Source organism: Eulemur rufifrons, chromosome 28, assembly GCF_041146395.1.
Source record: "Eulemur rufifrons isolate Redbay chromosome 28, OSU_ERuf_1, whole genome shotgun sequence".
Taxonomy (NCBI): Eukaryota; Metazoa; Chordata; class Mammalia; order Primates; family Lemuridae; genus Eulemur; species Eulemur rufifrons.
The window spans coordinates 16604502-17639236 of NC_091010.1; the positions used below are offsets into that span (position 1 = coordinate 16604502).

A 1034735-nucleotide genomic window follows, 5' to 3' on the forward strand; every position below is an offset into this window, starting at 1 on the left:
TCCATATTTAAGCTTTGCCTTTCTCCAAGCCTCTTCCTCCACCGCCATCCTCCCTCCTTCACCCCACAGGACAGGCTGTTAAAGTGGATCTTCCTTGCCAGAGCAGCGGGGTGAATGTATAATCTTTTAACGTGGCTGTTGCAGAACTCCGGCTACACCTAAATGATTAAGAGCCAAGTTTCTGAAAATGTCATGGACAATGACAGCAGAGTGCCCCAAACAATGGCATTTGGAAATGAAGACATTTGTGAAATAAATGGATTTGTCTTATTATTTTAAAGGTTGCTGTGACTTTGCTTACATTGAGTTTATTGATTTTTCTTCCCCCTTCTCTTTCTCCTTCTTCCTCTTCTTCCCCTCCTCCTTCTGTACAGTCAAAGGCATGGAAGCCAGGCCAGACTATTCCCTTTGCACTGCAAACACAATTCAGTACCACCCATGTGTGCTAATGGGCATTTTTTTTTAAAAAAAAAAAAAAAAAAAAGAGGATCAGTCTCTTTAACATAGCATTTTGCTTAAAAGCTATTCTCTTGAGCAGTCTCAACTCTTCAGCTAGTGCTCTATGCATTATACTACATATGGAGATAACACAAAAGCTATTATACCCATAATAGCAACGACATACCAGATACCACCGGTGCTAATAGTGTGGTGTGTTTTTTTTTTGTTGTTGTTGTTGTTTTGTTTGTTTGTTTTTTATCTCTAGGCCGGTCAGTTGCTTCTGCAGCTGATTTAGAGAAAGGAGGGGATTGTGGGAAAGCAAATTGCTATAGTATTCATTCACAGCTTTGTTCCAGGCCTGACAAACATTTCCAACTTTTCAACCATGGTGGCATTTACTCCAGAGGGACCAGGGAAAATGGCTCATGAAGCTCCCACCGTTTCAAAACCAGAAACAGCTGCTGGTGTCGCTTGCAGTTTGCTGAGTGTGCTCTGGCTTTGAGCTCCTGCGGCTGATGGCTCTCCCTTTAGCAGTAGGTGTCACTGCGGTGAGTGGTAATTACAGCGGAAGATTTTAGAGGACATGGGATAATTAGGCCAGCCCGTGCAGGCATAAACACTGACATTTACCATATTAAAAACTGGAGATGTCGGCATTTTCCTCCCTCCCCAGACCACAACAATAGCAACCTCACCAACAGAGGCAAGCTTTCAAGAGAACAAAGGGTCTTTGCATTTGGGGGAGTTTGACTGGGTATCCGGTGCTTGGCAGTTGGTCCCAAACGGGTTCTGCTGACCAGTTGGGAAAGGATTTGGCTGAGGTTATACAGCTCATACTCTGCATTCATGCTCCTCCTTCTTGGATCCTGGAGTATGCCACAGTCTGGGTTTGATGGTGGAGAGGGTGGGAAACATAATAGATTACGCCGCTCAGAGCCCCTCTCCCCTTCCACTTTGGACACGGGGTAGTCACTCTCAGTACCACCTTCACCTGGACCCGGGTGACTCCATGGCAATAACGCCAGGTATATTTCCTGGGTCTTTGCCAAATGACAGGCAGTAGGAAGGTAGGTGAACCCAAACTGTAGACCTTTAAACCCAAACAGCCCCTCCAAGGGCTGAAGCTTTGACAATATCCCTGATCCCCCTATCCCAAATAGAGATGGAACAAGTGCTTGCAGGTAAGTTCAATAATACCTAGGCTGCAGCTGCTACCTCAGCAAGAGAGCCCTTGTGAAGGATGCCAGGGTGCTTCACGTGCAATACTGTGAAACCAGAAGAACCTGGGTTTGAATCCCAGCCTGGCCGCTTTCCTATTAAAGGAGCCTGGGTAACTAAGATCCTTTCCCTTTCATAAAATGAGACAATGAAAGCACCTATCTCATAGAGTTGTCGTGAAGATAAAATAAATACATGGGTTTAAAGCATTGAGCATACGGGAAGAATTTGATAAAATGGTAAAATTCCTTAGGATTGCAAAAGTTTATTTGCCCCAAATGGGGGACTGTGTTTGAGGTTGATTTCCCCAAAGAAGAAAGAAGGCTCAAGTCCCACAGAGGCTAAGTGAGAAATCTGGACTAGTCTCTGAATGCAAGACCTCGAGCCATGTTTGTGCCAAATAGTGAAGTGGAGTAGGTCTGCTCTCACCTCTGCGCCCTCAGCAGAGCTGCCAATGTGTGTGTGGGGTGGGGGTGGGGTGGGGGTGCTTTCAACAGTGAGACCACACTCTAGCCTTTTGGATGGGATCTCCTCAATACCATGTGGGTTTAAAACATACTGTCCAATATGGAGGTCTTCATGGTCAAAGCAAACATTACAGTGAGGGCTGAAGGCTTGCATCCCTTGGAGTGGGTTGCTGGGAATGGGGTCATGGATCCTGGTGGTCTGGGAGAGAAAGGCAGTGTGGACCCCTGGAAAGAGCTGGAAGCCTTTGATCCAGGTGGCAATGAGCTAACTGTATGACCCTGGGAAAATTACTTCAACTATCGAAACCTGAAGTTCCTCACTTACAAATGAAGGAAAATAGCTCATCCCCACCCACCAGTGCTCAGGGAGGTGTAAATGAGACAGCCAAGGTAAAACACCTGCCCACAAGATACTAAAGCCCTGCCCCTCCCTTTGTGTATCCCCCTCCACACCTGTAAGACACCAGGCCTTCCTCACAAGGAGTTTGTGAGGCTCTGATGTCAAATAGTACATAAATAAGAAGTTCTTCCTTGTTATTATTCATACCCTGAGGAGCTTTCTGGGTGTGGTTACCCCCATCCTCAGGATGCCGGGCTCTGAGTGCCCCATCCTGGTGAAGGTGGCAATGCAGCCCTCTGCCAGATGAGCAGCCAAGGTGCTGGCAAGTTGAACCAGAGACAGGTCCTGCTCTCACAGCTGTGCTTTCCAAATTAAAAAAAATAGCCCAATAATTCTTTTCAACTATTTTTAGGTGTGAGAGTCAGCATAAGACTGTTTTAGACACAAAGACATTGGTATTTATAGGATATTTCAATGACTTATAAAAGAGTAGAGCTGCCTATTTTCAATGGTAACCATTGTGGACCATTTGGCTTCACTGGAGGCGTACATCCCCACAGCAGAACTGAGAAGTTGGTCCAAAGATTTGCTTGCAGAGGGATCAAGGCCAGATTGATGGTTAAGCCAACAGTAAGAGTGTGTGGATTAAGCCTTTATGCATAGGGTGGTCTGTCTGGATAATGTCTGAGATGGCTCCAGAGCCTTGCTCCCTGGTCCTCCTTGCTCTGCTGAGAGTTTTTTTCTGCTATTTAGGGTGTTGAGAAGCAATTCTCCTGCCTCGCTTTTCCTTAGCCCTAAAGGAGCTAGATTGGTGTCCACCCCATAGGTACTATGGATTATTGGATATGCACATAGGTTTTGGAGTCAAACAAACTTGGATTCAAATTCTAGTCTCGCTACTTACTTGCTACACAATGTTGGGCAAACTATTTAATAGCTCTTAGACTCAGTTTTGCTTTTTGTTTACTTTTTTTTCTTCTTAATATAATGGGTATAATAATACCTACTTTATAAGATTTTAGGGAGAATTACATAATATCCAATAAGACAGTCATCATCATAATAATAGTATTAATGGTAAAAGTTAGTGATAATACTAGTAGAAGATACTATGTTTTAAACTTTCTGAAGTCACAGCTAAAAATGATCATAGCTATAATTTCAACCCATTTTCTGACTTTAAAGCCCATGTTGACAATACTGTATAATATGCATAAAGCACCTGGCACACACTGATCTGTAATTATTGGTTTCTTTATTGCTGGAGTTGGATGACAGTCTTAAGTCCTCTGATTCAATTTTGGATTCATTTGAGACTTCTGGATCCTCTATTGGGGCCTTCTTCCTCCCAGGATCTTTGCAGGGGGACAGATGGGCTCTCAATACCACTGTCAATTTCAGGCTGTCTCTGGTTGGAGGATTAGGAAGTGGGTTTGGTGGCAACATTCACTGCAAAATTTCTGCGTAGAGGTGAACAAAAACCCCCAAACAGGGGAGTGAAAAATGATATAGAGTACTGGAAACTTACTGAACTCCTCACATTGTGTGTGTGTGTGTGTGTGTGTGTGTGTGTGTGTGTTTTCTGTAATTCAGAAATTCCCCGAAGCTCCCTCCCTCCCTCACCCCAGCCAGCATCTCTCTCATTCTTCTCACTTTCCAGGTCTAGCCCCTTCTAATTCCCCTACTAGTAGAGGCGAATGTATACCTTGGTATGTTCCAAAGTCACATCTCTCCATTTGATTGTAAGCCACAGAAGACTAGGAACTTTTTGCCAATTTTGTTTGTCAACGTATCCCTATCTCTGAGAACTGCAAATGGAACATGGAAACCACTTAGTAAACATTCACTGAATGAATTAATGAATTTGATTTGACTCGAGCTCTTTGAAATTGCAGATGTTCAAAGAGCTTCTTTTCTCTGAATGAAGAAAACGAAGTTTTCCCAGACAAAAACAAAACAAAACAAAAAAATCTCAACTTCTAAAATTCTAAAATTTCAGGTCAAATTTAATCCTCTCAAATTATCAAACGAAATTAAAATGCCTCTACCTGTTAAGCCTGCTACAAGCTCAGACTTCTAGCTGCTGACGTAGAGCTACTTTTCGGAGGTATAGATAGAAAAAAGGGGCAGGAAAAGGAGAGTTTAATTCCTTATTTCCTTTTTGTTGTTCTGAAACCCATTTCTGTATGTTGCGTGTTATAAACACTCTGAATTTGGAGGACTAAAGGAAAGATATCCATTCGAATGTAGATTCTTTAATCAAAGCTTTGTGTCATCTAACAATTTGATAAGCATGCCTTCATTGTCATCATTCAAGTCTTTATACAAAAAATCAATAAAAACATCTTGAAAAGTTATTTTTTCTATCATCTAACCTATAATACTTATACTTACATTAAATATAAATATTGAATTACCAACAGATATTTTTTGTACTTCTTGACTAGGCAAAAATCCAGTTCTGTGGGGTTATTAAAATTTTCTAGATGGTAACTTTTGCCTTCTATCACCATCCACAAATAATCTCATGTTGGTCAAGTGGAAATAAATTTCTTTCTCCGCTGACAGAGTCATTTCTCTTACTGGATACCCCAGAGTAAGACCTGAGTTTTTTAAAATATGAAAATATTACCAGGAGCAGCACCCAAGAATGGGAACTAGGACATCCTTTAGCAATGCATCTTATGAATGTGTGCATGGTGAAGAAAGGAGATAACCCCCTTTGGGGGCCAGCATTGCTAAAAGGAAGGCACAGTCGAATTCTAGATTTTCAATCAATTTGTCTGCCAACTGCCTACTTGATTATGCTGCCACTCTTGGATTTCAGCCTGAGTTGAACACATATTTTCAAGACTAAGAAGATACCCCCAAAACCAAATTTACTAATTATATATTTTTTATACTGAACAACCTGTGTCCAGGTTTGAAGAGTAAAGAAGAAGCATTTAGTTGGAAATTCTATAAAATGAAGTACAGGTGTAGGGTTGAAGGGAATGATCATTCCTCTGTCTGATCTTGTAGTGAGCAGACATTGTAGATGCTTACGATGTTATATCAGCGCTCAACCCGGCAGCATCTCAACCTGGTCGTGTGAGACAAAAAGTTGACTTGGATTGGGTTTCTGTGCCTAGTAGCTGAACAAGACCTAATACAATATCAAATTGCTCTCTTTTCCATTTGACTTATCCTTCCTACTTCTTTTCTCTTACCTTGCCCAACTCAGGGGAATATCTCACTCTTTTACATCCTTAAGAAATTTGCAGTCTCACTTATTTAGCAAAACTTATTTCATACTTTATGATATAGATTTTTATGTACACACTTGATTTTTATCAACAAATTGCAAATTCATGGAATATATGATAATATACATTTGCGTTTTCTTACACACAGGATAGTTTCCTTTACATAGTAGGTGCTCAGTTAACATTTGGAAACGAGGATTAATGGCAAATTCATCGAAAAGTCCATACGCCAAAGGGTTAATGAAGTCTTCATTCATTAATTCATTCAAATATTTATTAGATATTTACTATATAATTGGTAATGTGATAATGAAATTAGTCTGAAGATACATGTGTTATTCAGAACTCTCATAAATTCCTGGCATGGTGCATGGAGGAAGTAGGGGAAGGAGACTTTGGAAGGACCAGTTCTTGGGATCATTTCATGCTCAAATGCAGCATACAGCTTAGCTTGTTGGAGAAAATACAGATGAGAATTCTCTGTGTTTAATATCTGTCATTAAAATGACAGCAATAAAGCCTAAAACCCAAAAAGGGAAAATCAGCTGGGTCCTTATAGATTGTCACAGCCAAGAGCAATAAAAACTAAATCAATCACAGATTGTGGCAATAGATAATTTAGCTAGTACTGGAAATTAAATGAAAGGACATTTCCAGCACTCATCTCCCATTGTGGGAGAACAAAATGCTCTTGGAATTCAGATGGGCTCATTGAACAGTCTAGGGTGAAGATGGGGGGAAGAAAGGAAAATCATTTAAATGAGATTTAAATTGCTTTGTTTCCTTAGTCCTCCGAAGGTTGCCTTTGTTATTACACTGCAGCATTTTACCATCAACATTTCTGACACACGATGGGTTTCTTGGCATTTCCACCCTTGTTCAAGGGGAGGGAAGGCAGCTCCTGAGAGTGCTCCCGTAGTCTGGGCAGCTGGAGCCCGATAATCAGCTCATCCTTAGGGGCCAGTTTTAGAGTAGGGTTTTCTGGAACAGAAGCAAAGTGGAGAGGGACAAAGAGAACCTCCAGGAGCCTGAAAATCTCTGTTCCAGGCCTGTCTCTGCCACTATCAATCACAAATCAACAAATCTGGGCTTCAGAATTCCCATTGGCAAAGGGGAAAGATTAGACTTGATGACTTCTCAGAACCTTTCTATGCTAAGGCTCTGTAATTCTATTATAAACAATCAGTGGGAAGACTAAAGTCCCAGTATCATGGCCTTGGGCCTGAGGAGTTTGGCTACTAGACTGAGCGAATGCTTTGAACACAGCTCACTTAACATCTAGAATTAATGGATGAATGAATAACTATGGGCAGTCTTCCATTCTTTGTGGATTGGATCTAGTTTACCGCAGCATTTGCAGGGAGGAAATATTTTTCTTATTTCAAATAGAATATTGCCTCCTCCTTTGTGCTGATGTACAGAAAATCTCTGTATCCATTTCCAATGTTTGCTTTCTCTGAAGAAAACTGCCTTGTGTTTAGTGCCCGGTTAGAATATTTCCACTGGATATTAAGCCACCCTCCCTGACCCTTTCCCAGTATGGGCTATTGTCTTAACATTCAACATGTGGGAAAGCGGGGTCATGCCACTTCCAGGAGAAGTGGATGGGGTTCTGGGGTATTAAAACTCCCTGAGCAACAGACACCAAAGGCAATAATTTAAAGAACTAAATACTTACTCTCTCTCATTGGCATAAATAGTTGAAGTAGGCCCAGTTGCTTAAATCTAGCTAAACAAACTTAGACATAACATACGTTACCTGTAAGGTGGGAAGTTCGGCCTGTGCCAACAGCAAGGAGGGGAAAGGAGGGATTGAGGGAGTGATTGGGAAGACTCCTTGGAGAATGTCAGTTGACCACTGAGTTTTAAAACTATGTTCAAGGCAATTTTAAAGGCCTAAAGAAATGTCTTTGGATTGGAAAGTAAATGATATCTAATGAACTATTGATAAGGGACATTGATGGTGTCTTTGGAGAACTTTACAGAAGGAGCAGAGTTTAGGAATACAAAACAATAAGTTGCACTCAGACATTCTGACCTTCATTTCTCTCTGCAGAGGCAGCACGTGTTTCTTGTACACAGTAGCTCTCTGTTCTCTCAGGATCCACTTTCCTTCACCAACGGACACCATTTCTTTCTCTACTTGCAGATCGACTCCCTTCTCAAACATGAAGATTTGCCAGCTGTTCTCAGCAATCTCTTCACTGTCTATTCACAGAACCTACAATAGTGGTACCCATTTGGTGAATGCACCAGTCCCTGTGCTAGGCACATTACATATCATTTTAATAAGAAAACTGAGGCTTAAAGAGATTAAGTCAATTTCCCCAGTGGAGCTAGGACTTAAACTTAAGCATCCTAAATCCAGGCCTGTGACTTAAATATATGACATTGTGACACTGCATGATCTCTACAGTAGTGGTTAGAACTGGCCCTTTAGAAAGGAATTATCCACTCTTTGCTCTTAACACAATTTTTATTTCTACATCACTGTGATGCCACATTGCTCTCTTCTGCCAACCTGGCTCCAAGCTTCTAGAGACCAAGACTCATATCTCTTTCTGTCTTTGTCATCTCTCTCCTTTGGCATCTCTAGCCTGCACCCACAGCGCAATGACATTAGCATGCTGGGTCCCTCCAAGTCAGGGTCCTCTCACCTTAGAACCCTGACTAACTGCTCATCCAAGACATTTCCTTCAAAATTGTCCTTTTGTCTGCATCCTTCTCTCTGCTGAGCTGCAAGAAGTCCAGGAGGCAATGTGAAGCAATTAGTCCCTGTGTGTGTGTGTGCACAGCCTCTGTGCAGCTGGGCTGCAAATCCAGTTTATTATCTTAAGAAGAGGATCTGGTTTGGCCTAAGTTTACATCTCATCTGCCTCCCATTCATTAGATGGGCTCCAGGGCTCAGCTTACATTGCATAAACTCAGCTGGTATGTATACAATGCCAGCAATATGGAGGAGGCTAACATGTGTTGAATACATCTACTGCATCTTGGGTCTCTGAAGGTCACTCACTAAAGTAATATATGGTGCTAGTGTTGGTGGCTGAAGGTCAAGTCATCTTGCTTTTCATAATGCATAAACCTGAAACTCACTCAGACACCAATCATATGACCTAAACCTTGGAACAAATATTTTACTAAGTAAATCAGTGAGCATGCTGGCATTTCTATTAACCTTCAATGCACCGCTGACAGAAAATGAATAATGATAAATAATAACTCAAGCCTGTAAATCATGCTCAGCATCAGAAGCAAAAAAAAAAAAAAAAAAAAATGCTCGTGTATGCTACCATCTGTTAGGAAAAGAATAGTGGGGACTTGAGGGACAAGGTGGGAGAAGGGAGGGAAGACTGTCAGTGGCTGGGGTAAGCACCTTTTGGATTCAATAAACTGGCCAAGAAAGGGTAAGCCACTTCTGGACAGGATTGATGGAGTGAGGAAAATCCCTTTTCCTCCTGTCTTCCGTTTGATGGGCATTCGCTTCTGACTTTCATCTGTCACTCCTGGTTGTTTCCTCTTTTCCCCATCTTCTGCCTCATTAAATCTGTTTCCACTGTATCCCCTGGGTTTCTGGGTCATTTGAAAAGGGGTCCTCTAAGCAAAACACTTGTGGGGGCAATCTTCCCTCCGCTCACCTCCCACTTGGAGCATTTGGTTCTTATTGTCCCAGTGGACAGAGGCAAGAGCTGGATCACTGCCTTGAAGTTGCTACCCTTCCTCATAAACATCTCCGCAGAGCAAGGGCACAAGGGCCTCCAGCCTTCCAGCACATTCCAGGACAATGCACTGTGATCCCAAACAATCTTGCAAAACAGAAATGACTCCCAGGTTTATAAGGTATGAAGGATAGTGCGGTCTCCATTGGAAGCTTCCCCTTACAGGGAAACTCTCAGTACACTTGGGTAGAGAAAGTTCTAGAAGTTGATGTTTGACATTTAGGAGTATCTCTTTCTGGGGTTGGGCTATACATTTGCTTTTTTCTCATCTCCCTCCTCATTCTTTCAGTGGGTCCAGTGTCTGCCAAGTTGGCATTGCCTTCAGATGCATTCTAGCCAAGGAATAGACACACACATGTTCTGTGGTCAAGTTTCTTGGAATACAAATCCATCCACGATATTTTGCTGATTGTGTGAGCCAAGTGCCAAGGCAGCTCTGGCCTCCATTCATTGAGAAGTCTGACTGGAGGTCACCCTGACCCTCTCTCTTTTCCAGATGACCCAGACGGTCCAGACAACAGGCTGCTCAAGAGGAAGCCGGGGCTGTCAACAGGCTTCCCACCTCAGAACCCCGGATCTGTTTCTCCACAAGAAATGGGGAGCAGCTGTCCCTGTAAGGGCGCCAGCTCCCTGGGCTGCAGGGAATACTGCTGGTTATAACTTGTGGCCCCTAGGGCTCTGTCCACACAGGCTACTTTGTGAGTTGAATTAATCTTCTCCTTGGGAAGTATACAACCCGAGAGAGAATGCATTCCTTTTATTGTTTGTAACATGAGTCTTCCTTGAATGCTGGTCATTGAAAGTCATTCTGCACCCCTTGAGATCAGAGTTATACTAAGTGATGATAAACCCAGGATAATGTAAAGGAAAGAAAAGTAGTTCTAGCTCCTCAAAGAAGTCTAGGCTTTTGCCCTTCCTTTATTTGCTGTTGGATCCATTTCCTCATTTGGATTTGGGGTCTTTTCAAAAATTTCGTAGGAAAATGAAGCTGAAGAGCTCTGAGTTTACAGTGGGAAACTTACTATAAGGTCACTACTAAGCTGAGTAACCTTGGGCAAATTGCATCCTCCCTGGGCCTCAGTTTCCCCTCCCATAAACTTGTCTGACATTGTGAATTTGTGTGGTGGGTTTCCTCCTCATCAGCTTTTTTCCCTGCTTTCTCCTTATTTCTTTACTTTCCCCATTTTTTTAATTAGAGGGAGAAATAGATGAAAGAATAAAATGAAAGGAAAAGCAGAAAATTAGCATTTTCTCGGCTGCATATTTCAGTTATTAATATTGCAATTTGAGGTAATGAAATTCACAAAATGCAAAAGGTTTAAGGTTTGCCTGGTGGGGTGAACTCAGCCACATGGTATATGGCTTGAATTTCAAGGTGAGGTTCATTATGCAGAATGCACAATGTGGGCAAGCTAACAATGTCATAAAGCCTTCACTTTTGCATTTCTTGACTTTAATGTTGCATTACTGTAGGTTTTGGGTTTTAATATGCTGTATAAATACAGAATACATATTTGTAAGTACAGGTGCCGTGAAAGGGAGGATTTTTCTGTTCTAAATCTCAACTCTGTTTGCTCTCTGGTTGACTTTGTTAGAAAGCAGGTGGGAGAAAGTAGGGCAGGGTGAGTTACCTAGGCACAATCCTCATTTATGCCCAAATCTATTATGAAAGGCAGAGACTTGCTTTTCACTCTCACTGCAGTTTGCAGAGGATTTAGTAATGAAGACCGAAGGCTCCTGGGAGGGGAGGCATCAGGATAGAGGGAAGATTTAGCCTGGCTGGTCCCTGGCAGCTGCCCAGGCTGGCCCTGCTCAGGCACATCAGTGCGGCCCTTCCTCTGCCTCTGCGGATGGTCAGTGCCAGCTCCCTGGCTTGTTTTCCTTCAGATTAATGATGTTGCTCATACCAAGCAGCGGGCGGAAGTCTCTGGGCAACAGAAGAGATGGGAGTGGCTGTCTCTCTCGCAGAGAGCATAGCAAATTCCCTGCATCTCATATGGATGGTTGGTGAACTACCGGATGCTCTACTGGGGGATGATGTTGAGTCTTCACTGCCAAGGGCTTTCCAGGCCCCAGCCTGTCTGACCAGCTTCTCTCCATTGTCAGAGGCAGCAAAGGGCTTGCTTTTTCCTCCCTGAAGAGTCATCATGGTCAGTGTTAGCACTCAGAGCTGTCTGATGGGAGCCAACTCCTAGTTGGCTGGGCTCCTAATAGTCCTTTCACTGGACATAGACTGAGGATGGGATGGGAAAGGGTTTGACAGTGCAGGGAGACTAATACTGTAGGAGAGGCAGGTTTGGGCAGAAAGGTAAAAACCACCTTCTAGAATTCAAAGAGCAGATGCTCTATATTTCATCTGTGAGCCTTTATGCAGGGCTCAGCAACCTGCACCCAGCGCCCTGACTCTGTCCTGCCCCCGTGGTACGTGCATCTCCTCATCTCAGAATCACCGATGCTCAGAGCTGAGAGAGGCCCTCAGGGTAACACAATTCTTCTCAGTTCTTTCCCCCACTAAACTGCCATAAAGACACGTACCTTTCTTAAGGGACTTGGAGCTTTCTAACTTAGCTTGGAAGTAGTCATATAATCTCTTATTTCCTCTACTTTCCTTGGAGGGAAGAGTCTATCACATCATATGTAATCCACTCAGCATTTATCAAGGACCTAGTATGTGCCAGACCCTACAATATCTATCATGTCCATATAATAATGCATATGACAATGGTCCCAAGGCGGCTCACAGTCTGGTGAGGAAGGATATGACATGAATAAGCAGTACTCAGCGGTTGGGATGAGTGCCGTGGTAAACACACACACACACACACACACACACACTCTCCCTGCCTTAGAAAACAGAAGGCTTCATGTATGGAACATTTAGGGAATGTCAAATAGATTGGTGTGACTGTCACTTAGGATAAAAAGGTGGTTGCGGTTGCAGCCTGGAGGTCAAGGGCATGTTTAGGTCCTTGCCTAGGATTGCATATTGACATCCGGTGATCCCAGGGCTGGATCTAAGGGCCCAGGAGGACCCACTTCTGAAGAAAGTCTTTATAAGACCAAACCTGGCCCTTCTAGCATCTGGCTCCATCCCCAGGACATCCAAACTGCAGTGAGTAGAGTTATTTGGGTCTGCTGTGGCCTACATGCTGGGTTTTGAAGAGCACACAAAGCACCCCCTTTTCCTGATAAATTTCTTTGAGCTTATCTTAAAACTCAACATCTCCACCACTGGTATTATTCACACAGGTTCAGGCATGGCGCCCTAAAGGCATATGTTAAGCTACCAGTATTTTACCTGGTAAGAGCAAAGTGTTCCCATGCTAATTGTCATGAAAACATAAGACTTCTTCAAGACAACCACCACCATTGCAAACCCACCAGATGACAGACACATCAGCATGTGTCTCAGAGCATCCGGGGCAACTAGAAGATCCTAAGACCCTGGTAGGATGAAAGAAGCCCTCTTGAAGGGGGCATACATGTGCTTCTAGAAGCAGAGACTGCCATCTGTCCTGGCCTAGACAGCCTAGGTGCTCTCAGAGCCCTTATTTCCCAAGTCTGTACTCGGGACTGTCATTAAACCACCCTGGGGGGCGTGTTTGTGTGAGTATGTGTGCTAATAGCAAGGAAATTACACTCTCAATGCCGGTATACAGAGGAGTTAGCTGACACATTAGCATCCTGATCTGACATGGCTGTCAGAAAAATTATCCGTGACCCAGAAGGGGCCACACTAAAGGTGATTTATCCTCTTACTTGGCCTAGCCTGAGCTCTCCCCAGAGAAGGCCATGCCAATTAAGCAAAAAATAAGGCAAATTGTGTGTGTTGTGGTGCCTGGTGTTGACTACCCCCCCAGAGAGACCTACAAATGAATTTTCTCATCGGAGCCTCGCTCTGCAGCCAGTTCCAAAATGGAAACCTCAGCAGTTTATCTCCTTAATCTCTTATTCCCTTTTTCATTCACTTTTTTCCCCAAACAAAATTAAATCATTTAACAACCATTTTAATAAGCACTAAAAAGTGTAATGAACCAGATAATGAAGAAGAACTCATATTATTTTCTTTATCTACTTTGTACTTAATTTATTTTGTATGTTTCCTTTGCATGCCTCTTCCCTGAGAGTATTTCCAACATTAGGATTTTAGATAAATGTTTCGCTTAGTTCCATTGAAGTCTGGTAAACATCCTGATGTGAAAGCTGGATGGTATCCTGTCCAGGCCACTAGAGACAAAGTTTCAAAGCTCACGCCCAAGACATAACACCCCTGGGGACCTGATGTCACTCAGGCACCTATAATTCCCTCTCAAGCCTCAAGCCAAATGGGTCCCTCCTGAGACTAGGGAAGCTATGCTGGTTTCCACTTCAAGTCTGGCCTGCAGCTGGAATATAAGTGGCCCATGTTTAACCGGACTCTTCTTGTCTCTGGTTATGACAGTTGGTTGACAGGGTCCAGACTAGAATGTGGCTGAAGCAACAGGATCCCCAGACCAAAGTCCAGGCACTCGTGGCTCCTAAGAGTTCTGCCATGGGCCTTAACATCATTTGCCCATTCTCTATAAGACGCTTACAACTGTTCCCTGACATGTGATGCATATATATTGGGTAAAACAATTTAGCCAAATAGTCCTTCTTAAAATTCTTCAATGGCTCCCACAGCAGTGGGCCAGGTGGTAGAATAAGCAGAGGAGACAGAGAATTCTCCGGGTGCTGCTCTAATAAACACCGTGTCCACATTCCTTAGAGTCCACGGAGTGAGGTGGAGTAACCAGCCTGGGGCATATAGACAGGATGGACGCTAGAGAATATGTACAAAAGCCATCTTTTTTGTTTGTTTGTTTCCGAGTATGGTCTGTTTCAGTAAAAAGAAAATGCAAGTATATTTTTTAGACCCCATCCCCGGGTTTACAAAATAAAGGTAAGAGAAGGGAGGAAAGAAGAATAGAAGGGAGAGGGGAAGAAAATTAACTTGTTTAGTTATATATCAGGGCATTTTTTTTTCAAGGAAAAATGCATCTATTAAATGGCAGCAAACATGACCCTATTTGGAATGTCCTTGAGGTTGGGGTCAAGAGTGAGATTCCTGGTGACTGTTCAATGTATAGGATGAGCAGTGGCACATATGTGCCCCAGAGAGGCAATCCAGGGGTATGTGTGAGAAGAGAAACAGAATCTGTGAGGAAGGAGCACCCCAGAGCTCTGAGACCTTAAGGAGAAGTGTAGACTGACCTCTGTCCAAGGTGAGAACCTTGGGTGGAACAGAATGAGTCTGTAGGATGTGGCTGGGAATCCTGGCTCTGCCTGCACTGGCATGACTATTTCGCAGGGTCTCAGTTTCCCCATCTGCAGAATGGGCATGATAAAAAAAAAAAAAGTACCTACTACACAGGATTATTATGAAGATCACATGAGATTTAACCCATAGCCCAAGCTCATAAACGCTGGGAAGTCCTCAGAGCCAACGTGCATGTTGGGTGCTTTCTGTGACTCTGAGCCTTTCTAAGGCTCTCCTCTTCCGCTGCAAACTCCTGATGTCCTCAGTTCTGTGTTAACGAGGGGTTTTCTTGAGCAGGGATTGATTAAAATGTAGTGGCATACCCTCATTTTGCGTCACTGCGTGTGTGACTAATAGCCATGGAATTCGTGCCACAGATAAATAATTGGCCCTTCAGCCATCCTCCATGTCTTCAGAGACACACAACCATGATCTATCATAGCTGCAGACATCTCAATGAGCATCATCTCTAGATCATAATAGATCATGTTACATTTGTATATGCTCAGGAACATAATTTACTATTAAATGGGGCCAAGATTCGCACCAAAGAAATTATCCTTCCGCGGAGGCGGACTCTTCGGCTGCATTATATGCACGCTGTGGTTTTTAAAATATTAATTATATTGTAAACTAAAGGTTTACTTTATGTATCATAAATCTGGGTGTCTCTTCTTTCTGTGTGCCCAATAAATATACTTCTCATCAACTTTTAATTATGCTGTTTGCATTATTCTGTCCTGAGGATGAGAGTGCGTGCTAAATCATGGCCTTCTAATATGGGCTACAGCATAAGTTTAGTTAATTAAACCATATATTTTATTAGTTCTTGCACCTCCATCTTGTAAAACCATGCATTATTATGTTAAAGTGGAATGGGGCATAAAATAACATAGCAAGAGTGTTTTTGTTGTTATTTTGTTATTATTTATTTTGGAGATTCAGATAATTTAGGAAAAGTTAAATTGTTCTAACTCTGGGTAGTTCTGCTGTCCACTGGACTCTGGGCACACACACTCTCTCTGAAGGCAGAGGAGGTGTGGACGCGTTGTCAAAGGGCCAGGCCACAGGTTTGAGACCAGTTCCAGAGCTGATGATGGCAACTCAAGCATGTGGTAGAGCCCAAGCCCTCAGCCAAGCAAAGAGCAGCCCCCAGGCAGACCTGCCGACTCAACTCTTTTCTGCCTTTATTTTATGCCTTTGGGCAAGTGGCCTCTGGTCTTTAATTTCTCTGTTCTCTAATCCATGCACAAAATAACAAGCAATTTGAGATTGAATAATTCTTGTTCCAAGTTTTAGAGAGGTTGGACATGGATTCCAGAATGGAGGCAGTAAGGCCGTCTGCCTTGCATCTCAGGTCCCATGGTGCTGACAAGCAAAAGCCCGGGAGTCAAAGGAAATTGGATTGAAATCTTGCCCTGCCACTTCCTAGCCATATGACTACAGAACAGATATGCAATGATGCTAGCCTCAGTTTCCCCATCTAAAAATGGAGTGCACAAAACTACCCCTTCAAGGCATTGTAAAGACTGAATGAGATATAAGGTAAGCCAAGTGCTTCACATGGTGCCAATGTAGTAATACAATCAGTGTGTAATAATTGTGTGACCTGTCCTGCTGCTCCCGCCACGCCCATTATTGTTGACATTTGCAGAGTCTAGCAGGTCTGACCACTGGACGCACAGCCACTGACATGAGCTACAGGCCCAGAGGGCCACACCTGCAGGGTCAGTCAATGGTTGTGCCACCACACAGCCACAAGATGAAGTAGACTGGCACTAGTAGCTCAAACTATAGTTCTAGCAAATTCCTTGAGTTCTTTGTTGTCCCCATGTTGACCATTGTGTTGTGTTGTCCCACAGGACAGGTCCCAAATGCTCCTTCCACCCAGCCCTTGGCATTGTGTGTAGACATTCCCCTGGCCCTGTCATCTGGGGACACATCCCCGGGTACCCACTGCCTGGGCAGCACGATGCCTCACTATGCAGGCAGGGGGAGGCCTCCCAGACAGACGCAGGGGACGGCCACCCTCCTTCAACAAACAGAATGCCCCTAGGGCAGCATGGGACCCTTTTCAGTGCCAGCTCCTTTATAAACAACTCCCAGGGAATGTGCTGGCTTTATCAGCAACTTCATTCTCCTCCCCTTCCCCCCCACCAAAAAATAAATAAAGAGCAGAGGCAAGATCTGTTTTGCTTCAACTTTTAAAAGCCTTTGAAGGCACAGCCATTTGAGAACAATGAAAAAAAAGCATTTTGTTCTCTTAACTGCTATTCAGGTGGTGGAGGCCCCCTGCCCTTCCCACAGGGAGGTGAGGGGGGCAGTTGTGTTTTATGGTGGCTCAAGCCCTCCTCCTGCAGCCCCCTAAGAGAGCCCTCCAATGTGCTGCCCTCCAGGACAGAGGCCGCTGCACAGCTTGTACTAAACAAAGGCAATGAATTGCAGCAGCATGACCAGGGGTGGCTGGAAGAGCTTGTCCTTGCTGTCCCCTCCCCTGCTGGAGCGTGGCCGGGGACCAGGGGAAGGAACCCACAGAGGAAGACTTCTTGCCTGTAATGGATCCCATATGCCAAGGGCTGAGTTCTGATATTCTCCAGTCCCAGAGCACCTAGGCTTTGATTTTTATTTCATTTCGGATGGGTGGCGGGATAGAACCAGTATGCTAGGGCCTCAGATCTCAAGCTGACAGTTCGGCATTAAATAAAGCATTAAACACAAACGTTAATTTTTTCCCCCGGTGTGCCTGCGTGTGGTCTTACCTCCCCCTTCTGCCCTATGGCTTTCAACTCCCTTTCCTTAAGGCTTTCTTTATCGACTAGTTTTAAAAGTTACAAAGAGGCTTATGCTCTTAACTATGAAAATGCCACACACGCCCCTAATCTGAGGAGGCTGAAGGGAGGTTGATGCTTTCCGTAATTTCTTTCCCTGTGGTTGGGGTGGAGTGGAAGGGTAGGGGGAGGAATGGAAGGAATGTGGGCTCCAGATCCAAGTGTCAACATCTCTAGGTCAGTTGAGTAGCTGGCGGCATGAATACTGAATCGAGGTTTTTCTATGCATTAAGTTAAACATTATATAGGCTCCTCCCCTTTCTGTTGCTATTCTGAAGAAAGAAAAGCAAAGAAAGTTTTGTCAAGATCCTATCCTGCTGACAGACAGAAATCCACAACTATGTTCTGCAAGTTTATAAGCTCTTAGGGCCAAGCAAGGGCTCCCCTGGCTTTATTTTTACAATCTGATGTCAAACTCACAGTCCTTCATGAGTCTAAGGAATTTCAGTCATCAATGGCTGGAGGCTGCGAACTTCGCTTGAACCATCATACTCTGCAAAGCCTTCCCCAGTCCAGGCCGGATGACACTCCAAGAGGACCCGGATGGAGCGCAGACCTGGAGCGGTTCTGTTTGATCTGATGGACTTTGCATCTCCGTCAAGACAAGGGCGCTTTGCAGGAAAGCAGAAGCCAAACTGTATTCCAGATGGAAAGGAAATCCCAGTGTCACCCTGGGACGCTGATGATCTGGTTTAGTCATTAAGCATGCCGCAGCTAACAGAAAGCTTCCATCTGAGCCGTTAAGAATTTACTGGTTTTGTCTCTCGATCCCTACTGCGGGAGACCCCTGAACCTTTATTTTCCTTCCGAGGCTGTCCTGGGTTTTCTTCTTTAACATTGTCCCTGATTTATGGTATGTCCACATTTCCCTGGATAGTACCATCTTTTGAGTTATACATCATCAGAGTGACTCATTCTGATGATGTATGGCCCCAATACATCATCAAAGCTCCTTGCTCTGCCGTTGCACTAATGATATGTTAGTGTAATACATCACCAGGCTGAGCTGCAGCCGTGATGGATGGGGCTGGGGGTGATGGGAGTCCATGGAGCGGAGGCTGAGAAGCGGGTTCCGGGTAGGCACAGGAGGAAAATTCGTCAATCCCAAGTAGACCTCCCTTCCTGGTACCAATGCCCATACTAAATTAGCACCGTGGCGGGCGTCCTTACAGAAACACAGAAGCATACATTATCCCCCACAGCAGTGTGAACTCGAGACTCATGTATAGATCATAGGCATGTTAGAGGTTGTATCTATCACTACGGTCAGGAGGTAGGTGGCGTCAGTTGGATTGAACTGGGACAATGAGGAGCAAGAGAGGAGAGAGCTCTGGAACCAGGACTTCTCGGCAGGAGGGAAGTGAGTGCTCCCAGGAGAATGCAGGAATCAGAAATCTAGTGCCCGGACACGTAACTCCCCAGCAGAGTTTGGATGGAAGGGTGCTGGCGGTTTCTCAGCTGCTTCTCTCTCAGTCCACCTTCTTGTCTGTGCTCAGGCCTGCCGGGGGGTTCTGCCTAGCTGTGCACATGCACCCCGAGGCAACTGGGAAGTGTGAGCATTTGTTGGTGGACAGATTTAAGTGCTAGACTGGGTCCATTTCTATGTCAGTTAATAGCTGGGACTCAGATAATAATATAGCCTACTTCATAGCGTTGCTATGAGTTATAATGGGAGTTAACAGCTATAAAGTGCTCAAGTATGAAGTAAACACTCAATGTTAGCCATTAATTACAACAGCTATCTCTACTGCTACTACTACCACCACTGCCACCTCTGTTGCTGATGCTGATACCACTAACGCTGCTATGACCACCACTACACACTAGGGCCTCTCTGAAGTTGTATTCCCAATACCTGCCCCGCCCCCACGAAAGTCCTGCATGTTCTATCTCCTACTTGGAAGTTGTCGATGCACATTAGTACATTCAATCATCTGAGGGGTCTTGCATCTAAAAAAAAAAATACCAGTACATGAGTGGATTAGTAAAATATGGTATATGTATACCACGGGGTTCTACTCAGCCACAAGAAACGATGGTGAATTAGCGCCTCTTGTATTACCCTGGATAGAGCTGGAGCCCATTCTACTAAGTGAAGTATCCCAAGAATGGAAAAACAAGCACCACATGTACTCACCATCCAATTGGTAAATTGATACTAACTGATCAACACTTATGTGCACATATGGAAGTATCATTCATCGTGTGTTGGGCAGGTGTCGGGCAGGGGTGGGGGCGAGGAGGGGATGGGTATATTCACACCTAATGGGTGCGGTGCGCACACTGTCTGGGGGATGGGCACACTTGAAGCTCTGACTCAGGTGGTGCAAAGGCAATATATGTAGCATAAATGTTTGTATCCCTAAAATACGCTGAAATTAAAAAAATAAAAAAATACTACTTCTAAGCCCAGCATGTTATGGACTGGGTACTCTGACAAGTCCCCCTGCTAAAATACATCAAGGATTGGGAAAATTACCACAGATAATTTTTTTTATTGAGGTAATGTTTGTCACATAAAATTAACCATGTTATAGTGTACAGTTCAGTGGCATTTAGTATATTCCCAATGTCCTGCAACCACCACATCTATCTAGTCCCAATTGTTTATCACCCTGAAAGAGAACCCTGTGCTCATTAAGCGGTCCCCATTCTCCGCTCTCCACAACCCCTGGCAACCACTAAGCTGCTTTATGTCCCTATGGATTTTACTATTCCCGATATTTCATACAAATGGAATCATATAATATGTGACCTTTAGTGTCTGGCTTCTTTCACTTGGCATAAGGTTTTCTGAGTTCATCTACACTGTAGCACATAACAGTACTTCATTCATTTTTATGGCTGAGTAATATTCTACTCTGTGTATTACACACCACGTTTTGCTTATTTGTCAGTCCATTGATGGACATTGGGGCTGTCTCTACCCCTTGGCTGCTGTGAATAGTGCTATTATGAATATTCATGTACAAGTATGTCTAGTATGTGTTTTCAATTCTTTGGAGTATATACCATAAAACTGCTAGATCACAGGGTAATTCTATGTTTAACTTTTTGAGAACTGCCTAAGTGTTTTCCACACCAGCTGAAACATTGTACATTCCCACCAGCAATTTAAAAGGGTTCCAATTTCTCCACAGCATCATTGGAATTTGTTATTTTCTTTTTTGTTTTAATAATAGCCATCCTAGAGGATGTGAAGTGGTATCTCTCTGTGGTTTTGATTTGAATTTCCTAAGGATGTTGATCATTTTTTCATGTATTCACTGGCCATTTCTATATCTTCTTTGAAGATAGGTCTCTTCAAGTCCTTTGTCCATTCTTTAATTGAATTCTTTGTCTTTTTATTGTTGAGTTGTAAGGAGACTGTGTATTCTAATACAGCTTTATCAGATTCATGATTTGCAAATATCTTCTCACATTCTGTAGGTTGTCTTTTCACTTTCTGGATGATGTTCTTTGTTGCAAAACAGTTTTAAATTTGATGATGTCCAATTTATCTATTTTTTATTTTATCACATGCAAAATACATTTATTCCATCTCAAGAGCTCCAAAAGCATTACCTCATTCCAATATCAACTGTAAAGTCTAAAGTCTGAAGTCTCATCTAAACAATATCTAAATCAGATATGGGTAAGACTCAAGATGTGATTATCCTGAGACAACATTCCCTCCAACTGTGAACCTGTGAAATCAGATGAGTTATGTGCTTCCAAAATATGATAGTGGAACAGGCATAGGCTAGACATTTTCTTTCTAAAATGGAGAAATAAGAAAGAAGGAAGAGGACACAGGTTCCAGGGAAGTTCAAAACCTAGAAAGACAAACACCATTGGATCTTAAGGCTTGAGAATAATTCCTGTTGGCTTGATGTCCCACCTTCCAGGCCCACTGGGGTGGCACTCTTACACCCACAGCTCTGTGGAGTGGCCCTGCCCCTTTGGCTCAGCTGAGCATCACCCTTGCTGCTCTCTGCAAGTGTGTTGCTCACAGGTCTGTCTCTGAGAGCCATTCCACCCTGGAGGTGCTGGGTGGAAGCCCTAGGAAGCTGAAACCAGAGGCAATTCTACGCTTTGAAAGGGAGGAGAAACCAGCCCTGCCCAGGGGGCTTGCAAAATGGGAGGGGCAGCCCTGAGGATCTCTGAGTCACCCTCAGTGCTATTCTCCCCTTTTCTTGAGGGATAGCATGCTTTCACAGCCAAATGGCATCATGTTCCCATCTATTATAGTAGAATCCAAAGAGTCCAACAGCATTCCTTCAATTCATCCCACTTTAGTTCACACTGGCAGTGTCCTTGCTGACATAATCCTCTCTTCCCTTTAATGAATGATAGTCCAGTCACACTCTTGATGTTCTCATCTGAACAGGCTTTCTCATTGTTTACAATATAGACAGGCTGAGAATTTCTCAAATCTTTAAGTTCTGGTTCTTCTTTTCTTAACAATTCCTTTTTAAATTCAATTTTTTCTTCTGACATTTTACTATAAGCAGTCAGGAGGAACCAAACCACTCCTTCAATACTTTGCTTAGTAATCTCCTCAACTAAATATTCAATTTTATCCCTTGCAATTTATGTCTTCTTCAAAACACTAGATCACAGTTTGGCAAAGTTCATTGCCACTTTACAAGAAGGACTGATTTTCCTACAGTTCCCAATATCATATTTTTTCCTGTCTGAGAACTCACAAGAATCGCCTTAACATTTATATTTCTACCAACATTCGTTCATGATTAGTAACATATTATCTAAGAAGATGGAAGCTTTCTCATTAGCTCTCCTATTTTCTTTCTGAGCTTTAACCAGAATTGCCCTTAATATTCATAATCCTAACACGCACCTCATCCACCCATCACCCAATTATAAAGTCAATACCACATTTTTAGGTCTTTGTTACAGCAACATCACAAAATGTCCTAGTAAGCTTGGGCTACTATAATAAAATACTATAGACTAGGTGGCTTAAACAATAAACATTAATTTCTCACAGTTCTGGAGCTGCGAAGTTCAAGATCAAGGTGTCAGGAGATTTGGTTCTTGATGAGGACCTTCTTCCTGACTTGCAGATGACTGCCTTCTCACTATGTTCTCACATGGTGAGGAGAGAGAGAGAGTGAGAGAGTGTGAGTGTGCACTTGGTCTCTCTTCCTCTTATTGTAAAGGCATTAATCCCATCATGGGGACCCCACCCTCACGACCTCATTTAAACCTAATTATCTCGGAAAGGTCCCACCTCTAAATACCATCACATTGAGAATTATGGCTTCAACATACAAATTTTGGGGGACATGAACATTCAGTCCATAACATTATGCTTTCGGTGTCATATCAACAAATCCATTGCCAAATTCAAGATCATGAAGATTTACCCTTGTATTTTCTTTTAAGAATTTTACCTCTTATCTTAAACAGATTCAAGTAGACCTGCCATTTGACCCAGCAATCCCATTACTGGGCATATACCCAAAGGAAAAAAGGTCATTCTGTAACAAAGGCACGTGTACCCAAATGTTTATAGCAGCACAATTCACAATAGCAAAGATGTGGAAACAACCCAAATGCCCATCAATACATGATTGGATTAGTAAACTGTGGTATATGTATACCATGGAATATTACTCAGCTATAAGGAATGATGAAGATACGACATCTCTATGGTTCTCCTGGAGAGAGTTGGAACCCATTATATTAAGTGAAGTATCCCAAGAATGGAAAAACAAGCATCACATGTACTCACCAGAAAATTGGTTTCCCTGATCATCACCTAAATACAAATCTGGAAACGACACCAATTGGACATCAGACTGAGGTGGGGGGTGGGGGAGGGGATGGGGATATGCCTACACAATGAGTGCATTGCGCACCGTTTGGGGAGTGGTAACACTTGAAGGTGCTGACTCGGGAAAGGGGGGGTGGGGAAAAAATATGAAACTATTGTTTTTAACTTGCACTGTTCACTTAATAATTTATCATGAATATTTCCCATATTATTTCATATCATTGTACAAGAAATAATGTATACATTATGAGGACATACTGTATCTAACAAGATATACTGTTAGACTCTTTGATTTTGTAAAATTAAATTGAAAAAATAAATAAATAAATAAATAAACCACTCGGGGGGGGGAAAAAAAAAAAAGAATTTTACCTCTATCCTGTTAGGTCATTGATCCATTTGGGTGTATAAATAGATAGATAGACAGATAGATATAGATATAGATATAGATATAGATATAGATATATATGATGTGAGGCAGGGGTTCAACTTAATTCTTTTGCATGTAGATATCCGTTGTCATAGGACCATGCATTAAAGGGACTATTCTTCCCCCATTGAAGAGCCTTGGCATCCTTGTTGAAAATCAATTGGCTATAGATGTATCACAAATAAAATTTTAATGTATATGTGGATGACTCACTGGAAAGTAAATTAAATCTTCCGGGAAGCAAAAAAAGAAACTAACACCAGAACAGAAGAGAGTAAACAGAAAGCAAACCCCAAGATGCCCATATCAGTGCTGTGATTAGGAGGGCTGTGATTTGGTTTTCAGCAGGGAGGGGAAACTGAATCTAAGTCCTCATCAAGTCCAAAACCTAACTGGTAGCACCCCGGCCTCCGGAAAAAGAACCACAAATCCTCACTGAAACAAAGTATTAATATATATCGTATATGACCCAAATTCCTACAGATTAAGTACAACAAAACATGCATTCACAATTTAAACCTACCAAACATGGAAAAAATTAGGAAATAAGTGAATAGCAGGGGAAAAAAAAACACTGACACGATTTAGATCATTAAGGATTAAAGATATTGAAACTTTTGGTTACAGAATATAAAATTGTGGTATGAGATGTTTAAATAATTGAAATATAGAAGTTTTAAAATGAAAGAATTAAAGACTATCAAATATGAGCATGCAGAAGAAATGACTAAAAGTAATTTAAAGGTAAAAATATAGCTATTGAAATGAGAAAAAATCAGTGAACTGATTAAAAAGCATGTTAAACATAGCAGATAAAATAATTAGTGAACTTGGAATTAGATCTGGGGAAATTATGCAGAATGTAGAGCAGAAAAGCAATGAGAGGAAAAATGTAAAAGAGATATTGAAACATAAAAAATAAAATAACAAGGGCTAGAATTCAAACTGTAAGAGTCCCAGAAAGAGAGAGTAGGATGAAAAACGGAAAAGAAAAAAATTTAAAATGTATTGACTGAGAATTTTCCAAACCTTGTGAAAATAATAATTTTATAGGTATAGAAAAATATATATGTTATCCAATGGCAGGAAGTTCACACAATAACAGCAATAATACATAATATACTAATAAAATTACATCACACTAAAGACAAAAGATCTTAAAAGCAGCAAAAGAAAAAATCAGACACTTAAAAAATTATCATCAGATGAAAGCAAAGCAATAATTGAAGCCAAAAGATGATTAATACATACATAATGCTGAACTGTAAACCCAGCAAAATCACCTTTCCAGAATAAAAATGAAAGAAAGAGAGATTTCCAATTTTCATCAGAAAGTATTCACTCAAATAACTTCTAAAATAAGTAGACATTTGTACGTCAATTAGTAAATATCTATATATAATTCTAAGCAAACAGTATCTCTATAAAATAGTCACTATAGTAATAATATTATTGGCAAATTTATGGGGTTTTGAAAAGCAGAACAGAAAAAGATGATGGAAAATAATAGCATGTAAATTGTAAGAGGAATGATCAGGGTAAATATATTCTAAATTACATATATTATTTGGAAAGAGGGTTAAGATATTAATTTTGAAGTTAAGTCAAAATTCAAGGGTTGCCATAATTATATTAATATTGACTAAAAAAGGAAATAAAAATAAAAGAATAATTTTTAAAGCAAGATAGAAGACTAAATAAGTATAGAAAAAGCAAGATAAATAGAAAGTACAAACTAAGAGGCTGAATAATTCCAGACATATTAATAATTCCAATAAATATGAATAGTTTAAACTCAGCACTTAAAATATCAAACTGATGCTTAAAAATAGGCTAGTCTGGCTATATGATATTAAAAAGAAATAAACATGAAATACATATGAAATATAAAAAACCCAGAAAAATGAAAGGATTAAAGGCAAAAACTTGAAAAGTATATTTCAAAATTGGGAAAACATTGATAATATTTGAACTGGGTGATGGGTTTATGGCAACTGATTATAATATTTTGTCTACTTTGGTGTATGTTAAATTTTCCATTATAAAAATGTTATTAAAAAGTTACTTAGAATACCATGAAAACGTTAATCCAAAAAAAACCTGGAATAGTTATTTTAATATCATACAAAACTGATTTTAGTGTAAAAAATTGTATTAAGGGTAAAGAGAGTTTCTATATAATTTTTTAAAATATCATTTGCCAGGAAGATATAAAAACTCTAAAATATGAAGCCTCAAATATATATAAAAAAAATATCAATAGGACTATTGGGTAAAATACACAAATTCACTATCACAGTAGAAAGTTTAAATACATACCTTGCAGTTACTGATAGAAACAGCAAACAAAAAATATTAATAAAAATAAAAAAAATTGAACAGCATTATTAACAAGTTATTTTTATGGACATAGGCACAGCGCTACATTCAATAATTAGAAAATACTCAATCACCTTAAGCTCACAAAGAACAATTACAAAACCTAATGACATATGAGGCCATAAAACAGATACCCCCAAATGTTCAAGAATAAATATGCATAAAATGTTTTCTGAGGATAATATTATTATAGTAGAAATCAATAACAAAAAAATTTAAATCTTCATGTTTCTGGAAATTAAAAGTATATATGTCTAAATAATGCATGGAACAAAGAAGAAATTACAATGGAAATTTAAAAATTCTTAGAACTAACTATTTCGTCAAAACTTGTGGGATGTAGCAGAAACAGAACTTTAAGAGAAATTTATAGCCAAAAATGATTATATTAGAAAATAAAAGTATATATAATTGGTGATATAATCAGTCTGGCTAGGATTTAGAAAATTAGAGTTGTAATCATTCAATTTAAGAAGTTAGAAAAATAAGTCCAAAGATAGAAGATGCAAGGACAATAAAGATAAAAGTCAATGAAGAAGGAAAAAAAGACATGATAGAAAATCAATAGAGCCAAAACTTGCTGCTTTGAAAAGAGTAATACAATAATCAAACTTCTGATAAGAACAACAAAAAAGGAGACATAACTATAAATATAGTATATGATAAAAACGTAAGACTACTATAAACAAGCATATGTCAATTTGAAAAAGTGGATGACATAAATTATTTGAAAATATAATGTACCAAAATTAACTCAAAAATAAAGACAATACCCCTATAACCGTTAAGATATTTAATCAATAACCGAAAGAAAACAAGACCTAAGATTACTAAATGTTCAAAAATTAATTAATTCCAACATACAACACCTTCTTGAGAATAGAAGAAGATGTCAGTATAAACTTGGAGTAAAACCAGAGAAAGATAATATAAAAAAGATAATTTATAGGCAGTTTTCAAAAATCCTAAACAACATATTCTAATTTGAAGCCAGTCATTTATTTTTTAAAAAGGTGTACATTATAAACTTGATTTTATGGAAAGATAAAAATAAAATAGAAGCATGGTTTAAAACCAAAGTACTTATAAATGTTATGCAAAATATATAAAAAGATTACATATATAATTATTAAAAAGAAAAATAATTATCACAATAGCTACAGAAAAATCATTTAATAAACTTGAACAACTATTAACAAAAAGGAAACAAAAACATGACGACATGAACAAACAAAAATATCTTAGGAATAGAATTGTCCTTCTTTAACTTTATAAAAGTAACAGAAAACTACAGCAAATGTCATTCTTATTAGTGAAGTTAGAATTATTCCCTAAGAGGTCAGGGGGAAAATGGAGCTCCAATATCACCACTGTTATTAAACAGTATAATTAAGATTCTAGCTGATGCAGTAGGAAAAGGGTAACAAATAAAAGGTGTAAGTATGGAAAGGAAGAAATATTATAGATACAGATGATATAATTAACTACATTGAAAATTCAAAAGAACCTAAACATATATTATAAAAATTAATAAGAGCTTTCCAATGTGGCTGGATATAAGGTCAGTGTACACAAATCAATTACATCTCATTATATCAATAATAAACATTTAGAAGATGTAACTTAAACAAAAGGATACTCCTTATAATAACAACAAAACCAAATACTTAGCAATAAATTTAACAAAGAATTTGGAATTCCTTGATGGAGAACTGTTAAAGATATGTATTAAAGACTTTAAAGAGATTTAAATAAATGGAGAACATGCCTTGATAAAGAATTAAAGGACTAAAAATCCTAAAGACATTAGTTCTCCTGAAATTGACTTGCAGATCCAACACAATTCCTATAAAAATTCCAGTTGAGTTTTTAATGAAACTTGATAAACTGATTCATTCATATATGTATATATATATATATATATGGAAAGAGCAAATGTCCCCAGTTAGCCAAGACACTCCTAAAGAAAATGAATAGGATGATGGGACATCCCCTACCAGATATCAGGACTTATTTTAAAGCCAAATAATTAAAGTAATATCGCTATTATACAGAAACAGTTAATTTGGAAGAAAATAGAGTCCAGACAGAATCCTACACATTCATGAACACATTATATATGACAGAGAAAACATGCAACGTCATTGGAGTTAGTAAATGGTACTGGAACAGGTGGTTCTATTTATTAACTAAATAAGTAAATAAAGTTGTATACTTACCTCGTATTACAGACTTCATGAATTACAGATGAATTAAATACTTACATATAAACGTTAAACAATTAAAATGCAGAAGTATATATAAGTGAATATTGATAAACTTGGGCTAGAAGATGATGTCTTAAGCAACACTCAAAAAAATTGCCAATCAAAAGGGCTAAATTCAAGTACATTAAAATAAGTATTTTTGTTCCTCCAAGGATACCATAAAGAATGAAAGACAAGCTATATAATATGAAAAGTATTTGTGTTGCATGTAACCAATAAAGAATTATGAGCTGAAAATGTAACGAAATTCTCCAAATTAAAAAATAAATACATTTTTTAAAAATTTAAAAGGAAACCCTAAAGATTACACACACACACACACACACACACACACACGCACACACACCTGTTATAACTAATAAACAAATTCAGCAGTTACAGAATTCAAAATCAACATGCAGCAATCCCTTACATTTCTATTCACTATCGGTGAGCAATTTGAAGAGGAAATGAAGGAACAGTTCCATTTACAATACCATCTAAAAGAAGAAAATACTTCAGAATAAACTTAACCAAGGAAACAAAAGACTTACATGCACTGAAAACTGCAGCACCTTCCCGAAGACACAAATAAATGGAAAGGTATCCTGTGTTCATGGATTGGAAGGCTGAATATTTTAAGACATAAATAATATCCAAAGTGATCTACAGATTTAATGGAATCTCTATCAAAATCTTAATGGCATTTTAAAGAAAGAAAAAATATTAATACATCCTAAAATTCATATGGAATCTCAAAAGACTCCAAATAGCCAAAGCAATCTTGAAAAAAAAGAACAAAATTGGAGGCCTCATGCTCCCTAATTTCAAAACTTATTACAAAGCTACAGTAATCAAAACACTATAGTACTGGAACAAAGACAAACATATAGACCAATGGAATTGAATAGAGAGCTCAGAAATAAATATTCATCTAAATGGTCAAATACTTTTCCACAAGGATGCCAACACCATTAAATGGAAAAAGAACAATTTCTTCAACAAATGCTGGGAAAATTGGATATCCATATGTAAAATAATGAATTTGAATCCTTACCTTATATATAATACAAGAATTAATTCAAAACAGATCAAAGAAAGACCTAAACATAAGGCCTAAAATTATACAGTTCTAGAAGAAATTATGGCAGAAAAGCTTCACAGCATTGGATTTGATGATGATTTCTTGGCTATGACACCAAAAGCATACGTAACAAAAGTAAAAATAGATAAATTTGACTACATCAAAATTAAAAATTTCTGCATATCAGAAGATACAATTAACAGTTAAAAGGCAATCTACAAAATGGGATATTTGCAGAACATATATCTGATAAAGGATTGATATCCAGAATATGTAAACAACTGCCACAACTCAACAACAACAAATAACGTGATTAAAAAATGGGCAAAGGACTTGAATAGACATTTCTCTAAAGAACATTTATAAGTGGCCAAAAAGCATGTGAGAAGATGCTCAACATCACTAATCATTAGGGAAATAAAAACCATATTGAAATTTTGACTCACACCCATTAGGATGGCTCCTTTGAAAAAACAAAAATAACAAGTGTAGGTGAGGACATGGAGAAATGGGATCCTTGTGCCCTGTTGGTGGGAATACAAAATGATATATCTGGTATGGAAAACAGTACAGTGATTCCTCAAAAAATTAAAAGTAGAATTATCATATGATCCATCAATTCCACTTCTGGTTGTATATCCAAAAGAGTTGAAGGTAGAGTCTCCAAGAGATATTTGCACACCCATGTTTATAGCAGCATTATTCACAATAGTTAAAAGGAGGAAGTGACCTAAGTGTCCATCAATAGATGAATGGATAAACAAAACATGGCATAATATATGATGGTATATTATTCAGTAATAAATAGGAAGGAAATTCTGACACAAGCTACAACATGGATGAACCTTGAGAACATTATGTTAAGTGAAATAAACCAGTTACAAAGACAAATACTGGATAATTTCACTTATGTGAGATGGCTAGAGTAGTCAGTTTCACAGAAACAGTAGAATGCTGGCTACCAGGGGCTGGAGGAAGGGGAAAATAGGGAGTCATTGTTTAATGGGTATGGAGTTTCAGTTTTGTATGATAAAAAATTTCTGGAGGTTGGTTGCACAACAGTGTGAATATACTTAAAGCTACTGAACTGTACACTTAAATACAGTGAAGATGGTAAATTTTGTTATGTATATTTTACCATGATTTTCAAAAATAGTGCAAGGATTTGAAAAGACATTTCACAAAAGAGTTATCATAATGACATAAAAATATGAAAAATGATCAAATCAGGGTTATGCAAATTATTGCCACAGGAAGGTATGATTTCCAACCTACTAAGTTGCAAAAATTAAGTTTGACAGTACTATATGGTGATAGATTGTGGAACACTGGTAACTATTACACAAGACCACCCCTAGAATATGTGGGCTTCTCAGCAAATATATTTTTCAGGAACTCTGTCCATATAAACAATTAGAGTCACCCCGAGTCAGCTTGTCAGCACTATTCTGGCAGCCTGATAACATGAGATAGTGCAAAAGAAATAATGCCTCAGCCAGCAGCGGCAATGTGCTAGCCAGGCCAATCCCTGGAAGAGGGCCCTCACCCTGGGATCCCAGAACAGCCCCATCAGTAGGAGTGTGGGACCTCCCCAGGGTATCTGCTAAACTCCATGTGTGGTGTGAGAGGGTAGGGGAGTTAGGAGGGGAATTAGAGGATCAAAGAGCATCCCAAAGAGGAGAAATAAGGCCTAGGATGCCCTGCCCAGAGAATACTCCTGGTCCCAGACAGTCTTAGGCACTGGAGGGGGACTTCAAACCTCTTCAGGAAGGCTATCCTCAGCGTACAACTCCCTGAGGTCAGGCCTGAGCAGAGAATTCTTGCCTGGGTCTAAAGGCAGTACTGTTCTTAGATACTTCTGGTAGAGGACATATCAATCTAACTACTTTGTAAAACAACTTGCCTTTTTCTTGTAAATTTAAATATGCACATTACTTATGACCCAGCATTTCTACACCTAAATGTACAAGTTAGAGAATCTCTGACATATTGTCATAGGAGTCATGTATAAGACTATTCATTCCAGCATTACTCACAATAACTAAAAATGAGAAACAACTAAATGTCCATATACAATAGTATAGATAAATAGTGGGATATTCCCATCATGGAACATTAACAGTTCTGTGATCTACAGTTATGTACAAGAATATGGATGAATCTTAGACATACAATGATAAATGAAAAAAACAAATCATTGAATACTACTCATAGTATGATTTGATTACTATAAAATTCCAAAAACAAAATTAAATAATGTCATTAATACATACATATCCACACACATAAATACATATTGTGTGTCTGTATATATGTGCCTGTGTGCATATATATACATGTATATATACATATGCAGGGCCGTTGAAGGAAGCAGGGAAGAGTTTACAAGTAGACTCAGAGATTACTGGTAATATTCTTTTTAAGTTGATTAGAGGTCATTTATATTTATTTTACATTAAGCTTCATAATTTTTATGCCATACATTCTTTTTCTGTATCAAATACATATTTTAACATAATTTTAAAGAGAAAAGAAATTTTTAAAGATTATTTAATAGAGAAATTCCCAAACATGGTTAAGGACAGGACCTTTATGGACATGCAGATCTAGTGCCCTTGGGATGCTTTAAGTGCCTGATTTGAGAGTAAGCTGAGCTTTATTAATATGGTCTGCCGAGAGTGCAAGCCAGGATGACGTGTGGCTCTCTGTCTTTTCATTTCAACAGCAATGCCACCAAGGAGGGGACCGTATTCAACCTTTCACCTCCCCAAAAATGGGAGAGAAGAGTATTTGAGACTATGACAAATAATATGCCAAGCCTGATTGTCCTCAATAGTTGATTCCTTTGCTTCCCTAGTGTGTATATATTATTTTCTATTCAGAGGAACATTAGTTCCCTCTGAAACAATAAGCACTGCTAGTGGCTGTCTGCCTGAATACAGTCCATTATTTCCTTGCCCACAGCCTATCTCTTTTCTCAAAGCCTAAACTGTGAATGAGAAATTATGTGCAAATTGCCCACCATGCCTTCATGGTGAGCAGTGCTGGTGTTTGATGACCCAGTGATGTCAACCTAGTGCAGGATAAGGAGCTGTTTGGACTCTTTGATCAGAAATGAAACTTAAGAAACTCATTATGCACAACCATAATTTCCCCCTCGCATGAAGGAAGATGACCTCCGGGGAATGTGGCTGTCTTGGCTGAACAGACTCTGAAATTTGGTTCTTGGCCGAGTAACCAAAGCTTACTCATTCCCAACTCAAGTCAACAAATATTTATTGAGATTTATTGAGTGTTGGTTATAATTCTTGGTCTGTGTGGAGGAAGACAAAATATATGAAATTGAACTTATCTCCTATCCTCAAGGAAGTTGAACGAGAGACAACGCTGACAAGGAAAGTGGCCCAGGGTCCCATCCCAGTCCTGCTGTAAACTTGCTGGGTGGGCCTGGGCAAATCACTTTGTCTGGGGCTCTGTTTGCTTTTTCATAAATGAAAGTGCTGGGGATGGATAGTTTTGAAAGTTCCTTCCAAAGTTAAAAATTGATGTTTATGTGCATCTGCCTGAGCAGATGAAACTCATCAGAGAATTTTATAACTGTAAGCCATACAAGCCAGCTAGTGATCCAGTGCCTCAGGCTGGCAAACATGGAAACCAGGCCCAGGAAGATGATGGGACTCACTCAACGTCATACAGCCACAATATAAGAGAGTACTGGAGTTGGCTGGGGGTGAGGGGTGTAACTGGTTGTATTAGACACAACAAAATCTTTATTTAGGTTGGAATATAGACTGTGGCTATTTGGTAAGGTCAGCGGACAATGGGAAATTGACCTGACCTTCTCTTTCAAGTATTTCTGCCATAGAAGGGGAGAGAAAATTGACTCCCTAGGTGAAGTTGTGATGTGATGAATTGTGTCCAAGCAACCACGTTGCCAGAGACAGTTTGCTTTTAATACAATGAAAGATCCTAAGGGGAATTAAAACATGGAATAGATGGATATCAAAGCATTTACTCACCCATTGGCCATAGCCAATGTGCCTGCCCCTCTTTTTGGCCTTAAGAACTCACTAGCACTTATGTTCTATTATCATCTCACTTTCATTCTGCTAATGTCCTCTCCCAATATGAACCTGAGTTAATAGGAACCTTTATGTCTCATGAATCCTGTCTATAGAAATGTATTAACAGTAGTCACTGGACATGGGGCAAAGTGAGTCAGGTGAGATCACCACAGGACCACAGGACCGCAGGACCACAGGACACTGACAGAATAATTCTGGAGGAAGGATTATGGTGTTATCCCCAAGATTTGTGCACAGGGGACAGACATAACAAAAAGCTGTTAAAGGTTGGACTTGAATTACATGTCTGCGTGGATTGGATCCCAAGGAAATTTCCAGAGATTTTAGAGCAGGCCAGAAATCTCTCCTCAAGAATTGGGAGTTAGATCGGTTAGCTATTGCTGTGTAACAAATTATCCCAAATCCAGCTTAAAACAACAATAGTTTATTATTATAGTTTGCACATATGTGGGTCAGCTGGGTGTTCCTGCTCAAGACTAGGTTTGGTTCGTCTCAGTTGGGCTTGTTCTTTCTTGTTCTTGCATCCAAGGGTTGTGTGGGGCTCCACCCTGAGCTGGGCCTAGCTAGGGTATCTTTGTGGCAGCAGCTCAGGATTCTCTCACCCTCTTTTTGGGATCAGCAGGCTAGTCCAGGCACATCTTCCTTATGGTGATGGCAGAAGCTCAAGAGACCAAGCAGAAACACACAACATCCTGTGAGGCCTAGTCTTGGAGTTGACATACTAAATCTCTTCCTCATTCAGTTGGTCAGAGTCACAGGGCTGATCAAATTCAAGGAATAGGGACATGGACTCTGCTTCTTTAGTAACACAAACTGTAAAATCACATGATGAAAGTGTGAATAGAAAGAAAAGTAAAGGAGTCGAACCATTAATGGAATCTACCACAGAAGCTTGGAAACAGCCATGTTTCTTAAACATTTAAAAAATAATCAATAGACCATTTTGAGAGTCAAATAAAAAAGAGTAGGAGCTCTCCCAAGACAAATCCACGGTATGACAAATCCATGGTATGCCTCTTAATCCTTTGAAGTTTATCCGAGGACCTCAAATTAAAAATTCTGGCCCAAAAGGTCAAGTTGGCTGACTAAGGGATGATATTATATCTTCAGATAGAGAGACCTGCCTGCCACCGAGTCCAGGAAGTCTTCCAGGTATGAGATGCTCTAATCTATTGAGAGCAGGGAGTTTTCTACCATAGGGTTAAACGTATTGAGATAGAAAAGTATAAGATCCAGTGCCAAAGTATGTACAGAAGGAAGAGCTCTGTGTGGGTGGGTATTCTAGGATGAACCACACTTAAATCCTTTCTTGGCAGTATTTTGATTAAACACAATACTTTATGAATTCTAACTTTATTGCTTCATTAGCATAGTGACAGGAAGTAATATTTCACTTTTCAAAATAAGATTATTTGTCTGTCTTTAATGGCCTACTGCTTCCAGAGAGGACATAAGCAGTGGGAGGCAGTTGAGGCTGCAGAACAGGTGGCAGAAACTGGTCCTTAAGAAAACGGATTTCTGTAGGCAGAGGTCACCCACTCCCACACCACCCTACTCCAGCCAGCCAGGGAAAAGTGGGTGGGTCCTGTGACCTATCAGTCACAGGCTAGCATGTGCAATTGGCAAAGAAAGCTTCAGCAAGTCCAGTGAACCTGACGAATGAACAGATCTCCATAAACACATTAGTTCATCTATTTTCAGCGAATTGGCCCAAAGTAATATCCGTTTGATTTTATTCATCTTTTTGGTAAATTAATTAAATCAAAACAGATAGATTGTTTATGAAGGTATTTTAAAAAGCAGGGAACTCAGTAAACTAACTTAGGAAAACAAAGTAGGGAAGGTTAAGGTATAGTCATTTACCCCTGATATGGGAATTGCCTTATCTACAAAACCAGAACTCAAGGTAGGGACTTGCTTCTGCGGTGCTCATTATGTTTGCAATTTTTGCTTTATGTCCACATCCTTGCTTGGATCATGAGCACCACGAAACATTGAAACTGAGGCAGCTTTTATTTCCTGTTGTATTTCTAGCACCTAGCACAGTGTGCAGCACATAGTGGGTACACACTAAATTTGTCAAACAAACAAACAAAATTCTTCCGAAACATTTGAGACAGTCCTTTCTCCATACCAGGAGCCTTATTGCATATTAGCCATTTAAAACACTAATGAACCAATCTTTATAACTAAGATCGCTTTCCCTGGGTTTTGCTGTATTTTCAGGATTCCTTGGGGAGGAATAGGAATGTAAAATTGGTGGTATTATAATAGCATAATTCTGAGTCAAAAATTTTATAATGAAACTGAATCCAACCAAGGATTTTAAATGTGAAATTTGAAAGCTGTTTTCCCACAGAGGCTTCATATGGTGAAAATATTTTTAAGAAACTTTGTCTTCATTTGACTCAGTGTTTAAACCAGGAAATTTTAACATGTTCTACTTTACATAAAAAGTTGAGTTTTTTATGAACAATAGGAATATTAATTGATAGTCACTGTGAACTATAATACTGTCTAGCCTTTGGGATGTACAATTAATTACCATCACTTTTTTGTTTTTATTTTAATTAAGCACTTATGCAGCACTTTACATATTTGATGTATTTTTATAACCATTAATTATAGAATTAATGCACAAACATAAATTATACATGTTTGGAAAAAAAGAATCATCTTTAGATTACGAATAAAGAAGCTGTTAAGTTTGTGTAGTTTTTCTCTTTGGGGAGAAAATTCTGCCCATACATAATAGGGGGTTCAAAAAAGTATTTTTCTATTGAGAATAGCAGGACTAATAAATAAGTGTTAACTAATAGTTCATAAGAAGGACTTGTGGCAAGTACAAAACATGCATACATATGACTTTTTGACAATATCTACTGTTTTAAGGAAAACTTGATTTCAAGAGCTAAGAGGTTCATAAGCACACCCAGCTCGCCTGTGCAGATGGATTACTAAGGGAGTGATATTTTTGCATTTTTCCTCCTTAATGGAGGATTTGGGGAAGGAAAAGGGAGCCATTCTTTTAGATAAGGTGCACTGTGTCTTCAGAAGCCAAGCAAAAACTGGGTATTGGCCTTTGGAAAGGTTTTGAGTATGCAGCGCAGAGAGGCAGGGCCCAGGATTGCTGAGCTGGGGAGTATGTCCTAAGCCCAGACAGGCTGCTATGTGGCCTCTGGAAGGAAAAGCAAGCACTCAGAAGGGACTGCACTGAGGAGAGGACTGGCCTTGGCTGGCTGACAACAGTCCTTGGAACTACCCTTCCTGAGCTAATAAAAACCGTGTGAGAGGTAAAGTTGTGGAGAAGACTACCTAGGTTCAGTTATCTGAACGGCGGGACAAGTTCTTCAACCTCTCAGAACCTCAGTTTCCTCATCTGTGAATTGGGACGAACAATTATAAATACTTCATAGCAGCAGTCCCCAACCTTTTTGGCACCAGAGACCAGTTTCATGGAAGACAATTTTTCCACGGACTGGACGAGGAGGGATGGTTTCAGAATGATTCAAGTGCATTGGATTTATTGTGCAGTCAAACCTCTCTGCTGATGATAATCTGTATTTGCAGCCGCTCCCCAGTGCTAGCATCACCGCCTCAGCTCCACCTCAGATCATTAGGCATTAGCTTCTCATAAGGAGTGTGCAACCTACATCTCTCGAATGTGCAGTTTACAGTAGGGTTCGTGCTCCTATGAGAATCTAATGCCACCATTGATCTGACAGGAGGCGGAGCTTATGCAGTGATGCCAGCAATGGGGAGTGGCTCGAAACACAGATTAAGCTTCGCTTGCTCAAGCTGCTCACCTCCTGCTGTGCAGCCTGGTTCCTAACAGGCCTTGGACTGGTGCCGGTCCACAGCCTGGGGTTTGGGGACCACGGCTTCATAGGGTTGCTAAGAAGATGAAATGAGTTAATTCATGGGAGGCACTTTAAATAGTAGCTAGTATAAATTCTTAACCAGTGATATTTTTATTTGTTAACTATTTGTGGCCAAACTAGAATAGCATTTGGAAATGATTTCATTAGAGGCCCCTGTCATTAGAGTGCTTCCTTGAGGAGGTCCAGCCCCAGCAGCCAATCAGAGGCAGGTTCTGAGTGGGTCTGCGGGCCATTACCATGGCTGCTGGCGGAACAGGAGACTCGGTAAGAGGAAAGCAATGAAAACTGTCCTCAATGAAGAGTTTCAAAGGAACTGGCAACATTTTGATCAAAGAGAAACAAACTTCCCAGATTCATCTGGGCCGCCTCCAGACATTTGAAGGAAATAGAGGTGACACGTGAGCCCGGGCAGCTGTTATGTAAGACTGCTGCATATGGAATCACACGGTCCAGTACTTGGGGCAGAGCACCCAACGTATTTTTGTTGAATGGAGAAATAAATATAGGAGTTTGGGTGAGAAAGAACTTTCTTACAGTCAGTACTATTGAAAGAGAGTAAACTCTGTCACTGGAGGCAGGAAAAAAAAAAAAAAGGTACAACAGAGAACAGTGACTAAGATTTTGACTTTTTGGAATCAGGCAGACCAGGATTAAAATATGGTCTCTTCCACTGACAAACTATGTGACCTTGGGAATTTTATCTAACCCTTCTTAGCTATACCTTCATTATCTGTAAAATGTTTACGTTAGCTGTACCAATCTCACAAGGTGATTGTAAAGGTTAAGTGAGATAATGCACATGCCGTAAGAGTCAATAAATCCCAGTTGTAAGGGCAGCAAGCGTAGTTGTTGTCATCATCAGCTGAGTAAGTACAGGTCACTGATACTATAGGTGGGCCGTGGGCATTATATAGGAGATGGGACTGAACGGCTTTTAGGTTTCCTTTCAAATTTTAGGTTCTGTGCTTCTATTCACAGTAACTTTACTCTTTTGAAGAAACTTTTGAGAGTAGTAAGTGTGTGTCTGTGTATTAAAGAGAGAGGGGGGAATCTTTCTGTTGATACTAAGTAATACAGCCCCTGGCCAGGAGAAAGAATGACAATAACAGGTGCACCTGAAGAATGATATCTGGTACCTCGGTTTTATTGACACTGTACTCTAACTAAAAAGCTAACCAGCCACAGACCTAGCCACGAGAGATCAGGGATCAAAAGAAGTGAGCTCAATGTGGCTTCCCAGCAACCATGAGCTTACCTGGCAAGCTGTGAGTCACTCTGATTACCATCATTCTCCATGGTCCATTTCCAGCACAGGTTCAGTGAGAAACTCCTTTGTTCTCTTATTGATTTGCTGCCTCAGTTCTCCATGATGCTAGGCTCCAAGCTGAAGCGTCTCATACTGGGAGGAGTCCCCTTGCCAGAGGTCCAACCTGTTCTAGGTGGTCCAGCATGTCAGGGTATAGTGAGGTTGTGTAGGAAGGAGCTTTCTCATAGTCACATTTGGTCCACCATGTTGCATAACTCCAGAAGGTGCCATTGAAATTGTGGCTATGTGTTGCAGCATCCCTAGCCAGCAAGGATGTCTTCAAAGTTATTATTAATACATGCTTGTCACCAGAGATGGCTCAGTGGAGGCTGGGAGACCAGGTCTTATTAATCATCATAATTTATGATGATTAAATGGAGTTCGGGCTCTCTTCAATCCTGAAATTTTTTGTACACTAAAACAATTTAAGTCATAGTTATTTCCCTCCTTCTGGGAACTTAAATTCTCTCTACGGAGAGGACTCAGTTAAGACACAGTCTTATTATAATTGAATGCCATCACAGCTATATAGGGAGTGCATCATATATTATCTCACATAAAGTAAAAGATTACTTTCCTAATCTGACCAAATCAGGAAAAGGAGGCTGAGGTGAGAGGATTGCTTGAGTCTAGGAGTTTGAGACCAGTCAGGACAATGTAGCAAGATCCCATCACCAAAAATAGAAAAAAAATTCGGAGGCATTGAGTAAACAGTAAGAAGAAAGGCAAGATGAATTTGTTCACTTTGGCATGTTTTAGCCTGGAGAGGCAGATTTGGGAGCAGAGCCCCAATATTCAAGTGGGGAATTGCTTCTAACACAGTGAAGTTTATTTTGGGGACCCTTTGAGGATCTCAGTAAACTACTGATTCTTCTCCCCAGAATAAAAGTCATATGTGGGTTTCTACATAAGTAAATATCTTACATGCTCATAGAAGCACTATGACATGGAGAGTCCTGTTCACAGACCCTGAGATTCCAGGGGTTTCACATAAAGAACTCATGTGTAGATCATCCTTCGTTGCTTGGAAATTATTCTCCTGCTGTTACTTGGCTGAAGATTTTACATCTGCAACTTGTTTGGATGCTACCCAAGAATAGGAACCTCGTTTTCCTTTCTAGCACGTTGGTACCTAGTGCAATGCCAAATTTGGGGTAAGTGTTTAATAACTTTAAGTCAAATGAGTAAATATTGAAAGGCTGATTCCCTAGTTAGACCCAGCACTAGCATTTTCCCAACCCTCCCAAGCCTAAAGAAAAAATGATGTTTTGATATGCTTTTCTCTTCTCATAGAAGGTACTCACTGGATGGGCAAGACTTTTCACCAATTCTGCTTGAAAAAGAACAGACATTTCTTCACTCTAAAAAAATCTAAACCTGGCTCAAAAAGGAGTTTTCAAACCAGGGAGAACTAGTCCCAAACATGCAAACAAACATCACAAAACGTCCAGATAAAATGACTTTGAAGGGGACAAATGCCAAGAATGCTAAGGAGCCGGAGGGAGTCACTTTGGGAAGGCCTTTAAGGGAGGTCTCCCACCGAGTTCCCGCAGTGCCCTGGTCACACGGGCTGCACTTGGGAAACGTGTCCGCCTCCTTGCTCTCGTCCAACCATCCCTTCAGCCAAAACTAATTGGGACACAAGGAATGTGTTCCGAAGGAGTGTGAATGTTATAACTGGCCCCTTTATGAGGCTGCCTGGAAGCCTGGTGGTGTTCCAGCCCCACAGCTGGGACGAGCCTTTGACATGAACCTGTGGGCTCTTCCAGGCCATGGCTCAGGCCTGGGAAAGTGGAAAATGCCATTGAGACCATTGGGAGCAGTTCAGAGAAGACAGGGGGGGAATGGTGCTATGGGCCAGACCCCTTCTGAGGAAGGTCAAGCACGGGGTCACTGATTTGGCATGAAATAAGAGAAAAGATGCCTACTGACTGGTTTAACCAAACAAAAATGGGCCTCTTGCAGTGGAGAGAAATGCAGGGAATTCAGCTTTCCAGCTGTCCAGATCTGCCCTTCTGGGTCTGGGCCGGCTAGGACTTAGCCACCTGGGGCAGAGATGCTGACTTACTCATCTGAATTTCTGCCAACGCTGGGCTCTCAGTCAACCCCTTGTAAGGAATATTTGTGATTATTGACTTCTCAGAGTCTAGAAGACCAGGCTTTTGTGGCTCATATTAAGTATGAGGAGTTGGGCAAAGAATCTACTTTAGTAATATGGCTTATTTCCTATTTGTGAACCCATTCATCATTTATTAAAAATTGGCTTTGAACAAAAATGAACAAAATTCAGTTCTTTCCCTTTAGATATGTACAGTCTAGAGGGGCATATGGATTAGACCTAAGCAATTGCAATGGCAGGGGATGGTGATGTTCCAAAAACGGCAGTGAGAGGACACAGAGGAAAGGGTGTACATTTTAATTATAAAAATCAAGAAATATTCATGGAGGAGGAGGAATTTGAAGTAAAATTCAAATAAAAAAGGCAGGAGAAAATGGGTAGCACACACTGCACCCAACCTTTAGAGACTCTAAGAATGAACACATATGTGATTAAAAATTTACCATGCTGAGATTTACTTGGAAGAAGAAATTTGTAGAGTTAAGATGCTGGTTTTTGATATTCATGTAATGTAATGGCAACATGCTGACCAGGGTGCTTGTCTGATACATCTCCATAGTCTGGTGCTGGCCACTTATAAGAGGCCAACCGAGGCCTTCAAACACCATATTGTTCCCTAGAAGGGAAGATATGACGGTGAGAGTTAAGGGTGGTGACACCACCTTTCAGACAGGAAGCTTCCACAGTCTGAGATCAAATTAATGTCTTCACTGTCCTTAGGCACAGTGTGTTGCCGTGGCTGACCCGGGTCTGAATCCTGGTTTGGTTGATGCTAACTGTGGGACCTGGCGCAGGCGGGTTAGATTTTCTGAATCTGAATTTCCTCGAGTGGGAAGTGGTAGCAATTACACTCACAACGCAGGGTTGTTGGGAAGAGTAAAGGCGGTGACGTTTGCAAAGCCCCAGGCCCTATCGGGTCCTCAGTGCAGGTTAGCGCAGCTCCGAAGGCAGCGTAGAATTATGACTGTTGGTAGGCCTGATTCGAGCTACTCCTCATCACCCCCAATCTATAGAGATATTCCCTTACTTCCTACTTGGACTTCCATTTGTACAGAGGATAAACCAAACTTCTTGGACTGGTGTAAGTTTCATGCAAGCCTTAGCTTTATAGCTGACTGAGTTACAAATAGCCACATGGAGGCTGCAGCCGCTGGGACCATTAGCCCACCCCCCTTCCTCTCCCCGGCCAATTTCCCACTGGGGTCTCCCCCAGATAGTCTCTCCTCAAAGGCCTCTCATTTAATCAATATAAAACATTTTTATCATCTCTAATCACCAGAATTTTGGGGTAAAGATAGCCAGTGTTGGCCAAAGATTTTGATTTTTGTAGGTCTAGATCAAGCTGTGGGAATTTTTTTTTTGGGGGGGGGCGGATATTATGAGAGTCTACTCTCAGAGAGTTGATCCCATAATGGCTGCATTTGACCACCTCACCATGTCAATAAATTATCTACTGCAGACCCTGCTGCCAAGGGAGAGGAACCTGCTGGAGATGCCCTGACAAGGGGCATCGCTGATCCTTGACGTGGGAACCATGAGCACCTTTTTATCAAGCATAAGGAATCCCTAGTGCTACTTGGTGAAAAGCATGTTCATGGGACTCAGTGCAGATCTCCTAGATAGGGTGGGGAGCAGGCATGCTTGATGCACTCTCCAGGTGACTCTGATTGCCACTATATTTGGGTCCAGGTGACTCCGATTGCCACTATACTTGGGTCCCAGTGACTCTGATTGCCATGATACTTGGGTCCAGGTGACTCTGATGGCTACTATACTTGGGTATCTACCATCCAGACGGGTAAACAGGAGCCATCCACCGGCATCGCATGCCAGCTATCAGTAGGGCTCATATCTGCAGAATGAGGTGGTGGTTAGAAGACCCGAGGCCAGGCTAAAGGAGCAGGTGAGGTCGTGGGTAAGGAGGAGCCGGATGTCTGGAAGAGGTGAGCAGTCTGGAGCGTGCATTTGGGGTGGAGGGATGGCACGCAAGGTCAAAATGAGACAAAGGGTCAGAATCATGCAGAGAGACGCAGTAAGAAAACAAAGGGCAGGAACAAGCAGTGGCAAGAGGACAGGTAGCCGGACAAGAGCAAGGAAAATGTACGGTCACTTCCGGCATTGTCGTGGGCCCTGTGGAGATGCTCAAAGGTGATGACCCCGGCTGCTAGAGGAGAGGAAAGCAAGACATCGAATGTCAAGTCAGAGAGGAATAAGGCCAGCCTTGGCACTTGTTTACAAAATTCTCCAAGCAATCCTGAATCCCGGTGTCCGGCTCCTGTCTGTCACTTAGCTCTGACCGTGGGACATTAAACACCGGCCGCCCATCGCAACGATGTGAGGAGCAGAGCCATGCATCAGACAGAGTGTCCTGCACATTTTGGATATTAATCCTGACAGAAAAATCTTTAGCATTGTATGGATTAGTCAATGTAAATTCATTAACTACTTGTCATGACTGTAATATAATCTGCCCTGACCGTAAAAACTCGACAGCACAGTGTTAATCAAATCTACGCAGAAAACAACGCATTTCTGTTTAGACTCAACAACTGCTTCTCTTGCCAGATCAGAGGCTGGGCCTTTAAGGGGGAAAAAACAAATGTGCTTCTTTGAGCATCCCTGGGAGGGGCCCTCCTGTCCGCAGAAGAGCATCCCAAGTCTCCAGCAGCGACAATTTGAAGGTACCTTCCATTTCTGGCAAACCACACACCCTCCACATGATGGAAGCCCGTCAATCTCCAGGCCCCATCAGTGAGAAGTTCACAGATAATAAAGCAGAATGTGTTCTGCAGGACTGAACATTTTCTCCCAGGATGAGTAATTACCAGGCTTTAATCATGCTCATTAGCCAGCCGTTAGAGCCCTGTCCAGCCTCTCACCACCAGAGACGAGACGGGAGAATGATTGTGGTCGGAGGCTGCACCCGACCTGGTGAAATACTCAACCATCTGTTCCACGTTGTAACCCCCTGTATGAAGCGCCTTGGTTTATGGCCACAGCCGTCTTAGATCCCCAGCATCGAATCTGCTTATTTATCAGGGCTGCTTATTGAGCAGGCCAGGGCCCACCAGAACTTGGAACTGCGAGAATTTAGCATCCACTAAAGTCAGAGGTAAGCCGGCACCAACTTAGCAATCGTGAGGTCTCCATTTCAGCAGAAACATGCATTTTAATTTCCATAGCTTGGTGCATTAAGGAACCAGTAAAAATGTGGCTTTGAAACAAATGAGTACTATGCAAATTACTATGAATTTGTTTCTTTTCCGTTCTCAAAGCAACTGCCACTGGATAAAGCAACATGAGCCCTACAAATGCAGAAAGAGCGAATGTTTAAGATTTCAGCATATTACCATTTGTTTACCATTCTCTCTTCCAAATTGTACTTTGATTGTCTCTGGGCTGTTCTGTGTTCTTTTATTTTCTTACAAATCTAAGTTGTATTTGAGTAGAGTACCTGACAGAGGACTTCATGCACAGTAGGTGTTTTATAATGTTTTGTTGAACCATGGAATATTGCACGTGTATTTTCTTAGCTAAGAATTATGGATACAAAGTGATTTCATTTGTTTCCAACTTGTGAGTTTATTCTCTGTGCCTAGGTCTAATGCCCCCAAACATTCTGTCTATAGGAACCTATTACCTTATTTAAGCCTTTTCATTTATAACCTGCTCGTTTAGAATTTTGTCTGTACTGTAGAATAGCCAAATATACAATAAAATTTAAAAATTAAGGCTTTCATTTTTCTTCTTTGTTGCAGTAGCTATAAAATCTCTCTTCCCATTTTTGTCTCCTCCTTAGACCCAGATTCTGATTCACTCTAATTTCAATGGTAACTTTTCCTACCACTCCTCCTCGCTCCTCACTTGAAAAATTTTCTGTAGTGCCCATCGCAGTAAGATGGGGCAGCTGGGTAAGCCCCTGGCCTCTAACTTAATCCCTCCCCTTCTGGGGTGGTAAGTCCAGGCAGGTGGTGAAACAGAGCATCCCAAAGAGCATGGTGTCAGCACCAGCGGTGGTCCTGAGAAAAGTTCGTATGCGCCCGAGGGTGAACAGGTGGAAGGTGCCAATGGGAAGTAAAGGAAGAGCCAAAGGAGTTTGAATAATGAACCAGGTAAGTAGACAACCTGAGTGGAGAGTAGCCACGAGAATCAACATCCTACATACAAGGCTGGGGGAGCCTGAGTAAAACTAGGACACAGCCAATGCTGAGGACTGAATCGTGTCACCCAAAATCCATATGTTGAAGCCCTAACCCCCAATGTGACTGTATTTGGAGATGGGGCTTTTAGGAAGTAATTAAGGTTAAATGAGGTTATAAGTGTGGGCAAGGGAGAGGAATTCCAGTAGAATTGATGGCCCTATAAGAAGAGAAAAAGAGTGAGATCTCTTTCTCTGCAAGCACACACTGAGATGAGGCCCTGTGAGGACACAGAAAGAAGGTGGCTGTCTGCAAGCCAGGAAGAGAGCCCTCCCCAGCCACCAATCCTGCTGACACATTGGTCTTGGACTTCTGGCTTCCAGAACTGTGAAAAAATTAATTTCTGTTGTTTAAGCTAACTCTATGGTATTTTGTTATGGCAGCCTGAGCAGACTAATACAGCTTTGCCACAGTTCCAATTGAACATGTTATTAAGGCAAGACCCAGTCCTTGGAATCTGAGGCATGTGGCCTCAGGAGAGAGGTAACTGGAACCAAAGCCACACTGAGAGCTGGGGTGTTCTCTGAGCATCAGATTTGAGCTCCTTAGTTACCTCCTGACCTAGGACAGGACTGGGCTGAGAACTCAAGCAGGTGGTGGACAGGGACCCCAGCAATGGAAGAACCTGGCTGGGAGGACAGGCAGCAGGCTGATCGGGATGGACGTGGCCACTCCTAACCCACTAATTGACTTACAATGAATCTAACTGGGAAGGGCTGAGAAATTTACCAACTGTGCTTCTTAAATGTGGGCTTCTGGGCTGGGTCTGACAAATCCCCAGAGAACCCTGTTAGTGTTAAGATTCGAAATTAGATTACAAACAGCACTGGATTATGAGAGAGGAGCAATAATGCATTATAAATCAACATTTAACTCCTATCCAGTAAGGAAGTGCCAATTATGAAGGGCATTAAACGTGGTGATTTACTAGAAAACAAATGTTGTGGTCTCCTTTGATTTAAGCATTTCTCACCAAGGCCTTCACTGATCATAGAGGGGTAGGACAGAGGAAAGATAAGAGGACATTCTGCTAGCACCACCCTGCTCTGCACATCTATCAACCAAGAGGATTATTCTGCCCAGCCCTATCTACCCTACCCCAACTTCTGACTGCGGGATGCTGGCAGGAACACCAAAGCCGGTGGCTTCCTCTATATGGGGCTGGAAAGGTTCCAACAACAAGGCACAGAGGTGGGCTGGGTCTTTTACATTTCCCACAACCTCTCACAGCTGCCGGCCGTTGCCTCCTCTTTGCCTCCATATCTGATTGTAATGTTCAGTATAGAGTCAAGAGAGCACAGGAAAGGAACCACTAAAGAGCTTCTACTCTGCCAGCCAGTGTGTTAGATATTTTATATCATGCTACCACATTAAGTTTTCCCACAAATCTCATGATGTGCTATTAGGCCTATTTTAGAGATGAGGAAACTGAGGCTTAGAGATGCTACATAAGTTGCCTGATATTGCATAGTTGATAAGTGGACAATCTGGGATTTGAACCTAGCCCTCTGGGGCTCCAAAATGAATTTCCTTTCTTTTAGAACAAGCTGCATTGCAGAAAAAATATGCCAGGATATGAATATATCAGAAGGGACCATACTGACACCCCCACCCGCCATATTGCCATGATTGCTGTGAGTCTAGCGGGGTCACTTATTATTGGCACAGAAGTGCCCTCATTTCTACTTTTGGCCAAGCTTTGCCCTTCCAATAATTAACAGAACAAAGTTCTTCCATATCTACATTGTCCCAATACTTAAGGACTGGTGGACTGTTGTGAGTGCCACAAACTTTTGCTTTGTTTTAAAGATGATGCTATAGTTAATTTCCTGGAAAACTTTGAGTTCTCCATAGACAGAAGGGCAGAAAATAACTTTTTAAACAAGAGAAGGGATAGTCAAACCCCTCACCCCTACAGTTTCTACTTACCCCTTGACTCAGCATCCCAACGGGACTAAGAGAGAGAAGCAAGAGGTTGGGAAGTGCTGTCCAAGCCCCCGAAGTATAGTGGCTGTGATAGTTTTAGGTGTCAGCTTGACTAGATTAAGGAATACCTAGAGAACAGGCAAAGCGTTATTTCTGGATGTGTCTGTGAGGATGTTTCCAGAGAAGAGTGACATGTGAGTCGGTAGATTGAGGGGGGAAGATCTGCCCTCAGTGTGGGTGGGCACCATCCAATCGGCTGGGTCCCTGACAGAACACAACAGTCAGAGGAAAGGTGATTTTTCCCTCTCCCTCTCCCTCTCTCTCTCTCTCCTGGAGCTGGACACTCTTCTCCTGCCCTTGGACATCAGAACTCCAGGCTCTCTGGCCTTTGGACTCGAGGACTTACACAATGGCACATTGGGTTCTTAGGCCTGTGGCCGTGAACTGAGAGCTACACCATCTGCTTCCCTGGGTCTGAGGTTTTCAGACTTGGACTGAGCCATGCACCAGCATCCTAGCATCTCCATTGGAGATGGCCTGTTGTGAGCCAATTCTCTTAATAAACACTCTATCATTTATCTATCATCTGTCTATCTAGCTAGCTAGCTATGTTTTATTGGTTCTGTCTCTCTGCAGAGCCCTGGAAAATACAGTGAATAAGAAATACAACAAAAGATAGAGTGTTCTGGCAATTCCAGATGGCACCTCTGCTGAGTATGGTTTGGGGAGCTCTTGAGTCAGATTGTGATGGGTGGGAACCTTGTCTCTTCACTCACTAACCAGGTATCCTTAGAAACTTCCTCCACTGTTTTAGGCCTCAGTTTTCTTATCTGTAAAATGGGGATAATCATAGGAGTATTGTTATAAGGATTAATAAACTGATGATTCTAATGCATTCAGCACAAAATGAGAACATAATTAGCTCTCAATCATTGTTAGTTCTCATTATGATTATTATTACTGTGGTTCCCATATTAAAATCATTTACTTGATTGTTCCTTTGGTGAGTAGGAGGTGGGGAATCTGCATGATGAAAAGGCATGAGCTCTTTTAGTATTTGTAAGACTTTCAGCAGAGTCTTTGATTATTTTGGAAGCTGTTGAGGGAGATGGGGAAAAGCTGGAGGAATCCTCCAATTTAGGTATTGAATTCCATAAGTGATGCATGTATTTATTTACTGATGTTTCATTCATATTGGTGATAGAATCACACAGTGTTATTGTATGTTTAGCCCCTTTCTTTTGCTCATAAGGAGATCAAGGTACAAAGAGGGGAAGGGCCCTCTTGGGATTGTATAGCAAGAGAGAGACAGAAGTAAGGCTAGAACTCCGGTCTGCTCTGAGCCCTTTTCCAAACTGTTTTGTATGGTATGAAGGCCTCTGAGGGCAGGCACCATCTCTGCAGGACCCAGCAAAGCTGTGGGCCCCCAAAGACAGTGGATGAGAACTTGTTGATTGATCATATGTCTGACTGGGGCCTCTACAATGATGCTTTCCCTGTTTGCCCCCATTCCCATCCCAGCCCAGGCCACGATAGGTGCCTCCTCACCTCAGCTATGTGGCTTCCCTTACAGCAAAATCCTGGCTGCCATTGCAGACCTGGTCTCCCTTTTGGTGACTGCTTGCCCATCAACTTGCCATCCCCTCTGCACTCATTTCTGGTGGGTGGACAGCATTAGGTGTTGACTCAGAGCTTGGACTTTAGAATCAAGCCCGCCTGGATTTAGATCCCATACTTTAACTCTAACTCATACTCTAACTCCTGGGCAACTTATCGAACTGCTCTCAGTCTTGGTTTCTTCACCTGTAAAATGGGGATAATCAAAGCTCTGTGTCCATGGCGTGACAGAGAGCATTGAATTAGATGACATTAAACTTTAGGTCACCTAATATTAAGTTAGATTACATTAGATGAAGTACGAGGAGTGCATGTATCATAATAAGAGCTCAAAATCTAACGGTTGTTAATTGTAATCTGCATCCTCATCGGAGGTGGCCACGGTAGCTGGCAGGATTCAGTGCCAGAAAGCTGTATTTTAAAATGTCTCACTCTTTTTCTAATCATATTTCCTGATATCTAGTATTCCACATTTTCTATCATATTTTCACAAACCATTTTGAGCTCAGAGATGAAAATTCAGTGCTATACTTCATTGAATCCACATTTATTAAGCACCTATAGTATACATCAAGCTGACAGAATCTGGACACCTGCCTCCAGCACCATGTCCTTTGCAAAGCCAGGCGTGCTGGATTGAGGATAGTTCACTGTTTCTATGACCTGAGGGTTCAAGGAGTGAGATATGATATTTATCAGTTGCATGGGAGGTACAGGCTTTAAGAAAGCGATGTGTTTAAAGGCTTGCCCCCTCCAGACCACCTTTGTCCACCTCTAGAGGGAACCTCAGTCCAAACAACGTGTTTACACCCCCTTAATTATAGAGACCCTATGTTCGTGGCAGGAGTGGGAGGGGAGACACTTTCCTGTGGCAAAAGAGGAAAGTCCTCTAGTTGCCGACCCTGCATTGCCATGGCAACACCTATCCCTCCAAGGCTCATCTGTGGCTTAACCACTTGAGAGTCACTCCCATTCTCTAGTCAGGCCCTGGGGCTGGGGCCTCCGTTTGCTGAGGAGCCCAGGTGGTCACCGCAGCACTAATTGAAGACTTCCGCAGGAAATAAACCCATTTCAAACAATAGCAACTTTTGTACTTTCTGTAAGTTTGCATTTCCACTAGAAAAATGTGAGCTCCACAGGAACTGGGATCCCCCTTGCCTTGCATTGCATTCATATCTACAGTGCCACACACAGTGCCAGGGAAAGTAGGCGTTCAGTAAACACTTGTTTGGTGAATAATTCCCATTGTCTGGAGGTAATCTTCCAAAAATAGAGGGCTTATTAATGCTAAGCACAGCTCCACATACCTTGCATAAATTCACCTCTCCTGGCCTCAGCTTCCTTGTCTGTAAAATGGACACAATGTTAGGAATAAGACTCACTTAAGTAATTTGTCCAGATTCACACAGCTAACAAACACTGAAGCCACGGTTTAATCTCAGGCAAGTGGATCTTGAGTCTAGGGTCTCAGCTGACAAGGCTGTGGAGGCATCTTAATGAGTAGCAAGTCTGGGCCAACTGTGCTCTTGGTGTGCATGTCTCCCAACTGCCACGCAATGTGTTCAGATAAAATAACATTAAAATGACTATTTTTGGTAATTTGATGGAGAAAAATGCGCACTAAATTGCAAGCTCGGGAGTGCTAGCCTCTGCCATGTGGCAGTGCTATGGAAAGCTCTGGATCTGAAGTACTCCTGGGCTCTTTCCTTTTCTCCCAAGCACACCTTCGTTAGTCCCATCGCAGGTACAAGGCACGAGCTAGACTGTGAGCTCCACAAAGACCAGGAAAAGTCTGCCACATTCATTCTGTAGGTTCATCGCCTGACAACAGTAGGTGCTAAAAACAAATTTGTTGAATGAATGAATGAATGAATGAAGAGATTACTGTGTGATGGGTGGAGATATTTTAAAAAGAAAGAGCAGTAAGTATAACTGTACAGGATTCAGGGAGAAAAAGCCAACAGACATAGTTTTCTTTTTTTGGGACTCAAGTTTTGAATTAAATCCCAGAACACAGATTCCAGAACAGACGACAAGAATAATTATCTTTAAAACTCATGTTGTGTGGTGTGACTTTTTGGGAAATTTTCAGTACATAATTTTGAAGATGCCAGTTGGGAGGGAGGATTTTTTTTTTTTTTTTTCCCTAATAAAACACTACAGACCACTTCAATTATCCCTGGGAAAAGGGACATTTGTTTCTTCCTCCTCCAGGCCTTCCCTGAACTCTGATTGCCTCATGAGGAACTCTGAGAAGAACAAGATGTGTCTGCTTCTTTCCTTTTCTCTAATAAAGTTTGTCATTTACTAAAAACTAAAATGCCGTCTCTTTCCCTGCATTATTAATGCTCAGCCAGCCTCTCCAAGCTTTGAACCATGGAGCCGCCAGTAAGGAATGGAACGCCACTGCCTGCCCTTCCCCCAGGCCTGCTATACCTGGCCTGTGTGCAAGCAGGCACATACGATGCACATGCATGCAAGTGTGCACATGCACACGAGACCACACACACGTGCACACACACATATGCACACACCAATCTGCTCCGTGCTTGTGTTCACCTGGACTAATGTGCTTGGCTGAGAGGGAAGGGTCTTTATTCCGTTGCCTCTTACAAGGCTTTGGAGGTGGTTTCCTTGCTCTCTACAGGTAGCCTCACCTAAGATCAAAGTTAGCATCTTTTCTTTGGGGAATTGATTGAAATATTGAAATGTAGAGAAGGTTAGAGCTAGCTATCTCGACTTGCGGGCATGAGGGGTGGCATATGGCCTGCCTCGAGGGACACAGAGATGGCTGGTCTGTCCTCTTGCCGAAGCCTGGGCAGCACCCCTGTCTTGCTGTGAGCACATCGGCTCCACAAGGGCAGGCATCCTCATCTGTTTGCTCACTGATGTGCCCTAAGTCCCCACAAGTGTACCTGGTACATAGCAGGTGCTCAATAAATATATTTTTGGAAGATGGATAGCTTTTAGAAAAATATATCATCTCTCTCCGTGCATACACTGCCTGGAATGTCCCTCCTTCTCTCACCCCTTCCCAAGGCAAAAGTCCCATTCGTATTTTAAGTACCAGCACATTGCCACCTCCTTTTCTGGTGCTATTTTAAAAATTGATGTATCATTTTTGTACATATTTTTGGTATACATGAGATATTTTGATACATGTACACAATGTGTAATGAGAAAATCAGGGTCACTAAGATATCCATCACCTCAAACATTTATCTTTTCTTTGTGTTGGGAACGTTACAGCTCTTCTCTTCTAGCTATTTTGAAATCTACAATAAATTGATGTTAACTGTGATTTCCCTCCTGTGCAGTGTCCACCCCAGGTGTAGGTAGTCATTCCCGGTCCTGAGCCCTCACACGTTTTATGTGCTCTGCTTTTCTTAGAGAAATGGAAACTCTGAATTGCAATTACTTGGTTGCATATTATTCTCTTGCAGCAGTAAATTGATTTTCTAAAGCATAAGCCCATGTATTCATTTCTGTGTCCCTCACATCTACTAAGCTGGGTAGAATGAGGCCGCCAGCAGTCACTACAGCGCTGCCTGTGGAGCGGGATTGCTATGGCTTTGCTGTTTGCCAGCCATGAGGACGTGTGGTCAACTTGTGTAACTTACGCATCTTCACTTTCCTTTTCTATAAAACGGCGATATTAACAGTATTTACCTTATCGTAGTTGTGAGAGTTTAACATGTAAAGCACTTAGAACTCTGCTTTGTGCAAATTAAGCACTCAATAAATACTCATTTTTACTTAGAATGGGTGTTTTTAGTTGACATTTGTTTTAAATTTCTTTTTTAAAAATTTTGCTTTTTTCCCCCTAGCTGTGCAGTAGTCAAGCAATCTTTTGCCAATAGCAACCCCTGATTTTTTCTTTGGGAACCCACCTCACTAAATCTCAGCCTCTGTGATTTCTCTAGAGCCCTATTACCCCCTAACCCCCATACCCAGAGGGTTTGTGAATCAGGTCTGGCCAACAGCAGTATGAATCTCCCTGGTCTCATGATTGGGTCAGAGATGGATTCCTGACCTCACCACAGCCAGGAAAGTAGTACGAAGATTTTGTTGGGCTTCCTGGGACAGAGGAGTATGCTCTTTCCTCACTGGACTGAATCTGTCTCACCTCCAGGAGGCTGGAGCTCAAATGAGAAGAGAGTCAGCTAGGACAGCCAAACCAGGGCATGGAGGGGAAAACTGGATCTCTGATGACACTGTTTGAGCCCCTGATCTACCTATGCCAGGAGCCAGAATCACTTTCAGAGTCTTCTTTTTATAAGTTCTGTTTCAGAACTTATAACGGCTATGTAACAATTACTCCTAAACTCAGTGGCTTAAAACCAGGGCAGGGTTCTGCAGGGACAGCTTGCACCTCCTCCACTAGGTGTCCATGGTGGTGGCCTAGGGGCTGGGGTTCTCTGAAGGTTTGGTGGTTGATGCTGGGGGTCAGCTGGGGCCTCCAGTTCCTGTCTACATGGACCTCTTTGGAGTGAAATCGATGGTCTAATTGTTGACAATCTGCTTCATGTAAGCTTTCAGAGTTTATTCTTTTTCTCCTTCAATCAAATTATAACTTTTGTCATTTGTGTTTGCTCTATATTTGTTCAGGAAAAAAAAATCTCTCATTGAAGGGGAACTTAAAGAAATGGTGCCATGTTCTGGAGAGAATCATTCAACTAACTAGTCTTACCCATCGGAGCAGGCTTACTTTTGTGGTCATTCAGCAACGTGGTACCCGAGGTGTATTTGTACAAAAATTCTAAGCTTCCCAAAACACTTTCCTACCCAGGAAAATTCTTACCTTGTCCAATCAGTAGGGACAAGAGTTTTTAACTTCGAATCTCCTGACCCTGTTTAAAGATGAGCAGACTTGATTGATATCTAGAGAAGAAATGATTACTATTACTACTTACTAGACTGCAATGAGTTTACGTGAAGTTCCACATAAAATGGCTATATGCTTATATACATTTAAGGAAAGCTGGAATAAACCAAAATGAAACAAAGTTGGTTTTTTTTTTTTTTTTTTTAATTCTAGGACTTTCAAAGTTCTTAACATGTCATTTTCCAACGTGGACTGTAGCGCACAGATTATTCTCAGCTGTTTCTGAGCTAACACTTTCTTCTAACACCCTCTTGTTCAATTCTGGCATTCAAGAAACACAGTTTGAGAAATAATGGCATTCCTAAGACAGACCTTGGAGGCAACTCTAAACCTTTATTGCTTTTTTTCACACTTGCCTTTTTAAAAGGTTTTTTTTGTTTGTTTATTATTTTCTCCAGCCCATTAAGTTAAATTTCATAGTTTTCATATAAACACTCCACAAATGGTATCCATATGAGTCTGACCTCCTCGGATTCATTTGGGGGAATGACTGCTATCTTCCTGGGTGGGATAATGTCTTTCATCTGCAGAATGTGAGACTCTATGACGTGTGGTCATACTGACATGCCATTGAGTAAGATAAGTTCCTGCCACCAAGAGAAGTGCCTTTTCCTAATTCAGAGGGGCTCTAATTCTTCTTGACAGTCTCACGGGTGCTCTGTGTCTGGCATATATTTCCTAGCTCTGGGAACTGGATCCAATCCTTCAGAGCAGGACTGCCTTTTAAAGGCAATCTCATGAGCCAGAAAACAAATGGTGGATATTTACTTTTCTTCAACATTCAAAGTAATGATGTTGCTTTGCTAATACTCATTTGTTTTGTATCCTTAGTTCTAGTTTTCTTGGATCTTGGCCATTTTGTGATGGGTGAATCCAAGCAGAAAGAGAAGTGGGGCAGAAATGCTGGCTTTCTCTCTGCTTTCTTCATTTCCCCAGTAAGGGTCCTGGGACTTGCTGCCCCTTAAGCATTCTTGTCAAGAAGCTCCTCTACGGTTTCACATGATATTTGCTTTCTGCTGTTGTTGAATATTTATTGTCTTCCAGCACTTAATACTTGACACAGAGCAGACTCGCACTGGACTAAGCATCTGCCAACCAACTTACAATTCTTTTTGTTGTGGGTTTTCTGATGCAGAGAATATGCCAAACAGCAAGAGGAAATCTTATCCACCAGAGGGATGACACAGATGGCTCACGCTCTTCCAAATATCTCAATTTCAAGAAAAATTCACCCCGATAATACAGAGGCTATTGCAAAAGAGAGACTGGAGTTCTTGTTTAAGCTGTGCAGGCCGTGGTAAGAGAAAAGGGCAAGGAGGTAAACAGTGGGAACAGAAAGAGTTGATGTTTGGGGTCCAGCATTGCTCAAAATATTTTCCAAATAACATAAATTCTGCAAGATATTAATAGTTATTAGTTGGAAAAAAGAGAGGGAGTTTGTTTTGACAAATGAATTTAGAAAACCTGTGGTTAAGAACTTTTTTATTGAAGGACTTATCAGAGCCTTTAATATGTAAATGTGTTTTGTGCCCATACAGTGCTTTTGCAGCATGTTTACCACAGAGAATCTCTGATGGAAAGACTTTTGTGTCACTGTATGTGACTCTCTTGTTCCTGACTTTTTCTAAATAACAGAATCTTCTCCCATTTGCATTATGCACTTAAACATGCAATGAATGGCACAATGGAAGGGCATGGTGACATGTGAGGTGGCCCCTCCTTGACCTTGTAATGCACACACTAGAAAAGAAGAAAGAGCCAAATCAATAACCAAAGCCTCTGCCTTAGGAAACCATAAAAAGAGTAAATTAAATTCAATGTAAGCAGAAGAAAAGAAAGAATAAAAATTAGAGCAGAAATCAATGAAATTTAAAACAGGACATCTGTAGGGAAAATCAACAAAACAAATGCTGGTTCTTTGAAAAAAATAAATAAAACTGATAAATCTCTAGCCAGGCCTACTAAGAAAAAAAAAAAAAGAAAGAGAGAGAGAGATGACCCAAATTACAAATATCAGAAATGATCCTGTAGACATTTAAAGGATAACAAAAGAACATTATTAACAACTCTATAAGCATATATTTGATATAGTTAGATGAAATGGACAAACTCCTCAAATGACACAAATTTACCAAAACTCCATACAAGGAGAAATAGATGTCCTAAATAGGGCTATACCTATTAAAGAAATCAAACCAGTAAAGAATAACTTTCTTAAACAGAGGCACCTGGCCCAAATGGTTTTACTGATGAATTATACCAAATGTTTAAGGAAGAAATTTTACCAAATTCCCATAATCTTTCCCAGAAAATAGAAGTAGACAGAAAATTTTCTACTATATTGTATGAAACTATCATTACTCTAATACCAGAATCAAAACCAGACAAAAACATTACAAGAAAGGAAAACTACAAGCCATTATCTCTCATGAGCATAGATATAAAAACTCTTAATAAAATATTAGCAGACTAAATCCAACAAGGTATAAAAAGAATCATATGCCATGACCAAGTGAGATTTATCCCAGGTATTCAAGGATGTTTCAGCATTTGAAAATCAAGTAATGAAATCCATCACATCAACAGGCTAAAAAAGAAAATTTATGTGATTATGCAGAAAATGCAGAAAATGCAGAAAAAGCATTTCACAAAATCTAATACCGAGTCATGATAGCTCAAAATATTAGTATTTTAAAATTTCTATTGAGATTTCTTCTTTGACTCATATGGTATTTAGAAGGGTGTTATTTAATCTCTAAGTATTTTGGGATTTTCCAGCTATCTTTTTATTACTGTTAATTCCATTGTGGTCTGAGAACAAATATTGTATAATTTCTATTCTTTTAACTATGTTAATGAATGTTTTATTTCCCTAATATGGTTTATCTTGGTGCATGTTACATGTGAGCTTCAGAAGAATATATATGTATATATATTCTACTATTGTGAGATTAAGTATTATATAAATGTCAACTAGATTCAGTTGATTGATGGTGCTATTCTGTTCAACTATATATCCACATATAGTTGACTACTGAGTCTGTCAATTGCTATTAGTGTTGAAGTCTCCAATTTGTCTGTTTCTCCTTGCAGGCCCATCACTTTTTGCCTCACCTATTTTGAGGCCCTGTTGTTAGCACATACACATTAAGCATTGTTACGTCTTCTTGGAGAAGTGACCCCTTTACCATTATATAATTCCTCTCTTTATCCTTGGTCATTTTCCTTGCTCTGAAGTTTGCTTTGTCTGGAATTAGTACAGTTACTGTAGCTTTCATTCGATCAGTGTTAGCATGGTATATCTTTCATCACTTCTAATGCATGTCTTTATATTTAAAGTGGATTTATTGTAGACAACATGTAGTTGGGTCTCATTTTTTTCAATACACCATAATGCTCTCTGTTTTTCAACCATTCACACTTAAAGTGATTATTCATATAATTGGCTTGATAGCTCCCTTATTTGTAACTAATTTCTATTGATCACTTGTTTCTTATTTCTGTCTTCCACTCTTTTCATGCTTTCTCTGCTTTTAAGTCAACACTTTATATAATTCCATTTTCTTTCTTTTCTTACCATACCAATTGTACTTCTTTAAAAAAAATTTTAGGGGGTTCACTAGAGTTTTCAATAGTTACAACTAATCTAAGTCTACTTCCAAATAACACTATACCACTGCACAGGTAGTAAACGTAACTTATAAAATACTTTTCCCAATTCCTCCCTCAGTCCTTATAACATTGTCGTAATTCACTTCACTCATCCATAAGCAATAACCACTGAATACATTGTTTCTATAATTGTTTTGAAGAATCCCCTGTATGTTAGATCAATTAAGAAAAAGAAAAAGAAATATTTACTTAATTTTGCCCTCACTTATTCCTTCTCGAATGCTCTTCCTTTCTTTATATAGATTTTAGTTTCTCATCTATATCATTTTGATTTTCTCTAAAGAACTTTTATTTATTTATTTATTTATTTTGCCTTTTTTTTTTTTATTTCATCTTATGGTTATGGGGGATACAGAATTGCAGGTTAAAGAACTTTTAAAAACATTTCTTTCAAAGTAGTTCTACTGAAGAGAAGTTCCCTCAATTTTTGTTTATCAGAAGAAGTCTTTATTTCTCCTTCACTTTTGAAAGATAACTATTCTGGATACAAAATTTTAGACTGATGAGATTTTTTTTCTTTTCAACACTTTAAATATTTCAATCTACTCTTTTCTTGCTTGTGTAGTTTCTGAAGAAAAGTACCACATAATTGTTAACCTTGGTTCCTCCCACCCATCAGCATCTTTTAAGACTTTCCCTTAGTCTTTTATTTTCTGTAGTTTGAATACAATATGCCTAGGTGTAAATTTCTTGGTATTTATCTTGTTTGGTTTTTTCCTAAACTTTCTGGATCTAAGGATTATTGTTTGTCATTAATTTTGAAAATTTCTCAGTCGTTATTACTTCAAATATTTCTTCTGCTCATTTTTCACTTGCTTCTCTAATACTCCCATCATGTGCATGTTTACCCCTTTTGTAATTATCCACAGTTCTTAGGTATTCTATTTCATTTTATCTTAACTCATTTTTCTCTTGCTTTTTAGTTTGGGAAATATTTATGGGCATATCTTCTAGTTCACTAATTCTTTCCTCAGCCACATTCAATTTACTGACTTCAAAGTCCCAGGACGAAGTTAGCTGCACCCAAACCACCTGCATTTTGTGTAAGGGAAGAGACATTGCTCCAAAGAAAACTGAGAAACTATTACCTAAAGGGGAAATGGGTACAAAGCAGATAATAATGAGAGAAATCAACTGCAGATGCCTTAGAACACCAAGCAGAGGACAGCTTATGACATAGACTTCAGAAAATGATAGCTGGAGTTCAGTGAAATCAATTTAAAGAGGATTTGGAGGAGCACGAGCTGGACTCGAGTATGCAGGAGGTTTGAAGCATGGAATCAGGAAGCCCTTTAGCTGCACAGCTCAACCCCAATACTCGGAGAGCACGATGACATTCAGTGAACTTGGCTCTTATTGTGGTTTCTTATTGATGTTGTTGGTCACAGTGGTCACTAGCTTCATGTGGCTATTTAAATTTAAATTAGTTTAAATTAAATAAAATTAAAAATTCGGTTCCTCAGTTGCACTAGCCACGTTTTAAGTGCTCAATAACCACAGGTGACTGGTAGCTCCTGTATCACATAGCACAGAATAGAACATTCTCTTCACTGCAGTAAGTTCTATTAGGTAGCACTGGGTTAAACTACAATTTCGATCATTTCAGTTATTTTCCCCAAGAAACATGCATGTTCAGACATCACAGTTTTCTTTTGCTGGCCAATTTAAAATAATGAGAAAAAGAAAATAGAATTATTCTGCTAACGATAGATCTAATAAACAATCTCCAATGAGAGGCTTAAGCTCAAACTTGAAATCCAATTAAAAATGTTGATTATCTATTCATTGCTACACCTTTTCCCCTGTGTGCTCTCTTTTTCTCTTCTTCTGAGCATGTCCTGTCAAAGTGGAAAATAATTTGTGCTTTTTGGAAGCTGGTCAGGTTGATTAACTTACGCCAATTAAGTATCTACTGAAAGAAGACAACATGATGATGGCTGAGTCTTGCTTTTGGGCTCCATGGCCCCCAGCTGGGATTGTGTAGACATCCAGCAGGGATTTAGGTAACAGTTCCCTCTCCAAGTGTTCTGTCAGCCACCCACCAGGCACCCTGGATGATCCTGACAGCCTCGAGGGAAGGCTAAAGTTCCAGGACTGCATTTTCTTGTAATTGGTAAAAAATATTTACAACTGCAAAATCCCCAAATTGTAATAGATGTTTCCTGTGTTAAGGGAAATGTCATGCTACACAGAAGATGTCCTTTGGGTTTTTATAAATGTAGCAGAGATGAATTTACAGTGTGTTTGAGCATCGATTGTCAGGGAAAAAGAGCAGAATGGGATTGAGCCAACATTTACCAGTCCCCTGCTATGGCCAGACTCCATGCCAGAGACAGGACAAAAAAGATATTTTTGACCATAGTCGTATAGAGGTCTAAAAAAAAAAGGAGGCATTTCATGTATATATTGCAAAAACCCTATATGGTGTAGAGATTACCCACATTGTTGCTCACAGGAAAACTGAGGCTTAGTGAGGCCAAGCAAGTATTCAGTCATTTCAAATGTTGCTACTAAGTTAAATGGCAGAGGTGGGATGTAAATCCAGCATTGTCTGTCACTAATTTTGAGTTCCTTACCAGCTTGCATTGCTGCAGTATTTGCTGAACAGATAAGGGAGCTTGGCCCTTAGGTTGGGACCACCTCCTCTGCTTCATCAGATGTCCACAAGAGTCCAGATGAGAAGTCCTAAGACTTTGGGCAGTGTTAATGTTGGTGGCTTTTCACCTTTGCCAGGGATGTACGTGCAGGGAGCCTGGTCACCTCTTGCATGTGTATATTCATTGAATCATTCTTTCAGCAAACAGTTATTGAGAATCTATTGTGTATAGAGTGTTGGGGATGCAGAGACGAATAAATAAAGTATGGTCTCTGCTTTCAAATAGCTCACAGTATCCTAGGAGAGAGAGATATATCATAAACTATTACAAAGCAGGGTGGTAGAAAATAGAGAAGGAATCGTAGGGTACTACTATGCAGCGGCATCCCAGAGGTGGGCTGGTGGGGGGAGCAACCAGGTGCAGCAATGAGGGGGTGCATTGTGGAGAAGTTAAAAACAATAATGGAATCAACTAAAAGTTAAACTTCATTTTCTGATCACCACGTGCTGGCAATTCTAAACGATATTAATAATAAAATTCTCCTTCCCTCTAAAATCATTTGTTGGTCTGGGTTGTAAATAATTGTGGGGCTTACTGTTGAGTTTGAACAATATACCCATAAGCAGGAAATTAGCACATTTTTTTACCTGTTTTTTAAGAAACATTTTTTTTTTTTTCTACAGGGAAGTTAATTCAGAGAACTGCCGGTTATATACTCAGCCTCTCTCCTCCCATCCTCCACCCCACCAGAGGGAAGATAACAGGACTAGAGTTACTTCATGCTATGTGAACACTTGTTTGTGCTTAAAATCACAAACAGGGAAGCTGTACCAACTATAAGTTGTAACCATTTTGTTACATGTAAGGACAGATTTTAATTCACATATGACATATGTTGCACATTTGAATAATATTTTCTGGAGAAGATATATATTCTTCTTTTAAAATTTTGAACTGTTTTCAAACTAGTGAACAAATTAGTAAAACAGTGATTACTATTATTATGTGATGTTAACTGAAAATCATTTCATCCTATAGAGGACAGAGATGTTAAAAAACAATTTGCTCTGGACGTCCAATATACTGGGCTGAATACTAGTGCTATGGGCTAAGAGAAAAGGGCCCCTGACATCCATGAGCTTGAGAGAACTTGATATTGTCTATAGATTCAGTACGGTGGTATCATAGGGTAGGGGCTGGGGAGCAGCAAAAGCTGAGTCTCATGGGTGGGCAGGGACCAGGTAAGGAGGGCCAAGGACTTAGAAGATTTTGTGCCATGAGAGAGTCATGATTAGTTAGGTTTGTGCCTTAGAAAGTACACTGACAAGAAGTCTGAACATGGCAGCAGGCTGTTGTCTTATATAACTTTTTTTTTTAACTTTAAAATTTTAACAACTTGCTACACTCATGCTCCGCATAACAATGTTTCCATCAACTGACCACATATATGGCAGTGATCTCATAAGATTATAATGGAGCTTTTATACCATATTTTTACTGTGCCGTTTCTGTGTTTGGATATATTTAGACATGCAAATACTTACCATTGTGTTACAACAGCCTACCGGATTCAGTACAGTCACATGCTGTGCAGGTTTCTGCCCTAGGAGTAATAGACCATATCATATAACCCAGGTGTGTAGTAGGCTATACCATCTAGGTTGTGAAAGTACATTCTAAGATTTTATGCAATGATGAAATCTCCTAAAGATGCATTTCTAAAGAATGTATCCCTGTAGTTAAGCAACATGTGATAGTATTTTAAAATAATTCCGGACTTATAAAAAAGGCACAAAAACAAAAAAGGTACAAAGATGTTTTTATATCCTTCACTCAGATTCCCCAACAGTTAATTCTTAGCTGGATTGATATAATACTATTGATAGGCTACTATTATCTAATCTATAGACCTTGCCCAAATTTCACAATTATTCTACTAATGCTCTTTTTTTGGTCCAGGATTCAATACAGGATATGATCCTGCACTTAGTTATTATGCCTTTAGTTAGTATCTCCTTCAATCTTGTCATTTTTGACTGAACGGCAGACATTCTGTGTAAACCAGTGGCCACTGAGATAAATAGTATTTATGCTTAGAAATAGGCCCACGTCTTCTGTAGGGTCCTTAGTGTGGGTCATTTATTCAATCTAGATAGGTCTTGAGCAGGGATTGGGTATTATTGTTTCTATAGTTACCCACAATGTACTTGAACTTTATATTCCTTAGCATTACCTTATGTTTAGATTGGGGGCTCTGATGTGGGAAAAGTCTTCCCAGTGTTGCTGTTCCACCCTCAACTGTCAGCCTTCCCTGCGTATCTGTGCTGCAGAGTGCTGTCTCTCCATGCTCTTACGCACTCTCTACCTCAGCAATGTCTTTATTTTAATTTGTTATTTTCTTCCAGTGCTTTCTTTTAGTTTACTTTTTAGTATCTTTTATAGAGTTTTGGAGCTGAACATTTAATTTCCTTATGTTTATTCCTTCATTTTTATTTGTAAGAGTATTTATGACTATTGTAGCTTCTCTAATCCTTGATTTAAATGTATGCATAGATTGTGATATGCAGTGCTTTCATTATCATTAATTTTTACAAATTCTATATTTTTTGCATTTTCTCTGTACATGAAGTTGTTTTTAAATGTTAGTAAAAAGGCTTTTAAAAAAGTTTTTGTTGATTATATCTAAGTATGTGTTTTTGCAGAGTGATCAGAGCATTTTGTTTATAATGACTTAAGTGATCCTAATATAGGATCAATTTTGTGAAGGTCCCATGAGTGATTTAGAAGAAGATATCCTCTGTTTCAGTGTATATTGTGTTTTGTTTTGTGTGTGTGTGTGCATTTATGTGTGTATGAATATTACTTTGTGAGTCAAATTGAAAATGTTTCTCAAACTGATATGTGTTCTCATTATCATCATAATATATTATAATTGTGTGTATTATATTATATTACCTATATTAATTCTAAATGATACATATTCTTTGTTTTTTTTATTTTTTAAATATTTTTTGGTATTTACAGAGGTTTTTAGTTTTCATCTGTGGTTATCTTTCCACCTATACATTTTTAATGCCCTTGACCACTAGTTTTCTTATTTAATTTTTTACGTATCTTGCTTATCAGTTTTGGTAGTGTGCTTTAGCATTCACCTGCAGCCTATGCAAAATTTGAATTTTATTCTACTTTCTTATTTCCCTCTCACTTTTCGTCCTTTTCTTTAATTGTATTATTTTTTTATTTTGTCACAATAGTTAAAATTTGTACATTTATTTTCTGTCCTTATTCCACCTTTGTTGAAGTCTTAGGCCTACAATACTCTGCCTCTCTCTCTTTTTCTTTTATAGTCACTATCAGTCCTTTTTCATAAGTTTTCCCAGTCTTCTTCTGGTTAAATGAAGATTTCTCTCTAGCAGATTTCTAGTAGATTAGAGTTCTGATAGTTACAGAAGTCACTAAATTTTTGTATGTTTAAAATTGTTTTCCTAGAGTTATTTACTTAAAGAACAGCTTGATTGGAAATAAAATGCTAGACTCATACTTTCTTTCATTGAATTTTTTAAAAAATTCTCATCCATTGTTCCATTGCTTCATATTGTTTTGAGAAATCTGATGCCAGTCAATAGTTTGGCCTCTGTAAGTTATTTATTTATTTATTATTTCTTGGAAATCTCAAGGATTTTTCTTTTATCTTTGAAGTCTAATAATTTATAAGATATATTTCATTGTTGGTCATCCTGGGTTAACTTCCCAAGAACCTGATGGGCCCTTTCGATATAAAAATGCAAAGTTTTCTTTTATTTCTTGAAAATATTAATAGAATTAAATTACAGTGTTTAAGTATTAAACATGTTCCATTATTTTACTTTCTTTGGTCAGGGCCTCCAATTATATGTATGTTATTTCTTCTTTGCCTGTCTTCCATTACCAACACTTTTTCTCTAACTTTTTTCCTTCTTTCTTTATCTCATTTCCACTTTCTTTGTTATTTCCTGCCTTTATTTAGTGCCCCTTATTAAATTTTTGCTTAAATCTACTTTCTCCTGAACATCTTGTATTTTAGTCTTCATTTTGGAAGTAATTATTATTTTAATTTTTTTTCCCTTTTCTTTCTCTGGTTCAATCATTTCCCTTTTCATGTGTTGGTCTGCTTTTTGTCTATTTCTGATTCAAGGTGATTTTTCATATTACCAAATACTGGCTTGAGTTAATTAATGTTGTAATATTATCTGCATGTTTTTTTCTGTCTCACAGTGATTTTTTGAGAGAGAATTTTTATCAGCTAAAATGTTTTGACTCTTATTTTCTGATTTTTTACCATAACTTTGAGTATACTTTTTAGTTGTCTTCCATTCATTTTTTTAAGATATGCTGGTATTTGGAATATTTCTAATTCAATGCTGCCCTCTTCTGCCAGTGTGGCAAAGTCCAAGTTTTTAATTCTAAGTGTATACATGTGCACGCATGTGTGTGTGTGTGTGTGTGTGCATGATGTGGGGAAGATGTCCTGTGTCCTCTATTTTGTGGGTTTTTATTTGTTTGCTGTCTTGCAAGACCCTAAACATTTCCTTTTACCTTCTTTTCCCCTTCACCAATCAATTTTCAAAAGGCCCCTCTTTCTTCCTCTTCACCTCTTTCTTTTCCTGAAGCTTTTCAAGGATTGACATTTCAAATCATATATACTTTTAAGAACCTTTCTTGCCTTCAGTAGTAAGATCTATCAATAGATAATTTTATTAGTTTCACACTTATGGGAGACTTTCTCTTTCTAGTTGTGGTTTTAGAACAATCAAATAAATCCCATCCTCTCTTTTTCTTATAGTTTTTCCCAAACTACCCTTGCACATTCCAAAAAACTTTTGGTAGGAGCATGAGTGATAGCTCACTGGGATTTGGTAATTTTTCTTTCTGCAAACAGTTATTTTGAATTTGGTAATTCTCTGTCTTCTAGTTGTGTTAAGAGTGTATATTTCATGTAGTTTTGTTTTTTTTCCTTGTTGTTCTTTACTGTTTTTACTGGATATTTGGGAAAATGTACATGTAGATTGCTGCTATTATTTTTAGCTACCTAGAAGTCTCCCATGTATCATTGTAGAACAACACTCTCCCATTTTTAAATTAGTGGATAAAAACTTTGAGGCTATGTGAATAAAATACCCTCAATTGGGCAACTAATCAGTAACTGATGCTAAGGGTAATATAGTGTAGTGATTAAGACCTCAGACTTAATACAGGATAAATCTGTTTTCAAATATTGGTTTTCTAGCTGTGTGATCATAGATGACTTCCTTAGCTACTCTAACTCCTCATTATCTTCATCCAACAAGTAGGGATTATAGTACTCACCTCATGGTTCTTGTGTGAAAATTAAATGACATAAACTACAAAAAGTCTACAGTATATTCTCTAACATAGTATGTCTCATTTTTAATCTTTATTATTCTTTTTTTATTTTTTCCCTTTGAAGATTTGTATTTTTATTTATGTTTTTTTTTAATTTCAGAATATTATGGGGATACAAACATTTTGGTTACATACAATGCCTTTGGCTCGCCCAAGCCAGAGCTCCAAGCATGCCCATCCCCCATACAGTGCACTTCGCACCCATTAGTTGTGAGTTTACTCATCCCCACCATGCCCCTTCTATCTGCCCAGCACCGGATGAATGTTACTTCCATGTAAGCATGGAAGTTGATCAATTAGTACCAACTTAATGGTGAGTACATGTGGTGCTTGTTTTTCCATTCTTGTGATACTTCACTTTAAAGGATGGGCTCTAGCTCCACCAAGGATAATATAAGAGGTGCTAGTTCTCCATTGTTTTTTATGGTTGAGTAGTAGTCCATGGTATACATATACTACATTTTATTAATCTACTCATGTATTGATGGGCACTTGGGTAGTTTCCATATCTTTGCAATTGTGAATTGTGCTGCCATAAACATTGGAGTACAGATGTCTTTATGGTAAAATGACTTTTTTTCCTATGGGTTGATGCCTAGGAGTGGGATTGCTGGATCAAATGGTATTTCTATTGTTAGTTCTTTTAAATATCTCCAAATTACTTTCCACAGAGGTTGTAATAATTTGCAGTCCCACAAGCATTGTAACAGTGTTCCTATCTCTCCGCACCCACACCAGCATTTGTTGTTTTGGGACTTTTTGATAAGGGCCAATCTCACTGGAGTTAGATGATATCTCATTGTGGTTTTGATTTGCATTCCCCTGATGATTAGAGATGTTGAGCACATTTTTATATGTTTGCTGGCCATTATTCTGTCTTCTTTTGAAAAGCATCTGTTCCTGTCCTTTGCCCACTTTTTGATGGGGTTCTTTGATTTTTTTTCCTGTTAATTTTCTTAAGTTCTACATAGATTCCTGATATGAGCCCTTTATTGGATGTGTAGCATGTGAATATCTTCTCCCATTCTATAGGTTGTCTATTCGCTCTAATCATAGTTTCCTTGGCTGTGCTGAAGCTTTTTAATTTGATCAGGTCCATGTATTTATTTTTGTTGTTACTGTGATTGCCTTTAGGGTCTTCCTCATAAATTCTTTGCCTAGGTCAATGTCTATAAGAGTTTTTCCAACATTTTTTTGTCTAGAATTCTTAAAGTTTCATGTCTTAGGTTTAAGTCTGTTATCCACCATGAGTTGATTTTTGGGAGAGGTGAAAGGTGCAGATCCTGTTTCAGTATTCTACCAGTGGCTATCCAATTTGCCCAGCACCATTTATTGAATAAGGATTCTTTTCCCCAATATATATTTTTGTCTGCTTTGTCAAAGATTAGATGGCTATATGAGGATGGTTTTGTATCTGGCTTCTCAGTTCTGTTCCATTGGTCTATGTCTCTGTTCTTGTGCCAGTACCATGATGTTTTTGTTACTACTGGCTTGTAGTATAGCTTGAAGTCTGGTAAATTGATGCCTCCCAATTTTTTCTTTTTGCTTAAGATTGCTTTGTCTATACTGGGTCTTCTCTGGTTCCATATAAAGCATAGAATTATTTTTTCTAGATCTGTGAAAAGTGATATTGGTATTTTAATAGAGAATACATTGAATCTGTAGATCACTTTGGGTGTACAGACATTTTAACAATGTTGATTCTGCCGACCTAAGAGCATCGCATGGCTTTCCACCTATTTACGTCTTCTGCTATTTCCTTCCTCAGTGTTTAATAGTTCTCCCTGTAGAGGTCTTTCACCTCCTTAGTTTAATATATTCCTAGGTATTTTATTTTCTTTGTTGCTATTGTGAAGGGTACTTAGTCTTTGATTTGGTTCTCAGTTTGACTGTTGCTGGCATATAGGAATGCTACTGATTTGTGGGCATTGATTTTTGTAACCTGAGATTTTGCTGTGTTTGTTTATCAGTTCCAGTAGTCTCATGGCAGAATCTTTTGGGTTTTCTAGACAAGATCATATCATCAGCAAAGAGCAATAGTTTGACCTCTTCTGCCCCCATTTGGATGCCCTTGATTTCCTTCTCTTGTCTGATTGCTCTGGCTAGGACTTCCAGCACTATGTTGAATAGAAGTGGTGATAGAGGGCAACTTTGTCTGGTTCCAGTTCTAAGCAGGAATGCTTTCAATTTTTCCCTGTTCATTATGATGTGGGCTGTGTGTTTGTCATATATGGCTTTTATCATTTTTAGGTAAGTCTTGTCTATGCCTATTTTGTTCAGTATTCTTATCATAAAAGGGTGTTGAATTTTGTCAAATGCTTTTTCTGTGTCTATTGAGAGGATCATATGGTCTTTATTTTTACTTCCATTTATGTGTAAAATTACATTTATAGATTTGCCTATGTTGAACCATCCCTGCCTCTCTGGGATGAAGCCCATTTGGTTGTGACAGCTTATTTTTTTGATAAGCACCTGAATTCAGTTTGCTAGGATTTTGTTGAGAATTTTTGCATCTATATTCATAAGGGATATTGGCCTGTAGTTTTTTTTGTTGTTGTTGCGTCCTTTCCTGGTTTTGGTATCAGGGTGATGTTGGCTTGTTTTCAGGAGGATTCCTTCCTTTTCAATGTTGTGGAATAATTTCTACAGGATAGGCCCCAGCTTTTCTTTGTAGGTCTGGTAAAATTTGGTTTGAAACCATCTGGTCCAGGATTTTTCTTTTTAGGAAGGATTTTCATTAATCTCAATGATTAAAGAACACCTTCTAAACCAGACTGAATATAACAATCTCTTTGGATGCGTATTAAACAGTCAGATCCCCAGGATGTTCTGATGAAAATATTAATTTAGAAGGTCTCGATTGGGACCCAGGAATATAATTAACACATAACCACAGGTAGTTCTTATTTACAGGCTCATTTAGGAAAAAATTTCCTAGGCTTTTATGTATCTCCTTGACACTATTTTCATATTGTATTGGCTTCTCTTCTGACCTTAAATATCTCTAAATATTTCTGATTTTTCAATCACATTCCTTCTATTGTAAATTTACCTAAAGTTGCCATAAGACCTCTCTTTTCTTTTTGTCATCAAGAAATAAAAAATATATAAAAAATAAAATAAAAAGGAAGTCTTGACAATGCTTCCCATTCAGTCCTCAACCCAGAATAATCATGGTTTTATTCACCTCTTCTAACCCAGGGTGGCCAACAGTTAGCCTCGAATCTTTTCTGTTCTAATTTTCTTCTGAATTCACTTCCTTGTAGCATTTACCCTTAACCATCTGCCGTCTTCCTCGACTTTCCTTCTACCTTTGTGCCCTGTCTCTCTTAGTGAGTCAGCTTTCTCCACTTTCTCGTTAGGTGTTGTTCACAGAAGTCTATCTTTCTCCTTGTTCTCCTCAGACATATTCTTTTTGGGTTTTCTCATTCATCCTCATGGCTTCCACCACAGCTACATACTGACTAGTCTCAAAAGTATATCTAAGCTTTACATCATTCCATGCAATGTCACCTGTTAGCATGTGGTCACTTCCAATTCATCACTCCCAAAAGTAAACTCATTACTGCTCTGCCCACATAATCTTCTGTCTTAGCTACTTCTGTTAACATCACCCTGCTTTGAACTGCCCAGCTAGAATTCTTGGAATAATTCCTGGTGCTGTTGCTCATATTTAAGTTATATGAGCCCATATATCATCAACTCTCCCCTTACTAGTACCATTTCAGAGTGAGGGACCATTTCCTACTCACCTCAGTCCTGAATAATTTGCTCCAACCATCTTTCTAGCTCTGTATTCTGACCTCCACCAAATCTCATGAGCTTCTCACCTCAGTGATCCATGACCTCACTTTTAGCTTTGGACCATCTTCTCTGCTTGGCTCTTAGAGATTGTTTCCTTGGTGATATTCTTGGCTATCCTCTCAGATTACATTTCTCCCTTGCCTGTGTTGCCTTAGTTAGCCCTGTGCAAATTCTTCTCAAGGTCCTACATTCCCCCAAGACCAGTTTTCTTGGAACATATGCCGTGGCAATCCTCCAGTCATATTTACCCTATTCCTAAGAGCAGACACTTGACAGATTGTATTTATAAAACATTTCTCATGTCTTTGTCCTTCTCTCTATTCCCTGACCAACCTAATCCAGGATATTATTGTTTTTGCCTGGATCTCTTGTAACAGTCTCTGCCTACTCTTTCCTTGTCTCCACACAGCCATCTGATTGCATTATTCCCCTGCTTAAAGTCATTAATGGCTTTTTATTGCCATTCGACTAACAAACCTGAATTCTTTGGCTCGCCATACAAATCCCTTCAGCTGGCCCTAATGTATCTTTCTAGTCTTTTCTCCCACCACTCTGTCTCCCCAAATTTTCTTCCCTACTCTTTGCCTCTCTTATTTCACCTGTCTTGCAAGTTTCTTTCTCTCTCTTTCCCTGCCTCTCTTCTCCCTACCCCCATCTCTGTCTCTCTCATACATACACACTGAACTCTGGCCACACTGACTCTATAATGCCTTTACCCACCTTATGTACCTAGAAATTCTTAAATGTGTAGTCCCAAAGTCTCCTTGTTTCTGTCAGTATCTCTGACCTCTTTTGCCCTAGAAAGAATTTATTATTTTCATTTGTGTTCTTTTAACTGCAGCAGCTAATGTGTTGTATTGTAGTCATGCACCCAAATAGCTGTCTTATCAGTCACTCTGCAAGTTCTTCAAATGCAGGGACTATGCCTGTTCCATCTTTTTTTAATAACAGCTAGTCTGGTGCCTGACAAATAGAAAACATTCCATAACTGTTAGTTGGTTGAATGGAACTGCTATATACTTTTTGGCCAGGGTCTGCAAACTGCAGCCAGCAGGCCAAATTCGGTCCACTGTAAAGAAAGATTTTCTGGGAATACAACTACTCCCATTGTTTACATATTGTCTATGACCTTTTTTTTCATGCTACGCTGGAAGAGTTGTGTAGTTGAAACAGAGATGATAAGATTCACAAAGCCTAAAACGTTTAGTATCTGGGCCTTTACAGAAAGTTTTTGGTCACTGAAGTGTTCTTAATAAATGGTAAATGTAATTTTACATGTAAAAGGAAAACTTTCATCCTTGATATCATTGTTCCACATTTATTCTAATAGAAAAAGACATGCTAGATCCTATGCCTTTAATTGCATCAAGGTAGAAAGTTCTAGTAAATGTGAAAAAAAAAAATTGTAAGTTCTGTCCAAGAATCTCTCAGACTGCTCATTTTCTTCTTCAGGAGTTCTGTTCTTCTGCCATGAGGCACTTCTCTTTCTCTCTCTGGTGGGTTTTTTTGTTTGTTTGGTTTTTGTTTTTTTGCTGAACCATTGGACGGTTTGGAAAAAATTGTTGTGGAACCATGGGCTTAGAAAATTTAAAATAAGGCAAAATATTTCTCCAGGAAAATATATTAAAACTGTGTATTTATGACTTTCACCATCCCAGATTCATAAGTCTAAAATGATCAGCCAGTGCCACTGGGCAGAAGAGACCTCCTGGCTGATGCAGGAAGAGGCATATTCAGTGAATGCCTTACATCTTTGCACGTTGCTTTGGCAGGGTGTTAATGGGATTACCCACGCTTCATTTGGAGAAGGCTTGGCCCAGAATATATATCTGGATCATACCTGAATACCCAAGGAGAGCTTCCGACATCATAAACATCCCTGAGCCCCTGCATAGATGCTAAAACCTTGAGTGTCTTTGTTGTGGTCCTTAATTCCGTTAATCGCCCTAGGTAAAGATTAGCTGGTCTTGTCAATTTAATTCAGCTTCAAACAAAGCAACAAGGTCACTATTTTTTCCATTGTCTCTCTCTCTCTCTCTCTCTCTCTCTTTGCCAGCAAGCAGGATTGAGTTGTCATGTAGCTCTAATAGGCAGCGTGGGGAATCGTTAGTCCACCTCAACGCCCTGACTGATGGGCACTTCACTTCAATCATCTGCCTGAGCAGTGGTGGCCCAGTACTATTGACACTGTGTCAGCTGCGAGAGAAGATGCCTTAATCGGCCCCGACACCCTCTGCGTTGATTTGACAAGTTGCTGTAATGACCTTCTTGTTTTTCTGAAGGATTACTGTTTACTCCGGAGGTGCTGCTGACTAAATGTACTGCATTGTCATGGAAACGCGGCCTCCCCACCAGGCCTGGGTGGAGGGTGACATTGGGAGACTCTGAATATTTCAATAAACTGGTCTGTCTCAAGAGTGCTAATTCCAGCCCATTAATCAGACCTACTCTGAAGAGCCAACCAGAATTAGAGACCAGCCTTGTCATGCCCCCTGTAAAAGACAGTTTGCTACAAAACTCATTATTATCCCAAAAATCTATGTTTGGGTTTTCCTTGTAGTAAGAAAGTGCTGCTTGTGTTATCACCTCCTGTGTGTACCTGGAACTCATTGTCATTTATCTATTATTGAGAGTGGCTGACTTTTCCTGCATAGACACGCCCTAGCAGTAGAAGAAGGGGTAAGCATGGAAGGCGAGAACGCCACGCTCTGAGCACCTGCCCTGTGACTGGCAATGAGTTAGGCACCGTTACATATGTGAATAAGAATCTCTCCGTGAATTTTAACTATTATCATCCTATCTCATTGAATCTAAGATAAACAACTTTCCTATCCTAACATTTCTGAAATTGGGTACATCTTATAAAAGAATCGTAGTTTGCATTTGTTGTCAGCCAGGTGGCAGTTATGACATAGCCGAGAGAGAACCTTCCACTGACACCTTCTAGTAAGAACAACAAAAAAAAAACGACAGCACCGAAGTGTCTTAGACTCAGTCTTGCAGATTTTGCAATGACTGCTTTATACGGATTACTTTTCTGAATCCTCAAGAAACCTTATACAGTTACATATTGCATTTTTTTCTCACATAAGAAGTCCAGAAGCAAGAGATTGCTGGCATTGTTTCAGCAGCTTAAGGGTGTCAGAGCCAAAGTCTCAGCAATGTTCTTTGTCTTTTCCTCACAGACCCAAGATAGCTGCTGAAGCTGAAGACATCACATCCTAATTACAGACAGAAAGAGAAATAAAGGCCAAAAAATATAACTGTCAGCAACATCAGGCCCCTTCAAAAGGGTTTTTGACTCTTAACAATTTCACTTATATCGCATTAACCACTCCTATCTGCAAGGAAGGCTGAGGCTTTTTAAAATCACAGCATATTTCTACCCTTACTACAACTAGAATTATGTCACTAAGAAGAGCAGAATGGATATTGAGTCAGCAACTGCAATCTCTGCCTTACCCTAGGAGCAAGGTATTACTCTATGCCCATTGTACAGATCATGGAATTAAAGCTTAGAGAGGTTAAGGATTGATCCTTACAGCTGTTCCACAGAATAAATATTCTCATCCCCCTGCTAAAGGTAAAGGCTAAGCCAAGCTTACAGAGATTAAATGACTCATCCTCGTTTACAAGCCTGTCTTAACTTAGTATTCAAGTACTATACTATGCCACAAATGATTTTAGGAAAGGCTAATAGTCAATGGCTATATAAGAGACAAATTAGGGCTGAAACCAGGAACTGGGATAGGAAACACTATCAGGGAATGTTTCTCTTTTTCTTCCAGGGATCCAGCCAGTGGTCATCAGCAGCATCCATCTTTGTGGATATCTGTTATTTGATGTTTATTAAGCATGCACAGAATATCTGGTTGCTTTTTCAAAATTCTTCAGTGAAGATCATGTGCTCGTCTTTTACTGCCAATTTTGAGGATTATTGGCCATGCAAGTATTTTATCTCTTCAGCTCTTGTTGACTCATGACCTCCCTTGGAAAGTCCTGAGCAACTTCAGCTATGATTCAGAGGATGCTTAGCAATTATTATTATTACTGAGACCTGGGTGGCCCAGTAAAGACTAGAGGGCTCCAAGTGAGATAAAATAAGGAGAGATGATTATCTGAGTCAAGGCACGTGGAGAGGCAAGGTGGCAAAGTAGTTTCTACTTCTAGTCCCCCTTTTCTATGGGTGCTTCTCTCCTCACCCAACTCCTCAATACACATGCCCCTCCATGTGCTTCTGATGGGGCTGTTATTCATGGAACCCCATTTAATCTCCTGACCCTAAGCTGGGCTCAGGTCACCATGACAGACCCAGTGTAAAGAGGTCCAATGATGATTCTGGGGTGGAGGGGTGTGGCCCAAATAGGGCCAGTCAGAAACCACCCTTGAGATTCTCCATACGCACACTGAAAGAAGGAATGTTTCTCTTCTTTTTAGATCATGAACCATTAGGATGAAGGCCTGGGGATGCTCCCCACTCCCTGGAGAGAGCTTATCTGAGAATGACGCAATCATACAGAGGGAAGGAGAATCCCCAGATGGGAAGATAGCCAGAGTCCTGACAACACCCTTTGAGTACCTGGATCCAGCAATGCCTGAAGCTATATATTCTATCATCTGTTTCAAACTAGGTTAAGTAAACCAACAGCAACAAAACAATAGCAACAAAGAAATCTGTTGTCTGATATAACCAGAAAGTCTCTATCACTTTCGATAAAATGATTCAAATGCTATAGGAATGAATCATCATTGCTAAATAAAGCCAAGGCACAGCCAACTGTAAAGTTTCAAGGAACATAAAGAGGGCTATTAGCTAAGATTGCCTGAAGGACAGGTAGGAAATGAGTTGAGAAGAATGGTTCAAAATTAAGGCTGAGAACGTGGAGGATGAGAGGTAGCTTTCCTTTGCATAATATATACACACACATACAGAAATCGATAGTATATATAGATGATCCTGGATGTGTGTGTGTGTGTGTGTGTATAATACATGCACACACACACATACTGTATATATCTCATGTATGAATGTGTGTATGTGTATATTATAATATATACTTATTAAAATCTATGTAAGTGCTGTTGTGATTGAATTCATAGTGCTTTCAGAAAAATTTGAATTTTCTTAAATATCCTTTTTGTCATTTTCTCAATCACCAAATTGAAAACAAACAAAAAAAATACCACCACACCACAATCACCTAAAGGTCAATGAAGTGGGTTTCTTTTTTGCCTTGGTCATGGTCTAGGGGCCAACTGAAAACTCTCCCTGTCTCTTTCTTCCAGAAGGATCCCAGGAAACACAAAAGCTGATGCAACATCCCTAGTTTTTAAAGTCACTTCTTCTGAGTTTAAAAATGCCATAACTGCATATTGGAGTAGAATCAATTGTGTCATCCTGGTTTAATTGTTTTACTATTAACATCACTTATTTATAAATATTTTCATGGGAGGATGCACGCATGTTTCATATGCCGTGCTAGATGTGTACACAAATGTCAGGAAGTAAAACACAAGCATGTAGGCAATGTTCAACTAGACCATATGAGACTCAGCTAAATAAATAAGAAGATGACAGGCTCTAACAGTGATTCATTGTAAAATTGCTAATAGAGTGTACATTGTCTGTTATTCCCATATTCTGTTGCCACTGAGTCAAATTAAGGGATGAGAAAAGTTAGATTTGCGTGTCACTTTAAATTGAAACATGCTTCAATGTGCTACTTGAGCATAATAGAAGAATACCTATATACCCTCATATGTTGGCATGGTGATGTATTAAGCCAAGATAAATGGGGCAGTCAGCTGAAGCAGGAACTAATGATGGCCAAATCAGCAGTTAACAAGCTGGGGGCCTGACATATATCAGGTTTTGAGAGAGAGAGAAAACATTCACAGTCTTCTTATCAACATCTCATGAGGATAAAACGAAGCTCATTGGGTCTTGCTGACCCAGACCTTAAAGGAAGAGTCCCTTTTTGTGCTGGCAGTGGTTGCAGTGGGGGGAACATTAACTGTTTATCCCTGTCCCTCCTCGTGCCCCACTCCCACTGTGCCATTTTAGGTTCATTGCCAGATACCTTAAGGTTGTCAATGTAGCACACCTCTTGGCAGAAGAAAAGAAAAAGTAAAACTGTAAGTCATGTTTTAGAGCTTCAAAAATGATTTTTTTCTTAATATTTTTGTCAAATTTGGGGGATATTGTTTTGTTGTGTTTTTTAGTTTCCATCTTGATAAAAGATTTGTGCTATGATACTGTTCCAGCAAAGAACACTAGCTCATTTAGAGAGCAGGTCAGTAATAGCACACCTCTGCTGGCCTGTAACCAACCTTGCCAATGCGTATAAATCCAGCCACTCCTCTCCTAGCAGAATCCTACGCCACGAGCCTGCTGAGAGGGAGTTTGGCATCTGGTACCCCAGTACTGCCCAGCTATTCTCTTCTCTCTCCCATTTCACTTTGAGATTGCTCCATCCGTCTCTTTTTCTTCTTCCTGTATTTTTACTTATTCCTACTAACCACCCATTTAGGGACCCACTCTCACATTCTACTGCTAAGATTTGGTTCCTAAAAGTTTGTTGTCCATTTGTGATTGGGGATATAAAACAATTCTGGAGAGAATGTATATGTTTATAGGCAACTATCACATAGATTGAAATGAACTGGTCAATGAATCTCAAATTGGATGTGTACGTAGGTGATTCTGGATGCAGCTGTGTATGCACATCTGTCACAGTTTACATGAGGGGAGCCAGGCATTAGGAAGGATGAGACAGACCCTCTATTTCCCCAATCCCAGCCCAGGCCATGGATAACAACTAGACAATCTGATAAAATCCTAAAACTGCATTCATGAGGATCATGGTAGTAATAAATTACCTATCCTGTGTACACATTTGCATGTTAATAGGAGTCGTGTGGTGATCCAATAGCTTAATGCAAATGAATGCTATCAATAGTGGAAATTGGAATCTCTTGGGCAGACAGTGGAACCTTCCAGTTCGTCTCCAAACCCTCTGCAGAGACAGCCATCTATGTGATCTCCATAAAGAGCTGGCTCTGATCATGGACAAACCACATCATTGACTCGTGCAATGTGTGTTAGTCTCATGCAGCAACAGAAACATGAGGTCAGTCTGGCCTAGGGAAGATTCTCCAACAGAAGATGGAGGAAGGACAGATAAATGAGTAGAAATCTGACTTGACTTTCATACCAAAAGGTGATCCTGTGTAGTACCGCAGTGGGATTTTGCGAGGGGAGTGACCCTCTCCTGGGCGAGGTGAGAGTGCTGTTAAATTTATTTGCCTCTGAGCTGTCTCTTTGGCAATCATCTCCTTTCACTCGCTAGCTTTCAGCTTGATTTTCCAGCCACTCAGCCTTACCTCCATTTCCCAAAGTGCCATCTGCCTGTCACCTCCAGGCCTGGAGACATTCTTTCCTCCTGCCTCTTAACCTAGAAACCTCCCCATCATAGTCTAGGCTCATTTTCTGTTCTTTCTGCTGAGAAGAGCTATCTCTAACCCAGTGACACTCAAAGCATGGTCCCCAGACAAGCAACATTGACATCACGTGGGAGCTTGGTAGAAATCCAAATCCTTATACCCTCACCTTCCTCATCCCTTTCAGAGCACGGAGGCAAATGACCAAGCAATTGTCATTCATCGCAGGGTCTCACCCATCAGAACATTTGTCTTTCAGAGCAGACAATATGTCTGTTCTTGCTTGTACCCTTTGTCCCCAGGTGATGTTACTAAGGGAAGGTCCCAGCCTGACTGACGCATAATAGGAGCTCAAAAAATATCTATGGAATGAATGAATGATTCCAAAGTGAGTGAGCGGCAGAATCATACGGTGGCCCAATATGCAGGTGCTGGAGCCAGACTGCCTGGGATCAAATCCTGGCTCCTACACTCTCCCTGGAGAGTCATTCAGCCTCTATGCTTCCTGGTAAAACAGAGACAATAATGGGCCCAATTACATGGCCTTGGTGTGTGGATTTGATACGTTAATGCTGGTAAAGTACTTTGAACAATGTGCATCAGCTAGTAAGCACCCAATATTACTAGTATAGAAAAGGACTTTAATTCTGACATAAAAGTCAGAGGTATTTCATTGGATTTCCCTAAATGACACTTGGAATCAGAATCTGGAATATATATATATATTCAAATTCTATTTTTTGGCACTTTTCAACACAGTGTCTAAAGAAGAGCTTCTTTTGATGATGTTGTTTTCCACCCAATTAACAGTGTTTATAAATTGGAAGGAGCGTTGATGAGAGCAGGGATTTGCTGAACAACTTCTCACTCCTCTGCTTCTTTCTTTCCGTTTTTCCCAGGCCTTCTTTTCCCTCTCTCTCTCCTATCTCCTGTTATCCTATTTTTCCCCTTTCCTTTCCTGTTGCCTCCCTATCCATCTCTGTCCTCTCTCTACCCACCATTATTCTCCCCTTCTATCCTAATGATTTCTTCCGTTCTTTTCCTCTCTCCCCCAAATATCTTTGGAGCCATTACAGTTGGTTTCTGCCAAAATTTTTAAATGCCACAAAGAGCCTGAGCTATCCAAGAGTTATAAATCACTCTCAGCAGCCCACAGTTTTTAGCTCAAATGAACATGCTTGGAAAATGTCAAGGAAAATGGAAAATTAGTGCAAATGAAGCCCTCAAAGTTGTTTTGTTCACTAAACCTAAAACTGAGTTTCCTTGCTGGTCTTTTGGCTGAAGCATCTTGTTACGCAGCTGTCCACAGAGCAAAGGCAGGAGAGGCCACTCTCGGAGTTCCTGCTGTCCCTGCCTCCAGGCCCTGCTGGCAGAGGCTCATGTCCCAGGACACACGGAGCAGACAGACTGCAGTTAGCTGGGCTCCTGACTCTCATCACGTGCTTCCAGCACGCAGGCAGCATGGAGCGGTCTCTCCTGGAAAGAGCTGCCTTTGGAGGAGTAATCCTATAGTGCACAGAGGCCGGCTCAGCCTCCTCATATGTGTTGAAGAGATGATTTTGATGTTTGATGCAACATTGGACAAGACAACTTTAGATATTCCTTCCAAGTGGACATTCTGTGACTATGTTACTTCTTGACCCCAAACTCTTGTTGGAGGGACTGGACTTCTGCTGTGCTTTAGACGGCCCTCACCCCTAGCCGCCACCCAGCCCCTGTGTCCATGGAGGCCTTTCTCAATGGTCAGCACCTCTCGGCCATCTGGCAAACAAAAATGCCTCCTTCACATTCTGCATTAGCCCTGGAGTCTTTAAGTATGAAAAATAAGCAAATATCTCCCTCTGAAGTGGCCAAGGAGATGGGGGCATTGTCCCCCTGGCCAGGTGATGGTAGCTCATAGGCTCAGGTGGGGGAATTGCTCTACAGAGGAGGGAAATTATGGTGACGACGATGGATCGTGCCTTCTTTGCCTGTCTTCACAACAGAAGACCCCTCTGCCACTCTGAGGAATGTATCTTCCTTCTTCCTTAAAAGCCAACCCACATTTATACCCTCATCCCCCCGAGGGACCAAACGGGGGACTCCTGCCAGGGTAAGAAGAGAAAAAGGGCATTATCTGCTGCTACCTCTGGCTCCCCTTCATTTCATTGAGCTCACGCTTCCTCTCTTCATGTCACTGAAAATGTTATTTATCGATCCTGCTGACAGCGGCAGTAAATAGAGCCCGGGCTGTTTTACATCGCTGATGAGAAGGCAGGCTCCATAACTCATCAGGCCCAATCTGACTCCACATCAGTCCTCTTCCTCTTTTTCTCTCCTGTATCTCATTACAGAAACAGGAATTAATACACACGGACAGAAGAGAAATGAGTTCAGCTGCTCTTCGGGCTTTTGTGGGAAGGCAAACATCCTCCGTGGTGCCTTAAGAAAAATTGATGCAGGGGTGAGCGCAGTTGCTGTCTGCCAGCACACCGCCACCCAGGCCCCTTAGCTGTGCCCTGATCATGATAGACTGGGGGGGGGGTCACCACACACCTGGGCTTGAGCCAAGATGTGGGGATCGTCACAGAGAAAGAGCTCCCCTCAAAGCAGTCCCCCTGATCGGAGCTGCACAGCTGTGGGCCATGGATATCCTGAACTGTAGGATCAGCATGGTACATTTTCCTGGAATGACTGTTTTACTTACAGATTTAAGGGGTAAATGTGTACTAAAACAAACACAGATATACTTTGCAGTTGAATGTAAATGCATGTGAACTTTGGTGGGCAACTACAAAGAAATCTCACTCTCGTGATGAGCCTCTTGGAGCTAGCTATGCTTCACCCCCTCAGTGACAGGCAATCACGTTGGACTCTGCTTTGGAACCTTCTCAAATGAAATACTCAGCAACTGGCCAACCTACTCACCCCATGCTTCCGAAAACACTGTCCTTGAATAGTGACATTGCTTTGTGCAGTTCAACCGGAAGCGATGGGTGATGAGTCCACGTTGAGAGAAAGGGTGCTAAATGGAATACATGCTAGATGTAGGAGGGGTGCCCTGAGAGTGTTTTCTAGCACCAACCCATGGCCGCCAGGCCTGTCTCTCTATTTCCACTCTCCTCCTCTATTACATGGAGCTGCTGGTACCTGCCTGGGTCCTGGTGAGCATCAGCTGGAACAAACGGGGATGTTTCTGCAATATCGAAGCATAGATCAGCACTGGTTCCTGATGGCAAGTCGGTCATTTCGTCAGTTGGGGCATGTGAAAAGACTGCACGTTATAAATGGTTCCACTGTGTAAAACACGATTTGTATCATTGTTGAGCACCCACTAGTTGAACTAGAGCCAGGTGCTGGGGACTGCAAAGTAGGACTAGAAGATGGCTCTGATCTAAGGAACCTGATGGCTAATGGAGACGTCAGCCAAACATCCCCATGGTGCGACAACTGGAAAGCAGTAGTAAGTATACCCGGGTGGGTTGTGTGTTCAGAGTTTATAATTTAAAAAATAAGCTAATCATAGCACACCTTTATGGAGGTCTAGCATATGCCAGGCACTGTTCTAAGACAACTGTAGTTATCTCCTCTAAACCTCGTTACAAATGTACATAATTTAACTTCACTTTATAATTGGAGAAGTAAAAAATGAAGACATTATCTTAATATTGTAATTGAAAAATTGAGGCTTAATGAGATAAAGACGAAGAAGCTTCCTCCCATCCTAGAGTGTTTGGACACAGGTGTGTTTGACTTCAAAGCCCCTGGCTAGGAGGGTTTTCCAGAGAGTTGTGGCCATGCAGGGTAGGGTGGGGTGGGGAGAGGGAGGGGTGTTTGTGAAAGTTGCCCAGTTTTCTTCACCTCTCATCCAAGGACACACTAGCCATTCCAGATCCCTCAATTGTGCCTCAGTTTCTTCTTTTGAAAAATAAAGAAATTGATTTAGATCATCTCAATTCTGGGATTCTGGATATACGTGTGAAAAGGGAAACTGGGAAGAATTTAACCTCAAGTCTACAAAAGCTTCTAGTAGGTTTTAAAGTTGATTCTAACTGGAATGAAGAAGGGTACCATACAACTCTAAACTAGGCCTAATTTACCTCTGAGGAGATGATGACTTTTATTTTGAACAAAATAGGGTAGGAAAAAAGATTCCACAACTCACTTGGTGCTTTGAAATAAATTTTGGCCGGGCGCGGTGGCTCACGCCTGTAATCCTAGCACTCTGGGAGGCCGAGGCGGGTGGATCGCTCAAGGTCAGGAGTTCGAGACCAGCCTGAGCAAGAGCGAGACCCGTCTCTACTAAAAATAGAAAGAAATTATCTGGCCAACTAAAATATATATAGAAAAAATTAGCCGGGCATGGTGGCGCATGCCTGTAGTCCCAGCTACTCGGGAGGCTGAGGCAGTAGGATCGCTTAAGCCCAGGAGTTTGAGGTTGCTGTGAGCTAGGCTGATGCCACGGCACTCACTCTAGCCAGGGCAACAAAGCGACATTCTGTCTCCAAAAAAAAAAAAAAAAAAGAAAAGAAATAAATTTTGAGGAGGTACATAGTGTATACATACATGAGCATATGCACAGTCATACAAACATTTATCATTATTATCATTGTTATTATTATTGACCTGTTTGAGTTTTAGGCTGACTCTTCCTCTTCTATACTCAGAGCTTGAAAAATCCCAGTCCTTACTCCTTTTCTTCTCCATCTTTAGAAGTTGCCGCTGCTTGTTTCCCAGCTAGTTCATAGTTCCTAACTTTGCTTAAAAGCATTTCTAATTCCTCACGTTGAAAAGTGGATTGCAAATGAAGTTTAATATGGAATGTTTTGTACCAAGAAAACTAATGCCCCATTTTCCCCCCTAATGAATGCCAAAATCATCACAGACTCAAGGCTCATGAATAATGTATATCGTCCAATTAAGTGCAAATGCTGTTCAGTTCTTGCAACTGGTATGTAATGCCAGTTCTGGCCTTAGAATGGGCACTGAGGCTGGGGGTAGGAGGAGGGGTTGAGGAGGGCTGTGTGGTTGTGTGGTTGTGTGTGTATGTGTGTGTGTCTGACAGCTAAGCCCCCACAACCTGTAGCATGCTCATTACGTCCTGGGAGTTAAACTTTTCATGCTTGGGTCCGCAGAGAAATGTGAGAGTTTTTCCAACCATAAAGAGAACTCATCTTAAATTTCTAAATCCCCAAACCTGCTCTTTAGAAGCCTTGGAGCTCTTTCTGGTCACCCTGTCCTCTGCTGGCCAAACCATCAGTCTAATTGGCCAAAGCCGGATTGCTTCGGAGTGCGGCCTCTGGAGGCCTCCTCTCTAAGGAAGCCACAGCGGTGACTCCATGGGTAGCTCATTTGATTCTTTGGGTTTCTGATTAAGGTGACCTTTTTCACGAAAAGATCCTGGCAAGGCTTCTGAGGCTGCTGAATTGGGTGTGTTCTTGATCTTCCACTGCTAAAACCACAGAGCCAGGAAGATTTGATATCAAGTCATGGCTGCCACACACCCAGAGACATTGGTCATTTCACATATCTGAGCCTCAGTTTCCTCATCAGAAACACAAGATGGTAAACAACTGTGGTACCCAGAGTCAAGGTATAGACTAAAAGCAGTATTATCTGTGCATGGTGAATCCCTGTGCAAATGTTAGTACTATAATCACCCTCTTTGCTCTGAGTGTACAGACTTCCTCACTTACAGCTTCATGGCTGGACATGACAAATCTCCAGGGCTTGGGCTGGTCTGAGCCTGATTAATGTTGTTCATAAAAATATTCATCCATCAGGTTTTCCATTTGTAGCATTTAGTTATGCCAAATAACAGAGCCAGCCAGTGGTTTCTTAGAATTATGCCGTCTAATAATGAATGAATACTGGAGACAGAATTTTTTTTTCAGCCTGAAATCTCTTCTTATAACTCAGGGCTGATGAGTGCTGCTCTACATTTCTCGATGGATCCAATTTAACACCAGACGAAGCAGTGACTCAGACTAACTTAAATATCTCAAGACGAGTTTCACCTTTTCCTCTGAGGCCGTATCAGTTCAATTGCATAAGTGCAAATTTATTGAAAGTGGTTTGGTGCTTAGCTTTTCTCTATTGGCAGTAATGGAGTTTAAATTTATAGCAGGCTGATGAATTTCAGATAAGAGAACCATTGCCTTACAACAACATTAAGGAAAAATATATAACTCCGATTGCTGAACCTCGAATGCGTATTGTTTGAATGAGGGGAGATGGATGAGGTTGGCTGACATTTGCAAATGCAATTCCTTTCCATCCTCACGGTGCTAGCCCAGGAGTCTGAAAGCATGGCATATTCCAGAAAGGGCTTGGGATGGCTGTGCATTACAAGTGCATTATAACAAAATAGCAGGAGTGGGCTATGATCTAGAGAAGAGGATTTTTCTTTCTCTTTACTAATATAATTGGAGGTGTCTTTTGGCAATGTACCAAGGCCGTTACAGGGCTTAGGGCATTCATTTGGCACTTGTCATGTGCCTCTCGCATCGGTTATTTTCCTTTTACTACAAGGCTTTGTCTTCCCACAGGGTGAGACTCTGGTATTAAATGTGCAAGGCCTCAGAGAGGTGGGAAGAGGCTGAGCTTCTTCATTCTCTTGAGGTTTCTGCTACATGGGGAAAAAAAGGAGAAGAAATATTGAAACCGAATTATAAAAATTGTGTTATGTTTTTAAGTGGTTACAGTGAAAAGATTAACTCTTTTTTTTTTTTTTTTTTTTTTTAAGATTAACTCTTTAAGTTAAAAAAATGCAGTATCATTGTGCTGTGGATCAGATAATCACGAAATTGCTAAAACACTGATTATCAACTATATTTTTCCATAACGAAATATAAGTTTCTGGCTGTGAGATGAACTTTATTTTTTCCCCAATTCTGTCATGCATCTCAGCAATTGTGTGAATAACCTCATTTGGAGATAAAGTTAGAGTCCAAATGTGAAGTCCTTTGTGGGTATGTGTGTCAAATACCCTTTCTGTTTTCCCATTTTCACCTCATTCCCCTATAGGCCATAGCCATCTAGATAAGATTTTTAAGTTTAAAAATGATACGTATATATCATTAATATATATATATAAGTGAGGTGTGAGGTGCTATATGTTAATTATCTTGATTTGATCACTCTATAATGTATCACATATCAAAACATCACACTATAGCTCATAAATATATGCAATTATTACTTGTCATTAAAAATAAACTTCAAAAAAAGAATAAGAATTCAAAAAACAGTTTTGTTCTGGGGCAAGTTGCTTCTTTTTTCTGGATGTTGGTCTCTTCCTCTGTAAAACAGACATGAGTTCTTAGAGCTGAGTGGTCCAAGGTGAGCCCCTAGACCCAAAGGCCAGAGTCTGTTTCCTCAGCAAAAGAGGCGTCATTCTTGCTGCTGTCAATGTGGACAGCAGCTCCACCCAGGCCTCCAGGAGCCTGTGCTGGGGTGGTTTCTCTGTGGTCCTCTCTCAGTCCCAGGCCCCATCTCTGCAGTTTGCGCTGTGAGAACTGGCACACAACTTGTGCTGAGGATAAGAAAAAATGGGAGGAAAGGCTGTGTCATTTCTGTTCATCCCCTAAGCTTTCTGAGAAGGGAGTGGCTGTAGGGAGGAAGCCCTGAAACTGCCTCTGTGATTTGAGACACCAGAACCCTTGATGCTTGTCTGGGCACAGCGCACAGGGCTCAGAAGGACAAGATTTACCAAGTCCTCTTGGTTGTCCGCTCTAAATGCACATGTAGGGTTGTTTCTGCACGGCTTGCACTCTCTGCTCTAGAGCACCAGAGGAAGCCCAGCACTTAAAATGCAGTTAGCTTGACGAGAGAAACCTCAGTTTCCTATAAATAATAAGAGAGGCCTTTGTGTTGAATGAGACATTCATTTTGTGGTTAGACACAAAGCAAATGTGAAAGGAAAGTGGCTAAATTCGGCTGGCTAGTTATTTATTTTGAAAAGAACTGGCTATTAACTAAACTCAGCAAAGTGTGAGTCAATTTAAATAGGCAAACAACTTGATGTTTTGCCAGCAGTTTTCTTAGCCAACAAATGGCTTTTGGTGTGGCCCGATCTTGGAATGGTTGATACTGTCATTTGAGGCTACAGCAATTGACTGTGGTTCTTTGTTATAATAGCACAATAGAAGAGATGCCGACTGATGGGGGCTTAAGTGGAAAATACAATAGCATTTCAAACGCAAATTGCAGAACGGTGTCCAATCCTGGTCTAAGGATGTCAATTACAATTTTAATTTGGAGTCTTTGAGGCTCTATCAGTAGTAACCACAAATTTGTGTGTGTATGTGTGTGTGTTTTGATATAAAGACAATGGACACACATCAAACTAATAAAAATAAAAGTAACTAATATTTTATATCTTTTTTTCCTGGACTATTTTAAAGGTGAGAGAAAAACAAGAGATTATTTAGTGTAATGATTACTTCAATTTCCTTATTTTATAGATGAAGACACTGAGACCTGCAGAAATGACTCCAGTGTCTTTCCTGGGACATGATTCCAGCCTCATCTCCTCTTTTTAGTGTCTCGGCTTACAGAAATTGACATCATGAAGCTTCTGAATTAGGAAGGACAGATTACTTTCTATGGTCCCATTTTAATTTTTCTCAAAACTCATAAAATATGAGGAGAGTGCTTTTTAATTTTTTCTGAAAAGCAGGAAATCGTAAGATTGATAAATAGTTTAATGTGAACCTGATGGCTTGATTAATTAATCACCAAGCTGAGGAACCACTACAATTCATATGTCAATTCAGACTATTTTCGGGAAATGATTTGAATCAATTGCTAATGAAATTGAGAAATTTAGGAGCCGCTTTCTGACTTCCAAATGACAGGGCTCATATTTAACTCAAGGGATGTGACAGTTAATGACAACATAAAAATGCTATGAATTATTTTCCAGATCATGGGAAAATTACAGCATCTCCCCATTGAAACAGCTCTTAGCTCATCAGCATGAAAATAAACAGCCTTAATCACATGCTAAGAAATCTATGATGCTGTTTAAAACCTAGGTTCTTTTTGAAATAAACAAAGCCCATAATCCTCAGGAATAATTGTAATATTTCATAACCTCTTCCTTAACACGGAGTGATAGATGAACTTAGGGTGACTGATATTACAACTCAAATCCCATGCAAAAAAAATTGTGGATTGTGGTTCTTTTATCTAATTACTTTAAACCCTTAAAATAGGTAGAGTTTAATTTTTCTTTTCTGTTTAAATGCCTAGGCTGAGTTTTCCAGCCCTTTTTACATTTAAAAGGGCTTGCTTTTTATATCTTTATGTAACTTTTCATTTCCAGCTGGACTTTTTAATTAATTTAAAGTTACATCTAGATATAACAAGACAGTTATTATATGTTAATGAAATATCAATGGGAAGTGCACTGATCAATATTTAATCTAATTAAGGTGTTTACAAGGCAATATTACTATATAATTAACTCAAAATAGCATAAGTAATCTGTGCATGTTTAAATTTTTATTAATATATTTGTTAAGAATTTTTAGATCATGCTGTTTTATGGGCTTACTTAAGAGATATAAAATTAAAATGTTTGTCAAGATGCTACTGGAATAACTATTAAATGTGGCTCTTAATCATCTTAACAGTCCTTAAGGTTCCTGCACAGTTCTAATAGTCTCACTAAGGATGAAAGATGATTTTGCCACAAACAAGAGTCCACATGTAAAACCTTTATGGAATGCTTTTTTGATTTTTTTGTAAGTTCCCATGTGGCTTTGCAAAGATAATGTATGACAGGGTTGACATAATCAAGAAAATCTGGAATATGCTCATTATTTTTAAGAATATTCTTTAAAAAACTACATGTACCTATAGAAAAAAATATTTATTTTTATTTTTTGGAGTAAATATCATTGGATTACTCTAACATGTATCTGCTAGGATTTTAATCCCACAGCTTCACAAATTCCCTTGAAATTACAACTTGGGGAGTAAACTTTGGTGGGACAGCTCTTATCTTAAAAAAGGACCAGAATCAATTGTCATGACTTTAGGAGCCCCAAATATAGTTATAATATGGGAAAACATTTATTTTATTTTATTTTATTTTATTTTTTTGAGACAGAGTCTCACTCTGTTGCCCGGGCCAGAGTGCCGTAGCGTCAGCCTAGCTCACAGCAACCTCAAACTCCTGGGTTCAAGCGATCCTCCTGCCTCAGCCTCCCAGGTAGCTGGGACTACAGGCATGCCCCACCATGCCCGGCTAATTTTTTTTTTATATATATATTTTTAGTTGTCTAGCTAATTTATTTCTATGTTTTTAGTGGAGACGTGGTCTCGCTCTTGCTCAGGCTGGTCTCAAGCTCCTGAGCTCAAACAATCTGCCCACCTCGGCCTCCCAGAGTGCTAGGGAATATGGGAAAACATTTAAATGTGGGTCCTAAATACAAATCCAGAAAGGCCATCGTGCGTAGACAATAACTCGGATGGTGCTGCAGAGCATACATTTGTGCTGTGTACGTTACTGGGAATAATTGGCTCAAAGATATGAAGCTCTTTTTTAGAGTTGTTGCTCAGAAAGTTTGCATTGTCTCACATTTCCCTAAATCCCTCAAGCAAATTCAGCTCTTGAACCAGAGAACCATTACTTGAATCTGTCCATTTCATGTGCAGATAGAAGTGTTTGGAGACTCCCTGTTCTACCTGTGGTTGTTAGAATACTCAAAACACTGGGAGATTTTTTTTATACAAGTAAATATAACGATTGACTTTGATGGCATGGTGATTTTACTCTAAAGGCTTGTGTTGCTTCTCTCAATTCTACCATTTTATTGTAGAAAGAATATAAGAGTTATTGGGACAGTTTATTGTTCTCCGCCATTCTTAGTATGTATATCTTGCCTAAAAGTTGGGATGGCATTTCTGTGTTTTTATCTCTGTGAATGAGGAGGTGAGAGATAACTCATGCCTTGTGACTCCCCACCACGCTTATGAGTGATGATCACAACAGGGCTCAGTCAGCATATATCATACACACAACATATTTGTCTTCCTCTCTTTTGAGGAGGGCTGCAAATGCTGAAGCTGGGAGTTATGGAAGATTAAAAAAAAACACATAAAAAGTATGGGATAAAGATGCGCCACAATATGTTTATCAATTAACCAATTGATATGTCTTTGGTTTTTCCAGTTTTCAGCTATTATAATAAAGTGTACATGAACATTTAGGCACAAAAGTAAACTTTTAAATACTTCTGCATGACTGTGTTGGAAATGAAGCCATTGATACGTGCATGATGAACTAACAAAAATGGCTGAAAATGATTCCTTTCGTCTCTGGTTTTCCATCTCTGGACTGTGATAGTTAGAAATATTTTGAGTCCACAATTCCTGTTGTGTTACAAATCTTTTATAGTTAGACAGCTTTTAGGCCTAGGCAGCTGCGAAGGCAAGTAAGGAAAGGATTTACAGAGGCCTTTGTTCTATACGCTCATGTCTACACTGTCAGGGTGGAGGGTTCGGCAATCAGACCTGGAGCCAGCAGGTAGCAGGCATCTGTGTGTGGGATGCGGGAAGGATTTTATCAGCTGGACCACAAAAATCCCCTCCTCCCCCTACAGTCTCCTCATGGTAATGGGGAAATGAGAATACTGGAATTTGTTTACCCTTTTCACCGCAAAAGTGAAATTTTAAAGGGCCTTTGCCAATAAAGGAAAAATTAACTTTTATAATAACTTCAAGAAAAAGGAAAAAAAGAAACCAGAAAAAAAATAAGAAAAAACTTTGATCTGGAACAAACAACACAGCTAGACTATTTAGGAGAATCTCCTAGTTGAGTAACTTCTGATTTTAATGTAATAAAATTATTCTAATTGGTCTATAATTTTACTCTCAGCTTTTTCCTTCACAAGAAAAATGGCTCTGTGATATCTATCATTTCTGAGCCTTTCTTTTTTATTATCTGCTTGATTGAGATATAAATTTACATACAAAAAATCAATTTTAAATGTATAATTCTATGAATTTGGCAAATATGCATATAGTCCTATAAAAACAACAATCTAGATTTAGCACAATTTCATTACTCCCAAAAGTCTTCTCTGGCTCCTTTGCAGTGAATCTGCCCTCCCCGCATCCCAGCCATGGGCAACCACTGAATTATTTGCTGTTATCTTGGTTTTGCCTTTTCTGGAATTTTATTCCAATGGAATCATATAATATGTCATCTTTTATATCAGGCTTCTTTTACTTGGCATAATGCTATCAAGATTTATTGTATCTTTGATTATTTCAATCATTCGTACTGTCGCACTGCTGTGTAGTATCTCTTGAATTGATACGCCACAATATGTTTATCAATTAACCAATTGATGTATCTTTGGTTTTTCCAGTTTTCAGCTATTATAATAAAGTGTACATGAACATTTAGACACAAGTCTTTTGACAGATGTTTTCGTTTCTCTTGAATAAATACTCAGAAGTGGGAATGCTAGGTCAATGGTAAAAGTATGCTTAATTGAGGTCTGGCTACTTCACATCATCACCAACACTTAGATTGTTGGTCTTTTCTTTTAGCTGTTCTACTAGATGTGTAATAGTATTTTATGCTGGTTTAAATTTCCATTTCCATTTCATAGAAATGTTTAGCATCTTTTCACATTCTTAGCTAGCCATGTGCACTCTTTGGTGAAGTATCTGTTTGAATCACTTGTCATTTTTTAAAAAAGCATTTTTACTTAATATTTCATTGTATGAGTCCTCTATTTATTCTGAATACAAATCCTTTATCTCATATGCTTTGCAAATTTCCTCCCAGTGTGTGATTTGCCTTTTCATTTCAATGCACTGCAATTCTTAATTTCGATGAAGTCCACTCATTAGTTTTTTTCATTTTATGTTTCATGCTGTTTTGTGTACCATCAATAGAGCTTTGCCTAACTCAAAGTCACAGGTCACAAAGGTTTTCTCCATTAAAGTTTTCTAGAAATTGTATAGTTTTAGCTCTTAATTTTATTTCTATGACCCAGGATAATTTATTTATTGTATATGGTCTGAGATAAGGGTTAAGGGTCACTTTTTCCATGCGGAGGTCCAGTTGTTTCAGTACTCTTTGTTGAAAAGGATTTTTCTCCCATTGAATTACCTTGACACGTTTGTTGAAAATCAATTAACCATATAGGTGTGAAACTATTTCTGGGTGTCTATTCTGTTCTGATAGACATATTAAACTATATGTCTAGCACACTGTTTTAATTACTGTAGCTTAATTGTAAGCCTTGCTAACAGATAATGTACTCAAACGGTCATCATTTTCAAAATAGTCTTGGCCATTCTGACCTTTGCATTTCTATAAAATTTAGAGTCAATTTGTCAATCTCTTTAAAAATCCTGCTGAGATTTTGATTGAGAGAGATTGCATTGGATCTATAGATTAATTTTGGGAAACTTGGCATTATAACACTATTTAGTCTTCAGAAACATGAACACTGTACAAGTCTCTTATATTTTGTAGTTTTTAATATACAGCTCTTGTACAGGTTGTCTTATATTTATCTGTAAATATTTCATATTATGGTGTTGCAAATGGTATTATTTTTAATTGCAATATCCAATTGTTGATTGCTAGTGTACAGAAATATTAATACAACTGATTTTTGTACATTGAAATCCTATTTTGCCATTTTATTAAAATCACTTAGTACATGTAGCTTTTTGTAGATTCCTTGGATTTTCTATTTAGATGATCATGTTGTCGGCAAATAAATCTAGTCTTTTTTATTCCTTTTATTAATAAATCTATTCACTCTACTTTTTCCTGCTTTATTGTACTAGTTAAGACCTCCTGTACAATATTAAATAAAAATAGTTACAGCAGATATTCGTGTTTGTTTGTGACTCTAAGGATAAAGAAGTCTTTCACCATTACGGTTTTTCATCATGTTGAGGAATTTTCCTTTCCACAGTTGAGAGACATTTAAAGACAAAAGTAAATGGAGCAGTATACTCTGCTCATGGATCTGAAGCCTTAGTATTATTTAGATGTCAATTCTCCCCAAATTGAACTACACATTCAATGCAATTCCAATCAAATTTCCAAGGCATTTTGGTAGATATTGAAAAGCTGTTTCTAAAATTCCTATGGAAATGCAAAGGACCTAGAATTGCTAAAACAACTTTGCAAAAGAAGAGAGTTGGAGGAATAATACTACCTGACTTCAAATTTTATTGTAAAGTTACAGAAATAAAAAATGTTTGATGTTAGAGTCAAGATAGATGAACAATGAAACAAAATAGAGAAACCAGAAATGGACTCTCACATATATAATTAATTGACTTTCAAATAAGGGGAAAAACTATTTAGTGGAGAATAAATAGTCATTTCAACAAATGGTGCTGGGAAAGAGTTGATATCAATATGCAAAAAATGAATTTTGATTCATATCTTTCAATATTTACAAAACTCAAAGTAAATTATAGACCTAAATAGAATACCCGAAACTATAAAATTTCTAGAAGAAAATGTAGGAGAAAGGCTTTCTTAGATACATTAAAAGGAGAAACCCTTTAAAAGTTGCACACAATATCACCAATCCTATGTTGACATATAGATACACCAGAGTATTAACAGTAAAGAGAAAATTGTAGCACCTACCAAGGGGGAAAATTTTACATACTGTAGCAACTGCTAGCAATTCCCTGTCCTACTTTGTAGCTTTAAATGAAATGAATAGAAAACAAAAATTGATGCCTACCTAGAAGCAACTCTAAACCAATGGGTGCCAAAGGGTGGAAGTATAAATACTTCAGGTTCCTCACCTTCAGAGTGGGATAATTCTGAGCCAAAGGATCTACTATGTTTCCCAGACTTGTTGAGGGCAATTAAGCCCCATTTTCCCATAGTGTTGACCAGCTTGATCGTTTGCACTTTCTAGGGTTTCCTTCCCTTCCCTGTCTCACTTTCTTACCAGTGTTTCCTGAGATCGCCTCCCAAATAAACTATTTATTCTCACACCTTTGCGTTAGAACCTGCTCTAAGAATTTAGACAGCACTAGATTTGTCATCAACAATATTGGATATAAGACGGTGGTAAGTAATATCTTGAAAGTGCTGAAGACAATCCTTTGATTCTAGAATTCTATACCCATATATATTGTCATCTAAGGGTGATTTTGGTCTCAGAAGTTCTATAAATTATAGACTGTGTCTGAAAACAACTACTTATCAGAAGACAAACTACATCAGGAAAGAAAACGAATCCAGAAATAGGCAGGAGTATGTGTGAAGAAATAATTACCAAAGAAGTGAGAACCCCTGGTTGTTGGTTCTAAATAAGTATTTATTTTGAAAAGAAAAGAATTTTAACAATAATATGAACTAAAATTCCAGGCGGTTGTCCCATGGGTATTGGTGGAGGCTAGGGGCAAAGCTGAGAAAAATGAGAGTGTGCTATGATTTTTACTTTGCTCTGGAGGAAACATAGTTACTAATTAACCGATTCTAAACTTTAAAAGAAATCAAAACTAGAACTAATTACAGAATTACCTCACATAGGGATTGCTTAGTTAATGATGTTTTGCCATAATAGCTCTTGCAAAAATACACCATTTTCTGGACACAATTTCTTTTCTTTTTTTGTATAATGACTTTTTCACCTAAAAACACACTAAATAAATACACTCTAAAATGTGGCATTTTAACATTACAGTTTCAAGCAAAGACACATTTGCCAATTTACTAGACACACTTTCTAGTCAGCGGATATCATATGGAACAAATTTAAACTACAAGGTATAGTTCAATGAACCCAAACATTTTATTTGTGAATATATGCCAAGTGAGAAGGATAAAGAGAAGTTGCTTCTTCGACTCTTCAGCCTGTTGAGTATGTATGCTTTTACCATGTGTCTCAGTGTCCTTTTGGATTTAGCCTTATTCCCCTTAAGTAGGTGTTTTTCTGTTCTTTGATTTTATTTCTAAGAGTTTCAGTGCAAGGTACAACCTGAACTCAAAATGTCACCAAGAAAGAGGTGCAGAATGGTGAATGAACCTTCCCAAGAGTCACCCCCAGCATCTCTCCTCCACCAACTCCACTCTTGGAAGTTTCGCTTCGCCCTTTGGCAAGTACAATAAACCTGTATTACCTTATGTATTTGTTGGTTCCGAAATTATTGCTTATTTCTTACATAAAGTTGCTTCATTGTTCAATTTATATATCTTTCTATTTGTGCAAAGTGTTTGGGTCCCTAGGGTTGAAAAGGAGCACATCTGATTTTTCCCTATTAAAATTGATAGACGTGGTTTTTCCCATTTTAGCTCTGACAAGTAAGAGGCTTGGAAATTAATACTCCTGTCATTACAATAAAGAGTTGTGAAAATCAAAACTTGTTTTGACTCCATCAGAGAACTGAGGCCACAGGGTGCATCCAGGGAGATAGAGCACTGGGGATTGGCTTACCTGGAGCAGAAGCAAATGGAAGCTGTAAGTTGTAGAACCACTTATTCTTCTAATAATTTTGCAAAATTACTGTAGGCTGAATGCTAACTAGCTTGATTGTGACAAATTCCTAGGGGCTGCAACCAAAGGAGAGTGCCCATATTTTCTTGGGCTTTCCATCCAGGAGCCCTGCCAGGTTCTCACAGTGAGGATACAGCGAAAATCTCCTGTGACTCTGACGAGCGGAAAGAAAAAGCAGCAAGGATGAGCCTCCCATTTCCTTCTCTATGGAAAGGCCTATTCTCCAAAGAGAAATACTTTGCCATAGCGTAATATGTAAACCTTACCAAAAACAAGGAAATGGATTTCTTTCTCTCTGCAGTCTCTTCTAGCTTTGTGTTTTACCTAAGGGAACAAACAAATGAACAAACAACAACAAAAGAAACAAAACTAACAGGAGACAGAACTTCAAGGAAATATATTCGGAACTCGGTAGTCAGGAGAGGTGGGAGAGTTACACTCCTGAGGGAAGGAGAAGAACATTTGTAAAGGCAAATGTTTGGTGGACCCTGAGACAGAGGTCCACCGAAAGACTGAGGCTCCCTTTCTTTCCCATACTCTCCAGCATGCCCACAAACCTGCAGCATAATAACAGGATTATTCAGCTGAAAACCTGTGAGAGACAGACTCACTCTGAGGAGGAGTGCTACGAGAAACTTCGAAGCCAACAGAGGAAACAAAAAAGAAATGACACTAGAGGAATTTGGACTTTCAAGTACCTAAAGCTACAACAAACATTAAACACAGCCCAATGCATAGCCAGATTAACAAAAATCCTCCCCCTAAAGACACATTTACCTCAGTAGCTACTGCTGATACCACATGTTGACTTTTGGCCAAAAAGTAAGTCATACCAAAAGGCGAGAAAAAACAGCCTGGGGAAATGAAGCATCACCACAAACACATTCCAACGTGACACAGAATTGGAATTCACAGAGAAGGAATTTAAAATGACTATGAGTAATACGTTAAGGGCTCTAGTGAAAAAAAAAACAATATACATGATCAAGTGGGTAAATTTAAGCAAAAAGGTGGAAACTTAATAAAAATCAAAAGAAAATATCAGAAATCAAAAGGTCAGTGACAAAAATAAATGTCTTCAACTGACTCATTAGTACATGCAACATAGTCAAGGAAAAAAATCAGTGAGCTTGAGCATTAGTTAAAATCAACTTTCCAAACTAAAAAACAAACAGAAAGAAAAACCCAGAACGTAATATTCAAGAATTGTGGGGAGATATCCATAGCTGCAACACCAGAGAGAAAAGAGAATGGCGCAGAAGAAGAAATGCTTGAAGTAATAATGGCTGAGATTTTATAAACATTAATGGCAGATACCAAACCACTTGGCCCAGAAGCTCAGAGAACACCAAGCAAGATAAATGCCAAAAACACATCTAAGCATAGTATATTCAACTGTAGAATATGAAAGATAAGGAGAAAACGTGGAAACAAATTATAGAAAAACCTTCCCTATATAGGAGCAAGGATAAGAACAGAGCAGCTTCTTCATCAGAATCTACACGTGCAACAAGAGAGTGCACTGAAATATTTAAAGTGTTAAAAAAAAAAAAACCCTGTCAACACAGAATTCTCTGTATACAGAATAACTGTTCTTCAAAACTAAAAGAGATACAGACTTTCTCAGACAAACAAAAGTAGGAAATTTGTGGCCAGCGGAACAGCACTACAAAAAAATAAATAAAATAAAAGTTCTTCAGGCAGATGAAAAATTACATAGGTGAGAAATTTGTATCTACATAAAGAAAGGAAGAGTATCAGAGGAGTAAGCAAAGGTAAAAATAAAATATTTCATTTTTGTACTCAATTCATCTAAGAGAAAACTGTTGTCTTAAAGCAATAATAGTAACAATGAATTGGGTTATTATGGCATATGGATAAGCGAAATATATTAGCAAAATTTTATAAAGGACGGTCGGAGGAATTGGGAATGCTTTATTATAAGGTCTCGCTACTACACACGAAGTAGTATAGTGTTATTTGAAAGTGGGCTTAGATTATTTTCAATGCATATATTGTGAACTCTAAGGCAGTCACTAAGAACACTTTTAAAAGTATAAATGACCACCAAGAGAGGAGGTAAAAAACAATCGTATAAAATGCTCACTTAATGCCAGAGAAGAGAGAGAAACAGGGGATAAAAAGAAGCAACAAATGTAAAAATTAGAAAACGTTTACAAAGAGGGTAGATTTTAATACAACTATATAAATAACACTTTAAATGTAAATGGTCTAAATACAACAATTAAAAATCAGAGATTGTCAGACTGAAGAAAGAAACATAATCATATGCCATCTAGAAGAAACCTACTGTTAATATAAAGATTCTAGCTAAAAGTAAGAGATGGAAAAAGATATAACATTCTAACACTAATCAAAAGAAAGCTAGAGTAGCTATATCAATTTTAGACAAGGAAGACTTCAAAACAGAAAATATCAGCATAAAAAGGGATATTACATAATGATAGGAGTCAACTCCCCATGAAATCATAACACACATAATCACATATGTGCCTGACAACAGAACTTCAAAATACATATGGTAATAACTAACAGAACAGAAAGAGAAATAAACAAATCTACTATTATGTTTGGAGACTCCAACACACCTCTGTCATTAACTGACAGATCAAGCAGGCTAAAATCAGTAAAGATATGTGCCCGGAACAACACTATCAATCAATTTGATTAAACTGGCTTTGTATAAACTACTACATCAAATGACAGCAGAATACACACTCCTCTCAAGTACACATGGAACAGTCATGAAAATAGATGATACACTGGGCCATAGAATATACCCTGAATTTTTAAAAAGAATATAAATCATATAAAGTAAACTCTCAGACTACAACAGAATTAAACTAGAAATTGATAACAAAAAGATAGATGGAAAATGTCCAAATATTTAGAGATTAAACAGCATACTTTTAAATAACAACTGAATCAAAAAAGATATTTAAAAAAATTTAAAAATACTTTAAACTAAATGAAAATATAACATCAAAATTTATGGTATATAGCAAAAGCAGTGCTTAGAGGGAAATTTATAGCATTATATACATATAGTAGAAAAGAAGAAAGATTTAGAGTCAATAATCTCAACATCCATCTGAGAAAACCTGAGGAAGAAAAACAAATTAAACCTAAAGCAAGCAGAAGGAAATAAATATAAAAGTTAAACCAGAAAAAAGATAGAGAAAATAAATTAAACCAAAAAGTGTGTCTTTGAAAAGATTAATAAAAATTGACAAGCTTCTAGACAGGCTAAACCTGAAACAGAAAAAGGAGACACAGATGACCAACATCAGCAGTGAGAGAAGAGTCATCACTGCCACTACCAAAGACATTAAAAGAGTAACAAGGAAATGCAGCAAGCTACTGTATGCACACAAATTTGATAATTTAGATGAAATGAACCAATGTCAAATGACATAAACTACCATAACTCATTCGAGGAAAAACAGATCATCTGAATAGTACCATAACTAATAATGAAATTGAGTTCATAGTTGACAACCTTCCAAAATTGAAATCACCAGGTCCAGACGGTTTTACTGGTGAATTATAACTAATATTTAAGAAAGAAATGATATCAATTCTTCTAAATCTCTTCAATAAAAATAAATGAAGAAAGAATACTTCCCAAATCATTTTGTAAGGCCAGAACAACCCTAATATGAAAACTAGGTAAAGATATTGTAAGAAAGGAAACTATAGACCAATATACCTCATAAACATAGACAAAAAGAGTTTTACCAAAATGCCAGTCAATTGACTACAGACATATATAAAAAGGATAATACATCATTACCAAGCGGGATTCATTCCAGGAAGTCAAAGCTGGTTCAACATCACAAATCAATCAATGTCATTCACTATGCTAACAGACTGAATAAGAAAAATATTTTCATATCAATATATGTAGAAATATATTTGACAAAATTCAACATTCATTTATGACTTACAAATAGAACCAGAATAACAAGAACTTTCTTAACCTAGTAAAAGGTATATTAAAGAACCACTGCATCAAGCATGCCTATTCCCCAGATGGTGTGCATCGCATAATATGCTGAAATAAAAAAGAAAAAAGAAAAAGAAGAAGAACCACTGCAGTCAAAAGTATGAGAAACTGAGTGCTTTCTCCCTAGGTTTCAGAACAAAGCAAGTATGCCTTCTCTGACCATGTCTTTTTTAATTTATTTCAGAATATTACAGGGGTACAAACAATTTGATTACATAATTGCTTCTCACCACATCTTTTCAACAATATACTGGAAATCCTAGAGAGTGAAATAAGACAAGGAAGACTAAAGTTATACAGATTGGAAAGGAAGAAATAAAACTGCCCTTATTTACAGGTGACATGATGTCTATGTAGAAAACTTTAAAGATTCTACATAAAACAAGCAAACAAACCACAAAACTTCTTGCAACTATTTAGTGAGTACACCAAGGTCACAAGATACAAGTTCCATGTACAAAAATCAGTTGCTTTTCTATATATCTGCAAATGAACAATTGGAATTTAAAATTTTAAAAATATTATTTACAATATCACCAAAAAGTGAAATACTTAGACATAAATCTACAAAGTATGTCCAGGGTCTGTATGTAGAACACTACAAACACTGATAAAAGAAATTTTTTAAAGGTCCAAATAAATGAAACTCATTCTATGTTCTTGTATTGAAAAACTCATAATTGTTAAAATGTCACTTCTTCCCAACTTGATCTATAGAGTCAACTCAATGCTAATCAAAATCCCAGCAAGCTTATTCTAAAATTTATCTGGAAAATCAAAAGACCTAAAATAGCCACACAATGCTGAAAATCTAGAAGAAAGTTTGAGGGGTCACATTACCCCAATTTAAAAGCATACTATACCTGACACTTTCATTCAAGATAGCATAGTATTTGTGAAAGAATTGACATATAATTCAATGGAAGAGAATAAAGGTACAACATAAACATAGTCAACTGATTTTTGACAAAGGTACAAAGGCAATTCAATGGAGAAAGGATAGTCATTTCAACAAATGGTGCTGAAACAATTGGGTATAAACATGCCGTGTGTGTGTGTGTGTGTGTGTGTGTGTGTATACAAATCTCATAACTTATACAAAAATTAACTCCCAACAAATACAGATGTAAATGTAAAATACAAAACTTAAACTTCTATAAGAAAACCCTCATAACACTGGTATGGTGATGATCATTTAGATACAAAACCAAAAACACAATCCATAAAAGAAAAAATAGACAAGCTGGATATTACTAAAATTAAAAACTCTACCCTGTGAAATACATTATTAATAGAATTAAAAGAAAATCCACAGACTTGGAAGAAATATTTGCCAATCACATATCTGATAAAGGACTCAAATACAAAATGTACGAAGAACTCTTAAAACTCAGCAAGAAGAAAACAAACAATTCAATTGAAAAATGAGCAAAATATCTACCAAACCCATTGTCAATGGGTATATACACATAAAGATATGAAATGATGCTCAACATCATATGTCATTAGGTAAATGCAAATTAAAGCAAGATCTCACTACACACCTATTGGGATAGCTAAAACAACAACAACAAACTGACAATATCAAATGCAGGTGAGGATGCAGAACAGGAACTCTTATTCCTGCTGGTGGGAATGCAAAAAGCTACAGCCATGTTGGAAGACAACTTGGCAGTTTTTTGGGTTTTATTTTTTAGAGTAGGTATTTTTAAATTCTGGTAGACTACACATAACCACTTTTAAGTGTACAGTTCAGTGCCTTTAAGTACATTCACACTGTTGTGCAGCCATCACCACCATCCACCTCCAGAACATTTTTCATCTTTCCAAACTAAAATTCTGTACCCATTAAACAGTAACTCCCCAGCTTGGCTCCTTTTTTTTTTTTTTTTTTTTTTTTTAACGAAGCTAAACATAGTTACCATGCAATCCATCAATTGTTCTCCTAGGTATTTACCCAACTGATCTGAAAATTTATGTCCACCCAAAAACAAGCACACAGATGCTTATAGCAGCTTTACTCATAATTACTAAAAACTGGAAGCAACCAAGATGCCTTCAGAAAGTAAACTGATAAACAAAATGTAGTACATCTATATAATGGAATATTGTTCAATGATAAAAAGGAACAAATTATCAATCCAAGCAACCCACATGGATGAATCTTAAATACATATTGCATATTCCTTTCACCAATACCAGACTAAAAACGCCATATACTATATGATTCCATTTACATGACATTGTGTAAACAATAAAAATATAGAGGCAGAAAACAGACCAGTGGTTGCTAGAGGCCTGCAGGGGAGGGGGAAAGAGAATAGAACATGTGAAGCACACGATATTTCATAAGGGATGAAACTATTCTCTATGATACTGTAGTGATGGATACATTGCACTATGAATTTGCCAAAATTCATAAACCATTATAGCACAAAAATGAACATTAATGTATGCTTAATATATGTATATTTTAAAAAATCAATTTGGAGGTTTGGGAATCCAGGATTGAATGCAAACTGTGTCAAACGAGTCTAACTGTATTACAAATGTATGACACAATCTCACTGAAGGGAGTAGGGGAAAAGAGGCACTGACCCAAGTAACTTTGCAAATGAATGAAGACTGTATGACTAAAGGCAAGAGAGACTGACTGTCAGTACTGTACTCTAGTTGGTAAAGTTATTTCTCACTGGAGTACATACAGGTTAATGATTCAGAACATTCTCCATGTATGATGAGACTGAACAAATAAGTAAATGGATGACAGATCTTGGGGGCAGGTTTCACTGTTGGAAGTTACAGATAAGCAAGGGGAGAAGACCTGAATGAATCATGGGATACTGAATTGGAGTTGAAAATGCCAACGTAAACTTACGTTTAGCTTAACATAGATATGGATGGATAAATGTCAAAAAGATTATAGATATGTACGTGCATGCTGGTTAGTATACGCACATATATTACCAATCTCATTCTGCTGAAAGTGCCTAGAAGCAATGACATGCCTCAGCAAAGAGCATACCTAGCACCCAAATCTTGGTAGCAAATACTATTCTCCAAAAAAAGAAACTAGGGCTCCTGGAAGAAATGGCAGATTATAAGTCTAGGGTAATGAATATACCAGATGATCCTGGAACATCTAATGTCATAAAGTAAGGAAGTGCTAAAAAACAAAACAAAACAATGGAGTTAGGTCAGAGGCAGACGGGAGCCAGTTGAAACAGTTCCCAATGGCTAGAGCTGGAACATTCTGAGCAACAAAATAAATAACATGCATCAGAATATAACCCAAAGTATAAAATAAATATCTATAAGTCCATACTGATATATTAATAAATAAATAATTGATTCAATAAATGGGAATAGACAATTCTGCCACACAGAAGAATTCCAAACAATTTATGTAGTTACTCCCCCCTTAAGAAGGTGGAGTGTAACTTCCCACTCCCATAGCTGTGGGTTGTCCATACTGACTTCCTCCCAAATAGTATAGTACAGAAAGTGGGCAGGGGAGTGGAGAAGGGAAGGGCAACTTTACAATGGGGAAACCTGACAAACACTATCTCAGCCATGTGATCAAGTTTAACACCATCAGTGATAACTCGTGTTTTTATGTGTGTGTGTGTTTGCAGAATATTTATTTTTCCATTTTGTGTGTGTTTATTTCAGCATATTACAAGGGTACAAATGTTTAGGTTACATATATTGCCTTTGCCCCACTCGAGTCAGAGCATGTACACTGAATATGATGGGATAAAAATGGCACTTTACAAACTCTGTGGTCTTCCAAGAACCCACAATTACATTCTCATCAGGAGAAAAAATATCAAACAAATCCAAATGAAGAAATATATCACCCAATAACTGACCAGTACTCTTCTAAACGGTCAAGGTCATTATAAAAAATAAGGGATAGCTGAGAAATTGTCACAGTCAGGAGGGCTCTAAGGAGCCAGGATAACCAAATGTAATGTTCTATTCCAGATGGAATCCTAGAACAGAAATGGGACATTCGGTAAAAACTGAGTAAACCTGAATAAAGTTTGGACTTTAGTTAGCAATAATGAGTCAATATTGATTCATTGGTTTTGGTGAATATATCATACCAATTTCAGGTGACTCTGTTCTAGCACATACATTATTTATCAAGGTCTATAAACTCTATTAGCATTAAGCTCTCATTTTTAACCCCTCTGATGTTTATTAAATATAGCAAACTATCAGAGGACAATATGACCTCTTCCTTCTTTCACAGCCCCATATCTCATTTCCTTGTGGTCTAATCCTCACAGCCAGGAACACTGAAGAATATCCCAAACCCATGGTCATTGGTTTTGTGACCCAGTTAAGCAGAACTCTAGGTTCCCAGACAAATTTCCTTCTGCAGGTCTTTGTGAGAGCTTGAGAGCCAGGCTTTGTGATATGGCTCCCATCCTTCCCCATCTGTACTCCTTGCTCAGTGAACAAGATCCAGTCCTAAAGCTGATTTTAGAATCTGTTTCAAATATAAGAGAACAGAGAGGGAAAATGACTAAGAAAAATGTCCCAGAGGTTTCTTAAGGGAAAACTCCTTAAAGAGGGGAAGGAAAGCTCATTCCCAAGAGGACATTTTTATCAAATAAAGAAATTATAGATGATTGAAGTTGGAAAAATCCATGGACAAGATTCCCAGACAAGATATGGAGACCAAGCCCCAGAGAGATTAAATGACTTGCCCACAATCATAGTGTGTTGGTATCAGAGAGGAAATAATACATCTTTCTAAAATAGCATGCTTCTCACATTTTTAGTCTTTTACCTCCTTAGCAAATTTAACCTTTTCTATACAGCTGTTGAGATAACCTACTGATCGTACAAGCTAAATCAACACAAGGGACATAGCTCAGAAAATGCCCCCAAACTGCCTCCCTTTTCATTATTGAAAACCACGAGATGAAAGTCTTTAATAACTCACTGCACAAGAGGACCATTACTGTCAGCATATACCACTCAGCCATATATTATAGCTTTTTACTTCTCCACACAAAATTGCTTTGAAATTTACATTTGCTATAAAGGATTCAAGTCCATCACTATTAATTTTCTTCTACAAATTAAGTTTAATTATCACCTCTTTGCACCTAGGAAGAAACCCCTCTTGTACGCTTGTCTCCATCTAGCTCACAAGAAGAGTTTCCTCAGCATGAATCTGGGATGGTGATTTTATATCCCTGCCTCACCCTTCCTCGTCAATCTCACACAGCCTCCTGAGAGACATGGAAATGAAGGGTTTGCCTGGCGCCACGTTCCCTACGTACATATGAAATCTGGTCTCGCTAAGCAAAGCGGAAAAAAGTCAACATTTTCCAGCTTTTAACCTATGGACAATTAGGCTAGAAACATTCCATTTTAAGATTCAAAGCAGCTTTGAAAGTCTACCCGTAATTGATTAACAGCTCGTACTACATCTACTAAAGGAACTTCTTGAACTATTAATATCTGATACTTTAAGAATTATCTTTATTGTCTCCCTCAGTTTTAAAACCCTAGAAGGAACTGATTTAAAAGAGAGAGAGAAATCCAAAAATTATATTTTGTTATTTTTAAATCTAGTTTCTATGTTTCCCCACTACATGGAATAATATAAATAGCACGGTCTTTGGAGTCAGATACATCAGTGGTGAAATCATAACTCTACCGAAAATGTATGCAACTGCAGGCAAGTCACTTATCTTTGAGCCCCAATCTCTCAACCTTAAACATAAAGCTATTTTAAGTTTAATTGAGACTGGTGTGTATCATGCTTGGCAACTTCAAGGAATTCAAACGTTAATTGTCTTCCCCTTCCAAATTCAATGAGGCAATATTTTTGTCTATAATCTTTTGTTTGCAACTGATCAAAACTCAACTCAAACTACCTAAAGCAAAGAGGGAGTTTATTGATTCACACAGCTATCAAGTCCAGGCATGTCCTCTGCCTTTAGGCATGGCCAGACTGAAGTTTCCAGTGTTATCATGGCTCTTCATTCTGTTTATCTCTGCTTGTAGTTGTTCTGAACACAAGAACTGACCAAATGTCCGGCAAACTAGTCAACGTAAGTTACAGATCTTTAGCCTCAGGACATATTCTAGGTACATATTTAACAGCACCGCCATCCACTAAATTCACTCGAGCTCCAAAATTAGAAGCTATTCTTGATTCCTCTATTTCCTTCATCCATACCTTATCAAGTCCTCTTATCTCTACCTTCAAAATATATTGTGAAGGACTCCCCTTCATCTTTCAGCTTCCTCCCTAGTGTAAGCCAACATTGTTTCTTGCCTGGACTGATGGAACAGTTTTCCATTATCCCTGCTTCCATGCCTACTCATCACACCCCTAATCCCCTCAATAGCCAAGAGGGACTCTTTTAAAAACAAATCAGGTAATATTGTTCCCCTACCTAAGACCTTCCAATCACTTGTTATTTTGCTTAGACTGAAATACAGCCTCTTGCAGTTGGACTCCAGCTATGAAAGGCTTCTTTGGTTCCTAGAACACATCATGCTCATTCTCACTTCAGAGCTTTTCCGCTCCCTCTCTCTGCCTGGAACTTTCTGCCCCCATCACCACAGGGCTGGATGATTTTGCCTGATAATTAAGGAATCAAGTCAAAGGTCACTTCTTCATTGGACCACTCAAAATAAACTATCTCCTCACCACCGCCACCCAATCTCTTTCTCACACATCACTCTGCTCTATTTCCTTTATTGAATCTATCATTCCCCTACATTTCCTTTTAGTTTATACGTCTTGTTCTCCACTATGTCCTTGGTACCTAGAAGAAAATGAGAGAATATATAAACACTTGCTCAATAAATAATTATAAAACATATTTTCCCATAACTTTTATAGAATATGTGATATTGTCATATGAAAAATGACATTCTATTTTCTATCTGGCTACCACATGCATTATGAGATCTACATTATGTATAAGTACAAAGCAATTGACATCTATAACCTTATTATTTATGAATTATCATCTACTTGTTAATAGCCTGATTTCCTAACACGGGGCAGGTGGTGACTAGAGTGATATGAACACAATTATATATGCTAGGAGAATGACTCTTTTGATGAGATGCAGTAATACAATATTCATATCTTTTTTATTTTCACAGACTTTGACTAATTGTTTCAGAATTAGCTCCAGCTCATCTACTTCCTTCAATTACTGAAGAGTTCTTTGATCTTGAGCCTTTATTTTCTATTGGTTGAAGTTAACAATCATTGGCTAAAGTAGGTTTGCCTTTGATAGGTGTTATGAGAAAAAGAAACTCTATACTCTGTTGAAATAACTCAATGAAACTATACGTTTTAACCCTGGAGCTGTTTATTTCAGGTAACCCAGAAAAAAAAATCATCATCATCTTTAAAACATTAAGTTTCATGAGTTTTCAAAAGATTGTGAGACAGGAGACATTTATTGATTTTCTGTTGCAGGACATACAAAGTTTTAACTGACCCTGAATATGACCTTGGTTCATTGAGGTGTTAGCACTGCTTAATATAAGCTTTTATTTCACTATGACTAATCTTTGCTGGTTCAGAGTTATTCTGAAAATGCACAAGTAGAAATCTTCATGTAGATTGAAACTAATATATTCATCCATACCTTTGAATACCATCCTCTATCCAGCTACTACCCACCTTACTGAGTGAGTAGCCCCTACTTCATACTTGTCCACAAAGGTATTTTGGAAATTTAATCAAATGCCACAGAAAAATCTAGGTACAACAGCTACATATTCTTAATCTACAAACAATACCAAAAACATGAATGGGACTTGTCTGTCATGATTTTTTCTTAATGATCCCATCTTGGGTCCTGGTGGGAGCTGCTTTTTCTTCTCAGTACTCACAAACCAGCTTGTATTATTCAGCACTGTAACACTGATTAAAAAAAAAAAAAATCTCAGATGTATGGTTTGTCATGTCTTTCCTTTCTGGAAAAAAAAAAATGTTGCCTTTCTCTATTATCATCTTGCATTTTCCCTAATCTTGGGGATTTTATCTGGAAGCTATCTAGGGATAGAAACCCAGCCACTAAGGAGCTATGCACTCAGAACCACAACTCACTTTCTTACAATCCTGCATCTAGGGTCTCAGTTGCCACACACTCAGTGCCACAGATTTCAGTACAAAAAAAAAAAAATTACCTTTGACAGAAAAGACCAAAGGAAATGCGTTTATTTTGCACATTACACGCATTGTTATGATAAAGAAGAGTCAGAGAAAGAGCTGTGGATATTCAGGAAAAAACCTTAGCCTTGTCACTACATGAAATTTGTAGCATTTTCCTCGCTGTGGAGTCTCACCAGGTGATTGTTAGTCTGACATGAGCTGAGATCGACATGTCTACCACTCATTGATTGACTGTAGTCAGGGCTTTAATCGTACACTTTCCTAGAGCTTGAGTCATCGGTGTGTGTTTCTTAGAAACATATGACCAGCTTTGGGCAGGGAAGAGGAGGAACCCTCCATAGATATTGAACGTGGTTTCCATAAAAGGATCAAAAGCAAAATTGATAAATCCTTGAAGATTTTTCCACCTCATCTCCACCTCTCTCTCCTTAAGCTCCAGACTTTCCTTTCTCCCGAGGGCTGGGTCGTCTTGCTTCTTAATGGTTGTCCGTTTCACACAGAGACACTTCCAAACCTTGTATATAAAATTTGTATGTCTGATTTTTTATGATCAATTCTTAAAAAGGAACTACTATGAAATATCATAAAAAAAATTTTACATATATTACCACAATGGCATTCCATTCATGAATCTGAAAGCTGAGACCTGTAGCCACATAGCTGAATTCTCAGGACTGAGAACTGAGGCCAGTTATGACAATGTAATTTTACCCTTTTTCCAGGAAATGTTGTCCATTAACATAAGGCTATAAACTAATAACTTCACTGGTAGCTTTAGAAAATTTGTGAAAACTAATATATATGAATACGTAATTTGTACATCTGGATGAACAGATCCTTATTCAAAACAATAGATTGATTGTAGATGCAAGTAGCTCACATATCAAACCACTTTTGCTTGCCAAGACTCGCTTAAAGATCCTTTTCTCACTGGTTTAGTTGTTATCATCATCACCTATTTTAAACTATTACATCACAAGCTTTGGTCATTCCCAGTAAAATCCTCATATTGAAATACTTGCTTTAAACCTGTTGAGCCCAGATTTCCAAGCCCTAAAGATTTCTTCACGTGATCACTCTCTTCTGAGACATGAGTAAGAGTATTAAATTGGCCCTCTCCATTACTTCAGTAGGTTGTTTTTGTTGTGGTTGTTGTTTTGGGGAGAGGGGTTGGGTTTTTTTGAGACAGGGTCTTGCTCTGTCACCCAGGCTGGAGGTCAGTGGCGTGATCATAGCTACTGCAACCTCAAACTCCTGGGTTTAAGTTATCCTCCCACCTCAGCCTCTCAAGTAGCTAGGATTACAGGCAAGCATTACCATGCTCTGCTAATTTATCTAATTTTTGTAGAGACAGAGTCTTACTCTTCTTCAGGCTGGTCTTGAACTCCTAGCCTCAAGCAATCCTTCTGCCTCAGCTTCTCAAAGTGCTAGGATTATAGGCACGAGCCACCGTGCCGGGCCGTGCAGAAGGTTTAATAAGTTTAGCTTTGCTTAGGCAACAGTTTACTCTCATGCTCTTTTGGGAAGTTAATACTCAAATCATCCAGCAAACATGTATCCACTCACTTTCTGACACCTTGCTAGACACTGGGCAGTGATGACTAAAAGCTGACACAGTCCATGTAAGCCTATGAGGGAGAAATGATTTAATGAAATAATTACAATTACTAATATATAAATTCCAACTGTGATTAGTGTTACAAAAAAAAGTTAGAAGGCATTATGAGAGCAAATACTCAGATAATGTGACTCTTTGGGAGAGAATGAGGAGCTACCGTGAGTAATTAATGTTTAATCTGAGATTTCAAAGGTGAATAAGTCTTAATCAGGTGGCGTGGAGGAGACACAGGGAGGAAGGAGAAGAGGAGGAGGAAGAATGGAGGGAGAACAGGTGTAAACACGCAAGAAGGGAAAAAGCAAGGAAAATGGAGGAGGAGGGGGAGACAGAGGCAGGGGAAAAGGGGAGGTAAAAGAGCTTAAATGAAAAGGAGGAGGAAGAAGTCAGAAGGAGGGAGCAGAGGGGAGTCTGGGAGCCTTCCAGGAATAAGGAACATCCATGTGACACCAACTGAAAAAATATGTTCCTACCCTGGAACAGAGAGCAAAGGAGAAAGCAATTTGAGATAAGACTAGAGAAATCAGTAGGGGCAACATGACATATAGGCCAGAAAAGTTGTACAATTTAACCTTCATCCGTGAGTGTATGGGAGTGTCTGTTTTATCATATAATTGCTAACATTAAGTATTATCATATTTTCATCTCTGCTAATTTGAGATAACACATGGCATCCCATTACCTTAATTTTTAATCCTTTGTTTGCTGGTGAACTTACACAGAAAAGGTAATTTAACATTTTTATTTCCTCTATTATAACTTATCTCTTCTTATCCTTGGCTTCAATTTATCCACTGAGGCTCCTGTTTCTTCTTATCTATTTGAACAAGATTTTATATATTAAGTTACATTAACCCTTCAGCATGGCTGTTGCAAATACTCCTTCTAGTCTGTTTTTGGTTTTTAATCTTTGTATTGTTTTGTAGCTATACAGAATTTTTTATGCATTAAATTCATGAATATTTTTGTTAATTTTTTTGCTTTGCTTTTCTGCTTAGAGAATCTTTCCTAAGTCAAGACTTAAATAATCACCTAAATATTTTGATGACGTTTATGACTTGAATTTCTACGCTGATCTTGAAATATTTGGTATTTATTTTGGAACATCAGTTTTGGAATGTTTTGGCATCTGTTAAGGATCTAAGTATACTGTTTCTGCCTTAATAACTACACAATTTCTCCACAGCCACTTTCTGATTCATCTTTTCCATCCTCTCTCCACACATTTTTGATGCCTCTTTTATCAATTTTGTTTTTTTCAAATACTGTAGTTTGTTCCAAAGCTACCTATTCTACTTCATTTGTCTGCTTGTTTATCCCTGGGGCCACATTGATTTAATTATTGAAGCTTTACACTAAGTTTTAATATCTAGAGACAGCCTGTGCTAGCTCTCACCTGGTTATTCTTCCAGAAGCACTTTAGAACAATACTATCAAGTCCTGAAGAAACAAATCCTTTTGAAGTGGTAATTTGGAATATAACAGATTCACCTTTTAATATTAGAATGCCACTCCAGACAATTCATGTAGCACCTGTATTATCTGGCCTGCGAATTCAGTCTTCCAGAGGTGTGATTGGAAATACTAAAATGCAAAGACCTGCATTGGGGGTCAGGTTTCATCGCTTTCAGTGAGAGTGTCATTTTATTTCTATTTTCTCATATATAAAATGGCAGTCCCTGTCCCTTTCGTTGCACAATCGTGAGGATAAGATAACGTATCCCAAAGCTTTCTGTGGGCTGGGAAATGCCAGTTGAACGCCAGAGGCCAGAATTTGTTCCAGAGTCCACAACTAGGCCAGGTCTTCCTATTGGTAGCCATGAATGGGCCACAGTCACATCGGCGCCTCCAACGTGACCTTCCTTGCTCTCTACACCTTACCTGGACTCTTCAGCCCACAACCTCGCGATTTTCAGGGTCAGGTTTTGTAATTACTATTATAAAAGCAAAATCTTTTATCCTGAAAGGGTACCACAATTTAATCCTGCTATAAAACGGAAGAGTCTTAAAAACAAACAAAACAGAGCAAAACAAAATAATAACCTTCCTCAACTCAAAAGAGCTTGGCTTTGAGGATATTGAACTTTCTGCAAGAGCAAAGGGGGGAAAGGAGAAATTGGTTCCCTGTGTGATCATCCTATGTGGAGTAGGGGAGAGGGGGACAGAAACGGGTCTGCCATGGGGTCAGGAAAATAGCTAAGAGAAAATAGAAAAGAGGAAGAGAGGAGTGGGCTCTTTAAAATCCAGCTGGCCCCACCACCGGAGGAGCAGGACCAGTGAGGAAAATTCCCCTCACCTTCCCAGACGAGATCTCTGTTCTGCAGCCCCTGCGCTGTTCGCCCAGGATCCCAGGGAGGCCTCCAGGAAGCCGCAGCTGCCGTCCTCTCCTCTGAGGCTGGCCCCAAGTTGTCACACACCCCAGCAAACCCGAACAAGTTAATTTGTAATCTTAGGGGGAAAATGATGGTCGCGCTGTGTCTGTCACTGAGCACTCTCCCTGCCAGTTTAAACAGCTGATTAGTTAGCGCCACTGGAATCGATCCGCATCAGTTCCACCTGCATGCACCCACCAGGAACCACTTTATTGTAAATCAATCATTCTGAAAACATCTCACAAAGGGGCCAGGCTCTACTAACAAGCCGTCAATTCCTGCTGCCTGTTGGCAGCGCCCAGCAAATGAGGAGTGCAACCGACATTTATTCAAAAATTATCTCTTCAGGTTCTTTTGAGCCTGGGCAGGTGAGGGCGATGCAGGGATGAATTGCAGCTGCCTAATGCATGCACGTGCACACGTGTGTCGTGACGCTGGCCCCCTGCAAAGAGAGCCAAGGCTTGACCAGGCCTTCGTTTAAAAAAAAAGTAGGAGGGAGAGTTGGAAAAGATCTGAATAGACACTTCACAAAAGAAGATTTATGGATGACCATAAAAGTGCTCAACATTCGTCATCTTGGAAGTGTAAATGAACACCTCAGTGAGGTACCTCCCCCAAAACGAGAATGACTGCAATTAAAAAGACCGTCAACACCCTACATCAATGACTATGTAGAGCAAACTGAACTTTCAAACATTGTTAGTGAGAGTGTAAAACAAAAAGACTAAGCGATTTCTTATAAACTAAACATGCACCTATCCTATCACCAGTAATTCTACTCTTGGATATAGAGATTCACCCAAGGGAAGGGAAAACATATGTCCACACAAAGACTTGTACACAAATATCACAGTAGCTTTATTCACAATACCCAAAATTTGGAAAGAGCCCAGATGTTCATCAACAAGTGGCAGATAAACAAATTGTGGTATGTCCATACGAGGGGACACTACTCAGCAGTGAAAAGCAATGAATTACCAGCACATACAACAACGTGGATACATCTCAAAATCATCGTACTGAGGGAAGAAACCTTCCCCAAAAGAGTTCCTGTTCTAAGATTCCATCTATATGACACTCTAGAATAAACAAAAATAATCTGTGGTGGGTGAAAAAATGGAATCGTGTTTGCCTTTAGGGAGGTGGGAGAGAGGATTGATTGGGATGCAGGAACTTTCTGCACTGACGCTCACGTTCCGTATCTTGAGAGGGGTTTGAATCACACACACGTGTGTGTGTGTGTGTGTGTGTGTGTGTGTCAAAACTCCGTGAAGATTTCTACATTGTATCCTCTGTATGCAAATTTTGCCTCAAAACTAAGAAAGTGAGAGAGAAGTACAAATAAATATAAAATGTAATTAATAATGTGTGTTGGCAGAAGTGTATCAAAGTCTGCAGCTTGCGTTGAAATGCATTTTAAAGTAAGATGGATTCCTAATGGGATGGAGGGTTGGACAGATGGACAGAGATGGCATACAGCAGGTATAATAAAACCTAAGTGGGATGGGGGTGGGATACGGATGTTCGGTGTAAAATCCTTTCAACCTTTTTGTATGTTGGAAATTTTTCATAACAAAATGTGGGGGGGGATTTTTTCATAATGCAATGACATGGATGGTTTTTCTTACCCACTCAGCATCAATAGGACATGGGCTTTGTGCCCTAAGGGTCCCATGGGTCTCTAAATCAATCTTTTCCTTATCCCTGGACTAGATAAAATGACTAAATTTTAGCTCTCCAGAAGACAAACTTGCCCGATAACACTAGCACACACTCTTCAGTGAAAAGATATGCACAGGCTATTATAATTGGTTTCCAAGAGCCATCAGCAAAACACATTCAACTCTTTTCAGTTAAAGAGATAGGACAAAGGCATTTTGGTCTTGAGATATTTCGCCCCTTTCTTTGTGGCTTCTATCTGATTCTCAGCGTGTGGACAGGAAAATTGTGCTCCCATTCCAGGTAATGGAGAGCGCTGTTGTTCTCCTTTGGTTAGAAGGCATGATGGCAACAAACTGATTTTGCCAAGTGTGGTCCAGACAGCCCCGTGCAAAAGCCACTAAGATCATTTGCTGACAGATGACTGTGTCGTCAGCACGGCATGGTTGGGGGTAACTGTGTGATTATGACTCCCTTGTAAACCTTGCATCAGAAGGCAAAACTCCAGGAATAGTTTGAGCAGTGGGGAGGAGTAAAATTGGACTGTAAGCAAGAGCAGCTGAATGCCTTTGGCCCATCAACTTCAGTGGGGGTTGGTGGAGGCACAGATGGGAGGACCAGCTGAAAGCCACTTGGGAGACAGTTACGGTAATGAAACATCACAAGGTAATGATGGTTACAACATAACAAGGTTAGAAGAAACCCTGGATTTATTGGGACTTGGCAACTGAGGAGGAATAGGATTTAAGGAGGCAGTAGGTGTGTTGAAACTACTGGTACTGGTGTAGGAGTTAAACACTCAGCTGCTCAATCTACATTTGCCCGGTTTCAAGTCCCAGCTGGTCACTTACTCTGTGACCATGGGCAAATTACCCCAACTCTCTAGGCCTCTGTTTTACCTTGTCTGTAAAATGATTTCAATAATTACAGCCTTCCTATGGGTGCTGTGAGGATTGGTTGAGCCAAGTAAAAAGCTGAAAATAATACTGGGCATGTGATCAGCATTATGGAAATGTTCATTGTGACTTTAGGCAAACTACCCTTCCTCTGGTCTCCAGTTACAGTAATACAGTGGCAGGCTCCAAACAGTACTCTCTGTGGCTTGGCTACTCCCTGCCTGCCATTCCAGTTGGATATTCTTATACTGAGTATGGGCTATAACTCATCACAGTAGGCAGGATAGAAGCAAGATAATGAGCAAGTCTGTTTTAAGCTGAGCAAATATTTGTTGAAGAGTCTTTCAAAGAATTAAGGGACAGGGTCCCTACATTTCTGGGTGGTTATCTAACATCTCTAGGCCTTAGTTTCATTTTCTTAAAATGGGAATAATAATGCCAGTTTTTCAGGGTTATCATAAGGATGAAAATAACATTGTAAAACGCTGGTCACCATACCCGGCACATAGTAGTTGCTCAATAAATGGCATATGCTATCACATATACGTGTGTTTTTGTATACATATACACATATGTATAGTACACTCATATACACATTGTAGTAACAATGATCACATATACAGTTATAGTAATAACAGTTATAATTCCAAAAATGACAACCAAACGAATGAGGGTTGCAAGTGAATATTTATTTAGACATATGGGTTTTTTTCAAACCTAGGCAACTTAGAAAGCAAGGATTCAGCAAATGATCCATTCACCTGTGTTTTCTATCTGGTTCTATAGTCATGCACTGCATATCAACATTTTGGTCAATGACAGCATATACAGCAGTGGTCCTGTGGGATTATAATGGAGCTGAAAATTCCTATCGCCTATTGATGTCGTAGTCATCATGATGTCATAGTGCAACATATTACTCACATGGTGGTGATGCTGGTATAAACAAACCTACTGTGCTACCAGTCTTATAAATCATAGCATACACAATTATATATAGTACATAATACTTCTTAATGATAATAACTATATTACTATTTATGTATTTACTATACTATACTTTGTATCATTGTTTTAGAGTGTACTTCTACTTGTTAAAAAAAAAAAGTTAACTCTAAAACAGCTTCAGGTAGGTCCTTCAGGAGGCATTCCAGAAGAAGGCATTGTTACCATAGCAGGCAACAGTTCTATGCCTACGATTGCCCCTGACGACCTTCCAATAGGACAAGATGTGAAGAAGACAGTGATATTGAGGATCCTGACCCTGTGTAGACCCAGGATAATGTGTGTATTTGTGTCTTAGGTTTTAATAAATAAATTTTAAAAGTAAAAAAAGCAAATCAAAAATGCTGTGATTTAGAGAACAATTTCATGCAGGATTCACTTATAATGTAATGATGACATTATCTTTAATTAAAATTGGCATTCCAGGGCTGCTCACTTTATGAATGCTCATAAAGAATGAGGTCTGATTGTTGTGAATTAGCAAACAAAGTCGTGGTGGTATTCATAGCATTCTGAAAAGCTTACTATGCACGCAGACTTCCTCTGCATGAATATTTTTAAAGTCAAAATACAGGAACAATTTACAGTAGAACTAGATCTGAAGCTAAATCTCTATATAATTAATGGCAACTTCTACAATTTAGGTTCACAAAAACAATATTATCATCACATTGAAAAAACATTGTAAGTTTGAATTTTATTTGATTTATAGTTTTGTTCTATCTTAATTTTCAAATCATTTTGCCTTATAGCTGAGTAATTTTCAAGTTGTTTTTTATAGTTGAGTAAGAACTATATGCATAAAGATTTCATTACCAGTTTATGTTTACACATTTATAGAAAATTTTATTTACCACTTATAGAACACCTATTATTAATATATGCCAGTGACCTGTTTTAAGTGCTTTTGTAAATTTTTACTCATTTAATTTTCACAACCAGATTATGGAAATAAGTATTGTTATTATCCCCATTTTAGAGATGAAGAGACTGAGGCAAACAGAGGTTTAATGATTTGGTCAAAGTCACATAACTAGTAACTGGCGGATCTGAAATTCAAACCCAGGCAAGGTGGCTCCTGAGTCTACGTTCTTAAATAACATCAGTAATTTAAACTAACATAGGAAAGGTCTGTGAAATGATTTCTTTTGAGTATATAACTCAAGTTGAGAAACACTGTCATAGTCCATTTGATCCTTGAGCAGAGCTTAGAGAAGATTCAGTTTAACATTTTTCTTTTCATCCACGAGGAAAAATACACCTAAAGGGGAAGAAGTTAGCAGTTTTTGGAATTATTCATTTGTTGCTTTGTAGTGTTATTCTGGTTATATCAACCATGTTTGATCTTTCTATCTAGATTATAAAGCGATATGGTGAATGTCTTTTCTATTCCCCAGGGACTCTAAGATAGCACAGCATACAAAGTAAAGACTGATAAAATTCAGTAAGGCTCAAATAGGCTCAAATGAGATTTCAACCAGTTAGGGGCCTAATTGGCCGAGGATGGCTGGGGCACATTTCTTCCCTCCAAAGTATCACCAGAGGTCCTTACTATGAGATGCCCCTCGCCTGCATAGGCCACTGGGTTAACCCCAAATACCTACCCTTCTATTTCCTCAGTTTTCCCCTGGAAAATTCCTACTAAGACTGCAAGACCCAGTACAAATACTGTCTTTCTCTCGATACTGTCTGGGACCCTGTCAGGCTGACTCCTTGTTAAATTTGCTTCTGTGCCCTCATGATATTCAGTATCTGCCTCTATTACAATACTATACTTCTTACATTGTGGTATAATTGACTGTATCTCTGTTTCAATGACTGGATCCTTAAGGGACAGAACTGTATGTACCCCATTTCATCTGTAGCCCTAGCACCTAATGTTATGGACTGAACTGTGTCTGCCTCAAGTTCATATGTTGAAGTTCTAACCCCCAGTACCTTGGCATGTAACCATATTTGGAAATAAGGTCTTCAAAGAGGTGATTAAGTTAACATAAGGCCATTAATACAAGAAGAAGTCCAGGATGTGCGTGCACAGAGAAAAGGCCACGTGAGGACATAGCGAAAAGGTGGCCATTGCCAAGCCACGGAGAGAAGACTCAGAAGAGATCAAACCCAAGGACACCTTGACCTTGTACTTCCAGCCCCTAGAACTGTGAGAAGGTAAATGTCTGTTGTTTAAGCCACCGAGAAGCCCTAGCAAACTAATACACCCAGTACAAAGCATCCACATGTAGTTGGTGCTAAAGTCATAGATAGAGACACATTTGTATGTTTATGTCTGTATTTTTAAATAAAAGTGACTAACTAGGCCACAGAGCAAAATGGTGAAAGACTGGGATTGGAAAAACAGCTCTCTGCTTATCAAGACCTCAGTGCTGCTCTGCACCCTAAATCTCTGTGATTCCGTCTTCCGCTTATATGACAACCCTCCAAAAAGTATAATGTGTTGGCTTTGACATCATACACCACATAAGCAAATTCTTACACTTTGGGGGAAGATGCCAATTGCTTTGATTATATTATTAATAGGGTCAACTGAAGTAAAGAATAATACAACAAAAGTAAAGCTCACGTGTGCCTGTGTGTACGCGCATGTGCACACACACACGTGTGTGTCTGTGCATACACACAATCATGTGGTTCTTTTTGGAACCATAATTTCACATAAACTTTGCACTCTAAGCAGCAACTGTAGACAGGAAGTGGAGAACTACATAGCAATCCTATAAGGACAGAATAAAAGATGGAAAAGCAGCACAGACAGACATCTGGGTCCCTGGCTGGAGGCTCGGGCTAGGACAACAAAGTGCCTGGGACTGGCCTCGATGCAGACACAGAGCAAGTGTGCCAAAAGGGACGATGGAGCAAGCAAGGCTCCGCTAGGTGTCTTCCCCTCCAAGTGCCCGAGCACAGGTTCCTCACCGCCCTTTCTCAGACTTCCAATGCTTTCAAATTCCCACTCTGCAAACAGTCCAGGCTCCGTAAGTATTTGTTGAATGGATGAATGAATCAAAGGAGCTGATTTAACTGGGAACACACTTCAATGTTGACCATAGAAAAGGGAGGTGGGTTCCCATACTAGCTCTGGGCAAGGAAAGCAATTCAATTACCGACACTAACAGACAATAAACTCAGGCTAAAACATGACAATTTTATGAGACACTTGGCTGTGGCAACTTCGCCTTTCTTTTCTTGGTCTCTGCTTCCCCTTCCCACCCCCTATTGACTATTTGTAAGCACCACAGCGTGGTATCCGAGCTTTTCATTTTTTTCCTGTATCTCCTCCTCACTGTGTGGGCAATGGGAAGCCTAAGTTGGCTGTTTAGTCATTTGTATTTCTTTTTTCTTCCCATACAGTTGAATAACTCATATGGTCTAAAGGCTGAGGAATTTGGCCTGTGCAAACACCACACACACAATGAATGGGAACTTTATTTGTTTGGAACTGGGAAATAGAGTTGAGAGAGGTTTACAGCACTGAAAGAAAGGGCCAGATTTTTGTCCTGACTCCCTGGTGGTTGAGTAGGTCAGGGAATAAATGTAACCTTGAGATTTCTGGGTCCCAGCAAACAGGGAAAGGTATTTAGACCAGGGGATTAGCTAGTCTGTTAGTTAACATACGAAAATGCTCTCACAATTTTCCCTGCAGGAGGTTGCAGAAGGGTTACAGAAGAGGGATTAGTAGGGAGGAAAAAGAACCCCGAGGAAGGATGGATGATGATTTTTGGAAGCAAAGAGAGAGGACAAAGTCAGATGCACGGTGGAACCTGTTTCTTGCATGACCGAGTGTAGGATGGGGCTTTGATCTATATTTAGTCCCCAAAGCTCAGAGCCCACACTGCAACCTTTGTTGATGCCAGAGAGACTCATGTTGGACACCAGAACAAGGGCAAGAGAGGACGGTGGGAGAGAGGAATGACAGAAGAGAAATGAGGGTGCACAAGGAGGGGTGCAGCGGGGGAGGGGGAGCGCTCTCTTCCCCTCCTCTGTGAATATACAGACGAGTCCATCAAACCCGTGGCAGGCTGCAGTGATGAGAAAGATACATAATATGATAGAGCTTGGTAGCAGGCATGTGTGATTGAACAGACCAATGAAGAGATAACATTTGAAAGCTTTACTGCTTGGAAAGCTGTTAGCAAGCTGGTGTCCCCTTCATCATGTTTAATTTTACTTTTACTACCCTTCATTTGCTTTGACGGGTTGATGTTGCCATGGTGCGGTTGGAATTCTCATAAAAGTGCTGTTACCCTTTCAAGATGGCCATTTTTTTCTAGGGTTTATACCACATTTTATAGTTATGTCAGAAGGTTTACTTGGTTTATGAATTCTCCAAGCTCTAAGATTGCTCTCAAAAAACTCCGGGTTGCCTTCAGTTCCTGCCATTTAATTTGCGATCTTTTAACAGCAGTGGCATCATTGGGTGATGTCCTGACATAATTAGAAATGCATTTTTTGGTTCATGCAAGTAAACAAAGGGCACACAGACAAACCGAGCTCACTTTTCCTAGGTTATAAGCCCCTGAATATATGACTGTCTGTATGTTTCTGAATATTGTACTTTATGCCTATGATACTAATAAATAAAATAACTATGACCAACTATGAAATCTAATGATTAATATGTAACCATGTAATGGGACGACTCCTCTATTTACTCTCTAACAATGCAAGGCTGGAAAACACTCTTTATTAAATCCCTACTGAGAATGTCCAGACTACAGGTTATGAATAAGCATTTAAGTAAGTCTTTAACTTCATCAGTTATTATAATCTATTCACTCGGCCAAGAAATTTAATTAATCACCATATCTATGTCTAAGAATGTTTAAGAAACTAGAGGATCTCAAGACACTATGCATCTGTACATCTGAGAGGTAACTTACCCCTGCTGAGACAGCCAAAGCAAAATATAATTGCAAGATAATGTGGTGAGATCTGTTATATCATATAATTTCAATGAACTGGAATATACTTTTGCATTAAGATTTGAGGTGAGATATCAGAAGTGTATTCCAAAGTCTATCTTTTCAGGTTAATGTGGTTCGTAAACATTTGGTCCATTTCTCCACATTGCCTTGCAGTATCTTTAGAATATGGAAGCCATTTGGGGGCGTGGAGAGCTACCCGTCTGTATTAGTTTCCTGTGGGTGTTCTAACAAATTGCCATAAACTTAGCAGCTTAATGCAAATTTATTATTTTACTGTTCTGAAGGCCAGCAGTCCAAAATGGGTCTCACTGGGCTAAAATGTGTAGGGATACATTCTTCTGGAAGCTCTAGGGGAGAATCTATTTCCTTGCCCATTCCAGCTTCTATGGGTTGCCTGCATTCCTTCTTCCAGCTTCAAAGTCACCACTGTCCTATGTCTCTGACCATTCTTCCATGTCACATTTCCCTCTGACCTTCTTCTATTTCCCTTTTTCACCTTTAAGGACCTGTGTGATTGCACTGACCTCACCCAGATAATCCAGGAAAATCTCCCTATTTTAAGTTCAGTTGATTAGCAACCTTAATCCCTTCTGCAAACTTAATTCATGTTTGCCATGTAAAATAACATATTTACTGCTTCCCAGGATTAGGACAAGAATATCCTTGGGGGCCATTATTCTGCCTGTCACACCACCTATTGGAGGTAGCAGGCATACTGGAAGACTGTCAGGTTATTAGAGTTGGACCAAATGACCAAAGGTCTACTTTCCAGCCTAGAGGTTATGACACTTTAAGGTTGTACAAGGAACTGAATGTCTCTGGTTTCAGCTTCCTCACTGGATATGGTAACATTTTACTACCAACCAGCAAGTTTTAAAAGATGTAGAATATTTAATTACATATACATAAAGTGCTTATTTAACCTTTCTCCAACTATTTTATATTTTAATTGCTTTGAATCTTGCTATTAAAAATAACACTGCAGTATATATCCCTGTGTATCTCTGGCTATTTTCCTACAATAATTTCCAACTTGTAGTCATATTATGTCCAATCGTGTCTATGTCTTTAGGGATCTTGATATTTAGTGCATTCCAAAAAGGCAGCAGAGGCATTGCGTGTATGTCCTGGAACAAGCACAAGATGGGGTCAGATGAGTGTGTTCCTGGTTGGCTCTTCTTTGTTCCTGGGGCCTGTCATAAAATTTTTAACAATACACACTTTTATACATCACGGCCACCAAATGCAATGGAAATACATTTTATGGTGCTTAACCAAAGAACCTTCAGAAGGAACCCTGTTGTAGCTATTATGTAGAATAATGGTCTAAAATGTCAGGATTCAGTGTGGCTTACTCAGTTCCCCATGATATTTATGCTATGGCAATCTTTATAACACACAGCTCCCCCTTACAAATTGATTTTAGAGCCGTATCTCTCTATGAGATATGGTTTGCATGTTCTGACGTGCATCTGTGCCAGCAATGTGCATTCAATATGTTTATTCAGCCAACATATTATTTATTATATATGCCAGGCCCTCTTCCAGGCACTTGTGATGCAGCAGTCGGCCAAAGATTCCTGCCCTCATGGTGGTTACATTCCAGTCAGATAGATGTGGTTACTATTAAGTACTACCAATCGATGAAGGCATTCTTAGAACAAAGCTGATTTAGCTAAACATAATATATTTCCGTATCCTAACTTGACCTGTAAATAAGGCTGGAGAAACTGAGTGTGGATAACATATTCCTAAAATATCTCCCACAAATGTCCATCGTCTGAGACATTCTTCTGGCTGAAAGTAGTGGTGTCGATGGTTTTAACCTACTTGACATCAGTTCTTTTAAGGACATGCTCCTCCCTGACCACATGTGATTCTGGTGGGACTGGCAATCCTAAGACTTTCCCCTTGACGACAGGGTAGGATGATAATCCAAAGGAAGCTGATCAGAATCTCTCTCCTGGGAATTTAAATATCGGTTTAATCAGAGGAGACACACAGGAATGTAAGATATCTGGTGCTGTACCTCAGCATGGAGGGGCTCAGAGTGATGGCCTCACTGCTGCAAAACCCTGAAAGGGCTGGGGTTCCGTTTCTTCCAGTGACCTAGTTTTTCTGCCCTTTTATAAAAATCCATGAGCCCCCACTATTCTTCCAGTAAATTCCCTCCTCCCTCAAAGCACCATTTTGAGCTTGAGCTGATCAGAACCCGTTCTGTTGCTTAGAACAAAGAACCCTAACAGATTGACACTGAATACAAACCATCGGCTGGCTGTATCAACCACAAGAGATCCAGCCAGATGTTCAATAGTATTTCTTCAGGTGGACCCCAAACAAAACCATATAATGGCAAAGCTATAGGGACCTTAGCCACTGTCTAATGCAAACTTCTTGTTTTTTAGATAAGAAAAATGTAGGTCCAAAATAGGGAAGTAACTTGCCCAAGTTGCCACAAGGGTTTATTGGTAGACTAAGTAGTTAGAACAGTTTTATATGGTTAGGTCATGTCAGTATCCACAGCAAATAAACTATAAGAGTTACCATTGTAAATTATGGGAGAAATAATCTAAATGTCATTTAGCTACTATAAAGGATAGGATTGCATTTTCAAGTCATAGCTCTGATAAGCAAACATGTATAGGTAGAATTAGAAGTGGGAAGGGCAACTAAAACTCATGTATCCCACCTAGAATGATAATTTTGCTGTAAAAATTGGGAAGAAGGCTAATCTAACTGATTAGAACCTAGGCTCTAATTATCATTTGCAGATGGTCAAGTCTTGGAGCCCTATTTGTTCTGTGGTAGATGACTTCTAGGATGACTAGAATGAACTCCACCTTCTGGTATCCACACCCTTGTGTCATCTTCTCCCCTTGAGTGTGGACTGATTGAACTAGGAATTTATGTCTAACCAAGAGATTATGGTGAGGTGATGCAATGTCAATTCTACGATTAGGTTACAAAAGATTACATGCGGGCTCAGTGTATTGCTGGCCTTGATGAAAGAAGCTGCCATGTTAAAGAGGCCACACGGCAAAGAACAGAGGGTGGTCTCCAGCTGGCAGCCAGTGAGGGTTGGAGGCCCTCAGTCCAGCGCCCCTAAGGCACTGAAGTCTGAAGTCTGAAGACAACTACTGAGTGAGCTGGGAAACAAATCCTACTCCAGTTGGAACTTGAGAGTAGGCTTGTGAGAGACAGCCCACGTTGATAGCCCAGCTAAGCCATGCCTAAGTTCCTGACCCAAAGTCAGATAATAATTCTGTATTTTCTTTAAGCTGCTAAGTTTTATACTGTGTTATACAGCAGCAGATTGCTAATACAGTCCTTGATGGAGGATAATTTTTTGCCCTCTTGGAAGACTAAGGAATTCTTATCATGGTTCCATAAGGTAAGTTGGGCTATGGGTTTTAAACACTCTCAGGCTAAAAGACCCTGTACAAAGCAGCAGAAAGTGCATTACGTTCTTCAAGGTCAACCAGCTCTAAAGCAGCTGAGGGCCCTGAGATGGGAAATCGGGATATACAACCTTTCCATTGCCCACACACAGAGCTCACTGCACCATAGCAAAAACTTCTCCTGCGTGAAAGAAAAGTAAGACTCAAATGGCACTAGTAGGAAAGAGAGTTTTTTGAGATACAGCTTGTCCCAACAGTGTCCCTTAATTGCCCATTTTTATTTAGTTTTAGCCAACTGGCAGTTGCACACCATTTTAATTATGTTAGAACTGGAAAAAGAAGAGTATTTAGTTTGAGTTTCTTGTTCCAAGTTCCTTTCTTAATTGCCTTTTCATTCAAGCCGAAGACTTATGGTGGCAGCCACAGCACTGTTGAAAAACAATTCATTGTATCAGTGACTGGGCCTCATAACAGAGCACTTTAATAAGACCAAGTTCTGTACTTCTTGACTCCCCAAGATGGATTATGTTCATAGTCTATTATTTGAACGAGGGTATCTGACTTATGGCAAATATATCTGAAACAGCATTGTAGAACTGTATTTTATCTTTAAGAAATGTATTTTTATAAAAGTGAGATATTTACTTCTGTTGCACGGAGGAATTTAAGCAGAAAAATTTCTCTCTAATGTTTGTTGAATCATACGAGAATGATGAGGAGGAACACGGTGATCCATCAACCAACTAACTTAAAAAACTTGGTTGTATTTTTATTTCAGGAAGAAAGGCTGAGTTAAAGGTGCCCTATGGTATTGCATGAAATACTTTTCTTCTTTTTCTAAGTCATGCATATCACCCAGGAATTCACAAGGGTAGCATCTCTGTTTTCTATTACTTAAATTTGCACAAGCATGTGATCAATTCTTCCTTTCTTTTCCTTCTTCTTCAGGGCTTGTAAAGGGGTTGAAATTTACAGTCTTCAAGGATGGCAACCCTTCTTTGGAATCATAGAGGGTAAGAACCAGAAGGCACCTCTGAGATTACCTGGTCGGACCCACTCATTTTACAAGTGAGGGAAGCAAGGCCCTTTAGTGAAAGATCTTACCTGTGATGGATGCTTTTAATGACACCTACAAGTCCCGAGCCAGAAGAGGCCAGGCTCGGGATTCACAAAGAGCAAGGAAATCATGCACACGGGTAAGGAGTTTTCACTTCGTTTTAGTTTATTTTTTTCCTCTTATTTGAAGGAAGTTAGATAAAGAGCAGAAGATCAAAGTTACCCAGACTATGATGGCAGAACCCTGGATGCTCAGCCTGGCTCACTCACTCTTTGACTCTGTGATTTTGGAAAAGCTACTTAATCTCTTAATTTGCACATCTGTAAACATGAAAAAAAATAATAATAGGGCCGACGTCTTGGGTCGTGATGAGGATGACAGGAGAGACTGAAGATGAAGCTCTCAGCAAAGGGCCTGACTCTGAGCAAGTGCTCATGAAATGTTTCTGATCGTTATTAGTATTAGCTCCTACTGATGTGACACCTTCCCGACTCTGCCGACCCTTGCCAATAGCAAATCATTGCACCTCTTGGGCCTCAGTTCAGTCATATGCAAAGTGAAGAACTTTTGGTGTCAGGACTGTCTTGATCTTGATTCCTTACTCTCCTGTGACCCAGGTTTGGCAGCTGTCCCCTCAGTCTCATGTGGCCTCCTCCACCAGCTCCTCTCCTGGCTGCGTCTGCACCGCCAGCCTGGAAGCGCCTTGAGACCAAGGCTCACAGCTGACCCTTCCTGCTTTTCCCTAGGACCTAATACAGTGTCTCTGAGTAATAGGTTCCCTTATGAAATCAACCCTTTCCAATTGAATTTCTATTGCTCCCAGAGACCAGACAAGCTGGATGGGTTCATGGAGAAGTAGGAAAGAAGATCCTAGCCAAATGACAGCTGAGGATAATGTACCATAAAGCTCTCCAGAGAGCGCGTGACGAGTGCCAACAGCTCAGGGGATAGCCAGCTCTCCGTGCCCGGGAAGCTCTGGGAAAGCTGGCGGGAGGAATACAAAACAAGAATTGGACAAAGACATCAGTTTAAGAGTGGAGGTTGAATAGGGAGATCGATTTTAACGGAAGGAGAGACTACAGTGGGAGGTTTGGCTAGGTCTAGTGGTGGACGGGGATTCACAGATATTTATGAGCTATTTTGAGTCACTTATCCCTGAGGCGAAAAGAAGAAATGGAGGCTCAGTTGATGTTTAAAAAGTACTTGAATTGCAGTTTTAAGCATGCAACTCTAGTCGCCAAGCCCGGCATGCTCTGGGGAGTGGCACTGGTGTTATTTTTCACCCTTCTTTTTTGCGTTTCGCACAGCTTCCACGACAGGCAACGGCTTTGGAGAAAACAAAGTGCATTGCTTTGCTCACTCAAATGGACTGTCCCCTGTTGTCAGGGCTTAACTTTTAAATCATTCTGGCCACTCAGATGTGGAACCCAGCAAAGAACCTTTGTCACAGAAAGGTCATGTATAGTTATTAACACAGAGTGACAACTCTACTTCAGAAAACAATTACCCTCTCCCGTCATCCCTGCCACCTTCACAGAGGGCTTTGCTGACAACCTCTTCATTTCTATTCAATGTCAGCAAGATATTTCCACAGCACCTCGTCGTCCATCTTGGCTCTCCCCGAAGGGTGGGCTGAGCGACTGCAGTGTAACTGGAGGGCAATCAAGGATAGAAGGAACATTTAATCTCTGGCCAGGTTGATTCAATGCCACTCCGGAGAGCATTTAACTTGTTTGTGGTTAGCAGGACGGAGGCAGCTCTGAGTCACAACCATGGCGTTTTAGAGCTAGAAAGGGTTTCAGCCACCTTCCAGGAACCCCAAAGAACCTTAGAATTCTTTGACGCTGTGGCCAGCATTGTACTCTATGCAGGGTCCATCCCCTGTCACTTGATCTGCCTGAGGCCTCTGTCACTAGAGGCAGCTCTTGGTTTCTGGGGACCTCAGGCCAGGTCAACCCATGGGCTGCTGTGGCTCCGTAATGCTTTGCACGGTGGCACTGCTCCACACTCTGCACCATCAGGAGGTATAATTGTGCCTGTTCCGAACGAATGCCTTTCTCTGGCCTTGTGGGGATGGGCCAAAGTGGGCAAAGGTGAGAGGAGATTTTGTTTTGCAAATGATGGGAAAGTGACAGGGTTAACCCTACCTGAACAATCTGAGTGTCGGATAAAAGCAATAATGCAAAACCTTGCAGCCTTATAAGAGTCCTGCATCTTGATCTAGCTAAGCAGGAATTTCGAAGGCAGAGTGGCAAATCATATTGATAATCTCCCTTCTAAATGTGTGTCTGAGCATGTGAGTGTGTGCACACACGCATGTGAGCATGCTCAGGCTTCCATATGACACATGGACTGTTGGTGGTCAGGAGTGTTTTGCCTGAATACTCAAGGCAGACAGTCGCCATGAATTACTAATTGCTGGTCTAGGTGCTGGTGGGAGTCAAAGCCCCTATCCTCAAGCAGGGGAGGGCCTGTGTACCTACCTGTTTTCTTAACGCGCTGCTGTCATGCACTCCTGTGCCATGTCCTAGGTAGATTTTACTAGAGAGCAATTTCCCCAGAATGGCGGTGCAGGTGGAGGGAAGGGAAGCTGCTCTGGAGGGCACGTTGACTGAGCGAAGCTGTGACATGTGATGAAATGATGAGGTCCCCAGGGAAATCTCCACAGCTCGGCGCTGGCTCTGCGATTAGTCTTGTCCTCATTGGGGGATGCACGTTGCCTTTTTCTAGCCTCTTGGAAGGAATAATATATGATTTGGATATTACTCTGCTATTGATATGCTGGCATGTCTGCTTTAACAATTTTTAAAGAAACAAGTAGGAGTTTACAGTGCTGGGTACTTAATAATCCTGGAAGACAGCTGAGGGTAGTTGTGTGAATGCATATTACATTTTCCCCTGGTCTTCCGTAGGTTGTTGGACAGACTCCAAGTACCAGGTGCAGGAATGTGCACCCTATCTGTGCTCAGAAAATAATTGCTGATGATGTAGATTTCTAAAAACCGTGGTTAGAAATGTTAAAAGTCCTAAAATCCCTCCTCCCCTGATTTCCCCCTGAAGATAAGAACTTTTCTTATTTCTCTAGTGTTGTACACAGTGGTTCAGTGTCAGGGATCATAATTTGACCTGAGTTTTCTCTAGATCTGTACAATAATAAATCTTGCAAAAAGTGGGCTCACCTCTGATTTATCCATTTGAGTTAGACACAGACACCACAGACAAAGCAGATAGTTTTTAAACCGCATTTTAGAGATGGCTTTGGTCATCACCTCTAATAATGGGCTGTTTCTCTAAATGTGACCAGTTCAGGTCACATGACATGAATTAGAGTGTTGTGGTTTTTTTATTTCCAATAAGGGGGAGAGGGAGTGTTCAATGAAACAAACCCCTAAACTGAGGTACAATAGAAAAGTTTAGAGTTAGATGCAAAGAAAAATTTTCTTGTTAACAGCATTTTTGGTGTAATAAGATCATTTTTAATTTTGACTTCTTTTAAAAAATAACCTAGTTCATGTTTTTAAAGTTTATATTCTTATTTCCTGCACACTAACGATTTTGTATTTGCCTTTTTTAGACAGAAATACTGAGATTAAAAAAACCTTACAAGAAGACCCACATAAGATAGAAAACATGGACTAAACCAGCAGTATGGTCCGCTGTACACATGGCATAGTTGTTTTGCAGGGCTCAGTGTCAGGTGCTATCAGTTGACATTTCAAGGAAGAAAAAAGATTCTCAAATTCCTAGGGGATATCCACTCATCGGACAGAGGTGTCTGGGGTAGCATGAGTGAGGAAAGAAATGGGATGCTCACAGGAGATGCCCATGGGCATGTGATATGAATTTCTAGGAAAAAGAGGCAGGAGAACCTTGAGCTGGTGATTTGCATGAAGGCTGGAACGCTGCATAGCAGAGAAGATTAGAAGATATAAAAATATTCTGTACACACACACACACACACACACACACACACACACACTGGCATGGGCTGAATTGTGCACCCTCCCAAATTCATATGTTGAAATCCAAATCCCCAGTACCTCAGAATGTGACTGTATTTGGAAATAGAGCCTTTAAGACGTAGTTAAGGTTAAAGGAGGTCATTATGGTGGGCCCGAATCCAATATGGCTAGTTTCCTAGTAAGAAACAGAGATGAGGACAGAGAGGCACACAGAGGAAGGACCATATGAGGACACAGGGAGAAGATGGCTGTCTACAAGCCACAGAGAGAGGCTTTAGAAGAAACAACTGTGCCGATGCCTTGGTCTCCAACTTCCAACTTTCAGAACTGTAAGAAAATACATTTCTGTTGCTTAAGTTACCCAGACTGTGGGATTTGTTATGGCAGTCCTAGCAAAGTAACACACACACACACACACACACACACACTTTTTAGGATTTTAAACAAAACTGAATCAGAACGTAAAGTTTTGCGATTAACTTTTGATGTTTATATTTTTATTATTTTGAAAATTTCAAACTTTCAGAAAAGTAGAGAGAATAATATAATGAGCACTTATATACCTACTATCAAGATTTAACAAATCTTAATTTTGCTCTTTTGTGCTTTAAACCTTTTTTAAAGGAATAAAACATTACAAACCCTTTTGGTACCCAATCCAAATCCTAGTCTGTCATTCCCTCCCTGGAGATTACACTATCAGGATGTTTTGCATATCTGTCTCCTGTTATTATTGAAAATTTAGTTCATATGTATGTATTCATAAAAGTCATACTACATTATTATGTGTTTTAAAATTTCATGTTAATGGCATCCCACTGCATAGATAATTCTGTAACTTGTTTTTTAACTAAGCACTAACTTTTACAATTTGCCCGTGTCGACACATTTGGCTGTAGTAAACTCATTTCATCTGTTGTATAATGTTTCATTGCATGCCAACTTCATTTTTATTTACCTATTGTCTTACTGATGGATTTCTAGGACATCTTTAAGTTTTTTATTATAAGCAATGCTTCAGTGACTACTTTTGAACACGTCTCCATGTGTATATATATTAATGTAAGAGTTTATCTTGTGAGTATGCCAGGTGGAATTGCCAAAATATTTTTCAAAGTCATTGTACCATTTTGATTTCCATTACCAGTGTACATTAGTTATTTCTTTACTTCTAGTCAATATTTTATTTTGTCAAACTTCTAGTTCAATGTGAAATATCTAATTTTTTAAATTTAAATTTTCCTCATTATTAATAAAGTTGCATATCTTTTCATGTGTATCAGTCACTTGTTTCTTCATCTTTGAATTGCCTATTATTGCCTCATGTCTTCAGATGGATAGATTTTCCTCTTTCTTTTAAGCTTTATTGAGGTATAATTGACAAATAAAAATTATATATATTCAAAGTATACATGATATTTTGATATACATATATATTGCCAAATGATTACCACAATCATGCTAATTAACATGTCCACCACTTCCCATAGTCACCTTTTCCGTGTGTGTATATCCAATGGATAAAGAAAATGTGGCATATATATTAATATATGCAATGGAATATTATTCAACCTTTAAAAAGAAGGAAATCCCACCATTTGTGACAACATGAAATAAGCCAGACACAGAAGAACAAATACTGCATGAGCTCACTTACATATGGAATCTAAAAACAGGCTTATACACAGACCCAGAGAGTTGAAGGGTGTTGCCAGAAGGTGGGGGTTGGAGAATGGGGAGACATTGGTCAAAGAGCAGAAGATGAATAGGTTCTGGAGACCTAAGGTACAGCACAGGGACCACAGTTAATAATAAGTAATGTGTTGTATACTTGAAATTTGCTAAGAGAGTAGATCTCAAGCTTTTTCTTTTCGCTGTGTAGGACTCTTTGTATATTCGGAATTCTAAGACTTTGTCAGTTACATTTGTTATAATCTTCTTCTTCCTATTTGTGGCTACCTTTTCACTTTTTAATGGAGATTTTGGTTAAACAGAGGACTTTAATGTAGTCAAGTGTATCATCTTTTTCTTTATGTTTCATGAATTTCTGTATCTTACTTAAAATACCTTTCCCTGACCACGATCCCATAAAGATATTCTTCTATACTTTTACCTAAACATTTTAAAGTTTTGATTTTCATACTTTTAATCTGAAAAATGACAAAGTATGGGTAAGGATGTAATTTCATTTGTTTCCATGTGGCTAACCAGCCACCTCAACCTCGCTTACTTAGTAGTGAGTGCTTCTTCCCCCAGTGGTTCGTACTGGCACTCTAGCACATACCAAGTTCCTACATGTCTTTGTGGGTCTACTGCTGGCCTCTCTTATCTACTCGTTAGTCTCTATATACCAATACCACAATGTCTTAACAACTGTCACTTTCAGTAAGACTTACCAACTTATAGACAATTCCCTTTCCTTATTGTATTTTCAAAATTGGCTTTGTTATTTCTGGATTTTTTTAAACTTTTCAAATGAGTTTTAGAACTGTCTTGTAAAGTTCCATGAAGATCACTGCTATGATTTTGTATTACTTCAAATGTGTTACAGGTTGAGGAAGGAAGTCCACACACAAGCACTGTAAGTTCCCAATTTGTTTACATGAAAATACAGAAACTTAGCAGAAGTCCTGTAGCTGTCAGCACATCATCCATGTGGCTACCATTATCTCAGTAGTTCTAAGAAAGTGCACAGTTGTGGGTGCTGCCAGATCTGAAAAATATTAAATTCTTGCTGCATCACTGTTCCTCTATACTTGAGGATGTTATCACATGTCATATAAACTCGATTCTTCCAGGGGAATCTTTGTGGACACTGGTCTACCTTGGCATTGGAAACAGATTTAAGCAAGTGTTCTTGATCATTTTATTTGCCATCTGCTTTCCACTGTTAATGGAAATTCTTTGCCCTCACACATTTTGATGGAAATTACATCTAATTTTCACATAAACGTAGAGAAAATGAAAAATTTAGGGATATTGAAACTTCTCACCAATAAATATGTTATATCTTTCTACTTATATAAGTATTTTTTATGTTCATCACTAAATTTTGTTTCTTTTATCTGTGATGTTCTAAAAGCTTTGCTGTTGTGGATAATATTTTTAAATTACATTTTTATATCGGTTATTGCTAGCACATAGAAATATTACAAATTTGTGTATGCTTATCTTCTATATAGAAATCTTACTTTTTCTAATACTTTGCAGATTCTCTTAGATTTCTTAATATAGAAAATAACATGCTTGCAAAAGAGTTTGTGTCTTTTCTTTCCAATACTTATACTTTTTCTTTTTCTTCTCTTATTGCATTGGTTAGGAACTCCAACAAAATGTTCAATAAAAGCAGTGATAGCAGGAATATTCAATTTGCATCTAGCTTTAAAGGTTTGTAAAGTTTCACCACTAAATATGCTGTTTTCGGTAGGCTTTTGAGAAATAATATTTGATCACTTTAAGGTAGAGTTCCTTCATTTTGCATTTTGATAAGTTGTTCGCTTTTGTAAACTCTGCAATGAGTACTATGTTTCATTAAATTCCTTTTCTATGTTTATTAAAATGATCATATTCCCTTTTATTTATTCTTTTGGATTCATGGTTTTTATAGATAGATTTTCTGATATTGAATCATCCTTGCTTGTTTTACTACACATAGATATGTATTAATCTACATTTTTAATACTTTGCATCTTAATAGATATTATTTAATACATATATAAAACTATATATTAAATATTTATTTGATCCCTAAATATAATATTTATTTAATATATTCTGTGGTAAAACAGTAGAATGCATAGTTTTGTTTCATAATGAGCTATGCTTGCATAGTTTCCATGAGTAAACAAACATATAAACCATATATATCTACATAGATTTTCTATATAAACATATTCATACTATATTTATATAAATATTTTATATAAAATGTATTTAATACAATGCTGACCTACAATTAATAATATTACATATAGAATTTTTGTGTCTACATTCATGGTTGAAATTAGTCTATAATTTTATTTTCTTCTCTTATCCTTGTCTGAGTATATTATCAAAGTTATACTAATTTAGGAGAGTAAGCCAGACAGTGTTCTGTCTTTCACTCTCTGAAACAATTTATAATATATGTATTTCTTGAAAGACAATAAACTTTCCTATAAAATTATTTTTTGTTGTTTTTTGGAGATAAAAAGACTTTTGAAATTGATTAAATTATAATTATTATTTATTCAGGTCAAGTTTTCTTAAGACAATTGTTAGCAATCAGTAATTTTCTAGACATTTGTCCATTTCATCCACTATTTTTAATTTTATCATCATTGTTATTGATAAAATTTTAAATGCTTTTTTTATTTCCAGAGTGTCTGTACTTTAGCCTTCTTTTCCATTACTAATATTGTTCATTTTAATTTTGTCTTTCCGATCTATATAACTTAAGGTACAAATCTATTTTATTGATATTTTCAGTTTATTGTCACCCCTTTGGTGTTTTGGGCTTGTTTGTTTTGTTTTCTGCTTCTGATTTATTTTGCTCTTCATTTCACCTACTTTGATGAACACTTGGGTTTTTTTTGTTTTATCTTTTCTTACATAGTTATAGGAAGAACTTCTATTTTCAGTTATATTTTTATTTTAAAATATCTTTATACAAAATAAATTGGACATAACATTCTTTTGAGTAACACATTAGCTGCATCTCATAAACTTTTACAGTATTCCCATTGTAATTCATTTCTAAATGTGTCGTATTATTTCACTGCAGTTTCTTCGAACAAAGTGTTAAAGGCCTGAGTGCTCATTTCCAAACTTGTGTTTGTTCTCTATTATCTTTTATTGTCTATTTCTAATTTTATTTTACTGTGGTTAGAAAAGTTAGTCTGCATAATATAAATAATTTTAAGTGTGTTGAGCTTTTCTTTTTGTGTTACAAATTCTTTTAGGTCAAACTGAGAGTTTGAGAGAAGGTAGTTAGGTGAATGAATGTGTTAATGAGTAGTTAAAGCACGGTAATTAATTCCACCGTCAGAGGAAGGATATAAAATGATTTCAGAATTTCATTTCCATTTTAAAAATGCTAACAACAAATATACTTAATTATAATTTTTCAGTAATCCATAATTTCCAATGAGGAAAGAAGGACTGACAGAAGGTGAGGAACAAGGTAAACATGACAGAGGAAGAAAGATGGGGGAGAAGGTGAAACAAGGTGGCAGACATAAGTCCAAATACCTCAGGAGTCAAAATAAGCAGACGCAGATTAAATGTACTTATTAAAAAAGAGAGCGTATTGATACATATCAAGATGGCGGACCAGAGACACAAGCTGCCAGATCGTGTCCAAAAGAAGGAAAAGTTTTATATGAAAAAGAAAAACAAACAAACATAGATCAGGTGTAATTCCGAGGAAAACATGCCAGACCCCACCAGAGATTCCAAGGGAAGAAGTTGAGGAGCAGAGCAGGAAAGAGCAAGGTGTTAGCAGAGATCAACCCACGAGAGGATTGGAGTCCAGTGAGAAGGGTTGGTGGAGCAGTTTTCTTCTCCCTCCCTCACATCTCTGACAGTCAGCAAGTTCTCAAGCTGCTGGAGAGAATTTCTGCCCACACAAGCCCAGAGACTGAGCTGGGAGATTCTTACGGACAGGGCTCCAAGCTCCCAGCCCCTCTAGGGCAACTCCCATCTCCACAGACCCCAGCTGGGACAGCAGGCAGCATACTACTTCTCTACTCACCATGCGCCTTTGTCCTCCCCAGGGGGCTTCAACTCCTTAGGTTTCACCTTGCTCATTCCCACACAGGCATTCCCAACTCCTGCCCAGACTGCAGTAGCCACAGGGATCCAGTGGGTCCTGGGTGACCTGGGTGACTCCAGTGCCTAGACAGTCTGGGCAAGCAGCCTCCTGGAGTGAGGGATGGACACGACCAGAGTGCTAGCTTTCTTCCATCCACACTCCTTTTCTCCCTTCCCCTCCCCAACCCAGGAAAGGAAATTGAGCCATCACACCAAGGCTTCCACATAGAGGAGTTCAGTCCTTTCCTCTTGGGGTCCTGCAGCAGACTGAGGGGTCCTCAGACTGTGAGCTCCCTGCCTGCTTGCCCTCCTTGGTGCTGCTTGTTTGGCAACCCCATCGGAGGAGCAGAGGAGCGTATACCCCAAGGCAGAGGGACATCAAACTGCTTGGGCATTCCATGTAGGCTACTTGCAACCAGTGCACTTCTCCCTGGCATGGTTAGGGATTAATCTCCAGGGACCTGGGCCCCCAGGCCAGATCCCGTACCCTCAGGCCTCAATCGCATTGCTTGGGTGCATGGAGGGAGATTTGTGAATTAGTCTTGGGAGGCAAGGGAGCCCGCAATGGGCAGATCAGGAAGGAGAGTGCAGTGTGGATCCTAGCTGCAGCGAGCTTACAGGGCACCCCTCCTCCAACAGGAGAGCTGCACTCTCAGCTGAGGCCTGGATCCTGGGCAGGGAACTTCCTGGCCTGCATCACAGTCTTGGGGGAGCTCGGCTGGCTTGAGCTCCTGCCTGCCGGCAGATGCTGAGTAGAAAACCTCAGAGCAAAGAAGGGTGGAGAAGAGTGAGGCCCACTCTAGACTACCAGACTGTGAATCTCAGTTGGCCCCACCTACCTACACAAACAGACTTTCTGGTTGGTTGGGGCCACTTCAGCACCTCCCTGGCAACTTTGTCCAGAAGCTGTGAATAGACCTTTGAGTCCTGGTGAAACAGATACCTTACGAGCTTTGGTGGAGCCTGAGGGCAAGCTCACCCAACCCCATCATGCCCAACCACACTCCCTCACCTGCCTCTGCTGTGTTAGAGAAATAGGACTCACCTGAAGTTCCAGGACCCCACCCTCCACCTGGGGTAATTGAGAATTTCTCCTGAGGGACAAGAACTGGTCACAGGACCCAAAAACTACATTGCAAAGACTCATTCAGACTCAAGGTAAAGGGATGGAAAAAAATATTTCATGCAAATGGAAATCAAAAGAAAGCAGGTGTAGGCACTCTCATATCAGATAATGTAGACTTCAAATCGACAATAGTAAAGAAAGACAAAGATGATCACTATATAATGGTAAAAGGAGCAACTTATCAAGAAGATATAAGAATCCTAAATATTTATGTACCTAACACAGGTACGTCCAGCTTCATAAAGCAAAACTGCATTTAAGCAAAGAGATAACCAGCAACATCTTAATTGCTAGGTAGTTCAACACTCCACTGATAGAACTGGACAGATCCTCCAAGCAGAAAATAAATAAAGAAACATTGGACTTAAATGGGACTCCAGAGTAAATGGGCCTAACAGACATTTATAGAATATTGTACCTCAAACTAATGACTATACATTCTTCTCATCAGGACATGGAACATTCTCTAAGATAGATCACATCTTAGGCCACAGAACGTGTCTCAAAAAATTCAAAAAATAAAATTATACCATATGTCTTCTCAGACCACAGTGGAATAAAATTAGAAATCAACTCCACCAGAAACACTCAATTCTACACAAAGTAATGGAAATTAAACAACCTACTGGTCAACGAGTATTGGGTCAAAAAACAATAGATGCTCCCATGGATGCAGAGAAAGAGGAATGCTTATAATGTTGGTGGGACTGCAAATTAATACAACCTTTGTGGAAACCAATATGGAGAGTCCTCAAAGAAATAAATGTAGACTTATCAGCAATCTCACTATTGGGTATTTACCCAAAGGAAAATCAGTCATTTTATCAAAAAGACACTTTCACTTGAATGATTATCGTAGGACAATTTTCCATTGCAAAGATGTGGAATCAACCTAAGTGTCCATCCATTGATGGGTAGATAAAGAAATGTGGTGTGTGTGCGTGTGTGTGTGTGTGTGTGTGTGTATACACATATGTATATGTATTTTATATATGCTATATGCATACACAGATATATATATATAGCATATATATAATATATATATGTGTGTGTGTATACACACACACACAAACGTACACACACATCATGGAGTACTACTCAGCCATAAAAGGGATGAAATAATGTCGTTTGCAACTACTTGGATGGAACTGGAGACTATTGTCCTCAGCAAAATGTCTCAGGAATGGAAAAACAAACATCACATGTTCTCACTAATAACTGGGAATTAAACGATGGGCATGCACATGCACAAAGAGATGCAAACGTCATTGGAAACCAAGAAGAGGGGAGGCTGGGAGGAGGTTGAAGAATAAAAACTTACCCTTTGGGTACAATGAACACTATTCTGGTGACAGGCACACTAAGAGCCCTGTCTTAAGCATTATACAATGTATCCATGTAACAAAAACATTTGTACTCTTTTAATATTTTGAAATAAAAAATAACAATAAATTATTTTATTAGATCTTATAAAAGATCCACTTGACCATTTTATGTCCTCAATGTAGTTGAGGCATTTCAAGAGTCATGAAAACAGACTCAGTTAATTGTTTTGAAAATGTTCATTTTAGTATGTCAGTTTACTTGGAAATTTTATATGTGTGGTACTGTGGTAGGCTGAATATGGCCCTGCAAATATTTCCACATCCTAATCCCAGGGATTTTTAAATTGTGACCCTACACGGTACAAGGGACTTTGCCAATGTAATTAAGTTAAGGATCTTAGGATGGGGAGATTCTTCTGGATGATCTGGGTGGCCCCAATGTCATTACTGGGGTCTTCACAAGAAGGAGGCAGGAGGATCAGAGTCAGGGATAGAGGGTGTAAAGTCAGAATCAGGGGGTTAGGGTGATGAGAGGAAGGGGCCATGAGCCAAGGAATGCAGGCAGCCTTTAGAAACCAAAAGAGGCAAAGAAACACAGATTCTCCCCTGGAGCCACCAGAAAGAACCAGCCCTGCCAATACCTTCACTTTAGCCTAGTGAGGCTCATTATGGACCTCTGATCTCCAGAACTGCACAATAATAAATTTATGTTGTTTTAAGCCACAAATTTAAGGGAATTTTTTACCATAGCAATAGGAAACTAATAGAGGCAATGTGGTGCCCCAGGAAGAATCACAAATTTTACATCTAGTAAGCCTGGCACAAAACACCCTTAGAAAACTGGGTTATTTGAATAGTTGGATTAACAGCACATAATGCTCCTAACTGCAGGAAAGACTTAAAAGACTTAGGAGGCTTCTAAATTCTAAGTTATATCCTCCATGGGTGGTGCTGACACACGTTGCATAACGATTGAGCAACACTTTCATGTCACACATGGTTGCAAATACTGCCTCTCCCATTTATATGAGCTAAGTGACTTTGGGGAAGTTGCTCTACCTGTTTGTATTTCTTTATCCATAAAAAGGGGCAACATTATCTACCTTTCCAGATTTGTCTGAGGACTAAATGAAATTATTTAAGATAAAAAAAACCCTTTCGTCAGTACCTGCCATGTCGCAAGTGATTGAAAATAACTATTAATAGTTAAATAATCTATGATAAAATTGGCGACATGTAGGTTCATGGTGAAGTCAATTTGTAAATGTTTATTGAGCATTTATTCAGTGTTCAGGACCATCTTAGGCACTCTAGTGGGTTAAAAATATACTTGCCCTTGAGGAATTTATAGGGGAGCTGCCTTACAGCTCCCATGGATCAGTACTGGGCTGGTCAGTTCCAACCCGGTCAGGTGAGATGTCTCCCAGGACAAGATAGATTGTCCTGATGGAAGGTAGTTAGCTTTAAAATGTCAGTTTTCCTGCCTGGTAGAAATAAGTGCTTGCAGCATATAAAACATATTTAGTAGTGCTATTGATGGATAAATCATGAAAGATGCTCACTGGAAAGGTTAATATTGACATCCTGTAAGACATAACTTTATATGCAGCACAACTATTGATCAAACCATGGTGATGGGCTAGAAAGTGCTAGTGTGGATCATTTATGGGGGGGGCAAAGAGAGTGCTCAGAAGGGCTCAGGCATTGCAGAAAAATGAGACTTTCTTTGAGCACATTTTGGAATTTCCAATCCAGACCGTGAGCTGATACTAGTTTGTCCCTTGCAGCAATAACAACAGCACGCTGTGTCCAAGAAGAAACATTTGCTGGCCATATACATATGGTTAGTTATGATGCTTCCATTTACCCAGATAAAGGAGTCAGTAGGAATCTCTCGGGTTCCTCGATAAAGCTTTTGAAAGGAATTATGTGTTTGCCTCGTTCAATTCACACACACACAAAAAATAATAGAAGCTTTTTGGTTCTATTTTGAGCACTTACTATTTGTTTTTTCTGGCTAACGGACAACAATGAGTTTGCTATTAAAAGAAAATTCTTCAGTTAAGAAAAACGATTATTTCATTATTAAATTGGGGGGAAAGTCAGTGAATGGCCAATAAGTATCCTGGATAGAGAGTAAGATGAATACATTCAGCTTGGAAAGCTGAGTGTCCAAATGGTAACTTTCATTGATTTTTCCTAACTGCTGCTACACATTAAGAGAACACTGCAGGAACTAGTGGCAATATCTGGCAGTTTCTTTCACAATTATTTAGAGAAAAAGAAAAATAATACTATCATATACATCATTTAAGCATATGTCACTGAACACAATAGAGAAATTAGATTATTAGATTTGTCTGTTTCTTCTCTTGAGGTAATTTCAAACTTATAAAAGTGTTGCAAAGAATTCCTACATGAATTTCATCCAGATTCCACTAATATCGACAATACAATTATCAAAATCAGGAAATTAATATTGGTAAAAATAGCATTATCTAAACTATAGACCTCATGAAAATTTCATCAATTGGCCACCTAATGTCCATTTCCTGGACCATGGTCCAATCCAGTACAGCACATTATATTTAATTGTTTTTCTCCTTACTAATCCTTAATCTGAAATGGCTCTTCGCTCTTTGTCTTTCATGGCTTGACAAGTTTAAAGAGTACTGGCCAACAATTTTATAGAATGTCCCTCAATTTGGGTTTGCCTGATATTTCTTTATGATTAAACTGAAGTTATATATTTTTGACAAGAATTCAACAAAAGTGATGTTATGTCCTCCTCAGGGCATAATTCAGAAGTTTTATCCTTTCTTTACCAATTCCAATTGGTCAGTTTGCCCCATGACTGATAATGCTAACTTTGATCATTTTGTTAACAGTAATGTCAATTATCTTTACTTTTTTTTTCCTTTGCATCTTATGAAAAGTGACTTTGAGACCACATGAAAATCCCTGTTTCTTGTCACACTTTTGGTCCCACTCCCAGTTTTAACATTTATGGATGATGCTACCTAACATAATACTGACTGTGGCTGTTTTCTATTTCTGTCATTCTTCCTGTGTTCATTTCTTAGAATTCAACTCTAAGGCAGAACATTCTCTTCTCCCCCCATTTTTAAGTTTATTCAATTAATTATTTGTAATAGTGTGAATTAGTAAATTCTTATTTTATTTTTTAAGTTATAAACCAGTTTCTGGTTTATCCTTCCAGAGCTTCTTGTGCCGAACATGTATATTTTGTTATTTTCTCTCATTTCTTATGCAAAATGTGGATCCAAATCTTTGACACAAATAAACTATTGGGATTTTATTCTTTTTTTTTTCCATGAATAGTATTTTTTATTTTTATTAAAAAAATCATATAGCTACATAATTGTACATATTTATGGGATACATGTGATATTTTGATACATTTTGATATTTTGATACAAGTATACAATGCATTATGGTCATATCTAGATAATTGGGATATCCATCACCTGAAATGTTTATCATTTCTTTGTGTTGAGAGCATTCCAGATGTATTCATCTAGCTATTTTGAAATATAATATAAATTATCATTAATTATAGTTGCCCTATTGTGCTAACAAATGCTAGATCTTATTCCTTCTATCTAACTGTATTTTTTTTTTTATTTCATCTTATTGTTATGGGGGATACAGAATTGCAGGTTACATACGTTGCCCATGTACCGCCTTTCCCCTCAAGTCAGAGCTCCAGGCGTGTCTGTTCCCCAGGTAGTGCACGTTGCACCATCATGTAGGCATCTATCCCTCCCTTCCCCACCCCTCCTTCCCGAGTCAGCACCTTCAAGCGCTACCATTCCCCAAACGGTGCGCAATGCACTCATTGTGTAGGCATACCCCATCCCCTCCCTCACCCCCCACCTCAGTCTGATATCCGATTGGTGTCGTTCCCAGATGTGTATTTAGGTGATGTTCAGGGAAACCAATTTTCTCGTGAGTACATGTGTTGCTTGTTTTTCCATTCTTGGGATACTTCACTTAATATAATGGGTTCCAACTCTCTCCAGGAGAACCATAGAGATGTCGTATCTTCATTATTCCTTATAGCTGAGTAATGCATGGGATTTTATTCTTATATATGGTACAAGGTAAAAATTTAAGTTGATCTTTCTTAAATTGGCTACTCATCTGTGCAAGCACCATATATTAGAAAAGGCCATCTTGATTTGAGATAAGCCCCTTTGATTTGAGATATCTTTCTCATAAGTTAAATGTCTGCATGTTCTTGGATTTCTATGCTAGTCCCCTGGACTGTTCAACTATTCATGAGCCTACATGGCACTCTTTTAACTACAAAGCTTTTATGATATGTTTTAATGTCTGGCAGGGCTAGTTACCACCTCTAGCCCCCATATATTTTTCTTTATTCTTGTTTTCCTGACTATTCTATCATGGCTAATTTTCTGTATACAGTTTAGGATGAACTGGTCAGCCCAGCTTCATGTAAAAGTGCTATTTTAATTAGGATTGTGCTAAATGTACAAAGTAGTTTAGAGGCCGGGTGTGGTGACTCACGCCTGTAATCCTAGCACTCTGGGAGGCCGAGGCGGGTGGATTGCTCAAGGTCAGGAGTTCGAGACCAGCCTGAGCAAGAGTGAGACCCCATCTCTACTAAAAATAGAAAGAAATTATCTGGACAGCTGAAAATATATATAGAACAAAATTAGCCGGGCATGGTGGCGCATGTCTGTAGTCCCAGCTACTCGGGAGGCTGAGGCAGGAGGATTGCTTGATCCCAGGCGTCTGAGGTTGCTGTGAGCTAGGCTGATGCCGTGGCACTCTAGCCCGGGCAACAGAGTGAGACTCTGTCCAAAAAAAAAAAAAAAAAACAAAACCAAAGTAGTTTAGAGGTAGTGACACTTGTATAGTTGAATCTTTCTATCGAAGAACAAGGAATGTCTTTCCATTTGTTCAAGTTTAAGTCTACTTTGTGTCTTTTGGAGGTTCTTTTTCAGTTTTTCTCATAGAGATGTTGCACATTTCTTGTTAAGCTTATTCTTAACTATTTAATTTTTTTTGTTGCTATTGTAAATGAAGTTTCGCTGCCATTATTTCTTCTCACTGGTTATTGTGTACATAAAGACAAATGATTTCTACATATTGATTTTATATTCTGTTACCTTACTGAATCATTTTATTTATTAAGTTAGTTTTATCATTGATTCCCTGAAACTTTTACCCCTTTTTGATCCTTATCATGCCTCCAATTTATTTCTCTTGTCTTATTGCACTGGCTAAGAGCTTTAATACAATATTGAATTAGTAGAGATGGAGAAATTTCTTGTCTTGTTCCTGGTGTTATCATATCATCTGCAAATAAAGAAAGTTTTTCCCCTTCTTTATCATTATTACACCTCCAAATGATTGATGTTATTGTAAATACCTCTAGTGTTTTCCCAGTAAGAAAGATGTTGGCTTTATGATGGGATTTACATATTTTTTCCTAACAAAGTGTCAATCGGTTTCTATATTCTTGAGTTATTTAATCAAGAATGGGTGATAAATTTTGTCAGAGAATTTTTCAGCATCTGTGGAGATATAATTTTTGTTCTCACTTATTAATATAGTGCTAAATTAATGAATTTCCTAATATTGAGCCAATGTTGCCTTCCTTGAATAAATGTCACTTGGTCACATTGTTTTATTTTCTTAATGCAATAAAGTGTTGTATTCTATTTGCTAACAATTTAGTTCTTTTGCATCAATATTTATAATTGGTATTATTCTGTAGTTTACTTGCACTGTCTGTATTGTATTTAGATAGATGAGGGCTGTCCAGAAGTATCCAGCAATGTACTATGAAAAATAGTATTAACAATTGCTGGATACTTTCTGAACAGTCCTTGTATTACATTTGCATCATAAAAATAGTTAGGAAGTCTTTCTTCATTTCAATGCTCTGGAACAATGTATGGAACATTGGAACTATCTGGTCTTTGGAGGTTTGATAGAATTTGTCAATGATATCATCTGTCATACTGTCTATGATACCATCTGGGTCTAGTCCTTTTTTGTGGGGTAGTTTCTCAATAACTTTTTAAAATTTCTTCTATAGATATTGGTGTGTTTAAGTGTTCTATCCCTAATGGTGTCAATTTTCTTAACTTTATTTCCCTAGGAAATTTTCCATTTCATCCACGTTTTCCAATTTATTTGTTTAAAGATCTGTCTTCCTTGTTTTCTTGATTAAGTTGACTAGTGGTTTGTCTATTTTGTTAATTTTTTTCAACAAAAAAACAGCATTTTGAACTATTAATTAGATCTATGAGTTTTGTATTCTCAATGTTATTTTCTGATTTCATCTTTAATAGTTCCTTTCTTATATTTTTGCTTGCTTTGTTTTTTTTTTTTTTCCTGAGCTTGGAATTTAATTCATTTGTCTTCATTCTTTTATTTAATTCCTTTTTCATCCAGGAGTTTTTTACAATAGAAGATTTGTTCTATCTTCCACTATTTTTCTGTTCTTTTTGTTGGCATTTTGTAAACACATTTTTCTTTTCTTTTTTCTTTTATTTACTTTAATAAAGTACCTTAATACTTTCTCATTTAACTATATTTTGATCAGAGATTGTTATATGTAATATTGCTAATTTATGGAATGTACTGATGTTTTCTTTGTGTGTGTCTGTGTGTTTGTGTATGTGTGTGAATGGTCCATGAGCCTTTGAAAAAGTGTAGTCTCTCTTAGCAGAGTGTGTATTCATTTTCTAGTACAGCTATAACAAAGTACCACAAACAGGGTGACTTAAAACAACAGAAATCTATTGTCTTACCGTTCCAGAGGCTGAAAGTCAGAGATCTAGGAGTTGGCAGGGTCATACTCCCACTGAAACACGTAGGGAAGACTCTGTCTCTTCTGGCGTCTGGTATTTGCTGACAGTCCTTGGCATTCCTGGGCTGGCAGATGCATCACTCTAATCTCTGCCTTGCTTGTGACATGACCATATTCTCTCTGTGTGTCTCTGTTCTCTGTGTCTCTTCTTTTTCTCTTCTAAGGACACTGGTCATAATGGATTAAGTCCTCACCCTACTGCAGTATAACCTCATTTGAACTAATTATATCTGCAACAATCCTAATGACAAATAAGATCACATTGTAAGGTACAGCGTGTTAGGACTTCAGCATATCTTCTTGGGAGACACAATTCAACCCATAATGGGGTAAAAAAAAAAATGCAATATATATTCCTAAGATCTACCTTCTTTAGTATGTATTTTTAGCTCTTCTATATTCTTATGCATTTTTGTCCACTTATTAGTTCTTGTACTGACACTGTTGTGTTAAAGTCCCTATTACCATAGTGTATCCTTGCATCTCCTATAGATCTTGCTTCTTCAAGGTGAGTGCTATATTACTTGGTGCATAGATATCTATAATATATCTTTATTGTGAATTGTGGATTTTAGCCTTTAAAATATCCCTTCATTTAATGTTCCTTGGTTTGAATTCCACTTTTCTATACAGATGTTTTCCTTTTACTTACTTTATTTTTAATTACAATTACCTAAGTTGCCTGGTATACCTTTGTCCACCTACCTCTTTTAAAAAAAGAAATCTCAAATCATTTTAATTTAGGTATGTCTCTTCTATACAACATATACCTGGGTTTTATTTTGTGTAAATTTAAAATGTTTTTCTTTCATTAAGGAGTAAGGCCCGTTCTAATTTATCATGGTGACTATATTTTTAGTTCCAACTCTGGCAAGTATAATTGTTTATATTCTATTTCCTATATTTCTTTATTTGACATGTGTTTTTAAAGTCTTTTTTTTTTTTTTTTTACTTTTTTCTTTTATTCCTTAATATTTAGGAAGGTTTATATTATTGTTCTGTTAGTTACTCTTGTACTTACAACTTTTTAAATGTCCTTAGTCCCATGTTTTTATATTTAACCTTCTGCCACATGACTTGGTTTTTCATAGTACCTTTTAACAGCTAACAATTGCTTATATGGGGCGGTTATCCTTCCCTTGAGATTTTTTCAGCCTGCCCCTGCTGACTTCAGAGGGTTATGGTGAGAGTATGAAAGGTTGCTCACTGGAATTTGATGTTTTCTCTTTTTAAAATTATAATTGCCTTGAAATTTGGGCATTCTCTGTGTTCTATTTATTCTGAGGATATGGTATTTGAATACACACATAATAATTCACAATTCATAATAAACATATATTATGGATATCTATGCACCAAGTAATATATATATATATATATATATATATATATATATAGGCAGATACAGAGAAAAAAGAACAGTTGTTTTTATCAAGAAATGGCTTCTGTGTATTCTAGCCCAGGCTTGCCTTTGACTGGTTACATGCAGACTATTTGCTAATGACTCTGTGCATCACATATCTAGAAAAACTTTTAAAAGTTTTCTGACCCCATCAAAACTTCAGTCCAATGAATGAATCCTCCCACTTTCTCGTAATCCTTTAGCTCTCTCTTTCCATTCTCCCTCACGTGAGTAAGAGTCCATCACCTATTACTACAATTCAATGCTTGCAATCTCAAGTTTACAGGGTCAGGCAGGAAACATAAATGAGTAAAACAGGCGAAATAGAATACAGCAAGAACTTGTCCAGATGGCATGAACCAAATTGATTGTGCTACATCTCAAAGTATTCCAATGCATAGTTTTAATACAATGAGTGAGCCAGACAAAATCTGTCTCCAGGCTAAATTTGTCCTTTCACCTCTCACCTTATTTCTATTTATTGCTATCCTCTAAAACCTCAACGTTCATTGAACTCACTCTCTGTTTTTCCCATGTCTGCATCCATATTGCTTCCCATTGCAGAAGAGAAAAATCACGTGGTCAGGCTGAACAGCTTCATTTCCAACTCACTATTACATCGCACGTGGGCATTCACACCGAGCAGGAGCCCTTCCACAATTCCTAGGAAGCTTTCTGTTCCTCCCTCAGAGATGATCATTTCCAACTTTCTTCTCTCCACATATCTTCTTACCAGAATGCTTTTAGCTGCAGTAATAGAATTCCCAGCTCAAATGGCTTCTATTTATGAGAAATTCACTTTCTAACCTCAGTTACTTGTTATCCTGTTTATTTCTTTCATAGCAATCATTACAGTCTACAATCATTTTGGGTTTTGCTTACCATTTTATTTTTTTATTTCCCTCAACCAGAACATAAACCGTGAGAGCAAAGACCACATGTCTCTTATTTGCCAGGTAGCTCGTGGGTCTGGAATTATGGTTGCCATATATCAGAAACACAATAAACACTGGTTAAATGAAGGAATTAATCAGGACAAAGATACATGTTTGAAATTCTAAGAAATCCAGGATAAAGGGCTGTTGCTGGTAAGGTTTAGAACAAGGCTTGGCAAACTTTTTTTGTTAAAGGGACAGACAATAAATAGTTTCAGTTTTTCAAGTCATATGGACTCTGTCATAACTATTTAACTCTGCTATTGTAGCACAAAAGCAGTCATAGATAATACATGGTGAATGAAATGACTAGATTGGGACCACAGTCATAGTTTGTGGAATCTAGTGTAGGTCAACAGAGTCTTTGCAAAAACCAAAACCCTGGGCTCATGCTGCCACTTGTGGGTGCTCAAGAAACCATGTATGGAAATCATATGTTCATGTACATATTTACATCTGTACTACCTCCTGAAAGGCAGAGTATCGACTCTAGAGCCATATTGCTCAGTTCACATCCTGGTCGACTACTTATGTGCTTTGTGACCCTAGTCAAGGTACCACCGTCTCTGCAATTCAGTTTCTTCATTGCTAATGCAGGAATAACAGCAGTATCTATGTCATAGGGGTAAATGAGGATTAAATGAGATAATTCTTACAAAACACTCTGAACACAGCTTAACACATAGTAAGTGCCAGATATATGCATTGAATAAATGTTCAATGGTTCCTTGCTAAGAAGTCCAGTGCTTCTGTGACCTATTAGTATTAGCCCCATTTTAAAAACATGGAAGCTGGGACTCAGAGAAACTAGGTATAATTACTATGGCTGCATTGGAGACCACTTCAACCAACAGAATATGGTTAAAGAAGCATATGTAACTTCCAAGGCTAGACTGTAAAGGTTTATTCAGATTTTGCCTTGTTCACTGCAATACATTCTCTTAGAACTCTGAGCTGCCATGTGAAAAGTCTAATTACCCTGAGGTCCCCCTATTGTGAGAAAGCCCACACTAATAAGGTGCTTAAGTCAATGGTCCAATCTGAGCCCAGACTTGGAGTCATCCCAGCCCAGGAGCCAGACATGTGAGTGAAAGTCTACAGATGATTCTAGCCCGCAGCCAAGGAGTAACCCACAGCCATTGAACTCCTCCCAGCTGAAGCCTCAGGGAGCAGACAGACCATCATCCCCACTGTGATCTCCCCAAGTTCCTGAACCACAGAACCTATGAGCACTAAAGTATAGTTAGTGTTTTATACAGCTGAGTTTTGGGGTGCTTTGTAAGCACATAGGTAAACAGAACAGCTTCTTTCCAGATTTTCCTGAACTACAATGATAGTTAAGCTTATCAATGCTGAACTTCTTTCATTTCCAAGCGACCTTGTTTTGCCACTACTCCAACAGTCTTGTGAGTCATCCAGCACTAGAAGGATGTGATATCTGAACAAAGAAAATGCTGCTGACCCCCACACTCTACTAAGTGATCTTAAGCAAATCATTTCATATCTTTGGATCAGTTTCCTCTTCTAAAATGGTGAACAAAGCATGCTTTGCAGGATTGCCGTGAGAATCAAGTGACACCACAGGTGCAAAACTACTTTAATGGAGTTTAGACTGGAGGATTTTGGCAAGAGATCTGGGGCAGAGGGCAGTTTTAATCTTCCTTGGGTTCCAGTCTTGCAAAATGAAGCATATTTGTCCAAACATCAATAGTGTTGATGCTGCAGCCATCAGAAGAGCAATCACACTTCTCACCATACACTGGGGCCTTCTAAAGGGTCTGTGTGTGTGTGCGCGCGTGCACGTGTATGTAATTTAATAGTGGGCCAGCCTGGTGATTTTGAAACAACTCAAGTGTCTGACATGAAAGCAAGTGACAGTGCTTGGAACGAGGGCCATGAAATGCAAGTACATTGCAAATCACTCAGTCGTGCTGTCGAGGGAATCCTAGTCACCATATATATTTTCTTAAATGTAGTTTCCCAGCAAACCTTTCATAAAATTCATGACTGTGGCTGACCTCTGCTACATGCTCGCCTCCACAGCGCTCCCTTCCCCCTCAGATATAACCCAGGCTTGGAAGGCACTTGTGGCAAGCACTGCTGATTGGCTGCTGCACAATCATCCCCAAACCCTTCTCCCCTTTTACCTCCTTCTACAGAGTCAGAAAACCACTACTTACCATCCCAGTTTCCCATGCAGGTAGGGGTGGCCAGCATCCATGAAGAATAAGCAGAAGTCTTCTGCGAGAGGTCATTTGTAAAATATTTCTCTTTCCTGATATAAGGACACATAACGTTGACACAGCCTTTTCCACTTACTCTTTCTATAATATCTTGGATGCATAATGGATGGAGCTATAGCAGCCATCTTGTGACAAGGAGGGAAACTCCAGGAGTAGTATCAGCAATGGTATCTTCTACCCAACCACCTTTCACTCTCTGCAGAAAAGTATCTGTGTAAGCCACTGCAGTTGCATTTTCTGTTGCAGATATAGAAAATACTAACTGATATAAAATTGCAGGAAATGATGTGTGCCATGGGCAATTGCACTCTTCTTCTAAAAGTGATCAGGTGAATTTTACTTCCCTGACCTTTATGAGGATGGCAAAAACAAAACCCCCTGAGTGAGAGCCCATGCATATCTCTCTCCCCCAGGAGACTGGTCCCTGACTTCATTGACACTCCCTCCACTTCTCCCCATGACTTTGCCACTCTGCTGCTTTAGGGCACCAAGTTCTCCTGCCCAGACCACTGCCACAGCCTCCCGAATTACCTTCTCCCTTGTGGTGCCCTCTCGGCCATTCTCCACACTGCGGCCATAGAGGTTTTCCTAAAAACAAATGTCTGTCCCCATTCTCCTGCTGTAAGCAGCATTCCAGTGCTCATTCATGAAGTCTGACCTCCTTCACTCTGCTGAGAAGGCTTTCTGTGATTTGGCCTCTGCATTCCTCTCTGGATTCTCCTCCAGCCAGTTCTTTTGTTCTATGATACCTCTCTAGGTCGTTCTCGAGCTCCTCAAACGCTCAGCTTCAACCACACTGAACTTGTCAATCTTCTTTCTCACCATCTCAACCCCTCTGCTTGGCTACCTCCTTCTCCCTTGCCTCGGACTTCTCTGATGTGTGTACACACCACACACACACACACACACACACACATACACACACACGGTCTGCTTTAGGTGTGTTGCTTCTGGCACGTGACCCCACAGCACTCTACCCCAGTACGTGAGGAGGAAAACACGCAATGCAAGCAAATATCTTTCTGACTGGATGGTAAGTTACCCGAGGGCAAGGCTTGAGTATGTCTTGTCCACTGTGGTAATGCCAATGCCCAGAGACATGTCTGGCATGTGTATTGGAAGGAAAGTAGGAAGGGAGGGAGGAAAAGAGGGAGGGAGGGAAATGGAAGAAAGATGGAAGAGTATTCTGATCACCTCCTATTCATCCCACTGTTGTGGGAGGGCCACTCTGCCATAAATAGGGTGAGATGGCTGAACACACGACACTCCATACCAGACAGATGGACAAACAGCAGTTTATCAGTCCTAGGCACTCACAGCCCGGAGGAGGAGACCCCCACAGGCCATGCAGGACCACGCAAGGATTGCTTGGGAAAGAGAGAACCAGCCTACTGTAGGAGGCAGGCTTTGCAGTGACATGAGGGTGAGGTGACCTTTTATTCACCTGGGAGGGTGTGATTGGCCTGTCTGAATAATTCTGCAGTCTGGTAGGAAAGGGAAACCCGTTAGGTTGAGATCAGGCACAGCTGGTCCAGCTGATGGGGGAACCGCTCAGGTGGGAAGAGTTTCCTGCTGGGTTGGGGAGGAAGGGATCTCTGGCAAGAACAGGGACACTCACAGCTAGGACTTTGAGACCTTGTGAGGCTCAAAGATGTCAAGGCAGCACTTGAAATTTTTAGGTCTTACAATATGAAGGAAAGATGGAAAGAAGGAAGGAAAGGGATGAGGGAAGGAAGGATATTCTCTTTATACCCTGGCCTTACTCAATTCAGTGGTCACTGTGGTAGACTAGAGCAAGCACAGACATTAGGCTGACTTTTCAGTTACCATGTTGGGCACTATTAACTCACTATTGATTGGCTCAGCCAGTCCTTATCCACAACATCCGTATCCTTATCTACTTTCTAGCCAGGCTGGTAATATGTCATAGGGTTGGCCAGTGGGGCTTAAACAGAATTGTTCTGTGAGATTTCTGGAGAAACTTTTGATTTCCTTATTTAGGCAATATCCTTTTCTCCTTATTTCTCTGTCTTTGTGCTTGTTGGAATGTACACTCGATGGCTAGAACTGCAGCAGCCATTTTGTAACCATCTGAGATAGCCAAGACACTCATAAAGATCTGCAACATCTGAAATAATTTGCCTCTTATTCACCACTTCTCAGGAAGCTATTGTATAATTGAGTTTGACTTTTTTTTCCCACTTAGAATTTAATCACAAATATCTTCATACACCATTAAATATTCTTTATAAGTTATCAGCTTGTTCACATACCATTACACTGAATGACTACATCACTGTATATCTTACTATTTTTCTACTGTTGTGAATATAATGCTTTTTACAATTTTTTGCTCTATTTAAATTTGAGGGATTGAGTTGACAGAGACTGTGCACTGCGACGGGCTGCACTTGAGGGTTGGTGTTTGGTTGGGCACTGATTTGAATGTCCTCTGGGCTTCAAAAGACATGATGGATGGGTGTGGAGCTTGAGAGGCTTATATCTATGCAGTTATTATGTTTTCTAAATCATGGTGGATACCCAAGTCTTGCCTATAACCTAGAGCCCAGATAAGCCCATCGGACATTCCACCTGTATGACAGGAGTCAGGCATGGAGAGATCTGGGGCTGGACTGACTTGGAAAATGTGTTACCCAAGGAGTTCTGGGACATCAAAGCTAGTGGAGCGAAACAGAATCACCCTTGAAAAGAGTCAAGGTGGTTGTCAGACATTAATGAAATATACAAGCATAGCAAGAGTGGGAATAGGAAAATGAGAAACAAAGTCATCAATTGGAAAATCAAGAAAATATGAAGTATGCCATGTGGTTGCAGTCCAGGGCTGAGGCCACGGTCACCACGTAGACAGTGAGCACCCTGTCACAGGATGCCTGGCTACTAGGGTGGAGAAGGATACAAGAGCTAAAGGAGCCATATCAGTCAGATAATTCTATTATTTATTTTTTCCTGATTATTTTTCCAACTCTTTTAAAGAGTAAAACCTTATTTTAATATTAAAAGTAAGTTTAAAAAGTGAGTTACTGTCATGGCAGTAAGATGGGGTCCTGATCCTATGTTCTCTGTCTTTCTCTTCTACCACCCCCTGTGGCAGCCACTGAGAATGGTCACTGGATGTTAGGGGACCAGAGACCATCCTGCAATGTTCCTCTAACCAAGGAAGGACAGGGACAATTCTCAGGTCTCTTTCAGAATGTGATGAAATCTACTGATAACCTCCATAGGAAAAAAATTCCCATATGTACACATTCATAAAACTTTGCTCACAATTTTGGAGTGTTAAGGACCCCACTTTATGAGAAAGAACATGAGATTCAGGGGCCATCATCACTGCCTCTTTCTCACCTCTCTGCTACGTATCAGTCCGTGCTTCAGAATCATGTTCTTGGATCCCAGCCTTTGACTTGACAACCAGGGGTGCCAGGGGGCTCAGGAAGCACAGAGGTACAGTCACTGTGGGACACTCTTTTCTAGGAGGCTAAAGCTGCTTATAAACAACAAAAGTTGAAGATTAAAGATGAAGAAATAGGGTAAACAGGACTGTGGATGGTCCCCAAATTATGTGGAATGTCCCATAATTCACCTGGGCAAACTTCTGTTTCTCCATCCAGGTGCTATGAACAGTTCTACTCAACAACTTCCCCCACCCGAATCCCTGGGCTCCAGGGGAGTCCCCACACTGCAGCACACGCCCCACTCTCTCACCATCAGGTGCTTGTCCATTTTCCTCCTTCCTTAGCCCCATCCTGTTTTTCCCTGCAAGGGCTCTCTCCATCTTGCCTCGAGCCTCACTCTACCTTTGTGAGGATGAATTTTCCCTGTATTGATCCTCAGCTGGACTCAGTCACCAGCTCATAATTTGCTCCTAACCTGAGCCTCCTAGCAATTGGGTTTTTCCATGGGCAAAGCCAAACGTAGGCATTCGTGGCATAATAGGCCAGGGAAGAAAGCCTACCAACTGAAGAAAAAGTTAATAATTAAACTTAAAGAACAAATAACAAATACTAATTGAACTCAGGAGAAGACAAAATTCACCAGGGCTATGTAAACCAGAAAAAGGTTCAGATTTAGACAGGCCCTTGAGGCCACTATACGTATGGACTTTACCATGTACAAAGCTCTGTGCTAAACATCCCACTATACAAACTCTCTTAATCCTCACATTAGCCCAAGGTTGGTGTTATTTTTATGCTTATTTTGCAGAGCAGAAACTGAAGCCCAAAGATATTAAGGAACTTACTCAATATCACAGAAACAGAATTTGGACCCAGATCCACCTGAGGCTAACGCTTTTTACCAGACCACAGATTGATAGTGCCTAGCACATAGTAACTGCTCAACCAATATTTGTTAAATGAATGAAAGAAGCAGTGATATGAGAATGAGAAGGTTCACATATCTTGTAATGTGGATTATATATCAGTGGTGGAGGGGGGAAGTTCAGACGGAGGAGGTGATTGTGTAGTTACTGAATTACTAATATTTATTGAGTGCTTACTCTGTACTAGGCTATGTGCTAAGTGCTTTAACACTTCAGGACAATCCTCTTGAAGCCAACAGAAATATACTGAGCATGAGACACTCTGGCTGGCCCTGCACTGGGCCCTCAGGACGACAAATTACACTCAAGCATTCAGAGCTGAAATGCAGAAGAAAGACCTGTAACGTACTTCCCACCACGGACAAGGCAAACTGGGGGTTTACTTTACCTACTCTCTATTCACCCTCTACAACCACGAACAATCCATCATGGGTTAGATTTCTTTGGCCCTGGGGATTTTGGAGTGATCAGTGGGCTCGGGATGTTGGAGGAATCCACCACCCCCTTCCCAGTTCTCGCGAACTCCCCATAATAGACTCCCATATAGTGTGAGCAATTTACACTATAATGAATTTGTTTTATTCTGGTTCAGTCTGGGCATTGTGGCTCCTGCCTGCCTTCCTGAGTTTTATTTACTCCTCAGCCATTCTCATTTTTGTAGCTATTCCCTTTAGCTCTCCTTCTCTGTAAGGTCATTCTAAGGACAGGATTTTGCAATGGCCAAGATGAATTGTGAATAAGTGCAAGCCAGGTGTGTGCTGGTGATTCTCTCTCTTCTTTTGGCCTCTCTGAAATCCTGCCCATAAAGAAAAATATCACACGCTCAAGATTTAGAGCCCAAATTCCGATTTTGAGGTCGGTGTCATTCAGATGAATGCCCCTGAGCCAGGCACAACAGAGCAGTTACTGGGCGAGATAAGGTGATTCAGTGGCATACCTCAGTGAGCTATAACTCACCAGGGGTGGGGGGAGACATTTTTGTAACCACTAAAATGTGTAAGGCCAGCCTCAGCCCTATATTTTGCTGTTTTCCACAATGGCTGTTTCCCGGAAAAATCCATCTCTTTCACCATGGGGTGTTAGGAGCATTGAAAATTAGTCAATTTGCTATACTGGTCTTGTTAACACTTGTGGCAGGACATTAATACAGGAAATAGTAATCACATTGGTGCTAAATATTTTCAGTGTTAGGGCAATAGCTTTGAATCTCAACCCACTACATCTGATTAATAGTGATGCTAATGGTGGCACCAAAGAAGATGAACTTCCCAGACTTCTCTTCCAGACAGTATAAACACTCCAGTGTTAAATGCTGTATTTATAAGTGAATACAATTAAGAGTAGCTTCTAATTATTTCTGGCACATGCTCTTTAATGCCAGAGCCTTCAAGTCATAGTGGTCAAAGGGTAATGCATCATAACAGGTTACAACATCCCCAAGGATTTTTTGATTGACATAAAAATGGTTTTTTCTTCCAACTGATTGACACTATGGCAGGTGGGAAGTAATGGCCACATTTCCAGCTGTCCATTAAAAGATCTTAAATCAAGGAGGACATGGCTTCAATAATTAGCTTCCACATTTGGAAGTTGAGACCAGCTGGACCGTGGATAGGAGCTCTTTGGGGGACTGAGGTACCTTGGGGACAGTACAACAACTTTTCAGTTGAGTCCCTCAGGACACACAACTTGAGAAATTGATTTCCAAGATATCCAGAATATCTTTTTTATTTTCCTGGAGGGACATAAATGGAAATCAAACATTTACAGCAAAACAACAGGGTAAACTCTGGCTAGAGTTAGGAAATTTGCCAATGAGAAGTGTTTGTCTTTGTCTTTGCAGTAGATAAGTAGGTAAATGTGTTTACCTTCAAAAACTGGATCCTCTATTTCAAACATTCATGGGGAGAGAGAGCAGGCATTGTGTCTCAAGAACTACAACATACTATAATCAAATGGGTACCCCTGGTAAGAGCCACAGAATGGGCATCCCATTGTGTTCTAAAGCTCTGTGTACCAGGAGGACAAGATTTCCTTGGCCTTCTATGACTACTCTCCCATATTCCTGCTACTTGCTCTGTATCATTGCTCTGGTTTGGATGGAGGGTCTTCACTGGAGTATTAGAAGTTTCAGAGGCAAGAAATTTGGGTTTACATTCTTCTGTCCTCTGAGAAACTCCTGACAAACAGGGACCTGGATTTTCCCTGAGTCTAGGACAGATGAGCAAACAGGAAAGAGATCTTTATTAGGTAAAGATGATTCTACCATCCTGGAAAGGCCAACCATCATATTTTGTTTAAAAATAAGATCCAGATATACCTGCTCACTGTGTGTGGTTAGGTTAACAGTTCTTAATTTTCTGACCTTCAAGTTCTTCACTCAACTAAACCAAACAAAAATTCAAAGAGTGCCGTCTCTGAATGCTGAGATTGGAAACAAAAGAAGACGGACTCTTCAAGGAGCTCACTTTGTTTAAGAAAAATGGGATGTAATACAAATACCAAATAATGAATCCATAGCACTAAAGCACTTGGAAACCATATTCACCAAGTGATGTGGAAATACAAAGTATTATACAAAATATTGTATATATATTATATTATTGATGGCCAGAGAATGCCCAGAAATAAAAAGACAGGATATTAGTTCAGAGGATAAGATATGTGGTATGATGTTTTGAAAAACTTAGTTATGCCAATGGGTCAAATTGGAGAAATATTCACTCACTGAGAATACGCTTGGGTCTGCCAGGCTCCAGAACGCTTGCTCATGCTGCCATATTCTATTTGGATGGCACAGTCCCCTTTTCTGGAGTCAAAAGGAAAATGGTCAGCTGTGTCAGACTTTTGGGTCTGTCCAGGAGGAGGTTCCTAACCCTTCCTGCTCTGTTTCTTCCTGGTGCTGGGGGCAGATGACAGAGTAAGTCAGCTGAAGACTTGACCCACGGCTTCTTCTATAAACTCCCCATTGCTCCCATCTCCTCTTTCAAGAAGCTAGAGGCCAAGTCATGACATATGAAGGGGGTGGGGGTTAGGGATGGATAAAAACATGAATTGAAGGGGCAAGGAAGTAAGTTTTAAAAGTTCATATTTTAGAGTAATTTTTTTGTCATTGCCAAGTAGACGAGGTCTGCTGAAGTGGGGAAAGGAAAGGATTGAGGTATTTTAAAAATAATTATTTAATAAAAATATACTATAGGCCAGGAGCTTCATATTAGTGCTACTGAAAAGGAGGCCCATGGACCACACTTCTAGGTTAATATCACCTGAAAGCCTTCCACAAATTCTTGTCTACAAAATTTTAGGCTTAGTTTCAGACCTGCAGAATCAGAATCTCTTGAGATGGAGCCCAGAAATACGTGTTTTAATAAGTTCCTCAATTGGCTATTATGCATGTTAAACTTGGTGAAGCGATGCTATAAAAATGTGAAAAGCAATTGACCAGACATGAGGAAATAGATTATGGAGAATTATGGGTCCAGGTGAAGTTGGAAATTGTAGGCACACAAAGTAGCTCATCACCATGGCTGTGGGATTCTCAATGCAAGCTCTTGGTAGCAAGCTTGGAGATGGATTGGAGGGGTGTGTTGGTCTGGGACACAGGAGATTGTCGGGACATATGAGCAAAATGTCAAGAAGATGAAACTGAGGAGTTTAAGAGGCTGCTACCAAGAGAGTATAGTTGATTTGGTTAAACCATGTTAACCACACAGGTAGGGTGGAAATGATCCCAGCATAGAATGGATTGCTAAGGAGCCCTATCCAAGGCTAAGAGACTTTAGGATGTGATGATATCTAAGCATTAATTTCCTGCAGTGACCCACAGAGGAGGTGGGAGCCAAGAGGGCCAGGTCTTGGTGTGATGGTGCAAGTGGACTCCTGAATTGGAATAAGTTAAAAGACAATGGAAGCCTCTTGTCCTCTTGTTCACAATTGAGGCCATGTTGGGAACTCCCAATATGGGAACCAATTACTGGGGAACCCAGAGAAACAATCCTTTTTCTATAATCTCTTCATTGGCTGTATTCCTCCATGTCTCACCTGTGCTCCCTGCACCTGTCTCAGATTCTACTTTTTCCTAAAGATGAATAAATCTGCAATCCAATTCCATCTCCCCACTTGTGAATTAAAATGGAGTGTCAGAATATGCACATTAAGGCTGGGCGCGGTGGCTCATGCCTATAATCCTAGAACTCAGGGAGGCCAAGGCAGGCGGATCGTTTCTGCTCAGGAGTTCGAGACCACCCTGAGCAAGAGTGAGACCCTGTCTCTACTAAAAAAATAGAAAGAAATTATATGGACATCTAAAAACATATATATAGAAAAAATTAGCCAGGCATGGTGGCACATGCCTGTAGTCCCAGCTACTCAGGAGGCTGAGGCAGAAGGATCGCTTGAGCCCAGGAGTTTGAGGTTGCTGTGAGCTAGGCTGACACCATGGCACTCTAGCCCAGGCAACAGAGTGAGACTTTGTCTCAAAAAAGAATATGCACATGTACCTCACTTCTCCACCTCACTTCTCCAAGAGTGGTAGTATTTTTTTGTTTTGTTTTGTTTTGCTTTGCTTTCCATTTGGTTTTTGGTTTTTTGGGGTTTTTGCCTATCTGGAGAAATCACTTGACTTCTGTGTGTTGCGTTAGGCCACTGTCATTAATAACAGTGGTGTCATTTTGATGTGTTCCGTGAGGCAGTGGGTGCTTTGAAGTTGAAAGATAGAACGGACACAGATAAATAGTACTCTGAGCAGGCTGCTATTGCACCATTATTGCCAGCAATTATTTCACCAAGTGACACATCAGATAAAAAGTCAGCCACCTTCCTCCAGGAAGCGTCTCAGTAGCTACGACTAGGGACTTCTGTCTGATTTCTTTTTCTTAAATGGACAGAAGCTTGTTGTTTCTCTCACTGGAGCCTTCTCCCCTCTCTCTCTCCATTTTTGTGAGTGAAGCTGAGGTTTTAGATGCTGTCTTTATGGAAACCTACACGGGTTCGAAGCTGCCTGTTCCCTGGGATGGGCTATGTTAGCAACCTTATATTGGTTCTTTTCAGGTTTCCATTTTGCTCAATTCCTTCTCAGTCTGTCATTATCCTTGACAGTTTTCCTTTTCTGGCTTGTGGAATGCAGATGAGAGACAGAACAGCCATGTCTAAGGAAGACAGCGCTTGATGGGCTATTATTTTGATCAACAGGCGCAGTACTATGTGCAAGGCATTGTCTTAAGCACAGCAACCAATATTAACTCGCTCAAGCTTTGCAATAATGATTGTAGGTGCCATTATATTTTCATTTTTTCAAAGAGGGAAACTGAGGAGCAGAGGTGAAACAGGCTGCACAGCCAACGGTGAGCAGAGCAGAGATTGCCTGGCTGCCATCCTGGCTGTGCTGTGCTCTAGGGAGGGACACAGCCAGGCATCAGTACTGGGAGCCAGGGCTGGGACAACCAGCTTCTGCTTAGAAAGTTGCACATGGAAGGAACTAGATACACCCATTGATGGGGAGGTAGTCCACTCGCCAGAAGTGGAGTGACGGCCCACATCTCAACCAGCCTATGCAATGGGAGACGTTCATGGACATGAGGAATATGGGGTGAGGCTTGTTGGGGGCGGCGGGGACTCAAGTTTCTGTGTCAGGAGCTAGGAAGAGAGAGTTGTTGGCAGATATTCTTTGGAGTTGGCTGCCTGATGGTTGGGTCTGTAGCCGTGACTTTTGTCTAGCTTAGTCCAAAAGGAAACACTTCTCTGAAATCTTTACATCTCTGTCTTCAAATATGATGGCAGAGGAGCTACTTGTCTGGGTAATCCATATCCATGTGCCTTTTCTTTTTGTCCCCATAAAACTTACCATTTAGGTAGACTTTTGGCGTTTAGCAGGGTATCAGGGCCTGAAAATTTGTCCATACTTGATTTCCTGGCATGACTTTAAAACTGTGTGGTTTAATCAGATGGCACATTAGTAGCAATTACTAAGGCTGAAAACTCTACTCTGCTATCCAGAACTGAGGAAGTGTGTCTTTAGCCAGCTTTTCATTGTAAAAGTGGCAGAATATTACTACCTCTTTACTTCCTTTTCTCCTTTCTTTGTTCCTACTCCTAGTGGGGAATTGGACTTTGGTAAAACTGACTAAAGAAGTAGATTATTGTCCTAAAACATTTTAATTGTGTGGTAAAGTACAGTAAGGCGAAGGTGTGTTTGCCTTGCAGATGTTTCAAATATCAGTTAATTGTTGGATTTATGCATATGCCATAATTCCTACTAATTTCTTTTTTTCTTTTCTTCTTCTTCTTCTTTTTTTTTCATTTTAACTTTTAAGCTTTTAAAGGCTGAATCAACTAGAAGGTGAAGGTGTATGGGAAAGAATTTTTCAATAATCCTCATGTAACCTTAAATTTTAGATGTTTCTTTGGAGTAGAACAGATTCAGGCTCTTCACTATTTCCAAAGTATTTCTGAGTTGCAAAAGTTCTCTCTCTGTTTTTCTATGTAGCACCATGTTTTTCTCCTGTATTCCTCATTCAATCTTGGCTGAAACAATCCAGACAGACAGAAAACACAAGGATACGTTTTTCTTGCGTCTAGAGTAGAAACTTTAGCTGCAGACAATAGCTGCTCCAGGTGTGACATGGATGCATTCCCATTAATTCATAATATGGGTAGAAATGGAAATAGCTAAAGAGTTTAATTTCCAAGAGTACTACTGAGAAACCAAAGCAAATAAGTGATTGAGTTGCAAGAATATGGCAAATGTGAATTAAAACTACATACCAAAACCAAAACAGAGGTATTCCAAACACTGGTGTGCCAAAAAGTGGATAGAAACATTTATTTTATCCAAAAAGAGGAGAGAGTCAGTTTATCATCAATCCTGTGATCTCCAAGTGGGCATGGGCGTAGAGAGGAAATACCTGTTGGGTAAACAAAAAACATTGCACAGTTTAAAGGGAGTGTTTGAAGGTTTTTGCCTACCCTATATTCATTCTTTCTTCTTGTGGAGCATCCTATAATTTTCCTCCAGAAAAATTACCTCCTACACTTTTGTGCCTTGTTTTTTCAAGGGGGTATAATGCCCACGCCCAGATCCAAGAGTGGGCAATCGATCCAATCCAGGACAAGCAACATGGACCCTGGGACATTCCCTGGAACGACGACAAATGAAATGTTACGCAGCTGCTCAGTGATAAGCCTGGAGTTGCCAGTGCCCATTTTTTCCATCTCATGGGAGAGTTTGCCTGAGAGTGAAGTCAGCACAGAGAAAAGCAGAGTCTAGGGACACGGAGACAGAATTCTTATGCTGTCATTGAACACGCTGAGCACTCCATGCTGTGCCTGAAGCCATCACGCTGGACTTTTAGACTCGTAAGCAAATAATTCACCTTTTTTGTTTAAGGCAATTTTAGTTATTTTCTGTCCTCTGCCACTGACTAATATAAAACTGCATTTACTCCCTTGAGGCCATACAGAACTTTATAACTAAGCGTATTTTTGTTCTTAAACCAGGACCAGGAAGATACACACAGAATTACTGGGAAACAAATATTTAATGTGCTCAGAAAACTTTTTCTTAAAGTGCTAGGTAGTAAAAATTTTAGGTTTTGTGGGCCAAGAGGCAAAACTGAGGATAGTATGTAGGTAGTTATATAACCATTTCCAATAGTTTGAATGATAATTTCCGCTCCAAAATTCATGTTGAAATTTATCCCCAGCATAACAGTATTAAGAAATATGGTTCTTGGATGGTGATTCAGTCACGAGGGCTCTGCCCTCATGAATGGGATTACCACCGAATGACAGGCCTCAAGGTTAAAAGGACAGCTCTCTTGCCCTGCTATTCCTTCCACCATGTGATGACACGACGTCCCTCCCCTCTGGAGGGGGCAGCAATAAGGCCAACTTGAAAGCAGAGAGCAGCCCTGACCAGACCCCTATCCTGCCAGTGCCTTGATCTTGGACTTCTCAGCCTCCAGAGCTGTGAGAAATAGATTTCTATTGTTTATAAATTACCCAGTCTCAAGTTTGTTATTATAGCAGCACAAACAGACTAAGACACTATTTAAAATGTAACCATTAATGGGTGTGGTGCACACCATCTGGGGGAGGGACACCTGCTTGAAGCTCTGTCTGGGGTGGGGCAAAGGCAATATATGTAACCTAAACATTTGTACCCCTGTAATATGCTGAAATAAAAAAAAATTAAAAAATAAATAAATAATAAAATAAAGTAAAAACTATTCTTAGCTCCCTGGCTATAAAAAAAAAAGGTCTGCTGCCTGGGTTTGTCCCACAGACCCTACAGAAAAATGACACATCTTACTTTGAACATTCCTTCTGTTTCTGTCTCTTAAAAGAAAGTATTCATTTCATTTTCATCCTTCAAGAATCAGCACAAATATCCTCTTACAGTTGAGCCTGCTGGAACTGCCTAGACCAGGTCTGTTTCCTCTTTCACGCTCATATTCTTCTATGCTTGTAACATTTATTTGGTTTCTTCCCTCATTTTGACATTTTCAAATTGTAAAACCTCAGACAGATAAAATATTATAAAATATTAAGATAAACACTTGTGTAACATGTGTACAACTGAGATTAACAATTAATGCATTACCAATACATTCAAAGACCATTTTGTACCCTTCCCAAAACACATTTCCTCTCTGTCAGACAGGTGCCTACTACCTGTGATTTGGTACCTGTCATTTCTTTGCATATCATTATGATTTTACAGCATCTGCAATTATTCCTGTATATGTATCTATAACATCGTTAAATATGCTTAAAGCTTTGTATAAAATATATGGACTTTTCTAAAATTTGCTGTTTTCCTCCTTTCCTTTTTCTTTTTGTTTTTCCACCTCAGAATGGTGTCTGTGAGAGTCATCAAAGTTGATTTATGTAGCTATCATTCATTAACTTCTATTGCTCTATTGAAATGCATTTGATGAATGTGCCACAATCTGTCTGTTCTCCTGTTGATGGACATCAAGGTTGCTTCCAATTTCGGGCACACACAAATATGTGCTGCTCTGAAAATATTTTGCCTGCCGCCTTCTGCACATTTGTGAAAGTATCTCTATACTCATCATATATGCAGTAGTGGAATTGCTTGGTTGTAGGTTATGTACATCTTCAAGTATAATAAAGTTGCTACATTTCCACCCCAAAAGAGAACCTATTTCCTCTCCTCTCGACAGTCTATAAGAGTACTAATTGCTCCAAATCTTTGCTAAAACTTGGTGTTGTGAAAAAACTTTTAAGCTTTTTCATGGAGAATTTCAAACATCAAAAACAGACAGAATAATATCATGGACCCTAAGTATTCATCACCTAGTATCAAGGATTATCATCTCACAGATAATCTTGTTTCTTTTATACATATACTTCCATTCACTTCCCCTATCCTATGTCATTTGTAAGCAAACCTCAGGCATAGATATTATTGTCATTTAATCTAAACATTTTATTATATTAAAATTGCAAAGAGTCTTTTATAAAATGACCACAATACTATTACCAAGCCTGAAAATAATTTCTTAACAGCAATTATCCAATAGCATCACTACCATCATAAACATTTTTAACAGTTTGTTTTAACCAGTATCAAACAAAATTCACAATTGCAATTGGTTGATATGTCTCATATCTTTTTTTAGTTTATAAATTCTCTTCCCATTTTCTTTTCTCCCTTTTCTTTACTTGTTAAAGAAATTAGATATTATGTCCTATAGAATTTCCTACAGATTGAATTTTGCTGATTGCATCTCCATGATATCATTTGATGTGTTCCTATAAATTGCTGGGTAGGTCTACAGGTTACAAGGTTGGTATTGTGGTTTACCGTGATAACGTCCGGTTGTCTGACACCTTGTGATTTTAGCAGTTGGTGTTCAATCTCTATATTCGTAATTCACTTGGTGCTGCAAAATGCTTCATTCTAATTCTCTCATTTCTTCTTAATTGAATGGCTGGAATACGTCTATGAAGAAAAACTTTCCCTTCCTCTACTATTGGGTTACTTAGTGGTAGAGTTCATATAGTAAAGACGAGACAAAGATGACTCGTTCCATTTATATACCAGTTATTGGAAAAATGATTTGGTTTACAGCCATCCTTCAATGGTGACTAATACGTTTATTTTTTATATTATTTTGAAGTCAAAATGATAAAAATATTTATAAAAAGCTCACAAATTTAAATACATGTAATGCGTTTCAGTCCATTTCGGTTCTTGTTCTTTCTGATGCTCAGATTTCTTAACTTTGGCTAATGCAGCCTCCTCGGAGTTGGATCCTGACTCCCTTTGGCAGTTTGATGCCTTCCTTGATATTTACTGTGACAGGATATTCCATGCTCATCTTATATGTATCCTGGCCAAGTCCTATAATCATCCACTTCTCCGAGGAGCCCTGGTTCCTTTCAGTGGGAAATGGCATTTCGAGTCTACAATCTGAGCACTGAGAATTTTTCATAACATATTTTAATTCTTGTTAATGTGATAGGTGTATAATACTACCTCACTGTGGTTTTAATTTGTATTACCTAGATAATTACTTAGGTTGAGTGTTAGTAGGAGTGTTTTGAACATTTTAGTTTCTGTCCCCACAAACTGTCAATTCACATCTGTTGTTGATTTTATTTCAATTAAAATTTGGAATAAAGATTGTTGGCTTTCCTATTGATTGTGGAAGTTTCTTTAGATATTTTACGTACCTGTTCTTTTTGGCTATATTTGCTTCAAAAAACTTCTACCAGTCTTTGACCTATCTTTTTCCTATTGCTATGCTTTCTTCTCATCAAGAGAATTTCTTAATTTTAATGCAATTAAATTATTTTTCTTTTCTTTTTCAGATTGTGCTTTTTTCTGTCTTGCAAAAGAATTCCCCAAAGAAGACGACATCCAGAATCGTACCACGAGGAGCTGTGCAGATCCTCGCCTGAGTGAAATAACTATAATTGGTAAAAATTATAAGAAGAACATCCATTTAAAGTATCTTGAAATTGTCTTAAGGGCATAGAGCAAATAAAGAAACACTCATTCAAGAAAATGTATTAAATCTTGGTCAGAACAGTGAGAATCCCTGGCGCTTGAGCCGTGACCCTCTCCCTCCATCCTTTTTCCCAGCTCAGGGCCATAGAAACACCACATTAATTGGGCTTAGTCAGTAAGAGGGGCTTCCTCCCCATCCAGATCCTGCTCAAGAGCTGCAGTGTCGCCCTAGGAGAGGCAAATCACCAGCATTTCTCATCCCCCTTTAGTTCCATGTTGCAGAGGCCAAATTCCAGGTAAATGTGGACAAGAGTTCAGGGGTGCCCTTCCTTCACCCAGCCCCCCGTTACAGAGGCTCTAGGTAAGGTGTAACAGGTTAAGAATATGGAAGTTCTGATTGGCCTTGCCTGAGCTGGTAAGGTAACGTTTCCATACCTGGGGAGGCAAGAAATAGCCAGAGGCCATTGCCTCCAACCAGTACCCTGCTTATAAATCAAGGATGCCACTTAAGAGAGGCAGGCTGCTCTACCCACCCCCAGCTCTGGAGAAGTGGCCTAAAAATTTTGCTCAGGAGGAGAAGCAGCCCATAGAACAGAGAGCTCCAGAGTGCTCCCAAAGGGAACTGACTTCATTTGGAACAGAGTATAGGAAAGTTCAAGCCTAAGTGCGCTCTCACAAACAATGGAGATTTGGGTTGTAAGCAGTTAAAGGAGGCAAGTAGATCCATGAAAGCATCTGTTAAACTGCAGGCCAACTAGAAAGAACTAGAAAAAGAGTGAAGAAGAGGCCTCCTGGGGTCAAAACAAAATTCAGTGACTTGCTTCAAATATCACCCCTATGAGGGGGCCCTCACTTAATTGAATCAAACTGTGAAGTAATTTATGCCCCAGGGTATTTTCAAAAAACAATAGAGCAATCAGCCTGCAATTAGTGGGCCCTAACAGCTGAGTGATACTGAGAAAGTCAGGCAGCTTAACTGAGAAACATGGAAATTGACTGCCAGACAGCCCTCCTGAAACCCCCGAAATTCTAGGTGACTATCCCATGCCCTCAGCTACACTGAGGAGACTTCATACTACAGAAAGAAATAGAATTTACTAAAGTAGTCCAGGAAAGGGAGTAAAGAAATCCAAAGCAAACATCAACCATAACAAAAATGCCTAAAAAGAGAATATACTAATATTGTTAATATTTTTTAAAACCCCATAAATATATAGTTACTCTCCTTTTTTCTCTTGACTTCTTTATAAAATGTGAAATTACATCTTATATTATAAAGTAATAATTATAAAGTATGCTTGAAAGGGTAAATCAGTATCCAGAGTTGCTATATTATCTTAAATGTCCAGTTTTTAACAAAAATTATGATACAAGCAAAGGAAGAGGAAAGAGTGAACCTCACATAAGATAATAAAATGGCAACAGAAACTACCTGAAATAGGACTAAGATGTAGGACTTGGCAAACAAAGACTTTAAAGAAGCTATTAAAAGTTATAAATTTATAGCATACATTTACTTAAAAAGTTCAAAGAGCTAAAGAAAATCATGCTTAAAGAAGTAAAGTATGATGACAGTGTCATAACAAATAGAGAATGTCAATAAGTATAAAGTTTTTTTTTTCAAGAGAACAAAATGGAAATTTTTGAATGAAAAAGTACAACAACAGAAATGAAAAATTCACTAGAAGGACTCAAGAGTAGATTTGAGTTGGCAGGAGCAGCAGAAAGCTTGAAGATGGATTAATAAAGATTAAACAAAAGAAAGAAAGAAAAAAGAATGAAAAAAGAAAATGGAGTTTCAGGGAAACATGGGGCATTATTAGGACTATTACATAAAGAGAGTGGAACAGAGAAAATATTTAAAGAAATAATGGCTAAAATCTCCCAAATTTGATGAAAATCATTTATGTACACATCCGGGAAGCCCACTGTACTCCAAGTAGAGTTAAAAAAAAAAAAAAGGTTGACTCTCAGTTCTGTTCTGGTGACAGGCACACTAAAAGCCCTGACTGAAGTTATACAATTCATTCATGTAACAAGAACACTGGTACTCCCTAATATTTTGAAATAAAAGTTATAAAAAAGAAAGAAAATATAAATTTTAAAAATGAAGGAAAAATAAATACATTACCAGATAAATAAAACTCAGAGAATTTGTTGCTCTCAGATCTACTTTACAAGATATACTTAAGGAATATTTTTAGGCTTAGGGCAAGTGATCCAGACAATAATTAAAATCCAAATGAAAAACAGAGCACCAGTAAAGGTAATTATGCAATTACAAAACATAGTATAAATACATATTTATTATATTTTGTTCTCCTAAATGATTTTTAAATTGACTATATAAAGTAATATGCATATAATTGTATTACTGAGCATATAACACAGAAAGAGAATATATTTAACAATAAAAGCACAAAGGAGGCATTCCGGAACAAAGCTATAGGGGACAAGAGAAATGACGACAGATAATAACTAGAATTATTAACATAAAAATAAAACAAGGAAACCAGGAATGATAAATGTGAAGGTTAGTATAAAAATGTGAAGGTTAGTATTAAAAAAAAAACCTCTATAAATATATGCTCATTTTCCTCCCATCACTCTACTTCTTTAAGAAATATACAATATTTTAAGTAGTAATTTTAACAATGTATTGTTGGATTTTTATCATATATAGATTTAACATATATAAAGTAATAATACAGAAAATAGGAAGAGAGAACTATGTATTGGTAACATTTCTATATTTCATTGGAATCAAGTTAGAAGTAGATTCTGATAAGGTATGCATTATAAGCCAAAAAGAAACCACTAAGAAAATAATAAAGAAGTGAAAAATATTAAATAATTAAAATGTTATAATAGAAAATATACAATTAATGCCAATGAAAGCAGTAAAGGAGATATAGAAGAACAAAAAACACATGGGACATATACAAAATGAAAAGTAAAAAGTATGAACTGAAATATACAAAAATTAACTCAAACAGATCAAGCACCCAAATGTAAGAGTTAAAATTATAAAACTCTTAGAAGAAAATATAAGAGTAAGTCTTCATGACTTTTATTCTGGCGAAGTCCTAGGAATGATACCAAAAACACAAACAAACAAAGAAATAATAGATAAATTGAGATTTTCAATACTAAAACCTTTCTGTCAAACAATACTATTAACAGAGTGAAAAAACCCACAGAATAAGAGAAAACTTTTGCAAATCTTATGTTTAATAATGGACTTATATCTATAATGCATAAAAGAGCTATTACAGCTCAATAATAAAAAATTCAATTAAAAATCAGCAAAGAATCTACATATATATTACTCCAAAGGAGATAAACAAATGACCAATAAACCACATCACTAGTCATCAGGAAAACACAAATAAAAACTAGAAGGTGATACTACTTCACATCCGATGGGATGGCTATATTTGTTTAAAAGCAGAAATAGTAACAAGTGTTGGTGAATATGTGGGGAATTTGGAACTCGCATACACTGCTGGTGGGAATGTAAAATGATGCAGGCCTTTTGGAAAACAGACTGGCAGCTCCTCAGAAGGTTAAACATAGAGTCACCATATGACCTAGCAACTTCACTTCTAGGCATTTACCTAAGAAAAATAAAGATAATTGTTCAGACAAAAACTTGCACATAAATGTTCATAGTGGCACTATTCACAATAGCTGAAAAATATAAAAAAACAAAATTAATGAATGCTTAAGTAAAAGTGGTATATCCATATAATGGAATACTATTCAACCATATAAAGGAATGATGCATTGATTTTTACTACAATATGGGGGAAACTTTTAAACCATTATGGCACAATCAAAAGTGAAAAGGCAACTTATGAAAAAGGAGAAAATATTGGCAAATCATATATCTGATAAGGGGTTAGTATCCAGAACATGTAAAGAACTCTAACAACTCCATACAAAATCAAATAACCCAAGATCTAGGTCATAGCCCACCTGTCCCTCAGTTCTTTCTTTTTATTGTACTGATTAAGACTTCCAGAATAATATTAAGTAGAAGTAGTGACAGTGCAAACTCTCTTCTTACTCCCAATCTTCAAGTAAATAAATTTCCATCATTAAGTAACATGTTTGCTGTCAATTCTTTTAGCTATCTTTAGTCAGTTTTTGGAAATTTCTTGCTTTCCCTAGTTTGCTAAGATTTTTTTTAAATGTGAGTGAATGATGACATTTTAAAAGACTTTGCATCCGTTGCCATGATTATATACTTCTTTTTTAAGAAAAAATTATTAAATTTCATAATAGATTCTCAAAAATTAAACCAAACTTGCATGCTTGTGTTACATCTAACTTCGTTTTGATGTGTCATCTTTTTTGTTACTAAATTTAGTCTGCTTGTATTCTGTTTAGGACTTTTGCATTGTGTGTGTTAGTGAATATTATTAGCATGTAATTTTCCTCTCTCATTTTGTAAGCTCATTCTCGTTTTCCTATACTCTGAAATAACTTGTATTATATTGAAATAATTTATTCTTCAAATGTAAATACTCCCACAATGAACAGCCAGGGGTGGGGAACCTGCAGCCTCAAGGCCACATGTGGCCCTCCAGATCCCCGAGTGTGGCCCCTCAACTGAATCTAAACTTTATAGAACAAATCCTTAAAATTTGGATTGAGTCAAAAGGCTCATCGGATTCAGAAAGCCACATGTGGCCCCAATGCCACAGGTTTAGGCTCACCAGAGAGTTTACCAATTTTATTAATTGTTTTATGTCTATTCAACTTTTATTCCTTAAACAAATTTTGATGTTTTATTAAAATTTTAATGTTATTAAAATGTTTATTTAGTATAAATGGTTTATACTATTCTTATTATTTTTAATCTTAGATATATCTCTAGCTATGCCCATTTTCCATATCTAATATCATTCATTTATTCCATCTTTGTTATTAATTTTTTACTAATCTTCAATTTTTTAAAGAAGCAACTTTTGGCTTTAAAGCTTATGCATTCAATTACATCTTCAGTTTTACAATTTTTTGTGCTTATCTTTGATTATTTCCCTCCTTATTTTTCTTAATGTTTATTCTGTTGGGTTTCTCTTTTTTTAATTTTTAAGAGAAATACTGAACTCACCAATTGCAGCCTTGCTTCATTTCTAATATAGGTATGTATGGCTTTAAATTTCCCTTTAAATACCAATCTATCTGCATCCCATAAATTTTCATGTGTACAATATCCATTAATGTTTAGGTGCAAAAATTTTCTAATTTCCCAACTGATTTGTTCTTTGACCTAAGAGTATCTCTTTATAGTTTATTGAGATTTGTTTTATTGATGGTTACATGGTTATTTTTCCTAAATACTTCCTGTGTACTTGAGAATAGTTTGTTTTCTCAAAATGTTGAACACAGTGTTCTATACATGCCAATTAAATAAGCTTTTTAGTTTTCTTATGCATACTTTCATATCAAACTACTTCTAATTTTACTCATTTTTGGTCTACATGATATATCTCATATTGAGACAGATTATTTCATCCATTATGGTGTGTTTAATATTTCCTTTTTGTAAAAGTTACTATTTTAAAACATACTTTGAGGTCAGGTCCTAGATTATTATATGCCTATGAGTTTAGAATTTTATATGCTTTTGGTAAATTATCCATATCCACATTTAACATATCCATTGTAAGTATGGTTTTTTTGTTCTATATTCTGCTCTGTCTCATATTAATACTAGTACACCTAATGGGTACAATGCATGCTAACTGGGGAACGGGAACACTTATAACTTTGACTCAAATGGTACAAAAGCAATTTATGTAACAAAAATGTTTGTACCCCCATAATATTATGAAATTAAAAAAATAATAGTTAACTAGCTATTCTTCAAGTTTTTACTTCCTTCTCCAGTCTGCCTACTATTTTTTGTCTGTTTGTTTCTTTGTTTTTTACATTTCAGAGTCCATAAGTATTTGCTTTAAGTACTCAGACCAGAGGTTTTGGTAATCAGTATCAATAATTTAGTAATTGATATCAGTCAGAAAGCCAGAAAGTAGCCATAGTGGTTCAGCTTCACCTTGGCTGCCTCTGGACATTCCAAAAACTATATTTTAACTAATCTTTAACTAAAGCCTTTGGTTCAGTCATACCTATTTATGTATCTGTTTGAATTTACTTCTACCACCTTAATTGCACTACTTTTTTGATGCTTCTTTTTAAAAACTATTTTCTGGCTTATTTTGGATAGTTTTTTTGTTGTTGCATTTTTTTCCCTCTACTGATTTGGAAGTTATACACCATATTTCTTCCTTTTAATGGTTACTCTTAAATTTTAACATTGCACAGTAAACTTAATTATGTTAAAAACAGTAGCCCTGAACTTTTTCTGAGCAATTAAAAGAATGTGGAATATTTTAATTCTGATCATTACTCTATATCCACCTCTCTTATACTGTTAAACTGGCTCTTCCTTAGCTGATGTTTATCGCTTTCATTTTTTACAGTTATTGTTTTCTAATTTACCCACGTATTTTCTAATTTCTTTGCTACCCTTTATTCTGGATTTCACACTTCACTGTTGAAATCATTTTCCTTATTCCAGGTCAAAGGTTGATTCTTTGAAAAGACTGATAAACTAATAAGACTGATTTTTTTAAATGAAAAAAAGAAAAGCAAAAATCACCAATAACAAGAATTCAAAAAGACATCTATGAATATTCTCCTAATATTAAAAAGATAGAGGATATTATGAACAACTTTATCCTAAAAATTTTGATAATACACAGGAAATTGACAAATTCCATTCATTGTGAAATCACAGAACACCAAAGACAAAGACTGTCTAAACTAAACTAGAACTATGTTTCCTTACTAAAATATCTTACAAGTAGAGGTGAAAAATAAAGATACTTTCAGACAAGCAAAAAAGTGAAGAGAGTTCATCACAAATCCACTCTCCCTAAAAGAAGTTCAAAGGATGTTTACATCAGGAAAAAGGAAAGGTAAGAATTATCAATAACAAGATAAAAATAGACCTTCCAATATTCAAAAGATAAGAAAAAAGATTTTAAAAATAATTTTATATGAAAATTTTTGAAAATTTACATGAAATAGACAAATCCCTATAAAAACACAATTCACAAAAATCAACAGAAGAAAGAAAATCAAAAGAGTTCTATATCTACTATATATATTGAATCTATAATGAAAATCCTTCTCACGAAGTAATTTTCAAGTACAGGCAACTTTACAAGTGAGTTTTCCAAAGAATATGGGGGAAAATTGCACTGATTTTATATGAATTCTTCCAACAAATAGAAAAAGTGGAAATACTTTCCAATGCGTTGTATCAGGCCAGTATAATCTTGATGCCAAGACTTGACAATGAATGGAAAAACTTGTCAAAGACTGAAAAATAACACGATATCTCTCTCTTGAATGTAGATATAAAAATTCTCTCAAAACTTAGCAAATCCAATCAAGAGATATACATATTTTATCATTTTTATAGGAATAATTTAAAAATTAGTTGTTTACAGCAATGTTTTAATTTTGGGCTTTTGAATATTGTCTCACCTTCCACAAACAGGTTTATTTTTCATATCTCATATGTTTTCTTCTATTACTTTTTCTTTCAATGTCTTCAGTTATTTTTATTTATTAATTTATTTATGTATTTATTTTTGCATAAGAAGTTATAGAGGCCTTATATTAGTTTCCTAAGGCCATAACAAATTACCACAAGCTGGGTGACTTAAAACAACAGAAATTTATTCTTTCATAGTTCTAAAGGTGAGAAGCTCAAAATTTAGTTATCAGCAGAGCTGTGCTGTCTCTAAGACTGGATAGAAACCTTCTTGCCTCTTCCTAGCTCCTGGTGGTGGCCAGCAATTTTTGGTGTTCTTTTGTCTGTAAATACATCGCTCCTGTCTCTGCCTCCATCATCACATGATTATCTTCCATCTGTGTCTCTGTCTCTTCTTTTAGGAACATATTGTCATTTCAGAGTATGGGCCCAGTGAGTGTGAGCTCATCTTTATTAATTACATCTGTAATGACACTATTTCCAAATAAGGTGACTTCTGAGGTACTGTGGGTTAAAACTTCAACGTATCTTTTTGGGTGACAGAGTTCAACCCATAGCAGGCATGAAGTTTTATTTTTCACCTCATGACTATTCTATCTTGATATTATTTGAATTACATACTTTTCCTTCACTAATAAGTCATCTCATCTTTATCATATGCTAAATATTAGATAGATGGGAGAAACTTCTGGTCTCTCTATTCTATCTCTCTAATCTCTCTGTCAAGTCAAGCATCAATACTATACAGTTTTGATTATTGTCGCTTTATAATTTTTTTGCTTTTTTAGTCAGCTTTATTGAGATATAGCTTACATATAATAAAATGCACTGATTTTAACTGTGCATTTCATTAACTATCACAAATTTATACAACCACATAACCATCACCACAATCAAGATATAGAAAATTTCTATCACCCTCCAATTTTTCTCGTGTAATATCTTAGTCAAACCTCTCCTCCCTCGCCTGTCCCCAAGCAACCACATATCAGCTTTCTACCACTGTAGTGGACTTTCTCTAGAGTTTCATATAAATGAAATCATACAGCATGTATCTTTTTTGTTTTGCTTCTTTGGTTTAGTGCAATATTTTTGAAACTCATCCATATTCTTGCATGCATCAGTAGTTCCTTCCTTTTTATTATCATGTACTAATCCATTGCACAAACATATTACAATCTGCTTATACATTCACCTGTTGGTAGACTTTGGGTTGTTTCCAGTTTGGGGTTATATAAATAAAGCTGCTGTGAATATCTGATTTTATTTCTATAAGTAGAATTGGCGGGATTTAGAGAAAGTAAATGTATAACCTTACTAGGCATTGCTAACCTGTTTCCAAATGTAGCATTACCACCAGCAATGTATGGGAGTTCTAGTTGTTCCCTGTCCTCACAGCCCCTGGTATTGCCAGTCTTTGAAATCTGAGCCATCTTAGTGTATATCAAGTTGTAGCTCATTGTGGTTTTAATTTGTATTTTGTAATGACTAATTATACTTAGTATCTTTCGGCCGGGCGTGGTGGCTCACGCCTGTAATCCTAGCACTCTGGGAGGCCGAGGTGGGTGGATTGCTCGAGGTCAGGAGTTCGAGACCAGCCTGAGCAAGAGCGAGACCCCATCTCTACTAAAAATAGAAATAAATTATATGGACAGCTAAAAAATATATATAGAAAAAAAATAGCCGGGCATGGTGGTGCATGCCTGTAGTCCCAGCTACTCGGGAGGCTGAGGCAGGAGGATCGCTTAAGCCCAGGAGTCTGAGGTTGCTGTGAGCTAGGCTGACGCCACGGCACTCACTCTAGCCCGGGCAACAGAGTGAGACTCTGTCTCCAAAAAAAAAAAAAAAAAAAAAAAAAAAAAACACTTAGTATCTTTTTACTGAACATTTCTTTTAAGCTAATTATTAGTATTTTATTTTAATAGTTCTTATACAAGGTTTTTTCTTTTTAATTTTTTAGATTATATTTTTAGTTTTTTTGTGATTATATTTAGGAAGACTATTGTCTTTTATAGTTCAATTTTTTTACTCAACCACCTTATTTGATTCTTTTATAATTTGTAAGTGTTTTCCAGTTGATACTCTTGTATTTTTCAGATATAATCATAATCTGAAAATATTAAAAATACTACCTCCATTCCAATTTTTAAAGACTTCCCATTTTTTAAATTGCCCAATAAAAAAAGCTAGACATAATAAACAAAATTAAATATTATTAAACTTTATTTCTTGAATCATTATTTGAATGGGAGAACTTCTAGAGTTCCCACATGTATAATGCTGGTTTTTAAAGAAATTCAAATTATTTATAAAATTAAGAAATCATAATTGATACATATTTTATTATAATTTTTGATCAAGAATAGATGTTGGATTTTATCAAATTTCTTTCAACATACATACAAATTATAATATGATTTTCACCTCAGATCTGTTAGTATAGAGAATTATACTATGATAATTCTGTATATTGAAACATGTATTAATATTTTGTATACATGTCATGAGGTTTATTTTCATATTTACTATATTTAAATCAATATTCATAAGTGAAATTAATTTGTAATTTGTTTGCTATAATGTCATGTTTTATAAGCAAGGTTTAGAACATTTCATAAAATAGTTGGAAACATTAATATTTTTTCTATGCTCTGAAATAGCATTAAAAATATCTGTTCTTTAAATTTTGGGTGGAATTCACCTGCAAAATTATATAGGCATAACAAGTTTTTGATCAGGGGTGATTACTATTCAACAATAGTCCCTATTTTTCCCATTGCAATAGGTTAATTTCTGTTTCTCTCTCTTCTAATATATATATATATTATATATTATATATACATAAAACAGTACATTTTAAAGGTATGTGTGTTTTGTGTGTTTATTTGCTTATATGTCCATATATATATACACATATATACCCATATCTATATATATGAAAATTACATATAGAATATGCCTTATTAATAATGTTGTCTCTTTTATAGCCTTGTTTATTTTTATCCACCTGATCTTTCATGGGATGGGAAAACATCTCCCACTATTAATTTGCTCCTAAGTTTCTCTCCCTGCATTTCACATGTACTTGTTTTATGAAATTTGATGATGTCATATTTGAGTCTGATATCTATGGTTGTTAGGTCTTGTATGATTGCATGGAACTTTTGTCATAAAAAGTGCCATATTTTTTTCTTTTAATAATTTTTGTCTTGATGTTAACATTGCCTAATATTAAGAATCTGCTATTCTCTGCTTCAAAAAGTTTTTTTAAATTCCCCAAAATACTTTTGCACATGCTTTTACTTTCAACTATTCTAAGTCTTTTTTTAAAAAATAACATTTTTATACAGCATAATTTTGGGTTTTACTTTTCTACCATAGGCTTTTTTTAAAAAAAAAAAAAATAAGTTAGTCCATCTTTATTTATTTATGTAGTATGTTCTGTCTCAGATTTGACATCATACTTTCTATCTTTTCTGTTTTTTATTGCCTCTTTTGATAGTCTTTTACTAAATGCCCATGTTTGCCTTGCTGTGGGTAGATGTAATAGTTCTGACATTTCAGAAATTTCAGAATGTACATATTTCATCTGTAATGCCACTAGTACGACTCTCCTTTCATAGCAGGTTTTTCCTCAGATATATTCAAGAGTTGGCTTTGGTGAGCAGAGAAAGAACTATTATCTCTAGGTCCCAATTCTCGAGGCTCTGAGCTTTGGCCTCACCCCTGATTTCACCCACCTGCTTGCTCACTTGTGCCTCTTCAGGGGAGCAGCAGCCCTGTGTATCAGAGAGAAAGGTAACACAGAGGGCAGGAAAGAATAGGAAACACCTGAGTGTCATAAAAAGTGGGTGGCCTTGTAACTTACGTACACACATAATATGCAATATTCATTTTCTATATCTTTTTAATCATTAAAATTTAATTTTGTTATTTCATTGCTCTTAATGGATAAGCTAATTAAAGAGTAAGTTAATTAAAAGGGTAAGTTAAATTTATGTCTATTAATCTGCAAGGAGTATGCTTATATATTTTTTTAATTAAGAAAAGCAAGTAGCAAATTCATGCTCATAGTATGAGATTTTTTTTGCCAAAAATAAGTTAAACATTTCCCTACGTATTTTTTTATCTATTTGTATATGCTAACATTGGTGTCACAATGGAGGGGGTGAAAAATATAGGGCAGGTATGAGGAGATGACTGCTATATCATTTCATTGTTTGTGGTGCTACTTTTGGAATTTTAAAGAGAAATTTAATTAACAAATTAAGAACCAGATAACTTTAAAATAAATCATATAGGAAGTTCAATACAAGCAAATGTAAATGGGAAAATTGGCAGCAAAAGTATAAAAAGACGTTTAACTTTGTTCATAATTATAAAATTTAAATAGAAGTGAAATAAAAATTCACTTTTCAAATCTCAGATTGGCCACTAGTTGGTGGCCTGCGCTGTGACCACTGCTCCTTTTTTGTTTGTTAGATCTCCCACCTTCATAGTAGAAGAGGTGATCCCACCCCCAATCCAACATGGGTAAATCAGGATGGCTCAAAGTCTAAGTCAAACACACATTTATCACATCCTTTTCATGTCAAAGTCTTTATTATTTGGGACTCCATCCTGGCCAATGTGACCTAAACAGAAGTGTACTGAGTGACTCTAGAAAATGCTTCTTTTGTAATAAAAAGAATCCCATGAGAGGAAATGTGCTCTTTCTTTCATAGGACATTATTGTGTCTGTATGTGACTGCTAAAATAGCTACAGTCATCCTTTGGCCATGAGCACAGACATTTCAACATACTGAAGACAGAAGAACACAAACATGGAAAGCTCCTAGGTTCTTGGTGACAATGCTGAGCTGATGAATCAACCAACCCCGTAACAACTCACCTCTGGACTTATTTGTTTCCATGAGCAGCTCTTAGTAGGGCATTCTGTTACTTTGCAGTCCAAGGCATCCTGTTGAATGCAATATCCCATGTTGAAGAAGATGTGGAACACCAAGGACTCGCTGATAGATGGTAGAATTATGATTTAAGATATCCTCTTTAGGGGATAATTTGGCAAATCTGATGCACCTAAAATATTTTTTTTAAATGACAGAGAAATTCCACTTCTGGGAATTTGTCCTACTGTTACATTCACATGTGAGCACAAAGATATATACACAGGATGTTCATGGAAGCTGTGGGTGAAATAGCAGAAGACTGAACACAACCTAATAATCATCAGTAGGGGAAGGGTTAAATAAATTATTTTTATATGAAATACTATGCAGCCCTTAGAAAGATTGATGGGCCGACAAAAAACAACCCATACATTATATTGTTTTTCAAAAGCTGTATAGAGTGCATATCAAGTGTTGTAAAGTATATAGCATGCTATGCTTGGGTTATGATTTTATATGCATAGTCTTTCTGGAAGAATAAAGAAACTATTAACCATGGGTGTCTCTAGGGAGGGAAGCTGAGTGTCTAAGACAGAAATAAGAGGAAGATTTATTTTCACTGTTTACTTATTTAATACCTTTCAAATGTGTGCCACTAGTATGCATAATCTATTATGCTTATTAAATCTTTGTTTTAATTAATGGAGAAAAGTTTCTTGGAGGACATATTCTTCCTTGCAAAGATTCATTGATAAAAAAGACTGTGCAAAATAGAATGAGTTGGGACCTAGGGGTGCAGCCGGAGCCTTGGAGTTAGGTAACTGGTCCTGCAGCCCCTTTCTGTAGGGGTTGGGGGGATGTAGAGGTCCATGTGTTGTGCCACGGAGGCAATTACAGGAAGAACAGTTTGTTGGGGAATAAGACTCATGCTTGCCAGCCTGGCAGGCCCAGAGCTCAATGACTGTGGCAAACTCAAGAGTGGTAGAGAAACTGTCCTTGTCTCACACTTGCCTGCTGTATACAGGCCACTTGGAAGCAGGCAGCTATGAGATTCAGAGCTCTGCAATAGTCTTCGGAGTCTGCAGAACCGTGAACCCATCCTAGTGAAGCCACTTGCATCAGATGTGGCCTTAGGCTCCTACTTATTAAGAATAAATTTATTTATTAAAAATTATTTACCAATTTTTCCCAAAAAGAAGTATCTTTCGCATTTTTCCTGATGATTAAAATTATGCCTGTTTGATCCACGTAAACCCAAACAAAACAGAAATGTATGAAGCGAAAAGCAAAAATCCCTCCTATGTCTCTTAATTTTTCCCCTCTGCTTCCTGCCCTAGCCTGATAATCACTGTTTATGACTTGGCCTTACTTCCTTCCAAATCTTAATAAATGTATACACATAACTAATTATGTAATAGAGATGGGATCCTATTGCACATTTTATTTTCTCCCTGTATGCAATATAGTCAGCAACGTTTATTATAAAAGGTAAGATAGTAAATATTTTAGGCTTGATGGGCCTCCCCGTCAGTCCCAGTTACTGAACTATGCTGTTGTAGCAGGAAATCAGCCATGACTACATAAATAAATGGGTACAGCTGTGTTTCAATAAAACTTTATTTAGAAAATAGGCAGCAAGCTACATTGCCCTTTGAGACATAGTTTGCCAACACCTGTCATACTTCAGTACACCTCATCTTTTTTACTGGGTGCTTAGTACTCCATTGAATGGGTGAATAAATTCACTTCACTAGTCCCCCACTGATAGATATTGAAAATTGTTTCCACTAGAAGCTCTCTTAACCAAGCACTGTGTGCCCACTAGCTGGATTAATCGATCTCTTTCTCCCCATGGCTTTCCATGGTGCAGTGACATTGTACACCTTGCAGACTGCTCCTTACCCTGCCTGTGTCCTTGGACTTTCCCCAGCTGAACTGACTAGCAGTCCCAAGCTTGTTTAAACATATGTACTTGTTATTGTTGTATGTAATTGAATTAAACAGTGTGTTAACTAGAGCAATAGAAGTAAAAGAAAGAGATTATTGAGTCTAGAAAAACTAAGTTGATTATTTTTGGAAAGATTGGATTAAAGTAAATTGCATTTTTTAAGAAATCTCTCGAGTTATGTATGTGTTGAGATATAATAATTACAACAGATGAAAAACCAGTGTGCATGTGTTGAGCACTGGGGTGGAGACCCCACAACATGAGCTCCCTAGAAATAGCAAGCCAAGCAGCCAGGCTGAGTCTCTGGGCTCAGCCACTGCCCTGGTTCCTCTATGATTTTCAGAAGGTGGACAGGGCAGGGTAACTGCCTTCTGCCAGACAATGCCTGTCGCTCCCACCTTGCCCGATCAGCTTTTCCAGGTCTCAGAGGACCTCATCTCTCTGACCTTTAGCCTACATTTTCATACTCTCTGAATGTGAAAGGTTAGTAAGCATGAGATTCTACTTCTTCTCTCAAAGGCCTGGTCCACTAGCATTGAAAATAGCGCTAAGTCTGTATTTACATTTTGATGTCGTTCATGCTTTATTTCCTTAGCACACTGTCTGTTCTGTTCCTCCTACGTTTTTCTCCCAGGCAGAATCTATCTTATCTGACATTGCAAAGCAGTTAACATTGATTCTGGTGAATGGTCTACTTTGATTTTTGCTACAGGGAGATTTTAGTACAAATTCACATATATTGTTTTCTCAACAAATGGAAAAATATGTTCCACATTCATCGTGCTGGGTTTGCCGAGCCTGCTATTTTGTAACTCACTGTCTCATCTCTTTTATTTGCCTTCTCTGTCACTGTTGATGTTTTCCTAATACTTCATCCTTTATGCAGACTCCTTCCTTGGAGCCGAATTTGGCAGTGGAGTTTGCCTAACTAATGGGGACCATATGCTCTGCAATTACATTCCCCAACAACATTCAGATTTGTTAGCAAATATTGGAGAAGGCAAGTTGGGAAACTGGAGCGCAAAGGACTGTCAGGAATTGGCACATTCTGACAGGTAAACCTGCATTTACTGACCCTTGGGAATGAGTTCTGGTTTGGGCTGGTATTGACTTAAGTAGAAGGAGGATTTGTCTTTGAAAGTATCCATCAATTGGTGTATTGTTCTTCAAATAGCTAAGTGCCTCTCTTATCTGTTCCCAATGGCATACTGTACTTACCCCTAGAGATCAATTTTTAATACATGACTGCTAGCTGTTTATTTGTTGGTCTCTGGTCCCATCTCTCCCCAGATTGGAGCACTGGAATCATGGCATTCCTCACTGCTGTACCCCCAGCTCCCAGTAGAAGACTGAGAATGTAATAGCTATTCAGTAAATATTTGGCTAATGAAGAAATGAGACAATCTCTAGAATACATTGAATCCCAATACATTCTATACCTTACATATATATATATATATATATATGAACTTGGATGGCTCTTTCCCATTCTCCAGGCCCCTCCCTTCCTCGAGGCTAGACCACCCTTACCCTCTGGAGTCCAGCCTCCCCAGAAGAGTCCAAACTCACAGTGTTCTGAAGAAGGTTTAAAGCATGGCCGCAGCATGGCAGCACTAGTTTTTAAGAGGTCTTTATTGGCTCCAGTTGAAGTTATTTTTATTGCCCTCTTGGGGAGTGAGTGTGGGGAGGATGAGTAAACCTTCAGCAAATTGTCCTGGGTTTTGATAAGCTATGTGCAGAGTGTTGTGTCTCTGTGCAAATGGCAAGAAATGGTAACTAGCCTGAGAGTAGGTGGCTGAGGACAGAAAGAGTCTAGCGTCGCTCACGGGCCTATGGAACACTGTGCATTTCTTTAGAGGAAATGAGTCCTGCTGGCCGTGGTGCGGCCCCGCAGGGCTCTCAGGCACCATATCTAATGACACCAGCTCTCCCACTGCCCAGTGCAGTCTTGGCCAGCACCCGCTGACTATCTCCTGGGAGATGTGGGGGTCTGTTTGCACTTGAAGCTGAAAAGACAAGTCCGTGGTTCCTATCGGCCTGTAACTTTGCCTTTATCAGACAGAGACAGAGAAAGAGGGAGACAGAGAGAGAGGGAGTGTGCAAAAGCAGCCTGACGGGAACTCAAGGACCTTGCCACCATCCCCGCATCCCCACCCCCCTGTGGCCATGTGACTGCTACAAAGACACAGGAAACACTCCTTGTTTTAGAACACAAATACATAAATTTTTAATCTGCGAAAAATACAAAATGAAACCATGTACAAGTTATGTACAAACCCTTTTTACAAGACGAGAGTTATCACTGGTTGTTACAGATGACAGAGTTGGGTAGATCATTTCAGAGCACCAGCATTTAGTCTCTTCTTCAATTCCTATTAGGTCATAGTAATTAATCACAATCATAACCGTAACACCAACAATCGAAAGATTGAAAGATGAATAAGCCACGCTCTTTTTCCTTCATGAACATGTAGGCTGACCTCTGTGTGTGTGTACTTTTTTTTTTTCCTTTGTCCCCTAAAGGACCCTCGAGTGCAGGTTTTGGTGTTAAGTGGAGGGAGGTTTCTTTTTAGCATCTGGGTGGTGGGATGTGGGCCAGAAGTTTTAGGCAGGATGTGATTGTGCCACCTGGGAATGGAACGTTTTTAATTAGGATTTCCCGGCAGATCTCGGTTTATGTTTGAAATGTTGCAGTTCTAGTCAAAGGTTTCTCAGGCTGTGCTCAGCGGAAGGAAGGCGGGGGAGCGCCCCGCTCTGGGGCGGACGGGGCTCTGGTTTGGTGTGGAGTGGGGCTCGGTCCCCGTGTTGGCCAGGCTCCCTTCCCTGCTAGCTGCCTTCACTCACTGACCCTGAGTCCCATGGGAGGGGAGCTCTGGGTCGCTCTGGCAGGCGTGTTGCAGTACCTTGTGCACATTCCGCTCTAAGATCCTAAACAGCAGGGCCCAGCGGGGAGCCTGGTGTCCCTGCCGTCCCTGTTCTGTGGAATAGCAAGATGTAGGAGAAGAAACACAGAAGTCCTCAAGAGGATGAACAAACCAAAGGAAATCTTAAATTTAAAAATCTACCTAGAAATAAGGTCCATTTTCACCTGGCCCTACCATCTCTCACTGCCTGTCCAGAAAAGCCACCAAAGCAAGGTGACCGTAGTATTTGTTTTCAGACCCCTGAACCAAAGCTGCCAATGTGTGTGCTGTTCAGTGGGGGACAAGAAATAGTGCAGTGACATGAACAGGGAGAGGAAAGAAGATGCCCACATCAAGATCTCTGTCTCTTTTGAGTCCCCCAGAAAGAGTGCCGGTCACCTGCACGTCCTATCCAGCCTCCTTCTCCCATGGTATCCGAAGTAACACATAGTGCCCGACTGACTGCCCCCCCTGGGCCAGGCCTCATGACCAGCTCTGGTGATGAAGACACAAATAAGCAAAGTGCCTGCTCTTCCATGAGTCCTTTTACTGCTGAGTCACCATCGCCACTACCCTTCCTCTCCAGCCTCATAGCGGTCCCACCCTCTCTTTCTCGAAATTCTCTCTTGTTTCCAACTTTCCTGGTTCTAGAGTACTCTAGATATCCTATACCAAGAGCGTCTACTTATTCTGCTCCTTTTAGCCCCTGTTAACATGATTGGAGACCCCAAATAAATCTGCCTGCTCATTTTCTAAACCTTCACTCTCTCCTTAGGAGAATCCATCCAGGCGCCTCGCTCTGTGAGTACCTCTGTGCGCCTGGCTTCCATATGCACAGGGCCTGTCGTAACCCTCTCCTGAGCCCACTTACCTCACTCCTCTTGCCCGGGAGGCCTTCCGTTATGGATGTCTCTCAGCTCCTTCCACTCTGCATGAATCCAATGTACCCCAGCTGCCGGCATGCACTGCCTCCCCTCCTGCCTTCTCTTCCTATCCCTCCACAGGGTTCCACCTTTGGGGCCCTGATTAAGTGTGCCCTTCACAAAGAGCCTTTTCCAGACCCATAGCCATTGCCCCAATGCCCAGCCCCTAAGACTCCAACCAAGCTTTGACAACTATTATGATCCATAATACTTACTGGCTCTTTGGTGTTTGCATTTATTTAAAAATTATTTACTGAACACCTGTTTTGTGCAACACAAGCTTTTCCATACAGGTATATCTTATGCTCCCAGTTAGGCAGGTGGGCCATCTTCCTCTCAAAGTCTCACACAGCAAGGAGCACACAGTGGCCACTCAATCACTATCCATCAGCAGTTACTGATTAGCGTCACCTACCCTGCCACATACCAGATGACCCTGCATTCATACCTGGAATGCGGACCCTCTACTTATCTAACTCCCAAATCCCCTTTCTCTAGAAAGCCTGCCTTGCTGACCCACTTCAAACCATAACATCTCTCCCTCGTTGTAACTCCTGCCACATTGAAAGGTGATGCTATGTCATTAGTGCTTATACTTTCTCTCATGGCGCCAGTGATATGTTTTCTCTTTTTAGTCGGATTCTAAGCTGATTGGTAGCAGAACCTGATTGTGCTCATTCTCCCCCACACTCCCTTTACAAATATGTACTGAATGTTAACTAGTCACTAAGCAATGGCAACCTGATTATCTGAAAGGATGTACTAATAATGGGAATTCGTATTTGGCAGTTCTGGCCTATGAATTATTCTCTACAATTTGTGATGATCTGCCTTGTGTTCTTATTACGTTAACGTCTAGAAAATAGTATGATTGGCAGGTTTCAAAAGAAATCTGAATATCTACTCCTACCCTCTAATCTACTTCATGACTCTGTTGCCGACATTCTAGTGATTCAGGAGAGTAGGGATGTCTTGTGTCTGACTGTCCCACAACAGCAAGCAAAATGGGTGAGGATAGTAGGTGTTGTGCGTGGTGAGTTGTTGACCTGGAGTGTGCACCCTTGAGAACTCCACGCTGCTGGGAAAATGCTCAGCTCTGTGTAGGCTCTCATAATGACTTCTAGGAAGAACTGACATCGTCCCCCTTTTGACCTAAAAAATGCACAGCCATTTCTGCCTGTCACTCAGTTTGTTTGAAACTTCTAGTGGCTTTCTATTCTCTGGTTGGGTTTTAACCTCTTGGCTTGGCCCTTAGACCATCTACTTTTTAGCCACTTCAATGAGGTCTCGTCTTGGTTTCCCTCAGCTGCCCTATGCAAGCTTATCACAGTAAGCAAAACAGTCTGCCTATTGCGATCACTTTTCTACAACTGTATTATGGCCTGTTAAGTCCCCTGTCTCTGGAAAACCCTCATATTCCACATTTCTCCGGTCTGGTCACCCATTTCCTATTGAAATGCCTCCAAAACCTATCAAGCATTATATGCCTCTGTGTTCTTCCCAGCCCATAATGTTCAATGCAACCTCTTCTTCCTTTCAACACAAAGCACCAGCTCTTGGCACCATTCGCATACCCATGCCTGTGGTATTTAAAACACTGCTTATTATATATTTTTTCCTTTTTGTTCTTTCTTCCCAGCTCCCTGATGTATGTTCTGAGTTTGGCTTGTCTTTAGATAAAGAATATCTGGCCCTTTTTTGTGCTAAAAAATACAGCAAAAGAGGAAGGTCTGGTAACTAAGAATCCTTTCTCCAATCTAACCACATGGGGCTGTGCTATCATGGATCTTCCAACTGTTGTAAGTGCTGCTGCCTTTGGGCACATAGGCTCTTTTTTATATGTGTTTTAAGCAAGATTATTATAGACATGGCAAATTAGGCTTTGTGGTCTCTTGAGAAATAAAATCAAACACGTTCTCTGAATTGTCTTATTTTTATGGAAGTATTGAGATTATTAACAACTGCTACTGCATGGGCAACAGAATCAGAACAGACTCCACTTAAACAACCAGTACGGCCACACTGGTATGACTGGCTAGAATCATTTCTAATTACTGCTCTCATAAAGAGATCCAAAGGGCCGCATTACTCCCTCCAACGATCATGGGATTTATATGCTAAGTCATCTCGGCTGGGTAGAAAAAAAAAAACTGCTGTTTGTGAACATGGGATGAGTAAGAAAGAGGCAGAAAGGTAATTTACCAGGAAGGTTGTAAGTGAACTCTCAGTTTCTTTTGCTTTATCAAAAGGGTGAATCAAGCCCTAATTAGTGAAGGCCCGTTGAGGGCCATAGTGATTGGTGTTTGTACCACCATGCCAAAAGCAATGAATAGAAACAGAATAGAACATGGGCAGATTCTGCACTGTGCTGGGACTTGGCGTCCAAGTTGAACGGACTTGCTTAGTCTCCTGTGAGTCAAGGTGGCTCAGATTCCAGTCGAGTGGTTTGATACTCCTTGTTTCTCTACCCTCCTAGCTTTCTTCCTCCATTTTGCCCTTCCTTCCTTCAATTGTCTCTTTAACAATAAAAAAATTATAGTTCAAAATTACACTTATGAATGTAAGTAGGAAAGAGATGGATAGTTTATTAATAAAAGAAAACAAATAAAATAAACAGAGGACAGGAAATGAAGTGAGAAGTAAGAATAGTTACTTCCTGAAGGCCAGATCCATGTGGGGAAACAAAAATGTGGAAATCAGCAGGAATTTGGGGGTTTTGAGCCTCTAACTACATGCTGGGAATTGGAGCTATGGGTTAGAGATGAAGGGATTAGCTGAAGCTGGGCCTTGAACCTAGGAAAAGGGAAGGCAGGGATGAGATTGAGAAGACCCTAGAATTAAGCAGAAAAACCTGACCAACATGATTCAGGTGTATTTGAATTTAGAAATGTGCATCTTGGAACTGCAGATACTCCAAAGTGAAAAGCACAGGAATTAGTCTAACTATGTCCAGAACAGAAGATGTACACTACGTTAAGGTCAGGAGTATTGCTTGGATAATGTAGTGAAAAGGACCATTATTCCAGCCCTGGACAAGATTGTCTCCAAGGGCTTTGCCAAGGAGAGGCAGCCACTCCCGTGTTCCCACCCCTAACTGGGATCTGAAAGGAACCTTACAGTCATCTGGGTGAATTGCCCTCATTTACAAATGAGGCCACTGAGACTCAAGAGAGTTTGAAAACTACTTTCAAAGTTCATAGCTACTTGTCTGCAAATGTGGCTCTTGAACCCTTGTATTAAACCATAAATAGGAAACTTGGGCTTTTTCCCCCAACATGAAAATATTCCCAAATTTCTTATGCTTTCTCACTTTTCCCTTTCCAACTCCAGCCAAACAGTTCTAATTCCCTGTTTACTTAAAGTCTTCAATCAAATTCTTTACACAGTACATCACAAGATGCCACAACCCTTGGAAGGAAAGAGCTTCTGAGTGTTTTCCAACATGCCTTAGTCACAATCACTTTTATTTAAGGGGTTTTATATTAGTTTGAGGTGATACTCTAAAACATAAAATTGTTTAGCAAAAATAAAACTTTTCTCAATGAGGAAGGTGATGATAGTGGTGAAGCACTTCCAAATAGGTATTTTCTGCTTTTTAAACAGCCTGTGAGTGAGTCTTTGATTCCCCAAGCACCCAGGAGTCATTAGTTTGGGATAATGGCTTTTCTGAAGCCCTACACTGGAATGGGAGCTCAAAGCCTCATCATAGGAACCGTACCGAAGGAGACCATCATTGGCCTAAGGTGGATGTGGGCAAAAAGTCTATCACAGTGGAGATGGATGAGGACTCAAGGCCAAAGAGCTTAACAGATAGAAACACATCAGGAAGAAGCTCTGGCATTCCCTTGAGCCTTCCAGTGGTTTGACAAATCGTATTTCTGTTTCTATTTCACTGTCAAATTACCAGGTGCCAGTTTTTGTCAAAGGAGCCACTAGCCAGTCATTTTGCATACTTCCTTTAAAAAATGCCTGATTTTGCTTTCTAGTCCAGAGCAATTTATTATTACAAAGACAAAACAGCATGAGCTTGTTGTTGTACCCTAAAAGAAAATGGATTTCTACCAATTCGTTTTTTGGGGGTGCTCTATAAGCCAAGGAACCCTTTGCCGTAGGAAACCATCTTAGCCATTATGATTAAAAAATTAGATTCAAATCTCTAGCTATAAATGGACTTGAGATGGGGAGGGAGTTTACACTTCTGTTCCAAATTGCCTTGGCAGGGAGAGACAGAGGGAAGAGGGTAGGGGGAATGGGGCACTCTATGTCCCTCTAATGGAAGATCATTTTGGTGGCCACCATAGCCTGCCAGAGGAGATCAAATGGCTGTAACAAATCCAGAGGTGGTTATCAGGAGCAAAAGTGAAGTGCCTACTATGGTTCATGAAGGAAGGAAGAGCGTGGATTGATATGAATGTACGAAGGTGACCCCAGTGCAAAATCATTATGTAAAAGAAGGCCTAGCTTTCAGGAAAGTTGTCAAAATCCTAGCAAGAAATTCTCCCCACAAACAAGTTTGACTTCTGTTGGAAACCAAGAAATGTTTATAAGCCTGAATATAGACTGTTGACGTCATTTTAGTCTGCTGAGTAGACTAGTGATTAATTATAAGTAGTTTTTAAACAATCCAATTGGACATACATTATATTCACAATACTTTGATAGAACTAATTCTACAAAATGTGACGACAGAGTAACCACGGTCCGACAAGTCACTGCAGGACAATGCCTACGAGGTGGAAGCATGACTGTATTGGCTCTGCAGGGAGTGGGCAGAGGTGGAAGCTCGTTTTGCCTACATTGGTAATTGGAGTACTTAGTGGACATATGTTTTCCTGGTGATCTCGTTGCTTTGCTCTGATCTGATTTGCACTACCATAACTAGGAACCACAGGGTCATGGCCTAAAGAGTTAATGGAATAGATATCATAGGACTTTGGGAGTTACTTTGGTTCATTTGGTGCCTTTAAGTGTCCACAGTTTACATTTAATAAAATAAAAATCACTATAACATCCATGCTTCTCCAGAGACCCTGATGATCATATCAAAGATTGATAATTTTGAAGTTGAAAGACGTACTAAGTCGTTTGGAACAAAACAGTTGCCAGGCGACCACACACCAAGCATGCAAGCAACGGCAGAGCTCTGAGACATCGTAATTGCGTCTGATGGCGAGAAAAATCTTTTGACCACAGTTTGAAGTGGCGGATACATTTGATTTCACTGCTGGTAATTTTCCAAGGCCTTTGCTAACAGTCTATAATAAGTGCATTCGTTGCTTTCCATTTGTTATTATTATTGTTTTTTTTAAATTGTTGTAGCAAGTTTGTATGTTTTGCCCCAGCAACTAAATAAAGGAAAGCCTGCAAATTAAAATCTGGACAAATGTCATCTCTTTGATCATGGAAATTTTGTGGCATTTAAACAAGAACTCAGAATAATGAACGCCCTCTCATGTCCTCTTGTGAAGTAAAACTATTCATTGGTTTTACAAACTTTCAGGTTAAAAGCTCAGAGACTTAGTGGATAGGGAGAAAGTCCACCAGCCCTTCTGAAAGTTGAAATTACTTGCTCAGGTGGTTTGGAAATATGACATTAGAAGCGTAACAGCATGTAGGAGTCCCCACCATTGAACAACAGAGCAACGTCTCATGTGCATCTGGTCCTCGACTTCCACGTCCCAGGTGTGCCCACAACCCTCTTGGCATCCTTAGTTGCCCAGGTAAACCTGATCTGGCCATTGTAGAAAAGCTGCAAGAAGGTCTTCCCTTTAAATATATAAACAAAGGGATGAGAAATACAGAATGAAAACTAGAACTCCAAAAATATGACTTTCAACTGTGAAAATAAATAAGTTTCCATTTATTAAGAGCTGGTGTCAATGCAGATCAAAATACACACCCATCCAGGAGAGGAGCAGGTATTCACCTGTCTCCTTTCCCCCTTTTTTTCAGATTTACTAAAATACATGTATACATCGTTGGCCATTTTAAAATTGTTTCAATAACTCATTTCCCTTAATTACAATTAATTGTGGTGGTGACCATCATTCTCCTCAAAGAAAAGGAGAGAAAGAAGAGAAATACGCATTAAGGAGTCTGGCCACTTATTTTGATTTTGCATTGTTTAGATATAGGGAAGATATTTGACAATGAAAAAAAGAAAAAATATATTTTCTTTCTAATAAATAAAAATAATTTAAAATGCTAGAGGCTATACATGACTATTTTAGTATGTTCATTTATAAATGAAATACTTTTCTTTTCCAAAATACATGGAAGCAATATTCAAGGCAGACAAAGAGAAAGATCTGTCTACTTTATTTTTCTTGCAATTTCTTGCTTATCCTAACGTTTCCACCAGTGATTCAGCATGTAAAGGAAGAAAAGTCACGTCACCATTTATGAAGTTTGTCAGGCTTTAAAAAAATAGTTCTGGTCTCCTGGGAGTCAACATTCATCTTCAACTTCTCTGATTGGTGGAATCAAGCTGCTTGTGGATTTATATTGGTTGATCTGGTTAGCCATGTGGGTACTCATGGGCTTGATTTGAATGTTTCTGGGATAGGCATTATCCGGTTCATCTGTAAACCATTTCTTTTCTGCTAAAGGGCAAAATGGATAGAGAACAAGAAGGAGAAATGAGAAGTTTAATTAGTCCTAGGGTAAAGCCTTTGGAAAGTTCATTGAAAAATGCAAAAAGGTAATCAATAGAAGCTGACAGTGAGTAATTGCTAAGAGAGACAGTGCAGTGTAGGGAGAACACCAGAACCTGAAACATACCTCTCTGCTTCCTGTAGCAAGGGATGAACAAAAGGTGCCACTGGGACTTGGAGGCACCATGGGTGGACCTCAGAGAGTAAGGAGGGATGGAGGATGAACTCTGGCAATGTTCTCTGGAGTAACTTTAGTGGCCTGAAAACCTTTGGTAGGGAGGGGACATTGCCTATATCAGATACCGGGTACAGACATTGTTCCTGAGGAGAGATTTGTGCACCCACTGAATTGAATGGAGCATGGCAGGACACCATCCTTGCTGCAGAGTGAGTGACCTAGAATCTCACCCAGGCTGCCTCCTCCCAGCCTGTACATGGCGTTGCTTATAACAGGCACACTTAAAGGCATATCTCAACTATACCGTTCTGTTTCTTTTGCAACCAGTTTTAGGGGTCTTAAACCCACAGATGTCGCTGGCCAATGAGAGTGAAAATCAGAGGAGCGACCAATATTTTAAAGAGGATTTTGAGATGAGACGGCTTTTGTTTCAAGACAGAAAACTGTGTGTGGGTATAAAGTTATGAAAAGAGTTCCAAGTGGCAATATCTTAACTGACTATAATAACCCAAGCTGTCGACACAAGGGAGCTGGATGAAGTCTTGGCATTTCATTTCCACCCTAAATACGGAAATGGCTGAGAGAGAATGCTGAGTCAGGGCGTTCGGGGTCTAGGGTGAGAATGAAAGTGGTCTAGCGTCCCCTTTGCAGTGCAGAGCTATTTTACAAGACTCAGCCCTCATCCCCGCCTCTTTCTAGGATTGAAATTTTCTGGGAAATTGGCCATGGGTATAGATAGGAAAGGACTGGACAAATGGGACATTCTAACTTGGGAACCGTATGCGTCATTTTAATGACTTAGGGAAAGAAAAGAAAAAAAGAAAAAGAGTAAAAGTATCAAGCACATCCACTGCTATAGAGACAATGGTTTCTCCAGCTTCCTTTTCTGCTTCCCAGAACAACTCATAGCTCCCTTGTCAGTGGTCCTGGACTGGCATGTTCGTGAATATCACTCCACCTGGCTTGATGTGTCTGTGTGCTCGCACGTGTTTTTGGCTAATGATTTATGAATGAAGCATCTATGACCAGCAAATGACTCCTGTTTCTGGCATGTTTCTCCTTGGTCTGTACTTTTGCTGTTTCAAGTGTCCTGAGCCCTCAGTGTCGCTGAGGGCTGTCGCTGGAGCTGGGATGAGCCTGAATAGAAGCCCGTGACCCTTTGTTGAGCCGCTCAGTTTACCCCACGGGAAACTTGCTACCTCTTGCCTCGTCCTCCCCACCCGCCTCCTTCTCTGGCTCTCTCACCTATTATAATTAAGTTCACTTTGATTTGAACAGATTGGACGATAGGAATTCATAATGCTACATCCTCACAGTGAAGCTAACTGATTAAGTGCTTTAAATTATTCCCCCTGACAGAATGATAAAGTTACAATCTGTTCTGAGATGATCTACAGCTTGCCAGACTCCTACAGCTTCTTTCTACATTCATTTATCTTTTTGTCAAGCAGAGTTTTTTTTTTTTCCCCTAAGCTTCAATTCCATAGATCTTTTAAAGTCATCAGCACATCTGAATTATTAATGAGGCTTTAGAGGCAAGGTTCCTGATGGGCTGGTTAAAAAAGGTTGTATAGAAATCGGGGACTGTGTACACATCAAAATAATTTCAGCTCCATTTAAAAAACCATTTAGTTCAAGTGTGACATAGATGAACCATTATGCATTTGTGGAAACCAATTTTTTGTGATCTACGATTAAACTAACCTTTCAGAGAGGAGTAAAGTGTGATGGTTATCATGTTTTAAAAGCATTGCCAGGCCGTTGGAACAATTTCAAACTACGACTTTTTCAAACGGTTTATGTGTAAAGATGATTTTCAGAGGGGTCGAGCCTGGTGTTTGTGCTCTGCTTGCCTGAGCTGCCCTTGGTCTTGGCCATGTTGTTCTGTGGATGGATTTTGCAAAGGGATTTAGTGCTAGGTTGGACATGCCAGGTTGGAAGAGTGAACTCTGTTGATGGAAATGAGTAGGTCTTTTGGGTGAGAGACCTAAGATAGACACAATTTGCTGAAATTTTTACAACTGCTGCAGAGAATAATTGTTCAGAATTTAGTCTTTACGGTTCAAGTCAAAGTTGGCATTTTGACCTTTCACGGCAGAGAGAATATCAATTTCCTTCTGCTGTCTGTGAGAAAGAGAGCATTATTTCCCCATTTAACCTTCTCTCTTTCCTTTTAAATTTCTTGCCATAAAATATATATATGTATATATATATATAAGCAGAGTAGCGCGTGTCTTGGACATGCAGCTTCCACACCAGGAATGAGTTGTGTTAAGGCACACTCTGGTGAGGAGTTCCAGTTTCCATTATGCCTGACAAACAGCTGTTTAATTCAGGTGCCTCCTAAGAGGTATGAATGTGTGCACGTGTATGTATGATACATGTATAGGCATGTGATGTTGGAGACTTGGTTAGGTAGGATGTTGAGGAAACGGAAATATACGAATGCTCTGGGCATTTGACTACAATGTCCGGTGGCCAAGGTATTTTATGAAGAGATTCTCCCGACAAGTTTCAGAGGAACACTCATTTTAATGATCGCCAGTCATTCGGCTTCGAAGCAGAGTGCTTTAAGTAGGACAGTGACAATTTGATTTATTGAATCTTGCCTTCCAGAGAAGAAACAATGCCAATGTGTGGCTACAAAATTGGCCACAAGGAAGAGGACTCAGAGAAAGAATTCAAATGAGTGCCGAAGTGGTCAAGGACAAATCCAAATCCCTGAGTTTATCTCCACTCCCTGCCTCGTCCCACGTGCCAGAAAGAGTTTCAGGAGCTTTCTTTTCATTCCTGAGATGAGAAGGGCAATTGATCCAGCTGTGAGGGATTCCTCTCTGCCAGAGAAAAATAGCCCCATTTGTTAATAAGCTTCTCGAGAGTGAGAAACCTGATGTCATCGCTCTGAGCACAAAGTGTGACCTACCAGAGTTAGTGAAGTTAGGAAAGGAGAGGCATTTCAGTTTGTGGCTAGCGGGCTAGTAGAACAAGAGAAAAATCTGGAAGACAACTGCAGAGAGATGCTGGTAACACAGCTGCCACTGGGAGATGTCACCTGTCAAGACCAGCCATGCCATGAGCTGTCCACCACGGCCAAGTAATGAGGTGCAGGCTAAGGAGACAGCGTGGGGTAGGTAGTGGGTCCCAGTCAAGCGAACCTGCTCCTCACATACAAGTTGCATGGCTCGGAGCAAGTTATTACTTAATTTACCTTAGCTTCAGTCCTCTTCTGTAAAAATAGGGCTGAGGATATGAACTTCCTAATATTATTGTTTAGCTAGATGGAAGTTAATGCCCACAAAGCACAGGTCCCAATACACAATAAGTAAATGTGAGTTGTGAAGATTCTTAGTATTATCAATAATATTAGCAGGCATTATGTCACAGTGGCTAATTTCATGGACTCCAGTGTCTCTCAGGCTCTGCATCCCTCAGTGGAGACACCAACAGCATCCACATCTGAGGTTGTCTGGAGGATTGAATGAGTTAATGAATGTAAAGTACTTAGAAGAATGTCTGGCCCAAGGTAATTGATGGGTAAGGTGTTAGCTTTTCGTATAAGGTTAGCATTAATCTGAGTCCTACCAGCACCAGGGGATGATATAAGGATGGGTGGTACATTTTGAGTGCGATTACAAATGATGCCCTTCAGCAGAGACACTGGGTAGAGAACTAGGGGGTACAGATTGGGGTGCTGGCCTGAAGAATGTGGCTTGTGGCCATAGAGATGATAGAGAAGGATTTGGTTGGTAGATTTCATCTGGAAGATGAAGAAGAGGAAGGGGTAACTTGGTGTTATGTCTGGAGAGTTCAAGGCTGCCACCCTCCTGTGGGCCTCTGTGTCCCTGACTTTCACTTGACAGGCACCCTACCCCACCCGAGAGCCCACCGTGCCTTGCACTGCTAGTTTCATCACTGAGAATGCAGGGTTCAGAACGAGGGTGAGGACTTCCTCCAGCCACAGGGCTGTGGGGCAGCCTGGAAGAGTGGGCTATGGCCGGGAAGGACCCCAGACCTGGGCTGATGGAGCTTCCCGGGATCCCATAAGCAGAGAAAGAAACAGGCTGCACTGTGAAAGTAGAGCTGCTTTGCTGGCTGTGTGGGTTGTCAGTGCCGTGGGATGTGGCCTTTTCACGTAACTACTCCCCAGAGAAGAGTGCAGGAAAGGAGAGACAATGATATAGCAAAGGCATTTGGAATAATTGGCCCTCTTCTCACTGCACCACAAGCTGAGGTTTAGAGAGAAAGGGCTTGTAAAGATTTCATTTGGAGAGAGATAACAGCTGAGAACAGTCAGGGCTAACAAGGAGCTCCAGCCTCCATGGGCGATGCTGCATGGCTTCGCATCTCACATCTCTGATGGGCAGGCTGGTGCTCTTCCTCTGCCCTGCAAACCCTGAGGCCCACGGCAGCCCTGCCCATGCACACTGCCTGCTCTCCTCTCTGTGGGCAAAGTATGGCAATCTCATAGAGATGAAAATTGTTTGTACCAGGACCGGAGCTGTTTTCCTTGATGAAAACCATCTCACTTCTTTGCAATTGTCTACCATGACTCTATTTGTCTCTTTTAACTGAAAGTCTAATGCTGCCATTCGCTGAGCAGAGCAAACTCCTCCCTCCCAGTCATCCTCTGTGGCCCTTGGTCCAGCCAATGCCCTGAGGACAGACTCGACACGCTTCCTTTTCAGGAGGCAGGGGATAATCAAGCCCTCTCAACTGCAGTAGTTGCAATGAATGTGCAACTGTCTCCACGTGGAAGACAGTCAACCAGTTTAATGACAGGTGCCCATAGCTACTTCTTCATCATATTATGACAAAGCAGGGAGGGGCTGAAAGAAGCTGATTGAGAAACTGATTTTTATCCTGTCTTGACTTCCATAGGCCCTGAAGTTTCTGTGCTCTACTCTTTCTCCTCCAAGGAGCCTGTTGCTATGGGAACCTGGCAGGTTGATTTAATTGTCTCTACTGGGATGCAGACACCTTCAGGCTTTTCCCATGCTGAAGAAGAGCCAGTCAAAAAGTTTCTCTGGTCATCTGGGATCTTGACAATGCTGCCAAGAGGCACAGTCAGTCTCTCTACTCAGTAGCTCACGGGGCTGTTCTCTTTCTCGGAAGCTGTGTACCCAGCTCAAGAAAGTGCCACCAGATCAGCAGCCCCTCGGAACACCTAGAGGCACTGAATGTATCTTTTTTTAAAAAAAAAAATAAACCAAGGAGATAGGATAATTTATAAAATGGTTAAAGGTTTAGAAATGTCAATTCAAACATTTATTGAGCAACTACTGTAAGGTTCTGGGTCATAACCTTTGATATTCACAACAGAATTTGAAAACTTTCTCAATTGTGGTGGAAATTTAACTATATACACAAAGGTCCAGCTTTCTCTTTATCCATCTGAACTGGCTTTGGGAAGAACCCTGGGTAGCAGTCATTAGGGACCCTGATGATTCCATGATCATCTGGGTGTTGAGACTGAAGTTTCACTGGGCCTCCTGGTCTACCAGCTTATTTAACGATCACCCCTCTCAAAGTCCAAAGCAAATCAGACCCAAATGGTTTATAAATTGCCTCTCTTCTAGAATGGAGCACATAGCTGAGTTCCTAGATCCTGTTCTTTTTAAATGTCTATACTTTCTCTTCAAAGGACTCTTTCTCTTTCTACCCTTACCTAGTTGTTTCTTTTGTGGGTGGGGAGGGGAAGAGACAGAATATGTGAAACGTGTACGCCTCCTTCCTAAGTGAGCAGGTGTTCTCCTGAAAGTGCAAGGGGAAGTGTGGGGTCACATGAAAATCAGTGGGGGAGACTCTTCACTCTATTAAGGAAAATATAATATCATGGTTCTGGCTCATAAAATAGATGTAATAATGATCCTTTTCCATCATCCAGTATATCATTACCCAAATATGACCAATTCTCAATTATCTACCAGTGGGGTTTGATTATGTGCCCGAAGTCCAGGGAAATCCCCCAAATTTCATCTCATGTCATAGTCTGTTCCCATTCCATTCCCAACACAATATCATCTCATCAGAGTTGCTAGCAGATTGTAGGTAAAATGCAATTTGGATTTACTTTCTCTCTATCTTTTCGATCTCTGGTTAGGATTTACCAAATGTCTGAAAGGCAGGTGGCAGGAGAGACTTGAGTAACACAGAGACCGCACCATCAGCCCCCAGATAACTGGGTATGAGCTACTGAGTTAATACATACATACAGCCAAACACTTTTAACTTTGGGTCATACTCGTTAAACATGAGGGAGACTAATGCTTTTGTCATTAATAACCCTCCTAGTTTAAATAAAAGGAGGATAAAATATTAACAGAGAAGCAGGTTTGCCAAATGGATTAGCTGCGAATGTTTTCCAGAAAAGTTTATCAACTGGCATCATCACTTGATTTAATAGGTCTTGCCAAGATAAACACAGAGATGTGAACAGACCAATGGGGGAGGGGGTGGGGGGTGGAAATGGGAGTGAAGGAAGCTGGGATTCTTGATGGGAAAATGCTTTTGGCCTTGGAGCAGGTACCAAGGTGGGCAGGGAGGCCACGTGCAGATTTAAAGGCAAGCCAGATGGAGAGAAGTTCCCCCCAAATTACCCAACCCCAAACCCAAGAACACCAAAACAAACTCTAAGGAATCTAGCAATAGCAGCAGCACAGCCTCATTGCGCTGAGCAGTTTAGAAAGTGGAGGAAGGAAGAGAAGAAGGAAGGGAAAAGGAGAGGGAAAGGGAAGAGGGGAGGGGAAAAAGCAAAACAAAATAAATAAAACCACAAACAGAACAATATAAATAAAAACAAACAAACCAATAACAGAATAAAATTTGTAACTCCTTTTTTTTTTTTTAATTCCACAAAAGTTTTCACAAGGACAACGTTATAGAAGAAAACCCCAGCAGTGGCTAGGTCATGCAGAACCATTAATTGTCATACCTTGGCCCATTCTATTCATCCTTGTTGCACTTTAGAGAGAGAAGTAAGCTATGTGAGTTTTACAATGCTTTTAAACTGTCATATTTCCTGTTGAGCACTTTAACTGGCACATTCTCATAGTTATAAATGTTCTGAGGGCTTAACTTTATAACCTCCTTTGCAAAGAATGCATGAAGAGCTCTTCATGATCCAAAACTAGGGAAGATGTATATATAGTTATATATATAGTTATATATATATAGTTATATATATAGTTATATATAAAGAGATAGTTATAAGTAATATAAATCAATATATAGGGACAAAAATAATTTGAAAAAAATTCTTCCACTCAGGGGGCTTTTTAATTTACATGTATACAATTATTCCCCACCCCATTACTGGTTTGAATGCTACACTGTCCCTGTCTCTGGTGCGGGGAGTGGAGGTTCTGACTGAGCCTCACCATTTTGTCAGTAAAAGTGCTTGTCAATTCACACAGCAAGCAAATCTCCAAAACTACCATGCTTGAGGGGACAGGGGATCCAAAATCTAAACCCAAAACATTCACCATAAAAACACCTTTATAGAGATGGTACAGCTGTGACTTTTTTTTTCTCCTCCTCCCTTATACCCCTTTTCTATTTGATGGAATATTTTAAAGTAAATGTTTCAAACATATATATATATATGTATATGTATATACATATATATATATCAGCCCAGGGCTAGTCCATCCATATAAGAATTTGATTATGGTGGAGTTGGCCAATTGTTAAGAACTACTGCACTGCCTAAAGCATGATTTGCATGCATAAAGCATCTGACAACCGGATGTTGAAAAAAGGGTATTTTTCTACCTTTCCTCTCATGCTTACTAGCTGCTAAGAAAAGAAAGAAGAAAAACGAAAGAAAGAAAACAAAAGATAAAAATAACTATACCCAAATGTGTTTGGCTCACTGTTGCACTCTTCTCATCCCCATCCCATAATGACAAGGAGCAGCTCTCTATTACTGTCATTCCCCTGCCCGAGTGAATTGGCTATGTTAAAGAAATTGATGAGGAGGAATTTTTTTCCCACCAGCTTTCTGCATCGGGACAGCCAGCACCATGCAGCTGTGCCAACAGTGTAAGGTGGTAGCTGGCTTTTCTTTGTTGAGTCGACGGTGGCTTGATCCTCCTATATTGTAATGTATTTAGCATGTCGGCTTCTAGAAAAACATGATCTGCAGCTGGGTTTGTCTTCCTCTCACTCTTGTCCCAGCCATTCCTCCTACCTGGCATTGGGGTCCTAGCTAACCCAAGGGGAATAAAAAGGTCCCCTCAGAATGCATGGAAAAATACTTGCTCTTTCTTGAGCATTATTTATTCTGTACATAAGGTAAGTAATTCACCTTTTAAAAGATGTAAAAGTCCCAGGAAGGCAGTTTTTTAATGACTTACATCTGTTATTTATGATACATATGGCTTTTCATCCCAAATGTCAAAAGTGAAAGAAAAAAAAAATAGCTATTCATATGGCAACATAAGGAGACAGAATAACAATTTAATATGCAATCAAAGCTCTTTTCACTTAAATTAAATGACTAGAATTTGGTACATCTATGAATGGAATACTATTCTTTCCTCTATATTAAGGTTAGAAATGTTCATCTGAATTCCCAAAGGAAGCTAGCTCTGGGACAAAAGGCCTTGGTGAGTAACTAGAAAAATCTCTGATGCTCTCTTGCAACAAGCAGGTGCTTAATAATCATCTACACAAACTGTGAAAGCTTTTCAAATGCTTTGCGATGCTTCGGCCCAGAGAGTGGAAACAATCGATATGTTTTCATTGCTTTCTAGTTGCTTGTTCCAAATAAACATGTGCTAACTTACTGTGTGTGTATTTAAAAAAAAGGAAAGAAAGAAAGGAAAACAACAACAAAAAAATCAAAACCCAAAGCACCCTGATTGATAATCCTGATAAATCAGAATAAACTTTACTTTTACATTAAATAAACTTGCTCTGCCTAACTGACATTGATCATAAGTGCTCCCTTCTAATCTGTGAACTCATTCCTGCAGTGAGCTATTTATGTCTGGAGCATGCCTTTGGGTTATTTTTCCCCTAGAATCATAAATAACTTTTGGTCCGTCTGCTTATTTGCTGTTGTGCTCAAGGGTTTTATGGTGGTGAAATAAAAATGACAACCACATGCACACTATCATACATATGCAAATATGTGTAAAAAAAAGGGGGGGGACTACAAGGGAAAACAGGGAAAGTTACTTTGTTGGAAACACCAACTGGGGAAATGGGTGGCAGATACAGTTTCACACAGTAGCGGTGGATACACATATCAAAGCCGCTCTTCCTGCACGTACTTCTGTTTGTCCCGGGACTCCCTGGACTTGGGCCGGTTCTGTCGGTTCGCTGTGGATGGGATGGAGTGGACAGAGGAGCTCTTCTTGCTGGAGGACTGCGACGAGTGGGAGGAATGGGACAGGCTGGCCCGGGACTGGCCGGCGTTGTGGTCAAACTGCATTAAGCAGAAGATCAGGTCCGTCGGCACGAGCTCGAACTCGTACGGTGGGTTGGTGATGACATACCTAGACAGGGAAGGCAAAGACATCACAGCCTCTGGGTAACCGGGTGGAGAATTCAACTTTCCCTGAACCAAAAGCAACTGCCTGGTTGCTTAGGTCTCTCAGTGGATCTGGAAGATGCACTTCTAGCTGGTCCCCAGTGTCTTAAAATTATCTTCCAAGATAAACGAAATCTTCCTCTGTTTAACTCAACAGAGGAGCCCAGCCATGAGCCCACAGATGCTGAATTAGAACCAGCAATGGGAGAACCAAACTGTGCTTCCTATGGTCTACATGCAAGTTTCCACACAAGGTCAAGTTCACTTTCGATCCCACATAGCCCAACTGCAGGAGGTTTCATGTACTGCAATGCAACTTTTATTCTAGAGTTTTCTGACAACCCCAGACACACATCACAGGATCTTTGTTTACCATGACCTAGTGTCTCCTTACACTGTCCTCTTTAGCTTTTAAAAATCCACTGTGATGGGAGTTTTGCTATATGGAAGGATCTAAGACACTCCCTTGCCTACTTGTCAACACTATTTATTATTCTCCTCAATTAGAACAGGCTTTCTCTGGTTAACACCAGACATAACTAAAATAATCACTCCATTTCATCTACAGCAGTGTGTCTCGAACTGTGGTCTTCAGGCCAGACAGCATCACCTGGAAACTTCTTAAAAATGCAAATTCTTAAGCAAGCCCACCCCAGACCTCCTGAATCAGCAGCTCTGAGAGTGGGGTCCAGCAATTTGTGTTTTAACAAGCTCTGCAGGTGACTCTCATGCTTGCTAAACTCTAAGAACTCACTGGTCTATAGCAATTGTTCTCAACTCTGGTTACTGTAACTCCCAGGCTACATATATTATGTGTGTGATTGCCATATATTTTAATATATATATATTTCCTTCCAGACCAGTTAAATCAAAGTAATCAGAGTATGTTTCAAAAAGCTCCCCAGGTGATTCTAATATGTAAACAAGGCTGAGAAACACTCATGTCTGTAGTATTGTTTCCTGGGGTATATTACATAAACTCACTGATTTTGAGAATTGTAGCCTGTACTTTTAATTTTTGCTAGCTATGAATTTATTTTAATGCATTTTAGAAAAATATAACTAGCACTTCTGAACTTATTTTTCTTCTTAAGATGATATATAATTTTCTTAAAGCGAATATATAAAAGTCAAAAAGTGGGTCAATTTAAAATATATAAAGTAAAAATATAGGATCCCAAGATATGGCAAAAGAACCATTTACCTTAAACACTAGCAATATGAAATATCTCTATGTTAAGTACCAACAAAGATTATCCCAGTAGCTGGATAGAGGAAGATGCTTCTATTTAGACTTTTGTAATTGGGTGATGGAATTATTCTACAAAATTTGAATTCTTCCCACAATGTCTTTATATCTGCTATTAGTAATTAAAGAAAAATGTTTCCTATGGCCACCAAACTCGGTGTTAGATTTGATGCTGGCAGAGTAATTTGCATGTTGAGAGCATGTACCCAGAATGCAGGCCTTATAGTAGGGGCAGGAGAGAACATGGATGTCTCTGCCTTTGGCTGGAAGAGCAGAGGAGAAGCAGATACTCACCTCTTCGTGCACTGACTGGGGGTGCTGAGGTGGGCATCTCTCAGCCGGTAAATTCCAAAACAAAGCATATTATATGTTTTCAGAGCTTTGCAGAACAGATCACCATAACAACCACCATCCTGGGAGACAACAAAAGAACAGAGAGAAATATCCTTTTTATTTGACTGAAAATTGAGGACCAGGAAGAAAAGGGCCTTTTCAACAAAGCTTGTTTTGGTGTCTCCGGAGTTGGAGGGTCTGTCCGAAGGGACGGTGGCTGAAGACGTCAACATGGTTAGCAACCTGCACACAATATGGGTGATTTTGGGGATCAGGTAATAATGGGGTTTTCCTCTGGTGTCTCTCCAGTCTTCCCCCTGTAGCGATGAGAGCTCAAAGGAGATGATGCCTCTCCCTCACTTTAAGTGAGGGTGTGAAGCTTGAAGGTCTCAGGTGTACGTTCAGCTGAGGAGAAGAAACCAGCTCTGCAAAATGGTGAGTATGTTTAGCCGCAGCTCAGGTGTAACCACCGTGATTGGACCGTGCTGTCAAAACCGCCTGAGTGATAATGAAAACCAGGGCAAGGGGAAAGACCCCACCGGGTCCTATGGTGATTCACTCTTCCAGGTAAGGACTGTGTGAAAAGCACAATTTACAAACCTCAGAGATGGCAAGGGTGGAAGAGAATGTGTTTCCCTAGGAGCTGGAGGTCTGCAGGCTGAATAGCTGGGATTCACAGTTCTAATCAGTTCACACCCACCTTCCCAGGCTCTGGGGCCCGCTGCAGAAAGAAGAAGCAAATGCATTCACTTGGAAGTGCTGGCTTCAGTAGCCAATATGAGGGGCCCTGGGCACTGCAGCATGACATCACTGGGAATAAAATGACCAGTTTCATCCTTCTCTTCATTGAGATTTCCACAGTGGTGTCACATTAGAAAACACAGGTGGGGCCACATCTCACTGTCATTAAAATCTTTATCCTATCCAAGAGTATCTGTAGATAAATGATACTGGCTATGGAAGTTCCCTTTCAAAAAAGCTGGTCTAACATAGGTCCCAGCCCACAACCAAACTAAAACATGGTGCAAGTGTACATTGGTGTTTCAGAAAAAAATGGACACAGACCCTTTCCTTGGCTCCTTTTCTACTATTTGGTCTTTCTGGGCAACACATTTATCAGTTTGTGCAACACGTTTGTGCAACACGTTTATCAGTTCCTGTGACTTGCGGCTCCACCCCTTGAAGGCGTCCACGGGGTCAGGCTGGGAACAGAGTGGAGACTGCATGCTTCTGCCAAAGTGCCCGAACCAGGCTGGGACGTGGAATCCAAAGGGAGGGGCTGGTCACTCTGCCGCAGGGAGGGCCTGGGGGAAGGCGACTGGCTCCAGCCCCAGAAATTGCAAGATCTGGGTTTTGAATTAGAGGCGTCCACATGAGATTCTCTCTGTTTGGCCAGTGGTTCGGGACACACATGACCACCCTGGTGCTTTGCAAATCACAGGTGCCTGGGCCATGCAAGGATACAAAAACTCAGAATCCTGGGGGCTGGGGATCCCCATGTGCCTGAATGCATCGTTGGGTTGAGCCATCCTGAGCCGTGCCAAGACCCTGCGGCATACTTCCCAACCTGGGCAGTACGCTGCCATCCCCAGCTGCCTCCCACCTTGCGGACAAGCACCTGAGGAGAGCAACAAGGAGTGAGTGAGCCCACGTGCCTCGGTGCAAATTCCTGATAGGTCCCCCCTCAGCCTCCCTGGGCCTCAGGTGCCTTAGAAGGTGTGGGACGAGCACCTACATCGAAGGGTTGCCGCCAGGACTAAAGCGAATTATTGTGCAATAAAGCACAGTGCCTGACACACAGTGAACCATAAGTGTCACCACTTGCAGTCACTTACAGTAGGAAAGAGCAAAGATGCCTAGCTTGTCACTGTGTGACATCAAGTTCTCTGGGATCAAGCTTCTCCCTGTAACAGTAGGCTCAGCCGACCTCTGTGCTGTGAACTCACCCCTAAGTCCGCAAAGGGCCCATCCAGCAGGGCTAACTGGGCCACGCGGCAGCGGTCCCTGTTGGCCAGCGTCTGGGGGGTGCTGTAGCCCCCACGAAGCGCATTCTCCTCAGCGATCAGAGCCTCAAGCTCCGGCGTGGCTCCTCCGGTCACCAGGGTCCGTATCAGGGTGAGGATATTGTCATTGAAGTATGTCTGGGGAGAGAGAGAAAGAGGGGAGGGAAAAGTCCTTTAAGCAAACACCCTAAAGTCATGACAGCCGACATCCAAATTACAACTTTTCTTGGTATCTCCTGTTTAAAGTTCTGGCCTGTCTCTTCAAATAATTTTATGTGGGAAGTGAAAAGACAGCAGCCTCCAATTATTCCATTCTTTTCTCTCCTGCTTGGCTCTGCCATGAAAGCCTGACTTTTAAAAACCAATTCAGGGGATTTTTATTAAAGGGCTCAAGTCTGAATAATTGGTGTTTACCGTAATTGGTGTTAGCATGGATGCAAATACTGCCTCCCTCCTCCAGGCTACCTGTCTACCATGGGACTTTGGACACACATAATAAAACGCAGCCTGCCCCGATCACTAACCCAAAAGGATGACCTCCGAGATCCTGTCTCCCACGTGCCAGGAAGAAGCCTCCCAACAATGGCAAAATCCCTTTCTGTGTAGGATCGAGGTGCCAAGAGAATCATTAATGCCACACGCTCAACAATTTATCATGTGCTTTGATAATTGTCTAACCCAGAAGTCTCTATCAATTAAATATGCCAGATACATTTATGACAAGGTGAACATCCTAGTGTGTGTTCTTTGGCTTTTTTTTTCTAAAATAACCTCAGTAGTCTGAGGTAAATACAGCTTACTAAAGAAGTTTCCATCTGAGTGTACAATTGTCACACATCTGAAATATAACAGGTGTGTCAGGAACAAAACAATGAGAGTTTTAAAAAAATTAATAAGATGTCAAATAAAAGAGCTTAAAACAGCATTTGTCACCAAGTCTAATTTGAGAAAATCTCAATTCAGGATATGCATTCCATTTTCCTACGCAAGAAGAAATCAAGCAGCCTAAATCAAATCAAACCAAATTGTGCCTGTGGCTTTTGAGGATGTATGTACCTTTGGAAAGAGGTTAGGAAAGATGCATTTTTACTTCAGCAGCTTCTTAGAGAGTTTACCTGGCAAATCATAGTGGGGAACAAACCAGGTAAGGCGGTTTTGAGTGGGGCTGAGGGTCTAATGCCACTTCGCCTCTCAGAAGCTGTGTGACCTTGGAAAGTTACTTAACAGTTTTGTGCCTCAGTCTCATGATCTATAAAAGGTAATAACAGAGTGGCTATGGGGACTTTATAACTTAACATACAAGAAGCACTTAGAAAAATGCTTGGTACACAGGATGCACCGATAAATACTTTTGGACTGATATCAGAGACATGGGTATTAGGTGATGGGAGGAGTAGTCAAATCCATTCCCAACCTTCCCTTGACTATTTTATCTTTCCTGTTTTGCTTTTTCTTGGGGAGTGGGTGGAGGGGAAGGAAGCTTCAAACAAAAGCATTTCATTTCACTCCTGTGTCTGTACTCCTCGGTCTGGCTCCGTTCTAGGACTCCATTTAGACTCAGCAAAGGCACGGTCAGGGTCACGAGGGTCAGCTTCCTGGGATGTGAACCAGCAGCAGGTGGCTGCCATGGGTGTGCTCTAGTGGAGGGCACCTTGGGGCACATATGCAGACACTTCACAAAGTTTTCAGAGGTAAATCCTCTTCCCTACAGTCAGATAACCCATCGTGAGAAGCACGAGACGACTACTCAACCCTGCACACCACAACAAATAAGTGAGAGCTGGGCACAAGGCTTTGACAAGGGCCACAGTTATCATTCTAGATCCAGACTGAGGGGAGAACTCTAACAGCATGGAAGGTGCATGCTGAACACTCACCACCCTGTATCCTGAAACACTGCCCTGTCCTTGCTCAAACATAAAGAGTGAATAAACAGCCGATATAAATATTTTTGACAAGGGAACTGTAGTGTTCAAGATATAAAGGAAAAGCATCCTTCTGACTGGTTAGTTACTGGAAGAAATAAAAGAAAAATGTATGAAGTACTTTCTTTGGAATAAAATAAATGTTTTAAAAATATAGATTATCTATAAAAAGAAGTAAAAGATAAAATGATGCAAAATTGACTTCGTATACTTACCCAAGTCCTTTCTAATGTAAGATATTGAAATTAAAATGGATACAAGAAATAGTTAAAAGAATCCAATACCCTTTCCTGATAAACACATTCAACAAACTGGGAATAGAAATGAACTTTCTCAACCTGATAAATGCCATCTGTGAAAAACCCACAGCAAACACTATACTTAATGGTGAAAGACTGGATGCTTTCCCTTTAATATCAGGAACAAGACCAGGAAATCTCTTCTCACGACTTCTATTCAATATTGTACTGAAGATTCTAGCCAGGGCTAGAAGGACATAAAAGGCATTCATATTGGAAAGGAAGAAGTAAAACTATCTCCATTCACAGATGGCATACTATTGTATATAGAAAACCCTAAGGAATCCACTAAAAAATTATTGTAGGTAGTAAATGAGTTGAGCAAGATTGCAAGATACAAAAGTCAATTGTATTTCTATACATTTGCAATGAAAAATGTGAGAATGAAATTAAGAAAACAATTCCACTTACAATAGCATCAAAAAAATAAAATACTTAGGTATAAATTTATCCAAAGAGGTACAAGACTGATATACTGAAAACTACAAAATATTACTAATTTTTTTAAAAAACCTAAATAAATAAACAGACAACCCATGTTCATGGATTGGAAGACTTAAGATGGAATACTACCCCAAACAACGTCTAAATTTAATGTCAACTCTATCAAAATCCCAAAGACCAGGTTTTTGACAGAAATGGAAAAACTGATTCTAAAATTTGTATGAAATTGTAAGAGACATGAAATAGCCAAAGCTATCTTATAAAAGAAAAACAAAGTTGGAGTACTCACAATTCCTGATTTTAAAACATACTACAAGACTACAGTAATCAACATAGCATGCTTCTGGCATAAAGATGGACTTATAGACCAGTGGAATAGAATTGAGAATCCAGAAATAAACTAATACAGCTATGGTAAATCGATTTTCAGTGAGGGTACAAAAACCATTCAGTGGAGGAAGAATATATTCTCTTAAACAAATGGTATTGTAACTAGGTATCCACATGCAGAAGAATAAGGTTGGACCTATACCTCACACCACATGCAAAAATTAACTCAAAATGGATCAAAGACTTAAATGCAAAAGGCAAAACTACAAAATGCTTAGGAGAAAACATAGGGGTAAATCTTCATGACTTCTGATTTGACAACAGTTTATTAAATATGACACCAAAAGCATAAGCTACAAAAGAAAAAAAATAGATGAATTGGACTTCATAAAAAATAATAAAAAAATTTATGCATTGAAGGATACTACCAAGAAAATGAAAGGGCAACCTAAAGAATGAGAAAAAAAATGCAAATTATATATTTAATAAGGATCTAGTATTCAGTATTTAAAAACCTTTTACAACTCAACAACAAAAAAAACCCCAATATTTAAAATGGGCAAAAGACTTAAACATTTCTCTAAAAAAGATATAAAAATGGTCAAGAAACTTATGAAAAGAGGTTCAAAAGCAATAGCCATCAGGGAATGCAAATCAAAACCACAACAACATATCATTTTATACCTAGTAGGATGGCTGTAATCAAAAAGACAGATAAAAATTGGTGAGAATGTGGAGAAATTGGAATCCTCATACACTGCTGGCAGGAATGTAAAACGGTGCAACCGTTTTGGAAGACAGCCTGGCAGTTTCTCATAAGTTTAAATATTGAATTATCATATGACCCACCAATTCCACTCTTACGTATATACCCAAGAAAAATGAAAATATATGTCCACATGAAAACTTGCACACAGATGCTTACAGAAGAAGCATTCTTCATAATACCAAAAGGTGGAAATAACCCAAATGTCCATCAACTAATGAATACATAAACAAAACATATTATATCCACGAAGCGAGTATTATGTGACCATAAAAAGGAATGAAGTTCTAATACATAATACAACATGAAAGAACTTTGAAAATATTATACTGAGATTCCATTTATATGAAATGTCCAGAAGAGGTAAATCTACAGAGATAAGTAGTAAATCAGTGGTTGCTTAGAGCTGGGGATGTGATGGGTAGAGTTTTAGGGGAAGGGAAGATGGTTAAAAAGTATGATGTTTCTTTTTGATAAAATGAAAATATTCTAAAATTGATTGTGGTGATGGTTGTACATGTCTATGAATATAAAAACAACCATTGAATTATACACTTTAAATGGGCGAGTTGCATGGTATGTTAGTTATATCTCATTACAGACTTTTAAAATAAAGAAATAGTTAAAAGGAACTAAATTTGTAGAAGCCAACTTTTTAATCTAAGAATCTGTAAGTAGTAGAACTGAAAATCACACACACACACACACACACACACACACACCCCATCAGTGATCTAGAAGTAAAACGAGGTAGTTCTAAACTATATAGAGAAAGGTATCTCATTTTTTTTTCTAAATGAAAATGCTGGTTGATATTGAGAAAAAGGCAACAGAGGGCAAAGTGATAAACAGTAAGTGTTCACAAGTTAAAGTTGTAAAGAAAATTCAAGCTACAAGCAAACTAACAAAAACAACCTGTCCTAAGCCAAAAAAATGATCCTAGGATGCAGACCAAAAGGGCTCACCAAGTGAATGTGGCCAACACCTAGACCTATACTAAGTGAATATTTGAATTTAAAATATTAAATGGAGAAGAAAAACGAGCTAACACAATGCTGTAAGGAAAAAAACTACAAAATCACGCTAGCCCAAAGATTCTTTAGAAAATGTAAGAGGGACATCAATTGAATTCTGAAAGGACACATTTGTTCCAAGAATTCTATATGCAGCTAAACTGCCAATCATTTGTAAAGGCAATTGAAATAGTTTCGAATCTTTAAGTTCTTATTTATTGATTGATTTAATATGTTTAAAAAACACTCGGAAACAAGCATCAGCTTCCTTAAAGACCTTTAATAACTAAAATATGAATAAATTTGGTTTAAAAATATTGGTAAAATAGATTAAAATCAGTATCAAATCCTGGAATCTTCACAAGAGACAGACAGAAAAAAAAAGCATAGCAAAGTATATTTCAAGGGAGAATTTTAAAATATAACGTTAGGTAAGTTAACTTTATATTGTTAACCATTAAAATTTACAATAGAGCCATATCTTATGGGCAAATATTATAACTGAAATACAGAAAGCAAAACTAGCAATTACAGTAAAATAAATCTGGACTGAAAGCAATATGTGAAACACCCCCACTATCATTGTATTTTTAGCTTTTGCAGGTCAAATAGACCAAAAAAGAAAACTGAGGATTTAATAAGTTTGGTTTAGTAGATTTTCGCTAAACTTTGTAAGAATAATTTCAGAAAAATGATCAATGGACAAAAGCATCAAATCTGAATGCACATAACAAAGTATATAAGCTGTACAACCTACATTTAAAAAATTAAATATGACATAGTAGAGGCAAAAGTAAATATCCCAAAACTTCAAAGTTTTTCTTAAAAATATCCTAAATAACTACTAGATCAAGATGAAAATCAAACTTAGAACATAGACTATTTAAAAATTGAGAATGACATATAAAAATCTCATGGTTTGAGATTAAAACTATAGGGACAAATTCAGGGCCTTAAATGCTGTTACTATTAAACACAAAAAAATTACAATAAATAAAACCAAGCATTAAAATAATTGTCTTTTATTGTTCTTTTTTCTAAGAAAACCAGAAGGATGAAATAATTACAGCATCAATTAATGAAATAGAAAAAGGATATTTGGTGAATGGATAAAATTAAGAAATAATCCCTTGAAAAAAATAAAATAGACCTATGACAAATATAACTGAAAAAAAAAAACAAATGAAATTAGAAGTAAGGAGAATATAGTGTTAGAAATGTAAGAGAATTAACACTATGGAAGTTCTGTTTAGTACCACAGTCTCTGGATATGAATAAGAACAATAGCTATTGTTTTTAAGCAAAAAGCAAAGCAATAATCATCTACAAAGTAAAAGAAAAAATTATTAGGAAAAAAAGTAAAATTCCATACTCTTTAACAAGTAAACTGGACATTTAATGTCATTGTTTTCCTAGTGAAATTTTCAAGTTTGATATGCACTTAATTATAGGTTTGAATTGGATTTTTTAAAACATAATACAATTAGACTAAATTTCCTTTGGAAAGAGTTTTACAACATTGTTCTCTGAGATATTATAGTAAATTTTAAAGACTTCCTAACTAAATCTTGCAGACAATATTAAAAATTAGAAGATCAATCAACCAGAATAGATGTATGAGAACTATAGTCTAATAGTTTTAAGACTACTATTAGTATTAAGATACAGTGGTTGGCAAATCTGGCCATGCCACCCACTTCTTGAAAATAAATTTTCTGGGACCCACAAATGCCTCTTTCTTTACGTATTGTCTGTGTCTTGTGTGGTGCTACAACAGTACAGTTGAATAGCCGTGACTGAGGCTGGATGGCTCTCAAAAGTCTAAAATATTCACCATCTGGCTCTTACACAAAAAGTTTGCAGATCCACTCCTTAATATGATAAGGCCAGCATCACACACAATGGGGAAGGGATGTTTATTCAATAAATGATTTTGGGGAAACTGGCTATTTGGAAAAAGTTTTCAACAATATGCTAATGATTGAATAATAACGCATTTACATTGTAAGACATTAATGTTACTTTCAGAGACTATTTAATGACATGGTAATAATTATATAATATTAAAATGTTTTTAAAAAAGTAGGATTCAAGAAACACCATGATTCAAAATTCTTGTTAAAAATGCATACCTGAACTGATAGATGTATTTATATTTATGTAAAAATAACTTTAAGTAGTAAACAAAAATTTTAGTTAGTCATTAACTGAGTCATAGAATTTTGATGGATATTTTTCCTGTAATTTTATTTACTTATATATTTTCTACTGTGAAAACAATTTATTTTTAATTTCTTAAAAAAAGAAAGTGAACTTTATAAAATATTAATAGTTAAAAGCAAAAAATATAGCTATAAACAGCCTCACAAAAATATATACATTTACATAGTTACATACAAATTAAAAATTGATATATTTCAAAACTATCATAAACATAATTAAAGGACCTTCTAGGGAAAATGACAAATAGTGCCCACCAGAATGCATGAGATGAGGGTGTGAATTGGTACAATTGTTTCTTGGCGATAAATTGGCCATATTTTTCATATTTGTTAAAAACCCAGTAAGTTCACCTCAAGGTAATGAGATGCTACTGTTTCAAGGATTTATGTACAATCGTTTATCACATGATTAGTTATTATTATAACAAAAATTTTAAAAAGCTAAATGCCCAAGAATAGAGTGATAGTTAAATAGATTCTGGTACCTGATAGGATGGAGTCTTATAAGGTCTTATTAAGGCTTCACAAATCATGACATCTAAGAAAATGACGTGATAAAATACTCTCTGGATAAAATATTAACTTAAAAGGAAAGAAATGACCAAGATATAAAACTGGATGATTCCATAGTTACCTGTCCATTTGGAAGGAAATACAACAAAATATTAACCATGCTTATCCTTGGTGTTGGGAATATGAGTCATTTCAATTTCCCTCTTTATATATTTTCTTTTTATGTTTATATGTTCCTTGTAAGTCTCTTCTTTATATGTCTCCTTTTACATGTTTCTGTGCATTCCAAATTTTCCTCAAGGAGTATGAATAACTTTTCTAATGAAAACACCATCAATGCTTTTTAAATAAAGAACAACACAAGTTCTCCATTACAATGATAAGTATAGAAGGTCAACCTGGGAGATTACGGTGTTGTCAGATCTTTAGGATTTCACCTTAACATGTTTCCACTTCTGTGTTGACATCAGTTATATTGAAACAGCATAATCTTTTTGATCAATCAGTCACTGACATTTATTGAGCACTTACTAATCCCCAGGCCTTGGTTTGGAGTGAAATTGTGTACAACTCAAAGGGTGCATCACTTTCAAAATTGCCCATCAACAGGTACAATTTCAAAGTCAGTCACAGGGTCTCAAAGGTGCCTGAACAACTCTGGTACCACTAACATCTCTAAACACAGTCCTCTGCCCTCTGAGCTGGCACTGCATCCTGGATGGCTGTCCTTGCTGTCACCAGGCAGGCAGCAAGGAGCAGAGCCATGGGCAGCGGGCAGCAGAATCTGTGATGACTGAGAATGGTGGTATCTTTCCACCAGCAACTCTCTTGCTTCTGTTTTGATGCCTAGTATTCAGATGCAGAGAAGTACTTTGAGCATCACATATTGGTGTGCTATGAGCACATATCAATGTCTCTTTGTGATCTCAACAATTTGGTGGAAAGAAAATGCCTTCCTTGGAAAAGGGTGCCGTGTCTATGTCTACCATATTGGAGGGCATGAATTTCTTTATGTCATGGGGGAGGGTGCTTCAGATAGCATTCAGCAGTCTGCAGTCAAGCACACTCCAGGGCTTTTTGCATAGGAGGTGGCTGTTTCAGCATCATGGGGCAAACCAGATGCCAAGTATCAAAGACTATTCCTGTGGAGGATGTGCCAGCTAGAAGAAATCTCTTTACAGCTCATCTGATCCAGGAGGCACAATTGTTTTTTCTGGGTTAACAGAAATGCTAGAATTGAAGAAAAACAAACTTCCAAAGGGAGGACTGTACTGTGCAGATGTGAGCCTTTGCCTCCCTAGCTTTGGTACTGCCAGTCTTTCCATGCCTTACCATGAACCACGTTCCTGGCACCTGTGCTATTATAGAAGCCTTCTGAGGGGTTCTTGCATAGAACCTCCAACCCTGGCAGGATTATTCTCCAGGGATGCTTTGGGCAGAGGCCTCCCTGTTGGCTGTTTCTGTGGCACATGGGCATAGGGGAGCATAAGAAAACTGAGTTAGGGTTCTGTTCCGTGCCTGGAATCTGGAGACCTATGTAGCCTAAGGAATAGGGGAGTCCCTCTTCCCACTGCCAGGGTCAGGGTTCCACATCTGGCCAGGGAAGCCTTTCTTCTGAGTAGGGCAACACAGTCCCTGGTTACAAGTACAGACTTCCGAACCCAGCTAGCGTGGCTTTCAAGCCCTCAACAGTCATGAGAGTGGGAAAGTTGCCTAACATACCTATGCCGTGGGTTCCTCACCCATACAACAGGAATGAAAAAATAAAAAACATCTTACAGATTAGTGTTTAGTGAGAGCATTTGTGTGACTTCTGATGGACAATGAGTATTCAATAAATGGTAGCTTATGAAAAGAACAATCAATTTAATAGCAATGTAACCAGTTTAGAAAATTCCCTCTCCCTGTGGCTCTGTGTTCTCATCCTAACAACAGAGAGCTGGCCCAGCCCACAGGGGTGGCCCCCTTCTCCTCTATAGTTTGATGATTCCTCGGGTCCTGGAACGAGACCCCGAGGAGACCGTGAAATGCCGGGGAAGGGACCGGGGAGTTGCAACACGGAAATCTGAGCCCGCAGCGCCATCTAGCCCGCTCTGCCGGTGCCCCTCCGCGCGTGCGTCGCCAACACGCCTGAGCATCTTCCCCTTTTTATTTTTTTAAAGTATAATTACCGGAGCTTATGTTTCACAGTTAATGCTGTCAAGCCTTTTAAACTAATTGGTCTTTTATAGAAAATTTAACTGAAAATTAACACATCTTTTAATAACATTGCCTTAACTTTAATGGCTCTCTGCCTTTCGTTTATAATTGCTCTAAAATTGTCATTTTCCATGTCATAGCTGCCATTTTTTATATTTGCTAGTTTTCATGGTGTAGATTTTTATTTTTAGTATTTCTCTTTCGTGAGGGATGAGAATGATTGGATTTTTTTTTTCTATCCCAGGCCTGCCTGGCTTGCTGTGACAGCCGTGGCGTGTTCTGAGGCCAGCAGGGACAAACCACCGTTTGCCACTGTGACACCACCGCTAGCTTGTCTGCCTCGGGACGGCCCATGGACCCTCCGTCTCCTTGTGAGCTGCCGAAACGGAGGCTCTTGAGTGGAATGTACGGAACAGGGTCACGGGGTGTTAACTTGTTTATGTAACTGAAATCACACGGCACTAGGTTAGCTTGGACTGATAGCTTGGTCCTCTCCATACAGCAGATCCGGGGTCTAGCCCTTAATAAAAGTGCAGTGTGAAGACAGTAAATCATGTGCACCCATTTTCCAGATGGTCATGTCTTCCAGTCTTACTAACATAGGTTCATTTCTGGCAAAGAAGGTGCAGCTCTCTGATATTAGAGATGAGAACACACAAACATTTCTTGGGGATATCCCTGATTCAACTACACACTTAGCTCCCAAATCTTACTGCTCTAAGAACTGTGTGTGAGAGAGAATGTGTATGAATACACACACACACACACACACACATATGTGTACATACATATATAAAATGAATTGACTTCTTTGTAGTTACATGTGATCTTAAGAAATATGTGTCTGGCTGGGCGCGGTGGCTCATGCCTGTAATCCTAGCACTCTGAGAGGATGAGGTGGGAGGATCACTTGAGCTCAGGAGTTTGAGACCAGCCTGAGCAAAACTTGGCTGGGTATCATGGCATGCACCTTAGTCCCAGCCACTTGGGAGACTGAGGCAGGAGGATCGCTTGAGCCCAGGAGTTGGAGGTCGCAGTGAACTATGATGATGCCACTGCAGTCTACCCCAGGGTGACAGAGTGAGACTCTGTCTCAAAAAAAAAAAAAAAAAAAAAAGTGAAAGTGTCTGCTCTGTGAAATATTTCATATACCTTTGCCCTTTCCTGCTTACCCTAAGGGATTGCTAGTATCATTCCCATTTAACAGTTGGACCCAATTAAGCCCCAGGCAGTAGAAAAGACACGTGAGGGCTGCTAGTGAGCAAGGACCAGAAGCTACAAGTCCTCCTTCAAGGTCCAGCATCCCTCCTCCCAGTCATTGCCTTTGTTATGAAAATACTGCTTAACTGGCCATGCAAACCCTAAGCTGGGCTGGGCGTTGTGCTGCAGTGAACAAAGCAAAGATACAGCTGGTATAATTTGCTCCATTGGAATTTCTCTCTGGCTCAGGGGGATGCAGCAGTGGGGGTCTCTCCATAGGATGGTGTTCCCTGTTATGCCTCCAATATGTCTTAGACATACTGTGTGCTAGCAAAGGGGGCCTCTCCTTTTCTCTGCTCTGTCTCTTAACACTCTTATGGTATGTCCTTTCTTTATTTTTCCAGGTTAGGTATACCCTGCAAACCTGAAAATTCATGAAATCTTATTTTCAAAAAAAAAAAAAAAAAAATGACAACTCTACCAACTTGCGTGCATTGGAACTCATTAGCTCTTATAATAGGATGCTCTTTTTTTCTCCCTAGAAGTGGGTAGCTTCTCACTGCTCCTTCAATAATAATGATTTGTTTAGGAAAAGCCAAAGGCTCCAGGAAAATTGGCATCACATGCACAACCTCCTAATGCAGAGGACAAATAAATGACCAGGAGGCTGAGGATGCTGTCTGACCACAGACATTATAATGCAGGCATATTAAATCAGAGGCAGGAGGCAAGACGCTGGTAAGGCCGGGTCAATGGAATGGACCAGACAGGGAAGGGACATGAATGAGGCAGGCCTGGTGGGATTAATAGGGAGTAGTGTGGACTGTGGCTAAAGGGAACAGGTGCTCGGTTCTAGCCAATTGTTACTTTGTGGGAATCTGTCTTCTGACTTCAATCAAAAGAAACTGGAAACCTATATTTTATGTAAAATCTTATAATTTTAAAATATTGGCAACAAATTCAACTTAAAAATAAAAACGTAAGAAATGCAGAAGTTGTCTGTAAGCTGGATGCAGTCTGCAACCTGCCATTTTAAGACTTCTCTTGAGTCTAATCTTCTCTTTCCAGGGTCTAGAGAGAACTTAAATTGGGGTCAGGTTTAGGAGGAAGTGATGGCTGGATGGAAAAGAAATCTGAATACTCATATGTGAGTTTCAGCTCTAAAAATTCCTTTCATTGTGTGTGTACGCATGTGTGTGAGTGCGTGTCTGTGAGTGTGTGAAGCAAGCTGGTATCATTCAGAAAAATACATTTCTAAATTGTGATCTTTGAGGCATATACCCATAAGCATAATTATTCCTTCTCATCATGTATTTCTGCTGTCGATTTTCAGGATAAAGCCACAAGGCCATGTCTGTAACATCCCTATCTGTTGCAGGAATGCCTGTGATGAATCAAACATTATTCTTTTAACAAATGAAGCAGTGGGCAGCAGGAGTTGAGTTACGAAGGACAATATTCACAGAATGTTTAGACACATGATTAAATGGCAATTTGGGGAGGAGTGCTGGATAAAGAAGATCATTGGCATTTGGAGAGATTTGTGTGTGGGTGCTGTGATGTTGCTTTGTAAAGGAGTGCCTCAGATGGAAGCTTACCTCTGGCCCCTGCTGTTGGGAGGAGTCTCACTCTCTCCATTTATATTCCTGCCAACCCATTTTGTTCCTTCTAGTTACTGCCTTGGTACTTGACTAGTCTGCTTTTTCACAAATTAGGGTTGGGGTGAAATACAAAGAAATCACAGGTAACCTTTTATCCAAAGGTCTAGATCCAACTGGGTCTGTTGAACCAGGCCCAATTCAATACCTCACTAGGGAGCTCGTTCATCCTCAGTGATGAAAACAAGATCTTGAATACTTTAATAGGCATTTGGATTAATGATTTGAAAAGTTATTACCAGTGGGCTAGTTAAATATGTCTTACTTCAATACTTAAGCCAAGTTTATTCATATTATTGTCCAAAAGATTAGATAATGAGACTGAAGTGCCTTGCTCAGTTCTGGGCCCTCAATGAATGATGCCGCTGCCAATAAACACAATGGCAGTTACTAGATTCCTGACATCCTTTTTTCCTAGGCTAGAATGCAGAAGAAATGCTGCTCTCAGACAATATTTATGCCCTAACTAGCCTCTCCCAAACATTTCTGTTTGTATTTCAAAGGAAATTGGAGATGGGCTTTAAAACAAAAAAAATCTCAAACTAATTCACTTTGATTTCTCATCTGCATTTCCAAGAACTGACTCCCTTGTGATGCTACAGACAGCTGTGCAACTCAAATCCAGATGTGCCCCCACCTCCACCCCATGGCCACCATGTGTCCCGTTGGTGTGGAGAGAAAGTTCTCTGGTGCTTAAACCAAGTGTGTTCCTTGGAACCAGGGCTGGCTTCGTGGGTGTGCAGCCTGTGTATTCACACAGGGTCTACACTCAGCAGAATCTTTCACTTGGTTTAATACTCTATTGTCACCATTTTGGAATTCTTAATAATTCATAAAAAAGTGACCTTGCCAATCATGTAGCCAGTCCTGCTAGGAACGCACTATATGTCTGATATGTAGGAATATAAATAATTTTATAAATTTGGATTTTTAAAAATTTTAACTGGGTAAGTATCTTGTGGTTCTGGAAAAGAATTTTTTCTACTGTAAACAGTTTAATCACCTCTTAGTGAGAACAGTCTTCTGAAATCTCTCTAATTAGGATGAAAATTAAAATGAAATTTCTAAAGAGATGAATTATGATAATTCACTTGAAACTGGATTTGGAAACCATGAAGCCTATGACAGAGAATATGGGGTACTCTCATAAGCATATCCTATATCTTCTATTATTCCTTCTGGCCTGCTCAGGGAGTTTGCCCAAACTGAGTCCAACATCACCAGCAGGTAGAAAAGTTAGCTTCAGCATCATGAGCCCCTCAGAAAGGTCATGAGCCCAGGGAAACCAAGAGTGCCCTTCTCTAGGGACCGTTTTATCTCCTTGTTGGCTTAGAAAGCCCTGGTATGGCATGAAGCCCAGTCAACCTTAATTCAGATGAACGTTGTTTCATAATTATTTTTAAATCCATAATTCTTATTTCTAACTAAGATACGTTTGCAGTTGGACCACATTCAGGAATATAGAATAACCTAAATTAGTCTTAAAAAGCTTTATGTTTTTTCTTTCCTCAAATAGAGGTCCTTCTGGGATTAGCTTTAATGAATAGATGAGAATAATGCATAATTAGCATATCAGTTAACACATTCAGGAGAATAACCTTCTTAAGCACTTGAAGAAATGTATGTGTATAAAAACTATCTTAGTTCTGTTTATGATTTTAATGTGTTCAACAAAACTCTTTTCATGCATTCTCCAAAGGTCAGTTTTTATCCAGCCTATGTCTGCATTTTCACAAATTGTGAATTTGAGAACTCCAAAATAAAGAGGCTTTTCTATATAATAAATAAAGACACTCAGTGGGAGCAATTCACAATACCCAGGTTATGACTCATTCTAAATGTCTGCTTTTGCCTTTTGCAGTGAAAGATGTTTCCATTAAGCTGGGATCTATTTTTTAATTGTTATTTGTTTTTTGATCTTAAAAGTGAATAAACAAATGGCTAGATTGTTTGATGCACATCGAGCTATAAAGGAAACCAAAGCTGGGTTTAATCCCTGGGCCAGCCCACCCTCCTCTCTCTGCCACCAACTCCATACCTCCCTGCAGCAAAAGAACCGACCTGGCCTTGCCCCCATACCTAGTCCTCTCCCAAGGACATCAGTGTCAGTGACAGGCAGTGACTTGGGAGTCACCCTTGACCCTCCGTCCTCTCCACCTTCTGCTCATGTTCAATGTTTTCCCAAGTCCTATTAATTTTACTGACAAACACTGAAATCCATCCACCTCCCTCCACTCTACTGGCTCTGCCCCAAGCCACGATAGACTCCCTGTTGCCATCGTGCATCTCTGAACCACCCCACACACACTGGCCAAGGCAATCCCCTAAAAACCTGAACCTGATTACATCTCTCGCCAACCAGAACCCTTCAGCTTCCTCATCACTCTTAAGACCAAAAGGGTGAAAAATAGGTTTCGAGGTCCTGCAGGTCTAGCCTTCCTCACAAAATCTCCCCTCATTATGGCTCAGATCTTAGCATGAAATATACTATTTCCTTGGGAAATCTTTCTTGGACCCCCAGGACCAGGTCAGGTGCTCACCTACATGGCCTCACGGCCTTCCTTGCACTTTGAGGAATTTATGATCAAACGTTTACTTGTGTGATGGTTTGACGAATGCAGGTACTCCCTTCTAGAGCGCGAGCTTTCCGGAGTTGCGCTCCCCACCAGAGCTCCAGCTCCAGCCCAGGGCCTCTATGGTTGGAGGTGCTCCACCCGCCCATCCTCTGCCCACTGAGTAGGGAGGAGGGAGCGGGATGACTCACCGCGCTCATGAGTGAGTCCAGGACACTGACAGCAAATGCTGTGCCACAGGCAAAGGGCTGCGTGAGGTACAGTTCTGTGTCGGGGTCGTCGTCATCATCTTGGTCCAAAAACTGAACATTAGTGTCGTTCACTAGAAAAAGGGTAAAATAAGAATTAGCTCCGAAGACCACACCTAGGCAGCAAAGCCAGAGAGAAACCAGGCTACAGGTTTAGAAACACTGAAGTCACTGAAAAGGAAACAAGCATGGAAGAAGCCGTAGATGGATCTTTGGGGTGAGGGGCAGCGGGACTCAACGGACTGTTCCCGTGTGGCCGTTTAAGCTTCTGAGACCTGGAGAGCAACAGGTTCGAGCAGGCCTGCTCCATGGCAGGCCGCTGGAGGACCGGGAGACACTGCTGGCCAGTCCTTTGGTACAGTTTTAGAATCATGACCGAAAAAACACCTTGGAACGTTTTTTGGTAGCCAAGTCCTTTGAGAGATGGACATAGCCCAATGATGAGTAGCCATGCTGAGATGGTAAGTTGAGCCACAAAGAAAAGCAAGCAACTTATTAGGGGTGAGGAGCAAACCTACCGGGAGCAGAGCACAAGCAGATAGCTAGGACTTCAGCCTCAGGCATGACCCCACAGCCTGCCCCCGGATCGGATCGGCCCAGGGATCCAGGTCCACACCCAACAGGCCCTCTGTAGCACACAGGAAGCCTCAGGTGGGATGGCTCCCTGGCTGTCTCCTGCTGCTTGCCGACAAGGACTTGCTCTGAATGTTGAGCTGCACGGGGACGCCCACGTTCTCCCTTTCCCCTTCGAGACAGCTCAATCTTTGATGTGCCTCTGCTCGAGCAGAGGCAGCACTGGATGCTGTATTTCATTTCCGTCGGAGGATTCCTCAAGGACTCCTCCCGCACGCATGTGCAGACTGATTAGTTGTGTCACTCAGATGTCTTTAACTGATTAAAAATTAAATGACAAATTAATTCCCATTCCCATCTTGGCTTCAGAAATTATCAGTTTTGCAGAGCAAGTCATAGAAGAAAAGTGGGGGGGGGCAGTCATGATTTCTGGAATAATTATTGCACATGTAGGAAGAGAACAAATGAGATTTCCTTTCTCTGATTCCTTTCTAAATGCGTCAGCAGCTAATTCTCTTTCCTAGTGTTATTGCTTTAATTTTTTAAAGTAACTTTCTTGATAACTTTTCTTTTTTAAAAACTTTTATTTGTTACTTGTATGAGTCAGAATAAATGAGGCTAGTATAAAAGGCGAGGCACAGTATTATTAATTTTAAGTGGCACCGTCTTGTTTCCCTAGAGAAAGATTCTAATAGGGGAAAAATCTCTGCTCTGTTCTTTCATAGTTAATCACATCTAGGTCCCCGTTGTCTCAGCAGCACTTGAATTGCAGGCTAGTGGGGAAAGTCCAAAATCTAGGCTCTGACAACTGGGCTTTGAGTTCAGCCTCTGTCACCAACTTCCTTGGGTAAAGAAAGCATTTCATCATTCTGTACCTCAGTTTCTCTGTCTGTAAAATGGGGAAATCATAGCAGCTCTCCCATGAGGTCGTCAGAAGGCTTTCATGAATGAGACTGTGTTTGGAGAGGCTGGCCCAGCATCTGGGTCACGCCACGACTGTTAGCTGCTGTCACGATCTCCCTTCGGGCATTAAATAGACATTATGCAAATGTCCAGCTTCCCTCTGCCTCTCTAGCAAATACTTAATGTCTTGCTCAGGGGTCTTTCAAATGGTAGCTTTTCCTTACCTCCCTCCACTTGACCAAAGGCATGTTGTAGGCCACCGTTTAGTCTTTCTGCTTTGTGAATCAGAAAATGTAAACCGGAGACCACATGCAGAAGGGTGTGGTTTTAGGTACATGTAACAGCCACTGAGGGTGTGTGTCGACACTCCAAAAGAAGCTTCGTCTGTTACCTCTTTTCAAGAGGATGGGGAAAAGCTGGTACTAGACGTGGAAGCGAGATGACTCCAGATAGGGAGAGAAGACTCCAGATTTCCAGTGAGCTAGCGATTGGGGTCACTGGAAGAGAGCTCCAAGAGACTAGCCAGGATCCATCGAAAATCTGGTGTATCGTTCTGATACCCAGTCTCAGAAGGATAGCAACCGGCATCGCCCAAAGCTGATTTCACAGAACAGTAATTACGTGGGTGCTAAGAGGCACTCACACAATCACCCCAGATCGTATGTGGTCAAATACAACTGGGAAACAGTTCTGTTAAACAGCTTTAAACAAAGCTCTTTCTTGTGAGACTTCCATGAGTCTTTGCCATGCAAACACCCATGGGGAATCTCCAAGTAGATGAGGACTGGAACATACTACACAGCTTAAAAAACTTGTTTGGCCTTGGTACCCCCTGTGTCTTTTATTTATTTATTTATTTATTTATTTTTTGAGACAGTCTCGCTCTGTTGCCTGGGCTAGAGTGACGTGGCATCAAGCTCACGGCAACCTCAAACTCCTGGGCTTAAGCAATCCTTCTGCCTCAGCCTCCGGAGTAGCTGGGACTACAGGCATGCACCACCATGCCCGGCTAATTTTTTTTCTATATATATAATTTTAGCTGTCCAGATCATTTCTTTCTCTTTTTAGTAGAGAAAGGATCTCGCTCTTGCTCAGGCTGGTCTCGAACTCCTGACCTTCAGCGATCCTCCCACCTCGGCCTCCCAGAGCGCTAGCATTACAGGCGTGAGCCACCGCGCCCAGCCCCTCTGTGTCTTTTAAAAGGCATTTTATTGGCTTGGTAATGCAGAACACATCTCAGAACATGTAAATCGTGTTTGTGGGGGACGTGGGAGGGGCAGTGGTCACAGGATGGCGGTATGGCTGCTAGAGAAATGGCGCTCACAGCACAAGGTGTGGTGGTGGAAACACCTGCCAGGCTCTATGAGCGCAAAGAAGAAATCCAGTGAGGGACAAGGACTTCGGGAGAGTCAATTATGCTAACTGAATACCTGAATTGTTGCCTCAGATTTGGGGCAACGAGCTTTTTCTTTTTTCTTCCACTAATCACAAATCAAGATACCCTGGTTAGTTGGCAGCACATAAATTCCAATAGAAAAAAAACAATTCCTGGCAGTGATAATTCTGAGATACACATTCGGATGCATTTTCAACCAGAGGTGTGGGCCACAGGAGGTCCTTGGGTTTCTCATGGCCCTGCAGTTCTGAGAAGAGCCATCCAGAAACCTGAGCTTTTAGCCAACTACGCGAAACATGAAAAAGACACCTCTCCTATGGTCAAAAACAGAAAATAGTGTGATACTCCTTGACCTGAGAGAATTTGTCCTGATAAATAGCTACATCTACAATAATGCAGCACCGAATGGCGGACAATTTATTCCGTGGTTCCTAGACACCTCGCAAGCAAGATTACTGTGTTAAAAGCCTGCTCTCTTATTTTGAAATATATTTTAGGGCCAAGAAAATGGAGTGTGCGTTTCATTGGTGAGTCATTTGAAAGCAGGTGTTCCCACCTCTCTATCCACTCCTCCGCCGAGCAGCACTTTTGCTGCCTCTATTTAGAAGATCAATCCCCGGTTCTGAGACCTGCTGCTGATGAGTGCCCTTCATGGAGGTATCAACCAAGTCATGGGGAATCGGGGAAGGGCCTGACAAATGCAGTCACGGCCAGAGGCCTTTATCTTCCAGATGAGTCCACTGTGAATCTCCCAGAGAGGGCTCTGGGCTGGGGAGTGGGGGTCAGGGAGAAGCTGCGGCTTGGTGTCTGCCACCCTCACCCTCTGCACCCTTCTTGAAAGCTGGCTTTAGTAAGAAAGGGTCCCTGAGGAGCCAGCTGCTTTTATAGTCTCAGAACCAGAGCTTCTGAGCAAGAGCCTAGTAGGAAAAAAAGGCAAATAAAGTCAGAGTAAAGGAAAATAAACAGCTGGAGGGAAGGCACCATCTTTGGGTTCTTATCTTAAAATTTTGATATTTCTCCTTTGACTTCCTTTGAGAGCTGTGAAGATGTGTCAGTCAAACTGACAGTGTGTTGGAAGAAGAATATAAGGGAGAAGGCGGGAGAGAGGGGCGACAAAAAAAAAAAAAAAAAAAAAAAAAAAAAAGTCGGGGAAAAAAGGCTCCGGCCAAAGAAAACGAATTAGAGCAAAGAAGCTTTGGAAACAACTGCCAGGTCAGATGGGTGTGATCAAAGGTTTACTGATGCTGTGTGGGGAAAAATCATTAAGAAAGGCCAGAACAAGACAGTCGATTGCAACCAGAGCCACAAATAAAACACATTCAAAGCAGTGCCATGGGGTAGCCTTTCTGTTACAGCCGGCGAAATAAAAAAACAAGCTGATGATAGTTGGAAACGCCAACAACAGAACAAAAGGAGACAGTGATGTGAAGGAAAACAGCGCTCTTACCCAGTTCAGTTATCATTAGAATGTGCGTCCCACTGTTTTTTTCCTGATTGACTGATACCAAAGGCAACTTGCCCGGTTTAGCTAATTGGATACAGCGTTTAAGGATTGGGGAAAGGGAGTGGAGGAAAGTACAGAAAAAGAAGAGAGTGAGGGAATAACAGAGGAAACATTCTCCAGGAAAGGGACCCGGGACCATAGGTGGTTTGCATTTCCTTTGCGGGAAAGAGGCCATTCTATAGTTTTGCAAATTCACAAATGGTAGCAGGGGCTGCCGTGGCCAGGTTAGAAGTTGGACTCCGTTGGCCAACGATCATGGCCCTCAAAACCTCATCATTTTTTGGACCCGAATGATATTTGCTGAAAATGGCCTTTGTCTGAGAAGTTCAACTAGGATAGGTTAAATGCAGAGTTATTACATACTAGCCCAGTGATTCTATCTTGTTCTCAAAATGGGTTTAGCTTAGACCTGAGGCTTTGTATGTCAGTGGAGGGTTCAGATCATGGGAGCTGCCCAGACCACAAAATGCTCAAAAGAGGTGCTTCCAGAGAAAAATCACTGGAAAGAATCCATGGACCAAACCTTTCTTCCTTTCCTCCCCCTTCCTGAATTTATGCCCCAATCTCAAACCCATCATCTCATGCTCCTTTGTAAACAGAGACCAGCATGAAGGAATCTGTCCATTCATCTCAGAGGAAAGATAGATCAATCTTCCCTTTGGGTGATCTGCCATATTTCTACCCATACCTCTCTCCAACCTCCCCTCAAACAAACCCCACTAGAACCTACGAGGTTGAAAGGGCTAAGAAATAGACCAACCTCCTCATATCCCATATGGTCTGGAAGAGAGGACAAAAATTCCCCCAAAGCTGACGTTGACCCCTACCTAGTTCAGTGATGATGGGGATGTTGACTCCAGTTGTGATGGACGGCTGGCGTAACATCCCATGCACTGGGCTGTTATCTGGAGAGGATCTGTCCATTCCCGGAGGTGTGAACCCTAGTGGGAAGGAAAGAGAGGAGGAAGAAAAATCAGAGAAGTGGAAAATTTGGAAATAATGAGAGTACAGTGTATATACACAATCCCCAAAATGTAGCTTATGCATTATTCATAAGTCAACAGTTAGCTCTTCCAGGATAAACTCTGATGAGTTATTTTTTAGAAAGACAAAGTAGGAAACCATTATAGATAATTCTAACTCACTTTGATAGTTCCCTAAAAGTTCAGACTCTACACCAATTATTTATCCTGTTCATAGACTTTGGTCCACTTCTCATTCTATGCACACAAGAAGAATTAGCACTGTCTTCCCCCACCCCCTGAAGTGACATATGGCCACGTGGCATATGCAATGCTCTAGCCCTCGACAAGTGAACAGAGAAATGCATATCTCTTCTAGCATAAGTGCAAGATTTGTCACCTCTCTCTTCCCAGGCCACGGCAACTGTGGGGACACAGGTCACTATGGAGATGAAGGCAGGACAGCAGTCCTGGACAGACCCACAAAGCACTCTGAGTGAACAAAAAATAAAACTCTGTTGCTTTAAGCCACTGAGATGTTTTTGTTCACTGTTGCTGTTGTCCTTACCACAATGTAAGCTAAGGTATCCTGACTGTCATCTTAAACCACGTGATTGCCTGTGCTCTGGCCAGTGAGTGACTTAGGCTCGGGTTTTGACACGGCTGTGGCTGTGGCCAACGAGATGTTGGAGGAAATCTGCTTGGGGGATTTCAGGAAGTGTTTCCTTGCCCTTACACAGAAAAACATAGGAAGGGATTCTCTTTTAATTTGCTGAACATTGTTTATGTGTCTATAGCGCCTGGAGCTGTGGCAGCCATCTTGCCATAGGATGGGCACCAGCTGAGGACAAAACCACCTTAGTGATATTGGCAGAACTGAACCACAGAAAGAACTGTCCTGGAGCTCCTGAGGCAACCAGCCCTGGAAGTATCCTGCCTCAGGGTTTCTGACTATTACATGAGATTTTACATACAAACACACACATATATTCACATGCATATATATATATTCACACACACTATACATATACACACACAAAATACAAGATATAAATATATATATGTATACATCCATATCCATGAGAAGGAGTTTTCTTTACTCGCAGCTAAAATCCTAACTGATGTATGTGCCACCTGCTTATGGTTGACCCCTTGAACTTCCCGGCATGCCCAACACCAACCTCACAAGGCACATGTGGGCACAGGAAAATTGGAAAGCAGCCTGCTTGGTGTATGATTTTGCAGTTTGCTTTTGGGATTCTTTTGGTCTCATGATCAAGTCCCGAGTACGTATCAGGATGAGCTTGGACCAACCATAACTTCAAGTTCAGCCTGAATGACTGCCTCTTTAAGCATGTGCATAGAGACATAAACATGAGAAACTTATTTACCTCATACATTCATCTGGTGAAAATTCACTTTTCCAAGTGAAGCATGTGGCAAGTGGCACCATCAGCTCCATGGTGTTGTTGGCAAGGCCCAGTCTCTCTCCCACCTTATAGGACAGGCAGGTGTTCACATTCACTTTGGTTTCTCTTTTGTGCCCTTGGTGGACTGCTACACAGATTTGTTAATGAATTAGGCACTTGTAGGAACAAAATCACTGGCTAAGTTTCCAAGGACAAAACTCCGAGTAGATTACTATGTGACCAGATTCCTGACTCACTCCCCAGCAAAGTGACAAGATTGGGTTGAATCTGGCATGTTGGATAGGTGTGAATCAGGAATGAAATGACAGGTGCTGAATATTTGCCTGTTGTTTTGGAGGTGCATAATGCATGAAATTCCAGAAAAATATAAAACTGCTTTCTTATTTTTCTATTCTCCTGTATATAAATTTCTTATCATTGAGTGCCATGCTTTCAGAAAGAAAAAAGTTTTACTTAATATCAGTTCCCTGATTGCACTTGATTCTGTTCTTTATATTAATATGCTGTGAACAGGGTAAGTCATTTTTGAATGACAGTGCAGTGTCCATCTTTCTAAACTTTGGAATGTGTGTTTTCCAGCCAACCACATAACCAAAAACATGCATTTTAAATGCTAGCTGTTTTCTTCACCCAGAATAGTGAAGGAGAAAACTAAACTGTTTTCATCAGAAGTTTCTTTCAAAGGCATGAAAAACTGCAAGTGACAGCTGTGCAGATTCAGTGGATGTGACGTTTTTGAATTTCTTCAACTTGACAAGTAAACACCTTAAATCGGTAATGCTATATGCATAATACATGGCCTGTATTTTGACATCCATCATCAAATGCTGACTTGAGAAAATACGGGTTTGTACGTCAAGGAATAGCACCCATAAAGCAGGGAGAAATGCAGGTCACACAGTATTAGGAAAACTGTATTTCATTACAGAACTTGCAACAAGCCAAAGCATCCTTTTATTTTATCTTATTTAAAGATTCCATTTTCAGCTGTGAAAAGACTCAATTCCTTTGCATGAAACCTTCATTTAGAAATGACATGCTTGCTTCATAGGCCTCTTTCATTTTGCTTTCATATTCTATTTTCCCCTTCAGTCGCCAAGCCTGCTTCCATTAGCATCTGCAACTGACAAACTATGGTGGGTGTCCAAAGACATCTCTCCACTGAAGGCCTGTCTCTGTCCTATGCATGACCCTAAGACAAGGGTGCTTCTGTTGGCAAGAAAACTTCAGCGATGATCGTGCCTCTTTTTATTTTCCTACTTTTCTAGTTGTACATTTTAAAAGCAGTAGGTAACAACAACCAAAAAACAGATTTCGTCTTTTTCCTTTGCATAGAGTTGTGTTAAAAATGAACAGAATTTATTAGCGTTTCCTAGGGGTCCTAATAGGGGAAAATTACTGTCCGAAATGGCAGGGCTGACCCAGATTCCCCCAATGACCTCGGAGAGAAGAAAAATTCACACACCTTCCTTCTAAAGGGGATGAGGCAATCGGCCTTTATTGCCATGTGATGGCATCCACCCCATTCATCATGGCTGCAGCTGACAAAAGGGCAGGTCTAAATCGTGCCCAGGTCCCTGAGGGTCCTGCGCCCAACCCCATTCCTGTTTGTAGCAGTAGATACAACTTTGGTTGCACTTTAAGTCTCTCTCCATAAAACAACGCTCTAGTTCTGCATATGAAAGCACTGGCACATTGGATATACTCCAGGGATCTACAGCTAGGGAACAGTGAAACTGGGAAATGCTCCCTTCATTAGTTAAACTAACACTTGGGAAATTAATTTTAGAAACAACTACTTAGTTTTGCCAGAAGAGATGACTAAGAATATCAGCATTGGAGAAATGAAATGGGAAGCCCTCAATCCCTCAATCAAGAAAAGACTGAAGTTTAAATTATCTACAGTCCAAGCTCTTGCCGAGATGGGCTTCTGATTCCTTAGATGCCTCCCATTGCTCTTGGTTAGCCCTGACCATGGGAGGCAAGTTATGTGCTAAAAGTGACTTCCAAATACCCCTGGAGCTCCTTAAATTGAAGGTCCCTCCCCATTCCAATCTTCAGTGGCAGATGTGACAGGCTTTCGTTATCTGTTTTATTCATTTGGCATGAGGCATAAATGCCTCGCCCAACATTATCTCCTGCCAAGTATTCTCATTCCGTACACTGTTTAAGAACTTTACACCAGAGACTGGGTTTTCCATTTCTTTGAATTTCCCAGGTTATCTACAAAATGCCCAGCACATAGAGAAGAAATAGAATGGAACAGTTAAGAGCACAGGCTGTGAAGTCAGACGTCTTGGGTTCAAATTCTAGCTCATACACTCCTGAGCCACGTAACAGTAAGCATTGCTCAGACTCTCCCCAAGTCTCTGTTTCTTCATCTATAAACCGGAAGTACGGCCTACAGAGGTCAATTCTAAGGGCAAAAAAACATATTCAAAACATTTAGTGCAATGCCTGGTATGAAGCAAGTACCTCAAAATTCTGGTTACCAACACTAATATTTTATTAGATACACAATAAATATTTGTGGATTACCACCACTTCCCAATGGATAAAGAATGGAGGAAGAATTTGATAGATTTTTTTAAAACAGAATTTTCACATAGAGAAAATCCTGGAAAATGAATGAGAAGGCAGTGAGGATTGTATTAAAATATATATACACATAAATACTTATATGTATTTTGGTTTAAATAATCATATCAGTTCTGAGATAGAAATTCAGTGCAAAATATCCAGGAAGGAGGGGTCTGAATATGGGATGGCTGGGAGTTTCTTCAGATATGCCAAAAAACTGGTGGCCAGTCTTCCTATAAGAAAGGTTCCATATTCCTTATGGCACCTGCAGAATCTCTCCGGAGCCTTCTGTTTCCTGGACCCAATCTCCTCCTTCCCTCGGTTATTTAGAAGCACAGACTCCTCTTGTTTCTCAGGCTCCTGAAGTGGCTTTCACTAATCCCTACATGCTTCTCCAGCATTTGACCATAGGCACCCTGCTGGGTGCAGCTGAACAGAGTCAGTGGTGTCTGATGTTCTTCTCAGATACTGGTTATTCCTGGGTCTGGCAGCCTCTTCCAGGGAGATTATGGGAAGGTAAAGTGTCCTTTAGTGACAGGTTAAGACTAATTTCAGTTAGGATGGCTTGTAATTAAAGAATGTAACACAAACACTTGGCCTATTCCTAGGAAGTATAAGGAGTAAAGACAGGAATAACAAGGAGATCACTACGGTTTCTTTTTATTATTATTATTATTATTAATTGTTTTGGACACTTGCTGCATGCATGTATGCATTCACATGCAACATCTAAGAGCCACCATGTGGTTACATGTAAAGAAAGGCTATGGCTCAGACAAAACCTACAGGGGGAACAGCTAGAAAGGGTTCCAGGGCAAAGAGAACGCAAGTGCACTAGAAAATGAGAAAGGCTCCAGGTGATGGTTTTATGGGACTTGAAGCAAAGGCAAGAATGCTCTAGATCTAGACTGATTATGATAATTGAAGATGAAGCAAAGCAAAGAAAGGCTGAAACAGAACTTCAAGAAAATAGAGAATGATAAGAAAATAACTAACATGTATTGAGTGCTTACTATGCAATAAATCCTGTTCATCTAATAACTTTAGTTCTCAAAACCATCCGAAGTAGATACTCCTATTTTACAGAGGAGGAAGCTGAAGCGCAGAGAAGGTAACCAACTTGCCCCAGGGCATACATCTAGGAATCAGCAGATCCCAGACTGGAACCCAGCCAAACTAGTCCCTGCATCTCCTCTAAACCACCATGCCATATAGCTTCTTTTTATGCGCCAGACTATGATAAGAGATTTTTCATGGGCCACCTCATTTATTCCTCATAACAGCACTACGAGTTTGGGGACTTGATATTTCCATTGTGTAGAAGAGGAAAATAGGATTCAGAGCAGTTGAGTCACTTGCTCAAGCATGCCCAGCTGCTCAGTGGCAGATCTGGGAGCCGCAGCCGGGCAGTCTGACCTCAGAATCCAGGGACAACTGCGTGGCATGCTGCATCCCCTGTGTGTGTGCTGGTCTCTCCTTCTGGGGTACCAACCCAAGCAGGCAAGTTTGAGGCCCAAGCCAGTCTTACTTTTTTATTGTTTTCACTTTTAAACAATAGCAGATAACAACTGGGACCCATTGTAGTTATGCTTAACTTGCTTTGGTATGGCAGCATGCACAAGTCAGTACATATAATAAATGCTTTATTACAGTACTTTTCCATGGAGGAAACACAAAGTACTTTCTAAATCTTCCCTAGTTAAATCCTCAAGCTTTTCCAGGGAGAGAGGGAGATGGAAATTCTTATCAATCACCTCCCCTAGAATAGATGGAGAAATGAAGGTAAGTGCTTCTCCCACCCCCATAGACTTAACATAAAGGAATTGGTTCAAATGGCAGGCCAAATTATCTTTTATTGTGTGCATATAAATGATGGTTAGAAATCCATATGCTACGTTAAACTGGGGAAATAAATTAGGCCGAGTCATCTAGGTTTGCTGAGACAGGTATTCAATATGAAGTTGTAAAAGGGAAAGATCACCGTTAAAAATGATCTATAAAGACATGTTAAAATCAAGAGAAACATCTCATATTACATCATCTATGAGATGAATTAAATTTCCTGTTAATGCCAAGGGAAAAAAAAGCCCCAAAGCCAAATGTCAGATGAAGTGCAGATCAATAAAAATATTTTGATAAGTAAATGCAACAATGCTATTTAACACATGATTGGCAACTGCTGAAACATAAATTATCCAAATTTCCCATTGTTGCTTATGGGAAAATTATGCAGATTAGAACTTGATTAGGCTTATATCATGAGACTCAATTTGGACTTTTAATCTATTAAGCTCCAATAAATGAGGCATCTGAATAGCTCCCCTGAGCAACTACAGTAATAGCCACAGCAGTCATTTCTGCAGTATGTATTCCAACAAATTCTTCAGCAGCTGAAGTAAAGAAAATTCCATGTAGAGAAGCACAATTGGTTTCTAACTTGTAGGGGGAAAATCCATGCGCTCAGGGTTGATTTGGGAAATAGATTTTTGGAAATGAATGCAAGAAAAATCTGACCAAAGGAAAAACTTCACTTTAGCCTTATAATATTTTTTTCACAGTAGTTTTCGGTGGCTTCCCACAAGGCCAGGTCCAGGGTCAGGAAGGCTGCGCAGCTGGCCGTCTTTACTCAATAGAAAATGATTATTTGCCAAGCTGGCAGCTTCTCCTAACGCTGCCCAAAGGCTACTCCAACTGATCACTCTTCACTTAGGAGCCTGAGCTGGAAGCCCCCGACAGGGTGCTGGAGATCAATGCCAAAAAGGGGATAGGGGCCACTCCCCTGCACATTTTTGACTATGGGGTTACCTGCTTTACACAAAATAGCCTCTGTACTTGGTAGAGAAACTGGAACCTATGACTGTCCCCTGCCCAAAGCAGAAAGATAGAGCTTGCAGACCATATACATAGACAATTCTGTGAAACCTAAACCACACGGTTGGGTCTCTTTTGCCTCTTTCCCAGTCACTCTATGTTAGAGACACAAGAGCTTTAGAAATCATCTAATCAATCCCTCCAATTTACAGATGACGAAACTGAGGCTCAGAGCAGACAGGTTACTGTATCCAAGGCCACGGAACCAGTAAGTGACAGAACCAGGAGCGTTGATATCTGTCATTAATCTGCTCCCTTCCAACTCCTTCTCCACGCGAGGAACCCATTCCACAGTGTTTGGTGGTGGTGAGGGGGCAATGCTGTCCCCACCCTGGACACAGGAGTAGCAGCATGAAGCCAGGCAGTCTGACTGCACAGGGCCCCAAGATGGTCCTCCTGGCCTCACCATTGGTTTAGAGATGGGCCTGTCCAAGCTGGGACCAATCCATGAACATTATATAAAAGATGTTAAAAATGCTTTGGCTGCAAAACCAGGAGCCTATGAGTGTGGAGCTGCTCCTGACCATTTAGCCCACCATGGGGTGAAAGAAAACAGGGCGAATGAATCAAGAGGTGAAGAGAATGAGACAAAGCTCTGTCATCATTCGAGCTCCTGTGTCCAAATGTGCCTAAAGCCAGAGGCTCACCAGCTATAGGACTCTCTTTTTATTTAAGCCCTTTTGAGTTAGATCTCACTTGCACCAAAATGCCCCAACTAGTACAAGAACTGAGAAAAATCTCTGTTCTTTTTATGCTGAAATGGTTCATGCATGTTTGATTTTCTACTGAAACACTTGACTGCATCTTCATTCAAGGTTGCCTGTGTGCTTCCAGTGACCAGGGACAAGACCTGGGAGTACGAACTCCCTGCATTTCTTTCTATTTACAGTAAGTGACATTGACATTTTTAGTGGCACGGTTTTCTAGAGGCTGCATTTGATTAGCACCTTGGGGAGCTGGCTCCACCCACTGTGTAAAGTGCCTCATCCTTTTTAGAGTTTGCATTTTGGGTCTGACCCAAACCAAAGCAAATTAAACCCAAACCAAAGCAAAACAAAACTTCTCTATAGTTATTTGCCCATTAAGCTTCATGAAATATATGTGGCACTTAGACATGTGTCACACACATGAAATAAATGTATTTGCACGAGTTGTCTCTCCAAGTAGAGGGTCTCTTTCCTTAAAATGAGCTTAAAGAGTTTACTGTCTGATATCTGTCTCTTGGAGGGGTTGCTGAATAGAAGGAAGGAAGAAAAGAATAGAGCTAGTCACAACTCAAATGCAACGAAAGCTACAGATTTGTCAAGAACGTAAAATTCCCCTGGTGTAATATCGCCATTTGCCCAAGAGTGCATAGTGTCACAGTGCATTTTCCACAACATCTCAACTTCTCAATTTCACCTCCTTCTAATTCATCTTACAATTTAAAAAGAAAATATACTTACTCAGGTGATAAAAATCAAATGACTTACAATTTTACCCACATTTTGGCCTAAGCTATTTCACTTCTAAAAAAATATGTATGTTCATAATTTCCTAACATTGAAGAGTTGGCTGTCATGTTCGTCATTTGTAGTTATTAAATAATACTGTTAAATCAAAAACAACATGAATTTCAAATTTTAGGAAACTGATTAAGTATGCATTCACTAAAAATAATGCAGAAAAAAAATTTTAATGAAAATATGACCAGAGAAAAGTGGTCATGATAAAATCTTTGTGGAAAAACACAGGTCACATACTAACATGTATGATCCATTTTTTTTTAGGGTAAAAGTATCTACATCTGTGGAAATAAGACTAATATGTCAACTTTCTTATGTCTGAATGGCAAAACTATAAGGAATGTTCATTTTTTGCTTATATGAGTTGTTAAATTTTCTAAATGAATGTTTTATTTATTCAATGAGAAAAAAATTTAAAAATCATAAATTATAATAATAAAAGAAAAAAACCTGAAACCTTGATACCTCATGTGAGCTCGATGGGCTGAGAGTGGCTGGTTGACATCCTGGATGGACATGACTTGTTGACCCATAGGATGTGAAAGGTCATTGAGCACCCACTTGACCTGGCATTTGGGGAGACTGAAGCTCTGGGATAGAAGTGACCAATCCAAGGTTACAGACTACAGAGACTTTAGAAGAACAAGGCCCAGAGAGAGTTCCAGGGATCCCAGTTCTCGGTTGTTTCAATCTCCCACCATTTTATGAGAACCACACAATCTCAGAGCCAAGGCCGCATTCGTGTGCCGAAGAAAAGCCACAGGGCCCTGTGAACACAGCTGAAGGGAGACGCAGTTAGAGCTGGTTTCCAGCATCGATGAAGGGTGGCACCTGTTAATTCTCATCTCTGCTCCCACTAAGCCTCAGAAATGCTGCCTCCTCTCCTCCCTCCCAACCCAGCTCCTGCCCCTTCTCCACCTCCTCCAGGAAGCCTGCCTTGACTAATTCCTAGCAGCTAGATACTTCATGAAGACGTCTTCCTCTGCCCTTTTTCCATTCTTGTTATTCACTATTTAAAAATGTATGAATTACTACTAAATATATACTAATTATTACATACTAATGTTTAAATTTTTTAAGCATCTTTAATTTTCTCTTTTTTGTTTTCATATACCTATTGGATTCCTCAATTTCAATATGGCACGGACTATGTCAGCTTTTTCTTTATCGTTATTATTTATTCTTAATTCCTGTTCTGGGACCTTCCTTCTTTGTTGCCACCACAAGAGGACAAGGCTATTTTGCCACTACCATGGGGTCTCCTCTTTCATGCCGGCTCACATTTCCAGTAAACTAGAGGCTTGCTATGCCAGGGAAAAGGCAGACATATACATTACAAGACATTGATATGAAAGGGATACTAATAAAACACACAAAAATCCCCCCTTGCGCTGCCAAGACTATATACCATTTTGTTTCCATTACATCAATTTTTTTCTCCTCCTTTTGCGAGCATTAATCAAAGAAATGCAAAGAGCTCATTAAAGTGATAGATTGACTGAAAATGTAACCACCTTTTCATTATAAACAGTTTCTTTATGTTCTCAGCGCTATGGGCTTTGTTTTTCAGCATTTGTCATGTAGTTCAAATGTCCTTTTACATTTAAAACACCAAATGCCAAATGGGCCCTGGTTGTTTGGTTTAGTATGAATCAATGGCCAGCGTAGCAAAAACCAGAGCTACAAAATCACAAGCAAACTAAAACATCCATATCTTAAGCTCACAGAAAATTAAGTAGCTGTAAAAGATGGATTTGCCAAGTGATCCAAGGCACTGCCATGCAATTCAGAAAAGCAGAATCCCATCACCAACAACTTCCAGCCGGCTGTCTCTGAACGGTTCTAGAGACAGGACGCCTGGCCCAAGATAACTGCTGAGCTTCCAAACATTTGATAGTCCTTTAAAAGAAATCACTTTAATTTTTTTTCTTTTAAGTGTTAAAGGGTTTCCTGTATATATGTTTATGCCAGCAGATGAATATGTAACTGGGATCTTGGATCTTGGGGTCAGACATTCCCACACACATACACACAGATCTTCACCAGAGGAGGGCTTGATTCATGCTGGTTTGATTCTGAGTAACTCTGTTTAAAGCATGATCAATATCTTTTGACCACAACCAGAAATAAGCCATAACATCATGGTTAAGAACTTGACCTCTGTAGTTAGACTGATTGAGTTTTGAGTCTTGCCTCTTTCAGCTTCTAATTTTGTGATCCAGCGCAATTTATTTAAATTCTGTGTCTCGGTTTCTCCATTGGTAAAATGGGAGAGTAGCATGTCATAAAGATTAAATGAGTTAATATTAATAATACAGGAAACTGTTTACAACAGTGCCTGGCACAGAATAAGCACTTTATAAGTACCAACTTATGATTATTTATCAATAATAGAGTTGTAGAGTTGGTGGAGAAAACAAAAGACAAGGATTTTAGCTCCAGGTCAACTCCTGACTCTCTGTGAAAACACAGGATTCAACATCTTGTCCAAACTCAGTTTTCCCTTCGATAAAATGAGGTGCAGGAAATGCCCCAAATCCCTTCTCATTATTGTGCATCAGACATAATATTGGAACCATGATAGTTTGGAGTTTAGTCATTCAATATTCAGAAATGGCTACAGAATCAATCATGGGGTTGTTTTTCTAAGGAAGTGGAAGTGAAAGACAGTATCCCATCACATAGTCTGTATCAACAAACACAGTGAGATATAGCTATAGACATAGAGATAAGAGACACACACGGAACACATTGTGCCATGACAGCCATGTGGCTGGACATCACAGCTCTAGGCATGACATCCTATCCTCTTTCTGGAGCATCCCCTAACGCATGCCCACTCCATTTGCTCACAGTCAAAACAGGTTCATTTGCTGCTACGTAGTCATAAGTTGTGGCAATGGCTCTTGTCCCCAGTTTCTTCATCTGTAAAGTGGGGATGACTCTAAGTCCCCTCTCAGATCTGAAGTTTACTTCTCTTTCATGACCCCAAGTTTGAAAAGCGAGCTGCTACAGAATAACCAGCAAGGGGAATCAAGAAGTTCTCCCTACAGACTCTTTTACGAGCCCTAGTGCGGATCCTGCTTTCAATTCACTGTTCCTCCTTTGCCAGGAGAATGAAACTCCAGTGCCCAGACCAATAAGAAGGATGTACTTTCTCCAAAGTTGCTATAATGGCTGAGAAGGCCATAAATAACCATTTATTAAACAAACACTATGGGCTAAAGGAAGAGAAACCACCACAATGAGGCCCCTGAGGCTTGGCAGGCACAGTACATAATGGTGGGACTCTCATAATCCTGGCAATATATTACCAGTTGTTCCATTTTCCTGAAGTTATCTTCATAATCAAGATGCTATCCCAGCCATTGTGGGCTTTAGAACTATTTTTAATTTTAATTTAAAGAGCAATTAAAGAAAGACAATGGATATGCGGGATAATAAAGTAAGTGATTAGCAGCATGCAAATGACAAAGGCTTAATGATAATATGGTTCTAGTCTCCAAAGGGCTTGTCGACAGAAAGCCCTTTCTACATGTGGTTGTTCAGCTAATGTGTCTCAACCCACAATTACAACATTGCTGACACCATTAACCAGTGAAACAACATCACTTCGCGAAATCCTTGTTGTCTCATTAAAATGGAAAGGGTCAGGTAATTTACCAGCGTTGTATGTCTAGTTTTGTTGTTGGTAATTAGCAAACATTACCCAGCATGGACTCCCGCTGGGAGCTGGAGAAACTTTGTGAAATATTAAAGAGGAAAGTCTTTATATTTCACTGGAAAATTGAAAAGAGGTGCGGTAAGATTCTTGCATTTAGGAGACGGAAAAAGGAAGTTGGAACTCTTAACTTAGGGAGAGAGATTCAGAATGCACTGGGAAGTCACTGCCCAAATCAAGACCCTGAATCACAAACTAGGATCTATATCCCTGTTTACAAAAGGCAGGTGGAGAGGGGAGGACAGGAAAATTGCAAACTTTATCTTTATTGTACTTAAGGTTTTTGAATTAATCTCCTTGAAATAAATGAAAGGGGCCATAAAAAGTTTTCTCTTTGAAACGCCTTATGACTCAATAAGCACCAGGATTGTTTATTCAAAAAATTTTTATTTGTACATATCTTTTTAAAACCCAGAGAAAGAAGAAATATATCCCAGGGCCCGCTTCCTAATGGAAGCCTCCACACGTTGGAACTGAGGCCCCGCCCGCGACGCCGGCCAACACTTGGTGTGTTGTCAGGGAGCAGAATGCCATCTTATTCTTTAAATGGAACTTTTGGAACATAAAACACATTCCAATAAATGTGAGCAGAAAATTATGAATTCATTAAACTACTTTGGTATCTTGTGCTATATATAATATTTATATTCCGACTACTGTAAAATATGCTTTAATATCTTTAGGCAACTATAAGGACTTAAATATTTATAAAATGGCTAAAGATAAAGTATGGCCCTCTTATTCCTACATACAGATGATGTAAGGCGTGCAATCAAAGACAATAACACTCTCTGCCCATTTGTCATCTTAAAGGAGCCGATCAACACACCATCCCTCGTGTGCCATCTACGTAAGAGTTGTTGCCGACATCGGCAACTCCGGAGGAGTTTGCGCCTTAAAAACTACCTAGAGTGCTATACTTCATAGAAAACAGGGCTTTCTGAAAATGGAGACAAAACAATAAATTTGCAGGCAAAACAGCTCCAAGAGGGGCTTCAAAATACTGCTGTATTTATCTCTGGGACGTGTGGGAACGGGAAGCATTTTGATTTAATATTTCATAACGCAGAGACAATTGCTTCCTTGCATGGGATATAATTAATGCTCATAGAAATGAGGGTCTTTTTTTAATTCTTCACTATCCTAAATGCAAATAAAGAAGTAAATAAATGAATAAGGAGACACACCTGCGTAATGGGAAGGGCTTCCTTTAGAAATGTGGAACAGCCCCATATAATCCCAATAAAAAGAAAGCCACTGTGAATTTATAATCACCTAGGGGCCTATTAAAAGTGGTTTTATAGATTAAGTGTGAAACCTCAACTCTGATGTTCTCATTATTTACCTTCCTTGCTTGCCTTTAGACCCATGGTCTGATTGATTTTCAAAATCCTTCCATTTCCTATGCCGATTAGGCATTCAGAGAATTACTCGTGCCCAGCTGCCTTGATTTCTCAAATGGACACCCCCTGGTTTATTTTCCCTGTTCCCACTGGTTCCCTACTGGGAACCATGTGGAAGTTTGTGAATAAAAGTTCATTTCTCATATATCCTGCATTTTCATACTGTCCATTATATGCCTTCCAAACTTCCCAGCAATCACCCCTAGGAGGCTGCCAGTTCTGTGACGCTTTAGTGAATCAGCAGCCCAGATACGAGGATCGGGGATGGTTTCCTTGGGTGCGTAAGGGGCTAAGCCTGAGCTACTCCATTTGGGATGCACACTGGAATTGCTGATGCCTATGTCCTACCCCCGGGGTCTGATTTAATAACCCGAGCTTTTTGAGGATCTTAAAACTTCCCCGAAGTGATTGCAGTATGCATCTAAAGTTGAAAACCAGTGAGCTAGTTCAGAAATAAATCCACCCATATATGGTCAACTCATCTTTGACAAGGATGCCAAGAACATATAATGGGGAAAGGATAGTCCCTTCGATAAACAGTGTTGGGAAAACCGGATATCCATATGCAAAAGAATAAAATTGGATCCTTTTACACTATATACAAAAATCAACTCAAAATCGATTAAAGACTCGAAAGTAAGATCAGAAAACTCCTAGGAGAAAACACAGGGGAAAACCTCCTTAATATTGGTCTGGGCAATGATTTTTTGGATATGACATCAAAACACAGGCAACAAAAGCAAAAATAAACAGGTGGGACTAGATCAAACTAAAATTCTTCTAAACAGCAAAAGAAACAACAGAGTGAAAAGGCAACCTACAGAATGGGAGAAAATATTTAAAAATCACATACCTGCTAAGGGCTGAATATTCCAAATATATAAAGAACTCACATACTCAACAGCAAGAGAACAAATAACCCAACTAAAAAATAGACAAAGGACCTGAATGGACATTTTTCTAAAGAGAATACACAAACAGCCAACAAGTATATATGAAAGGTGATCAAATTCACTAATCATCAGAGAAATACAAATCAAAACCACAATAAGATATCATCTCACACTTGTTAGGATTGTATTATCAAAAAGACAACAGATAAGTGTGGGTGAGGGTGTGGAGAAGAAAGAACCACATTATACACTGTTGGTGAGAATGGAAATTAGTATAGCCATTATATTATAAAAACCAGTATAGAGTTTCTATGAAAAATTAAAAATAGAACTTCCATATTAACCGGCAACCCCACTTCTGGGTATATGCACAAAGGAAATGAAATCAGTATCTGAAAGAGATATTTGCATGTCCACGTTCGTTGCAGCACTATTCACAATAGCCTAGATATAGAAACAACTTCAGTGTCTGTCAGTGGAGGAATGAATAAAGGAAATGTGGTGTGTGTGTGTGTGTGTGTATGTATACATATATATAATGAAATATTATTCAGCCATAAAAAAGAAAGAAACCCTGCCACTCGTGACAACATGGATAAACTGGAGGACATCATGCTAAGTTAAATAAGCCAGTCACGGAAGGCAAATACTGCATGATCTCACTTACATGTGGAATCTAAAAAAGTCAAACTCATAGAAGCAGAGAGTAGAACAGTGGTTGCCAGGGGTTGGGGTCAGGGTGTGGGAATGGGAAGATGTTGGTCAAACGGTGCAAAGTTTCAGTTATAAAATGAATAAATTCTGGAGATCTAAAATACAGTATGGTGACATAGTTAATAATACTGTACAATATACTTGAAATTTGCTAAGAGAGTAGACCTTAAGTGTCCTCACCCCACCTACACACACACAAATAGTAACTACGTGAGGTGATGGATGTGTTACTTAACTTGATTGTGGTAACCATGACACAATGTGTATGTGTATGAAATCATCATGCTGTACATCTTAAATATATACAATTTTTATTTGTCAATTATACTTCAGTAAAGCTGGCAGTGGGGAGAAAACCATTAAGCTAGGTAGACCTCTTGAATTTATATGCAAATATATCTTTATATATCTATAAGGAGGTGGGGGAAGGAACAAAGAGAAGATGCATTATTTTATTAGATATTAAAAGGGGTGTAAGACCCCTTCCCCAGTTAGGAACTAACATGCTACAGGTCTCCTGGCTGAGGGCAAAATTACTCTTTTGAGGGACAAAAGAGTCAAAGGAGGGAAACCAGGTGCCACCTGTCATCTAGGTGGAGGAGCGTGCGTCCTACTCTACCAGTAGCAACTCCGGAATGTGTCACTTCACCAAGGGCAGGGCTCCTGCCATAACCAATCGGTGTAGATTGGAAGAATATGAGATCTTCTGTCAGGGAGCTGTCCCGGGCCTAGTCTCTGCTTCAGAGAGAAGCTCCATTGTGTGGCGCCATGCTACCCTGTCCACTGAGGGGAAATTCCCAGGATGCACCGTTAATCTGCCCCAGTTCTTCCTCAACTCCTCTGTGTGCTTTTGTAAGTCTACCCTACCTGGACTGCTTACCTCCCAAAGGTGTCTTGGTTTCGACTATCATCTATTTTCTATGCATACTTATAGTCAAACAGAGTCGATGGTAGTTCTGACTGCTAGTTACAAATGGATAATACCTTGTTATTTGTTCATCTTTGGGGGAAAAATGAAAAAAGAATGGTTAAACTGTCCAGTAATAGTAATAATAAAAATAGCCAACATTGCTTTATCTCCAACTACATCCTAGGCACTACGTGCTTTACATCTATTCACTCAGGGCTGCCATGTACGGTTGTAAAGTTTGGGCACTGCACAATAGCTAATCTAAGTGGGCACCACTCATGTCATGGACATAGTATATTTGCATGTTTATTACAATACTTTTCCCTAGCAGATGGCAGAAAAGTGTATTGTTCAAACATAGTACATTATGACAATTTTTCAACAGATGGAAATAAAGTATCTTGAGAAAGGAGCGGCTTTTTCTGACTTATTAAAAGTACTATATGGACAACAGAAATCCCTGTATCTCATTTAATTCTCACAGCAACTCAATGAGCCAGGTGCATTTATATTCTCAGTGAGAAAACTGAGACACAAAGAGGTTAAATAGTTTGCACAGGCCTAGGTGGTGGCAGAACTGGGATTCCAACCCAAGCTGTCTGTTCCAGACCCCACATGTGCCACAATTAAATCTGACAGCAAAAGTGCTATTTCTATAGCCCCTGATGTTTTATAAAACCCTCTGCAGCCGTCATCTCTTTGTACTGACACCCGATTCCTCAGCATCTTTGGGTGAGGTCATTTTAACAAATCCCACTTTAGAGATGAAGAAATGAAATCTGGAGTGTTTACCCAAAGTCAAGTCACACCTGATTGACAGAACTGGGATTTAAAACTTGGCTCCCTGACAACCACGTTTGTGATTCACCATTATGAATCCCATCTTCTAAGTTCCTCCTGCTTCTGTCTACCGCTGAGAGGAATGTCCATCCCTGCCTGGCCAGGGAAGCTCTCAGGAACCATTCAGAGCTCCCTGGAACAGAAAGCAGAGATATTTTCTGCCCTTTATTGAACTTTGGAGGTCTCAGTCCCACAGCCTCCTTAGGCCTTGGGCTGATACTGTGTCACAGTGTATGCAGTGAGACCAGTCAAAGGTGGAGGGCCAGGAGCTATTAGTAAAGGTTAAAGGAATAGGACAATTTATACTAGAGACAACTTAGCTGTCTGACCAAGGCTCCTACACATAAGTTCAACATCTTTGATCTTTGCAACCCTTTCCCAGTGCCCAGTTGTCAAATGAATGAAGGGTGATTGAAGCCTGGAGGGGAGGTGTAGGTTTTTTAATAAAGGTATTGAGCTGCTTCACGTCAGTTAGTGCAAACTAAGAGAGCAAGCTGCATGAAACAGACAACGGGATTAAATCATTTATTCATTTATCACTGCCTCCACCAACCTCTACTAAGTGTCTGCCCAGTGTGAGGTCTGTGCTAAGCATTTAAAAATATTTCTGGTGGTGCAGGTGAGGAGGTGAGTAAAACAATAGAACAGGCTGCTCTTCTGAGGACCTAGTCAAGTTAACAGTAGTCTCACCTGCAATCATTTCCTTTGACATAGTGAGTGCTCTAAGTCCCTTGGTTATATCATTAGTACACACAAAGCCAAGTGACCCTTTGTGAAATACACTTGGCCTTTCCTGCCTATGTGCCTTCTATCCCTCGGCTTCAGCCCTTCCCATATGCCCATCAGCACCCTTACTTATTGATAGTCACACCTATTTCAAATCCAAGTCCATTTACTCCGGACCTGCCCTGACTATTGCAGCCCAAAGCAACCTCTGCCTTCTCATGACACAGTGTAGGGCAACGTCCATGTGGCACTGAAAATATCTGGTAGAAAATCTTTGTTGGAGTTATGAGACAAGACGGTCAATGACTACTAGACTACTTTTCTAGAATACTAGGAATAATTTTCCTCCAGTACATTTCATGACGTATAATTGAAGGATTTAAGGACCATTCATAGCCTTAAATATTCTATAAATCCAGAACATTTTAGTTTATAAATCAGTTGTCTTCCTTGCAGGGCCACTTTTAATGAAAAAAAAAAAAAGATTTTACAAGTGTACCTGATTTTTTGCCTAGACAAAGATGGGTGAAAACAAAAATGCACGGAGTGGTTGGCTAGGCTCATTTGCCAGCCTGAGGGGTGCATGCTAACTTCACAGCAGGTAGATTAAATCTGTGCCTGAGAAAATTAAAAGCAGCTCACACTATGATCTTTGCAAGGTATTCTGGAATGTTCCAAATCCTATATCGTTAAGTATGTATTGGGCCATACAACTTATTTTATTAATATATGTCTTTGTCACTTTTGCCTGTAGATCCTATTAGCTATATGATGGCATACACTACGAAAAGAGCAAGGATACTAACCCCAGGCACAGGGTGTAAACCAAACTGATGTTCAGGAAAAGAACTATTGGTTGACCTATCCTTATCCAGAATTTCATCAGGGGTCTTAGAGAGTCCATGGGATTATAAGACTTCCTTTCCCTTTCCCTCATACACAACTGCACTTTCTTCCCATAGGACACTTTTTCTCTGGACCATTTTCTGAGCCTAGACTTTGAGGGCTAGAGATGTCTATTCATTCTCATCTATGGCCTTCTACGGAAACTTCCACCTGGAGACTGGAATGAGTAGATTAAACTGGGAAATATTTAGTTAAGTCTCTTAACAAAGAAAGCAATGGCTGGGTCTCAAACATTCCACTGTCTTTCTGACAGCTCCAGAGTCAGATCTATATTAACAAGAAAACAAAGAAAAGAAAAAGAAAAAAAAAGCTGAAACAATATTACTGTTCACAGAGGCAGGCTCAACAGAATGCTTGATATTTCCCCCAACTCTACCTTTGTTTGTCCAGTTGTTGTAGCAGGAAAGACTCAAGACTCAGGAGAATAGCATCTCTCATCATTCGTACTGGTGGGGCCAGAACGAATGGAGATTTGTGTAGATGAGAAACATTCAAAACAAATGTCAGACTGTTGGGCACACGGGGTAGTGCAGGAGTGAGGCTGGCATACCTTGAGTGCTTTCACTCCCTTGAATGTTTGTTCTGGGGAAGCTTCCACTACCCTTGAAAGCAGACATATAGATTCAGGCCAATTCTCTCCAGAACAAGACTTGTCTTAGCTCACAGTAACCTCAAACTCCTGGGCTTAAGCAATCCTTCTGCCTCAGCCTCCCGAGTAGCTGGGACTACAGGCATGCGCCACCATGCCCAGCTAATTTTTTTTCTATATATATAATTTTAGCTGTCTAGATCATTTCTTTCTATTTTTAGTAGAGATGGGGTCTTGCTCTGGCTCAGGCTGGTCTCTAACTCCTGAGCTCAAACGATCCTCCCACCTCGGCCTTCCAGAGTGCTAGGATTACAGGCGTGAGCCACTGCGCCCGGCCAAGACTTGTCTTTTATAAGACAAGTTGATGGGGTGAGAAAAACATAGACTTTGAAATCAGTCTGGAGATCAACTCCATGTGCTCTTCACTAGCTATCGGACTTTGAGGAAAAAGTGCTCAATTTTCCCTAGCCTCTATTTTCTCATCTGTAAAATGGAGATAGTAACCTCTGCCTGAGCAGGTTTTCAGGGAGATTGAATGAGATATTGTATATGAATGTGCCTAGTGCATGGTCACGGGAAAAAAACCCAAAAATTACAATTTTTAAAAAGCAGCTTTACCTGAGCACCCAAATGTTGAGGAGTAAACCATCATGCCAGAGCCCGATGCTGAGACAGTGAGTGCAGCCCAACTCCAACGCCACCCCGCATCTGTTTTCTGTCTCTGACGCTAAGGTTTCCTTTCACTGTGGTTGTCCCAAGCTGGGCACCGCCTGAGTGGGGAAGTGAATCTGCTCTGCATGCAGTTGGAAGGGAATGATGATTTCATCTTTTCATACTTTTTCTCGCCCACACCCACTGTCCAGAAAGCCCTTCATGTATGGAGAGCAGAAGACCCTCCACAGGTGCAGAAAGTTTCCAAGTTTCTCAATCCCTCATTCCGGCTGCTGCTGTTGTTTTTCCTTGTTTCTTTCACTAGGAACATATTACCATAATAGTAAATGGCAGCCTTAAGAGGATCGCTCATGTGATGAAATATGCTGTGTAGGAAAAATTCTCCTAAGTTGAAGTCATTTAGAAAACAGCTGCAATCGCTGCTTTGCCGAAATACATGTGCACCCTGCGCTAGGATTCATCTTGTGATGTCCACAGAAGAAATGTAACAGGGCAGACCCCTTTCTGTACTGGAGCCCTGCTCAGAGCCCTAAGCCAGATTTTCTTTATTGTTTAGTAAGCTCTTTTAATGAAATGTACTACTCTTATTATAGAGGGCTCAAAATAAGATCTAAATCACAAACCAATAAAAGAAAATTATTGGGCTGGGTATCTAAAGTTACTACCTAGAGGCTACTCCAGGGTGGTATTTATAAATCTCTAAACAGTTAAGTATAATTGTCTTTCTGGTTTTTGGGACGGAAGCCAACAGCAGTTTCAGTTCCAACGGAAGAAAAATATTTTAGCACTGAGCTTTGTTCATTCAGTGGGTATAAAGAGAAATGGCTTCTCCCCCACCGCCATTTCAGAATTGAGAGGGAATATTGTGGTAATGAAATGTTATATGGGAGCAGCTGAAAAAATGCTTCTCGGGTTTCAGGGAGGGAGAATGTGTGTGAGGATCTGTGCCTAGGTGTGTTTGCAGGAAAGAGGGAGCAGCCTGGGTGTGAGGGGAGCCGGGTTTGGGGAAGGGGAAGAAGGCCGACCACGAGGAAGAGAGGGCAGGTGCGGAAGGGTGGCGTGGGAGTTGAAGAGGGGGTGGTCTGTCCAATTAATGTGAAAGCCAGATGTGCAGCTGCTCACCCCAAGGCCGGCCGCTCCCCATCTTTAAACACAAAGACAGCGCTGTCCAGGAAGGATGTGAACACTTCCACTAAAAGACCCATGACCCCATCCTGCCAAACACCACAGCTCTCCCTCTGGAGTAAGAATGTAGATCACATAAAGCACGGATCCCTATGTCATACAAATCAAGAAAATACTGGATACCCTCAGCTTATAAAGGACCACAGAACTCATCTCATCCAATCTCCCTCCCATCACAAAGAGCATGTCAGTCGCTTTCCTTCGGCAAATGGATATGCAGTGGTAGGGTGCTCGCTACATTTTCAGTCAGTCCATTCAGTCAGTCCGTTTCCATCTGGAAACGTCTCCCTTGTGCTGGGCTAAAATCTGGTTCTCCTTAAGTATTAGCCATTGGTCCTGGGACAAAAGTCCCATGGAACAGAAGCTAAAATGGCCCTTCAAGTCTGCTGGCCTTGTTCTCTTAACCACCTGGCAAGTGACATGTGGCCCAGGCATTGTCCCATTCTGGTTGTCCTCTTCTTTACAACATTCTTACGTTTGGTCGATTTTTCCCTTCAAATCTTCACCACTCTTGACACATGTGCTCTCATGCCGATCAGGATAAAACAATCACTTCTCAAAATAAACCACACTCTTACCAACAAGGCTTCCCAGCCTGTCTTTACTGATCATTTGGAAATTAACACACAGAGGACCCCAGTACATCCCATCCTGAGGCTTTTGTCCCAGAGTTCCACTTTAGGAAGGTCCTTTTGAGTCCTGCTTTTTGTCATCCCATAATTTGGAGATCCTAATCCACGTTGTCTGACACAAAGATAAAACAGAAACCGCATTTTCTTCTCTGGAACCGTAAAAGACATCTCAGACTTTAGGATGGGGAGGGGGCACCCTCTGCCCCCAATTAATGCCATCTCTCCGAGAGCTGCTGCCATACTTCCGAAGAAAAATGTCATTCCCGACTGGAGGCTCTTAACCTTTGTTGAAATGCAGACAAAGGAGAGCGTCGGCTCACATGTGGACATTCATTTGGTATAACTCTGGCTCCGGGTCAGGGAGGGCTGGAGGAAGCGTGCTCTGTGTGTGTATGAGTGTGTGTGAGTGTGTAAGCCACTATAATTTTTTTTAACTTGGTGTCTATAACGAGGCACAGAATATAGAAAAATGAACTTAGAGGAGGCAGGAGAAACCAGGCAGCGGACACATGTCCTGGAGTGGATATCTCGGCTTGCCCCTCTTTTGGGATGCTGGGGATCCAGCTCAGCTTGTGGCTCCCTCTGTCCTCTCTCTCTAAGATGGTCCTCAGACTTCTGTCCTTCAGCTGTCTTCCCCCCACCCACCCCACCCCCCGAGGCTCTCTGTCACTCCTAGAGCAGGAGCGACGGGCCCAATCTCCGGCAGCGACCTTCTCCTGCATTCAGGACTTCGTCTCCACCCTTTGGCTTTTCATGCCCACCTGGATTTTCCACCAAGTCCCTGTGGAAATGAGCCACAGCTAAAACCCAACCCTCCCAGCACTGCTTTCCCCCGCAGCCTGTCCCTCCACTCTGCAGGCCTCTTCCTGTGAGCAGGAAGGAAGCTCACACCCACGCGGGCTGTTTCACACCTGCAGTGATTCCCACTAGAGCCTCCCATTCTGTTACCTGGCTCCCCTCTGGACAGCCACAGTTCCTGACCAGTGTCGCGGCAGCCTCTTCCTTTCCACTCCAAACAATGCTTCACGGGCTGCCAGATCAATCTCCCTAAAGCTCAGGTCCAAGCCCATCTCTCTCCTGCTTTGAAACCTTCCATAGCTCCCCAGTGCCTACTGAATTATTTACAGCTTCCTAACTCATAAACTCATAAAATATTATTTACAGCTTCCTAACCCAAAAAGGAAAAAAAGATCCTCCATGCCCAACCCACATTTCAGCCTCGTCTCTCCCCGCTGTCTCACACATACCGGGTACTCCAGCCAAATCGTACTCATTCCTGTCTCTCTGACACACCCCTGTGACCTCCGCCCTCTCACTTCTAGTCTTCTCCCTGACTCGAGCCAGCTCTCTTTGTCTCCACCTGCTGAAATCCCATGCATTTTTTCAGTGTCTCTCAAACCCACTTTCCTCTTTCTGTTCCCAATATTGGCCCCATAGAGTGTAATTCCCTCACAGTAGTAAAGCAACCTTCTGAAGCAGTTACACGTTTGCATAGGAGGTCCCTAGGACTGGGAATGTGTTTTACACTCCCTGCCCCCCCCCCCAGCAATGCCTGCTGTGTACAGTTTGGGCACACAACAAGTGCTCAATAAATGTCTGTGGCATTGGATTGACACCTACAGGACAGGTAGCATGAATCAGATGAATGCAGATAACAGGAAAGGGAACAATAGAGGAACCTTAACACCAACATTCAAATTTTGCCCAGACATTGAAATACACACATAACTCCATCTTGCTAAAGAGACCCGGGCTTTGAGGGGCGCACACTGCTGGCTTTGGAGGTGAGCGACATGCTGTTCCACAGTGGGTTAGTGCTGGATCTCGGCTCTGTTGCCTCTCAAAAGCTGTGGTGGGAGGATGGTCTGTCCACTGGGCCACTACTACCCTTTACTTATCACCCTGAGACATGTGACAGGAACTGGATTGGCAAAGACAGCCAGTTAGGCAGAAAATAGCCAGAGCCTGTGGCCTCCAACACATGACACCCCTCCCCCTTTTTTCTCCATTTAAGGCTTTCCAAGTCTTAGGGAAACTGATGACAATCCAAAATAATATGGGTGGTGAGGATGGGTGGAGACCATCAGGCTGACCCAACAGAATCGTCCTAACAAAGCAAAATGATTTAATGGTTAGGATCCCAGTTCCCGAGACTGGGAGACCTGGGTGAAAATCACTACTTAACTTCGCCAAGCCTCTGTTTCCTCATCTTTACAACTGGACTAGCAACCTCCTGACCTCACAGCCCTCCTCTGAGGAGCACCTAGGGCAGCAGTTCCCAACCCGGTTGCACATGAGAACCAGATGGGTGCTTACAAAACTCCTGGAGCCCAGGTTGTACAACAGACTAGTTCAATCACAACTGCCGAAGTGCAACCCAGGCCTCAATATTTTTTAAAGTGTCTCAAGTACAACATGGAACCAAGGGTGAAAAGCAGGGATCTAAGAAATGCATATTTTCTTGATTGGCAAATGCCTACCACATACTCACAGCAAACGGGCATTAACATTGACATTATCATTACGATGGTCGTTGCTGTTGGTGGTGGTGCTTGTAGTGTTCAGAGGGCCTTTGCTGCGGGCCCAGAGCTTCTGTGGAGAACCATCCTTGGTGTAATGCCACCGAGCTCTTCTCTAGCGCCACAAGGAATATTTCTTCTCTGAGGCCATCACGTATCCCTCTTCGTGAGCACACCTCCCACCCTTTGACTCTCCCACACTTTAATCCACACTCCTGCTCTTCGACCTCACAGGGATGTATTCCTTTCTTTGTTCTTGGTTGGCCCCTGGGTCTGGAAGCCCCACCTCCCAGTTTGACTTCTCCAGCTGCTGGCTTAGCCCCAGTGGCCACTCATTTTCATACCCTCTCAGCAGCACCATGGAATCCTTTGCCTCCTGTGAATTCCCATCTCAAGCTAAAGCCAACTTCTACTTCTCTTCCTGACAAGCACTGCAAGGAACACCACAGGGCTGTGTTCACCGGTTCTATGACAGCTTCATGGTTCCAACTTCAGCTGGACATCACCGAGTCAATGGGACCAGGACTGAATTCTCAGCCTTCTTTCCCAAGCCTGTTTCTGCTCTTGGGTCCTCCGCTTACTTTATCGCTGCTACATCCACCCAGTGGCCAACCTCGAATTTCCTTCCCAGCTCCTCACCCTTGCTCGTCCATCCTCCTTCCTGTCCAATTGGCTTTCAACGCCTATCTTCCTGTGCTTCAAATCCAGCTCAATTTCTGTCTGCCCTCCCTACTGACATTGCCAAGGCTGCCCTGTTGGCCCCATCCCATCCCAGCTAGTCCATTGCATGGTCTTCTTACAAAGCTCGTGCCTCCATCGTCCCCACCTGTAAACCATGCTCATATTTTCACCTGTTATCTTTTTCAAATACAAATGTAATTACCCTCTTCCTGTAAATCCTTGATGATTCCCCCAAATTCACACCCTTAGCGGGACAACAAGTCTATGCTCTAGGCTTGTGCTGTCCAGCATGGTAGCCACTAGCTACAGGTTGCTTTAAATTTACATTTATTAAAATTAAGAGGCAAAATTCAGTTCCTCAGTCACACTGGCCACATTTCAGGTGCTCATAGCCACATGTATTTAAGTCATCCACAGATGTCACCTCTTCTTAAAGGCCTTCTCAACTCCTCGAAATGCATCAAATGAGAAGCCCCTGGTGCTCCTCTATACCTAGGCTGGTCCTTGTCTCACTGCTACCGTAATCGTTTATGGGGACATCTCCTCCACTCACTTGAGCCCTGCAAGCATAGGGACCAGCTGAATCCAAGTCACCTTTGTGTTCTGGGCCTTTCTAGTGCCTGATGCGCAGGGAACAATCTTTTATTCCTCTTTCTTTCCCTTAGGAGTTACCCTTCCGGGAAGGGTAAGCAGGAAGACACGATAGGATGCTCATTTCATAACTCGATGTGAGCGTAGAACGGGAAACCCATCGCACGCTCCCTCACTTCAGGTGCAAATGCGAGTGACTCTCTGAGAACGGACCCTGCCTGCCTCTGCTCCTCCCCCTCCTCCCAAGATCAGACTCAGTTCTTGTCTTTTCGAACCACAGGGAAACAGTCTGGCAAGAGCCACTGTTGTACCAGCTGATTTAAATTGAAATGTTTTCCCCAGATAAATGCGTGCTAAATAATACACCAGCTCTCCAGCCAAAGGGAAGTGACAGGCACTCTGTAAATAAAGGCACTTAGTTGCTGGTAAAGAGCTGTAAAGTGGTTCTGAGCTGATGTTTGCTGACCAGCAAGAAGCAGCTTCACCTGCTTTATGTAATTGTCACTGCAGTGGTGCCTGCTGTATATTAAAACTGCATCTCGTAGACCCCACTCTCACAGCGGATACGCCATCCAGCTTGGGGTTTGCCGCCTTCTCCTGTAATTGTTTTTGACAACCAGCCATCACATCTCAGATCTTTGCAGAAAGTGTCTGGTCCAGAATCCCTAGGCTGGGTCTGTTCTGACACCATGTGGGCTAGAAAAGTGACACCAAAAGGGAATGTGAAAAGAGGAGAGAAGAGAAAAGAGAGGTTTTATTTCAGTCTTGGAGCTCTAATAACACACAGTGGCAAGTGTCCGATAAAGGTCCTACTTTCTCAATGTTAAGACATATTTTTCCGTTAAATTGTATCATGTTAGAAAAACTTTCCGTAAGATTGCATGAATATTCTGGCCCAAGAGCACAACATTTGTCCCCAGTCCACATTTCTGTCCAGCTGAGTTCTGGAGAGATGATAACGTCTCTCTCCAGATAAAGCAGAGGGTGGGGTTTCATAAAGGCCGGCAGGAACATAATAATGAAAGTGGGGGTGGCAGCCCCCAGAAATCTACGCAGTTACCACTCACAGGAAGTTCAACTTGTTTCCCAAAATGATGAGTAACATGAAATCCCTTTTGTTTTCTGGAATTCCTATCCCCTTGGAGCTTGGTTATACCAAATGCCCAGATGAAGGATGGCAAAAGTTTCTGAAGCCAATGAGCACTCCAGTTGGTCAAAAGGGTCTGAAAGAAAGAGTGATCAATGACAAGGAAACTCAGCCCTTCCGTCTGGCCCCACAGGCTGAGGGGAGCCCAAGCAGTCAGGGGACAGGGGACAGGGGACAGGGTCAGCGGCCAGAGGTGAGCACTGGGGAGGAAGAGAATTCTCTGTGTCAACAGCCACTGCTAGACCAGTGCCTTTGGAAGGTCAGAACGTTACCAGAGGATGGTGTTAAAAACCAAGAGATGAGCAGACAGGATAAGAAAACAAGGGGACAGGGGTTCAGCGGGCCCACAGCTTCCACACTTTCTCCTCAAAAGCAGAACAGACTGCTGGCCGGTGGGGAGGCAGATGCCCCCTCCTCTGCCAACAGAGGTCCAGGAGAATCACTACCAAGCACAGCAACATCCCCTCTGCCTTCTATTCTTGCACGTGTGTCTCAGCCCATTCAGGCCACGATAAGAAATACCATAAAGCAGGCGCCTTACAGACAACAGAAATGCATTTCTCATAATTCTGGAGGCCGAGAAGTCCAAGATCAAGGTGCCAGAAGATTCAGTGTCTGGCGAGGGTTTCTCACTGTGTCCACACAGTTGCAAGAGTTGAGGGCTCTGTCTTGGGCCCCTCTTGTAAGGACGTTAATCCCATTCATGAGGGCTGCGCCTCATGCAAGGCCACACCTCCCAATGCCATCCCATGGAGACTAGGGCTTCAACGTATGAATTTGGGGGGGATACAAACATTCAGACCATAGCAGTGTGCACGTGTGTGTACAAGAGAAAGAGTGCCTTTTTTTTTTTTTTCTTTGGAGGTAAAATGAGCTCCCTCTCAACGTCCTCCATATTTCCTGCCAAACCCTACTTTTCATGCTTATTCCTGTGCTGAAAAGAATAAAGGCAGCTTTTGAGCACTGGAGAGTGGAAGCATTTTTACCAGTTTGGTCTTTATGTAGGATCTGAGAGGCCAGGATAAGGTTTGAGGGAGCTGGAAGCAGCACCTATATCAGATGCACATGTAACTGAATTATACACTGAGATTCTAATCTATGGCCCTGGAATCATGATTGAATTGGGAGGAAGCAGGCGGCTGGGCAAAGGGAGTGTCTCCTGCTCCCTCTGGCTCCCTTCCACCTCTGCTCAGAGGGAGGACTGCTGCTTCCTCTTCTTTCCATTCCCCTCAGTGGCTCCTTCCTCCCCAGGAGAGGAGGAGCATCTAACAGAGTTGGTTTCAGTGTGTAGACTTACTGTGCCTTCAAGCAGCATATTCTGTTCCAGTCACCTGGGGATCTTGTTAAATGCAGATTCTGACCCAGCAGGTGTGGGGTGGGCCTTGAGATTCTGCATTTCCAACAAACTCCCACCCCAGGTGATGCCCATATGGGGAGAGGGGGTGGGCTGGGTGAGACAGACATTAAGAGCAAGGGCTTAAAGGCAGGAGCCAGAGGCCAGCTGGCCTCTTCTACCTCCTAGCAGGCCAACTTCCTGTCTTCTGCACCTTCCTACCTGGGCTGCCTGGGCAGGCTGTGCAGGAAGCAGGCTCTGCCTCCGCAGTCCGCAGCTGGTAGGAAGAGCTCAGGCCTCTCGTAGGACCTGGACATGTTGCTCTCTCCTGGGCACAGCTGAACAGATGGGTACCAAGATTTAGATTTGGGGGTGTTGGGGAGGATGGTGGAGTGAAGAGGTCAAAATTAGGCTTCGGGCTGTGCCAGGGCTATGTCAAAAGGACGGAAGCATCTACCCAAAGGAACAAAAGTCATTCTATAATAAAGACATCTGCACTCGAATGTTTATGCAGCACAATTCACTATAGCAAGGATATGGAAGCAACCCAAGTGCCTGTCAATCTATGAGTGGATTAATAAAATATGGTACATGTATACAATGGAATACTACTTAATTATAAAAAATGATGGTGATCTAGCACCCCTTATATTTTCCTGGATAGTTCTTGAGCCCATCCTCCAAAGTGAGGTATCACAAGAATAGAAAAACAGGCACCACATGTACTCGCCATCAAACCGGCACTGACTGATCAACACTAAAGTGCTCACGCAGTAGTAATATTCTTTGGGAGTTGAGGGACTGGGGTGGGTAAACTCACAACTAATGGAAGCAGTGAGCGTTATAGGGGGGAAAGGGCACGTCTCAAATCATGGCTTCAGTGAGGCAATGTCATAACATGTAACCAAAATGCTTGTACCCCCTTAATATGCTGAAATAAAAATAAAAAATAAAATAAAATAAGAGGCCTTAGGAGACCTCAGGAAAAGAAAAAAAAAAAAAAGGACAGAAGCCATTTCACATGTGACACCAAAGTGGAAGTCTCTTTTGCCCTTGGCCAGAAGGTGCTGTGAATCTCAAGACCCTGAGGGAAGCCCCAACCCCCTCTTTTCAGCCCCCAGCAGTGAAGACATTGGCTCTCAGAAAGCTCCCCTGGGAGCTGCTTTGAACCTGAGTCTACCAGCCTTTGGCGGCAGCTGCCACTTTCCAAATCTCCCCCAGGGCCCTTCCCCCACTGGCCAACTCTAGCCCAGAACCATGCCTGGAGGAGGATTCGAGGCACTATTGTTCCCGGCTTTGCTGCAATGCTGAGCAGATGTCAGAAGGAAGGGGTGGTGATGCCAAGTTGACAAAAGATAATGTGGCACAAATCCAGGGTGCATGATCCAGCTGAACATGGGGGGGTGTCATTAGACACTTGCCAGCTATCACTAAGGTGGTGCTTCATATCCCAGTAGCTGTGGTTCTCATGGGCTGTGCTCCTTCACCTTTCCAGTATGGGATGATGGGACCAGGCCCCCATCAGACAGCCAATGCCACCCCTCCAGTAGACCACCTGTGACAAGGATCCTATAGTTCATAGCAAGCCTACATAGAGGTGTCACTCAGAGGAACATGCTTTGCATCCTATCCTGCCAGATCCTGATTGCTAAGGTCGTTTTTTCCAGAGGTTTTGCTGTGCTGCCTCTCTGAGACTCCTAGATGACATCTTTACTTGTAACCACCTGCCCAGGATCCCAGAGCAAATGACAGGGAAGATTGGGGGCAGAGCAGGAAGGCACATGTGTGTCATTTGAAGCTATTGTGTCTCCTACAGGAAAATGCATGGGCTGACAAGTGTCACCTCTTGCTAAATGACTTTTGGTGTCTGTAGAGTCCCCACTCTCTGGAGATCACCATCTCCCAGTCAACAGGGTCTTAGAGGCAGCTCGAACAATGCAAAGTGTAACACCCGCCTCCCAGCTCAATGGCAAAGACACATACTGGGAGGCAACGCTGGGAATTGCGCAGCCAGCATCTTTTCAGTGCTCTGACATTTAGCTGATAACCCTGCTCACAAACCCACTGTCTGGGAAGGCTGGGGGGGCGGGGGTGGCCATTTAAAGACCTGTTTATTCTCCGGGAAGGCAACCTAGTCTGTGTGTGGGTGATCAGGTCAAGCCTGCATCTTGGGATGGCAAGAAGAGGCAGCAGATGTCCCTTTGAAAGCCATCACAGCAACCGCAGGTTTCACTGCCAGGCAGGCTGATGTGAGCCTCTTTGAATTACTGAGTGAAGGATATCCCTCTTGCCAGCCCCTGTCCCCCGTAGGCACAGCAAAGAAGTATTACAGGCTGTCCTTACCTTGGGAATTAGCCTGCAAGACCCCGATGCTGTCATCAAACTGCATAGATTTGATGTTGAGTGACGCCAAGATGCATTCCTTGTCCTGCAGCGAAGTATCATCAATATTATTCTGATTGGCTGACAGGATAACGCACATGTCACAGAGGTTGATGTTGACAGCCCTTAAATCAGCCCGACTTAATGGCGTACCCTTTGGCATAGAGGAAAGAAAAAAGAGAGAGAGGAAGCGAGAGAGAGAGAGAGAGAGAGAGAGAAGCAAAAGTGAGACCGAAAGAGGAGAGGGAGAGGGAGAAAAAAAAAAATAAAAACAAATTAAAGATTGAGCCGGAGCTTTGGGGAAATTATTTAACAAGTATCTTTTTTATGCCTTGACATTAAGCTGGCCTAACTACGTTCAAGGGAATAGGAGCCGTGTGCTAATCTAAAGGGTAGTCGGTGCTGATGGCAGCATTTTAGGCTCGCTCTCAATACTCAATCAAGCTATTACTAACAAACGCGGGAGAGGAATAATGCCAGGGTTCTACATCTTCCTCCTGCCTGGAAATTGTCTTGATTTAAGTAACTGTCCTGTGGCAACCTCTGGCTTTCAGAATGTAACGAGGGGGTGGGTTGCAAATGCCTGTTTATTTAATAGCAGGTCACTCCTGTCTCGGGCAAAAGACAGCAGTTCCAATGCAACCAAGGGGAAATCGCCCGTGAGCACAGAGTGAGGAGGTGGGGCTGGAGAACTGCTCGATTTTTATTTGGAGGTGAGGGGAGGGAGTGGAATTAACGTGCGTCTTGCAAAGGAGAGCTGGAAAAAATTAAGCTTCAAGCCATATCATTTTATTGCGTTTTTCAGCAAGAAAAGAAAACCAAAGGAAACGGTCTAATTGTCATTATTAGTATTAACTACACTTTTGGACATGTGTACAATGGAAGAGTACGCAGCACGTACTAACTCTCCATGTAGGCATCAGCTTGGAAGGATCTCTGAGATAGAAGGAAAATAGTTCTAGAACAATTTAAAAAGTATAGTTTCATTTATGTTAAAAAAAACCCCACAAAATAAAACTACATATTCATAAATATATTTATAAATGTATGTAAAATTCAGAGAGAAAGCACAGGAAAAATACCCACTAAACTAATAACAGTAATTACCTCTGGGGAGGGGAATAGGATTGAGAAGGTGAAGGGGAAAGTTTGCTTTTGACTTTATATACTTCTGTATTGTTTGAATATTTTATAACAAGAACTTATCTGTATATTACTAGGGAAATTAAAAATAGATGAGCCAGTAAACAGATGTTTTTAAACATAATAAAATAGCAACAAAAGACAGTAGAAAAAGCCCAGATCCCGGAGGTAATGACAGAGAGTCCGGGAATGCAACCACAGGTAAAATAGAAGGGTTGGTGTTGAAAGACAGGGCATGACCGCCACATTCTCTGTGTCCTCAGGAGAAGCCACAGCAAAACTAATCAGGCTATCCTGTGTCATAGCTTCTAGGTGGCCAAGCGCATCATTTTGGGGTTCCCATACAGGCATCAGCTTCACTGGTCCCCATCCTGAATCTGGTTTTTGCTTATCCTGCATGGAGATCCTAGTTGCCTTCAACCCACTGACTGTGTAGTGTGAGGGTTTGCCAACAGCCATAAATATATCTCTGGACGGCTTCCTCTAGTCTCCCTTTCTGGAGAAGTGGCTTTGAGAAGATGGGACTTGGCTGCAGCAATGCAGCCCATCAACCCTGTTTTATGACTCAGTGGCAGTTATGATTCCATTCTCAGCCCCCAAAATATTGCTGCAAAGTAGAACTGTGGGAGAAGGGACATTTAGTGCTGTGCGTGCTGGGAAGTTACTAGTTCCAAGCCCTGGAGCAGTATCCTTTGAGAGAAGAAGAAGAATGCCCCCTTCTCCTATGATCTCTTGGTACAAAATAAGTCTGACCAACTTCCTGAATCATTTTGCCAGTGCATAAGCTTCAATTGCCTGCATCCATATTCTTTTAATTTTCACCTTGTAGAGAAGCCAGCAGTAATGGTGATATAAGACAATCCCTGTGCAGTTGTATGCACATGATTTCAAACCACAAGAAATACAAATGACATGCATAGACACCTCTTGTGTTTCTCTGGGCCGGTCCTTTATGTAGGGTACTGTTTACACAATGACCTGTGTGAAGACACAGGTGAAGGCCCATGTTGTGCACATCTGTTGTGCTTTAGTATGCTAAATTTCGGACGGTTTGAAAAGGACCTGAAAATATGAGAGCTCATTTATACATATGAAGGCAGATGAGTGAATGTGTACAAGGGCACTCAGAAGGAAACACATACATATATCCATACAGCATGCACGTACACAGATACCGAATATCATACACACACACACCACACACAGATTTATGTATCTTGGCAAAATAATAAATTCTTTACAAACATACTTTTAGAGCTCTGAGGACCATGTGGAAGAGCACGTGTAAGAAGGTAATGGTGGAAATATATAATCAAATCTACCATATCTCTGAAATTAGTAAAATATATGTTTATGCTCTTCTGTGTGTATAACTATTTGTTTATCTATAGGTGACTATTTTCAACTGCATATGTTCACTAAGGCAGCAGATTTTTGGTCCCACATCCAAAGGAGATCTATCTGATATTTTTTCTCACTCTTTAAATATTTATTGGGTCCCTATTGTTCCAGGCATGATGTGAAGACAAACGGTGGCTACTAATGAGTAGCATTTGTGGGTAGGTTCTCATATGTTCTTTAATGAATTATATTACTTGCTTTTTTTTTTTTCTTTTTGTTCTTTTTGGTTTTCTGAGGTTCAGGAAGTTGGTAATAAAAATAATGGATTTTAGCTCCATATCTGGGGGGAAAACCCAGACCTCATGACAGGTAGAGAAATCCATGTTCCTCAGTTTTAGGGATGTGAACTCACAAGAAAAATTTTGGGAGGATAAGTGATATTTGCATGAACTTGTGACATGAAGGACTACATCAAATTTTGAAATGCACAGTGCTCTACAATTTTCTGAAAGTCTGTGGAAAATATATTGGTTATGATTAGGAAGTAGTTAGTGACATGACTCCTAAGTCATATAGTCCATATTGTAAATTACCAAATTGTTCCTTTTAGATTGGGGTCCTAGTGTTCTGTAATCAAGAATATCATACACACACATGTGCGCATGCACACACACACACACACACACACACACCACACAAACAATAAAAACATTGCCGGGCTTCTAAATGAATAGGGGTTAGGGGTTTGCCCACAGAAGGGGTTGGCCTTCTGTACAGCAGAAATAAAGAAATCTGTTATTTACATTTATTTAGTTAAACAAGAGGTGGAACAAGTTAAGGTTTCTCCAAGCATTAATAATGCCATAAGTAAAATTCTATAAATAGTTCTATAAGTAAATTTTTTTGATAAGCATCACACTATCGAAATGCTCTAGGTTTTGTGTAGACAGGAGCAAGAGAGCATTTAGACACTGATATGGTTAATACATTTGATACAAGCTAAACTTCATCCCTGATGATGGACTGAACTTGGCTGCAAATTCCTTTTAATAAGGTCTCCCAGGGTTTGGATTTTCCTGGACAGAGCACAGGGGAAGTGCTGAGTCCTCAGGCCCATACCCAAATGAAGCAGCAGAGGCATGATCAAAGCTACCACTATTACATCCATCTGGGATTTTCTTTTGTGAATGAAAAGAAGAAGAAAAAGCATCAATAATGTGACCTTGGACTTACAGGCAATATGGACACTTTGGGGAAGTTATGAAGCGTCTCCCATTCCCGCTTGAGGTACTCAATAGAGCCCACAAAAACAATGTGCTTGAGCTCGTGGTAATGAAAGTTGCTGGCACGGAGTGGCATCACCAGGTTCCGGAGGCCAATCAGGGCTGAGCTGACGTCACCAAAGATGCAGACCACGACGTGGCCACTCAGGACAGTCATGGCGGCTTCGCTTCGGGTCTGCAATGGAGAGAAGTGTGTGAGTGCTGGAGAGGAGACCTCGTAGGGCTGTTGTAAGCAGCAAAAAAAATCATTTGTGCGATGAATCAAGTAAACATTTGCTGAGTGCTTACTATGTGCTATTATTTTTATTCGATCAATGTTACATACATGCCATATTTATAATTTGAGTATGTGTACGTATTAGGTTTATGTAGTATATTTATCTAAACATATGTCTGCACATATTACTACCTTCTTTACTAAAGATTTAAGAAAGATATGCCATAGATATATGTAACCAGAACTTTCATAATTATTTTCTGGGAGGGAGAATAAGAGGGAAAAGTAATATTTATGTTATTTGGAAAGGGAAGTCTTAGTTTCCACGAAACTTTTGATAAAATGAGCTGCCTTTCCTGGCTCTCTTGCTGAGATGATGATAGATCTCTGTGTTGGTCTCAGCTCGAGAAACCTGAGTGTGGAGTTCTAGACTTATCAGTGAGGTGTCAGTACATGATTGCATCAGCAGGTAGAACATGGCATCCAAAGCCAGGAGTGACAAACCATGACCCCCAGGCTAAATCTGCTCCATCACCTGCTTTCATATGTCCAGTGAGCTAAAAATGGCTTTCGTGCTTCATAATGGTTGAAAAACATCAAAAGAACATTTCATAATATGTAAAAATTACATGAAATTCAAATTCCTGTAAAGTTTTACTGGACCACAGCCAAGCTCATACATTTAGGTATTGCCTATGGCTGCTTTTATGCTACAACAGCAGAGCTGATCAGTTGCAACAGAGATCGTATGGCCTGCAAAACATACATTATTCATTATAAAACCTTTTGCAGAAGAAGTTTGCTGCCCCCTGTCCAATGCTGCCTTGGGAGTTTCAGGGGCATTCTTTGAGGGGCCCTCTTTGCATAAATTATTCAGAGAAAGACCCCTCAAATAATCATTAAAAGGGGCTAGAGAAGGATCAGTAAGAGCAACAGGCCAATGTCTTCCTCCAACTCCAGCCCGCTATCTACAAAGGAGAAAAATGAAAGAACACAATCACCCCATTTAGAGGAGGATGCCCAACTTCCCAGGAAATACAAATAGTCATCTGCTGCTGGCCCTTTGGCTCACTGTAGCTAATGAAGAGGGTGACAATACAAGGAGGCCAGCTGTGGGCCTTTCTCTGCCTGTCCTGGTCCAATGCCTCCCACTGCATGCCGGAATGGCCCCATGTGGCTTACGATGCTTTGGGGGAGGCATACTAATATCCACTGCACATATCAAACTCTGCTTGATTTAATCCCTAGAATTGACCAGTGCATTGATTGTTTAAATGCCAATATTGCAATTCACGGCAATGTCAGGGTTATTACAGTAACCTCCAAGGAGAGGAGGAAGCTAGCTTTCACTCCCTGATCGTTAGAATAAAGCAGAGACTGTCACCGTTATTGGTTTCCCTCTGCAACAGTCCAGGGAAACCTGAGACACAGGCTACAAGAAATGCTTTATAAACTGTGACCAAGGAGGACCCACTGGGGAGCTCACATCACATATCACCACTTCATAGAGAAGACCTGGAGTTAGTTATCTGGGCCGCATGGAAGTGTGAGTGCCGGGGTACCACCAGCAGAGTCAACCAGTCTGTAACGTGCTGTGATGGGGCTCCTAATTAGTTTTAATTGGCCACATCACCTGGGAGGCTAGCTCTCTTCAACGAGCTGGAGGAATATAAACTGGGTCCAGGGTAGGAGCTGGAATTCTAGAATGGGGAGGCGGGGAAGGCACCAGTTAGCAGAGTGGCTGAGGCACAGATGCTGACCCCAGGTGCTTAGATCTGGGGATCAAAACACCAATCCTCAGACTGGCCACAGTAACATGACCTGAGGGACCTTGTAAAAATCCTAATTCCTGAGCCTCAGCCCTGGAGAGTCTGATTCTGCCAGGTTTAAGACCCACCAGAAAAACTACTCACGTGTTTCTTTTATGTATCTTAGGTTTCCTATGCATCCTCCAAGGCCCAACCCAAGGTGGGCTCTAATGGCCTTAAACCCTCTCCAAACACAACATGTTCGTATCTGATGGGACTTGCCCCATACTAGTCCTTCTCCCCTAGATTTGAATAGCATATTGTGCTTACTATCACTTAGCTTTCAATATGTTGTTTCAGGCTTACATTTCATATCTTCTCTCTAATTATATGATGATTTCTTTGCAATTGGGACCATCTCTAATATATTCTAATCCCCAAAGCAGTTAGTGTCCTTGCACATTGAATACACACCAGACCAGATCTACCTCATGTAGCTGGCCATTGCTCTCATTCTCATCTCTAGTCCAGTGCCACTTTAGGGAGGGCTTCTTGGGTCATATTGTCTAGGCAGCACCTCCCAGTTTCTTTCCAGACCATGACCCTGCTTTATTTTTTCCATATCTCTGTATCAATATGTGAAATGTTATTATGTACTCTTTTGTCTACCTGGTGATCTCCTCTCTGCCCTGTACTACAATAGAATACAAGCTCTATGAGAGCAGTTTTTGCCAGAGGTTGTACCTCCAGCCATAAGAATAGTGCATGGCACAGAGTAGGTGTCTTATAAACGTTTTGTTAAATGATGTTACTTTTTAGATGTGAGAAGTAGGAACTCACCTCCCTAAACTTTTTCATGCTCAAAGGAGATATTGATTCAATGTCAGTTAGCATGCATGTCTCAGGAATATCTAGGTAAGTCATTAAACCCTGGGCCCCAGATAGGGCATCCAGCTTATAACCTGCCACAGGTGGTAACACCAGGCTAAGCTTAGACCACCACAGCGAAAGTGCCATGGATACAACATCAGAACATAAACACAAGGAGCAAACTTGCAGGTATTTTGCCTGCAACTTCCACACCTCTGAGCCAGCCGTATTGGCTCTTAATGCTTGTTTATAATTAAGTTGAGAACACACACACATAGATGAAACACAGGGAAAAAATCAAGTGTATTAGTTCAAAGCCATTCTGAGGACCTGGAACAGTATTTGTTTAGGAAGGGTGGTCCCAACTGCAGAAATGATAGGATTTTCCTGGCCAGCAGACAAGAACAGGCCCAGAGCAACCTGGGGATTAGAGGCACGAGGGAAAAAGAAACCTTCCATCTGACTTTCCTGATTATTAATCCATTTTTCATGGATTACTGAGACAATAGACTACAGGATAGCTGATGTAGGCATTAAAACCTAAAGTGGTTAATAAAACGAGAGCAGAGAGTAGGATGGATTGTTATCTACGCTGACATTCCTGGGACAGACTGGGAGAAGCCACTGCTGCTAGGAAGATGCTCATGAGCCATCCACGAAACAGGGCTCTGAGTCCCGGCCTCCCCAAGGTGACGGTGGTTCATCATTGTCATCTTCAGCAAATGCATCTGCTTGTGTACAATGTGTGCTAAGAAGGATCACAAATATGCAAGGCCATTATCGATAAGAATATAAACATTGTTATAAACAAACAACAATCCAGGTAGCATTCAGATTTCTTCATAGAATTTAGTAATAATGATAAGAAGAAGAACAGGCAACTTTATTGAGGCATATGTTGTGTTTTAATCTTCACTGCAACCCTGTGAGTTAGGGTCATTCTCATCTCATCTTTTTACAGGTAAGAGAGCTGAAGTGCAAAGAGTCAAGCGACTTGCCCACGTCCACACAGCTGCTAAATAGCACAGGCAGGCTCTGCCCTCAGAGCCAGATCCACGGGAGTTACATGCTTACTGCCTCCCGCAGTGCCTTTCACAGGGCGCATCATCACCCACTGCTGTTATCAGCCAATAAATATTCAGAGATGGAAAATCCTGAACATTGCTCATGTTCCGATTGGAGTTCTAGCAGCTTCAATCTATGTTCAGAATTTCAACCATCAAAAATAATTAGGACCGGGGACTGTATGGTCCCACTATCCAGCTAGGAAAACCTCAGTCCTCGCAAACGAACGTAGTTTGGGGCAGAAGCTGATGACATCTGTTCCACAGTCCCTCACTCACCAGGATGACTTTCTCTATCTCCTTGGGTGCGCACCAGTGAAACATCCCGGTGGAGTCGTACTTCTTCACGTTGGAGTCCATGTTGTCAATCTGATCATTGCCAGGAATTAACAAGGGGTCGTGCCTGGGGAGAAAAGGACAGGAAAACCTAAGTGGAAAACGTGATAAATTATAAATGGGAAGCGCCCCCAGAGTGACATTTCAGAGGAGATGGAAGATGCAGAGGAAGTGGTTGTCACTGACGGCCACTCTTCTGCTTGCAGAACCCACCCTTTGCAAAACAACCGTCTCAACCCCCTGTGCCCATCGGGAAGTGCAGCTGACTCTTGTCAGGAAATAATCCTGCCTTTCTCCTGCTCCTCTTTCCCTAAATGGTCTTCATGCCATTTTGTGGATTCAGCCTCCCTTTTTACAGCCACCTCACTCGTCTTCCTCTCATTTTACCAGCTATTTGATCTCCGCAGCACACACACGCACACACACACACCCCAAAGGGTTGCTATTAGCATTGGCAATGAAGAGGAAGGAATAGGAACAGAGCCTCATGCTGACTGACTGGCATGAGGATGGAAAGCCAATTACTCGCTCTTTCTGACTACAACTTCTGACGTGATGCTCTTCGCAGTAAAAGCTTTAACAGGCTGCACTTTAAATATTTTAGCAATTTGCCCAATCAGATTTTGCTCTCCCCGGCTGAAGCCCTTTAAAGATTCAGCAGCATGTCACTTCAGAGCAGATTGACTACCAAATGCCCACATCTGGAATACATGATTTCAATACTAAACAACACCCTCTCTCCTTGCCTTGACAACTGTATTTGTGCTAACCTTCCAATGATGGCCCCCTCCACCCCCACCCTCACCTCCCAACTGCAGCATTCCTTGGATGAGAGCCTCAAACTCAGACGCATCTTAATAAACTTGTCTCTGATTCTCAGGGCTACATTCACCCTCACTGGCCTTGCTCATAAGTGGAAAAAGAAGATGCTTTTACAAAGGACTCCCCTCCAGCAGGCTGGCAGAGCCTTGCTGACAACCTTAGAAATTGCAGTAGCGTCAGGCAGGTCTAACAATCCTATAGCATAATAAATAGACTCCCGCATTGTGGGTCATAGTCAATGTCTGTGATTCTATGTCTGATAGTGATTCAGCACCTCAGTTTGGGGGAAAGTCATTGTTAGTTTCTATAAAATTGACGTCATATAATTAGGACACTGTCACAGGCATATTGACTATCCTTGCCATGGAGCTATCTGTCCTAAACAATATTGTCAACCCAAGACAGACATTATTTATATATCCACCTTAAATAGGTTCAAATTTAAGAAACTTATCATAAAGTGATTTTACCTTTTAAATTATCTATTTCAATCATCAAGGGTGACCTTTATTTAGTTTTTAGTATTTGTCCCTCTGAAATTTCTCTGATACTTCCCATTTACATGTCCAGAATACAGAGGGTGGGACAGCAATCTCTCTTACGTGGCCCACAGACCTAGAATTAAGCTTTTGAATATCTACCATGACCCTCCCAATACACTCCCCACCCCCACGTAAGAGAGAAAAACGCTCTCACTGCATTTATTTATGCCTGACAATTTGCTTCTAGGCTGCACCAAATGACAAATACCACATGAGGCAATCTTGCAAAGTTATCTTCAACAAACATGTTAGATTACTGTATGAACTGTCACATCTGATCTTAAAAAGAGAAGAGCAATCCAGCCCAGAGTAACAGCTCAGTATCTGGGTTGTTGGGAGGTCTTGAGGTGTCATAAGCCACCAGGCCACCTTTCAAATACTGAACTCGGTCAAAAGTGCTAAAATAAAACAGCAGTTGCTGATAAGAACTGGTCACACATCAGGAAGAGCGAATTTTGAAGGGGGTTTTTTGTCCTAAAAGAATTTTTAATATTTCCGTAGACATCCAGTATCTAGAAGAAATAGATAGACAGAGGCCACCATAGAGAAATGGTTTGAGAAAATGAACAGAATAAACTCTTTCCAGCCTTTGAAGAACGTATTTCAGTCGCAAGAGGGATTTTAATAAACTTGCCCTGAAGATACAGAGCCAGCTTCAAATTCTCTTGCCTTGTTTACTGGTTGAAGAGAAAGTGTTATCTCAGGAAGGTCTGAGACCTGCTCCTAGTCCATTTAGGATTTAAAAGATACCCAGGACTATGTTCATGTCATATCAGTAAGCTAGTAAATGATACAGGAAGCTGGCAAAAAAAAAAAATTCCCTTTAGAAATATGTGTCTTTGGGAGGAGGAGGTACATTTTGGTTTAAGTACATTTGGTTCTTTCTGGGAAGCAATCAGTCTTTGGTAAAAGTGGCCTGAAAACTTCATCTTAGAAAAGTAAATAAGCAAGCTTCACGATCAATCGTCCCTCAATGAAAAGAAAAAAAGGCAGCTAATTTCAAGCTTCATTAACTGGAGTGGGGGGGGGGGGGGTTGGAAAAACCAGGTATAGTTTGACACTAGGGCTACAAGCCATGATTTGTGCTGAAACATCCGGAAGCACCCAGGAAGTCTCAGAGATATGCCATGCTGCACTCCACTCCCTACAAATCTCTCAGCCTGGCCTGGATAATTTAAATACAAATCATCCAGGATTTATCCTAAAGGGTCTGATCTGAAGAATATCAAAAAACTCTCTGAACAAAGATTATTTCCTTTTCTGACCAGCCATAGTACCCAGAATTCTAACTTTAGTTTCTTGAATCAGTAAAGCAACCAACAAACATGAATTTCCTATTCTGAGCCAAAAATGGAGGATACAGTAGTGATTAAGACAAAGAGCCTAGTCAAAAGAGGGCCACAAAATAGCAGGAGAAAAGAAATGTAAATAGATAGTTATGGTAGACTGTGGCAAATGTTACAGTAAAGTAAAATACAAGGCAGTATGAGAATACCATGAAAAAAACTGTTCATTGCCTGGTATTTGAATAGCATCAAGGAAGGCTTCACAAGAAAGTAGCATTTGATCTGAGCCATGAAAAGTGAGGAGGAACCTCAGCATGCTTTTTGTGTTGATCCACCTGTAGCCATTAGGACCCATTCAGAGAGTTGAGGCCCAAATGAAAAGGGCCAGAGAAGGGCACCCAAAACCATGGATGAAGACTGCAGTATTGCCTAAACTAAGGTATGGAAGACTCAGACCAGGTATCCTAGCTGTCTTCAGATATGCAATGACAGTCAAGGAGAAGATAGATTCAACTGATTGTGAGTAAACTAAGAATGATGCATGAGATTTAGACAGAACAAAAATCACACTTCCAACAAAGGAAGAATGTTATAAAAATTGGAGGCATTTCAAAAATGAAATGAGTTGTTTCTCAAGACAGTGGGTTCCCTATCATTTGAGACATCCCAGTAGAGCTAGGGATATAGAGGGGGTTTAATCACAAAGGATAGGTGAGTGTGGAAGATCTTTGAGATGTGGAAGATCAAAGATCTTCCAGCAGTGTGATCTCATTGGGAAGAGAAGTAGCTAGAAGGATTTTGGGAGTGCTGGACCAACATTAAATATCAAAACGTTGGAGGGCACTGAGCAGGTGAAGAACGGTTGTTGGAGTGAATATGGGACATAAGAAGCAATGGAGACTTACAGCTCCATGAAGGGCCAACACTGTTTACATCCATTGGATTCCACAGTACGAGAGGAAGTATGGAATGTCATTCACCCCAGCAACAAGAGAGTCTATAACTACTTTGGCCCACACAGGATAAATTTCTTTACCACGTCAATTCCTATAGTAATTTCAGGTGCCTTAGGGTGGCTTATGTGGCAGACAGATCTCTGGCACAGGTGGAGAATGAAAAGTCAGCTGTCCACAGGGATTCTGCTTCTAGATTGAGGTTTCTGGAGTTTATATTACTAGAAGAAAGTCCAAGCATTTGCCATTGAGCACACCACCAACACTGTGGCGGTCCAGGGAGGTCCAGAGGAATCGGGCAGTTTGTTGCACATGGAAAGGAGGATCACCAGAAACCTCCCCGAAGAAGGCATCCCAACATCTTCACCTTACAAGATGATGAAGAGATCCACCACTCCTCAAAGATGACTTGGTTGGAACCGAGGACCAATACTAGATACTGCCTTTCCCATCTTAAGGACCTTGTGTATTTCCTCTACTCACAAAGTAATCCCCAACTTCCTTAAAGTGCACCATAATTAATTCAAGGGTCCTTTGTCACTTTTGACTAAGGGTAATATAAACTCTATGAGGTGAGGTGTATCTACTGTATTATTGTTATGGGCCAAATTTTGTTCCCCCAAATTTGTATGTTGTAGTCCTAACCCCCAGTACCTCAGAATGTGACCATATTTTGAGATATGATCTTTAAAGAGGTAATTAAGTTAAAATAGGTCACTGGGTGGGCCCTAATCCAATATGATTTGAATCTTCATAAGAAGAAATTTGGACACAGACCTATATAGACGGAGACCATGTGAAGATGTAGGGAAAAGATGGGCATCTACAAGCCAAGGAGAGAGGCCTGGAAGAGATCCTTCCCTCACCGCCCTCAGAAGGAACCAACCCTGCCAAGACTTTGATCTCTGATTTCTAATTTCCAAAACCGTGACAAAATAAATTTCTGTGGTTTAAAACACTGGGTCTGTGGTACTTTTTTATAGCATTCCTAGCAAATTAATAATACAATAGTATTAACTTTGAAGAAAAACAGGCACAATGTATCCCTCAGTTGATGGCCCTGGCTACCATTCTTGAATCATAGGTTTTCCCTGCCCATTTGAGGGAAAAAATCATCCTGCCACTATTCTAGGAATAAATGGAAACACACTAGTAATACACAATCTCTTCTTCAAAGGTTTTGGGCCAATGTCTCTCTTCTCCCTGGCACCACCCTCCCCTACCCCACCACCAACATACACACAGAATTAGATCTGCTCTGCCAGAGTGGTGACTGCTCCCTGGTCTTTAACTTAAACCTGCATTTGAGGATCTATACTAATGACAACCCCACCTAAAGCAAAGAGGAAACTTGAACGTTAGCCAGTTAATTTGGTCAGTCAAACTAAGAAAGTCCATCTCCAAATGGAGTGTTTGGGGGTTGATACCACTGAGAACAACAAACCACCTATTTCCTAGTGACAATATGCCACAGTGGTTAAGCGAGCTGGCTCCAGAGCCAACATTCTTTTAAACCAAATCCAGAGCAAGGTTCAAACTCTCTTCAATTCTATGAAAGCTGAGAGAGGTGAGGAAGCTGCAGAAGAAAAGTTTGAGAGGTTGGTTCATGAGGTTTAAGAAAGAAGCTGTCTCTATAACATAAAAGTGCAAGGTGAAGCAGCTAGTGCTGATATAGAAGCTGTAGCCCATTAGCTAGAAGATCTAGCTAAGATAATCGATGAAGGTGGCTGAACTAGACAACAGATTTTCAATGGAGATAAAACGAACTTCTATTGGAAGAAGATGTCATCTAGGACTTTCATAGCTAGAGAGGAGAAGTCAATGCCTAGCTTCAAAGCTTCAAAAGACAGGCTGACTTTCTTGTTAGGGTCTAATGCACCCGGTGACCTTCTGTTAACCCAGTGCTCATTTACCATTCTGAAAATCCTAGAGTACTTAAGAATTATGGTAAATCTACTCTGTCTGTGCTCTATCAATAGAATAACAAAGCCTGGAGACAGCACGTTTAGTTTACTGAATATTTTAGCCCACTGTTGGGATCTACTACTCAAGAAAAAAAGAATTCCTTTCGAGATATTACTGCTCATTGACAATGCACCTAGTCACCCAAGAGCTCTGACGGAGATGTACAAGTAGATGAATGGTGTTTTCATGGCTGCTAACACCACATCCTTTTTGCAGCCCATGGATCAAGAAGTAGCTTTAATTTTCAAGTTTCATTATTTAAGAAAGACATCATGAGGCTATAGCTGCCATGGACAGTGATTCCTCTGATAGATCTGGGAAAAGTAAAGTGAAAATCGTCTGGAAAGGAAGATTTGCATTCTAGATGCCATTAAGAACATTCAGGATTCCTGAAGGTCAATGTGCCAACATTAACAGAAGTTCAGAAGAAGTGGATTCCAACCCCCATGGATGACTTTGAAGGCTCAAGACTCCATTGGAGGAAGTAATTGCAGATGTGGTGGAACTAGCAAGAGAACTAGAAGTGGAGACAGAAATGCCTGAATTGCTGCAGTCTCATGATAAACTTGAACGGATGAGGAGTTGTTTCTCATGGGTGAGCAAAGAAAGTGATTCTTTTAAAAATGGGATCTACTCCTGGTGAAGATGCTGTGAACATTGTGGAAATGACACAAAAGATTTAGAATATTACATAAGCTTAGTAGATAAGGCAGGGTTTGAGAGGATTGACTTTAATTTTGAAAGAACTTCTGCTGTGGGCAAAATGCAATCAAACAGCATCACATGCCGTAGTGATCTATTGTGAAAGGAAGAGTCAATCGATATAGCAATTTTCACTGTTGTCTTATTTTAAGAAATTTCCACAGCCACCCCAACTTTCAGCAATCACCCTGATCAGTCAGCCACCACCAACACTGAGGCAAGACCCTCCACCAGCAAAAAGGTTACGACTTGCTGAAGGCTTAGATGGTTATTAGCGTTCCTTAGCAATAACATATTTTTAATTAAGGCATGGACCTTGCTTTTTTAGACGTAATGCTATTGTGCATTTAATAGACTATAGTATAGTGTAAACATAATTTTTATATGCACTAGAAAACCAAAAAAAATGTGTAACTTGCTTAATTGCAATATTCACTTTGTTGTGGGGGTATGGAATGGAATCTGCAACATCTCTGAGGTATGCCTGTGAAAGATCTTTGTTTTGAGGGTTTTCAGAGCAAGAAATGCCACTTGCCATCAATTAATCTCAGGAAGTGAACTAAATGCCCTGTTACAGCAGAAACACAAAAAGCTTGCCTTCGAGACAACAGCCTAAAGCAAAACCACTAATCCCTTTTCCAGCAAACCCACCGTGAGGAAGTCAGTATTATATTTTAAAGAGCACAATTCACCTTACAGGCAAAGACAGCAAATCCCAATTTGTTCTGTGGCTCTGAGTTCAACACTGGACGTCAGAAATTTACATGAAAGGACAAGTAACCAACCAAATAAACAAAAAAGTTATGAAAGAGGAAAGTTATAAAATGGCTTGAAAATTGCATCCTTTTCTCTGCTTGATTTTCAAGACCTTATGTCTTACTACCTGATAAGGTCTTTTCTGTCACTATGAGCAACCCATCTAAATTAAGGGTGACCCTGCAGTGGTCTCCCTGGGAGATGGGAGGCTTGATAAAATGTAGGCAAATTTCTCATCCTTCTGCAGGCCTTTCATCCAAGTGGCAAATACCAACTTCATTGAGCTTCTGTTATGTCAGGCACCATGGCAGGGATATCGGGACATTTCTCAGGCTTCGCAGTTTGGCTCAAATTTTCCCCATAAAGCCATCATCCTGGACAACCAGAGAGACAGAAGTTGTTTCCCTTCCTAGAAACTCCTACAGAAGTGTGAGATACTCCTTCAGAGATAATAATTTGCACACCCATCTCATCCGCTAGATGGTGAGCTTCTTTAGGGCAGGGATCTCCTGTTTCACTTCTCATGTATTTCCAGAACTCAGCAGAGGACACAACCAAACAAGAGGATCTGACGAATGATCTCTAGTCCCTGAACACTCTTGAACCAGCTAACACAGATTCGCCAGACCTTTTGTGGAGATCAAAAAATGTGCCTGGTGACAGCCCATTTATTTACCTTTGATATTTTGCAACAATTTGTTTTGGGAACAACCAGGGCTCTGGCACCATTTTTCACCTACAGCCACTGTACATGAATTAGGACATAGATTGTTCACCATAGAAGAGGTCATCATGAAGTGAAGGTAAAGCCTAAATTATGTCTCTAACCAGTTGAGGCTGCCTGGGGTGTGCCCAGAGCCAGCTACTGTAACTGATCGGCAGGGAGGACTTGTGTGATGTTGACAGTAGTCAAGACAGATGTTTTTAATTAAGCAACTACTTAGTGCTCCAATACAAAGGCTGAATATTTCTGAGAAGTGGGTCCCTATTGCTTCAAGCTTCTCTCACTGCTCTGATTCTTATAAATGGTGCTTCTCAAAGTGTGGCCCTAGACCAGTGGCATCAGCATCACCTGAAAGTTTCACAGAAATGCAGATTCTTGAGCTCCAGCCCAGATCTGCTAAATGTGTAGAGCTGTGCCCCAGCAAGCTGTGTTTCAACAAAGCCCCCCAGGTGATTCTGACACCTGCTAGAGAACCAGTGCTCTAAACTTTTGCGCAATATGGAGAATCTACGTGGCTTGAGTAATCCTACCAAAGTTAGCAACTGTCAGCAACACACAGACAATGAGCCTATGGCTCCAGCAAGGCCAGAAGTGGATTGAGGCAAGGGAGGTGCCTGGGATGCAAAATTGAAGGAGTCATCTACATCCTGCTTGCCCATCCTGCCTCTCTGTGACACTCTGGAACTTGAGACATTGTGTCGACACTTGGGGATTCTTAGCCTAGATGCTACTTTAATGATTCTCTCTTGCTGACCCTTCTTTCCATGAGCTAATCAGAAAATCAAGAAACATGAATAAGCAAGTTAAATAATAGTTCTTGTAAAGTGCAACACTTATAATTGTAATTCAGAGTTCTGTCCTCCTTTCTCCCATCTCTTTTTCCACTTCACACGAAACCAACATAGCCTCTAGTCACCGAGTCCTTGACTACAGTGTTCAAGAGTGTTAGGCCACACGGGGGTCTCGGTCTGTGGCAGACACGGGAGGCTGGACTAGATCTCAGGTGCTCCCCTCATATTTGGGTGTTCAGCACCATAAATGGCTCCAGCCGGATCTGCTTTTGACTTGGGTGCCTTTGACTTCTAGGTGAATACCATTTCCTGCTCCTTTGCAAGGATCCTGACTTTTGGATTATGGCTCCTGCCTTAACTCATCCTTCAATGGGGCTTCCACCCTCCTGGTAACGATCATTGTGCCTGAGACCCCGCTGCCCACCACCCTGCCCCAGCTCCCACCTGATGGCCATTCCTGAGGCCACCTTGACAAAGCTCTCCGACCAGGCTCCAGCCACCCTGGCAAAACTGGGGCCCTTTTCGGCTTCCCTGTGTCTATCCACTTGCATTAGTTTCCCTGCCGCCTAAGACGTCAGCTCTGGTTAGGCAGCAGCATTTCAGAGGAAGGAGGAAACCGCTGCCTTTACGTCCGGGAGGCAGTGGGAGAACCAGCGTGTCAGTCAGTCCTAGAGGAGACGGCACACGATGCTTTGAAATGAGAGGACAGAATAATGACCCTCTGCTGAGCATGAACTTGTCTAGAGACCTGTGTCCGGTCCACCCAGGCCTTGGTACCACGACACTGACTCTTTCTTTCTTGTCCAGTCCTGGGGGTGGGCCTGTCATATACTATTAGTTTGTGCACTGAGGTGACTTTACGTAGCTGAGCTGTCCCTGCCTTTCTCCTTTCTTCTGCCCAGTGGAAGGCACCGTGAGGGTGGCGTTCTGCCCCCAACTCAGATTGGCTCAGGCCGTTTTGCCATTTCCTGTTACTAGAACCTTCCACGCTAGCAGGCTCTGACGTGGCAAGTCCTAACAAAAGGACCCCATGAAAGGTCTGAGTCGAAGGAGAGGCATCGAGACTTCACAAGCAGATGAGTTTATTCCACTTAATGATCAGTCGATGCCCGAGAGCATAATCTGTTCTCCTCAAATCATGTTTCCCTTCCCGTTTAGGAAACTAATGTCTAACATTTCCTGGGTCTCCTGCCATGAAACTCTCCTCAAAACGCTCAATTTCTCTGTTTTGGGTGTTGTCAGTTATGCTTGCTAGCCCGGCTGGGGGGTATCTCTTTGTGTAAATTGTCTACCTGGCGTATCACATGCACATCCTCGTGAGCCGTGCTGCTCCACCTTGCCCCGAGTCTCAGGACTGATGTCAGGAATGATGTGGGTCCCTGGGAAAGCCGTCTATCCCAGTCCTGGCCCACTATTCTGCAGCAAACCCTGAATGGCTGGGCACCCAAAGGACCTGGGCTGGGGGCGGGTGAGCATCTCTTTCACGCCTCTGTATTTACATAATATGTGCTCAGAAAGGCCCTGATGGAGGGTTCCAAACCCTTCCTTATGCTGCCACCAAAGATCCCCCCGAAGCACACGTTAGGGCACCACCTCCTCAAAAACCTGCAAGGGTCCCCCAGGGCCTATGACAGGCGAAAGCATTCCTGATTGGCTGCCAGAATACTCTTACATTCTCAACTCCAGCTCTGCCACTCCAAGGACGCCTGGCTCCAGCCACACCAAGCCATTTACTATGGTCTGAGCATTTTCCCTATTTCCTCCATCTTTCTACATAGGTAAGACTTAACTAGATTTACTAGACGACATCTCTGTGCCTCAGCTTCCTCATCTGGGGACATGGCAGTACCTACTCACACAGCTGTAGTTAGGATTCAGTGAGTTGACAGGCATAGCACTCTTGCAATGATGCCTGGCACCTGGTAAAAGATAAACAAGAGGGGGTAATATTGTTGGTAGAGGATTCTCCTCATCACACAGGGCTGGCTCCATGGGAGCTCCTTCACAAACCAGGCTCAGCCTCCCAAACCACAGCGAGTGACAGCTCCTCCTGCTCTCACAGCCCAGGCTCGTAGAATCTCCAAGTCGTCCTTACTCTATTTTGCCATATGTGTTTGCCTGTCTTCGATGCTAAACTGTAATCATTTTCAAGGCAGGAATCTAATCACATCCATCTTATTTTAGATTCCTCAAAGAACTTCCACAACACCTTGAGCACAGCAGGCTCTCACTAAACATCCGTTGGATGGGAACTGATTTGAGAAAAGGAATAAAAACAGCAGCTGAAGTGCCCAGACCTTCTGGGTCCCGTGTGAGGACACGGTGTGAGAGCCCAGGCATTTACTCTATACTGCCTACCTGCTGGAGAAATATTCTCATCATCCAAAAAATACTTGCAAATGCAATTACTTGAAGCAGCCTCTGGAATGAGCTTAACTGACTGTAACAAGGGATCCTGAGTGGGGGTTTCTGGAATCCATGAATCTGCTCCAACTGTAGCCAAAATGGGGTCCAGTGTACTTTTTCTTTTTCTACAGAGACTTCCTAGAAAGCTTTCATTGAATGTTCAGTGGGGTCTGTAAGGCCTCCAAATTAAGAACCCTGGACTCAGCTATTAGAGACAAAGTTCATGCTCCTCAGGGCTTTACAAGTGAGGAAAGGCATGACTGTCCTCCCCAGGCACAAATCCACTGAGTAGGGAGAACTGGGCAATGGGTACTTGGTGATTTTCGTGGAAAACTGGGAGAGGCTTCTTAAATAATTCCATATTGAGAGACCAACAAGCAAGGGAAAGAAGAGGCAGATGAGTAAGGGACTTGGGAAGCTCCATGCTCGCTCCTCCTCGGTGGATGTAGAGCCAAGGTTATCCATCATGTGTCTTCAGCCTGGAGCACAGACGCTCGCCATTTGGCTCTGTCTGGCTATGATGGTTGTTTTCTGTCTGGTGACTAAAAAACATCCTACCTTGGGATCCAGACACACAAAATGAGGCTTTTCACCTAATGATCGTGCAGGGAGTTAAGTGACACTTAAACACCAGGTCAGCCTGATACCAGAACAAAGGGGAGACAAAGGCCATTAGTGCGGAGTCCCTGTTGCATTTCCCGCTGGGAGATGATTTGGAAGGAACTTTCACGTGGGAGCCTGTTTTATTTGCAGAAGCCACAGTGGTAAATTAAAGCCCATCCTAGCCCGCTCTGGGCTCTCTGGTTTCTCTTGGAGCTATTCCTATCACTACCCACAGGCCACTAAAAGCTGCCCACATTCAGAATGATTGATTCTGTTCAAACAGCAAGCCACAAACTCATGTCGAAAAACCCACTTCAAATAAGTCATTAGCTTCCTTTATGGATTTTTTTCAGGTCATAAGGAAGAGGACCTGGGAGCCTCATCTTTTGCAGAGTAGAAAGGGGCTATTTGAAGAGGTGGGGGCAATTGGAAAAGCCACAAGGAGCGGAGTGAGCCCCTCTGTTTTCTGCCAATCAACAAAAAAGATTTAACAAAAATAGACCCTGCAACCTCATTGCCAATGTTTGCTCCATGTCAGAGTCCATGCAGCACCTGGGACATGGTAAAGGAGGAGTGTCTAAGACTTTCTCTTCTGTCCTGGGATGGCCCATTCTAGCTGGGCTGCAAGGGAGACCACTGGGGGTTGGTGGGATAAAGCACCCCCATGGCAGTGGCAGTGGCCGTAGCAGCAGCCCAAAGGCACCAACACGAGAAGCACGGGTTCTGTAGCTTGGCAAGTTTCCGCTCACCACCTGACTCGAGTTTAGCAATTCTGATGTACCATGGAGCAGACAGCTCCAGCCTGGGACAACTGCCTCCCTCAGCCCCTCTCCGGCAGGCAATGAAAGCAAGATCCACTTTGAAAATTCTCCCCCATCATGCAAACTGACATAGGCATGCTTTTCAAAAACCCACAGCCAATCTGTTGATCATTACTTATTTACAAAGGCCTTCAGGCAGAAAGTCCTGTAAAAACCCTACTTGATACGGTATACACTAGCTTTTTCTGCTTGTGGAAAAAAAGTCCCCCCAAGGCTACCTCAAACCATCACTTTCTATTGCACATAAAATGTAGCGTGTAACACTAAAGTATTTAATATATATGGTATAATATATCTACAGGAAAGGCATTTGTGTAGAAGTATGTTACCCTGGATTTGGTAATTTGATGTTTTGCTGAAGGCTATGACTTAAAAAAGCCTCCACCTCGTACAGAAGACCTGTCATCTTGGTACCCAAGAGCCAACAGAATAAAGAAGTACCCTTAAGCAGCAAAACTTTGACACAGCTTTGAAGCATATGAAAACAGTATAACTCCTCAGAATTATTATTACTCAAGATCAAAGAAATGAGCCATACTTTACATAGCAAACAGGGACAGGGAATTTGGCTCCAAAGGTTTCAGATTTTTCAGACTTCTCTTTATTTATTTGCTTCTCTAAATTTAGGCAAAGCAAAGAGCCTGGGCTTTTCTCTACTTTAAATGGATATAACTATTAGTATTAGATAAGGCGATTACCTAAAGGTGAGCAAATAGGAAATGAATGCTAGCATGACAACTGGCATCATAAAAACGAGAGGCTTAGCAGTTGGTGCATTTTATTCCTCCTCATAAACTATAAACAAGCATGTAAATCAGCAACACCCAAGCAAGGCTGGGCGAAGGGGAAGGCAGAGAACTTTTAAGGAAACGTTTTACAGGAATAAGTGGTTGTAATGGAAAAGGAGATGGGGCCGGCGAGTCTTCCCCTGAGACCCTGGGCCCTCAACCACGTGGACAAGGACTGAGCTCGCCTGCGTTCCAGAAAGGTGGACGTGGAGGGCCAGGGAAATGGGAATGTGATTGAAAAATGGGGAATGGAAATCACCATTATCGTATCTCCATAGTCAAAGAAAGGAGAGTGGCCAACGGCCATGAAAAGGGAAAAGTAACGTCAGGGTGGCGGGTGTTTCCAGGGCAGTAACCATTTACAATGAGCAGCACAAATCTGAAATCATCCCTATTTCACTTGGGTGCTAGGGAGTGAGGACGCTGGAGGAAACCAGCTCTGGGATTGGCAGACGAATTGAAGACAAAAAGGGGCCATGAAAGATGAATAGGCCGAGAAAAGGGACCTGCAGAACTCTGTTGAAATTTGAATTCACTTGCTATTTACTAGAGGAAGCTGCAGTCAAGAAAGAAGGAGGGTAGGAAGAGAGGAAAAGAGGGCGGAAGAAAGCAAAGGAAAGAAAGAAAGCGAGCAAGAAAGCGCATGCATACAGTATTTCATAATTAATATTGCTTTTAGCCTAAGCAGAACTGGATTACTTTTGAACTTTGCTTTGGCAAGTCCACAGATTATTAGACTTTTTTTCATCAGTCAAAATCAATTAACAGAAATTTGATTTCAATCGACAGGATAAAAGGAAGGTAATCTTCAGGTTCATTTTTGATTGTGATGATACATCTCACATATGGCCTTAAGTACAGAAAACAGTCCTCGGAGGGACTCCAGTAGAAAGAGACTTGCCGCGGGCAAACTCACCGCACGAGTTCCTCTGATTGGTTACCGCCGTCATTAGTGCCACTGCTGTTTAGGAACTACACACAGACAGGACACGGTGACAGCTAAGACTTTAAAGCCTATGTATTTTTCAAACAGCTTTTCAAACTGTTTTTCATGACAGAATTTTTTCAGCTCTATCATTAACTGCTGACAAGCTGACAGAATAAATACTCCAGCCTTTAAGAAGCCATCTAACGATCTCGCTCCCCTCCTCCGCCCGGTGCGTGCTGCGGGGGGAGGCGCTGGGCCCGGCAGGGCGAGCAGGGGCGAGGGAGGGAGAGAAGGGGCCCAGAGGGCACCCCGTGCAGCGGCCCCTCTCCTTACCTCATCAGCTTCGGCGAGGAGTTGGGCGAGTTCCGCATGCCTCCGTTCCGTTGCTTTTTTTTTGGTGATAGCGTTGACGGCTGCTCATCTTCAACTGGAAATACAGGCAGCTCGTGAGATTATGAACAGTTTGAGGGCAGACTGCAATACAGGCAGAATATCAAAGGACACACACTCAAGCTCAGTCACTCACTAGGAATTCACGGCTGTCTTTTGGGGACCCAATGACAGAGACCAAATGTGTTAGTCAAAGAGGCCAGCTTAGGGAAGGTGAAAGCATCACCTCTTTACACTCCAGCCTTTGAACATGCACTTGAAACAGACTAAAACAGTTTGTAAACACCCTGCCATAAGAAAAAAAAATAGAAATCATGATTTATCTGTATACAAAATATATAGAGATATATAAATGAACAATCATTATTCTTAGAGTTAATTTTGGTTACTGTGCTTTGCCAGGTAATGGAACGTGTTTTCTCGTAACCAAAATCAGAAATAAAGCTGTATGCAAAATATCGGCATGATCACTGCCAGCCTGCTGCTTCTCCAGAGGAACCCACTTAAGGGGTTCCTAATCCCTGCAGGCCAGAGAAAGAGCCCTGTCGAGAGGGAAGGATTCCAGGCCATGGACAGCCAATGTTTCCATCCGTCAGGACGGGGAGCATTGGCACATGCTGGCTCTAGAATCCCCAGCCCAACTCTGCTCTTCTCCTTCCAGCTGCCAGGAGGGAGGGCGTGTGGGGCTGTGCAAATGGAGTCCTTTCTGAGCACACGAAGCCAGGAGGACTAGGGCTGGCGGAGTCGGAGAGCCGGGCTGGAGAAGAGCCCCGGAATGAAGGAGGAGGTTGCCATTGAACAAAATCTCTGGTGATGTGGTTGGTGTGGGGCAGGCATGGAGGGCAGCGTAGGGGATTGGAAACCAGAAGCTGCGTTCCAAATGTCTAAACCACACAGATCACTAAGCAATGTGAAGCTTCACTCACAAATAACACAGCACACTCTACTGCTCTTGCCCAAAGACACCCACTAATAAGCTTTGCAGATGTATTAGCCTGCATCATGCTTCTTTTTAAGAGAGCTGCTTGATAATTAGCAGATGCGTACCCAGCCTGTCACCCAAGGGCATCAGCGGCAAAATCCTAGTCCTCCTCTCCCCACCCCCACAATTCAGGCTAAAGCTGTAATGTCAAGAAGGAAAAACAGCATCCTCAGATTCTTATAGTTGACTGCAATACACACTAGGAGGAAGCACCCTGGAAACTCAGAATGCACAGTAGTTACCTTAAACCTAAGAAGAGAAATATTAGCAGTGATGACCTCAAAAGAAGCTTGATACATATTAATGGTGTATGAGTCGCAGATGGGGGGAGAATGCCATCTCAGCTACTTGGTATCATCCAGGAAGACCCATATCACATTATATGGTACTTCCCTGAAAACCCCAAATAAATTTAGTAGGTTATGATGCATGGTTCCAAAGGGATTACAATAACCCAACGACCCTCCAAAGCTGCTTCAAAGTATTATGCTTTTTACACTCCCCTATTCTGCTGTCAAATGTGGGGTTGTCTAAACTCTGGCGGACACAGGGAACGGGAACAAGAATGTGGTGTGAGGCGAGAGCCATACCAGAAGAAAGGCAGGCAAGACAGCACCTGCGAATGCCCACAGTCCACTCCTCCACCACCTGCTCCCCCTCCTGAGGCCCACGCTCAGGCTGGAACCGTATCAGTCACTTAGTGCTCCAGGCAGAGACTATGTGGCTGGGGGGACATTGCATCTTATCAGAAATGAGTATCCTGAGCAAATCACACAGAGACTAAACAGCACTTAAAAGATTAAAGGAAATAAATACAAGCCACGTAAATGGTATTGAAAAAAATCACTTAGAGTTGATATGCATCTCTCCTCCAGCAAACAGGCACTCCGAGCTTGACCTGAATCCATCTTTCTTTCACGGGATAGGGGACAGGGCGTCCTAGGCAATCATGAGGTAGAAAGGCAGCAAGGGTGTGTGTGTGTGTGTGTGTGTGTGTGTGTATACTTCTGCACTTTCCCCATTACATAATGGAGTAGACAGTCTTGCACTGAGTCCACCCATAATGCGAGGTCATCTATTAATATGGGCCACTTGCAACTGTTGTATTGTGTTCAGTGTGACCTAGAGTAGTAGTGTAGCCTGCTGAACTCTATAACATGTGTGTGTTTGTGTGTACCCTAGTGAGGGTGCACGTTCTGTTCATCTCCTTCACACAGCCTTCTTAAAGTTATAGTTCAATATTCATAAAAAATGTCTTTTATCTAACCTAGTCCTCTGTGACTAGTTTTATTTGAGGTCACCAGATGGTACCATGGTTGTGTCCAGTTATACAATAAGTCCATATGAGTTAAGACCTGAAAGGCAGTCACCCTCCCTGGCAGGTCTGTTGGATCTTTTGCTTAACTTTTGCTCTTCCATTCGCACTGGGCATACAATAAATAATCCTCTTTGGTTAAGTGGTCATGATCCTTAAACCTTGTCACTAGCTGTTTGCTTGCACTGATCTTCAGATGGGAGACTTGCAAGTTAATACCTGTTAGCCAGCTCCAGGGAGACACCTCATTTTGGTAGTAAAGTTATGCCTCCTTCTATGCAAAGAAACGATTTATTTTCATTGCAACTCAGAAAGATCATCCATCATAATCATACTGCATTTAAACTGGGATTTGTTCTCTTAAATGAAGCTTGTGTTCAAAGGTTTTCTCCTGCACTCACAGCCTGAAAATGCAGATCTGTTCCCTGAAGAGATGGGGGAAAATATCTCCAGCTTAAATATATGAACGTTGTGTGATGGAGACCATTACATATGGCTTAGGTCCCACAGGAGAAGCAGTGATAACTTCTGTCTCATAAGTAGGATATAAACCATATTTAATTATTATCCTTTATACGGATCCTATCAATTTCTGCACATTTAAAGAAAGCAGATCTAGGAAAACTTTTAGTTAAGCTATAAAATATAATTTTCATTTCACGGCTTCTGTGACTACATGAGAGGAATAAAAATGAAATTAAAAGGGAGACTTAAATTTATGTACTTTCATGAAAGACAAATGCATTGAAGTAAATGGGCCACTACCTCATGACGGTGCCCATTTACAGCTTCATATTTAACCTACTTTTGGGCTAATTACAATACACCCCTATCTCGAGCATCTTCACTTGACTTCATACTGTGGAAGCCACATGAAGATATGATCCTTTAAAGAAAACTGACTTACCAGCTTCTTTAAAATACAAACAAGTTCTGGAACCTAATGTGGAATTTTTATAGGATCTGAACTTCATCTAGTCTCCAAGTACTCATAAAATTCAAGGGCTTGTTTTTGCACATCCCTAAGTATAACACTTAATGTGCTGTTGTAACTTCCCAGCGCTCCCTTGTCTAATAGGCACTGAATCTAACAGTTTTACAGTTTGGGAAGACTCAGTGCTAGAAAAATGTCAGGCAAGTCTAATGAGGCTTCAGATCCCCTGGTTTGCGCTAGAGTTTAATTTAAAGTTACAATGATGTTTTAACATGTTTGCTTATACTTGACTAAAGAGGATTCGTTATTTCAATGACATAACCTCCAGACAATGTTCTGGGAATTGATTTAAGATGTGGTGGTAATTCCAACAGCCTTAATGCAGAGTTGAACATCTGTAACAACATTTTACTCGACTTTTCATCAGCATTCTGTTCTCAAGCAAAAGCAAGGCAACGTCTTCCAGAAACACTGGCCAGAACTCTGGGCTTACTTCAAAATGATCATATATTTTACTAGATTTTTTAAAGAAATATCTTCCTCTATCATCCTAGCCAGATTGCAAACCTGTGTCAGAGTTTACCAATGCCTCTTTATGGGTCCTCAGACGGAAATGGGGCAAGGATTCTAACTCTCAGCTTTCCCCAATAGTCTAAAGCCTGCATAGGATGGACCCAATGCTCAGCTCCAGCCTGGGGCACATTCCCTCGTCCCTGTTTCCCCAAAGAGATTTAGGGGGATGATGCCCTTTGAGACTTAAAGGTGAGTTTTTTGGCTGGAGTTAAAAAACAGCTCAAAGCAAATAAACTCGGAAACGTAATAAAAGGCAAACAACCTAGAAACATGGGCTGACTGACTATCTCCATTACATTATTAATCACCACATCTGGAGGAACCCACATCTGTACACACTTAGCAGGTCATTAGTAATGTCATATTCACACTGGAATCACTCAGAGTAAGAGTCATGCAAAGTGGTTTGAACACAAAGGCATCTAGCTAACAGGGCTTCTGACTGAAGTCTTGCGCAAGCTGCTAGTTTGGGAGTGGGGTCATTTTAATTATTATTTATCGTTTTTTTATGGTTTTTCCTTTTGGTGTTTTGCTGCCCAACAAGCTAAATGCATGCTGAAATCCAGAGCAGCACATCTGTCTTCTTCAAGTGAGCTCAGCATGTTAAAGTAGAACGTCGAGGGGTGCAGGGCAGTTATTAAAAATTGGAACGGGCCCCAGTCCTCCTTCACCTGGCTCTGTCACAAGCCGAGAATTGGGAGTTGCGTTCTTGAACTGAAATGGGTCTTTGGGATAGCGTGATCTAGCTGCAACCTTGACTGCCAAACAATAAGGAGAAAAGAAAAATGGAAATTAATCCTTAGTGAAATTTCCTTATTAGCAAAGTTCCAAACCAATTTTAACATTGAATAGCTTTGAATTTAAATGGAAGTTTCTCCCTCACAGCTGAATTGCAGGGGGGTTTTGTTTTTGTTTTTTCTTTTCTTTTACCCTGATGACTCCCTGAAGTTCTTTTTGCTACGTTATGGTCATCAATGCCAGTAGGGATAGTATCTGTGGAAATTCAGATGACAATCCTCTTTGTGCAATAATTTCCAAAAATCGGCAGAGTTCTCCCTTTCCCCCATAATATACACAGACACAGAAAACTCAGTTCTTGATATTCTAAGTCATCAGATCTCAGTGTCAAACTACTGCTTTCCACCTCAAACCTCTGGCTTGGTCAGCCCCCTTGGTTGTGATATTGCTGCCTACACTTGCATTAAATGTCATGTGTCTGCCACTCCTCAGAAAGAGGATGTGTAGCATCTCCTTCTACCATCAGTGTCATCAATGAAAAGTGGGGGTATGTTTTCAGCCTTTCAGGCTACAAATGCAGTTTTACTAAAATTAAGGGTAAGGAGAGGGCAAAATTGCTGGACTAGAGAGCTAACAGTGTGCTTCCTATTTTCTTGGAGGTTTATCAAACTTTCTCCCAAGAAAAATTATCTAAGTCATAGTAACACAGTCATTTTGCAATATGTAATCCACCACGGACAAAACTCCCAAGCTGACCTCACTTGTCTCTGATATGCCTGTCTAAGACTTTCACCAGGAAGTCCAAGCTAATGAACTGTCAAGGTCTTAAAATGTGGCCACAGGAGTGCAATCCTTGGGTTGGAGCATAGAATGGTGTCTACTTTACAGAGCAACATTTCCTGTCGTGTAATCATAGCTGCTAGAACTCTGGCTGTCTGTCACATAGACCAGACTGGTGAGGGGGTGTGGACATTTCCTTAAGCACTGGAGAAACAACAATAATAACAACAGCAATCGATGCCAGATAAGCAACCCATCCTGTGACTTGGTCCTATCGTTGCTGTAAAGGAACTTGACCGCTGTGTCGGGATGGATCCCACAGTGGGGAGTGTCACGTGCCCATCAATGAGGCTGAGTGGCCAAGCATGGCTAGGACAAGGTAAGCCAGGCATCCGAGCCAGGTTCCACGTCTAGAGGGGCAGTGGGCAGCTCGATATCAGAGTGTGGGGGAGTTAAAGGAGGTGACATCGTTAGAATGGGAGTCTCTGGTCTGACAACCTTGGGACACCATATATCACTGAGAAGGTAGATGAACACTTTGCTGTATTCTTGATGCAATCTATGAGGCGTTTTTTGAAAGATCGTGGCTAATATTAATATACAGATAATGAAAAGATGAAGGACGCTGCCCCTTAAAAGCAACCCCAGCAAGCATAATATCTCAAACATACAAACCTCTGTAAAGTTAAACAATCACATCCTCATGTACATTATCTGGCAGGATAATTTCACAACTTCTAGCTGAGAAATAGGAAAGAGATTTATTTGGAAAATCCAGAGGGTATAGGTTTAAAAAATATCTACCATTATGTAAAATGAGAATAGAAAAGTATTTCCAAATGGCCGGCACGGCCCGAGCACGGGCACACGGAGCACCTGCCCCACTGTGGGCTGCCGGGCAGGGAAGGGGCTTGTTGGAGCTTTTGCATTTCTAGCTTTTGTGGAGCTAATAGGAGAAAGAGGAGGAGACTGTAAGGAACAATAGGTTATGTAGAAGTTAATCACAGGGTATATTTCTGGCTCTATTCACTGCCTAGGAAACCTGAATTGTGTAAGTTTGAGTCCATCAACACAGAGTAATGAAAGAATTCAGCTCCTACATGGGAGAGAGAAAAAAATACTATATAAATATATTAACAGAATCCACATGACCTAAAATGCAATGTTCTGTATAAAATACTGAGAGCCTATCAGATCCTCTAGAATCAAACTGGGTGAATTAGGCATACCTATGGTACCCACGCTGCACCCCGCACCCCAATATCAAACTACAAGTCTTGTGTTCAATATGTACCCTGATGGGAGTCCAACACGCCCCATCAAAGCCCCCTGCATCTGGAATCTCAGCTCATAAAACCTCACTAAAAACCTGACCTGTGATAACCACTTGCCCAACACTCTGCCCTGCTCAGCAGTCACATTCCAAAAGGAATTTTCTAGCTGCCTTTGGCATTTTCCTTTCTTTTTTCTTGGAACAGATTGTCTCTTTCGCCTCAAGGGCAAAGAAACGTCTCAAGCAAAGATCACTAGGTATCAGCTTCTTAGAGACAAGACACGGAGATGAACAATGGAATTCTAAGAGGAAATACACAATTGAAATGAGAAATGCAAGAATATCCCCGGATTATTGCTATGGAATTTGGAAATTGGGAAGGTAAGAGGAGATGGGAGATAATTTTTACTTTGGATCAAACAAGGTGAGGGGAGAAGTACAAGAATCCAATAAAAACAGCCCTTTCCCAACTTTCCTCTTCTCTCCGTACTCCCCACTCCCGACACCAACCCGACGGTAAAGGCTCTGAGGCCAAAAGGTACATCAACCCCTTCTGATAGCCCTAGCATGCGCAGTGCCTGTGTGTGGGGGACAACTTTCAGAGTAGGGGTGAGATTTGCCATGTCCCCGGCACCAACGGCTGCCCTTTTAGCTCTCTCAAGTTTAGGGATCAGCAAACTGCAGCCTGCCACGTGCTTTTGTACGGCCCATGAGCTAAGAATGGATTTTACATTTTTAAATCATTGGGGGGAAAAAGCAAAGAAGAATATTTTGTAGCACATTAAACTGATATGAAATTCAAATTTCAGTGGCTATGAATAAAATCTTATCAGACCATAGCCATAGCCGTTTGTTTACCTATTGTCCCTGGCTGCTTCTGTTCTATAATGACATTGAGTACCTATCACAGAGACCACATGGCCCGCAAACCTAAGGTATTAACTAGCTGACCCTTGACAGAAAAAGTCTGCCTACCCCGGCAGTAGCTTAATCTTCTCACATTTCTCTAGCTTTCCAGTTTTCAAAAAGGACGATGCTCATCCCAACCTACCAGGATGGCCAAATAATACAAGAAATGTACATGGAGCCTACTTCAAGTGCACCGATCTGGGGACAAAGAGGGGGGGACACAGATAGTGTAGTGACGCTAATGTCCCTACCACTCAACCTGCTTTTAGTCCTGCTGGTCCCCTCATATTTGAGGTCATGAGTCAGGTGAGTTTCACATTTTCCAGCTCAAGCTACGTTAGAAGCATCCACCCCGTACTTGGGAAGCAAGGCAGACCGCATCTACCGTGAGCAATTCCTCGAAGCTGTCGGTGCACGCTGCCAGTCCACCCTGCGAGAGCCCCGTACAAGACAACAGATTAACCATTAGACTAGATATGTTGAAAATATACAGCTTCAACCTTTCCCCAGCTAGCTCAGAGCGATATATAGATGATTATTTCAACCGTCAGCTGCCGCATAGATTTAAACCCCTGCACAATAACTCCTGGATTCATCTGCCCCTTGTCAAACTTGCACAGCTTTAGTTGGAGGATACATGGTGTGGCAGTTTCACTGTGAATCCAGAATGATCCAGACGGCTGCTGTCTCTTTGTTAACAGGAAGCCAAACTGATGAGTTTGTAATGCGTTTCTTATCAAAGGTAGTTTCAGGAAAGAAAATGTGCCCCATCCGTTTGGCTAGAATTTCACATAGACTAGATTATGGGCTTAATCAGAACATCTCTGTTATTTTCTTGAGGAAATGGATAATTCTGCATCCATCCCATTAAATCACTTTATGCCAATGAATTATGTATTTATGAATTTATAATTATCCTTGATTTTTCCCCTTTTGCAGTATACTTAATAAAATCATCAGCTGGAGCCTACAAAGCGATGGTGCTTAATAGATACAAGCATGCCAATATATTTTTTTTTAAGTTAATGCGGATCTTTTTGAGCTGTGTGTCTAAAATGATCATTGTGAATAAAGGGATTGTAATTTTCAACCCGTACGTTTAACAAAGGCAAAATGTACCGTAATGGAATTTATGGGGCCTGTAAAGGAAGTCTTTTCCTAATACGGTTTATTATCAGATAGATTTGGATTTACTGTAGGTCAGATCAGGTCCCTCTGATTTGCATCAAGAGAAAATGTCTGTAAGATACCAAACACTGTTCCTGGCACATCGAAAGCGCTCCCACAAACAGCTGCCGCTGCCAGCTTGCTATCCTCGTTGTTTTCACCCCTACTGAATGCAGTACTTAAAACAGCATTAAAATCACTATTTGTCCTGTCTTTATTTAAAATTTGACATTTTGTTCATTCTGGGTTTTTTTTTTTTTTTTTTTTTCATTTTGCTATCTTAAAAATATTGCATGAAACTCTCATTTACCTTGACTCCCTAGGATTCGGGTGGCCCCTTAAATTTGCTGTCCAAGGCAAAAGCCTCTCTCACCTCACCCCAGTCCCAGCCCTGCCCTGGCCTTTTCTCAAGGGTGTTGGAGGCGCTGATTCTGCCGCCCTGCAGGACTGGACAAGGCGAATGTAAAACAAGAGGTATTGCTTTTGATCACTTCATGCTGTTTGCATGAGATTGTTAAGGAAGGCCCTTGCAACAAACGTTTCCTCATGGATTTACAAATTGTCAGACATCCAAAGGCGTGGAGAAAAGATCATGCTGCCTCAGGAATCTGAGATGTGCCACCTGCCCAGAGTGAGAAACAGAGAAGAGGGATGGGGTCAGGTCTCTCGTGGACTTTATTTCACATCCCACAGCAGATTCTCCCGGTTAACGCAATGTTGATTTACATTTCTGCTTTGGGGCGAAAGTTCTTATTTGCTTACATGTTTTGACTCAGATATTACCTTCTTTCTCTTTTTTTCCCCCCTCCCCCTAAACAGCTTCAAATAAACATGACTGGCAGAAGATGTCAATCATATTTTCATTTCCATTTTCACTTTGCTATTTACATTTTTAAAATTAACGCTTGCCCCAATGATTCTGCTATTTGAAGCCCAATTGTGTATATGTGAAATTATCTTCTAAACCATAAGATGTTACACAGATAAGGACCATTATTATTATTAATATCATTATCATTATCGGCTCATCCATAAATACCATATCTTCCACTGAGCCAATCGTGTCAAGAGCCCCTAGGAATTCTAATATGCATTCCAGATGGGTGCACGGATACTTTCCCTGAAACTCAGATAAAGGTAAAATGCATGGGTTTTTAGTGCAACCCAGGTGCCCGATGAAGAATGTTCTGCCAGAAAGCTTTCAAAATACAGTATGCTTTTAACCTTGGGAGGTACAGACCAGTCTGGATTGTGATTTTACACTAAACACAGCATTTAGTATGTTTCTTAAGGGCTCAGTCACCTTCTATAGATGTTCTTGAACTATAAAATCATTATCTATATCCTACTATAATTAATCCTTAGACACATCCTGGGCAACACTTCAAAATGCTAGTAGATGGCAGGGTCCTTTCTGGATAACAGAGAACAAGGTATGGAGCGCAACAGCAGGGCGGGAAGGGGTTTAGGGAATGTTCTGGGCTCACCTTCTTTTGCCTCAAGGCTACTCTAATATGCAAACCCTGAATGAGGGCCAGGGTCTACTGACCCTGAAATCCGTATCGTTTGCCACCAGAATTCTGCCGATAAGAATAGCGTGCGGATATGAGCTTCTAGGGTCAGGCCACCTGCCCAAGTCCTAGCTCTGACTCTCTTTAGAGCTCTGATCGCAGACAAGTTACTCCACATCCCAGTGTCCTAAGATCTATTCCCTGCTGGACCAATGAGGACACCAAGTTTGGAGGAGGTGCTTTAGGATTAAATGAGATAACAGGAGCCACAGGCTGACAGCCTGAGGACCAAATACTGTCACCAATATGCTCCGCTTGGCACCACAGGGTTTTACATGTGGGGACGATCTTTAAGTCTGAAGATTGTCCATAAAAATATGGATTTCTAACTTCTGTTTAAAAATCTTGCAGAAGACCGGGACCCCATTCCAGAAAGGTACCGGCCTCATGGGGCAAGAGCTTACCGGCTGGTCAAACACCCCACTGCTGCCTGCTGTACCCCAGGCATGTGGCAGGCACGTTTCTGGCCCTGGATCCAGCGACACTCAAATGAACCATGCTGAGCTAAGGCTTGTAAGGCAGGGACTATCCCTCTATAAATGTACTGAGTGGGACGAAGGGCAACAGTTAAGCACAAAGGCCTCGAAGCCACGGCACTGGGTCTGAACGTAGGTATTTGGCAAATTACCTAACTTCAGTTTTCTCACCTCTGCGATGGGAATAATTAGATTCCCCATCTCCTAAGGCTGTTGTGAGAGGGGACTGAAAATATGAAAAGTGCTTAGAAGAGTTCCTGGTAAGCCCTGACTAAATATCATCCTTCACCTTCATCTTGGCTTTGAAGAGCTGAAGTCATGCGCAGGCTCTGCTATCAGCTTCTCCGCCATGCTGGTCTGCTGACTTCTGGTATCACCTTGCTCACTCGGGTTCAAACTCTCTCCCCTCCCCCAAGCAGCCGATCCCCTAACCAACTGCTAGAACGGGGACGCGTCCACCCCACCCGCACCCCCAGCCTTTGCCTCTCATTGGACTATCACCCTGGTCCCACATTTCATATGGCCCCAAGGAACTGCTCAGGTCAAATAATTAGGTTTTGCCAAGTGTCATAAAAACAAAAAACACCAGAAAACGTTTAAACGGACCTCAAATTGGAGAAGGCTGGGACCATTCAGGGGAAGAACAAATAAAAGTCAGATGGAAACACAGAGAAACCCCACTGTTCCCTCTAAATTACAGGAAATTCGTGCTGCCTGACTGTGAGGGGCTCTTTGCCTTGAATTTCTGGTGGGAGGGCACGGGATTGACGACTGACACAAGCTCGTAGGAGATGGGGGGCACGGGAAGCACAGGGTAGGGAGGGAGGCGGTGGCTCCTTCCCTGGGCCTTCCCACCTTTCACCTGGATGCTCTGACCACCCGTCACGGGCTGAGCTAGGCCGCCTCCTCCAGGAGGCCTTCCCAGATGACTGTGACAACGTAGATTCCCTCCGTTCTTTAAAAACCCTTGGCACTTCTCACCTCATGCCCTGACATTTCCTTATTTTTATTACATTATTAATTCATTTTCCATTTAACTGTGTTCTATTCCCCCTGCTAGACTTATAAGCTCCTCGACTGAATTTCACACACCTCGAATGTCTCACAGTGCTGGGCCCCAGTAAGATTCCTAACGGATTCCTCCGATGGCCAGAGGGGCAGCGTTGCAGAGGGAGCAGCATAGCGCAGCAGTCAGGTTCTAGGCCTGGCCTGGATCAATCGTGTGGCCTTGGCAAGACCCTTCCCCCCTGCTAACACCTTTTTGACTCTGCTTTATAAGAAGGATTCTGGGCTTAATGTTGGGCATCGCTTCTCCTTTCTCTTTTCATTTCTTTAAAATCTTTTTAAAGATGCACAATAAGAGAGAACCAGTCTAGCTGGAGAAATGAGATAATTGCATCAAAAGTATATATAGTAATTCACAAGTTATATAAAAACAATACAAAAGATGTACAAAAGATGTTGCATGACAATGCCAAGGGAGGGCTAAATGAAATGCCTTAGCGTAGACAATAAGTCAGTGCTAGAGAGTGGGGTGTTCAGGGAAAAAAAGGAAGACTTGAAATAAGAATAGGATGAATAGAGATGCCAGCCTTAACACCCGCTTATCCGCAGAAGGAGCCCAGGGCCTGGCACGCTGGGGGCACCGGGACCATGATGCTGAATGCACTAAGGCCTGGCCATAAAGAGTGGGAAGGGCACGCTGGGCGGAGGGCACAGCTCGGACAAAGGCACGGAGGTTGGAAAATACTAAACGAGGGAACGATAAGAAAATCAGTTTGGCTAGACCAGGAGAATGTATTTGAGGACATAGTTTGGGGTACAAAGGACAGACAGTATAAGGCTTTACATTCCAAACGACGAAATTTGGACAGTATTTGGTAACAACCTGGATCCTCTGAAGGTTATTTTTCCTTTGATTTAAATACCCAGATTCAAAGAAGATTGTGTGTGGGGCTTGTACCTTGGAAAAGTCTATCAAAAACTGCCTAGCTCACTGCCTAGCCACTGCTTTCCAGCTACTTAAAAGTTATAAGGATTCCAAGATAAGACACACACATACGTGCATGGAACTAAAACAAGGAGGCCCCTGGCAATGGTCCAATTCCATTGGAGGTCTCAAATTTGTTTTTTTCCTGGAGAGTGTATTCAACAGGAAAATAAAATTATTTAATGCCTTAGAAAGGGGCCCCATGAAACTCATGTGGCCTGGTCCTCACAGCCCCGCCAGGTAAGTCTAACCCCGACTTCGGGATGGCTATTTCCTGTCTTCCACTACTGGAGTTGAGCCCACGCCCTATAAAGAGAACTAGAGGGAAAGCCATCAGGGTTTTACTTTTACATGAAAATTGATTGCAATCCATAGTTTCAAAAAGCATTTTCAACAAAACCAGTGCTTTAAAGTAGACTCACTGAGAAGGAAATGTTCCCCAATCCTCTACTCCTTGTTTTGTCTAATCAATAACGCTTCGGGATGTTCTTGTCAAAACCACGTAAGTGAATAAAATAAGAATGTACATTATATTATCTAGAGATCCTTGGCTGGCAGCCCCTAGTCCAGTATGTCTGAGAAAAGTTTAAAAAAACTTAAAAAGAGAAAATTCATATTGGGTTCTCAAAATTAAGTTTCAGAGGATTAAATTACAAAAAGAATAAAATGCTATATCTGCTTCCAAAGTTCTTTGTGGCCTAATAGGTACAATCTAATATTGAAGAAAATAAACAATTAAATAAGTCACTGTAGGTCGTATTTTCATTCTCCCCTTCCATAACCTCAATAAATCCATTGTCTCCTATACAGGCTAGTGTTTACACCCAAACATCCTGTACAAAAGGAATACTGCAGATTTTAAAATATATATATGAGTTACCAAAAAGATATAGGTGTATCTTAAAAAATGGTTGAAAAATAGGCTATGTGTGGAGAGAGAAATAAAAAAAATGGTTTTGCTTGTATGTTCAGGTTTTTTTTTTTTTTGCCTTATTGATAATGTCCAACCTGATCAGCATTTTTGTGAACAACCTTATTAAGAAACAAAACAAAACAAAAACTCTGACCTCGTTTTTCAGAATTTAGTTCTGATCCAGAAAGAAGAGCAATATTCTTTGGTTAACTTGGATTCTAGAGTAATTCTTGATGCAAGGGCATCATGTTAAAATGATTTTTATATAGAACATAAAGCCAGTACCTCGGTCACATTTATAAAAATACCCTCATCATCCCGGGGTGGAATGAAGCCTAGGGAATTCATTTGTGTAAATAAATATTAGATAAAAATGGCGACTTTCCACATAACACTAATCAGATGGCAAAGGTCATCCAGTCTTGGTAGTGAACCTCGTACTGTGTAGTTACCTTTTAAACATACAGTAATATTTATTTCACTAGAACTTGCCTCAAATGAGCATTGTATCAAGTAAGTTGGATTTAAAAGAAATCTTTGCAATTGAGAGGTATCGTCTCAGTGGAAGTATATCTTTTCAAACAACAACAATACTTTTTGATATTCGTTTTTAGAGAAATAAAGGAGACAATCTGGAAGAGAAAAGGCAGAAAGTGGGGAGGAGAGTCCCTAGAATCCAGCCAGTAGTTTTCATTTTTGGAAGAGCAGCGCCACCTGCTGGTCACCTGCATGTCGGGGCCTGCAGTGGCTTGCTGGCCATCTATCTTACAATCTATGCATAAATATACAGCAGTATTTCTCAGCTGCTGTTATACATAAGAATTTTATTACCAGTCGGCAGATTTCTAACACACTGGTTGCAGTTTAATAATCCTCTATTACCTGAAGTATGGGTTATATAAAAACCCAGAATGTTAATTGTTGACAAACCAATTCTAATATGCAAAGCGTTGTGAGTCACCCAGTAAATATACAAATAAATCAAAAGGGATAGCTCTTTTTGCTCTAACAACGTGTTATTAAACACCACAACTTAATCACTTACATAAAAATAATGTTCGTGTGTTTTGATGTACTAAGAAATCAGGAAAAATGCATTATAATCTTACTAACAGAGCTTTTCCTTCATTTACAATTTAGAGGGAAATATTTTGCAAAGAATATTTTCCCCTTTTTAAAAAAAAAAATGTACCTAAACCAAAGTGTCATTTAGGAAATTTGCTCATATAACAAAACCCGAGTTATAAACAACTAAGATTACATCTATAAAATGTTATATTTTTTAAACGGCAATAGAGAAGTAGTGGAAAATATAAGTCACTGATACAGTGAGCAGAGAAACACTACCTGTCATTTTTCAGAAGAAGATCACACAAACGCGATAGCAAAGGAACACAATAAAAAGAAGAAACAGGAATGTGATAGGTGACTCTGATTATATCTGCAAAGGAAACTGTGAAATAAATTAACACCCAAGTACCCACGAAAGGCATACTGTAGCTTCACTGCAAGTGATCGTTATGCTACAGAGAAGGCTGGTGATTTTGTAAGAATGGAAATAAAGTGTAGGCTGTGAAATCAGGTGGTGATAACTAATGACCACACTACTTACAGCTCTGATTTGATCTCTAACAGAAAAAAAAAATAAAATAAAACAAAAAAGTACACTAAAGCACAGATGTATGCAATAGGGATCGTATTTTTCACTTGAAATAAATAAACTCCAAATGGAATCAAAGGGCCCCAGTAAATGAAAAATGACAGTTCCTATGTTGCCCTGATTTGATCACAAGCAAAACCACCATGCTGATAACATTCCAGGGGTTATGAAGAAGGTAGTGCCGTTCTTGGATTGCTACGGGAAGGACGTGAGTGCCTGGCCCACTCAGCTGATGGGAAGCCCACTCTAATTTCAGAAAGTTATTGAGATTTAATCTCTAACAACAATAACAATGAAAATAGCTCATGCAGCAACCAAAAGGGTATCCTTTGAAAATGCACATCCACAATTTTGTTATTACCAATAGAACCTGTGAAATCTCTTTACTTTCAGTTTTTCCACCTGTCTAAGCTGGGCAAGGCACATATGTGAAGAGAATCAAATGTCAGAATGCTTCTTTTGAGCCCAAGGTGGCTTCAGTTATCCACACAGGGAACTTGACTGGTGGCGGGGGGAGGGTCTCAGGCACAAGCCAAGGGTAGCTCATGTCTCCATCTCAACTGGCTGCCACTTGCCCTGGAGAGACAGGGTTGCCAGGGGCAATTCTGTGCAAATGGGAAGGGTGAGGGGGAATCTGCTGGGGGTTGGGGCTGGCAAGATTTGAGCTGGGGGCTTACCCTGCCAAGTCCTAACTCCTAGTGTTAGCCAGTGTATTAGTCCAGCAAGATAAGGTCTAGACAGCTGTCTGGGGCCGGAATGATTAAAGGCGCACACCTTAAGAGCAGTTAGAATACATTCACATCAATGAGGAATCACAGGTGGATGAAAAGAGCTTCTTGGAGTTAGAAATGTACTGTGGACCTGAAGCGCTGTGTGAGGTCACCCAGGGAGGAGTGAAACAGTGGGTTTGCCGTGCCTGCCCAAGGTACCCCTCTACCCACCGGGGTTCAAATACACAAAGACATATGGATGGGAATACATCAGCATCCCCAGATCCAAACACTGTGCACCTGTCAGCAGAAGCAACCAAAGAAGCAGTGATCAATTCTAGATCTATCTCTTCAAGAGTTGTCCAGCCGTCAAAGGAACTGGCTGTTCAGAAACAAATGTTCTGTTCAAAATGGCATAAGGGAACAAGAAGGAAGATCTCCAGCTTGGAGCCCTCTTTTCTCTTGAGACATACACTTAATAAACCATGGAAACATATTCCAGGCAGAGTTTACATGTTATTCAGCAAATATTTGTTGAATTCTCACTGTGTGCCTTGGCTACTGGGTACAATGTGCTGGGAGTTCAAAAGCCAAGGAGACTTGTTTGTTGCTTACTTCTCAAAAAAACTCAACATGAACACTGCTTTAAATGGGGTTTATATGTGGTATTACAGGCTTACGGAAGAGATACTCATTCATTCTGATTCGGGATCAGGGTGGGCCAGCCAGGAAGGCTTTAGAGAGACAGCAGTACTTGAGCTGTGCCTTTCAAACAGGGGACAGCAAACTTTTTCCCTAAAAGGTGAGATAGTAAATATTTTGGGCTTTGTGGGCCGTAGCTCCTTGTTACAACTACTCAGTTTTGCTGTTGTAGGTTGATAGCAGCCATGGACAATATGCCAATAAATGGTTGTGACCATGTCACAATAAAACTTCACTTACTCAAACAGGCGGCAGGCCAGATTTGGCCCGTGGGCTGCAGTTTGCTGACCCCTGCTTTAAAGGAGGAATACGTCTCAGTCAGCTAGAAGAGGAAAGGAAAAGAATCATGCGCACAGAAAAAAGTTCTAGAAATGTGTTAAGTAACAGGAATAGGAAATGTTTGGAGAACGCGTAAGTGAAGGGTATGTATGTGGAGAATGGAACCAGGAACACCGATTGGGATCAAACCACAAAGAGCCGTGAATGCCGTGTAAACAACAGAGGGTTGGAGGCTGTCCTATTAAAAACAGGGAGCCATTGAAAGGGTTTGTCTCCCACCTTTAAAATGGGATGATAACATGATCAAATCTTTGCTTTAGTATGATAAACTCGGTGGTGGCTTTGGTGGCAACAAAAACTAACTGGAGGGCAATGGCAGGAGACCAGGTGAGAAAAATGAGCACCTGGGTTTGACAGAGACACTGACAGTGGTTAGAGGAGGTTTGAGATGTAGCCCAGGGGACCAATCAGAGTCGTCGGCCATAGAAAGGATGGAAGAGAGAGTGGGACAGCGGAATGCTTGGAATCTCAAATACACATGAGTGTTAATACTCTCTCAGCCACCTCTAGACCTGTCCTCACATCCGGTCTGCCAGGCAAGGTGTGGGGAGGGGACTTGGGCCTGTCTTGGCCCCATTCCTGACACTCATCTCACTGAGGACAAAGTCAACAAGAAGCAGAGTCCAACCATTCATAAAGCAAATTGAGAGAAGTGATGATATGAGGTCTCTGCACCAAATAGACCTCAAAGATAGGTTGAGATCAAGACCATCAAGAAATTCTGCTAGAATTGGAAAGGAAAGAAATGTCATCTCTCTTCCCATCCTCTCCCCATCCATTTGTGTCCCAGGCTTCCCTCCATCTCCAAAGAACACACTGAGTTCACTATCTCCAGGCCCCGGTTAGAGATGGACGAGTCAGAAAGGCAGAGTTTCGGTAGGATGAGGAATGATAATGAGACCCAAAGTCACAGTTTTCTAAAGTTCCCAGTACCTAAGACCCTAGCAAGGACTCTGACAGCTGGGCTAAGATATAAGCAGCAGATCGATCTCATCCATCAGATACGTACTATTCAAACTGGGAACCCTGCTTCCTGGAGATGGTCTCCCATTTGGTCCTAAATGCTTCTACAAGTTTGTAGAATAACAAAACAAGGTAGAACAAACATGCCTAGGAGGCCCTCGGTTGGGAGTTACCATAAGGTGAGGGTTGGGAGCCGTTTGTAGGGAGACTTCAAGGGGATTTGTCTTTGATCTCTTCAATAGCTGACAATGTTCTGACTACTAATAACCTTCAAGTCACTGGGGCTCGGGTAATCACAGGCCTCTGGAGATGGGGGATGGGCTGTTTCTGTGTCTCCCCCCCCCCCCACACCCCAGGGGGGAAAACAAAAAAGACACGTTAAAAGAAAACAAGCTGCTCATAAACTACAAACTTGTAAGAATCTTCTGGGCTCTCTCTCTATGCCCCTAAATCTCCAGCCCTGGCCTAGAAGCTGCGAATTCACAGCCAGAAGGTCACACTGCTATGCCCCATCATTTCTGTACTCAAAGAAGAATTTCACAATTTTTCCTCACAGGACTTACTGGGATGTTGGTAAGTAGACTAAGTATGTTAGAGGGATTTACACCAGTAAGAGTTGAAACAAAGAGGACGTTCAGGTTCTGTTTCAATCACAAAAATGAAGATAATCAGAGTTTAAAGAAAACCTCAGAAATACCATCTTCTAATTCCCTCACTTAACAAGTAAATTTTGCAATGCCTTCCAGGTAGTCTAGATTGAAATGAACATCGCAAGGAGATACCAGCCATGCCTTGATCATTTTGTTGGCTTGTTTCTGTTGAGACTATTATTCCCTGATTTAGAAATTAAGTACATGGACTACATTTTAATTTTATAGTCTGTTATGCTAAGCTGTTCAACTCTTAGCCACTATTCGCGGGCTTCTCTGCCTGTGGCTGATATGTCCTCTTATAAGGCGAACTTAACAAGACTCAATCATTTGAAAAAATGCATTCGCTGTGGGTAGAGTGGTTGCAGTACTGTGGGAGGTGGCAGCCCTCTCATGTACGAATCTCCTCGTCCTCTGACTACGTGGTCCTGGTCACATTCACCCGTGTTCTTACATGTTAATGAAGGATGATGATGATAATAATAAATCATGGTATTCAACATGTGCCAGGCAATCTTGTAAGAACTTCATATATATTCACCCATCACCCATTCACCTATGAGATCGGTCCTATTATTGTCTCCATTTTACAGATGGGGAAGCTGAGGAACTTACTCAAAGTTTGACCTTACTCAAAGTCACATGGTAGTAAAGGATGATATCTACTCTGGAAGTGCCTAGAAGAAACGAGATGATGTTGGTGCCCTGAGAAGTATAAAGACTCAAACACACGTAAGACGTTACTCCTGTCAGCCATCGGCACCCACTGAGCGTCCATCTGGTGAACATATCAAAACGTGACCACACCAGGACTTACTTCCGAAGTTCCCAGAATACACAAACCTCACCCCTTGTCTCTTTCTCTGCTCTGACAGTCCCTCGAATTTCAGAGGCACATTTCATAGAATTTCATTCACCGGGCTTTAATGGCCAGTGAGATCCCTTAGCTGACTGCATAGTGAGGAGAATGGCTTGGGAATCCCCTAATGTAGAGCGGAAAAAGACAGGAGACATCCGCCTGATTCCCGCCTTTATCTTAGCAGAAGAAATCTGTGAAGGAGATGCGCTTCCAACATCAAGCCACTTGCAAATTTCACATTTGGGTCCCAAGACTTCCAGACCCTGCACCCTGAGCCCCTTCCTCCCTGCCTGCATTCCTAGCATATTTCCTGCCTTCATGTTCACCTAGCTTCTCTCTTCTCTGCAGGTCATTATGCCTACTTTTTTGGAAACACCCGATTATGGCTTTGGCTTGGAACCATCCCTGCTGGACGTGTTCTCTCAGTTGGATAGGACAGGCCGTATGTGGAAATTTACTCCTCTGCACTGAAGAAATAGCCACATCAACCTTGACAAAATGCAGAGAGCGTTTCAGAACCATTCGCAGATACGAGAATGCTTGGTGCCACCTAAGACAGCTCAGAGAGCAAACAGGAAAGCTCTTCCTCATCTTAAGCAGAATAAACAGAATAATGACACTTAATAGGAAATAAGTATGAGACACTCAGCCTTTGGATGCTTCCAGGAGGGAGGAGTTGTCATTTGGGTGCTGCTGTTGGAGTCAATCTGCCTACTTCAAGTCACAGTCAATGCCCCTAACAGTCATGAAAGGCCTTAAATGTTCCTGCACATTCGGGCAGGCTGACGTGGCCACCTGCAGATGGTTATGCCTCTCTGCAGGAGGCCCCTCTCTCACGTTGACTGTGCCCCATGCATTGTTTTTGTGCCACCCTAACTTGCAGGAAAAGGATCAGGTTCACTGAAATTAATAAAACTTAAATGCAATGTCACACATCTTTGGTTTTCTAGAACAAATACTCTACATGTGGTGATACCTCTGCCTCTCCTCATTGGAAAAATTGGTAGATATTTGCTGATATGATTATTTCCCCTGTGCTTTGTGTCTAGATCTTTTCTCTCAACATTTATCTTTCACAGAGAATCACCATTGTACCTACTCATGGATAATTTTCAAGTGTCCTGACTATACATATACCGCATAGTAAACTGCTGCTTAGAAAGTTTTAGGAAACTTCATGAATCGGAGACAATCCTGCTTCTGGCATACCACCTACTCCTTTAATGGTTGAGAATCCCTTCATTTATTCATTCTTTTACTCATCAAATATTTACTGGACTGGAACCCTTCAGGCCATTTCCTATTCAAGTATTCTTGCCAATATGGGAAGCCCAGCCAAGGATGCCAGCATGCTACATTTTTGACCTTGGAGGGAAGGAAGGCAGCCCCTAGGTCCTTTCTTGACTGAGTGTGATCCAACAGGCTCCAGCTCAGAAAGCTGACATTGGCCAAAATGCAGATCACTTTAATGCAGGCAGTCAGCTCCATTCCGGAAGATGGCCCATGCTCTGCGGTCTGCAGATGCCCCTCCATGCACTGTTAATGCGTGTGGAACAGCGCCAGCTCTGGAGCTGGAGTCTTTCTCACTTCATTTAAAAGTCTCTCAGTGTGGCTGATCATCCCTAATGCAGATCTGCCTCAACAGATTCCACGTTGAGTTTGCATAGGGTTTTCTCTGTAGCTGTAGGAACATTTCGTGGTGCTCACCTTGCCATAGTGAAGGGCTTTCGGGTTTACCAGAAGAGGGCAGGGGGCTTTTTCTCTTGCTCCTTCCCTTGAATGCGAGAGGATAGTTCCTCCCCAGGACGACCAAATGGGATGGCCAGAAAGGCCATTTGTGTTAGCCCAGCTCATCTGAGCTGGACATCAGAAGAATATGTCCTCAGAGCAAGAATCCCTGGGCATGTCTAGCAATCTCCCTCCAAAGCAGGTACCGTCTAGCTATTTACAAAAAGTCTTGTCAATTGACTCTGAGATTTCAGTAGGTGAGTCTGACAAGGCTGGACTTGGCTCTGTCTGTTTAGATTCCCTGTCCGGGGAAGGGTGGCAGGGAAAACAGAGCTCTAGCAAGCAACTGCGGGGATGGAGGAGTCCCTGATTATCTAGGTAACTCAACATGTTGGTTTGGGAGAAAGTCCCCAAGAGAGAAGGGCAGTACACAGCTGGCTGGCTCAGTGCATCTGGCCACATTCCACCTCAAGAAGTTGGCATCTCAGCACGCACAGCCTATCACTGCGAGGGAAGCCGGGATTCAAGCACCTTTCCATGCTGTTTTAACGCCCCTCTGAGGTCAACGGTGTGCACAAATGCTACAGTCGTGGATGCTGACATAGAGACACTATGAATGCAGACAAAGGTCTTAAGCACAAATAAAACAGAAAAGAAAATGGTGCATGGTACTTAGAAATGCCACACGACTTCCTAGGATTTTGTGTGGCAGTACTTCACAGGAAATGTGCTTTGTGTTTCCACTGGAGTAGGTTAAGTGGTTGAAAACTGCAGCGGATTTTCAGTGAATGAGATGTGAAGTACTTCATTACTTTTTTCCTCCATAGATGTAAGGAGACATGCCATCTCCCTGAGAAAGACAGCAGGAGAAAAGGCTCCTTGCCATACACAGGGATTTAAAAAATAATTCCCATGAGCTCTGACTGAAGCTACCGCATGCTGCTGGAGCCCAGATCCTCAGGGCTGGTCACACGTCCCGGCTGGGGCCTCCCACTCACGTTGTGTCTACTGCTCAGCTGGGCCAATACTACGACAATAGCAGTTGACAGCTGCCCGCCTGTCACCTTCCACACACTCAGGATGTGAGGCTCCTTGAAACTGGGGAGGATGGTGAGAAAGAGGAAGAAATACTGGTTAGGAAAAGGGAATAGGGGGAGTAGATCCAGAGGACCAGTGGTAGTGGATACAACCAGGTAGCTGTCCAGTCGTGGGCCAGAGGTAAGTAAATCTTCCTCCAATGAGAAGAAAACTGCACTGAGCCCAGATAGGACTCGCAATGGTTGCCAGGTCAGCTGGGAAGAATTAGGCTCATGCAATTTAACTAATGGAATTCAACTGCTTCAGAGCCATTAATTAAAGTTTCTTTTAAAAGACTGTAACTTCTTGGATTTGCATTTGGGTAATGTGCTTCAGCTGCTCAAGCCTGCCTTCCTACGGCTTCTCAGAGCAGCTTCTCCTCCCTGAGAGGGGGTCTCAGCCACCTCCCACCAGTCCCTCCTTCCCCTGCTGCCACAGCAGTTTCCCCAAAACAAAGCCTCTGTCGGGTCATTTCCCTGATCCAACACCTTAAGTGTTTTCTACCCTATTACAGACTAGCAAAACCCTTGCCCTGGCACCTGACAGTAACGGTGCCCTATTTTACCCTTTGGGGGGCTCCTCTCCCTGCACTCCCCTGAACAAGTCTTGAACTCCAGCCAACCTGGGTGACCAGCTGCTCTGCAGGGGGCTCCAGCATTCCCCACATTGTCTCAAGTTCCATTGCTAGAATCCCATCTTTGTCTCATTCCTAGGAGACTAACTGTCCTACGGATCTTATTCAACTAAGTGAAGACGTTAACTGACTCCACAGACTGTGCAGACACACAGCCTGTCTCCAGGTCCCTGCTCTGCACCACTTACTCGAGGTGCAACCCTTGGCAGATCATTTAACCTCTGGGCCTCAGTTGCCTCATCTGTAAATGGGGTGCTTTGCAGATGCCTCGGTGTACAATTGCCTCAACTGCAAATAACAGTTACTACCTCATAAGATTAATTAACACATGTCAAAGACACAGAGTAGCACCTCAATGCAGCAAACACTGTATACAAGTGCTAAATTCAACAACACCACACACACCCCCTTCCTGTGTTGGCAGAGTACTTTGCATATGGTAAGAGTGGAGACCACACTAAGTCTAGCCTTAACATGAATCCAAGTTAACGAACCGGCCATTTCCTGGCACCACCATATTAACAAGCTTCAGTTCCTGGGACATGGAGTACACATGTCAGAATTACAGGTGCGTTTGGGTAGTGCCCCTGTGCTCAGATAAGACAAAAACATCACCCTAGCCTCAAAAGAGGAAAACAATTTTTCAGCAAACCTTAGCATGCCTCCCTCTTGTCTTTCCTCACCAGTGAGCGTGACCTGTTTATGGTTTCCACATCCACTCCATTCTGAAAATGGTTTCCATTCGGCCGCTCTGTGCTTACAGCTTCTAGGTTGACTTGGAGTCAAAGACCCCAAATGCTGAGATCCTTCCTGCGCACGTGCTGGCAAATGTCCCACGTTAGTTGGGCCAGATGACACGCGCGCGTCTCACACGAAGGACATGTCCAGCTGAAATGACGGGCGCCACATGAGAGGGAGAACCCGGTGCCGCGGATCCACTGCCCGTTTCCGTCTGGACGGGATTTGAGGGCAGGGGTGAGCAGGGCCTGTGCCGCTGCCCACAAGCCTCCCTCGCGTGGCTTCCCACCGTTACTGGTCCGATGCTAAGTTGAGACGGTGCCCGATCACATCACAGCAAATTAGCCAGAGACGCGCGATAGCCGTCCGCGCAGGGGGCTGTCCCCACTGCGGGCGGGGGGACTCCCGCTTCCCGAGCTGCGTGCTCCCACAGATGTTTCTAAAAGCCTCTTCCCAGAGGCCCATTTAGAGAGAAATTAAATGCAACTTTGACTTAATTAACGTTTTAAATGATAATGAATACAATGTAGATTCATAGGAGGCATTTACATTGTGTTGTAAAATTGATAAAAATTTAATAACTCTTTGTTAATAAGTTATGTCTCCCCAGACCCATAAAGCCTGAGGCGCTGCGAACTCCAGGCTGGGTCTAACGCAGGCTCCTGGCGCAGGTGCAGGAAGGAGGCAGAGACGGACTTGACATTTGCCCCGAGCCTGCTCTAATTCAAACCTCTGCTTGTTCATCAGGACTTTATTTCATACAGTAAAGGTCAGGACTGGGGCTCAAGGCAGAGCCTTGACAGGAAGGCTGAAGTGGAAGGCAGGCTGGCCCTGGCGTCTGCCGCCTGAGAGAGCCACGGAGGAGGGAAGACGGAGAGCGACCCCCACGTCCGCCCTCCGCCGCGGAGGTGAGAGGGGGAACCCGCTGCCTGGTGGCAGGAACTGTCAGGGTGAGTATCCTGACAACCGGCCACTGCCCTGAAATAAAAATGCAGACATAATTTCCGTGTCACCTTGCATAAGGACCTCTGCTCGGCTTACGTGTGGCACGCCGACATCTTTCCTAGTTTGTCCTTAAAGAGCCGAGAGACTTACTAGAGTGTGGGTGTTCCTGGGAAGAGAGGCGTCCCAGTGATGGGGCACACACAAAGGGCCCTGCCATCTCCCCTCATTCTGACCTTTCTACTTCTCGTCTCCCGCTCCTGTGGCAAAGAATTTCTTTTGAACAGTTGGCTGCCTCTTGCCTACCATTCCCTTCTCCTTTCACCTCTGTGTGGTACCTCTTCAGAGTCTATTTATCTTAAGGAATTCAACAGCACTTTTTTATTTTTTTGAGGGGGACAGAGGCACAACAAGGTCCCCAAATGCAAGCCAACTACTTCACCTAACACTAAAATGAAACAAAGAGCGATTTATTCTGGATGAAAACCTGGTTTGCTTGGAGCTCTTTAGAGATGGGCCATTTAAAGAATTCTTCTCAAAAGCAATTTTGCCTAAGCATGATTTTGGCCTTATAATGCTGACCACGGCATCCACAGTGACCTAAAGCCCACAGCAAGACATATTTCCACTCAACCCATTGCTCGGTTTGGCTACCAAAACCAAGCGAGAGGCTTTGGCTTCTGCAGCCTTGCCTGCTACCAACAAAAGCGCCCTAAGAGGCCCCTCCCAGGTGCACTAGTCACCTTGGCCACATGGGATGGCGAAAAGGATGCCACTTCCCATGATGACGTGCAAATGGCCAAATCAGGCTGCATGGGCCAGGGGTAGCTAAAAAGCCAGAGTGGAATCCAAAGTCTCCTTTAGCGTTTGGTATGAATGTGTGTGGTGGACACTGACAGAGAGAGAGAAGAGGGAAAGACAGAGATCACACCAGCAAGACATGCATGAGGAAATGGGAGAAACTGGAGACCCAGATGACTAGGCTTAAAAAAAAAAATACATGAAAAACTGTGATTAAATTTATTTGTGCTTAGTGTCCTCTGGCTCTCATCTGTCTGCCTTACTCTCACTGGTTGTGGTGAAGGGAAGAGGTTGCCATTGGTTTCAAGGACCAGAAGTGAAATAAATGAATTAAATTTAGGACTGGCGAGTTTGAGGAAGCCACCCAAAACTATACATAAAAGGAATGAGATAAGTATCGGCTGTTGATTTTTAAATGTGGATTATTAAATTAAATCTCCCTCTAACAGGTGTTGCATGGAGACTGTCGGGATAGGATGCGTCCTATTATAGACGTTTTCCTAAAGCTGTTTCCACCCCTTGCCCCAGTATCTGATTTTATGTACTTCAAAATGCCATTAGTTCGCTCGAGTGACTTGAGTTCTATTGACAATGTTAATTCTCTGCCTGTACAAACCAAAGGCTATTCGGATAAGCTGATTTTTGTTTATTATCTGACAAGACTCAAGATTACACTAAACTGATTTTGGAATGTCTCCCTTCAACCTAATCGTATTGGACTTCTCTCGGCTTCACCACTGGGGTCGAATGCCTCCTTGTATTATATTTATACCCCAAATAAAAGTCATGTATAATTTAAAATTAGCTCCAGTCATTTTCAAAAGGGTATATGTAATTGTGCAGGTTTAAACTATTAGTAAATTGAAAGGTTCGTGTGAGTGATCACACGTGTACTTTAGCTGAGACTCGTTCCAAGTGCAAATCTAAAGGTCTGTTTTTCTTCTACATGTTAATTTGTTTGTGCCAGGGCTACTGACGGTTGTGACCAGAATCATGTCAGGCAGGTCTCCGCAGGGTTTGAATCAATATGGTCCTACGTTGTCACTGCCACATAATTTTAATTGTCCCTTTCACTTAGCAATCAGAGATTGGGCAAGATGGAAATAACAAGAATACACTTCTAAAGAGAGAGAAAGGTCCATGTTACAAAATTATAATGGGAATAAATGGAACTGATTAGAAGCTACATCTCTATGTGCATGTAGGTTGCTAGAGGTACATTGTTTTATAACCGATAGTGCTAGAACACAACTACTTCTGAAAACAGCCAGGGCCCATACAATCCTGGTATCTTTTAAGAGAGCTAGGACTCTTGCCCAGGACAATCCGAAATGGAAACAAAATCAGGATGATCAGAAAATGATGCCTGTGTACTGATTCCAGTCTACCCTATTGAACAATTCAGTCTCGCCAAAACTAAAATCCTTTTGCAATGCATCCGAATTGGTCTCTATTTGCCGAACTTTTCTGACACTTTTTTGTTTTTGTCTTTTCTAAACTAATCCTTTCTCTCTGAAGGTCTTTTTGTCAATACAGTCTGGCCTTACATCTCCTCCTGAGTTCAATAGAAGAGGACAACTGTTATAATAGCACGTGTCTTACCAACACCTGATCCTCGGTAATGGGCCACACCTCCACCGAGAGGTGCGCCCAGAGGCAGACCCTGCTGTTAAAAGGCAGGTTTTTAGAACCGTGTGAACACTTTTAATATATTACCGCTCCTCTGGGAACCAGCTACTTCTCTTCCCACTTCAGAAAACACATAATGGGACTTTGTGTTTCAATTTAACGTCCCTTGAAAACGGAAATCTTTTCCCTTATAAGAAAAGAAATAGGAAGGAGGGAGACGAAAGGCAAGAGAGAAATAAATTAGACAGTCTCCAAAGCACACTGGCTCAACTGGGAAACTGCGACCAAAGCAAGCTCCATAATAGTATAATGACCTTTAATGAGTGTCTTGGGAAACAATACAGCGCTAGCATAAAAGACAAAGGGCAAAACCCATCATGGCTCTGCTGACACTAATTCAAAATGATTTTCAGAACAACTAAAGAATGTAAGAGAAGTAATCTGATCCGCCCATCTGACCTCACTTTGATTCAAGGGCCCTTCTCCTGCCATTTCTAATTGTCAAACCCTCTACACTTCACATCTGCTCATATTTAATGAAAAGCCCACTCTCGCCGCTGCTCTGGAGTCAACTCACTCCGTCAAATGGGCACCACCCAGCCCCACCACCAGCGAGGGACGCCCAGGGACCGCTGCTGGAGCGCTGCCAGTGGAATTCTGCGCGGAGACAGACATTTTTTAATTGGAGAAGAAGGGCTTATGTGGGCCCACGAAGGGGCTCAAATTGAAATGGATTTTTCTAACTTATTATTAATGGTCAAAGGTGAGTGGTCTCACACAGGGACGGATGAAATCTGCTTTTGTTTGATAGAGTGACGACTGATGAAACAGAGAAGGCCAACCTCCCCCTGAGCTGTCAATACCAGTTAAGGCTTGGACATGCAGCCCAAAGCTCCATGTGTTCCATGGTGTGGGCTGATTTGGGAGGCACAGGAGGGACAAGGCTATTACGCTCAGAATGTTTCTGAGAGGACGGGACAATGCCACCCCAAGTGTTTCTTCTCCTGGCCTCCATCCACACTTGGATTAAATTGCAGAGCTGAGAAATCCCTCCAATTAAGGTTTATCTTGAATAAAATCATAATTACACACACTGGGCACCATGAGCCCCAAGCAGGGGACACAGAGTTTGCTGTGATTGGTGTTGTCAGCCAGTGCCAAGATGTGACGTGACCGTGGGGCTCTAGCTCAGAGCCAGAGTGGCTTCTTCCCTTTTTCCACTGAATCTTTGGCCAAGCTTTTAGAGCCTAGTAGTTAATTGAGAACAGCAGTTGTGCGTTAGGCAGAAGGGTAACCCAGGTGGCTGGTAGTTACTTTCAGCACCACAATCAAAGAAATGTGGCCAAATCGTGCCGCCTCGGCACCCCTCTGCTCTGCCTCCCCAGCGCCTGCCTTGAACCTGGTGTCTCGCTGCACATCGTAGACAGACAGGTTCCTTGTGCAGCTGTGACCTAGGTCATCTTGGTCATGGCATATGAACTGCAGAGAACTCGTGCAGAGAGAATAAAGGGATAAGGATTCAAATGTCGGCATCTGTAAGGATTTTAACAGAAACTTCCTTTCCAAGATTTTAGGCCGATGTGGTTGGGCCAGTCCAAAACTCCTCTCAATGCAACCCCCATTAGGTTTCACTTTTAAATGAATTTTGTACCTTGGCACTGTTCTGGAGGAGCAGGAAATCGTAAATCAGAGAGGATGACTCTCTGGTTCTACATCAGAGTTTTCCAAATGCCTCTAAGACAAGTTGATGCACAGACCACACCTCACAGCTGAACTTCAGCCTTAAACATCAGCACCTGGGATGGCACACAGTGATGAGACACCTCCACACAGGTGCACCACACAGGTGCACTGTGCTGGGACCAGCTTCAACACTGCACATGTGAGTCACGCAAGTTCATTGTCCATGGGAATAAATGCTTTAGAGCTAAGTTCTCTTCTTCCTCCTTGATATCAGTGTAAACCAACCCCGACTTGTGAGAGTTTAGTTGAACCATCTCTGGCCACTTATAAGGGGAGAGGATGGATGGCAATATGGTCACCAATGTGTTGGGTGCTCTAAAGAGGAAGGGACGAAGCACAGAAACAAGAATTGTCTCCTACCATCTATGCTACCAAAAATGTGAAAACAAGGCTACAGTCATACTCTAAGAGCATCCAAGACCTCGAATGGAACCACAACTTCTTCTTCACTTGGACAAGGACCCACAATCCCAGTGTCTCAAACTGGAGCTTTCAGTAACTTCACCCATGAGCTATATCAGTAAAACAGTAAAGTCCACCATGAGGACAAGGATGAGGGGCGTCTCAGGAATCAGGTACACCTTGGCCTTTCCAGTCACTGGCTGCATGACCTTGATAGGTTCTTTAACACCTCCGAGCTTGTGCATGACAAAGAAGACTGACTTCAGAGGCCTGTGCTGTGGACTCAAGAAATCATGGGGGTTCATGACTTGTATTTTTTGTTGTTATTTGGGATCACAATTGCCACCTGATACCTTAGTTAAACAGAGGCTATATTGTTGGAAAAATAAAAGATATTAATGGAACAATCCTTTGAATTAGTCACCTTTCTGGAGGAAGTTCTAGAACCCACCAGCCTACATAGGTTGGCAGATTCAGAGTACTCTTTCCAGAACACGGGACAAAATCTGGTACTGGAGGAATGAGATATAGGTTAGAGAGGCACGATAAAAAAAAAAAAAAAGGAAAAGAAAAGAAAAAAATATACACACCCATCTGCATTGAAACTCTGCTGTACTTTGGACACTAAGAAACTAAGCTCACTAAAAGCAACTTCATACTAGAGGTAGCTTGTTCTCACTACACCTTTTTCCTTCCTCCCTTTGATATAATCCAGTTTATAGCCCTTCCCAAAATATTAAGAGGTACATTTCCACATACCTCCGTATTAATATAGTATGTGATATGCTGTCACTTTAATTTCCATTTATATTTATTTAAAGGGGAGAGAGGACGACTGCAATGTCACAGTCCTGCACGCTATCGCAAGAAGCACAATGAGTTAAAATCCGAAGGGAGGCCTTTCCCCACACAGACACAGAGACACAGGCAGCTGGGCGACATATCACCACATAGGAGATCACAATGGGAGGGAAACATCAGCCCGACTGACTCACAGAACCACAGGGCACAGCACAAGACAGGGGTGGTACCACAGACAGCACAGACACGGAACTGTGTGTGTCGAGGTTGAACTTACAGGCACGGAAACTGGTGGAGCAATCATTAACAGAGACAGAAGAAAGTGGGAAGGCTCTCTCAAGGGTGTCCACGTTACCACGCACACGGCCTGACATGCACGAGCAGTCACGCTCAGAACGTCCGCAATCAAAACAACATGCCCGTCTCATTCTCTTGTAGATGGACATCTTGGCTATAACCATGTGGTTGGATGGGAGGAGAGGAAGAGTGGCAGTTAATGGCAAGGTCACACACAGCAAGGCAGCTGGAAGGGAGCTGAAGGGATTGAACACAGGTCTTAGTTCATGTTAACAGTCTTGACCCAGAAAAAAATGCAGAGTGATTGTTCATAACAGTTTGGTTGTACATCAAAAAAGCAGTGAAAATATAAATTGCCTTTATCGTCCCCCAAGGCTGTTGCAGATTATTTCTGTCCCTTAGGTAAGGCGGTGACCACAGGAAAAGGGCATGGCTGAATACGGTCGAGTTCTTGGGTGAGAAGAAGAGCAAATTACAGACAGCAAAAATGTAACCAACATTTTTCCCCTGGCACAATTAAATACAGGAGGATAAAATATACACACTGCCAATCAATTAAATTAATTGCTTATTTGGTACAATAAATGGTTTTTGCAAGATGCAAAAATACCTCATATGTAGGCTTTCTAATTTCCATCCATTTCTGGGCATTAGGCAGAGCCCGGGACAAGCTTTCATCAAATTAGATGTGAAACGATTACGTGTTAATATAGAATCTGAGGATGCCTTTGCTGAACTTCCCGAGAGTGAGTTTACATGATGGCTACAGGAATTTAAATTTACTCTTGACAGAACAAATATCCAAATCTGTCCATATAAGACGTGCAGCTACTCAAGACTAACGCCGCACATTTGACATTAAAGGCAGTTCACAAATAAGAAATCACCCAAAGCGTATGAGATGTTGGCCTGTTGGAATGCATTTAGCTACTCATGGATGTATTTTCTGCTTAAAGCTGAGAGGATCTGAAAATCACATCTGCTTTTCTCTCCCCACCCACCAGAAATTCAGAAAGCAATCAGGCTATTTGTTTAATCAGGGTATTAACCAATCATACTTTTGTTTTCCCTATACAGAAAATATTGGCCAAAAATAGATTAAAAATTATAAAACATGAAATAAGAGAATAGGTCCCATGTGAAATATCTTATTGGGCTTTGCACACAGCATTGATAGCTCCTCTAAAGCTGGTACCGTAGGTTCTGCACTGCCAGGGGATCCAACCTGGGTGCTAACCTGCAAAAGTTGCTGGAAGTCACCGTAGAAGTTTCCAATGCCCTTCACCTTTACCCTTCAAGCCAATTTATATTTCAGTACAACAGAGAAATCTTTTGTACCTCATTTTGATGCTACAACAGGCAAACATGTTTGCTTATCACTTAGCATGAACCAGCCTGCTTCTCGCACAAGGTGGGAGAAGAATTCACATTGGTTCCAAGCATCACAGCCAAACAGTAAACCTACACTGGAGAGGTGTTATTCCCTGTGCCCACATCTTCCATTTTGAAAGTCATCCTCCCCTCCACCTTTCTTTTTCTTTGTAGAGAATGGTTGCACTCTTATTTTAAAATATGGCTTGTGGTTTTGCCCTGTTTGAATGTTACAGTCACCAGGAAGAGGGGTTTAAATCTCTCAAATGGGTCAAGTCCTGTTCTAAGACCTTTATGACTTGCCATACAGTATATTTGTCAAGCAAGGGTAACGTTATGATTGTGAAGAACAGGCACTGGGGGAGATGAATGAGAGATCTCTTCAGCAGCAACTCCATTCTTGTAAACTTGGCTCACATTTTTAGTGACATGTTCTTTTAGCATCCTAGCTAGTCTGTTGTTCAGATCATCATGCAGCCCCAGCCCTGTTCAATGGGTGGTAGATCATTCCTTTGAGCTTAGCTTTTTACCAAAAAAAAAAAAAAAAAAAAAAAAAAAAAAGTTCCACTATAGCATTTTGATCAGAGGAATTTAGAAGGCCTGGTGTGAATGCCCAGACATTCCAAACAAACAGCAATGGCTGAAGTCAAGAAAGGGGGAGAAAAGGTCTTCAGTCGAAGACATGAAAATAAATTTATCTTAAATGCATCCAGATCTGGCATAGGACTTGGAGATGACTCCCTTGATTTTTTCCTTCTTAGTTGTTTTACTGGAAATATTGATTTGTTATTTACACAGAAGAGGGAAACTTGGATGATTTTTTGTTTCACTGCAGATAAATTGTTTTGAAAAAAATTTTTTAATCAAATGCTATAGCAGAAGAGAAGCCCATCAAACTCTGAAATGCTATGCTTCTCATTAGCAACAGTCCCTGGTTTTCATTTCCATACTGCCATTTTGGGTTTATATACAATAATAGAATCTGACACATTTATGTGGAAAGAAAGCTCTTATAAATATACCATCTTTAAGGACAAGGGAAGGGATGATGGGAATGGGATAACTTTTGAAACTATTTTGTCAGAGGAAAACATGTCACAATGGGTGATGTAAGCCTCCTATTTGATAAGAGTTCAGGAGGAAACACAGCGTCAAACCAGTGGCTCTCAGGGACTGTTTGCAACTGTCATTGTTAGCTATTCTGGAGACCATGCATTGTTCTAAAATTTCATATTGTTAGCATGCAGGAACAGGCTGAAACTGGTAATCAAAGCAGCAAAAAACCATTTGCTATAAGAAGATTAACTGTTAATTATAAGCAGTCACATTCCAAAGCAGCATATGCATAAAAAAGAAAACATGCCATTACTTGTCATTCCTTCCCAGTCATTTTTACACTCACACCAAATGCAAAATAGAAATTTCAAAAGACAAACAAATAACACCACACACACACACACACACACACACAAAAAAAATCAGCAAGAATGACCAATGAGCGTCTCTAAGACAAGACAGAAACAGTTAAAAAAAACAATTGAGCCCCACACGTTGACAAACCTTCATGAATCACAATGTCTAGACCGAGATGCTACCAACTGGTAGGGTGGCTCTTTTTCTCTACTTCTGCAATAGTGCATTTCCATTGACTCCCTGTCAGAGGTCTTCACCTATATACTTCGGGGTCCACTTTCTTAACAGGTAAGGCTGATTCTGAACTCCCAGCTGGTGGAATGATCCATCAGGCTCGAAGGCTATGTGGACCGGCCAGGAAGAGATTTCCTCTGGGCCATTATACAAATCGCAAACAAGCTCTTTAACTAAAAACTGATGAAGATTTTCCTCCCCAGTGAGAGATGTTCCAGAAGATTTGGACACTCTGTGTGTAAAATGATACTTTCGAGTTGTAAAATAAAATTATATTAAAATTAAGTCCTGGACTTCCTGACATGGACATTACCACCCCTCATCTCCCTCAACTCTCTCTGGCTCCCTAATCCTTTATTTTTGTTTCAGTGAATCATGGATATTCAGAACTGCTGGTATTTAATATCCATTTCTCAGTGGTTGTTTCCTTTTCTAGAACTCATTTAGGTTAGAAGGTTAATTTAAGTTCCACTTAAAACTCCCAAGGTTCAGTTTCAAAGTGCAACTTTGTTATTTATTTAAAACAGAAATAAGTTTCTTATCTACTCTCTGGCCACACCAAGTGTCCTCTCTCCTTTAGTGTTTGCTGATTTTCTTTCTCACATAGTCACCCATGGCTCCCTTCCCAAATCCCAATCTTCAGGAAAGGTTTCCCCAGGATGACAACGGCAATACAAAGTGGAGCTATGAGGACATCTAGTGGACATTGTGGAAGAGCAGCTAGTTCACAGGCAATCGGAACTAGCCTTTCTCTGCAAAGAGCAGAAAGAGGGCCCTGCTGTCTCTAAGAATTGAAATATGTGCAGTGTCATTTCAATTCAATGGCTTCTCGCGATCCACAGCAGATGTTTAGGGGCAGCGGGGATGAAGGAGTGAGAGGTTCTGGGAGATGGGCCTAGGGTGTTCAAACTGGCAACTGGTAAGCACAGTCGTTCTGCAGCTGTGGCCAGCAGAGGACTACTTCAGCACCAGCTGACTGGGTCTCTTCAAAGCCCTGTTGCAGCTTCCTGAGACGGGACAGACAAGAGTGTGTTTCTGGCGGACGTAAATACTGTAGCTACTTGTCATTCTGTCTTAGGGCTCTTGGAACTTTACACTCAATTCATTGCCCCCCTAGGCCAACTTAACTCTAGGAAAGCAGAAATATATGGCTCCAGGGACTCAGTTTTCTCTTTGGCCCACATCGTAAGGTTCTTGTCCTTGGAGCAGGGCCACAGATTCAAAGAGGTTACGTGGTTGCCAAGAATTAGACCCTGCGTCTCACTTTCCTCCAAAGAACTCGGCCCCAGCAGTTTCACAATTTAAGAAAAAGCTTAAAGAGCTTTCATGTGCTTTTCTTCACCACAATAAAGTGGATAATCAACCAATATTCCCACTATGACTTCCTAATACTATTTATAGAGACAAAATAGAAGTATTTCCCTAATGGACATCACCAACACTGTCTGTTTACTCTTGAGTGTTTAAAATGGAAAGATTTCTCGGATGTGCTCTCAGACAACTTTTCTTCTACTTTCAAAGGTCCTGGTCATGAGAGAGGAAACCCGTAGGGAAGTGACTGCTGCAGAGGTAGCTTAGTTACTGCTCTTTCCTTGAGTCAAACTGACAATCAGCTGCTCTCTGCTGGTTGGCACTTCGGAGCCAAGCTTGGAATGGAAGGGAGAGTTGGATTCCATCCTATCCTCAGCACCATCTGGTTCCTGCATCAGCAACCAAATTGTCAGCCAATTTCCAATTGCAGAATCTTAATTTCCAGGGTGGATTTGAAGGGGCAGGAAAAGCCGTGCTGGATTGAGAGGCCCAGGTGGAGTTTTCCAATTGCCAGGGACAAATCTTTTAGGTTTCAGATGGAGCTAATTCAAGGGAAGACTGGTGTGGAAGGAAAAAAAAAAAAAAAAAAATCTGCCCCTCAGTTAATAGACACTTTTCAGAACACAATCTCCCTTTTAAAATTAGTCCAATGAAGGAAGCATTATTTCCAAGCATGAACCCTGGAGCTGCTTTTCATGTGCTCTGCAGCAACTAAAATTACCAATGAAAATATCCATGGAAGAAAAAGTCCACTGAGGTTTAAGGTTGAGGCAACTGATGTGGCACTGGGGATCAGAGAACATTTCTTCAAGTCCTATAAATGAGGAACAATGTCTTCACTGAGCAAAAGTCCTCCTATTAACTTCTGGAGTAAGAAGAAAGGTCTTCCAGGTGGTTTTCCAAGAACAGAAAGAGGAGAAAGAAAAAGCTGTTTAATGTCAGTGGCACAGAGCACACCAAGCTAGGTGATTCTGCCTGCAACAACTGTACCGTGGCTGGGGAAGGCAGAAGTATTTGGCACTGGAGTTGTTTGCTGATTGACATCACATTTTCCCTCCAATTCTGAAGGAGGATTAGCTATAGTAGGTAGCTCTGCAGGTATGAAAGTGGCTCATGTCGTCAAGCCATCCTTAAAAGGGTCCTGCAGGTGAAGGGAGCCACAGAGTATATTTTGGCAGAATTGTGCATTCAATTGAAGAAGATCATTGCTTTGTTTTTACCTTGAGCAATTTATACCCTCCAAACACTGACAACTAGCCAAAATCAGATGATCAACTTGCCTCTTCTGCTGCAAAGGAACATGAAAGGACCAAGTGCTGAAACATCTTCTCCAAGAGCCATTGGACTGAAATGTTCTACAGATTGGGTCTCATTTTCAGTGGAGTTTTATGTACATGAGTAAGGACCCAAAGCTCATTGCTGGTACCACTGAGAGCAGCATTGCTGTAGTCACATTGCTGGCCTTAAAAGCTCCTCCTCAATGGTCACATCTTAATTGAGTGAGAGGGCATCCTACTCCTTGAGTAACTTGGAGGCTCAGAGACCTGCATTGACTTGTTGAGACGTCTACATAGCTCATTGATGAAATGGAATGTTCTCCTTGAGTCATCTTTTCTATCTTAAACAAGTGAATTGATCTTCAAAGATGTCTAGCTAACACTCATAGAGGAACTGGGTGTGTCCTACTGGGTACTGACTAAAAAAGAAACTTATTGTAAAGCAAGGGAACTTCATAGACTGTAGGAAATAATTACCACTGTGAAAATACTTGTCTCCAATAAGGCAATTTAGATACTTATAGTCTGTATGTTGAGTCTCCAATTAATTCTCTAGCAAGTGCTTTCTTGTATATAGAGGCACATATACTGTAATAAATACATCTCTCTATGAAATATCTCTACTCTTATATATAAAAATTCACATTTTTACATATAGAGTACTGGTACATATCATATATATATCACAACACGGGAATATATATGTAGCATACGTGTGTCCTTCAGGAGAGGAATTCAAGCTCAATAGCAGAGGAGACCAAGTATAATTTGTCAAAGCCAAGCATGACAAGGACTCCAATTGACAAGGAATCTAGAGCTATAGTGGTAATTACCTCAGCCTAATCAGTGTCCCTTAAAAGTCCTGAGACAAAGCCTTCAAGAGAAACACACTGCTGTCAAGGTCTTATTTTTAAGTGGAAAAATAAGACAGTTCCGGAAGCTGGCCAGAGCTGGGGGCTGGGGTGGATGGACGGAGAGTGGGCTCCCTGCGGACCCTCCAGCTCCAGGCTACTCTGCAGACTGCATTGGGGGATGGGGGAGTTGGGGCATGATGTCACTGCTACATGCAACATAAATACCAAAAGTAAAAAAGAAACTAAAACTGTACAGAAAATCAAAGAAGTATCTCCTCTAGGGAAAGACAGGGGGAACTGGACTCCGGGCTGCTGGGAACCCGTTTTACTCACAATATATCACTACCAGTGTGCAGTTAAAATAGAGTAGGGGTGGTATTCCAAGGCAGCAAAGAGAAAAAAAAATAAATCAAAGATATATCAATGATTAGAAGTTAAAGAAATTTCCTTCAAACACATCAATCTAGACATGACTTGTCCCCTAGGAGTCCACCCTTTGGCAAACTTTTAGAGGCTAGGGAAAAAAATGTAAATCATTAGACCAGGTTTGTTATACAGAAAAAGAAAATGGGTAAATAGTAGACCCTGAGAGCTTGTTCCTTGGCCAGACAGCTGAATTGGACTCTCTTCCTTGATGGAAAGCTACAAAGAAATGGAGAGAAATGCAAAAGTTAAATGGTACTACCACAGGATTTCCAGAAATGGAATGTCCACACTCAGTATTTCTCCAGATAATATAACATGAAATGTTGAAGGTTACTGAATCAAAGTGAATAGGAAGGTAGGGGTGGGGGAGGCAGGGGAAGAAGGGGTTGGGGAGGAGGGTTAGGAGCTGTGACTGTCACTAGTTCTGCTTTCATGGAATGTATCACTCCAGGTGAATTATTAGTACCTAGACTAACAGGTTTGGACAAATGACTACATGGGACAGCTGCCCTCTCCAACTTACACAGGGCACCGGGCAATGTCCATCCAATGGCACGGGAACCCTCTAATGCATTATTAACCATCCTAGTGCCTTCTAATTGAGGTTTCTTTGAAACCAAAACACATCTTCTCCAATTTCCTCACTTGCTTGTCCTGCATGGGGAGGTTTATGTTCAATAATTAATTTCATTCTAATCACCCCCTCACTCCACACACACAGATCCATTCTGCCCTCTGTGCTATGACCTTTTAATTAGGAAAAACAATATTTGGATAATTCTGGTTGCAATCAAGTATTAACCTCATAGCCAAGGGCCTCTGGGAGATGAGGAGCCCAAGGTTGGGGAAGGGGAAGGGGGATGCAGAGAGAAGAGAGCAAGATATGTCACACTGGCGCGGCTCTGCAGCGGCAGGCCTTTTGCAGCAATCTGTGCTGTGCGTGGTGGGAGATCATGCCCTTCACTAGTGAAACCCACTTGAAGGGAAAGGAAGAGAATAAAATTATTTCAAACAATTATGTGCCTCTCCCTCCAGGATGAAGCTAAAGACCACTGACCACTACTGTTTACTTGCCTGGAACTAAGATGGAAAAATACTCTAGAGGCCAAATCCTTCTTTCTAGGGACTTTACAAAGTGTCTGCCATGTTCCACTGCTGTGTCCTATAAGGGATGTTCCACTATTAGAACAAGAGTCAGAGACGTCCTCCAAACACTATATGATCATTCCTGCGTTTGCTCTTCTTCCTACGTAGATTGGGTCTCAGATTCAATGACATCTCCCCATGGGGCCTTCCTGACCTCCCAAGCTATGAAGTAGCATCCCCACAAGATTCCCCACACCCTCAGGCAGTCTCTTCTCTCTTCTTAGCATGGGGCTCTCTCTGAATTTAAGTAACTGTTGACATGATCATGGTCTCCATTCACTACGGCAACGATTTCAGGAGGACGGGGCTTTGCCTTGTCCATGGGTCCATCCCTGACACTAAGAATAGCACCACGAAGCAGGTACTCAAAAATGTGTGAATGGAGAATCGATAAGCGAGTCATAGTCTTGCCCTTTCATTGATACCCCTGTGGGGCAAGCCACTGGCTAATATCCTGTCTTGAATTGCTCTCCTGCCTTTTCCAACCCCTTGCTACAAGAGTCTCCTTACAGGAGAGTTTGCCCTCTTGGCTCTGTTGCTCTCTCTGATGTGCCTCTACCCTTGGAATGCTATGTTCCTTCTGCTGGAAATGGCCCAGGACAGCCGAGCCACTGGGCTGTGCTTCTGTGGCCACAGCAAACCAAGAAGGGCTGGGGCCGACTGCCTGGTGGGAAGGGTCGTCTGAGTCATGGTGTCTAGGGGGATTGGGTAGGGAGTGCGGGTGTTCTGTGCCTTGCACTCTCTTAGATGCTCTTCCTGGTAGGTTGTCAGAATAAGGGAATTCTCAGGTCCCAAGAAGTTAGAGTCTTTTGTTCTGAGATATAAATAAATACTTATCTTAGTAAGGTGACAGAGTCAGAGAGGCGGACCATGTGTGTTAAGTCATTGAGAAAGGGGGAGGCAAAACAGTGGGCCTAAGCTGCCCCAGACTTGAGAACCAGCCTGCGAAGATTTCTATAGAAACTTCACCAAACCAAGAGTGTGCCCCATGGGCATTTGCCCCAGAGATTGGGGAATCTTCCCTGTGCGCCAACAGAGTGATATTTATGTCTTACTGGTTTTACATTTTCTGTGCCTCCCCACCTTAGGAGTGCACTGCAAAAGATCCTTACTTCATTGGCAGTTCCCAGGAATGGTGCTCTTCTGTCTGGTTTCTGCTTGTGAAAAAGTATTTTATGGGGTGATCTTTCATAAATGTTCTTACTCATCTGACCCAAGATCACCCATCTCGCCCTTCCCTTCTGCAAAAAAGATTAGAGGACTCAGAGAACAAGTTTCAAAAGAGGTCTTTGGGTGAGCCTGGGTCCCTGTACTTGGGCTGTGTGACTGTCTGCAATCTCATCCTCTCATTAAACTTGGAAGCTTAGTTTCCTCTTTTTGTAAAATGGGATTAATAACACCCCTCGCCACTTACACAAGGTTATGGTGAGGATCAAAGCAACGATCCCAAGGAGATTTTAAGATGATAAATCACTTTAGGAAGGAAGGCATCATGATTTTTGTTTTCTCTAGGGTTGAGAACAATTTTTATTAGGCAATGAAGCTTAATTAATGCAAAAGGCACAGCCTTCCCAAAGGAAAGGCTGCTTTAAGTCGTGGTATCTCAGGAGATCGCAAGCCAATGTTCCTGACTCACTCCATCTTTTGCAAGAGGCCCTGTTGGCAAACTGCTTCAGAAGGGGCCTGAGACAGGGTATGTCAGAAGCTGCTGAGCCCAACCCAGCCTGTCCTAAAGAGCAGCGGTGCTTGAGCAAGAGCCCTGCAGGTTGGCCTTTGGGCCAATGGAGACTGAAGCTCATTGAGGATGGCAAAGTTCTTTTCCTGGGACAGTCTGAGGGTATCACGATTGACAACTCTGGTGTTTGGTACTAAAACCTGCAGAAATCCCAAAGAGAAAGAGAATCAACTCCCATTTTGGAGACCGAGTCCTCAGACTCAGTTTCCCTCTCAACCCGAGTAGACTCGGTGGCCCCATCCACTGGAAATCACTATGCAAAAACACTCCCTCATCTATGGCTGCAGCTGTCTTCCTTTTTACACATCGTACTTGACTATGTCAGACTGGGCACATCTGATGAGGCACCCCTAGACCCAAGAAGTGAGGCTAGGTACTAGGTTCCCTCCTGCGTGTTGAGGGTGGTGATTTTTCATCCTCTGCTCTAACAAAGCGAGGACAGGTATTTATTTCCTGTCTCTTTAAACTGCTGGGTGAAACATAAACATACTCGAGACAACTCTTGATGTTTAGTGTTTCTCTAATAGGAAAAGGAGAAGGAAAACGGATTCAGGGAATAGGGAGGAGAGAGGGAGGGGACGGGGAGAGAAATACTACTTACGCCTTTTGCAGCCGCATTTTTTTATTCTTTTGGGATCTGTGATGTCATCATGACAGGCCTTGCAGTAAAAAAATGCCCTGGAGAAAGAGAATGGAAAAACTGACACATTTCATAATCCACCCAGATGAAATGAGTACCACATTTCCTCCACGGTGGTGCCAAATTAATGGAACACGCCAGCACTAATTTCCTTTAATCTTTTGAAAGGTTTAGACGTTTGCAGACGGAAATGTTTGTTGCAAAACCATCTATTTCAAACACAGAATTCTGTGATTGGAGTTAGTGCTTCTTTTCATAAACTTCCATTTGCAAAGGCACCAGGAGAAAGGTCGCTGACGTGACGCGCTGCATCTGCTGGCTCATCTTTCAATTTTGGAGAACAGCGTTCGATGCTGCTCATGGGAACACGTGGGCAAGCAGCCCTAGGCCCTTGGTGGGGGGTCTAAATACAACTCTGAAAGCCCCTCAGTCTGCTCAAATAGATATTAAAGGGGGCAGAAGTATGTCGTTCCTCAGTCAAATAAAAATATTAACCTTGTCACTTTGGAAGCACCTTTCCTTGTCAGCCAAAGTGAAAGAGGGTCCGAGAGGAGAGTGGAGAGGGAAAGACAAAAGCCACGAGTGAGGCAGTTCTCCAGCAACCCCTCTGTAGGACTTCACAGCCCATTTTACTCCAAAGCTGGCTGGCCCAAGTCCCATGCTATCCAGCCCTGAGAACCTGTACTAAATGAAGGTTTTCTTCTTACTACAGAGCAAAGTTCAGCTGACCACTGGGATGAGTAGAGGCTATTGAGGGGTGGGTAGAAGGGGTCCTGGAAGAACCAATCAACAGGAAAACCCCTAATTTGATCTAAGTGTCCATATGTGATTCCAGAGGCCATTGGCTGTGTCAAAAGTATTCTGGACAAGACAAAATAAGATCCAAAATAAGATCATTCAAGCACTACTTAAAAACGAAGTATCTAGAACAGCACAAGAGGCCTGTGTCCTTTCAGTACTGGGGAGGTGATAAAATTCACTGGAACAACATTACAACCTTCTGTATCCAGAAACTAACAAATCCTTGGCTTGGCATCTTTAGCCCTGCCAACGAGAACTGGGTGCCAGGGATAAACGCGGTCTTTCCTTGACCAGGGCTGAAGAAATAAACACAAGTCTTTTTATGTTTTTCACAGGACTTGGATTTATAATGGGCACTAGCTGGACACCAGTGGTAAGACTGTTGGATCCAGAAGAGACCTTGGAGAACTTGCAGCCAAGATCTCTGGGACTCAGTGTCCTCATCTGTAAATTGAAGAGGTTGTCATGGTCTGTTCAAAGTCATCCCATGCTGGGGCTTGGCCAGCCCCAGGGCTTCCAAATCCAAATCCATTGCTTGCTCTACCCTAGCGCCTCCTCTACTGCTTCTCTAAGTGCCAGCTGTCAGCCATGGCAAAGAAAGAAAAGCTGGCTGACCGTTTACCCGGACTGGCAATGCGGCTAAGCACCCAATCAGTGTGCCTCAGAATGGGAAGGAAAGCAAAGGAGAAAACATCCAAATTGGGGAAAGTAACTTTGCTTCCATTTCCTTTGGGCATTGTCTCTCCCATATGATGCTCCTAACACATAATAACAACAATAACAACAACAATAGTGGTAACAATCCTAACAGCTAACATTTATAGAGCACAGGCTATATAGGCCAAGGCGCTATTCTAAGGATTTTACAAACATTAACGTATTTGATTCTCAAACAACCCTTTGAAGGAGGTATGATTATAATCTCTGTTTCACACATAAGGAAACTGGAGCACAGAGAGATTCAGTGACCTGCCCAAGGCCACACAGCTAGGTGAGGCAGAGCCAAGAGGCAAATCCAGGCAGTCCGACACCAGGGCCCAGGGTCTTAAACCCACTATGGTGTGATGAAAGGATGGTGAGCCCGTATACACTGTTGGAAAGATAAAGTGTGATTACTCCGTGCATTGAAGCTGGATTCTTTTTTTTTTTATTTAATTTTTTTAATAGATAAATAAAAATTGAATATATTTGAGGTAAACAACACAATGTTTTGAAATATGTATACATGTGGAATGACTAAATCAAGCCAATTAACATATACATTACCCCACATACTCATCACTTTCTATGATGAGAACACTTAAAATCTACTCTCTCACTAACTTTCAAGCATATGATACGTTGGTATTAACTGTAGTCGCCATGTTGTACAGTGGATCTTTTGAATGTGTTCCTGTCTAACCTAAATGTATCCTTTGACCAACATCTCCCCATCAGCCCCACCCCCAGTGCCTGGTAACCACCATTCCACTCTCTGCTTCTCTGAGTTTGACTTTTAAAGATTCCACATATGCAGGAGATCATGTGGTATTTGTCTTTCTGTGCCTGGCTTATTTCCCTTAGCGTAATGTCTTCCAGAGTTAGGCAAGTAAGGTTAATGCACGAAATGAGGTGAGGGCTGGGGCGTGTCCAAGGTGACCTGGAGGCAAACCCCCCACTGGAGGAGACAGAGCATCTCAGCTCTACTTGACCTTTGCCAAGTGGCATTTCTCTGCAAGCACCATTCTCTTCCCTACCCACCTCTGCCGCTGTCATGCTCACCTGGCAAAGTCCCTACCTCACTGCACACCTGCACCTGAGTGACTAAGTGTCGCCGGGAAGAAAGCACGCTGATCTCACTTTAAATCCACAGCTGTGGATTCCAGGGGCCTGTTCCCTCCCCCCTGGGATCTCTCCATTCTCCTGGTGCCTGCTTTCCTACCCTCCAAAACAACTCTCTCTGCTCTCCTCTCCATGTCCTCTCCTGCTCACTGCACCCTCCCACTCAAGCCTTCAGCTGGTAACCTTGCATCACACAGCATCAAGAAGGCCAGCTCTGCCTCCCATAAGGATGGCCTTTCTTGTCTCTTGTCCTCTGGTTTCCTGTTATGTGTGGCCAGCAGGAAAGGCCAGTAGGAGCCCGGAGTGTGGGAAGAGAGGAGTTCACCCCAATGACCCCCTTCACTCCCTCCCCCCTGGGCCATGAAATGGCAGTGGTGACACTTGTCTACAGAAGGACAAAGCTCCTGCTGGCCAGTCATTCCCACATCATAGCCCCTCTCTCCAGCTCCTGATGGTCCCTCTCCCCTTGACCCTGCAGATCTAGGGTGAGAGTGGCTCCCCTCTCTTGCTGGCTCTGGGGTGCTTCCCCACCCCTTGCTGGTTTTCCTTAACTATCTGCCCACACTTGACATAGTTCCTGCATAAAACTCTCCTCCCTTTTCCCACTGAAGTGTGTCATCTTTTTCTCACTGGGACCCTCATTGATACAGCACACAAGATTACATCTCCAGCCTCATCTTTCCCTAGAAGCCCAGAATCTAAGATCCAACTTCCTTTATGATCTGTCCACGTGCACATTTGGTGCACACCTCCAACTTAACAGTCCAAATGGAATGCTTAACTTCCTGCCACCCAAAACTTTCTTCTCATCCAGTTTTCACCATCTTGTTAAGATGGAGTCATCATCCATCCAGTTGCTTATGCCTTGGATCTAGGTTTCATCCTTGATTCCTCTTTTTCCCCTCACTTCTTCTACCCATTTCATCAGTGGGTTCGTGGACTCCCTAAAATATAGTCTGAGCGGAACCCACTTCTCTTCACCTCCACTCCCCAGACACCCAAGCTGCCATCATCTCTCCCCTACACTATGCAATAGTCTCTGAGTCTCTGGCCTCCTCTCCTGTTCCATTCATCCCATTCTCTACAATGCAGGGAGTATGACCTTTTAATGAGATAAATCGGACCACATCACCCCCAGCTTAAAACCATCCATGACTTCCATTTTACAGCAAACCAAACCTCTTTATAAAGTGGTATAGGAACAAGCCTCCCTTCACTCTCTAACCCCCTCTGATCCCACTGTCCCCTCCTTTACTCCTAGCCACATTTTCCTTCTCAGAGTCCCTGGCCACAGTAGACTTCTTCCCACCTGTCTTCTCTTCCTGTCTGATCTTTGCATGATGGGTCTTTAACCTCATCTCTAGCTCTGCTCAAATGCTACCCTCTCAAAGAAACCTTCACTTATACCCAACCTAAATCAGTGACCCAGTTGCATTAATTCTTTCATCATTAATTTTTTAAAAAACCTGAAATTTTCTCCTCCCTAGAATGTGAGCCCCATTAGGGCAGGAACATCTCTCCATTGTTAACCACTGTGTTTCCCTGGCACCTTGTATAGACCTTCCTAAGCAGTAGGTGGCTTATAGATATTTGATGAATGAATGACTGAGTGAGAATGTTTTCCAGTATTTTTGGGTCTGCCAATTTTTCAGGAGAAACCAGTAATAAGGATTTTTATATAAAAGCCCATAACTGTTTTCACCTTGGCAACTAGTTTATTTTTTAAAATATGACTCAAAAGAATCATATCTGCAAGCCAAATTGAATCAATGAGCCACCATTTTGCGACTCCTATATTAAAGACTATGTTCCAAGATTACTTAAAAAGGAAACTATTTGGTGGCAAGGAGTAAAGGACAAATGCCCAAATGCCCGTTCCCCAAATGACCTTTTTAAGACTGAAATTGGATGGTTTCATTCCTGTTTATCTAAAACTCTGTGTCTGAAAGTTTCTATGAGCTAGAATTCATAAACTTCTTTTGTTGCTGCTTTGCAGTGGAGGGTCCAAACTCAATACTAGATCATCATAATCTACTTTTCCATTTTTACAAAACTTGTTTAGTTTCATTCAAATCTCCAATGTCCTTTCTGTGGTTTTCTGCAGTCTTCATCTATTTGAAATCCCCTAACTGACAGCATTTGCTCTGACACATCACACACCATGGAAAATTACAGGCTGGTGTTGTAGCTGATTGTGTCAGCATGTATTTGTGAATACCATAAAGCACTGAAATGAGACATATTGCACTCCTTAATATAGGAGGTAATTTGTTTTTTGGACTGCCTGGTATTTGTGACATTCATTAGTGAGAGATGCAATAGGAAATAGAATTACACAAATGGGAGTTTCATGTTATATTTGCTATCTGGGAGGTACACGTGATAAATGATGCCGCTGTGCTCCCCAGCCTCCTGTACTTGGTGCTGAGATGTTGTTTTGAGCTTCTGGGTTTCACAGTCAGGACAAGAGCACAATGTTCTTTTCCAGAGGACCAAAGCAGGGGGCTTCAGCCCCATTCACCCCACTTACCCTTCTCAGGTGAACCCAGTTCTCAGGATGCCCCTGAAGAGCAGTGAGATTCCATGAACTGGGCAGGGAGGTGTTTCTCTCCCACAACCGAATAATGGTAATCTTTTCTCAATTTGCAGAACTAAATTTAAGTTATTAGAGAGCTCAGTTTTAAGATTTTTTTTTTTTTTTTTTTTTTTTTTTTTTTTGCTTCTCCATCTTATATTTTCTTTTTCCTGAAAGATTTTGTAACGAGTATGGCTGGTTTGCTAGAGCGGGCAATGAGAAAAAGAACCATCAGCACCCATTGTCACATATCATCTTGTGTTCAGCATGTCAGGCTCACTCCCAGGCAAATCATTAAGAGGCTCTGGAATCAGACTTCCTGGCTTTAAATCCTGGCTTTATCACTCGTTAGCACCGTGACTTTGGGAAAGTTAGTTAACCAATTTGTGCCTCAGTTTCCTCCTATGTAAAGTAGGAAATAGTCATGCTACCTACCTATTTCATGAGGTTGCTGTGAGAATTAAACGAGTTCATAGATACAGAAAACCTAGTACCTTAGTGCTGGTGTATGGTAAGCCCTCCATAACAGTGTGTTAGTATTATTAAATTTGGTAGAAAGACAGCAGGTTTTACAAAAGGAAAGACCAGTTGCAATCTGGGTTCTGTCACTTACTTATGGGCTGTATGGCCTTGGATAAATCATTTATCTCAAATTTACAGATAAGGAAACCAAAGCCTTGGATGTTTAGAAAGACTTACCTCCTGAGTTACTTAGAGGAGTAGCAATAAGGAAGGGGGCCCACCTAGCATGGGTTTGGCTTGAAGTAGGAACTCATTAAATGAAGACAATAGGCTTATATAAATAAGTATAGACCTTCACAATTAATAATTCTCTTAAAATATTTTATGTAACATTATTGTCTAACTGAGTGACCTGTCTGACCATTTGCGTCACATTTTTGCCTAGTAAATTTTTCCAAGTTCATGGGAAAGGATCAAATATAAGAATATTCCATGTTGTTCTGCAAAGAGCCCTATGATTCTCTAGGCTGCTCACACAGGCTTAAGGATACTAATTAAAATGTCATGAAACATGGAGGCCAATGAAATCCTGGACTGTACTTACAGAGGCTTAACAATTGAAGCTGACAACTTCAGCCACTTACCTAGATGGCCACAGACAGATTTCATTTGAAATTAATCCAAACTATTTTTTTTTCTTTTGACACACAGTCTTGTTCTGTCTCCCAGGCTGGAGTACAGTGGTGCCATCATAGCCCACTATAACCTCCAACTCCTGGGTTTAAGCCATTCTCCCACCTCAGCCCCTCGAGTAGCTAGGACTATGGGCTCATGCTACCACACGTACTTAGTTTCTCTATTTTTTGTAGAGATGGCATCTTGCTCTTTTGCTCAGGCTGGTCTTAAACTCCTGGCCTCAAGGCCTCAGCCTCCTGCCTCAGCCTCCCAAAGTGCTAGGATTACAAGCATGAGCCACTGCCCCCAGCCTATCCAAACCTTTTGAAATTCCATTTTGCACTTACAGTAGAAAACAGACAATTCTCAAGTTCATTTGTCCAGATAATATTAAATAAAGAACACTGGACAAGGAGCCAATTGCTTTGTTATGTTGGTCTGGGTCATCGAGAATCAGGATGACCTTGAACAATCACTCAGCTCTCGGAGCCTCAGTTTTCTCCCTTATAAAATGAAAGAGTAGGTAACTAAGCCTCCTAGTTCTAAAATTTTATTATCCCAATTCAGAGATGTGGAGCTGCCTATGTGAAAGGAGTCCATGGAAGCATTTGAAAGCACAATCTCTTCTTCCTAAAGCTCTGCACCATTTTATGACCATAGATACGTTAAGAAGCTTGTGGGTCAGAGAGCCCTGTACATTGGGAAACATGCCCACTTTCCATAGGTCAAGATGTCTATGGCTGGGCCAGAAAGAAAGCCAGAGGAAAATAAACTCTTACCTCTTAACTTCTTTGGCATCACTTGCGATGAAAAATCCTAAAGTACCTTCTTGGATCTTAAGATGGTTTCCAGGATTAATTAATATACTGCTCAGTGAACAAAAACAAACAAAGAAGACAAGTTTGTGAGGTCGTGTTCTGAATAAAACCTTGAAGGCTACATGTTACTGTTGTTTTTATAGGGGGCCCACTAGTCTAATGCTTTCCCCAAAGATTTTGTCCAGAATCTGATGCCTACTGCCCCAAACATTAAGCTGTACTGGTTAATTCCCAGGTTGGCACACTCCCAGTGGAGGAAATCAAAGCAAATCTAGGTTTTAGGACCTGGGTTTGTATAATGGGGCAGTCTAGCTGCCATTATGGCCGTCTAATTTGAAGCAAAGTCTGTCATAATGAATCCCTTTGGAAACTGCTATGGATGGTCAAGGTTGAAGCATTATTGGCCTAAATGAAGTTAATGCTACATCAATTTTCCATTAGATGACAGAGCATTAATGGGACCCCTATATGTATACGGAAACATACATGTATACACACCACATGTTACCACAGGGAATGGTACAAGACACCCATAACTAATGCAGAAACAAACCAAACATCTTTATGTCATTGATAAGGACATGGAAGTAGATTCCATGTACAGCCTATGTAGGAAAAGTTGGATCTACCCAAACAGTGCAAAAGAAAAATGTCAGCAGTTGGATGTACTTAAGGATTCCAATCTGCTATTTACAAAAATGTATGGGATGTTTGAATAAGATGTGTGTCTAGCATATATGTCCTAGTTGAGGCAAACTGTAGTTAGAAAACAAATGCAAATTACCCCTAAAGAAAACTTGCCTTGCAGGAGAGTCGGAACCTAAACATACACAGTCCTCTTTCAAAGTGGTCTAAATAGATTAGCTGACCAAGTTGTGTTTGGATTGACTGAAGAGATAAATGTATCCTAACCTAATAAATGGATGAAACAAATAAGTTTAATTTTCTGCAAATCAAAAGCAGAATACAGGAATGTCTTACACAGAGACGGAGATGAGGCTTTGGGCTTAACGGATACTGAATTTAGGGACTCTAAATGAAGCAAGAGATACAACAGAGATATTCTCTGATCTGAAAAGCTGGTGTTTAAGGTAATAGATATCTGGAATCAGTCTAACGGAAGTCATGATGGTCAAAATGGGGGATGGTAATTAATATGTAATCTTTTTCCACTGGTAAAACCATTCTTGAAAAGTGCTGTGGTCCACAGATGATATGTTTGTAGTAATACAGGAAGGACCCAGGTGAACTTTTGTTCTGTTGGGAGAACTCTGAGCAGGCCATTATTGCAAAATAATTGTGGTCACAAGAGCAGCCACCATTACCTATAACAAGACCTGACGGAAGGAAAGCAAACCTGTGTCATCTCTATTATTAACACTAAATCATAGCAAGAGGCTAGGGAGGTTTGACTGTCCTTCCCTACAACCACAGGCAGCAGGGAGATTCGCTCTGAATCAGAGAGCAGCAGTGCCCTCTAATAGCACAGCTTGCAACCAACAGCGGCATCGTACAAGCACCTCCTAATTACCCCACCGCCAGCTCTTCACGTTGGGGTAACGAGCCCTCTGACTTCACACAATTATGAGGGGAAAGGGTCAGAGCTTGCACTGGTTAGATGGATTCATTTTTCAAAGCCAATTCAATATGACATTTTAGAAAGGCAGAATTCGTGATTTTGCACATTTTCTTACCCCCTTTCCTGTAAGGCAGTTCTTATATGCCCTGGCTCTGCAATCAGAAATTGGGTCCAAATTCCAGCACTGTCACTTAGTAGCTGTCTGACTTTGGGCAAGTTACTAAACCTCCCTAGAACTCAATTCCATTACCTACAAGAAGGGGATAATGATAATAATTGCCTTTCTTCAAGGAGGTAAGTGAGAGAATGTATAGAAGCTTCAATATGTGTTGGCTTTGTTACTATTTTTATTCTTGCAAAAAGAAAAGCCAAAATTTATTTCATTTTCAACAAAATTATCAGAGATTTTTTTCTAGCTGGACCCATGGAATGGAACAGAGGGTTTCTTATCAAAATACCTTGCGGATCCTGAGATGAAGATGCGGGGTGAAGACTTGCACACTCCAGAGTAATGTATAAGGACGTACATGAAAAATCCCATGCACTTCTGCAGCCTAAAGGAGCTAGTTCTTTGAAGTTGAAAAAGTCTAAATTTTGATATGTATTCATGTAAAATGTAAGAAAAACTTCAGAGTGAAAAAAAATCCTATTGTGATTGGAACAAAAGAATTTATTTTGACCCACATCGATGTCTTGGTGACGTATAGGCACAAAACAAGCTTCACATAGAATCCTGTTTTCTTTTTTTGCATTACATGCTTATTAATCATAAGCCAGTGATTGAACCCACTGTGTCACTGTGAAATACACTGAAAGCAAGGTTCCTGTCAATGAAAAGTTTCTTTGCATTTCCACTGTTCTTTATCAACAGCAAACAAAAATTGGCCTCCAGTGAAAATTTGGAATTGGCATTCTCGTGAGTGCAAGGTTGAGATAATTTATTACAGCCTTTGAGCTTGCTTTAGACAAGTTAGTGTGGTGGAGAGGAAAGATTTTGGGCACTGACATAAGGCACATTTGTGTTCAAATCTCAGGTGTGCTGCTGATGTTGGTTAAGCACGCAGGCACGTGCGTCAGGCCTCATCAGTTTGAGTCCTGGCTTTGGGCATGTGACTGCAGCTAAGCCTCACTCTCCTTATCTGTAAAATGGGGTGACTATTCAGTAGCTCACAGTGCTTTTAAGAGAATTAAAGTGCATACTATGTGCTGAGTGACGGGCACATAGTAGGTTTTAAATACATGGTTGCTACTAATGGTGAGCTAAGTGATTATAAAACTAAATGAGAGGTCTTGTCCTTGGTGCTAATAAATGACCCAGGACGTACCCTATTGGCATCGAAAGACCTTTTCACCAACTGCAGTATCCAAGACATTTTATCCCTGCATAACATCCAAAGATGGGCTCATTTGGACTGACTTCTGTCTGCACAGTAGAGCATCTCTTGTTCCTTAAATCTCATGTCTGGCTGATTGTGGAAGAAACCAAAAGCATCTGCGATGACCTCACAGACCGTGTGATTTCAGGATGCCCTCCTGTCCCTGTGGACGGGGGTGAGAGGGTTAAAACCATCTCCATGTGAGGTGCGAGGCAGCAGCATTTGCAGATACTGAGCTAAAGCTAAGGCAGCCTTCTGGGTGGGAACCGAAAGTATGAACCCATGCCTTGAGAATAATGAAAGAAAGAAATCTAGATGCATAAAGATGTCCATTGTGCTAGATTCGGCTCACATATTTAAGGGTTTGGAAAAGAAGCACATGCCCCTGAGTCCAGCGTGCTGTGACATATAATATTCCCTGTGTAAGAGTAGAGTTTCAAAAATTCTTTGAGGAAATACATTACTGTTTTTGACATTTCAGACATTGTCTTCTGTCCACATTCCAAATCTAGAAAGTGTAAATAAAATGTTAATCCTCCTCTTTTGAAAATATAAAAAGATAAGGATTCTAGACACGAGTAACTTTTTTTTTCCCCTTTCATTCCTGCAAAATGCCTGCTACCCTTAGAATTTGTTATTGACCTCGTAAAGGGAATACGTAAATTTTTCCAAAGATCTTTGATCTCTTTAGGAGAATATCCAATGTTAGGTTTGTTTTGTGCTTATGACTGCCAAAAGTCGCCCTCCCTGTGTGCCACTTTAAATTACTTCTTTGGCTCCAACTTTGTCTAATTCACTAGTTTATCAGAGATAAACTTCAAGATGTGTCATGTGAAGAATCAAGAAAATCTCTAAGAAAAAAAGTCCATATATCCATTAGCAGAATTCCAACAAGGACATCTTCTTGGCAGAGCTGGACTTTCCCTCATTTCAAGGAACACATAAATTATCCTCTGTCTTTCATGACCTTACTGATTTCAACGGAAAACATCCAGTGGCAGCTAGAAGCACAGGGTTGGTATGGTCCCTTCCCCAAGGACACTCGCTCTTTTTCTTTTGCTCTTAGACTACTTCTAAATCTAGACTAATTCTTTGCTTACTCACCCGTAAGGAGCCCATAGTTGAGTACAGGGGTGAAAAACATGATCACTTTCTATTTACTTTTGAGTTTCTCATAGCAGCAAGCGCAGAGCCCTGCATGCAACAGGCACTTTTCAACTAATTGTTGAATGAATAAAAAGCATAAGTCATTAGCGTCAATTCGAAAAGTTTTCCTTTCCCTACAAATCCTTGGAAAGGAAGTCACAGGTTTCTTTCAAAGACCAAGCTGCAATTCTCATCAGGCGGGCCGATCAAAGGCTTGACCACACCTTTCTGGTGTGGTTGGCCAATGTGCTCACAATCTCCCAGAGGTATTAAGTATGAATATGCAAATATACAAATATATAAACAGTGTGCCACTTGGGGAGTTGGAACAATTGATTTCAGTGTTGAAAACACAACTCACTTAGAGCTGAAATATGTGTTTCTAAACATAACACACATCTACATGGAACTGTGGCACGGTTCAGTCCAACAGGGAAGTGTCTCTCTCAGGTTGCCCCACGAGAGGAGCATCGGTTTCCAGCTGTGTCACATTTCACTGGGTGTCTCTTACTAAACTCTGGTCAGGTTGGAAGACCGGGGCTTGGTGGGGGAAAAACGATGTATTCCCTTTCTCCATCCCTTGTATGTAACAACTGGAAAGCATCTAGTGATCTCCTCCTCGATCACTGTAAACTTTACTTGCTTCCTGTTTTCGGAGACAACCAATGACTGGTGATTCAACTGAAATACATTTTTAAAAGAAACTTTTATCCATTATGGATAAATAGGATAGATGTATATGTCTCTCCTTCCCACTCCGTTTTTGGTTGGTGTAATGTACCATTCCCCAGGCAATTAAAAAAAAAAAAATCACAGCTCATGTGAAAACATAGATTGTACTGGATAACATGGTAATTATATTTGTGTCTAGCAAGCTAATGGGACTTCATTAACTAGAGCAAGCAAATAAGAACCATCTAGGACTTCAATTCATGCTATGCCCAGATGAATCATGCCACTGGGAAGAGGCTTCTCGGATCACACAAGTTCATATACAATTACTTTCAGTTGGGACTTTGTTTGAACTAATTGCGTCACCTCTTAGAAACTACAACTACACTGTAGTTTGTGGGCTGTCTTAGGACACATACAGCTCAGAGAAACCCCACATCTCAAATTTTATCACCTTTCTGGAACTTTTCATTTCTTCTGGGCTTTAAAATATATGGAGTCCCACACAACTAGACACACACACTTTTACTTTTGGATATATGTAGGAGACACAGTTGTGTATTCCATGTTTCAATATACTTAAGCCCAGTTGACTTACACACAGACAGCATGATAAAGGTTGCTCCCAGTTGGTTAGACTCAAATGATGGCACTGTGGTCCACCAATGATATTGGCAAGGACTTGTTTAGCCTGACTCCATTTCAGTAATTTTAGAAATAGCAATTTAAAATATATTTGGCACCTATGAAAAATATTAGCCACATGGGATGGGGAAGAGAAAGTTGATCTAGGAAGGATAATGCTGGATATTTGTTTCTGGGAGCAAGCCAAGTCACTTTCTGGTATACTTTAGGACAAATCATGCCTACATTACAACATGCCTTCACCACAAGATAAAAGGACTCAAAGGCCAAAAGCCAACAGCAGAGGTGCAACCACTGTGGACCTTTGAAGATGCAAAGTGTTGCAGTAACTTCTTGCAGTTGGATCATATCAATAATACCAAACTGACAGGAAGCCACCTCTATTTATACGAATCTACTAAAAAAAAAAAAAAATCACAGAGGAATCTGACTTTGGAAAGAGGTTCAGACAAATACACACACACCCAAACACACACAATTACAAACACAGACACAAACACGTGACAGTGATTACAATCACGGAGAAAAGTGACTCTTGAAAAGACGAAGAAGTAGGCATCTAAGTAGTATGTTTTCAACAATGCTGCCTTAGAGAACACATTATTGAAAAGCTATGCTGGAAGTATTAACCCAAAAAGTTTTTTTTAAAAAACGTCATTGATGATAATTTAGTCATGCTTTATGCAACACAAAACAGCAGCAAAACAAGGTGAAGTCACATGATGAAAGCTGAGATACTTTATATTAAGAAATATGCCCAAACACACCTTAAGGGGAAAAAACCATGAGTTTGTCTCAGTTAATAGTACTCATTCAGTAAATCACATGTGATAATCTGGCGATTTAGTAGCAGTGTTCTAAGTCTTTACTGAACACTGCCCATGAAATAAAATACCCAAAATGTTATCACCAAAATCAGAAGTGTAAGGGCTTGGTCTCTGTTTTGTGGATAAAAGGACACGAACTCCGCTCTACAAACTGGAAGCTCAGCACAGGGAGGAGAAGGTCGCTGGGGATGTGGATGTGATACATAGACAGGACGGTGCCAGAGTCCAGTGGACGCCAAGACACACCAGGACAATACAGAAACAGACACAGAGGGCTGGAGAGAAGCATCCTCCTTTCAACTTGAATAGTATCTGTCCCCATCATTTGTACTATGACAGAAAACAGGATTGTGCCTTTCCTTTTTTTTTTTTAGGTTTCCTGCAAAGAAGTTAGTGCGTCATCCAAAAGAATCAACAAATCAAACAACAACAGCAACAGGCTACTTTGGGTTTATGGACTCTAGTTGGAGAGGGGTGTGTGTGTATACATATATACACACACACACACACACATATATATAAATACACATATATAATATATATTAGACAAGGGGATGAGATTATATATACAGATATATAATCTCTCTCTTCTTGAATTCTTGGCAAATGGTTAGTCCTGTGGTTAGGAGTGAAGGTAGAGGGTGGAGGTTGGAAGGAAAGTTAACGAAGAGTGCATACCGCTTTCGGCTTCTGCAAAACGACAAGAAAAGAATTTAAAATCAAACAATTTGATAATAAATTGACACAAGGAGGAAAGAAGGAATTAAAACCTTTGTTTCAAATCATTGGAAGGATGCATGTGAAAACAAGGTTTTTCAGCAAAGCGTGAAAACAGTCTCGTGGGGTGGAACCAACAACAGAGGAGGTAGTTAAACACAGGTTGAAGGCAAGGGGGTGGGAAGGGGAAGCAGGTTCTCGGAATTCTAACACCCGACCAGTTAGAAAATATGAGAGGAAAGGAATCGGGAAATTTTGAAATGAAGAAAAAAATTAAAATGATTATCTTGGGAAGTATCAAAAACGCGTTTATGTTTAACATGGCGATCATGTTTGATAAGTCCTGTGTCTCCTCAGAGGTATGATCCACATTCCCTCAAACACACCTTTTTCCACAAGAACCAATGTGCTTCCACACTGAGACCAAGCCACGTTTGAGGATTAAAGCTGGCAGCTGCACACGCAAAGCCAAAACAAAGCCAAACAAGTTCTTTTTACCATTTTTTTCTCGGGGGAAAAAAAAAAACCTAAAAACTATCTGTATCTACAAATATGGCTTTGTTGAAAACACCTCAGTTGAATCAATGGATGAGTCCATCAAAGAAAAGATTTTTGTCTTCAGGGAGAGCTCTGAGTTGGTTTTCTTGGAAAGGTGACAGCAGAGTGACACTGAACCATTAGTAGCCTTTCGCTCTCCCTCCTTGGTTCCAAAAGGCAGCAGGTGAGAGACAACTAGGCAAGGTTCAGGGTGCAGTTTGCTGCCATGAAATTATTCCAAAATGGTCAAAAAACAATATTCAGCATCAGCGTCGCCCACATCATGACACTTTTTTGAAAGAGGCACAAAAGTGATAAAGGGAGAACACTGAGTTACGCAAAGATTTACTGACTTGGCAACATGAAGAATATCATTTGCAAAAGCCTAGGATACACGATCCCCACCCACAGGTACAGGTGGGTATTGGCAAACACAGGTGCAAACAGTAATTCTGGAAAATTCCATCTCATCTCTTGAACAGTAAATAACCAGGACTCCCAGGGGATTTTTGCAAATAATATTCCCCACTTTGCCAACATGGAAAAAAAAGGTCATTTGTGTACATATTTGTTAATTGCTACAGCCATGTGGCCACTAAATCTACCATTTTTTTCCTCCTCTTGGTTGATTTGGATTTTCAAAATAGCTTAACATTTGATCAGATTGACTTTGTGAGCAATCTGATCTTGTGGTTAAGGTAACAGAAAACATTGGATTGATTTGCTTACAATCCAGTGTTTTGTTCTGTTGGGTTTTTTTTGTTGTTGTTGTTGTTGTTGTCAGAGACACAGACAGTACATTTGGAAGTCTGGCTTTATCGGGTCATTCCTCCAGATAATGAAAACTCCTTAGATGATGATAACAGGAACCTTCTAGTCTTGCCCTGCACTCTGCTCAGTTATCAAGGCTTTTCTTGCACTCTACCCTTGGGTGTCTGCAGGAACAAAAAATGTACTATAGGAGGAACAGCTTATGGGGGTTGTTTCAGAGAGCAAAAGCTCAAGCACCTCTCAATGAGCCCTCTCTCTTCCAAAACTATTGATAAGAATTGGGGAGCAAAAATCATCTCTATTTTACCTGTAATGTATACAGTATCCCATCAACAAAATTTTTTGCTAGCATGATGCTTCCGTTTTCCAGTGCGAACTCATATATTGACTGGGGTGTTATCTGTTTCAACCAGACCTAGTCCCTCATCGGTCTGATTTGCACATAATTAAGTGCAAAATAAATAAATAAAGAGAGCTCCCGCCTCTGAGCCCTGCTCTCCTGGCTCATTTACATGAAGCTGATATTCTGCCACCTGGATTTCGGTTGCACCGGGAGAAGCACATATGGTACACAATAGGCTGCTGGTAATTTGGCTATCAAGAGAGCTGATGTCTCCCCTCACGGCTGTGCCCCATACCTGCCGTAAAGGAGGCCAGAGTCCACCTGCTTTTTGCTCACGGCATTAAAAAGGGGTTTTAGGACAGGGTCTGTCCCCAGTTACACACTTAGAAGGTGAAAAGTCCAGGTTGGGATGATCAGGTGGAGATATTTGGAGGGCTCGTCCCTCTCCCCTGGAGAAACACTCTCTGAATGCACAGTGGGGCTTGGGTGCCAGCCTGGTCTGGGGTAGAAGCTGCAGTGTCTGGTGGAGCATGCCTTGAAATGTACCCTAGGGTCAGAGAGGCGCTGCGTTGAGTTCCAAGCAAATAAATAATGCACAAGAAAGCAGAGTGGACCGAATGTTCCCAGAGTACACTCTCACCACCACAAATGTCAGCCGGCCACTGGGTCACAGCAAACTTACCGGCTCTCTCGGTTGGCAGACTTGTACTCAATGGCTATCATTAGGAGCTTGAGCTTCACAAAACACAGTCTGCAATGAGATGGAGAAGGCTCCCGGTCAGTGCTTCTGAACAACCCGAGACACATAACAAACACTGTTACGATCTTTCAGTCTCCTAATGCAGTCATTATCCAAGGGGATCCTCGTTCCACCGTTCCACCACCTCCGTGCCAAAGGGAGGGGGTGGAAGCGACACCTCCCCATCTTCCCTATTAAACTTGATTTCTCGCGAGCGATAAGGCGCTGGATGTTCAAAGTGCAAATTGCACTCAGGTCTGGATGTCTAGACACAGACCCCAAGCAGGGATTTGTGCCTGGGGATTTACGCTGGGCCAGATTCATTAGTCACTTGGTCGGGTAGTAAAATGTTAACTACAGGGGGAGGGACAGATTTGGACCAGCTGGACCTGTTATTTGGATTCCATTTCGGTCTTTTGTACAAATGGCTCATATTGTTGTTCCGAGCAGACCCCTGTGTGCTTGGAATGATGGTAATAATACTTAGCCTCTGTGTAAGTGCCAAGCACATGACTATGGCATTGTCACTCCTGGCTCCATCCAAGCCTTCTCACCTCATCTGCTCAATGCTGTCGACTATGGACCAGACTGCTTCAGGGCTGGCTTGTCTGCACCTTCCCTCGTGCGGTCCCCCAGACCCAATGCCTTCTCCCCTCCTCCAATCCATCCTCCCAGACCATGTCAAATCTAATCCTCTGTGTAGTCGGTCTTCTCCACCTACTGCTACCCTCTGATTTTCTATTTTCAGAACTCCCCCAGCACCTTGTCTGCAACCAAATCATTTAGCCCTTGGTCCATTATATACTGGCTGGGGTTGCTCCCTATTGTTTCATGTGTCTGAACTCTGTTTCCTCAGCCAGAGCGACTTGTTTAAGACTTTTGGACTTGTTTGGGATTCTCCATGGTGCACAGTAAAGTGAACCCACTGATACACAGAAGAAGCTCAATAAACAAATGGTTTCCACTTACTAGGTTTCAATTCTAAGAAAATAATAAATGGTGCAGTACAATATCTATGCATAAAGATGTCCAGGACAGTGTTATTTATGCAAAGTAGAAAAATTGAAAGCAACCTAAATATCCAATAATGAGGCAATGGTTAAATAAAGTACAGTGCAATGTGATATTAGACAGCATTCAAGATGACTTGGAAGACTATTTCACCAAATAAGATCAATAGATAACATTATATAAAAAGACATAAACATGCAAATAACTTGTACAATTTGATGAAAATATACATTTATATACTCATAGAAAATAGAAGCTCACATAAATAAGAAAAGAATTATATGCATTATATATTACCAGTTTCTACAATGAACATTATCATTTATGTTTTAAGGATGTTTTGAATAGTGAAACCTTGGTTGACTAATAGATTGAAAAATAAGTTGATGGTTATTTAGCTCCAGTATTACAAAGGGGAGTCTTTCCTCATGGTCCCATTTAATCCCCCACAATATGACTAAAAGGAAGATATTACCCCAGTTATTCAGACTTCTGTTGAGATCTCTATTTTACAGGTGATGAAACTAAGGCTCAGAAAGTCCACATAACTTGTCCTAGGTCTCTAGCTAATACCTGCCAGGGTATACAACGTCTTCATCTCCAGTGAAGCCTATTTTGTAATGGGAGAGAGAAGCAGTAAATAACTACAAAAGTGAATAAACAATAAATTTCCAGATGATAACAAGTACTATGCAGAAAATAAAACAACCTGAGAAGACGAAGAGTAACTGGGAAGGGGAGTGTCACCCACAATGGTTCAGGAGGACCACCCTGAGGATTCAGAGAGCACAAGAGCATGCTGAGAAGGGGCAGGCAGCAGGAAGATATGAGAAGACCTTTCAAGGAAGTAGAAACAGCAAATGCGAAGGCCCCAAGGCAGGAAGGAACTCTGGGTGTTTGAGGACCAGCAATAAAGCCAGCAAGGCTGGAGCTGAGTGAGCAAAGTCAAGAGCGACAGTGGTGAGGTGAGAGGGCGAGGTGGGAGCAGGATCACGAGGACTTTGCTTGGCACAGCAAGGGGTCTGCAGCTTACTCTAAGTGGAATGGGAGGGTTAGGTTTTAAATAGAGAAGCAACTTAATCAGACATGCTGGACACGGGGATGTGTTGCTTGCAAGGAAGGTGCTGATGAAGGCCTCATGCTCTCCAGGGGGGGTGTGATCAATTGCACATCCTACAAGAGGTTGTGGCCCCCAGCATTGCCCTCAGCAGACAGATTTCAAAGGGCCACTTCCACACAGGCCATCTGGGCTCCCCTGGTGATTTGCAGGTTTTCTGATTCCTGCCAGCAAACTTTAATGACCTGGTCTTTGTGCTGATCATGCAGCTTGCTGAAACACCAACACGCATATCCAATCACAGCTGGAAAAATGTCCTTCTTAATTTATGTCCCATAGAGCTGTGGTCCCCAACCCGCAAGCCCCATGGACTGGTACTGGTCTGTGGCCTGTTAGGAACTGGGCCCCAGAGCTCCACCTATCCCCCCATCACCTCCACCTCCCCACCAAGCTCTGCCTCCCCCTCAGCTCCACCTCCTCCCTTCCCTACCTCCATCCATAGAAAAATTGGCTTCCATGAAACTGGTCCCTGGCGCCAAAAATGTTGGGGACCACTGAGTTATGCTTTAAATTTAGACATGAGACTAGCAACAAAGAAGCAATCAAGGGTGAGCGGCAAGCAAGCAAAGGAACTTCATTTGTATTTACAGCCGCTCCCCATCGCTGGCATCACTGCCTAAGATCTGCTTCCTCCCCTACCCAATCTGTGGAAAAATTGTCTTCCATGAAACCATCCCTGGTACCAAAAAGGCTGAGGACAGCTGCCATAGAGCACTGCTAACATGCACCCTTTATGGGACTGTTACTTCTGGAGCTAAAGTTGTTTTAAAAATCAGATAGCTTATACAATGTTTATTGAACCAAATTACCACGTTAAGTGGTAATTTGCATTTGCTGTTTCTACTTCCTTGAAAGGTCTTCTCATATCTTCCTGCTGCCTGCCCCTTCTCAGCACGTTCTTGTGCTCCCTGAAATGGTTAAGTAACCATTTTCTAATGTAAGTAGTAGCTAAATGCCAAAAAAAAAAAAAAACACCAAGAAGGCTGATCTTAACATAGCATGGATCGCACAAAGGTTAATTTGCTGATATCCTATGAGCAACAACCATTCCAATTTGGGACTCTGGTAGTTCATGGGATCAAAGATCTTAACTGCTTTTATGGACCTAATCCTACTGGTGAGAAGGGAAGAAACAGTTCACAGCAATGGTTAATTATGTCTTGCTAGCTATGACAATACCATTTACCAACTGGATATAAAATGAAAGGAGCTTCCTAATGCAGGAAAGTCCATAAAAGCTCTGTGGCCTTGTGCACACTACTTAACCTTACAGGGAGTGAACCAGCAGATCTGAGTCCTCTTCTAGCTTTCAGTCCATTAACTTCATAACTTTCAAATCTATACCTAAAATGAGTCTACACTGACTTATAGAAGCCTCCTTTAACAAGCCCTTTGACCCCAAACAAGTTGTTGCTCACTGGCCAAAGGACAGGAGAAGGACAGAATGATGTGAATAGAGAGAATATTTGCACACAGTGCCACACCACAGATTTGTGGGCTCGAGCCCTTCAAGATTAGTTGGTCCTGCCCTACTTATAGAGAAGAAAAATGAAGGTCCAAACGGGAAAGTACTGGGTTTAAGGTCAAATGACTTTAATGTAGAAAAGCCAAAAGTGGAAATTGAGTCTCAATGCAGTGTGCTGCACAGATGCTTCTCATAAGAACAGAGGAAATGAAGTGGTGGTCACAAGCCCAATGTACAGACACTTTCTGCTTAGTCAGTGCAGAGTGTTTAAAAAACTAGAAATAGATACCAACAGGTGATTTTGTATAAAGACTGGCTTTTCATCTTTCCTTGAAAACTTAGATATGGCCACACCGGCAGCACATTCCATGTGGCTAAAAGGGACTGGAGCTGCGAAGCACTTACCTCCCTGGATGGGACATGTGTTCTCCAATGTGCCACAGTCCCCAGCACTCCCTATTGTCTCAGACCTCCTCATTCTTCATTCTTTGTTGCTAACTGCCTGCCCCCTCCAGATCTAAGTTTTTAATCTTTGCTCTAACCTCCTCTGGATATGGGCAGAATACAGATCTTGAATAATAAACCCCGATTTACACTGGAAGCAGAACTATGACTCCACTTTTTTGTTAGATCCTGCCAGAGAGTTGGCCAATGTCAAGGTCCTGGGCTTAAGGCTGCAGCAGAGGTGCAGCCTCTATGAGGGGCCCAGTGGGAAAGAGCAGAGCTAGGTGAGTATACGGCAGGGAGCTAGTGTGGTGGTCACTGTTTGCCCTTCCCCTCTAGACCGAACTGCTCCAGTATAGGACACAGGCTCTGCCTCACTGGCATTTTGCAAAGTTCAAAGAGTAAGTTTTTGGTAAAGACTGAATAAATAAATACATGAATGAATAGGGAGCAGAATCCCGTGCGCTGCTGGAGTGGTGGAGAAGAGATAGAGCGGCAAATGAGGCAAGTCTAGGCAGAGAAGGTTTGGAAGTGAGCACAGGATCGTGAATCAGGATGCTTCTTAACTTGTCTTGTTAGGAGCAGACAGATGGGAAAGGAAGGATGTAGATGGAAATAATAGTAGTGATACGCTCTGGGAATCTAATTTTCTCTTTCAAACCGCTATGCCAAGATGCAAATCCAATTCTAAGATACAGACAGCAATTTATCCTTGGGACCTTCCAGAGATCCTGTAACAAGGAGTACACTCCCAAGAATACGCCATCAGACTGTCCAGAATTGATGTCCCGTGGTTAAATATTTACTTGCATCGTTCCATACCGTTTTGGGGAGGGGGGCGGGTATAGCATAATGGGCACTAGCCACCTAATCCTTACAATTCTTCCTCAGGTTTTATTCACCCTATAGTTTTTCAACGTATATGGGACGGTGTGGGATCAGGGAGCAGGGTGGGGGTGAAGTAGGGTGCAAAAAAGAAGCAGGAAAGCCTTCACAATGTGATAAATGGGTAAAATCAGCCATAAGCTAGCAAGAATTTAATTCTTGTTTTCTAAAATAAAATGTCCCAATATGTCCAATGCAGGAAGTTGTCACTGTTTGCAAAAATAATTACAGGGGAATAGAAATGACTTCTTTTTTTAAGAAAAAAATGCCACTTGTCACAAAAAGGTCTTAAACCAGCAATCTGCAATAAAACTGTTGTAATAACAAGTTAGATTGCTTTCCTGATAATTATTAAGTAGAGGTCTACCAAATTTGACAATGACATTATACAAAGCCTTTTTTTTCCTCTTTCCTTTTTTTTTTTTTTACTGCCAACATCATCTGTTAACTACAGTAGTTTCAACCCAGATGTTCCTGAATAAAGGCTCTTAAGAATTAGAGTCCAACTGTTTCTACCAACCCAGAGGGAAATAAATTGTTCTTGCCATTAAATCAGCCCCCTTGACTGGAAAGATTACTTGCTGGTGTGAATTAAGCATGGAAACCTGTCATAGCGTTTGCACCTTCTAATATGCTCAGGAAAAGCATGCACAGAGGAGGTCTGGAGCTGTTGAAGATGACTCACCCCACAAGTTCAGGTGGGTGAGGATAGAAGATGCAGCTGTCATTGTGTTCCCCAAACCTGACCCTACCAGCCGCACCAGCCCCTCTTCAGCTATCCTGAGGGCCCCTGGGGATGTCAGGCCGGTCATGAAGTAGATTAAGTAGATTTGGATGCAAACACTGCACATTGGGTAACAGGGCTGTAGGATCTAGCAGCTAGAATGGAAAAGATTCACATTCAGGAGCTTTGACTGAAAATGCTAAGTTCTCAAAGTGGAAATGTCCAGTCAAAGAAACTTTGAACCAGTAGGATTTGCAAGGCTCAGCACCAAGAAAATCGAAGTGATTTAAAATGTTCATGGAGATGCTGCTGAGACTCTATGTCTCTATGGTGCTTTCATAGGGGTGGAGCGGGAGGGCTTTAGAATATTCTCACTCTCACTCACGCGCACCCGCGCACGCACACGCACTCTCCACTAGCACACCTAAGACACTTGGGTTTAAAAATAGTTGCATCCTTTGATAAACACAATTAGCATTTGCCTAAAGTATGAACAAGTGTGTTTTTAGAGAGCGTTTCTGTTATTATTAATCAGAAACATAAAATGAAAGGAAAAACTGTTTTTGCTGTGCACACCCAGCATAGAGTCAAGGCCCTGGCATGCACCCCATTTCCAAATGGACTTTCTCCCTCCCTGACCCCTCTGTGGAAAGTTCTGGACCTACCACTGCCTCTGCAGCCTGCAGTAGCTTAATAAAGGATTTTGGTAGATTTTTTTTCTGGTCAGTGGTTTATTCACTAGCACGTAGAAGGATTACTGGTCACCTTCTGGGTCCCTATAGTAGAAATAATCATCAGTACTATATTTACATCTGTGTCCATATATGCTTAGCCCTAATTACAATACTCCCAAGAAAAGTGGATGAATAGGGCCAGTTCTGTAAGGGAAAAATATTTTTTAAAGATGAAACTTAAGCATCTCCATAAATTCACTTAAAATGCTCATGTCTGCAGCCAGGCTAAAGAAATCTATCATCTAATAATCAGGTCTGCCTGGTTTCTTTCTGTTCCATGTTCAAATTCGGATGTCTTTCTCTAAAAACTAATGAACAGAACTCAAGTTAAACTAGCTATAGTTTTCATTGGGCAAGAGGCCCAGGTTTCTCTGGGCAGTCTTAAATTTTAAATTTCATCAAATGGATTCTTTTTAAAGATCTGTCCGTGTAAAACGGGTTGAAAGTGTTATTTTCTGAATTTGGGGGGCGGGGGCGCTGAATGCATGTAGGTAGATGAGAGGGTGGAGACTGCCCCCTGCACTCTCAAACCAACATGGCACCATCCATACTTGCATTTGGGCTTGGGGACAGAACTGCCCTTCAGCACAGCTGAGGAAGATCTGATCGGAGTTCCCCAAGTTACCCAAGCATTAAATACTCCGCATCAAATCCGAATTCTAACTGCTCCATCAGCTGCAGAGGGACAGAGAGAGACACACCATATTTTAAATACATCTTTTGTCCTAATCCCCTCCGAGCTGTAAAACCTGATACAATTAAGCTTTTACATTTGCAAGTGATGAATGACTGACTAATAGGCTCACTGTGAGATTCAGAAACTGGAAGGCGGTGTTCCTGCAGCAGCCCAACTGCTGAGGCTGTGGCTTCCCCCGGCTCCTCCTCAACCACCCCTCCATCCCTTCTGCTTCCTGCCTGGGGCAGAGGAACGCAATCTCTTGTTTGCTAGTCCGCACAATAAAAACACTATCACTCTTTCTCCCAAACGCATCACCTGTCAAAATAAATCTGATGGGCCTCTTTCTCCCATCTAAAGGGGAAACCAATTGGCTCTCATTGGAAAATCTCGAAGAGACCTGGGTGTTGAGAGAGTTCTATGTGTGGTCCAGCCTCCAGATTCCCTTCCACTTAGAATACCCCCTTTCTTCTTTATCCCCTCTCTGAATCCAACCTCCTTACAAGGCACAGCTCAGAAGTCATCTCTTCCAGGAACCTGACCCCCACCCTGTGACCACCAGTCCACAGGGAGCTGTCCGTATAATTCTCAGCCTCTGTACTTCAGCCTTGTGCACCCACCAAGCACTTGTCACTGAGCACTTGTGTCTCCATGAGGGTGGGTATTATTTCCCTTAGCCAGACTGCAAGCTCTGAAGCCACACTACAGCCACTGTAGGGAAACTGAATCTTTTATTTGGCATCTATATACTATTGTTATTAATCTTTTCCTACACATATATCTGATCAAATCTAACTGCAGGTTCCTCTTAAAGTGGCACCAAGCTTGGTACAATGACACAAATATCCCAAGTTCATTAAACATCTGGTCAATTGACTGGTGACTGACTGATGGGAGAATTTCTTAAAGAGTAAGAATAAATATGTCTTAAAAATGCAGCAATGTGTTTCTTTCATTCTAAGTGCTTATATTATTTATATATTCGATGTAGAGGATAGAGGCATAGACGAAAAAGGAGAGGCAGGAGAGGGGAAAGAACGTTAACCGATCCTGAAAGATAAGTAATAGTATTCCTCCTTCAGAGCTGAGGACCAAATCCAAGGTCAGGCAACTGGTAACTAAAGGAGGTCACAGAAATCAGATATCTTGTCCAATCACATATCCAGCAAGTGGCGTATCTGAGGGTTTGACCCCAAGCCTTTGTGATGCCACAGCTCACACTCTATGGCATCACACAGCATCCTAGTGTGGGAGCCACTCAAAAACAGGACGCTTTAGGAGCTAACATGGCCTCATAGCGCTGCCCTTGCTTCCTGCAGGCTGGGTGCTCACCAACTGCACCTTCCACAGCAGCCTGCTAGGGAAGCTGCAGAGTGGGAGGGAAAGGGACCAGATGGTTTGCCAGTGTTCAGATGACACTGGGTGACATGCTCTCCTCGGATCCCAGTGCTCCTTTGCCTTGATGTTACTGCTACACAGACTCAGGGGCAAGCCAGCTATGCAGAACCAAGGGGAGATGCTCACATGTTGGCCCTTAAAGGATCATCCTGGGGAAGGTATAGGGCATACCCACCACGATCTCCAACAAAGCCAAGAGATGTTTTTGAGGGTTGCACCCTGAACTGCCCTTGCTTCCATGTGCTTATCTGCATTTACCATGTATCTGTACTTCCCAACCTAAAACTGCTTTTCTAATCCCCAGGGGAAACCCAACTGAGAGCATTACAGTGCTCAATATCTCTGCATTTTATTCCTATACTGATTTGGACTAAGCATGGGGAGTGGGAGAACAGTCAGTTGTTGCCTGGCATGGCAGAGTACACAGACCCATTCCTCTGTCCCTGCAGAACTATTGCACAATATCTTGTGTGAAGGAAAGATGGGAAGGAACCTCACACAAAGGCTCCAATCTTAACATTAGCTTGCAAGATGTGGCCCACCTATAATTCTATGATTTGGCTAAAATCAGGAAGAAACATTGCAATGACTGGGCCCAAAGTGAGGAGCAAGAGGAGATTATTCCAGAGTGTGGGGTGCAGGGCTGGAGTGAGGAAAGGTGCCTGGTCCCCAGACTTTGAATCAGAATCACCTGGCTTGCTTATAAGAAAATGCAGATTTTCAGGCCTTACCCCAGACGTTAACATCTGGCAATGCAGCCTAGATAGCGCTCCATTTAATAAGCTCCCCGGGAGATTCTTAACTAACTGACCTTCAGCTAGCACCTACTCCAAGCTGCTCCCAATTGTACAAGGTCCCAGCAGTGGAATCCTGATTCTGTAACCTGTCTGCCAGGTGGCTTTGGAAGGGGTACCTCTGTCCTCCGAGTCTCAGTGTCCTCAGTGTCCTCGTTTATAAAACAGGGATCGTGATATTAACATAAACATCACAGGATTGTTGTGAGGATAAATTAGAAAATGGAGATGAAAGTTTGGATGGGAGTTTGTACTTTGTCCAAATTAGTTTCTGGCTTTGGAACAAAGAGGCATCTTCTGGTCATACGCATGGTGCAGCTAGAAGGCTGCTGCAGGGAAGTCAAAGTAAGCAGCTATGTGAGTCTCACCTGGACAAGAGAGAGAATCTCTGCCTTGAAATTTTTAAGAAGCTAGCTTTGGGGAGCCTCCTGCCCCTCCTGCCTCTCTTCCACCTGCTTCCTATTCTCTTGGGGAATGACCTTGAATTTCACCCCTACAACCTGCTCCCGTATCTTTGAATTGAATGACTCCCCCAGCCTTAGAGAAAGCTCCAAGCTCTCCACTTCAGTGATTCCACCCTGCAAGGGGGCACTCTGCCAGCATAGGGGAAGAGCAAATTTATTTCTTTTCATGCTTTAAGACATTATTGGCTGCATATTGTTTTAGTGCAGCGCATAATTACAGAAACTGCTCTGAAAATCTGTATATTTTATCTGTGCTTTATTATACTCAGAATATTCCTCCAATTCTTTTTCTTCGCCATGAACCAGCTTAAAATATATTTTGGCGTCCTTTATGTCATCTTGAAATTGAATAGCCAATTCTTACTGTAATGAAAATACTTATGCGCCAGCCTGGTGATATACAACACTACACTCTAATTACGGCTGTGCTTTAATTAACCTGAATTGAAGAGTGTTATCATTAAACTGCTGGTAACTTTGAGTTATGGCTTTTCTTTAATTTAAAGTAGAAAACACAGATAATTAAGCCTCCAGATAATCAAATGCTTGAGGAGAGCTTCAATGTTTTGGGATGTTCCTAAATCTCATTAAATGTCCTCTCTTTATTGATTATTTCTACCTCTGCTGTATCATTGTATTAAACGAGTAATAGCACTAAGTTGAACACATTCTCACTCACATCAGAAACGTGGGGCGGGCGGGCCGGGGAGGTTCTGTTGGTGTTATTGCAGAAGCTTTACCGAACAAATATTAAATTCTCTGACAACAAGGTAGGTCTGAGGGAATTTTCTCCTCCTTGGGACACGTTCTAAATATGAAAATCAGTCAAGGGAAATAGTCACAGCAGCCGCTAGCGCTGGCTTTTGAGCTGGCTCTGAGGCCAGTGAGGTTCCACGCCTCCCAGTGGGTCAGGGCTGCCAAACTCAGCTGTCCGCAAGGCCAGGTGAATCTGGCCAGGTCTAAGACATCAGGAAGGGCAGGGACTAGACTAACCCCTTCCCGACAGCAAACTGGAGCCAGTTAGCGTTCGGTAGAAATGCAGGCCCTGCGTCATCACATCAGATTTTCAAAAGAGGCCAGAAATCCAGTTTGTGGTGAAATACCACTATTTTGAAATATCGGCAGCAAGCTTTTATTTATTTTTTATTTTTATTTTTAAATTTCAGAATATTATGGGGGTACAAACATTTTGGTTACACATATTGCCTTTGCACCACCCAAGCCAGAGCTACAAGCGTGTCCATCCCCCAGACAGTGTGCTCTGCACCCACTAGTCGTGAATTTACCCATCCCCTCCAGCCGCCTCCCACGGGCAACCAGCTTTTAAGAAGTTAAGCACTACACAAGGCAACTATGCGTCAAAGAGACCTTGTGGGTGTCCCAGTTAGAGCCTCTAGGGGGCGCAGTCCTAACCCTTCAGGTTAACACTTTTAAAAGGAACTGACTCTTGTCCCAGGAGAAGATAAGAGAAGATGATGGAACGCAGGAAGAGCCAGCGGGCTTTTGAGGGAGCACACTTGTTGGACATAAAGACCAGTCAAGCCAGAGAAACTCAACAGCCATGGAAGAGGGGCTTCATGACTCCCCCGCTAATGCCCCCAATGCCATAGGACTCCCTGCAGGGGTTGGCAGCTCTGCCGTGTGCTCAGACCACCCCTGCATTAGACAGATGAGCCTTCAACTGCCTTTTTATAGAACCTGCCTCTGTCATAGTCCTGCCTTCCCCGGGGCTTCCTATCCTAGGCAGGCCAAGCTCCCAGGAGGAGAGAATCTCCTGGGACAGCCTCCGTGTTCCAGGACCCGGTGCCACTGAATGGTTAACTTCTTTCCGTGGCAGAGAGAGAAATAGCTCTCAAAGAAAGGAACACATGGGAGTTACAATAGGGCATCCATTTTCAGAAAATAACTCCTTCCGAATCAATTACCTATTCACTTTTCCAGTCCATTTAGCATTTAAACTTTCGCTTAGAGACAGGGTGAGAATTTCAGTAAACAGCCAAGCCATTTCGGATTGCGTAGGGTCTGGGCCCAGGGACTGACAAAGTGCACCTGCTGTGTTCACTGACAGCAGTCTCCAGGCAAACATGAAGCTACCAAGTGCTCCGTCCCCTCCCTGCCGTATAGAGAACAGACGGCCATGATCCAGGGGGAGGGGGGCACGGGGGGGAGGGGAAGGCCAGGAGCACCAGGACTGTCCTCTCCTGCACTGCAAAGGGTGCTCAGTTTTGTCCGGCATCCTCAGACCTCCCTTTTGGGCAGGCGGCTTTGGTTTGTAAGCAGGCAGGCAGAGCAAGCAAATGGCTCTTCCTCAGCCCAGTGAGTTTCCACATTGCTCTGTTTCTTCCTAGTTTTTATCAGTGAGGCAGTTTACAGTGCCAGGAGAGCAGGCGTAATGTTTCACCGTTCTCAGGAAGCCTGTGTTTTCATAGGGGATAAAACCCCCATTTGACTTAAACTCAACCTCTGAGATTCTAAGTGAGGATCTGAGGCATTGCCGTGCCCCACAGTGGACATCTGGAGCTCCGGAAGTCATCCCCCATAGGTGACACCCGTTCTATCCGGAGAGGACAGGGCAGGCTGAGGCTGTCCCTCACTTTGATCCATCCTGCTGAGCCAGTAGAAGGAGAAGCTAAGACTCATTATTATTATAACAAGGGCTAAATTGCCAAGATGTTTTGCAAGGCCTCTTTCTGTACATTTGGTTCCACATTTCCTCAGCAAAGGGTGAAAGCACTTTGAATGCCTTTATTTCAGTAGCTTCTCTGATGTCTCTATGATCTGACTCAAATGGAAGACAGATTAAAATTCCTTTCATCAAAGAGCTGGCAAGATTTGGTTTTGCCCTATTAAAATCAGAGAGACATGGGTGCATGTCCCTCTTCATCAATGTGTCTACATCACAGGAGACATGCAGGATAACTGCAGTGCATAAGTTAGCACAAATGCTGGAGCCAAGCCCAAGATTCTCAGACCTGGAGGAAAAAGTGGGGCCAGTGGAAATCCCCAAGGCAGGGACCAATGTCATGGCCCACCTTTCCGTTCATCACACAGGACACCCTCAGCAACTGTCATGTGCTCCAACTGTGCTGAGCAGAGGTGGTGACTTTCCCGCAGGGGGCACATTAAATACCCCTGAGAGCCAAAGAGCATCCAATGAACGGTCACTTACTCACAAACAGTAGGGAAGGACAGACCCACGAAGGCACTGGAGAGATATTCTGTGTACATTTCATTTGAGACTCCTTCCAAGTAGTATTTCTGCCAGGTGTCTTCCTCAATCTAAGGGAAAGGAACACACGAAGAGAGTTTAATACATTATATGACCGTGGGCTGTAAAAGGGAAATGTGAGTTACCCCCTCTTTCTCAGCAACCAGGAACACAATCACGACACCTGCATAAAGCTTTTAATGACCCTAAATGCATAGACTTGACGTGTGCCCCCTCTAAAGCATCACTTCTGTTTTAGCCTGTGTTATTTCTAAGAGTGTGGAGACAGGGGCACTAACCCACAATATTGGTGGGCAAGTAAACTGAGACAACATTTTGGAGAGCAATTTTGCCACTGTCACCAAAATTTGTAAAAGTATTAATAAATGCTCTTTCACATAACAATTCCATGTTAAGTATTCATAGGAAAGAAACAAGTGTACAAATGTACAGAGATACGTACAAGAACATTCTTTCTATTCATGAAAGATTGGAAATAACCATAAATAGTACACTTACACAATGGAATACTGAGAAGCAATTGGAAACTGTGACAAAAATGTAGAAATCATATAGAAATTATGTAAAAAGGCATATTACAAAATAGTGTATATTGTCAGATCCTATATTTTTTTAAAAAGTATCCTATAGTTATCTGAATGTTTGTAAAGCTACAAAAAAAATCTAGAAAGCCTTATACCAAAACACTAACAGTTGTTGTCTCTGAGTGACAAAATGATACTTTTTTCTCCATAGATTTCTGTATTATCTGAAGACTTTTACAATGAGCATGTATATAATACAATGACACAGTATATTTCTACCTTGGAAAAAAAACAAAGTAGATTTTTCTGACCCCATTGGGAATATCGCAAAAAGTAAAATGTAGTTTCAGAGAGGTCTTTCCCCAAATTTCATTAAAATACGTATGTTTCCTAATTAGTCACATTCAGCTGGTTTTCCCAGCAGCCCTCTTCATGCCAGGCATTTCGGGAAGGATTTTACGTTGGAATCAATCTTTAGAAATGAGTGAGTTCCAAGAAGAATGCTGAACCCCTCAGGAAGCTGAGGGATCTCATAGTCCTCCCTGAGCAAAGGAAGGAAAGCTCGGGTGTTCTTGGGTGTCCTTAAGCCTCAGCACCCCAGGTTTCACTTCCAGTGTCGGCCTGGATAAGAGGAGGATGAAAAGAAGCTGCCCAACTAATAGGAAGTGGCTCTTTACAATTTCTTGTGCCGATCTTGTATTAAAAGGCATCTTGCCTGTGGCTCATCAGTTACCTGGGAGAAAAGCAACCCTTGGATTCTAAGGCATCATGGAAACAGTGGGCAAGGGCACACCTGCCATATACTTGTGACACTCTGACATACGAAAGTCAGAAAAAAATTAGAAATAAACGGAATGTTCCCTGCCTCTATGCTATTTGTCTGTTCTGTGCTCGGTCTGGGTGATTAGATTATGCGGGTTAACCTCATTAGTTTGAGCTGCTTCCAGGCAACTCCCACAGGTTAGGCATTAGCTATGCAGTGCTGCTAGGTATGAGCTGTGTGTCTCTAAATTGGTCTTCCCAAGAGTGGGGTCTTTAAAAAAAAAAATCACTCAACCATTTCTATTGCTAAATGATATGGTTTTTTAAATTAACTGCAATATGTTTAGCTAAGCATGAACTTTTTAATTTCTCCAAATCATGAGATCTCAACAGTTTTTTTCAAAGAGAAAATATGCTTGACTTATAAGCAAAGGTCACTAATTAATTCTAACTAATTGGATGAAAGCCTAGTCTTCATTAGTATAAATTTTAAAATACAAAATATTTTAGGAAAAATATCAGTATAATTTGTTTTACTGATAAATAGAATACTACATGAGGCATTGCTAATTATAAATCCATATAGTAGAGTTTTATGGGCAAATAGTGTTCCTGAAGTAAAAGAATTCAGCTTATTCCTTTAGCAGAGATGTTTCTTTTATAATGTATTATTTATGTTCTAATTAAAGCGTTACAAATGACTTTCAAAATAATAAAAATATGAACCTTTATCTTAATTATTATTGATTGCTGGTGATATTCTTCATTAATATGGTTTTAATATTTTTTTTTTTTAGCTATGGTCAGTATTTTCATGCCTGTATGTCCTAATGGAATTACTCTGTAGACCAAATTTTATTGTAAGTGAATCACTAAAGATTTTAAATAAGAAGAGATTCCTTATAGGATAACAATATTATTCATGTTTCTTTTCAATTTAGCAAAACTTATTTCATTGATTCATCCATTCAGTGATATTTATTGAGCATGTTCTTTATCTTAGGACCTGCTCTTGCTGCTGATTAAATCTTATTTAAAACTAGTATTTACTTTCCCATATTTTTCTGTTTGCCAGAAAAAGCACAAGATATATCTGGCTATGATATATCTGACCAGATAGATCTGACTTTTATTGCTTTTTCCACATCTCTTTTTCTGCAAGTTTGCCTTTGAGGCTTATCTGAAATGCTTGAGGATAATTGGGAAAAATGTTCAGAACATATTGAAAGGCAAAATGCCTCTTCCACCTCCGTATGGAGATTCTCAGCTAGTATCTCTGTACTACATATAGTAGCATTGAATCAACTGGAATCAGCTGTGTACATGCCAAGGCGTTTAAATCCATCGACATAATCCCTTGTTTAAGATGTCCACATCTTTAACACTATTCCAATATAGATAGTCAACCTGCTTTTGAGGTTTCTCATAAAGGCACTGCACAAAACAGAGAGTATAAAATTGCTAATTGAATTGCATTATTCTCTTTTCAAAATATATATGTAGTTGGTGGGAATGTAAAATGGGGCAGCCACTGTGGAAAACAGTGTGGTGGTTCTTCACAAAATAAAAGTTGAATTACCGTGTGATCAGCAATTCCACTCCTAGGTATATAACCAAAAGAATTAGAAGCAGGGTCTCAAAGAGTTATTGTACACCCAGGCTCATAAGAGGTGGAAGTACCCCAAGTGTCCCCGGCAGAAGAATGGATAAACAGAATGTGCTGTGTACATACAATGGAATATTATTCGGCCTTAAAAAAGAAAGAAATTCTGACGCATGCCACAACATGGATGAACCTAAAGGAATTTTGCTAAGTGAAATAAACCAATCATAAAACACTAAATAATTTATGATTCCATTTATATAAGGTACCTAGAGTAGTCAAATTGATGGAAACTAAAGTGGAATGGTGGTTGGCAGTGGTTTAGGGGAGAGGGAAGGGGGAGTTGTTTAACTGCTGCAGCGTGTCAGTTCTGCAAGATAAAAAGAGCTCTGGAGATGATGGTGATGGCTGCACAACCATGTGAATGAGCTTAATACCACTGAACTATACACTTAAAAATGGTTAAGGTGGTAAATTTTATGTTATGTGTATTTTAGTACATTTAAACATTTTTTAAAAATCCGTATGCATAAGAGCAGAAGAATCAGTAATTATAATTAATAGTGAGGCCCTTTAATTCTTAAGGGCAACAATGACAAGTCATGCAAGATCAAGGACAGAAATAGGCCAATCACATCAGAAGAGTCAGGAGTGAGAACCCAGCATCAGGACATTATAGTGCATCACAAACTCAGGCAACTTCAGTCTTCACACCTATATAAGGATTTAAATTATCTTCTATCAAGATTTACCTTTCTATGTCTCGAGCATGATATCTTTGGCTTACTTTGAAAAAGCAAAAACAAAAATGCACATTCCTTTTACGATGCATTCTTAGGATAGGAAACATCATGTAAAATATGTCAAATTTAAAAGTTTTATGTTTAACACCAAGAAAATGAGAGTGAACTAAGAAATCTGAACAGGGTGAAGGGAGTTAAAGGGAGTTATTGTCATTATGATTCTCCTTAAACTGAGGCACAGAAGGTTAAGTAACCTACGGAAGGTCACAAAACCGATACATGGTACGAGATTCAGAGTTCGCACTCTTAGCTACCCACCACAATACCTCTTGCTGGAGACAATAGAATAGATGTCTAGGGAAGTCGTGGTGCTAGGATTTGGGGAAGGCATGGCCAGAAGAATTTCCTGTATACAAGTACCTCAGAGGAAAGTATCGTAAAAGAAGCTCATTAAGAATTCAAAAGCCCAAATCTGGGAGCCCACGACTTTGTGGAAGGTTGGTGAGATGTAATATTCACTTGGAGTCCAGGTGAAAGGGTCATTCAGGCCTCCTCTCAGAGCACAAAAGCATCACTTCTATTACATAAAGTGGAAATTACATTATCATCTTTTCAAAATATATATGTAGTTGGTGGGAATGTAAAACGGTGCAGCCACTGTGCAAGACAGTATGGTGGTTCTTCAAAAAATAAAAAATTGAATTACCATATGATCAGCAGTTCCCTGGCTACAACTTCTTTCCCAAAATAATACATGCCATTCCCCACATTTCTGTTGTTGATGTATTTTTAACTATGCTGTGAAGACACACTTCCCAGCAGAAAAATGAAGGAATGAGACCAAAATGACTTAGGGAAAGGTGCCAAAATTAATTTGCCAGCCATTCAGCAATCATTCAATGGCAAAACATTTCCTGAGGCAGCAGTTTATCCTTTGGCTGTCACATCCAACCCCAGCTGTTTCAGAAGAGCGCCCAGCAAAGATGAGCAGGAGATGTTGTGAAGGGCCTTACTCATCAAATACACACAGAATCGTCAGGGAGAAAAGGGAACTGAGCCATTGGACTAGCTTGTCTATCATGGTCTTATTTATCTACTCTTCATTACCTAATTTTTTAACCAGTCTAGTTTAACCTCCCAAGCAAATGGTCTTGGGAGATCCATGAGCAGACAGCTCCACCATCAAATGTACCTTCCAACTGGAAACAGCAGCCTTGGCTCCACAAAAGCCACACCTCCCTGATCCCAGGTTGTGCCTGTGTTACTAATGGTGGGTTGGTAATGATGCCTTTTATTTTTTATGCTTGCTCTGATTAGAGTGAAACTGTGTTTCTCTAATGCTAACAGCCCTGTGAATGTGAAAAATTCAACTCTCCTGGCTGGCGGATGTTACAGCCACTCTGATTTCTGTTCCCAGTAAAGAATCGGAATAACTGTGTTGATTACAGCCAAGTAATTTTGCAAAAGTCCATCCCTACTTCTGGAATCATGTAAATAATTTTCAAAGATTATCATATACCAATCCTTATTTAATTGAAAACAGGCACACTGTTTTAATCCAAATACGTTATATTATGCACATCAAAAATAAAGAACTAAAAGGAAGTTATAAAAACCAATGACCATTATGTTAATAGCTGTAATAAGAAGAGATGAGTCATAACATATACACATTAACACTGCCCAAAGTGGGCAGTAGCTTGTGTTAGCAACTATTTGTAACCTTTACTATTTTTTAAAAATCTATCTGAATTCTCAGCAAATATTCTTCCTCTAAAGGATGAACAGTTTTAAATCATAGAAGTGCTTAATAAGAATTAACTAGCCACATCTGAATGAATATTTAGACATAAAAATTATGCAATACTTTGTCACTGGCCTTTATAATGTGACAGTCTAAAACAGAATGCAGTGACATGAACTGACCGACATATCTTAGATCCCATAAAAACATATTTATTTTGACAAAAAGAGACAGCACCCACAGAATGTGTCCCTTGACTACAATAAAAAACCATGAAAACAGAATTTATGGATTCTCAGCTTATGAGAGTGTGGGCTGCTTACTAAAATGAGTCCGGGGGTCATTTGTACCCGTTCCTCAACAGCATGCTCTGTCACTAGAAAAAGTTTGATTGACTGTTGCATCTTCTCATTTCTTGGGGAACAACAATGTTAAGGTGTTCACCACTGGACTTCTCAGATTCCCGCCGCCTCTATTTCCCTCTGTGTTCCAATGTCAACCAACTTGCCCCAGTTTTTATCAAGGGCATGTCCTCCTTCTCCACCCCTTCTTAGCTTCAACATTCTTAGTTGAGATCAGAATGGTGCCAGCACAGGGACTGCCTCCCTGCACAGCTTTCTGGGGTGCAGCAAACTGGTGGTGAAGCTGAAACCAAAGGAAGGAAGCAGAGGAGAATGGTGATTTGCACCGTTTCAGAATGTATTTCTTCTCTGTGCCAAATTGCATCTCAACGCCATACTTCTTGGATGTGGACTCAGGTCGGCTGCCTTTCCGAGAAGCACTGGATCACAGGAACTCCAGAACAATTTGGCATCCCACAATTATGGCTTATTTCAGATCGAATTTTCCAGGACAAAAGGATCTCAGATTTTTCCAAAGGCTTCAGGACAATGTCGATTAAAACAATTTATTTGGGATTTGATGGAATGCCAGATAACTGGTTGCTTCAGCACTGAATGAATAAATAAACAACTCCAAAGATTAATTTCGAGGTGGACTTGAGCCAAATCTCTTACTCCCAGACAAGTGGGCTGCAGACTATCAAATGAGATTTCTCCCATCAGGCATTATTAAAAAAAAAATCAACCCACATGAGGCATTCAAAGAGAGATGAACAGACCACATCATATGCAAAAGCATTAGAATACATGGTTTCTTCTCCACTGTGTTACCCCAACCCAGATTATTTCTGGAGAGACAAAGAGTGCCAGGAAAATGAAGGTAAAGGAAGGCTTAACAGCAAGAGTGATATGAGAACTTTTAAAGAAGAATCATTATTTAGAAATTATTTAAGAAAATGTTATCTATGTGGTAGGAAACTGGTACTTTTTTCAATAGCAGAAGGATTTTTTACCCTCTCCTCATTTTTTCTCTGCAATGTAGAAAAGGCATTTATGCTTCAGAAATGTCAGACCTTTTTAAAGATTGCCCTATTCACTATCTGTCTGAATAGAAATTTGGTTTTGCAATCTTGCTACTAGTAAAGAACATCTTCACTTGCTTTTCAAATAATACGGTTCTTAAAATACCACTAAAAATTATTCTAATCTGGGTAGAATGAGCAGGAAGCACATGTTCTCAGGCAGACACCTGCCAAGCCATCCTTAGGACAGTTCGGCTTGGCATGCAGGATTTTCTAGGGCAGCCCTTCTCCTTCCATCTGAGTTGAGGAACCAGGGTTTTGCTTTTCTTTAAATACCCATTCTTTTGCAAAATCTAATAAAAATTAATTACAAAAAAAGAAATGAAAAGACATGACACGCAAAGTATAAGTCCAAAATTTTTATCATTAAAATATATAAAAATAATCCATCAGATTTTGTTTAAAGTTTCTAAGCACTTATTCTCATTTTCTGCCCTTGTCTCATCACAGAGGAGTATCAAACAGTTCACAGCACCCATCCATGGACCCTGTACCGAACTTGGAGTTGTACTGGGTTACAACATGGCACCACTCTGTCTTGTAAACTTACTTCCCCTAAGTTTCAGAAGGGTAGACTTATTCTTAACTAAGAGAATAATAAACAAGCTTGACAGAACTTACTACCAGGTATCACCTGGAACAAAAGAGAATGGGGAGGGGATTCTGTGGTGTGCCCCATTAGAATGTAGGTAATTTTGAAGGCACGAATTTTGATCTGAATCTCCAGTGCATGGTATATTGTAATAACTCAATAATATTTTTGAATGAATGAAATAAATTTGGGAAGCATTGCATTTAACAAATTCAAACTGGGTTATTTTATTTTATTTCACTTCATTTTATTATTTTATTTTTCTTTATTTTTAGTGTTACGCTCCTTAGAGTATTTATCATATTAATATGAATTGTAAGTCTCCAATGGGAAAACATGATACTTAGTCACAGAATCCTTTTTTCCAAGGAGCAGCTCATGCAGATGGGAAATACTGATCTAAAATCTCCCTCTCCCTGATTTCTCACCCTGGAATCTTTGTTTTCCCTTGACCCTTCTGTCAGAAATATGTCTCTTTATAGTCATTTTCATTTGTCAAAATCCAACCTTCCTGTAAAGTGCAAATAATGTGCCACTTCATCAGTGAGGCTTTACCTGATTTTCACAATTTGCTGTTCTCCACCCGGCCTTAATGGTAGCTAACTGTGCCCACCTCTTGGGAGGCCATGAGGGCTAAATGAGCTCATCAGTCTAGAATGCTTGGAACAGTACCTGGAACGTAGTAAGCGCTCAGTATATTGTAGCTGGCATTCGGTACCATCTTAGCATTTGATTCTTCGGATATCTGATGGTAATTATGATGAAGTGGAATTGTCATTATTAGACCATAAGCTCCTTAAGGTTGTCTTACTCAACTTTGAGCAGCATAGTACCTTGCAAATAAGAGGTGCTCAATTTAATATTTGCTAAGTTGAACTAAGCAAGATAAAACTGGAGAAAGAGACGTAAAGAAAGAAGCACAAATTTTCCAGGCACCTAATGAGAAGTAAGTATGGATACTTTCATAGCATTTAGTGTTGGGGCATGAAATAAACGAAATTCTGCTTCTGAATGCTGAAAAAATTCCACAATCTTAGGATCTAAAAAGGAGTATGTATAATTTGGTCATTTTAAAACTTCCCAGAAAACTTCTTACTATGAGCAATATTTTCTGGGAAATGTTTCATTACAGAACATCTTGGGTTTCTCAGCAAGTGCCTTATGGTTTTCTAAATTCTAAATCCAATAACTGGGAGGCTTGAATTTGAAAGAAGGAATTCTCAAGAATGGTGTATCACTGCCATGCTAGCTGGATGGAGTTCTTCCTACTAGCTAGTAGCTCCCTTTCCCCTGTTTCATGCTTCCATGGTCTTATCCTCTTTGTCTTCACTTTTTGGATTCCAATGTCAAGTCAAACAACAATTCAATAGGAAATAGACTAAGCCCAGTGAAGGCTATGTTTGGCAGTTTTATTATTCCTAAATTCTAAAATTGAGGCCAAAACAACTCTTGATATATTTTTTTTTCTAACTGGGAGAAGAGGAAAGGGGTTAGAAAGATCATTTTAATCAGCAGAGGAACTATAAACTTGCTTTTAATGATATAAAAAACTAAAGAGTTGCCTATACCTTTGAAGAATTTTCAATATTTTAGACAGTTTGGTGAGAATCCCACCACATCCCCTGCTGTTAACAAATGACAACTTCTCACCACTGGATACATCTGAGGGCCTCGTTAGTAAAAGTCCTCTGAGACTCCGAGTCCAACTCTTTCCAAACCTTGATATGCATGTGCATCACTCAAGGGTCTTAGTAAAATGCAGTTTCTGATGCCACAGACCTGGAGCGGGATCTAAGATCCTGGGGGTAGGGTCTAACAAGCTCCCAGACAGTGATTCCTGTGTGGGAACCATGCTTTGACCTTGGACTAGCAAGGAGCTGTACCCATAGACAGTGAAGAACAGAGAACAAGCATTCTCCGTTACACCTTTGAGGACCAGAGGTTAAGGAGAATCAATGGCACCCTAAAGGATCCGAGTTAGAGATGAAGAAGAATGCTTTCCATGAAGTATTGCTGAATATTGGAGCCAGTTACAGAGAAAGCATGTAGATAATTAAGCACAAGATGGCTATCCGAGAGTGTTTGGGCTGTTGTGGTAATTAGTCCAAACAATATTCCAAGGGGTCCAGATTTATCTACTTAGTCTTTCTCCATTGAACCAGTGATCCCAATAATAGTTTAAACTCCATTTGAGTGACGGCTGTGTAGTTACAGAAGCAATGACATGACTATATTTAATTCAATTAAAAATAAAGTTTCAGAAAATGGCCTTGATTTGCATCCCTAATTTCCATTCAAGTTTCCCATTTTAGGACACAGTATTGAGTATGAGGACAAAAATGCTTGCCAACCCAGTCCCGTTTTAGTGACAGCAGATTCTGGATACTTATGTCTCCTATCGCTGTACAATATGGCCTAATAAAGTCAAGCCAAAGAGACTAGATTTCATTTCAGAGCAAAGGGTTCGGTCATAAACTTCTGCTTTCTGGCTGAACAGAGCCATTCCAGCCGCGAGCATAAATTCTGCTAGTTTTAGGTATCACAGTGATTGGGAAGCCAAATGGGTTATTTGTGAGCCAGGTATCAAAGGCAGAAGCACCCGCTTTATTGTGTATTCATTGTTATCTGGACAATCTCTTGCCAGTTAGAGAATATTTTCACAGGAAGTTAGAAGTGACTTCAGAAATTCCCCTCTGCGGTTTCCTAGAGTGGATTTTAGGCCTCATCAAAAAGACATTTGGTTCAGAGATTGCAAGTGGGCAGCCTATAAATTGCTGAGGTATTTAGCTAGCCTTAGCAGTTTCCTTTTAAGGAGAGAACCACGATCCTGAGTGCTCACTGAATACATTAGTGGGGTAGGAAGGTACCCAAGTGTGTGCAGCCTCTGGGTTCAAATCCCAGCCTCGTCGTGTGCCCCTGAGCCAAGGTGCATTACCTCTCCAAGCCTTAATTCCTTCACCTGCAAAATGAGAGCAGCAGTAATACCCACCTCCTAAGAAGGCAGCTGAAATGAGGTGATGTAAAGTGCTTAGCACAGTGCCTGGCCAATAGCTAACATTTATGGGGTGTTCTCTATGTGTTGGGTGCTCATGTGGTTTAATCACACTAAAAGATGGCTTTTATTGAGTGTGTACCTCATAGATGTTCCATAAATATCAGCTGTCATTATAAGTAATGAGTGCTAGGGATGATGATGATGATGATGTTTATGGTGATGATGAAGATATCTCTACTGTTCAGACAAAGGAATTAAGCCAGTTAGATGTTGGCCCTGTGATTCGTGGCTTCCTATTGCTTAGCTGCTGCTAGAAAAGGCTGGAACATCCCTGATCATCAAATGGTCCTCTAGATTGAGAAGAAACACTAAGCAGCTTGAGTTTGTCCCCAAAAGATAGCAGTATTTTCTGGAGGCTCTTCCTACTCCCATAGATTTTCCTAATGGCCAGCAAGTTAACCCCAAGTAGATATGATGATAAGAGAGAAGTTAAGTATTTGCAAGACATGATGGTCTCCCCAAAATAAGAGATGGGTCATGTGTCAGCAGCACTGTTAAGCTCACTCAGGGTGACCCAGCCTGGCCTTCAGCAAGGAGCCAGGAGCCAGCAAGACCCTGATGGCCTGGATGAATCAGCGCCTCCTGGTTCCTTGACTTGACGCTCCCCCACGTCCCACGCTGTATACGCCCTGCACTCTATTCTTTCTCATCCTCCTTCCTATCCAATGGCTTTGCTCCTGCCTTCCAGGCTCACATTCCAGACTGATTTGGATATCTGGAAGATCCTTGGTCCACAGGATGGGGATGCATATAAACTGGTACTTGTTCAAAATACTATTTTTAAAAATACTTGTTCAACTGGTATTTGGAGGAGAGGCTGAGCACTAGATGGGGTGGTAAGAGAGAGCAATGGTCCCTGGTCAGAGCTCTCAGCCTCTACTGTCCCCCAAAATTCAATTCTGGCCCCAATTTCGCAAACTCCCTTTGGCAAAAGAAAAGCTTTGAAGTCAAGTGGACCCCTCCTTTTTAGAAAGCAAGTTAGAAAATACCTGGTGTTATTTGAACATGCCTCTTGGGAGGAGACATCCTTCCCACTCCAACTAGCTTACTAAAGTATTCCTTTTAACCTCAAATTTTATGCCTCTTGAAAAGAGTTTTGGGAGGCACATTTTTCTACTTCTTGTTGCATTTCTAGGAAGGTTTTAGCACTCATCATAGTTCAATATTCCCAGAAAACAGCCAGGCTGGGCTTTACCCTGCAGTTGGGATAAGATGAGGAGAGAAAGGACTTGTGATGATCCTGTTTGGACAGGGAGGGGTCTCTGTGCCCCCATGCTCACTCATCCCGTGAGTAAGTTCAAGTGGATAATCCATTTCAATCCAGCAGGCACACCTGGAGGGTTGCTACTCTGTCTGAGTTCTCTACAGATAACTCATTCCAGCACGCAGCTGTTCTCCTTCTAGTTACTGCCACTACAGGGCTCTCCCCGGGCAAAGCTGCGCTTGCTGGATGGGCTTTTATTAACATACGGGAAAGAAGAGTCAGCAAATCCTCACTCATTGCAAAGGCCTAAAAAAAGCCAGACAGATGCACCTAATTCTCACCTATCCATGCAGATAAAATCTTCTAGCCTTGGGGTGGAGGAGGGCGGATGCCAGAAAGGCTGGGAGAGTTGGAGAAACAGTGTTATTTAGTCTGATGAACAATGCTGCTGCTCTAGAGAATGTATTCAGTCAGAAAATCCTGCTGACTCTGTATCTCACCACAAAGAGCTCCAGGGACCTCCTCCACAACATCAGTCATTTACAAAAATGTTGGCAACATGAAACTGTAAGCACCGTAGGTAGGGATGCCTGTATGCCACCCTGGAGGATGGTTTTATATCAGGCTCATGCTTCTATCTTCTCCTATCAGTGATCCAATCCTAACCCAGTCCCAAGTTTCACCACAAAGAGAAATCCAAATAGTACCTACCACCCGCTCCTAAGAAGGAAAAAGGAGAGAATTTATAGGCCAAGAGTTAGGTGCTTTTTGTACACTGGTTATCTTTCCAATAATCCCTTAAGCTCTTTCATTTTTCACAGCAGATGAATATGAAGCTCAGAGAGGTGGAGTGTCCTGCCCAAGGTCTCACAGGAAATCATGTCCTAAATCAGTCTCACAATCCTCACCTTCCCCGCTCCCCCGACCCTGCAACTCCCCTCACACTTCATGAGGGAGGGCAAACAGGAAGAGTGAAGGCTGCAGAAGCGAATTTGGACAATACCATGGTCCATGGGTGTATACAAATAGGGAAACGTCAACTGAGATCTTTGGATGGTCAAATTTAATCCCAACTAGACTGGGATACCTAATCCCAATTCTGAAAGAGGAACCAAATATTCCTCTTTAGCCAGTTCTTTACTTACTAGTCAATTCAAGGAAAAGAAAAAATATTCAACCACTGAAGGAAATGTCCTTCTCAATGCCAAATTTTAGCTAGGGCAAGACAGCAATAGAAATTCCTTAAGAAGTGATATCTATTTTGTCACAGTCTAGAAAAAGGAGAAACTGATCGAATCCATCATTCTAAAAAGCAATGCCGTAAATATGGAGGCTAGGAATAAACACAGACTTCTGAAGGCAGACTGACAGCGAAGAGCTTTTGCTCACCAAGATCAGTGGACACAGAGATATATGTCCCTTCTCAGCAGGCAGAGATGCCCTATCCACTGACAGGGTATGGGAGAAGGAGAGGAAGTGACATCTCTCACTCATATCCATCAATTAGTTCCATGCACTGCCTATCCCCTGGTGCACACAGTGCACAGCCATCCATACAGGACACCTGCATTTCTGTGAACTTGAAACCCTAATCAGTAGGACTGCATCACTCTTGTTACCATGAAATATGTGTGGCAGCTAATGATAAAAACTACAAAAATTACACCCAGTTGAAAGGTTTTATTGCATGCCATTTTTCAAGATGGCAGATGGCTGCCTAAATTGATCTCAGCGCCATTTCCTGGGTGCCCCAAAGTTTCTCTAAATCAGCCAAATGAGTCTGAAGTTGAAAGAGCCACCTCGCATGGTGCTATGAGGAGATGTGCAGGATGCCACTGTAGTGCGGTGTGCTGAATTACGTTATCAGCCTCTGATAAAAAAGGTGAACTGCCCCGAACTTGCCCCAAAGAGAATGATCACTGAGTATGCTAGAGGGACTTGATGCTGATGACACTGCCTTAGAGGCAATATTCTCCCAGGCCTGGCTGCAAAGGACAGACATAGAATACTGCTGCTAAGGAAATATCTGGGTCAGCTGGGGTAAGCACAGGCCACCCTGTCTCTCCCAGTGAATGCAGTTACAGGACCTGGACACAACACATGGAGCAGCTGTTTGAGGACTCTGAGAAATAAACAGCAGAGACAGATTAAGGAAGAAGACTAGAATTGAAGGTACCACCAAATGAGCAGTGAGTTCACCATTGCTTTCCTCTGTTATCTTCTGGCCTGACCTCAAGGCAGCCCAAGACCTGGAAGTGATTATCAGGACATGGACAGAGAAAGCTCCGGGAGAAGCTCTCATTCTGGCTCCAGGAGTAGAAAAGCGAAATCCTAACACCCAGAGAGAATGGGGGGAATCACTGTTTTGCTTTTTTCTTTCTTTCTTTCTTCCTTTCCAACTCTTCTCTTGTGCCCCGCCCCCAAGCCATGCAATGGTGGCAGTAGCCGTGGTGGCAATCAAGCCAGACAAAGATTAAAGGAGGTAGGAGAATCTTCCTTTCTGGCCAGAAGACCTGAGGTCCCAAAGGAGGGAGGATGAAGCCCTGTTGCTTTTTGTCTCTTTCTGCCCTTCTACCAGTTGGCCCCAGATGCAAACACCATCACAGGAAGTGTACAGAAAGCAAGGTAACAAAAGCCCCAGCAGCTTTCTGGTCACAGGATCAAAAAGGAAGACCCCAGGGAACCTGAGAGGACTGTAGAGATCACAGAGAAAGGGGACTTGGGGAAATAGCCCCTTACAATTATTTATGAACTCCTGGACTCACTCTAACTGTGCACGGATGAAACTGACCCTACACAGCATACACAGACTTTGAGAACTAAACTACAACATAGACCACCACCCCGTCTGAGATTGATGTCGGGCAGATCCAAATAGCACTGCTAATACTTTGGAAACCCAATTAACATGGGAATCACAACTCACAGAGGCCTGGTTAGAACTTACAGCCTAAAATCAAGCAGATCAATTATATGCTCTGACTCGGGGGGATGGGTGGTACATGGGCAACGTATGTAACCTGAACTTTTGTACCCCCATAATAAGCTGAAATAAAAAAAAAAATTATCAACATTTGTGTAAGATTTAAACAAGACTCAGAGTTTCATAATAAAAAATTAAAATATCCAAGATATAATAAAAAATTGCTTGCCATTAGAATAACCAGGAAAATCTTAATTTGCATGGAGAAAAGCAGTCAGCAGATGCACATGCCTTGAAGACACAGATGTTGGAATGATCTAGCAAGGATCTTAAAGCAACTGTTATCAAATTTTTCTGATAACTAAGAAAGAACACTTTTGTAAAAAATTCAAAGGCAGAAAGCATTATTTAAAAAATCAAAACAAAAACAAGAATCAAATGGAAATTATAGAATTGAAAAATATAATAAAATGCTCACTGGGTGAGTATTTTAACAGCAGCATGTAGATGACAGAGAAAGGAGCCAATGAATTTGAAGATAGATCAATGTAAATCATGCAATTTGAAAAACAGAGAGGAAAAATACTTTTAAAATTTGCACAGAGCCTTCGGGTCCTGTGATCTATTAGAATAAGATTCAGCATTTGTGTCATAGGAATCCCAGAGGAAAGCAGAAAGAGTATGGTGCAGAAAAAGTAATTTAAGAAATAATAAATGAAAACTTAACCAAATTCCACTGGAGACAAACCTAGAGGTTGAAGAACCCCAACAGGATGAACCCATAAGACTGATACCTAGACAACAGTGTAATCAAACAACAGAAAACTAAAGACAAAGAGAAAATCTTGAAAACAACCAGAGAAAAATGATTCATTATGTGCAGCTTAATAATGATTCAAATGACTATGGATTTCTCATCAGAAAGAACAGAGGCAAGAAGAAAGAGGAACAACGTGTTTAAAGTACTGAAAGAAAAGAACTGTCAACACAAAATTCTATATCTGCCAAAAATGTTCTTCAGGAATGAAAGTGAAAGAAAGATATTCTCAGATGAAAAAAAAAAAAGCAGTACTTGTAGCTAGAAGAGTGCTCTAAAGGAATTGTTAAGGGAAGTTGTACAAACAGAACAGAAATAATGTCAAAAAGAAAGTTGGAACATCAAGAACAAAGAGGAAACAACAAAAATAAAAAATATTAAAATGATATAAAAGACTATACTTCCCTTGAGTTATTTAAAATATATTAGATGGATAAAAGCAAAAATTCTAATGTTGATGGAGTCTGCAATGTATATAGGTATAATACATAACACAACTACCACATTAAATGGAGAGGGTAAAGGAACCTATAGGTTGGCAAGGCTTCTGCATTTCACTTGAAGAGGTAAATCACTGAATGTAAGTAGACCTGAAAAGTTAGGTATGTACATTATGATCCCAAGAACAACCAGTTTAAAAAAACTATATAAAGAAATATAATAAGAAACACTATAAACAAAATGAAATTCTAAAAATGTTCAAAATAACCCAAAGGAAGAAAGGAAAGAGGAGAACTAAACAGAGGAAATAACAGAAAGCAAATAAAATATTAGGCCTAAACCCAAACATATCAATTATAACATTACAGATAAATGGTCTAACACAACCAATTAAGAAAGAGAGATTCACAGAATGAATTTTTTAAAAATGACCCAACTATAAACTGTCTACAAGAGAATCACTTAAAATGTAAAGATGTAGTTTGGTTCAAATGAAAAGGAATGGAAAAACATATACTTTTTCCCATCACAATAGTAATCAAAAAGAAAGCTTAAATGGCTATATTGAATCAGATAAAGTATATTTTAGAACAAAGAAAATTACCAAGGATATAGAGATAATCTATAATGATTAAAAGGTCAATTCACCAAGAAAACACAATAATCCAAATGAACGTGCACTTAACAGAGTTTCGAAATACACAAAGCGGAAGCTTACAGAACTAAAATAGACAAATCCACAATTGTAATAGGAGACTTCAGTATTCCTCTCATAGTAAGATGTAGAACTAGTAGACAGAAAATCAGCCAGGGTACAGAAGAACTGAACAACATCATTAACCAACTGGCTCTAAATGACATTTATAGGACAGTCTACCCAACAACAGAGAAAAGAAAATACATTCTTTTTAAGCTTACCTGGAACATTCACCAAGATAGATCACATTCTGGGCCATAAAATGCATCTTAACAAATCTAAAAGAACTGAAATCATGCTAAGTATGTTCTTAACCATAATGGAATCAGACTAGAAATCTATAATGGAAAGATAAGAGGAATATCTCTAAATACTTGGAAATTAAGCAACACACTTCTAAATAATCCATGGATCAAAGAAGTCTCAGGTGAAATTAGAAAATATTTTTAACTGAACAAAAACGAAAATACCACATATCAAAATTTGTGGAATACAGCTAAAGTAGTGCTTAGAAGGAAATATTGATACATAGTATGAAATGCTTACATCAAAAAATAAGAGTCTCAAATCCATAATCTAAACTTCATCTAAAGGAGAAACTAGAAAAGAGGAGCAAAGACACCTAAAGCAAGCAGGAAAAAAACAGAAAAATAAAGAAAATAATAAAGCCGAAGCTGATTCTTTCAAAAAATCAGCAAAATTTATATCTGGCAAGAGGGACAGATAAAAAGAGAGAGAAGACACAAATTATAAAATCAGGAATGAAAACCATATCACTACTGACCCTGTTCACATTAAAAGGACAATAATGGGATATTATGAACCCTACCTCCATAAATTGAACAACTCAGATAAATTAAGACTAATTTTTCAAAAATTGAACTGTCACAAATCACCCAAGATTAAATAGATAACCTGAATAGTCCTATAGCCACTGAAGAAACGGGATTTAAAACCTTCAGGAAAAGAAATCCAGGCCCAAACGGTTTCACTGGTGAATTATATTAAAGGTTTAAAGAAAAAAATATCAACAAGTCTACAAAATCTCTTCCAGAAAACAGAAGGAAGGGAAAGACTCATTTGTAAAACTCATTTTACAAAGCTGGCGTTACGTGACACTAAAATCAAAGACAGTATAAGAAATCTACAGACCAATACCTCCAACAAACATAAATACACATGCAAAAATCTTCATAAAAATACTAGCAAATCAAATCCACCAACATACTAAAAAAAAGAGTAATCATACTGTAACCAACTAGTGTTTATCTCAGGAATGCATGGCGGCTAGTTCAATATTCTAAAATCAATCAATACAATCCACCATATTAACAGTCTAAAGAAAAACAATATGATTATATCAATGGATGCAGGAAAAGTATTTGGCTAAACTCAACATCTATTCATGATTTTTAAAAAACTCTCACAGAGAATGGGACAAGATGGATGAATAGAAACGTCCCTCTGCATGAACACCAAATTCAACAACTACCCACACAAGTAAGCACCTTCAGAAGATCCAAAAGTCAGGGCCGCCCTGGCACCAGAACATGGCACAGGGCAGAATCCCGCTGGTGCCCATGGAGGGAGCATTTAGACCAGCCCAGCCAGCGGTAAACCTTCCACCCCGAAGCCCAAGTTCCGGGTAGCCCCACCACTGGCTGACTGAGAAAAGGCAGCCTGGGGCCTGGACTAAATTCATATGGCAGTTGGTGCCACAAACATTGCAGTCCTTGAGCAATTCCTGCGGCTGTGCTGGCTGGGAGCCAGAGAACTTGGGGTACACGTGACCCAGTGAGACACCAGCAGTGGTGGCCAGGCCAGTGCCTGTGTCACCCTCCCCCAACCATAGGCAGTGTGGCTCGGGGAGAGTCTTCTTTCACGTGGGGAAAGGAAAGAAAGGGAAGAGTTCAGAGGACTTTGTTTTGAAACTTGGCTACCAGCTCAGCCACAGTAAAATAAAGTACCAAGCAGATTCCTGAAGCCTCGATTCCAGGCATTAGTTCCCAGAGGGCAATTCTGGACCCACCCTAAGCAAGAAGGAAACCTGCTGCCCTAAAGGGAAGGACCAGTCCTGGCAGGATTCACTACCTGCTGACTAAGGAGCCCTAGGGCTTTGAATAGACATCAGAAGTGGCCAGGCAACAGTCACCATGGACTTTGGGTGAGACTGGGCTGGCTTCAGGTGTGGCCTGGAGCTGGGAGCCACAAGGGAGTGCATCACTCCTCCTCCAACTCCAGGAGCCCGGCACAGAGGATGAGGGAAGAGAGTGAAAGACTCTTCCTGATAATCCAGGGACTTCTCGGTACCTTACCCAACTCCAACAAGGAGGTACCACCAAGAGTCTGCAAGAGTCACAGCAACACTGAGCTTGGGGCACCCCGAGTAACTAGACTTAGATTTCAACACTCAATTCCCTTTGAATATCTGGAAAGCCTTCTCAGGGAGGTCAGGTTCAAACAAGCCCAGACTGCAAAGATTAAAATAAATACCTAACCTTTGAATGCCCAGACATTGACGAACATCCACAAGGATCAAGAACATCCAGGAAAACATGACCTCACCAAATGAACTAACTAAGGTACCAATGACCAGTCCCAGAGTAATGGAGGCAATATGTGGCCTTTCAGACCAAGAATTCAAAACATCTGTCCTGAAGAAGCTCGATGAACTTTAAGACAACACAGAGGAGGAATTCAGAAGCCTATCAGAGAAATTTAACAAAAAAATTAAAATAATAAAAAAAAAAGCAAGCAGAAATTCTGGAGCTTAAGAATGCAATTAACAAACTAGAAATGCATCAGAGTCTCTCAGCAGCAGAATTGACCAAGCAGAGGAAAGAATTAGTGAGCTTTGCAGACAGGCTGTTTGAAAATACAAAGTCAGATGAGAAAAATGAATTAAAAAGAATGAATCATGCTTACAAGATCTAGAAAATAGCCTCATAAGGGCAAATCTAAGAGTTATTGGCCTTAAAGAGGAGGTGGAAAGAGAGATTGGGGTGAAAAGTTTATTCAAAGAAATAATAACAGAGAACTTTCCAAACCTAGAGAAAGATACCAATATTCAGGTACAAGAACACCAAGCAGATTTAACCCAAACAAGACTATCTCAAGGCATTTAATAATCAAGTTCCCAAAGGTCACAAATAAAGAAAAGATCCTCAGGGAAGCAAGAAAAAAGAAAGACAAAATAACATATAAAGGAGCTCTTGTACATCTGGCAGCAGACTTTTCAGTGGAAACCTTACAGTCCAGGAGAGAGTGGCATGACATATTCAAAGTACTGAAGGAAGAAACCTTAACCCTAGAGTATTATGTCCTGCAAAAATATCTTTCAAACATGAAGGAAAAACAAAGACTTTCTCAGACAAACAAAACCTGAGGGATTTCATCAACACCAGACCAGTCCTACAAGAAATGCTAAAAGAAGTTCTTCAATCTGAAAGAAAAGGACATTAATGAACAATCAGAAATCATCTGAAGGTACACAACTCACTGGTATCAGTCAGTACACAAATGCAGGATACTTTATTGCTGTAATTGCAATGTGTAAGTCACTCATATCTTGAGTAGGATGACTAAAAGACAAGCATATCAAAAATAACTACAACAACTCTTTTGAGAGATAGATAGTATATAAAGATATGGATGGGAAATAAAACTCTCACAAAACTAGAAATAGAAAGGGACTTCCTCAACCTCAAAAGACGGGCATCTACAAAATATCTGTAGCTCTTATTAAGTATAATAATAAGTATAGCAGTGAAAAAAAAAAAAAAAAGAATGTTTTTCCCCCAAGACTGGAAACAAAGCAAAGATGTCCACTCTCACTCCTTCTATTCAATATCCTAGAAGAAGCACTAGCCAGTACGATAAAGTTGCAGGATACAAGGTCAATATAGAAAAATGCATATTTCTACCTACCACCAATGAACAATTAGAAACCAAATATTTTTAAGATGCTATTTATAATCGCTCCAAAAAAGGTAAAACTTATGTATAAATCTAACAAAACATGTACAGAATCTTTATGCTGAAAACTACAAAACACGGGTGAAAGAAATCAAAGATGACCTCAATAAATGGAGAGGCCATAATCATGGATAAGAAGATTCAATATAGTAAAGATGTCAGTACTCCTCTAAATTGCTCTATAGGTTTTAAACAATTCCAATCAGAATACCAGCAGGAATTTTTGTAGATATAGACAAGCTGATTTTAAAATTTAAATGGAATGGCAAAGACACTAGAATAGCCAAAGCAATTTTGAAAAAGAATACATTTGGAGGAATCAAGCTACCTAATTCCAATTTCAGGCCACAGAAGATTATTTCCAGACCTTGAAACCTGATGGAATTTGCCTGATTGAATTGTGAAGTTGCTTGGGACTGGTAGGTCCTTTCTTCCTTCCATTGTCTCCCCTTTGGAATGGCAATGTCCATCACTGTTATCCTACGGCTGTCCCACTATTGCATTTGGAGAACAGAGTATTTGTTTTCCAGTTTCACAGATCCAAAGATGGAGAGAATTTTGCCCCAGGATGGATCACACCTGGAGTCTCACTCATAACTGATTAGATGATGACATTTGGGACTTCTGAGTAAGTGATCTTTAGATGAGATTTTGGATTTAAATTGTGTTGTAGGGTTGAAACCTTTGGGGGTGTTGGGATGGGGGTGAATGTATGTTGCATGTGGGATGAATGTGGATCTTTGAGGGCCAGAGGACAGGTTACGGTAGGCTGAATAATGGCCCCCACATCCCAATCCCTGGAACCTGTGAATGTTACCTTAAACGACAAAAGAGACTTTGTAGATGTGATTAAGTTAAGGATCTTGAGAAAGGGAGATTATGCTGAATTATTTGAGTGGGCCCTATATGCAACTGCAAGTATCTTTATAAAAGAGGCAGAGGGACATTTGACTAAAGAAGAAACAGATGACATGACAATGGAAGCAAAAGTTTGGAGTGAGGTGATGCTGGGGCTAGAAATGCAAGGAAACAGTCCGTCTCTAGAGCCTCCAGAAGGAGCCAGCCCCACCAACACCTTGGCTGTAACTCCAGCAAAACTGAATCTCAGACCTCTTGCCTCCAGAAAAGGGAGATAAAAGATTTGTATTGTTTTAAACAACTAGGTTTGTGGCAATTTTTTACAGTGGCCATAGAAAACTAACACATATTATTTCATTTCTCTTGGGTAGATACCTAGGAGTGTTATTTCTGGGTCATAAGGTAACTCCGTATTTAACATTTTGAGAAAATCCCTAAACTTTTCAGATTTAAAACTTTTCTCCAGGAAAGACAGTGTTAAGAAAATGAAAAGACAAGCTACAGATGAGGAGAAAATATTTACAAATCCCATATCCCACAAGATATCCAGAATTTATAAGGAACTCTTAAACAGTAAAAAACACAACTCAATTAAAATGGGCCAAACACTTCACCAGAAGGGATATACAGATGGCAAAAGAACACATAAAAAGATGTTCAACATCCATAGCTATCGGGGAAACACATGTTAAAACCATGACGAGGTACTGCTACCCACTTCCTAGACTGGATAAAATAGAAAATACTGGCAATACCAAGTGCTGGCGAGGATGCAGACCAACAGGAACTCATACATTGCTGATGGGAATGATAAATGCTGTCCTTCTGGAACACACTTTGGCAGTTTTTTTTAAAGTTAAATATAAACTCACCCTATAATCCAGAAATCCTACTTCTAGATATTTACCCTAGAAAAATTAAAATTTATATCCACACAGACTTCACAAATGTTTATATAAGTTCTATTCATGATCACCCCAAATTGGAAGCATCCTAAATGCTGTCCAACAAATAAACAAACTGTGGTACCCCATAAGATGCCACACTATTCAGCAATAGAAAGGAATGAAGTATCAATACATGCAACAACCTGGAGAGGTCTCAGGGAACTATGCTGAATGAAAAAAAGCCAGTCTCAAAAAGTTACATACTTCATGATGCCATTTACATGACAGATTCAAAAAAACAAAACTATAGTGACAGAGAACAGATCAGTGGTTGCCCGGGCCTGGGGTTGCTGGGAGGGTGTGACTGCAGACTAAGAGTATGAGGGAATTTTGGGAGTATTGAAACTGCCCTGTATCTAGATTGTGGTGGTGGTTGCATGACTCTACATAGATGTGTTAAAATGCATAAAGCTGTGCACACACACCACTTTTACTTTGCTAATTTAAAAAATAAAATTAAAGAAACAGAAAAGCTAGAAAATTACAATTATTTCTGAATCTTAGCGGAAAGACATACCTTTAACATTTTTCTATCCTGGAAAATGGCCAAGAAGAAATGCTACATAAATGCAACTGGATTTCTCTACTAATAACCTTGAGGACTTATCAATTTGAAGCTCTACTGCCTTCACCCAAATTGTAAGTTACTTGAATCCTTTTGTTATGATCAGAAGGAGCTTGCAAAGATTAGGGTTAGTTATACTTTTTCTGCTAGAAATTTTTCTTTCTTTCTCTTGTTGGCACCATTTAAGTCTTCCAAATCTCACTCTCTCTTTACTGACACTTTCCCATTGTTGGGAGTCTACCATACTGCACTCTGACCCTTCCATTCCTTTTTTTGCATGGTTGAGACTAAGCTTTTTAACTTCCTTACATCTCCCTCAACAAATAAGTCACCATCTCCCCTCCCTGCTCAGTTGTATCACTTGACTTAGCAACAAATCCTCCCACTATAAGGCATTATGGTCTAGTCAAGACAGCACTGCCTGGGTCTTTTTCAAATTAAGCCATCACAGAAGGAATGGGGCAGACACATGTATTCCCTACCTTTGAAAAATACCTTAATTTTTATATCACATAGTTTTGCATGGTTGAGGGGAAACTTGGGATACCATTAAAACTTTTACAAACATTGCAAAATGGTTTCTATTCTTAGAAGCTATTGACTTGAATGTAAAACTAAGCAGTGTTTATATTTGAGACATTTCTCTAGGAGAAGCAATGTGTAATGGTGAGGAAAGCTCTGAGCTGAGAACCAATGATTTGGTGGAGTTCTGGCCCTAGCTCTATGGTTTCCCAACCAACTGTGCAGCCAGAGGTAAGGCATCTTCTGAGTTCTTCCTCCCCAAAAGCTAAGGAAATAGGTCCTATTTCTTCCTACTTTACAGTTGAGCAAGGGTCAGAGATACTAGCTACTTTGCATTTGAAATGTTTTCCACATGATATTCAACAAAATGCTTATGTATCTGGTCAAATAAAAAATAATTTAAGTAAACATGTACGTTTTGTAAACTGCAAAGTACTATGCAAACTGAGAGTACTGCTGCAATTTTCAAAGTTCTTGACAACACACCCACGGTATCGAATCGATGGTGGTTTCTTGTTTCGCATCCCCTAGATGTGTACAGTAGTCGGCTCAAAGTTCCAAATTCCTCATCACTGTTCTGGACATAGATTCACACTTGGTATCACTTTAGAGCAGTGATAACCAACAGACTTAAGGGAATCTGAGATTTGATTCCTTATGGTTTTATATAATATTTTGAGTTTTTACTTAACAATCACTGATAGTGGATGGCACACAAAAACCGCAAGTTAAAAAGTTGGAAGAAGGGGAAGGCAGGGTGGACTCAGCCCGTGGACGCCCAGGCATACTCAGGAATGCACGCAATTCATTAAAGGCCAGTAATATCTGAAAGAGTTCAGTTTGATGTTTGACCAGAGGTTCAAGAAAATGGCCCTTCTGTCACATTGGTGACAACATCCTGCCAGGTGATAAGAGCCAGGGTGAGCGCCAGCTTCTACGGGGTTTTCACGTTAAGTTCTGACCCTTCTGGCTGCTGGGGGCTCCATCGCACTGGGCGCCGGGCTCTGGGTGCACATTATGCAGTCTCCCTGTGCTGCCTTTCCCTTTGTTCAGTCCACGCCAAGAGCCAAATAAAAGAATCCATATGTGATTACAGCTATAAAACCAAAAGGAAAATATTAGACCAAAATATAACATTTTGGGGTTTCTAAGTTTGTTTTACCTTTAATGCTAGGCAGACAGTTTACACAAATCATTTTGCTGCAAAGTAAAGAGTAATGAGTTAAATGTGTTCACTGTCACCATCAATCATGTCCGTTAGCCTTTGATTGACCAAACACATAAGACACATGAAATGACTTTCTAATCATGTAAGGGGGAGGGAGGGAGAAGGGGAGAAGATGAGGAGAGGAGTTTCAATTTCTTTTATTTTATTCAGAAGTTCCATTGACATTTTCTGGCAATCTTCTAACACGCTGTACGGGCTTCTCTTTGCTAATAATGTTTGCCTTGAGAATTTGTAAAGGTCTGAGAACTCTTTAATTCAATGTTCTAGAAATTACCAGGGCCATAGGGGAACGGAATCCCTGTTAATAGCTCATGGATTACTTCTCTCTTTATTGGAAATAGTTTTCACGGAAGTTGCGCTACTTTCAGGCGGGTGTTGGGGATCTTGGGCCAACTGAGGGGCACTGGGGGGAGGGAGGCAGCCTCTGATTTAAGGAGAAAAGGGGAGGCACGGTGATGTTGACCGAAATGGGATACTGAGGCTTAGCAAATTCATTTCAATTCTTGGGTGTTTATTTTGATTTGTGAACTTAAACAACACGTTGATGGGATTTTCTGGCAGTCAAAATGGTTTATAACCAAATCTAACCAGCCTCCATGCAATCCTCGCCAAGGATTATAAAGCTTTCATTTCACGTTTCTACATGGAGTCAAAGCTCTTTAATTTGGCAAGGGAACCACATACGGTAGCAGAGGAAGAAGTTTTCAGCACCAAAATCACATCAGATTGCAAGCCCCTGGTGGCCCTGGCTCCCCCAGCTGGCTGCATTGCAGGCTGCCCAGGCTAGGCTAAGGCCAGTTGACGCGTTCAGTTACTCAGCAGATCATCTACTGTTATGAGTCAGGTGCTGCTGTAGGCACTGAGGATCCTGCAAGTAGCCCTGGGCTTCACAGTGCTGATACCATCTCAGGCAAAAGAGGCAATAAACATAAAACAGTGCCATGGAGAAAAATAAAGCCAGGAGAGTAGATAAGGGTGCGGATGTTTAGGGTACGGAGCGGAGGGTGAGGCAAATTTCTAAAATGCAATTCTGTTATTTTTTTCCACATGGATACTTTATCCCTGCCATGAAGCCGAGGAGAACATCTACGTCCTTCCTAGAAAATAGGGTAAAATGGGACATCTACTCTCTCTAGAGATCCTCAGAAGCCCCAGAAAACTTTTATGAACTTAGTAACTATCGTCTTGATTTTCCTGTATTTGCCAGGGAAGCTGATGACTCACAAAGTGTCCCTTTATAAGAGATATACCATATTCATAGAGTGGAGAGCTCAATATTGTGGAGATATCAATTCTCCCTAAGAGAATTCAGAAACACAGACACGATCGTATGCTGTCACCTGACATAAAAAAAAAAAAATGGGGACTTCTGGAGTACTGATAATGCACTGTTTCTTAATCTGGGTCCTAGTTACATGGGAGTTTTGAGTTTGTAAATATTTAACAAGTTGTCCATTTATTATATGCACACTTTTATATTTGCATATTATACTTCCATTAAAAGTCTATAAACCTTTGTTTCTAATCCCTTTTAAAATGCAATTCTAAAATGAGGAAGAACTCATTTCCTCTAAAATTAATATTAAACAAAGACAAGAAGGGTTGGACAGGGGGAAGTCAAGTAGATGCTTAGGGGAAGAACATCCCAGCCAGAGGGAACAGCTAGTAAAAATCCCTAGACCGGACAAAAGGGGGCGTGGCTGATGCGAAGAGCTGGAGAGCACGTAGGATTTAGGCCAGCGAGGTCAGGGGAATAGAACCTGACTGCTTAGGACCAGCAGGCCATCGGAAGGACTTAATTCTGGTGAGACAGGTCGCCATGGAGGGACTTACGCAGAGGGATGAAAGGATCTGATTCATGCTCGAGAAGGACGGTTCTGGGAGCTTTATTGAGCTAGTTTGGAGGGAGGGGGTCAGGCGGAGCGGACAGACCAGTCAGGAGGAGGCTGGCACACTCCAGGAGAGAGATGCGGCGGTTTGCCAATACGAAGTGCTCCCACTTTGAATATTTTGATAGCTGAGCCAAGAAGATTTCATACTGAATTGAATGTGGTGTTTGAGGGTCTCCCCTGCCTCAAAAAAGGAGTCAAGGATGACTCCAAAGTCTTTAGTCTGACCTATGGGAAGGGTGGCATTGCCAGTAGTGAAAGTGGGAGAACAGGCTTAAGGACAAAGAACAGGAATTTGATTGTGGAAATGTTAAGTCTGAGATGAGATGGGACATTCAAACGGAGACGCTCAGCGGCAGTTGAACAGATGATGCTGGGCTCAGGGGAGAGCTTCTGGATGGAGATAGAAATTTAGGAGTCATCTCTGTATGTAAAAGCCATGAGAATAGTTGAGATTACCAAGGAGGTTACTACAGTTGTACCGGGGACTGCCCTCCACTGGCGAGAACACATGCAGAGTCTGCTGTCGTGATGCCATCTGTGGCTAGGGTGCCATTGCCCATGGCTAGTGGAGGAAACAACAGCTTGTGTCTTACTATCTAATTTCCACCATGTGGGTTCACTTTGCCAGGCAAACTCTCTAGTCTGTTACCAGTAGTATTCCCTCTAAAGTAGAAGACACCTTGGTCCCAGTCTTGACAGGTGCAGCCCTGACTCCATGCCAGAGATGCCACCCTCCCACGCAGGGTTGAGTTCTGCTCCGGGTATGCCTCCCTCGACCCAATCTGCAGAGCTTACACCACCAGACAGTAAGAATTGCTTGCTGTGACGGTTAATGTTTTCTGTTGACTTGACTAGGTCATGAGGTGCCCAGATACTTGGCTAAACATTATTCTGGGTGTGTCTGTGAGGCTCTTTCTGCACGAGATTAATATTTGATTTAGTAGACTGAGGAAAGCAGTTGGCTCCCCAGTGTGGGTGGGCCTTGTCTAACTCACTGGGGGCCTGAATAAAACAGAAACGAGGAATAAGGCAGAATTTGCTCTCTCTGCCTGATGGTCTGGTCTTGAGCTAGGACATCAGTCTCCTCCTGCTTTCGGACATGGACTGAAACTGAACAACATCGACTCTTCTGGTTCTCAGGTCTTCAGCCTCAGGCAGAGACGATACCACCCACCCTCCAGGGTCTCCAGTTTGCAGAGCTTGGGACTTCTCAGCCTGCATAAGCACGTGGGCCAATTCCTCATAATCTACATCTCTCTCTCCCTCTCTCTCGTGTGTGTGTACCTACGCTCTCTTTCTCTCTCAATAATAAACACACCCGCACCAACACACACACACACAGAGTTGGTTGTTTCTCTAGGAAATCTAATACTTTCTCCCAGAAGCACCCACATAAGCCACCCTAGCCCTCATATCCACTTGGTTTAGATTCCACTTAGTTTCACCCCCTAAATACAGCAGTGAATAATGTCAATCCCTTCTTGGGAGCCTAGTTCACTCCTTACCCTAACTCAGCCCAAGGCTAACTCATCTTCTGCTTTGACACAGTGATCTCTACACTTGCAGCGCTGGCCAGAGAGGAAGGTAAACAAGACCCACAGGATGGAGCAGTGCAAACACGTGCCTGCACTTACAAGTCAGTACAGAACTTCTAAAGCTTCTCAGGGCCTCCTCGCCATAAGGATGCTGGTGTGGTTAGCACACTCCCTGGAATATGGTAGGTGCTCAGGGAATCTCTATTAGACAGTTTGTATAAAATGAACTACAGAAAGCTAAGATTTATGCTAAGATGATGGCACTAGCAAAGGTTTTCTTTTATCACTTATCATATTTCCTCTTAGTATACACAAGAATGAACCTGGAACCAGTTTGCTTGGGTTTGAACACCTGAGTTTGTCAATTTTAAGCTGTATGTCCTCATGCAGGTTGTTGAAATTCTCTTAACCTGTAGTACCTGCCACTGTAAAGTGAGGATAGTAATAGTGCTGAGTTTGAGTAGGGTAATTGTGAGGATTAGATGTGATAATGCTTACAAAGCACTTAGTATAATGTGTAGCACACAGGAATCAGTATATCTTAGCTATTATTAAAATTGCTTGATTTATATTCCAGCTCCTAAACCAGATTGATTTTATACACGCATATGTACAAACACATATATACACAAAAATATAACCCAAACAAAAGGTATTAAAATGATTCCCTTGGCTATAATTAGTGCGAGGACTATACTATGTATTACTTAAAGTTTATCTTAATAAAGTCACAGCAGTAATAAACAAATACTTTGTGTGTCCAGCCACATCTACTTCCGCCAAGAGACAATTTGAGTAGCATGGGTCTGATTTCCCTAGCGCTTCCTCATTTAGAAATAGAAAACGTGATAGAGAAGGCTGTGTTGTGATTGACATTAAGGACTATTTCACCCACAAATTTCAAATCTTGTGGACTAATGGGAAAAAAGAAACACTTCGTATATTTTCTCTACTTTCATAACTGATTTATTCAGCAAAGAAATAATTATGGACTGCATACCATGTTCCAGGCTGCATGTATGTGTGTGTATGTGTGTGTAAAATGATAGATTAGCAGAGTTAAAATAGTTGGCAATTCTGAAAACTATTTAAATGTGCTAAGTTGGAAATCTCAATGTAGACTGAAAAATGATTTTAAGAGTTAATCTCCTTGTAAACACACACACACACACACACACACACACACAATTTTTCATGTCCTAGGACAGCTAATCCTAGTAAGAATAATATTAATAGCACAATTCATAAAGATGGCAGCTCAAGCCCCAATTAGAAACCTCATACACTGAAGACAAAGTTAAGTACACACAGTAAGGCTCAAAAACAAAAACAAAATCAAAACCAATGGATTGTAAATGACATCCAAGTGAGGAAGGCAAGTAGAGAGCAAGTGTGGCCACTTATGCAGGGATGAGGCAATGGCAGATAGGCTACACGAGTTTATTGTGTTGGTCTTTACAGAAGGCATCAGGGGGAGTCTCGCTGGAACCTGACGGGCCATGGAAGGAGATCAGATAGTAGAAAATGAACAGGATGTTCCGGGCCTGGCTGATAATGTAGATGTAGATACGTCGCAGGCACCAGAACAAACGCAGAATGTTCAAACCAAACGCTATTGCACAAAATGCTTAACCTGTGCTTAGCAACAGCTGCTGAGCTGGAGGACCCTAGGCTGCCAAGCTGAGCCTCTTTCCTGAAGGTACCGCATATGAGGTGAGCATGGGTTTGTTAAATCCCAACTCACCAGAAGCTGTAGAGGGCATGCCTCGAAGTTTAAATTAAACACAAATAGCCAGGAAAAAAAAAATCTTTAACAGTAGTTAGCAAACTTAAGGAATTCATTCCTCCCAAAGATGTGAGGTAAAAAAATACAAATAGATTCCCAAAAAGGTTAGATCAATTCAGAGATGACATACCCTAATGGAAGTTAGGTTTTCAGGAGTGGTGACTTGGGGTTACTGAGGGTTAGTATCTTTGAGAGTAGCACCAGTGTGGGGATAAATAAGTGCTCCCCCATATTTCTTGGTTCCTCTAGGCTAAGCCTCTTTGTAATTCCTATATGCAAAGGGTCTCTCTCTCTTTGAACAAGCTCTATCACCCTCATTTTCAGTTTTGGCTGTTTGGTCTCATGCATAATAAAAAGCCCAGTGGATGGTCGCTGGGCTTCTGCCTATGATATATCTTCACTGTTCCAGTCTTGTTTCTCTTTCTTCTGCTTTCAGCAAGAGTTCTGCAGATCCAAGAAACAGACACTACCTGCCCGGGGCAAGGGAGAAGGTGAGCTGACATCTTACCTTTGGCTTCCAGAAATGCTAAGTGTTCCCAAAGGATCAAGTGTCACCAAAGCCTTATCCCTTCTCCCTCTATCCTAATAGTCCTGCCTGTCCCCATTGGAATTGCTGATGAATTCTCCGCCATAGGATATGGGGGTCACTGGAGAAGGAAGCGACTTCTGTAAACAATAATCCACTTACAGTTTTCCTTCTCTACCTGCCCTCCACCAAGAAAAATAAGTGAAGGCTTTGTGATCCCTGGAATAGGAGATAATTTATAAAACATGCCAAGGAGAATATCATTGTGGGGTTGGCCAGGACCTAAAAGAGACAAGGATTGGGATTTGGAGGTAAGTACACAGAGACGACAACATAGAATGGGGAGCACACGAGTAAGGCTGTTCCTGTTTTAAATGAAAAAAAATATATGAAGGGAAGCCTTGTTATTTCCAGGCCATGCACCTTAGCGAATTCCAACACAGAGACCACCTCAGTGTCAAAAGGCCATATTCAGAGTTACTTCCAAACACGAGGGAGGCGGCCCTGGACAGAAATAATGCAGTAACACAACCCCCAACAACTGCAATGTGTTTTCAGTTACACCAGGGCCAGGCCCAGCCTTTCCCACAGGCTCTTCCTAAATAGGCACTTGGCAATGGGCTTGGCTGAGCTGGAGCGGACGCCCTGGGCTTCAGAGACAAGGCCCCGAGGGAAGCTGGGCAGTTCTCCCTGCTGGTAATAACGGTGACAGGCAGCTCCAGTTACCATGCAGGCACCACAAAGGCAAAACATGCGCATGTCCAGGGGCCTCATCTTTGGTGAGGCCCTGCCAAGATCCTGTCACCCCAACACGAGGAAGCAGAACCCAGCTCCTCAGACCACGTGTTCTGTCCTGCAGGCCGTCCCCTGCTGGAAGAAAACCCCCAGAGTGTGGTTGAGAGAGCCAGAGTTCTCTTGTGACAGTCCTTTAACCTGGGTCTGGGCTCCTCGCGTTGAGTAGAGAAGCCCTGGGGGACACTGGGCTACATCTGGCTGCGGGGGCTCGACTTCAAACAGTCACACAGACCTTCCGCCACCCCCAGTTCCATCCACGCAGACAAGAACAGCCTGGACTAACGGAGACGCTTAAAGGAATGCAATGTCCTTATTTGTAAGTTGGGTCTGAGCTCCAAGTTCTGTTGAGCTGAGGCCTCTGGGCACATGATGAACACAGTAGAAGGATTTTTAAATCAAGGTATCCCTTGTTATGGATATTGCTAACGTGACAGAAGGAGCTCCAGAACAACTTGTTCTTTTACATAGAGCAATGTTGACTATCAATTGGTTAAACAATGCCAGTTATGTGGGTACAGAGGGTAAGGACCTAGAAAAACACCTGCTCTAATAACACAGCTCAGAGTTGCCCTGGGTGACGGTGCCCACGCCCACGTCCTCACGCTCCCCACCCAGCCCTCTTATTTCCTCAACTCCCTTGAGGAACCTGCTGGCGGATACAGCAGCCATGCATGGCAGCAAACGGTAGGAGGTCTCGCACCTTTGACCTCAGGGCTCGCCCCTCTCTGTGGGACCTCGGGGTGACTCACTAATTTGTCACCTCAACCGCAACTAATTCTGCTTGTTATATGACAGGAAGGAGAATACAAGCCCCGATCTGGGGCTAACTGCCACCCGTAGCAAATCAGAAAGGCCCAAACTAGACAGGCTTTGTGGGCTGGCTTGCCACTCTGACTGTCTAGCTAAGAACCGTCCAAGGTTGAGGACTAGAGTTACTGCCCTCCCCTGCTCCAGAAGCTGTCTTGGGTAGTGGCCTCTCCATGCAAGGCCCTGGAAGCAAACTCCTGAGTTTGGTCCAGCAGTGGCCACTCTGGGGACTTTGGAGTGGCTGCCCAGTCAGCTCTGTGGGGTGCGGGCTGACGAGGAGATGAACACGTCCAGACGGCCTGTCTCTCAGTGCAAAGGACACTGCTGCCGAGGCCTCGGTTCCTTCCCCCGCCCCATTCAAATAACCACGGCATGTCAGCCCTGCTGGCCTCCTTGATTGTGCAGAAATAAATAAATGAATTATGTTGTTGGGGTTTGGGCTGCAGCACAAACACATGGTCTGCATTTATCCACACAGTGAGAGGTCCACCAGCCACTTGATATAAAAGAGCAAAATGATAATTCTTTTCTTTAGGCGCTCTGGTGCCATATGGAATGTATATAAATCATATTTTTGTTTTAACAGCGGAGGCTTTGTTGATAGATAAACATGTGGTTTATCTAAAAAAAGAGAGGATTGCGCTTTGAACAATCATTTAATGGCCGTGGATGTGCCAAATAAAAATAAAAACATAATTTTGAAAGAAGCTGGCCTCGTGCCCAAATCCATAACAAGGAATTTCTCCTTAACCAAAGTGGTTAAAGCCCGTCGATCTGTTTTGAGTTTAAGCCGTGCTCTCTACTCAACCCCACGACAAACAGAATCCTGGGCTAATGTGCTCTAATAAGACGAGACGTTACCTTTATGAATGACCTCATGGAGAAGAGGTTGGCCAGCATGGTGGAGAGGCCTTGAGCCAGGCAGCTCTGGGCGATGAAGCCCAACTTGAGCTCCGCGAGGCAGATTGCATCATCTCCCTCCTTCCAATTCCAGCTCGGGATGTTTAGCAGATGGGCCTGTGGAAACAAAAACAGGTATGAGACCTTGCTCTGTTAGTTGCTCAGTTGTTTAAGATCTCTTCTGGGAAATGCAGCATTGCCCAACCGCTTGGGGTCCTCCCGACTCATCCTTTCTTTCTCCCCTCACCTGGGTCTGATGTTTGGGGTTTTATTCAACTCTTCTGTTCATCAGACTTCAGTCTCTCTAGAATGTTGCTTCTGTTCCTACCAAGTCCAAGTCCTCCCCTTGGGTTTGTGAGTTAACCAAATAGAGCCTAGAGGAATTTCCTCTTGTGACACACACATCAGCCCATGTCAGTGGGACGTCTTGCTAGGTTGTTCATAAACTGACTCCCCCAACAGTCCGTAAGACTGCCACGTGCCTGTGTGTTGGGGATTTCTTTTTTACCTGCCTTCCCAGTACTCCAGATCAGGGACTCCCAAACTTGAGAAAGCATCAGAATCACCTGTAGAGTTTGCAAAAACACAGACTGCTGGCCCCTCAGGTTTCTGACTCAGTAGATCTGGGGTGAGTCTGGAGAATTTGCATTTCTAACATGTTGGAGGGGATGCTGATGATGTGATCTGGGGGCCACGCTTTGAGAACCACTACCCTACATCATCAGATAAATCACAGTGCAGACACTTACGATCTCTTGCACACAGACTGTTCCTATTCAACAATTAGGACCCCGAGCCATGCCCATCCCATTATTTTAAGTGGCGTGAAGCAAAGAGTCGTAGGTAATATATTGAATGAAAGAGTTGAAATTCAAAAAGTTCTCCAGAGTTGGAAAAACCAGTAAAAGACCAAACTGAAAAGATTTACAAGGCCTTAACGTCAAGTATAGCATTTAGGTTTAAAAAAAATCAACGATATAAATTCAAAATGAGAAGACCTAACTTGGCAGCAGTCAGGAGAGGGGGGAGAAAAGAAAGCACACAAAGCAAAATTTAAGAGTGTGGGTAAGTAAAACCTCAAATTGTAGGCCAGCCGTGTGACACATTACAGAGAAAGCCAATATTTGCTTGTTAGCAATGGCCTCCAGATGAAGGGAAATGAACATTTCATTCCGCCATGAACTGGTCAGACTAGTTCCAGAGTCCTTGCTCTAGTTTTAAGTCAGACGTAAAGAGGGGAAATGATTGATTGAATACCTTCCAGAGAAAAGTGACAAAGACAAGAAGAGGTGAGCATCTGGAAAAGATCTTTTGAGGAACAGCTAAGAGAGCCAGCCATGACCGGCCTGAAAAAGGAGACAGGATGGTTCCATCTGAATACCTCTGACGCTGCCTCATCCAAGGTTAGGTTTGTCTGGCTTTGTTCTAGAGCCAGAATCAGAACTGACTGGTTTGTGTAATAAGAAAGCAGTTTTTTCATTTGTTTTATGAAGGACCTTCCTAATAATGTAATTTGTCTACTAAATGAAGAAGATTGCCTTGAAAAATATAAGGTCTTTGTGTCCCTAAGACTAAGTATTTCTCCAAGTCACTGGAAAAAGAACTCTTGTTTTGCATGGGAGGAGGTTGAATCAGAGAGCCCTTCCAAAGGTCCTACTAATGCCAAGATTCTATGGCCCTAAAATGAGTATTTCTCTGCACATATCAGCAAACGCGAAGAGCACCAAAGGAGGCCTTCCTTCATTTTCAGAACAATATACGATAGTTCAACTAGAAGGATGGTAGACTTCATTGTGGAAACAAAGAACAAATCCAAGGGCTCCAGGCTCTGCTTTCGGAAACACCACTCTTGTGAAATTCCTTCTTGTGAAATCCACTTCTGTGACGATCTTGTGCACCCTCAGACAGCGGTGGTTACCCCTGGGAGAGATGACTGTATTCTCCCTGAGGAGAGTGTGGTTCAAATTGTCCCCCGCAGGGGCCACGGCAGATGGAAATTTCCCACATCTTATACTCAGTTCCAACGACTGGCCTGCACGGTGTCCCCTTTCTCTCCCAGCTCTTCCCTGGCTTCAGACGGCCACTTTCCCCTTCCCTTCCCTGACATCACAGAGAGCACATCAGTTTAAGTGGAGAAATACTCATTTGCTATCACATTATCTGAGAAGAATGAGGGGAAATTCAATCTAAGTAATACATAAGTAAATCATCGTGTTTTATAAGGAGATTTTTATTAGATCCAAGCCGTAGAGAGATATCTCATGACATGACCTTCACGGCACCTTCAAACAAACTAGCAAAACCTTTCCAAGAAAGTCCCTCAGGATCTAAGGCCCTGGTGTTTCGCCCTTGGGTCCCTCATGTCCCCATCTGGCTTGAGTTCCTCAGGCGTATTTGACATGGTATTACATAGGGAAGTCAAGTTTGTTCCCTGTCTTGGGCTCCCCTGGCCTCCTCTGTGGCCATCACATTTTCCCCAGTCACGGGCAGGGAGTGTGGGGGACATGCTGGAGGCTGGGAGGGAAATCTGTGTGCACGAAGCAAAGAGAGGAGATTGACCCAGGAACTTAAATTTGTTGTTTCTGGCAACTTTGTCCTATTTCGTTCGAGGGAGTTTGGGTTTGGTGGGAAATGCCAGCTTCACTGCACAGACATCTGGAGGCAAATCCTCTCTAATTTGAAGAGTTTAATGAGCAGGTCTAGGAGGACCAGGACCTCCCTCCACTTCTGCTACCGGACTACCCCTCATTCCACGGAGAAGGAGGTGACAACAGGCTGTCCTGGGAAACCAAAGAGATGACTTCCAGTCCCGATTCCATCTCTCACTATCTACAACTTGAGGAAGCCACCAGGAGCCACGGAGAAGGGCATGTGAGAGGAAACAATTCAACACTACGGCTGGAGTGCCGAGGTTTATAGCGAGAACGCACAAAGAACTTGCATCTGCATTGGGCCACTGGGACTTGGCTTCCAGAGACAAAGGCCTCTGTTACTAGAGGCTGCTGGAAAATAAAAAATCCATTAATAGGTAAATGAACAGGAAGGACACTTTTCCAAGACATCATAAACCACTCTTCTCTTGAAGAGCTTCAAGCCATTTACACTCACATCGGAAAACGCCCTGCACGTTCTGTGTTCAGAGATGGCCAGACTGAAAGTGTTTCTCTCCACCAATTCTAGTGGCATCAAAAAGATACACTTGGGCGAGCACCAGCCCTTCTCTAAAGCCTACGCTCAGGAACCAGTGCTTGGTCCAATGGGCTGTGGCTCCATTTGAAGTGATGGTGGCAGTTAGCTGTTCTGTCTCCTGGCTCGCTGGCTGCTGAGTGACCGTGATTTGTGCCCCGCAGAGTTGTTCTGTCTGTGACAGAGCTTAGACCCCTTGGTCTGAAGTTACACTGGGACGCTGAAATGCACAGATGGTCCAATGAGGACTAAAGGAGATAATGGATGTCAAAGCTATTTTAAAACCATAAAATATGACACAAATGTCTGTGATTATTATGATGACAAACTCAGGGCCAGTTTTACATAGAGAGAAAGTAGGCAGCTTCCTGACTTCCCTCCAGGCCTTAGAACATCATCATCATTAGATCACAGGGGACTGGAATTCTTTATATGTCAAGCCTAGTATCCAAATACAGAATCAGCTATCCCTGGGAATGTGTTCAGAGTGTCATAACTTTACACACATACCAGGTCCTCTCCTGGAAGCAAGTTTTAATGGATGGAGATCTCTGGGCACCTAGGATGGGTGCAGAGAAAGTGCCAAGAGAGGAAGAAAAAAATACTGAAAGGAAAGAGGAAGAAAAGTATATTTAAAAGGGTAAGGTGTAAGCATCTTAGGAAACAGGGCAAAATTATAGAGCAGAGTGAAGAATGCCCATTTGGAATTCTACAAGGAATGAGATGATAAACCATGATGAGTGGGCTTTCTATTCTTGCTCTAGAAGACAGAAATGAAATGATAGAGAAAAATATCCTGTGTCAAAGTCACTCTGTCTCTTGTGTCCTTACTAATCTCACAGGGATCTGTAAGTCATTTTGCCTAACCCTGAAACCCAAATAGATTGGAATGGTTCTAAATAAAATGTGTTTTAAGTAATCATCATGGATCGGTTGATATCTTCCTCATTGTTCCTGAGTAATTACCATGCAGAGGTTTGCCAAAGACATTCATGTTGCTATGATCATGTGATTACTGACCAGGGACTGTCTGGATCATAGGCCGGTTGAGCTACTTTGAGTTTGACAAGAACCACGTAGCTGAAATCCTCCTTAATTTCTTGAAGATGCTGCATCAGCACTCATTGGAAGGAGAAAAAAAGGAACTGACATCCCTTTCTAAACATACAACATTAATTTTCCCATTCAATCTAAACTCAGCCAAAAATCTAAACAACAGCTTAAAGTACTCCCACACTAAATGAAATTTCGAATGACAAATGAAAGAAGGAGCGCTCACTGCCGCAGGAGCTGTCACCAGTCACAGCCTTGCTAATAAAACTCACCACCACCTGCAGAGGCTGCTGTCAAAAACTTCTCCAGCTTGACGCCTGTGCCTTACCAATATCCTCACTTTATCTCTCCGGCATCCTTGGGTTTTTCAGAGACAAGCAGGAGAATGCGACCTTGGGTCCCCACCACCAAACCCCCAGGCTGGAGCACAGCACGTTCTGCAGTGGAGCCACCTGCCGAGGGTCGGGCAATCCTTGGCAGTGGGCAGCAGGTCCGAGCGGTGGGCCAGTCACGACAGCAGGCTCCACTCAACAATGGCCTCTGATGGACCTCCACACGGTCAAATGGGCCAGCACTTGCCAGCAATTAAGAAATAATGGCACAGCGCTGGTGCATTTGGCAGAATGGGGTCTTCTCTGAGTCACCTGACTGCCCATTTCATAGGGAATATGGCCTATAAGAGGGGCCGCATGCTCACTCATAACCCAGCAGGGAGTTATTCTGTTCAGACAGGACACCTGGCTCCGGGTACTACGCAGCCCCCGGTTTCTCAGCTTCATTAAGGAGATAACTGGTACCATACCAAACAGAGAAAGGTGCCACCTTCCCTCCCCCAAAGCTGTTTTCTTGGAAGTTTACTGACTGGCTAAGTGAAGGAGCTTTGCCTTTGAATGAGAGACTGGACTCTGGGAAGCAGCATAGACTCCGGACGTTTGCTTTCTTTCCAATCAGTGCCCCATTGTAAGCTGTAACACTAGGAAAATTCCTTCATGCTTAGTCTCTGGATAGCCAACAATTTTCCCAAATTCAACTGTGCAAAATTCTTACCCTAAATTAGAGAATGTGTTCCACCTTCTCCACCCTTTCAAGTTCACCTGGTCTGGGAGTGAGAAGTTCTATCACTTACCCAGGACACTCTCTACACCTTAACTGCAAATTCCCCGAGGGTATGAAATAGGACTACTTCTTCACTTACATCCCTCTGGGTGTCGGGTAGAGTGCTAACCACATAGTAGGTGTTCAATAAATATTGACTGAAGAAATGACTACAGCACATCAGAATGGAAGTTGTAATTTAGGTGCAAATGGGGTCTAAGAATACATCAATATTTCTGAACCAAGGGGTTCAAGAGATGCTTCTTGAATGAATGAGGCTGTGCGTGAAGGAGCTTCCTTCCAGTGAGCAACTGCAGACAAGTCTGGATTAAAGAAATGTGCCAGGGAGATCTTCAGCCACCAGGCCTCTCACTCAGCCCTTTGAACCGCAATGGTGTGTGCACACACGTGGGCACATGAGCGTGTGTGAGGCTGCGCCGTGACGGGGAGGAAGTGGACCCCTGCATTGTCTTTGGCCTGGAACCGGCTCTCACTGTCCTACCTTGTTGTGATACTGCAGCATCTGCGTGATGATTCTGATCTTCGGATGGTAGTTCTTTATGGAGATGACTCTGAAAAAGAAAGAACCGAAGCTGAGGCAGGGTCTGCCTTACCCATGGAGTCTGAGGGAGAGAATCATACAATTATCTCCCAATGGGACACTCATTGGGACGTCCCCAGTGGGACGGCAGCCAGCGCCGTCCAGAGGGGTGGCAGACACTGGGCCAAGTTAAACTGTGTTTCCACCACCGTATCTCTTGGTAGTGTGAGAAAGAAATTACAAAACAGCACATCTGTGTCCTGGGCATAAGAAATCTGAGGGTCCCCTGCGATGCCTTGGGGATGGGATATGTGCCCATGTGTGCTGGAGGGTAGGGGGCCTGGTGCAGGGCTCACGGGCTTACTGATCCTATAGACATCTCGACAGCGAAAGCAAGTTCCAATCCTGCGGCCTCCCACCGGAGGCTTGCCATCTCCAATACCCCAGGGACCAGCCACGAAACAATCTGCTCTGAGTCCAATTCTCCAAGTTAACAACTTGAGACAACAATGACAAATCAAACAAGCAGCCTGACAAATGGTTCTAATCGTGACACACACTTGGCCACTCTCACAAAAATGATTTCTAAGCAGGGCGGTTGGGATGGGTGCAAGGTCTCAGACCTTCCGTAGCTAACGGAGTCTAAAGGATGACTTGGATGCTGATTCAAAATGAGTGCCAAGGCCTTGCAGGGGTCACGATCTGGTGGGAAACTGCCCCCCACCTGCCCTCAGGCCATATGCAGTGTTGAACACTGCAGGCACCCACCCCCACCCTCACGTGTCTGCCCCAGTCAATGGCTGTGAGGGAGGCGCAGGGAGCGGATGAATGGAAACACCTGGGCTCCAGTCGCAGCTATTGTATTCATGAACTGGGTGACCTTCAGGAAATCCCTGGGCTCTCTGTTCCTGTTTCCTCATCTGGACACGGGGGCAACAGTACCTGCTTTATTTACTTCACAGGCTTGGTATGAGCAGCAAATGGGAGACCAGATGTGAAAATGCTTTGAAATCATTAAAAGCTCTCTCCACGTGTAAGTTATGGTTTTTGTCATCACCGACTCTGTCACAGGTGACATTGTACATTTCCTTCTGTGACAAGGAAGGCTAAAGAATGGAATTCCACAGAAAGGCCCACCTCCTAAGCTAATCAGAAATGCGTGTATGACGGCCGCCCCCGTAAACTTCCCACCAAGCAGAGCTACCCACTTCACCCCTTTCTGTGCAAAGACGAAGAGAAGACAGCCAGGGAGCAGCTTTTTCTGCAAAGCTGCAACTTGTGAATTTAGGAAACAGATCATGCTAAAGCCTCTCCAGCACAAATCCACCCTGGGTTTTTGCACTTGAAGGATTTCATTTTATTTTTGAAAAAGTGTTGTGTTGGCCCATACTTATAACTCAGGGCCTTTGAGCCTCTGTCAGCCCCCAGCCCTGCCTCGCACTTCACAGCCTCAGCCAGTTTTCTGCATTAGCTCATTTCAAATGGGTCTTTGACATTTTAATTTCTAAAGGGGCAGATTGGGCTCATTAAATTAAAGAGGAAGGAGGATTATACAAATAAGAGAAAGACAGAGCCCATTTTTAACCCTGAACTTCCCATTTCCTTTTGCTGCCTGGGCCTCAGTTCTGGTTCTACTTAATTGCATTTCTGATACTACCTTTGACCAGTAATTTCTATGCCTTGGCATCCTGCCAATCACCCTGGTACCTACATGTCTTCATATTAACCCCATCACAGTCAGGATTTGAATAAAATATTGCAATTAAGAGAAATGCCCATTTCAAAGATATTACTCACTTCCATTATTCAATTTGGGGGAAAAAAAAAAGCCATGTCAGCCCCAAAATTCCTCTGCGGGGTAAAAACATTAAGCTTCATCTTCTTTTGGTTTTCCATTTGGAACTTTGAAAAAAATGAAGCCTGGTTCCTTAAAGGCTACACTTTCATCATTTCAAATGACAGAAAAACATGACAAAGGATAAAAACCCTACTTACTTCAAAGAAAGGGACAAATGACACACCCTAGGCTGAGGCTAGTACAGTCACTGTTCAACTGTCAGTCCTTAGGGACGGGTCCAGGTGTAAAGCCAGTCTCCACCCTGTCTCCACAGCCTGGCAAGCCCAGTGCTCACTAGAGTCATGCATCAATCTCCTTAAAACGACTGCACTGAGCCTGTTGCCAAAGAAAAGCGAGTGGAATGAGAAGATGGTGCCAGATGTTGCTTGCCAGACACAAGGACCAGAGGCTTTGGGGAGGACTCACTCCTCCGAAGTGCGCTGGAGGAATTCTGTCCCCTCTCACTGATGGGAAAGCTCATGTCACTTGGGGCCACTGAAGAAAAGGAGATGCAAGCGTTGTCATGCCACAGAGGCAACTTCTTGACCCTCAACCTCAGGTACATTCCCAGGACACAGCACACCAAGCTGCAGCAGAGGGGAAATCTTTGGCCCCAGGGATAGCTGTTCACAATTAGGCGAGAGAGTTCCTTGGAACGCAGTGGGGCTGCAATGTTTTCTCTCAGTTCAGCTCCTCCCCAGAAGGTTCTCTTTGTTGTTTCCCCTCAGCCCTCCTAAGGATTCTGCAATTTACACAAGAGAGAGGAGATGAATTCCAAAAGGCCTTTAAGGATCTGCAGGGAAATGTCTTGACTTTTTAGTCATTTCATAGTTGCACGCTGCAACTATGGCTCTATGGAAAGGACAAAAACTGAACAATTTTTCTTCTGAAAGGCGAAAAGAACAAGGTGTTGGAGTCAGGGTTGAGATTAGCAGTATGTGGGCCTAACCCGCTGGGCAATGCTACCTAGAGTGTCCTCCCACCAGAAGATGTTTTGTAAAAAAAAAAAAAAAAAAAAAAAAAATGCGGGGGGCGGGGGGTGGTTTGTAGTAAAATAAGTTTGATACATCCTCTCTAATACACCACCTCCAAGATTCATATTAGTATTAAAAGCACTGAAAAAGCTTTCAGTGAAGAACACTATTTAATTTTGGGAAACTGGCTGAAGCAAGCTAATTGGTCCATGAACTCCTCTTTGGGTGACACTAATCAGCAAGCTACAGATGCGCATGGAAAGCCCAAACAAGGGGTTTCTCAAACTTGGCACTACTGACAGTTTGGGCCAGATAATTCTCTGCTGTGGGGACTGTCCTGTGCGTTGCAGGATGTTTAGTGGCATCCCTGACCCCCACGCACCAGATGCCAGCAGCACCATCCCCCGGTCATGACAACCAAGCCATCTCCAGACATTGCAAAATGTCCCCTGGGGGGCAAAATCACCCCCAGTTAGGATATCTCAGGTCCACGTCCCCTTAGGAAACACAGCACCTTAATTCAGGCCTGTACCCATGTGAATCTATCTTTCCTTTTCTAGTTCTGTCTCAAGGAATCTCAAACCCCTGGCCACCTGTGAGTCCCAGAGCTGCGGTCTGGGGACAGTGAGCTTCCTGTTGGCAGCTCCCTGTGCACCACTGTCCTCCTCACCCACTGCAGCCTGGGCTCCCAGGCCCATGTGGGCCGTGACTTATGGGGTGGCACAAGAGGCAGAGAAGGTCCCGCAGAGATAGCCTCTGCAGAGGACCCCAAAAAGCCACAAGCGGGACACAGGGCGCCAAGCCCTGGGCCTTCCCCAGCCCCTAGAGTTACCTCATAATGTTGGAGGCATCTTCAGCATCTGGGTCAGCGCAGTACTTGTTGGCAAGGATTAGGCACGCATCTGCTGACTCTATCTAAGACACCAAAAGGAAAAATCACAGAACACAAACATATAAATAGCCACACTCGACTGCAGTCTCTCTCTGTTGACAGCTCTTGGAGAACCTGGTGCTTTGCAAGGAAAGCAAAAAAAAACAAGCTTGAGAGATTATAGTTTTTGTCAAAAGTGTAGGTTGCAAGACCTTGTTATGGTATAAACATTTCATCTTGTTGCTTTTGGAGGGTACAACATGTACCTTGGTAATTATACTTTTCATTTGGCATAGGCGCTTGCATGGATTTCCAGATTTCTTTAAATAACAATTAATGAAGCCTTTCCGTCCCCTCTCCACCTCCTTTCTCAACCATCTACACCATCCTCCTAATTCCTCCAGCCAGGAAACAGAGGCAGGTGGGCTAAACCCCTTCTCCCAGGTTACCAAGTTCACTGAGTAGTTAGAGATTCAGAAATGTAGACCCCAAAGTCCTTCATCCAACCTTTTTTATGTCTTTATTATCTGGGGACTGAGATCAGAGCCCTAAATCAGATAACAGCTCCATATTGCTTAGCATTGCATTAGTATTCCGAAACTCAAAGGATAACAAATCTATGTGTATGAAATGATATGTTACAAATGACCTCAAAATACAACCTCCTGACTTACCTAAACACGAGCCTAAAGGGGCTTATTCCTTAGAGGGGACCATGAGTTTGATGTGCTAATAATTGCTTGCATTTAAATTAGGTCCATGAACAATAACTATTTTCTCTATGTTCTCGTAAGATTTCGCATTAGCCATAACTTGGGTCATGTCTGGATAATATTAAGAATAACTGGGCTATATAAGCATAAGAATTCTCAGTGCCGGCCCAGGTCTGCAATCTGTCCTACTTGGTGCGTTGTACTTAAGGGGCCATTCCTGCATTTGGAGGGAGGGCATGATCTCCTCCACAGTATGTCACAAACTGCCTCCAGATTTCTTTAATAATGCAAAGAATTTACCCAAATCCTTTTGGATTATTCATGTTGGCCAATTATCTTATTTACAGAATTATGTGGTGACCACAGTTAGCATTTAGACTTCAGTGAATTCACAATATTAATGAACACCCACCAGCATGCAAATATTGAACATGCTTACAAAATCTATATCAAACCAATAAAGTGGCAGATGCCATTTTGCTGTGTACCTTTCCCTGGTAAGCCTCAGGTGTGCTTTATGAAAGATTCTAACTTAGCAGGTTCTGGAAGAAAAGATTAGCCCATTATCAAGAGATGAGAGATACTTGCATGTTTAGTTTTGCACCCGGAGTCTTTGGTGGGGGAAAAAAAGTGGGCACAAAGCATTTTACGGCTTAGTAAAATTTTATTTTATACTTTCTATTTTTATTATATTTATACTTTCAGGTATAAATAATAGATGTTGGAGCTACGTTGAGTCTAACTTAAGTATTCAAGATGGGAATTACTTGATTATTGATGTTGTGTATATAAGACTTCTGAGTCTGTACAACTGGTCTACTTCCTTCAGCAGCAGCTGATACTGAGGGAACCAGCAAAATATTAATAAGTTTCACGTTATGACAGTCCAAGTGCGGTGGGCTTATAGGTAGTCTAGCACGTGCCCGCAGAATGAGGTCTGGAGGCCGGTGGAAGGGCGATGTCAAGGTTGGTGGTATCTGACTTATCTTACCAGGGGTTTGGGGGATGACTGTTAACATCCTACGAGGCATCTGCCCTCACCACGGAGTTAGACACCGCCCGCCCCCCACAAGATGCAGTGAAAGCAGAAGTCACCTCCTCCTTACCTTGACTCTCGCAAGATCATGCGGATTGAGAACTGAACCCTGATAGAATTCCACCTGAGTAAAATGCCGTTTGAACAGAGCTTCGAGCTCCAGGTTAGGGGAAATGCTGCACAGAGAGAGAAGAAACGGCCGTTAACATAGCAGACTCAGACTCGGGGATTTCGGTTCCCTTCTCCAATTTCCGCAGTGAGCCCTGGGGAAAGGCTGTGGCCGTCAAAGCAGCCCCTATCACACTCAAGAGAAGTAAGACCCCAGCCCAGCTGAAACCAAAACCAGTACCAAGGTAGAATAAAGAGGCCCAGGGCCTTTACTAAAGCCAAAGCCTATGGGGCAGCATGTCTTAGCCTTCATCATGAATGGGATCCCTATCTTATGAATAGAGAAGCTGGGCTGGGACACGAGTGTGACAGGTAATTTTACGTGTCACCTTGCCTGTGCCATGGGGTGTCCAAATTAGACGTTATTCCTGGGTGTCTGCAGGGTGATTAGTATTTGAATCAGCGACTTCAGTACAGTGGATCGCCCTCCTCACTGCAGGCGGGCGTCATGCAGTTCTCTGAGGGCCTCAATGGAGGCCCAATAAAGCAGAGGAAGGGGGAATGTGTCCCCTTTGCCTCTTGCCAGCCTGCTTGAGCTGGGACATCTCACTCCATTCTCCTGCCCTCGGACTGGGGTTCACACCACTGGCTCCTCTGGTTCTCAGGCCGTCGGATTCAGACTAAATGACACCAGCAGCTTTCCTGGGTCTCCAGCTTGCAGATGGCAGATTGTAGGACTGTAGGACTCCTCAGCCTCCGTAATCAAGTGAACCAATTCCTCATATGTATACACAGATAGGTGGACATGGATGGAGGTAGATATATCAATATATAGATACTTATACCTATCTATATCTGTAACTATATTAGATATATTGATATATAAATTATATATATATATAGAGAGAGAGAGCGCGCCCGCAAGCGCTCTATCTCCTACTGATCTGCTTCATTGGAGAACCCTAACACAGTAGGAGATTAGCTGAAGTTCCCCCTGGCAGAGCCATCCTGCTATCTGCTCCATCCAGAGCCTTCCCCTGTTTCTCTGCCTCATGGACTTCTCATCTCCCAAGGCCTGGATCAAAAGATGTCAACTCTGAGCAGCCATAATTTAGTCTCAGTACTATTCTTGATTTGCAAACATGTGTACTATGCACCACACGTCTCAGTACTGAGCTGTGCAGACACCTTTCCCATGGGATGACAAAGATGAAAAAATTGATTGACTATTAATTCTGCAGAGATGAAAAATGTACTCTACGAGGTTCTGTGCTAGGCACTGGGAGACAATGTTCAGTTAGAACCTACTATATGCCAGGGACTATGATAGCCAACACTTGCCTAACATTTATTAAGTCCTTAGTAATAACAAAAATAGTACTTTTGTGTGTGTGTACGATATGTCAGACAGCGTTCTAAGAGATTGACAAATATTAACTTATTTAAACTTCAAAACATGTCATTAACCCAAAGCTCTGAGAGATTAATTAACTGGGCCATCTACTATGAGTCTAATGTTGACAGATGCTGGGGGCACAAAGGTGAATCCTAGCAATGGAACCATTAGCGGCCAGCTTGTTTAGTTGAACTAAAGCAGTGGGTAAGAGAAGAGTGGTTGCCTGTGCGAATCCACCCACTCTCCCAGACCCATTGCAAGTCATGCCTCTGTCGGAAGCCTGCCCTGGTGGTGCCAGTAGCCTGGCCTCTCCCTGAGAGAGATGCCCCATGCAGCTCTCGATTAAACTGCCTTTGGCATTCCTTGGATAATAGAGGGTTCATGTTGTCCTCCGATGGTTGCACACGTGCTCATGTTGAAATGCCCAACTGATATGAGGGCAGAACCTGCACACTATACCCCTCTTGAACTTTCCAAAACGCTCAGCACAGAGCCGGCCCCACGGCTAGTAATCGGCAGCTAAGCACTGAATCGGGCCCGCAGGCACCCGCTCCTGCGCCGCCACAGCCTGGTCTGTCTTCTAAGAGTTTGGAGAAGTCAGTGCGGAGCAGAAAAGTGCTGGTGCTCCAACGGAGTGGCGAGTCAGAAGTTTGGCATTCTGTGAACAAGTGCTGGAGGAAGGGGATGCACAGAACGGGCAGTTTGTAGGGAGGTTGGCCTCACTGGGCCCTCAGAGCAGGACCTAGCCCCGAGTGGCCGACACCATGCAGAGCCAACGCCAGCATGGGAGCTCTGCCCTGGCCTTTTGCAACGTGGTGCCAGGACTGGCCCCCAAATAGCCCCGTCTCCATAAAAGACGATGACAATGGTAGCATTCATGTCAACATGGCAGAGCCCCCTAATTCTCTCCCCTCCTGTGGCAGACCACCTTATGCCTAAAAAGGGGGATCGGGCAAAGCTTAAAACCCCAACAACATCGGGTGGAAGGGAGATCGCTGCTTTCCTCACCTCACATGCAAGGTAAGACCTACCTTCCAAACTGATTGTGCTGCCTAATATATTTCACCTTTCACGCTAATAACTAACATTTATTGAGCACTTACTGCATGTCTGACTGTGCTCTGCACACTTCACATGGATTGTTCCATTTCATTCTCATGACAGCCCAACAAGGTGGAAATCATTGTTCTCTCCCGATTTATGGATGTGGAAACTGAGGCACATGGAGGTTAAGTAATTGGCTCAGCCAGTAACTGGTTGAGTCAGGATTCAGACTGAGGAGGCTGAGTCCAGAGCATGTGCTTTTACTCTGCCTGTGGATTAAATGAGAGACTGCGTGCCCAGGGGCCAGCCTAGGGCCCCACATCAGAGGCTTCCAGGAACAGCCATTGTGCTGATTACTACCTTATACCTGCTTCCTCTGATGCTGGTGTCTTGCTTGGTCTCTGTCTCACTCCTGCACTCCTAACGTACCCACACCATATAGCTAATCACCCCACACCAGACACTGCGGGCACACCAAACATGCCAGATTGCTGCAGGGTCAGTAGCGACGAGTTGGACCCATAATGAGCTCCACTGTTATTTCTTCCAGAGAGAAACTCAGATGTGGTCCCAGAATTGCCTCTGCAGAGGCAGGTGCTGCTCTCACGACTCAACCAATTGTGACTTCCCTTCCCATTGGTTCAGTAATGTCCTCTCCAATGAGGCCGGCAGGGATCGTGACTTACTCAACTCTACCTTGATCCCCACTGCCACCCCCAACAGCATCGCTCTTACAGATACTCAGGGAATCCCCCAGGGTGCGCGTGGTTGGGTGGAGGGTCTGGTAACAGCAAGAGCCTCTTACTTGTGAAGAAAAACGATCTCCACGTTGACATCATCCCGGTCTTTGTGCAGAAAGTCCTTCAGGAAGTTGGAAACACTCTCCAGAGTGATGTGTCCACAGACCACAATGTGCCTGAACAGGAAAGGCCGGTTAGATCAGGTCGGGCCCAGCAAGATGACCCGCATCCCACCCTGGCAAGACAAAGGAAGCGTGGCAGCGGCAGGGAAGCAGTCCTCTCCTCCCTCCGCCTCCCTGAAAGCCCAGCTACCATCCCTGGAGGCCCGTGAGGCAAAGCAGCGGTGCTAGCAGGTGCTCAGAGACTCCTAGACAGAAAAGGCATATGGCTTCTCACCTGATGCTGCACAAAAATCCTATTAAAAGCCCAACGGTTTGGCCAAGTGGTTTTATGCATTTAACAATAAGTGACATTATGCTTGCGCTTAAATGCTGCATTATCAAGTCTCTTGCAGATTCATATCTCTCCCTTTCTGCCCACAAAGCGTCCTCCCGGGAGATTTACTATATGAGTCTTGGTTTATGACATAGAGCTTATCAGGTAATGAGATAACAAATCTTGCTGAAACGATGATTTTGTGTGTAAGAAAGCGGACTTTTATCAGGGTGGCTAATGTGCGGCCTGACACGTTATAGGCTCTGCTGGCCATAAGCAGTAAAAAGGAAATTTTGCATTTTTCCACCATAACTCCTCCAACAATGGGGGCATGTAACACTTTACAGTAAGTGAGCATTACTCAGGGCTAAATGGGGATGGGATGCCTGCGGAATGGAAGATCATGCCGGCTGGCTGTGTGGCCCCATGGAGTCCCTTGCTTAGGGTGCCTGGGGTTTCCAGGACCTCAAGATAGGTGAAGCCAGGAAAGGGTTGAGGCTGGAGTTGCTTGCCTGTTCTAGGATGGTTTGGACTTCTGTTTCTGGAAATAGTGACTCACTCTGAGATGATCCCCTCTTTCAGAACTATTGAGCCTAACAGTCCCTCCAACAGCTTCGGGCTTCTGGATTAATCTGACTTTAGCACCAGGCTATCCCATGTATATTTGCTCCAGAATGCACAATCAGGAGTAAGCACTTCAATGCAAGAGTGAGCTGCAAGACCAAAAGCTGGGGACTGACTGTAGAAATGAAGCCACCGGCTTCCAGTGCACCTATCAAGGGGCTCGGCTCCTGTCCCTGTTTCCCTCAGGCTGAGAGTGATGGAGGCTGAATCGCTAGCTGTGCTTTGAGACCTGGGCAGGTGGTGAACATGCAGCATGGTTATTTCCTGGGTAAAATTTAGAATGGCCAGGCCCCTTGCACTGCATAATTGCTCTGTGCACATTCCAATAAGGCAGAAAGCTCATTGGCTGGAGGCACCCCATAATAGGAGGCAATGATGATGGCTTATGCAATGTTCCATTAGATGCCATTACAAGAGCCTGCCCTTTCATTGTAATTTGGTGCTTGACTAAGTATGTGAGAATAATACAGTAAACTCATTGGCAAAAGGATAATGATGCAGAACAAAGAGTAAATCAATAATATGCACGATGCAGTTAATAATATCACCATTATGAACTGTTATTGTTACGGTGGTGCACTTAGCAATCAGGCAGGCAGAGGCCATCGAGGGGAGGGAAGAGTGCCAATGGCTACTGCAGAAGAGCCGTCTTAACATGATGGCTCTGCTCTCTCGCCAGGACCTGCTAGGTGGAGGGAGGTCCCTTGGCCACCCATCCAAATTTTATGTCCAAAGCCCGCATGACTAACCCTCTCTTTCCTATAAGGCTGTGAAATACACAGTATATCATAATATACAATCCAAGTTGAACACTTGGATTATACACATTTTTATCACATCACATCTTAAAATGTTTCTTGTGGTGCATTGTGCTTTTATATGGACAAAACACTGCAGATGAATTTGCATGTTCTGAATAAGATTTCTGATTTTGAATTTGTCCAGTGTGTACAAAGTGACAGAAAAATAGGATTCCCCTCCTGACTCGACCTCCCTACAAATGACAATGGGGCTATTTGGTGCCATCCTAATGCCTTCTGCCCCATCTGCCTGCAGACTTACAAGATTAAGAGCAAGGTTAACATGAATCCAATGTATGGGTATCCCCACAGGACAGATATGTGGGTGGGGCCGTTTCTTTCACTTGAATGTGAAAATAAGACAGATAGGATTCCCTGCTCTGTTACCAAGCATGTGTGTCACCCTGGGCAAGCTACTCGTTCCCATTCAATACGCCTTCCCATGAGGAAGCTGAGAGGTTAACATCACCCAGCCAGCCTCTTGCACCAGGCATTGTAAAGTTCAAAGTTCTGTACCAGCATAAGCCTGGTTATTATTCAAAGCTGGACTTAAATCAGTGATAGGTATAGGGAAATGCTTGAACATCCATCCTTGCCTATCTAGTACGCAAAGAACTGAACGAGCATCTACCAGCAACCTTTCTTCCTCTTCTGAAATCATTCATCCCTAGGAAAGATGTGTGAAAAGTGGAAAGGGAGGAGATGAGTCCCCCTCTCACCCTTGAATCAAAGGCTCAGCCAGCTGATTTATTCAGCCTTAGAAAAAGTCAGGGTTCTCTTACTTGAAAACGTGCTGGGTACATATGAAATATATTCCAATGCAATCAATATTATCCCTTAAGCCTTAATTAACTTTCACTTCTCCTAAGAAGTAGACAAATGCTGACAAGAGAGGGGAGAAAAAAAAGGATTGACTTTTTCCATTTGGTGCTAGCTGTCCAATACCATTCTAGACAATTGAAAATATATATCTTTTAGCTACAGCATGATTTCTGGGGTGGAGAGCAGTCTTTATCAAAAAGGAAGAAAAAAAAATCTTCCTTCGACATAATTGGTATTTTTGCTCAGAAAAAGCAAGATTGATTGAAAGCAGATTGCCTTTTTGCCCAAGGAGAATTATTAGGTACATTATCATGGCAACCTTGGAGAACCCATATTGTTCCAATCTGTCCTGTATCTGATTTGAAGATTTATGGCCTCCCCCTTTTGTGCCAATAATCATTTTCCTCCATTTTGTTTTCCATACAGTGAGAGTTATCAAGGAGCCCACATATTGAAAATGTTTGAATGCAGTTAGAATTGATGGATGGGGAGAACCTGCCTCTCTAACTCAGCATTGGCAGTAGAAGATACGCTTTTGCCAGCCCGTGTCTAAGGAAGGCCCTGCAGGGGTGTGAGGGATGAACAGTGAAGGCAGAAAATCTTTTTTCCAGAAATATTTTCCGGATTTTTGAAAATTCCAGGAGCAGTAGATTGTGGAAGAATATGATTGCAGGGAGAAGAGAAGCAGAATGTATTGCATCCTCAATTATCGGAAAATAATTGAAAATATTCCAAGATTGAGAGCAGGGTGTGCCCACCTTGGAAGTAGAGTGATGGTCATTCACACAGCGTGATTTGAAGAAAGCCAAAAAGATCCCTACCCAAAATTATCTCTGTTGGGTTCCATGACACCTACACATCTACACATCCACCACGTGAGAGTCACACTGATAGCGCTGTGTTAACTCAGCTCAGACACTAAGTAACTAAAGAGTCTCAGACAAGGTACCAATTTTGTATTCTGTAACTAAGAAGCCAGAGCCTTTGAGGGTCCAGAGCTGGTACCTGATTTATGAGGTTATCCTGAGGATGTATTTAAAGAGATAATACATGTAAGGACCTAGTAATCTGGCACGCTGCAAGCATTATAAATCATTAATAGTGGAATTCATGTGACATAAGCAAATCAGTATGTAACAGATGTAAAATGTTCTGTGGCCTATATAATCTCACTTAATCCTCAAACAACCCTCTCTTCTTACTATCTGCATCTTTTCAGATAACCTCCCTAAATCTCTATTTCATTACATCACATGCCTGGAATCCCACGGCAAGTAAAGGATGTGACTCAGGTCCACTCTTCTTCTTACTGAGATGAAGGTGGTGGGGAAGAGGCACACACAGGCTTGAGGAGTTCAGCTTCTGCTCCTTCAGGACAAGCAGGGCTGGACTTACAAAGATGTCCTCCTGGATACAAGGTGGAGGAGGTGTTGGAGGGGTCCACAGTGGGCCAGGGGAGAGGCTTAGTCTGGGGACTGGGGTGGATTAACCATCACAGTATTGCAACATCACTAGATTCTGGCTGTAAAGGCAGTATCGCTACATCCCCAGCAAAGCCTGAGTGGTAGGCAGAAATCACAAGTCCCACTGGTCAGGAACTCTAAACCAAACTTTTAACTTAAGGCACATGATTTGGCAAGCCAAGGGGCTGCAAAGTGATGCAAATGTCCATTTTAGACATTATATGCCATGTCTAGCTCAGGATTTCCTCAGCAGCCCAGGGATCCAGAGGAAGAGAAGAATCTAAATGATCCATTTACAATGGAAAATACATAGGAAAGTTAAGCTAAACCTGTTCCCATCCATGGCTCTGGGTCTAAACTTTTTCAGAATAGTGACAATACTCAGGACTGATTTCTATAGAGCCTGACCACTTGGTTTGTGAAGATGGCCAACAAACCTAAATCAATAACCATTTCTGCTCTGATGGACCTTTGGTCTTTAAAGTTTTGTTTAGTTCTGGGCTGGGTACAGTGGCTCATGCCTGTAATCCTAGCACTCTGGGAGAATAAGGTGGGAGGATCGCTTGAGATCGGGAGTTTGAGACCAGCCTGAGCAAGAGCAAGACCCCGTATCTACTAAAAATAGAAAATCAGCCAGGCATGGTGGCCCACGTTTGTAGTCATAGCTACTTGGGAGGCTGAGGCAAGAAGATGACTTGAACCCAGTGATATGAGGTTGCTGTGAGCTACGATGACATCACTGTACTCTACCCGGGGTGACAGAATGAGACTTTGTCTCAAAAAAAAAAAAAAAATTAAAGCTTTGGTTAGTTCTGTAAACAAATACTTCTTGAGCAAAGGTAACATACACCAAACATAAACAAATGGTAATGACTTAGATTAAAAGATCCACTTCAGATGCACAAGGAAGCATCTTAAATGCCAAAATAGTAGCAGATGGCATTTTTTGGAAAGGAGTTACTCGTCCCATCTAAGCGAGCAGTGCGTGCTGCTGGGAGAATTAGGGGTGGGCAATGCTGGTGGGTCATGGCATCAGGTGGTTGAGTATGGCTTTGTAAGAATAATAATAATAATGCTTGACTATTACGAACTCTATTGAGGGTCACCAGAAAATTGCCAATTGCTTATTTCATGGGCATGTCTTCACTAAATTTATGTGGGTGTGCTTCTCCCATCATTAACCATCTCCAGAATGAAATCCCACACATTCTCCTTAACCACTATCCTCCCTTCTTCGTAACGGGCCAGGAAAGCCTGAATGCCCAAGTTGAGTCAGAATTTCCATTTCAGAGCTCAATTCCACGGGTGCCTCTTGGAATGGACAACTCAGGGGAAGTGACTTATGGTAGGAGACAGAAGAGAAGGGCAGGAGGGGCAGCCACCAGACAGAGCTGTTGCAGCAAATGAGGCATCATGGAGAGCCACTGAGGATGAGTTTAGGTCGATGAGAATGAAAACCACATACTTTCTCAAAGACTCAGATAGCAGTTCTTAGACCTTGAAGCACGAAAACAGGAACTGTGACAGCACGGCAGTGACGGGCCCCTGTAACGTTCTCATATCTATGTTAGCATCCCCGGGGCCCTTGGCAAACATTTCCTCTAGCGCCTGCCTCCGTCTGATGTGGAACTGAGGCCCAGCGATTCAGTGCAAGGTGAGTGCCAGACCAAGGGCAGAACCGCTCCCTCTGTTTGATGCCTTCTAAAGAGAGGAAGCAGCTGGTGCCATGGGGAGTATACCGGGCTGGGAATTAGGAGATGGGGGCCCGGTTCTGGGGGACCTGGGCCCAGTCTACTCTAAAATGAAGAGGCCCAGACAGATTGGGGTGTGCCCACCAGACACTGAACCCTCGAGCCGGGCTGCCGTTCTCTGCCCCCTCCCTAGTTCACGCCATCATCATATCTTGTCTAGACGTCTGCGATAGCTTCCTAATTGATTTCTCTGTTTACTCTCCCACTGCCCCAACACCCCTCTCCCCCGAAAAAAGCTAAAAGCAAGCACCGAAGCAAATCCGACTGCAATCAGACTCCCCAAGGGCGGGGAGGTCTTAGATCTCTCTTTAGCAGGGCCTCGCTCTAGGAAGACAATGTAAAATGCACAGCTCTGGGCTGTTTATTTTTAAAGATACTATATCCATTTTTACTGGAACAAGTATAAAGAACTTAAAAAACTCATAGCAATCCTGTCACAATAAATCATACAGAGTAAATTGAAAATCCTATACAGCTTTCCCTGAATACATTGTGCTCACTTTGTCAAAGAGGTAGATGAAATGTGGCATATATTGATCGAGATGTCTCTGTAAAACTATAATATTTATATCAAATACATATGCTAGACTATCTTCTGTCTTTGTGCTGAGCCTCCTAATCATGCTTTCCTCATCCCACCTCCCCCCAGATGCATCCTGCCATCGGTAGCCCCTGACAAGATGGGAATGAATTTTAAGAAGTACTTGTCAAGGGGAACCAGCCACGTTTTATCATAAAAGAGGCAGAGTGGGAGTGCTTAGAGACCCAACAACCCACGCACAGCGGGCAGTGAAGTTCATGTTTTCTCACATAGGTTGAACTTGAACCGGTGTCTGCATCACCACCTCCCCGTGACCCTCACACAAGCTGGGCTTTACTTTCCATCTCACCTGGTTGTGCTTTCGTCTTAAGGCAGCTTTCTCTGACTTGGGTCATGTTCTTCAGGGCCACTGTTCCTCAGCTTCTCCCGTGAGGCTCATTACCCCACTGCCAAAAAGGAAGAAGGCTGATCCCACTCCCGCTGCCCCACTTCCTCCCTTACGGAGAGCCTGTCTTGAAGGGACTGACTTCCACCTGGGGGAGAGAATCCCCAGCAAACAAAGACTGACTCCAGGCTGTGTTGGTCTTATCCATCCACTCTACCCCAGAACCTAGCTCGGGGCCCCTGACACTTGCAGTGTTTTGCACAACTGTTTGCTGACTGGTGGACTGGCTGGCAAACTATGCTTTGCTTGGGACCTATGCCACGGTGAGCACAGAGGAAGTGTAACAGGTAACTGCAGGCCTGTTAGACCATGGGCTGGTTCTGCCACCCTGAATCTACCACCATATCTCAAGTTTGCGAGGGAGCTGTCCGTGTGGAGAGAAAAATGAAAACACAACAATGGGGAGTGTATATCATGCCCACAATCCCAAACTCTGACAATAACCATTTCCTGTTAAAAGAAATTTAAAAAATAAAAAAACAAGGAGGTGCAGTGATAAGATATTTCCTAGCCATGGCCACATCTAGAACTTTGCTAATCACAAAGGAAGGAAATGCATTCTCCCTCCTAGTGAGGATATGAATAAAGTAATCAACTTATCCAGCTGTCAACAGAGCTATTCTGGAGGAGGAGGGCTGCTTTGCCGCTGTTCCCTAAATGGGGCCAGAAGGCTGAGCAAATAGATCCCAACAGTGCAGCAAAGGCACCTCTGCAGAGCAGAGCCCCAAGGTCAAAGGACAGACTACTGGTACCTCTAACAGACAATACTGGGATGTACTACCCAGACCAGAAGTTCTGACAGTCAGGACCTCAACTACCCTAGAGGGATCTGTGCCTGTACCCCCACCACCCCAAATCATAATCAGACCTCCATAATCAGACCATATACATGGTCATAATTAGGCCATGGATCAGGAATGACCACTCATCTTTTGTAAGCTTGTTGACTGAATGGAGCCTTGGTCCAAGTCTTATTAATAAAAAGAATTCTGAGAACCTCAGTGTAGGGGACACTATTCTTGCTTGTCTAGCATATACCCTCCCTTGTGTCAACAGCACCTCAATTTTAATTTGGGGAGCCATCTCTCCCCCAATTACATACAGTCTTGACACCTTTAATCAAGGTTCCCTGCACAAGCGAGGCTAATCAGTGCTTTTAAATCTTAAATGGTGAGACATTAAGTTCATAGTGGGAGTTGATTCATCCTGATGACAAAACCCCATGATAAGTGCCCCTGAGTTTATGCTTCCTGAATCTCAGAGCTATGTCTCTGGCTTTCTTTTGGGATCTTGCTTTTCAGCTTTCTCTTGGATTCTTAAGGTACTCTCACATTAAAAAAAAAAAAAAAAAAAAAAAAATTACTTTTCTGCTTAAGTTAGCAAAAATCAGGCTCTGTTGCCTGCAACCAAAGAACCCTAACTGGCAGATTTTTTTTATCTACACTTTAGTTTCTCATCTAATTCTCACAGCTACCCAGTATGCAAGTGTTAGCACCACCTTTCTTTCTCTCCCCTCCTTTCTTTCTTTCCTTCCTCCCTGGAAGATGAATTCTACAGCCTACTTTAGTAAGCAATTCTATAATCGTTGAACCCTCACAAATTGCACTTGTTCTTCCTTCTGTCTCTCTTCAACACCGGCCCTTCTGCATTTTATTCATCCCATTACTTTGGGCTTGGTGGCCTTTTACCATTTTTAAATAAGCCAGTCTTCCCTTGACCTGACTCTTCTATTCCTAGACAGTTCTCTGCTCTTACAGAGGAATCGGGGCACTGGATGGCACTTTCTTTTCTTTAGATCAAAGCAGATTTTCCCGCCTTCACTTGATAATGCCGCTTCTGAACAAGCAGGGACTGAGAGAAGAACTAAGGCAGACAAAGGTCAGCCTCAGCCTTTGGGGAGGAAGGTGAAATAGAGGCAGAATGAGTCCAAGCAAAGAAATGGTTCTTAATTTAGTCCTGGAGAGGGTTTTCATCTGCACAGCGAGCCCTACCTCCCTCCCTAACAGCCCTGGGGACTCATTCATCGTGGTCCTGGAGCACATGCTGTTGGGAGCAACCCTCCCATCATGACAATCAAGTTGACACAACCTTGCCTACTTCTCCAGCCACAACCAAGGATGTTGTCCCAGCCAACCTAAGGTGGTAGCCATTCACTAAGGAGGCACCTCCAGAACCTGTTATCCACACAGGAACGGGGAGCCGCAGGTCAGAAGGTATGAGATGAGGCATGATAAGCCACGAGGGACACCTGTGGGGTCTGGGAGGAGCAGACCTCACGGTTGCATCAGCAGTTCCCCTCCCCTCCCAAATCTCTCCACACCCCTCTTTTACTAGGTCCCTCACTAGATCCTTAGGTTTTCAGGTGAACAGGCACTCTGCTGTTACCCATGCCTACACTACTCCAATGGGTACATTCATCAATATGAATTATTGTACGCTTTTAGGAGCATTCCCTCTAATATATTTCTTGCCTTCATGATTATTTTTCACCTTCATGATTTTATTGAGCAAAATGCCTGCCAAAAGAGTATTTCTCTGGGATGATGCTCCTACACAATCAAGCTTCTTTTTAGCTGCCTCTGGCTCCTTGGATGGCTCTGATGGGTCAGTCTCAGGTAAGCTCCAGGAGAGCAAGAATCATATTTTCTTGCTTTATCCTTTTAACCACTGTGCCAGGACATGGTACAGGTTCAAATAATTGTTTGTTGAGCCAAGATATTGAAATGGGAGCTTCCCTAAAGCTGTTCCATATACTAGCTGGTATTTGCCTCTGGGGTGGGTGGCTAAGGTCGCACAAGCTCTTACCGTGATGGGCATGTGTCTGTCTCTGCACTGCCCCCATTCCCCTTGTTGAAAGGTACAGGGAGGAGGGATAAAGATCACTTTGACTGATGATTGGTACCCACATTTGGATCAGTGCCTGTGGTTCTAGGGGTGGGAGCGGCCATGGTCATGCTACACCAGTACTAGAGCAGGGCTTGAACTCTGAGAGCAACAGAGTCGGATTTCCATGACTTTCACTCTGCATTGGCCTCTATCATATTTTAATAAAAAGAGGCACCAGACTTGGCCAGTTAGAAAGTTTCCTGGTTTATTTTCATGAGGATGACAGATTTGGGGTGAACCCCAAATCTACTAGGAGCCACTTTTCACAGCTCTGGAAAGACTTCTATCAGAGTGAATGACACGGCAGGAAAACACGGGGCAATTTAGTCTCACATGGGGGCATTTGTTCCTTAGACTCTGCAGCTACCCAGCAAGAATTCACCCAATCAGAGTTGACACTAAGCAGAAAGAATCTTCAGGGATTATAACTAGAAAAGTCATATTCAGAATTCTTTTCTTTTTAATGGAAGAAAGAATGTTGGAGATAAAACCTCTAGGCTTGAATATGACTTTTGGGGGGGTACACAGTTCATCTCCCACCTACATTTCTATTCTTGTTTTCAGAACAATAGCTGGAACATTTTGATAAGTGTGTGGAAGGGAAGAGAGACAGTGGGAAAGTGGGGGTGGGGTGGGGGGAGCAAGCCTTCATTCTATCAGTATCATCAGGAAATTGATTTAATATGCATCCAAGTCTCTTTAAATAGAGCTTCAAGTTTGAAAGGGACTGAAGATATGGCTGAGAAGAATCCAAAGCAGATGCCAAGAAAGAAATGCCCACATCCCACTTCCACCAAGGCCCCTCTCATCGGAACGGAACACCTGGCACATTCCATTATACCATACACCATCTAATGACACGTGCTTTTCGTATCTGCCCCTCCGTACCGAATTTCAGAAGTAGTCAAGGGGTCATTTTTCCAAAGTATTAGGGCAATCTCAGGGTTTTTTTTCCCTGTTCCCAAAAAGTTTAATGCTAATCAAAGCAGAATGCCTAATCCATCCAAGATGGTCTGTCAACTTGAATTATCTCCTTGTCTTCCTAGTTACTGTATCTGTCTGTCTACAGTTCTTCATATCTTTGTGAAGATCAGTTATTGGGGCCTGTGTTTCCTTTTGACTAGAATCGCTACCAGATGATCCTGCCTGGTGATATGTTGATGATTTGCTAATTTATGGCTTTTAAAACCTAGGAATCCGAAGACATTGCTGGGAGTTCAGGCTGGGGAGTCACGTGGGCCACGCAGGGAGAGGGCTGAATGGCTGCTTGACGAGGGATCCAAGTCTGCGTAAAACGCAGGTCCCATTTCAACCAGAGCAATGCATGTGATAAAGAAATTGTAAGTGACATTTTATAGGAAACATCCCTCAGGAGAGCAGTCCGCCTCTTGCAGGCGGGAGAAGTGAGAGTGGGTGTTGCCCAAGAAATGCATAAACAGGAAAGAAAGGGCCTGCGGATCAGGCCACATCAGCAGCACATGAATTGACCCAAATCCTGTTCCCAAGTGCTAGAGGCCCGGCCTTCCCAGAAAGAGCAGAGATGGAAACCGTATCGTAGGAAGCCTCTCACCTCTACAACGAGGAGGAGAGGTTTCAATAGCTCTGAGTTTAAACTTCCCAACCACTTAGGTGGCCAAACAACGTGATGGGGAGCTCAGGAGAGCTGTGGCCTATTTGGAAATTTTTACGGATGTGTAGAAATCCATCTGTCCCCAGGGCCTGGCATGTAGCAAACACTCAATAAACACATGTGGAATGGATGAACGTGAAGGCATGACTCATGTTAATTCTCTTCAAAGTGAGGGTGGACGGTGGGACGGCACATTAAATGAGTCTTCGTAAAGAAATAATTCACCTTCTGGCACAGGAGATGGTTTAAAATTCCAGATCCTTTAAAAATTAGTCTAGAACCATGGTGGGCAAAACCTGAGTGTGGCAGAGAAAATGGAGTAGAATTTCATGTTGATACAAGACAGCCACGCAGGAGGGAGTAGAAGGTGGTCTCAAAAAGGAACAAGGGATCCGAGAGAGACAGAGAGCCTATTTCTGATCAGAAGAAAGACACCGAGTTAGAATCCAACAAAAAAGAACTAGAGAAGATACGCCGGCGGCCCTCTCCTGCTGGGTCAGAAGGAGCACTGCTCAGGCAGATTAGAGCCTCAGGGAGAAATGTTTTTAAGACTGACTCTAGAGGAGACAGAACTAAAGACCTACGGTGGCAAGAGGGGGTCACATAATCTGAATTTTAAAACCGAGGGTGTTAGCTCCCTCTGGCTTAGAGGCTAATGCAAGCTGGGTTAAGTGGTCATTGAACAAGCTTTAGCATCTCATCTGCCAAGTGGACCACTTGGAGTGTCACCTCCTTGGATCACTTTATCTAGGGTAAATAATCCCTGTTTTTCTCTATCACAGAATCTTAGTCTTTTTTGCATGTGTTAAAAATGTGTAATCGGTGTTTTCTTTAGTCATATCCTTGCTCAGGCTTGCAACCTCCTTGAGACTGTAGACTCCTCGGAGACGCGTTCCAGGGGAGCTTGTTCCCTGAGTCCCGGGCACCCAACACAACCTGGTGTTGTGCCTGACAGGTAACTCAGAGAACACCTGGGGACTGAATGAACAGGCCTATGGAGAGGCACCACAGGCATGAATACTGCGGCAGGTAACTCACTATGCCTGGCTGTTTCCAGGTCTTGAAATTTTGTTCTAAATTACCGAATACTCAATCATTCATTCTAAAGGATTGAGTACTCTTTAAAATATGAACATGTCCATTATTAAAGAGCACAGTAAAGCACCCTGTTTTCATTTCTAACAGGAAAAGCATGATAAATTCTCCCCACCTTCGTGATTTTAAAACTCCCTACAACAGAGGACACATCTGAAGTTGAAGGCAGACCACCCTGACTCCCTCCAGTGGAGTACGGCCTCCTGAGGGTTACTATTCCAAGATAAAGATACGAAGTAAACACACAGAGTGTGCCTTGCAGGAGACCTTTCACCGGGGGGTTCCTCCTACTGTATTGCACCTCCCGCCACCACAGAACGGCTCTGTGCTGTGTGGCAGACCAACCAAGGAGAGAAAGGGAACAGGTGGCTACCTCTGCAAGGGCCTAGAATGCTCTTCTTAAGATGTTCTGCAGGTAGGATCTGCCCAGGAGGGAGTCCACGCTTAGCAGATCACTGAGATTCGCCATGGCTGGTAACCCAAGAAATAAACTACCTGAAAGGATGGAGCTGGAAAGAGGATAAAAGTGTTGAAATCCATCAAAAAGGCAAAAATTTCACTCCGGGCATGATCCATCGGCCCCATCCTTGAGAGCCCCTCATTGCTGTAAGTGTATAAGAGGTAATTAGATTTCTAGTCTAACCAAGTGAGAAAAACAAAGGTAGGAATAGTTCTGTCCCCTCTCCACCTTCTTTTCCCTTGACCCTGCGGCCAGGACCCTTAGCAGTAGTAGGTGAGCAGTAGGATGAGACAGCCCCAAAGTGAAGCTCACATCTTTCTCCTCCTCTCCATCATGGGCACAGTGTTCTGGCCTCAAGAGAAGCCCTGGAGAGGCAGCAGGGCACAGGGGAGCAGACTGCCTGGGTTCAAACCCCAGCCCTACCTTTCTCTAGCTGGGTGGTGTCAGACAAGTTACTAAACCCCCTCTGTTTCTCTGTTTCCTTACCCATTCCAAACGGAGATGATAAGACCTTCCTCAAAGGGTCGCTGAGAGGATTAAGAAAGACACAAGTACTTGCAGGTGTCATTGCTGTCATAGAAGGCAGGCCTGAGGCTTTGGGCTGCATTGATTCACAGTCTCATTTCTGGAAGTCTGTGGCTCTAGTCCTGCCTATATAAGGAAGCGTTCTGAGAGAAGCCACAGCATGTAAGTTTCACAGACAGCTTTCTTGAATTAGAGGAAGAGATGGGTGAGTCTGCGATACCGATTCCCCAAACCAGAATGGGAGCTCGACTTCCTCGTCCTGCGGACCTTTCCCCCAAGTTGTTAATAATTACACTCACTTTCCTCTCCCCCTCTGCCCACCCTTGTCTTCTATTACTCATCCCTCTCTCCAGGCGTCCTCTCAGCGTCTGGCTACCAGGAATCCGCAGAATCAGCCAAACCCATCCCACTCACTCTGTCCCAAACACCTGGCCCACGGCTGCCTCAGCCTTGGGTCACCGAAGCCCCATGATGGGAAACACAAGGTCCGACGGCTCCGCAGCTGGGCTGCCTCTGACAAGAGGGTTGCAGCAGACGGATTCCTCTCTGTGGCCGATTATTTTCCATGGCCCTTGGCCATGTGACCTCGGACCATGATCTTGTCAGTTCTCATAAACTAACCAGAAGTGGAATGAGTCACACTCAGAGAGGAACCCTCTGGGGGAAACTGCGAGGGGCTGGGCGAGGAGAGAGAGCTGGGCATCCCAAAGGCCATGGAGCCCACCACCCACCACCCTCCCCAACTTCCAAGCAGCTTTGACCTTCCATGAAGGGAAGCAGGAGGAGGCAGTGGCCTTGGGAGGCAGGCTGGGCTGCAGGACGGCTCTTTTTTGGGGTAAGAGTAGAGGTCTCAGCCCAAGAGGCTAATTGTCCCCAGTATCTCCAACTCGGAGAGATTGCCTGCCTCGGCCACTCCCTGAGCCCTTGGTTGTCCACACTCAAATCCCTATTCTTAGGAGTTGCAATACATCACAGAGATAAACGCGATAGCCGACATATACACACGTGTGCAACGTGTACCCACGCCCATCATGGGGTCTGGGTGTCCTGTGGGAGGTGACGAAAACATTGGATAAGCACTCTAGGCCCTTGATACCATGTTGGCGGTGAAGAGGTTTTGGGAATCCTGCATGAAATGTTTACATCATGCCAAACACATTGATTAAGACTGAAAACGAAGTGCCAACGAAATCTTCCTATTCTCCCACATCCCAAATTTGGGTGTTGCATAAACAAAACCCTGAGTTTCTCTGCCTACATTTTTTTTTTCACTTTAAATAATCTTTGCATTTCAAAGTTGTGTGTCTCTGTAGTTTTGGATCACGAGTTACCTTGAGGTCTCTGACAAGTTAATATATTGTTAGAGAAGTTATTTCTGAATAAAATATGCACACATAAACAAATCCCTTAACAATGTATATGCTTTAATTACTTTCTGAGCGTTCCTGTGATTCAATCCTGGGGAGAGGAGTGCAGGTATGTGTGTCCGAGGGTAGGGCACATATATTTCTGCATACACAAAAACCCAGAGCGCAGCGTGCTATTTTAAGAGTCTGAACTCTATCTTTCAACAAAGTTTAGCTGCTTTCCTTTTGCAAATGCATTTAATTTTATCTGGAAACTTTTTGACGTTGGAAATAGAACAACTGTAGTTTCTCATTATGTTTTCTGCCAGAATCCATGCTTGGTTGCTCAACTAAAGACCTTCTATTGCTAATTACTACCACATGCCCATATCCCAAGCGAAAGAAAACTTATTGATTCCGACAGCCCATTCTCTCAACACTGAATTCCAAATGAAAACTCAAATTTTGGCCAAACATAACATTTCATCAATCTTGTTCTACTGACTGGAAAAACAACATCAAACAAAGGGTGCTAATGGCCCCCTCATTACCCTTCCTTTCCCAAGCTTATATTTTCTGATGAAAGATCTAAGTGACCAAAGGGCTTCTTTAAACTACTTAGTAATTAGCTTTTGAACCAGGAAACAATGCGTAAAGTAAAGTGAACAGGCCCGGTGCTGACGACAAGACGGACTCTGTGTCTGCGGGTCGGGGACACTGGGGACCCGAGGAGAACATTAAAAGCGAAGTGCATTTTCAGAAAGGGAGAAAACAAGAGAGGGAAGAGAGAGGGAAAACCAGGCTAACTACGGTGACAAAAGATTTCAGAGGCAGAACAGAACTGCAGGAAGTCTGTGATCTGCAGTCGTCAGCACCTGGAGGCTTGAGTGGAAGCGCCCAGGTGAAAGATGACCACGTCAGACTCGGTGGGGTGGTGAGCGAGGGTTTCATCTGGGTCACCCGTCACCAAAACCTGCCAGCCACCAGCCCACCCACATTTGACTAGGAAAACTACTTAGTAAAAAAAAAAAATTACCTGGAATGAGAGTCAATAAATATTTCCAACCTAGACTTCAGGGCAATTGACTTTATAGGCTTCTTTGGGGGCGGTGGTTAGGAAATGCTGGCACGGGCAGTGGGATACCAGGGAGGCCATAAAGAGAGCCCTGGGCCCTCAGAATGCCTTCTGCTTTATGGCAACCTGTCCACACCTTGGAGGCAAAATGAATCAAGATGCTGTTTTCCTCTTGGCATGGGATCAATGGCCAACGGGAATCTCTGGACTTATTCGGCCTTTTGGATCCAACCAATGGTCCAGACATCAGAACAGCTTGGTTCTAACCTCATCCAGGGCCGTTAAGATAATAGGGAGGAGAGGGGCCCATCAGCGGGAAGATGGAGGGACGTGCTGCCTCCGTGACAAGACGCCAACTGGCCTCCTCTCACCCACTGTCCTTTGTGCCTTTGAACAGAAACGAGTGCCCTGTGGGTAGTTCAAGAAAATGAGCCCTTTTCCCCACCTCCTCATTTTCTGAACGGAGGACGGGACACCTGAGCTCGGGATGCATTGGAACCACTGACCGGAGAGGAGGGTCCACTCCAGCCAACGCAGCCAGCTGCCCAAACCGGGAGGCAGTGACAGAGGGAAACTCGAGGCCGCCAGTCTGACTTTATGTTCTCTTAAAAAACCAAACAAGCTATTCAAGAGTTCATTTGAAAATGAATGAGAACAAACACCAAAAAAAAAAAAAAAAAAAAAACAGTTACATGGTAGAAACTTCCATGACTACGAAGAGGCATGAGTGATGAAACTTTTCTGTGTCTTGATCTGGATGGAAGGCTGGTAGTTACTGGGTACATACACAGGTACGAATTCCTCGAGCTGTACATTTTAGTCTATGTAAGTTATACATCAAAAACAAAAAACAAAAAAAAAACAAAAAAAACAAGCTGAGTGCCCAAGAAAAAGCTTTTAAAAATAGGCCAGGCGAGGTGGCTCATGCCTATAATCCCAGTACGCTGGGAGGCCGAGGTGGGAGGATCGTTTGAGCTCAGGAGTTACAGACCAGCATGAGCAAGAGCCAGATCCCATCTCTACTAAAAATAGAAAAAAAACTAGCCATTAGCCAGGCGTGGTGATGAGCACCTGTGGTCCCAGCTACTCAGGAGGCTGAGGCAAGAGGATCGCCTGAACCCAGGAGTTGGAGGTTGCAGTGAGCTATGATGATGCCACTGCACTCTAGCCAGGGTAACAGAGTAAGACTCTGTCTTAAAAAATAAACTAATTAATTAACTAAATTAAATAAATGAAGGATGGTTACTGCCATCCTCATCTCACCCCCAACATGCCTTTCCTGAGATGCTGTTTTGGCAGAGGACGGCAAGGCCCTGCCCCTTACTTAGAGCAAAACTTCAGTCCCTACTGAACTCGTACATTGATATCATTGGTGATAAAGTGATCTGAGCACAAATTGAAATAGTTCCCAGGAAGACTGCATTCATGTTTGGGAAGCCAAACAAAAGACTCATCAGGAATAGCATGTAGTGCCCTGACCTACTATAAATATAATATTTCTTGCCCAGAAGGAATTTCAGCTGAGTAATGAGTCCCTTTGAGGACAAGACTGGTGCCTCTTGGCTGAAGAGGAGAACTAGGTCTCAGGTCACCATCATGTCTTTGCCGTAGGCAAGATGACCTGAGTCAAGCAGCCCAAGGATCCCTGCTAGAGTTTTCTCCTATGTTATTGTTGCCTAAAAACTACCACAGGATGACGTCGCATTAGTTTGAGCGAGCAGAATTTTATCACTTAGCCATATGAGGTGAAGAATGAATGAGCTTGGATCAGAACAGATCCCTAATAAATATGTGTTATACGGGCCCAGTTATATATATGGACCCCTTCCGGGACAGATCCATGACATCTCTCGGAAATCGTGAGTGGGATTAAGGCACAGGGCATTGGTTGGTCTAAGCGTGACAACTTCCTGGGGTAACCTCTGACATCACACCCCATACAGAACATGGGCCTTCCCTCATAGAAGCACCCGGCGGGGTAGGGGAGGGGCAGGATTCAGATGTCACCTCCACGGGGACTCTGGAAAGTCACTTAACCACATCTTTTCTGATGCAACTGACTTACTTTCTGCCTCCATGTTTGTTAAAAGTCCCGCCGAATTTATTCCGATTCAGGATGAGAGCAGCAATTTCGGGCACGTAGCGGGCAAACATTGCCTACATGCATGAAACAAAGAAACAAGAGCCAAAAAAAAAATGGCATGCAGAGAGGATTCTACCGCAGTGGAGGCAGCAAAACCTCTTGTCATACTTACTTTCTTCCACTAACCGCACTATAGGAGCCCCCGTATTTCTTGCGGTTTCCTATTAACTCTATGATTTCAGGGACGTAGCTGGCAAACATGGCCTGAGAAGATAGGAGACAGAAGAGAGACTAAAAAGACAGGCCAAAGAAAGGGAGGGGATCTTTTCAGAAGGGGGGACACTAAGATCTGAAAACACAAAAGGATTAGACCTGTGAAGGTGTATATTGATATGTCGGATCATAAAAAATAAAAGCACAAAAAGGGCAAGTTCCTGAAAATACACAGGACAAAACAAACATCAGCCAACCTTGATGACTAAAAAAAAAAAAATGAAAAACAACAACAAAAAAAAAACACAACCGAGAAAAATACAAAGGAGACAGGCATAGGCAAATATGGGTGACATCTAACCCTTCTTCTTGAAGAAAAATAAGTAGTAAGTAAAAGGGTGCATAATGGTGAAACTAAACACACACACACATTCACACACACATTCTTGCAAGAGAAGATCTTTCTTTCTCATTAAAATTCAGAGGAGAAGCAACGCCTTTATGAGTGATTAAAGACAATAAACACCAAAGAGGATTAAAAATAAACTTTTCCATTAAAAAATCACTAGAAAACACAAAAGGTAAATTTAGGAAATTACATGGGAGGAAAAGACAGCAAGGAGAAACACGAATCTGCCATGTTTTGTCCAACAAACATCTTCTTGTGGCTGGATAAGTAAGTCTTGTTACCTACGGGCACCTCGACAACACTGTAGAAATGCCTGTGTTAATGTACACACACATGCACATTTATATACATTTTTAAATGTACATGTCCTATGCATACAAAACAGAGAGATATGTATGCATCACTAAATATAAATGTGTGTGCAGTGTACATACATGAATGCTGTGTTCGAATTAAGATTTCAATCACTTGCTTTGCTGTGTGCAGCAAAAATCTAAACTTAAAATGAGCTACTTTGAAAGACGAAATGCAGCACTGCCAATGTGTGGCCAGAAATCCCCCTGGAATGACATCATTAGGGATGGTTTAGTGACCCCTCAAGAGCTGCTTAGACCAGAAAAACAAATAGTGAAACTTCCTTACAAAAAAAGGAGGAAAAATATTCCATTTGTTGCTGCAGAATGGAGCGGGCTGTGTACAAAACTACACTCTGATCACGTGGTGCCGTCCACCTGGACCAGACCAAGGTGCTCTCCATCCTCCGACGTGGAAACCCTTCTCTTTAGGGCAGGCCCCAGCCACAATGTTTGTTGGAAGTTTGGGGAGGAACAAACAGGGGAAGGGGAGCTCTTGAAACCGCAAACTGTCTACAAAGTACTGACAGCATCTACCAGGGTCAATGACAGCAACTGTCCTTGTAGCACATCAGATGTTGAATTACATTACTAAAGGATAGACACTCTCATTTATTAACAGCACTTTCTTAAGAGAATTAGGTTCACTCCTGGCTACATGGCTGTCTCTGACCAGGGCAGGGCACCTGGATCTATGGGGTAAGAGTAATACACCAAAGAAATACGCAGAAAAGTCACCGTCATCTTTGGATTTACTTAGCCTGATTGCAACATTAAGGCAATCATTTGCTTCTCGTGCAGAAACACAGTATAAAAATACAAAGCTTTAAGAAATTGTATCATAGAAAATATTAATGATCATAAAAAATCAACATGATAATAAAGAGTTTTTACCAGTCCCCCGAGGATGAAGAAGACCATGAAGAGACGCCCAAGTGTGGTTTTTGCATAAACGTCCCCATAACCAACAGTGGACATAGTGACCATGAGTAAATAGACACATTCCCAGTATGTGAGAGCCTGGTTGTTTTGGAAGTTTTCCCATGGGTCCCCTGAATTCTCCACCTAAAGCAAGGGGGAACAGGAAGAAAAAAGAAAAACATCATATATTTAAGTGCACGAGTGCGTGTGTGTGTGTGTGTGTGTGTGCGCGCGCGTGTGCGCGCGCGTGTATCTCTATATACAATAACCCAGGAAGCACAGAGCTCCCGCAAGCTGCCTGCTGATGCATATTGTTCTCCACGCAAGACGTTTGCATCCCTGGGCTGAGTGCTGTGAGTAAGGGCTCAGAAGCCCCGAGCAGGTAGCAGAGGGAGTGGAGAAGCGGCAGTAGGAAATGCCCTCCTGACTGATCGGGGCAGAGAGGGGAAGGAAGGAGGGCAATATCTCTAGGTCATTTTTCTTCTCACAAGTACAGGTCTGAAACATTTTGACCGAGGAGAGGCCAGGTGGGCCCTGCTCTTTCAGATCTTCTGTCCTACCCCAAACAGCATGTCTGGGAGTCTGACCTGCTCTGCTTCCCTTGTAGGGCGCCAATAGTGTTCCTACCCTCGAGACTGCAGGAGTTTCCCCAGGAGCACACAACGTGAGCTCATGAGAACAGTTTGCATTTGCACAATGCTGTAGACCAAAGACCAGCAAACTTTTTCTGTAAATGGCCAGATAGTAAGTATTTTGAGCTTTGTGGGCCACACAAGTTCTGGTCTCAACTACTCAACCCTGCGAAGGCAAAGCTTCCGTGAATAGGCACGGCCAGCTGTGGAGAACGTCGGCCTAGGACTGTAGTTTGCCCAGCCTCGCTTTAGACTTCACCAAACACGTTCCAGTCTTCCCATCACATCTGATCTGCCCACAAGAGTGTGAGGTGGGCAAGAGAGATACTTGGGATACTCTCAGGAGAGAGGGCGTGCTGAGGCCTGTCGTACCCAGATCCTGGCCCCACAGCACTGACAGCCAATGTCTGGGATGCACCAGCACAGCCCAGGGACAGCCGGTCCCCGGCCTCCAGCCCTGCCCCTGCAGAAGGTTTCGTACACCGGTTTGTCCTCAATGCGCCATTTTCACGGGGGTTTTCCGGCGAACCAGAAGGTCTTCCCAAAATAATAAGGTAAGGTCACCAGCTTATTAAAGACAACTATCTCCTCCACATATGTGATTTTGGCACTTGGTTAGAACAAGAATTGGGGTGATTAAGGGTGATTTCAGCCAAGAATCCCTTTGGCATTAAGGGCTGGGTTGGGAACCCCAGATCTGGTGACTGACTGTGAGTCCCTGGCTGCCATCCCAGGCTTTTCTTCCTTCGGCTGATACTTAAAAAATCCCAAGTGCTGGGTAGTTAAATGCGTCCTTCTGACCCTTATGCAAATAGAGGCTCAGCAAGGGAAAGTCATCTTTATTCAAAGTCTCATCGTTAGATGAGGTTCCTTCCAGTTGTACCAGTCTGTGTTTGTATGAGACACTTCCAGCACAAGCTATGCTCTCTAAAAGCAGGGGGAAAAATCCCCCTGGGGAGAGGAGAAGGGGTTGACTGCATAATATGATGCTTTCCAGGAGTCATTCATATAAAACAATTAGCATTTCTGAGGTACAAAATAACTTGACAAGTAATCAGGCAAAAGAATAGAAAGTGGCTTTTTGTAAGGGGGAAGTGAGAGAAATTGAAGGATCTGAATGTGTCCTTTACGTAGAGATGTGGGTCAAACTTCCAACCTTGTCCCCAGCCTAGACCTTCTCCAGGCGTTTGCTGAGGAAGCACTGCCATCTTGTGGCTCATTGGGGTTATTGCAGACAGAATGAAAAATCTGCTGAAGTCCTGTTGCAACAGGGATGAGCTGGAAATGCAGGTTAATAGTGCAAATTTACTCACCATTTGGAACTCGTTTGGGGTAAAACGGTTGAAAACTCAAACAACTGTGCGGTTGCTTCCCCATTTCCTGTCTACAACGGAGGTGAAGTTTCTCTCCAGTGAGACAAATTTCAGGTAATAAAATGACTCAGAGAGGGGCTTGTTCTAGGCAGGCCAGGGCTGAAGGGTCTTCAAGGGCACTTACCAAATGGATGAACCCAGCTGCAGTTAGCCACGTGCTGATAAATATGGAGAGCAGATTCACCAGCTTGATGGAATTACTGTGCAAAAGAGACAAGCAAAACCTCCGAGTTACAAAGGGAAGAGCCTGCTGGGGCTGCCTTACAGGGTAACGGTGCCCCTTGGGGGGTGGGGCGGCCCCTCTGCCTCCCAACTGCGTCTCCATTGTAAGGGAATTTCTGGAGGGTGTGTGAGTTGGTCAAACAGGAAAGTCACAACAGAGCGCACAGGAAAATTAGACCCAGTCCCTCCTGAATTAAGCCCTTCTAATTTTGTTAAAACTTAAAAAAAAAAAAATAACTTACTTTGAAAACTCTTCAAATCTACATAAAAGTAGAAAAAACAACATATAGAATACTTGTGTGCCCTTTACCTAGATTGATCAATTATGAACATTTTGTCACATCTGCATTATCTCTATGTATGATTTTTTTCTTTCACTTTCTCTTTTTCTTCTCCTATTCTTCTTCTTTCCTTTTATATATATATATATATATATTTTTTTTTTTGTGGCCAAACCATTTAAAAATAAGTTGTAGACATCATGACAATCCCTAAATACTTCAGCACTAACTCCTAAGAAGGACATTATGCAACATAATCACAATACCACTGTCACACCTAAGACAACATGAAATTAGTAACATTATCTCATATGCAGTCCTTACTTAAATGTCTCCAGTTGCCCCAAAATTATGTTTATCGATGTTTTCACTTTCCCCCCACCCCAAGTTTCATACATTGCATTTGGCTATTATGTGGCTTTAATGCAGTGATCAGGAAACTTTTTCTGTATAAGGACAGAGAATAAATATTTTGGGCTTTGCAGGCTACACAGTCACTATCACAAATATTCAACTCTGCCGCTGAGGCATAAAAGTAGCCTTAGACAACATGTGAAGGAATGAGTGGTTGTGTTCCAATAAAACTTTATTTACAAACACGGGCAGCAGCCCGGATTAGCCCATGGGCTGTCCTCTGCCCACCCCTGCTTTGGTATCTTTTAATCTGTAAGTATTAATAATGCTTTTCCCCTGCCCGTTTTTTTAAATTTTTATTTATTTATTTATTTATTTTTTGAGACAGAGTCTCACTCTGTTGCCAGGGCTAGAGTGCCGTGGCATCAGCCTAGCTCACAGCAACCTCAAACTCCTGGGCTCAAGCAATCCTTCTGCCTCAGCCTCCCGAGTAGCTGGGACTACAGGCATGCGCCACCATGCCCGGCTAATTTTTTCTATATATATTTTCAGCTGTCCAGATAATTTCTTTCTATTTTTAGTAGAGATGGGGTCTCGCTCTTGCTCAGCCTGGTCTCGAACTCCTGAGCTCAAACAATCCTCCTGCCTCGGCCTCCCAGAGTGTTAGGATTACAGGTGTGAGCCACCGCGCCCATCCCTTATTTGTTTTTAATGACATAAAATTTTGTATGAATCCAGGCTGTCTTACAGAATGTTTCATATTCCGCATTTTTCTGATAGTTTCCTCATGATTAGATCCTGTTTTTAATTTTTTTAATATATTTTGTTGTGTATATTTGAATTTTACAATATGATGTTATGAGATACACACAAATAGTAAAATGGTTACTATAGTAAAGCAAATTAACACACTTATCATCTCACATAGTTATTTTTGTGACAAAAGCAGGTAAAATCTACTTATTTGACAAAAATCCCAAGTACCGTACAGTTTCATCAACTATAGTCCTATGTTGTGCATTAGATCTCTAGGCCAACGCATCCTACATGTCTGCTACCTTGCAGATCAGATCCTATTTAAGTACTCTGTGAAGAATCTCTGCTGGGGTGGCATCACATGAGAATACCCCAACTCAACGACACCGGGTCCCTTCCCTTGGCGAAGGTGTGAGTGCCGGAGCTCACTGCCGAAAGGTGCCGTCTCCGTCTGTGATGGCTACGCCCCCTTGAGGCGAGACTCTGAGACAGCAGGAACACCCTGTTTCCCAGCAACCTTACACCTGACCATTTTAGCATCCACTGGTGTTCCTTGAGCGGATCAATTGGATCTCACTAAATTGTAAGTTCCGAGAGAGCTGGGACCTTGTCTGTCTGGATCCCAGGAGCACAGTAGAACCTCTGTGAATATGTACCGAATGCTCTGGTCTCTTCCTCTGCACCCTTTCCGCCAAACTTCACTCTGCTCACTCTTCCCGGGGTACTGCTTTTTGAACGTTGCTGTCAGCAGGTCACTTTGCTGTCCAAAGGCCTCTCCTTAACTAAAACATGATGTCCAAACTCTCCCCTTCCATCTTCAAAACCTTGTGAAGTCCCGGGCTCTCCTAATCACTACTCTTCCACATAAACTCTTGGAACAGTCATCACAGCTAAACCTATTTACAATAGCTCTGTTGATGCTATCACTCAGCCAGAAAGTCCTTCCCATCCACCCAAACCGTTCTCATTCTTCAAAGTCTAGTTCAACCCCCACCTACCTCTTCCTTCAAGGGTTCCCACCCTCCTGCAATACAAAGTGATTTCTCCTCCTGGCTCTTACCTCCAGCCATTCACTGGCAACTAATTCTACCGTCTTAAGACATCTTTCGTAAAATTTTAGATTGCTATTTAACTCTTGTATTCCTTGCTGCATCTTGAGGAAAAGAACTCTATTTTCCACCTCTCGCATTTTCCCAGGAGTGGGGCCTCCTACAGCCTGCAGGCTTGGTCGGCCCATCGGTCTTGGTCGATTCATGGCTGTTACAGCTGCCTTCTCCCCCCTCTTTCTTTTGGGGAACCAATGACTTAAATTCTAAGAGTTTAAGATCACAGTAATAGCATCGCTAACATTTTTACAGTTCTTTTCCAGTGCTCACCACAAGCACTACCATTCCAAGTGCTTTATAAATACTAACTCATTTAATTCTCACAGCAACAATCTGTATTCTTGTATATAACTGCACGGAGGTCTTAACTTTCTCCAGAGTTGATTCTGACAGTTTGTGAAAAGAATAAGCAGATACTCTAAATTTTGTGGGTAAGACTGATCTTTGGAGATGTGTGGAATGCCTTCCTTCTGGTTTAAAAACTTAGGCTAGAAAAACATCAAAACTGTCTGTTCTGTTTTTCTTGGTCATTTTTTAGCCTTGCTAGATTGTAATAGTTGCCAATATGTCTTAAAAGTCCTATGTGCTAGGTACTTGAGACCGTCTGGGGCTGTCTCCCTTTTGAGAGAAGAGGGCACCCTCCTATAGCACCCACTGTTGTGCCTAATGGTGCAATTGGTTCCACAGCTCTAGAAGTTCGAAGGCACCAAGCTGGCAAGCACAGATCTTCTAAGTCCTGGCCTTCAACCCTTTTGCCAGACACCGCCATGGGTCATGCTGCCCTCACCTCACCTCTAAGTAGTTTCTGCAGCTGTGAAGGGAGATGGCCAACTGACCCAAAAAAATGTTCAAAATCTTCCATCTAAGCCTCTCCTTGGAGCTGAGAGAAAACATAACTCTTGCTTTTCTGCTCTCTGGAGTAGCTGGACAGCCCCAGAGGCCTAATCACTGGTCTTCCAGAGTTTTCCCTCCCTGGAAGGGCAACCCCCTCAACCAGAGATTGGCAGAGTATAAACAAGGAAAATAGACATAAGGCATCCACCCAGTGAGCCCTGCAAGTGAAGGAGCCCTGGCAGACAAGGAACTCAACACTGTTTCAGCTAGGTCAGCACCACATCCTGTCTTCAATAAGCTGCTCAGTGGAAAACCAACACAGAGCAGAACCCTCCTGTGCCTCTACCTAGTAAGCCCTCTAAGGTGTGCTCTACCATTGGAGAGTAAGAAATAGACGAAGAACAGGTAGCCGGTGGCAAAGGGAGAGATCTTAGGAGGGCATGCATTGTGCATTTTCTCAGGGCATAATTAGATACCAAGTGGATTCACTCACATACTCCTGGATCCCTGGGTCCTAACACAGCAGTGTGCCACCAAGAACCATGTGGAGTCCTCTCTAGATATTAAACCTATAGGAGTCTCTGAGCCTCATGGCGCTTTGGGGTAATGACCTAAATATAGTGATTATTAAACTCTAAATGATTGTCACAGTTATATTAACAGTGCTTAAGGGAGCTCTTGCTGTGTATAGAACATTTAATCATGGTTGCTGAAACGGTGCATATTCAGCTCTGAAATCTGATTATTTTTATGACATTGGCATTATCACAGATCCTTAGGTTTAGGAATATACTTTCCAAATTAAACTCTCCGACCAAGCAATCATCTGAAAGCTATGCACTAAAGATGCAAGGTTAACCCTTGGTGGACGTCCTCCATACTCTGAAATGCGAACCTTGCCAGGTTGAGTAGGGCTCTTTGGAAGGAGGGAGTGGGGAAGTGCCAGGAGCAGGGCTGTGTGCTCTTCATGGCGAAAGAGCCCACCGGGGATTGTCATGTTTGGGCCAAACATGAAGCTACCAGTGGTGAGAATGATTAGAATCATTCAGATTCTAGCCCCTTTCCTATTCCTTGAGGGAGGGATGGATGGACTGTAATCTTATCATGAAAACCTGGCTCATCCAGAGAAAATTATTCTTATGTTTCCATTATAATTTCTGAGTCCCCATCCCAGGAGTTCTCACTGGCCATTAGAGTAATTCACCTCAATGGACACAGCAAGTCATCGAAGGGCAGGCACAGGATTCTTGTAGATCAGAGACCTTTTCCAGGACTCTGTGGGTGCTGTAAGTGACAGTCTGACTCCTGAGCTTGCACCTGCAAACACAGAGCTGCTTGAGGCCTTCTTTGTCCTCTGTGTAATTGACAAGCCATGTTTTGGTTAAGGTTGAAAATGCCATCTACTCTGCAGCAAATGTGTCCCTGTTCTGCTCGCCTCCAATTTTCTTCTTTGTTTCTGGTGGAGAGGAAACCCAGGTGCCAATGGCCTTATTTTGTTTTACTGCTGTCTTTTCTGGACAGAGGTAAAATGCTCACCACCCCCTGCCCCCCCAAAGTCAACTGGACTGCACCACTGTGCAATGAATGGTCTGAACTATGAGACAAGGAGTAAGGCAGAATCAAGTTCTGCCAGCTCACCCCTTAATTATCCCTGGACCCTTCTTCTCCACTTGGACTTGCACTGCCCAGGCCATTCCCTAATACCTCTTCCCTGGACTACTGCCCCAACTGGTTTTATGGTCTTCAAGGTCCTACATGCTTCAAACCCACTCTACACAATTGGCGGAATAAGGGATCTTTCTAAAATGTAAATCTGACCACATTTGCTCTACTGATTAAAATCCTTCAACGGTTTTCTCTTACTTTCAGTAAAACCCACAAATCCAAGAGCCTTCAGGATCGGGTCTCTCCCTGCACACCCCCATCTCCAGATAGACCACTCTTCTTTACAAACTTTACCTTGGAGCCATTTCTAAGGTCATACATGTTGTAGAGTTTTCGTCTCCAAAATGCCTCCTATAAACATGTTGGCTAGGTCAGTGAGAGCCCAGACGTATAATGGAATGCTAGGTGGGAACTAAAGTGGTGTGGTGGATAGCAATGGTCACCTCTAAGTGGGGTGGGGTGGGGGCAATTTTACTTTATCCTTTACACTTTTTGTATTAATACATTGTTGCAATGTTTACAATGAACATATTTTATTTTAATAATTAGAGGAAACAAAGCAATACCCATTTTGAAAAAAATGGCTAGATGAGCCATGCTTTAATCATCAACAGCTCCACGGTCAATGAGATGTGGAATTACAGCCTTTAAACAGAGCCGCTTACTTTGCTCTGACCGTACAATACATGTTGTAGCATCTGTACGTCAGCTCGCCAGTCTGCAGGGTGACTGAGGACCTGCCAACAGCTTAGACAGTGAGGGAGTCTCCTTGCTTCCCTTTTTTACCAGGACAGTTTCAGGCTACAGAATATTCTGGGCCCTCTGTTGGCCTGAAGTCTGGGGATTCAAGTAATTGACTTGCCCACTTCATCCTGTGCACCCCAGCTTCCCTTCTGCTGCTCTCTCAATTCTTACCTCTCCCTCCCACCCCCATGTGTTTCTCTGCACCATTTCCTCCAGCTCTTGGCCGAGCAAGGCAGCCAAAGAACAAAAAATGAAAGAGCAATTCCAATCATTATTTCAAATCACATTGCAAAGCCTCCATCCCTACCTAATGCCACAGATTGGCAGGGATATGCCACCAGAGAAAGCCAGACAACATCTCCCTAAAGATGACCACGGGGTTCCACCTGCCCGCCTGGAAGGATAACTATGAAAGCCGCAAAGTACAGACAAGTCATAAAGAACCACGCAAAGTCCAAAGCCCTACAGAAACCAAGGCTTCCATTTCTCTGTGGCACAGCTTCAGGGTTGGTGCTTAGAGGTGCCCAGAGGAAGGAGCAGAGATTAGCCAGGCACCTGGATGGGCTCAGCGAGCTGTCCTGGGGCTTCTAGAGTTCTTAGAATTATATGAAGTTTTAATCCATGCTGGGTGACCTGGCCAGGCCTCCTTTTCCACCTCAGAACCCCCAATGTCTGGGAGCACAGAATTACTCAAGGGTCCCCCAAGTGCCATGTTTTCTCACCTGTGTACTTTTTGTAGTGTCCTTAATTAGAAGTTGGTCCCACCCCCCCTAGCCCTCCCATGCCCAGCCCACTGGGATGACACCTAGTTTTTTTCAAGGCTTACCTAAAACACTCCCTTCTCCTTGAAAATATCCTTGACTGCCCCAAAACTCACACCAAACCCAGCTTAAGTACTCTCCTCTGTGCCTCCCACCCCCTGGGAACACCCACATCAGCACCAACCACACCCCAGTGGGCTCTCTGAAGGCAGGACTCTATCCTAGTACCCTCCTTGCTGCTGGCACAAACAGGTGCTCACATCGGGCTTGTTAAATTAACTCAATTACCTGGTCATGACCAGAGTGATAGGAACTTGGAAAACCCAAGTTGTGGGGTCATTATGAAAAGCACCCTCTGACAACAGGATTCTAATTGACTGGGAAGTGGGGTGCTGGGAAGATGCTGTTTTGGGGCCAGGATGGCAGATGCCCGACCAGCTGCCACCCCATGACTCTGCCCTATGGTCACTTTCCCCTCCTCCCCTGGCTGGCTGCTTCAGCTTTGTCCCTCTGCACTGGGAGTTTGAACCATCCATAACTGCACAGTTGCCAGGGATGCCAAAGCTCTTCCCTGCATCCAAAGGAAAGAAAGGAATCTTTTCCAAGGAATAGGAAATGGGCAGGTATACCAGAAAGAGATCAGAAAAAGATACTCAGATGGCCCATCATTCTCTGAAGTCTAGAAGGGATCCATAGAGTACACAAGGAGGCAAGAACACAGTTATCTCCTCATTATTCCCCAGAGCAATGGAACCTTCTTAAATAAAATGTTGATGTTGGAGAATAAAAATATCCTGAATTGATGGGGCAGACATGAAGTGGGGAGGGAGAGACACTGCACGATGTTGGAGTATGAAGGGCACCTCGTAACACCATCCCCACTAGAAAAAAAAGTGTCTCTTAAGGACAAGATCCCATGCTTGGCACTGGGTGCTCACCAATTCTACCTGAAAAAATACAGTCTAGAGGAGCAAATCTGACATAGGTAGATATCGGAGACGCTAGCTTTGCTGAGCATTTAAATTTTGAGAGCACTATGATTCTACTGCATAGAAAAGCCATAAAAAGGTAGAAATCAAGGTTATTGTCACTCAAAGGAAAATATAAAGAATAACGATATTCACTATTTATGAACAATTTACATTATCACTAAGATATAGAGAACTGATACATTCTTACTTCAGGGTCATGAACATACTTTAACAGCCATCAGTGGCATTAGATGCCCTTTTTCTTTTTAACTTGGCTAATAGGAAGTGAATTTGACCTCACATTCACAAAGATGAATAGTTAAGAGACAAGAAACCAATTTGGAATTAAAGCAAAACAAAATGAGCAAACAAAAAACGCTACCACCCAAAGGGGGAAGGCAAAGTTGGTTAAATTTGCTGGGTATGTTGGGTTCAGGAAGCTGGGTCCTGGTCTGCGTTCCTGGGAACATGATGCTGAATCCAGGCTCCCAGAAATGCAGGTATATTAATTACAAACCACAAAGTGCACAGGTGTCCTGTTTTTAATCATTTATCAAGCACATTAAGGGCAACCAAAGAGGAAATGGAACATTAGAAGTGAGCTTCTTAAAGTGTAATTTCCTAGAAGAGAAATTTATGGCCTGTATTTATTCTCCATTAGAGTCCGTCTAACCTCTTTTATTAGTTTATTCATCAAGACAGCCCTGGTTTCGGGCCAGCTCTGCAAACCGGCAGGTCATCAGGAACGAGACCCTCCAGGGGATTTTCCTCCTGGTCCAGTTGTGTTTTCCAGATCATAACACAGTTAGCAGGAGTAGTCACGGTGCATTCGGCAGGAGGTTTTTAGGTCCTCCCCAAAAGGCAATTCACAGATCAAGCCCCCAGGGCTGTATGGATATAAAGTGAACCTCTAAAAATGTGCTTTGAAATGAAATGATTTCCTGTTTGCCGTATGAGGTCTGTGATTGCCTCTCACAGCATTGCTTCTATTGCCTTTACGACTGGGTTCAATTTCTTATTTAGCGACGTAATAAAGGGGCGATTCAGAACCTGGCAGCAAGGACCTCCCAATCAAGGAGCAAATCTCTCCCGCATCCCCTGGCACCTCTGCCCCTGGCGCCGGGGCTCATCTCTGAGCAACCACACTGGGCACCCAGATATCAGCCACGTGTCCCCCAAACCCAGCCCGACTTCCCCACCTGCACAGCTGTTTTCCCCCGGCCCTGCAAGAAGAGAACAACCCAAACCCTACTCTGGGGTTTTCTCTCCATCTCTGTGTTAAATCACTCTTTCTGTGAATAATATAACTCTAATTTTACGATGATAAAAACAAACACACCGGATATCTACAACTTGGCATTGGGAACCGAAATGAGGGGAAAAAAAAAATCTTACCTTGTTTTAAGAATATTCAGAAACTGCAAAATTTCTGAAAACTGTATCAGTCTGAGAGCTCTTAAAAATCTCAAACCTGGAAAGAGAAATGAGATAGAGATGCATTATTTTCAATGCGTGGTTTTAATGTTCACAGTCTGACATCTGATTTACAGCTGCCCAAGGCTGAAGGGATATAAAGTTCTTGCAGAAGATAAACCAGCCGGTACCTCGGATATATTCCTTCATTCTGATTCTTGGCTGGTTTAATCTCAGCTGGGAAACTGATGTTCCCATTATAAAGGTGTCCTGCGTGGAGCCTGGAGCCACGTTAGGGACAGGGCTGGTGGGGAGAGCTCGGGTTACCGAGCTTGCCGTTGGGTGATCTCTGAGTTAAAGCACTGTGTCTTAGTACCTAGTTGTGTGGCAGGATTTAGTCTCTGGAAAATGCTGGGAATTGCGATAGCTCAGGGTAACTCTTGCGCTAAAAGCAGATTAAGAATAAATCGGATAACCTTATGTCTTTGATGGATTTTTTTATCTTTATCTTTGGCCCCGATAAAATGAAGAGTACAGCCCACAATGTTATCTGTTTTCTACAAAGTTCTATATTTTTCTCCCAATCAAAAAACAAAAAACAAACCCAGATCAGTAAGATATCATGCCCTACAAATTCAGGATTCAAAACTTATATAATTCCACTTTTACTAAGTGTTAAGATAAACGTTCGTCCTTTTTGGATCAGCAACCTCTCTTGAATGAAAAAGAAGAGTCAGTGTTTCTAGGTGGTAGAAGACAGAGAGATAGAGAAGGAAAACACAATGAAGGATTTAAAAAAAAAAAATACAAATGATTATGGTGCTTTAATAGCCAGGAGTAAACTCTATTTCTGTTGAGGTTAAACTCATAAGCAGAAGACATTCTGAGTCGGTCATGGGCTGTAACATCTCCGTCATGGCACAGGAGAATGACTTACAAAATGCTGATTATCACAGTTTTGAGACACACAGAATAACACACCCACCCCCGGGGCATTTTCTTTTGCATATTTTCCGGGAGCATTTTACTAAGCACAGCACGACACCGGGTTACCGCAGCGCTAAGCCCATAGCAGACCTAGCTGACATCTCCGAGCCAGGGGCTGAGACCTTGTTCTGACTCCACGTGGGATTTGGCAAGGGGGAGTCTAACGCACAGGGGTGGGAAGACTCAGGGGTGGACCTGTTTAGGTAATAAGGGAAAATTCACATCAACTCACAGTGGGGGCTCAGAAATCTGCACAAGAAAAAGTGGGAGAAAAGGATAATGGCTCAAAAGGAATATTTCTCATCTGAAAAGGATTTGCCTTCATGAACGGAATATTTTTTTTTCAGAAACATTCTCCTTCTATGCTAAATAATACTTATATAACTTCTATTAAACACAAGGTTGCAGAGATGAGAAGGGATGCTGGTGCAATGAGAAGGCCCAGGAGCCTGAAACACAGTCACCACCAATGGGATGAAAGGCTGAACACTGTGAAAACGAACTTGACGCACAGCAGCAATCCAGACGTAACCTCGGAGAGCAGAGAAAATAAGGGAGAAGGAGGGGGAAAAAAAGATGAAATTGAGGAAAGTAGAAACGGAGCGGAGCTCACAGAGATCCAGCCTATGAATAAAATGTGTTCCAAAGGGAAGTACAGACAACATGCAGACCATAAGCAGTGGCCAGCACATAAGAGAAAAGAACTTTCCAGATATGAAAAAATGACTCGAGACTAAAAGGTAAAATGAACGACCAGCTTAGAGACCAATGCCAAGAAGTATCTGGCTCTTTTTTTTTTTTTTTTTTTCCAAATTGTAAGTATTAAAATCAAGTAAGCAATAGAAATAAAGCATCAGTGTTGGAGTGGTGGTATTTACCATTAAGGTAACTAATATCATTTATCTAACACTAAGTGTTAAACAAAAATTGGGCAACACTCAGAATTTTCAGACAGAGTCTGACCCAAGATTTTATTTTTATGCCCAGTCAAGTGGTTGTTCAAGAGTAAAGGTAACAAAAAAATTTTTTTAAAAGTATCTAAGGTCTCTTCATCTGTCAACTTGATTAAAAAAAAAAAAAAAAGAAATGAAAATATCTAAGGTCTCAAAAAATGTATTGTTTGCTCAGTTTGTGCAAAAAATTTTCAAGGAGGTTCTCAAAACTTAGTATATCAGAATGGGGCCAAGTCTGGAAAGTAAACTTTTAACAGATTCCACTGTTTGTCCTACGCATCCAGCCCAACCTAGACTGTCGATGTCATACCGGCACCACCAGCACATGCTGCTATGAGATAAAATAACAGATTTAGAAAAAGACTGGCAGCACAGAAACCAGGCAAAGATACAATAGTGCCCCCTTATCCACCTCTAGTGGATACCTGCGACTGCGGATGGTACTGAGCCCTAGACATACTATGCGTTTTCCTACTCATACCTATCTATGATAACATTTAATTTATAAATTAGGCATAGTACTAGATTAACAGCAATAACTAATCATAAAATAGAACAATTACAACGATAGGCCAGCATCACTATTCTTGCAGTTCAGGGCCACTGTTAAGTTATGTAAGGGTCACTTGAACACAAGCACTGAGATACCGCGGCAGCGCATCTGGTAACAAAGCCGGCTACTAAGCCACTAAAGAACGAGCCGGGGGCAGCCTAGACAGCCTGGACACCCTGGTCAAACAGAGGGTTCACCGTCCCAAGCAGGATGGAGCAGGATAGCGTGAGATTTCATCTCACTACTCAGCATGGTGTGCAATTTAAAACTTACAAATTATTTCTGGAATTTTCCATTTAATATTTTCAAACTGCAGTTGACTAGGGGTAATTGAACCTATAGAAAGCGAAACTACAGATAAGAGGGGGAAATCATTATTCCCCTATAAGACATAACATTCTAGTAATGTATTGGCCACTCATAGTTTAATCCTGAAAATGCTGGGTGGCATATACATTTTTTATTTATTTATTTATTTATTTTGTTTATGAAACTAAAAATAGGATGCAAATGACCCAAATTTCAAACTGGATTTTTCTTTTCATTAAGTGATGGCATTTGCATCATATATCTGTTGCTTGTTTGTGGCTTGCCACATTTCAGTGACTCACAAAAATGTAACAGAGTAAAATCTTTTCTTTCAATTGAGGTGTATGAAAATAAGGCTGGGAGTAAAATGAATGCAGAGGCCCATACTCTTGCAAGAGATAAACTGCAGATCTACCTCTGAGCACCTTCTTAAGAAAATCGAGCAGGGAGACAGCATAACATTAAGGTGTCCATATTAAAAAAAAAAAAAAAAAAACCAGGTCCCAGGAGAATAGCTTTTTCCAGCATGGAGACTGGAGGAAGGTGTCTCCATACAAAAGGGACCCAGGGTGACGCAGGAGCAAGACTCTATGAGCTGAATGACAGTGGGCTTTGCTTATTTGACTGCCTTGCACTGATCATTTGCACGGCATTTGGGGTTCCTTAACATAAATGAGTAAACAAAGTTCTCCATGGGTTACAAAAGTCAGCCTGCATTTTATTCTCAGATTGAGCCAGACTATCTGGATACATGGTTGGTCTGAAGCATGTATCTTTAGGCAACCGGTCAGAACAGCTTCCCAACTGCTTTCTGCCCTGGACCCCTTGTGGTCTTTGCTCAAAATCTTCCAGTGCCCCCCATTTCACACTGAGTAAAAGTCAAAGTCCTTCAAAGACCTAAAGTGATGCCACCCCCTGACCAAAACCATCTCCTTTAGGATCAGACGGCCTCCTCCTATTACTGCTACTACTGCACCCTGATCTGGCTGTCTTAATACACAGAGATCCCTGAATACACAGGTATGGTCTGCCCCAGGCCCTTTGCACATGCTGGGCTCCCTGCCTGGGCCTCTGTCTGCCAGATGAGGTTCTCTTATTCATGTCACTTGGGCAGTGGGCCCTCCCGGCTACCCTACCTAAACCTGCACCTCCTCCCACACTGCCCCTGAAACCCTTTATTCCTCTTACCTACTTTACTTTTCTCCTCAGCCTGGAGCACTAGCATCTTACCTATGTTGTTTACTTTCCATCTCCTCATCTGTAGCATCAGCTCCAGGAGGGGAGGGACTGATGTCTGTTTCGTTCATGGCTATATTTCTAGTACCTAAAATGGTGTCTATCATAAGATGCATGGTCAATGAATCCTTCTTGGAACTGAATGAGTGAATTAGAATTTTGAGAAAGAATTAGGTAGCAGAGAGTTAAAGGTTAGATAATCTGCATTCAGAATTCTGAGACTATATGCTGCTTACTAAAGGGAAAAGCCATGAGTTCTGAGGGATCCCCTGCCAGAGGTCAGGGCTGACCCTCCTAGGAAGTATAAAGCAGCCTATGGGGGGAAGCCCTAACCAATGTCCTCTCCTGCTGTACCCAGAAGGGGCCAGAGGAGAACACCCCACAACTTCAGGTTAATAAAAGAGGCCAAGAGAAGAGAGGTAGGAAGGGAAACCCCTCAATGACAAATTATTCATCTTCTCTACCTTATACTATTTTCTTACTATTTATTCCATAAAAATATCGGAAATAAAATGATTTTCTAGGGCAATATAAAATATAAAATGGCAATAACAAAGTTGTGAAGAAGAAAATGTGTATGTCCCAGAAGCCCCAATAGGTACCAGGTCCAGATAGCTTTACGAGTGAATTTCTTTACACTTTCAAGAAATAGTAAAATTCTCTAAATATTCTTTATTATATGATCAAGTCATAAAAATGGACTTATCTCTCATTTTCTGTGCTTTGTATTGGTTTAGAAAGTTGGCATTGCCTGGACACAGGTACCCCATACATTAAAAAAAAAAAAAAAAGGCAGGCTCATCATATTAATGACTAATAACAGTAATCCTAAGTAAAATATTAGCATATCAAATCTGGGCCTGAATTAAGTGAATAATACACATGAGCTGCAGTGGATGCTGTGGGGTACATCCCAGGTCCCTTCTTTGGGGATCTCACTTATCCCAGGCTCCTGAAGCGTGGCCTGCTAAGGGCTCACAGCTGTGCCCTCTAGCAATTGCCCTCTGCTCCAGGGAGCTGCCTCACCCAAGGTTACACCCCCTGCCAGCGGTAGCCCCCACCAGGACCTGCTGATATGGTGATGAAGGCCAGCTGCCTTGCCTCAATTTGGGATGATTCTGAAGAGCCATCCAGCTGCAGTGCTCCCTGTGGGATGGGCTGAGGCTTCTAGTCCAGCTGTACCCGAGCCTGAGTTCTCCACACTTACTGCCTCACAGGCTTGGGCATTAAACCTACCCTGGAGATGCGTATACCAGAAGGCTAAGCATTCTGTTAACACACGTGGGCATGCTGGAGGTGCTCAATACATGGCAATTTTATCATAAGACGCTTTAGCATTAAAACAGCATAGGATTGCACACAACTCCACAGAAAAGTCATCAAGATGCAACAGAAAACCCAGAGAGACACACACAAGTGCCCACGCTCACACTCGCCCCTACACACACACTTGGTATACAGTATTACTGCTAGTTTAAATTACTGGTGAAATGACGATGTTGACAATGATGTAAATCTATTATAATTGATCATCTTCTATTTGTAATTACTTACTACATGCCAAAGCCTTAAACTATATCTTTTTAACCCATACAACAGAAGAAAATAGCTAAGGATAAACACACTAGATAGTGTGTCCAGCACACAGTTTGTAAGCGATAGAGCCAAGTTTGACCCCAATTATGTTGAGCTCCACAAAGCCCAAACTTGTAGCTACTGCCCTGCACAGACTTTGGCCAGTGAGTTCTGATTCTGAACATTACGACTCAGGCAAGCTTTCAATACTTGCCATACATCTTGCCAAAATGTCCTAACAATTGGCATTTCCATCAGTACGTAAACGCTCTTTTGCCTGCATCCCTGCTGGACTGCAATAGAGAAAGGAAGGAGGGAGGGAGAGGAGGGAGGGAGGGAAAGAGTTCCAATTTGATGGGCATCACATAAGAGCTCATTGCTGTTTCATTTTGCTTTTCTATCTCAACAAATGAAGTTAATTATTTTTTCATATAATTTATTTTCTTCTTTAAAGTGCTTTATAGTGGCCTTTGCCAGTTTACCTGTGTGTTTATCTTATTCGTAGCAATATATTTGAGTTCTTTTATGAGGATATTATACATTATATATTATCTCCCATAGTTCCTCATTCTTCTTTTAATTTTGCTCAAAGTGTTTTTCTAAGTCTAAAATTTTGCTTAAGGTGCGTTTTTTTTCCCCCCTGAATTCTAAAATTTGTTACATGGTCAAATATATCAGTCTTTCCATCACCCTTTTTTTTTTTTTTTTTTTTTTTTCACTATCCAACAAAGACCATCCCCATAATACAGACAGATTTTTTTTTTCCCTGCATCTACGTTTTCTCTTTGTACTTTTAAGACACTGGTTCTAAACCTTGGCTGAACATTTAAATCACCTGGGAAGCTTTGAGAATCACCGACACTGGGGCCTCAGCATCCCCTCCTCCATTCTTACTTAATGGGTCTGGGGTCCAGCCAGGCAGCCGGAGTTTTAAAATTCTGAGGTGATTCCAGTGAGACACCAAGGTTGAGAAGTATTGCAAACTTTTTCTATAAATAGAGAGTAAATATTTCAGATTCTGTCACAACTATTCAACTTTGCTGTCAACAATAGGTAAACAAGTGGGTGTGGCTCGTAGTCTAGTAAAATTGGATTTGTGAGGACTAATTTGCTACACCTGCTTTGGAGACGTGCTATTCAAAGCCATTGTCCACACAAATCACCTGGGATTTGTAAACACGCAGAGTCTGACTCAGTGAGCTGAGATGGGGCCTGAGACTGCGCTGGTGCCAGTGCTGTGGGTCAGAAGACAAGGCTACAGGGCAGTGACTCCCAGACTGCTGCCACTGCAGTCACCTGTGGATTTTAAAACACTACAGACGCCTGCCTCCCACCCGCAGATATTATTTAATTGATCTGGGGATCAGAATTTTTAAAAATTCTCATTATAATATGCAGCCAAGTTTGAGAACCACTGGTTTAGGACATCTTTTCTTTCCTTTCTTTGACTTCTAATTTGTTAATCCATCTTTATATATTTATTTATTGTGGCTAATAGTGTGCCAAAAAAAAAAATCCTAATTTTTTCCCCCTAGATAGCAAATTCCCCTTTTCCTGAATAATCACTCAAGTACTTTAAAACCAGTAATCCACCCACCAAGCGCACTGTCTGTCTACTTAAATTAATTTTAAAGAACATACTAGCTAACTATAAGTTCAGAAAAACAATAATACAAGAAGAGATTATTTCTAAAATAATGCATTCAGCTTAAGATTTGGGCGGAAAAGTAATCTTGACAACCATAGGAGAAAGATGACTTCTAGTTTAGTGTTTATAATTAAATAACCAGAAAACCAATAATGACTAAAACTAATAAAAAATTCTAAATCATTTCATGAGAGCAAACAGTAATGACAAGAAAACAAACAAAATAAAATCCTGGCTGATCTAATAAAAAAAAATTGAAAAAAGTTATGCACAATTATATACTAATAAAACTGTGAAAACCTCAGCGAGAGAAATGATTTTCTGAAAAATGTGAACTTTGAAACTTGATAATAACTGAGATATAAATTAAAACATATATTAATAGCTTGCCTTCAAAGACTCTGCATCCATATAATTTATTATTAAATTCTTTAAAACACATTTTATTAAAATTCTAAATTGTTCCATAACACAATGAGATGAAAGGCTACTAAACATATATTATAAAATACACATAAGCCTAGTACCAAAAACTGACTCGCAAAGAACAAAAACAAAATACAGATGGTTCTCAAGCTATGATGGTCCAACTTACAATTTCTCTACTTTACAATTGTACTAAAGTGATACACATTCACTAGAAACCATACTTTGAGTATCTATGTAACCATACTGTTTTTTACTTTCAGTATAGTAGTCAATAAATTACATGAGATATTCAACACTTTATTATAAAATAGGCTTTGTGTTAGACGATTTTGCCCAACTGAAGGCCAATGTAAGTGTTCTAAGCATGTTTAAGGTAGGCTAGTCTAAGGTAGGATGTTCAGTAGGTTAGGTGTATTACATGCATTTCAACTTGCAATATTTTCAGCTTAGGGTGTGTTTATCAGGGCATGATCCCATTGTAAGTCAAGAAGCCTCTCTATTCTAATTACCGTTAAGATGACAGATGCTAAAATTCTATATAAAATGTGAATATATATATATAATTCATCAATGAATTAAAATAATAATCCTGAGCATTCTAGTTGGACATGGCAGGTTGAACACAATGGTTTATCTCTGCCCCCCCTCAAAACCTCACCAAAGTAATATTAAAGGGGTGGGGGAAAGTAAAACCCTACAAGAATAAAAAGAATGGAACAGGAAACTACAACACATAAGAGAAAATGCCAAAATGTTGGTAGATAACAAGTGGATATTGTTTTGGAAATTAACTTGGCAGAGCTGAGAAATCTAGCTTCATATGTGTATAATATATATAAAAAGAAAGAAATACATACATCCATAGTGAGGACAGTACACACACTCAGTGATAACAGAATATAACAAATGTCTTTGGTCAATAAATTTTGAAGAGAAATTCCATAAAGACCGAGGTTGGTAGGGGTGGTGGGGTGTGAAGACAAAAAAAAAACAGTCCAAAATGTGAAAGGAAGTGACTGATACTGGGAAGAGGGAGGCTGTGACAATGACACTGATTGATCAGGGTACCAAACAGAAGCAGCCAGTACATAGTAGTAAGTGTGAGCTTTTGAGTTGTTAAAACAGAGCAATATTCTGAGTGAACTGGTAACTCCTAGAAAAAACACATTATGTCCACAGCTGTTAAGACCCAGCTATTAGATAGAAACACACTGCAGCACATCTCAATATTCCCTAGAGAAGCTGCAAAAGACAGCATTTGGTTACAGGCTAACAGAAAAATCTCACATCCAAACATGAGCACAAAATAATCACCAAACATTTGAGGAAAGGCAAGCTTTCCTTGAAGAAAGGCATATATTACACTGAAGGAAAACTTACATTTAAGGCTACAACATTAACAAAGCAATTGAGAGAAACTGCTTTAGAAAACATTTAATTAAAAACATAAAGAGCTGTGAGAAAATATGTCAAGTTAATAAAAGTCAATTAGAAATCATTGAAATTAAAATTTTGAACATCAAAACTTTAAAAGGCCAACTTATTAGAACAATGGACATAGATACGCAGCAAACTAGAGGGCTAGACTATCAAATTATGTTCCTTTCATACAAAGGGATGAAGGAATAAAAAAGTACAAAAGAAAAGTTAAGAGACATGGAAGACAGGTATCAAATTTTCAAGCCATGTAATTGAGTTTCCGAAAGGAGAAAATGAAGGAAATAGAACAGGAAATATTTAACATAATATTATAATAAAATTTCCTAGACCAAAAGAATGAAATGCATTCTCAGATTGGAAAGCTCTGTTAAGTGTCCATCAGGTTAAATTTAAAAAGACCTAAATCCAGGCATATCATAGTGAAATTTCATAACATCAATGTGAAGAAGTAAATCCCTTCAAAGCAATGAGAATCAAATTATTGTCATGATTCTCCTGGTTGTATGGGATGCAAGGACACAAAGGAAGGACATCTACACAATTCTCAGGAGAATTTATTTTGAACCAAGTAATATATACTTAGCTGGGTGGAAAAAAGAATCCAAAAGAAGTGAGATACAAGAAGCAATGTAGAAAGAGATAAAAGTAACTGACTATGTGTTGACTCAGCATTTTTAAACTAATAAATAATAACAATGATCTAAAATTAAAATCTCTAGAACTACAGAGAACATGAAGGAGAGAGGGCAGTGGAGAAAAGAAAAGGGTTCTAAAATTCTTGTCTTGCTTCAAGGGAGGATACTACTAATCATACACATATTAACAGAAAAAACTAAGTTTAAATAACTATATCAAAAATTAAGAATATATTTGGAATTATAAATTCCAAATCTTAGAGAAAAAAAACCAAGGAATTTAATCAAAAGGGGGGAAAAGAACATAAAAATGTAATCAATTCAACTAAAGGGAAAAAGGAGACAATAAAAAAGCATATTAATTAGAAAACACAATTGCAACAGCAGAGGAACTCAAATATATTTATAATCATTATTAAATTGAATAGGTTACATTTTTCTATTAAAAGACAAAGACTCAAATTTATACAAACAATAATAACAAATTCCAGGTGCATAGTGTTTATAAGAGATACAAGGAAAACCAAACACACAGAAAAGTTAGAAATAAAAGGATGGAAATTATGTATCTGGCAAATGCTGATAAAAAGGGAACAAACAGAGCAATGAGGATATCAAATAAAGTGGCAGCTACTGTGAAAAATTATAAAAGAAATAAAAAGTAATACTTCGTATTACAATCCACCAAGAATATGTAACTGAAAAAACTTTACACACCTAAGACTATACTTTTGAGATAAATAAAGCAAGTCTGACAAGAATGTATCAGACAAAAAACTGACAATGCCACATTATTATGGAAAATTCTAATGTTCATTTTTCATAAACTATGATATTAATTAGCCAAAATAAGCACAAATATAGGATATTTATATATGATTTAATTCCTTGGGATATATTCATATCTACATCTATTTGAAGGATGGACAGATAAACACACACATATATTACTTAGTATACTAGGAACACACATTCATTAATAATACCATTGAACGGTCTCAAATATTAACCACAAATAAGGCCACAAAGAAATCTCACAAAATTCTAAAATGCAGAAATTATCTAAGCCACATTTACCACAGAACAACAGAATAAGAAAATAATAAAAGGATAACAAAAATGAATAAATAGTAGAGAAACAGACTCCATTACATAAATAAAAATGTAATATACAATAAAGAAGTCATCACAAATCAAATGGGAGACATTATTGTGCAATAATGATGGAATAATTAGTTAACAATGGGGATCAATTTAAACAGTCAACTTGTACCATAATTGAAATAAATCTGAGATGAATTAAAAATGAAATATAAATACTAAGGTATAGGAAAACTGAAAAAAATCTAGGTGTGTATTGATCAGCCCATCCTCTGAAGAGAAGAATTTCTAAACTCAGATGTAAAAGAAATCATAAAATTATTGAAAGATCAGCCACCATAAAAACATCAAAATTCTGCATGTTTAAAAATAATAGTACAGATAACACCCAATAGAAAAATAATTAAATATGATGCAATTCTTTATAATGTCAAAAGCATGTATGTAAAACACTATATCATTAGTTTATATGTAGGCAAAAATCATTAACAGGTACATCATGAAATAGATGTACCTGTAAACAACCATTAGAAATTATCACACTTAGTTAAAATAAAAGAAACACATACCATATACAAAAACCAACTCAAAATGAATTAAAGACTTAAGTGTAAGAGCTGAAACTATGAAACTACTAGAAGAAAACAAAGAAAAAGCTCCATGACACTGGTCTGGACGATGATTTTTTGGGTATGACCCCTAAAACACAGGAACAAAAGCAAAAATAGAGCAATGGAATTACATCAAACTAAAAAGCTTATGCACCGCAAAGGAAACAATCAAGAGAGTGGACAGAGACAACCTACAGAATAGGAGATTTAAAAATGATTCAAAGCGGGAAAGAATATACTCTGGGGACAAGAATCCCTATTCAATAAATGGTGCTGGGAGAATTGGTTAGCCACTTGTAGAAGACTGAAACAGGACCCACAGCTTTCACCTCTCACAAAAATCAAATCACGGTGGATAACAGACTTAAACCTTAGGCGTGATACAATCAGAATTCTAGAAGAAAATGGAGGAAAGACTCTTACGGACATTGGCCTAGGCAAAGAATTTATGAAGAAGACCCCTAAGGCCATCACAGCAGCAACAAAAATAAATGAATGGGACATGATAAATTAAAAAGCTTCTACACAGCCAAAGAAACAGTCAAGAGAATAAACAGACCACCTACAGAATGGGAAAAAATTTTTGCATACTACACATCAGATAAAGGACTGATAACAAGAATCTATTTAGAACTCAGGAAAATCAGCAAGAAAAAATCAAGCAACCCTATCAAAAAGTGGGCAAATGACATGAATAGAAACTTCTCGAAAGAAGATATAAGAATGGCTAACAAACATATGAAAAAATGCTCAACATCCCTAATCATCAGAGAAATGCAAATCAAAACCACAATGAGATATCACTTAACCCCAATGAGAATGGCCTTTATCAAAAAAACCCAAAACAACACATGTTGGCATGGGTGTGGAGAGACAGGAACACTAATACACTGCTGGTGGGACTGCAAACTAGTGCAACCCCTGTGGAAAGCATTATGGAGGTATCTTAAACAGATTCAAGTAGACCTGCCATTTGACCCAGCAATCCCATTACTGGGCATATACCCAAAGGAAAAAAGGTCATTCTGTAACAAAGACACATGTACCCAAATGTTTATAGCAGCACAATTCACAATAGCAAAGATGTGGAAACAACCCAAATGCCCATCAATACATGATTGGATTAGTAAGCTGTGGTATATGTATACCATGGAATATTACTCAGCTATAAGGAATAATGAAGATACGACATCTCTATGGTTCTCCTGGAGAGAGTTGGAACCCATTATATTAAGTGAAGTATCCCAAGAATGGAAAAACAAGCATCACATGTACTCACCAGAAAATTGGTTTCCCTGAACATCACCTAAATACACATCTAGGAACGACACCAATCGGATATCAGACTGAGGTGGGGGGTGGGGGAGGGGATGGGGGTATGCCTACACAATGAGTGCATTGCACACCGTTTGGGGAATGGTAACACTTGAAGGTGCTGACTCGGGAAGGGGGGGTGGGGGGGAGGGACATATACCTACATGATGGGTGCAACGCGCACTACCTGGGGAATGGACACGCCTGGAGCTCTGACTTGGGGGGAAAGGCGGTACATGGGCAACGTATGTAACCTGCAATTCTGTATCCCCCATAACAATAAGATGAAATAAAAATAAATAAATAAATAAATAAAAATGATTCATGTGTTAAAGTGTTAATATCCAAAATATATAAGGAACTCAAACAACCCAATAGCAAGAAAATAAATAACCCAATTAAAAAATGGGCAAAGGACCTTCAAAAGAAGACATACAAATGGCCAACAGGTATATAAAGAATGCTTAACATCACTAATCATCAGGGAAGAACAAATTAAAACTACAGTGATATATCATTTCATACCTGTTAGAATCGTTATTATCAAAAAGACAAAAGGTAAGTGTTGGGGAGGACGTGGAGAAAAGGGAACCCTTGTAGACTGTGGGAATGTAAATTAGTACAGCCATTATGGAAAACAATATGGAGGTTCTTCAAAAAATTAAAAATAGAACTACCATACAATCTGGCAATCCCACTACTGGGTAATATAGCCAAAGGAAACGAAATTAATATGTCAAAGAGATATCTGCACTCCCATGTTTATTTCAGCATTATTCACAATAGCTGAGATACGGAATCAACCTACATGTACAAAAACAGATGAATGGATACAGAAATTGTGATGTATATACACAATGGAATATTATTTAGCCATAAAAAGGAAGGAAATTTTGCCATTTGGATGAACGTGGAGGACACTGTGTTAAGTGAAATAAAGCAGGCACAGGAAGACAAATATCACATGATCACACCCATGTGGGAGCTAAAAAAAGTTGATCTACTAGAACTAGAAAGTAGAAAGATGGTTACCAGGGGCTTGGGTGGTTGGTGAAGAGGGGTGGTTGGGGTGGTGTTGGTAAATGGATACAAAGTTTCAGTTATATAGGAGAAATAAGTTCAAGATATCTATTGTACACCATGGTGACTATAGTTAATAACAATATATTGTATTCTTGGAAATGCTTAAAAATGCAAATTAAATAAAAATACAGTAAGTGTGGCATTTATTCTACTTAACTAGCAATATATTTGAGTGTTGCCTAGTGGAGGTGACTCTGCAATGAAATAGTCTTATAATTTGATTGTGGAATTATAAATTGATAAAACCTTCTCAAAAAGTAATTAGGCATTATGAATCAAACTAATTCCATTTCTGGGAATATAGCCTAAGAAAATACAACAAAATATGGAAAACTGCTACAGAAATAAAGATGTTCATTGCAAAAATTATTCATTAAGCAAGAAAAATAGAAAACAGTTTAATATCTTATAATAGGTCTTCTTAACTATAGTCCATCTTCTTTATGGGATATTACACATGTTCAAAAAATGTAACAAAGAAAATGCTTTTGATAAAATGTTAAATTAAAGAAGTAGAATATAGAAATTAGAATGGGGATTACCAGGGGCTATGGGGGAGAGGAAAAGGGGAGTTTTTGTTTGTTTAATGGGTATAGACTCTAGAGTTTCAGGTTTGTAAGATGAAAAATTTCTGGAGATCTGTTTTGCAACAATACAAATATGCTTAACATTGCTGAACTGTACATTTAAAAATAGCTAAGATAGCAAATTTTATGTTATATGTCCCTTACCACAAAAACATTTTCTTACCAGCCTGAGCAGCAGCGAGACCCCATCTCTACAAAAAAATAGAAAAGTTAGCCAGGCATGGTGGCACAGGCCTATAGTCCCAGCTGAGGCAGAAGGATCGCTTGAGCCCAGGAGTTTGAGGTTGCAGTGAGCTATGATGGTACCACTGCATTCTAGCCTGGGCAACAGAGTGAGACTCTGTCTCAAAACCAAACAAACAAACACACATTTAAAAAAAAAAAAAAAAAATTAAATGGGAAACACTGAAACAAAACAAAGAAGTAAAATGTAAACTGCATGTTCCCTAGGATAAAACCATGAAAACAATAGATATATGAAAAATAAAAAGTAGAAGAAAAGTATAAAATGATGACAATAGTTGTGTTACAAAAGCAGGAATTTTGGATTTCTTTAATTTTCTAAAGTTTTAAAGTTTTTTGTAACATTTATATTAAAATTTCTATTTTTATTCATGGCTACTCGTTGCTGTTATTACAAAGTCAGTGGCAAGTCGAGACTGGAGCACAGGTTTTCTAGCTCTGAGCCCTGTGCCCCCGTCCCAGATTCAGTTACTTGAGGTCACTGGCTCCAGGCGAGGAGGACCCCACAGCCAGTGCCCGGAGGCTGAACAGCCAGGTTTGAGCTGTGCATAGCTAGTGCCATGGAATTTCAGCAACGACCAACCGGACAGATCAGGGATTTAGGACTCCCTTCTAGATGGAAGCAGAATTGCTACACGGAGAGACTGAAGGATAAACAGGTGGATGATAAATCGTTCACTGTTCAGGGTTCCTGTTACTCCCAGATGGAAAAGACTCAGGAGATTGGTGCATGCGAGGTCCCAGGAGAGGACAAGACAAAACACAACAGCAAACACATCCCAGCCCATGGTGGAAAGCCTGCCAGGGTTTTGCAATTTGCTATTTTCCATTCCCTTTCAGTCTCTAATCTTTAAATCCAAAACGCTGAAAGGTTCCAATAAACCTCTGTCGTTTCCAATCCCTGCACCCCTACGCAAATCCTGAAGAGCAATTATTTTTGCGGTGTCTGACAAAGTCATTGTCATCTGTCCTTGCAGCACACAGGGCTCAAACTGAGGGCAGGAGTATGAGATTAAAGGGGAAACACACAAGCAAGGGGAGGCTTCTTCAGGGTGGTCCCTGCACCCTGCCGCCATCACCGGGTCCCACCTCCCATCCCAGCACGGTCCCTGCTGGGGCCACCTGCTTCCCAGCCCCAGCACAGAGTGAACCTGAGCCTCTCCTTCCCAGATGGAGAGAGCGGACTGTCTTTCTTGCTCCCAAATGCCCCTGGGCTTTTGTTCCTCCAGCCAGAACGTGCTTGCTTGTCTGACCTTTTACAGTCTTCTCCCCGGCTAATTGTTCGAGCTGTTTTGCTCCCTGCTTTATCCGTCTTGATTCCTGTTCTGACAAATGCTACACAACAGCTGATATTCAGACTGTGATCGTCACCTATTCATTCATTCATTCACTCATCCCAGGCCTGTGTACTGAGTGCTGGTTCTGGACACTGAAGCCACAGGGGTGAAGCTTCTGCTTCCAGGTTCTTCTATTTGAATAGAGGAGCCAGAAGGTAGAGAAACAAATTTTTAAAAAGTAAACAAACAAGTCTTAGTGACTTTACCCCTTAAATATACATGAAACAACTTATCTTTTCCCTCTCCACTACCAGAAGGATGGTCCACACTGCTGTTACCTGCAGCTGGACCCAGAGCCCACACGCTGGTCTTCCTGCTTCACTTCCCACCCCCGGCCCACCAGGCACCACTGCTGTTCTCCAGAAAGCAGCCAGCATGGTCTATGCAAACATCCATCAGACTAATAAAAGCCGTCCCATGGCTTCCATTTTACTAAAAGTACGTGTCAGATTCCTCATCTCGCTCTGAGAGGCTTTCCATGATCGGGTCTCTGTTCATTTCATTACCCCTCTTCCTGTCCTCATGCCATCCATCCCCTAGTTCATCCTTGGCTCAGGGCTTTTCTTCTGTGTCTTCTGTCTGGAATGTTCTTCCCCCAGATCATCACAAGCCTAGCTCATAGGCTAGAGGTCCTCTCTGGCCACCCAATCTGGACTACCAGCCCTCCACCACCATTAGCCTGTTCTTGATAGTGTGTAGTGCTGTCCAAAATGATCTCGGTTGCTTGTTCAGGTGTTTCCTGCCTGATCCTCAGCAGAACACCTGCTCCATGGGAGCAGACGCCTCACTCACCTGCTCACCATGAGTGCACCCTCTTCTAGAACAGTGACAGCTGGCACACAGTGAGCACTCACTACTGAAGATGAATGAATGCATTTAGGAGAAACCCTTTCCAAGGAAAAGGAAGGAGGATATTGGATACAAAGTTAAACACCTGGTTGTACTCAATTACTCAACTTTTCTCAGGAAATAGTCTATTCGCTCTTAGCTTAGTAATGCCACCATTTATGCTCCTGTCTCTAACTGCTTTAATACGGGTCCTCACCAATGCTTGATGTTTAAAAACACAGAGTGTCTCTTCTTTGCAATGAAAGGAGAGGGAATATAGCAATCTGGCCAGCCGATTTCAGAGTTACAGACACAGAGTCATGAATATTTAGCCAAAGGAAACCTTTTATGCCAGTTCTAATAAAAAAGATTGACTAGGACTCACCTATCTCTTTCTTGCTAATTGGAATTTTCTTGCGCATAATGACATAATGCAGAGGTATTTGAGCTGTGCCTATCCATGTCGGAATCCTAAGCTGGGTTTCAAAGGGACTATACTTCATTTTAAAGAAGCTCCTTGTACTGCTAACCGTTCTGGAAATAAAAGCTATCCTTCCTTAAGACTGGGCTTTTAAGGTCCAGAAATGTAAATTTAAGCCATTTATTTAAAACTCCTATACATTATGGATGCCCAAATAAAAGCAAATCCCTGTCGGAAAGCAGTTGAGAAAAGAAAATCTGCCCAGAGAACTGTTCTTATGATCTCTGCTGGGTAAGAATAGTGAAGTACTACCCAAGACTGGCAAGATCACACTCCCATGGCTCAATGTAAGGACAGAAAAAAATAAACCACAGCTTTCGTTGTTGCCCCTGAAAAAAAATATTATCAATAACTCCAAATGCTTCTGAAAACGCTGACTCACTGGAAATTATTGCCACTTAATAAATAGAAAACAGGCTATTCCCATCGTTTGCCAAACTTTCCCCAACATCTCTGAAATATATTCTTTAATAGCTCAATACCATCCAGGAGCGCTAGAGGCCAGTTAAATTCATCTAAAAAGGAAGGATAATATTTCTGCCTCACCCAGCATATCTGAGTTCAGTGGGTATGCCCAGAAAACAGGAATGGAGGTGGCTATCACCTCTCCACTGGGCATTAACCCAAATCCAGCCCATGGGGAAAGCACTTCTTTCCCGGGCAGGCCCCAGGAATATGGGATACTACTGAGAGGAGAAGAACCATGGCTGGGAGAGACCTTACCCCAAGAGGCGCAAACCCTGCTGCAAGACACCAGCGACTGCCAGAAGCTCTGTGGTTCCTCCTTCTCAAGAGCAGCAGACCCAGACTTCACCCGGTAGCCGTTATGGAACAAATCCCCCAGGGATTTTTTGCGGCGCCTGGTGGGCTTATAACCCTCTGCGCCGGTGCCGCTGGCTGGGTGGTACACCAGCATCTTACTGGGGATCATGGCAGAAGCAGACACAGGCTAGGCTTTCGGCTCTCTGCAGTTCGCTTCTTGCACAAGCCGATGCTCTGGAAGGACCTAAGGGAGCCTGTGCTCCTCTGACCCGTGCTGCACACAGGTCCCCTGCCCAGTACAGTGTAGTCACCAGCATCTACGGCCTCATGGAGCCAATAGACACTCTCCTCCCTCACCCACTAGCCCCACCTGCAAGAACCCCAGCACGTTCTGGGCATCAGATGCAACAGCCACGTCAGAAAGGCGGTTCAGAGGGAGGGGGGAGCGCTCTGATCCGCTATGTCCTACAAGCTGATCAATCAGCTTCATTCTGGAAATAACCATCTAAGCTCCTTTGGACATGGTTTAGTGGGATAGAAAGAAAAAAGGCTATAATTCCTCAAATCAGGTGGCAGAGAATAGGGTGTGGGAGAGGCTGCAGTTTGGGTCCCACTGAGTCATTCGTTTTAGTTTAGTAATCCTGATTGACAATTGAGGATCCATGGGGAGGACTCCCTTATAGGATGTGAGGCCCACCTAGAGAGCAAAACTGAATGGTCCCACTCCTCCTGTCCCACCCCCCACTACCAACATAACCCAAATACACAAATCTGTTGCTAATCCGACCCTATATGCAGGACTGAGGCAGAGGAGGGATTCTGGGCTTTCCAGAGTAGATGGGAGGAGACTCTTGTTAGAGCTCCTTGTCCCCACAGTCCTTTGTCCTGTAGTTCTCAGCATCTTCTCTCATTACTAACTGCAGCCCCCTCTTAGGTCTCTGCTGCAGACTCTGTGGACCCCCTACTCCCTGCCAAATTCCTATGCTGAAGCCCTAACTCCAATGTGATGGTGTTTGGAGACGGGGCCTTTGGGAAGTAATTAGGTTAAGACGAGGTCATGAGGGAAGGGCCCTCATGATGAGATTAATGCCCTCAGGAGAAGAGACACCAGAGACTTTGCTCTTTTTCTCTCTCTGCCATGTGAGGACACAGTAAGAAGGTGGCTGTTTGCAAGCTAGAAAGAGAGCCCTCACCCGAACCTGACCATGCTGGCACCCTGATCTTGGACCTCCAGCCTGCAGAACTGTGAGAAAATAAATCTCTGTTGCTTAAGCCATCCAGTTTATGGTGTTTTGTTATGGCAGCCCAAGCTGACTAAGACAGTCTCCATGCCCAGGGTACTAGTGTAAGCAAAAATATAGCAGGGACAGAGAGAGGGCAAACATTAAAAATACAGACAGAGAAATATCTAGATTCTATAAATTGTTAGTCAAAGCTCCTCATAATTTGGTCCCTATCTATTTTTTCAGCCTTCTAGAACAACTAAAATTATTAAGTGTGATTTTCAGAGAATAACATTTCTTCTCAACGTAGATTAGTTCATTCACCCAACCATAATGTATTGAGCATCTATTATGTGCCAAGCATTGTGCTGGGTATTAGGTATTCAGTGATTAATAGGAACTACACAAGTCCAGCCTTAATGGCATTTATAGTCTAGCAGGAGAGAGAAGCAATGCAAGGGTTCTATCATAGCTTCAATTAATTAGTAATTTGAGTAAAGTACTGCAACGAAAAAGAACAAGTAGCTGAGTGTGCATGTATGTGTATGTTACATAAATGTGCAACTGGATGTGCATGTCTGTGGAAAATGCTGTGATGTGCATGTCAGAAAGGGCTTCACAGTAATTCTGAATCCTCATGGCTGAGCAGCAGCCAGCCTGGTGACAACAGAAAAGCGTGTGGTGACGGCAAGTTTTTTAGGCTGAGGGAACAGAATGACAAATATGCTGAAGAGGGGAGGAAATGGCCTGTTGCTGACTTGAAAGAAACTCAGTGTATTTAAAATAAAATAATTGATGGGAGACGAACTTTTTAACACCTAAAGTTGTCTGGAAATGAACATAACTACAGACGCTAAGAGGCTAGTAAGAAAATATTATGTCTACACATTTGACAACTAAGTGAAATGGGCAAATTCCTTTAAAAATATAACTTTCTCAAACTGAAAAGAAAAAATAGATAAAGGCATTACAAAAAATAATTAATTACATACCGATATATCTCATCAACATTGACATAATAATCCTTAAATACATACTGGTAAAAGGAATCCAGTAGTATATAAAAAGAATAACACATAATGATTAATTAAGTGGAGGATATCCCAGAAATAAAAGTTTGATTTAACAAATGAAAATCAATTAATGCAATTCATCACACTGACGAATTTTTTTAAAAAATCATACAAATATCTTAATAGGCATCAAAAAGTTCACAAATGACAACATCCATTCTATAATAAAAATAATAAAGCTACAGTGTGCTGAGACAACGTGTTATGTCCCCTAAAAAGATAAATTGATTAATGAAATAGAGAGTTCAGAAATAGACACACATCTATATAGCCAATTGATTTACAACCAAAGCACCACTACTATTCCATGGGAAAAAGAAAGTCATCTCCACAAACGGTGCTGAAAAAACTAGATATCTGTAAAGGGAAAGAGATGAATCTCAACTCTCATCTGACAATATGTACAAAATTAGTTTGAGATGGATCACAGACTTAAATGTATAAGCTAAATCTAAAGACTCTTTAAAAAAAACAGGAGAGTGAGGACACTGGGGTAGGCAAAGCTTTCTTAGGACACAAAAGTCACTCACTATTTTAAAAGAGACTGATTAATTACATATATTTAAAATCAAAAACTTCCTATCAAAAGACCATAAAATTAAAAGATAAGCCATATATTGGGAGAAAATATTTGCAATACATTTATATGACAAAGAACTTACATAAATGCAAGTTAAAATTACACTAAGATACCACTACAAATCTGTTAGAATGGCTAAAATTAAAAACTTGACAATACCAAGTGTTGCAAAAGAAACAAAGTAGCTGGCACCCTCACACATCACAGGTAGGAGTGTAAAATGGTATATCTCCCTTGGAAAACTGGTAGTTTCTTATAAAGTTAAACATTCATCTATCCCATGACCCAGAGATTTAATTTCTAAATATCTACCCAAGAAAAATAAAATATATATGTCCACAAAGTCTCATTTGTACAAGGATGTTCATGATAACTTTATTCAAAATAATCCAAAGTTAGAAAGAAACAAAATGAAAAACAGGTGATTTGATAAACGAATTATGGTATATCTGTATAATGGAATACTATTTTCAATAAAAAGGAACAAACGAATAATATATACTGATCTCAAAAACCTTATTCTGAGTGAAAGGAACTAGATGGAAAAGAAAATATCCTGTATGATTCCTTTTATATGAAGTTCAAGAGCAGACAAAACTAATCTATGGGGACAGCCACCAAGAGAATGATGCCTGCCATATGTGGAAGGGAAGAGGGCAGATATTGACTAGAAAGGAACATAAGGAAACGCTGCAGGACAATGAAGTGTTTTCTATGTTGATATGGGTGATAGACCATTTTACAGTGTTGCATACACCTGTCAAACTCACTGAACTGTACCCTTAATATCTATGTGTTTTACTGTATATAATGGACCTCATTAATTACGTTGAGATGGGCTGCCACATTAAACAGTGCTCTTCCAGTCACCAGAGGTAGTTGAACAAAGGCTGCTTGTACCAACTTGAGGAAGTTATACTTTGATGCCTCAAACAGAGATCATCCGCTGTAACCCTATAAATTCCCTCCCAAGTCTGAATGAGCAGTAGGGGCATGAAACCTCAGCAGCTCAGAGAGTTGGCTGGTTTAATCAAAGGGGTGAAGGATGTGTACCCAGGCTCTGCCTCCAGCAGCTGCATAGCTGAACGAGTTATGCAAGCCCTAGCCTTGGTTTCCTCATCTCTAAAATAGAGATGCTACTTCACAGCCGAGCTATCCAGAGTAAACTAAACGATGTTTGCAAAGCTCTGAACAGAGACTGACACTCAGCAAATTCTCTTCCAGAAATCTACCAAGGTTCTAGGGCCCAGCCAAACTCGTCTATATTCTGTTACCAAATGCCCCACTGGGCAATCTGGTTTCCTATTGTAAATAACAAAAACCTTTCCTGCCTCCGTGGGCCACGTCTGCCAGCTTCTCCCACAGCCCCCTCCGGTGTGGCAATACATGTGACCTCTGGAGCCAGCTGCAGGGATTTGGGTCCTGGCATCCCCACGTATAAGCCACGTGCTCTTGGGAAACTTATTCAAACCCTGCCTCAAGTCCCTGACTCTTAAAATGGGGAAAACCTCTCAAGATAAATCTGTTCATCACAAGAAAGAGCTTCTTATAAGTTTAAAATATTTAAAAGGGAATTCTGTGCAAACATATGCACACATGCAAATGAATTTGGGCCTATTTCTCTGGACAGGTGTTGCAAAAAAAAAATTGTCCTAAATTGCATCCACATTTTGCACCCCTCCCCGTCATTGTGTCCCACAGTGCTACCCCATACAGTCTGCCCGAAGGGATTCCATCAGGCATGAAGGCTTTATTTATCTCTGAAGGCATTGCCCTTCATCCACAGTCACTGCGAAAACCCCCTTGCTCCTTCTCCTCTGCGTTAGGCTTGTTTCTCAGAGAAGAAAGTGGTCAGAAAAAATAACATTAGAATATTCATTCATTTCTTAAAAACTATTGACCAAGCAATGAACTCAAATGCAATCGACCTCGTCAGTGAAATCATATCTTATTCCCTTGGCCCTGTAAAAAGTAGTACTACGCTTTTCAGTCACAAATCTTAATGTGCGTACCTACTTAGAAGAGAGACAGGATACTGGACCCAGAGCTGTGGGATTCAAATCTCAGCTCTGCCATTGCTTGGGAGTGACCACTGGCAAGTTCCTTCAACTTAAAGGTCCTCAATTTTTTCAACTATAAAATGGGAATAGTAATAGCAACCTGCCTTATAAGGTTGTTGTAAGAACCAAATTAATGTATCTATAACAGTTAAAACTGTTCTTGGCACATAGTGAGTGTCCAATAAGTGCTTGTCATTATTGATACCATGAGCCGGATGCTGACCAGGCATCCTGGAGGTATGTGATTTGCTATAAATCTGTCCTCAAGGAAGTTACGGTCTTGTAGAGCAGCTTGCAATCTATAACACAATTGGATTTAGCTAAAATAGGAAAGATAACTACCTACATAATTTTATTTTAGGGAAAGAACACCCCTCCCCCAAATTATTCTTCTCCCCTTTCTTGTTTACTGATGCCCGAAAGTCCCCCGTAAGCGTGGCAGCATTAGGAGTGAGAAAGACCTGTGCTTCTGGACTCAGACAGACGTGAGTTTGGATCCTGGCTCAGCTCCTCTGCACTGTGAGAACCTGGGCTGGTCCTATGACACCTGCAAGCCTGTTACTGTATGTGAAAAAGTAATAATTGTGCCTCTAAGTGGCTGTGACAATCAATTGGTCCACATGTGTTGTAAAATGCCTTTCATACAGAAGGTGCGATATAAACACTCATTCCTGGTCTCTTCTGAAGCCCCAGCACTTGGCCCCTTTTTCTTGAGTCTAAGTGGACTGGTCTCCATTACAATGCACATCTCCTTTGGGGGCATTTGTCCCTCAGTTAGAAAGAAATGTTGACTGGGGGAGGGGAGAGACTCTGAAGCACCTGGGCATGGGGGAGGGGGTAGGCACGCAGGAAGGAACAGAAAGAGCCCACCTCTGAAGCACATAAGGAAAATAAAACCTAACTCCACTCGTGGGCAAATGATGGCCTTATTTTTAGCTGACAAGCGAGTCATCCGATGTCTGTGATTTGAAACAGGGAACACAAGTGTCAAAGCTGAACCTATGACCAGGCACATATTACTCGTACTATAATTTACTCCCAGAATTCCAGACCATTTGAATTAAGTGCTTCCAGGTCACCTCCCCACACGCCAACTCTTATTAAAATTAGGAACCAGAAGTCTGTGTGTGGCATTTGCACAGGCCTCAAGCGACAAGGGAAAAGACACTATGCTTTGGTTTGACTATTCAAGAGAATCTTTCCTAATGTCCAGTTAATGTCCTGCCCCTCCCGCCTCCCTCCCTCCTTGACCTCCTTCCTTCCTTCCTCCTGAGCACCAACCATCTGTAAGGTAAAGCAGTCTCTATTCATCCCGTTCTTCCTTCCTCTTCTCCCCCTCACTGTCAGCTGGTATTGAATGTGACCAACCTCCGGGTCCCTACAGTTTCCTCTCATTTCTGAGGCCACGGCCTCTGGGGCACTGTCTGTCCTGGTGCACCAGGCGGGATGTGGGAGACAAATGAATCCAGCATGGTCCAATCTCCCCTCCTCTTCCCTAAGATGAAAACCTGAGCTCAAAGAACAGAACTGGAATAATCCTCCCTAATCCCACTTCCCGCGGTAAACACCAGCTGGGAAGCGGACACATGGCTCCAAGCTCCCCTCCTGCCTGACACTTGGGCCCACAGGGGACAGATGGCAGGCCTTGGTCACCGAAGTACCCACAGGTTTGGTTTTTGAGATTTGTACCCCAATCCACTGCAGGGAGGACCTGAATCAGATTACACGGTTAACCAGAAAAAAAAAAAAAAGCAAAACCCATATACAGGGAAAATCAGGATATAGCCCCCACCACCCAAAACTTGAAGGGATGGATGTTACCAGGCACCTGCCAGCACCAGGACAAGAGTGAGAAAGAGACACTACAGGCACAAACTTTCAGGAGGCACTCTTTTTTATGGCTGACCCTGCCTTGCATAACCCTGAGCATAAGGGTCTCCTTAAATTTTGCACCCCCGGGGCCTCTCTCTTGCCTCACCCTCGTCTCAGCCCTGGCACCTGCAATGCGTCTACTACTAAGTTCAGCTCTGAAATTGGCTCTGCATTTCCTGTGGCCCGTGGCAAGAGAGAAACACATTGGGTTATGATTATTGTGAACGAGGAAAACCTATAAAGCCAATTCAGAGATCAACTTTATCCTAAAATTAAATTCAAGCAGAATTTTTGTGCCAGCGGCTTTGAATAAAGACTGGAGAACACAGTGAATTATATCTTCAATTATAGTTTACAAAGAACAGAGGTACTCCTTCCAAAAGGGCACTCTTGATTTAGCTCTCTATAAAGGCAGAAAGCATAACACGGACTCTTAGGTCAGTAAAAACATTTTCACAAGGGCCTCAGATATCACAGGAGTTAGCTGTGCTTAATTTTGATGCTCAGCGTTAATTTAAGGTCAACTTGGAAAAGGAAAATTAAGTGTTTGTTTTGGGGGGATTAATTTGCTGCCAGGCACACCTCAGCTAGGTTTTGTTCTGAGGCTCTAAATTAACACAAAGATCAACCTGGATAATCTAAATCAGAGGTTGGCAATTTTTTTCTGTAAAGGGCCAAATCATAAATATCTCAGGCTTTGCGAGCCACACGACCTCTGTCGCAAATGCTCAAGTTGGCCATTGCAGTGGGAAAGTTAGCAGGAGACAACACATAAACAAAAAAGTTTGACTACACTCCAATAAAACTTTATTTCCAAAAATAGGTGATAGACCAGATATAGCCTGTAGGCCATGAGTTTTTCAACATCTGATCTAGCTGATATTTTGGAGGGAGGAAGGAATGTTTTACTTAAAAACAGGTACTTCTACCTTTTACAACGTAGATTTCTGTAATTAGCAACATTTGTTAGTTCCTTCTGTTCCCTGTAACATTCACTTTAGTACCTAATACCATGCTGTTTTTATTGTTCTAGCTTAATTCAGGTATGTATAAATTATTTCTATTCAAATAGAGTATGAACTCCTTGAGGTCAGTCTCCGTCCCTCTTCTTTGTCTATAATCCCTAGTGCCGAGAAGCAAAGCCAGCAACTTTGCAATTGCTTTTAAAATGCTTTTTGCCCTTGCTGAACGAGGGTGATTCCCATCTCTGGTTCTGACATTCAAGGACTGGAGAGCTATTTAAATTGAGAGGAGACAGAGTCTCCCTCAAAGGACGGCTTGTCACCCACCTCCTTACATGCACCATGCTTCTAACTAGTCTTGAATAAAGCTACGCTAAAGGCATAAACTGATTTGTTCCAACCACAAACACGTTTGCAAGTCCCATTTTGTAATTCCAAAGTCCGTGGCTCCTGTGCTTATTTCAGCATTTTCTCCTATGAATAAAGGAGCGATGACTTCTGTCCCCTTACTTGTGTTCACATTTCCAACGTCCAGTGTATGGTAGCATTCAATAAATATACGTTGAAGGAACGAGGAAACGAATACAAGTTGGACTTAGTTCATAAACTCTGTTGTGTTAAAGGCTTCTGCCAACCAGTTCAGGCAGTTCTGTTGGGCAAGACCTTGTGCTATTGGGCTGCCTGGTCAAACCCACATTTAGCACTGCCTAGTGAAATAATCCCTCTCCAATCTCAGCCTGCATCTGTAACCCCAACCTGTCCCTGAGTTCAAGGAAGTCACCAATCTGAATAAGAATGGCAGGCTGACCTACCAATTCTGTTCCCCTCACCCTTTTCTGCACGAAACTTGTGAATGACAGGGGGCTGGAATCTCCACCCTTTCATAGAACCGGCGCAGGAGGCACAGAACCATTTGCCTAATGGCCACGTGGCAACAGACAATGTCAGGGAAGACCTCACAGCATATTACTTCACTGACGAAGATGGATCACACTTAGGCAGCGACGCTTGATCTCTACGAAACAGCTTATTCACAACAGGAACAATCTCGCAGATAAGAGCAACCCCAGCAAGTTGGTCTCGGACTATGAAAATGCCTGCCAAGATATGATTTATGGGAAAATAAATAAAGCAGGTCTACCACTTTATCATGAGCAATGAGTGGGTTCTTCCTTCCTGCCACCGACAAGCTGAGGATGTAAGTGAACGCCACACTCATGTTGTTGCTTATGCTGTTTTTCTTCACCGACTGCCCAGGGTGTAGGTTTGCAAATAAAATCAAACCACCATTATTCTGGACTGATTATCTAATAAGAGCATGAAATAGGCCAGCCTTGTCTTCTTCCATCAAATGCCTTCCTTGTAGCCATTTCACCAACGACACAGGGAGCCAACGGAAGAAATAAATGGGCATAGATTTCAACCCCAGTGAGTAAAGGGGAAGAATACTGCAAAATGAAATGAATTGATCAGCAATAAGTCACCACCTCCCTATTACATGTTAAGTTCTTTTCAGGGAGCTGTTAGAGCCAGAAACACTGTAAGACATGGTCCCTACTTTAAAGAAGCACAAACAATGACAAAAAAATCAAGGCAAAAATGAAAAACGGCAAATAAGTAATCATCATCATTTAGTGGACCCAACTGTGGCTATTTTAAGAGTGCTGAGAGCATAGTCCACCAGGCAGAATGTTCGTGGATAATGCAAAATCTTACACTGGTTGATGGTTTAAACTTCCTTTCATGACACTTCTTATATCAGAACTGCTGAGAGAGATAAAGAAGACAATACAAAAAAACAAAAGACCCTAAGGTTTCTGGAAGCCATGGGAAGAAATGGATGACGGTTTGAAGAACTAAGTAGTTCCAGTTTCAGGAGTATTCCCCACACTGTGTTACCTTAGACAAGTTAGGTTCCCTCTCCGTGATTGGATTTGTCATCAGAAGGAAGGAAAGAAGGAGGGAAGGCAGGGAGGGACACAGTGTTGGTAGTAGACCCTTTCAGATCAAGTTCCTATAATTACATGGCTCTCTGCTTCTGAAGGTCACTCATCAACAAAGAAATATCACTTTAAAAATAGCCAGAGTAGGAAAAATAAAAATCATTCTCATAAACCTGCAGTTTCTATAGCTACTTTGCAACTCTGATCAAATGCTGGTGTATATGAAGTATGACTCACTCCTGTAAACGTCCTCATGCCTGTTGCAGACTCCGGCCTCCCAGCCGGGCCAGACGCACGGGGACGCTGGGGCACCAGCTTATTAAGATGCCTAATTTCTGAATGATTCCACTCACACCAGGAGGACAGCATTTGGAGCAAGATGTTACATCTCAACGGACTCACCTTGTGGAATGATTTCTTCTCATAAATGCTAATTGCCACTCACTAATTAAGAGAGATGTTATACTGGGCATGAAAATCATTGCGTCAGCGAATCTTGCAATTTTCTCCAGCACGTTTCATGAACCAAAAGCCTTGCTCTGCTGCACTGTTTTTTGTGGACTAGAGGGCACTACAGGAATGGAATATCACAGCATCTTACTCTGAAGTCATCATGGGTCTGGTACAGAAAAGGAATTCCCAGTTTAAAAGGGGGTCAAATGTCCATCCTCGGAGAATTAGTGGAGTACCGTGGTTTAGGGCAGAGACTTTAAGACAGGCCTGGACTAATTTATTTTTGTCTATGTTCAGGACGGAGGTTTCCAGACTGTCTTTTTCATCTTGTCATCACAGCATTTAGGATGTGAGAGGCACATGGCAGGTGCTCAATAGATGTGTTGACTAAATTTTAATCCTAGTTCTATCATGTATAAGCTGTGACCTGGAATACGTTCCATTAGTAACCCCTTAGAGACACTCTTAGAGTGTCCACAGAGTCATTTGCCCATGAAACGTTTACGTGTGTGTGTCTGTGTCTCTGTGTGTTTTATTGTTGTAACATTGTTTTATAAAATGGGATATCTTGGTTTGGGTTCCCCTGCAGCAGAACCTGAGAAACGGATTTGATTACCAATAGCTTATTTCGGGAGTGGTCTCAGGAAACAACAGTAAGGGAAGTGGGTGATGAGAAAGGGGTGGGAAAGCATCCATGAAGAGTTTGTTACCAAGCAAGTGTCACTGTGGGCCACTAAAGGAAAATCCCGCTGGGAAGGTCGGGCGGCCAGTGTCTACACATGGCCCCGTGTGTAAGGCAGAGCTTTCCCATAAAGGGGAGGGAGCTGGAGTGTTGATCCATCACCTCCAGTTGGCCCTTGGTTCCGGGGGCTTTCACTCCCTAGCACTTATGACCTGTGGCAGGCCCACAAGCAAGCTGCAGTGCCTGGAGAAAGCCCGGAAAAGACAAGGGCATCTGGGGCACCTACAAGGCCTGTCTCCTGGGAATAACAGAACCTGCCTCTTAGGCTGTCCTGAGGGTTAAATGAAACCGTGTATGGGAAGGACTTACTACCCTCCACACTGTGCCTCCCTCTGCTCAGGGCTTCCTGCCGTTAGCAGAGAACATGGGGAAGGGAAGACCCTCTCTAATGCCCTGGCGGCCGTGTGTCAGGTAGAACACAGCTTCAAGGGCTTCTGAGAACACTACAGGTCCAGAGAGAAGCCTTATCCTGTCCTTGGAAACTGGCAACGCCCACCAGCATGTTATAGGCTCTGAGAATTCTTACAGTTAAGAAAGTCTTTAATTAAATGAGGCTTCCCCAAACTTACTTGACACCACAGAGGTCTCTTTACAAGCAATGCTTGCCAACTTCCAGGTAATCCAACATTCCATGAAGCGCATTTCAGGAAAAGAAGGGCTGAGACTGGTGAATTTTACCCAGAAAAGCATTCCATAATCTCCAGCTCACCCAAAAATTCTGCTATCAAATATGTTTCCTCGTCTCCACCCAGATCCTCTGATTTCACCTCCTTTTTGGATGCACCCAACCTCCCCCCTCCCTGATGCTTCTTTTACTTTTTCATTTCTCGAGTTCATCTGGTTTTGGCTTGTGATTTGAAATGACTCACTGGGACCTGTATGTGCAGCTCATCTCTCCAAAGAAAGGGGCTCGCAGGTATTGCAGTCCAACTGACGTTGGTTAGCCATGACCAAGTCCTACTCCTTTGATAGGCAGCATTACCTACCAGGCAGGAGTCTCCAGTCCCAGCTCTGTCACTTACTAACTTTCTCAGCATCATTTGTTAAATGAGAAAATGACTCTAGTTCACAGGTTACTACAAAGGTTGAGTGGAATACAGCATAAAGCATCCAGCACCGCGCAGCCAGCAATCGACACTCAGTGATGTCACCTGACTTTCAGATTTCTTCCTCTAACCAACATCCCAGCCCTGATTCAAATTCTTATTGACTTAGATAATTATCATGTGAAACGAAAACGGAATGATGAAAGAGAAGGAATGTTGTCTGAATCATTCAGGCCACTTGGTAAATATCTGTGTCTGTATCTGCACAGTTAGCTCTATAGCTAGATAAGCAGCTAGCTACCTATGTATAGGCAGATAGATAGGTTTGTACAGTCAGTGTCCATCGATATGCAGAGATACAGACATAAACGTACATATAGAGGGAGGGAGAAATATTTCATTCAATTGATGTTTATGGGCACCTACTAGTCAAAGCCTTGTGCCATGCGGGAAGACAGCGCTATGTAAGACAAACGCAATCCCAGCCCACAAGGAGGATACAACTTAGTGGGCCAGACAGACCACACAACTAAACAACTAAACAAACCAATACATAATTACAAATTGCTACAAGTAGTCACAAAGCAAAGAAGCTCCAGTAGGGGCCACTTTAGACTGTGTGATCAGACCTGGCCTTTCTAATGAGGTGACAGCTCAGCTGAGAACTGAAGAGTGAGAATGTGCCACTCACGGGGGCAGGAGGGACAAGGGCCACCCAACAGAGGGAGAGCAGGCAGGAGGAGGCAGGAGCTGGCGTGGCAGGCCTCGTGGGCCATCGGAGGGCCCGGTTGCAGACTAAGAAGGGAAAAGTTGAAAGAGGCGAATGACATGATCTGATTGAAAAAGAGCCGACATTTTGAAAGATCCCTGCAAATGACCAGAGAAAGCAGATGAGTGTAGGATCCTCGTAGCATTCTTTCCTGCCTGCTACCGATATCCAGAAAGTGCGATTCTATAATAAGAGCAAACACTTATTACAGTGGGTCAGATACCTTCCTGATCATGTTTAAATAGTTCACTTAATTTCCACGCGACCTTCAATGAGGTGGCTGCGGTTGTCCCCATTTTACAGAGGTGTCAGTTGAGGCACAGAGAGGTTAAACAGCTTGCCCAAGTTCACCTAGGAATCAGCTGGTGGAACAGGGGCTCCAGAGGCCATCCGCCCACCCCACGCCGCCCGGCCCCCGGGGAGCACGCTGAGCTGCCACTCAGGCCGCCTCTGCCACGCTGCGCCGAGCGTTCATCCTTCATCACCCTGAACCCCGCCCAGGCGTCCTCCTTCCCAGCCTCGTGGGGGCAGTTTCTCCATCACCATGATCTGAACTAAAACAGTAGGAAGATGCTATGCAAAAAACAGACCCCGGTGAGTATTGAACACTTTTAAAGACTTAACTAAGACAAAATGAAAACTAAACTCTAGTTCCAGAAGAGAATGTTATAAAACCCTGACAAAGTGAAAATAATAACATAACTAATAAGCGAGGGGAAAGGATGTGGAAGGAAATGTAATTGTGGTTATTTTCTCTCCTTCCTCAGCAGAAAGTTCGTCTGTATTACATGAAATTAAACATAGAGTTAAATAAAAACATGACTCCACCTTCGTTATTTATCCTAGTTGCTTTCTCAAAACCATTCCAGCACATCTTGAGGAACTGAACATTACCAAAGTTTAGCAATTCCTTCATTTTTCTGCAATTTTTTCCCTATGTTCAAGTAAACTTAAATTTAACATTTTTGTTTTTTCAAAAAGCATGCATAGTATGAACTCATTTTATATAAGTTTCTGTTTGTCTATCTAATTTATTTATCTAATGCATAGAAAGACGTCTAGAGTGCTCTTTACCTAATATGAGCAAATGTTTCATGTTGTTCCTTTTAGTTTGTTTGACACATTCTTCTTTGTATTTTTTTCTTTTTTATTTTATTTCAGACTATTATGGGAGAACAAACATTTTGGTTATATGTAATGCCTTTGCCTCGCCCAAGCCAGGGCTAGAAGTGTGCCTTTCCCCCATACGGTGCGCTCTGTCTCCGTTAGTTGTGACAGGGTCTTGCTGTGTCACCCAGGCTAGAGTGCAGTGGTGTCATCACAGCTCACAGCAACCTCAAACTCCTGGGCTCAAGAGATCCTCCTGCCTCCCGAGTAGCTGGGACTACAGGTGCATGCCACCACACCTGGCTAATTTTTTCCACTTTTAGTAGAGATGGGGTCTCACTTTTGCTCAGTCTGGCTCCTGAGCCTGCCTGACCCCTTCTTCGCATTTTCTATGTTGCTTCCATCTCTCTTAAATGACTATGTCAATTTTTAAAAATAGAATTATTTTGAAAATACATAATGAAGATGTCCAGACTTCCTGTATTCAATCCTATAAAATAAAACTGTCCTCATGTTGGAACAAAACAAGCGCTTCCTTATCTGGGGTGTTTTGGAAGCATGTTTATGACTTCTGAGATGCAATGTATCAACCAGAAAAACAAGCCCCTCGTCCTGACTTGAGCTAGGCGAGTTCCACAGTACGGGCCAAGTCTGGGAGGTCCCGAGCAGGAGGCTGCAGTTTCTCCAAGCTCCACTGCCCTTAACGGGGACAGCGTCCTGGCACCTTCTCCCGGATAACAGCAGTGAGCTCTGTCCTCTGGTCACCTACATCACAAATGCCCAGCAAGGTCCTCCTCCTGCTCAGTGATGAGCCGTCTCCCTTCTCATGGCCTCTGGTGCCCCATGGGTTGGGGGTGGGCAGGGAATGAGACAAAAGAGTTAAGAATCCCACCCAGAGAAGCATGTGGTCTGTTCAAAGCAGGAGTGCAGACAGGTCCTACACAGGGACCTGATCAGATATCACAGAGGCTCAGAGAAAACCAGCAGGAATAAGTGGAAAGACAGAAATGAAACTGAACGATGACAACAACGAAAACACTTCTAGGGAGAAGGAAGTTTGAGTCGAGAATCTTCTTTGAGGTAAAAGGGCTGCATGAAATGAGGGGAAAAAAATGAAACAAGCAGAGTAAGAGGAAAATAATGACCCTAGGCATTGGCTCAGGATTAAAAGATGTAGTGTTTCCTTTGATCTTCACAATAACTCCCTTAGGCAGTGAAGGCAAGAGCTCATCTTCTTATTCTAAGGTGAGGGTGACAAGGTCCAGAGACTGTCGTTTCTTGCTCAAGGTCAACCGGACTGGCAGGAGTGCAGTCTGGACCACAGGGAGGTCTCTGGGTTCGGACCCAGGGTCATTCTAGCCGGATCACTGGGCCAGGGGTCTCCTCTCTCTCCCCCTCCACCTTCTCACAAAAGTGAGAGCTGTGCAAATCTGAGATTCCCCACGGTACTTCCTTCACGAATCCCAGCTGGCTGCCAGCTCCCGTCCTCTCTAGCTCCGCAGCTGGGGTCAAAGCCAGGCCGACTCGAGAAGCTTGGTGGAAACCCCATTGGTGGCTCCCTAGCAAGTTGTCCCCAGAGCGCCTTGGTTTCCTGGGGAGGAAGGTTTCTCAGTGGAGGTTAAGGGTTTAAGGCATGAGTCAAAGTCAAGCTTTGGTAGTTGCCCAGGTTTTATTTCAAGGGAGAAAGGGGGCTCAAGGTGACAGCACTCTTTGGAGAAGGCAGGGAGGGAGGACTGTGTGTTCTGGATGTGGCGGCCTGGCCAGCAAATGTGAAAGTGCAGTAAGTCATCCCCACGTTCTCACCTACACTGAAAGGACTGTGGTAACAACCTTGACCAACAGCACACCCCTCCTCCTAACAACACGGGTTTAGACTAAAGACATTATACATTAAACATAACAGCACTTTATAAACTTTGTGTTGTGTGACTTTTCCCCCCATTCTTTTCCAAAGCAACTAGCTTGGTACATAAATTACACACGGTGCTAGGGAATGTATGACACAGCTGTGAATTACAAGGTCATAATTTTACCAGCAATTTCAGATGCTGCCATAAACCATCCAAGGTCTGAGAAAGCTTTAATACATTTTGATTTTTTTTCCCCAAGCTCCCAGAATGGCATTCTAGGCCAGCTATTAAAAGATACTTCATTTCTTGCTTTTGTTTTGGAAAATGATAGTCCTCCAGTAACACCATCCTCTCTTTTCTTTCTTTTCTTCTATACTGTATCGCTGCCTTTTCCCTTTCTTCTTAAATTACTGGGCATCGCATCTTAGATAGATGTTCCCTCAGCCTTCTTGAGAAAGATGAGAAAAATGGGCTTAATGTTGGACTTGGAATGAGAAAACTTCCCCGAGCCACACCCTTGTTGCCCAAGGTTTGCGCAAGATGTAGAAATGACCTTGGACCGGGTGGTCCGATTTAATCTGACACGGATACATTTTCCCTGCATCTTTTGCCCTCACCTTCCTCCCCACTTCAACTTAAGTTACAACTATATTCTTGCTTCCCCACCCCCCCAATTTTTAGGTCTTTGTTCATTTGCAAACCCTGGCCTCAGTTCGGCCTGCCTATTCTCTCCTTCTCTAGTTAGCAAAGTTCTACTCCAGACTCCAAGAACCACCTAGAACACCACCTCTTTTTGGACAGCCTTCCTGGGGACCTCGGGTTGTCACCTCTCTGCCTGTTCCCCCAGCGCCACACTGCTGTACTCAGCCCAGCACACAGGAGTTCTGTACTTACTTCCTCCTCCCCCACAAATGCGCTGACCAACCCCTGCTTCTTTCCTTTTGTTCCTTCATTCATTTCTGAATTCACCCAACATTCACTGAGGGTTCCCTTTAGTAACTTCACTAAGACTTGACACAGTGCCTAGAACACGGGAGGGCACATAATAATGTCTGTTGAATGAAACAAGGTGACATGAAATGAAGGAACGGGTGGATGGATGGGTGGGTGAATTCCATCTGCTGGGCATCTGCAGGGCAGGGTGAAAGAGAAGGTCCGTGACAGGGCGGGCGACAGGGGAGACCCTCCCCTCCAGTGTCCCCCATCTTCCCCAAGGGCTTCAACGGGTCTGCCTGGCCCAGAGTAAACCCACTCCAGTCACTATAACCGCCCACTGCAGATCCCTCAGCTTCCCCCCGACACAAACACTGCAATATCCAGACTAGTCTACTTCCTGGCTCCCCAAAGCAGCACGCACATTCCTCCCCCTGCTCACCTTTTCATCTTGTCTGGAATGCCCTTGGCCCTCGGCTCCATTTAGGCAACACTCTGCCATGCTTTAAGGCTCAACTCAAGTCCAACTGCCCCAGCAAGTCCCCACGGCCACAGGTACCTCTACCTGCTTTCAACTTACAGTGTGCAAGACATGTGACCTAACCAGATCACAGCTCGCCTGCACTGCATAGAGGCATAGAGACCTTACCTAACCGGCCTGCGCGGAGAGGGCAGGCGCACGCCAGTGCTCTTGCAGCAGAGTGAGGATGCAACTGGTTAGACCGCCAACGCTAGCCCTGGCTGTGCTATTTACTAGATACGTGACATCACAGACCTCTTACAGCATCCTTATCTGTGTCTGCCAAATTGAGGGTAAGAATCACATCCATCTCATCGAGCTGATCAAATACAAAATGTTTTCACATAGTTAAACAGCTATAGAAATGTCGTTGTGTCTTCTAAATACACCTACGTAAACTCAAGCAGTCCTGATGGGCCCCGATTTTCTTAGTCATTCAGGCTACTCCTTTCCTATGTTATACTCCCTTGGCACAGAGCTTCCTTTCAAATTAAGAATTGAACAGATTCAAGCAGGAGGCTCAACAACTCATAATTTAGGTCTGCTTTCACTCTCACCATGAAATACACACAGGGAGCTGACACCCTGCTCTTGACTTACGAGCCTGTTTTTCTAGGAGGCCCAGTCCCTCCAAGGTCTCTCATTCCCTCCGTATGGCCAGCCACAGGCTTGGACCAAACTGCTGCTGATGGAAACGTCGTCTGCCTGCGCCATGGTCCTTGCCCATGTGAGAGCCTTCAAGAACAGATGTGGGATAAGGAAATAAATAACAGCTGTTTTACCGATGCCTGTGCTTATTCATTCAGAGCAAGGTGAGCAGGACAGGTAGGATTTTCCATTTGGATTCACTGATGTAGCCCACAGGTTTTAATATTAGTTATTGCATTGTACCAACCAGATATCTGATCTGAGAAAAGTCAGGCACAGGCACCCTAGATTCCATCATTTAATTACTATCTCCCGCAGCTGAACTCAATTATACGTGTGTATAGATATGTGCATGTATCCTGTAATCAACACACGGATCCTGTGTGAATTACATCCAAAGCAATAAGTGCATTTGCATGCATGTAAATGCATATCTTCTCATGTTTACTCTTCAGTGTTATTATTTAACTATTTATTTATTCCTCTGCTACATTTACTCATCAAAGACTTTAAACTCCCGTTATAGAGAAGGTATTTTGAATTGCCATATCCATAACTAGATTGAGCTACTCTAGGCTGAAATTACATTTCACAGCATACAATGCATGACAAGCACAATGCTATGATCAATACATATCTGCTGAATGAATCATTTATTAATCTCAAATTACATCCCCAAATCCTGTTCTTTCCTCCCTCCGCCTTTTTCCGCCCCAGACAAGAAGCACACTGATTCTACCTAAATAGTTATTACTCTAAGACCAGTTAAAGGTACCCAAAATTGGCACTCTGGGTGGCCCCATTCCAAGCATCCCTTAAGGTAAAAAGAACTGTAGTTCTCTGAGCAAGGAGCTGTAAAACTGATGGCAGCTAAGGGAATTATTCCCCCACGCAGCTAATGCTGTGGGCCAAAACGTTCTAATAAGCAAACAAAACCTCCCAGACAATTAAGTTCTTGTTTAAGGCCCTTTGCCCTGGAATTCCCAAAAGGATTCTCGAGGATTGCAAAATTGTTGGCGATGGAGAAAGACACTACTAGCTGTAGTATAATAGATTATTGGATTAAGACAGGATAGAAACAGAAACACAGGAAAAATATTAAGCAAAACCTTTTAAAGTTCTAACCTCATCTTACTTCTATTTTTATTAATATTTTCCTGGACCACTTTCTAGCCTCAGGAAATAAAAAAGACAGGGATTCTATTGTTTTATGACTACAATGCAGAGATAACATCTTTGCCTCTAGTTTCAATCAAGATGAAGACTGGGAAAGACCCAAGCCAAGTGAGAGGAGCTGGAATTGTTTTTTGTTTTTTTTTTTCCCCCTAAATCTTTCTCTCTGATCTCCAAGGAAGTTATATGAAAACCCACTGGCACTCTCCAGTGGGGGAAGAATAAGATAGAACCAGCAGAAAGTTTTTAAGCACTAGACAGGCAGATTCACTAAGAGATAGTGGGAGAATCACTCCGTCACACTGATTTTCCAAGTGTGTGGATAAGGAATGTCGGAAAGACGCTTGTGATGCTTGGAGGGTGTTATCCAGAAATCCCCGATTCTTGTTAGAGAGCTTCGCATGCCTTAATAAAACAGACTGCGGGGCCCATATTTACTACACCGTTGTGACTCATCCTTTGAAGATCTGATCTGCCAAGGATATTGGTGACTAATCATATTTCTGTTTGTTTGTACGTCCTGTGCCTGCTACAGAGACCGGCACAGAGCAAGTACTCAACCAGTGCTTGAGCACGTGAATGCTCAACTAAAAATCTCGTAAGATTTTTACCCTAACAATTCATCTACTTCCTGTAACAGGGGTTGGTAAAGTACAGCCTGTGAGTGGGATCTGGGCCGTCACCAGTTTTTGTAGAGCACATAAGCTAAGAATGTTTTCTTCTCCCACGTTTTTAAATAGTTGAAAAATATTAGAATATTTTATAGAACATGAAAACTGTATGAACTTCAAATTTCAGTGCCCATGAATAGAGTTTTATTGGGATACAGCCATGTCCTTTCTTTCACGTCCTGTCTATGGCTGCGTTCATGCTGCAATGGCAGAGGTGAATAATGGCGACAGAGATGGTGTGGCCCCCAAAGCCAGAAACACTTACAGAAGAAGTTGCTGTCCCCTGTCCTATAGAATGGAACTTGGGTACCCTCATCATGTTGTCATTCATTCCCTCTTTCACTCAATGGCTATTTACTGAGTCCCTCCCATGTGTCCAGTGCTCTGCCCTGGTCTGGGGATAAAACATCAAGCTGAGAAAGGTCCCTGCCGTGATGTAAAACACAGTCTGGGTCTGCAGCACCAGAAAGAGACTCATCAATAATCCTGTAAGTACCTGTGCAATTACAACTGTGATGACTGCAAAGAAATGGTACCTGGGTAACATTCCATCACACACTGGTAGTCATTCTAATTATCAAAGATTGTCAAATCGGTACCCAAACTATAGTGCTAAGGTGGATTTCTTTGCTCCTTTCTTCTTCTTCCCTGAGACTCTTTTCATTCTCAGGCAGATTCTTCTTTTAGATTGACTCGTGCCTGACACACTTCTGCTCCTTACGTGACACTCTTCCCTCTATATAATCCCAGCACCTAGAACAAAGCCTGACACCTGAAAGACACTTGGGGCATCATTGTTGAATGAAGGAAAGAATTAATTCATGAGGAGAAGATACGTGGGCAAATTTCTTGGCATCCCTGGGCCCAAGTTTTCTCATAAGTAAAATAAGGAGGCATGATGTACTCAAGCCCTTCCAGTGTGGCCGTCATTCTTCATGTCCTGAGAGCTGGTCCCCATCTGGCTTTCTGACTCACTCGTCTCTGTGGACATAAGGCAGCCTCCCTCTGACTCGGCAGTCTGATGCATCGTCTCCTGAGTGACACACGAACCCTGCCCAAGGCAAGGCAGCCCGCACCAATCCATTACACAGATCACTGCTGACAGTGAACGGGAGTGTACCTTGGGGTTTCGGCCAAGGTCTGCTCAAGGTCTTTGGCATAAAGGGTGGCCAGACTGAGCACACACCAGCAGGGAAGAGAGATGACATTGGCTTCATAAATTGGACCATGAGGGCTAAGAATCATGAAGATTTTCTTTCCACATACATCTCTAAATGGCTATTCCAAGACAGGTAGCTATTTTTAAATGCACACACATACACATATAACACCCTCTTTGTCCCCTACCCTCCCACACACTACTGATCATTTTTTAAAGATCCTGGAACATAAGGAGCCCCGAAAACCTGATTCCAGGATGACTTCCTAGCTCTTGCCTATTCTGGAAGCAGTTGTTTTCCTTCACTATCTAGACCCCGTGGAAGTGGTTTAGACACCAGTACATTTGCACAGCACGTTGACATCGGTGGGTCGTTTGGTTTTCTTGCCTTGGTAACTGCCTGGTTCTACAGCAGCCACAGCCAGATAATCAAAGTGCTCCTGGACCAACCACAACTGCTTCCAGGATTCCTGTTAGTCCTGGCATAAACGGAACCAACCACCTGAACGTGCTTCCTCTTGAAAATCCTAAACTTTTCTTTTTGTCTAGCATAAGGACTCCAGAGTTCTGTTTCTCCTTCCCCTCATTCAATTTCTTCCTTTTTTTCCCTCTCCATTGAAAATATATTTTTTCCACTTTGCTGAGATGAAGATCAGCCAGAGAGTCAAAGGAAATGACAAAAATGCCATAATAGAAAAAAAAAAAAAAAAACAGACTTTCTGAAAGATAAGTTGATACAAGCCATGACAACTCAGGATAAAAATATTCACTACTTTTTTTGGCCTCTTGTCATATTATGCTGCATCTGCCGGACAGCTGAAAGAATATCGTATGAGAAGCTCTATTATCTTCCACAGAAATGACCTCCGGGACCTACCCAATGGTAGTCAATGGTGATATTAGACTAACTCTCCTCCTGGGAGGAAACAATGAAATGATAACACTGATAATACCAACACTGGGCAGTCTGCCCTCAAACACTGTACTTCTGGTTCATAAATCAGTTCTGATTTATTGGGGTACACACATTAGGACTAGACTCAAGGTTATTAATAAACTTCCTATTTCTGTTGAGGTTTGATCAGCATATCTATTCGGAATCCGAACATTCTTGCATTTTTCGAAGCTGAAAGCTTGACATGCAAAAAGTGAAGTGACAGATCACGTCAATATGTCTTTCAAAGTCAAAACCAATTCAGTCAGAAGACAGAGTTGAAAACAGGGGACGCCTTTACGCTGGAGTCAGGCTAGAATTCCTCTCCTTGACCTGCCCTGCAAGTGCATTTAGATTGGTTTTTTAGGGAGTTGGTTTCAATTTGCGCTTAGCCTGAACACATATGCCTACTTCTCAAAATCCTAGCTATTCGCTTCACGTTGGTCGTTTTCAGGCTTTTATGCATAGTCTTTGGACCCTTTGGAGGTCTTTTAAGAGCGTTTTTATCATATAAGAGTTAAAAAGACTTAGGGCCTTATTTCAGCAGAGGCCGAGACGGAATTCTGAAGACAACAGCCACTATGTTGTCCATTCCAGCCTTCTCTCACTAGGTGGCAGCACTGCACAACAAATCTTTCTCAGAAGCGTGGTCTCGACAAGGCAGTTGCGCTCAAGTGGGATTGTGGAGAGCCCCTGGGGGCTGCGGGGAGAGAACACACACTTGGGGCAGGTCAGTGCGTGAGAAAGCTGGGGACCCGTGTGTTTCCTATAGGTCCTTGTGTTCCCAATGGAGCCAGGGTCCTTCCTCCTTACCAGACCAGAAGCACTTGCACTAGTGGAAGTTCATGGCATAAGATGAACAAAAATAAGCAAGAAAATAAGAAGTCCATGGCCGGGCGCGGTGGCTCACGCCTGTAATCCTAGCACTCTGGGAGGCCGAGGTGGGCGGATCGTTTGAGCTCAGGAGTTCGAGACTAGCCTGAGCAAGAGCGAGACCCCATCTCTACTAAAAATAGAAAGAAATTATATGGACAGCTAAAAATATATATAGAAAAAATTAGCCGGGCATGGTGGTGCATGCCTGTAGTCCCAGCTACTCGGGAGGCTGAGGCAGGAGGATCCCTTGAGCTCAGGAGTTTGAGGTTGCTGTGAGCTAGGCTGACGCCACGGCACTCACTCGAGCCTGGGCAACAGAGTGAGACTCTGTCTCAAAAAAAAAAAAAAAAAAAAAAAAAAAAAAAAGTCCTCAGACGATGTGCACTTTGCTCCGGACACCATAACATTGGAGAAAGGGTTTCAGACCCAGTTTGCAAACTCAAGTGATAGTTTTTTAAATTTGCTAAAATATTCACCTACCATGGTAAGAATTTTTGTTTGTGTGTTTTTTCTCTGATGGAACCTGTTTGGTGTTGTCAGTAGATGCCAGATTACAGGCTTTGTGATGGATGCTGGACAAGATGTGGTGAGAAGGGAAACAGCCTAAGATGACCATTTCCTATCGAGAAGACATTTCCTGTCTCAAGCAGAGAAATATAGTGATGCCGCAACCTATACCAGCTTGCAAAGGGCAGGTCACTGTGGCCAAAAGTAATAGATTTGGAGGAAGAGGAAGAGGGAACGGAGGGGAAGGAGAAGGAGGAAGTACAGCTACTGAATATTCAGAAGGCATCAATGCAGCAAGACTTAGCCAAAGGTTGATCAATGGCCTTCATTTTTTTAAATTATTAATACATATTGGGTATACGTATTTGCCAGGTACAGGTGATAATTTGATACATTCATATAATCAAATCAGGATATTTGGGATATCCATCACCTTAAATATTTATCTTTTCTTTACACTAGGAACATTCAAATTATTCTCTCCTCGATATTTTGAAATGTACGATCGATTAATGTTAATGACAGTCACTCTACCGATCTATCGAACACCAGGCCCTATTTCATCTATCTAAGTGTATATTCGTACCCATTAATCAATCTCTCGCTTCCCGCTACCCTTCCTGGCCTCTGGTAACCACCACTCTACTTTCTAGCTTCACGAGATCTACTTTTTTAGCTCTCACCTATGAGGGAGGACATGAAATATTTGCCTTTCTGTGCTTGGCTTATTTACTTAACATAATGACCTCCAGTTCTAGCCATGTTCCTGCAAATGATAGGATTTCATTCTTTTTTACGGAACAGCCTCCTTTTTGAGAGAGGCATGCCCTCTCCCGCTAGAGGCAGCCTCCACCTGGCCCGAGTCACCCACGTGTTGTCCTCTTGTTGCTGCAAACATTTGGGTTTGCAACACGGGGTTACAGACTCATCTTTCCCACAGCCAGGCAAAAATATCTTATCTAGTTTAAACTCCAAGCCCAGCACAGCAACTAACACATTACACTGCTTTAAGGTTTATTGAGCGAATAATGATAATAATGAAGATGATGATGATGATAAAAATGGCAAGATTTATGGAGTTTCTTAACCGGGGCTGAGACTAGGGTAGCAGAGTGAGGGATCCAGGGAACATTTAAGGAAGCCCTCACTTGCAGGGTCACAGCAGGGTCACTTGCTTCATTCCGGTCCCAGCCTGTTTAAAACACGGGCCAGTTTTGTTTACATGCCTCCTCTCGTTGATAGGGGTTTTTGAAGATTTCCATCTCTCATCGTAGGTAAGGACCAGTCCTAAACAGTGAGTTCATAGTAACCAGAAGCTCGGGCTCTGAGATTACAAACACCTGAGTTGAAATTCTCGCTGTATCACTTGCTGAAGTCATATACCTAGTAAGAAAGCTCACCTCTCCAACTTCCAGATTCTTCTACCTATGTTTTAGGGCTGTTGGGAAAATTAAATGAGATAAGCGTGAAGGAGCTTAGTCCAATATCTGCCACGAAATACAGACATGCGTCGATTAATGACAGAAATGCTTTCTGAGAAATCTGTCCTCAGGCGATTCCATCATTGCGCAAACATCATAGAGCGCACTCACACACAAGCCAGATGGCGTAGCCTGCTGCACACCTAGGCTGTATGGTTTAGCCTATTGCTCCTCGGCTAGCAACCTGCGCCGGCATGTTACTGTTCTGAATACTGCACACAACTGTACCACCACAGTATTTGCACATATAAACCTCTCTAAACATAAAAAGATACAGTAGAAATATGGTGCTATAATCTCATGGAACCATCATAGTATATGCCATCTGTTGTTGACTGAAATGTCATTATGTAGCACATGACTGTATATGGTAGCTATAATAATATCAACAGCAAAAATAAGTTTTTATTTTATTACTATTACTTTTCTAATGATTTCAGAGGAAAGTTCATGCCTGGATTATCAAAGCTGAATTGTAGCTACTATATGCAAAACATCATGCCAGACATTTAGAATATATTAGGTTATTAAAGAATATATTAGTTTATAAAGTATGGAATGTCCAATTTCCTTAAGTACTAAGTTTGACAGTTGATATCTCTGACATTTCACTTTGACACTTCTTGTGTTTTTTCTTTTTTTATTGTGAGGGTACATCCTCATTCTTTCAAACTCATGTTTTGGCTTGTTATTATCTTTCAATTTTTTTTTTTAGAGCAATTTTTGTGAAACCATGGATAAGTCAAAAATTCATGTTATTGTTTAGTATGAGTTCCATTGTGGAACCAATGCAGCACAGATAGCTCAAAATATCAACAAAGTGTTTGGGAAGGATGTGGCTAATGATCGCACAGTACATTAATGGTTTGAGAAGTTCCATTCTGGTGATTTTAATCTTGAAAATGAGCCACATGGGTGACCTGAGACCAAAGCGGACAATGATGAGCTAAAAGCTTTAGTGGAAGCAAATCCATCTCAACCTATGCATGAATTAGCAGCTAGGTTTGACGTTACTATTCCAACAAAATTGGACCATTTGAAACAAATGGGCAAGGTAAAGAAGCTAGATAGATGGATATTGCATAGACTAAATGAGCATCAGAAGAGAAATCATCTCAAAGCTTGCCTTTCTTTGCTGTCACGACACAAAGGCAAACATTTCTACACCATATTGTTACATGTGATGAAAAATGGACTCTTTTTGACAATCGAAAGTGTTTAGCACAATGGTTGGATAAAGATGAAGTGCTGAAACACAGTCCAAAACTAAATATTCATCAAAAAAAGCTATTGGTGTCTGTTTGGTGGTCCAGTGCTGGTATTATCCACTACGGCTTCCTGAAACCGGCTCAGTAGATTACAGGGGATGTCAACTGCAACCAACTGGACAAAATGATGAGGATGCTTGAAATTAAGCAGCCAAGATTGGTGGATAGAGACAGACCGAACCTCTTGCAAGACTACATGTCGCACAAACAACACAGCTCAAACTACAGAAGCTGGACTTGGAAACTCTCTGCCATCACCATATTCACCAGACTTTGCACCAACTCACTACCACTTCTTCCAGGCTTTGGATCACTTCTTGCAAGGAAAAATATTCAATTCTCAACAAGCTGTGGAAAAGGCCTTTTACGATTTCATCACCACTCAATCTCCAGGCTTCTTTGCTGCTGGCATAAGCAAGTTACCATTAAGATGGCAAAACTGTGTTGCTAGTTTAAGCACATACTTTTATTGATTGTATTAATTGTACTGCTTCTTGTTTGAGATATAATAAACTAAACTTTTGATTCGAAATCGGACATTTTATATTTAATGGTGACATATAACATAGCTGCTATGTCTAGACCAGGGATCAGCAAACTTTCTCTAAAAGACCAACAGAGTAACTATTTTAGGCTTTGTGGGCCCTGCAGTCTCTGTCTCATTGTCTTAAACAATATGTGAATAAATGGGCATGGCTGAGTTCCAATAAAACTTTATTTACAAAATCAGGTAGCAGGCTGGATTGGCCAACTCCTGATCTAGTTGATAAGCCAGGACATATACATTACTTAAAAAAATACAGCCACATCAGAAGACCACCCATTTTCACAAGAGTGGTTTGGATAACAGTGGTTTTAGAAGAGGCAAGATCCTAACTGGTTGAGTTCAGGTAAGCAGAGAGGATGGGTGAGCACCTGCTAGACAAGGAACCATCAAAGTCATGGAGGTGGAATCTATCTGAGATTGGGAAGGGAGTGGCTGGTAAGTGGTCTGGCTAGAGTCAAAAGGGGAGAACTTCACAGAAAGGCAGACAACAGGGGTGCAAGGGAGGCTGGGTGAGAATATGAAGGAAGAAGACTGTGAGGCTGAGTTTTTACAGAAAGGAAGCATTTGCTGGGTCCCCATTTGGGCCAGAGGGTTTTGCAATCCACCCGGGAACTAACCAGTTAATGGTGCCCTTTGTGAGCTGGGATGCTAAATTCCTATCTGGCCTTAAAGAGAGAAGTTGAATTTAGTGATTGTGACATGGGAGCAAAGTGGCATCATACTGGTGTTTGTCACTTATTTCAAGTGATCTATCTAATATGTCTTATGAAAAATGGGGACCTGCTCACCACTCCATCACCTGCTCTTATTCTTGTAGGCAGGCTTGGGCTCAGGCCTGGGCATCGCAGTGTTTGTGGGTGAGATGACCCCGGGACAGGTTTGTTAAAATAATTTATCCTGGGGGTGCAGAGGGGTGGGGCCCTAAGAGAGTCCTTCCCTGGAGGAGTGAGCTGAGGGACTGTATCCCTAGGGGAAGGGAGGTCAGGCTCCAGGGAAAGGACAGGATTTGGACCTGGGAACCTTCCTCCTCCGTTCTCCTTCCCTAATCTCCAGCACACCCTCTTCCTATTTTCCTTAATGAGCTGATCCTATCCCAATTTCAGGGAGTTTAGAAAGAGATATCAATCAAACTGGCTCTGGAGGAAATATTCGTGACTAACAAAAACTAGCAGAGGCACTCGCTCTCACTAGGAACCAAGGACTTGGAGTACCTTAGAAGGGGATTACACATGGGAGATGAGAAGGCTTTCTAAAGAGGGTTTCACTGATCGAGTTGAAATTGTAATGTTGAATATAATACGGTGGGTATATCTCAAGGTGTAAATGATTCAGATTTTAATTTCAAAAACGTACTGAAATAAAGGATTGCATCAATAAAAATACTGGTATTTTGGAGCATAAAAATAGCAAGCTTTGCTGGAATGCCAGAACCCTGGAAACCAGCATGGCAGCCTCTACTAGAATTCAAGTTCCGCCTTGTGCTAGGCTAGACCCACGGATCTCAAAGTGCGGCCCCCAGATAGGCAGCAGCGTCACTTGGGAACGTGTTAGTGATGCGAATCCTCAGGCCCTGCCCCCGGTATACTGAATCCAAACCTTTAGAGATGAAACCCAAAAATCTGTGTTTTAACCAGTCCTCCAGGTGAATCTGAGGTGCCTAAAGTTTCAGAACCACTAGTCTGTCCAGAACATGTAGTGTTCATGCTCCAAAACAACTGTCCTTAATCACAACCAGATTTGGGAAGTAGCTTAAATGTTTTGTGTGTCTTTTTAAATAAAATTTATCGGGTAACTCAGGTGTGTTCTTCTGGTTTAGGAACCACCCCTATGCAGGGCTTCTCAACCTTGGCTGCACGTTGAAATTATTCAGAGAACTTTAAAACATTCGGTAGCCAATTTCTGCCCCACTATGATGTCCTTGGTCTGAAGTACAGTCTGGCCAGGAGGAGGCGCCAGAGTTCCCAGGTGAGTCTAATACACTGCCAAGGTCACTGGAGCCTATGTAAGAATCGCCTGGAGGGTTTGTTAAAACAGAGCCTCCAGCCCCATTTTCCAGAGAATCTCCAGGTTTGAGGTTGGGCTCGAAATTTTTCATTTCTTTAAATTAAGCTCCCAGGTCAAGTGTCGGCCTGCAGACCATACCTTGAGTAGCATATTCTAGGAAGAATATGTTTACTTTTTAGGTACCTGAAATCTACTTCAGGCTGGGACAGCTAACTTTCCTCCATCTGTTCCTCCTTTAAATTCCCATGAACTTATTGCTCTTCCTTATAGAGTACATACCCGATTACATTATCAACCTCTTACAGAAGCAAAATCTATGTTTTCCCCATCTTTGGATCACTCCTGGGTACTAGTGATTTGCATACGGAAGGAGTTCGACTGAACAGTGCAGTAGTGTCTCTGAGCTGCTTCCTGGCGTTCATCTTCTCCCCACCTTATCTGGTAGCCAGGTCGATCCGTCATGGCCTTGATCCCATGGAAAAGAATCAAGGCATCTATTTTTTGAAGATGATGTGAAGGTAAATATGCGTCCGGTCTTAGAGATTTAGGTTGCCCGAGGAGGCTGTTCCAATAATACCCCAGATGAAGTACAGCCATCTGGAGAGGTTTTGGCATCTATGAAAACCTACTTCTGAATTTGTTCCTTGAAGACATTCATTTCAGGATGTTATTTCCAATTTGGCATATAACAGAGCCGTGCGAGTCAATGAGGATTTAGAATCTCTGCTACCTACGGAGGGCCACTTATTTAAAGCGTGTCCCTGACAAAGCAATACCAAGGGAACACAATTGGAAATCTCTCAGAGAGGTGTAATTTCTCGAGAAGCAGCTGCAGCTACAGCAGCTACCTGAAAGACAATGAGCTCCCTGAAGTATATCCAAGTTTTTAGCATTGCACTCTACTTGGCCTGCCTTCTTCAGAGCCCAAACACAGGGACAGAATTTAATAATGAGTTCTTTTTTCTTGCCACACTTCTGCGATTCCATCTCGATGCTATTCCTAAGGTGCATGGTGCCACTGAGTTCTCCCCTCCTTCAGAAAAGGAAGAAAGAACAAAGGAAGAAAGAAAAGCTCAGGCAACTAGTAGAGCACCATGATTTATTACATTTGAGCTACTATTACAAAATACCTTAGACTGGCTAATTTATAAACAACAGCGATGTATTGCTTACAGTTCTAGAGGCTGAGATGTCAAAGGATCAAGGTGCCAACAAGTCTAGTGAGGGTTTGTTCTCTGCTTCATGGCTGGCACCTTCCTGTGTCCTCACATAGTGAGAGGGACAAGCAGGCTCTTTTATAAGGGCACTGATCCCATTCATGAGGTCCCCGCCCTCAGAACCCAATCACAGCCCAGAGGCTCCACCTCCCAACTCCACTGCGCTAGGATTCAGTTTCAACATGTGAATTTGGGGCCATTCACACACTCAGACCATAGAAGCTCATCATCTCTAAAATGGTGCTATTTTAACATGGACTAACAGTAAGAACATGGATTGTGTTTATTTGTCTACTTGCATAGAATAGGCCAAGCAGCTCAGTTGAGCGGACTGGTGAAAACGGTAGAGGGGGAAGTAATTTGGAGGCTAAAAAGTGTTAAAAATTGTTATTATGTGATTGTTTTTTAAAAAATGGATGCATTACTTTTCTTAATTTCCTTTCTCAACTGGGGGTACCAGTGAAATTCTGACAAGAAGTTTCTCTGCTTTTTGTTAGGAGATTGCAACAAGGAAGAAACTGCATTTAGCGTTTGATCTGATTGGACAAGACCCTTAGAATTTTTTTAAGTGTAAAAATAATGGCTAGATAAGTTTATAGCTTGACAGCCAGCACGGTTCCATATCAAGGAACATGCACCTTGGAGGTAGAATGCCTGGGTTCAAAGCCTGTCTATTCCACTTACGACACAACTCTCAGCAAGTCACTTAACCTTTCCCAGCCTCAGTTTCCCCATCTGTAGAACGGGCCCCAAAATGACACCTATTTCATAGTAGTGTTTGGAAGAATACCTGAGATAATTATATATGTATGTATGTATGTATACACACACATACACATACACACATGTAATATATGCAATGTGAATACATCCAACTTTATTCTTGTTATAGAAGCACTTTTTCTTTTGGATTGTTTTCTCTCTCTCCCTCTCTCTCTCTTTTTCTCCCCTAAAGTGACCTGGCCCCAAAAAAGGAAATCATATTTTTCTTTACTTCATTATCATTATTTTACATAAAGCCACAGAGTACAGGGAGGGGTTTACTCAGAAGGCTTTGGGCTTGAGAAAACATAAGTCCAAGATGAAAGTTGAGCTGCCTTGTGACATGGTGGAGGTGACCTCTGGGCCCTTCCTTCCTGACCTTGGGCACCGCCCCTGAGAACCCCCTTGTGGGGGCAGAGGGGGTTCATGGTCAGAGTGGTGGAGTCAAGTTATCAGATGGCAGATAGCTTCTGGAAGTGAGCCCACCACCACCATGGCTAACCTCAACCTGCCATTGCCTGGAAGCCAATTCACTCCCCTCCCTTCCATGGCTACTAAACCTCATGCTAATCCCGTAAGCTCCAGGACCATCCTGTAGGGGGAACCAGAGACCTTCCCTTCTGGAGCCAAAAGGCCATTTCGGCAGCAGACTGGGGAGTTCTGGAGCAGGGGCTGGAGCCGGAGCCAGGCTGCACCTCTGATGCCTTCAGTATATTCAATTTAATTGGGGTGGAGTGGTGGGGGGTTCTTTTTAACGGTGATTCTAGTGATTTCTCTAGCATCCATTCAAGAAAGTTACTTACTTTTTTTAGATATGGATTTTTACCAACCGTCCTCTCCCTCAAAATCACTTCAAAAAACATCTGTTAAGCTCCACTATACGCAAGAGTGTCCTGAGCATACAAAAAGCAAGAGTCACGGTGCTCACTGTCACAGATTCCCATTCTAGAGCAGCACGGTCCAATAACAGAACTTTCTACCAGGATGGAATGCTCTGCATTTGTGCTGCCCAACACTGTAGCCACCAGCTACATGGAGCTACTAGTGCTTGAAAAGCAGCTAGTACGACGGAGGAACTGGATTTCTAATCTGATTTAATTTTCATTCCTCTACATTGAAACAGCCAAGTGTGGCGAGTAGCTGCCATATTGCACAGCAGTCAGGGCTGGAAAGCCTTGCTACTCAAAGTGTGGTCCCCGGACCAGAAGCAACAGCAACACCAGGAAACCTGCAGAAATGCCAGTGTCCGATCTCACCGCAGACCTTCTGAATCAGAAACTGCATGCTAACAAGAGCGCCTCGTGCTACACAGGGACACTGAAGTTTAGAAAGCACTCTTCTAGAAGGAATTTACTTGAAATTCACAGTTAGCAGATATGTACAAGTGGTTCTCATCCTTGCTGCACTTTAGACACAAATGGGGGGGCATTAAAAATGCTAAGACTGGGTCACTGCCCCCCCCTCCCCAGCCCAGAAATACTCACTTAATCGGTAGAGGTTTGGCCTGAATATGGAGAGTTTTAAAAGCCCTCTGGAGGATTCTAATATGCAGTCCAATATCCCAGCACAGCCTAAGACAGCAGCTCCCAACACTGAGTGGGCATCTGGTTACCAGGGGTGCTTGTTAGGACACGAGCTGCTGGATCCAACTCACACAGTTTCTGATTCCTGGGTCTGGGTTGGGTTCTAAGAACCATCAAGTCCAACCAGTCCCCGGGTGATGCTGATGCTGCCAAGCCTGGAACCACTGTGGGAACCACCAGTCTGGTAATTTTTAAAGATGGGCTCTAGTATCAGACTGAGTTGGGATGAGTCCTGGATCTGCCACTTACCACCTGGGAAAACTGCCTCACCCCTGAATCTCAGCTTCCTAAACTGTAAAATTGGGCTAAGAATATTTCCTCACCAAGCTGTGACTATTAACTCAGAGAATGCCTATGAGATATTGAGCACAGTGCCTGCTCTTGATAAGCAATCAATAATTGTTAATTACTATCACTATCGTAAGAAGACACTCATTCATTCATTTAGCAAGCACGAACTGCGTGCCAGGCACCGTTCCAGGTACTAGGGACACAGCCAAAAATGCAAGGCGTCCCTGCTATGTTGCCACCATGGAACTTACATTACTACCTGAAAGTACAAAGCAGACTGTTTACGCTGCTCCTACAACACCAATCATACGAGCAAAGGAAAAAGGTCAGAGAGAATTCATTTCAGCTGGATGAGAAGGGGAAAGCCTTACATGGGAGGTGCTGCTATGGCAGTGCCTTCCTGGGGAGAAGGATGACAACCTGCAGAGGGGCACAGAAACGTTCTCAGGACCAGGCACAGGGAAGGGGCAACAAGAAAGATGCCAACGGCAGCCTGATGGGGCTGGGGCGGGAAGTATAGGGAAGGAGAGGCCGGGGCCAGCGGCTGCCTCCACTCTCTGGCCAAACCACACTCTGTTTTTGTTTGTTTGTTTAAATCTCAACACACCGAAAATTCCTGATGTCAGGAAACTGAAACCAGTGCACAGCTTCCACTTTGGATTATTCTTACAGCTGCAGAGGCTGGTCAACATGAGGTGCAGACATTACCCAAACCATCCTGACCTCCCTGAAAGTGGAGTTCTTCAGCCAAGGGGGTGGCCTTGGGCCAGGCACTCAATTGAAGCAGATGACACCAGAGACGCCTGAGACTTCAGCCAAGCCCCTGATAGGGGGACCATTAAAAGGGGAAAGTGGCGTCCTGACTTCATACCCACTTCCTTTAGGAAAAGACTAATGTACCATAACGACTCTTTTGCCTCATTTGGTACTCTTAAATTCTCGTTTCTCTGTAAATTCCAAAAAAGCAAGAAAGCATGATTCTCAAGAAAAGAGGGCTTTTAAGTGGAGGACATGCAGACCTACCATGCTCCCCTGAGTTGCCACAGCCACACAGGAAGCGATGCCCAAACCGCAGCGTAAGCTGCTTAAGAACAAAAACAGGCCAGTCTATCTAGTGATTTATCTGTTCCTATGAAAAGAAAGTGGAAGTGAGCGGTGGGGGAGGGTCTCAGGCTCCAATGAGTCTCTCCCCAAGGGTCTCGCTCCGTAACAGGATGGAAAGCCACAAGGAAGCAAGGTCCCCAGAGGACCCTGAGCAGCCACTGGAGCCCCTTGGACTCCAAAAGGCTGTGCAGAGAGCCCCTGGCAGATCTGAACTGGGGCATGGATCCCAGCACTCACTCTTCTGAGCTCCATGACCTCAAGCAAGTCATTTAGCCCCTCTGAGCCTCAGCTTCCTCTCTGGCAAAATGGGAATGACAATAATATCCCTTAAGTAGGCAGAGCAATGGCCCCCCAGAGGTTTCCTGTGAATATGGTTACAGGGCAAAGGACAACTATGGCGGCAGACAATTAAGGTTGCCCATCAGCTGACCTTGAGCAGGGGAGACTACCCTGGAGTCACAAGGGTCCTTACAAGTAGAAGAGGGAGGCAGAGAAGGAGCGTGAGAGAGGGGAGACGACAGAAAGCAGGATCAGAGGGACACAAGGTGGGGACTCCTCCACTGCTGCCGGCTTTGAGGGTGGAGGCAGAGGCCGTGAGCCAAGGCATGCGGGTGGCGTCTAGAAGCTGGAAAAGGCAAGGGAATGGAACCTTCCCTACAGCCTCCAGCAAGGAGCACAGTCCTGAAGACACCTCTAGCTCAGCCCAGAGAGACCCATGTTGGACTTCTAACCTCTGGAACTGTAAGATGATACACCTGTGTTATTTTAAGGCATGATGTTTGCAGTAGACGTGTTATTGCAGCAATAGAAACTACTACACCCATCTTGCGGGGTTGTGAGACTCGTGCTTGGTGCCCGGCCAGGCCACTTTCTTATCTCGGATGGGCCATCATCGGTGAGTGCTCGCCACGCTCCACACACTGGAGGCCTCTCTCCCCTCGGAAGCATCTGCTTCCTCCCCGTCGGCCTGTCTGAGCCCGTCCCGCAAGCCTCAGCTCGCCCCAGCCTCTCGCAGGAGCCTCCCCGTGCTCTCCCACCCACGGGAGCGCTCTCTCCTCTGAACTCCCACGGCCTGTACAGCCCGAACCTCGCAATTTCGGACTCAATTACATAGCGGCTTCTGTCCCCTGCTGTCGCTGCATGTGTGTTTATTTTGGTTCCCAAACTAGATTGCAGCGTTGGTCTCCAGCAGGAACTCTGTTTTGTCCTTTTGCTGTTGTTATTTTTAAGGGCCTGTACTTTTTTTTTACAATCCTGTTTTATCACCTTCTGACACAAAAAGGGGCCGCTCAGGCATGGATTTATAAACAGATACCCTCAATCATTTTAATTGCCCTGATGGGGCACTAACTCATATTGCTATTTTTTGAGCAGAGTTTTCTATTTTCTGGCAGAGTTTGCTGAAGACTTTAAGGTCTGAGGCCAAAGGCCAGCTCTGACGGGGACAATAGAACCAGGTTTACAGTTTTCCAGTCACGGTTCCAACGACTAAGGCTCCTTGCCATCCCCTGACCTCATCAGTCAGAGAGGAGGAGATGATGTCGGAAATCCCAGGACAGCCAGGAAAGAGGGTGACCGGGCCTGTGTCCCTCTTACCCCACGCTGGGCACACAGTGCATGTTCAATAAAAACGGGTTAGACAGCTGGCTGGTGAGTTGGTTATTACTTTTTCCCTAATCTCTTCTTTTAACCACACGAGATTACCCTCAAGAAAAACATACAAACAAAGGAAGCACAGGACATTGACCTGCCGTGGGCTACGGCTCCCAAAAGAACGAGACAGACAGACAAATGAGTTCTCTCCCGAGCATGTTATTCAAGTCTCAAAATAAGACACATCTCTCATTTCAAGGTGCATTTATTTTAGTGAGGTAGGATAAGGAATTTGTAAGGGAAACAAAAATGAATAAGTTGGTGTGTGGGAACAGGAATTAAAATAAGCAGCGGCTTACTGCCTGCCAACGTGGATGTCCTCACATCCCGCTGCCTTATTTTTGGTTCCATTCTGGTTTGTTTTCTCCTCCGGTGCCATAAAATAGGATGGGCAGGTTCGAAAGAGAAGCCAGGGATAATGTGGCTTCTGTGCCTTAAGCTGGTCCTCTGTACACGGTGTTTTACTCACATTACCTCGCTGAATCCCTATGAGGTGGGTACTATTATTGTCCCCATTGCACAGGCAAGAAAACTGAGCCTGAGACAGATAAAATGATCTCGTTCTGAGTGTCCCATTAGCAAGTGGCCGAGCTCAGATGTGAATTGAGTTGGTCGGTCTCAGAGCTGGGCTCTGGTCCACTCTGCCCTATGAACCGAGGACGTGCGGGAGCCCCCGTTCTCTCTCTCCTAGGGGGCCAGCTCAGACCCAAAGCTGCTGAGGTACCCTGGGGTGCGGGAGACACCACGCTCGCTGTGCTTCCTGGTCCTCGCGGCATTTTGAGAAACTGGGAGTGGGCAGGAAGCAGTGGGAAAGAGGAGATGTGAGAATGTGTAGTCTTAAATAAGCTCTCTCCCCCTCCCTGAGAAGGAGAACAGATGGAGGGATGCCAACACAGAGCGGCAAAGTCAGCTCCATCATTCCCAACCCGGCCCTCGAAACCCCAAATCATTCAAGGGTAAGGACAGCGGTGGAAGAGCAGAGGAAGCGTGTGCACATGAAGTCACACCAAACCTGGGGTAAACCATCCCTTCCACCACACCCAGGCTGTGTGACCTTGGACGAACGACTTAACCTCTCTGAGCCTCGGTTTCCTCATCTGTAAATGGGGGAAATAACAATTCCTACCTCATAGGTTTGCTGAGATTGAGTGAGTTCGTGTATGTGAGGGGCTTAGCAGAGTGTCTAGCGCGTAGGAGGACCTGAATACGTATTAGTGTTATGAATATATTGTTCAATGCACTAAGATGATCTGTGCAATAAAATGAACATAGCCTGTACTGTATAACATGCAACCACAGATTAACAATAAGAAGTCAAACATCGTGTAGCTATGCCCTGGGAAAGGCAAGGGCAGGGGCCCTGCGTGCACTCTGGTTTCTCCCCCACGGTGCCACCTACCGCACTGCCCTACACCCTTGGCAGAGACCAGGACATTTGTGCAGGAGAACTGGGATAGACTGCAGGTTGCTGCATCTTCTCCCAAACCTCAGCCGGCAAAGGCAGCGCCCTTCCCTTGTCCAGGAGAAGGGCGGCACGGCCGAAACGCCCTTATTTAATGGGATCATTCCTTCTCTTTCATAAGCCATGCCTCACGGGAATGTTCATTTTCTCTCTGGCAGCTCATCACTGCAAAAATTGTTTCACAATGTGGTAGCCCATGTATTAAATCAGACGAGGACTTCCTTGAAATAGTATTATGCCAAATTCTCTTCCAAAACAGGCAGATCAGTTTTGGATCTCACCCAAGGAGATTAGTTACCAAAGAACCAAAAGCATCTCATGAAAGGTGTTTTCTCCCACAAGAGGAGAGAGGATATTTTTTATTGTTATTATTTCATGGCCCAAAGGTTATTGGTCTGTTTTCGATTTCAGTAGCACTTAGGCTTCCTAACATGCTATAACATTTCCTTATTTATTGTTCTCCCCATAGTGCCGTATAAGAGGACAGGACTCTTTGCCTATTTTCTTCATTGTTGTTCCCAATTATCTGGAATAATGCCTGGCACATAGTAGGTGCTCAATAAATATCGTTCAATTAATGAACAAATTGAAGCACATGAAATAGAGTACATTTCTTTTTAAAAGCAACCACAGTTGAGGCAAAGATGTATCTCATTAGAAATTCAGTTGAACTTTTCTGTTTCCTTTTCTATTACTTTTCTTCCCCCTCTTCAGTTTACTCCCATAGATTTTTCACTAGATCAGAACATGTCTCCAAAAATCAAGATTACATCATCCACACAACGGCGATAGATTTCAAAGCATCCAAGACACTTTAGAGAACATGTCACTCACAACAAGGAGACTAGGTTCCACCCCTCTGCATGGGGCAGGGTCTGCTCACTGCAGAAGAGGATGTCTCCACCATAGTTATGAGGGAGCCCTTCAATCACCCAGGACCACAGGGGACTGAGAGAGAATGGACGCCCGGGACAAAGTTCAGATTCAGGAAATGTGAGGACTGGCATGCAATTTCACCAAAAACCCCCATTTATCAGATGGGAAAACTGAAGATCCAGAAGAGCAAAGTGATTGTTTATTGAAAGTCAAATACTGTACTTGATAGATAAATAAATAAAGGTTTAAAAATTAAAAAAAAAAAACAAAGTGGTTATTCAAGTGCTCGGAATAATTAAGCACAGCCAGGCAAAGAAGGCAGATCCCTCCCTTCCTTCTCTAGTTCCCCACGTGAGCACGGGCATGTGTTTGGACTCTGAGCAACACGATGTTTTGAAAAGGGCCCCAGTTAACAGCTCATCCATAATTTTGACTTGGGGATGTTGGTGATTTAATTTCACTAACTTCCCAGTCTGCCCCAATGACCTAGATCCCAAATTTCCTAATAATGACTCAAGAGCCTTAAAGACTTTCTAAGCTAAATGAACCTTAGAGAGCTTCTAGCCCAGCCTTTATTTTACAGATGAAAAACAACAAGCTGAGCGAAGAAAAGTGAGTTTCCAGGTCACAAAGCCAGTTACCAGCTAAGCTGAGGCGGTGGGGACCCGTGGCAGCCAGGCACATGTTCGTTACACTCAGGACACTTCTCAGATTTGTGTGTGGCTGTCACGGCCTCGTCACGCTGCCTAGAAAACCCAGGCTAAGCAAGCACATCTCAGGTCAATGATGAAAATTTTTCCACTGAGCAAGAGAATCCAATTCTAATGAGAATACTAGTAGCAAACAGAATCCTTATGCGATATGGATGCCTACACACATATATACTCACATGTGATTACCACATACATTATATAAAAAGTTGCTTATTTTTTTAAATACTTGACACTAGATATATAATAAATTCACTGTGCTAGCAATGGCATCAAAATGGATTGCTAGTGGAAGCATATCTTGACACAACCTTTTTTTGAAAGTTATCCATCAATACCGCACAAAAGAAAACATGCTCTTTGATCCAGTAATTCCTCTTCCAGGAACCTGAAACTATCCTTAGGAATAAAATTGTACAGATATATGAATGAGGGTGTTTATTATGCCATTGTTTATTGTAGCAAAAAAAGGAAAAAGAAAACATTCAGGCGGTCCATCATTAGGGTGGTGGCTGAATATACCGTGCGACCAACAAATTATGGAACTTTAAGCAACTGTTATGAAATGCATTATTACAGAGCTGAAGGGATGTCCATCATGCATTAGTCAGAAAGCCAAATTGCAGTGCAATGCAATTATTTGCTACAATTTCTTGTACAAAACCACAACCTCTAAAATACCATTATCTGTGCACATCTGTGTTTGCGGCGGAATGAGCGTAAATGATGCGGAAGCCTGTTAACATCGGGCATCAGGGAGAAGCCAGTGACGGAGGCACGGGGAAGAGGTGATTAATATTTTCTTTGTAACTCTTTGAATGTTTTCACTGATTACAACACATACGTATTACTTTAAAGATAATTAAGCCGTGCCAGGAGCAGTGGCTCATGCTTATAATTCCAGCGCTTTCCGAAGCTGAGGTGGGAGTACAGCTTGAGGCCAGGAGTTTGAGACCAGCCTCAGATACATAGCAAGACCCCATCTCAGAAAAGACAAGACAAGACAAAAGAGAAAGAGAAAGAGAAAGAGAGAGAGAGAAAGGGAAAGGAAAAGGAAGGAAAAGAAAAAGAAAGGAAAGGAAAGGAAAGGAAAGGAAAGGAAAGGAAAGGAAAGGAAAATTAGCTGGGCATGGTGGTACCTGCCTGTCATCCCAGCTACTTGGGAAGCTGAGGCAGGACAATTTCTAGAGCCCAGGAGTTTGAAGTTGCAGTGAGCTACGATGATGCCACTGCACTCCACCCTAGGTGACAGAGTGAGACCCTGTCTTAGTAATAATAATATTAAAGCTGAAAGTCCTAAAAGTAAAGACAAAAGCAACCCACAAACAGTCCTCTGATTCCTGTTCCATCCTTCCTTCTTCCCCAGTAGACCCCACGGCAGCAGGAAAAGTCCAAACTCAAGGGGAAAAATAATCAACACAGCAAAAAGAAACTCGAAGCTGTCTCTCTAAGCCCCTGGATGCCATGACCATCCTCTGAGCAAGTTACGTTCCCCACCCAATTGTCCTAGTCCTGCTCCAGGAAGCACCTGTTGAGCAGGTACAGAAAGTGACCTGCCAAGCACGGCACCAGCAACATCTCTTCCCTTAACACAGGGAGGGAGCTTGGCCTCCTGTCAGGTGACCAAGAAGAGGTGACTCAAGAAGCTTCAGCTCTCCCTGCCCCACAAATAACCTTGTAACTATAAACAGACCACGCACAGCTCACTCTTCAAACACCGAGACGCAGACAGACGCTAACCCCGGCGGGCAGGCCTCTCAGGCACCTGAAACAGCCACTCGGAAAGGTGGCCTTACTCCCATAGGCTTCTTTATCCAGTCCCAACTCCAAGTTCCTGAGGGAAGAGTGACAGAACTGTGAACATAGAGGCCCCCACCATGACAGTGATGACCAATGGGCTTCAACACTGATAAAACCGCATTACCTGAAGCACCAACTCTACAAATCCTTCCGGGCTAGTGCTCCAGAGACAGCTGCCATCATCAGCATAGAACTCGGAGACAGTTGTTCACATTCACACATAAAACTTCCTTTGTAAGGGGCCAGCGCAGCCCCTTGAGCCGCCGTAGACTCTACGTGTCGGCCACGACTAAGGAACGAACTAGAAAGGAGAAGGGAAGAGAGACTGACTTACCGAGCCAACTTCTGTTTAAGTACACAGACACAAACACGGGGGGCACCGTGAAGAAATCCACTACAGAGTTCACCTCCAGCCAGAACCACAGCTTGTCGTTGGCTGCAATAAACTGGGGGAGAGAAGAAATGAGAGAGAAAATCAAATGAGAAGCATGGTACACTCTTCTGTCAAAGGGTAAATTCTGTGTTTTCATGGGAATCTGGAGGGAGATGTTAGGTTCTTCTCTTATCTACACCAATCACATCCTTATTTGGTCAGATACATAGCATTTTCTAGAAAGTGACTGTATGTTATAATAGTCTTGGAGAAAGACCAGGCACTGTATTTTTCTGTGGTTTCCAATAGCTTCATGGGGAAGGTTGAGTGATAGCATCTCCATCAGACTTGCTAATATAAATATAACGGTAAATAAAGCACAGGTGTGTGCACTCATTCTCACCCACGCACACATCTCTGCAAGTCAGTTCTGCACAGCACCCGCCATAAACAGGGTGTGGTAGAAACCTCCAGGCCCCAAACTCTACCCATCTACTTCCCTGATTCACCCTCACAACCGCTCTCTCAGGCCTCAGCTAAGTGAGCACCACTCAACATAATTTTAAGAGCTAAAGGGTTTTTCCCCCATTTAATTCTTAAGGGAACAATGCGTTCATGGTTGAATAGAGGGATGAGAAACAATTCGCCCGTGGAGGTATCATCATTATTTTAATCCCTCTTTCTCCTCCTTGAAACAAAACCGACGTGTCTTCCAGAACATGCTTAGTTAAGGAAAGGGCTCTCCCACAGACTACCGATCAGTATGCAGACGTGCTGTCTCTCCCGGAAACACAGACGCTGGTGGGGATGACCCTGGGGACCAGACTGGCATGCCCCTCTGTGACACTGCGCGATCTTGCGCACACTTACCCGCAAGCCAAAGTAGAGGAGGAAGAAGACATTGAAAGCCATGTCGATCTGTAATGTGAAATCTTTGTAGAAATTCTGGCAGGATTCTATTGGGCTATTAGACAGGAAGAAGAAAAATCAAGAGGTAAATGACAGGCGGTGTCATCCCGTCTCCCACAGTGCTGAGAAGAGGTGGTGCCCGGGGTAGAGGACGAAATGAATGTTCATGAAAGAAAACATTTGGTCTTTCTACCCGCTGTGATCACCCAGCAAGCACTACCAAGGGTCTTTCCATTCAGTGTTTTGTTCTTTTATTTTATTTTTTTGTAATTATACATATGTTATTTTTATCATCATTCAGCAGTTGAACTAAGAATCTAAAGGGATCATGCAGACGCCATGGAGGAAGGACAAGCAGGAGAGACCTCCAAATCCCTTCATTTCAGATTAACCCTTAAAGAACTGGCTTCTTTCTTTTAGACGACACATACCAAAGCTAAAATGCAGTGGCCACACCCTGTAGCACATTGGAAGTGGGGCCCATTTTCAAGTAAACACAGTGGCAGTGTTTTAGATAACTAATAAATAAAGGACCGGGAGCATCTCCAGACAGCTACGGAGGAGAGGATCCTGGTGGATGCCCTGGCTAGACTAAGAGTGGACTTTCTGTGTAGAACTTGGATCTGAGGGAAGACGCATCATCCAACCCAATGGTCAAATTCAAGACCATCAAACCAAAATGTTGAAGCAGTACTCTAAGGGTTAATTTTTTTTCTGGCATGCATGTTAATTGGCTTTGTGTGTGTGTCCAGCAGCCAACGCGAACCCCTAGCACGCTCTACTTCAAGAGTAGGCAGCTCCGCAGGGTACTACTATACAAACTGGTACGAGGCTTCCGTGTGCTTTCCCGTGTCGCACTGATCAGAGGAGCAGTATGTGAAAAGTCTCAAAGTTTGGGCTGGGTGGGAAGCAGGAAAGCCTCATAAGCATCTCAAAGCTGTGAATGAAAATTCATATAGTACATATACTGTTATCTGTAGGCAAACGGGGCCACCCAGGCTGGGAACACGAAGAAGGTGAGGTGAAGGAAAGGGGAGAGAGTGTCGGGAGAAGCAAAATACTTTTCCCAAAGGGAAGCAACGTGGACCTCCTCCCTCCGGGAGAGGGCTAGCGTGAGACGTGCAAGGGGAAGGATTTCCAAGTATCGCCACTGTGGAAATCACCATGTGCGATACCAGTTAGTATAGTTGTACTTCTGTAAGGACAGTGCTTGGCGGGTCAACAGGCAGGAGTCTATGCAGATAGGGATGCGGAGCCCAGGTAGAGGCAGGGTGACGACCGCACATGCACTGGGTTAATCCGTTCTTCGTCTCTATTACAAGTCAAACATGCCCTTTGTCATCTCCCAAATCACAGAGAACCTCCAGACAAGCATTAAGAGTAACCTACACTTGCATTTACAAACTAAGCGGGTGGAACAAAAAACAACACTGAAAAGCAGTTCTTTTATAAAGGAAATGACAACTGCCAGGTTTTCACTAAAGGAGGGAAGTGGGAGGCAAGACAGCATGGAATTTGGTTAGTCCGATGCTAAAAGGAGGCAGAAGCAAAAGAAGATAAATATCACGGCCTACCACTGTTCTTTGCCTACTCTCCTACACAGGTACTAATTTAGATGAAAAAAGGAAAATCTAGGCCTGAGGTTCATCAGTGACACTTCTGCAATTCGGAGGCCATGGCGGTGCTTGGATTTGTTTCAAAAACAAGACTCACAAAGTCCGTAAGCGTCAGAGTTCCTAGGCACTCTAGTTGTAGTGAAAAGATGTACAAGCATTAGGTTGACCAGGAAATCCAGTATAGATTCCAGGGTTGAAGAAACAATGCATGTCTGTGCTGTGGAAGCCACTGGCAGGATGTGTCACCAAAGAATAAACTGTGTATGTGTGTCCACAGGAGAGTACGTGAGCGAGTGTGGGGAGATCTGTAGGTAAATACTGCACTCGTGAGCTCATCTGCGCCAGCAGGGACTTAGCTGGGCATTACAAATTCATATTCATCAAGATTGATGCACATCCAGCCAAGGGGAGAGAGAGAAAGGCTTGGTTTCCAGGTTTATCATGGAAAACCCACGGGCATCTCACCAAGGCCAGACAATAACATTACTGTGGCCCTCAGAATCATTATTGGTGGTGTATTTGGGGGCTTTGTGAGCTCCTAGGTTCTATTAATTCCATGGCCTCTGTGGTTAATTTGGTGGTAACCTTGAAATACATCTAGTTGGAAAAGTATTTGCCAAGCTGTGATGGAAAACAGAATAGAGGGGTGAGAGAGGTTAGCTCAATACCATTGGGGATGTTTTGGTTCAATGTACATGGAAACAGATATTCAAAAGAGTGTAAGGCATCAGGCCATAGCGACTTCTCTCCATTGTTCCTTGCCTTCCTAGTCATTTCTGTTGTTTCCTCCTAAATTGCTCATATCCAATGGCAACAAAGAGAGGGCTTGAAGCTTCAGGACACTGTGCTGTAAACGTATCTCAACAACACCCCTGATTTACAAATAACAATGTTAAAACCATAACAGATTTTTTTTTCTCTAATCCTCCTTTCAAAAAAATTCACAACTGATTTAATCATCATTTCATTATCATTCCTTGAGTCCCACTTGAGCTGAAATGATATAGGAAGTAAATTCTGTTGCTAGTGCAGGTGGCTTTTCCTCTGGCTGAAGCTCCCAGGTCATCCGAGCACACCCTGATGACTTGGGGGGAGGGCAGGGGAGAAGCAGCAAACTCTGGGACAAAAAAGAGCCACGCCCTGGGACTCGGGCAGGACCAGAGTGATCAGGGGATGTACTTGATATCCGTTTTAGCTATTTCCTGCTCGCCACTGGAGCCCCAGGAGAAATGTCCTGCATGGTTTGTTCAAGTGGCAACAGAACTGTTTATCAGGACCCCCTCCGAGATAAATCCTCGGATGTTCACGGACTCACACAATCAGAGACCACAGAGTGGAGCCTCCAAAGCCTCATTATTTCATTCCCCAAATGGAAACAACCCATGGAGAAGGTCATTGATCTTTTAAAAAAAGAGAATACATAATTCAACAACAAAAGGGTTGGCCACATCAACCAGGATTTATTTTCCTCCCAAGGAGTCTTTATCTTAATGATTAATGCTCATTGTGGGACGGAGAAGGAAATACAAACTCCTCTTCCTTCTTGTGTAAAGTACACAGAAATTTCAAGAGCTAGGAAAGAAATCGTACTTTTTTTTTTTTTTTAACTACAAAGGAAAGTGACTCTGGATCACACGCCTAAACTTAGATTGCCATTCTGATGAAGCGTGCCTACCTCAGAAAAGGCTTTACATGGGCATATGCTGCCATGAAAATAATGCAGAGTTCTAAGGACTGAAAGAGGGACACTAGTTTTGATTCTGGTGGAGGAAAATTGACTTGCCCTAAATTGTTCTTGGGTAACTAATGACTTAATAATTAGAGGATACAACATACTCTGTAGGCCGACAGACTATTCATTCTCAGGCTCCCACAGTCCATGGATCAAGTGTGACACTAAAAATGTAGGCAAATTTTGGGTTTTGACCAAGACTTTATGATGGAGCACCTTCAAAAGAACCTCAGTAAAGAGCTGCTTCTTATGGGGTAAATGTTCAGTGTAGGATAGAGGTTGAAATACAAACTCCTATTTCTTCTTGACCATCCAATAAGTATATCTTCAGTATTTAGATGTGTCTACGGAGGAAAATGAGACTCACCCAAAGTGTGAAATGTATCTCTTTCTTCATCTGCTTAATAATATAATTTCCCAAAGACCCTTGAGCAGGAAAGTCCAACAGACCTTCCTGAAGACTGACTTAAGAACCTGTCCCTCCAAAGCACAAGGCAAGTGCAAGTGAGGGATACCCAGGTTTTCTTTCACAAGTCAAGGGGCTAAGCACAAAATCTCACTGCTAGCAGTAGTTCCTCTGGATGTCTGCCTCATCTCCAAGAGAGAAGTACTGCCCTCCTCTTCTCAGCCCGTAAACCTCCCTGGGGTTTCCCAAAGTCTGTTTTCCTACCTCCCTGAGTCTGGCTGCCCAACCCTGTGAAGCTATTTACCCGGGGCAATGGTTCTCAAACTTTGCCATGCACTTGAAGCGCTTGTTAAAAATCTTGCTGGGCTCTACCCCCAGAGTTTCTCATACAGTAGGTCTGGGGTGGGGGTCTGTGACTTTGCATTTCTAACAATTTCCCACACGATGTCAATGCTCCTCATCTGGGGACCAAGGGCTCCCGAAGAACTTTCTTGCAACAATGCACTAATGACTGGTGTCATTGCTTGAGAAGATTCCCATTCAAACCTGAACAGAGATGATGAAGCATTTGAGCCCGCTCCCAGATAACCATCTGTATACCACTTAACTAATTGCTGAGATCAAAGGGTTGAGCAGATATTTTCAGTTTCAGATGTGAACAAGGGGGAAAAAAATTAAAAAGATACAGGGAAGTAATTACAACACCACTGTGCAAGCTTTACCAGTGGACGTTCCAATTAACAATCATAGAGTACCTGCTGAGCACATTTTTAGTTTGAGATTAAAAGGAAAAATTATGAATATAGATGGTGAGTGGTTATGGAGACCATCATTTATAAGGGATAAAGAAATGTTATGCAGCTCAGCAACAACAACAGCATCAACAACACACATCTGAGATGATTTAATAGGGAAGGGACCAGCTGAAGAACAAAATAGCACTTTGTGAAACAATTTCCAACATTCAAATTCTCCTCACTCTTAGGGCTAGTCCCTTTTTAAATTGAATGGGGCCCTTGCAATTCCCACCAGGATTATGGGCCAGCAGATTTCAGGCCCACGGCACCACAGACATGAGTCAATTCAATAAGCTTAATGATTCCAGACTCTTCTCCTGGTCTCACCTCTGCAATGTTGCCAGATTAATTTAATTAAAAGATGTCATTCACCCACCATCATGGCCCGCTCCTGTCTCATATATCAACTCCAAGCCTGGCTGGGAAGAACCTCTAAAACCTGGCCTAATCCTACAACTCCTACTTTATTTTCTGCTGTGTTTCAGTACAAACCCTTTGTCACCATGAGCTGGTGCCTTCATTATTTCATGAACGTGACCCATGTATTCCCAATTCTAAATCTATGCTTTTGTTGTGGCCTCTTCAAATGTTCTTCCCTCTGTGTTTAAACCTTAGGCAGCCTTCAAGGCCAACCCAAAGGCTTGACTCAGCAGATTCCTCATCCCCTCACTCACCTCTCCCATCTCTGAATTCCTACAGTCATGGGAGCAGGGAATTCTCAACTGCCTTGTTATGCTCATATTCAATTCTTCTTCAATTCAGTATAACCATACCTGGCAATTGTATAAAGTTTACACTTACTATTGCATTTGGTCCTCACAAAATGGCAAAACAGATATTTTGTTATAATCCCCATTTTGCAAACAGAGAAGCAAAGGCTCAGAACCTACTGAAGACCAGGCAGCTAAGTGGTAGAGTTGGGATAGAGACCCAATAGCCTTAGTGCCATACCACCTTCCTGTCCAGATGGATTGCACCCTCCTTGGAGAGGAAGAAGAAAGATAAGACACAGTATTGGCTATCTACTGAGCCGCACACAGAGCTCATGCAAAAACAATGAGCGTTGACTGATTTATGGAGATCAAACTGCCGTAGAAAAAATTTACATGTTTGTTGGGTAGTCTGGAAAAATGCAGAGGAAGCAGACCTTTCTAACCTGTATCTAACCTTGCTCTGTAAACACTGTCATGTGGGACATGAATAATCCCCAGAAGTCCTCCCTGGGCCCCTGTGTGGTGGTGGCATCATGGAGACTGATCCGACTGGCTGAGGGGCAGTTCTTCTATAATACTTATAGATGAACAGTTCCTAGTTATCCATGTGCCTAAGGGGGATGATTCTTAAAGTGCCCCATTGTCCACCAGCCTCTCTTATTTTGGAAGAACAACAATGAATATAGTAAAAGCTGATAATATTTAGATACTTGGAACACTCCTAATTATAGACTAGACAATTAGTAAGGTTTGCATCCCATTCGATCCAATCAAAGTAAAGAAAAAAATGACATCATGTAGACTTGGACCCTATGGAACCTATTTTCAACCAAAGGAGAGATCTAAGTGATTTCAAGTTTTCCTAGTAATGTCTGGATATATTGGATAAACTAAGCACCTCCATTTTCCTGCCTCCCCACATAGCCAGACAGAATATTATGAGCCTGACTAATTTTTAAAAAGAGGCAAGTCTTTACAATGTACTACAAATTAGAAATCAGTGCTACTATTCATATAATTTTAGATCTCAGAAAAATATTTTGCAAGCTAATAACAATAATGGATTTAGTGTGAGTGACATGATACTCATTAGTCATTGAGAAAGCAACAATCTTTATACAGAACATTGTCTCCTAAACTGGACGGCACCCCAGGACTGCCCTGGTTCTGAACAGATCCCAAATGAAAGCTTCGTATCCTTTTACTTTTCCTAGTGCCTCCTTTTTAATTACTTTGTCAGAGCTGTGCACTTAAGAGTTTATCTCTCCAATATTGGTTTGTTTAATATTTACACTGGTCAGGGAGCGTATTCAATCAGTTGTGTAGTTTTTATCAGTTTTACCAAACAGAATCAAGCCTCTTCTGTTGACTAGCATTATGTTTCTATCCCAGAACATCTTGGGGTAATTTTCTTTTAAGATGTGATTATCCTTGATGGGTGGCTTTGTGTTCAATCATTTATCAATACTCATGATAATAACATCAAAATGGGCTGCTTTTTTTTATCTTAAAACACTTTTCTTAGACCTTACAATGGTTCTAATGTGAATAGAAAACACTTTTTGTTACTCTGCAATTTTGATCATGATCCCAAGCCAGTTGGTTAAATGGCTTTGTTGGGAAGTCCTTTATGTGTTTGTAGCAATAGGACTATTACTCTTTCTGATAGCAGCAGCCTTCTAATTATACCTCAGCTCAATTGATGAGATGTGATCCAATAGCCACAAACACATGCATCATCAGGACCAGGCTGAAATGAAACGAGTATATAGGGAAGTGGTATAGAAACTCTCACTACCCTTTGGAATCTTTACATGCTCCCTATGCTTGAGCTCTGAGTAATACGGAGAATCCTGGATCAAAGATGGCAGTAGACTTCAGAGCAGTTGTAAGACTCAGGGTGTCTACCTAAATAATTATTCCTAAGAATGAAGCATTCTTCTAGGTGAACAAGAAAATGACATAGATTGCTGATGGAGAGAATAAAATATGCCAATTCCTTACACATTGAATTGCCCAGTGAAACACACAGATAATTTGTTTTCATGAAACTCAAGTGGTGAGATCCCTGTCAATTCCCTAGGAAGCTGTTCCAAATTTTCTCTCAAGATTTCACTACCTTCTCTGAGCTTAGATTCCCCTTTCTCATCTTCATTCATCTTTTTATCCCACAATGAACCTAAATAAATACATCAAAAGCAAAATGTGGGCATTACAAGCTGACTTCAAGAGTGATTAGCACTTAGGTGATTTGGAGTTCAATGGAAGAGTTAAAATCCCAGCTCTGTCCCTTATGAGCTATATGACCTTGAGCAAATAATTTGACCTCTTCAAGTCTTGGTTTTCTCTTCTTGCAAACTGGAGATACAAATTTCCAAGGCTGTGGCAAGAATGAAATCAGATGACGGAACATTCAATAAGTAATAGTTATTTTTAAAAACAGCAATGATTATAACTGTAGAAAATTGTTCAAAAAAGGCAATGATCCAAAGGAACAAAAACTATAGAATCATCTCTACTTTATTTTTTCATTTGTATCTACTTGCTTGCCTCCTTATCAGGTGTCGCATTATAATCCAAATGCCCAACAGGATGTGCAGCAAGCTGTTGTGAGATTTCTCTAACATCTGGCATGATTCTATAACATAGAGTATTACAGAGGAAACAGGGAAAATTACATTTCCATGAAGGCAGCCACACAGTCTCATAAATGCTAAATAATTAACCAAGATTTCTTGACAGAGAAAGCCATGAGTCATTCTAATGAGTGGCCACAGGAGGTGGTGTGTTGTCTTTTTCTCAGGTCTGTAGCAGAGGAGCGAGCTTTGTTTGCCTGGTTGGCTTCATGTGGATCTGGAGGAGAGGTAGAGGTCTGAACCCATCATATGTCTTCTAAATATCTCTTCCAAACCTACTCCTGCAAGCGTATGCATTTTTTCACCGTTGGACTCTTGGAATGATGTCCAAGACAACCTACCCACTAATGCTTGTTTTCTCCAGCTTGTCTACAGACTACAATTATTTCAATCACAGTTGTTACCAGAGTAGAATTAGTGTTCATATTTGCCAGCAACTTTTATGTAATAAATCAGAGTTAAACTACTACATAAAACGGAGTCTTGCCAAACAAGCGCTGCTTGATTTAGTTTTCACTAAACTGCCTGAGGACTCATGACTGACCGATTCTTGCTCACTTATTTCTCTATCTCCACTGATTCTAGCCATCTCTTTTTAGGAAACACTCACTTATCTAGTAGAGGGAAGGGATGGAGCAGATGATTCAAATAGCACTTAATGCATATGCACTCGTGCACAAACACCAGAAAACAGATTGAGAGTTCTTCAAGGGCAGGGTCAATGAGCCATGTATAGGTATGGCGTGGTGCATGTGGGTGGACACACACACGTGTACACATACACAGAGCTCTCCAGCACAAACATATGCTCTCTACCCATCCCCAAGACCACTCTGGGACCATCCACAAAACAGGACAACGGGAGAAGAGAAGTCCCGGGTCTGAAGGAAGAGCTGGAAACCTGGGCACAAAGCCTGGCACAGGGAATGGTGTCTGACCCCTGGATCCCCTCTTCTCATACTTGCAGAAGGTTAGACCTGGGAAAGATTTGTCTAACCACTATCTTCTGCTGCTAATGCCTTTTTTATGGATATTAAATGTTGTTACCTATGTGTTAAGAGGCTCATAAACAATCATCTCTAAACAGTAACAACCAGTAGTTCCTAGCCACTGGGGAGCAATGGCCTGGTGTTGACATTTCTGGAGCAGAGAGCACCCCTGAGGAAGCAGCCTGGGGCAGTTTCAAGGCACCTCAGCATTGAGGCTTCCCAAATAAGAAGCTCTCATAATTGTATAGGAGATGGCAAAGAAAAAGCATGAGCCCTCCATGTGCCAATGGCTGGAGACTCGGGCACCACTGAGAAGGTAGGTTGGTATTCCCGCAGCGTGACACGTTTTCAAAATCACTGGGGCACCTCTTTGGGTTGTTATTGGGTGCAGACTTCAAAATTCTTCTGTCTGAGTCTTCTCCAGATGTTTGTCACGGACTCTCTGGGCATCCCCTGGTCACCTCACTAGTCCCCTACTTAGCTTGTGCCCATGCTCTCTTCTCTTGTCCGTGTCCCCAGCTTTGACATAGTCCTGACACACCTGGACCACATGACCTTGGCGATGCCACCTTCCTATGAGTCTCCCTGCCAGGACTTAGAATGGGGAAGCTAAAAGTACTGACTCCATGGCCTGGCCCATCCTGTTCTGGGTCCGAGCCCAGTAGCTAATCAGACGCCGGAGACAGATCTGTTTGCTATTCTCTTCAATGAATGTCAATATCCAGGCAGCGGCAGCCTAAGAGACCTATTACAGTTCCAACCCTGACACCCCCAGCCACATCTGCGCTGGAGCAGAATGGCACGCAGCCCCCTCAGCGGTCTGCTCAAAGTCTACACTAACAAAGGGCACCAATGATGAAGCTCTACCTGGTAAGGATGTTAGGAAGACTGAGAGCATCTGAGAAAAAAATAATAATTCTGTAAAAAAACAGTCGAAACATTTTATCTGCTGCTTCACTTTGAAAAATTGAAAACCATGTCACATAACATATATAGTCACCATAAGGACCCTGGTTTGTTAGAAGTTACACAGGAATTTATATGAGATTCTAAAGAATAATTATAATAGCTTTGTTTCTGACATCTTGACGTTGTTTTTTTGTTGTTGTTGAGGGCTTTTTTTTTTTTTTTTAAGAAGACACAAAGAAAGACCTGGTACAAGTCTTTTTGACATCTGGCATAGAAAACGATTATACCTTTACTGCACAAAGAAATAAAATAGCTGTATCTGAGCTCTGTGTTTGGCTGACAGCTAGGGCATGGAAGTTTTGTAAGTATTCCTATTTAGGAGTTTTGCTGAGAGCCCAGCAGCCTCACGGCCAAAAAGGAGAGTCTGAGATGTTGCTGATTAGAAGTCACGGGTCCGCTGAGTACAAGGCCAGAGTCATTCCTTAGGAATGTCATAAAGCAACCTGGGCAGTGCACACCACCATGGAAAATCAGATGTGATGAGTTACCTTTAGAAACAAATTGTCATCACTAATAGGTAAAATGGTAATGACTTGTGAAATCCTATGATTATACAATCATATCTTCAAGTACGCACTCTTTTAATTTCCTTCTTAACAACTTCATGAAAATAACATCTGGAAATCTTTTCCTTTCTTTTTTTTTTTTTTTTTTTTCTTTCTCTCTTGCTTCTGGTTAACATTATAAATCATTTACTTATGAAAATTGAATTTCTCCTGCTCATGCCTCAGAAATAATAGGTAGCTCTTTGAACAATATCAGTGATGCTCACTAGACTTTCAGATCCCAATTTAGAAAAAAATATCACCAAGCACATGCTCATCGGGGGTGAAGTTTCTTTTTACATACTTCCTCCTGAAGTTATTCATTTTAATTCTACTGCCATATCTTTGATGTGCACTAGAGATGTTTTGCACATCACTGTAAATGCATTTCTGTGAGGGACCTACGATGCCCCTAGGAAGCAGATTTCTCAGGATTTTCTCCTCTGTTTCCGTGAATGAATCCACTTATTCTCACTCTCTCTTGGACTTCAGAAATCCTTTCGCTTTATCAGGAAGCACTGCGTTTTTCTGAGAAAGAGGAAAGGGTCTCTTTACTGAAGAACCTCAGAAAGGAGAATCAGATGTTTCCTTTACCAAACCCCCAGAGGAAAGCTCTCATAAAGCGAGAGTATTTCCACGTGCTGCTCAGGTCTGCCTGTCTGCACAGGTCTGCACTCCAATTCCACCCGAGCTCCTTTCAAAGAAAGAAAGGCTCCCATTCAAAGAATCTTTTGTACTGGTTACCAAAAGAACATGTTATGAAATTATAAGCAAATTCCATTTCAATGGCATGAATAGGGTATGTTTAATAGAATAAGGGAAGAGAAATGTGGAAAGAGCTTCAATCTATTAAGGCCCCCAGACATAAGAAAATCACAATTCATGAGGAAAAAAATAAAAAAATAAGAAGGCTTCAACTTTGTTTTATTCTCACTGTTTAGTGCATAGTTTTAGTCTCAGGGGCTCTGACAAGCTAGTACCATCAGGAATTCTTCAGGAACCCTGACTCCTAGCCTAGGATTATCAGAGCTTTCATTTTTCTCCATTTTTATCCACCTTTCATTTTTCTCAGTTTACAACCAAGCCATGTCAAAAATGGAAAGTATCTATTTATTTGAAATGACCAAAAAAAAAAAAAAAATAGGAAAACATATCCTGACAGTTATGTTTTATAAAAGTCCATTTGGAGATACAAGAAAGAAGTTAATATGTTTAAAAGGAAAAAAAAAAAAGAACTTTTAAAGAAAGTCATTAGACAGCCCTAAGGCAAAAAATATATTTCAACAAAAAGAGAAGATGATCACAATTTACTAATCAATAATGCTGAATGCAGCATCAACATGCATCAGTGAATGTGAGAATGGGATAGTCCTTTATCATACCACCACCTCACGCCTTTTAAAGTTGAATTAATGGCATTTCCAAACATAATAAACTATGAGAAAGGTTGATGATTGTATTTCCCAAGACATTTAGCCTAAGAGGTGTTTTTAAAAAGTACAAGTATATACTAAATATTTATTAGGTCTAAGCAAAACCAGACTAGCTAAGCTAGTTCAGAAGGATGCGAAAAGGCGTCGCAATGCGGTCATTTGGGGCACATTCGTGTAGAGAGTGGGGACTATGCAGGACTGATCATCACTTGGAAAACTGCCCTGAGCTTCTGAGTTTGTTGTCATTAGCCTTTGCTCAGCATGAGCCTAGAATCAGGAGATTTACTCCGCTCTTTCCCAACATCCTAGTCTTGAATTTTCAAGGGACAGGGTGGCCTTCGTGGTATCACAGCAAACTGGGAGCCCACAAGGATGTCCAGGGAGAAGCCTCAGTCCCAGTGCTCTAGTGTATTGGAATGCTCGCTGCTCTAATTCCATGCACGCGTCCAGTGCTCACAGCGTTCGCGGCCACGGGGGAAAGCACATCAACATGCATGGCAGTGCAGGAAAAGAATCTGGTCAACCTGGAGGCGACAACCGAAAGGGTGAGGTTGCATCATGCAATGAAAGCCACAGCTGGGCCTTGGCTGCCATGCAGAAAAGACCTACATCAAAGAGTCTGCAGAGCGGCTCCTGGGTGAGAGTCGATATGAGAGAGGTGAGTTACTTCAGCAATGAAAGATACAGGCAGAAAAATGTCCAAACGGCTATAAACAGAACACTGTACGGAGCGCTGGCATTACACGTGGGAAGAGGCAGCTTTGGGGACCAGGAGGGGAGAGACAAAGGGAAGGTGAAGACAGAACTGGCCATTGCTCTAATGGAATGGATTCCCCGGCCATCCTTTCGTATGCATGTATTGTTGTGATGTATTTTGCTTCAACAAATAAACCTCATGAGGGATTTGAACATCGACTGTAATTGTTAAGATGTTTTGAAAATTCAGTAGAAGCCAGGCATCAGTTACATAAAGATACACACCATGGTTCCCTGTAGTGACAGTTCATTACAGAAGCAGAGCTGAAGCTGGTCAGATAAATAAGAGACAGTTAAGTGCCAACATCCCGAACACTTTGGTTACAGAACTCGTGATGACTCGCAGAAGCGTAACATGTGTTGAAGGAACCCAGCAGTCACGAAAGCTCGGGTGGTGCAAGGGTAGGTAACTGTGCAACTATACCCCTGCAAGCACGTATGACCCTGAACTTAACCCCACTCCCAAGTGGAGCATGACATGTCAAACAGTGAGTCCACCCTATACACACTGACCGTCTAACAGAACCTCAGTTACTGATGAGATTCCTGAAGGTGTTTTTTTTTTTTTAATCAAAATCAATTGATCAGCTATACATAGTGTTTTTCTTAAAGGAATAAAAATACTACTGATTTACCGATTCAGCAGAGGTCCATCAAGCTCCCCTCCAACGTCAAGGCTACACTGAGTATCTGAAAACTGCTTTCCTGCAAACTGCCTGCTTAACAAAATGTCTGTTTTCTTTTTTCCTGCTCCTTCTGCCTTTTGTGATCTCTGACACATTGAACACAACTCAAAGAATGGTGTGGTCTGGTCCTACCTCACAATTCCTCCCTCTTGGTTCTGACTGTAAATAGTAGGGGAAGAAAGCCCCATGCTTATAAATTACTCTTTCTACAATGTTCTCCCGGAGCTCAGCCTTCTTATCCCCCGTGTGTAGGATGACAGGCTTGATAGTGAACCCAGGCCCAGCGTGAATGAGCAGTGCACTATCTCAACCTTCCACGCTCAGTGAGAGCCGAACACCCACCGACACGGCATTGAGCACCCCCGGGCCGTGCGGATGAAAGCAGGTAGAAATGGAACATGAGATTCCTCCCAGCATCACCTTCCTCATTCCTCCAGATGCAGCTGTTTCCACTTGATCACAATTTATTCCCTCTGATAGAGCAAAACCTTACAGGCTTAAGTTGAATGACATCTTTTCAAAAGGATTATATTTTTGAACAAAAATATAATAGTCTGTACATTCATTCAACAAATATCTCTGAGGTTCTTCTTCGGTGACAGGCACTATACTAGTTTTGGAGACATAAAATTCAACAAAGTATGGTTCCTACTCTTGAGTAGTTTTCCATTTAGCAGAAGAGTCTACCCAGCTTTTCATTTCCGGCAGCATATACGTGCAAGAGAAACTTCCTTCAAAATTCTGCTATCTTACATGAACTTCAGCAAGATATTTAATCTTTCTGAACCTCAGTCTCCTCATCTGTAAAATGACAATAATACCTACCTCCTGGCGTTGTTGAGAGAAATAAATGAGTTAGTAAATGTGAACTGCTTTGTTAGCGGCCAGCACATGGTGAATGCTACATCAGCAATAGCTATTATGATCACTAATACTCAAATCCAGGTAAGAAACAAAGGGCTCCTAAGCAGAAGGTGGTCTCTGCCTAACCTTTGAGGTAAGTCTTGAGTGACGAGGAGGAACTTATCAGGGAGAGAAGGCAGGAGAAGGTGTTGCAGCAGAGTTGTAAGCGTGAGCAGAAAGATGGAGGTGCCCTGGGAGTGCAGGGATGACCCATATGCCCAGAGCCTAATGAGACTGTAGGAGCGGCAAGAAATGGGGCCAGCCAGGAGACCAGGATGCATCTGTGAGCTTGGAGAGCATGTCCCATAGCAAACAGGAAGCTGATAGAAGTTTAAATGCAGGAGGATGGTGCCATTATCTTTGTTCTGTAGTAAATTAATTCTGGGAACAATATGGAGGAGAAATTGGAAGCAGGAGAATGTAAAGGCAAAGAGGTCAATTAGTCCAATTAGATCCCAATGGGGAAAAAAATCACCTATGCACATACTAAGATAAATATCGTTGCCATACAATTAAAGTATCCTGATATCCTGGAAAATGCCCCTTCTTCAGGGCCAGATGCTGTCAGGGAGAGGGGATTAGGCCCACAGTATCACCGAAGCAGTTTCCTAAACCACGTGGTTTTTCTCTCCTACCACGGCCCTCCATGCCTACGCTAGGAGTTGGTGTCACAAAGAAACTGAAGCACATGTCTCTTTACCTTTCGAAAGCATTCACCCTGTTAAGAAGCTGTTCTCTCTGCTATTTGGAGAGTCGTCTCCAAATTATAGTTAGAATCTACATAAAATGGACATATTTCAGTACCTCGAATGGGGGCACCTGTACATACTAGACACATGCCAACAATTATGGACAAACTACATGTGATCACACATAGGCACAAAGAGAAGTTATAGCTAACACTTTCTCTGCATCCACTGCTCATTTCCTAAAGAACTTGGTTAGCAGTACTACCAAGCCACCATACTCAACTGCCTTTTAAATGTCCATCCTGGCTTTCATGAGCACAATGTACCGGTTTCCTTCATGGAATCCTGTCCTTTAGGGTTTAGATATCCTCAGTTCCCAGAGGGTTGCCTGAGAGTAGGGTTTGAGAGGTGGGGCTTTCTTATGGTTGGAGTCAAGAGAACAAGAAGGAAGATAGGATGCCATTTCTGATAATGTGCTTTCTCTTTAAAAAGTGACCAAGTGCGTTTGATGCTCACTTAGCTCAACTTCAAGTCTAAGTGTACCCCCAGCTGGTGAAGCAGAAACAGGAAAGTTTTGTCTATACACTGCTGTGACCATGAGATCAAATGTGTTTGGTGGATTTCCATTTGTTCCAAGTCCATTCTAGTTTGGAGTTGCGATGAAGCTAAGGCAAGAGTGCAAATGAACCCTCTGCACACAGACTTGTGGAGAAGAAGGAAACTGATACACTGAACCTACAAAAGGAACACAGACTGAGATTCCTGAAAGTGACGGCCACCTTGCTGCTTAGCAGACACTCACTGGGAGGGCTTCTTTGCGGGAGGGTCACTAGAGAATGATTACATTTCAAAGGAAAGTATAATAGGTCTTCAGTAAAGCTGAAAAGAAAATGTCCAATCAGGGTGGCTGTTACCTCCGAAGAATGGAGGAAGAGGTAAGTCTGTCTTGGTGTGGGAAGTGTGAATTATTCCCAGCTCCCCGAAACCTCCCCCTTTCTCTCCTAACTGGGTGAAAAAAGATGGAGACCCAACAAAAGATGTTGTCTCCCTACTGCTGCAAACAAACTACACACAGAGAACACCAAACAGGTAACAATATAAAGTAGCATCAGTCTCACCACCTTCCCCAGGTTACCCTCCTGGTACTTATGGGATGTAAATCAACAGGGAATAGCAAGGGCCAAAAGCCCTGTTCCCAGCAACTCAGTCAATGCAAATGGGCCGGCTTCGCCTCATCCTGTGGTCCTGCTAAGAAACAGTGATGACTGTGCATGTTTCCATATGTTTGCATTCGTGGGGGAATTCAGATAAACATGCCAAAGCGAGAGTAATTTTTCAGTAGATAGCACTTTACATTTTGATGAACAGATCCGGTTTCAAGGATGCTTTTATTGGGGAATGGGCTAAAAAAAAATACAGGGTGAATTTTTTAAACTCATACATCCTGCATTTAAAAGCAGTCAGCTGAGTATCAATTGTTTTTTAGTTAATTTTAAACCTCGATCTAAGTCATTATGAAATTAGTACTATTTTAAAGTCCATTAATGTGATCTTATAAAAGTCTGCGTGTTTATTTAAGTTGTTTATCTTTCTTTTTAAAAATCAGTTTCTCGGTCCGGCATGGTGGTTCACACCTATAATCCTAGCACTCTGGGAGGCCGAAGCAGCAGGACTGCTTGAGCTTAGGACCTCGAGACCAGCCTAAGAAAGAATGAGACCCCAACTCTACTAAAAATACAAAAATTAGCTGGGCGTCATGCATACGCCTATAGTCCCAGCTACTCGGGAGGCTGAGACAGGAGGATTGCTTGAGCCCAGGAGTTTGAGGTTGCTGTGAACTATGATGACACTATTGCACTCTACTTGGAGCAACAGAGCAAGACTCTGTCCCAAAAATAAATAAATGAAATAAAATAAAATTCAGTTTCTCACAAGAGAGTTTCTTCGTGCTGATGGAAGAGTTCTGGATACTGGTTGAGGTGGTGGTAACACAAATCTACATGGGATTTGTGGAACTATACAGCAAAAAAACAACAAGTGCTTGTAAAACCCGGAAAAACCAAAAAAAGTCTGTACCTGGGTTATCAGCATTGTGCCAGTGTCTATGTCCTGCTTTTGACAACGCACTAAGGCTGTGTGGCACAGAGTATTACCGCTGGGGAAAGCTGGGAGAAGGGTACAGAAACTCCATACTGTTTTTGCACCTTCATGTGAATCTTACACTATTCCAAAATAAAGTTATAATAAAAAAAATCAGTTATTCCCCTGTTTGGTTTTACTGTAGCCAGGTGTCAGGCTAGTGGTCTATCTGTGGTGATATGAGCCTCAAAAACATCTATAAGCTGATTTATTTAAAAAGCATGTATTCGGCACCTGTTTTAGGTGTAGTACTGTGTTCAATTCCAAAAGACACAAAAGAAAGATGAGAAACCACAGAGATATAAATCAATATTAACTATCTTATTTCCTTTCCCAAAGGAACACTAATTGAAGCAAAGATATCATTTACCTGCTACGCAAATTCTCAGAGACAATCCCTCAAGACAGAATCAGCTGTCAACAAATGTAACAAGGAAGCTGCTAGAATTAACCTACAGTAATCTCCTCAGGTAAGCAGGTGTCAGGTAACAAGCTGTGTAGAATAATGCTGCTGGTATTTTAATGACTCCCTTGCTTTACATAAGCCGTCATTTTGTTTGTTTTCTCGGTCACTCCGTTCTCTCTTCCCAGAGCTCAGCGCTCACCACACTAGAGGGCCAGTAACTGATGCCTGCTTCATGCAGGTGTAAGGTGATACGAAGAACTACTTAGATTTTAAGAAGCAACTGAAAAGGCTTCCAGAATGAAGGTCTAATTGTGGGATTTCAGGAATTACAAGGTGGAAGGGGGGATGTTCAGGAGTATAAGGGTCTTCACAGCACCCCTAGGATCACCAAGGGTGACCATCCACTACACTATCTACTAAAATGACACTTATACCGGGAAATTCTATTGGAAAAAAAGTCAAGGCCAAAATGAGGCAGTAAGGATGGAACTTTAGAATGCCAATGACTTTACAAGGAACATGTCAACAGCTTTTATCTTTCTGAGAAGCTGCCTCTCATAGAAACAAAAGAAAAACAGAGAAGTGTGCAAGGAATAAAATCTCCTGGAACTGAGACCTCAGCAAATTAATAACCAGGAAGAGCAAATTCAATCCTTCCTGAAATAGAAGTTGTGTCACTGCTGTTAACCTGACGCTGTTACTACCTGTTGATGGCTTGGGCTTTTAAGGAGTCTGGAAGTCCCATCTTTTTTCTCACTGTTTAAAGGATAAACAACAAGAACAGCATCACCTGGGAACAAATGAGTTTTTCAGAGCATTCCAGGAAGAGCTAGGAAACTCCTACTATGAAGAAGGGCCCTATCCTAATGAAATTTTATTTCAGGAATTTTGTAACAGGTGGAAGACGGAAGACTCCCGGAAATATTTGGGATCTGCCGAATGCACACCAGCTAAGAATGATGGGTTGCTACATACATTTCTCTGTTTCACACCCATGGTATTCCCTTAACAATTTTTACTTAATCCACCTTTGAATGCTCAGCTCAGTGGCTACCTCCTCCAGGAAGCCCTCCCTGGCCCTCCCCTCACCAGGAGGTAACTGTGCCTTTTTCTGGGATTTCTCTTATTTCATAGGCATGTCTATTGTAGCACTCATCACTCATGAAGTGACAACTTATTTGTTTCTGTATCTGTCTTCCTTCCCTCCTAGACTCTGAGCTTCCTGAGGGAGGGGCTTTGTTTTTTGTGTCTATATTCCCACCTGCATGGTACCCAAATGATAGGCCCTCAATGAATGTTTAAGGAAAAGCAGAAAAATAAATGATGGAGGGAAATGAAATGGAAGAACCTGGGGGAAACTGATTATAATGTAACAGCACCAGCAAGAGGTACTAAGCCTACTAGAGAAACCCCATTTTCCAACATGGTTTTAAATGGTCCCAGGATCCTGTACGGCTTCAGAACTTAAATCACATGACACAACTTAAATCATATGACAGTTATGTCAGCTACAGTGTTACTATAATCCAGAGAGGATGTGGTGCATTCAGAGGACTGACTGATGGACTCCTCCCATGTCCCGGGAGAGTTACAGGTTGTCTCTCCTAACACGTAAGGGGAGAATGGGAAAGATCTCGAAGGTAGCAAAATTCGCCACTCAGCAAAGCCATCTGACTTCACCATCCGTGATAGGTCAAAGCCCTGAGAAGGTTATAGGAGATTCTGAAGTCTAAGTAAGAGGGTCTCCCACAGGGCATTTGATTTCTCTGTGTCATCACAAAACTAAATTCCTGAAACTAAATTAAAACTCACTTCTCTTAAAGTAATGGGTACGTAGTTTTCTCCTTATATGAGGGTTACCTTCTGTAACTGTGAGGCGATGGCAACAATACACGGAGATGATTGAAGCCCCAATTCATTCCTCTTGCTTTTCTTCAAGTGACATATTTTTATTGTGTGTGCTCTAGCTCAGGATGCTGGATCCAAATGTGACATTAGGCACACCAGCAGCAGAAGCTAAAAATCTAGAGATTGTGCACACATTAGATGTTAGGAAATCAGCTCAGTCTCTCTTGCCGATCCATTTTCCCAAGAATCCAACCCAAAGAATCAGGTGTTCAAGTAACAATGGAAAGACACAAGTTGAAGTTTCCACATAAGAACACATGGCGGAGGAGTTTGGATGAGGATTTGAATCTAAAGGGTCTCCTTGGAAAGCGACTCATCTTACTGGAGATGACCCAACATGCTCTAGTTTTTCAAGTAAGGCTGAATATAATAAATTCTAACCTTCAAAGGATACAGTAATTTTTAACGCAGTCTTACACAGATGAAGGTGGTTCCTATCACAGCTTGTACTTTGTGCTGTGTGTATGATGAAGATTCCATTAGGGAGTCTGTCTGAACCAAATATTTAAATCACTTAACATTGACTTTCCCTTTAATTTGTCTTCTCAAATCAGCATATAGAGTTTGACAGGCTGCTCCTTCTAGTCATCACCCTTCCTAAATATTGAATGGATTTTTAAAAATCAGGATGATTTTTTAAAACTGGATACAATCATAAAAATGTTTAAAGTTGTCACTGGCTCCTGAAATGACAAGTTTTGCATAGGCAATGCCAAAAAAAGTGTTTGTAATTATGTGTGATCTCATGGTAGAGAAGCAAAGATGTAACACTTGTAACATTTGTTTATTATGAACAACAACAAAATGGAATGAATCAATGCACCACTTTTGCTAAATGAATCTATGAACAACGTGACGGCATGGTGTGAACAGAGCCAAACAAAGCCATTCAGTGGACCCACTTGCAAATAAGCCACTTTCCCCTAAGGAGAGAGAACTCTAGTTTAATTTAAAGCTTAAAAACAATCCCATTAAATACAAACTACTTTTCCCAGTTAAAAAAAAAATTACCTATTAGCGCTGAAACAATTAAATCAGTATAGCATCATTACTGTTTGAAACTGAAAAAAAAATTTCTAAATTAATCTCATTTTGTCCTAACTTGCTGTTAATTCAATAAGAGTTTTCAAAATTATCACCTTGACATTGAATTTATTATTTTTCAACTTAGTAGAGATGTTTTAAAGTTCATTGAGTAGAGTCCTGGAGTTTATCCATATCACTCTCCCCCTTTCCCAGTAAGCTCCAACCACATTCATTTTCTTTTTGTTTCTCTAATTCTCCAAGTTTTGAGCCATCTCCACTGGAATTCAAGCTCCATGAAAGCAGAAAACGTATGTGTTTTTTCTTCATTGTTTCACCAAAGCCTAGACTAGTGCCTGGCACACAGTAACTACTTAATACTCTTCACTAAATAAATAAATAAATGAAAGACCGACAGAAGAAAGAGAGGGAGAGAGGGAGGGAAGGAGGGACAGTGAAAAGGAGGGTGGTCTTAGTTCAACCTTGCTAGGATTAAGTCCATGGCCAATATTAGTTTGCTAGTGTTTCCCTTGTTGAGACATGCTTATGACTAGCATGGGAATTGCTCCCACCTCACTTCCTGTGTATATACGATCTTTGTACCCACATGAAAGGATTTTCATCTCTCATATTCCAACATCAGGATTCCCTTGATGCTTTAATATTCTATAATAGATGCACCTGGAAAGATGTTTGGCATCAATTTTTTTTCCTTACACTTAACCTCGTACTTCCAATCTCACTTGAAGGCAAAACAGAACATCTCTTTGTCAATTCCTTTTCTAGCTTACGTGAAGAAGAAATTGGCAGCCTTGTCCCATGTTAATCCAAAGCTCTGCTTAATACATACATTTAATAGAGGAGTGTTCCTAAATAAATTTTAGTTCCACTCTTGAAATGCACTTACAGTGATAAAATTGTCCTGAATTCTATAGACATTGTAATATAACAGATGGTATAATTAGGGATTAAGATAAAGGACTCTAGATTCAAACCAGGGGCTCAAATTTTGGTCCCAGTTACTAACCATGTGACCTCAGTAGGTTATTTAACCCTTCTGAGCCTCCCTTTCTTCATCAAGCAAATGGAGAAATTCATAGTAATGCTGAGTGAAATAAGGTAAGTTTGTAAAGAGCTTATCATGGCACATTGCACCTAGTTAAGTTCTCAATAAATAGAGAGCCTGCTTGTAGACCTAGAGAGAGCAAATTAGAACGAAGGTCAGAATCCCTAATGATAGCCAGCCAAGCCAGTGCCTGACCTCGTGAACATCTGATTGATATCTGCTGCACCCTGGTGCTGTGTGACAGCCTTCCCCTCTCTTCTACACTGATGGCTATTCAGGTCGTGTGGCGCTTCCTACCCTGATGCCATGCATTTTGCAGACTCTCTTTCCTTGAGCCTATGATAGCCAGAATTGCATGCATACCGTAAATGCTTAATTAGGGAGATGCCTCTGTAAGACTCTGATGCTAGTTCCTGCTCACGCCTTTCTACATCAGTGCACTCCACTTTAATCTCTGCATTGGCATTTCTGTTGAGAAGAGCCAACCAGGAATGACGGTTCTGGGCTGAGAATCTGGAATGCAGATTAAAACTGCTCAGAGAGTTCACTCGCTTTGTGTAAACTGGTTACGCTTCTTTTGCTCTCATTTAGAGAATAGCTTTGGCTGCTTGAGATCAGTACATATTCCATTTTACACGTTCTTAGTTTCTGACAAGAAAAGTGAAGGGTGGAATGCCACGCTGTTGCAAAGCGCTGATAAGCATCAGCTGAACCTTATTTGTTCTGCGGATTTTCAAAGATGAGAAGGATATTTGGGATGCAAAGTTCCAGCCCGATTCCCCTCCTACTTCCAATTTCCCAGGATTTGTTTGCTCAAATTTCCAACATAATTGTGCTACCCCGTTCTAGGTGCCACCTTCCATAGCTGCAGGTTGACCTCAACAGGCATGAAACCTGCATGCAGGAATGAAAGCCCATTATAGAAGAGCCAGAAAATGAAACACAATCCTGGAGCTGTGTAGAAACCAAAGGACAGATGAGTATGTCTAGTATGTCTAGATTAGGGTCCCTTTGTGCCCATTGTCCACTTTAGGGGATTCCACAGGCAAATATACAGTAGAAGAGCATGAATTAAAATGCATTTGCTTTAGATTTAAAAGCACATTTATTCCTCATCTGTGGTACTGCAGCTACACTGTGTTAATTTTTAATGTACAGGCAAGAGCTAACCAAGTACACTGATCCCCCAATGTGACCCTCAATAGCATTGAGACCTATTTTTATAGGAGTGTTAAGTACACACACCAGCCATTATGTGTACTTACGAAGTAATCCGCATCCTGTCAACTGCTGTAAGATCTCAGGGCAGAAGCTGAGCAGTCCTGGTGTTCGGTGGTTATGCAGTACTCAGCCAAGCTCAGCGGGTAATTTTCCCTAAGTATATGTGTGCTTAAACGGCAGCCACCAATTATATCTCTTTGGAAGAGTGCAAATGCGGCGTGCCCACTCTCCCAGATGTGTGCACGTTCCCACCTCCACAGAGCCCGCTCTTTGCCTCTCCTCTCTAGAAGCTCTGGGGTGCTCTTGTCTCCAAGCACAGAAGCTGCTGAGCGAACTCTGCACCTAATGTGGTCGCCACTGTTCTTTCTCTGGCTCTGAGAGTTACACCAGAGAAGACCTATTCTCCAGAAAAGACCACCCTCTGGGATGTCTTCATAGAAGAAAAAAAAAAAGGTCACCTGTGACACTGTGACACAGCCCCAAGTTCTCAAGTTTTTACAGCCACCCTAATTCAAAACTACCCTAGTAACCCAAGGTAATGCAAAAGAAAACAATGAGTATGACATTTATTCACGTACCAAATACCGGGTATTAATTTTTGGTCTCACAAATTATGCTTGAGCAAAACAAGATAGGATACTGGCCCTAAAGTTCTAGGTTCAGATAACAAACTCTGGTGGGGTTTGGGGAACTAAACCAAGAGTAAAAGAAAGAAAAAAAAATCAGAAATACCCGTGTGAATTAGCTAAGGACTAAGGTTCAGATAATAAATGTGACTTGTTTTAGCACCGATTCTGTGCTCCATGTTAAAATATACTTACTTTTAAAAATTACTCAATGTCAAACTTGTTCTATTCTTCCTCCCTCCTACTTCCCCATCCCCCTCCCAAACTCTCTTGTTCTTTTCTCTCTCTTGCTGTCTTCTCTTCCCCCTTCCTCACTCAGCTGTACAGTTAAGAAGGAAGAGCAGTCTCTGCTTCAAGGCACCGCAAACACGAATCAGCGTTCTTGACTTTGACACCTTCAGTTCCTACCAGTATGCTTTGTTGGAGGAAGAAATGACAGAAACTTCCAGACAGGATGATCCCGGCCACTATCCTTAAAGATCTACCCAGATTGCATAATTCCTTTCACTTGCTAATTGGTTTCATAAGCCTTCTTCCTTTTCTTGTTTTCTATTCTTGTTTTCGGGGCAATTGCCGACATACGCACAGTTCTGGATTTTATTTTAAGTAATTTGTAGTTGACTATCGTTTATTTGTGCAATTGGTGTAATTAAATCTAATTACATAATTGGTGAAAGACTGAGTAATCACATAATTAGGATGTGCAATAATAACTGTTGAAATCCCATTGTTATGACGTGTAATGATACAATTATGATGTGTAACAACGTGGTAACATTCACAGGGTGCTCTGCAAAGAGCGAAAACCGCTCCAGTCCTGCCTGCATGGAGCACGGCTAAGGTTGGAGACCCGGAAAGTAGCTTTCAGCATCTAGACTTGGGCTTCCTATTCATCTTTATCTGACGGATCTAACCCCTGATGTCTATGCTCCGTGCATGTCACAGGCAAAGGCCTGAAGGAAGTACTTGTGAGGGCAGAAGCTCCCACATCTCCAAGAACCAAATCACCAAAGAACTACCCCTAAAACGTAAAACAGGAGCTCAAAGGATGGACTTCAATTTCTGAAATTCTCATTCCTGCATGTCAATTTTAAATCTGAAACTGTAATCAGGGCACGAAAGATGGAGTTGGAAAATGTCTCATGATCACACAACCACTGCAGGCGGGACTGATGATGATGACTAGGTCACAGCTCATAGCTCCCAGTCCTCCTCCTTCCTCCAACTCCTGTCATTTAAAAGTGGGGACATAGGCGAACAGCCAATATCCCTGATATCTCAGCCTCAGTCACCCCACTCTTCAACAGCAACCTCATACCCTTGCACTTCACCTGTACCGAGCTCCCCGCTGGCATCCTTCTCCAGCCTCAGAGAAACCTCCACATCCCGGACCTCACCCCAGCCCCCGCCAGCCGTCTGCCCCCTGCCCCGTCTCATGAGCCTCCTTGTCCAGCCTGGTTCCCACAGCCCACACTGCTGCCTCCCCTAGGCAGCACCCTCTGTCCCTCACCGAAGTCCTTGGCCCTGCTCTGCACCAGCCCCTGGAAGGCGACAAGTCCCTGGATAAAACCACACAAGGCAAATGACTGGTTTCACTTTAAATTCATGATCTCAAACTGCAAATTGACACTCAATACTGACTAAAAAAACTGCTATTTTCCTCCACTTGGTTTGCTTTCCAATTTCCCAAGGCTGCTATTTCACAGTTTTTCTTCTCTCTTCCAACCTCCCATGTCCTTTTCTGCACCATCATGCTCAGCGGATGGCCTCACCTCATCGTGTCATTAAAAGTCATACAAAGAATCAGCCCAGGTTTTACTGTTTCCTACCAGCAGCCCTCCAACCCGCTCTCATGCGCACCCAGTGCCACCTCTGCCCCTCGTTCAGCAGAGGGAGTGTCCCTCCTCCCATAAGAGGCCTCGCCCTCCACACGACCTTTCTGCTCTGTTCCATGCTGCTCTAGCAATCTGGCCTTCACTCCTGGAGCCCTGTTGCCAAAATACAAACTGGCCCACTATCTTCCATAGCCGGCCACATTTCCAGAGACATCACAAGCCTCCCTCCCTCAGACCTCGTTGCTCTGGCCCCTCCCTACCACTCACTAAGTCCTCGCTTGTCAGGGACACCAGCAGCGTCCCTATTGCAAACGCCCAAGGAGATGCTACACCCTTGTCTTCCTCGATGTCTCAGCAGCACTTGGCAGTTGGGCACTTCCTTCTGCCGGAAACACTCTCTTCCTCGGGCTTCTGCCATCCCTGGTATGTTCTTCCTCAGTTTCCCATCCAGGCTCCTTCCTCCTGCTTTACTCCCCCCTAAATGTTGGGGATCCTCCTGCCTTCACCCTGGGGCCCCTGTCTCTTCTCTCTTTACACTCTTTCCCCAGATCAGCCCATCACCTTGCAGGAGTTCAAAATCATCTTTGTAATTCCCAAATGTAACATAAATGTAATTCCTTTCTTCTGAGCTTTGGACTCACTTTTCTACCTTGCTACTTGATGTCTTCTCTTTCAGGTCTTGCAGACATCTTAACCTTAACATATCCAAGATGGAAATCTTGACTTCTCTCCAAACACCTAAGCCCCCATTGTAGCTCTTCCCTTTTCAGTAAATGCCACTACCATCGACCTGTCATTCGAACCGAACACTAGAAGGGCCCTGATTCCTCCTTCCATTCCTTTCACAACCTGTCTGTCTTGAGCTCTGTCCAGAATGTCTTTCTCCCCTTTAATTTCCCTACATGACCACCCCACTAGGTCAGGCCGTCTTCTGTTTGACTGGTCTCCTCTTTTATCTTCTGAGCACAATTACAGATTGCAATTGTTTAGTTTTGTCTGTTTTTTATCTTTGCTTTTTTTTTTTTTTTTTTTGCCTGCCTCCCCTACTAGACTGTAAGTGTTCCCTGGTTATGTTTACTGTTTTACTTATTTACAGCATCCAGCACAGATCAGGTAGTGAACTTTCTGTTGAATGAGTAAGTAAATGACCACGGTGTTGGCATCTATAAGTTGCAGAGTATAAGCCTCATAATAAACTTCAAAGGGTCATCATAAAAGCTGGGGTCAGGACAGAGATAATAATAAAAGAAGCTAAAAAGCTCCTCAAAAAATTCAACCTAGACATATACTATGAACTGAATTGCGTTCCCCTGAAATTCATATGTTGAAGCCCAAACCCTCAAGGTCACGGTATTTGGAGATGGGGGCCTTTGGGAGATAATTAGGTTTAAATGACATTGTGAGGGTGAGGCCTCATGATGGGATGGATTAGTGAACTCATAAGAAGAGACACCAGAGAACTTGTGCTCACTCTCGCTTGCTCCCTCTTTCTCTGTCTTGTGAGGACACAGCAAGAAGCCGGGAAGAAAGCCCTCACCAGAAACCAGCATGCCGACACTTTGATCTTAGACTTCTCAGCCTCCAGAACTGTGAGAAATAAATGCCTGTTGTTCAAGCCACTCAGTCTATAGTATCTTGTTATGGCAGCCTGAGCAGACTAAGAAACCATATGACCCATCAATTCCACTGCCACCTTGAAGACATCATGCTAATTGAAAGCCGGAGGTCACGAAAGAGCACATATTATAAGATTCCACTTACATGAAATGTCCAGAACAGGCAAATCCATAGAGACAGAAAGTAGATTAGCATTTTCCTGGGGCTGGGGAGATTGGAGGAGAAGGAAAATGGGGTGTAACTGCTAATGGCTACAAGGTTTCTTATTAGGGTGTTGAAAATGTTCTAGAATTAGATTGTGATAATAGTTGCACAACTCTGTGAATATACTAACAGCCACCAAACTACTTTCAGTGGGTGAATTCTATGGTAGATGAAATATATCCAAATAAAGCTGTGAAGAAGGCAGAGGAAAAAGAGGAGGAGAGGGGTGGAGGGGAAGAAGGAGCCGGTGAACAGCAGCACCCAAAGGCACCTGCCTAGCTGAGTTTGTTTATGGAATCTAAGTTGCCGTCAATAAAAAGTTGGGCCACTATTTTATGTGCCACCAAGAAAGAAAAAAATTTATCCATTACAGCCATAAGGAGCCTTCAATTATAAGACACTTCCTGATTTTGCAGATGTTAAAATTTGAAAGACAAATATATCTCAGAATTAATGAAATACAGTACAGGTAGTTGAGATCAGATCTATGTACCAGCTTCTGAAGCCTTCTAAATAGAAATTACTTCTTTAGAGGGGATTCATTATCTCTGAACTCATTCATAAAAAAACAAATAACATTAACCAAATGAGTACCATAAGCTGGACTTTGGCTTTGTATGTGGCTTTGACTTTGTGCATATCATTCCCCTAATCCTCAAACAGCTGCCCTTCAAGAGAAGCATTATGCTCCCTATTTTACAGATGAGGAAATGGACTGCAGAAAGGTCTCACAGTTCACAAGTAGCAGAGCGAGGATTCTAAGCCATGTCTCTAAGACTCTGCTCTGTCACTGCATTATGAAGAAAAACTCAAATGCAAAAATCTTGTGAGCAAAGGCCTTCATTATGGGGTTTTTTCTAAGCCTTATTTTCTCCTCTGTCAGCTCTAGAGATGTACATGTCCATCAGTCCCCATCATCTCATCCCCTACTTTTCCCATGGCTACCTCCTCCCAATATCAACTGGTAAATATTAAAGGAATAGGAATTACTTAATATGATCCATTGGTGGCGAGTCCCTGGGACCACCCTTGAATTCCCTATCTTCAACATGTTGGTTTGCTATGAATACTCCAAGAGCTGCAAGAATGAAAACATGGAGATATTTACAGATGACACAGACAGAACAAAGTGGAAAATGAAAAGCAAAATGAGGAAAAAGCAGTATGAAGTGCAGGTGCACCTCAATTTATGCGCAGATGCTTTCCTGAAAATTACGTGTAGATCAAATTGATTTACAAACTAAGGCCTATTACAAATTCAACAAGAACACTGTGATGGAACCTTGTGATGGAAACTTTCATAACGAGAAAAATTCATTTGTGCTGAAAATAGTCAATTCCCAACCTCTGTTTTGAATTTAGATTTCTTTTATTCATTTCAAGTGGAGCCCACTTGTACGTAAACCTCTTGGGATCCCTTAATAGGCAAAAACGTCATGAGACCAAAATGTTTATAGAGGCTTAAAAATTTTGACTATCAACCCTACTTATAATAGCCATTTCCATAAGGCTTTAAATTTGTATGTTAACACAACGGGAGGGCTGAGAGGATGCTTCCCTGGAATGGAATTCCAGGACCCACCATTGGAGGAGATTATTTGAGTGGAAGGTGGGGGAGATCAGAGGTGAGGAGTATCTCTTGGGTCACCAAAAGCCCTGAGCCTTTCTCTCTTGACAGTTAAGGGGGAGGCAGAAGTTGAAGGAGTCCAGCACCCTGTTCCCAAATGACCCCTTGTAAATACAAACTCACCAGCTCCCCGGTCTTCCTCTACAGTCAAAAGTTGCAAAATGGCCACCCACACAGGTTTAAAAATCAGAAGTATTACATTAAAAAAAATTGATTTTCAGAACTACTTGAATGAACAGAAGATCTGAAAGACTGGCTCCGTGTTCCCACTGGGGAAGAATTCACTGGGGTGAAGCAGATGCCCCTGAAGACAGGTCTCTGGGGCCCCCACTACGCCTTACGCACCGTGCCCCCTGGCTGCTGCGGGCCTTTCACTGGAACCCGGGACGAAGGCCCTTCAGAGCTCAGCCCCACCTCCAGGGGGCTCAACACCTTCAGCTGCCAGGCAGTGTAGCCTCACCCGATGGCACCGACAACCCCCAAATATCCATGATCTCAAGAAGGTCCTTTTTCAAACTTGGGTCACATTTCAACATTTACGAGACTGCTGCTTTTTCCTTTTTAAAAAATTTGGTTACATTTTTTGGGCCTATCCCAAATTCTTTCAGATCCTCTGCTCTTCAAGCGCCCTCCTGGTTCTTTTCATCTAGTGACAATCATGACTCCACGTCGCCACTTTCCCAGAGTCAGCACCACAGCCTCGTCTCTGGAGCTCGTGCTTCACAGGCCTGCTTAGTAAGTTAATTTTACCCCTGTAGACCACAAGGCCTAGAAGCAACGTTGATTTTTTTTTTCTGTTCTGCTTTCCAGCAACATAATACAATCTTGACATCATTTTTCTAAGAAGGACCCTAATACATTCATTTCTTTGAACCACTATTACCAGTGAGCTGACAACAGAATTAAGAGACACAGGACACAGGTCTCTGGGCCCACTGAGCTCAAACTGGGGGGCAGAGGAGAGAGGTGCATATTCTACACACATGCTGGCCTGGTGTCTTAGGTTCCAAGAGATGTGCTGGTGTTAACCTGAGCCCTACATCCAGCAGCTTCAGTCTGTGGCAAAGCTCATGAGGGCACAGGAGGTGAAGAAAGATCAGTGTTTTAAGGGCTCTCACCTGCTGTACGGTTTCTCAGCAACTTTGTTCATCCACATGGGAACTGTCAAGAGACCCCCTGGCCCGTTTCTCGTCACTAGAGCTATGACCCGCTGCAGCCCAGCACTGATTGAGCACCCACGCTCTGCCTGGCACGGTTTCCTACGCACGCTGGGTGCATGAGCTCCTTATCCCCACAACAATCCCGGTATTACCAGCTTTGTTCTACAAGTGCAGATCCTGAAACTTAGAGAGTTTAAATAATAGTAATCATAACTAAAATCCATTAAGGGTACTGTTCTAACCCTCTAAACGTATCGGGCACTGTTCTAAGAGCTTTTATGTTGACTCAGTTAATCCTCATAACAACCTTTCTGAATTACTGTTTATATTATCTTTATATCACAAATGAGGAAACTGACGCTGAAAAGAGGTTAAGTAACATGGTCAAGTTCGCTTAGCTGGTGAGTACTTAGGCAGATGTAAACTCAGGCAGTTTAACACCAAAGCTGTGCTTTCACCTCGAGGCTGACTTGCTCACCACTCGTCAAGGCTGGAGCTGAGTGGACCTCACAAGGTCAGAATGTAGAGCCTCTGGGACAGCCGTGTGCTCTGTGGCCTCCTGGGAGGTCTATGGGGTCAGGTCTCCTCTGTAGTGGCTCAGACGACTGGCCAGCAGGTCTGGATGGGATATACTGCCTTCCTCAGAATGAGGCTGGGAGAAATATTTCCTTGTCTTATTTATTTTTGAAATGTCAGGAGATTAAAAGGGAAGAGCTAAGTGCTATGAAGGAAATCTGGGTCATTCTGTGCACATAAAGGGGACATCCTAATAGTCATCCCAAGGGGTCTTTTTCAGATACAAGGAACAGGAAGTTGTATTAGTCTCCTTCTCTTCTCTTCCTGGTGGGCTTGAAACTCTATCTAGCTCTGAAATCTAAAAATCCCCAAGCTCTCGGATCTGATCCTTCTTATCCCCTTAGCTATATATTTCCATTTCTGCTAAAATGTCCACCTCAAGACATAAATGACACCCAAACTCCGGAGGCCACCTGTTTTCTCTTTTCACAGAAACTAGAGATTTGGGGGCTCCAAGAAGTCCCTAGCAAGTCTCCTGTTCTACAAACAGTAACCCCACAAAACTCAATGAGATCATCAATGGCTCTCCCCCACGGGTCTGAAGAGAGAGTGGATAGGTGGAAGGTTTATAAATCAGGATGAATCATTTGGTTCACCAAGGGGGAAGATAAATAAACTAACACTCCAATTAATTTCACCCTGAAAAGAAACTGGGTGTGAATGGTGCTTCAGCCAAGTCCGTAGGGTCCGAACAACCTTAATTATTCACAATGCAAACTGCTTTTACTGCTCGCTAGATAATTTCTTAATGCCTTCTAGCCAGCTCCTCTTCCCCTCATCATCCTCCTCTCTCCTCACCCTGTCTCTTTATTCCTGAAGAGCCAAAAGGAAATTTCTGAAAATGGCCTTCTAATCACTCAAGCTTTTTGTAAAAAAAAAAATTTAATGAATCTTCCCAAGACTCTAATTAGCTTAACCTGAGATCCAGGGACTCCCTAGGCCTAAATAATCCATATGTAGGTTTCAGGGACCCCCTGAACTCGCTGAAATTATATGCAAAATTGTGGTGGTGAGGTGCTTCCTGACTCCTGTTCACCCAGAGGTCCTTTTTTCATCAGATTCTCAAAAAGGCCAATGCTCCTCCCCAACCCACCCCGCCAAAAAAAAAAAAAAAAAAAAAAACCCACAGCATTAAGCACTAAAGGACTAATCCTTACGTACCTAAACACTGCATCACAAGGAACATTTACGGTGCAGAGTGAGAGAAACTGGGCTTTGTAGCCAGACAGACTCAGGTTCCAATCCCAGGTCTGTCACTTACAAATTTGAATTTAGACAAGTGTTTTAACTTCCCTGAGCCTCAGTTTCATCATCTGTAAAATGATGATCATAATAACTATTTCATCACAGGATTATTGGGTGACTACGTAAAATAATATGAGAGAGCACACAGCATTGATACACAGAAAGGGCAAAACGAAAAGCCTCTCTACGGGAGAGAGAAAAAGGCAGTTCTCAGCTCAGGAGCAGGGGAGCTGCTCTCCTGGCTGTAGGAAGTGCATCTCAGGCTTGGCCAAGGATGAAGGTCACTGTGCTACAAAGACAATCAGATGGGGACAGCCACTGGGAAATCCCTAAGAATCAGATAGGAAACGCACTGTTCCTTTTGAGCTCCATATTAGATTATAATCCTTTTTGTAGATCTGATAGTGACATGCCCAATGGAATTAAAATGAGCCTCCAACCCTCTATTCTCCCACCCTCTCCACCCCCTACTCCCAATGCAATGTGACAAGCAAGCTCTAAACACTTCAATCATGTAAAATATGAAGTTGCGTCCCTCTCAGGGTACTGAAATGACCTAAGGGAGCCTGCACAGCTGGCTGCCAGGGGTCCTGCTGCTAGACCCAAATATTTTTGTCCCAGTGGCAGCCCGGTTCTCCCGGGGCCAGTTGGCTGCTCTGGGGTGAATATTAACCGGACAATTCTAGATCTTTTGGCTGCTGTGACTTCCAGAACAGCTTCAATGATTCGAGGAACATCCCGATTAGTTGGCTCTGGTTTCATTGACTAGATTCCCGATTCCAGAGAGACTGCGACACGAGAACACAGGACAAGAGGACCCCACACTTTGTATTCCTGTTTCCCAAGGCAGAGTTGCCCCCACCCCCAGAAAAAAGGAACTTTAGCTTTATTATCTGAGACTGGGTAGGAGATTGCAGCTGACTGCCATTCTCCATTGATCTGATTTTACATTATGAACTGGATTGTGGGGTGTGCTACTACAGGGTTCAACTGCATTGGAATAAATATATCATTTCTCTTTGGTTATAAAGAATTTTAATTTGGAAGCCGTTTACGGTGGTTGTAGTTTTCCACATCAGACCACGTTATGACACAGAATGTTCTGGCTTTTCAGACAACACTGACCCAGCCGCTTGCCCATCCTGGTGCTGCCCAGGTGACGTCTGCCCACCTGTGTTATCGTCTTTCGAGTCCTTATTATCAGCCTCGCTCCCCAGCTAGGGAAGCCATCGATCCCAAAAACAAGTTGAAAATAAAGCCCAGAAGGGTCAGAATGTGTCTAGAATGAATAATGGATGAGAATCCCATGACAGTGGTGGCCTCTCAGGATACCTTCTTGATTGGACACGCAGACATGGTGACAGGAAACCAGAAGTCAGGGTGAAGGCTCAAAGAGTGCCTGCCAGGGCAGATGAAGCTCATGACGCCACAGTTCATTTTCTCAGATGTGGGTGCTTTGCCCTCTCTCCTCACTCCTTCTTCCCTTCCTCAATTGTGGGGGACTGTCCCCTAAGCAAAGATAGCTTCTCCAGGCTGCACCATTTTAAACAGCACAGTTTCAAGGAGGGTGTGCTTAGATCTGGCAGAAGTCATGGGCAAAGTAAAGAGGGAAGTAGAAAGTCTTTGTGATGTTGGTTCACTTGCAGACCAAACAGCCCAATGAACCAGTGATCTGGTAAGAACATGGGAGTCTTCATGACTTAAAATATTCAACTGCCATCAGAGAAGCTCCAGAACAGAAGAGCCTCTGTGCTTCTCCCAGCACAAACCTAGTGGCTACAGAAGAGTTCAGACTGCTTGTCCACCAGGCTTCTGCTAGCTGCCTGCTGCCTAAGTCGGGGCAGAGGCAAGGAGTCATTTGCAGGAGTCAGCCAGTCTCAACCTCTGCTTCTCTCTCTCTCTCTCTGTCTCTTTCTCATTTGGCCACCATTGCTGTGTATCTGAGATGTTACAGCTCCATGGACCCAGACACACTTGGGGTTCAGCAGATCTAATTAGCCCTAGATGTGTCTGCTCCCAAAATAGAGTCAATTATTCCAGTTTCTCCTCTGACCAGCAAGGCGTGGCCTAGACCCATGGCTCATAGCTCCGGATTGGGAGAGGAGCTACACTCCTGCACTAGATGATTTTCCCTATTCCACTGACCCCCCGCCCCTGACTGACTCCCAGCGTAGCGCCAACTCGGAGCATCGCTCCCCGAAGCCGGCGTCCCTGGGATTCAGACCTTGGTGGTGCCACCCATTTCCTCTCGACTCTGGGGAGCTGCTTAGCTTATCTGAACCCCAGTTTCCTCATCTATAAAATGATGATGGCAGCACCCACCCCGGGTAAGGCTCAGAAGTGTTAATAAGAAGAAAACGCTCAGAACATGTGCTAGAACATACTAGAACACAGAAAGCACTCAACATACTTGCACTGCTGTTGTTGCTACCACTACTGCCACTTGTCAGATCCCATGTGAGACTCTGATCCCCTAGAAGACAGGAAGTTTGTTCGACTCCCTCCTGTGGTCCCAGCCCCAGCACAGAGCACGGAGCAGGGTAAGGCTCAGTGAAATGTTCGATGGCTGAAGCGAGTCCAGGAGGCAGTGCTGGGCCATTTCTGCTCAGCTGGACTAGGTGGTGACTGCCCTGCAGAGTCCTCACCTGCAGCGTCCTGGGAGAGGGGAGAATGCCAACAGGCAGGCACAGCGGGCAGGGCAGAACTGAGCCATGGGAGGTCAGACGGGGGAATGGACTTGCAACAAAATAGACTGGCATTGAACTTTACCCACTGAGTGGTCTTGGACACACACGGTTCCCTTCAGGCATCAGTTCAACCATCTGTGTGTCTAAACAAGGACTGAAACTACTAGGAAGATGGGGGATCATTTCAGGAGAACAGGTGGGGAGGTGGAGCATGATGCATCCGGGAACAACCAGCAAGCTCTCAACAGGCCTTGCTTCTGAAGTCATTTTAGAAGCCAACTCTGGTGTCCCTATTAATTCTCCAGGGTGTGCTGGTGGGTCCTCCCCTCCCACCAGAGAGCCTGCTCCTCCCCAGCATAGGCCTGTAGGGTGCAGCAGAACCGCCCTGCCTCTCTCTGAATCCACACAGCAGGAAGCATGTGACGCTCCAGGGGCCATCATGGGTGCTCACAGCGCTGTTGGCCCCTGTGCATCCACCACTGGAGAGGCCTCTGTGGCCGCAGGAGGAGGCAGGGACTGGATGGCAGGCATCAGGGGCCATGGAGGCCGCATGCCCAGATGGAGGACAGCGCCAACCCTCTTTGAAACTGGAACTGCTGCAGTCCCACTGGCAGCTCAGACAGTGCTGTGAGCCCCTGTTACGGGACAGTCATCTCACCTGATCCCTCAGTAAACAACCTGATAATGCTGCTGACAAAGACCCCAGATCCCAGCCCTGGAGGTTTCTTCCTGTCAAGGCCCTGGGGATCTCTGTTGCCAAGTGATGTGTGACTGTCACAGCAGGAGGTCCTCACTCTCCCAGAATCCAGGGGGGGGGGGAGGGACACTCTGTGCAGCTGGAAAAGGCAAATTCTAACAGTCCTTTGTGATTTTAGACATAGTGTTTAAACTCTTTCGAAATGCCAAATAATATTAAAAGAGGGCATGCTATTTTTATGATTTTTCAGAAAGGGTCATGGACTAATAACAGGTTGAGAACATTGCCCGGAGGGTTCTTGCCCTTGCTGGGTGTACATATCACTGTTCTATTTATAACCAACATGGAAAACAACATAACAATCAGAACTAAGAGATGTATGTCCCTTTAGCCTCCCTACTTCTTCTCTCGGATCTGGAATATTCTGGGCCTCGCTTGATGGTTTTTAGTAACAGCTGAAAGGGGCTGACCAAATGCACATCCCAGAGATGACATTCCCTGTCTCCCTTTGTCTTCACGCAGGAGACATCCTATTTGAACTATCCTGGCTGGAGATCCCAGCCTCCCACTCCCCTAAGCATGAGACAGCAACGAGAAGGCCCCCTGAAGCCACAAACATTTGTCAGAGTGATTTGGTGAAGTTCAGCACTGAAAGCAATTTCTTACCCGGAAAATCATTTATCATGGACAGTCTGTCGAAAACAATCTCATTTCAAACCCAACCCAGGGAGAAAAGAACTGACAACTGGCACTAAGTAATCTGCAACACGGCCGCTGGGAGTCATTTATCTTTCCTCTGCCCAGACTAGGACTTGATGCTTTCAGGAGAGAAGAGGATGAATCATAGCTGCTCTGAGAGGCTGCAGGTTAAAGGGGAGAGGGCTATGGGGACGGCCACATACCCCTGAGTGTACAATGGGAGATTTTTCACGGTCCCCCTTTTACTAATAGCCAAAGTCCAGAAGAATAATCACAGAGGTGTATCTCCCTTACTACAAAACATGCTCTTTTTGTACTTTTAGTTCATCTTAAAAGCCAGAATTCATCTTCTTAGGGAGTAAATAAGGAAAGGATTATTGCCTTTTTATATAATCCAACCTCCCCTCTGCCTGGGGCAGTCAGTATTCCCTTTGCCAGCCCATAGCGTGGAGTTCATGGGTAGTAGATTATTATTCTGTGCATGCCGTTTTCACTGACGTCAACATCCTGGAAATAGTCAGAAGATCAAGCAATTTGAGGTCCACGGAGAAAAGCCGAAGAGGGGAAAATTTCTCCCCGTTAAGTTTCTGGCTTCTTTTTTACAATTAGTTACAGATAGGAAAAGTGATCGATCACTTTCCTTACTGAATGTCTGATTAAACCCAGGTTCTGGTTTTGAGGTTAACCAAACCCCAGACGATGCTTGTGGATTTCAGTGGTCCATCATTCTAATGTTTTAGCCTCAGCCAATGACTGAGAAGGTACTGCCAGGTGCAAATTATGAGATAAATGCTATGCTTCTTGGGAACCAAATTAAAACAGAGCCTCCTTTGTAGGTGGGTAGCTCCTATCGGTTCTCAGAAAGAGTCATACTATGGATATTTGCACTCCATTATTATACCAATCTTGATTCAGAAATAAATCATCAGGTTTGGTACATGTATGAAATTACCCTCAAACTGCTTTCATTTTGCTGTCAGGATCAGGGGTCTGAAATCCTGACTTTGACAAGAAGTATTATGTGATTTTGCCTAAGCCAAATGCAAGGATTAAAGTCAAAGGTCTGGGTTCAAATCCTGCCACTTTCAGCAAGACACTTTAACCTCGCTGTGCCCTGGTTTTCCCACCTGTAAAATGGGAATAATACTGGTACCTACCTTATAAGGTGTTGTGAGGATTAAATGAGGTGATACTTACAAAGGGCACAGTGCCTGCCAGAAAGCAAGCATTTCCTTACACATTTTTAAGAAAACTCTCAGCCAGAGATGAATTAGGGAATAAATCAACTGCCCAGTTTCCTGGCTGTCAATCTATAATGTGCCTAAGAGATTACTGGAAGAGTAACAAGACAGAAAAATGGGATTTTCAGGGAGAATACTTGCTACACATGACCAGGATACTTTTAAGAATACTTGAAAAAACCATTTGTGAGGAGGTTAAGACTCCAGTAAGGACAAGTTCAAAGACCAAGGAAGAATCTCTGATCTACTAGGAAGGCCAACCAGAGTCCCTGAAGCACCTCTGTAATAGTTTTCTACCTCCTCCTCCTTCCTTTCCTCCACACAAAGCTTGGTGTCTTTGCTAAATAAATATTTAGTAAATATGTAAAGAATATCGTTTTGAAGGCACACACAGTTACTAGCCTGTGCTAGCAACTTCTTGATCTGCTATGCTCTGAGCTGACTGAGCATTGGGTCTAAACACTCTTCCTGCTACTGCTTTTCTCCTTCTCCCTCATTACTCACCATGTGATCAGAAATGCCAACTCGGGCCACCTGCAATCATGTGGCACCGGTCCAAAGCCTTCACTATCATCCTAGCCAACCCTGAGGGAAGGGCACCTCTCAGCACTCGCTGTGTGAGGAACTCCTGTGCCTGGGACCAAGAAAAGAGCCACTTACATGAAAATGACATCACTGGGACTTGTTAGTGAGTGTTACTTGGAAGACATGGCAGAAATTTGTATGTAAGGATACATCACAAGTAATATAAATAGTGTTGATGCCTCCAAAGTTTTTTTGTTTTCTAGGATGGATAAGAAGGCCATGTTCTTGAGGAACGTGAGGAGCAATGACCACTTCAAGTCCATCCTGTAATGTGGACATAATGGAAAGTTAACAAAGGTGGGTCGGCCACCTGGGAACCTCAAGGTCAACGGTCATCCCAGTGTATCCTCCCCATTTGCCTTGCAGGCCCATCTGCCTCACCCCCATCAACTGGTTAGACAATAAACATATTAAAATTTTAATATTAATTTAATAAAGCATGATTTGGCAGGGAAACCCATTGCAAAGAAAACATTCTATGATAAGGTCCAGTACCAAAAATAGTAATAAGAATAATTTAAAAGCAGATTGTGTAAAATCCATCTCTTTCTCTCTATTGGTATCCATAATTGAGGAAGAAGAGCATTTGTTCAGCCCACTATCTGCCAGGCACGTCCTAGGACGTTTCCTCATCTCTTCGTCTCAGTATGAAAGTAGACAATATCATTGCCTTTGTACAGGCGGACAGACGAAGACGCACCGATTTATAACCTGCCTGAGGTTATACTCCTAAGAAGAGGCAGACCTGGATTTGAACCCCACCTCGGTCTGAGTCCAAGCTCTGTGCTCTTCACACATTGCCCCGCTGGCCCACCCCCCTGAAGCTGTCACTTAGGTGGAGCAAACCCCCCAGGATGGACCACGGTGTGATTCAAATGTTGACTGTGAGCTGCTCTTACTCCAGAAATCAAAATCAAAGAGTAGTGGCTGTAAGAAAAAAAAAAAAAAAAAGTCCGGAAACAAAACAAACAAGCAGAAACAGAAAATTACAAGTGTTGGTGAGATGTGGACAAATTGCAACCCTCTTCCATTGTTGGTGGGAATGTAAAATGGTACAACCATTGTGGAAAACAGTTTGATGATTCCTCTGAAAGCTAAACATAGAATTACCAGATGACCCTGCAATTCCACTCTTACAAATATAAGAATTGAAAAGAGGAATTCAAATACTTGTGCACAAATGTTCATAGGAGCATTATTCACAATAGCCAAAAGGTAGAAACAACCCAAATGTTCATCAACTAATGAATGGATAAACCAAATGTGTTATAGCCATACAATGAAATATTATTCAGCCATAAAAGGAAACAAAGTACTGATTACATGCTACAACATGGATGAATCTTGAAAACATTTTGCTAAGTGAAAGAAACCAGATGCAAAATGGAACCATCTATGTGGTTCCATTTATCTGAAACATGCAGAAGAGCTCAATCCATAGAGACAGAAAGCAGATCAGTGGTTTCCGGGGGCTGGGAGGTCAGAGGAATGGGAAGTGACTACTTGATGGGTATGGAGTTTCTTTTGGGGGATAAAAACGTCTCGGAACTAAACAGAGGTGATGGCTGCATAACATTGTGACTGTACTAAACTCTACTGAGTCGTACACGTTAAAATGGCTAATGATTACTTTTATGCTCTGTGAATTTTACCCCAATTAAAAAAAAAAAAAAAACAGTGGCAAAGTGTAGAACAAGTTATTTCACAAGTCCTCATTGCACTCTATCTTTTGCCGATGAGGAAAATGAGCCATGGATGTCTATCTAGCTGGGAATTATACAGCTAAAGTTTGTTGGCACAGTCGGGGTTAGAAATCAACCCTCTGTCAATTAATTTATCCAAGCTGGCACCCAGGCTCCCACTGGGGCACTGGAGGAAAGGGAGAACAATACTGAGGGAAATAAATCCTCCTCAAGCGTAACTGAGCGCCTCCCAACTCCTGCCTCCTTTGGCCCAAGGCTCAGATTCCCGGGAAGTCTTTCTCCGCCCACCTCAGGGAAAACGACTGCCGATTTCTACGATTTCTACGTGAAAACAAGCCCCAGAGAACTCGGCATCGTGGAACACCCCTGACTATCCTCAACAGAGCACTTCCTGTCTTCAGTGGAAGTCCATTTGATTTGCTTCTGCTTGAGGTGAAGTGGGTAACCTCAATTAACAATCCGATTACTTCTTTAATTTCCAGAGCGCGTTCATTACCGAAACCACACTGTCCCTAGAGGACCTGGGGTCACTCAGATTTTAACACACCTGGGCTGACAAGTTACTTAGCCTGGGCTAAGTTGGGACAAAGAGATGAAGAAATCATGGTTATTTTATTCATTATTTGGCTGACATTATAAAAATTCTGTAATACCCAAGGCCCTGAAATGACATTTTCCTCTCCTTTACCATTTGTACATGTGACTAGGAGAAAATTATGCTTGATGGACATGTTGAAGGTACATAAGCTCTTGAAGAGACTCTTTCCTTCTTGCTGTAATCACTGATCCATTTCCACTGAACAAATTGAGCACTGGCATGAGAAGTCACGGGGCGAGAAGGTTCATTCTTTCTCCTCCTCTGGCTTGGCTTTCTGAAGTGTGTGGCTTTTATATTACAGCTTTGCAAGTATGAGTGTGCATGTGAAGATGTGTCTGAATGTGTGTGCATATGCATGTCTATGATGACTATTTTTCCCTGTTAAAATATACAATAAAATTGGTAACACCTTGCTACCCAACTCTCTGACAAGCTCGTAGTATTTAGGTGTGCCGCTAATCCCCCTGCATGTCTGCAAATTGTAACTGAAGCTCAAGTTTTCTAGGAGGAAAATACCAGTTATTAAAGTCAACAACCTAAAAGTCACTCTTGATTCCTCTCTGTTTTCAACTCAACAGCCCGTTCTGTCTGTAACACCTCCAGTATATGCTCATCACTTCCACTGCCTACATCCTATCCCAAGGCATCCTCGTCTCTGCCGAAACTAATAAAACAGCCTCCCAAATATTCTCTTCACTTTTATCTGGCCCTACACTCTACCTCCCACATCACAGTCAGAATGACTTCATCTGATAATAGCTTTATTGAGTTATAATTCATGTACCATACAAGTCATCCATTTAAAGTTTACAATTCAATGGCACAACCAACTTTTGAACATTTTCATTGCCTCAAAAAGAAACCCTGTACCCTTTAGCTATCAACCTCCAATCTTCCCATGCCTGAAATCTACTCTGTATCTCTATATATTTGCCTATTGACATTTCATATACATGAAGTCATACTATATGTGATCTTTTAGGACTGGCTTCTTTCAAGGTAAATTCATGTTGTGACATGTATCAGTATTTCATTCCTCTTTATGGCTACATGATATTCTATTGCATAGATACATCATATTTTGTTAATCTAATCATCCACTGATAAGCATTTAGGTTGTTTCCACCTTTTGGCTATTATGAATAATGCTGTTATAAACATTAAGGTACAAGCTTTATGTGGACATATATTTTCATTTCTCTTGGGTAAAGAGTCACCAAAGAGACACCAAAGAGTCATGGTAACACCATGTTTAACTTTTTGAGAAATTGCCAGTCTGTTTTCCAAAGCACGGCACCATTTTGCATTCCCACCAGTAACAATAAGGGTTGCAACGTACCCACACCCTCATCAATACTTGTTATGATTGTTTTGATTATAGCCATCCTACTAAATGTGAAGTGGTATCTCATTGTGGTTTTGATTTGCATTTTTCTGGTGAGTAATGGGTTGAACATCTTTTTGTGTGCTTTTTGGCCATTTGTCTATATCTTTTTGCAGAAACATATATTCATAACCTTTGCCCATTTTTTCATTGGGCTATCTTTTCACTTTCTTTGTAATGTCTTTCCTTTGAAATACAAAAATTTTAATTTTGATGAGGTTCAATTTATCTATTTTTTCTTTTGTTGCTTGTGCTTTTGGTATAATTTTAAAAAATTCATTGCTAAATCCAATGTCACAAAGGTGTAGCCCTATATTTTCTTGTAAAGGTTTACAATATTTTGCTTTTACATTCAGACCTTTGATCTATTTTAAGTTAATTTAGTATATGGTATGAGGTAAAGGTCCAATTTTATTCTTTTGCATGTGGCTATCCAGCTGTCCCAGCACCATTTTTTGAAAATACTATTCTTTCGTCATTAATAATATTGGCACCCTTGTCAAATTAGTCAACTACAGATATGTGGACTCTCAATTCTATTCCATTGATCTATATATCTAGAATGACTTTTTAAAAGCAGAAATCATATTATTCATCGCTCTAAAGTAACAGCTCAACCCCCAGCACAAGTCACTCTGTATTTCAAGGGTTCTTAATCTGGGGCCACATACTCCCAAGAGGTCCTTGTGTAGTACTCAGAGAGTCCATGAACTTGGATAAGAAAAATCACATCTTTATTTTTATTAACTTCTAATTCAAATTTGGTATTTTCTTTATTGACAAATGTAGGCAATAAACTAGAATAGTGTTGATACCCGTGACTTTGTTAGCAACAGAAATCTCAGATATTTACACATAAGAGCACAATTGCTGCAGGTATCACAAAATATCATTTACATTGATCCTACTCCAAAGGGATAGTGGTATATTAGAACAGTTGCTAGATCTTGATAAAAATGACCTAATTAAGCAACATGCATACTTTATCATGAATTTGGTTTTTATATTCTGGTAACTGTATTTTAATATAATTGGGTTTTTTGTAATCTAATGTTTTTATTATGCCTTTATAAATAATAATATTCTGAGAAAAGGGTCATGATCATTACCAGACTGCCACAGGAATCCTCAGCACAGAAAAGTTAAGAAGTGCTGCTTTTCCCATTACTAGCTCTATTTTCTTCCCAGCACTTATCATCAACTGAAATTATCTTGTCAACTTGTTTATTGTTTGTTTCTTTCTGATACTAGAATGTAAGTGTTTATGGCTTAAAATAGCCATTCAATAAGTATTTATTGAATTAATTACTGAATCATCAGTAATTTTCTAAATAAGAGCTAAATCCTCAGCTTATTGAAAATAAGGACTATGATACCAAACTAGTTACGTGTAATTCATACTGAAAATAATTTCACATTTACACCATCGTCTTTAGATTTAATAAATACCAATATATCCTACATCCTGTATTAACTGCTTAATGTGCAATATCTCATTCACCGTTCTTCACACTAAGGAGCAGGAATATTATTAAATATCATCCATATTTTCAGTTGAGGAAACTAAGGCTCAGAGAGGTTAATTTCTCACCCAAGGTCACATAGCTAGTAAGGGACAGAGTTGGATTTATAACCAGGTATACTTGCCTTCAGAGTATTGGCTTTTAACTACAACAAAACACTTCTACAAAAAAAAAAAAAATAGGAATTTCAGAGAAAGAGAGGAGGAATTTTTTCACTTTTCAATTGAGAAAGCTAAGATCCTGTGAAGTTAAGAAATGTGCCCCAGAACTCAGAGTTCAGCAGAGATTTCCAATAAAATGTTCTTTCCACTGTCCTGTTTATGAGCCACAGCAGGAAAACCCTTTAGCAAAAATATAGCAGAACTGGGTGCTAACAGATTGCCTCCTATGAGAGGATGAATTTGGGAAAAGGCTTACTTTGTAAGCACAATTAATACTAACAAGCATTAGCTGAAGCCTGTTCTTTTCTGTCCTGGGGTCCAGTCTGCTTTTCTAAATATTAGGGCTCGGCCTCATTCAGAGCATTAAGCACTTCATTAAGCTGAACTCCGAGTTAATTTGATCGCACAATTATAAACTGTCCCTAGCTGGAGGTTGTCTCATTTGTCAAGTTCCAAGGGGACAATGTGGCTGGATGACACATTCGATCTGCTTTTTATCCCCAGCTTGAGGTCTCAGTGCCTTCTGGCTTTGAGCTCATCGAGTGTTACAGTGGGACAGAAAGACAGACATTCTCCTTACTAGAGCTGATGAGGGCATCTGGAGGACCATTCATCGAGTATACAAAGGAACAAGGCACAGGAAAAGTCCTAGTCACCAGAGGTGGCAGCAAATGGGGTCCGCCAAAAGGTGCATCACGCCCAGGGTAACTCACCCACGTGGGCAGCGTGCATGCAGGCTGACCCCTTTCCCGTCTCCTGTGCCCTGTTCTGCCTCCCCAGCTCCAGGTTATGCAGCTGGGTGTGCAGAGGGGCTGAGGGGGTGAATAAATCGTGTTGTTTTCAACAGTGATTTTGGTGACGTTCACAGAACCCGGAAGCACCCAAGTTCATGGAGTAGCGGTTCCCCCTCCTCTGCTACTCATGCATGTGATCCAAGGACCCACTTCAGTATTCCCCAGGAGAGGCCTCTCCTCCAGCCAACATAGTCTCTCACTGATTGTTCCATAAAGATGTTAACTTTGTCCAAAGAGAGGCCTGCCTTAGCCCTCAGTTTCTGGGGGGCAATCTCTAAGCGCTTGGGATGTCATACCTGATAAAAGTGTCTTTGCGTGGGGTCTTAGGCCAGCCAGACAGCAACATTATTATTTTGCTTGGGAACTGACCATACAAGAAAGTCTAACAATGTGATTTGTGGTGGAGGCTTTGGGTCACCTGGTATCAGCCAACCTCCAGAGGAGCTGGGGACTGAGGCTGGCCACAAGGGCAGTCACCCAAGTTTACACGATCAAGTCCCAGTAAAAACTCTGAACGCCAAGGCCCAGGTGAGCTTCCCTGATTGGCAGTACCCCTTACATATGCTCACGCGTAGAAGCTGGAAGAGTAACACGGTCCATGACTTCAGAGGGAGGAGAGGATATAAAGGAGCCTCCATGTTTGGAACTTGCCTGGAGTCTGCCTTTGTCCCTTGGTGGATTGTAATCATTGTCCCTTCCCTGTGATAAATTCTAACTGTGCATATAATAGCTTTCAGGGAATGCTGCAGCCCCTCTAATGAATTATCAAACCCAAGGGAGGTTTAGGGAACCTCCCAAATTCGCAGCTGGTGCCAGAAGTGGGGACAGTCTTGGGGACTGCTCACCCTACCCCTTCTTCTGCATTATCCAAACTCTACCCATGCGTGGAACTCAACTCTCACCCGCCCTCCTCCTGAAGCTTCCCTAAATCACTGCGGCCCTGGGAGCATGTTCTCTTCTAGACTCAAAACTAGTGCTTCTCAAACTACTTTTTAGCAAATCCCACAATAAAAAATATATTTAGCATCACAGTATATTTTACAACACATGGGTCTACACATACGTTTATGCCATATTTTTAGATCTATGTTTATAACTGAAATAGAAGTTTTCATAAAATCATACTGACCTTCGCTAGGTGTATTTTTATTGTGGGCTGATAAATCTCATCTTTTTTAAATGCTTGTTGTGACCCACTCTGTTGCTTTCACAAACCATTAATGAGTCAAGATTTGCTCTTTGAAGATGCACTGGTCTTGTCCACTGCCTTGATAATTGATCCCGTTATTGCCTCACAATGCATCTTGTTTTGTTTCTTGACTTTGCTGTGTTCACATCTTGTCCCTCTAAAGACCTGATTAAAATCTCCAAAACAAACCTCAAAAGGACAATAGCAATAATAGATAATACTTCCTGGCCACGTTGGTGCTGGGGGCTGCACTAAGAGCCTCTCTATGCATCCTCTAGTGTATTCCACACCCTACTCTAAAGCAAGTATGATCATCACCCCTCCTCACTGCTTTCGCCTCCTTTCACACAAGAAAGACCTCACAGCCCGGAGAGTTAACTGACTTGCCCAAGGACACGCAGCTATAAAGGGTAGCGCGGATCAAGCCAGGAAGGTCCGCCGATCACCGCCAGCCTCCTTCCCACCCGTTTGCATTCCTGGCCAGAGCCGCCCAGCAGACCTCATTGCCCCTTAGTGGAGCAGACACAGATGACAAATACGAATGCACCCAGGCCTGTCTATCACGGTTCCCCTCACTCCTCTCAGGGGAAACTCCTTCTTCCAGAATTCCAGGCCCCCCCAAATGCGTCCCCGCTGCCTCCCCTTCCTACCAATTAAACTGACACAGTTGACTGGCTTGGAGACAGGTGAGGGCAGGGAGGAATCTGAAGGAAGCGGGGGATTCAGACAGGATGAGGCCTCTGGCCTAAGCTGCTCTTCTGTTTTCTGTCAGATGGGTCTGATGAGCCCACGGAGATCCCCAGAGACACTCCACGCCTGCCTCTTCCCCCCAGTGGTGGGCAGGAAATGCAGCCTCGTACAGAAGCGGCAGCTGTTTGCATCTGTTTGGGCACCCCAATAGTGCCTGGGTCCCAGTGCAAAAGCGATGTGCTTGGGCAGAATGATTTTGGCTGGAGATTTATTTGCATCCCCGAATCGCAGTCTAAGGAGGAATTTTTCCTCTATAAACAGATGCTAGCCCACAGTGCATAAGAGAAGCAGAAAACATGGAGCCCTCAGGCTCTGCCTAATGGATGCATCTCACCTGACCTACTCCTTTCAGTGTTCCCTGGTATTGGAGGAAGATGTAGGAAGCCCAGGCCCCCCCTTTCCTAGTTTCCTTAGCATTGCCTCTTCATTGTCAAGATTTCTAATGCATTGGCAGGTAAGGGGATGCCTGCTCAAGAAGCGCAGAGACACTGCAGAGACACTTGCACTGAGATGTGTTTTGCATGCCAATCAATCTCTGCTTAACCTTTGGGTATGAAGATGGCCCTCTGTTGGCCACCTGATGTTCATGGAAGAAAAACAGGGGTGAGTGAGCAGATGAACCAATCTTATAGAGCAGGAATCCTTAGTTTGGGTTTCATGGACCAACTTTAGGGACAAGCAAAATTTTTGTATTAATAGCTTTCATCCAATTCCCAAAGGGGTGCTTGGCCCACAAAAGAACCACCCCCAGTCTACATGGTAATCTACACACATTGCCTTCTATAATTTTACTTGCTGTAGCTGCCAACTCTTACTCATTCATGCTTCCTCCGAGCATATGCACATGTGTGCACACAGACACACAGCCCCTAAGTGCGCCCTCCCTGTCTCCTCCCCCCGCCGCATCTCATCCCTGATAACAGATTGTGCTCAAATCCACTGACAGGCTGCAGGGATGCCTGGAGCACATCTCAATTATTCATGCTGCTCTTTACAGACCTTGCCTTATTATCTCTGTTCATGCTATTATGAAGAGGGCAGACTCCTTAATGCACTCCTCTCCCGCTTCCTCCTGCTGCTGGAGGCAAAGCACGTGCCAGGTAGAGTCATCTAATAGCATCCGTGTTCTTTTCACCTTTCTCTACATATTGTCCCAGCAGTTCCTTCTAGGGTATCAAGATCAATTGTATCTCAAACTGGGCCATGGGTTTGTTTTCTGTATTTTCTGGCATGAGGTGAGGGTAAGGGGTATATAAAAAATACCAGCTCTCAGATTAAGAGATTGGTCCTCAGCCTGGGCATGAACAGGAACGAGGATAGGCAGAGTGTCTTTGCTAAGAAGGACAAGTGCCTTTCAGTTGATTCCAACATTAGGGATCCTGGAGCCCTACCTACAGTTCCTTCCTGAGAGCATCCTCACAGGTGAAAGGCGGTGTCAGTACTTTCCATGTGGAAAACAGACTGATGAGATAGCTCTACTGGAGTGGAGGTTGACATGAATGCGGCCATCTTTTTCCTAGTTCTGAAAATATCCGAGCTCTGGGCTCTGTGTTTAAGCAGAGCCTAATTCTACCCTAACATTAACTGCCAAGTTTCCATGTAAAAAGTGAAAGGTCAGTGATCGAGTTGCAGCCCAGACTTGGAACCGTATCTCAGGGGAAAGGTCTAGATGTCCTTCCAATTTTGTTTTTGAAGGGGCCATAGCATAAGAATATCATAAGTAAATGTTAAACGCAATGCAATTGTGAACTTTAAGTTTCCTGAAAACTACAACCAGGATTTATCTATGTCAACCCATACTTTCTACCCACTTATGCTAGAGACTAAACTCAGTGTCATATAATGTGCCCATTTAGCTAAGTCAGTCAGAGGATAGTTTCCAACAATTATTTTCACTTACGCACTTAGTATAATCAATTCTGTTTGGGTCAAGTTAATACACTGGCAGAACAAGCTGATTTGAGCCTCTCTTCTTATAAAAAAAAAAAATCTGACAATTTAAGGGGCATATGTTCGCTTCCATTTATGTCCTGGAAAATACGCCCTTGTGACTTAGCAACCATGTTTAAAAAGCTCTTGCAGTTCTTAAACAAACAGAGTGTATGTTTATGAGGTTCTAACAACGTTATTTTCAGAGATGACGTAGAGTTAGTGATATGTAGCTTTGGGGCTTTACAGTAAGTTGTGGATGATTTATTGGTGTGACATACAGTATTTGCCTCAAGAAAAGTGGAAATTTAATTAAGCAGTGTTTAAAAACGTGTTAGATGGGAAATAAGCCGGAATACCCAAGACCAAAAACTCCCCACCTTGGAGAGAGAAGGGGCCCTTTTTGGGAGATGGAGGACCAAGAGTTAAGAACATTTCCTGGCACTCAGGGAGCACAACCAATTCAAGACCAGAAAGAGAGACAGTTTAGAACAGAGACTGAAAAACAGGAGGCCCGAATCTGGCCTGCAGAGGTGTTTTGCTTGGCCTGCAGTGTACTTTAAGGGTTTTGGCTTTGTGGCCAATATTTTAAAATTGGAGATTCAACGTAAAAGCTAGTATTCGCCCTTCTCTCTGAAACATAGGAAGATCTGGCCCCAAGAGTCTGAATTTCTGCTTGGGAGCACTCAGTTGGAGCAGAGAAGACATTTTAGGGGAGACCTGAGCTCTCAGCTCATGGCAGTCCTCACCAGATTCTCCACACTCATTTCTAACACCTGCCCTCCCCTCTCCAAAGTTTGCAAACCTCTGACAAAAAAAATGTCATTCTGTACTGTGGCACTCTCAGCAAACAGAGCTCTTAAACCAGTAGGACTCACTCTCAGATATAAGGATGGGAAAAGCATGTGTTTTTCAAAATTCAGCAGAAAAACAAGATTATTAGGTTCTCTGAAAGTTGTTCATGTATCCACAGGTGCCATGGTTTTTCAAACTGGGTTGTCGAAGTTAATATTTCCCAAAGCCTAGTCACAAGACAGGGCTTGAAATAAAATGCTTATTTTTATTTTCTCATCTGAAACAATTAGACAACATGGAGAGGGGTGCAGTAGGAGGCATCTGTCTCTGAGCATGTTTTCTTATCTGTGAAAATTTCCAGAAGGGTGAGGCTGACAGGAAGGGGGAAGCAAGGCCAACTCCTCCAGCAGACGCAGCAGGCGCAGTGCCTGGGGCCACTGTCCTTCCAAGGGGTCCAAAAACAAGTCTTAATTTTAACTTCTGTAAAATCGGAAGAAAAATAAATACAACAATAATAATGAATAAATAATAATAAATCCAGCCCGGATTATATTCATCTTTATATTAACACAGCTACACAATATAACTTTTTTTTTTTTTTTTTTTTTTTGAGACAGAGTCTTGTTTTGTTGCCCGGGCTAGAGTGAGTGCCGTGGCGTCAGCCTAGCTCACAGCAACCTCAAACTCCTGGGCTTAAGCGATTCTACTGCCTCAGCCTTCCGAGTAGGTGGGACTACAGGCATGTGCCACCATGCCCAGATAATTTTTTTTTTCTATATATATTTTAGTTGGCCAGATAATTTCTTTCTATTTTTTTTTTTTTTTTTTTAGTAGAGATGGGGTCTCGCTCTTGTTCAGGCTGGTCTCGAACTCCTGACCTCAAGCGATCCACCCGCCTCGGCCTCCCAGAGTGCTAGGATTACAGGCTGAGCCACCTCGCCCAGCCTCATAATATAACTTTTAATGTCCTTTATGGAGGAAGGGACCCAAGAAGGCATGGAAATCACAATGCAGCCCCGGGGTCTCTGACCATATCCCGGTCCAAGCCCTGGTGTGTTTGTCAGTAGCACAGTCTCCTTTCCCTGCCAACTGTCCTCCCCACCATGCCCCTGCGATGCTCTGCATGTGGCCAGTTCACAGACAAGGCCCCTGTGAAGCACATCGCACATTGACCTCGGTTTCAAAAAGATGCAATGGATGCCTTTCAGCCACTTCCAGAAATTTTCAAATGCAAATTTCCAAAGGTTTGCATCATGTGTGACTGGAGAACAGGTCCTACCACCCCAGAGAGAGTTTGCTTTTCTGATTCTGTTATACTATCCTTGAAGTGTTCTCAATTCCTAGTCTCGGCGGCTGATTTAAAAGCAGGGCTTTGCTTGACTTAGCACACACTGAAAATCAAAATCACGAGGCCCACGTGCAGGCCATAATGACAGTCTCTCTGTGGATTCCTAGAGCTGGGAGACACTGAGTTTTCTGTCTTCTCAACTCCAAATCTTCCCCAGAGCCACAACATTTTATAGCACCCGGCTATCTTCTCAGCCCCTCCGCTGTCAGCGCTTGCTGTTCACGATGCTCATATTAGTTAGTAATTGACAGTATATTGCCTAGGGGTATCTCCCTTGTCGTCTTATTTTGTTACCTCACTTTTCCCATATATATGGCTAGATTTCCTGACCCTTGTAAAAATATATATAATTTAAAGATCTTAAGGGAAAAGATCTATTAATAGTATTATACATAAGTATTCAAAATCCCACAATACCTAGCAAAATGTCTTGCATGCAGTTGGTACTCAGTAGACACCTACTACCTGACTGGCACCTTTACAGCCCCGGTACATGGCTCTCAGCCTCATCTGTTACTGTACTGAGCGTGGCGGCCACTCCTCCAGGCTCTGCTTCCCCACTCTATCGGGGGGACACAACAGTTCCCCCCCCACACACACACGCTTCCTACCCCCAAATTCTATGAACAGTGACATATGAATCAAAAAGTCCCAAGGGTGTCCTTGCTTCAAGAGATTCTATTTTTAAAGCACAAATGACTCATCACTGACCAGGGTCTCCCAAAAGCTACAATTTGTCAGGCTGTCAGGACAAAGGACAGGGGTAAAAGACAAGAAAAGAGGTCACATGTCCTCCAGCCCAAAACCCCATGATGAAGCTGTACTAGCCACCGCCACACCTCAGCGCCACCACAGTTGCGTTCAGCGTGAGCTCTGCCCTTGTGTTTGGATCAGACTGTTCTGAGCTATAACGCTTCGCTCCAGCTGGCTCCCACCCTGATCCCCCTGCAGTTCCTGAATGCACGTCGGCCTGTGACTTCAGAGAGGGGACCGGTGCCGTGTGATGGGGAGCAGATTCAGTCCTCTTGGGGTACAAACTCATGCTCACTACAGAGGACACAGGTAATCACGGGGCCTCAAAGGGAAGTCACTTGCTTCATTCGCCCTGAAACAACCACTCTTTTAAAAGAAACAAGAGGGCAAAGAGAGTGTCAGATCATCCAAAGCATTCTTTTTAAGTTCTGGAGAGTGGTGAAAAGAGAAGAAATAATTCATTCTAATTTTGGAGGGCAGAGTTGATATAAATTTATAGACGTCGTTATCAGACAGTGTTTTCACAGGGGAAACAAATGAGCAATTGGGCAAGATGTCCTCAAAAGTAATGCATAATAAATTCCAAACAGGCCAAAGCGATGTGCTCAGCCTTGTTAACCCTCCACAGCAGAGCTGAACTCTTACGCACTGCACCCCTACTCTGAAATGGTACAGAGGGAGAGAGAGAGAGAGTCGCAGGATAATAAAATCAAGGAATTTAAGGCCTCTTGACAGTGGGGATGAAATAAACTAATCCCAAGCAGCTACCTGGCTGGGTTTGATCTTTCCCCCTTGGGATATCTTTATCCTTTTCCACGGCCCTAAGGTTTGCCCCATGATGAAGGCCTAAAAGTCCAGAATTGGCATAAAAAGTCAAAACATGCTTTGTTATTCAATGGGTAGGCTATCACATCTTTGTTCACTTTTTTATTTAGTAGAAAGAACCCAAGAGATCACAAGTACAAAAGGGCCTGGACTGGGAGGGAAGAGCTGCGGCTCCCAGCTCCTGCTCTGCCGCTGGCTGGTCGGGTGACCTTGAGCAGGTCCCCAACCCTCATTCCTTGGGAGAGGACGGTGAGGCACAGGGAACAGGGGCACCAACTGCACTCTGAGGCCTCCTCAACCCGAACGTCATGTTCTAAAGTTGCCTTTGGTAATGAACCTGGAAGGTCCATGTCTGTCCTCTTCCACTCCTAGCATAGTCCTTGATTTTTTCCAATGAAGTGCCAAAGATAAGCAGTTCTCTGATGCTGCCACATGGAGGTACGGCTTGAGCAGCGAGAAAGAAGCAAGGAAGCCGAGACCCCTTGCCAGTGTGGCAGGGAGAAGGAGGAAGGGCGCTCAGGCTCTGAACTTTGAGGTAAATCAAGCCAATTTGTTTGAAAACCAAAGAACTTATCTTGTTCTCCAAAATCTACCCACATGGAAACAAGGACATACGTAGAAATTGACTGTATTCCTTGGCATTCTCTCTACCTGTCTTCTCTACCAGGTGTATACTCGGTTAATGAAAGAATGGCAGTGTGAAAATGAGACAAGGTAGGAGAAGTGAGTTAAGGTTACTCCCATACCAGGGAACTGAGTGTTGTCATTAAAGGGTAAATCCTAAAAGGGGACAAGGACTTCCCACTGGGAGTTATTTATAGCCTCTTTGCCCTGAGGGCGTCTCCTCTCCCCATCCTTCAGTGGGCTCCTCTGCCATCTGACGTTCCATTCTTCCAACAGCTGCTGGCTCTCTTGTCGTGTTCCCTTCACAGATGTGCAGTGCTGTTCTGAACATCCTGCCCTTGAACTTTCCCTACCCATAATTTTCCAAATCAAAGCCTGGCAATAAAAATGTCACTGAGGGGTGGAGAAAATTGGGGGGAGTATTTAAAAAGAAAAAAAAAAAGGGAATAGGGAGATGCTTTGCACACGCAGTGATTTGTGTTGACTTCTTCAACAAAGGTTAAATGCATGCCGTGACTTCTCAAAAAGGGCACTGAGGCGGAGAGTTGGGGCTAATTTTCCAGAGCACTACCTAGAAAGGCGGTGTTCCGTAAAGGAACTGGGCACGGAGCAAGCTGGTGAGCTTCCCTCTCTGCGCCATGGGCTGCCCAGCTGGCCCCGCTGTGAGGTGGGGTGTACTAATGGTGACAGCAAAAGCTAGTGTGCACAGTACTTTACAGTTTGCAATTCGCTGTCACTGATGGGATCTGCCAGGTGCCTGCACTGAGGCTGGGCACATGAGAGGCACCAGGTCAACACCTGTGCACAGTCATAACAAGGCTGGAGAAGGAAGCCAGGTATCTTACATCATTTCTGAAGATCTTCATAGAAATCTCTTTCGGGCCCAATTTTCCTAAAATCTATTAGTTTGATATTACTAACTTTCTACGCACATAAATATTATGCAACATAATGCAAAACAACAACAAACTCATTCTATAACTCTCTAAAGAGATAAAAGAATTTATCTCATGGGGAAACAGGGCATCTGTCATTATCTACTTCAGATTGCCACATGAGAGGCAGTGAGAACTAGGTAAGGATGGGAAGGCCAAAGGGTCTGTCTACTCGGACAGAATCTCCCAGGTGGGAGAAGCCTGTGGGGAACAATCAACCATCCTTGTTCTTTGCTCACTTGACCATACCCATCCCAAAATGCTGCCACTCCACTGAGATAGAAGAGAAGTGGGTCTTACTAAGCCACTATTAGGAAGGAATGCATCAAGGCCCAAGCAGACCTCAACCGGCACATGACCCAGGGCAGTGTCTTAGGCGGAAAGCCCGTGGTAGTAGCCTCCTGGGCACCTCCGGCTACAGGCTTGGCTCCCAGCATGAGAAAAGGGGAGAGGGAGGACAGAAGAGGAAACAAGACTGATGGGTTGGCGGGATGAGGCCATGCGACCTCCCATTCTTGCAACATCTCTCTAAACCCCTTCAGTCACTCCACAATCTGGAATTTCACTTCTTGACACTGGGGAGAGTGATGGCTTTGGAAGCAGCCAGGCTGGAATCCAATCCTGGCTCCACCTCTTACTGGCCACGTGGCTCGGGCTAAGCCTGCAGCTTCAGCCTCCCTGTCTGTAAAGTGGGAATGGTGACGCTACCCGAAGAAGTCGTTCGGGGAATTCAGTGAGACTGCATGCCTAGCCCTATAGATAGCTCACAGACAGCACAGAATCAGCGAATATCAGTTCCTTCTAACCACCTGCCCTCTCTTCCCTTTGGAAAGAGCGTTTCTAGGCTGAGGGATGAGAAGCCAGGCTGTGCAAAGGCTGGGGCGACTGAAATTGTTGGGCAACTGACTGGCTCTGCTAAAGCTCTGGGTATCCCTGTTACATCAACGGTGCCAGTTTTATTTCGGAGACTATGAAAACAATCTGGTCAATTCCTATCGTAATCTTACAGATAGTTTTCCTTAACCGTACCTAACCATAAGCAGTTTTACTGCCCAGAAAACAGCACATTTGAAGATGTTTCACATGACTGAATGAATGTAAAATGAATGAACGAATGAATACAAAAGGAAAGTTTAAAAAGACTGGGGAGAGGTCATTTTCCAGACATAGCCCCATTGTTGCCCTGGCATTCGGGCCCTTGGGTTAGGTGCTCTACAAAATTTGAGCTGCTTCCTGCTCCTCCTTCCTAATGTCCATAGACCCCAAACAGCAGTCCAGATACCAGAAGCCAAGAGCAAAGAGTGGAGCAATCAGCAGGCACCCCCACTGTGCACCGGCCATTTTGGAGCAGATAAAGTCATTAAGGAAAAATTTAACAATGTATAACCTTTCAGCTCTACTCTGCTAACAGCGGGTAGCTTCCCTTTGAGAGACAAGAGCCTGCCTTGAAGTCACCCGTGAGCAGGACTTGACCTTCATTTTCAGTATATGCAGCATTAAATATTCATAAACCACGTAATCGTAGCATAAGAAGTAGCAGCCTTTAAACATGAATCAAAGGAATATATATCTTCACGCTCGTGAGTCATCCTTCCCCAGTGTGCCCCTGGAAAAAATGCAGACCCAGAGCTCTGAGCCTCCCTCTCTTCCAACTTTCTCTTGAAATTCTGGATGCAACAGGGAGGGCTGCATTATGCAATCCATGAATCTCGCCCTCACGCTGACACCTTGGGTCTTTGTTTTCATTTTTTTCCCTTATCTATTAGATAAGAATTACTGTTCTTGTGTCAGAGGGAGGAAATAGACAAGGTTGGAAACAGCTAAGGTGATAGCACCCACAGGGCATCTCTAGGCACTTTCGACTTGGTTGTACAATATTTTAAATATTTTAAAAATCTTTGCTTCACGGGGATCAGGGTGCGTGGGATAAAAGGGTCGGCGTAGGCACTGGGAGAACAGAATTAGGAGCTAGAGTGACATGTGACATAAATTGGGCAGGAGGCCTTTTAAAAAGAATGAAAAGGAAAGGGAGATCTTTGGACAGTATTAGTCTTGGGTGGCTAATTGGAGGATATTTTTGAGGGAAGGGATTGTGCTGTGGTATGTGGGGGGCTTAATGCTTCTCTGCATTTGCTAAGTCACTGACATCATGTCTAACCAAAGACCAGGTCCAGAGAGAGACATCTCCATCTGCTTGGGTGTTTCTAGAGAGTCTAATGCTAGGATGATAAAGCATAATTTTAATGCAGTTTAGTGTAATTCTCTTTGGCTTTCAACTCCTGGAGCGCTGAGGACAATCTGTCGTAGCTAGATAGTAACCACTTGAGGCTACACAAATGATTTTTTTGCTCGCAATCACTCTAGGAAAATTAAGACCAGGCCCAAAGAAGGGCTTCTCAAACCCGTGAATGAAAAAGACCCACGCAGGGATCTCTCTGGGGCTAACAACTAAAAATGAAAGATGTGCAGAAGAAGATGACCTTGGAAGCCATTTAACCAGCACCTCTTGATAGTAAAATGAGCTTTGAAAGGTTAAAAAGATCATAAACTCACCAATTATGACATTTATCTGAACAGCCCAACTCTCCGCTGACGCACAGATGTGGAATAAGCACCTGGGCTGCTTGTGCACTTGCCTGACCGGGCTGGCCTGCCTCGAGACGGGCTGGCAGCGCAGCCACCGGAGCCTGTGGCAGACATCACTCTGCATGCTTTGCACTTTCCAAAAGGTGCAGAGAGCCTTGAACTCGTGCTAATGGGATATTCCTCCCTTCATTTTAGGGAGGCCAGCTCTGCTTCAAATTCACCAGGACAGGCCATTTCATGGACAATGTCTGCCCAATTAGGGTCACTCACGGGTTGACTCAACCTACAGGTTGTCTCCTGATTCATTTATTTGAAGGGTTTAAATACTAACTAAGTTTCATCGGGAGAATACTGGTTACTTTTTTCCAGGGTGTTGATGTAGTATAGCTTCCAAGAGAAGTTTAAAGCTATCTTTCCAAGATGCCCAGATGGCCAGCCAAACCTTCATCGTGTAAAACCAGTGACAATTTTAAATGGTAAAAAAAGAAAAAAGGAAATTTTCAAATTTTACATTCTACTTTCTCACTCTCTTTCTGTTTGCATCTTATGTAGGGATAAAACTTCATCTTATTTTGTTTCCTAATCTCCATTGTAATTTGTTCAGTAGGTTTCATTTTGTTTTATTTCTGGGAAACTGTGGATCTAGCATACAGGTGACTTTATAGATTGTAGAATCCTTAATTCTACCCCATACTTAAATGGAGCATGCCCGCTGACTCTCCCCAGAAGATGCAAGACTCCTTGTGCTGACTCCATTGATCGGGCCCCGCCCCAGGACAGAATCTCGGGAGGTGGTCTGGGGACCTAATGAAATGATGGGAATGAAGAGTGGAAAGGGATACGCAAATGAACGTGAGGTCTCCATACACACAAAGCTTTCCTGTACCAAACCACACAGTTCAGAGACAGAGAAGAGAACAATGCTGAAGCCAGGATGAGGCTAGCACTGTCCTCAGGAAGAGTGGGGACAATTTTGTTTCTAAGCTTATTGATATTTTTGCTAGGAAAAGCTGAGGACAGGACTGAAGGTCCATCCTTGGAATAGACTCTCTGCAAGCCCATAAAACAAACCAGAATCGGAGAGGACTCCCAACATCGGTGTCCCCAAGGTTTAACAGCATAAAAATTAAAGCCAAGGACACTGAGGTGGTGCAGGTATTCGGGGAAGAGGGCTTGTGTTGGAGAATCACCTCCCTTCCATGCTCTCACCTGGAGGCAGAGAACACCAGGACCCACACAGAGAAAGCCTGCCTCACAGTAGACACTATAAAAAACGACATCATCCAAATCCATCTACAAAGCATTTTATTTCTGAGAAATACAAAGGAGCCAAAAGGTAGGCGAAGGGCAGGAAGGCGCTGGCCAGGGCATCTGTCCTCCTAACCCATCGCCACACTCACCTCCACATAAGGGTTTGCTCTCTGTGGGGCACAGGCTACATGCCTGAACCTTTTTCCTGAGCCCCAGCATAGAAGTTGGCAGGGTCTACACCCCACGACATGCGAGAACACTCCTGGAGAGAGATCGGAAAAATAAGACCAGGGGCTTTAGACGATCTTCAGTTCAGTTCAAATATGGTCCAGAATCACTAAGAGTAAGTATTTAAAAGGGGCTTACCTTCAATGACATGGCAATTGGAGCCTTCCAGACTTAAAAAGCTCTTCTCTTTCTTGGCCAGGGAGAGCTGATGGAGGAACCATGTGGAACCTTGTTTCCTGAGGAGCCCAGCCTTGTATGTGGGGACAGGCTGAAGGACCTCGGATATTCTCAGACTTGGCTGATTCCCAGAGACAGGTTATTAGAGGAGATGTTTTCTTTATTTTCTCTGACATGACATTTTGGCCTCTGCACCCAAATGCACAAAATCCTTTGGCTGGTGACCAGATGGCTCTGAGAAATTCAGAGTTTAGGTGTGCATGAAATTACCACTATTCTGAGCCCCAGAAAACTAAGCTCAGAATTCAGGCACACTGTGGTCTGAGCCAACAGGAACACCAAGCAGGTTTCCTAGGATCAAAGTCTAGTATCCAGGGACAGACTTAAAGAAGTTAAAATCACTCTCACAGTGGACAATGAGGGAACAAGCTCAAGGCCACTGTTGCCAGAGTTGCCAAGCTCATGTCTCAACAGAAAAGGAGTCAGACTCCAGCTCCCCTCGTCTCCCAGATGCCGTCAACTTCAAGATTGCAATAGAATAGTTGGAACAATGAAGCCCCCGGGAGTGGCAGCTGCAGGAAACAGGGCATATCTGGCGGTCACTTAGCAGCCTGGTCAGTTGTCTCTTCCTCCTGCAAGATCTTTATCATCTGTCATGCAGGCTCACCCTAGAGCACCAGTCCACTCAGCTGGCACACGAGTGTCCACTCTAGGAATTCTGAGATGGCCATGCGCCTTCACCTCGGGGAGTCATCATGAACTCCTCCATCCCATCTCCTTACCTTCACAAGTCAAGAAGCACCAGCATGTGATGCTTCGGCTGAATATTTGGTTGGCAGGTAAAAGGATAACACCACGCTTTTTAATCTGACCTCCAATAAGATCAAAGCATTGGAAACCCAAATGAGAAAAGGATCCTACAACCATGGCGAGAATGAACGGCTTGGACTCTCATCTGCTGGACGCTGTCAACCCTCCCAGAGGTTGCAAATTCCCATCAAGCCCTCGTAAGTTCTTGACAACTTCGGTGCAAGTGTTTCATCAGGAAATAGTTATTAAAAAATAAATAATACCCCGCAAGGAGGTTTGACCCCAGACACCTCTCCGAATGAAAGTAGCCTTCCTTCCGAGAGCTTTCTTTCCCCTTCAGAAAATCTGCACAGAACAGCCCTGCCTTTCTCCAAAAGTCTTCAACACTCGGGAGGCTCTTGCAAGGGTTGGTGTTAAGGTGAATAAATCGATCGATGTCAAGGCTAACAATTGTTTTGGGAAAAAGGCAAGACAATGTATTGAATACTCACTTTGACGAATCTATGAAGTATATTACAAGTGCACCGATGCTGAGAGCAAAGACCAAGACAACCTGCAAAAGAAGACAAGAATCCTGTCACTTAAGAGCTGGTCGTGAGGATGTTTGGGTGCTTTGTCACATGCAGCAGCACCCCTGAAATACCGTTCTGATTGCTCCTGGGGACCTGCTTGGAAAGCTTACCCCTTGCTGCCCCTACATATGACCTCCATGTTGGCTCCTCCCTCGGCAGTGGGGAGCAACCTCGCCCCTTGCCAATAGGTGTCAGGGCAGACTTTTATATCTGGTGGCATTGGGTTTCTATCTGGCCCTGTGATCTCAAGGTCCAGCTTCTCTGAGAATGAAGTCAATAAAAATTTGGGGTGATACAATGTTTCATATTATATGTAACCTAGGACCTAAATGGTCTCAAATATGGGAATATCAATTTTAACAGCTTTATTGAGGCATAATTTATATATCATGATATTCACCCATTTTAAGTGCATAATTCATCAATGACTATTAGTAAGTTCACCAGGTTGTTCAACCATCCCTGTTATCCAGTTTCAGAACACTATCATCATCCCAATAAGATCCCTCGTGCCTGATCAATTAATCCCCATTCCCACCCCCCAGCCCCAGACAACCACTAATCTACTTTCTGTCTCTAGACAGGAAATACCAATTTGAAAAGCACAAATTTGCTTGTACAAATGTCCTTATGTGTGTGTGTGTATATATATCTATGTATACAGCTTCAGATACATTTATTGCATGTATACTCTATATGTGTGCATGGTTGTAATACTTCTGAAGTATTTAGGAAAACAGTTTAGGTGCAGAAAGTCAAATTAGGCAAGCCATTAGGCCAGTTATGTGACAATCTTTGTCCTTCTTTACACTCTTCATTCACAATGAATCACCATTGATAGAAGACAGTTTTGGCATCTCTTTCAGTAGACACCTGTCACACTAAGGTCCATCAAATGAATGTGTAGCAGATTAGGCTGACACTGACACTTCTGTCCTCACTGAACATTCTAATTTGTTTACTTAATCTTTTGCAGAGAAGACTGTTAATGCAACTAAAGGACAGTCAAAAATAAAAAAGAAATTATCAGCCAACAATTCCGCCTGAGAACAAAAAGTAAATATCCCCCCACAACACACACACACACACACACACACACACACACACAGTCTGCCTGCTGGATCAACAAAGACCTTTTAGATATGCTAATGTCCTAAAGAGACTGCTGGCTGAAGGACGTTGGAAGTGTCAGTCTCATCAGAGGATACACATACTGACATCCCTGGGACGTTGGCTGCTGGATACAGATGAGTCCCAATTTATGTAAAGATTAGGCATGGTCAAGCTGTGTGTGTGCAAAGAGGGTATGTGTATAAGACAAAGAAAGAGGGAGAATCACAGACACACATACCTGGATTTTGTGTGTGTGCCAAAGAGGCTGATGGAAAATGAAATCTGCATGAAATACTATCTATCTCTCTATCTGTCTATCTACGTAGTAGAGATGGGGTCTCCCTATGTTGTACAGGCTGGTCTCGAACTCCTGGGCTCAAGTGATCCTCCCACCTGGACCTTCCCAAGTGCTGGGATTACAGGCGTGAGCACCACACCCGACCAGCATAAGATACTCATTTAAAACATTGCAAAACTCCATGGGGCTGCTAGGGACAGAGAGTGGGCTACACAGTCCAGAAAATGACAGTCAAAACAGCTGGGCACTGTAAAAGGAATAAGCAGTTTCATAGCAACTGATAAAATCTCCTCATGAAAGGGAGTGTTAAAACAATACCCCGGGGTTTATTTTATTCTTCCATTTTGTTTTAAAAACTAAAACATGCTCCACTTGAATCCAAGGAAACCCCTGCAGTCTGTCAGTAATCATCATCTTCCCAGCACCAATACCTCTTGCTGGCTTGGCTCGGTCTCTCCCCCCACACACATTCATTCACTTGTCCCTTGCAAAGGCAGACACAAAAACAAGCAAACAAAAACATGCACAGGCCTCTGCTTTTTCCTCTATTATCAGAAGGAGTCAGGAAAACAAATAGCTTAAGATTAATTTTGATCTGTGCTGCTATTTCTGAGACATAAGCAGTTAGATCCTGGCCCTGACCTCATTCTCAAAAAGCTGCAAAGAGAAGGGGTGTGGCCAGGACAGAGGGGAAGGGCTTCGTCTTCATTCATAAACAGCTGATCCCAGACTAATCCCTGGCCATTTGGCTCCCTGCATGTGTGCCTGCAAATGCTGGGCATCTGTCAGAGCTGGCTATGTAGGCCTGTGCCACTAAAAGCCATGGTTGCAGGAAAGGACAGGAAAGCAGTCCTTGCTAATGGCATCTACATCATTGTGTAAGGAACTCAAAATCTAAGCTCTCCTGCAATGGCAATGATTTCCCAGCATCAGGATGGCCAGACAGGGTAGCTGACGCTAATTTGTCCCAGCTGCCTCCACTTGGCATCTGTGATGGGGCCTAATGCCTTGCTTATTTAGGCAAATCAGCCAGTGGCAGGAGGAGGGAGGGAACCCTGCTGCCCTCTTAAGATGGAAGCTCAAATGTTAGCATCTCTCTGCTAGCGTAAGAGAGGAAAGAAAGCCAGGGGGGAAATGACCTCCGCAACTCCCAGGGACTGAAGATTTTGTTGAGTGGACCCATGCTTGGGGCCACGTGCTCAGCTTTCTTTCAGCAACATACAGGATAAGCCAAGGTGCCCCACCCACCACGATCCACCGTCGCCTGGCTCCGTGCATGAAATGCTCTGTGGGGGGAGGAGCTGCTCCTCGATATTAAGGTAACTGTGCACGTAATCTTTAAACTTGCTAAATGCCTCTTTATCATGTCAGGCTTGATGACACTGTCAGCCTGGATCCAGGAGCTGCAGAAAACACACCAACTCTTTGGACGTGGCCATGAAAACAAAAACCCAGGAGAGACTTGTCTTCCATAGCAAAGCACCTCAGAAAGACTGTGTCTTCTCTCTCTCTCTCTCTTTCTCTGTCTCTAACAAATCCCCCATTGTCTGAGAACCCCACTCTCAATATGAAAAATATCAGCCTGAGAACACAAAATGATTGGATTTTAGCCTAAATGGTAAAGGTAAAGTTATCGAGGGCCCCCAAATAGTCAAGTATTTATTTAACATACATTATGCATAAGGTCCAAGAAAAACCAAAGAAGGAAGTCCACTGGGAGTCATCAACTCTTTTATGGGGTAGTTCTTACATAGATGAATCCTATGCCATTAATATTATGCAATTAGTGATAAATCCTATAGTATAGGTATAGCCATTAAATAATAAGCTATTGCCTGGGCAGATCACTAATAAATGAAGAAGCAGCGAGAAAAGGGTAGGAACTAAGGGCTCTTGTCTCAGTATCCTTTTCTTTCTCAAAGTGTCCTATCTACACGTTACTCTACAGCTACAGCTACTCTATTGTCCCTCCACAAAGGGGTAGGGCCAGTGGGAATCCTTCTGTGTGCTTCTACAGTCCCAGGGACAAGGAGGACTGAAGCCCCAGGGACATGTGAGGTGAGGCAGGAAAACACAATCCTCCAAGCTGTGTGTGTCTGAGAGAGAGAGGGCACACCTGCCCTCCTGCAGCCAAGAATCATCCTTACAACAACCAAGCACTTCGCAAAGCCCTGTCCTGAGCGAGAGCGTGAGGACAGCAGTCTGATATAAGAGGTGACTTGAGCACTGCCTCTCGGGGCACGACTTCTGCTCATTTTCACCGAAGCCTGTCCAGCTTCCCCAGCTTCCCACAGTCTGGGCTCCCCAAATCACCTTAATTTCTCTGGACAGCACTCATTGCCATATTCTCAGATTCAAAAACACCTATATGCTGTGTGGTGATGTTGAGTCCTGTGTCAGATTCCTAAAACACCAAAAGCAACTCAATAAACGTCATCAGAGCAATGGTGCTTTGACTCATCTATTTTCAAAACTTCAAGATCAAACACGGCACGTATTTGCACAAAAGAATACCAGCAACACAGATACACAGTGTCTCTAGAAATAAAAAACCAAAGTCTGTCCCCAGCCCCGGACACGAGGAGGACTCTGGGGACAGATGGAGAGTAGCGAGGGGAGGTTGACAGCCATCTTCCTAGATGGAAATCCCGGCAGGCCACGAAGATCTTTAGAATGTCTCAGAAAGTTCATGAAAATGGGCAATAGGATGGCCAGGCAGAGCGTATTCCCTCTCAGGTTACGGGAGCTCTTCAGGGAAAGGGCAGATTCAGCCATGTGAATATAGAGGTGGCAGAAGCAGAAAAGCTGGGGCGTCAAAGAGGTCGCCTGTTCTAGAACCTGGACTGGCGTTGCGGGGTGGAGGCCCACATACTGCCGGGGGGCACGGGAGGCTGTGTGGGTCTTAGGAGATGGGTGTGGTGCCAAGGCCCGCAAAGGGGACTGCCACCAGAACCCTCTCACCTGGGGAGCTTTTCTTAAAAAGCAGAGATGCCCTCATCCCACCAGGGGCAGGGGAACCTGGGCGCCTCTTTTTAACAAGCTCCTCCAGCGAGTCTGACGTGTGGCCAAGAATGGGAGTCACTGAATTAAAGCTGTTAGGGGAAACCACTTAGCTCAAGCCAGAGATTAATTTACAAATGTCGCCTTACCAATTAGCCCATTAGAACATATGTAGGAGGCCTGCAGGCTTAGAGAATCCTGTTAGGCGTACTGTAAAAAGTACAGAGAAGAGGATGAATTAATTCTCTCCTGGGCAGGTTTTACACATTCTCCTCCGCTCACAGCAGAACAAATGACCCTAATTGATGATTCTACATGTTTGATCAGGGCTTAGCCCTCGACTGGGCGGCAGAGACCCTTCTCAGAAAATGGACAGTTTTCCATATGTGATCTTAAAGGCACAGGACTTTTTAAATTGAAGTATAATTTATACACAATACAATTCACTATATAAAAAAATAGACATGAGGACTCTCAAGGCAAAACAATCTGGGGACATTTTATTTCTGAGGGATAATATCATTGGAACATCTAACTTATAATATGAGGCCTGGTGGATTTAACAATGCCAGCAAACATTTATTGAACTGCTATTCACAAGGCCCAGAGTGAGAGGCAGGGAAATGCAAAGCTAAAACATAATAGCTAAGTCAGGCCTAGCCTCTGCCCTCAAGGACCGTGAAATCTAGAAGTTTAAATTATACAGGAGTCCCTTGTGAATTTAAGAAATGCTACACATATGAACAGACACTTCTGGAATATCAAAGGAAGGATGGGGTCGGGTACAGAAGTAACACCACCCGCACTGTAGACTCACAAAGTGGAAGGGGAAGAGAAAGGGAAGAATGGAAAACCAAGGAAGAGGAAGGAACTCCTGACATTCCAATCCACCTGGCTGTTTTGGGAAGGACAGACACCAGGTACATAGTATGAGCGACCTGTGGCAAGAAGGGCACAGGACTCTAGGTCAGGAAGCCTGGGTTTGAATCTCCACCCTGCCCCAACAAGAGTTTGTTCATAAGCACATCACTTAATCTCTCTGGGTCTCAGTTTTGCAACCTGCGAAATGGTGGAACTGAAACGGAGGATTATTAGGTTAGGGACCTGGGTAGGGTATTGCACACAGTAAACAAACTAAAAACTCTTGCCTTCAAAAGGCAGCAGCATGCTTTTATGCCAACTGTCCACCATGTATGCGTAAGTATAATTCAGCACGATGACAATACACCTGTCCCTGGGTCTGTATCCGAGAGGCTTGTTTCATAAAATCACAATACCGAATTCATAGTTTGTGTTTCCAGCAGCACAATCAATTGTTCCTGCAGCCTGTCATCCCACAGAACTCAAACAAAGCAAAACACAACTTAGAGGGGCCACTGGTCACCTCTCCCTGGGACTGGGTCTCAGCTCTGCTGTCGCTACGAGGAGTTGAGTGGTGGTCTGACCCAGGCCCCCTGCCTTGCCTCTGTGAGTCCTTGAAAAGTCCATGTTTCACAGGTCTTGCCTCTAGATGCTCACGCTCTGAGTTACAGGTTTTCTTAAGGGAAAAGGGAAAGGATTTTTTTTCTCCACAATCTAGCAAGTATAATTAATATGTTTTTCTCATTCCTAAGTCATTAATGGTTCTCAATAGAAGAAAATATCATCTAGCTACCAAAAAAGTATTTTTGTTATCTTAAATAAAAAAGATTTGTAAAATATAAAACCAATATTTTAACAGTGCCATGTAAATACCCATAAGCCCCCTAAATTGTCAATGTAGCATCTGGAACGTTATATTTGACTTACAGAAGTATGTAAACAAAAATGCCGTAAATTGATTCACTGTAAACCAAGAATAAACAATGGAATAAATAGAGATGTGGTCAAGAAAAAAGAAAGGAAGAAGAAAGAGGTGTTTTCAGTAGTTGGTATTTGGAATTATAGCATTAAAATAAAATGCATGGGACTTTCAGATAAGAATAAAAGTGGTTTCTTCACATGTAAAGAAGCCTGGTAAATATGTCTAGGATTTTACAGGCATTTGGATCTGGTACGTACTTCCAAAAGTGCAATACTATGAAGTCATACTCAGAGTAGAATGGACTGAATTCTTAGGACACACATATAAATTGGAGAAGACCCCTCCTTAAGTTGCTTCAGATGACTTCCACAGCTTTTGGTATGAAGAAAACATCCCTGACAGAGTCAACAAGACCCTGAAAACTCCGGCCCTTTCCTCCTCTGGCTTTATCTCTCCCACCTTCTCTCGCTAGACTCCAGTATGCCAAACGCACAGTTCTCATTCACCAGTTGCTTCCTGACACCCCAAACTACCACAGGGGCTTTGTGCAAGCTCTTCCTTCCTCGCAGAAGACTGAGCTCCTCTCCTAGACTACCCATCCTTCAGAAGGCAGCTCGACTGCCACTGCCCTGCCGGTAAGTGTGGTCTGTCCTTTGTAGCAGTCAGCACAGCAGTGATTTTACATTGCTTTGTGCAATCATTTGGCCAATTACTCTCTCCTTTGCTGGGCTGCAAGCTCTATGAAGGTAGGGTGTGTGTCCATTTTCAGTCATTGCTAAATTCCCAGAAGCTAGCAGAGTGTCTCAATCAGCATTTGTTACATCAATGACTAGTTGGAGGGAAGGTTGGAGAATGAGTTTGGAGACTGAGTGTAGTGAAAGCAAAAGAGAGGTGGAAGAACATGGATCGCTCTCACGGGGTGAGACCCTGGAGTTTGAAACCTCGGAGAGAGGTGAGATGTAGTTCCAGGCGATGGCAGGACCCAGGCGCACCTGGAGGACGTGGAGGGGGATGAAGAGTATCGTAGTGGATGAGGTCAGGGGTCTGAGACACATGCACAGGGACAGTCAGGAGAGCCACGTGCACAGACTGGAAGGGAGTGGTGGGAGCTGAGGTTGAGAACAGAAAGAGCTGAGGGCAGGAGCCATCGCTGAGTGGCAGGAAGGGCCAGGAGGCAGGTGTGGGACAGCACTGGGGAGGGAAGACACGGGGAGGATTTAGTGGACGGTAGGAGCCTCGCGAGAAAAGGTTTGTATGAGAACGGAGGGGCACAGAGGGCCAGAGTGCCCAGCGCCCCTGGGTTATGAAGAAAAAGCAACACCTAGAAGGGAAAGTGAGGGAAACTACAGCTCTAGGAAACAGATTCGACTGAGGCAGTGGATGTGGGGAGCGTTCTATGAGGAAGCAGAGAATTTAGATTTGGATCAGGGCTAGAAATCTGTGAAAACAAAGGGAAGCCCCTGTCATGAGGAGGTGAGACACAGAGACACAAAATAATACAAATATCAATGCATCAATAATACCTGAATATATATGTGTATGTGTTTATATACACATACAAGGGACAAGGGACACAGAGACAAACTGTTACTCCTCTAATCACAAATTCTGGGTCTCTGTCAATATTTATTAATCAACTCCCTGCCCGGCAATGTGTCTCTGTCCATTTTCAAATTGGGTCATTTCAAAAAACTATAGATATAAATGAAGCTCTGGATAACAATAGAGCTCCCTCCTAGTGTAAGTGACAAAGAACAAGTTTATTATAAATCATGTATCGGCAGGTAGATAGGCAAAATTAAGTACAATAATGGGCTTTTGGAGGGGAGAGCAGAGGAGAATTTGACTAATACCAATAGACAATGGAGAGTCTGAATTCTCCTCACTTTTTTAATGTTCCCCAAAGAAGAATCTGGAACATAAATTACTACAAGCTAATTGCCTAATCTCTTCCCTTCTGAGAGGGCTCATGTTTACATAACTCCAGGGCCAGAGTTACCTTGAACTTCTGAAGGTTACCGTTCCTCATCGGGTGTTGGCTCACATCTTGGATTTGTTGATGGTGCTTTTCTCATTTTGCCCAAATTAAAAATACAGAAACATTAAATGTCTTCCTCCTGGGCCCTAATTTATTATAACTGAAATAAGAACCTGAAAATGAGGCAAAGTAATTGCAACAGTAAGAGAGTTTTTCTTAAAACTTGTGTCCTTCCTGAGAGTTGAGGTTTAATGACAGTGAAATCTTACATCATTGCATCATAAAACCTAAAAGGTTGCTTTTTGCATAGTTTTACCAAAGACATTAAAATGGATACATTCGCAAGCAAGATAAAAATCTTCCATTTGATGTCTAAAGGTTGAAGACCTTTCCTGTCTAATTATTGAAAAATCTAGAGGAAAAAGTTCCATCTGCTGGTGGAGCTCTCAAGTTTGCAGCTAATTAACTTCTTAAGAAATTGTCTGGCTTAAGTGCATGTGGATTTGGCCAACTGGATTTTTAATTTAATTAGGTTTATAAGATGAGAAATCTTCTGTAGCGCTGTCAGGTCAGCAGTTGCCACTCACTGTCACCAAGGACGAAATTTATGGCCATCTTTGACCTACTTCTCAAATCTTGCCAGCTCTTAAATTATATCAAAGGCAAAACTGAAATTGAAAGCTGGGACTCAAACAGATGCTTGTATACCTATGTTCATAGCAGCTTTATTTACATTGCCAATGGCGGGGGAGGAAGCAACACAAATGCCCATCAGCAGATGAACAGATAGACAAAATGTGGTGCATGCATACAATGGAATGTTATTCAGCCTTAAAAAGGGAAGAAATTCTGCTACATTCTACAGCATGGATGAACCTTGAGGACACTATGCTCAGTGAAATAAGCCAGATGCAAAAGGACAGATATTGTATGAATCTACTCATTTGCGGTACCTAGAGTAGTCAAATTCATAGAGACACAAAGTAGAATGGTAGTTTCCAGGGGCTGAGGGGCGGGGAAGCGGAGAGTTATTGTTTGATGGGTACAGAGTTTCTGTTTTGCAAGAAGAAAAGAGTTCTGGAGATGGGTGGTGGTGACGGTTGTACAACAATGTGAATGTACTTAATGCCACTGAAATGTACCCTTACAAATGGCCGAAATGGCAAATCTTATGTCTATTTTACTACAATGTATAAAATAGAAAGAAAAGTCTGAGAACCTGCAAGTAGAATCCAGAAGTATATATACATTTAAAAACTCAAACATAATAACCCTCCCATGGGAATACTGGTATCTCTCCTTTCAGTAGCACTGGGTATCTCCAAGAAACTTGTATTACATGCAAGTGTATCTTGTCTCTCTAGCTGTTTGATCTTATCCCTTAGTGAGCTGGAATTTCTCCTTTAGTTTCCACACTCTATCCTCATTTAGCCACAGAGACCTTCCGTAGGTCCCCACCGTCCCCTCCCACTGCACCCAAGTCTATTACTGTTGCAGGAAGCGGCCATGAATTTCTTAGGGATCAGGGACTCTGACAGGAGCCAGAATCTATTTTTTCTTGGTTACTGTAGCTGAAGTCCCAGTTTTAAAAGAATGTGTCCTTGATCTTAGAACCACTTTACAACCAGTTAACAATTTCCTCTAGAAGATATTGAAATAGACACAGGGCATTTGGTCTCCAACCTCAAGGCCAAGCTGCAGTGATGACTTGATCACAGCCCCTCAGTGGGTTAGTGGAACATTAAAGGCACCCTTACAAGTAATCTAAGATCTCCACCTTTTACCGTAATGATTTGGCCATCAAAGTTCTTGCATTTTAAAAGGATTATCAATGCACCCCAGAAGGTGATGTCACCAAAGCCCCTTAGTGCCAAGGGAGTTGGCTAAAGATGCTAAACAACCATTTAATTAACAATACAACACTGAAACCAACACTGAACAGGCTTCAAAATCACCCGCCCGCCCCAGGATGGGCTTGGCCACGCGCGTGCATGTTCACACTCCTGGTGCCCAAAGTGTCACACTCCGTTTTCTCCTCTGAGGAACCCACTGCTGACCATGGTAACAAATGTTCCGGCCTTGCGGAGAGTGACACCAGCAAGCCCCTTTGTTAGAGTTTACAGTAGGCTGAATCCAGGCCTCCAAAGAGAAGGTACCAGATTGTCCACATTGCTCCCTCCTTCCCTCACCTCAGAGAAAATGTTATTTTTGGATTTATGATTGAATTCTTACAGACAAGCCACACAAGGTAGCATCCCTCATACTCACAAAGTCTAAGCACCACGGCCTGGAAAGTCAGAAAGCTGAGTCAGCAGCACAGACCTTTACACAGGTATTGCTGCTAATTTGGGAAGGATAAACCACAGCCTCAGCTGCCAGCTTGCTGCCCACAACCGTCTCACAAATCTCCCTCTCGTCGCACAGGGCAACTGGAGCTCTGGCTGACCGGAGACAGGCAGCCAGAAAACCGCGGGTTCCACCTTCATGGAGCATTTGTTTGGAAGTGGGGGGATGTGAGGGTGGTCACGTAATTCAAGCTTTCCTGCCTCTCTCAGCCTCATACGTACTTTGAAAACAAAAGAGGAGAAAAGGAGGTCTGGAATGTTGCTTCTTGTCTTCCCGAGGTCATTTAAAAAGAGGAAGAGCATGCGTGTGATGCTCAGGTGTGATTCATACATCAGGATCTCCAACAGGAAAACCAGGTACGTGGTTAGGGCATCAGCGAAGGGCCAGAAAATGCATGAAGAACTTATATTTCACTGTTTTAGGAGCTTCGACATAGTTATCAGGGAGAAATCAGACCTGTGTTGGGCTTTGGGCTTCCTTGAGCTTATTGCATGGTTTTTCCATATTTCAAATTTATATGTGAGGAGAACCTTTATCTTTTCAGGGATTAAGAGCTCTTGTTGTCATAATCTGGCTGTGCCTTTCATTTCAGCACAGCCCCAACCTAATCACTGCATGCCACTTCTCATCCACTCCATTAAATGATCTTTATGCACAAGATTTAATTTCTCTGAACTTCCCACATCATTCTCGAGTTATTTGTTCATTCATTCATTGCACAAAGTTGCTGAGTATACATTATAGGCTCAGGATTGAGCTGGCAGGGGACACAGAGCTGAAAAATGCCCCTGCTTTATGGAACTTGTACTCTAGTCTTCATTCTTACTATGCAAAACAGGATGCCTTGATGTCAGATGAGGTCCACAGCACCAAAAGCCTTTTGAGGTGTTCATGTCTCACAATAGTGGTTCTCAGACTTGAGTGTGCATCAGAATGATCTGGAGGAAGGGCTTGTTAAAACACGGATTGCTGGCCAGGGGTGGTGGCTCACATCTGTAATCCCAGTACTTTGGGAGGCCAAGACGGGAGGATCACTTGAGGACAGGAGTTCGAGACCAGCCTGGGCAACATATCGAGATGCTATCTTCACAAAATATTTTTTAAAAAATTAGCTGGGCATAGCACACACTTGTAGTCCCAGCTACTCAAGAGGCTGAGGTAGGAGGCTCACTTGAGCCCAGGAGTTTGAGGCTACAGGGAGCTATGATGCCACTGCACTCCAACCTGGGTGACAGAGCAAGACTTTTGTCTCTAAAAAAAATTAAATATATAAATGAACACAGATTACTGAACCCATCCCAAAGATTCTGATTCCGTTGGCCTGAGAGAGCCTGTGAACGAACGTGCATTTCTAACAAGCACAGATGAAGCCAATGCTGCCGGCTCAGGGACCACATTATGAGAATCACTGCTTTTAACCACTGTAAAAGATAAAAAATTTATTCTTTCAAGACACTCTTTTTTTTTCTTCGAATATAGATGTAAAAACATTTGAAATTGGTTAGTTTTAGGAGTGAGCTATTTGGACAAAATTCCTTTAATATATCTAAGAAAAGTGACTTGGAAGGTTTCGCAAGGGCAGAACATTGGCTAAAACTCTTTATCTTGAAATATTATTCAGTCATTTTCATGGTCTAATTCAGTGGGCTGGACAATGCCAGCAAGGTGTTTTGCTTTTTATTTGAGGTCATACATCTTCTCCATAGAAAGATAGCTCATAAATTTAGATATTCGCTAAATAAATAGATGTCACTGCTGCTAATATTATAACTCCTAAAAATCCCCCACTGCAAGGCTTAGCTGAAGACATGATCCCACCCAGGATTGCATGACTCGTAAAGGTGTGGCTGAGGAGGTTTGGTTTCCAAAGAAAGTATTCAGAAAGAGCCACACATGGAAAATGGGAGTTCATCAGTATACTGTTTCCTTCATTGTTGGAAAGAAACAGTGTTTTAAAAAAATAAAATGGTGTTCACATGTCTTCCAAAAGCAAAGGAACCCAGGGTCATGACTGTCCATTTTTTCCAGACGTATCTAAGATTCAGAGAGGACAGAACACCTCCTTTTGTTCAGGTCCCACACCCTGCAAGCACCTTCTGTCGGTAAGTCGCCTTCTCTGGAGTGCTCCGCGCCAGCCGACCAGCCTAAGAACACCAGTCTGCTGGGCGAGCTCTCTCCAGCGGCTCCCGTGTTTGCCATTTTAGGTTGCCACTGTAGATTCTGTTTTAAACGACATTTCATGTGCACAGGGTGGTGGGGTGGGGTTTTTATTTAAGTCGTGACTGTTTCTTTTCTTTTTTTTTTTTTTTCTTCTATTGAATAATCAATCCATTCAGACAGACACAGAAAGGTGACAACTCTTGGGCTTCCTTAACTCCCTGAGTCTCTAGTCCGTGGAGGGAGCCTCCCGAAAGCCCCGAGCGTGCTGCCATCAAAGCACTTTTTACTCTCTGTTGCAGTCGCGAGTTTTCTTCACAGTCTCTCGTCTGTGGCCTCCTCCTCGAGGGGAGAAAGGGTGTCATTCATTGCTGTGTCCCCACCATTCACTCATGCATTCATTTATTCATTCAACAAACATTTCTTGAGTGACTACTGTATACCAAACATTGTGTCAGGGCTGGACATACAGCAGAGAACCAAAGAGCTGTGGCCCCTGCCCCCATGAACCTTACAGTCTGGAGGACGGACAGACGCTTAACAAATGATCCCACCAGTGAGTCAAAATTGCACACCAAGAGAAGGATTCTCAAGAAAAGGAGAGGTGACTGTGTAGATGGGGGGGGGAGGGTCTGTGGAGCTTTCCCAAGGAAGAAAGACGAGAAGGAGTGAACCAAATGAAGACGAACACTCCTCATCCAAAACAGTGCATCCAAAGCTCCTTAAGGACTCGTGTGGATGTTTGTTGGGTGTTTGGAGGAACCAACATGTTGCTATGCATCCAACGTGACAGGGCCAGGGAGGAGCTCTGTGTGGAGGAAGCTATAGAGCACCAGCTAATTTTATTTTACAGGCATAGAGTATTTTTATTTTCCTTTCTATTGAATATCTGGAACAGAGTTGTTGCTCAGTAAATATTTATTTATTTTTTATTTCAGAATATTATGGGGGTACAAATGCTTTGGTTACATAAATTACCTTTGCACTGCCCGAGTCAGAGCTACAAGCAAACACCAGCTAAATTTAATTGAGTGAGGACCCATTGTCTTCAAGGAGGAAGAGGCATCTCCGTTCTGAGGGTGGAGCCACTGAGGCACGGGGAGCTTAAATATCTTGTGCAAGAGGTAGAGCTTACCCTCAAACCTAGGTCTGAGTCCTTGCTTTTGTTCTTTTAATCCATGGCACCAAAACTACTTCCTCAATTGGGGTTATGAGGCCTCCTGTGCCGCAGGAACCCTCTCCATCACACCTGCCCTCGTGAATTCCATAGAGCTTCATCAGCTTTCCCTGAGTCCCTTGGTGAAAAAGCATCAAGGCTGGAAGATTTCCTTGGATGGCCACAGTGGCCAAACTCCCCAAAAATGGGTTCACAAAGGGTAGGCATTAACCCCATTCAACCCCCAAACTATAGCAACTCTCTCCCTCACCAAGGAAATTGTATGTTTACAGCTTTATTGAACATTATTATTAGCATATTTTCAGAACTCGTATTGGCAAAGTCTTCGAATGCATCCCAGTCTGACAGTGAGAATCATCCAACAATAGAATATGGTGCCAAGCTTCCTGTCCCTGGGGACACTGAAGTTGACACAGGAGATCACCCATTATGAATACAGTGGAAGGAATTCCTTATTGTAACAGAATGCTGACTGACTTCTTTCTAATGGCATTTTTTTAATAGAGACAGGGTCTCACTCAGGCTGCAGTGCAGTGGTGTGATCATAGCTCACTGTAACCTCGAATCCTGGGCTCAAGTGATCCTCCTGCCTCAGCCTCCCAAGTGGCTAAGACTACAGGTATGGGCTACCATGCTTGGCTAATATTTTTTTTTATTAATTTTTGGCAAAGATATCCCCTCTCTATGTTGCCTAAGCTGGTCTTGAACTCCTGGGTTCAAGCGATTCTCCTGCCTCAGCCTCCCAAAACACTGAGATTGTAGGTGTGAGCCACTGTGCCTGGCCATGATGATATTTTAATAAACCAAGAATAGAAGCTTCTTGACAGTAGCTTGTGCCAAATCTATATGCCTAAGGAGACTCTACTTCCCAGCATGCCTGATGTCCTGGGATAATTATTAAGAGCACCTTCTTTTCACTCTCAAAATTACCCTGGGTAGATGCCAAAGAACATGGTCATGCAATTTAAACTACACTTGAGCCCTTGGAGAGGCCTAATACATCCTAACACACTGGCTGCTAAATATCTAGAAAATGAGAAAAAAGCATAGTTTAGAATGTGTAGTGCTCTTATAGCCACTCCAGGACAATTTCTGGTTCTCTCCTTAATAACCTGATATATCTGACATGCCAGCAGGTGAATGGCAATGTCTAAAACCTCCATATTTCTTGCAAACACACACACACACACACACACACACACACATACACACACGCACACACTCATGTTGTTTGCATAGTATAGGAGAGTCTCTGAGAGAAGCAGGTAGTCTTTCTATGATGTTAGTGGTCCCTTGATGAATGAGTGCTGTTTTTTTTTAAGGCTTTGTCTGGCAGTGAACATGATTAATAAGTTGCTGGAGATGATGGGGACCAACCCACTCTGATTGAGTCACTGGAGGCTGACAAGTGGGAAAATGAGGATCTCAAGATTTTAGATCCAAAGCAGCCCATTAAATCCAGTTCCTAAGGCCATGGAAAGTGGCATCTGCTGGCTTCAAGGAGCAATCTAACACAATTTGCTCTCAACATCACTTCTTGGTGAAGAGTAGTCCAGCCTCTGCTCCCACACTGAACTCTAGCTCATGGAGGGTCTGGGTGCATAATACGCTCTCTGTACCTAAAATAATACATCAGGGAGTGGTTGGAGCCAATTGCTTGCAACTACGATTTCTAAGGAAAATGTCAGACCATGCAGGATGGGCTGGCTTGGTTTTGGCAGAGGGGGTGGCTCTGTGCTGCTACCTGAGTCAGTGCAGTGATTCACTGAACACAAGCCCCTGTAATAACTGAACAAAGCAATCCCCCGGAGACACTTCAGCAACGCAAAGAAATGCAACTCAAGCATCTCCTGGCTGAAGCTCCCAGCAGTCCCCAGCCTAGGAGGAAGGAATGACTCAAGGAGGCTTGGCCAAGCTGTGACATAAGCTGCTTTTCCACTGCATGGAGACAGTGCGCCCCATCCTGAATGACTAAGTGAAACACTGCTCCAGTTCTGGCTTGAGGAATTTGTGGTCATCTCGATGCCATCACTTCAGGGGCTTCTGGCAGAAACCCTCGTCCCCCAAAAGATCTCCCCAAGTTCCTGAAACTTCACCAATGGAGATTAGTTTGAGTGTTACATTAACTCTTTGTCTTGGCCTTCTTTAAAAACACAAGAAATAATGAACAAATTCATACTAAGTTGTTAATGACATAATACAGTGATGTTGGAATTGTATTATACTGAGTATCTCCTTAGGCAGTTGGTTAAAAGTATATTTCCAAATATTCTGATTCCTAAGGTCTGATAAACAATTCAGAAATCTATATTTTCAACAAGCATCTCACACCCCCATCTCCTGTAATTCTGAAACACTCTGAGAAAGTTCATTTTAATGCATCAGATCCTCACACGGAAGACGAACTTAAGAGCTTTTAAAACCCAGATTGAAGGCTGGGCATGGTGGCTCATGCTTGTGATACCCAGCATTTTGGGAGGCTGAGACAGAAGGATCATTTGAAGCCAGGAGTTCAAGACCAGTCTTGGCAACATAACAAGACTCCATCTCTACAAAAAATTTTTAAAAATTAGCTGGGCATGGTGGCATGGGCCTATAATACCAACTACTCAGGAGGCAGAGGTAGGAGGATCACTTGAACCCAGGAGTTCAAGGCTGCAGTGAGCTATGATCATACCACTATACTCCAGCCTGGGTGACAGAATGAGACTCTCTCTCTCTGTGTAAAAAAAAAAAAAAGCCAGGTTACACTCCAGAGCAATCACATCAACATCTCTGGAGGGAGGACCAGGCACCAATATATTTTTTGTGTATTAGAATAAGCGCCCAAGTAATTCCAGTGTGTAGCCAGGGCTATGGTCACCTGAGCAGCCAATGGGAGGGCTCCTAGGAACCAGGCAGAGCAAGGCAGAACACAAGATTGTCAACGTCCTGAGCTACCCTGGAGAGTCAGGTCTGTGTTGGCAAAGTGGGCGACTGCCTGGTCTGCGTTTGAGTGACCCTGGAGGAGTGGTCCTGAGTTAACTCAGTCATGGGGGAGCCCCACGTCCCCCTACACACAGCCACATGCTTCCTTGAAGCCACTGACTTAGAGGCTGCCACGGCTGGACCCCTGGGGAGACACGAGGGAAGTATAGAGGCTGGGCTGCAGCCAGAGCCAGACAGTGACTGGCCATTTGCTGCCGCCTGGATTTCAGCCGTGTTGCTTTGGCAGGCTCTTCCCTGGCTCTGCAGGGTCCCTCAAGCAAGCACAGCACTCTCACTTCCAGCTCCTGGGCACCTCTGGGACCAGGTGTGGGGTTTGACCCTCAGGCATCAGGACAGGTGAACAGCTGCTTCCTGCCTGTGGCAATGCAGGCCTCAGTCCTTGCCAAGCAACAGGCAAGGGCAGAAGGGATGATTGGGATCTGGTTGAGAGACTTCCAGACTCCAAACAAATCCACATCTGTTTGAACAAAGTGGGGGTCGTGTGCAACTTGTAAGTTTCCACAAACTTCTCTCCATGTGGCACTCCATTAGCAAAACCTAAGTAGCAACAGCACACATTGGTCCCTGGGAACTGGGAACTGGAGTGAGCAGAGAGGACCCAGGAGTTCATGGAGAATTGCTTCTTAGGATGTTGACTCAGTGTCCACCCAAAACACAATAGGTATTTCCTCTTTGTTCAAGCACTCTCTCTAGAGCCATGAGGGTGAACTTCAGGCCTGCACCCTCCAAAAGAAATATTCAAGGATTCCAGCCATATTTGTAATTTTAAATATCCTAATTAGCTACATTTAAAAAAAGATGACATTCATGTGTAAAATGTTTTATATTTAATCCAATATATCCAAAATATTTTCTACTTCAACATATAATTAATACTAAGAATTACTAATGAGATACTAGAAATAACCCGTGCACACCACACTCCCATTGCAACATAACAATGTTTCATATATTGCAACAGTTGTTGCATCTCATGGAAACCAGTCCTACTAAAACAACAAATTTGTGTTTAACAGAAAAATATTTATACTGCTTCTGTTTTTAGGTATCTATTTATGTCAAAGTTAAATAAAAATTAAAAACTCAGTTCCTCAGTTGCACTAGCTACAGTTCAAGTGCTCAATGGGCACACGTTGCTAGTGGCAACTGTATATACTGGGTAGTGCAGACAGAGAACATTTCCATCATGGCAGAAAGTCATTAGACCCCTTAAGCCTGCGGTCACCATTCCCCGGCTGCAGACTAGCACTGGTCCATGGCCTATTAGGAACTGGACCACACAGCAGGAGGTGAATGAAGCTTCACTGTATTTACAGCCGCTCCCCATCGCTCACATCACTGCATAAGCTCCGCCTCCTGTCAGATCAGTGGCAGCATTAGATTCTCACAGGAGCGCCAACCCTACTGTAAACTGTACATGCGAGGGACCTAGGTTGTGCGCTTCTTCTGAGGATCTAACGCCTGACGATCTGAGGTGGAGCTGAGGCAGTGATGCTAGTGCTGGGGAGCAGCTGCAAATACAGATTATCATAAGCAGAGAGGTTCGACTGCACAATAAATGTAATGTGCTTGAATCATCTCAAAACCATCCCCTCCACCCCAATCCATGGAAAAATTGTCTTCCATGAAAAGCATCCCTGGTGCCAAAAAGGTTGGACACCACTGCCATAAGCAATGAAAAAGGTCCCTATTCTCTTTCCACCAGTCCAGGGTGAGGACACTCAGAAGTGTCCTGAGTGACATGGATGCTCCCTCCTTCCCTAAGGAAGCACAACAGTTAAGCAGTAGGACCGTGTAACCAGATCACTTCCCAGTGATGTGACCGTGAGCGGCTCACTCTCTATGCCTCAGTTCCTGCACCTGTCAGAGGGGACAAGCATTCACCCCAAAGAGCTGTAAGGATTAAATAAGTTAATGCATTCGTAAAGCACTCAAAACTGTCTGGCACACAGTAAGCGCTCTAGAAGTAAGTGTTGAATAAAGCCCCAGCACAATGGCTGCTGACTGGGTGCTGAGCACTCTGGTATCTTTTATTTCAGAATGACCTTACTGGAAGATGAAAAAAAAAAAAAATCTCCCTGTAAACAGCTACCAATCTTCTGGCTGCCAATATAATGCGTTGATTCACTTGAGTTATCACCTAACGCTAAACACTGCAACCCCACATCTCTGGGGGAAAAAAAGCTCAAATAGAAATGTTCTAGAATATCCCTTTCCCATCCTCTAAATCGTATCTTCCTGGTCCTTCAAGGAGAGGATAGAATGCCATCCCTTCTGCAGCTTCCCTCTCCTTACTGAGGTCTGAGTTCAGCCAAGCTCTTCCTCTAAACCTTTCCTGACTGTCCTTCCTAAAGCTGTGCCTGAGCTGCGAGCGAGTGTGGACACGCACAGAGGTGCCCACGGCACCCGCCTGCCCCTCACACTGTTTTCATTCCCTTCACTGGCCCATCATGCCCTGAAATCACTTTGCTTATTTACTTTTTTACTTGTCGATTGCTTGTCTAACCTCAAGAGAAGACCAACTTTGTAGAAACAGAGACCTGGTCTATTTAGTCTTTTCTGTATCCCCAGCACCCAGGTCAGTACCTGGAACATAGTATGGGCTTTACATACACTTGTTGAATAAATGAATAAATGAATGAATGCCCTCCTTGATGTATACATCCTTGTTTCCCCTTGCTTGATATTCCAAAGCACTTTCCATATTTCACATTTTGAAGGCAGTCAATTCCATACTACTTGATGTACACAGTTAATTATTTTTGTGTATATGTCTTGCCTCGCCAATTAGACTATAAGCCCTCAGTGTTGTGTCTTGAATGTATGTACCTCCTGTGGTCCTCGTAACGCCCATGGTAAGACACACCCTCAATGAATACTTGTTGATGAATGAATGGGAAGGATAAAGCACAGATCCTAAATTAATTTTCTTGGTCACACATAGTGGACTATTTATACAAATAATAATTTTTAAAATGAAGTAAATATACATATGCATCTATATATATGTATTATGTTTCTCATCCTAATTAAATGAAGCTATTTTTGCAACTCTTTCCCGGTCAAATAGTAAAACTATAAAGAATAATGCTAAATGTTAGATCATTAAGTTGGTTTTCTTTAATTATATGGCAGTGTTTCAAAAAGCCTTTGAGTCATCTTTAAGACTCCTTGCCAGGGAATCAGCACACTATCTTAGTAAATACGTTTCTGTTGCAAATGATTTGTTCCAATAATGCAATCCCTTGGCAAAGAGCTGCCATTTCTTCTAAACCCCCTACCAAGAGGAGATACTTGGAAATATGATAAATACCAGAGACGAGAAAGCTTGAAGATCTCCCCTTATCAGGAGTTACCAGGATACATTCCCTAGAGCAGAAGCATCATCTATTCCTCTACCCTTTTCTCTGATTTCAAATCCTATAGCACTTACTTTTTGTAAATATCTTCTGTAAGATCCCTGTAAATAAGTTCTCAAAACTTACTGTAAAGTAAGCCATAAACATAAATATACATTCATATTTTCTTTCTCTCTCTCATTCTCTTCCCTCCTGCTTCTCTCTTATCCTTCCTTTCTCTCTGTTCTTCTAAAACAAAAATCAGTACATAGGTCACATGCAAATACAAATGCAATTTCTATCAGAAAGCTGAGTTCTTGAGAGATTAAGCATGCAGACCAATCATTCAAAGTGAAAAAAAAAAAAAACCCAGTAAAGGCTAGATTATTTTCTGAAGTACTTATTACATTACACGAAGAGCCTATTATGATAAGCTATTATACTTGCAAGATGAATTGAATTCACATTCAGGCAACTCATCTCTTCCTAGAGAAACACAGATAAAAATTGTATAGCAACCTGAAAAGGCCTGTGGAATGGATATAAAAAAAGATCAATACTATAAGATTTTATTGTCAAACTGAGACAATAGAAAATACGGTCCAAAACAAGGCCTTAATTTCCAAAAACAAGGAAAAGAAGAGTTAATGGGTGAGCAGAGGAGAGAATTGTCATTCAGACAGGAGGAGTCAAGGAAGGAGCTGGGGGAAGCACGGGTAAGCTGTGAAGAAAGAATGGATAGAATTTGGAGGGTAGAAAGCAGTCCACTTATAATTTCATTTATTCCACACATTTGTATTGATCTCTTGCTATATACTGGGCACCAGTCCCAGTATGAGGGATACTGCAGAGAACGAGTGACAACAGCCCTTTATTCAGTTGATATTCCAGTGGGGAAAAGACCCCTTCTAGAAATTAGTTATGAAAAGACATACACAATTTGATGTTTACACGTACATACAGGAAAGGAAAGAATTCATTTTGTGATTGTTGTTTTCTATTACCGTCTCTTGCACCTAGGTTTCCTTTGCAGGATGGCTAGCATTCCTCTTGGCTCTGCCGAGATTTGTGTTGCAAACAAGGAGCTTCCTTTAGGGTCTCCTCCCCTCTTGCCGCTGCCAACCATGGGGATGCAATTAATGACCATGACAAAGCATAGAGGATTTCTCCTAACTCCTTCATGTGTGACTTTTTAATAGCCTGCAGGTATGGCCAGCCATGAACCATATGTTATTTATAGGCTTAAAACACAGGCAAAATTTGTATCGCACATGACTAAAATGCAAGCCTCTCTCAGGATCTAGGATCCTAAACAAATCCCCGCCACCCCATCCCCAAACCCCCTGAGGCAGTGCGGATGCCCCACACTGTTCTTCCTGTCTGTGTGTTCAATCAGCCCCTCCTCTATCCCAATCAAGGAACTTACACAATAATTGAGCTAATCATTTAAATGACGCTACTGAGAAACAAAGCCATTTTCCCTGTTAAAAATGTGTTTGTTGTCCTATCCATTTATCTGTTTCCTTGGGAGTGCTCCGTATTAATCTATTGCCCAGTAAAGCACAGGGCACTAGCAGAGTTGCTGAGCCATGCCTAGCGGAGGGCCCACTATTTCATGCTAGCAAAGGCGGCCGACGAGCCAAGAGCACAAACACAAGCACTCCGGATGCCGCAAAGCTGGGCTGGCCAAGCCTGACTCCATTTGCTGTCCCAGAGACACAGAAGGAAGACAGGCTTTGGGAGAATGCAGGCGATTAATCATTATCAATTGTCAGAGGAAATGGAGTAAGTCTGGTTGGTCAGCCAACTGCCCCAGGGTTTCCTTTCTATTAGATGGTAAACCTCACTACCGCAGAAGCCATCTCGCGGTGAGCTTAGGAAGGACAGAAGCTGAGCAGGGGCGTGATACAGACTGAGATGGGTGGGCTTCGGCTTGCCACAGTGTCTGCCATTCCGGGACATCAACTCCCGTTGCTTCCAGCAGTTAACACACAGCGATTAATCATAAGGTCCCTGTTCAGACTTGCGCATCAGTACAAAAGCTTGGCAATGATTATCTTGTGTGTATGTGCAGAAGAGCTTTTCATATGAGAATCTCTTTCCCGGGCAATGCCTGGATCAACCACATAGAAGGCAGGTCCTTCTTATCTGGAAGGCTACGACCTGGAAGAGCATGTCCCAACTGAAGGCTCAGGAGCTCTGATTTGAGGGAGTGGCCCTGGGCTTCAGGAGCCCCTCTTGACTTCTTGACTAGCTGCAGTCTGGCCATAGGAGCAAAACAGAATGAGCCCAGCAAATCTGGGCTCTTAGTCCAGTACCTAATAGAGAAAGAGGAAGTGTTCCAAAGCCACGGGAACTGAACGCCAAGGACAGTTCCAAAGGTTGGATTAAAACCAGTCACTGAATATTACTCTGAGAAGTAGATCACCTAGTCCTGGGCCTGCGTTTTAGGGGAGAAAATTGGAACACAGCTAGGAATTGACTTGTGTAAGGTCCTACCGTGAGTCAGAGACAGAGGCAAAATTAGGAGGGTGGATGAAGAGGAAGGAAGTTCCAAAAGCCCAAAGGCCTGCCTTCCCCTTGCCATAGGCTCAGTGGTTGCTCCCCCAGACACAGCTGGCCTAACCACGTGCAAACAAAAGACATAAAATCACAAGAAACCCCACGAAACACATGGACATCATCTGCATCTCCAGGAGGCTCTCAGAAGGTTGCATTGGTCCACCATCATCACTCGGCAGGAGGGCAAGAGGGATGAGAGAGCAGCAAGGGACACCAGCACCAGGAGGAGAGGACGGCAGGGGAGGCCCAGCCCTCACCAAGGCCCAATCCACTGATGCACTCAGCCCTGGAAGATTACGCCGCCTCCCATCTCTCCTGCAAGGGCCTCCTTGGTGCAAGCGGAGGAAGGCAAGTGGAAGGGCTGCTGCTTTTGCAGAACGGGTCTACAGCTTACTGGGGAGAGTGGGGAAATGTCCCAGTGGGAGTTCTCACCAGCCTGACCCCATGCCAGGTTCCTTCTACCTTTGCATCTTTCCTTAAAAAGTGCCCCACTTCCCCACCCTCATGCCTCTTCTCCACATCCACAGATCCTACCAGTCTGTGGAGCTCTATTCTGGAAGCTTCTCCTGGCCACTCCTGTCTCCTCCCAGGACATCTTCCTTCTCCGAGCTTGAATAATAGGAATACCACGGTCCTCACAGGTTAGCTGGGCTGCTTCTCGAAGGAGCATTGCAGACACGCACAGAGTCAGCACTGCTGTGCATTGCCATTTAACCTGATGATCACCTCTGTGACAAGACTCCCTGGGAGCTGAGACCATCCTTTGTATACCTCCCACCATCATGCCTCAAGTTTTCCTCTGGATCGTGGATGTGAAGTTTCCAACACAGACCCAGGCGTGGTAGGCACTTGATTCGAAATGTCTGTATTGTGAGTTAGTTTTGTCCACACACGGATGGATCCAGCAACTGCCCGGAACCAAATCCACAGGAGTATCAAAAGGTTAATGAATGGGACTTGCTTGAGAACATACTAAAGACATAATACATACATAATAACTAATACAATAAATATCTAACCTATCGTATTATAAATTAATAATAAAATAAAATGTTAATAGCCAGCAAAATGCGGTACATATTTTGTGCCAGGCACTATTCCAAATATTTTACTTATATTACTTCATGTAATCCACACACAAAATTTTAGGAGATAGGTCTTATTATTATCCCTACTTTATAGCTGCTGAGGAAACTGAGGCCCAGGGCTGTTAGGTAATTTTTACAACATCCCACAGACAGTACATGGCACACAGCTAGGATTTTTCAAACCACTGCACCTTCCTGAGATGTCAGCGGGCTGTGTGGTTCATCCTTCTCTTTTTCATCGCTGCCCTGGGTCTGCTGAGATGTCCTCAGCAAGCCATCCTTGCCACACAGAAAGTTTTGCTTTCCCCAGGAAAAAGCCCTGCTCCAGGAGGTGAGGAGTGGCTGACAGGGCCCATTTGCAATGTCTGCAGGACTGTGCTCCAAGCCAAACTCTAACAAGAAGGGTCATTCCCTGGACCTCAGTGCCCTGGGGCTCAGACTCAGCCCCTCACAATTAAAAGGTCAACTAATGCAAAATGCAGAGGCTGCACCAGGATAGCCTTTCCATGATGTGGCTGGACCAGGATGGGGGTGGGAAGGGACGGTCCCCAAGCTGATGCATTTTCAAAACTTCTGAATGATTGATGCCACCTCCCCAGGAAGAGGAATCAGCTGAGAGGACCTCAACAGTTTCTCCAACACATGATCTGCACGCCAACCTGTCCAAGAGGCCGGCACTGACCACAGCAAAGACAGGTACCCAAGATCTGCCCAGACAACTGGCCTCTGAAGACACAAAGCATCTCCAAACCGAGGATGGAATTCCCCCTGGGACTCACTCTCTGGACTTCTGGAATCACTAAAAGGGTCCTAATTTTTTCTCCATGTAACCGGCTCTACCATCAAAATAGATCCTGAAGACCACACTTCTCACCACTCCCTCTGCCCCAAACTAGGTCCAAGACACCATCATTTTTCGCCAGATTATTACAGTATCCTCCTAAGTAGTCTCCCTGTTTCTAAACTTGACCTCAAGTACCACAATGGCAAGGTACGGATCTTCAAAGCTGCCAGAGGAGTCGACAGTTATCCTCCTGGACACAGGCTGTTGAGACCTTTCAGATTGTAAGAGTTCAAGGGGAAAAGGGATGCTAGAGATGTCTCCTTTCCATCCAAACAACTAAAGATTTATATCTTTCCATTAATCAATGCCAAGAGCTGTTCATTCAGCTAACATCACACCATGCCCATTCTCACCCCAAAACGAGCAGGGAGGCCAGACACAGTGGCTCACGCCTGTAATCCTAGCACTTTGGGGGAGGCCGAGGCAGGAGGATTACTTGAGCGCAGCAGTTTGAGGTTGCAGTGAGCTATTATGGTGCCACTGCACTCCAAACTGGGTGACAGAGTGAGACCTTGTCTCAAAAAAAAAAAAAAAAAAGCAAACAAACAAAAAAAATGAGCCTGGAAAATTTCTTGTCTGTCCTCTGTATGTATATAATCATCATGCCCTGTTGTAGACCTCTGTGGCAATCTATATAACTTATCATGAGTCTACCTAATGTCATTACATTTAGGTAATTGGAAAAGAATTTTCTCAGCAACTACTGTGACTCTGGCCACCTGCTAGGTGCTAGAGAGGACAAAAGAGAAATATTAATTATGATTGTCTCCTTTAAAGCAGTGGTCCCCAGCGTTTTTGGCACCAGGGACCTGTTTCATGGAAGATAATTTTTCCACGAACCAGGGGTTGGAGGGGAGGGGGAGGGTGGTGTGGAGCTCAGGCGGTGACACATGGCCTGTTTCCTAGGGGTTAGGGGTTAGGTTCCAGGGGTTAGGGTTCGCAGCTTTAAAGAATTTATATTTCCCATGGGGAGACAAAATAAATACCCAACAAATAGATGAACAACCACATCAGATTGTGTATGGTTATATGGAAATGTCAGTAAGAGAGCTATGAATCACCGTAGGAATTGAGAAGCAGATGATCAGTGTGGCTAGAATGGCTGGTAGAATAATCTATCCAAAGTGATAAATGTGTGAAGTATAAATGAGCCGCAGCATTGCATCCCGGAAAGCAACAAGTATTGAGTGCACTGGATCGAGCTGCTACTGCTGTTACTCACTCGTGCATTTGGAAAAGAACAGAGCCGTCTCCACCATCCAGCCTCAACCTGGTATTATGGAAATTTCTAATGACTGTGAAGACAAAAATGATTTTTTCTGCCATATGGGGTCACCCAAAGCAACTCACCAACTAAAGAGAGGCATATAGGATTTGTTGTGGTAAAAGTTAAGATTTTTTTTATTAAAGAATATTACCTCAGCCCAGGAGGAGAATCAAGGTATAGTAAAGTCATAAAAGCAAAAGGGAAAATAAATAAAAGGAAAAATAAATCTTCCAGCTAATACTATCCATCTCTCTGCTAGTTAGTTTTTTTGAAGTGGAGCTAATTGAGTAGACACACAGCCTATTATATCACAAATATGTTATGGACATCCCTATAAAAGTGAAAACATATCCGAAGACCCCCTTGTGATTAAGAGGAACAGTCAATTCTAGACAAGTAGCTCTTGGAAGTGTTCCCACACTTTTGGGGGGGAGGCAGGGGGGAGCTCCAGAACTTTCCTTTCTGCCACCTGCAGCCCTGGGCCAGCAGAGCCATCTCTGGCAGAGCCACCGACTTTCATTAAGCTTTGACAAGACTAAGTTTTGGATTTTTAGTCAGTCTTTAATACAATGTGAACTCTACTACATTTGGAATAATTATCCCATTAACTATTTATTTAAACATTTTAGAGGAAAGAAAAGAAACTGGAGAGGATGTTTAAGGCTTTTTATAACAAATGTTTTTCAACGGCAAACAGAAAAATCCCAATGCAGCCATTGAAAATATTTAATCCCATGGTGGGGTCCCCCCACCCATGCCACCCACCGCTGCCGTGGAAAGTAACATGGGAAGAGAGAAGAGATGGAAGATTTGGAAGACAAATCTGCCCAGGGCGTCAAAATCCCAGCAAGAAGACAAAGGTCAGGGCTGGGCAAATTAATAACAACACTTTGCAGTTAACTGGTACCTTTCATCAGGGAATCTCAATGCGCTTAACTGATGATACTTATTTTCCTGTCTCACAGAGGCAGGGAGATAAATGGCAAGCCCAAAGTTCACACAGGAAGTATGTGATGATTTTAAGAATAAAATCCAGACCTTATTCCCCAGTCTCTGGTCTAACAGGTACCTCCCTCCGATCCACAGTGCACCCCCAAACCCTTGCTCAACCAGTTGCATTATTTTTTGTTTTTCAGAGACAAGGTCTGGCTCTGTTGCCCAGACTGAGGTACAATGATGCGATTGTCTCTCACTGCAGCTTCGAATTCCTGGGCTCAAGCGATCCTCCTGCCTCAGTCTTCTGAGTAGCTGGGACTACAGGAACATGCCAACACACTCTACTAATTTTTTATTTTCTGTAAGGATGGGGTCTCACTATGTTGCCCAGGCTGGTCTTGAACTCCCTGGCCTCAAGTGATCCTCCCAGCCTGGCCTCCTGAGTTACTGGGGTTACAGGTGTGAGCCACCACACCCAGCAACCAACCAGGTGCCTTTTAAAAATCTCCAGATTGTTCTTCCTCTAATAGAGAACACCACATACCAAAGACCATTTGGAACCTGAAGGAAATCTTATCTTATCTTGAAATCTCAAGTGGAGTGATAAAAACTTATCTAAGTTCGCCAGTGTGCTAGAAACATCACAAATCACCAGTGCAGGGGGAAATGTATGTTTCCATAGAGAAGGATGTATTGTCAGACTACAGAGAATACCACCCTGGGTTATCTGATTCTGACTGAATAGAAGTTATTTTACAATTCTCCAAACTGTAAATAGATGATAGCAGTGGAAATAATTCTTGTCTATAGACATGCAAATTCTGTCCTATCCAGGAGAGGTTTGATTGACTTCTCCCCTCCCCCTGTGGAAATGAGCCAGGTTTTCCTCCATTTGCACACTCATTTCAGTAGTCCTGCTCCATAAATGTGTCGGTTCTTTTCAACTGGTTATAGTATCTGCCTGGTTCTCTTATTGATTAAGGAGTAGAATAAAATTTTTTTAACACTTATTCATTTCAATATCTGAAAGTCATGATTTTACCCTTTCATGAAAATTATTTTTTAACACCAGTTCAACCTCGGAAATACTCAACCCCAAAGTTAGAAACACAGATGGAAACAGCAAGAGATGTTAGAACTCACAAGGGAACTGATGGAAAAAATTGAGAGGTTGAAAATGCCTTTTGCTTGGGGTAGAGCTGTAGATCTCTGAACACGAAGTAGAGAAGTTTTTCGTACAAGAACAAATCCATAAATTAGAAAATGTCTGTAATTTTTTCCTTTATCTTCTCACCACTTCAATCTTGTTAACTCAAATATAAGACACGTTAACTGGGTCCAAGATCTCAGCTCTGACAAGTGCCAAAGACATTACCGCATTCCATCCCAATGACTGCCAGGAGCCCTCATGAAGCTCCTGGCACCCTCCCTCTCTGGCTGGACACAGCCCCATTCTGGGGCCCATGGCTTAGCAAGTAGGGTACAGATTGTATTTGAGCCCTTCCTTATCCCTTTAGCTGGCCACTTTTGTACAGTGCTCGACCTACACAACTGCACATAGTGGCCCTAAATAGAAGGAACCTAGGACCCAGAACCATAACCGGGATACATAGCTAGAGAATGACTGCTGCTCAGCAGGGCACACAAGAAACTGAGAGGCTTGCATCCAGGCTAACTTGATCTAAACCACTGAGATCCAACAGCAAATGCTGAATGCCCAATAGCAAATGCTGTTCCCTCTGGAGCATTCCCTCCCACCACCTTCTGGCCTGTCCTCCTTCATCAGATGACTCTTACTCCTCCTCCAGAGCATAGGCCAAGCATTCCTTCTGGAAGCCTTTGCTGACCTTTGTCGCCTGGCTCTCATAGCAGCATGGCTCCCGGGCGTGGGAGGCAGGAGTATTTGAGTTCCTGTAGCTTGAACTCACAGACTGTGGGACTCTGTTGAGGAGGTGACAGCCGGGGAAATGAAAGACAGGTTTCTTCTATGAGATATCTGTGCACCTCTCCTGCCCTTCTGGGAGTCCTGACTATCTCCCCACGCCCCCACCCCAGGTTCCAGTCTGTACCCACAAAGAGGGAGGAGGTCTGATAAGAAACACATTCCTACCTCTGGTAAGATGAGCCAAAGTTCCTTTCTGGAAGAAGTTGTAGTGGAAAACACATAAGCTTTGGAGCCAAACAACCCTAGCTTAAATACCAGCCCTTTACCCAGTTTTGGGTGTTCCTGTTTCCTAATCTGTGATACTGGATGAATGGAAGGAGGTAACGGCTATGTATACCAACCTACCACCGGCGGCATGGTCAGTGAATGTCCATTGTCTTTCTTCACCCTCAATGTCTTTCTGTACCAGTAAGTTCCACAAGAACTTTCTATTTTCTATTCTGCCAATATCAGGGCTATAGATAGAACTTTAAACTACCTCGCTCTGGCTGAGAAGGAGGGTGGAAGGGGCAGGTTTCATTTCCAGAGCAGCCGGCCCACTGCAGCCTGGCTGTCCTGCTGCCCCAGAAGAAACCCCAAAGGGCCCACAGCTAACCAGGATGGTGCCCGTCAGGCATGACAGCTTGACGGGGACAGTGAGAGACTGTTGATAAAGTCCAGCACATGCCAGGTACTCTGTGGGCCCTTCAGAGGCCATTTCTGTGTGAATCCAAGGAGGACAGTCCAGAGCTGGAGTCCTTGGCATTGAGGGAAGGGTGCCAGAACACATGTTCATGACCACTTCCATCCACAAATGCCTAAAGGAGCGCTCATGATGAGCCGGGTGCCAAGTTAGATGCTGGGGCTAGGACTGTAGCGAAAACCAGACGGTTGCTGCTTTCAGGGAACTTAACAGTGTAACTTCATGAGAGAAATAGACATTCATCCAATAAGAACATGTGAACCCAAAATGAAAGAAAGGCATGAAAGAACAGAAAAAAAATTCTAGGAGAGCTGCTAACAAGCAAACAAGGTAAAGGGAAACGTCTTAAGAAAGTAGCACTTGATTGGCATCTGAAGGACAAGTAGGTGCTGTTGGGCAAAAAGGTGTGTTCCTGGGGAAGGGGGATGGGGAGAAGAGGAGAAAAAGAGAACAGCATCTGCCAACAGAGGGAACAGCATGTGCAGAGGGAACAGCATGTGCAAAGCCCAGTGGCAAGAAAGACTGGCAGGTTGGAAAACTGGGCAAAAGACAATATGACCAGAGACCAGACACTAAGGGAGTGAAACTCAGGGTGGAGGAAGAGAAGCACAATTCCTAATGATTCAAAAAAGGTGGCTGGGTTATAGTCATGATCAGAAGAAGGGAGGCACACTGCAGAACTCTGCACTGGAAATACAGCCCCCACAATATACAACAAGAACTAAAGTTCCTGGAACAAAATTCTCCAGGCCCCTGGAAGGGTAGAGTAAAATGCAATTGAACAGAGGTTGAGATTGCCTATTGATAATTTCTTTTTTCCTAAAGTGGGCTAGGTTGTCATACAAGCGTATTAAAATATTAAACTCACAGCAGAACCAAATCAAACTTATCTTTGAATGGCGTGGCCTAGTTTTGTAATCCTCTTTCGGGGGCCATTCTGTTAAGCTGAAAACATTGAACTAAATGCCAGCTTTCCCCTAAATATATATAATTGCCTTTAAAGAATTCTCAAATTAAGATTATAACAGCTAATGATAAACATTCATTTATTTCTCACAATATCAGAAAATCGGACCCGTATTAACAAACTGCCTTTTGCTGTTCTCACAAAATGGTCTCAAGCAGTCTCATTTATCATGAATTTCTGTAAGTGTTAATAATTTGTAAAATGAGTTAATTATGTTCTTGGAGGTTTCATAAAATCTACCAACTTAAGTAATATCCTGATACTCTTGAAATTTACCCAGAAAAGTTTAAAAAAAAGAAAAGTGTATTCAGCTGAGCAGAACATGTATATTTTTAGAAAGCATATATTATCCTACAATACTCGTGCTAAATATGTAAGAAAATTGCTGATGAACTCTAAATCAAGGCTAGTTGTAAAAGGATCTCTCCTTTAAAGTTCATTTTTTATTATTTTTTATTTCAAAATATTACAGGGGTACAAACGTTTCAGTTACATGAATTACTTTTGTACAGTTTGAGTCAGAGTTATAAGTGTGTCCGTCACCCAGATCATGTGCATTGTACCCGTTAGGTATGAATGCACCCACCTCCTCATTCCCCCCCCCAATCCTTTAACATTTAAAAAAACTTCATATCACTGCGTAAATATTGGTGTATATGCAAAGCCAAGTCTATTCCAAATCCAAAGGCTTTGGTGATCCAGACTAAGAGAGAAAGAATAAGAAAATCTGATCTTTAGTGAGCAAAGTAGGGATTTCAAGACCGTGAATCGATTTTCAGCAGGCAGTGCCATGAGAGGAACAGAGCAGACACTGAAACAGACGTGAAAATGAAGACATCACATGGGTATTAACACAGGTCTGCCTAAGTTGGCTGCCTGAGTTTAGGTTGGTGCTTTGCCTTTTTATAAAAGGTGTTGCCTTCACTATGAATTCAGTTTGCCAGCAGGTAGTGAACTGCAAAGACTAGAATTTTCTCCTGTTACATTTCCCTGGGACTGTTATGAGATGTTAAATGTGAGGTGGCATAGGGGTGAAGTGCCGGACTCCCGGAATCAAATTCCCTGTGTTCAAACGCTGGCTCTGCCCCTCACTGGCCGTGTGAACTTGGGAAAGTCACTTAACCCCTCTAAGTTCCAGTTTCCTCATCTTTAAAACAAGAGGACTGTTACAGTACCCATCTCATGGGGTTACTGGGATGAGTAAATGAGATGTATGAAAAGTACTTACTTAGCATAGTGCATCAGTAAAGGCCAGCGATCGGCATTCCTCTGCTGGAAACAGGGCCGGTGTTTACAAGATGAGGGAGGAACAGTCCTTACGGCCTCCCTCCATAATCCAGGTAGTCATCAGGTTCCACTGCCGGGGTCTCCTCACCTCCATCGCTGGTGCCCTGTCCTGACACCATGTTTATAATGGGATTCCACCTGCACTATTATTTTTTTTCTTTAAACTGTATCCTAAATTTATTTTTTAATGGAACTTTATATTACTACTAGAAATGGAAAGCCCATCTCACTTGCCGTAACAAGAAGGTAACTCTAAATATACAGCCAAAAAGAAAACCGAGATAATTTAAATTTCACCATGATATTGTCACTCCAGCAAAGACTCAGAGCCTGAGGCATAAGGCTGGTTACCAGGGTTTAGAGAAGTAATGACCTGGTAGAACCTAGAGAGACTTTCTCCCTGTGGTAAAGGAGACTGTGAAAGGAAACGTAACCCTCTTACAGCACAAGTCTGTGTCATCTGAGGCTAGGCCAGGGTGCCACCTAAAATCATGCCACATACCCCTGATAATACCCAGCTCTCACGATGTCATCTAGAGTGACTTCCATGGCAATTTGTGGGGTTGTATGCATAAACAAACAGTGCTCCACAGCACCTAAGAATACTTACAACATTCCCTTGGAAGGAGGGCCACCAATTAATTCTGCCCTATTCATTTTTAAAATTGCAGAGTGAGGCATTAGAACTCATGGGGTTTGCGGATCTGTGAATTCCTCTAGCAAGCAGCGATGCTATTAGCGTATCAGCAAGTCTTTGCAAATTTGACTAGGGATGGGTGTGTGTGTGTGTGTGTGTGTGTGTGTGTAGGGGTGTGATATGGTCTGGATGTTTGTCTTCTCCAAATCTCACGTTGACATCTGATCCCATTGTTGCAGGTGGGAGGTGTTTGGGTCATGGGGACAGATCCCTCATGAATGGCTTGGTGCCTTCCCCGTGATAATGAGTGAACGCTTGCTCTATTGCTTCGCAAGAGAGCTGGTTGTTTAAAAGAGCATAGCACCCCTCCTCTCTTTTGCTCCTTCTCTCCCTATGTGACATGCCTGCTCCCCCTTTGCCTTCTGCCTTGACTGGAAGCTCCCTAAAGCCCTCACTAGAAGCAGATGCTGGGCCATGTTTCTTGTATAGCCCGCAGAACCGTGAGCCACATAAACCTCTTTTCTTTACAAATTATCCAGCTTCAGGTATTCTTTTATAGCAACACAAAATGGGCTAACACGGGGGGTTACTAAAACGTTATGCACCCTCACCTCAGACCCCCATCTCTCTTGAGGTTAGGTTTCTAAGCTGATGGTTCTTACCTTCCATCTCCATCTATAAATGCCTTTAACCCAAATATTGTGTGAGTCCAGCAGTACACATGTCCTGTAAAACACCCTAAGTGGAAAGCATCGCCTTTTGAGGATAAGAGTAGACGTGTAATCACGTTTCATACTCAGCTATGGCCTTCATCCAATACAAATGCCACATTCACTTAGGAAGGGTGTCTACACATGGGAAACAGCAGGGGAATCGAGGACGCTTTCCCAAATTGGCCTGCTCAGCAAATCTAAACTCATTCAGCCACAGACCCATTCATTCATGCTGCAGGGTTTGCGCTGCTCTAATAGGATGAATGAAATGCAAAGATGAACACTCGGAAGGCGTTCTCTCTGTGCACCAAGACCCTTCCCTGCATGTAAAAACAACCACTGCTGCTTCACATTCAAAGGGCTAAGCCTCTTACACAAATAATTCAGAAGCAGTGCATAACCACCCCTCCATACACACACAGTCTTCACATTAACGGTGCCTGCCTCCGGCAAGCACAGACTATATACCTACACGGAGGGCGAAGCACCCAACAGCGTGAATTCCTCCTCTCCTTCCTGTCGCCTTTGCTTTAGCAATGTTAGGTGATGCAGTCTAGTCCACAAACTTGATCAGTGATGGGAGAAGCCAATTTGGGATCCTAAATTTGACTACAGTGCATTCCTTTGGACAACCGGGAGTTCTCTGGTCTGTATACTGAGCGATAGCCAAAATTCTGAACACCGTCTGCGTGTCTAAGAAAAGGTATTTCCAGATCACAAGCATTTATTTTTGAGATGGGCGTTGGCATGAAGATCGTCTGCAAAGAGAGGAAGAGAGGTTCCCCGGCGGCGGCTGGGGGAGGGAAGAGCAGCGGCGCACATGTGCGGGCTGAAGGCACCGGAGGCTCTTGCCCACTCCCGCACCTCGCACGCGCTAACTCAGAGGGCTGACAGGCCCCTGGATCGCTCAACAGCCAGGCAGCAAACACTCAGGGCAAACAGAGTAACCACTGCCTTATCTTGAGCTCCGCTATTAACACGCTTGTCGTCACCAAGCCAGGTTGTTAGTCACCGGAACAATTTGGTGGAAAGGGCGAACACCAGACCACAACACGTTGGCCCAGATGGGCTGGTCAAGGGGATCGAGTGGCAATAAACTCTGTTGTCACACTTGGTCAGCAAACAGGAAGCTCTTGGTAAGCACACACTCCAGTTAACTACGCACCACCCCTTCTACGGACATGGACGGCCCTCATGCAGAAAAACGAGCACAGCAAAAATACACTTAATGCTACACTCGGCTGAAGTAAGTGACATCTTTCTCCAGCAACTTGGAGTTGTTGATCTAAAAATTAATGACTATTGTCTTGATGAGAAGTGGGAATCCGGGTTACTAAAGATTTCTAGTTAATAGTGATCTGTGCTTGAACAAGTAAAAAAAAAAAAAAAAAAGATTTCTAGTTAACCAAGTGCCCAAGAGTAAACAGTTTATACAGATAATCAGCTTTTCTGCTTTGCACTGTGAAGAGAGGGATTAAGAGTGAAGAGACACCTCTAGTTCTAGTCCTGGGTACATCACTAGGCCTTCGTAGACCTGAGCTTGTTTCCCTCTAATGTGAGACTATGAGACTGATCGCAATTCTCCATCTGAACGTGATAGCTCAGCAGTGGAGATCCCAAAATATGCAGTCCTCAAATTAACTCATAATGGAGGCTGGTATTTGTTGGTTGCCTTGCATCTATTAACTAATTTAACCTTCACAACAACCTATGAATGGGGTACAATTGTTAGCCCCATTTTATCAATGGGGAAACCAAGGCTCAGAAAGGTTGGCCACTTGCCCAAGGGTCCCCCAGATGCTGAGGTGAGACTTGGACCCCAGTGGTCTGGCTCTAGAACTGCTGCTCTTACCTACAGGACACTCAATAATCTAATACCTCTCAATAATGGTTAATAACAGCTATCAATTATGGCCAATAGATTGATTAAGGAAGACCTAAGGCATAAAATAAAAGATGCTCTTACTTCCATTTCAACATGCTTTTTTGAGAGACAAAGAAATGAAATTTTGTAACACAACCCAGAGCTTGTGGCTCCAGAGCGAATGCCGTCCCCTGGCTGGACGGGAAGAAAGTCTGGCCGGCCCCTGCTGACCACACGACATGGTTGGTTCCACCTCACTTAGCCACGGAGTCTGTGACTCCCCGGTGCTTTCAGAAAGAATGCTGCAACTTGGTCTCCTTTTGGAAGGACCAGCGCCCTGCCTGGCAGCTGTGACGGTCCTGGGCCCAGCACAGGAAGGGCCTCTTGACGGGCTTATCTCCTCCAGCTCCCTGGGAAGTCTCCCGTTGGCTGTCAGATCGAGATCACCAGATCCATTCTCCCAATTACTTCCTTGGCAGGTGAGCCACACTGCAGCAGTTCCTTTTCCACCTCACCCCCCATGCAGACAGCCCCATTCTCCCAGCTTCAGCCAACCCCAAAGGCACAGGGCTCCCACTATGGCCTGAGAGCCTTAGGTATCTGAGAGGGCCCCATGGCACTGGCACATTTCACTAAGTTGATAATATCCCGATTATCAGCAGGCACCTTGGAAATCCTGGCCTCCCTCCTGGCACACAACTGCCACGTGCACTTACGAAAGGGAAACAAACAGCAGCCCAAGCTACAAAGGGCCCACTAGGCATCAGCATCTGAGACAGAAATGAAACTCCCTATCACCAAGTTCTCTTTTAAGGAACCACTCAAACTCTCTCAAACTTGTATTAAAAGAGTAAATAATAAAATGATACAGATGAGCCCCCCAAATATGTATTTGCTTAAATGAATTAATAGAGTTTTTAACAAGTGCCTGCCCCATATGATGTAATGTTTTATGTCTTAATGGCTATTATTTCAACATGACACCAATTTAGTAGATATAGTTTAAATACAAATAGGACTGCCAAAATATTACATAAAAAATTTCCTTCATGATGAAATAGATGGCCTAACATTGCTTATCCAAAATTATCCTTATGGGCCAAGTGCAGTGACTTAAGCCTGTAATCCTAGCCCTTTGGGGGACCAAGTCAGAGGATCGCTTGAGCCCAGGAGTTCGAGACCAGCCTGGGCAACATAGCGAGACCCCATCTCTCAAAATATTTTAAAAATAAATTAGCCAGGCAGAGCTACTGGAAGGCTGAGTCAGGAGGATCACTTGAGCCCAGGAATCAGAGGTTACAGTGAAACTATGATCCGGCCACTGTACTCCAGCCCAGGCAACAGAGCGAGACCCTGTCTCAAAAGAAAAAATAAATAAATCATCCTTACAAATGTCTAACTGTGGATTTCGTTTGGCAAATAGGTGAGTTCAATGGATTGTTTACTTTCAATAAAAGTTCTAACTTAAAAAAAAAAAAAAGAAAGTCCACAAGAGAAGCCAGTCTCAAAAGGTCACATACTGCGGATTCTGCTTATTTGACATTCTTGAAAAGACAAAACTATAGTGATGAAAATCAGACCCTTGGTTGCCAGGGGTTGTAAGTGAAGAGAAGAAGTTTGATGGGGTACAGGACCAGTCTGCATCCTATTTACAGTGGGGGTTACATGCATCCATGCATGTGCCAAAATTCATAGATAGACTTGTATACCAAAAAAAGGTCGACTTTACTGTAGGATAACTTAACAAAGAAAAATTTTCAAAGGGCCCATGAATAGGTTTGTCTCCAGAAGATGACTTCATCTTTTTTTCTAAATTGGATCATATTTAAAACACTAATTATCTGGGCATGGTGGCACACACCTGTAGTCCCAGCTACTTGGAAGGCTGAGGGAGGAGGATCGCTTGAGCCCAGGAGTTTGAGGCTGCAGTGAGCTATGGTGACGCCACTGCACTCTAACCTGGGCACCAGAGGGAGACCCTGTCTGGGGAAAAAAAAAAAAAAAAAGGAAGAACACTATTGATCATCTAATAAGAATTTTAAATGGATATAGTTGTAGTGGAGATTAAATGAAATAACATATTAAAGTGCTTTTAAAATAAAAAGGGCGTGGAGGATATAAGGCCATGCTTGCAGAAAGAAGTCAGATTAATTAGGCTTTATAACCTCCCATTAAACAAGGGTCAGAAAGCTGGGGTCCCCCCCCACCCCTCTTGCCCTGAGAGCCACCGTCCTCTGGACTCCACTTTCCTCAGGTGTGAAAAGAGGCATCTGAGGAAGGACTGTGTCTTCATGCACTTTAATCCCATTACGCCACCATGTAAGTGCACAGACGGGTGACTGAGAGCTGGCTGTTTTCCTTCAACGCTCAAAACAGGGCGAGTTTGCCCTTCAAAACTGAAAGTACTAAGGTCGTGACTGAAGGCTGATGGAATTCTGGTCTTGTGGGAAATTCCACTTTCTGACAGCTCTGATGGCACCTCTCAAAAAGAAAAACACAATGACTCTGCTTTTGAAGAGCAGGAGACAAAAAGACTTAACCAGCACTTTTCAAAGGGAGGAAAATTCTGTGTTATCGTCAGCTTGTCTAAACCCAGCGCTACAAATTGCGAGGGGAGAAGTTAACTGTTTTGAAAGCTATGGCGCATTTCTCATCAGTGTCTCATGAGGCTGGGCAGGTGGGGCCGTGGAAAGAAGGCCTGGAGAATCAATGTCTAGGGTGCCCCCTGGACACACAGCGCTCTTGAAAAGATGCCCTGTACCTACTGGCATATTAGCAATTCAGACAGAAATCCAAGAAAGTTCACACACACACATCCCCCCCACCGCACACCAACACTCCTCCCGAACCTCACCTTCGCCCGCATCCTTTCCCATAACGTTAGTGCCAGCCCCCGTGGGCTGTTAGCCTCCTCTCTGCAAGTCAATTCAAGTAACTTCCAGAAATGCCTAATTACCGGTCAGTTATCATTGTCATTAGAGATTTAAATAAGTGTCCCTGGATTCTAACCTGCTGAGAATTCCTATAATAAAAGGTACTTACAGAGCTTTGATGAAGCACCAGCCAACCCTAACATTTAAATGAGAGAAGCTGTTGCTGCTCAAATCAACCCTCACGCAAAACTCCAGGGACAAGGTAGCAAAGGCACTACCTCAGCAAAAAGAAAGAAGAAAAAAGAAAAACATGCATTCCATAAATTACCCACATAAATCAGTTCAGGCAGACTACCTATTTTTTTGTAATGCAGAAAACGCTTACAGGAAAATTCATGGAAGACCCACAATTACTCCTTTAGCAGGGCCAAATGTCACAATGAGAAGGAGATGTAGTAATAGGTGGCCAACAGCCAAACTCTCCCATGGCAGATAATCAGCAGAACACCTGAAATCAACCTAGAGTCTGGGATGAGCTGCTGGGGGACCTGGGATAGGGGACACTTGAGCCATTTCCCAGTATTTGAGGGAAAGGAATGAACATTTTCGAGTGTCTCCTATATATGATGGTGCTTAACTTGGAACATTTATTTCATTATTTCCTGTTCCCTTCAAGGTGTTCTTAACTCTACCCTACAGACAAGTAGAGCCTCCAGTACCGTAAATAACCTCCCCACGGTCACCAGATAAAGGTCAATAGGAATGTGGAGTTCACCTCCAGCTGAGCTCTTCCCCTAACACCCTGGCACCGGGAATAAATCCAAGGCTCTGAGAAGGGTCTCAAATGTCACAGACTTTAAAATTGAACAAAGAAATGAAAGTTTAAAATCGCCTTCAAAGGAATTCCTCGAGCAACATACCCCACACATATAAAAGTGTCAGCAGGCTCAGATTAAAGGGCTCATGAAAGAATATTTCCAGAAATAAGACTGACTCCTCCTCCCTCCTCTGGGTAGAATGGCAGAGGCAGAAGACACAGCAGGCTTGGAGCCTGCCAGGGCTGAAGGGGGTCTCCACCGGACAGGCCCAGCCCTCAGAGCACCTCCCTCTTAGACTCCGGCATTTTAATGGCGAGATCGACTGCACTAGAATTGATGTGGGACTGACTCGTGTGGACTGGTGTGTTCCATCCGTTCATCCATCTGACAGTTACTGGCTGAGGACTTACTGTGTGCCAAGGACCAGTGGGGAGAGAGCAAGCCCCCAGTCACTTGAGTGTCCTCAGATCTAGTCCCCACCTTCCCCCTGCTCTGTTCCTGATCACAGGGGCTGACCCCACTATGCCCCACCCCTGCCAACTGGCTCTCCACTGGGTCAGCGAGTGGGAGCCCCAGAGGGTGGAAGGAACGGAAGAGCTGGAGTCCACCTGCCCCTCACCTCCTCTCTCTTCCGCATTGACTGAGTCTCCTCCGCCTCCTCTCTGTGCCCCCCGGGGCCCAGTCCCCTTCTCTTGCTGACCTCTAGGTTGCCCTACCGTGGCCTGTTTGGCCATTCCACTCTTCCCACACTGGGGTACCTTGTTCCCCACATTAACCTCCATCTCTTGAACCACCCTGTTTCCTGACTGGACTCCGCCCTCCACAGGCACTGAATGGACCATCCCGACCCCTGTCCTCCTAGAACGTACATTGCCGTGGGCAGAGATGCAACAGGCAAGTGAGCGATCAAGTGAACAAAGAGCAGCTCCTCATCGCAGTAAGGGTTATGGAGGAAGTTAGCAGCACAGTGGCAGGAGGAGGGGTGGGGGCCGGTGTCAGAGGATGGGGGACGTCTCTGCTGAGATGTCCTTCCCTAGGCCAGGGAAGAGCACTCCAGGCAGTGGAGACCACAGCAGGAAGGTCCTGAGGTAAGAACTGGCTTGGTGTGCTTACAGAGCCACAGGCAGGCCAGGGTGGCTGATGCATTTGAGTGATGGGGCCAAGGCCGTGGGAAGGAGTTAGGAATTTGCAATTGATTTGATTGACATTTTAAAAGGCCACTTTGACCAAGGTATAGGAAATTTTCCTCATTGTCCATAGAGCACAATTCTTAAAACCCTCCAGCTAAAATTTTTTCCCTGCCCAGGAATATCACCCCATCTTGAAGGTCTAAGAGAGAACTTACCCACCTCCCTAATGAATTTGTTAAAAGAGGGGTGGGGTGGGTGGGGGACAGCCAGAGCTCCTGAAGCATGGTTTTGGGGGAGAAACCTTGGTTCCCTTGATACCAGCTCTACCATGTTCTGAGGCCAAAGGAGAAAACTGGTGACCACTCACATTCATGACAGCCCTATCTCTTAGAGGGCCTGGGGCGGGGTCCTCTCTCAACCATTCTGGAAAGTTCCTAGTGGGAAGACCCATGCAATCAGCACAGCCTTGCATTCCGAGGTGATCCACTGGCCTGTCTAGACTTTTATTTGGGGATTCTAGAAGTTGGCTACACCCTATCAGAATCTCCAACCCGCCCCCTTGCACTGCCAGAGAGCTCCAAGTTTCCACAATTTGCTCTGCTTTCCAGCTCTTTCTCTGCTATATCAACTGGCCCCTTTCTCATTTCCTCAAAGTGACAAATGTATGCTGCCAAGCAAGGCTGAGGGAAAGGAAAAAATAGAAATGCAGTCCCCATCGTGCATTCCTCCCTGAAATGCTACTAATCTGGCATTTAGGTTGTTTGCTCCTTTAATCAGAATGCTATTAAGAAATCTCCGCCGGGTTTCTGTACACAGTTTTTCTCTAATGAAGCATCAAATCTCTTTCACAAACAATAGCTGCGTCACATCCAAGCACTCTGGCCCCAGCCAGCGTGGCTGCAATCTCTGCCAAACGTGGAGCCTCTTTAAGTTCTGTTCCTCCCAGAATAGCCCGCCACCGCGGGACTCAAATCAAAGTCTTGACACTGTCTAGCTCCGGTGACGACGTGGAGAGACAAAAGAATTCAGGGGTTTTCAAGGAAACATAATGTTGTGTCCCCAGCATTTGACACAATACCTTGGAATATGATGCTTAATGAGTGGCCTTTTCAGTGAACATGTGTGTCCTGGTTGCAAGCCTGGGTGCAGGTTTGCAGTGGCTTGCCCGGTGCGGGTACTTGCCATCCATGACTTAACTCTCAAATAGTGAGCTACTCCCTGGAGGATGGACATCGTCAGAGACAGGGCTGTGACAGGAAGCCCTGGGGCTATCAGTAACAGAGCCCTGCTGAAGATGGCATGTGGCCAGGCCTGGGCACCACCGTCTCCAAGTATATGTTCATATATACATCTTGGACGGTAATGTGGCAACAACTATCAAAATTTAAGATGCACAAAACCTGGGACCCAACAGTGCCACCCAGAGGAGTTTATCCCATAGATATACTGGCACATGTGTGCACAGACCAATGTAGGGAGGCATTTGCTGCTACATTAGTTGTTATATCAAAAGATCAGAGACAATGTTACAATCTGTTAACATCAATAAGGGGCTGGTTACATATATTCTGATATATCAATGCAATGTAAAATTATGTAGCTGTTAAAAAGGGCAGGCATATAGGTCTTGATCAGGAAGAAATATAGTAACATGAAGGTGATCTATCATTTGTGGTTTTTTAAATGGGAAATTTATATGTAGACACACATGTGTGCATATCTGCTTGTATATGGGTGGATTCTCACTGAAAGGATGCACTAGAAATTGTTAATGAAGACAGATTTCACCTCTGGGAAGGGGAAATGGGGCACTAGAAACTGAGGATGAAGAGCAAGTATTTCAAGTTTATGCTTTTTAAATGATTGTTTTCTTTCCTTCCCCCTGCCTTTTTTTTTTTTTTTTTTTTTTTAGCAAGTGCGTACTTTATCTCTTTAAAATTAATTTTCTTGCAAGAGCATGTTCAATGTTCCCTGAGGCTCTGGTGAATAACAACTGAGAAATCACTGACTGGAATTTTGGTAGACAGAATAATGGCCTTCCAAAGATGTCCCGGTCTTAATCCCAGATCCCATGGCTATGTGACTTCACAGGGCAAAAGGGACTTTGATGATGGGGTTAAGTTAAGGACCTGGAGATGGGGAGATTACCCTGGGCTGTCCACCTGGGCCCAGTGTAATCACAGGGGTCCTTACAAAAGGAGCTGGGAGGGTCAAGTCACAGGAGGGAGGAGATGTGACGACAGAAGCAGAAGTCAGAGTGATTGTGAGGAAGGGGCCGTGAGCCAAGACATGCAGGCAGCCTCCAGAGGCTGGAAAAGGAAAGGAAATAGATTCTCCCCTGGGGCCAGCCTCCAGGCCTGCTGACACCTTGACTTTAACCCAGTGACACTGATTTTGGACCTCTGACCTCCAAAACTGTTAGATAATATATTTGTGCTGTTTGAAGCCACTGCGTTTGTGGCAATTTGTTACAGCAGCAACAGGAAAGAAATTTTCTTCTAGAATTTTTTATAGTTCCATGCCTTATGTTTAAGTTTTTTATTCATTTTGAATTAATTTTTGTACATGGCAAGAGATAGGGGACCTGTTTCATTCTCCTGCACATGGCTGTCAAGTTCTCCCAGTACCATTTATTGAATAGGGCTTCCTTTCCCCAGTGCACGTTATTGTCTGCTTTGACAAAGATCAGCTGTTTGTAAGTAGATGGTTTTATTTCTGAGTTCTCTATTCTGTTCCATTGGTCTATGTCTCTACTTTTATACCAGTACCATGCTGTTTTGGTTACTATAGCCTTGTAGTATAATTTAAAGTCAGATAGTGTAATGCCTCCAGATTTGTTCTTTTTGCTTAAGATAGCTTTGGCTATTTGGGCTCTTTTATGGTTCCAAATGAAGCTTAGAATTATTTTTTTAAACCTGTGAAATATAATGATGGTACTTTGATAGGGATTGTGTTCAATCAGCAAATTACTTTGGGCAATATGGATATTTGAATAATGTTGATTTTACCAAGTCATGAGCATGGAATGTTTTTTCCATTTATCTCTGTCATCTATAATTTCTTTCATCAATGTTTTGTAGGTCTCCTTGTAGAGATCTTTCACCTCCTGGGTTAAATAAATTTCTAGGTATTTTAATTTCTTTGTAGTTATTGTGAATGGTACTGAGTACTTGATTTGACTCTCAGCTTAACTGTTATTATTACATAGAAATATGACTGATTTGTGTACCTTGATTTTGTAACCAGAGACTTTGCTGAATTTATTTATTAATTCCAGGAGTCTCTTGGTGGAGTCTTTAGGGTTTTCTAGACATAATGTCATATCATGAGCATTTGTGGAGGGGGATAGTTTGACCCCTTTCCTGATCTGAATATCCTTTCTTTCTTTTACTGATTACTCCGGCTGGGATTTCCAGTACTATGTTGAATAGAAGTGGTGACAGTGGGCATCCTTGTCTTGTTCCAGTTCTTAGGGGCAATGCTTTCAACTTTTCTCCATTCAGTATAATGTTGGCTATGGGTTTGTCATATACGGCTTTTATAATTTTGAGGTATGTTTAAAGGGTGCTGGATTTTACTGAATGCTTTTTCTGCATCTACTGAGATGATCACATGGCCTTCGTTTTTGCTTCTGTTTATCTGGTGAATCACATTTATTGATTTGCGTATGTTGAACCATCCTTGCAACCCTGGGATGAAACCCACCTTCATCATGCTAAATTATCTTTTTGATGTGCTGTTGAATTAGGTGTGCTAGTATTAATATTTTGTTGAGGATTTTTGCATCTATGTTTATAAAGGATATTGGTCTGTAGTTTTCTTTTTTTGTTGTGTCCTTTCCTGGCATTGGTATCAAGATGATACTGGCTGCATAGAATGAGTTAGAAAGGATTACCTCCTTCTCGACGTTATGGAATAATTTCTGTAGGATAGGTACCAGTTCTTCTTTGCAAGTCTGGTAGAATTCAGCTGTGAATCCATCTGGTCTGGGACTTTTTTGTTGTTGTTGAGATATTTTTTTATTACTGCTTCAGTCTCACTGTTGATCTGTTCAGGATTTCTACCTCTTCCTGATTCAGGCGTAGGAGGTTGTGTGTTTCCAGGAATTTATCCATTACCTCTACATTTTCTAGTTGGTGTGTGTAGAGGTTTTTGTAGCATTCACAGATGATATTTTATATTTCTGTGGTATCCATTGTAATATTTCATTTTTCATTTCTGACTGAGCTTGTTTGAATCCTTTCTCTTCTATGTCTGGTTAATCTGGCTAGTGGTATATTGATTTTGTTCATTTTTTTTGAAGGACCATCTTTTTATTTCATTGATCCTTATATTGATTTTTGGTTTCCATTTTGTTTATTTCTGCTCTGAGCTTTGTTATTTATTTCCTTCTGCTGGCTTTGCATTTGGTTTGCTCTTCTTTTTCTAGTTTCTTGAGATGTGACCTTAGCTTGTTAACTTGTGATCTTTCTGTCTTTTTGATGTAGGCATTTAAGGCTATGAACTTTCCCCTTAGGACTGCTTTTGCTATATCTCACAGATTTTTAAATCTTGTGTTCCCTTTGACATTCAGTTCAAGGAATCTTTTAATTTCCATCTTAATTTCATCATTGATCCAAGGATTGTTCAGCACCAGGTTGTTTAATTTCCATGGATTTGTGAAGATTTCAGTGTTTCTCTTCAATTTGTTTTCTCTTCAATTTCTAATTTTATTCCACTGTGATCTGAGAAGACTAAAAATGGGTACCTGATCCCTTCTGGCTTGCAAGTCCTTCTCTGAGAAGTTTGCTGTTAGCCTGATGGGTTTTCTTTTGTAGGTTAGTTGTTACTTTTGTCTTACAGCTTGTAGAATTTTCTCCTTCATTTTGACTTTGGCCAGGTTGATGAGTATGTGTCTTGACGATGTCCTATTTGCTATGGATATTCCCAATGTTTGATGACTGTCTTGTATCTGGATGTCTGAATCTCTGGTGTTACCAGGGAAGTTTTCATCAATAATTCCCTTGAATAGGTTTTCCATGCTCTTTGCTTTTTCTCCTTCTCCCTCCTATCATTCACATATTGGTTTGTTTCACATAGTCCCCATAATTCTCTGAGTGATTGTTCATTCTTCTTTATTCTTCTTTCTCCATCTTTGACTGACTGGGTTAGTTCAAAAGTCTGGTCTTCAGGCTCTGATATTCTTTCTTCTGCTTGGTCTAATCTGTTGCTGAAGCTTTCTGCTGTATTTTGAAGTTCCCTAAATGACTCTTTCATTTCTTTGAGTTCTGTTATATCCTTTCTTATGTTCTCCACCTCTTTAGCAACTTTTTCATTTTTCTTATTGATGTTCTGAAATATATTTTTGGCTTCTTTGTGTTGGTTTTCAACTTTCTCTTCAATGCCATTCATCTTATATGCCGTCCATATTCTGAATTCCAATTCTGACATTTCAACAATTTCCTTTAGGTTGGAGTCCATTGTTATAGATCTATTGTGATCCTTTGAGCATGTCGAGCTAGCTTTTCATGTTGCCAGAGTTCTTTTGCTGATTTCTTCTCATCTGAAACCTTTTCTCTCAGCTCAGGGCAGACAGGTAGTTGGCACATCTAGTCTCCTTTGCTAGGAACTTTCCTACTTAGTGAGAACAAGGAGAGATCCTTAAATTCAGGACCTATTCTAGAAGATTTACTCAGCAGGAGAGGAGCAGATGCACTGAGAGCCTGTAATGTGCAGCTGTTCTGTGTTGTCCTATTCCCCTGTGATTGTCACAGTCCAAGCCGGTGCTGGATGATCTTCATGTGGAATGGTGTGTTTTTCCCCATGCCACTGTTGGAAGCTTGGGCTGGGGGGTTGAGCAAGTCCATCTCCACGGAGGCTGGCATTGCAGGAAATTGCTCTGCCCAGGTCTCCCCATGGCAGTAGCAGTGGCACCTGGGAGAGGCTATCTAGGCAGTGGTCATGGGTGTCAAAGTTGCAGGCGTTTCCTACAGCAAGGTCTAGGTGTAATGGTGGCTTATGGCTAGTAGGTACCTGGTGGAGCACTGGGCTGCAGGAGTTGTTCCCACCAGGTGGTGGGTGGGAGCCTCAGGGGCGGGGCCATGGGCTCAGTGGTCCATTGTCTCTTGTCCCGAGAATAGAGCCAAACTAGGTAGCCCAATCACACCCAACACTTGCACCTTGGAGACCAATCAATTGTCTCCACCCATGTTTCATCTACAGGATGTTGTTGCCAAAAGTTTTAGGTGCCTTAAACATGACATTATTAAGGAGCTAAAGATATAATAGCAATAAACTCAATGGAAAATTTACAGCTATTTTTTTTTTTTTTTTTTCTGCTTGGGGAACACAAGGCATTATCATTTTCTTTCATTCAAGTGACAGCTTTGCCTTAGCTCTGTGGTTGTCACGCGTAGTCCATGGTGCTGCTTTGGTGATTTATAACCTGTTGAATCATCATCTCATTAAGTCAAACAGATTAGTATGTGGACCTATTTTGTAAACTGTAAGGTTCTACACATGTCTGGTGGCAAGGCTAGCAAAAGCTCTAAGTACACACATAACTAACTTGGCTGCTCCCTAATACAGATGGTAAAAAGGAGGCAGCCTCTGCCTAGCAGAGGAAGGGGAGAAATGAAAATAAAGGCACTTGCCTCTTCAGCTCGGCTATGTCTGCTCTCCCTTCCTTGGCTTCTTTATTCTCCAGATCTGAACATGACAGGAGTGGGGAAAGAAAGATGCATTTCATTCCCTGGTTCATTTCTCCTGCCTGGATTCCAAGAGGGAGACCCGGATAAAGAGATCTGTGTGTGAAGTGGCCTGAAAATGAGTGTACATGGGGGTCCCAGTAGCAACACCACATGGTGCTGACTAAACCTGGGGGTAGCAATTGGTGTCCATCCCCAAGGCCTTTGCCTTGTCTCATCCTCACAAATCAGGCCCTGAAAGTTGTCAAGAAACTAGCAACCTACACTTTTATGTCTAAGCCAGATTCATAAATTGTATCGTAAGAATTCAACAAATAATTGTAACCTAGTGTGCTCTGCTAAGCCAGAGAGAGCTTGTCAACAAAGAGGACTGAGTGGCCACGAATGCTATTCTAACAGTCCAGGGGAAGGGGCTGATCAGTGGGGCTTCCCAGACCATCAGAAATAACTGGTAAGTCCAGGCGTAGTGGCTCACACCTGTAATCCTAGCACTTTGGGAGGCCAAGGCAGGAGGATCACTTGAAGGCAAAAGTTTGAGACCAGCCTGAGCAAGAGCAAGACCCAATCTCTACAAAAAATACAAAAATTAGCCAGGCATGCTGGTGCATGCCTGTAGTCCCAGCTACCTGGGAGGCTGAGGCAGGAGGATCATTTGAGCCCAGGAATTTGAGGTTGCAGTGAGCTATGATATCACTGCACTCTAGCCTAGGCAACAAAGCGAGACTCTGTCTAAAAAAAAAAAAGAGAGAGAGAGAGAAAGAAATAACCAAGATGCTTACTAAAAATGGATGTTTGGGCTCTACTGCAGACCTACTGTACCAAGGTAGGAGGGGTATAATCTAAAAATTCTCCCAGGTGATTCTAATACCCAGGTGAGCATAGGTACCCTCATTTGAGCTTCCCTCCCACTCCCTGCCTAAGAACCAGCAAGTCTAAAGGGAAATGGCTGTCAGCATCCAGTGGTGCTATTTCCACTGCTCACCAGAGTGATGATGTCACCAAAGCCACCACCAGACTGGCCCCTATTGTGTGCAAGATGGGGAGGGGAGTCTGCAAGTCATCACTGTGGACAGGTGGGGCAGGGGCTGACCTGGGCAGAGACTGTCCTGAACACCCACCCTATAGGCACCCAAGGTATCTGCACCCCAAAGCATCAGATGGGCCTCCTTGCTTAGGGAATAATAAATATGTCTTTGGAACAACTGATTGTGTTGTTGTTTTCTTACCACACAGATATGTTTACCAGTGCTGGCTCTAAAGTAGCTCAATCTTATGGCACAGGGGAGACGGGGTCTTTCGTGAGAGCCAGCAGGCTATTTTAATTTAGCCTGCATGCTGAAATGGAGCAGCTTGTGGAATATGATAAAGATGGAAAGAGTTAAAGACCACACCCTGCAACATCCTCCCTGACTTGACTGCTACCCCTGGTCTCCCACTTTAAAAATAACCATCATTCGAATACCAGCTAAATGTTATGTGTATTGATTAAACCTTCCCTCTCATCTGAAATTCTTTCCACGGAGCAACATTTCGAAGCTCGCAGCAACCGTCCTGGGGCGGCTGCTGCTGTGACAGTCCAAATGAGCAGCAAAAGGACCTTGCTCACCAGGCCGGCATCTGCAGTTCCCATCTGGCCCCCGCCCGCGGCTGCGTAACCCTCTGGCCCGCCTCCAGCAAGCCACAAATTGTTATTTCACATTCTGGGTCCAAATGGATGCTTTCTGAGAAGCCAGTGTAACCCATCAAGCTTTGGAAACAGGTTTAAGTAGTTTTGTACTTTCCATTACCCAGGTTGCTCTGGAATGTGGCTCCTAAGAGGTTCAGCTTGCCTGCACGTCAAGGAGATTGGGAAAAGGGAAAAACAAAGAAGGGAAACCTACGCAAGGCCTGGGGGTCAGGAATTCGGAACATGGGGTCCCCGGGTCCCACTCAGCCGCTCTCCCCTTTGCCATTTCCACCACGCTGCTGGAGCAAACTGGCATACGGCAGGGCTTTTGTCCTGAAGGCACAGCATCGAGGGTCCCAGAGCTAAAAGGACCTCCGGTTCCTCCTCTCTAGTCCCCTGCCACCAACAGACCCACTAGAATGATTCTTCAAGAAATTGTGCCCAGAAAGGTGAAAGGACCACCAGAAAGTGGTGGGGAGGCCCCTGCCCTCTGCTCAGTGCCCTTCCCTTGGCCCAGTCCCTGTCGCTTCTCTCCCTCCTGCTGGGCCCCCTCCGCTCACCTGGAGCCTTTGTGTAATTAGAAGAAGCAACTCCTTGGGCTTGGGACCCAGTGAGGGACCTCAAACCAGATTTCATTCCCACTCATTCCCTAAGCCAGGTACCCTTGTGCAGTGCACAACAGGAGCCACAGTATAGGATGTCCCTGTACTTGGGGGATTCAGGGTCCTGATTAAGGGAAAGCCACTTCCCTGGGCTCTGGGGAAGGGAAGAAACCTGAGAAGGCACAGCCTTGGCTCTCACTACATTTTCTAGCCACCTCTGAAAACCAAACTTCAGATTCCAGTCCTGTTGCTGACCGGCTTCGGACCATTTATGACTTTAGACAGTTTCTTTAACCTTTCTCTGTGCGCCAACTCCCTGCCCTGTAAAGTGGAGACAATGAATGGTTTCATAGGTAGAGTTGCTGTGAGGATTAAGTGAGCTAATTTATGTAAAGCACTATGTCATTACGTTGTTAGATCAATTCCAAGAGGCACATTTTCCAACATACAATGATTGCGAAATTGAGACATATCTTACAATCAGCGCATATTTTAATATGTACTTAATAGAGTTTTCTTCCACCCCTATCTTCCAAAAAGTAGGTATTAAGTCAATGGTGCATCTTACTAAAGCAATGTATTTTAGAATCAAGAAAATATGATCTTTTAATTTCCATTTCATGCATCGTAACAGATGCAATGTTAAAGACTCCTTGGGAAATTTTGCAGCGTAGTCTCTACAAATCCCCCTGGGGGTAGAGGTGCCACCCATGCCAGCACCTCCTTTCTTCCTCAGCCCCTCTAGACTTCTGGTGCACCCAAACCTAACCCTCCTAAGATCCTTGCCAGGGGCCCAGCGAGCACCTGACCCAGTGGCTCCCCGCCCTGAATGCTCACAGGGGTCCTAGGGACCTCGCTCACCCCGGGGTTCTGATTTAATGCATGGAAGTGGGGGCTGGGAATCGGCATTTTTTAAAGTTTTCCAGATGATTGTAACATGCAGCCGGGATTGAGAACTCTGGCTCCAGGCAGCACCAGCTCCACCCGATGTCTGAAATTTCCTCAACCCCCACAGCTCACAAGTAGCTGCCTGCCTCCTCTTGAATTCCAGGAGAACCAAGACTTCACTCACTTAGGTCACGGAATCCCATATAAGAAAGGAGAAGTTCTTCCTCGGGCAGTGCCTTTGTTGTTTTGAAATAGGGATAAGACCTTGAAGTCAATTCTAAGCTAGGAAGCGAGGAAACCTGTCTTCAGTTGAGCCCTGCCTCCTAGCCAGCTTAAGCTCAGATAACCTGGAAATTTACCTATTTTAAATTTTGTAGAAATCTTTTGACTTCCAAATGATCTAATTCTCTAAAGCAACCATGCTGAGAATGCGAGATAACTTTTACGCTGGCTTGATTTCGTAAGAAATGGTGAATGGTACAGATAACTGTCAGAAACAAATTTCTCCCAACCTTTTAGGTAAATCTGTCTCCAGGTAAACTTGATCCATGTTTGAGGGATTGTGCTTTCCCCTCTTTTTCCTCTTGCCTCCATGCCAAGCTTTTCTCTCTATTGCAGACCTTGTTTTCCCTCCATCTTCTACTTTCGGAGATACACTCCAGCAAATCATAAACATTACTCATTTCACCAACCACAAAGACTCTACCACGAATTGCAGAATTAGTGTGAGTTGGCTTCAACTGCACTTTAATTGGCCCCCTAGAGGGGGTGAGCATACATTTCCACGTGTATTCAGCACAAGCAAATATCTGATCAGGCTCTAAATGTTTAATTCTCTGAGAAATTGGCAATCCAGTGAGAAAGCTACACTAGGCACCCGAGGTGATTTTAAATCACAGTAATGGGAGCATCTCACAACAGCTTAATGTTTTCAACCCATCAGAAAGCAGCGTCCCGGCAAGCCTCGGGAGCATGGTGGCAATTAAACCCTGGTGGGTTGACCTCTCATCCCAGACTCCAAGGCTTGGGAGCAGGGTTGCAATGAGCCAAATGAAAATGAGCTGCCAAATATTGAGGGTGCACCAGGTGCCAGGTGTTGGGTGGGCTCTTTCCATGTACTATCTCATTTAACTTCTCTCTCACAGTAACTGGGGAGGCAGGGATTATATTCAGGCTTCCACAAGGCCACAAAGTTCATAAATGGCAGACCTAGGATTCGGCATTGGTCCCTCTGCCTTTCAAGCCTCTTTCCACCCAAAGGTGGAACAACGTGCTCCCAATCCATGGATCCAGACCTGGGGAATGGGGTGCTCCTCTGAATTCCAGAAGCCCTGGGTTGAGAGCTTCCTTAAGCACTTAAGTAACGTTGTCCTGTGACTAGTCCTGAGTTCAAATTCCCATTCTACCACTTGCAAGCTGTGCGTCCTTGGGCAAGTTACCCAACCTCTCTGACTTCAGTTTGTCCATGTTTGAGAAGGAACTAATAATACCGACTATGCTATGAACATTAAATGAGTTCGTTGATGATGGCATTTAGAAGAGTGATCAGAACTGACAGTTCATTCTGCCATTATTAATATTGTGCCCGGCAGCAGGGGGTTGCATGAACTGCCTCTCCAAAGGTGTGTGTCTTGAAAACCCTTTGGGGCAGGTCTCATTCTTCCCTCTCTCCTCAGGGCCCCGCTCACTATACATGTTTGATGAGCGTGTCTCATAAAGGATATTGAAGCCTACTGAGGGCATTTCCCAAACTGAAGGGGCCTCTGACAGTCTTCTAATTAACCCATCCATCCCCTTCCCCACCCTGAATACCCATTCTAGAAAAACCATGGGTAAACAGAGTATACCTGATTTTCTAACACCCATAGAACATTTTATGTTTGTTTTTATATTTTGCAATGAAGAATATTTCAGTATGTTTTCCTAAAAGGAAAAAAAAAAACTCATTGATGATATAAGTAAGTCGTGCCACCCTGGGCTTCCTCAGCCTCCCACTGTGGACCACAGGCACGCAGCCCCCCTGCCCTGCGCTCTAACCTTGCCACCCTAAGTGTGACCTGCAGACCAGCAGCATCAGCATGTCCTGGAAGCCAGGCAGAAATGCAAATTCTTGGGCCCCAGACTTACAGATTCAGAATTTGAGCCCATGGGGTCTTGTTTCGGGGCCCGTGAGCTTAGCCACTACACTCTATTGTTTGTCTGAATCAGCAATCAAATTGAGAATAAAACTCAGTGCAATAAGCTCATTACCAGTTCCAACCCTCTATTGATTTCAAAACATTATATCAGCTTTTCACATTAAATTAGCTTATCGCCCTTCTCAAATACTATCTTCAATATCAGAGATAAGACTGGCATTTTGACAGGTGTTTTCATGCCTCAACCCAAAAAGGTAACAAACATGGTTACGACAGGCCAATGCTAAGGAGCCATGCTGATGGGCATGTTGATGGTCCACAGGACAATGAATCCCCTTAAATCACAACTCAACTACCCCATTTCCTGCGCATGGCGCTGGAAATACACAAAGGGTAATATATCAAAGGGAAAACGGTAGAAGGGAAAATGGGAGTGAGAAAGAATGAATCTTCACCCTGCAGGTGTCTTCCTCAACTAGGGAGGTCTCTGAGAAATGATTAGATGTTATTATCAAGGGATTGAAAAAATAATATTATCTTGCCATCTGTCATCATTTAGGGAGAGCCAATAAGTGTGTCTTAGAGACTCTGAGTTCTGGGGGTAATCCCACTCTGGTCCCCCCAACCCACTGTGAGTCACAGCTCCTGTCACCCACAGCAGAGGGACTCCTAGCACAAGGTTTCCATGTCTTCTTTGACCCAGTCCTTTAGATCTTGGCAGGAGTCAGTCCTGAGGCCATGGAACAGGGGACTCTAAATGACAGCCCACTGGAGGAGGACCCTCTTCTGGTTCTGGAGAATGTGTCTTCTAGGCAGGGTCAGCATGTGCTGTGAGGGTAAAATGACTTGGGGTGAGCATTTTGGAGTTTGCTTTTGCTTTAAGTCCACCCAGAAGGAAAGCACAGTTTGAAAGCTGCCTGATGTTGGTCGTTCGTGGCCCCTGAGTGACTTAGTATTTGAAGGCAGTGCAGCTCTGAGAAACCAGTTAATATTTGCCCACAGGGCAGGACAGACCTCAGCTACTCAAAGATGTCACTCCTGCTGTCCTGGCTCTAAAATGTGTGGCAGGATGATTTCTAGAAGAACTGGTTTGCGTTTGCCCTCCCTGTAGGTTGCTCATGTCCAGCAGGTAATCTCACCGAGGGGATTTTTGCAGATGGGAAAATGTAGATCACTTGGCCACAAGGGCTCTTATTCTGGTTCATTCAATGGGGGGTTCGTGGAAGAGACAGGTGCTAGGGAGTGCCTTGGGGCAACCAAATGAGAGAGGGAGAAATCTTCTCCAAAGAGAAGTGGGAGGTTGTAGAACTATGAGCAGCAGAGATTTTTACCCTCCTGGAGGCCAAGACTTCAGAGGGGTGGCTGCGTGGTCCTTGGGAGGATGTCACGATGGCACAGGTTCCTGCCTGCCCAGGGGCTGCCATGGCCCATGTACAGCACAGATGCAGCAGGTGTCACAGCAAGCACCTCAGCAGGGACCAGGTGGACACATCCTTAGTGGCCAGAAGGGGCTGGCCTATGGCTGGGTGTTTTCTTAGCCCCAAAAGCTTTGCCATTGTAGATGAAAACTTGTCAGATTCCAGTTGATTAGAAAATTTAAAAATAAAGATGATATTGCATGCACACCTCAGTTTGTGAACTGAGCCATCCATTGCAAATGCTATGATTATGCACTAAGCAGTGGCCTCGTGTCTGCCTGTGCCTTTGTCCAGGCATTTTTCTCCCCCAAAAGCCTGCCCATTTGTCATTCCATCCTTCAAGGTCCAGCTACAGTCCCGTGTCTTCCATGACGCCCTCCCTGTCCCCAGCTCTGAGGGTTCTCCCCTCCTCTCACATCTGCCTGTGCCACTCAAATCCTAAATTCCATTCCACTTCTTGTGAGTGGTGACATTTTTTCCTGTGACTTAGTTTCATCTCACCACCTAGAAAGCAAACTCCAGGAAGGCAGAGTCGATGACACCATTTTATCTCCCCCATGCGGGGCAGAGGGCTGGGACCACAGCAGACGCTCAAGAAGTCCTGGGATGACAGGAGGGACAGACCGTGCCTCAGAGCACAGAGTCAGAAGGTGCTCTTTGGAACATAGACTGGGCAGGGCGGCCGGGCCCGACAGTCACGTTCCTCTCCCCAGGACAAGCTGGGCTCCTGGGGGCCCCAGAGATGATAGGATTGCTGCCACCCAAATGTGGCATTACAGGAAATGTGCCTTCCTCCTCTAGTTGCCCAGGGACTTAAACCGCAGGCAGACTTCCTATGCACATAGGCAGCCTGAGGGCAAGGCCACCAGTTCCCACAGTAAACACTTATAGCACCTCCTCAAAGACAAATGCTAGCTGGGCATCATCGTGGCACATGCCTGTTGTCCCAGCTACTGAGGAGGCTGAGGCAGGAGGATTGTTTGAGCCCAGGCATTTGAGGCTGCAGTGAGCCTCAATGATGCCACTACACTCTACCCAAGGGGATGGATTAAGACTCTGTCTCCAAAGAAAAGAAAAGAAAAAACAAATGCAACTAACACCCCCTGAAAGGACCTGTTTTCCCTCCCCTTCTCTCTCCCCTTCCGCTCCCTTCCCCTCTACAGCTCCAGTGTCTCGATGGTGCAAAGACACCTGATGCCCATAATGTATTGATGCACCTAATCGAGGCTCCAAAGAAACCCCCAAGATAGAACATGTACAGGCAGAGGATAAGACTTCACAAAAGACCTGGTACAAGCAGAGGATGAAGAGCACAGAGGCGTCTTGGATCACCCCCGCATCAACTTGGGGAGGGGTGCCTCCAATGACTGTCCCAAACATGGAGGGGACCCTCTGGTTGGAGGGGACGCCAGCTGGCCATTCTGTCAGGAGGCAGGTCTGTGTAGCAGGTGTGTTTACCCACAGGCCCCCCGGTTGCCCAGGCAAGGCCCTCACCCTCTCTCCAATGGGTCTACTGGGGCTGACTCCCAGGAAGAAACCTCCAAAATGCTCAGTACAAGAATGGTCCCTGTTGTTTAGCTCCTCAACACTCTTTGTGTCCGTTTTAGTAAAATGATGATTATTAACAACCACAATAGGTTTTCTTATACATTATCTCATCAAATCCCACAACCAGCCCAGGACTCTGCAGGCAGAGCGAGGGCAGGGACTCTGTATGCCTGCCTTGTGCTGCTTTCTCAGGGCTGGGCCCAGTGTCAGCGCTCCACGGGCCTTCAATAAATACCAGCAGGGAAAAAAATCCTGTTTTAGAAATGAGGAAATTTCACCTCTCTACACTTCCGTGATGTGCCCAAGGTCACAGAGCAAGTTAGGACATCTGAGTTCTTGTCCCTTATCTTCTTCCATTTTACTCAAAGTCCCATGTGGCTATAGGATTGAAGCCATGCTGATGAGGAGACGCCAATAGCAGTACCAGCAGGTGACACAGCACTGATTATGTGCAGGCCCTATTAGCGCTTTTCTCATGTAACTCACGTAATGCTGACAACAACCCTATAATATAGGTGCCAGTATCTTCCCCAGATGATAGATGAAGAATGTGGGGCCCAGTGAGTTTGAATAACTTGGCCAAGGTCACTAGGCACGGAAGAGGCAGAGGGCAGACATCAAGACATAACAAAGTAGTGGCTACATGGCTGGGCATGGTGGTGGACACTTATAGTCTCAGCTATTTGGGAGGCCGAGGTGGGAGGATCACTTGAGCCCAGGAGTTCGAGTCCAGCCTGGGCAACATAACAAGACCCCATCTCAAAAAAAAAAAAAAGAGAGAGAGAGAGAAAAGAAACACAGACTCTGCATCAGGCTGCCTGGCCTCAAATCCCAACTAGATGTCGATTTAGGATTCTGTGCTCATTCTCCTACTCCACTCTGTTCCCCTCTTGCTAAAGGCCACTGTGGTCCAAGACCCCAAGGAGGAAGGCTCCAGAGGAGACTGCTGCTTGGAAAGCCAACATCAGACATGAGCATTAGAGCGAAAGTCATCACAGAGTAACGCTTCCGAGGCTTCACTGTGCCCACCAACCTGCACTGTTACGATGCCGATGGCTGGGCCCCACCCTCGGAGTGTCTGAGCCTCGGGGCTGGGGTGGAGCCTGAGAATCTGCCTTGCTGACAAGTCTCCAGGTGACACTGGTCCACAGACCATACTTTGAGTCCCACTACCTTAGAGATCATTTGAGCCAAACCTTTCGTTTCACTAATGCAGAAGGGAACAGAGAGCTAACTAATATGCCCAAGGTCACCCAGCACGTCAGCAACAGAGTTGGGACCAGGTGTCCGGTGTCTTCACTCTCAGTTTTCACTTTGTTCCCAAGTGTACCAGGCTTACTTCGAAACAGCAATCATCATAATCATGTCATGAACTATAATTCTTTTTTAAGCACCAAGTGCTTCTCATTTCATTTCCCTTATCTTTGCAATCACCCTTTGCGCTTGGGGGCCTGGGTCTCAATTTATAGAAGAAGAAAGGGAGCTTCAAAAAACTGATGACAGTGAAAAAAATTGGCTCCAGATCACAAGCCCAGGATGGGGCTGGACTTCACCCCGATCTGTCTGACCCTGAGCTGCTCCTCCTTAGGGCTCCTCAAGTTCTCAGAGGGGAGCTCTCTCGAGCAAGTATTGCATACAAAACTCCACATAGTCACTTAGCTTGCAGGAAGGAGGGTCCTGAAGACTAGGGTACCATTAAGAAAATAAAACAGTGAACAAATATTTTTAAAACTATACCCAGGAGGAAAGATAGGGGAAAGGATCCTAAGCCCCAAGTACTCCAAAGGCTCCTTGTTATTCTCTTTCCAAAGCATTTCACGGGTTTAAGGCCTAGATCCACGTGTCTGACACTACAGCCCTGTAAATTCTGTCCCCAAGAGTCCTGGGGCTCTGCGCAAACAAAATTAATAGCCTGCACACTCTAAATGGGTGATTACAATCTATAAAGCAGCTCGTAAAATGACATCATGGGGATTCACATTTATTCTCTCCCACTGATTTCCACTATAAATTTGCTCGGTTTATGAGCAGAAATCGTTTCTTCTGCTACGTGCCTGGCCATAAAGCTCACCTAAAGATGGAGACATCTGGCTGAGTTGCCTGGAGCTCACTTCACCCCCAGTGAGTCTCTGATCAGTGGGACACACAGCAGAAACCTGCCAAGGAAGCTCCGGAAACCCAAAGTGCCCACCACCTCTACAGGTGTCCTGAGATCCTGCTGAGTCGCAGGCTTCTGTGCTAGGTCTTGAGCAGTAGCCAACAAGGTGGGGTGTTTGCGGGGACCCCCTTGTGAGTGGTGGGAGGGAAGAGAGAGATATTAAACATTAAACAGCAAACTGCACAGATAACACACAGTAGGTGGAGCATTAGGCGCTGCGAAGGAAAAGTACAGCAAGCTGTGCAGTACGGAGCAGGAGCAGACGACCTGGTCTGGTAGGGTGACGCCAGGAAGGATGATAGGAGGGCTGGGCAAGGTGGCGAAAGGGTGGAGAGGGAGACACCCAAGTGGTGGGACCCGCAGGGGGAGAGCCCAGCTGTTGGTGTTGTTGTTAAGTCACATCATGAGTAGCATATAAAGAATGACTAAAGTTCAGGATCAGAAAACCTGCAGGGCATGATAAGAACATTGGATTTTCTTCTAAGCACAATGAGGACAACTGAAGAGTTTTAAGAAAGGAATTACCATTATCAGAAAACCATTTTAGGAAGATTCTGCGGGCTGCTGTTGGAAGAATGGCTATGATGGGGTGGGGGTGTTGAGGAGGGAATGTCAGCAGATTTGTAGGACACTTATGACAGAGATCTACACAAGATGTGACAGTGGCCTGAACTAGGTAAGCAGTGAATGGGCCACAGTGATGCCTAGGAGGCAGGACTGATTGGGGCTGGTAGCCTCAGCTCATGCAAAAGGGGCAGGGCCTTTAGCAGGTGCACAATAGAAAACGGTGACCGGTGGACTGATTAGCACTTGCGAAGTGCTTTGAATCCAATCTCATTAGCCAAGGTCATGACTGGAAGCCACTCAGAAGCCAGTGTTGGTACTGGGTCAAGTGACCACTTAGCCAGGGCAACACGGCACATGCAGCCCAAGAGGTCCCCAGGCCACATGGAATACTCAGCTTACGAAAGGACACATGAAACAGAACTTCCTTTTGTCTATGTAACCCAGACTCTACTACTGCCTCAGAATCAAAGTTCATCAACTGCAGGGTTAGCAGAGAGGGGCCATGCTGATGTATTTCTCAGTAATGTACATGACTCTGATGTATTTCTCAGTAAGGCTGCGCAGGGCTCTGGGTTTACAAGGTTCATCCAAAGCCAATCTCTCCCAGCCTCCAGAAGTTGCTTTCTCTCCTAAGCTCCAAGGGCATCTATATCAGCCCTATACATACAGACGGTCCCCGACTTACAATGGTTCAACTTAAGATTTTTCAACTTTATAATGGTGCAAAAGCAATACATATTCAATAGAAATCACACTTCGAGTACCCATACAGCCATTTTGTTGAAAAACGGAATGTGAAAACTTTCAGTACAGTGTTCAATAAATTACACGAGATATTCAACACTTTATCATAAAATAGGCTTTATGTTAGATGATTGTGCCCAGCTATAGGCTAAGGTGAGTGTTCTGAACATAATTAAGGTTAAGCCTAGGTTAAGCTATGATGTTTGTTAGGTTAGGTGTACTGAATGCGTTTTCAACTTACCATATTTTCGATTTAAGATGGGTTTATTGGGACACAAGGCCATCATTAAGTTGAGAAGCATCTGTGTCTACATTGCTTCGATTCAATTTATAATCCTGATTTATACTGTTTTTACTATTGTTTAACAATTGCATGTTCATTAATCATATTTTCCAAGAAGACACCAGAAGACAAGCACAGTGCTCCCGGGGATGTGGGGCCACAGACGAGTACCCACCAAATGTCAGGGAATGGCATCGGTTGACTGGAGAGAAGAACATCTGGGCTTGCAAGAGAGGGAGGTACCTAATGGGACTACTGTGATCCCAGATCAGCAGGGAGGCGCGAGGAGGGGGATGGGCTCAGCACTTGCAATCCAGAGTTGCTCTCAAGTCCTGGCCAGGAGGGTTGTCATTCCCCAGGGGCCTAGAGATGGTGACTTCCTTGAACGTTTGATCTGAAAATAGGTCCCCCCAACCAGATCCAGTCACTGATATTCACACACTGCCCAACCTGAGTCCCATGCTGAGCACAGCCCTGATGAAATTATTACTCATCCTCAGGGCATCACCCCAGACAAGCCAGTCCTTTTTATGTCTCACCCACTATGGAGGGAAAGCCCCTGCCCCCTTGCCCCCAGACATTAGCTGGGCTTACAGAAATGCATTCCCATTTCGTAATGCGTGCTGTGATTCCAGGTAATTCCTCTAAGTGCACTGTTAAATCCCAGCAGCTGTTCCAGATAACGGCAAAGACATCGACTCCGGCTGCTGCATTGTTAGAACTCAGGAAATGAAGCAAGTCAGCTGGTCGTTTCCTGATGCTGAGATGTGGCCAAAATGGCATCACAAGGGGTCATTTAAGTGTAGGTCTCTCCATACGGGCAATGTGTGTCCACCAGCTTACGTACGTTACCTGTCCTGAGTCCACTGTGATATCTGAGGCTGGAGGACTCAAAACTGAGGGTTGTGTTCCCTCGAGATGCCCAGCTACAGTTATCCTTGAAAGCCTCATGAGAGAGAGCCCTGAATTAACACTGAGCCCCTTCGCACAAAGCAGGTTCAAGGTGCTGGACAGTTGTCTACGGCCACACAGCTAAAAGGCAGCAAAGTCAGGATCTGAACTCCAATCCTGTGAGCTCCAAAGCACCATGCTTCCCCATCCCCCACCGTCCCCGGCTGCTCTGAAAGCCACTTCATCTCCCTTACCCAGAGGAGCCTGGCCATCTCCACATCATTTTTCCCATCTGGGCCAACCATGTGCCAACTGAGTGCATAAATACCATTTTTGTGACCAAAACTGTGTTTCCTCAATTGATTCAACATCAGCATCTTTGCACCTGCTACTTTCCTTAGGAAGGATTTTTCCATGATGCGATGACAGAATTTGCAGCCAGCAAAGGGGATCATAGACACATATGCACATAAAATCCCACAAACATCTATCTCCTAGCCTCCTAGCCCGAACAACGCTCTCCAGCTGTTTCTATAACCCAGGCGTTTTGAGGCTGGCCAGCACCTCCTTCTGTGTAAGGAATTTCTGTTTAAAAACTAAGTCCTACAAAAGCTAAGCCAAGCACCGTATCTAATAAACAGTAAAACTGCCACTTTCCTGACTCGTGGCCCCAAGTTAGCTCCCTCAGGTGGGCAAGAAAGACGCCAATGCTTTTCATTCCCCCAGCACCCCAGCCCTGGTGTGAGTGCAGCGGCGGGGTCCTGGACGGGAGAACCCACCCATACTGACTCTGCCTGGCTCCATTTTTCCAGACTGGTGCGTTCTACAGGAAAATGCATATTCCACCCACCCCCCACCCACCTGCCTCCCTCTGTGTAGTCACACAGCAAGTAGATGCAGGGTAGGAGGGGTGCTGGCAGGGTGGGGGATGGCTCTTTTCTAATTCCAGGCTCAAGGAACAGCCTCAGTCCTGGGGACGGTCATGGACAAGAAGTCTCAGCAGAGAGTCAGGAGACCAAGGTTCTAGACCCGTCATTGATGACAAGGATGGCCTGGGGCGAGTTCCTCAGCCTCTCTGGCCTCAGTTTCCTCATCTAGACTTGCAAGCTGAGTGATATTAACATCTGAAGTTCTGGGATAGCCTGAGTCAGCCAGTGGCTCAATCAGCCACGCAGACACAACTGTCCTCTTCTTCCTTCCCTCCTGGTGTGGAGTTTAGGGGTTTGGAGCCCAATTGCGTTTGTGTATGAGGTTGGACTTGAGCTGGGTTTCCACTAGTGGGTGGGATTCAAAGAGGCAGGGAAGGCATAGGGGGCATGAGTGGCAAAAGCAAAGACTTGGAGGCAGGGAGGTGTTTGGCATCTTTGAAGGAAGCACTGGGGCCGATAATTTAGACAGGATGCACTGGTACAGCTGAACTGGTTTCTCCAGCGCGGAAGCCTTTGGTGCTGATCAGTAAACAGCTAATGACCACGCCCATGAGTGAGCCCTCAGCTGTCCCTGCTGCCCCAACCCCCACCCCATGGCCCCGACAACTAAAAGGTTAACATCTGAGATCTTGACCTGAAAGGCGCCCACATCAGAGCACCCCCAAGCCCACCCAAAGCCACACCACGTCCTATGGGTTGAGCGTCCCTAAGTGACAGTGACAGATACTTCTTAGCATACATTTGCATACATTACTTCACTTGCTTACACACATTACTTCCTCTAACCTTCTCACTAACCTCTTCGGATTAAGAAACTGAGGCTTGGAGTAGTAAAGGGACATGTCCAAGGTCACTTGGCCTGTGAATGGAAATGGCAGGATTTGAATGAGGACGATGAAGTCCAAGTCCAGTGCTCACTTCATAAAACTCCACCTGCCTCCGAGCAGCCTTGGTGCATGGACAGACAAGCTTTGGAGGCGACAGGGGGAATGTGGCCCTGCTACGAGGAAGATGGTCTTAAGATCAAGAATCGCTAGGCCGGAGAATGGGAGCTTATGCAATGGCCTTCTCCAAGGAGTGTTATAAACAAGAGGCATCAGAATAGGCCTGGAGGCAGAGGGATGGATGAAATGACCCAACAAGGCCCTTCCCAACCTCGAGACTCTCCAGTCCCACGTGAACAGGAAAGCCTACTTATTCTTACAGTCCCGTTTTAACTCCTGAAGGATTTGGGAGATGTAAATATACCTGAAAGCAAACTAAGTTTCACCTTTTTTCTTCTTCCCCTACTCCAGCTCTTTATTTCAGACCTTCTTCCTGCAGATCTGACAAACCACCTTTTCAGCCACAACTGCAGTCAGTTCAAAAGTTTGCTTCTGGCATCTGAAGTCTGCCCAAGGCTGATCTTCTAAGAAAGACTCTTAAATCCTGTTAGGAGTCTCTGGCAGGGGAGAAACTGGTCGAAGAAAGCAAATGCGATGAGCACAATGCGCACGCGGTCTGCGCAACAGAGGTTAGAAGTTGTCTGTTCCACCTCCAGCTTTCTCTCCTGGCAAATACGGCGATGGTCTCAGGGTCCCCATCAAGGCTCAGCAGTGGGACCAGCAGCCGCCCCGATCAGAGGAGCCTCAGCTAGTGGGGGGAGCAGCTTGCCTGTGCTGTAGGCTGGTTTCCATGGCAATGGATGCTCCTCGGCTCCAGGGAAGGACATGGACACCCATGCGAAGATGGTGGCAACTGCAGGGAGGAGAAGTGGCAGCAGGCCCCCTTTCCTCAAAGCCCAGGCAGCTGCCACCCCATAAGTTGGGGGTTGGTGGGTGGGTGGGTGGTTGCAGCTCTCAGCGACATTGCACAAGTCACACCCTAGCTCTGAACTTCAGCTTGTTCATTTGTGGCAGGAGGAGAGGGCTGGACAAGAGATGTCCCAGCAGAGCTGTCCTAGCGCTGATGTCTCAGGACCAGTGACTTGTCTAACCAGGCCAGTCAAGGGGAATGGCCTTGCCTCTTCTTGCAGCCCCTTGTGGAAAAGCCACAAATAAGTATGACATTCTGCAAGACTAAAGGCAATTTTCCTCGCTCGGAGACCCAAGCCTTCCCCATTGCCTTGGCCTGCTTCCTTCCTCCCGATGGTCCACTCTCATCACTGAGACCATCTCAGTGGCTCTATCCCACACATTCCTGAGGGTGCACAGATGTCCTGGGGCTCACACATGTGTCAGTATGACAAGTGAGCTGGAATGTCATGGTACTCGGCCCAGACGCTTGCTTCCCACGTCGCTGACATCGCTGGGTTCAAACCCCAGTTCAGATGTGCACAGCCTGCTGTGCCTGCTCGAGTGAAGGAACTCAAGGGACAAAAGCACCCAGAAAGGTGATTCTGCTTGGTGACGACGGTGCCTGGGTGAGGTGAGGTGCAGGCAGCGGGAGGAAAGCTTTCCAGGCCAAGGGAGAAGCACACAGGGCAGCTGGGAGCCGTGCACTCCTGTAGCCCCTAGGATTTGGGGAAGTACTTGTAATTATGGCTGACTGGCCAAAAGTGGAAAGAGGGGTGCAGCATGGGATGAGGGGAGAGTGGAAGGATAGAAAGTGGACGAAGAATGCCAGGAGGTGTGATGAGACGGTGAGACCGAGGGGAGAAAAGGGAGCTCACGCTGCAGGTGCAAGCCATGTGCCCATGCTAGCGTTTGTGGGAGTGGCAGGGGGCTGGGGGACTGGCCCTTACTGAGAGTCAGGTGTGTCACTTAGTGCTCCTCATGGGCCCACTGGGGGGTGTACTCATCACCATTTTACGCACAAAGCAGCCGCTCAGAACTACAGTGTGAGTTCACCTAGCTGGTCCGCTACTCCTTCCCTGGAGCATACACTCTTGCTGGTGGGCGAAGTAAACGATCGTGAAAAAATTACCACATGATTTAAAAACTGACACATGGCCGCCCTCACAACTGTCCTCAGAAATCCAGAAGTTCAGGGAGGAGCAACGTCGAACGGGACTTTGGAGGAAGCTTCTTGTTGCCACTGAGCCTTAAGGAATGTTCAGCCTCTCTGGCCCAACTCACCCCTAACCCGCCTGACTCCACGTTGGATGCGATGGTTCATCTTTGGCTGGCAAAAGGTTAAACTGACCATTTCTGGTGCCTGAGTCAGGAGCGTCCTTAAACCCTAGTATAAAGCCAGTCTAAACACAAGAAATCTGATGAGCTCCGAACACCGAGCAATCTCATTTATTAGTCTTTGCAAGCTGGCCGGCAGGATTAGCAGTCTGTGTGGAAAACGGATCAATACACGAGTAATTAGGGCTCCCAATACCTGTGAGAGGAGACTTCTCTTCCCCTTAAGCCACTTGCAACAGGCTTGAAAAAGGGACAGGGCCTTCATAGCATTACCAGTCTCTGTTTTCTAGCACATGTTCATGCTGACTTTGGTTTTTATTAACTGCAGGATGTAAAATTCTCTGCTACTGGGCGAAGACTTTAGGGCTAACTACTTCACCCAAGAATAGTGAGGAGGATGTGCTGGAGATAAAGTTCAAGGGACCTCCCTCCGAGGGGGGCTCAGGAACACAAGGAAGTTCCTACAAAGAGCAACTCTCAGAGGGCAGGGGCTGGGCACTGCTCACCTGCCACCACCACAGCCTAGCACAGCACCTGGCACACGGCACGTGATGAATGGGACAAACCAGGCAGTGTATTAATAACAGATGGCTTTCAGTCAACAACTTTATCCGGGAGCATGCTGCACATAGAATTTTAAACCAGACTATTGTCGTGGAGATTTACACTGGATTCACAGGATTTGGGGGTTGACAGGGAATTAGAATATAAGCTAATCTGGTGTTTTTTCAATGGCAGGTTGCAACCCATCAGTGGATAATGAAATCAAGTTAGTGAGTCCTGGCCATCATTATAAATGAAATGGGAACGCAGGGGAATGGAACAGAACAAGATGGAACAAACAGAACAGAGTAGAATATTCTAGAATAGAAACTACCAGCACGCATCCCATGTTGTAAGGACAAGTAGAGGAAAGCCAGACTTGGACTTGCACAGCGTGAGTGTGTGTGTACCGGGTGTGTGATGTCTTAAGAAGGTCGAAAGCCACGGATGAATCCAGCATTTCATCCAGTGGTTTCACTGTCCTCAGAGGCCACATCAGGGACACGGGTTTTTCCAGCCTTTTGGGGCCCTTCCCTTTACAAGAAACAACTTTTATCCGGAAGTAGCCTGTTCTACTTATAGACCGTCCAACTGTGGAATTAAGGCCAATCAGAGATGCTATAGAAAGCAAAAAAGAAAAATTAAAATGTTTTCTAGATCAAAGCAAACATCTATGTGCTGGGGCCAGAGAGATGAAATCTAATCTGTTTTCCACACGCATAGACTTTCAAATGTCGATTGTGCCCTTGCTGAATGGCCTGAAGGACAGGAACACACCCAGCTCTTTCAATCTCTTGCTCCTAAAAGATTGTTTTGCATCTGCTCATTATCTACCTTGGTTGTGTTTACATAAGTTCTGGTTGCTCGATGACCGCTGAAGTGAGGCACCGAGACTGGAGCGTGCTGGTCTGGTCTGAAGCTGGTCTGGGCGACGGCGTGGTGAACCCATGCTGGCTCCCCAACTCTCTTCCTAAAAGCTCTCACGCCATCTGCTCAACAGCCTGCATCCGCAATGCAGCTCCAGCTGTGAATAAAGAGCTTGAACCCATACTGTCTTTCAAATGTTTTTGATCACAACCCTCAGGAAGAAATACGTTTGACAACGTGGTTCAGAACATACCACATCTCTCTCTCTCTCTCACACACAGACACACACACACATGCAAATGCAGTTTTATAAAGCAATGTTTACCCTTATTCGGTATAATGAGAGGTACTATGTTATTTTATTCTAGTCTATTTCATTTTTACGATGTTGATGATGACCTATTCTACCGATTTCACAAGCTGCTGGTGCACCACGACCCCCAGTGATACTAGACTAGATGGTGTCTAACAGTCTGAAAATGGCAGGGAAAGGCAACTGGGAAGAACTTCACACAGAGCCCATTTTTTTGCATTATGTTTAGCTGTGTGCCTGCATTTGGTTGTGTGTAAAGGAAGATAATGGCTTGGTGAGCTGCAGCCAGGCTGTTTTGGGGACTCACCAAGGAACGGTCACAGCTTCCTGCCTGCCTCTTATTGCCCCCCTGGGCAAGCTCACTGAGCAAAGATAGCGTGAGTCTTGCACAGAGCATGCTAATAGCTATTACAGATACACAATTATTCTTGGTTCTCTTGCTGATTACGTTGGGGCCATCACGTGTTTGCGGCCTCTTAAGATTCTAAAGCAAAAGCAATTTGAAGATAAAAGTTAGAAGCAAAGTTTGCATGGTGATTTTTTTTTTCCTCCCAACCCAACTTGGAAGAATTTGTCTTTGGAGAACCAACCTAATCAAATAAAGTAGAATCAATGTACTGGAGACATAATCCAACTTGCATAATTGTCCTGGCTGGTTTACACCACAGCTGTTCACAATGACATGGTTCATTAAATAATGAAGTCTTCATCAGACTCTCCTTCACTGGGCTGCAATTCTTTTGCCCCCACACCACCAAATAAGCGCTGCCTTCATTAGCGTGCAGTGCCACCCACCGGCAATGGGGCAACCGGGGGATTTATTTTTATGTGACAGTCTATTAACCAGACATCATAAACTGCCTCAATTAAAAGCCACTGCCTTTTCCCCGATGGAGAGTCCCATCAGCAAACAACCACACTAGACTGCGGGTTCCCTGTGGGCAGGGACCACAGCCCTTCATCTTTATATGCCCAGTGCTAAGCAGAGTGCCCTGCATTCGGTAGCTGCAGGATAAATAGCAGTTGACTGAAGAGGAAAATATCTCCAGCATGGGATTCCTCATGGTTTCGCAAATGTTTAGACGTCTGGAGGCGCCCCGGATGCAATGAACATTTGGTGTCTCGATTCGTAGCATTTTCTTTTCTGGTTTGTTAATTTTCCACTTGACTGGACCAAATTTTCCAAGTCCACATGAAAGCAGACAGGACTCTCAAAATCCCCTGTGGCCAACAGAAGGTTCAACAACACCAGTTTTGCTGTCTTTAAGCTCAGAAGCCCTGCTGGGTGGCGGAGAACCTGTGCCGATGTGTCCTCCTGAAGACCCCCATGGTTAAACAAGAGGCCACCAGAAAGTGTGCTGCTGAGGGGTGGCAGTGACCTTGGAAATTTCATTAGGTGTGAGAAGTCAGAAATTTGGTTTACAAAAGCATGAAAAGGAAGATTCATTATAAACCGCAAGATTTATGGGCTTAAGTAGTTTCCGCCAACACAGACTTAAGCTTGAGCCTATATTGGAATCACCTGGAGGGCTTAGTCAAACACAAAGGGCTGGCCCCACCCTCAGAGTTTCTGCTTCAGCAATCTGCATCTCTAACAAGTTCCAGGGGATGCTGCTCCTCCAGGCACCCCACTTTGAGAAGCACTGGTTTAGACTGTCTAGTACAACAAACCAGGCTCTGGAGCCAGCTGTCTAGGTCGGAGCCCTGGATCCACCACTAAGTCATTAATTTTAGGCAACGCATTTAAACTCTCCCAGCCCCATGACACCAAGTGTCAAATCAAGGCACCAAGAGCATCTTTCTCACAAGACTGTTACGAAGGTCAAAGGAGAACATCCAGTGCGCAGGACGGTGCTTGGCAGGTAGAAAGGGCTTGATTAAAGGTGAACACTCAGAGGCTGGTCCCAAGGTAGCGCGTTATCACAATTGATTGCTCACAGTCACAGATCACAAAACTCCTTGTTCTACCTCTGTCCTCCCTTCTCACTACAGCACTTGACTAGCCTAAAAAAAATATATTTTTTAAATTAAAAAATAAAGTTAAACAAAGAAAGGTAGGGAGATGGTCTTGGGGGAAGACTACTGGCCCGCAAAGCCAAACATGCACCCTGGTTTTGGTCTTGCTGCCCCTGACTTGCTGTGCAACTCTGGGAAAGTGACTTCTTATCTCTGGGTCCACATCCTTGGTAAAATGGGACACTGGACATTCTACAGAGGACTGAAGGTGCCTTTGAGCTAGAAGCTTCCAAATCCCCTTGCTCCTGACTCTGCTAAACACCACATATCAGTAAAGCCCCCCTCAAACAGGCCCCCCAACCTCAGACTCCCCACTGCCGGGCTCCAACAGGATAACCCAAGACCTCCCCGGAGGGTCCTGCCACCCGACGGCAGATGCCCCACCTGACTCAGCTCATGGAGTCTAAGCCCCACCTGGGACCCCTCTCGTTGGACCCCCTACTACACTCCGCCAGGGTTTTTCTCTCCTCTCATTTGCAGCCAGCTCCATTCCTGCCTCTCATTGATATTCTTTTGCGGTTGCATTCTAGACTGGAAGAAAACCGGGATTCGTGGAAGTGTTTAGAGGGGACAAGTGTGGCTTCACTGGGAGTGTTATGTTCAGATGGGTATTGGAGGATGAGTCGGGGGAGAATTCACACTCTCAGAGAGAGATGAGGTTCTGAAATTTATTTTCCGAGCCCAGCTGGCGGGGAGGGAGCCTGGGAAGGAGGGGTTTGACGCCCAAATCCCGCATGGAAGATGCAAAGTCCATTTTTCCCGTTATATTTTCATCAGCCCACTGCACTAGCTCTCTGCTAACAGCCGATGACAGGGAAAGGACTTCCGTTGGCACAAGGCCGCTGTACATTTTGTTTTTATCAGATGCTGGCGAGATTTTCTCATCAGGGAAGATAAATTGGAGGTGATATTAATAAACCTCTGAAGGCAGCAATCAGATCTGGCTGGCACGCTTAATGATCGGCGGAGAGCCATTCCCAGCCTGGGGCGTTAGAGGTTCACGGTTCCGCAGAAGGAGACCCGAAGGCTAGACCCGGAGACTCCTTGCTTGGCTGGTCCTTGGGGAAACTGGAGGCCAGATTTCCAACCTGGACTCCCCCAGGTGAGGCAGGAGCTGACTGAAGAGGGGCATTAACAACGACAACAAAAATCCTTGGGTGAATGTAACTCATTATTGTTTTCTACTCAGCGCTGTTTACACCAACCATTTCATTTAATTATCATAAGCTCAGTGAGGGAGGTGCTATTTTTAGGCGAGGACACTCCAGCTTCAAGAGGTTATCATTAGCAACATTGGCATCATCGTGTTGGCTGACATTAAGTGATTTCTGGGTGACTGAGCTTAGGATTTTACCTTCGTTTTCACTTTTAATTTTCACAAAAAGCCTATCAAGTCAGTGCCATTTTACAGAGTCGGAAGTTGAGGCTTACAGAGGTGGAGTGTATGGCTCAAGGTCACACACAAGACACACAGTCAACACTGGGATCCAGTCTGTTGGATTCCGCAGCTCACGCTGCCGTGCCTGCTCCTGTCACAGGGAAGTGTGGGCGCACGGCCAGAGAGGACCCCGTGGCTCTGGGCTGTGGAACACGGCTCACCTGTCACTCTGCCTTCTCAGGTGAAAGCCACTTATGGTCGTGTGCCATGTCTTCCTGGAGTTTGTAGCCCCAGCTCTTGGCAAAGGACCCGGCACCTAGTAGGTCCTCTTGAAATGTTTAATAGATAGATGAATTGATGGGCAGTCCTCACTCACATGCTAGAAGACTTCGTGAAAGTTCCTCACTCCACAGTCCTTTGGAATTGTTGACATTAGGCTCAGGGAAAAGTGAGCTGCAAAGTTTATCTAAGAGAATAAAGAGCAAGGCAGTGGGGGGACCAAAATAAAACAAAGCAACAGCAGCCAGTAAGTAAGTCCTGTGGAGGGGAGGGCAGGGCACCAGGGTGGCCACCTGCATAAGGCTTGTAGTAATAGTAACTGAGGCCACTTCTTCACACAGCGAGTACACCTCTAAGTCCTTAAGTCCTATGCAGATACTAACGTATTTAACGCTTTAACTGCCATGTGAGTTGTACTTAACTCATACTAGTTTTGAACCCGGGGCCTCGTGAAGCAAAAAACCTGGGCAAAACCCTGCAGTTGGTTCGTGAAAATCTTACATGTTGATGTTCCTATTGTTACAATTAATATTGACAAATTAATTCTAAAAACATGGATTAAATGAATAAAAATCAATCAATTTCATTTTTCATTAAATTTTTTGTTAAATTAGAAAGGATCGTTTTGTTTTCAAAGTTTTTGTTCTATTTTCATAATAAAACACCATGGCCCCAAGGAAAAAAATTTTTTTCTAGTGTGGCAATCACTGTGCTATCAGGACAGCCCATTTTGCAGTTAGAAAAAGTAAGGCACAGAGAGTGCAGTACTTGCTCAAGGTCTCGTGGGTTGTGAGTGGTGGAGCTGGGATTCAGGCCCAAGCCATCGAGTCGCGGAGCCCATGCCCTCAGTCACTCCACCCCCTGGCTCCGGGCTGCTGGCTGGGTGAGCACAGAATTCGGGGCTGGAGGGAAGGCTGTCCCAGGCCAGGAGCTCTCCCCGAGACTCTGCCACACCAGGCTTCCAGCTCGGGCTGAGGAGAGAGCTCAGCAAAGGCAGCAGCTGGAGGTTAAATTCTGGTAATTAACATGTTTATCCATCATAGCAGAATTGTTCCCCAGAGAATTCAAGTGTCATTTCACTGTGCCTTTAACGCAGAAATGCTTCTACAGTGTCTTGCCAACAAATACTGAGGGGGGACTGGGTTGTCAGCTACTTGACAAAAAGGGAGGAAGCAGAGCTTCTGCCTGGACCAGGCAGAGTGTTACTACCTGGACTGTCCCCAAAGATACCAAGCTAGGGACATGTGGGCAATTCAGGTCGGCTTTTGGAGTTCCAAGACTTGAAACAAAGAGCCTTCAGCACCTGAGTTGAAGTCCATAGTCAGAGGGAGCAGAGGGAGGTCAGGATGGTTAGAACAGGGGCTCTAGACCCAGGGCAGGGCAGCCCTGGCTATACCACCTGCCAGCCGTGTCACCTTGGCAAGTGACTTCTTTCACTGAATCTATAAAATGGGGATAATGATATTAGTCTTTGGCTGGGTTGCCCTACAAGCGGACCTGAAGGCAGAGACCCGGGTGCAAGTCATTTATCTGGAAGATGACCCCAGGAAACCCCATGAGGTTTGGGAAGTAAGATGGGGAAATCAGGAAGGAAGCCAGTAACAGGGCACTGAAGTGGATTGTTTCCACCGTGGGAGAATGGGGCTCAGTCCCACGGGGGACCCTCCAAGAAGTGGTGTGGCTCACTGAGGACTGTCCCACTGAGGGTGAGGAAGTTGGGTCATCTGCTCTACCAACCTGCCCATCATGGGCGGAGGGTCACTGCTGGGGCATAAACTCCCAGACCCTTCCAGCCTGCCTCTTGCCTCATGGAGACAGAGAGCACCTCTGGGCAGAAGATGCTGGAAGCCCTCTCTGTGGACTGGACCTTGTCTGTCCCCAGGTGACCTCAGGATTGGCCATGGGGATGTGGGCAGGGCACTGAGAGCGTGTGCTTCAATGCGGGTGAAATACTCGGACACTGCCTGGTAAGTAGGAGACACCCCACCCTAGGTGCTGTTTGCTGCCATGATGGGGAGGAGGAGGAGGATTACTATTGCTGCTACTGGCCTCAGGAGGATACGCAGGAAGACTGGGACAACCACAGGATGGTGAAGGCGTCTCTGGCAGCTCAGCCCCACCTCCCACCCCATTGCCTGCACTGCCTCGAGGAGAGTCCTGCCGAGGACAGACCTGCCTCACCTCTTGCCCTGGGGCAGCCCAGAGAAAGACCAACAGCCTAAGATCAGTCATGGGGTGACATTCAGCAGATGGGGGAGTTGGGGCAATGTGAGAGTTTCTAGGCTGCTGGCCTCCTCAAGCCCCCATCCTAGTCCACTTGGGCTGCTATAACAAAACTCCTTAGACTGGGATTTATGAACAACAGAAATGTATTGCTCACATTTCTGGAGGCTGGGAAGCAGACCAAGGCACCAGCAGATTTGGTGTCTGGCGAGGGCCCATTCCTCATAGGTGGCACCTTCTATGTGGCCTCACATGGCAGAAGGGGCAAACAAGCCCCCCCGGCCTCTTTAAGAAGGGCACCACACTCATCCCATTCATAAGGCCAGAGCCCTCATGACCTACTCACCTCCCAAAGGCTCCACCTCTTACTACCAGCACTGTGGGGCTTAGGTTTCAACATAGGAATTTGGGGGGTACACAGACCACAGCAATCCCATATAAGGGTCGGGGGACCTGGGTTTGGAGGCTGCTTCTTGAATAAAACTACACAAAACCCAGTGCTATGTGATGAAAAAATATTCACGTGTTCATGCAACAACATTGACACACTATCCATCTTCCTGGCACTGTCTAGGCACTAGGTGTGCAAAGGTGAGTCAGATACTGCACATAACCAAGGAGAAAGTAAAAAAGGGAGGAGGGAGAAGGACAAGAATGAATGAAGGAAATGTGTCCCTGGGGAAGGGGCATCTGGGGGGGCTCTTGTCTATCCGTATCTGTCTGTGCTACTCAGGGCTCTCGCCTTACATGGCCAGCCACACCCTCCAACATGGATCCTCCAATCCACCTCTTCAATTCATATAACCAACCTGCGTGTAGTGGTTATTTGTGCCCAGTAGTGATCCAAGAGCTTCAGATATTATTGTCTCACACCAGCCTTCTGAGGTTTAACAGAGGAGGAAAGGGGCACACAGAGGCAAGGTGGTGTGCCCACTGTCACAAAGTTAGGGAAGGGTGCAGCAATCTGCAGTCACAATCCAACCCCCTCCACACCCCACCCTCACTCAGACCCTCCCCCGCCCCTCTGCCCTGCCAGAGCCCTAGTCCTGTCCCCCGCCAAGCACTCCCTCACTTGTGGTCTGACAGTGCTGACCACACGACCCTTGGGGACTCATGTGCGTGCCACCAAGTCATGTTTTCTATTCCAAGTGCTTGTGTTTTGTCTCCCACTAGTATTTACTCTCCCTGAGGGGTGAGGCTGTATTGTCAATTTCTATGGATTCCCAGAACATCATAAACACTTCAAAGTATTAACACTAACTCCTGTCACTCCGCTTGGAGGTGAGCTCCACGAAAGCAGAGATCTTGGTTTGTCTGTTTGTTTTCTGCTACATCCACGGAGTCTGGTAGGGTGCCTGGTACGAAACAAGCACTCCAAAGATATTGCTGATGAATGACGGAGCAAAGGCATTTACTTGGCACTCATTGCATGCCAGGCACTGTATCCTCTGTTATCATTGCAGATGACAGAGAGGATGAATGAATAAGTGAGCGAACGAATGGCTGCGCAGGCAAGTGAAGGAAGAGATCCCAAGGCTAGTGTCTCACCCGTCACCCACATACCCATTCCTCACTCATCACAGCTGTCACAGCTCCCTTGCCTGCCACCCCTGCCCTTCTGGTTCAGGTCTCCCACAGGGCTGTTCATGTTCGGCATATTTGGGAGGGCCACCCTCCAAGGGCCACATGCTCACCAGCACAGGTGAGAGCAGTCAAGGAAGGTTCTTGCATCCCACTCTGCGGAGCAGTAGGAGCCTGTGTCCTTTAACAGGCTTAGAAGTCAAGATCGACGCAGAACCAGGCAAGTTGCTTTTCTGAGTAAAGAAATCGCTGGCCCACCCCACGTCCCCCCTGGCTGATGGCCCGCTGCAAGACTTGGCACCCAGCAGAAAGAGGCAGCAACACATGTGCTCATTTATTCATTCACCCAGGAACATGCCTCCAGCCACTGAGCACCCACTGCGTCTAGAGCAGTTTGGGGCTCTGCAGGGAACACACATATAAATAAAAAACAATCCTGACCTTGAGGAGTTTATGATGTAGGAGGAAGAATTAAGGGTACATTAACTCAGGTTTCAGCTGTCTCTGGCTTATTCAATCCCTGGGCCCACACATGCAGCCTCCTGTTTTGCAATGAATGACCTGTACCCTGAATGTGACACTTCTTTGAGCCCCTTCCTCTTGCCCCCAACCCCACCCCTCACCCCACCTGACCCCACACTCCCAGACACAGGCGTAAAGCAGCAACACAGACTGTTGAAGCTTTCACAGGTAAAGTGAAGAAGGGATTTAAATCACAAACCTCATAGCAAACGGCTCCAATAGATTCTGAGTTCACTGTAGTTCTTTCTAGGCCAGGACGCAACCAAGGATTTCCTTCCATGACCCAACAGCCTGTAGAGGTGGAAACGTGGCCCCAAGAAGCTCAAGTCCCTCACTCTCCCTCTGAAAGCCTTCTGATCCTCATCTTCCCACCAGAGCAGGCTGCACCCCTTGTAGAAGTCATTAGAGATATTCACAAATATTCCTATTCTTTCCTCTTTCTTGGCAATTGTAAGATTGGACTTTCCAGTCTCCTTTGAAGTAAGTGTGGTGTGGCCAAGTTGTTTGCTCTGGCCAATATAACATGAGCAATGTGATATGTGTCACTTCTGGATGGAAGCTTCTAGCCAGAGTGGTACACCACTGCCTCCTGCCAGGATGATGTTGGAAGCAAACACCAAGAGGGCGTTTCCATCAGTCTGGTCCACTGAGTCACTTCCATGAAGAGCCTCCACCCTTTTCCCGCCCCCCTGCCTTCATGAGTGACATATACATGTATTGAGCAGGAAATAAGCCTTTCTTGCATTGTGCCACTATTGGGGTTGTTTGTTACTGTAGCAGAGCATGACCTAACCTGACTGATACAGCTGTCTTGGATGCAGAACAATTCAGCTCCACCTTAACCTACAGGCAAACTTTCATATTCAACCAATTCAGGCACTCATCAAACAAAAGATTCCCCAGGTAACACAATCTATACTGTAAAACGCAATGTATGGCATCTTTTGATCGTTGAGCATTCTCCTTGAGGTCTCCTCTCACTCCAAAAAACACATCAACGTATTTTTTTCCCTAAACAAAATGGTGGAGACCCCAAGAAGAATTCTGGAGAAGGAGCTTCTAACTGGCACAAAAGAAATATGCCCTAGAACCTGCCATGAGAAAGGTGGGTGTCAACACAGCAGGGACATAGGAAACTGAAGGGTTGATTTGGACATAAGATACCTTTAGGAGGGAAGTGATACACTCACACACACACCTTCTCATGGTCTTCTCTGCAAGGAAGAAAGGAAACAATCCTCTAAGAATTTAATTTAGATGTGGCTCTGGATGCTCAAGCTAAGGTTGATACCCCAGGAACCCTTGTGGCTTTCAGTGCTCTGCCTCTCTTGGCCTAACCCTTCTTGACCATACAAGTTTTGGAGCCTGGCAGGCCGCTCACTCCTGCCCTGCTCCCAGCCCTCTCCCCAGGCTAGGATGCAAAGTGTTATTGTGCATTTCCTGATTTGGACCTTGCCTCACTTCTCTCTCCTTCTTAGCTGCTGGGCCCACCACACTTGAGGATAGCAGACACATCACTTGACCCATATATGATATGATGTAACTCTAGCCTAAGAGTTGCAGGAAAACCCAAACACTCTTCTAAAATATTCAGGAATCCTGTGTTTAACGTGAAAAAAGTCAACCTCATAGGACCCTTATGACATACCAAGGCAGCACTCATGGCCTGCTCTGAACACAGCCAAACCTTTCATCACTGGAACCCAGGCCATCGCCCACCTCCAAGAATCTGTGCTGTTGGGCTGACCGGCTCCTCCAGTACAACACCTGCACGTGCTCATTCTGCAAGACTCTTTCACAGTGGCTCATCTCCCCGGTTTTGTCCCCCATCAAAACACACCCAACTTGTGTCCCATTCTCTTAGGGACTTTCTTTTTTTTTTTTTTTTTTTTTTTTTTGAGACAGAGTCTCACTCTGTTGCCCAGGCTAGAGTGAGTGCCCTGGCATCAGCCTAGCTCACAGCAACCTCAAACTCCTGAGCTCAAGCGATCCTCCTGTCTCAGCCTCCCAAGTAGCTGGGACTACAGGCATGCACCACCATGCCCGGCTAATTTTTTCTATATATATTTTTAGCTGTCCATATAATTTCTTTCTATTTTTAGTAGAGATGGGGTCTCGCTCTTGCTCAGGCTGGTCTCGAACTCCTGAGCTCAAACGATCCGCCCACCTCGGCCTCCCAGAGTGCTAGGATTACAGGCGTGAGCCACCACGCCCGGCCTCTTAGGGACTTTCTAAGAAAATTTCTAATGCCTGTCACTAACAGCTTCATATTTTGCCCTCCCTATGCCGGGTGTTTATATTTAATCAAACAACTTCTGGGGATGCTATATTTTTAATGCTTTACTCATAGTGAAATTTTTCAGTATGGGATGGACCATGATGGACAGAAGACCCTTTCTGGAGTTCCTCACCCTACATGTCATTGTGTCAAATAAGCCTCTTAAACAGAGCTCTAAAAATAACACAGCAGTATCCATTCTAAAATAAGTGACTTCTGCCATAACCAGAGGAGAAAGCATCAGATTAGATAACTCTGCCCAGCGGTAAAACTTCCCTAAAGAGGAAATCATTTCTCCTACAGACAGAAACATGGCTCCAAGATGCCCAAGTACTGAGGATACTCTCGGTGAAAACACACACAGGCTGCAGCTTGTTATTAATCAATTAATTCTCAGCTCACTTTGTTCCAAGTCATCCAGCAGACAGAATAAGACTAGATTTACAAGCTGTGTGGATTTAAATTAATATTTTTAAAAGGCATGAGCGTGCAATTAATACTTTCAAAGAACACATCCATACCGGATCAGGTGGCATTGCTTTTCCTCCTGTCCATATGCCTCTAATTTGAATTCCTTTCTAGGGGGAAGACAACAGTCCTAAGTTTGTTTTGTTTTTTTTTTTCCTTCTGTGGCTCAAAATAACCATGTTTTTCTGCTTCAGTAAATCATTACTGCAGCTTGAAAGGGTTCCTAGAAAGTTCTAGTTCCATTTAGTTTTTAGGAGGAGAAGCAATGTACAAATGCCAAGAACTAGAAGCTTATCCACAAGGATGTCTGCTTCAGCATGATACTAACTGCACTAATCAGGACAGGCAAGGTTATGCTGCAGTAACAAATAAGCCCTAAAATTTCAAAGACTTAACAGTTAATCACTTATTTCCCACTTTGGAAAAGTCACTTTGAATCAGGTGGCTCTCCAAGGTAGTGTCTTTCAAAGAGATGATTCAGGAATCCAAGATGACGTTATCTTATGGCTCTAGGATCTCAACATGTGGCCTCTGCAATCACTGTGAGAGAACAAGGGACAGCACGGAGAGGTAGGCAGGGGCATTTTACTGCCTCAGGCCAGAAGTGACAGACAGCATTCCTGCACATAGTCCCCACAACTGCAAGGGGTGTTGGAAGCATGGTACAGTCCACAGTTGTTTGATGGTTACTAAATGTCTCTTTACACTGATTATCTCTCAGCAATGTTAAGAGACTTTACAATGTTGTTGTTCTACTTAACAACTTTTTAATTCCAGTTCTTAAAAATTGTGCTCTGAGTTCATCATCAAACCCTCATCAGAAGAGACAAGGGACACAACACTGAGCAGCTCACCAGATGTGTGGTACAGATATGTTTATCAGAACCTGGAAATTTTCTCTCTTCTCTCTTTTCTGAGTATTCTAGGAGCACCAGATGGAACTACTTCCTATGCTTTGGGAAGAAAAGGATAGAACAGAGGAGGGTCACCTTGATCTTTTGGTGAGAGCCCTGCTCCTTAGGAGCAGAATGAAATCTGTCAATGCTGGGAAAGGGAGTAAGGGCTGGCCAAAATACCCATATTGGGAAGATTTTATTGCAAATTTTCGTCTGCCTGAGAGCTGGTAGATAAACCAGATCAGTGTTCTCAAACACTGAAAGGAGGCCTGACTGTAAGATAGATAGATAGATAGATAGATAGATAGCTGCTGTAAATTCTAATTCACTGGTCTATGCTAGAGCCCAGGTACTGACATATTATTAACAAGCATCCCCAGGTAATCCCGACACACAATTGTATTTTGCAGTCTTTGTACTAGAGAAAAATTCAAGGTCTGCACCAGCACTAGGATTTCATAATTTAGGGCACTCTAAAAGAATTTACCCCTGAGGATTGACTTATGCAGCATTAAAATGGGAACCAAAACCAAGTCATTGATCTGGACAAAACCAAGATGAGCGTCCACCACCCGAGAGCTGATCCTCACGTCAACTCTATTCTAACACACAGCTACCCTCTTTTTAAGAAAGGGAATGGGCCTGACATTCCCATAGACTGTTTGGTGCACACTTGCTCATCAATCCCAGTAGAGACACAGACATCCCATTAGCTCAGCAGATCGCTGGGCTCCCACCGTACCTAATGAAGCCAAAGGAGCCAATGCTGGTCTTCACATTGAGGACAGGCTGGTACATTAAGGGAGCAACTGGCCTCCTCATTTGCAAACTAAGACTCTCAGGAACTGAATATTTTCCTTCAGTGACAAGTGGAACTCCCTGTTAATAGGCATGGAAGAGTGGGTTTGAGGTAGAGGACAAATTCTGATAAGGACAGCTTTTGCCAATGGTAAGCTTTGGCCTTTCTGTTCCATGCCAGCTTGGGAACCCAACTGGGACACAGAGAGGCACACAGATGGTGTCCAGAGGAACAGGGATTAGCTTTGGATCTACAAGATTTCTTCTGTCTTGAGCAATTGTGGTCAGGCCCATCAATTTACAAAAGTGTAATTTCATGGCAAGATACTCACCATGTATCTACTGAGCTGAGAGAGGGATGATATCAATGTGTACGTAGCTTGGGAGAGCAAAGAGGGTTAATCCAGTCATTGAAGAAAAGTTACACAGGATATAGTAAATGTATTTATATGCCTTTTCCACTTCTCTCTCCTGCCTCCCGTATCACTGTAAACCACAGCAATCAAGTGTGTCATGTCAGGCCTGTTGGATCTCCCTCCTGCCACAGAGGGAGGGACCTGGGGTAGGGCCATTCCAGAGTTTGAACTGGGCTTAAAGCAGTAGAGCTATGCACTGGCCAGGGCTGTCATGGGTAAGGCCTAGCCAAAGGCAATTTCTGGAGAGAATATTCTGTGAGATTCCAAATGGTCCTGATGGAGATATTCAGATGCTGACTTACCAGATCCAGCTTGGGCAAGACAAGAGAGTAGCAAGCAATACCTTCTCTGGGGGTTCTGGGGGTGGGGGTGGGAACTGAAGAAAAAGAGTGTTTCCTCCTTGTCCAGAACATCCTGCTCCATTGTAAGCCACTGCAGCTCCTGAGCAGGTGGGACCAGAGCACATGGCAGCCACTAGACACTGTGCCCACTCTTCAGAATTACCCATGCCACTTTACAGCTGACAAAATGCTTAAACTCTTCCAGTATCCTCACCTATAAAATAGGACAACCAGACCCATCCTATTGTGTCACTGTTTCCTGGCAAGAATTAAATGATGTCATGCAATTAAAATTCCCAGTACCAAGCCCGGCACACTGTAAATACCCAGGAGCCTAGGTCTTAGTTTCCTCCCCTAGAATGGGCCCTCTCCTGCCCAGCTCACCACACCAATGTGAGGTGATAAAAGGGCAAAGTCCTGTGGATGCTAAAATCTTTCCGTAGCTGTTTAGGAGATTTTTGTCATATTCTCAACATTCCTAGATGTACATACATATCAGAGTTGAGTCCCTGGTCCTTCTTGCCTACAAGTGTTTTCATCAGTGGCTAAAAAGTCAGGCTAGGGTAGGGCAACAGATAGAATACAGGGAATCCCATTAAAACAGGCATTTCAAAATGTCCCAGTTGTTTGGGCTGGGGCTGCAACTTTAAGAGAGTCAAAGAAGGAGCTAGAGAGTGGTATTTTTAAACAGTCAGTATAGTTCTGAGGACTGTGTGCAGGGCGGGGGATGGAGGAGAAGAGGGAGAGAGAGAGAGAGAGAGGTTGACTTTGAATGAGTAGGAACCCCTTCATCATCATCCTGACTTAAGCTGTCAAGACGGCAGCCTGGCCAGACCACTGAGGAGCAAAGACAACAGGAGACCAGAAGGCAGCTCAGGATGCAGATGCCTCACTGGTGAGGCACAATAAGTGGATTCACCCTTTTGTTAAATGTCAAGTTCATATTTCTCTTGGCACCAGCTGCGCCTCTCTCCTCCTTCTCCTCCACAGTGAGCCTGAGCTCCCGGAAGCCCATCCTTCAACAGCCGCCCAGGCTCAGCCCTGGGAGTTGAAGAAAGCAGGTGTGGCTGGCACAAGAAATGCAAACATGACCAGTCCAATGACAGAGAGGAAACAGCCTTTGTGTGGAGCAAGATCCCCAACATTCTCTGGCTTTGGGGAGCTCTGGGCTTTGAGCTGTAGCTTGTGCAGCTGAACAAGTCAGAGGGTGGCACTGAAAGAAATTCTTCCTATACCTGCTCATGGGCTGAGAACAGGCAGGCAAGAAGAGACAGTGACCTTTAAGGCCAGTTCCCAGCTGGCTGAAAATGCACTGCCCATGAATGCCCACTGGGACCCGTCCCCCTCCTTCCACCACTGAGACCTTGTCCTCTCTGTGCTCTCATGGCCACTGCTTTCTGCCTGTCTCTGCATTGACACTGAGGCTGCCTTTGCTGGGGCTGTGTTGTGCTTGCCTGCACTGCCCGACAGGTCTCCTTGTCACCTGGTCACTCTCCACAGTATCAGCAGTGTCTCCCGAAATGGATCCTCTGGCCAGGGCACTCCCTAACTCAGAATCCTCCATGGCTCCCTCTGGCTTTTAATGTAAAGCCAAACCCTTAGCAAGCCACTGAGGAGTGAGTTTGACCCCATTCCTCTGGGCTCACACAGTCCCTTGAGTTTGCCCTTTGCCCAGCCCTTATCCAGAAGGGCAGTTGTCCACATGCTTTGGGGTCTTCTCCCCCATTCCTGAGCACAGGGCCTGTGTCTCTCACCTCTGCATGCCCAGGGCCTTGCACAGGGTCTGGAACAGAAAGTGTGCTCGGTAGCAATTGGAAGGTCCTTTGTTCATTACTCAGACCTCGCTACACATTGTTCCCGAGTCTGACCTTCAGTCTTTCTCATGCCAAAAATCCTTCACATGGTCCCTCACTGTCTAGATTGTCTTCATCCTGTCTAGTTTGTTGTCCTAGTCACTCTTTGCAGCTTAGCTCAAGTCCCCCCACAAGTCTCCCCTTCTCCATGAAGCCTCTGCACAGCTGTCTTTCCAAGCTTCTATTGAACCTGATTAACTGCATCCACCCCCCACGTGGAGCTTCACAATGGAAGGCTTTGAAATAGGTACTCGAAGCCTCTGAACCTAACCCGTAAGCATTGTTAATAACAGGTTTGCCACAAATTTTAGATTAAGACACAATATAAGTAAAGCACATAGCACAGAGCCTGGCACATAGTGAGTGCTCAGAATAGGACTGTCTGATCATGAGGAAGAGAGGGGTGGTGGTGGTGATGGTGATGATGATGATGATGATGATGATATCTCTTTGTTTTCTATCTCAAACCCCAGCTTATCAATCCCCTCTTTGAGGGGAAGGACCATTGTTTATAGTGGTCTTGACAAACTTCAAAGTGTATCACCTGATGCTTTACCTCTGGTGGGAACTTTCTTGATAATTTTAATAATATTGATATTTTCATGTTATTGATATTAATCATTTTTGCATGGAAAGGACATTCGATTTGGAGTCAAATACTGACTTTTGGTCCCATTTTCCCACTCTGGGCCTCAGCTTCCCTAGCTATATACAAATGAGTTTTCTAGAATGATCTGAGGTCCCATCTGGTGATGATAATTCTATGGTTATCAGTGAGACTAGTCCACACCAATGTAAGCCTTCGCTCCATCCGTATGTTCATCCCTACCCGGTATGCCCGGCCATACCAATGCAAGCACACCAGTGGGGAAACGGCAGAAACTGGAGTTTATGTTGGCCAACAGACAGAACACCAGTCCTCACTGCAACATGCACATGCTTTCTGTACTAAAGGCTACTCCAGCAGCATCAGGGTTGACATTCCCTCTCCCAGCAGCAGATTAGCAGCAGATGTTGTGACAAAATGATCCAGGCTGGAGGTGCTTATTAACCCTTCTGCACAGCACACCCATTTTTCTTCTGGGCCCATGCTTCATGACTCCTAAGACAACTTCTGCCATCCATGGCTTCTAGAGTATCACCACCCTCTTGTCTGGGTAAGCTTGGATCCTAAACAGAACCATGGACTGGGCATCAGATCCTAGCACCTTCCACATCTTTCTGTAAAGTGAGAAACCAGACTTCACTGTAAAGTAGGACTGTCTACAACAGAGTAAAGAGCTGTCTGGGAAACAGCACAGCCCACTGCAAAAAGGCTTCAAGACAGACAGACCTGGCTTCTCTACTTATAATCTGTGTGATCTTAGGCAAGTCACTGAAATGCTTTCTCAGTTTCCTCTAAATAAAATGGGGATTCTCATCTCAACACGACCCCAGCAGACAGGCATCAAGTCTAATGACATTCACAAAGCACACAGGCAGATGGGCGCTCTGAAGAGGTCAGCCCCCCACTGTCCATGCCGAGGACACTGGGAGTGCATACAGGATGACCTCCAGGTATGGTGGGACTGCTCCACTGCTTACGACCTAACTGGGTTATCTTGCACAACTTACTTAGTCTCTCTGCGTCTCATTTTCTTCATCTGTAAAACTATCCCTATCCCATAGGACTGTTGAGGGGATTTGAATAAAATAATATGTGCAAAGCACTCAGGGCAGTGCCTGGCTCACAGTAAGCACTCAATAAATACGTGTTGTCATCACTTGTGTCGTCATAATCATCATCATTTAATGATGTTGAAGAACAGGTAAATTCTTGTCACTTTCTTTCATTTTTGGCACCAACCACACTGAAAGACCAAAATCTCAGGCAGGCGGGTCATAATGTAAGGCAGGGGGTCAGTGCAGTCAAGTCCCAGCAAGGCAGAAAAGGGCCAGCTACCCACTTTGCAGATTATCCTTGGAAAGTGTTTAAAGCATCATCCTCTATGATGTCAGAAGGTGTGTTCTCAGACAATGCTAGTGTGACATCCTATAAGGATTAGAAAAATGTCCCAAGGAAGATAAAATGAGTCAAGAACACTCGGAAGCTTAACTAAAATGTTAGTCAACTAAAACACCTTGGCCACTGTCCATGGTCCTGAAAGAGACAAGTGGACGAAGGCTGATGGGGAGTCATGACTTTTTTTCCCTTTTGCAACCAGAGAAAGACATTTACTGATGAAAATGGCAACAACAAAAGGTAACAGAAGAAAACACATATGGGAGGTCATGACTTCTGACTTCTGAGACATTTCCAAGGAGAAAAAAAGACTCTTCAATATCATGTTCAAATAAACAAAATTATAGGGAATAAATATATTTTTTCTTAGCAATTGGGCTTCTCCACCTCTCATGTCCCTGATTCTATACTTATCAAACAGAGAAGAAAACCACATAATGCATACCAGAGATAACATGAATCACTTGGGGAATCATTGGCTCCTGCTGTTGACTAAATGTTTGTGTCCCCCTAAATCCATATGTTAAAATCTTAGGATCTAATGTGATGATAATAAGAGGTGAAGCCTTTGGGAGGTGATTAGGTCATGAGGAGGAGCCCTCATGAATGGGATTAGTGCCATTAGAAAAGAGACCCCAGAGAGCTCTCTTGCTCCTTCCACCATATGAGGACACAGTGAGAAGACAGCTGCCTCTGAACCAGAAAGCAGAACTTCACCCAGACACAGAATCTGTAGGACCTTGATCTTAGATTTCCCAGTATCCAGAACTGTGAAAAACGTTCACACAGACACAGAATCTGCAGAGCCTTGATCTTAGATTTCCCAGTATCCAGAACTGTGAAAAACATGTTTTGTCTAAGTCACCCAGTATACAGTATTTTTGTTATAGCAGCTCAAAGGGACTAAGACAGCTCCCCTTTGTTGGTCTGGATAATAAGAAATTGAACAACATACATCTCCTATCCTGCAATGAGTTAATTCTTCTATTCCCTAATTTCCTGCAAACAGGTGGGAAAGAATATCTATCAAGAGTGGAGCTCTGGGATTTCGATCTTAACTCGATCACTAATCAGGATGCACTGTTTGGCACAGCAATGGGGCTGAATAGAAGGATGCTGTTGCCATTATTACTGCTACTGGGCCAGCCACATTCCCTTTCCAATGTATGAGGCCACATGGAATCTAGACTAAAGGAGGCAGTAACACACACTGGCCTCAACCAAAATCCAGTGTCTTACTCTCCCTGCCCCATGCCATGTACTTGCCAGCCACATGCCTGAACTGTAGAGAGCTCAGTCATCACCTGCAGCTTATCTGAAGAACTTATAAATCCCATACTGGCCTAGCTCACCCACCTGGCATATTTCCAGGCCTCTGACACTGACTGGCAGCAGGTCTGACCACGAGGAAGATAGTATTTAACAATGAGCAATATTTGTTCACCCTTATGTTTAATCTATACAAAAGTGCTTCACGATATATGGCACTGTGGCAACAGTGGGTCAATGAAACACATGAATTTGCATAAACAACATATCCATTTCCAAAAACAGCATTCCTGTTTTGACTAGGTGGAACCAGTCAGGATGAAGCAATGCTGAAGAAGGAGTGAATAGGATTTGATAATTATCAATATTCAAATGCCACCCACATCTTCATTTTTATTTAATAAATATGGCAATGATCAAGAAGATAGATAACCTTCTTGTCTCCCAAACTACCCTAGGGAGCACTGTAAAGCCTTAAAGAGACACATTTTGGATAATCTGCTTCTTTGGCTTATCCAAGCTGCTACTTCCTTTCATGTAGTAGATGATCAAGAGATGTCTGTCATTAATGAAGTGACACCATGCACATAGATTGGATCCACTCAAGTCTACAAATACTGATAGCACCAGGCAGACTTCTCATGGGCCCTGGGAATACAATGGGAACAAGACACAGTCTCTGATGTCAAGGAAGGCACAGACCTGGTGGGAGACAGGGCAGAGCAATTACAAACAGCATGATGATGGGCCAAGGTCTTGGGGCTGGGGGAGCACAGAGGAGGGGTAGGTTCCCTGCATTTTGAGCTCAACGCTGAGACCTAAAGGGTACTCATGAGTTGGCCAGGGGAGGAGACGGGGAAAATGAGAGGAAGTTATTCTGAGTCAAGAAAACACTTGAGCAAAAACCCATTTGTAACAAAGCTCGGGGACCTTAGTGCAGCCACTGAGTGGTAAACCATAAAAGCAGCAACTCCCAGCCACCCACCCAACATTATTCTCTGCTTGGTCAAGAGCTGAAGCGGTGCCCAGCTTCTGCCACCTTCTGCCAGCCATGCTGGTTCTAGGTGAGCTGTTCTGCTCAGGGGTCATTGATGATTAGGTGTCCCCTGCAGGCTCAGCCCAGAAACCCCACATCCCCACTTGCTACTGTTACTGTAGCTGACCTCCCCCTCCCCCCAGGGTGGCAGAATGGACAGCCCTGCCATCTGCTTCCTCCCCAGAGCCCCTGGCATTGGACACGAGGGATCTGTGGGGTCACCAGGTAGAATTAGGACAGTTCTGCAGTGACAGGGAACTAGAAGCACACTTGAACACACCCATGGCATGGCAGCAAGGAGGCCAGAGGAGGGCAGGCTAGGGATTCAAAGGACAGAAACAGAAACAGCAGAGGTACAGAGCTCTCGGGAGAAAGCCACTTGGTCAGCCTCTTCCCAGCTTTTAAAATCCCAGCTAATGCTAAGAGATTCATCGGGCAAGGAGCCTGTGTGTTAATCTCATTAAAGACAAAGAACAGGTTCTTTTCTCCTTAACAAGGTGTGTGTGGGGTCAGGGGGACTTACACAGAGAACACACACTCATCAGCTATGAGTGAAACAAACACGTTTTCATTCTGCTTCCTGCCTGGAGCCCCAGAGTGGCCTCATCTATGCAGGGAGGGTCTTAGTTCTGCCGGCCAATTCCAGAAGGTGAAGCGGCAGTGGTGCAGGTCGTGTGGAGCACAGTGTGAGTCCTAGACCTTGGGCTGCCCCGATGGAGGGCCTGCTGGCTCCTCTCGTTACTGACTAAATGGGTGAGACACATCTTGCATCGAGAATGGCCCGGCAAACAACCCACAGTCCCCTCACACTACATCACTACCAACCAGTCGCATGCTTATAATTCGAAAATAACATTTGTGCCTAAATTCAAACTACCACACTGCAATGAAATTGCAGCATTTTTAGGCCTTAACTTATTTTGGGCTCAAAATACTAACCAGAGCTTCCCAGCCTTTGCCTGTGGAACCGGGCTCTTTGAGCGATATCTCCCCAGGCAACAGCTCCAGGACATCCTGCCCGCATTAGAGGATATTTCAGATGAGACGCACTTGTGCTGCCTTAGAATACTCTGGAGTGACTCTGCAGCTGCTGAAGTGTTGCCTAATTGAGGACCGTCTCTGAAGAGGGTGCAAGAGTGATGGGTAATTGGCGCATTTTCATGCTCTGAGACTGAGCCGTGAGCTCCTCGGGAAGTGGAACATACTTCCTCGTCTCACCCTGGCCTGAAGCACATAACAGGATTCCAATACCTGCATTTGTTGAATGAATAAATGAATAAAAGAAATATACCAGGTAAATTATGGAAACAATAACATCAACGGAGCCCCAAGAGATTCGCTCACCTTCTTCAGACCTTGGATCAATTATTACCTACTCAGTGACTCCCACATGAAAGATTCATGGGCCACTCTCCCACCTCCTTTTTTCCCCTTATTTTCTTTTTCGCCAGGCTTCTTATTAAACCATCTGACATGCAAGCATTTTACTTAGACATGTTTATTTTCACATACTGTGTAAGGTCCACAGGGCGTGGATTTTTGTTCCATTCAATCCCTGTTCTATCCCCACCACCCAGCCCACAGCCAGAGTTCACTAAACATTTTAGGAGAATTCTCATTGTAAGACTCTTTAAAAATTGCTCCATCTCTAAACAGAAACGATGGAAGATGTTTCTGTTCTATGTACCAAGGATCGCTATATATGTAAATTAATTAAAAATTAAGATGTATTTGAAAACCCCTTTTCTAAAAAATGTTACCATTCCATCTTGCATCGTTTAAAAAAAAAAAATCTTTGTAATGTAGCCCCAATATGCCATTTGAGCTTTATCACACATCATCATCATCTTCATCAACACCACTATCATCACCAACACCATCAACATTCACAATTACAGAAAACATTTACCAACTACCTGCTGAGTACAATGCACTTTGATAATAGGTGTTTGGGGACAGAATACAAATGGGATGCTGAGGTCCCCGTCCTCAAACTGCCCGTCGAATAGAAGCATCGAGACACACTTACACTGAAATGTATACTGAGCGTTGAACAGGAGGTTAAACCAGTGCTGTCTGATAGAAACACAATAATGAGAGCTACATGGGTAATTTAAATTTTTCTAGTAGCCGCATTAAAAAGAAACGGGTAAGGATAATTTTAACAATATTTTGCATAACCCAACATATCCAAATTATTATCATTTCAACATGTATCTAATATTTTAAAAATTTTGTTATGAGGTATTCTTTTCTGTGCTTAGTTCTGGAATATGTATGACACAGTTCATCTCAATTCAGACTAGCCCTATTTCAAGTGTCCAATAGCTGTATGTGGCCAGTGGCCACCTACTAAAGCATACTGAACAGCTCAGGGTTAGACTGAGGGCTGTCAGAGTACCGAGGGGGGAAGTACCTCAGCGGGCAGAGGAGTCAGGGGAAGACCCCACAAGAGAAGCCCCTCCTCCTCCCTCCTTCCTTCCTCCTCTTTCCTCCCCCATCTTCTCCCTCTTCTGCCGCCACCCCTATGGAAGCAAGGGTGGTGTGGCTGCAGGGACACACAGGTGTCCTGAGATGAAAACAAAGCGAGTGCCTGTCCCCACCCACTGAGAGTCCTTGTCCCACCCACCTCTTCTCCTTACTCTCTTAGGCACAGTCAGGAAAGGTACAATCCCCATTCCAGTGCCGAGAGAGATCTGAGTCTTGGCCCACAAGCACTAAAATAAGATTCCTCTGATCTTAAAAGAAACGAGGATTCAGGCTTTGGGCAACCCTAGGGACTTAGAGTTGTTCTCAGTCCTTTTAAAAGTAAAGTCCTTTTAAAATTTTAAAAGTAAAGACGCCACAAGCATATGCCCCCAGATTCTGATTTAATTGGTCTAGAGTGAGGCCTGGGGATTTAGGCACCTTTTAAAGGCTCCTAGGTGATTCCAATGTGTATCTAGGATTGAGAACTGCTGGGCTAGGGTGTAAAAATTGCAGGGTACATGAGAGGAAAGAGGAGAAATTGCAGGGCACAGGAGAGGAAGGAATGGCCAAGTAGCTCTGACGCCGTGAACCGCAGCGCTGAGCATCACATTTTATGTGCACTTTCTCACTGCATCCACCCTAACCCCTGTGAGATAAGTATCACTAATCCCATTTTAAAGGTGAGAAAACCAAGGCTCTGAGAGGTTAAGTAACTCCTCCAGGGTCGCACAATTAGCAATTGGCAAAGCAAGAAATTCAAGCCAGGTCAGAATTGACCCCAAGACCCACGCTCATCCCTCCATGTCACCTCTCACCTCTCCTCATTATCAACCTCCGTCTCCACTGCACCACCCTTGGTTCAAGGTGAGGAACTGGGATGGGAAGGAGAGGATGAAGATAACCAGGCAGAAAGGGTGCAGGGGACTTGGGGGAAAATAGTAATGGGCACAGCAGTGAAGGAGGGCCACCCTCCACAGATGGCCAGCATCTATCTCCTGGGAGACTTTTACAAGTACTGGAGAGGTTAAGTATTGAAAAAGCACATGGTTGGGGAGGTCACCGATATTGACTACTAAACTTGTCTGACATCATGACAATGATAGAGTGATAAGAAAAGATGCTCCAGAAAAAACAGCCATTCCCTAGCTTCCAGATAGGAGCCTGCCCTGCCGTGTCAATGGATAGGCTGGAAAGACAAAGAGAGAATAGACAACAAAGAATAAAAGAACTGTATACAAAGATATGCTCTTTTTCATAGATTTCTCACCCTGTAAAATCTCCAAGCAGTGAAAAATTAACTCAGTACTTTAAAAACAAAAAAAAAAAAAAAAAAAAAGAGGGAAGAAGAAAGCAAAGAAAGAAAGAAAGGAAGGAAATTCTGGCAATGCTAGAAGAGAAATCAGTCTTGCCTGACAGTATTTAAATTGAACGTCTGTGAGCATGGCTCATAATTTTTAGTGAAAGTAGAAGCTATTAAAAAGTCGATGCACAAGATTAAAATTTAGAATGCTATCTTAGTAATACCAAATTCGACTCAATTTCAAATGGCTGTCATTTTTAGGCTCCATCAATTTCAGAACATTTGATTGATGGTACCAAGAGCTGAGTGATGGGAAGCCTGAACTTGGCGGGTCCAGCTCAGCGATACAGCCAGAAGGATGAACGTTCATCCTCAAGGAACTAAGCAGACCAGGCTGACGGGCCAACTCTGAGACTCTGTTTTGCCATCTGCCAAATGGAACTAACAATATCTGCTCTACTTAAAGGAACAAGGAGGATAGAGGATGCATGACCCATTGTCAAAAGCAATGGTTCAAGAACGCACCTGCTACGGGTAGGGCCTGTGCTCGGTCACAGCCATCACTTTTTGGAAGCTTCCCCCATCTCCCACTTCTGACATAGAGAGTTAGTCTAAAAGTAGGGGGGCTGGTCAGTGCTAGGATGGGGGCACGACCCTGGTGTTCCAGAACTCAGAGCAAGTCATCTGTCACCTTCACCAGACCTCCCACCCTGACAGAATAAGATTCGCTCTGTATACCAGCCCTGTTCCTGGTATATAGTAAGCAAGTTCTCAATAAATATTTGTAGTTCTGTCATTCAACACACTCCTTGCCCTGACGAGTTTTGACTTTAGTTGGGACAACAAATAAATATTTACCAAACAGCATGATATGAGTACTAATGGAGAGACAATCAGAGTGATATGCAGAGAGAAGGAAGAGGGGGAAAAATGATTTCAACTTGATATTGAAAAATCAATTTAATTTCTTTATCATTTGTTACCATCATTGTGGTCATCTTTAGTGCTGTTGACAAATACTTCCTGCTCTTCACTTCCTGGGCGCACAGCAGGTTTACATTGCCCTGCTCCCTCTGAAGTTAGGCTACGCCATGGGACCACTGGCCAATGAAGTGTCAATGGAAGTGGCACATTCCCCTCTGGGCAGAAACGTCAGGAGCTCTGCACAATTCCCCACGTTCTCTTCCTCCACAGTGACGGTGGAAGCACATGTCAAGAAAAGGGCTCTGGGGAAAAATGCAGGCTCCAGAAGTGTGGGTTTCAGCAGAACCTGTGCAGAGAGTGAAGCACGAGCGAGAAATACACCTTTGTTGCAGTAGCCTACTGAGACCTGGGGGCTCTTTGTTACTGGCGCCCACCCTGACTGATACAGTCATGTCAGTTACACTGCCAGCCAGCGTCTGTACGGGAAAGGGTGAGTGAGCCGGAAGGGTCCTGGGAGTGAAAAGGAAACAAGATTCTAGCCTCTCTTGGGTCACAGACTCAGCCACTTTCTTCTGGAGATTTCTTCCACTTGGATACTCTGAAAAGACCACTCCATTTTCAAAGGGCCCTGAGTTAGGAACCCCAGATTCCTGCCTTTCATATATATCCCTGTCTCCTGCTCTAACCTGTGAAGAAATGCCTTTGTGTCTTATGGAGACTGTGCTAAATATACTTGGGCTGGATCCTTGGCTCAATGCCACATTAAAACCAGAGCCCATGGAATCAACAGGCCTGTTTGAGGTTTTTTCTCTTTGCCCGGATGGCTCTGTCTGAGTCTCTCTCAGCTCTGCAGTGAGAATCCTTCCCTTCAGCAGGGTCCCCTCAGACCCTAAGCCTTTGCTCCTGCTGTCCCCACACTTGGGCTGCCTCCCCTCTCACCTCTGTGCCTGCTTCTCCTGTACCGCACAGCTCACATCCCGCCTCCTCCAGGAAGGGCCGCTGCAGACACCAGCCCACTCTGTTCTCCTCGTCCCACCAGCTCTGAACCCATCTGACCCTCCACCAGGCCTCGTCACAGGAATAGTGTCAGCCCATTCACCTGGGCAAGCTGGGTCTCTTCAAAGGAGGGGGAACTCTGAATCTGGATGATCTCTTCTGTGATATAGGGTCCCTGCTCTGATCACTCAGAGCTGCCCAAGCATCAGGTGTGTTGATGTATCTAAAGCACCTGCCTTAGTGCTGGGCACCTAATAGGTGCTCAAGAAACGTGACACTCTTCCCAGCTTCTCTTCTCCACCAGAAAAGAGGTCTTCAGCTCTTCCCCTCTCCAAGGAAGCCCAGATGTGCACCAAGAGATGTGTCTAATGCATGTAACCTCAGTGGGGGCAATATCTCCCCCAAGGGCAAGCACTGGTATTCGGGGGGTGAAAATCATCTCACTCCCTTTATGTCCAAGCACAGACACACATGTAGTACATATTCAGATATACAAAGTCCCTGGTATTAAAATCTTATGGGGGGAAGAGAGTGATAAGAATAAAATGTTTTAAGAGGCTCCATAGGTGTGCAATAATGAAAAAACAGTGAGAAACACTGGTCTAATGACACCTCCAATCAAAACCCAGGCCCAGGCAGACTCTTTCATGCCCATCTCGGTGGAGCCTCTTATCACCCATCTCTTACATTTCCTCTCTCGTGTCGCTTCCAAATCAATAATATGATATTTTAGAAAATGCTGTCAAATCCGAATTCCTTTCTCCTCCACTCTGTTCCCGGCTTCTCTGCTGCTGTGCTGATCTAATCTGCTGCGTCTCCTGGGACGTGAGCCGAGCAATCGGCTGCAGGGAAAGCAGGCGCTGGAGCACCGACAGACGTGACTGGGTTCATAGTCACCTCCAGCAACACCAGGCGGAATGGAGCTGGCGCCCCACCTCCCACCACCTCCCCACCGCCCAGCTCGACGCAGAATGGCGCCTCCCCAAGTCAAGGACAAGCCTGCAAGTTCCGAGAGAACTCAGTGTTCCCCTCCTCGAGGGGAGGGTTCCTGGTGGGCGTGGGCCTGGGCTGGCTTGTTGGAAGATGGCAGACACGGCAGTTTGGCTCACCCACGGTGGATTCTCCATCTGCCTTTCCTAGCTGCATAATCACCTTTCAGCCTCCCTTGCAGCTATGGAAGGCCGTACCACATATTCTGCAGGAGAGGAAGTCTGATAAAAAGCAGAAGAGAACAGCTTAACCTGACATTGCCCTTCCCCTTTTCTTTCTACCTTGAAATAGACCCAGAGCCTGAAGCTGCCCGTCTGTCTTGTAACTATGCGGGGAACGCCAAGAGAATCCTGACATCCTAGAGGTGCCAACCTTGACATGATACAGCAGCTGCTCTAGCACCAGCAGCCACCTACGTCTAGACTTCCTGTTGTGGGGGGGAAAAAATGCTTTTCTCTCTGTTTCTCGTAGCCCAAAGCATCTTAACTGACACAGAAGTCAAGAGTGAGAGGCACAATACTTGCCTATCTGCCTTCCTATCTGCCTTCCCTGAAGTCTCTTTATAAACACATCCCTACTACCAAAGAGAACTCTTTAAGTCTCTCAACACCCAGGGTGTGGGGAGGCTCGGAGATGCTCTGCCACACTTGGGGTCCCAGGGTATGGCCTCTCTGCAGGGGCCTAAGCACACGGGCTTTGCAGTCAAGTGGACCTAGGTTCTAGTCCTGACTCCCCCCGGTGTGACCTGAAGTAAGACACGTTGCCTTCCTGAATGTCCATTGTTTTTACTGTAAAGTGAAGTTGACAGCAGTATTTATTACATAGAGTTTTGCAAAGATTAAGTGAGATATGTAATGTGCTTGCCTGAGTGCCTGGCACGAGCTCGGTTCTCAGTACTTCGTAGCTATCATGATGATTTTCTACTTTCCTTTTGTGGCCCTGTGTCTGTCTGTGAGCTTCTCCATCTGATTTCCTAACTCTTGTTCCAAGAGTTTGCTCTTTTCTTCATCTCTCTAGCTCTTTCTTTCTCCCTTTCTCATTTCTTCATCTCTCTGCAGGCGTCTCTGTCTCTGGTGTTTTCTCCCTCTTCCCTCATTCCCATTCATTTTTACAGTGAAGGGACATAGCTATTTGCCCAGTTTGCCCAAGTCTCTGGAGATCACGTCCCCTGCAGACACAGCACCAGGTGCCAGCTCGTGGCAGGCCCAGACTCCTTTGGAAACATGAGCTCTTGCTGTAGCTGCTGGGCTGGGCTGCGGCCATGGGCTCAGGGGGGCCGAATGGGGCCCATCCACCTTGGTCCCCAAACCTCAGCAAGGCCATAGTGGGCTCCATTGAGAGTAGAGCCTCCCAGATGCATCCCCTGTCCCAGAAAAGGCCCAGCAAGGGCAGCCCAGGAGGGCAGGAAAGGGCACAGAGGTTGTGGCCTGCTCAGTCTGACTCTCAGGTCAGAGCAAAATGCCAGAGCTTTCTGGAACCACACTTCCTCATTGCCTCATCCATACAGAAGTTCTCCTGCACAAGCTGACATTGACACTGGGAATCGGCAGGGGACAGGAAATGTGGTGACTTTAAAAATGAAACAGCAAACAACTCTAAGGAAATGGTTGAGGAAAGGTTGGTTGGTTTGTTTTTCAGAAGAGGTGCTGATGGAACCCTCTCCTCTCCCAAGTCGAGTGAAAGTCCTTCTCAGGCTCTTAGTCACTGTTCTTTGGACGGGAGTCTCCCAGACCCCCTCGTGTTCTGAAGCACCCGTGGTGGGGACAGGGAGAGGGCGGGGTGGCTTCCGGCTGGGAACAGTTGCTGAAGGACGGGGGGTTGTTACTGGAGATGGGTGGGTTAGCGGGAAGGGGGCCTGCTGCCCTGCTCCAGGAGTCAGGCCCCCTTCACGACCGGATCTGTCAGCTGAGTCTAAGAGCTGCAGAAGCAGCACAGGCTCCACCACTGGCTCCATCCCTGCCTCCCTTTCTGGCCTGGCCTGGGATTCCTACAACCAGAAACCTGGTACAGCCAGGGACCACTCCGTAGACCTATGCAGTCCTAACCCACCGTGGACAGACCCCTCTCCCTCCCGGGCCTCTCTAGGACTCCACAGCACCCCAGTGCTCCCTCTGGTGAGGGAAGCAACTCACCAGCCATAACCAACAACAGCTAATCGCCACCATGTGCTTGCTCTGTGCTGACCCTGTTCTAAATGCCCTTCCTGTGCTAACTCATTGAAATCCGCACAGCTGCACCGAGGGACGGTCTACTCTTTTCTCATTGTACAAACGACCCACAGGGGGTAAGTGATATGTCCAAGGTCACACAGCTAGTAAATGCCCAAGACACGTTTGAATCTAAAGTCTGCCCCTTTCATAACAACAACTGCAATAAGAACAGCAACAGCAAAGATATTATTAAAGCAATTTTAATTAAAAAAATATGTAGCACTTCCTATATGCCAGGCACATGTAAGTGCTTTGCATACGTTAGCTCATTTAATCTCATATCACCCCTGTGAGATAACTACTATGATTGCATCCATTTCACAGAGGGAAGGGGAGGCCAAGGGAAATTCAATAATTTGTCCAAGGCCCTAGTGACTCAAGACCCTAGGAGTGGGAATTCAGGGCTTTGCTCACGGCAGTGGCCAAGCCCTCCCACCTTACAGGGGAGCTGAGCCCCTCACTCCCGGCCAGTTCCCTGTGAGCCCCAGGGGCAATTGTCCTTTGAAGAATCAGCTCAAGCCCACCTCCAGGCTCGGACACGCAGGCCACCAAGGACTGGCCACCACATGCGTGTTTCCCCCTTGGTCTTACAAGACACGGAAGGTGCTATTATCGGAAGCCAAGGCTGCTTGCAAACTACAGAGGTGACACGAGGTAAATTCATTTCCTTCCTGTCAAGAGAAACTCAGCAAGGGTGTAATCAGAAGCTAATGTGTGTGCCTGTGATCGGGCCCGTCACAGGGTGGCGCGTCCCTGAACAAGTTCTCCGTGCCCGGAGCAGCAGAGCAAAGCCCCATCCCTGGGACGTGTCACTCATCTGGCCAGCTTGGTTTTTAATAAAATTATGGAAATATGGCTGAAGGGCTGAGGGAAGGACAGACACAGGAAGGGCGGGGCCTCACCAGGCCGCAGAGCCTCAACCTTGAGAGAGGATCTTCCGCGCTCACCCAGGACGGCCGTGTTCCTCAGGGCTCTGTCCTCCAGGCTTGGTGGGTTTACGTCTCCTGGGCTGAAGGGTCAAGGTGGTGTGGCTGCACCTGTTTGCTGAATGTGCCCAGGGGACCCCAGGGGAGAATCAAAGCCAGGTTTCCAGGTTACTGAAGGCATGGGGGTGGGGTACCCAGATAGGGGACAGGCCCTTTCCTTCCCCGACCATTGGTAGCAATGGTAATACCTACACAGCCCTTACTGTGAGTCAGATGATGTTCTGAGGATTTTAGATATACTAATTCATTTTTTTCTGAAAAGCAATCCTATGCAACAGGTATTGCTATTAGGATAAGGAAACTGAGGCACAGAGAGATGAACTTATCCAAGGTCACACAGGCAGTGAGCAGTATCGGAGCCCGGGCAGTCTGGCTCTGAAGTCCACTATCGTAACCATACACTCTGCTGCCGCAATGAGTTGGCAACGCCCAGCCCTGGAGAACGGGAGAAGGAGACGGGAGAGTGAGGGTGGTGAGGCACCTCCCTGACAGCTGGCATTCAGTAATTCACATTTTTATCGGGCACGTTATTTTCGCCAGATACTGTTGTAGGCACTGAGGACACAGTGGAGTATAAACCGGTAAGAGATGATATGCTAACGAGGGGACACCCACCTGTGTGAGTGTACAGAGAAGACAGTTTCAGAAAATGGCCAATACAATCAAGAAAACAAACCCAGGACATCAGAGTGACCAGGGCAGGAAGAGGTCACTTTTCAGAGAGGGGAAAAGTTAACTTTAAGAACCAGAGAAAACTGCTTAGGAGCAGGCCTATCCAAGACTGAATGATTCATTTGTTAGGAGGTTTTCAATTGCCTACAGAGTACAGAAAGGAGCAATTCCTGGAGGCTCTCAAGAAGCCAAGAAGTTAGAGACCCACGAAGACAACGGGAGCCCGGGCTCTGCTCCGCCAGCCCCCACCGCGCCACCGGAAGCGCAGGGCTCGCTCGGCTGCCATCACAGGGGCTGGGAAACCCCATGCGGGCGTCCCCTGCCTCAGCCTAGAAGTGACGCTTAGGCTCCCATGTCCCGCCTCACAGAATGGGCTGGGAAATGTATGGGAGCAACTGGAATATTCCGTGAGCCTTACTGTCTCGGCCACAGGCCCGCCAGGGACGGTGATGGGACGGCAGAGTCGTGTGAGGACTCACGCACTAAGGCAGGGAGCCCAGCCTGGGTGGGAAGTGCCATCTACAAGCAGGGAGTTAATAGGTTTTTCCAAATGAATGGCCCTTAATTTCAACTCAAGGAGAGGCAAGGGACCAGGTGAAGGAAGCCAGGTGAAAAGGAGGATTGATCCATCCACCAAGGACCTTTGGTACCGACAACATGAAAGGAGGAATTCACTTGTGAGCCATAACCATTCACTACCAGGAGAAATAATTATCTTGAAGCTTATTTGGTCCCAGAATCAATCTTTATTTAACTGTATTTATTTTTGGCTGTTCATCCTGCTTGCTTCTCTTGGAAACTCAAGAAATACTTTCTCTTTTGTTTTTCCCATTTTTTTTTTTTTTTGAGTAAATTCCAAAGACTTGCTTATCTCACATTTTTCAACAGAATGATTTCTGTGTGGAGTGCCTGTCTTCCCTCTTTTTATCCTCTCTACGTGTTACGGGTCTTTGCCTGCAATCACTCACTCCCCATCATCCTCGCTTTTCCTGCACAGCACTTGTCACTACCTTAAAGTATATTGGCTGTTGGTTTATTTGCTGTTTTATAATCTGGCTCTTCCACTGGAACGTAAGTGGGTAAAGGCAGGGAGCTTTTTTGCCTCCACCGGCCAGATGCCCAACGCCAGACCAATGTCAGGCAACAGTTGAATAAATGAAAACAAGATACTAAGAGCAATCATACAGAGCACTCATTCTCTCTTAGGCCTCATAACGACCTCTATGCGTTATTATTGGTTATTTCCATTTTATAAATAAAGAAACTGAGGCACAGAGAATAATCAAGTGACCTGCTCAAGGTTACACAGATAGAAATAGAACAGCCAGGATGTGAACCCAGGCAGTCTGGCTAGAAGCACTATGATTTTTTGACATAGGTGTTTAAGAAATATTTGTCATGTGAATGAATGAATAATAAATGAATGGCTGCCTTGGCTTTCCTGCCTTCCTTCCCAGGGTTATTTGTTTTCAGTTTTCACTGAACGCCCTATGTGCCGGGCAGGGTCTTAAATTTTTTACACACATTATTTGGTTGAACCCTAACATCTCCACTCTCCCCTTGTCCCCGGTCCCACATCTGGGATTTAGAACCACGCCTCATTGTCCAGCTCCCTCTTTGCCAGGCGCTGCCTCCCTGCTCTGAAACTGTGGACTCAGTACCCACGAAAGACAAAGCAAACCAAAGATTGAGGAGCAGACGCTTCTGACTTAGCAAGTCCAGAAGACCCCGGCACCCCTCTGTCCAGAAACCACATCCCAGAGAGATGAAGTTATGGGTTTCATACATGTGTTCACCTTTCAGCCCAAGGGGCAAATGCCAACAAAGGTGGGCAGACAGTGAAGAAAGAAATTGCTTTTCCTACTTAATAGGCTCTAACAGCAGAGAAGAACCAAGGTGGGTTACAACAGAAGTATCATCATACTCCACAGGTCTTTGACTCCCAAGCAAACGCCCCCCTCTTCTGCAGCGTGCAGCTCCCGTGGTTCACTCTGTCTGTGATGTAACCGTGTGTGTTTCTACCTGAATGCATTGATCACAGCTCTGTGCCGTGCCTTAAACAATGCCTAACACACAGTCTGTGCTCAGTAAATGCTGACTGGACGAATGAATGAGGGATTCCTGTCCCCCTACTCACTTTGGCTCTCCCTTAATCCTCACCCCCATGCCTGCCAGGTGGCACCTGGCTCCAACCCTTTGGACCACCCAAGCACACATTCACGTACTGACCGACCTTGGATACATACCCTCCTCCCCCCAAGGGATGCTTCCCAGGACCCTGAGTCAAGGAAAGTAAAATAGGGATGTCATGGGGAAAAGTGCATTAATTGAATAGCAGAAATTGCTATTCTTCACGACAAAACTTGAAACACAAAAGTGTTGCAGCAATCGTTCTTCCTAAACTGCAGGACTTCACAGACTCAGGCTAGCCCCAAGTGACGCTCTGCTGAGTAATTGAAAACCCAGTCATGCAAAGTCAAGTGTGCTTTCATGTCTGGGAAACAAAAACATTTCACTGCTCAGCACATCGAAATCAGTACTCCCTTAATAACCCACCTTGATTCTTCCCCTTGATTCTGAAAGCCAATTTAGTAGGAAAAGTACGTTAGTAATCTTGGACTCTCCCTGGCCTTTCTTTCCTCCCTTTTATTCTGGAGTCTTGCAGCTTGGTACCTCTGGGTCATTTGTTTTGCTTTTATCCCTCAGGCTGAAGGGCGTTCACAGTTTTGAAATTGTTAACCAGAGTTTATCTGGAGAATTCAGATTAGGAACAAATTCAAATGTGTTCTCTCATTGTCCTGCCATGCCCTGGGTTTCTTTCCCCAATCAACTAGAAAACCTCCCCATTGTATCTTGCAGCAAAGTGTCTCTTCTGGTCATCTGGACTGTCCAATAGGTGACCAAACTCACTGGGGTCGTCGCTGGCTCCTGTGATATTGGCACAGACTCTAACCCCAGCCAAGCATGCATGTATGAATGGACCACCATCTGTGGTGGAACTACTGGACCCAAGACTGAAGCTGGTGCACCCCTCCTGGCAAAACAGCACTACACTCCTGCTGTATTCTCCTGGGGCAAGAACATTGCCCTCAAGCCCAAATGACAGCACTGTCCAGCACAGACACAACTAAATACCCCTTGCCCCATTGTCCTGCCGACCAAGGGACATGGCCAACTCTGCATGCACCTAGCGCATGGCTCTAAAGAAAAGGAAGGGGAAAAGTGGTTCCATGGAGTAAGGCTGCCAGGGTTTAAATCTCAGTGTCCCAGTCTGACTTTAGGACCTTGGATGAGTCACTTAATCCCACAAAGCCTCGATTTCCCCGTTTGAAAAATGAAGGTCATGGATCTCCCTGTGGTGCTGTGAGGATTACGTGAGATCGTGCACGTAACGCACCCTGGCACGAGGCCTGATACACCGTGTCATGGTGAGTAAGATTTACCCATCACTACTTACGTGTGGGCCTTGTGCTTGAACCTCACACACATTATGTCATTAAGCCTCACTGTGCCCATAAGAAATGGGTATTGCCATCTTTGTTTTACAACGGAGAAGACTGAAGATCAGAGAAATTAAGTAACCTGGACAAAGGCAAGCAGCTAGGGAGTGGTGGCGTTAGGATTTGAACCCAGGTATCCCTTGACCACGTGAGGAGAATCCATGTGGAAGGTGCTTCCTACCAGACCTGGGACCAGGCCCCTGGATGTGTGTACCTGGCAGGGGCTGGTTGACAGGCAGCTCTGCAGAGACGCTTGGGGAGAATGGGCTTGGAGCCAGCAGGCCTGGCTTTGAGTCCTGCATGTGTTGTATGACTCAGGGCTGATCTCTTTACCACTCAGGTATGCTTCACCTTCCTCTTCCACAGGACAGGAACAATGACATCTTCCTGGCAAGACTGTTGTGAAGATTAAACAAAACAATGGTGCCTTGTGACCTTTCACTTAAGGTAGGATTCTTATACTAGCCCATGCTCTACAATAAGAAGAGATGGTATTAACAACACTTAGAATGGTGTTAAAAGCTTTCAGCAAATAATAATTGATGATACTACTACTAGTAATAGCTAGCACATATAGAATATATTATTTTTCAGAAACTGTACTAAGAGCTTAATTAAAGCACTTAATCCTCATGACAACCTTATGAAGCAGATACTTTCTGTAATCCTCGTTTACAGGTGAGGAAACTGAGGCATTTAATGATTAGGTAACTTGCTCAAGGTCACAAAATTAAATGTTGAAAGTGCATAGCCTTGCTATTTACCCGGCTGCATCCAAACTTTATTGAAAGGAGAGGTCAATCCAGGTAGGCAACACACCTGTACTGTGCCCTGTAGAACACTAGCATTCCAGTTTCACTAGAATGGCTGGGATAAACAGAGGCAAGCAGGCCCCCTTCCTACAGGACTTCTATGGTCTTGAAAATGAAAATGTGAATGTAAGTCAGCAAGAGGGAGCCAGAGCATGCAGCCTTCTCCAAACCTTGAGGGGCGGCACGATGCCCTGAAATACGATTTTAAGAAGCGCCACATCTGAGTCATTTACTCTAAATAGAACAGCCTCCCATGGGCTGTTGGGAACATGAGGTATAAGGCAGAAGGAGAGAGAAGGGACAGTGAACTGCCCATTGTCATTCATTCTATCTTTTGTCCTCTGGTCCAGCTCAGTAGAGGTGTGTCTGCCTGCAGACCTGGACACCCACAGGTCACACGCTGATCGGGGGCCCACAGAGGTCCCAGCAAGGGGTGGGACCAGGGAACGGAAGCCAGCCTGGCAGTCTTGGGGAGCTGAGGCCCAGGACAGAACCTGCTGGGAATCGATAGCCTTTGAACACAGGTGTGACATTCACCTGGGCTGCTGGGACACATCTGGTGAGAAAAAAGGAGGTTTTTGTATCTCTGTTCTTATCCCCAACAGGCTCCCAAAATATATTTTTGTAATTTCCTTAGCTGGTAAGTATACAAAAGAGAATACTGAATATTCTAATAGGGATGTCACAGAAGAGGGCCATGTTCATTAGCTGCTGAATTTCCCAAGGACTCCTAGAAATTGCCACAGTTAGACAAAATTAAGTGCTTCCCTTCAGAGGATGGGCTGCCACTGTTCTTTAGGGCATATCTTTGCATTGGTAACCTTGCAGAGGAAAGTTCCGGAATTCCACACAAAAGCCTTTCCCTCTAGCTCTCTCTTTGAGCAAATCTGAAATCTGGTGCCAAACTCCTTGGAGCTAATTCTAAAACTGGGAAAGCTTTTCATAAGATTATATCAGCCTTTGAAGATGAGTTCCTTTGCTTAGCAACTCACTTTATTAATGCAATCCTTGCAGTTCTCCTTGCTGTGGTCTGAATGTTTGTGTCCACCCCCACCCCCCACACTCATATATTGAAACATAATCACCAGTGTGATGATACTAGGAGATGGGGGCTTCGGGGGGTGATTAAGTCATGGGGGCAGAGCCCTCATGAATGGCATTAGTGCCCTTATAAAAGAGGCTCCAGAGAACTGCCTTGCACCCTCCACCACACGAGCACGCAGCAAGGAAGTGCCCTCCGTGAACCAGAGAGCAGGCCATCACAAGACACCACATCTCCCAGTGTCTTGATCTTGGACTTTCTAGCCGTCGGAACGGTGAGAAATAACGTTGTTTATAAGCCACTCAGTTTTATGGTATTTTGTTATAGCAGCCCAAACAGACTAAGACACTCCTCCCTCCAGGAATTGACTGGGAAAAAGGGTAACATCACCTCCATTTCTACGGTAGATATAGAAATCCTGGGACCCAGCAAGTCGCTCCCAACCCACCGGGTAAGTCAGCAGGGAAACTGAGTTTATTAACTCAGTTTATTAAATTAACTCAGTTCCTTTTCTCCCCCTCATCTTTTTCCCCTATGATCCGTAGCTCTTTGGCATCTAGAGTCAATCTGAAAATCATTAGCCAAGGTTAGACAAGAAACCATAGCTTTGGTTTCTCTGATTGCAGGCTCAGAATAAGAGCAGCAGTGGCATTTTCTGGAGCATGGCAGCAACTGTCTCTGAGATGAGAGGGCAGCCATTCCAACTCTCTGGGCCCAAGATCAATACTTATTTACAAAAACTTGCTGTTGTCCAATTTAAAAAAAAAAAATCTTTAATCTTCCAATGAGACTTACATAGATTTATGTATATGCCCATTTAATAGGCATGAATACTGAGGCAGAGGGCACATGACACTTTACAGAAAAAAGAATGAACAAGTCTTCGGAGGACAACTGTTTTCTGTGCAAGAATCAAATGCACCTGCTCACACAATGCCTGCGGTTTTCTATTTCTGGTGACAGCATGAGAGGCTGGGTGAGCGGGATGGATCTTGAGCCTGGGATGTAGACTGGAGCAGGAGCTTCCACGGCTGGGTTTACAAAGCAAGTGGAACTGGAAGAGCATGGAGTTCAGCAGAGGCTGAAAAATCTCCCAAGCGTCTTCACAGCAGAATCCGAGTAAGAAGCACAGCCACTTTGAAGACAGGCTACGTGGAAGCCAGTGCTCAAACATTCTAATTTGGCCTAGAAAACTGGAGTTAAATTCTGTTAAGATATATGCTGCTCTGCTCTCGAAAAAAGCTTAATGAAATTCCAGTCCCTATCCTACCGGTGACCTTGGACAAGACCCTTTCCCTGCATCCCTGTCATTACAGACCATCCTCGAATTGAGCCAAGCAGTGGGGTGGGGGGTGGGGCTCAGCTGCCCCCCTAACTCCAGGGCCAGTGCCAAGTCACTGTGATGGTGACGGTGAGGACTCAGTGGGTTGATGCGCTGGGCAACCGCAGGGATTGCTCATCAGTGACTCAGGGGGTGACTCAACAGCTAGGGGAGGATTCTGGGGTGGGGGCAGAGGTCCAGTGAGCTGGGCTCCACCTTTTCTTTCCCTTCTGGCACAACTCCGCTTTAATCTGTGGTATATATACTGGGGTCTAGCCAAGATGTCATTTGAACACAGATTTTTTTTTTTTTTTTTTTTTAAGACAGAGTCTCACTCTGTTGCCTGGGCTAGAGTGTCATGGTGTCATCATAGCTCACAGCAACCTTAAACTCCTGGGCTCAAGCGATCCTCCTGCCTCAGCCTCCCGAGTAGCTGGAACTACAGGAGTGTAACACCACGCCAGGCTAATTTTTTCTATTTTTGGTAGATATGGGGTCTCGCTCTTGCTCAGGATGGTCTTGAACTCCTGAGCTCAAGCAATCCTCCCACCTGGACCTCTCAGAGTGCTAGGATTACAGGCGTGAGCCACCATGCTCGGCCTGAACACAGAGTGTGAAGGATCAGAGAAGAGTTTGAAAACCACTGTGACAACACTGCTGGGGAACTTTATCCAAAAGGCTGCAAAAATGTACAGAGATATTATTACATTTATTACTGTGATATGTTTAGAATATTTTTAATCTTTTAAGAACCTCATCAGTGACAGCAGTGACGAAATTCTCATCTTAATGTTAACAGTCAACTCTGAGAGGCTGAAAGATCAAAAGGCAATAAAAACATGACCCCCAACATGGGGTGAGATTCCCAGGATGCCACAATCAACGGCAAGACTACCAGGATGTTTGGGGAAGATTATCCTCTCGTTCTGAGATTTCTGGTCCCTGGAAAATTCTACAGACATTCTCTGCCAGACTCCAGCCTGGTTGGTAAGCTGGATGATTGGGAACACCATGACCTGACCCTCCCCAGAGACTCTGAGCACTGCCGGAGAAGCCCATTGCAAGCAGTCACTTCAGCCCTTCCCTGAACCGGGCTCTGTCACTCAGATCTCAGTCTCAGGGGCAGCTGTGGCTCTCCCGTTGCTTTCTTGTTAGCCCAGTCAATGTTATCCTCTGTTTTCCCTCCCTCCCGAGGACAGAAGAATTCAGAACCCTTGTCTGAGTACATGAATTAAACTCTGCAATCTGATTATATGAGGCATTCTCAAAACTAGGTCTGGAGGGGCCCCAGGAGATCCACAGTTTTCTTGCACTATTCACGTAACAGTGTTCATCTCTCTAGATCTATTACCATTGAATGATCTATCGATACTTAGTAACAAAACGGCAAACGCTATCCTGATATTGTCAGAAGCAAGTCTGTTCCTCCAGTCATTTCCAGTCCGTGCTTTCTGGAGATGAACTAATAGACTGGGCTGTCCACAAGCAGATTGGCCCACCAGAGTGGTCCACAGCCAGCAATTTTCAAGTTCAGATTGGATAGGAATACGTCAAAGTATTTGACCAGTGCTAGACTTGTCAGGCAATGCCCCTGAATAGTGTTCCTGAACTCCTCTAATACAAACAAGGTTCTACACTGGTTTTCTGGCCACCTCCATGCTAGCAGCAATGCACTGAAACACATGTAAGATGCTGTTCAAGTGCAAGGCTTCAAATTAGGTAACAAAATATGCATTGATATTTCTCTATAAGATGAAAATTATCCTATTTTCATAGATTGCTGGTGTTGTATCAGGAAACAACACTCCCTTGTTTTTCTGGAGTAACAGTTCTTTGGAAAGCACAGGGTAAAACCATGCAGAGAGTTAGAAAGAAGACTACTTAACATTTGTTGGTCTGTGATATTACATAAATAAAAGCTACACTCATGAGCCAGTTCCAGCTCCCTTTCTCCTCTATGCTAAATGCCACCCGATACACCCTTCTGCATCAATGGAAATGTTCTCTATCTGTGCTGTCCAGCATGGGTACCACTAACCCCACATGGCTATGCAATACTTAAAATGTGGCCAGTGAAACTCAGGAACTGAACCTGTAATTTCGTTTAAATTTAAACAACACATGGCTGGTGGCTACCATATTAAACAGTGAACTAAGTCTAAAATTCAGGACCTTGGAGTATGGCGTGTATGTGTGCAGGTAGGTATGTGTGTGTGTTAACCAAACACACCCTGCTCTTTCTCTAATGAGCTCTAGCCTATGATCAGGGTCTAAGGAATATGCTAAAGGGGTGACTGGAAGTTCCAGGCTTCTTGCTGGTTTGAGAACCATTGAGAACCATTTCCTTCCCTCTTCCTCTGAGCAGGACTGTCGAGCACCCATTAGGATGAAGAGCACAAGAAGACAGAGAAGCAACACAAGGTACAGACGCGTTAGAGACAAAATATAGACGCAACCTTGTAAACTGGTTGATAATTCAGAAAGTGACAGCTCTCCCCGACTTAGCTGAGAAGCCAAAGGCCAAATGGGAAACATCAGTCTCGTCACGTCCATGGAAAACAATTCCCTGAATGCAAAATTAGAATTCGGTGACTATTTCCTGATCTAGCCCTTTGTATTTTTCATGAAGCTTAAAGGAGATTAATGGGACAATCAGGATATTAGAGATGAGAACCACGGGCCATTTCAAACGAGGCTGTGACAAATGGCTGGGAAGCCTCCAGAATGGGGAAAGAGGAGGGGTGGGACAAGCCCTGGCCTGAGAAGCTCCTCATCGTGGTTCACATGCTGGTCCGGAAGATGACCATCTGGCCAGGAGACCCTGCACGGCACTCAGCCCTGTCCTGAAGTCCACTGGGCAGGAGGGAGAGCCCCACTGTGAGTAGTTGTAAGGTTCAAGGAGGATAATACTGGTTGCCAGGATTCCAGAAACTTTAAAGGTCTATTCCAATGAATCACATTTTTATTAAGCAGTTCAATCAATACAATTATTATTAATAATGGCTAACATTTATCAAGTGTCTGCTACATGCCAGATGATGTATATGCAATGTCTCTAAGGCTTACAGCAACCCTACAAGATGTATCTATTTATCCATGTTGTCAGTGCTTACTAGATGCTGTTCCAAGTGTTGTCTATGTATTACATATAGAAATATATATATTATGTATATAACTTAAAAATAAATGCAGATTAATCCTCACAAAACCCCTGTGATGTGGGTATCCATATTTGTATCTACACTTTACAAAGGAAACAACTGAGGCCAGAGAGGTGAAGTGACAGCCACCATCCTCTCAACTAAGTGGGACAAGAGTAAACATCAGAAGACAACTCCTTGAACGAAAGTTTAGGACAGGGTGACTGTTTCTAGATCCAGGCCTAGGAAATGGTAGGGCTGGTAAATGAACCAGGCACAGTTTGTGAACAGGAGAGCCAGGATTCAGACTCGGGCAGTTTCGCTATGGGGTCTGTATTCTTCACCCCCACCGCATCCTGCTCTTAAAAAATGACTGAGCCAGAACTGGAAGCCCAGGCTGCCTACCTGTGACCACCCAGCCCTCAGCCTTTCCTCGAGCCACCTGCCTGCCCTCTGTCTTATAGTGTCTGCATCAAAGGCTGGCACCCTTTAGGGCCCTAACACGCCCAACAGAGCTCCTGGGGCCAATAGGAAGGAGATGATGTCTTTGTGCAGCATTCCCAGCAAAAGCCCAGAGACGCGCTCTGAGTGGACTGGTAGGCATCCACACAATTTGTCACCACTGGCTAATGGCCTTGGATATTTCTTACTCTCATCAGAGTGGGACATCTTGGGAGGCCCCCTTTTTTAGCCATCTCGTGACTGAAAATAAATTTAGCTATATCAGCAGGAAGGTAGGAGTAGTGGTTTCGGTGGTTTGGGTGGTTTGAGAGGTTGGGAAGAGCTTTAGAAAACACTGCATCAAAACTGTTGCCCTCTTTGAAGAAAGCAGCTCTGGAAAAGGGCCAGGAGGACATGAGTTGCTATAAAGTTCTAGATCATTCTGTGTGGTACTATGCCATCATGCCCAGAGCACCCTTTCTGTCCACAAACTTCAACATAGACTAAAGAGAATGGGTGTCTTTGGACAAAGTCAAAGCAAGTTTGTCCCAACTGGGAAGAGACTACAGAGGGAAGAGAAGGTAGTTCAATGCCTGGAATACTCAAGGTAAAGCCTGGAGTTTGAGGTGCCACAGATTGAGCATCAAAGGTTATATGCTGGAGGTACCTGCCAAGCTTACTGCCCGAAAAGGAGAATATGCAAATTAAATGCTATGGTAAGCATTTCTTTGATGCCTTCCCATCATCCATTGTCCACTTCCACCTTCTGTCAGTCCCCCACATTCCAGCTGGCCATCCATGCAATTTCAGGGAGAGTGACTCCATCAATGTTCTCTGTCCCATGGCAGCAACGATTTGTCCAGGGATGGGCTTTGACCTAGGCTAGTCCGCTCAGAGTGAATCTCTGGGCTTTTGCTGGGAATGCTGGACAAAGACACCACCCCCTTCCTGTTGGGCCCCAGGAGCTCTGCCGGTCATGTTAGGGCCCTAAATAGTGCCAGCCTTTGGTAAAGACACCATAGCATAAGACAGAACAGAGAGGTAAAAAGATCCTTGGTGATACTGTTAGGCCAACAAATCAAGTTTTGCCTTAAGTCAGCTCTATTTCTGTGCCTTTCAACTAGAGAAGACAATAAATCTCTTTTATTTTTTAAGCCAGTTTGTGTTAGGGTTTCTATTTTTTTTTTTTTTTTTTTTTTTTTTTTGCAAATGAAAGCATCTAAACTAATACAAATGTAGATCTCTTTGGCCATCCACCTTGCAAAAGGAGAAGGCAGAAGCCAAGGGTGATATTACATTCACCGAAACTGGCAGCTCCATCTCATACAAAATGCAAGCATTGCTCTGTAAAAGCAAAAGATTCCCTCTGCACCACATCCACATAGGAAACTCCTACTCATTCACAGGGACCCAGCTCAAATGTCCTTTTCTGTCTCCTAGACTACGTTTATGCAAAATTAATGACTTCCTTCCGTTTTATTCCCATAGAAGCATATTACTCATTCTTTTATGTAACTATAAACACACAGCAGTTACATACAGCTCAAGGGCAAAGAATGTCTTATTCATCCCCATGCGCATCAAACACAGCACCAGCACACAGGTGCTGGATTCTCCAGGTTGTATGGCCTTTGACAAGTCCCATACCACTCTGGCCCTGTTTCCTCTCCAGCAAAATAGGGCTACCTGAAAATCTCAAACGATTGTCAAGACAAGAATTAACATTTATGAAGCAATCAACTTCCTGGCACATAGTAAAGTACTCAATAACAAGCAGCCATAGAAATTTCATAAAACTGTGTTTACTGAATAATAAAACTAAATTGATAGATAAATACATTTCAAAATCTTCACTAGCCATCAACTCAATGTTGATGGCCAAAAATTAATATCAAGCCTAGAGGATGAAAGTGATTTCTTAACTCTGCAGGTGGAGAAGTGTGAGCATAGAGTTTGTCTTTTCCTTCTAGATCAGGCCCATGTTGGTAAACTCCACACCGGATGTCCATCCAATGTCTGGAAGTAAGATGGCAGCAGGATCATGCCAACAACTAAGACACGTTGCAGGAAACCAAGCAGGAAGAAATCACCTATCAGGATTAGCTGGCAAACATGGCTCACCCCAGAGCTAGCCCTGCAAATCCACCTGACCAAACCACGTGACAGTAGATAGTTATTATCTTTACCTGCCTACCATCCAATGCCCATTCTACTAAAAAAAAAACTTCACCCCATCACCTGCTCTCAATCCCTCTGGTTCAGGAACAGCCCCACCTCCAACCTCCAGCTCCAAGAGTGGTATCCACCCAAGCTTGCCCAGTAAGACCCCCAGACTATCTTCCCAACCATGGTGACCCGTTCAGGAGTGAGTATGCCAACCTGCCTGCTTCAGTTTTGAAAGTTTTGCTGGAAGTAAGATATGTAAAAGAGAAACCATTTTTCTACTGAGAGCTAAGGGTAAGAATCGAATCAGATATACATTTGATTCTGTTAAGGGACTCTACATGGAGGAAGCCTCCCCAACTACAAAACCAACACAGGAGAGGGAAGAGGTATGAGATGGAAGGAGAAATGGAGCGACAACAGCAAGAGACTCGAGGACATAGTTTGAGTGCCTGGACTCAGCTAAGTGTGAAGAAAAGCTTCTCAGTTTTCTCAGTTACCCAAGTCATCAAATTCCCCCCCCCTTTTTTTTTTCTTTTTTTTTTTTTCCTTTGGTTTGGTTCTTAAGCAGCTTGAACCATAACTCTCTTACTTGCATGCAAAAAAAAAAAAAAAAAAAAAATCCCAGAAGCATGCACTCACCCGAGGGAAGCTTTCTATCAGTTAACAGATCCTGGCTTTGTACCCTCACACCCATCCTGGCAGCATCCTCTGGAGGAGGATGACAGAGTCAAGGTGGAGGGTCAGAGGGGGTCTGCCTGACGTTGCTTAGATAGAGCCCACTGAGAAGGCTATTCCTTCATTTCAATCTCTTGTCTTGTATATTCCATTCAGTATTTTTCGTACTCCTCTATTCCCTTGGTTCCTCTCTAGCTGAATAAAGAATCATTTTTAAAGCAAACATCTTCACTGTTTATCTAGCAGAGCTTTTATGCTTTACTGGAATATGTGATTTATTTAAAAAATTAAATTTCCCATGAGATGCAATAATTTAAATTAAGGGCAAAGCTAGCCTTTCTTAAACTTCAGTTTCCTGCATACAAACTGATGTTTTATAGATTCCAGAAACTTTCACCATTATGAAGATGGCTCTCAGTTTTCCTGCTGGATCCAGATTCTCTTCATTACTTAAAACAACACGAGGAGATGAGTCACAAATATAATCTGGGGAAGCGCAGAAAGAACCACCTAGGAATTCAAATGTCAGCCTCAGAAAGGAAGAGTAGCTTAAAAATCAAAAGCAAGATGAGGTGAAGTGGGCTGGGGGGGTCTCAGGAACTCTAGGTCACAAAATCAGCTTAGAGTCAGGGGGGGCTTGCAGATGATCTGATTTAGGGTATGAAGAAAGGTTTTAGTTCTTAAAGATTTCCCAAATAAAATGTTTAATCCTGAGCACAATATAAGAAAAAGATGCATGTGCAACAGCTCTTTCAAGGGGGAGGGAGGTATTAAAGAGAAGCAATAAGAATCCCCCCACCCCCCCGGCAGCCCAGCTTCGAGCCACAGAACTGGTCCTCTCTCTATGCGGTTCTCCAGCATCCCAAAGCTGGAGGACTCTAGGGGGACCTTTAGCTCGACTTAGCTAGTCTACGTGAAAGTCCTCCAAGGACGCTTTTGTGATTAGACCAGGCCTTTTCTGCTAGTGGTCTTCTGTAAGTGTGCACGGTGAACAGTAGCACTTACTGCCTCGTCTGCAGGAGATCTGGCCAAATATGCTCCAGTCTCCTTCCCTACCCTCCCAAGCCCACCCACCAGAGCAAGGTGTTATCTTAGGCCACCCTCTCCCTCACCCTCCCTTCTGGGACATGGCCCCGGACTCCGCCCAGGACCTAACAAGTGGTTGACCCCTCTCTTCCCCAGGACACTTCTGGATTCCCTTCCTCCTTTTCCTCGCTTAGGCCCCAGAACCTGACCCTCCACCATCTCCCGCAGGTCACCCTCTCCCTCCGGGAGCCTTCCAAGCTGGACAACAGGCCCTGTGACCCCTGCCCTCAACCCAGCCTTCTCCAAAACAAGTCCACAGACAACATTCAGCACGATTCCTGCTAAGACCCACGGGGAGGGAGTGACCAGATTTCAAAAACTAGGATGATTTTATGGTCCTCAAAGGGGAAATGTTCTGCATCAGATAAAAACGGGCCAAGGTCTTCCTACAAGTATTCATGCCTTATTCTTCTTTGTTTTCTGATCCTGCCACCCCTTCCTTATCTTCATCTTTCTAAGTTTTGCTTCAGACGCCACCCTCAGTCAAGCATTCCCTGTCTTACACAATGGGCTGAGCATCTGCAGTTTCCCCTTAATACTAAAAGTAAGCCCCCTTCTGTGTGTGCCCACACCATTTCCCCAAGTTTTCGCTCCTGAAGGCAACAGGGGCCAGGCAAGGCACTTCCTGCAGCCAACCAAAGGAGACTGGTTCACGTCCAGGGCGAGGGGATGACCTGCCTGCTTTTCCCCATTTAACCCTGTTCCAACCCTCAGGTGCGCTCACTGCCCGGCAGGTGCTTCTGCCTGCAGTTCCGCTGCTCAGCCCTCCTTTGCATTTCACAGGTTCAAACCCCTTTGCACAAGCCTGCTGAGCACCATAGCACACGCAGGTACTGTCGATTCTGCACCTGGCGTGCGGGAGCATGGGCTGGCGGGGAGGGGCAGGAAGGTTCTCCCAGCAGGAGGAAGAAGTGAGGGTGTCGGTGTGTGAGCGAGCATGACAGTGACAGTGTGCTGCGGCGGCTGCTGCTGCTGCTGCGTGTGTTCAAACCGGCGCTGGGTCTTTGAACGTGGCATCTGTCAAGGCTCAGCGAGGATGACAGATGTCTCTCTGCTTTAGGAACAAACAACACAGCCCTGTGGGGGTGACAAAAACAGCCTCAGCCAAACCACAGCGGAGAGGTGTGGTTCTCCGGGAAGAATCAGAAGACAGCGGCGTGGGAGGCCAGAGTCTACCACACACCTGCTCCCCTAAAAAAGGCATGTTCTCATTATGAAACCTTAGAAGGTGGCTCCAGCTCCAGGAACAAGTGTGCGCGAGCCTGGGTGGCCTCATTCATTACCAGATGCACCGCTCATTCAAGACAGCCTTGAGGCATGTCCAGGAAAGGGCCCCCAAATACTCAGTTAACCCACAGAGCGAGCTCCTATGGGGACATCAGCTCCAGGGACGATGCTGGTGAGTCAATGGATCAAGCTTCAGCCTAAGTCAGCCCTAACTCTGTGCTTTCCTCATAGATGAGCTAATCCATTTTTAGGTTCATTTCTGTAACCCCAGCACTCAGAACAGAGCATGGCACACAGTAGGTGGCCAGTGGCTATTAGTTGAATGAATGAATGAATGAATGTCAAGGCAGCAAAAGGGGGTGGGAAGAAAAGATGTCAAAAAGAAACAACTAAGCAGAGCAAAATGATAAGAAGAATATTCATAATATGAACTACAAAGACAGGGAAATCATCTGATTTGAATACACAAGAGTATAAACTCATTATGTATGCAGAAGTATGCCAGTGATATTTTAAATATTTCTTGAAATCGAATATGCACAGAAGAGGCCATTCCAGGCTTAAAGGAAAGCATTGGTCTTGCCTTGGAGAAAAGGAAGAAAAATACATAAACCGGTAAGATACGACGCTACAATAGATGTTCTAGAACAAAGGCCTAGAGCCATGTTTCCGGGGTAGCCAGGAAAGGCTTCCCAGAGGAGCTGCCAATGAGCTGGCCTTGAAGGAGAGATGGAAGCCCAGCGAGAAGCAGGACAGCCACCGCAGACAGAGAGGACAGCTTCCAGGAACTGTCCCTTCCATGGCCCCAGAGGCCAGAGAGCTGCTGGGCTTCCCAGTCCTCCCAGGCTGTGGCCAGGCCGGTGAAGCCATCCTAGTTTGGCCTCTGATTGTCTCGAGTCGAGCAGAATCTCACTCTTCCTTGGCCCTTGTCGTGCCAGGGAGGAGCATTCCATCCTCAGACCCCTCTACGGATAAATACTGCCCATAGCACCTGGGGAGACAGGTGTCCTCTGCACATCCAAGGTTTTTAGTCTTCTTTTCCTGGTTTTGCTTGCTTCATCCCATCTCCCCATTCACTTTCCAGATATGTTCCTGAGATCTCCAAAGGGAAACTCTAGGGGGAAACTGAGTCAAGCTGCTTTGAGTCTCCTTTGGTGCCTGGCACTTTCCCAAGCACCCGGCCACCTGGGGTACTCTGAGTGAAGCCATCTGGCAGTCAGAATCTCTGCAGGCCACACGGCGGGAAGGAGGGTAGAAGCAAGGAGCCAGGGCACCAGCACAGGGTCCCGAGTGTCCTCATTGTCTGGGTGAAGGAGACGGAATGATCTGGAGTCCCACCAGCTCTGGGAGCCTCTGAATGAGTGAGCCTGGGGCCCTCGGAAGTAACATGTCAAAGTGCCCTGGTGGACAGAGCTGGGCTTGTCACCTGCCAGCTGTTTGACTCTGGGCAAGTCCTTAACCTCTCTGAGCATTCATGTTCTCATCTCTGAAGTGACAAGAACGCTTGTCATGCAGGGATGTTGTTAGGATTAAATGTGATGAGGTCTAAATTGCTCCTGGTGCAGAATAGGCAATGATCACTATCTTAGCTACCATTAGTATGGTATTGTCATGATCATCATCACCATGGTTAGACATATCTCAGGCAAGGCCCCAGGCCTCCCAACTCTGAATTCAGAGCCATTTGCTCGGGCAGACGAGAATGAGAAGGTAGTACCTAAAATAGAGCAGGGTTAGAGGAGGCCCTAAACAGTCCTGTACTCCCAAGGAGGAGACCTTCCTCCCAGCGAAGCCTCTGCGCCACTCGCCTGTAGGCTTGTAATCCCCCCAGCAACAAGGTGACCTGCTGCTGGCAGAGAACAGGAAGGCAGAGCAGGAAAGCAGGGAACTAATGAGATTCAGGAAGCTCAAAGACTAGAGGAACATGAAGGGAGTTTCCACCTAATTGCTCCATCACCTCCCACTCCCACTGCAGAGTCACTGCAAGGAGGGGGCGAATGCAGAAGGAGGAGGGGAGCCGCAGGGGCTCGCCAGGAGCACTGGCTCCAGCTGGGAGTGGCCCAGGGACTTTCTGCGGCCAGGCAGAGCAGCCACTGCCTGTGGCTGGCCCCGCAGAATCCATCTTGTGGGCCGAGAGCTGCCCCCAGCTGATGCGTGCTGCAAGAAGCAGAGATGAGAGGATATGTCCTGCCAGGGCCAGGCAGTGCGCACAAGCCCAGGTACCTCCCCCACTGTAGAACCAGAGCTGGCTGACATGGGCTCAGGAATCGCCTGTTTCTGACCCAGCTCAGGCACACGTGCTCCAGTTCTCTGTTCCCTTGGAGCTGAGCCCATCTGTAGCTGAGCCAGGCCCAGGGTCTCCCTCAGTGGCTGTTGGCCATCTTGTGCTGCCCATTAGCACCTCAGCCACCTCTCCCTCGCGCTGTTCTCCCTATAGGCCTTTCCGATGTTATCTCCTGGCAGGCTGGAGGAGGGCAGGGCGGCAAGGCGGGCACACTGACCCTGCATCACAGAGGGGAGGAGGATGGCCCGCTGAGGCCCCAGAGGCCAACTGGGACTCTCCTGATCCACTGCCCCTTCATTGCGCCCCCCAAGGACAATGACTCAGCACAAGGCCACATACTTGGGAGGAGGGAATCCCCAGCAGCCTCCCCCAACACACACACACACACACACACACACACACAGTGCTGGGATAGGCTGGGAGACAATGTGGAAAGAGCCAGGTTCTACCACTTCCTGCCTGTGTGCCTTTGGACACTTTACGTAACAACTTTATGTGAGCCTCGATTGCTCCATCAATAAACTGGACCATGACCAGGAAGGATAAATGAGGTGGCGTGAGGAAAGCACAGTGCCCAGATGACGGCAGACTCAACACATGTGAGATGCTGTCAGCATGGCCTCGCCGGACGTCCTGCCTCAGACCTGGCCGTCCAGCTCGCAGGTCTAGCCACAGCCTTATGGGACACTGGAGTGTGTCTGCCTTGAGTTCCCCTTATTTTTCTCTGCCATCGCCCCTCTTCTTGGTTAGCAAGGACTCTCCCTGGACAATTCGCTTCTAAAATGACATGCATCCATCACATGGGCCTCTGATAAACCTCTCCGTGGACCGCTTGCTTATATAAAGACAGGGAACACTTGGACAAGAGACAGTCCCTGCTGCTGTCTAGGCCCAGCCATGCCACAATCAGGCTGAAGTGGCAAGAGGGCAGACGCGTCCCCTTTCAAAGTGTTTATGGTCCTCCAGTCCATGAATGGAGAGCTGCACGGCAGGCTCAGCGGGAGTGATCTCCGTGGGGACAGGCGACCCCGAGCACCTGGATCGGCAGGCCTGGGGGCAAGCAATTCACACCCTGTGCTGTCACTGCGACTCAATATCGAGAGCAGCTTGAGATTCTGAAGAATTATTTTTTTCTGAAAAATACAGGATGAGCTTCCTCAACTCCAGTTTATTCCAGCTGACACATGGCTTCACTGTTCCTCTTCCAACTGATAGTGGAATTAGATGATCACGTTGGAATTCCAGTTCAGGCAGCACAGCTGGCATCTTTTGGATCCCACTGCCGGGAGTTCTCAGACCCAGAGGCAAAATGGGCCCTGGTCATAGGAAAGTCTACGGCATCAGACGGGTGGAACCCCACAGCGCCCAGAAGCTGCAGCATCTGTGAGCCTGTCCCCAGCTCCACAGCAGGGACCAGAGCCAGGAAGCACTAAAGACAAGCATCACCCGCCACCCTTGTCTTTGGCCAGCCCTCAGGGTGAGTGCAAAAGCTCTTCCCATAAAAATGGCATTCGTACACTTAGTAACCTTTTATTCAATTCAACTTCATCTGGTCCTAATAAATAGAATTATATTACCTCCTCGCATAAAACCCTTCTGCGGTTTTCTATGGCGCCCATGCTAAAATGCAAAGTACTTCCTCTGGCCCACAGGCTCACACGCTCCTGCCCTCCCACCCAGCCTCCTTTCCGCCAGACACTGGCTTGGCCACCCAGTTCTGCGCCTCACCAACCCCCCATTTTTCCTTCCTTGACTATGTACATCTCTTTCTTGCCTCGGAGCTGGACACAGACTCTTCCTCCTCTTAGTCCAGTTAACTCCTGCTCCCCTTCTGGTCTCTGTCGCCTACAGGACAACTCCCCTGACCACCGCCCCGTGCAAGTTCTTCCCATCCCCTCTCTCTTCTAGTTTCCTGATCTTTTAAAAATAGACTTATCGATATGCATGATTATACATTCTTGTATTTATCGTCCTCTCTCTCCCTACTATGTAAGCTCTATGAAGGCAGGGACAGTATCTTAGTCTCTCCACCAGCTTGCCTAGTGCCTGACACCTAGTAGATTTTCAGTCTTTGCTGAATAAAAGTGTCCATTCATTCATTCAATTCTCCACTGTCTGACATCATTCCATCACTTATAATTAAAATGCCCACTGTTATAGTTACCATGAACCACGAATTAAGAAACCACTGTCTACTGAGCCTTGTATATTTGTGTACTGGGGGCTCACATTAGCTCATTTATATTTGTATTTAGTAACATCACCATTTTAAAATGAGTAAATCCTGACTCCAGAAAGCTAAGTAGCCTTCAGAAGTCATGGAGTCAGTAAGTGACAAAACCAGAATTGGAACCTTTGGCTCATAACTTCTTGCTTTTTCCACCAAATGACACACGTGACTACAACCTGAGTGCTCAAGCCTGAATGGGTAGAAAGTCTTAAACTGTATTGGTCCCCGAGCCCATGGCACCTAGGACCAGGTCCGGAGTGGCATCATTCCTCCAGCATGGCAGAGAGGGCTGCTTAGGCAGTGAAATGGAATTGGCATGTTTACCTGCCTCCGATTAAACAGAGTTTTTACTTGACAGCAGTTGCTGAAATAAGTTGGGCTATAAATAAATAGGAGCTGGGCTAGAACCTGCTTTCAAAGCTGAGTCGTTTTCCAATGGAGCCAAAACAAATCCAATCTGCTCAGGGGGAAAAAAGGGAACTAGGGAAAAAGGCTTTCAGTTTCCATGACATTTTAACAAAGGATTCACCAAGGTTTTATACAGCAAGGAGGGCACTGTTGGGGGGTAATTTCCAAGAAAATTGAGGTACAAGAACCATTTGCACACAAGAATCATCTAAGGTTACTAACCAAAGCTCAACTGCAGGCAGTGGCAATTGGCCCTAATGACAGGCATCACCACCTCACACCCCACACGCCACCTTAGAAATAGGGTCACCTGTCACTGCATCTCTCAAAGGCACCACAACCCACCCCAAAGCAGGCAATGGCAATTCATGGCCATCCTCTAGTCCCAAACCTTCAGGAACCAAAAACTCGAGGAACCTTCCCAAAAAGGAGGCCTTAATTGGCTTATTCGAGATCACTAAACAAGGTAGCTGTTGGCTGATGCAGGACTGAAACCCATATGTTCTGATCCTAAAGGGCTTCTCATCCAACAGAAGAACTTTCATACATAAGCCCCTTTGGTTGGGGGCAGGGGAAAGGTAACTCGGAGTAAGTGAGCATGGCTTCCCGCAGATTAGCCCCTTGGCAAAGATTCGCCTTCTGTCCCTTCACTATGTATTCGAACTCACACTCTTTGGCCACATTTTGTCTCCTCTCTTCTTTCTCCTCCCTTTCCTCTTTGATGTACCTCCATCCACACTTTTATACTGCTGCCTTCACCCTGGTGTGCAAACTTGCAGCTGACTTCCCCGATGAGACCCAAGAACCTATTCCCTGTCCTCTGTGCTCCATGATCATTCCGGCCACTCCACACGCCTCTCACGGGGATCTTGGGCACTTTGGTGGGTCCAAATAAGAAACCAGCTTCCTCCCTGCTCTTTCACTCACAAGCTCTATAACATTAACCTCCCAGGGTCTCAGTTATATTTACCTGCAAAATGGGCAGAAAAATCCCTGCCTAGGACCCCACATACATATAGAGTATCAAAAGAGAATACTGTATCAGGGCTTAGAGAAAAGAATAAAGCTCAGACTGCATTCAGATGAATAATTCAGTGCATCCTCCATATGTAGGTGGGGTTAGTTTCAAGGAAGCACTTTGCAAATTGTCAGGCACTGTGCATGTGTCTTTTAACATTATTTTATTATTAGAGTCATTATTATTTTTTGTTGAATGACACAAATTGCAATAACACTAAGAGACTGAGATGATGATGGTATGATGGTGCTGGTGGTGGTGGTGATGATGGTGATGACAGTGATGATGGTGGTGGCAATGCTGTTGATGATAGTGGTGATGATGGTGATGACAGTGATGATGGTGGTGGCAATGCTGTTGATGATAGTGGTGATGATGGTGATGACAGTGATGATGGTGGTGGCAATGCTGTTGATGATAGGTCGTGGTGATGATGGTGATGACAGTGATGATGGTGGTGGCAATGCTGTTGATGATAGATCGTGGTGATGGTGAGGATGGTGATGATGGTGGTGGAGATAATGGTGACAGAGGTGATATGGATATTATAGATCAACTCTACACACACACCCTTACATATGTGGGTGGAGCATATCTCCTGCACAGAGTGGGCAGCATCTTCCAGGAAGAGTCCAAACCCCTGGTGCTGAGCTGGTACGCACACAGTGGGTACTCAGAAAGGCAGTATGCCACAGTGCTTGGTTGACCTAGACCACAGCCCTCTCTGCCTCAGCTGTCTCATCTAGAAAATGAGGGTTACAATGATCCCTACCTGCTAGGGTTGTTGTGAAGATTAAATGAGCTAAGCCATGTGAAGTGTCTGGCACTGAATGACCACACACATGTCTAAGCATTACTTATAAGAACTGGAAACCAGTACCTGGGACAAAGGGGCACAGCAACAGGAAAGAAAGGGGCAGTATCCACCAGGTGGACACTCAGCTAGTGTGTGCTCTGGTCTTACCTGATAAAGGTGAGGAGCCCAAGAGGCCCAGAGAGGGGACTGCCCAAAGTTCTCAGCTGCCAGAGTTGGCACCAGATGAAAGTACCATCCTCTTGATTCCTCTTCTCTACACCAGTGATTCTCAGCTTCGGCCAACATCAGAATCACGTGGTGGGGGTATGAAAACAGATTCCTGGGCCCCATCCCAGCATTCTAATTAAGTGTAACTTGGGAGAGGTTCGAGAATTGGAATTTCAAGCAAGTTCCCACCCTTTAAGAACCACTGCTCTCCACTAAGGTGCTGGATAAACCTGCAGCTAGCTGGAGAGAGAGCAGGGAGCTACAAGGAGTCAGTGGCACAGTTGGAATCAGACCAACACCACCACCCGCCCGGGCAGTGCGGCAGTTCTGAACAGCTCAGTGGCCAGGTGTGGAGTTGGTGGGCAGTTAGGGGGTGAGTAAAAACTGTACCTCTAGCTCCCCAAAGAATCACAGCTATGGTGTCTCACATCAGGACCTAATTTCAAAGGGGTGTGATTGTGGAGGGGGGTCTTTTCCTTCCCTGGCATATTCTGACCTTAGAAATCAATGAATGTCCTTAATTCTTCTCCCCCTGGATCCTAATAGAATACTTTATTGCTCCTGAAACACCCACCATTTCTAGAGTCGGTTTGTCTTCATTGTCTGAGTTTCCTTCCCAGTGCCCCTCACTGCGTGTCACAATGCTGGGCACCGGGCCTACAAGGCACGGGTCCTGCCCTTGAACAACTTGTGTTCTCGGGGAGAGAAAGATCTGCAAAATGGAAGAGGACACATGCACACTGCACTGGAAGGTGTACCGGACAGGTGCAGGGGAGGGAGGCACTGGTTCTGCATCGTGTGCTGGGAGCGGGCAGTGTCAAGGATGGCTTCACTGGGCAGGTGCCTATCAGGCTGGCCAGTGACTAAGGGGTCACTCACCCTCAAGGAGATGGGTGGAAAGAGAGTACTCCAGGCCACAGACAAAGCAAAGTATACACACCATTGTAGGGTACAGTCTGGGAGATCGAGGATTTCCGGGAAAAGAGCTTACTTTGAGTTTGCCAAGTGATAAGATCTTTGAACATTATCTTGGAGGAACTATGGAGCCATTAAAGGTTTCTCAGCAGAGGAAGGAAACACGTTGCAGCTGGGTTTTGTGAGGTTCCCTCTATAGAGCCTGGCTGCTGTGCACGTGTTCCCAGCAGCTCCGGCACCACCCAGAGCTTGACAGAAATGCAGAGTCCCAGGCCCCACTGCTAGCCCTCTTGAATTGGAATCTGCAGTTTTTTTAAAGTTTTATTTTTTTTAAGTTACCATACGGTAAATTTAACTGTTTATTTTTGGTGGACAGTTCCATGAGTGTTAATACATGTATTGGTTTGTGTAGCCACCACCACAATCGGGATACAGAACAGCTCCATCACCCCAAAAACTATCTTGTACTAACCTGCACGGTCACACCCTCTACCGCTAGCCCCTGGTAACCACTAATCTGTTCCCTGTCAGTACAGTTTTATCTTTCCAAGGAAGTCACATAAATGGAACGTCATATAATATGTAATCCTTTGATACTGGCTTAACTGAACAAAATGTCTTGAGAGTCACCCAAGTTGCTGCACGTGCCTTAGCAGTACTCACTGTAAGGATGCACCACAGTTGGTTTAACCATTCGCCCACTGAGGAACATTTGGGTTGTTCCCAGTTTTGGGTGATTATGAAGAGAGCCACTATTAACATGTGTATGAATGTTTTTGTGTAAACCAAAGTTTTCGTTTCCCCAGAGTAAATGCCCAGGAACTGGATTCCTGGTCATATGCTAAGCATATGCTTATTTTTATAAGAAAACATCCAAACAGTTTTCCTGAATGACTGTACCATTCTGCCTTCCCACCTGCAATTTCTGAGAGTTCCTGTTGCTCCCCATCCTCACCACCCCTTGGTATTGTCAGTATTTTTCATTTCGCCTATTCTAATAGGTGTGTTAGTACCTCCTCATGGTTTCAACTAATTTCCCTAATGGCTAAAGATGATGATGATCTGTTCCTGTATTTATCTGCCATCCATATATTCTCTTCGATGATGTATCTGTCCAAGTCTTTCGCCCATTTTCCAATTTGGTAGCTTGTTTTCTTGCTGTTGAACTTTGCAAGTTCTTATATATCTTGGCTCTATAAAGTCCTTTATGATATGTCTGATTTTCAAGTATTCTCTCCCATTATGTAACTTGTCTTTGCATTCTTATAATAGTGTCTTTCATAGAGTAACATTTTTAATTTTGATGAAGTCCAATTGATCCGTTTTTCTTTCTTTCTTTTCTTTTTTTTCTTTTCTTTTCTTTTTTTTTTTTTCCTGAGACGGGGTCTTGTTCTGTCGCCTGGACTAGAATGCAGTGGCATCATCATAGCTCACTGCAACCTCAAACTCCTGGGCTCAAGTGATTCTCTCACCTCAGTCTCCCAAGTAGCTGTGACTATAGGCATGCACCACTATGCCCAGGTACTTTTTCTATTTTTTTGTAGAGACAGGTGTCTTGCTTTTGCTCAGGATAGCCTCGAACTCATGGCCACAAGCAATCCTCCTGCCTTAGCCTCCCAGAGTGCTAGGATTCCAGGCATGAGCAACAGCACCTGACCTGATCGATCTGTTTTTCTTTTATGGATCATCTTTTTGTTGTCATGTCTAAAAACTCTTTACCTAATCTCACATCACAAAGATTTTCTCCTGTGCTTTTATAAAGGTTTTACAGTTTTACATTTATATCTGTCATTCATTTTGAGTAAATTTTTGTATAAGATATGAAGTTTATGTAAAGGTTTTTTTCTTTTTCTTTTTTTTTTTTTTTTGCTTTTACATGTCCAATTGTTTCAACACCATTTATAAAAAAGATTATCCTTCTTTATTGAATTGTCTTAGCACCTCTGTTAAAAGCAATTGGTCATATTTGTTGTGGGTCTATTTCTGGACTCTATATTCTGTTCCATTGATCTATTTGTCTATCCCTTTGCCAATACCACATTGTGTCAATTGCTATAGCTTTGTAATGAGTCTTAAAATCAGGTAGGGTGATTCCTTCAAATATATTTTCTTTGTCAAAATTAGTTTAGCTATTCAAGTTATTTTGGCTTTCCACACAAATTTTAGAAATTGACTTGTTTATATTTACAAAAATCCTGCTTAGGAATTGTGTTAAATCTATAGAGAAATATGGGGAAAACTGACATCTTTACTACAATGAGTCTTCCAGTCCATGAACATGGTATGCCTTTCCATTCATTTAGGTCTTCAGAATCTGCATCTTAACAAGATCCCCAAGTAACTCCTCTGCACATTAAAGTTTGACAAGCACTGCTCTAGAGTAGAAATGATAGTGAAGCCATCTGGGAAGATTTATAAAATATGGATACCTAAGCCCCATCCAGATAAATTGAATAAGAATCTCTCAAGATGAGCTTAGGCACTGGAATTTTTTCTCAGTTTTCTAACTGTTTCTAAATGGCAACCAGGTGTGAAAGTTGACAGTAGACTGGACGAGAGCTTATGAAAATCTGGGGACCTGTAGCTCTGGCCCCATGCTCATTAAATCAGTCTGATTAAGGCCATCAGTTCATTGTTTCTCAACTCTAGAAGCACATTAGAATCCCCTGAGGATAGCGGTTACCTCACTGAGAATTTTCAAGGAGCAATTTTGGTTGACAGGCTTACCAACCTCCCTCTGAGTTTCCAACACATCTCCTATACTTGAGGATTGCCTTTCCCTGACCAACTCCAAGAACCTGAACAACATTCCAGATATTTTAACTCTAAACTCTAAAAGCCTGCTGTCCTTTTGGAAGTCTCTCTGGAAGTTACTGAGGTAGCAGGAGACAGAGAAGAGAGAGGACATGTGTGCCCTCAAGAGAAATGTCCAATTGTGTAAGTCTGATCATCAATAAGATCTGCGACCCAAAATACATGTTTCATGGCAAGGGAACATCTTTTGCTTTCATATCCACCTCCTTTACCTGTTAAGTCAAGGAAACAGCACCATATTTAGGAGAAAAACACTCCTCTGATCTCTAAGGATAATGAAAATTTTCCTGTGTCTTTTTCTGTGGCTCCTTGGAAATATTAAATTCATGTCCCAGCTACAGCAAGGTGGGACTTGACTTATTGGCCCCCAAAATATGAACCAATTGAATGCTGTCAAAAAACAGCTCTGTTTCTGTTATCTTTTAATGGATTTTGGGGAAAGAGGAGCTGATGTATATAAAATAGATGTAAAACCCAGTGCTTCCACTTTGGACATGCACCAACCCCAGCAGGCTAAAAATAGACTCAGCTGCATCAATAATATTTCTCTTTGAAGTTGGAGGTCCTTTGGGGGGTTTGGGGAGCATTCAGAGAGGATAGAAGGGCAGAAAGATATGAAAACAGCAAAAGCTGCATTCTAGGCCTCCAGGTGGGGGCCTTAGAGACAGCCATGCTGGAACACTTATTTTTCAGACATCCATGTGCCTATTTCCTAGATAAAGCCCTTCCATGTATGACGAGAACACATCCTTTTCTGCAGGGCTGCCAGGTTCATTCTCAGCACTGCTGCCACTCCTTGTGTAAGGCTGACATCTCTGATTCTTAGCTCTTTGTTTGAAGCTAAACATTCAAGGACCTTTAGAATCATAAAATCTCAATATGCAAATGCCTCAACTGCAGAACTACAGCATGAGATTAGACCAGGCAAACTCTGAGGTTTCCTCTCTTGCTACTCTGTGGGAAGGCGGAGGTGACCTATCCAAGGTCACAAACAGGTTAGATGTGGAGCCTGGGCCAGTGCAGCAGTGGGGTGTACCGGAAAGGACTTGGTCTTTGCAATCTGGTTCCAATCCTGCTTGACATGGGCCAGCTCTGTGACCTTGACATTGAAAAAGTAGAGTCACAGTGCTCTCTACTTCACAGGGCAGTTTCAAAAATTATTGAAAATGTGCACAAAGTGCCTGACACACAGTAGGTACTCAGGTAACACTAGTGACTTCCATAAACCAGATCTCCTGACTCCCAGTCTAGTACTCTTTTCATAGTCCTGCCATGTGAAGACCCTGAGCCATTCCAATAAGTGCACTTGAGTTAAGGGTCAGATCTCTCTGCCCTCCTCACAAGTACAGGCCAGCACTGCCCAGACTTCTTTAGAGATAGCAAGAAAAAGAAATTGGATTCATGCTGTTCACCCAACCCTGAACCAGATATATTGGCTCCCTTTCCTTCATTTTCCCTTTGGTTTGTTCTGGGTTTATGGTTCTTGGCTGGGGTGAGCTCTGTTCAGTATTTTATATGACCCTGGCCACAACTACACAGGGCTCTGCACTCATTGCTGCCTGCTCCTTGCTCGGTTCTCCAGGTCCACTCCACACCCGCTCTTCCCTCTGCCGTCTGCCGTGCAGCACCAAGTCCGTACAAACCTTCAATATCTGCACGGCCTACAGAGAAGCCACATGTTTGGCTGTGGAGACCACATGTTCCCTCTCCCCCTACCTCCACCCTGCCCAACACACACAGCTCAGAGGTCTATTTCTTGACCCATGGACTGATTTTAATTTTTTTTATTTAGTTGACAACATACAAAAAATCTGGAGATTTCCCTAAGAAATGCAGATTTCCAACTTCTCTTGAAAAAAATCACAAACTAGCCAAATGGCCACAGTGGCCAGAGCTCCGAGGCAGTTGTTTTCTTCAGCTCGGGAGACTCTGGCTCTGCTCGTCAAGGCCCCCACGAGTCCTACATGACCCTCCCAGCCCCCGACAGCATCTGTGCTTTCCACCCCTGATGCAATATGGATTTCTGGTTCCTCACCTGAATGCTCAAGATGAGTCACCCCCTGGCCCAGGAACACTGGGCATTCTCCCTGCTTCCAGGCTCTGCTGGGAGAAATTCCCCTGCCTACAGTGCCCTCCCTGCCCTTCAGTTTACCCAACCCAATCAAGAGTGTCTCCTCTCCAGAAATTCTTCCTGAACACCAAAGCCACAAAGAGTTCTCCTTCCCTCCAAGCCTTGAGCAAATAGTTATCTTACCGACCTCTGCGCATTGTTAGCTCTTCCTGTGAGGGTGTCCTCTGTTTCTCCAGCTAAACTGTACACTCCTTGAGGAGCTCACCAGCTGCTTACACTTGTTTGCCTTCCCCAGAGGGCAGCCACAGGCTTTGCACAGAGAAGGCTCTCGACAAAGATGAATTGTTTGGTCAAGGGTTATCATACATGTCATCACCCCGTGCAAGACTGGGCTCTCCCACCTCTCTAGCCTCCTCTGTGTCCACTGCACCCCACCTCTTTCACGTCCTCCCCTCAAATGCACCCCAAACCCCAGTCTCCTGGGACCACTTCAAAGAGATCAGGACTTGCTTTCTGCTCTACTGATAAGTGTCCCCATCTCTGCCACTCCCTACACACACCCCAGGGCCAAACACAGAAGCTGCTACATGATAAAAGCTCAACAAATACAAAGTCAATGAACAGCATCTTACTTTTTATTCCCTACATCTTCACCTCTGCAGTATACCTGGCCAAGCATGCCCTGCTTCCTTTTCACCAAATAGATCTATGGATTTGGAAATCCCAGTTTAATGTACTCTCTTCGTCCTTTTATCTTCCCTTACTCTGCCAAATTACTCCTCTCTTTAGGTTCCTACAGTCCTTTGCTCTTGCCTGTCATAGCCATTGCCAAAGGGTGGTGCAATTATTTGCCTAAGACTGTCTCTCTTGGATGCCAAGCTCTTCCAGGTCTGGGAGTGAGTGACCTTTTTCCATGGGCCCACCCAGTTCCAAGTCATCAATGGGCACAGCCAGTCTGGTGGAGGAGGGAGGTATGATGGTCCTCATTTTTACAATGACGAAATGGAAACAAGGACCTGGCTCCCTGCTGGTAGTGGAGAGTGGAGAGAGGAAGGCAGAGGAGAAGGTTGGGTGCGAAGACTTGGGTCTATTAGCAGGAGTCAGGCAATGAAGGGTGGCATGTCCTTTCGATGTCATATTTGGGGCACTGCTTATCAGCCTGTCCAAGGAATATTTAATTAATTATCTAGAGGAAAGTTCCTTTAACTTGATCTTTACTATCAACTGAAGACCCAGATTCACTGACTCAGGCCTGTAATCCCAATACTTTGGGAGGCTGAGGGAGGAGGATTGCTTGAGCCCAGAAGTTCAAGACCAGCCAAGGCAGCATAGTAAGACCCCATCTCTACAAAAAATAATAATAGAAAAATTAGCTGGGTGTGGTGGTGCACACCTATAGTCCCAGCTACTCAGGAGGCTGAGGCAGGAAGATCACTTGAGCCCAGGCGTTAGAGGTCATAGTGAGTTATGATCGTGCCACTGCACTCCAGTCTAGGCAACAGAGTGAGACCCTATCTCTAACAAAAGCAAAAAGAAAACAAAGACCCAGTTACATGTTAATGTCTGGGGTTTTGCCTAGTAGAAATACAAATGATTTCTGTTCAGAAGAAAAGATAATCCCAGGGTTTATGGTTTTATGGCCTTATAAAACATTAACCAGTTTTATTTCTAATCTAGCAATCTCATTCCAACATTCTTTCTCCTGTGCCTATATAAACCCACTCCGCCATCCTCTTGGTTCCCTCATTAATGAGCTAAATGCATTTTTGACATGTGCACATTCTATATTTGTGTGAGCCACATTTTTAACTTTTTGAAAATTATACTTTGCCATCCAGCCTGCCACCAACTCAGAGAGTGTGAGCAAATCCCTCCCTTGCCTCTTTGGGACTCAGTTTCCTCATTAGTAACATCAGGAAGTGGGTCTGGATGGGAAACTACCAACCCCAGGAATCTCTGATTTTAAGACTGAATCTTAAAAGAAACAATTCCCTCGTAGGGTTGAACACCTTATGGAATTATTTTCAACAACAATAACAACAGTTAATATTTATCCTGCCCTTGGTATACAGCACATCCCGTTTAATTCTCACGTGATGAGACAGGTGCCATTGTTACTAGCACTATTTATAGATGTGGTTAAGAAACTTGAAACAGTGTTTTTTAACCAGAAGACACTATGTTCAAGCCTCCACCCATGTTTCCTTCCATTCATCCTTTCACACCTCTACTCATCCATGTTTCCAGCCATCCATCCAGCTGACATGAAACAAAGATGGTTCCTACTTTCATTCTGGATCTATCTGATAAGGCACTTAGGGGAGGTTGTGATTGGTGGGTCCAGGAAGACTTTGGGGAAGAGATGCCACTTTGAGCTTATCCCTGAAGGTTCAAGCAGGACTATTTAGAGGTAAGTCAAACAAACATCGTTGGCTGAAGGAACAAGGGCAAAAAGGCCTGGAGGAGGAGGAGGGGGACATGCACAGTAGCCAGTGGGCAGCAGTGGCCGGCCACTGAGAAGGCTGTGGGAAGGGTGGAAAGACAGAGTGATTGGTCTCATGTTTGTCAATAGCTGTTTGAGAATCTTAAGTTTCCTCGATCTGATGCCTTCTCCAGGATCACCCAGATCTTGAGTACCTCATGTGGTGGTAAAAGACAGACATACCCTTCCCCAGGTGCCCTTACCTGGCTGGGCATGGGTGCCCTGACTACCAGAGTCCTGGACTCTTATAAGGTATTGCTGCAAACAACCATGGAGGGAATCCACTCCAGCCTCTAGCCTCCCTTCCCGAACATGTGGCCCGGAGCTAATTTAAGCTAGTCTGAGCTCACTTTGCAAGCAGTTGTCAAAAGGCGCTACATCAAAAGACTCCTGAGGCCCAAATATTTAACAACCAGAACACTCCCTCCATCCATCAGTTTGGTAATTCTATACACACACACGCACACTCAAAATCACCAAAAACCTATTGGGGTTTCATTTCTGGCCTGCTCATTTCTTATAAACATGCCAGGGTCATTTACAGCTCACAACTCACTGCTCTCTAAACATTTACACATTTTTCCCTCTTAACACATCCTTGGCCATCTGATTAAGTGGAAGCTCACAGAGGCAGCATGGCAGGGCCTTTGGCATCTTTGGGTTTTTTCAAACCTGCCTTCAAGTGGCTTCAACGCCAGCCTCCCTCTTAAGCATACACAAGGTTGACTGGACTCCTTGACTCCAAGATGCCTTGGTCTACCCCATCCCTCCTCTTGTAGTTCCATGAGGTAGGAGAGAATGCGGACTCCCGAGAAGGCACAGACATGAGGCCATTTTTCCAGCTGGGCTTAGTGGGAAAGCTGGTGGGTTCCCCATGACCCCCAGGGCTGAGTGAGTGGCAAGGTGTCACAACACCCTGATTGCCAGACAGGGAGCTTGGAGTAATGTCTGTGTTAGGTGGAAGGAAGCCACCCACACACAATTGCCTAGATTTAAGCATAGGAATCTCACACGAGACCTAAATCAGCATGTATACAACAACCTCTTACCTTCGGAGGATATAGATAGGATGGGACTTACCCAATTGCAGCAATCAGAGAACATAATCATGGCCACCACCTGAGTGCTGGGAAAAGTCAAGAAGAGGAGAAAGCCCCCTGGGCTGGGAAGTGGCGAGGGCTCCATGGAGGAGGTGTGGAGCTACGGCATCACTGGCAGGGAACAACTAGAGCCCAGGCTCAGAGGTAAGGCTGGCAGAGGGGATGCTGCTGAATGATCACAATCACACCGCCCCTGTTGGCTCTTTTTTCAAAGGCAATTTTGAATACAGGAAAACACACTGCCTTCAGAGTCAGACCTGAGTTTGAATTCTGGCATCTTCCCCTGTTGGCTGTGTGACCCCTGGGAGTTTCTCAAAATCTCAGAGCCTCTCTTCTTCAGCAAAACAGTGATGCTGGCACACATCTCACGGGGCTGCCAAGAGGATTGAAGAGGCTGCTGGGGGCCTGGTACCTTCTTGGGGCTACCAAGCAGCCAGCACAGAGAGCCCTCCACGACACCACCGGCCAAGCTAGAGTTTGAGCTGCCGCACTGCAAGCACTTCGCAGACAGAGACTGGAACTTTCCAGCTGATCTGCAGTGCCTGCACACGGTGCCTCGGCCACTGAGAAAACCCTGCGACGGACACAGGCCCCCTTCAAGGGAGGACTTGCTACTCAACTGCTGGGAGGGCCGTCAGCGGCCCCTACAGGGCTTGCCCAGCTGCAGAGAGCTACCTGGCCCAAGGTCACACCCTCTGGGGGCAGCCCACCTCCTTAGAGTGATTGGGGTGAGGGAACAAAGGCTCCTGTCAGCCCATCCTGGGACAATGCTAAGGTCACCGTAGTGCTCTCCATGGGGTTGGCTGCACCAGGCCTGCATCACGACTCAACCTCTGTGCAGTCCTGCTTCCTTCCCCTCCCGGCCGGCAGAAACATCCAGCACGCTCAACTCTGTATCAGGGTCAGCTTCCCAAGACCCCTCCCCGAAACAAACTTAGTATTTGTTGGCTGAATAAATGTTTGAAACCAGATCTCCTGCCTTCTAAGTCCCGAGTTATTAATACCTAGTCCGTATGTGCACAGAAGTGTTGATCAACTAGTACCAGATTATTTTGCTCAAAATAAAATTTTTACAATTCATCCTTGTTGCTGTGAGTACATTCCTTTTAACTCTTAAGTTGTATTTCATTGTATGGATATTCTACAATTTGCTTTTCCATTCTCCTATTGATGGATATTAGGTTATTTCTGTTTTGAGGCCGTTGTGAACAAGGCTGATGTGAACATTGCTGCACAAGTCTTTTTGTGGACCTAACTTTTCATTTGTCTTAGATAAATTCCTACAAGTGGAATTGGTGAGTTATGGGGGGAATGTATATTGAACTTTATGAGAAATTGCCAAACATCTCTCCAAACTGTTTTACCATCTTATACTCTTTTATTTTTACTTCCAGAATAGTATGGGCTACAAATGCTTTGGTTACATAAATTGCCTTTGTACCACCCAAGTCAGAGCTACAAGCATGCCCATCCCCCAGACAGTGAGTACCACACCCAGTAGGTGTGAATTTAATCTTTGCACAAAAAATGCATAGTGTTCATTCAATTTATATAAAGTCAATGAATGGTAAAAACTAAAAACTACATGGTGATAGAAATCAGAAAATGGTTGCCTCTGGGTTTGGGGAGTGAGTGAGTAGTGATTAATTGGAAAAGAACTTTCCAACTGGATGGAACTTTCTGGATGATGGAATTACTCTGTATTTTGGTTGTGGTGGCGACAAATTAATTATTCAGCGATACTTGTTAAAGCATGCTAAGGAAGAGTTTATTCAGAACCATTGAGATAGGTATTTATAGGAGTAATAATTGTCAAAACTCATTAGACTGAATACTTAAGTCCTGTGTGTTATAGTGTCTGTAAATCATCTCATTAAAAGAAAGTAGGAGTGGTAAAAAAAAAAAAAAAAAAAAAATACCTGGTCCAGCTGTGATCCTGGCCCCTCTAGGTCCAAGGTGCTCTTGCTGCTGGCACAGCCAAGAGGGCAGGGTAAGCAAAATGGCACATGGCGGCTCTATGACCACCCAGAGGGCTGCAATTGTCCCTTCCAGGAAAATCAGGCACCTAGTCTTCCAACAGGGGCTGGGGAAATTTCAAACTGAGGTTAGGCTCTGTAGATTTTCTCCAGCACAAAAGCGCCCAGGTTTATAATTTCCCCTTGTAGCCGGGAGAATCAGTCCTGGATGGGGAGGCAAGGAAGCAACGGAACCCACCGCGGGAGCCCGGGAATGGAACAGCGCCCACTTCACTTATTTCATCCCAGAAGCCCCGGAAGGCCTTGAATGGCTCAGATAAAAATAAACAACGAAGGGCGGCCACCTCAGGGTATTATCTGGAAAGTCACCTTGGGAGAGGAAGAAGATCCTACCAGTATCCTACCAAACACATTTTTTTCTAGACGATAAATAGCCAAGTTCAAAATAATTACTTTATCAACTGCCAAATAAGTGGGGTTTTTTTTAACTTTAAAAAAAAAAAACCATGAAATGCTTCACTTTTCAAATGAAGAGTGGGTACACTTAGATTTCAAATGCTGTTAAGTTCTTTTTGGCAGCGGGGTGAGGAAGAGAGGGCTGAGCCGCGTGTCCTCAGGCCCGGTCACTGCCCAGTGGCACAGTGGGGGCAGTGGGGAAAGAAGGGACCTAAGTAGGTCTGTCCACAGCACATTCCCGAGCAGCTTCCTCCCAGCCCCTTCTGTGCCAGACCTGCTGGCCTCGGGAATCCCAGCTCACCTTTCACTACCCTCCAGCCCCCCGAAGCGCTTCCGCCCTCCAGCGAAGGCCTTGCCAAGAGGCCACCTCTCCCCAGCACGCAGATCCAGTTCCAGGAGTAGGACCAGCTCCCTTCCCCACTCCAAGGACGAAGATGACCCCTCAGGGATTCCTTCTGGCTGGCTCATAAGCGGAACGGGGAGGCCAAGGAGAAAGAGCTGCTGGGTCCTTCCTGCCTAGACAATGGGAACTCATGGTTTTCCAGCAGGGAGGCAGTGGCCTCACAGACAAGCACTGACTCAGATGGTCCCTCTGGGGTGTGATGGAGATGACCTCCGCTTCCAGAAAAGGCCAGCGTCAGCACGGGGCACACCACTCTAGGAGGAACCCCGGGCACGGGGGGGACAGCCTCCCCAGGCCCCAACCCTTCAACCAAAGCAGCTGAGTTTTTGTTAGTTCACACAGAGCTCCAGGCCTTTAAGAGTGCACAAGCCACTGGCTCAGGAGATGTCCCTTGCTAGAGATCCAGAGGCTGTGGCAGCAGACACAGCTGGGAAACCCTCAGCAAGTCACTCGACCACCCCGAGCCTGGGATCCCTCTATTTAGAATGGCAGTTACAGTGCCTCGCTCCTAGTCTGGCTATTAAACAAGGCAGGGCTGGCTACGTGCTTCACTCTATGCCCGGCCATAGTTAGTCCCCAGTAAATGTGAGATATTTTCTCTCAAGGAACACTTGCCCTTTCCAGCACCAGGAATAGGAAACGAGCTTCCACTTCTAGGGATGCAAGGACAAAGGGGCTTTCTTTCCTTTACTGAGTCCAAAGACATCCCCAGTGTTTAAACTGCTTGAAGCCTGAGAAAATAAGCCATCGTTCTGAAAATGCTCTGTGCTCTCATCCACCCAAAGCAACACTGGTCACCGCAGCCTCGGGGTGCCACCAAGTAAACAGCCGTGAAAAGAAAGTACACTGCGGCACTCCTCCAGGTGGAAGGTTTCCCAGGGACCAGGTGTGGTGGTGAGGGTGCTGCTTTTCTAAGCACCGAATGTTTATACCTCCTCATCGCCCTGCCCCACCTCGTGTGTGCCTCAGGTCTGGGCCAAAGGCTTAGCTGGGAATAGTTTGAGATACTTGCTTTTGTCTTGACTCTTCAGGGAGAGGAAGGAGAGAGTCTGTCTCTTCCCAAGGTGGTGAACTGACTCTGCCAAGTTCTCCCTTTTCTACCTTCTGCACAATGGACAGTAGTAGGATGTCTCTTCCCCACCATATGCATTCAGGAAAAACCCTGGCTCTGGTTTGGGTTGGGTGTGGATTGGGTTTGCCGTCCCTTGAGGACTTGCTACTTGCTGCAGTCAAGACAAGTGACTTAACCTCTCTGGTCCTCAGCTTCCACATTGCACAGAGAGATCTCAGCTCCAGGTTTCATGACTTTCCAGGTATTTAGGATGTTCAGATGCTCAATAAGATAACGTGAGACAGAGCACCTTGACAAAGTGTAAAGCACTGTATGCAAATATAAAGCACTATTATCATCGTTATAAACCAGCTAATCTATGGTGATCACTCGGCAGGAAGGACGTAATTTCAAGACAGAATTATTATTCACTGTGAGACGATTTGTGTAATGTTGTAAGTGACAGCTCTTTGCCCCGTCCTCTGATTCAAATTAAAAGCCTCATTCCATGGTCCCTACGTGAACATTGTTCAATTACAAACACCAAGATGAGATACTTTGACGCCCTTGGTAATTGTCTGGCTTCTAATCAGGAGTTCTTGGTTCATGAGCATAAGCATGCGTTTCCCTCAATGTTTGGGGAATAACAAGGCTTCCCTCTGACACTGTGGAAAACAGCGCATGTTTAACAATCTCTGTGTTAAACTGAGTGATAACCAGAAAAGACAATAGGCAAAAACTTTCCCCCACCCCATCAAGGACCACTGTCCAGTAGAGAATCAGAATGTTCTTCTAATACGAATTAAGTAAAAAAATCAACTTAATGCTTTTAGTTTTAAAGACAGAAGTATTATTAAATCAATGACCATTTTAAAATTAAAGCATAAAACTCTTCTATCCAATAAGCAATAAGAATATTCCTAAATTCTTTTTCATGGGCATTTCAGGGACACTAATAGATACAGAGCGAAAAGGGAAAAGTAAAAGAAAAGAAAAGAGCTAGATGAATACGCAGGCGGAGAAAACAAGAGTGATAGAAAAGAAACAGAAGAGACTGAGACAGGCGTCTAGGATGCAGCTGTAAAGAGAAAATCAGACATAGGCAGAAAAGAAAATAATCAAACAAACAAACAACAACAATAAAATGAGAAATAAAGGGAAACTTTCCTAAAGGAGCCTCTAATTTTGGAAGCTTATTAATGAAAGATTGTAAAGCTATATTACAATTTACGACTACAGGGTAAAGGATAAGTTACTATTGGTAAGTGCTTCCTCAATTAAATAAAAATCACATCAAAATGATGGGCCAGCAGGTCCCCATCCCTGCCCCGTGACACCATGCTGCGTTATCTTGTAATATAAAACACTGGGTGTCTGCTTGGATCAGTACTTCCACCAGGATTCTGCTAAGGCAGGTGAGCTGGCCTCCCGTGCCAGGTTCCTCATCTGCAGGTGCCACTGAATGGGGATGAATGTGGTACCTACCCTCAGGGCAGGGATGTGAGGGTTAAAGAGGTGATATAGGGAAGGCGCTTGGCATTATATGTGGCACGTAGTAAATCCTCAATAAATATTAGCATTCGTTATTAGCTGGGGTTGCAAAAAGTTACTCTCAGAGGAAGAGAGCATGAATGTGTATGTATGGATTAAACACAAATATTTTGGAAATTTTGGATTGTCATGTGAACGTTCTTTCATATTAGGTTAAAGGCCCCACACTCAGTGTCATCTTCTTCTCATGCTGGGTGTCAACATAAAGAGCATCCTTTAGTTTCTACCAAGGACTCGCATGCCCCGTCCTACCCCCATCTTTCTGTTGCCACACGACCCCCCCAGCTCAGGGGACCCCCCCTCCCCACGAGTCTTCTTTAGGAAGCTCAGCCTGGGCTCTAACTCTGAGAAGCGTTTCCCTTATTCCAGACCTTCATTCAGCCTGGTGGGTTCAGCTCCTAATCACTTCTGTTCCCCTCCTTCAATTCCCTCACAAAGAAATCCTTTAAGGTAGCGCCCCTAGCAGGGCTCCCTTGAAGAGACTTTCTCTTCTCGCATTACTTTCTCGCTCAGCCTTCCTTGGAGAGGAATTAAGACTCATTTCAGGAATCCGGCAGAAAATGTTAATGCTCCTCTCACTTGGTGCCCGACTCATGCATCCTTATTCCCTCAAATGCACACTTAAAGAAGCCATAGACCCACCACTGGCTCAGAGCCCAGCACACAGTAGGTGCTCGGATAAGTAAAGGATCATGTCTGCCTGCACGGCTCTGCTCCTGGCACCCTCCACTTTAAACATCCTCTCCTCTCCTCTTAACCTAGCGGAACCCTCCTGCTACTTGGCATGGAGGACAGCTTCCATTTTGAACGAATGATGCCCCAAGCACCCACCCTGTCCACCCTGTCTGCTGTTTCCTTCAAGCAGCCTAGTGGACATGATAAAATGCAATGACTTCTCCACTTCAAAAGACAAAGCACAAAGTCTCAAAACTTAATGGACATCTTTTTTGGAAAGTCAATATTTATAGCTTAGCCCTGGGCAACTCCATGCCTTACTGACCTTAAAGCACAATTTGGGGTAGAAAAGGCTCTTCTGTTTCTCCTCAAAGGTCTCTGAATTAGATGCCCAAAGAAGGCTCACTTCCACCAAGATGGATCTGAGACCCACTCGGGCTCTCATCTGCTCATGGGACAGACGCACTCATCCTGCACTTACTGTGTTCCAGGAACTAGATGCTAACGATATCACAGTGACCCAAAAAGATAAAAATCCCTGCTTTTATGGAGCTAGTTTGGATTCCAGTGGGAACAGGGGAAGACAGGTGATAAATAAAATAAATAACCACAGCCAACATCATACTGAATGGGGAAAAACTGAAAGCACTCCCACTTAGAACTGGAACCAGACAGGGCTGCCCATTGTCTCCATTACTTTTCAACATAGTATTGGAAGTCCTTGCGAGAGCTATCAGGCAAGAGAGCAGAATCAAGGGAGTCCAAATAGGGAAGGAAGAGATCAAACTCTCACTTTTTGCTGATGATATGATGTTATATCTGGAAAACCCCCAGGATTCAACCAAGAGACTCCTGGAATTGATTAACGAATACAGCAAAGTCTCAGGCTACAAAATTAATATACACAAATCAGAGGCATTTATATATGCCAATAACAGTCAATCGGAAAACCAAATTAAAGACTCAATACCCTTCAAAATAGCAACAAAGAAAATAAAATATCTAGGTATATATCTAACTAAAGAGGTAAAGGACCTCTATAAGGAAAACTATGAAACACTGAGAAAAGAAATAGCAGAACTTGCAAATAGATGGAAAAATATACCATGCTCGTGGATCGGAAGAATCAACATTGTTAAAATGTCTATACTACCCAAAGTGATCTACAGATTCAATGCAATCCCTATTAAACTACCAACATCATTCTTTACAGACATAGAGAAAATAATTATACACTTTGTATGGAATCAAAGAAGACCCCGTATAGCAAAAGCAATTTTAAGCAACAAAAACAAAATGGGAGGTATTAATTTGCCAGACCTCAAACTATACTACAAGGCCGTGGTTCTTAAAACAGCCTGGTATTGGCACAAGTGCAGGGACACAGACCAGTGGAACACAACAGAAAATCCAAATATAGAACCATCCTCATATAGTCACCTAATTTTCGACAAAGCGGGAAAGAATATACTCTGGGGACAAGAATCCCTATTCAACAAATGGTGCTGGGAGAATTGGTTAGCCACTTGTAGAAGACTGAAACAGGACCCACAGCTTTCACCTCTCACAAAAATCAAATCACGGTGGATAACAGACTTAAACCTTAGGCGTGATACAATCAGAATTCTAGAAGAAAATGTAGGAAAGACTCTTACAGACATTGGCCTAGGCAAGGAATTTATGAAGAAGACCCCCAAGGCAATCACAGCAGCAACAAAAATAAATGAATGGGACATGATTAAATTAAAAAGCTTCTGCACAGCCAAAGAAACAGTCCAGAGAATAAATAGACCACCTACAGAATGGGAAAAAATTTTTGCATACTACACATCAGATAAAGGACTGATAACAAGAATCTATTTAGAACTCAGGAAAATCAGCAAGAAAAAATCAAGCAACCCTATCAAAAAGTGGGCAAAGGACATGAATAGAAATTTTTCAAAAGAAGATATAAAAATGGCTAACAAACATATGAAAAAGTGTTCAACATCTCTAATCATCAGGGAGATGCAAATCAAAACCACAATGAGATATCACTTAACCCCAGTGAGAATGGCCTTTATCAAAAAAACCCAAAACAACACATGTTGGCGTGGGTGTGGAGAGACAGGAACACTAATACACTGCTGGTGGGACTGCAAACTAGTGCAACCTCTGTGGAAAGCATTATGGAGGTATCTTAAACAGATTCAAGTAGACCTGCCATTTGACCCGGCAATCCCATTACTGGGCATATACCCAAAGGAAAAAAAGTCATTCTGTAACAAAGGCACGTGTACCCAAATGTTTATAGCAGCACAATTCACAATAGCAAAGATGTGGAAACAACCCAAATGCCCATCAATACATGATTGGATTAGTAAACTGTGGTATATGTATACCATGGAATACTACTCAGCTATAAGGAATGATGAAGATACAACATCTCTATGGTTCTCCTGGAGAGAGTTGGAACCCATTATATTAAGTGAAGTATCCCAAGAATGGAAAAACAAGCATCACATGTACTCACCAGAAAATTGGTTTCCTTGATCATCACCTAAATACAAATCTGGAAACGACACCAATCGGATATCAGACTGAGGTGGGGGGTGGGGGAGGGGATGGGGGTATGCCTACACAATGAGTGCATTGCGCACTGTTTGGGGAGTGGTAACACTTGAAGGTGCTGACTCGGGAAAGGGGGGGTGGGGAAAAAAATATGAAACTATTGTTTTTAACTTGCACTGTTCACTTAATAATTTATCATGAATATTTCCCATATTATTTCATATCATTGTACAAGAAATAATGTATACATTATGAGGACATACTGTATCTAACAAGATATACTGTTAGACTCTTTGATTCTGTAAAATTAAATTAAAAAAATAAATAAATAAATAAAAAGCCCCATTGCTTAACTGAAAAAAAAATAAATAAATAAATAAATAAAATAAATAAGCAAAGTACACAGTATAATAGAGAATTATAAGTGCTATAAACGAAAATGAAAGATACGGATGACAGGGAATGGGAGTGATTTAAAATAGGGGAAATTTATAAAAATAATTGAAAATTACGGAAAACTCCTTCCAAAAAATGTGACACTTGACACTAATTTGCTGTGTAAAAACAGGCATGTCACCTGCATATCACCTGCTCCCTGCAAGCCTTGGTTGCCTTTTCCGCAAGCTGGCACTACAAAGTCACTGTCAGGCACCTTCTAGCCCTGAAATTCTATTTCTCCCAGCCATAGACAGCAATTTGAATTCACTCTAGCATTTGCTGAGATCCATATATTTGTGGCCTAAGATTTAACGACAAAAAAAAAAAAAAAAAAATCCACCTACGTTCCTTGGAGTTCCCAAGAAATACTCCATGTGTGCCTTTGGTCCAAACTACTTGTGAAGACAATCACAAGTTGCCTTGTTATTTTATATTCTTCAATTGTTGACTTAGAACTTTGAATACAGGCCTTCTCCCCTCCCAGACATCCTCAAAACACTCTCCTGATAAGCACTAAATCCTAAAAAGGGTCACAAAGTGGGACTCTGAGCCAGGACACTGGGCGACCCAGCTTCAAACGCCACTCATCCTAGGTCACGTGGGTAACCATAGCAGGCTTGAGCTCAATGAACTCAGATTTGCCCTGATGGGGTGGCACCCATCAGAGTTTCTTCTTTGTGAACCTTTTGTCCCCTCTTTATTTTCCACGAAGCTAATACAAGGCTCAGGAGGAGGCCCTTCATCTTGGAAAAGTCATTTTGGGACCATCCCGAGAAGGAAAACCATCCACCAAGCACTCATCAGCCACGTCGGATTCCAAGCTCCCTTTGGGGTGATTGCTCTGCATCGCGGAATCAGTGTGCTGCCTGCCGGAAGAGCTGGGGTGTGCAGGTGAGGGAGGGTCTGAAGGTTCCAAGAACAGCTCCGGGTCCCATGCAGCCCCTGATGTTAGGTTCTTACTATGTGCTGGGCACGTTCTAAGGGCTTTACATGCATCAGCTCAAGTAATGACCCTGGGAAGCAGGTGTTATTCCCATTTTACAGACGAAGCAATTGAGACAGTAAAGTAGCTTGTCCAAGGTCACAGAGTTTATAAATGGGGGAGACTACAGCCCAACCCCGGGTTTGACCACTAATGCCACAGAGCAGTGCTGTCCAAAAGAAATGTTAACAAGCCACAGAAGTAATTTCAAATTTTCAAGAAGCCACATTTTTTGACACTCTACTTGTTTAGTTAAAAATATAGGCAGATTTAAAGACAAATGATATTCCGAGTGGGGGAAGGAAGTTTCCAGATTGCTTTCACCTATGACTCACATATATTAATTTTCCTGTACATTTCCCTTTAAGATTATAGTGTCGGCTGCCTCCTAACAGCCATTCCCACCTCCCTTCCTTGTTCAGAGAACCCTGATTTTGTTCAGGGAGGCACATGACTCACCGAAAGAGACCTTGGCCCTCCTCCTGGGCAGACCTCGGTTAGTCTGAGCCAGGCTTGGTGGTCTCATTCCTTTGCCAACAATTGCTTTAGAACCAGAATGTGACGCAGTCTTGGCCCATGAGACAAATGTGGGGGTCCACTGGGGGCTCCTGAGGACACGGGCCAGACTCCGGAGAAAGAGTCCGGGAGAGATGGTTCCTTCCCCATCAGATATTTGTGTTCTTGTTTTCTTTTTACTGTGGTACAATAAACATAAAATGTACCATTTTAATCATTACTTAGTATATAGTTCAGCAGTATTGAGTACATTCACACTGTTGCACAATTATCACCACTATCCAAGAGGCACATTTTTAAAAAGTAAAAAGAAAAAAGGGAAGTTCATTTTAATAATGTAATTTGTTTAACCTAACCTATTTAAAATATTAGCAAGATGTAAGCAATATAAAAATTATGAATAAGGCCGGGCGAGGTGGCTCATGCCTATAATCCTAGCACTCTGGGAGGCTGAGGCAGGAGGATCGCTTGAGCTCAGGAGTTTGAGACCAGCCTGAGCAAGAGCGAGACCCCCGTCTCTAACAAAAATAGAAAAAATTAGCCAGGCATGGTGGCACATCCCTGTAGTCCCAGCTACTCGGGAGGCTGAGGCAGGAGGATCGCTTGAGCCCAGGAGCTTGAGGTTGAGGTGAGCTGTGATGGTGCCACTGCACTCTACCCAGAGGCAGCAGAGTGAGACTCTGTCTCAAAAAAAAAAATTATGAATAAGATATTTTACAGTCTTTTTGTACTAAATTTCCCACTTACAGCACATGTTAATTCAGACTGACCGTAACTCAGACACCCAATAGCCTCCGTGTTGGACAGCCCAGGTCTAGGGTTTCTCAGGCCCACACATGCTCAGCCAGTTCGTGGGCACCCCCCAGGGGACAGCAACATGCCGTATGTTTATGAAAGGTCTGTGCGTCACCAGCAGCTCCCCGGGACAGTTTGTGATTCACTGCAGGACCCTAGACAGTGTCTGACTCTAATGGCTCTAGATCGGCATCTCTAACCCCCGGAGATCGCTGTCATCATGCTCACAGACGACGCAAGCTCTGGGGCCCACAGCAAAGCTTTTCCTGGTGGAGCAAACCTTGTGCCTCCGCCATCCAGCTGTGGATCCACCTCCAGACTGAGAGTGTGACCTCAGCAGTGGAGGCGGGGACAGGCACTTACGTAGCCACAGGGGCACTTCCAGGTTGGGCCAATAATAAACACACACCTACATGGAAAGAGGGCAGTGTATGCGTGGGGTTGAGGCAAGCAGTGGTTGCCATGGAAACCAGCCAGCCTCACTCCAGACTTTTTCCCTGGCGCCTGGATCATCCGGTGGCTGAGGAAGCCCAGTGGAGAGGCATTGTTCTGGTACCTATGGAAACCTTCCGAATGGGCCCATTAGGAGGAAAGCAGATCAAAGAGGGAACGGTTACCTACCTTTTCCATCCAACTCACATGCACCTTTTGTCCTGGGTATTACCCAAAGGAGAAGAAAATAAACCCACCATTGCCAAAAAGGGAAATAGCTGGAGGGCGTTGAAGTATGACAATAGGGGGTAAGATGATTCCCAAAAGGGAGGCAATGGAAGTGTCCCATCTGTCCACCATAGTAAATGCTCCATTGGACAAATGGTTATGGCTTCAGGGTTTTGCTGCCTGCCCAACCTGACTTAGAACTCACCCTCTATGCGAAGTCCCTGGTTTGATCTCTTCCTGGAGCTAACTGTGTTTGGGATCTTCCCAGTTCATTCTTTCCCACATTCATTCACTCCCTCACTCTTGAACGAGAAGCACCACGGTACAGCGGAAGGAGCCTGGCCCGTGGAGTTACAAGAACACAGGTTTAAATCCCAGCTCTGATGCTTACTGGATGTATGATCTCGCCTCAGTTATTAAAAACTCTCTGTGCCTTGGTTATCTCATCTGCAACATGAGATGAAAATAGAATAACGTTTGCCACTTGTCTTCTACACAGCTGTTATATTCAACATGTTTAGGCACAACTTACATTGAGCATCGAGACCATATCTCATCCCATTTTGATCAACAACCACCGAGCAGAGAGCCTGGGACTTCCAGATACTCAAAAATATCAGTTGAATAAAGAGGTTACAATGTGCCTTCACATGTATTATATTTCCTCTCTCTGTCTCTCTAAAAAATTCCACTTTCACAGCAATCTGGTTCAGGATTATTTCAGCCCAGTACAAGACAAAAGGGATTACAAAATTAAAATACGTGTTTCCTACTCTTGAGGACCTTATAGTTTACTAGGTTTGATTAACAAACAATTTATATAATATTTAGTCTGTGCCAGCTATTGTTCTACGCACTTTATAAATATTAGATCATTTAATCTTCGTAATAACTCTATGAGGGCTGTCACTGGCCCAAGGTCATACTAGTACACAGCAAAGGTCAAACTCAGCAATCTGGCTCTACATACAGCCTGTGCTCTTAACCACTCAGCCACACTGCCTCTAAGGTGGATAAGCCACACGCACAAATGTGTATGAATAGTGTACGAGACTGGTGGATTTCAGAGGAGGGAGGGCCATGTACTGCATCTTAAAGAAGATGTAGGACTTGAACACGCTGAGTTCATGAAGAACAGAGGAAGGATTTGTTGGAAAGAGTGGGAGCGCAGATGGTGGTGAGCCCTGACCATCTGCATGAGGAGTTAGGGCTTCAGTCCACGAAAAGCCACTGAAAGTGTCCAAGCCATGAGGAAACCTAAGCAAAGCTCCTTTGGGGAAATGTAGCTGGCAATGGCACGCAAGATGAGCTGAAGAGAGGAAACAGGACAAATGACGAGAGTGATACAGAAGCCGTTATAATGAGTGGAGGAAGAGGTCACGGAGCTTATGCCAAGACAATGCAAAAAGGAGCATCGAGGGCAAACCCACAGGACATGGCTATGGCCAGAATGTAAGATGTCTACGTCAGTTTCCCACCAAACCATTGAAATCAGAAGCAAGTTCCAAGGAGCACTCACTGGGCACTTTCTTGGCTACCCACAGTAGCACATGGGCTCCTGCAGCACTGGTGTCCAGAGAAGGTGACACATAGGATCTCCTGGGCAGCCCATGGAGACGCAGGCTGAGCCTTTCTCCGCCGCAGGCACCTGGTTACTGAAGCCAAGATGGCAAACTCAATCCTGACAAAGGGTCCTGGCCTCCGCAATGTGAAAGATAGCCTGGAACATGGAACCGCAGTCCTGCTGGTTATCACGCCCTATAAATCATAACCCCAGAATCTAATCCCAGCCTGGACCTTACAGCTCGTGGGGCTTTCTTTTCCAATTCCCATTATGTTGGAAGGGAAGGAGTACGAACTGAACAGATGAGGCGTTTGAGAGGGAATCACAGCCCACAAACATGTTTTGTCAGCCTTCTTCCAAGCGCCACCAATTGCCTTAAACCCTCTGTCCAGTCCCAGTGTTGCATAAATTCCTGGAGAAGGTTCCATCTGACATCACAACGAAACAGATGCCAGGGTGCAGGCACAATAGGTAGATTCATAAAACTGGCAAAGAGAACTTGGCTTTGACAAAAGCTGAAGTTTTCCTAGTTATTTATTTTTCATATTTGAAGCCTTAGAATCCCGTTTTCATCTTGATGGAGATGATAAACTCTTAGCAAACTTTTATGGCTCCCAGGATGAAACTGAGGACTCTGCCCTCGCTCCCGCCCCGCAACTCTGGCAGACTTTTAAATTCAAGTCAGGGCAGAAACTGTTTTTGGTCAGAGGCAAAACGTATTTATCTCTGTAAGCACAGCCATTAAGATGTGAGCATGAATAGCTGAAGAGAGAGAACATTAAGGGAGAAAACAGGAAGAAATTGGAGGTGAGGCTGTGATGGGAGGAAATGATGACGCATCAACCCCCAGCGAAAGCTTTTTACGGTGCCGGGGGAGTGGGGTGCGGGAAAAGGCGTCTGCAGAGATTGGGAGAATGGAGCCCGGGAGTGGGCTGAGGGGAAAGCTTTGCAGTGGGAGGGCTGTGATCAGCGTGCGCTGTGTGCTAAGAGAATTTTGAGAGTGGACATAACAAACGGGAAAATTGTGCTTGCAATTCTGTTTGTCTAGAGAATCACTGTGGCTCTGAAATCCACCCCCTCTGCTTCTCCAAATACTAAAGAAAATCTCCAGATGGAAAAATCTGAAGTCAGGCTGCAGTACGAAAAAAAGAAAGAAAGAAGGATAGAAAGAAAAGAAAGGAAGGAAGGAACAAACAAACGAATGAAAGAGTAAAGAAACAAAGAGGAAGCTCATGTAGGAAGCTGACAACTTTGCTATTCCTCTGAGATCTAACCTATGGAGCTGGGGTACCAAATACTAAACAGGGTCAGGAGACATGGGTTCTAGTCCATATGCTGCCCCTGAAACCGACTGTGTGACCTTGGACGAGCCCCATTTTAATCACACATAAAGTAAACCTTAGGGAACGTAACCTAGAACAGGTAGCTAGGGCATAAATAACGGTGGCACTGCCACCCTGCAAGCTGCACTCATGGCAGACATCACTAATCAGTCACAGCATTTGTTAGGGCAGAGTTGATGATGCTTTGATCTTTGGCAAAGCATTCTCTGTAACCACTGCTGATCAATCAGAATGAACCCAGGAGATGAACTTGTTCCCCATCCCCAGATTGGGTTTCTTCTAATCCTTAAACACTAGAGCTAGAAAATGTTGCATGCCATGTGCACCCTCATTACAGACAGCCTTATCTAACTTCTACCTGTGTTTCCTCATCTCTTTGGCCTCCTTTCCAAGTCTTAGCAGCCAAGGCTGTGCAATAAAAACTGGTATGAAGGCTCTTCCCACTCACCTCTGTGTCTGATGCTCTGAAAGCGACCTTGTGCGTTTTTCCTGAGCCTCTTTACCTTAAGTTCCTGCATTCTGCTGGAAAGCTCCGTGAGGCCCCATGTCCCCTCTCCCCTCCTAAGGATCTCATCAAGGCAGAGAATTCTATTCCTTTTCAAATGCTTTGAGATCATGGGATAGAAGACAGTCTGGGGAAGTTCAAAGACATTACATTATTAGCCTCAGTGCTTTTGAAAATTATTAAAGAGCCCAGAATTAGAAATTCAGATCTCCTCCAGATTCCTGAGAACAAACAGCTCTCTTCTAAATGGCTTAATGTGTCTATTTAATGTACACAAAATTATCTTTCAGGCAAGTGGATTATTTTTCATGTCATTTTGCATCTCTAAAATATAGCACCTATGGCAAAAGGATTAGGATTCAAAGTCTGACAAGATCTACAGCAGAAATAATTAGCACCAGAGGCTGCTTCTGAGAGAGAGTTAAATGAAAGAGAAACCGGTTACTTATTTATTTCTGTTCTCTCTGTCTAGCTCTCTCCATCTCAGCCCAGGGAAGAGGAATTATATCTCTCGGTGCTGGAAGGGTGGCTCGGCGAATTGCCTCTGCAAGATTTGTTCTGTAAGTCAACCCTGAGCCCCCAGCACGCAGCTCCCTCTGGGCCAGGGTGCTATGGAAACCAGCTTCCGTGCTCCAACTCTCAGGGGAACCAAGCAGATAAACCCACTGGTGTGCGATCTGGGCACAAGGGCAGAGGAACAGTGATCTCTTATAATGTAGCATCTAGGGAAGGGGTTGGCCCTTCCTCCCGAGGATATGGACCATCTTTGCTTAAATCATGTTAATTAAATTGGAAACATTTGGAATAGTCAGCCCATGGAGGGTTTGCTGCAGTTGTTTTCTAAGTTCATCTAGGAAGTTAACCTAAAATGAAGCTTCATTTGGGGAATTTCTGCCATATCTAATCCACTGATCACCCACAGCATTCAGCACCCCTCACTGTGACTTTGGGGGTGAGCAGGGCAACTCCTGCCAGCACCCTGAGTCTGCTGCCTTGCTCCAGAAATAAAAAATGACTTTCACCACAGTAATGTTTCCTAGGCCCTCAGCCCCTCCTGGGTGCCTCTGGCAGTCATTGTTTTAAATAAATGTGCCTTTTATGAAATGTTTACAGGTACAAGGAGGAGCTGCTTCTGCCTCCGGAAGAACGGACTTGAAGGAGCACAACACAAATGGCAACGACAGAACCTGTATCTCACCAGGGGTCTCCTCCGGCAGAGGCTGCTCGATCGGATGTGAATTGTGGGGCTTATAGGGTTACCACGTTTACTACCAAGTCGGAACATGGTCTGCTCAGAGGTTTCCAACTATTTGGGGACAGCTCGAGGAGAGGGCTCCAAGGCTGAAATGGTTTAAAAGAAGCCAACCCCTCTGGAGAGGAACTGGCCCTTTGGAATGCGGCCTCTCCTCCAGGGCATCCTTCCTCCATCCTGCCCACCTCCACGGCCTCAGGCCCATCTAGATGCTTCTGCCTACAAGCTTCACCTCTCCACACACTGAGATCTACCTGGGAAGGGGGCAGGAAGGAAAAGAATGGTAGGAGCTGAGTCAGAGGCAGGGGCCACATCTCACAGGGTCTCGTAAGCCACAGAAGGAGTTTTAGCCTTTATTTCAAATGCATGCCAATCGCAGGGACGCCTGTGATTTATCCTGCCTCCCTCCACTCATTCTGGCACCAAGAAAAGGACTGTTCTTACTCCTTTTGCAGCTCTCCCGGTGCCTCGCACAGTGCCAGGTGCACGGGAGGTCTCAGGCAAACTCTCGCTGCCTTTGCTGAGGAAAGGAATGAGAAAACAGACATTTTGGGTTGCAAGGGAACAAACTACTGACAAACTACTGCTACCCCTTCATTGCATCCCTAGAGACACTGAGGCCTTGAAGAGGGAGCTGACTTGTCCAAGGTCAACCAGAAAGGTCGCAGCAGAGCCAGGACTAGAATCCTGTTTTCTGCTGACTACAGTTCCTCAGATAGAAGTAAGCAACTCTCATTCCTACTCTCATATCCCAAATTGAGCTCAAACGCTGCCCCCAATCCCCAGGGGCCAGAGAGACACATGGCACGAACCTAGGTGAATAAACTGTTTTTTTCTGTTTCTGATCATACGAGCTTTCTTCCCGGAGAGATCTGAGGTGGCCACGGAATGAAGTTACCCACCTCACGGCTCAGAGGGAGACAGTAACCTTCCCTGGGAGCCCACGCAGAAGCCCGCGGGATCGGGCAGCTTCTGAAAACAACTGCTTTCCTTTTGCAGGAAGTTATTTTCCACCCCTACGGCACAAGCCCAGGCAGAGGGTTCCGCAAGTGCTGACTGATATAATTAGCTCCGGACAGGAAGACTCTCCGGCCGATGCCAACCAGGCCTTTGCTCCAGAGACAAGGGGAATGGTCTGGCCCCCTCCCCGTGGGCCTCCAAACCCCATGCCTTCCTGGGCAAGCGAGGCCTCGGAGGCTAAGCAACCCTACGGGCTTGTGTGGCAGCCAGGGAGCCAGCAGCCTCTGCCCCCTGAAATGCCACCTTTTTGTGATGTGGCCGGTGTGTCAAAGCTATTTTTAGTGTAAGTGAAGACCAGATTTGGGGGAGGCTTGTGTGGGAATGGGGGCTTTCGCTCCTCTCTCCGTTTCAACGAGCTGTTCCCTGCTTCCCTTAGGACAGTCCTTCCACCAACAGCCACAGAAGAGGGGAGAGGGGATTAAAAAAGGAAATGGGAAAAAAGTGAAAATCCAGCCTCTTTGCTAAAGCAGTCTGGGGAAGGTTCTAGGAAGGTGATGGCTTCTCAACCCTTGGATTAATCTGCTGGGTCCTGGGCTTCTGGTGCCTGCAAGGAAGTCAGAATGCTCAGTTTACTTTCTGGATTAACCCACCTCCAGGAAACAGGGAAGGCCCGGAGTCTGCTTTCCCAGCGAGGAGGCGCACGCAGGTTTAAAGGTCACCTTCGATGCCGCGGGCAAGACGTGTGCCCTTGCAGGCTGGGACCTGGCAACCGAGCCTCCCACCCCTGCCATGCCTCCATGTCAGCACAAGGCCATTTTTATGAACTAAAATTAACTGGATGAGCAAAAAGACAGCCCTGGTGCTTAAGAGGCTTGGGTACATTTAATTGAGTTTCCGAGTGCCCTAATTCCTTAAGAAAGACAGAGAAGCAACTGCCATGTCCTAGTTCCCTCACTACTCAAACAGGAGACAATGGTTCCAACGATGAAATTTTTAGGGCAAATGGTGGCTTTCTGTTGTTGGCGTTTCCCTGAAGTAGTTGTTTTTTTCCTGCAAAAAAGCCTCACTCTGGACCCAGACTCTAAAAATGGGGCTTCTAGTGCACCAAATTGGGATGTTTGGGGCCCGTAGGCACGAGTCAGTCTGCCTCCTCCTAAACATAGCTCAGTCAACTAAACTTGGCAGCAGCAGCCTGCGTGTGGTCCCGAGTGTGACTTCCCAAGCATGTGCTCCCCGGCAACGACAAAGGCTGCTGACTTTGTCATCATCATTGTCTCTATTTTTGAGTCTCCCTGCTAAACAAACTTTCTCGCAGCTGAAATGGAAGCTGTAGGGAGAGTCTCAGTCCGACAGGATGTTTTTCCAATAAATAGGGACTGCAAACCGTCAGCACCCTCTGAAGGCCTGGGGGAAAAGAAAGCTAGTCAAGAAAACTCTCCGCCCAGAGTGGTGGTTTCAAATACAGACATTTCATTTCCTATGAAACCTCCAGGGGGCGCCAGCTCTTACTGGTTGGGAAGGAAAGACGGAGGGAAGGAGGGAAGGAGGGAGGGAAGGAAGGAGAGAGAACATTAGTCATATAAACATATTTACTCGGGCCTCTGGGATCCAGCAGCAGAAATGCACAGGATGTGCCATCAGGATCAGGACAGTTGAGCTCTCAGTTCTGCCCAAGGGACCGAGGGATGGGCCCCAGGAGTCCCAAGCTCTGATTTGTTAGCAAACTCTACTTCAAAAGCCTGGCCACCTAAAATCATTCTAGCAAATGCAGGCATGACATTTTCACCTTCAACACTCTGGATGATTGCATTTCGCAGATTTTGCCAGAAGAACCAACACGTGTCCAGTGCCTTGAACGACATCTGACCCCGGGCAGGTGCTCCAGGAGTGTTTGAAGGAACAGATGGAGGGATGGATACACAGCCCAGGGGAGATGCTTCGCAGGCACAGGAGAATCTAGGTCTTTATCTTCTGGGGATGTAGGACACTTTCCCACCTCCTTTCAATGGCGCTGTGGTCACTACCTGCCAGAATGCGTGTCAAACACACCTGCCACATACTGGTGCTGATGTACCCTCCGACAGCAGCCTGTCTCTGCCTCACTCCACATCTGGGCAGGACCGGACACAGAGACCACAGGGAGTGCACGTGACACTCTTTCTCCACAAGATTCATCTGTCATCCTGCCAAGCCGTTTCCTGTGACACACGCACCCACGATGTACAGCTCCAGGGGGAGCCCAGCCCGCCCCCCAGCCCCAGCCAGCTTGAGGAGGCTATATGAAGTGAGAATTTCCTGGCTGGCTCAACAATGGTGAGTCAGGCTGGCATGAGCCAGCCACAGAGAGGACACAGCCTGGACGGGCGTGAATTACTAATGTGCATCGTCAACTGGCTGGACCCAAGCCAGGGCCTGCCTGGGACACCCCCAAATGGCCATGCCCAGAGCTCCTCAGCACGCTGAGAGGATGCCTGGGTTTGGTGAGGCCTGATCTATCTCCGCCCCAGGGAAGGATTTATTCTCCAGTCCCTGCGCCTGTGTGTCTCCGTATCGGCCCGTTTCCTCCAGAACATGGTGACGGGGCTCACACAGAACACTAACAAAACTAGTAATAACCAATGGTTAGGAAGCACTAACCGTATCAGAGCCAGGATTCTGAACATTTTACATGCACTGACTCATTAAGAGGCAGTTAAATGGACTATTGTAATCTCTGTTTTGCAGATGAGGAAACTAAGGCACCAAAAATGAAGCAGCTGCCCCAGGGTAGAACCCCTGGAGAGAGGGAAGGCTGGGATTCAAGGGTCCGCAGAAGCCGGGCTCCCAGTGCCCATCTGTACCACACGCGGCAGCCCCCAACCCTCAGGGCCACGGCAGCTCCTTCCCAAGGACAGGTGTCCCAGGGAGAGAAGAGAAGCGGTAGCTGGAGTTTTGGGGGTGCCAAGGGCTCCACCTGTCCTCATTGCTGGTTCCAGTCAAGTGAGAAAAAGAATCAGACGGAGATCACACAGAGCAGAAGCTCTAGTGCAGATCATGCTGCACTGGCCCAAGGGGCTGGGCTCCCCCCGCAGAGAGGCTGAAACAGGGGAGAGAGGCAGAGAGTTGGCAGAGGGAGGTGGCCGGGACTGCCGACTGCATAGACACGGCAAGTGCTCTGCTCACTGCCTGGCGCCTACCTACCTACCGTGTGCTACACTCAGTTCTGTGTGCCGGGGAACAGCAACAAAGGCGTGTGGGTTGGACAGATACATGGACACGGATGGAAAGACAAAAGGCACCCACCCACACCTGGAAACTCCAGAAGAGAGGGGACTCCAGCATAAGCCCTCGCCACCAGAGCCCAGGGGCCCTGGGAGCCAGAGATGAATGGCCAGGATGAGCAGGCTGCTGGGGCCAAGACACTCTTCCTCTGTCCAGAGCTAGCTGAGGATTGATTTCTGAAACTCTCCTTCATTTTCACAGCAGCCCTGGGGAGGCCAGAGGAGCCAACACACCAGCTAGTAAAATTAACAGCTGCTCTTTACAGAAGGCCCCAGAGAGGCCGGCACATAGCAAGTGGCCTGCAGGCCGGCGGTGCAGACCGGCAGCTGGTGCGGGCCAAGGCACTGGCCCGCAGGTCCAGATCTGGGGCCCTTTCCGTGGTGAGGTCTGGACTCTGAGCTGCCGGGCAGGGCCCAGGGGGCAGGGGCTACAGAAGAGGCAGACGGGGAGACTCGGGGAGCGGCCCTGCTCCAAAATTCTCAGACACATTCCCCTGACCTTGGGAGGTGGAAATCCCCACGCCGAGCCCGGCTGGGAACCTGCCGTGGAACTTGGGGGCCCACCTGGCTCTGGCCTCTGTCTCCCCATCTCTCACACAGGACTTAGCTGAGCTTGTGGAAGTGAATGCAGGCATGTCCCCATGAGAAGAGGATTGATGTTAGTAATGCTTTTTATCCATCGCTGTATGCCAACTTATAGAGCAAATCCTGAAGGCCACTTAGAAAGGAATATTGACAGTCATAGAGGGGGTGGCAAACTTTTTCTTCGCAGGGCCAGACGGTAATTATTTTAGGCTCGTGGGTGTTTTGGACTCTGTGGATACTACTCAACTCCGGCATTGTAGCAAGTTAAGAAAGCAGCCACAGACAATGCGTAAATGAGTGAGCAAGGCTCTATTCCAATAAAACTTCGGAAACAGACACTGAAATTTGAATTTCATATAGTTTTTACATGTCAAAAATATTCTTCTTTTGATTAAAAAAAAAATTTCAAAATGTAAAAACCTCCCTTAGCTTGTTAACCATACAAAAGAGGCTGTGAGCCAGATTGGCCCACGGGCCTTAATTAACTGAACCCTGGGCTGGTTAAATGGTTCCCAAAGTGAGTGCTTTGTGATGCCCACAGGTGTTTCATGGGGCAAGGGTTCCATGGTGAAATGAAATGGGAAATGCTGGCAAAACAAAGTCTTTCCGCTTCCCTCCTGCAGGACTTCTGTGGGCATTTATACGCCGCTATGCACCGGCAATCTCGAGGAGGGGGGTGAGAAATGAAGTCTGTCCAAGTTCCCAGGGAACCATTTTTATCCTGGAACATCTCCTGGGTCTAGTGTTCTGTGGAACCTAATTAAAGCAATGAGGATAAAGTCTAACCAACTGTGAGCAACAGCACCACCAAATGTGGTCCTGCTTTTCTTTGAACATCTCCAGGAACAGGCAACTCACTACCTGTCGGGGGAGACTGCTCGATTCAGTGACTTCTCTGACTCATGTTTTCCCACCTGGGTAAAGGATGCTGGGTCACAAATTATTAATACAAATGCAGTGGATCTTTCACCGGATAAAGACAAAATTTCATGTTTAATAATACAAAGAGAGCGTATCTTCTTGGACTTTTTGACTGATACCCAAAATATGAACTCTGGATCTATGTACAGGATGAAAGAAAGAGCCATTATCAAGTCCTGGAGGGAAATTCCTTTAGAAAGAAGCCTCCCTTATCGGTGCTAAAACAACTCAAATAAAACCTCAGCTGACTCCCAATGACAGAGAACAGGGCATACCTGGTCACTATGGGGGTACTCTTACTACAGATACAGTCCTGTGAAACCTCTGATCTCTCTGCTACATAGGAAATTTGCAGATGATATAAGAATTTTATGTAGATTTGCCTAACATATAATAAAAGGGGGGGCATAGATGAGAAGAAGAGAGAGAGAGATGGAAATGTGAGCTGTGTATGAATTTGCCACCAGGCACCACTGAAAAAGAGACGTATAGGATGCGGATGAGAATTGTCACAAGCACCATGAGCCACTTAGTGGGAGAAATGAATACAATGACTGTCGCATATTTGATTACGTGTGTGCCCGTGTGCACCTCCATTTGGCTCAACCAATCTAATTTCATGTGCAAACAGCACAGCAGTGAACGCACATCTATTTAACTTTATTAAGCCAATAGGATTATTTATATTTGAAAGGCGTATTTGATACATATTTTCTTTTGGGTGCTTAGAGATTAGGATAAATGGTCCAGGCTATGTATATAATGTTAATGTAAGATGCCACACAAGTGACATATTTAGGAAGATAAAGGGAGAGGCTGGCATTTTTCTGTCTCTTTACATCGATAAATCATCCCCCAGACGTTAAAGCATATGTTTTCAGTTCAAGGAATTAGATGTGTATGCTTCCTGGAGCAATACTCAAATGTAACAGCATAAGAAGATGGGGAAAGTAACTAAAACGAATGACTGTAAGAGCTCTCTCTGTCTTTGCTCAAGAAGCTGGTAGCTCTATTGATGAGACCAGTCTTTGAAGAAACACACAAAACAGTGAATCTGTCAAGGTGTTAAGGCAGAGTCCAGACAGTGTAGACATTGCTCACACCTTGAGGTGAGGCTGTCCTTGGCCATAAGACATGGCTTTCCTAAGGAGATAGTCGCTCTGAGATTAACATGGAAATGAACATGAATGTAGCTAGCGTCAGTGTGTGTGTGTGTGCCTGTACTCATCTCTGTGTGCATCACTGTGTCTAGAACTTTCCCTTTTATAAGTGGGTTCTCTGTTGCTGTCACCCTCACGCCGTATGATCTTAGAAAATCCCTTTCCTCCCAGCCCCAGCCTTTCAATTTCTTTATATATAAAATAAGGGAATAAATTAGACGAAGAGTCAGCAAACTATTGTCTGTGAAACAAATCTGGCCCACTACCTGTTTCCTTCCTTAAAAAATGTTTTAAAGATTGATATACAATAGTTGTACATATTTTAGGGGTGCATGTGATATTTTGACACATGTATACAATGTATAATGATCAAATCAGGGTAACTGGGATATCCATCACCTCAAACATTCATCTTTTCTATGTGTTTGGGAACATTACAATTCTTCTCTTCTAGCTATTTTGGAATATACAATAAATTATCATTAACTGTCATTTTCCTACTGCCCTATTGAATACTAGAACGTATTCCTTCTATCTAACTGTATTCTCCACCCCTTGTTTCTGTAAATAGTTTTATGGGAACACGGTCGCACCAGGGCTGTTGGTAGCTGCTTTCAAACTACAATGGCCAAGTTTAGCAGTGGAGTCCGCACAGCCTGCAAGCCCAAAGTATTTGCTGCATGGCCCTTTACAGGAAAACTTACCAACCCTGAACTTGATTACCCCTATTGATTTTGGCTTACGATTCGATGCAGTACAATCAAACTACACAAAAGCCTACTCCATGTGTTTCTTGCCCTCTTTATTGAGATACCATTTTATTCTTAGAAGGATTAAATTTGCTCACAAAAATGTATGAAACACATAACTGCATACATGTAAATTTCAAATAGGAGAGTAGGGAAATCGAGGCAAAGGGAAGATGAGAGGAGAGACGGTGAGAAGCAGCTGGGGGCAGGGCATGAGACTATGTAAGATGCAAACCTGAGAAGCCCTGTATTTTTCACGGGCCACCAACTTGGCTTTGAGCAGCCACCACAGAGACACACAATCCCTCTCCCAATTTAGAGTGTTCATTGGATGCTCACCAGGAAAACCACAACAATCCCTGGTGCAAAAAAATCTTTATCCCGTGTGTCTGCGCACAAAGCGGGTAACATGAGACGCAGGGAACAAAGTCCTCAACGACACCTGAACACTTGGGAGAAATCCTGATGACATTTACAGCTATTAATATATCACAGTTTCCCTCAGTCTGGGCCAACTCCAAATCCCAAAGGGGAATTTATCAGCAATTCTTCCAGTATGTTCCAAAGCTTTAAAAAAAAAAAAAAAGCAAACGTACTACTTTTATAATGAGAGAATAAATATTTTTTAATTAAAAAAAATCAAAGGAAGCAGTAACCCTTGACAGCCTGGCATTCACTTTAACGCAGATTCCCTGAGCACTGTGCTCCCAGAGAGGGTTCCGTCCAGACTGGCAGTTTGGGGGCAGCTAAGCCTGAGCGTCAGAGTGAGAGAGGAGACAAAACAGGCTGTTCTGAGACCAGGAGCAGTGGTGTCAAGGAATTTTTGTCACTTTGATGATGAGCCTCCAGGTGTTAATTATAAAAAGCGCTGGTTAATGGCGATTATCATTTGTCATTTCTTAGATGAAGCTCTGCAGCTTCATACGTTGTTTATCAATATCAATAACACACACCCCGCATCTCTGTTGCTCACTGCTTTCTGCCCGGTGCCTCCATCTGTGCCAGGAACAGGTGAGAAATGAGCACTTATTGAATGACTGATACGCTCGTCCGAGAGATCCCACAGATATTCTGAGGTTGTGCTGGCAAATCCTTCCCCCGCTGGGCCTTGCCTACAGTGGCCTATCCTCGAGATTCTCACCCGTGACAATCAGACAGGTGAGGAAGAGGCCCAGATGCGGAGGCCAAGCTCCAGAGTGTGCGTCAAGGAAAACAAATTAAAAATTGAAAAGGGAAACCGAACAGCCCGGTGTCTCATCTTGCTCTGGTCCCACTGTTGCAGGGATAAACATTTGGACAGCTCAAGGCAAACACAGCTTTGGGTTCTGAAGAGGCAGAGCTGCTTTCTCTTGCATGCCGAGACTTCAATGTAAAATCTGTTCTTTGTTCAGAGCAAGGACCTGCCTGCTTCTAAAGGAAAGGCCTGTTCTCAAGGTACCACCTGGAACTCTGAGATGCCGGCTCTCTGCGCAGCGGGACCTGCTCTGCTCTGAGTGGTCCCGGCAGCCTGGGCAGGATTTGCTCCACGGAGACCTTCGGAGAGCAGCTGGCACCTTAAGGAGTCCCAGGCGAGGCCTGGGCAGTCCGCGCTTCTACATGCAAATGTTAAGAGAATCAGGCCAAGCAGCCTCAGGACCTAATTGGCTCAAAGACGGTAATGTCAAAATGTCACAGCCAAAGAGACAGCTGGCAGTGGCTTAGAAAAGGAAAAGCATTATCCTTGACTGGGAAGTAATGACACAAAAGGAGCACTAGACTGGGAGTCTGGAGGCCCGTGGGTACTAGTCTGGCTCTGTCACACAAAGTTGCATGTTTTTAGGCAAGTCATTGCCCCTCCTACACCTTGATTTTCTCAACTGTAAAACAGGGATGAGTTCACAGATTAAGACAGGCTCGTTTCCTTGTAATGAACCCCTACAACACAACAGCCATATAGGAGATATGGAATGAATACGCCGTGGTCCTTGCCCATCCAACTGATTGTAACGTACATGGCCTAGCATGGTGCCCTCGATAACGCGATTGCTGGCAGTAGCACCAAGGTGGCTGCTGGGTGTGCTTGGTCCTATGATATCTGCTTCCATGATTTCACCCACCTCCACCTACCTGCTTCCACTGCTTGGTGTTAGTTCAGGGCTTACCTCACCAGGACCAGAGCAGCTGTCCTCTCTGGTCCTCTCACTGGGGCGGTAGCTCACTACCCTAACTTGTCCCAGCACCTCCATCTGGTCTCCACTTGTCCTCCAGCTCTCTCTGTACAACCAACCACTGTACTCCTCCCTCAAAATCTCCTTGTCATGCAAACTCAGCCCAAATTCTTTAGCTTGGCCTTTAAAGTTCCCACAAGCTGCCTGCAGTGCACCTTTCCCATCTTTTGTGTCTGCAGCCCTCTGTTCCCTGGGGCCCCAGGCTCCTTCCCTTCTCCTTGGGCTCTTCACTTTGGAAGGATTTCCTCTCCTTTGACTTTCAAAATCCTAACTTGCATTTCAAAGCTCCACTCAAATGCTTTCTGTCCTATTAGGTATGCGTCACATCTTCTGGCCCACCAAGCAGTGCCTTTCTTGTTTTTAAGCTTGGGGATGTTTTTATTTTTGACTTTTCCCCTTCCATAAATCAAGTGCTCAGTGCATCTTGTAATGGAAGCTCTAGCTCAAAGGCTTTCCTCTCCGCAAAGCCCTGCGAAGCCTTTTTGATGCCCTCTACTTTCCCCTACAGAGGCCCCCTGCCCCCCACACAGACACACGTTGCCTCCACACACGCTGCATACGATCAGGGTCATTCCTTGTTTTGCACAGGGATGAAAAAAATGTAAACACTTGGCCCACAAATGGTGCTCAGTAACTCTTGGCTAATGCTACAGAAGATAATTAGAACTGTCTATAATGGCCACATGGAAGGAGCAAGTGTCACATTTGTACAACCAACTGCCTGCCGTTCTTCCTCCACCGTCGCCGCCGTGTGGATACAATGCACTGGCTCCATTTTGTGCCCCGTGAAGACCCAGACCCAGAATTCAGCCCCTGTAAGACCAGATCGGGCATATTCGGGGTGGTACAGCCACAGATTCAACCTCTGAAAGTTTCCAATGCTGAATCTACGCACACACAAGCACGCAAGAGCGATGGGGACTTTACTGAAGAGTCGGGGAGGGAGACAGCCAACAGCAAGGCACCGCCAACTCCTCACTGGACACAGTCTCTCCTGGTCACAGGGGCCCGACTGTCCTCCTCTCTGCCTTCCTCCAGGCAGCAACTGACCTCACCAGTTTCTCTCTTCTCCAAAAACAACTTGAAATGTCTCCTCTTTCTATTTTGCCATCACTTGACATCAGCCTTGGCTTCACACCCAGCCCTTCAGGAGACTCAGCTCTCAGCAGGCTCCTCAGCGAACAGAACCCGTCCCCCTTGAAGGCTGCGTGGCCAGCACTTTTGCCTCCTTGAGCATGACATTCCATGTCTTACTCCTTCCCTCAAGCAGTTTGTGATATACTTATCCCAAACCTAACATGGAGTTCTCCCCAAGAAGGATTCTGGTAACTGGAATTTTCACCACCTCCCTCCATCCACACTCAGCTGCTCACTGCGTGTTTGCCATGAAACACAGAGGTAATCACAGCTATTTTCCAGTGTCCCTGCCTGATCTTTGATCCGCCCTGTGAGCCAGATGACTCCTGACTGAGCCCTACCTTCAGGCCCATACAATGCAGCTTCTAGAATCACGATGAAAAATCACTCAGAATGCAGCATCTTCTCAGGGAAATGCCTGACCCAGAGCAGACCAAAGAAAGGCGGCGGGCAGGGCTGCCCCAGGGAGGGGCCGACTATAGCAGGACAAGGGCCTGCCTAGGATGACCAATTCGTCCTAGGACGTTCCCAGTCTGCACTGAAAGACTCACATTCCAACTGGGATAGTTGGTTACTTGCAGGCCTGTCCCACCCATGATCCTTGCCAAAAACCAGGGGCTCACGAGGCCAGCCAGTGAACCAGGCTTCATATGATCAGGCCAGAGATGCAGAAAATGCACAGAGGAGGGGCAGGACGAGCAAGCTCCAGTGCAGGTGGGCCTAGGACACGCCTCATGAGAGGGGCACACGAGCACACTCCGTGCTCCGGGCCAGGCAACCCCACGTGGACAGCAGTTGGGTCTCAACACTAGATGACTGAGGGTCTACACCATGGATAGGATCCAGTTAACGCCGTGCATAGGAGTGGAAACTGCTCCAGGGGGCTCTCTATGTGGCTGCCAGAGGGCAGCAGTAACATGATCAGAAGGCCACCAAACACGCACACAGACACACACTCAGAACTCCCCGGATCCTCTCACTTATGCGTCCTCTGTAGGTTTCTGGTAAATGTTTCCTGGACTCCCTTCTCCTCTCCAAGCTGGTTGAGCTGTGTGCGTGTGTGCGTGTGTGTGTGTACACGCCGTCTTGCTCCCAACAGACCCTCTCTGGCCGGGATGCTAGTCCATTCTCTGCAAGTCCCTCCACAAACCACTGGCCTAGACGTGCATGAGAATGCAGCCTTGCCCCCACGACATGCAACCCCACCTCCCTCCCGTTAGCCAGCGACCTGGAGAAGACCCCCGGAGCATCACATCTCATAAACAAAGCCATCCTGGCCCAGACAGCAAGGCCTCCCGGTGTGAGGCGGGCGTGGAGACTCACCAGGACTCTGCCAGTCAGTGTCTGGGCCGATATCATCACCCCGGCCCAGTCCTTCACGGAGGTCATCCAGCCGACCTCGGCGGCCACTGCCTCCTCTTTTTCATCCACTGGTTTGAGAGTGCCGTCTGCCTGGCTTGCGCCATTGTTTATCTTCTGGGCCTCCTGGTGACAGAGAGAACAAGAGTTGAGACATAGGGAACAACTGGATTTAAAGAACACACCCTACTCATATAGCACCGAGGCCCAGAGGGGTCCCCAGCTGAGGTGGGAACTGGCTTAAAGGCACAAGAGAAGGAGTAGATTATAGCTTTGATTGTTTTTACTAAAAATCTTTCTTTAAAAAAATAATCTTTTCTTTATTTCCTCTTAAAATATTTTAGTGAAAGAGAGAAAGATAATATCATTCTTTTCCCATTTTAAAGAAAAATATCCAAAGCTCCCCCTCCTGGGAAAGCAACCTGCCCAGGGTCACGGAGTGCTTAGGAGGGAGGGGTGGGAGGTAGGCTGTGGTCTGTGCCTGCCCAGCCCTCACAGCAGCACCCCCAGGTCTCTTTAAGGAAATTCCCATCTGTTCACTTAGTCTATGTGGTTCAAAAGGGACTGAAGGCCCCACTTTGGCTCCAGCAATGGAGGCTGCTCATTCTACCCACCTCCCACAACAGCAATCGGCCAGGGTGGTCACATGACCCATGCTGACCCAGTAAGACTCAAGCCTGGAACATTTGCTGAAAAGAATAGGAAAAGTAATCCTTCCCTGAGAATGAAGCCACCACAGGGAAAAGTAGAAGTGATAGAATACTGGTGTCATCATTTGAACACCTGGATCCAGCTGTGCCTGAAATCCATACCAGACCCTTTCAAGTTCAGGAGACAATCAATTCCCGTTCACAGCTTAAAAATGTGCTTAAGAAAACAAAGCTGACCTCATCAGATAACTGAGCCCCACGTGGGGCCCTAAATTGTATACCTTTGTACATAATGTACGCTCTGCCTGGAATACTCTTCTTCCACAGAGGCTCATAGCTTGCTCCCTGATCTCCTTCAAGTCTTTGCCCAAATATCACCTTCTCAGTGAAGTTTTCCCTGGCTACCCTTTTAAAATTGCAACCTTTCCCCTCCAACAGCACTTCTCTGCTTTATTTTTCTCCATAGCACTGAAACCCTCTAATACACTCTATAATTCATTTACCTATTTCACTTACTGCCTGCCTCCCTTACTGCTGTAGTCCTGTGCCTAACAGAGTACCCAGTACATAGCTGGCTCCATAAACATGAATGAATGACTGAAAATTATTATGAGGATCAGCCTTTTATTGGCTACAGAGCCTGGGCTTAGCGTTGCCAGATGAAATACAGGACACCCAGTTAAATTTGAATTTCAAATAAACAACAAATAACTTTTTAGTATAAATGTGTCCCAAATACCGCCTGAGACATACTGACACTAAAAACTCATTCATTATTTATCTAAAATATAAATTGAACTGGACCCCTACTCAAATGCCCACTGAGATTATTACTGCAGATGAAGATGTTTAATAAGATGCCAGCAAATTATGTTCATTATTTTAAACCCGAGAATTAATTTCCAAAGCAAAGCCCCACTGGGGACCAGAGACTTGAACCAAGGGCAGAGGTGAAAATCTTCGTCTGCAGTGAGTAGGTGTGGGGAGGGGGGGCAGGGCAGCACGGTGGCAGGTGGGAGGGCACATTGCATAAGGCATCTTGGGGACGTGGCCACCACAGGTAGGAAGCTGCCCCTGATTCTGCTTCCCTCCCTCTGGCTGCTCTGGCTCGGGGAAGCCAGGGAAGAGAGAAGCAGCGCCTACAGCCCATGCTAATGTTTTACTTCCAAGTGTGTTAAGCCCCAGGGAGCTAGAACAGTCCCAGAGGAGGCCTGGTGGGAGAAGGCCGCAGGGTGGATGTACTTGGAGGCCGCCTGCTGCCCAACCCCCCTAGGCCAGTCTCAGTGGCCAGTTAGGACTTGTCCTGGCCCCCAAGTCTCAGTCCTGTGAGTCTCTGAACAGGTGGGTGTCCAGGAGGAGCCAGAGGCCCTGATCTAGGGGCAGCCATCGTAACTGCAGGTGTATTAATAGATTCAGGGTAAAAATCTAGCTCTCTCACTGCTGTGGGACCTCCTCTGTAAGACAGGGACAATATTGCCTGTCCACAGATTCTGTCAGGATTAAACAGTACCCCATGGCACAAAATACAGGTTCAACCAAATTAGTCCCAGCACCTCCGCCTTTCCTTGTGCCACTGACACTGTATAGCAGCGGTTCTCAAACAAGCAGGCAACACAAGCATGCTGGGAGGCTTGTTAAAACACAGAGCGCTGGGCCCACCCAATAACCCGCATTTGTCCCCCTTTCCCCGGTAATGCCGATGCTGCTGGTCTGGGGACCCCACTTTGGGAACCACAGGTCCTGACCATCCTGGCATGGCTTGGTGACCGCCGCCCTTAACCAAAATGGAAGATGGATCTTAACCCCCAGCTCTCTCCCGGCCTCCTCCTCCACCCAGGGACAGGACCACCTGCTTCCTTCAGAACTGGACAATGGTTTAGGGATGGGAAAGAGACGGGGCAGGGAGAAGGCCCTCAAATCCAGGCTCTGGTGTTTCCTTTTGAGTCGTGCCTCCCAGGATATTTCTGAACTGGTCCCTGCCCACCACCTGGGGCTAGCCCTCTGCTCCTTCACACTGGGGGCTCAGGACTCCCAGCCCCTGGCAGAGCCCAGAGAAGAGAAATCAGCAGGAAAAGCGCTGGGGGCCAGGAGGTCCCCTGCAGGCATAGTGGTTTAATGCATCAGTAATTCACAGCACACGAGGTACGTGGCAGATAACGTTATTTTGCCAGCCCTCTTACCTATTGTTTTACAAGGCATTCATTATTTTAATTACTTTATGATAGGCAAGAAAAACACAGACTAAAAGGAGATAATGCCCTTGTTATTATTTGCTTGCGCTGTGGATGTTGTGAGCTTAATTGCCACGTGTGGGAAGCAGGGCTGGGGCGGGGGAAGGGGGCTCTACGAAGCCTGATGCCAGCTGGCCGGGCTGGCCACGGCCCTGCGCCCGGAGGGAGGGGCCACTCTCTCTACCACCGGCCTCACTCTGGCCAAGCACCCCTCATCGGGAGCAGGTATTATAACCCCATGCTCCAGAGAAAAGGGAGCAGAGGCCCAGAAGGGTGAAGTGGCCTTGCTGGGGACACACAAGAGGAGAGGGCAGGGGGCAGAACCCATTATAATAAGGATGGCCACCATATATCAAGCCAGAACCAGGTGCCAGCAAGTAAAAGTTAAGGGTTTTCTATGCATAATCTTGCTCAAACCTCATAATAGATCCAACAGGCAGGTGGAATTATCCCCATTTTACAGACAGGGCAACTGAGAGCAGGTATCTCTCGGGGGAAGGCACAGAGCCCACCAGGGGTTGGGTCTGCTCTACCACTTGCACGCTGACTGGTGTGGTGGGATGTTAACCCGCCGGCCTCAGTCTCCTCCGTGTGAAACGGGCTAAGCCTGTGCCTCGTTAAGGTGCTGGGGAAGCGTCAGTCAGGTGAGCCACGCACAGCACTGGGCACAGTGCCCAGCACACAGTAGTCACTGCTGCCCTGACAGAACACCGCTGATGGGACTGGTGGCCTCCAAGGACGTTCAGCTTTGGCTGCACCACTTCCATTGACTGGCGGCCCCGGGAGGCACACTGGCCCAGAGTGAACCTTTAATAAATAATCGTAGCACAGAGGATAAACGAGTGCAGGATCTAATGGCTCTCACCCTCCAACTAAGCACCGGGCCCTGGGAGGTCAGGTGCCCCGACTCCTGCAGGGGTTCTGGTAGGAGCTGTGACCTCCGCCCAGGACGGCTGGGGCAGAGATCCCCACACAGGGTGGACCCTAGACCAGGCAACATCTTAGACCCTTCTGACTGTAAGCTCCATGACATCAACCTCCCATTTCGAGAAGAGGAGGCTGAGGACCAGAGAAAGGCTGCCTCCCGGGTCCCGGTGCTCTGCTCTCTCTCCTGTACCTCACGGACACCGCCTCAGAGGGGAGCGGCTCTTGGTTCTGAATGGCAAGGTGGGCATCCGGCCCCCCCAAACCTTCCACTTCCCACTGCAGAGGACAGGACCCAGCCCCCACGCAGGGAGGACTTCTGAGTAGGACCAGACTGGCTGCCCTGGTGTTAGCCAGGAAGTCACTGTGTGAGTGTGTGTGAGTGAGTGAGTGTATGTGCGTGTGCATGTGTGTGTGCGTGAGTTTGTGTGTGTGGGTGTGTGTTTGGGGCAGGGGGTGTAAGAGAGAAGCCCTGCTGGCTGCAGGCTCCAGCTCCCTCAAGAAGACAGGCCACCAGATCTTCCCAAGTGGAGGGGAAAGCGCCTTGGGAAGAGAGAGGGGCATGGAGGGAGGAGCAGGGAGAAATGAGACCTGGGGCCATGAGGTGGGGAGACTGTCCCAGCATGCAGAGCTCTCCCGGTACCCCTCTCCCTGCCCTGATCAGCTCCCTGAAAAGGGGGCTCAGCCTTGCTTTGGAGGCTGCTCTGACCCTCTACCACCAGCCCTGTCCTCCCACCAGAGTGGCCACATCTAGTCTCAGTGCCCACAACCAGAGGGTACAGGAGGCTGGGGACACCAAAGAGCACAGTGGCCACAGTTCCCTCCTGCCACCCACCCTACCAGGCTGGGCCTGACCCCACGGTTTCAGCCCTTTTTTCCCTCTCCCCATTCTTTTCAGCAGTGTTCCCCACAATGATTTCCTGTTGACATGGTCACAGAGGGCCTCACCCCCCACTGCCATCATCACTTGGTGTTCAAGACATAGACTACCCATCTATTTGAGCTTTCCCTCCTGGATCACAAGGTCAAAGACCAAAGCTTGAAAAAGGACCTTGGCAATGCCTTAGAATGCCACCTCCTTCCTATACACACACTGTGCAGATGAGAAAACTGAGGGCCTGGAGGGAAAGCCAGAACCCAGTGCCACCCAGCCCAGCCAGGTGACCGAGCCAAGACATAAGCTTCCAGTTGGCTCTGTTCCTCCTATCTCTTGTTGCCTCTCAAGAAAGAAGATTGCTCCAAATCTAGCCCAAGCTACTCACTCACTCCCAAGCAACTCCCTCCATGGCGCCAGCCTGCAACCTGGAGCTCAGGGTGTTCCCAGGACTGCAGAAGCCTCCACCTGGCCTGGCACTTGGTTCAGGTATGAGGGCCATGGCAGGGCCCAGCCTTCCCCAGTAGTGACAGCTGCCCCGGCCCAGCACAGCAGAACAAGCCCATGCTATCCTCGGACCCCACAGCCCCTCACATCTGGGCTGTCTCTCTCATCCTTCCTGAATTGGACCCAGTAGCCCAGGAATTTCAGGTCTGTGGGGTGGTGGGAAGAGCTCTGAGAATCAAGACATTCAAGCCCAAGTCCAGCTTTCCAGGTGGCCTCAAGCAAGTCATTTCATTTCTCGAAGCCTCAGTTTTCTCTTCTGTGAACAGATATGAGTCCTGCCTTGTCTACTCACTTGATTCTTGCAAGAAGCCTAATCTGGTAAGGCAGAGCACAGCCCTTTCTAGAAGCAGCTGCTGTCCTCTGGCTCTGGCAGGAAGCAGCACTGCTGTGGAGGGAGGGATCTGGCGCGGGGCTCACCTCTCAGACCCCCACCCAGCCACACCTTGCAGGCCAGGGCCCCAGGTGTCTCCTTGATGTCAAATTGCCAAGTCCCGCCAGGTGGCCCGCTGTGCTGGGCACACCCTCCCTGCAAGGTGTGAGCTGCCGCCACACCTGCTCTTGCCTGGTCGGGCTCACTCACCCCCAGGCACACTCCCACCAACACCTGTCAGGCTGAGCCAGGCGCCAAGGACACCGCAGGCCCCACACCTGCTGGGTGACTGCATCGGGGATGGGGAACCAGCTGGGCCAGCCGTGAGGGGCAGCCCACAGCCCCCTCCCTGCTGTCTGCAGAGGGCCAGCCCCTGAAGCTCCCAGCCTGTCTCTCGATTCATTGCACCTCAGTTCTCTGCACGCTGGCTCCTCATCCCAGATCTAGGAAGTTGTTTAGGCAATGGCCATCTGGGAAGAAAAATACTCTTTTAAAAATGTAAGCGAAAGCACGTCCCTGCTGTGCCCGACACCCTCCTGTGGCTTCTCGTCCCACTGGGAAGACAAGTGACAGTCTTCACTCCCACTCTGCCCCTCCTGCCTGTCATCCTAGAGTCTGCCGCTCACTCACTCCACTCCAGCCGCAGCGGCCTCCTCCTCGTGCTGCCTGAACCTTCCAGGCCCACCCCCATCTGGGCTGCGTGCACTGGCCTGTCCCCCAGCCCTGGGCACCCCCATGGCTGCTCCCTCAGTTCTCTCTGGGCTTTGTCCAAATCTCCACCTTATCAGCGAGCTCCTTCCTGAGCACAGCCTTGGAAATGACACCCCCCACCCCCGCCTGGCCACTCCCTATCCATGCTCTCTTCTTCCCTGAATATTTATACCACCATCTGGTAGCCTACACACTTTCCTTAATCATTTTCTGTTGTCTGTAAGCTCCATGAGGGAAAGAATTTTTGTCTAGTTTTTTTTTCATGGCTGTATCTTCAACGCTGAAACACTGTGAACTCAGAGCAATCATTTGATCATCTTGGTGCCAGGGAGGAAGGAAGGGGAGGAGCGGGGAGGGATACAGCAAATAGAAGGTCAATCTTGGCATGCACAGTATCTAGAAAAGATAACATTACTAATAAACAGTGGTAACAATTACAATACTGGCTACCGTTTTTTGAGCAGGATCACACTAACTGCATGAGGAAGGTACTAATGCCCCCCTTTGACAGGTGAAGGGTTAAGTACCTAGCCCAGGAAGGCACAGTCCTCAATTAATTAATTAATTAATCTGAGACAGAGTCTCACTCTGTTGCCCCTGGTAGACTGCAGTGGCATCAGTTTAGCTTGCAGCAACCTCAAACTCCTGGACTCAAGCGATCCTCCTACCTCAGCCTCCCAAGTAGCTAGACTACAGGCATGCACCACCACACCAGGCTAATTTTTCTATTTTTAGTAGAGATGGGGTCTTGCTCTTGCTCAGGCTGGTCTCAAACTCCTGAGCTCCAGATCCTCCTGCCTTGGCCTCCCAGAGGATTACAGGCGTGAGCCACTGCGCTCAGCCCACAGCCCAAATTTAAACCCAGCTGTCTGACGTCAAAAAGGGACAAGTACCTGTCCTGCTGTCCTCCCAGGGACAGTGTGGGGAGCAAATGGGATAATGCATGCGAAAGGATTACTGGCTTGTGCAAAGTGCCCATGAAAGGCTTATTACCATGAAGAACACTCAATTCACCCCACTTCTGGGTACTTCATGTACCAAAGTGACCCTTCTTCAAGGTCTCTCTGCCTTGGGAGGGTGGTTATATCAAGGACAGAGGAACACAGCTCCTTTTTCTGCCAAGAACCAGCCCAGAACCATAAATCACCCTTCACAGAGCAGAGCATCAACTCGGAAATGAACGTGGCTGAGCTGACAGGCTGTGAAGCCCTCCTGCTAGAAACCAAAGTTCTCTGTGCAGATGCCACTGAAGGAGAAGGCTTGACTTCCTCCCTCCTTGGGGAGGCCTTAACATGCTCTGGCCAGTGGTCCTGAGCACTCAGATGCTACCTGAGGCTGAGTCCTGCAGGGCCTGGGGCACCAGGGTAGGAGGTGGGGGTCTGATAGGGAACAGGGGAGAATGAGCTGGCAGGGAACCACCTCCCCTAAGCCCTCCAGGACCAGAGTATGGACAGGCAAGCACTTCCCATCCCTGAAGTCCCATGCCGGACCCCCTGCCCAGGGCCCTGGTACCATGGGATAGCCCCAGGATGCTCAACCTCCAGAGGGCTGTGGAAGAAGGAAGAAGGCCAGCAAACTTCTGTCTGTCCTCTCCTTGTATCTCATAGCCCTACTGTGTTTCCTAATCAACATCAGAAACTGTTCTCCCAAGTCTGCACTGATGGCCTCAGCTCTGAGTTATTCATTCCATCTGCCTGGACCCCACTACACACTCTCCCTTGCCCTGCCTGCCCCTCCATCTGTCAAAACTCACCCTCAGCTGGGCACAAAGCAGAAAGACTCTCTCTCTTGTCAGATGGCAGGGTGAGGAGTTCTGGGCTGGAAGTTAGGAAGCCCACCACATTCTCTCCCCAGGTCTGCCAGGAACAGGCTGTGCAGCCTGAGCCAGTCACTTAACTTCTCTGAGCAGAGTCCCCTCTCTGGGAAATAAGAGGGAGTAGTGGGCTAAGCCCACAGATTTCTGTTCCTTGGAGCCCAGCATTCTGTGAGGTGCCCTGGAGGGGATCCAAGGGAGGGCGGAAGAGGAGGGAAGGTGCCAGCCATGAAGATTGCAGCCTCTCTGCCTAGGGCATTGTCACCCATTAGGGTTCTGTGCTGGACTGCACCTGAGCGAAGGGGTTTTCTGGGGGGAAAACATTTGAAATCCTCTGATTAAAATCCACAGACCCATGTTAGCTTTTTAAAAATGCTTTATTTCAGGACAATGACTGTGACAATCTACGGCACAGTTTGGCCTAAGATTGGAAGTGCCTGAACTTAAACGCCTTACAAACTCCTGGACCTTCTAGGACCTCCACACAGGCCACTCTCTTGGTCCCTGTGCCTCAGGTTGTCACCAGGCCTGAATGCAGGCGAAGGGTCTCCCAGCACCCCCTCACACTTACCCACTCCCTCCCCCTTACCAAACAGGCCAAGAGGAAATCCACCCAGCAGCCTCGTGCACCTCCTGGGCGGGCGGCCCAGCCGTGGGCATTCTCCCAGGTACCAGTAATCCTGCATATTAGGGGATTAGGCAGATTACCTTAAGCAGCTCAAGTAAATCAAGCATAATGTGGGCACCACCAGCTGGGATTCTCATGGCGAGAGTTCTGAGAAGGGAGAGGAAGGAGGAGGGGGTCACTCCGAGACTTGGTGGCCAGAGAAATAGGGCAGCAGAGGACCCAGGCCCTTCCCAGAGCTGGGGTGAGGGTGGCAGAGTTCATCTCTGCCCTTGGAAAGTTCCATCATCCAACCATTCCCTGGCTACCGACACCTCTCCCCATCTGACCCCTGAGGACCTGCCCTGGCAGGGCATAAGACATGTGTACCGGATGAACTCGTCCAGCAGCTACTGTTTTTGCTACCTGTGGGCTACACCTTCAGGGAAGGGGGCACACTGCTCACGGATTCAGGCCACGGGAGTTTAAAAAGATGCTGGGACAAAACCAGCTACCCTGGATGCTGGAAAGTTCTGTGAGTGTACTAGGTGTCTCTGCCAGGCCTAAGACCGTCGTTGTCACAGGCATTTTTAGCCACCCTATCTGTGTGCACGGTGTGGACTGGCACTCTCAGAAGCACCCCTGTGCTGTGTGTGAACAACTGCTCTTCACAAGTCTTCGTGGCAGAAAGAGGCCAAGTGACCTTTAGCAAGTCCTTACCATCCTGTGCCTCAGGTTTCCTGGTCTCAGATGCAAAGGGGCTGTGTGCGCGCTCCCCAAGGCCTGTTCGGCTCTGACATCCCTGACCTTGAGGCCTGGAGTGCAGGGCCCTCACTGTGCACACACGTCTCAGCTCTGGGACCCCGGGCCAGTCAATCAGGCATCGTTTCCCTCACCCAGGAAATGCTGGGGAGGGTGGGGTTCCTTTCCAGCTCTTCCCAGAGCCACGTTTTAAGCTTCTCTCCTGTCTCCAGAGGACCAAGGGTGTTGGCTAGTCCTCAGGAAATTCTGGATTTCCTCTTGCACCTACAGACCATGTTCTCTCCACGGTGGCTTTACACCAACTTATTTAGTCCTCACAACAAGCCTGCAAGGTAGGAAAGTCACGAGGCTCAGAGAGGTTGGGTAATTTTCTAAGATTGCTAATAAGTGGTAGAGCTGAAATTCAAATCTAGTCCATTCCAAGTCCAAAGACCATGTTTTTCTTTCTACTCCATGCTGCCTCAGGATACGCACAATATACAAAAAAGAGATGGGTTCTCTTTACAAAATGCTGTTTATTACTGCTATGGAAAAACCCTCTCATACCCTATGGCTTCTAAATAACCAAATTCTGTAGTTCAGACATCTAAATTCACTTATAATCAGCCATGGATGGATAGGGAGTAGAGAAATAGGCTAGGGGAGAGGGTTCCAACCCAAGAAGAGAATGACAATAGACATTAGATATGTTTTCAAACGGCCACATTGGCTGCTTAAAATTAAGACGTCAACCCCGAAACTTTCAGGGCTACTGCATACATCTTGGCCAATGCATCACATCTGTAAATTGTGATCTCTTTCTTCAATGTGCTTAATAAAATGGGAAAATATAAGTGACAGTTCAGAATTCACTATCGGGGTCACAGAGACTTCAAATTGGAATAGGAGTGACTTTGGCTAAGGCTCCTTGGCCAGAGTGACCCTGGCCAGGTCCAAGACAGCCTGCTCACCTGCAGAGACTCAGGCCTGAGCTGTCATCTGCAGGGCAGCCCAGCCTGCTCTGGGAGGACAGCTCAAGACCTGCCCACACAGGAAAACCACTGCAGGGGCCCAGGTGGAAGACAAAGCTCACGTTTGCCTCTTTTCCAGACAGACTAGGATACAGACAACTGAGACACACAGGAAATCCCAAACCCTCCCGTTCATAAAAGAAGGCAGAAGACTTCGGGCCACGGCCAAGTTAACTTTTATGGGAAGGAAGCCCATCACTATCCCATGGGGGTCTCACTCTCCACAGCGAAGGTTCCCACAGGTTGGCTCACAGACAGGTCCCCTGGTCCCGTGGGTCCTCCATGGCCACGGAGCAGCGCTGCTCCAGGGGGAAGTCGGGAATGCAAAGCCACAGCAGCATCCTGTGTATGCGTCAGTGAAAGACGACAGACGCACCTCTCCCGGGAAGAAATGTCCTTTTCTTTGACATTACGTCGTCACTCCTTTGTTGGGTATTAACATGCCCTTTTAATGAAATGACATTGATGGTGGAGATGGCATTTGACGGTTTCTTTTTTATATTCTTGCTTGTCAAAATAAAAAGCTAGCAGCCCTGTGATGTCCTCTCTGTTTCTTAAAGTTTAATTGGCTATCCCACAGAAAGCCTAGGGACCACTCCTCTAGTCCAAATGCCTCATTCTACAGGTGGGTAAATTAAGGGCTCCGAGATGCCACTGTCATAGGGGCCAGGTCCCCTCTGTGGAGCCAGGGTGTGACTGTCAGAGGGGCCAGGAAGGGTAGGGCCTAAGGGACAGAGGCATGATCCCTAGGGCCCCAACAGCTCAGCTGGCACTGGGCCAGAGAGCAGGGGAAAGGGAACGTGTCTGTTTTCGGGGCTCAGAGCCAACCAACGGGCCCCGAGTTCCTGGCATCTGATGCCCTCACTACCACTGCTGCAGGAAATGCACAGAACTGCAACTGCCTCTCTGAAAATACTGCAATTTTTGCCACGGCCACAGCCACCATTCAGGGGGCAACGGGGGAGAAGAACCCATTAGCAGATCGCACGTAGGATCAAGGGCTCATGGCTGAATATTCTGCTCCAAGTCAACAGACAGACTCAACTTGGAGGAAATGGATAAGTCACGAGCCACCTAAGTCACAACCCAATGCCGCAAATGAAGCAGGACCTTCCCCTCCCCTCAGCCTGCTGCGTGCTGCGTCCTAGCCCCCAGCACTCCTCCGTCACACGTGTGTGTGCCACTCTGTCCGCCCCACATCCCCAGAGCCTGAACGGCGTCTAGCACGCAGGGGCGCTTCACAGTGTGTTGAAAGACTGACGGAAAGAATCCTGTTTTTTGTTCCGTTCTGCTTTGTTTTCACTCTTGGCTCGTATTTTCTGGAATCTCAAAATCCTGCCAAGTCCACACAGTCCAAGGCACAGAACTCAAAGCCCGCAAGGCCTGATCTGCAAGCCCCCAGCTCAGCCTGCCTGCTGCCCTCTGGCACCTTGCCGACCTGCTCTCCCACCTGACTGCTCGGATGCGACTTGGTCCTCCTGACGGCCACACCTTGTGTGGGCCGTTCCCCCTCCCGGGATGCCCTCTCTGTGCCTCCCACCCACCTTCATCTTCCCCGATCAATTCCCAGGGGTCCAGTGAAGTCCTCCCTCCCGGCTACATCCCCACAGCTCTCCCTGCCCTACCTCTGTGCCCAAGCCCACTCCCCTAACTCAACACGCAGCAGGCACGGGTCAGGAGCCTCAGCTGTCTTTTCATCCATGCGTGTCGTATTGCCCCAACTAGTCTGGAAGTTCTTTGAAGGCAAGATCTATGTATTTTTTATACCCAAAGTACTTGGCATACAGCAAAGTGATTAATAGATATGTACCGATGGAGTAAATTAAAACTCTGCTCCGTGGGCATTAGAAAAGCAAGCGCTCTCCCAGGCATCACTGACATCAGGCTCAACCAAGCCAGTTTCCACGACTTGAAGCTTAAACTGGGGGCTGGCTCCTCGCTGCTGTTCTTCAGCACAGCTACGTTTTCAAATACAAACACCACATCCCGAGCGAGATCAGATGTCATGGGGCTTCTGAGAGGCACAGGCCTCACTAGACACGTCAGTCAAAAAAAAAAAAAAAAAAAGATGAATGTTCTTGTTTACAAAAGGATTTGTCCCGTTCCAGGAAAATTTCCACCGTGATTTACAACCTAATCCAGTCTGCGCCTATAGACCTCACCGACTGAACCTTTTTCTGCCTCTTCCATTTGCTGAACTTGGATGGGGTTTGGCTTTAGGTCAAAAGAGCTGTCGCAATTAGGTCGTCAGACTGCCTTTCCCAACGCGTAACATGACCCTCCTTCAGGAAACCAAGGCCTAGGAAGATAGACAGACCTCGGGAGGCAGGAAGATGGCCAGTTCACCAGGCACACAGCGAAGACAGGACCCACTGCTCTGAGCACCGCCCTGCAGGGGGCCCAGGCTCAGACCTCCTGCCCTGCTCCCTGGACCCTGCTTCGGCCCACGCCCCTGACTGGGTGCTGAAACCTCAGCCTCCTATGCCCCTGGGTTCCCACACACCCTAGTTTGGGCCTAGGTTTCCAACACAGCAGCCAAACACAAGAGAGTCTGGACTGGCTGCTAATGTGAGATAAAAAAAATAATGCCACAGCCCAGGGAAAGGAGAAGGGTTGAGAGGACTCCTTCTCCTTTTCCTTCTAGACCCCTGATGGGAGTTAGGAATAGCAAGTGACCGGCCCTGCGAAAACTCAGCTCTACTTGGCACTCCTGGGCCCATCAATCTCCTTCCGTGGCCTGGGACTCCTCCAACCCTGGACGTCGGGAGAGGCGTGGGGCAGCTGTGAGAACCTTCTTTCTCAAGGAAGGTTTTTCCAAAATTATATCAGGTTTCCTTCTACCCTAGCTTGTCAGTGGTGGACTCTTTTGCCTAACATGGTTGAGGAATGTCTTAGAAACTGGTGTGATTCAGTCTGGCTTCCGATGAGGTTTTCCACCCAGACAGAGCTCACCGATGTCTGGAAGTGTCGGCTCCCTACACCCCGGGGCACCCACGCCCTTTCCCTGTCTCCAGACCTCGGTGAGGAGGACACGCTGGACAAAGCGGCAGGCTCAGCCCTGCGATGAAGTCAGGCGTAGAAAACCAGCCGAGAGGAAGGCGAAGTGCCCATACGCTTGCACACGCAGGGAGCTGCTTCCCTCCCGTGAACTGGTGAATCTACTCGCAACACACCCAGCAGAGATGCTTGAAGAGCTGCCGGCGGAAGCGACCCAACGAGTGAAATCTCAAAAGACACACGCCTTTCTCTTGGCAGGGAGGACCAAGATGTTCAGACTTCTCCACTGGAAGTCATTTTTCCCCTCATTCCCGTTCGGACTGGCCTCCTTCAACAAACACAGACTCTAACCAGAGGGGGGCCCAAGACAATTGCTAGGAAATGAAGTTTGCAACATTGTCTGTAACCTGAATGTCAAGCTTACTAATGAATTACGACTAAACTGTTGTTAGTGCTGCCACATTCTCACCGGAGGAGCCGCGAGCTCCCCTGGACAAAGGGAAGCGTGCTGTCCACCCCCTCCCTGTTAGGGCCCCGTTAGGGCGTCACCGCACTGAGATGGGGCCCCACCAAGTGGGCGCTGGGACGAAGGCAACACGAGAGGGGAAGCTTCTTTTAAATCTCGTATTATAAGGACCTGACAACTGCAAGGAGAGAAGAGCCCTGCAGGGCTGGGGCCGCATCTGAGCACTGTGGTCGTCACCTGAGCTGGCATCGTAGGAGCCTCACGTTTCCATAACAACTGTCAGTCCGGCCCTGAGCACTGAGAAGGATGGGGACCTTCCCTGTGCAGGCAGCTCTGAAACAAAGGTCAGATTGTTGCCCAAATCCCACGTCTCTGGTTTTTTGTTTGGGTTTTTTTTTTTTTTTCCTGCTCCTGTTGCAGCTATTCTCTGACGAGAAGCTTGGCAGAGGTAGTTGTTACTAAGATTCCTTAGACTTGAGATGTTCAAGGTGAGAAGCCAGCCACGGAGAAGGGACTCACATGGAAGCCTCTGGGGGTAAAGTCACTGTTTTATTTCTTGACTCAGTGGTAGTGAAAAGGATTTTTCTCCTAATTATTCACTACTTGGCACTTTTGTGTTTTATTTTCTTTTCTGTGTATCTGTTTCATTATGCTATTTTTGAAAAGTTAAAAAAAATAATAAAGCAGCCAAACTGCCCTTAAGCGGTGTATCGTCACCATCGCCAGCATCTGTAAGGATCTGCTGGCACAGGACGGAAGGCTCAGACTGCACGTGACCCCGTGTCACAGCCCTGGACAGCAGGACCAAGAACCAGGAAACCTCAGTAAAAGTCACCGGTCCCAGGGGCCAGAGCACCAGGCAGCAGAGAACATGGGGAGGTCAGGGGCAATCAGAAATAGTCACAGGATCGATGGGCGAGACGCCCCAGAGGACTTGTTGATACAACACTTTGCTGTTGGCCCAGCGTAAGGCCTGCGCCTATAAACAAGGTCACAGAGAGGGGAATGTGACTCATGGTTTGTACCTTCCTTGGGAGGCCGTGAAAGGAGGCAGGCAGGGCCCTGGCCGTCAGAGAAAAGAGAGAGCCTTCCACTGCCCTGCCGATGCACTCCTGAGGGTCACTCATGGTTCCAGCACAGCCCGTATTAAAGCATCAGGAAGACGAAGCCATCAGGAGTCCAGGTTGAGTTTCCAAACCAGGTCTCGGAAGCCCCAGGACCACCTCTTCACCCCCCTCCCCACCCCTTGCAAGCCTCCCCTGATCACTCACGCCAGCCACACAGCTCCCTCCCCCAGGCCCCTACACCCCACCCCACGCTGTCACAAGCCTATCATTTTGCTCATGTTGGATTTATTACTGTTCCCCTCCTTTCCAAATCCTATGCATACCTCAAGACAAAGTTTAAAAGATGCCTCTACCGTGAAGCCACTCCAGATTGCTCAATTAGAATTAACACCATCCAGCGGTGTTTGCGAGATACTTCCTCTCTGTCCCCTTGGAGTATCACTTGTCCCTCTGTTTCTGCCCTCATAACAGTCCAGTCCTGAGGCTACGTACATCATTCTCCCAGCTCAGATCCTTGAGGTCAGGAACAACGGGCTTATTAATTCTTATATTTCTTGTTAATTCTCATGTTAGGCACTGGGCCTAATGGATTTGCAGTAGTAGTGACTAATGTGTATTAATAAATCAGGGACCAAGGGCATAGATCCAGCAAGAGGAAAGAAGGTTCTTTAGGGTGTCAAGGAACACAAAGGGCCCAGAAAGGGGGAAGATGAGCATCACAGAGAACCCTGACATCTCAAACCATCCACTGCTCCCCCTCCCACCTTCTCTCCCCTGGCTGACTACCGAGCTTCGTAATTGTTTGCACAGTATCACACTTGCCACACTTTCTCCAGTCCCCTACTCATTCTCCACACTGAAAAAGAGGCACCTGACAAGTCTTAGATCGATCACATGATTCTGGTGCTTAAACTCTGTAAGGACTCCCCATTGCACTTAAGGTGAGGTTCAAAACCCTCAGCATGGCCTTCAAAGATGCTCCGGCACGTCTGGCCTTTGCCAGGCATCTGGCCACACCCCGAACCACTCTTGGCTTCACTTTCCTTAGGCTCCGGCTATCCTGGACTTTCTTCCATTCCTTCCGCGAGTGGTTCTCTTTTCTAACTCAGGGATTTCCAAGCACTCTATTTCCTTTGCCTGTAACAACCTTCTCCACTTAGCCATGTCCGAGACTTTCTACTCACCCTTAAGATCTTTCTCCAGAAAGCCTTTCTTATCTCACTCTCCACCTCCATGTCCACCACCACCATCCCTACTGGCCAACAGAACCTTCTAGGCGTGTGTCTGTGCACCCCTCCTTTGCATCACTCCAGGCGTTTGCAAATCCTTGTTCAGTGCCTCTTTGCTTGCTTAGACCAGGGGTCGGCAAACTGTTTCTGCAAAGGGCCAGATAGTAAATATTTTAGGCTCTGCACCATCTGGTCTCTGGTGCAACTATTCACTTTGTCGTTGTGGGGCAAAAGTGGCCATAGACAGTATGGAAACACATGAGCGTGGTTGTGTTCCAATGAGATTTTATTTAGAGACACCAAAGTCTGAATCTCATATAATTTTCATGTTTCATGAAATAGCCTTCATTTAAAAATTTTTTTCAACTACCTAAAAATGTAAAAACCATTCTTAGCTCATGGGCCATACAAAAACAGATGGCAGGCCAGACTTGGCCTGCAGCCTGCAGCGTGCCAGCTCCTGCACTAGACGGTAAGTTTCCTGGAGACAGAAACTGTGTCTTGTTCACTGATGTACTCCCCCCAGCACAGCACCTGGTTCTTACAAGGTGATTCATAAAAATCCATTTGAATGCCTAGAGGTGTGGACCAGAGCAGTGTTGCCCAATGCGTATTCTACAGAACACCAGTCCAACAGGATACTCCACGGAAAAGGATGGTTTCCTTACCAATGAGATTTGGAAATGCTACAGTTTCCCTTCCTGGAAGTGTTCCATGCTCCGTGCATGAAGCATATCAAAAACACAGAACTATCCTGCAGTCGAGAAACTTATTTGACTTAGCCCAGTACAGCCTTGGTATATTTGCCCAAAGAACTTTCTACTTTAACTACAAACATTTACCAGTATCTAAGGACAGCCCCACTGGAAAGTGCTGCAGTGAGGATAGAAGGCAAGAACTTACAGGACTGGTTCTCAAACTTTAGTGTGCATCAGAATCACCTGGAAGGCTTATTAAACAAGAGCTTGTCAGGCCCCATCCCAGAATCTCTGGTTCAGTAGATCTGAGGCAGAGCCTAAGAATTTATATCCCTCACGAGTGCCCAGCTGATGCCGATGCTGCTGGCCTGGGCACCCCAGTTTGAGAGACACTGATCTGGGGGGAAAAGGCCTTTAGGGCTCAAGTTCTCCAGCTGGGGTTTCCTCCTCCTTCCAAGGATCCAATTCCCAGAAGAAGCCCAATATGTCCATCTCCTCACACTGGCGGAAGAAGCCCTGACCCATCTTGCTAGTATCAGGCACCTGTAATGGGTTATGGGGTGTTCCCTAAAAACGTATGTTTCAGTCCTAATCCCCATTACCTATGAATGTAAACCTTGTTTGGAAATAAGGTTTTTACAGATGTAATCCTGGAGTAGGTGAGCTCTTAATCCTTATAAGAGGAGGAAAGGGACACACACAGGAAGGAGAATGCCATGTGACAACAGAAGCAGGCCTGGAGTGATGGCTCCAAGCCAAGCATTGCCGGCCACCACCCAGAGCCCAGAAGACGGAAGGAAGGAGAATCCCCTGCAGCTTCCAGAGGGAACATGGCCCTGCCAACACCTTGATTCCAGACTTTCAGCCTCCTGAACTGTGAAACAACACATTTGTGTTGTTTTAAGCCATGCAGTTTGTAGCACTGTGTCATGGCGGCCCTAAGAAACACTCCAGTCTGAGACACACGCAGCGCTGGCCCAGGCCGTACCCTTGGCAGGCGTCCCCGTGAACTTCAAGGAGCAACAGCTTCGGTTATCTGATCCCTTTGTCATCTGCTAGCTGGTGGGTGTTTGAGCTGGGGTCTCTCTTTGGAAATTAGATTATCTAATTAGTGCAATGGTTTGTTGGATTCATGTCTTGGGTCTGGTTTTGGCAAAAAAGCATGTGATTATTTTTTAGTCTAAAAAAGTCAGTAAATAAGGAGACTTGGCTTTGCCCTATCCTGGGCTCCACGGGTCCTGCCTCTCGCTGGGAGACACTCGCAAGGGGCTTCTCAGTGACAAAGAAATGGTTTCTTCTCCTCTGGGTCTGAGCTATAAACGCCCTCTCAGAGCTACATAGAAATGGCTAAGCAGTAGATATTTTCACAGTCTGAGTACCCTGGTTTTAGTCATAAATTATACCCTCTCCATTTAGAAAAATAAAGGGTATAATTTTTATTCTCAGAAGAGACTCAGGCAGACATAGTTTTGTGCCCGATACCTTAGGCAGGAGCCAAAAAGAGAATGTGGACACAGCTTGTCACTGTTGAAGGAGAGGAAGGGGACGCCAGCAGGTGGGGAACTCTGTATTCCCAAGCTCAGAGGCCACAGAATGAAAAATCAGAACCAACTAAATGCCTTCCCCCCACTCCAATCCACACCTGCCCAGAGCTGGCGGCTCCCATGGAGTCTGCATGAACTTGAAGAACTCCGGATATTTTTGTAGGGGGCCAAAGCCATGCTTCCTGCTGCGGCAGATATGAGACTTTGGGGATGGCCTTTCCCACCCAAGGCCCTTGAAAAATGAGAAAGGGGTCTGATTGTTTGACACGAGTGGAGCAGTGACACCCCTTGGAAGTTAAGTATTCCTTCTCCCATCCCTCGCAAGGCTAGTATTTAATTTCAAATGTCCAGTTCATTCATGAACAGCACATGAGTGTGTGGCCAGGAGGTGGACTTCCAGAACACCAACATCTCAGCCTCTGACTACGGAGTCGAGAATTCAGCTAGCCAAAGGAACGGGACATTGTCATAGAAGACAAGATTCTGGAGTCAGGCAGTCTGTAGATCAGCCTCATTTTGTTGGTTTTGTTTTGTATTAAAATCTAATCTGCTGTGCAAACTGGAGCAGGTTAGTAAACCCTTTGAAACTTCAGATCTCTAAGCTATAACATCGGAATAATTATAATTGCTTTGCAGTGGGTTCGTGAGGATTTTGAGATGCTGGATGTGCCTGGCCCATTACTATGAATTTATAAAGCACAGTGTGCCAAGTATGGATTTAAGTAATGCATGCGCATGCACACTTTCTGTCCTTATGACTATTTCTAACATCTCTCCATGTGGCAGATGAGGCTCAGAGAGGTCAAGGCACCTGCCCATGGTCACACAGCAGTAAGCAGCTGGTGCTGGTTCCGGAGCCTGTGCTTTCACCACCAGGATTGCTACATACCCACGGGGGTGTCTGGGGTAAGAGTGAAAAGCTCTCTTCTTTCATTCATTCAACAACAATTCACCTGTGCAACTCTCAGAGAGGAGCACTCACAGTAGGTTCTCAGACGATAAACTACAGCCTCTGCTTCCAGGAGCTGAAGATCTATCAGGGGAAACAGACAAGTGACCCAAACTAAATAAAGGTAGAATACGACACAAGAGAGGAAGACAGAGTGTGGCAGACGATCTGTTAAGTGGCAGGAAGGAGTCTTAGGAACAGGCAGATTTAATGAAGGAGGTGGTATTTCTGCTGAGCCTTGAAGGATGGGCAGGATTTTGACAGATGCACACTGCACGTCTCAGTCCAAATTAGAGACCCTTGTTTTTGTTTTTCTCATAGCAACCCATTTATTTCCTTCGCCAGACTCACTGCAGTTTTAATTGCACAGCCATCTGCAGACTTATTTGTTTAATGCTGGTCTCCCTCACTAGACCCTGAGCCCAGGAGGAGAGGCAGTGTGCAGCTGTGTGCACTGCTACCTACACAAGGCCTGGGCCAGAGCAGGCACCTGGTAGGTATGTGCTCAATGAATGAATGAGGAGGTAAGTTTTGGAGGGCTGGTGGTAGCTTGCAGAAGGAGGGAATATTATTTGTAAACACGCTGCCCAGGCCTAACAATGTAGTCATTCCAAATCCTTGGTTACCCTCACCTGAGTTTTCTCTTCTGCAGGAAGCTTTTCAAGACCACCCAGTTTCCCTAAATGCCCCTTCTCTGCATTCCAACAGATTTAGGCTCTTGAGCACGAGCTTCTCCCCAGCCAGACCAGACTCCCCGTGAGGGCAGCAGCCCTGCCTTCCCCTTCATGTTTGTCCAGCATGCTTGGGTAAGACCTGGACATACACCTGGTGCTCAGCCGAAGTCTGTCCCTGGGTGTAGCTGCGGCGTTGCCATCTCGTTGTCCTCATTTTGCCCATGGGCCAACTCCCAATCAGCCCACACCAACCCTGGAGGCATCGGTCCAGGGGTCCCCCTGGTGCAGCAGCATGGGCTGCCCCGTCACCCCCCCCCCCAGCATTGCCGGGGTGGTGGGATTTCTTCTGCTGAGAACAGAGCTTTGATCCTTAGTTCCCCAACGCTGAGCAGAATGACTAAGAACCCTAATGATTCTGGCATTTTTCAAGAACCTTCCTCTAAAGGCAGGAAGACATTTAAAAATGCACGGGTCTCTGCTAGGTCACACACCCTGCTTGGGAGCCTGCTGGCCTCCAGGCTGGGACAACACAGCACGGGGCTCTCTGTCCAGACAGGGCTCGGTCTCTGAGGCTGAGAGAGGGTGAGCCAAGTGCAGGGTGGAGCAGGATGCTGACCCATCTCCAGACCTCAGCAAACAAGGCCAAACAAGGCATTGCTGGGGCCGTCAGGAACCAAGTCTCCACAGTGGAGACCGAGTCAACCTCAGGGCGGGCCTTGGGCACTACACAGAGACACTGTGCCTCAAAGTCCTCCCTCTGCCCAGTGGAGAGGAAAGTGCCCTTTCTCATTCAGGACCAGGAGAGGACCAAAGCAGCCACATCTTCAAAGGAAACAACGGCAGCCCGCCAAAGACAGGAAGTGTTGTCTGTTTCAAGAGCACTGGCTTCAGAGCTGGACCAATCTGCGCCTGGCTCAGACCCTCTTTGAACATTCATTTCCCCATCTGTAAAATGGGCACAACGATTCCCACTTTACTGGATTTTAGGACGTATTTGGAGGACTCTGCACAGCATCTGGAACATATGTAGCAATAGCAAATAGTAGTTACTGATGACAATGATGAGAAGAAAAATAGCAAATGGAGCAATCTTCAGGACATCAAATCTTGCCTTGGTAAAGCTTCCTGTTGGGTTCTCAAATAAAGCTTATGTGATTTATCTTTATTAATATATAACAAACACATTTATATGATGGCCGCGTGCTGGGCATTGTTGTGAGCACTCCATAAAGATTAACTCACTTAATCCTCAGAAAAACTTCATGTAGTGTGCACTATTATTATCCCCATTTTACAGATGTGGAAACTGAGGCACGGAAGGGTTAGGGGAACCACTCCAGGTCATACAGCTATTGGAGGTTGAGCTGGGATTTAAACCCAGGCAGTCTGCGCTAGAGGTCATGTTGGGAACCACAGGTGTGCTGCAACTGCTCTGCTGTTATTCCTGTAGATATTGCCTGTTACAGTCTCTTGTTGAGCTGAGCTGGTCTCTCTGACTGAAAAGGAAAAGACTTGGGGGATGGTGGGGGCTCCTCTAAACCTCTCTGAAGCCCCTACGGCACTTACAGCCAGCTCAGAGTGGCCAACCCTTGCTGACCCACCTGCTGAGATCTGCTGTGCCCTTTGCCTTCTTCAAGGGTCCCCCCCAAGTTGAAATGTAAAGTGTCAACATAGGACACCTCCCCCTGCAGCCCTGCGTATGCCCAGCTTCCCTCCGGGGCCATGCTTTCAAACTGGCGACCTCGATCCAAAGTAAGAAGAAGCACATTTTCCAATGTGATCCATACGTACCTACTATGTAAGTAACTGCAACCCAGGATTCATGAAATAATACCTAACCCTGTTACAAGGGATGTGCTTTGATAGCTTGTGTCTTTTTTAACATTGGTTGCAACCCACTAAATTGATTTCTTAATCCACTTATGAGTTGTGGCTACGGCTTAGAAAATTCTTCTTAGGGGAGTTCAGCCCTAACACCCGGCACGTGCAATTGCTGAGTGTGGTGCCCAGCAATTCTTCCCAAAGGCAGCCCTGTCCGGCTGCGTGCAAGCACCATGGTGCTGTCACAGCCTGGAGGGTCACTCAGATCCTCCCCCAGAGCCTCGGGCCTGGCTGGAGCACTGAGGCAGAAGAGAGTTGGTACAGGCTGGGAGATAAGGCCCCAAATCAAGTCAGTGCTCACAGGAGGCACAGAGTGAAGGGCATGTGTCAGAACTAGTTCAAATCCCAACTCTGGGAGTTACTAACTCAGGTGTCCTCGGGTGGGTACTTAACCTCCCTGAGCCTCAGCACCCTCCTCTGGAAGGGGAAATTGCTAATATGCACCACAGAGGGTGTCAGCTGAGATGCAGAGGGTGCTCTGCACAATACCCGGATGCATAATACCGAATCGGTGCTGCTCAGGGGTGGTGGGAAGTCTTTGCCGGCCCCTCTACGCCTAACCCAAAACCTTACAATGGCCTTCCTTCCCCCCCTCTCTTCATGTCCATATTTATAGCTTCTGCAACCTCCAGAAGAAATAGTAGCACTCCCTAGAACATGGGTAACACTCAACAAATGTCTGAACCAATTAAGTGAGAGCCCAGACTTTTACCCAATAAATCATCCATCACTGAGCATCCTTTTGAACGAAGATGTCTTATACAATCCCCTCCAAGCCCAGTTGCCAATAAAGTCTGCTGCGTGAATTTCACTCATTCAATCACTTCTGATATCTCTGGATCCACGATAATGCTCCCTCCTCTACAGGTGGGGAGAGAGAGATGGGAAGTCCCAACCTGCCCTGCCCAAGGCCCCCCTAAGTTACGGTCAGTGACAGAGCTGGGGTGACGAAGCCCCCGCCCACACCCCCTATGCTGCCTTCCAAGGGAGAAGCAAGGTGCTCAATAAACGGCTCATATCCCTAAAGACAGCGAGGGCCCCTCGGATGAGCACAAGCACAGGACCGATGGGTGGAGGGCAGGCAGGAAATGCATTTCCACCGTGGGCTAGACTGTTCGTGTGGCCCAGTGGTGGGAGAGGGTCCTTAGGGAAAGCGTTGACTCCCAAGCCTAGAGAAGGAAGGGAAGCTAACAAGGAGTGTACGTCGCAGGCTGATTTCCCTGAAGTTATTCATAGGAAAATTCATTTCTGTGAGAAGCTAATTAGTTGTGACAGCACCTTGCTTCAGACATAATTGCACTGGTCCCTTTCGGTCTCTGTGGGTCGGCCCGTGATGGAATTTCCATTACCGATTGTGTTTTGGTTACTGGAGAAAAATGTGTGTTTGGAGAAGGTGGGGTGTTCAAAAGGAAACATGAAAGTCTGGAATACCTTGAGCATCCATAAAAACCATCTGTGATTTTAAAACTTCATGAAGATGATGAATCTCCGAGAGCTGGAGCGTCTTCTTGGAATCTCAGCTCCGTCTGCGGGAACTGCTCCTGGCAAGCAGTGAGCTTTGAAATCCAAGCTTCTCAGACAACAGAACAAAGCCAGCTTCCGCAGCTTGGCCACTGGGGGTGGAAACAAGGCCCAGGGAAGGGGGACTTCATGTTCTTCTCACCTGGCCATCACAGTCCTTGAACGGCCAGGAGTGCCGGGCCGTGGTTACTGAGTATGTAGATTTACGGACATATGGATCTTGGGCCAGAAATGGGCCAAGTCTCTGCAAGGATGAGTAAGAATGGCCTCGCCTCTCTATAGCTCAAGGGCCCGAGATCCCTCACGGTGAACTGGTATACCAAGTTGGGAAGGGTCACCAGACCACTCAATTCCCCAAGCATTAGAGCTGGGAAGGGAAGTGGGGTTTCAGAAATTATCTAGTCCAGGGTTTCTCAACCTCAGGACTGTTAGCATTTTGGCTGGATAAACTCTTGGAGAGGGGGCTGTCCTGTGGGTTGTAGGAGGTTTAGCAGCATCCTTGGCCTCTATCCACTAGATGCAAGTAGCAACCCCCACCCCACTCGCCCCCACCCTCAGCTGTGACAACTCAAAGGTCTCCAGACATTGCCAAATGGCCCCTAGGGCAAAACTGCCGCCAGCTGAGAATTGTTGGTCTAGCTTTGTAATTCCCAAAGTAGATCCAAGGAATATTAGTTTAGTAAGCTTCTCTGTAACACAAGGATTCGAGTCAGCTAAGCTTGGAGATCACTGCATCCTGTGCCTACTTTTGGTGATTCCCCATATTAGTATATTAAGGGCCTTAAAAAGTTCTGCAGCAAGAAGAAAACTGTTTAATAATTTTGTTTGACCTAGAATTTTGCAAACTTTCTCACACAAAACCCCTTTATTCCTACTACCTATTTACATCTTTCAGAGCTAACACTCCAAAGAAGATTTTGTGATATATATAAAATATATATTAATATATATCATATACATATATTGAAATATGCCAGGCTATCCAACCTCCCCACTGAACAGATGAACCAAAGCAATAAGCAAGTCATGTTTCTAAATCCTATTAACAGATAAGTGGCAAAGCCATATTTAGAAGCCTGAAGTCCTGATTCCCAGCCTCCTTCTTCCCCTTTCACGATTTAGGTGTCATCCACAACCAGATACCAGATAAAAGAAACCATCCTCCCACAGTCAAGTTTGGTTCTACCACCACCACCCAGAACACTTGCCTAGGAGCTATGCCTAGTGAAAAATCAGTGTGCACATTCTCCAAGGGACAGACAAAGCAGGCACTTTTTACAGACCTACTTGAAGAGGACCCCAGGATGGCGATGACAAGGGAGAGTGTGGCAAGACACCATCCACTCAACTTCACATCCATGTACATCTCACCTGCCAACCTACGTGCAAGTGCCGGAGACGCTAAAGCTGACTCATCTGTGGATCAGTACAATACACCTTTGTATTGCGGCTGGTCTCAATGAAGTTTGGAGGAAGAAATAAACCGGCAGCCACCAAAGGCCAAGGCCCTGTCCATCAACATGCCTTGATTATAACTCACAGGTCCTCACTAACGCAATAAAGCCTCCCCACTCCTCTCTGTTCTCTTCATGATTTTCTTGGGTCACGTTGCACCCCGGCCTTTCTGGGCTGTAGAGAACTACTCTTTTCAGGATGGCAGCTCTCCCCTTCCCCGACACATCTTCTGGACATCTCTGCACTTGCACTGGTTCCAAGAGATGAAAGATCAATTTCCAGCTCTGATCACCTGGTCCAGTGTCCCTCCTGAAGACGGCACATCAAGGTACCACTGCCTTGTCACTCGGAGCCACACAACGTACAGTGACTGATCATTCACTCTCTTGATGGTCTCAGCTGCCAAAACCAGGCACTGGAGAGGCCACAGATTGGCTCCCATTCTCAGATTGCAACACAATAGAAATAACATCGACAGGGAAACTGTATGGTATGACATTCCACAATTTTGCATGGGGATTGAAATATAATCATACCTCGAGGCCTCTGGTGTCCCAAGGGATCCTCTTTCAGCCCTTATTGCCCCAAGCTCTGTGCCTTTCCGAGCAGAGTGTAAGGACACAAGAATGGTGAAGGGTCTAAGCCAGAGGGCAGGCCCAGGGCTCCTCTCCTGGTTTAGCTCGGCTCCAGCCAGTCCGAAGAAGACAGAGGTGCCAGTAGGGCACTGAGCAGAGGCTAAGGGCTCAGCCCTAGGCAGCTGCAGCCTAAGGATGTCTTGACAGCTGCAGCACGAATCCGACTGCTAGACACTTGCAGCTTCCCCCTGGAGTCCGCTTTTAGAAAACTAACAGCAAAGGGCTTAGAGGTTGGGACGCTCAACAGGGGACTGGAAAAGCACACGCAAACCTCTCACGCTTGCAGGACTCAGGCTTCACTCTACCTTTCTCCTTTCGTTTCCCATCCTCAGCACCGCCAGGCTGCCAGGGTCAGCTCACGCTTAAGGAGAGGCCAACGGGACTTCGCCCCATTTAGGCTTGTTGGTTGCTTTGCACAAAACCAATACAATTGCCTGTGCTCTTTCACTCAGCCAATCCTTACTGGCGCCACTCTAGGCACTGGACGAGACAGAGATGGCCCCTGCCCACCTGTTGCTCTTATTCTGTAGTGACGCCTCCCCCCACCCATAAAATCCGCTGGAAACAAGCGGCCGTCCTGATTTTGTTTCTCCATCTCACAGCTGTGGGCTCAAACACAGCCGTCCAGTGTCACACTCAGAAACTTCAGAATCAGAAGAGGCCCGAAGGCCGGCTTTGGGGTCCCGTCACGCCAACAAGCAAACTGGCGTGCAGAAACGAGGAGACACGCCCAAATGAGGGACCCAAGCCCCGTCTCGGGACAAGGAGAAGCAGAGTGGCAGGAAAGGGAAAGGCCGGGTATGCCCTCCCCCGCACGAGGAGGCTGTGGCAGAGCCGGGACCAGACCGTGGAGCACTCACGGGTCCCCACCGTCAACCCCACGTTTCCCCCACACTGTCATTTTGACGGAGCCATTCAAGGCCGGGACATTCTGGTACAACTCGAAAAAACAAATCATTAAACTTCCAACTTTTTAAAAGTGATCAAGTAAAATGCAAAACAGACTTTCCTATCCTACACCTGGGTGGGAGACAGTCACAGAGGGGCAAAGGGTGGGAGAGGGTCAGGGAGGGTTATGATGGCGTGAGGCGAGGGATGGGGGGGTCGAGGTCAGAGGTCAAGGTCGGGACTGGAGAGACATCAATATCTGTTCATAAATAACACAGACGCAGTGACTTCATATTTCAAAACTGGGGGGTCAGAGAGGAGTGGGGCTCAGAAATCAGGCAACCGTCACGGTGTCAGCTTTAATTTCTTCAAAAGAAAGTGAGTTCAGTTTTTGCCAAATGATTTTGACTTCACCAGTCCAAACAGTGGCACCAAACAGAGTACAGCCAATGTCCTAATGGTCTCAAGGCCGGGTCCCAGGCTACACAGAAAACTGAAATTCCATCAGAGCCACATCCAGCCTCCCCTTTGGAAAGCTCAGTTAAACTTCTTATATCACCAACATTCCCCAGCCCTGGAGTCTAGCCTTCCTCATCCAACACACAGGACATGAGCTTCTCTCTGCTTTCCCAACCGCAGCCCTGGCTAACTGCAGGCTGGGGCGAGCCCCAGAGCCTGCTGACCCCTGGCAAGGGCCCTTAAGCACAGCCTCAGACACCTGCGGCAGGGCCCGCCTCTCGCCTGCTCGGCCATCTTCCCCGTGGAAGAACTGACTGCTGGAAAATCAGACTGCACCAAGACAGGTGTTCTTCCTGCTGTTTTGGGGAGAATGTTGGCTCCCATGGCAATAATTTGCTTCATTCTGAACAGTGTGGGGTAGAGCTGGTGGCCAAGGAACAGGAAGGCAACACGTTCAGGAGAAACACCATCACGGAGAACCCCTCTCCCACTCACCTGGAGGCCAACCTTACCAGCTCAACCCTCCCCTAAGGGGAGGCCAACCTATTTGTGTGATGCATGTTTTAGACCATTACAACCTAGTGTCAATTCTTTGGTATGAAGACATCCAACATTCAACAAGAGCATCTCTCACTACCAGACTCCCGGGCCAGCACAAGGCAGCTGAGGAACAGGTGCCCCCTCAATACGTGTTAAATAAATGAATGATAACATGTCCAGGTCCCTGTGCTGGGCGCCAGAGACAAGGATGCAAAAGACACTACCCCTACCTTCAAGGAACCTTCTGGCCGATGAACACTATCCCCTGGTTATGCATCCCTGGTGAGGTCAGAAATGGAGCTGAGGTCAGTGGGATTCGGACTGATCCAGAAGGACTGGGTCAGGGCTTCCTGAACATGTTATTCACATCCCCCCATCCCAACTTCTGCCCTATCTGCATGGCACCTACTGCTGTTCCCTAAACTATTTCTTTCCAAGGAGTCACATTTTTTTAATTAAAGAAATACATTTTAGTGAGACTTCGTAACGTTGCCATATGTGAAAAACTGGTATCACCAGTGAAAAAATAGACTATAAACTTCAAAATAAACATAATGTCAAACAAAAGCAGGTTATGAAATTCCAGGTAGATGCCGCTGCCTGCTGGCCAAGTCTGGCCTAAGGCAGCTCTGCCTTTGTTCCAAAGGGAGACCAGTGAGTGTTAAAAGATGTTCAAAACTGCAAACAGAGATTTTTCTCCCTGAGATAATCAGAGCACTGGAAGGAAACAGGAAAAGGACTAACTTCCTCCTTGGTGACTCAAGGTCTTGCCCATGTGTCACTAAAAGGTATCTGGCATTCCACCTGCGATGTGCTTCTTGCCCTTGGAGAAACCCTAAAGCCTAAACGACCTTGACCATTTCTTTCAACAACCAGATTCTGTGACACTACAAGTAGACTACTCAATGTCAAAGAAATCAAGCACACAGAAGAGAGAAAACACTAAAACAACACAGGTCTGATGAATGAGTCAGGTTTCCAAAGTTTCCTTCCCCTCCAAGGTAAAGTATATCCTATGGTCTTCAAGTCACAAATGAGGACAGAGAAGCCCAGAGAGAGGAGGGAATGTGCCCATCCATCCACCTGGCAGTGACAGAGCTCAGAGTTCTTAAGCTTGGATTGTACCGTGAGATTCCAAATCCTAAAAATGGGGAGGGTTTGTGAAATCCTTTCATTCCTGATCTCAGATCACCTATTTGTGTGATGTATGTTTCTACCACGTAGTGGAGTTCAGCCAAAAGGCCCTCAGGAAACGGAGGCGATGAATCAGTAGAGGCCCTGCAGGTGCAGAACATCTGAATTAGGAAAGAAAGACCAAACCGAACCCCCAGACGTTCCCAAGACCCGCCAGGGGCAGCTTGCACAAGCCCAGTCCGGAGCCTGTACCTGAGGACATCAGCAAAGAGCACCTTTTCAGGCCACACACCCGGGCCCTGCCTCTCAAGCAACACCCAGCTTGGACAGATTTCCCCAAAACCCCAGGTAGAGCTGGACTAACTTAACAGGTTAACCACAAGGCGTACTAAACTTAAAAACCTAAATTGGAGTTGACTATTTACATTACAAGAAGATTCTTCACTCTCCAAAAGCATTCCTTTGTAGTCTGGGCTTCCCGGACACATCAGTGTTTGTTAACAGTTTATTAACTGCTTGGCAGGTTCTCAAACTCTAAAGAAAACTTGTAGCGAAAGGACGGGGAGGGAACTGGAATTCCTGCAACATGGGTTTGCCAGGCTTCCTGCTAACTGCTTCGCTTACGGTATCTCATTTAATTAATCCTTTCTGCAGGATTAAGGATCTCCATTTCACGGGAAAGGAAACTGAACACAGAGAAGTGAAGTAACCTGCCCAAGGTCACACAGCTACTACAGCACTAAAAGCAGGGGCTGTTTCCAGCACCACAGGGCATGGCCTGCCTACTGAAGTGCCATTTGCATCTTGTGACCACTGTGTACTAAAATACGCCCCGCTGGCACACTGCAGTAACTGTTTATTGAAATGAACGGACATAAATGCTAAGAATGCCACACACAGTAAAAATGACTACATGGTGCTTAAATATTATTACAGGTCAGAGGCATCAAAATAAAATTATCTGAACGTACCAGGCCAGTGAAGGAGGGGATTCCTGGCATCTAAAGTCTCACCACTACAGTCTTATTTCCCTACACACACACACACACACACACACACACACACGATCCTTCAGCCAAAACGTTCCACTTGAGTAGATGGAAAAGAAGGCGTAGAGAGGCATATTTCTAGCATATTCCTGATGCCTGTTGTTCCCCCTTCTGCCTCCCGGGGACTTGAGATTTATCTTGCCGAGGGCGGGCCTGGGCTGCTACCGAGGAGGACTGGGCAACAGCACTCTCCTCCGAGAGGCGCACTCGAGACAGGATGGAAGGCTTGTGCTGCCCTGGGACAGCGTGTGGGACAGGATGGAAGGAAAAGGGAAGGACAAGACGGAGAGACAAGAGAAGCGGGGAGAGAGAGGGTGAGAGGCAGGACATTTGGTTAAAATACACTGTCAGTGGCACAGGATGAAAAGCCTTTTCTGCAATTGAAAGCATTTCTAAAAATCAAAGATAGGGCAGCTGCTGGGCTGTGGTGGTGGGATTATGACTGCCTTTTAAATGTTCTTTAAAGTTCTTATTATATAGTTTTTAAACAGGTAAGATTTTGGAGCAGAGAGATGTAAGAACATTTGTAGATAGGAAATTCAGATCGACTCACCCAGGGGAACTTGGTTTGTGATGACTTTATAAAATAGTGTTATATATGATCCCTAACACGTCCCCCAGGGACACCCTGAGGACCAGAACCAAGGCCCATTGGACCAGGCTTCCAGATTTCATAGAGCTCAGTGGAGCTTCTCAAGGCAGGGCCTAGACACGTACAGGGAGAGGGGGACATGGGACGCAAAGGTGGGAGGCCTGCACCGTGAGCCACTCTGTGGGCAAAATGGATGACCTCGGGCAAATCCCTTAACCAGGCCAACTATTGTCCCCTTCCGTAAGGTAAGAGGCTGCATTCAACTAGGGATGACAAGATAAAATGCTTTGAAGAGTCAGGCTGGGAACATAGAACTGAATGGGTCCTCGGGGACTGTGGTGGCCCAGAGACCTAGGAACTGGTCTGCCCCCATGCTGCCAGTTCAGAGAAGCTAGAAATTCTATCTTCATGTGGACTCTCTTCATTTTTCTGTTGGCATCAAATTTTTAAAAGTGTAAAAACCCAAAGGTGACACCAAACATGGAAGTGTTTTCTTGGTTGGATGCTCCAGAAATTCCCTAACAGCGCGAGGTGTCAGCCCCTGCTCCATTCCACATGGCACGGGTACTGCTGACCCCGGGGCTCCTCCAAGACACCACTTCTGTCAGAGGAGCCTGGTAGGAGGGTGGCGAGGAAAACGGTGATCAGAAGCTCCTGGGTGGAACCAACCAGATCTGTTCCTGCTGTGGGGAGGAGCCTCGTAACGGCCCAGGTGGGGCCCACGTGAGCTTCCTCAGCCCCAGGGAAGGGTGCCACTGTGCTGGGCTGGAGCATTTGACTCAGCGCCTCCGACTCAGGCTGTGACACTGGGCACCTGAGACCTTCCCAGTGCTGCAATCCAGGAGGCCTCGGAGACCCTTCGAGTCCTGGAATCCATCGTGGAGCCCAGCATGGAGTTTGTCTATCTTCCATGTGCACGAGCATTCTGCATTTCTAACGAGTTCCCAGGCGGTGGACCTGCCCACACTTTGAGGGGCAAGTCAGCACATCTGTAACTTGCCCTCCCTCCCTTTCTCTCTCGCCCTGTGGCCCACAAACAAGTTTGCTCATCCCCCAAACCCCCTTTTCTCTCAAGCTCTCATCCCAGCTCTCTTTCTTACTTCTAACAAACCTTCTAAAGGTACAGTCTATGCCTGTTGCCTTGACTTCTCCACCCGTGCTCCTCTCTGTTAAAACTCCATCATCTGGCTTTTTATCCCCACCCCACCACACTCCTAGAATTATTCTTTCAGGTTACTAATAACCTTCTAATTTCCTAGTGTATTGGCCTCTTCTAAAACCCCATCCCATCCAAGCTCTCCATTGGATAGCAATAATAATGGCTGGTATCTGTCGGCTGGAGAGTAAATGCACTGTCCCAACTCTTTACCTAGGGAGTACTTCAAATGCATTATCTCACCACCCTGTGATGTGTTCTGTGACTCACCTCATTTTTACCAACTAGGAAACCAAGGCTCGGAGAGATTAAGTAATTTGTCCAAGACCACATAGCTAGAAAGGGGCAGAGTCAGGATTGGCTACCCAGGCAGTCAACTACGAAGTCCTCACTCTTTCTCCCTGCAACATTTTATTAAGACAAATGCCAAACACACAGTAAGGTTGAAAGGATTTCACAGAGAATACCTGTATCCTCACCGGCTAGGTTCTACCATGAACATCACATTTTACTGTATTGTTTTATCACAAATCTGTGTAAAAACTGTCTCTTTTGAAAAGCAGCCTAGAAAGCACTTTTGAGGCTGAGCTCAAACGCTGCTATTTCTGAATTAGAAATAATTTGGCATCTTCTGAAGCCCACTCATCCTGTTCCCTCTGGGGCTGGGGAGCCAGGTGGGGGCAGGTGGGAAGGAGAGTGTTGTTGATCTGGGAACATCTGTGCATGTCGTCAGAACACACATCCCAACCCGCTCTGATTTCTCCCCAGGCACGGAGCAGGCAGGGAAGGGTATTTGGGGAAAGCTCACCACCTCAAAATACCTCCCTGAGCACTGAGGGCTATGTCAGCCCGTGGTCTTTCTGAAAGTGGCCAGAGGCAGCTCTTGGGTCGGGACAGCCATGCCTGCCTGCAGAGCCTTCCACCCTGCTCCAGTGGGATTTTAATGGCACCCCGTGGCCCTGATGCTTCCTGTGTCTTCCAGCTACAGCGGCCTCTCAGGAGTGGGGTGGGAAGGTTGGCAGGGAGATTTCTCACCTAGGGCCTCTTTGTGCACCTAAAGAGGATAGCAGACCCACAGAATGCAATGTAAATGGTCCCCCTGGAGTCCTGCAAGGCGCAGGTATCCCTCTGGCCATCTGATTCATGGAAAAGTTGTTCAACCATAAAAAGCAGCTTGCTCTGGTGCCCCATGCAAAGTAGACACCTGCAACAGGTCCACATATGAAAAGAAAGGTCTCGGGGCAGGAGCCTGGGAGCCCTGGATGCTCAGTCCTGCCACCATAGGCTCCCCACAACTTCTTGCTGGGTGACCTTAATGAACCTCCTACTTACCCTCTCTGGGTCAGAGCTTTCTCATCTGTGCAAAGGACACCCCACCACACGGAAAGGACAAGCACATTCCAGTCCTTCTCCTACGTCCAAGGCAGCAGGCCAGGTGCTGGGTGGAGGGGAAGGAGGCGTGCTAAGGAGCTGGGCACACACTCGGGAGCCCTGACCTAAGCCTTCTGCATGCAGTAGCTGCTTTAATCCTCACATTAACTCTGTGAAGTGGGTGTGCTTTTTATGCACATTGTACAGGTGAGGAAACTGAGGTACAGAGAGGTTAAAACTTTCCTAAGGGCATATGGTTGGTGAGAGGCAGAGTGACGATGGAACGAACGCAGGCAGCCGGTTCTGAAGTCTGCGTGGGTGACCGCCACAAAAGGCTGCTTGCTAGGGAAGCCGAAGATCCCCTTTCTGCCCTCCAGGAAGACTCAGTCTGGGGGAGGGAACAGGACAAATGTGAAGATTCAAGTGCTGATAAAATATTTAAATAACTCTTTGAGATAATAGTGGGAAAGACGCTGCCAGGGAGAACATGATAAATTGCCAAATGAGTGTTCAGACAGGATCACTCTAAAGGTCCAGGAAAGGGAGGAAAAAACTCTACACACAACTGTGAGATAATTGCGAGATTGGAGGAAGCCAGGGAGGTTGCACGTAACTGGCTTTTCAGGGTGAGCAGGATTTGAATAAGAAAGGGGGAGAGAGAGAGAACATTCCAGCAAGAATCAAAATTCAAAGGGGCAGCCCTCATGTTTGGAGAGGTGGGGAGCCCCGAATGACTGAAGGTGGAGTAGGGGAGCAGGAAAGGTTCGCCAAGGCCAGGTCTGAACTCTACCCTGTAAGTAATAGGGAGCCATGGAGGAGCTTGAGTGAGGGTAGAGGAGTAGCGTGACCACAATGTCTGCTGGTGACACAATGAATACACCAGGGACACAAGAGGGAACCTGATGAATTCTCTCAAGTGTTGGCCAAGGAGTCCTTGGGTCTTGACAGAGGGGAGCAAGAGCTTGAGGTCATGACACCCCTTGGAGATGACCAGGAAGGGGGTACTGCAGCTGGAAGTCTTCAGTTGGGTTTCTTCTTGGGACTGCTTAGAATCTGGCACTCTGTGTCACCGGGGAAACAAACATGATCCAACCCCCCACTGCCTCCCTCCGCAGGGTCACAGCCAGTGAACAGAATTTTTTTAAATGCTATTTTTAATCTTTCTGTTGACCAAAAACACACTGGGAAGAAATGAAGCATGAACATCAACAAGAGGCTGTCCAGACGCTCCTCTCTCTTCCCTCCCATTACCCACTCGGCCACCCTGTACACGCACCATATGGCCCACCGGCCAGGCAGCCCCTCCGCGCTGATCTGCTTAATTATTTGGTGGCTATAAATAGAAGCATTGGACAATAGGCCGGGAGGTTTTTTTTTTTTTTTTTCAGTCTTGCAAACAAAGACAGGGTCACCAGTTGGCAGAATGGGGGAGTAGGAGTCTCACTCCCTCCACTCGGGCCATTTTCCTTCCTGAGCCAAACAGCCTCAGGTGGCAGCTGCCCTGGATCTCCTGGGGACCGTCCCCTCCCAGCTGAGGCAGCAGGGAGATGTGCTGGGGACACTCATGGCTCTCAGAGTGGGGATGGGTTTCAGGAAAGACATCACCCGGGAGACTGGAAAGGTCTCTTTGCTTTAGGTGTCTCCTTGCCTGTGGGGCCAACACCTAACCCCAGTCATCCGACACTTCTACCTTACCACCCACTGCACCCACGGTAGGCCCTCACTCCTGCCCCCACCCACTCCCAGGTTAGAGCAGCTGCCCCAAGGAGTGGACTGCTCTGGGCCCACAACCAGGGGGTGAGTGGAGTGAACCTGCCCAGTGCCTGCAGAGGAAGCCCAGCACCCAGGTTCCCCTCCTTCCCCTCCCCACCTGGACCCCGCCGCCTCGCCATCCAGAATGGGCTTTCTGTACTCCACAGGGACTCCCTCTCTTGTCCCAGCTCCTAAATTATTTTCCCCACCCTCCTCGATCGCAATGGGGACCCAGAGTTGAAGTCAGCTGAGGCTGGTTTGGCCCCCTGGGTCAAATCGTGGCAAAGAGGCTTAATTGCTTAGTGCCTCAGTTTCCTCATCTGTAAAATGGGCACGTAACGGTACTGATCTGGGATTCTTTATGAGGACCTGTTGACAGAGAATAGGTAAAAGGTGTCACCTACATTCTGGCACACAGCAAATGCTAGCTGAGGTGTGTCACTGGCAGCATTTGTCTGAGTCTGACTCCGTGCACCCATATGCACTGGACTCAGCACATGTTCGCTGAGTGGCTGGTTTCTCTCTCTCCCTCTTCCCTCTTCATGCCCCAGGAGGAAGGGCCAGGTGGCCACCAGAGTCTGCACATTCAACTTTTGTGCCTGAGGCTCCTGGCCCAAAGTGTCTGACACCTGCTGTTTATCCTCTGTCATCTGCCCCCTTCCACCCTGGCGCAGGGGCCCTCACTCCCCACAGGTGGCCAAGGTGTGGGGAGAGCCCTCCTTCCTAACACGGGTTTGCTTTTCAGCTCATGTGTTTGCCAGAGACGCGCTACCATGGCGACACCGGGACCTGGGGTGGATGGGTGCTCACATGCAGATAGGGCAACCAGGTGAAGGTAAGAGCCTCTGGGGGCCACCAGTCTCCCACAGAGGGGCCAGACTGACTCCCCAAGGAGTAGGAAACACTGTCCCTCGCAGGGACCCATGTACGCTTCCCCAAAAGAAGTGTCTTCTCGGTGGTCCCAGCAGGCTTCCGGGACACTCCTGCAGGCCAGGAGCTGGGCTTCTCTTTGCCTTGAACCCACTGCGTTCATCGTCTGCCACAGCCACCGCCTCCTTCAGATCCACCACCAGCCCCGCTCATGGGCATTGTCAGAGCTCCTTAGGGGTTGTGGTCATGGCTCGGAAAATTCTTCTTAGGGGATTGCGGCTGGGCTAGGCTCCGCGGAGATCACAGCGGGCAGGGCGAGTTGCCGCCAGTTAGAGAGAATGGCATCCCCTCGTGAAGCACAGAGTCCTTAGCACCCAAGGAATCCACCCTGCCTGGCACCGCATGGGATCTCAGGTGGAACATGAGGGAGTGAGCTTTGGAAGCAGAGGCTGGAGGGTCCAATCCTAGCTGGGCCACTTCCTAGCTGGGGGAACACTGGTGCTTCTTTTAACCTCTCTGAGCCTCAATTTCCTCATCTGGGTAATGGAGCTAAAAGTGCCTTTCTGCAAGGGACTGTTTCAGACTACAAGGCTCTAACTTAGAAAGGTGACAGGCACACAGTAGGAGCTTACTTAAAGCAGCTGGGGCTTGTGAGCATCCAGAGTTATCGTGGTGACTTGTTCAGACGCCTTCTGTTCTGGGAAAAGGCTTGGTCCTGAGACTTCCCAATGTTTCCCCACAGCGCATTCTCCAAGGATGACAAAAGGAGGGGGAAGAAAAAGAGACCTTTTCTCTCTTCTTCAAAAGCTGCAGCAGCCGGATGAAGTATGGTGTAGGTGGCCAAGCAGCTAGATCCTTAAATAGCAACTAATGACTTTGATTGGAGTTAATAATGAAGCGACACCTGTTAGCTGACTTGAAGCCACTTTAATTTGCCACATGGCAATTCTGTTCGCTATCTTATCAGCTGGTCTGTGAGCTGTAAAAAGCTATAATGCCACACGATGTGCCTCGCTTGTCTCCCAGGCTGAGAGGTGGAGGTCATCCTCAGGGTAGTCACCAACCCCAGGGCGCCCAACCACTCTGGAGGTCATCCTGGGAGCTTCCCAGGCGTTCAAAAAGGCTCGAGGACTCCCTGCCCCAGGGAGCCCTGCAAGCCCTGGGGAGCAGCTGGGCGGCCTCTGTGAAGGTGAAAGCTGCCCCCGAGCAAGGGGAGAAACAGACCCCAAGAGTGACTGACTCCATGATTGGGTCCTTGAAAAGCCTTGCTGGATGGCAGATGGAATTCTCCCACTTGGGCAGTGAACAGCAATGTCACCACCAACAGTATCTCCCAAGACAGGGGCAGGACATGGAGAACTAAACAGACCTGCAGCACACCGTGAGATGTGGTTTCTATAGCAACCCAACTGTGGTTGCCTGAGCACCTCTGAGATGGATGGATGTCCAGGGCTTGCCCCAGACAGGGCCAAAATTCTGGAATCCCAACAAGCAAGGACCACCCAGAGGTGTTTAGAGACGGAAAGCAAGCTTTGTTCAGGTTCAGAGAGGATCAGGGAAGTCACAGGGAAAAATGTGGCCAGGATCTCAGCTTTCTATAAGGCAAGCTCCAAGAATATCCAGCAGCCCCAAGCAAGTGCCTGGAGCTGCCCATGGGTGAGCTGAGCTGAGCTTTGCTGGGGATTTTAAAGGAAAATAATCCACCTCTGGGTCTTCCATGTCCCACCCCCACCCCACACACATACTCATGCGCACACGAACACACACACACACACACACACACACACACATATGCAGTGCGAACACACATGTGGAAATCAAAAAATACAAAGGTTTTTCCATTGTTCAAAGGAGCCTATGGCTGATTTGCTGATCAGAAAAGTATTGATGAATAACCAATTTCAACAAGATCCTTTGATGAAAAGTTCTAGTTACTTCTATTACTACACCAGTACTGTAACTGTTAATTTAGCTGTACAATGTTTCCTAACAGGACTCAGCACTGAGAGGGAGAGAGGAACCCAGAGAGGGGACTGAAACCCAAACCCAGCACCAGGTACCAGCTAGCACAAGCAGCAGCCAGAGACTGGCTTCCTGAATGCTGATATGGAATAACTCGGGAAACTCAATCACACCAGCGACCTGCTTACTGTCCACGGATGTCATCGCAATCATTACTCAAGGCTGAGAGAGGCTAGCACAGACAGGCTACAGGGCCACTCTCTCTCTCCTCCTTTGTCAAATCCCAAAATACCACAACAACGCCCAAGCCGGGGCCTCTGAGGACACACGAGGGGAAATCCAACTTCATGCAGCAGGGACTGAAGGTCGGGCCCTCGTTGGCCAAGAGGCAGCATGGGCTGGAGAAGCAGAGCGTCACGGGAGGCTGGGGAAGGGAACAGGACCAGCGGGAAAGAGAGGAAGACGCTCGGTGGGTGAGGCTGGTGTCAGGAGGGAGCTGGCTGGCCCTGGGGAAGCTGCTTCCATGAAATGAGGCTTCTGTCTCCGTGGGCTCCCGACACCCCCAGCGCCAGGCTAAGCAGACCCCCAGGGGAGCTGTGCAGAGTCACCGCCTACAAAGATCCCTTCACTATGGCGCTGAGGAATCAAGACAGACAAGGCTTCCAGGCCAAAGCCCAGCTTGTCACCATGCAGGGGCTGCTAGAAGCCCGGACAATAGGGGTTGCCTGGCTGGCGGCTTCTGGCCTAGATGCCAGTCCAAGAGCTGTGGGGGGGAGGGTGTCACTCCAAGCTTGGGAGTTAGAGATACCCCACCCAGATCCCCTGTGTCCCCCTCAGAAGAGCCCATGAAGAAGAATGAGTGATTGGGCCCAGGGATATTCTCCAGGCCCTGGTCATCTGCCCAAGAAGTCACCTCAACCTTCATCAAGGATGAGCTGAGCCCTGAAAATCCAGACCTCACGCAGGAAGAAGCAGATAATCTCCCCAGCTGCCCAAGACGAACTGGCTGGAGGACAACAAGTAAAGGCCAGTCCGGGTCACTTGAGAAGACACATCCCCAGGTTGGCCTGGCTTCCTTAGAGCGGGTGGGGACAACAGGCTTCAGAGGATAGCTAGAAAGCAAACAAGCAAGAAGGTCACACAAGAGATAGCCCCTGGCCATTTATCAACGGTGACAGCCTCTCTATCCAGGCATCCACGCTGGGATGCTTTTCATGCTGGCTGTCCCTCAAACATCCTCTTTTCCTGCCTCCATGCCTGTGCTCACCCCGCTCCACTCGCCTGGCAAGTCACTCCCGTTCCCCTCTGCCAACCAAAGCCCGGCTTGTCCTTCAGGGTCCAAGTCAAACTTAAGCTCCTTCATCAAGCTGTGCCTGCCATGGAGCTGCGCTGGCCCAATCCCCGCCTTGAAGGAAAGAACCGGGCCCCGCCCAGGGAGTGGGTGTTATGGACAGCCCGCAGCTGTCAGCTCCTCCAGGGTCAGCCTCAGCTGCAGAGAGTGGCGTCATCCAAGGTCACCCTACCTGAGAGCCGGGTCTGGTGACAGAGTGAGATGGGGTATAGAGGCCCAGCCATTTCAGTCCAAACGGATCAACTCTGTTGGACAAATTCACGCCAGAGCTCCCTGGTGGGTTGGCTGAGGCTTTACGGAGCCTGTATGGGCCCGCAACTTGTCCCTCTGGTCACTCCTGCCTCTGCCCCTCCTTTCTCAGGTGTGGATCCCTAATAAACATCTTGAGCCCACACTCAGCATCTGTTTCCAGAGAACTCAATGTGCACCGTGCCCAGCCTTGTCCACAGGCTCAGTCATTGGCCATTACTATGATGGCTCATGTTTCTCCCACAGAAGATACTCAATAAACCCTTGATAAATAAACACATGGGATAATTTAATGTTTGCACTTGTTGACTGGCTCTTGCAGAGCCTCCCCCTCTTCCAGGCACACTCACAGTAGCTGCTGATCAGGTAGATGAAATGACGTGAGGCCCATGAAATGAAAATGCCATCTCCAGAGCACGACTTCCCTGGGAACCATACGGCATGCTCACTCCTGAGGACCACACTGGGAGATGCTCACCTGGGAGGTTTTGGATCCCGGGATCCAGAACAGTGGCTCGTTGGTACCTCAGCATCATAACTGATGGATCGGGCTTTTACTTCCTGGAAGGTCAGCTTTAGAGGCGCCTTCTCATCACAATGCAGCCACTAGGTGCAAACAGCTTTGCTCTCCGTGGTACCTTAATCAGGATGGCGTGACACCACCGTAAATGTTTACAAGGTTATGATTAGAGATATATTAATAGTTAAAGCAACCCAGGGCTTAGTGTTACTAAACTTATTTGCAGAGTTTAGTGCAATATTAATAGCAGGCTTTACGGTGTCATGCCTAAAATTATGAGCAGGCTCATGTTCCAGGGGGACACTAGGTGAATGCCCATCTAAGCTAGGACTTCTCTGGCCTGATTCTTCTCTGCCTAATGTCAGAGTTCTCAGGAATAGACACATCCAGAATATGTCCATCCTCATAAATGGTGATGAGATCTTGCTAGGTAAAGGGTGGGACAACCACACCAGGACACCAGCCGAAGTTCAGCGAAGCAGCTGCAGCTCCTCAAGCTGCTGGAAACACTGTCTCCCACGTGGGGAGCTCACACCACTGTGATTCCGTCGGCTCCGATTTGAACGCAGTCTTGAAGACAAGGGCCAGCACTTATCAGAATGAGGGAGTTGTTTTCCAGTACGATCTCAGCCTGAGTCTGCAGATGTGATGTCACATGACACAGAGAATCGCCAATCAGTCAATCAACAAAGATGACACTTGCTATAGTGCCTACCATCGGCTGGGCTTCTGCACATGCTCACTGTATCCCAACAACAATCCTACAAGGCAATCGTTGGCACAGTCACTTTACAGATGAGGAAACCAAGCCTCAGTGAGTCTGTAGCTAACCCAACATCACAAAGCTGATCGGCGGCAACGTCTGAATTTGAACTCAGGTCTGTCCAGTTCCTGCTTGGCTCCAACCAGGGTTATTTCTGAAGACAGAGGGGGGATGCCCTTTCCCCATCCCCCACCTGGCTACTGGAAGGGGGCAGTTACCAGACCCCAATCTTCTCTGTGGCTGCCCTGACCCCTGGCACAGTCCAGGTCCCCCAGACACTGCAGGAAGACTGGCCATGCCTCATGGTCACACCCCAGACCAATGTGAGCCCCTAGATCGGGCAGGATGATCACGCAGATGGAGTTACACTTGGGGGTGCCCAGGAGAGCAAGGCATGCAGACATCCAACTGGGGTGCTCTGCTAGATGGAGCCAGGTGGTGGTGGGGGGGGGATTAACTTTTGCAAAAGTTTATTAGAGAATGAAGTAAGTGGGTTAATTTAATTGGAGTGTGAAAGACATTTTGATGGTGATAAGGAGGCGAAGTGATGATTTATTTATAATCGACAAGGTTGTATCTGGCTGCTAGGATAATTATACACTTCAGAAATGCACAAAGCCCTTTAGCACAATGGGGGTTGGGGCTATTAAGGGGAAATACTGTCAGGGAAGCTCCTGCCTGCCCAGGAGTATGACACCACCACAAGGGCTACTGGCCTGGAGCCTTGACTTCCCTTAACCCCAGCTGTAAACTGGAGAATGAATAATCTTTAAATTCCCTTCTAAATATGAGGCCTCTTCCAGGGATAAGTACTTCACCTCCGTCTGCTTCTGATGATGTTTTCTTATCTCAATTCAGGGACAAAGAAGGATCCTTCATGTCTTCCATTTGATCCCTTGTTTTTGTTTTGCTGACTCATGTTTAAGTTCCAGCTCTTGGATCCTGTCTAATCAAGATGCTGATAAAGGCAGTGGCTCACGCCTGTAATTCCAGCACTTTGGCAGGCCGAAGTGGGAGGATCATTTGAGACCAGGAGTTCGAGACCAGCCTGGGCAACAAAGTGAGACGCCATCTCTACAAAAATTTTTTTAAAAATCAGGCGTGATGTTGTGCACCTATAGTTCCGTCTACTTGGGAGGCTGAGGCCGGAAGATCACTTTAGCCCAGGAGTTGGAGGCTGCAGTGAGCTATGACCAAGCCATTGCACTCCAGCCTGGGCAACAGAGTGAGACACTGGCTCTTAAAAAAAAGATGCTGATAAAGATGTTGGACAATGTAGCAACTCATTTAATGGTGAGCAGATGTGAATCCAAACCCTAGATTTGGGAAAGTTCCTTAATCTCATCTGGAAAACAGGGATGGTGGGACCTACCTGATGGGGTTACTATAAGGACAAAACCTGGTGCAAAAGCAAACCTAGTACATAACAACACCCATTATCATGGACTTTAGGTTAAATCATGCTAAAGGAAGCCCTGCAGGTTGATAACTAGTGATTCCAGCTTGACCTGTTTGCATAGAGTCTAGCCTGGCTCCTGTGGCCAGCACTTGCATCTCTAAGGATTCATAAGAACTCTGCTTAACATTCCAATGAAAATTATTTCTAAGGATAAGCCACAATATCATTAGAATGGAGATTCCAAAATCCATTTTCTAACACCCACTGAGAAATTCTAACAAGTACAAGAAGTTTCAGAATGCTAGAGGTGGAAAAATCGTATCCCACTATTCTAAGACTCTCCAAAGGAAGTAGCAGGGACTAGATCTATCCTCCCACCTGAAACGACTAAAAATTCAGACAAGATATTTGAAACAGTTTTCACATTGGAGCTCAGGCAGGGAAGGACAGCGATCCCTACAGTTGCCCCAGCTTAGGGAGGAGGGATCCCCGGAGGAGCCCAGAGGTCTCACTGAGTGGAGGAGATGAGGTGGGATTGCAGGGATGCCCAGGAGGTTAGCGTTCACAGGGCAGGGGGCCAGAAAGGAGAGAGCTACCCACGGAATACTCTGGGGATCAGCAGAGGGAAGCCCTTGAGTCTTTAGCTAACATTATCAACACAGACATGGGTGAAAACCACCCAAGGCAGGAGAGAGAAACACCCTGAGAGACCAGACAGAACAATTCCCAGAGCCCATACAGGGCTGGGAATAGTTCACGTTCCTACCCGCCAGAGTGGAAACCTCAAAGTTCACAGAACACCAGGTAGAGAACTCAGAATAGCGTTGTCTCTGTAGTGGAGAAAAATGAGTCCTAGATGAAGGCAGTTCTAGTCCTACCTCATATAAAAGCAAGACCCAAAAGAAGCAAACTAGTTCCACATAACTATGTTCCAGAATAAAAAAGCTCAAGAATATTTATAGGAGTCCTAAAATATCCATCAGCCAACAAGGTAAATTGTCCAATGTCTGGTATCCAATTAAAAATTACCAGGCATTCAAAGAAGCAAGAAAATTCAACCCATAATGAAAAGAAAAGTCAATCAAAAGACTCCCCAATTTTACAATCACGACTTCAGTATTTTCCAGGACCCTACCGTAGAACCCACCTGGTCCTAGAAATGTATTTCAAAGTGCCTCTCCAGTTCCCTGCAAGAAACTTTCTGTCTCTTTTTTCCTTCTAAAGACGGTCATCCTAGGTAGAGACAACAGAGAAACAAAACAAAACAAAAAAACAGAAATGTTCCCTTTCTAGTTTGTTTCTCTGTTTGCCAACAGTGTCACCTTTCCTGAGCAGTGATGCTATCCCATCTTGTTCATTTTCTGTGTGCCTGCAGTGTCACAAAGGCCTGTGGCCATCTTTGGCAGTTTTCACCAGTTTCAGTCCATTGTATTTCAGCCCTCTTGAACCTCTTTTGATCTGCCCTAAGTTCGACGACTCTTCATTCCTCATTCGTAAGGTTTTGGCTGTTACAGTCGGAGTTGGTCAGCGATTGCTACATACGAACCTCTTCTCTTCTGATGCCGTCACATTTTCCTTCTTCATTTGGGGATTACTAATTTGACTCTTTAATTAACGGAGCATACTCCAAATGCTACAGTTGGAGGCCTCCACCCGTCTTGGCCTATATTCCCTTTGAAGGTCTTCCTATAAACTGCCCTCTAAAGCAATCCAGAGGAAGAAATCCATAAATGAGCCCAAGCATCCTGGAATTGTATTTCTCAATGACCCATCCTAGACGGACCGAATAAACTTAGATTTATCCACACAACTGATATGTTTGCAGTGAGGGCACCTGAAAGAGTTGCCCAAGCCACTGGGATGGTGGACCCCACCCAACCCCACCAACAGGTACCTTGTGGCCACTGGCTTTAACTTCCTCACTTTCTTGCCATATTAATTCTCATTCCTTATACTCATAAAGTTATAAAATAATATATGAACTTTTGGTCTCTCTCGGTTAATCATATATTCTTTCATTTAAAAAAACAGATACTTACTGAGGACCTAGAATGTGCCTGGCGGCATTTTCCCACCCTGTAACCTTACAACAAGTGGAAGAGGCAGGACGGGCAGGGATTCCTATCCCCACTTTAAAGATGAGGAAGCTGACATTGCTAAAGAGACTAAGTAACCAGCGGGGGTCCACGGCTAACAGAACTTGAACCCAGGACTCCTTGTACAAAGCCCCTCACGGCCCAGTCTCGCTCACTGCAATCACAGCACCAACCTGGCCACAGCACCAACCTGGTCACAGCACCAACCTGGTCACAGCAAAGAGGGCAAATGTCCCCTGCCCTCCCAGCCAGCCCGCTCCAGGACTCCTCAGCATCCTCTCCCTTTGAGTGCTCCTTTGCCATCTGTGATTCTTCCTCTCAGTTCATTCACATCCCAGCGGGTCCTACAAACTTAGTTGAGCTTCCCCTGAATCTGCTAAGGTGATGGGGAAGCATCAGCCAGGCCTCAGGGACCTGAGGATGAGCCATTCTTTGTTCCCCTCCCTCCCTCCCCATCAAGCCTCCACCTCCAAGGACGTGCAGGCTGGAGAAGTGACCGGCCCCTGGGCCAGAGCAGAGAGAGCCCGAGTTCAATTCCTTCCCCCATCGCCGCTGCGCCCGGTGGAAACTGGGTCAGAGCTGGCCAGCCCATTCATTTAATCCAAACTCCCCCTCTCCATTCAGCTTTTAGTCTTCAGAGCTTTCAGTCCAAGGAAACGCTATTTCCTCTGCAAAATAAACAAAATAAATTAAGCCCGTGCTCTTTGATCTCAGGGCTTTTGTGTGCCTGACAGACTGAACAGAAAGGATCTGCCATCCTCCTGGCATCTCGGAAACACTGCAAAAATTCAGCTGTGGCTTCCAGCCACCTGCCGGGCACCTTGCTGGGAATGGAGCATGGCTAAGGAAGGTGCTCTTGCCACCCAGTCACCCACTAAAGCAGGAAGAGTCTGCATGAGGCACGACAGGGGCAGTCAAAAGAGTCAAATGAGGCAGGAGCTCTCATTGGTCTTTAGCCACCCAGGCCGAGTTTATTTTTCTCTCCTCATTCCCACCACAGGGCCTTTGTACTGGCTGTGGTCCCCATGTGACATGCTTTCTCTCGAGATCTTGGGAAGCTGGCTCCTTCTCATCCCTCACATCTCAGCTTAAACATGACCTTGTGGGAGATGCCTTCCACATCAAAGATAGCCCCTGTACCTGAAATACTCATTAGTCTATCCCAGCATCCGGTTATATTATCGGCTCGGCACTTTCTACCGTCAGAAATTACCTTGCTGCGGTATTTGTTCTTGTTTGTTTTCTGACCCTACTTCTACCTCCATGACAGCAGGGACACTGTCTGTCTCGATAAGCGCCGTCTCCCCAGCAGTCAGCAAAACGTCTGGCATATGGCAGGTGCACGGCAAATATTTACTGAAGGAGGGAGACTGAATGGAGAACACTGGGCTCTGCGTCCAGTGCCAGCTCTGCCTGCCTCGAGCGCTGCGTAACGCACCTGACCGGGATCCACATGCACGCTGCGCTGCCACGGGCTGCAGGAGCACCCTGGAGGGAGCAGGTCTGTGTGCTCGACATCAGGGAGGGTTCCCCGGGCAGATGCGATGCACAGTCGGTTCTGGAAAGGTAGGGAGCAGAGAGGGAAGTTTCCTAATAGGCCAGCTCCACCAGGACAGTTAAAGGACAACAGCCAGTTCGCAGAAAGGACTCTAGACCAAGAGGACAGACACTCTTGCTGGGGGGCTTCTCTGCATCAGATTTCCCAGGTGTGAGGTGAGGCAGTTGGATTATCAGTTATGTTGCATCTTTTGTTGGCACAGACCAACTTGAGAACCTGAAGAAAGATAACCAACTCTCTTTCTAGAAACATGCATGTGCATATGTGGAGGCAAAACATGCCTGCCTTTCCCAGAGGGGCACAGACCCCCTGATGCTCATCCGCAGGCCCCAGAATGAGAGCGTCTCGCTCTCTCGGGGCACTGCTGCTCCCAGACCCAGAACCTACCCCTGCTCTACAGCTCCCCTGCCCCCTTCCTTCTGGGTGGATCTGCTCAGGGCAGCCATGCAGGGGGAGCCAGGCATGTCCCAGTCCCTCTGCATTGGGCAGTGTCTCCGCAGTGGCTCTGTCACCTCTGGGTGTCCTGCCCTCCCAAAATCCTTTCCTCTGTGGTCCTACCCTGCCCAGCAAGCTTTCCGAAGTTCCAGCATCTTCTAGGTTCTGCTGGATCCTGGGCTCTAGAAAACCAGCTTCTCCTTCTCCCTCCTGCCCTAGAGATGCTAGCAGCTTCCTGCTACTGCTGTTCTCTGGGTCGCCTCCTGCTTTTCTGCTTGGCTTTTGATCTCTCTGACACCTTTACAAGTGGCTCCCATATAAACTCCTCTACTGGACTTCTTGGCATGAGCTCTGGTTTCCTCTGGGGTCCCTGCTGGGCCAGCCTCCCTCCAGCACGGCATTCGGAAGCCTGGGAACTTCCAGGAAAGGCCAGTGTTAGCTGAAGACACAAACCCCTAGGAAAGTCAAGGAGATGGAGGGGCTAGGAAAACCCACGTTGCCTGCAAGTGCAACAGCCCCATCCTGTCCGGTTCCACTCCAGGAAAAAAGGCGAAACGTGAAAAGCCTCGCGATCACCACCTATTTAAACCATTTACTGTCTTTTTGTGGAAGAGGAAGACAAATGTGAGGCCCTAAGCAGCCGTCCATCAAATCGTGCTCTCGCTCAGATCCCATGGCAGCCCGGGTGAATTTTCCCAGAGTCCCTGTTTGGGAGCTCATGCTAGCTACTAACCGCTCCCTGCCAGAAAGACCCAGGCAGCAGGAAAGCCAGTCCTGTGGCATCAAAGACACACCCTGTCTAGATTTTGTTAGCACACACATACCCACAGGCATATAAACACATACACACATATGCACACATATGCACACATGCATTCACACTAGCACATAAAACCACTCTCACAGACATATTTACACACACAAACGCAGATAGACATAGAAGCACACACATGCCCACTGGCATTAAACATGCACATATACATACACCTATATATGCCCACGTGTTCACAGGGACCTGTACATACCTCTACACACATGGGCATACCCACAGAGACAAACACACATGCTCTCACACATACACTCACATACTTCCTGATGTTTTTAGCTTTTACCTTTATGGATAGACACAGGAGCTTTCCTAGGAAAAATCTGGAGTCCCTGAGAAAGGGACTGTGTCTGGCTAACTCCCCCGAGCCCTGTCCACCCATAGTATGGTGCTCACGAAGGAAGTTGTCCCATCCCTGGGCCTTAGGTCCATGAGCAGAGCTTGGTCCAGAGGTGCTGGCCACTGTCTCTATCACCCTGAGTGTCCAAGCAGGGCTCTCTCACCCCCATCCAGAGAGGCCCTCTCCAGCCCATCCCTGCCCAGGAACCAGTCTGCCTCTTGCCGGCCTCTTGGCGGAGTGTTGCTGATCAACGCCTCTGCCAGAGGTGGGAGAAACTGTGATGAAACTCAAACCAAGTCATTTGGCCACTTGTCTGGGGATAAAGCCCAAGATCCCCCTAGGGTGGCGAAGGGGTGGCTGAAACCACTAGCTGAAGTGGCCTGGGCCCCATTCCCCCAGCATATGGGGACTTTATTAAGTAAAAGCCAGAGCCAGGAGCTCAATTGTACCTGAGGTGACACGAGCTACAGCCCACTTCCCTTCACACCACCATCTTGCAAAACAGTGGCTCTGCGAGAGTCCCCCTGCCCTGCACGGCCCGGGAACATACTCTTTTTTTTGGCATCTCTCCAGCGGGAGGTGAAGGGCTTAGGAGACCTGCTTCTTGGCACCATCTCAATGTGCTGCCCAAGCCTGGTCTGTCACCCCATCTGGGCCTCAGTGTTTCCTCCGCTTCTATAAAATGGGGTGAGTAATCTCTCCATCCTAAACAGTAAGGATACAAGGCCAAGGAAAAGGAACTCTGGCTCACGGGGAGTGGGACCTCGGAGAGAGGCAGCTCGAGAAAGCCGGAGGAAGAACGTTCTTTGGCGGCACCTCCCCGAAGAGCAGAGAGGAGCCGCTCTGCAAGTTAAGTAATTGATGGAGCACACTCTAAAAATACAAACTAGGTTAGCACTCAGGGTGGCTTATTGCTCCAAGAGCGAGTTAATTCAGGCACTCGAATCTCCGTGGAGCAGGAGCTGTGAGCCCAGAGCAGTAGGCTTGTAAGCCGGGGCCTCACAGAAGCCAGCGGAGATGCGCCATGTGCTTAGAGACTGAACAAGACAAAAACCAGAAAAAATGGGCCGGGGAAGCATGGGGACTGGGGGGTGGAGGACCCCAGACCTCGGGGGCACAAGGGAAAGAAGATGACGTGCAAATCAGTAACGGGAGGTGGACGGTTTCACAGGGTCAAGGACTACTCTCTCCTGGATTGGGGTGCAAAGGCCCCAGACTCCCTGCTTTGGGGAGCCCCTCGCCCAAACTAACAGCATCAGCATCACCAGGGCCCTTATCAGAAATACGGAATCTCAGGCCCCACTCCAGACCTTCTGAATCTGCATTTTCACAAGACCCTCAGCAGATTTCCTGTGCACATTACAGTGTGAGAAGTAATGGATCAGGAGTCAAAACCCCTGAGTTCTGCTCCGGCCATTGCCATCAAATTGCTGTGTGGTTTTGTGGGAATTGCTTGACCTCTCTGGGCACTAGAGTTTCCTCATCTGGGCTACGGGATGAGTGGGAGTTTTGTTTTTCTCTCCTGGGATCTGGGATGCTCAAGTCAGATCCTTCATCTGCAAGGCCTTAGGAAAGTGGGGGGGCCTTTCTGAGTAAATAATCCCACTTTCTACCAGCTGCTGTCTTCCCCTTCCTTGGAGCCATTTAGTGTGCGGAGAGCCAGAGGGAGCGATATCCTTGAAAGACACACTGTAGTCAGGAAGAAGGCTTCTTAATTTCATTTTAAACCTAATGTCTCTCAATTAAAAAAAAAAAAAGTTTAAAAAAGACACAGCCTCTTACTAACAGAGAAACATGGAACCTGAGCCATGCTACATCACCCAGAAACCCCGGGTCTGGTGCTGTCCCTTGCCTTTGGGCAACTCGAGTATCACTACTGAATTCCCATCTGGGAAATGAGGCTTCCAAGGCTCGGAGAGGTGAAGGGACTGGGTCACGGTCACACCGCCAGTGAGAGGCAGGGCCGCACACCCCACAATGGAACACGCACACACACAGTAGTTCAGACATTTGAGTTCTGAGAAGGCCAGGCCTGGGTCCTTCTTGGCCTCCACCCAGACCTTTGCATAAGCCAGGATGCTTGTCCACAGCTGCTTCCCAAAGGGGATGACTGCGAACTTCTTTGCCTTTCTGGGCGTTGGCAAGGGCAATTGAGGCTGGAGTCAGCTAAGTGCAAAGCTGAAAGCCCCAGACCCAAAGGCACCAGTCAGTCTGCAGCTATGAGGGCATTTTAATCCAAATGGAAAGGCGCCCTCACTCGGCCTCCTTTTCCGGCTCCAGGTGGCATCTCCCATCTCTGGAGCTGCTTGGCTTTTCCCAGGTCTTAGAAGGCATCGCGGTATTCTGGAAACACCTGGAGTTTGGGAGTTGGAGAAGCCTGAGTTTGAATCTGGACCCTGCTTCTGACTAGCTGTGGCCACCTTGGGCGAGCCACTTAAACAGACTAAACCTCAGCTTTCTCATCTGGAAAATGGGGATAATCACAGTGCCAGTCTCAGAGGGCTACAGGGAAAATTAAATAAGGCAACATATACAAAGCACCTTGTTGGCACGTGGCAAATGGCAGTCATCTAATGAGTGTGGGCTCACTCCCCCAACATAAAACAAACAAACAAAACTATCCAGTGGTGGATTCTTCCCAGCTATATTCTCTTCCCTCATTCATTATATTAGAAGGGTGGACCAGTCCAAGCCAGATTCCCAGTTCCATCCTTCAACCCAAGGTTACTCCATTGCACAGCTACAGAGGGTGCCGCCCACACTGTGGTCTAGATGTACAGCAACCCCTGGGGTTGGGCAGTCAGCCATGGGATGATAACAGGAAAAAGAAAGATCCAAATCCACCCTGGCAGGAAACAGGACCATCCCAAGAAAGTGCTCCTGGCAGGGGCTCAGCTGGCAGCAGAGGGAAGCCCGGCAGGAGCACACCCTTGGCAGGAGCACCAGGAGCTGACAGCAAGCTGCTGAAAGTGGAGGTAAAGGCGGTTTGGGTGGCCCACGGCTGCACCCGCCTGTCCCTCGCCCAGCCTTTCTGCCCGTCTGAAGCCTGACTGCCCTCACTCCTCACTCCCCACACTGCCTAGCATGCCCCCCCCTCACCTGGTCTCCCTGACTAGATAGATAGTAAGCTCCCCAGGAACAGAGGAGCGACCAGTATTCCTGTGGTCCTCTTGAGCTGAACACGTTGTGCTAGGACAGCTTAGGTCTGCATCATCTGCTGGCTAGATGTTTCTCCAGCTCCGAAAGAAGACTGACATAGCCACCACCTACCTCTCGGGGTGGGCAGCAAGCCCAAATGCGCTCACTCATTCACTCGCTCGTTCAACAGACATGCATTGAGAACCTCCTGCGTGCCACATACTATGCTAAGCTCTGGGGGTGCAATCGTGAAAGGCAGAACGATCTCTGTCCTCAAAGAATTTATACTCCAGTGAGAGACGGAGGCCAAAGGAGTACACTAACAAATGTTATATATTATGATGTATGTGTTACATTGTGATAAATTCCAAGAAAGGAACACACCATGTTTGAAGGCTCCAATAGTCACAGAAAGACAGATGCAAAAGACAGGTGAATCCAGCTCCAGCAAGATAGTGGAGGGCCAGGAAGATAAGAGGGACAGGAGGATGTGAGCAAGTAAGCCTGTCATACAAAAGGTTTCTGTCCACTCACAGCACCAAGGACTTGCCTGTTCTGTGACGTGGAATGGCAGTGCCCACCAGGGACGCAAGTCATTGCCTTTGATTTGAAAGCCCTGGAGGAAGTGAACCCTCAATCCTATAAACAGGAGTTGAAGAAAGAAGAGAGAAGAAAGGAAGGGAGGGAGGAGAGAGGAGGAAAGAGAAGGGATGGGAAAGGAGGAAGAGAAAAAAAGGAAGAAAAAAATAGAGAGAGGAAAAAAAAAGAAAGGACCCTGTGCCAGGGAAAATCCAACTAGAAGAACACAGAGCCTGTCCCATGATCTCAAGGTGACCTCTAGGCCAGACTGTGAAAGGCACCATGTTTTAAAGCTATTGCCACCTCCATGGGACACGTGCCATCACCTCCCATGGCTCTTGGCACTTGTTTTTAAAAATCTTACATTCCAGTTGCTTCTCAGATGCTTTAACCCAGTGAGTGTGTCAGTTTTCATCTTAATTCACGGCTGTATTGCCACACTGTTGGCAGGACACCAAATAACTGCGCTTTACCCAACCTCTCTATTGACTGCACATTTTCACAGTGGAAAGTCCATCTCTGAAGCAGTCATCTGCAATGATGTCGGCTGAGCAGCGTTCAGCAGATGCAATGCCAGGGGAATAGAAGGCCCCAAGGGGTTCCGGGGTGCTGACGGGATGATCCAACAGGGTTCCAGACATCGCAGTTTGGTTTGGTTTAATACTCGGCCACAGACTCCAATGGCAGAACTCTCAGTCACAGCGTCAGAGTTGCATGGACATTTGGAGCTGCCAGAGCCCACAGTAAAGGCAACCTCTTATTCCAACGCCTTTGTGTGCCCACAGGGAAAGGAAGCTTGAGGTGTGGGGGCCTTCCCACCGTCAGCACTGCTGCCTGGCAAAGTGAAGGTTAGTTCCCAATGTTCCCGACTTCGGAGAGAACAGAGGACAGCGGTAAGAGGGACCAGAGAGCAGGGAGTCCAGCAGTTTGGGAAAGGCTGTCCGAAGGGGACAGGGAGGCACAGCAGGCCACTCAGCAAGTTCTGTATTGATAGGGGCCTCGGATTTTGACCTTGAAACTATCCCTGATGAGGTTATATACACATTCACAGAGATCTGCTCGTGAAATGGGGAAAAGATGACACCATCGAGTTTAAACTTTTACCCTGTTACCAGATCTCCTCCCGGTAGTACCCTAGGAATTAATGTTAAGGTTGCATATTAAGTAATTATCTTCTGAATAGCACAATCATGTTGCATTTGATTTTTTTCTTTTTAGAAGAGCTCATTTATTTAATTCATGTAAACGTTTTAAATAGATGACAATTTGCATAACCCTGCTTTGGCACTTCTTCTTTTTTTTTTTTTTTTTCCCAATAGTGTTAGAGCCAGGGGATTCTGGAGTCAGACTGCCTGGCTTCTAACCCTGTAGCTGCGTGACTGCAGACAAGTGACTTGGCTTCTCTTTGCCTATTAACTTATGTCCCCCTAAAAATTCATGTTGAAGTCCTAACCCCCAGTACCTCAGAATGGGACTGCATTTGGAGACAGGATCTTTAAAGATGTGATAAAATTAAAATGAGGTCAGTAGGGTGGGCCCTACTCCAACATGACTGGTGTCCTTGTAAGAAGAGGAATTTAGGACACAGACCTGTATAGAAGGAAGACGACAGGAAGATACAGGGAGGAGAAGGCAGCCTTCTATAAGCCAAGGAGACAGACCTGGAACGGATCCTTCCCTCACAGCCCTGGGAAGGAGCCAGCGCTACCCACACCTTGACCTTGGACTTCTAGCCTCTAGAACTGTAAGGAAATAAATTTCTGTTGTGTAAGCCACCTGGTCTGGGGTACTTGGTCACAGCAGGCCTAGGCAACTAACGTAGTGCCTCACCTTCTTCATCAAGAAAAGAGGGGGACAGTAACAGTCCCTTCCTCATGGAGTCCAATACCCAGGTCCTGGCACTTAGCGAGTGCCCAACACGTGTTTCTTATCCTTATTACTAACAGTGAGACTTAGCCCAACCTGGTCTTGGCATGCTGGTTTATCCTGCTCTTCTCAGTGAGCAAAGAGGCTCACAATTAAAACAGAGAACAGTAAATTCTGCAGGCAAGTCAGCACATCACAGTCCATGCCCCCTCCCCGACCCCTTCGCCCGAGCACCTCACAGCCAACGGGCCGAGCTCCCAGAGCTGCCCTGGCGTAGAGTCCCCTTTGCTCCGCTGAGCATCCTGCTCTCTGCTGTAGGACCCGCCTGCCAGTCCTGTGTGCTCTCCACCCACTGCCCTCGGAGGCTTCTCCTCGATTTATCCACATTAGACAACTTAGGATGAAGATCCACAGGCCACCCCGTCCCCAGCTATGGAAATGAGAAGCCTCTCCTTCCAGTGTATGGGACAAGGAGGATCTGGGCAAGACGTCCTCCTGAGGGAAGAGGTGGGGAGCAGCACAGCTCCGGACAGCTCCCCTGGCCACTCGAGGACAGTATAGCCTGTGGGTGGCAGCCCCAGGACTGTGTCTCATCGAGAAATCTGTCTTGAGAAGGGCTCCTGAATATAACAGTCACCAGAGGAGACTCCTTGGGGCCTAGAACAAGTTTCTGGAGGTCATGGAAAAGTTCCCAGGGCTGTGTGAACTTACCAACAGCCAAACGAGAAACTGGGATAGGCCCATGAAGGAAGGGTCATGAAGGCCTGTAGAAACCTGTAAGGCCTTCAGAGGCATCACCCATAAACCCAGAAGCCTGGCCAAACTGTGAAAACCCCAGCACTTCACTGCCTCAGCAAGTACTATTAGAGATTCGGTGATGGTGGCTTCTTCCCAGCCTGCATGGCAGCGGTAATTAAAACTAAGGTCATTTAGAAACCCGGAAACCAAAGCCATTCCCACTCAGGAGGGAATTTTAATTTGTTAATGGGTCTCCCCACTGATGGCTGGGGGGAAAGATACCCATTCACAATGGGTTTGAGGCCAAAAACAGGGCCACAGAGGCCAGGAGGTAGCTGATAGTGCCTTCGTTTCTTTTCAACTGCAGCAACGAGTAGGCTGTCCAGGGAGTCAGAATTTTTTTTAATTTTAATCAGCTAATAGCAGATGAATAATGATGCTGCCAAGACTCTGTTCGTCCCGTCAGCCGTGGTGAGCAAGGAGGCCAGGTCAGACGCCTCCTTGTGCCCCTGACTCCCTGCTCTGTGCCGCTTTGGGAGGGATGTGGGGATTCAGGGCTGATGCATAGACTTCAGGGCCCTCTTCTCCACTGGTCCAGGAAAGAGAAGCAGGTGGAATACATCCACTTATCCCACACATGATTATGAAACCCCTGCACCGTGCCGTGGCACAATGGAGACTAGGGTGGGTAAACAGAGGAGGGATGCCCAGAATCCTGTCAGGAAAGGTCCCCACTGTGTGCTGCACAGGGAAGATGCCACGTGGCGCCCCAGTGGAGTTTTCCTTTGGAGGAACAGGGGGTCAACAGAAGAGCTGTACCCCAGAAACATAAACCAAGCGCCACACACCTTACCCGGGGCACCCAGAGCTGCTGAGAGGCTCAGTCCCCACACGAAGTCTCCTTGTTCCCAGTCCTGCTCTCACAGAGGCTGCTCTTTGCTGAAGAAGAAAAAGAAAAATCTCATTTCTGAATCTTATTTTTAGCTGCAAGCTGGGCAGAAGAGTGGAAAGAAGCCATTCAACCATAATCCTGATCATACCGAAAAAGCAATTTCATCATTTTAAAAGCCTGTGCACAGGATCTGCCACCTGGCTGGGGTCTAACTTGGGAAGCTCTCATCTTACGTCAAGTGACCAGGGTTTCTCTAGAAGAGCCACCAAAAGCTACTTCTTGAGAAGCACAATTTCTAGGCATTTGTTTTTTTCCTGAAACTTGGATTCTCCTACTTTGTTCCTTGAAGCAATCTAAGCACAGCTATGACAGCCGAAGAGGTGAGGGGGGAACCGCAGCAGGCGGTGGGGTGGGAAAGAGGGCTTCCTGCCCCGGAGACGCACCCCGGCCCGTGCAACGGATAGACGGTACACACCACACACTACACATACACATCACACACACATATACATGTGTACATATACCTACACACATACCCCACACATCACACATATACACACACTACACACACCACATACACATTACACACGTGCATATATATGTACACACATCACATAGACACATCACACACATACGCACTATACACACCACATGCACACACACACCACATACGTCATACCCATCATACACTATACACACCACATGCACACACACACCACATACGTCATACCCATCATACATTTATATGCATACATATACATGTACCACACATGCATACATATATACACACAGACCACACACATCACACATATACACACCACACACACATACATACACACAGACCACACAAACATACATAAAGCCATACACTGTACACATATCCACACATACCACATGCACATCACACATATATACACCACACACACACAGACAACACACACATATACACACACTGCACACACATACACAGACTGCACACACATACATACCACACATACATCACACATATATACACTCCACATATGTACACACACCTACATTACACACATACATATACATACACACATACCACACACATCACACATATATACATGCTGCACACACCACATACACATTACACATACATCACACATATACATTCTACACACATCACACATATACACACACTACATACACATACACACACCACACATACCTCATACCCATTGTACATTTTCACACGCCATGCACATACACATGCACCCACCCACACACACATACATTCATACATACACACACCACACACACACATTCACAATGCATGCACATTACACACATACACATTGCACTCACGTCCACATACACACAGACCACATACGCATACACACCACACATATCCACACACTGCACACATATACACACATACCACATGCACATCACACATATATACACTGCACACACATACACACCACACACATCACATAGATACACACTCCACACACATATACAAATACTGCACACACATTACACACGTACCACACATATTTGCACCACATACATATCACACACTCACATGCGTGTGTGCATGTGTATGCACATAAACATCACAAATACACATGCATACACACAATACACATACTACACATAATCACATGTGCACACACTACACAGACATCACACACACTACACCCATATATCACACATACACGAACACAACCCATACACACATACACACACATCACACACACACATACACATGTGTTTGTTTTGTTGCCTTTAATAGAAAATAGAGAACTTTCAAAGGAAGCAGAAGAAAGCAGGTGTTTGGACAATTAGCCCAACCCTACCATGACAGCTCCCATAAAACATCTTCTAAAGTCTTATTTTCCACATCTAAAAACTAACTTATTTCTTTTTGTTCTGTTGTTTTTTGGCACTAAAATATAAATCTCTGTGCCTGCAGAGACAGCTTCCCAATCTCTCATCCCTGACATCTGTGGGGAACACCGGAGCTTGTGTTTATTCATAGGCCTCAGCCCATTTCAGCCTTAAAACAACAAAGTAGGTAGGTACAACCCAGAGATCAGAAACATGAACACACTTGCTCAAGGTCTCATGGTGGGTCCCAAGGGCACTTAATCCGTGCAGTGTGACAGTGGCGGTGTGCTCCCTATGAGTGAGGGGACACGGCCGGGCACACGTGCATCCCACGCCCACCCTGTCAGAGGCACCCACAGCTGGGGCTGAAGACACTCCCCATACAGGGGCTGGGCAGGGCGAGGTTTCCCAGAAGGGCCACTCACTGGGGTGCTCTGGTCTATCCCCTCTCGCTGTGGCCCGACCTGCTCGCCTCCTGGGCAAGGTGCTGCCCCTCACAGAGGTAAGCCCCCTCTATTAATACTCAGCCTCCAGCTTTCTCCTCCCCGACCCCAGATGCAGATGCCTCTTGAGTGAGTCCTTTTTAGACACAGCCTGTTTTCCTCAGTGGCCAATTGACTTCAACGGGCCAACTTTCATCTGGACCCAGAGTCGCAGCTATCCCCAGGAGGCGGGCATTGGGCACTGGAGGAGCTGCTGGACCCCAGAACTGAACATCCACACCCCTCGAGAAACACGGTGGAGAAGCCTCCTGCAACCCTCTTCTGAGAGGAGCTGCTGAAAGATGAACTGGGGTCTTAGCCTGAAACAGTGTAGGCCAAGAAGAGCTTCAACCCTTCTTCAAGGTCTGAAGAGCTACCAGTGGTTGGACATATTCCCTCCATCCCCGTGGGCTGACTCAGAACCAGCAGAAGGAAGATACAGAAAAAAGAAAGCTCCCTCTTGCTTTTCACTAGAGCCTGACTCTCTCAGGGTAGGAGGGACCCCCTTAGGTGGAAAGAGGCTCCCTGGCACGGAGGCATGTAAGAAGAGGCTGGACACTGGAGCAGTGACACAGCATCAGGTGGAAGGACGGGGTGTCGTGACCTTTCTAATTGCATCTGACCTTGAGAGTCTCTGACTCAACAGAATGAACACAAAGCCACCGGAGACCTCCTGGTCGCCTGCCCACAGGGCTCTCCTCTGGGCCTAAAAATAAGATTCCCTGAGTCCAGTTCTAAATTAGATCCTTAATAACATGTCGCTGCCGTGTCTATAAATACGTCTCTTTGAGGGCCGGTTAATATAATTATTCTAATCAGCTACACCCCCTAGGAGGGCTGCCAGCTGCCTCCTCAGCCTGGCTTCGTTCTGGATGGGACCCTCCTCACCCTCACCCAGGGCCACGGTTCCCTGTCCTTGGAGCAGTCACGAGGATGACATTGGGCAGTGGGCATGGGCAGCCCCCCTGGTCCCCTCTCTCTAATGCCCCTGGAACATTCATTCCATTTCAGCATCCCTCATTCTCTGCTGGTCATTCATCAAGACTTCCAACAGAAGATGGGGTGAAAACTCAAATGCCTACACGGGCCAGACAGCAGAAACATGTAAGTCAGACACAGGGTAATGTGACAGGGACTGTGATGGGCCTACTTGTGTCCCCTAAAATTCATATCTTGAAGTCCTAACCCCCAGGACCTCAGAATGTGACTGGATTTAGACACAGGGTCTTAAAAGAGATGATTAGGTTAGAATAAGGTCATTAGGGTGGGCCCTAACCCAACAGGACTGATGTCCTTATAAGAAGAAATTACGACACAGACGTGTACAGAGGGAAGATGACATCAAGACGCAGGGGGAAGACGGTCATCTACAAGCCAAGGAGAGAGGCCCCAGAAGAAATCAATCCTGCTGGTGCCTTGATCTCAGACTTACACCCTCTAGAACTATGAGAAAATAAACTTCCACTGTGTGAGCCACCCCGTCGGTGGTGCTTTGTCATAGCAGCCCAGGTAAACGCACACAGGGTGCAGAGGCTTTAAATTCTTTCTCTCTCTCTCCTAAAGACTGGACCAGCCAAACAAAGCAGCTGGGCCTCTCTTTCACCAGCATGTGAACCCCTGGGGGAAGTTCCAGGAAAGAAGGGTGACAGAGTGTAGGAGAAAGGACATTGGGCCCTGTCAGTAGAGTGAGTGGGTTCATCCCAGGCTACCTTAACTAGCTACTTGGTCTTGGGAAGTGCGCACATGTCGGCCCTGATCCCATCCCCAGTTAACTGAAACTATCAGCCCAAGTGACCCCGAAGCAGCCGTTTAGTACTAACATTCTCCTTCCAAGTTCTAGAGGTTGAGGACCCAGGGTGGCAAAGGATGATGGCCTTAGGGCATGAGCCCAGAAGGGAGAAGCCCTGGACAGAGTGGGATGACTTTGAGGGGCTGCTCGGCTGTTTCTTGGAGATAGAACTTCAGTTTCTGCCCTGACTCCTCTTACTCGCTAACTGCCTGGCCTTTTCCCCCGCCCCCCACATCTGTAAATGAGATAACAGGAGTGTACGCATTGTGTACCAGTAAAACATCCTGTGCCATGCTAAGCACACTCGCCATTATGAGAACGGATGAGAAGGAAGGGGGATGGCCTGGTGGCTTCTCAGGACTGATGTCCCTGTCTATCACGATTCCCCAGGGGGCAACTGCCCCAGCAAGGCAGGTGAGCCTTCAGAGTTAGAGCTGGAATGTCCATCTTCTCCCCACTACAAACTCAGGCACCAAACTGCTACGCAGTCATAAAGATGCTTTAGGACTGTGGTTTTGCGCTGAATGAGGCAGTGAAGAGATCGTAATGTGCCTCTTCCAAAGACTAGCAGTGAAATGAAGATGCTTATGCAAGCTCAGTGGTTTGCACTTCACACAGAGCTTTCGCCCACGCCATCTCCCAGGTATATCATTCCCATTTTACAGATGAAGGAACCAAGGCCAGAGGAGGTTAAGCAAGGCAATGTGGCAGGGTAGAAAAAAACACAGAGCCTGGCCTTTTATGTGGGCCTTGAACAAAGTCACTTAATATCAAGTTACAGTCCTGGAGCTAGCTCTGGTGGGATCTAAACAGGATCTGAGGACTTAGACCAAGAACACACCATGACATTTCATAGACTCAGTCTCGGAATTGGAAGGGTCCTTGGCAATCACAGATCTGATTCCCTTGGACTGTTGGCAAGGAAACAGGTCCAAACAGTTCCTTGGTCAGGCTCCCACAGCGAGGATCTGGCTGGGCTAGAACCAGAGTCCAGAGTTCTATACCATACACCACCTTGCCCTGTGGGTTTGACTTGAGAATCTTCCTCATTGAAGATGAACAAACCACAAAGAGAAAGGTCTCCCAGGATATCTGTCCTGGGTTGTGAGGTGAAGTCCCCACCCCCACCCCCAAGTCTGGAGCCTTCTCCAGGCCGCGCGCTGCTGGCCTCCTGCAGTGACTTTGAGCAGCAGAGTAAATGAGTCGAGCGTTCCTCTCACAGGATAAGGCTGCTGGGAGCAGCTCAGAGGACTGAAATTAGAAATTCTAATTATTAGAACTCTCGGAATGCACCAAAGGACAATTTATAATTAGCACATGTCAAAAGGCCATCCCCAAAGGGGACACATTATAAATCAGAAAACAAAGATGGCCCCAGAAAGTGACTGGGGAGCTGGGCCGTTTGGCCTCCCACCCCTCCTGAAGGTGCTAAATCCAATCCACCTCCTGCTTCTGGGATCCCCATTCCCTCCCGTGTCAGCCTCTCTCCTGCTGCCTTGCCCTGCATGGGGGCTCCCCTTCCCCAAACCCTGCTCCCTTTGCAGCTCAGGCAGGGCCCCTGTCCTAGAAGGCCTTCAGCACAGGGGTCCCTGCATTCAGGACCCATGCAGCTCTAACCCCAGGTCTTGGGCTGGCCACAAGCTTTTGGCTCCTGCTGTCATGGGCTGCAAATAAGGATTTAATGACCAGCCTCTCTGTGGGAAAGAAAATGTCTCTTGTGGACTGATAATGTCCTTATCTGCTGCTCAGGTGTGTGTGCCCAGGGCGGCCTCACAGCCAGAACCCTGCTCTTATGATTAAAGCTCAGGGCACTGTCCCAGTGGAGACTGGGAAAGGCCAGCATGGAAGAGAGGTGGGAGCATCCCCGTTTCTTACTTGAATGGATGAATGAATGAATCTTATGGTAACATATATGCCATAAATATTTTTTTGAGTACTTCCTGTGTGTTCATCACAGCACTTGACATTAGAGAGGAGAAGCAAAGACACAGAAACAAACAAGGCATGACCCCACCCTCCAAGAACTCACATTAGCACAAACTTGACAGGTGAAAAAAAATTTTTGAAAGAAAAAACAAATGGTTGTAAGGTTTTTGGCGGGGAAAGGAGTGGACAGACACAAAATGACCAAATAGGGTGGCTTTTATTAAGTGATCCCAGGCGAGGTCCACAGGTCCCAAGAAAGGGGCCAGAGAAGTCGTGCCGCCCGGGACTGAGGCAAGGGTATTTATATGTGGTGAGGGGCATAAGCGGAGGGGGCTTGCTTTTTAGGTGTTTGTTTAAGTGGATTATTAAGTTTTTGGTAAGCAGGATGTCTCTGGGGCTGCAACAGGATGTCTCCAGGGTCAGGTAGACAGCGTGGGGGCTGGGTGTGCTGCCAGTCACAGGATGTGGCTGGGCTTGGTGGGGCCAGGTGTTTGTTCAAGTGGAAAAGTGGAGCTGACTCACTGCTTAGGGTAGAGCGGTTTGTAGTAGGTGAAAGGGCTACATGGCCCCCCACTACCAACCTTACAATGGTCTCTTGCACCTGGAGGCAGGACAGCTGGCTTCCAGGAAAACTCCTTGCTGCATGACTCCTCGCCTCCTGAAGGTCCTCTGTCCTCCGGAGCTGCCATCATCTGTGCCACACTTGTGGATCCCAGAGGGGATGCCATGGAAAACATGACAAAACACAGAGACTAGCCCTGTGGGAAGTGCCTACAATGTAACTCATTATGATAACATGAACCAATGGAGATTCTGGTGGCTGATACTAAAAAGAACACTGTGCTTTCCCACACTCGCCAGTCTGACTCAGGATGGCGCCCCGTTCCTTGGACAAAGATCCCTAGAGTAGAGAAAGGCAATTTATCAGGCCACCATATGTCTTTGCATACCAAGGAACTTTTTATATGGTGACTTATTTTTTCCCATATGGTGCTGTCCACTGGAGAAAGAATGCATCTATACCTAGGGATGACAAGAAAGCTTTACTCCAGGAGCAAAAGAACTCCGTTTGTTTGGTAGTGGCTACTTGGAGAACTGTGTTAAGAAGGATTCTGAGCTTGCATCTTGGCTTAGCTAGAAAGAGCACCCTAATGGATTAAAGATGTCTGTTATGAGTAAGGAGTGGGTGGGGTGGCACTTTGTTATTTGTGACGTAGGAAGGTGACACTCCCACTCAACCACATCCCTTGTTGTACACTTTTAGTGCTATATCCTCTGGTTGTGCAAGGGCGAGCTCAATACCAACCAATTCCTGGAACCTGGTTCCTTCTGTGTGTGTTGTTAAAATTAAGTTCTTTGAGCCAGCAAAGTCAAAAACATAGCCCCAGCATGAAATTGCTATTTTTAGGAAATTAGCTGGTCCTTCAGTCTCTGGTTAAATGTGCGAGGTGGTCCCAATCATGTTATTCATCAACTAAGAACAATACCTCATAAATTTGGCTGCCATTATCTAGGGTCTGTGGATCCTGGGCACTGCCACTCAAAATCACATAGTTAAAATACCCTACAGGTACCAGAAACCCTCTAGCCTTTAATTCTATGGCAGTTTTTTTTTTGTTTGTTTGTTTGTTTTTATTTCATCTTGTTATGGGGGATACAGAATTGCAGGTTACATACGTTGCTCCTGTACCGAATTCTATGGCAGTTTTTGAAGGCTTTTCTACTCTCTGCCTTTACCACTCCTCAGGACAATACGTTCTCTGAGTTTATTACGGGCTCATGCCGTAAGAATTCCTCCTGGTGTCCAAGATTTACTCTGCTTGATTTTTAAAGGGGACTTCTCTCTTAGTGTGTCAGGGTGTGGGAAAGAGTCTATACCTCTTAGTTTCTATGCTCACAATTTTATAAAACTCTTATGTCTGTGCTAGTTCCCAGCAGAGCTGGGCTACAGGCAACCCCTGAACTACTTACGAAAAAGAAGAGCTGAGCAATTGAACACTGTGATCATGACTGAGAGGGGAAGAGAACAGACTGTGCCCAAGCCCATCGACAACATCATCTGTGCGTCAAGGAAGCTCCAAACACAAACAGCTCTAGTGATTCATGAGGATGGACGGGTCCTTGGATGGATGGGTTCTCACATTTGCAGTTAGAACCACAGACTGCCGGAGACAGGAGGCAGCTTAGAAACCACCTAGTGATTACACATGTGGAAACCGAGGCCCAGAACAATGAACCGGCCTACAGTCCTATTACGGGCCAGATATAGTTACTATAGATAACAGCATCATAAAACTGTGCATGTTAAATATTTCATATATGTGCCTTTTTGCTATTTCAGATGGTTTCCTCCTAAGAATGAGTTTTCTTTCCATACCATTCTCAACGCCAAACTTCATCTAAGCCTTTTCCCTCTCAGGGCTAAAAGCACATTGTCTTGCACATGGCAGATCCTCAAAGTTTCATAAATAAATGAACAAATGTGGTAATATATATAACCGCAGAAAGATATTCAGTACAATGCTATTTATAATAGCAAAAACGGGGGGAAAACCAAACAGCAAATATAACGGGTGAGTATCCACATGATAAGATAGCAGTCATTTAAAAATATGTTTACAGCGTCCCCGTGACACTTGGAAATGATGATAATATGATGTTAAGGAGAAAAGCAGAACACTAAATTGCACACACTGTAGAATTTCAGCATTATAAAGAAAAATGCACAGTAATATTGTTGGGAGAAAACAAAACAAAACGTGAATGGTAGTGGATGTTTCTGCTGTGATTATGAAAGATTTTATTTCTGCTTCTTTACACTCTTCTGTTCTTTGCAGATAATTTACAATGGCCCATAGGACTCCCATAGCAGTGGGAGGGTATTAAGAAATAGAAAAGTATATCCACAGATATTATTCATACTTGTTGGAATGTGGAAAGAGACAGAGATCATTTATCTCTTTTCATAGAGAGAAGCTGATGAAACAAAGAGACAGAGACACTGACCAAGGAGGCAGGCATTAGCTTTCTGATGTCAGGGGCCAGGCCAGTGCTGGGCAAAAGCAGATGTGTGACAAAATTTACTCAAACCCTGTTGGGGGTGGGCAGGGGGCATCCCGTCTTCCTCTTCACATAGTCTCCATCCTTATCTTACCCAAAAGATGGGCAAGTCTAGGCTGAGTATTCAGAGCCTCCCCAAGGACCCTCCGACCCTTGCAGCCAACAACAATAAATTAACCAGCATAGTGAGGGTTTCCCTGTGTCAGGCAATTTTCTATGTCCTTTATACACATTATCCCACTAAATCCTTACCGTGTCTCTGGGAGGTGGGTATTACCGTGCCCATGTGAGAGACATAGAGACCAGGACTCAGACAGGGAGAGCTTGGAGGCCAAGGTGCCATAGATCGTAATCAGGCCCCAGAAAGCTGCACCCAGGTCTTGCGCCCCAGCTGGTCATTCTTCCCTCTGGATCCTTGCAACACTGAGAAGATGCTGCCTTGTGACATTTTCCAAACTGTTCCCCAAGGTCTTGTCTTCCAGGCTAGGACAAGTTGTTTAATCTTTTCACGTGCATCTGTTTCTCTCGCTTCCCTCAAGTGGACTGTGAGCTCCCTAGGCAGGGGAGGGGGTCCTTGCCTTATAATTCCTTGTGCCTCCTACAGAACCACGCCTAGAGATTGCTTCAGTACTTGCTATTCTCAGGAAATACTGCTCATCGATTGACTGAATAGGTTAAAGAGGAGAATGGTCCCATGGGCACCTTGGCCTGCAACCAAGACAAGAGCTGGATGTGCCTCCCTCAGTACCACTGACCTAGCCAACTAGGATGCCAATGTATGTCAACTGTCCCCTGCATCACTGAGTCACCAACTAATAAATCGCAGCGCACTCAGACATCAGGATGTGTCCCTCACTTGCCACCAGACCTGCACTGGACACAGGCCAGTAACAGGGAAGGGCCAGCCCTGCCCGCCTCCCATCTGGCTGCAGGGATCCAGTTCCAGTTTCTGACCTGCAGTGGAGTTTGGCATAGTGACCCAGTGTTCCAGCAAGCAAATCCCAGACATAAAACTCTGGTCTGAACCGGCAGTGTGCCGGACCCTCACCACCTCCTCCTAAATTGTGGTAGAGTTGAGCGTCTTCCAGCTGTGACAAGGTGGTCAGACAAGAGCCAGCTTGCTTTTGCTATACTACTAAAGCACCCCAGCCAAAAACAGAAGCAGCCCCCCTCTCCTGGAGCAGAAAATGCAGGCCTGGGGAAAAAGACATTTTATGTACAATTGCATCCTTTAAGTCTGAGCTTGCCGAGAAGGCGCTGCACATTTGGAGACTAGACTATGCCTCCCCTCTAGGAATTCTTTTGAAACCACGGGGACCGCAGCAGGATCCTCCTGGGTGCTAGAGCCACAGTTTGTCCAGCACGGGCTTCCCCTCCCAGCAAAGCCCTCCCTGGAGGCCAAACGGCAGCAATCCCAAATCTCATGCACCTTTTCTCTCCCTGTACGACACACACACACATACAGTGTGTACATGTTATTTCTCCAGTGAAAGCATATTTTCCATAAGGGAAGGGACCAATCACTTGTACCTCCCGCATCTAACTGAAGAATAGACTCAGCAGCCTTGAATTAATGAATAAATGAACAAGTGTTTTGTTGTTCTTTTTTTTTATTCTTATTTCAGCATATTGTGGGGGTACAAAAGTTTAGGTTACATATGAATTTGTTAATGGACTGGTCAGTTGATAACTCCAAGGAAATGCCTGCCACAGCCTATAGTTTCATCATGCTCCAAAATCACGCCTTTCCAAATCCAAGGAGCTGCTCACTCCAATCCTGCTATTAAGTTATTAAGTCTGAAATGTCCCATTTCTTTAAGTATAAGTTTAACAGTTGATATCCCCGACATTTGACACCTCCTGTTTTATTTTTATTGTGCAGGTACATCCTCGTTCTTTCAAAGGCATGGTTTGGCTTGTGATTATCTTTCAAAATTTTTTGAAAATTTGACACTTCTTGTTTTATTTTTATTGTAAGGGTACATCCTCACTCTTTCAAATGCACAGTTTGGATTGTGACTATCTTTCAAAAAAATTTTTAGAGCAATTTTTGTGAAACCACGGATAAGTCAAAAATTCATGTTATTTTCAAATATGAGTTCTGTCATGGAACCAATGCTGCACAGACTGCTCAAAATATCAAGGAAGGGTTTGGGAAGGATGTGGTAATGAATGCGCAGTACGTTGATGGTTTGAGAAGTTTCATTCTGGTGATTTTAACCTTGAAAATGAACCACGTGGGCAACCTCAGGCCAAGGTGGATAATGATGAGCTGAAAGCTATAGTGGAAGCGAATTCATCTCAACCTACTCGTGAATTAGCAGTAAGGTTTAACGTTACTATTCCAACAATATTGGACCATTTGAAACAAATCAGCAAGGTAAAGAAGCTGGATAGATGGCTTCCGCATGAATTAAACATATGTCAGAAGAGAAATCATCTCAAAGCTTGCCTTTCTTTGCTGTCATGACATAAAGGTGAACCATTTCTACACCGTATTGTTACATGTTATGAAAAATGATTTTTTTTGACAATCACAAGTATGCACAATGGTTGGATAAAGATGAAGTGCCGAAACACAGTCCAGAACCAAATATTCATCAAAAAAAGCTAATGTTTTCTGGTGGTCCAGCGCTGGTGTTAATATTATCCACTACAGCTTCATGAAACCTGGTCAATCGATTACAACAGATGTCTACTGCAACCAATGGGACGAAATGATGAGGATGCTTGTGATTAAGCAGCTGAGATTGGTCAATAGAGACAGGCCAATCCTCTTGCAAGACAACACGTGACCACATGTTGCACAAACAAGGCTGCTCAAACTACAGAAGCTGGACTTGGAAACGCTCTTTCATCCACTGTATTCACCAGACCTTGCACCAACTGACTACCACTTTTTCTGGGCTTTGGACCACTTCTTGCAAGGGAAAATATTCAATTCTCAACAAGCTGTGGGAAACACCTTTTGTGATTTCATCATCACTCACTCTCCAGGCTTCTTCACTGCTGGCATGAACAAGCTACCGTTAAGATGGCAAAACTGTGTCAATAGTTTAGGTGCATACTTTGATTAACTGTACTGCTTCTTGCTTGAGATATAATAAACTTTTAATTCAAAATCAGACACTTCATATTTAATGACCTAATATTTTCAGAAATAAAGTGATGATATTAACAATTGCTTAGACCCTACTAGGTGCCAGCTACTAGGCATTTGCTGTAAATCTCACATATTAATCTTGTAAGTGAGGTGGTATTATTAGTGTTGTTATTATTATTATTCCTGTTTCACAGGTAAGAAAAATGAAGGTCAGAGCACCATCCCAAACTGAAGGACAGACAGTTGGTGACAGTTCCACGAGACTCAGGACCAGATCCCTGGCACAAAGTAATTGCCCTGAGTATCCTTTTGCTAAAGTGCTGGGTAGACAGTTCCCATCCTTCAATTTTATTTAATCAAAGCAAAGAATTCATAAGAACCTGCAAGCGTTCATTCATCAGGCAGATTAAATATTTGATAGCCTTGCAGTTTAATTATTTATGGCTCAGTGATTGGAGGCCACCACTGTCCCTGGGACAGAGCGGCAGCTGGCTGAGGAAGCCAGAAGCGGAGGTCACATGGTGCCCTGCTCCATGCCCACGCATCTGCCCTGACCACAATAAGCCACTCGTGCCAGATCCCATGGCGAGAGGTTACAGATGCTGTTTCCTAAGTTCTCAAAGACAATCTACAAAAAGGAAAGGGGAGTTGTGGGGACAACAGGCTTAAGACATCCCAAGATCAGGGAGGAACCTGGGTGACCCAATGCGTCCAGGCCCAGGAAGGGAGGTGACCTCCTCCTTCTGGCTCCTTCCCACATAGCCGAGGCAAAGCTTTTGGACGGATGAATGACACGGCATAGGGCAAGGTCGTCCCGTCCATTTCTCTACCAACTCATAGCACCATGCAGCCATTGGGACCATTTACTCTCCCTGCCAGCAACACCTACCCCTCCCAGTCACATGGTTTTCCTCACAGCTCACTGTGTCCCTCCTGAGGCTCAGCAGTCTGCAGAGAACAAGAGGGACTGGGGACCAAGCATCCCTCGCAGCCTCACTCTGCTCTCCTCTGGGCCAGAGAACTCTTTCCCAGTCTTTTTATTGCCTTCATAATGGAATTCCAACAGTTTTTGCCTCCTCTACCCCAAAATGCTCAAGTGTCACGCAGCATGCTGTGGATCCCTGAACTGCCCCACCCACCCCAGGCCCCACGAGCTCTCCTTCCCTCCCTCCTTCTTATCTCTCCCTCCCTCTCTCCCTCTCTCTGTCACACACACACACACACACACACACACACACCCCTTGTCCTCCTGTGCCTACTATGGAAGGGGAACTGGTATCTAAGAATTGGACTGGTACCCAGGCAACATCCATCCAATTAATTTGTTCAAGGGTTCAGAGGGGCCAGGAGAGGAGGCTTTTTCACTCCGGTAGCCAGCAGAGATTTCTGTTTTAATTTCTTTTTAATTGGCAGCGCCGCTAGCAGCATATCAGAAATCTCTCTCTGCTCCGACCCTTCCCCTTTGCTCTGTCCTCTTCAACTTTTACGGGGGAAAGACATCCCATCAAAGAGAAATGCCACAGCAGAGCCCGACGCATCTTCCTATGTCCCTGTTCGTCACCAGCCTGATGAGGAGGTCCACATAGCTCTCGCCTCGTGGACATGGGGCTCGCCGTGGCAGAGGAGGAGGAAAGAGTGCGCCTCTGCTCCCAGGGACGAGAGCTGTTGCCTCCCGACAGTCAACAGCAGGGTGGAAGGGGCGGAGGGGCTCTCTTCCCCCCATCTCCTGCTCTATCTCTGCCCTGCAGACGCCTCGCTGGGCCCTCAGCACTCTCAGGGGAGGACAGCGGCCTTCCAGCAGCCCATGCCGGCCAGCGCCAGGCCTCGCTGGTGATGGATGTGTGGTCATTGGATGCTGTCGTGGAAATAATGGGAGTGCACGGGGAAGGAAAAGCTGTTTGCCCATTTTCCTCATTTAAGAACCTGGTGCGATACAGGCAAAGCTTATCTCCACACTGGAACAATTCGTGTTGCGAAACCAGCGCTGAGACATGGAAAGGGAGGCGGCAATTTATGGGACGTCTTGGCACTACCACCCAAGCAATTACCATGATGACAAAGGACACACCAGACAGTCACCCCACCCTCTCCCCATTCAGGAAGCCAGATAGTTTTCGTGCCTTGCAGGTGACATTTTAATAAGGAGTCAACATGGGACCACGGGGGACAAAAGCCGAGGTGACAATCTGGCCTAAGAGGACCAGAGTGGGGGGAACAGAAATGGCATTCACAGAAAACAAAGTGATGCATGGGGCAAAAAAGGCCCTGGTGGCCCGGCCTGCAGGCCCAGCACGGGGGGACCTCTGACTTCCTTTCTCTACTCTTATTTACTGTCTGGGCACAGGGGAGGTATTTTCCAGGGGAGACAAAGTAGAAGCCACCTCAGTAAGTAACACTCTAGAAATTTCTCATATTTGATTGGTATTTTACAAAGCACACAGCACTGCAGGCACCGCCTCCCACGTGACCGTGTTGATGGGGGTTGTTACCCACAGTTTACAGACTGACTTGCCCAAGGGCACAGAGCTACTGAGAGAAGTAACGGGGAAATGAGACGTTTCTGGGCCTTGTTCTTACAGAAGTGGCCGCCCCCTCATCACAACCCAATTAACAGTAACAGTAACAACTGAGGCCAGATACGGAGCACCGCCTCTGTGCTCTGCGTGGGGCTGAGCACTTTCCATCATTACCTCCCACTGTAATCCTCACACTCACGTTGGGGGAGAGGTGGCATAAGCCTCATTTGTCAGATGGGGAAATCAAGGCTGAGGGCCCGTAGTAACTTGTCCCAGGCCGCAGAAGCAGCGAGGACAGAACCAGGACTCATGCTCTGTGCTGCCACCGGTGTATATCAGAAGTGTTCGTGATTCAAACAAGGTGTGCTGGGCCCCACCCCCAGCGTCTCGGGGTCAGTGGATCTGACATAGAGCCTAAGAATCTGCATTGCCAACACGTTCTCGGGTGATGCTCATGCTGCTAGTGGGGGGACCCCACTTTGAGAATCTGGGCTCTGTCGAACCTGCCTCCTGTCACCCAGCAGGTAATGTGGGCATCCCGGTAGACAGGTGATGAAACACCATGTGCAAAATGTGGCTGCAGGAAGCTCCCTCGCTGGTGCACAAAACCACTCCTTTAAAGTAGAACACACACCATCCACAGACACTTAAGCATCATCTGCATTGAACATCAACGTAGGGATGTTCTAAGCCAACTTTCACTAAGGCTCACTCTCTTCTCCTTCTGGGCCTCCTCCTGCTGAAAGAGTCTAACATCCATCTTCCAGCCGAGCCATGCCACTGTTATTAAAATACCTCTTTGGAAACGTAGGGAGCCTTTCTGAATGAGCAGCCCGCATCAGTGTACACCCCCACGTGCGTACGTGTGTGTCCATCATGTGCTAATTATTCATTTAAAAGGATGATGAATGTAATTAGACATCTTAATATTTTTCTTCCCATACTCCAAAGGATAGTTTTGTGTATCCCACTTTGGAGATTGCTAGTTGAAAATTCAGGATCTGACCGTGAGAACTTGCCAATTTCCTCCTCACCCCTGCCGGCTGACAGGTCGTGCCTGAAGAATTGCTGTGCTCTGTGGCACAAGCCCCTCGAGGGCACACACTGCGCCTCCAAGAGTTCCCCAGATAAGCACTCAGCCCAGCAAGAGCTCCTAAGTAAGGATCGTTCAGCCAAAGCTTCTTGATTGTGGGGGTCATTTCTCCCATAGAGGATGAGAAGCACCCAGGCGGCTGCCTATCAAAGCTTGCAACGTGACAGCAGAGGGCAGGAGCCCGAGCCCTCCCTTCTAACGGCAGTGAGGAGGAGAGCACTGGACTGGGAGTCAGAGACGGGCCCTGGGATCGGCCTCCACCAATAACCACGGGTGAGACTTGGCCCATGCTGTGTCCACAGGGCACCTGTGTCCTTGTCGGTCAAATGAGGTACAGGGGGACCAACCAACACTGAGGGGTCTCCCAGGATGCCAGATTTTAGTGCTAAAACCAGGATAGTCCTAAGCAAACCAGGGATGTTGGTCACCCTAGGTATGAACCAGATACCTGGCTCTGGGCGAGTCTGAGTGTGTATCAGCCGCACCTTGACCTCTGCTGTAAGGTGTCTTAGGAGAGCTGGAGGGAGCCTACTCTCAAGGTGCTGCAATCCTACCAAGATAGAGACAGTAGTAATAAGCCAGCCCAGGCTAAACGCCATCATGGGGTCAAAACGGGAGTTGGAAAGAAGGCACAATGTAGGCTGCAGTAGGCGAGACAGACCCTCTGGAGGAAGCACAGGTGCAGCGGGAGGTAGCCTGAGCACACATCGAAGCACGTGTGCCCTTTGCGCAGCCTCATCCCATCCCCCCGTCACCCTTCCCAGCACCACTTAGAGCTGGACCACAGGGCAATGAACCCCGGAGTCCTGGCTCTGGAGGCCTGTTTGAATCCAGACCCAGAGCTGCCCTTTTACTTTTGGAGTGATCTTGGGACAGTTACTCAAATTCTGCAGCCTTGGTATTTTCTTTAAAATGGGGCCGATTATACTCCACTTCCCAGGGCTGTTCTAAAGATGAATGAAGTTATGCATGCAGGAGCGATGAAGCCGAGTCTGAGAGCACATGCTCTCTATATATTGACTGTTCTTAACCTCTCTTGACCCTTTTCAATCTGTTCATGAATCGAAGTTATTTCTAACGAACAGTAAGCTCTCCATGAGTAGGAGCTATTCTGGATATTTGTGTCATTAGTGATGGGCACGGCAGGCTTAGTTCTGCTCCTGTCTGTCACTCCTGAAGCCAGGAAGGAGGAGAATGAGGGTGTGTGAAGAAAAAGTCGGAGAAGCCAGCCCTGGGGTTTCCCCTGGCCCTGTGCAGAACAAGGAGCAGCTTCCTCTTTCTCAATTTCCAGCTGGAGCTCGTAGCCCCAAGCAGTCAAGTCAGCCCCCCAAGTTCTGAAGGAAGAAAGGGTACAGGCCTGTTCCCTGTTCTGCGAGGGTGTGTCACCTCAGGCCATGACAAGTCTCCAGCTAAGCATCCGCTCAGGACCACTTAAGGCTCTTGGAAATGAGCTTTCTAAGTGCAGGGCAGGTTTTAAGAATCCCTGCAGGTAAAATGCCAGCAGTGTTCCTCATAAACTTAAGCAGTGTAGTTGATGCTAGGGACCAGGAAATGTACCCTCTTGCTTAACCTAGTCTCCATCTAGGTCAGTGCTAGAATTAGGCATGTATAATAGAATCCAAATTGGTAAACCTCACACACACCTGGCCCTGAAATTCCACCATTAGGCATTCACTTCTTTGATATTAAAGATTTTCTTTGGGCAATGCTTTTTTTTTTTTTTTTTCAGTTGTCTGCTATGTCCCCAAAACTGGAACACACTTACAGAAAGACCAAGAGTCACCTCAGCCTCTGTTCTTAGGAATCTCACAGGTCAACTGGGGAAACAGGACACACAAAAGTGCAATACACAAAGAGAGAAAGAGAGACACATCACACTCACCTTCAGAAAAATCCCTCCCAATTGCCCCTTCTCCCACACTCCCATTGCACCTTCCACACAACATGCCAGCAAAAGCAATTAGATGAACTAGCAGTCGTTCTTAATATGGAGTTCTCTCACTATGCTGTGAGTTCCTTGGGGCCATTTTTATCTTTTTATCCCCAAAATGTGGTGCATGGAACATAGTAGGCAGTCAACAAAGATTTGTTAATTAATGTATATTTTAATAAAAGTTAAATTGAAATGCAAGACATTTTGAGAAGGACAATAACTTAAGCACCAGTGGTCCTCAAAGTGTGGCCCTGTACCAACTGCATCACCTGGAAACCCACAAGAAATACAGAGTCCTGGTCCCTCCCCCAGGCCTACGGAACCAGACCTCTCTGGGCTGGTGCTGTGTGTTTTCCCAAGGCCTCAGGGGGTGCCCATCATGTTTGAGAACCAGTGACTTCACCTTTATCATCATACACCTTCTGTGATATGAGGCGACAGTGCTCGACCCTTTCATGTATTCACTCAACACACACTAATTAAGTACCAACACGGCAAAAGCCAGGAGTTGGCAGCCACTGGTGTCAGGTGGCCCAGGGATGCCTCCAAGATGGCAGGTCATGTGGTAAAACCCCCAAGCAGGTACCCCAAAGCCCCTCAAAGGCTGTTCTGAGTCAACACGAGGTGAGGCCATGGCTAGCTGACACAGGTCACTGCCCTCCAGAAGGGGCTATGGAGACAAGCTCCCCCAGCAGGAAGCTGCCCTGGGGAGGGGGATGGCATCCTGATGCCTGGGAGCAAAAGCAGCTGGGCCATGAGTGGGCAGGAGAAGGGAGATGGCAGGGCATCAGCACCCACCTGTGCCACTGGCCGTCAGCACCTGTGCACTGGCTGCTCTGGAGCCCAGAGTCTGGGCTGGAGAAGAAGCAGGGCTACAGGGGATAGGGGACAGTCAGGGCAGGACAAGGGGGCAGAGTGGCTGGCCAGCACCCCCTCCAAGTCTATGCCTCTTCCAAACTGGGGCTGGGGTCAGGCGAGCTGGCCACCGGCTCAGAGGCAGCTGTGTGGGTGCATTGCCCTGCCCTTGTCCTCTCCCCCTGGACCAGGGCAGCTGCCCAGCTCCAGCCCCTGAGGCCACGTGGGGACTGCACCTCAGTCTGGGAAGGTGCTTCGGCCAGGCACTCCTCGGCCGGGGTGGCCGTGTGCTCTGGAAGCCAGTGGGAGCAGACAGGACACGCTGCTCTCCATTCAGGGGCAAAGTTGCCACAACTTCCCCCAGACTTGGTGTTCCAGGGACACAGGTCACTTGCTGACACTTCTTCACCTGATCTATTCTCCAGTTATAAAAAGAGACAGCTTGGCCAACCGCTCAGCTTATAGGTCCTTTAGCCCAGTATAGCTGGCCAGCCCTTCCCAGGCACCCACAGGCCTGGAGCCAGGGGTGCCTGCTTAGCTCCCTGGGCCCACCCGCCCCTTCCACCTTCCCCTCCAGGCAGAGGGTCCTGTGAGCGATGCTGGGAGCCTCACGCAGGAGCAGAAGTTGCCCCACAGCCTGCCTGTGATCTCAGGGCAATGGTAGAGATCATGAGTTTGTTACTACTGGTGGAGACAAAGGACTGCATGCCACTTACATTTGAATTTCAGAATAAATAAGAAATAACTTGTTCGCATAAATATGTCCCAAATATTGCATAGGAAATACTTAACCAAAAAAAAAAAACATATTTGCTTATCTGAAATTCAAATGCAACTGAGCATCCTTATTTTCATTTGCTAGATCTACCAACCCTACTGTATCAGCAAGCTCAAAATAGGGAAACCTGCATGCATTTCCCAAGGCAGAACTTGGGATATCAAAAGAGAAGGGGCCGTGAAAATGATAGAGAGCAAGATCTCACTGATGCCATTACAGTTGATGATTTGCTTTGCACAATGAGCTGAAAGCACCAAGGAACACTGGAGAAAGACTTGGCCTCTGGTCAACCCATTCCACTGTGGGTCCCAGACCCATCCAGCCCAGACGAGCTGCCTGACCTTGGCAAGTAACTCCCCTCCACTGCGGGTCAGTTCTCTCATCTTCAGGTCAGGACAGGGGTTTTCAACCCCAGCACTATAGACATCTTGGTCCAGATAGTTCTTTGTCGTGGCAGCTGTTTTGTGTATTGTAGGATGTTAGTCAGCATCCCTGGCCTCTACCCACCAGACACCAACAACTCCCACCACCTTGTACCAAATGCCTCGTGGGGACAAAATCACACCTGGCTAAGGACCACTGGCTTAAATGACCCTAATGTCTAGGTCCCCGCCAACTTTAAGAGTCAACCATTTTGGGGTTTACATATGGGTTTGTGGAAAAGATTCCTCTTAAATATCCAACTCCCATAATGAACCTGACAGGGGATGTGAAGCCCCGAGGTTTGATTACACACAAACTTTTAAACATGTACCTCTACCTCACCCTCATCCCCATTCCAGCACTCAGAAACTGCCTACAGTTTCCAGTAAGTGGCTCCAGCTCTTCGATGGCCTTACAGACAGCAATGACTTGATAACACTCAAAAAGGAAATCATCATCATCCTGACTGAAGGTGATGTTTTATTGAAACTTCTCAGGCAAACACAGGTTTTATTAGTTTACTATTAGTATGACTACCACTTACTACTAATAGCTATAATGTGTAGAGCACCTACTACATGCTATGACCACTCTGAGTTATGTCAGTTAATTCTCAACAGCCCTAGGAGGGCAGTGCTGTGCTCATTCACATTTAGCAGTTGAAAAAACAGGTTCAGAGAAATTAAGCAATTTGCCTAAGGTCATAGAGTCTGTCTGACTCCAGGACTCACGCTCCTCTTGGGGCCTCCATCCCGGGCAAACACTTGTGGGCCTTCATCTCCAGGACCCGGATCTCTGGGGAGCATAGATGAGGCCAGCAGGGACAGCAATCCAGCCAGCGCACGGAGGGTGCATTTCTCACCCAGAACCACACAGAACCCCAGGCTTTATGGGATGGGTTGTAAATGTCTCTTGACCTTACTTTTCCCTTGAAGCTCCAGTGCCTCCTGCAGAGCCAGGCCCACAGCAGGCACGCACTCAAGAAATGCTTGCTAACTGAATGACTGCATGTTCCCCCATTTCAAAGGTGGGGGGACACGGACGCCCACCTCTTTCAATCCAGTCACTAAGGGCAACCATCTCTGGCCCTCAAGTTTAGTTTGCCCTGCATCCAAAATTCCCTGAAGTGCTGATTCGTTTGTTTCTTAACCTGCTCTAAGGATCCCACAATCCCTTTTGTATTATCAGTATATGGAGAATTGATTGGATTTGAGTGACCCGGTTGCCGGGTGGCCCAAAGGACTGAGCCAGGAGACCACTGAAGAGTTCCGGAGCCTCTGCTGGAACGAGGGCCTGGAAAATTGTGTGTCCGTGCCCTCAGTTACTAGGTCACCTTGAGTGGGGCTGCCACACTGTTCCATGGCCCAGTTTCCCCCTTGGACAGCACGCCGAGCGAGATTCCCCCCACTGCGTGCTATTATTACCTGGCACACCAAGGAATTAGGCCGCCGCTACAATGAGGCCACCCCACCCTCCAAGATTCTTCAAAATTCTGCTCCTTGGAGCAGGACAACAGGGCAATGTAGGGCAGCGGCTCCGGTTTGCCGAGGACTGGAAGATGGAAGGGTGCATCTCGGGGTGACGAGGGACACCCAGCAACGACAGGAGGGACCACAGGACAAAAGGGTGCAAACCGTGGACCTCACCCTGGGGGGAAATGGGTTTAAAAACTATACATAACACCCCCCCACACACACACACACATACCACCAGGGAGTCTAATTTTAGTAGCCATTCGCCCCAGCAAAGCACTTCGCAAGCAGTTATTTTGAGAAATGCTATTAGCCATTGGGTTATTTTTAATGCTCCCTGTATGACAAGCATTTGTGACAAAAACAGCAGCTGAAAGGCCGTAAAGCCGTAGGCCTAGATGTGTCCAGGGCCCAGGGGCCAGCCCCTTGGGATGTCCCAAGCCCAATTCAGATGGAGGGAATGGGCGAGCACCTCGCGTGCCCTGCTGGGCCCTCCTTCAGTGCCTACTGCTCTGTTCGTCAGGCAGGGGCGGCAGGATTCAAATGAACATGAAGCCCCCCCTGGTCCGTGACAGCCAGGGTGCTGATGACAACCCTCAGTGCCTGCCCACGCCCCACAGGTCAAAACCTGCACAGCTGATGAAGTCCCCGCCCATGTCCTCGAGGACTCTGCTCCCGACACGAGGCCTCCTCCCCTCTGCCCAAGCGGACCCCTCAGCCGGAGCAGCCTCTGCTTAGCTCCACTCTCCGAATCCCCGTAATGACAGAGCTGGATCACCCTACTGGCATTCCGCATCTAACAGCTTATATTTTGGGTCACCTGTGCATGTGTATTTCTTATAAGAACTGCTGCAATTCCTCAGTGCTTAGGATGTGCAAGGCATCATTCTAAGCCCTTTACCAAGCTCAAGGAACTCTATTAAGGGCCCTGTGGGCACCGTCTGGCAGTCCTCTCCTGTGGCAGTGCAGGTGAGGGGTCCAGAGTGTCTTAAGCTAAGACGTGTTGGGTGCCTACTATGTGTCATGCACTACACTAAAGCAGTCTGCATGTATTATTGTATTTCATGCCCACCAACCCTTGTGAAAGTTTACAAAGACATTAAGCTTAGAGAAATACACTCATTCACCTAAGGTCCAAGCTAGTAAGTTGGGTTTGAACCAGGTAGTTAAACTCAAGGCTGAGTTTATTAACCCGAATCCTCTGCAGCTTGTTTTGTCTCTCTGGGAACTGATCATGTCTTCAAATTCCCTGAAGTTCCTGGCACCGGGTAGAGCCCTTTAAACAGACTCAATAGTGACTGTAGGCTTCTGGCAGGGCTTCCTAAATGCAGGGCACTGGCCACAAATCAGCAGCCCCTGGCCCCTCCCAGGGCACCCCTGGCTTATCACCACTTCCTAACCCCACCCTGGGGGAGGCACAGTGCCTGAAAAGCAGATATAAGGTAGCAGAACGCTCTGAAAAGCCTCGCCAAGGACCAGGGTCTGGTTTTCAGATGGCAACAAGCTGCCCACAGGGACCCAAGGCCCAAAGGTCAGGAATTTGGTACTGGCTGGCCAGGGCAGACACCACTGTGTGCTGGAGGAGAAGTCCAGAATTCTAAGGCGTCAAGTGTGAGCTTGAGGCAGGATGGCAGGGAGAATGCAAGTCCAACCGAGCAAGCGCGTGTGAGTGAATTATGTGTGTGGTTCAATTTTAGGCACTGGGCAGATTTGCAAAGCTCATCACCCTCCTAGAGTTGCACGTAAAAGGTCACACGTTTAACACCATGCCAATCAATCAACACAGGTGCGCAGGGTGGGGAGTACATGCCCACGCCAGAGCTGGGAGCCTAGGGGCTGCAGGGAAGAGAGTATCCCTGTCCCCAATGGCTCATGGTCTTAGCTGAGGATACAAGACTGGAACTATGGGAACACTGAGGGAATCGTTAAACACTGAACTCTGAGGTGGTACCAATCAAGTTACCCTATTTCTTGTGAACCTCCTAAGTGCCAGAAGCCCTCTGTGTCTAGCTCCACTGTGGCTGAAACAACAGGCCAGTGACTCCACCCTGGAGACCTGGTTTCCTCCCCTGCACAATGAGGGTGGTGCTGATAATTCGCAGGCCTGCCGAATTAGGCCAAAGGAGGCAAGATCTGGGCAAATGTCTGCTTCCCCTGTTCAAAGCCAAATAAGGCAGGGAGAACCTTTGCCCTCTGGGAGCTCATAAGTCATATAAAGGGGATAGAATCAAACATTCAAAACATGATAACCACAACACTGGGCTGGGTAGATAAATATGCAAATGGCTACTCAGAATGGGATAACTACGGCAGAGGACTTTTAATGCCAAAGAAACTCAGCGCATTGCACTCGACTTTGAAAGATGGCCTCTGTTTGGTCTGGGTGTCTCCCGAAACGGGCCATAAACTCCTCAGCAATTTGGCCCCAGTCCTCATTACCCAGCCCCTCCTCAGCTTCCGGCTGGGCAGGATAGGTACTTAGGACATTCCTAAGGAGGGCTGTGCAGAAGGAGGCTGGCCCAGCTGCCCAGCTGGCCTCAGCACACACATTCCCTGGCGGGACAGCCTCACCTGCTGCCAGACCCCACAGGGGTTTCAGCAGGGGCCGGGCAGGAGCACACGGGGAGGAAAGGCCTGGAGTCCCCAGAGGCAGCCCGTGAACTGGCAGCCTCTGCCCACGGGAGCTGTCTGGATTCTCTGTGGCTCAGAGAGTCGCTTTCACCACCCAGATGGGGAGGCCTTGTCATCCTAGAAGCCCTCAAGGCCAGAGGTCGCACATGTGATCCTTGAGCACCAGTGGAAGCAGTTTTCCAGAGAGTGAAAAAATGGGATCTGGGAAACTTCATGTATTCACCTGCCAGGGCTATGACAAAGTACCACAGACTGGGTGGCTTAAATACCAGAACTTTATTGTCTCACAGTCCTGGAAGCCAGAAGCCCAGATCAAGGTATCAGTAGGGTTGGTTCTTTCTGAGGGCTGCGAGGCAGCCTCTGTTTCAGGCCTCTTCCCTGGCTTTTGGGGGCTTGCTGGCAACCTTCGCCATTCCTTGGCTTATGGACACATCACCCCAACCTCTGCCTTCATCTTCTCATGGCGTTCTCCCTGGGTCCCTGCCTGTCTCTGTGCCCAAATTTCTCCTTTTTATAAGGACACGGTCATATTGTGTTAGGGCCCACGGGAACGACCTCATCGTAACTCGATCATCTGCAAAGGCCTTCCTTTCAAATAAGGGCACATTCATAGGCACTGAGGACAAGGACTGTATTTCTTCTAGAGGGACTTATTTAATAATTCAACCAAAAATATTTGGGTTCCCCAAAGGAAAAACAGTTTAAAAAAAAAAAAAATCAAGTTAGAATTTCTAACCTTACTAAATACTGGGGCAGGGTCCCAAGAAGCAGGCTAGACATCTGAAAGAACTTCCTGGTCCCAGCCCCTGCCAAGACCCCAGCCTGGGCCTTTGTGGCCTCCTGCCCACACCACTATGTGGCAGATTGACTGTGACCTGCATCATGCTGCCAGACCCTGACTCTACCCATCAAGTCCCACCTCAGTCACACCACCATCCCATTCTAAAGCCCCCAGTGGCTGTCCACTGCCCAGAGGACAGATGTGGCTGCTCCTCTTGACTTCCGCACCCTTTTTGATCTGTGCCAACAAGGACGCTACCTAAGGAGTGCCCGTGACTTCCCAGTGCATTTGCTCATTTATGAAAAGCAAACCCTCCGTGCACCTACTCCTGGAACATTCCCCTGAGAAACCTGGGAGGAAGCTCGCTAGGAGCCCATGTCAAGGCTACGGCCTCGGAGGCTGGCGCACGCGCACACAGGCACGGCCTGCCATGCTGGTGACTGGCTGTGCTCTGGCCCCAGCCCAAGGGGTGGGCGAGGAGGAAAGCCAGCCCCATGCTGGGCAGAGGACGGGGAAGAGACCCCCTCAGACCAGGGAGAGATGTCTCCTTGCCCTGCGGAGGAAGCAGAGGGCGACAGGACCTTCTCACAGAAGGCTGCCAGTCTCTGGAAGTCCTGACTCGGAGGCTCGCTGGCACCACGGCTGGCGGAGACCATCTGCCAAAGATTCTGGCCGAGCAGCAGTCTGATAGAGACACAGAGCCCTCCCTGGAAGCCTAGAAGCCCCCACCTCAGACGAGGTCCCTGGGGACTCTCCCACCCACCTCCTCCCCAGAGCCCCTGAAGCCTCCCGCGTGCAGCTGCACCCACCTGACCACACAGCCTGGGCCCCGCTCAGACCACCCTGGACTGCACACCCATTCCCACAGCGTCCTCGACAACAGAATCCCATCTACCTGTCACCTTCCAGTCAAAACCCTCCTCACCAGAGCAGGTCTTTGAGATAAGAGAGCACCTCATGGGTGTTTCAAGGAACATTCTAGAAGGAGCACCCTTCACGGAAGAGAGCCCAGGTTGAGGACTCTGTCAGGCCAGTGGACACCCAGAGCAACAACATGTTTATTCACTTGCTTGATTTCACAACAGCCCTGTGAGGCAGCTATGAACATTCCCATTTTATAGGTAAGGGAAGTGAAATGCAAACAGATGGAGTTTCTCAAAACACAAATCTAACAGGAGTCTGATACCACCCTCATGCCACCGCAGGCACATTTTCTCCACTCCTGCAGCCCCCTGGTTGTCCTCACCTAGTGTCCCATGAGTACCTCAAACCCAACTCTCTGAAGTTCCACTCCCTGTCTTCCCCTCCTCAAGCTTCCTGCTCCCCTTCCCACTCTCCTCCCCGACCTCGCTCTTCCGGTACCGTTTCTCCTCACCAGGGTACCAGCATCTACGCTGCTGGACAGGAGAACAGGACCAACGTCCCAGGGGCTCTGCAGAAGCTTATGCAGGGGGACAAGCAACATCTCAGAGTGAGTCCACCACTGATCTTCACGTGTCTTCCTGTTGGGTTTTTGTCCTCCGCCTCACTGGGAAAACCCTGCAATCTCAACTGAATGCATTTTCTGAAGCAGCCAGTACTTTTTTTATCAACTGTCATTTATGAATAATCAAAGTTTATGTGGGATTCCCTTCTTAGCCTGGGAGCAAAGGCCATTTGTGTAACACACTGAATGCCTCTGGAGCGTCAGGTACCTTGGTAGAAAGAGCTGTCCATCAGCTGAACCTCAAGGATGTGGCTGAGCCTAGAGACAGACAGAGATGGATCTGGAAGTGATGCCCCCTGGGACTGAGCGAGCTCACACACCGAGTCTACTCCCGACACTGCCACTCTCATCAATGACAATGCCGCATTATTGTGTCCACCCCTGAGTTCCAGAAACCCCCATACAGGCTTCTAAAAGCCAAGTTCCCCCAACCTAGGGCCATGTGATATACAAGAGGAGCTGGCAGAGGACCCAATCTTTATCACAATGTCCCTCGATCTCCTAAAAGAGAGCTGAGTTTACCCTCACTTAGGTCACCAACACCAATGCCGTCACCGAATCATAGAATCTGAGGCCAGATTGGATCTCAATATCAAATCCAGAGGCCCCAATCCTGCCCTCCTGAGACTTCATATCTGAGGTGGGGAGTACAGGTAAAAGTGGAAGATGCAATTAGTAGGTGAGTAGAGGAGAATTCAGGAGGAAGTAGTGACTTGCCCCCGGGTCCCCACACTCAGGAGCACGGGCAGTGGAGGGAGAAGGACCCTGCCACTGGCTTCAAAGGGAAATGTCCGTTTACAAATGCCAGAGCAACATGAGCACAGGCATGCGATGCCTTCCAGCTCAGACTCCTGCTGACATCACCAAACAAATACAGCAAGCTCAGGAAACTAGGAACAAGCGCCATCCATGTGCCAGAAACCTAAAAGAATCCCAGAAAAAAAAAAAAATCAGTGAATCATAAAGAGAGAAGGCAAGGGGTCCCTTGGGCTGCTCTGCTCCCTGAGAAGCAGCAGAATGGTTGTGAAACAAGGAGCGAGGACCTGGAAGAACCTCACATCAGAGCTGCCTGCATTGGTAGGACTGAACGGGAGCGTGAGCCAAGCATGGGGCAGAGAAACTGCACAGCACGGGGACTCCCTCCTGTCACTGCAGATCCACAGCCGCTTTCCACGGCAGCAGCTCTGAGAAGCCCCAGGAATCACATGGCAGGGACATCCAGAAGAAAACTGGCCGGGGGCAGGGCTTGTCCCTGACACAGCAGGTGGCAGCTCCAGGAAGGAGGACAAGTCCAAGCACAGTTTGTACCTGGCATGGTGGCCAGGTTAAACAGCAAGCCAGATGCAAACAGTTGGCACATGGTACAGCGGCTTTACCAAACACAGAGAAGAAATATCACAGGATTAAGTTCCTCTTCTGGAACTACTCGTGGTTCCAGCTCACTCACCTGACCTCACAAGTCCCTGGATCATGTAAGACTTCATTTCATCAACAGTGCTCTGGTGCAGGACCCGAGAGGAGCATTCTGTCTGCTGATAGTTCAGGTAGACAGCAAAGAGGCCCGGGAGAACCGACCCTTCCTATTTACAGGCAAATGCTGATTGTATTCATGGTTGCAAAACACAGAAACCTCCCAGCAGGCCTGTGAGAACATTCTTAAATGTAAAGGGCAGAGAATGCAGCACTCAAGATGAAGAAGAGATCTGAAAAAGAATGACTGGTTGGGAAAGTATCATATTGTCATGGCCAAGAGCACAGGCTCTGCTGTCACACTGGCTGGACCTGAATCCTGGCCCACCACCCAAGACCCAGGTGAGGCTGAGGAGGGCTCAACCCTCTGGGCATGTGATTCCCGAATCTATACAGTGAGGGCAATCAAAGTGCATGCCTCTCAGGGCTGTTGGGAAGATCATATGAGGTAATGAATACAAAATGCTTATCACAGTGTATAGAGCACAGTGAGTGCTCAGCAAATGACTCTTGTGATAATTGAAGCATCGAGAAACCACCTAATTTATATCCACAGTAAAAGTCAAGCGAGCTTATCTCTGAAACAAGGTGTTGTGAAGGACACATTTAGAAAGCACTCCCAAAATGAAGTGGAAAGAAAAGACAGAAGCAGAAATACTGTGAGGTCTAGGACAGATTATACAAAAAGATGACAGATATAGAGGACAGGCAACCAACTCAGAATAAACTAAATTGGAAAAAATTATGAAAAGACAAGAAAATTTCCCGACACTGAAGACAGACCTAGGTCTGAAGGTCAAAAGGCTCACTAATTACAAGACACATATATTTTTTTATTTCATGGTGAAGAACTATAAGAATCCAAGCAGAAGATACCAGATTACCTATGAAAGGCAGAAAAATCAGGCTGATATCCGATGTCTCCTCTTGCAAAACTCAACAGCAGGGCCAAGTTGTCACTCATATTAGAAGAAAGTACAATAAATCAGAATAAATTGTTCAAGAAAGTTATACAGGTGTTAAGCATTTAGTATTTCTGATTAAGACATTAATCAAAACAAAGAATTCAATAATAGGAGATGCTCATGGTAATAAAGATCTGGCAATGAACCCTAAGATGCATTAGGTTTAGAAACCTGTTACAACTGTGATTACAAATCGAAATGAAAATGACAGCTAAAACTTTACGGAGAAGATAAAAATGTAAAAGGATAAAATGTACTAATAATACAGTAGAAGTCTGAAATATCAGATTATACAATAAAAGCATGAATTTAATATTATAGGATTAGGGGAATGAAAAGAAGGAAAATTTGTTATTTATCTCACATGGCAAGGAGTCAAGAAATGCTATTTCACTCTGTGCATTAATCATTAGCAAAATATGGTTGAAGAATATTTTTAAATACCTGAGAAGTAACACAAGTAGAGCTGACATTCCAATTTACTAGAGAAAAGTATAAAATGATGTTTTAAAATGGTCCATTATTGAAAGACCAAAGAGATTGCAAAGAAACATAAGAAAAACAGAAAGGTCAAAACATATTAGTAATTGAAATAAAAATATGACATATTATATATAGTATAAAATATATACAATAAGATATGATAAATAAATATATAAAATGACACACTTTTTATAGGACACATATCTTAAGCCAAGTGATAAAATAAGGTTCAAGGTAAAAGAATGGACCAGAAAACGTCAGGCAAAAGTCAAGTGAAAGGAGTGAGGCCAAATTGGAGGCAATGGTATCCAATCAAGTGAAATTCAAGGCAAAAGACATTAAATAAGACAATGCAGGCTTTTATATTGATAAAGAGTGTAATGCAAAGTGATTATCTAAAAGTCAAGGACCTCTATGCACTGAGGAAGCATCAAAACACATAACAACAAATTATCAAAAAAAGGAGGAAACAAGTGATAGAACCCAGTAGCAGCAGGAGAGTTTATCAAACTACAATTGCTCTTTCATAAATTAAGTTGGTCATAATTATGAATGATTAGAAGGATGGTTAGGAGAAAGGTTAACCCATTCCTGGGTTAACCGATCACCTGGAGAGAACTGGTAGGAGACTCAACCTTCTTGTTCCACAGATTGGAAACTGGGATGGGAAGATGAGTAAGCACAGAATAGAACAGTTGTGGTCCCTGGACCACAGCATAAGCATCACCTGGAAACTTGTTAGAAACACATATTCTCAGACCCACTGCAGACCCAACCAGAATCATTAATTGTAGGGTGGGGCCCAGCCCTCCAAGTGGTTCTGATGCAGGGTCAAGGCTGAGAACCACCAATGCGGTGATTAAGCCCATGGGATCCAGAGAGCCAGAGCCAAGTCCTGCCCCGTTTCATCATTGCTGAGTGACTTCAGACGAGTTGCCTAACCTCCCTGTGCCTCAGCTTCATCATCCATAAACTGAGAAGAAGAATAGCGCCTCCCTCCTGGTATGGCGAGGATGGGATAAGACCACGTCACACAGCGTCCACGGTGCCCACACAGTGCGAACACTCACGGAGGCTCTTTCTGATTCAGGAATGCAGGGCAGAGCTGTGACTCCGGCCCCGCCGCTCTCCTGCCCCCAGCTCAGTGAGTCTCCTCTGTGCCCACTCCTCTGCGCGTGTGCCCGGGGAGGACAGATCAACGCCACCTCATGGCTGGTCCCTCCCCTGCTGCATGAGACAGTGCTACAACCCCCTCCCTGGATCTCTCCAGCTGGAGCAGACGGCTGAGTGACTCACAGAGCTTGTCATCTCAAGGCCTCCTTCCCCCACCCACGCGGCCCTCCATCCCTGCCTCCCAGCCCAGTTCCTCCTCCCCCAGGAGTCTGCACTGCTGGGCAGAAGCCGACCCCGACCACGGGCCCGAGTCTGCAGAGGAGAGAAATTGGTGCACAGGGCAGTCCCGGGCATGCCGCAGAATGCTGCCTTCAGGTACCAATGGCCACTGCCACCCACGGTGGGTAGGGAGCAGAGCAGGCAGAGGCCTCAGGCCACACAGCACATTCCTGTGTCTGTGAGCAGACCAGGGTCAGGTGTGTCCTACTTAAATCAGAATGTCCTGGGGGGGCGGGGCAGGAGACAATTTTTCCACTCATAAAGACGCAGTTCAGATTTGAGATGTGTCAGGAATTTCACCGCTGCAGACCATGTGTCATCGTGATCAGATCACACACTCGAGCATCTGAGAGCCACAAGCGCCCACAGAAATCACCCAGTGTAAGCCCCTCATCTGACAGGTGAGACTCAGGAACACAGAGAGTCCCTGGGGAAGCCCGAGGTCACACAGCAGAAAAATCTAACAGCGAGGACGAAAACCCACACGTGAGGACTCCAGAGGAAGATTCTTTCTACTACACCAGGATGCCATGAAACATAGCAGCTGAGGCGCCTGGGGAGAGAGAAAAGTCACAGAAAGAGAAATTTCTACCTGACACTCCCACTGAAAATCGTGATCCTGACACGGGAGATGACTTTTCTTTACAGCGCTTACCCTACAAGGAGAATACGCCTCTTCTCTTGCTTCATTCATAGTCAACCACGCCTGGGAAGACGGGGAGACAGCTCGTCCCCTTGAGCCACCTGCCTTGGAGTCCTTTCTCAGGCTACTTCCTCCACTAGAAACGCCTGCCCCTCCTCCTATCTGCCCAAACGCCCCCCAACGTTGCAGAGTCCCCTCCTCCAGGAAGCCCTCCTGCAAACTTCATCTTACCCCGCCCTTTTCCATCCTGGATCATTTGGAGGAATCAAAGCTCAAGTTTAACCTGCATCCTCAGACTTCCAGCTGTGTCTTATGTGGAAGGAGAGAGCGTAGCCCCACATCTCTGGCACCCGCATGGACACCAAGAGTAGGGCTTAGGTCCATGTCATGGCAAAGCCTGAACTCCTACCTTGCCGAGTGCAAATTTTGCACTTGCCCACACTTTCTAATTGGGCAAGCCACTTATACTCTCTGAGCCTCAGTTTTCCCTTCTGGAAAATGACAATAATAATACCTTCCTCCTAGGCTGCTGTGAGGATTAAATGAGATTACACCTGTAAAAGCTCCAAGCCCCCACCCCCAGTAGATACTGAACTTGGAGTTGCTATAGTAAAAATGATAATAATATCGATAAATATCATTAGTGTATAATCCATACTTTTCTAGTTGGTTTTTTCGTCCAAGACCAGTTGACAACTCTATCAAAGAAGTGTAGAAAGGTAAGAAAGAGCATTTTCGGTTCCAATGTGGCAGATATTTCAACTCCAAACCTTCTAGGACAGGGAAGGAGAATGGGGTGCTAGCAGACCTCTTGCTTTAAAAACATAGTGATAAAATCCATCCTCCAAACAAAAATTCACCTAATACACATTGAGGTTTCTTTCTTTCTTCCGAAGCTCAAAGAGTTAGTTCAATTCTTTAAAAGGAGGTCGTGCTCACCTCTCCCTCCCTAGAGTCAGTGGTTTGGAGAGAAGGGTCACTTCCCTTCTTACATTCTAGAGTCTAGAATATGTCTAGGATCTAGACACATCCCTACATGAGGACTCCCTACCCACCTAGCTAGGGTATTTCATGAGGCCGAGATTTTATTAGTTCTAGGCTCCCTAGTATTAAAGAAAGCTCCAGAAAATCCAGATGACTTTATTTCAGATTGAAGAGGTCATTAAATTGACAACGTTTTAGCAAATCAATTTCTCAGAGCTCCTGAGCGAGTCCTCTGGTGCCAGCTGCCCTTCTGCATTAACGGGCGTGGTGCGGAGCAGGTGTACCCAGTGCGTACCTGTTTCAGCAGGTAGAGGCAGTGCAGTGAATCAGGCAAGTCTCTGCCCTCATGGATCTGGCATTCTTTAAACCATTTCTAAAGAAACCCAGGGGAGCAAACGACTGGTCCATTCCCCTGCCTGAGCTGCCGTGGGTGCTTGGGATTTTCCAACGCTGGAAGGGGTTTGCACCATATTAGCTCCAAGATATTGAGTGCCAAAAACTGTGCTACATCTTACACAAGTCGCCATTAGGTATTTTCTCATTTAACAAATCAGACACTAAGGGAGGGAACATGTGACCCGCCCAATGTTCAGCTAGGGGGAGAGAAGGGGCCCCCGCGGGGAGCAGGGCCCACGTGGCTGGGATGTGCCACCAGAGGGTCTCCCCACATGGCAGTACATTCGAGTAGCATCATCAGCTGAAGCCCTGCCAGTTGTCCTTTTTTGGTTATTTTCCTGCCTGATGAGAATGTGTTTCTTACACCGATGTCGTGGGCTTGTGCTTCACTAGCTGCATAATTCATTCCACGTCATTTTCACAGTGCCATCGTGTTCCGACATTCACTGCTCTCCTCTGGAAAAGCAGAGCGAGCACATCCCTTCCCCCCGTCGTCCTCCGGAGAGGGTGTCTGTATAGCCCTGCCCACTCGCCAAGTCTAACCTGTCGCCTCAGTCTACACCCCGCGGAGGAACAGCCATGGGGTGGGGAGGCAGCGATGCGAAACAGCAACCAAGGCGGGGAGGGGAGGACTAGCCCAGATCCTCCAAACTTTTCCATCACAGCCCTGAAGACAGAGAAGGAACAGCTAGCTACCTCCTACCTGGATTGGAACCTGAAGCGAGTCTCTCGCAGGCAGGAAGTTCCTTTAAATTGTTGCATTGTATCTTTCTAAATATCTATGCATATTTCATCCTTTCCCATGATAAATGAGATTGAATATTAAAGAATATTTATTCTCAACCCTTCAAGAAGAACTGGTTCTCCAGGAAAATGTGCCACATTTATTTATATAGTACTGCAGCTTCTAGCATTCCCTGTGAGGCCCTGAGCTGCCTACCTCTGAAGCTGGGAAGGATGAATCCCGGAGACCCGGGTCCCCTGAGATTCCGTGGCCATCTGTTCATTCACGCCATCCACTCATTGATTCAGAACCCAGAGGAGCCCCAGGTTAGCGGCTGGCGGCTGAGTCAGCAGCTCTCAACGGGCTGGCCTACTCATGAATCACTAACCCGCTGCCCCCTTGCTACATGCTGGAAATACATAAGGATGCTGAAAATAAGTGGTACCTCGGCAGCAAGTTGCTCACCGGCAGGAACCAGTCCACGTGAGAGCTGGACAAATAGCAGTGCAGGGTGAAAATAAAGGTTGACGACCACTGGCCACCCTCAGTCTTTGGTTCATTTATTCATCAAACATCACTAGGTATTTGCCCCGGGCCATGCTCCCTATCCTGGCAATGAGGGGCTCTCAAAGGTGAGTCAAAGCTTTACAAGGCTTAAGGAGATATGACTAGTACTCAGAAAACTCTAATAAGATACAAAATATCAGTGCCTTTAGAGAGGGGACAAGGTGGGGGCTTTAGGGGGAAGCTGTTTGCTTAGAGGAGGGAGAGGTTACTTCTAGCTTGGAGCATCAAAAACAGAAGCTTCCTGGCTTTGGCCCCAGGACACAAAGAATTAGTGAGAATTAGGGATACACAGACAAGGAAGCAGAAAGGACAGAATGAACTAGCACATGAGGCAGGAAATAGTGTGAGTAGTGACATGGGCTGCAGCCCAGGGACATAAAGCAGAAGGAAGATGGGGAGGAATTATGGAGATCTTTGAACACACAAAAAAAGAAGTTTGGATTTTTTTGTTTTTCTTTGGCTAATGAGGAGCCATGAAAGAGTATGTGATGAGGAAAATGAAATAATTAGCTAACATTTAGAAAGTTTAAGTGGGTAGTAAGATGTATGATGAATCAGAAATGAGAGCATCGTGAGGCCAGCTGGAAGACTACTGGAATAGTCGAGGCAAACAGCAAGAGAAGCCTGAGCTAGACAAGAGACAGCAGTAGGGGAAAGGAAGGACACACACCCGGGACTGACTGAGGCAGAGCAGATGGGATTTGGCAATTGACTAAAGAAGGGGTCAGGGGAAGTCAGTTCCTAAAAACCATGCTGCTTGGGAGAGACCAATTCTTTTTCCTATTTCCGCTTAGAAAATGGTGGTATGGCTCCCCCCATCACTCTTTGGTGAATTTACCCACCCTGGCTCCTGTGTAGAGCTAATTCGAGGTTCTTCTGAAAGATCTGAAACCACCAACAGTGAGTCTCTCAAACAGACCTGATGGGCAGACCCACGGCTCCTCCTGTTTCTTCTGCCACCTCCTCATTGGCTACAGCCCACCCAGCGGGTGCAGCCCAAGGGAGCCCCACTCCTCTGGGTGTGGTTAGAGCCCCTTTCAAGAAAATTCTAAAATCAAAAGGGGAAATCTTCAGGGAGCTTTGTCAGGGCTTCCTATACCCTTAGAGAAGCCAAGAACACAGGCAGGGTTGATGTTCTTAGGTACCCAATGCATGTGTATCTTTCTGTGTGTGTGTGTGTGTGTGTGTGTGTGCATGTGTACATGTGTGTGTTCACACATGGGCAGGGGAAAAGCTTTTAAATGGAGAGAGAGAAAAAGGGAGAGGGTGGGAAAGAGAAAGAGAAGGAGAGGAGCTCCTTGGAAGCTTTCAGCTGCCAGCCCTCTCCCTCGCTCAGCATTTGAAGCCCCTCCCACTGCCCCTCACAGAACTTCATTCCGGAGGAAGAGGCCATTCATTCCAGCCAACATCTATGCTGTCAGCTCAGAATAAGAGCAGTGCTCTGTCTCCCAAATGGGCTGTGGCAAGCAAACATGTGTTCCTGCAGTCTACAGAAAAAAAAAAATTGTTTTAAATTTCAAAACAGAAAATGCTCTGCAGCCTCTGAATTAATTTTTTTTCATTAAAAATGTAAATGGCTATATGGAACACCATAGGAAAATGAATAGTCTTGCAGCTTAGTTTAGCTCCCTGTTAAACAGAAAACTGTCCATGAGAAAGCAGGCACTGTTTGCTCCTTCCTTAAAATGTTGTATCAGGCCGGGCGCGGTGGCTCGCGCCTGTAATCCTAGCACTCTGGGAGGCCGAGGTGGGCGGATTGTTTGAGCTCAGGAGTTCGAGACCAGCCTGAGCAAGAGCGAGACCCCATCTCTACTAAAAATAGAAAGAAATTATATGGACACCTAAAAATATATATAGAAAAAATTAGCCGGGCATGGTGGTGCATGCCTGTAGTCCCAGCTACTCGGGAGGCTGAGACAGGAGGATCCCTTGAGCTCAGGAGTTTGAGGTTGCTGTGAGCTAGGCTGACGCCACGGCACTCACTCTAGCCTGGGCAACAGAGTGAGACTCTGTCTCAAAAAAAAAAAAAAAAAATGTTGTATCAGAGTATCCCGGAGAAAAGCAAGGTGGAGACATCTTTCTAAGGTTTCCCATGAAATGAGATCCGAGGGCTGAATCAGGACGCTCAGCCTGACCAGCTCAGTAGACTCCCTACACCGCCCCAGCCAGAGCTGAAACCTGCAATCAGCCATGATAAAAATCTCCAGACTGGAACCAGACCACCGATATCAAGGGATTATCCCTGAACTGGCTGTTCTTTCCTGCAGACGGGCTCTGCACTCCTGGCCGGCCAGAGCGTTAATCAGCTCCGTCCCAGCGTGCTAACCAGGTACCCACTCACTGCCCAAGAGACAACATCAACATGCACAAGGCACCACTCAGCCCTGAGATCTGCAGGCACCAGGCTGCCTTTCTCTCTCTTTCTGTGCATCCCCTGGGGTCCCTCTTGGGAAGGGGTGGAAAGCTAACAGGAAGAGGTACGCTCACACGCTTTTGGTGAGATTTCGTGAAAGCTGCGTGACCTTTCTGGAAAACAACTTGGCAATGTGTATAGAGAATCTAAAAAACATGCGCATCCTTTAGCCCAACAAATTCTGCTTCTAGGAATCTGTCCTAAGGAAACAGTCTGTGATGTGAATAAAAATGGACATACTCAGATCGTGACTGCAGTGCAACCTAAAACAGTGGGAAACTGAAAATAACTTAGAGAACCAACAACAGGGAGATGGTTAAATGAGTTGCAGTGCATCCACTTGAGAAATTAATATGCATCATTAAAAAGCACACCTTCAACCAATTGTTGATGGAACAAGAAAAGATTTATATGTACATCTAAATGCAGAGAGGAAAGATTGATATGAAACATACGCAAATATTAACAGCAATTGTCTCTGGGATTTAATCATTGCTTTCATTTTTATATTCTTTTTATTGTGGTAAAATAAACATCACATAAAAATTTACCATTTTTAACCATTTTTAAGTGTACAGTTCTCTGGCATTAAGCACATTCACATTGCTGTGCAACCACCATTCTATTTTTTGTCTCTGTGAACGTGTCTTCTCTAGGCACCTCAGGCAAGTGGAAGCACACAGTATGTATTTTGTCTTTTTGTGACTGGCTTATTTCACTTAGCATAATGTCCTCAGGGTTCAGTCATCCAGGTTGTGGTGTGTGTCAGGACTTCCTTTCTTTGCAAGGTGGAAAAACACTCCACTGTATGTATATACCACATTTTGTGTGTCCATTCATCTGTCAATGGACACTTGGGTTGCTTTCACCTCCTGGCTATTGTGAATAATGCTGCCATGAAGGTGGGGGTACAAACATCTGGATTGAGTCTCTGCTTTCATTTCCTTTGGCTACACACCCAGAAGTGGGACTGTTGGATCACATGGTAATTCTATGTTCAATATTTTGAGGAACCACCATACTGTTTCCCATAGTGGATGCACCATTTTACGTTCCCATCAGCAATGTACAAAGGTTCCAGTTTCCCTAGATCCTTGGCCAACACTTGTTATTTTCTGATTCTTTGATAATAGCCATCCTGGTAGGCATGCATTTTTATACTTATATATTTTCAGCATTTTCTACAAGAAGCATGTGGTATGTTTATAATCAGAAAAATAAAAATTAATGTTATGTTTTAAAACTATGCCAGGGATATGGAAATAACATTCATCAAAAATCAAGCAAGTGGGCCAGGTGCGGTGGCTCATGCCTGTAATCCTAGCACTCTGGGAGGCCGAGACGGGAGTTCAAGACCTGCCTCAGCAAGAGCGAGACTCCATCTCTACTAAAAATAGAAAGAAATTAGCTGGACAACTAAAAATATATAGAAAAAAAATTAGGCGGGCATGGTAGCACATGCCTGTAGTCTCAGCTACTTGGGAGGCTGAGACAGGAGGATTGCTTGAGCCCAGGAGTTTGAGGTTGCTGTGAGCTAGGCTGACGCCACGGCACTCTAGCCTGGGCAACAGAGTGAGACTCTGTCTCGAAAGAAAGAAAGAAGGAAAGAAAGAAAAAGAAAGAAAGAAAGAAAGAAAGAAAGAACGAACGAAAGAAAGAAAGAAAGAAAGAAAGAAGGAAGGAAGGAAAGAAAGGAGGGAGGGAGGGAGGGAGGGAGGGAAGGAAGGAAGGAAGGAAGGAAGAAAGGGAGAAACTAACTTATCAGTGTGAAGATCCCAATTCAATCATCTGTGTCTACCCTGGAAGCCTCTACGAAGTAGCGTTTCTCAAACATAGGCCTGTTCTTTGCTCCTCGAAACAGGGATTTCATGGTCAAATAAGCCTGGGAAACACAAAGATTAGTATCTTCAGACAGAGCAAAAGAGTAATAGTTACCATATTAAGGCTCTGCAATCAAGAAACCTATGTTTCTCCAACATACTGACCACAGAACACCTTTTTGGCGTAACGCCTATTAACATCCCATGGAGCTGACTTTGAGGAATGCTGCTCTATTCCTCATCCTCCTGAAACCCGGAAATCCAGTTCCTCAAGGATATCCAGCTTCAGATGTCCAAATGCAAACACCTGGAAGTCTGCAGGGGCTGCTATGGACGGGGGGCTCAATATTCACTGAGCATGAGAATGACCTGAAGGGCTTGTTAAACCAGCCTCCTGGGCCCCAGCCTCAGCTTCTGATTCAACAGTTCTGGGGTGGCGCCTGAAAATGTGCTTTCCTAGAAAATTCTGAGGTGATGCTGATGCTGCTGATCCACGGACCCCACTTTGAGAACCACTGATGCAGATAGTCAAACCCCCCTCACTGCAAGTTTAACATAGGACCATAGAAGAAATCCGTCTACTTTCTGCAACACCAAAGAAGTCAAGTGTAATTCAGAACAGGAAACATCCATTCTCGTCCGGCACAAGTTCTTAAAGGAAGCATTTCATAGTAGTTAGAAAAATGGACTCTCGAGTCAGAGAAGAGCACGTTTGCCAGTCCCAGCTCTCCCACCACTTGGCCGAAGGAGTGCGGGCAAGTCATTTACACCTCCAAGCTGCAGTCTCTCCATCTCTAAGATGGGGATAAGAATGGCAACAACACCTAGCTCACGGAATTTCTGTGACGGTGAAATAAAGCTGAATGCTTGGGGCATGTCTGGCGCCTAGTAAGTGCTCAATAAATACTCCTTTTTAACAACTTTGTTATTCAACCACCTTAGCTGGTAAACAACTCATCATGTGTGCTGTCAGGTGACCTCAGGTCATGGCTGTAACAGGAGTGGCCCCCCTTACCCACGTTTTGCTTTCCTAGGTTTTAGTTCCAAAGGCACAATACAACAAGGTATTTTGAGTGAGAGAGAGAGAGAGAAACGACATTCACATAATTTTCATTACAGTATATTGTTATAATTCTATTTTATTATTAGTGACTGTTGTTAATCTCTTACTGTGCCCAATTCATAAATTGAACTTTATCATAGGTATGTATGTATGGGAAAAAACATAGTATATACCGTGTTCCATACTGTCCTCGGTTTCAGGAATCCACTGGGGGTGTTGGAATGTATCCCCCCAAGGATAAGAAGGACTATTGTATTTGGAGATAGGGTATTGAAAGAAGTAATTAGATTAAAATAGAGGTCGTTCGTGTGGGCCCTGATCCAATATGACTGGTGCCCTCATAAGCAGAGGAGATTAGGACACAGACAGATGCACACACAAGGAAGACCCGGTGAAGACAAGGGGAAGAGATGGCCACCTACAAGCCCGGCAGAGAGGCCTCAGAAGAAACTAGCCCTGCCAATACCTTGACCTTGAACTTCTAGCCTCCAGAATTATGAGAAAGTAAACGTCTGTTGCTTAATTCACCCAGTCCGTGGTACTTTGCTACGGCAGCCCTGGCAAACTCATACAGGAGCTCGCAGGGATCCTCTCAGGTGACGACCCAGCACCATGTCTTGCAAGCTGGAGGTGGGACAGCCTCGTGAGACACCACGGCTGAGGCCAGAAGAGGTTGTGCAAGTCCTTAAGTTAAGGCTCTGGTTACAATTTTTAGCTGCTTTCTGGCCATGGGACAAGTGACTGCAGCACTTTGGACCTGTTTCTTCCTCTCTCTAACGGGGCTGCTATAAGGATTAAGATGGTATATTCGAATTCAGCCTTGGAGTCCAAGATACTGTTTCACCATTCACTGTCACCAGGACAAGTGCAGTGGCCTCCTAAGGGGCCTTTCTGTCTCTACTCTGACCCTCACTCTCTGCCCTCATGGCTACAAGAGCGAGCCTCCAAAACTGTTAATCAGATCACGTGTATGGCTACCTAAATCCCTCCAATAATGTCCCACGGCACTGAGAAGCAAAGCCAGACCCCTCATCATTGCCTACAAAGCCCTACAAAACAAGCTCTGCCAGCCTCCTTCCCTGGCACTTCCTCTCTGTGCCCTAAACTCCATTCAGAGGAGCTTTTCTGGTGTTTCCAAAACAAGCAAGGTTATCCCTACCTCAGGGCCTTTGTACTAGCTGTTCCCACTGCCTGCAACACTCTTCCCCCAAATTTCCACCTGGCTGGTTTCCTCTCAAGTCAAATGTCTCCTCCTCAGAGAGGCCTTTCCCACTCATGATGAAGAAACCTTCAGCATCACCTCACTCTGTCCAGGTCCTAGCAATAGCTCGTCACTGGCCCCGAGAGCAGCCACGTAGCTAGCTGTCTGATTTACTGCTGAGTCCCCGGCCCCTAGCACTTCATCCAGTGCCCTGCAGCTCAGTATGTGTTACCTGGATAATGGATGTGAAAGCACTTTGCAAACTGTAAAGTGCTGCATAAACGTAAGGGAGTGTCACAAGCACCCAAAAGAGCCGGCCAAATAATTCAAAGAAAATAGGAAAAAGTAGAGGAGAGAGATGGGCCATTCAGAGTAAACATGGAGAGACTTCAAGTGGTGATTCAAGAAATAAAGTGAGCAACCAATTTTGTTAAATACGTGAGGCCTGTGGGCCAGAGAAGCACAAACCACACTGACAACTCATTTATTTTATTCGAGCCTTGTCTGCTCCACCCAGCCATAGGAACTGCATAAATTACAGGCAGCCGCAGTTTTCCTGGAGCCAGGCAGCAGAACACGCTCTTAGGGGTGGCCTGGGAGGGGGATCCTGGCATGCAGGCTCATTGCATTAGCCTCCCCTCCTGCATCTGGCCCTTCTAACGGCAGCACTGCCTGCCCGGGGCCTGCACTCCCCCAGCGGGCGGGCCTGTGACTCACAGATGGTCCGTCACTCCCGGTGCCAGCAGAGCACCACCCGAGCCTATCTTTAGAAGTTCCGCAGGCTGAAAAATCAATTTACTGGCCTGGCACCCGGGTCTGGAGCCTCCCTGCTAACATCGGTGGTGGGCAGCATGTGGCATCTCCTCTGCCTGCCCTGATGCATCAGGCATTACTTGGGGTCCGGAGGGCCTGGCAGTGCCACCTTACAAACCCCTGTGAGCTGCTGCACCCAAAGGCGTGCTGGTCTGCCCCTCAGAGCTAGCCAGGCCTCACCAGAAGCTGCAGGCAAACACCAGGCCCTGGAAGGTACTGGCAAGGGGGAGACAGAGCACTCTGCACCCTGGCTTCCCGACTGGCACATTCTGCAGGTGGTCACCTGGCATCTCATGTATGTGTGGCCACATCAAGCCAGTTCGCCCAGGTGGTGTGAGTTCGGTCTCTTCCTCAGAGGACGGACCAGAGGTGAGAGAACACCAAGGCCTCCCCACCTCAGTGAAAGGACTCAAGAGGCAGATTCCCAATGCAGTGCCAGCCCTCAGGTGGCCCCAGGCTTCCCACACGCTGGAAATGACCATGTGTGAATCCCACGAGCCAAAGGGAGCCCCTCGCTATGGGGTGCGGAGACGAGGCCATGTCAGACATGTCACCGTATCAACCAGTCTCACTCCTTTCTTTCAAGAAAGACTCACAGAGCACCTGTCTTGCCACATGCAACAGGCTAGAGGTAAGCTGAGGAATGAGAGAGGAGAAAAGGAAACTGCCCATGGCCCTGTACTTCCTTTTGCACCTGTGAGCTCTCTGCTCAGCCTTCGAGATTTCCCAACGACCTCGGACCTTCCGCCTCTTCACCCACGTCTAGACGCCATTTTTACAGACATCAGGAGATGTTGCCTGTGTCTTTCAACAATGCAGTCGACAGCCCTGCCCACCCCACCTCTTTTCTTTCTGAGATCCAGTGAAATCCATCTGTCTTACAGCAAACAAAAACAGAGGAAGGGCTCCCACCCACTGGCTTCTAGCTGAGAAATGACAATGACCCAGAAGAGCTTAAGGGCTCAAGAGCCATCACTGAGCATCTGCAGGAACATCATCCTACATGTTTTCTTCCTTAAGCCAAAAAAGGGACCCAAGCTTGCATGCCCACAGGAGCCAGCCTGTCACCTTAAGTGAGGGGTGCTCCACGTGGCGGGGGCGGGGGACACAGTGCACAGCTGCTCTGCCCAATCAGTGGTCACCATGAGGGGACCCAGGCCCACAAATGTGTATCTTCAATCTTTTTTTTTTTTTTTTCAAGAAAAGCTAGCAACACAGATTTTTATTCCAAATCTCCTACTTTGTTAAATACAGGCAATTAATGCAGAAAAAGTTTTTAAAAATATGAAATCACATAGGCCAAACCAAACAGACTCACAGACCGCCAGTGTGCACCCTCTGAAAGGGAGGGTGGGGTGACTGGATTCTGGGGAGCACATCCAGAGGTCACCATCCTCCTCTGCTTCTCCCCAGGGAGGTCTTCCTGGGCTGCCTCCCAAATGCACGGTACCAGCCAGAGAGCGAGGACCAACCGATGAGCCGGGAAGTGTGGCTGCCACCACTCTGAGGAGGGAACCAGGAACTGTTGGGAGTCCCCCACCATACACCATGCTGGTGCCATTTCCCAGACCCCAGTGGTTCACCCCTCAGCCTGCAGCGTCTCTGTCCCTCTCCTCACCATCAGCTCAAGGCTAATTCCTGTCCTTCCTGAAGACTCCATTCAAGGGTCAGCTCCTCTAAAAGAGCTGCCCACTAAGCAGTGCCCTCCCATCAGCCCCTGGGCTGGGGGAGTTTCCCAGCACCCAGCATTCTGCACACCTACTCACAACGTCCAGACATGGGGCTGACCCCTCACGAGCACGGAGCTCCTCAACGGAAGGGCTGGGTCTTTTCCATCCCCGTCACCCCCGCAGCCAGCACAGATCTCAGGACAACAAGCAGCTCCACGCAGAACTGAACATGCAACTCCTCAAGGGGCAAATGTTTTCTGAGCACTGGCCTGTACCAGGTGCACGCAAGGAGTGTTTAAGGCCACTGAGAGGAGTCCGACATATCCAGGGGCACCAGGGGATCATAGTCTTTTGGGGGCAACAGATGTTTAAGAAATCCCCATCACAGAGACTCTACCTGCTGCTCCTCCCTCCCCCGACGCTACCCTCCTCCCAGCCTTCCCAGGTCTTGATCATGCAACACCCAGGTCTTGATCAGCAACACATGGGCATGTTGCTCTTCCCTGATATCTGCTCTGGGCTTCCCTTACCAAAGAGCTTTCTCACCACGCACCCTCCATATCACTATTTTTTTCCCTTTCCCTGTCGTATTTGTCCTTTTGCACTTATGACCACCTGACTTCTCCTATTTCCTTATTTATCCTGTTTATGGCTGTCTCCACCTCTAGAGCCTCCACCCCATGAGGGCAGGGCCCACGTCTGCCTTGTTCTCTGCCGTGTGCCCCTTGCCTAGGACAGTGCCTGACCCGTGGTAGGTGCACAGTAAATGCTGGCTACGTGAATGAATCTAAGAAGGAGAAAGCAAGATATTGCCAAAAAGCACTGTATGGTGCAAAGCCCCCTGAACGCCTGCTTGCCTAGAGGCAGCCAGGTCCCTGCCTCCTCCTCCTCCTTTGCACAGTGGGCAGGACACTGGCAGAACTTTCCACGTCTCACACCTCACCATGTTTCTGTGCTTGGGTGCCGCAAAGCAGGTGAAGAACCTCGTCTGTGTGAGTGCCAGAGGCCAGGATGGGGGTTCCTCGTGAGCACCTGCACATGCACAGGGAGACCCAGGGATGGAGACGGCCACCCGTGCAGGGGTGTTTGAGGAGCTGCACACGTGTGTGCAAATGTGCACAACTGGGGAGTGGACGCGTGTGGGACAGGGGAGGAGCTGACGGTGAGGGTGGCTGTGGACGTGGGGAGGTGTGTGAAAAAGGCACGGGCGAGGGGAAGCAGGCCTGCGTGTGTGTGAACGTGGGGAAGGCTGTGTTGGCGGGGAAGGCGCTGGTGCTTTCTCTCCCTGGCACAAACTCAGGCTGGAGAGCCTGGGACGAGGCGGGCCCTGCCTTGGGGCTTCAGCAAGAGTCCTCCCCCTGTGGCCTGCTGCTTGACCTTGTCCAAGCTGTATAGCAAGGGAAAAATGTCACTAGAACCCAGGCCTCCTCCATTAACGGGGCAGAGGCAATGACACAGCAGTGACCACACGGGCAAATCCACCCCTGGAAAACACAAACCAACACCAAGCACAAGCACCTTGGGTACCCGGGACGTGGGGTCCCCGAGTCCTTCAGAAGGAGCCCAGACTCCTAGTGATTTTGCCTTAGGACCGAACACATAGATTTGAGTTCCCTGGAGATTCCAGAAAGCAACTGAGGCATCAGTGCAGCATGTGGACGTTTGATTACTAGTTACACATCTAATGAGCATCGCAGCCACCCGAACAGCAACCCCAGGGGATGCTGAGACCACTGGGCTGCTCTGCTGAGCTGGGGCTCGGGGGCAAGAAGGCCTGTTCCCCGCTGGGCCTTCCCAGCAGCAGTGAGACAGGGATGCAAACACCTACAGGGCCCATGTCTTCAGCCTCTCCCCTTCTCCCTGTGCACCCGACTCCTGCCCACCTCACCCGTCACAACTCCTGCCGCGGTCTGCCTTGCTCGCCGGGTCCATGTACTTTAGCATTTGTTCATTTCCTCAATCAACAAGGAGGTATCAGGCCTTACTACCTCCCAGGCACTTTCCCAGGGTACAGAACTGAACAGAACAGACCAAGTCCTGCCCTCACGGAACAGACGTTGTGGTTGGGGAAACAGGCAATAAACCCCACGTGTAAGGCAAATCTAAGGTATGTTAGACGGTGATAAGTGCCCTGGAGAGAATAAAACAGGCTAGGGAGGCAGGAAGAGGGGCCGCTAAACAGGGTAGCCGAGCAAGCGCTCCAACAACTAACCTCGCTCCCTCCCCAGAGTCTTCACAGCTGCTGTTCCACCCACCTGAGCACTGTTCCCTCAGTTTCCTTTTTCAGCCAGGTCAATCTTGTTCCCCTTATTGGTCACTTCCTTAGAGAGACCCCCCCCCCCGGCCACCCATGTAAAGCAGCCTGATCACACTCACATCACTATCCCCTTAGCCTGCCTAATATTTTAAAACCAGTTCTTACTATCTGAAGTTAAACTATTATTTACTCACTAGTCTCTGCTTCGCCCACTGGATTATAAGGTCCAAAAGGCGCGGGGACCGTGCCTTGCCCACCACTGTATCCTTAGCAGGCCAATAGGCAGCCGGCCCTGCGCAAAAATGTCACAGTCCACTTTTCCTTCCTTTGGGTTAAGCAATGCCCTCTCTCAGCGTCTTTTTTTACAATACTCTTGGGCAGGCCACACATGAAGTCATGAACACTCTAATGGGAATCTGTCACTTCTCTCTAGGGGCTGCTGAGAAACCTAGGACAGTGCCTTGGCGTGGAGGGAGGGGACGGGGCAGAGGACAGAAAGAACACGACTGCTTCCCAGAGCACAGGACTGCAGGGAGGAGGCTCGGGCGTCGGTCCCAGTTCTGTCCCCAACTTCTAAGTAACCTCTCTAAGCATCCGTTTCTTCACGACTTAGAGCTGAGATGGAGCTCTGTGGTCACCTAAGCCGTGGGGACTTTGTGGGGAGGGGATGAATCAATTAGGAGAGGGGACAAATTTAGCTGCCTCCTCACTTTGCCGTCAAGGACAACAGGTCTGTGGCCTGATCCCTGCCTCCGACAAAATGGGGAAAACCCAGTAACGGTGGGAAGCCACGTGCACCACATGAATGCACACTCCGAGAAGATCATCTGCCCGTTGCTAAGCACCCGCTGTACACACACGGTTACTATTAGAAAGTTAATCATGGAAAATGCTGAGGTGTCTTTCCCCAGCCCTGCATCTCTCAGCTCCACACTACAATTTCATCTTCCGTCTAATGTTACCGGACAGTGCCGTTGGCTCCGTCCACTCCCTTGTCCCAGGCCTTTATGACCTTCCCATTGCCTTTGAGCCGCACGCCACGGCTGCCCCGCGGAGCTGTAAGACGCTCTGGCTTCGGCACGCTTGGCCGGGGCCAGCACGCTGACATTTTCCATGAGGCCGCACCAGCCAGCACAATGCTCAGGGGGGATTAAGACAACTTGCTACGTCACCCCAAGTTGCTTTAGGAAAGGGAAAAACTGCACTGGCCCCCAACTTGGCAGCGGATGGTACCCACACACTGCCTCTACCCGGAGATGAAAGGCGGAGGCGCAAGCTGCTTCTCTGCCCTTGACATTGGCTTGCAAAGCATGGACTAGTCTCCCCCTTACACTTGCTACAAGATCGCCAGAGAAGCAGGCACGCTGGAAGGCCAGCCTCATAAAAGGCTTAGTACCTCCTTGTCAGTCCACACCCCGGTGAGCAGATAATTGATTTTTTTGTTTTATGATTATTTGCAGGCATTGGTTCCCTTTCCATTAGCCTGGATAATCGAGGGTAGACTGCAAAGGAGTATTAATATCACAGCCAAGGTCACTCAGCTGGCTCCGGCTGCCTCTCCAACCCAAAGACTGAATTATTACAGCTTTTATTAATAATAACAAGAACAATAAATAACCTGAGCAATTACAAAGCAAAGGAATTCTGCAATTAATTCCACAGTTTAAGGCTTTCCTTGGTGAAATAAAGAATGGAAAAAAATTTCTAAGGTTCCAGCTCGGGATCTTCTAGCAATAGAAGCGCCTCTGCGTGGTGCCACTGACAATCAGGGCCTTGTTGGAGGGTCGACAGTGTGAGGTCTGGGGCTGGCTGGGGTTTGGTTTCCAGCTCCACCAGGTGTGTGACCCTGGGCGAGTCACTTCATCACCGCAGGTTCCCGCACACACAGGGGCTAGTGAGGACTGGAATGAGGGGCACCTGAAGGTCTGGGTACAGTGCCCGGCAGGGAGCAGCGCTCTCTAAATATTAGCTGCCATTATAACAGTTCTTATTCATGAGAGTTCCATCATTAGTGGGAATCACGGGATCTCATTTGGCCCCCACGCCACCCAGGAATGGAGATGAGAATGGTGTTTCCTGGCTATCAGCCTGCCCTGTCTCCAGCAGTCACCCCAGGGGAGGCCCCTGGTCAGCCCACACCACATTCAGCGCTCTGCCCCTGGGTGGCAGGCTCACCCCAAGGCCCCCTCCCTGACCCTCACTCCATCCTCAGCCGAGGGGAAAGCACACCACCGTCCCCATGTTAAAGAGGTGACTGCGAGGCATCCAAGAGCCCTTTTCAAGGACCACACTCGGGGAAAGGCGTAGACAAGATCTCCGCTGAATCTCTGCAGACGAAAGTCCCATGTTGATTTGGAAACCACTTCCCGCAAGAACTCTGGCCTTTGGAAGACAGCGAAATCCCAAAAGGCTCAGCTGCAGAAAAATCTTCCAAATTTCTCATTGTAGTTATTCCCCCAAAGTCCAAGAGCTTTACTCTTCAGCCATCTATGCCACAAACTTTTATTGGGTATCTACTGTGCCTCAGGCTCTGCGGGCAGTGGCGGTGAGCTAAGATGTGACAGATGAGGAGAAGCCCTAATGCAAAGAGCAGGGAGAGCAATGATTCTAGCCAAAGAGAACAGCACGTGCAACGGCGCTGACGTACACAAAAGATCAGCATGTTCTCCGTGGACAGGGTTCTAAGGGCAGATAATGTCCAGGACAGGTTGACAACTTTGTGTCACCGTCATCCAAAGGCAACCTTTAAGAAGCCACAGGAGGGATTGTCTTCAACTCAGAAAACCTCTCCGAACCCATCTCCCATCCTCCACTTCTACATTCTTGCTCTCATCTTGTTTCCTCAGTTTCCAGCCTGGTGCCTCATTCCTGGTGGCAGCAAAATGCAAGGTCAGAGGTATACACACTGGTGCCGAGAAGCCTGGGTTTCTTTCCCAGCTCTGTCACTTACTGTTCTGGTGATTAACCTACTCTCTGTGCCTCAGTTTCCTCATCTGTAAACCATGGATAACAGAACCACTTCTGAGAGCTGCGGTAAGGATCAGACAAGTTGAAAGATGTGAGGCTCTTAGCTCAGCCCCTGGCACATAGGAGGTGCCCAACAAGTATGAGCGCTGTCAGTATCTATTTTAAGCACTGTCATTTTTATCATTAGACCCCCTTCTATACCTGGCCCCTTGGGAGCAATGAATGACACCCGAGTTTCTCACCCAGATTCCCAAACACCACAGCCCTCTTACCCAGGAGGTTGTTATCCCTCAGATGTACCCACCCCAAACCCCCTCTCAATGCAGTGACTTCTAGAGACCCTAAAAGGATCAGGGACATCCCACACCTTCCTCCAAGCCATCTCCAGCGCCTTGGGGCAGGATGGGGGCTTCTCTGACTCCACAGAGGGGTTCTGCCACCGCCTGAGACGTGCTTTCCACAGCTGACGCTCTTTTCCTTATTTAACTTTTTCAAAAACACCCCCAAATGTTTTGCCTTTTCAGTTTGCCTCTCCTCCCCCTCACCACCCCCCGCCTGCCCCAAATTCCCCAGTAGTTTCAAAATTGAATAACTGTCTCGGGAACTGCGTTTAAAGATGCTAATTTAAACACACACGTCAGAAAAGGCAAGTTGGAGCCGTGTTCCTAGCAACAGCCCCTCACCCACTCCACACAGCTGTCGCTGCCCAGGAGCCGGCGGGCTCTTGAGTAAGCTGGCAGGGCGTAGGACACGGGGGAGCAGAGGTGTAGGGGCCCAGCTCGGGGCCTGCTTCTGGACTTTACCCTTGGGGGGGCAGCCTTCACAGGTTCAAACTCTGCCAAGCTGCCAATTCCCCAAGAGATGTATGTGTCTCAGGGTGACCAACGGTTTAAGTAAACCCATTGCATCCCATTTTGAAAGTACAGGATTGCGAACACAAAGGGCTCTAATTTCTTTTAATAAACTCAAACTCTTCCATTTGAGCAAGCTTCATGCTTTCAATAGCAGCAGCTACTGTCAAAGCATAATTAGTCTCCTTTCCATTTTTCACATCATAAATGTAAGCTCAGGTCCCATGAAGGGGCAGATCCCTCCTCCACCAGTCAGTCCTCCTGAATCCCCTGCCCCATCCACAGGTCGGGGTGGTTTTTCCCTTCCCTGAACTGTTTCATGGTCTTCCTCGATATCTCCTCTGTAGCAAGATCACAGTCACACTGTGCACCTCTTCCCTGCCCTCCTAGACTGGGACATCCTTGAGAAGAGAAGCCACCTCTTAGTCATCCTTGGGTCTTGTCCCACGGCACTCACACCACAGATAAATACATACACAGTAACTTCCAGAATGCCTGGCACATATTAGGTGCTTAATAAATAGTTAAGAATTGGTAAGATGAATCACCCTGGAGCTCACCAATTTAAAGAAAAGTAAAAGAAAAGAAAAATCGACAACAAAAAAAACCCAATCCTGATATTAAACAGACTCTGACCCCAGTTGGTCCCATTGGCAAATATGGTTTTTCATATGTTGAGTTTACTTGAAATGGAGGTACATAAATACACAAAAAGACAAAGAGGGAAGCTAAAACATAGGAGATGCAAGCCAGGAAAGCCCCACATGGGAGAGAAATCCCCGAGGTTTGGCAGTGCGTAGGTGAGGCTGATGTCAGAGGGAAGACGCCGCACTGGAGAAATGCCACCGAAAGGACACACAGGTGCTTTGCGTCTCTACCTAAGTGTTTATTTCAAGAGATCGTAAAGCTGTTCTGTTTCTTGATTGGGGTGTTGGTTCCATGCGTGTGTTCAGTTTTGAAGACACATCCACTTTATGGTATGTTTACTTTTGAGAATTATATTATAGTTCAATTTAAAAAGTAAAAAAAAAAAACAATGATTAAATAATGTTTTCCACATGGGAACTTATCTTCCACGTCCAAGTGAAGGCAATGTGAGAACAGGGTTTGTGCTGCAAAAATTCACTCTCTAGAGAACCCGGCTGTTACCACCTATCAAGTAAGCCAGATCTGCACCACCCAGAGGAAAGCAGCAGGCGGACGTGGAAGGGAACATGGAATGCCTACGTAATAGAACAGATGCAGAAGCTCCCCATCAGCGTGGGAAGAGGAAAAGCATGGGTACAGTCACCTCTTCATCCACAGAACAAGGGGCTCAAGCATCCCAGTGTTGAGGAAGCCAAGAATGTGCCAACTACACTCTCTCAGAATAATAAGAAGGCTGCTCCTTTCTGGGAACCATCAGATGTTTTGAAGTTTCTGACACTCTCAAAATCACGCAGGAACCAGAGCCTGATTTTAGAAACCTCATCGTGGTGGAGTGTGTGGTGTCCTGAGTTCCGAATTACTGACAGCTCCAGAGACCCGTTTCTAGAGGAGAAATGACAATGCCCAGCACACCAATGCAGCCTGTGGACTGCTTTATTGCTTTATTTAGGGTGGCACCTAGGGACGCAGGGACCTGGGCCTAGTTACCTATGAGTACCGCCCCACTCACATTTTCTGCAACTGACATCATACTATCACAGACAACCGGAGCCACCTGGACGGCACAGATGACTCCGAGGACTGCCCTGAGGGTTATGCAGGAGGGGAGAGGAGGACGCACTGTGAGCCCACCCACTTACTCTGCACACTGGGGTCAAGGGCAGTCATGGGTCACCTGCATGGCCTGAGCTCCCAGCCTCCGTCAGCACCAGCAGGCTGAGCCACCAGCCCTGCCTAGTTCCCTAACCCCGTCAATAACCAACCGTCAAGACCACAGTGCCCAGATGAGTTCACTCTCAGGAAGGGTGGGTGGTTGAGGATTTTTCTTTGGACAATCTTGTCTAGAGAATATCGACCATGACTTAATTTTGTAGCCAACTTGCATAGGTTAAAATAAGATGAAATCAACACTCTCTGGACCTCACACAGTTTTAATTGATGCAATTCCCCATGCCTTTGTGGATACCAGTTCCATTGCAGACACTGCTATAAGTCTGGGGAATCAGGCAGTGAGAATATGAAAAATGAGGACAAAATGAGAATTCTCCCCAGAAGCAAAATGCCCAGGCTTGGCTATGCCATCACGGGTTGGAACTTATTCTCTTGTGGATGCCTTAAGGCTTCCTTAACTTTACATGTCCTTATAATCACCCAGAGAATGCAGGGTTAGAGATTCAATAGTTGATCAATAAACTTATTGAATGAAAATGATAAGCCCTACAAAGAGTTTGTGCCAACACACTCCCACCCTGGGTTCTACTACTGCTCCACAGGCTGTGTGATGTCAGCCAGGATCTCCAGCCACCACTGGCCCCAATGGAGCCTGAGATTGGTGACTCTGGACAAGTCACCCCCACGCTTGGGACTCAGTTTCTTCACACATGAAATGAAAGGATTGAAGAAGATTGTCTCTAATTCCCCTTCCAAGTTCTAGCATTCCACGATGTCAAGTGCATTCCAGGGACATGAGAGCTGCTATTCATGGATGCAAAAAACATCTAGAGGTCACCCCCCTCCTCTCTGCCACCATGGCCCCACTTTGTTCAGGTTCCCACTCTTTCTCTGAACTGCCTTGCGCCTCAGATAACCTGACCCTACTACCTCACCAACCAGTGGTCCTATCTAGTTTACAATAATCAGGACCTTCCCGCTCTACTTGTGGCTGACTGGTTTGGAAGCAGGTGAGTAGCCTAGTCCTGGTCGATGAGACAAGTGGGAGAACTGCTGGGGGGCTTTGGTGAAAGGTTTCCTTGTCAAGTCCTCACCAGAAGAGATGGTCCCCACTCTAATTCTGAACACTGCTACGTCCCGATGTGATGTGCGGAACTGCTGCAGCCATTTTGCAGCCACGAGAGGGATCAGACGTGGGATGAAGCTGTCACTAAGGTCAGCAGAGTAGAGAAAGGGAAGGGTCCAAGGCTCAACCACATCACTGAACTACTGGATCCATCCATACCGGAGCCCCCTTCGCCCTCACCTCTGATCTACTTATGGGAGATACATTGGGAGATACATTTCCTTACTGATTAAGACAATTTGAGCCAGTGTTTTTCATTATTTGTAATCAAAACTGTCCTAACTAATGTAGTAGACCACCAATTTGAAAAGAATAAAAGTATTCTGAAACATTCTTAATGCTAAAACTACTATACACAGTTAAATCTTTTTTTAATGTCTAGAAAAATGCTCTAGGACATCATCTGGAAGGAAGTTACCCTTTCAAATAACTCCCTAACATCCTTTCGTTCTCATAGGCCAATAGCGTCCAGATATTTGTACTTTTCGGTTGCTTGGTTTCTAGACAAACATGAGCAGCCCGATCATTCCAACAAGAATCAGCACTGACTTGCCCGGGCTTCTCCGCGAACACAATGATGGGCACAGCCTTGAACTCAGTTGGAAGAGCAGAGAGGCAAAATTGTCACCTTCAAGGCTAAAATCTATGTTGTGCTGGTGGTTCTGAGCTTTCGAAGAGTTATTCATTTTGTTCTACCTGTGAATGGGTCCCCGATTTCTCAGTCTGCTTACTGGCTGAGATAGATCTCAGCAAAACATCAGGGAGACATAGGTTTCCTTCTCTCTCTCCCCCTCCCACCCTCCCTCTCCCTTGCTCCCCCTCTCCCACTCACCAAAGTATTATAACAAAAGAACAATAATTAAGTCAATGAGCATTAAACGGTGCCACCATGTGTAATAAAAAACACCTCCCTTATTACATTGCCATTTCCTTTTTAAATCCTTCGGGGGCATAGTGTACAAATATAGTAAACAGCATTAGGGGGAAATAATGCCAACACATACTTCTGGGAGCGCGTCATGTCCCTTTAAGACAAGGCCTACTGTTCAGTTCCATTCTAGGCCACAGCTCGGGTTTCAAGCCTGAGGTCCCCTTACTGCCTCATGCAGTATTAATATGGCCCTGGCACACTCCCAATTTACATCGTGAACCATAATCTGGGCCAGCTCCCACAGGACAAACTGGTTTGGGGCTCCCTCTTCATCTCCCTAGAGGGCCTTCCCCCCTCCATGGCCAGGCCACCCCCTTCCCCCGGGATCCCCACCATCAGCTTCAGCCAGGGGAACACACGAGGCTCTTCAAGGAGCAGGGGTGCCCCAGCTGTGGAGTGTCCTCTGTGGGGGCTGCTTACATGACAGCTGACAGCCGGGGAAGAGCACTGTCCTGTGGGCCGTCACATGGGGGGTGCCCTCAGACGTCAGAACCAGAGCCCAACTCGGGTCACCTCTGCAGCAGGTCTGGAAGCACCATGAGAACCCCAGGCCCAGAGGTCTATGGGTCTCTCCCAGGCCTCCTGAAGGGTCTGTCTCTCTCTCTCTTTTGTTATAACCAGAAAGTAGGGTCTTTCTGGGATACTATTTCTAGGAGAGCCCATGAGCCATTTCCATTTATGAAAAGAGAGAGAAGTGAGGCTGGTGGGGAGTGAGGAGGAGGCACAGAGGGGAGGCAAGGCCAGAAAAGAACGAAGGGTGGGGTGCGGCTAGGTGGGCCCCAGGCAGCCCTCATACCCAGGGCTGGTGTGGCCCCTGCTGCACGCACAGCTCCCACCCCCAGCAGGAGGCCTCCTGGCTCAGTCCACGGTGCTGTCCATGGGGACTCCTATCTCTGAGGCAGGGGGTATGTCAGGGAGAGACTGGGCTCTGGAGACAGTCAGTCTGGGTCCAAATCCCAGACCCACTGCTCACAAGCTGCATGTTTAACAACTCCATGCCTCAGTTTCCTCATCTGAAAACTGGGACCAAGAATAGTGCCCACCCCCTGGGGTTGCTTGTGAGGATGGAAGGCAGCATCTGGCACAAGGTAAGCATCCAGTCCATGCCAACAGGACAAGTGACAAGGGCAGGGCTCTGAGCAGAGGCTGGAGCCAAAATGGACCCTCAAGAATCCAGCAATTTTCTCAATAAGTTAAACACAACATTATCATATGATCCAGTAATACCACTCCCAGGCATATATCCAAAAGAATCAAAAGCAGAAGTGCTAACAAAAACTTGTACCCAATTGTTCATAGCAGCACTGTTCCCAGTGGCCACAGGTGGAAACAACGCAGATGTCCACGAGCTGATGTATGGATAAACAAAGCGTGTGTCCACACAACGGAGATCACTTAGCCACAGAAAGGAATGAGGTACTGACACTCGCATGGATGAACCTGGAGGACGTTACTCTAAGTAAAAACAAGCCGGACACAAAGGCCATATATTGTATCATTCTACGCAGATGAAATATCCAAAACAGGCCAATCCACAGAAGCGACAAGCAGATCCGTGGTTCCAGGGACTGAGGGGAGGAGACAGTGGGGAGTAACTGCTCATGGGTACAGGGTTTGCGTGTGGGGGGATAAAGAAGTTCCGGGACTAGGTAGCAGAGGGCTGCACGTTATTGTGATTGTATACTTGAAATGGTTATAATGGTTATAATTTTATGGTATGTATATTTTACCATTAAAAAAAATGGCCGGGTGTGGTGGCTCACGCCTGTAATCCTAGCATCTGGGAGGCCGAGGCGGGAGGATTGCTTGAGCTCAGGAGTTTTAGACCAGCTTTAGCAAGAGTGATAGCCTGTCTCTACTAAAAATAGAAAAATTAGCCAGGTGTGGTGGTGTGTGCCTGAAGTCTCAGCTGCTCGGAAAGCTGAGGCAGGAGGATCACTTGAGCTCAAGAGTTTGAGGTTGCTGTGAGCTAGGCTGATGCCACGCACTCGCCCTAGCAACAGAGCAAGACTCTGTCTCAACAAAATAAAAATAAAAAATAAAAGAAATCAGAAAGGGCACAGCACTTGGACCCTTCTCCCTTGGTGGAGAGACAGGGGGACCAGGCATGAGGGTTTGGGGGATTGCTGTTACTCGCTGAATTCCATTCCTGGGCTCCTGCTTGGCCCTCTCATTCCTTGTGCCCCACTGCCTGTGCTTTCCCAGCTATGCCGAGCTGCTTGCCACCTCCAGGCCTTTCTCGTGCAATTCCCTCCACCAGGAGTGCACACCTGCCGCCCCAGCACCATCCCACCTTTGCCTGCCCGCCTCCCCTCAGCCCTCAAGACCCAACTTGGCCACTGCCTGCTTCAGACAGCCTTCCCTCCAGCTCCCCTCCCCCAGACGGGGTTAGCTGGCCTCCTCCTCTGGCTCCCACCCCATTCCCCTGCACCCACCCTTTGGCAAAGTGCCACGTTCTGTGCATGCCAGACAGAGCTCCCAAGTTTCACTCATGCAAGGTGTAGATCTAATGCACCCTTGCACCCCTAGAACCCAACACGGAATAATTACATAAATAAATGAATGAGTTAAATTTACAAACTATTATCTAGAAGTCATGAGAAATGAAACAAAAATGAATATAAATAAGGGAGACAATTCCTCGATAACCTAACCCCACTCCCAGCTCGCACCCTAGCTCCTCCCCAGGGAAAAGGACCATCAGACCCCAAGCAAACAGTGACCAGGCCAACTCAGAGCCCCAGTATGGGCCTCTATCAGGAAAGTGAGGGGCGGGGGAACCATGAGGCCCTGATCCCAGTTTAGAGGGGATGCCCTGGCATCAGATTCAGCCTCAACTATCTTTGTCAAAAGACCAAGCACTAGGCCCTTCCCATCTCATTCCAACCTGCACAGGTGAAACTCACCTTATAGAGAGGGAAGCTTGCCAGATCACACAGCTAATACTCAACATTGTGGACACCCAAAACCAAAGCTGGTGATTTTAAAATCCGTTTCCTATTCTCCCCGCAGTGTCCGCATGTTTGGCTCTCCAATCCTCACACCAACACAAGAAGGCCAGGGACACAGGCCATGCTGAGAGTAGCACTGGACCATGCGAATGCAGGTGGGTCCTGTTCTAAGAACTCACTGCCAACAATGAAGCTCTTCAACAGGATGGGCAGCGGGACAGAGGACAGATCCTAGGGCAAGACACATAAAGACTCATCCCAGCTACTCCACTAACTATTTGTGTGTCTTTGAGTAAGTCTAGATCTCTCTGGGGCTTTTTAATTTTTTCCATTTGTAAAATAGTTTCGTAAAAAATTCGTCTAACATAAAATGGAGTAGATCATCTCCAAGATCTCTTCTAGCTCTAGGGCTGTAATGCTATAATGACTAACACCTGCCCCAGAAGGATCTAGAAAAGTGGCCCTCTTGTCCATAATCACCTAGCGGAACTCACCCCTGGAAGCAGACAGCATCACCTGTCTGGTGATGCCATTTGCAGTCGAGCCACCACCAACTCTTCTCTTAGAGCTCCTGTCACCAGCGCCCTGCACATTCCCTGTACCAGGAGCAGACAGGAAAGACACATTGATTCTGGTCCCACATGTATTTTATAGGCGATCTGTAGTGTAACATAGCTCAGCAGTACCCCAAATCCTGTCATTCTCTCCCGCTGTCCTGACTTCTGCCACATCTGCATGCCCCACACTAATATTCTCTGCATATCATCCTTGAAATCCTTTTGAAATTGTCTTGCTTTTTTCAAATCAGCATTGTCCTGGGCAATAATATCTGTGAAATCGCAAGCTCTGATGTGCTAGTTCTGCTTTTTCACAAGCGCACTCCAATACACAACTGTAATAAGAAGTTCATCCGTATCCCTCCTCGAGGCCTCTTGTATCCCACCAGGGTTGAGGCGCTGCACAACACAGCAGTCACTTACTTGCCTTCACCAGCAAACCTCTGGGGTCACAGCTGTGTCTACCATTTTGGAGTAGATAAACTGGGACTCAGCGAGGCTCATGTTCAAGGTGATGCAGCCAAAAGCACTACTGTGGGACTTCGACCCTGGGTGTGCCTAATTCCAAATCCCAAGACTTTGCCGCTCTTGCAAACATCCAACTTGTGTACAGGTGACACGGGTGGATAAGAGTCAAGAGATTGTAAATAATGCTGATGACCTTTATCATCTATTCTACTTAATCCTGTCCTAAAAACTCGGCAGCAAGATTTTCCATGATAATCAGAAATGGGAGTAATTCATCTTATGCATGAGCAAAGCTGACAGCCAGCATACCAGAATGGGCAGAAGGAGAGCCCTGTATGAGTCCAGACCGGTTAGCTCCGGGGGCGGGTGTCCCTCACCCACGCTGGCAAGGTCAAGGTCTATCCCCCCCCATCTGGGTAATGCTGAGTTCAGGCTGTCCCAGTCCAGAGGCTGTACCACCGGCTCTGCCAGCCTGCCCAAAAACGCACAGCTTAGTCACAAGGGATTCCGGCTGTGCGTGTGCGTGACTCAGCACACATCCATCAGGCCTCCGGGGAAAAGAATGGCAAGAGCACGTGGGGTCAGCAGTGTCATCCCTGAACACAGGAACACCCGGCCCTTCGCATGCAAAGCTGCCCAAGAAAAGGGCTTCCAACCCAGCCTCGAAAATGCAAGAACCCAGAGGGCTAGTACTCAAGGTCATCTGGTGTAATCTCTCCAGGACAGCAAGGGACAACCAGGGCCAGTGAGGGACTTGCCCAAAGGCACTCAGCTGTGTCAGGCCAGGGCTGGACGGAAGTGCCCCTGAGCCAGCAGCCACAGGCACGGTACTTCTCTCTGCCCACATGGCACTGAGGAAATTGCCAATTACAGAGCCATCCCCTAAATTCAGGAATCAATAAAGTGTAAGTGGAGAGCCCAGTTATCCATATGAGTTCAACAACAACAACAAAGAAAAATGAAGAGGAAAACTACCCAGCTCATTATCCCTCTGAAGCGTTTTCCAGTAACAAGTCAATATGCATCAGAAATAACCTCCTACAAGAAGCAGCAGTTGTGGGGAAAATGCACTGAATCGTGCGTGGAGAAAGAAGAGGCTTGCCGTGCATTTCAGCATGACGAGAAATGCCCCGTGTGTCAGCAATATGCAGACTGCAGAAGGATCCCCCAAGCAGGCGTGTGCCGACACGTCATTGACTCCGGCATGAGATGACTTTGAGCCTTTTATGACGTGTGCAAAAGGGATAGATTCTCCCCTGCAGGGCAGTGGGCTCTCTACATCATCTAAGCAAGCCAGGAAGGCAAGAAGCTGGCAGCAAAAAGGGAGTGACTTCAAATGAAAACAGAGAGATGCCCAATGCAAAAGACATTCGTTGGGTGGGAAAGAGCTGGGGTCAGTCTATTTCTTCCTAGGTTTTTTGACTCATTTAAGCCAAGAGAACATCACCCTCCAAATTTTACCCACGCCAAACCAGCCAGTGGCCAAACCCTACTCCAAAGAGAAAACACAAATGCTAAAATATTCCATGTACTGAATATTTTTAAAGCAGGGTTAGGTCTTCCTAAGTTTATTTCTTTTGGGGGTGGGGGCGGGTAGTTAAATGATTTGACAATCTCTTCATTTAAAACATGTAAGACATAAATAAGCAAGTGACTTTTTGAAAATAACCCAGATGGTCAACAGTAGAGCCAAAACCGGAGTCCAAATGGAAAAATCCAGATTTACTGAAACCCTCCCCCTGGCTCTGTGAAGACCCTGACTTCAGAGCCCAGGCCATCTTAAAAATCCTAAAAGGTGTCCCCAAATATTGTCAGGCTTCTTTGAGCTGGTTCTCTTCGCAACCTGAAATCATTCTCTTCCATGGCTCTTTTGCCATCTGTAATTAATTAATTCTATACTCTTGTTGAAGATTTTCTCCCCTGCAGGAGTAGAAGCTTTACTATTATGCTTGAGACATAGTAAGTGTTTAAAAATATTTGCAGAGTGAAAGCAGTGTGCTTCTGATGGATAAGTACTCAGGCACCCAACAAACAAAAGCTGACCATGCCTGCTACAGCCGGCTCTGTGCCTTCATCACGCAGTGTTGCTAACATGCCTATAGTGTCCTGAAAAAGCCACACCATGCATGTGGGGGATTCCACAAGGTCAGACGTAACCCTGAGCCCCAGGGAGCAGAGAGTCTCCCAGGAAGACTAGTCAACATATGCAAGTGGCTTAAGACATGGGAGAAAGGGCACCCAGGAAGCTGGAGCTCCTGGTCCATTTTCCCATCCCCATTCAATGGTTACACGGTTTTGGACAAATCATTTAATGTCTCCAGAACTTGACTGCTTCATCTGCAAAAACAAGCCAAACAAGAGGAGGAAGGTGTCCCAGGAGGAGGAACCCTGAGGATCATAGCCTCGTTGTAAGGAGGTCAGGGGCCAGTCTGTCTTCCCATGTCCTGCCACCCCTCCCTTCCTTTGTGTGCCCCTCCCCCTCCTCTCCATCACTGCCCTTCAGGATTCACCCAGCCCTATGAAAGGGTCATTCCTCCAGCCACTGACCTTCACAGGTCCTTCTGATGAACACCAATGCCAACCAGGGCTTCCCAAATTCTGACAAAGGAGGACTGATTGCCCCCTGCTCAAGCTTTGTTTTGGGGAGAGAATAGCCTTTTGCCCATTGATAACTCAGAGCAGAAATGTCAGAGGGACGAATCATGGGGACCTTATACATGTGTGGTTGCTCCTGACCACCTCATGCCACCTCTACTCACTCTATAAATCTAAATCTCTCAAAGGCATCAGTTTTCCTTAGCTCATGCCTGAATATTCTACCCCTGATGACAGCAGGGACAACCCGTCCCTCCCTCCATTGCTCATCTGCCCAGTGCTGGCCTCTGGGCCAGCAGCCCCTGCCAAGGGCACACTCGGGCCAGGCAGCCAGGGAACTCCAGGCCAGGCTTCCCCATCAGGGAGTTAGCAGGCTCTTCCCCAGCCTCTCTCCGGCCTGGCAAACACCCAGCCCTATGCTCACCCTGGAAACCTAAAGATAAAATCATTAAGAAAACTTTTAGCTCAAAGATGATTGTTGTTACATTATTTATAACAACAATAGCCAAACAGCATAAACAGCCCAAATATCCTACACTAGAGAAATGACGGTGCGGCCACACCAAACAGAATGCAGTCATAAAAAAAGGCTTACATAGGAGACGTTTGTTATAGCAACCAGGAGGGGGAAAGGCAGCATACGAAATTGGATAAAGGGTACAATCAGGGCTAAAGAAATTGAAGTAATTTAAAAATCTGTGCAAAGAGGCTTAAAGGAAATGCATCAAAAGGTAACCAACTGGCATCTCTAGGTAGAAACTAGGTCCTTCCTCTATCCATGTTTAAGAATATTTATAATAGCAAAACATAAACATTACCTTTGAAAAACATCTCATTTCTCCTGGGCGACATAATATACTCAGACAGATCAGGAATCTTGGCACTGAAAGTTCTGGGTTCAAGGTCCAGATCTGTCTGTTCACAAAGGCATGTGCCCTTAGGAAGTTAAAAGCCCTTTGTTTCATTTCTTACCTAAAACCTGCACTTAAAACCTATACCTACAAGCCACAACTTTCAACCTATACATATCATTTACACTTACAACCTACATCTACACCTAAACCCACAATCTGTTTCTATAACCTACACCCTAAATCTATAACCTACAGCATACACCTACCACCCACAACCTATACCCTGTACCTACAACTCATACCCTGCAATGTACAGCCACAACCCAAACCTACAATCTATAACATATACCTACAACCTATAATCCACAACCTACAACCTCTACCTACAAACTATAGGGATATCGTAAGGACCATGGGGATCACCCAAGTGCCAATCTTTACATGAATATGTTACATGAAGGTGCAGCATGAAATTATTATGATTTCTTGAGATCTATACATACATACTCCAATATCAACTGCACATCAGTTACTAACTGCATCTTAATTCCAGGAGAAAAAGTTAATGTCCCCAAAAATTCCTGCCAGGGCTCAAAAGTCAAAATGTGACTTCTGTCCATATACCCAATTCTTCTCAGGGCCTATCAAGTTTGGCCCAAGAAGTTTACAACCTTTCTTTTGAAAAATATAGATAGAAGAAGCTTTAATTCATTAGAAAAAAAAAGAAAGCTATTATCAAAAGTCAGAAAATAACAAATGCTGGCGAGGATGTGGAGAAAGGGGAGCATTCCTACACTGTTCATGGGAATGTCAATTAGTATAGTCACTATGGAGAACAGTATTGAGGTTCTTCAAAAAAGTAAACATAGAACTGCCCTATGATCTAGCAATCCAACTGTCTGGTATATATACGAAAGGAAGGAAATTGCTATATTGAAGACAGATCAGCACTCCCACGTTTACCGCAGCACTATTCACAGCAGCCAAGATAGGAATCAGCCTAAGTGTCCTTCAGTGGATGAATGGAAAAAGAAAATGTGATGCATATACACAATGGAATATTATTCAGCCATAAAAAAGAATGAAATCCTGTCATTTGCAGCAACATGGATAGAAGTGGAGGACATTAAGTAACATAAGCCAATCACAGAAAGACAAATATCACACATTCTCACTCACATGTGGGAGCTAAAAAAAAACTGACCTCACACAGGTAGAAAGCACCTGATGGAGGTGGTTATCAGAGGCTGGAAAGGGTAGTGGGGAGGAGGGTATGAAGAGGGGTTGGTTAATCAGTACAAAAGTACAATTATGTAGAAGAAGTAAGATCTAGTGAACAGCAGCAAAACAGGGCAACTATGGTTAAAAATAATTTTTTCTATATTTCAAAATAGCTAGAAGAGAAGATTTGTAATGTTCCCAATACGAACAAATAATAAATGTTTGAGGTGGTGGATATCCTAATTCCCAGTTACCCAGATTTGATCACTATACCTTGTATGTTTGTAGCAAAATATCACATGTACCCCATAAATATGTACAAGTATTATGTACCAATAAAAAGTTTTTTAAGAAGAAAAAAAAAAAAAAGAAAAGGAAAACACTGGCAAGTGTATTTTGCATAATTAGTTGGTTTGGCAACTTCTCTTTGTCTAGAGATACAGTTTGGAATTTTCCCTCTGGTGAGGGCACAGTACCTGGCGTCTAGGGGCAGCAGGAAGCCAGCATCCTTTCTTGTGAAAGTCGGAGTATGGACTTTCCCAGCATGCTCACACCCTGCCATGGTCTTTCATCCCAGTGTTCGGAACGCACTGAAGATGCTGCCACTAAGATAAAGGGCCTCCCCTCTCTCCAGCTGGACCCCATCGCCACAGTCAGGAACCTTCTCCTCGCCTGGTCCAGCTGGTGAGCGCTGAGGCGGAGGCCAAGGCTGGGGTGCGACCCCCACAGGCACCACTCGGCTCTGCCCAGGGGAGAAGCTCTCTGCCTATATCCGAAGTTGGATTTGAATTCCAGGTGCATCGGGCACTGGTGACTGTGGGAGAGTCGCCTCACCTCACTGGGCTTCAGCTTCCTCGTTAGTGATAGTAATACCGTATTTTTTTGTCACCGAGAATGTGCTAGATACAAAGCTAAGGGCTTCAGACCTACAATCGCGTCTATTCCTTGCAGCAGCCTTATTATGAGAACAGCGGCCGGTACTATTACTACCCCCGCCCATTTGAGAGGCGAGGAAGTGAGGCACAGAGAGGTCAGCAACTCGCTCAGGGTCCTACAGCTGTCGGCCGGCAGGCAGGGCTCATCTGGTCGGCTATTCCTCGCCCTCTGACATGTCTGTCAGCTGGAGGTGAAAAGGCCCATTTGACAGGTCATCGTCTGAATTTTAAAAGCCGACTATCTAAAACATCACAGTGGGTCCTCAACGAATAGGAGGTAGCGTTATCACTGATTTCCTCCCCTACACAGCCAGAGTCTGCACCTCTCCCTCAACAGCCACTCCGATAATGCTTCCGGATGAACACGGGGAGGACCCGTGATTCAACAGAGCCAATGGCTGGGAAAAAAAAACAGAACAAAGCACACAGCTTACTTCCTGCACAGAGCGTGCCATCCGAGAGGCAGACATGTCTGACTCATTTCTGAGTGACCGCAGGACCTAGCATGGTGCCCAGCAAAACCATGTACTGCCTCCAGTTCCTTTCCCTCATAGGTCCAGCCCTTGTTATTTTATGTTCATGTCTATTTTCCAGAGACAGCCCTAAATATTGGGTATCCCCAATTCTAAAATATCCAAGGGAACATGCAGTGCCCAGAGTAGGAAGGGGCCACCTCACCTAACCCAATACTCCCAAGAGGTCTGAATCCTCCTAGGACGAAACTCCTACTCCACTGCTGTCCCCAGAACCTTTAATTTCAGTGACAGGAAACGCCTTCCTTTTGGTCCACCCTATGCCATGCCTCACCAGATGCCAACTCAGGTGATACACTCTTCTGCCACGAGGGCCCCTCCCCCAGCAGCACCGCACTGAGTCTGCAGTGCCCGAGCCTTGCTACAGAAGTCACACCCTCACCCCCTCCCCTTGGCCCACCTTCCCCAAACCAGGGGCAAATGCCACAACAGGGCCCGAGAAGGGCTCTTCTGGAGTACAGGGCATGTGAGCTTGCTTAGAAAGTGTCTTCCATATTGAGACCCTCCCATGACTGCAGAAAAATTAAAATGACAGAATTCACTTACAGTCTCAGAACTTACTCGAGGATACCTAAAATCTCTCAACCTCACTTATTTTCCGTCTCCCCCTTTTCCATTCTCATCTGCCTGTAAAGGAAGAAATCATTTTTTAAAACTGGCCTAGCACAGAGGAACTGGGAACAATCTGTTATTACGTATACAACAGCTCCTGAGGAGCCATTAGGGTCTCGGTGGCAATGCTGGCCCTACTGTCACCTAAATCATCAGGATGGGCCATTCAGACCGTAAAACGTGCCTGCTCCTCCACGGGCCACACACGTTCTTTACAGCTCTCCCTCACCGCAAGTTTTTGGCAGGGCTCAGCAAGAATGGAACGGGCTTTTGAGCCTGTTACGATGATGGACAGGCAGGCTGCTGGCAGAGAGAGCCTTTGGGGAGGGACACTACACACACACAATCACATGCACGCTTGTATACCCTACACACACCCCATACATATGCCACGCCCTACACCCTACACACACACCCATACACACACACTCATCGTTGGCCACCAACAACCTAGGAAAACTCACTGTGGTCTTGTGGGCCAGGATTCCCTGCCAAGCCCTTTGGCCACTGAAGCAACCTTATGCCCCCTTTGCTCAGGTCTCTTCCAATTCTAGAGCCTTCTCTGGTATCATTATCACTATCTGGACTCCTGAGTTAGCCAGATCTGAGTTAGAATCCCAGCTCCACCACTTACTAGCTGTGTGGCCTTGGCAAAATCATTTAACCTCTCTGAACCTCACTTTCTTCAAGTGGATCTTTGAGAGTGCTAGTCCTAAACTCCACCACTAACATGAAGCTAGTCCTCACCAGCCCAGCTAGATCATGAGTCCTGAGTCTGACCCCCAAGACCCCTCACTCTGGTCCCTCCTCCATAGACCCCGGATCTCCTCACAACCTAAGGACTAAAGGGTTAGAATCTCACCTCCAGAAGGTCTCTAGGACCCTCTTCTAGCTACACAAAAAGCATCTAATCTAATTGGTCCCTGCCTGTGAGGGGCTGGCATTCAGACATTAAGTGGGACACCACCATATGTGGAGTGCTGGACCCTTAGCACAGGGTCCAGCAAGAAGGCCCTGTTAGTACAAGTGACCTCCAAGGCTGGGCGGCCCTGTGAGCAGCCCGCTCCCCCCCCCCGCCCCCCGGCTGAGTGGTCACCTGTCTCCCTCATGCCAACACTTGTGATCCTGCACCTACCCGCGGGGCTGAAGAGACTCCAACACAGGCTAGCAGGTTCAGGAGGACCTGGGGCAGAGGCGGGGGACTCGGAGACCTGCACCACCCATATACCAGCTCCCCACCCTAGGTAGGAATCATGTGTCTCTGAGGAGCCCTCTTTTCTTTAACTCCCTCTCCCCTCGAGAGTCTGCAAGGCATTTTCTCCTGTGCCCTTCCCAGCTTCCCCGTGAGTTAGCATGGGCAGGTGTCATTATTCTGCATTTTACAGATGGTGAAATACCCAAGTCAGCTGACTTGTCCAAGATCACATAGAGATGGAGAAGGAATTAAAATCCAGGTCTCAACTCTTGACCCCTAATCCACTTAAATACCTGCAATTCTAATTTTACAGCTGAGAGAAAAGACACATGTGGGATAAGTGAGTGGCTAGGATCACCCAGATGACAGAGTGTGGAAGTGAGGCAGAGCTGAGCTTGGAGCCCAGAACTCCAGCTTCTCAAAGGGTAGATCTGGGAGACACCCCCTCAAGGATGGAACTTAGCTCTGGCAGGCCCCTCATCATCCCCAGAGGTCTCCACCCTATTCCTGGCCTTGCTGTTTTTGGGTCCACCAGAGATGAGCGACCCAGGCACTGGGGAGCCAGAGTGAATTCCCAGCCCTGATTCTCTGTTCTGTGCTCAACCTGTGGGCCATTGGCATGGGTATCACCCCCTCTCAGAGTATCCGCACCACCCCCCGATGTAAACACCCCAGACACTTAGAGAAAGCAAAGCAAAGCTTGCTGCCAGCCCAATCCTGCTTCGTAATCTGCCCTTTGCATTGCCAGGGAAGCAGTGGGAATGCGGCTGCGGTACCTGATGGTCCATCTAAAAAAAGCCAGCTATGGGGGCCCAAAGACTCCCACCTGTCTTCTCCCACCACCACTCTGGGAGAGCAGCAAGGAGCTGCTGTTTCTTTTTCCTCTCACCCCAAAGAGATCAATATGTTGTGCAAAACCAACTCCATCCAGCAAAACTCTGCTTTACACCTACCTCCATCTGGACCATCCCTCATAGCATTCCCCTAATTCACCAATATTTCCTCCCAGAATCATCATGATCAATTTCACAGTCCTGGGTTGCCTCCCTCCAGGCTGTGCCCCAGCCAGGTGGAGCAGAAAAACCACATCCACACTCAGTTATAAAAACTTTGCATCAAGTTTCAGAGCCAGAGAGACCCATGCCCAGAACCAGACAAGGATGGGCTGTCTTAAAAGGGAAATTCAGCCCAGCATCCATATAAAAGCTACCAATTATTTAGCACCTACTATGTGCTAAGCACTTTGCAGAATTTATCTCCTGAAATATTCAGTATAACATTGTACAAATGAGCAAACTCATGTGAAAAGATGTTGTCATGAGCTCAGGGGCAAAATACACCAGGGCATAGAGCTGTCTTTCCTAACAGCTCCTCCTTTGAGAAAAACTGGCACTGTTCAGACTATAATTTGTTCTGGATAATTTTCATAATATTCAGCTTCTTGGTGACATACCATGGATAAAAATAATATTTAGTTGTTCTTTGGGTAAAAATGATAATATTAATTGTAGTGTTGGCAATAGTAAGAAGAGCACTAGTAACTAGAATTTATTATGCATTTTAATGACTTTCAGGCATTGTGCTGGATACTGTGCATACATTATTTTAGTAAAAATACTGAATCACTTTCAACGTTCCTAGAAAAATTTATGGGTAAGTATGTGTATCAAAAATTTAAGAATAAACACTAAGAGAACAGAATATGATCTATAGCTTGTGAAACAGCAAAGGAAAACACGAGGGGATGTGGAACAATCCATTAACATAAGGTAGGAAAGGGGAAAAAGAGAAGCAAAGAAAAGGGTAGGTAAACAGAAACCCAAAATAAAATGGTAGAAAAAACTCAGCTATTGTACCAGTGATTATAATAAATATAAATGAATTAAATTTATCTGTTAGAAGATAGAAATTATCAGACTGGATGAAAAGGTTAAAGAAAATTCCACTATTTTATGATTATAAGACACATATCTAAAACAAAGGCTTATTAAAATACTGAAAATAAAGAGACAAAAAGTAATATACCAAGTAAACATTACAATGCTACTCAAAAGAAAACTGGTATAACTTATAATTAATATCATTCAAAATTAATTTTGATCCTCAAAACAATGCAAAGTAGATGTGAAATTCCTATTTCACATAAGGAGACTGAGGAACAGAAAAGTTTGGTTACTTGCTCAAGGTCACACAGGCACCAGGGGCAGTAAAAGGATCCACACTCAGGTGTCTATTACTCCAAAGCCCATGCTTGCAACCAAAATGCTCTATTGCTCTCAGTAACATTACCTTGGAAAATATTTAGTGGATGGAAAATATGAGGAGTCTTCAAAAAGTTCATGGAAAATGCATAAAAAACTATACATAGATTTCAAATTTTTTCACACCAAAATAAACTCATACTAACTTGTTATAATATGTCTGAACAGGATCTAGTTTGAGGTACTAAGAAGAATAGGACATCATTTTGAAAAGAGTCCCTATCAGAGCAACACGAATTCTGCTAAAATTGAAGCAAAAACATCAAATTTATGGTGAAGCTAGGAGGGAATAGTGGTGAAATCATGATGGTTTAAGAAATGTTAATAAGGATAATGCCCCAAAGAAATCAGCAGTTTACAAATGGGTAACTCATTTTCAATAGGGGTAGGATGATGTTGAAGAGGAAGCCTGCAGTGGCAAACCATCAACATCAATTTGCAAGGAAAAAACTTAATCTTGTTCATGCACTAATTGAAGAGGACCAGTGATTAACAGCAGAAACAATAGCCATCACAGACATCTCTGTGGTTCAGCTTACATAATTCTGACAGAAATATTAAAGTTGTCGAGTAAACTTTCCACTCGATGGGTGCCAAAACCATTGTGCCCAGATCAGCTGCAGAGAAGAGCAGGGTTTTCAATGGAAATTTTAAAACAAGTGAGATCAAGTTCCTGAAGCATTTCTTCAAAAAAATTGTAACAGGAGATGAAACATGGCTTTACCAGTACAATCCTGAAAACAAAGCACAATCAAAGCAATGGCTACCAAGAGGTGGACGTGGTCCAGCCAAAGCAAAGTGGACTGGTCAAAAGCAGAGGTCATAGCAACAGTTTTTTGGGATGATGAAAGCATTTTCTTTGTGGACTTCCTGGAGGGCCAAATAACAATAACATCTGCTCATTATGAGAGTGTTTTTGAGAAAGTTAGCCAAGGCTTTAGCAGCAAAATACCTAGGAAAGCTTCACCAGAGAGTCCTTCTCCACCACGGCAAGGCTCCTGCTCATTCCTCTCATCAAACAAGGGCAATTTTGCAAGAGTTTCAATGGGAAATCATTAGGCCTCCACCTTAAAGTCCTGGTTTGGCTCCCTTTGACTTCTTTTTGCTTCCTAATCTTAATAAATCTGTAAAGGGCTTCCTTTTTTCTTCGGTTAATAGTGTAAAAAAGACTGCACTGGCATGGTTAAATTATCAGGAGCCTTAGTTCTTTACAGATAGACTAAATGGCTGGTATCATCACTTACACAAATGTCTTGATCTTGATGGAACTTACTTTGGGAATTAAAGCTTTTATTTTTTATTTTTACCTTTTAATTCCACTTTTCCACAAACTTTTTGAAGTCTCCTAGTATACGTTCCATAAACAAGTCTTGAAATATGTGTAAGGAAAATGGAGACTGGGACATGAGTCACTAAAGAAATAAGAAAGAACAATCTACTGGTTCTCAATCCTGGAAGCGCACAAGATAGAACATTTAGGGGAGCTCAAAAAAGAGGCCAGTGCTTTGGGCCCTACCCCAGGCCAACTAACACCCCATGTCTAGGGGTAAGTCCTAGGCATCAGTATTTGAAAAGCTTTCACAGTGATTTTAATGTGCAGCCAGAGTTGAGAAAAACTTATCTATACACAAACTCAAGGGCAAGTTTACTAAAAGAGAGAGGGTATTTTTAAGTCACTGTGTAAAGCAGGAATTATTATATTAACAGAAGATCCTTCAACCCGACCCCTTTGCTATGGTCTAAATATTTTTGTCCCTCCAAAATTCATGTTGAAATCTGAACCCTCATAAATGAGATTAATACCCTTATAAAAGAGGCCCCAGAGAGCTCCCTTGCCCCTTCTACCATGTGAGAACAGAGTTAGGAGGCACTGTTTGTGAACCAGGAAGTGGGCTCTCACCAGACACCACCAGCACCTTCATCTTGGACCTTCCAGAAATAAATTTCTGTTGTCTGTCAGCCATCCAGCCTAAGGTATTTTTGTTATAGCAGCCCAAATGTCCTAAGACATTTCCTATCTATAATTTTAAAAATAAATAGTTATGGGCCAGGTGTGGTGGCTCACACCTATAATCCTACCACTCTGGGAGGCTGAGGCGGGAGAACTGCTTGAGCTCAGGAGTTCGAGACCAGCCTGAACAAGAGCTAGACCTCGTCTCTACTAAAAATAGAAAAATTAGCCTGGCATCATGGCGGGCACCTGTAGTCCCAGCTACTCAGGAGGCTGAGGCAGGAGTTTGAGGTTGCAGTGAGCTATGACGACACCATTGCACTCTACCCAGGGCAACAGAGTGAGACGCTGTCAAAAGGAAGAAAAAAAAGAAAGACAGCAAGAAAGGAAAGAGAGGAAGAAAAGAAAGAGAGAAAGAGAGAGCGTTAGAATAAGGGGAGGTGTGACCCCTTCTTGTGCAGCTGGGACATCTGGAAGAATCCCTGTACTAATGCCCCCTCCCTGTTTCTTTTTTTTTTTTGAGACAGAGTCTCACTCTGTTGCCCAGGCTAGAGTGAGTGCCGTGGCGTCAGCCTAGCTCACAGCAACCTCAAACTCCTGAGCTCGAGCGATCCTCCTGTCTCAGCCTCCCGAGTAGCTGGGACTACAGGCATGCACCACCATGCCCGGCTAATTTTTTCTATATATATTTTTAGCTGTCCATATAATTTCTTTCTATTTTTAGTAGAGATGGGGTCTCGCTCTTGCTCAGGCTGGTCTCGAACTCCTGAGCTCAAACGATCCGCCCACCTCGGCCTCCCAGAGTGCTAGGATTACAGGCGTGAGCCACCACGCCCGGCCCCCCTCCCTGTTTCTTGAAGAGACCACAATGAATCACAGAATCTTAGGGTTGGAGAGAATCCTAGGGGAAACTTAAACTGGATCCCAGATTTGGCTGCTTGTTAGAATTGCCTTGGAAACTTTATAAAAATATAGATTTCTGTGCCCCACCCCTAAAGGAATCTACTTCCATACATCTGGGTTAACCCTGGGAAACTGTGTTTTTTAAAAGATACTCAGGGAGGCTTTTGGAGAAATATAATAGAGTGGAGCCAGGTCTCAAGAACTCCCTGTCCCAATACATAATTAAGCAAAACAAACAAACAAACAAACAGAGGAGGAAAGCCAGCAGCAATGAAACAAGGGATTGGCACATCAACATCTAATGCTAGAGACCTGGGGTGAGGGTAGGGGAACAGGATTTGGCACAACTTGTGAGGTCCCTAACCCCACTCCATCCCCCAGAAGCATTACTGCTGAGGCCTAAATCCTGAAACTTCTAATTACTACATATCTGGAGGAAGCAGATTGTGGGTGAATGATTATTTTTCCCCTTTTCTGACTTAATAGGGAGAGAGTTGGGGGAACAAGTTGAAAACTATTAGGAAGAAAGCTATAAAGCAGCAGCATGGACAATTAGAGTTCTCTCTCTCTCTCTCTCTCTCTCTCTCATAGAAGCATGGGCTCCAGGGCCCAATGCTTAATTGAGGGCATCATCTAAATGGCAAGGGCATCCCCTCATGGAAGAATGTACCCCCCATTGGTGGAATGAACCTTGGAATAGGACATTTAACAAAATCTCAGGAGAGCAGACTGCAGTCCTTCCTGAAGGAGCACACAGCTCTGAGTCCTACCTCCCTCGCCTCCTGTGTTCCCCTACAGTGCTCTCAGGCATCAGAAATCACCTCCAACTGCAGCTCGGGCACCATGGCAGAGGTTTCACATAAGCTACAAAAGGAGTCATAAAGTACCTTCCCACAGTATTAGAGCAATGAGGAGTGGACAGAGCTACTCACATTAAGCATAAGCTAGACAAGAAGTATGGTACTTATGAACACATATGACAGGGGAAAAATAAGGAATGGAGCATATGGAAGATGAAGAACCCTGTCTAGGAGAAAACAGAACCAAAGAAACAGAGGAATCCCCTAGGAGTGCTAAATGCTGTAGAAGAAATTAATAAGAATGTAAACTGAAAAAAAAAACAAGGAGAGGTTAGACTGTGGGTCAAAGAAAACAAGCCAAAGACCAAAATAACACGATTTTTAATTGCCAAATAAACTAGAACAGAAAGAATACAACTGGGCATTGAATTCTTGCGTACAGGAAAATCTTGAGACTAAACAACTTTGGGACTTACTTGATATTATGAACCTCAACAATGTAAAAGTAATGCTATTATTAAAGTCAGAAAGAAGGTAGGAAGTAGGAGGAAGTGTATGATTGCTCATTTCTTCATTTATAGCACGGACTCAAAAGTCTAAAATTAAAATTGGTTATTAACAGAAAGTAATGACTCCAATCTTTTAATATTTCACATAACCTTAGTGAGATTTTCTTAGAAAATATCTGTTTCAATGAAGAAATATTTATCCAGAGCTCAGAAATTCCTTCCGATGTACTTTTTTCCCCTTAGAAAATTAAGCAAAGTAAGTTAATACTCTTTGTTAAAACTGAGATGTAGAGTGTGATCCCATTATTCTAAAATTACCCTTGTCGGTCTATGATCTGTGATCCTTCCAGCTGTGTGTGTGCGTGCACGTATGTGTGTGTGCTCTATAGAAAGATTCTTTAGTGATTTTCCCCTAATGTTCATGATGGTTATTTTTAGGTGGTGAGATTCTGAGTAAATTTTAAATTCCTTCCCTGAACTTTGCTGTTTCTTGTATTACTTATAGTGAATATTTTCAAAAGCAATTGTTATAATTTTAAAAAGGAAAAAGCTCCCCTGTGGTTGAGATGCTCACAGCTAAGTTTGAGGACCACCGAATCTAACCCAGGAATCTGATTCCTGAATCTCTCCCACGAGTCTTCATGCATCACACCTTAGAAGTCATCTACCGAGCTGTTGCCAAATCTCCAGTGATGATGAAGCACTCACTATCCCCAAATGCCCCATCCCACAGCAGGGCAACCCCAATTTTATGGTACCGCGAATTTTCTGTCTACTGCTACTCTATCTTCTAGTAATAATAATTACCTTTTATTGAATTGCCCTAACTATGAGCTAAGAATTTTCTCCTATATTCTCCATTAAATCCTCAGAGCAACCCTATGAGGTTATGAGGTTTCATTTCAGCTTTGCTTATTTTCCCATGGAAGAGACTGAAACCCAGAGAAGTGAATTTTCTCGAGGTCCCACAACTAGTAGGTGGCAGACCTGAGCTTCGACTCACATTCTGGTTGAATCCAAAGCTGTGTTTTTCCAGCAAAATGCTGTGCTAGAAAGTGATACATTGTAGTGACCCAAAACCACTTTCTTATAACTTCTAACCAATGGCGCCTACCCTGCCCTCTGGGGACATACCAAAAAAGTCTAACTCCCTTTCATAAACATTGCCTCTCAATACAGGAAGACAAACATCACATGACCCTCATCTGCCCAGCTCTCTTTCTCCCCAGGTGATTCCTCAGCAGGTGCCAAATGTACGGGAAAAAGAGCTTACATATTTTCGGATCCATGATGAAGTTGATGAATGATTAGTTTAAATGGAATCATGAAGTTTTCAATATGCACTTAACTGCGGCTATCATTCAAGTTCTGCTTTTAAGGTGTTCCTAATAGTTGGGTTCCTCAGGAAAATCTCCTAAGAGGGCTTCAAGCCACAGACAACTCCCAACTCTCTGGGTTAATGGATGGGTGCAGTGGTGTGGATAAAGCAATTTAAATCTGGCACGGAAGTATATTATATGCATTTTTCAATTTATCTTCCTAATTATATTTTTTCGTAGATTCATATTTAAATGAGTTTCTACTTCCCTAACACACACTGACGGCAAGGGGAGAGGAAGTAGGATAAAAATGTTAAGTCGATTTTCCACCAACTGTGAATCCTCCACACACGAATCACTGAGAGCTCTCTGGGCTGGGTGGGGGGTTCTCTTTGGTTTATAATCTCCCCAGAGTCTAATTTTCACACACAGACTTGACAGCCTGCCCAGCAGCAGCGCATACTGCCTGGCATCTCCTGTGCCAGGAGCCACAGGCAGTGGGGCACGGAGGCCCCCCAGGCCTTGCCTGGATCATATTCTCCCGGGACTTCAAGTTTCCCAGCAGGGTCTTGTTCCAAGAATCCCGATTCCAAGGTAATATTCCACTGCCCTGGTTTGCAGAGAGGTCAGCAGACCTCCACCAAAATGCACACCTGTGTTGGCAGCAGGGCCATGGACTGGGGCCTGGAAAATCACGCCTGGAAGCGCACACCTCGGTGTAGGAACAGAGACCCAATATAGCTCAGCCCAGACTGAGCCAAGCCGCTGACCCCACTACCCTGTCCCTAAATCCCCCCTGCAGTATCCTTGATGTCACCTCCTTGATATCCCAGAATCCAAGCCTCCCAGGCCCCCAGGGCACATGCATGGCTCTCCACTCCCACCCCATGATTGTCCCCCATATACTCTCTGAACCCACTCATCCCTGGCCTGGCTGTCCATCACAAGGGAGGGGAGACACCCAATACCACAGCCCAGAAGGAATCTCCACAGGGAGTCAGTCAAGAGCCAGATGCTAAAATTACATTTTCTCACTCCCTTCTCATTTGGAGGAGAGTCTGTGTGGGGCTGGCTGTGATCACACACTTTCTGCGTAAGTGAGAGAGCTGTCTCCACTGCCTCCTCCTCCTCCTCTTCCCCCTCGTCCTCACCCCAGCCCGCTCCTCCACTGAACTGCCAGCTCCCCGCCGCCCACTGGCTCACAGTGTGCTGGGGCCCCCCAGCTCCTCCCTGAACCAAGAAAAGGGGAGCACAGCTACTGCCCATCACAGACAGGGGGGCACAGGAAGCAGGGAAGCAGGCCATGCTGTGCAGAAGCACAGATGATGTCTCGTGTAGGGGAACAATCAGGGAGCCCCCTCAGCCTCCAAGAGTCTGCTAATCACCAGGACAAGGACGGGGCAAGACAAGCTCTTCAAAGCAGACAGGCTGAGGTCTCCAGAGTCCCAGGCTACTGCTGTCCCATTCTTCTGGAGAAGTGTACACGGGAAGGTTATCCCCTGAGATTCCCGGTGCTGCCTGGTCCCAAACTGGCTGAGTGTCTCCAGTGGGAGAGGAAGGGACAGGCTGACTTTCTGGAACACCCGCTCTTCATGCAGGAGCCTGTCCTTTCAGATCTCTTTTTCCATTTTCAAACATTATTACTGGGTGGTTCCTTGTCAGGGAAGCGCACAGACACCCCCTTAGATGGCGAGAAGACCTGGATGTTAGCAACAGAAGCTTCGTTTTCCTTTCAGGGCACCTCCTATGTGTCAGCCCCCATGCTTGGTGCTCTGCGAACCAACTTTCCTTCAGTCCCCCAGCGACAGTGAGGACTGTAGCATCCCCTCTTCAGGCAGGTGAGGCCTGAGGCTCAGGGAAGTCACAGAGCCTGCCTGAGGGCCATTACAAGTGACAGTGCACAGCCAAGACACAAATATGGTCCCAGAAACCAGGATCTTTCTACCACACCCAATGTTCTCCCGAAGAGTGCCCATAACTCCACACAGGAACCCAGCCCAGCCTGGGAAATCCATCAGGGCAGAGGAAGAAAACTCCTCTGTCAAAATGAAAGATGCTAATAGCCAGGGTGTGTAGCTGGGAGTGTTCAAATTTCCATAAAAATCTCCTTGTGCAAAGATGAGCTGGGAAAAAAAATCATGCTGAATTTCCTTCTTGGAAGCTCGTACCTCCTGGGATCCAGACGTCTACTCCAAGCTGCTGAAGAGTCCCCTTTCTCCCCACAGACCCGCAGCCCTCACCATGCATATTAAGGAGCCATGTGGGCTTGGCTGAATGAACAGAACCCATCCATTGTATTTCACCCTACCCACCAAACCTTGAACACTACGCCCCAGTTCAGACAGCTCTGGCCTTTCGTTTTTCTTGGCTTTAGGAAGGCAGGGAGGAGCAGCGAGCCAAGAACCCAGGTGCCCAAGCTCTTGCAGCAATCCAGCCTCACCAAGACGGGCCACCTCTGCATGGCCTTTCCAGATCAACTGGAATTTGGGGTGAAAGCCAGGCTTTCCACATGCAATAAGCCTTCTACATGAAAGGCGCATGCTTCCAGAAACTTCCAGGCCCTCTCCTGAGTGGGCACTCTCTGGAAGGAGTTTTGAAGTAGAGGCCTTGGAGAGAAGTCAACATGGAGTTACTTTTCCCTTGGATTATCTGACTCAAGCAGCACCCAGGACCAGCAAGACCAGCAGATGTGGGCTGACCCCAAAGACAATCATTTAGAACAAGGGTCAGCAGACCAGCAGCCTGCAGGCCACAGCCAGCCTGTGTGTGTTTTTGTAAATAAAGTTTTACTGGCACACAGCCATGCTCATCTATTTGTATTCTCCATGGCTGACTTCAGGTCACAAAGGTATGGTTGAGTAGCTGCAACTGCATGGTCCACAAAGCCTAAAATATTTATTAATATTATCTGACCTTTTACAGAAAAAACATTTGCCAACTCTCGATTTAGAAAAACTTCCAGATGTGGTCAGGCCACATCTTGAGCTTTTTAAAGAGCAAATAATATCTCTAGAAAATATTTGGTACAGTCTTGTGTGGAGGGGAAAGGATGAAAAAAAAAGGGCCTCTGAGGTCCCTTCCAGCCCCACAAGAAGCCAAAAAAGGGTCACGGTGCCTGATACCAGAGCCTCAGGTGTTGGACATCCTATTTACAGAAAGGCAATCTGTGCACCACCTCAGGGAGGCCAAACAACGTGCCTGGTGCAATCACGCAGCCTCACCCTGCACCCACGCCGGGCACCTGGAAGCCTATATTGAGGACAATGCTTGCTTCAAGAGGGCACATGCTCACGTGTTCCTCCCCTACTTGGCTTAGGGGCAGAAATAAGCCTTCCCCAAAGCTGTCCCTTGGCAAGAGATCACGTAGCAGACACCACTAGTCTCCAAGCCCCAGCACCTCTGACTCTCAGCATGCACACACGTAGGTGCACACAGAGAGGGCCAGGTCGCAGGTGGATGGGATCCGTGAGGCTGACCTGACAGCAGCTCAGCTTTTAACCCCTGCTCCAGCCTACCTGTGGGCATGACTCGGGGTAGAGGCAACAGCACATCAAGGCGGGAGCCCAGCACCAGGACTCAGGAGACTGGCGGTCTCGCCCCAGCTCTGCTGCTGACACCTTATGCAACCCTTAGGAGAGTCATTTCATGTCTCCAGACCTCCGTTTTTTCTTCTGTCAAATGGATCAATACTACCTGCTGCACCTAACTAATTCACAGAGCTCAGTCATTCAACGAGTAATTACTGAGCATCTGCTATGAGTCGGACATTGTGCTAAGCACTGGGGATACAGTGGCCGTCGGGACCGGCAAGGTGCCTGCCGCATGGAGCTTACACTCTAGGGTTGGGATGGAACCTAATAAATAATTGAGAAATCATGATGCGCTACACATCACGGATGGTACGTGTCATGGATGGGGATGCTGTCTTCCCACTCTGGACCATGAATGGACTAGACTCACATACAGCAGACCTGCTGGGAATAAATTGCTGGTAATAGTCATTGACTAGGACCTGTGCTACACACCTTGTAGGTATTAACCCTACAGTCACAAGGAGCCCTCAACACTGAGGTCGGTGCTCTGAGTACGCACACTCTATAAGCAAGGAAGCTGAGGCCCGGAGCAGAGCAGCTATTGTCCCAGGATTATACAACTAGTCAGAGACAGGAGTAAAATCCAGGCAGTTTCTGTCATATCTAACCTCTACTGAGAAGGTAATGTAAATGTCCTACCCCTTTCGGCATTCCCCATACTGGCTGGAAGTGCTGAACATACTGGGGCAAATTCTTCCCTCATTATCTTGAGGAGTGAGGCATGGCCCTCCAGGCTGGGAGAAAGTCTTCCCGGATGGGGAAAGGAAGCCTTTCTCCCTATTTCAATCATGGCTGAAGAGAATGTTTTCTAACAGCAAAGCAGCACCCAGAAGACCGGCCTGAAACTCCCTCAAAGAAGTGGTCCTTGCATCTGCCTCTCTGCGCTGAATCCTCCTAGCTGGGGATTTCTAGGGGACAAATATCTCGCTGTGGAATGCAGAGAGATGAGTGGTCCCAGCCCATGGAGGCAGGCCAAAAACAACAGGGACGCTGGCAGGGGGTCTGTGAGCCAAGAGGGATGACCTATGCAGTCATCTGCCTCTCTTACCCTCTGTTTATTTCCCTTTTTCTACCCCATTTTCAGTAAAGTTCTGTTGACACTCTCAGCCAGACTTCCAACACAGCATCAGAAATTAGGAAAAGGCTTAAAGTCATGCACTCAAGCTTGGGCCACCACGGTTAGAGGAATACGGCACCACCTTAAAACTCGTATCTTGCTGGTAGTACTAAATTTGCGAGAAATGCTCCCCCAGAGAAAGTAAAACTGGAGAGAGTCAGGGACAGCCAGCTACCCTTTGCCCCCCAGAGCATTATTCGGCACTGCCGATGCTGGAGGATGAAAGTGCTAGTTTTTTCAGGGATATCACAGCTTCCCTTTCAGAAGAGGAGGATGCTAAGAGGGGAGCGAGGACAAGGCGAAGAGGAAAGTTGTACGATTCAGGGGCTGTGCGGGGACCCCTGGCCCAAGCCACTCTCCCAAGTAGGGCAATGATGCTCATGTCTGGTCTGCTCACCACCAGGGCCAGGGCGGAGCAAAGGAGAAAGGAAAAGAAAGAAGAGACAGAAGCACCTCTTGGGGAAGTCCTGGTGCATCCAGAGGGGAGGGTGGAGGGTTGGGGAAGACGGAGGTCTGGCCCCGCTCCCAGGCCAGATCAGATCATCTCTCCCGAGAGGCTCCCAACAGATATTGGCCCCGGCTGGGGCTGCCTGTCCCCCAGCACCCGTAAGGTACATTTCCCCATGCTCGCTCCTGGGAGGTGCTGAGGCAGCCAGAGCTCTCTTCCTTCTGCTGCAGGAAGCAAGGGGAAGTCCCTGGAGCCAGTGAACTCCCTCTGGGATTTCACACGGCTCTCTCCTGCCTCACTTTCCCTTTTATCTCTTGGACTGACCTACCATTGTGCCATCTACTCAGTTGTCAGCATGCCTGTCTTAGCTTTCTGACCTCACATAGACCCACAGAACCTAAGAGCTGGAAGGGGCCTTGGAAAACACCCCGGGCAAGCATCTCAGCAGACTTGGGCCTGCCTCTCCCCGGGGAAGCGGGCTGCACCGCAGCAGAAGCAAGGCTGGGGGAGTGGCGTGGCGAGGGCTGTGTGTAATCTCTCTGAGCACATTTTCAGAAGTGGGGCATTTTTAGGGTAAGATGCTGACATAATTGTCAAGTCCGTGAAGGAGAGATGCTAGAAGCAGTGTGAAAATAAGACCCTGAGACACGCAGAAAAGGTAGTCCAGGTAGGGCACTATTTTTATATGCTGCCCCCAACCTAAGCAGGGACACAGGCCCTGCCCTCTAAGCTCTGCCTCCCAGAAGTAAGAGCCCAACCAAGATTTTTGTGCCAGGGGCATACAAAGCCCACTCAGGGGACATACTCATAGAGTATAAATTTGATTCAGAGATGTGGGGAGAACACTATTTTTAAATTAAATAAAACACATACATCATAGAGTGGCAGGGAAAACCTGCACAAGTTCACCAAGTAAATGTTGTGCTTAGAGGGGGTGACTTTAAATTATGCTCCTATATGTAGCGGGGCAGGATGGAGGAAGTGCTGGTTCACCTTTATTCTCCCCTTAAGGAATTTTGTGTATCCAAACGCAAATTCACCAAATGTCAGCCACAGAGGCACAGGCCTCCCTGAGCAGTGGTGAGAAAATACTCCCGAGCAAATGTACATGCAGTAGGAAATTCTTAAAAGCTCCAAGTTTCTAAGGGCCTCACCTCTCCTCTTACAGATGAGAAAAGTGAGACCCACAGAAAGGGCAGCAGCAGAAGATCCCAAGCCCCTGCACCCCACGATCGATGCTCCCTCCATTAACACATCACCACCTCCAACCTGAGGCAGCCCCTCCAAGAGGCCAGGAACTGTTTCCAACTTAACCGGCCCTGCCCAGTGTCCATGACAGCACACTGTAAAATGCACCATGGATTAAATATTTCTCATGGGCACAAGGATGCTTAGAGATTCCAGCTGGCATTCAACTAATGCTGCAGCCTTGAGCTGTCAGGGAAGACCCTCTTTCCCCTGAGCATGGCGTGCGTGGGGCACCGAGGGAGGAGTGGGACCCTACCGCCCAGCCTGACCAACACATCTACTCCAGCCAGCGGGCGGATGCGTACCCGGAAGTCCCCTTCTCCTTCCGGAGATGGCTCTGGGAAGCCATTTCCACAAAGGGGACACTACGGTTCTAAGCTTATAGACGCCTGCACAGTCCAGCCCCACCGAAAGGCCAGACGTGGCAAGGAAGAGGTCAAATATCAACGACAGAGGCTCAGACCTCCCTGCGTCATGGTGGTAAAAATCTCCCAGAACAAATCTGCAACTTCCAGGAGTTTCTGAAACCCAGGAGGGGTAAAGAAAGGGTTTGGATGCAGAAAGCTGGCAAGCTAAATCGAAGGCCAAGAGATGGAGAAAGCTCTCCAAGCGGAGAGCCCACCAGTACCAAGGAGCCCAGGCACGGAAGCATGTTCGAAGTATGTGGGCTGCAGCTGCCTGACCGGCTTAGCCTCTACTTCGGGAAAAGGCTGCACAGGACCACGGTTCACCATGAGCTCTGGAGGACACCTGTCTGGTTTGCATCCCGATTCCTCCCCAGCTGTGTGAACTTAATAAGGTTATTTCATTCTCTGGGTCTGTGCCCTCATCCAAAAGCAAGAACAATAACTGCACACAGGCATCGTGGCGGTGTTGGGAAGACTAAATGAATTAATACAGAGCAAGCACTTAGCACAGCGCCCAGCGCAGAGAAGCACTATCTAGGTCGCAGCTCTAATAAACACCCAACGAAGGCGTTTGCCTACCAGGCGGGTAGGCAACCAACATACGAGTGTGCCACTGCTCTCCGCTCCCTTGCGACGTTTGGAATTTCAGGCACTGGGATTTAACACTTCAGAAGGCAGAGATTTGTCTTTTTTGCCATTATCATGATGTTTGTGATTTTTCTCTTGTTGTGGACACCTGAGACCTGGGGACCACCATGGCCCAGCTTCCTGACACAGCCCCTGATCTCATTTAAGAATGCAAAAAGGTAGAAAGCTGTCTCTACGTCCACACTTCCCAAACAGCACAGACATTAACATTTTAGTGATGAAACGGCAAGGCTGGTCTTCTCGATATCATTCTTTTATTGACTGAAATCGGAAATCTAAATCTTTTTTCTTTTTCTTTTCTTTTTTTTTTTTTTTTTTTTTTGCCTCTTTGGGACTCCATGATACTATTTTTGTTTTAAATGTTTCAAAAGGCAGTCCATCAATATTTTAAATGTCCCTGAGTTGGCCCTCGTGGATAAACGGCTCTTCCCCATTAACCAAGCCTCCTCTCCTGCTACGGTGAAGAAACAGGCACCTGGGAGACTAGAGGACAGGGAACGGGTGGCACGGACACTCCTCTGGCCCTGGAAGCGTGCCAGCCTCCCGCCGGGCAGTGACCAGGCAGCCCTGCAGGCCGTGAACCACGCTGCTCGTCCATAATGCACACCCAGCCAGGGCGAGGCTCCTCCGTGGGGCCGGGGAAGCTGCTGGATTGTTCAGCAGTGCGCCCACCTGCCACATCGCAGGGGCTTCCCACTCCCGGGAAGTGGCCTCTGTCTCAGGCCTGCTCCCAGGTAAGGCCCCGTCAGGGGCTGGCGTGTCCTGTTGAACCCTCCCCCAGGGCTCACTGCTAGCAGGCTGTTTCCAGCACCATGAAGGCCAGGGAGGAGCTGTGCTCACGGTGACCAGAAGGACAGACGGTCCCAGCCTCCTGCCTTCTCCACTGCCTAGGAAATGAATAAAGAGTCCAGTGGTTCTCAAGGCTGGGAGAGCATCAGAGCCTCCTGTGGGAGGTTAAATAATACGGATTTCATCTTCCCCTCCTGGGTATTCCAATTCAACAGGTCTTGAGTGAGGATTGATTTATTTTTGGTGGCGGGGTTCCAACAGGTGATACTGTGCCATGTTTGGGCACCACTGACCTAGGCCGCTGGCAACAGACAATGGAAGAGATGCCCACAGGCTTCCTCCGCTGGGCAACACAAGCTCTTTGAAACAGGCAACACAGTTTTTGGTAGCACGCCAAAGCCAGATTTTCCACAGCTGGGGACAGCTCTGCTGTTTCTCTGACCCTCTGAAAGCCCAGGTGATGGCACAGGGCACAACAGAGAAACCATCAAAGGCTCCTGAAGACGGTCCCTGACAGCAAAGTAGTAGTTCCTCTCCGATGAGGGAAGCAAGATTCCACAGAAATCACTTTTGCAATTTGGAAATGGAGATCAAGGAAGAGTCCAAAAGAACTTTTGCCTCTGGCTAGGAAGTCCACATACTTTCCACGATGGAAACGTTGCCACCTACAATGACTCCTTTGCACATGGAAGAGCCCAACTTCACCGGGGTGGCCCAGTCCACCATGACTGTGCATTCTCCTGGACCAGGCCACCTCTAAGGGTCTTGGTAAACAAGGCAAGTGGAGGAACAGTCTGTTACAAATTTGGGGGGCTGGGGCTGGCACTGACATCTTTCTAATGTCTCCCGTCATATGAAAATGGTTTCTCTTCTGAGAGAAACATTCCTCATGAGACTCTCCCTGCGCTAGCTCTTCCCCGACCACCTCTCCACCCTGACCCACACACAAACACGTACACATATGTGCACCACAGAAAATGGATCAGATGAAGAATTCTCTCAATCTAGTCCACATTTAAGGAACAGGGGAACATTTATACCAGGGAAGTGGCCTGGTAGCTGGGGACCAGAGAAATGGTGACATGTGACTGCTCTACTTTAGAGAAAGAATCAGGGGAGGACTCCTCATAGGCCAGGGGGACCGCGTGATGGAGTCACAAGGCCCTCTGGTGTTTCTTGGGACTTGATTTGTGCCCAAATAAAACTCAATGGATCAAGGGTCATTTCTGGCTATTATAAGAAGTGAGTATCCAGGACCGAAGACCCCATGGGGCAGGAAAAAAAAATGTAGCTCCTGGAGAAATAATCTAAAAATTAGAATCAAGGAAGAGCCAACCTCTCTGCTAACAGGGAGAAAAAAATATTTACTAAAATGACACTTCAGTGTCACCTATTTTTCAGGCTTGTCTTTCTGAACGGAACTTAAAAAACAGTTGTAAAACTTACTAGTTCTGCCAGCTTAGCCAAAAAAAACTAAGAGCTTCTCGTAGCTTTAAGCAGAGTCCTGTGCTGAGTGTTCCAACACCCCAGCCCCCGTGCTGGGATTAAGAATGACGTGTGACGAAATGTAAAAGCATCATTTTCCATTTGGCGCAGAGAACATGGCATAATACTTTGGAGGTTAAACTAAACAGATGAGAAGGGAACAGCACAGAGTCCCAAACTTAGCTCCTCCACACCCACCGCACACACATACGCCTTACAGGAGGGGCATCTGGAGATGACATTAGTGCTGGAGAGGCCGGAATCTTGTGTTTTGAGGCCTCTGGTCTGTGCTGGAATAACCAGGTAAATCCCCATGAACCGTTACATCCTTGATCATCGCTGCCTGAGAATTAACTTAAACCAGCACTGACACTCTGTAGAAAAGCAACAGTAAAATGTAGGTTTTCGAAAGCATTCTGAGCTTCCCCCCAAAGAGGACTGGAGAAGAACCTACAGAGTTGACATCCAGCGTGGCCAGATAGAAAGACCTTGCACTTTGGCATCCAATCCATTCTAAGCCCCTTTTTTACCATTGGAGGACTTTGAACAAGTTATCCAACCTCTCTGAGCCTGTTTCTTCATCATTAAAAATGGAATTATAGTTCTCAAAGTGATTAAAGGAATTAAAGGTCTTAACTCAGGGCCAGGTATGGTGGCTCACACCTGTAATCCCAGCACTTCAGGAGGCCAAGATGGTAGGATCCCTTGAGGCCAGGAGTTTGAGATCAACCTGGGCAACATAACTAGACCCCATCTCTACAAAAAAATTTTTAAAAAATTAGCCAGGTGTGGTGGCGCACACCTATAGTCCCAGATACCTGAGAGGCTGAGGCTGGAATGAGCTATGATTGCACCACTGCACTACAGCCTGGGCAACAAAGCAAGACCTCATCTCTTAAAAAAAATTCATAACTCAGGCAACAGTGCTGTCACCTCTAAAGTGCTCTCGTGGAAGTGGTGAGGATGAAGACAGTGATATAGTTGGACGAGTCCTCCACTCCTCCCTGGTCTCAAAGCCATGATCTCGCTGCATCTGGTGGAAGCCAGGACCCTGGAGATATGGCCCATACCCACCCAGAACTGAGGATCAAGATGAGCATGGATCCCTGGTCATGAACACACCCAACAAAGTGCCCCAGGCCCAACTCCTGGGCACCACCTCCTATCAACAGCCAAAAGTCACACTATGATAATGCACAACCCATGGCACACCCTTGAGACAAAAACACCTGAAGAAAATGCAATCCCTGGGGCATTTCCCCAGCTCCAGCCTCTGGCCTTTCAATCACAGGCGCATTCAATCTGCAACGCCTCCAACCGATCTCCTAGGGCCCCTGCCAGGGCCGAGAATGAAAGTCGCCAAGGCAACTTATAATAGAGCACACATCATATTGATAGTCCTCTAGCTGCAATAGCTGGTTGGTTTGAGACTAACATAAATAACTCCTTCAGATAATGCTGGCAATTAATTCTGGCAAAAGAGCAGAAGATGGATGTGACATCCATTGAGCACAGAGCCACACAGGAGGCAGGTTTCTGAAAGGTAGGTGACTACACAAGGAAATTAACTCCAGGGTGGTTTGCAGGGAATCAGGGCTCCCAGCTCATTATTTCAATCTTGAAAGCTGTCGATCACTGTCAAAAGGCAGTTTAATCTTGCCCCAAAGCTTTCAGGGACACTATGAATCAAGGCCCACAATTAGCCGTCCAATGTTGGGTTCATGAGTTATGGACGTTTTCCAGCTGGGAGGGCACGAGCCTCCCCCACACAGAGTGTGCCCCGGGCATAGAGGGTGTGTGGACAAATACAAGCACCCAGCCAGCCAGAGGTGACAGCAACAGGTCTATAACATTAGCCCAGCTGGGTTTACTAGACAAGTGTGCCATTCAGTGCTGTTTATACAGTTCATGGGAGAATCTTGGGCGGTGACAGAGAACATAACTCGCATCCTCTTTAGTGTGTCGAGAGTTGAGCAGGGGACATAGAAAAACAGTAAATTGTCCCACTAGAAGAGGGGTTCGATTATTCTGGATCCCCCATCCCCACGTTTCCAAAGTTTGTTAAGTTATCTGGGATAAGATCAGAAATTCAGACTGCCCAGGAAGTGATTAATTTTTTTTTCTCTTTACACCATTCTCTAAGCAAATAAGCTAACATTGCAGACTGGAACTGTAGAAAGATTGCACCGGTCAAATGAGGCATTTGGGTATGAAAGTTCTAAGAAATGCTAAATAATACCAACACTAATTAATAATAATAAATTATTTTCTTTCACCTTGAGCTGAATGATTTGCAAAGCTTTCTCAAGTTCTCTATTTTATCTGATCTTCACAACAAATCTGCGAAGTGGGTGTTCTTACTTCCAATGTGGTTAAGGGAAAGGCTCAGAAAGTGGATTCTGCTTCTCCAGATTCCAGTCGACTCCTGGAATGTTCATCATGCTGATCTCAAAAAGAATAAGAACACAGATGGTAGGACATGCCTCATGAGCCAGGGGATACCCTGGCAGCACCACCCTTAGAATGTAGATTTCTAGAAGCAGGGATGCGCTAAGCACCCATGCACACTGAGCTGAGAGGAGACAGCTACTCCGTCAGACCCATTTGATCACGACACTGCTGATGAGTAGAGAGGGAACAGCCACGGCCCTGGAACACAGCAACTGAAAACTCCGACCACAGTACACCAGCTTGAATCCAGCACTGGGATGTCGGGGACAGGGAAGGGTATCAGCCAACAGAAGTCCTAGGGGAAAAGAGACCATTGTTTCTGGCCAGTTCCAAGGGGATGGGCTTCCCCATTAAAATTGGTATGAACCGACCCTCTTGTCCACAGACATCAGCAGTAGGTGGTTCAGGGGAATAAACAGACGGGCCTGAGAGAAAGGACACAGACTCCACTGCTTGGCCCAGGGAGGCTGCCCCTGCCAGTTGGGCACATTGCTGCATCTCAAGAGAAGCTGAGACAGAAGTCCTGGAATCCAAATAAGATCTTGGTCCCTCCAGATGGAAGAGGGAAGAAGGCACACAAGAACTCAAGAAGCAGACACTTGGAAGTAAGCATCGAGCCAGGCATCTTGACACAGAACCCAGGGCAAGGTCCCCATCAGCTGGGCCTGGGGCCTCCGCAAACAATGCTGCTTTCTAATAAAACTTTCTTTCTTTAAAGTGATCACAGCCTGCACACCTTGGGTGTAGAGCCGCTGATACAATCCTCATAGCACAGCATTGAGGCTCCAAAGCCACAGCAGGAATGGGAGTGACTGGCTGCTGGCCATACGCTTGAAAAGGACTGATGGGTTATTTTTCCTGGGAGCTTCAGCCCCAGAAGGCAGTCACTCTTCATGCCTTGGTCAGTCCCACCCCTGTCACCTGGCAGCACTTATCAGGCAGGCAGACCACTCACAGCTGATCCATAAGAGGGGGGGTCCAACGGTGGTCTCTTTGGGACAACCTAAGGCAATAGGGCATATGTTCAGGACGGAGATTGAGAAGTGCCCACTGGTGCAGCCCCACCAGGGTTAAAACACTGAAATATGTTTTTCATCTCGATACACAGCTGCTGCCCTGAACTCCTGTGTGCCCACCACCGTCACCCAGCCTTCTCTGCTGGCACTTCAGGCCACCCTGAGATCTAGCAGCTCATGGTTGGCACCTGGCACAGTCGGACACTGCTCTAGGAATATTCTGGTGCCTGAGCTGTGTCACTGTGAAACATTTGCAATACCCGCCCCACGTGTGCCCAGTCAGTGACGCTGCAGCTTGACCCAAGAGCCCCACAGGTGGGAAGGCTAAGGACCCCGCCTGGCTGAGACCCTGTTGAGACCACACCACCAGCTGCCCTCCACTGGGTGAGAAGGTGTCGCCCCCAGCTCTCCTCTTTGGCTAGGGATCCTCCCTTCCTTCCCACTGAGTGGGAAAAATCCTGGAAAAGGAGCTGTAGCCCTATAGCTACGGTACCCATACCTTTAAGTTTATGTGTTTATGTAGATTTTACCCACTTGCTTTTGAGTGAAAAAATAAAATTAAAAAAAGAACCCGCTCCTGGCTCCACCTCTGGAACCAAAAATCCGGTTGGTCTAATACACGAGACATTTCAGCAGTCCCCGGCCCGACACAGAGGAACCTGCCGTTCCCGCCTTTCCTGACCCAGCAGAATCACAGCACAACAGCGCTCAAGTGCCCTCACTATTATGTAGCACGATGTGTTTAAAACTGTAGGATATGACCATCAGCGCAGAATCAATTTAATCATTCTCAATCAGCATGTTTCAACTGAAATGCAAAATAACAACAGCATAGAAAATAGAGAATATTGCATGTTGAAATGGTTGCCGCAAGAAACTTTTGTTGAATTATACACATGGATATGTATATCAGGGTGAGAAGAAAATGTCTCTTATTGTGGGTCTCAGGGGAAAAAAATTATGTTTGAGAGCCCCTGATCTAGCTAATTTCCAACCTATCACTGACAAGGAAACTGAGGCTCAGAGAAGCAGCGTGGCCGGGATCAAAGCCACCTGGAGAGCAGGGAGCCAGGTGAGGTGGCTCATGGTCCACGCGGCCTGCAGCCTTCACTTCTCCTCCAAGCGGCTCTGGACGTGGGCATCAGGGTTCCAGGATGCTAAGTAGCTGGCTCCTCAGCCCCCAGGAGGTGCACTCACGTGGTCTCTAAGGTCCCTGAGACTTTCCCCAGCAGAGTAATCCTTAGCACAGGACCTCCCGAATGTGGCCAGGAGGCCCTGAGAAGAGATGCACCATCCAACGCCTCCCATCCCCACAGCCAGGCCACACTGGTGGGATTTGGGCCCAGCCTCCACATCTCCTTCCTTCCTTAACCCCCTTCCCTCCACCGAAGTCCCAGGCAAACTGTGGGGCATGGGCCCAGGGACCTTTCTCAAGCTGAGATTCAAGCAAGCAGCTAGAGCTCTTCTCAAGCGGCGCTTCCACTCTCTGGCCAGCCTTCCTGCCTCCACCAGTGGCCCAGCCCCGCACTACTGGAAACGACAGAGGGACTGCGTGCTTTGTGCGAGACAGACGGGGACAGGGGAAAGGCTCCTCCTGAAAAATGTATCGACACTCATTTTTGTCAATTAAAAATAGCACAAATCCCGGATGGAGACACTAACTGAAACTATATAAAAATGTAACTATCTTTTCCCAATAGGACCTGCTTAGATAAGAGCTAACATTTGCTAAAAACTATTTGTCAAGCATCGTGCTAAGGGCTTTATACTCATTATCTCCCTCAACGTATAATGGTTATCTCACTTGATATGTAAGAAAGCCTGGTGACACAGGTGCATATGCTAATATCACACACACACACAGGCTGTCACTTCTACAGGGCTGATTCTATCCTAAGCATTTCATATGTATTATTTGATCTCACCATCAGCTTGATAAAATCAGTGCTATCCTTATCCCCATTTTGTAGGTAATGAATTGAGGTAAGAAAGGCTACATGACTTGCCCAGGATCACACAGCTAATAAGTGGCAGGGCCAGGACTTGAACCCAGGTGGTCCAGGCTTGGGACCCCACCCCCACAACTACCTCGACTACATGGCTTATGAGTAGATCCATTCTCAGGTGCAGGAACAGCGCCTTGGGAAGGCAAAATCATTTGTGCTGATGCCACCGAGAGGCTGTACCCAGAAGCCAGAAGGATGGTCAACATACTTAACAATGGGTAGGGCAGGGCCACGACCTTCAGAATGGACACCACAGGCCTAGGCTGGAAACCCCCTGCTGTGCTGGACAGTGAACCTTTAGTCGCTGCCTCAAGGGGAAGTCCGGAGGCTTTCAGGGAAAGGGGAAGGTGACAGGGAAACTCACAGCACTTAGGGCAATGTCTACTTTAACCAGTAGGGAAGTTTTTCAATATGTTATCAATTTTGACCACTACAAACAGCCCAGATAAGAGACAGCTAAAACTCTGAGTTAAAACTTTGACTGTGTGCATGTTTGGGATCTGGAGAGGACCCTGGGGCTTATAGGGTTCAGCAGCCTCATTTTCCCAAGGAGGAAGCCACGGCTGCTATGAGAAGCATCGTGCCCAAGGTCACACAGCTAGTGAATGAGTCAAAACAAAAATCCAGGGTACCCAGAGGCCCAGATGGGAGCTTGGAGCGGTTGTCGGTGGCGGTTTGTCCTCTCTCCGTCCATGCCTGTTTTGCTCAATAAAAAGATGTTGATGTGCCTGTCCAGGGCCCCGTCCACAGCTGTAGTGCCACACCCTGACAACCCGCAATTTCCCAAATTTCCACCAGGGACCATGCCAGCCTCATGAGTATTCAGATTTTTAGAGTAAGCACCTGAATTTTGTATAACTGATTTCAGCACCCATTGAAGGCGGCTTCTAAATTTAGAATTAACATCCGAGGCAGTCTGTTGCACAAATGTAGACTTCCTCACAAGCTGTTGTCAGAAACAGTAAAATTGACATCCATAAAACAGCTTCTTCATACCTTAATAATACTGAACTATAAAAATAGAGGCTCTCAAACAAACAAAGCTTTAACCATAATGCCCTTCAACAGTAACTAGAGCAGTCGAGGACTGTCCAGATTTCTTTTAATGAGAATTCAAAGTGCCCTCATCCTACTCTAGCTTGCCAAAGCAATTCCCTAGGCCCGGCATTCTCTCTAGACACTTGTCATTGCCCAATCTACAGCTTTAGTAATTGACCATTTGTAGTACTAACCTGTACTTCATGTGATAAAGCCACCTTTGTAGAAGTTGTAGCTTAATTTTAATCACCTCCCCCTTTGCCTATTTCAATTAGTTGCTGACATTCAATTACATGTCTCCCCTGTACTATGCACACTCACTTGTGCCAGAAGGGAGAGGGTCTTTCACTGAGGACGTCTTAACAAAGTAGACACTGCAAGGCGATAAAGTAGTGAGACTCGTGGTTGACGTTTACACACAACCTTCCATCAAAAAGCCTTATCGTCCGTTGCCCAGAACAGATGGGGAAAAAGTTACTCTTATGCCCTGAAATTTTCCATTCTTGGTCTCAGCCCAAAGGTGCCTTTTTTTTATTTTTAAACTTGAGCAAAGAAAAGTTCAACTATTTTTGATTCATGCCCAGGCTAAAGAAATACACTTTGTTCTTCTTAAAGCAAGGTAAGATTTTACTTTTTCAAACACAGGTAGCTCAAAACAGCTGAGCTTCAAAAGCCCGAGCTTTCCAACCAGCTGGTGTTCACAGAGGCAGCACCTTTGCTGTAACTGCGGAGCCAAAAACCAACAGCCAGGGTGAGAAAGAGCTGGGATTCCACTTTCTGGGCACATCGTCCCCAGTTACACTAAAAACTGCATAGAATTCTGAAATTTTTAAGCAGTGTAGTTGAGCCTGAAGCCTTTCCTCCTTTCTGGGTAATAAGAAACCCATGTCTTTGATGCACCTTGGTCCCCCTGAGAGCCCATGCTACTACAGGGAGAAGTGACAGGTCACCTGGTGGCCCCCTTTCCACAGACCTTGCTGTCCTCTCTTCCACCCCTTCCAGTCCTAGCCCCAGCCTTACCCCCTCCATTCCTTGTCCCTCCTTCCATCCAGCTATTCTCAGTCTCTGTGGAGGAAGAGAAGGAGTGGCGTGCCTAGACGAGGAGAATCAGGGGTTCAAAACCCGTTTATCCAACCAGCCCAGGTTGCCACCCGTACCTCCTTGGTACTTAATGAATCCCCTGAATTTCAGCCGAGTGATCCTCCTCTCACCTTCTCATCCTCCCTTAACACATCCTTACACCCTGCAGGCCCCGGGGAGGGTCCACGTGACAGATGCCACCCATCCATCCTGCTGTGGCTTTGTGTGGCACACCCTCCACAAGACCTCAGCCCTAGTCCCAGCTCTGCCTCTTACCAACGGTGTGCCTGTGAGCAAGTCACTTCCCACTCCACAAACTGGGGCTCATCACATTTGTCCTGCCTGTCCTGTAGGGATGTCACGGGAAGCAAGGGGAATCACACATGTGAACAGGCTTTGTAATCTGAGCAAAGTGTAAGTGCACATTCCTATTCTCAGGCACATGGTGCAGAGCTAGGCGGTGTGGTATGTTCCCTGGGGCTTAAGTCCAAGAGATATTGGCAATAGAAGAAAGTGAGTTATACTGGGCAGAAAACAACGAACTAAAAGAGAAGAACAGAGATGAGGATCCACCGGGCTCGCAGTGAGTCCGCAATGATAGAGTAATCAACAAAGGCTTCCTGGAAGAGGGAGGCTTTGTGCATGGCCTGAAGTGGCTCTCACCACACTGATCAAAGGTGCTTTCACCCACCTTTGATCAGCTAGACTTAGAGATCTTCAAGGGCGGGAACGTGTCTTTACGTCTCAGTTTCCCCAGCCTCTTCCTAGCATCAAGTTGGCCCACAATAGTTGAGTGCTGAGTGAATGAAAGACTCTGAGCCTTGAATGAACGAGGAACTGTGATAAGAGGAGAGGAGGAGGGAGTCCTGGGTGGGAACCAGTGTGTCTGCAAGGCATGCTCAGGGTTCACTGCAGACCAGTCCAGCTCAAGAGGGGGTTCTCAGGGGGCAGGTGAGGGAGGGGAGGGGGGAAGGGAAGCTAAGGGCAGAGGGCAGAGGCTTTGACCTTGGGCTAGAGGAGTTGAGGCTTCTGAGCATAGAGGGAGTTCAGAGGAGTGACTGACATCATGAAATCAGTATTTGGGGAGATTAATCGGGCATGCAGGACAGCCCGGAGGAGGGAGTGAAGTCAAGCTGGCCGGGCGGTCAGGAGCAAGTGCAATCATTCAGGCAGATGGTGAAAAGGGCCAGGAAGCCACTGCCTCCCCAGCCAAGCCACCCTCTGGGAGCACCTGTCTCTATGGGGGGGAGGGGGGAGAGGGAAGGGGGGCAGGTCCAGTGAGGTCCACCCTCAGCGACTGTCCTCCTTAGACTGGACCCTTAGTGTCCTCTAGTCCTTCCGTCCTGTAGCCAGCACCAGCCTCCTGCCAAGTGGTCACCTTCCTCCTGAGTCCCTCCAGGCCGAGCCATTCCACTTTTAGATGACAACTCTGATAGTAAGCTCTCCCTGAAAGGAGTAAACAGTGATGGGCCAGGGTGGAGAAAACAGGGAGAGAGCTTCAACTTCTGAGCACTTTTTCCCAAAGTGCCATCTTTTCAGCAATCGTATAAGGTAATATGTTAACATGACAGTTAAGGCAATGATAAAAAGAAGGTAGAGGAAAAGGTGTGGAAGACACAGGCCGGTGTATTCAACCCACAGTTTAAACACGGTTGAGAAGCAGACCCTGGGGCTAAAGAGCTGGGGACAGGAAGCCTGATGTGGACTGCCTTGGTCCCCACAGAGGCCCTGCCACCAACTCGCTGGGTGACCTTGGGCACTGGACTCTTGTCAGTCACTCTCCCCCACCTGTAAAATGATGTTAGTGGTAGTTCCCACCCGGGAAGGTAGTTGTGGGAAGCAAATGAGTTGAGCTGGTCCAGCACTTCGTACCAGGCACAGGGTAAGTGGTTAGTAAGTGGTAGCTCCGAGGGGTACCATGCTAGAGGTTATCTCCCGAAGCAGAAACTGCCGCTAGCAGGCGGAGGAGCAAGATCCCAGCACTGCGGCTGTCCCACGGGAGGTGTGAGATGTGAGCCTCCCACCCCACTCCCACTGCGATGCCGAGACGGATGTGCCTCCCCACCGCCCTAACTCTCTCACCAGGGACACACAGAACCAGCTGGTGCCTCTTCCCTCTACAGACATTCAAACATGTGAAGGCAGTTGCTGTGCCACCCCAGAATATTCTCTTCCCTAGAATCTTTCTTTGTGTTTCTCTCTTCCCTCATTTCTCTTCTGTTCACCTGCTGCACAGACAAGCTTAGGTAGCAGTGATGAGCAAGTAAGAATAAAATTTTGTTAAATGGAATAGCAGAAAGGGGTCTCGAAAATGAATGCCTAGAAATGCACCCCACGGGCTCTCTAGAGGCTTACCCGAATGGAATCCCACGGAGAGAGAGCCGCAGCCCTCTGGGGAATGTGCCCCCATCCCATCCCCCAGGAGCCCTGGTCTAGGGAAGAGGGAAGTTGGCTGCAGGTCTCCCTGGTCTCCCAGGGGTCCTGCTCGGGGCTGCCACCTAAAAAGTCCCACATCAGAAGCACTTCTCACCATGCATGAATGCTGTGGGAAGCATGTGAAAATATAGTTTCCAATTACCGCTAGCATTTCTGGAGTGTCCTGCTGCTGGCCGCAGTTGTCCCAAGGAAGGCCAGTGACATCATCACAGGCCTGCTCGTGCTCAGTTCCAAGGCGGGGCTGGACAGAAAGGTCCCCTGCAGGCTGAGCCCTGTCACTGGGGAGGGAAGAGCCTGCCATTTCCTCCCCAAGGTGGGCTCCGTTCATGTTTGCTGCTTCCCTTCCTGAGTCAAATTCCCTTGTCATAACTTAGATTCACTTCACGAAAAGTTCAGAAGCTACTCCAATGTCCAGGACAATTCCATCCAACTGCTTCTAAAAATGTACTGTATGTCAAGCATTGTCCTAGGTCAAAACAAGCCCAGATGAGACCTGCTCCCAAATTCTTTTTTTTAAGTATTTTTTGTTTGTTTTTTGGGGTTTTTTTGTTTGGTTGTTTGGTTTGGTTTGGTTGGTTGGTTGGTTGGTTGGTTGAGACATCAGCCCACTCTGATGCCTGGGCTAGAGTGTAATGGTGTCATCATGGCTCACTGCAACCTCAAACTCCTGGGCTCAAGCAATTCTCCAACCTCAGCCTCCTGAGTAGCTGAGACTATAGGCGCACACCACCATGCATAGCTAATTTTTTTTTATTTTTTGCAGACATGGGTCTTGCTATGTTGCCCAGGCTGTTCTGAAACCCCTGGGCTCAAGCCATCCTCCCACCTCAGCCTACCAAAGTGCTAGGATTACAGGTGTGAGCCACCGTGCCCAGCCTACACCCCAAATTCTCACTGTACTCATTTAACGGGATTTTTTAAATGGTCTTGCATTCCTCTGCTATAGAGAGAATAAGGGAGATAAACAGGAAAAAGAGAAAAGCAGAGAGAAGGCAAAAGAAGAAGAAGGTGGGAAGAAAATGAAAAGAGGAGAAAGAGAAAGGGGAAGGAAGGAGAAAGGGAGGGAAGGGGCTCCGGCCCCGTGGCTAGTTCTGCCACTGAGCACCCCTACTACTCAGGTCCCTCCTGTTTCCTCCTTCCTCCTCACCCCTGCTCAGGGAGCTTGCCCGCTGGGACAGCCCTGGCAGATCCTGTCCTCTAGAAGAGCTGACCGAGGAGACAGGGCACAGGATGCCTGTGGGGCAATGTCACAGCCTGGGCCCTGAGCCCTAGCGTAGAGTTCAAGCTCAACGCAAAGTTCAGATTTCCCAAGGGGCTGGGATTAGATTAATCGGGATTTGCAGGCTGTGCCCGACCAAGATCCGTATCTGTCACCATGTTAACCACATTCAGGCCCCTCTTAAAATCAGAACCCTGCCATCCATCACCACCCTGGGATGGGAGGTGTGGCCGGAGCCTCGCTGCCCAGGCCTGACCCTCTGGCTGGCGACCTGCCTTTCAGCCACCAGCCTCCTCCACGGGCTTCCAGATAGATGTGTGTAACTCTAGCGCAAATCCCTGTCCCTGGAGGAACTACCAGCAATTATGAACACAGTCTCTTTGTTCATCTGAAGAGTTGATTTAATTAAATGAGACATTGTAGGACCCTTCCCAAGGGAGAAGGAGGTGGGGGGATTATTTAGTCTCCAAAAGCAAGGGAAGTGAAGGAAAAAGGGCAACCCAGACCCTTCAAGCTGTCTAATGGAGCCCGCTGAGCAATCTGTGGAGTCAGATTGCAAGAGAAGAAGCTGAGAATCCGAGGGGTTACAATGTGACCCAAGGTTACGCAGCCATTAAATGAAACACTCAGGTCTGAACTAGGCCTGCCTGGGTCCAGAATCTGTTTTCTTTCCAGTACATTACAACACAGTGAATCCTGTAAAATTATGTAAATTACTTTTTAAAAAATATTATCTTTGACATATCCTCATTCAGAATTTGTCTTAATGTTTCTTATAAAAATAACCTGTAAAAATATATGCCAAAAAATAAATTTCTAAACACACACACTCACCCCCATTGCTGAATATCTTATTTTCAATTTCAATTATTATACTTTTAATTTCTGAAAGTTCTATTTGTTTTTCTTCATACATCCACGGATTTTTAAAATTAGCATAGTGTTTCTTCCTCATTTTTTTCAAACATTTTAAACACATTATCTACCCAGTGGGTCCTATATCTGAAACCCTTAGGAATCTGATTCTTCTAATTTGTTGTTTCTGCTGACTTTCACTCATGATGACTTCTTTCCTCATCTGTTTTATAAATTTGAGGGGGAAAACTTACGTCTGAATGGCTGGTGCAGGGAAAAGCACAGCTCTAGGCCCCGAGAGAGGCTTGGATATGTCTAAAAGAAATGAGACTGGAGGGAGTGCCAGGGTTTAAGCCAGGACTGAAAGTATGGGCTTTAGAATACCCAGGTGACCAGACCTGGGCTCTTGCCACATGGGCAGTTGGAAATGAGATTGCTACCTAAAGCTGCCCCCTTCAGGGGGCCTATATCCTACGGGAATCCTGCAAGGATTGAGCTGTGAGTATAGCCTCCAGAGAGAATTTGCATTTGATTCTGACAGATGCTCTGGAGTTACCAAACCCAAACTATATCAGGTTAATTTTGCAGCTTAGAGTTTTCTGGGTAGTATAAATTCAAACCTGAACCTGCATGAAGGCAGATCTATGATTACAAACTATCATGAGGGACACTGTTCCATCCTTCGACCCCTAAGCCAAAGCCAAAACAGGTAAGTTCCCTTATCTTCTCCCTTTGCCCTCCTGCAGATATTTGCTAGACCACCTGTTTCTTGGGGATATAGCCACCCTAGAGAGGACAGCTCTAGGTAGGAATCTCATTTCCAACTCCCCCCTGGCAGAGCCCCCAGGCCTCGTGGCCTGGGTATTCTAAAGCCCATACTTTCAAACCTGGCTTAAAACCTGGCACTCCCTCAAGTCTGATTTCTTTTAGACATATCCAAGTCTCTCTCGGGGCCTAGAGTTGTGCTTTTTCCTGTGCCTGATGTAAAGCCAGGTACACCTTTCTCTAATCTTAGAAGCCCAGAGTTCCCAGGGCCCTAAGGCAGGAGCTTTCAAAACTTTGAAATGTGGAAGTCTTTATAGGGAAAGAAAAGCAGAGGCAGCGGATAGGTTTAATGGCCTACAAGGCTAATGGTAGGGAGGAAAAACGCACACCATGTGTGGTCAACAGTCCCAATTGAGAAGCGTCTGAAATATGGTAAGAAGGACAAACAACGAAGAAGGAAATATTAGAACAGAGGAGAGTAGCTGGGAAAAGAAGCTACAAAGACCACCGAGATGATTCTCTCTGTCTTTGTATTTTTCTGGGTTATTCTTCAACTGTAGCGAAGCAAAGTAAGTGGTACCTTTCCACCCTACGCATACACCATGTGGGTCTCTGTCGAAGTCGGGAAGAGTGCATGATTAGAAACTGCAATTCAGAATTTTCTGAAGAAACCAGACCACATCCAACACCTTATTCAGGTACAGACCGTTACAGTTTCCAAAGTGCTTCATAGCCACCTCTCCCCCTTTTCTCACAAAAGCCCTTGGAGGTGCATGTTACAGCCAGCCACAGCCAACTGTCTGATAACCAGTCCTCTGTACTTTCTGACAGTTGTCACTATTTCCTCACCAAAACTGTGCATTGATTAATCAATAACACACACACACACTTCAAATATATCTACAGGTTCACAACCCCTCACCCTAAATCTTCAACACCAGATGTGTTTTAGAATTCCAACTGTCTCTGATTTTAGAAAATTAATAAGGTGCATCTGTGAGGTCTGGGCCGCACCTCACAATCAAACACGTTGACATTTCTACAATGACACATGTGACTACTGGGACTAAGCTGGATGGATGACACCATAAACTGCCTCACGTCTGCTCAGAACAGCTTTGCCCGCCACCCCCACCCCCCATGAATTAGGCAAAAATGCTTACTTTTCAGAGTGATGGGGATTTCAGAAATGGGAGCAAGGTGGCATGGACCCAGATAAATGAGTCGTCTCTCAAAATACCTTGCACTTAAATCCACCAGCCCCAAACTCCTCGGGACTCAGTCTCACAGTCCATGCTCTGGTTCTCCAAAGGGCACAAAAGACCACCGACGAGAGAGGAGAGACACGGCGGCATAGGCAGCGCCCAGAGAGGGCATGGCGGGCCGGCCCAGGCCACCGTGTGAGTGCAGCTGTGCAGCGCATGCATGGGTGGAGGGAAAGTGTGCGCAGGAAACCGCAGGACAGGTCAGCACATGGCCCAAAAAGACTCTTAGTGAAGTCTCAGGAGCAACAGCAGGGGCGGGGCGGGGTGGGGCGGGGGTGGCCATCCACGCAGTTGCAGCTGGTCTCGGATGTGTGAATAGGAGATGTGTAACGTCAGGCAAAGCCTCAGCTTCCTCCTCCACGGCACGAGAGCTGGACCACACCAGCAGGTCCAAATGGCAGGCTGAGCCCCCTGGTAATTGATCATAAAATCTATTTAATGAGTTATGAGCAATATTTTTTAATAAAATGGAATAGCATAGAAACCTCTACATCCCAACTCCACAAGGACAGAAGCTGCTGTGCTCGGGACCCGCCAGGTTCACTCTGTGTATCTCTTCATCTGACTTTCATTTATATCCCTTATAATTTCTTTATAATAAACTGGCAAGAATAATTTTAAGAAAGAATAGACTACCTCAAGCTACATCTCGTGTGGTACGAATAGCCATTATTCCGTGAACTTTTGTTTCTGTGTTATATGTGTGTGCATAAAATCCAGCATAGTGTATGCATAAGAATATAGAGATACGCACACAATGTGCAGTGTGCTAGGTACCGTGGGCTGTGGTCTAAAAATTTCCAAAGTTACGGTCCTAGATGGCTGCCTCGGAATCTTTTCAGCACAAACGTCCTGTGAAGTCTTTTGTCTGGTGCTACCTAACCTAGGCACTCTGCATTCAAGTCATCCCACACTGAAAATGAAGAAGAGGTCTCGCTAGATCCTCTGTTTTTCAGGATGTGCTTTAGCGATTGGGACCTGACTTCTCGTTTTGTCTCTGCCACTCACTCATTATGACCACAAGGGCACCTACCTAATCTCCGACCTTTAGTTCCCCATTTGTGAAACGCAGAGGTTGACCACCACAGACCTTGGAAGAGCAGCTGCTCGTGTAAAATTGGAGAAATGATGACACCTAGCTCATAGAGTGGTCAAGGATCAACGAGGTCACGCTTAGAGTGGTGCCTCTTGACACACAGTAATGCATATAATTTCATTTCTAAGATAACATTATGATTCCTTCCCACATCTCATGCTTCATGATGCTTTTGAATCCGGCATTTACGATGCACGGGCCCCTCTGCAGTGGGAGCTCACGGCTACTTTCAGGAACCCCCAGGCCCTGGCCACTGCAGGGGCTGGGACTGGAGACCCCACCACCACCCTTTGTTCCTGCCTCGTCCTGGCCCTTGGAAGGCTCAGCTTGTCCCCTCAATAAATGCCGACCAGAACTCTGTGTTTGTTGCCCAGCCTCCTGGGAGACGGGCAGTGGCATAGCAAAGGGATTACTTTGGGTAAATATTTCTCTAAACCTCATTCTTGCCACCTCCAGTGCACAGAGCGAGGTGGGGAAACAGCCCCACCATTTTAATCTAAGGGATCCTGGGATGATGCAGACAGCGCCGTCTCCCTGAACACAGAGCAAAAGACCCCACTAAAGGTGAGCTCCAGAATTAAGCACTGGTGGCACAGAGTGGGAAGCAAAAAAAGGAGGAGAATGCATGAACTGGGCTCTCACAACACTGTCAATTTCCTTTTCTGGAGCAGAGCTGTTGCATCCAGCGGGGTATCGTCTTCATAGCACTTAGTACTTGGATCAGCAAGCCACCGCATTGCGATCCCACCCAAGGCCGTGGTGGGTGTTCAATCCCACCTCCCCCAGCACAGGGATCCCACTTCCTTCTTGCTTTTCCAGGACCCAGGGAACTAAAGGATAATACTCCCCAAGTCACTTCCACTTCTCTGGCAGGCAAGCAGGCGTTAGTCTACCCAACTGACAGCTGAGAAAACTGAGGCTCAGTTCATGGGCCTAAGCATAGGCTCTCAATCCTGGCTGCATGTTAGGATCACCTGGGAAGCTCTGAAGTTCCCAGTGTCCCTGCAACACCTGGATGCTCTTTGGATTCTATTTGCTTTGTTATCTCCCCAGGGGATTCCAATGTGCAGCGTGGCCCCAGAACCGGTGCTCTGGCTCCTGGCTAGCAGTCTTGCTGATAACTTGGAGCCACCTGGGCCCCACCCCTAGAGTTTCTGATTCACTGGCTTGGAGGTGAGACCTGAGAATTTCCATTTCCAACGAGCTCCCAGGTGAGGCTGTTGCTGCTGGTCCAGGACAAGAACCAGGACATTGAGAAACAGAGCTGGGAGCCCCAGCTACCATGTACTAGTCTGTTTCCTCAGCTGTGGATTGGGCAGGATGGTTCCTGGTTTGGGAACCACTGGTCTAGAACAGCACTCCTCCATCTTCCATGTGGTCTATGTGCTCACCTAGGGATCTTGTTAACACTCAGATTCAGGCACCATAGGTCTGGGATGGGACTTGTGCTGTTCTAACCACACTCTGAGTAGCAAGACCCTCGACTAACATGCCTGGTCCACATTCTTCCTACTTCAAGCATGTCTAAGGCCAGGAAACTCACCCTTCCCTAGGGGATCTACCTCTTTAAAGCCTCCACTCTGATGGCCTTGCTTTCAGCTGCAGGAGAAAGTGGGTGTGTTCCTCTCCCAGGAGAGCTCCCAGTATCTTGTCCCCACCTCTGTGTCTTGGCCTGCCTTTCTCCAAATGGAACAAACAATTCCCCATCCCTTTAATTCTTTTTCCTATGTCATGATAAACAATACTCTCTGCTGGGGACATGCTTCCTAAGTGTCCACCCCTTGCTGTGTATGGTCCTTGGTGCTTGGAACCCAGCTGGGGCACTAAGAGAGCACCTCGGGAAGCAAACAGCATTGCAAGAGAAGGTCCCATGGGGTCCTAACGGGAGCAACACTAACAACCCGGGTGTCTCAGGACTGCCAGCCGTCTCCCTCTAAACTGGTCCTTTCTCTAGATTGGAGAACTACAGGATGTCAAGCCTGGAGATGCTGGTGACCTTCCAAGGTCACACAAGAGGAAGAGGATGAACAATAATGACTTATATTGTTTACATTTACTGTGTGTTAGGCATTGTATCAAGGGCTCTGCAGGTATCACCTCATTTAATCCTCACTGGAAGCCCATGAAATGCTCACTGTTATGGCGCCACAGTTTACCAAGGAAGAATGCAGACTTACAGAGGTGAAGTCAAACAGGAAATAACAATTGAAATTGAACCCCAGATTGAAGAACCTACACTCTTAACTGCCTCACAGAACTGCTTCATCGAGGGCTGAGAGGGACTGGAACCTCCTTCCAAGTCCAGGTTTCCATGCAAGACAGTGCACTCCTGGCAGGCTGTGGCTGAAGCTATCCTTGGGCCATTTCAAAGGATAATAAATAACAGCAAACAATTTCACTGCACTTCATATACCAGGCTACTCCATGTATATACAGTCGATCCTTGAACAACACAGGTTTGAACTGTGACCCAGGTCCATTTCTATGCAGACTTTTTTTCAACCAAATGCAGATCGAAAATACAGTATTCACGTGATGCAGAAACCACATCTACAGAAGGCTGATTTTTCATATCCATGGGCTCCACAGGGCCGACTTTGGAAGTTGGGTATGTGTAGATTCTGGCATACACGGGTAGGGTGGGAGTCCTGGAACCAATGCAGGGGATGACTATACACACACATACACACACATGTAAACTATATATACTTAATGCACTCATTCCATCCTCTTAACAGCCATATTTGGCAGATATCAAGACCTCCACTGGGCAGATGAGAAAACTGAAGGACAGAGACGTTGGGTGACCTTCCCTGTTCTCACAGCCAGCTGGTGGCGAAACCAGAATCTGAACTCTGACAGTCTGGTTTCTAGGTCATGCTCTTGACCCTGCCACCATTCATGTTGGCGTCCCCTGACTCGACTGTAGAAGAAGAGCCCAGTTCAAGGCCTCCAGGGGCTTTCTGTGGCCACACCATGCCCAGCCCAGTGGCCAAATCCTTTGTAGGTGCCTTGCTAAATGCCTACTAATGACGGAACAGGTGCCTCCTGCCCTATTTATAGCTCCCAGCAGGGCCAGCTATCTATAATTAGCAAACCTCTCTGAGGACGGGAGCTAAATTAAACAGGTGGGATTACAGGCCGGCAGCTCCGGACAGTGTCCCTGGCCACCTCCAGCAACGCAGCACTGGCGATCGTGAGAGGAGCCCCTTCAAGGAAGCAGTGCGGCTTCCCCAGTGGGCCTTTCTCGCGGGTGGTGTACAGATCCAAGGGGTTCCTTTAATGGCTTTCTCCCAATTCTGGCAACTGATTTCTCCCAGCATCTCCTAATAAAATCAAAACAAGATGAGTGATCCCGTTCTCCGAGGATCAGGAGGCCAGGATTCTGGTCCTGACTCTGGCTCTGCCTCTGATTAGCCCAATGCACAAGGGACACAAATGCTCTGGGTTTCAGTTTCACCTCGTGAATAAAGACAGGTCCATTGCTGAAGTTCCCCTCAGCTCAAAAATCCCGATCATCTCACAGATCTCAAAAAGGGGCCACCGGTTGGGTCCTGTGGTTGGGATCAACGCTGGGAGGCTCTAGGGAAGGTTCCTAGGGGAGCCGTGTAGCCCACCACAAGGGAGGACCCTGACTTGAGAGCTTCAGGCTGCCGGCGCTGTGGACCTGGGGGAAGAGAAGTGACTGCCTCCCACCATCTCCTTGGGGCTGATGGAAATGGAAAGAGATCTCATCTTCCTTCTTGCTCCAGAGTGTCTGGCCGCCCAGTTCTCTGCCTCACTCAGGACTCAGATGTCGCTTCCTCAGGGGCCTTCCTGGGTTCCTCATCTAGACAACTCGCCCTCCCCCACTCCCTAGCCCATTGCCAGAGCACTCAGGAGGACTGGAAACTCAGTCCCCGTATATTGGTTAATACACACATTAACTGTCGTCTCCCCGACTAAAATGTGAGCCCCACAAGGACAGAGCCTGCACCTGTGGTCTTCATCTCTAGAGCACCTGGTGTGTACCAGGCACATCTGCTGACGCGATGAGCCATTTCAGCCCCAGGCCGTCTTCCTCTGTGCTGAGCAAACTGGCTGCCAAGCTGCCAGAGTCTCCAGGCTTCTCCCTGTTTTTCTTATCCAAACAGGGAGCCACTAAAGCGGAGAGGGTGGAAGGGAAAGGAGGGGGTTGGGAAGGCTTCCTGGAGGAGATGTTTTCTGCCGAGATAAGTCAGTGATGTCAGCCAAGAAAGATGGAAGGATGGAGAGAAGAGGAGCAAAGCACAGAGGTATAAATGGCCCATGCAGGGGATCTCACGGGAGCTGGGAGTTCCTAAGAGCACATAGGGCAACAGAAGGGAAGCGGGGTCGGGGAGGCAGGCAGGTGTCAGCCACAGAGGACCTTAGATCCATGCCAAGAAGCATGGATTTTATCCCACAGCTCAAGTGTGGGCAAACTTTTCTGTAATGATCTGTGGCAATTCTCAGCTCTGCCACTATAGTGTGAAAGCAGCCATGAAAGATACATAAATGAATGTCTATGGCAGTGTTCCAATAAAACTTTATTTATAGACACTAGAATTTAAATATCTCATGTTCATGTGTCAAAAATATAATCATTCTTTTGGTTTTTTCCAACAATTTAAAGATATATAAATCATTCATAGCCATGGGCCATCCAAAGGGAGGGGCCGGCAGACTCCTGCTGTAGGCAACGGAGAGATTTTGTAAGGTTTTCAGTAAGGGACAGACAAGGTTCAGGTTACCTTTTCAAGAGCCGTCTCTTGTGGCTGGGAAAGGAAGGACCAGGGATGTGTTATTCCAGAAGGTAGGAGACCCTTCTGGAGGGCCTTGGGATAGTTTGGCTGGAAGACAGAAGAGACCCCAGCTAAGGAAATGAGACAGAAAGACTCCCCGGGAAGTGATTTTCATCTATTGCATTGGAGCAGTGAGGCAGGTGTCCCAGGATCTTTCCTACCAAAATTGTGAGCCACTGCTTTCCACAAATGACAATTAAACAAGCATGCTGAGGTGGCATTTGGATACCGGCCCTTCATCTTAGCAAAGCAAATTAACACTATCACACACATACCTAGCTCAACTTTTCATACATTGCTGTTTAAAAAAGAAAAAGACCTTGATGTCTACAATAAGGTTATTGTGCATATATAAGAAAATGTCCTCATTTCTCAGAAAGGCATACTAAAATCTCTAGGGGTAAAATGCTATGATGTTGGTAATTGACTTGAACATATTTCAGCAAATAAAAGATGAATGCAGAAAAACAGCTCCAGTCTCTACTGCCCTCCTCCCAGTCCACGTCTTGGGAAATGCAGGGCAAGGTCAGCCTGCCCTGAGATCCCGAGCATACCCCTGGGAGGTAGAAGTCTCTGGACCAGTGCAGCCTGGGAACATGGTGAGGGGCCTCTTGTTCCCTCAGAAGAGGCATCTGTGTTCTGCAAGGGAGATAACAGTCCCAAGCCACAATCAGCCAAGGGCAGAGAGCAAAATCCAGACTTGGTCCTGAAGCTGAGCCACCGCTGTGGGTCCTTTCACCCTCCAGTGACTTTTACCAATGACCCAAAACAAGGCGATAAATTGCTGACACTGCACTGATTAATGCTAGCATTTATCAAGCCCTTACCATGTGGCCTAATATTTCGTGTACATTATCTTTACCAATCTTCACAAAAAGCCCATGAGGAATATACTATTATTTTCTCCATTTTTCAGATGAGGAAACTGAGGCTCAAAGTATAACCTGTGCAATCATACAGTCCCCACCCTTAGAACAGTCCCACACTTGGTTCAATGCTCTGCCGCCATCATCATAAAATTCTTAATAATGTTGGAACAAGGGGCCCCATATTTGCACTCGTACCAGACCCTGCAAATTATGTAGGTGGTCCCGCTTAAGGTAGGTGGCTCGGGTCGCATGGCTCCCAGGTGATGGCATCAGGGTTAATACAGGCAATAGGACTCCAGCACCTGCCTGCCAACCACAACATGGTTAGGAATTCCATTTAAGTGCCTACTAAAAGGCAAAGCCAAGGACAGACACCAGGATCTGTTTGACATCCAGTTCTGGACTTTTAACCCAGGCAGGACAAAGAGTCGGAGGCCTGGGCTGATCCAGCATTGAGCCCAGCTCCCTTCCTCCCACCATCCTCTTCCTCCCTGGGGAGCATCCTTCCTCACCTGGCCGTCTTGTTCACTCCACAGCCACCTTGGGTGGTAATTGGAAATGTCTCTGAAGGACACGCTACCTGGCCAGCCCTGCTCCCCGGCTCTGGCTGCAGACACACACACTCCTCCACAGAGGAAGAGAACTTCAAAGAGAGGCTGAGCTTTTCGAGGGGTGGGAGAGACCCAGAACAGAGGCCGATTCTGCGAGCTGCCATCGCTCTCTGACCTCCCGGTGAGAAAGCCTGCTGTAAAGTAAAACCTCTTTTTAAAAATTCCGCAAATCAGGAGACATATCCTCGGGACACAGCTCTAAGGTTCCACTGCTCATATTTACCAAGGGTTGGGAAGACTGGAAATTTCTCCAGCAAGATCAAAATGAAACACATTTCCACCCAGACCCACTAGGGCAAAAGTGGAGTTCAACCCCAAGGTCACCCAACTCGTCACCGACATTGAGTCCAGCTCAGGCTCTGGGGCTGGTCACCCTGGGTTTGAGTCCTGACTCTGATGCTCACTAGCTGATTGGCCTTGACAAGTCCCTTAACCTCCTCGTTCCTCAGTTTCCTCCTCTGTAAACCAGAAATAATGATGCCTGTTTCATAGGGTCATTATGAGGCATAAACAAGTTAGTATATGTGGAATAAGAGCTTTATAACTCCTAGCAATTAGTATTAATATCATCTTCAAGCTCTGCTTAGGGACTCGAAGAAATGGTCACTCACCAGGAAGCAGTCTCTGCCTGGCCATGCCATAAATCTGCCCCCTCTGGAATCTGTAAGACAAGCAAGCAGTATTGCCCCTCCTTGAACAACTGCAGGGAAGCACCTGCCCCCATCAGGACACCCACGAGGGCAGCTCACAGAGCCATGCCCCTTGGGGGCTTTCTTGACCTGGGCGGTGGAGGCCTTGGCAGACACCCAGGTGTTCGGTTCCATATTAGCTTCCAGGTGAGATTTTTATTAGACATGTGACTGCTTAGTTATGGGCACTGCCCCAAAGCATGAGCAAGCAGCCAGCCAGGGAGGCCCCGCTTCCTCTGCACCCTTGACGGGCCACCAGCCCTGTCTGCCAATGGCAGGGCAAAGTTGACTCTGGTATGGTGAGATTATTCCAGTATCTCTTTCCCCTCTTGCTTCAGTCCCCAGCACCATGGGCCTCCAACCTTCTTTGGTTATAAACATCACTCACGGGACTGGGAATGTCATGGTTCGTGGCACCTCTGTGCCAAGCTCATGAGCAGGGCTGCCCTTGTGGACCCCTGACCTCGCAGAGCCTGGCCCTCATGGTTCTGCCTGCTCCTCCCTGGCCTGGCCCGTGGGCATCTGCTCCCTGGATTCTCAGGCTGCACGTCTTCCTGGGCAGCCCCACCCTGGCCTGACTACAGCTGGCCCCACTATGAGCACTTGATGTTCATCAGAAATGGGGTCAATGTATCACTGGCCCAGTTTCACAGGAAGACGGATGGGGGCACGAATGGCAGCCAGAACCCAGGTCCTGGCAAATACAGACTGGACAGGGCCTGGGGGGTGTGTATTTCTCGCACGGTAACACAAGTTCAGAAGGTATGTGGTATCATTGAGTACTGGATGTCACACCACGAGGGCCTCATCCCAAGAGACGATGATGATACTGTGTTGGCCTTTGGAACCCACACTGCCATAATTTTCTAAGACCTGAAGTCTGAGTGACAGAATAACAATCGGCCTTATGACCCAGAGCCCACCCTTGAGAGAAACTGGTTTCTCCTTCTCTGATGGGTGACCTGACTTTCCACGCAAGCAGAGCAGGACTGAGGTCCCTCCTCGGTCTCAGGGTAGCCTCCAGGGCCTGTGGCAGAGCAGGTGAGGAGGAGGTGGGGTGTTGGGCGCTCCCAGAGACAGCCCATCCTTGTCACCTACCTCCTAGGTCCAGCCTCAGCAGGACAGGCCAACACGACCAACTCCAAGTCCTGACCACACCCAGGTAGGAAATACTAGGAAATGCTTCCCAAGTAGGAAAGGAGATACAACCCTATGTGATCAAAAAAGAAATTTTCCATTTCTGAAAAGTAAAGTCTCATTCACAAATGACACCAATGGCAGGGGGCTGAATTGATGAGGTAGGATGATTAAATTCTGTGTCTTCTTCCATTATGTCATGCTTTATCATACCTTACCACATGTCTGATTGGGTGACAATTGGTTGACTTCTTTAATTGTTTGGCTCCAGTACAAAAACACAGAGAGCAGGGTTTGGGTTCCCTTCCCGTCAGCAACTTGGGGTGAGACAAACATTGTCGGTCCACAGTGCTGCGTTTTTTATAACTGTCTTAGGCCAGGCCTTGGGCCTCACCTCCCACTAGTCTGCCCTTGGCGGCAAGCACCAACAGTCCAGCATGCAGAGAAGACTCGTGAGCAGTCCTTACCTGTCTTTATAACCACGGAATATGGCACATTTAAGTGTTGCATAAATCTTTTTAAGAAAGGAAGTGCTCCCTGGAATTCAGTCTCTGACTCTATCTCCGGCAGAGACACCGAAGGGGGAGTTGGGACAGGGCCTGGCCGGCTGGTATGTCCTCAGAGGCTGGAGGTCTGACTCAATCCTTCAGGCCTTGAGAAGTGTCACAGCGAACCTAGCGTGGGACTTAAGGCTGCCACCACACATTCTTCCAGCGTCACCTTCAGATGTGCACCTGGCGCATCAGCCCAAGGGACACCAGGGGACTTCCCTCCCTGCCCGGTCCTCTCACCACTCTGGCCCTTTGTTCTCATTCTTCTGTCACCCTGGAATGCCCCCCCCCAACATTCTCCAAGCCACCCCTCAAACCCAGAAGATACCCTTGCTCCCAACTTACGAATCTCCCCATAGCAGGTCTTTTGTACTCAGCGCTCGCTTACTGAGCTCTGACCCCATGCTGGGCAGTTTGCTGGGTGACGGGTACCAAGATGAGTAAAATGCATCCCTGCTCTCGGGCCACTCACACTCCGGGGGCAGTGGCGGTGGGGGATGAGCAGAGAAACAAATCACTGCAAGCAGGGTGAGAGGTGGCACTGTGTCACGCCGCAGCCGGGGCATGAGCCCGAGCATCAGACTGGCTGGTGGCAATCCCAGCGTCACGACACACTCGCTGGGCAGGCTGAAGCCACTCGCTTCAAGTGCCTCGGTTTCCTCCTCTATGATACGAGAACGAGTATGATGCTGACTTCAGGTTGCTGTCACGGTTTTATGGATTAATACAAGTAAGGACAACATTCACTGCACTCAATAATTACTGTAAGAAGTAGAGTCAAGATGTGCACAAGGAACATTACTGGGTTTTGTACCCAGCTCTTATCTGATTCCGTTCACTAGACTGGCACATCAAGCCCTCGGGAGGCCCGCAAGAAATATCAGCTAACCTGCCTGGAACACCTCTGCACTTTACCCGGCGTTTTCTGGGTACTTTACCCAGCGTTTTCTGTTCTCAACGACTCTTCCATCACTGTTTGTTTAAAAAGTATGTATTCTTACATGTTTCGTGATTCCCCAGATGAACAGCTTTCCTGTTCTTGGCATCCAAGAATACAGGTCCTCACTGCCTTCAGTTAAACCCGTCCATGCAGGTGCACTACACGCCCCATCAGACATCTAACTCCTTCAGGACAAAGACTGAGTCTCACTCATGCCTTCTGCTTCAGTGCCAAGACTCTAGTGACAGAACAGTTATTAGTAAGCAGTGCTATTTCTGTGGGGGAACACTTCAAAACTCCTTTCTCAAACTTCTTTCTCATTAAGTGCATAAGCCAGAATGGCCTTCCACAACCTTGTTTTTATCAAAAACAGAAGCCAGTCTGACCATGCACACTTTATGTCACAATGAAATCAAATGCCCAAATCAAACAACATGTTTATTGACACACATTTTCTATCCCTTCTAAATAATAAAGGGCCTCGATTTTCATCCAGCGTTTGTCAGAAGTCAGTATACACGACTCTCCACTTCTGAATCTGACCCCAGACGAGTCAGGCTCACAGCCATCGCTGGACAGACTCTGCCAGGTTGTGTCTTTAATTGTAACACAGGATCACGCGGTCACTTTGCTGAGCTATTCCCACCCACACTCTTGGTTCTGAGGATGATGACAGAAAAATGGTTCTTGGCCGGGCGTGGTGGCTCACGCCTGTAATCCCAGCACTTCGGGAGGCTGAGGCGGGGGATGGCTTGAGCCCAGGAGTTTGAAGTCGCAGTGAGCTATGATATCACCACTGCACTCTAGCCCAGGTGACAGAGCAAGACCCTATCACACACACACAAAAAGGTTCTAGCACTTAGATGCAGACTGTTGCCTTGTCTGATGTCCTTTTCTTGTGTTCCATATGAAATATGTCCTCGGTCCTGCACAGGTCACCCTCCCTCTGTTGTCCAATTTCATAGCAGCATAGACAGTAAGTCCAGTTTCAGGTACGTAATAGTTTCTGTTCCATTTCATGAACTAAATAGACATGCAGTAATAAATTAAATAGCTTGAGCCCTCATTAGTAGACAGTAAATATCATTGTTTATTAAAAATCTAATAATCCATTCAATTTTTAAATTGAGCAATAAGCCTCTAATACAATAAATTGGAATAATTAATCCTAATAGTAATGGAGCGAAATCATGAGGGAAGAAGGGAGTAGGTTCCAGAACCTGTATTTTTCCCCACATAAAACATACTGACAATGATACAACAGGTGAAAGAAGTTTTTATCTGTATACAAACATAGGAGTGCTTATTTGTCAAAGGGAGCTCACACATGTGCTTAGACGGCTGTAAATCTCTAAGGAAATACGGAGAATTCTCCTAACTCAATCCTCACTATTGACTTCTAGCTCTGTTTTTATTTTATCTACTTTTATTGCTTGACTCCACTCTCTTTCCATCACAGCCTAAGAATGTTCTACTCCAGCTGGACAGAGGCCTGACTAGGACCAGCTTCACAACCTGCATGCATTCGCTCCCTTCTCCCCGCTCAATATAAGGACGGCATGCTCACAATAACTTTGCTCAGAACAATGGTTCTAAACAAAGCACTGTTGAATTTATTTTTCCTGAAATACAAGCTTCCTGCCACGTGAGGCCTGAGCTTGGAGACTCCACACCAAGGTTGCAGGAAGGCTTTTCTGAGGCCGCAGAGCAGAGGCTCGTGCAAACAGGCAGTGTAACGCGCTAGGCAGAGATGACACATTTGCACTCCTCTCTGACTGAGCATTTTCATAGGGAAAGCAAAACTCACGATACAAGCCAAACCCTCTTCTACATTCTCAAGAGTCTAAACAAACTTTTTCTCCCTGGCAGCATGCACTTCTATGGCTTTGCATTATTGGAATAAGCCAAGGGGGCAAGGAAAAAGGAGCCTTTTCTCCTAAGCACAGAGAGATCAAAGTAAACAGAACAGAGCTGAGAGATTCTGCTTGGTGGGCGTTTCTCCGAGGGGTGGACTTTCTGTGTCTGGGCTGCGGGTGGGTGGGCTCCTGAGCGCCCAGTGCTCTGAAGCCTGAGGCCATCCCTAGCAGAATCGGAGAAGGCACCCGCCAGGCCTGCTCCCAACAGGAATCCCCAGCTTTGCAGAGCCTGTTCTGCTTTCCCAGGCACTCTCCTATCTCCTGTTGATGAACAAGCAAACACATACTGCGCCTACCAGAGGCAGGGCCCAGGCAGAGACAAGCTCCCCTCTCCCCCACAGATCATCTCATGGCCTTAGCTTCAGATATGGGTGCTACTCTGAACAGAAAAACGAGGCCCAGATTTGCCCTCAGGATGTTTACAGTTTATTTGGAGACATGAGAAAGAGTCCCACAGAAAGATAAATAATACTGCAAAGCCCTCTATCTTAAGTCAGTGTTCCTCAAACTTTGGTAGAATCACAAACACATTAGGAGCTTGTTAGAAGACAAACAGAAGCCTGGATCCCACCCCTGCAGATTTTAATTCCATGAATCTGGAGTCTGGGCCCCAAGGATTAAAAATTAAAAACAAAAGATACTACACTAAGTGGCAAATGAGTCATTTACTCAGGCTGGCCAAGGTCAAATGATTCTAGCAAGGTCAGACATAAAAGAGACCTGCAAGGGCAGAAAGGAAGCAAAGAGCAGAGAAACAGGAAGAGGAGAGGGAAGGGAGGCAGGGAAGTGGGTATGGGCCCAGGCAAAAGTGCAATTAATATGTAGAGGACGGCATGCAGAAAATTCTGGTTGCAGAAGGTTGTACTGCAAGAGTAAGAAATCAAGACAGACAGGTAGGTCTGGAATCTGGAGACTTGGGACTGGAGTCTAGGCCCCTGTATTTTATCACATCAAAGTAAGGAGGATCAAGAATGACAGGTAGAGTGAGTACATTAGCCTGGAGGCAACAGAGAGCCTCAAAATGGCAGGGGGAGGGGAACAAGAGAGTTTCCAAAGAAGTCCAGTGCTAGGGTTGGCTTAGAATCGTCAGGAGCACCGGAGCTGGGCCTGAGGTTCTAGTAAGATATTTTAGAATCCTGTTCTACCCTGACCGTAGATCAATGAACTCAGCAAGATAGCCAATATTATCTTCCTTCTATGGAGAGGAAACTGAGGCACAAAGTAGAAAACCGTGGGATGAAAGCTGGGGAAGCTGAAACAGCCAGGTGGCTGCACTCATCTTTGACAAATCAATCCGCTGCATTTCAAGCCTATTCAACATATATTTCCTGAGTATGAGCAAGGAACAGGAAGTTGCAAAGATAAATGAGAGGCCATTCATGCCCACAAGGAGCTCACCTTCTAGCACTTGGGCTGGCAAACCTTTTCCATAAAGAGCCAGACAGTCTATGTTTTAGGCTGTGCAGGCCAGTCCATCTCTGCAGCTACTCACCTCTGCCATAGTAGCACCAAAGCAGCAGGGGACAATGCACCATGGGCATGGCTGTGTTCCAATAAAACTTTATTGCAAGAACAGGCAGTGAGCCGAATTTGACCTGCAGGCTGTAATGTACTGATCCTCGATCTAGTGAGTAATACAAAAGTGTGCATGATGACTTATAAAACAAGAGAGTTGTGTTATAAATAAAACAACTATTGAGTCCGGAGGAAAGAAAGAAGAATTTCTTCTGGCCAGGGATGACTGGGGAGGTGTCAGTGGAGCAAGGCAAGTCACTCAGCTTTTCTAGGTCTGCTAAAATGACAGGATTGGATCAAAAGCACAGAGATGGTCCCTCTCATTCCAAAGTTCTGCGATTTGGACGATGTGCTGTGTCTTCCTGCCCCAGGCCTTCCAACCACACAAACAACATGGCCTCTCCCAAGCTTCCTGATGCCTCTCCTCACTTCTAACATCAACTTTTGAATGTCACTTAAAGGAATAAAAATTCCTAAATAAGTCTGGAAGTTCAAACATACATGCGCATGTGTACCCATGCCTAACATCACCGTATGCTAAGTCTAAGTGTAATTTAATTATTTAACTTCCTAAAGGTTTCCTCGCAACTTCAGAGAACTTCTCCCCACTGAAAAGGGTCCATCTGCTTCGTACCAGACACTCCGGTGAGACTCAAATGTTCTCCTTGACCAAGTGCCGGCCTCAAGAAGAACGTGGAGCCAGGAAGAAAGCAAGGGTGGCCACACACCTCATCCGCCCCCGCGGTGCTGGTGCCAGACGGGAAAACAGAAATAGAGCCATGGAGCCCAACACAACAGCAACACCTCGGATGGTGCCAGCAGGCAGTGAGTGAGGCCCAGGCAAATAAACACATTAGGGCAGGCTGTGCAAAGCAGGACACTTCCAGGCCTCAGAGTGACTTCATCCGAGCCGGCCAAGGTCAACTCCCGTCACAGGCTTAGTCAGCCTCCTCTTCTGGGGGCTCAGACTCTCCAGGCCAAGAGCGCTTACGGTACCAAGAGGGCTGGGCAAGGCCAGATGCCAACAGGGCAGAGGCAGGCAAAAGGCACCACGGATCGCATGTGGCGGCAACAAGCCAGCCGTGCAGATTCAAGCCCCAGACACACCTGGGTAAATCCCACCCCACTGGAGCCTGACCTCCTCCTCCGTGAAGCCCTCCTGGCTCTAGCTGTTAGCAGTGACCTATTTCTTCTCTGAACACTTGGAGCAACACTTCTCAAAGTGGGGTCGCCGGACAGGAGCATCAGCATCACCTGGGAAGTTGCTGGAAATGTTGTTGGGAGTTCTCAGGCCCCACCCCAGACCAAGCGAATTAGAAGCTCTGAGGGTGGGACCCTCAGAATCTGTGTTTTAACAACGTCCTCCAGGTGATTCCGGGGCAGGCTGTGGTTTGGGAGCCACTGACCTGGAGTCTAGATCCCAGACCCCTGACTAGACCCTGGTGCTTCGCATGCGTTTCCCTGTGCTCTTGGCTCCCCGGAGGGTGTGCATTCATTGCAGAGCTGGACCTCAGGTGCCCATCAATCCCCCACCTGGCCCAGCCCAGGGCACCGCAGACGGCACATGCTCGGCTGACACCTGTGCAATGTAGTTAGCTTGAGCTCGGATATCACCACTGGGTTATAAAATCACAGAACCTAAATGCTGAAAAGGGCTTTATTGCCCATCCAGCCCAGCCGCCCATCAAGGCTGGGCCAGGAACCCGTGGCTCTGCGCTTCACGAATGCTGTGGAGGTCACGGCCTCACCCATCCACTCTGCCAATATTGACTGAATGTGGGTGTGAAGGACAAGGAGATGTTCTGCACACGAGCGAACCAGACAGAAGAGGATCCTTGCTCGAAGGGAGCCGACATTCCAACTGAAGAAGAGACCCAATAAAGAGGAAAAAAAAAATCCATACATATTAACCATAAGAAAACATCAGACACCTCCAAACTGAGGGACATTCTATGAAAATAACTGAACAGCGCTCTTCCCAATGTCAAAGTTATGAAGGGTAAGGAAAGACGAGCACAGGCTGGAGCATTCCGGAGACGTGGCGGCATGGCATCCCGGATTGCACCCTGGCAAGGAGAAAGGGCACTGGCGGGAAAGCCGGCGCTGTCTGAAGACGATTCTGCAGTTTAGCGATCAATTTTACACCAACATCAAAGTCTGGTTCCAGCACTGCTCTATTCTCTGGTTACGTAAGAGGCGAACCCTGGGGGAAAGCTGGCTAACTGGCAGACGAGAGCAACTTTTCTGTACAATATTTTGGATGGAAAATCCAGTCTGGGCAGAGAGGTCAAGGTGGGGTGCAAGCTGCATGTTTAAACAGGGGTGTCTCATCTAGAAGACGGCATGTGGGCAAGACCCGGAGGCAGGAAAGGAGTCAAGCAGGGGCTTTGCAAATGGAGGTGAGGCCACACCCCGTCTTGCTGGGCCTTCTACCCACTGGTGCTTGCTCTGTCTAGACCAAGCCTGTCCACCCTTTGAATACTTACAGCAGTGCCGGGGGCCCCTCAGTCTTCTCTTTTCAGCGGGCCTCACAGCCCTGCAGCTGTGGCCCCTGAGTGTGTTCCGGTGGCCTGAGCCCCTGGAGAGGACAGAGTGCACAGGGCGACGGGGTCTCATAATGACCCAGGTCAGGAGCAGGGGCACCTCCACCTTCTATGTTCTGGTATTGCCCCAGTCTCCTTTTCTCGCCAGCAAACCACTTTAGTTCCTATTTCTTTCCCTCTTAGACCCTGCGCCCAACCTTCTGAGCTTCTGAGCTTCTCCTGGGAGCACTGTCCGAATGTGCCCAGAACCTCGAGCAGCGGAGCTCCGAGTGGGGTCAGCGCGAACAGGCAGACATGAGTCAGGCTGCGACTCCACCTAATGACTAAGGGTAAATGTCCCACCCAAAGCTCCCCTTGTCCGGCCCTTCAGAAAGAACAGGACACCATATTCCAAAAGCAAAACAGTCCACTCCCTAGAACTGACAGTCTGAAGTCCTGAGTTCTAGAGATCTCAAACAAATCTCTCCTTTTCAGGTGTCAATACAGCATCTATAAAATGATAAGGCTGGGTTAGTTAATACCCAAGATTCTTCCCAGTTCTAGCATTGTATGATCAGTAATGTATCAGATGAAATTGTGCATGGTAATTGCAGCTTTGAAATCAACGCGGGGTTGTAATGGTAGCAGTGATCAGCTCTATGGGCTCCTACCTCAAGTGAATCACCAGAACTGTACATAGCAATTGTTACTATTAATATAATAATGCCTTAAATTGCAGAGTGCTTTTCCATTTACAAAGCACTTTTATACACATTACCTTGTGAGATCCTCCTAAGAACCCAGTGAGAGTGGTAGGAAAGATGTTACTTCTTTTGCATAGATGAGAAAACCAACTTCGGTGGCCATTTAATTAGGAGTGACAGTGCTAAGCCCTGAGCACAGGTCTTTGGATGCCTCATCTCCTTCCTGCTGCTTGGTACTGTCTTTGCTCCCACGACAACTCCTGGAACCATCTATGATTCTGTCTCTATGGGTTTTGGCTGGGGTAGCTCAAAGAATCTGTACTATAAGAAAACCCAGGCATCCCTCCAGAGGGGAAAGCATCCTAAGTGCTCATGCAACGGGCTCCCGGGAGCACAGTCCTTACAGCGGGGAGCAGCAGCATTCCCCATTCACGTCCCTGTGGCTCGAAATAGAACAGATGAGATATCACAGCTGATCTTACTACAGCATCAGATGTTTTAAAATAATTAAATAAAGGGAAAGGAGAGTGTGAAGGAAAAAGCCCCAATTTCAATGCTAGCGTCCCATGCAAATGACAAGAAAGGCATGATGACCAAAGTCAAGGTGAGTGGACAGCTCCCCTGGGGGCACCAGGTGTACAGCTGTTCTGACCCACGTGGGACACGCTGGCCGAGACTTAGCAGCAGCAATACTGTCACTCCTCGCTATTGGGCTGCTAGTGACAACAGGCCACACTCCAGGATGAGGATGTGCCCCAGCCAGCTCCAATCTCCCCTCACTGAGCAGCTCTGTTCTCCCACACCCGCTGTGCGCAGAGCTTGGCCCGGGCTCGCCCAGAGTGGGTGACCCCTCCTGTGTCATGTTGGAAGGGGTCAGCCAGCACAAGAGCTTTGTGCCCAGGCCTGCTCTCCACACCCTTTGTGTCCCTACCAACGTGCCGAGCCTTGCACAGGACACTTACCTCCCTGAGCACCGGTCCCCAAGGCTCTAAATTGGGAGTTAAAGGCACACCCCTCTTACCTCCTCATAGAGGTGTCAGCTCTGTGAGGACAGAGTGAGACTACACTTGAGAAGACTTTGAAAACTTACAAGTCCCACACGCGCTAGGACTGATGGTGGCGGCACGTGGCTGGCCTCCGTTCCCAGCCGCCCGCCCTCCCTCCCGTCAGATGAGACTAAGTTCTGGCTGGTGGAATATGGGGAGAGCATCTGGCCCATAAACACCCCCCCATCCTCTTCTCTCTCTTCCCCTCTGCCAGCTGAGGACCCAGAGGAGGCCACTGGGGACCTAGAAGGGGCAAAGCCACAGACATATCCTTTCATTGTGTTAAGTGACACAAGTTGGGGGTTGTTTGCTATAGCAGTTAGGCCACCTGGACTCACATAATGACCCCATGGAATAGTTGCTTACAAAACTCCCACATGGCATTATTAAGTTAAGCAAATGGAGAAAAGGGCTTCAGCAGCAAACAAGTTTCCTCATATTTCCTCAAACCAGTAATGGGATGCAAATGAGACCACGTAAAAGATGTACCCAGGCTGACGGACTACAGGGTCCAAATGTTCTGTTATGTCTGTGTTTAAGGAACAGTCGGTACAACACACTTGTCAGATCTACAGTCTGCTGTCCGGCCACACCCCCTTTTCTCACACACCTAGACTGTCACTGCACAGCAAAGACCTGTGGACCAACCTCTAACCAGTCAGACAGGTCAGGTTATCTGATCAACGCAGCAAATGTCCTTTTAATATAGACAAGCCACGCTGGAATGGGCCAGCAGAGACTAATAATCCACCAGGAAAACATAGGGGGAAAGGATTGAAAGACAGTCCACAAACATAAAACAGAAATGACTCTCGAACATGGGAAGAGATGTTCGCCCTTACTCACAAGAAATAAATACAAAATGAAATGGCAATGAGATACAACATCTCACCCATTAAGGTGGCAAAAATCAAAAAGCACGGCAAGACGTGCTGCAGAAGGTGTGGGGAAAGGTGCTTGCTTGGATTATCTGTGGACAGGGACACTGATCACTCTTTACATTTGGTAATATCTATCCACCTGTCAAAAGCAAGTCCCTTTTGATTCAAGCAATTCTACTTCTAGATTTCTACCCAACAGATATCCTCATGCATGTGCAGAAAGACTCATGTGCAAGATTATTCATTGTTTGAATTGCAACAGCTGGGAAACAGCTTAAATGTCCAACAGTACAAATCACACAGATACATTTGGTTATTAAACAGATGAAAAGTCAGCTTCAAAGTTTATAAGATCCTTCTCCAGAACGTCCCGGGAGGCGGTTGGTGAGCGAGTACATACCCACTGAGATTTTACCAGCATTTACACGCTCACAGGAAGGTATACTATGGAGAAGCATTATCCTTAAGATGCTACAGGAACAAGACTCGCTATTTGACAAGGTGCGAATCTGTTTCCTTGCGGTTCCTCGGTGTTGTGCTTATTTTAAGCATATGGAAAATTAGCCATAATGCAAATAACACAGCAACAGCTGTGTTTTCATCTTCTTGGCTATCTTGACGTCACAACCATCAAATACAAGCTCCAAAAAAGAGCAAACAATATTGTTCCCAGCAGCACAGGACAAAAGGCCACACACCTTCCCACCAGATGAAGGGTTCCAGAGCCATCCCTTTTGGTAAGGTGCAATTTCCCCTCTTTGCAGAGTAGCTAGTTAGCAATCTGGGGGCAAAGCCGGGCAACTGAGACTTAGGAACAGAATTCTATCAGAGAAATCAGCCACAACCTTTCTGCAGAGAAATCTAACAGTATGTATTAAAATTAAATATAGACACCACACTTTTCAACTTAGAAATCCCTCTCTCTAAGCACCGGAATGGAAAGCAACGTATACAAGGATGTTTATTACAGCACTGCCATAGAGGGGGAAGAAACAATGCCCTGAAAACAACCTGAACATTGATCAAAAGAGAAGGATTGAATTAATTATGGCATATCTACACCATGAATATTTTGTAATTATTTTTAAAAAATGAAATCTGTATCTACAGATCTAAAGCAATGTCCATGATGTATTATTAAATAAGAAAAACAAAGTTAGCCACAGTGTATTATATATCTCAAAGCAGCTAGAAGAGTGAACTTTCATGTTCCCAACACATAGAAATGATAAATACACAAAGTTATGGATACCCCAAATACTCTGACTTCATCATTACACATTCTTTGCCTTTAACAAAATATCACGTGTACCTCATAAATATGTAAATATGTAAATATGTAAAATATTATGCATCGATAAAAAATAAGAAAAGCAAGTTGCAGAGAACAGGTGCATAAGATTTCATTTTCATTAAACAACCAAAAAACCTTACACAAGGCCCACAAAGTCCTGTCCAACCTGCCTACCTTTGACTCCTTCCTCCTCCGTCTGTGACTTCCTTGCCTGTCTTATTCCCTGTCACACACTCTACTCCAGTGGACGGGACACATTACCAGGCACAACCCTGCTTCAGGGTCTTTGCACGTACCCTCAGCCTCAGTGCTCCCTCGACAGAGACCTGCAGGGCTTTCCCCCAGGGGTCCTTTAGATCTTTGTACAAAATCCACCTTCTTGGGGAATTCTACCCTGACCCCTCATGTAAAATTACAGAGGGTCGAGGAATTTTCCTGCTTTATTTTTCTTCATAGCTCTTGTCATTGGGCTGGCATTTTAAAGACTTCACTATGGGGTATTTTAATCTTCTGGACTGTCAGCTCCAAGAGGGCCGGGACTTTTATCTCTCTTGTCGACTGTGGCATTCCCAGCACAGAGTAGATGTTCAGCAAATTCTCACTGAATGAATTGAAAACCTGTTCGCACATCCTGACGTGAGCCTGGAGAAATGAGCAGAAGAGTCCATCGCAGGCTCCTAGCACTGCCTGGTGAAGCTGCAGGAGGGGAGGGTGTGGCATCAGCAAGCCATTGAGGAAGAATCCCTTCCTTTCTTTTCTATGTTATGATTCCACCAACTGCAGTAAACACATGCAATTTGTATGACTTTTGAAGAGGCATTAAAGAAAAATAAAAAAGCAAAGATGTAAATCAGGCTAAGAGAGAGTAGGAGACCCTGCAAAGGGAAGAGAGAGGCAGACCCAGATCACCCCCAAAACTGCCTGGCCCCTGTCCTTCCTGCCCAGCATCACACGCAGTGAGCGTGCTAGGAATGTTGAGCTGTTGCTCATAAAAGAAATCACAGAGTACGTGCTACCCCAAATATAACTGCTCCTGGACTATCCCTCCCACCGAGCTCAGCCGCGATTGCAGGTGACAACGAAGAACTGGCAGAATGAGACGAATTGTGCAGACGGTGGTGAGGTCTGAAGAAGGTGGGTAGAAAGCACTGGTGCAGAAGGCCAGGTCCAGCTCGGCCTCCTGTTCTCTGTGCCACCTTGGACAAGGGCGTTCTAACCTCTCCAAGCCACAGGTTCCTCCTCTGTAAAATTCAAGATAGGGTTATCTGTCTTACCCCAGCGAGCCAGCTGTATGTGAGCGTGCTTCATCACGTTGTACAAATAGAGGTTAGGAAGAGAAGTGCCGCCCTGGATGCAGCACTGGATGATGACAAAGCCACGTCCTACCTATAGCCTTGGTTTCCTCAACTGTGTTTTCCAATTAGTTGCTGTTGGTCTATTAGAAAGCCGTGCATTTTTATACATGACCTTTGGCCAACTGGCTCAACTCTGTTGCTTCTAATAATTTACAGATTTGGGGTCCAGGATCTCCTCCAGCCAGGTGATCACCCCACTAGCAAATAAAGGTGCCTCCATCTCTTCCTTTCCAAGGCTTCCGTCTCTCTTGCCTTTCTCCTGTCTTATTGCACTGGCCACGTTCAATGTTGAATAAGGGAGGTGATATTGGGCATTTTTGTCTTATTCTTAACTTGAAGGGAATGCATCACATGTCCGTCTATCAAGAATAGCACTTGCTAGAGATTTTAGTGGCTGTCTGTCATCGGAATAAGAAAGTTCCCACTGTGCTGCAGTGTTTTATCATGAAGTTCCTACTGGGTTATATTGAATGCTTTTTCAGCAGTCAGAGAGAGAGTCACTTGTCTGTCCTCCCTCAACCTGTTTTAACAGAGGTCTGCAAAGCACTGGGCTGCCTCAACCCAGTGCTGGCTTTCAGGGTCAGGAGGAACAATGCTGTGACCCTGAATATAAGGAAGTCACTCCCACCTCACTGGCTGCCTGAGCACTCCTGGTGGTCCCTTCCTCCCACATGCAGCCCCTCCTCTCTTCAACTCCATAACTCCCTGGGCTAATGTCCTTGACCTCCATCCCAAACTCAAACTAGTCCCTACAACGCTACAGGCCTTCCCCTGTATGAAGGGGATATCACGAGAGGAAGTTCACTGCCAACCGTGCCATGAAAAGTCACCCTGAGCTTGTGCTGCGGGGAGCAGGCTGATCACATCATTTTCTCAGGATGAGCAGCTCATGATTTTGATGTAAAGACTTCACACCCGCCTTGGCGTATTCTAAGACTCATGTGACGCTACTCCAAAATGAAATGGGATACCTTGGGAGGTAGTGAGCTCCCCACTCCCAGGGGTATGTAAACAGAGACAGGAATGGCCCCCACAATATTTGTTACAACGAGTAATTTCTATATGAGATGAAGACTGACCCAGGGTCTCCTCATCTGTGAAATGAGGGTACTGAGATCAATCAAAAGGCACTGGAGGAGAAGTGGGGGGCAGCCTACAGGAAGAGCGGGAGCCGACTGAGGCAGCCCTCCCAGGCACTGACACACACCTCCTCACTCAGTTCTCATGACGGCCTTTTCAGCATCAGTATACATAGAGAAATTGCTACAAAATACACGCACACACACATGCCCACACACAGCCCTTGCTCAAGGGCACGGAGGCAGTGGGTAACGGCGCCCAGGCATGCACCAAGGGCCTCAGCTCCAGGCTCTGCTCACTCCAGCCCCCACTGTGCCTCTGGGGCCACAGGGCATGAAGCTGCTTGTCAAACTGCCTGACACAGCGACAGCCACATAACAGGCTCTTAATGATTCTCCCCAGACAGAGATGTCAAAGGTCCCTCCCACTGAGCAAAGGCAATTTTCTCATCTGCGAAGCAAAGGAGAGACTTCTCCCCGGCCCTTCCCACTCAGGAAGGTCTGCCTGCATGGCTTTTATGCCCAGCCCTTTCCACCTTTCCAAAATCTATTTGGGAACATCACCTCTGTGGAGCTCCACACCTCTGGGAGGCAAAGTCCTAACAGAGAAAGCCGCTGGGGCTCACATGTGAAGGTTCTGCCCAGGGTCCCACACTGGGCCACCACATTCATGCTCAGGGTCACCAGCCACCACTCTTATCTCCCTTCCAAAGCCTTGTGAGTGAAAAGAAAAGATGCTCTCAAAGACATCATTAAAAGGCAGAGATACAATTGAACCTGTCTTCAAATCCAAACTTGTGATGTTGATTAGTGTGTTACCCACTCTATAAATGTTCAGCAAAGTGAATGAGGAAGCACTTAGCGCATGCTTTGGCCAATCAAGCACAAATAATGCCACTGCCTTAGACTCGGACCACAGAACTTTATACCCTTGGAGCATACATTTGCTCTCCTTTCATAATCTAGGCACCAAAATACCTAGTGGCAGCTTATTCCCATCATCCCAGGACAAAGTAGCGTCTGCATTTGCTTCCAAGACCAGAGTCGGCAGGACTTTGGAGACCACGGTCCAATCCCAAATGATCTGTTTATTGTCTGAGGTCATTGCCATGGTGCCTCCCCTCCCCAGGGGCCCTGGTAAGCACCGAGGCCACTTTATTCGTCAGTGACTCAACCGGGAACCATGTGGACATCAAAGCAGCCTCATGGTTCTCAAGGACATGGCCAGGCTGGTCAAGGGATGTAGCAAATTGTTTGGACCAAGAACCAAAGCAGGTGGCATGGGCTACGCTAAGGGTTAGGACCAGGCAATGCTGAGTTCTGCACAAGGGACATAGCAGGAGCCCAGCCCTGTTCCCTTGTTTATAAGAAGGTTCATGCCACCTAAGAAACTCACCTGGCTTCTCATCAGAACGACCCTATACTAAACGGCACTGAGAAGGAGGCCACCCTTCGTGCTTTTCACCATCCCAGTTGGTGGGAGGGGTCTTCTCAATTTATTCCCACCTATGAGGCACACAAAACTCACCAGTGCTTGACAAAAACTTTGGGGCAGACTTCCCAGGTCTCACATCTCTGCCCTGGCCCTGAGGCCTGGGCTGGGCAGAGAGAGATGCCCTGTGATCCCGACTCCTCAGGATCTGTGTCTGCTGTGGCACAGGAGGGGCTCACCCTGGTAGCATGACACATCTCACAAAGGCCACCTACTGTATGACCCCACTTAGATGAAAATGCCAAAACAGGCAAATCCGTACAGACAGAAATCAGCCAGTGGGTGCCGGGGCTCAGGGAGGAGGGGGTGGGGTGCCACTGCACCAGGCATGGGGCTGGTTTCTTTATGGGTAAGGAACATGTTCTGGAATTCAATAATGGCGATGGCTGCACAACTCTGTGTATCTACTAAAAACCACCTTTCAAGGGTAAATTTTATAGTATGTGAGTCGTATCTCAATAAAGCTGGTGTTTGTTTGTCTGTTCAATGGTGGAGAAGAATGTGAGGGTCGCAAATCAGAAGTCCTTCCCTGTCCCACATCTTGCCACTTGTCACCCTGCACTGGGTACTTACCTGCTCAGCAGTCTTAGCTGTCCTACCTTGGGGGACCAGCACCCCACACGGGCACTTGTTCAGCCCTCCATGGGCCCCTCCTGCCGGCGGACAGCCCCATTCTCCCCACAGGCTCGGGGGTTCCAGCAACAAAGGCAGGACTGGGAATGTTTTCCGAACGTGCCGGGAGAGCGCCTCTGGGAATATTCTTTCACTTGGAGGGGAGCTGGCTGCTTCTCAGGCAGCCACAATGTGCCTGAGAGCCCAGGGTGGGGAAGGACATGAACCCAGGGAGACGGCCACCCTCCTTCTCGGGGCAGCTGGGCTTTGGGAAGGCAGACTGCAAGCCCAACAGTGACGCCACCGTCCGTGCTCCTCTGAGCTGTGCGGAAGGAAGAGTACAGTTTGGGGCTGCGGCGTGACAGACTTCAGAGGGAAACAAATCAGGCACAAAAACTGCCAGAGGTTCCATCAGCAAGACAGAGCGAAAAATAGGATTCTGACATCCCCCTAGTGCCCTCAGGGCCCCTCATACCGCTAAAAATAAAGCGACAGGCCACGGTATGTGCAACGCCAGAGTTCTCAGGATTCCCCGCCGGGCCCAGCTCGCCTGGGTCCTCCCTCCTCGTGCCCAACCCCACCACCTCAGCCAGGGCTTCCGCAGCACCAGGCGGGCAGCAAGGAGCCAGGCCCAGTGACACGTTTCCACAAACCGTGAGGCTGAGACAGATTTCCTTCCGATGTCCCACTTTGGGGACGTGGTCCCGGGCTTGAGAGCCACACAAGCTCTCAAGCTTGTGAGAGGGACAAATGCTGTGTCCCTTCTAGAGAAGTCTGAGCATTTGTGTCAGTACAGGGAAAGGGGGGACGGTCACAGATCTGTCCCAGGATTGGGCAACCCAGCCCCACCCTCGAGGGACCTGGTGGGCATCTAGGGGCAGAAGCGGGGGGACACCTGGGCAGCAAGTCATCGGTGCTCACACCCACCACCTCTCGCTCTCTCCTCACCAGCTGCCCGGCACCAGCTCTCGACAGAGAACTCGCTCCGCCGGGACCAAGAGCAGCCTCAGGAAGGCGAGTGCAGACTGGCGTTAGGCCGCCTGGTTCAAATCCTGCCTCTGGCGCTGACTAGCTGTGTGGACAAGTGACTCAACTTCAGTTCCCCCACCTGTAAAACGAGGACAGTGACACTGCCTCACAAGACGAATGTGAAGTTCTTGCAACAGTGCCTGACATATAAAGGTGTGCGATAAATGCCAGATATTATTGGGGACCTGCTACTGGTGTCCCTCCAGGCCAGCCAGTGGCATTCAAGGCCAGCCAGCAACTCCTGATTGTCCAGGGCCACCCAGTGCTTGGCAGGATGTGACCCTTCCCGGCTCCCAGGAAGTAAATGCTAGGAGTTGCTCCCCTGGTCTAGGTGACAGTCACCTCAGTTCAGTGGTGACAGTCACCTCGGTTCAGTGGTGACAGTCACATCGGTTCAGTGGTGACAGTCACATCGGTTCAGTGGTTTGGGATTCAAACCAAGAGTTGTCTGACCCAAAGCTCATGCCCATCACACCACCCTACACTAAACCGCCTCCTGCAAAACCCCACAGTGGACACAAAAACTCTCTCTTGTCAAGGACACTGAGAGACAAGGAAATAGAAAATAAGAAGCCTCTTCAAAAAAACAATTGGCAGGCATGGTATTTATTAGTTTTTATTTATTAGTTTTTTAAAGTTACCAAATTCTCCTCCTCAGGTCCTTTGAGGTCCCAGAAATCAGGCTGTCGTTCTCCTCCTAAAGATTAGCAGACCTGAGTGGGCAACTAGAAAACCAGCTCATTCCTCCACGGCCGTGGGCTCACCTGGAAACCCGGGCCCTGGCCTCCCCGCCTCGGCTCGCCCCTTCCTTTGGCAGGCAGCTCGGGCTGGCCGCCATATGCCACTGCGGCCGATAAAGGCTCTGGGAGATCTCCAAGGCCTGGGCCCCTGTCTGAGGTGTGGCTCCGGGAACACAGAGGCCATAAAACAGCCTTGAGGCTGAGCACAGGGAACAGCCATAAAGCCTCGGCTCTAACAGCAGACACCACAGTGGCCCGGGCAGGGCAGCCAGCTGCTGGGCTCCCCGCGAACCACAGAGGAACCTCCCTCCCAAGGACCCCACCCTGCTGCAGCCCAGGGCACAGGACTGCAAGGCCCTCAGAGGCCACCTGGCAAGAAGGGCCCTTCACTGGGTGCTTACTAACTGCCAGGGGCTGTGCCAGATGCCCTCCTTGAAGGGGGCCAAGTAGGTAATTTGGGAAAGAGCTGGACCAGTGCCTGCAGCCAGAGGGACTCTGTGAGAGGGCGCTTGGCTTCTCCTAAGCCTAAAAGCACCCCGGTAAGGTGGGTGCAATTCCCATCTTCCAGATGTGGAAACCGAGGCACTGAGAAGTTACACAACTGGAACGTGGGCTTCAAACCAGGTCTGTCCATCTCCAAACACCAGGCTTTGCCCACCTCACGCTTCCTCAAGGGTTCCCGGAGAGGTCAGATAATGAGCTGTCAGCGTGCTCCAAGGGGACCTCCCAGCCCTCTGCTCCCAACACAGGGCACCGAGGCTTCCAGGGCAGCCTTTCTCCACTGCTGAGACCGTCCCCAGAGGTGTCTCAGAAGGAGCCACTGTGAGTAGCCACCCCACACTCCAGCCATGACTGGCAAGGAGGCAAGGCGTCATCTCCACTCGCCTCTCTGGAGTCCAGGACTCTGGAGTCCAGCCGAAAGGCCCTGGGACTGGCTGACTCGTGCAATGGTAACAAAAGTGGCTCACACTCAGTAGGTGCTTCCTAAGTGCCGCGTCCTTTACACGCATCAGCAACCTGCACCAGCACCGATGCGCTAAGACAGAGGTGCCCATTTCGTGGAGAACTGAGATGTATGGAGGACGCACAACTTGCCCCAGGTCACACAGCTGCAGCAGCAGAGGTGGACCTGAAGCCACCCTGCTCACTATGCCACACCACCCTGCCTCTCGCGGCTTGAAAGCAAGCAGGTGCAATAAGCTGCCACACCTGTAACTGTGCCCACACACTGCCACCTTCCCAGCCGTGCAGCATCCCTGCGGTCCAAGCGCTCTGCTCAGCCTCTGGCTTCCACCCTCAGCTCAGACCTCCAGCCTCCCGGCCCCTCTGCCTTGGCCCCTTTGTAGGTAACAGGTCATGCTGCGGAAAGGCCAGGCTGGCTCTAAGGCTGGGGTCCCCGAGGCCTGCCCTGAGTCCCAATCACTTGTCTAGAAGGAGGCGGAAGGACAGTCAGCGCTGTGCAAGCACCCCTCCAGAGAAACGCCCAGACCCAGAGCAGCAACCCCCAGTGGCCCCCAAAAAGGCCCCCTCCTGAGAGTCAAGAAAGACAGGTTTGCATCGGGCAGTGCCCTTCCTCCTGACCCCTTCCCGAGGGCCCCGAGCTGAGGGGAGCTGAGCACGGGTGTCACTCCATCACTGGGTCCCCTCTGTATAGTCAAATATCCCTCTGCCTCCCTTCCTAGAGCAGGAAGAGCCGTCAGGGGTTTATCGTGGTCAGTCAATAAACTCTCACAAAGCGTCCTCTTAGTCACCCCATGCCACAGGCACCTTAACCAGCTACAAAGACCTCTGGGGACAATGACCACCCCTGGGGCCCTGGCACCCTCTGCAGCCAGCCCCTGGCAGTGACCTTGCAGGATTCTCCCTCCCTGTGGCTCCGGACTCTGCTTGCCTCCAATAAACCACTCTTCCCCGGCCTCAAGTTCAAACTCACCTAACCAGGCAGGTCAGAAGGGAGGCTCTGTGGTGAGGTCATCAGGCACGCTTTTGTCAAATACTTACAAGGATTTATCAGATAGAAAGGGGGAAAAGACAGAAAGAAGAACTGTGAGGTAAGGACGGATCTGAATGTTAGAAAAGAGTCTGAGTAGGATGCTTCTGAGACTGAGGAAACGACCTGGTCTAGCTCACGAGCCAGAAGGGCAAGATTACTGCAGGTGAGGAGGATGAAGGAAGGACAGCACCCTGGAGCCGGGCCAGCTGCAGGGCTGACTGACGTCCCTCACCTCCACTTTCCGGGCATTGCTTCCCTGCCCAGCACGCTTCTCTGACTCCCGTAAAAATGCTGCTCACTGACACTGCGGTGGGCTGCACCATGACCTTCCAAGAGGTCCACGTCCTCATCTCTGGAACCTGTGACTGTTACCCTACATGACACAAGGGACTGTGCAGATGTGATTAAGGATCTTGAGATGGGAGATTATCCTGGGTCATCCAAGTGGGCCCTAAATGCGATCACAAGGGTCCTTCTGAGTAAGAGGGAGGCAGAGGGTATTTGACCACACAGAAAGGGAGGTCAGAGATGTGATGGTGGAAGCGACCCCGGAGCGATGTGCTTGGAAGATGGAGGGAGGGCCCCAAGGCTAGGAACACAAGTGGCCACTGGACGCTGCAAAATGCAATCAACAGACTGTCCCCTCAGAGCCTGCAGAGGGAAGCAGCCCTGCCAACACGCTGACTTTAGCCCAGTGAAACTGAGTTCCGACTTCTGACCTCCAGAACTGCAGGAGAACAACTTGTGTTGTCCTGAGGCACTGAGCGTGTGGCCATTGGTGACAGCAGCAAGGGAGAACCAACACAAACACTAAGCCACCCAAAATGTCCCTTCTCAGGCTCCACACTGTGCTCGCCACTGAGGGCTAAGTGACGCACAAATGAGACCCACGCCTGCCTCCTGCGGCTGACAGCCACTCTCTTTCCTCCTCCACCTTCTCTCTTGGGCCCCCGTGGCCCGGACTATGCTGCTCTCCGCCTCTCTAAGTCCCCCAGCCCTTCCAGCTCCAGCCCCACCTGCCTCCATCTTCATTCCAGCCTCAGAGCCTCCAAAGACACCATCCCTCTGCCTGTCCCTCTGCGTCCACCCCGGGGCCTGGCTGACGCCTACTCATCCTGTAGGTCTCACTTCTGCAGAGTGAAGGGCTGAGCCCCCGCCCAGGGAGGGAGGGAGCCCTGTCTCTCCAATCCCTAGTCTCTCGTCTCACCCAAGACTGATGTGGGCGTGCACGTGTGTCGGGGGGATGATCTGTGCCATCTGGTCTCTGACGATGGGACGGCTCGGCCCTCTGAGGGCAGGCACCGTTCCACTCTCTGCTTCTATGCGTTCAACTTCTTTAGATGCCACATATAAGTGAGTTCATGTGGTATTTGTCTTTCTATGCCCGGCTTATTTCACTTCACATAAAGTCACTGCTGAATCCACCCTCCAACCGCAGTAGGCTCTTGCACTGATCTCCCTCTGCCTGGAATGGCTTTCTTTAGCGTCTCTATCAAAACAAGCTGTTGCATAGACATTGTTCCAAAGAAGACATACAAATGGCCAACAAGTATATAAAAAGGTGTTCAACATCACTTATCATCAGGGCAACTCAATTCAAAACCAGTGAGATACCACTTCACACCTGTTAGAATGGCTATTATCAAAAAGACAAAAGAGAACAAGTGCTGGCCAGGATGTGGAGAAAAGGGAACCCTATTTACAATGCTAGTGGGAATGTAAATCGATACAGTCATTATGGAAAACAGCAGGGAGGGTTCTCAAAAAGTTAAAAATAGAACTGCCATATGATCCAGCCATCTCACTTCTAGGTATGCATCCAACGGCAGTGAAATCAGTATGTCGAAGGCACGTCTGCACTCCCGTGATCACTGCAGCGATACTCACAACAGCCCAGACACGGAATCAACCTAAGTGCCCGTCCACGGATGAATGGATGAAGAAAATGTGGTATACACACCCAGTGGAATACTATTTGGCCTTCAAAAAGAAGGCAATCTGGTCATTTGCAACAACATGGATGAACCAGGACATTATGTGAAGTGAAATAAGCCAGGCATAGAAAGACAAACACCGCATGATCTCACTTATATGTGGCATCTGAAGAAATTGAACTCACAGAAGCAGAGGGCAGAACGGTGGTTACCATGGTTACCAGGTCGGGGGGTGGCAAGGGGTGGATACTGGTCAAAGGGTACAAACTTTCAGTTAGACGGAGACAAAAGATCTATTATTGCACAGCATGGTGACTATAATTAATAGCAATGTATTATGTTCTTGAAAATTGCTAAGAAAGTAGATTTTAAGAGTTTGCACCACGAAACAATGATAGGAGGGAATGCTTATGTTCATTAGCTCAATTCAGCCACTCCACATGCATACATATTTCAAAACAGCATGTTGCACATGATAAATTTATACAACTTGTATTTATCAATGTTAAAATGTTAATAAAATTTAAATTTTAAAGAATGTGGGGTGCACGGCGTGTGCTGGGCCTTTCCCCTCAACTCTCTAAACTCCCTAAGGGAAAGAACCTCCTCTTCCTCCGTGACAGAGAGGACTGAGCACCCTACAAATGTGAGCTGGCGTCACTCCCACCTGTGAGTGACATCACGTTTTCATCTGGCCCGGGCTGCAGTCCCTGAACCCTGAAATTTGGCTGAGACAACGCTTAGGAGAAAGAACATAAAGGTCTTTAATCAAAGTTTCCTTTTAAAAAAATAAAGACAGCTGATGGGCACCCTCCGGCCTGAGTCAATAAGACGAGGAAGTCAGGGCTCAAGTTTCAAAAGTGCAGGAGATAAAGCCCCAAACTGTCTCCAGAGCCCTCAGGGATGAACCTCCCCACAGCCTGTCAGCAGCGGCTACACCAGCCTGGCTACACCAGCCTGCCACAGAGGCTGCAGGTAAAGGTTGTCCTCGTGGGAGGGACCATTTAGGAAAAGCAGAAACAAGGTGGTGAATCACCCACCAACTCCAGCTCGTCCAAAGGCCACCCTGTTCCCACCCTGCACCTGCTGCTCCTGTGCCTGGGGCACCCTGGCCTGAACCCCTAGGCCTGCCTCAGCTCAGGAACCACCTTCCTCCTCGGAAGAGCCTTCTCTGGCCATCGGCCGATGCTGCCCCTCAGACACCCACGATCCCACCCCCTGTGGAGTGATCCTCATTGCACCACCGCACCTCATCTCATTCACTTATTTACCGATGTGCTGATTACCTGCCCCCGATCTGCGCACCCCCAACCCCGCCCTTACCCTTGCGGTGCTCCAGGGCTTTGGACAGTGCCCGGCGTGCACCGTGCTGCAGAATGCAGAGATGGTGAACAGAGACAAAGGCCGTGCCTGCTGTCGTGGAGCCTCGGTCTGCGGGCCACCCCAAAGGTAAACAAAGAGCACATCTGTCGGGGGTCACACACTCAATCGCTCTCTCTCTATCACAGAATCTCTCCTTCCCAGTTGGCCAGTGACACTGCCTGTTTCATGATGGGGAAAATGAGAGTGGAGGATCCTTGCGGTCAGGCACAGTAGATCCCAGTCAAAAACACAAAAGGCCACATATTGTGTGATTCCGGTTATAAGATGTGTCCAGGGTAGGCACAGAGCAGACCAGCCGGGGGCTGGGAGGAGAGGGAACAGGGAGGGACGGCTTAATGGGTACAGCGTTTCCTTTTGGGGTGATGAAAATGTTCTGGAATTAGATAACAGCGATGGTTGCACAACTTTGTGAATATACTAAAAACCAATGAATTGTACCCTTTGAAAAAATAAATTTTATCTCAATTTGGAAAAAAAAAAAAAAAGACGCCATGATGTGGTTGGAAGAGCAGGCTCTGGGGTCAGATTGTCCAGGCTCAGTCCTTGGCTTGAGCCACAAGCTATGGGATCTGAGCCAAATTACTTGGCCTCTCCTTACCTCAGTTTTCCTGTCTGTAAATGGGGGTGTGATAATCACTCCAATTTCACAGGGGCGTTGTGAGGATTTAATGTGAGTGCCCGTGTGTAGGGGGGGGAATTTTGCTGACTGCTTATCAACTTCCACCTTCCTGCTGATGTAAGGAATGTGCTGGTGAGAGCTAAAGGGTCCAAGGAAGAAAGAGATGGGGGTCCTGGAGGCTCTCTGGTTTCTCCTGGCTCCCGATACTCCCACACATGGTCCTACTCAGATCCAAACACATCCCCTCCACAAACCCACGGACAGCCATGGGACGTCAGAGCCCAGCACCAGGCCCTGTCCCACAAAGCCCAAAGATCGCGTGCATATTGCATGGACGTGACCGGAGACCCAGACACGTTCCAGGTCATGGGCACACGGTCAAGAAGTCCCGTCGTCTTCTCTTCCCCCAATTTCCTTTCTTCTTTTCTCTTTTCCTTCCAGTGCAGTAGAAATGTGATGCGTGAAACAATTATTCTTCAGAACCCAGGGGCAGGTGGGGAGCCTCAAATCCAGAGAAAGCAAAATGTAAATGATGCAAAAAGAGATCAAGAGACATGAATATTCATCTCCATTTCCCTTCTGCTGGAAACCAGATTTGGAGAGGGTTCACTGAGCTCCATTTCCTCTGAATTCCTCGGAGCCCTCGCTGTCGGCAGTCTCCTCCTTCTGCCTGAGCACAGAATACAACACCCGGTTCTTGCCTCCAAGACAGGCGGTTACACAGATGCACACGTAGGTGAGAATGCACCAACCCGGACACTTAAGGTCTGGACATGCCCTGTGTGTATGCCAGACCCCAGTTTAAAAACAGAAGTCCAAAGGCTGGGTGATTCCTTCTCATCCTTCAGGGCATGTTTCAAAGGTGGGAGCGGCTTCCCCCTTTCTCAGTCAAGAAGAGTCTCTACCTCCTTACCTGGTCCCAAGCACATCCCTGACATAGCGCCTGGCCCCAAAACAAAACCAGAAAATGAAGAGTCCCCTCTAGGGCCTTTGCTCCCTGGAAGACTAAGCTGAGGCTGATTCATTTCTGTATCCTCCACTCCCCATAGATCACAGGCATACAATAGATGCTCAATAATTATTTATTTGGGGAATAAATTACAAATGGTCTGAAACTCTCACCCACTCAGTAAGTCTATATGTTCCTCAACGTCTTGGCTCCTACCTCTTGGGATGTCTGTGTGACTCCAGGTGATTATTTCATCTCTCCGAGTCTCAGCTCCTGAACACTTGCCTTCAGGATCACTGGGAGAATTGTACCAGTTAAGATGCAAAGTGGACTGGGCTCAGTGGCTCACGCCTATAATCCTAGCACTCTGGGAGGCTGAGGCAGGAGGATCTCTTGAGCTCAGGAGTTTGAGACCAGCCTGAGCAAGAGCAAGACCCCGGCTCTACAAAAAATAGAAAAATTAGCCGGCTGTAATGGCATTTGCCTGTAGTCCCAGCTACTCAGGAGGCTGAGACAGGAGGATCGCTTGAGCCCAGGAGTTTGAGGTTACTATAGTCAGCTATGGTGACACTACTGCACTCTAGCCAGGGTGACAAAGCAAGACTCTGTCTCCAAAAAAACAAAAAGAAATGCAAAGTGGTCAGCTCAGAATATGGGATATTGTAAACCCTCAATAAATGTTAGCTTCCAGGCCCCAACCTTCCCCTACTTACAGCACGGGGCACAGGGTGCAAACACTCTCAGGAGCCCAGTAAACTCGGTTGACCAGCACTGGCCAGCTTATCTCTGGGTGCTCTCAGCTCTCTCAGCTCTCTCCAATACACCCAGTGCCTCATTAAAGAACTCAAAGCTTCTCTGGCCCCAAAGCAATGCTTTTATCTAAAAATCAGACCCAAAGGGCAACAAGTAAAGCAGGAAGCCTATCAATCATTTGCGCCAACTGATTTTGGGTGCCAAAGGGGCCCTCCTTACAGGAGGCGGAGTGGGCTGCAGGCCGGCTCACGTGCAATGCCAGTGTGCACGGAGGGGTTAATTAGCAGTAAACAGATGCCAGGATTCACCTCTGTGCTGTTATTTCCCCATGTGCAGCAAACACTATAATCACTCTGTTCTCCAACAGGATGTTTGCGTTCGAGCTAAAGTTTCCTCCTCCATCCAAATCTGCTGCATTCGGTTCAGCACCGAGCAATGAGGAACTTGGCTGCTTTCACGAGGGCTGGTGGCTGGCCTGACAGAGGCCCCTTCACATGGGGAAGGAAAGGAGATGGAGCGGGGTGGGGAAAAGGAGAATGAATTTGCCGTTTTAACAAACACAGGTGAAGATCATCTGCTGGTGGGAACTGCTGTTCAACACATACACCCACAGAGCTCACAAAATACCCTTTCTTCTGGGGCAGTCGGGCATGAGACCCTTCAGACTGAGCCCTGAGCCCGGCCACTGGCATATGCGGGGATGGGGGGGTAACTTTGCAGGCCAACCCCCAGGTCACCCCCGGCCCTGCCACGGCCCAGGCCTGGGCAGGCGTCTCGTCTACTTGGAGCCTGGGACCTGGTGACGGTGGTTCTAAAAGGCTCAACCTCAGCTTGCAGAAATAACTCACTGCCTTCAGAGCTCAAGAAGCCGCAGACAACAAAGAGATTCAATGCCCAAAATATAAGTTTAACCAGTGTGGATTATTAGTCAATTCATTAGCAAGAGTTTGCTCAATGCCCGTTTGTTCATTCAATCACCCAGTGTCTACTGAGTGCCGCTTAAGGCATGCCACGAGCTCAGTGCTGGGAATACAGAGATAAACGAAGAAGATGCATGTCCCACCTTGGCAAACCACAGCCCAGAGTGTGCTGAATCCTGCAGGATCTGGAGTCAGGAGCTTACAACCTAGCTGGAGAGCTGAGCAAGTGGCTCGATGGGGACATCTCCAGGGCTTATCTCCATCCCCCACCCAACACAGTGCTTTGTGTAAGGTGGGCTCCAAGGTGCACTTGAAGAAAACTACTTCTGCTAAATGCCAGTATTCCACCTGGATGCATCAGAACAATGGTGGCCACCACCCACTGAGTCTTTCTCGTGTGCTCGGTAGAACTTTCTCTGTGGTCTTCCTCCCACAGGTAAGGGAAGCTGAGGCTGAGGAGGGCAGACAACTGGCCCAAGACCACACAGGTCATTGGCAGGGAGGCAAGAGCCGAACCCCGGTCCCTGTGCCCCCGGCCCCGTGCCCTGCCCACCTCTCCGCACACACAGAGGAAGAAGCACTCATGTCTGTCCCTCACTCAGCCCCAGCTCAGCCCCATGAGGAAGCGCCACATGAGTGACACTCTTGGAATCCTCTCCATGGCCTGGCCCAAGTGAGGCACAAGCTGCCAATAAGCAAAATATTTGCTTAACCGAATGCCTGTGGCAGAAGAAACTTGAGATAAGAGGAGGGGGGAGGTGGTACAGAAAGAGACCAGAAGTCTTCCTGGAGGAGCCCAGTGTATACAGAAAGATGTTCTGGGTGCCACAGAACACATAATCCCCGACAGAGGAAAAGGTCTGGAGACAAACACCAGCCGTCATGCAAACCCTGAATCAGGTGCCTGGCCTGCCTGCGTATCGGAGCAGCACGGATTCCTAAATAGAGGAACCTGCCAGCCAAGAAACAAGCCCCACCCAGGCAGCACGGCTGCGGCCGGACAAGGATGCTGCTTCTTCGCCCTTCAGCCCAAAAGATGCCTCCAGCCCATTCACCACTCACCAGGCCCCGTGCGCATCGCAGCCCTAGGACTTACAGACAGGCCCGGAGGCCCCTCCTGCTCTGGCCAGCAGACCCCAAAGCCTCCTTGCAGACCCTCAGCCTCCTGGGAGAAGCCCGCCTGTGCCCTCTAGCACTTCCCACCCCTTCCATCCCCTTTGCCATGTCTCCATCTGCCGAGGCTGTGGAAGGTGGGTGGTGCAGGGACAGAACACGTAGGAGCAAAATCAAAATTCTTACAAAAACACAAGGGTTTGCTGCAGCCTCATCCAATCCTCATTTTACAGGTGGGAAAACTGAGGGCCCCCAGAATTAACCCTTTTAAGATGAGATCTCTCCTACTCCAAAGTTCTCCCTCTTCTCTGCCTCCACTCCCTCCACTCTCTCCTCCCCATAGTGGTGGCAGGTGTCTGGTGGGTGATGAATGGCGGTGGGAAGGGAGCGTCTCTGGCCCCATTTTTCTCTTACCCCACACTCTGCCTGCATCCTTAGCATCCCAAGGAAAACAGTCACTGCCCCACTGCTGGCCCATCTGGGTACTCGCTGCTGGCCCATGGCCACCCTGCTCTGTCCAGCGGCCTCCTCTTCCTCATTTCAGCAGCGTCCTGGCCGTGGCTACTGACAGAGAAGAGGGGTCTCAAGTAACAGCCAACCTCATCACAGCAAGTTCATTTACTAAGCACTTACAAGGTGCCAAATGCTCACCTAACACTCACAAAAACTTTATGTGGCGGATATTTTTAGCATTTACAGTTTACCAATGAAGAAAGCGAGTTTGGCAAGGTTAAGTAAATTGGCCAAACCATGGAGCAAGTACAAGGTAGGGCTGGGATTCAAACCTGCCTTTGCCCAGCTCTCAGCTAGGCTATGAAGCTCACACGATGGGATTTGAGAGACCAACATCAACAGGCAAAATGAGTGCTGCCCCTTTGTGTTTGGGGGTGGGAAGGGATTACACACTAATTCCAGTGTTGCCAAAACTTGAAGAATCTCTGGAACGTTTCTTTGGAAATTGCCTACAGAGCACATTCAGAAGCCCTGTAGAACCTTCCGATTCAATACTTTGTATGCATTTGAGGGACCAGAAAGACCTTACCCGTGTTGGCTTCCTCCCCTTCTTCATTACACTTGCCTGCAAACTACCTCGGACAGTTTCCTGAAATCAAATGGACTTTCAAATGCTGAAAGATGTCACCCCAGACAAAATTCAAAGGACAGCATCGACACTCTCAAGGCTGGTCCCAGGAAGAGACCCTCCTTTTTCAAGAAAGGAGGAAACCATTCACTCTTTCAGTCCTGCGTTTATTCTAAAGCATTTGTAATGCTGGACACTGCTGTAGGTTGCTAAGGAAATGGAGATGAGCATAATAATGTTGCTGTCTTCAAGGAGCCCTCAACATGGGGACAATAGTTCAGGCAACCGTGGCAGGGGACCTCAGCTGCCCCAAGCACTGCGCCAGGCACTGCAGATGCAAAGATGGCAGGCACACAGCTCCAGGCTGCAGGGCTGTGGCATTCCAGCAGGGGGGACAGGCATGCAATTGAACCTCGGTGGACTAGAGTGCAGAGTCACAGGAAACAGAGTGACCAATGACCTAGGAGGTTACTGTCAAGATCCACATTAGGGAAAAAAGTCAGAGTCTCCCAAAGGTGACCAAACTGAAGTAACAATAACTACCACTTACCTAGCACTTGGTATGTGTCAGGTGCTACTCCCAGCATTTATCAACACGTATCATCCTAGTCCCACTTTCCAGGTGAGTCAACTGAGGCATGGAGAGGTGAAGCAGCTTGCCCGAGGTCTAAAAGTCAGCAAGCAGCAGAACTATGCTTTAAGCCCGGAGACACGGCTCCAGAGGGCATGCTCCTCACCACCACCCTGGACTGTCTACAATGAGAGATGGTGCTCACTGGGACATTTACGTTCTGGTCCTCTGGATTTTAGAAAAGCAACCTTATTCCTCACATTCGAGCCCCTGTTTTCTCAGCAGTGAACTCTTGAAGTCACTCTGCTTAAACACAAAATCAGACCCAGGTGGAAAGGGCTGGAGTGAAGCACGTCACCACAGGAGCAAGACGAGGGACCTGAGAACCAGCCTCTGTCATCCACGTGCCCTGTGCTCTCAATGCTCCAGGGGAAGAGCCACTCCAGGTAAGATTCAAAGCAAGAGAGAGCTGGGCGGGAGCTGATGCACTCAAACCACAAGGGCAAGCTGTCAGTTCACCACCCCAGACCACAGCAGGGAATAAGGGGCAATGTTATCCGGCGACAGTTGTGACACCCTTGTTCTCTCTGGAACGTGGAGGGGGAAGGCAGTTATGCCCCCTGGTTGCTGCAGCTTTCACGCTGAAGGCAGGGATAAGAAGGGAGAGAGCTGAGGGAACCCCAGAGCAGCACGGAGGGCTGGGGGTGGGTCAGAGTTAACACTCTGCAGCCAGAGAACCCTGGGTTCTTATGCCAGTTCTGCTACTATTAAGGACACCCGTTGGGCAAGTAACAGCATAGCCATCTCAAGCCTCAGTTGTTGCTCATCTGTAAAATGGGGGTAATGATGATAATATCTATGCCGTAGGCTTATAGAGAAGATTAAGGGAGACAAAGCACATAAAGTGCTTAACACCATGTCTGATACCTAGCAGGTGCCCAGTAACATACAGTTTTATTAATGGGTCATTAGAATAATTATGGCAGAGCCAGCTGTGAGGAGCAGAAGCCCTTCGGGAGCTCCTTCTGCAGTCTGGTGTTCTCCAAATCCATTCCTAGCACCTCCTGGGAGTGCTACTACATTTCCCAGGATCCCTTGCAGTTATGGTACCATGTGACTGAGTTCTGGCCAATGGGCTGCATGGGCAGAAGTATGTAAATGACTTCTAGAATGATCCCCACAAAAAACACCCCTCATGATCCTTCTCATTCCCCATCAGACAGATGCAGAAGACACAGCGAGATCTTCAGGGCCCCCTAGAAGAGTTCAGGTCCACAGGTGAAAGGAGCCAGGGTCCATGAATGGCTGCATGGGGTGAGTCCTCACCACCACCCCCAGGCACTTACCATCAATGGCTCTCCCTATGGGCAACACATAAGCTTCTACTGGACTAAGCTATTGATAGGTTTTGGGTCGCTTGTTATAGCAGCTGGTCGAGCCTGACTAATACGCAATTAATCAAGACTTAAGAGGGACTCATAGGTCCCTGTTGTGTCCGTGCTTCCAAGACCACTGCATGCACCAGAGCCCAGATACCATAACAAGGTCCCAAAGAGAAACCAGCAGCTGCGACTGGCGAGGTGTGGTACGCATGAGCAAGAGCCAGCAGCAACTCAGGAGAAGCCATGGCAAGACGACTGGTCTAGAAGAAGCAGGACAGCCCAGCCGCAGTACTACCTGTGCTCACAGTCCGCCACAGGTTCTTCAGGAGAGCAGTGGGGCACAGTGGAAACAGCACAGGCTCACAGGCCACGCATATCAGCGTCCGTACCCGCCTGTGATTCACCCAGGAAAGTGGCTGAACTTCTGGGAGCTTCAGTTTCCACATCTGTAACAGGTGGATAACAATACCTGCCTCCTGTTCTGTGACATCTCGCCGGTATCTTCCAACAGCCAGGATGCGGGTATTTACACCGTGAGAACTGACAAACACTACAGAAAGAGGCTTTTTTCCCCCTAGAGATCCAGTTGTTAAACAGTTACCAGCACATCCCTGGATAAACAGAAGCCAACGAAGTGGAAGAGGAAGGAGAGGGAGGACAAGGAAAGAGAATTCCAGCAGAGTGGATAGCACGTGTGGAGGCCCAGAGGTAGAAAAACAAAAAGTTGAAGGAAATGAAAGAAGTCCTAGTGGCTGGGTACAGAGAGCTTAAGAAGAGAGGTTAGAGGTTACAGGAACCTAGGGAGAGGGCAAGAGCCGGATCTTGTAAAGGGCCCCACTAAATAGTAATTATTTGTTCCACTCATCTATTGCCGTGTAATAAAATGCTCCAAAACATAGTGGCTTAAAACAATCATTTTATTTTGTCCATGGTTTTTAAGTCAGGAATTTATGGAGGGATCAGCTGGTTGGCTCCTCTCTGAGCTGTGTCAGCTAGGGTTGGAGGATCCACCTCCAAGACGACATCTTCACGCACATGCCTAGTGCCTTGGTGCTCCTTGGAGAGTCAATGTCTCTCTGTCTCTCTCTGGCAGCTCATCGTCCGGGGCCTCTCCATGCAGCCTCCCATTCTCACAGCAGGGTGGTCTCATGGCGGTCAGACCTCCATGGTGGCCAGGGCATGCAAGAGCAAGTGTTCCAAGAGAGCAAGAAGGAAGCAGCAATGGTTTTCTCAGTCTAGCCTCAGAAGTCACACGGCGTCATGTCCACCACATTCTATGGGTTACGGGCTAGTCACAGGGCCAGCCCTAACTCAAAGCGGATGACCCACAAGCATGAACACCAGGAGTCGTGGTTCTCTGAAGACTGGCTACCACACTGTCACCGATCAACCCACGCCCACTGACTGCCCTCCAGGACCACCTGCCAGGCACAGACCCAAAAAGAAGAGCCACCAGCCCTGTCCACACAGAGCTGTCAGCAGAGGAGGCACCCGGACGCCTGCACAGAAAACAGGGGTGCAGCATCAGATGGCTGATCACCACCCATGACGGGAAGGACAGAGTGCAGTGGACGGGGGGTGGGGGAGGAGCTGACTAGGGTAGGTGGAGAAGGCTTCCCAGGAGAGTGGGATTCCCAGCAAGGTGAGCTAAGCCTTGAAGGATGGGGGAGTGGACGGATGGAAGGGAAGGAGTGGGCCATCCCTGAGGCCACACCCTAGCCTTCTATCACATCTGCACCAGCCACTTCCATGTTTCCCAGCAACAGGGATGTGGCTAAGGCCTGGGGCACTCTACAGCCATGGTCAGCAGCTCTAGGGCAAAGGCAGCTCCTACTGTGACAAGTCACCACCAGGCCCACAAGCCTGTCCAACACACCAGTGCTCGAGAGGGGCCGTGGACTATGGCCTTGGTTTCTCTGGCTCAACCTCTTCACCCAGAACCAGCAGCAGAAAGGCCAGTTATGCAACCACCCTGGACACAGCCTGCCAGCCTCAGAGCTGGGCCTGGTAGGGAGACTGCCAGGGCCTGCACAGCACAAGGCAGGTCTGTGCCCAGACTGCCACTTTCCATGTAGGTGCAGGATGCTCTGCTGACAAACACCTGGGGACAGCAGGGGCCGTGGGAGGGAGCTAAAAATAGCACCGCTGGCAACGGAGAAGACTTTTCTAAGTCCTTGGGGTTCTGTTATTCCTAGTCTGAGGGACACACACCTGAGCATTGCCACTTCTCAAAGGCTTGTGCTTAGAACAGGCACAGGAGCCAGGAGGCCTTTTCCATCACATCAGGAGCTACATCGAAGTCAGAAGTCACGGAAACAGGCTGCTGTGAGCTTAGAGGTGGCCAGGCTGTAGCTCCCTTCATAATCCCACAACCCCAGTGGGAGCTCTCTGGCCACTGCCTCTCAGACCAATTCTGTTTTCTCTGCCTTTTCTGAATTCTTGTATGTTTCTATTATTCATTCATGGGCCTTGCACTGTATTTTTAATTTGTTATGTGAGGGTTTTAGACCAACCCAGCTGATGCCTAGAAAAGACACATGTATGGACGTGCAGGGTGTGCACTGCACAACTCCAGAGGCATCATTCATGGCCCCCTGGAATCATGCAATGTGGCTACTAGCGTTGCCGGAGAATAAATGATGGTTTACATGACCCCACATCTCAGGGAAAAGGACAGCCATGTTAATAAAGATTTGCTAACTGGCCAATTTGTCTCCTGCTTCCAAATATTTCATGCATGGGATTCAGCAGGCCCAAGGCCACAATGCACAGCAATCTAGGAAAAAATCCATATTGAGATACAATAACATATTTCCAGGCATGAGGGGGTGAAGAGGAACAAGGAATCGATCTTTCCAAGGCAGGGGAGGATTCAAAACCACTGGGTGAGCTACCACTACCTGCTTCTGAGTGTGCAGATTAAATTCTCTGTCCCACATCCAAATGCACTAAATCTTAACATACCTGGGATATTCAGATATGTTTATTTCTCTTTTATAACATTCCCATTCTTTTGAGAGCACAGTTTCAGAGTTTGAGATATGATCAGACAGCGTGTGGGAATAATAAAGCATCATTCCACGCTGGGATGCACAGGTCCATGGTTTAATGGTGAGACTTTACTGGTGAGTGTCAGGCTTTTCTGGTCCTCCATGCTCTCCTACACGTGTGTACGTCACATGCGCACACGCGCACACACACACTCACAAACGCATCTCTCTCAAGTTTTTAAAAATATACTCAAATTATGCATCCTTCTTCTAATATATTCTGTGTATAGTATATGTGTTAATATTAAAAATAGTGTTTTTCTCTAAACGTACCCCAATATTGATTCTGTGCCTCCACACACCCCCCAGCACAGGGATATGGCACATGTGCTATAGCTCATAAGGTACAATTATGTATCATTTGATGCAAATATCATAGCATCCCCAGAGTTGTATAGTAAGCAACCTGGGCAACTGTACACAGCCCACTGCCTGTCAGGTAGAGAAAAAGTAATTATCACATTTGCCAGCAAGAAAAACTAAAACTCTGAGAGTTTAAGAGGATGAGACAACATTTAAGGTTCACTTCTATCCTGGTAGTATGGTTGTCAAAGAACCTCACAACTCATTTACGAATGGTGCATGAATCTCGACACACCAACTCCTCTTTTCAGGCCTGCCTATGTCAAAGTTTCCCTCATACCGTAGCAGGGATGAGCTGAACAGAGCCAACCGACCACTCCAGGAGGTCTAACTGAGGCATACAGGACTGGGGTTAGGTGCACAGCATCCACAGCCTGCCTGCCTAGATTGAAACCGGGCTCTGCCCCTCACCAGTGGGTGACCCTGGACAGGTTACTTAACCTTTCTGTGCTTCAATTTCCTAATCCATAAAGTGAGGATGCTAATACTACCCACTTCACTGGGTTGTGGTGATGATTATACAATACACTTAAACAGCTTAGAAACTACTGCATATATAGTAATCGCTCAAAGTTTGTGATCCAAAAAAAGACAAAGATGTTCATTCTCTATGCTTCAGTATTCTAATCTGTAAAATGGGAATTATAAAAGTGCTTACATAATAGGATTGTTTTGATTAAATAACAATAAACATAAGGAGCTTAAAACAATGCTTAATGCCTAGTAACCGCTCGAAAAGTGTATTACTTTTTCCTAAGAAGTCAGTAACTCCAGTTCACCCAGAAAGACATCCTAAAACAAAAAGCACCAGGAAGTTTGCAGACAGATGCAAGACCCAAGGGGGAATCATTGCTGTTTTCTAACGCAAGTGATAGACAGGCTATCTTAGAGGCTGGAAGTTCTTGTTTTAAATTAATTCTTTCTGCGGTCAGGAAGAAAAGAGGATCACAGATGAGCAGGCACTGGTGAGATGGGGAAGCAAGAACAGGAACATCTCAGCTGCTGGTTTCTGTTTTCACCATGAAAATCGTTTTAAAGCCCTGCCTAGAATTTAAATAGCATCATCCCTAGAGATAGCTGTTTCAGTTTCATTATAGTCTGTGTTCATAGAGTACAAATAGAAACCTTCATGATTTTATTAGTTTCCATGCAACTCAGGAGAGATTTGCATGATAACATTTCAGCTCCTGACTTAAAGAAGGGACCAATTAAAAATATAGTGCTTGTACTGCCTGTCACTGGGAAATGAAAAGGTTCCCAGAGTTTTAAAAATCTCTGTCATATCTGGTTCATGGCCATAAATCAAGTATTCAGTACTGCAGTTGCAATCACTACTGTCTAAATGTTTAGTTTATTTTGTAAGAAATACTCGGAGGATGTTTGTACCCCCAATGAGGGTTTGAACTACAGTATAGAAGAAACTAACTATCACCTAAGTATTTCTGTCTGGACTGCATCAACTCCTACACAATCACTAATTCCCTTAATAACACCCAAAAGCTACCGGGTCCTCTGTGGATCTGTGAATTGTTAATGTAATGTATCTGTGACAAGTTAAAATGTAATACATGGCCCTGGTAGCATAATCGAATTGATGTTATGTAACCTAAGAGAACTATTCCAGTAAGTTCTGACGGTTGGCTGCTTACGGTTCAGAGGGAATTTTATTTCAGAGATTATTGAGTGTTTGGGGATCATTCCTCTGGACACTTGCTCCTTCGCCACAGAAGCTGCGGTAATCCCATCCTGCATTCCCAGCTGGAGCGCTCCCAGCACAGGCCGAGATGGACATTCTGGCTCCAGGGTTGCCTTTGGGGGCGGGTTAAGGAAAAGCATCAAAGTAAGTTGGTTTGCGTGGCCTCCTCTTTAATCAGATGTTTCTTTTTATGCCCAACCTCAACAAAGCCAGCCTATCATAGCACATTATAGAGAGTCTATAATCTAAGATGTGTTCAACCTTCCCCCCAAACACACCAAAAATTAAAATTAAAACCTCAATAGTGATATGGCTATGTCATTAGAAGTAATAGCAGAGTTACAAAAATCTATTTCTGAGACTTTTTTCCTTAATGATAGTTTTGATGATATCTCCAATGAGGCCTATCTCCCCAGACTATAATTCTTAAATACGTCACCTCATCAAAGTCAATACTGAAGTTTTGGGCACGTGCCAATCAAATTGTACTCTTGTGTTTTATACTAGAAAAAGAACTGTTCCCTGCGTCCACTGCCTGGAATGATTTAATCTTTGGTTCTTTGTCAGGTAAAAATGACAGCTTTGAAATCTGATTTAAGAAAGGGCTTTATATTGCAATTATGGGCCAGGTGTGGTGGCTCATACTTACAATCCCAGCACTTTGGGAGGCCAAGTGGGGAAGGATTGATTGAGGCCAGGAGTTCACGACTAGCCTGGGCAACATAGCAAGACCTCATTTCTACAAAAAAAATTTTTTAAATTAGCCCCTTTAGTCCCAGCTACTCAGGAGGCTGAGGTAGGAGGATCGCTTGAGTCCAGGAGTTCAAGGCTATAGTGAGTTATGATCGCGCCACTGCACTTCAGCTTGGGCAACAGAATAAGACAATGTTTCCAAAAACATAAAAAAATTATGAAATCAGAGAACATGTTACATATGAGAAAATCGAGGCCCAGAGACAATGATTTGTCTAAGGCGCCATAGGCATTCACATGTCATATGTCAAAATCAAAAATCCAGCACTTTCTTAACTTCACTCTAAGAGTAACGCCATTAAACCAGACTCCACCAGCAGAAAGAGGGTTGTTCTGTTCATTCTTCTGCTCTCAATGCAGATACCACCTAAATCAAACAAGGGCAGTCTGGGTCCTCCTTGAGAGGCTGCAATCCTGCCCTACCAACCAAATAAGAGCCCCACGGTGGAGAATGAGTCAGGGAAGGAAATGCGCCCAAAGACAATGGTGGACATCTCCAGGAGGGGGGATAGGGACGGAATTTTTCTGCTTTTTAAAAAATTTTTATTTTTAATCGTGGCAAAAGACACATAACATCAGAATTTACCCTCGTAACCATTTCTAAATGTGCAGTACGGTAGTGTTAAGTGTATTCACATTATCGTGCCACCCATCTCCAGAACCTTTTCATCTTGCAAAACTGAAACTCCATACCCATTAAACAACGCCCCACCCCCTGTCAGCCCCAGAAACTACCATTCTACTTTCTGTTTCTAGGAGTTTGACTAATTTAGGTCTCTCGTATGAGTGGGATTTATCCTTTTGTGTCTGGCTCATTTCATTTAGCCTAATGTCCCCAAGGTTCATCCACGCTGTGGCATGTGTCAGAATTTCCTTCCTTTTCAAAGCTGAACAATATTCCAGTGTACGTACATACCACATTTTGTTTATCCATTCACCTGCTGAAGACACTTGGGGTGCTCCCACCTGTGGCTATTGCAAATAATGCCGATGTGAACAGGGGTGTACAAATGTCTCTTTGAGGCTCTGCTTTTAATTTTTGGATATATACTCAGACGTGGAATTGCTGGATCACATGATAATTCACTTTTGAATTTTTTTGAGAAACTGCCATACTATTTTCCATAGTGTCTGCACCATTTCACAATCCCACCAACAGTGCACAAGGGTTTCAGTTTCTCCACATCTTCACCAACACCTGTGATTTCCTATTATTTTGATAGCAGCCATTCTAACAGGCGTGAGATGTCCTTTAATTTTTTTTAAAGCCACTGTATGGTCTACATTTTCTACAATGAACATATAGTGCACTTAAGATTAAGGGCAAAAGTATAAAATACTAAAGTTGAAGAATAAATCTTACAGAGAAAATAAGGTGGAGAATGAACTTAAGAAACGAAATTTTTTTCTTTTTTTAACACCCAGACAAACCATTGCATTCTCGTATGGGTTCAGCTAGAGACATCATTCCTATACTTTTCAAGAATCTATCACCTGATCGGCTGCCACAGTCCACGGAAGAAATGGTCATAACTCACGGGCAGCTAAAACAGTTCTTCTAAGCACTGTGAGGAAAGTGCTCCCAGATGCACAAAGGAGAAAAACAATGTATAAAGCTGTTGCCAGCTAATGTTGGTCACAAAAATTCCTAGCACTTGGATAAGCCCTTTCATCTTCCAAATCTTTCCTCCAAGCCTTAGAACCCTTATCTCTGAGTTCTCCATTTGAATATCACTGGATGTCCACTTTTCCCCTTCCAGAGCCACAAAGGGTCCACTTTCCAAAGCCACATAAAGGGAAAACAAGATTAATAACAGCAACTTCTCCCAAAGAGGAGCAGACCTCTCCTGCTCTCGGATAGCAAGCACAGAGAAGACCGCCACAAGGTCTTAGAACCCTAACATCTGGGCCACAGGGCCACATAAGCCCCACGCTATCAGTTAATTACACAGAACATTTCTTTTGAAAAGCTAAAATTTTCAAAAGGTGAAATCATTATACCCATTGGTCTTTATATTAATATTAAATATAACGTTTCACTCCTTGGAGGTGAGGTCATTTGTCATGATTTATTCATTAAAAAAAGGCGAAGGGACTAAAACCAAAAATCCAATCAATTATATATTTATCCAAGCTCTAATTCATGGAGGAAAAATTCAGTTTTCCTTGGTGTGAACGTCTCCGTCTTTACCCCCTGCCCTCCCATGCCTTCTCCTCTTGTATGTTTTGTTGTTTTCTTTTCATTTCTTTTCTGATCTCTTTCTGTTCAGCAAAGCAGGGGAGATGAGAGCAATCGTATATAGAAGCCCACGAGGAGAGGAAACCAGATGAACAGGTGGGGAAGGAACGGCCTCCAATTCTAAGGAGCAGCTAATTCAAGTGATGCAGAAAGAGGTTCAAGATCACTGTCTGTTCTGTCTCCTTTGGGCTCAAAAACGCATCATCTAGAAAGCAGAATTGAACTCAGGCTTCGTAACAAAGGATCCACACCCTATATCTGGATTCTTGGCATGGCCCCAAAACTACAAGCCCAGAGCTAAACTGAGAAGCAAGCTAAACCTTGGAAACCCAGAGCACGTGCCATGGAGAAAGCGCCAGCTTTATGGCCCAGCACAGCCAAAAAGCTCCATCCACAGCTTCCGATAAGACCGAACAGATCTCAGAGGGCAAACTTCAAGAACAAATAGCCAGAATGGGCCATTTTCCAAACTCTGGGGAAAAGAGCAAGGGAACCTCACTATTTCAGGAGAAGGAAGGAAACAGGGAAGCCATCAGGGAGGAAAAGAAAGTTGCTTGCATAGAAGCATCACAAGTTAAGGTACTCTAGGCAGGTGAGGTGGGTGGCTCACACCTGTAATCCTAGCACTCTGGGAGGCTGAAGGAGGAAGATCGCTTGAGGTCAGGAGTTTGAGACCAGCCTTGAGCAAGAGTGAGACCCCATCTCTACTAAAAAATAGAAAAAAATTAGCCAGGGAACTAAAAAATAGAAAAAATTAGCCATGCATTGTAGTGCACACCTGTAGTCCCAGCAACTCGGGAGCATCACCTAAGCCCAGGAGTTTGAAGTTGCTGTGAGCTAGGCTGATGCCACGGCATTCTAGCCCAGGCAACAGAACGAGACTCTGTCTCCAAAAAGAAAAGTGAAAAAACAAAAACAAGTTAAGGTATTCTACATCTCAACAACATTGCTGACATCTAACCACTACCTAGCTCTGGACCTTCCTGGGCTGGATTCAGAATTTGAAATCTGTCATCCACCAAGACTTGTTCTGCGTGTCCCAGACATGGCCCAGAAGCAAAGAGGAGCTAGTGTGAGGAGAAAGATCTTTCCAAGTTCATTGTAAGGTGGGTTTGTCCCCAGCAGAGTGGTGGCCTCAGGAGACTGTGAACACCCTGGTCCCCTCTGACAATGGGGCAGAGGGCTCCCAGCACTGAGAGGGAGCACAGCCCCGAAGCGTCCTTCCATCACCGTGAGCTGATAATTCCATGCACTTCTGAATTTGCTAGATCAAGCCCCTGTTTCTTGTCCACTAACCTGTGAACTTCAAGTCCCCAACCCTCAGAGGCTGCTCTTGACCCCACGCTGATGCCCAGTTCACTCCCCAAAGATGAGGAGAGAGAAGACTGCCCCGTCTAAAAGAGGCAAAGGAGCAAGAAGAGCAAGATGTGGAACAGGGAAATAAGATAAATACTCATCTTAAACTCTCAGTCAGAAATCCATGTGCGGGCACGCCAGCAGCCTGGAGATACCATGCCTTACAATGACGGGCAAAGATGCAGACCTGTCGTGGCTGAACAGTTTTGTACAGTTCAAAGGACCCTGGAAAGAACATTACTGGAAATCTTGCCTTAAAAACTCTTTTGCTAAAGACATCACAGTCCCAGACTTCAGCAGCTGACAGATGGAAACTAACTTCACTTCAAGTCACAAATCTAAAATCTTATTTTTAAAAAAAAAAAAAGACTCCTCTCCCCAAGTAAAAGTAAACTCCGATAAAGGGGAGATATATGCAATGTTTCTTTTAATCACTTCTTCCCCAAATGGAAGGATTCCTCCCTATTGTGCTAGAAACCAAATTTAAACCACACCAACTTTCCACAAAAGCCATCAGGAATGAGAACCACTAAGGAAGAAGGAAGGGAAGAAGAGACGGAGGGGGAGAGGGCAGGAGGCAGGCTTCCCTGCTAGTCAGCTCTGAAATGCCCAGAGTCAACCGGATCTGGATACCCAGGAAAATTTGGTAGGGAGGCCAATGAAACAGCATGAAGAATGGAAAGCAAATGAGATGTTTTAAACAATTTCAGTTTTGGCCACGTGAAGAAGCATTAGTCATACAGGTAACGAGCTCTTATAGGGAGATGATTCCAGAGCTGGGCTTGACGACATTAAGTATATCCATTCTGGGCCCAAAGTGCCAATTACATCTCCAAATTGGCAATTAGACATAATGTCCCAAAGACAATCACCAAACAATGCCAAAAAACAAAGCAAGTTCCATCGCAAAGCAGCCATTCTTTTGAAACTGCCCTTCCATCCCCTGCCTGACTCATCCGCCTCGCAAACAGCTGCCCGTTATGAACTAAATCCTTGTTAGCCACTGGTGGCATGAATAAAGAAAATCCAGGCGTGACTCAAACATCATTGTGTCACCAAACCAAGCCCATCTCTCACCCAGAGCTTCTCCAGATCCTCCAACAGATTACCCAAAAACACAGCAAAATCCATTGGCGCCCATCACATTCCCACTCAGCCCCCAGCTAACCCCTACAGAAAGAGCCTCCCCAGCCTGTGTGCCATACCCCACGAGAAGATACCTTGGTTTTTCCCCTGCCCAGCCTGTCAAGTAACAGTCCTAAGGAGCAGGTAGTCAGACCTGGGTCTTAATCATTTTTCCCCTGGCCCCTAGCTCCTGGGGCGTAATATGCACACCCTTAATGGACAATAAAAGCAAAAACAGTAACCATCATAATAACCAGAAGACGTACTGGACTGCCTACTGTGTGGGAGGCATTTTGTTAAGTCCTTCTTCATTTTGATGGCTGAAGCCACTCATGGAGAAAGTTTATTCCAGGTTTTCCCCTTTGATGATGCAACAACATAAAAAGCACATCTCAAAGGAAAAAGCCCCTGACAGTATGAGCCGTGAAAAACCTCGCCGTGGTGAGAACGGGAGCTACTTTCACTTTCATCTGCTGGGATTCTTGAGAAGTGCAACTGGAGGGACATCGCAGGGTGCCATGTGTCTGCCCCACCCACTTGATGGTCAGGTCTTGAGCCCAGTCCTTTGAAGCTGAACCCTCCGTTTGGGAAGGCCCACCCAGGTCTCTGTGGAAAATCGGGCTGGCAGTCTCGATGCCAACTGACTCCAAACACTCCAGAGGGAGTGGCCACCAGCCGGCATCCTGGAGCTTCGCCACGGTGCAGCCCTGGCCACACCACCAGCCTTTAATTTTGCAAGAAGGTGGTTTGGCTGAGTTGCCGTCCTGGACTCAGGAAGCCACACCCCTTGCAGCATGACCACCTGGCACGAGGGAGAGCCCACACATCGGTGGGCAGCACACAGACCACACCCTGTAACCTCCAGAACGCTGCCCTGGCCGTCACAACCCAACCCCAAATCAACAGCGCTGCCGGGTTCCTTGGGAACAGCCACCCCAACAGTCAGCTTTAGCAGCAAGCCCCCAGCCTGAACCACAGCTCCTCGGACACGCCGGAGCCGAGTTTTCTTGACCCAGCTGCCTAGCCCTGTGAACTTTCGGTTTCTCATCCCTTCCTGCTTTGAAGAGGTGGGAATTTCCATATTTTAAAATGGCCATGTCTGCAGCGATGGACTGACTGAAGGTTGAGGAATGGACCAGAATGGACCAGATCCTTGCGACTCTAAGTGTGGTCTGCACAGCATCATATAGCTTGTGTCTTGCCAGAAAGGCAGAATCTCAGGCCCCACTCTGGACTTTCTGAATCAAAACCTGCGTTTCTCACAGCTCCCCAGGTGACTCACATGCATACTAAGGTTTCAGAAGCCCAGGCCTAGATGCACTCTCCAGCCCTTGGAGGCAGAGATCTGATATCCTAACCAAACATTCCCTGAACCTTCTGTCCACAAGGCCAGCACACTCCTGCCTTGAGGGTGGCCCCCGAGTTTCCTTCTCCATGTGCTCAGGGCCAGGGTTCTACCCACCCAAGGAGCATTTTCAAAAGTACACACTCTTGATCTACCTGCTGCACAGAAAAGCTGTGGAATCTTAAAGGCTCTGCCAGAGGCTTGGCCTGGCCTGACCCCGAGGTATGTCTCTGAGGGGCCCAGTGTTCTCTGCATGTCCCCGGGGCTGCGCCATCACAATACAAACACAGCTCTGTGGCTGGAACCACAGAAGGAACCGTCCAGGGGCTCCACAGCTGTGAATTCCAGGGAAGGTGGTGTTAGCTGCTGCTATGAATCCAGATTAGCACAGCCACTGTCAGTGTGAGTCGGGACACCCTGTTACCCACCTTGGAAAGGAGGTCCTGGCACTGCAATCCAATGCCAACCTGACTGTTTCAGCACCAGGTTTCTTGCACCCTGGAGAGAGAGAGAGAGAGAAAGCCCCAAGCAAGCACTTGCTCCCTGCTACCAGGCACACAGTGAATGCCCCCATCCTGGGAAGGAGACAGCAATGAGGCAAACAGAGGGCTCACCTGGCCTTGCCTTTGGAATCCACACCCCCCCCCCAGGCCAAACAGTGGGGCAGCTCTTCCCTTCCTGCTGATGCATGTTTGGTCAACTTCCTTGGGCATCTGGAAGCAGGGCCAGCCCAAGGCTTACAAAACGGTCCCCAGTGTCCTCCTGGGAAATGCTATATAGTGAGGTTAGTGAGAAAACCTACCCCATGGGGATGTGCTCTGTTATGATCCCAATTTGCAGATGAGGAAACTGAGGCACAAAGTAGTGAAATCCTTGCCTAAGATCACAGGCCGACCCTTAGGCACTGCTCAGCAGACTTGACACGTGGGCAAGGCGGCTCCAAAGGAGCACATTCGAGGGCAGTTTCCAATCTCTCTACCAACAGAACTACTCCAAGCCTGTGATGTGACCCTCCAAGGGTCACACAGCCCAGCTATGCCATGACTGCTGGTCTTTTTCACAAGGTAACTTCAAAGGCAAGTACTCCACAGGACACACTTTGGGAAATGCTGCTCTAGGGGCTATAAAAAAAAAGCTGGTCCAAGTAGACAGCGCCCAGCGCCCTGGTCAGGAGACTGTTACATCATGGGGGACAGGTCTATGAGCACTGAGCTTGGAAGAGCGGGGCTGGAGTTTGTTCCTCCTCAAGGGTGCGATGCTGGACAGCCACACCCACCCCCCAAACACCACAGTCTCTCCCATCTGCCAGCCCTGCAGCTCCTGGTCCCCCAACCTGACGATGCTCACCCCCAACCTCCCCACTGTCAAAATACTAACCACCCTGCCAGGCCCCCCAGTCTTCCAGCCTTACAACAGCCAAGAGCCGTGAGCCCAAATCTCAGACGGACCCTAAATGGTTGTTTGACCCATGACAGTATACTTCAGCATCTAGAGGCTCCTTTTGGCTTAAAAATTCTGTTTGTTGTAGTCTGTGTCCTTCAGGGGCTGGAAGTTCCATGAATGGAAGAGAAAATAAACTCAGCACCTTGTGAACCATGGTAGCTCCCATTTCCAAGAGGCCTGCTAAGTGCCAGGCATTTGCTGGGTGTTATATACCCATTATTTCCACTCCTTATAAGAATCCTACAAAGTAAGCATCATAATGCTCTTTTTTAAAGATGAAGACATTGAAGTTCAACATGGTTGCCAGCCACAGACGCCGTGCTAATAAATATGAGATCCACGATTTGAACAGGGGTTTGTCTGACTGCGGAGTTTGTACTGAAGTGTGCGTTTCCATAAAGAGAGCCAGGAACAAGAAGCACATGCTCTCTGGACAAGGGCAGGTCAGCTGGAGCTCCTCTGTGCCTGGGACCGGAGAACTTCTCCAAGGCCACCCCCAAGTGACCTGATCAACAAGGAGTATCTGAAGGTCAGCCAGTGCCGCCGATCCCCAGGCCAGGATGTGATGAGGCGCCAGGGCCAATCTGGAATCAAGAGCTCCAAGGCACTGAAGCTCCAGCCCCGACTGAATGCGTCAGGCCAGACCCTGGGTAATTACCAAGCCGTAATGGGATCTGATATTTATATTAGTCACGAGCCTGACAGAGAAAACGTGTTGTTGTCTCAGACACAGCCGTGGAGACAACACCTCCATAATTCATTACATGCAGACCATCCTTGATCGAGCCCAAGCTTCTAGAAGGATGACAGATGAAACTGAGTGAGTCTCTGCCCAGCCACACTCAGGACCCACAGCAAACCACAGCTCAGTCAGGAAGTTGGCCTCAGTTTCCCCAGGCATTTAAGGAGAAGTAGACTGCATACTGGAAGAGGAGCAGAAGATGGGAACAAAGACAGGCAAGTGTTCCAGGGCTGACTTCCTACATGAATTGCTGGAGAACTGCAGAACACATTCTGAGCCAGAAACTTGACCTCAGTTTCTCCACACCTTCCACTCCCCTGTATCGAATCCCAGAGTAGGAAGGGACATTAGAACTCACAGAATTCAATCCCCACATTTCATAGACAAGGAAAGACAGACCAAAGAGGTTAAATGATTTCTTCAAAGTCACGGCCTTCTTCAGCCTGCCGGAGCAGCTCCCTGTTCACTTCCATCTGCGACTGGATTGGACTTCACAACGTCACAGCCAAGTAAAGAGAGAGCTCTGATGAAATCCAACAAAGAAACAAACAGTAATGTGAAGAAGCACCGCAAAGAACACAGCACTGGAAGGATTGTGCCCAAATTCCCAACGGGGAGGAGGCTGGCAGGGGGAGGGGGAATGCGATGTTTTTCTCTTCACTTCCTAAGAAAAGTCCACATACCGCTCTTTTCAGAATACTAAAGTCATTCACTATTTGAGATTCGGAGGCCAAAGGTACTAACGACGCACGTCCAGTCTTGGGTTCCTTTGATCACAAAGGATGGTGCAGTCCCAGAGACAAACTGCTCGTGGTTTTTGGAGCTCCCTGCTGAAACTTATCTTCCATGAATTTCAGATGCTAAAAATGACCTGCCTTCCTCTGGACTCCAGCTCCTGGGCAAACCATCTTAGGGCTGAATGGGGACGAGGGTGAACGCATCGGAGGAATTCTGTGGAAAGGCAGTCTAGGTTTGCCTGGGAAATCTAGCACAAAAATAATTATTCTAAATTTAAGCCCAATACATTCTTCTGTACCAAGTCTCAACAAAACTACCCAATACTTGGAAAGCAAAGAGAATGAAGGACAAAAAAACATGATTGCAATAAAAATACAGACCTCAAGGACAGAAAGAAAGGCTTATAAAAGGCCTAACTTACCATTATTGGTTATAATGAACTGACCACACACCATTTAACTGAGCAAATCAAGGGGCAGGTTATCAAGAGATTCTGGGTATGTTTTCAAATGGATTCATGGTATAAAAAGTAACCTGCTCTCCTTCTACATCGGCCTCACATCTTCCAAACCAACCACAATCCCCTTTCATCCAGGTTGATTCCCTACATAAACTTCCAGTTATGTCTGCTCAGCAGGTTTTGCAGCTACAAAATATAGCCAAATATTTACAGATTGCTTTTTCTAATGGTCATTGCCAAAAACCTTTTTCTTGAGTAAACTGACAGAAGTTATGCTTGGTCATCATTTAGGAAAGAGATTCTTTATGTGAACTATCCGATTAGCATTTCAATACAGGCACTGCAGTCACAACCCTGTGCTCTCTAGGGTAAAAAGATTTTGGATGCTGTGTTTAAGAAAACCCCAGGATCACAAAACATCACAACTTATTTGGAATCGTTGAAAAAAGTTTTCATTGGGATCAAAATTACTCACTTCCAGAAAGAAAGGAAGCTGTTAAAAAGTTCACCAAAATCACTCCATCTAGAGAGCATTTCGGATGTGCACAACCATGAGCTATCTTTCCTCTATGGACAGTGGCTGAATCTCAGTTAAGAGGAAAAAAAAAATCCCCAGGACTGATGACTGAGGGCTGTGGGGGTGAGGGAGGGAGGGAGTGGAGGAGAGGGAGTGTGTGAATAAGAAGGCTCTATGAATAAGCTGTTCTCAGAGGGAGGGCCAGGCATCTGGTGGTTAGGACTTTGCTTCTCTGGAAGGTGGCAGTTTTTGCTCCCTAACAAGTAAGAAGGAACCTCTATCACTGAGAAAGCCGGCTGGCCAACATTCGGAGGCCTCCGGAAAGAGAGAGGAGGAGAAGGAAGAGAATGATAGTTTTTATTTTTCTCTCTTATTCCAACACACCAGTATTTTCCAAAACACAAGTGTGCTGCCACAAAACACAGCTGAGCTCCAGCACCCAACACCATGTATAATTAATGATCAGGAGAGAGCTTCCGTTCACCCTTGTTTTTGTAGTCTGCCTTCGCCATAGCCCCTGGCTTCCCCACTTCTTCCCTTAGCAGCCAAGGAGGCTGCTACAAGTTGCTGTGCCCTGTGGAAGTTTGAGGGGTCCTCGGATTAACTTTACTAGAAAAGGTGCGAACATTTGGGGACCAAGATATATGTCTACCTTGCACTCCTCCCCAAGGTGTCCCCTCCCTCGAAAAAGGTTGGCGCTGTTTTTATTCTGCAATTTTCTATCAAACATTGCCCGGTGCCCCCATCTCCAGACAGTGGGGGTGGGGGAAAGGACATCTCTAGGGACGCGGGGACAGACCAGGCAGTCAGCCTAGCAACCATATATCTAAGGTGTAGTGAGAGCCTCGGTGCTGGTGGGCGTCTGCGCCAGGAATAGCTTAAACCGATGACATCTAGCCACCCCAAGCGCCGGGGAAGAAGCTCCGCGTGAAACCTCGGCCTCTGCCGACTCCCAGGAGACCCCAGCTCCAGCTCGGCACTGCTGGTGGCATTTCCGGGGACCCAAAGTGGGTGGCCTGGGGGCGAGAGTACACAGGCAGAAGAACTTAGGGTTGGGTATGTTTCACAAGAATGTCTAAAGGATGGAGTGGGAGGTGATACCGGATTGGCGACCTCACCACGTTCCTAAAGTGGCAGCCCCACGGGCTGCCTCCGATATTGGGATGGATCTCCCCAACTTTCTCTCATCCCCCCCCCAGATCCCCCACTTTCTCTGGCTATGTTCTTCCCCTGGGATTCCCTACTGCAAGAGATTTTCTCCCGTGCCCAAAGGATGTTTCCTTCTTTCTGACCCCACGAACTCATCTCCCCAACAGGTTCCTAAAGTGCCAGCAGATGTGCCCGCCCTCGCCCACCGCCAGGAGTCGAGCCGTGGCAGGTGAGCGGTGCGGAACACGCACCGGCGGCCCCCAGCGTCCTCCGTCCCCGCGGGGTTAGCTCTCCCCACCCCGCACCACGGCACTCGAGCAGCGCGCGTTCTCCACCCTGGCCCCAGCCGCAGCCGCCAACAACCCTACAATGAACAGGGGGACAGGACTGGGCGTCCGCGTCCCGGAGCGCACCGGTCGGGGGCACCTCCTCACCCCCGGTGCGCCGCCCGCTGCCCCAGTCCGCGGGCTCAGGGAGAGCGGAGGGAAGGAAAGGCGGCGAGGGGAAGGCAGGCAGGGATGGAGGGAGGCACGGCGCTGTACGGAGCGAGGAGGTGGGCTGCAGGGGACGCCGAGAAGCGGCGGCGCTGGCGCAGGGGGAGGGCGCCCGGGGCGCGCGTTACCTTCGTCTTGCCCCCGCAGTGGCAGCAAACGGTCCACAGGTACTTGAGCGTCCGCCACAGCAAGATGATGAAGAGGCCCCCAAAGAAAGTCACCATGGAGGAGGCCAGGAAAGCCCACCACATGCGTTGGCCCCGGCTGTCGCACGGCACCTCCATGGTCACCGGGATGATGAGCGCATCCATCTTGGGCTCGTGGACCGAGGACGAGGAGGAAGAGGAGGAGGAGGAAGAAGAAGAAGAGGAAGAGGAGGAGGAGGAGGACGCGTCTAGGCTGAGATGGTTCGCGTGGATATTGCTACTCATTCTAAGACTGCTGCCTCCGCCGCCGCCGCCGCCGCCGCTGCTGCCGCCGCCGCCGCCGCCACCATTTGCCATAGCTAGCAACGGGCGGCCGGCGCAGGGGCTCGGGGGAGCTCCTCCCGCCGCCAGCGCCACCCCGAACACCCATCAACAGCCATATTGCTGCTACTGCTGCCGCCGCCGCCGCCGCCGCGGAGCGCGGGGAGGGGGGTGGGGAGGCGCCTGGGCTCGGGGCGCTGTGCGCGACCTGGCGGGGTGCGCCGAGATATATACAGCGAGCCGCCGCCGCCCGCCCTCCCCCCGGCCGCCAGCCCGCCCGGGGGGGAGGGGGATGGGGCGCGCGGGCAGCTCCCCCTCCCCGGCCCGCGCCCCGCTCGCCCGGGGCTGCGCTGGCCCCGAGCGCCGAGAGCCAGGGGGCGCCGCGGGCAGCCCGCGCCCGGGGTCTGCGCCGCCCCAGGGCCCGCCTCGGCTCCGCGCGCGGGCCCGGGTGCCCTCGGCGCCGCGCTGCCCGCCGTGCGCCACGCGTGTGCGCTGCGCTCTGGCCCGGGAACCCCCTCCCCGCGCGCCGCCCGCGCGCCAACGAGCTGCTCTCGGCTTATTAGGCGGCAATTCGTTAATAATGGATAATCAGCCCCCTCCACCCGGACTCCCCCGCGCCAGTCCTCCTCCCCCGGCTGCGCCTGGCTCCTGCTCGCCGCCCCTGAGCGCGCCGGGCCACGGCAGGTTCACCGCGTCCGGCCGCCGGGCCGTCGCCGCCCGCTAGCCCATGCTCCCGGGACCCCCGAGTCCCGTCGCCACGCCACGGAGCCTCCTCGGCCTCTGCTAGCTCTTCCTCCTCGCCTCCTCCGGCTCCTCCTCGTCCCCGTCCTCGCCGCCCGAGCCTCTTCGGCGCGCGCCCCGCGCTCCCCGCAGCCGCCAGCAGCAGCAGCTGCAGCAACTGGAGCGGGCGCGGGCTCAGGCCGCCCCAGGCGGGAGGGGAGGAGGCTCGCCGCGCTGGCTCCCCTCGGCTCAGGACTGGGCAGGGGCAGGCAGGGCCCCTTAGCTGTGGCCCGGCAGGCGCTCCTGACCCCCAGGGTGCAAAGTAGAGCGCCCCAGCCCAGGCACGGGACAGGGCGCCTCTCTCCAAGGTGCTGCGCCCCCAGCCAAGCGCCCTGGGGGACCCGGGGAGGCCCGCGGAGCGCCCGGGACTGGTCGTTTTTTCCCAAAGAAGCCCCCAGTGGGGATGGGGGGAGAGGCCAGCTGTCGGCTGGATTCCACAGGCTGGGCGCTCCCAGGATCGCCTGGCTTCGGGAGTGAGGGAGACCCTACTTCAGAATACACACAACTACCGACCCCCTAGTTCGCGCTTCTCCCTGCTTCCTAGGTGCCCCCGTGCCCCGCGTTAGGCAGGGCCGTCTGAAAGGCTGGCGGTGGTCTGTGGCCTCTGACAGCAGCAGGTGGTTTTTCTCGGTTTTCCATATTAAGCAACAGAGGCTGCCTAAGAGAGTAGGCAGAGATGATCAGGAAGTCTTGGCCTCAGGGATAGTGCAGGCCCCAACAGACATTAGAGTTCCCTAAAGAGTCGCCCCCTCTTGTCCAGTCTCAGAATCCATACATCCTGCGAGGAGGGCACCCAGGGGAAGGGGTGCTCCAGGCTTCATTCAGGCTCGCCTTTCCCCATTTAAGGTCTTCCCTCCTCCCCCCATAAGATGAAGAAGTCGTCTGGGTTTATTCAGTAGCCTGTAGCTCTGCACTCCCAGGGGAACCCCCTTCTGGTACTCCCAGAGACGTTGCCCCCTCTGGACACTGTCCCTCTTCCTGCTACCAGCTGGACCACAAGTTTTTCCAGCGCTAATTAAAACAAAGATGATCAACTCGCCCCCTCATTGCCCGCAGTGGTTTCACCAAAGTTTCTGGCTCATTAGTTTAAGCCTAATTGGAATTCTCAGTTTCCTTTCAGCTCCTCCCATGGTAAAGGGCTAAGTTAGCATCCTTAACTGTATGGGCTGGTGCTGTCTCCGCCAGAGTCAGAGATCAGCCCCACCCTTGTCCTTGGAGGCCTTAGGGAAGGAGAGGACAGCGAAGGCCGAGCTGGGCAGAGAGGTGGAAGAGGATGTTTGAAGCTTCTCTTGCTTGATTCAGAACACATTCACTGCACTCAGGATACACATCTATTAGGAAAGAGTCAAAGCCAAAGTCAAAGGGAAAAATGGAATGAGGTAAGAGTTCTTGAGTATTTGGTACTCAAAGAGGGAGCTACAGATAGTATTTTACAGAAAGTGAAATTGTCTGAGTCTTCCCTCGATGCCATCTGAGGGTACCTCTAGCCTTGGCCTCCGTGGGCAGCAGCCACTCTGAATGCTTTCCTGCCACATCAGTCCCAAGCATGCAAAGGTCCTGGGTCTTTTCCAGCATGGGGCGGGCTGGCAGTTGGCCCCAGAAGTGCGGGGATGTGCAGGAAGGTGACTGCGGCGTTGAGGTTCCTTTATTTATTAGCCTTGTAAATGGCTGTGCTCCACTGCCTTTGTGCCTCAGCATATGCCAAGACAGTTAAGGACATTCCTTAAATCAAACCCAAGATTTGCAATTTAAAAATAAAACATCCATAACATAAAATGAGCAACAAAGGGTAGGACTGTCTCCCCGGTGGGATATAAAACCACCAGAATAAATTCCCTCACCCACAAAATTGAACTTTTGCAAACCAACAAATCCCCTCTGGGGCCTTCCTAGACATCCCCTACAGCCTGGATTCTCCTGGAACACCAGGCTGGGGGCCATTAACAAGAGGCCACTGGCTGCTGTGACTTCTGTCACAGCAACTGTAGAGTCCCCAGCTCTTTATCTTCCATCATCACCTTCATCATCTGAGCATCTTTTTGAGAGGGTGCTGAAATGCCCCTCAGACACTATCTCCTTCTGCTCTCACTCCTGCCCTTACTAATTGAGGCTTTTAGCAACTTCTGTGTTATTCAAAACCTAGGCTTAGCTGGGATTCATCAGAGACCCCCAGTGCCAAAGTCAATATCCTTCCTTTCCTACAATCCCCAGTTCCTTACCACCTCCCTGAATGGCCTGATGGGCAGGCACTGATGGGAGAGTGCCAGCACCCACCAGAAATAGATAGTCATCATCCGGCCTTTGCCCAGCTCTCCCTAGTCACTTCCACAACGTCCACAAACTTCTGTGCCATGTTCAGAAAACCTGGCACCTGGAATTGCAAATTTAGGAAAAGGCTCTGCACAGAAACAATGAAACCTCAAACTTAAAAAGAACCGAACCGCAGGTATCTTTCATTTGTTGTGTTTCCTCATTTGTAAAATTAGAATAAAAACAGGAACTGCTCTGCCTACTTCAAAGGGTGATTTGTAAGGATGAAAAAGGAAACATCATACAAATCACGGTTGTAATTACTTTGACCCTCAAAACTGACAGTCAAACTTGGACCAGAGCTTCTGGCCCCTCCCCTCCCACCACCACCCCTGCAAGCCAGTAGCCAGTACTTGAACCACGCCATTCGCCATTCAGGTGAGGAGTAGAGGCAGGATTGCTGCTCCCTGGCTCCACTTTGCTGTTCTGCACCCTACAAGGTCCCTCAGTTGTGATGAGAACTGAGGCAAGGTAATTCCGTCGCCACTGCTCTGTGTTACGGCTATTACATGACAGCCTAGAGACCCCCACAGACAGCCACACGTGCACAGAATCCAGGGTGCAGCAGAGCCCCTCCTGCCTGAATGGGCTGTCTGACTCCCTGACACTCATGTCCACCCCTGGTCTCGCCACTCCCTGGACAGCCTTGGCAACAGAAAGAGTACAGAGAATCACCCGCAACTAGCCCCAGTGTGTCTTCCCCTAGCGTCACTGTGTCTGCAGGCTGGGAATTGCATGGCATTGCACAAGAACCAAAAGCCTCAACCAAAGTAGAAACTTCACCCCTGTTGTGAAAACAACGCAGACCACTGATTTATTTCTAAATACCTGTAAAAGCTTCCCGGAGAGGAGGGCAGCCTCTTTGCCATGTGCACATGTGTCTATGGCAGCTTTCAAAGCAATCATAGAATTCACGTTTCTTAGGTATTCTAACCTGAACAGTTACGACTGACTTAAAGAAAAGGAAGTGCATCAACATACGAACTAAAAAAAGCAGAGTCACTAAAGTAAAAGCCAAGGAGAATAAGAAAGGTTATTTACTTAAATGTTGGCCCTGCCTCACAATTAATGTATGCTGGATTTTGTCTCGGGCCTGGACCCAGTTCCACACTGTGACATAAATCTTGGTCATTTTGCTATGGCGAAATCCGTCGGTGACTAAATGATCTAGCGCCCTCTGGTGGCTTTTCCTGGCACATGACATAATTTCGTGAATGTTCATGAAAAGGTCTTACTATTAATAAAAGTCTAAAATTTAAGGTATAGGAATTCCAAAGCGGAAAGTCCTGCTGGGAAAACTACAGCCACGGAGAGGGGGGTGCATTAATTGAGAAGATGCGGGTCAAAGAATACAAAATTTCAGTTAGGAAAAACAAGTTCAACAGATCTTTTGTAAAACATGGTGACTATAGTTAACAACAATGTTTTGTATGCTTGAAAATTGGTAACAGAGTAGATTTTTAAGTGTTCTCATCACAAATAAATAATAAGTAGGTAAGGTAATACATGTGTTAATTAGCTTGATTTAGCCATTCCACCATGTGTATGTATGCATAAACATCATGTTGTATACTGTAAACACAATTTTTGTCAATTTAAAAAAATAAATTTTAAAAATGAGGCAACCAAAAATCTATAGACACAATAGCATTAATTACATGCTGGTAGTTACGAGTCTTACCAGCATGTAATCAGTTGTAATAAAGGTAGCTAACAAGGTTCCTATTGTTACCATGATTGGATGTCAGATCTTCGTAGCTGTAACTGTCATTGGTCACCCTACCCCTTCCTGAATTACCACTGTGTTCTTTTCTAAACAATCAGCAGAAAACCATACCCAGGGGCATCTGAGTACCAAAAAAGAGTACTGGTTCCCAGGACACAGAGAGGGACTTAGAAAACAAGCTTTGAGGGCTTTGCTTATTAATAAATATTTATTCTGTATTTATTTTTGCTTATAAGAATAATTCAGATTTATTGTAAACAATTTAGAATACAAGTTTCCTAAAAGAATATAAAAGTCACCTGGAGTCCCACGACTCACAGAGAACTATGATTAATATTTTTATATATTCTTTCACAGTTTTTCCCTGGGTGTGTATTTTTATAAAATTAGGGCTAGATTGAACATCTAACTTTTATCTCATCATATGTTCCTTTAATGTTAATTTTTAAGCATTTTCTCCATGTCATTAAATATCGTGGAAAAACGCTATTTTAAAAAATAATAATTGAATAATATTCCAATAGACGGTATACTGCTGACATTTAGTTTATAGCAAAATTTAGCGTATTTTTTTAAAGTTCTAAAACTGTGCGCAAATAATTTATAGTAGTAAAAAAGATGCCCGGGAGATTTCCACTGACTGCTTACACCCTATCCCCAGCACCCATCGTCTAGGGAGAGCAGATGCGCATGAGCAAGAGGTGTGTACCGACTCAGTCTGGCCGTGGGCTACTTCCCAGCCCTGCCCCATATCACTGGCCAGTTCCAGTGGGGAACTTCTGAGCCAGGACACGGTACCTCAAAATCATTCTCTCCTCTTCTAACACATCAAAGCTAGCGCCTCTATGGAAAATATCCCAAAAATACGGTCCTGCCATATCCTCCTCAATAATTGTACCTCTTGCCTGTCAACATTTGCGAAAAAACATAGTCTTCATTCCCCAACATGACAACTGTGGTTGGGCCTAAATGGATGGACCATGCCCCAGCTAGAATTCACCTTTTACTGCCACGCTGTAGGACTTCCAGAATAACAATTCTGCAGATTCCTACCTCCCTTTTTCCTCTGAGGTCAATGTCACTCCACCAGAGCACCAGTGCTGCGTCTTGCCCCCGGGTGGTAAGCAGGGCAAAAATGAGTCCACACGTTTTCACTCGTGGGGGAAAGTGCACCAAAGGGAGAGATCTTCAGTGCTGACCAACTTGTTCTTCTGACTTCCAGACCAAAAGGCTTTCTACTCCTTTTCCTGGGGAATTCCTGATTTAATCTTTGCGAAAGCTCTGGTTCAAGATCTGGGCAGTCCAGGACTCAACTTATCCCTAGTGCTCCATGGTAACCCAATGACATAATCTAGGGGACAGTGCAGGTGAGGTGAGGGACTTGCTCTTGCCTCTGCTTAATAGCTTTTGCAACATTTGCAGATAAGAACAATGCCTATACCAAATTTCCCACTTATGAACCCTCTTGGGAATAAGGAGAGAGGTCACTAAGTCAGATATCTCCAAAATTTCATTTAGTTCCAATTCTGACTTGCTCTCTTGGTGTCTAATTTTGTCATGACATTGTCCAAAGCAAGAGCCCTTCGTTTCAGACTGACAACTGGCCTCCCTTCAAGTTGTGTCCCTTCTTCAGACTTAGGATTTCACAGTAGCCAAACTTCCTGCTTCCCAAAGATAAGGTAATAATTTAAATGGCTTAAAAATTTATAAACCATCATGTTTTTATGAGAGGTCAGGCTCTCTCCGTGAAACCAAGAAATCCTGCCTTTGCTATATTTTTGCAAAGACAAAAAAAACAAAACAAAAACCCAATCTAGCCATGCCCTGGGAGTTGCAGAAAAATAAGCCATAAATGCAAACCGATAAACTGGCCTCAGAGTTCAAGAGGCTAGTTCAGTAAAAGCGTTTGTAGAAGGCATTTGCCATGTTTCAGCAGAAGAATGCTGTTAGAGTCACAGAATGTAGGAAACACCATTCTAGGACACGTAGATCTCACTGTTGGCCAGGACGTGACTGAGTCTTTGATTCTACCACCAGGGGGACTTCCCAGTGGACTTTGCATGGCTGTTCTACTAATCCAGAAGGGGAGCTGCAGGTAAGGGAGACCCTGCCAATTGCCTGGCCGTTCTAGAAAGTCCAAACGCGGAGAGAAGTGAGCTCTAGTTTCTCTGTGTGCAGAAGCCACCACAAAGCATCCACTGAGTGCACCAGCTCTTTCTCCCTGAGGACTTTTGTCATGGGCTTATTTGAGCACAAACTTCAGATACTTCCAGAAAGGCGCCTTGCCTACAGCACTATGCAGAGGGAACAGGGCAGACTGTTAAAGGCCAACACTGCCCAGTGTGTGTGACTGAGCCTCACTTCAGGAAAAGGCTCTGCAAGCTCCAGGACACTGTGCTAAGTACATTTGCTGCAAGGGGCTACGCTGGATTGAAGACAGGCAAAAACATTCTTTTGGTTATCTCTAATCTCATTTTGTTCTTCTCTCCTTGTAACAAAATTGAAAGCTATAAGTTGAGCAAAGGAACCCACGAACCACACTGGCAGCCCTGGGAACACCCTGGGTGATTTATAGTCATGGGCTTAAAGCTTTTTATTTGACTTACTTTTGGCTCTTCTATCAAAATCTGTCTTGGTGACACTATACGGAGATAGATTGGTTGGGATGCATAAGTGGCTTTTTATTTTAGAAGGTAATACATATTCCATTTAAAGTACAATGGCCCAAATGGGAACTCTAGTCCCTTTGTCATTAGTGTAGAAACTTGATGGCTCATAATCTGGTAGCTCATTGAAATGACTTTTCATTACATTCAGTGGTTCATAATCTGGTGGCCCATTGAAATGATGTTCCATTAAATTCAATGGAGGAGACCATTTGAATCAGAACCAATCTAAAGACTAACCAGAATTTATCCACTCAGCGCACTGCCCAGAGGGCTCCCTCTGCCTTCTCTTCCTGGATCTTCCATGAGAACTGGTGAAATCAGCGCCACCTGGGCGCTGCGGTGACAGGCAGAGAAATGGCATGGAAGCAGGACGTGTCCTTCCTTCCAGGGCAATAGCAGTTATGACCACCTACTGATGAGGGTAGAGATTGTAGTGGATACTTTATAGGTCCCAAATTTTAATGAAAGCATTTCCCCAATTCCTAGATCACCTTCACAATTTTGGCCGTATTGTCATGCTACCTTTTCAATTACTTACTTGATATTTGTCTTCAATTGACTCCCTTTATTTACTTAAATTTATTTCATAAGGAAATTCTATAACATAACCTACATGAACAACCACCATCACAATAAACAGAAGGTAAATAAATATGGTAGTCCCCCTTATCTGCAGGGGAGACGGCCCAAGACCCCCAGTAGACACCTGGAACCACAGGTAGCACCGAACTTATACAGTATATACTACTTTTTTCCATCTAATAACCAAGATGGCAATTAAGTGACCAATGGTGTCTGCAGCGTGGATATGCTAGACAAAGAGATGATTCACGTCCCAGGCGGGATGGAGCGGATAGTGCCAGATTTCATCACACTACCCAGAATGGCAGCAATTTAGAACTTATGAATTGTTTATTTCTGGAATTTTCCACTGAATTTTTTTAGACCGTGGTTGACCCTGGGTGACTGAAACTGCAGAAAGTGAAACCGTAGACAAGGGAGGACTACTGTAATAATAAATCAAATAAAAATAAATAAGTAAAAATAGAAATGAAACATAAATAGAAGATAAGTATAAAAAATAAGCATAGTGAGTGAAAACAATGCTATTAAGTCAGAGTCTGAGCCTGGACTCCCTTTGCTAGAAGGAAAAGTTGGTGAGTGATGTAGAAACGTCACAGGCACTCCGACTGTCTGGGTGGCAGTCGGGTTCAAGAGAGAATTGATCAGGACATGACTGTCTCATTGAGTGCCAGGATTGGACTGTGAGCTAAAATCATCCTTTGTACCCCCTGGGGCCAAGCAGCCTGTGCTTTGGTTAACACTGTGATTTCCTATTTGGTTTAATTCTTACACGATCCCCTAAATATCACTCCCACTATACAGGCTCAAATAGGTCAAGTTAAGTACCTGCTCCAAAGTCACACAAAGAACTGGTGCTTGTCCCAAAGCCTTTCCACAAGGTCTGTAAACAGTACCCTCAGTGGTCACCAAGCCCTCTGCCCCCTCCCCCTGGCCCATTGTAATTCTAGAGGGAAAGTCACTTTTGAGATTATTTTGTCTGACTTTTTCTCTTTAGAGTGAGGCAAATGAAGCTTGGAGATGCTAAACAAACTGCCCAAAGCCTCTTTGCTCCCCAGTGACTGAGCTGAGGTTAGAATCCTTATCTGATGTCCTTTCTGCCCTCTCAAATGCCACCCGGTCAGCATATGGGCCTACTGGGAGCCTGGGGGGTGGTAAAGTTTCCTCACCGTCCTCCTTTCTGCTCCCAGCAGGTCTAGCAAATCCTTTCTTGCTGACCTTTCTTTAAAATGCTAATCTGAGCCTCTGAGGCTCAGGGGGCCCTTTGCCCCACCTGGGAGCCCCACTGCCAGGTGAGCCCATGGCTGTGAGTCAGCACAGAGAGCCTCAGAAGTCTCTCGGCTGATGGTGAGCATGTAGGGAGTTCGCCCCATGGCATCTGGCCCTCCGTAGCCCTGTAGGAGCTGGGGCCCAGTTAGCTCAGGAAATGTCCCAGGAGGGAGGCTTTAAACTCAGCAGGTACATCTGGCAGCCTGGCTCCTCCGTCTCGCCCTGGAACCCAGATGCAGCCAGGGGCCAAGGCAGGAACTTTGAAGAACTTTTGTGGGATGAGCTCTGGGGTTTCCAGGAAAGCCAGGACCTTTCTGAGACCCAGGGAGGCCGGTAGGCTGAGGGAGAATGACAGGTGTGAGTGTCATACTGCACCTTTGGAAAGAAGCAAGGCAGTGGGGGTGGGTGGGTCGAGTTATGAAAAATCTCACAGAAATGAAAGTGAGACATGAGAGAGGAAGTAGGGGAGCAGAGAAGGAGAGGCAAGGAAAGATACAAAAAGTGAAAGGGGGGGGAGGTGGAAAGAAAGAGAGAAACAGGGAAAGAAGGGAGAAAAAGGGACATATAACTGCCCAAGTTCATTGCCTCTTCTGGGTTTCTCTTCCCAGCAAAGCATAGACAGATTACGGCTGTGATATAAGGGAGTTTCAAAATCCTGGTGGCAAATTCCTGACAGGTGAGCCAGACACTCACTCTCACACACACACACACACATCACTCACACCCTGGGCTGCCTGCCTTCCCAGGGGAATAAATGCTTGAGATGCCAGTTGTGCTTGCAGCATAGACGTTCCAGCCCTATAAAGGTCTCAGGGTTTGTACTGACTGGAGGGGAGGCTGGACTTGTGTGCAGGAGGTGGAGACTAGAGAGGAATCCCCTTCATTGTGTATTCTGTTCTCACCACCAAGATGAGGACTGATAATACTAGGACTCAGCAGAAACAATATCTAGCAATTGCCACCTGGACAGAAGAGGCTGCAGACAGCCAAGCAGTGCCTCCCCACCACCATTAGTGGCCTGCAGGGTGACACTTTTCATGAGAATCCCACCCAGCCTAGCCTCCTTGCCAGGGAAAGTGACCAGGACACTGGTCTCTCCAGCTGACTGCACAGTGCTTTAAAGCCAAGAAGGAGGCAGGGGAGGAGAGCATCTCAATACAGTATGTCTTATCCCACTTTTCCAAGGCTCACCTTTTCAATTCTACAAGGGAAAAAATATTATTTATTTATTAGGTAAATATTTATTAAGCACCCACCATGGCCACATGTTTTATGCTATTAGCAGTTTCAATAAGCAGAGTCTTCCCATCTACAGCAACTCTCCCCACCTCAGGAGGGGGTCCCTGGGGGAACTACCACATGGATTAAAATATTTTGCCTCATAGCTCAATGGAAGTACTATTTCAGCCTTAAAGTGGCTGCATGTTCCTACTCTGGAATTCCACACAGCCGGGTTCAAATTTCAGCTCTGCTCCTCTCTCTGGCTTTGGGATATAGCTTAGGTTTCTTAGCCTCTTGAATTTCAATTTCCGCATCTGTATAACAGGGTACAATGTATACAATGAGTTATTGTGAGAATCAAATGGAAGAATGCAAGTAAACTTTTGGTTAGCACAGTGCCTGGCATGTAGTAAGTACTGGCCTTTCATTATCTTTTGCTACTATTAACAAAGGCAGAAAAGTGGTTATATAAACCTATTTCCACTTTCTCTGAGTCTCCATCCTCTGATGTATTTCCTTCTACTCCTTTGGTTCTTATCTTTTCTCCCCCATCTCAACCCAGGAATGGTAATATTCTTGTTTACTCACCTTTTGTTTATTGTTCAATGTTGTCTCTCTTTTCTTGACTGAAGGATTATTCCCTCCTCTTTTCCCCTTTTCCAGAAACATTGCCTTCTCCCAAGGCCAGCTACATTCCTTGTCTCAAAAATGTACATTTCAAAAACAATGAAAATCCTCACAGACATGTAAAAGCCTTAGAGAGAACATAGTAGAGAAATGAGATGCCCTTCCAATAAGGAGAATAAGGAGATTTATTATCTTTTTATAGGTTGTTAATATCATCAACAAAGACAAGAGTTCGTTGAGCATCTATTATGCACATGAAAATATGTTAATTGCCAATAATTAAAAAGGGAAAAAATAAAAATCCTCAACTCAAGATGGAGAAGATTCCCAAAAATAAAACCTTACTGCATATGAATTCACAATCTAAAATTTCAAAACCCATGAAAAAATAGTCACATCATGAGCAAATGTTAATAAATAGAAAGAAAAGAGGATCAGAAAAGACTGCCAGGAACTTGAGATAACTGAATAGTATGACAGAGATCACAAAATTAGTAAGTTTAAAATTATTAGACATAAAAGAAGGAATACAGTATTTAAATGTGTAAAAAAACACAATAGGATAAAATCAAGCAGATTTGGAAAAGAACCAAATAGAACTTACAGAAATTTTTTATATGATCACCAAAATTTTAAAACTCAGCAAGTAGGATAAATAGCACATTAGACTCAGGACTATAACAGATCTAAAAGTAGATCTGAGAAATACACTCAGAATATAATATAAAGAAAGAAAATGATAGCAATAAAAGCATTGACATGGTACAGAGGCTAGAATGAGAAGGCCTACCATATATCTAATGAGAATTGAAAAAAACCATAGGGAATGGAAAGAAACAATATTCAAAGAGATAATGACTGAGAATTGAAAAACAGGAACCATAGATTCAGGATGCACAAATTCCAAGCAGAATAAATAAAAATCCACTTTTAGATGCCTTGTAGAGAAACTGTCATTCAACAAAGTCAAAGAGTAAAATATTAAAGGCAAAAAGAGAAAAGAAAAATCACGTGCAGAGGAATGGCAATTAGACACCCGACTTCTTGACAGAAACAACTGAAACAGGAAACAGTGGAACAAGATCTTCAAAGGACTAAACGAAAATTAATGTCAACCTAGAATTCTCTGTGGAGCTACATTGTGACTTAAATATGGAGTGGAAATAAAATGTTTTTAGACAGATAATAACTGACAGAATCTGTCACCAATGGATTCTCCCTGAAAGAATTTCTAAAGGGTAAACTTCAGGAGGAAAGAAATTGAACCCAGAAGGGAGTAATGAAGAAGCACTGATGAGCAAAAATACTGGTTACCATGTGGGTAATACTAAACAAACTTGATTTCTAAAGCAACAACAATATTAATGACAAATTTGGATGGTGTCAAGACAAGATGGAACCAAAATACTAGACAGCAATAACATCTTAGGCAGAGACAGTTGCATCAGGGTTAAAGCAAATCAAGATTTCTACATTTTTTGCAAGAGAATAAAGGTATGAATTAACTTGATATTGTTAAGTCAATTATACACATTAAAATTTTAGGAGTAACCATCAAAAGGATAAAAATGAAATATATAGCCCCGAAATCAGAGAGGGATGAAAAAGGAAGTAAAGAAGGCAGAAGAGACAGGGAAAGCAGCATAAAGTAGGATAAACAGAAATAATAAAAGAAAATGGTAGAATGCAGTATAGCCAAGCATATCTGAGATTATAATAATTATAAATAGATTGAACTTACCAGTTAAAAGAAGTACCTGACTGGATTTAAATTGCTTAGCAATGTGCTGTTCCACAGAAACATAACTGCAACTGAAGGACCTAGGAAAGTTGAAAGTAAAGGACTGGGAAAAGATGTACCAAATTCTAACCAAAAGAGAGTAGTTTAACTGTTTTAATACAGAAAAAAATAGATTTTAAGAATAAGTAGAACCTAAGTGCAATGGTGGGTGGAGAAGGGGGAGTTGTTGAAAGCAGGGAGAATTGCATGAGCCATGAGCAAAGATAAAAATGGGGTGATATGCCTAATAAATTTCAATAGCTCAAGTTCAAATATGGGTTAAAATAGAGAATCTTGTAGCATGTTTCTCTATTTCTTAAATGTATATTTTTGAGCATCTATGTGCCAGATACTATGCTAAATATTCATACGTTATTTGTGTTCCTCAAATAAATCTCACAAGGCAGATGCTTTGTTAGTCAGTACAAATTTGGTTATAGAAAACTGAAACCCAATTTAAATCAGTCTGAGTTAAAAGTAAGCACAGAGGTGGATCTCCCATTAGAAAAACCCCATGGAAGGACACCGATGGGCCAAGTTTGGATCACAGGCCCACTCTCCAGCCCCTCTCGGAGTTCAGGAGGGTTGGCCAAGCATGGGTCAAATTCCTACCTAGCCTGGAGCATGGGGTGTGACAATCAAAACCCCCAACCAAAATCTCATGATTGATGTAGGAAAGAAGCACACCTCCAAAAGAAGTGGACTGATAAAACAATCAATCTAAAAGAGTAGATTTTACTGTCTTCATTTTACAAATGAAAGCTGTCAGACTCAGAGGCTGAGGGACTTGTCCAAAGCCCCAAGCTCTTACATGGAAGAGCTGATGGGAAACTAGGTTTTTTTTTTTTTCCTCTAAAAGGAATAGACACAGAACCTCGCATAGAGCAAGTTCTCAAGATATATGTTAATTAATTATTTTAAAGTAGCTATAATTTATAGAAACAATTGACCATTTTTCTTCATAGTCATTAAAAGCTTTAGAACAAAGAAGCTGAGAACAAAAACCCTACAGCATATGGGCGCTCCCAGAAGCCCCCCACTGGACACCAATGAACTTAGCATCACAGTTCATCCCCCTGCTTAGAACCCTTTGCGTTGATAATTTGTACTGTGCAGTTCAGCCCTGAAACCATCTTTAGTTGTCTCGTAGCTTGTCTGGGTCTAGCACCTCCCTGTCTCCCACACACACCCAGCTGAGCCACTAGTAGCTATTTAGATAGTTGACTCCAAATCATCAGGCTAAAATAATTATTCTTAACAGTTTTTAACTCATAGAACCATTTGGAAAATTGGTGAAACCTATGGGCTCCCACCCCAGGTTGGAGGGGGTGGGAGCCAGTGCCTGTTTGCACATATACACGAACTTTCAGTAACTTTGCAGGCTCCCCTGAAGCATCCAGGAACCCCTGGTGGTCAAGTACCGCCTCCGTTGGCCAGGCGCGGTGGCTCACGCCTGTAATCCTAGCACTCTGGGAGGCAGAGGTGGGCGGATTGTTTGAGCTCAGGAGTTCGAGACCAGCCTGAGCAAGAGTGAGACCCCATCTCTACTTAAATATAGGAAGAAATTATATGGACAGCTAAATATATATATATATATATATATATATAAAAGAACTGCCTCCGCAAGAGTGGAATAGAACTTAGTCCTCCCAAATGAAGGTCTCAGAAGCAGCCTCAAAAGCAATAGTTTTTCTCTGATCTTCTCCCGTCCTCCTATCCCTTAGCCCCATTCTCCCCTGAGGCTAGCCATAGAAACTAGAATCCCTCTCCCCCAGGGTGAGTCATAAAAACCAGAACCCCTTTGATACGGTTCAGATGTTTGGCCCCTCCAAATAGCATGTGGAAATTTGGTCCCCAGTGTTGGAGGTGGGGCCTGGTGGGAGGTGTTTTGGTCATGAGGGCGGAAGCCCATGAATGGCTTGGTGCCCTCCTCAGGCTAATGAGTGAGTACTCGCTTTGGTAGTTCACTCCCGGAGAGCCTGGCACCACCTCCTCCCTCTGGGCCTTCCATTTGATTCACAAAGCTCCCTGAAGCCCTCACCAGAAGCAGATGCTGGTGCCACACTTCTTGTACCATCTGCAGAACCGTGAGTCAAATAAACCTCTTTTTTAAAATAAATTACTCAGCCTTGGGTATTTCCTTTATAACAACACAAATGGATTAATACAAATTTTCCTGAAAGCCAGCCATGGAATCTAAAGTTATTCTGTGTAAAAACTGGCCATAAAGAAATGGTCTGACCTACCTTGTTTGGCTGCAGATCAAAAGACCCCTATTCCAGAGAAGGCCCTGCCCTGACACCCAGAAGGAACGAAAGCATGCTCAGAAAGGCCAAGAAGAATCTAGACAGACAGGACTTGCTGGGTTTACCTACTCAGCTTATTAACATTAGATCAGGCCGGGCGCGGTGGCTCACGCCCTAATCCTAGCACTCTGGGAGGCCGAGGTGGGCGGATCGTTTGAGCTCAGGAGTTCGAGACCAGCCTGAGCAAGAGCGAGACCCCATCTCTACTAAAAATAGAAAGAAATTATATGGACAGCTAAAAATATATATAGAAAAAAAATTAGCCGGGCATGGTGGTGCATGCCTGTAGTCCCAGCTACTCGGGAGGCTGAGACAGGAGGATCGCTTGAGTTCAGGAGTTTGAGGTTGCTGTGAGCTAGGCTGACGCCACGGCACTCACTCTAGCCTGGGCAACAGAGTGAGACTCTGTCTCAAAGAAAAAAAAAAAAAAAACATTAGATCATACGGAAACCACCAATATTAAAATAATGTAAAGCCATAAGGCAGGAATAGTGGTAAAAGTCTGATTTCTATAAAAGAATAGATATTGTTAGAAGTTAAACAGCCATTGTTCCCTAACTTACTACTTCTGTAACTGCTAAGTATCACATCTCCTCGACAGATGCAAGATTTGTGACTTCCCGAACCGCTTCTATAGATAACTTCACTATTATATAACCCAAGACTGATCTTTGAGATATCTTCTAGACTCTGCATTCAGAGGACCAACTGATGTCAACCCAACTAGTGGCCATGTGAGGGAACCAATGCAACAAGTCCTGTGACCCCCTTCCCAGGAACTGTCCGGCCAAGGAGACTATTTCTGTTTCCCAACCCTATGGGTTCATCCCCATCCAATCAGCAGACCCATTTCTCTCTAGCCCTTTACTTGACAAGCCAGCTTTAAAAATCTTAGCCTCAAAATTCTCACAGAGATGGATCTGAGAAATACTCCCGTCTCCTCACCTGGCAGCTTGCAACATTAAACTCTTTTTCTGCTGCAACCCCTTCTGTCTCAGCATATTGGCCTTTACTGGGTGGTGGGCAAGGGACCAGTTGGATGGTAACAATACCCTTTTTATCCAATCATATTTCTACACCATCCGTACTTTGTTGAACCTAAGCATAAAAATGGAAAATTTTCCCTGTATCTTTAGCTCTTCATTCTGAAGGCTCCTGTGTATACATGTCAAATAATTTGTATGCCTTCTCTCCTATTAACCAATCTGCCTCATGTAAGTCATTGTTAGTGAACCTCCAGGGCACAAGGACCTTGGCTCCCACAGCACCATCTGTGAACCAAGAACTGAATCTGCTAGCACCTTGGTCTTGGGCTTTCCCAGCCTCCAGAACTGGGAGAAATAAGTTTCTGTTGTTTATAAGCCACCCAGTCCGGGGTATTTTGTTATAGCAACCCAAACCAAGGCAGGCCCCCAAATGAAAGTAACCCAGGGGTCACATCAGAGATGGTTTGCATGCCTATCCCAGAGGGCGGCAGATCACCCAGGTCATGGAAGGGATTTGGTTTGCCTGGTTGGCCTATAGTGGGACACAGGAAAGAGAATTTGGAGCTGTTACTGTTACAACCTTGCCAGGTTCATTGCCCACTGCCCAAGATAAAGCTGGTACACTGAGACAGCAGGGGTTACAGCAGAGGAAGAGTTTGATATCACAGGCGCCATGTGAAGAAATGGGAGGAAGTTCTCAAATCCATCTCCCTGAGAATTTGGGAGAAAGGGATTTTAAAGATAGTTTGGCAGGCAGAAAGCTAGGCAATTAGGTCTGCTAATTTTCTGGGTTTGGGGTGGAACCACCAGGGTGTAGAAATTGTCTTCTTCATTGAGTCAGTTCTTGGATGAGGGTCACAATGCCAGTTGAGTCAGTTCCTTGGTATGGGCCACTGGTCCGGTGGGTCAGCTGTTCTACTGGAATGCGGGGCCTGGAAGACATCTCAAAACCTAGTCTTATGTTTCACAAGGGTGATGTTATCTATGGGACTAATGAAGAAAGCTAAGTGTCTTTATGACCATCAGCTATATGACTCCTGAGTAGTAAGCAATTATAGGAAAGCAAGAGAGCAATGATTGGTTTTGTGTGTGTGTGTGTGTGTGTGTGTGTATTTTCCCCCACCACAGTTCCCACCCTGTAGCCCTTTATTAATTTTATAAAGGGTGGTGTCATTACCAAGTGCCATCTGAGATCTGACACAATCACCAAGGACTGGTAAATTATCCCTGAAATCCCACAAACATTTCCTTGGGGAGTTAAAAGCTCCAGTTGTAATTGTGTTTCTACAGTGATTTACTGACTCTAGGAAGAGCAGAACAAGGTCCTTAAGAGAGCTTGTAGTAGGAAGCAGACAGGGAACCCTATCAGCAAGATAAAGAATCCACAAAATCACAGGAATAGCATCTTGCGGAGGGGTTTGCTGAAGGCTGGTGCAGGAAAGAGAAACCACCCACAGCACAGAGGCCACTGGGAGCCCCCACCACGAAATGGGTCACCAACCTTGGGAGCCTCTGGGCCGCGCTGACAGCCGTCGTGGGTGCAGCATGTGAGATCTGCACAGCAGCCAGAGCTTCCAAAGCTTCTGATGGAAACTCCCACTGAGATGGTCAGATCGAGTGTCTAGTTTCAGGAACTTATTTATCAGAGTTCTCTCTACCCATCGTAGCGTGCATTACTGTGATATTGTGACTTATAATAAGAAATATATATTTGATTCTCATCCTGTTTCCTAGTACACAGCTCTTATTAAAAAAAGCTTAGGAGTCTCAAAAATGATTACTGTCTTTTTGTATGCTAATGAGTTGACTGACTGGCTGGGGGCCCTTGGATAGCCTCAGGATGGGGGCTGGTTGCCAGGGGAACCAGCCCCAAGATCAGAGGGTGGGAACATTCAGCCAGCCCCAGCCCCATCCCCATGTCTACCTTGACCTCCAGGGAGGGGAGGAACTGAAGGTTGAGTTGATCACCAGTGGCCAGTGATTTAATCAATTGTGCCTACATAATGAAGCCTTCATAAAAATCCAAAATGTTGGGGTTCAGAGAGCTCCCTGGTTGCTGAACACATGGAGGTGCCAGGAGGGTGAGTGCCCCTAGAGGGCGTGGAAGTTCTGCACCCCTTCCCCCACACCTTGCCCTATGCATCTCTTTCTCCAGCTTTTCCTGGGTTATATCTTCTTACAATAAATGGGTAAAAGTAAATAAAGTACTTCCGTGAGGTCTGTGGGCCATTCTAGCGAATAACCAGCATGAGCAGGGGGCTGCGGTGTAACAGGAGAAGGGAGGCTTAACATAACCATTTCTGTTTTGCTTCTGACCCCTGCAGTAAGATCCTTTAGATTAAAAGCTTCTGCTTAGCTCTGCACATAGGCTAGCTAATTATAGGCAGATTTAGTTTGTAGTTCGGTTCTAGAAGAAAGATAATAACTGTCCTTTTCCTTTTCCCAAAACTGACTCCCGGGGAAATAAGGAAAGTATGCACACAAGTAACGATGCTATGATAAAGATTTATGTGAACACTGTGACCTGACCCACATCATCCAAAGCTAACTGACTGAGAACAAGGAAGTTTTACAACCTCCTCAGGCCCTCGCTGATGCCCAGATGTCTGTGGTCCTCAGGTACCCCTTGGAAACCCCTCCTCTTCCCCCTCCCTCCACATAAAAAGGACCCTAAGGTTTGTACTTAAGATGGTTCCTTAGGACATTAGTCTGTCATTGTCTCGGTTTGCTGGCTCTCCCAATAAACATCACCTTCCTTGCCCCAACACCTTGTTGGCTGTCCTGCGGCGAGTGGTATGAGCTTGGACTCAGTTACAGTGGGAACCTCCAATTTATAGCTGGCTGGTCAGAAGCACAGGTCACAACCTGGGTTTTGCAATTGGCGTCTGAATGGGGATGGTCTTGCGGTCTTGTGGGACTGAGCTTTTAGAGTGAGACCCCTAACTTCAGGTAGATGGTGTCAGGGTTGAATTGAATTAGAGGACACCCAGTTGGTGGTGGAGATCCAGTCCTTGGGGGTGGAGGGGGTGGAATAAAAACCCACATATTTTGGTGACCAGGGTTAAATATTCTGTGTTAAGTGTGAATGTAGAAGGAAAATTAGTTGGGTTTTTTCTATTACACAGTTACCCTTAACATCTTTGTGGAAAGCATCATTGATTTTCAACACACCCATCGCTGAGAGGGAGGGGCAGCTCCCCCCAGCAAACCTCACCAGGAAGAGGTCTAGACACGCTGAGAGGGCAGCTGGGGAGACTTGAACTGCAACCCGGTGCTCAGATCCTGGGGGAGGATATGGCCTGGAGAAGATGATGTTCCCAGACACCTTGGCTACCGGTCATAGCAAAAACAAACAAACAACTTTTTCTTCTTGCTACCCCAAATACTATACCCAGATGTGCTAGGCTGGCTGCAGGAAATCAGCCGAGATAAGGGAAACAGAACACAATAAGGCCATTTATCCTGAAACAAACTGGCCCTTCAGTTTCCAGGAGACATCCCATAACTCACGACTCCAGGGAAGCACTTGCACGTCAGTTGCCTCACTCTCTGGGCACAGAGCACCATTAACTTTAAAAATGTATAAACTGTTATGAGAGAGACAAGTCGGCAAGCCTGGTGGGGGAAAGGGTGGCGTGGGCTCTGTTTAAGGAAACACACTGTGTATTGCCGCAGGCTGCAAACTTCCCCGATGGAATCTTTAGAAAAGCCTTCTCCCTCCATCTGGCAATCCCACCAGCAGCCGGCCTGAACCCTAGAACATGTAGCCAGGAATCTGAATCCTCCAAACACCAGCACTGTTGCTCCTCCACTTGCTCTCAACCTGGGGTCCTTCCTCTGAAGTCAAAGGAGGGTGGAGCCTGTGCCTCTACTTCTGGGCCTTATTTTAAAATATCCTGCGATCTCATTACTTTTATGACCAAATTTTCGTTCGACTGTGGGGCCTCCGCTGGGACCATGTAATTACCCAGCCCCATTTGCAGGCTTAAGTGCGTGGCTCTGAGGCCGTCTGAGCACAGGAAAAGGTTCTGCTCTTCGTCTGTACACATATTGCCTTCAAAGCCAAGTTATTCCTCAATCATTAACCAGTATAAAGACGTGTTCCATAAAAACCTTCTGGGTTTCATCCAAGGCGGTGGAGTCAGCATGGTCCGGGTGGGTATTTCAGGAAGGCTAGGAGGAGCAACCGCAAGGAAGTGTGGTGCCTAATCATGGCACTTGCCCGGATATCGTAGGAAAATTATGACCAAAATTACCTCCTGAAGACAGAAAGACCACATGGCCTGCGGCAGGCTGGCGGCGTCAAGGTGTTCAGTTTTTTCCAAGAATGGCACGGACAAGACCGAGGAAGAGTTGAACTTCTTGGAAAATGGCCATGTCGTGCCAGGGGAAGCTCTGGCAGAGTGGGAAATAAAGAAAGCTCCCCACGTAAGCCATCTACACAAAGGAATGGCGTGAAGGAAAGTGTGGCATAGAATCAAAAGCCATGTGTCGGCAGCTGAAGGATCTGGGTTCAAATCCCAGCTCTGCACCTTTCTAGAAATGTGACCTGTAGTAATAAAGACCATATGCCCCTTGTATAAGGATCAAAGAAGATAACAGACATAAAATATTTAGCATAGCATCGGGGACCTGGTAAACACTTGAGAAAGGGTAGCTATGAGAGTATTACTATTTTCTCATTATTAACTCCTTGTATCTGCATGGTATTTTAGAGTTTGCAAAGGGTTATTCTATTTATTCCTTTTTTAAAAAAAGAAAACTTGTCTAGGTGATTTATTCATACCATTAAAAACATAAAAAAATAAAAACAGTAGATACGTGTACAATGAAAGTCCAGCTCCTAGAGCCAGAGATGGCGCTATCCACCCACCCCTCCTCCACTGCTGCCCCTGAAGGTAACGGCTTTCTTTAGCTTCTGCGTCTCCTCTCGTGTTTCTTTCTACAGATGCACATATTCCGTTCTTCGCCCTTTACTGTTTTTACTTTATAAACCTTACTATGGACAGATCCTACTGGAGACCTTTCCATATTAGGATATAGTAAGCCCACCCAGCTTCTTTCTCTCTCTCTCTCTCTCTCTCTCTCACACACACACACACACACACACACACACAGAGCTACATTGTGTAGCTTTATCATAGTTTCCATAGTTATCATAACCAGCCCCCTCTGCATGAACACCTGGGCTGTTTCCAATCCAATCCTATATTGCTCCTGACGCTGCCACAGTGAAGACCCTTGCCCATCCTCACTTTGTACAAGTGCGGGGACACCTTTAGCATGAATTGCCAGCAGTGAGATCACTGGGCCAAAGGGCCGAGCACCCGTGATTCTGGCCGACTATTGCTGATACCTCCCCACTGGGGTTATGCTGTTTCACACCTTCCCAAACAATGTACAAGAGGAAGCAATCCTTTTAACTCTTTCCATTGTTTCTTCTGCTAGCTACCTGCCGTGTCTCCAAATGTTATGCTCAGTCACTATTGCTTTTCTTTTGTAAACCATTTTAAACATATTTAATCAGACAATTCAATGGCATTAAGTACACGGTATTGTGCAACCGTCCCCAACTGAAACTCTGTTCCCGTGAACAATAGCCCTCCTTCTCCCCAATCCATTCTTATTTATGCTGGCCTTGCCCATACAGCAGGGCTTGAGGGGAATCAATCTTCCTGCCAATCCCCCCAAATACTGCTGCTTGCTCTCTGAAACATAATGTTTGTTTAAGAATAAGGGAACTGAGATTTTCATTGTATTATAGCTGATCAGGCTCGTAGAAAAAATTCTCCTGGAAGAGGAAACCAGAATCTTTAAGTTTCACATAAACTCGTCAATGACTCATTTCGATATGCAGTTTTCCATACGGGTGGAGCAGAGGATGCTGAAAAGGGCAGTGGTGACAGTGTGTCTCATGGTGTGTGGGGTCAGAGAGGGAAGGGCAGGTGATGTCTTTTACCTGCTCACTAGAGGAAGGATGAACCCTCGTTGCCGGGAAGGAGCATGAATGTGGTTTTGCATCTGGCAGGTGTTTCCTAAGCCCTGCGGTTCTGTGGGCACCTCCCTGACACCATCACCTTCTCTCCAGACTTTCCAGCCTTGTCAAGATTCCTCTTCCCAAGCTCCAAGCCCCCCAAGAACCACAGCCAGGGGAATCGAGGATGGGAAGAATAAGCCTGGGCGAGAGAAGAAGGTGACAGTAAGTACAAGGGACAACAGTGAGCTGAGAAAACACATGTAAAGCGCTTAGCAGAGGCCCTGGCTCAGTAAACGGTGATGGTGACCTTGATAAATCAGCACCGGAATGGTGGCTCAGCTCCTAACCATGGAGGCTGCTAGCTTCCTTATACTGACCCCAAATCCAATCTCTCCAACTCCCATTGGGTCTCAATCCTACCTATTGGGTCATCCAAAGTCCAATTACTCTTCCAGCTGTACACAAATCAGTGGGTTGAAGAGAGCAATGGTTCCTCCTGGCATTTCCTCTTCTCTGATCTGAATATCTCATCGTTCTTCAAACATCACTCACAAAACTTGGTTTCTAGACCCTCATCCAGCATTTTGACAGGTTGAAACAAGGGAAGCAGAGAGAGGGCAGCTCCTGCCCCATGGAAGCGAGATGGGACACAGGTGAAGGACAGATAGTTTGATGGACCCAAAGCTGAGGGAACAGGATGAGACATGAGTGACTCCTTGGGTCAGGGGCTCAAAGAAATGGTTTCTTAGGTCTCCGTCCAGAGCAATGACCCATGAGGACACACATACTAGACCATCAGCTGGGTTAGCTCTGGGCCAAGGAATGTCAGACTTGATAGGGCTCCATGGATGAATTCCTGGGCATTTTGCTATTTAATTATGATTTCTGAGGTTTCCTTCATGTGAGCTCATCTAAGTAGGGCATTAGGGAGGTTCCACAACCTCCTCCCCAAGTCACCCCCTCCATCTTTAGGTGGAGGGTTAAGCTGTGCGATGAAGACTTTGAACTCAGCATTCCAGGGACCAAGTCCCACCCTTGAGCGGAAGAACTCTCACTCTTTTCTATGTCCTAGCCTGGTGGCAGTACAGGACAGAGTGGAGGGGCACGGTGCAGTAGGATGGGAAGGGGACACTGAGGACAGCTTTGGTCTTCTCCCTGGAAATGCCACGGGCCCCAAAGGAGCAGCGGCATCATCATAAAATCTGCTAATTGATGGTGGTTAATAGTGATGATCCATTTAACCTATTAACCTAGTTAATAGCTCGGCAGATCCCTGGTGTTGACTCCAATTAGATTGTATCCATTTGCACATTTTTTAGTCCTATGTGATTTTTTAAATCTTGAATTATCCAAGAACTTGTTCACTGCTGCAACTCAACAGCTTAATTTCCTAAACATTCATTCATTCCTTTCCATTGAGAAAAATCTTCTCCATCCATTATTCTTCCTCCTCACATCACTCTTTTCTTGTACAAACCTCCCAGAATGAATGCCACATCCACACCCCCTTCTCCATTAAGCCTAGCAGCAATTCCAAAACTGAAGGCAGATGTAGCCTCTGACACATAGAAAAAAGCGCTAAAAAAGAAAGTTCATGCCTACTGGTGTCCCTACTGAGAGTGCCAACACTAGCACATTGAGCAGAATTGCAATCATCGGCTTCCTACTGCTCCCAGCTCACTGGACACAGGGCCACACAGCCAATTACAAGATGCCTGGTTGGTATAAAGAGTCCCCTATTATATCACCAGGCCTGGTTATTTCTTCATGCCAGGACAGATCCAGATGGCCCATCATTGGGGGACTGGGAGGATTGACCTTCACAGTGTAAAGATGTGAAGCTCAAGTTCAGACTCTGTTCCTTGCCTGGGCCCAGTGTGAGGATGTGTGTAGCTGCACGTAGCCACCTTTGCTCCCTCCCTGGCTGGAAGTTCTTTCCAGCAAAGTCCACCTTCACTGATCCCCTCCAATTTCCCTCCCCACCCACCTTCTCTTCTTTTTTGGATGGTAGCAAATGCCTGAGTTGGTTCATATGAGTCAATTCCACCTACTTTTGGTCAAGCTCCACTCCTGGCTTGGTCCTCTTCCAAGACAAATGCAGAAGCCACAGGAGGCTGGAGAGTTGCCCTGGCAGAGAGTTGCCCAACAGAACTTCAATTAATTTCCCAGGTCGCCATCAGGACCTCCGACATGGGAGCGGAGCTCAGCATCCAAGCCTGGCAGGGGACTTGGCAGGTGTTTTAGGAAGACATTTAGGATGTTGGGGCCTCAATATGAGGACAAGCACCTGACCCCAGCACTCTCACAAACATGGCAAGGACAAAGTCTTTGATTTTCATGTACTTCCTAAATTCAAGAGCCAGAAGAAACAGAGGTGGAGAGAGGGAGTAACACGGAGAAAGACATAGAAGCAGAAAGAAAGCCGAAGGATGCAGACTGCAGAGACAGCATGAGCCTCATTCCAAGTCATTCCGGCCCATCGTGCACACTCAGCCCCTTAACTGTGCTCACCGCACATCTTCCAACTCAAAGCCCTCCTGTTCCCCAGCACTTATGGTGGTTCTAAGATTTTTATATAAGAAGTTGACAATGTGGTTGGAAGATGGGCTAAGGTACTTGTTCTGAGGCTGCATTTACACACAAGGCACACAGTTCTAATTTTGCCCAATGGCTTACGTAACGTGGGGTGGCTCACAGGAATTATTGAGGTGTTCCCACTGCCTGGCACAGTATCTTTTCCATTCATCCTGCCATTGGGTCACGTCATCCTTTCGCCCCTCAACTCAATGTTCATGTGCCCAGCTTCGCTCATTTCACTTCCTCCGCCTTACCCAAACTCTGCACAGACCTTCTGTGACTCCACGAGACCCAATTAAGTACCAATCAGTGAGTGCTGCTCATCTGTGTGGCAGCTGCATGTGGTGTCTGGATGGATGCCAGGCACTGCCTGGCAACCCTGCATCTATACAGGACTTTACAGTTTGCAAAGGGCCTTCACATCCAGCATCTCATTCAAGTCTCACAACAACTTTATGTGGCAGCCAGGAGAGTGAGGGTCATTCTTCCATTTTAAAGATGAGCAGAGACAAGCACAGCAGCCTACACACTGACTTTAGACACACAGACTGGAATGGAAATCCCACCTTTGGTATTTATTGCTTTGTATAAGCTGGGACAATTCTGAGTCTCAGTTTGCCCATCTGTAAAATAGGACTAGAGTCACCCACCTTGCAAAATTTTTGTTATACATAGAGATAACATATTTAAGGTGCCTAGCATAGTGCATGGAATGGGGTACCAGCTCCTAACTGGTAGCAATTTTGACAGTGATGATGATGGTGGTGGCAGTGGTGATACTGACAAGTATACTAACCAAGATGTTGGTAGTGGTCTTAATTGTTTATCTATCCTTTCTATTTTTTCTACAGTTAATTATGACTAGTATCACTTAAGAAAAAAATGATTCAGATCCTCTCAGGCATTCTTGATGAGTGCTTTATTCTACTGCTCTAGGGCAACGTGTTAGTTCTGCAGAAACCCTGTTACAGAGCCAGCAGCTATGGGCAGGTGCTGTCTGAATGCTGGGCCAAAGCCTCACTCCCCATGCTCCATCTCACTCACCACGTATTTAAGCCCAGGTAATTGTGCCCAGCAGCCACCGGTTCCTGTGTAATTGTCCCCAAATTGCTCCGGGTGGCCTTTCCAGGCAGGAACTCTTTACAATTAGTCCTCGCATGGAGATGTTGAAAGACAAGTGATTATTTGGGGGAATTACTTGTCAGCAAGAAGATGCTGCTCTGATAGTGCATAATAGGGCCACGTGTCAATTACAATGTGCAAGATGCTATCGCATCATTTCTTCACCCACAGCTCATTAGGCATTCCAGCCTCAGCTCCCGGTCGTTACTCCGGATTGTTACAATATGTGAAGAAAAAGTCATCTCAGATGAGGACAATTTAAGGACTATGTGGATGCATCCATATGCAGGTGGTCAGCAAACATCTTAATGAGCTAATTTTGCCTTGGATCCAAAGTGCCATGTGTATACCTATGAGAGCAAGCACACACACACACACACACACACACACGCACACACGCAGAACAGGCACCCTTAGAACATCTTGTGGAAAATATTCAAATGCTTGCTGATTACATTTCTTCTACTTCACTTTCTTTGGAATTTTTTTAAGCAACTAGGAATTATTCCTTGAAATAGGAAACCAAAATTATTTCCTGAGAGTCTCCATGTGCCCAAGCCTGGCTCAGGCACCCCAGGGATTTCAGAGAAGGACCCATGTCCTCATGGAGTTGTAATCTCATTAGGGATTGGCATGGCCCACAACACAAGGCACGAAAGAAGTGACAGCAGAAGAAAGGAGGGTAGAATCAGCCTTTGAATGCTCCTGGAGCTCTGAGAAGAGGGAGGCCGGGGCGTAAGAGAAGATGTCAGGCAAAAGTAGAAACTGAACTGGGCTTAGTCTGGAGGGATGGGGCGGAAGCAGATAGAAAGGCCTTTCCTGAGAAGAGAGAAAGTGAAAGGATGAGAGACAGACAGACAGAAGGGGGGAGAGACACAGACAGAGGAAGAGAGAGAGAAAGAGAAAGAGAGAGACAAACAGATGAGGAGAGAGACAGACAGACAGATAGTCGGGGGAGAGAGAGAGGAAGAGGCAGAGAGACAGATAGGAAAAGAAAGGGAGTGGGAGAAAGAGTGTGAGCACAGCAGGCGGAGGGTAGGCCCGAAAACTGCAAAGCACTAGAGACGAAGATAATGATCTTGAATATCAGATAAAATGCTGGCGTGGCAGAAAGGGGCACTACTTTACACTCCCCAGCTGAGTGTAAGGTGATAGAAGTTAGCATAGCTATTTTTGCAGGTTAGTCAACTTGCCGTATCCAGCTTTTTTGGAACCCTGTTCTTTGGGAGAAACTTCATGGAGCCAGTTTAGGTCTCAGGTTCTCAATTTCTCCTAGAAGTAAAAGGGAGTTGAGTGGAGAAGGGAGAGGGAGAGGGGTGTGTGTGTGTGTGTGTGTGTACACGCGCACGTGCACAGTCCCTTGATGAGACGATCCAACAGGTCTTCACGGTGCTACCCTGATGCCCGGGTTCTCTGGGGCAGATGACAGAGCTGGGGTGAAACAGACTGGGATTAGGAGGCTAATGGTGCCCTTGGCCTCAGGAAAGCTTGAGGGGAGGGGACTTGCCTCAGCCTTGTTTTATAACTTATAACCCCATCTTCCAATTGGGCAGGCCCCTTCCATGTCAATATTACCCTTGACTAAGGATTTTTCATGCTTGCTGAGGGTGTACCTATTTGTGGATCACTTGTCACCTACTGTTGAAGGGGACCCAAATTCCTAAGGGCAGTGGCTTCAGATTTAGTCCATTTTTGTCCCGCCTGTGAGTATAAGCTGCCGTTTCATTTCGCCCTACCGCCTAAGCCATTTTAGGATCTAGCCGCAGGGGGCCAGTGCTGGGCCAGCTTTGAGTGGTGGCAGGAGGTTTACAGGGATTAAGGCAAAGCAGGGGGACACCAGATTTGGTTTCAAAGTGATATTCGCCAGGATATTGGATTGCATTTTAAGGAGCTACTAATGGAGACGGGGGTAGGTGGAGGCCAGCCCTCCGGAAAATAATAACCCTTAAAGATTTTCCATTCTGATAGTGAAATCCAGTCGCCCAATGCAGGCTGCCGTGTGGGACTGCTGCTCTACTTTGCTTGTTCAGAGGGAAGTCAGTGACACTGGAAGGGCTTGTACCAGGGCCAGGGAAGGGAAAAGCCACCACCAGGCATCTCTGTGTGTCTTCCTAAGCCTGTGGACCACCAGTGGGCTCAGGAACAGACAAAGAGTGGCCCCCAAGACAATGAAGTGTGCCGGGAGACCCTCCTGCAAGAATGCCCCCGTTAGTGATTCCTTCTCCACAAACAGCCCAGAAGGCTTTTGGGGTCTCTGAGAACCCCTTAAGTGGCATCGATATCGGCAGAGGCACAGGAGGGGGGTCCTATTATGCCACAGTGTTGGGGGGAGGATAGGGGACAGGGAAGGGGGTAGACAGTGGACCTGTAGTCGAATGCAAAGCCTCATGGGATCAGAATTCACCCCCAGGAGCCAAAGGTTACTGGCATTACCGTTTGGCCAAGGTCTGTCCTTCAGGGGAACATGGCCTTCTGTGCTGCTGACTCAAAAGTTACCCTTTAGTGCAGAGCCCAGGTTTAATCCCTCTCCTCTCTCCTTACTGCCAGACCAAACCGCTTACCCATCCCTCTTGGAGCCTGCAGTCTCCAGCCTCCCAGCCTTCCCTAGGGGCCCTTCCCAGCGCCTTGTCCAAGTCACCTTGGGGGCAGGCTTCCCTGATTCTGATCCCGGATGGAATTGGCGAGCCACCACCCTGCACTTCTCTGTTTGCCTTAGAGTCTGCACTCCCGCGGGAGGGTGGCAATAGGGCGGCAGGGCACAATGCAAGGAGCCTGGGCACTGGAGTCTCCAGGGTTGGAATTCCAGCTCTGACACTGGTTGGGGGGGCCGGGGGGTAGGGGCAGCTTGTGACCCTCCTCCACTTCCTTGAGACCCAGTCTATGGATGTCATTATAGCTAACTCTTGAGTTGTGGTGAAGATTGAAACAAATAATGAATGCATGTGAGAGGGCCAAGCATCAGGCCTGGCACATAGTAGGTGCTAAGTTATGTCTCTCCCTTCGGAACCAGGGCCTCTGAGGATGAGGACTGGTGCTCTTGTCTCTCCTCTGGGCCATGCCAACGTGGATGGAACGGGGTAGTTTGCACAGGGAGGGTCACCAAGTGCCCAGTGGGCAATGCCCCTGAGGTCTGAGTCACCCTCCATAGGCCCCCAACCAAGAGGACCAGACTCAAACTCAATGGGCCAAAGCTGAGTCACCGTTCCCAGTGGCTCCAAGAAACAGTGGCTGATCCCTGTTGACCTGGACGAAGAGTTGAGAAACGTCCAAGCTATGCATTCTGTTTCTCCCGCACCACCACCCTCCCTGCCCCAGCCCTGCCCCAGCCCTGCCCCATTCTCCCAGACCTCCCACAGTCCTACCCTTGGCTGGCAGGGACAAAATCAGTCACACCTTCCTGGGGACAAAACTTCTCCCGGTCACTCCCTCCTTCCCTCTCAGCCAGCAGCTAAAAAAAAAAGTCACATTTTATTATCAAGATGGAAGATCTTCAGGATGGTCAATTAAGAAGCAGCACAGCCCAGTGGAATGAACCAGAGATGACAATGGACTCCTGCTCTGCATTTATGAGCTGAGCAACCTTGAGCCAGTCGCTTAGCCTCTCTGTACTCCTCTTCCATATCTGTAAAATGAAGAAGGAAACATTTGCAGGGTTTTTGTTGAGAAAGTAAAGCAAGAGAGTGTATATGAAAGGCCTTTGTTAAGAAGTGCTAGAAAAATACAAGAGGCAGTTATTAGGAAGAGCACGGTTTATACGAGGCCATCTAAGGCTTTCTGTGATTGCGTCATTTCACCGAACACATCGTGAATGTGCATTTCCTGTGTGACGGGCAGGGGACTAGGCTGGAGGGAAATAGCAGAGAACAAAAGGCCATATCTCTCCCCTGGAAGGGCTTGCATTCTAGTGGGGGAGACAGACAGTGAATGTATCGCATGACATCTAATAAGTGTTATGGGCAGGAGTCAGGTGAGGCTCAGGGAATGTCAGGGTCACTATTGTATGAAGACGGCTCAGAGAGGGACCTTCTAACTAGGCTCACTCTCTCTCCTCAGATGCCTCCCATAGCAAACTCCGTCTCCTTCTTCTGAGAGGGCTCCAAGGCAGCCACGGATGACTTGGGACCCTCGAATGGTCTTTCGGAACAGGAGGGCACCACCAACATCATTGCCGAACATTGTTCTGGAAATGCCAATGCAATTAGACAAGGGGAAAAATAAGGGGTAAATGTATTAGAAAGGAGGAAGCAAATTTAATATGATTTTCAGATGATATGATTATATAAATCAACTGAAAAACATTAGTAACAAAAGAAGAGTTGAGCTGTGTGGCTTCTTCTTATACAGACAACAGCCAGCTAAGAGTATACTGGAAGAAAAAGTGCCATTTATAATATGAAAAAAAAGCCCATTCAAGAATAAATTGCACAAGACCTGTGCAGGATCGCTATGAAAAAAACTTTAAACACCCAGTGAGAAATTTTAATACTTGAATAAATTAAAAGACATATATTCTCAAATATAAAATTTCAGGGTTGTAGAAATTTCCATTTTCCTTGTTCAAAGCAATCCAAGTTCAAGTAGCAACATAATTTCTTTTGACTAAACAAACTTACTTTAAAGTGTATACGAAAAAGTAGATATATGAAAACAGTTAGGAAAAATGATGGAGAAAAAGGAAAATGGACAGATGGACTTCCTCACCAGATATTCAAATATATTTATTATAAATCTATACTAACTAAAACAGTCTGGCACCATGCACTAATAGACTAATATTCACAGAACAGGAAAGAGTCCAGATATAAACCCATATGCATATTGAAATTTGGTATACAATCAAGGTATAATTCAAATCAGTGATTAAAAATATTAGTCAGTAAATGAAATGGGAGCGATTGTTTAATTATGGGGGGGAACTAAGATGGAAACCCACTTCCCACCTTACACTAAATTAAATTCCAGATGGAGTAAAAATTTAAATGTAAAATGTAAACCTTAAAAGTTCTGGAAAGATACAAAGATGACTTTAAAAATAATCTTAGGGAGATTCTCTTCATGCATAACATAAAACCCAAAAGTCATTAAAAATATTGATCGGGAGCTGGGCGCAGTGGCTCACACCTGTAATCCTAGCACTCTGGGAGGCCGAGGCAGGAGGATCGCTCGAGGTCAGGAGTTTGAGACCAGCCTGAGCAAGAGCGAGACCCTGTCTCTAATAAAAATAGAAAGAAATTATCTGGCCAACTAAAAACATATATATAGAAAAAATTAGTTGGGCATGGTGGTGTGTGCCTGTAGTCCCAGCTACTCAGGAGGCTGAGGCAGAAGGATTGCTTGAGCCCAGGAGTTTGAGGTTGCTGTGAGCTAGGCTGATGCCACGGCACTCACTCTAGCCCAGGCAACAGAGCAAGACTCTGTCTCAAAGAAAAATTAAATATATACATATATATATATTGATCAGGTAAAAAGTATTTGAAATCTATAGGTTAAAAAAATAGCGTGTAAAAGGTCAAAAAACAAACACTAGCTATGTTTAGCATATTAAGTTAGAATAGGCTACTGCTTGGGTATATTGTGTACTAGTTAGGGAAAGCTAACTACTATTTTATTTTTTCACTTTATTTTTTTATTTCAAAAAATTTAGGGAGTTCGAGTGATTTTTGTGATATAGATGAATCATATCATGCTGAAGTCAGGGCTCTGAGTGTACCTGTCACCAGAATAGTGCACTTTGTACCTGACAGGTAGATTTTTAATCCCTCCCCCCACTTCTTAGTTTTCAATGTCCTTTACACCACTTTATGACCTTATATCCCTCGTTTAGCTCCCGCTTATAAGTAGGCACTTGCGGTGTTTGTTTTTCCATTCCTGAAATAGTTACTTAAGATAATGGTCTTCAGTTCCATCCAAGTTGCTGCAAAAGGCATTATTTCACTTCTTTTTATGGCTGAGCAGTACTTCGTGGGCTATTTCCTTTATCCACTCATCAGCTGATGGGCACTTAGGTTGGTTCCACATCTTTGTAATTGTGAATTGTGCTGTGACAAACATTTGGGTACAGGTGTCTTTTATATAAAATGACTTCTTTTCCTTTCAGTAGATACCCGGTAGTGGGATTGCTGGATCAGATAGTAGGTCTACTTTTAGTTCTTTCAGGACTCTCCACACTGCTTCCCATAGCAGTTGTACTAGTTTACATTCCTCCCCACAGTGTGTACAACTGCTCCCTTTCACTGCATCTGAGCCAACACTTATTGTTTTTTACTTTTTAATAGTGGCCATTCTGGCAGGGCTACAGTGGTATCTCATTGTGGTTTCAATTTGCATTTCCCTATAATTAGTGATGTTGAGCATTTTTTTCACATGTTTCTTGGTCATTTGTCTATCATCTTTTAAGAAAAATTTTGTTCATGTCTTTTGCCCACTTTTTGATGGGGTTGTTGTTTCTTGTTTTTGTTTTTTTTTTCTGGCTGATTTGTTTGAGCTCTTTGTAGATTCTGGATATTAGCCATTTGTAGGGCATATAGTTTGCTAATAATTTCTCCCATTCTGTAAGTTGTCTATTTACTCTGTTGATTATTTCCTTTGCTGTGCAGAAACTTTTTAGTTTAAGTCCCATTTATTTATTTTTATTTTTGCTATATTTGCTTTTGGGGTCTTACTTATAAATTTTTTGCCTAGGCCAATGTCTAGAAGAGTTTTTCCTATGTTTTCTTCCAGAATTTTTATGGTTTCAGGTATTACATTCAAGTCTTTAATCCATCTTGAGTTAATTTTTGTATGTGGTAAAAGAAAGTAATCCAGTTTCATTCTTGTGCGTGTGGCTATATAGCTCTCCCAGCACCATTTATTGAACAGGGCATGCTGTCCCCAGTGTATGTTGTTGTCTGCTTTGTCAATGATCAGTTGGTTGTAGCTATATGGATTTATTTCTAGGTTCTCTATTCTGTTCCATTGGTCTGTGTGTCTACCTTTATACTAGTATCATGTTGTTTTGGTTACTATAGCTAACTACTATTTTTTTAAAGACCCTGATGGATGCTATGAACCCTCTGACTTCACCACAATGCAGTATATCAGTGTAGCAAAATTGTACTTGTACCCTATGAATATATACAAATAAAAATAAATTTAAGAAAATTAAAAAAAAATTTTTTAAAGACCCTAAAATGTATAATGGTTTAGTCTAGTGGTTTCAATTGACTACAAAACAAGGCACTTGCCTTCTCTAACCAATAAAAGATCAGGCTGCCAGAGCCCTTATCACCTTTAACCCCAGGCATCACAGAGAGTTGGTGGGAAGTTCCCACGGGCTGGGCTTGGCAGGAGTGTATATCACCTGTGCTTACAATCCCTTGGCTAGAACTCAGTCTCATGGCATCCCTACCCTAAACAGGGCAGGAAATGTAGTCCCCAGCTGGCTGCCTCTTTCCAGGGACAGCTCTACACAATGGAAAGAATAGCATTCTTTTCAGATGAACAGGTAGCCATCTCAACACCATTGTGAATGCATGTCACATGTAGAAAAGCAAAGGGCAAATATTGTTACATTAAATAGAGTTCCACAAATCTGTTCAAAAAGACAAGCAGAGCAAAGGATATGAACTCAGAGTTCACAGAAATGGAAATGCAAATACCCATTAAACAAATGAAAAATTTTCAAGCTCACTTGTAACTGAAGACATTAAAATAAATGCCACAGGAAGATACCACTTTTTATTAATCAGTCTGATAAAGATGGAAAAGTTTGGTAAGTGTGTGTGACATTAATACATACCTTCAAATACTATTGGTGGAAGTACAAATTAGTGCAACATTTTTGGAGAACAATTTGGTAAGATCAATAACAATTTTAACTACATATATCTTTTGTTTGACCAAACAATTCCACACTAAGAAAAGTATCCTATAATGGTTAAAGTACATCAAGGCATATGAATAAGTAAACTCATTGATGTATTGTGTATATTAGCAAAAAAGCAAAATGAACAGACAAAAACTGGAAACAATGCATGTGTCTACCAATAAGAAACATATGGGTTAAGTGACACATGGTTCATCTATATAATGGATACAATGTAGTATATAAAAAGAATGATGTGGAGCCCTTCGTGCTAAGATAAAGATGTCCCAAATACCCAGCAGAAGCTCACTTGATCAGTTTCTCCCTAAAACATCTTGCGATGCCCATGGCCCACTCTCCAGCACTCCAGAGCTCTTCTCCTACAAGTTGAGTGGGCTGCTTAGCAGAAGTCAATTGTGTTTATTGCCAAACCTGGCTATGCCAGTTGTCCTTGTCATTGTTAATTCATAACTAATTAGTACAAAAGAACTGATTGAGTATGAGTACAAAATGAGAGTCAGTTCTATGAAAGCTAAGGGGAATGTTTTGGAAATGCTCAATAAAAGGCAGTTTCTACAAAACCGAAATGATGTCACAATAATGTGAGTGAGACAACTATAAAAGATGGCAGACAAGAGTAATCCTGGGAGGTTTCTGCCCTCAGATATCTTGCAAAGTATCTTGAAACTCTCTTTGCAAATTCGAGAAACATAAACCACAAATTGTAGATCGTGCATTACAGATATGGGTTTTGCTGAAAGATAATGCAGGACTCCAATTAGCTGATGCATACTCAAAAGAAAAGCCTTAGTCCCACATTAAAAGTTCACCCGATATCTTATGAAATGTATCAATGATACATTTTGTAGGTACAATAATATTGTCATTATATTTGCTTGTTTGAAAGAATCCTTACCTTTTAGAGATGCAGACTGAAATATTAGGGGTTAAGTAAAATTACATCTGGGATTTACTTCAAAGTAATAGCAGGTGGGAGGGCAAATACAGATGAAACAAGCTTGGCCATGATTTGATAATATTTGAAGCTGAATGATGGGCCCAAGAGGGTTTGTTATATATTACTCTGCCTATTTTTGTATACGTTTAAATTTTTCCATAATAAAAAGTAAAAAAAAAAAATCAGACTAACATGGTTATATATTGTAAATTAGAATAAAATGTTTAAAGTATGTATATATAATTTTTATAATTATTCTCCTAACCTGCTCTTTAAAATTAACCAGGAGTGACAGCATCAGATAAAAGGGCTTTGGCTGTATCTTTACATTTTTTTAAAGGGTATAGATACAGTATTATCATATTACACTTAAATATCCTAGTACATGCATCTGTAGTGGATTTATATTTTACCCCAACAGTCAGGCACAGGAAACATCACAGTACTTTTCTAAAATCAAATGTAACCTTCTCTGAGTCCTCATCCTGCCAGAGTGATGAAAGTGTTCATCTCAGACATCCCTCGATTTCTTCTCACCCCATCTAGTGGACATTCAATAAAGGAAATTATCATTGTTGTCCTCTTTCCCCTCCCCTCCTCACTCCCCCTTCTCCCCACTCCTCTCCCCCCATCCTCCCCCCTCCATCATCCTCCCCACCTCCTCCCCCCTCCTCCTCCTCCCCACCTCATCCCCCTCCTCTCCTTCTTCCCCCTCCCCCTCCTCCTGGCCAAGATGGTGGTGAGACAAGACACTCCCATAGAAGCAGACCGCACAGCACACTGTTACCCTGGTGCCAGAGGTCGGCAGTGCCCGTCCTCAACAGGAGCTCCCAAATTGCAGCCTCCCTGCCCCTTTCTGCCATTCCCCAGCCTTCAGGTAGGGAGCCCACAGCCAGAGGGTGTGCAGAGGAGGGCGTAACTGAGCCCGTGAGGCTGACAGGAGCAGCTCAGGGTTTTCTGTCCAGCACTGCTCAGGCATCTCCCTGGACCTCACTCTCCTGTGCAAGAGGCCAGCCCCTCCCTGCTACAGAGGGAGGCCAAGGGCAGCCCTTCCTATCCTGAGAAAAGATGCAGCCACTAAACCTGCCTCTATGTCCCCCCTGGCTGGACAGAATATCTTCTCCAAAACCCTTCCTCATCCCTTTCCCAGAAAAGGCGGCTGGTTCAGAAAGCTCCCATCACTTTGAAGAAGGTGACGACGCCCTTCCGTTTTGGAGGCTTGAAGGCCCCCCTTCACGAAGCCCCTTTGTCCCTAAACATCTCCTCTAATTACCTTTTTTTTGGATCAAATTCTGTTTTTTACCATTAATAATTTAGAGAAGTTCCTTTTAGCGTCACGATTTATTACTGGTAATGTCACATGCATCTTAAGAATTGCTACCAAACTTGAGAAAACCTCTAGCAAGGCTCTTGCACACATGAGCTAACAAATGTCAGAACATTTCAATTTTTCTTAAGTGTACAATTCAGTGGCTTTTATTATATTCCCAAATTACCTTTGAAATACACTTCTTTGTGCCTTTGGACTGTGATTTCTAAGACTCATCAATTAAATTGCTGATTCTTTGGTGGAAGAAGATTCAAGGCCATCATCTTTCTTGGAAGTAGAGGCTGGATTGGAGAGTGGGAGCTAATACTTGCTGAGTGTCTGCCGTGTGCCCTGCTGAGGACTCAGCCCCTTCCATGGCCTGTGTTTACCCTCTCTACAGCAGGATAGCTGGGAGGTAGCTACTGCTTATCTGCTCATCTTTAGAATATGAAAGGGAGCTATCAGTTGCCTGTGGTGTGGCTGTTCCCTCTCATGGAAGGCTCTCTGGGGCCCCCAGCTTGTGCTGTGGCTTTTGGGGTGCCCCAGGACCATGGACAGCCCACAATTCAGGTGGCAAGGGGCTATGACGACCCCTCTGCCAGGCTGACCTCTAGACCACTGAGGTCTTGTCTGGGGTTCCTGGACCCACCATATTTTTTTTTTTTTTTCATTCTATGTAGAAAGTTTCCATCATTTGTTTTATTTAAAGCAACAACCAGAACCATCAGACCATGGGCAATAATATATCTTAGGAATGTTGAAGGATCAAGCGTAATACATAGGCAGAGGCTTACTTGCTGTGCCTGGCCAGTAGTAGGTCTTCAATAAATCATAACCATTACCATTATTGTCATTATTCCCTTTTTTCTACTTCTCTTCCTTCCCCTCCTCCCGTGAGAGCATTGCAAACTGCAAAGGTTAACTGCCTCCCCAGGCCTCCCGGCTACCCAGTTTAGGCTGCTAATTAGCAGATGTTCCTAGAGATCAGAGTGGGGGCAGAGACTTTCCGGTAGGAGAGGCATCCTCTCTGCCACCCGGTGCTGCAGAAAGGACGCCGCTTCTCAAGGGCACATCAGAGGCCGGGCCTGGATCTCTGGTTTTCCTGGTACCTACAAATATTAGCTTTGCCTTGTCACTTTCCCTTGCTGGGCCTCAGTTTCTCCTGCCTGTACAATGAGAAGGTTGGTCTAGATGGGAAGGCCTACCATGTGCACAGCCCTGGCCTAGGTGCCGGATGAAGCATGGCCGTGAGCAAGACACACCAGGTCTTCCCACCTTTCAGAGTAGCAGAAAGCTCTAGCGGCCTAGGTTCTGGGGTTCTGAGGGTCCTTGGCATGTTTCCGCAGCTCCTGAGTCCTGAGTCCCACCTCCTGCTCAGAGGCTCTTCCAGCTTCTGAACCACAGGTGCCGAGACCAGCCCTCGATGGACCACCCTGCCTTCCATGGAGAAACCAAAGGACATTCACAGCTTGCCAGGGTCAGAGAGAAAGTGTGACCAAACCCCACTTACTCACTGCCTCCGCCTCCAACAGCTCCTGGGAGGCCGACTGGGCCAGGCACGGTGTACTGAATTCTTATCATTGTATGTTGCCTGGGCAACCATCTTAAATATATATTTAACTGTTTCCCACCAGAAGCTGGGCTCAGTCTCCCGACACAGTGTCCAGTTCTATACCTTCTGCCACTTCCTTAATGCCTTGTGTAACTGTCCCCGGTGACCACTTCCCCACACCTTATGTGGACTGTGCACATATGCCACAGTGACCGTGTCTTGGTCACAGAGTGACCTCCTGGGACTCGTGCCTACTTGCTTTTTTTGCTTTTAAACCTACCAGTTGAAACCCCCCATGCAAAACCTGTTTGGATAATGCCCTGGACCTCAATAAAAGCGTTGGCCCATGGGCTCCCCCTTCTCTCTCTCCATGTGCTCCCTGATGTGTGTGTATGTATGTGTGTGGCCTCAGCAGTGCTGTGAACCCCCCAGGACCTGTAAGTTACAAAATCTTTATTTCCATCTTGTGTCTCTCCTAATCATCAAGGGGTGCTCTCCATCTTAAAGTTCCTAAATTAAGACACCTGGGAAGCAGTGAGCTTGGGGAGCCAGGTTCCTGACTCTCAAGCCCTTAGCACAGCCTGCGGTCACTCAGCAGCTACCAGGAGTGGGTGAAAATTCCCACAAAGCCACCTGGGAGAAGGGCTGCAAGAGGGCTAGAAGGAGTGCACTCTGGGAGGCTCAGCTTCAAGGGCATGAGGTCATGGACCACGCAGGCTAAGGACAGCCCTTGGAGGACAGACAGACGGCAGCACAGGTCCTTAAAGACTTTCTTGCATCCACTCTGATGGCCTGGCTAGCTTGTGGCCAACCCAAATATCCCAGGCCCACACTAAGCACAGTGGACCCAATGAATAAAAGCTGTGGCACCCAGGCCTCAGAGCACAAAGGCCAACTCATGCCACGTTCATCTCTGCTTCCTGTCCATGGAGAGAGGCCACAGCATGAGCACTGCGGCCACATGCCTGAGTTCAGATTCTGGCTTCTCCACCTACGAACTGTGTGATCTGGACACATTTCTTAACCTCTCTGTGCCTCAGTTTTCTTATCTATAAAAGGGAGAAGATAATAATGACTCCACCTAACAGGGTTGTGGTGAGGATTAAACTGATACTATAATTGTATGAGAACAGTGACTGGCACATAGTCAATGCCACCACGTAAGTTGTGTTGCTATTATTATTACTATTTCTTTGTGATTATCATCCCTTATTTTATGTAGCATGTAAAACTTACAAATTCTCTTTATATTCATTGTCTCAAACACAAACTTTTAAACTTTGTTCATTCATCCACTAGACTGCAAGCCTTACGTGGGCAGGGAATTTTTGGCTGTTTTGTCAATTGCTGTATCCTTGAAGCCTAGAAGCTGTATCCTTTGTGCCCGGTACAAAGTAGATGCTCAATAAATATTTGCTAACTGGATAGGTAGATGAATGGAAGAGTGAATTCAACACACATTTATCAAAACCTATTATATGCCAGGCACTAAGGATTCAGTGGGTAAAAACTATGGTACTTGCCCTTTGAAAAAGACTTAAATCAACTGGTAATTCCCTTTTAAAGTGATGAAATGCATTACTCTGGGAAATATCAGCCATGAGAGCAGTGGTTCTCAGCACTGATTTTGCCCCCACATCCCCAAGGGACCAGACCCAACTCAAGCGGGGGTGGTGGCTCTCTACAACAGACAGCCGTCCCAGCAAGGGCTGGAGGGGGGAGCGGGAGGCACGTGCTCTCGAGAATCACTGTGCACATGTACTCTGTTGGCAGCATGAATGTCTACCATCTATTGGCTACTATTATGCGCTTTGTTTTGTTTTTTACTATTATGTTTAAACTAACTGGTTCCACATTTCCATGGCAGCTTCTCTGCCCTCATCTTTTCTTTTTTTATTTGTATCAACTTACAGGGTACAAGTGTAATTTTGTTACATGGATGGATTGCATAGTAGCGAAGTCAGGGCTTTTAGTGTATCCATCACCAGAATAACGTGCACTGTATCCATCAAATAATTTCTCATCATCCACCCCTCCCACCCTCCTGAGTCTCCGCTGCCTGTCATTTCCCTCTCTATGTGCACATGCACACATTGTCTAGCACCCACATACAAGTGAGAACATGCGGCATTTGCCTTTCTGTGTCTGAGTTGTTTCACTTAAGATAATGGCCTCCAGTTCCATCCATGTTGGTGCAAAAAATATGATTTCATCCCTTTTTATGGCTGAATAGTATTCCATTATATATATAATATATGTGTGTGTGTATATTTTATACATATATTTACACATGTACCACATTTTCTTTATCCAATCATCTGTTGATGGACACTTAGGTTGGTTCAATATCTTTGCTATTGTGAATAGTGCTGTGATAAACATATGAGTGCAGATATCTTTTTGATATGGTGATTTGTTTTCCTTTGGGTAGATACCCAGTAGTGGAATTGCTGGCTCAATTGGCGCCCTCACCTTTTAAAGTCTATTTTGGTCTGAGCTTTTTGTATCATCTAAAACAAACTGTCCCATCCTCTCATTACGTCTAATCTAGTCTTTTTAGGGAATCTGAACAAATTTCTCAAGGAATGGTAGAAGATTTCCTTTCTCCAAATTGTTGCTCCTCATCTTTGTCCTTTGGTATTGTAGATAAAGCAGAGACTTGAGAATCGAGACTTGACTTTAAATTCCATGTGTGCATTAGGGAAATGCAAATCAAACCATAAGGTGATAGCATTTCACAGCCTCTAGGGTGACTAGAACAAAAAGACAGACAATGAGGAGTGTTGGCAACATTTTAAAACATTACCATTGCCCCATAAGAGGTCCCTCTTCTGCTCAGGAAAGGACCCCTACTCTGTCAGTGGAGTGGAATCCGTTGTCTGTTTCTCTCTCAATAAACTTTCTGTTGCTAGTTGGCTCACTCGACAATTCTTTCCAGCGCAAAGCCAAAAACCCACCTGGCAAGTTCAGGGGGCTTTCCTCCCTTCACTGGGGCACCCCCTGCATCATATCCATGCAATGGAATATTATTATTCAGCCCTAAGAAAGAATGAAGTTCTGATACATGGATGGACCTTGAAAATATTATGCTAAATGAGTAAAGCCAGACACAAAAAGGACACACGTGAGTCCATTTCTATGAAATGCCCAGAATGGGTCAATCCGTAGAGACAGAATGGAGATTAGCGGTTTCCAGTGGGAAATCCATCCCTGAAACACATCTGGTTGAAACATAGTCCTCTTATTAAGTCCTTACCTCACCCTGGAAAAAAATAGAATTTTATTTAAAACTCACCAGGGATTGCCTGGTTAAAGGGCTCCTTATAGAAATTCTTCCTGTGTAAAGAGCATAATTACCTACTAATTTACCTTTTGTTCCTCTGGCCTAATTTTCACACCGTGAACTTGCTTCGGGCCAGCTGTTGCTGTGCTCTGGCAGAGGTGCTGTGCCCAGTATGGGCCAGCATCACGCTGACCGCCTGCTGGTGATAACATTTCAAAGCACTTTGCCAAGATACAAACAAAGCCTCAGGTGAAACCTGCTTCTCTGACTGTTTCCCTCTCGGTGATAAATTGGCTTCCCCCACCCCCCACCTCTTCTTTTGAAAGTGCCCCTGAACTAAATCAAATAAGGACAGACTCCATCTCAAAAGCCCGAGTAGGGAGGCAGACAATAATCTTTGAACGGAATCCTATTTTTCAAACCGACATTTAGCCTATGTGAAGCTCTCAGTGGGGCCAGACTCGGAAGCAGGAGGATGGGGGGAAGAGAAAGGCTCTGAGGACAGCGTGGAGACAGAAGTTCAAGGTGAAGTGTGCTTTGCAAGCTGGGCCAGGCATAGAGAAATCCTCTAAGAGTCAACGGATTGAGTGGAGGGAATGGTAGAGCCGCCAAGAATCCTAGTAACTGTTCTCCCACCAAAAGCCTTGTTTTACAATTGGGGCAACAGCAGCTGGGGTGGGGTTGGGGGGAATCTTCCCCCAGGCCACATGGGGCAGCCAGCGAAGGACCAATCAAGGGACAAGTGGTGCAGCAGTGATCTGGAACGTTCTGATTGTCTTAAAGAGAAAGCCTTGTTGGGAGGTGACCTCTCCTTCTCTCTTTTGCATCTAACACTTGCCATCTCCGTTTTGTCCTGCACGACAAGGCAGGCAGCAGTGTCTAGCTAGGCCAGGCTAGTACTGCTTTAGTTTGTTGTGGTGGGGGGCGGTGGCGGTAAGGGTTAGCCTCTATTTATGACACATGATTATTCTTTCTTTCCTTTATGGTACTGATTTCAAGTTTTCCTTAGTCATATATTTATTTTTGTGTCCAAAAGAGTGAATTCTTTTTTTTAGAAAAATGGTATATAAATAATTAAGTAAGTCACAGATGTGTCAAAAATCTGAAAGATGAATGAGAAACACTAATCTAGTCCAAACCTATGATAGTTGTGCGAATTGGCATCCCATGTTCCTCTTTAGAAGCACATGTGCACACACACACACGTATGCACACACATATAATCCCTGCCAATGGTCTATCCAGTCTCAGCTTGGATATTGCCAGTGGTGGAGGGCTTATTGCCTTTCTAGTGAGTTTCTACCAATCTATGATCAGACAGCTCCAACTGTCCAAAATGGGAGAGTAAACACATCTGCGACCTGTTTAATTATGAGAAAGTGTTTGTGTAATGCTTCCCAACAACAGCAGTCCCCTCTTATGTCACTCTCCCACTGGCCCCCTCCCTGCCTCTTGGAGAATTGCTGGGATTTGGCCATTCTTGCCTGGCGTATCTAGGGCTGAGTGTTCCCAGCCATCAAAGGGATGGGGATGGCTCCAACGCCCAAGAGAAGGGGACCTGTCTGTGAAGCCTGGAAACTGTCACTTCTCCCTGTCTGTGGGTCATCTCACTTCCATGTGTACTGACTGGCAGCATCTATGGATCATTTGTGCTCAATAAAGTTTTCAAACTCGAGTTTGCTGAGCTGTTTGATAACTCTAAGTTTCCAGTTGGAGGGAAAGAGCTTTCTCTCACTCTGGTTCTGGGGGTTGGGGCAGAGGGAGGAGACAGGGCCCGGCCAGGCCACCCTGCGCACAGATGCACCTTGTAGGGAGTGAACTGCCCGAGTGCCCTGAGTTCTGGGGCCCCGAAGGGGGCGGGGACTTCCTAATTTTGTGTGTAAGCCTCTGATACAGAGGCACCTTGAAGCCCCTGGGCCAGCCCCTGAACTTCTCACTGCCACAAACCCACCCCCCAGCCCCCCCCACACACACACACTCATGGGGCCCTGCCCAGTGAGCAAAAGAGGTCACCCATTCCACATCTGTTCCATGAGGAAATTCCTTGCCCACCACTTCCTGACCTTGCCAGCATGCATTTTCAGGGATACCTGTGTTCTTCTTGCTGCCAGGGGAGAACCTAGACCCCTCCCATCCCAGGCCTCCTTCCTTCCCATCAGCCCCAGGGATCCTGTCACCTCCAGTAACTCCTTGGGCAGCTCCCAGCTACATCCTTCCTGAGTCCCATCCTCCCAGGCTGCGGCGTCCTCAGCTGCCCTCTCTCCCCCTTCCTGGGACCCAGGTCACAAGGCCCTTTGCTTTCATCCTGGTTTAGCTGCCAACAGTACACACGGAAGTGAGCAGGACCCACAGACAGGGAGAAGTGATAGTTTCCAGGCTTTGCAGACAAGTCCCCTCCTGCTGGGCATTGGAGCCACCCCCCCCCCGCCCATCCCATGGATGGCAGGGAAGACTCCAGCGCTGGGCTGTGACATTTATCCCTGCAACCTCCTCCTTCTTCTCCCCCAGTGGGGCCCCAAGGTCAGTTAAGGCCATTCCCTTGGCAGCTCAGGAGTCCCTGAAATCACAGTTCCTTTCCTCCTGGCTGGCTCTCGGCACACAGATGCCTGCTCTGGCCACCCCCGGGGAGGATAGGACTGGAAAAGTCTGGCCTGGGGGCAAGCTAGGAGCACTTGGGAATTTTCAAGTCTTGGTGCTAACAACTGCAAAAAGTTGGATTTTTTTTTCCTCTTGAGCCCTTTTTTCAACTGGTTTGAAGCAGAAAGGTAAAATCTGGCTCCTTAACCCTTTCCAGAATTTTAGGCCAAAAGTAGCTCATAGCTCCACTTTGCAGCCCAAATGTGATTCAGATCTCCTGTAATCCCTATCCAGGGTCAGGGCCACCAGTAACCACCCAGCCTGGGTAGATATGGCCTTAGGCTATGTCCTCAGGGCCAACCCCGTCTTGGAGGACAGTCCTTGGAAGGTGGCGGCCTCCCTCTCCTTGCCCACTCCCAACCACCTGGCAGAAAGTCTACACTGGGAATGCCAATCAAACACTCTTGGAAAGGGACACAGCGGCCCTGTGTCTTGAATGTATGTGCCCCTCGAAAATTCATATGTTGAAACCTAATCACCAAGGTGATGGTATTAGAATGTGGGGCTTTGGGGACATTGATTAGGTAATCAGGGCTTTGCCCCCATGAATGGGATTAGTGACCTTATAGAAAAGGTTCAGGCTGGTGTGGTGGCTTATGCCTGTAGTCCCAGCACTTTGGGAGGCTGAGGCAAGAGGATCACTTGAGCCCAGGAGTTCAAGTCTGCAGTGAGCTATGATCACACCACTGCACTCCAGCCTGGGCAATAAAGTAAGACTCTGACTCAAAAAAATAAAGAGAAAAGAAAAGTTTCAAGGGACCATCTCACCACTTTTGCCTTTTTGCCACATGAAGACATAGCAAGAGGCACCATTTGGAAGAAGAGAGCAGCCCTCCTCAGATACTGAATCTGCTGGCACCTTGATCTTGTACTTCCCAGCCTCCAGAACTGTGAGAAATACATTTCTATTCTTTATAAATTACCCAGTCTCAGATATTTTGTTATAGCGGCAAGAACAGCCTAAGACAGCAGGAAATATGTCCAGCTCTGTCCCAAGAGGTCAGATCTAAACAGAGGAAGGTTGAATAGCATAGGCTCCCCAAAGGCAGGCCATCCCCAAACCCCCAAAGACTGATTCTTGACCACGTTGCTTGTTAGATGCAGAAATACCCAGTGGATTGAGGAGAGAGGACAGAAATGGTTTGTCCCAAGACTGTCTTGTGAAACATGGTATAAGCTTACAGGGAATCCTTGGAAATGCCAATCAAAGATTTATGGTTAAAAGAATAATCAAAACAGCAGTTGCCTCTGGATATGGGGGTAGAGATCCACTGGGAGAGGCATGAGAGAACTTTCTGGGGTGATGGTAGGATTCTGTACCTTGATTTGTATGTTGCACTGTATGTAAGTTTTACCTCAAAAAATGTAAACAAATATTCAACTCTAGAGCAGTCCTGTCCAATAGGACATTCTGGAGTGATGAAAATGTTCTGTATCTGTGTTGCCCAGTAGGGGAGTCTGTAGCCGCTTGTGGCCATGGAGCACTGGACATCTGGCAAGTGAATCTGGTACCATTACACACAGACCTGCACCCTGTGGCTTGGGCAGGGCTGTGGCCATTTTCTCATTAGATACAATGGTAGATTCTTGGGTACGCAGTGGATACCCAAGGTCACATACAGCAGTAAAATGGCCAAGGGTGGAAATCTCTGAATCTCTCGATTCTGGGATATGAGCTTGTTCCCCTCACATCCCAGAGAGAGAGAGAAGCCTTAGGGCTGGGCAGGGAGAGCACACTGAAGGGGGGAAGCCCAAGGGTCTCAGTCACGACCAGAAATACTGATTCCAGCTCAGAGAGGGCACGCTTCCCTTTCTGAAAGGGGACAACCTCAGTCTAGCAATGATACATTTGCCCATTTTTACAGTTTAAATTTTATAAAGCACATCACACACCTTCCTTTCTCCCTCCCTTCCTTTCTTTCTTCCTTCCATCCTTCCTTCCTTTCTTCCCTCTCTTCTACCCAGGTGGGTAGCAAATAAGAAATAAGGGTAAAACGTTTAGAATTTGGAGTCAGACTTGCAGGGTTTGAATTCTGATCCACCAGGTATATGACACGGTGCATTTTAACTTTTCTGTACGTCAGTTTACTAACTTGTAAAAAAGGAATAGGAATAGTACTTGCCTTGCTGGGATGTCAAGAAAACTAAATAAAACAATCCACACCAACCCTGATCATCATTATTATTATTGACTTATTTACTGAGTATTGTAATCAACACAGCTAGAACTGGAGTGGGGACCAGAGGCCACTTCCGAAGCCCAGCGCGGGGCAGAGTCCTGAGGAATGGAGCCGAGCTGGAGCTGGCCAGAGTTCACACGGAGGGGAGGACGGAGCTCGTCAACACCCTGCCCGCAATGCCTCAGCTCCATCCTGCACTCAGCTCCAAGGTGTTTGCCCTCAAGAGGGATTTCCTTTTGGTCACGAATCCTTCACTTGACAAGGGTCTCCTTCCTGAGCTGGCTGGGAGACGAACCCCTGGGATCACCGCCGTCTTTCGTGCTCCATCTCCCGCTGCCCAGCAGGCACCATGCTGGCCTCTTCCCTGTAGGGGCTGCGGCCAAGAGGGGAGCTGGACAGGATCAGAGGGATGTAGGAAAAAGGACCCCGGGGCCCTGCTGTCTTCCTGCCAGCCTGTTGGGTTCAGAAATGGAAAAACCAAAACTGCGCATGTGCACCTGTGTGTCTGCCCGCGTGTCCGTAAAGGAGAGAGCAAGAGGGAGAGAGAGAGTCATTACAGAGTATTACATTTATGAGCTAATTTGAACCTTACAAAACCCCAGAAGGGCAAGTATTTTTCTCCTGTTTTCTGAGATAAAGAATTGAGTCAGAGAGGGGCTAAACGACCTACCCAGGACCACCTGTATTAAAGGTCACAGCAAGTTATCAGCATGCCATCAACTATCAGATGTCTGAAAAGTTCCTTGGAAAGCAACACCTTTAGTGGAGAAGGGCATTGCTGAAGTCACAGCCAGGTGTCTGTGCAACAGGGTGCTGCTGGCTTCGTTTCCCTTGGCGCCAGCCCCAGGCACTGCCAATATGCCATCCGTCCCTGCTGGAACACCTTCCCCCAGTTGATGGATGGTGCATTCCGTGCTGGTGAGCAGACCGTTATATAGAACCTCGCTGTGCGGAGCGCGCAGCCTGGGGCAGGATGGGCCGGTGGCGCAGGGGGCGGGCGGTGCAGAGACGTGCAAGATGCAGAGGCGGCTTCCTGAAGGTCAGAGGCAAGTGGGAGCTCAGCCATCAGGGCTCCAGACTGAGCCAGCATTCAAGTCCACGGCTGGAAAGAACTATTTGTTCATACTTCCACTGTCAAAGATAAAGCTTTGTAAGTTTAAGCGAGATTTTGTGTGTTAATTATGATAATAGCTATCATTACAGTGCTCCTGGTCTGCCAGGCCGTGTGCTAAGTGCCTCATTAGCATATACTCTCTTAAGCCTTGTCTTCATTGACAGATACCCTGGGAAATAGATACCATTCTCCTCACCATCTTGCACGTGAGAAAACAGGCACACGGGAAGGCCACCCAGCTTGCAAGTGGTGTGGCCAGGATTTGAACCCAGGTGGTGTGATTCCAGAGCCTTATGCTGAGCTGTCTGTGTAAGTCTCACACTGCAGAAGACCCTTTCCTGGGGCTGGGCATGTCTAATAAGTAACACATATATGGAAATTCAAATGCATTTTCTGAGGCACTACACAACGAGTGGAATATCTCATGTAAAACCCGTAAGATTAACTTTAACCACAAATGTGCAAATAAAGCTCCTCTTCACTTAGTTTACTAATCCCCTGCCTACTCCCAGCTGAATACTTTGGCCACATTTTTTTCCAGAGCTGTGACACAAATCAAATAAACCAAATTCTTGTGTATCTGAGCCTCCAGAAATCCAAGGCTGATCTCTGAGTCTTGAACTTCATTGTTCTATTTTTTGGCCACTTCAGAGGCCACACTGTGGTCATCACACTGTGCCCGAGACAGATTACCTAGGGCAGAGGCCACAGGACCTTGAAAATGTGGCCCACGTGTCCTGGGGTAGTCACTTTACCTCCCAGCAGCCCAATGTCCTTGTCTGACAAAGAAGCTCTGGAACCCCTGCCTACCCAGCCCAGCAGAGATAACTCTCATCAATGCCATCACTGATTGATCACCCATGATGTGCCAGGTACCTGTCCCAACTTATCTAATTTGATCCTGGCAACAACCCTGCAAGTACAGATAACCCTGCAAACTACAACCTACATTGTACAGATGAGGAAGCAGAAGCTCAAAGGGACAAGTGATTTGTCCAGAGTAAGATGGCCAGTAAGTGACACGTGCATATTGTTCTATACAAGCCCTGTCCTTGAACCACCAACACGCCTCTGGGTGCCCCACAAATGCAAGAGCTCTGCAGAAGGTAAGGGCCCAACAGAGGGGCCTGTCCCAGCCCCCAGGCTCCACGCAGCTGACCTCCCTGAGCAGCCTGGGTCTCTGCCTAATGCTGTTCTCTTGGTCTTAGGCTGACTGCTTAAGAAGAACAGAAGAAATACGAACTCAGTGGATCACACCTTAATCCTAACACTCTGGGAAGCCAAGGCAGGAGGATCGCTTGAGCTCAGGAGTTCAAGACCAGCCTGAGCAAGAGTGAGACCTTGTCTCTACAAAAAAATAGAAAAATTAGCCAGGGATAGTGACACATGCCTGCAGTCCCAGCTACTCGGGAGAGTGAGGCAGGAGGATCCCTTGAGCCCAGGAGTTTGAGGTTGCAGTGAGCTATGATGAAGCCACTGCACTCTACCCAGGGTGACAGAGTGAGACTATGTCTCAAAAAAAAAAAAAAAAAAAGAAGTCGTGTTCAATAGATCAGTAATCAGTAGGGTGACTATAGTTTACAATAACCTATGGTACATTTCTAAATAGCTGGAAGAGAATAATTTGAATGTTTCTAACATAAAGAAAAGACATATATAAGGTGACGGATATCCCAAGTACACACCAATTTGATGTTTATAAATAATATGAATGTATTAAATTGTCACATGTACCCCCAAAGCCATAGATAAAATAAAATTTAAAAAATAAAGAGGTTTGGAATAATCCATTTCCTCTAGCTTTGAAAGCCCACTTGTGCCTGATGGTGCCGGTGTCTGGAAACACAGACTCCCCAAACTCATCAGCCAGCTGCTGCAGCCCCCAATGCAGGGCAGGTGTCTGACGAGTGTTTATTTGGGAACCCATTAAGGTTTGGCTCCCGCAGAGGTGGAATCCTGCCGCTGGTGATGCACGGTGGCTTCTCCAGGCACCAGGGCAGAATGTTTCCGCGTTCCCGGGCTGCCTCTGGGCTCTGCATCACCACCTGAGGTGCAGCAAGTCCTGAAACACATCAGACAGATCCACTGTTGAGCTGCCATGAGTAGGAGCTCACTGAGGACTTGCCCCTTCTCCGCAGCCCTCAGCGCCAAATACCCTCACAAGTGCACTCATGTGGTGCTAGGCCCCGTTCTAAATGCTTGACATGTATTAACTCATCAGTCCTCACAACCGCTCTCACCCACTGTGCTAGGCTTACTGGGAAAAGCTCTGGTTTATATTTTTTATTTAAAACATTTTTTTTAGAGACAGAGTCTCCCTATGTTGCCCAGGCTGGACTGGAACCCCTGGGCTCAAGTGATATATTATATTATATTATATCATCATATTGTTTGAATTGGTAATGCAATTACATGGTGAAAAATACAAAAGGTAAAAGGATATAAGTCAGCCTATACCCAGGATGGACAGGCCCCTGCTTTCTCCCTGCAGCCAAGCCAGTTCTGCTCTGACCTGCTGGCATCAGTTAGACCAGATCAGAGCTGAGGACTCTCTGCCCTTTGGACAGGACAGTGGAACTTGGGCTAACCTGAGGTCTCCCGAGGACCAGTCTCAATTTTTGCCCCATCCACATAGTAGCTCTACTTTTTGTTTTTTTGTTTTATTTTCTTGAGACAAGGTCTCACTCTGTTGCCTGGGCTGAAGTGCGGTAGTATCATCATAGCTCACTGCAAACTCAAACTCCTGGGCTCCAGTGATCCTCCTGCCTCAGCCTCTGGAATAACTAGAACTACAGGCACATGCCACCACGCCTGGCCAATCTTGTAACTTTTTGTAGATAGCAGGTCTCACTATGTTGCCCAGGCTGGTCTCTAACTCCTGACCTCAAGTGATCCTCCTACTTCGGCCTCCCAAAGTGCTGGGATTATAGCCACTGTGCCTGGCCATACGTTTTATTTTTTTACTTAAGAATTATCTTTAAATTAGCTCATCTTAAATTAAATATTTACTTATTTATTTCAAAAATTTAGGGAGTACAGGCGTTTTTTGTTACATGGATGAATTGTATACTTTTAAAAGGAAACTTAGTATCATTATCCTAAAGGAGACAGTATGGTGTAGTTGCTAAGAATGTAAGCTCTGGTTTGAATCCAAGCTCCTCCCTTGCCTACTTGTGATTCTCTAAGCAGTTTACTAAAATTCTCTGAACCTCAGTTTCCCTATCTGTAAAATGGGGGTGCAAGAACTTCTTTCATAGGGTTGTTGTGAGCATGAAATGAGTTACTGATCAGAAAGTATCCACAACACTGCTTGGAACTTGGTAAGTGTTCGCTATTACTTATGGCTATATAATATTCCATCGTGTATATGTACCACAATTTCTTTATCCATTCCTCCACTGATGGACCCTTAGGTTGCTTCCAAATCTCAGCTATGTGAGTAGTTCTGTGATAAACATGGGAGTGCAGGTATCTTGTCAATACACTGAATTCCCCTCCTTTGCATATATACCGGGCAGTGAGCTTGCTGGGTCCTATGGCAGTTCTAGTTTCAGTTTTTTGAGGACCCACCATACTGTTTTCCACAGTGGTTGCACTAATTTACATTCCCACAAACAGTGTGCAAGTGTTCCTCCTCCACATCCTTGCCAGCATTCATTATTGCCTGTCTTTTTGATAAAAGCCATATTAACTGGATGAGATAATATCTCCTCGTAGTTTTAATTTGAATTTCTCTAATGAGTAATGATGTTGAGCATTTTTTCATATTGGGTTTCTGGAACAATTGAAGTTTACTGCACATAAAAATATACAGTAAACTTCAATTGTTCTAAGAACGCAACAGAAAGCAGATAGCCCCTTCCGTTGGGGTGAGTTGAAGAGTTTAATACAGTAACTGTTTACAAAGGTGGGATAGAGTTTTAGGAAATGAACGAGGGATAGTGTGGTAGCCTAGGGCTGGTAATGGGTGGAAGAAGCTGAAGAGGCAAGGGCAGGCAGCAGTTACTGTGAAACGGAAAGACTAGCTGCATGGAGAGGGCTGCATGACATAAGCTGTGACCACTGGTGGAAGGACACACCTAACCTATGTGGCATGGCCGTGAGACAGTCTGGGAATAGACACCCCAACCGAATTCTTTTCCCCACCCTCACATGATGCCTCCATTGGCCACAACCCATCAAAAGCAAACGGGCAAAGGAGCCCATTGCCTCAGTCCCTGCAGGTGGCCTGGGAGCACAGAGCATATAGAGGAATATGGAAAATGAGTCTGGGGAACCTTTGGAAGCTATGCAGCATAGTCTTACTTGCTAATAAAATGTGGTAAGTTTGTATTTGGAGATTTATTTTTTATTTTTATTTTTTTTATTTTTTTTTTTAGATTTTACATATTTATTTTATATATAACTGTTTAGACATTTATATATATATACTTTCTTTTTTTATCATTAATAACAATTTAATTTTACAGAATCAAAGAGTCTAACAGTATATCTTGTTAGATACAGTATGTCCTCATAATGCATACATTATTTCTTGTACAATGATATGAAATAATATGGGAAATATTCATGATAAATTATTAAGTGAACAATGCAAGTTAAAAACAACAGTTTCATATTTTTTTTTCCCCACCCCCTCTTTCCCGGGTCAGCACCTTCAAGTGTTACCACTCCCCAAACGGTGCGCAATGCACTCATTGTGTAGGCATACCCCCATCCCCTCCCCCACCCCCCACCTCAGTCTGATGTCCAATTGGTGTCGTTCCCAGATTTGTATTTAGGTGATTATCAGGGAAACCAATTTTCTGGTGAGTACATGTGTTGCTTGTTTTTCCATTCTTGGGATACTTCACTTAATATAATGGGTTCCAACTCTCTCCAGGAGAACCATAGAGATGTCGTATCTTCATCATTCCTTATAGCTGAGTAATATTCCATGGTATACATATACCACAGCTTACTAATCCAATCATGTATTGATGGGCATTTGGGTTGTTTCCACATCTTTGCTATTGTGAATTGTGCTGCTATAAACATTCGGGTACATGTTGTCTTTGTTACAGAATGACCTTTTTTCCTTTGAGTATATGCCCAGTAATGGGATTGCTGGGTCAAATGGCAGGTCTACTTGAATCTGTTTAAGATACCTCCATAATGCTTTCCACAGGGCTTGCACTAGTTTGCAGTCCCACCAGCAGTGTATTAGTGTTCCTGTCTCTCCACACCCACGCCAACATGTGTTGTTTTGGGTTTTTTTGATAAAGGCCATTCTCACTGGGGTTAAGTGATATCTCATTGTGGTTTTGATTTGCATTTCCCTGATGATTAGAGATGTTGAACACTTTTTCATATGTTTGTTAGCCATTTTTATATCTTCTTTTGAAAAATTTCTATTCATGTCCTTTGCCCACTTTTTGATAGGGTTGCTTGATTTTTTCTTGCTGATTTTCCTGAGTTCTAAATAGATTCTTGTTATCAGTCCTTTATCTGATGTGTAGTATGCAAAAATTTTTTCCCATTCTGTAGGTGGTCTGTTTATTCTCTGGACTGTTTCCTTGGCTGTGCAGAAGCTTTTTAATTTAATCATGTCCCATTCATTTATTTTTGTTGCTGCTGTGATTGCCTTGGGGGTCTTCTTCATAAATTCTTTGCCTAGGCCAATGTCTGTAAGAGTCTTTCCTACATTTTCTTCTAGAATTCTGATTGTATCACGCCTAAGGTTTAATGTATTTGGAGATTTAGAACAAGACAAATATGTCTGTTTCTACTCGACATCGTGCAGGAAGTAGCCAGTACAGTAAGACAAGGAAAAAAAAAGGTATAGGACTCAAAAAGAAGAAATAAAATAATTAGCAACAGATTATTTGTGCACAGAGAAAATCCAAAATAATGTGCAAATAAATTGTTAGAATTAGTTATGGGTTTAGCAAGGTTGTTTGATAAAAGGTCAATAAACAAAAATCAGTTGTGTTTGCATATACTAGTAACAAATAGCAAACAATATCAAACACCTAGAAATTAATATAACAACTAAGACCTTGCAGAAAACAATGAAACACTACTAAAAGATATAAAAGGAGATGTAAATAAAGAAATCTATATGCTAATTTTATGGATCGGAGACATATATTTTAGAGACGTCAATGCTTCCCAAACTGATCTGTAGAATTGATCAAATTTTGACCCAAACCTAATAAGGAAGCTGCTCCCAAGCCTGTGTGGAAAAGCAGATCTGCCCACCAGGAAAGATGGACAGTGGCAGGACAAGAGTGAGTCTCGCAGATCTTGACTCTGCAGAGAGTACTTGACCCACGGGCCTGGCTACTGTGCTCTGAAATTCCTCCCTAAGTTTGTGCTGAGGCCACACCTTTTGTGCGCCGGCAGACCTGTCCTTGGGAGACACAGGACCCTTGTGATGGCCAGCGCTGGCTCCAGGAATCTCCAATAACCTTGTGGAAGCTTTCTTTGACTGCACAGTATCCCAGATGGCTTCTACCCAATCTTCTCTTCTCTTCTCCCCTTCGCTTGGAATCAGATTTGCGTGGCAGTCTGAAAGCTCTCCCAGCCTTAGCAAGCTCCCTTCCTATTTTCTCTCACACAAGCATTTTCCTGAATAAATTTGTTCATTTTTAATGCCATCTCAGGGCCTGCTTCTTGGAGGACCCAGATTAACACAACAGCCAAGCCATTCAAGAGGAAGAAAAAGCTGGGAGAACATGTTCTGCTTAATATTAAGATTTGTTATAAAAACACAGTAATTAAGTGCATTGCATTGTTTTGACGCAGGGTTGAACCAATAGGCCACAATAGTAGAATAGAACAGAGAGTCTGAAAGCCTTGCAATAGGCACACACACACACACACACACACACACTTGATATTTAACAAACGTGGTTCTACGAAAGAGATTGGAAAAAGTATAATATTATTAATTAATAAAGCTGGAATATTGGATATCTACACGGGGAAAAAAATGAAACAACCTCTACTTCACACTTCACATAAAAATCAATTCCATGTGTATTATAGACCTGAACATAAAAGAAAATGATAATACTTTTAAAAGATAATATGGGAAACTGTTTTTATCGTTCCAGCATAGGGGAAAATTTTCTTATCGGGACACAAAATGCACTAACCAATAAGGAAAAGATTGTTATTCAGACCTTATTAATTAAAGAACTTCTCGTTCATCAGAAGCAACCATGTAAAGGTTAGAAAGACAAATCAGAGTAGGAGAAGACATTTGCCACACATATAGCTGTGAATGGGATCATGCCCAAAACATAAAAAGAACTCCTACAAAACAGCAAGAAATAAACATTCCAATAGGAAAATGACCAAAGTCTTAAGCAGTACACAGGAGGGACTCAATCCCACTCATTATCAGGGAAATGCAAATTAAAGCCACAGTGAGATATCACCACGTGCCCTCCAGAATGTACGTGCAAAGGTACAAAGACTGACAACCACGTAGGAGTTACAAAGAATATGCAAATGTATAGTCTTTGAGCTGATGAATCTAAGTGTGGGTGAGGATATGAAGCGACAAGCACTCGCCTACTGAGGGTGGGAGTGTAATTTTGGTACAACCACTCTGGAAAACATTGGCACTATATACTATAATTGAAGGCGAGCATGCTCTAGAATTCAGCATTTCTACTTCTAGATGGAACAAGATGCATATATATAGCAGCGTGATTCATTATAGTACCAAACTGGAAATCACTTTAACGTCCATGAATAGCCGAATAGCTACTACATTGTGGTAATTTCATACAACGGACAACTATACCAAAATGAAATGAACCCGCTACTTATACATATATGGATAAATTTCTCAAATGCAATGTTGGGATTTAAAAGGAAACCAGTAATAAGATTTCCATTTTAAAAATGTTCGAAATTAAGCAAAACTAACTTTGTTGCTAGGGATGAGTACATACATGGTAAAATTATAAAGAGGAAAAGCATGCTTACCATAAAAGTCAGGATGGTGGTATCCTGGGTGGGAGGTTGGGAGGGAGCCGTGAGCAGGAAGGGACAGGAGGTGTGGTTTCTGGGACACCAGCAAAGAGTGATAAGCAAACCTGTGTGTTTCCTTTTTGTCTATTTATTAAGCTATAAAAGTTTGCTTAGTGTGACTTTGTGAATGTGTGTCATATTTCAAAATAAATAATCTTGCCTTGGCTAATTGCTTTGGCAATGAGAACTAGCTTTGCCATCTAGGATATTTGGTGGACATTTTCCAAGGTTTGGAAGAAAATATGTTTAAAGCTTGCACTCAGACAAAAGCATTTCATCAAAAATGTTATGCTGATAAAGGTAAATTGAAATTTGTGTTTGGATTTTTCCCAGCTCTTTTCGTGAATAGCAGTTTAAAGTGCCCGTTTGTAAAAGGAATGAGAAGGTAATTAATAGTCATTTGGTAGGTCTTGCTAAATAGCCTTTTTGATATACTTCCCAGAAATCGAGAACATGAATTACTCTAATGACTGGGTTTCAAATCCTTTGCAAGTCAATGGTTTCTAATTCTTTGTTTTCAACAAAACTAAAGGAGGATTTAATCAAACTATTACCTGATAGAATATTTAAAATGGTTTTGATGATATATCATTACATGATTTTTAGCATGTAACTCAAAATAAGGTCAAAGAATTATGAACAATGCTATAATAAAACATGTTCCATTTCTATTTACTTATTTATGTGAACAAGATTTCTTAGTGCTCACTTCTATACAAACAATAAATAGGAAGATAAAGTAGCTGAACCTTGTTTTATTCTAGCAATGAGTATTATTTAATCATGGATAAATGAACCAATCTGTTGAAAAAAACTGCTCCATCCATTTCCCAATTTATTTCCTCTTGTATTTATTATTTGTAACATTTTAAAATATACTTCTGTTGCTTTGCTCAATTGTATATTCACTGAGATTGTAATATATCCAGGACCAATTTTTAATCCTCAGAGGTATGTGTTCATAAGAAATAAAAAAGAATTTTAATATATGTGTTCATGTATGTGTGTGTGTGTGTGTGTGTAATTTTATTGTAGAGACACTAGATAATGTAATCTATAAGAGACTTTCAAGCATAAAAGTATTAATACATTAGGATGAAATCCTATAAGGTACATAGAATGGAAATAAGAGTCCAAGAAGAAAAATAAATGATCTCAAATGCAACTGTTAAAATAGATTTTGTTCATGTATTTTTAAATAGCTACTGGTGATATCAGATTATTATAAAATTTGTATTTCTTTGAATATACTTTAGAGAGTGTTGTGACAGTTTTAGAATCCTAACAGTTTCAGTAAGTCAGAATCACATTCTTTGCAACTATTTAGACTTACAAAAATTTTTATACGTCAACTTAAAAATGTGCACAGGAGAATACATAGTTTTTTAAGCCTAACTGCTTAAACAGGCTAATGGTTTATTCTCTTACATGAAAGGAGTTAGAGAAGGACCGTCCAAGCTAGTGTGGCAGCTTTTTGAAATCTTCGGAGGCTCAGGATCCTGCAGTCCCTCTGTTCTGCCATCTTTGGAAGGTGGCTTCCACCCTTCAGGGCACAGCATAGCGATTGGAGCTGCAGCTGTCATGCCCATGGTCTGGGGATCCCAGGGAAGGGCCACCGCAGCTTTGCCATGACCCTCACTGAGCCACATCCCACTGGCCACTCCTGTCTATCAGGGAGCCCAGAAAATGGAATTTTTTCACTGGACATATTGCCAAGAGTCCTGTTTCCAAGAGAGAAGATGAGAATATATACTTGGCAAGCAATCAGCAGTCTTAGTTGCATAGAGTATGATTCCATTTCCATTAAATTATATATATAGGGTGTCCAAAAAGTCTTCATACAAAGGAAAAATTTAATAAAATTTTGTAATGAATATTTTGTAAATAAAGGTACAGTTAGCTACAATTTCCCATTTTCCCTATGCCTGCTGACTTTTGGGACCCTCTGTATGCATGTGTTTTTATGCATTGCTATGTCTGGAAGAATGTTAACAATATATTAATGGTTTATCATTGGGTGAGGGACTTCAAGGTCTTTTTTACTTACTTCTCTGCACTTTTCTACATTACATATTTTTTTTTACAATGGACATAGTCATTCTTATAAAATCATTACAGATATTCTCATAAGGTAAGTAGAAGCAAACTGAGAAAAAGGAATAAAAAATCAGAGACTTTAGAGTCAACAGATCTGAGTTTAAATTCCACTCTGGAGTATGATGTAGGCATATATCTTAATCTCTATGAGCCTTTAATTCCTTGCCTATAAAAGAAAAATTAGTTCTATTTTTCTATTATCTTCTGGCCTGCATTGTTCCTGATGACAAGTCCATCGTCATTCTTATTTTCATTTCACTAAATGTCATATCTTGTCCTCTGGCTGCTTTTAATAGTTTCTCTTTACCAATTGTTTTCAGCAATTATCTGATGTGCATGGTGTGGTTTTCTTTGTTTATTTTCTAAGTAGTTTGTTGAGTTTTTCAGATTTGTACATTTATATTTTTATCCTATTTGGGAAAATCTCAGTCATTATTTCTTCAAATATTATTTTTGCCCCTGCGCCCTGCCATCTTTCTGGTAAAAAATTTTATGTCTCAACTTAACAATGTCAAAATACGTATGTTGGATCAGTTGATATTGTTCCACAGGTCAGTGAGGCTCTGCTAATTTTTTTCAATTTTTCTTCTATATTTTCATTTCCTGGTCTTTCCCTTATTGTGAAATTTACTGCTTTCCTTCTACAATGTCTAATCTGCTGCTAAGTCTATCCAGGAAATTTTTCATTTCAGATATTCTGCTATTTACAAGTTCCATTTCGTTATTTTTTTATAGTTCCTATCTCTCTTCTTATTATGTTTATGTTTTCCTTTAAATCTTTGAACATACTTTTAAAAAATGACTTGAAAGTTCATGTCTGTCAATTCCATCCTCTCTGTCATTTTAGTTCTGTTTCTATTAACTGAATTTTTCTCCCAATCGTTAATACCTGCCAAACATCATGGACTATATGCCTTTGAGTGTTGGAATTTGTTGTCTTCCTTTAAAGAATATTGTTTTGTTCTGACAGAAAATTAAGTTACTTGTGAATCTACCTGCTACGTTAGAGGCTTAATAAAAAGCTTTATTAAAGTGCACCTAGAACATCCTTTACTTTAGGGATAGTTTAGCCCTTCCTCTAAGATGTGGTCTTTCTGAAGTCCCTACTAAGTATCCCCACTACTTAAAGAGGTCTCTCCACTCTGGTTGATCAGAAATCAAAAGTCTCCAAACTTGTAAGTGCTCAAAAAGTTATTCGGCTCCCTGGTTGTTGTTTCCCAGTATTTGTTCTTTGCCTGACCTCCTGGGGTCACCCTATGCACGTGCAGCTTAGTATTTAGCCAAAGGCTTATGAGGATCCCTTTTTCTCCTCTTGTATTTTATTGAGATATAAAATTTACCACTAAAAGTGTTTAATTCAGTGATTTCTAATATATTTTCAGGGTATGAAACCATCATTACTCTATAATTCCAGAACATATTCATCACCTCAAGGGGATCCTTTTGCAGATTTCTGGAGCTCTGTCTGCATATCTCTCTCCTTTCCAGTACTCCGCCCTATAAATGACAGCTGCCTCAGCCTCTCCAAACTCAGTGCTCTGTTTCTCCAGCTCAGTGAGATTGGCGTGCTCTGCTCAGACCCCTCTTCCTATGCTGGGGTCTGGTGAGAGCCTTCCAGAAGAAAGCCAGGGCAATCGCAGGGCTCATCTCCAAGCAATCACAGTCCTCGGCTGCCTGTTGTCCATGTCTGAAAACAACTATTATGTATATTCAACCAGTTTGGTAGTTATTTGTGGAAGAAGGATTAATCTGATATAATTACTCCATCATGGCCAGAAGTGGAAATCTCAATTTATTCAATTTGGGGGAAGATAAAAAAACGCTTGTCATAGTGCTTACCTATAATAAACACTAAGCAAATGATAATTGTTATTGACTTACTTTTCTATATTACAGAAGTGGACATTGTAGTTATCTTCTCAATATCTCTGTCATTCTCCCATTGTGTTGTAGCCACAAAATTGAGAGGAGGGAAGAAGTGGCCTCAATTACAGCTTCAGACTGGACCCAGAGCCAACTGGTGTGATCCCATCCCCCTTGCCATGCTGATTAGTTCAGTTAAACGAGGCCTAAGCCAATTAGTGCAGGACGTTCTCCTGGACACATGGATGGTTCTGGAATGGGAATTTTAGGAGTGGGGGTGGGAATGTGTCTTCCCCTCTCCTAATGTTTCATTCTCTTGAAGGAAAATCCATTAGCGTGGTTCCTGGCCTCTCTCCCTTTACTTCCCTCACCCCGGGAGGAGCAAAGTAACCTACCTAAATTTAGAAAATCTGGGAAGAACAAATTGTGCATGCTCAGTCAGCACATCTCTTCGTCCTCTTAGGAGTAAGCTACCCACAGGGAGCACAGAGCCACCTCTGCTCCTCCATCCTGGAGTCTTAACTACACGGTGGGTTTTCACGGACCTGGAAACCTCAACTGGGTGAGTAGGTTGCTTAATTCGTGGGTTCCGGAAGCAGGTCCATCATTCTTGTACTGGGTTATAGCCTCCACCAGTACCAGAACTAGAGATAATATTTCACTCTTTTGTTTTATATATCAAGTTTTTCATAACCCAGATAGAGACAAAGAATGCTACTTATTGGGGGCCTCCTCAGAGACCATAACAGATATGTGATCCGGTTCAGGCCTGTGAGCTACAAGGGTAGGTTTGGGGGGATGCCTTGGAGAAATTTTCCTCCTTCCCAAGAGTCTCTCTTACTGTGGTTGTCGTGAGAACACGTGAATCTCGTAGCCACCTCAGCCCAAACCTCAGGATGAATGAAGCCAGCATGAGGAGGAGAGAGCTGAGAGAAGCGTGGAGAAACCACGGTGCCAATGCCTGCCTAGTCCCTGGACTTTTCATTCATGGGAACCAATATGTCTCCTTTATTATTTAAGCCAATGCTGTGGTTTGAATGTTTGTCCCCTCCAAAACTCGCGTTGAAACTTGATTGGCATTGTAACAGTAGTAAGAGGTGGGACCTTTAAGAGGTGATTAGGCCGTGAGGACTCTGCCCTCATGGGTGAGATTAATGACATTATAAAAGGGCAAGTTCAGCCCCCTTTTGTTTTTCTCTCCCCCTCTCTTTGACCTTCCACCTTCTGCCATGTGATGATGCAGGAGGAAGGGCCTTGTCACATGCAGGCACCTTGATACTGAACTTCCCTGCTTCTAGAATTGTGAGCCAATACATTTCTGTTTGTTATAAATTACTCAGGTTCAGGTATTCTGTTATAGCAGCACAAAACAGACCGAGACAGCCAATTTGGGTTTTTGTTTTCTTTTATTTGGTTGCTGAAAGCATTCTAGCAGATGTAATCACTACTCAGTTTAAAATTAATTTTATTTATATTATCTTGTTTGATCCTGAAAAAAAATCTCCCAAAGTGGTCAAGGGTTATGACAGATGAGGAAGTTGAGAGCCAGGAATGTAAATTGACTTGCTCAAGGTCACATGATAGAAAAATGGCCGACAGGGATGGGACTCAAACCCAGCTTTCTTTGATCTGAGTTCAGTGTGTTTCCCACTGGGCCACAATGGCTGCGTGGATCAGCAAGCAGAAGACCTTATTATGACTTAAGGGGAGTTGTCCACATATAGATACACTATGGTCTGAATGTTCATGTTCCCCCAAATTCACGCATTGAAACTAATCCCTAATGTGATAGTATTTTGAGATGGGACCTTTGGGAGGTGATCAGGTGACACCTTCATGGATAGAATTAGGGACCCCAGAGAGCTAGCTCACCCCTGCCACCATGTGTGGACACAGTGAGAACGTGCCAGAGGAAGCAGGTCCTCACCAGACACCAAATCTGGCAGTGCGTTGATCTTGGACTTCCCAGCCTCCAGAACTGCAAGAAACAAGTTTTGGATGTTTGTAACCACCCAGTCTACAGTATTTTGTCATAGCAGCCTGAAGCCACACTGTGGTGTAGCCAAAACTTTGGGGCTGACAGCACACAGGACAGTGGCTGTGGCCTCTCCAAATCATCCCCTGGGATCTTGGTCTTCTCGAGCTGTGAGGCATTCACAACTGAGCACTCAATGTGGGGTGTGGATGGGGATCCCACTCACTAACGGAGAGACCCCTGGAGGAGCCCAATGAGGTGTTTCCAGAGTGCGGGGCCCAAGGAGACTGGAGGTGACTCTGGTGAGAATCCATGAGTTTGGGCCTGAAGGTTGGCATTTGTAAATTAAACCTAAAAGCTAAAAAAAATCTTGGAGACTATTTTGTGAATACCAGAAGCATCAGCATCCGTCCCAGGATACCGCTTCTCCAAGCCACTCACTGACATTTGAAATTTCAGGAGAGTCGTTTTTCCAACTTTACAATTGAGTGGCAACTCCCACCTCGTCCCTCACCACCCCTGGGGAGCAGGGAGCTACTCAGCATTGATAGTCATGTATTGTTCATTGTGATTGAGTCATTGCTCCTTTCCTGAAATACAGGGAAGTGGGAGTATTGGGGGTCTTGGGCAATGTAGGAAGGATCCCCAAAAGGATGGGTGATGTCTCCATGGCATTGGAAGCACCTGCTCTCTGGGTGTCCTTGAGCTTTCCCCTTGTCTGACCTGGGACAAGGCTGTCACCATTGGACTGGGGAAGTGGCAAAAAGCCCACTACACCAGTCTGAATCTAGGAGGAATTACTGCTTCCCCTCCCACTGTTCCAACCAAGGCCCACCACCCAGAAAAAGAATGTCAACAGGAAGAAACATTTCCATGTCCTTCTATTGTCCTCAGAGCCTCTTTAATCCTACTGCTTTGATGGCAGGGGCTGGGGCCCGGTGAGCTGAGTCCTGCTGTGATTGGGAGGGGCTGACCCTAAGCCAAAGGTGGAGGCCACAGCGGTTGACTTGCCTGCAGCTTTCTTGGAGACACTTGGGTTTCCCAAGGTTTATCAGGCAGAAGGATAGAAGCAGGAGGAACAAAATGGGAACCAACTAGTCTTCTGGGGAGAACATCATGATCAACCTGAAGTCACCTGAACACCAATGGCCGCACTGGGTCAATACAAGGGACAATAAAAACAAACAAACAAAAAAATCTCTTCTTACTTTGTGGGATACAATTCAGTGGAGTCTAACAGACATGGTTTTGAATCCAGGCTCTGCTGCTCCCTAATGGTGTAACCTCAGACAAGCTACTTACACTCTGTATTTCAGATTCCTCATCTCTAAAGAGGAGGTGATGATAATGGCACTGCCTCACAGACCTCTTCAATGAGACAGTGCACATGAAACACTTAACATAGGGCTTGGCACATAGTATATGCTCATTAAATGGTGGCTCTTATTTTTATTTGTCCTGGGTCAATGGAAAGAGATGGAAAATACTGCAAAGAGAAGAAAAGTAGTAATTGTGGGCAGGGAGGATTGCACGAGCATTGTTTTTTAAACATTAATGATAACAATTGCAAACACAGTAAACGGTCACCAGACCTATGTTGAGCAGGCAATGTGTTTAATAAGGCTTATCAATTGCATCTAAGGTCCTTCTGGGGCTTTCACAGAACTTGGGGCTGGGTTCTACCTTTATTGCTTCTGATACCTGTGGCTGACTCCCCAAGGTTGACTCCACACGGGGTGGAGGAGAATGCACTCGTTTGCAAAAGAGTCTCAGTGGGTCCCTTGGAGAGTCAGGTCTTGGTTCCGCCAGGTCCCCAACCTCCCTCATCATCACCAACCAGCCCCTTGTTCTCCTCCTCGATCCCTGCCTTTGGCATCCCTGACAGGCGCCTGGCAGTAACTCTCCCAAGTCACTTCATTGCATGGCCCTTATGGGTCATCTGGACGAAGCTCCTCACTGACAAAGCATTGAGGACCAGAGAAGGGGCAGACTTGCCCAGGTATGCACAGGAGGCCTGGGGTTGCTGTGGGGCTCAGCCAGGTCTGGGGAGCCCAGAACAGTGTGTATCCACCCACTCCCAGTAAAACTGTGCTCTTCAATATGTAGACGGCTCACAAAGGCTCAGGTGTATGTCCCATGCAAGGAAGCTGGCTTAGCAAACATTGGTAAGTGGCAGCTCTTGCTATCATTACTGTCACTCATATCTTCATACTATTCTCAAGCCATGGTGCGGATCAGCATCTTTGTGCTACAAGAGGAAACTAAAGTTCACACCTTAGTTTGAAGGACTTTTTAGAAACCCTGCCGTTAGTAAGGAAACCAGCAAGACCAGCACCCCAGCCCTCTCACCCCAAGCCCCCAAACTCCTTCTCCTGTCTCCTACCTTCTTCCGGTCAGGGACATAGGCCCTCAGAGGACGAGATGCTTGCCTGGCGGTGACCACAGAGCTCTGCCAAGAGTTGAGGTGCCAGGCCCTTAGCCAAACAGCAGGACAAAGACAGTAAGTCCAGCCCCCCAGTGGCCCAAAGATGTGGGCGCTGGGAACCCATCCTGCCACTTCCTCCCCCCTGAGAGGTAATCAGAGTCCCCAAATGAAGAAGACAGGGAGGCCAGCCCAGCCAGCTCATCTCACCCAGCTGGAAATACCGGTCATGTTTCCCCAGGCATGCCACGGGGGCCTACCGTGGGCCAAGAAGTCTTGCCCATCCCCCCTCCCACCAAAACTAGACGGGTATCCTACAGGGAGCAGGCCCACCCCAGCAGAGCCACACTCGTGGGAGCAAGGAGAGAAGCTGGGGTGCAGTCCACCCTACCAGGCACCCCCGCCCCTCCCCAGCCCACTCAGACACATCAGCAGAAAGGACCCTCTTGGTCAGAGTCACTGGAGCAGCTGTTGGGACAGGCGGCTCAGGAAGGAAAGCACTTACCAAAGCGGAGCATGGCCCTGCTTCCCCAGCCTCTAATCCGCGGGTTCTCACCCTGGGCCCCCCAGGGCACCTGCGGAACCCTGCAGCAGTGGGAAGAACTGGGGAAGACTCATATAGATATAGTTTTCTGGTGGAGAGGGAAAATCGGATTTCATCAGATTCTTAATCTTTCCATGCAGGACACCACCTTGCACATGGACACATGGAAATAGACTTCCCCCCTCCTCAGCTCATGGGTCCCTGCAATGTGAGTGACAAAAAGGGAGGAGATCGGGCCAGCTCCATACACCCTTGGAAAACAAGGAGTTCCCGAGGCCCCATGTCCAGTCCCACTCCTCCCTTTTCAAGCCCTAACTCTTTCTTGCCTTCAGGTCTCAGCTTAGGTGTCTCCTCCTCCAGGAAGTGCTTGATCTCCCTGGCCTGGATTAAGGGCCCTGTTGTGCATACTTTCCCCACAGAAACGCCCAAGGAGTTCCCCTGAGAAACCCACAAGGCTAACACAACAATGTAAACAGCTCAGATGCGCCACCACCTGGGGCATCAGATGCGCACTTCGCACACCATGTGGCAACTGCCTTCTCAGTTGACTGCGGCCCCCACCAAACCTCAGCTCCCTGCTCTGTTTTCGGCCCCTGCCGAGGTGCCGGGCGCCCTGCAGTGCCAGTCCCAAGTGGGCGAATGAGCGAGTGAATAAACGAGTAGCCCTAAATCGGGCTGCTGTCGGGTAACCCACATTGCTAACGAGACTCCTACACTTGTTTTTAAGAAAGTGGAGCTTAGGGGGACTTTGAAGCTCCGTAGTTTGCTGCTGTTGGTTTACAAATGAGGGAAGAAGCTGGAGTCCGAGGGAAGACCAACCCCGGCAAATCTGGGGCCTCAGTTTCCCTCCGCAGGAGGAGGGTGGGGCAGGAGGGGCCTAGCGCCCTGGGCTCCCAGAGGCAGACGGAGGCCCAGGGCCCTCCATCTTCTGAGGTCCTGGCTTGTATAAAAAGGAAGAAACCCTGGGGTTGTGTTAGCCTTGTTGGTTCCGTCAGGGGAGCTCCCTGGGCGTGTCACGCTCCGATCGGGAGATTGTGCCCGAAGTCTGAACTCGAGGCCTCGATGCCCAGCCAAGGCTGGCCGGCGCTGGGAGTCCTGCAGGGCTGGAGGCTGTGTGGCCGTCCTGGCTGTTCCCACCGCAGGCAGGGCCCTGACCCCTCGGCGCACCTCCGGGCGGGACTCGCCAACGCCACTCTCTCTGCTACCGTCCTGCCGCTCCCCGGGGCCTCTCTCCTTGTCCCTTTCCCCACAGGCAACGCCAAAGACCGGTGCTTCTCCTCCAGCGTGGGGTCCCAGCCGCCTGCGGCCAGGTCACCGGCTCCGGAGCCGGCGACAGCCACCGCGGAGCCGGCCTGGCCTGCAGACTGGCGCCACCGCCTGGTGCGCGGCGGGACCTACGCGCTCCTCTCAACCCTCTCAACACGGAGTCCGCCCAGGCGCTGGCTGGGTCCCCTGCCCTGCGCGAAGGCTTCGAGGACAGCAAAAACTTTATGCACAACGCGCACCACACGGAGCCTATTCTCTAGCTGGGGAAACAAGTCAGGCCAAAGGTGCGCGGAGCGGACAGGTCAGTGTGTGGGCAAAGCAAACACCAGCTGGCGAAGCTGAGCTTCCGTGCAGAGCTTCCACCGACCCTCAGGGCACAGGGGAGACTGAGGCAGATGGGAAGCCTTGGTTGAGACCTTCAGGATGCCCAGGCCTTGGTGCCCCAGGAGGGGTGGTCCCCACGCTCAGCCCGGGCTCAGCCCTCCCTAGAAGATGCCTCTAGCTGGACAGAGGTGGGTTTCAGTCTTGGCTCCTTCATAATCCAGGTGTCACCTCCAAGCTGCTCTAGTTCTACTAGCTACTCTAGTTCTCTGAGTTGCATTTTCTTAATCTGTAGAAGACGGCTAAGAACTCTTGTCTGTGTTGTTGTGACAATTAAATTAAATAGTGGATGTGCATCATTTGACACAGTGCTCCGGATAGAATCTATTCTTAAAAGCAATCCATTCATGATAGGGAACGAAGGCTCTAGAATGATTACTTTTTTAAGTAAATGTAAACTAGAACAGATTTGAGTTCATTCCAATAAGAACATCCCCCCTCAGTTCTTACTCACTGGCATTCTGAAGTGGCAGAAGGGCCACTGGCTGGGGAGGGAATGGCCCAGAGCTCACAGCCTGTCTGGGTTAAGCTGCAGAGACTCTGTAGAAATGTCATCAAGAACTGCGGCGACAGCAGGGAATAAACGCTAGCACAGACTGCTTGCCAAATGGCATTCACTGTCCTAAGTTCTTTATGGGCACAACTCATTTAATCTTCACACCACCCCTACAAGTAGGTGCCATTACTATCCCTATTTTAGAGATAAGGAAGCTGGAACACCCAGAGGTGGGGGACCAGCCCAAAGTCACACTGTTTCGAAGCAGCAAAACTGAAACTGAAGCCAGGGATTCTGGCTCCAGAGTCTGTGCTCCCAACCACCAGGCAATAACTGCCTCTCTGATCTGGGAACTATATTCACCCCCATTTCTCAAGTGAGAAAACTGCTGTTCAGAGAGGCAAACTTTTGCAAGGTCACGTGGGTAGTCACTGGCAGAGCCGTGATTTTCAGTCACTTGAGTTTTTTCTTTAATTCAACTTGGGACTGAGAAAGTAAAAGCCAGCCCCTCTCCAGGAGTCAGAATTACAAAAGGTGAATTGAGGGTCCTGTGGGAAGTCATATTTGCCACCATGTGGCTGAAGCTGGTCTATGGTAAGAGACGATGAAACCGCCAGGCAGAGAGAAGCAAGATGAGACTCAGCTAGCAGAGTTTGAGCCCTGGTTCCAGCCACTCCTGAAGTCCAGCTGCACCTTCCCTTCCTAAGACTTGGTTGTTCAAATTTGGGGTTTGACTTCAGGAGCCGATAAAGTTCACCTGTGTCCCCAAGTGGTTACAAGTTAAGGATCAGTCACTCACAACCAAACAGGGCTCTTCCACAGAAAGTGACATGTGGAAACAAGAGGCTGAAACCCAGAAGACCAGAGTATCAAGAGGAATCAGAGAGAGGAAAGAGAAACCGAGAGCAGCAGAAAAAACAAAGTGCACAAAGCTAGAGCGCCTTTTGCCCATCCTCCTGAACTGCCAGTACTTTCTTGTTCCTCTGTTGGTTCTTCTGCCCACAGACTGCTCCCAAACAGCTACGAAAACATTGTGAACTGGTGCTTTTGAAGATTTCCTCTTCCAAATGCGTGTAAGTTTCATAGTCTCCCCAAATCCTACATATAGACACTTATTTATACCAATTTCTCCTTCAAAAAGGCTCACATCCAATAAATCTTCACAATCTTCATACCAGCTAGAAAAATTCCCCATCCTTCAGATCTTTCCCTAAGTGCCTGTTCTTCCTGCCCCCATCCCTCGCACCAGCCCAGCAGGGCACTTCTGGAAAAGCAGATGGCCTTAGCTCAGAGCCGACCCCCAGCCCAGTCCTCAGGAAGGCAGCACTGTTGATGAGTCAGCGGGGTCTGCACTGAAGCATCTGGCCCAAATTACCACAACGAAGACTTTTTCGTTAAATTGCTCACAGCCCAACAGGCAGCACTCCATGCAGGCCACCCCAACGCTGTTGTTAGTCACGCGGGTGTTTAATTTAGCTACAGAAGAGGAAGGAGCAAAGAGCACAGAATAATCCAGTCCTTTAGAGAGAAGAAAATGGAACCTAGGAAGGTTACATGGCTTCCCCAAGGTCACTCAGCTGGTCTACAAAAAAGCTCTCCCCAGGGTCAGGTTTTCTGAGCCTGCCTGATCCATGCAGAACTCTAGTCATTCTGGAATCAATATTCACCGTGGTCACATTCTTCACCTTCCCCCACCCTCTCCCTACCCTAATTTTACTTTCTCTGAGAGCTCAAACTAGAAGGGATCTGGTTTAATTCCATTAATCATTCATTTATTAACTCATTCATTGGAAGAGGCAGGGCTGGAAGGGGCCTTGTGGCTCATCTGACCAAATCTTTCCCATGCAGTGTCAGCTGAGCTCTTTGATTCTGCTACCGACCAATCAATGGGCTCACTGCCCGATGTGCATAGAAACCAATGCCGTGGCACCAGCCTTTGGGAAAAGAAAAGCTTTATTGCCAGTTGACTGGCGAGGAGACAGGAGGAAATGCTCAAATCTGTCTCCCCCAGCTGGAGGCTGGGTCGGGTTTTATAAGCACAGGGTAAAGAGGTGTGATCTGATTGGATCTTGCAATGGGGTGATGCCAGGAGGTGTGCTCGGACTGGACCCTGCCATGGGGTGATGCCAGGGCTCCATCTGATTGTATTCTGGATACTGCCATCCTGTTCGCTTCTTAATTCAGTCCCCACTCCTCAGTCCAGCCCAAGCACTTACGTTCCACCTATGGTTACAGGCTTGGCTCATCTGGGCATGCTCAGGTTACATGACCTTCAACCTGAGTGTCCCTGGCAACTGAAAAACAACTCACAACTTTGTTACATAAAATTTGAGCCAGACTGGTCTGGTGCTATTACAGTTCTAAGCAACAGAAATTGACTCTAGCTAACTGAAGCAAAAATAAATAAATAAATAAATAAATCAAAGTTTATTTGGAGAAAAATGAGAAGCTCAAGAATTGAAGGAAAGCTGAAGACTTGAGTCCCAAAAGGATAGGCTCCAGGGATCTTAAAAGCAAGAACCCCTGGGCAGTCTCTTGAGTGCCTGTGCAAACAGACTGCTGGGCCCCACCCTTAGAGTTTCTGATGCTGGGGTAGGACTTCAGAATTTGCATTTTTACCACCTCCTAGGAGATGCTGATGTTGCTGCTCTGGGCACCACACTTTGAGAACCACCATTCTAAGGAAACCTGGCTTAGGTTGTGTGCCATGCTTAGCTGGGGAACATAAGACACATTAAAAAATAATCCCCACCACGCTGTACTCAGTGGGATCAGCAACCACATGAGGCTGTGTTTTGGAAATCAGTGGGATTTCTAAAACAAAATCAGGAAGCTGTAACCGAAAGAGAGAATAGATGTTAGTTAGGCAGGACAAAACACAGACATGCACTGTGACCCTCCCCAGCCAAGATTTGAATCCCCATGACCATATCTCCGCACGTGGCCACCCAGCCTAAGATCAGGTTCCTCCAGTGACAGAAAACTCACCATCTCACCATACCCAATCTGTTTGTGGATGGCTCTGATTGTTAGAAAGTTCCAGGTCCTGTGATACCATCCTCTTCTTAGTTACACACTATGGGCCTAATTCCCTTTTTATGTAGAAACTCTTCAGATGTTTGGGGATGACTTTCAGGATTTCCTGAGTCAGTGGGTTAAACATCTCCAGCTACTTCTGCTGCTCTTCCTCAGACATGATGATGGGCTTCGTTACAATCCTCTTTTTTTTTTTTCTTAGAGACAGGGTCTCACTCTGTCACCCAGGCTGGAGTGCAGTGACACAATCATAGATCACTGCAGCCTCAAACTCCTGGGCTCAAGCAATTCTCCTGCCTCAGCCTCCAGAGTAGCTAGGACTACAGGCATGTGCCACCATGCTCAGCTAATTTTTTTTATTTTATTTTTTGTGGAGACGAGGGTCTCACTATTTTGCCCAGGCTGGTCTCGAACTCCTGGCCTCAAGCGATCCTCCTGCCTTGGCCTCCCAAAGCACTGGGTCCTTGCAGTCTTGAAGGAGCCCCAAGCCTCTCTCAGTTGGGCAGGCAACATGTTTATTGAAAGCCTGTTATCTGACAGACCCAGTCTTTTATTGGCAATACCGTAGCAAAAAAGGCAAACACTGTGCCTGCCGTCATGGAGCTTTAGTGTGGAACCAAAATGAAACTTAGTTCTACAGATGGGCTCTCTCCAGCATGCAACAGTGAGTCTATCATCTCCCTCATTCTAGTTACCATGCTTCTATTTATGCAGCCTGAGATGACATTAGGTTTCTCTGCAACCACATCCTACCATTGACTTCTTACCATTCTTCAGAAATATTTAGCAACATTTACAGTGCACCCAGCTCTGCGCTGAACATCACAAGTGTGCAAGAGAAGCAAGAGGCCTGGTCTCAGCCTCTTAGAAGCCACCATTAGTCTCCCTGAAATGCTGGTTAACTGGAAACTGGACAAGATCTCCAGACCCCAAGGGAGATACCCAAAGGGTGTCATCACTGACCCCAGATCCACTTGGACCCTCTGCATCAGCAGAGCCCACATTGGGGGTGAGGCCTGCAGTCTGGCCATATCTCTTGAGCCTCTTCTGACTGCAGCAGATGGGGGGTCCCCCTGCCACTCCCTTAAAGGGGTTTCCTGAGTGGTCAGCTCTGAGTCAGGAGTGGGGAGAAGAGCTGAAGCATCAAAGAACCCAGAGCTGGAAGGAGCCTTCGCAATCACCTGAGTCCAACCAACTCATTGCACAGAAGACCCTGGGCCCCACGAGGTGAAGGAATGGCTTGAGCTCCCACAGTTAGTAAATGAAAATTAGGATACAAAACCAGGTCCCCTCCTGCCATAAAACCCCGCGTTCTGCCCACCACACCACCGAGAAGCAGCTGTGGGTGAGGCAAGGCAGACAAAGAGAAAAGGGGACACATTTGCTGATGAATAAGACCACTCAGGAGACACTAACAGAAAAGCGCTGGAAAGTGTACTCTACAGGACATTAATCAATTGATGCAATGTAAGCAATATGTCAGGGGAAAGAGCTTTTGTTGCCTATAATGGACGAGCCTAAGACAGAACATTCTTCAGTGCGGCCAGACAACAGGAACAGTGAGCAGCCACAACTCAGAACTCAGAAAGCTTCTGTTTTTAGATGTGTAATTCCAGGGGGGGTCAGACAAGGGAGCTGATTCTCAGGGAGGCAGGACACCGGGAGCCAAGTGCATTAAGGCGATATGCTGGTCTGAGGGTTCACATTCAGTTATTCTCAAAGCTGGGACGTTAAGCAGCCCAGCTGCTGACTAAGGCTCTGCAGGAGGAAGGAAATGAGGACTGCTTCTTTTCAAGCCAGAGGTATACCTGATACGGTAAAAGAGCTAGACACACATGGCTGTGCAGCGGCTGAGTGGGTGGAAGGAAGGGAGATCCTTCTCCCCTGGGCACCTTGATTTTGTGGGACTAGTTTTCATTAGAATAGGACTGAGTTTCCTGGGTAGATAATAACATGAGCTAACACATGTGTACCTCTCACTGCTTACTAAACACTGTTTGCTATAGTTCGGATGTCTGTCCCCAAAACCTCATGTTGAAATTTGATCCCCAGTGTTGGCGATGGGGCCTGATGGGAGGTGTTTAGGTCATGGGAGTGGATCCCTCATGAATGGATTAATGCCCCCCCTGGAAGGGGTGGTAGTGAGTGAGTCCTCAATCTATTAGTTCCCTCAAGAGCAGGTTGTTAAAAAGAGCCTGGCACCTCCTCCCTCCTCTCTCTCTTGCTTCCTCTCTCACCATGTGGTCTCTGCACAGGCCAGCTCCTCTTCCTTTCTGCCATGAATGGAAGCAGCCTAAGGCCCTCGCTAGGAGATGCTGGCACCATGCTTCTTGTACAGCCTGCAGAACCATGAGCCAAATAACCCTCTTTTCTTTATATTGCCCAGCCTTAGGTATTCTTTTATAGCAACACAAACAGACTAAGACACTGTTCTAAGCATTTTGTAGATATTAACTTTTCCCAGCAACACTGGGAGGTGTGCTATGACTGTGCCATTTTACATATGAGTTACTGTTGTCGCAGAGAGGCTGTGAAGCTTGTCCAAGGTCACACAGCTGGTAGCACAGCTAAGTTAGGACTGAATCCAGGCAGTCTGGTAGGGAGCACCTGACCTCTCAACTGTACCACCCCCAGCCAGAAGAACGATTCTCCCAGCATGCCCCTGTGACTCTGCAGAAGACCCCAGTACTCTGGATTCCACCCTGCTGTTTGGGACCTGCCCAAGCTTTCCAACTGGAGCTCTTGTTCTTTGATATCACCACAAAGCACCTGGATAAATCCTAGCAACAATAATTTTTTTTCTTTTGCTTGTTTACTAGGGAGCTCTGATATATAGGCAAACTGCAATGTTTTCAGTTGCTTAAAAGATGCAGAATTAGTACATCAATATAGTGTTTAATGGCCATATATTTTTTTCCCATTTGTTTCATCCTTGCCAATGACACAATGAAAAGTTGCATTGATCCTAAACTCAAGTGGCCACTTCTATATCCTAAATGAGCCCCCAAAATGTTCTGTCCCATTCATTAACATTTCCTGGCTTGATACTACGCTAGTCACTAAAGGGACACCAGTGGAGCACATATGATCTCTACTGGCAATGAATTCAGTCTCCTGGAAAGATCTGGCACAAACTATATTATACCATGGTGAATGGTACCATAGAACCATGTCCAAATGCTCCAGGAACAAAAGGAAAGAGAAGCGAGATCTTGTGAGAGTAGCTGGAAAAGAGGCTCAGCAGGGAGGTGGGGTGACATTGTACACAGCTAAGAAGGCTGGGCAGGCTTATGGGAGCGGGAGAGACACTGGCAGGCTCTAGACGGGGGATATTTTAGATGGGAAGCCCACCCTTCTGCATGCATGGAGGGGAGGCGGGAAGGGAGCAAGATCAGGAGGGGGGAAACCAACCAGGAGATGACTGCATAGTCCAGGCAGGAGATGAGGGTTAAACTCAGGCAGAGACACTGAAGATGGAAAGAAAAGCTGGATTCGAGAAAAAAAATCAGAGGCAATAAAAAAAAATAGGTATTTTTTTTTTCCCCTATGGGATTCACTTGGACTCCAGATTAATTTGCCATAAGAGTTTGCGTCTGGCTCAGATTGTGATTGAAACATCATGAAGACCTGGGTTTTGAGTTAGGTAAGTCCAAGTTTCTGGGACATGCAAGTCAGACCAGACAACCAGAGTTTAAATCAAGCTTGTCTGCTCTTGAGCAAGCCATTTGCATTGTCTGAAACTCAGTTTCATCATTCATAAAGTAAGAATTATGGTATCTACCTCTGCATTTTATGGCATAAGCTAACTTGGGTGCCAAGATTGTCTCGTACATTTTTGTCTTTCCTAATAATAACAACATCCCCGGACATATACTGATCACTTACTATGTGTCAGGCACTATTCTACTATGCATTAACTCACATAATTCTCACAACAACCTTAGGAGATAGGTGCTATTAATATTATGGTCACCATTCCGCAGATAAGAGACTGAGGCAGAAAGAGATGCAGTAACTTTCCAACTTCTCACAGACTGGCAGAGCAGGCGATGTGAAATCAGTAGAGTCCCCTCTCATAACTGCCTAAGCATCCGCCTACTCTGATGTACAAGAAGTCCAGGGTCTCCTTCTGAGCCCTCCCTCCTCCTCTGTATTGTCCAGGAATCCTACTTCTTCAGTCCTGCTCCTTGGTACCACCACGTGGACAGAGAACATGCTCAGCCCTATGCTGCCATTGCTAGATACCGCCACAAGGTGTCGCCACTGAAGGCCAATCCTGAGAGGCTGGCTCAGGTGGTTCCTATTGGTGGGATGTTCCCTCTGGTTCCTGTCCAAGCTACTGTGGGGTCCCATGCTGGGACTCTGAGACTTCCGGTCTATAGTTCTCACCCATGTGCTTAGGTATTGTTCCTTAAATAATACTGGTGGTGGTGGGCTCTGAATTCGAAGGAGCTTCTAGTCCCTTGGTTCTGGGCCACCAGCTCAAACTCTCTTTGCTTTCTAGCAGGTCTGTTTTGGATCCCTTGGGGTTCTTTTCTACCAGGACACTGTAGGAAGGGCATGTAGTGGACCATACCAGGTCTCCCTAACTTCAAGTTTCAGGGAATTACTGAACTTGTGGTTGGTCTAAGTGCCTTTACACACACGAGACACCCCCTGGACAACTTGTGCAAATTGGTTCACCCCCTCTGAGACTGACTGCTGAAGGGAAAAGCATTTCTATACACACACACACACACACACACAGCCAAAGAAACAAGATGTCCGTCTGTACTCTCTTCCAGGATAATGGGTGTCCACTTCCCCCTTCCCTATGCATAGCTAACAGGGGCTCAAGTGACTCTTGCCTAAACACAGGTCTACAGTTACTGACCTGTGGAAGTGCTAGAAGCTTCTTTCTTTAACTGTGTCTCAAGAGGCTATTACAGTCCAAGTACAGTGGCTCATGCCTGTAATCCCATCAATTTGGGAGGCTGAGGAAGGAGGATCACTTGAGGCTGGGAGCTCAAGACCAGCCTGGGCAACATAGTGAGACCTCCATCTCTACAAAAAAATTTTTTTTTAAAAATAGTGGGACATGGTGGTGCGTGCCTGTAGTCCCAGCTACTTGGGAGGCTGAGGCAGGAGGATTGCTTGAGCCCAGGAGTTCAAGGTTGCACCACTGCACTCCAGCCTGGGTGACAGATGAGACCTTGTCTCTAAAAAAAATAAGTTGTTTTTAAAAGAGACTATTACATACTTTATGGCCATTAGAAACCTTCTCCTATGCCAAGTAAAGGCTTCCCCGAACACACTTTAGGATGGGCCAAGGGGCTCACAAAGACCTTATGCTGAAAGTTTTTTTGTGGACTAATTTCAGAAGGCTGATGAATGTAATTTTCTAAACTGGGCAGAAAGAATCTGAGGCTAAACCTACCATAAACAGAAACCTCTTCATAAAGTATGTAATACCAATACCAGTCCTCAGCAAGAGAAGGGGAATGAACACTACAGAAAATCAGATGTATCTTCAAGTATAACCATGATAAAGGTGGCCAGATTTAGCAAATAAAAATAAAGGACACCCAGTTAAATCTGAATTTCAGATAAACAATCAATAATTTTTAATATATGCATATCCCATGTAATATTTGGGACTTATTTTCTCTGAAAAAAATTATGTTATTTACCTGAAATTTAATTTAACTGAAATTTAATTTAACTTATGTGTTATTTACCTGAAATTTAATTTAAATTAAATTAAATTTAATTTACATTAAATTTAATTTAATTTACCTGAAATTTAATTTAACTGAATATTTTATTCATCAGCCCTAATCTTGCAATATAACCATCATCAGAAGCAGATCCAACTCCTAAGAAGGCAGAGGTCAAAGGTACTTAAGACGTCAACAGGTAAAATTTATTTGGCTACTACAAACTGACCAAACTTTCTTTTACTTTAAAATAGTTGTTCTCAAGCTGAACACACACTGGAATTAGCTGAGAAATAGAAAGAACAAAAGAACAAACGAAAGGAAGGAAGGGAGGGAGGAAGGGAGGGAGGAAGGAAGGAAAGAAGGAGGAAAAGAAGGAAGGAAGGAAGGAAGAGACACCCATATCTTCCCCTAAGGATTTGTATTAAACTGCTCTGGGGTGGGATCCAGGTGATGCTAATGTGCAGCCACAGCTGAGAACCACTGCCTTCAAGTGAAGAGATGTCTGTACCTGCCTATTCAACAAAAAAAAAAAAAAAAAAAAAAAAACTTTCCCGAAGTGGTGGAGAAGCAAATGAGACTTATACACTTTATTTGCAATTTTAAGGCTCCTGAAACTCAAAACTCACAGTGAATCCACATCGACAGTGGCCCCAAATGTACTGAGGATAGTTTGGCAAAGAGACATGCTGGCTTATTTGTAGTTCTTGTGATCCAAGTAACATTTCTAATCATACCCTTTGTCCTAGTAGTTCCACTCCGGAGAACCAATCTTAAGGAAATATTCAGAAATCCAGATGAATATTTCTATATGAAGATGCTAATCATAGTATATGTTATATAATAAAAAATTATAATTTATGTAAAAAATCCAATAATAGGAAAATGCTTAAGCAAATTATGTTGAAATTTGTCAAAGCCAATAAAATCATTTTTTCACAAAATATTAAATTATTAGTTAAAATACTGGCAATATGATTTTAAGAAATAGAAGCAGGTTATAAAACTATATATGCATTAGAATTTTTATAATTAAACACACAGAGAAAAAAGATGGAAATATACTACAACATTAGTAAGTATTTACTTCTGACTGGTAGTATTTCTAGAGTATGCATTTCTGTATTTTAATTTTTCTCTTTTAGAGAAAGAGAATACAATACAATGAGCAGGTGTAACTTGTATAACTAGAGAAATCAGTGTTTCTTTAATTTAGCAAAAGTATTTCCTTTTAACAATTTAAGACTTTTAATTCTTCTAGTGATGGACTATATAATTCAACCCAAACCCTTACTGAATATAGCTAAAAAGGTTGGACAAAATATAAAAAAAACTTCATCTTCCTAAAAGCATCACAGAGCTTAAAAGATAGTAAAAAAAATTATCTGGCCAAGTTCCAAAAGAGGCCTAGAATCTAGAGAGGTTAGTGATGCACTTGGGCCTCTATTGCCCCAAGGTGGGCTGCACTTCTAGACTCTTGGTGGACTATGGGAAAATGGGAACAATGTTGGCATTCAGGGCCCACCAAGTGTGGGGTCCAATATATGATCTGGCTTTGGGCTATGTTCACAAAAGCCTGCACATCAGAAGTAAGAGTAACCAAAAATGAACCAGACCATAGATGAAAGTCTAGTTTCAAATCCCTGAGTTACTGAGAAGATAATAAGGCCTGAACTTGGATTAAGGTGATCCTGGGTTTGTAATGCTCCCAACCACCTGGCGAAAGCAGTAGAGAACCCACTTTCAAAAAAGGATAAGAACACAGCATAGGCCTTAAGTGATGTTTTTCTATCACTATGTCCAACACACAGTCAAGGAAAACCAGTCACATGTGAAGATGAGATACTATGGATGAGAATGAGCAGAAACAACAAACAAACAGACCAACCCACAGGGACTTCAAATAATGGAATTGTCAGCAGAGACTAAAATAAATAGGCTTACTGTGTTCAAAGAGATAAAAGTCAATTTTAATTTTTTTTGCAGAAATCTAGAAACCATAAAAAGCGATGTAACAGATATGTGAGGAAAACAGATTTTTTAGAATTAAAAAATACAATAATGTGAAAATTGAAAATTCACTGAATTTTTTGCCTGATTTCCTCTTGATCTTTTTAACAGCTTTATTGAGGTATGATTGATCAACATACAATAAAATCCACCTATTTAAAGTGCATAGTTTGATGAGCTATAGCTGTGCAACCACCACCACAATAAAGAGATAAAACATTTCCATCACGCAAAGATATTCCAGTGGATTGTTTAATGCCAAATCACAACAGCTGGAAAGAGAATTTGAAAACTAAAATACTGGTCAGAAGAAACTCTCCAGAGAATAGTCAAGACAAGAAGATGGAAAATGCAGAAGAAAAACTGAGTGATAAGTTTTTAACATCTCTACTTCTGAATATTATCCTAAATAAAAACATGAAATTTTTGGATAAGGCAGATTATTATTTATATCAATAACTATATCAATTGGTACAGTGAGAACCATATGGCTAGGCCTGTATGTGGCATGGGGTTTTTGCACTACAGGAGAAAACCCCAAAATTATTAATCTGGCAGTTTGTATAGATTATACAATGCCCCGTTAGCACTCTCTCTTCCTGAGAGAGAGACTCTTTACTCTTTAGTCATTCACAATTCTTTAAAATGTAAACAGCTGGCTCCATTCCCCTTTGAAATGTAAATTAATTCTCTCAGAAAGAAAATGGGAAAGTCTCAACTCCAGGATTTGAGCATTTGGCTTGGGGTGGGGTAGGGGGAAGTTGAAAGAAGATAAGTCTTACTACCCTTTGAAATGGGAGCAGATGGCTTTAGTCCTAATACCCTTTAACCTCCTTTAGCTCAGGAGCAAGAATATTTTCAGAAATTCCTAACTGTGGAGATACAAGAAAATATTTACTTTCTGACAGATACAATGAGAAGGTCTAAAACATGTGCTTTATTGGTGTCCCAAAAGAAAAGAAAAGAGAAAATGGGAACAGAGACAAATGTGAAGAGGTATTAATGGAGGACTGTCCCAAAATAATAAAAGATGCCAAACCACATATTTAAGAAGCTCAATAAATCCAAAGCAGAAAAATTTTAAAAAGAAATCCACATCTAGACACATTATAGTAAAACTGCAGAAAACCAAAGACAAAGAGAAAACCTTAAGTCTTTAAAGAGGCAGCAGTTAAAGTAACAGCTGAATGCTCAAAAGCAATAATGGAAGACAGAAGATAGTGGAATGACCATCTCAATGTACCGAAAGAAAATAAAATAATTGCCAACATAGAATTCTTTACCCAGAGAAAAAAACTAATCAACAATAAATATGAACTAAGCTACATACAACAGACAGAACCTGAGCAAGTCCACCGCCAGTATACCAACATTTATTCTATAGTATGGAACAAAGAAAGTTTGTTATATAGAGGTAAATCTAAATATACATTAAACAAATAAAACAATAATAATAATGTTTTATGCATGTGAACACACACATTTACCCTTTCTGTTACCAAAAGCTTGGCACTTGTCACTGAGGCTGCATCAGAAGAACGAGAACAAGTTCTCTGAGGAGAAGGAAAGAGAAGTTTATTACACTGCTGGCAAAGGAGGAAAAATGGTAGACTCTCATCTCAAAATCCAAATTTTCTTCACATAAGCAGAAATATAGAGCTTTTAAAGGGAGGGCCCTCAGTTCTAGACTACTGTGTTAATGATTGTAATTATCCCATCTCTGCCAAAGACCAAGCCTGTGACCTATTCCCCCCTGGGCCCACCTGGGCCCACTTGGGAGGCTGGTTCAGCCTGGGATGGCTGAGCTATCTCCTGTAACACAAAGAACGAAAGACATTCTCCCTGCCCGAGGCAGGGATGCAGGCCAGGCTGCAGTTCTTAAAAATAGCAGGGCAAGTTTTAAAGAGACAGAAAATATTTTTGCCATTTTTTTCAGGCTATTCCATCTGTTACATTTCCAGCGCTCTTCTTTCCTACAAATCCAGGCTTCATCTGGTATCATTTCCTTTTAGACTGAAGAACTTCCTTTATAAATTCTTGTAGTGAAAGTATATTGGAGCCAAGTTATCTCACTGTTTCCTGCCTACAAATGTCTTTATTTTTCCTTCATTTTTGAAGTGTGAATTTAAAATAAAATCCTAAGCCCCCTGATAACTGAATGGACCCTTCTTACAACTGAGTTCCCAGCCATGACAGGATGGGAGGTGTAAAGCACAGTTACACATGCACATGTTTTCTGTGCATAAATATTCATGACTCTTCCTATAGCTTGTTAAATGTGTATATTTAGCCACCCCACTCAGTATAAAAATCCCATTCCTTTTGTCTTTCCCTTGAAACACATGTTCCTAGCTTGTGGCTGGAGCCATGTTTCCCAGCCTGCCAGAATGGCCACTGCGAGTTGAAAACTCTTCACAAGAAATAAAGCTCTCCTCAATCAGACAAGAGAAAGAAATCAAGGGCATCCAAATGGGAACAGAAGAGGTCAAACTATTGCTCTTTGCTGATAATATGATCTTATATCTAGAAAACCTCAAAGATTTTGCCATGAGACTACTGGAATTGATAAACAAATTTAGCAAAGTCTTGGGTTACAAAATCAATGTACAGAAATCAGTCGCATTCCTATACATCAACAACAGTCAAACTGAGAACGAAATCAAAGATTCCATACCCTTAACAATAGCAACAAAGAATGTAAAATACCTAGGAATATATTTAACTAACGAGGTAAAAGACCTCTACAGGGAGAACAATGAAACATACTGAGGAACGAAATAGCAGAGAATGTAAACAGGTGGAAAACCATACCATACTCACAGGTTGGCAGAATAAACATTGTTAAAATGTCTATTCTACCCAAAGTGATCTACAGATTCAATGCAATCCCTATTAAAATAGCAACATCATTTTTCACAGATCTAGAAAAAATAATTCTATGCTTCGTATGGAACAAGAGAAGACCCCATATAGCAAAAGCAATCTTAAGCAAAAAGAACAAATTGGGAAGCATCAGTTTACCAGACTTCAAGCTATACTACAAGGCTATAGTAACTAAAACAGCATGGTACTGGCACAAGAACAGAGACATAGACCAATGGAGAGAACTGAGAATACAGATATAAAACCATCCTCATATAGCCATCTAATCTTTGACAAAGCAGACAAAAACATACACAGGGGAAAAGAATCCTTATTCAATAAATGGTGCTGGGAAAACTGGATAGCCACATGTAGAAGACTGAAACAGGATCCGCAACTTTCACCTCTCATAAAAATCAACTCACGGTGGATAACAGATTTAAACCAAAGAATTCTAGAAGACAATGTTGAAAAAGCTCTTATACACATTGGCCTAGGCAAAGAATTTATGAAGAAGACCTCAAAGGCAATCACAGCAACAACAAAAATAAATAAATGGGATCTGTTCTTTAAAAAGCTTCTGCACAGCCAAGGAAACTATCATGAAAGCAAACAGACAACCTACAGAATAGGAGAAAATGTTCACATGTTACACATCCAATAAAGGGCTGATAACTAGAATCTATACAGAACTCAGGAAAATCAGCAAGAAAAAATCAAACAACCATATCAAAAAGTGGGCAAAAGGCCGGGCGCGGTGGCTCACGCCTGTAATCCTAGCACTCTGGGAAGCCGAGGTGGGCGGATCGTTCGAGCTCAGGAGTTCAAGACCAGCCTGAGCAAGAGCGAGACCCCCATCTCTACTAAAAATAGAAAGAAATTATATAGACAGCTAAATATATATATAGAAAAAATTAGCCGGGCATGGTGGCGCATGTCTGTAGTCCCAGCTACACGGGAGGCTGAGGCAGTAGGATTGCTTGAGCCCAGGAGTTTGAGGTTGCTGTGAGCTAGGCTGACGCCACGGCACTCACTCTAGCCTGGGCAACAGAGTGAGACTCTGTCTCAAAAAAAAAAAAAAAAAAAAGTGGGCAAAGGACATGAACAGAAACTTTTCAAAAGAAGATAGACTAATGGCTAACAAACATATGAAACAATGTTCAACATCACTAATCATCAGGGAAATGAAAATCAAAACCACAATGAGATATCACTTATCCCCAGTAAGAATGGCCTTTATCAAAAGTTCCCAAACAATAAATGTTGGCATGGATGCAGAAAAATAGAAACACTCATACATTGCTGGTGGGACTGCAAACTAGTACAACCTCTGTGGAAAGCAATATGGAGATACCTCAAAGAGATACAAGTAGAACTACTGTTTGATCCAGCAATCCTATTACTGGACATCTACCCAAAAGAACAAAAGACATTCTATAAAAAAGACATATGCACTCAAATGTTTATAGCAGCACAATTCACAATTGCAAAGATGTAGAAACAACTCAAGTGCTCATCAATACATGAGTGGATTAATAAAATGTGGTATATTATACCATGTAGTTCTACTTAACCACAAAAAACAATGGTGATCTAGCACCTCTTGTATTATCCTGGATAGAGCTGGAACCCATTCTACTAAGTGAAGTACTCCAAGAATGGAAAAACAAGCGCCTCATGTACTCACCATCAAATTGGTATTAACTGATCAACATTTAAGTGCATATATAGTAATAACATTCATCCACTGTCGGGCAGATGGGACGGGGATGGAGGGAATGGGTATATACACACCTAATGGGTGCAGTGTGCACCATCTGGGGGATGGACACACTTGGAGCCCTGACTGGGGTGGGGCAAGGGCAATATATGTAACCTAAACATTTGTACCCTGTAATATGCTTAAATAAAAAAAAAATAAATTAAAAAAAATAAATAAATAAAAAATAAAGCTTTCATTTTTCCAGAGAGCTCATGGCTTTGTAGGGGGTGGCTGTTGAGGGGAGTTAACAGAAGTATGTCTTTTGAATTTTTTTTTCATTCAGAATTTTAAAGAAGTCATTACATTGTCTTCTGGATTCCACTGTTTTTAATGAGAACTCAGGCATCATTCTTATCATTACATCCTTTCCAGCAATTTGACCATGATGTGCTTTTGTGTGGTTTTCTTTGTATTTATGCTGCTTAGACTTTTCTGAGCTTTTCAGATCTGTGAATTGATATTTTTTATCAATTTTTGAAAATGCTCAGGTATAATTTTTTCAAATGTTTCCTCTGTTCCCTTTTCTCTCTCCTCTCTTTTAGGGACTTTAATTACACATATGTTATAGTGTTTCATATTGTCCTACAGTTCTCTGACACTCTGTTTTTAACTTTTTTATTTAGTTTAAATGTTATTTATTTTTTTTCTCTTTATGGATCAGTTTGGATATATATTTTTTTTTACCAGTTTATTTTAAAGGATATTTATTTATTTATTTATTTTACTTTTATTTTTTTTTTACTTTCTTTTTTGTTTGTTTGTTTGTTTGTTTTTCAGCTCATTATGGGGGTACAAAAGATCAGGCTATATACATTGCCCATGCCTCCCCATCCCCCCGATGGATATATTTTATTAACCTGTCTTCTTCAAACTTACTGATCTTTTCTTCTACACTATCCAGTCTACTAAGTCCTTCCAATAAATTTTTCATTTCTGTATTAGAATTTTCATTTTATTCTTTTGTAGAGTTTCAGATTCTCTGCTGAAATTCTAATCTGTTCACTCATTTTGCTCAGTGTTTCTAATGAACACTTTAACAGGGCTACAATACTTATTTTAAAGTTTTTGTCTGCTGATTTCAATATCTGGGTCATTCCTTGTTCTGTTTCTATTGGCTATTTTGTCCCTTGATTATTCATCACATGTTCCTGATTTTTTTATATGTCTTTTCTGTGGGGAGCGGTCTAGGCCTCCTAGTGTATCCGCCCAGGACATGCATAGTCAGGCCCTCCACCTATCCCTGTGGGACACGCTTGTGGGACACACCTATCCGGGGCTATAAAAGCAGCTTGCATTTCCTGTTCGAGGTCTCTCGCCATGTAACTGTTGTAGATGCCTCATTAAACTACTGCTGGAAGAACTCCAACTGGTCGTGTCGTACTTGCTGGCAACTGCGGCGCGACAAGTGGTGCCGAAACCCGGGAACTCTCGCACCAGGCGGAGACGACCTCATTAGAGGTGAGTTCAGAACCGCAGTAGTAGAGGTAGAGTTGGACCCCCACCTTTGATCGTGCTTCACTATGGGAAATTCCCCGAGCGCCCAGCTGCTCCGTGCTCTACAGGAGCTTTTGGCTGCACGAGAGTTGAAAATCCCCGAGCGTGTCTTACGGCATTTTATGCAGGAAGTAGATCGTGTGGCACCATGGTTTCTCCACTCGGGCTCTTTCACCGTTCCGAGCTGGGATAAATTAGAGAAGGACCTTCGCTGTGCCCATGCTACTGGGCTCCTTCGAGAGTGCGTCCTTCCTATTTGGGCATTGGTGCGCACCTGCCTAGAGGACTCTCCTTGTAGTATTCAAGTGCAGCAGGGGCAGCAGGCTCTGAGTGACTATCAAGATAGTATGTCAGAAAGGGATAAGGGTGGTCCGGACCGGCCGGGGCGTTCGAGAACCCGGTCGGAAGAAAAGCGGGGAGCCGCCCGCAAGGGAGGGCGCTCAGGAAGGCGACGGGGACGCCCGTTGCCCGGCCCGTTATCTAGGGAGGACGTGGCTTGTAAAATGGCCGCCCTCCGTCTGTCTTCTTCTTCTTCTTCTTCTTCCTCTTCTTTGTCCCGCTCTTCTTCCTCGTCTCGCGAGAGGGAGGCGGAGCTTTCTCCGGCCGATAAGGCGGACTTGGAGGAGGCGGTGACGGCGTATGAGGCGGAGCGTTATCGCCCGCCTCCATATGCCTCCGCCCCTCCCCCACCAGTTGATGGCGGGGGAGGTACATCTTTCATGTCCGACCGGGTTTGGAGAAAAGTCAGCCAGTGCTTTCCTGTATTTGAGGATGCCAACCAACAACGGCACCATGAGCCACTCGACTACAAGCTACTGAAGGACCTGGCCCAGGCAGTGCAGGCTTACGGTTGCAATGCTGCTTATACTAGGGGCCTGTTAGATCGTTTGGCTGCCCACGCTATGACTCCTAGTGATTGGGCCAGCACTGTGCGGGCTTGTTTATCCGCCGGGCAGTATTTAGATTGGAAATCCCTTTACCAGGAGGCTTGTGTCAACCAAGCCCGTGTTAATGCTCAACAGGGTCAACCCGCTTGGAACGCTGATATGCTATTGGGTTTGGGTCAGTGGCAGAACAATCAAACCTGTTTCCCAGTACAAGTATATGCTCAGATTAACCAATTGGCCATAAAAGCTTGGCAGCAGCTGCCTAATCGGGGACAGGTTGCAGGTAACTTAACCAAAGTGGTTCAGGGACCTACAGAGCCTTTTTCTGATTTCGTGGCTCGTATGGTGGAATGTGCGGCCCGCATTTTCGGGGATGCTGACACGGTGATGCCCCTGGTAGAACAACTAGTGTTTGAGCAGTGCACTGAAGCCTGCCGCAATGCCATTGTTCCTTGGAAGAACAAGGGCCTTACCGCTTGGCTTAAAGCTTGCCGGGAGATCGGGGGCCCACTGACCTCTGCAGGACTGGCAGCCGCTATCGTGGCTGCCCGGGAGAGTGCCAATGTGACCTGCTATAACTGCGGTCAACAAGGGCACATACGGCGACAGTGCCGGGCTTCTTCGCGCCCGCGCCCCCGGCCTTCCCGTGCGGTGCCGGAAATCTGCTCGCGCTGTGGCAAGGGGCGTCATTTGGCCTCTGAATGTCGATCCGTCAAGGATCTTCGGGGGCGGCCCCTGGACCCTGCAGGGAGTGCCCCCGCTGGAGGTGCTCGGCCTAAGGTCTTTAATGTGCCAAAAAACGGGAGGGAGGGCCCTCGACCCCAGGGCCCGCAAATGTATGGGGCCTTCCATCAGTCCCCGGCGATGCCAGTGCTGATGCCTCAGCTGCAATCGCCGTCACTAACGCCCCAAGGGAGGTCCGGCGAGCCACTTCGGGTTCCGCAGGATTGGACCTCCGTGCCACCACCCTCACAGTATTGACCCCTGAAATGGGGTGTCAGCCAATTCCTTCGGATTTTAAGGGACCCTTGCCCCCAGACTCTGTGGGTCTAGTGATTGGTCGCTCTTCCTCAACCCTGCGGGGCTTGCTTATCCATCCAGGAGTTATAGATTCTGATTTTACAGGTACAGTACAGATATTGGCGACGGCTCCCAGAGGGGTCGTTTCCATTTGCCCAGGGGATCGAATTGCTCAGTTGCTCTTGCTCCCGAGCCTCCATGCACGATTTCCCGCTGCCCCCCGTACACGGGGGACAGTGGGTTCTGGCAGTTCTGAGGTCAATGCTGCATATCTGTCCCTTCATATGGGTGAGAGACCTATGCTCCCCCTTATAATACAAGGAAAGTCTTTTTCAGGTTTGTTGGACACGGGAGCCGACTCCAGTGTCATGTCATCTAAGTGGTGGCCATCCGCATGGCCCACTGTCCCTTCCACCCAGACACTTCAGGGTCTTGGCTATGCTGCCGCCCCTGATCTAAGTGCTGCTCATCTTCACTGGAAGGACTCTGAAGGCAATCAGGGCACATTTCGCCCTTATGTGATGCCTCTCCCTGTTAACCTCTGGGGCAGAGATGTTTTGAGTCAAATGGCCCTTCGTCTCACTAATGAGTATTCGCCACAAAGTCAACATATGATGCGAGAGATGGGCTATGTTCCTGGAAGGGGACTGGGGTCTCGGCTGCAAGGCAGAACCGAACCCGTTGAGCCTCAGCCTCGCCCCCCTCGGCATAGTCTGGGTTTTTCGTAGGGGCCACTGAGGAGCAACCGATACCCATCCCATGGCTTACGGAGAAGCCGGTTTGGGTGCCTCAGTGGCCCCTCTCCACTCCCAAACTCTCCGCTGCACATGAACTAGTCGCTGAGCAGCTTCGGTTGGGACACTTGGAACCCTCTCGCTCCCCTTGGAACACTCCTATTTTTGTTATTCAGAAAAAATCAGGCAAGTGGCGACTGTTGCACGATCTTCGTGCAGTCAACGAACAAATGCAGATCATGGGTCCGGTGCAGCGCGGTCTCCCTCTTCTCTCCACCTTGCCCCGATTTTGGCGTCTCCTTATTGTAGATATTAAGGATTGTTTTTTCTCTATCCCGCTGCACCCCGATGATAGAGAACGTTTCGCCTTCACTGTTCCTTCCCCAAATCATGAAGAGCCTGACTCTCGCTATCACTGGAGAGTCTTACCTCAGGGGATGGCCAACAGCCCAACCATGTGTCAACTGTATGTGGCAGCAGCTGTAGCTCCCGTGTGCCACACCTTTCCTTCGATTAGGATTCTACATTACATGGATGATCTTCTTCTTTGTCATTCCGACCCTTCATATCTTCACCGTGCTTATGCCACTTTGTGTGCTCATTTCTCTTCCTACGGGCTGCACTTAGCACCCGAAAAGGTTCAGGAAGGTGATATAGGGGAGTTTTGGGGGGCCCATATAAGCCCCTTGTCCATTCGTCCTCAAAAAATTACTATTCGGGTAGATGGTCTTCACACCCTAAATGATTTCCAAAAGTTACTAGGTGACATCAATTGGCTTCGCCCTTATCTTCGCCTGTCCACAGCACAGCTGAGCCCTTTGTTCCGGGTGCTGGAGGGTGATTCAGACATATTGTCCCCTCGCGTTCTGACTCCTGACGCACGACAGGCCCTTCGGCTGGTCGAGGAGGCGATACAGCACGCCCAGTTGGTTCGGATCCAGCCTGATCAGCCTTTTTCTCTTTGCCTTTTGCCCTCTTTGGAGACACCTACTGCAGTTCTTTGGCAGGAGGGCCCTCTGCTCTGGATTCACGCGCATACCTCTCCGCGACGGGCCATTGAGCACTATCCTACCGCGGTTGCTGATCTCGCGTTGTCTGCGCTTAAACTCTCCTTAACTCATTTTGGGGCCCATCCTTCTGTTCTCCATTGCCCCTATACTAGAGCTCAAGTACAGATTCTCTGTGCCTCGGTAGACAGTTGGGCAGTCCTTCGATGCTCTTTTTCTGGTGTTATAGACAATCATTTCCCCAAGCACCCTCTTCTTCAGTTTGCTCTGCGACATCAGATTATCTTCCCCCGTGTCACGTCTTCTGACCCTCTTCCCAATGCTACTACAGTTTATACTGATGGGTCCTCTAATAGTACGGGTAGTTATGTTGTCAATGGCCAGGCCTTCACCGCTTCTTTTCCTTACTCTTCCCCTCAGCATGTGGAATGTGCCATCGTTGAGTTGGTCCTCCGTACTTTCCCAGGACCACTCAACATTGTCTCTGATTCTGTCTATGTCGTTCAGGCTGTTCGGTTGTTGGAGGTGTCTCACGCCTTGAACCCACGGAGCACGGTATTCTCTTTATTCTGTGCTGTCCGGTCAGCCATCCACTCGCGCAGTGCGAGGTTCTTTATCACTCATATTCGGGCCCACTCGCTCTTGCCTGGACCTATGGCTGCCGGCAATGCCCTGGCGGATCGGGCCACGAAATTATGTTGGCTTGCTTCTCCTTTGGAAAGTGCCCGCAACTTCCATTCGTTGTACCATGTCCCAGCTTATACTTTACACCTTAAATTTGGTCTCCCCCGCGCCTCTGCGCGGGAAGTGGTCCTCCAGTGTGCGGACTGTGCACCTTTCCGCTCACAACCTTCCGTGGGCGTCAACCTGCGGGGCCTTCGGCCTCTCCAGGTGTGGCAGATGGACGTCACTCACATTCCCATGTTTGGTAAGTTGTCTTATGTTCATGTGTCCGTAGACACCTGTTCTGGGGTTATCCACGCCACTCCTTTAGCTGGAGAGCGCGCCTGTCATGTCGTCACGCACTGTCTAGAAGCATGGGCTGCCTGGGGCAAGCCTGAGGTCCTTAAGACTGATAACGGCCCGGCCTATACTTCCCGGGCCTTTCAACAATTTTTGCCGCCGTCTCGGCATTACCCATCGCACTGGCTTGCCCTATAACCCCCAGGCCCAGGGCATTGTAGAACGCGCCCATGGCACAATCAAAGTCTACTTACAAAAACAAAAGGGGGAGGCTGGGGCTTTGGGTGGTGGTAGGTCTCCCAAATCTGCCCTATCTCTTACTCTATATACTTTAAATTTTTTGCTGCTGGATGACCGTGGTCGCTCGGCGGCAGATCGCCATGTGGATCCTGGCCCCCCCCTTTCCGAGCGGGTGATGTGGAAAGATGTGCTTTGTAATCAATGGAAAGGACCGGATCTGATTCTCAGCAGATCCAGGGGAGCTGTTTGTGTTTTTCCACAGGACGCCCCGGACCCTATCTGGGTTCCGACACGCCTCACGCGACGCCTCAGTCATCCTGCTGCTTCCTCGCCGGCTCCTGACAACGATGCTGTTGTGGCGGATTCTGCTTTCCCTGACCATGACCCTCCTCGCCCTGGGAGTGCTGTCCAGGGCGAAACGTCGTTGGGCCATCCTGCCTGTATTCCCGAGACCCCTGCCGGTGTCTCATGATTCGCAGATATTCCCCCGGTTCTTTATTACCAATGCTTCCCTAGGACTTCCCTACCTCCCGTGGTCCAACGAGTCTGGAGCGGTTCCCGGCAATGAATCCTATATCCTTGCTGGGTCCTTGTGCTTTACTACCATTATCCCGACTAACGGCAACCTGTCCTGTATACTTCTTGCCAACCAGACGGGTGCTTGGGTGGACCGGCCGCGTCCCCGCAACGGGACCTTTGCTAATGGGACTTTTGTGACAGGGATGTGGCCTGCGTTACACAAAACTGTGAACATTTGAGACCGCTGCGTCAGGCGCTCAGTTTTCCAACGTGAACTTCGGTCCCACGCCTGTTTGTCTCTGGCCTCCATTCATCTGGATTGTGGCCCGCCTGGAAAACCATACGGCCACCCTTAACTGCTCAACCGTAAACTGCACGTATACACGTTGCTGGAATGCCTCAGAACACAGGATGGCCGTGGTTGCACGCATGCCCCGGTACGTCCCCTGGCCGGTTGACGCACCGGATTCGTTGGTTCTCTTTCGACATCGTAGGGACTTTGGCGTGACAGCTCTTGTCTTTGCTATTGCAGCGGCCTCCGCTGCGGCCCTTACCGCCGCTTCGATCGCGGCGGCGGGCGCCGTACAAACGGCACAGGTCCTAAATAACCTGTCAGCAACGGTAGCAACTGCCTTGGACACACAAAGCTCTATCAACTCACACCTGGCGGGAGGGATTATGCTCCTAAATCAACGTGTGGACTTGGTTCAAGAACAGGTGGACAGTTTGGTACAGCTCGCCCAGCTTGGTTGCGAGCGACGACTGCCGGGATTGTGTATTACTTCGATCCCATATTCTAACCTTTCCCAGGCGGCCAATCTCTCTAAAGAGCTTTCTCGGCTGTTACAGGGCTCTTGGTCTGCCAATTTCTCCAAGCTAGCCACTCAGTTACAACTAGAAATCACCCATATTAATTCTACCCGGTTAGATCCTATGCTTACTGATGGCCTCCTCCCCACCTTTTTGTCGCTTCTACACGGGGTTCGGGAATGGGCAGGTCTTGGATCCCTGGGCCTGCTGGGATGTCTTGCTTTTGGCCTCGTGTTCTGGATGCTCATGCGTGTACGTTGGCAGCAACAAAGGGATCGAGTGGTCATGGCTCAAGCCTTTGCTGCCCTTCATGAGGGCTCTCCTCCTGGAGTGTGGATAAGCATGTTACATACAGACGGCAACTACCGCTTTTCCCCTTGACAGCATGGCGTGGCCCTTGCACCCCGAGGGCTTGTCCCCATTGCACCGGGAAGGGCGCGCGACCCCTGTTTTGTGGTCAGCCCTTGCACCTTCATGAGCTCTCGCTCATTGCACTGAAGAGTGGTGACCATACATACGCCCCTTGGTGAACTGTGACCCTAGATCCGGACTGGGGCTTCCGTTCACCATAAGGCAAAAACAAAAGGGGGAGCTGTGGGGAGCGGTCTAGGCCTCCTAGTGTATCCGCCCAGGACATGCATAGTCAGGCCCTCCACCTATCCCTATGGGACACGCTTGTGGGACACACCTATCCGGGGCTATAAAAGCAGCTTGCATTTCCTGTTTGAGGTCTCTCGCCATGTAACTGTTGTAGGTGCCTCATTAAACTACTGCTGGAAGAACTCCAACTGGTCGTGTCGTACTTGCTGGCAACTGCGGCGCGACACTTTTCCATTTAATTTTGTGCCCATTTTTAAAAAATTGGTAGGCAGGTGTGCCCTGAGGGCGTCTCTCTTAGTCTTCCTTCCCTGTCCCTGTTGCTGCCAGGTGAAGTCTTAGGAAGAATTGATGAGTGAGTGCTCCTAGGAAAATCTCTCTATCCTCCTTTCCTATCCTTACCCTTCACCAAGACAGGGCCATGAAGTTGGGAAGGCCCTATGGATGAGAATTGGCATATGGATAACATTTTGCATTTGAGACTTTTGGGGGTTTTAATATATCAAGTGAGTTCATGCAAATGTGTTAAAAGTTCAGCTAATTTCTCCTTGCATCTGTGAAATAGCCCCATCTATAATGAGTTTGCCCTTCCATCCACCAGACCCCTATGAGGTAGTACCCCTGGGTCTCACTTTCCTAGCAAGGGCTCTTTGCACGCTAGAATATAGTTTATTTTAACTTCTTTATCCTCAGCTCTCTGACAGGTTTTTAACAACTATGATTTTGCAGCTTATCCAATATACATACATTGTTACAGTGAGAGTAATAGTCTCTTGAAGCTTTCTGTAGCCTAACTGGAAGTGGAAGTCTAAATGTTTTTCAAAAAGACTTATAAATTTAAAATATGGAGAGAAAGGGTGAGAATAAAGTTTCTGACTTCTGTAGAGTATCAGATTATCCATCTCTCCCCACATCTAGGGATCACATTTAATGCTAACTTGACTCAGAGAAAACAGTCAGGTCTCTTAGCTGGGTCTGTATCCCTACTGGGAAACCCCACAAAGGCTAACATATCAAATGCCCATTGCAACAAAAACATCTATTAAAAGACCACCTGTTTTAAAATGGAATTGGGGGAAAACGAAGTAAAAAAGAATTTACTCCTATTTCATCAAATTGGATTTCTGATATCATTTAAAATGCTCTTTATCCTCATCTCAATATGTTTCCACTTCTTAATCTATGCTGCACTGGAACCAAATCCAGAAACCAATTTTTCTAACAAACGTGCTGAATCTGAAGAGAGAGTTTAACTTTCTGCTTGCCAACAAACTTGGTTGTAACCAGAGTTTGTGCTATTTCACATGAAGAAAAATAGGAGAGAAAAGGCACCGATTTTGGAGCACCCTTTGCAGCAGGACTCTCCAGAAGCAGGAGAGAGTATAAAAGATGAAACGCAAACCTCCTTTCCCCACAATGTTCAGTTAACTGCTCTAGGCCTTCCTACTTAGAAGGATACAATTGGTAGGTTCCATAAGAAATGACCTACAAATCCACACTTAATTGGTTTTAAATAAGCCCGAACTTCATGGTCACAAATCCTTTTTAAAATCTGATAAGGAGGCATGATGGAGGTGGCTTCAGCTGCAGGAGCTTTGAAACCCCCTGCGCCCTCCAGGGACAGAACAATTAGGAATGCAAAAGAAATAAAAAAGACATTTGTAGAATAGGTGAAGCAGTGCTTAGGAGAAAGAAGGATGGTCTGAAAACAATCATCTCAGCTTTCACATTTAGAACTGATCAAGAGAAAACAAAAACAGGCCGGGCGCGGTGGCTCACGCCTGTAATCCTAGCTCTCTGGGAGGCCGAGGTGGGCGGATCGTTTGAGCTCAGGAGTTCGAGACCAGCCTGAGCAAGAGCGAGACCCCATCTCTACTAAAAATAGAAAGAAATTATATGGACAGCTAAAAATATATACAGAAAAAATTAGCCGGGCATGGTGGTGCATGCCTGTAGTCCCAGCTACTCGGGAGGCTGAGACAGGAGGATCGCTTGAACCCAGGAGTTTGAGGTTGCTGTGAGCTAGGCTGACGCCACGGCACTCACTCTAGCCTGGGCAACAGAGTGAGACTCTGTCTCAAAAAAAAAAAAAAAAGAGAAAACAAAAACAAAAATTACCAAAATCAGGAGTTAAAGAAGAGATATAAGTCCTATGAATATTAAAATGATAGAGAAACGATATAAACAAATTTATTCCAATAAATTTATGAACCTAATGAAATTATCTATTCCTTAAAAGAAGCAAATTACAAAAACTGACAGAAGAGAGACAATCTAAATTATACTATATATGAAAAAAATTGAATTCTTTCTAATTTAAAAAAAATTTTTTCACAAAGGAAACACCAGCCCAGATGGCTTCACTGGTGAAGTCTATCAAATATTAAAGGAGAAAATAACACCAATCTCATAGTAGCACTTTCAAAAAAAGAGGCAGAGGGAACACTTCTGGTGACATTTTATGTCAGTGTTATCCTGATAAGAAAAACAAAATCATTCTAAGAAAACTACAGACTAATATTTCTTATTAACATAAATCCTTAACAAAATATTAGGAAATCAAATCTAGTCATATACAAAAAGAATAATACATGCAACTTAGTGAGGGTTATCCCAGAAATGCAGAGTTGGTTTACTACTTGAAAAATCAATGTAACTCATGACATTGACAGGATAAAGGAGAAAAATCATCACATTAAGAGACATTTTAAAAAAAACTTAACAAAAACAAGTATTTATGACATTAATAAAACTCATCAAAGTATTAAAATAGAAGGCGATTTTCTTAACCCTTTAATAAAGGATATCTATTTTTTAATAAATCTATAGCTACATCTGGACAGAAAACTAAGCTGACGGAGGAGAGAAAGTTGCCTAAAAAAAAGAAGAGGAGATTCCACAAAGAATAATTATAGTCCCTCAAGAGACAAAAAAACCTCATGATCACAAAGCCACTTATGATACTAAAAGCTCAAGTTAAGAGAAAAAATCTGTAAATAAAAATCCTTGTAAGGATCATGAGCAGCATCTATTAGAAGCAAAGAACAACAAAGAGTCGGGTAGCAATAAGTTATGTTTGTAACCCACCAGAAACATAGATTGAGAGAGAACAAATTGCTGGGCAAATTGACAAGAACACTATTGAGCCCAAATCCCAGTTGTCACTCCTCTCAACTTTCCCCTGACTTAACCAGAGACCCTGATGAAGCTGCTTTTGAACCAGGTATAATGAAGGATACGTTGAAAGTAATGTATCTGTAAAAGAAGAGGAAAGGGATTCATTCCCATGACCTAAACACCTCCCACTAGGCCCCACCTCTAACATTGGGGATCAAATTTCAACATGAGATTTGGAAGGGACAAATATCCAAACTATATCATGTCCTTAAGGAAGAGGCCAAGACAGACCCCTCACCCCTTCACCATGTGAGGACACAGCAGGAAGGCCCCAACTATGAGCCAGAAAGTGGGCCCTCACCAGATACTCAATCTGCCAACACCTTGTCCTTGGACTTCCCAGCCCCCAGAACTGTGAGATAGAAATTTCTGTTGTTTATAAGCCACCCAATTTATAGTAGTTTGTTATAGAAGCCTGAATGAAACAATCCTAGACTTGGGGGAAAATAGCTATAAAGCCATTATTGGGACAACTGCAATTTCAATCTGGACTGTATATTACAGGATAGTATATTAATTTTAAATTTCCAAGTTTGGCTCATTATACAGTGGTTATGTAAGAGAATGTCCTCACACTCAGCAAACACACACTGATGGATTTAGGAGTATATATTACACACTGAAAGTTGCCACCCGCCCCAGACTTTCAGTCACACAATTTCCCTCCCAACAGGCAACACATGTTCTCTTATTCTTGGTTACATCCTCCCAGAGGTATTTCATGCTTTTACAAGCTAATACATGTCCTAACGTCTCCTTTACACCCAAAGTGGAATCATTCCCTATGCTCTGCTCTGCATTTTGCTTTCTTTCTTAATACAGTTATGCATTGCTTAATGACAAGGATATGTTCGGAGAAATGCATCCTTAGACAATTTCGTCATTGTGCAAACATCATAGAATACTTAACAGAAATCTAGGCTATCTGGTATAGCCTAGTCCTCCTAGGCTACACACTTGTACAGCATGTTACTGTACTGAATACTGTAGGCAATTGTAACACAATGCTAAGTATCTGTGTATCTAAACATATCTACACATAGAAAAGGTAATTTTTTTACGTGGCTTTATATTTTTATATGGTATGAAAGATTAAAATGGTACACCTATAAAGGGTAGCCCCGCTACAGTCTTATGGGACGACCATTGTATCTGCAGTCCCTCGTTGACCAAAGCATTGTTATGTGGTACATAACTGTATATCTTGGAGATCATTCCATATGAGGACATGAAGTGCTTCCTCATCATTTTTTATGACTGCATAGTATTCCACTGTGAGAGGTACCATAATTTATTTAAGCATTCCGCATTTTGTAGGTATTTGGCTTGTTTCCAATCTTTTGCTATCCTTTATTAAGACCAGCAGAATAGCAAATTTCAAGGGACCCAAGAAGATTATAATACATAAGCATATAAAACAAGTATGGTGTTAATGTCATCAATAATTTTTCATTAATAATTTTATTAGGGATTATTTATTAAATGACCACTAATGAATGCAATCTTTTATGTTATCAATCAGGAAACTAGACTTACAAAGAAATGATTGGTGGGTATAGAAAGAACAAGAATGTGTGTGAGGAGGTCAGTGTTAACAGCTCTCTGTCCTCCCCATTAACTCTGCCTGAAAAAGCATTTTAGCACAGTAGGATTTTCTTTCTTTTTTTTCTTTTTTGGCAGAACTATGCCAGACACTGAACTTAAATAACAATTAAGAGCAGTGGTAGAACCATGCATGGCGGTGTGATCACTGTGTCATTAGTGAAAATACTGACTGAAAAAGAGCAGGACTTTGGCTCATTAATAAAAGACTTGAAAAATGTAATGTCTTAGAATTGAAACAACAAATAAAGTTGCCTTTCACTTCGCTGTGCCAAATAAGGCCATATTGGAAGGGGAGGAGGTAACCACTGGCCTAAGAGTGAAGATTGGGGTGTAAATGTATATAAACATACATACCTGGGTACATGTGTTTGGGGGTTGTGGGATTTTTTTTTTGGGGGGGGGGTTATGTATCAGTTTTGAACTCCTGGACTCAAGCAATTCTCCTGCCTCAGCTTCCCAAGTCGCTGGGATCACAGGTGTGAGCCACTGCACTTGGCTAAATTATGTGTCATTTTTAGCTTCAATATTTTTTCTTAGGTTCTTGAAATGCAAAAGACTTAATTTGACACAGACTTAGACAATATCCCAAGAACCCAAAAACACATAGGCAGCTCCTCTTGACCTAGAAGCCTCCGTTTGTACAGCAATCAGAGGCCGGTAACCATCCTCCCTCAGCACACTCGCCACTTTCTCTCCCACCACGTGGCCTTCCGTGGGTTTCACTCGTCCAACTGCACAGTTGTCGCTTTGAAGGTAAGATTCATACCTTAACGGTCCTGCCGTGCAGAATCTATGCGAGCAATCACGGCATCCGCCCCTGGCTCCCAGAGGCAGTGGAGCACGGGCTCTGTCCGCAGCGCCAGCGTCCAGCCCGGCAGCCATGGTGGTGCGAGTGGCAGTATCTCTGCTGGCGGTGGCAGCATTAATGTCTTCACCAAAACAGTTCCAGCCTGTGACTGGGGACATTGGGCCTGAGTGTGGAGCCACCAAGCCTACTTTTCTGGCTTTATTGGTCAGAATAGGCTAGGCCATCGCATGGAACAAATAAACCCTAAATATTTAAATCCTAAATATTTCAGCAGGTAACTGCAATAAGGTTTATTTCTCAATCTCCTGCCGGCGGATGCAGGCTGGACAGGTCACCTGGGCAGCACTTCTCCAGGCAGTGACTCAGGGCCTGGGCCGTTCCATAGTGTGGCTCCACCATGGTGGTTTCCTTCTCCTTCACAGGAGCATGAAAGCCAAGGGTCTGACAAGACATTTTAGGATCAGGCCTGGAAGTGTGTACTTAATTTCCCCCATGCTCCACTGGCCTAAGTGAGAGGCGGGCTGAGAAGCATTGTCTTCTTGTCTGCTTGGGATGAAGAAATGGGATTGGGCAGCATCCGGCCAGAATCCACGCTCTCAGAACTTTTATTGTCCCAGTTTAGGTATATGTGCTGCCGGAGTGAGTACTCTCTCAGACATTTCACGAGCCACCTCTTATTCTTTCAGGGGTTCATTTTCTAATTACCCCAGCGAGGGCTGGTTTCAGTTATCTGCAACTCATGTCCCTGACTGGTATAAAAATTAGAGGCCCAGGAGGATGTAGCGATCGAGAGCACACACCTGAACTCAGACTCCAGGCTCTTGCTCTACCAAACTTCATACCTTTGGCAAGTGAATAGGTCTCCTCTTCCATATATTCTAGATAATAGCAACATCAACCTCATCATGAGGTTGCAAGGGTTAAGTGGGTTCATGTGAGGAAGGTGCCTAGAATAGTGCCTGGCCTGCAGTGGGTGCTCAATAAATGGTATCTATTATTTATCCTCCCCAAAGTGTCCAGCCCTCAGAGGCTTCTGGGAGGAAGTCTTCACAAAGGCTTGAATGATTGTAGCAGATTGGACAGAGGAACGGGCCTTATAGGAAAATGAGCTTCTCCAGGCGGGACAGATGTGTTATCTTTGAATTATTGAGTGCTGAGCACTGCAAGGAGGGCCCTGTGGAGCTTAAGCGTCTCTACCATGTGCTCCAGAGAGCCTTTCTGCCTGGGTCCAGCCACGCTGCTCCTTTTACAATCCATACCGTTGGGAGCTTGACTCCGGGTATCAAGGCAGGCTGCCTGTGCCCAAGCACGCCTGGGATGAGGGTGATGGCAGGCAAGCTGTGGCCTAGGAAAGCAGAGCCCATGTGGCCAGTGGCTGTGTGGAGAGAGCACTGGCAATGGCCAACACACACCAGGCTCCAGGATCGGGGTTAGGGCGTCCAGAGGGGAAGTGGCCAATCTGAAATCCCAGGTCCAGGCTGAAGACTTTCCTCAGAGTCTCAGGGCACCAGGCTCGCTGTGCGGACAGGCACAGGGTATTTGCTTCACAGCAGCAATGAACAGGCCTCTGTTTGCTGCCATGTTTCCCCATTCATTTGCTGAGGCTGTGAAAATCCCATCCCTGGGTTCCCCACCAACTTCTCTGCCATGAGTGCAGAGCCCACACTACGAAAGGGCCAGTTTCATGTGCCAGAGTCCAGCATCCCATCCTCAGTGTGCTACCACGGAGGACAAGGCAATGGCCAGAGAATGGCCTTTCCTTAGGGACAGTTATAAAACCCCTGGGTGGCAAAGTCTCCCCCCGGAATGTGGCCCTTGCTGTCAAGAACAGCTCCAGGAAATGAGCATGTCATCAGGTTGAGTCCTCCTTCTCTGGAGAAAGATCTTCCAAGTAGGGAAAGATCAAGTTTCCTATTCTGAGCATCTCTTCTTGAAGGATGGCAGTCCAAGTTCTCACTAAAACCGAAGCAGAAAGCAGGTGCAGGGGGAGGGGAAGAAGTAGGGGTGTGGGCTTGGGGGACTGGACCACATGGCAAGGGCAATGGGCACATACTCAACAGGCTAGGTCAAGGATGCCACATGCCACTGGGTGTCAAGGAGTTGAGGAGCAATGGGTCAGCACTGGGGACTAGATCTGACTTTGTGCTTTACTAGTCAAAGAGCCTTGGTCCATGTTAACTGCCTGAGCCTCAGTTGTTCCATTTGTCTCCTAGAAATAAAATTCCTTGCCCTGACTGCTTCACAGGATTCTCACGATGAACAACAACAATGACAAAAACACACACACACAAAAAAAATCTTATAAACCAGAAAGGGTTGTTTTAAAACAAAGCATTGTTATTATTATAATTGTTGTTAAGATAAATTCCAGCTCTCCGGGAACCTACAATCCAGTTGCAGAAATAAAATGCATGAATACATAAATTAAAATACAGCAGTTAAAGTAGAAAATCATGGCAATCTGTGCTGAGAACAAAATAATGTTCTCGAAATTATATTCAGTAAGTTTTCTGAAAGAGAGACCCACGTAGAATGAATCGGGTAGAACTGCATGGAAGTGCGGGTAAGAACAGAAATGGGTCCTGGAAAAAGAGAAGGTTGTGGAGAAACTGGAAGAAGAGGGAAGGCATTAGGGGTGTGTGTGTGTGTGTGTGTGTGTGTGTGTGTGTGTTAGCAGGAGAGCTCAGCCAGGACTGCACTTGTTAGTCTAGAAACACACACTCGGACTGTGGGAGGTGGGAAATGGGTCTAAACCTGCAGTTGGCAAACTGCAACTCCACAAGCCAATTTTTGTACAGTCTGCAAGCTAAGAATAATTTTTACACTTAAAAACTGTCATAAGGAGGAAGAAAAAAGAGGAGGAGGAGTGCCATAGACTTTATGTGCCCTATAAAGCCAAAAGTATTTACTATTTGGTCCTATACTGATCCTGGTCCAAAGTATGAACATCCAAACTGAATGACAAGGAAAATACAACATATCCAAACCTGTGTGATACAGCAAAATCAGTGCCGATAGAGAAATTTATAGCAGTAAATTAAATGTTTATGTTAGAAAATAGAAGAAGAAGCCTCAAATCTACAGTCTAAGGCCCCATATCAGGAAACTAGCAAAAGAAGAAAAAAACTAAATGAAAAGCAAATGGAAGGAAGAAAATAATGATAATAGCAAAAGTAAATGAAATGGAAAACGAATATAAATAAATCAAAGAAACAAAAACTGGTTTGTTCAAAAGATCAGTGAAATTGACAAACTTCCATCAGGACTGGCAAATGGAAAAAGAAAGAAGATACAAATGATCAGCATTAGGAATGAAACAGGGGATATCATTACAGACCCCACAGACATCAAAAGGATAATAAGGGAATTCTGCAAACAACTCTACACACCTTAATTTGACAACTTCAGTGAAATGGACCAATTCCTTCAAAAGCACAAATTACCACAAGTCAACCAATACAGTCAACCAGTAACCACATAACTATTAAGGAATTTTTTTTATTATTGACAAAATTTAAGTAATAATTTTAAAAGTCCCAACAAAGAAATCTCTAGGCACAGATGCCTTCATCACTGAATTATACCAAACATTTAAAGAAGAATTAACACCAGTTCTATACAATCTCTTCCAGAGAATAGAAAATGAAGGACACGTCCCAATATATTTTGTAAAGCTAGTACTACTCTGCTGCCCAAACCAGACAAATACATTTTAAAAAAGAGAAAATGACAGATCAATATTCCTCATGAATGCAGAATAAAAAATTTGAACAAAATACAACAAAGAGAACTCAATAATATACGAAAAGAATTATACACCACCATCAAGTAGGGTTTATTCCAGGTATGTATAGCTAGTTCAATATCTGAAAATCAATCAATATTATCTACTATATTGATATGCTACAGAAGAAAAATCACATGATCATATCAATTGATGCAGAAAAGAGCACTTTACAAAATTCAACACTCCATTCATAAAAAAAATTCTCAGAATATTTGGGGGAAACTTCCTCAACTTAGTAAAGAACATCTATAAAAACCCTACAGCTAACATTATATTTAATAGTGAAAGATGGAATTCTGTCCTGCTAAGATCAGATATAAGACAAGGATGTCTGCCCTCATGACTACTAGTACTGGAAGTGCTAGCCAGCACAACAATATAAGAAAAGGAAATAAAATACATAAAGATCAGAAAACAATACAAAGCTATCCCATTTGCAGATGATAAAATCATCCACAGAAATCCCCAGGGAATACACCAAGACAAAACAAACAATCCCCCCCAAATCCTAGAACTATAGTAGGACCGAAAGAAACAAGTTCAACATACGAAAATCAATTGTATTACTATATATCCATGGAAACTGAAATTAAAATACAATACCATTTACAATTGTGAAAAAACTTTAAATACTGAGGTGTAAATATAGAAAAAACCTGTACAGGACTGATTGCAAAAAGTGACAAAATGCTGATTAAAAAACATTAAGGAAGATCAAAATAAATAGAAATAAGTGGAAAGACAAAGCATGTGCATGGATTGGAACACCTGTATAGTGTTAATATATATGTTTGCTATGATTCCTATCAAAATTCCAGCAAGTATTTTTGTGGATGTAAACAAGATTATTTTAAAATTCATATGGCAAGGTAAGGGAACTTGAAAAGCTAAAACAGTTTTGAAAAGGAGGAATAAAGTGGGAGGAATCACTCTATCCAATTTCAATACTTATTACATAGCTACAGTGATCAAGACTATGTGATACTGGTAGAGTGATAGACACATAGATCAATGGAGTAGAATAGAAGACACAGAAATAGCAAACTGATTTTTTTTTTAAGTGCAAAAGTAAGCAAATGCAGAAAGAATGGTTTTTACAACAAATAGTGCTTAAGCAAATAGACATCCATAGGCGAAGGATAAACCTTTACTTAAACCTCACACCTTATATGAAAACAACTCAAAATGGTCATAAATTTAAATGTAAAACTATAAAACTTGGAGAGGAAAACATAGTGGGAAATTTTTAGGATCTAGGGCTTGGTGAAGAGTTCTTAGACATGACACCAAAGGCACAATTCATTAAAAATAAAACTGATGAGTAGAACTTCATCGAAATGAAAAATCTTTTAAAAAAAATGACCCAAATAAAATCAACAATGAAAAAGGAAATGTCACAATGCACACCACAGAAATACAAAGGACCATTAGAGACTACTATGAACAACTATATGCCAATAAATTCAAAAACCTAGAGGAAATGGATTAGTTTCTGGACACATGCAACCTACCAAGATTGAACCAAGAAAAAATAGAAAATCTGAACAGACCAATAACAAATAGCAAGGTTGGATCAGTAACGAAAGGTCTTCCAACACAGAAAAGTCCAGGACTGGATGGCTTCACCACTGAATTCTACTGAACTTTTAAAGAAGAATTTGTACTAATTCTTCTAAAACTATCCCAAAAAATTGAAACAGAGGGAACTCTTTCTAAGTCATTCTATGAGACCAACATCACTCTGATACCAAAACCAGACAAGGACACACAAAAAAAGAAAACTATGGGACAATATCCTTGATGAGCATAGATGCAAAAATCCTCAACAATCTACCAACAAACCAAATCTAATAACACATCAAAAAGATAATACACCATAATGAAGTGCTATTTATCCCAGGAATGCAAGAATGGTTTAATATATGCAAATCAATAAAGTTCATACATCACATCAATAGAATGAAGGGCAAAAAAACATGTGATCTCTTCAATAGATGCAGAAAAAGCTACTGAGAAAATGCAACATCGCTTCATTATAAAAACTCTTAATAAATTAGGTATAGAAGGAAAGTATCTCAACATAATAAAGGCTATATATAACAAACCCATAACTAACATCTTACTATATGAGGGGAAGTTGAAAGCTTTCCCTCTAAGAACTGGAACAAGACAAGGATGCTCGCTCTCAGTATTCTCATTCAACATAGTACTGGAAGTTCTAGCCAGAGCAGTTAGGCAAGAGGAAAAAATAAAGGGCATCCAAAATTGGAAAGGAGGAAGTCAAATTTTTCCCATTTACAGATGACATGATCTTACATATATTAATAGAAAAACTGAAAGACTCTACCAAAAACTTTAGAACTGAAAAAAAATCAGTAAAGTTTTAGAATACAAAATTAATATAGAAAATCAGTAGCATTTCTATACATGAACAACAAACTAGCTGAAAAAGAAATCAAGAAGGCCATCCTTTTTACAATAGCTACAAAAAAAATATCTGAAATAAATTTAATCAAAGAGGTGAAAGACTTTGACAAAAAAAATCTACAAAACATTAATGAATTAAAGAGGATACAAACAAATGGAAAGACATCCAATGCTCATGGATTGGAAGAATTAATATTGTCAAAATAACAACACTACCCAAAGCAATTTACAGATTTAATGCAATCCCTATCAAAATACCAATGACATTCTTCACAGAAATAGAAAAAAAATCCTAAAATTTGTATGGAGACACAGAAGACCTCAAATAGCCAAAGCAAACCTAAACAAAAAGAGCAAAGCTGGAGGTATGACACTACCAGACCTCAAAATATACTACAAAACTGTAGTAATCAAAATAGCATGAGACTGGCACAAAAACAGACACATAGACCAATGGACAGAATAGAGAACCCAGAAATTAATCCACTGATTTTTGACAATGGTGCCAAGAACATGCAAGAGGGAAAGGACAGTCTCTTCAATAAATAGTGCTGGAGAAAATGAATATCGACATGCAGATGAATGAAACTAGTCTCCCACCTCTCACTGTATGCGAAAATGAGCTAAAAGGATCAAAGCCCTAAATGTAAGACCCAAATTATGGGGACAAAGATTCAAGATTTTCAAGACTGTATCCCGACTGGGCTTAGGAAAGGGGTCTCCAAAACTAAGAGCCTGAACAAGGTTCAGGAAATAGGACAAGAAACAGATGAAAATCCACCAGCCTTCCTAGAAAAGATTTTGGAGGTATATCAGAAATTACTGAATCAGATCCAGAAAATCCCAAAAATTCAAGGTTGATTAATATGACTTTTATTGGCCAGAGCATTCCTGACATCAACAAAAGTTACAGAAGCTGGAGGAGGTTCTCACTTTGACCATATCCCATTTGGTTGAAGTTGCTTATAAGGTCTTTACAAACTGGGAACAGATGAAAGAACAGCAGAAGGAAAAGAGAAAGGTACATGAAATGAAACAACAGGCAAAATTTTTGACAGCAGCTTTGACAAAAAAAATGCTAGGGGGTCCTCTCAACAGGGACCACCATGCCATGGAGAGAAAAGATTAACTGGGAAAATTCCCTTAGAAAAAGATCAATGTGCCTACTGCAAAAAGGGTCATTGGCAGAAGGATTGCCCTAAGTTGAAGGGAAAGAATGATAGGGAACCACTCTGCAATTGATAAAACTGCATAAAACAGATATAAAATGACAAGTCCCTGGGGCTCCCCGACTCCACAGTAATTAGAACCCATAATTAACATCTCCCACCAGGAGCCCAATGTAATTGTAAAGGTGAGAGAAAAATTGACTTCTTGATTGACACCAGTGCACCCATCAAAGAAAAGCCCAGGGCCTGATGGATTCACTGCTGAATTCTACCAAACATTTAAAGAAGAACTAATACCAATCCTACTTAAGCTCTTCAAAAAAATTGCAGAGGAAGAAATACTTCCAAATTCATTCTACAAGGCCAGCATTACCCTGATACCAAAGCCAGGGAAGGACTCAAGAAAAAAAGAAAACAGCAGGCCAATATCCCCAATGAACATAGATGTGAAAATCCACAATAAAATACTAGCAAACCAAATTCAATAGCACATTAAAAAGATTATTCACTATGATTAAGTGGGAGTCAGTCCAGGGATGCCAGGATGATTCAACATATGTAAATCCACAAATGTGATGCATCACATTAACAAAATCAAGAAGAAAAATATGTAATTATTTCAATAGATGCCAAAAAAGCATTTGATAAAATTCAGCATCCCTTTATGATAAAACCCCTCATCTTAATGAGTACAGAAGAACATACCTCAAAATAATAAAAGCCATATATGACAAACCTGTGGCCAATATTATACTGAATTGGGGGAAAAGTGAAGGCCTTTCTTCTAAGGACTGGAACAAGACAAGGATGCCCACTTTCACCACTATTATTCAACATAGTACTGGAAGTCCTGACCAGAGCAACTAGACAAGAAAAAGAAAGAAAGGACACCCGAATTGGAAAGGAAGAAGTCAAATTAGCCTTGTTCGCAGATGCTATGATCTTGTACCTAGAAAAACTTAAAGACACCATCAAAACAACCCATCAGAACTAGTAACAAATTCAGTAAAGCTGTAGGAAACAAAATCAATATATCAGTAGCATTTATATACACTAATGGTGAACAATCTAAAAAAGAAATCAAGAAACCAATCTCATTTAAAATAGCTACAAAAAATTAAAAATACTTAGGAATGAATCTAACCAAAGAAATGAAAGATATCTGCAAGGAAAACTATAAAACTCTGATAAAAGAAATGGAAGAGGGCAAAGAAAAAAAAAAAAAAAAAAAAAAAGGAAAGATATTCCATGCTCATGGATTGGAAGAATTAATATTGTTAAAATGACAATACTACCCAAAGGAATTTATAGATTCAATACAATCTATTTCTTCACAGAAATAGAAAAAAAATCCTAAAATTTATATGGAACCACAAAAGGCCCCAAATAGCCAAAGAAATCCTGAGCAAAAAGAACAAAGCTGGAGGCATCACACTACCTGACTTCAAAATCTACTACAAAGCTATAGTAGCCAAAATACCATGACACTAACATAAAAACAGACACATACACCAATGGTACAGAATAGAGAACCTGAATATAAATCTACACATTTACAACCAACTTATCTTCAACAAAGTTGCCAAGAACATGCAATAGGAAAAGGACAGTGTTTTCAATAAATGGTCATAGGAAAACTGGATAACTATATGCAGAGGAATTAAACTAGACTCCTAGTTCTCACCATACACAAAAATCAAATCAAAATGGACTAAAGACTTACATCTAAGACCTGAAACTATGAAACTACTAGAAGAAAACATTGGGGAAACCCTTCAGGATATTGGTCTGGGCAAAGGCTTTTCGTGTAAGACCTCAAAAGCATAGGCAACCACCCTTAAAAAATAAATAATCATAAGCACAGGCAACCAATAAAAAATAGCTAATTGGGATTCTACCAAGCTAAAAAGCTTCTGCACAGCAAAGGAAACAATCAACATAGTGAAGATACAACCCACAGAATGGGAGAAAATATTTGCAAACTATCCATCTGACAGAGATTAATAACCAGAATATATAAGGAGCTCAAACATCTTAATAGCAAAACCCAAAATAATCCAATCAAAAATGGGCACAAGGTCTGAACAGAATTTTCTAAAAAGAAGACATACAAACAGCCAACAGGTATAAGAAAAACTGTTCAACATAACTAATCATCAGAGAAACATAAATCAAAACCTTATTGAGATATCATCTCATCCCAATTAAAATGGCTTGTATCAAAAAGACAAGTTATATAATAACAGATGCTAGCAAGGATGTGGAGAAAGGGGAATGGCTCATATGCTATTGGTGGGAATATAAACTAGTACAGCCACTATGAAGAACATTATAGAGATTCCTCAAAAAGCTAAAAATAGAACTACCATATGATCCAGCAATTCCACTATTGGGTACATATCCAAAAGAAAGGAAATCAATCAAAGAGATACCTGCATTCCCATGTATGTATGAATGAATTAAGAAAATGTGGTATATATACACAGCGGAATATTACTCAGCCATAAAAAAGAAAGAGATCCTGTCATTTGTACAACATGGATAGAACTGGAGGCCATTATTTTAAGTGAAATAAGCCAAGCACAGAAAGACAAATTTCATATGACCTCACTCATATGTGGGAGCTAAAAAAGTGGATCTCATGAAGATAGAGAACAGATTGGTGGTTACCAGATGCTGGGAAGGGGTGGGAGAACAGGGGACATGAAGGGAGAAAAAATATATAAATGTATTCATTACTACTAAACTGTACGCTCAAAAATGGTAAAGTATATATGTATATTTTACCGCAATAAAAAAAGAAATAAAAGGTAAATTTTAAAAAAATTCTAGTATTCTATACCACTGTAGGAAGATCATAGTTAATAATAATATATTATATAGTTTCAAATAGCTAGAAGGAGGATATTGAATATTCCCGTCACAAAGAAATGATAAATGTTTGAGATAATGGACATGTTAATTACCCTGATTTGATCACCATACATTATATGTATCAAAACATCACTATGTACCTCATGAATATGTACAATTATTATTTGTCAATTAAAAAAAGAATAAATTTTCTATGAATATTTAAAAAATGAAAAAGAAAAAAGAATTATTGCCCTGGAAAAATTTTTTAAAAATTAAAAACTTTTGCTCTGTAAATGATCCTGTTACAAAGATGAAAAGGCAAGCTACAGACTAGGAGAAAATAATTGCAAATCGTTTATCTGACACAGGACTTATATCTAGAATATATAAAGAATTCTCAAACTAATCATCAGAGAAATACAAACTAAGGCCATGATTGCTGGGAATTCCCCAGCTGACAGGGTGGAAGACAGGGTGTCACGCAGGAATAAGGAAAAAGAGACAATAGAAGAGAAAGAGTGGGATCAGGGGGCTCAAGGCCTCTTCAGACCAAGAGCCCCGAGCTAAGTTCCTCACTCATATTTATTTCTCTTAACAAAACTATTTCATCAATCAAGCTGAAGTTTAATTTTAAGAAATTTTTTTCATACAAAAGCAGGTGCTGTAAGTTTCTATTCTGATATCAATCACAAGCAAGAAATCATTAAACCATAAAGGCCATACGTCATGCATGTGATCTTAGGAAAATACAGTAAAGATTTATATTTTCCAGTTACACATTCCTCCTAACAAAGCTGTTGATCTGGGCTAAACTATTTCCAGCCTTCAATTAAGCAAACTTATTAACTGTGAGCCACAAGCCACGCCTGCCTTTCATCCAGCTGGACATTTCATTTAGCAGTCCCAGGGCGGCTCTGGCTCTGGGGTGAGCTGTTGCTTTCAACACCTCCTGCCTCAGGACATATTCTGACCTTTAGAAAGGCAGCTGGCCTTGTGCTCAAGTTCTCATCTCTGCTTTCTTACACCAGCTATGTTCAATGATGCTCTCAACTGTTCTTGACCACAGGAACACATCATGAGCTACCACTACCTGGGGGCTGAGGCAGTTAGAATTTGCAAGGCAGAGTATTGTAGAGGAGAAAGCTATACCAAAATAGAGCTCAAGAAATCTGCCTGGCATCCACTTGAATCTTTGACTGAATCTGAATCTGTGCAAGTATAGGATAAAACTCAATGAAGCTGGACAAGAACCAACAGGAAAATAAAAATTTCAAGGAGGTTCTAAGCAAAACAGTTCTTAAAACTCACACAGAGCTGGGAATTATTTTAATTCCTACAAGCCAGAGTGGGGGACTTTGTTGATCACATGGGGATTTAGTATAATAGAAACCCCAGAAAAGTCATGTCTTCATATGGCCAAAATAATTGTAGAGTGCAGCACAATCTAGACCTGCCCTCAACAAGCTTAGAAAACAATCTTCAAAAGGATTGAGAAGAACCATGAGTATTTTAACTACCTGCCAGAACAAACCCAAACACTCTTTAAAGTAATGCAATAAAATACATCACTGCTGAATATAAGTTAAAAATGCCATGCATCAGATCAAAAATTACTAGGCATATGAAGAAGCAATAAAGAGCTAGCCACACAAAGGGAAAAAGCAGTTAACAGAAAAAAAAAAAACAATAGCCAAATTACATAGATGAGGGGAACACGACAAGATCCAACCTGAAGGAACACGAGCCAAGTCTAGGACAATTTAAACAAGTAAATATAGTGACAATAATGCATCTATAACGCATAGAGTAAGATAAGTATCCGTGAGTCCACACTGACATAAATAGGGAGAAAGGATAGCTCTTCTTCTCATTAAAAGTCCAATTAATAAAGGTAGAAGAAATTATGGAATTAGAAAACTACTAGAGAAACATCACAGTAATAAGTATTGCTGGCAAGACTCTTCAATAGGTGCTAACATTAGTGGGCAAAAATATGATGAAAAAGAAGGTATTTGATTGGTTTCAAAATCTGTCTCCAAAAGGCACTAATTATGAAGGAGAACTAGTAACTTTACAGCTGATAAACCTGGCAGACACCATCTTCACCAAATGTTAAAAGTTAATATCATGAGCAATAAGACATACTGGCATCTTCTACCTCTTGCTAAGATGCACTAAGAAGGGCACAACATGACTTCTGTGGTGTTCTTGCCACAATCCCACAACTTCAACCTAGTGATGAGGAAGTGTCAGACAAACTCAAATGGAGGAACATTATGCAAAATAATGCTTTACAAAGGTGTCAAAGTTATGAGCTGTCTCGAATTGAAGGAGACTAAGGAAACATGACAACTAAATGCAATGTGGGAACCTAGACTGGATCCTGGGCCAGAAAAAATAACATTAGAGGGACAATTGTTGAAATTTGAATACGGTTTATGGATTTGTTATAGTATTGAATCTACGTTAATTTTCTGGTTGAGATCATTATACCGTGGTTATGTGAGATGTTACAAAAATCCTGTATTAGCCATCATTACACATAATGATGAAAAATGGAATGCTTTCCTCCCTAAAATTGGGAGAATGTCCTTATCAGTTTTATTCACTGTTTTACTGAAGGCCCTTACATTACATTACAATAAGGCAAGAAGAGAGAAAAAGGCATACAGACTATAAAGGAAGAAGTGAAGTTGTCTTTATTCACCACTGACATAATCATGTATACAGAAAATATTTAAGAATATCTCACAAAACTACTACAACTAATAAGAGAATTTAGGACCGTTGCAGAATACAACAAGGTCAATATACAAAGATCAATTGTATTTTAATATATTACAAACAAGAGCAAAACAATTTTTTAAACTGGCACAACAGCAGCCAAAACCATAAAATATTTAAGAATAAATTAAAATATATGCAAGATCTACACACTGAAAACCTACAAAACATTCCTGAAATTTAAAAAAGACTTACATAGATACACCACATTTATGGACTAAAAAACTCAATATTGTTAAGAAGTCAAGTTTTCTCCAAATTTATCTACAGATTCAATGCAGTCCCTATCAAAATCTCAGCAGGCTTTTTGCAGAAATTAAGACGATGACTATAATTTACATAGAAATGCAAAGAACCTAGAGGATAATTTGAAGGACTTACACTAATTGATTTTAAGATTTATAAAGCTATGGCAATCAACAGAGTGTGGAATTGGCTGCAGGGTAGCCATGTAGATTACTAGAATACAAAGTGGGTCAATATACATGATCTATGAATACCATATGTAAATGTTCGAGAAATGGACCCCATACATATTTGACCAACTGACTTTTGACAAAGGTGCCAAGATAATTCAGTGAGTGAAAGGAGAGTTTTGGTTTTTTCTAAATAAATGGTGTTTGAATAGCTAGATACCCATATTGGAAAAAAAAAAAATCTCAACCATCCCCCACTTCACACCATTAACAAAAATAACTTGAGATAGATTGAAGATTGGTTACAACAATTTATTTGTTTACAGTAATATATTCACAATATCCAAAAACTGGAAACATCCCAAACCACAAGGAGCAAACGGATAAACTGTTGTCTATATAAACATGGATTATCCTTCGGGAGCAAAACAGAATGAACTATTGCTAAACGCAACAACGTGGTTGAAGCTCACGCTGAGCACAAGAAGCGAGACACAAAAGAGGACCCAGCACGTAACTCTATATATGCCAAAGCCGAGAAACGGCAAAGCTAGTCTGTTCTAACGGAAAGAAGGTCAGTAGGCCTGGAGCCTGGGTGGTGCTGGACCAAAAGGACACGAGGGAGATGTCCTGCATTTGGATGGTGGTGACAGTTACACAGGTGTACACATTTGTCAAGAACCTTCAAACTATACATTGTAAATGGGCATGTTTTATTGTACGTGTAGCTCAAAGTTGATTTTTAAAACTTCACTGTAAATATCACGATTTTCTGCTGATCCCTGCAACCTCATCTCCTGTATCTGTGGTTCTCAAAATGTTCGTGTGCATCAGTGTCACCTGGGAGGTTTGTTGTAACACTCATCTTCCTAGGCCCATCCGTCCCTGGGAGATTGGGTAGGTAGTGAGGCTTGGACCCACCATTTGAAACCAGCCTCCAAGACCATTCTGATTCAGGTGTCCTCTGATCACACTTTAGAAAACTTGCCTGAAGCGGAGGTGGGCATTAGATTTCTCTCCTGGGTCAGAATCGGGCCATGTTTGACCCTCTGGTAGGGGCCTTGTGATGCCCTCAGGCCTCGCATTTCGAATTGAGGGGTGGCAGGTGACATTGGAGCTATCAGTGACAAACAGTGTGATGTGGAAGACCACAAATGGGTTCTGAGAGTGGATACTTGGGTGTGTTAGGCTCAGCTTAGAAGACTCTGATCAAGCCTCACCTCTCATCTGTAAAATGCAGTTAGAGTCACCAACGGAAAGTTCTTGAGTAACTGTCATCTTTGGCAGTTGGTAGGCTTAGCCCCACCCACGTTGCCAGGGCAACCAGGCCTCCTGAAACTGGCCCAGCCCTCCAGACTCAGTTGCTGGGGTGGCTGCGTCCAGTGAAGAGGGGATGGCAGGAGGGAAGAGCTACTGAAGAAGCCCGCAGGGGTGCTGCTGCCCTCCTTGAGGCAGGAGAGAGGCTTGAAGATGAGGAGAGAGGGAAATGGGTAGTCCCTTTAGGGGTCTAGGGAGGCAGGGCCTCCTGCAGCCATCTTTCAGAAGCTGAGTTTTAGGGAGGCCTTCGAGTAGTTGCCTGGCCTGGGAGGAGCTGCCATCAGAGGCTACTGCTGCGGAGAAAGTTCTTCTGCTCAGTCGTGAAGGGAAGAAGGCTTATGCCATCATACGTCCCCAGCTGGGAGTGGGCCCAGGTTTCTCATAAAGTGGGTAGCAGTGACCAGGGCACTAACAAAATGGGGATTGAGTGAAATCTTTACACTGACCTACAGCAATATATCAAAATACAATAGGACCAAAGCTGTTCAACACAAAATAAAACAGGGAAAACAAAGTCAAGTAGTGGAGGAGGAGCAGGGAAGTATAATGGCAAAGAGTTAGCCTCAGAAGGCTAGAGTAACTGCACACAAAATGTAGCTCTGAGCTTGGCAGCCACAGCAAAGAAGGGAGCAGATGAGTGACGTCAAACTCTTGGACGAGTAGAAGGAAGCATCAGTGTCAATTTTTGAGGAAAAGAAATTGCTTTCCTGACTTCTGAGCAGAGCAGCAAACCATAGTTTCTCCTTATATTTCTTTATACCTGAAACAGGGATTCAGCCCCCGTATCAAAGGGAATTTTACCCGAGAGAGAGGATAGTGAGGGTGCCAGATCAAGGAAGACAAGACAGAGTAGAGCTCAGAAGGAAGGATGAGGTTGTCTAGAGCCAAGCAAATAAAGCTTGACCTTGGGACCCCACTTTTGCAAGTCTTCACCTGTTGTTCTCTTCTCTCTGTGTGCTTCCAGGCAAACTGAATAGATCTGGGGTTTTGCTTTCATTGAGTTTATGAACTCAGATCAATTCGTGGGCACAGATGGGGATTTCAAAGCAAAAGCAAAACCAGTTAAGTGCTCTCCTAAAAGCATCGCCCTTTGGAAAGTTAGACTGGGAGGAACTTTGACTCCTTTTCAGACCGTGTGTTGCTGGGAAGGTGGAAAGGAGTGGGTGGCAGGGCCAGGAGTGCAGGGAATGCCTTGTCAGCTGCCTTGGGTGGCTCACAGCATGAAGGGCCTTGAGAATGAGCCAGGCTCCAGGAAGAGGCTCGGCCTCCCATCCCCTGTTACTGTAAACCTTGAGGTCGGGATGCTGTTCTCTCCCATCCCAGCACCGCAGGGATGCCATGGGTTAAATGCCAGTCTTGTAGTCACCTCTTCTTTAATCTCTCCAGTCTTTGCTTTTCCTTCCCTTAAGGTGCTTATGTTACCCACTTCCCTTTACAGTTGCTTGTATTTAATCCCTCCCACAGTATGCGCCCTGATGCCAAGGGCAAGATCTTCCCTACTTCCCCATCCAGGAGCTCTTAAGTCTTGCACCAAACACACATTCAACATAGCCTTGAGGATTAGATCCAAATGGAAGTAAAAGAAATAGGAGACTCAGTGTGAGCTTGTAGCACGTTTTCAGTCCTATGGTAATAAGTCACGTGTAAGCACACTTTGCCCCGAAGGTCAGTTAGAAAGAGAGTTACAGTGATGAGGAGCAGGGGTGGGTGCAAGTTTTATGTGGAACCGAAGTTCATAATCTTGACGGCAATTGTTCAAGAAAAATACCAAATTACAAATATAAAATAAGGTCCAGGGTTTGGAGGGTGGCAAGGTGGAGGTGGGAGCGGGCTAAAGGTGAAGTTTCAAGAACTTCAAGGGTAAACAGCCTGTGGTCCTTGCAAGTGGCTGGCAATGGTGTCAAAGAAATGGGACTTGGCCTTGGCTGAGTCTTTGAAGAAGGGGTAGACTTTGGAAAGACCAAATAAAAAGGGCTGTGTGGCAGGAGGAACAAAGAGGTGTAATACTGACGGAGACCTGCTGGGGGGGGCAGTGAGCAAACCAGTCCCCTGGGACAGGAACTGCAAAGTCCAGGTAGAAAGAGGAAGGCAGGCAGGCAGCTGAAGGCAGACTGGGGAGGCCCTAAGCACAGGCTAAGGCAGCTGAATTATATTTCACTATTCACAGGAGCCATGGACGTTACTTTTTAAATGTAGTTCAGTTACTTGAAAAAAACAATGTTTTAAGAAGATCAGCCTGGTTTAATTGTGCAAGCAGGAGGTGCTCAGGTTCCAGGCTTGGATGACAAGGGCCTGAACTTAGGCTGTAGATGAAACCCAGGTTGTAACTATGCAGATGAAAAGAAAATAACCAACTCCATGAAGTTGGGTGACGTAGGGACCAAGACGGCAAGGATTCCAAGATGATGGAGGTTTCTGCTGAGTATTAGAGAATACGAAATGTCGAGAAGGAGGGCAGATTTGAAGGAGAAAATGGGAGAGGAGAATTTTGGACATTTGGGGCTTGAGTTGATGGAAGAATGACAGATTTTGAGATGGTCCTCTGATGCCTGGGAAGTGAGGGCTGGGGAAGACTCATTTGGCAATCGAAGGCATTGGTAACCTCCGGCACATCCAGCGCTGTGTCAGGTGTCAAAAGGGATGTAAAAGATGAGGTGTCCCTCCCTTTGAAGAATTAAATTTAGGATCTCAAGAGAGAAGAGACAGAGGTGAAACTCGTGGAGTGAGGCAGGGACTGTTGGGTACAAGACTGAGCGACCCCAAAGTGGCGGAGAGTTGGCTGTGGCATCTAGCACCCCACTGTTTTCCAAAGAGAATATATTCAGCTGACTCTGTATGTGGCGTGCCCCATCCACTGTGTCCCTCCTCAGATGGCAGACTTGTCTGAAGAGCACAGTGTCACCAGAGGCCACGACTGTCCTCTGGTCAAGGATCCCTGAGTAAAATGGATGGCATAGACGATAAATGTGATGCCAGTCATGGAACTGGAGGGACAGTTGGGGGAAAACTCCTGGCTCCTGGAGGAGGCGGGACTGGATCCGAACCCTGAATGATGGAGGGGGTTGCATAAGTGAGTGGAGGGGTAGAAGGAGGAAGCTGCCTTCCCAACGGCAGCTGTGTCAAAACAGAAAGGGTGTCCCCTAGGAAGGTGATGTGACCCTGTGGGGAAGCTCACCTGACTTTTCTCATGCTGCTCCCTCTGTCTGGAATGGCTTCACCAAGAAGCAAGCATCAGAAACCCAGGAAGGAGGGGCAGCAAGAAGATAACGTGGAGGTGGGTGGGCAGAGTTAAGAAAGTGGACAATAACTCCACGGTATTCAAGTGAACCCAAATCCCCAAATTCCACTTGAAGATGTTTTCTTGGCAGTGAGCTGACTAGAGCTGTTTTTGCAGTACCTTAACATAAATAGATTTTCTTTAAACTTCTATCATTGAAGTGTGCGTTTCAATTTCTTTTCTTTATAATACCCTTTCTTGACCTTATGTGAATGTGTATAATACACACTTTTTAAATGTAACACACACTAATTTTAGGCATGTTGGAGCAAATCAGCCACAATCCAGGTCAATCTGAAATGCACAAGGCTTGATTTTCCTCTGAATAAATTGACATCAAGCAGTGTGTCTCACACTTTTAAGAAAAAACTATTTGCTGCATACCTTCAAGACACACATCAGAGACCGTGGTGATCCTGAAGATGCTCTGTCTGAGCTACATAACTCCCAGTCTCTCCTTGGCTGCCGTTTGTGCCCTTAGGAGTTTTCTTTACCTACCATGAATAAAGTGAAGATGGCGGGGGGGGGGGGGGGGGGAAACCAGAGTAAAGAAAAAAGTAGCAATCGAATGAATTTTGCTACTTATTCCCACGTGGCCACCAACATACAATGTGATATTGAGGTTGTGAGTAGGATGAAGGTCTGCAGTCAGTCATTTCCATAAATGGTCACACCCCATATTAATGGACAGGTGGCCCATCTGGCAAGAAGAGCTGGTTGGTCAATGGAACGGGACTCCCTGTGTCTAGTGCTGAATGAGCTCCCAGGCACCCAGCCCGAGGTAAGGGGCAGCCTGTAACCTGCCACCGCCCAGTACCAACAGAGCCAAGCTGCTTATCCTGACCCCTGAAAAGTCCTCACCCCGAAGACTCCTACCTTCCCTGATGCAGATGGAAACTTGCTCAAACACTTAAAGCTACTCTCAGTTGGAAACAAAGTGACCACAGATAGGAAGTAGGACCCCTTTGTTCATTGGTTATGAAATATTTCAGCAAACTGAAGAATTTGGCCATACCCTCCCTACATAGCTCTAGCATATCCTACTATTTTACCCTTCTGGTTCAGATTCTTTTTTAAAAAGTCAAATGCTGCTGATGCTCATGATACTTCTGTTCTGGCATCAGGGTAGATAGGGTAACCCAAGGAACTTTCTGCCACAAAATACCTAGAAAATGTTGGGTACAATTTATTAAACATAATTTTAATGCATAGCTGAGCTTGCAAGAAGGGAAGGAAACGCCCAAGAGTCAGAGCACCAAGGGTGCAGAACTTGGGAACGTTAAGCATAAGTGGCTGCTATGGCTGCCTGGAAGTGGGAGGGTGTGGTGGGCTAGGCCTGCTCTAGGAAGCTTGGCTTTGCACATTCACACAGGGAGAGGAGACAGAAGCCTTTGGCCTTGCCAGGGGTTGTTGGAACCCCGACACCTCTCACACAGACCATAAAATTGGGACTCTCTAAGAGTAACACTCTTAGATAAAAGGTGAACTAGAAAAGTTTACATGGGAAGACAAGGGAGTTTGTCTACACCTGGGTTCTGGGTAGAGAGTCTCCCTCAGGGAATTCTTAACCAAGGTCTACGACTCACAGAGATTTTGGAGTGGAAACATACACTACTTGGCATTTCAGGAACTAAAACAATCATCTCTAAGCCTATAATATCCCTAGGTGACCTGGCATAAGCAAATGAAAACTAGCTACAGGACCTGCCCGCAAGCCAGGCCCCACAGGAATCTTACAGACAAATCCCTAAAAGATGAGCACACAGTCCGGGAAGCGATAACATGGGAGGACACAAGGAGGAAACAAGTGGTACGTGCAAGGAACTCAGTCCATGTCTCAGCTCACATTTTCTCCTTACTCTTTTCAGCTGTAAGTTGCCCCGCTCTGGCCAAGCAGCAGAATCAGACCCTAAAAACTGCTTACCTTCCTGTACCCTATTCCTTTCCTCCTTGAGAGTAACCGCTAAGCTCTTTATAGCTCCCACGCATCATTTTGTACTTTACACTGTGGGTGATTCCAGCAATGACATATACGACAGTTTGCAACCGCAAGCTCACAGATGAGAATGATGCTGAGAACAAAAGCCTGTGAGCCAACTCATGTGAGAATCCAGACTCGGACACAAGTCCTCTGACTCCTGGCTCCTGCTCTTGGCCATTTCACTATTTTCCTTCTTTATTTCTTGCAGCCAATGTTGGCAATGTTAAAATTAGTCTCAGTTCTCTGATAATACATCAGCAATGTTTGAGAGAGAGTATCTGAGAAGTTAGTTTGTTTAAAAATTATGACTAAGTCCCAGGAAAGCTGGTCCTTAAACAGATAATTGTCACTTATTGTTTACTAGAGCCATGGCTCACGGAGGGTATTGGCAAGGGGGTGTGTTGGGATTACATTTTGAAGGCCACTCATAGAGGAAAAGCCACTTTTAGTCCAAAATGACCAAGGAGGCCCTCTTAAATCACCAGGAAGCTAAAAGGCCAGGGATGGTGAGTGTGGTGAAAGGGTGGGGGGAGACAACAGCATAAATAAAGGACTCTCTTTGCTAAATGAAGTGCACACCCACACTTGCGACGGAGGCTGTCAGCCACCACTGTGTGAGTGAAGGTGATGGCCAACCCTGCTAGCATCAGCATTGCCAGATTGCTGTTAGCACCTTGAGGACAAGGCCCCTGTTTGACTTAGTACCCATTTATCCTGAGCACCTTGAAAGAGAGCCTGGCACAGTGCCAGCGCTCCGTCACAAAGTCAAGTGGATGCTGCGTACCCAGGGCAACGGAGTGACACCCATGTCCCTGGCCCAGTAGAACCTGCACATCCCCAGCTCTGCCGGTCCACAGTAAAAGCAGGCAGAGATGAGGAGAAGATGAGACAGACTCGGGGTTGGGACAGGTGTCTGAATGCTCGTCCCACAGCTGGCAGGGCTGGCAGTCCCCTGGGAGACCCTGGAATAAGCGGGTCACACTGACGGCAGCCACCCTTCTCACAGCTCACACAGCCCCGTCCCTCAGCTTATGTCTTCTGCCCACTCTTTTCCACTGCAGGTTACCCCTGCTGTGTGGTAGCACCAACCACGCTGGCCTTGTTGCTCCCCCCACCGCCACCCGCACTCCCCCGGCCGCCTAATCCACAGCGGGGCTCCCCGTTTGCATCCACAGGCTTTGCTGTGACTGAGCTGATGATGTCACTTGCTCGGAGAGGCAAGAGAAAGAAAGCCTGCCAGGGCTGAAGTGCAGTTAGGCAGTGTCGGCTCCACTTCCTGGGCCTCTTCCCTCTCAAAGTGCTGATGGCAGAGTGACCGTCCTGGCTGGCAGCGTGCTGCCCCAGCCTGGGGATCCCCACACACCCTTCTCTTCTGTGGCCACCAAGCCTCATCTACCGCCCGTCTCTGCGAGGTGACCATGCTCCTGCTGCAACCCAATGTCCACTGACACTGAGGCCAGACAGACAAGAGAAGGGAGAGCGGAGGACTTCTGAGTTCTAAAATAGTGAGACAAACCTAACGTTAGCTCTAACCTGACAGGAGCGTTTCGGAAACTCAAATCTCGCGTATAGATCATTGCTGTTCTAGGTCAAAAGCCGCATTTCTGTCTGTCAACCTTCCATTAACCATCCTGCCTGCTCCCTTCCACACTCTGCAGGCTGCCACCCTTCAGGCGGGGCTCCTTCCTACACCCCCCATGCCCTGGCAGTCCTCCCCCTCCCCCAGCGCCGTCCTCGCCCACTGCAGGTGCCCAGGTCTGCGTGCAAACCACTGGCACCCTCCCACTCATCCCCCAGGAGGGATCAGCAGCCCTGTGAAGGCATCTGTGAAGAGCTGGGACCGACTTGAGTGTTCTTCTGTCACAGCAGTCAGGATCCCCTTTTCACAGCCTTGTCCTCTGGGGTCCCTGGAGTGACTTTTTAAACAAAGACGCAAACCAATGAGGCAGGTGTACTTGAGAGACTACCCCCGCAGGGCACCCGCGCAGGCAGACCTGGGTCGAAGGGGTGAATCTGGCCACGACTTCCCCAGTCACAGGAAATCCCATTCCCCAGGCAGGCAATTCGCTACCCCACCCCTCTTCTGTGCTCTCTCACCTACCATAGCTCCCACCAGCTCGGTGATGCGGGCAAGGAGGGAACTCTCTGCAGAGGTGGGCTATGTCACTTGCTCACTGCCACCTTGGCCTTTTGTTCCTGGAGCCTCCTCCCCTTCCTGACCCCCATTTCTGTTTGTGAGCTTATCCTGTGACCAGACCCTCTGCCCATAAGCACTGAGGGGACCCCGCTGCGTTAGCCACCTTGGCTCTTGAGTCCTTGTCCCGTGACCAGCATCAGTACAGCAGCAGGTTGGTGCTAATCAATCAGCACTAACGTGCACATATGGGGAGTGACATTCATAGGGTGTCAGGCAGGTGGTGGGGGAGAGGATGGGCAAATTCACCCTAACAGATGCGGTGTGTGCTGTCTGGGGGAGGGGCATGCTTGTAGCTCTGACTCGGCTGTGCAAAGGCAATTGATGTCATCAAAGCGTATGCGTCCCATAGTAATCTGATAAATAAAAAAAAAAAAAACAATAGCATAAAAGCCCCAGAATTGGAATGACCCTCCATTCTACACACAGGGCGTGCAGGCCACATGGGACTCTGCTAAACAGAGAAGGCACGTGGGCTGGGAGCTGCCTTGACTGACAGAGCTCTACTGCGGTGTTTAGGTAACAGATGCACAGCCGCGAGGCATACTTGCCACTCCACATGACTGCAGGCCCCGTGGGACAGGAGACATGTCTTACTCACCTTGGTTCCTGTAAGGCTGGTGGCAGGCACCCCTCCCTTCCCTAATGAAAAAAGAAGCAGCCCCTCCTATTCCTCAATACCCGCCCCAAAACTGAAACAAAGAAATTCCTTACTCCTCGCAACGACATCTCCTGGCCAAAGAAAATCCCATCCCCCAGCCCTAAAAACATATATAAGCCCACTCAGACTTCTGGACAGGGCGACTTCTCTGGTCCACTCGTGGGACCGTGAAGCTCGCCCGGGTCCCTCTCTTAGGACTCCTTACCCTCACCTGGGAGTGCTCCAAAAGAAGCCTCTTTACTTATCCCTTTCAACTCTGCTCGTCTTTCTTTCTGTGGCACCGGCCAATCCAAAAAACCTTACAGTTCCCTTATGCCTGGCACATGTAGGTGTTGAAGGAATCAAAGCAATATATGGCACCTAAAGGTCTAATTAGGCACCAAGGAGGGTGGGACATAATCCAAATCTCTCTACCATCCACAAGGATTGGATCAGACCCCAATTTTAGGAGGGAATAGGTTTTTAAGCAACAAACAGCAACCTGGTCCACCCAGCCCTGGATAAAGAGAGAACTCAGCTTCTGGTAGTCACCATCCCGAGATGGCCTCTCATTTCCCATCCTCTTTCCTGAGTCCTGCCAATAGGTCAAAGCCTCTTCCAAACCCGCTTGTTCTGGCCAGCCTGCCTGCACTTCCTCCAGCGCCAATACCCCACCTCCCCAAAAAGGGGCTCGCCTTTGTCTGACCCCCTGAAACCTGGTGCTCACATGGCCCTCTTAGTAGTGGAGACAGGACACGTACTGGGAAACAAAACCAACCAAACCACAAAAAGCAGCAAGGAATACGAGTGATTCCCTAGTTATTTTCTATGGGGATGTCTTGTCTTCCCAGCTAAACTGGAGGCTTCTGGAAAGTAAGACCAAGTGCTCTTCTTCCTCTGTCTCCACCGCAGCCCCAGCACTGGACTGGGCACATGCAGTCTGCAAAAGTCACTTTACTGCTTGAGCACAGAGCCCCACAGTTTGGGCCTGTGCAGAAGCCTCCAATCATAAATCACCACTTCCTATTTTAGGAGGAGGCACCTTCTAGATTCTTCTTTTTCCAAAACATAGTGCTAGAAACAGATCTTTTGAGAGGGTCAGGGGAAAGAAGCTGGGGCCCATAACTTCAAATCCGTCTTTACCACTTTCTAAATATGTGATCTAGGGCACAATTATTTCTATTCCCATCCTGCCTTTCTTCATTTATTAAATGTGGATAAGAAACAGTTATTTTTCAAAGTCATTGTGAGGATATAAATAATACATGTAAAGTGTATGGCATGTGGGAGGCCTCGAGTAGGTAATTATGGTCATTATTGGTTCATCACTAGAGCAAACAGCATCAGTCAAGTGTGTTCTCTGACCAACCAGGTTCTGGCCTGCTGCTGCCCTGCCTTGATTTCCCCACTGGCCCAACTACATGCTGGAGGGTAAGTTAGGTGCAAGACTGGCGGGGACGCTCCGTAGGTTATGGTAGGCCAGATTGATTGCCTGGACTACTGTCTGCTGTCTTCTTGTTGGGCTTAGTATGTATGCCTGAAATAGAACTCTCCAACATCTACTCCAATTTTCTGGCAATTAAGAAACACAGGTAATAGAATGTGTTAATATGGTGAATCAAAAAATGTCCTAAGAGCCTGGAGAGTTTTCTTTTAAATATGTGATGTCATGAGCTTTAGTGCATAGCTTTGTGGCATCTATTTTCAACTATTTTCATGCATTTTTCCCTTTTCATTTTTTGACCATTGCAGATAACTAAGATTGCTAGGTAAAAGGATCTCTATATAAATGAGGTGTTGCTCACTAGCCTTAACCACAAGATAAATTAGGAATTCTCAATTTTTTTTTATTTTAAAATAATGGTATGAAAAATCCATTAAAAGGATCAGAAGCTGTCAATAGCTGTCACAGAGATAAAGTCTGAGGTGCTCTCAGAACAGTGGAAAGGGAAAAGGTGTTCTGAATATGGAAAACGTACTTCTAGCTCTGAGAAATCAATGAATGTGACTTGAAGGTCACATTCTGCACAGAAGCAGCTAAGTTTATAAAGGATATGTCAGAGGATGGCACTTAATGAAGTATAATAACATCAGTTGGGGCCGGGCGCGGTGGCTCACGCCTGTAATCCTAGCACTCTGGGAGGCCGAGGCGGGTGGATCGCTCGAGGTCAGGAGTTCGAGACCAGCCTGAGCGAGACCCCGTCTCTACTAAAAATACAAAGACATTATATGGACAACTAAAAATCTATATAGAAAAAATTAGCCGGGCATGGTGGCGCATGCCTGTAGTCCCAGCTACTCGGGAGGCTGAGGCAGTAGGATCGCTTAAGCCGAGGAGTCTGAGGTTGCTGTGAGCTAAGCTGATACCACGGCACTCACTCTAGCCTGGGCAACAAAATGAGACTCTGTCTCAAAAAAAAAAAAAAAACAAACAAAAAAAAAACATCAGTTGGAGGTTGAAGACATGGGATGAGAATGTAGCAAAAAAAATCCATTATATAATGATTTCTCCTTTTCTATATCAGAAGAAAATATAAATTTAAATCAGAGCTCTTTTTATTGTTTGAACCTTCCACAACACCAAAAGCTTTTTTTAAATGAACTTGAAAGAAGGTCAATATAAAGTAAAAAAAAAAGAACTTTTTTTTAAAGTAAGAGATTGTAAATAAAATACATTTTCTTACATTTTTATAAGAGGTTAAAAAAAAAAAGTAGCCCAACTGAAGAGGAATTCAGTGTTTATCAAAACTTGAAACTATGTACCATTTAATCTAGAAATTCTGCTTCCAGGCATCTATTCTAGAGAACCATTCACTTGTAGGCAAGGAAGTTTGCACTCTTTTGATGGAATTTTATGGTGAAAATATCCATCGTCAGTACAGGAATAGTTAAGTAGATTATGACACATCCAAACTATTAGAATACTAGGCAGTAATTAAAAAGCAAAAAATCCTCTCTAGACTCCAGATCCTATGCTTCTACCAAGCACAGATGTGCTACCATGGGGACAGTAGCAGGAAACTTTTGATGAACCAGATCTTGGAACTATCGGACAGGGACTTTAAAATTACTTCAATTAGTATGTTAAATAATCCAAATTAAAAAGGCAGACAACATGCCTGAACAGAAGGGGAATTTCAGAAGACAGAGAGAGGGAAATTATAAAATAAAGAGTCAAATGGAGTCTACGGCCATACCACCCTGAATGTGCCTGATCTCGTCTGATCTTGGAAGCTCAGCAGGGTCGGGCCTGGTTAGTGCCTGGACAGCAGAGTCAAATGGAAATGCTGGATGTAACAAACGCGATGTCAGAGATGAAGAATAACTTTGACAGGCTCATCAGCAAACTGCACACAGGTGAGGGAAAGAATCATTGAGCTCAAAGGATAGATCAATAGAAATTATCTAAATTGAAAGAGAAAAGAGAACAAAAGAGTAAAAAAAAAAATAAAACCCAGAAAAGAATATCTAAGAGTTGTGGGAGAATGTCAAACAGTCTAACATAATTGGAATTTCAAAAGAAAAAGAGAGAAAGAATAAGAAATATTTGAAGAGCTAAGGGCTGAGAATTTTCAAAATTAAAGGCCACCAACCACACACCCAGGCAACTAAGAAGACAATGAGACGTCATCTTTAAAGTACTGAAAGAAAAAAAAAATCAACCCAGATTTCTATAACAATAAATACACTTTTCAAAAATAAAGGTGGCCAGGCAAGGTGCCTCATACCTGTACTATAATTCCAGCAATTTGGGAGGCCAAGGCGGGGGGATCACTTGAGGCCAGGAGATTGAGACTAGCCTGGGCAACAAGTAAGATCCTGTGTCTACAAAAAAAAGATAAAAATTAGGGTGTGGTGATGCATGTCTGTAGTCCTCGCTACTTAGGAGCCTGAGGCAGGAGGATTGCGTGAGCCCAGGAGTTCAAGGTTACAGTGAGCTGTGATCACGCCACTGTATTCTAGCCTGGATGAGAGAGCGAGACTGTCTCTAAAAAAAGAAAGGTGAGGTTCATGAAAAAGCTAAACATAGAATTACCATAAGATCAGCAATCCCACTCTCAGGTATACACCCCAAAGAACTGAAAACAGGTATTCAAACAAATGCCTGTGACAGAATGATCACAGGAGCACTATTCACAATAGCAAAAAGGCAGCAACAACCCAAACGCCCATCAGTGGATGAATGGATGAACAGCGTGGTATAGCCACACAATGAAATATTATTCAACCATAAAAAGGAACGAAGTATAATAGATGCTACAGTGAACCTGAAAAACAGTATGGCAAGTGAAAAAAGCCAGACACAAAATTTCATATATTGCATGATTCCATTTATATGAACTATCCAGAAAAGGCAAATCCATAGAAACAGGAAACAGATGAGTGGTTGCCGGGGCCTAAGGGGCGTGGGGAGCGACTGCCTGAGGGCGACGAATATGTTTCAGAACCAGACAGAGGTGATGGCCGCACACATTCTGAATGCACAAAATGCCACTGAATCGTAACTCTAAAATGGTTAATTTTATGTCATATGAATTTTAGCTCAATTAAGAAAAACCCATAGAAAATCACAGGCAAAAAGGAATAGTCATTCTCTGCTTTAAAATTACTATGTCCAGGTACTCGGGCTGTATGGCATGGAACCACACATATAAAAAGCTATTTCTATGTCATTATGAATAAGTCACCCTCAGAGGTAGCTTAATACACAGTGGCTGACTTTAAAATGACGACAAAGAAAACCTGACAATAAAATTCACTTAAATATTTTTTTTTAAAGGAAAGAAAGACTTTTTTACACTACCAAAAAGCTGGTCATTGCCAACAGACCTATACTACAAGAAATAATAGAGAATATTCTTCAGGCAGAAGGAATTTGATACCAGATGGAAACTTGGATCTACACAAAGAAAAAAAATTCCAGATATGGTGAAAATAAAGGAAATCCCCACAAGTCAATTTATTCAAGTCAATTTCTCACTCACGTGAGCAAACAATGTGCTTATCAAGACCCCTTCCGGACCCTGTCCTCGCCGCTTACCAACCGTGAACTATTACATCGTGAACGTGGCCAGACTCCATCAGTTTCGCATCTGCCTTAACCCACTTGAGCCCAGATCCTACAACTTACAATTACTTAGGTCATTAAGTATTGAAATGTCCGATTTCAAATCAAAAGTTTAGTTTATTATCTCTCAAACAAGAAGCAGTACAATTAATCAAAGTATGCAACTCAACTATCAACACAGTTTTGCCATCTTAACAGTAACTTGCATATGTCAGCAGCAAAGAAGCCCAGAGAGCAAGTGGCGATGAAATCACGAAAGGCCTTTTCCACAGCTTGTTGAGACTTGAATATTTTTCCTTGCAAGAAGTGGTCCAAAGCCTGAAGAAGTGGTAGTCGGTTGGTGCAGGGTCTGGTGAATACGGGGGATGACAGAGTTTCCAAGTCCAGCTGCTGTAGTTTGAGCAGCGTTGTTTGTGTGACATGTTGTCTTGCAAGAGGACTGGCCTGTCTCTGTTGACCAATCTCAGCTGCTTAATCTCAAGCATCCTCATCATTTCAACCAGTTGGTTGCAGTAGAGATCGACCGCTGTAAGAGATTGACCAGGTTTCATGAAGCTGTCGTGGATAATACCAGTGCTGGACCACCAAACAGACACCATTAGCCTTTTTTGATGAATATTTGGTTTGGGATGGTGTTTCGGCACTTCGTCTTTATTCGACCATTGTGCCAAACGCTTGTGATTATCAAAAAGAATCCATTTTTCATCACACATAACAATATGGTATAGAAATCGTTTGCCTTCATGTCATGACAGCAAAGAAAGGCAAGCTTCAAGACGGATTTCTCTTCTGGCACTCGTTTAATTCATGCAGAACCCATCTATCCAGCTTCTTTACCTTGCCCATTCGTTTCAAATGGTCCAGTATTGTTGGAATAGTAACGTCAAACCTTGCTGCCAATTCACACATCGGTTGAGATGGATTCTCTTCCACTACAGCTTTCAGCTCATCATTATCCACCTTGGTCTCCGGTCACCCACATGGCTCATTTTCAAGATTAAAATCACTAGAACAGAAAGTCTCAAACCATCAACGTACTATGTGTTCATTAGCCACATCCTTCCCAAACACTGCATTGATATTTCAAGCTGTCTGTGCTGCATTCGTTCCACGACAGAACTCGTATTAGAAAATAACACAGATTTTTGACTTATCCATGGTCTCACAAAAGTTGCTGCAAAAATTTTGAAAAATAATCACAAACCAAACCATGCTTTTGAAAAAAATCAGGATGTACCTTCACAATAAAAATAAGAAGTGTCAAAGTGAAATGTCAGAGTTATCAACTGTCTAACTTAGTATTTTATGAAATCGGACATTTCATACTTAATAACCTAAATCTACCCAACTTCTGACTTTCCCGAGATGCTGCTAAGACTCTGCCAAAGTGATGTTCTCTCTTAGTGCAATGAGTTCACATAAACTTAGTTTTGCCATTAAAAAAAAAAGCAAGTAATAAAATATATACAGTATGATTCCATGTCTATGTAAAAAGACTACATGTGTGTAAATGCATGGAGAAAGATCTGGGCAGACCCCTACAGCAAAGGAGTGTGCTGAAAGATTATGGAAACAATTGGGAACTTTCCTTCTTCCTTCTAGATTCTCGGCATTCTTCTGGGTTGTTTGAACACTACACAAACAAGCATATATTTTCTCCGTGATTTAAAATTCAAATTTCAAAGAGAATTAAATGTTGAAGCTCAGACCATACTGCTGTGAATTCAGAGGGATATGTTTGACTCAAACTGTATCATGAGTCAGGGATAAATTTTTGCTGGTCAGTATAACCTGGTCAAAGAAATGATTTTATTTGTACAAAATTTTGTCTAGGTCATAAAAAAAGGCCAGAAGTCGTAACTAGCTGCTCCTTCAGGCCCACTGGACCCAGCCAGTGGCCTGGAAGCCCCACCCCGCATGGGGAGCCAGGCAGGGGAGTGATGGTGCAGCTCCCAATCCAGGGGATGCTGGAGGAAGGCCAGCCCCGCCTGGGGTGCCGTGGCTGCAGGCAGATCCTGTTCTTCTTGGCCAGACCACACTCTGAGACCCAGCTCAAGCTCTGAGCAACTTTCCCTATGACTCCAATTCAACTCGTCCCATCCCAGGCCACGAGGCATCGCTACCATCACATGTGGTACCAGCCGCCCCATGCACGGGGCAACCTGAACCAGCTTTGCCATGTCCCTAGAAACTCCATGTGGCCACACAGCACACAGGCTGGCTGCCCTCCTGGGGGAGTCTCCATGTTCCCCTTCTCTATCCCAAGGAAAGGTCTCTAGGCCCTGTCTTTACAGAAGGGAACACTAAGACCCAAAGAAATGGGGTGATTCTGTCCAGGTCCCAGAGGCATATTCAGAACCCTTTTAACCCTGACTTCCTTTTAAAAAAGAAAAAGAAAAAGAAAAAGAAAGAAAAGAAAGACATTTCTGGCACCTAGAAAGAGATGGCTGTGCTGGGAACAATACCTTAACACTTCAGACAAGAAAGAAAATGCAAATGGTTTACTTGCTATACATACCCTAAGCTAGGTCAGAATTGCCCCCAATTTCATACAAGTGGTTTGTTAAGGAAGCCAGGGCAGCAGTTGTCATTCTGAGTTTCTCAAGAAGGCAGTCTCAGGTAGAAACACAGCAACAATCCTTTTTGCTGCTGTTTCTCCTTTCAAGTGGCTTTATTAAGAAATGAAAATTGAATTATACTAGGACTTTATTAAGAGGTCACTTTAGTCGTCACTGTTAAGAAAGTGTTAAGTGTTAAGGCAGAGTTCTCAGCCTCCTCCCAGCAGGACTCAGTCTTCAGGGACCCAAACCTACCTTTCCAGGAGCCAATGCAGGGGAGAACTTGAACTCTGCCTCTCCCTGTATTTCCTTCCCAGGAGGCAATCCTGCCCTGGGGTAGGGGTGAGCTGGGCTGCAGAGTCCTGAGAGCGGAGGCAGGGCCCCACAGCCAGGATGAGGGCCTGCCTATCTGGAAAGAGCCAGTGAGGGCCATCTGGGGAAGGGGCCCAAGGGTCCTTTGGGATCCCCCCAGATTAGTTGCAGCTGCACCCTGAAAACCCAGCCAGAAATTGGTCTGGGGTGGGGGAGGCAGACCTGTGGCCCAGACAACTCGTGGGCCAGACTTGCCCGGCTGGGGGTCTTGGTGACTCTCGCACCATAGAATGCTGTTCCCTTACTGAGCAGAAATCTGCCTCCTGGAACTTCTCTCCTTGGGCCTGGTTCTGTGGCTGTCCAGATCTTTGAAGCCAGTGATATCATTCCCCTGGGGTATCTCTGGATTTTTCTTCAAGATTTGCTGTAAAGCTGGGTTTCATAAAGCCTCCAGAGGACAAAGGACAGCCTCGGGAGCTCAGGGGACCCAATGGCTGGTATCCCGCCTCTGTGTAAGCAGGTCTGATGAACTGGGTCACAAGAGGAGGCTGACAGTACATTTTACATTTAATTTAAACTGACCCTTGACCTTCTTTCCAGATTAGTAGCCGGCCCAGCATGCCCTAGTCCCCTTGCGTTGTCCAAGAATGCCTGGTGCTGGCTCAGCCTGCTTCCCCCGGGGCAAGAACTGAGCCTCCAGATTCCCCTGGCGAGAGGCTCTTAGCTGCTGTCTTAGCTGCTGTCGCTGCTGCTGCTTCCGTGCACGGAGGCACCTGCTGCTCACAGACAGGCTGGTTCAGAACCTCCAACGTCACAGACATGCGCCGAAATTCCATTTAGACTCAACTGCTCTGTCTCGTCCTCTAGGCTCACCTGTGGGGCCAGCCAGAGCGCTCCCTCGCCCCCTGCATGACCTTTCTTTGCAGGAGATCCAGGCTTCAAAGGCCTAGGGCCTAGGAACAAATCCAGAGGAAGCCAACCTCCCAGGAGGAGTGCCCACTGCACCACCCGGCCCTGGGAGCGTGGGGTTTTGTCCAAGACCTTTTACCCGCACGCAGGGCACGGCTGCCCACCCCTCTGGCTCAGGCACAGCTAAGAGGGGCTTCTCCAGAGATTCTCCTCCAAGCAAACGTCCTGACTTGGGCTCCCACCTACACACGGCAATCACAGGACATTCTGCAGCTTCGTTGATGTAAGGTTTTAAGACCGGAGTCCAGGGGAGGGGCAGCGCAGCTGAAAGTTAAAGTACCCTCCCAGGTTTCGGCACCAAACGTAAGGTTTCTTTGAAGTGGCCAGTGCCAGAGAAAGAAAGACGAGCAGAGTTGAAAGGGATAAGTAAAGAGGCTTTATTGGAGCACTCCTGGGTGGGCGTAACGAGTCCCCGAGAGAGGGACCCCGGGCGAGCCTCACGGTCCCACGAGTGGAACTAGAGAAGCCGCCCCGCCCAGAAGTCTGAGTGGGTTTATATACATTTTTAGGGATGGGGGATGGGAGCTTCTTTGGCCAGGAGATGTCGGCACCAGGAGTGAGGAATTTCTTTGTTTCAGCTTTAGGGTGGATATTCAGGATAGGAGGGGCTTCTTTTCCATTAGGGAAGGGAGGGGTGCCTGCCACCAGCCTTACTGTTGACAAAACATTTGAGAAATACATGTGCACCACAGGCAACCTACCTATGTATATTTCTAGCAATCTCTTCTTGTTAAATTCTAAAAAAAAAAACTTTCTTGAAAATAATCCTTTATGGGGGGAGGGGGTCCGCTGGCCCCCACGGTGGGGGGCCACTTTTCGCCTTTAAAAAAAAAAATAATAATCCTTCAAAAAGACGTCTAAGCATCCCACGTCCCCCATAGCCAGCCGTGTCCACCGTAGCAGTGGGTGTCCTCGACTTCCTGACTGCCTCTGGGGGACGGGGTGGAAGGAGGGGGCCCTAGTGAGATGACATTTGAAGTTTTTGTGTCATTGTCCTAACGGAAGAGATGCCTCTCTCTGTCTGACAAACACTGATCACCAATGCATGGGGTCACGATGTGGTCCCTGCACACACCCCTTTCTGCCCCTTCCCTAACGGCCACTGCAATCCTGCCTTCCAATGGGACGTGGCATCAGCAAGCCTGGCTATCTCAGGCCTCCAGCCGCCGCACCAGTTGCTAGGCACACACAGCGCCCCAAGGTCCCACATGTCCTCTGGGCAGAGCTGATGGAGGCTGGAAGGCGCTGGCCCTGGCCCTAAGGACTTCTCACAGCTAAACCTCAGCGGCCTCGGCCCTCACCGATGCTGGCTGAGTTCAAGGAAGGTTTCCCCTTCCAGCTTCCACTTCCCTTGGCCCTGCTGTGTCCCCTGGGGGATCAGCACTCCTGGCTGCTTCTCCAGATGCTGGTCCTCCCCTGGGGCCCTGCCCCGTTGCCCAGGTCTGGCTGGGCCGGTCCCCTTCTGCCCCGTCCTGGAAGGCATTCCAGGAGAGCAGCGAAGGGCACAGACTCTGGCTCTGCCACTGATTAGCTGTGTGACCTTAGGGAGTTTCTCGCATCTGTAGAGGGGGATGGGAGCACCTGCCAAGCAGAGGTGGACTGAGGGTTCTGTGAGTTAATATGCAAAGTACTTAGGGAAGTGCCCGCACATAGTAAGGGCCACAAATCCGTCACCCATTATTATCATCACTGTTCCCTCCGGACACCCTTGATCTTCACTTCACCTTCGCCTGTGGCTGAGCCACAGAACCACTTGACGGTCTCCGATTCGGCACCTGCAGACCAGAGAGACTCGCCTTACCAAGGATCTCACCTCTCTTACACTTCTTTTGCCTTGGGGTAAAAGCGTTGACCAGGGGTGTGGAGGCTGCATCCTGGCCTCAGGGGTCTCCCAGGCCAACCTCGGGAGCCCTAAGCAGAAGCCCCTGGATGGCTCTGGCTTGGAGACCTTGGGCAAGTCACTTTATCTCATCTCTGTGCGGCTCAGACTCTTTACTCCTAATTTGGAAGGCTGGGACCAGATAAGCTCCAGTTTTCTTTGTTGAAGAACTGACATTTCAGGATCTGGCTTATTTCATAGGGTCTCCAAGTTGCCAGTGGTCATCTGTGATTACCTTTGTCCTAATCCACAGGACCTAAATTCCAGGGCTGCAGAATAGGAGCTGCTGCCCACCAGCAGAAGCTCCCCTCAGCAGACAGGGGTGACCCGGAGAAGGCGAAATCTGGGGGGTTCCGGTCAGAGGCCCTAACAGTCAAGTTCTCCGTGTACGTGGGCTGCTCCTCCAGAGGCCTGGCCCTCACGTTTCTAAAGCTCCCAAAGCTTAGGATGCAAAACTGTGTAACGTTAGAAAGAAACAGAGCTTTAGTGTTTTCAGCAACCTCCTCAAATTTGCCTCCCATTTCAGGCAATTTTTCAGGAAACCAAGTTCAAAACTGAATTTTAAAAAGTGGTAAAGGAAGGAAGAGAGCAAACCCAGGGGGACAGCTATTGCGGAAAGCAAAGAGGCGACTACTCCGAAGTCAGGCTAGCGGTTGCCTCGCAGAGGCCTCTGAGGGGTCCCTGAGGGCTAGCAGCGCTCGGCTGTCACCCCGAATGTCGGTTACACTGTCGCCGTGTGATGCGCTGCCTGTGCATCTGTAATTTAGGTACATTGTGTGCTCGTGTGGTATTTCCCAGTGATACCAGAGTCAAAAGAGCAGCAAATGGGTTACGCGGGCAGTCGTAGTCCCCATGGCTGGCTATAAAACGTTCGTTGTGTGCACAGATGCACAGCCGGAAAGCAACAGAGCCTCCCCACCCCTCATTTTCTCAATGTGTCGCGGTGGCCGTGAAGATGCGCCCCTCAGATCTCCTTCAAAAGAATCAGCTGTGGGTACAGAGCTCCCCGCACACTGACAGCTTCCAGCTGCGGCCCCGTGGACCCTGAGTCACTGCCAGGCAGTGACCGAGCACAGCAGAGGTGGTAGCGCGAGCCCATTCCTGCCAAACACGGGACTCTCAGGAGGAGTGGTTTTTGCTCGGGGGCTCCCGAGGTGGCCTGGCTGAGATTTTCTCAGAACTGCACTGCAGTCTGAGGCTCTTCCTACTCAGCCCTCCCTACCCTCGTCACTTCACAGGGCTCAGACTGACCTTCAGACTGAAGGCTTCCCGGCCCGCCCCGCCCCTCCCCGTTGTCCCGGATGGCGCTCTCCCTAATGAAACTCTTGTATGTCTAATCGCACGTTGGCATCTGCTTCTCGGAGGTCCCGGCCGGACACCTGTGCTAACTTCAAGGCTTTCCCCCTCTTATGTATCCTTTTAAAAATTGAGACTCTCCCACGCTCAAATTGGCTTTCCCAGGCTCCCTTGCGGCTGGGGTACAGACACACGACTCTACCAGACACACTGGCAGGACACCTGAATCAGAGAGTGGTGAATTGTACGGGACACATTTTCCTCTGAGGGCAGCGACAGAGATGTTTGGCTTTCCAGGCAGCGGTCCCTGCTTGTTTTTCATTCTTCAAAGACATTACCTTGCTGGCTGTGAGGAAATAGCAGCCCCATTCATAGAAAAGAAAAAGAAAGGTCAGAGATGATTGTTTGCAGTGACCTGTCTATTGTTAGCCGATCCAAAACACTGGTTGAGGTGCTTGACGCCTGAATAAGTGCCCCCCAAATTAGACACCAGGTGACATATCAGTTTCTGAGCCGCGTCAATATCAGTTTCTGAGCCGCCTCGGTTTCATGAGACCTGTTTGGCAACATGGTTAACAGGAAGATCCCAGGTCTCTGGAGACCACAAGGACTTGGCTTCAAAGCCCGGTTCATCTCATGCTTTGCCGCGTGTCTTTGGGCAAGCAACCAGCCGACTTCCTCGAATGCCCCCTTCACTCTTTCTTCGAGAATAGAATTTCATAATGCTTTTAACAGCAAAATGACTATTAAAAAAAACTAAGTCATCAATACTAAATAAGTGGTGGTACGTTCGCCCAAACCAATACTATAACACGTAGCCGTAAAAAAGAACAAGGCAGATCCATGTGACCTGCCATGGGAAAACCTCCATGGCTTTGGGTAGGGAAAAAATCAAGTAAGTGGATTATGATGATGTTTAGGATAAAAATATGAAAGGGAAATATAAGGCTATTTTTTGCTTGTATAGGCATAAAATTGTAACCATTTTTACCTAAGTAGCATTTAAGACAGAGCACAACACATGCCTCTCTAAGCACAATTATAAAACATAAAAACATAGACTATTTTTCTGTAATGAAAACTCATGTGCTCGCTACCTAGATCCAAAACTACATTTTGCCATATTGTATCATCTATAAATTTTTTTACTGAACAATTTCAAAGGGAATTATGAGACACCACGTTAGGTCTAAATAGTTGAGCTTGCATTGCCACAACAGTTCACAGTGCTGTTAGCACCCTGATGTAACGAATAATTCCCCAACATCGTGTAATTCTGAGTCCATATCCAAATCTCCTCAATCTTTTTACCAAATGTCTCTCATAACTTTTTTTTCTGGTATTTGGTTCTACAAGTCTCGTAAGACTCTTTTTAATCTAAAACAGTCCCCTCCACCGGCCTTCTTTCCCCACACCTTTTTTTTACTTGTAGCATTGATAAGACAAGGTCATTGTCTTATAGAGTATCCCTCATTTTAGATTCACCTGAGTGGTTCTTCATTCCCTAAACTGCCTGTAAACCAGCAGGTGGGTTTCAAGGCACAGTGAGATCCGGGTGAAACATTTTTTGGCGAGAAGACATCACAGCCGGTACTGTGGACTTCACTTTGTATCTCATCGTAATACTCGGAGGTTTTGTGATGGGATTTACTAGAATATATTAGCAGACAATGGCCAGACCATGTATAAAAATAGAACTCTGACCCACAATCTGCAGGAAGCAGCCCAGGAAGCCAAGCAACCCCTGTAGCAATCAGCCACGAACAGCTAGGGCTCGATCCAATACCTGCCAGTTTCCCTCATTTTTGCCTCTGCTTCCTACTTAATAGGTCCAACTGCGGAGAAAGCCAAACGTGCCTCCTGAGCCCCTCACGTAGGATGCCCAGCTTCTAGTTAGCACCCCACAGCCGCCCACGCCAGCAGCCTCTGCCCAGGGCACACCTGAAGCTGCCCCTTTCCCACCAAAGCTTTCCCACTCTCCTCCCTGCCTCTGTGTCTCTGCCAAAGGCAAGTGACAGAGGCCGACCCCCTTGCTGCACACCAAGTCAGGAATAAATAGCCTTCGCTGGCTCTCACTTGGGTGGTCTACAATTAGTGCTGATGTTAAGGGTCATCACAGGCAGACCCCTCACGTTATCCATGGTGGCCTCT

At 44.4% G+C, this 1034735-nt stretch overlaps 1 protein-coding gene across 27 annotated transcripts; it reads right to left on the reverse strand.

Moving 5' to 3' along the window:
• Positions 1-177588: 177588 nt before the first annotated feature.
• Positions 177589-902753, reverse strand: KCNMA1 (potassium calcium-activated channel subfamily M alpha 1). Of its 27 annotated transcripts, none has more exons than XM_069460472.1 (31): positions 902212-902753; positions 694636-694797; positions 538735-538796; positions 480410-480503; positions 479501-479612; positions 421178-421253; positions 412213-412288; positions 410057-410227; positions 408360-408451; positions 390272-390382; positions 386989-387094; positions 385131-385213; positions 381449-381518; positions 375574-375729; positions 342689-342798; positions 329751-329819; positions 327379-327390; positions 320417-320503; positions 313265-313341; positions 309690-309698; positions 272544-272637; positions 258067-258190; positions 253839-254063; positions 250083-250275; positions 219757-219870; positions 218873-218953; positions 214497-214627; positions 199107-199301; positions 197122-197240; positions 195319-195543; positions 177589-185814 (listed from the first exon to the last, which is right to left on the reverse strand). In XM_069460472.1, the coding sequence occupies exons 1-31, from the start codon at positions 902584-902586 to the stop codon at positions 185790-185792; spliced, it is 3636 nt and encodes a 1211-aa protein (XP_069316573.1). In that variant the 5' UTR covers positions 902587-902753; the 3' UTR covers positions 177589-185789. The 27 variants fall into 27 exon arrangements, with proteins under 27 accessions (XP_069316573.1, XP_069316575.1, XP_069316583.1 ...); XM_069460462.1 differs by lacking the exon at positions 327379-327390 and adding an exon at positions 192975-193003 and having other exon boundaries at positions 185660-185811; positions 902212-902586; XM_069460461.1 differs by lacking the exon at positions 327379-327390 and adding an exon at positions 192975-193003 and having other exon boundaries at positions 185660-185814; positions 902212-902586.
• Positions 902754-1034735: the final 131982 nt, after the last annotated feature.

Excerpts from the sequence above, each read along its gene's own strand:
- KCNMA1 (XM_069460461.1), bottom strand. The coding sequence starts at position 902,586 with ATGGCAAATGGTGGCGGCGGCGGCGGCGGCAGCAGCGGCGGCGGCGGC. Across the intron at positions 479,613-480,409 it reads TCCTCTACTTTGGCTTGCGG|TTTATTGCAGCCAACGACAA; the intron begins GTAAGTGTGCGC and ends TCTCTCCCCCAG. Across the intron at positions 199,302-214,496 it reads TGGACTCACTCATGAGCGCG|ACATACTTCAATGACAATAT; the intron begins GTGAGTCATCCC and ends CTCTCTCCCCAG.